Source organism: Penicillium canescens, assembly GCF_028828765.1.
Source record: "Penicillium canescens strain IBT 15451 chromosome Unknown utg000004l_segment0_segment0, whole genome shotgun sequence".
Taxonomy (NCBI): domain Eukaryota; kingdom Fungi; phylum Ascomycota; class Eurotiomycetes; order Eurotiales; family Aspergillaceae; genus Penicillium; species Penicillium canescens.
The window spans coordinates 3521004-4488909 of record NW_026703966.1 but is presented as its reverse complement, the minus strand read 5'-3'; the positions used below and the strand labels follow the sequence as shown (position 1 = coordinate 4488909).

Here is a 967906-nt window from a genome sequence, read left to right as displayed (position 1 = left end):
AATCCCAATGATGATTATCCCGGAGAACAGTACTCCGCAAACACCTTTGACAGTATAGTAAACCAACAACAAATACATACGCAATCGTCAAAATCAACCAATCCAAACCCCCAGCCTGAGCACCAGATACGGAGTAGTAAACACCGGGCAAATCCATGTATAGCCGCCAAACCGCCGGTCACCGGCGCAAAGATCCAAAACCGGACGTTTCCAGGGCGCACAACCCGCGCAGGTCCATGTAGGGTTAGCAGTGACGTCTCAACAGAAGTAGCGGGAGCCGCACTTCCAAATCCGGGAAACGGGGGAAAGGTGGGAATTATTCGCATTCCGATTTATTGGATTGACAAAATGGAGAGCGGAGATCCCAACCGACTAACAGGTTGGCACTTTGCAGTAACTAGTCGCGTCAGAGTAAATTGTGTTGAGCCGATTGGACTGCCGGACTGATACCCTCGGGTAGGCCGAGGGGCGGGAGAATATTATCGAGGAATAGCCGATTGACTTCTCCGTCCCGCCGATATGTTTGTGTCATTTCCGAGGTGGGATGGGATCGTGACTCGTTATTGGTGTAGGGAGGAGCCAGTAGGTTCCTGTAGCTAGGAGAGCTAATCGCTGCGCTGGGACACCGTTGGGAGATGATGGGCTTTGTTGAGGCGGCCGCATGCAGGTAGGTGAGGTCATCGGAAATGAGATATTCTTTCCCTCGGATACCAGTATGGATAGTTATGAGTATATCTGAGTCTTCTGAGCTGGTGAGTTGGGAGTTGGGAGTTGGGAGTTGGGGGATAGTGGGGAGTGGAGATTCCATTAGAGTGGAGTTGCACTATATTTCTATAGGAAGCACAAACACACAGACATAGACACAGAAATAGACACGACACAGACATGACACAGACACGACACAGAAGTTACCTTGTTTTGAATATCCCTCAGGTATCCCTCACATACCAGAGACCGGATATCCGGACTCGCGAATATCTTCCGGAATCAAGCTATCCCCGCATTTCAAGCTCCGTAGCCTGCACGCGTGTCCACGCTGGCGCATTGATAATCCGCTTAGAATCGCCTGTCTAAATGCCCTGTAATTGGTTGTCTAATGAGTGGGGGAGTATCTGCTTCAAAACTACCGGGAAATCATCGCGGCCCCAGATCGTCGACTTTCTCCATGGCCATGACTTTAGCGGCTATCGGGTGAAGGGGATGTCATAGCCGGCTCGGAAAGGGTTCTCGGTCTATAGAATGGCTAGACTTATAGTAAACGAAGTATATAGTATAGGCTCAGACCCCTTCCGGTTTGGCCCAGTATAACAGTCCCCCCGCACCTGACGTTTTGTCCTGTGACGTGTGTCTCCCATAGCTATCTCTCTCTCTCTCTGTGTCGCTGTTTCTCTTCTTCTACTTCACTCGTGCCTCTCCGTCCTCAACTATACCTAGGTATTCTGTTTGAGTGATAGCATTGCGATACGTCATCAGTGGGTTCCATGGTCCAGTCCTTCCTTTTCGGTATATTCTACAAACTGACCGAGGCCACCTGGACAGGCCTCGTATTCCACGTCAGTCATTCTGTTTGACCTACTCAGTACATCGCGTTAACAACCCGCGTCTAGATCAAGTCACCTCATCATGGCATCAAGCACTATCAAAGAAACTGCTAGCGATGCAGCTGCCTCAGCCATGGAACGCCCTACTGACTTCCTGCACCACCCATTCACCCGCGCAGCCCTGCCCTTTATCAACGGCGGTCTAGCCGGCATGACAGCCACCGCAGTGATCCAGCCAGTGGACATGGTAAAGGTGCGCCTGCAACTCGCCGGCGAAGGAGCCCGCACCGGACCCCGACCCTCAGCCCTGGGCATAACGCGCGACATTATCGCTTCCGGCAAAGCCCTGGATCTATACACCGGCATCTCAGCCGGCCTCCTCCGCCAGGCTGTCTACACAACCGCTCGCCTAGGATTCTTCGACACATTCATCACACGCCTCAACGGCCGCGCTGAAGCAGCAAACCGCAAAGTCACCTTCGCAGAGCGCGCCGCCGCAGGGCTGAGTGCCGGCGGTATCGCCGCGATGATTGGAAACCCGGCCGACTTGGCCCTCGTGCGCATGCAGTCGGACGGCCTCAAGCCCCCCGAAGCTCGGGCAAACTACCGCTCCGTTTTCGACGCTTTGTTCCGTATCACCCGCGGCGAGGGAATCGGGGCGTTGTGGGCTGGTGCGTTCCCGACGGTTGTGCGGGCCATGGCACTTAACATGGGTCAGTTGACCTTCTTTGCCGAGGCCAAGCAGCAGCTCAAGCAGCATACGGCGTTGTCTGCGCAGAATCAGACGTTCGCGGCTTCGGCTATTGCCGGGTTCTTTGCTAGTTTCTTGTCGTTGCCTTTTGATTTCATCAAGACTCGTTTGCAGAAGCAGCAGAAAGACCCGGCGACTGGGAAGTTCCCTTACAAGGGGTTGGTGGATTGTGCGCGCAAGGTTATTGCGGAGGAGGGTTGGTTGCGCTTCTACCGGGGCTTCGGAACTTACTACGTTCGGATCGCTCCTCATGCGTTAGTTGCCCCCACTTTCATACTTGTTCCCCACTGACTAGATCTACAGAATGGTGACTCTCATCGTGGCCGATTATCTAAACATCATCACCAAGTAATTGACACTGGAGTTGTCTCTGTGGTTGTTTAAATTGCCTCCGACCACAGAATTGATACCCGATCGAACAATAGCGTTGTTCAAGCTCGTCATGCACACCTACAATCCTGATATCTACTACCCCATGAAAAATGCAGCGTCCGGCGGAGGAAAGGCTCAAAATCAACCCGAACCAGAAATGCTACAGCTCCGCCGTTTACATCGCACGATCCCCGTCATTCATTGAGAAGCGATCCCTAATTCGATTCTTGACCGGGAAACAAACCCCCGGTGCGATTCATTTCATTTCCATCACTATTCCCTTTTTATTCCGGGAAGAAATCCACGAAAATATGTCGGAGACGATGGCCGGTCTTCCCCGCGGAAAGGCATCGGACGACAACCACATGCTCTTTAACTGCTTCTGTTTGCGTTGACTTTACATGTTCTTCGACAAGCGAATACCCCCTTGTCTTGCCCTGTTATTTTATTCGTATTTGCTTCGGTCGCGATGTTGTTACCACTGTTGTTTTCTCTCCATAGGAGTAATGAATGAGATTACGGACTACATGACTTCCTCGCCTCATCTGGCATTCTTCAGTCGACAAACTCCGTACTCAGGATTATTTTGATACTATATCGCTAACATCTCCCCAAGGACATCCGCATAACATGGACTCAACGCCCGTAACCCCCAAGCACGTAGTAACCATGCACAAAGCATGAAACTAACCGACCAGAATTATAATCAGATACGTCTAAATCTAACACAAATCCGCCCCCACAGCCTCAATCCCACAAATATTTCTCCAATCCTCCATACCAAAACCCCCAAGATGACCACACCGAACGACCAACCCGACGAACCGCTTGCCTAGCCTGAACTGGGACCCCAACCCTACAAAACGAAGTCCAAACCCTAACCTTCCTCTCATAAAAGAATCCCACCATCCCCGTCCCACGCGTCGTCACCAGCTGGGCAGACACCATCGGCCCTATATAAGGGGGAAAGCACTAGAAGAGGTATAGCCCTTTCTATTAGTAGACTAAAAAATCAAAATTGTAGATGAAGTTGTTCAACTTCGCGGGTTGTTGGAAACCATCCAATCGGATTATACGAAGGGTGTCAGGGGTGGGGTTTGTTTTCCGCCGTTGATTCTCCCTTCTTCTACTTCTTCTTAGAATAAAAGGGTTACGGGGGATGGTTTGGGTCTCATAGTGAGGTTTGGAAAGCTGCGGTTTCGACTCTTCCTGCTGGACTCCCGCTGAAGGTGGTCACGGGGCCGGGTATGGAGACGTTAGGGGTGATGTTGAGGGCTTTGAGGAAGTTTCCTGATTTGGATCGGAAGGGGAGGGAGGTTTTTGAGAGGTTAGTTCTGAGTGATACAATACAAGATATTAGGAGACGAGGTAGGATTAAAGTAGAAGTTAAGAGGAGATATGTCATCGTGCCAGGGAATTAAATCATTAGAACCCATATAACGGGCACTCGGTAAATACATAATCCCAAGTCATGTCATGACCTACCAATAGGCAGGCCAGATGAAAATAAACAAAGAAAGGAATGCACGCTAGCGGGATATCGTATGAATATAAACATCAATATCCAAGGAGCAGAAGCGGAAGAAGAAGAAGTAAAGCAAATTCGTGGGGATCGAAAAGCGCATTAATGTACCGCCACCGTGTCAATATCATGGTCAAGATCAAGATCAACTTTAGATCTTCTCATCGCCAACGCGTTTCGACTCCACAGCACCGGGAGGAAGAACATCCTCGAGCGTCTCGTCTGTTCCAGCGAGATCCTCCTCGACAGGGACAGAGTCCTTAATCTTGAAAAAGACAACCGGCACAGCGACGAGGATGGAGCCGCACAGCAGACCGAAATTGGAGGCGTATTCGTTCATGAAGGGAAGCTTGTTGTTATCTAGACTCCACATGACGGCCGCACCGGCCGATTGCAGACCCTTGTAGAAACCGGCGAGGTTGGCAAGTTTGCGGCCTGAGTTACCAAGGGCACCCATGATCCTGATAAAGTCAGTATAAAGCATCTCAGTGGGGGATGATTTTAGTCAAGTGTAATGTGAAACTCACCAGTAGACAATACCCTGCCAGATAGCATCGTACATGCCATAGAAGAAGTACAAGAACATAGGACCAACGTAACCATCAGTAGTCCAATCCCAGCCCTTGAACTCGGGATGAATCTTAGGATCCACATCGGCACGGGTATACTTCTTCTGCCAAGCATAGCCACCACCCCAGATAATAACAGTCAAGATGAACAGCGTGGTAAGCGCAATCTTAGCACGAACAGAGCGACGCACACGCTCGACATCCAGCAGGGGACCAATAATGACAGCAGCGACGATCTGAGCAAACCAGTACAAGAACCCATTCAGTGACTTGGTACGAGTGTTGAAGTAGGAGCCGTTGATGGCGTTCTGCTGGTAGGTGTAGAACCAGTTGGAGGACCAGAACATGGGGAAGAGAAGGATGATCCACGGCTCGGAGCGGATTGTCTCCCAGAGACCGACGAACTCAGTTTTCCAGCTGGGCTGCTTCATGAGGATGACCCGGGAGCCATCTGAGCGGACGATCTTGTTTGCGTCGCAGAGTAAGAGGGCCAAACAGGCGCCTGCGAACATCAGCACGATAAAGGCGATGTATGTGCCATCGGTGACGTTGGCGTTGGTTTTGACATTGATGTTTTGGCCGAGAGGGATCTATCACTGGTTAATATCATATCCTTGTCTCTGGCAGGGATGTGGGTGGGTCGGTTGTTATCTCTGCTTCTCCACTTACCAAACTACCAATGCAAGCACCGATGTTAAAAATAGCCCAGAACCAGGCGAAGTAGCGACCCTTCTGGTGCTCGGCCGGGTAGGACATCATGATGGTTCCCTGCGCGGCCCAGAGGAGACCAGCGCAGACACCCAGGAAGGCGCCAGCGAAGATGTTGAAGCCGGGGACATACTTGTGCTCGGAGACGATCAGACTGATGGAGTACAAGCAGTAACCGATTCCACCGAAAGAGAGGGACAGTCTGATACCCAGACGGTTGACGATAGTTCCAGCGAAGAAACCGACAACGGCGAAGGTCGAGTACAGAGCGATGTTCTGCTCAGTCAGCATTCGAGGCTCATCAGAGTGGGGGCGAGAGATTTACCATTTGATCGGCGAGGGTGTGGTCGGCCTTTCCACCGCCACCTAAGCCACTCAGCGCGTTAAACATGCCAGGACACAGGAAGCAGACGAAGGCGACCATGCCCAGCTGGATGCGCGGCGAGGCATACCAGCTGGTGGACCATTTGCCAATGGATCGCGATTTGTACATCCATCCTGTGGGACGGGGAACATCGACGGGCTCGGCGGTGGAGTGCTCGGGAGACTTCTCCATTATGGATAGCGGAATTGATCCGCAGAAACAATGAGGTTAAGAAACTGTAGGTGTGGGAAGAGGTGAGGTGAGTGGAGGATTGAAGATGGGAAGAGGATGCTTAAAAAGGAAAGCTATCTTTTTTAGACAGCGCTAAGATAGAGATATCTGAGCTGCAGGGTAGCATCGGCTTGGATTAGAACGGGCTACTCAATTTTTTCAGTGGCTAGCCTTAGGGGGCCTGGCAAGCCTGACAGCCGGCAATTGGCTTCATTTTGCGGGGTCTGTAGCTGATTGGGCTGGACGCTTTGATAGCAGTGTTACACCCTACGGATGGTACAGTCTCTTTGTGTAAGCTTGTTGACTTGTCGCGTGAGATTAACTGGGGTTTAGATACCGTAGTATTGTCTCGTCAGCAGGGTTACTCCTCGAAGATGTGGCTGAGGTTAGTTTCGATTATGACCTGACACTAAATCTAACAAACTCGAAGTAACACCACGAATTGCGACCCGAGGCTGAGGATATATTAAGCGATAAAGGGGCGAGTCTTGGGGGTTCTCAAGTACTTCCTCGTGGCATACCATGTGATTGGCTCAGGACCCACCGCTAATGATTGGGTCGACTGCGGGGATGCCTAATGAGGCTTAGTGTTATCATGTGTTTCAACGTTCTGGGTCTAGCTTAGTCTCGTTTGTCTGGTTTGTTCCATGTCTCAACTAATTCGATGTGACACAGAGATCGGGCATTGAAACGTTAACATATCAATCCTCGCTTTCTTCGCTTTCTTCGCTTTCTTCCCCGGATTGTTCCTCATCTCCACTCTCCGATCTATCCACAGACATGGGAGCAGGCTGACTGAGCCGTTCCGCCTTGATACGCTGAGAGGGCTCATCCGCATCCACATCCATAGCATCATCATCATTGGTTGCATCACTAGCGAGACTGATCTCGGTATTGCGACGTTTATTCTTCCGTCCATCCTCAAGATGATCCTCATCTTCTTCCCGCTCCTCGAGTTCCTGCGCACGACGCACTCGTCTTAGCAGAACAGGGTCCGGGTTCAGGTCATCTGCAGTCAACGGAGTAGAACAGACGGGGCATTTCACCACGTGGATGCGGCGCTGACCCCTGCGAGCCGCTGGAGGCGGAATGGTAGTCGTGCTACGGTTGATCATATCAAAGATCGGTTCGCGCTCGAAGCTGTGGGGACATTTGGTGCTGGTCACGGGATCGCGGAACGGTAAGAGGGTCAATGGGCATTTGAGAGAGATACGCTCGCGCTCGATGGCAATATCATCATCGTCGGTAGCAGAGGGGCGACGCCGTTGGTTGCGGGTACGTGTTGATGCGCCAGAGCGAGCACTGGTATCCTCCATATGTTGGAACCATGTAGAAGAGTGGGGGAGTGGGGGCACGTCGTTGCCGGGGAATTTGGAGTCGTGCACCATGCGATAGAATCCGATGTAGTTGTTATGGCCGGCATATCTAGAATCGTAATTGTAAGCCTCCACACACCCCAAACAGGAACAACAGGAACAATATACCTCTCTGTCAAAGACATCTCGTTCCATTTCTCAGAGTCCTCGGCCAGCTTATCTTCTAACCTCCGACTCGGCGGATCGCGCGCATTCCGCTCCTGCGTCTCACGCTCTTGTGCATCCTCATAATCGGCATCATCCTCATCCTCCCCATCCCCATCTTCATCTTCATCTTCATCATTGCCCCGGCGTCTGGTCCTCTGCCCTGCACGCGTCTGCCTCGACCCCAGCGCCGCAGTAATAGCCTCACCCTCCTGCCTCTCGAGCTCTGTAACCGCCTCAGTCAAACCCTGAAGCTTTGCCTCGGAATCAACCATTAGTCGCGCCTTTTCCTCCATCCGCGCGGTAATGGCATTGACTCTAGTTTCCTCCTCAGCAAGACGCCGGTACTCCTCATCATCCTCATCGTTTTCATCTCCCGCATCAATTCCCTCGCGTTGCCGTCGCTGATATTTATTCTTCTCGTAGCGGCCGCGCGCATCAGCTAATCGCTCATTGACTTCACCGCCCGAGTGCGTGAGTTTCTCGGCAGCATGTTTGAGATGCGTTATTAAGTTGCGGTGGTGGTGATTTGAGATTAAAGCGGCAAGGTGACGCTGAGCTTCAGCTGTGAGGGGTGCTTCTGGAGCGACGTATTCTGGTAGGGATGGGGCTTCGGAGGGGTGGGTTGTGCTTCGTCGGGGTTGGGCTGAGGGTGGGTGGGATTGGGAGAGCATTGAGCGCCGGTCTGGTGTTGCGCTCATTTTGGCGTCGGGGGTGGTTGAAGTTGAGTTGAGGTGTCGTTTTACTCAAACTGTAGTTTAAACAACGGAGAATGCGCATCTCGAATTCCTGACACGAGACGCGATGGCGCTAGCCGTTCTGGGGTGATAAGGCTTATCTGGTACTATTCGCTTTCTACTATTGAAGTTATGAGGTTTACTTTATTTTCGAGCTTATAGGAATGGTTGTTTATGGTGCCTAATTTATTCTACAGTTACATAATGATGTCCATTATTCCACCTTCCCTCCGAGATGGACTTTGTCGTTGGATGTCGACCCCAGATTCCTTCACTAGCCAAGGATCGGTAACTTCATAAAGAATTGCCCGAGATTTCTTCGGCGATGGAAGGCGACCTTTCAAATCCAAATATGATGCACACTAAATGTAGAACAGACGTTTCAACCATCATATAATCGCGCAACGCAGCTCCCACGCTCCCCAGTTCTACGACTAAACTCCGAAACCATAATATACTTCTGTGCAATTTGCATGTACCGAACTGACCAAAGTGCCACAACATGGCATCCATAGATTATTTCAACTTTCCCCTATGGTCTAGAAACAGAAAGTGCTACACCAACTGGGACGCCTAATCCCTTGGCAGCGCTGCATTTTACCAATTCCAGCCCATGTTTCATACCCACCGGAGTTATTATTTCTGACTTCGCAGAACCTCGCAGGATGATTTAAATCCGATAATCCCGGCAGTTATTTTGGGTCCGCCGAGCTACCATCTCAGAGGCGCAAACGGCGGCCAGCCATGTAGGTAGCTTAATTTGGCTCTGATCTGCACTTACACCAACGAGATTAATCTATACTGCTAGGCCCTGCAGCTTTGTAGTGGCCTCCGCCAAGATGGTGGCTGGTCACCCACAGCCCACGATTTGCACAGTAGCTAGACTTTATGCTTGTCCAAGACTTGCGATGTCGCCAGGTCCCACCTGGTAGAGTTATATCTCCAAATGGCCCCCACTAAGCTTGACGGGTCGTTATTTGATTTGTGAAGTATACGAGGAAAAAGAGGCTAAGGGCCTTGAACACAGTTTAGAATGAGCTAATAGCTGCATGATATCAATGCTCAAGATGCAATAAAGTAGCATATCGAGAAAGGAAACATATAAAGGTAGCTTCAGTTCCCACCAAGACGAGAGATATGAGAACAGAACCATCGACCTCAGTCCTCAACCCCAAGTACAAACCACCCAAAATGCATCTACAAACCCTCCTCCCCTTCCTCCTCTCCCTCCTCGCAATCCACACAACAGCCTGCAACCCAACCCGCCGCTCAACAAACACAAACACAAACACAAACACAACAACCCCCAATCCCTTCAAAATAGGCACCGACGGCCCAGCTCCACCCCAAACACTAGGCTACGCCCTAAACCACATGGGCCTGATAACCAACAACCTAACAGCAATGAAAACATTCTACGGCTCCATCCTCGGAATGCGCACCCTCTTCGACGTAACCCTAACACCAGAATACACAGTAACATACATGGGCTACGCGCAAGGCGGACGAAACGGAACGGGATTCCAAACGGGGACCGAAATGACAACTTCTAAGAATAACATGTACGGATTGCTCGAGATAGTGGAGTTTAGTGTTTCGGATGATCGGGTCGTTGCGTCCACTGAGCGCACGAATACGTTTAGCCATGTTGGGCTTGTTGTTCCTGATGTTGTTGAGGCGCAGGCGTATCTGGAAGGTGCGGGTGTTCAGATTCTCAAGGGGGTTGGTGTGCCCATTACGGAGTTTGAGGGGGCTGTTCCTAATGCGCTTGGGGTTGGGGGGTTTGCGGGTGTACATCTCGAGGCTAAGAGGAGGCTTGTCGAGGCTCAGGGTTTGATTGGGTGGGAGAACTTTTTGTTGGTAAGGGATCCGGATGGGAATTTGGTGGAAATTCAGCAGCAGGACATTTAGAGTGGTTTGAATAGAATTGTCTATTTTAGTTTTCGCTTTGGTCATACATAGGGTTGATATCAGGTGGAGAAACCTGGCATGATATTCGAAGTTGATACACGGCTTTAGCAATGTTCCACTCAGACCTTGTAGAAGCAGAATGCATGGTAAAAGCCTAGTGTCTTGTTAGCGGGTGAAAAGAATACGGTGTCAGAGGAATACTCACTAACGGCTTCCTTCTCCTCCTCCGTCATTGCGAGGGCACCAGTCGAGCGGTCCCGCACACCCATGCGCTCACTCAACGGACCCAGGTCACGGTCATTCTTCTCATCTTCCCAGATATCTAAGAAAGGCTTGCGGTATTGTAGCTCAAGGTTGTAGTCCTCGGTCAAACTAGCCAAAGTCAGCAGTGTACAACATAGAATACAAATAAATACTCACGCTCGGAAAGCCTCCCAGGGAACAACGTATTCAGGCACCTCCTCAACTGCCTCCTGCATGAAATAGCTGTACTTCCAACCAAAGGGCGGACGGAAGACTCCATCCTCGGGTGTGGCACCAGGGAACTGAACTCGGTAGATATCATTGCCCCACGAGGCCCGCTCATCCTCCTCAACCTCGCCATCCTCTGGGCCCTCGGGCTCAGCAGGCTTGGCAGCTTCGCGCTCCTTGCGCTTCTTGTGGAAGTTGGAAACCTGGCTGGTGATGACATCGGAGTTGGGGCAAACGCCAATGAAGCGACCGCCCTTCTTCAAGCAGCCTGCAACATTGCTGAGCATCTGGCGAGCCTTCTCCTCGCTTTCAAAGGCGTAGTGAATGGCGAACATGGATGTGACGACGTCGAAGCCACCACCACCAAAGCGTGATGCCATGATCGACCCACCAGGTCCGGCATTCGCATCAATACCAACCTGTTGAATGATGTTAATATCACCTAGCCACTCTCCAAAGCAGTCTTTCGGATAAAATTCAGCATGGAAGATCGGCTGGGGTGGACGACGGCCTCGCTGGCCACGACCAGAGCGCATCTGGTCATATCGGCCCTGTGCCTGCTCAATGGAGATATTGGCAGGGTCCAGCCCAACATAGAGGTCAACGGTCTGCGGCGCCAGCTGCCACTTGCCCAGGTCACCGCCCTTGCCGCAACCCAGGTCCAGCACCAGCAGCCGCTTGTCATCGACAGGCGGGGGCCCCATACTGTCATCCGCCCAATCCTTGGTATCATTAAACCTCGCGGCAAATTCCTCATCAGGCGAGAACTTCTGAATCAGAGTACTCTTCACCCAATTGTTGAAGCTCCGGAGACCCTTAATCTTGCTTTCAGTTTTCCGCCACTCACGGCCACGCTCAGGGACCGCGTTGTAGTGTTGCCGAACCACATCTGTCACGCCGCGATCACGGGAGTTGCGCATTGCTTCATCCTGCTCTGCGCGCTCGCGCTCCTCCTGTCTCCGCCGGAGTGTTTCACGGTCTGCAAGACCCTGGCGCGCACCACCGCCTGGGCGCTTCCGCTGGCGAGGTGCCTCGGGTGAAGGAGAACGGGGCGCCAGAGGCGATCGAGAGCGTCGTCTCTCTCTGTCGTCGCGCGGCGTTGAGCCATTTGGGCTGCGGGAGCGATTCCGTCGCGGGAATACTGATGGAGGTGTTCGGCCACGCTTGCGTCGCTGGTGTCTCTCCTGCATTCTCTCGCGCTTGGATACTGGCGCGGGCGGTTGGTTTGGTCTGTCTGACGCTGTGTCCCCTTCCATGCTTCTTTGTTTTTGCTGGTCGCCCGGTCTGTAAGAGTCTGTGGCTGGACGGGGAGAGCGGGAGTCGGCAGATCGAGGGGGATGTCCCTCCTTAGTGCGGTTGTCCATACTGGCTGTGTGAGGGTGTTGTTGCGGGTTCGAGTTGTAAGGGTCTGAACTGCTCGGAGAAACGGGTCGGGAGAACAAAGGTCGGGGGGTTTCGGGAGGGATAAGATATCAGGATGAATTGTAAAAACCAGAAAATGAATGCCCTCTCTTCAAATTGCTAGGGACATCGTGAGTGAAGGAAGTGAGCGAGGTGAGAGCGACGGCACTTGAGATCCGTCGGATTGAGCTCCGTGCCTCAGCCAATCACAGCGAACAGAGCAGCCCTAACTACTAAGTTCTCATAATTTTTTAACTCATACTCGTATATTACTCCATCGGTCTGTTTGGATTACATTTGCTCTTTTTCGAACTGTCAGGTACTAATTGGTGGTCAATTGATAAATATCCACGTTCTCTCATTCGTGGCAACATATCACACGCCCAAAAACCTTGTGAAGCGATTCTTTGAGGCGTTAAAGAATTCACAAAAACTAAAATCACCTCGCAGGCTCGAAAGGAAACGAAAACGGTGGGTTGACTTGTCATTTTACCTCCGATAACACGCTAGAATATTCCAACCTTGAACTAGTGAAGTGAATAAATCGACTCTCACTATACCCTTATCCCTTCCTGCATGGACTTTCAAAAATTCCTCCAAAACCGCCATTAATCACCCAAACTGCATCAGGATCAAATGACGGTTGGCTCGACTGAGCACCTAAGTAATAAACTTAGTTTGTTGGTGTTCAATCCCAAGGTCATCCTCCTCAAACCTGAAGTCTAAAGAGTCGATCGCAGACCGTCTCGGGGAGCTCAACTACCAGCTCAGACTTCACATCGTTCCAGCTACTCTGTGCTGCAAGCTGAGTTGGGTAAGGGAACCCCACTGCAACACCTTCACGGCCCTCTAGGGGTGCAATCGATATTTTGCACTGGGTTAATCCGCCACGTCGCCAATCCATCAGATAATAGCGCTAAGTCTCAGACCCGTCTTCAGACCTTGCAACTAAGCCCAGCGCCAACCAGTCATCATGCCAACCAGGTAGACTTAGTGGCCAAAAGGACGTGGAGTTTGGGATATCGCCCCGAATTCCCCTGTATACTTTCATGCCGTCACAGACAGTCGCCAATTGCTCGGTGTTCATCATATCAAGCCGGCCACTTAGGTATATCCGACCTGGGATGCTCGAGATGCGCTGGCTAGCGCAAAACTCAACGCTAGGGCTGCTAGAGTCGTTCCTAGCGCTTCCACCCAGTCAGAAGCTTGTCGCACGGCACTCGCTGGTCTCATCGACACTTGCAAGCGCGGAACCCAACAGCTCCTCGGACGGTTCATAGTACGGAGATGTATCTATCGCTCTCATTCCCGCATCAATAGTTCGATTTGAACATAGCAATAAAAGAAAGCAGCAGTGTTAGATCCGTCTACCTTTCACTTATGCTAATGAGCGTTTCCCTTTTCCCACGTCTGTGAAGCTCCAAGACATGAATCAGGTTATACCCCGAAAATTTATCCTATTGGCTGTAGGGCTGCGTACTTCATCTATTTGAGCGGAGAGAATTTGATTGATTCCGGATAATATAATAGATATTGTACTCGATCATTTGTTCGCGAAAGCCCCGGATGTTCCCCCGCATGGCTCATCACTTCTTTTTAGCAAATAGGGTAATTCTGGCATTCCCCCACATTTCGGCAGGAAAGAGGCCAAAGCATCATATCTGCCTCTGCTTAGAGTTACTGTATTTATGCTAAATCTTGGAATAGTTTAATATCTTTAGCCCTCCGCATTTGCCAACTTCGGCATGGGGATACGACTGCGGAGAAGCAATCCTGGCAACTTATTTGGCAGTACAATGTTTCAGCGCACTAAACAAATAAAACGGAGACTGCAATGGCACGATACGTGCCGTGTAGGAGCATCCTAACCACCTGCCGGTGTGCATTCATAAATTTCTCCGGCTTTGCCATCTCAGTATCTATAAATGGACCGTGCCGCAAGGTAAAAGAATGAGTACAAATCCATACATACTATTACTACTCCGCATTCTTATCATCATGCGCCTGTATCCGTCGGCCGTTTTCTTTACTTGTTTCTTCAAAGGAGTTGCGGCCGGCTCGGGCGCCTCGACAACCTTATGGTATTCGTCCCCGGCGACCGACTTCAACGCTGCCTTGCCCATAGGTAATGGCCGCCTGGGGGCAATGATTTACGGAAAAACTGGCAACGAAACCATTAGCTTGAATGAAGATTCGATCTGGAGCGGAGGATTTACCAATCGAGTCAACACGAAAGCTGTGGCCGCTGCTCCAGATGTTACGGAGTATATGCTTGATGGCAACATAACCAAAGCAAATAGTGCTTGGGTTTCCGGCATGGCAACGTCACTGAGAGAGAGCATCTACCAACCCATGTGCTCCTTAGCTCTGGCTTTCGGACATGATGGCGCTACCTCATACAACAGAAGCCTTGATCTTCATGCTGGAGTAGCTACGGTCAGTTACATGCTTGACGGCACAAAGTATACACGCGAAGCTATCGCCTCTTTCCCCCACGGCATCCTGGCCTTTCATTTTTCGGCCTCAACGCCTAGTTCGATCAATTTCAACATCAGTCTGACCCGAACACAAAACGTCACTTCCGTCTCCGTGAAATCCAACGATTCGGTGGTTCTGAGTGGGACTGGATCTACGGACGATACTATTAGTTTCATCTCGGAAGCGAGAGTGATGACAGAAGGAGGTACGCAGTTTCCGACTGTACGCCGCTTTTAAGTTATTAATCAATTCTTACAGGGACTGTGACCGCAAATGGCGAAGATTCCCTCATCGTCAAAAACGCCGACGTGGTCTATATCTACGTGGATGGTGAGACTAGCTGGCGATACCCTTCTGAAGTCACACGCGAAGCTGTGCTCCAGCGAAAACTCAATCGTGCTGTCTCTCTTGGATGGAATAAAATCAGCGGAAAAGCCATGCAAGATTACGGAGGCCTAGCCCACAGAACGTCTCTCGACCTTGGAGACTCCGGTACAGCTGGGGCCCTAGCCACAGACCAACGACTGGACAACTGGAGGGCCGGTGCTAATTTTACCACCGACCCTGAGCTTATCACCCTGATGTTCAACTATGGCCGTTACTTATTGATCAGCTCATCCCGGAACGGATCGCTTCCCGCCAACCTTCAAGGGATTTGGAACGAAGACTTTGCACCCGAATGGGACTCGAAATTCACCCTCAACATTAACTTGGAGATGAACTACTGGGCATCGGAAACCACAAATTTACCAGAAACTACCTTACCGCTCTTCGAACACATTTCACGTATGCAACTCAGAGGGCAGGAAGTGGCGAGACAGATGTACAATATGTCTGGCTGGGTATGCCATCACAACACTGATATCTGGGGTGATTGTGCCCCCTTGGACTCTCAGACATACTATGCTGCATGGCCAATGAGTCCAGCTTGGTTGATGCTTCATCTGTTTGAGCATTATAGATTTGGCCGGAATGCGGAATTTGCCACTGAAAGAGCACTCCCAATTGTGGAAGGGGCGCTCGAGTTCTATTATGACTTTCTAGAAGAAAGAGCAGGCCAATATGTCACCCCTTACGGTGTATCACCCGAAAACCAGTACTACATTCCACCCGGGAAAGCCAATGCCAAGGGAAAGTCTGGTCTCGATGTCGCTCCAGCAATGGATCGCCAACTTCTTCACGAGCTTCTGTCTGGCTACCTTGAGCTGAAGAGCGCAAGCAAACGAACCGGTGGAGTTGCTAAAGCTCAAAAATACTTGTCCATGATCGAAGGTCCCATCATTGGGTCCCTTGGTCAACTCCTGGAATGGTCGGGAGAATTTAACGAGACGGAGGTGGGCCATCGACATCTTTCACACCTGGTTGGACTCTTCCCTGGTGGTCAAATCCACCCACTGATCAACAAGACAATTTCCAACGCATCCGCAGTCTCGCTTCAACGTCGTATGGACAACGGAAGCGGCCAAACGGGATGGTCTGCAGCTTGGGCTATTGCACTCTATGCGAGATTGTTCGATGGGGATAATGCGCTATACCGCGCAGGAAAACTCATAGACAATTCCGTTTTTGACAATTTGCTGGGAAAGACCAGCATTTTTCAAATAGATGCGAACCTCGGTTTTCCCGGAGCTATCGCAGAGTTGTTGCTTCAGAGCCACACCAGCTTCGTCCATATCGGTCCTTCCTTGCCAAAGACTCTAGTCCCGAACGGCAGTGTTATCGGCTTGAGAGCACGAGGTGGTTACGTGGTGAGCATGACCTGGAAGGAACACAGAATTACGAAGGCAAGCATATTGTCCACGCTTGAAGGGTCGCTTTCGTTGAAGGTGGAGGATGAAAGGAAGTTCCTTGTTGATGGTCATAAGTATACTGGGCCCATAATCACCAAGGCTGGGAGGAAATACAGCATTACGCTGAGTTAAAGAAACTGAACTGATCTAACTACTACCCATCATGCAGGAAATAGCCCTTCGGGATGTAAATGCTTACACAATTCAAATACTCCCAAGTTAGTCATAGACAGGACCAAGGTAGAGAAATTGTTGAACTTGCAGTAAGACTATCCATAAGATGTATTAGGTAGCTCTTGGGACGTCTTGGAAAGAGGATAACGACATGTTCATTAGCACTTCCATACAGACCGAGCTACCTCATTTATCGATACAACTTGGACCTTTTCAGCACCTTAATTCTTCGCCAATTAAACCCAGCGTCACTTTAGAGGCAAAATTTGGCGCTTGCTTGTTTATTATGTACGTCCATCTTATATTAACAATACAATCTAAGTGGAGGGCAGGGTAAGCTCCGAGTGTTCTTCCGGTGGGTTCAGCAATAGAAAAAGTTTCCCGCTATATCCCACTCAATTCTACGGATGAACTGTCGGAGACACGCCCGGTTGGGGTATAGAGATGTAATCCAGTGTAACATAGACTGTCATTACCAGGATAACCTCTACTTTAAGCGCCTCATGTCAAACCTCTTCGCCCTGAGTTTTATTTTTTCCGTTACTGGGACTCTCAATAAGCAATGAAGCTGCTCCAGTGGTGCATTTTGCTCAGTGGGATCAATGCCATCTTTGCACAGGAGGGCGCGCCTCTCGCAGCGACTCTGAATGGGACTTATTCGGGGCTTTACCTACCAGACTGGGATCAAGATGCATTCTTAGGTATCCGCTTCGCCCAACCTCCGGTCGGTGATTGGAGGTATCGACACCCTCGGAGTCTGAACACATCTTTTGAGGGCATCCATGACGCCAAACACTATGGCTATAGCTGCATGCAATACGTCGACCAACTCAACATGTCTGAGGACTGTCTGACACTAAATGTCATTCGGCCAGCCTATCCCTCACCAACCCCTCTGCCTGTCCTCGTCTGGATCTATGGCGGTGGCCTTGGAGTTGGAACTGCTGCAGATCCACAATACAACCTATCAGGAATTGTTAAGGTCGGCCAGGATATCGAACAGCCGGTCATTGCCGTCTCAATCAACTACCGGGTCAATCATTGGGGCTTTTTGCAGTCACAACAGACACTTATTGAAGGATCAAGCAACGCTGGGCTACTCGACCAGAGGCTAGCATTTCAATGGATTCAAGAAAACATTGCTGCGTTTGGAGGTGATCCTGGACGCGTTATATTATGGGGAGAGAGTGCTGGTGCCCAGAGTATTACGTATCACATGTTAAGCTACGATGGACGAGACGATGGCCTATTTCATGGGGCCATCTTGGAAAGTGGTGGCCCAACCGGCTGCCCAGTGAAAGACCTTGCCTACTGGACAGTACCATTTGAGAACCTCACTCGTTCTGTTGATTGTTATTCCGCAGGGGATCACTTGTCTTGTCTACGAAGTGTTGATTCAGCAAAGCTTTTAGCCGCGAGGCAAAGTCAAGAATGGCAAGGCCCATTGATTGACGGGGAGTTCTTAACGGGCTATCCAAGTCAACTATTACCCCAGGGAAAGTTCATCAAGGTACCTCTCCTTACTGGTGCCAATACAGATGAGGGCATTACTTTTAACCCGAGCTACCCCCTAAGCCTCACAAGCTCTTGTTAGAGACGGACAAAGACCTGTTTGATAACTTCTTGGCCTGGCGCACGTACGACTTGTCCCCACCTACCCTCAAAAAGCTGCTCGAACTTTACCCATCAGACACATGCGATGAGCCGCCGCACTCAATTACCAACTGTTCCCGGTTCCCGAGCATGGGGGCGCAATGGCGGCGTGCTGCAAACATCGGGGGCGACATGGTGATGATTGCAGGACGTCGTAAAATGTGCCAGGTTTTCTCGGAGGCAAAGCAGCAGGTATTCAACTATAGATTCGATACGCGCCTCTGGAATCGGACGGAACTGGAGGGTGTGGTACACTTCGACAATGTGGCGTTCAGCTTTCAAAACATCTCGGGTCTTTTGGGGCCATCGCCCGAGTATGACAGCCATCGACGACTATCGAGAGCAATCGGCAAAGCCTACATACGTTTTGCCTACAATTTCGACCCAAATCCTAGCGGGCATTCTGATGAAAGCCATGAGGATATTCCTTATTGGCCGCGGTATACTGTCTTGAACCCCAGAAATATGGTGCTCAATGCTTCCGGTAGCTACGTCGAGTCGGATACATACAGAAGAGAGGGGATTTCGTTCTTGAACTCCCCGGAAGTCTCGAGAGAACTGTTAGGTTAATTGATGTAGACATCTCATTATAATAAGCTGGCTAAAGTTGGAACGTCTCGCAGGTGAATAGAAACTCCAAACAGGTTGATAATTTGCATCATTTCAACTCATGCAAACAGATAGAGGTAGTAAAGGCCAAATCAACATGGCGAAGTTTCGTGTTTCGCATTAGGAAAATTAAATATGACAGAAGGTATGAGATATGCATGTCCAACGCCTGATCATGAGAAACTGCGACTTGGTGGAGACCATCAAGACGAAGCGGGTTTCGGCTTTGGCGTCCTACTTTTCAAGATCTGTCTCACTCGTTGGATCTTCGTCCACCACTCACTATCTGCTTTCTTCTTCGCCTCTGGATCCTCGTCTTCGAGTGGATGCTCCTCCACAGGCGTAGCAGGCCAAAGAGTCTCTGAAGATTTCGTAAAGCGCATGCGTCGTCGGTTCTTCACCTTGACGGCTTCTACCACCAACTCCCAGCCAGCGCGTAGTCTCTCAACTTTCTCGTTGGGTCGACCAGTACCACTTTGCGCCACCTTGTTGATCCAGGGACAATATTCCATGTGTTCACTGGCCACATCCAGGGAAGTGTAGACCGTGACTTCTCCGTTGTCTTTGGGTTTGTACATCCAGAGTCCCAACCGACGGAAGCATGCACCGCATCCGACTAAACCGGCAGCTCCATCGGAGGCCGTATCCCATCCGAACAATGCTAGTGCCAATGCTACTCGATTGACTGAGCGAGGAGCATCAGCGGATGAGGGATTACTTTCCGATGATTCTTGATTTTCACTGCGTGGCGCCTGACCCTCCGTCGTGGGGGCAGCTGCAGGCTCAGCCGGCTGAGCTGCCTCTTTGAACCAGTCATCGGGTAGTAATTTGGCGATGTCATCAAGGTTGGGCTCCTGAAGAGTTTGGACGACGTCATTGGCCGGTAACTTATCTCCCATCTTCAAAATGTTCATGTAGCGGTCGTGTAGTCCTGACAGGGCAACATCGCAATTGGTTAACGGAAGATGTTGAATAGTAGCTAGGCCCGTGTTAGTCAATGAAAAAGAAGATGTGTGATATACTGGCAGACTCACCATCACAACTCTTCTGGCGCCATGGGCAGCTCTCGCCATGACTTTCAACTAGCATCTTCGCATACTGGTCAACGAGCGTCGCACCTGTAGATGTGGCAGTTAGCACTGAACCCCAAGTCCCTAGCTCTAGACAACTGTGTGGAGTACTCACGGACTTCGTTCCGCTCCCGCACCTTCTCACTATCAAATCCATCGAGTTCGTCGATCTCATCAGGAAGTTTGATAACGACCGCACCACCGCATTCAGAGACGCAAGTGACGCGCTTTGAATCCGTACATATCCAGCCATGCTTCGCCCATTGTACCTCGTTGATAGGGGCCGGTTTTGAAGTCCATCGATCGACACGGCGAAATGTCTCTAGCCGCTCCAGGAACCGTTCACGATCCCAGGGAACAAAGGTTGGGCGCTTATTCGAGGACGCAGATGACGCAGATGACGTTCGGTTCGCGGGCCGAGAGATTTTCTGTATCGAATTGCGCACGGATGTGAGCTCGGAGCGATCGTTGCTGCTTAGGCGGACTTTCTTGATCGATACGTTGGCGGCGACACGCTCTCGAGCTGTCATGGGCGGAGCAGGGGGTGGTGTTGGTGTAGGCTCGGGCTGTTGAGGTTTGGATATTGAATCCAGGATCCGATGGAACTTGCGCTTCTTTGACTCCAGCTCATAAGACATGTTTGCGAGCGTGGAAGCAATCAAGGTGCAGTTGAGAGTTGGAGCGGCGATCACAAAGCGCCGGAGATTGTCGCCTCAGGCACCAACATCGCTTTTGGGTCTACTGGGCGATACAATGCTCAATAATGAATCGGAGAACAGGAAATTGTCTGATCTTTTGATCTGCGAGTGCTCGACGGCCACTTTAAGCTGCAGACTCCGACGTCGTTGTTGAGACAAATGCTCTGTTGCTGATTGGCCGATGCGCATTCCGCGATATCATACGATTTTCGAGATCGCGACAATTTTCTTCGTTACACTCCTCCCTCTTCCAACAGCCATGGCTTCTCTAGGGACTACTCTGCCATTATGGCGGAGACTTGCGCCCCGTCTGGCGAAGGATGTATTTACTTGCCGCCAATGCCTCCGCAACCAGGGTGTTGCAGCCAAGTCGATCCGTCGTTTCGGCGCCATGCCCTCCCGCCAGCCCACTAAGAATCAATCGACCCTTTTGAACAATAAGAACCGCCAATTCTTTACCTCGAGCATCCAGAGATCCGCGGCCGCACAGGCTGCTGCCGAGGTTATCCAAGGGGGAGCAGATGGCGCCAAACGCAGCTTCCCCAAGATCAGCGATAAGGCCGTCGCCTACTGGCTTCTCGGCAGCGCAGCCAGTGTTTTCGGAATTGTGGTCTTCGGTGGTCTGACACGGTTGACCGAATCAGGGTACGTATGCGTGATATGGGACGCGAAGTGAACTTCCGATGCTGACGGACAAATTTTGGTATAGATTGAGTATCACCGAATGGCGACCTGTTACCGGCTCTCTTCCCCCCATGAACGCGGAACATTGGGAGTCTGAATTCGCAAAGTACCGCGCATCCCCCGAATTTCAACTGTTGAACCCGAACATGACCCTGTCTGAATTTAAATCGATCTACTATATGGAATGGATTCACCGGCTTTGGGGCCGGTTCGTTGGAATGTCCTTTGTCCTGCCAGCTGTATACTTCGTCGCACGCAAGAAGGTCTCCACGCCCATGGCGTGGCGTCTGTTTGGCATTGCTGGTCTCATTGGCTTCCAGGGATTCCTGGGCTGGTGGATGGTCAAGTCTGGCTTGAAGGATGATCTATTTGCTCCGGGCAGCCACCCCCGAGTGAGTCAGTACCGTCTGACTGCTCACCTGGGTGCTGCTTTCACTTGCTACGTTGCTATGCTGTGGAACGGTCTTGCTATCCTGCGCTCTCACCGGTTGATGGCTGATGCCGCTGCTGGTATTGACGAGTTGGCTGCCCTGCGTTCCGGGAAGCTGGCCTTCTTCCGCCGCTCAGTTGCCGGTATCGCTCTCTTAGTCTTCACTACTGTTATCTCTGGTGGCCTCGTCGCTGGTCTGGATGCTGGACTTATTTATAACGAGTTCCCATACATGGGCAACGGATTTGCTCCACCAAAGGAGGAGCTGTTCGATGCTCGCTATTCCCGACACGAGGACCGCTCCGATCTCTGGTGGCGCAACATGCTCGAGAACCCCTCTCTCGTTCAGCTTGACCACCGCATGCTCGCCATGACCACCTTTACTTCCATCGTGGCCTTGATGGCTTACACTCGGCTTGCGCCCTCCATGAAGCGTCACCTGCCTGCTGCCGCCAGAAAGGGTGTCCACGGCGTGTTCGCCTTTGCTTGCTGCCAGGTTGGCCTTGGTATCTCCACTCTCCTCTACCTCGTTCCTACTCCGCTTGCCTCCGCCCACCAGGCTGGCAGCTTGTTCCTCCTCACTTGGGTTATTGTGCTGGGTAGCCGCGTCTGGCACCCCTCTCGTACCGCCAAGTTGGTGAAGATGGCATCCGAGATGGCCAAGAAGCAGACACCTCGTGCTCCTTCTTTCACCGCGAAGAGGGTATAAAAACCTGACTCGACTGTGTGTATGAATATGGCGACCGAGGCCAGGTGCAAATCTACCCTTCTTGGAAACACTTACAATCTCCATTCATCTTCCGACTCGAAGCATCGCATGAGTCTTTTGTATAACTAGCACTACCGTTCCTTTATTGTAAAAACATCCCTTGAACATGATACAATTGCTTCAAATCTGAAAGGCAAAATCAAACTATGATCCACTGCAAATACTCCTAATTTCCAATTCCCTCGTCCTCTGTCAACATCCATATCAAAGCAAAGCACATCCCCAACCGCGTATTACCAGAAATCCACTCACTCCGCCATCCGCGAGGAAGGACGAGCACGACGCTCCGGATTCCGCCGAGCAATCTGATACTGCAAAGGCAGCCCATCCTCCCCAATGGGAACCTCAGGCTCATCCACGCGCCGCGGTACCGAGACCCTCTCGGTACCAGGCGACAAAGTAACCTCAGAATCACTCCAGGAAACATCAGCCTCATCGCGAGAACGTTCGCGTCCACGGAAAGGCAGAGCTCCAAGCCTACCATCAGAATCGACATTCCCAGAACGTGCCCGTGCTCCATAAGCTGGAGCGGAAGCAGAACCAAGCTTGACCAACGTCTCTGCAGCGCGAGCTTCAGCACTCGTATGCTGAAGAGATCCAGATCCCAAAGTCCCCTGGCGAGGAGTCGAACCCGCACGACACCTCCTGGAAGGTTCCTCAATGTGCATACTCCCAAATGAAGAATGACCCCGGTCCCCTGCGCGCCGGTTGACGCACGCGCGGCAGATCTGCCAGCCGCAGGTGTTGCAGCGGGACATACCGTCTCTGTTTCGCTCGTTGCCTTCGTCACATTTTGCTGTGTGGGCCGCTACATCGGAGAAGGTTACGAAAACTTCCGGTGTGCTTGTGCGGCTTGGGCGGGCAGTTGAAGGTTGTGGAGTTGGTGTTCCATTGGCTGAGGGAGGGAGGTCGAAGTCGGTGATAGAGGGCGACGGAGCTGTAGGTACGTGCTGTCAGTTGCTTGATTTCTTTGTGGAGGTTTCTTAGGGTATACGTACCCTCGTGTATATGGCGGTTTTCGAACAGGATGGGAGATTGACGACGACTAGGCGCAGATATGAGTTCGTCTCGGTGGGTGAAGACCTATTGTGTTGACAATCAGTCAGAAAGCTCCGTTGATTTGATGGTTGTTTTATACGCACGCCGTGAGAAGTAAAGCCCGGTCCCTGGAATGGCTAGCGAGAGTTAGTGCCATGCCCAGAGGAGATGGTAGAGGTATACGAACGTTGCATCTCAGATCAGAAACGTCATGCCCTCGGACAGGATAGATAGGATAGAGATTTGGGAGTAGATGGCTATTAAGCCCGTTGATAGACTGAAAAGGCAATCGACATCCAGCAAGAACATCGTCTGAGCTACCGTTACCCATCAAAAGGATTGGTCTGCCATGGCTAGCCCAGTAGGCATCCAAAGACGCATCGAGTTCGCTGATGGAGAGCACCCCCTCGTGATCCCGTTCTTCTGACATCTTGAATACCTTTGATGGTCAGTGTTAGTTGATGATGAGAAATTCCGTGGCAAGGTGTAGATACTGAGATGTCTACCGTGAGATGATAGATGGACTTCGAAGTCCAGGTGAGAGGAATCCCAAAGGAAGGACGAAGGAGCACCTCTTCCCTGGATGATGATTCTTGGAAGATCAACTCAAGTTGATGTCTTCACGGGGTTTTATGATTAATGGAGAAGTCTCCAGTGATGCGTCTCCTCGAGGACAAAATGAGAGAGTTGGAAGAGAGAGGGGAGGAGGGAGGAAAGATGGAGGATGGAAGTAAGATGTCAAATGAGTAGGCTTTATTTATGCGTAGTCTCAGGGTCAAATAATCAGATGTTGGGATGGTATATTGTGTTCGAACGGGGATTTCCGTTTCATTGGAGACAAACAATCAGTACTCGACATTGAATACCAGATTTGAGTGAATGCAACTATTAATCGTTATCGACATTCCTACTATATCTCTAAAGCCTAGGATGTGCTAGAAACATTCTCATTCCTATACAGACATTGTAGTCTTTAGCCCTATCAAATAACAAGAATCAAAGTGTAAAGTTAGTGCGAAGGGAGACCTACCTCAGGCGCGAGGGTATTGCTTCTAGTATGCGCTAAGTTGAGCGCTATTGTTTAGTCAATCCGAAGCTTGTGCATCTAGTGGCTTTTCTATTACTTGGAGGAAGTGTAGAATGGAAATTGGCATTGCGTATTCTAGGAAAAGATATGAATGCACTGCGGATGCTACAACATCAGTTAGGGCTAACTTCGCGCCAAGTGATGTATGGTCTGTGCTTTTATATAGCTCGAGAATCAACGTAATAAAGTAGTTTATATTTCATGAGTAATGGCTATAGGAGGTTCAAAGCTCTCTCTCAGGAAACAGGATGATGGCCAGAAATATAGTACGGGTCATGAGGGTGCTTCAGGCGATGGTTGCTTATAGCGGAACAGTTGATGTACAGTATGACTCTCCGAAGAAGGCTATTGCTCCCAATCACATCCAACTACGAAAACAAAGATCTTTTGAAAAAGTTAGAACATGGCTGGGATATTTTTTTGAAGACTATTTTATCTGAGGCATTTCTCATATAACAGCTGCTGCATGCAAAATCCTAGAACCATCACGCATTCAAAACGTCAACATCCAATTCTTGGAGACATCATTTTATTCATTTGTGGGCTGTAGATTCATTGTTAGTGATATGGGCTCTTCGAAATTACAGGATATTAATAACATACGAATTCCTTCCTCGGGCATGGGTTCAACGCCGGCAACCTCAGCGGCAGACTTCTCAGTGGCAGCGGACTTGTCGTCCTTCATCATAGGGAAGGCCAGGACCTCCTTGATACTGTAGTTGTCGGTAAGGAACATGACCAGGCGGTCAATACCCATACCCCAGCCACCAGTAGGAGGCAGACCGTACTCGAGAGACTGGCAGAAGGTCTCATCAATCATCTGGGCCTCGTCATCACCCTGGTCCTTCTGGTTGGCCTGCTCCTCGAAGCGCATACGCTGGTCGAATGGATCGTTCAACTCGGTGTAGGCGTTAACGATCTCCTTCTTGCAGACGAAGGCCTCGAAACGCTCGCAAAGACCGACGTTTTGGCGGTGGTACTTGGCAAGAGGGGACATCATCTGGGGGTGACCGGTGATGAAGGTAGGGTTGACACAAGTCTCCTCAATGAATTCGCCAACAAGCTTGTCGAGCATGCGGGCGTTAGTCTGAGGGGGCGAGCAGTCGACCTTCATCTTCTTCAGCATGCGCTTAAGGAACTCATTGGTCTCCTGGGTGTGGAGCTGGTCACCGGGCGGGAACTTCTCGCCGCAAGCCTCCTCCAAAGCAGGAATCATCTCCACTCGCCTCCAGGGCGCCTTCCAGTTAACGTTGTAGGTCTCGCCAGACTGGGTGTGGAAAGTGGTCTCGTAGCCACCAGTGATTTTCTTGACCAGGCCGGAGATCAATTCCTCGGTCAGGTCCATGACGTCGTAAACATCCGCGTAAGCCCAGTAGAACTCACAGGTGGTGAATTCGGGGTTGTGAGTAAGATCGATACCTTCGTTACGGAACTGACGGCCGAGCTCGTAGACACGCTCGAGACCACCGACAATCAGCATCTTCAGGTAGAGCTCAGGAGCGACACGCATGAACAAGTTCATGTCAAGGTCGTTGTGGTGAGTGATGAAGGGCTTGGCGGTGGCACCACCGGCAATGGCGTTCATCATAGGGGTCTCCACCTCAGTGAAGTCACGGCTATCAAAGAATTGGCGAACGTAGCTGACAATCTTGGCACGAGTGCGGAAGATGTCGCGGGAGCGGTCGTTCATGATCAAATCAAGGTAGCGCTGGCGGAAACGCTGTTCCTTGTCCTGGAATCCGTAGTGCTCGGAGGGAATGGCGTGCAGGCAAGGAGCCAGGAGGATGACTTCGGTAGCGAAGATGGAAAGCTCACCATCGTCACGGTTCTTAGGAGAAGTGCGACCGGGGAAACCGACAATACCGACGATATCACCACGGCGGAGGAGCTCGTGCTGCTCTTCGAAGGGCTTGCCAGTGGCATTCTGGGCCTGGCACATGACCTGGACCTTAACACCCTCGGCGCGGATATCGTAGAAGTTCAGCTTGTTACCGGAGGTACGCTTGGTGAAGATACGACCAGCGATGCGAACGGTAACATCGGTCTTCTGTTCGCCCTTCTGGAGACCCTCATAGTCCTTCAGGAACTGGCGAAGGTCGGTGTCGACCTGGAACTTGTGAGGGTAGGGATCGGGCTGCTTGGTCTCGCGCAGCTTGTTAATTCTCTTGCTCCGAATCTCGAAGTATTGCTAGAAAAGACATGTTTGATTAGCCTCAATTACCCCACCATGCGCGCACAGCACCAGTCACTCACGTTAGGGGTCAGGTTGGCCTCATCATCCTCAGCGGAGGTCTTCTTCTCGGCCTTCGCCTTGGGGGGCGCGGCGGCCTCCTTCTCCTTCTTCTTGGCATCATTCTCGCGCTTCTTCTGGCGTCTCTTCAATTCGGTCTTGGAGACCTTCTCGCCAGTAACTTCGTCGAGTAGAAGGTTGGCCATAGAGACCTCAGCCTCCTTAACAGGGTTGGAGTCCGCCATAATGTCTGTGTTGAGGAAACAAAAGTGGATGGTGGGATGAAGGAGGGACACTTGAATTTTTGGGCGGGATCGGCATCCCGCCTGATTGGGCGTCAGTAGAAAGTCCTCTCTGACTCATCTACATAGACTCACTGCTTTGAGGCTTCAATCCTGCATGATCACACATGAGCTACAGACCTCGTTCTACTCTTAATTATGCTCTTTTTCTCATATTTCTATCAGTTCATGGATACTAAATTGGGAACTTAGGGCTTAGGGCATTGCAGTGGGGTTTTACCCCGCCATGCCATTTTCGGTCGGTAAGACGATCTATACAACCTCATGTTACGGGTATAACCTCATTTCTGTTGAATACGTGCAATGCATTGGAAAGTATACTGGGATATCGCTGAAAGGTGAAGGAAGACACTGAAAACTCTCCAAAGGGAAGTAATTACTAGGAATCTGTTGAAGGGAGCTCGAGAATTTCACAGAGATGAATTCCCAATATATAATGCGAAAATAGTCAAGAATACCCAGTGAAGAGATCCAGGTAAAAGGTACTATGCTGATATATTCCTTGACGTTGTTTCTTTCTCTTCACTCGACCAATCCTGTATGCTTCTCATGTTATGGTTTGGTGTTCATTCTAATATCTCCATCCTATCCCAGAGAAGCGCAAAAGAATGCGTAGTGAAGTTCCCAAAAGCCTTGTCACATATTTCAAATTACAAGCTTTTGGTCAGATCTGGATGCACCAGATTGGGTTTGTGTTGTTTACCTGTCTCGTCTCCAAGTAAAGACGAACGGAAAACCCCAACTTCCTCTTTTTATCCCTCTGTTCAACTAGTATGCTCTGAGGAATCACCCTAAACCTCGTGTCTCTTCTTCTCCCATCTCTAACTCCGTTATCATCTCTCTCCTTCTCTCTTCTACATCCCTCCCCCATCCAGCATTCACCCACCTCACACGGTTCATCTGATTTAGATCATACTTGATCGAGTCTGTAACCTGTACAACTTCCTTATTCTCTAGTTTCATTCTTGGTACGTATATCAGCTTCGTGATATGCCAAGTTGAGCTTCAATCTCACTGTCTGGTCTCCTGGGGTCTTTTCTTGAAACTTACAACTTCTGTCTGCTCAGGTCCAGATTTCATCATGGCTTCTACCGGTCGATCTCCTGCCACCAAGGAAGAAATGGATCCATTTTTCACTTGTGAGCGTGATATCGTCAGTGAACGAAGACCTTTCTTACTGACTCATTTTGTCTTCCCAGCGAATCTGTCGCTCCGGCACAATGTTCCCGCTCAATCCAACCAGCCCATCGAGAAAGGCCCCTTTCACTATTACGCCATGGAAATGAAGAGCCTGGTCCAGAAGATTCAAGATCTCCGCCACCTAGGCATCGAAGACAGCAAGATCGTTCTTCCCAAAATCTGTGTTGTCGGGGATCAGAGCACTGGAAAAAGCTCCCTCATCGAGGGTATCTCTGAGATCAAAGTCCCCCGTGATACGGGTACTTGTACTCGTTGTCCCATGGAGATCAACCTGTCTGACAGCCATGGGCCTTGGCAGTGCGTCATGCACATTGCACACCGTTACACATACATGCCAAACAACCGGGGAACACAGCTTCCCAGCAAGGCAAAGCCACTGGGGCCTTGGGTTGCCTCAGGTGGCAATGAGGATGAGCACTTTACTACTCTGTTCGAGAAAAATGATGTCAAAAATGCCATTTGGTGGGCACAGCTTGCGGTACTGAACCCACAGATGGACACAAAGGAGTTTGTCCCAGGTAATAATCAAAATACACAGAAGACGGCCCTGGTGAAGTTTTCCCCCAATGCTGTACGGTTGGATATTTCGGGGGCCGGCCTGCCCAACCTCTCCTTTTATGATCTCCCTGGCGTTATAAGTCAGACCGAACAAGATGGAGAGAAGTATCTTGTTCGCCTGGTTGAGAATCTGGTCAAGAACTACGTCTCGCAAAAACATTGCATCGTGATCTTAACCCTCACCATGACCGATGATGCAACGAATTCCAGCGCCGCCCGGATCATTCGTGACATTGAAGGTGCCAAGGAGAGGACGCTGGGCGTTTTGACTAAGCCCGATCGCGTGTCGAATGCTGAGTCTTTTGACCAGTGGCTTGAGATTCTGGACCGGAAGAAGTTCACACTTGGTCATGGGTACTTCGTCATCAAAAACAACCCCAATCCTCTGGTCAGCCACGCGCAAGCGAGAATGGAGGAGGACATATTCTTCACCCAACCACCATGGAACGTAGAGCTCGCGGCGTATGGCAACTCTTTCGGAACTGCCAAGCTCCAAAACTCTCTGTCAGAATTGCTTCGAAAGCAAATTCTGGGATGCCTGCCCTCGATAATTGGGCAGATTGACGAGAAAGTGGACGCCATCGACAATGAACTTAGTACTTTGCCTAATCCCCCGACTGAAGATGTCCAGAGGATTCTTTGGGGAAAGACTTCAGACCTTGAGCGCAAAATCCAGGAAATATTCGATGGGAACTCAAGCGTGACCCCGGCAGCAAAGAAACCTCTTCAAGAAGAATGGAATAGAGTCGTCATCGACTTTCAGTTGGCCTTGTCGAAGACGCGCCCAGTCCTCGACATGACCACATCTACGGACGAACAGGACCTCGCAGAAGATTCCGACTGCGAGATCTTGATGGTCAGCATATCGCCCAAAAAGCGAAAACTGTCCGCCGACGTCAAAGTCGAGGGGCAAACTGAGTCAAAGTCGACTTCGGCCTCCCCAAGAAGTCCAGTTTCAACACATCTCTTTTCCAGAACCGCGAAGGAACTGCCCATCGCTTCACGTTGAGCGCATTGGCAGAGATCAAAGTTCGCTCCAACACGGTGGGAGTGCCAAATCAGCTTGATCCCCGCGCGATCGAGAACCTCAACAAGAAAAGCGTAGAGCACTGGGGCAAGCTGACAGCTACCTTTGTCAAAGCCCTTCATCGTCTGGTGCTGGATATCCTTTTAAGCGCTTTGCACGAGGAGTTCAATCAGTACCACCAAACGGGACTGTATCAAGAGCTTGACAGAATTATGAAGGAATACCTGGTTACCATTCAAGATTCCCACCTCAATTACGCACAGGAGTATTGGCGAAGTGAACATGAGCAGCCCTTTACAATGGCACAGATACAGCATCAGACTCTCATGAAACAGGCGTTGGAGACACTGAAAGCTCGACGATTCAGCGCGCGTGCTACTGTCTGGTTGAAAGTCCGGGGCTATGACATGACGGACGAGAAGCTGATCTCAGACAGAAAGAAGAGAATGTCTCAGGAAGAACTTGGTGCGGATCGTTATGCTCAAGAAATTGAGATGATGGCCGTATGTCGCCCCACCGCCAGGCCCTTTACTTGACCTTTGACTAACTCTTTCATGCAGAGCTCGCTGGCATACTATGAGATCGCCCGTTCGCGTTTCCTGGATGTGCTGTGCCAGTCTACCCATACCAAGTTGATTCGGAAGTGTCGTGCGGAGTTGGTCAACAATATTCGTGACGAGCTCCAGATTTTCGGGGACAACGGTAAGCTCTCAGCACAGAACTGGGAGTTGAAATATCGCTAATTATTTATTGACTCAGGACGCGAGCGTTGCCTGGTGCTGATGGCCGAAGACACCGAGCGTCAGAACCGTCGGGTTTGGTTGTACAAAGAGCGGGAGAAATTCGCGAAAGCCCAAGAATGGATTTCGACCCTCAGAAATGAGGATCTTGAGATGGCGGACTCGGAGACCGCAGAAGCCGGCGGCAATGTTGCATGGACGTCATGCGCACGCGCTGAGGCAGAATTCTAAGCATTCATGATCGATTTCATGGTTGCTGCACATGGAAAGCTGTGACTTCCTCAAGTCTGCGCATTGAGGCTTTGCTGTGGAAGTTATTTGTTTGTGGACCCTAATTGATGGCTCACGAGATCTACAATTTGACAAGCGAAATAGATCCAGACAGGCTCGAGAATGAGATACAATTGGAGACTGTTATCAAAGAGTGAAAATCTAATTTTGTAATATCCAATCTGTGCCCAAAATGGATCATCCTTCTTTTTATAAGTATAGCTGCTCTTTCCCCAGTACAAGGGTGATGGCACGATATTGGGAGCGAAGAGCCAGGGCTTTATAAAGTATGTTGAGAGTCTAATTAGGACACACATTTGTATACTTTTCTCACTAAAATACCGACATGGATACAGACTTCCCACTTTTTCCAACCTCTTCTTCTATCCGCAATCACGGGGACTCGACTGACATTGCATCTCCTGTCAGGAGTATCATGCCCGAGTAAGCGGGGCCCTAGTCTTCCTAAAGTGAGCTCACACTATCTGTGCCGTGTGGATTGCGATGCTTGGAAACGTTTGGAGGCTCCTACTAACTGATTGCAGGCTCCCTTCACCACCACTACCAACCTACGTTGCCACGTGGAAGATCATGGGCTGCTGGTGGCGGACACCAGACCTGGTCCGCTCAGAGATATGGAGCAGGGTATTGTTATGAAGTTTTACGATTCTGTAAAGGCGAAGAATGAGGAGCTTGACGCTGTTACCCAGGAAGTATGGGATAGTAAATTTTTGTTTTTGTCTTTTTGCAATAGCTCCTTCATACAGTGGAGGTACCTGACGACAACGTCATTACCAGGCTGATATTAAGAGTAGAGTAGTTTAAAGAAGAGTAACGTAGAAGCCGAAAGGAGTAAAACGTTGATGTCAGGTGAGTCCCCCACCGAAAGCGTCGTCTTGGCGGAGATCTGCCTCTTCGACTTTGGAGTTTCTGAACTTCTCTCATATTCCATACCCTTTTGTCGCAATGCTTCAAGTTCCTGTGCGGGAGCATTCTAGTCAGGCCTCCACCAAGGCCGTGATCTTGGTGAGTGACGGAATGATCGCCGCCTTCCCGTAACTGACACCTTGTCCACAGGTCGGAGGTCCCTCGAGAGGTACTCGATTCCGCCCATTGTCGCTCGATGTGCCCAAGGTACGTACCTGTCTGCTAGTTGATCGTGTCTTCGGATGCACAAAGCAAGGAGCTGACCTGTCGTTCCACATAGCCCCTATTCGAAGTCGCCGGCCACCCTATCATCCACCACTGTCTGAAGGCGGTAGCGAAGGTCCCCGACGTGCGTGAGGTGTTGTTGGTTGGATATTATGATGAGACCGTGTTCCGTGACTTCATCAAGGATGCCTCGAAGGAATTCCCCCAATTCCGCATCTCCTATCTGCGGGAATACACCGCATTGGGCACCGCAGGTGGGCTGTACCACTTCCGTGATGCGATCCTCAAGGGCAAGCCGGAGCGCCTGCTCGTGCTGAACGCCGATGTCTGCTGCTCGTTCCCATTGGGCGAGATGATGCGCCTGTTCGACGAGAAGGATGCCGAGGCCGTGATCTTGGGTACACGGGTGTCCAACGACGCTGCGACGAACTTCGGATGCATTGTGTCCGACTCCCACACCAAGCGTGTCCTGCATTACGTTGAGAAGCCTGAATCGCACATCTCCAACCTGATCAACTGCGGCGTGTACCTCTTCGCCACCGAGTGCATCTTCCCTGCTATCCGCAGCGCCATCAAGCGTCGCACAACCCGTCCCCGCCTCCTGTCGTACCCCTCCTCCGATAACCTGGAGTCCTCCTTCGTCGCGGTGGGAGACGACGAGGATGCCGAACAGAGCGAGGTTCTCCGTCTGGAGCAGGACATTCTCTCCGACTTGGCTGACAGCAACCGCTTCTTCGTGCACGAGACCAAGGACTTCTGGCGCCAGATCAAGACCGCCGGTTCTGCCGTGCCCGCCAACGCCCTTTACCTCCAGAAGGCATTCCAGGCTGAGTCCCCTGAGCTCACTGCCCCCTCTGCCACCATTGTGCCCCCGGTCTATATCCACCCCACCGCTACCGTCGACCCCACGGCCAAGCTTGGACCCAACGTCTCGATCGGCCCACGTGTCGTTGTTGGCGCCGGTGCTCGTATCAAGGATTCAATTGTGCTCGAGGATGCCGAGATTCGTCACGACGCTTGTGTCATGCACTCCATCATCGGTTGGAGCAGCCGTGTCGGTGCCTGGGCTCGTGTTGAGGGAACACCTATTCCGATTGGTAGTCACTCGACCAGCATCGTGAAGCACGGCATCAAGGTGCAGAGCATCACCATTCTGGGTAAGGAGTGTGGTGTCGGTGACGAGGTCCGCGTGCAGAACTGCGTGTGCCTGCCTTACAAGGAACTCAAGCGGGTCAGTATCCCCATGACACGTTTGTACGTGCGATTGACTAACATTGTATACAGGACGTCGCCAACGAGGTCATTATGTAAACGTGCAATTATTTGGTCTTTAAAATACCTCAAATCTGTCTACCTTTTGGATGGATATTTGTTTCGTGAGCGTAGCCCATCTACAGCGTCTTTTCCCTTCAATTTATCTGGAACCAAAATGAAGAGTCGTTAGATTTGATTTCTCGCATTTTGCTCTGTCTTGTCCTGATGCTTTTGTTCCAGATATCACACATGCCAATAATGAAATGAATCCTTTGAAAGCGCCTTCATGACCCAATTCCTCCAAATGCAATCGGAAGATATATCATAAAATTAACCGCTTGCTGTCATCACAAAGGAAAGAAAACCCCGTCAATCCATCATCACTCAGCGATACGCCGCAGGATCATACCCCGTATACTCCCTCTGATACGGATCCTGATATCCCTGTCTCCCGCGATGGCTCATACCACCAGCATCATACCCATAATACCCCTGCGCATCACCAGCATGCGCGACCTCCCCATGAGCCTCATACTCATACCCATGCCCATACCCCTGCGCCCCATGCATAGTAGCACTCGAATTCGCCGGCGGCAAATTATCAAAATCCTGTAGCGCAGGGGTCGCCTCACTCCCACCCCGCTGATGCCCATGACCAAGATTATGAGCATAATGATCATCCATCTTAACATCAAACGCCCCGGCATCATCAAGACCAGGCTGCGAGCCCATAGCGCCATAAGTGCCAAAGCGGTTCTGGCGCCGGCGAACAATAATATCCAGCCATAATGCGGAGATGTGTGCGACCAGGGCGATGATCGTGAATGTGAAGAGGGCTTTGTAGCTGCGGCAGACGGAGATTCCCGTTGAGTTGCCCCAGTGTGTCGTTGTGCAGGATGTTGTTATCGTGCCAGAGAGGGACCAGCAAACTAGGCCGAAGGAGATGGCCCACAGGATGAGGAGGATTATGTTTGCTGTTATTGAGAGTTTTGGGGAGAGGCCGCAGCTGCAGTGGATTAGGGTTGTTAGGAGGATGTTTAGGAGGGAGAGGGCAGCTGCTACGAGGAGCTGGAGGTTTGTTAGTTATGGGGTCTGTGGTTATTTGGGGTGTTGCTTACCACTAGGAATGAATATGGTAATTTGTAGCCATCGGCGTGGAGGTGGTAGATAAACACGGCTAAGATTGCGCCGACCACGATTGAGGAGAGGAAGCCGAAGAAGCGGATGGCGTGGAATGGCAGTGGCGGGTATGCCGAGGGCTTGACGGAGGGTTTTGATCGCATCTTGAGGTAGATGCAAGAATAAAAGATGGAACTGGCAGAGCAGCCCCTACAAAAGACCTGAAGGTAAATATGATCGGCGCTCCACACGGGCGTGCGTCACGGCGCTATTAATAAACGATCTGGGCTGTGCATTGCGTATGGCCTTAGCACTTCAAACACTTGGCTATAATAATGACACTTCTATTAAATACATATAAAGGGAGAGGCAGAAACAAGGTAAATAAACTAAGTTCAATTACTCTGTAGACCGAACTGTGAGAATGTTGTGGCTAACCTTATAACTATGGAATACTTGAAGCATGCCGCAATCTCTTTTACCGTAGATCGAATGTTTCACTTTAACAGACAAAACTCTCTACAACACTTCCAAGGTTCTTAGCATTCTTCCACAACCAAATACCAATTCCCCTCAGGCCACATACAGTAAACACCAAACACTAACGCGTTTAGCTCCCACCGTTGCCCCAGACCGAATCCCGTCCTGCCGATCATGCTCCACATGGGTAAGATGTACACATTGTTGACAGGGGCAACTGTCGCCACCGCAAAGTATCGAGAAGTCGAGAATCAGTCCGAAGTCCCAGCTGAAAAATTTATACTCAATTGAAGCCCCGTATCAAGTTGCATTTTCCTTTCATGATTTGCTCAGTATGCTTCGGGGCACCCAAGGTCCCGAGATCGGGAGTCTACCTAGCTATGGATTTATGTACTTTTCCAATCCACGGCCCTACCAAACCCTTTGATATTGGAATAGAAATTGGCGATGAGGGAAGTTCCCTGGTCAGTATGACGTTTGAAACGCACCTGCCTTTTCTTCTATCTCATCTACTCCCCCAATCCAGATAATCCTGATATACTCGCCTGCAATCACTAGTTGGTTAGCCACCAGGTTGATAGCTGTGATCATGATGTGCAAAGCCCTTTTTTTATAAGAAAACACCAGAGCCTTCGATTCTTCACCTCCCGCCAAGGTTGATGGACTTAATCTTCCCATACCTGCCTTAAGTCGCACAAGCTTGCTTAGCATTGAGCTGCAAAAGACTTACCAACAATTCGGATATATATTGAAAGTGCCCATATTTCGGTATCCTTAACCCACTAGACTGGACACGGACCTTTGCCTTAAAACACGATCTCGGTTTTTGAGATGGCACGAGTCTCAACCTCAAGGCTGGTGGTCCTGGCTATTCCAGGAATCTCGCTCTCGGAAATACTGTTATGCGTATCTTAGAGGTATAGCACTCATTAAATTAGTAATTACATCCCTTGGATGGATCCGACCCGGACTCTGGCTGGTATCCGCAACCAACAACCCGACGTCGATGTCTATGGCCAGGCATTATTGTGCTCGGTCCGTGTCTCAAATTATAACTCAAGAGAATGATGCGCATCTGTGATGAGCTTCGCACTGTAGGAAATTTGAATTATATGTCCCCGCGCTCGATACCACAAAGTGTATTCTAAGGTGGCACCAATGCACATACAAGAGCTCAAGCGGAAGACTAGCATATACGGTTACAATATCCGTTTCTCTCACTTGGACAGAGGAGGTGATTTTTGATTTTGAATACTCTATTCATATCGATCACTATAGGCCTTGCCGGAGTGCCAGATGAATCATGCTACGTCCCTATATGGATGCTTTCGAGATGATACGGGATGACAACAATCAATTCATTCCCCTGAGACTTATGAGCTGCAAAGATTGTGACATAGTCCCCTCAATAAAGGTTTCTAATGATCTCACCGAATACGAAATTCGATTCACGGGAGAATTCCGTCTACCTTGGATATCGAAATCCTATCCTGGTACTTTAGTGCTTGATGAGGATATTGCAAATTACAATCGGACACGGTATGGACCTCCTCTTTGAAAGATTTCAAACTAGAAGTGAGCTAAGTTATGATTGCAGGGTCTGTAGACCTTTCAATAAGTCAGTGGTAGTATCTTGTTTGTTGATGAGATTGTCAACCCTCATTCAACAATACTCAAGTATATATATATATAAATAAATGTAAATGCGAAGATGTTGAGGAGGGTTCCATTGTACTTCAACTATCTAGGGCAAGCAGTTGAAGTGAGGTTGAAGTGTATACTTTGAAGCGCCGATCACAAGCCCACCGCCGCGTTATCGATCTGCTGCCTTCGGGACCCCAACATCCCAATTCCCCAATTCCCCCAATTCTCCCTATTCTTCCTATTCTCCCATTCGCAGTTCCCCTTCCTCATCACGATCTCCCAATCCCAGGTGCAACAAGCAAACAATCACAGGTGTCACAGACGGGTTTCCCCGCCCTCTTGCCCATAAAACCAGCTCCGAAAGCTTGAGATTCCTCCACAGCCCACCATGTCGACCTACGAAAGTACGAGCTCTTCAGCCATCCCTCAGAGAAACCCACAAAGCTTACTATCCTCTTCTAGTCGAACACAATACAACCGACCCCTCAACGGCCCAACCCCCACGCCGCCGTCGCCCCGACCTCTCCACCTTCTTCTCTGCCCTCTCCGAGATCACACCCGCCCCAGACCACAGACCCCATGCCGTGCCCGTGCCAGGAGACATCAGTGCAGCATTCTACTCCCTTGCCGAAGCGCTGGAGATGATGCGCCGAGATGCGGGCACAGAGCCGCACACGCACGCGCAAGAAGGCACCGACAACGGCGATACGGATCACAGCCAAGATTTGTTGACCACGATGATCCAGTCGCTTCTTTCACAGGCGGATACACCACCGCGTGAGGTGGAGGGTGTTAATGAGGAATTCTGCGATAGTAAGATGTTTCCCTGGGCTTGACCAGTTCCTCTAAGCGGGGAATTTCCTCTTTTTTTTTTAGAGCTACTTTGCTAACCATGCTCAATCCCTACAGTGCTCGACCGCGTCCCCAAAGCCCAGCTTAAAGAATCCGATATCTGCCCTATCTGCAATAACCCCTTCGTGGAAGATCCTTACCCGCTCGTCGTGCAGCTACCCTGTCACCCTACACACCGCTTCGATATGGAATGTGTGCGGCCTTGGCTACGTCTGCGCGGAACGTGCCCGCTTGACCGGGTGGATTTCGCGAAGCAGCAGAGGGAGAAGGCTGAGGCGCGGAAGAAGCTTGTTGAAGAGGATGAGGAGGAGGAGTGGGATGGTATGTATGGCTGAGGGAATGGCGATGGTTGGAGTTGAGATATGCATACACAAGGACTAGTCATGGTCTTTTGTGACGAAGTGAAGATGAAGTTGACGATGAAGCATACCGGGTTGTTTTGCCTTACTTAGTATGAAGTGAATGACTATCCATGTTTTTCCATACTTTGTGTATATTTTGAACAGCATAGAAAGGGCATATTGGGTGGCTGTTGAGACATTTGTTTTTCTGCATCTCTTTACCTTCTTGGTACCAGCACATCACTTTACCAACCGAGGAAGGTTTTGATGATGATAATCGCGATACACATAGCCATCATTTTCAATCGCGTTGAAGTCTAGATATTCTGATTTGAGTCTCGAACAATAGTCTCGTCAACTTTTCAAGTTACTCTAGCTTGAATTTCAAGGCTATCGTAGACGTTCCCCCGAAGTAACACCTCCGTTTGTGATAGCCCGGCCATGTCGCTGTATCCTTTTTGAGGCATATACTATGGCGAAGGAAACCAATTATGCCTTTAAAGGACCCAAAGATCTCCAGGTCGCTTTAGATCAACTTCGCGTCTCAAGATGGCACCGCGATCTTATGCGTCATCCACTAGATTTATATACGAGGCGTCCCCGACACTCGCAGTTCGATTGGATAAACAATATCTGCCGGTAGCTCGTATTTGCAATTACAGTTCAGCACGGAGCCACACCAACAGTCTATTTGCAGGCCATTCAAAAGAGCCCCGGGCTTGGCAAGTTGTTGGAGCAATGATGCTGCCTGTTGGAGGGGCTGAAGCTAAGGCGTAGCAATATAAGCCGTCACCGTACCCCAACTCTTCAAATCCCATCCTCATACGCTCCAATCTTGACAGTTCAAGATCGTAATTATTCACACTCACAATGTCGGAAACACAAGACAGCTTCAGCTCATATGATGGCAGTTGCCACTGTGGACAAGTTAGCTTCACGGCGCAGCTCTCCTCGCCTATAGGAGAGCAGGTTGTCAATACTTGCAATTGTATAGACATAATTTTTGGGGTCCACAGAGTGGTGATTAAATGCTAATACGTTCGATTTTATAAAGGCTCGATCTGCAGTATCAACGCTTATATTATGGTTTATGTTCAAAAGGCCAATCTTACGTTCCATAACAGCGACGATGCTGTCAAGGTTCGTATCTTGTCTCCCTATTACTCTTGGTTTCCTTTATATTCTGATCCAAATCGACGCATAACTAACAACTAGAGATAGGAGTACCGCTTCGGAACCATGAAATATCCCCACGGATTCTGTCCTAACTGCGGGACTAGTGTCTACCTTCGAGCTCTTGATGGTGAATACAAAGATATTGTGGCTGTGAATGTAAGTTCCCACATATACCATAGTTCTAGCATTTCGTTGGCTTACGGAGGAGCAGGGACGGACCCTGAAGGATGTCGATTTCAGCACAATGAAGATTGAAGAACTCAATGGAAAAAGGATAAATGCCGGCTAGAGAGAAGAGCCATATGGCTTTCGAGTGTGTTATGTGGAGCCAAGCATATCTACACCTCGGGGCATGTACAATGTAGGACCCCATGGGTCTATGGGTGCACAGGTAGCTCTGTAGACACTTTTGACTCTTCTCATATCACACCAAAAGATGCTAGGTATACAGCTTGCTCAAGAAATCCTCAGCTGACCTCAATATCAATGTTCGACTGCAAATCCTTTCTCATGAACGCTTCCCACAGCAAGATAACCTGCCCATCTATCCCTTTCTCTTCTGTAATAGGCTCCTCCTTCCAGGCAACATACCCAAGACCCTCATACCATTCTTGAGTACTAAACGAAGGCGGAGAAAGCCCTAGTTTCGCCCATACGCCTCGCCATTCTGGTGCCTCATCATAAACATACCGTTTACTCAACGCTGTCAGTGTAATGAATCGACAGCGTGGGTTTCCAAATCGCTCAGTGGTAGCCATATTTTCCACTAACTTTACTGCTCGTTTTCCAAGTCCCAGAGAACGATATTCTGGCAAAATAAAGAAAGAGCTGATAGAAAGTTCGGTCCTGTTTTCGGGCGCGATGTCGGGTTCAAGTAATCCAGGTGATGCATCGAGTGATATATGACCAGCGCGGATAGTCTCGTTTCCGGTACTGGGTTGAGGAATGGTGATCCAAAACAATCTTTTTATGTTTTCTTTTTCTTTCCAGTCTTGTAAGGTTTGTAGGTCTGAATCCCATCCACAAATTATGCGCTGCCTTCTGATCTCGTTGAATTGGCACTCATTGTGTAGATCGATAGGCTCGAGGTAGCATTTTGATGAAGGCAACTGGATTCCCATGGCTAGGGATTGCATGAATGTACAGAGACGAGAAAAGTCAGTGGGATAATGTTTAAATCGACTTTCAGAGGAAGTAAGAACTCAGAATATAGCTGCGATGACTCGATCAACCACGTGATTTGGGCTATTTTTGTCGTTACTTGAATACTTAGGTAGTTACGGTTACAGTAAAAATTCTAACTTCAAAGGCGTTAGGTCAAGGGTGGACAAAGAATAGATGAAGAATGAGAATGAACTTACGAGTATAACAGAACGAAATGAGAATAGCCTCCGATGCTACCAGAATTGATTATTTAAAGTTGCTTCAAATGATTTGGTCTAATTTTAAGAGGCTCTCCTCAAAAGGTGTTAAGTGCTAGACATAATCCTGTGGATATATAATGATGCTTCCAGGCCTGGCCAGCCAGGCTGTCACACAAATATGTGAGGTGATCCTCCTGGAATGCAAATTGGAAAGAGGAAGACATGATGGATTGAGAACGGCGCGAAATAATTCAAAAATTCATGGGGCTGAGAGCAAGCAAGCTGTGATTTATCAAGGATGTCTGTGTTTGTTAGCAAACAAAGGCGACAAAGAAGAATGAAGGAAAAGGCCGACAGAACCCAGATTGAGCCCCACATACTCGAAGGAAGATTGGATTAAATGGAGGGAGTATAGAGTTGGATTTGGACTCCGAGTAATATTTTGTAGCTTTGTAAGGGTATCATAAAGAGTTCGCAAATCATTGCGATTTTGTGGCCGTGTCTTCATAAACTATGATACAAAGCCATGATAGGTATTCTTTAAAAGCAGTAGTAAAAATTCATGGGTATCAAGGACTTGTCTTAGCTTCACCCGAAGGGTTACTAGTCATCAGCACTGCGAAGAACTGCAAGTCCATCGCTGATGGCCCTACCCACTCCAATCCATCAAGGTGAGCCGCCTCGAAAGATAGAGTATCGGGTAAGGGCTTTGGGGCTAGCCCACTGCAACCGAGATGATCTGAAATGTCCAAGCTACCTCAGATGAGGTAGACATCGAGTCGTCCGGCCTTAGCAGCTTGCGGCCATCGAACCCGGCAACTGCGAAAATTCGATGATGTGGATAGGATCAATTGACCAACGGGCCTCGATCTCATCAACCACCGTCGATTCCTTACTGGAACCGAGACCAGATTCGAGGTCTAGAGGGCCAGTGGCTGGCAGTCTCGGCCAAAACTGCGCAAACTTACACTGGTTCCACTCCTTGACAAGAATTATGATTATCATAATTGCTAGACCCAAAATTAAGGTGCCAAGTATCAGCAGGTAGATCTATAGATAAGGATGCATGGTTAGTAGATGAGAGTGTAGGAAATATGACTGACAGATAAACAATATAATGCTGCGCGAAGAACCGAATGAGAATGTTTGGATGGATATCAAAGGTATAGTGGGTCTGTAGGTAATTGTGCTGTATCAGATGATGAAGCACGACGTGTGATGGTTTGTGTGTCGAGGAAATTAACGGCGACTTGGCTGCTACTTATACCTGGGCCGGACCGTTGAGTGTTCTTCGAGGAATGGATTCGTACAATGAAGTTTTAAGTTCTTTGAGTAGAACAACAAAGGGGACAAAGAGGATACAAATAGCTGAACAAATAAGATTCTTCGGTAAGTCTTCAAAGGATATACAGAGGTTGACAAAGTCTTTTTATACAAGACAACAAAGACTGAAGAATGCGTATATCGTTTAAGAGAAACAATGTCTTCATTCGAGGGTACAGTCAGAGGAGATTTCCCAGAGGACAGTCCCCAATAGATGGAGTACTATAGCCGATATGTGGAGGCTTGCTTTGAAGATGCTTCGGCAGCTTAGCCTATGTAGAAGATGGTGCCTGCAGAAACAGGAGATCCACTAGGCAGGGTGGCTGGACATGTCCATCTAAAGATGATGAGAAACGACATGTAGATAAGCTTTATGATTGAAAAGGCTAATAATTTCATGTATTCATTTAGTAAAGCTACCTAGGTAATCTGGGAAGCTGCCTCCTCTACGTACAATCATCAGACTTCCGTGACACGATCTTTCTGACGAATAGCCAACTTGCCCGCCTGGTTAATCATAGCCTCATATCCACTCCTTTCAAGCACACCACCGTCATCCTTAACGACCTCACGAGCTTCGAGTTCCTCAACAAGACGCTGATTTTCACGGTTGCCCTCGAGCAAGAACTTGAGGCACATCACGGCATGTTCCTTGATGTACGGATTGTGAGCGTCGAAGGCAGTGCAGCAAAGAATCGCTTCGACACCGCCGTAGCGACGGATCTGTTCTTGTACTTCGGGACACTTCCACACAAGGGATGAAAGAACCAGGACCACCAGCTTTTTAAGATTGCGCCACTCGAATTCGGAGGGGTCTTCGGTGATGGGTGGAGACTCAGGACGGGAGTCTACGCTGCCACCGCCGTTGTCAATGGGATCTGGATCGCTCGGGTCGTAAGGACGCTCGACGGCGACAGGGGCTGGCAGGACATCGCTTGCGGGATCGTTGCGGGGTGGAGGGGGTGGGGGGACGGAACCAAAGGACAGCTGGCTAAGCTGGCCCTTGGGGATGCTGGCTTCCAGCTCTTTGATAAGGGTCACCAGGTCGTAGACGATCTCCCATTTGACCAGCAGGTTCTTCCAGTCGTTGTTCTCCGTCAGGACAGCGAAGAATTCCAAGAACTGGTAGACACCTTCGTACACCCGTTCCATGTCCCACAAATTGAGCGGGAAGTCCTCTGGCAGAGCACGCTCGGCACGGATCTGTCCTTGCAGGTAGATCAGAGCGCAGGTTTCGGGGATGATGTTGCCACGGAAGATGGTAAATATGTATCGGACAGTAAGAATATCAACTCGGTTGAGTGAAGCCGGGTTGCGGGGAATGTTGGGTTGGGCTGATCCTGTCACCGAAGCAGGAGAGTACTTCGCGCGGAAGATGTGGGTGAGAATCTTGATCACCACAGCTTGTGCTGGAGAGATGATATCCTTAGGCTGACCAAAGTCGGAGTAAGCGTGGGACATGAGGCCATTCTTGAGCACAGCCTCCATGATCTGGACCATCATTTTAAAGTAGAGCTCGTCATCCGGAAGATCCCAAGCGGCGATGAAGATAAGAAGTTCCCGGAGTAGGTTGCGTCCCGTCTCTTGGGTGAGCAAAATGTGGCATCTCAGAGCTTGCATGTTTCTAGATCCATTGCGTTCACCACCCTTGAGTCCAAAGCTGTCCACAATGCCAGCCTGGACGATCATAGGTAAGGCTTCGATCTCGGCAGGTCCGAGGACAAGAGGGATGTCTGTCAGAAGACCACGTTGTTGATCACCAGGGCGACCACGGTATTCATCATCCTCATCGTCTTCGTCGTCCCCATCTCCATCTGCGCCATCGTCATCCACGTCATCTCCCTCGTCGCCATCGACGCTTCCATCGGCCATAGCCTCCAGGCTGCGCGAGTCGTCATCGCCGACTGTGTGTGCATCACCATGTTCATAGTCGTGCTCTTCGTCGCCGTCGATATGTGATGGCTCCTGTAGACGAGCCATGAGCTCGTCTTTGGCCTCTTGAAGGGTCTCGGCAGCAGACTGAGCTGACCGGGGCATGCTAGTGTCATCGTCCGTCACTGGTGCATCCACTGCGCCAAAATCGTTGATTTCAGGGAGATCTGCCCAGCAAAGACGAGGGAAACCGGCCGTAAGACTGCGATCAATGGTCAAGATGGTCTTCTTCTTAGTGACCTCGTGGTCTTCCTCCTCTTCGTGTTCTCCTTCCTCCTCGTGCTCTTCATGTTCCTCCTCTATCTCTTCCTCATGTTCCTCATGCTCATTCTCGGGAAGCGCAGGTGGGATCTCACGAGCTCGCTCTTGAAGATCTGACCAGCCATCCACCTTCGCTCCGAGTATCGCGGTCAGAGCAGCGCGGATATCCTTGACCTGATCTGGGTCCCGGCCCATCTCTTGGATGGCGCTCAAATCCCGTCCGAGGATTCTCTCCATGTGATCTTTGATGTTGGCAAGAAGCAGCATAGCGGCCTCTTCTTTGATGGTAGCAGGCTCCCGGGGGAACTTGGCAATGGTCTCCAACAGCAAGTCTTCTGCGGTCTGGTCATAAAGCGCACGAATTGGAGGGTTGATAACGCGCTCTCCAACCTGCACAATGGGCGCCACTCCTTCCCGGGGGCTGGCATCGTCCAATGGCTCCTTGGGCTTGATGATGTTCGTATCGGCAGTCGAATGGTATCCGAAGAGATCCAACCAAAGAACCATCTTGCGATGCTCATTGTGCATGATGAAGTTGTGGAGGTACTGGAGGCATGTAATCAATAAACGCTTGTAGAGGTTGACCACTTTCTGCCATCGCTCCTCATTCCGCGCATTTGTCTCGCCGTCAAAGCCTCTGGCAGTTACCCGCACGCAGGTGTCAATGAGCGCTAGGATTCGCTGGTCGAAGCCCGTTTCCGCGGCAAGATTCTGCGCTTTCTTTGTTGTGGCGAGAAGGTTGCGAGCAATCGTGCAGAGATCATTGAGGCGCTCGATGTCCTTGACTAGGGAGAGGTAGTTGTATGCGATGAGGTTGGAGGATGAATGTTCGTAGCTCGCTGCCGGGCTCTTCCATGCGAAAGACTGGGATTCGAGGACTGGGATAGCTTTCGTGAGAACGTTCGTGAGGCCTTGCCAGATGTCTGGCGACATGCCGAGATTGTGACTATGATCGCGCAACATTAGTATCCAGAGCAACCAGGCCGGGCGCAAAGTTGACTTACCGAACATCACTCTCTTGGTGTGTCTTGTAAAGGATCTGCTTTCCAGCAGCTAGCATGTGCTCGAGGCGTTTGTCATCGATCATGCCCTTGGTCTCATAGTGGCTCAGGGTCCCCGCGAGAATCACCTTGAGCATCAGCTCAGCAGGTGTACACAATGGCTTCGGGTCCGCCATGATGAAAGATCAAAGCGTAGCCAGAAGAACAAGCGGGGTGATGTGGGATGAGAGGTCAAAGATTTGGAGGTGTGGGGAGACAAATTTTCCGCCCGCACGAACGCGCCTGCTAGAGCCTCCGAATGCTAACAACGTAGCAAGTCGAGTTGGAGTACTGGGAATGAGAGAGAAGACATTTAAAAAAAAATATATATATACGACTCATCAACTAGGTGAATAGTGTATGCTCTCTATGGTATTGATTGTCTCTAGTACTATCGGAGACAAAGACGGTATGATAATATCATGACAAAAATGAGTTTCCCTCTTCATTTATTTTCATCTCCATTGAAGATCGCAAATCTCTAAATAATTAGCCTGCCATCCAGTCTAGATGTTTGGCCAACGACGCCAGCGGAGATATAGGGCAGAATAATTTATCCTCTCACCGCTCCAGCAGAACCAAAAGCGGTGAATGCTGTAGACTCGTAACAGCACTGTTTGGTTGTAGAGTTCAAAGCACGAAAATGGCGGTGATATTTAGCTGTCTATTTCGTTTCAACTAAATACTTTGCTGAAGTACCACCTTGTCGCCCTGGTCAGACGAGATCAGCACTGCAAGGCCCACGAGACGCATTAAGCTACTTTGGGTTAGTGTCTGCTTCTATACAAACCCACTGGACAGGATGCATCAATGTTCTAGTAGAAAGTAGAAAGGAACACCAGGGTTATTTGAAGAATGGCCATGGGAAATGGGGTTTGTGTAAGGCCGATAGACGGGACATTTGATTCTGGAGTAATGCTACCTAATTACCCTCATTGCGAACCAGGTCGTTCGCTCTTTTCATGATCACGGCTGAAAGGCTCTTCAGAGAACCTTGAATTGGTTCATGACTAGAAAAAAGAAAAAGAAAAACACCGTCAGCTTTGAGTACTAGAACAAACCATCGGTCCTTTGCGGGTACATACTGGTAGCGTGTGCTAGTTCAGCCTGGGTGTGTGCCTGCACATGGAGACTGATATCCTCAAACGCGCGGTAAAGGTGATCCTTGTTTGTTGTGTAGTAGGTTCGATCATGGATGCTAGCTTTCTCGGGAACCCTGGAGTGAGAGGTTGAGCAATTAGCAAGCTGCACAGACATCACGCGACCACCCACAGGCGGGGGTCATACGAGGCAACATTAGCATACCATGTAATAAAAACAAGCTTGTGTCGCTGTTCTCCGCCGCTTGGAGAGTCGTACTTGAAATCAACGACAGCGTATCGAGGAGTGTCCTCCTTGAAGTGAGTGAGGAATTCGGCGTAGTCCTTGTATTTGCCGGACTCGGCTACGGATATCTTCTTGTCGTGGGAAGAAGCTTCGTAGATAACGTAGTCAAAAGTGTCGGTCTCTTTTACCTGGTCAAAGGCCTCCTCGCACTGAGGCGTGATGGTTGCGAATCCCCGTGTCATGGTTGGAATGGTGATATGGAGAAGGAAAGAGGGGAAGGAGGAAGACCGTCGTTATTTATAGTGGAGATTACCCCAGCATTCTGCGCGGGGATGGCCTGATCTACACGGTTAGGGTTGGTCCATTCATTCCGTGTTACATCTAAACATGCAATCATGACTGTAGTTAGGTCTCCACTTCGCTGTTTACAGGGGACATAGTCATGACGTAGGTCTCCCCGCATTATCAACATTAGCCGCTTTGTATATGCAGGTCAGATTGCAAAATTATAAGACTTGTCGACAAAGTTTTTGAAATGCTTAGAATAATGACATTGGCAAAGTGGAGCTGGAGACTACATTTTGGGTGGAGCTGAGGAATGACACAAGGAGCTAAGTTATTATAGCCGGATCACCTGATGCTCAGCTACATTCTTGTCTCGAATTCCACATAAAGAATATACCTAGTTGCAAATATCTGTCGAAATTGAGGCACATCTGGCTAATATCGAAGGTACTATAAGCTTGATTCCTCAGCAAAGTTCCCGGCAAGCATATTGGGTGGCTAAACAACCCTTGGAAGACCACTTGCTGAGTCAAAATTTCAAAAACGTAGTAATTGTTCTCTGGATACAAATGCACTCTTCAGGTAAGGTAGCAATGGTCTCCGGTTTGGAGGCGGTGATCGAAAGTTTCCAATTCATTCTCAACACATTTGTCTCCGAAGCAACCCCCTACGCCAGGCTTTAAATAGCCCAATTCAATGACCCTGAGTGTCTCTATTGTAGATATCGTTATATTTTCCCAAAGCCTGATTGGCAAGAGTCTCTGCTCCAACTCCTTGGAAACGTGCAGGACTCAAAGCTTCCAGGAGCCCCTCATCTTCAGAAGTGGAAGTATTCTCAGCCTTCCCAAGAATCTTCCGTGACACCAGTTTCGCCGTACCAGCAGCAGTAGTAACCCAAATTGCAGCGCACATCCACAAATTGGCAATATCCGGCACCTTTCCTGCAAGTGGGAGGTTGTCGGGCGTCACCGAGAAGATGCCATTGAATGGTCGTTTCACGGCCCAGGGATCCGAGTCGGTGTCATTTCCATGGACTTGGAATTGATCACCGTTCTTCAAAAGAGAGGTCGCTTTGGATAGAACTTGGTCGAAGCTCGAGGGCCATGCTCCGATGGCCGTATCAACCGGGTCCAGCTGCAGTGGAGCGTGGTCGTAACTCCCCAACCCGTCGCGATCTCCATGGTCTCTGGCGTAGACATGATAATCGAGCCAGCGAACGAATGGGTATGGAGATCCAGTGCGGAGAGGTCGAGGTGAAGTGAAGGTGTAAGGGTGCGCAACTGGAACAATAGGAATCGGAAGGTCTGTGATTGAACCTTTATCACCGACGGCAGCAGTGCCTGTCAATGACGAAGTCCAAATACCAGTTGCGAGAATGACAGTACTGCCTTGCAAGTAGATGTCCTCTTCTGTGGTCTGAATAGCTGCTATCTGCGCAACCTGTCCATTATTGCGATCTGTCGTTGAGAAGCCAGTGACAGAAGCCTCAACAAAGTCTACACCTCGGCTTCGAGCTTGATCAAAGTAGTAAGAGGTGATGACTTGCGCATTTGCTGTCCCATCCGATGCGAAATGCAAACCAAGCTTCACTGTCTCGGCGTCAATGAAGTCCGGAACAAGATATGCCGCTGCCTCTGGGGTGATGATCTCAGCGGGCAGGCCAGCAGTCTGTGCTAGCTCCCGTCGGCGATATAATGTTTCCACGCCTGATGGTGTTGATGAAAGTTCCAAGCCACCGACGGTGTTGAAGCCACCGGGAATGGTGATGTACTCTGAAACAGTATCTTTAGCGAGTCGAGTCAGTATAGGTGACTCGTTGAGTTGGCCAACGAAGCCTGGGGCATGGCCTGTAGACCCCAGAGGCTTCTGTAAGCATCTGTCAATGAGGACAATCTGGCATCCCTTTTTCTCTTGGGAGAGATGGAATGCAAGTGCTGCGCCTACGATACCTCCTCCGACGATGAAGATTCGCTGGGAAGAGGGGACGTCGTTCAAATCAGCGATCTTGAGCGTCGGGAGCATGCTGTGCGTAGTTACGTTTTGTAAACTGACAACCTAAAAAAGTGACCTCATAAAACCCATTGCCGTGAATCTCTATCAAGACTATAAAGGTCGATAGTTGGGCCCGATATCGGCAAGCTCGTATTACCTCGTATCCATTCTGAGCCGGTTGTGTGCGCAATGAATAGCGCGGGATTACTTTTCTCTCAAATGACTCATCTTACGACATCGTTCGATGCCAACTTGGTTGATGGGCTAAATATAGACTCGGCGTAGGATACAGTTTGGGAAACAATTTGCGAGTGTGGATACATGGCCGGACTGCAGTCAAATAAGCCAAGCAAGTTTCAATTCACATCTACCTAGGCCATCCAGTGACCATCTATCTATGTATATTCTTTGTTCGTCGGACAGACAGTCCCATCACATCTCGGAGATTGTCCCAGAAGCCCAGGTCATAGATGTTGTCAACATCCCTCATACTGTCAAGTCGCTTCCATCGCGGATCGGGTGGTACTTCGCGGCCAGGACGACGAACGATACGATTGGAGTCAGATGCCAGCAAGCATCCTTCCGTCGGAGGATCATCGTCGATGATAAGAATCTGATCAGTGTGGACCGGCCACGCTTGATCATGGGGAGTCATTGGCAGTGGGTTTTCAAATATCAAACTTCGCTTTGTCTTGAAGACAAAGCCATCCTCAACATCATCCTTCAAGTACGACCACTTGGATGTCTCGTTGGTAGTTGTGCCAGCCCAGATCAGGTAGACATGGTAAGCTAGGAAAGCACCCGCCAGCGGGGCAGTCATGAGCATCAAGAGGAAGACAGTCCCTATACGGGGATCGGCAGCAATCACAATACCCCAGATGTTGAAGTACATCGTCCATCCTTGCATGGCAGCCTTCATATCTGGCGGGACTAGCTCTTCGAGGGTCCCGGAAAGCAAGGAATAGCCAAGATAAGATCCGTAGACCAGCATGGCGGAAAGTGAGAGCAGCAGCGAGATGAAGTAAACGCAGTTGTTGGCTCCGACGCAGTTCATCAGCCAGACACAATGGTGATCGTGTCGTGACACGCAAGCCTGGCAGAAACTGCAATGCTTGCTACGCGCTGGCTTGAGGAAGTCACAGGTGGTACAGCGATGTCCTGGGTGGAAGAGGACTCGGTCGTATGGGTATCGTTTCATTTCTTCTTCGTGGTTTTCAGGTGTGATAAATGACTTTGTCATTACACACTTGTAGAGCAGAACATATGGTAATACAACAGCACCGGGGACCCAAAGTTTATGGGAGCTCGACAGCCGAGGCCATGCAGCTGGGACAAATACCCCTTCGCCAATCACGAGTAGTGATATAAAGAATATCTAGTGTAAAATATTAGCATACTGGTCGATCTATACAATCTGAAGACATACCAGAACCAAAGGATGATTCTCCTTCAATACATAGCTGCCGGATCGAGTCCAGCACCGCACTACTCGTCCGCCGAACAAGCGATTGTCGACAACAGCAATTCCATTGGGTAGATACACCCACAGAAGCAGATGTAAAAAAGCGACTGGTGTTTTTCTGAATTAATTAGCGCGTGTTGGGAACTCTTAGGCGCATTCTTTACCTGAAGGCCGGTAGCCTGCCAAACAGAGCGATAAAAGTGAACGCTGAGATTCCCAGAATCACCAGACCAACCGTTCTGAGAGCACCCATTGTTATTGTTCTTAGTTTCAAGTCACTCGTGCATTCTCTCGCAACTTCTCCAAGTTTCCTTTGTGATGCCCTTGATGCGTGGTTCGTCAGCGCCGAGTCAGTTTTGTGTACACCACGTGACCGCCGATTCCATCTTAAGACCAACTTTCAACGCGCGACCGTCTAAGGGAATTTACCATGCCATCCTGGGCTTCTCTCCAGGTTCTATCAAAGGCTCATGTCATATGCAGTCCTTTCGCCCGTGGATTATGATATTTGTGACACATTGACAGGTGATATCGCGTCCAGAGGTCAAGGACGCCGACAGCATCCCCTCCAGGGAGAGGATCACTAGAAATGGCGTCTTCTGGTAATGGCGGGACAGGAGATAGCCTGTTCAAAGGCGCAAAGTTTTGGCTGTCCCAGACTGTTCCGCAAAGGCTCAGGTTTAAAGAAATGATAGCGGTTTGTTGCCACTCCACCTATTCGATAATTCGGGAAGTTGACTGAGGTAGAAACATGGTGGCACGGTGGTGCTTATGGAGAAAGATGCCGACGTGAAGCTGGTAGATCACGCAAAGAAAGGCATTCCTCCTGATACGTGAGTCCTTTCTGTCCCGACTCAACTGTGAACTCATGCTAATGCGATGATAGATATTCCTATCGATATGTTGAACGGTCCATTCTAAATGGCCGGCTTGAAGACCTTGAAGCACACCGAGCTGGGACATCCAGACCTCGTCCGACTGGGGCAACTCACATTGCTACCAAAGGCACCAGACAACCCTTCACCTTGAAAGATGACCAGATCCTGTTTGACTGGATTGCGCATATTGAGAAAAAAGAGCCTGGAGCGCCTCTCAGCGGTAACAAAGTATACATAGAACTAGAACAACTTGTATGGTGGAACCTATCCTTTCCTTTGGAGAAAGTACGACAAAGACGCTAACATTCGAAACTCAGTGCCCTCGTCATTCATGGCAATCGTGGCGTACTCGATATGTGAGGCAGCTGCGTGGCAAGCCTCGGCCTGGTGGTGGAGTTCCCCAATCCCACCCTGAGTTTATGCAAGCTGCCCCATCCAGTTCAAAACGAAAGCGAGATTCAGGCCCCAAACCAGTCGACAAAGCTCAGGCAGCTGATTCCTCCTCAAAAAGGAGAGCAGTTGATACTGCTTCTAGCTTTGCTCAGCCCAGACCTCGTGTGCCGTCCCCTGGTGGGTCAACCCCATCAAATATGGCAGCAAAATCGGCGGCTGGGCCTCAATCCAGAGACGCTGTCTCCCCGTCTCCAACGGCAAGGGCACATGGTATCCGTGGAGACCCCACCCCCTTCCAGGTCCCAAGTCCTTTCGCAAACACTCGTCGTGGAAACCTTGCATTCCCGCCACCACCTTTCAATACGACACAACAACCAATTCCCGTTTCACGGCCAAGAGGAGACAACGCCTTTGCACAGTCGGGTCGGTTCAAGAAACAGCCAAACAAGGACAGACCCCAAGTCGACGATCCCTTCAAAGACCCAGTGGACGCCGTTTTCTTAGAGCTACCGTTCTTTCCGTCAAGTCCAACACCAGATGTGATGGACGATGACACTAGCGACGGACCAGACGTAGACACCTGGATCGATGAACGGCTAAGTTGGGGCATTGATGAGAATCACGTTTTTGACGCATTGCGCTGCACGAGTATGGTTCCGGATATGGCTGATAAAGTCCTGAAACACCTCGCTGCTGGAAATGGGATCCCCGAGGGCATACCTGGGGTGTGGACGGCAGATGATGATCGATGTCTACAGGCAGAAGAACGTGCAAACGTGGAACGAGCGTTGACGAAGCATGGTGCTGAGTTCGTGAAGGAGCGATGGGAGTACTACAGAATGGCACGGGAGGCGGGCCTCATTTAGTGATATCCATGGGAGGTTTTCTTTTTATCAGGCGCACGGATGGAAGTTACAGGGAAAGGAAGGAATTGCGGTTTAATGCACATGAGATAAGCCGGCTGTTAGCAGACGAAAGGACCAAATTACACCGGTTATGAAGAGCCCAGGAACGCTGAGAAAAGAAAAGCCTTGAAGTAAGAACAGAGGACGAATGTCAAGAGGGTACTGTGCCGCATCCAAGAGTACTTTGAAAAATTCCGTAGAGAGCATTGATCACGGATAATTCACCTTTTCACCTAGGTATCATATAAAGTAGATCCTCAGGCGAGTAACCGTCCCAATCATGTGCCTCTGACATGACCAGATGCATGACGCGCTTAACCGTCCTTGAAAACACTGCAAGGAATGTTAGTATACGTCAAGAATTTCGTGGGAGTGGCTGGACTCACAGATGTGATTCATAAAATTTGAGCATCTAATTGACAATTAGCATCATCAATTCCCTGTGGCTTGCAATTGGTGCTAGCATACCTTCATTGGGCACTTTTCATAGCAAGCCTCAATGGTCACCCTCGACTTTCTTCCATTGTTGAAGACGAGCCAAGCGTATAGGCCATTGTTCTCGGGGTCGCGGACAATTGTGTCAACTTCCTGGACCTCCTTGTCCCAGCTCTTGCCCTTGGGCACCCAGTCGGTAATGTTCTCGTCTGCGTCGGACTCCACTTTCTTGGTTTCCTTATGTGACTTGCGACGCTTGGGCTCAGCTGCGGAGGAGCTTGCGGTGGGTGTGGCGCTCTTGGAATCTGCCATGGACTTGCGCTTGCGGCCTGGCTTGGCCTTCGGCGGCGGTAATTCGGGCCTCCCGCCCACCTTCTTATAGTAAGCCGCGAGAATGTCACCGGCTCCTTCCCTATATTGTTTGTCAGTAAATGCGCGCGAGGTAGTCTCAGGCGTCGAGGCCCAATGCGTCCATATACGTACTTAAGACCTTCCTCTTCTTCCCATGTGCGGTCTGTCGGGTCTTCGTAGCCTTTCCACTTGACTAAAAGCTTGAGGGTGCCCTAAGGATCGCGGGTCAGCTTGCCGGACGCGAAATGAAGGCTGTGTTGTTGTCGACATACATCGTCCAGCCAGTCATGCTGAACAATCTCCTCGACGATGTACCTGTTCCTTGTCAGCAATAGTCTTCACCATTGAGCAGGAATGCGCGACTAACACTCCCTCCTCCTCTTCGTCGTCATCTTCGTCCTCTTCGGCCTGGTCATCGGCGGCCTTGTCTTCGGCCTGGTCTTCAGGCGCATCCCTAAAAGGTATGTCGCCAGATTCTTCGTCCGATATATCCTCCACGGGGGCTAGAGAATCCAAAAGTCAAAGATGCCCAAGCGCGCGTGATTGCGACAGATCAACAATGGACTCACTTACGAGGCATGGTTGGTCTGAATGGAGATATGAGGTTTGAGAGTCGTGAGAACAGATTGGCGATGCGAGGTCAGCACCTCAATTGTAGCTGTAAAAGTCAAGATAAAGATAGTCGCATACCAAGCAAGAGCATGGAGTTCAGTACGCGTGAAGGCGGACAAGAGACGCTAGTCTGTTTTGGGTAGTTAGAATTTCATTTGTCGAAAGTGCATTTCGGGAAGCTTCAACCCCTCGGATTTCATTCAAGCTGTGTTTTGCTGTCTTGCTCACTCTTGATTCCTTTTTCTCTTCCGAGCTCTCTCTCTCTCTCTCTTTTTAATCATTATACCCTGCCAGGTGGCAGCCCACCGTCAATATGGCAATGCGTAAGGAACACCCCCCATACCCCTCATTCTTGAAATGTGCTATGGCTAACTATCTCCATTTTGATCTTGAACAGAGCTTGATATGTCTCAAGGTGACTATCTACCAAATTCCAGCCTAATACAACTCGAATCCGGGAGCTGACACTCAAGGGTAGCCCAAGTCTTGAAGGACGAGCAGGGACGGCCATTCATCGTTGTTCGGGAGTACGTTCACCGCTACGCCGACCTTTCCGCTTTCATATACCATTGAGGGTCAAATGGTTGATATTCAGTGCTGACGGAGATGTGATAAAACAGTCAGGGAAAGAAGAAGAGACAGCACGGCACCGAGGCTGTCAAGTCACACATTGTTGCCGCTAAGACAGTGGCCAGCATTGTTAAGACTTCTCTGGTATGGCACTCGACAACCGAGGGGCGGATCGGCATCTAACTCTTATTCATAGGGTCCCCGTGGTCTCGACAAGATTCTGATCTCCGCGGACGGCGACATCACCGTCACCAACGATGGCGCAACCATTCTCGGCCAGGTGCGACTACGAACTCCTTTTCTTCCGCGAGGTTCAATTTCAATCCGGGAAGCTAATACGTGGGATATCAATAGATGGAGATCACGAACAACGTGGCGAAGCTCCTAGTCGAGCTCTCGAAGTCTCAGGATGAGGAGATTGGTGATGGTACAACCGGTGTGGTGGTGCTCGCAGCTGCCATGCTGGAGCAAGCCTCGGACCTCATTGACAAGGGCATCCATCCCATCCGTATTGCCGATGGATACGACCAGGCTTGCGAGATCGCCGTCGCCGAACTCGACAGAATCAGTGACGAAATTCCTTTCAGCAAAGATGATACCTCCAACCTCCTCCAGGTGGCCAAGACCAGTCTCGGCAGCAAGATGTATGGATCCGTGGATGTGCAAACAATCGTTTGATGCTGACAACTTCGCAGTGTCTCCAAGTCTCACGACCAATTCGCCAAGATCGCCGTTGATGCTGTGCTCTCGGTTGCCGACCTTGAGCGCAAGGATGTCGATTTCGAACTAATCAAGGTGGACGGCAAGGTCGGTGGATCCCTAGAGGACTCTTTGCTTGTCCAAGGTGTTATTGTGGACAAGGACTTCTCTCACCCCCAGATGCCCGATGAGGTTCGGGATGCCAAGCTGGCTATCCTTACCTGTCCCTTCGAGCCCCCTAAGCCCAAGACTAAGCACAAACTTGACATCACATCCGTCGAAGAGTTCAAGAAGTTGCAGGATTACGAGAAGGAGAAGTTCACAGAGATGATTCAGAAGCTGAAGGACTCTGGTGCCAACCTTGTTATCTGTCAGTGGGGTTTCGACGACGAGGCCAACCACCTCCTGCTCCAGAACGAGCTCCCTGCTGTCCGCTGGGTCGGTGGACCTGAGATTGAGCTGATTGCCATTGCCACAAACGGCCGCATTGTGCCCCGCTTCGAGGATCTGACCTCTGACAAGCTCGGCACAGCTGGTAAGGTCCGTGAGATGAGCTTCGGTACCACAAGAGAGAAGATGCTGGTTATCGAGGAGTGCGCCAACAGCCGTGCTGTGACCGTTTTCATTCGTGGAAGTAACAAGATGGTAGGTAGACCCGCGAGAAGGCAAGAGTGTATCAGTTGCTAACCTCAACTAGATCATTGATGAGGCCAAGCGGTCACTACACGATGCTCTGTGTGTCGTCCGCAACCTGGTCCGTGACAACCGTGTTGTCTACGGTGGCGGTGCTGCTGAGATTGCTTGCTCTCTCGCTGTTGAGGATGCTGCTGTCAAGAGCCCTGGCATTGAGCAATATGCCATGCGCGCTTTCGCTGATGCGCTTGATGCCGTCCCTCTTGCCCTTTCCGAGAACTCTGGTCTCAGCCCCATTGAGACCCTTGCTTCCATTAAGTCGCGCCAAGTTAAGGAGAAGAACACCCGCCTCGGTGTTGACTGCATGCAAACCGGTACCAATGGTAAGTTATTTGAACATTTTTGTTCATTGATGTGCATTCATTAACTTCTATCTCAGATATGCGCGAACACTTCGCCATTGACCCCCTGATCGGCAAGCGCCAGCAGCTTCTGCTTGCTACCCAGCTTTGCCGTATGGTTCTTAAGGTATGACTTTCTTTTTCCTTTCTTGTCTTGTCGCATACTGACTTACAATTAGATCAACAACGTTATCATCTCCGGTGACGACGAGTCAGAGTTCTAGATTACTCGGCTCTAGTACTAATCGGCGATGGTAAAAGAAAAAATTGATGATTCTGGTTTGCCTATGTAAAAACATGGTCCCTTACATAGAACCTTTCGGTTGCAATGAAAGCGAAAGGATTGATAATGTCTCTCATCTTGCCGATATTCCTGCTCTACTTTAGACGTGAACTATGCAGGCAACCAGCTGGATCTATATTTTTTCTCCATTTACGAAGTTAGGTCTAAATAAATGCAAGACAGACCACTCAGGGCGCCTCATCGGAACTGTCTGAAAAGATTACAGGTGCAAGTATAACGAGACACATCGATACAGCTTGCGTACATATCAAACACACGGTCATGTCGGTCTTACCTTGCCTGCCTAGGGCAAGACGAAATATAACTTCCTACGACCAGAAAGGAAAGCAACGCAAAATACACACCAGTGACTCACTGAAACTAGCATACTAACACCAACATACCGACACATTCAAGCATATACAGTTTTCGTAGCGATCCGTGCCTCCATTCGGGTTCCTCAGGGTTCGCCATTGCTCACGAGGGTACACCCGATATGCCGAGGAACAACACCGTACTGCCCCAAAAAGAAAAGGAAAGAAAGCACATACACACACCCTCTCTTCAGATGTTTCCGACATCAACTGCCGATTCTAACTTCCGGAGATAGACTTCCGCTCAACCTCGGTGTGTTATTACCATTCCCATGAATGCCACCTACACCAGAGGTTAACTGGTGACCTGACCCCGTCGAGAGATCTACACTGCCATGTTACCCGGATACGAGAAACTGAACATACGGCTCTTTCCTTTGGGTCTGGCGATCGTTGAATCCACCTGCAGCTGTGCATCTGAGTCTGAGTCTTGGTCATGATGGTATATCAAATGAGTGATGCGTTGTTCGATACCCTCTGTCCGCTGTCAGCCCCTTTCCCTCCCTATTTCTTCCACTTTCGGGTAGAAAGATGGTCACACCTGCGATGGTTGAAGCGAGGATACACATGGTAGCTGCCTTTTCTTCATGGATACGAGATGAGAAGATCCGATCGTCGTTGCATGTAGGGTCGACCTTCGATGAAGTAATTCGTACGACATGCACGCAAAATCAGTAGGAAAGGGTAGCGATCAGCGATCTCCAGCTTTGCAGTGACGATTCTTCCAGGTTATACAAAACACGAAAAGACAAAGTCTAACATCCCCAAAGCTACACTACACGAGATGTGACAAGCTCTTTGTTCTTATGTCTTGCGTTCTGCTGTATCATCGCCCATCAGGGGAATCACTTCGGGCAACGAGAGGTACCGACCTATGGGACGGGCTGGAATTGTAATTTCTGCATATAGGGTTTAGGTAACTGTCGGAGCTTGCTGGGCTTTGGCAGGACGTCCGAATCGGAATACTATGGTGGGTGGTGGCCGCGTAGGCTTGTTATGCTGTATGCCCTTGCCCCCGAAGGACATACTGTATACCTATTTCAGAAATAGTGTTTAGCTGAACTAAGAGTCAGAGAGTCGGATTTTTTTTCTTTTTTTTCTCTTCCTCTTTCGTGTCTTCTTTGCCCGGTACGATGGGGCTTTCAGCTTGGTTCAGGGATTCAAGGTTTGATTTCTGGGTTGCACAATGCATGGAAGTACAATCCTAGTCCTCCATTATGCGAATGACTAATTTTGGGGTCTTAGATTTATTGAGGCTTGACTGGGGATAATGCCTTGTCTGGTCAGGTTTCTTTTGTCTGGTGTTTCTTTTTTCTTCATGAGTGTCGTGGGTGACTAGTGAAATGAGTTTAATGCTCTCCTGAACATCCAAATCCGTGAATGTAATTTAACTGTTGAGTTACTTACTCGCTGTGCCAATCTAATAAAGCCAGAGAACGGCCTAGACTCAACAAAACAAAGTCTAGACCAACATATCACAACGAAACCAGCCGTTATTATTTTGAGACAGCAACAGGAAGTCAATGAACTTGACCTGCAGTGCAATTCCAAAGCAAAAAGAAGGAAACAAATGTCACTCGAGCATGAAGACTTTATTGTACATACCACTGCATCAAATCCCTACAGCAAAGCATAGCATCTACATACGTACAATAATGCCACCATCCCTGTATATTAGTCCTGCGTCTCCCGCGGCAGGTAAATTTAAAGACCTCCATGGCCCGCAGCAGGCCAAGTCCAAAAGGCGGCATAAATTGAAAATGCGACAGGCGCCACCACAGGACGCACGTCAGCAAAAGCATCACTGCAGGCCAAGTACAGTATTCGGGTATAATTAGGTACAACATAACACTCTACATGTAACTACCTGGCTGGGCCGGATAGACTGGGGGGAGGCCGATAGATGAATAGGTTCGAGCTCTCGCATCGGGCCGAATGCCAATCCATCGCTGCGGTGTGATGGCGCTGACAGGTACGAGTGGAAGCCCCAATCTCGCGGTGATTCTCGTCCACGGGGCTTGTTTGCAATTTCGTGGGACGTGGGGTTTGTTCAGTTTTTTGGCTGCCTTTTTTTGGTTGTCTGGGTGGTGAGGTCCAGGCTTGGGTACGATGGTCTCGATATTGGCTTTGCTTATTGGTTTGCAATGGGTCTGGGCTTTTTGTATAACGTGGGTGAGACCTTGGTTTATGTTGTTTACCCGAGACTGCTATACATGTTTCTGTTGTGCTTTTTCTTGATCTTTTCGTTGGGTTGTAGACATCTATTCATGTCAGTTGGGTGGTATCTAATATAGGATCTGGAAGATAAATCTGAGAATCCCCTTATTGAGTTCTATATCATCCTTAACACAGTATACAGTTAACCACTCGTACCTAGCTTGGATAGCTCAAGAAGGTGGATCTGGATGGTAAGCATGTTCATAAAATCTAGAGGCTCCTACATGCGTCTGCCTCTAGTATTCCGAAGACGTAATGATGGTTTGAGAACCACTTTGTCAGTGTTTGCACTTGGTTTCCGGTCTGTCATCTTTCCTAAAATGGGTCACCCACAGTGAGCACAGATTAGGGTAGAAAATTTGGCAATCTCAGTTCGATTCGGTGGCTCATGGGCAAAAGACCGTCAAGCACACCATTGCTTGAATGGTTGATCTTGACTTTACCCTTCATCACTATGTTATGCACATCGGTCAGATCGTGATAAGTGGTCTGTCCATCGGGCAGTGACGATTGTCAGTCTGTCATGCCGAGGCTCATCTCAAGTCGTGTGGTACATTGGCTGAGGGCCACGAAAGTTTCTCCAAGACACAAAGAAGTCACACTTGTACTATCAAGGCAGATAGCCAAGCATATTATAATCAATGATGCTAGTTCTGAGATTGGTAGACCTCGAAGAGCCAGTTCGGAAATAAATTCGTGAGCGGACGGCGGTATCACTGATCTCAAATATTGCCATGATCCTGTTCGATAAGGAGAAATGAGTATCGTGCCTTTTTCCTTCTAGTGGTAGTCCATCGGAAGGACGTCTGCCGGTCCCTAGAACCACTGTCCAGATGACCTGGAAGACGGCTCGGCTCCATGTGGAACGGGGCGAGCGGGAGGAGAGTGGACAAACCGAGGTCACGATTATTGATGAAGCAAGTGAAGAAAGTGACGGTTCTAATTTAGGAAGGTGAGTTAATAGTTAATCATTGATCGAGTCAGCCTCATAGGTGCCAGAATCTGAATCACCAGGATGTTCACATGGCATCGTCTATCGACGTGGCTTCGATCTGTCCGCAGTTGAGCAAGAACTCCAGAACACGTCTCTTCTGCTTCTTCGCTCGTGACAATAATTACATGTAGATTGGGCGTCGATTTTGAAACTTGCCTTGGAGATTTGTCACTTTCAATATATGTGGAGGTCATATTGCTCCTTTGCAGCCTTCTTCGGGGAATCGGTGGTCTAGTCACACGACTGCGATGCACCTGTCAACCATCGACACATCACAAACCCAGTGATCGCTCGGCGCTAGATTTACGCATAATGACCCCTGCTGTTGGCTGCCTTGGGCGCTATTCGGTCTCACCGGATCTTGATCGCTATCTCGCTATAGATGCTTCCGGCTTACAGTATAGATCGGAAATCGTATGGTATTATTTCAGGAATGACAATACTTTGAATCCCCTGATCTGTCGGCTGTTAGTTTTTTATTCTCTGTATTCTATTTTCGTCAGAACGAAAATGGACCTATTTCTAGTCTCGGACTGGGGTAGCGTTGGGCCCCCTGGCCGGATGCGGCCGTACATACCTCCGGGGTGTCCCATCGATGTTGCTTCCCCAGATTTCGATCTCCACAGCGGATATATGCTCTTACATGAAGCTATAGCTATGAAGGTTCTTCATGTTTAAGATAGATGTACAAGGGGTTTTAGTTTTCTAGAACTATGGTGAAAGTTTGAGTGTAGGTGCAATAGCGATATATTTTATTCCCCAGCACCGCCATAGTGGCTTGCGACCACCAACTCAGCAAGCCCAAAAACATGTTTGATTTGACGTATGTAACAACTTACTCCCAGTCCATATTCAAATCATACGCGACCAATAGCAGCCAAGGCGGACGGGGAAGCACCTGACAAAGCCGGATAAATGAGCCCGGGAGGCTCCATCAAAGAACCCCCACACTCAACGCCTCGTATTCCACCGAAACAAATACTTAAGACTTCAAAAAATGGACCAAAGGCCTAGATTTAATTACCTGGCCAGCGCCTGCAGCCAGCCATGGCTGCCAGGCGTCAAGGCAAACAGCCCAAGCGGGCGATCAGTCGATCACGAAGCCGTCGCGTGGCGCGCCATGAGAAAGAAGTATACAGTTGTAGAACCGACAACAATGCCTACAGGATTCATATATTCAGCGATTTAACCGGTCCAGAGGCTAAAGGCCCAGACTACAGCTCGATGAAACAACCCACACAGATACGCTATCAAAGACAGCGATCTCGGACTTCCGCCACAATCACAGCGAGAGAGACCGAAGCTACGGTAATTAGACAGGTCTTTGTTCACAGCCGCCACAGCCGTTCTGGGCATGGAAAAAGCAAAGAGAGCTGTCAGGAGATAGCCGCCCCCAAACAGCCACCGGGGGCTGCACATGGTCCGATGCAGTCAGCTTGCGATTTGGGATCGTTATTGGCTGGTTGGGCCCTGATCAGCACGTATCTTATTCAATTGTTTGCGCGACGGCAGAGAGCGAAAATGAAAATGAGATCTGACTGCGCCTATAGGTTGATAGGTCTAAGCTGTTAGTCAAGTGATTTTGTCAGGTCTATTTCGGGACTCTCCATGTCTTTGATTACTTCGGAAGCCCAATCCAACAATAAAAAGCAAGTATGATTTCTTTCGGGGCTCGCATGGAGGGAGTCTCAATTTTCCTTTTGGGTATGGTATCTCGAGGTTTGGAAGGGTTTGAGATCAGCTGGTACAACTTGAATCAGGGGTCTGGAAAAGCTGTTCAAAATGGAAGTAGAGAGGCCGCATTACAGGGGGCTGTCATTCATCAATGTTTGATGTAAATACCATGCAGTAAGAACAAGCAAAGAAATGAGATGAGGCGACTGTTACATTCAATTGCCGTCTCTATCGAGAGTCTATCCTCGCAGTATGCTTCCCCAGAAACATAGGAGGTGGCGGATGAAGCATAAGGCCAAAATTCTTGTGCTATAGAGTATAGACCCTTGCACAAAGTACAAAGCTCAGGGAAGTGGGTCCACAACGTCGGAAAATGAGAGCAGACATGCCAGGGCTACCAAATACCTGGAAAAGGGATCTGCAGCACAGGGAGGATAGATTGAATATATTCCAAACAAGGGCGTCTTCGACGATCCGGGATCAGGGACCGTCGATATTGAAGGGCTAGACCTTTTCGACGGCATGCATGGGTATGTGCTCTAGTAGTAGTTGCTGGTTGAAGGAGCAACACAGTATTGCCAGCATGATCTGAGCACATTTCACTATTTACTACTAAGTTTTGGACGAGACTGTTCAACGTGGGATGTCATAACTAGCGAAAACAAAGAGACAAGAGTCCACAACGATCTCTGTCTAGGGCAGGGATGCACTGAATAACCGGACCGGATATTTAAAAGACGACTATCACAGAAAGTGAAAAGGAAACAAGGCCAAAGCTATTCTGAAACTGATCGTCGCGGATATGCAAGTCTTCCTTCCGGCTGGATTGCACCCAGGAACACAACCCCTCCCATCGCAGTCCCAACTAAAACTAAGTTCCCAGAGCTCGCAGACCGCCAATAGAGCAAGCTTTCCTACGATCTGGAAGATTCCCCGGACTCAGCATCTATCCCTTGTTCCGAGGTCACATGCGTTAAGGGCTGGGGTCGATCTTTGCGGAGTCGGGAAGCGGCAGACAAAGAGGACAGAAAGTCAGAACGGTCATGACGCACTCTATTGCCTTGCCTCTTTTTTTCACATTGGTATGAATGCATCCAAATCGAGATTGAGTTCGTTTGTCCACCTGACCGGAGTCTTCAATCAAAACTATGTCCGGCTTCCAACTCCCGATATCCCTTGCTCGAGTCATATCAGCCCGTTGGACTCCTCAAGGACAAAGGGCTGGGATACCGAGGCTCAAGTGACGTACCCCCTCTGTCGATTTGCTATACCTGTATACATGTGTATATTGGAGTCAGATAGATAAACACGCACAGACAACCGGGGAAGCGGGCCAGAATCGGGTGTGAAATTGGAGAATGTGATTTGCTCCTCCCCATGAGAGACAGATCACCGCAAATTTGCGATCAAGATCAAGGGGAAACAAAGACTGTTACGGAGTGACTGTAATTAAGGAGACCATGGGAGTAATGATCGGAGTCACCCTCGCACATGGTGATTTGTTACATGCTTGGCCACAGATATGAAGGGCAGTCACCGGCGTCGCGCCCTGTCGCCATGGAGGAGGACTCTGGCTGTTGGTTTGTTGACATAAAGCGCGTCCAGGAACAGTGTGTCACTTTAACCTTAGTCTAGGCATCATAGATCTCGAATGACATATTCTATCTCACCTCTACCTATCAGCCATTTACCCAGAATAGGTAAAGCAAGTCTTACCGATCGACACGGCTTATGGTGTGCCCATGCATGATCATACATTGGGATAAACGATAATTTTTCTGCATCACAATGGTGTTGGCTTTGAACAATGTCTAGCTGGTTACCCCTGAGCCTGATGATTGCGTTGAAGTGGCAAGGTGGGCGTCTGTAGTGGTGCTACGAGTCCAAATCATTGGACCAGATTTCCATACACTACTATCGCAGGGTTTGAGGCGTAAATCAACCAATTTCTTGAAGTGGACAAAGTCGGACCGACATCCATGTTCATCTCATCACATGAACTAATGTCGCCTCGCCAACACAGCCTCAGAATTCCATGTCACCGAGGAAATCTCCACATCATGTGACTTACCTGCGCGTGACTTTGCCACGGTATGAGTTGGCAAGGACTCCCCTCCGTACTCCGTACTACCCGTTTATCCATTCAGTAAGGATCTCGAAGAGCGCGGTCATGACTTGCGTCTACTGTCATCTGCATCCTCTTTGGCACCTCAGTCTGCCCGTGGTCATCTCGTGGCCATGGAGTATTGTACAACCGATCCAGTATCCCACGTCTTACTGATCTACCCCAGGAATCCCTTCTCCTAGCCAGTGGGACCTCGGTGTCCACATTTCCCGTCCCCCAGGACAGAATGAGGGCGTGACTTTTTCCCGAACTATTAGAAGCCTCAACCAGGTAGATCATCCTGCAGCACGCCTACGTTAATGTGGTATCTCATTCGCAGTTTCATATCGCCACCTGGTACCACCCGAATCGCAGTGAGACAGGAGGCTACACTATAGAGTGAGTCAAGATGAGGTGAGGTCTCCCACCTCTCGAGATGATCTCGACAGGAGCCTGGGAGATTGTTTGTGCAAGCCTCACCAATAGAGGGTCAGCAGCCTCGAAAAGTCAGGCTGCACCAGCGGTCAGAGAATGCTTCGCGTCCTGTAGACGATTGGCAGTCATGCCATACATCCGCAGGGATTTGTCTAATACCAACGAACTGTTTTGAACGAATCAGACGACTTGGTTGATTTTTCGTCAGTGGAGATATACTATGCTTGGTTGCTTGTACTCTTTTCTTTGTCTTGGACTGAGATATCAGACACTGCATGTAGATGTTTAGCCTGTCGGATGAATTTGGAAGTGAATTGCAGACTCTTGTTTCTTCCCCGCAAAAACTAGACCAACTTTACCTATTTTAGACTCCTAGATGATCCCAGCCTCTCTAAGCTTCCCCCACTCGAGGTGACAGGGGGGTGGGATTAGCTACACGCAAGATCCAGGTATCCTAGGTAGTATCACTTTCCTGTTAACGGTATATGTGAACATCACATGATGAAACGTGCGCCGTGTGTGACTTTGCCCCGGCAGGGGTGTGGACGATCCTATCCCAAGCCCCCGGGTAGTTGGAATCGGGTAGGGAGACACAGTTCCTTTCCGCCAGTCCGGGCTACAGTTGCTCTAAACGTCCTCCCCGTGACGAACCGAGTCGCCTCTGTAATTTCATAATGACGGATGCCCCCTGGAAAACAAGAAAGGACAGAAGCTACCTAGGTACTTCCGCAGCCCGTGACTAAGTATGGTTTGTGACACTGCTGTCGTGTCCTGGGTCAAAGATAGAAACTAGAATAAAAAAGAAACTGGGATGTGGCCTTTCGGAAGATAAGAGAAGAAAAGAAAAAGAAAAAGGGCGGTAAGGCTGATTCGCAAAGGCTTTCGACATGAGACCTCATACCCTCACCGATGTTTAGAATAGATCAATTAGAAAAGTATACTTTAGCGACCCGCTCGAGAGCCTGATCTACGAAGGTAGTATAGTTCCCCGGTATGCAGGCATCCTTGGAATCATCCCTTTCTCCCGGATACCCACTGCTTGCGGGGAGAACTGGGGAGCCGGGGAAGCAATTCAGCCGGCATCAAATGCCCCAAAAAGCCCTTCGATATTAAGAGGCGTATAATCTATAATCTCCGGGGGTTTATTATGTTGAGTTTCGCCTCCGGCCTCGAGACGGGAGTACGGAGTACTTCCGGAGGTAGATAAGCGCACAATAACGCAAGCTCGATGAGCACAATGTGGCTTGAGATCTCAGACCGATCCCTTCTAGCCCTTTGAATGCGGTGTACCCCAGAGCAGTGGCCGTGACGAAAGGAGCAGCAAGGCGACACATTATCAGTTTGGCGAGTCAGCCGGTCTTTCAAGGCTTGAATAGGACCACCAATCGCCCTTTTGGACACTTCATCAGCCAGTAGGTCAGGTCTTGGATAAGTAGATTGCAAGTGGCAATGTCCGAACGACCAAGACCAACCGACATTATACATTAGGTGGCGTGGTGTGAGCCTTGGATCTGGACTTCGGCAAGCGTTGCATCTACCGTATATTATATTTGGTCACAGGCATCAGAGATTTCTAAAATAGAATATTTCATACAGTTGTAGTATATTCCATTTTATTTCCATATTCCGATATTCAACATTCCATGTTTATGTATAGTTGGATGAATGTAGAGGGATTATGTAATAACACGTGTAATGAACCCCGTGATGCGATTGAATTTTCCCTCACCGTTTTTTGGTTTTTGGTTTTGGCTCCGTTTTGGTTTTTTATTATTTATTTTTTATTATTTTCCCCCTTGTATTGTCACGTATTTACATTTCTTTTTTCTTTTTTTCTTTTTTGATTTATTACCCCTCTCCTCTCCACTCCACTGCCGCCCCCGTCCTTATTATCGCTCTCTTCTCTCTTCTACTTCCCTACTCTTCACCTACTCACCTACTCTTCACCTTCGACGTCCGACCTCAATCCGGTCTTGCTTTCGTTCATCCACAAGCACCCACATCACCTACACTTCGCGACCCTCCGCTCCCCGGCTTCTCCGCACTGTGTGGCGCTCGAACGGAAATTTGGAATTTGACTCTGCACTTGCCTCGGATACACGGCTCTTTCACCTCGCCCTTAACCAGCTGGATCATTTGCGTAAGCACTTGATTGCAGCTCAGACGATAACCGATCGACTCTGCATACCTCCGGACCCAGACTCCAATTCCCAGCCGTATCCAAGAACCCCGGTTGATTCTAACCTTCACCACCTACTCTTAAGCGCCGTACGACCACTCTCGGGGGAGACGGCGACCCCGGAACATTATCAACACGGACCAATTCAATTGCAACAGTAGCTGTGGCGACGCTCCAATGCCTCTAACGACACCCGTCCTCACGGTGGACGCCGATAATATCCATAAGGTGGATACTGCCAACGCTCAAAGTCTCCATGGAATGTGGATGGGTACGTGACAATGTTTGAATCGCGAGGATTTGGTTATGCTGACATGTGAACAGTATTCTCGAAATGTGCCGACTACATGGACCAGGGCCGTCGACTAGAAAACCTCAGTTGGCGATTGTGGACCCGCGAAACCTTCTGCGTTGAGCCCAAGTCCAACAACAGCACCTCCGCCTTGCCATTGCTCCGTTCCGAAGCTGGCGATTTGCCGGAGCTCTCCGCCAGTGTTGAGTCGGCCGCGTCCGATCAAGCCGAGCGGATCGAAGCTCACATCAAGCGCCCTAAGTTTAACGACTACCGACCTGCTGTCGTTCGCGAGGACTCGTTGGCTAGCCTAGGCCGTGGCAAGGAGAAACACATCACCTCGCTGGATCTCGAGCGCATGGTTCTCAATATCAAGGAAAAGAAGTGCTTGGAACCGATTACCCCCGCCGTCGAGCCTGCTGCGCCCGTCGTCGATATCACTCCTCGCCCTTCTACCCCGACTCCTACTCCTCCTTCCGTCTCTACTGCTCGTCAGGTTCCTCCATACACCCGCCCGATTTCCTATCCTCATGAGTCGACGGAGTCCTGCTCCACTACCGCCCCCGAAGGCAATGAGAGCGATGCTGCTCAGCTCAACGCCTCTGATACCAGTGTTTCATCATCGGGTGTTCTTCCCAGCCGACCTGAATTGATCAAGTCTCCTAGCATCGTCCGCGGATTCTCTCCATCGCACATCTCCTCTTCTTTCCGATCGCAGCCGAGACTGGCCATCGACCCCAGTCCCTCCCGCTCCGCTACTCAACTAAGACCCTCACCATTAAAGAAGAAAGGCGGCATGTTTACATTGGGTGGATCCTCTGGAGACGATGATGAAAGTTCCTTCGAAGAGCGCATGGGTCCCCAGGTGGCTCAGGAAAACGCGCCCGACGGAAGTTTAAAGCCGAGAACCAGCAACCCCAGTTCTACGAAAAAGACGGCTTCCTTCAGTAACCAGGTCTCTCACATTATTCCCAACCCCAAGGACGTCAGTCGATCCGACGAAGACGCCATTGAAACCGACGATGAGGTCTCAGAGAGCGCGATCGAGGATGATGAGGATTCGGATTGGGAGGACTCAGTCACTGAAGGTGGCGAGTCCAGCGTCGACGAAAGGGGCGAGCTTTTCCAGCGGGTGGATTCCCGACCCAATCTTGTGTCGCGGCGGTCGATGCTCACTATGATGATGCACCAGCCGACTCGAATGCAAGGAAACGCGTTCCGGTCCAGTCCGGCACTTCAGCGATCCCGGTTGACTTCGCCCAACGGTCCATCAATCCCTGCCTCTCCACCTGCAAAGGAGGAGGACAGCTTGACTATGCGTGGCCCCGATGTACCCCGATCGAAGCCTATTGGCATGAAGCCGGCTGGGTGCCAGTCCATGGCTCACTCTCCCCGTACTACCCGCCGCAACATGCTTGCAACCGAATTGACCGAGTCCCTCCGCCGCCATCTTCTTTGGGAGCGTCAGCAGAAGAGCGCGACAGCGAACGCCTTCTTGAAACGCCGACATACCGCCCATGATATGAAGAACCTTCAGGAGTATCCGGGTCCCAATGGCCCTCACAGAGGTGTTGGTCCAAACCAATCCAGCGTTGAAGCGGACCCGAATACGGCCAATTTCGATCCCGCTAAGAATGGCTCTTGGACCAACTATACCACCGATTTTGGTCCTTGGGAGTACCATGTGAAGGGATGGTAGTCGACTCGTCTGCAATCACTTCACCTACGCGCCTTCCGGAATTCCTTCAGACTTGCTTTGCACAGCACAGCATCCTTTTCTTTGACACGTACGATCACGATCATGCATTGCATATATGGCGCACATACGGATTTTGCTTTTTACTTTCTATCAATCTCACGGCTCTGGGTTTTGGGGTTGTCATCATGGCTCACAGCATTTCTTGGAGCTTATGGAACACCTCATTCAAGGGCTAATTCCTTTACGAACTTAATATCCATGTACAGCTCATATCCCTTGTCCTCTTTTTCGGGCCACAAATGGTTGACGAAACATGGGTTTTCTTCACACTACACTACACGATCTTGTTTCAAGAGATTCCCGGATTGTTTTCTTTTATGAACAGGAAGTTCACCAAAAAAAGGTCAATTTTTTTTATCATTTATCTCAGCGGCGCATTCCTGGCTGCCTGTCTACCCTTTTTTCGACAGCAGAAAACGCCTAGCATTTGTGTACTTCTCTCGATTATCATCGCAGAGATAGCTTCCTGTTTCCCCTTTTCCTTTTTACCTTTCTCTCTGCGATACCTGATACCTGATACCACACGTTTTTACGTCTTGCAATTCATCCGGCTCCGATTCCTATATCTGTCTCGATCGAGATCGGGCCACCAGTTCCCCCCAAATGTGTACGCTACCTGATGACTGCCAAAACCAAAAACTCAAAAAAACAAATGAACGAATATTCAGAGAATATGTTGCCCTCACTTCACATGCATATCGCATATCGTATTCCTTAGAGTAAACTGTTGAGTGACTTAGACATACCGGCAGAAGAGGCTTGACGCCATGCATGATTCGAATTGGCGGTCTGGACTTGTCCTTGTAGCTATAGCTAGCTATCAGAAGCATGCAGAGCCACAGCCTGCAGAGCACTGCAGAGCACGGAGCTCGGAGGTCCCGACTAGATCACGGGGGGAGGTACATTGTACATTGGACATCGTGCATGGTACATGTACCATGACCCACGTAACTTACCCCCAGTGTAGGTAGTGTTCGTAAAAGGGTATCCCGGTATCCCTGCGATAACGGCGCCTGTTCTATCATGTGGAAATTCAGGGTTTCTGGACTTCCTTTTGTTTTGGTGGCGCTGACACGTAGGACTTCTTTGTAAGAGGTGTGTGAGGAGTATGATGGCTGAGACCTTGCTGCGGAGTTTATGCGGGTGGTTTTTGGGAGGGCTGTTAGTTGGGTCTGTTGTAAGTAGGTCATTGTGCATATTTCGTAGCGGTATGTTTTGAGGGATAAGTTATGTACTGGGGTACTGTCAAGGGAGGTATGTGATGGCTTGGCTTGGGTACTGGTAACTGTTGGTGCCTATGTACTCCAGGGCTATCTGTAAGCTATCAAAATGGGATGATACATTAATAGACTGTAGATTGATGTATACAAAAGAAACGAAAAGGTCATTCATCTATTCCTTATCAGGAAGATAAACTATCAAATTGTAGTACCACCTACCTAGACGGGGCACCGAAAAGAGCACAGAGTTCCAAGCTCAGCCATCTACATGTACACTGTACCCCGGACAAGGCCACCAGTTCAAGCACCGAACGTTTCAGAAAGAATAATCGCAGATCATCTATCTCGGGCCTGAAAAATCAGCCTGGTCAGGTGCATCGAAAAAAAGAAAGGAAAAACGCCAAAAATCAAGAATACAGGGGTGAAGGGGGAAGGATAGGAAGGGGGCTCACTAAAGAAAATGCAGAATAAAATAAAAGCCCCCAGCCTATACAAGAAAGACCCAACCCCTAAAGGCCCGAGATCCCCATCCCTGCAAGCTTGAAAAGAAGATGAGACAAAAGTACCACCCGCGGGGAGGGGATGGGAGGAGATAGTTCGCACAGATCCAACACAAACCGGAATTCTGGATCGGGAAGACTAATACTAATAATAAGCCGAAGTCATCTACTGTATAGCACTAGTCAAGTCCAACTCGGTTAATATGAGGTGCACATGTACGATGTATACGGCTTTTAGTTATCAGTCACAAAGCATAAATCACAAACCTCCACTTCTCATACAGTATGTTTCGTCAGTACTTTCTTTTAAGGTCGGCAAGGCAGTCTAGGCCTAGACCCCAGACTTCAATAAGTAATCGTTCGCACTGGTCGCTCCCACATGTCTTGAACATGATATCTGGTGTAATATTAGCTGCAGCCAGAAGCTCCCGCGGAAAGACGGAAGTGGTGGTGGTGGCTTCGATTCGACTCGACGAGATAAGCGCTCAGTCCTGCGTATGGGCCGTGGTGGCTGATTTGTTTTGCATGATTTGCAGGGCCAGCTCATCGATCTGGGATCGTTGGGGGTGTGGGTGGGCAAGGAGGGGAAGGAGTCTTAGTGACTTGTGGCTGGCTTTGGGAGATATAGAGTTCTAGGCTTTGCTGTACTTTTGGTTTGAAGGTAATATTGACCGTTGGGAGAGTTCTGTGTAGATTGAAGGAAGTCAGTTCCTGTTATCCGCCTCATGATGACACTATTCTGCGTTATTCATCTGGCCGGGGTCTGATGCGTGATTTCATCATTGGGATTTCGCCTGCGTTGTTGCCATGTACCGGCTTAAGAATTAGAATAAGAATAGTACCCGGGGTTTGGATCTCTGATTCATCCATGTAGATGGGTAACTTGTACTGTCTTCAGTATGATGTCATAAACAACGGCGTGGCCGCGCCTCATGCCTCGGTTGGCATCTGCATCTGGGTTACAGAATGAAGGCAATAGTTTGAGCTCGGAGATTATTCGAAACGAAACCCTGGGTACTGGGTAGCACTATAGAACTCTACCGTTCAGGGCTTGTATACAAGTCATGTGGCCCCATAGATGCACATGACCAGCACACATGATTCCGGGGGTGGAGTCGTTTACGTGCCGACATCTTTCTACATATCATTCTCTCTCCCTGAATCCAAGATCCATGGATTTCTTTTCTTACAATCTCATCTGGATATATTACCGGTCAACAATCGCCCCAAATATCAGCGATCTTCCTCCCGGTGCCAAAGCCGTTTCAGCCAATGACGTAGTCCGCTCCTCCGATTTGAACGGGTGTGGGGGTGATGATTTTTCACTCCTAAAACGCCCGACACCATCTCCATTTTGGGAACATTGGTCTCCTCTCCGGCCACGCCCGAGTCGTGGGGCGACGAAAACCCTTCACTGTGGACTGTGGCTAGAGGACAAGGAACAGATCAAGACTAATCACATTGAACTCCAGATGATTTCATGTGTCCGGGAACCTACAATCCATGCTTCAATTCGTCTCGCTTGACCTTCCCTCCGGGCGGAATAAGAAAGCCACTTTCATGCAGAGTCACTTTTAGTTCACCAAAATCTACATATAGATACACTTGTGCGCTCATTCAAGCCACCTCCAGAATCCACCTTCTAAGCCTAGCTTAGGGCTTTCATGTTGGCCAGAAGAGTCTCCTCGATCTCAGCTTTCGACGACAGTGGATATATTTAGTGGGTCAAGTGATAAGGGCCTCTGATTTGCCTGCATTTATCGTCCCGTGGTCTCGTCTCACCGGTACAGAACAGTTTTCCATTGAGACTGTATCGCAGTGACTGCTCAAGCTCCACATTGCTTCTTTGGGAGTTGACACAACGCGTGTTATGAAATCGGAATCCCACGGACCACTTTCGATGAACAGGGTTAGAGGCATGTATCGCCGTGGGACTGATAGACACGCTATACGCTTCTTGTTGTAGCATTGACGCCTAAACTGGTTTCTCGGGTTTGGTGATGTGCGCCCGACGAGAGGTATCGGCAAGCCGATGCAGCTCAGCTTGCAGCATGTCAATCATGCGAGGTTATCATCTCTAGGCACGGCAAGGGGTGCTGAGTTTTTATTGAGAGATCTCAGTGCATATACCTTTAGTAATGTACACTGTCTTTGGCCACATGTCTCAACCTGATGGCGATTCGGACGGCAACTCCGAAGTTTGACACGCAAGAATCCTCGTCGACTGACCCTTGATCGCCCTCCACTGCACCAGGGATCGACCAACTAAGACCCATACTAGCCCTGGGCCTTAATAGATCTAGAGCTGACCCGTTTTCATGCGCGCTGCAGTCATAATTTAGGGCTGGGCACACCTTCCTTTACTGGTGGATATTTCTTCGACTCAGGGGGATCTACTATACAACGCACATGACCATAGATATGCAGTTCGCTCTTGTTTGCCATTTTCGCAAGATTGCACATTATCACTTGCTGTGTGGCTGTCACGGTGCGTCATGTGCGACATGTTAAGTATATTTATACTCGGCGAAATCCCGAGTGAGGCGTTCGGGATCGGACAGGATCCAGTCTCTTCCTGTTTCCCAGGACTCGAACAGGAAAAGTGCGGTGACTCCGAGTTAAAACAATATTATCATAACTATTACAAAGCTCATGATTGGCCGGTCTTTATTCTAGGCCTTCCGGTGGGTGGATATTATCACGTGGAACAGCTTCCGGGGAGCTCAGTACTCCGAAACCCCGCAAGATGTCAAAGATTTCGTCAATTCGGTCAATTCGGTTAATGTACCATAAGGACATATGTAAATAAGCCCAGTAATAATATACCGATATTTCGAAATAGAACTGCCGATATATTCCCGAAAAAGCAAGCGAAGTTTCAAGTCCATGGTCAAGTTCTAGAAGGCTTCTGGAAGGTCGATCCGGTTGGCCGGCGAATTCAAGGTCCGATTCGCGCTTTTCCGCTTTCGGTGTATCCCTAATACTGATACAATACAGTACCCCAATACAGAGTCCTCCGTACCTGGCTCAAATGTTCCGGGAGCGGAGTCTGGAAATACAAAAATATATACGGAGTACAATATAATTAAGGACACGCTTTGGATTCGTTTGAACGTTTGCAATATATAACTCGATAACTCCAAACACTCTACCTCAAAATTCGAGGTTCATAATCTTGTGACACAAGCCTTCCCCGACCGTCTGGGTTGGATACCATTGTTCAACTAGCGGAAGCCACAGGCGCGGTTTCGTGCGCGGAATACTGGAGCAAGTGACCTCGTAAAAACCGTTTCCTGCAATCAGACCCGGGACATTGTTGTGGCGTTGGTAAAGAGTGTTTTGTCGTTTCACGCCGGGTCTACATCTGTACTCCGACGGGACCACTTTCCGCCCTCTCCGTAACGCCTTACACCTTACACCTTACAACTCTCAAATGTCGGGGTAAAGACGGAGAAACTACGTGAGGCTCCATGTGTGGGTATTCGGTGAAGACTCTGTGTACAATGACTTCATATGTCAATCTAAGTCATTCTTGCAGACAGGCATTGCGGAGTAACTTAGACAAAAAGAATACATGTACAAAAGCTGTGGAGCTATGTTGCATCCCGACTAAACGCGTACCCCAACATCTAGCAGGGATGCGGGATTCTAGAAAAACGAACCCCTCTTCTTCTCCGCGTAGCGCGGACCGACAGAACCCCGTGACTGGCATATAGCTTACGTCGGGTCGTATTACTCTTGCATGTTTATATGAGCTTTTCTCATAGCTCGGAGTATGGGTTACTTGGGCTGGGGATATCCCCCGGTTACTTTGATCCCCCCTTAACCCCTTGACTGCCATGACTGCTGGCAGGAGATACGACGGGATGATTGCCATAGATCGAAATCCTGTTTCCTCTTGATTGTTCTCTGCATGCAATGGCGACGTGCAGGTTCCTTGTTTCCAATCAATCCCTGGATTTGGGGTTCTGTGTGTCTATCTGCTTTCCTGTTGTGGCTTGGGGCAGATAAGATGCCACAATACTGGTTTAATCCTAGGACTTAGACTTGGTGTCATAGACAAATCTTAATTAAGCATGATACCTTTTCCAAGGTTTGGACTATGTACAGATGTTGGCTGGACGGTTCTACCTGCACCAATCATGCACCAAGCGAGGATCTGTAGTTCTTCATGGTTAATGTAGATCTGAATAAGTCTTGCCACCGTGACTCACGCGTGTGTCAGTGTGAATAACTCTGCTCGGTTGAAAGGTGAGTCAACTCGAATCATCGAATGAGATCATCGTCCCCCCCAAAATGTCTTGGCATGAAAACTGTCAACACTACATCTGGCTATTGGTATAACTTCATCTATACCAGCTCCAACAGCCTCTGCCATATTCTTTTAGAATCACGTGGCACTTCTCTCTCACAACTTCGTGCCTTGATTTCTGCTTAGCGCCAACATTACCGTTCCTCTCACGTCGCGCATCTCGGCTTACTTACTGTGCAGATCTGGTCCTGTCGATCTCTTCCAAGGTCACCCGATCTCTGCGCTGGCACGCACGTCACCTCTCATTCTGGATCATCTCATAGCTCAACGAGGCTCACTATGGGGAATGGGTCATTTGACGAGGGTCCAGCACCCCAGGTCCTAGGTGAGTGTTCTATTATTGGCTTTGTGAAGTCCGGAGGCTTTTGATCCCAATCAATTCCTTGAGATCTACTTGGGCGGTTGTCTCGGCCCTCCACACAGCCTTTTTCTTCGTATTTCAAGCCCCCTTGTTGCATGTCCATGCACATGTTGCATCCGCCACACGGCCTGTCATGCCTATCTTTCTGGCCCATGGCCTATCTCTGAGGCACTTGTCTGGCGTGCAGGGGCTTCTCCTTGCCAATGCCGAGGATCGGACCTGGCGGCCCGCAACCTTTTTGATCACACGCTCATATCCATCTCTGAATAGGTACAGAGCCTTCAACAACTGCTGAGTTGTCAGCGGCCCGGTCGCATGGCGTTGCATCTGAGTTGAGTACTCGCCAGTCCAAGCGAGCTAAATGTCGTTTTTTCAAATCCAAAAAGGGTATGTACACGTTCTGAATTTAGTCTTTGGGGGCTTCTTGCCTGTTTGGTCCTTGCAATACTCGACGCGTCATTGAATACAGGACGTGGTATTTCCGGTGCCACAAACTGGCCCTTTTGCGAACACCTGTTTACAGTAACTGTTATGTTTCCCCAATGGGAATGCCGAGGCCATGGCCAGTATTGTGTAACTTGTGCCCTAGCAATTTTTGCCTGTGTTCATGTTTTAGGCCATCTTTTGAGATGAAGTGATGCGTTGTTCAGGTCAGATGCTAACGTCTATCCAGGATGCCGGCTTGGATCGACTTGTCCATACCTTCATGATGCCTCGGCTCTAGAGTCTAATCGGACTCCGTCGGAACATCAGACACCCACTCAACCTTTGGGTGGTGATACTGAAAGTCCAGTCCAGGAGATAGTCGCCGATGCCCAGAAGCTGAAAATCGGTGGCAAGTCGAAGAGCTCTGCCGCTTCGGCAGCAGCCCAGCCCCAAAGACCGGTTTCTAAACTGGAGCAATCAGACCCAAGAGAGTTCCAGATCAACCAGTTGAGGCGGCGTTACCGCCCACAGGAGATCAATGACGACCAAGGCTCTATCTTGACCTTTGGAATGGTTCCCTCGGATCCTGATTTCCCATTCGAGCTGGAGAGACTTCAATGTGTTCTTCGTGTCCCGAGCTCATATCCCAATGGGCGGCCTACGCTTAGAGTGACCAATTCTGAAATGGAAGCTGCATATCAAGCCAATGTTGCGCGGGGATTTGACGATATTGTCGATTTCACAATCCGAACCAATAACCGGGGAACACTACTAACCTGGCTGAACAGCTTGGACAAGCAGCTTGAGAAGCTGCTTACTAGTCTGGAGCGCGGGCCAACGCTGAAGTTCTTCTCGAACGTCGGTGATGCCACTGCTACTAAGGAACCCACAAAGGGCCCAGAAAAAAATTTGAGTCAGAGCTCATCGCAGGTAACCGCGAAAGCATCAACTATTCATGCTAAAAAGCCAACTGTGGCACCACAAGCACGAAATACAGCTCACAAACTCTCGGCCGAGGCGAAAGCTGCGGCTGAGAAGAGGCGAGCACTCGAGACTAAACAACTCGAGGCACGTCTTGGGAGAATTCCTATGTTCCAAAAGATGCAAGATGGGAGAACATTCATTATTCCTGTCCAGCCAGCTAAAAAGATTGTCTTCCTAGAGCACTTCAGGCACTCAAGACTGTGAAGCTGCTTGTTCCAACCCTCTACCCGCTCGAGCACAGCTCGATTAAACTGCAGGGAGTCGACGGCCCAGAGGCGAAAGCTACAGAGACAGGATTTTCGCAATGGGTCGAACAGACGTCACAGCTGAATCTGGTTTCCCAGATCAACTACCTGGCAAGCAACATGCACAAATTCGCTGAAACACCTCTGCCAGAAGAGGAAGAACCCAATGAAGCTACTACTTCCACAGCCGAAGAAGAGGAAGACGAAGTGGAAGAGTTCACACAAGCTGAGCCTTCAGCCCAAGACTCAGAAGATCGACCCCATCTCCATGTCATTCCTCGGCCACCAGAGTGGTCAGTCCCAGATCCGCACAGTGGCGCCGAGGAAACAACAGGTGAATCAAGCTATGAAGAAGATGAGTACTCAGAAGAAGAGGAAGACGAAGAAGGAGGCGCGCCTGTGCCCCCATCAGTGGATACCAGCACGCCCGGACGAGGTGTAGCGCTTTCATTCCCATTCTTGGAGCTTTATGGCATCGAGTTGTTGGAGCTCACTACTCTCAATATTACTGTGAAGTGCGATCGATGCAAGACTTCTGCTGATATAAAGAATGTGCCTCATGTTAGCGATGAGAAGGGCGCGATGCCAAAAATGGAATCTTGCAAGAAGTGTGCTAATAATATGAGTGTTGGTGAGTTTGGTATTCTTTGCTTATTGCTTTTGTGATGCTAATTGGCGGTGATACAGCGTTCCGGAGACAGTTGATGCACACTCATGCCAATCGCGCTGGTTATTTAGATATGGATGGCTGTACTATTGGCGATATGCTGCTAAGGTCGGTTCTTCCATTGCAACTTACTAGAGGCTCTCGGTTGGCTCACTCTATTTCAGTAATTTCACCCCAACATGTGCAGAATGCTCAACCGCACATCCAGCACCTGGTGTATCTGCCGTTCGCGGAGAGAGTGCCATGGCCATTTGCCGGGATTGCCATCGCAAGATGGTCTTCAAGATCCCCGAAGTGAAGTTCCTGCTCGTGGGAAATGCAGCCAGTAAGCTATACCTACCGAATATGCGAGATCCAGCTTTACTAAGTACTATACCATCTAGTCTCTGCTCGTGGCGCTCTCCCTCTCAAAAGAAAGGTTCGTTACCCTATACTATCTTGATTGGCCAATATCTGACCACATAACCAGCCCAAGGAAGTCCTCGGTATCGTCGCAGGACAAGAACTCCCCAGGCGTGGTCGCTGCCAGCACTATGCCAAAAGTCAACGCTGGTTCAGATTCAGCTGCTGCGCGAAAGTTTTCCCATGTGATAAGTACGTTCCACTCCATATCCCCCGTCTTCCATTTCTTTTCCCTCCCTCGGCAACAAATATACTCATCAAATGAATCCAGATGCCACGACGCCGAAACCGACCATCCAAATGAACACGCAAACCGCATGATCTGCGGTTACTGTTCACGAGAACAAGTCTACAGACCTGAAAACTGTGGAATTTGTAAAGCGATTCTCATTGGAAAGGCTGGTAGTGGGTTCTGGGAGGGTGGAAAGGGAACGAGGAATCGGGCTCTGATGAGTCGGAAAGGTATGCTTCCTTTCTTCATGTTATGGTGTTTTCGTATTCTAATGGCATGGCAGATCCTCGGAAGTTTAAGAGAAGGGGTGGGAATGCTCCAACTTCGAGTTCGTCGAAGAGGAAGTAGAGGTGTTGTATTATGTATTGACATTGCGTTGCATAGCATTGCGAAGGGAAGTACAGAGAAAGAAAGGGAAAGCATAATATAGAGTAGATATCATTAGTCCCCAGGGCAAATGTGGTCACTTTTACATATTGGAGCTTCCAAAGTAATATAAAACGAAAAGATATTACGGATAGATACTGAGAATGCTTCACAGGGGTGTTCGTCAAGGTATATTGCACTCTATGTTGGATAGCCATCTCATAATTGTTTTGGTGAAGATTTCAAATGTTCTGTGAACTAAGGATCGCTAAATGTACAAATGCAGGTGGCTCAACTGCAATAGCCTGGCAAGAATCAAAAATGTATCCAAGGAACCCTCGCTGGCATATATCTTTTTATCTTTCTCTCTCTGTCCTTAAACAAGGTTACCACGAAGCTCCTGCTCCCTCTCGATAGCCTCAAACAAAGACTTGAAGTTCCCAGCACCGAAGCCCTCAAAATTATGTCTCTGAATAATCTCAATGAAAACAGTTGGACGATCCATCAAGTGCTAAAAAGCAAGTCAGCATACAATCGATCACAATTCCAACCCCCAAACCAATTGATATCCACATACCTTCGTAAACAGCTGAAGCAGATAACCCCCTCATCGAAATCAATCAAGATATCCAGACTGCGAATAGTCTCGAAATCCTCCTTGAGTACCAGCCCAGACTTCTTCAACCGGGCCTGCATATCCGTGTAATACGTCTCAGGAACCTTAATGAACTCGACGCCGCGCTCTTTGAGGTTTGTAATGTCGCGAATGATATCATCTGTTTGCAAGGCGATGTGCTGCACACCGGCGCCGTTGTAGAAGTCGACGTATTCTTCGATTTGAGATTGTTTCTTGCCTTTTGCTGGTTCGTTGATGGGCATTTTGACTATTTCGTTTGGGGAGGCCATGACGATAGACTTTAGGGCGGAGAATTCGCTGTGCGGGTGGGTTTTAGTTGGGTGTGTGTGAGGGTAGATAGGGATGGAAGTGAAGTACTTACGTGCAGATTTGGCTATCGTCCACGGACCAGAAACGGTGGAAGCCGAGGGCTTTTTCGTAGCTAGAGAGGAAGTGTTAATGGGTGTTCAATCTGGGATGATGGTGTATAACTTACTACTCGCAAATCTGATCCATCTCGTCCCAATCCTGGTTTCCAACACAATGATCAATCTTGGAGAGATGAACACCAGGCAAGAACTTAGCCAGGGGATCAACAATCCCTGTATCATCGCGATACCCAGGCAAAAAGGTACCGTGGTACTGATTCCGCTCAATAAGCGTATGCGTAGTCTGACCATAAGTCTGGATAGTAGCAACCTTGACATGGCCATCCTTATCCTCCAGAACCTTAGGGTTAGAAACGACCTTAGCGCCGTTCTTCACAGCAGCGTTGAAAACAGCGTCGACATCATCAACCTCGAAAGCAACATCTTTGACTGCATCGCCGTGCTTCTCGAAATGACTGTGGATCTCTCGCAGCTCGGCCTGTTCTTCGGTGCTGAAACGGTCGGCTTGCTCCAAAGAGCGGAGCGGCGAAGTCAAGATGAAGGTCACGTTGCCGTTGCCGACTACGTGTGAGCAGACGGTGCGGCTGCCGGTTTCAAGGCCGCGGTAGGCGATTCGCTTGAATCCCATTCGGGTTACATAGTAGCTTGCCGCTTGCTTGGCGTTGCCCACGTACCAGTGTACATGGTCGTAACCACGGTAGGTGGCTAACGAGGATGTACCGCTTGCTGATGGAGGGGGGCTGCTTGAGATTGCTGAAGGTGCCATTTTGATCTTTTATAGATGTGGCGTGTGATGGATGGTTCCTTGTGGAGATAGAAGTAGAAGCAGGTGGTTGAAGTAGAGGTTGAGTTGATATAAATTATTCGACGCCACCCTTGCTTTTAAATCATAATCGACCTCTGGTAACCGTGAGTTACGCTCGGATATCTATTCAGTCCACTCTTGAAGCTATGGCGTAGGCTCTGGGCGGCGGTTATTGCAGGATCCTGGAGTAGCCGGAAATAGCCGGGCCTGGCATCAATATCCGCACTTCACACCTCACAGCTGGAACTTTGAAAGCTTCCTTCCCAAGATTGATCTTGTTTTCTCTTTGAATTCTTAGAAAATCTCAAGTCTCATCTCTCAGTATACCGGAAGTACAATCTACCAACTGCAACATGACGAGCATCGCATCCGTCCGCCCGTCATTAACATCTAATGATTCGGCTGTACTCCAAGCACTTTTCGATGCCGAATCTTCTCCATCATCAGGAATCACAGTTGATTCATCCCTTCCCTCATGGCCATCCTCCTTGAAGATCTCCCAAGAAGATCTATCATCGCTCAGCCAGCGCGAAACAGAAATCATCCGCAAACTACAAGCAGATGAACAACCGAGCGAAGAAACAGTCAAGTCCGCACTAAACGACTTCGACACACTTCTCAACCAATATCCAACATATCCCTCCGCATACACAAACCGAGCACAGACACTCCGTCTCTTGATCGATATCATCCGCAACAACCACGAAAGCAAGTCGGACAATGTTCAAGGTTCAATCTCTGAACTAGACGAGGCAGCCCTCTTCTCACCTCAAACCTCAGAACTATCATCTCGCATTTTTTCCGACCTAGGCCAAGCAATCAATCTCGCTACACCTGCCTCCCCCGCTGATGCTGTATCATCTGCCCAAGCACGGCTCTTGGCGGATGCACACACGCACCGGGGCTATCTACTTCTCAAAAGCTGCGCGAGGCAAAAAGGCCAAGACTGATGAAGCTGGGTCGGATATGTCGGGTCCGGAGCGGTTGAGAGGACTTGGGGCTGATCAGCTTGAAGAGATGGCTAGTCGGGATTTCTTCTTTGGGGGTCGCTATGGGAATAAAGTTGCCCAGCAGCTTTCTGTGCAGACGAATCCTTATGCGAAGATGTGTGGGGCAATTGTTAAGGAGGCGATGAGGAAGGAGGTTGAGGGGTGAATCAGTGAAATAGCATATACTTGATTTGTGTCTTGGGCAGATAAAACAATACAATGGACAATTGATTGGAAACTGATTTCATACTGTAGCTATCTGCAAAGTATGTATCCACATAATCTCGTCATCGTAGCTCTCAAGTACAAACTCCAATCTAAGCCTTTTTGTTAGGATTAACAAAGTGCCGCTTCAAGGGCTTCCAGCTGTGCTCATTGTATTCTTCCTGCACCTTCTGGCAAGTTTTCAGGCCCCATTCCGAGACACCGACCATCAAAGAACTAAACTAATTGTCAGTAATCAAAGTTATCAAGCATTATGGTTCAAAACTTACCTCTCAAACATGAAAGCCATACTTCCATCACCAACCTTCTGCGGCTTCAGCTCAGCATTACTAGCGCCCTCAAAAGCACCCGAGTCAGGACCATGTGCACTCATAACATTATGCAGACTAGCCCCAGCAGGCTGGAAACCACCACCAATCTTCGCATCATAGTTGCCAGCAATCAAACCCATGAACTCTGACATGGTGTTGCGGTGGTACCACGGCGGACGGAAGGTATTCTCTGCTACCAGCCAACGAGGCGGGAAGATAACGAAATCAGCAATTGCTGTACCAACGTGGTCTGAAGGACCTGTCAATACAGTGAAAATAGAGGGGTCTGGGTGGTCGAATGAGATGGAGCCGATGGTATTGAATCGGCCCAGATCGTACTTGTAGGGGTAGTAATTGCCGTGCCATGCTACGACATCGAAGGGGGTGTGGTTCTGGCGCGCGGAGAAAAGAGTGTTATTAAACTTGCTGTAGAGCTTGTACTCGCTCTCCTCTTCGTCGTCGAAGTCAGCAACGGGGGCTTGGAAGTCGCGCGCATTGGCCAAACAGTTGGAGCCGATGGGGCCCAGCTCGGGAAGCTCGTAGTGGCCTTGGTATAGTTCACAGATGTAGCCTCGGACAGGACCATCAGGGAGGGTTACGCGGTATCTGACACCGCGGGGAATGACACAGATCTCATTCGGGCGAAGGATAATACGACCAAGCTCTGTCTGGATATCCAGGACACCGTGCTGGGGCACAATCAAGAAGTCTCCATCCGCGGAATAGAAAGCTTCCTTACCCATATCCTTGCCTGCGGCATATAGCAAGATTCCCAGTCCTTGCTTCATTGTCGGGTCGCCTGACCCAGCAACCAAATGCAGTCCGTGTACCCAATCGACCTTCTCATCAAGGTCGAATGGATTCCACCGCAATTGGTTAGGAATATGGTGAAGCTTATGGGTCTCGGTGGTCATGCGGGTGTGATATGAGTCGGCATCTTCCGCGAAGAAGTTCTCATGTGCCGCTGCGGGCAGGATGCGATACACCCATGTCTGTTTGTTTTCATGGCGAGGTGCTGTGAATGCAGTTCCCGAGAGTTTCTCTGCGTAGAGTCCATGGGGGGCCTTTTGTGGAGAATTCTGGCCGATTGGAAGAGCTCCCTCGACGGCTTCGGTCCTAGATATTTCGGTTAGTTCGCGTCATCGTTATACTTGGGGTATATGAACACGCACTCATGGTACGAGCCGAAGCCCGTCTGGTACTTGTATGGATCGGGGTGGGCGAAGTTAGTGACAGGCATGATGGTTGATTTTGACTATGTGCAGTCCAGCTGTCTTTGTATAAAAAGACAACCGAGGAGCTCAACAGCTCAAAACGTCAGAGCGGGAATCTTCGGCCGCGACTATCCTTTCTCTTCCGCGGTTGGATGCGGGGGGCGGGCTGATTCCGCACGCCCGGAACTGCGCGTCGAAGGGGCCAAACATCCGCATAGTTAAGATGAGGTTGCTTTGATCTTTTTTCCTCTCTTTTCAACAATCCTCTCAGATATTTATCATGGCTTCGTGGCTCCAGATCCCCAAGAACTCGCCCTTTTCGCTGGCCAACATTCCGTTCGGCATCATCTCAGCGCAATCCGCTTCAAAAGTAGCCGCAATTGCCATCGGTGACCATGCTCTGAACTTGAGTGCGTTCGCCTCTTCAGGAGGTTTCTCTCAGCTTCCTGCAATTCAGCAACACTTGGCTGTCTTCAACCAGCCAACACTGAACGACTTCGCTGCTCTGGGCCGCCCTGTGCACAAGCAGGTCCGCGAGTATTTACAGAACGTCTTCCGCGCCGACACACAATTCCCCCAAATCCTTAAGGACAATGCCTCTCTCCAGAAGTCAGCTCTGTTGCCTCTCTCTCAGGTAACCAACCACCTCCCCATGCAAATCGGAGACTACACCGATTTCTACGCCGGTCTGAACCACGCCTACAACATTGGCGTTCTCTTCCGTGGCCCAGACAATGCGCTCCAGCCCAACTACAAGCATCTGCCTGTAGCCTACCATGGCCGTGCCTCATCAGTTGTGGCCTCTGGCACACCCCTCCACCGTCCCCAGGGTCAAATCCTGGCCAACCCTACCGCCGACCCTAAGGTGCCTACCTTCTCCCCTTGCAAGCGTCTTGATATCGAGCTCGAGCTTGCCTGCTTCATTAGCAAGCCCAACGACCTCGGAAAGCCTGTTCCCATAAACGAGGCCGAGGACCATATCTTCGGTGTCGTTCTCATGAACGATTGGTCCGCCCGTGACATCCAGGCCTGGGAGTACGTCCCCCTCGGTCCCTTCAACGCAAAGAACTTCGGCACAACAATTACCCCCTGGGTGGTCCTTATTGATGCTCTGGAGCCCTTCCGTGCCACTGGTCTGGAGCCTGGCAACCGCGAGTCTCTCCTCCCCTACCTCCGCGAGAAGCGCGCCGAGAATGCCTACGAAATTCCCCTCGAAGTCGAGGTCACCAACCCCGGTGGTCAGCCTACCCTCATTTCTAAGAGCAATGCTCGCAATCTTCTCTACTCTTTCCCTCAGATGGTTGCCCACCACACTATCACCGGTTGCAACTTGCGTACTGGTGACTTGCTTGGATCGGGTACTATCTCTGGTACTGAGCCCAAGACCGAGGGTAGTTTCTTGGAACAGACCAATGGCAAGACCCCTATCAAGCTTGCCGATGGCTCTGAGCGTATGTTCCTTGAGGACGGCGACACTGTTACTCTGCGCGGTATGGCTGGCACGGAAGGCAACTATGTCGGTTTTGGCGACTGTGTTGGCACTATCCTGCCTGCCATCTCCCTACAGTAAATGAACAACTTCAAAAATGAAATGTGTGATGTTTCTTTGATTTTATTCCATAGTCTCTAGACAGCTTGCAATAACAATTCTCGGTCTGCTATCAATGAAACAAACCGGCACAATCAAAAAGCCATAGTCCTAAAAGGTAAATCCGAAACTTGACTTGACAATCCCATAAACCCTCTCCTACTCCTTAACCCGAAACTCCTCAGGCGTATCCCCCTGCGTCCTCCAATGTCCCAATTTAACAGCCTCCTCGGCCTCCAGATTCCTAACAATCCCACTAATGACCGGAAACAACCCCAAATCAACCCCGACCCTCTCAGCGCCCCAAGCAGCGGGAACCAAACACAAATCAGCCAGTGTAATCTGATCCCCAACACTAAACCTCCCAGCCGACCCCGCAACAACAGCCTCGTAAGCCCTCAACCCATCAACAATCAAGTCCCTCGACCAACCAGCCCGATCAGCACCCAGCGACGCAACCCGCTTCAAAATCCGCAGGTTCGTCACTGGCTGAATATCACACGCAATGATATTCGCCAGGGTACGCACTGTAGCGCGAGTTTCCGGGTCTGACGGGAGCAGCGCGGGTCCCTTTTCTGGGAACGCTTCGTCTAGGTATTCCAGGGCGGCCAGGGATTGGTTTATTGTTACAGGTTTCTTGGTCTCGTGTTGGATTACTAGGGCTGGAACTGTGCCTGATGGGTTGATGGACAGGTGGGCTGGGGTTGATTGCTCGTTTTGCAGAAGATTCACGTATACCGGTGTGTAGGGAATGCCTTTTAGGTGGAGGGCTATCCGGAGGCGGGCGGAGCAGGAGCTGCGGAAGTAGGTGTGTAGAGTGACTTTGCCGGGCATTTTGGGTGGTTTGTTCCTAGGAGAGCTCGATGGTGTGGCGTGGTAGATGTGGACGTGGACGTGGGTGTTGATGTTGGGATCTGGACGCACAGATGTAGTGCAGTATTTCTAGGAATGAAAAGGAGGACTACTGTTACATTATTACATTAAGTTATACGAGGCGCGGACCTTGTATCCCGTGGCATTTGAGGTGTTGGAATGTATAGTCCGGGGTCGCGGAATCAGTTCCGGGTGACGGCCGAGTCCAAGCGCTGCGGATTTCCGCTCTGTTCGTTTCTTTCTTGACTTCCTGTGTGGAGTAAGCTCGTCATATGCAGGTGATGTGAGGCAAGTATGTAGTTCCCGGTCAATATCCTTGTCTAGCTACTAGGAAGTATATGGTGTGCCCTAACTATGACTTGGTGCCATATAGATCAGGCATGATCCAGGCTGTCCACCTATCTTACATTGCTGACTATGCTAGTATCGAAGAATTCTCATGTTGGACTTTCCTTGGTCTGTTGAAGCTCCCGTTTTATACTTTGGTCTCTATTGTGTCCATGGGTGCTGGCAGTGCAGGGTTGTGCCGAATTCACCTATCAAATCAAGGGCAAGATATGCCATTTGTGACGGGTCAGACATTGTACTTCCCAATTACTAAACATCGCAGCTAGCTTAATAGCTAGCTGATTACACAGATCGTCACTGATATGATTGAATTAATCAAATTTCCCCATTAGCTCAAGGTCCGATCCTGACACTACAATAGTTAGCACAGTTAGCGCGGGACGGATATCGCCGGCTATTTCGGCGCTCACAGCCATCTTCCATACCCTGCAATTATCCATCACCAAATATCCACAGCATCCACTAGAGTAGGAAACTACTGTTTCATCCGCTCAGGAACGGTTGAAGATGGATGGGATCAGGCCATCCCGGTCGAGCCGGCCGTACCAGCGCACTTACAAGGCATGCATCCCTTGCCGGCAACGCAAGGCCAAATGCGACCTAGGATCAGGAACCGAAGGCCGGACCGATGGCTTCCCAATCGGTCCACCATGTGTACGGTGCCGCAGGGAGCTGAGGGAGTGTGTGTTCCCTGAGAAACGCGCGTGGGAGAGGTCCCGCAAACGAGGTGCGCTAGATTTCATTCCATGCTGACCATATTTGAATTGGGCGTTGTCTGACTGGTCAATGCTCTAGCTCGATCATCTGCGGACTATGAGACCGATGTCTCTCCCCGGCAGCTTGGTCATTTGATGGCGAGCTCACCTGAGGGTGCTGCTTCTGTTCAGGGTCGAACTGACCAGTATCCACCCACGGTCGACGGAGCCAATTCGAAGCCACAGACGAACCACTTTCAACAGTCGCCTCGTTTTCAACCTGGATGGTCTGTTCACCGTGGTCAATCGCGGTCTCAATATAGCTCGTATGATCATAGCGGGGCTATGGAGCGGCCACGCGCTGATCCAACTGATCAATCGCCCTCAGGTACATACGAAAACAACAAGCATCGGTCTAATTCTTCGCTGTCAAACTCCATGATGCGGACCGTTGTTGCGAGCGGGAATGATGCACTGAATATTCTGTTCGAGGCGGCAACTGCTCAAGAAGAGAACCCTGCCGATACGAGTTCGGAATCACTGGCTGGGCCTGCGTCGGCAGATCCGAATACTCAAGACCGAACGCCCAGGAATTATGATGCTGCCTTTGACCCGGTGACCCGTGTTATATACCCTGTGCAGCTATCTGATGCCTCGCGGGATACTCTCAATGTCTGGGAGGCTTGTCGGTTTGTTAAGATGGGTTGGTTTACAGCCAGGGAAGCTGTTACGTTTATTGATTTGTGAGTCTCCTGCATGAAAGACAGCATCTTCGAATTTGGAAGTCTGTTGGTTTTTTGATCTAGTCATCCATAAGAGATTACTTCTGTGCTCTGTGATTCTGGTACATCAAGACTAACTGATATCAGATTCTTCAAAAACATGTCATGTCTATCTCCCATACTAACAGACTTCTACGCCAACCATCGATATCACTACTGGCTGATTACCCGAGAGCCGGTCTTGTGCTGTACTATACTCATGATATCCTCTCGCTACCACGTTCTCCCTGGAGCTGGGGGTGAATCAAGAAACTTTTTCATCCACCACCGACTCTGGCTACATTGCCAGCAGTTGACGATGAGGCTTATCTTTGGACAGGAGAAAGCCACCAAATCCAAAATTCGAAGTCTCGGTACCGTGGAGGCACTATTGTTAATGTCAGAATGGCATCCTCGCGCGCTTCATTTTCCACCGGATACAGATGGCTGGGACGATGACTTGATCCCGCCAGCCCCTAATACTCATGAACAGAATGATCAACCTGCCAATCGCTGGGTCGAAGATATGATTGAGCCAGCACGCCGATCTGATCAGATGTCCTGGATGTTACTGGGATGTGCTCTCTCTCTTGCACACGAGCTAGGCATCTTCGAAACTGAGGAGAGTAGCTCGCCAGCAGAAGAGCCAGAATGGCGAGATCAAATGACGCTTCGTTGGCAACGTGTACAGCGTCTGTTATACGTTTACATCAATCAATTAGCCTGGCGGATCGGATGCATGTCTCCAATCCCGCAGTCATTGAATCACGCTATCCTTGGTGGACGAAAGCCACACGGACTAAGCCAGCCTGGCAGCACTTGGTTGACATTTATGGATTCATGGATTGAATTGACCAAGCTAGCTAAGTCCGTCACTGACATGTTCTTTCCGTCTGCCGCATTTGCTCGGCAACAACTGCATAGCGGCCGTTATGTCGGTCTGCTAGAGCATTTCCGGCCTCTCCTTAACCAATGGAAAGACAGGTATCTGCAGGTGGAAGTCCTTGACAAGGCATTCTATAATGATCTGTTCATAGAATATCACTTCGTACGGGTGTACACTCATTCCGTGGGAATGCAGGCAGTGGTAGAGCGAGCCGTGGCAGAAAACGATCCCAACAATTTCGACGAAGTGCGACCTATGGCGATCGACCCAACAGATTACGAATATATCCAAGAGGTGATCGAGGGGTGTTGCCAGATCTTACAGAAAGTCACCCATCTAGCCGATGCAGGTGCACTACGATTCTCGCCGGTGCGGATTGTGCTGCGTATCACCAGTGCCTCGATCTTCTTGATGAAAGCGCTCAGTCTGGGTACTCGGCATGCGAAGCTTCAAGAGTCGCTTCAGATACTAGAGAAAAGTATCAAAGCACTCAAGTCGAATGCATTGGATGATGTGCATCTGAGCACTCGTTATGCCACCCTGCTGGACATGCACGTCTCGCGGTTACGGCGTAATCTGCTGGCGTCATCGAAGGCGAGGAAGAATAGTCGAGGAAACACGCGACGATCATCTATGGGCCCTCCTCCTTGGCCTGACGCAAGCGATCGGTCCAATACTATGAACACCCCCGTATCACAGGACCTGACGTCCGATCTGGGCTTCATGCCGTCCTTGAACGATGTCGGTGCTGATGATTGGCTGTCGCTGCCTTTTGATCCTTCAATGGCGCCTTTTGGTATGAGCAATGGAGGGCAATTCCCGATGTATGAAGGTGGAGCGTTGGACTTTATCTGGAATCTGCCATCGTAAGCTCATCTGTATGGTTAGCTGTGTACATAGCCCTCGCAATAAAGTATACCCCAGGAGGGACCTAAGAGCAAAGATAAAAATAACCTAATGTAGAGTAAAAAGTAAGTTTTCTTATCCCTGCAGCGGCATTTCTTTTCCGAGCCTCAATATCATAGGCCCGGAAGTCAAATGTCAAGGAACTAAATCCCAGAATTCCTGAAGCTCCCGAGAGATTCGGTGGCGAACGGAATGCACGTGACCTGGGGTCACGTTTCCGCCAAACGAAAAGTTCAACTCTTCCCCGACTTCTTATCGTTTATTAAGTGACGCCCCCTTCGTCTGGCATTTCTCATTGCCATCAATATCCACCCTCTAGATCCACTCTCGAACATTCAGTCTGTACACTTTTGACTGACCAGCTGGGTCTCCCTTGGTCGACACCTCGCGACCAAACAAACATCCTCATAACCCGACTCATCCGATAATCATCCTCCCTTCTATACAATGGATCACTCGAGAGATCCCTGCCCATGGGTCGCGCTGAGCGACTTCGGTGGTGCCTTCTGTATGGGTGTATGTCTTGCCAGATCATCAACTCGTCAACCGTCCGCATCAAGACAGATCAACTAATCATCTCTTTCTACACAACAGGCTATCGGTGGTGCTGTCTGGCACGGTGTCAAAGGTTTCCGCAACAGCCCCTACGGTGAGCGCCGGATAGGTGCTCTCACAGCCATCAAGGCACGCGCCCCGGTTCTCGGTGGTAACTTCGGTGTCTGGGGTGGTCTCTTCTCGACCTTCGACTGTGCCATCAAGGGCATCCGCAAGAAGGAAGATCCTTACAATGCCATTATCGCCGGTTTCTTCACCGGTGGTTCTCTGGCTGTCCGTGGAGGTGTTAAGGCTGCCCGCAACTCCGCTATTATGTGTGCCGTCTTCCTGGCCGTCATCGAAGGTGTCGGTATCGGATTCCAGCGAATGATGGCCGACAACACAAAACTCGAGCTTCCTCCTCCTCCTCCCTCCGAACAAAAGGCTCTTGCTTAAATTTCTCCCCCCGACCACTGCGCCCGCGCAATCCGACTCACTCCTCCGGTGGACTACGATCCACCTCCTTTTCCCATCTCTTGTCTTTATAACACATCTCACATTGAGTCTCTCTCCTCAGGTGTTTGGTTTGGGTCATCATTAAACGACATGGCATAGAGGTTCTTGGCTTCCTTTTTTTCTGTTTTAGCTTGCACTTCATACCACCCTTCCACTGTCTATGTCTTTGGAACTGTATTTTATGGATGGCGGGCTCGTTCTACGGCCAGTTCCTAGCATTGCCGTGTGTCTTCTCGGGCCAATTTGGCTTTCAAAAGGAAATCCTCTACTCCTGCAAAAAGCGTCGGGATGGTGATGGATACTTGTACATTAACGCACAGCTACCAGGCATAATACGCAACTTCACTTTCAAATGTTCACATATTGATCTCTTTTTTCAGAATATTGATGAGGCACAGACTCAAAGTAGGATTCGAACTTGGGCTTTGATGAGTATGGGATGCAGGGGTCGCATTACTGACTTGCAGTGTTATCTCCGCTCTCTTTCCCCCGCACCAAACCACCAACCTCCATTGCATTCTATAACCAGCAATGTCAGCACCAGCACCAGCTACATTCAAACCAACCTTAATTATCCACGGCGGCGCAGGAAACATCCAACGCTCCAAACTCCCCCCAGACCTCTACGCCACCTACCACGCCTCCCTCCAATCCTACCTCCGCTCAACACACGCCCTCCTCAGAAATGGCGCAACAGCCATAGATGCAGCGGTCCACGCTGTCTCCCTCCTAGAAGACGACCCACTCTTCAACTGCGGCCGCGGCAGCGTCTTCACAACAGCCGGAACAATCGAAATGGAAGCCTCGATAATGGTAACATCCGTCCAAGCTCCCAACGAAAGCGACCCCGGTGCAATCAAGCGCGGCGCAGGCGTAATGGGCATCCGGAACGTGCGCCACCCAATCCGTCTGGCGCGCGAATCACTTCTCAGAACGGGCGTTGCGGCAGATGGGGGCAGTATGCATTCGCAGCTTGCGGGTCCGCATGTGGAGAGTCTTGCGCGAGACTGGGGACTGGAGTTCAAACCTGATGAGTGGTTTTGGACGAGGAAGCGGTGGGATGAACATCAGCGTGGTTTGAGGGGCGAGGAGGAACCGCTGTTTTTGAGTCAGGGGACTGTTGGGTGTGTTTGTTTGGATTGGTGGGGTGGGTTGGCTGTTGCTACTAGTACCGGTGGGTTAACGAATAAGTTGCCTGGAAGGATTGGGGATACGCCGACTCTGGGTGCTGGGTTTTGGGCTGAGGCTTGGGATGAATTGTTGAGTGGTGGCGGTGGTGGTCTTGGTGTTTCGGGGCGAGATGCTTCTTTCTCGGTTCGTGGCTTGTTGCAAGGTGCGCGGAATTGGATGGCGGATTGTATGCCGCAGCTTGTGCGCGAACTGGGTCCTCCTGCTTACTCGTCCCTTTCGCTTGCTGGTCGTTCTTGCAGTACTGGTACTACTCGGCGTGCCATTGCTGTCTCTGGGACTGGGAATGGAGATTCTTTCTTGCGTGTTGCGGCTGCGCGCACGGCTGCTGCTATGATGCGGTTTTCTGGGCCGGGCTACTATCCTTCTAAACTTGCTGATGCGGTGTCGGCTGTCGCCGGGCCTGGTGGTGAGCTGCAGCGTTCGGCTGGTTCGAGGTGGCTCGAGACTGGCGAAGGCGAGGGTGGTATCATTGGGATTGAAGCAGCACTTGCTGTTAATGGGGCTTCAGATGTTAAGTTGCACCGCGGTAAGGTCGTGTTCGACTTCAATTGTGGTGGAATGTGGCGCGCCTGGGTAGAGGAGGATGATTCTGGCAAGGATGTTGAGAGGATCATGGTTTTTCGAGAAGATTACCAATAAGTACAGGTACAGTAGACAATTCGAGATAGAGCTCTATCAGCTGCCAGACCTTTGGTCTTTCCAATTGAGTCAGATTTTGTTGTTTGCCTCGCAGTGTAGTCACTGTCGTAGATATATATATGTATGCCGTCCCCTCTCGCTTCACTCCTGTCATATAGAATAAATCGACTTACAGTTACTATTCACTACCAACACCTGGTGTAATATTGACCAATTATTATTCTAAAAACGTAATCACCTATTTAACTAACCCGTTTGCTTCTCCTCGCTATTTAGATGATGCAGTGGTATGCAGCTTTAGCTCCACAGCGCCAAGGCCGCAAACCCTATAAAAGACTCGAATCCCCACTGTAGCGGAGAAAAAACAACAAATTTCAAAACCAAAAAAGAAACTCCGATAGGGGGAATCGAACCCCCGGCTGTCGTGTGAGAGACGACGATGTTAGCCACTACACCATATCGGAGGGGGACTGCGAATTACCCTCTTAGGTTTAGTCTTGACCCCTTAGGTTTAGCGCTCTTTGTCCTTATGCCTCCCCGTGCGTGGTTCTATATAGTCCCCTGCTCTTCCCCTCCATCCGACAGCCCCAATTTCTTTTTCGCCTTCTTTCTCCTACACCTCGCAGGTGAGGCATTTTTGCTATTGACGCGGATCACTGAGCTCCTGAGCTCCGCCACCCCCTTTTCCATGTCTGACTCGTCGGCTCTTCTGCGACCCCGCGTCTGCAATTCGAACCGCCCTCCCTCCTCCGGCCCTGTTTTCCTTCTCAGGCCCGACCATGGCGTTAGGTGTCAATCGGCCGACCTATATTTAGCCTCCCCGCATACAGGCGATTCGCCCTACACTCTTTTAGGATAATCATCCCTACGCAGCGGGACTGCAAATCTGCCTTAGGGCCGACACACCGTGCGAGAGCCTTATCGACCCTAGATGATAGCGCTAGCCTCAATCTAAAACCGAAGATGACCGGATCGGATTACTCGGTTTAATAGACTGATCAGACTCTCTCAGCCGTGAGTGGCGTCAGCCGGTTCTTGCTCAGTCAACGCAGTTAAGTGACAAGGTAGGGACAATTTTTTTTATGATGACTGTAATAGTTCACGGCGGTCATTGGGCCGGAGAACGAACCATTGGACGTCTCGTTTGGGCACTTTCATCGAAGGGCATGGCCGGCCAGGCGCGTCCCAAACGTGAGGAAGATCATTAGCTCCTTACTATGCGAGATAGAAGATGGGCATAATATATGCCAGTATTACAAAAATTATTCGAGGTTAGATATGGAAACAGCAATGAGGCTTATAAAAAAGTGCTAGGGTGCGTTGGAGTAATAATCAACGAATAACCCACTAAATATTCACTCTTCACACCGTATAATGATCCTTTTTCACAACTGTTCCTTTGTGCCATTTCTTAGTGGACCAATTGCCTTCAGTATTGCATTTTCTGGCTTATCTTCTTAGCTAATCTATTCTTCCTAAAGATCTTATCCGCTGCCTCATTCACTGCATTGGTCACAAACTGGACCTGCATCTGGCAGCCTAGAGGGGCCCAAGGATGCACCATTGGCTCTCAAACACGATTGAACATCGTCTATATCGAGGATTTTGTTCTGGCTAATGAGCGATGCCGCAACTCCAGCGGCCTGACCGGTAACCAGCGCCGTCCCCATGACCCTGACTGCGCTGGTTGCATATTGATCGACGTCAACGCATCGCCCCGCAACAAAAAGGTTGGAGGTATCTAAGCTCAGAAGACAGGCCAGTGGAATTTCAAAATACCCCCGGGGTGGGATCCTGAAAGAGCTTTCCCAGTTGTTATTCCTCTCGTCATGTAGCTCACAGCCTCAGGCTCCTAGGGCAATGACATCGTCAAAATGTCTATCTGACATAATATCGACTTCTGTCAGTTCATATGATGCATTGACGTAACGGCTCTCCCGAGTGCCGAAATTGGGACCTGTTGAGGCGAGATACATCTTTTCATGGCCGGGCAATTTTCGTAAGATTTCAGATATTCTCGGGCCTGTTTACGCCCAGAGACCTCAGCAGCGGTGATACTGGCTGCATCTCTCGTGTCATATGTCGCCGAGGCTAGGAAGGAAACAACATGACCCGACTGAGGAAGGCGGATTAGGACGGACTCGTTCTTTCGAATCACTTTTAACAAGGCGGGATCCTCCATTTTGGCCGCGATGATAGCTTGACGCCAGCTGGCGGCGGTCGGCTTGGCAGATGAATCCAACCCGACAAAGCATGTCGCTAATGAGCCCAAGTTCACAGTTCCATGATTGCCAGATAGAGTCGACGCGCTGCAGTGATATGCGAGATCACCGTCTCCACTGCAATCCACGAAAGCCCTAGCTTCAATCCACCGTCTCCCACTTCTCTCCTGGAGTTCGACGGAAGAGACAATTTGCCCCTGGCCACATCGAGCCCCAACGACTGTCGCATGAAGAAGGACATCAATATGATGCTCCAGTACAATATCGTCAAGGACTAATTTCAAGCACTCTGGCTCAAGGGCCTTCGGAAGCATGTAGGTTAGATTTTGACCGCCCTAGGAGTATTTTTAATGGCGATTTACCTACCTGAAAGATTCCGCAGTGCCGAACTGGCCTACCGGTGGTGCCGTCTATCTCTTTGAGTCGACGCTCGAGATCTTCCCATATCCGTCCGATCGCGCGTTTGGGGAGTTCTTCCAATGTAAAAAGTCCACAGTATGCTACCACTCCTCGATGAGTGGCGGCACCACCAAGGCAGTCCTTAGACTCGACCATGAGGATACGTGCATGAGGGCCGGCGGCCTGCCTGGCTCCAATTGCTGCACCAATCCCCGCCGTACCGCCGCCCACCACTAAAATATCATATTTCTTAGCAAGAGTCATAGCGGATGACATTTCTTTTCTTTATAGAACTTCTTGATTACGTACTTAGCCTCGTTAATGAAAAGGGCTGACCTGGGTATACTTATAGAAGCAACCGGAGAAAGCTGATATGGGGAAAATGGGTTTGGCCCTATGGCAGTACATGGAGTAGACTACCGTACGGGTGAACTGTCGGGATTTTTAATTCTCAATAATCGCGATAGATGCCGGGTCCTTAAGTTTCTGATCCTCACCAATCGTGATCGATACCGACTGAAAGAATTTAGAGTTCACCGCGGCATTGCTTACTATTGGTTTAACCCTAAGTTTTAACCACTGTGACTTTTCCCTACGGGTAAAATCTCCACTAGTATAAGGTTAAATAATAGAAATGTATTAGTATAAATTAGTAGTTTTATATATACTAAGACCCCGATTTTATATAAAAATAGGTTTTATTAGGGCCCTATTAGGGAACCATAGTGGTTTATGGTTTAGTTACGGTTTAGGCGGTTAGAACCCGCAACCACCACGGTTTGTTTTTTTCGGGGAAAGGTTTGACCCTAATTGCGGTTTTTGGCGCACTCAATCCGTGACATTGAACCACGGTTCAATGATCCAAGGGTCTTCTGAAAGGGCTCTCCGATAGTTGTATTTGCGCGAAAGCCGAGTAGAGAGATTCGGGTGTCTGACCAATTGAGAAGGCCGATTAATGCCAATGGCACAGGGCTTTTTATTCCCGCGCACTAAGTAGAAGATTGGCCATATCTCGCAACGTAGGCAAAGTCAGAGCTGCACCTCTTGCATCCATATCAAGTATCCAATTCTCTATCGATTGTCGATATAAGTGAAAATATGACCAGATGGCCTCTTTTTAGCAGCAGCTTCGCGCCCATTGATCCGGGCCTTCAAAGTTGACAGGTACTTCAAAAGATCGTGCAGCAGCTGCAGCAGAGGGATATTCACCATATTCTATAGCTTTCATAGCTAATAAAAAGCGACCTTCCTGCTCTGTCAACTTTTTCTTTTTATCAGAGCGTTGGCCATTGTTGTGGTTAACAAATATGGATTACAGTATATTATTAAAGTGGATTTTTGATGGGGCCGGGCCGCTGGGGCGACCGTGGATCACGTTAGTTATGGGTGGGTCGTTTATGTAAGGGAGTCGGGGGACGGAACAACGGAGACTTTTTGACTTGCTGTTGACGGTGTTATCACTCCGGAAATGGATTCTGACAAATCGGCAACCGGACAGCATTAAAGGAGACTTCATTGTGCTTTTAGACAGGTGGGCTTAGCGACACCCTCCTCTTTAGTTCCCTCTCTTCATCTTCCATAAATTTAAGTCCCTTTCTTTTCTCCGCAAACATCTTCGCCCATCACGACAGTCAAGTAACATTCAATCCTATTCACAATGACCACCTCACCCCTAGAAGGGCAGGAAACTGCATCGCATCATTCCAAAATTTTACTATCGAGGCATGGTGATGGTAAGTAGCTCTCAAAGATATCCTGCAAAAGCTGGAGGCATTTTGAACGCGTTGACTAACTCATACACAGATCCAGGTATAGGGTCTACGCAGACTGCGAAAGATGAATATGTCTACATTGCCGATGGCTACAACTTGATTCGGCGGATCATCTTCATCATGACGGTGTGTTCATCCATGTTCACCAATCAGTTGGGCCTATGCAACACCCTCACGACGCTCGAAATAATCGGAGAGTCCTTTGGTGTCACCGAGCCTGGTAAACTCTCGTGGACAATCTCTGGCTACGGCTTGACTCTAGGCACATTCGTCTTGATCGGAGGACGTTTGGGTGACGAGTTTGGCAACAAGGCAATCTTCATCATCGGTATGGGCTGGCTTGCTTTGACCAGCATGATGGCAGGAGCCTCTGTCTACTCCAGCTGGCCCGTCTACGTCCTTGCTCGTGTCCTGCAGGGCCTTGGACCTGCCTTAACTGTGCCTAATGCACTCGCCATCATGGGCAAATGCTTCTCCGAGGGCCCTCGAAACATGGGTTTCGCATGGTTTGCTGCATCAGCCCCAGTCGGTGCGATGGCTGGTCTCCTCTTTGGGCCCCTCTTCGCCATGGCTTGGTGGCCATGGATCTACTGGAGCCAGGCTTTGGGGGTTGCCTTTCTTTTCGTCCTCGCTATCGTTGCAATTCCAAACATGCCTGTCGAGGGTGAGCAAAAACAGCGACGAACGATTCGCGAAACTTTGGACCGCCTTGATCTCCTGGGAGGTGCAAGCGGTGTGACAGCTCTGGTTCTGTTCAACTTCGCCTGGAATCAGAGCGTGGTCACTACGTGGGACGAACCTTACGTCTACGTATGCCTGATCCTTAGTTTCTTGTTCATGGCGGCGTTCTTTTACATCGAACTTCGCCTAGCTCGCTATCCAATCCTACCTGTCGCCGTCCTCACTTCCGACATCGCCTTCGTCTTTGGTTGTACAGCAGCGGGCTGGTCCACATTTGGCATCTGGGTAAGTACTGATCTTTGCCCCAAAGTTCTGTCAAATTAACGATGTGTCTAGCTTTTCTACGTTATCCGAATATGCCTCAATATCGGTGGCCAAACTCCCATTCAACTGGCTGCATGGCTTTCTCCTATCCTCATTACCGGCATATCAACAGCATTGGTCGTTGGCAAAATAATCAACAAGGTTCCAGCCTCGTCCATCATGTTGTTTGCAATGCTTTGCTACTTCGTCACTTCCCTTCTCATGGCCTTGCGACCCGTACACTCGACGTACTGGACCTACTTCTTTTTCGCCACCATTATCGCCACCTTTGCAATGGATTCATCGTTGCCTGCTGCCACGATCATCTTCTCGAACGCAGTGCCTCGACAGTACCAGGGTATGGGTTCCAGTGTGATCATGACGATTGTTGTCTATAGTATATCGCTAGGTCTTGGTTTCGCTGGTACCATTGAACTTCAGATCAACAATGGCGGACACACCGAAGCAGATTTGCTTCATGGTTACCGGGGTACTCTCTGGTTTTCTGTCGGGTTGACGGCATTCGGCACTGTTCTCGCCCTTATCTTTCTACTCAAGGATCATCGAAGACGAAAGTTGGCCAAGGATCAAACGGAAGAGGAAAAGGCTGATTCAACGGAGGCTTGAATGGTTGAAGGGTTGATCACTCATCGATCATTCCTCGATACCTAGTGACAATACCGTGGTAGATTATCTCGGCACCCATGAGTTTATGTGGCAGAATGGAACTTGCGAGCTCTTGCGAAGAAGCTACGAAGACAAGAGGTGGAGTATTGACCAGATGAGAGTTGAAGACTCCAAAACGACCAAGCATAGTTAGAGCAGTTTGATTGCATGCAGGCTTATACAACGAGTACTTAGACTGGCAGTACTTGTGAAAACATGGTAGTCAGATTGTGCAAAGACTCCCGACCCCCGCCCCTCCCCGGAATGTTCAGTGCAAGGTAATTACAAGGTATTCTGTCAATCTGTCAAGAAGAGCCTGAACTGTGGCCTTTGGTCTGTCGTCCGTCATCAGACGCCTGTAACCCGTTGTCTATCGTTTATGGCGTGACGTCTGATCATCTGTTTGTGTGTCGTCTATTATCCGTCACCGAAATTCCGTCATACAGTCTAATCTTTCCAATCTTAGGCCATCAAGGTTTCCCAGACTTTTGAGCGAGCTGCGTCAGCTTGAGAGCATCGGCTAACGGCAATTCGTTGTCTAAGCTCAAACTTCCGAAAATTCCACAGCACATACTTAAGTATGGCAAGCTTTTCTTGCTACCGCTACTCACAATATCCAAGAAAGTCACACAGATCGACACTGCGATCAGATTGAGAAGCTTGCTAGAGATCTAAGTTAGCCAACCCATTCTCCCTGGGCTAGATGTCCTTGTCTCACCCGTCGAGTATGTCACAGCTTGGGATTCGGGCCGCGATGGCTAACACGGCTTGGGCTGAGTTTACGCAAAGCGTTTCTGAAATTGATTGGCTTCCAGCTTCCAGTCCAGTGATGAACAGGGCACAGACGCCGTAGAGTCGTTATTGAACTATTCGCTACCTATTTGGATTTCCTGCCTTGTCTCCAGGCAGATAGTCTTGATGAAGATCATGGATGGCAAATTAAAGGCGGATATCTCAATGACCGAGGGCATCTGCGCCACACTCTATCATTGATTGAAAAACCGGAGACTGGGCTGAACTGAGAGCCCTCTCAAATGGGAACATAGAGCGTAGCCCTACTGAATCTAGTGTGATGAAGGGTGTCCTCAGGAATGGTCTGGATTGCCAGACGTCCGAAATCATTGCAATTTCAGATGCCAACTAAGACAACGAAGCTTTAAAGCTATTGCAAATACAGAAGCAGAAGGAAGGGGCATGCTGCCCATCAGCCTGGAGCATGTACACGGAGTGAGGTATAAAACATGCAAACGGAGACTTGATTGCTTGAGCGTGGGCGGATCATAATTAAAAAGCCATTGGCTAGGCAAAAACATCCACCACCACAGATTTGACATAATTGCTCCAGCCGGCTGACCAGACCACCCGCGGAAAAACCCGAATCACTCTGCCCGGTATCAGAGCATCAAACCAATCTTGAATATCAGGACTCGTATCATGTCGATCCCAGCTGACTATCTGCGTTGTCCAGTTATTCCATGCATGTTTGTTCTGGCAAATGATGGGATGCTGCATCTCGAGAGGCTCAACCATCCCGTTGGGAGAGCAATCTGCTATTCCGGCCTCAAACCAGGTTAATGAATTGTAGGCACCTTTATCGTATTGAAAACTGCTCCAGCCTTGGTCACGCGATACGATGGTGAAAATTATTTTATCAGGTGGAGGGCTTCCTTTGGGGATTTGGACTTCCAGGTATGGTTCAAGTTCACGCTGCTCAGTGTCGTACCTTTCGCAATCGAATTGGACTTGTTCTACCCTTTTCTTTGAAAGGAGGGGAGGATTCAACGCTGTTATCTGAGCTACCAGAGTGTCGTAAAAGGGCTCATCTTGGTGGAAAGTCATTTCGTCTGAGTCGGTTGTCCAAAAGAGCTTGGGGCACGCTTCCTTTTCAAGACAAAACTGCACCAAATCACTGTCTCGCTGAAGAAGGGCCACGTCCAGACATCCCTGGCCTTGTCCAAACGATTGGTGTGGAGACACATAGCTTTCAAGGAGCTCTCGCACCAACCCACTAGATTCCATTGGAATATCTAGACCAGCCACATTCTCCCGTGTGAAGCACTTCTTGTCGAAGAGAAGAAGCCTTCGGCACCTATCTCTGTCCAAGTCAAGAGCGTTCCGCAGGGCTGTATTCCGTGGGCGGTGTGCCGGCCCATAGTTGACTTGACCCCCATTGCTAAGGAGGAAGTCAAGCACATCATCTCGGTCATGATAAGATGCGATATGCAACGGTGTCTCTCCACCATCGCCTTCAGGCAAATTGACATCAGCTCCCATTTCCACGAGCCATTCTACCATCTCGAGTGACCCAAAACGGCACGCAGCATGAATGGGGGCTCGTCCGCCCCTGCCGATGGCATTGATTGCGGCCCCGTGCTTGAGAAGCACCTTTGCTTCTTGCAGTCGACTAATCTGAGCAGCGTAGTTGAGTGGAGAATCCCCCTCCTCGAAGTCATCTAGAGAACGGTGAGGCTGGTCCAGAAATTGATCCAGCAACGAGGGCAGCCCAAGAAGTACCATTCGCTGCACACTATCCAATCGCATACTGGTTTCATCTCGGTGAGAACAGTCATAGAGCTCGGGTTCGACTTCCTTGCCTTTCCAATTCCTCAATGCTTGACGGATGGCGTTCTGCTGATAGAGACTGATGAGAAATCGGTCTGAATCTCCTGCACTGTCCTTTTCGAGAAGTTTCTTCAGCTGTGGCTTCAGTGTTTCACTCTCAGTACCGACATCTTCTACGTGAGAGCCGAAATACCTTGCCGTGTAATCAAGAAATGCCATGTAATCAAGTAAGGTATTCTGGTCCATCAGCATGTATCGAGTGCTAATGCCACGGACGTCTTCTTTCATGCTGTCGTATTTGTTCAGGTAGGTGATACAGGTGAGGGCAACATATTCTTTGGGGTCAATCCTGAATAGTCCGTCATTCTCTTTCAGGGAGGTGCCCTCTTTCAAGGGCACGTCATGTTGCTTTGAGGCATGTTTTCTCAAAAAGTCATTTGTCGTTTCGTGGGCAAGCCGAACAACATCTTCTTTCTCGTCGTAATCCACCATGCCGACACATGAGGCGATGATTTGCTTCAGATCCTGCTGTGTGATGGGGTTGGCGAGGCTGGTTTCGGAGCTGGCATCGGAGCTAGCATCAGAGCTGGCGTAAGGTTCTAGACTAATTTCGGTCACACTGGGCTGGACCTCATCTAAATCGCCAATCGAAAGAGCAATCAAAAGCTCTGTGCTGTGAAGGGGACGTTTTGCCTGCACAAGCCAGGCGAGAAGCCTATGAGCATCGATCTGGGAAGTTTCTTCTTGGGCAATTCGCTCCATAGCATCTTTATACGTCGAGTCAAGGCTATCATCCTCGGTAGGAAGGCACCTGAAGCGCGCAACTAATCTCTTGTTGGTTGGGAGTTGGTTGATAATGCTGGTTTGGATTTTTGGGATCAAATAACTGGTGTGCTAAGTGTCAGTAATCTTGGGTGACCCTCGTATATCGTCGAAAACTCACATTCCTTTTGCAGCATTGAGAATTTTCGTGACAATTTTCGTTCGAAGCTCCCAATTACGGTCGAGAAGAGGGTTGTCGATTGAATTCTCAATGTAAAGTCGAATATCTTCTTCTCTGGGCTGTATTTCCAGAAGATGGTATGCAGGACTGGGTTGGTATTCGACAGTGCCTGGGCGGCAAGTGGTCAAAATGTGCAAAGACTTGTAACTTTCGCCAAAGGCACACAGCTGCTTTAGGAGCTCGTGGCGGACACCTTGCTGCAACTCATCTAATGCATCCAGAAGTATAAAGACCTTTTCTTGCTTCTCTATCAAGTTTTCGAAGTCCTTAAGCAACTCTCTCGGTTGTGGATCTCTCTCGGTATTCTTTTGGTACTGTGCAAAAAGCGGCGACTGATAATCGGGACATCTCTCTAGTAGCTGCTTTAGCATGGAAGCTATCAACAGAGGAAATGTCTGCCGGTCCCCTGACTTGTAGTCACAGAAAACGAATGCTAGTGGCGTGTCCGGATGATCACGATCTAAGTGCTCAATTGTCGCAGCCATGAGCATTGTCTTGCCCGCTGATGGAATTCCATAGCAATGGAGAGCTTTGGGTTTTCCGGCTTTCCAATCACTTAGTTCATTGGATGTCACGAACCAGCGGCCAATGACCTCTTTCTTGTATCTCTTGCTAGTCAAATCATTCAGCCGACCGTAAAGTGGATATTTGTATATCCAATGAAGGAACTTTTCCCGTTCTTGCGTTTTATCCTTGGCATCGCCTTTAAGCGCCTGCTCGTGGATCTGTTTTAAGAGTATTTCGCTATCCTTATGGCGAAGAAGAGATGTCACATGTGTCCATTTCTCGAAATTCACATCCTCGTTAGAAACAGTACTCTTTAGCTCTCTCAACTGTTCAACAGCTGAGCCTGTCAGATCATATATGATATTCCTACCAACCGAGGCAGCTTGAAACTTGATGGCGGCAAGGACATAACGTAAAATCGCGGTATAGACTCGAACAATTGCTCTTCGTATTCCTTCGCTGGCTTCAGACTCTGTCTCTCGGTAATAGACCTCGAAGAAAGAGTATCGACAAAGAACGTCAGAAAGATCAGCTGATGATTGCAGCAGTGCAACCTTTCGGTCTTGGCGATTACTAGCCATCTGGGCAAGGAGATTTTGTCAATGAAACGACTCAAGAAAGCCGAAGCATCAAGTGGGTGCGATACGTACCTGTAGGCCAACTGACACAATTGACCAAGCGCAGGCAGCGTGGCCAGTGGGATCACAAGCAGCTAGTGCACCGACTAGCTTTTGAACCGAGAGAACCGCCCCCAAGACGCTACTGGCTAGTTTCTGAGTCTGACACGTCTCAGTCGACTTCTCTCTCGCCGAATCAGTCATATCCTGTAGGATAGTCTGTAAAGATCTCTCATTCCCCGCCAACATCTGAGTGAGTCGCACTTGCTCATCGTGATCTAGCTGAGAATAGGCAGCTTCCCATAGATTCTCAGTGGACAATTGACGTGACGCTATTTTTGCCACGGCTTGGTCAAGTAATTCATCCTGTGGCGGATCACCAGGTTGGTCAATCTGCGTATCAGAGAGGTAAGCTGATCATGAAATTGCTAAAAATCTGAATGAGAGGCGAAACCAACTTTCTCTGACTGGATCCCAACATCCTCTAGGCTCGTTGATTGAATTCTGCCTTGCTTCAAGCTAGCTGAAGTAGATGCTTGGAGTGGCGTTGAATCTTGATTCTCTGTTGGCGCCTCATGGCTGAATATTCTCCGAAACAGTCTTCTGCCCGAGAGCAGTTTGATGCATTGAAGCGGCATGGAGGAGGGAGATAGTTGTTTGTCTTTTCTTTTCCCTTTTTCTTTTCCCTTTTTCTTTTCTCTTGTTTACCCCTGTGGCTTGGCAAAGTGTTTTGCCGGATGTTTTTGGTGCGCTTCAGCTACCAGCAATTGGCAAGAGAATAATGCTCTAGCAGATTGAACGCAATAAAAAACGAAATACACACTTCCTGGTCAAAGGATGAGTGCCAGCAACTATGTGAGGTGTTTCAGCGACTCGGGGCTTGATGGGAACTCGATTTGATCATTGAGAGGAGAAAGAATTCAAAAACGCGGTATTCAACAAGACGGCAAGCGGGGCGCCATAAACCGCTCCCATTGCACCGCTTTTCCGCCCCTGACCGCCGGCCCGGCTCCGCCTTGCCCCTGCCCCTTTCCGGCATGGCGCCCGCTGCGGTCGCCCGACTGGACTTAGCGCTGCAGTGGCCGCCTTTATCGCCCGACGCCTTCGCTCCTCCATCTATGAGTGCATATTTGGCAAAAGCATTCTGTATGTGTACAAATTGGTAAGTGGACCCTATCGACTAATGCCTAGGCTCTAGTCTCTCAGACGTGTGCAGGATTCTGCACTCTAATTAGGACAGTGCTAGATGGGCACCCCCTTTGGCTAGATGGACACCTCCCTTCCTAAATAAGAAGGTGGGTCGTAAGTGTATTCCTCCCCCCGCCCCCCCACCCAAGAGCTTAGTGCAATACATTTCTTGGCATCATTGGACCTCCGAAGGACCGGCAGAAATGGGGCCACCTGACGCTCGATATACTTGCATTTAATATGTAAATCACTAATAAAATTAAGTCACTCTCTCGTACCACCACAAAAATAATTACCCCATAATTAGGGTTACGCTAAGAATCGAGCCTTAGCATGACGCTCTCCTGTCACGGAGTCTCTGGGAAGCATGCACTTGTAATCATGCATTAACCTCTCGCAAACATAGAATATCGACAACGTACAGGTGTCGACACAGCGTTGATTCACCGAAACGTTGCCCTTCATGTTAAATAGCCTCTTCTAGGAGAATCCACAAGTTCTCCAAGAATCAGTCTCTGTATTCTCTTCAATACTATTGTTCCGAGGCACCCTTATCTTACCTAGTTGACAGGCTCTATCCTGTAAACACTAGAACCCCTCATATCTTACAGTGAACCTACTTTTCTCAACTTTTGTTATACCTTAAAGTTAAGGAACGCTGACCGTTCAAAGTTAGATTAGACACGGCGTAGATAGCCTTTCGTTGCCCTAGCGAGGTTGCCCTAGAGAAATCCCCCTCCACTTCCGGTTCTTCTTCGTTCACAAACAAATTCTAGTCGAATAAGTCATCCGGTTATGGCCTTCGGGGCATCTTTATAGTAAGATATTAAAGAGTATTCGGTTAGAGTAGAGAGCATTTCGCGGAGTATAAAAGTTTCCTTTTATTTATATTCTACTTGTGATAGGTTTCATGACTTGCTAATGATAGAGCTGCCTAGGCGCTAAACACTGCCTACGTTGAAGGTAACTCCTAGTGCACGTAGGCATTAACGAGCTAAACCGTTTTTGGTATAGTTCTAAAATTCCCACACCTTGCTGCTGGCTATATAGAGACACCACGACTTTGTTTGATATAAGCACGCAGAATCATGGCATTTCCATCGTCACCTCGACTTACACCATATCGGATGTTGGATGAAAACCGAAGCAAGATTTGACATAATAGCCCAATTGGTTTAGCGCTATGCTCCGGCCTCCCTTTTCTTCCATGTGACTCATGTGACTCGTTGCCAACGAGTCATTGGCTCTTCTGCAATTTTGAGCCGGCAATCTGCGCTGCCTACTCTCGAGTGGCCCTGTCCTCGTCTTTAGCTCCGACTATGGCGCTCGAGATGAGACACCCTTTTCCTCTCGTTTTTGTCGCTGGTTTGCAGACTCGTCAATCGGCCGGTCTATAGTCGACTTCGGCATATGTAGGCGCATTCGCCCTACACTCTTTCAGGATAATTGTCCCTACATTTGCTCAACTTCCAACTCACATACCAACTTTCAATGGCTTTAGAGGCCCTATCCGGGATGGCAATATAAAGCGAGTGGTTTCTTCGTTTCCCCCGTAAGATGATATTATTGATTGTGTTCTTCTTACTTAACAGAGACTTTAAGCCCTTACGCTTAGTACATAAAGCTCTCGGCGAGATAACGCTATTCTCCTCGTCACGCGTGTTTCTTTCGGCTAATTCGTTAAATATCTAAGTTTTTGAGCCGTACCGAACTACCTAACATTTCGCCGAGAGATTACGGAAATTATCTAGGACGACGTACGTTTTATCTCCGCGCTGTTAATGTCAGGCCCACTGCCGGTCATCGCCCATTAGTAAACATAACGTGTGTATTTATCCTAGAAGCTAACCTTCGTATAAATGTCAGCGATTAGTTTTACCACAAATCCGTATACGCTCTTAGTACTAGAAGACTATATTTCCCGAATTATATAGCAACATGACTTACACCGTCCTCACATGTTTACGCGCTAAAAACGAGAAAAAAAAAAAAAAAAAAAAAAAAAAAAAAAAGCGAAAAGGTGGTTGTTCTATAAGGCAAATACCTACTAAAGAAGGTGTCTCGGTTTTATGAATCCTCCTTATTAATAGCGCAGCCGGAGTACGCGATTTGTCACAAATATCTCGCCAGCTAACACCGCGTCTAGCACCTTGACAGCCGTGTACGAGGGCCTTACCGAAATATAGTGTATGTGAAAGATAGGGTCATAAATCAATACATGTCCAGATGGATCTAGTTTTTAGTTTGTTGAATTTAATGGTTTGTAAGATAATTGCATTTGAATCTAATAGATACAGACAGGGTGACCACTCGTCCTGGAAATACGTTAGTTAACGTATTCCACTACCCAGTGCCACCACCGAGCAGCCATATCCAAAACACATACATAGTAAATGCAATATTTTACAACCTTGTATTTCAACAACTGCATTATTGTGTGATTTCACTCTCATTAGATAGCTATTGAGAAGGACCTTTAACCCTATATATGAATTCCAAGAAAACCGAAATGCTACAATATCATGGTATTGAAAATTACTTTGCTCAAAGCGAGAAATATATATAACGCAATCACGAAGTCACAAATACTTTCCAAACTCCTAGAGACGCTAGATGTCACCCAAAAAGCATTAGGCTATTAGGAAAACTCCATATAGACTACCGCTGTTGAAATATCATCTTGTAATCAATCGCGTTTACTATGTGGCCACTCAGTGGTGGCCGCTCGGTAGTGAATTACGTTATGGGGGTGCTAATTAACGTAACGTTACATAAGACATACGGAGAAACCTTGGCATATATCCTCCGGTTTTACACAGTTATGGTATCGACAGATATTGACATGACGCTTTCGCCAGTGCTGCACCGCGCTGGATCATGCTGGGCTTATTCGTCCCTTAATTGGAATATATGAGACCATTTGATAGATCTATTCTCTATCAAATCCAGGGGCCGAAGGAGCACCAATGACTATGACTTTTGTGACAGGACGATGGCGTGATACTCCGTCGGTATGGCTCATAGCTGGCCAAGAACACGGTCTCTACTTAGGGAACGGCAAAATTCTTTTGGAGATTCAACTCGATCATATATCGCTACCTCCGACGGAATGACCACTCCAACATCTTCAGCAACAGAGAGCGCCCCGACCAGACTCGGTGAAAAAGTCCCAGTTGTTCAGTCTACAGTAGGCGATGGAGCACTGCAGCTGCTGGCTGAAGCCGGCTCTGTCGGAGTTGTTGATCCCGAGACATCTAGAAGACTCTTGCGCAAAATCGACTTGTATGTCATGCCACTGATCTGCATCGTTTACTTCCTGCAGTATCTGGACAAGATCGCCATCAGCTATGCCAGCGTCACCGGAATGCGCGAGTCAGCGAAGCTCTACGGCAACCAATTTAACTGGGTGTCCAGTGTGTTCTTTTTCGGCCAGCTCGCCTTCTCCTTCCCCACAATGCGCCTGGTGCAAGCATTTCCCCTAGCAAGATATGTGGCTGTCAACGTTACAGTCTGGGGCACCATCCTGGCCTGTATGTCCGCTTGTCATTCATTTGCCGCCCTGATGGTCTGCCGCACGCTTCTGGGTGCCGCGGAAGCCGCAGTCGTGCCTGCCTGGGTGGTCTTCACCTCGCAGTGGTACCGGAAGGAGGAACAGGCTTTCCGTGTCGGTTTGTGGTTCTCCATGTGTGGATGGGCGCAGATGTTCGGCGGCTACGTCGCATATGGTGTAGCAATTCACATTGGTGGGGATCCTAGCGCGTCCCTGCGAGGTTGGCAGGTCATTTTTCTGATCCTGGGCCTGCTGACCGTAGTGATCGGCATTCTCTTTTTTTCATCCTGCCTGATTCCCCTGTTACTGCGGGATTTCTATCCCCAGAAGAAAAGGCGATGCACGCGGAGCGTCTTCGAGGCAACGGGCAGGGCATTGGAAGTAATGTTTTCAAAAAAGCTCAGTTTTACGAAGCTCTTACCGACCCGCACACTTGGCTCTACGCTTTCTGGGTCCTGGCGGCAAATGTTCCAAACTCTATTGCTACGAGTTTTGGAAATACCCTGGTAACGGGGATGGGCTACTCAGCAACACAAAGTCTCTTGCTTGTTACCCCGCTGGGAGCTTACGAGGTGGTGGTGTTAGTTGGGTTGACCTATATGGCAATGAAAACACAGCAGCGACTATTCTGGTGCATCATGGGCCATATCCCGGCAATCGTGGGGGCGATTCTTATGGCGACAACTGGCAAGGTGCCGGCCCTTGTGGGATACTACCTCTCGGGAGGCATTCCGATCGGGTGGACGACAATCCTTGGGCTCACCAGTACCAATGTAGCTGGCTCAACCAAGAAGATCACCGTGTCCTGCATCCAGACGATCGCCTACACTGTCGGCAACATCATCTCGCCCCAAACATTCCAAGCCAAAGACGCCCCAAAATATTTGCCGGCCAAAATCTCTATCGTTATTCTGTACTTCCTCATCACAATAGACCTCTGCCTTATCTGGTGGCTATCAATCCGAGAGAATCGCCGGCGCGATCAGGAGAAGGAAGAATTAGGTGGCGCGAGCGTCCTTCCAGAGAACTACGAGTTTCTAGACTTAACGGACAGGGAGAACCGGGACTTTCGTTATGCTATATGATAAAAGTTCGTGCACTTGAGTTGGCGATGCGGACGAGGTATAGAGGTGATGAATAGATATAGTCAATGGAGGGAAGCGAATTTACAACAGATCTGAGACATGAATCCCATGCCAAGAATTCTTCAGCGATGGCATATTTCAGAAATCAAACAAACATAATATTCATACAGGTTTATTAGTTGTAACCCTGTCTTTAGGCTGGTAAATCCTTACCACCTATCATGGGCCGCCCACTCAACCTTGGGCCACGGTGACATCTAGATGTATTCAACATATTCACGGCTCATAGCAATTCAACCCAAGATCACAACCACTTCACGAGACGATTAAAGGTCCACAAGGGTCTGAGGCCATCTATGTGTTATTACGTTAGTTTGAAAATACTTATAGTTTTAGGAGAGGGGATGTCTTACAGCCAGTCTGCTACATCTTTTTAAGATCAGAATTTATAGAGCGGTGGAATCGGCCAGTTCTAGGGGACGTAAGTAAAGATTTTGTTCGTATCGGGTCTACATGCGCAGTTAAAAACGACTTTTATATCCTCGAGAGGATAGAAATTTTCTTTGACCGCTTGAGGGTCGCTTTTCATGGTGACGGTGCTCAAGTTCTGATGATAATGCTGGTTCCTGGTCTCCGGCACAGTACTCCTCCAATATACGGACAGTCTTACCGGTCGTAGCTCCAAGCAATAAGATTAAGACCTGGCACCTGTATCGGAATATAGGTCCGCGACTATGTATTTTAACAGTTATATCAACTTGTGGCTCGTTTCTTCTGTATAATCTCTTCACCCGTGTCCCGCCAAAGTATCATATGGCATCTGATTGACTTACCTGGCTAACTACTCCGTGGCAAGTCAAAATCTCGAGACAGCGGTATCATTTATTGAATCTACGGCTGTGCTAGGTTCCACCTGGCGGGTATAAGACTTCGAGATAAACTTGCTGGCATGCACATTATGTACTTTCTTATTGTTAATTTATGCTTGTATATAAGTGCTTAGAATCTAGGCCTAATAGGAAGACCCACACCGAGTGTACCTTATATAAGGCATTTTCCTAAGTAGGTTACTATCTCTAAATTAAGTAGGACTAGGGCGGAAATATGCTCGAGCGATGATTAGGGGCCCTATCGGTAAAATTATAACAGCGTGACCCTTCGCGTACAAACCTAAGCCGTGCGTATCGCCTAGAGCAGTGTAAAGTATAAGGGGTTATAGTGTTTACAGGATAGAGCCTGCCAACTAGGTAAGGTAAAGATTCCTTTGAAAAATAATATCAGATGGAAATGGAAAATAGAGACTGATTCTTGGGAAAACCTAGTTTCCCCATGGAATCGACTATTTGACATGAGGGTAGCGAGGCGGTCAGATAGCGCAGAGGACCAAAAGATCCAGGGCCAGCCCGCGGCATAGGTAAGAGTGCCTCCTAGTATTGGGCCAATACTTGGAGCAATAGTTATTCTAGGGAATATCAGCAAAGGAGCCGCCAAGATATGAAAGTTTGCAGACCTACGCAAATAAGACCATAGAGGCAATGATCCTCTTTCAGCAGGAGCGGCCAAATGTGTGACAACTCCATAGGCTATCGAGGATGTGCCTAGGAAATGGGGATATAATCAGCAGCAGACTAATGAGAATTGAAGGAAACACTACCGGAAATGCACAATGCCTGCAGAATTCGAAGACCCAGAAGCGCCGGGTATGACCTGATCAGAACAATTGCAAGATTAGCTGAGGTGCCGTGAATTGGGCAGTGGCGGTGAAGTTGGTGGCATGGCCAAACTTAAGACACTCAGCATTAGACCAAGACTCGAAGGCGGTTGGATCTGCCCCAAAGGTCCCATTGTTCAAAGCCATAAAGCCAAAGACATGCTGAGAGTCAGAGTCAGGACCACATAGCTGCATGGCCAGAGAGTCGCGACGTCCATCAAAACCATGCGAGTCATCCAAGAGTTCTTCAAGAGCAACAGAACTAATGTCTTGGCTTCGCAGACCATTGCCAATGTAGAGACCTAACACCGCCAAACTCAGCATAGAGCATGGTGGTCTTGCTGGGTGAAGCATGTCCGTTGGCAACATAGTCGTGCATTTGTCTGATCAAAGAGCGGTAGTTGGACTCGGTGCCCTCTGAGGAAGAAGACCACCGGCTAATTTTGTAGTCAATCTTGTGCTTCTTTGCACCATGCAAGGAAGTAGCCTTGGTCTTCCCATCGTCGGTCCAGTCATCGCCATAGGCAGTGCAGGCGAAGATGAGACTCGGCATCATCCACGTTGTCGTAAAGGTTGAAGGCGTAAAACATACTTTGATTGCAATTAGCAAACTGGTCCATGATGTGATAAGCCGACCACTTGGATGGATTGGGTCCTGAGACCACACATCGCTCAGGACAGACCGTGTTGAATCCTTGATAGCCGGGACTAGCGCCTAGCCTGGATGGTGTCTGTCCAGAGACAATTCCGGTGAACAGCAGCAGGCTGACCGCTGCGCCACTCCAGAAAGGAGCCATAGTGATGGCTTGTCAAACGAAAAGGAAATGCAAAGAGTGTATAGAAATTGAAAAAGAGTGTATAAATTTGCAAAAGAATGACTGGTTTGAGAGGACTGTGAGTCCCAGTAGTCTCGAGGACGGTTAGAGAGCGTAAGACTACAATCAAACTATAGAGACGGTCCAACAGCAGCAATATAAATGTATCCTGTCTGCTATGGCCGAATCCAACCGAGAGTAGACTATCACGGATCGCACACCGTGCTCCGGTCATGCTCCGGTCATGCTAGTGAATACGAAGTAGGAATCTCTGCTTCAGGGGCCGAGTGTTTCAGGTGGACCTCTCATTCCGCACATCAGGGTCGTTCGCAAGGCTCTCATCAGATCACTTTGCCAAGTGTTGACTACTACTAGCGGGTAGTTGATAGAGCCGCTAAGCCCTAGGCTGATCCACCGTGTTTGATCCACTCCGAAGACACCGCTAGACTCTGCTTTTTTTTTTTTTTTTTTTTTTTTTTGTTCTTGGGTACTTAACTTTTGGAGTAATTTCGCTTCTCCGGCGCTATTGGTTATTTGCCATGCCCTTGATTCTTGCTGTTTGAAATCTTCATTGCTCTTTCATTCTCCCAACTCGCCATCTTTCTTTCTGCATTTGGTAATCTTTTGTGTTGGCCCTCTTGCCATCAGCATTGATCCCCCCTATGATATAACCCCACCCGCTCAGCATGTTCAGTTTCAAGGCGTGCCTGCTGGCACTCAGCGTGGTGGTCAACCTGGCGACCGTGAATGCGACAGGGTTGGGCCTCGCGGAGATCGACCTTGTGTTTCCGCGTAACGACACGTTTGAGCCCATGCCACTCATGCCTATCGTCTTCGCTGTTAAGAATAATCCGGCCTTTCAGCAGATAAGCCCTTCTATGACATATAAGGTGGGCTTGTTACACCGGGGAAAGGGGGGGAATTCCACCTTCTTACCCCTCCAGCCACTTTCTACGGACGATCTTGTCGACAACAAAACAGAGACACAGTTCGTGTACTTTGGAATCGCCAATCACTTTAACACGGAGAACACCTGGGAATTCGGATGGTCAATGAGCTGGTCTAACTGCTCCACATCTGACAACGGCACCGACTATGACAATGCCCATACACGAAACGATGTAGACGGTTTCCACGAACGATACTACGACGTCTATCAGAGTATCATCTTCACCACCAAAAAAGGGGGCCGTCAGGCGAACCTGACTACCCTCACTACCGACGAGGACTGTGGCAAAACTCCGGCGTTTGCCTTTGAAGTAATTCAGACCCTTACCAACCCCACAGAAACTTTCCTGGGTCAAAGCGACAGGGGCCCCCGAAATGTGCTCTTCTCGCAAGCCCCACACCCACTCTCAGTCCTTGTAAAGCTAGCATGGCGCCTGAAGCGGCCTCGAGCATCACCTCGAGTCTGACTAGTCATGAATGCACCGCTGCAACTCCTGCTGTGAGCTGCCCGCCCAAAACCGATGGGGCCATTCGCAGTCTATGTCAGGCGGCATGGTGGACCGCTGGTGCTGCCTGGCTTTTGTGCAGCATATTTTGTTAGTGGAGACACTGTATAATTATGAAAGGTTACTACTAGTTGCAATCAAGCTATGGTATTGTATCCCAAACTTGAATCCCGAAAGTTAAGTAGATCAATCCTTGAGGAGTATACCAGGGATTCGTTGGACCCTAGTGAGGCTGATGTGACCCTGAAGTTGGGCTCGGGCACCCACCATGTACCTTGCTGTACCTTCCCCGAACATGTGCGAAACAATCTGAGATGGCCCAATATGTTCAGTAGGTCAAGTACTCAAGATCCTGACTTATATCCAAGCCTGCGTCTAAGTCAAATTGTATCATGATGTCATTGTCTTTATCTCTAGATTGGAGTAGCCAATCGGGCGATTGTGGCCTCGCCTTCTCTTTTGATGCTATTCTTGCCTTGTCTATTGACAAATCTTCTTGTGGGGCGCTGGCAGATGAGGACATGTAACGACCAAGAGGAGGAGGAGGAGGAGGAGGAGGAGGAGGAGGAGGAGGAGGAGGGGGCATTCGATAATAATCCCTGTCAAAATCTTTGACTACCGCTGGCTGAGGAGCCTTAATTGGATCTGTCCTCAGCAGCGACGCAGGATCTCTGGGCTTCAGCTCTCGGGGGTATGGAAGATGGGCCCATTCATCGTAGTCTTGGTATATGTGAGACTCCTGCATGGACGGTGAAGGGATGGACCCCAGAAAATTCAGTTTCCTCATTACTGAGAGACTGGTCTGTTCCATGGTCAATCGAAATACTCAATACCTTGGTGACGGTCGCAATGTGTGGTAAAAGTGACAGAGCTAGTGATTACAAATATGAGGGGCATATGCTTATCGACGTGTACGAAGCCAATAAGGGACGCTAGTGTGGCGACGCAGTGAGACCGCATGACGAGCCAACCAGTGCTGCTTGGGAGACAAAGAAGGCCAAATGGATAAACCCATCAATCCGTCGGTTCCTGTCAGCTTAAGTAACTCGTTGCAGTCAATGCAATGCCTTCTACTTGTCTACAACAAGCCTCAAAGGCATTCAAATATGTGGATGTCTGTGAAAAGCAGTCAAGTGCGAGCCTTTGTGATCTCAAAGTTGGAAGGCTCCGCATCAACTGTTGTTTTCTCAAGTTCAAGATGCGTTGAAGACAACTCAATGACAAAGATGCGGGCATTTCTTGGTTCTACCCTTGCGCTAAAGTGTAGTTGGCTCTTTAACCGCCTAGGTGGAGGCATTCCAATTACGGAAATCTAAGAGTGAAACGGGACTACTGCAGGCGAAGTGGAAGTGAATAATGTGACTTCTTCGTGCGCGCCAACAGAATATCCAACACATGAGCTGCGAAGTGATTTGTCCATCCATTTTGCGGCTCACTAGCTGAAATAGGAGGCAGTGCAGCTGAATAAAGCGCTAAATGCCATCTCACTAACTCCCCGGTGCTCGGCAGATTCTTAACCTGCTTCATTTCCCTTTGTGTCTCAAATCAAGAATATTTGATCTTTCAAGTTATTATCACGAGAATCTTCAAGGGTGACGCGCGACATGGCAGAAATTCTAGGAGCTGCTTCTGCTGTTGTTGGCCTTGCTGCTTTTGCAACTCAAGTTGTGGAAAAGCTCGATGCTCTGAACGCTATCTATAGGTACAACCGGACTGAAGCTGCAGTTTCGATTGAATCATTGACAGGTCTCCTCAATATTCTTCGCTTAATATTACGGTCTGCCCAGTCCCTAGAGGGGCATCCGGCGGTCGATCAAGCGATTGTGAAATGTCAGGAGACCTACAGCATCATTGACCTTGGTCTAGACGATCTTTTACAGAGAATTTCAAATATGCCATCTGGCAAGCGAGCCCATTTGAAGTCGGTGAAACTACTATTTTCACGGGATATTCGCCGGGAGGTCGAAAAAATCGAATCCAAGCTTGACCTCATGACCAAGACACTGACTTTGTGAGCTCTAAAACTCCCGACACGGACCAGAATTTTGGTTGATTTGAATTGATCTTATAGGTCCCTTGTACTTTACAAAATCCAAGACCCGAGGAATACCGTAGGAGGTCCACCGGGGGAAAGCACCTCTGCACCTGCTTTGACCCAATCAATTTCCCGGAACAATTCCTTCATACGCGAACCTGACCCACGAGAGCAAAATACGGCAAGCGAGGTCGTTAGAAGAGCCACTCACGTTCAACGAACATCATGCAGTCGGCAATACTGCCATTGCTCATGTCATCTAACTGAAAATATCATAGGACACTACTGGGGTTTCGAGTTTACGCCGTTCTCGGCTTTGTTTGGAAAATGCGACAACAAAGAATGCACTGCGAAGAGCACTTCTTGGAAAGTACGCTTTGCCTTGAACAAATTTCGAATTCCATGTGCGCTCGTTATAGGGTTAAAGTTGGTGTCAGGCACTGGCACGTACACCATACAACCAGCCCTCAGTCTAGAAAGGGTGGTAAGCTATACATCTGCGGGATTTGAGATACTATGGAAGTGCCAAAATAACGCCATTTCGCCTGCTCAGGCCCGAAAGAGCTTTTACGAACTGTATCGCTTGGACGATGGTCTTAAGAACCACAGAAACCCGGACGGCAAGGGTTATGTCCAGGTACGCCAGCTTAACCTAGCTGCCGTGTCTAGTCTAAACTGACATTACAAAGGAGCTTCTTACTTATGGGCCTTGGAGGAATCAAGATAGACAGTTCGCTCTTTTGAGGATTTTAGTTCGTGATTTTGGCATGACACTTGAAAATCAGGATCAAAGGTTTTTCCAACTCCATATCGTTATGATATAAGTGGGACTAACCATGATTTATCTAGCTTCCTCCTTCAATGTGTAGCTTGGATAGGAGAGGGATCCCATCTTGATTTGCTTAATGTGATTCTCGAATGTGGATTTGATCCCAGCAATATAAATTCACCATCATTTCAAAGGTGGCCCCCGCCGTTATCACCAAATTGGTTATCAGAAGAATTGACTCCTGATCCGTTCTTCATCGAGTATCTTGCCACGCTAGCAAAGGCTAGTCCCGGTGAGTCTCATAAACTCTCAAAGATGGTGGCGCTTTTAACAGATAGCAAGGATTTGCGGGGGCCACGGCCCTGCACGATGCGATTTTACTCCAGTCGGTCAAAACTGTTCGTCGGCTGATCTCTTCTTCAGACATGCTAGAGGAAGATCGGAACTTCCTAGGCCAGACACCCTTACATCTTGCGAGCGTTAATCGGGATATTTCAAGTCTTCTGTTAGATGCTGGGCATAGCATAAACACCATTGATAAGCACGGGATCACTCCTTTGATGTACGCAGCCGGGATGGGAAAAAGCGAAGTTGTCCAAATGCTTATCCTCCGAGGCGCGGACACCACCATCTCAGATACACGCTGGGACCGGAATTTCATCGCATATGCATCCGTACGTGGTCATTGGAAACTTGTCTTCAAATCTCTGCAAACAATGCAATCATGCTACACTCGGAGGACCTTTCAATATTTCGTTAATCACGCCTTATTAGCACTGATCGTCAACAACACATGGATCGATGACCTGAGAAGGGCCGAATACTTTGAAAATCTGCTTAACCTCTGTGAAGATGTGAACCTCACATTCAAGAATTGCAACACAGGCACAAATCACGATAACCTCCTACACTATGTCCGAAACCGGAAGGAGGCCCAGTCTCTCCTTCGTCGCGGTTTTAGTGGGTTCAATCAAGCAAACAGTGATGGAAAACTTGCAATACATTCATTCGTGCAATGCCCAAATGCCGAATTGATTCAATATTGCCTCGAGAATGGAAGCAATGTGAACCACGCTGATCTTGACGGACGTACTATTATTTTCCGTCTGATTTCGCAGCTGGGAAACTATAGTTGGTTGATTTGGGATGCTGTTGATTCAATCAAGCTGTGCCTGGCTCGAGGGGCTGATGTTTTCCTTTCTGACAGCTGCGACTGCCCATGTCTTGATGGCAGTGGCTGCCATACGTCTTCAGCATTTGACTTTAGGTTTCATTTCGATATATGGGGGAGTCCGACTGGATTTGTGTGGGCTTTTGAGTGGCTCTCAATCGTGGAAGAATTTAGAGGCCTTGAAGCGTCAAAAGTGATGCTTTTATCCTTTCTTCGCAGGACACAATCCGACATACTTGGTATCACACATTTCTGCTGCCATAGAGGAAGAGGGGTGCGTATGAGGGACTATGGTCTATTCAGACCAAGAATCCCTTCGGATGAAGATGTCAGGGAGATACTAGATGAGGAAGAAGAGTTTCTCGAGATATTAGAAGAAGATATGCAGTCGTGGGAACACCAGAGCTTGGACGGCCTTCGGTCTCAATGGATGGTCCTTTTGAAAGGAAAGCACAAGTTTGAAGTGACAAAGGCAAGGGAGGAAAGACGCGACAGAAGACAGCTCAACCAAGTGAGTGCAGGCGAAGGAGCCACCAAAGAAAAATAAGACCATGTGCTAACGGGTTAGTTGACTCACGGAGTGGATCACAAAAACGACCGCTTTGTAGACAATGTTACAATTGTCAGCCCTGGTAGTGAGCCAATAATTGATTTGTCAACGCCGATGGCCGAATATGCTTTCTGGTTACAGCACGAATACTTCCGGAGCAGAAATAGACCGACTAATCTTGCAACGGACGGCTGGTATGAAAGACGAATGTCCTGGTTTCGAGAGTTGATGGATGTAATGCAAGTACGGGACAGTGAGATTGTCCAGAGTATGCGCAAGATAAACGTCACAGAGAGCCGATCCGAGCAAGTTGATCAGGAGGCAATCTCTGCCCAGTTTCTAGCTCATTTTAACTCCTCTGCGTTCGAAATTGTCGATTTAAATACCCAGAGGTAAGACGTTGGCTTTGATTAGCGATCTAGAAAATGAATAATCAGAGTTTGCTTCCCTCTTTTATCTGATCAATTAGTAGTCGGACCTTACAGCTTGCGCGAATGAGTTAAGCCTATTGCTAATACGGCCTTGCGGTTACCTGTAGGTAGTAGCTACCCGCTTGTGGGAAGGAAACCACGCACAATCCTGATCTTTCCATCGTCACATCCAGTTACACCATTACACCATATCGCCGAAATTGGCTAATATAAACCCCTTAGGTTTAGTGTCAGGAGAGGATAGGTAGGCAGGAGGAAGAACCTGAGCAGAAATGACTTGCTAGGGTTGGAACCTTGGTAATGGGCATTGGAATAAACTGCCGTACACTGTGCTGAACGGATTGAAATTTGTGTCCACTTTATATATACAAGGAAAATCCTGCGAAAGTAAGAAGTCTTTCGAATAACTATCTGCATGAATGGTGGGGGTACGCCGAATGTCTGGTAACAAAAATACTTTGTGGTCACCCTCCTTCCTTTTTCTCTTTGTGCCTCTCCAAGAGACTCCGCCAAAGATGCCACGAAGTCACTCCTACTTAAAGGATTTTTGATTTGCCTTAGACGATTGACCGCCCATAGAGTTTCCTCTTTTGATAAACCTTCGATCGCATATACAAAAAGCGGCCGAAGGTATCCTGGGTTCAGTGCACCGCCATTCGAGGTGTTCCAATCGCCTTCGATGAGATCTCGCATTTTGCTCATGGCTTGTATGGCTTCGGTTGATGCAAATGGAGGATCCCCAAGGGTGCGACCAAGCGCGACAACTTCAGCAAGGTATGCAGCCATGCAAACACCGGCAAGGGCAATGAGTTGGTCTGCTATCGTAGGACTCAAATTATCTCGAAGTTCGCCTGGTTGTAGCCGTAAAGGGCCCGGTCGAGCTTCCCATAGAGATGACATGTGTGTTTTTAGACCTTTGGAAATTTCGGTTACTTCTGCTTGGTCTGTTGGCGTAATTCGTGACCGGCGATAGTGGCTCAAATCAGCGACGCGATTCGAAATCTTCTGAAGTTCGAGGTAAAAGTCGAAGAGAGGAGCACTCACGGTATCGTACAAAACATTTGCCGCATTTTGGTCGTGTTCAAGTGGAGAGAGACTCGGAGGATGCATCACGTGGCGTTGAAGAAGACTTGACACTGGCTCCGGTAGAAGGCCAGGATTTCCCGCACGTTTAGTAGCCGTGTCAAGGAATTGTAACCAGGCGCCGATTCGCAAGGAAATAGGCGACCGATTATGAGTAAGTATCCAAGTTTCCAATCTTGTCACGAAGGGTCCATCCAATTCGCGTAAGGCAAGACTATCTTCGTTCGGGAGCGTGACCACAGATAGAGAAAGGAGGAAGAAAACGGCAAGGACGATATTGAAGTCAACAGTATCGTTGCGTGAAATCGATTCAAATTCAGTTGCAGCGGCTTGGTATAGTGACATGGCGTGTGACATGGGTAGACGATCTGCCTGGGCCCTATACAGAGCTTGTACAGCCAGAATAGATATAGCCACAGAAGTTTCTTGGAATCCCAACTGGGCGACATGGATTTTGATTCTTCTCCAGTTAAAAGAATCAAAAGGGCAGAGGATGGGAGATTCCACCTTTTCCATGAAGTAGGAATAGGAAGACTGGGTCGGGAGTTCCGTGGGTCCCAAGTCCATGGCCAATGTCAGAAGAATATGTTGCGAAGTAAGCTCGAAGCGAGAAGAGGACTCAGTGGCATTCTGATCCTCTGCTTGATAGAGATGATCGACTCTGTACTGGTCGTGTAGTGACGCATCGGTATTGAGGGATGCCAAAAGCGTTTGATCAAGCGGTAGTGCATCATGTGAGACTCGTGGAATCTCGGTAGCACTAGGACTGGGTTGGATTTCACCGGGGGAATGTTGCTCGGCAACCAAAATCTCGACGTTATCGGGTGATGTTCTTGCACTGGATTGAGGTTCCTCCAACCGCATTAATCCCGGCTTCGGATCCACATGCGCCCGAGATTGTCTCCGCATGGTCTGTGACCTGTAAACGCATGTTTTCTTCAGTCTGGTGCATTTTTGACAGCTAGGACGCTGCTCGTCACATTTGACCTTCCTAGATCTGCAGGTAAGGCATCCAGTGCGAACACGACCCTTATAGTAGGGATTCGCAAGAAAATTAATCCTCCCAGTTTGTGGACTGGAGATTGTGCCGGGCTCACATGCTGCGGTCGAATCCATGCTTCTGATGGGGATTGAGGCGCAAAGAAGTCGACATGAACGAATCCCTCTTCAAGCTAGCCGTATGTTCTTTTTTATCTTTTGGCTTAGGCATCTGCTGGCAGCTTGGGGGATCATTGTCGGGGGAGAAGATGGCCGGGGCAGGAGCTTCTCCAGACAGTTTAAGTTCATACCCCACTTTCCTAGATTTTGATTGGGCGGCCAGAACAGAAAATGGAACATGTAATACTTCTAACACTCGGCCATGGCCCAATTACGACGTACTCACAGACCACATGTAGCTTGAGTCTTCCATTGACAAACTACAGTCTCCTTTTAATCATTCATCGGCTTTCCATCGAGGTCTGCAATTATGTTCACTGCACTATGAAAAAGGTCCGTCGCTCAACACCTGGCTCTGCACAGTGGCAATTCCAGCCACTCAAGCCACCAGGAGGCAAAACTGGCTAGGCTGGACGGAGGAGGATAAAATCCGTCCATGTATTTTCAATTATCGCATCATGTCATCACAGACCAGGACTGTAGGCACCCGTGGCATTTCGCATGGGAGAGGGCATCTCGCGATGCTAGACACAGCAGGACATTAGTGCAATGTTCGTTCTCCACTCAATATACCGATCTCTGATGGAGATACCAAGAATCTCAACACTGCCGAATGCTGATGTTCCCATTGAAAATTGCGTAGGAAATCAAAGCAAAACGAATGCAACATCTAAAATCATAGCAGCATAATATATCCACACACGACGAGGAAAGGATGATTAGCATATCACCATCGAGAAACGAGAAACCCCCCGTAGTGCCTCCCAACCCCTGTAGCAACCTTGCTTTTCTTTTCCTCTGAAAGGTCTGCTCCTCTAAATTGAGTGAAACAGGATGTTGGATGTAGTTATCCGATGCTGTCTTCACCATAGGGCCCGTTTTCAGGATATTTAGATGGTATAATTTCTGTTGGCTGTCGTTGTCGCTTAGACAAACTACGTGTTAGGGTATGAATTGGCGAAGCTATGGGGTAGACCCGCGATGTCAATGCCTGCAGACCTGCCTTGCCTGAGCCATACAACATCTATCCTGGATCGATCGCTAAATCTGGGAGTTTGGATGATGCTATCTCACTTTCAACTTTAGCAGTTTTGGCGTGGCTTTGTGGTTGCTCGTCTTCACTGATAAACTATTGGATGTCACAGGTGACTTGGTGGCGCTACGGAAGAGCGAAATGGACTAGCATGTGGAAGATGTGTGAATGCTTCGGTTAGCTTTCTTGAGGGCATGAACTATGGCGTTGATCTTCTTCTTGCCTGTCTGGAAGATATTATCCGATGCTACCTTAAGTATTGTGACAAACCCTAACTTATAGTCGAAATAGTTTGATCGCTATTCAGAAAAAGCTCTTGTTACAACCCCTGAGGAAAATCAGCAACAAAAGTGCCACATGTGAAGCACCACGAGGAAGGAAAGTGACTTGGCAGATGTCATGTTGATTGATATAGAAGCCAGTCATGGAAAATTTATAGGACGGCTTGCGTTAAAAGAGGCCGCGTGCTGGGTCAACGTCGTACTGTAGCTGTCGACCATAGAGCAACCAAGAAGCAGATGGCAAAAGAAATTACCAGGAGATTGATGGTTAAGGAGATCTGTTGTTTTTGTATTTCATGAATAGATCGTTCATGGAAGGCGAACATGGTAAAATCACACCGTTCTGTGTGCCGAGAGATCGATCTCCTCCATAAAAAGCTTGTATAGAAGAGTTGTCCTGATCAAATTACACTAGTCTCTTACAAATACCCAGGTACTACTCTTGAGCGATGAATCACATAATAAAGAAGCGCGAAAGCAAACCGGTAAAATATGTCGCTGTAAGTTCCGCTCTGCCCGCGCCTACCTTTTTTCAGTACTACATTAACTGTGAAGTAGGAGATCGGAGGTACGCATGTAGGTATTGAGTGTGACCGAAAGATGAAACATTGGAGTGTTGCAAATAGTCGGTCGTTATGCGGCCATTTTATCCCGAACCGAGCTGCCCTTATCTATAAGCGACTATGAGGGGATATGCTTTATCTATAACCGACAGCTCTTTATCTCTATTTTTCGCCGGAATGCCATATCAGGAAATCAAACACAAGACCTAAGTGTTCATTTCTCCATTTAAATATCCTTGTTCTTGGCTAAATCCTTCAAGCTTACTTTGATCTGAAGTCACTGGACGATTATTTCGCAAGAATTCAGTGAGTATTTGCTGAGATCATTTTGGCTCAACTTGTATTTCCCCAGCAATGGTGTGAAACTAACTGTACTGCAACTGACAGAACCGATTACGAGGACCACCTGAATAACAGAAATCGGACACAATATTTCCGATACGCACTCCACCGGTACTGTTTCCTTATCTGAGTCGCTCTAATGAAATATCCCTACGCTCGTGAGCATCATATTGCTGAGTTAGCTGTCTTACGCGCCTCGATCCTCACAAACCGGGTTCAATCCACTGTCAGCGTAATCTCCAAGTATGATGACTCGCCAGTGACTATTGCCGACTTTGGAGCGCAGGCCCTTCTCATCAAGGCTCTTCATGATGCCTTCCCAGATGATAAATTCTTGGGCGAGGAAGATTCGGCTGTTTTGAGAGCCGAGGTAGCTCTCAGGAACAAGGTTTACGATCTTGTGTCATCGACTGTGGGAGTGAGTGATCCGCAGGCCTACGGTGCTTTGTTGCCAAAGCTAAGATCTGTGGAGGAGATGTTGGATTTAATTGACCTTGGTGGGCGTGGAACTGGGGGCGATAAGGGGCGTTTCTGGGTTATGGATCCCGTGGACGGCACTGCAGCATTCTTGAAAGGTCAACAATACGCCGTTTCTCTAGCTCTTATTGAGGACGGACGAGAAGTTGTTGGTGTTCTAGGTTGCCCAAATATTAGTGCCAAAATGACCAGACTTTCGGAGGAAAATGTCGAGAAAAATGGTCTTGGCATCATGCTCTCAGCCACCCGTGGTCAAGGATCGTCTATTCGGAAAATGACTTTGTATGGGCTCGAAGACGCTATTCCTTTGCATGACCTTGCGCCTTCCAGCTCTGAAAAGCTACATATCATCGACTGCGCCGCTGCCACAGACTGCCGCCACGATGTTGTCGCTTGCCTCGCTAATGTTTTCGGTACGATTTACCCCAATACAGAGATTTGGTCGTCCCATATTCGATACGCTGCTCTCATTATAGGTGGCGGTGATGTGCAGTTCTTCGTGCCGACAAGTCCAGCATGCCAGATACATATATGGGATCATACAGGCGCGCAGTTGATTTTCACTGAACTCGGAGGAAAGGTGACAGACCTGGATGGGAAAACTATGGACTTTGGGGCCGGGAGAGATCTAAGTCGAAATAAGGGACTGATTGCAGCAAGGGGAGAGATCCATAAGACTGTGCTTGACACGATGAAAAAAATATTGGAAGAAAGGAGAGAAGGAAAAGCTCAATTGGTGTAGCCCTGTTAGTGAGGAAATACACTGTATTCTCTCGTTGTTCTTTATCAAACACGCCCGCCATTTTGGCTATTGACTAGACTTGGTCCATCAATCTCCACCCGCCTCTGATGAGCTGAAATTCAATAAAGCCCAGTAGTTCTTCAAGCTCATGTTCAAAGCCTGCTAACGATGACTGCCTGTCTCCTGGACAATATTTCTTATAAACGTTCTCGCAAACAACTTCAAACTCATCTTCAGGCTCGGCAAAAAAACGGAGAAGTCCTGGGGAAATTGACCCAGAAAACCTATTGTCCTTGAAGTGACAGGTAATAAGAGACAGCTTCAGAAGAGCATCTTGGGATAGCTGATCCGAGACTCGCTTGACGTGCTCTTCTAATGATCGATTGCTTGCTAAATCCTCCACAGCCCTATTACCGAACCTCTTTGTTTGGAGCAATTGGCATGTGCATACAAGCGCTTCGAAATCGGGATGGAGACTCTTGCTAGCGAGTTCGCCATTAAACTCAGATGACCCGAGCCACCAGGCCTGTAGGCATTTTAAAGCGGCCTGCGCCGATCTTAGACGGCTCTGCTCAGCAGTTGGAGACTGCAGCGCTTAGTTTGCTGCGACAGACTTATGAATTAAATTTTAGCTTACCATCATTATAAATGTCTGAGGGCGAATTATTCCTCGTCGCTCGTGGGATACAGGGTAGAAATGAGAAACACGAATCATTATATATTTTCACATCCCTCCAGGAGGAATTGATATATCGTAATGTATGTGCTATGCTAGGCGCCCGCAGTGTTATATAGCGACACGCGGGCGAGACTTTGGGTCGCTATAATATCGTTTTAGGCAAGTACAAATATTTTAAGTTTTAGCAGGGCTTAGTGAACCCAGAAAGATTACACGCGCGCCACCGATTTTGGCTACGAATCGTATTTCACAAGAAACCTTGAAGCGAATAGAGTATAGTGTCCTTGATCATACCTTTTAGGTAGGTATTATTTGATCTGTGTTCTCTGGGGCAGAAATAGAAGTCACTATAGTTGTTAGAAGAATTAGATCTTGAGTGGTCGTAATCAGCGACACAAGATTTGACAGAGTTGACTGTCATTCTTGCGCATTTAAGTCGAATTTGATTTTTGTTTTGCTGCAATAGTGATTGCTATTTGCGCGCAAGGTACAATTTCAATGCTTTCCAGTAGCAGATTTTGTCTTCTCTTCTTTGCTTTTTCTGTTCCTCTCTGGTTGAGGGAGTATTGAAGGTCAAGGGGTACAAAAAACTACCTAATTCTTTTTTAGAAGGCAAATAATAAGCTCAAATTCTCGGTAACAAGTACACCACTGTCGGCAAGAGATAAACATCGCTTACAGATAAAGAGAGCGATTTATCTCGATACGGGTTCTTTATCCGAGCAGCATCCCCCACAGTTCTGTATTGTACCCACTTTTCCAAACAGGGGTCCAGCAAACAGCATTATTTCTAGGCGATTGTTTCCCAAGCATGAACATTGTGCCAAGTCCTTGCAAGCTTTTGTGTCGACATTCTCAGCTCCGACATATATTCTCACGACAAGACCAGCGCCTTCACGACTGGGAAGTAGCAAAATGAATACACTCAGAACGACACCCCAGTCGACCCGGATCGCCGGACATCGAGGCCACAGTGCTGGCGCGCCGGAGAACACCCTAGCCGCGTTCCGGAAGGCACGTGAATTTGGTGGCCAAGGAGTCACCTGCGAGACTGACCTCGCCTTGACTAGCGACGGCGAGTTGATCCTTATTCACGATGATACCGTGGATCGCACCACCAATGGCCAGGGTCTTGTTCAAAACATGACCTATGCGGAGATCGCTCAGCTCGATGCGGGTGCATGGTTCGACAAATCATTTGCTGGAGAACGAGTTCCCCAGCTCGCGGATGCCTTGCATCTTGCGCGCGAACTTGGCATCATATACCAGCTTGAGCTGAAAATCTACGACAAAGACGACGTGATATTTCCGAAGCTGAGGGCTCTGATTGACGAGCTCCAATGTGCCGACCTTCTACAATTCTCTTCCTTCGACTTCGTTCAGCTGCGGGCGGTCAAGAAGGCTATCCCAGAGGTCCCCACGGTGGGCATTTCGCATTCTCGATTGATTGACCCGGCTGCTCTGGCGCGAGAAGCAAAAGTGGACGCCATCAATATTGAGATACAACATTTCCCGAGTGGCGAAGCTCAACAACTCCACAAAGAGGGCTTTGCCGTTTTCCTGCATGTTCCACGCCCGGAGCCTTTGGAGAAACTCAAGTCTTATGGTGTGGATGTGGAAGCTCAGGTAGTCACTTGGATCCTAGAAGGCCAGATGGATCAAATTATTAGTGATGACGTCGCACAGATGGCCAGAATCATGAGGGTCGCTCGTGGGTAGATAGGATCTCTTCACATCAGTTCAAAATAAAGTACAAATTCCCTTTAGGTGTTCAAGCATAAGAATGAGAGACCTACAGCAAACCAGGTAGTAATAGGACTCCAATTGCGAATTAATAAAGTTGAAGTTTGTACAATAAGGCCAACTTCTGCAATTTGCTTCACATTCTATAGTCTCTTCAAACTTTTGCACACTCATCACTATATTGAGTTGATATCAACTTACGACCATAGGAGAATGTCCTTAAAATGACTTTCCCTAGTTGCAACCAGTATAACCACGTAATTAGGCTTTAGTCTTCGGAGGAGGATGTAGTCAAGCTCACGCACGAAGTGATTGCAACTATGATGCCAAAAGAGGCTAGATGATGGCCAGCTAATAGAGAGAATAAACGGGTTCCGGTAGCAGAGATAATGGAAAAAAAAAGCGCAAATAGGTCTCTAAAATACTCGAAGCGCCTTATGAAATAGGATGAATTTGACTAGTCAGCTCACAATCCCGTGCTAGTATTAACACCGTCAGCGACTCACCAGCAAATTGTGGAAGTCACATAAATTGAAATTTGAACCGTCGCGGGTTTCTTGTGGGATCTTGCAACATCTGGAATGTCGCCAGATTCGCTTGCTATTCGTGATCTTGCTCTGCACTTTGCTGCCAGGCTCAAGCAGTGGAGTAAATAGGGCTAGCCAGACTGGAAGCTCGTCGAAAATCGCCGAAGATTTCGCAGCTCAACGCCATTCATAAGTTTTCTAATATTGCTGCCATAGAAATCGAAAAAGTCGAACCCTGCAACTTCTAGCGGCATTGATGAAGCTATTCAGGAGGGCGCGGAAAATACTGATTCGGCTGAGCACTCGCTGCCTATGATTGAGATTGGAAGCTGGGCGCGTCCCTATAGAGATTGGAAACGCCGGTGGTACGAGGATGAATATGAGTATAGCAAATAAACATATAAATTAATAGCAATGGAGTAATACACTCGAGTTCTAGTCAAACCACACCCTAGCGAGAATGATTACTTTTTTTTAACGGGCCAAGATCGTGGCCTTCGGAGTCCGTTGACTATGAAACTAGAATAGCAGAAAGGTCGATAAGTGTTGACAAAATAACACAGACCAGACCTTTCCAACAGCTAATTGTGAATGGAATCAGGGTATGACAATCACTGGAATCAGCCACCTTCTTCCCATCTTTTTTCCCCAACACAAATGGATCCAATCTTTTTGGAATCAGGCTGATTCCAAGGACCATGAGGTAGGCCACATTGACCACTCCACTATCCTTTCAGGGCGCGCTTGAAACATACTGCGGAGCTCCTTGGTCGATAATTCAAACAGCTTTGTCTTCCGTAGCCTCGATCGCCGCAGTAAGATCCACAGGATTCTTAGAAAAGGCACGCGGGGTGATTTTCCGCTCAAAGAGGATATCCAATTCGGCAGTAGTGCGATCCTTGGTCTCCGGGATGCGGAAAAGGGCGAAGATGAGAGCAATGAAACACCAGCCGCCCCAGAAGAAGCCGGCCCTGGCAGACCAGTCCCAAGCGGTGGGATTGAGCATGTAAGAGTTCAGGACTGAGACGATGATGTTGGTGAGCGTGTACACCCAGCGCGCAAGCACGATCGACTTGCTGCGTAGGAGCGCCGACGGGATCTCCGAGCACAGCGTGTTGGTCAGTGGACCAATAGTACAGCTGTACAGGAAGGATGAGACGATCAGGATGGAGCCGATCGCCCACGAGTAACCAGAATCAGGTAGCATCGCTTGTGGGACGCCCAGAGCCCCGATGATGATCATGAGGGCAAACATCAGTATCAGACCGTCTATATAGATGGTTCGGCGACCAAAGAGAGGGAGAAGGACCCATTATAGAAGAGAATCAGCTTGCGTGTTACAAGAGGGTGAATTCGAGGGCTGTGGTGCTTTACTTACTGAAAAGAAGCTGCCGACTATGGCGACTGCGTAGCCGACAATAGCCATATTGAAGGATTGAGTAGTGGATAGGCCAGCTTGCTCGAGAAAGTACGTCGAGGATCCGCGGAGGGGATTTCCGCTGAAGATTTGGATGCAGTAGATGCCCATGACTATGAGGGTCCTGGTAAGGTTTACCTTCGAAAAGCAGGCGCGGTATGATGTTCTTCCATCCAAAGCCCGCTCGTGCTCAGTGGTGACTATCATTAGAGCAACATTCTTGTCAATGTCGAATTGAAGGTTCTTGGGGGATGTCAGGCGTTTGACAATCATTCGAGCTTCTTCCACACGGCCCTTACGCACAAGCCACCAGGGCGATTCTGGGGCGAAGTACACAATGGGTATCAAAATGACTGGCCAAACCCACCTACGTTCCTGTCAGAAAAGCAGGTGTCGGAGTATGGGAATGTCAGACGTACTGTACAGCAAAGGCAATGCGATAAGCCCATTCATCTTCTCGACTCAGGAGACCACGTAGGACGCCAATACATGTGATTTGACCAAAGAACTAAATTTTGTCAACCGAAGCAAACCTCGCGGTAGCAAATTGGGAGCCTTACCCAGCAGAGGTTGACATAATTAGTCAGGTAGGCCCGCAGACACATCGGTGTGATCTCGAGGGCGTAGATGACGGTGATGGTCTGGAAGAAGCCCAGGGGAATTCCTGAACCATGAGTTAGTATAGATTTGCATTCACGAGAAAATGGGAACCCTAACCAAATAGTATTTGGCCAATCAAAAGAACCACAAGTGACTTAGCAAAGAAAGTAATAAATACGAAAGCGATGGTGATTAGGAGACCCCACATCATGCTTGCGCGAAATCCATATCGCTCGCAGAAATAGCCTGCAAGGAGCAAGCCTGCGAGTTGACCAATAATGGAGCCATTGCTCAGTCCGGCCTGCCACGGTGCCGATATCTGATACTTGTCTCCCTTAACAAGATTTCCGAAAGCCTTCTGGAAGGCTGGTTGAGCGTAGAGAGTTCCAATCAGCTTCGTGTCGTAGCCTTCCATAATGACTGCGGTTGACATGACGATACTCCATATGACTCCTGTTGGATATAATCTGAGCGCCTGAAGGAATGTCAAGTTGTGCTCAAAAGCGTTGGCATCCTGAGCGTTGGCGAGATCCTCGATCTCCGCGCTAACAGGGTTCCCCGAGGACAGCGATTTTGCAAGGGTTTTGTTACCCATGATGTACCGAAGCTGATAATATCCCTAGGCCCTTGACGATGGATGAACTTGAAGGCTTCAGAGGGGAGCAGTAGTTGTCTGTTTCTTCTTGCCACAGCCCGGATGAAACGGTGACGGGGATGTACTAGAGCCAACGGAATGATATAAAAGCTTGACTCTCGAGCGACCTCTACATTTGTGGCTATTTCGTGGGGGACGGTCTCACTTATGGTGAGAACAACCGTCCACGTGGTGACCTTGAGGTCGGAGAAGCTTCAACTGGCGTCTCAGAGGGAGGACCGGGCAATGGCCGACTTGACAATGGTTTGTACCAGACGATGTCGGTGTTAGCCCACGTGCCGTTATCTCTAAGCGAGGGTCCGGGGATTCTCTTCTATCTTTAACCGACAAATTTAGGAAACTCAGCACCCATGCACGTTTTCTCGAAGCCGAATTGCCTAGTCCTTGCCCAGAGGCAACAGCACAGTATCATAGGGGCCTCGGTAGAGTAATTCTAGTTCACAGGAGCAAAACGGTTACGTAGAATTCTTCGTTGTTCCAGCTCTACTAACTGTGGCGCAAGCTGGGCTCTGATGGCAGGAGTACATTGGACTCTGATAACAATTCCGATATCGTGTCGCAGGATAGTAAGTGCTGCTGTCGTCAATGCCCCTGTGGTTGAGACGATTTTCTTGGTTAGAGCATGAACAGACAGATGCTAGACTTCTGTGGACCCACGGGCTGCCAATACCTGTAATTGTGGCCGTACCGACGAGGCTCTTATGATGTGGCGTTCGGAATAAGAATCAGTATTTTATGGGGGAATACCGAGTATGAGCAGTATTTCCAGGCGGTCCAAAGTGGCAGTTAAGTGTGGTGATTCGAGAGTTCATATAATTAGCATTAGCATCTAATAACCTAACCCATCAATTCTGCCCGAATCGGTGTGGTAAAACATGCCGGGTTCTCTAGGCAAAGTAACATTATCTCCCAGTGATGTTATCTCTAGCCGAGCACATTCCGGATAATTTCTATGTGGAGGCGAGGTTCAGCAACACGTGCACCATCCGATGGTCAACGGACAGGCAACTCGGTACCGTATGTCCAGTACAGTATCCATGGAATTGCCCCAACAGACTAAGTGGACGGACACTCATCCAATCGACCATCTCTCTGACGTATATCTGCCAGCCTGGCGACTATTGTCTATAGCAAAAGTGCGGGCCGTATCTCGGCAACACTCACGCTTAGAGATAAGTTCTTCTCGGCTCAAGATAACAGTGGCCGTCTGAATCTCCACGAGACTCGAGTATCATATTGAGTCGCTAACTAGCTTCTCGTTTTCCACTTTGGCAAGTATGACATTGGCCATTAAAAGCTAAAGTCATTCCTGATCACAAGACCATCTCTCTCTTAAAGATCCTCCGACAAGTCATGCCTGCCACTATCAATGGGATCGATGTGTGGCCCTGTCCTCTCAACGATAAGCACCTGCAATTTCCTTTGAAGGATGATGACGGAGGTAGTACACCCCATGGGAATGATGGGGGAGATCTACTATTGGAATCTTTGTCCAAGCCCACTTTCCATGTCACCGCCCCCAGTGGGTGGCTAAACGATCCCTGCGGCCCGGGATATGACCCAGCGACTGGGCTATACCATATTTTCTTCCAGTGGAATCCGCATGGCAACAATTGGGGCAACATGTCCTGGGGCCATGCCACTTCCTCCGACTTTGTCTCATGGAAGACAGATCCGCAGCCAGTTTTGGTGCCATCAACAGAATACGACCGCTGCGGTGTTTTCACTGGTTGTTTACAGGCAACCGACATACAAGGAAACTCCGGAGCCCTCACCGTCATCTACACCTCGGTGAAATGCCTTCCGATTCACTACACGCTTCCGTACATCATTGGAAGTGAGTCTCTGAGTCTGGCAGTCTCGAGTGATGGTGGCAAGACGTGGGAACGCCAGGCATGCAACCCGATCCTCCCAGGTCCACCCCAGGATCTCTCCGTAACAGGATGGAGAGATCCCAGCTTTGCAACCTGGATCCGAGGACAGCAGAGTGTTTCTGAAAACAAGCAGTCCGACCTATGTGGCCTTATTTCTGGTGGCATTGTTGCCCAAACACCAACCGTTTTTGTCTATACTGTCAACCCGGAGGACCTTCGACAATGGCAGTATGATGGCCCCTTGGTCGACGTCGGCCTCAACTTCCGTCCCTCACACTGGTCAGGCGATTTCGGCATCAACTGGGAAGTAGGTAATTTGATGACCTTAGCCAACGAATTTGGTGACTCCCGGGACTTTGTTGTCATGAAGGTTGAAGGAGGCCTACGCCCAAAAGCCTCCGGCAGGAATACCCGAGAAGCTCGTCAAAGGCGCCACCCCCGAGGGCAGCTTTGGATGTCCATTAAACCGTCTACACAAAGACGCACCAGGGAAGGCGCATTGGCAACTTATGCCTTTGCTGGAATATTTGACCATGGATGTTTCTATGCTGCCAACTCTTTCTGGGACCCGCAAACCTCCAAGCATATTTTATATGGATGGATCACGGAGGAAGATCTAAGTGACGATTCTCGCCATCGCCAGGGATGGAGTGGCATGGTCTCGCTGCCTCGAGCCGTGCGGTTAATCACATTGCGCAACGTTAAAAAGGCACGCACCTCATCATTGCGATCAATCACCTCAATTGAGATGATTGCCGACACATCAGAAGGAAATACATTCTCTATTTACACTTTGGGAATTAGTCCAGACAGGCGCCTTTCGCGTCTTCGACCTCGAGATAGAAAGGACCAACACCAGAGCCTACCGTTGCCTCTACCCCTCACTGCCTCCTCTGATCATCGCTTTCCCCTGACATCGGCTCGTTGGGAATTGCAGGCCGAGTTCGCGGTCGGTCAATCGTGTGAACGAGTGGGGATTGAAATTGCCCACAGTCCCAGTAAGTGCTACTCAGTGGCTCTAGCCTTCGTACTTGAATATCAATATTGACAACTCTAGGTTACACCCACTGCACGACTCTGGCTTGGGACCCGCGTAACGAACAATTCACCATCCACCGGCCCGTTGTACAAGATCCCGAAATAAACCATGCATACGAGTGTGCACCTCATACACTTTTCACCTTCGTAAACGAGCAAGGTGAGGAGATCGAAGAGACTCTACAAGTACATGCATTTTTCGACAAGAACGTACTAGAAGTCTTCGTAAACGAACGAAGCGTCATTTCTACTCGAATCTATCATACCGGGGACCGTTGTTTTGGGATAAGGTTTTTCGCGGAATCGATTGACAAGTGCTCTCAAGAACAGCTGGCAGTGCTTCTCCAGGCCGATACCTGGGATAGACTTGGAGAGAACTAGTGGTACAAATAACACATCTATCCCTTTGTATAACTTATTTTTTTTTAAAAAAAACCAAGGTTTAACTAGTAGAGAAATGTTGAGCTGCACATTGTGAATAGATTCAGGATAACGGCAGTATCTCATAAGGTATACTTAAAAAGAGGACTCTTCTCCTCCATATTACGGAGCTGATCTTGAGTATACCTCTCCTCAATCTCAGACGTAGACATCCGATCTTTCGTTTTGTTCGCGCTCCAGAGGCAGAATTCCAAGGTTAAACAAGCCATAATCCCGGCAGCAGCGAACGCAAGTGAAGTGCCATAGCCAGTGGGGTATCGCGGCTTCTCATCAGCTCTGTAGATGTAACTCCCAATAATTCCACCTGCATTACCAACACAAATGAGATACCCAATGGCCACGGCGCGCTTGTGAGGATTTGTAATGTTGCAGACATTCCAAGCGTTGACACCAGGAAGGATAGGATACATCCCGAAGCACGCGAGACAAATGCCAAAATAGCAGAGTGCTATGTTATTCTCTATGTCAGCAGCCTTGGAGAATAATATTGCGAATGCGACGATAAGTGACAACTGGGGTGCCACGATGAAAGGCATTCTCCACGAGAAGCGATCAGCAAACACAGAGAACCCGTAAGCCGACACAGCACCGACGGTGTATGGAGGGATAGTCAGGAGCTGGGCGTTGGCTGATTCGTATCCCATGGACTTGATAATCTCAGGCATGCTGAACTTGAGTGCATAGTTGGGAACGGCATTGGACCAGTTGGCGAGGATGAGAAGGTATATTTTCCAATCGCCGAGGACGCTGAAGATGATCCGTTTGTTGAAGCCCTCGTGGTGACCACCGTGGCTGTTAGAGGCTATTTGACGTACTTCAAGGAATCGAATCTCATCTGGAGTAAGCCAGCCTGGAGATAACGATGGTGAGTCTAGAAGGAGCAAATAGCAAGCGACGGCCATCGCAATGGTTGCAATGCCCTCTATGATGAATATCTGGAATGGATGTTATTCGTCGAAATCAAGAAGATGAAGAAATAAACAAACCCAGCGCCAGCCTTCGTAGCCGGCCATGCCATCCATTTTGGCGATCGCAAATGCCAGAAGACCTGAGAAGGCGCCCCCAGAAGCCGCAGATGTGTAAAGAATAGCGATCCGGGTCTGTGTCTCATTCGGAAGATACCATTTCGAAATCACGAGCACGGCGCCGGGAAGAAAGCCTGCTCTGGATAGTTGTCAACACTAAAAAGAATCACCATATAATGTGCCTGGGAGGCAGTACTCAAATAGGCCCAATAGGAAACGAATCACGACTAGACCGGCAAAGTTTTGAACAAAGCCTGTACATAGCATGATCACACCCCAGCAGAAAATCAGAAATCCCAAATAGCGCGACGGTCTCTTGAGTCGGTTCAAGATTATATTGCTTGGCACCTCTTCAACCAAGTCAGAGGATATTAATGGGTTTCGCGCAGGCGAGTCTTACGTACCAGCAAGGACATAAGGTACGAAAAAAATGGACAAGGCGATGTTGTACTGTATTCCATCCATGTGTAGACTTGGAAGAAGACCCTCGATCTTTGCTTTTCCTGCTGAAATTAAGTAGGTGCGGCGGATCGGGTTTGCAATTGGACATACCAATGTTCGTCTTGTCGATATATGCCATCAAGTACAAGAGAACAAACATGGGGACAAGCCTCATCTGGATTGAGACTCAGTCATTATTTTTGGTAGCTCAATGAAGCGAGATCGGAGTAATACACACATCAACCTACACGCACTCTGTCAGTAAACCTTCCATATACTGCATGTAATTGAACTCACTTTTCTGAGAACACGCTTCTTAGCTTCGTTTGAAAAGTTCGACAGGAATTCTGCATCGTCGGCATTTATTCCCTGGCCCGGTTGGTGCTCCAGGTGCATGACTGCAGCGTCTTTGTCCGTCATGTTGAAGGGTTTGGATGAAAGAAGAGATGAGAGCGATATCGACAGAAGGATTTGAGATCATCTTATAAATTCCCAGTCAGGCTGAGACCCTTTGGCGACCCCCCGAGGTAGGTATAGTTTTTTTCCCCTAGAGAACGGAAATTGGGGTGCGCTAGTTGAGCCTTGGCAACCCCGGATTCTTGCCGTCCAGAGTCCGCTTTTCCGTGAAATCCAATCCTAGCATTGAGCTTAAAAAATGGGGCGGCCATCCACTAACTTTCACCGATTCTGCTTGATCTCATGGAACTGTGGGGAAATATGTTGGGGAAACGGAATTCGGATCAGGAAATGGGAGGAAAGCCTTCGGACAAGGGTCAGCCTTTTCTTGCGAGAGCACCATTACACCTATACATACCGATGAGTCAAGAGTCTGCCAATCACTGAACAGAAAGCTGTCCGGCATATTTGGGATGATGCCACCGTGAAGCATAGCTTCTGGATCAGACCCGAACATATCCGAATTCTGTAAGAATGGAAAGCCAATATCTGTATTGGTGTTGGCTTCGCGGCCATGAAGCCCACCTTGACGTGGATTCGGCGGATTTTCCGTCATAAATCGACATCTTTGTGCCTCGGATCTCAATTCGTCTAGTATGACACTATATCGTTGATTTTGCGATAGACCAGTGGATGCTCGCTTGAGATGGCCACGGCATTTCTCTGCGAGATCAAAGATCTTTCCAAGAGACTGATCGTCAATTTCATCAGTGGATCGTGTTGCTCGTTGAATTTCCCAAACATAAACCACTGCCAATGCGCAGAAGATCACATAGTGAGTCCACCAGAAGGAATGAAACAGCGTACTATCTCCCGCTATTCTGTTTATAATTTCTAAACTTGCTTTAGTGGCAAAGATGCATTCGATGACATTCTCTGATGCTGCTTCGCTCAAAAGGAAGGGTCGATTGGCGTGTATGAGGGCATGAGAATATGCGAGCTGCAAGGCAATAGCCTGGCGGCGGAAACTGGGCATCAATGTTGATGGTTTCACAGTCCCCAAGTGTGGTGGCAGGCTTGCACGCCATTCGTGCAATTCGCGGCCCAACCGATGGGCAGCTGCTAAGCGATCTTGGTTGGACAGGTCGCCGACTGAGTATACTTCTCGTGACACCTTCCCAATTATTCGTGCAATCCTACAATTGGATCAGCGGGGTAAGGTCTTCATAGGGCAGGGGATATGTACTTAGCATGGAATATGAGAGCATCGATATAACAGTCGGCCGGGTCATCTGATATAGAAGGTCCCTGTGGTGTCATGTCCTCATCATTTACATTATCTGGAAAATCCTGATCGATATCATCATCTTGGTAAAGTCGAGGCCGGCCAAATACAACACTTAGATATCTGTCGATGATATATGCCGCCCAAAAGGTGCGCTTATAGCACTCTGAAGTGATGTAATTTTGTCGCCTGCTCGTAAAAGGGAAATCTCGCTTCTCATCCCTTCTCCTGTGCATGCCCAGCGAGAGAGTAATATGAAACGCATTACCGAATGTATACCAGCCTTTGTTCATGCGAGATGTCTGAAGAAGATAGAGGACTTGAATCAGTCGTGCCTGTGCTGATTCAAGACGTGGGAACCCCATCTCCGCATCGGACAATCTCATACCAGCGCAAAACAACTGATCACTTCGTTGCAAAACAAGTGACTCATTCTCTTTTGACATTTCCCCGTTCACCCTTACCCTTTCGCTGCGCAGGGTAGCGATGGCCATAATGGTAAGTAGAATCGCAGTTCTGGAATTACCAAGCGACCGAGCAATGGGCCTTCGTTCTTGGCAATCTTTCAAGAACACCTCCATCCAGCCTTCAACAGTCTGTCGATGAAACATGCGGTATGTTACAACACACGTCTCGAAATAGAACTGCAGCAGCTTTCTCGCCGTTAGAATATCTGGAATGAAGTCGTATGACGTGCCATTTTCGACGTGAAAAGGTCGGTCTCCGGCCGATGTGAGGAGCTGATTTCGCTCCGCGTCGTTTGAATCATAGGATGCGGACCCTTCCTTCTGGAACAGCTTTTTCCACGCTCGGTGTAGAAAGTTCAATCCGGAGGTAGAGTCAAAATATTGACCCTCGATTTCGATTTCAGGCGAGGTGCGATAATCCACTTGTGAATCCGAGACCTCATGAGAGACAGGGGCTGGTTGTTGCCAGATGGAGGTTTCTTGTGACTGGTCACTTCTTGACCTGTCTTGGTGTTCATTGATCGTGGTTGAAGGTGGTGGAGTCGGTGGCCGCCCTCGGCCATATTTCGCATCATATGCGCAACTGATCTTTTTCTTGGCACAATTGCTACATGGAAGTGTGCCATCGCATCGTATCTTTTTCTTTTTGCAGATGTCACAAGCCCTGCTGACCTTAGGATCTTTCCGACGGTTCTCATCGTCCGCTTCTTCATTGGTCGTGTCCAGGGAGTGCTTGGCTGGAGATACCCTCGGAGACAAAGAGGCCATGGTCCGAGTGATCTGCATGACATGTAGCATGGAAAAGTAAAGAGAGCTGTGGGCTGAACGGAAAAGTCGGATTCAAATAAAGGTGAAGGTGAATTGCGGGGAAACTGGCAAGAATACCCGAGAATCCGGGGCCGCCCTATGTCACAGCTCGACTTTCGCCTCCAGCCTACATAGCCGCATAGAATGTAGTTTAGCGGTATCATAACCTGTAGCGACTACTAGTGCACTGTCTCCTTCGTACAATTTCGAAGAAAACGCCAGTCTTTAAACAAACATATTATTGACAAATATCGTGGTTTGATTCAACTATGTACACCCAATCAAGTTATTGCGTATCCGGAGTCCACTTGAATCTTCCATCATAGGACCACCTTACTGAGTGACGCGGCATTGATTGCAGCGTGAATCTCTTGCTCTGCACCAGGCTCAAGGGGTAAAAGAGGGGGGCGAACAGTGGCGTGAGTCAGGATACCCCGAGCAACAAGAGCATGTTTAAGTGCGACAGTGCCCTCCATGTGTGATCCACGGTGATAGACGCTCTTGGTGATAGGCAATAGCCGATCATGGATTTCCCGTGCCTTCTTATAGTCCTTGGCCTTGCCAGCCTCAATAAGCTGGATGAGAGGCTCGGGAGCGATGTTGCCGTAGCCAACCAGGAAACCGTCGACGTCAAATGAAGTGTGCAAAAGGTACTCGTCGTGGCAAGAGAGGATTTGCAGGTCAGGTCGTTGAGTCCGGATAACGGGGATTTCTGTGTCCCATCGACGCATGTTACGCACGCCGTTCTTCATAGCAAAGCAGCCAGGCTGGGCGGCAATATCCAGCATGGTCTCCAAGTTGTAGGTAGCCTTTGTGTTGTCGGGGTATTGAAATAGGATCAATGGTAGGCCGGAGACTTCATATACGCGGCGGTACCGATCTTGCGGAGCACCGGGCTGGTATCCGAAGCGCAGCCAGCCATGAGACGGGTAGAGCAGTCCAGCAGCTGCGCCGGCTTCTTTAGCTCGCTTGGCCTCGAGAGCAGCAACTTCGGTGCCTTCGCTGGTAATACCGGCGATAATCGGGACTCTGTTATCAACAGACCTCACGAAAGCTTTGATGACTAAGATTTGCTCCTCGGTGGTGAGGAATGTGCCCTCGCCAGCATGACCGAGCACCACGAGGCCCTTCACTCCATTGATGCCACCGAGCCAGGAGCCAAGACGCTGGATAGCTTCATAGTCAACTGCGCCATTTGGAGTGAAAGGGGTGACCGGAGCCGGTGTCAAACCACGCATATCAAATCCGACCATATTGACGATAAGAGCGAAGCCCAAGTGAATATTGAGAAAGATGTTGTGTTGTTATTTTGCCCAGCATCTTCGCGAAAATGGCCTCTTTTATCTCTGTCGATAGCTTTTGCTTGTTGTCTTGGCCTGAGTAGAAGTTCATAGGAAGTCCGAGTCAATCGCCGGATTCCCGGAAATATGTGGGTCACGCACAACATAACGCGGATTCCGTTGACTTTGGATCACGGATTAGAGAGACCTCTGTCATCATCCTGTTAGGCACATAGGTTATGACCAGGATTGCGACCTTGTGACCCGGAATCTATACGCGCCCTTACAGCGCCCAGATCTCATGTACGATTGGTTGAAATGGGAGATGATTTCTAATATTGACTCATATACAGATCAGTCTTTTGAAGGATATACCGGCTATTTTGTCAGGATTGACAGCGAACTGGGGAGTATCAATGACAATGCGACCTATGTCATGATAATAGCTAAGATGCTAGTAAATAGTCCACACCGAGGAAATACCTAGGAGATTAAACAGAAACGACATTTATTTTCCGTAATTGCGGAATTCGGAATTACGAGTGAGGATAGCGTAGGTTGAGTTCGCTATTATCCCTTGTTCAAGGGCCTAGTTCATCTATGCTATGGACAGACTAACCATCTTGCATTGCTAGCACGGGTTATCCTTCGTTTCTGTATACTAGTGAAAAGAAGTGACTTACATCGAACTTTCCCAACATAGCTTTGACATCGTCCTCCAGACTGAGATGTGTGGAGTTGCATGCATCGTTTTCCTCAGGCTGGCCAATCCAACTCGCAACGATGTTCGTGCTGAGTATAGGACGTATCGCGTGGATTCCACCGTCACCCATGATGATTGTAAATCCTCGTAGTTGCTGGCCGTTGAGGTTGATTGTTACTTGCCCTCCTGGGAGCCGATACCCAAACGTGATGTTCGGGGTTTCCACATCCGCACTTATTAGATCAATGCCAGTGATATAAGTCTTTGTTCCTTCGTCTAGAATAGACACGGACAAGCCAGCAAGGTTTTGCAATACAACGCCTTGCGTAATCAAAATATGCTCTTTCCCGCACTTGCTACACCCTTTCCCTTGTCCGGGATATCTATCACAGCGAATCTCAGCAGACGCTCCCTTCCAGGCGAATTCACCAAGCAAGTTGATTTGAAGGTTAGTTTGAAAGCCCCTAACCATTGAACACCTTTGTTCTAACCATCGGTTTTGTCTCCACTGTCGACGCAGGGCCCAGAGGTGAAGATGTGGTTGATCAATCCTTGCTGTAGAGCGGTACTTTGCACGCCAGTTTTTTCTTTTGCAATCTAGGGGTCCATCTGCTAGGCAGAATAGGAAGCCACGGTCGCTATTTATTCGAAATCTCGTCTTCCAGAATGATTGCAGTTCAAAGACAGGGGCCATCGCCCGAGACGCAGACCGAAGGCGGAGGAAATCGACAGTAGAAAGATAACCCGAGATTTCAAGTCGGATCTCCATCGCAAGCAAGCCGAAACAATCAGCCCCAATACTCACACTGATTCTAGCGCTCGTCGGTCTGCCTTGTACTTTCGAAAGAGCTTTCGTGGCGTCTGCGATACCCCGGATAACAGGTCGTTTCAAATACCATGGACCCTGCTCATATTCCGTGCCATTGTTGTCATCTACAGTGTGTGATAAATAAGTACCTGTCAATATTTTAAAACTCCTGGTAATAGGAAACTCACTGTGGAACATCGAATTTGGCTCGTTGGGTATATCCCTGCAGACTTCGAAAAGAGTATCTAAATTGACCTCCTCATTTGCAAAATGCTTGGTCAAGAGAGGCCAACAATGTTCATGAACAAAGACAGCCTTAGCTGGCTTGCTCTGAGACATAACAAACCAAGGGCCAAACGTCTTAACATTACGGCGCCTATTGTACCACATTTCATCGAACCAGTCGAATTCAGTTACACAAACATCCGACAATTGGGCCCCATCTGGAGTTAAGTATACTATGATCGTTCAATTAGTTGGACCATCTATACATCCCTCATCGACTGTCATCTTACATGCTTAATACCTTGCTAGGCAAGGGTAATCATTGGTGATGCTCCATGCACACGATATGCATTGTAAGGACATGCTGTGGTAGATTTGACCACGAGGATTATGATTTGAATATCGGAGACAGTAGGATGTATTCAGATTGAAAAAGTTGTAATCCTCTATATGAAACTTAAGGTCTAGGTATGCCACGTAATCGTGACAAGTACTCCGTGTAATGGATGTCATTTCCCACCCAATCTTTTCACTTAGGGAAGTCTCTTTGGTACAGGGAAACCGGACCCTACAGTGGTGTAACAAAAGTATTTGACGTCGGGTACTTCGGTTGGGACCCACTTTTCTAATACTGCTTGGCAGAAACATCCGAAATTCAGTTCAATCTAATAGCTAGTATGCCATTGCTTATACTTAATATCATTAGCTACCCTATATAGCATAGACTCTGCTATATGCTTATATATGTTAATATCTAGGCCTTCCTATGCTTCCTATGTAGCTTTTAGCCATAGACCTAACGTGGATTCGTTGTTCGTTAGGCGGTATAAAAGGCGGTCAGAGCTAAAAAGTTGGATCCAGAAGTTACCGGAGGTCAAATACTTTTGTTACACCACTGTATCTACGCCCATTAAGCCTAATTAGGCTAGCGGCAGTAATTGTATTTCCAATGCATTAATCGGTAAAATCAATCATCCCATATTTCGATTGTTCTATTCTCTAATTCTCCGATTCTTCGATTCTTCATTTGTTCTACTACTCTATTGTTCTATTGCTCTATTACTATATTGTTCTATTATTCTATTATTTTTGAACAGCCTCCTTCCTCAACCGCAGTGCCCATTTATTCACCCACCATTTCCTCACTGATATGTGGCACTATAGTTGAACAATTGGCTATGCAACCAAAATTGATTCGCACACTAATACGCTCAAGTTGATGCCTTACTGTATCCAGGCAGTCTTCATCCTTCCTGGTCCAGCTCTCTTTGCTGCATCGGTTTATATGGTCATTGCTCGAATAATTCATCCCATCCACGCAGAAAAACACTCAGTCCCTCCCTTGAATTGGCCGACGAAAACATTCGTCCTAAGTGATGTGGTCACATTTGTGGTTTAAGTAGGTGGATTAAAAACGATGGTTAGCAGTAGCCTATAAGTGCTTAGCTTTTGCTTATTTGTTATCACTGCATATGTTTTCCTGACAATGCGTTGAAACCCGACTATAGGGGCATTTGACAGCTCTATCCCTTTAGAAGCAGCCACTGTAATGCCTCCACGGTATTAGCGCGCTTATCCACATTCGATCTGTCTTCCGGATTGCGGAGTACTCTATGAGCAATGAAGGTTATCCGTTGAGCGATGAATGGACATTATATGTCTTTGATTTTGTCTCCACGTTCATCGCGATGATTGTTTTGGGGTTTGTTACTCCCGGGATCTGAAGCCTTCCGGCTCCACATATCTGTAGCCTCAGAGCGCGATTGAGATAAAATTAGCAACAGTACTTAGAACACGAATGGGATATTGAAGAAACCATATTGCAGCGGATCCATCACAACCCCTGGTCCTCTTAGTCTGTTTAGCAGTGAGCCTTCCCAGCGTGTGGATCTTGCCTCCACTCCACAAGTTTCCCGCTGAGCTGTATTCTTGGCTATGCGTAGGCAGACATGGCAAACATATGCAAAGCTACAAATACGGATACCTCGAACCTCCCACTTTCGACTCTCAACCCAACTGTCTACAATTATCTCGTTGCACCTTACGCCCAAGTTTCGCATCGTCGACTACACTCTTTTGTTTCGTTTTTCTTATATACTTTAAGTTCCATTTTTTGGGTTGCTTTTGCTTCGCGGGATTCCCAGGCTCGATACCGCACAGATTTTGGCATCTCGGTGAACATACTTCAGCGTCATGAGGTCTTCAGGTTCTTAAGCTTATACTCCTTCCAAAGTCGGGGCCACTATTGTAATGCTTTTGTTCGGAACAAGTGCATTTTTTCACCTTTGGCAAATGATAAAGACAAAAACTTGGTACTTCTCTGCTTTTCTCATCGGTGCCTTCAGTGAGTACTCAACACGCACAACTCTGAATCGGACATCAGGAGCGTAACCAGTATATCACTCAGTGATGACGCTAGGATATATCTTCCACTTGATATCGGCGCGAAACCCCGATAGTCTTGTATCATATATATGCCAGTCGAACTACAGCCTTCCTCCTGCAGCTAGCAGGTGGCGGCATGCAATCTATCGATAGTATGCGCAGCATAGGGCAAAAGATCCTTGTTGTAGGACTTGTTATTCAACTGCTCTTCTTCGGATTCTTCCTTTACGTTTCTGTTGCATTCCAGATTCGGTTGCGCAAGACTGGCCTGAATATGATCGGTGGGCCATGTCGTCGCCTTCTCCATATCTTATTCCTTGTCTCCGCATTGGTCATCGGGAGATGTGTTTTTCGAATCGTCGAATATGTCGGCGGTACCGATGGATATATATACTCGCATGAATATTACATGTATATTTGCGATGCGATTCCAATGTTTTTTTGTGCAGGCGATCTTCCACTTTTCACATCCGGGAAAAATTCTTGTGGGCAAGGGTCCTGTCGTTGATGATTATGTTAGCCTACAAGCTGTGTGATGAAGGTGTTAGTTCGCCAACGGGACATCAATGATCAGCACTTAAGAGAAGTGATCTGTAGCTGGACAAAGCGTTAGCAGATGCAGTTGGATGTACCTATGATCAACTACAGATATTAATATATGATTGGTTTTTCCTTCCTCTCTAGACACGTATCGAGGTTCTTCACCTGAATTTCCACGTTTTGATTGGTTATTACAGAAGAAAGACCGATAATGTAAATGGCGACAAAGGAACGAGAACACTTTGCCCAGGACTATCCAGCACAATCGGTGTATATAGTGACGCAGCAATAGTTTTGACACCCCTTTAATTACTCAGATTCTACCGATTAAAAATTCGATTTTTTAACACCCCTAGACTGGTTTCCTAATGAAACACTTAAAAATTATGGATAAGGTTGAATCTTGCCTTCTATAAAAAGCACTCACTAAAGCAAAAACGTTTAGAAAGTAAGATGATATAGACTCGCTCTTCGTTTTGCGATAGGCGGTCTAAAAAGCGCTCTAAAAAGCGGTCTGTCTAATGGTGTTAAAACATTTGCTGTGTCACTGTAGCCTCACCCGAGATGGATGTAGGTAGATGCCCGGGGCCGGGTGGTCGGTCCATAGGTGAATTGGACAGGGGGATGAGTCAGCATCTTCACCGTCACGGGCATCAATATTTAAATTTATTATTTCTGAGGTTCTCATAGGCAAACGGAGATTTTGGCCCCTTACCCAAACCGCAAGCCCCTTCAAGAGTGCATCACTCAGTCATACTTCATACTGAAATTCTATTTCGCGTTCAGCATTTCTCTGGTTCAAAGATCCAAAAGACAAGCCTTTTTCAAGTTGTGTCTAGGCACCAAAGACAAAAGTACGATACATCCAAGAAAAGCGCACAAGAAATCAAGGCAGGGATGTATCGAGTGCAAGCGTCGCCACGTCAAGGTATTTTCATATCATAATAGATTTTTGAAAAACCGTTCGTAGCTAACCTCTCAAGTGTGATGAGTCTCGCCCAAAATGTGTCAACTGCAATGTTTCAATGCGTCATTGCTCATATGAAGACCTGGTGTCGAAGGCGTTACCTTCAATACAGACCTCCAAATCCAAGCCAAAGGTTATTACCAGAAAATATGACGAATCGTCGGCGAAGAATTCTTCTAGTTGCGCTGATGCAGCTAGGGCAGATGTCAGTCCCCCGGTGAATAAGCTGCATGTAGAATTATTCAATCACTTTATTACCGACATCTTGAAATTTTTGGGTTTCGACAAGTTCTCTTTTGAGGACTCCGCTATCGACATGACTAAATACATATTGACTGCGCCATTTCTTATGAATCAAGTTCTCGCATTTGCTGCATTCCATTTAAGTATCATTCGCCCGGATAGGGAGGAGTTCTACCACTATCATGCGACCCAGCTGCAAACACATGCTATTTCCGAATTCAATGCCACCAAACCAGATCTGTCTCCCGGCAATTGCGTGCCAACGTTACTCTTTTCTTCATGTCTAGCGATGCACGTCCTCTCCGACAAGCTTTTGTTTCGCCCGCATGATTTTGAAGCTTTTCTGGATGATTTTATACAATCCTTGAGAATGCATCGTGGGGTTCGGGCGGTTACCAATCAATTCTGGCATCTGCTTTTGCAGACACCGCTGAAATATTTCCTTGAAAATGAATGCAAGACACTAGACGAGGGTATCCCCGGAGACGAATGTTTCGAGCTCCTCTCTCTGGTGGATGCCATGTCGTGTGATCCAGCGATCGGTACCGCATACGGACAGACGATTCGAGATCTACAAAAAGCCTATAATGGAAGTCGCGCCCCTTCATCGAATGTTTCAAAATTGGCCCAATTATCTTTTGGCCGGTTATCATCCCTCCAGAGTACATAGATCTGCTATCGGAACGTCGATCAGAAGCGCTTGCCATACTCTCCCACTTTGGAGCTCTTCTACACAGGCACCGTGAAATGTGGACCTTTGGAAACAGCGGCCTTGATCTTATATCTTCTATCAATGAATATCTAGGGCCTGAGTGGGAAAATTGGTTGCGCTGGCCAAACAGATACATTCAAAACGTGTGATTGAAAGATTTTGTGCTTCAAGTTGCGGTCAAAGCCGTGAAAATGCCGCAAGTCTACCGTTAGCAGGAAGTAAAATCCTACTTAGCCTGTAAAAAATGTGAATCTTGTATAAATATCGTGGCACTTCAACTTAAGACATATTTTCGTCCACGACTCTGGTGAGAATGCTTATGGAGTTGAATCTATCTCTGTTAGTTCACACTCAAGTCGCATTGCCTCATCTAAAGCATCCATAAAAACTTCTCCTTCGCCTTCCTTCAGCGGCAGCAATGGCTTTCGCGGAGCAATTCCATACCCGTGCAGCTTGTTCAACGCATACTCTATGAATCATCAACTCAGTGTTCATCAAATTCTTTAGGAATAGACTCACTCATTGCCCGAATCCCACCTGGAACCGCAGCAGCATCAGCTCGAGCAAGAATCCCTTGGATTCTTTTCGCCTCCCTGTGCTCAGTATCTGTTGCTAACGGCAAATTCAGTAGAAACCAGAGTCTCATAGAAGCAACTGGCACAAAGTTAGGAATACCGCTAACAGTGCCATGACCACCACATTTCATCCAAGGCGTGAGATCTGCAATAAGACCGTCAAGCAACAAAAATGGGAATTTCCGAGTCTCATTTATTGTGGGATCTTCAGAAATCAGGGCGTCAAGTCGGATAAGCTTCCCCATGCTTCCACCACATCTGTTTTTATCAGCGTTGCTGTTCAAACGAAGAAGAGATTTTGAGAACTGACGTCAACTTCACTCCACACAAATTAGCTGTTTGCTTCATAACCGCACTGATAACTTCTGATGACATATCCTGACCGCCGGCATTTGAGGGGAAGTTATATAGTAATAGCGGGATCTATCACTTCATTAGCAATGACACAAATGGAGTACCTTAGATAACCCATACTGGTGATGCTTCACAAATATCAACGTAATATTGAATGACTTGCTCCATGTCGGTGTTCAAACTTGCAGCGTAATAAGCAGGTAGAATCACCATCCCCGCATCTCTGCTATTGTTAGAATAAATCAAACTAGCCTCCAGGATTCGGTGTTGCCTTACGCTCCGGCATCTGCTGCAGCTTTGGATAGACTAATAGTTTCCCTCGTACTGAGCCCTCCTATGCCGGCGACTATCGGTGTAGATTGCAGCCCTGCCCCATCCAAGTGCGCCCTGATGAAGCGGATCAGGGATACACGCTCATCGAAATCCTAAGAAGATTTAATACAATAATCTAACAATATGAGAAACGGAGCAGAACTTACTAAGTGAACAGCTTCTCCTAATGATCCGGCACATACTGGCACTGGACGAGTTGTGCCATTAGTGCATGGTTTCATACCTTGTGTTCAATCAACTTACCCATGCCACGGGTGGCCATAGCTGTAGTAGATGTGGGATAAGCTCATGTACCTAATAGAGTTTCAAACATGAGAGGTATCCTACCTAGCAGATGTTTCCCGTAACTGTCATAGTCGATTTCTTGGTTCTCATCAAAGAACGTTGGTAGCGGCACGTATACCCCGGGCTGGAGTGGCCGTGTCGTATATGTTGCCATTGCAAGAACACCACAAAGAGTCAAATGGACGTCGCCAAGTCAGAGTCGAGATTGCCAGTTTGTTAGGTTCCTAGTTCAATGTTTCTATAACGACCCTTTCGTACCTATGAGGGGCGCGATTGTCGGGAGCATCGGTATCCAGCCGGCCGATAAGACAGGCGCGGGAAGTCTCCGCTCGACCCGCATTGTTATCAACCCTCGTTAGAAGGCAAATCTTATCGCAGAGATGATAAGTTGTTTTAGGCTTTCTGAGGCGCTTTTGTGGATGTATTGATAACCCCGGAATTAAATATGATGGTTTGTCCCCTTTCTGAGGAGAAACCAAGATTAATTTCTCGACAAACAGGTACACTATTACTATGCAGGACGAGGTATGAAATATCTTCCTGGACAGTAAGATGCATGGATGATCCGATATTGATTCACATTACAGAAGACGAAAGAGCTGGCCTATGATGCCAATGAGATCCCCGTTGGCTTGGCAATTGTCCAAGACTCAGGCAGCAACCATGGCCTCCAACGACAGCTCAAGGTACGCCGAGATACAGCCTTTCAACGCCTATTGATCTTTCCTAACAATTAACTAGCCCCGGCATCTGTAAGTGACAGCACACTCGAATTTACTGCACAGTGACTCAAGATTTGTTTTAGACAAATGATTGCCATCGGAGGTGTTATCGTCAGTCATCCTACTCTGACTTTACTTTTCTTGCTGATCAATTATCAGGGCACCGGCCTCTTTCTAGGCACAGCGAGCGATCTGAAGAATGGCGGTCCGGCTGGCCTTCTTATTGGATACTGTATTATGGCTTCGTTGCTATACTCGGTAATGGTAAGGCAAACTCCAACTAATTATATCTTCTTAGCAAGAGCTAATGACTATGTGCAGGTTGCTCTTGGTGAAATGGTGTCGCAGTTTCCTATCCCTGGAGGTCAATTTGCTTTGGCTGGCCGGTTCAACTCACCCGAGCTTGGATTCGCTATGGGTATTCTGTTCTGGTATAAGTAAGTCAGATTTCATTCTGCTTTATGGCAAACTGGACTTACAAATATTTTAGTTATATTGGTGTGACTATTTTCACTCATTCCGCGAAAACTGGACACATCTAATCTCTATAGTTGTCTTACCGGCCGAAATCTCCGCAGCGGCCGTTCTGGTTACCTTTTGGACCCCGGCAGGACAGGCAGATTCTACATGCTCCACTGGAATTTGCAATAATGCCATGTGGGTTGGGTTGATGCTTATAGTTGTGGTATGGATGTGTGCAGATAATTGGACTTCAAAGGATACTAATACCAATCTAGTTTGCTGTTAATTATGCCGGAACACGAGTCTTTGGTGAAATGGAATTCTGGTTCTGTTCAATCAAAGTAAGCTGGGAAGCACGGAATTTAAAAAACGCGGAGGTACTGACTTATATAGGTTGTGACAATCATTGGCCTTATTATCACCGGTGTTATCATCAGTGCCGGTGGCGGGCCCAACCATGAGGCAATTGGATTCAAATATTGGGACGAGACTGGTGGTTTCACTCAGTATGAAGGCATTGGTAAGCCGACAAGTCAATTATGAAGCGCTCACTGGTATCTAACATGATTTAAAGGCGGTGCAAAAGGGCGTTTTCTCGGATTCTTCAGCGGTGAGACCGGGTCTATAATATCTGTTCATACGGGATCGCTCATCATTTCATAGTTTTGATTAACGCTGCATTCGCGTTCATTGGATCTGAGATTACAGCAATCGCAGCTGCCGAGACTTCAAACGTAAGATTCTTCCAAAGTAACAGCAATTTACCTTCACTCACAACCTATTACAGCCGCAAAGAAACGTCCCGCGAGCGATCAAGAGTGTTTGGATTAGGCTTGTACTCTGTCAGTTGGGGTGAATCACTTCTCAGACTTCAATGTGCTGCTAACTTTCGTTTTCTCTCAATTTAGTCTATATTTGCAGTGCTTTCTTGGTGAGTATTCACAACTCGATAGTGATTAACAGTCTACTTACAATGACAGATTGGACTTCTCGTGTCTCCGTCCGATCCTTCTCTCAGTCTTTCTTCTACTGCGGCCAAGAGTCCATTTGTCATTGCCATACAAGTAAGCTATCGTTGATATTCTGTGCCAAGACCAAAGCGCTAACATATATAACAGAACTCCGGCATTTCGGTCCTCCCCTCCATTATTAATGCAGCCCTTCTCACCAGCGCATGGTCTGCCGGCACAGCCGATCTTTTTGTCTCATCAAGAACCCTATATGGACTGGCAGCCCGCGGACATGCCCCGAAGTTCTTTCTCAAGACCCGAAAGGACGGCTTCCCTTGGGTTTGCTTCCTATTCTGTGGGGCTTTCTCTTTCCTGTCGTTCATGGCCGCCGCTCATGGAGAAGCGGGCAAAGTGTTTGGCTATTGTGAGTGATTGTCTTCGATGGATTGTTACCAAGGGATGAAACTAATGCCAGTATAGTCTCTAACATGACTGCGATGTGTGGTATGATTTCTTGGACAGGGATCTTGTGGACCAGTATCCGTTGGAACAAAGGTCTTAAGGCGCAGGGCATCGATCGGAAAACACTCCCATATATGGCACCTCTTCAACCTTATCTGTCTTACTGTAAGTTTACAGAAGCTCATTTCGTGTGAATAATGCTAATTGCTGTGACGCTTTAGATGGAATCTCAATCTGTGTCATGGTCATCATCTTCGGCGGATTTGGTTCCTTCAGTGAGTTCGCGCGATATGAAGCACATCTTTCTGCCGTACTGATCTCCCATGAAGTTCCTAGCTTTGACGCTTCCTCTTTTGTCACGACTTACTTTCCCATTCCATTCTTTGCCGTGCTCTTCTTCGGATACAAGTTTTGGGCCAACTCCAAGATGGTCGATTATGCCGATATGGACTTTGTCACCGGCTCTTCAATTGAGGTCACTGAAAAGGTAAGATCTATCTATCGTAGAATTTCTCATTTAATGACATTTGACCTTCTAGGAGGGCCCTCAGAGTCTGTGGCAGAAGATTTCCGACAGGATCTAAGCTATAATCATTGGGCGCCGACCAGCCATGTGTTATTAAACCCAATACCTCATTTTATTTAACTTACTATGATAGACAAAGTGCTTCTCTGAATTTCTCCTACCTGCCAATTGTCTCTTTCAGTTAAACCCAGCAGGTCCCCTATGGATTTGCTCTCATATATGATAAGCCGTCAAGTAAATGAACCTTTGTGCGGATGTGGGGCGATAAGGGAAATCCAGTAACGCGAGATTGCCCGATCGAAATCAATAGCTTGATAGCGATAACGTTAGAGCCCTATAACGTTCTCCCATGAAATTGTAAACCCTGTGGCGTCCTGTCATCGGACAGATAAGCGCACCGGCCGATGGTAGTCGGCTTGAGCGCCGCGTGTCCCGCACGTTGTGTCCTATTACCCCAATTCGATGCACTCTGTCAATTTGGCATCGACCAGAAATTCGAAACATGGCGCCTAAGTTTGATTTGGTTGTGATCAATGGCACAATTGTGACTGCCAGCGACATCAGGTAACGTGCCTCTGACGTCTCCATAGACAAATTGTACGGTCGCTAACGAGGTAAAGCGAATGTTGTATAGGAGTCAAAGATGGCAAGATTCAATCTCTTGCAAATACATTCACGGAGGATGAGTTGGTAGGGGCTGAGATCATAGATGCTGAGTTCGTGTTATGAGAATCCGAGGGAGCAGATACACAGCTAACACATCGAATCAAGAGGGGCATATGTAATGCCTGGTGGTGTTGATGCACACGTCCATTTGTGCCAAGATCTCAAAACCGGTAATTCAATCATCATTTTTAAAAAAGAGAATCGCATCTAATTCTTGCAGGACCACACGGTCTCGGCGGCGAATGCTCTGATAACTTTGAGACCGGATCAAGAAGTGCTGTTGCCGGTGGAACCACTACGATTATCACCTTTGCCACCCAAACTAGGGAGGAAGAAGACCGGAGTCTCTTGAAAGTGGTTGAAAGGTATAATGCCCGTGCCGAGGAGACTGGGAGTTATGTGGACTACGGATTTCACATCATTATTGTTCGCAATGATGCGGATATTCTTCAAAATGAGCTACCAGTTTTGATCAAAGACTGGGGAATCAGTAGCTGCAAGTTGTTCTTAACATATGCGACTCAGCGTTTGACTGACTCGCAAATGTTGGATGTTATGTTTGCGGCGAGGAAGAACTCTATCACAACAGTGAGTTCTATCTGTTGCCGTGATATATAGTCTGGGTGGCGGCTAATCTTGTATTAGATGATTCATGCGGAAAATGGGGATATGATAGAATGGTTAACAGGTAAATTCAACGCTGGAGGATGTATGACACAGCTGACTTGGATACAGAGAAACTGGAGAGCAAGGGGATGGTTGGCAAGTGCTTTTTGACTGCAATTTCGTTTTCACTTGCTGACCTATAACAGCTCCTTTCTATCACGCCTTGTCGCGCCCTCCTCTCGTGGAGGGAGAAGCCACCAATAGAGCAATTGCCTTGGCACAGCTTATCCAGAACCCAATTTTGTTTGTTCATGTCGGTTCAGTGGTACGTACGGCCCTCGTTAGAGAAAATTCCTTACTAAATTAGGTAGCTTGGAGCCGCCAATGTTCGCCGCGCTCAGACAATGGGACTGCCAGTCTATGCAGAAACATGTCCTCAATATTTCCATCTCACCTGGGATGATTTGGTAAGTTGGCCCAGACTAAACCGAAAGGACGATTGCTTAGTTCTGTGATAGAAAAGGTTCCATTCGCCAACCTGTTTCGAAAACAGCAAGATGATCTGCTCGCCACCTCCCCCTCCCACCATCGCTGATCATGAAGAACTCTTCGTGTAAGTTTGACTGCATTGAATATGACATACATTTGGCTGACTGATAAAGCGGTCTCTCAAACGGGACATTCACGATTTACTCATCTGATCATTGCCCTTTCCGCTACGACCATCCTCATGGAAAACCATCTGGTGTGTTAGAGCACGAAGCAAGTATGGAGGGAGAGAAACCTTGTGATAGCGAAGAGCTACAAGGTTTATTGAAGCGGAAAGGAGGAGCATTCCGCTTTATCCCCAACGGGATCCCGGGCGTGGAAACAAGACTGCCGTTGCTCTATACAGGGGCATTGGCTAGTGGTCGCATTACGCCACAGAAATTTGTCGAGTTGACATCGACAAACCCAGCCAAATTGGTAACCATATGCCTGTTCCTTCTAAGGCTTTCTGCCTCTTGAAATCAATGCTAACATTCCGACAGTACGGACTATATCCTAAGAAGGGGACATTGATGCCCGGATCAGACGCCGATTTTGTGATAGTAAGATATGGGCCTTACCTTGAGGCCGCTTCCCCATATAGATATTGACATTTTACAATCTAGTGGCACCCAGAGAAGTCATTTTCACCATTCAACCTCACTAATTCTATGCTACATCACAATGTCGATTGTAAGTACCGCGATCCACGGTGTACTTTTCAAGAAGGGCAAATCTAATTTTGTATCTTTGAAGACACTCCGTATGAAGGAATGAGGTTTACGAACTGGCCTCGATACACAATCCTTCGTGGTAAGGTTATGTGGGCAAATGGCAAGATAAACGGAAAGGTGCGAGACGGAGAGTATGTCAAGCGCGGCCCTAGCAAATTAGGGCCAATATCCCCCAGAGCTGATCGCGATCCTCGTCGTGTAGCCAGTTGGCTCTATGAATAAATGTGTCTGGTACTATAGAATGTGCGGCGATAAGTAGCCTCATATGGAAAGAGTCGACTCGTAACGAAGCTTCGAGTGAACAACAGCTTATCGTTTTTTTCTCATCATGACCAACTATCAGATTTCCTTGGTGCATATACAGCTACAGCCATAGGTCTTATTTCCTTTTCCACCCTTAAATTTATATCGTGTTCATGATTAAACAACAACCCCGAGTCATTAAAAAATGGGCAAAGCAGAGGCGAAAACAATCCATGAAGCGGTACACTCGCTTCAAGGCTTTCGTGTACAGACTGTCCAATACTTCATCGGTGTGACTGCCATTTATGATCCCCTGCTGTATCCTTTTAACTAACCTGTAAATGATTAGGACCTGAACTTCTGGGGAGAGCCTTAAATCATAGGTGGTAGTGGCTCAATCACCTGTCCCCAAGAAAGGTAAAAGTTAGATTTCTCAAATATATAAAACTTGAAAAGTATCTGGAGATAGGACTAACGAATTGTATAACACATAAATAACGTTTAAATTAAGTAGTAAAATGTGCTACTTGAATGGCGTCTAAATGTAAAACCTGATAAGTTAGCACTTTTCAAGGCAAGAAGGCAACGATATGCTCTAAACTGGTATATTTCGTAGGAGTACGGGTTCATCATTAGTTTAAGCCTAACGTTCATTTTATTAGGGTAAGGTTCACCACATGCTGCAACTTTCAATTAAATACATGTAACTTATACACGGAGGTACAAGGTTCGACACTTTGGAGGATCCACTCAACACGAACATGGGTATCGTCAACAAATCAGCGTCCGAGATGTTATCAGAGTAACCAACATTCCCAGATTGGCCCTTTTCTTTAATCCGCCTCTTCATAACGTGTCTTGTCTTAATTCCGATAGAGTAGCACTCACGATGTCCTTTAACGCCAATTGGCAAGACAATCCCAGTACAGATGATGAGCGCCCCGCTAAAGCCCGTCGGATTGCTCGAGCTTGTCTACAAGTGAGTGCTACAAATTTAATGTAGAAAGACGAAATATTTAACACGCTCGGATTAGTGTCGCGCGCGAAAACAGCGATGCTTGCCATCATCCGAAGAAGCCAGTCTGCAATTACCATGCAAGCGATGTCAAAGGCTAAGTATCACTTGTTCGTTTGAAACAGATAGAGCTCCAACATTGGACGTGGCTCAAAGTCCATCAAGTCTAGTACAACTCGTAATTGAACTGCAAAACAGGTGAGACTAAAAACTACCACTCAGTTGGAGAACAATCTCTAAAAACAGAAGCAGACTCAACCAACATGAAACACGAATTTTGGAGCTTGAAAGCCAAAAGCGTCAATCGGACGTAAACAGAAAGGAACCGCCCAGATATGTCCAACCTGAGCGTCAGCAAGCTTTCTCACCGAGCCAAAGCGACATATATCATTCTCCTGAGTCGAGCATTGACGGGATTCATTTGGGTCCTCCTATTGCAACACTCCGATCGTTAAGAGTCCTTGCGGAAGAACAAGTCCATGATTCGACTCCAAGAGCACTGAAATACAAGAGCATATACAATCCTATACACCAGGGGCTTCTCTCAGTCGAGAATGTCCAGCGAGCAATCGAAATGTATTTCACCATTCCGTTCGGGAAGAGAGTCACCTACTGATATGCACCAGATTCTTCCAGCATTGCCATGTCTCAGCGCCTGTACTAGATGAAACCATTCGTTATTCATGGCAGGAATATCTTGAAAGAAGCCCAACGCTTATCCTAGCAATATGTTCAGTTGGTACTCGGTTCTGGGATGCAGGTGATCAAAGGCAAGTAACCAGAACGGGTAGACCCAGAAGCCTAGCTAATGCTCATAACAGTGGCAATTCTATTGGTGCTCACTCTCGATTCCACGACCTTACAAAATTACTTGACAAAGCGGTTTCCAGGCTCCTACTCCGTCCCACTCCGGCAGATGTTACACTAGACTCCATCTGTGTACTTCTTCTGTATGCCCAGTGGATGCCCTGCAGCAGAGAAGATGAAGATGAAAATCCCGACCGTCACAGTACCCACGACACACGCAAAGCCAAAAGTCGATACAACGAAATCAGCGCCTGGGCTGTCCTAGGGTTAGCAGAACGATATTCTGTCCTCCTGGGTCTCGAGCAATCAGCCACATCATTTTTCAAGGACCCCAACAAGAGTCCATCCGCAGAGGATGCTAACAGACTACGAGTGTGGTACAACTTGCTTACATGCAACTTTAATCTCATGCTAACATCCGGTCTACCTGTATCGATTGATCCTACTCCGTCGGTCCAAGTAGCGCGGAACTTTGTCTCGAGCGAGTTGATGCAGTCCCCTGCTGACCTTCGAGTGAGGGGTCTTGTGGAGCTTGTCGGAATTGTTCACCTTGCCATGTCTAGTTGTGGGGATATATCTGGCCGTCAATTGCAACCGAGTTGCTTGGAAAGGTTGAATATTGATTTGGATGATTGGGAGAGGTATATGAATTTGTTAGAAACTTTATCCTTCACTGCTTACTGACGTCTTCGTAGATCTTGGTTTGCCCATTTAGGTGCGTTTATCAGAAGTCCTGTCATAGCTGTTATTAATATCTTCCAGAGAAAACGGATTCCCACTATAACCATTTGCCATTCACCTCGGCCCGGGTATGTACTTACCCATCTACATGTATACGTGATCAACCTATTCTAACAAGCGATCTAGTGGTATCGACTCTCCCTAAACTGTGCATCTCTCGCACCAATACTTTCCTCGCCGCGTGTACACCGACCGCTGACAGATTCAATTCAACCACATATTCGACAAGCGCTGCCAGTTAGCTTGACCGCAGCAGCACAGATTATACTTTCACAATCGAGCTACAAAGCTGATATAGTCTTCTCGCTGGATTCGAAGAACCCGTCTAGCTTTCCCGACGGGGCATACCATGCAGATCGTGGATCCGTCAGTCGACTATACTATGCGGTGGACTCAACCTGGATCTCGCATACGTTTGCTATCACGTTTCTATCTCTTTGTTATATTCGAGGACTCATTGATGGTGAGGAAATTCATCAGGATACTTCTAACTGATAATCCGAATCTCTTAAACACTAACAACGTGAAAACAGAAAATCTACAAATTCGCAGCCAAACTTCCAGTCAGGTGAAAGGGAATGTATTTACACGTCTCCCCTCATCTTCCCCGTCAGTCCTCGCTCGACTCCTTCGTCTCGCACTAGAAATTTTCGACAGCGTGTGTCCAGCAACGACATTCCATTTTGCGCAAGACTTCCAATCCATCGTTCACTATGCAGTTTCTTTGGTACTAGTCTCCGAAAAAAACATGAAAGATATCGAGAGAGAAGAGATCGATGATATGGCGATTCAGTCTCTACTAGATTTAATGAATAATTCTGGTGTTGACTGGGCTGGAAATCTTTTGGGGAATCGTTGGACTTCCCGGATTTGAATACGGACGGGATGCTTGCATGATTGATAGTGGAATCTTATAGCTTCGCAGAGCCATGTCTAAATCAGGGTTTCGAACATAATTAGTATCCAGAGATGGCTGTAGCCTATACACTCACAAGGACCAACTTACCTATCAGCATCGTCCAACTCAAACGAAATATCCTGGGCCCCCTCCCAAAGCACCAACTCACCCAGCGCCTTTAATTTCTCCTTCCCTTCAGTGATAGTCAAGAAATGATTCGCTGCCAGTGGTCCCATCTTACTCGCAAAGGCGACACCTCCATAGCAGAACAGAATCTCCGTTTCGGAGATACCACCAGGGTACAACAAGATCTGACCCGCAGCAGGGTGAGCCGTATGATTTTCAAAGGGAATTCCGAAATCGGTTTCTCCTAGTGGAATCCACATCCCCTCCCCGCTCCAGCGAACATGAATGAGCTTTTGGCGGTATGGGAGGAGAGTGCGGAAGAGGGCTACTGTTTTGGGGGCTGAGGATTCGAACGTCGCGCGGAATTGGTACGGTCCGGCTGTTATTAGGATGGAGGTCATTTTAGTGATATGGGAAGAAAGAGATGAGTAAATTGTTGTTTCAAAACTACATTTTGCTATGCTCTCTAAGTAGCTGTAGCTATCGCATCGGCATCTTCGGGGACGGGCCGCGCGGGCTTCACGCCGTCTTATCTGTGCGGGTTGACCAGGAGCGATATCAAAAGCCACGATTGCCTCACAAGGTCAGATATAATGCAACTCATTTCAATGTCTCATCATATGCATATTTTGGTGTACGATAACACCTGTCCTTCTCGGACAGCTGTTCAGCACACAATCCAAGAAGGCTCATTGACCGTCCACCCAATACTCCACTCGGAAGATTCATCTTTTGGTGCAGAAGTATATGGCGTTGATTGGAGCAAGTCTGTCCCAGCAGATATTGTTACGAAAGTAAGTTATCATTGCAGAGGCTAAATGTAACCACTGACAAGATGATAGTTAATCGCGCTTCAAGATAAGTATGGCGTGCTGATCTTTCGCAAAACCGGATTGGACAACAGTCGGCATATTCTATTCTCGCAGCAGCTGGGCGACAAGCTAGAAGTCAATCCGTTCTTTTACGGACGAGAAAATGACCGGTTAGGGGAGCCGTTACTCTTCGATGTGGCCAAGTGAGTTTTCCGTGAATATTCAATATTGAAAGCATGTCATGTTCTGATAAGAGTAGCATCGAGCTAGATGGCTCGCTGGTAAAGATGGACAGTCGCAGGTACCATCACAGTCTGGGAAATGCTCTATGGCACACCGTAGGCATACTTGTCCCCGGCGAGCAAGACACATGGGTACTAACCCACCTAGGACTCATCGTATCACCAACAACGGTCCAAGTATTCCATACTGCTCTCCCATGGTGATCGTGTTGAAGGCGGATCGTGGACCCATTTTGCAGATACGCGTCGTGCCTACAATGACCTTTCACAAGCGAAAAAAGACGAGATTGAGAACTACGTTATTGAACATGAGTAAGTCATCTGTTTCGAAAGACCACCTCTCTGAAGGTAGATCCCCGGCTAAGCTATTCCAGTCTTTGGCATTCCCGAAAACTCGCGTCACCTGCTGTGTTTGGAAACCCTCTACCTCACGAACTGGCAGCGAAGCCACCTGCCTACCATCGTCTCGTGCAAACAGCACCAGACGGTCGAAAAACTTTGTATCTAGCCGCCCATGCCAAACGAATCGTTGGCAAAGACATTGAAGAGAGCCAACGGCTGATTTGGGAGTTGATTGACCACTGTACACAATCGAAAGTGAGTTTGAGTAAGCCATGTTGTGGCAAGTTCGAGGGCTAACTGGGGCAGTACGTCTTCAGCATGGAGTGGCTGTCTGGCGGGGATATGGTCTGGTGGGATAATCGGCAAGTCTCGAGTCTGTGTCCATTGATCCGTTGCTAATGGTTATAGCCAATCGATGCATCGCGCTAATCCCTATACCGCGACAATGACTGCGAGGGATGTCCGTCGGTCCACAATCCTTGATGATGGCCCTTGGGCATTAGGTGTTTCGAAAGATCAAGTGGAGTAGCTGAATGGAGGATGAGAGAGCCAAGAGATCAAAGCTGTCGGTACCTTCATGTGAGTAGGGAAAGATATTGTTTTTATGTCGACCGAATTGAGCGTCATGATATTAGCCAGCCGTTCTATTTTATAGTCAGTGTGCTGCCACTATTGTGGTCGTAACGGAAATTACAATAGCAATCAAAAGTAGTTTTATTATTATTGAAAATCCTAGAAAGATGCCTGACGTGGGTTTCTGGGGTCCTCTGCCTATTGCATAAGCGAGTGTAGCATTTCATAACTTATATTTTTTTCGCCCTACTTTGGCCTCTCTTTTTCACCCCATTATTGCCCTCTTTCGAGTGTCTACACGCCGATCCTCGACCGCAGTGCCCATTTCTCTATCCTACGAGCCCGCTTCCATGCAAATAGACTGGACCAGAGAGAAGCGATTCGTCAGTAACATGTACATAAAGAGTCTGCAACTCTCAACTGAGTGGATAGCAAACAAAAATCGCAAAAAGCGAATGCAATATATACTGAGAGACCCGAAGAAGCACAACTAAAATAACACAGATATTCACAGATATTCCAGAACCAGTCTACCACCCCTCCAACAACGTAAACTTAGCAAGAACCCCATCCTTCGGCGAAACAGTTGCCCCCTCCCTGAGCTCCAACTTAGCATCAGGATACTTCAACTCCATCCGAAAACGGCCAACAGTAGCAGCAAGCAAACAAGCCAGCTCAGCCTTTGCAAAGCCCTGCCCAATACAACTGCGCGGGCCATGCAAGAAAGTCAAGAAAGCATAGTTACTAACCGCACCACCCGTATTCGCCTTTCCGGGACCCATAAATCGGTCCGGGTTGAATTTGTCGGCGTCCGGTCCCCAGAATTCTTCCATCCGGTTCAGGATCTGTGGGGAGATGGTGAACAATGTCCCCTTGGGAATATGCTTGCCTGCAAGACTGGTGTCACGGATTGCAGTGCGGATTGTTGCCGGGACAGAGGGATGAAAACGGAGGACTTCGTTGCAGACGGCGTTTAGGTAAGGGAGGTTGTCAATTTCAGCTGCTGTAATGGGTGTTTCGTCATTTAGAGATGGGAGGTTGGCGCGGACTTCGTCACGGAGGCGGGTTTGGACATCTGGGTTTTTGCAGAGGGCGTAGACGGCCCATTGGAGAGCCGTGGCAGTTGTTTCGTGGCCTGCACCGAGGAAAGTCATACATTGGTCGACGAGATTCTCTTCGTCAAAGGTTCCACTGCTCAGAGCGACAGAGACGATGTCGATGCCGGTTTCGGCCTTGGGGTCTTCCATTTTGGCTTTCTTCTCGCGAATCATTTGCCTCGCGACGTTGCGAATGACTTCGCCGTTTTCTTCAATGTCCTTGTTCCATTTCGAGGGGAACTTTCGGGACCAGCTTGGGTCCCCGAAGATAAAGCTCAATACAAAGACCAGCTTTAACCAGAGAGGTGGGGAGCGCATGATAGCTCTGTAGGATTTGTTGAGGGTGTTGTCTGGGTCATGGAGAGAGTCGAAGTCGTGATCCATACCTGCTACCCCGATTATGTCGAGTGTTGCTCGGCTAGCCCAGTTGCTAACCTGGATTGTGGGGTCGCCGCTTGAGTTTCTGTTCTCCAGCTCTTGTTCGATCATTTTCACCATTTCAATACTCTTAGCCCAGAAGACTGGGTATAGATTCTTGACATGGCGGTATGCAAATGCTGGCATGAGATTCTTTCGTTGTTTCTGTGGTTCATCTTGTCAATCACAGGTATCTTTGGGATAACTTTTATCCATACCTTGTGCTCATCACCCTCGGCAAGTAGAACGCCATCGCCGGTAATACGTCGCAAGCTCTCTCGGATCATTTCTGGCTTTTCAAAATCATATACCTTGGTGACTAGGAGTTCACCCAATGACCTCGGGCTTGTCAAAGTAAGCCTCTCAAGGTTGCCGATCATATAGTACCGAATGATATCTTCATTTGGCATAGTACTGACCCACTCTCGCATCTGCGTAAAGGGGGGTTCAAGGAACCAGGAATCCGAGTTCCCTTTAAGCCAGCTTCGTTTCTATATATTGTTAGACAAGATTGACAACCTTGCAGATATATGGCTTACCGGTGGTGAATGGATATGTTTTAACGGGGTGAAGTATTCCGGATAAAGACCCAGACGATATATAAATTTCAGTACCGTGATAATTCCGAAGAGAATGATGCCAGTAATAATTTGCGAGTTGAATATGGCATATTCTGGTCGGAGATATAACCCAGCAGCCATGCCGATGTAGAGGATGTTGAGGCCATCATTGACGCCACTCATGGCGATTATGCAGACTAAGGGATTCGGAGAACACTGTTAGGTTTATCGTAGTTCCTCACGAAATGACCTGCAAAGGACCTGTCAAGATGTCGAGTTGAATCTCGAATAGAACCAGGAACTAGCCCAAAGCTTCCGAGTGGGGGCGAGATGACAAAGGTCTTGGCTCTCGTTGGTCCAGTCAGATCAAGACCACGATCCCGACAGTGTCACAACACTGCAGGATAAATCTGCTGAATCTGATATAGAGGAGATGTGAGAGCAATAGTTGAGACCAAGGACAGCTATGCAAGACGTTGGCTGTAGTATGGCATGTGACAATTCGCGAGAGAAGACGCAAGTCTGAAATCCTCCCGGGCGCGACTGAGGGTAGATGAAGATCAGTTGGGATTAGGCACCGTGATTTCGAGCGGAATACGGGATTCGGGTTGTCTCGCAATCAATACTCCATTGGGTTGAACGGGATCTATCTCCACGTGTTAACAACGCCAATCTGAGATCTGACTGTATTTCTGCGATTCTATCAACCCATATTTGCAGCTTAGGGGCCATGACATCACTACATCTCGACTTTTCAGTTTTGATTCACATATATGTGGAAGTCGTGAAGCATAAATATGCAATATGGTGTAGAAAATGCACGATGAGACCTCCGAACCAATCAAAATCCCTGTTTAAGGGGGTAGATCCCCGAAACGACAAACGATGTACAGTACACGACAACGATATATGTCACCTAACCTCCGTCTCCGCCGTAATCCTCTCAAACTCACCAACAGTATGCTCCCAAACCTTCCGCACCATCGCCTGCCCCCGAAGCGAATCCAACAACCTTACGACCTTCTCACCAGAATGCGCCCCAGACCAATGAATACTATAAATCCCACTCCCAACCTCACCGTCAATACCCCTCGCAACCTCAACCCCATCAACCAAAGGAACACCAGAAGCATCCTCCCCCAAACGTGCCGGATACTTGGCACTCGTTGCGAAAAATAAATGCCTCTCCCCGGACTCTTTGATAGGAATATGAATCAAAGGCCCAATGATAGCCACAACCAAAATCAGAAGCCACATCAGAAACCCCTCAGCTTCCCGATGCAGACCCGTCTTGACTGCGCCAGGATAATCATTGATAAAGCTCACTTCAGGTGCTTGAGCGGCTAGACTCTCGAACGCCATGTCGGTCATTGAAACGACATGTCCCCGCAGACTTAGGATATTCATTTTCTTCGCTTGGAAGTCATCCTCATAGATTTGTCCTTCGTGCCCGCCTGCTAAAACGCTCACGACGCGCCGGACGGCGGTCGCTGCTTTTAGTTGCGGGAGAAGATTCATTGTGAACCTGATGCGCGCGTAGTATTGTGTTGCGAGCATGATATGGAGACCTTCAGGAGTATCTGTGAAGCGTTAGTATAAAGGTATTTTATTTCGTTGCATTTGGGCTGGAGGGGTACTTGTACTTACCAAAACCATACCGAGCACCCCCACAACTGAGGAAAAGCAAGTTGATGGCCTTCTCTTTACTTTTGATCTCGCGGCATACTTCGTCGACGTTGCGAATGAGGCTCAAATCTGCTCTGATGAAGAGGTATTCGCCTTCTGGGTTTAGTTGTCGACATTCGGCTGTGATGCGATTGCCAGCTTCTTGCGAGCGGCCGACGAAGTATGCGCGAGGGGATTTAGCTGAGCGTGCGAATTCTTTTAGGGTTGCTTCGCCGATGCCATTTGTTGCTCCCACGAAGACGGCGACTAGGCCTGCTGGGAGTTTGGCGATTTGGTCGTTTGAGGATTGGACATCTGGTAGAGATACCATCGTTTGGTTTGGAATCCAATTGGAAAATATGAGGACTTTGAAGTTCAATTTTGTTGCTGGGCGGGGGTGTTTTATAGATGGGATAGATCATTTGATCGGTGCGTTTTTCGGCCGGCTGAGCTGGTGCGATGTTTTCGTCCGGGGAGTGGAATCACTCTTGAATGATTTGAAAATCGATTTCTAAGCAGAAAGCCATGTTTGTATGAGTAAATTTCAAGTATAATCCTACTGTCAATAGTCACACTGAGACTGTCAATTTCGCAAGTGATATCGCAAGCTCCAGGGTTTGGCACGTCAAGCTAGAGTATCCAACATAGATTCAGAAACACATGATTCATAAATCAGATCCAATGTAAGTACGCGAAGTTATCTACAAAACTAGCCTCTAAAGCTTACCCTCCTTGTTATGCAAGTAAGGGCCACCACCAGTACCCCGACTGGCAAAGCCCCATCTAATCTGGTTAGCCATGGAAATATCCACCTCAAGCTCCTCAGCCCAAGCCCAAACCAGACCGGGATTCTTCTGGAATCCGCGGCCGACAAGCACAAAGTCCAATCCGTCCTTCTCTAGCAGAGAATTGGCCAAAGAAGCAGAACTGATCATGCCGACCGAGCCAACCTTGATCCTATCACCAACAGCCTTCTTCACCTCAACAGCAAACGGCGCCTGGAAAGCAGGCTTGGCATGAATATGCTGCTGCTCGTGATTGCCACCGCTGCTGATATCCAGCACATCAACAGTCCCACTATCAGCCAGTGCCTTCGCGAATCGGACCGTGTCCTCCACGCGCCAGGACGGCTTATCCGGCATAACCTCTTCCAACCAGTCCGTAGCGGAGACCCGCAAAAAGACAGGCATACCGTCCGGGACAGTGTCGCGGGTCAACTGAGCAATCTCCAAGGAAAGCCGAATGCGATTCTCAAAGCTCCCACCATACTGATCAGTACGGTCATTGGTAGCCGGCGACAAGAAACTCATAAGCAAGTACCCATGAGCATTATGAATCTCCACAAAATCCACACCAGCCTTAAGAGCCCGCTTCACAGCAGCAACCCAATCCTTCTTAAACGTCTCAATCTCAGCCAACGTCAAAGCCTTCGGCGTCGGGAAATTCGCATGGAAAGGCACATTCCCTGGACCCTTAACATCATCAGGCCACCCACCAACCTTCGCAGTAGCCGTATCAGCCTTGCTAAGCCAAGGCGCAACAGTACTAGCCTTGCGACCAGCATGGGCAAGCTGAACACCGATAACCTGGCTCTGGCTGTGCACGAATTCCACGACGCGGCGGAGCGGCGCGATCTGCGAGTCCTTCCAGAGTCCGGAGTCTTCCGGTGTGATTCGTCCGTTTGGTTGGACGGAGGTCGCTTCTATCGTAAGGAATCCTGGTCCACGTTGTGCGATCCCGCCTAGGTGTGCCATGTGCCAGTCGGTCATGTGGCCGTCGTCGGCGCTGTACTGGCATAGTGGGGATAGGCCGATTCGGTTGTGGAATGTTACGTCGCGGACTTTGAAGGGCTGGAATAGCTTTGGTGGCTGGGTGCCGTCCGATTGGGGGATTGCTGCGGATCCCGCTGGCGGGATTTGGGCTGGGGTGTAGTAGGAGATGCCTTCGGCTGCTTTGTTGGGGATGTCTGGGGAAGGCATGGTGAGGGGAACTGGATATATGAATGTTTATATGTGTACTTGTGAGGGGATGGTATGAAATGAAGGAAATGGGGAGCTCTTTATATGTTGGCCGTATGATGCTATACTTCATGCAGTGGGTTGCACCTCCACCAGATTATAAATGCGGTCTGCGCGCTGCACTTCCGAGTTGCGAGTGATCGACGTCACCATTGGGGGGTAGGGGGATATTAACCAATAATGGTCCCTCGGCAATTTCTCAATCTTGTCATGTTTTGGAATGATGGGGGATTTGGCCATTGAGCCTAAATCAAATGAACATGCCACTCGTGTGTTGAATGTAGGGTCCGTTTGTGCTGAGGTGTGGTGACACCTGGAACAGGTCAACTTCCAAAATCCTGGGCATTGCCTTAAACTGGCCAACCACGGCGCCGACGGAAGTGGAAGTACATGTAACAGCGGAGTTAAAGTTAAGTTTAAAAGACACTCGGGAATAGAGGGAAGGATAGTCACGCCTGGAATATCAGGTGTTATTATTGCCTCAGGCAGAACTTTGTTTATCTACTTGCAGTTTTAGCATCGCTATACTTAGCAGAATCAAACATATCCTAGCAGACTTCAAAAGCTGACGACGTCTCTTTGAAACATGAGAGCGGTTAAGTACAGCGCCTAGAAGTATTGGTTCCCAATGTGGGGGAAGTTCGGGTATATTGAGCTAACTTACACTGTTTTATTGTTTCATACTACTGTATCTGCCTTCATTTTTATCTTCCTCCTCGCTACCGATTCTATCTTGTTTTCTTGTCCATTTCGCAAAAGGAACACAAGCAATTCTTTATCAAGATTCAAGTGGAGAAGCGCTTAAGTAGGGACCCTCCTCGGGCGCGTGCTGGACCAGTGAGATAAGACTCTTAAATTGCCCCCCGTGTTTGTTTCGGAAATGTGCGATATGTTAAAGGCAGGGTAAATATGAATAGGTTGTAGTCTCAAGAAAAAAGGGGAAAAAAACAAAAAGAAACATCAATTGGATATTCTAAAATAGAGTCAAATAGAAGGGAACAAAAGACCATTAGGCCAAGATTATTAGGCGATTGAAAGCCAAGCCGTCAGCCCTAAAGTGCATTATCGCGCCTCTCCACCCCTGCCGAACTCCCTGTTTCGTCTTTCTCCCCTTTCCAACCTCCATTCTTTTGACAGCCCTGGTGATTCCATTCATTCAATCATTCCAGTGGTTTAATTACGTACCAGACATTCTTTCTCCACACTCGGGCACTTGACCTCCCGCCTCCCCCTTTCTTGGCAACAAAGGGATCCGCCGATCTTGGCTCTCAATGTGCATTGAACTCAATGCACCACTGAAACATAGGCGCTCATTGACACGTACAGCCTTGCCCTCGACTTCTAACATATCGCCCTGGCCTCGCACAGTTATGCGCCGTTCGCGCGGTTAAGAAATCACTCTCGACCGCTCCGTCACTCTTTTCGCCCAGCTCGACCTCGTGCGATACTTCCCTCACACGCCTCATTTTGACACTGATTACGACTTTGCCCGGCTGGTCCGAGGAAGTCGACTTCTCAGCTTCCGCGATCCCGCCATTCGTCTGACGCCTGATCGCTCCCTGGCAGGACCAGGTCTACTCCGCGATGTTTTGCTCCGGAGACCGCGAGAAAGCTGCCGCAATGGAGGAGAAGTGGGACTATGTGGTAAGTTCACAAAGAAAAACATCGCTGATTGGACTCGATATACTGACATGCGCCCAGAACCTCGACGACTTCAAATCTGAGTCTTGCTGGACTCCCTTCTCGTACTTCTTCCTATGGGTATTCCTTATTATATCTCTCGCCGTTTACGGTGTCGACGTCTTCACTGCAGTCAACCTGCTCGCCTTCTCGCGATGGGCTGGCCGAGTTGAGCCCGCCATTCCGTTCCATATCTCGCGATGGATCTTTGCCGCGTGCATTATCGCTTCGTTCGTTATCTTGGTCTACCGATGGATCCACGCCGTTCGGGCTATGCGCTCCGGTAGTATTACTCGCAGTTTCCTTGACCCGCTTGCCGTTCGTATACAGAGTTTCCGGCTTGGCAAGCAAGGTCGTGGATGGAGGAGATTCCTTGTCTTTGCGGAATTGACCAAGGATAGGAAGGCAGCTGAATATGTTGCTCTCTATGCGCACTTTTCTTTTCAATGTGAGTCTACTTCTTGTTTCGTACCATTCTTCTCGCACTTTGTGGCTACATACTTTCGTTTCATTTCTTCGCATGTTGCATGTTCCGTGCGCCTTATGATCTCGGGAAACAATACACCCTGAAGTTTGAAATTCTGACCAAATCTTTAGTCTGGATGAACACGGTCTTTGCAGATGGTCCACGTCAAGTCATCAATGCTATCACACTATACTCGGTCATGCAGATGGATCTTCTCCCTGGCGGCAAAAACGCAGCACAGGATGATGGCAGCTCTGGGGCCTCACAATTCTTCAACAATGTCAAGATCCTAGCTGAAGACAACAACCTTCAGGCTGTGGTCCTGTTCGGTATGCTGTTCACACTGGTCATCTGGGTGCTCTCCGTCCTGAAATTGATCTCGGCAATCGTACTCTACCTGATCTTCCTGTTCCATCATATCCCAGCCGAGGACGGCACTCTTTCAACATACTGCCGCCGCAAGGTTGGTCAGCGTCTGAAGCGTATCGTGCACCGCAAGAACAACAAGGCACTGGCAAAGGGACTCAAATTGCAGAACCGGACCCCTACCCAGCCCAGTCTGGTGAGCTCCGATTCGAAACCGACTCTGCCGTCTATAGCTGGCGACAAGGCACCCGCCTTCTCTGTGACTACTCTGTCGCGGAGCACCACTGCAACAACCTTGCCGCCTTATACCCGATCGAACTCGGCAGCAACCCCGGAACATAACCCAACACTGCCAAACTTGGACTTCGACACCAAACCGCCCCTGGTCCGAACCACCACCCAGTCCTCGGCGATGTCGGAATCAGCTTCCCTGACAGGCAACGCAGCAACAATGGGTTACAGTCCCCTCGACCGGCAAAACTCACCGGCTCCCCCAGTACCCCCATTACCATCCAATGTCCCACCAAGACTGAACACATCCCACTCTCGCCCATACCAGACGACGTTCACCCCAGCACCAGACTACACCTCACCGGACGCCGCCCAGTCAGACGATTACTTCCATCGCTCGCACACACCCGCGCACTACGACCCCTACGGTCCGTCACGAGACATCTACGCCGAAGACAACTACGAAGCGCACGAGTCGCCCTACTACGCGCAGGATCCATACTCCGCACGATCATATACGCCAGCCAGCACCGGCGCAACACCCGCTCCATACGGACGATCCATGACTCCGGCAAGCTACCGTCCAACACCACCACCCCAAACACAGACACCCGTCCAGCCTCCGCCACGGACATACACGCCCATGACCTCGACAACCCCTGCACCCCAAAACGGAGGCTACGCAGCCTTTAACCCGCCAATGCCTACCCAAACCCCCAGCCCCAGAATCGCGCTCAGAGGCCTCCCGCGCTTGCTGGGTATAACTTCAACCGGGCGAACACTGCGTCGCCGTCTGCTATGCACCGGGCTCCGCCTGGACATTCTTTAACCGATCCAATACTCATCAGTATTGAGATGGTTCGCGTTTTGTAAAACCTTTGTAGCCGTGCCGCTACGGGGGACTTTTCTTTTTTTTTTTTTTTTGCTATGATGAAAAACTAGAGAGCTGGCTCTTGATGACTGGATCACTTGTTTATACTTATGACTCGGGATTCTGTACATACCCTTTCACCTGATATCCTTTTTTTCAGCTTTGTTCCTATGATATGAATTGATTGATCTTTATCTCTTATCCACTTGTTTGGCTTGGTTCTATGAAGTAGGGTAGATCCAGAAATCGCTATTAGTCCCTGTAGATCATCATACGGTGTCTACCTTATATACGAAACACGTGTACTGCAAATTAATGAAAATCCTGATATTATACACATCTATACAACAGACATCCCAGATGTCCAAAGATTAAATGCACGTCCAAGGAAAACAACCCAAGTCCAGGATCCATCACCAAACAAACAGCCATCACCAAATCTTCTTCGCAATCATCTCATATCGCTGTACATGATCGATATTAAGCTCCCCATCTTTATCAATCTTGTCCTTCTCCTCCTTCTCCTTCTTCTCCTCCTTTTCTTTCAGACGGCGCAACCCATCAGGATCATCGGCATAAATCAACCGGCGCTTCTCCTCACCCACTTCAACCATCCCCCATCCCCCAACGCGCTGGCTACCCTCGACAGAGAATTCGCGGGCGCGGGTTGCAGCTGGTTGTTCATTTCCGGTATGGTGGTGGGAGGAGTGGGAGGAGTGTTTATTAGATTCAGCTTCGAGACCCTTAATCTTCCTATAGCGCGAGCGCGCAAAGGCGAGCAGGACCATTCCCAAGAGGAGTTTGAGAATGAGCAGGACGACGAATCCGGTTAGCAGGAGGACGGCAGTGAAGATGTGGACTGATTGTGCCGGAGACGGGATTGCGTTTTCGAGGAGGGTTCGGAAGAAGGCGCTGACGTGGGCGGCTGAGGCAGGGAAAAGGGTTGCGAGTGTTATTGGGGGTGCTGATGGGACAGGGGATGGGGCGTAGTGGTCGTGGATTGATGAGAGGGATGTTGCTTCCATTGCTGTTGAGGAGGGGTGTTGGGGGAGGAGGGCCGCTAGGAACATTTGATAGGTCTGTACTGAGACTCTGAAGAAGAGGCAGGACAGAGGGATGACTGGCAGACCGATGCGGCGGGTGAGATTTTGTTCGCCGAAGGCGTTGGTGTAGTAGTCTTTCGCTAGGACGTCCAGGAAACGACCGTAGATGGCGGGTCGGTTGTTGTTGAACTTGTTGATGTAGGCGTGTTTTAACCAATCCACCAGCATTTCGGAGCCTAGCACGACCAAGAATGGACCAAGTACCTGTGCCAAGGTTGGGATGAAGGAGTTCACGCTGTTTAGTGAGGACAAGATCGAGGAAGGGAAGAATGTGAACGCTTGAGGCAAGATGGAGGACGCAGTACGCGGAGGCGTAGACAAAGGTGTGCTGTTGGTACTTGTGGAAGGCTGACCAGGTAGACTAGATCCAAGACCAAAGCTTCCGACGAAATTGAAGGCGCCCGTCTCCACGATATTACGTGAAGCGATGATAGTAAGCATCAGCCATAGTTGGAATCGTTCCACGACATCTGCACAAGTAAGCTGGAAGAGATTCTCTTTCTCGAACTTCCGGAAGACGGTAGATTTGATCTCGACAAACTGGTTCGACAGCAGCAGCGTGATCAAGGCGTTGGAATACGAGTTCACAGCGACGTTGAGCGTCATAACCTGGTAGAACAGTGATGTGGCATGTGATACTGTGTAAACCAATGCCAAGAGGAACAGCCAGAATGGACGAATAACCTTGCTTCGGCCATCAGGACGGCGCTCGAGAGCCTCCCGCGAGAAGAGACACTCAAGGACATCCTGACCTATCGCAGCAAGGAGTCTGTCGCTGACCTCCAACACGTTGTAGATCACGTAGAGCTTAATAGCAGCTTGTCCACGAATCCAGTGGTACATTCGACTGGCGTCAAAGTACATCAGAACACAGCATGTGGCTATCATAAGCAAGCCTGTCAGAATATCGGCTTTGTCATCAGGAAGCAGCGCGGACGGCATAGACTTCTTTCGTCTGTGATTAAGCCTGCGGGATTCAGAGGTGCGATGTTTCTTTTTCGGCTCTGCTTGGAGCTGCCGAGGGTCTCTATCTGTGGCTGTGGCTGTCGCTTCTGGTCCCGCAGAAGAGCCTGGAGGCAAGCGAGGGGTGGCGTCCGGTTCACTTCCGCGTCTTTCGGGCTGCTCTTCTTTGGAAGCTAGGTTCCTTCTGCGCCAGACTCGTCCAATTCCACTGAGGACGAACTTCCAAATGAACCGGATCTCAGCGACCAGGTTCATGATCCATGACTCAACAAGAATATAGACAGCCTTGATGAAGCGCAAAGGCATGATTGTGAAGGAGTACAGCCATGCATCAAGACAGGCCAAAGTTCCAAAGCAAAGCACCTGCTCCAACATCGGAGGGAGCATGAGGAAGTTCATGAGCCTCTCGATCTTCACACGGGATGATTCATATGGAAACTCGTTCGATGCAGGGCGATGAATGTATAATGGCGAAGGCCGGCCAGATGCAAGCTCAAGTTGAAGATACGTTGGCAGCGAAACTGGAGGCAACGGAATGGACGATGGCACGGTCGGAGACAAAGGTTTTTCGGTGATCTGAGGTGATGCAATGAGGTGGCTCTTCAGGTCGCGATCCGGCGCGAGTTTATCCTGTTTCGAACGTGATGCCCATGTGTGGGCCAGCCTATCGTTGTTGGGTGTGGAAGGAGGTTGACGGCGCGAAGAGCTAGGGGTTGAAACCGTCCGTGATGGGTGCGGGCGATTGCGCACAGGTGGGTTCTGAATGTTCCGTGGGAAGACCGGACTCGCTGGCGCAGAGGCATCTACTAGCAGGTCTTCGGTAGGCCGATGTTTTAGCAGCCCGTCAGAGGAAGTTTGTTTCTCGCCAAGAGATTGAAGTACAAATTCTGGTATTTCAGATCGCGCGAAGGAGTTGTTCCCATGGGGGTTGTCGGACACCACTCGTCGACCAGTGTTCGTTTCCGGTGCTGCAGGACGGTAGGGTATCGACTCTGGCGAAGATGTCAGTTCCTGAATCTTCTCAGGAGACAACTTCATGACTTTGTCTTTATCATCGGATGGTCTGTTTTGCAGGTCATCAGACAGCTCAGCTAGGATGGCCTTGGTTTGTGGTCCATCGTAGACATCGACGACGGATAATCGACCAGGGGCCTTCCCGTCATCGGGCGACTGTTCAACAAGGATACCGAGGCCCTGCTCCGGCGATCCAGAATCTGCCATCTTTTGCGCACCGGAAAAGCGTCGTTCGGAATGACCGTTCGCATGGTATGTCCGTCGCTCCTTTATCCCATTGTCACGATCGATTCGGCGTTCGCCAGGCACGCCGTTGAACGATGTTGTCGAAGCGCCCGTCTCATTCCGTTCGTTCTCTAGGTCACGGGAGCTCAGGTGTGTCTCGGCCTTCGTGTTTCCGTTCGTCCGCCTTTCCACGCCATTCTCCGTCATCTTCCGCTGGCCTGACACAGCTTCGCTTTCCGCGGTTGGACTCATTTTGCCCCCTTCAAGTTCTTGCAACAAACCAATGGCGGATTCAAGATGTCGACAAGCTCTGGGTATCACGTCTCATACCAACAGTGAACAAGAATGTCCTATACGCATCATTCGTGTTCGGTCAGGGTCCCAGGTTGGTCGAGCTTTGTTTGAACGGGAGTTCAAAGAGATCGAGCTGTCGATCGCTGTAGTGTGGTTTACCGTTCTGGTGCAGGAGCTTGTGCAGCTTGCATTATCGGAAAGGGTTGTCGATCAGGGTTGTTCCGAACCCTTGTCAATGTTCGGGTCTGGGGGAAGATAAGGCGGATTATCTGGCAGGTCGCCGCACCGTTATCACCGCCTCAGGCAGAAGTGAGATCACGTGCCTGCTAGTCCAAAGTAGGAACTGTGACTATAGCGCCCATTGTAGAGATGGGCATGTGCCAAAAATACAATGGACATGAGATTCGTAGCCGTATTCCACACGGCTTTTAGACCTCGGCTGGCTTTTAGAAATAAATAGTACTACAGACAGCCCTTGGAACTAGTCCTCGCAGCTATATGTAATCAAATCTCAAGACTCGTTATTCAATCATATCTATGCCATAACTACAATGCATAAATGCAATCATAAATATACCATGCCGCAGCACGAAAAATCTCTAAATCTAGAAGTATCCAGGGAAAAGCCAGTCCAGCTTCTTCTTAGCCTCCGGGCTCCAGTGGGCCTGGGGAGTGCTGACACCGAACTTGATACCACCAGCCAAATGCTTGGCGTTGACCAAATCGGCGTGTTCGTCGCTAGCCAGGGCGTCAAGAACAGAAGTGACAAAACGGCGGGCGTTCTCAGCGTTGGACTTCATGTTACCCATGACCATCTCGACAGTCACGTCGGCGGAGTCGTGCCAGCAGTCGTAGTCGGTGGACATGCAGATCATCTGATAGGCGATCTCAGCCTCGCGGGCGAGCTTGGCCTCGGGAAGAGCGGACATGTTGATTACACTGCCGCCCCATGAGCGGTACATCTTGCTCTCAGCGCGAGTGGAGAACTGAGGGCCCTCTATAAAAAGCAAAAAATGGTTAGTGGTACTGATATCTAATCAACAGGGCGGGAACAACATACCCATGCAGACCAGAGTGCCGCGGTCGTGCAGGACAACACCGTCACCCTCAAGGCTGTGTCCGCACTCGCGAACCACCTTGGCCATACCCTCATCGAAGGGGTCACCGAAGGGAACGTGAGCGACAACACCACCCTCGAAGAAAGTCCATGGACGAACACCCTTAGTGCGGTCAATGACCTGGTCAGGAATGACAAAATCGCGGGGCTTGATCTCCTCCTGGAGACTGCCAACAGCGGAGAAAGCAACAATGCTACGGACACCAATGGAGCGCAAAGCGGCGATGTTGGCGCGGGCGGGAACCTCATGGGGAGCGATCTGGTGGTGGGCGCCGTGGCGGCTCAGGAAGGCGACGGCGACGACCTTGCCATTGTGCTTGCACTCGTGGTGCAGGATGGTGATGGGCGAGGAGGGGTTGCCCCAGGGGGTTGAGACGGACAGTGAGGCAACCTGGGTGAAGCCGGGGAGCTCGCGCAGGCCAGTTCCGCCGATGACAGCGATTGCGACAGAGCCTGTCAGATTTGCAATCGTCAGCTTTGGCAAGGTGGGGTGGTGAGGGGTAGGGAGAATTTCTGAAGGAGGCTGTTTACGTACCCTCGTAGGTGTTGGGGAGAGAAGCCATCCTGCGGGCTAGCTGCTTCGCAGATTCAATTCGGATGAATGGTTTGGAGATAGAAGAGAAGGAGCGAAAGACTGAGAGCCTGCGCATCTTGCGCCATCAATTTTCAGATGTTGCGGGCAAATCTCCGTCTCCGATTGGTTGGGAGTCGACCCACGTGCAGCGGGTTCCTGAGGCTGTCATTTGCCACTTTGGGTCTGTGATCTATATAAATCTGATCTACTGTTGGTTGATCGGGGGGAGGGGGGATCAACATACTTGGAGGATTAGTTGAACAGATGAAGGAAATATAAACATTCTGGAGTAAATACAATTTGGTATGCACACATGATTCACGCCGGCAGCCACTCATAATGATGAGGACCCTTATGAACAGGGCCGGGATCCTCACCTGGAATACCTGGCTTGTTGTAACTGTGAGCACCAAAGTAATCCATCTGAGCCTCCATGAACTTGGTTGGCAGACACAATCCACCCTCATACTTGAGATACTCCAAGGTCGCCGAAAGCGCCGGAATATACTGATCAGAATATGTTCCTTCCATAACAATTTCCTTCAAACCACGGAAGCTCTGGTGCAACTCATGCGCAACAGAATCAACAAACTTGGCATTCGTGAGTTCATTGTTAGCTGCAAGCGCTGGCTGCAGTAGATCCGCAATGTGGTCAGACTGGATGATACACCCAGCACGCCAGATCTGGAGACAGTCTCCCAACTTGACGTTCCAACCCTCGTCAATTGAAGCACGAGAAATCAACTCCAGGCCCTGACAGAACGACGCCAGGAAGGAACAGTACACAGCTTGGCGCAGGTTCTCAATGATTTCGGTATGATCACGTGTTCCCTCAATTGGTTTCGGCATGGGCATCTCTAACTTCTTGGCAGCACGCACTCTTTCCAGTCGATTGCCACTGGAGATCCGCAGGTAATGAGCAGCCGCTAGTGTGGGACAGGATACATGACGAGAAGCAGACTCCATAAGACACCAAAGTGGTGTACCTTCAGTGTTGTCATCATCCTGAACAACCTTGTCAAGCACATCGTCGATCACATATCCATCGTCACGACTGGCACCTTCACCCTTGTAGTCGCCCTGCGCAGTTCTCCTAGTATGAAGAATCTTGTCGCCAATATGAACGAGGAAGTTGTTTCGCAATTCACCAGACGAATTCCACTTGGCGAACACATCTCCAATCTTGCTATGCTCCATGCCAAGTCCATCATGCATGTAAGACCAAGCTTCCGCAAGAGTAGAGAGCATTCCACCCTCAATTCCATTGTGGACCATCTTGATGAAATGCCCAGAGCCACCGGGTCCCATCCGCTTTACGCACGGCATACCAGTCTTCGGATCCTTCGCAGCGTACGACTCCAAGAAAGGCATGACAAGCTCAAGTGCCTTGGCATCACCACCAGGGGACAAACTCGGTCCCCGTCGAGCAGATTGATATCCACCTGAAACACCCATTCCAATCCAGGTGACGCCAATAGCCTCGCACTCTCTCTGACGACGCTCGGTTCTGCGGTAATTCTCATTTCCGCCGTCGAGGATGATATCACCGTGTGTGAGATCGGGCTTGATCATCTGAAGAACTTCATCTGCAGGTGAACCGTGGGTGATAGAGAACATGAACAGCTTCCGGTCAGACTTGCCCTCGAGGCTCTTGGTGAATTCATTGATGTCGTAGAAGCCCTGGACTTTGCCTTTTATGTTGTGGTCTCTCTTTGCGTAGTCCATGACTTGGTCGACGTTCTTTTTCACAACATCCCATACTGAGACTTCAAGGCCTAGCTCGGCGAAGCGGAGGGTCATCATGGAGCCCATGTTGCCGGCTCCGACAACGCCGATACTTTTGATGCCCTTGTGGGAGCTGGCAGGCGGCATTGTGGCTAGGTGTGATGATTGTTCTTGCGTGTAGATGCTATATTTTTTTTTGAATATTTCCTGGGTAAGGATCAACGTTTATACAAGCGAAATAGAATTCTTCAAAAATATCTAGCTCTACTTTGGCTCTTCTTGAACAAATGCGTTGTGGCAACGGGGCTCTGTTCCGGGATATCGTCAACTTGTAGTCAGATACGCCACAGATAGTAGTTACCACACAGTATTGCCTTCATTTCGCCCACGGCGGTATAACGCCCAACGACAGGCAAAAAGAGGTGACTACAATGCTTGGAAATACCCAATTGAAGTAGATGTCGTTCTGATATGACATGGATCTGACGTTACAAGCCACAAAAGAACAACATTGGATCACGATGAACACCCAGTGAAGCATGCAAGGCAAAAAAGAGATAGGTCAAGGCAAATCTATCTAATGGTAGTAACTTCGATTTCTGAGGATGATCACTGGCATCTTGAGCACCCTCAAATCAATTCGCCGAATAGATCAACACACAAAAGAAACAAAAAAAATGTCCCAAATCACCTTTGACAGCCTCCAAAATATCCCTCTCTCCTACGCCTCATGCTCAATCGGTTGCAGTCCTACCCATACACTCCCTCGCAGACTTGAAGCCATCAGCGCCGCCGGCTTCATAGCGATCGAGCTATCCTTCCCCGACATCCTAGAATATGCCACCCAATTCCTCGGCCGCCAAGTCGCCCCGAACAACTACCCCGAGTTACTCCCAGTAGCAGGCGAGATCCGCAAGCTATGCAAAGCAAACAGGCTATCAATCATGATGCTGCAGCCATTCTCGAACTTCGAGGGTTGGAGTAAGGGTGCGGTAGAGCGGGAAGAGGCGTTTGCCCGTGCGACAGGCTGGATGGAGATTATGGATGTTGTCGGGACAGATTTGTTACAGGTAAACATAACCACCTATTTTCAAGTTATAGAGTATCACCGGCAAGAAAGTTGAAGGATGCAGACTAATAAATCTTAAATCTTAAACAGGTCGGAGCAACAGATACACCCAAAGAACACCCCAACTTCAAATGCAACAAAGAAGAAATAATCTCCGACCTCCGCACCCTCTCGGACATCCTCTCAAAACGCAATTACCGCCTCGCCTACGAAAACTGGTGCTGGTCCACCCACGCCCCAGACTGGAAAAGCGTATGGGAAATCGTGCAAGCGGTCGACCGCCCAAACTGCGGTCTATGCCTCGACACATTCCAAAAAGCAGGCAGCGAATGGGGCGACCCGACTACGTCCTCAGGGATAATGGAAGATGTATCAAAATCCGAGCTGAAGAAGCGGTTTGACGCGAGCTTGGATGAGCTCGCCCGGACCTTGCCCGCGGATAAGATCTATCTGCTGCAGATCTCGGATGCGTATAAGGTTTCGCCGCCATTGGACGATAAGACTGTTGGTGGATTGAGAGCGAAGGGTCGGTGGAGTCATGATTATCGGCCTATGCCGTATAGCGGCGGGTATTTGCCTATTGAGGATGTTGCTAGGGCTGTTTTGAGGACTGGGTTCCGGGGGTGGTTTTCTATGGAGATTTTTGATAGTGGGCCGCAGGGCACTGGGAAGAAGTATGATATGGGCTCGTTTGCTAATAAGGCTATGAAAAGTATGCAGGCTTTTTTAAAGAATTGTGCTACGGATTGAGGGGGTAAAGAGAGAGTGTGTGTGGGCTGGGTGTTTGGGTGGAATGGAACGATATACTCTGATTTTGTTTTAACTGGTAATAATTGATACATGGAATGGTGTCTTAGAGACATGGATACATTTGAGATTCCTTGGAATCTTGTAGAGACAATTTGAAAGAACGCCGGGTGGGATGCAAGATTGACGCCAATGAGATCATAAAGCATGCGATGTCAACTGAAAAGCGTGGGATCCACTCCTTTAGTTGGCGTTGCTGGGGTAGGCAACGGTGTATGTGGGAACATACTCCTCCTTGATGGAGCGCAAGCTGACGAAGCGAGACATGAGGTTGGCACTGCCAGCCTTGTCATTGGTACCACTGGCACGGGCACCACCGAAGGGCTGCTGGCCGACAACGGCACCGGTGCTCTTGCAGTTGATGTAGAAGTTACCGGCAGCATTGCGGAGAGCCTCGTCGGCAACCTGGATGGCCTCACGGTCCTGAGCGAAGACGGATCCGGTCAGACCGTAGTTACCAGTGGTGTCGATCTTGTCACAAATCTTGGTGAAGTCGGCCTCGGTGGCGTCGTTGTAGGAGTGCAAAACCAGGACGGGACCGAAGAGCTCACGGGACAGGAGAGGGTGGTCCGGGTTGGAGGTGCGGTAGACTGTAGGCTGGATGTACCAGCCCTTGGAGGAGTCGTAAGATCCACCAACCAGGAGCTCGAGCTCGGGGTCGTTCTTGGCCTCATCGATGACGCCAGCCAGCTTGTTGAAGGAGCCCTCGTGGATGACGGGGCCGCAGAAGTTGGTGAACTCGGAGGGCTCACCGATCTGGATCTTCTGCACCTCAGCGACAACCTGCTGGACGAAGTCCTCCGCAATGGACGAGGCGATGTAGGCGCGGGAAGTGGCGCTGCACTTCTGGCCCTGGAACTCGAAGGCACCGCGGACGGTCTGGACTGCGGCGTTACGCACATCGGCCGACTTGTGGACCAAGTGGAAGTTCTTGCCACCGGTCTCGCCAACAATACGAGGGTAGCTACGGTACTTGCCGTCCGCCACACCCTGGGAGATCTTGCCGTAGAGCATACGGAAGACGTCGGTGCTACCGGTGAAATGGAGAGCAGCGAATTCGCGGCTGTTAAGGACAGTGCTGGTGACCTCCTCGGCCTCACCGGGAACAAACTGGATGACATCCTTGGGGAGACCAGCCTCGAGGAGGATCTGGTGAACGAGCCAGTTGGAGGCAATGGCTGAGGGCGAGGGCTTCCAGATGACGACGTTACCCATCAGAGCAGGGGCACCAGCAAGGTTACCACCAATGGCAGTGAAGTTGAAGGGGCTGATGGCGTAGACGAAACCCTCGAGAGGGCGGTACTCAAGACGGTTCCACACGCCGGGAGCGTGGTGAGCGGGCTGCTGGGCGTAGAGCTCCTCGGCATACTTGACACCGAATCGGAAGAAGTCGCAGAGCTCAGCAGCGGAGTCAATCTCAGCCTGCCAAGCGTTCTTTCCCTGTCCGTGCATGGTCAAGGCCATAATATCGTAGCGGTACTTGGTCGCGATCAAATCAGCGGCCTTGAGGAAGATGCTGGCACGCTCGGCGAAGGGGGTATTAGCCCAGGACTTGCGAGCTGCGAGAGCAGAGTCGATGGCAGACTGGACGTCGGCCTTGGAGGCATTCGAGTACGTTGCCAGAGGGGCGTGGGAAGCGGGGTTAGTCTGGGTGAAAGTCTGAGAGCTCTTGATCTGGACCCCATGTTAGGACTGTTGTTTTTCTTCAACATACAGAGCCAATGCTTACCTCCTTGCCAGCAACGACCAAAGGAACATTTAAAGGCGCCTTGGACTTGTATGAGGCCAATGCGTCCTCAAGGCCCTTGCGATCGGGAGAACCGGGAATATAGTGTTTCTAAACATTAGATTGTCAGAGGCGGCATCCAAGTAATTTCTTTGAAGATGGAGCTCACATTAGGCTCATTGTTGATCTGGGGAACCTTGAAAGTGGCATAGGTGCCCATAGCACGCGAGCTGGAGCTTGGAATGCGGCATGCGAGCGATTGCACGCGCGAAACGGGCGCGCGGGCGCGCAGAACAGCAGATTGCATCATGATTGCTTTTTTGGAATAGATGAAGATTGCAAATATTCCGAGCTCAAAGATGTTAAAAAGAGAGAAGAAAAGAGCTGAGTTGGAGAAGAAAAGTCCACGCGGGGTATGATGTAGGCCGGCTACTACCGGTCTCCCCTGCACCTCATAGCTCCAACCAGAGTCCGGTGGGGCATTGAATATTCCGGCCAATCAGATGGGGCCGGCAAGCGTCCCGGGTGGCACAACCGGGCCGGAATTGACGTAGAGTCAGTGCCGGGAAAACAATCAAGCAGACACATTCGACATTACAACTGTATACAATTAGTCAAGGGATTATACCCCCGCAAAGCAAAGATAGAAAGATTGTACAAAGATACATGAAGAAAGATAAGATTATTGGGCCTATATCAGGCTATCTCATATTTATTCCAGTTCCCCACTTAAGACCCACCAAGATCTTTGATATCTCAGATCTATGCAATCCACCACCAAATCTTCTCCAACCAGTTGCGTGGGATTGGCTCAATTTCCTCCTCAGTCAATCGGTCAATCTCTTCTTTTCCAGTGAAGATATCAATATCTGACGCCTTTGTCATCCATGGAGTCTTGTACCACAGCTTATGACAGAAGTACAAGATGAAAAAGATCACAAAGACAATATAGGAGACTAGGAAACTGGCCGCAGTAAACTGTCCAGGGAAAAATACTGCATAGCCATTCGTGATGGCCAGCAGGGACACAAGCAACATGGCATAATAAGCGCCGTATGGCTGCAAGGGAGTCTTGAAGGGCCGGGACTCGAGCAGGCCGTGGAAACTCAAAGCACTGCGGAATCGCTAGACAAAACGTTAGTAATGTGATTCCGTATGCTACTATCAACGGGGATTCCGTACCAGGTATGCAACTCCGACAAAAACCCAAGAGATGAAACCACCAACCGTGGTGATGTTGGTCAACCAGTAGAACACCTGCGATCCCGAGCTGGAAAGGTTGAGGAAAGAAAGCAGGCCAATCGCCCAAGTGACGAGTACTGCATAGTAGGGAACACCGTTCTTAGTGCATTTAGTGAAGATCTTCGGAGCCTGTCCCTCACGCGCCAGCGAGTACAGCGTTCTAGATCCAGCGTACACCCATGAATTGCCCGATGAAAAGGCCGAGATAAGAATCGCAGCATTAATAACATGGTTCAATCCCTCAATTCCGGCATTTTGGATACCAATCACAAAGGGACTGGCGCCAGCGCCTGATCCACCGCTAGCAACTCCCTGCAGCAGGTTCTTGTCATTGTACGCCACCATAATACCAATAACCAGGGATCCGAGGACGTAGAAAGCAAACAGTCGGTAAATGAAACGGTTGGTAGCTTTGGGAATATTGCGACGGGGCGAGGTGGCCTCTCCTGCCGCGGTGGTGATCAATTCCGGGGAGAAAATAAACGAGAATCCAGATTTGATCAATGCTGTCCAGAATGCCAGGAATCGACTGCTGTTGCGGTTAGGGACAAGATATGGTTTTGCGAAGGCGCCGGGGGTTCTCCAGTATCTAAACCCTACTCGGTCGTGCTTTGGGCCTCCGCCGAAGAACAGTACAACACCAAGGATGATGAGGCCAATAATGGCGATAATTTTCAAGGATGCGAACCAGAATTCGGCTTCGCCGTACCAGGAGACAGCCACGATGTTGAGGATAAGAATGACTGATTATTGGTTAGAGGATGTAGATGTACACGATCAAAGTAGTGAGTCCTTACCGACGAGGATAACTGCTATCCATACTCCTATACTGACAGGAGACGGCCAATACTCAATCACTAGACTTGCGGCGGTGACCTCTGATGCTAAAAGCACAGAGAATGAATACCTGTAACATTGATCAGCTTTGTGTTGTACACAGACGCAAAGATGAAGTAGTTACCAATAGTTCCATCCTAAACGTAGGAGTTAGCATCTCCTTGAGCGATCACTTGAGCCGAGTTAAAACATACCAACAGCAAATCCCAAACTGGGCTCCGTAAAACGAGTAATGAAGTAAGGCACAGAAACACCCGGCACGGGGAGGTAGGTGGTCATTTCACCTAGCATATTCATAACAAAATACACAATTGTGGACATAGCAATATATCCCATGAGTAAGGGAGCTGCCACATGTTAGATTGATATCGAACCCATCTCACGCACATAGATGCTCACCGGGGCCAACCGTGGACAGTGTCTGGCCACTGCCGACAAAAAGACCAGTTCCAATGCAGCCACCTAGGGCGAGAAATTGAATGTGACGGGAGTTTAGACCGCGGTGAGTATCGGAGGGAGGCAAAGTGGCCACTTCGCCGTAGAAGGGCTTGGGTTGAGCTGCATCGTGTGAGGTGGAGTAAGGCCTCTTCTCGAGATCTGGGGGCGAGGGCTCGCCCATTGTAGACAGGTTATATTGACAAGACACTAAATTAGTGTTGGAAAGTCTTGTCTGGGAGAACGAGAAGAGAAAAATGAGAGGAAATTTTGAAGCAATGAAAGACGGGACGCGAGTACTCAGATAATGGTACATGCTAGGTACCAGAGCTTATTGTTGCAACTATACGCGAGGCTGAAATAGAATAACCTCCCACCAATCAATGTCCGAATCGTTTATCTCGCATTAACTATCTATAATCATGCGCCCCGGACAGGACCCCAAATTGATACTGTACAGTAGACAAAAACGGTCAGAGGGGGAGTCCCAATGGGGGTAGATCGTTGTCTCGGGGCAAACTCGCTCTAGATAGTCAAGTCTCGGATTAACGTCTTCATCAGGCACGCCATGTGTATAGAAAAGCGCGCTATTGTGGGACGCACGAGTAGTTGTCTAGTGATGATCCCGCTTAATCAGACCCACAATGGGCTTTTCGGGTCTAGTTTGGTCTCGGTGAGCTTCCTATCGATATTTTAGCCGATAGCATATCTCCCCCGGCCAGAATTGTCATGCTATGGTGTAATGGCTTTCTTGGGGGTGAATGGTGGCGGGTATGCCACTAGTGCCTTCTAGCGTCCTTCGAGAATAACTTTAAATTGAATACTAGCGCCTTCTCCGATTGGCTGATGATGTAACCTTGCGCCTTGAAAGGTATCACGTGGGATCGTCTGGGGGAATCAGATATCTGGGGTAAACAGGTGGCTATCCACATTCTAATTCAACTAGATGCATGGAAGTCCAAAAAAAGCCGGGGATTGTAGGTTTCTCTTTGTCATACTTCGGTCTAACAACGGAACTGCCAGCCGGCCCAAGTCGCGTGACACTGCGCCTGCAGAATCTGAAGTGCACCGGGCCGGTCAGTGCTTATCGGTGGTCCGTGCAGTATCAACCCGGCCCGACCATATTCACTGTGATCGATGAGTTAAGCGCAACGAATACGAGTCTGAGGATGTGCGTTCGCACGGATGCTTGGATTGTAACTCCTGGCGCGATCGTACCTGAAGCCATGGTAAAGGCCCGGTTTGCCGGGTTCGTTCAAGGCTTTCGGTTCGAAGAGATTATGAGTAATAGAAATCTATGATAGCACAATACCCTTGAAGTATTCTCCATAATGTTCCTCATGAGGATCTTGAAGTGGCTCTCCCGGTCCCCGTTACCGTACCGGTGCCTTGCGGTTGCCACCGGCCCTCCAAATGCGCTCCAAAGAAATGTACATAACTTATCTACAAGTCAGCCACCTTTCAACTGTGGCTCTTCTCCTTCCTTACCAAATATCTCTTGAATACCTTCACCTTCGTTGCCTCCCCATCTACCTAGCTATCAACCACTCCCGCTTCACATAAAACAGCCATGAAAGCTGCATCTTCCATGCGGCCACTTAAGGCGGCCGCCCAATCTAAGAGATTCGTCAGCGGCACAAATAACTCCCGCTCGTCAGTCGCCGCAACCAGTCTCTTGAACCCCATTTCACGATCCACGCCTCCCCAACCACGCAAAGCGCTGGCCGCGCCCTTGGCTAAACTGCCCCTTTCATCTGTGTTGCGCTCTTTGCTGGTGCTCTCTGTCTCATCTTCTACTCTCCTTCTCAAGCCATGCATCTACACTCTTTCGCTATTGGCACACCCCCGCTCTGCCCTCTGGGATGTTGCTAAGAACCCGTTGCTGAACATGCTGGTCAAGCACACCATTTACAAGCAGTTCAACGCAGGCGAGAACAAGCTCGAAGTCCAGGAGTCGATCCGTAAGATCAAGGACCTTGGATGTCGCGGTGTTCTGCTCGGATATGCTCGTGAGGTCTTAGTCGGCGAGAATGACGATGCCGCCTACGATGCCAAGGCTGCTCTGGCTGAGATCCAAATGTGGCTCGATGGAACTCTGGCCACCGTCGACATGGCTCAGGCCGGAGACTTCGTTGCTCTTAAGTTCACTGGAATGGGTACCGATGCCCTCCGCCTTCTGCAGAAGCAGACCATGCCCACCGACTTCATGGACGAGTCGATCCAGCGTGTCTGCGACCTGGCCATCTCCCGCGGCGTGCGTCTGCTAGTCGACGCCGAGGAACAAGCTGTGCAGCCCGGTATTGAAGCCTGGATCATGAAGTACCAGAAGTACTGCAACTCGCAAACCCCCGGTCGCGCCATCTTCTACGGCACGTACCAGGCCTACCTTCGCTCCACCCCCGCCACTCTGGCCAAGCACCTCGAGATCGCGCGCGCCGAGGGATACACTCTCGGCGTCAAGCTGGTCCGCGGCGCCTACCTGAAGACCGAGCCCCGCCATGTCATCTGGGCCGAGAAGGAAGACACCGACCGCTGCTACGACGAAGTCGTCGAGGCTCTCCTCACTCGCAAGTACAACTCCATGCTCCAGCCCCCCACCAAGGAAACCCCCACCGAACTCCCTCCTGTCAACGTCATCATCGCCACCCACAACCGCGAGTCTGTCCGCAAGGCTCATGCTCTGCGCATGGAGCAGGCCACCCGCAACGAGGACTACGGTGTCGATCTCAGCTACGCTCAGCTCCAGGGTATGGCCGATGAGGTCAGCTGCGAGCTGCTTCAAGGATTTGAGAGTGCCGAGTCCACCGTCGGTGCTACCCCTATGAATGCTCCCAATGTCTTCAAGCTGTTGACTTGGGGCTCCGTCAAGGAGTGCATGGGCTTCTTGCTCCGTCGTGCTGTCGAGAACACTGAGGCTGTTGGCCGTACCAAGGACTCCCAGGTCGCTATGATTGCCGAGTTGAAGCGTCGCTGCGGCTTCGGTGGAAGCCAGTAATTCCTGGTTTTTGTTATCCTGATTTCTTGTTATAACTGGAGAGTGCTTTAGCCTCTCCTTGCATCAGCCCCCGCGGGGTGCTTTATGTCTGCGCATAGCTGGGGTGCATCCTCAATGGCGTTTTGGTTTTGAGAATTTTCCATAATGAGCAATGATATCAATCTTCAATATTGAATTGTCTGGTTAAGTTGTAATCGAGTAGAATCGTGCGAAGGAAAGAGATGTTCCGAGTGTAGTCCCCGCCGGATCGACTTGCCCCTCATAGCTCTCGGAAGCACCATCCGTTATAATCTGTCTATCTACACCTGCAATTCCCTTAAATAGCCGATCCCCGCAACTATCACTTTCGGAGATCACCACTCAGGTCTTTTCTTTTACCTCAAACCAATACATCAATACCAACGCAACCACCACCATCACCACCATCCACCAAAATGCACATCCTCTCCGAACCAGATGTCGCCCACATCTTTCGCAGCCTAACCCAATCCCAATGCCAAACCTTCATAAGCACCCTAAGCAATGCCCTGGTATCCATAACCCGCGAACAAAACCCCGAAACACCGGCATCAGACAGATTAATCCACCAACCCCTCCGCACAGTCTTCGCCACGAAAGCAAACAACACATGCATCTTCATGCCAGTCTCCGACACCGAAACAACAGGCATAAAAGTAGTGACAGTCAGCGAGACTGGCATCCAAGGCGTGATCAACGTCTTCAACCCAGAGGGCCGCTTACAAGGTCTCCTCGCTGCAGCTGAAGTAACAGCTTTCCGCACGGCGCTGGCGACGATGACATTATTCGTGCGTTGTACGACCATCCGGAAGGATAATGTTGTTGTGTTTGGATGTGGCCGGCAGGCGGAGTGGCATGCCAGGCTTGCGTTGTTGTTGTACCCTGAGCAGATTCGTTGTGTGACGTTTGTTAATCGGGGGCGGGGGCGGTTGGAAGAGTATAAGAGAGACGTGGTTGATGAGTTGAGACAGCGATATCCTTCTGTTCTCTTTAATACGCTTGCTAAGGAGGGTGTTGATGGTTATGAGGAGAGGCTAGGGGAGCTGCTTGGTGCTGCTGATGTTATCTTTAGCTGTACGCCTGCTGTGCAGCCGAATTTCAGGTTTGAGGTTCTGGAGGCTAGGCCTAAGCAGCGGTTTATTTCCCTGATTGGGTCTTATAAACCTCATATGCGAGAGGTTGATGCGCGGACTTTGCTTTCTGGGGGAAGGTCTATGTTGATTCTAAGGCGGCTTGTTTGGAGGAGGCTGGGGAGTTGATTGAGGCAGAGGTTGGGGAGGAGCAGTTGGTTGAAATGGGGGATCTTTTGGGGGCTAGAACCGGGGTTATGGAGGAGACGGTTGATGTTCCTGCTGGGTGTAATGTTGTTTATAAGTGTGTCGGTATGGGGTTGATGGATCTTGTTGTTGGTAAGAAGGTTCTTGATGTTGGGGCTGAGATGGGACTTGGGACGCATGTTGCTGGGTTTTAGTGGTCTGTGGCTTTTGTTTTATTGTTTATATGGGTTACTTGCCTAGGTCCGTGGATATATTTTGTGCTTGCGATGCATAGCCTATAGATATATGTTCCTCTAGCCTACTACATTTTAACGACATACTAGCCACCACAGTGGTTTCAGACACCGTTTTGTACACAAAAATGGCCCAAATAAATGGATTGACGGAGTAGACATGTATATATCCAATCTTCTTTGGACAGGAAACCCCTGTATGACCCTAATTCGCTATATTTCCCTACTCAGATCATGCTCAGCGTATATTTTGACTTTTTTTCTTGCTTTAAAATCAATGGTTAAGTAGGCTTAGAAATTATGCAATAACAAGGCAATTATAAGGTGTCATAGAAAGATATCATTGGAGAGAACACCGAGCCCGTAATTAAGGCCGGAGTCGGGGGAACGACATGCGGGGGTCGCTTTATCGATAAGTTCGGACTTCGACTCGCAACTTTCTCCTCCTATCTCCGCTCTCTTTTTGTCCAACCCAAGCTCACCTTGTTTCTCCCCCGAACCCAACTCCCTGTGCATATCCGCTCCTCTCTCTCTGCGCAGACGATGTTCCGACCGCTGTTTCGCTGATATTGGCAATGGACGACTCGACTTCGACGCCCGCGCAAAAGCGCCCTCGTGTCGCCGAGGAAAACCGCAAACGAGCAGTACGAGCGTATGTCCTCGTCCTAACCCCTGGCTTTTTCGAATTACCGTCTAGAACTATGAAGCGGCTAACAAACCGGGCCTGCGCAGGTGCGATGGATGCCGCCGGGTGAAAGAGAAATGCGAAGGTGGTGTGCCATGCCGCCGATGCGTACGATACAGCCGCCAGTGCAATTTCACACATATCGATCCCAATGAGAAGAGTCGGTCAACTTCCGCCTCGTAAGTCGGGCCTCGTGACCTTTTCCCGTTCTGCCGTCCAGACCGCTAATGTCACCGCAGGCTCTTGGATCGGGCGGCCGCGCTAAGTCGCAATGAGATCGCCGAAGCAGAAAGGGTACATATTATGGAGCGCTTGCTCTCACATTATATGCCCAACATCAGGTTTGATATCCAGTCTTTGCGCCAGGCTGCGGAAGACTTGAAGAGCAAACATCGTGATGCCGGATCGGATGCGGTTTCTACGAGGGCTGATCCTAATGAATTGGAGGATCTCGCCATTGATGAAGAGGACTTTACTATCAAGGCCATGCCTGATAATACAACCCGTAGGTTGGCTCTTATATTCACAGAAGATTCATCTGCTGACCCCATTCGTTAGAATATTCTGGAGAATTTTCATATCTTAACTTCACAATGAAGATACGGAAAAAATTGATGAATGGATGAAGACAGCGGCACCAGAAGTAGGTCTTATGAGACCTTTGACGAGTCCGAGCCAGCCATACTAACCCGATGCCCTAGGCGACTTCCGAAGTCGAGCCATTTGAGGAACGATGGCGAAGCACACAGCTTCAATCTGGGTCGCCTTTGATATCGTCGTCGATTACCTGTCTTCCGCCGCGATATGTGGCCGACTTCCTTGTTCAGATCTTCTTCAAGTATGCGCAGACCAACAATTTCTACGTTGAGGAAGACTGGTTACTTGAGAAGTTGGCTATTTGCTACAACGATCCTGAAAGCTTGTCGTCTGATGATGCGGGTGCAGTATGCTCTATTCTAATGGTACTCGCGGTCGGCACACAATTCGCCCATATGGAGTCATCCACGCCTGTGAATTGTTTGCCCTCGGGGTCTACTGCAAACCAGGACCATCACTTCTCTGAAGATGAAGTTGGCCTGACATTTTACCAATTCGCCTCGAAGCTCCTCCCAGATCTCATTGCTACTGCATCCGTCCGCAGTGTACAGGCTTGTTTACTCATTGGAACATACCTCCTTCCATTGGACACATCTGGGCTATGCTACACATATTTCGGCTTGGCGCTGAAGCTAGCAGTTCAAAATGGAATGCATAGAAGATATCATGGCGAGGGCCTATCAGCCCGGATGATTGAAGTTCGGAACCGGGTCTTCTGGACAGCTTATACCATTGAAAAGTATGCTACCCCTCAGACCCTCAAGTTGTGTACGTACTAACTATTTCTATCAGGCGCATAAGCATTCTACACGGCAGACCATCTTCCTTGTCAGATCCCGACGTTGATGGCCCACTCCCGGTTGATTTCCCTGGTCTCATGCCTGCACACCAGGTCTCAAACCATACGAACATGGTAGCACTGATCACGTTGACCTTAAAACTTGGGCAGGTCTCGAATGAAATGTAAGGCTCTCATATATTTTGATCGAAGTATGGATCTGACACATTGAGCAGTACTTCCTTGCGAAAGTACCGCAGAGGCCAACAACAGGATTGTCTCGAACGACTGCTCAATCTCCGGAAAAATCTTGTTGATTGGTGGGCAACTCTCCCAGAGGAAATCAGCTGCCGCGATTTGAATCCCACAGGACCGCTGTTTAGGTCAAATGTACACCTCAAGCTTGATTACTGTCTTACTCGCGTTTTCATCGGGCGGCCGTTCCTTTTCAGCAACATCAAGGGTATTTACCAAACACCTTCCCAAGCACCACCATTCAAGGGGTCTTCTGGTCTGTCCAAGAACCGTGCAACTCTTGTGACGGATTGCGTGGAAGCGGCTTTGGAGATCATTGACCTGTGCCGCTTACTCCGTGATGAGAAGGGTCTCGCACGAGCCTCATTTACAGAGTTCAGTTCGTGCCGTGCAGCATTGCTGGTCATCCTGGCACAAGGCCTAACCAAACGCACAGAGCGACTTGGAGCTGCTCTTGAGCAGGGCATATCCCTCATCAAGATTATGTCCATGGGCGTCGGCTCAGCGCGCTCAGCAGTCAGCGTGATCGAAGCACTCGAGCGAGCCATCCGCCGACTTGAAGCATGGAGCGAGACGCACCCCGACATCAACAACGGGGGTGGTGTAGAATCAGCCTACGACCGATTCAAAAACTGGGAAATGCTCTGGAAGGCCGGCCCCATCTCACCATCTACCTTCGCCTGGCAACAACAGGAGGCTTATGGCTCCAGCGACCAGAACGTCCCACAGGGCATACCCCCCATGCAACACCGACGATTCCGGCACCCATCAATTCCAATGTATCCATGACACCACCGTCGGCGGTGATGGTCGGCAACGGCGCCGTGACAACCCCCGGCCAGCCAGACCAGGACATTGAAAATGACGTCCCGGGCAGTGTTCTCTCCGACACGTTCTCGATCTCGCAGCAGTCACTTTCGCATATGCCGCACTTTGGCTTTGATCATTTCGTTTCCAACTTCCCGCAGGAGCTCGGCGAGTTTACTGCCATTCCTTGCTTTGAACCTGATGCTCAGAATGCTAATGGTATGCCTGGCGCTGAGATGAAGGCTCCTAGCGGTGAGCCTGATCCGCACTGGTTGCAATTCATGAAAGGTTGATTACTGTACTTGATTTGCGTTGGGTTGGACTTTGTCTTTGGATTCTGATTTACTGTTTATACCATTTTGCGACTGCTAATGCTGTCTTCCTTGTTGAATCTGATGTCTGGCGAGATATATATAAGGAATCGAATGCTGATTATTTCCGATCCAGTAAATTCATAACGTAACGTTCCTTTTTAGGCTTAACAAGAGGAAGGAAACAATACCTTAAATGGGCACCCAATATCTGTTCTTCCTTATGCCAATACTTCAATTCCTTCATAAATGTACATAAATGTACAAAATAACCGTCCTAATCGAACGTAACCTTCTTTCCTGCGAACGCAGCGGTAGTAGCCTGCTCCTTGGCCTTCCGCTTGGCCTCCCAAGAAGGATGCAATGGACCTTCATCCTTCTTCGGCGCAGGCTTAGGCTTGCCTGCAGGAGCATGCCCATCATGCCGATTCTGAGACCGTCCTGAGCCACCACCAAATCCACCACGTCGACCACCTCTTCCTCCTCTCACACCATCAGTAGCTCCCCGCTTGGTATCCCAGCCATTGTCTCGGCCACCATACTTCTGAGCCATCTGTTCATTCTTGACGTGGTTTGCTGCCGCGCCAAACTTTTTCTCCCACAACGCCCGACGTGCCTGCTGGCCCATGCGGTTCTTGCGCTGGGGCTTCTTTCCAGATGTTTCCTCATCGTCCGTGGCTTCTTCTGAACCGGACCAGTAGCCGCCCATCATTAGAGATGGAAGGAATGTTGTATCCTTCACCGGTGCAGTCGAGCCCTTGGCTGCCTTTGTTTTCTTGGGCGGTGGAGAACCCTCCGTTGAGAAGTCCGGTGATGGAGACCGGGAGATAGAGTTGGAGATGTCATCTACGTTGGAATCCTCTTCTTCGTTATCATCGTCATCATTGTCACCGGATTCCTCATCGGCCTCATCCTCAGAGTCCGAACCAGGAGCAAGTCGCGAGTTAAATTGTGAAAGATCCTCGCTTCCAGAGTCATCTCCATCAGAGATCTCGAGGTCACGGGAGTCCTGCTCGCCGCGCCGAGGTTTTAACGTCGCTCCTTCAGATTCCGAGTCCGATATGTCATCTGTTCGCACCTTTTTCGGCGCGGCCTCCTTCTTGCCATCCTGCTTGCCCTCCTTTCCAGCTGGCGCATCGTCCACTCTCAGCAGTTTCCGAATACCGGCCATAAGGCCCGGCATCTCCTTCTGTACGGGTGTAGATTTGAATAGGCGCGCGAGGATATTGGCCTCCGCGGTATTCTTCGGTCCATCCAGTGGCACTTTCTTGACTTCCTGGAACTCGCCAAATGTCCGCGTCTCTGCAATGCGCTTGGTCTTGATAAGTTGTTTGAACAGGTATTTTTCGGAAACGGTGTGGTAGTTGAGTGTCTATTCAAATGAGACGACATTTTTAGTTATCAAGGTCTTCATGAAGTATCAAACACCATTGTTAGAGCTCGTGCGAATAAGACCATACCTTCAAAGCTTCAATCTCCTCCGCCAACCGCGCCAATGTCTTCATGTCCTTCTGCGACTTCGCAGTCTTCTCTCGCCGGCTGAGCTTCTGTCGCTCAAATCCGCGCGACGTCTTCAGCGCGCGAATCAGGACCTGCACTCCGTTCTCGAACATTTGCGTCAAGCGGGTGCCGTGGATCGACATTTTGCGGGTGTCGCTCGACCGCGCGGGGCCGTTGAGCTCGGCGAGCTTGCGTTTCGGCATGTTGAGTGGTTGTGAGAGAGTATGGGTAGAATGTAGTGCGAAGGAAAAGTAGAGGAGATTATAGCGGTGGAAAATCGAGGGCCGTTCGACGGTCGCGGATCGTTAGGTCGTTCGATGTTGCCGTAGCTTAATTTTTTTCTAGGCGGAGCCCGCGCCAAGACAACTCCAATGAGATCGCGAAATCTATCATATTTGAATGGACCAACGATTGTTGGGCTGGGTTTCGTATTTGATCGAATGATTTACTGTAGTACACTCGGACTATTTTCATAGTCTTGTAAGACTAGACTACGTTATATGTTGTATTACGTATTCTCTTTTTTGCTTGGAACAAAAAGACCATCGATTAAACAGACGGATATGTACATACAGACATGGCAAGGAAAATGATACGCATACAGCCCTCTTCTATTTCTTTTCTTCTTCCTTCTCCTCGGGCTTGGGAGTGGGGAGCTTGAACTGTGGTTGTATAGGTTAGGACATGCTCAGTAACATCTCAAAGGACAAAACTTACAGACTCGGGAGTGCGGTTCTGACCAGCACCAACGGGCTCCCAGGCGGTAGAGCCGCTCTCAAAGTTACGGAAAGCCTGGGTGAGCTCAAGGGGCTCAATAACGATACGCTTCTTCTCCTCGTCGTAGCGCAGCTCAGTATAACCGGTCAAGGGGAAGTCCTTGCGCAGAGGGTGACCGTCGAAACCGTAGTCGGTCATGATGCGGCGCAGATCAGGGTGGCCGCTGAAGAAGACACCGAACATGTCGTACACTTCACGCTCGTACCACAAAGCACCCTCGAATAGACCAGTGACACTGGGCACGGGGGTGGCCTCGTCGGCGTAGGTCTTGACGCGGATACGAGAGTTGTAGCGGACACTCAGAAGGTTGTAGACGACCTCAAAGCGCTGGTCACGGGTCGGGAAGTCGACACCGGTGATATCGGAGATCTGGGTGAACTCGGCGGAGGTGTGGTTCTTCAGGAAGCTCATCACGGGGACGACACCGGCGGGGGCAGTGTAGACGGTGAGCTCGTCCTTCCAGACAGTGAATTGCTGGATGTATTTGGGCAAGCAGGACATGATGTATTGTCCGTACTTGTGCAGGCCATCGGCCATGGGCTGGTACTTGTCGGTAGGGTTGACGACGGGCGCACGCAGGGGGCCCTGGGCTGATAGAACACGCTTCGGTTAGCTCAATTGACATTATAGGATTGACATGTCCAGTTCACGTACGCGAGCCGCTGCGCCTGGCGCATGTTTTCAGGTTCCGGTCCCGGTGTTGTCGAAGCCTTAGGAGCATACTGCAGGGAGGCTGAGGAAAGGTGCGGGCGGCCATGGACCTCGTGGCAGGTGCCACGGAACGTCCAGAACCCAGGCGCATCAAGGAGCGTGCGGAGGCCATTGTGTAGAGCGAGCAATGGCAGATGCAACGGGAGGAGGGGACGTAAGTCGGATTGCGAGAAACTAGAGTGGTCGACTCCTTCAGTCACGTGAAGCTGATCTAACCACGCTAAACGCCATCGGGTAATGCCAGCAAAATGAAGCCGCGCTTCAATTTCCTTCCTTTCTTCTTTCCCGTTCATCCTCTACATATCAATCAATCTCCTCCTTTTTCTCTGTCCTCTCTTACTATCCCCCTCCGCTTACACTAATCGCCGCTTCCCTTGTTTTAGTTTCGGGGGCGTTTTTTCTCTCGTTTCTCATCCGTTCGGCGTTTGAGATCTCGTCTCCCTCTCCGGTTATCACACATCCCCCGCGATAATGTCGAGCCATTCATTGATCGACTCCGTCATCGACGATGACGATGAGTTCTGGTATGTGAGCCTTGTTCACAACGCGCGATTCGAGTACTGATCAACCCACAGCCCCCTTTGCATTGAAGAGTTCGATCTTTCCGATAAGAACTTTAAGCCATGCCCTTGTGGGTACCAGGTATGTCTTTCGCCATCGTTCACGCATTGGAATCCATGTATTGGGGAAACGGGACCACTGTCTCTTCATCCACCTTGACCTCGCAGTCCTAACATGTGAGTGATATTAGATTTGCCAATTCTGCTACAACAACATCAAAACCCACAGCGAAGAGGGTCGATGCCCCAACTGTCGACGCGGATATGACGAAAGTACTATCCAGTACAAGATTCCCGACGCCGAGGAGTGAGTCTTTTCGTGCCCAACGACACCGCCCCGCCTCACCCAACTAACCGGATTTTCTTCTCTCTAGGTTCAAGGCAGATTTGGCGCTAAAGCATCGCAAGGCAGCTGCAGCAAAGAAGAAAGAAGCCGAAAAACGCGAAATCGAAGCTTCCAGTCGCAAGAATTTAGCCGGTGTCCGTGTTGTCCAAAAGAACTTGGTCTACGTTATCGGTCTCAATCCTACGATCCGAGACGAGAATCAGCTTCTCCAAACGCTTCGTGGGCGCGAATACTTTGGTCAATATGGCGAAATCGAAAAGATTGTGGTCAGCAAGGCGAAGCCCGGCGGCAACCCGAACCAGGGCATTGGTGTCTATGTGACTTTCTCTCGCAAAACCGATGCTGCGACATGCATTAATGCCGTGGATGGATCCGGAAATGGCGATCGAGTGCTCAGAGCGCAATACGGCACGACCAAATACTGTTCGTCTTTCCTTCGAAACGAACAGTGCAACAACCGGAACTGCACTTTCTTGCACGAGACCGGCGAGGACAGTGACAGCTACAGTCGCCAGGATCTTTCCTCTATGAACACCATCTCTACTCAACGCCAAAACCTTCCTCCTACCCCCTCGAGCGTTCCTGCACATGTGAGATCCGCTCAACCTATCTCTCATCCGATGCGCAGACAACCAAGCAAGGATGACTCAGTCAGTGGTCGCTCGGGCGTCCCAGATGGCCCGGCTCTACCATCATCTGCTAGTTGGGCCAATAAGGATGTTGCAATTCACCGGACCAGGAGGACTAGTCTCACGGGCAGTCAAGCATCTAACAGCCCGCGGCCTTCAAACGTTAATATTGCAACCCCAATCGAAGAGACAAAGCGATCCGAGAAGCCATCTCCAATTTCTCAGGAACCTCAGCAACCAACTTTACCAACCGATCCCCAATCCCCTGCCGCGGAGCCACGTCCACGTGGAACCAACAAGCCTCCAAAGCAACCAACACCATTTGATAATTTGTTGAAGGATATTACATCCCCGCACTTCAGATTCTCATTCTCTACAGCCGAAATGTCCGAAGAAGAGGTCAAGATGATCGAGAACTATCCGTCTTTTATCGATCCGTACGGTGGCGTCAAGCGCAGAGCTATGCGTGAGAAGGTCGAACAGGAGCGTCTTAACCGGGAGCAAGAGCTGCTCCAATCTGTTGCGGCTGAGGAGGACAGTCGTGAAGCTGGCAGCCTTCAGCTTGGCGGTGAACCGGAGGATGCCAACCCCCCGCGTGGCCGCCAGACCCGAGAGTCACATGGTGCTATTCAACCACCTTCGCAACAGGGCACCGCAGACAACTCGACCGTCGGATCTCCTGTATCTGCGTCCAGCCACCAATTCCAAGGCCTGAACCTTGCTGGGCGAAGCCTAACACCCCTCCAGCAACAGCAATTGATGTTACTTAAATCCGCTGGCAACCAACAAGCCGGTTTGGCCGACCCTTTGAGCTCCGCTGCTCTGGATCAAGCTGCTCAAGTCCGCCAGGGACTTCTGCAGAACCAGATGGCCCAATTCAATGCGCTGCAGGCAGCACAGAACCGACAGTCTTCCCGATTCTCCTTCAATGAAGCCGGCTCGAAGAACATTCCCAATGCACGCATGTTGAGCCAGATGCAGTCCGCAAGCCCCAACCCGCTGTCGGCCCCGAGCCCTCAACACAGCCTAGCGAGCGGTTTCTATGCGAGTGGTGTCCAGGGTCCTCCTCCCGGGTTGAAGACGGCCGGTACCCCTCCCATCAGCGGCGGTGGAATGTTTGCCCAAGGTCACGGTTTCACCTCAGGGCTTGGGTCCAATGTCGGCAAGCAAGATGCAACTCCGGAGTTGATGCGCGAGTTACTGCGCGGACGAACTGGTACAAATGTCGGTGGTTTACAGGGCCAGGAGGCAGCTAAGCGTGAGTTCATGATTCCTTTCCTTCAACAGCACAATACCCCACCTCCCATGACTCCCACCAATGGCCTTCTCGGCTCGTTCTATGGGTCCCAGCCAGGCATGCCTGAATCTGGTAACCCACAGAAGCAGAAGAAAAAGGGAAAGAAGCACAGACACGCTAACACTTCCTCCGGTGGAGGTGGTGTAGTAGATCTTGCGGACCCGAGCATTTTGCAAGCGAGAATGCATCAGGTCGGTGCGAATGCTACAGCCGGGCAAGCGTTATACGGGAGTCAAGGTCAAGGTGGGTACAACCCCTCGATGGTGTATGGCGGTGGCATCAGTCGCTGGTGAAACCCCACGGTCATTCCTTAACACATCTTCTCTCATCCCCGCGGTCCCATACATTTCCCTACTTGCTCTTTCAGTCATGACTTTGTTCCCTTGACGGGATTGTTTTATTCTTATGACATGATTTTATCACCCTTTTATTTCCTCTTTCCCAAAGAGCCGGACCTTGCATCTTGTTGTTTCTCTATTTCCGATCAATCTGGCTGCTCGGATTTCTGCGATGGCCGGGCGTGTTTCTGGCGTACTATGGACTCTTTGACTGTTTCTTTTCCCTGGCTGTCTCTTTTACTGCATGTTATTCCGGCTCTTTCCTTATTTCAAGGTGTCTTTGCATTTAATGGACATACGGCATGTCTGGTCTCCCTTTGTATTCGGCGGCTGTGTTTTCCCTTTCTTGTTCTTTGCATCCGGATTTCATGATACTATCTACTGCGTCTTGACGACCGTGGAATGTTTACATGAATTAATGTACGTTAAGATGTCCCTACTCTGATACCACAAGCCGAAACAGGGTCTTATTCGAAATCAGTTTCCACACAGCCGCCGTTTACATAGACGACCTCCCCTGCAACGTTCTTCGCCTCGGGAGTCGCAGCCCATCATGTAATTATTTGGTGTGCTCCGTTTGTATCCTTTTTAGTCCTGCTGCTTAGTCGTTACTCTTCTCCTGGGATTCGTTTTGTCTGCTTTTCACTTCCCTTCCGCATCATCTGCCCATCTCTATCACCTCGTTACGTCTTTGCACAACCGCTGATCGCTGTTCTTTCTAGTCAATGAGGATTTTCCCCCACTCGGCGAACAATCCAAAGATCGTCGACCCGTTGACAGTTTTGGCTTTCTGAAATCTCAGTTGCCCAACGAGTCTACCGCTAGAGCTGGAACCCCGACTCTACCCCCAGGCTTGCCGTTGCCCCACGCTCACCCCTCGACTTCTGCTTTTCAGGAACAGCTTAGTTCCTCAAAGCCGTCCTCACCTGCTCCAATACTGCCGCCTGGCCTAGGTGCTAGCATCTCACGACTCGGTACACCGAATCAAGACCGCGATGAAAACCGTTCCCAGCGGTTGAGTCCAGAACTCACTGTGGGAGGCCCGTTGACATCTAGCCGTGTGAAGGATGCGTCCCAGATTTCCTTTGGGTCGCCAGTACAGAAGCCCGCAAGCAAGGCTCGTGCCCAGCGCAAGATTGATTTGGCTGCTGCTGCTGCTGATGCCAAAGATTCGGCTATCAAAGCCCCAAACGAGTCGGAGCCAAGTTCTGCAGCCACGAAAGGCAGCCCCCTTGGTTTCAGCACACCATTATCCGCCACTACCAAGTATGAACAAGTTCCTGCTCCTGGTTCTGTTTCTGCAATCGGGTCGCGGCCTCACACACCTCAGACGATCGCATCTCGGATGTCTGATTCTCCTGCCCCCCGCCAGCCCCGTATTCTGCGTGTGGTGGAATCAACAAAAACCGAAGCACCCCCTCCGGTTCTCGATTCTCCCTCCGTGACTACTTCTGTCATCGGGGGAAGCAAGTCACGCTCTCGGCGCCAGAGCCTTTCATCTAACAGCCGACCTGACACTCCTGCTGATCACAGTTGGGAAGTCGATTACTATCCCTCCACCTCTGCTTCCCGCGCGAATTCTCCTCCTGCGTCCTCCCGCATCGGCTCTGCCCCAGTTCGGTCCATGACGAAGAGCCAAGTCAAAAAGGAGAGAAAGCAGAAAGCTAAGGAAGCGGAGGCCAAAAGGTTGAAGCCGCACCTGCACCCGAAGAACCTGTCCAAGCTCCTATTATGGGGCGAAAGCGCAAGACCAAGAAGGAACCGAAAACTACTGTGGACACAACTGATAGTACTGCTGCCAGTGGCACCGAGACTATGAGTCCTGCCAAAGCAGCAATCAGCTCGCCGGTCAAGCTGGAGCCCATGGTAGAGATTCCAAAGAAAGTGAAAGCCAAGGAGAAGCCTATCAAGGAACCAACTCCTCCCCCTCCTCCGTCCCCTCCTCCACCTCCTGTTGAAGAGCCACCTCGTCAGAAGGAAGCCCCCGTGGAGCCCTGGCGTACCCACAATACAGTCGAGCAGTTGGTCAAGGATTCTGAGGCTAGTGGAAGGTCCATAAAGGACTTGTTTGTGGAACGGACTAAGCCTCTCCACGAGTTACTTGCTGAGATGCACAAATCCGGTGAGCTGGACCTCTACAAGAGTTCCCTTTTCAACCCTACCAATCTCAGCCAGCGCACCGACATGAAGTGTGTCGCAGACGACTATGATGTTCTCCAGTGTCCCACTGAATTGAACGAGGAACACCGCAAAGCCCTGCTTCGTGGAGAACCAGTTCGACTTGGTGACGAGCGCCTGAAGAGCCGATGCCTCATCACACCTCGCGGCTGTGTGCTTCGCCACCTTGAGCCAGAGGAAGAGGAGCGGTACCTTGAGCTAGAGAAGAATATGGCTATCACCTCTGATCCCTTCATTATTGGAGATGATTCCAGCAACCCCAGTGGCGGTCTGGAAGCACTCTTCGCCAACCCAGAGAAGTTTAACATCTGCTGGGTTGAAGACATGCCCACCCGTCTCGGCGCGACATCCCCGGCATCTTCTCTCGGCGTGCCTGACTCTGTGATTCCACCCAACGTGCTCTCTGCCATGGAGGCTGACAGCACCCGCAACCACGACTGGGCCGTCGCCAACTCGGCAGAACTCCTCAATACTACTCCCGCAGCGGTGCGCTCCTTCGCGGCGATCACTGCTCAGCACATGCTCAACAACCCAGGCATGCTCGGTGCCAACCCGACCCTGGATGATGTTGCCGGGCTCACCAATGAAGAGCTGAGGGACCTCTCTGGTCGTTCCCAGAAGGACCTGGAGCTGACTCGGAAGGAATTGGACTCGCTGGACAAGAAGTTCGCAGCTCTGCTTCGACGTAACCGGAAGCTCCAGCTGCAGGCATTGACATTCGCTGCTGCGTCCGAGTTGTAATCAGTCATTGCATTCTCTCCCGCTTTGGGGGTTTACCGGTTGCCTTTTTAATTGCAGTTTCATGGGCTAGGATAGAACGGTGAATGTACATATGGAGCTGCATGATACCCTGGAAGGTGGGTTCTACTTTGTTATTGATTAAACTTGTATGATTAGCATGAATGTGAATGTATGAACATTGTATAAGTGCCTCCCTAGCTTTCGACTTGCATTGAACACAGTTTCAAATTATTCAAAAAGCAATTGACTAGAATATACCAGGATCTCGCAATTAGCTCAGTTAAGTTCCACAATAAGCATTAGATCACTGCTTTTCGTGTCATCCTATTGTTGCCTATTGTGATGTTGGCTAGCATTAGTGAGTCTTAAGAGAGGGACGTGGTTGCCTATTCAGGAAGGCATTGTTGACTTTGCCCATAAAGTAAACAGCAATCACTCCAAGCGAACCTACCTTTGTTCTCCCCCAATTTTCACTTCCTTTTCTACTTTTTGAAAATTATGGATGAAACCAAGAAGCTTAAGCGTAAGCAGCGGCGTCAGTGCCAAAAAGCAAACAAAGTGAGGCATTGACGTTCGTTGCAAAGGAGAGAAGAGGTATTAAACTGTTTTACAGCGTGCCGGCCGCGCCGCCCAGCAGGCCGAAGAGCCCGAGCACAAGGCGGCTCGTGTCGCGGAGCTCAAGCGGGAGCTCCTGGCCGCCGAGATGGACGCGGCCCGTGCCGATGCTACGATTGCCCGTCTGGCAGTGGCAGAGAAGAAGGAGCAGGTAAGATACTCCCCTCCCTTACCGTGACTTATATACTAAATTGTTGGTATTCGAACAGCTTCGTGCTGCTGTGAAAGGGCGCCCTGCGCCCAAAACCCCGGAGAAGGGCCCCGCAGCCCCCGAGCACCCTGCTGCCGGTGACGCGCCGCCCGCCGGTCCTGTGGTGTCTCCCGCCCGTGCCGCCACGCCCGCCCGTGCTGTCTTCCCCCCCCACCCCCCGACCGGCCGATGCGTCCCTGTTTGTCCGGGTGGCCCCAGCCCCTGTATCCCCCTTGAACGTGCTGTAAGTTCCATCGTCTTACCCATTTCCCCCTTTCTCCCATTCTCTTGCTCCTGATACTTGTGGGTTGAACGGCTCCTATTGCCCGTGTCTTAGCCTCTGAATACTTATGGCTAAGCCTCTGATGCTTATGGGTTAGTTCGCTCCTATTGCCTATGGCGTAGTTGCTGATTACTTATGAGCTGGCATCTGAGTCTTGTGGGTTTGCATCTGGGCCTTAGGTTGACATCTAAAACATAGTATCTAGGGCTCGTGGCTTGGCATCTGAGACCTGTACGCTAGTATTGCGGACTTGCTGGAATCTGGGCTTCATGGTCTTTACAGTATCACAATGGACATGACTGACACGTATCTTATGAATAGGGCCAGTAAAAATTTATTCTTTTTGTGACCGATGAGAATTTGTTTCTTTTCTTTTTTTCCTGAATCGTGCCCTCAATGATACCATTTTTCGAAGCAAACCATCCAACCGTTGTAGTGTAGACCCGAAGAGAGCAAGTCTTTAGTTACGTATCAGACCTCGTAAGTAGGAAGCAAGTATCCATAAAAGGTATTGTGGAATTATGAAATACAATATTGAGATGAGTACGAAACGAATGTAGATGAGCAACCACTGATGGGACTTCCGTCTTGCCAAGCATAGCCAGTTACCACTCACTATGGGGGGAAAAAAAAGGTCAGACAGTGTTGCATTCAGAGTAGGCATTGTTTGATAATCAAATGACGGGATCTGCATTGGTCTCTGTGAATTTCGTCTGAGGTTCAAGAGGCAGTGGTTCTTTAACCACTCGTATTTACTCAGCAATCCGATACGTCTGCGATAACAGTAACAGAGTCTTCATCAAAGTAAACGTCGCTATCTTCTTCCTCCTCGCAAGCCCCTTACATCGCAACAACTCGAATGAGGGCAGTGGCATATTCTCTGGGTTAGTCGTCTTGATCTTGAAGACAAACCCAGAGGGGATCAGTTGTCCGGACTCCACATGCCAGAGGCGAATACCGCCACCTAGGCCCTCGATCCACCGCTGGAGTTGGTTGGGGAGGCACTGGTTTGGAAGATTCTGGCTTGGGTGACTTGGGATTGGGTGGGGCTGGATGATCTGGCTTGGGCCTGCGTGGTTCAGGCATCGGTGACTCTTGAATGTGCCATGCTGAACTCAGCGACGAGGCTCGAATTTGAGTGATTCTGGCTTGGGTGACTCTGGCATCGGTAACGCTGGTATCAGCGAAGCGGCGCTTGTTCGAAAGGCTCGAGAACTGGGTGTTCAGGGTTGGGTGGTTCATTATCAGTATCATCGGCGACGATCAGACTAACCCCGAATTATTCTACGTTCAAGGCAGAGCCACACTAGCCGTGGAAATGTAGAGGATGTTCTGATTGGAAAATAATCGGCCCCTTTGAGAAAACAGAGAGAAAGAGAGAAATAGAGAGGGATCCTCAACAGGCACCCCTGGGCATAAGTCTCGACGCTCTTTCAATAAGGCTCACTCAAATGCATTGAAATCAAGAGCATTGCCCTTGCACCAGTTCCCCATTCCAGTTGTGTCTCCTTCTGCTCTCCATTCTCCACCTCACATCATAGATGTGTTGTAATGCCACGATCGCCATGGACCCGGTACTTGGTCACCGCTTTGCCGGTCCTTGCTCTTCAGTAGCTTCGTGGCGGCGATATGTGGAACCCGAGGAAGATAGAAAATTAGATAGGAGAGCACAGTCAGCGGGCGAAGATATGATTGGATCAAGAGAAAAGAAGTGTCAGCGGGGTTCTCACGTAGTGTCAGGGTCGATACTTGCAGTAGCAGTCCACGGTCAAGCCAAATACTCTTGGGAACGCACTCACGGCAGCAGCAGCATGTACCCCAGTTCCTCAATATAGAAACTTAATCGGGCCGAAATCGCATTTTGTGAGCAAGGAAGAAGTGGGTAGGTAGTTGAGCTTGCGTTGGCTTCACCGAAAGGCTACTGGTCAACAGCACCACGTAGAGGTCCAAGCTCGAGGCTGTTGGATCTCCTGGGACTGCTTTTGGCGTCCCAGAAGACCCCGGCCATTATGGACGGCCGGTATCCATATCCAGGTAGTCAGACTCCGCAACCATCACTCCACAAATTCACTGAATTCGGTGTCCCCCAACACCAAATCCTGCAACTTTGAGGGCGAATTAGACTGAGACCGAGTGGGAGATCGGAAGGGCGTATTTTCCTTAGAAGTATGCCCCTCTTTCACGGGCGAAATCGACCGAGACCGAGTGGGAGATCGGAAGGGCGTATTTTCCTTAGAAGTACGCCCCTCTTTCACGGGCGAAATCGACCGAGACCGAGTGGGAGATCGGAAGGGCGTATATTCCTTAGGAGTACGCTCCTCTTTCACGGGCGATCGGGATCCTGAAGGAACAGCAACAGAGCCTCCATCAGAGTCAATATCGCTGTCTTCTTCCTCACCAGCCCCTTGCATCGCAGCGATACGAGACAAGTTCCACTTCAGACTCATCAATTCCCACGAGGGCAATGGTCGTTTTTCTGCGCTAGACGTCGTGATCCTGAAGATGAACCCAGAGCGAATAACCTGCTCGGTCACCACGTCAAAGAGCCGCAGTCTGTCAGATGGACCTTTAGTCCATCCTTGACGTTGGCTTGGGTATGGGTGCGCAGAAATGGGTACCTTTTCACTTCGCTTCTGCGTTTGATCACACAGAGGCAGCCAGTGAAAAGTGACATCCATTTCAGCCTTATCCTCATTCATCCACACAGGGCGAAAAGCAATCATTGCACGATCCCACCACTGGTGTACTTGGACACTCAGTGTGATAAAATTGGATACGTACTCAGCGTTCACCCTGTTGTCGTTTCCGAGGATCTCAGACTTCAAAGCCGCTACTTGCTCTGGGCCGAAGAACATTTTTAATGTTCCCCAGGTCTCCGATTCAATCTCCTCGCGGTTCAGCTTGCTCGGCAGAATATGTGCGGATTGAAGAGTTGGTTGGCCCAACTTCGTCACGACACACATGTAACCGTCCCGCTGTAGGCTCTAATAGATTATAATGTTAGCGCCATATCTTTCGATACTGTGGATCTTGAAAAACATACAGCACTCTTGCAACTTGCAGTGTCTAGCACCGACACCACTGCAACAGGTCTGGAAGGACCAGCGACAGTATTCGGTACATTGGGCGGAAGTGGAAATAGTGGCGGGGAGATGATCTCTTTCCTCAGCGGGCTTCGCTGGCGCACTGGGATCTTTCCTTTGCTGGGAGACCCGGAACGAGATCTCACAGAAGCGGAAGATGACGCAGTGCGTGGAGTAGCCCGCGAAGCAGGCTTGGATTGCAGTCCTGTTTTCGTCAAAGCCCCTGGTTTGTGCAGAAATGGTTAGCATACGTTTCTGAGCGAAGACTTGGGTGTACTTACAGATACCAGCTATGTCGGAGGCAGGCAGCCTCTTCAATAACAGGGTCAGGCTTGTGATATCTGAGTCACCACGTAGTGATGCGTGTTTCCTCAGCACCTCAATATCGGCGAACCACAGGAAAAAGAAATTTCCGCGAGGGATTTCACAGAGACTTGGGTCCTGTTCAACAATGCGCCGAATCAGGTCCTGACGCTCCGGATCATCCAACTCGGAAAAAACGTGCTTGTTATCAACACTAAGACGCGACATCATGAGAATATCAGGACTGAGGTCACATATTCTGATAAGTAGCTAATGAGTGGGTATGAGAGGCACGTTGGAGAGAAAAGAAAACAAGTGGGGTGGGATCTGGGGATATGGATCCACACCTGCAGCCCTACGAGATGACTCATCCACTTTCTAGCTAGGCAGCCACCCTGACAGAACCTAATTTCCCACTTACTTTAACCTAATAATGACTCACTCAATCTCAATTCATAATAGCAATAGGATAATAACCGATGCGTCGTGACGAAAATGGGCCAACCAACTCTAGAATCGACGCATATCTTGCCAAGCATGACACCCTAAGCTCGTCCTTTGGCGAAGAGAATCGTGTCGCTTTGACGTCTCAGATCTTCGCCCGCACAGCAAGATATACACGGATTATGTTCTCAACTATCTCATACAGTCGGTTCAAGTAGAATCATAGTGGGATCCTACAATTTGTACTTTTCGTCCTATTTCGATCAATGACAAGAAGATCTACGTGATGCACAAGAAGCGAAGTGTAGCGTAGCTAGACCCAAACCAGTGCCTCCCAAACCCAAGCCATCTGCGCGAAATCCACCGGCACCAATACACTCCACAGCAACGAAGGGGAAACACAGACACAGCTACAAATGAATCATTGAACAGCCGAAGGATATATTCCTTACAATAAATATCAGAACATGGCGCTTCGATTATATCGTGACAGAAAGGCTCCATGCACGCCACACACTTGTGACTCGTCGGAACAGATGGCAGATGGCAGATGGCAGTGTTCTCGCGCCGTCTTTTGAGGACTCGCTCTGGCCTGCGTCAGCTGGTGTACCTGCGGCATGAGATTGTGTGTATTCAAAGTTCATCTCGGTCTGCGGTGCAAATAATACCTCTGCGCCAAAAGGGGGCAGGTGGGGGGAGGGTGGGGGCGCTTGAAGACGTTTTTGAAATGTCTCCAGCACCCAGTCCATCCGTGTTTGAGCAGCTCCCCCTCTAGAAAATCAAAGGTTTTTGAATGGCTTCGGGATTTGCTTGATGGGTATTCTGAGCATAATGTGTTCAATTCAATGTGACAATGGTTTGGGAGCCAGGGTGCCCTTTATCACACAATGAGGAGGGTGAGGGAGGTAGGGGCAGAGAGATGTGCGCTCTTCGTTCGGAAACGGGCGTTTAATTGTGCTGAAGGTGATCATTTCTCGTGAAAAGGCGATCTTAAAAGGTGACGATGAGTTCTAAGGATTCGAATGAACTATTACTTCGAGGCAAAGATTGGGTCGTGACTCTGGCCGCTGGAGTTTGGCATCGGTGACGCTGGTCTAGGCGACGCTGGCGCTGGTATTCTATATTTCGCCTGTAATTACCTAAATCGCCATAGATAAGCCTGCAGTATTCGGTAATGACATGCAGCTACTGGACGTGTCCCGATTCTTTACCTGGGCAGATCAAACATCTACTTCTGTTTCAAAATTTCCTGTTATTTTAGTTTCCTGCGACGATAGCGGCTGAATGTTCGAGTGATTGTCTCAGACTATTCCGAATCAGGGCCGCGTTGTGTAGAATTTTCACCCTCTTCCAAGGTTCAAAGATAATAGCGAAAAAAAATAACTGTAGATGACTAGTAGGCTAGGAGGAATACAATAAGCCGGGAGAATATCTACCCCAGCGCCAGATCTGAAACCAAGAATTAAGGGGATCTAGTCAGGGGTCGTTCTGGCGTCAGCTGCATGTACGGGTGACGACTCGAAACTATGATCAGAAACACATCGACCGAAATAACTTATATCTCCGATGATGTACGGAGTCTCCACACTTTAATCGGGGAAAGAACTGCAGGGCTGAGTGACAGTGAACGAGCTGCATATCACGAGGCACTCTTCGGCGTTTGGAAGCTTCTCGTACTCACATTCCTTCCAATTTCAAATATGGCCAGAACTTTGATGAGGGCTCGGCTTCATCCCTTCGGCATTTTGCATTGGTTCATTCCTGATCCTTCGGTTTGCTATAGCCCTCGGATGAATTCACAACATGTACCCTTGGCCGTTCTAGGCCACATGAAAGAAATTCCTTCATGCCTTTTAAGGACATTGTTTGTTTCATTGAGTTTAGTGGCTTATGGCACTTTCAAGTCCTTATTTGGACTTGGATACAATCGAAATCCACAGCTCTTGTTGCTTTTGTCGGCTTTCGAGGTCTTTATTCCTATCGTTCGTCAGTGGACCCCCTGTCAGGCTGGTAATTATTTGATCTCGCATCTATAAAATACGGATTCCCCCTGAAGATAACATCCTTCATCATTGTGGTATTTACAATTCTACTGCAGCATCCACTACAGCACTGAATTATTTGATCGAGCTTCTACAGCCACATTGTACCCACAAGGGCACGCAAACATGCATGGGATCTTTTCTACCATCGCCACGATCTTCACCCTGGTGTCGGCCGTTCAATCTGTCGCTGTCTTAGTACCTCTATACACCTGGCCCGGCACAGATTCCTGGCAACCGGTCTATGACTCACTGGAGGCCAATCCATACACTACATTTTATCTCATCGTCAACCCACAAAGCGGCCCAGGGAGCACAGAGTTCCCCCAAAATATCTTTATCACAGCCTTTGCAAAGCTCAACAGCTACAGTAATGCCAAACTCCTAGGCTACATTTCGACAGTATATGGCAACAGGGCCATTGCAGATGTCGAGAGAGAAGTCTCCGTCTACTCCAACTGGGCCTCCTACCAAGGAAAAATATCGCCGTCGACGGAATCTTCTTCGATGAGGGATCGAATGGACAGGACACTACCAAGCTCGCGTACTACCAGCAGATCTCAAAGACTGCCAAGAATAGCCACCTGAACATCGTCATCTTTAACCCAGGTGCTAAGATTATGGCTGATACCCCGGAATGGTTTGCTGCCGCCGACTTTATTGTTGAGTATGAGAACACTTGGGCCAACTGGGTCTCTCTAGCCCCTACTGAACATCTTTCGAACATGGAGTACTACCACAAGATCGCCATCATGTTAAGGGGGCTCCTGGGGATGCTAGCATTACCGATGTCGCTCTATTGGCTACCAGTATGGGCCTCGGTGCTATCTATCTGACTTATGACAATGACTATATGACTGACCAGTCTGTACTTTCTGTGTCAAAGGTTGCTGTCGGTGTTGGTATGGTCCCTCCACAAGTTGGAGTCCCCCAGCGAGCTGGGCACCGCCGAGAGGCTCACTAGTTTCAAGGTTTCTTTGGTTTCTTTTTTGTTGTCTTTTTTCTTGTAAACTTTCTTTTTTTACTTCATGTTGTTAAAATACAATATACAACTTTAAAAGCATCCACATTTCCATGTAGTTTACGATTAAGATTCCAATGTAGGAAAGGTTCTAGTAAAGTGACTTTCTTAAATTTTATGTAGAGGTAGCCGCCATGTTAGGACATTCTAGTTCAAACACTGTAATCCAAATACCAGTATCCCTCACTCCAACCCCTTAGCCCCGTCCTTGTAAGGCCGCAGATCATACTCATCCGGATAAGTCTCCAGAATCCGCTTCAGCTCCGACATTTGCTCACGCTGCTCTTCAGTAATCTCCTCATAAACATCCCTAAAAGCCTCCCTCAAAGGCGGCTTCTTCTCACGCTCAGCCTCTCCAAACTCCTTAAGCACTGCCTTGCGCATCTCATCCCGCGTCTCCTTCTCTTTATCTTCATTCCAGAGTCCCTGGTTCTCAAGCCACTTCCGCAGCCGAATAATGGGATTATCGCGACGCTTCCAGTCCTCGACTTCAACACGGGCACGGTATGCAAAGCTGTCATCCGAGGTACTGTGGTGCGAGACACGGTAGCTCATGGCTTCGATGAGCACCGGGCGTCCTCCATCGCTGAGAGCTAGACGTCGTGCTTCTTTCATTGCTTCATGTACGGCAAAGACGTCATTGCCATCCACTCGGATCGTGTCGATTCCGTATCCCACGCCTCGACTTGCGATTCCATCGCCGCGGTACTGCTCCAATGTGGGGGTTGAAATTGCGTAGCCGTTGTTTCGGCATAGGAATACTACCGGGCATGATCTAGTTGCGGCGATGTTCAGTGCGGCGTGGAAATCTCCTTCACTAGCGGCTCCTTCGCCAAAGTAACAGGCCACGATGCGTGGATCCCGGTTGGGGTTTTGGAGATCTTGCAGTTTTAGAGCGTAGGCTGCGCCTGCGGCTTGGGGGATTTGGGTTGCTAGAGGTGATGAAATCGTATGCTATGGATTTGCCCAGGTGAGTTAGCTGAGATACATAATATTGTATCAAAGGGGAGGTACGAACCATGCGAGGGTAGTTTTGTCCATAATGGACGGGCATGTTCCGGCCCCGACCTGTGTCATTGCAATTGGCGAACAATTGACTCATGAAATTCTTTAATGTAAATCCCCGTTGCTGGAACACTCCTGCTTCACGGTATTGTGCGAACACCACATCGTCTGGTGTTAAGGCGGCGGCAGACCCCACGGTGATACCTTCTTCGCCGGCGGAAACCTGCATATATTTGTTAGACAAGTCATATTCCCTTGTATAATATTACAACTTACCATATAGAAGCTCAGTCGACCCTGCCGTTGTGCCTCGAACATGACCACATCCATGACGCTAACTACATAGAAGTCAGCCCCTTGATTCCGCAATAACTGAACACCATACTAACCAGACAGCATATTTTTGTACCACGTCAATACCTCCTCATCGGTAACATCAGGTGCCGGTCTTGTCTTATCAACCAATTCCCCATCCGAGTCCAACACTCGATAGGTAGGAATAGCGGGCAGATCCGAGGCTTTGAGGAAGGTCATGTCGGTGGTAAACTTGCTATTAACCGCGCCGGGAAAGCGAACACTGCAAACACACGTTCCAATTAGCTCTTTCCTATACCAAAATACCAAGTTTCGAAAGTCCCCTCACCTGTCCGACCCAGGCCGCTGTGAGATAGAGCTACCCCATCTCCGTGCGGGGGAGGTGTGTGCTGTAGCTGCAATCTGGCTGCGAACAAGCCCGCTCCGGGCTAGGAGTTTCATAGACATCTTTGAATGCCGTGATATTAACATGATGGAACTTTTTCGTTGTATGAAAGGGGGGAATGCGGGATGTAGTCGGTCTTGAATGTCTGGGGCAGATGCGGAGAGACTCGGTTGGCCGCGGGAGTGACGCCAATGCCGACGCCAACCGAGTCTGTGAATTCGCGGGGAGTTTTGATCTCGGTATAAATTAGGAGATGGACAACATGGAGCAGCTTTGTCTGAGTGTAGAGCGAAACTATGTCTAATCTTATCTGCTATCTGCTTCTACTTTTCTGATTTAACGTTATCTATTATGTTCAGACTATATGTCCTCTTTGCCGAACATACCCTTCGTCATACCTGCAACTTAACAATCCTTGTCGGTAGTAATTCAATGCCTATAAATCATTTTATTAATTGTAGGGATTATATTTATTCATTAAAATGTTAGTTGGGGGAGGAGGGAGGGGGGGGGCTACACATGGTGCTGCATTGGTCCGACTTCGGCTCTTCAAAGACAGAAGCATAGGATAAATCGTGTTCAAAACCTGAATAATTTTTATTGGAAATATGCAAGACACTAGATCGAGCTTGATATGAAGATATGGACACCACATGGTACTATGGGACGGGTCATATATTTGTCGCTTTTGGTAGCTTTGGACAAACTTGAAGCTCAGGCACAATGGCAATGAAAGGGTAAAAGACCCTGAAAATTATCCTGTGGCGTCAAGTGATCCATGGATGTAATCCAAAGATCGTACCTGAGAGAAATCAAAAAAGAAACTGGAGAATGTTCGTTCGTCATCCTATGACGGCAGATCTCCACTATTACTTCCCTGCTGGACCCTATGACATAGCCGCAAAATGCTTCACCCAACAGTCAATCGCCTATATTTCTCTGTCTTTATGTCTATACCCTTCCAACTCATATAGACATACATTAAACACCATGCTTGACACCGAAAACATCCAGAAGGTATTAAATACCGATATCAGCACTCCCATCCCAGAGCGCATGGTCACCAAGATCACATCCCTACCACCATTCATCGATATACCAGGCGTCCAAAACTTCCGTGACCTGAGCCATGACGATAACAGGTTGCGTCCGGGCTATGTATACCGATCCGGTAACATATCAGATGTAACGGACTCCGGAAAGTCCATAATTGCCAGCGAACTAGGAATCACCACCATCTTCGACCTGCGAAACGAAGGCGAGCGACTAAAGGCCCCGCCCCCTTCGCTTCCCGGAGTGGACACGATATGGGTGCCATATGGTGCGCGACCAGCTACTTTGAATCTGCGGGACTTCGTTGGTGACGACAACGGCGCGACAGGATTCGTGAAGATGTACTCTGGGATCCTTGAAGCTGCAGTTCCAGGATTCACTGAGGTCTTCAAGCATATCCGAGATAATCCCAATGACCCCTTCATCTTTCATTGTTCTGGTAAGTGCCTGTGCGTCGTTGTGTTCGATTTGTGTGCTTGCTTGTCCTCGGTTTGATGTGATAGGTGCTGATTGCACCTCTACTATACAGCTGGTAAAGACCGCACAGGTGTGCTCTCTTCTCTCATCTTGCTTTTGATCGGTCGGCCCCACGAAGAGATCATCAACGATTATATCCTCACTCGAGTTGGGTTGGAAAGTGCACGCAAGAATCTCATGGAGGCATTTGCCCTGAACATGGATTCTGACGAAGTAGATATCAGCCAACTGAGCCCCGAGGCTCTTGGTATGCTCGAATTGTGTGGTGTCCGGGCCTCTGTAATGGAAGCCTTCCTGAATTCATTCGAGAGTCAGTATGAGAAGGGCGTGGAGGGGTATCTGACGACGAGACTCGGATTTTCGGCAAACGATGTATCGACAATGCAGAAGAACCTGACGGCAGTTTAAGGGAGCATTGTCGGATGTAAATGAAAAGGCATTTGTATACTAGATCCCACAGCATGGGGTGCATTTTAAACTAGACCAAATACACGAGGTTACGGTTGTCAACACTTTACCGTTCAGCACTTCTTGGAATCAAGGGGTAGAATCCACATAGCGGTCAATACAATCTTATAAATCACATACGGAGTAGGCATAAATGACCTCTACCTTGTATCTCACATGACCTAATGAAACAAGCATTCACCCGGCCGCTATAGTTCCACGACCCCTCTCGACCTCCGCATAGTTCCTCCACCATCACTGCAGATCATCGCCTCCGCCCGCCGCCCAGTCCATTCTTGGAGATTTGGGACTTTATCCCCGGTTACTCGCAGCTCACCACTGCTACCGTTGCGTTTCCCCGCTCGCGAGAGGGGCGTAGCTGCAATCAAGTCCATACTTCTGGTGTCGGCAAGTCCTTAGACCACACACCACACACCCTGTCACTTCATTTAACCGGAGTGGCCGGGAAAATGTACTTGGTGGGTCTCGTCTGCTTTTGATTTTACCATTTGTTGATCGGCGACAAATGATAAATTCTTTGCTTTCCCCCGGATCGTTAGCGGAGCGTTTCGGTAATTTGCTTGTGCAGTTTACTTGGACTTTTAGTGCTGTAATGCATCTCTGGAAGCAGCTCGTGCTAGCTGCGCTTCCGTGTCTCCCATCTGTTTTTGGACAGAGTGTTTTGGATCTTAGCGGCGATGGATGGACGGTTAGTAGCAAGGCGCTGAATATTAGCGTTCCTGGTCGTGTTCCTTCGCAAGCACATTTAGATCTATTTGCTGCTGGTGCTATTGGTATGTTTACCTCAAGTCAACTTGTGAATCAGGAATCTAATAACAACCATACACAGATGATCCGTTAGTTTGTCTTGGTCAATTCTTATATCGTCTCAAAACTAACATGGATTATTTCAAAGTTATTATGGGCTGAACGACTTCAACTTGCGTTGGATTGGTAACAACAATTGGACTTATACAAGCAAACCAATCCAAGGCTTGTATGTACTGCTCGCTATGTTCTGGTATTCTGGCTAACTATTCGCAGGTCAAGTAAGTCCAAGTCGTCTTGGCTTGTATTCAATGGACTAGACACCTTCACAACAATCGAATTTTGCGACCAGTTCATTGGCACCACCGATAACCAGTTCCGTCAATACACCTTCGATATCTCCGGTGCTTTGAGTAAATGCAAAGGCTCGCCAACTGTGTCCATTAACTTTGGAAGTGCCATCAAGATTGCCAACGAGATTGCTGCCCAGCCCGATGCTCCAGGTGAGTGACCCAAGGGTCACCTAAAGTTCAATTCTCTAAAGTCTATTCAGAATGGCCCGCCGGAGTTCAAGGAACATTTGAGTTCCCTAACCGCTGGTTCATCCGCAAAGAACAATCCGACTTTGGCTGGGATTGGGGCCCAGCCTTCTCACCAGTTGGACCATGGCAAAATGCCTACCTCGTACAGTTCGAACGCGAGGAAGGTGCATACGTTCTCAATACCAACCTTGACATCTATCGAAAGAACCAGGTCAACCATGTCGCGCCCGATCAGAGCCAGCCGTGGGTTGTAAATGCCAGTATCGACTATCTCGGCTCTCTTCCGAGTAAACCGTCCATGGCCATTGAGATCAAGGAGCTTGAGTCGGGCAAGGTACTGAAGTCTGGATCACTGGACAATGTTGTCGTGACTGGACGGACTATCACCGGTAAGACCATGGTCGACGCAGATGCAGCCAACCTCTGGTGGCCTACAGGCCTAGGCAAGCAGAACCTGTACAATGTCACAGTTACAATTCAGGATATCCATCAAGACCTGGCGAGTGTCACTAAGCGCACTGGATTCCGTACCATCTTCCTCAATCGATCAAACATCACCGAAGAACAATTGGCTCATGGTATTGCTCCAGGTGCCAATTGGCATTTCGAGGTCAATGGCCGTGAATTCTACGCCAAAGGATCCAATCTCATTCCGCCGGATGCTTTCTGGCCCCGAGTTACCGAGGCCAAGATGCAGCGACTGTTTGATGCGGTTGTCGCCGGAAATCAGAATATGCTTCGAGTCTGGGCTTCTGGTGCTTACCTTCCGGACTTCATGTACGATCTTGCGGATGAGCGCGGTGTATTGCTATGGAGTGAGTTCCAATTCAGCGACGCTCTCTATCCGACAGATCAACCGTTCTTGGACAATGTTGCGGCTGAGGTTGTCTACAATGTGCGCCGCGTCAACCATCATCCCTCGCTTGCGTTGTGGGCTGGTGGAAATGAGATCGAAAGCTTGGAATTACCAGAAGCCGAAGAAAAGGCACCGGAACAATACGCCGACTACGTGGGTGACTACGAGCATCTCTTCATCACATTAATCCTTCCTCTGGTTTACGAGAATTCACGATCAATTTCATACATGCCCAGCAGCACCAACAATGGTTTCCTGGAAGTCGACCTCTCCGCGAAAATCCCTATGGTTGAGCGCTACAAGAATGGCACAGACGCCGAGGGATATTACTACGGAGATACTGACTATTATAACTACGACAGCAGTGTAGCCTTCGACTTCGACGGCTACCCAGTGGGAAGATTCGCCAACGAATTCGGCTACCACAGCATGCCAAGTCTACAAACCTGGCAGCAAGCCGTAGACGACGAAGACCTCCATTTCAACAGCAGCACGATCATGCTCCGAAACCACCACTATCCTGCAAATGGTCCCGATACCCACAACTACAAGAACACATCCATGGGCATGGGAGAAATGACCCTAGCAGTGCAGAGATACTACCCAACCCCCAACAAGCACGACTCCGTCGCCAACTTCAGTGCGTGGTGTCATGCAACACAGCATTTCCAGGCAGATATGTACAAGTCCGAAATCCAATTCTACCGTCGCGGTAGTGGAATGCCAGAGCGCCAGCTCGGCTCTTTGTATTGGCAGCTAGAGGATATCTGGCAGGCACCGACATGGGCTGGGATCGAGTACGACGGCCGCTGGAAGGTGCTTCATTATGTTGCTCGTGACATCTTCCAACCTGTCATCGTATCTCCTTTCTGGAACTCTTCTACCGGTGATTTGGATATCTATGTTACATCGGACCTTTGGGACACTGCTCGTGGAACTGTGAATTTTACTTGGGTTGACTTGTCTGGCAAGCCGATCTCAGGGAATGCCGGGACGCCTAAGAACAAGCACTTCTCTGTTGGGGCTCTGAATACTACTAATATCTACTCGACTAACTTGTCGAAACTCTCTCTGGCGAATACGCGGGATGCTGTTTTGCTTATTGATTTGATTGCTCAGGGTCATCTTCCCAATGCTGAGAGTGAGGCTTTGACTACTTTCACGCACCGGAATCAGTTTACACCTGTCTATCCTAAGGATCTAGAGCTCAGGGATCCTAAGCTCAGTCTATTGCATGATGCCAAGACCGGTGCATTCACTGTTGAGGCGAAGAGCGCGGTCTCGCTGTATACATGGATCGACTATCCTGCTGGTGTGGTGGGATACTTTGAGGATAACTCGTTTACTTTGGTCCCTGGCGAGAAGAAGACTGTTAAGTTTGTTGTGCAGAAGGATGAGACTGGTGGGAAGTGGGTGGATGGTGTTACTGTGCGAAGCATGTGGGATCAAACCACCCGGTCCTGAAAAGTACATGCATAGGCTGAGCTCTTTTCGATAATCGAAAAATTGATTCCTTTCGTCTATGTTATAGTACATCTGTTATAGAAATGCAGTCTGATTCGCTCAAATATCAAGATTCAATACATTCATCATTAAGGTAGTCTAGTATAGTCTAGTTTAATCTAATTATATTAATTTTTGGTCCCAAAAAGCCTTCAGCTGGCCCGCTGCCAAAAGCTTTCATCTCAATCTCAATTCCCCTTCGAAGCCGGACGAAAATCGCAATAAATGACAATCTTCTAGTCCCGAGTAAGCTTCGCCCGCAAGCGAGCACCAAACAAGTAAAAGACGTAAGGGATGAATACCATTGCAACACCAATAAAAGCAAGCAACCAAGATGCCCACTGCAAACCAAGACGATCATACATCTGGGTAGTAAACAGCGGGAACGCGGCACCACCTCCAGAGCGAAGGAAAACCTTGGCAGCCAAAGCCGACGCGGCATACTTCTGATAGGAGTCAATAATATAATTATTGACAGCATAATAGCAAAGCACCATGCCAAACCCAAAAGCGATACCAGAAGAAGCAGGCCCAACCCAAATAATATGCTTGAAAGAAGTAGCACCGAGCAAGAAAAACGCAATTGGAATAAACGGCGCACCAATAAGCGCAGCGATGAGTCGATCTTCAGGCATTGGAGAGCGAACACTACAAATCTTCTTGAATTGGTTTTCGATGAGCGGCGTGACAACCAGTGCGAAAGCAGCACCGATCAAAATTGGAATGAACATTAAACCGATTTGTCCGTCGTTGTAGTTATACAGTTTGCCGAAGATTACTGGGTAAGCGAAGAAGAAGGCGTAGAGCATTGCGTAGATGAGGACGATGTACATGCACATCAGATCGAGAACGGGTTCGGTCATGATCATCGTAATGGGCCGGATCAAGCTGGTTCGAGCGATATCACGGAATGTAAGCTTGGTCTTTTCCTGCTCGGTGATGATATTTGGATTCCCGGTTTCTTTGCGGAGTCTCGCGGCGCGTCGTTTGAGGATTAATGGGGCGTATGTCTCTGGAACGAGACCAATCATGATCATGATGGCGCCGGCGAAGGCGAGGTTCACCCAGAAGAAAAGGTCCAGACGTCCACTTCCGACGTTGATCCAGCCTGTTACGATGGGTCCGAGGACAGGGCCGCAGTATGGTGCAGCGGCGAAGTAGGCAATTGCCATGCCGCGCTCTTCGATGCTCCAGATGTCGGCGATTGTTCCTCCAGCAAGGGAAAGTCCCGAGCTGGAGAACACGCCACATAGGAATCTGCAGACTAGAAGGCCTCCGATGTTTGGTGAGAGGGCGCAGGGGATGTTAAATATCACGTAGAGGCCGAGAGAAATTATGTAGACGGGTCTTCGGCCGATGATCTCGGAGAGAGGGGACCAGAGGAGTGGACCGACTGCGAAACCGCAAACCATGATTGAGCAGGTTAAGATTGCTACTTCGAGGGAGACATTGTATTGGTCTTCGATTAGACCAAGCCCACCAGTGACGATTGATGAGCCGAATGCGACGCAAACGACTAGGGCTGATGCGACCATGGTGATGTACCATCGGTAGGCACGGGACCAGTTATAGGGATGTTCGGGGTCGTCGATAGTAAATGTGACGAACTCTGTGGGTCCGTTTCCTCCTTTTTCAGGGTCGGTGTCTCTTTCGTTGGTTGGTGTCTCAACTTGGGTGGATGAGACAGATCGATTGGATCGGATTTCCTCGAGGGTCCTTTGGAGGACAAGACCGGTGTTCGTTTCGATAACATATTCCTCTGGAAAGACTGGGTCTCTAGTATATCCAGTGGCTGGATAATTTGATTCCATTGCATGAGGCCGGCTGTGAACAATTTCTTGGGTTTCGGACTCGCGGTGACATAGTGGCTCGGGAGCTTCTATGCGTGTTTCCGGTATTGTTGAAGTCATGATGATTTCAAATCTGTGAGTTATGGGAGAAGTATAGGAAACTTCGGTTGTGAATGTTGGAACTACATGGCTGGGAAGTGACAGGGTCTTTATACCCTTGGGTAGCTTTGACAAGATCTTCTGTATATACTTGTAGGCCGACTGATCTCCGAGATAGACCGCACCATCACCGGGAATTCGGCATGCCGGAAAATGACTCATTCTATAAGATCGATAGACAACCGGCGGTTCACTTCTTGCATAGGACAAAAAGTGAGTGACGCACTTGGTGAGCGATATTGTGCCGGTGATAGTTCGGCCCGAGCTAATACCGAACGAAGTATTTTAAGTGTGGACTTTTCTCGGCGTTGTGGTTCTGGCACGTCGTTTTTAATGCAGCAGCTATTGTGTCAAAACTCGAGCCTGTGCTAGTAATTGGACTGATTTGAAACTTGATCGTGATATTACTGACGGCGATCTAAATGCGAACAGCAACGACAAGGTGAACCGAGGAGCTATTTCTGGGCAATAAAGGGTGCTTATCTTGAACACATACTTTAAACAATATAATAAACCCCAAGTCTACAAACATGGGATCTGGTAAGCTCCTAGGGGAGCTAATAGCATCAAACGACATGTTCAAGGAATAACCGGCATTTACTGCTGAAGATCAGATAGCCGCACAGTTTGGTCGATCCTATCATAGAGTATCTATATCAGAACAGCCCTATGACCGGTATGTATCCGATGCTGGTAGCGTTAGTAGCTCCGATGTGAAGCTAAATAAATCGAGGTGTGGGGCTGTATACCTGGATTAAGCACGCTTATAGTAACGGGGCGAGGAGATCGTAGTGGGGGCTGAACGGGACTGGATAGACTTATATAGACATCAGGCCCGTAGACGGATTATCTAAGATCTCTTGATTCTGCTACCTGTTTGTCACCCCTTGCAAAGCGACCTCCCTGTTGTTTGATACACTGCTTAAGCCCAGCATGGTAAAACAATAGCCAGGAAAATCATTGCAGTCGTTATTTCATATGTGTACGTGCCAGAGTATTGCGCCCAAAAACACCAGAATGAATGCATCTCAATACCGTTATACAAAAGGACTTGATCAAGTCCACAATTACCACTTGTTATCGAAAACCTTGCCGTCGACATAGTTGACCATCTCCTTGACGGGGGATAAGTGGTCACGACCAGCGCCGAACAGCATACCCTGGCGCATCACGTTACGGTAGTTCTTGCCAGGAGACACCTTACCAAGAACATACTCCTGACGAGTCTCGACGCGGGTGGGGACAGGAATGGAGCGACCCACCACGGCCTCCATACCCTGCCAAGCGAAAGTGATGGCCTCCTTAGCGCCACCAGGGATACCAGCCTCGTCGAGCATGAGAATACGGGTGTTGGGGTAGTTCTCCTGGATGAAGGCGGTAATGTTGGGGTTGTAGGCGCCGCCGCCGCACATGAAGATCTCGGCGATCTCGAGGTCCTTCGGGGCGTAGCGGCGGTAGTGGTCGACAATGGCCTGGGCGGTGACGCGGGTGATGGTAGCGACGACGTCGTCGGGCTTGAGGCCCTTGGCTTCGGCCTTAACGATCAATTCGTGGGCGAGGGTGTCGCGGAACACTTCACGGCCTGTCGTCTTAGGGGGCTCGAGTGCAAAATAAGGGTGGGTCAGGAAATCATCGACGAGCTCCTGGTCGACGGTACCGCGGGCACCCATCTCACCATCTCTGTCGTACTCACGCTCTCCATTAGTGTAGTGGCGGACAACGGCGTCGATAAAGACATTTCCGGGACCGGTGTCGAAATCATAACAGGCGTCCACACCGCCGTGGCTGTCCGGCAGGACGAAGCAGACATTAGCGATTCCGCCGATGTTCTGGCAGGCACGCAGCTTGGTGGGGTGGTGCAGCACTAGCGCGTCGAAGAAGGCAATGAGGGGTGCGCCCTGACGTCCAGCGGCTTGATCACTGACCCGGAAATCTGTAACCGAGGTGATGCCAGTGCGCGAGGAGAGGAAGGTGCCCTCTGCCATTGTCAGAGCGCTGCGGGTCTCACCAGCCTCGGGCATGGAGAGCAGCCAGATGGTTTGGCCGTGGGAGCCCAGGACGTCGATTGTCTTGATGTCGACATTGTGCTCGGCGCAGAACTGATGCACGGCCGATGCGAAGGTCTCGCCCAGAATGACGTTCACTTCGGACAATTCAGACGGGGAGGTCTTGTTGTGCAGGATCATATTCATGACTCGTTTCTTGATCACAGGCTCCAGTGGGATTTCTCCATACTAGCCATTGGTCAGGTTCCTGTACTAAGGAGATGCAGCCTCGGGATTACTTACCTTGAGCAATTCGAAGTGCATAGGAGACTCGGGGGTTTCCTGGCGAAAGCGACAGAGGGCACAGTCAATGCCATCCTGTTACTGTCAGTATACGGTGTTTACATTGAATGTGAATGCAACCCACCATTGATGTTCCGCTGTTTAATCCCAGAACTGTAATGTCCAACGCATGGTTGGCAGTTCCGTTCATTTCGTTTCCATTCGAAGCCATATTGTCCATAGTGTGAAAAAGAAAAGTTAAAAGAAAGCAGAAAGAGAAAAGAGGAAATATATATCAACTCGGCCCGTCCAGTGGAGACCAAAAGTGTGATCTCGGCATTCTTCTACATCGTGATAATCCGCCAGAAGGGATGACCGCTTAAACGCTTATACTGTAAAATTCTGAATGCTAAATGGCTACACGCTTGAAGACCCTGTGTGTGGTCTGAAACTCCCCGCGTCAAACTCGAGCTCCATCTCGATCGCCCCAGCTCATCCATAGCCGGACCCATACGGCTTCGTCCGCTTATACCCCGTACACGACCGTTTGCCCCATTGGGATCACATCGCCCCATTGGGATCCCACCTCGGTCCAATTACACTGCGACAATGGGCTACACAACGCTGTGGAAGCGGCTTTCGCCGCGTCAGCTGAATGTGGCTATTCAGGCCTTTTCGTTGATCTCTATCTTTTTCGAGGGCTATGACCAGGGTGTGATGGGCGGTGTTAACAGCTCACCAACATATGTGACCGAGGTGGGCATCGGTAAGGCCGATGGCACTGTCACCGACACCACTCACCAGGGAGGCATTGTCAGCGTGTACTACCTGGGAGCGATCTTCGGCTGCTTTGCCGGTGGATGGCTTGCAGATCGAGTGGGCCGGATCAATGGTCTACTGGCTGGATCATTGTTCGCATTGGTTGGCGGCGCATTGCAGGCGGCTGCTCAAAATTCAAACTTCATGATCTGTGCGCGAGTGGTTACAGGAATTGGGACTGGCGGTGAGAGACCTTGCTAGTGTGCATTAGCCCTGGGGATATAAATACCCGGGGCTGCATGGGAACGGCTTTTTTTCTGACTCGGTTTACAGCTCTCACTGGTATCACCCCTGTGTTGGTGTCCGAGACCTCCTCGGCGAACCACCGCGGTGGCTTTTTGGGTTATGTGTTCATTGCCAATTGTGAGTTCATTCGATCTGATCTATCTGATATGGGGATGCTAACTTTGGGACTTTTGTCAGATCTCGGAATCTCTGTCGCATATTGGATCTCCTTCGGCCTCGCATTTGTGAACAACGGTTACTCGGACGTACGATGGCGATTCTTGCTCGCATTCCAGTGTTTCCCGGCACTCCTCCTGGCGGCAGGCATCAAGATGCTACCAGATAGTCCCCGCTATCTGGCGTCAGTGGGGCGGAAAGAGGAAGCTCGAGATCTGCTGAACAGGATTCGGGGGGGCCGAACTTCTCAGGAAGATATCGACCGGGAATACCTCGAGATTATCACAATCGCCCAGGACAGCAAACCAAGCTCCCCAATTGAGTTTGTCAAAATTCTGATTGGAAAGGGTGGGAAGCCAGGACTGAACCTGGGCCGCCGCGCGTGGCTGTGTGTTTGGCTTCAGATTATGGCCTCTTGGACTGGTATCACTGTGAGTGTTTAAAGGGGACTGGGCTTGCTATATAGTGGCTAATGATAGCTGCAGGCTGTGACTGCGTATTCTCCAACACTTCTGGCTCAAGCAGGTTACAGCGACATCAAGCAGAACGGTCTAGCCGGAGGTATCAACACGATCGGCATCATTGGTACCATTATCAGTGCCCAGATCATTGATCGCCTGGGCCGACGTGTGTGTTTGATAGGCGGAGCTGCTGTTTTGTTTGCTGTTAACCTAATTGTAGGTTATTCTTATACCGCCGATATGTAGCTTCTTCTAACTTTTATAGGCTGGAGCTGTTTATGAGGGCTCTCTGCATAACCCTGAGAAAGCAGCTCAGTATGCGCCGGGCGCGGTCACTATGCTCTTTTTATTCAATCTGGGGTAAGGTTTATCCCTCGCATATGTCAAAACCTTACTGACGTGATGTATAGATATGCTGCTACCTGGGGTACAGTCGCTTTCTTGGTCCCCACCGAGATCTTCCCGAGTGATCTGCGGGCTCAAGGCAATGGATTCGGAATCACTGGGTGGGCCATTGGTGTGGGTATGACCACTTTGGTCAACCCGATCATGTTCAACGTCATGACTGTGGGTTCTCTACAGTTGAAGGATTTTCCTAAATAAATACTGACCATCTCTCAGAGCCGTACATATTTCCTGTTTGCTGGTCTGAATCTGATCTGGATTCCCATTGTCTACCTGTGTAAGTTGAGACAATCCCTTGTATGTTCCAGCAACTAACAAGATCATTCTTAGTCTACCCCGAAACCCGCAACCGCTCCCTCGAATCCATCGATGCCCTCTTCTCCACCCCTAGTCCCTTCTACTGGAAGATGGAACAGGCTTATAAACTCCACGGTGATGTTCTGGCTGAACATGGAGTCACCAAGAGCGAAGAAACCTTCGAGATTGGCAAGACCGAGTTCACCTCTACCCCTGCCGGAATCGATGCCGAACGCCCTGCCACCGGTGGACCTGCAATTGTCTAATGCACACTTGCATCACAACCAGTGCCATGATCGTGTTCAGCTCTATACTGGCGCCACACACGAAAACATGTATAGGATCATGTAGATCTAGTTATACGCACATAATGTTTTATAGACTCCCCATTTACTCAGGATAGACCTTATTCCCATTCATACCACCTTTTATTACGGTCAATATCATCAATTGACAGTTTTCCTCTGACTTCGCCAAGTCTAGGTCAATGACACAGTGCTGACTCAGCATCGTTCGCAAAGTCGACATAGACTTTTTATCCTTCGGACACCATTCAATTGCTTGATCATCGGTTTGTTCAGAAAGGTCCACTGCTTAAGCTTCATTTCCATTCATTTTTGGTGCCTTTTTCCCATTCTGCCTCCCCAGTCTTACCCCAGGAATCACAGACAACCGTTACCAAACCCCGAACCCCGTGTTCCAAGCTCCGGGGCCCGCGATTTCCTGTGGGCTGCCGTTGCCACCCCCAAAGCACCTCCAGCTTGGAATGAATTAATGGATTGAATGTCGCAAAAACCGCGAAAGCTTCAACGCGTTTCGAAAGCCTGTAAGTCCTCACCCCCACGTCCAATTCCACCTGCTCCACTCGCCCTGGTCGGCAAAATGCCCCAGATTGCAAAAAGCTCTGAGCTGACGCCACTTCAGGCGACTTCTGCAATAGGCGCAGCATCAAGTGCGGCAGAAGTGAAGATCCGCTAGGCAGGTGTCAAAATTGCGCCGATTTTGATGTCCCGTGCACCTTCGATCGCCCCGCAAAGCGCCGGGGCGTCAAGGCTGGCACGAGGGCTCCCATGCGCGAGACGCCTTTGGTGCATACCCCTGGCTCCGATCATGCCCTCCCTGTAGCCACTGCTGCACCGGCTACGGGGAGGACGTCGGGCTCTTCGGGCTCGAGAAACTCGTATTACCCCGAGTCTGCCCATCGCCCGTCGTTGACTGGTGATCCTTGGTCGACGTTCAACGTCGGCGGGGTGGCAACGGAAGGGTACGATGATGACGGCGCATTGCGCAACTCCTGGAATGCTTTTGCTATTGCCAGTGATCGCCAGATCCGAAACCTTGTCCAGGTCTATTTTGAGATCGTTTATCCCATGTAAGATCTGATCTATCATTCTTTTCATTTGGTCGTGTGACTTACCGTTTATTAGTTTCCCACTCTTCCACAAGCAATCTTTCATTGAAAGAGTGCATAATCAAGAGCATCTGCGAGACCCAGGGCTATTCGCTTCAACTATGGCTGTCTGTGCTCTAGTGTCTGGTCGCGCACGAGATGGGGCGCTGTTTACTAATAGATGGAACCGGGATGAGCTTGCTGAGCCGCCATCAGAAGCTTTTTATGCAGCGGCCAAGGACTCCATTCCTCGCGACCTTGCCTCAGCAAAGGGCATGAATTTTATGCGCGCATGTGCCATTCTCGCTATTGCCAGTATTCAAAATGGCCAGATCAAGAACATGCAAAAGTTCTCCGGCATGTATCATACTCTAACTAGTATGGAGGGACTCCATGATGAGAAGCTGTGGCCGAAGCATTTGACTCCCATTGAAACCGAAGAGCGACGGAGACTGGTTTGTGCAACTTTTGTCCCAAATGTTACCTATTACTAACTAAGTATCTGAAGTTCTGGTCTATCTACACTCTGGATATCTATTCCAGCATCGTGTGGGGCGGCGTAATTCGATATCGCGAAGCTCATTCTCTAGTTCGATATCCGAGTGAGGTCGACGACGAGTTCATCACAATACACGGCTACGGCTTGCCGCCCGTGTCTCCAGCCTCCAGCATGCTTAGTCCGGGAGAAGTGACAGTAGTCTCACGGCAGCCACTAGCATGGCTTCGGGGCTGGAATTTCACTACGGATCTCTATCGGATTCTTGAACATGTAGTAGATGGCAATCGGCGACGCTTCTCTTCCGCAAATGGGACTGCACAGGTGTGGCCATTGTTTAGCCCGGCATCTATGTCAGAAGAGGCAGTCATGGAGCGGGTCTATTCCATGTACGCCGCACTGCCATCACAATTTAAGGAAACTCCTCCTACTACTGGTGATATGGCAAAGGATCTATTCGGGTTCCAGTCTGCCAATATCACGGCAACATTACAGCTTCTCCGGATGGTGCTCCTTTCCGCGGAAGAGCTTGGTGTTGATCGCAAATGCAACGTCGCTGGAGAGCTGCTTAGTGTCTTCAGCAAGGTCCCTGTGGAGTACCTCAAAGCGATCAGCTCGCCTCTGGTATGTGCGAATATCCTTTTCTTGGAGAGCCCTTAACTAACTGTTATCAGCTTCACCATCTCGGAGGAATAGGTTATATCCTCGGCTCCGTCATGGAAGGGAGTCTATCAGAAGCATCCTACCGACGAGTCCGCACATTGCTGTAAGCCACCCTTACTGCCGTCAACCCAAAGCATCCAATCTAACAAAAGCCCCCAGTCTCGAAATGGCCGACCTCCTCGGCCGCCTCGAAACAGGCCTCCAACGCGCAGCCGGCGCCAGCGAACGCCTCCGCTCACAGGTCGACCGAATCGACGGCTACATGACATCGCGGCCAATCAATCTCCAAACATCCCAGCACACCCCGAACCCTAATGAAGTCCCCGTCGACGCGAAACCCAACATCACGATGACATCCGTACCATACGTTCCCCCAAGTGGTCCGCCAGGTCCGCCACCCGGCCCGGCACCCAATGCTATGGGCGATCAGATGATGCAATTCCAGATTCCACCGGAGTTGTTGTCGGATTTTCCGTGGCCGCTGGATGGTGGGGGCCACGCGGAGGGTTTTCTGCCTATGGCGTTTGAATGATTGGGTTTTTATATATGGTGGGTTTGGTTGGAGACTGATTGTTTTGTAGGGAGTTGGAGGCATTTTGTCTTTCTTTGTTGATTTTTATTTTTATTTGAGGATTCCATATTTCGCCATTAGAGTAAGATAAAAGCAGTGTATTTCATCATTTGTTTATATCAGGGGGTCCTGTGGGAATTGCGTGTTGAGGTTGGATGTGGCCGTAGATTTAGTTAGTCCTTTATCAATATACTTATTTAACTCACTTCCTATATCTTTGACTTGGCTACATCACGCTGCGATCGATAGGGTTGTCTATACCTTCTCTACATATGGACATGAAGTCTGGAACGAGGCCAGATCTTTAAACCAGAACCACAATCAACTATGGCTATATCGAGACGAAACGAATGTCCAACTTAGTCCCTTTCATTACAAGTATCCTCGCTGCTAATACTTCCTTTCACGTCAATTTCAAAGAGGCGTGGCCCAGGCTGGATCTGATGCATACAGGATCCTTGAGTATTCCGCATCGGGATTTACTTCCTCTTAGTGTCCCTTTATGACCCCCGCAGTAGACTGGCATGGGCCAATGCGCTATAATCAGACTAAAGTCCGACATAGCTAGCGCCTATGCCCCTTCGGCTTCTTTGGTCGCCAAAATGCGGGGTATAGAGGTTAGGTTTCACTTTGGCTTCGTTTTTGCCTTCACCGATCTTTACGGGAGGCGGATAAGGGGTCAGGATGGGAATGTTCCTGGGGATTATATATAAGGCATTTAAGGCATTGGCCATATCATATTAAGGTTGAGATAGTGATTCCCAGTGAAGACATAGGGCAAGTTAGAGTTCGCCTCGGGGATTTATGGGTTATATGTTAGTAGTCAACAGGTCTAATGCATATCATGTTTAGAGCAATTTAACCACGCAAATAGCCCCTATTGTCTATCTGTAGCATCAATATTAACTACTAAGTGTCTCTTATCAATACTGTAGCTCGTATGACCATAGCCCTGATAAGCTTATCACTTGGCAAATCCTTAGCATCGCCACCTCTTCCCCCTTTAGGGATCCCAGTCTTGACTCAATCAAGCCTCTTATCATTCTAAGTTGACTCCAACTGCACGCCCGGCCCGCCTTCTTGGCAGTTTCACCCGGTTCACGATGCCTTCTGCACTATCAGTGCTTGGCACTCTCCCCACCCATACTCTATGCCAGTGACTCCAAACCAGTGTCAGTGCACGTATAAATGGCTATGCCTCCCCCCCATTCTGGTCTGTTTGGCGTCACTTCCAGCTCGAGTAGCATTCAATCATGGAGAACATGGAGAAGAAAGTCTCTGCAGAAATCTCCGATCCCAAGGCGGATACTACTGTGGGTGATGTCTTGCCCTTTCGCCAGACACAGCGTGGTCTGGCTTCTCGACATGTGCAGTTGATGGCTATTGGTGGTTCTATCGGTACCGGGCTGTTCGTTGGCATTGGTTCTTACCTGCGGGATGCTGGGCCATTGTCCTTGTTCCTGGGATATCTTATTTGGGGATGTCTCTTTATTCTGCCTGTCAATCTGTGTGTTGGAGAGATGGCTGCCTATCTTCCCATTCGTGGATCAATCTTCGAACTTGCTGCACGGTTTATCGATCCGGCATTTGGATTTGCTATGTAAGTCTCTACCAGTCCGTTCGCTTCACTTTGGTCTGTATACTAACAATCCTAGGGGCTGGGTATACTTCTACGGCGGCGTAATGCTAGTTTGTACAGAATATTCCGCAGTGGCAACAGTCATGCAATATTGGAACACAAGCGTCAACCCAGCGGTCTGGGTAGCAATGGCCCTAGTCGTGTGTACGGTACTCAACCTCGTCGCGGTAAAATGGTACGGTGAAAGTGAATTCATCATGGCCTCAACCAAAATCCTGCTCCTCATCGGCCTCGTCCTCCTCACCTTCATCACAATGGTCGGCGGAAACCCCAAACACGACGTCTACGGCTTCCGCAACTGGACCGACGGCGTGATGTTCGAATACTACACAGACGGCAACACAGGCCGATTCCTCGGCTTCTTTTCTGTCATGGTCTACGCAGCCTTCTCCGTCGCCGGACCGGACCTTCCAGCCCTAGCAGCAGGAGAAATCCAGAATCCGCGCGTGACCATCCCTCGCGTGGTGAAGATGACTTTCTGGCGTATTGTCGGGTTCTACGTCGTCGGCGTCCTGGCTGTTGGAATCATCTGCAACCCCCGTGACCCACGTCTCATGTCGGCTATTGACAATGGTGCCGCTGGATCCGCTGCCTCGCCTTGGGTTATTGGAATCGATAACCTGGGTATCCGCGGTCTACCAGATCTAATCAACCTACTGATTCTACTGTCCGGTTGGTCCTGTGGAAATGCCTATCTCTACAGCTCAAGTCGAACACTCTACTCCCTCGCCCGCGATGGCCAAGCCCCGAAATTCCTCTTGAAGTGTACTAAATCGGGCATCCCCATCAACTGCGTCATCACTGTATCGGTGCTCTCATGCATCACCTTCCTAGTAGCTGGCAGCTCCTCCGTCGAGGTCTTCTACTGGTTCGTCGACTTGACAACTATCGCCTTCGTGCTCACCTACACGGGTATGCTCTGCGTCTTCATTGCTTGGTACCGAGCCCTCAAAGCACAGGGTATTGACCGCAAGTCATTTGTTCCCTGGGCTTCACCTTTCCAGCCGTACGGAGCTATCCTGGCCATTATCATTGGTTGTTTGACGGCTCTTTTCAATGGTTTCTCAGTTTTCAAGCCGTTTAGCGTGCAGGGCTTTGTTACATCTTACTTCGGTCTTGCGTTTTGGGTTATTATGTTTGTTTTCTGGAAGATTTTCCATCGGACTTCCTTTGTTAGTGCTATCAACGCGGATTTGTACTCTGGCAAGGCGGAGGTTGATGAGGAGTGCAAGATCTGGGAAGAAGGCGATTGGGAGGAGAGGAGGAAGGCTGAGCTCGCTCAGATGCATTGGGTTCGGCGGGTTTGGGAGAAGATGTGGTGATTGTATCTTAAATTATGTCTTACGTTTATGTATGATTCTACCTTTCTTATTCAAAACACTATTGTTGTCAGAATAGCCTTGACGAAGAATAACTAGATACTCCTTTACGAGTGATGTGGAATGGTCCACTTACGTATCAAATGCTACTTCTCTCCTGATAAGACGCCGCGCTCGCCTCTATAAACACATTACCCTCGTTATACCTCATCTCAATTCATCAAAATTCACACAATAAGATACTGATCAAACCAGGCAACAGCCTGAGCAAAGACCTGCTCCTTAGCAAACTTTTGCCTCGGCTTAGACAAATCACAGCGGACAGCAAAGCCATGCTCTACATCCGAGAACAGATTGATCTGATAAGGGATATCCAACTTATCCAAAATCTCCTCACTTTCATGTCTTTTAGCAGACGTAAAAACGTTGTCTCGAACTACACACACCAATCTTGTCAGAATACCCATTCCATATGATAAATGAATTATCAGCGTACCAGCAGCAGCAATACTTAAAGGCCCCTCAATACCTTGCAACTCCTGGGCCTCAACCATAGTTGGATGTGCCGTGAACCCAACATCAATCTTGCCGGGCTTCAAGTACCGGCAGACATACTTGCCGCCAAAGCAATAGCCCACACCACCAATTCTCTCACAGCCGAGATTCTCCCGCATCGCTTTGAGGACGGTGTCGATTATTGGTTCCGTTTGAAGGGGTAGATGGTCCTTCACCCAGTCCATGATGCTGAAGCCCTCTGGTCTATTGATTGGGACTACATCGCCGTTGAATAGATCTGGCATCATGACGAAGTATCCTTTTGAAGCGAATTGGTCGGCTATTAATTGAGTATTGACTAATCGGTGGCCCATCACATCTGTTAGAATAAGGATTGCATTTTTTGTAGATTTGTTTTCCGGGTACGCGAAGTAGGTTGAGACTGTAAGTTACTCAATTAACGGACGAATATGTACGAGCGAAGCGGGTGATTTACTGTTGCCAACGTTTTTGATCTCACCTTTTGCTTCACCATTGTGGAGGGATCCAATGGTGCAACAGTAAGATAATTGATTGGACGTCATTTTCTCCGTTTATTTCGAAAGTGGTTCGGCTGGGAGCTCTGGTTGAGTATAGAATATGGCCACTTCAGTGGAATATCGTGGTATTTATATACAAAAAAAGGCACTCGGAGATAGACAATATGCACTCTAACTCCAGTCCGTAAAATCCGCAAAGTCCAACATAACTCGGGTGAAGCAAAAGAAGAGAAACAAAAGATCTACTGGACAAGTCGGAAATGAAGCACCATGATTGGTCAGATGAGGGCCGTGCTTAGGGACACGCACTCGGGCTCGGCGGATTCTGCTGGGAAAAGTTGCCCATCACAGCTTCGCCAGCTTAACAGCTTAACACACCTCTAAACACCACCATGTCGTCCCGCTCAGCATGGCGAGCTCTGCACTACAGTGCAAAGCGTCGCGCTTTCCAACCACCCACCCCCTACCGCTGTTTCTCCTGCACCACCCGCGCCCAGAACAAGCCAGAAGATGAACGCATGACACACTTCGGGTTCACGAATGTGCCCGAATCAGAGAAGGAGACACGAGGTAAGGACAGAACCCAGGCACCCAATTGACCATCTCAACAATTGAACTAATCACCGCATCCACCCACAGTCGGCGCAGTCTTTAGTTCCGTCGCCGCCTCCTACGACCGCATGAACGACCTAATGTCCCTAGGCATCCACCGCCTCTGGAAAGACCACTTCGTGCGCTCCTTAAACCCAGGCTCGTGTCTACCAGCCCTGACAGCCGACCAACGCGGCTGGAACATCCTCGACATAGCCGGTGGCACCGGCGACATCGCCTTCCGCATGCTAGACCACGCAACAAACATCAACCACGACATGGAGACGCGCGTAACAATCAGCGACATCAATGCCGACATGCTAGCAGAAGGCCGCAAACGCTCCCTCGACACGCCATACTACAACACGAACCGGCTTTCGTTCGTCGAGGCGAACGCCGAGCACATGCCGCATATCCCGGACGCTTCGATTGATCTGTACACTGTTGTGTTTGGAATCCGCAATTTCACGGATAAGCAGGCCGCGCTGAATGAGGCGTTCCGGGTTCTTAAGCCTGGTGGTGTTTTTGCGTGCATGGAGTTCTCCAAGGTTGATAACCCTGTGCTGGATGGGATTTATAAGCGCTGGAATTTTAGTGCGATTCCGCTTATTGGGCAGGTTGTTGCTGGGGATCGGGATTCTTATCAGTATCTTGTTGAGAGTATTGAACGATTCCCTAGTCAGGAGGAGTTTAGGGGTATGATTCAGAAGGCTGGGTTTATGATTCCTGGTCAGGGCTTTGAGAATTTGACTGGTGGTATTGCTGCTATTCATAAGGGTATTAAGCCGATTGTTAAGGCTTGATTTGGGGATGTGGTGTGGTGGGGTGTTGTGAGGTGGATGGTTTGAGAATGTACTGTATATTTAGGCTTCGCATACTGTTTGTATTATCAAGATATATTATTGGGATTGATTTGCATCGTGTATAATGGGACTGAGCCATGTGGCTCGGCTTCTTTGAATGTAATGTGCAAGAGCTGAAAATCTATGTAAACATGCAAAAGTAACAAAATGGGTGGGCGTAACATCGTCAAGCAGAGGTATGGTGATGCAGGTGGTATGTAAAATCAAACAAATATTTCCAAGAGAAAGAAAAAATGGATTTCTTTTCAGCGGATCATGCACTCAGGAGATCCTCTGCTTCCATTACTCCGATGCAACTGTCGGGGTAGTTCATGTCCTTCACTACAGCAACCACCGATATTGGGTGCCGTCCATTTCGGGATGCAGATATTTTATGTCGGAGATCGGCGAGTGGTGTTGAGTCTGGGACCAGGAGCCACCTACTTCGATGGATGGCAAATGGAGTATTGGGCTTCTCAGTCATAATATTGGAGACACGCATATCCATGTTTCCACCCGGCGACAGTAAAGAGCGGGTCTGTCTGGGAGGGATGATTTCATGAGGTGACAAAAAGACCCATGATTTGGCATTAGGGTGCTGAATTGCTGTAAGGAGGATATCGAGTAATCGCACATCGCCAGGTGAAGACGACGATGGAGACGAGGCAGTAGGGATTTGGTCGAGGGAAATCAACATATCTGGAGAAATCCGGCGTTGCGCAGGTGGTGATTGAAGGTTAAAGGGAGGAATCAACGGAATACTGCCAATCTCTTCCCACGGAAGCGATAGGGATACAGATGAGGCCGGAGAGTCAAACGTTGTCGACATGCCACTCGAAGGCGTTGTCAACGGTGTACCCGCTGCAGCAGCGCCAATAGCACCACCAGGATGGAACCCTCGAAAGACCTCTGCAGGACCCTTGCCAGGAGCAGTATGCAGCTTGCGTGCTGTAGCAATCGCCAGCGCATCACCTAGTGACAAAGCGACTGTCGTCGAGGAAGTGGGAGCGCTGACACCAAAAGAGGCATCTTCATCCTCATGAATGGGAGCAGGCAACAAAATGCCCATCCCAGAAGGCCCATGCAATGTGAGCAACGGACATGCGGACGGATGTATATGAGAAGTAAGAGCGATAATAGGCACCGAAGCAGGAATATGCGGAAGCAATGAAAGCAATTCAGGCGAACGACCCGAAAAAGAAATTAAAAGGATAGTATCATTCTGTGCCAATGAAGTCAGTAAACGTATTCTTCAGGTTTCTCGGCCCAACACCGGTGCAGAAACCATCAGGGCCGCAATGCAGACTGCAGACATGCAGGACTTTTGCTTACCGGCCGAACCAATCCCAGATCCCCATGCAAAGCCTCAGTCGGATGCAGGAACGCGCTGTACACGCCCAGACTATTCATTGTGGCCTCGATCTTGCGCCCAACCTTGCCACTCTTGCCCACGCCACAAACAACCAATTTGCCGCCATCCCGCACGCTGCGCGCAATTTGCTCCACGGCGCGGGCGAGGTCGTGCTGGGCTCGCGCATCGGTCTGGTAGATGTGTTCCAGGTGGGCGAGGGCTTCTCGCTCGGTTGAGATCACATGGATTGCTGTTACGACGGACGAGACGTCTTTGGTTGTTTGGGGATCGGAGGAATCGGGAGGGGTGAGTGGCCATTTGGGGAGGCTGTGGCTGCGTTCTTCGGTCATGGCGGAGATTGGGGATTGGGGATTGGGTTTGCTAGATCATAGTGAGGTGCCAGGGGTTGTACAGGGAGGGACTGAGGGACTGGAATTGAGTAGAGTAGCTCTCTCGGCGTCTCTCTTGGAGGGCCACAAGCCGGCTAATTGTGGAGAGATCAGAGATCAGTCGATAACGGAAGATAATGCGCGCCGTAGTGGGGGACCGGCTATACTTCACTTCACTCCGGAGTACTTTACTACTTCACTACGTTATTACTTGATTTTTTTGTTTCTTTAACTCCGATTGTGAATCGTGTAGAGCCTTGATGGTGTCATTCTATGCTCTGATGGTGAATGTGGAGGCGACTTGCCTTTTCCAGTATTTCCGAGGCCGATTTATGTCCAAATCGAGAACAGAAGATTAGAAATTGATAAAAACTGGAGTATATACTACATATAAAGTATCTAGTTTATATTCAAGACTAGACATTTGAGTAATACTCTATTAGATCTAGGTCTATTTAGTCGGATATAAGCCAAAAATAGTATGTACAACCCGTTAACCGTTTTATTCCGAGTGCGGGGATCAGGTCAAGGGCAAAAAGAGAACTCCAACTCCAGTAAAGCAGTAAATCAGGCAGGCAGGGGTATCGTATCGGGATCGCTGAGGGTCATTATGTGTGCATTTCCAGGCAATCTCGTCGCATCATCCCGATCGTCCCTCTTGCCGCTCTTTGCCCTTCTCCATGCCGTCATCCTCATATAGATGGTGCTGCTCAATATAGTGAATGACGGGGACAGGGATGAGATAGCGCACACTCATCTCACGTCTGAGGAAGAGTCGGATCTTGGTGCTACTAACATCATTCTGGATGAGTTGCTGGATAACGTGAATATTGTCCTTCCAGGGTTGCAGACTGGCCAGAGCCTCATCGATGTCTGTGCCACTGCGCTCGACAATGAAGGACTGAAATTATGTTAGCGGGCCATATCTTTAATAGCAATCAAACGTAATCCAAGGCCAACTTACTCCGTATTTACCCAAAATGTGGTCCAAATCCTTCTCACTCCACACGCCAGGCGTGGACATGGTATGGATCAGATCCGCGCCCGCAAGCAGAGCAATGCGGACAGGCTTCCGGGTTCCATTTCCAGCATCCACGCCTTTACGCACAGTATTGATCTCATGGTCGAAATGGTCCAACACAACCGCAGTCGGCTGGTACTCCTTCTGAATAGGCTCCCATGTATCGACCATCAACCAGTCGGAGGTTTGATCAACCGCGAGTTGGCACATAGCCACCCTGCACAGCACAGTTAGCCGAGTCGGATGGTAGAGAGCGGGAATCCCCTTACCGGTGCTCTGCGCTGGCGAGACCCGCCTTGCGATAGGCATCGGACACAGGCGACAGGTATCCTCCGATGAGTTCAAAATCAGAACTGAATCTGACGTGATCGGCGGCCATTTCGAACATGCGTAGATGGAGATAAGTAATGGGAGAGAAAGAACCACATGCGACCAGCAAGAGGGGGTCTTCTCCGGGTCGCTCATCGTGCGCTTCAAGCGCGAGTCTGGGAATGTGTACTCCTCCATCGGAGTGGGGTTTAAGTGGGCGGGCGCCTGATGAACGTCGTCACTCTGCTCTCCGACCATTTCCGTTGACATGTTGGAAAATGCGGAGAGAATATAGGGTCAAAGTCCGGGGTAGTTGAAGGGGAGAAAAGTTAAGTTGGGTGGACGAATTCTCTCAATGGCGGGGGGCGAACCGAAGGCGGCAAGGAATGCTCCGGCGAGAATATAAGAATATAAGAAGAAGAGAAGTCGCTTTCTTTTCTTTTTTGGCCCCGAAGATGAGATTCCGTGATTATTAAGTGTTTGCTTCATCCTCGGTGAGTCAATTGAGGGCTCGGGGCGCCTCCGTGATCTTCTCTCCGGATCGAAGGCCGGACTTGAAGCTAGATCCTGAGCCTATATACATACTAGACTTTACTATACTTATACGGTGGCTTGGTCTACTAGGTACTCCCAGGCCAGATACAAATGTGAACATGGTACTAGTGCGTTGTAATAGTGCAAATAGTCAAACAGTCCAATAGTTCAAACATTGGAAATATCCCTGAGTGGACTCGTCTTATATCATCGTTGCTCTCCGCCTATGTCCGTCCGTCACCACTTTCCACTTCTCCTTCACCATCTTCCACTTCCAGTCCATCTTTCCTTTCCACCTTTTACTGTCCACCTTTGATCCCATTGACAAGTTTCCCTCATTCTCTTCAGCTCTCCCGAGCAAGGCGGATGGCGGGTTGATGTGACGAACACTCAATCGAGCTCCCCAGACCCAATAACTTATGGCCAGACAAAGGCCCTCCTCCAACCGCCAGGACCCTCTCGAGGATTATCCCACTTCCCCAGGCACTTCCACGGCCTCTTCTTCCCTGAGGTAGTTTCCCACCCACTCTGCCTTCCAAGCCCTTCCCCAACACTCACTAGGAGAACCTTGTGGATGACCCTGAGAGCACGTTCCATCATTCAGTTGCTTCAGTTCGGGGACAAATAACGCATCCTTGGTTATTGCTACCATTGCGAGGATTGTCACCTTTCTACCCGATCTGCCTTATCGCTTTGACCGCTCTACACCTCTCTTTCTCTTTCTGTCCCCTCATTTCACATATTCACCGTGGACTCTTTCTCATGTCATCCAGAATCACTCGCTCAGCCGCGAGACTCGCGACAGACCCTCCTCCCCCTGCTGAGTCCAGTACCCAACCCGCCGCTGGCTCGGCTTCATCCCGCAAACGCAAGGCATCCTCTCGCAACGATCGACAGACCGACACTCCGGCCCAGCCATCGCCTCCATCACCTCAACGGAAGCCCAAGCGACCACGTACGGCTGCCCCACCGACAGCGCCATCTACTGGCTCTGTTGCAGTTCCCCGCCGCACTCGTCGTGCAACCATGTCACAACCCGGGTACGAGATGCTTACCCTTACTGTTTGATGGGCGGTGCTGACAAGAATTCTATGTAGCCCGTCGTCCCGACCAGAGGAATCCAAGTCGGCCACTTCTCCACAGCCCGCCCGGAGAAAGACAAGTCGGAGCGGTGCGTTTTGTTGATCACCATCCGTCCTTTAAACGGATACGGATATCCTTACTTGATAGATGCTGATGTCTCTCTCATCCTGTAGATCGACCCGGAACCACACAGTCTCCCCCCCGACGTCAGAAGAAGCGTACGACGAAGACAAACCCTGATGTCATAATGCGAGATGCGGAGGAGGATCTGGAGGAGGAAGATCAAGAAGAACAACAAGAAGAATCCGCAACAGAAGAGAGTCATGATGGCACCAACCCGTCCGCCTTTGATGATGACGATATGGATCCCTTCGCCAACAGCTTATTTGGTGGGCGAGGTCCCATGGGCCTTCAGAGTACCCTCCGTGCCCTCACTGGTATGATGTCCGGCATGTCTTCCCGACTTCGCGATATTCTCGTCAACCTGCGGGCAAAAGACGACCCATCCATTCAACTTATCGCCCTTCAGGAGCTCTCGGATCTGCTACTTGTATCAAATGAGGATAATCTTACCGGACAATTCTCCCCCGACCCGTACGTCAAGGAGCTTGTGACCTTGATGCAGCCGAATCAGTTCGGCGAGGAGAACCCCGAGATCATGCTTCTCGCCTGTCGCTCCCTTGCCAACCTCATGGAGGCCTTACGGGGCTCCGTGGCCAACGTTGTTTATGGTGGGGCCGTGCCGATCCTTTGTCAGAAGCTTCTTGATATCCAATTTATCGATTTGGCCGAGCAGGCTTTGAGCGTGAGTTGTTCTGATTTCTTCATTTGATCACTTCCACTAACATATTATATAGACATTGGCTAAGATCTCAGTCGATTTCCCTGCCTCAATTGTGCGGGAAGGTGGACTGACTGCTTGCTTGACCTATCTCGACTTCTTCCCTACCAGCACCCAGCGAACAGCAGTTACAACAGCCGCAAACTGCTGCCGCAATCTCCCTCACGACTCGTTCCCTGTTGTACGCGATGTCATGCCCACCTTGCTAAATGTTCTGTCCAGCAATGACCCCAAGGTTGTTGAACAAGGTTGTCTCTGTGTGTCACGGATTGTGGAGAGCTTCAAGCACCGCCCTGAGAACCTGGAGGAACTGATTGAACCTGCCATGCTCAAGGCTGTTCTTCGGCTGCTACTGCCAGGGACTACTAACCTCATCGGTCCTCACATCCACACACAGTTCCTTCGAGTTCTGGCAATCATCTCTAAGACCAGCCCTCGACTGTCAAATGAACTTTTCAAGATGGATGTAGTTGATACTCTTTATCAGATCTTGACGGGTGTTTCTCCCCCACAGGACGTGGACAGCACCGCTGTCAAGATGGACAGTGTGCTGGTCATGCAAGCATTGATCCACCGACCCCGCGAACAAGTCTTCGAAACTCTCAATGTTATCTGCGAACTACTGCCCGGTGTTCCTAGTCGCGAGGCCTCACGGACGGACGCCCTTCTCAGCTCATACTTTGACAGTAGCATGTCTATCAATCTGAAATCTTCCAAGACTAAAGATGCAGTAGAGGAGAGACGATCTCTGCTCGACAACTGCAAGACTCAGCTCAAGCGATTTGCCATGATCCTTTTCCCCACCTTGACCGATGCCTACTCTAGCACGGTCAATTTGCACGTCCGCCAGAAGGTTCTTATTGCACAGCTGAAGATGCTGCACATTCTGGAGCCTTCCTTGATTGAAGATGCCCTCCGAACCGTTCCATATGCCTCCTTCCTAGCTTCTATCCTTTCTCAGAAAGATCACCCATCCCTCGTGTCCCTAGCTCTACGTTGCTCCGAGCTTCTGTTCCAACGCCTTGAGCATGTATACCAACATCAGTTCCATCGGGAAGGAGTCATCTCAGAGATTGTCAAATTGTCAGAGGGCACGCTCTCCGGCAATGAGCCTCCTGTCACATCCGATCCTGCCGATGTGGAGAACAGCACAAATCCCTCGCATTCCCACCGCGCAGAGACTACATCCCACCAAAATGAAGATGAGGACCAAGATGAAGATGAAGCCGATGACTACGATGACGATGAGGGCGATGGCGAAGATGAAGACAACGAAGACATGTCTGATTCCGATGAAGACTTGGCCCTGGGCCCGCGGAGTATCGAGAAAATGGACAGCACCATCAACGATCTTATCATTCGAGATGCGCAGACGTTCCTGGAAAGCTATGAAGAAAGCCATGGCGGAGCAGTCCGAGCAGAGGCCCTTAAGATCTTGAAGGAACTTCAATCTCTGGCCGCTGATATACGCACATGCTATTCCAACGGCAACGGCGATGGCCATGCCTTGTTCAAAAAGCTTGCATCTTACTTTGTCGGGGACGCTTTGGAGAGCATCACCAGCTCCGAACTGCTCAACTCAGGCATTGTAGAGGTCCTCCTGGATGTTCTCGGTAATTACCAAGCCCCATCCATCCGCAATGCTCGAGCTGCCTTTTTGCAAGCCTTCATGGGGATTCCAATCTCGGAGAAGGCTCAGAGACAGAGTACCGCAACCACCCCTTTCAGCGTTTTGATTCGGAAGTTACAAGACTTGCTTAGTAGGACTGAGCATTTCGAAGTTTTAACTGTCAGTCATAACTCCCTGGAAAACACACGCAGCAATGCCAACTACATGTTGAGCAAACAGCTGCGACTCAAGTTGGTTGCGGATGACGCCTCTGAGATCCCCCGCCCTTATCGAAATCTCATGGTGTCCATTCATGCCATCGCAACCTTCAAAGCGTTGGATGACTTCCTCCACCCTCGAATCAGCATGTCTGAGCGTCCTCGACCGTCACGACCTAGGGATTCTATCCTTTCTCAAATTGCCAACGCAGCGCGAATGCGTGATCAGCTCCCTGGCTCCATCCCTTCCCGACATCCACCAGGGACCATCCTACCTAGTCGCGCAGGAGGCCCTCGTGGGCTTGCCGCCGACACTGCTGAAGAAGGCGATACTCCTACAGCTGTACGTCGCCGATCTCGCCGCACGGCCCTTCAAGAAGAGGAAGAAGAACATGACGACGAGCCCCTTGAGTGCGCGGATGAGAGACAATTGACCGATGAAGAAGATGAAGAAGAAGAAGATGAAGATGAGGAACTCAATGCCATCGTTGATGATCTTGATGAGGATCTTGAGGATGATGGTGTCTCCGACCCCTCCGCAGTCAACATGGAAGTGGCGTCTTCGGGCAAGGTCACAGCTCGCAAGGAGGACGGTACTCGCGTCGGAACTCCTTCTCACGGTGCAGCCTCCAATGCTTCGGCTTCAGCCCCGAGCGTTGGTTCTTCCAACCCCATGGGGAACGCATCTTTGGCTACTGCTGGCCGTCCATTCTCATCCTACGCTGCTGCGATGGCTTCCGTCCCTCAGGACTGGCACATCGAGTTCCTTGTAGATGGCCAGCCAATTTCAAGCGAGACCACAGTCTACCGTGCTGTCCACCACAATCGTGAGCATTTGGATGAAAACAGTGCCAAGAACGTCTGGTCTGCTGTCCACACAGTCACATTCAGACGGGTCCCTGGCCCTCCACCTCCAGAGCCATCGACTCTCATCCAGGTCAACCAAGATTCATCCAATGGTGACAGTCTCGATATGCCCGCATCTCTCGACAAGGACAAAATCACAGCATCCATTCTCTGTTTGCTTCGTGTCCTGCATGAAATGAATGCGACAATTGACGATATTCTGACAGAGAACAAGGACTCGGTTACAATTACCCCAGAGCCCCTGGCCCAGTTTATCAACACAAAGCTCACAGCCAAGATAAACCGACAGCTGGAGGAGCCACTGATTGTGGCAAGTAGCTGCCTTCCAAGCTGGAGTGAAGATCTAGCCAGGCTCTTCTCATTCCTGTTCCCATTCGAGACTAGGCATTTGTTCCTGCAATCAACCGCCTTTGGCTACTCGCGAGCAATGATGAGATGGCAAAACTCCCAGAGCGAGGATAGCCGTCGCGATATGCGCCGTGATGATCGCCCATTCCTCGGTCGACTGCAACGCCAGAAAGTGCGCATTTCCCGCGCTCGCATCCTTGATTCTGCTATGAAGGTCATGGAGCTGTATGGCTCTTCCCCTAGTATACTCGAGGTTGAATACTTTGAGGAAGTTGGTACTGGCCTTGGCCCCACTCTTGAATTTTATTCTACTGTTTCCAAGGAGTTCTCTAAGAAGAAGCTGAAAATCTGGAGAGAGACTGAAGGTGCCTCTTCCGGAGCGGAATACGCCTTTGGAAAGCGTGGCTTGTTCCCTGCTCCCATGAGTGATCAGCAGGCAGCCCAAGATTCCGGCAAGAAGCAATTGAACATTTTCAAGGTTCTTGGAAAGTTCGTTGCGCGCTCTATGCTCGACTCCAGGATCATCGATATCTCCTTCAACCCAGCATTCTTCCGCATCGCCGATACCCTGTCTTCTGTAGCCCCATCTTTGGGCACTGTGAAGTTGGTTGACGAGGAGCTTGCTAAGTCTTTGATCATGCTCCAGCAATTTGTCCATGCCAAGGATGCAATTGAGAGCGATAACACCCTCAGCCCCGGCCACAAGACAGAGGCTGTGCAAGAGATCACAGTGCATGGTGTCAAGGTCGATGACTTGAGCTTGGACTTTACGCTCCCTGGATATCCCGCCATTGAGCTTATCCCCGGTGGCTCTGATGTGCCGCTGACCATCGAAAACGTCGATACATACATTGAGCGCGTGATCGACATGACCCTAGGAAGCGGTGTCCGTCGTCAAGTCGATGCCTTCCGCACGGGTTTCTCTCAGGTCTTCCCATACTCTTCTCTTCGGGCCTTCACTCCTAGCGAGCTTGTCATGCTTTTCGGACAGGCGAAGGAAGACTGGACTATTGAAACTTTGATGGATACCATTAAGGCTGACCATGGCTTCAACATGGACAGCCGGAGTATACGCAATCTGCTCCAAACCATGAGCGAGCTGGATAACCAGCAACGCCGAGACTTCCTCCAATTTGTTACAGGTAGTCCTAAGCTTCCTATCGGAGGTACGTTTCCCAATCTTTTTCTGTACAGAAGTAACCCAGCTAACAATATATCCACAGGTTTCAAGAGTCTCACACCTATTTTCACTGTCGTGTGCCGTCCAAGCGAACACCCCTACACCCCAGATGACTACCTCCCCAGTGTGATGACCTGTGTCAACTACCTCAAGCTCCCCGACTACAGCGACCTGGACGTTTTGAAAAAGCGCCTGTCCGTCGCTATCAAGGAAGGCCAGGGAGCCTTCCACCTCTCCTAAGCTGAGATCGCAGTCACAAGATCATTGCCTGATTTTGGATTAAATTTTGTTTTCAGAGTGAACTCGCGACCCGATTTCTGCCCTCCTTCTTCATCTACCCATCTACCCTGATCCATTGCTTCCAATGTTGCTTCCTCTTTCGCCTTCTCAACCAAGGCAGAGAACGCCCCATTTACGATTCGACGATGTCTGATTTACTTGTTTTGAGCTCTATCCCCCCATTATTAAATTCCCTTTCCCTTGCCTTGTTTTTCCCTTGGCAAATCCCCCATTCCCAAGTTTTCGGACGGGCTGTTTCACCCCTTTCTTTGTTTCTTTTGGCCCTTTGTTTTCATTGTATGCCATCTGGGTTGAAAGGCGTTGTGGTGAGCTTTCCCTTTTCAATAGTGATTAGATAGTAATCATCACTATTAAAAACAAAATCCCTAGGTTTTCTTTTTCGGCGTAAATGGTTGGTCAATAGAACTAGGCTACGTAGCCCGAGTCACTGCGTGGATTCTGGAGTCAGGGTCGCTTGCGGTTTTACGCTTCGGGCTTGGGGTTTGGGGTTTCGTGCTTATGATGTCGTTTTTCTAAGGCACATGCACTGGGGCAACTCCTGGCGTGAATCAAATATCTCTGGCCAATTCCTTCTTACTATGAGAGGGACATGGGTAGTCATAACCAACGCAAAATTTACCACGGCAGTTATGGATCTACTACTGCCCCTATATAATGGTATAAAGGTATCTCCTCGATATCCGCGCAATAATTTAGGCGAATTAGCATTTCCATTCTGGTACGGCACAAAAATGTCGATCTATGTGCTAAGTGGACCATATGTCTCAGTGTGCTATGAGGCTTGGTAAGTTATTGGCTTTTAGAATTTGTTTCGCGCTAGTTTCTTTTTACCATCACAATTATTTTCTACAACGGGTGTCTGTCAGCTGAAAGCACGTGTAATTGGTCACTATCTGCTCTTTTGATACCTACCTCATCGAGTCGGGTGAAGGTTTTACGAAGTAAACTTAGATATTCCTTTACTGGAATATGTGTAGTTTTAATCGTGTTAACCAAAGGCAATTTTTCAACTCAATCTGTGCATAATGTCGAAAAATAGACATCAAGAAAAGAGGAAAGTGTTCCTCTTGTACAGTAACATTACTGTATAGGCCTATTGTAGTAGTTCTTCGGCCTTTCGAACCCCTGCTCCGCTCGATCCACTTTTGAGAAGAAAGGGAAGCCACTTACGTTTGCAATTGTCTGTCAGGAATGTACTGTAATTGTGGGTTGTATTGTGAAAATGTTGCATCATTGGGCCAAGTGGCTATTTTCTAAACTTCAAGGAGATGAGTGATTAATATGTACACAGAATGAAAGGCGATATCCAGGGAATGGCTAGAGCTCCAGTCCATATCCCGGACTTCAATTTTAAAATGGACATATTCCAGTTCGCTCCATGGCCAATGTTTAAGACAAACAATGTGTCTTAAGGGAACAATCACAGTCCACGCAACGGGTGATATGGCTAGTCCTACCAAAACCAGAGTAAAATAGCCCAACCATTACCCACGCCAGCCAATTCTGACGCGCAAACTGATCCATAGCATAACGAATACCTTCAGTGCGATCGAGAAGGTTATCGCTCATATCGATTTGCGTAAACAATTGAAGATTCGACAGCTCCTTTTCTGGTACTTTTCGACACATAGCGATCGTTTTGGTCTCCGAGAACGCAAAAGAAGTGCCGAAAATAGCATAGAGTCGAGCCATCGGATGTTGATTTAATGATTTCCAATCTTTTCTCACCCAGCGAGGTCGTATTTCCCAAGGAAACCGACGAATCTTCACCAATGATTGCCTCCATGACTCGAAGTTCAATCGAGACCGGACTCCACTGACGGCATGAACACAACCGTGTGAGCCCATGGCCAGATGACATAGTAGACGATCGGCTACTACATCGACAGGGACTTCATCGCCAGTGACATCCGCCGTTGGATCTTCCATATTTGTCGCAATCTTGAGACTCCGAGATGGGGATAGAGCAAGTCCTGCAGCAATCATTGTATACGGCGACGACATGGGCATGTTGTACCCTGGAAATGGTAGGCACTGAGCCGGTCCGATAACAGATGGACGCACAATAAGGAGTTTCTCACTTGAAGAAAACTCGGTGAATCGACTCTGGAGCATTCTTTCAGTGAGGTGTTTGGCATAGGCATAAGCCCAAGGGAAGTTTTCTGCTTCATATGCCTGGCTCTTGCCATGTTTTCGAAGTTCATTCAGCTCGTCGAAGGCGTGGTAGTGGTGTTGAAGTTCGTATATCTTTTCGTCGATTTTCACGTCCGTTTTTTGACTCCGATGATAGAGATGTGCGTTGGCGTATGCGGTAGAGACGTACACAAAACGGTCGAGCTGAGTGCAGGAGAGAGCAAAATCGGCAATCATTTCCGTAGGATCGATAATTGTTCGAGCCAGGCGGTTTAATGGTTTTATCATATTGATCGAGGAGGCTGCATGGATGATGACATGGATATTGTCGCGTATGGCATTCAGATCTGGGTCTTTGATCCCCAAATTGGGTAGTAGAGTGTCACCATCAAGCACAACCAAGCGAGTTGAATGGTTCAGCCTTTCTAATGTGCCATGGGGAAGCCATTTTCTCCACCTGGTTTGAACTTTCCTGTATAAACAAGATTAGAGTGAGATCTTGCGTGCGATGGATACACTCACTCCTTGCCGCCTCTGCAGATTACATAGATACATGACGCCGATGTGCTGGTGAGCAGGCGATGAACGACTGCTGTACCCAAGAATCCAGATCCACCAGTCACTAGGATTGATTTCTCATTGTAGTACTCCCACATGTCGAGATTGTAAATTTGATAACTTGATAGAGCCAAGAGCCATATTCTTGGCAGAAGGGTCAAAGAAGTCTCAAGAATTGAACTTTATGAGCATTATTTACCACGTGCGGTCCCTGGTTCCTGTTAATCCCTAGTGTGAGGTCATTGCAATTTAGAGTTGACTCCTTAGAGCATACCATCTGTCTTCTGCGCCGCCATGCCGTGTCTTGGAATGATACGTATCGCGATCCCTTGCATAGAGCTTGGACTAGGCTGTCAATCATTAAAAACGCGTAGATCTGGTATCTGGTTTAACCTCTTTCATTCCAAGCAATAACTTCCCATGGGCAAGATGCGCGGGGAGAAGTATGGAGGGGCTTCCCTCTATTGCATGGGGCGTAGATATTGAAACCTGCATTCCGTATAGCGTTTGGATCCACGTGGAATCTGTCTTGCTTTTTTGCATTGTTTCCATGTTTCGAAATATGAGTCGGTCTGGCTACGCTATTATAGTAAGAAAGTTTATAGTTCAGACTATATCGCTTGTTTGTCCTGGGAAAGCAGCAATCATCACACTATCAGTAACGTGGGATACGAACATCAGACTACAACCTTAACGTAGTCCACAGCCCTCGTTAAATGGTATTCAAACTAAATCAATAGTTTGCCTTCAAAGTTAGGTACTGATTTAGGAAAGAGCAGCCATCTTATGGCTTTTACAAAATTTGAATTGCGATTACACTGTCACATAGTAATTAGCTGAACGTACAGAGAGCACTAGAAGATGAGTACTAGTTATGTAATTCAACGTAACAATACCCATGCTTGTTTGACTGCAAAAGCCGAATCAGTAGCGAGGAATATAGTATTTCAACATCATGCGTTACACTCAATTCATCCCCTCATAATGCATCTGAATGAGCTATCCCCAGCGAGAAGATCAATGTTGAGGTTTCAATTTTTTATTTTTATTTTTATTTTTATTTTTTGGGGCAAGAGTTATATGGAAGCAACTGTTTTGAGACTTCTATACTCGGAACAAAAAAAGAAAGAAAAATTCATGGCTAGTTTGGCTATCACTAATTCAGGATAGTAATCTGGAATTCTACGAACATTAACGTTATACGGTAATTCGAAGTTTAATTGATCTTAAAGCGTGATTACTTGTACAAATGGTAGGAAGAATTAACTTATATCAAGACCGCCTTGGCCGCATGTGAACATGATATTAACACCCAAAGCATCCTCATATATTAATTAACACATTCTATCGTTGTATTACATTCCATTATATTCCACCGTATTTTGAAGATCTCAAATTACTCAGCCTTCTCATGGACCCAGTTCTCAAGAACTTTGTCCATCATATCACCCTCAAGCAAGTTCTCATAGACGATGCCGACCCAGCCACCGATGGTCTTCTTGCCCTCGGTGGGGAGACCATTCTGGTGGTTGTACAAAGGATCATCCATGATGCCATAGTGAGCAGGCACATTAAGCTTCGTGCGAACGAAGTTATATAGCTGAGAAGTACCATCACCAAGCTGGGAGGCAACATCGTCGGAAGAAATAGTGGGGTTGGGGTAGTACATAGCATCGGCAGTGGTGGACACAATGCTGTGGAAGTTCTTCTTAAAGGCAATGATCGTTGAGGCGGGGCATTCAGGCTTGTTGGCAGCCATGAAGTCACTGACGGGCGACATAACGGCCTCGGCAACAGACACGACACGGTCCTTCCAGGTGTTGGTGTTGGCCTTGTACCAGTTCTTCTCGATAATGGGGAAGAGGGACTTGCTGAGAGCCTCAATCTGCTCAGCGGACAATCCAAGGCCGTGCAGGGCTCCGAATTCAGAGGCGTCCTCGACCTTGGTGCGGAGAGTAGAGAGGAAGCGCTTGTGGTTTGCGCGGATCTCGGCAGCCTGGCAGCAGACATAGATGTGGCAGGCGCTCATGTGGGCCAAGATATCGGCGGCTTCCATAGTGCGACGGGCAGAAATCAAAGCAAGGGAATTGATACCCTGGTTGTGCATCTCGGCGGACATAACGTGAGCAGAGACGGGGTGGGCCAGGGCAGCCAACTCGGACATGTAAGCGGACATGTTGATATCGATACCCTTCATAGTGAAGCCTTCCACGGCACTGGCGTTAAGGTTGGCCTCGAGACCGTTGTTTGTAGCGGGGTTGATAATCTCAGTAACCTGGGACCAGAGCATGCGTCCAATCATTTGAATGGCCAGACGGGCCTTGTCCATAGCGGAGGTAACAGCGGTTGCTTGGAAGTTTCCGCCGTTCAACACCTGGCCGCAAGTGGGGCTCTCGGGGTTGGTGTCAACCAGAGGGTTGTCTGATGTGGAGTTGAGCTCAGTCTCGAGCTGCTGTTGGGCGAGGAGGAGGTCCTCAAGATATGGTCCAACCCATTGGGGAGCTGTTCTTGTAGAATAACGGTCCTGGCAGAGACCTTCACCGAACTTCCTTTGCGACTCAAGGCCAACAACATACTTAGAACCTTTCAGGAAGCGGCGGATGTTGTTTGCGGCCTCGATTTGGCCAGGGTGGGGCCGAACGTCGTGGATGAAAGGTTGGGTCCACTCGACGTTTCCGGCCAAGCACTCGGAAGAGAACGCAGTCAACATCTGAGACAGCAACGCGAGCTGCTGAGTATCATACAGCGCCAAGCTGGCGACTGCTACGGAAGGCGCAGTACCGTTAATGAGGCCAAGTGCTTCCTTGGGACCGAGTCCAGACGGGGCAAGCCCGGTGATCTTCAATGCCTCCGAAGAGGGCATAATCTTGGCGTCGGCACCCTTGCCCATCTGAACAAAGACATCGGGGTTACCCATGATAGCTCCAGCAATGTAAGCCATGGGCATGAGGTCACCAGATGCGGAGATGGTTCCACGAAGGGGAATGAGGGGGGTGATATCGTTCTTGAGCAAGTCAATCAAGCTCGAGAGCACGGACTTGCGGATGGCACTGTGTCCACGGAGGTTCTGGTTGGTACGGGCCACAATGGCGGCACGAGCCCAGGCGGGAGGCATGACATGGGAGGGTTGACGCTCCGAGTTGCTGGCAGGGTTCTTGTCAGCGGAAGTGATGATTCCACTCTGAATGAATTGGAGCAGATGCGTTTGCAGCTTCACAAGCTCCTTGGTTCTGGTGTCAGCACTGCCACCGAAGCCAGTGTTGACACCGTAGATCACACATTCTTGCGCGATGTTATCGGCGAGGGTTTGGACGGAGAGGTCAAGACGCTTGGCAATCGCTTCGTCGTCGCTGATGGTAGGCTCGACTCCGTCGCGGGCCACGGAGACGATGGTAGAGATGTCAAGGTTGTTGCCATCGAGAACAATGTTCTCCTGCTTGTCCTTCAACTCACGCGCACGTCTCAACAGGTGAAGAGTGGCGCTCATGTGAGCCGACTGGTTGTGCCTTGTCACGGTCATGATGGGCAGACAGCAAAGGATCCAATGCCTTAACTAGAGATGCTGTGTTATAGTTTGCTCGATTGCGGTATCTAAAAACGATAACAAGGATCCGAAAGAGAATGCAAAAGCTAGAGGAATGCAACAAAAAAAGAAGAGGAATGGAGGAAGGAGAAAGACAGGGAGAGCGGAGAGCCAGGTATCTATTGTCTCCTTATTTCCTTGACCGAAAAGAAAATTATGGTCAGTGGAAACCGGTTCACAATGATAGTGGAGTAGAGTTCCTCAGCTGAAGCTCCCAGGTGGATCTGATTCAGTGCCGCCATCGACATCAGCGTGTATTTTAAGACCCACCCCTGAGTAGACCCACTCTCAGCTTAGCTCACTGGGCCCACATATGGCGCTAAATGTCCATTTTGGGATTAGTCTAATGCGGATCATTACCCACATGGGCATCAACCAAGATTGAATCTGCGATCGGCGATATGCGGCCTTTTACACGAAAAAGATGATCTGAAGATCTGAACCACGACGTGCCGTGTACGGTGGGTCGATGAAAAGGGGCAGAGATTTTCTTACACTAGTAATACATATAGCCTATCGGACCCATCCGTAGCCCAAACAATTGTCAACAAGAACTCCCGATCGGATCAGATCGGCTTTCTTGCGGTTCTACAGTACATGGGTTGAACTAACTTTGCTGGCGCGTTCTAGCGCGTATTACCCACTCCAAATAACCCACCTTGTTTGGACCTCCTTAAATCACATTCTGTCGTCTCAGTCCCGGTAAACATGTAGTGGAAATCGTGCGAAAAATGGCGGAGCTTTCACCTATTACCCGATTGAGTTTCCCACTCCGAGAACGACTCCTTTTGTGCATCACCACAGCTCAAAACAAAGAGCAGTTGCTTTCTCGATAACGTTGTCAAAGAGACTGGGATGGGAAAAGCTCTAGAAACTGCTGGGTGTTCCATTGCGTAATATGAGCATTGCAATCTGCCCTTCCGCGATAAGCTGTTTAGGCTAGCGATTTGACGGTCGATCGCGGTCTCCCCCAACAATACTCAGCCAGCCATTCACGTGCATTTCCTAACCACGAGTCCCTTGCTCGGCCTACAGATGGGTTGTTAGGTATTACATGTTCAGTAAACTCGTAAATCCGGTATATGTAAATGTACTGTGAGTGGGGCCCTCATGTTCCATAGCATTTCATTGGCAGGATTCTTGGTGGAGGTGTCAACCCATAGATCTGGTTATTTGTTTTCGCTTTTCGTCGCGCTTTCCATGGAGGGTCAGTGCGACGGGATATGCGTTTTGCATTCATCACATCACAATAGTCGCGCAACACCAAGGCTGAGCTACCCTTTGTCAGGCACTGATCACCAGCGAGTTCTAACACAATTACACATGTTTTTTTCTCCTATTTCTCATTAAAATGTGCTGAAAAACAGAAGCATACTTTTCCTTTTTTATAAACCCAACGCCGCTTAATTTACTCTATCTTACGGCTCATTGTATCTCAATCCAATCTGATTTGTGACTACTAAATAAATAATGACGAGTCTTCCATTGGTAGGTGTCATCCGTCGGGGTCGATATTATGCATATGTCTACGGCTGAGGCTGTGGATTGACATGTACATGTATACATATGTATAGTAGTTAACGTTATGCACTAAAATCTCCTTGGCCTTATTATGTGGTGGAACCCGTCATGAATTGATCTTCAATCTTTACCCAAAGGGATGGAAACTCCTTGCATGTAGATGTACATGTACGGAGCAATCCTGTAACCACAAAAGTTCTTTTCACTCATCCGTTCACCACGACTCCGCCGTTGGGGTGCAAACTTTGACCTGAGATAAAACTGCTGTCTTGACTTGCCAGGAAGACAAAGCATGTTGCAACCTCACTCGGTTGTCCCGGGCGACCCATCGGTGTGCCACTAAATTGCTCCATAGCGGAGCTTGTCATTGTTGCTGGTATCAGTGGAGTCCAGACTAATTTCTGTCAGTGCTGATCAAACTATGTCAGGTCTGTTGAACCTACCTGGTCCAGGACACACGCAGTTTACACGTATTCCATTCTTCACTTGCTGATTAGAAAGCGCTCTGGTGAATGCAACGATTGCACCCTTCGTTGAAGTATAGTCAAGCAAGTCGGGACGCCCAATATAATGATTGACTGAAGCGCAGTTGATAATCGTCGATCCACTCTTCAGGTAAGGGATCGTATACTTTGACAGATAAAAGACGGGATGAATATTCGTGTCAAATGTGCTTTCCCATTGTGCTCTATCACAACATATTAATACCAGAGCAAGGGACTGGGGGAAGTCAAACATTAGAAACTTACTCCTCCAAATCTTTGATGTCGTCGAGCATGGTTTGGGTGCCAGCGTTGTTCACCAGAATGTCAATGCCGCCCATGTTGTGAAGAGCCGTTTCGACCACCATTTTGCAATTTTTCTTATCCCGCAGGTCTGTTGCTAGACATAAACAACTTTGGCCTACTTCTTCCACTCGACGTTTTGTCTCCTGTGCATCTTTCTCCTCTTCAGGCAGATATGTGATCAAGCTAGACGCGCCTTCCATGGCAAACAGAATAGCGACCGCACGTCCAATTCCTGAATCGCCGCCGGTTATGATAGCTCTCTTTCCTGACAGCTTTCCGGCTGCCTTGTAAGTCTGGTAGCCATTATCCTCCGTCGGAATTTGTGTTGACGTGGGTTTTGGATTCTCCATTTCAGCCTGCAAACCGGGCTTTTTGTGATGCTCGATTGGGATTTGATGTTCTGCAACATTTGTCAGAAAGCTTGAAGATTCATGCAACTGAGATGATCCAACCAGTCTGAAATTGGGACTTGGGTCCCTTAGAGGGCCTTTCCACCTGCTCTTGCATGTTTATAATGTTCCGTTCGATTTCGTTTCTAGGGTACTGGTGCGGATGATGAAATATGTTCAATTGCCGTGGATATGGAAATCCAATTCACAATTAATTCAATAATTTCTGGTTGAATCAAGAGAATTGCGTGAAGCGAAATTCTGATGATGTTTTATAGACAGGCGGTTTCGGGAAAAGGACTGTCGATCTCGTCAGTATGACGTCTACCTATTGGTATCAGGGATGCCCAACCATATTCGTTATGTACATTTCTGGCTATTCACCTTTTCCTATACTCCAAAATCCTGTTTCATGGACTCTCTGCTTTTTGCCATCCTATTTCATTGACAGGTTTTTGTTGTCTCCAAACAGGCGTATAGGGTCAAAGTGGGGCATCCGACTTCGTCTAGATTTACATGGTCCGGTGGAAGTGATGATGCAAAAATTAGCCGCACAGAACACTGGGATAATATATTAAGCATTTTGCTAATGAAACAATGTCATCTGTACGAGGGTGATGTAGGGTATAGTTGAGTCCGGCAGAAATATATCTTGGCGGTAGGTTGTATACGGACAACTTCTGAGAAATCTGTTCCAACGGCATATCGCCAATTCATACACAAAATTATAGACGGGACTGATAAAATTTCTGTGCTCAGCGAGTATCTGATCATACACTGATCATCCTCAAAAACCTATCACCCAAGGCATTTGCTGCCAACGGATTACCTCCAGTGACCAGTTCCCGATGCAGCGTGGTCCCGCCAATCTTCTCAGGCATACCTTCAACCATAACAGCACCTTCATTTCTCAAGGCCGTCTCGACTTTCTCGATCTCCCCACCGAATAGTTTTTCCATCATTTTCTCTTCAGTATCACTCCAGCAGGTAATTTTATACCCCTTGTATACAAACGACCCATCACCTGCCTTCTTTGTACTCAATAGCGCATAGGGTCCATGACAAATGGCAGCTGTAGGTTTGTTCTCCTTATTGAAGTACCGCAGGATCCGCCCCAGCTCCGGATCTTCGCCCAGGTCTTGAAGGGGGGTGTGTCCACCAGGGATAAAGAGACCCGCAAATGTGGCTAACTTCTCATTGCTGATGGTACTGAAGGGTAGAGGATGACTGAATCCGTTCTCACGTTTCATGCGTTCGATGAGTTCAAGTTCGCGTCGGCGTTCGTAGAAATTGCCCGCATAGGCGAGTAACGATTCGCTATTTGGGTCTGTGGTAGGCTCTTGGCCTTTGGGGGAGGCGAAAGTCACCTCGTGACCCGCGTCGAGCAGCTTCTGTAGTGGCTTTGCAAGCTCCTGGAGGAAGAACCCCGAGGGCTGATCTACCAATTTGCCGGCGTCGGATCCACTGGTTTTGTGGAGAGGAAAAGAGTGTGCATCGCTGAGGATGATCAGCACTTTCTTAGACGGCATTGTATATTGCAATTCTGGGTTGGAGTTTCTGTCACTTGAGGCAGCGGAATAAAAATGTAAAGAGAATGGGGAGTCTTTTATCTTTCTGATGCAGCATGCATGACATCGGAGTGACGTATAGATCACAACGCATGGAAAAGCCCGTTGATACTTGATCGACACAAGGTAAACCACGTTTAGGTTTCTGGTTCCTCTTTCTGAGGCAAAGCTCTTCTCTCATGGAAATTCTTGCCGGTCAATGATCATAAACAATGGGCAGCTCCGGCGCCCCGTGGCTGCAACCCCGCCGACAAGACAACGATCCTGAGTCGATTACCCAGATATTTTGTATGCTCTTGAGGCTTTGTGATATTAGAGCACAGTATTTTGTCCATTGTGAGTATTAGGTTGGACCAAGCTAGTCAGAATAGCCTTTACTCCGGGCCGAATACTACACTGCGCGCAAAGGCAAGACTTAATAATCCTGGGAAAAGAGCTTGCACTGCCTGTTCATGTTATTCGCAATCCACCAAAATAGGCATCAGACATGCACACATTGGTTTGAGTCGCAATCGTAGGGCGTGTATGTTGCGCTGTACTGTAGCGGCGTATCTCTCCTGCTGGCTGATTATTCGCGTCATACTTTAAAGGTAGACAAGCACCCCTCGTACAACACGAGGGCGATTCTCACTTAGCCTCCGGCCATACCTAACCCCAAGACAGCCCTCACCTACATTACGGTTTTCGTACATGTACCAAAACAGTACCCACCTTGGCACAGCACCCCACCCCACTGCTAGCCGTATGCAAGCCACACGCCAGGGATGTATAGCAGTAGTGAATGTTAGTTGCTCTCAAGCGAGACTGTATTATTATATATAGTGAGATATTAACGCTAGTATCTGTGATAGCTCCATTAAACTAACCGTGTCAGTTCCTGTTATGTTCAGTAGCTGAGCGGTGCTGGGAATGCCGGTTCCTGCAGATCTTTATTAAACCCACAAATTTAGGTTTAGGCAAGGCCGAGACAACTTGATCAGCTAAAAAGTAATCTTGGTTTGATTTTTAAGGCTATTTGATTAGTGCTATGGGGGCAGCTATTGGAGTTTATCGGCTATGGATCGTAGCTCGGCCCAATCAAGTACAGACATTGTGTCCACTGGACCTTTTTCTTCCACGCCAAACCTGCCTCCCCGATACAGTAATAAACAGTCCCGCCTGCATGTATACAGCAGTACAGGCAGTGCTGTGGGTGTGTGCAAGCCCATGAAGGGAGATGTGGATGTATTTAAACGTCACAGCTCACTTGCTTGGTGATTTGAAAGCAAGTGAGTACCTAAAATAGGTCAGTGTTCGATTCCCTTTCCACCATTTTGTTGGCTTGAGGCCCTAGGACTCCTCGAATGGCTTCCAAATCAAAGGCCAAATGTTGAACGAAAGGGGTTACGGGTGTCTTCCGTAGTGGATAATATCTCCACTTTGCTGAGCATGACGGTGGCTTCGTCTCTTGTTATTGGGGAATGACGAGACCTAGAGGGTCACACATGACTTATTGATACCCTTATTGGCTCCATGTCAGGGTTCCTAAGTGGGTATCTAATGGATGAATCAACTGGGCAATCTCCGTGCTGTACTCCATATACCTACAGTAGTTCGATCCAACAAACCTAATAACAGGTTTACCTAGCCCACCACGAAAAAAGGGTTTAAAATACTTCTTCTCCTCCCCTAACATTCAATTTATCTCTCACATCTTTCCAACTCTTACATTCATTTCCCACTTTTACACTCTTTTGCCGCTCTCCACACTCGTTTCACATTCATTTCAATTCCACACCCAAATACCATCATGTACGCTAGCAACATCGTCCTCTTCGCCATTGGCGCCCTGACCGCCTCCGCAAGCCCTCTGCTTCAGCAGCGCTCGTCCTACACCGCTTGCCCCTCCGGCATGTACGAGAACCTGCAGTGCTGCAAGACCAACGTCGTTGGAATTGCCGCCTTGCAATGCAAGGCTCCTTCCAAGGAGCCCGCCAGCCTGGACGAGTTCAAGAGCCTCTGCGGCGCCCCTGCAGTTTCAGCTCTGTGCTGCACGGTTCCTATTGTATGTTATACCAATAATCCAGAAACTTATCTGCGTCCGAATAAACGTATAACTGACAAACTATATAGGCCGGTCAGGATGTTATTTGTATGGACCCTCTCCCTGATATGTCCGCCATGTCGTCCATGGGAGGATCAGGCTCATCCGGCTCATCCGGTATGCCCTCCATGGGATCTGGTTCCACTGGCTCCACTGGTCTGCCCTCCACCCGCTAGAGCGTCTTTGTCAAGGGCCGTTGCTTCGTTTATACAATCCAGAGTATCATTCAAAGCCCGGCGTTTTTGATTACGACTGAAGTTGACATTGCCCTGGGATAACGGGTTCGGAAATTATACCAGGAATATGAATAAACATTTTAGATAATGTTAATTGTATATCATTCTACAAGTCATCGAGCTTAACACGAATGTAGATTATCAACCATTGTACACAAAGACACATCGCATAGTGTTGCTCCACCTGTCAGACCAATCTCTCGAAAAACGAGTGGATAATTCCCTCATTACTAGCCTCGCACTCTCTAAGCTCCACTGTACCATCTTCCTTCAAGAAAGTGTTTGGCTGCACAATTTCCACTTCGGCTCCGGATTTGACGCGACGATCTTTCTCCACGTCTCAATCTCACCATCCACGGCACTCAGGATTCCGTAAAACGGCCAACATGCCTCCACATCGGCGGTAGAGTGCCATATATGGATCTTGTACAGCAGTCGTCCGATTGAAGATTTTCCATGCGAGATGAGTTGAGAGCGATCAACGCGAACAAACAGCTTCCTTCTGCGACATTATGTTCTATACTTAGCACACCATCGTCGTCTTGAAGAATATGCTTCACTATTGCAAAAAGAGCGTCTAAAATAGAAGCGACGATCAGTTATTCATGCTCTGCTGTCCTTCAATGTGAGAACTTACCTGATCAAGATCACCACACCAGGCTTGGTCTTGAACCCCGAGACTACGAAGTACGCCCAGTCCTTTACAATAAAGTAAAGATAGGTGTTATAGATGACTGGATCTTGTCGGTGATATCAATAGCGTATATTGCTATGGTATTTGGACACTCACGGTCATCAGCAGAAGGTGTGATGTTTTCATCATATCCAAACATGGCTCCTTGTTGTCGGCCAGATAGTAGGCAAATAGAAAGCCCGGCATTCTTCCACTATGAATGCCAACTTCCCGAATACACTGCTCCACGTTCATAGTGGTTTACGCCAAATCTTTATAGGGTTTTCTGTTACTGGGCTGATCGGCGGTTTGAAGTGATCACAGTTGAACTCTCCAGGGTTGGTTCACTAGGTAGTTTCCCAGAGCCATGGCTAATGAGCCCATGTATGACTGTAATGTTGAATCTTACGATATGGGCGCAGTTCATGTATACCTCTTGTCAGGACATGCATCCCGCCTAGTGTATCAGGCTGATGCCTCATGTGTCGGGCCTTATGCAAACCTCCGGTTTGGTCTCCGTTTGATGCTCATGCAGTCCTCCTTAGGGCTTTCGGCTTGGTAGCCCTGGTTCCTCCCATGCTTCCATCTATATAGGGCTATAGCTTCCCATAGTGAATGAAGCATCTTATTATTAGTATTCAGAAAAGCTTCCCATTATAGCGGCCTCAGCGACACTAGACGGCGTTTAAGTTCTTTACTAAAACTAAAGGTTTCTCGATATCGAGTACTTCATGGCATAAAGCCCTCGTATGTCTTTCCCCGGTGATTGACATCACAGAGTCATCGTTCTTTTAAAGTCTTCCTGCCATGGCAGTGGAGTACTACTCATCGTGAAAACCTCACTGAAATGCCTTAGCGACGTTTTCTATAGTTCGCGTTAAATGAGGTAGTGCGCCTCGTGGTCTTTGCTATCTTCAGGTATGTCTTCGTCGAGTATGCGCGGATCAACAGGCTGGGAGTCTGAGAGAAAAACGGTGTTTTATATGTACGCTAGCTATTAATGATACGAATTGAAAGTCGAATGAGCGCAATATGCTCAGGATACTTGGAGCAAGCCAGTCGAGATCTTCAACGAAAATAGATCTATTGGAGATGATAGCCCTATTCGGAATATGAATTGCAGTTCAATTTACCAAACAAGCATTCAAACTCTGAGGGGCCTTTCGTGACAGCTCCCTCAACACTTTGCATCATAGAGAGCCCCATCTATTCGGCAAAATTTGGTCATTTGCAATCTCTTTGAGGTCGTGGATACCCGTCTTGTATCAACGCCGCAATGCGCAAGGTAATACGTTCTCCGTGTGATAAGATATCATCAACGTCCTCTTTTTCGTTGTAGCATCCATGTTTCACGCCGCACACTGAAGAGACTTCATTCCGATCAAGTAAATCACAGACAGCTTCAAGAACTGCAAGACCGTCGGCTAGCGCACTGACAATCTCTCCCCAATTGGCTTCATAGGTATCTAAATACCACGAAGTTGTCTTCAGGCATTCATTCAACCGCCTGAACAAAAGTATTAAAGCGGCTGCGATCTTGTTTTCTTGGTCAAATTCGACGCTCGAAAGACTTAGTACCTGCGCTAAATAGTCATCGTGCCGGTCAAGTTGGTAAAAGCCATTGGCCACGAGACAGGCGGGTGGAAGCCGATAGCGCGGTGGGAGACATAGTTCAATGGGGGCCCAGATAAGAATTTCTACCCATCTGGTATCCCTCTGTCTCTCAGCTGGCTGCCGTAGCCTAAAGACTCCATTACGGTTACCGCAACTTATACATGTGGAAAGCAGTACGTCATCCGCAAGGCGCAGATTGCAGCAAGCTTGGGTGATTGAACGGAGGACCCGTGTGCGTTTCTCAATATCATCTTCGCGATAATTAACAGAGTAGCTTGGGTGCATACCGTCGACGCGCTTGGCGCGTTTCCAGAAGTCAACCGAGAGTTCGGTACGGCGTTTGGTCAGAAATGTGCTTGGTTCCTTTTAAAAGATGAGACAACCTTTCTAATGAATAAGACTAGTTGTAGCTAGCCTACCTTTCCCATGCATAGAATAACATCTGGCTTTTTCGCTGCTAAGAGGAGTTCGTATAATTTGTCGCGTTGGCAGCCTCGAATAAGAGTGTTTTGCTCCTTGGATATGAACGGCCTCAGATCGAGGACCGAGGCATGATGCAATAAGCACAATATACCATTCGAACCGATCTGTAACCCTTCTCTCAATGAACTCAATGTTGGACATTCCGATATCACAGCGTTAGCCCCTTTGTGCCACGGATGTCCTTGGAGCGGCTCTTAGGGAATGACCCAGTAGGCCACCGCAGGTAAATGGCCCAGCAAGCGATCTTGTGACATTAAACTCTGCATCTGAAAGTGGTATAGATCGAATTTGACGGATGTAAGAAATGATATCGTGGAAGGCTTCGCTATAGGATTGCAAATCAGGTGAATATATTTCAAGTCCAGAGGTCTGAGCAGTAATTGTCTCCATAGTTGTGCACTAGTCCGCGTCACAGAAAGACCTTACCTGGAAATAAATACTCATCGCCGGCTCAGTTTGACATTTTTAAGCAACTGTCAGATGAGTTTCAACTAAATTCATGAATCATAATGATGATCAGGACCGAGAATGATTCGTTGTTGTGTCATAAGTTAAATGATGGACGTCATACTAGATAGCATTTTGCTCGGTCTGGCTAAGTAACTCAAACCCAACACCATGTGTGGAGAAAGATACAGTAGCTGACAAGTTCGGCTTCTACAAGATTTACACTCTTTCGCTCTTTCCTAGCGCCACATCCGTGCGCTAGTCTGTAATTAGCTTGCGCTGTTAAGCATTTTACCTACGTTATTTCTTCGGGCTAATGGTAGATACTTATTCATTTTTTTCCCTTATTTTTCTTAAAATATCAGAAAAGGTAAACGGGTAATATAGGAGCGGCAAGCCGTTCTGTAAATACTACGAGTTCTAGAAGATTCGTTGCATATTAGGCTATAAACAGACTAATGCCTAGAGAGTCTAGCAACGTGTTGTCTTCTTTCCTTATTAGGAGACTTCTGTAATAACCTTATGAACTAGTCGCGCGACTATAAAACGGCTCTCACCTTGAACCCACCCGGGCGACACCCATCCGACCACTGGCCGCACATAAGCCATACAGAGTAGTGAGGTCTTATCTATACGGCCTTTGTAAGTCTAAGTCCTATATAAATATCCTTCATGTTATAACAAGTACATACGACCACAGGGTGTGGAGAACAGGGCTTCCCGTCCGCTCAGCCGTACTTAAGCCACACGCCGGTAAGTTAGTAGTTAGGTGGGTGACCACTAGCGAATCCTTACTGTTGTATGTTTTTCGTTTTTGTTCTCGGGAAGAAGGTAAAAAACGAATATCTTTGAATCAACTCTTTTAAGACAACGTCTTGCGGTGGTTCCTGAAATGCCCGACGAATGCGTCACTAGCTTGGGGGCGGTTACAGGGGTCCTTACCGCCCTGTCCTGGACCCTTGTAACGTCGCCACTAACAAATCCGGGATAAGCATGCCATCAAGCAACCCAGGAATCCGTGTACATCTGGAGAAAGTCTTTTGAATGCGCCTGTCTATTATTGCGCACCCTACAAAACAAGCCCACTCCATGGCTCAGCTCAAAACGGAAGCACAAATTCAAGGATCCTCGTCTGGTCTGTCGCAAAGCTCAAACGCCCGTTGGCTCGCTCTCACGCACCGCAACCGTTCTTCACACTCATCCTTTCTATATGGAGTCAAATCCACAAAGATTTACTGTCGGCCTACCTGCCCTGCGCGTCTTGCCAGAAGAGCCAATGTTGTGTTCTACGACACTGCAGAGCAAGCGCGACGCGATGGATTTCGCCCGTGCAAGAGATGTCAACCAGATAATGCGGACTTTGCCGGAGACAGGGGAGGAGGTTGTTACAAAAGTCATAGAGCTCCTGCGGGTAAGGAAGGATAATTTGACGATGAAACTTGGCTTGAAAGAGTTGGCCAAGGAAGTCGGAGTAACGCCAAGCTATCTGTGTCGTGTATTCAAGAAGACGATGGGCATCACGGTAGGAACTTACTTAATGGAGTTTGAGAAGGAGTCCAGTGAGGATGGGACGGAGAGCTCAGCGCGGACTCCCAGTCAATTTGGGTCGGATGTGAGCTCAGGGACAGGGTTGACCCTCCCAGCTACAGAAGAGAGTCTCCAAGTGCCTTTCGGTGATATGCAGGGAGGAGTGTCAAAAGAAGGAGTGAGAAATATCGCGGAGGCTCTAGACTTGAACTTTAATTTCCATGAGTGCTGTGCCAATATTGACGATCAGTTCTGGACTGAAGATTATTGGACTGAGGACTCCTGGAATGCAGGGTTCTGGAACGAAGGATCCCTGTACTAAAGGACTAGGGCCCTGACGAGTGACGCTTGTGACAATGTTGAATTCTATTGGTCAATGTTTATAACTGCTTTAATACATATTTTCACAGAGCCTTGTGGGTTTCGTTTCACCGATAATCTACCACTTAGTCCTCCAATCCCATCCTTTGACTTTGATCCTGACCCATAGAAAAGATAGAAACGCGGCCACATAGCTCAGTCCAGCAAAAAGAGCCACGCCCCAATACTTTTCTTTTCCTTTGGCCTCTACCGCACTAAGAAGGCCTCCTGCGATCGGTATACTTACTAGTACCCCAAAAGATACTGCGGTGAAACAGGTCGCGTAGTACCGCCCATATTCCTGAGTTTCGCAAAGCTGGCCAAGGCAGATTGGTGTCAAGCTAACATTGGAGCCACTGCAAAACCCAAACAGTAGAATAAACACGATGAGGAGTGCGTAGTTATCCAGACTTGGTACGACTATGTCTGGCAACCAGAAACATAGAACTGATACCGTGCAAAAGAATAAAGAAACAATCATCGTATTGTATCGGCCGAATCGATCAGCCATATCACCGGCCACATACCGGCCCACGCATGAAGCAGCATTAAGGATTGCGAGAAGCTGGTATGCGAACGCCGACGACCCCGTCAGGGCCTCATCTTGAGAAAGATGCTGTCGATCGATGTAGTAGATTGGCGTGTAGGTGATAGGAATGAAATACGCCAGATCCGTCAAAAGGACACCAGCTGTTGTGACTGCCATTGCTCCAGTTCCGTCGAAAAATATTTTTGGGTCCGGCAATGTATCTCGCCAGGTCGTTTCTGCTCCTTTCCGAGGGGGGACTCTGCTTCGGCAAAATGCCACGCTGATAGCACAGAGCGCAAGTAACACGAATCCCAGTATACGTATTGACCAACCCCAGCCAACTTTAGGGAGAAGTGCTTGTATCATCAGGGGGAATAGGACGCCGCCGAAACCACCTCCAATAAAGGCTATCCCACTGGCGAGGCCGCGACGTTTCATGAACCAATGGGCGACGCATCCCATTGATGGTGTAAGGAGCAGGGATGAACCGATCCCAGTCATTATCGAGAAGGAAAGAAAGATCTGATAGTATTCTGTGCCGTCGTTAGTAGGGAAAAGAACTAGTGGCAGATCGGGCAAACATCAAACTCAGAATGGGTTTAAAGATGAGGCAGTGTCTTTTGAAACTCGATCTTACCTGTAGATACACTGAGCGTGAAAATGCCGATCAGAGTGCAAACCGATCCGGCAAGTATCAGTACGCGAGGACCCATTGCATCAAACGTCGGACCAACTTGCACCCCACAGACCCAATTAACAAAGGCGTAGACCGAGAAGATCCAGCCAAGACTAGATGAAGAAACATCCGGTAAAAGTACTCTTGAGATAACGACTTCGAAAACCCCAGATGTATTGTAAATGCCCAGCGATGAGGTCAATCCACACCATGCACCAAACACCACTAGCCAGGCATCACGCCCACCCTCAGGATAAGTAATCTCGCCATCGAAGGGGACTTGATCGTCTGTTGGGAAAAGGGTTCGTGATGCTTTTTCGGTGTCGGGAGAAGAAGGATGTTCGTTGCCAGAGGGCATCTCCGTTTTGTCATCCAAGACATCCGAAGGCCCTATTGGAGGAGAACCGTGTTCGAAAATTGGCCCCATCTTCGGCATGTATTGTCAGTCATTCGATTGCTCGTAGCGAAGAATGAGTAATGACGTGTGATTGTGACTCGCAACTATTCGGGCATTTTTTTAGCTATGTAAGGAGGGGAATGCCTGGTAGTTATAGTGCGCATATCTCCAAATGTTTACACGTGGTATGACGTTTAAACACAAGAGACACCACTCAATCAGGAACAGAGCAAGGTAGAGGACCAAAGAAAGCAGAACATATGTACCAAAAATGGCCAATCAGAGGCCAGCGAACTCAAAGTAACCAATCAGAGCCAAGATTTGTCCCTGTACTTGAATTAGCCAATCAGAGCCAACTTCACATCGTGTACTCAATATAACCAATTAATACCTAGCTTAGTCTGGGAGTACGTAGTCAGATGCACACTTTTGCTATGATAGCCTAGTAAATCGGCAATGGAAGGCAATATGTGAGATCAAAGCGATCAATCAAAGCTAATGCAAATGGTACTCAAAATAGCCAGTAATCGGCCTACTCTTCCCTCATATAGGTTTTGGTTTTGCCAAACTACTTGCCGAATGCCAGGATAGCCTGGGCGCAATAATCTCTATGATACATATTTTCCAAGGATTATAATTTCAAAGATTTACATTTGTCGTCTGAGTGCCAAGATCACCAAATTCGTCCGAGCAGTACCGAGTAGTGGTTTTCAAGTTAATAAAGACTGGTAGATTCATTCTAGCTATAAAAGGCAATTGGCAATACCCGAAAGTAGTCATAATCCGAATTCTGGTTTTATCTCCTCTTAAACTCAGCACCCTATAAACGAATGACCCTTGATCCTGCGACGCTGAGTGAATGTACCTCCGTCCATAATGAAATCAAAAATCAGTACCACCGCAACACTTTAGAATGAATTGGCGTAAGTTGAAAACAAATTTGTTCACCAGTATCCAGCTGACCGTCACACAACCCGTACTCCACTGCATGGGCTCAAATGCGCTTTTGGCATCCACCAAATCGATCACGCCTGCAGCTGAATAGCCTTGGGGGTGCTATTCCAGCTACCAGCGCCAAAAATATGCTCTTTGTCGTTCAGTTGTTCTCTCTCGTTTAATTGCTCTTTCTCGTCCAGGTGCTCCTTTTCATTAAGTCCGTACACGGTGCTGTTTCTCCACTGTTGAAATTCGAAAGCCGTCATGTTGGGATAAATGGCAGGTTGCCTATCCGACACAAACTTTGGCAAGGGGCCAACCGAGACATTCCGTTCAGCCTTGAAGAGATAGGCCATGGACATTCGGGGTGGAATCATCAGGCCGCTGCCCTCCTTCATTGCTTCCGGCGCAGTGACCTGGTGGATGCCTCCAGTGATCTTTCCATTTGTCCAGCGCGTCAGCGTATCGCCAACATTCACAATCATTTCTGTCGTATCAGTGGGTGGCAATGGAACAAAAGACTTGGTCTTCGAATTCTCGTCCCGGTCTTCGATTTCTAGACCACCAGTGCTGTCCTGGAACAGCAGCGTGATGGGACCAAAATCAGTGTGGGGTGCAATGCGGCTTGCCCGGTCTCCCTGCATCTCCTCAACAGGAATTGCAGGATAGTGAGTCAGTCGGAGGTCGGTGGCGCTGGGAACACAGCGTGCGACCAACGACCCATCATCGATACCCCAGGCAACCTCAAGCGCTGCCATGAGCGTTAGGCATGTATCATCGCATTGCTCGTAAAAGTCTTCCATGAAGCGTTTGAAGCCCGATAGCTCAGGTGCTTTGGGCCATTGGTTTGGGAATTCAGTGTCATAGCTGGGGCCTTGATCAAAATGCTCCTAATAGTCACGATCTGTCAGGCTTTGAGCGCTTCGGAAATAGGTGTCACCGATACGGACCTTGGAATCCTTCATGAGCCTAACCCTTTCTTCACGGTGAAGTCTCCCGACTTCCTCAACCCTCCACGGTGTGTAGCCACGCATGGGTCTGGGGCCTGTCTCATTCGGAATTTCATTCTTCACATCCAATGGCTGATCGAAGAATTTGTGACCCTTATGAGGAAAAAGTCAGTGTCTGTGCCAGTATAAGATTGTCCAAACAGGGCCTTACCCAGGTGAACAATTCGTTCAGTTCTTGTGCACTGAAGGTGTGGGCTTTGAGCTTCGCGAATCCAGTCCTCTCAAAGCTGTCTAGGAGTTCGCGAGCAAAAGTCTCACGCTGCTCTTGTGTTCCCGAGGTAAAGTGGGTATAGTCCAAGGTTGGAACGGCCATGATGAAGACTTGTGATGGAATGATAAGCAGTAATGTTGAGTCAAAATCGCTGGAAGTGCGAATCTGTTGTTTCTTTGTTGTGGTTGGCAATCGATAGATCTTGAGCTGTATGTTTTTTAACAGTCCGGAAATCATTTGGCTTTTTATAAATTTGTTCTGACAGACAATGTCAATGTTGAGTTCATCATCCACATGAAGCAGAACACTGACGACATGCCGTGGCAATTCTTCCCATCATACTCGCAGATCAATCACTGTCATGATGTGCTGCTGTACTTACTTTCTCCTAACAGGCCTCCCAAGGTTCTGAATCCTTCCGCAATATGTAAGCAAGGGGTTCATTCATAATTGGGCAGTTTTGGTTCATCAAGCCCTCGTAGGTTAATTCTTGATTGGGTATTTTTAGTTCATCAAAAACTCAGGAGAACGATCAGCCTAGTTTTCGATCTTTGCATAGCGCTAGAGGTATATTTAATCTAAGACCTGAGCAGTAATTTGCTATTTTGAGTACGCAGTCCATGCCTAGGCCTGCGTATCTAGTACTTTATGGTAGGTTGCCACTCGTATCTTATTGGCCATATTTGGTGCATAATTTGTCTACCTTCAGCTATAACCCACGCGATATACCTGTTCCATTTAGGATCTTGCCAATGATTAATATGTTGAGCTAGGTACATATTCATTGCTTAACTTTAGTTAGTCACTTTGAAATCAATTTCGTCACTACTTCAAGTACATGGCACGATCTTTAGAGTTTGATTAACCTCCGATCGTCAGGTGTCTCGGGGGTTTTTAAGATTTCGCAGCCGATGACATGTGACCATGGCGGTAGCACCGAACGATCATTATGAATTCACGATAACTGTCGCCTGTGGCTGATTGGCCATTTTCGGTACCAGAAAATTAGGGTCCATTTGTTTATTGTCTTGCACATCGCGCACTGTGGCAACTCAATAATTACTGGGTGCTATTTCTCCCGATTAAACTCTCTTCAGTTCATGACCCTTTTGGTTACGGGCCGCCCGCTTACCCGTCATGGACCCTTCTTCTCACGCTTAAGATCTATAAGTTACGTCTTGTGACTTTATAGCGACGAGGCTTTCATGTATTTTGTTCTGTTATATGAAGACCACGTTTATTCCCAGTTGATTTGAACTTCGCAAAACTGTCTATATAAGTTAGCAATTGCGTCGTTCTGTTTCCAAAACAACACATTTGTTGCATCATATTACCCCGCATGAAATCCTGTTACATTGCATAGCATTTAATAACTGTATCGTTGCGGCTCAATTGCAGCTCGGACTGTCCTCTACCACATAATTGGGCAATGCATCGGTCGACGTCAAATGATGCTATCTGCAGAATTCCCCCTGCCCACTCTTGGCAAGTACTACCATATTACGTCGCGCGGACTTGGCTATGTGGCACAAAACAAGTTTAGTATTTTATTCGCCTCCACAACAGTGAGTGCTTTCAGGTATGTGGCGGGCTGGAAACCCGTCAACCAGAGTAGGCTCCTTCACACGCCCATGAAATAGAGGATCCCTGACGCACATAGAAGCATACTATGAATATTATCCATGCTGGACCGGTGTTATTTTTCTGATGTTCACCCTTCATTCAGTTATATGAAGAGCACCTTTCTTCTGAAAAGACGGTATCGAATCTCGAACCGTATTGAAAGTCAACGTCAGGTGAGGAGAGGTTTTATAAATTACTGTAACGTTAATGCTCTTGCCGAACATACTGGCATCTCGCAAGCCCTGGGCTCGTTCGTTCACGATTCTGTTTGCCGTCAATCCTGTAGCAGCGATGTCCACTGAAATGATAAGGTCAATTCCTTTTGCGTAGTGCGTATCAAGGCGAACTACGATGGAAAATATCATTTTGGGAAGTAATATGGAAAGCAGAAGTCGCTCTATAATTATGGAATATTAACTGGCTTGTCTAGGTATTCATACCTGGATCCTCTGTTTCGCATGCCGGCAAGGTTTCAGGATAGATGAAGTAGTCGGATGATTAACGCCAAGTGTTTGCTTCTGCTTGATTAAGCAATCTTCTAGCAAATTGATGGCTTCGGGATCGTGACCGAAAGTTTACAGGTGAAAGCGGGATTATCCATACTTGTCAGTGTAGAGGGATTGCCTTGCCACGCTTCATCTTACGAGTTTCCATCACCTGCACGACCTGAGCTCACGGGCGAGTCGTGGGGGACAGATGTCAGTGTTTAAGTTCTATCAGATACCTCCTTCATATCTATGCCTGCAAAATACGACAACTGGGAGTCATATCGACAAAGCACACAAACATCCCACATGGGCAAGGGATGGGTGAGGATCGCCCTAGAGTCGTGAGACTGGGGTGAGAAGGGGTGACTGCTTACTACCTATATTAAGTTTGGTTGTGGTATTCTTTCACTTAGCAACATCGCTTACCTATATTCCTACCCAATCTAAGTCTAACTCTACCTCTATTCTAACCAGCCTACCATTGGATCTTCGAAGTCATAAACATCACTGCAGTCGAAGGGAGCCGTGCTCCTCAGCTTTGTCCAGCGCATCGGTAACGCGCGATCCCTCTCCCTCGAACAGCATCCCGTCGTAAGTCAACGCGCCAATAGTACAACCGACAATAGGGGCGAAGAGGGGAACAATGAAATAGTAGCCAGCCGCTGTAAACACTTCTCGGCCATAGATGATCGCAGAGAATAATCTGGGGCCAAAGTCTCTAGCGGGATTAAGAGCCTGTTATAATTAGAATAACTTCACGATCTGATAACCTTGTTAACATACGTAGCCAGTCTGCCAGCCCAATGCCGCGCCGATGCTAAGCAAGAGCAAAAACATCGAGAGCTGCGGAGCAGGGAACCGATGGGCATTTCCCGGGTCGGAGATGCTGAGGCAGCCAAACATCAACACGGCTGAGCCCAACACCTCAGCAAACACAGCCTCCCAGTTCGACTCGAAGAAGGCCGATGGATAGGTTGAGAAGATGCCCGCGGAATGGTGGCCAGATGGGCTCAGAATCGAACCCCATGGAATGGTATATTCGGGATCCCAAGCTTTGATGGCCGAACGGTAGTTGACATACACGATGGCAGCACCGACGAATCCACCCAGAAACTGTGCAACCAGCTTGCCTGGAATGGTTCTCCACTGTCCTGCAGATGGACGCACAAGAGCTGTGCAAATAGTCACGGCCGGGTTAATAGTCGGACCGGGATCAGACAAGTAACCGGAGAGGCAGACGGCAGCAGCCCATGCGATGTTGATGGACAACCATGTACCGTACTGGTAGTCGGAAAGCAAGCATTGGGCGACGACGCCATCTCCGAGGACGATCAGCAGAGCTGTGCCGAGGAACTCAGCCAGGTATGGCTTCAACGCCCGACGTGGGAACATATTTACAGTATGAAACTATGTGATCCAGCGTCCCAGGGGCTGCCACGCTGTTTATTTAAACGGGAGTGGACCTTGACGTCATCTGCCTCGGACTTGCCTAATCCGGATCGCCGACCTTGTTCCCCTCAATACATGTAGATTGAGACTTGTGCTATACATGTGCTAAGTTAACTAACACATACACGTACGCTACGCATAGCTATGCATATACATGTACATTCATTGCCAAGGCCTTGAAAACGCACCAATCCTACCCCTTCCCATAATCACGTTTGAAATCTTCCAGTCTCCTTGCTCTCATCGCAAGCAGCTGTCGGTACAATCCATAGCAGAATTAACACCCTAGTTCGCATCTTCTACAGCTTCTTCCTGGCCATTTACAGCTTCTCGCTTATCATTGGACCCACATCCAGCGTAAGGGTTATCGCAATTGACGCAGCGCTGTGCGTGACCAAAGGGGGCTTCCTCAGTTTCGACAGCCTCACGCTCATCGGTAGAGCCGCAACTAGCGTAGGGGGTGTACAAAGAATGCAGCAGCGCTTGGTGATTGATCCGAACTGTAAACTCGAAAGAGTTTTTACATCCTCACTGCTCTCAATAGCAGTAGTGAGACGAGTGGACTAGCAACACCAGAAAGCGTGAGAGAGCAAAGAAGGGCAATAGTGGGTGGAGAGTGCGTGGTGAATTGATGTCCAGTATTTGAACTGCAGACTCAATGGATGAGTCTGGACAAGTCAGACTTTATGTCTCCCTCAGAGAAAGTAAACAGCCCCATGTTGGGCAACAAGCAGACTTGACATGTCTTGTTGAAATGGGGGTAGAACGGGTAGGTGTACCAAGTAAAGCCTGTAGATCATTTACTTGTTGATCAGATAAGATAATTTATACCAGCTGAGTAGAACAAGAATCCATTTTCGGAGGTCTTTGATAAGATGTCTGCACTTCTCCGAGAGATTTGTGTCACCGATAGATTCGATCCCATGTTCTCTCGACCGTCCCTTCCTCTACATGAGAAGAAAAGGGAACCAACAACGTCAATTTGTAGACTTTTACAATATTCCTATTAAGCATTGCAACTAAAGTAAATCCATACCTCTGCTAGCTACTAGTGGGTGCTGAAAGAAGGCACCTTTCAGGACTCAGCCTTAGTTACACGCTATAGATGAGTGGACCACGTATGAAGCCGCAGGTCCATGGGTCAGTCCGAGATATAGGTGTAGCCAATGATAATATGAAGTATCAACCGACGCATGTCATATTCAAATATTGGTCTTCCGAAATGTTAGAGTTCCTTTCCGAAGAGTAAATGGCTCCAGTTTACGGCGGTTGTGCTCTCAAGCTTCGTGCAATACCAAGCCTCCCTACTAGCACCAATGCGTATGGAATGGCGCCAACTTATGGTACCAGAATTGACTATGCTTGTTCTTCAAATAGTCTGGAACCGTTTATCCTCGGTTCAAACTCTGTGAAAGTGTGAACATTTTATCGAGGATATACAGCCTGGTGTTGCCACTTCCTCGGGCCGTCCCGTCATTGGCAGAACTCGACCATGGAAGCCCTAAAAGAACTTAGAATAGTTTCATACTTATAACATGCCCGCGCGTTATTACCTAGACTACTCTTACGCTTCTCCAGATAAAACACTTTGGTCCAAACAAATTTTGGACAACTTTCCATGGACAATGATCTACGGGAGAAAATTTACGTCAGGTTTGTAGGAGCTTTACTTGCAAAGGAGGAGTGGAGTAACATAGCTTTAAAGTGCAGATGTGTCTTGTAACTTCTCAACACCCTTTGTCCATACAATTTTGTGAGAGGCTAGCTTGACGTTAAATTCGGCCGCGTAAGGTAGGTATCTACCTGGTAATAATTTAGGGAGTTGTATCTATTTCGTTCCTTCGTTACGCCGTGCTTCAACTATCCTTGTTATGCGGGGAGACAATGAGCGCCCAAGAGGACGTGTAATTCCAAACGCAAGTCAACGTATGTTGCGGCTGCTCTCCACCAATCATCCTATGGCTAAGTAACCCCACTGTACCCCGGAAACTACTTCGAAGGAGAGGCGATAGATATTTATGCCTCGGAATGCGACACGAAACTATGACCTTTGCTCCTCGCAGCGTTGCATTTCCACCATTGAAAGGTGGCTCGCAAAGAGTATAAAAGGGGTTCGAGCTATGAAGTTACACATACTCAGCTTTATACAGCTTGAAATCAATTGCAGTTGGCATATGTCACGTTTAAGCGACATGCAAATAAGCAAAATGAGGACTTATACATGTATGTTGCTAGCAGCTGTAGTGGGGCATCAGGGGTTGACCCTGGACCTTTTTGGAGACTAAGCATTGTTCCACTTTCTTATATGCTCATGTACTGTAGCAGTCCATATATAGTCTCCCCGCTTCCCTCATGAATTTTGTAGGGAATTCGGCCCCCAAATTCACGCCGGTTTCCTTTCCACCCGCCTCCCCACCTTGATAACATTGTTGGCCAGTGGCGGGCCCGTGTAGGCCGATCAGTTATAGCGTCGCTTGGGACACTGTCAATCTCCGATCTGGCCCGTGGCGGTTGAGCCGGGAATGGGGACGAGGCTGAGGTTTTTTATTTTTATTTTTATTCTTTTTCTTTTTAATGGGGGCCGGAAGTTCTTCCTTTCACACCTGCCGAGTTATCCATTCCTCCGAACATGCACCATATCCTTTTCCATCTCTCCCCATTCGTGTATCTAGTTGGAGCGAGCAAGACTTGCTACTATCCTAGCGGGGATGTCGCGATCGATGACGTCCCTTGTTTTTCGGGCGATGCGGACTCGCCATGCTGCTCCAAAAACTCGATTTGTTTGAGCAATGGGTTTTGTTACGGCATCTCGCAGCCATTTACACTAAGCCGAGGTAGCTGCACCAACAGCAACTGGCCAGAAGATGGTGTATGCGATGACAAATGCTCTGATGGTACGTTTATCAGTCTCCTGAAGTTGTAATTCTGTCTTCTCTACTGACATCCGTGGGAAATAGCCACCGAAATGCGCGCGAAAGGATGTGCCCTACCGTTTTATCGATATATTGACGACGAACCTTACTACTGCGCCAATGCCGTTACACTCAACTCCTCGGGCGACCTCAGCTGTCACGCTTGTTTGGAACAAGGCCGCGCTCGCAAATTACACTTTGAGCGATAATAACTCGAAATCAACTTCAAACTCAAACTCATCAAGTTCGGACTCGGCTTCGAATTCAAACGGAACGCTGAACAACAAGAACGAGAATTCAAAGGATAACAACGACGTGGCGATCGGAGCTGGGGTGGGAGTCCCTTTAGGAGTCTTGCCTCTCACTGCGCTGGGATGGGCGTTGTACGAACGAAAGAAGCGTCACTCTCTCCAGGCTTTAGTGGCCGGAATACATTCTCAGGCGGCTGTGACAAAGTTAAATACCCAGGGGAATACACCGATATATACTCCACTTCGTGAGCTCCCAGATACCCAGAAACCACCTCAGGAGCTGCCTACAAGTGAAAGTCGGGTATGATAGTCTTTGTGGTGGTCACCAGGGTAGAATTACGTCTTCCTCATTAATATACATTTCAACTTCTATATCTTGCTGCATGCACTGGGCATGAAATTTCGTACTGTTCTAATTTATTGCCAATATACATAGCCAAGGGCTGCTCATCGCAGTCCATGGAATGAATATCTGGGTTCTGTCGCATTCAAAAATTATTTTCGTAGTCCCTGGTCTCCGCGCACCTCATAATCTCCTGGACCATCTACATCGTTTGACGCAAATGGGGATGCCAATAGGGAGCTTTTGCCGAGCGTGTACAACTAGAACGGCCATTCTGGAGAGAAAGGAATGAACACTATAGGGTAGAGAAGATAGGTTTACCAATTATGTTTAATTTATACTATTGAGTCTTTCTTGGCGACTATCTAGAGCATGATGACGTTGAGAAGGAATTTAGTCAATAGTGGCGCGTTGAACTCCTTAGGGCAACTCCGAAACTCCAAGGGGCATCAGGCTCCACCCTCTTTTTTAGGCTTCGGAGTTTCGTGTTGATCTATTTGGGATATTACTATATTCTCTGGTTGAAATTTATCTCACTCAATGAAATTTATAAAGATCAGACACCCCTAAGTCCTTCTCTCCTTTCCTTCCTCATTTATATACCACATTTTTTACCGCACAGATGACTCGTGTACTTTTGACGGGTGGAAGCGGCTTCATTGCCGCTCATGTACTCGAGGTTCTTCTAGCCCGAGGCCACTCCGTTGTCACGACTGTTCGTTCCCAGACTAAGGCAGATGCTATTCGACGAGCTCACCCGGAAATCGCCAACGACCGCTTGTCATTTGCAATTGTTGAAGACATTGCTCAGCCAAACGGTATGGCAGTTCTTCAAATTATCGTAAATATTTGCAACAACAACTACTGACCAAGGATCTAGCTTTTGACCAAGCAGTGGCCACGAACCCTCCCCTCGAGGCTGTCATTCACACGGCCAGTCCATATCATTTTCACGCTCAGGATGCCCAGGAGCTCTTGATTCCAGCCATAACAGGCACAACAGGAATTCTCAAGTCCGTGCAGAAACATGCGCCTCTTGTGAAACGAGTAGTAGTTACCTCATCTTTTGCTGCAATCAACGATGTTTTTGCCTCGTCTACCGACAAAGTTTACTCGGAGGTTTGTATTTCGCACAAAGTAACACGTCGTCTTCGTCACTGACATGAAGATCAATATTCCAGGCAGACTGGAGTCCTATCACACAGGAACAGGCAAACGTCAGCCCCGCCAATGCATATCGCGCAAGTAAAACGTTCGCTGTAAGATCCCTGATCTCTTTGATCAACGAGGGTACTCCGACAACTAACCCATTACCCACAGGAGAGGGCAGCGTGGGAGTTCATTGAGAGAGAAAAGCCCAACTTCACGCTCTCCGTCATCAACCCACCCCTCGTCCTGGGGCCCATCGTCCACGATCTTACCTCCCTTGATACTCTCAACACCTCCAACCAGCGAATCCGGGACCTCGTCTCCGGCACACCAAAGACCCCTTGCCCCCCGACAGGGAACTACCTCTTCGTCGACGTGCGCGATCTCGGCCTAGCCCACGTCCTCGCCGTCGAGAAGGAAGCTGCCGGGGGGAATCGGTTCTTCGTCGTCTCGAGTCATTTCTCCAATGCGGAGATTGCGAAAATCATCGGAGAAGAATTCCCCGAGTACAAGGTTCGATTGCCAACGGGAGATGCTTTGAAACCTGGGGAGTACCCCGCGGATGGTGTGTATGGGTTCGACAACACACGTGCGAGAGAGATTTTGGGCATTCAATTCAGGCCTTTAAGGGAGAGTATTGTTGATGCTGTGAAGAGTCTGTTGCCTCTTGGTATAGATAAGATCTGAAAAGCTAGATTGCATAGAAATGATTATTGGAGAATATTATAGAGCAGATCCGTTTGGGCGTTGCGCATTGCGTCGATAGAAAGATTGAACAAGTGCTTTGTGGGGGTGAACCTGGGCAAGTGAAGCGAGATCCACCACAGACTCGATGTAGGACGCCATTCAGTGAATTATTTCACTTGGGAGTGTTTCCAGTGCCATGGCGGTGAATGCGAGTGTACTGTCTGAGCGAAAAGGAGGATATGGAGGCTGTGCTTTCTTTTTGTACGTAAATCTAAGTCTCTGAAATGAGACCAAGGAGCTAGCCATATCTTCTTGTCTTGGGAGGATGTAGCCTACTGCCTCCGAGGGTCCTCGTTTCCGGGGGCTGATCTATAAAAATAGTCTCAGGCAACTTCGGTAGTGCTCGATGAGAATGAGAGTGCAGTAATTTAAGACCTTGTGCTACCGCGTATATGTTCTCATATGAGGGTATCGGACATGAGAAATGTACTGTAGTGAACATAAATTGACATTTTAGGGCCACTATAAACACAGATTAGAGTTATACTTTGATCACCTCTTGGAAGTTAGGTCGGGAATAGGTCGATGCCCTCTTCTCACAGCCAAAGAAAGAGGACTGACTAAGTAGTCCTCACAGGTGTGAAATCCATCGCGGCTGTTTCCGGTCCAATAGCTTCAGATCCTTCCAGATCGTGTTGGATCGTGCACCCCGAATCTCCTTTGGGAAGTCCATGATTCCGGTTCCAGGTTGGGATAAACAAGGTCTTAAGGTCCTCGTTGGCTTTGTTACCCGCATTCTCACCATGATTTTAACTGATGTTCCCGGTACGTTATATTCTGAACTGAAAGTGGAAAGGAAATATGACTGACAGGTTCTAGGTTAATGTCCACCTCATAGTAAACGCATAATGTGCTGGGCAGGCCTTGTTCTGCTCTGGAGTGAAGCCATCCGGGGTCAAATCAACCATCTCTCACTGGACAACTCTGACAACCAGCGTCGACCTTGAGAAGTCAACTCGCCTGAAAAATCTTTACGCATGCATTGGCGTGTCTCAAGCCACATCAGCCGATCCGATGGCTGATGAGATAAGCAGCTGGAATGGATCCCAAGTGTTCTATCAGCCACAGCTTGGGGGCCAATACGAGTTGATTTCACATCTTCTCTTCCTCTTCTCCTGTACTTCTTCCATGAAGTCTGTCCTACTCTCACGTCTTTGATCATGTTCTCCACCTTTTCCGCCCTCAACTCCACTGATCGTCCGGAACAACCCGCTCCACCCCGTCCCAAGCGCAATCAGGTTGCGCGAGCCTGCGACTGGTGTCGCCTCAATCGCATAAAGTGTGACGACAGGCTGCCATGCCAGAATTGCCGGAGTCGTGGCGGCCACTGCAGTAATACCAAGCAATTTGAAACCCATTCACTGAAAGCCGCGAATCGGTAAGATCCGCGCCCCCCCCCTTTTCATTTTCCCTTTGTACTTTTCGTTCTTCTGGCTTAGCACCTATTAGAGATGGCTGATGGAGACTAACAGGGAAATACATCGATTGCGAGATCGGCTCAAAGATTTCCAGGAGCAACTGGACAAGGTGACCGAGGAATCGAAAAGACAGCTTGAAGCCGCCAAGCATCAGTCACAACAACCAGGCTCAGATACCCCCAATTCCATCTCTGGTATTGCACCATCCGCCGAGCTTCCAGATTTACATCGCACAACATGGGATGGCTTTCAAAATCCAGAGTCGCGAACGGGGCAGGTGATCCACTTTGGCCCTTTCTCCTCACCGTACATGGTGATGCGCCTCAACGGTTACATGTCCGAATCTTCCAACCAACGACCTCTCAATTCTCCTATCCCGGTCCGCATCTCACAGGCACACCAATTCTGGCCCACGTCTTCGCTAGAGCAGTCTTCAGATGAAGCGATACAGCCCAGCCTTCGTCTAAGTCTGGCCGAGGCGGAGGACCTATCACGGGAGCAGGAAGAGAACTTCCTGGTTCTTATGTGGCAGGCCTATCATTGCATATATCCTATCATCGCAGAGGAAGATTTCCGAGAGTATTACAATTCTCTTTGGGCTGGAACCAACGGCCAAGGCCCCCGCCAGCCCTCCGCTCTTGTGGACAGCCTGTTGGCAGTCTGCATGCAGTATGGCAGCACTTTTTTGGGCGATGAGGAGAATATGGCAAATGACGAAAAAGAACCGCAGGCTGTTCACTTTCATGCAGCCGCACATACTTTCTACCGTCGGAGTCAACGCATGCTGATGGACACGTTAGAGCACCCTTCAATCCCGACTCTGCAGAGCCATATCTACTGCATAATATATCAATACAACGTTGCAAACCTAGATACCGCTCTTGCACTTCTTGGGCTGGGCATCAGAATTGCTCATATGCTGCGGTTACACCTCCGACCTCTGGGCTCTCCGCCACGGGCAAGCCAAGAACTGCATTCTCGGATTTGGTGGACCTTGTACCAGTTGGACAGCCAGATCTCGATGTCACTTGGCCGCCCGCCGCTAATCAACCCGGAGGATGTCGGATGTGCGATTCCCACAGACATGCGTAACGCGGTTCAGCTGTCACCACCCTCTGTGTTGGTATCACCTCCCGAAGAGGAACTAACTTGGCTCAGCTTCCACGTACAGTATATCCGCCTGACGGCCGCGGCGCGTGGAGTCCAAGAGGTGTTCCGTATGCGCTGCGCCGAGGTATTACAGGTGAAAGATTTACAAGACATTCAAGAGGATCCGCCCACTCTCGAATTGCTAGCAAGATTTATGAGCAGCGAAGTTCGCCCCATGTACGACTGGGTGCAGGCCGTGCCACAGTCTCTCAAAAACCAACGTAAGGGTTCAGGCGAGGCCTTGTCGACAGACCGCACACCACTCAGTCTAAACCCTGCTAGCCCGCTATGGCTACAGCGTCAACGACTACTGTTGGAAATCACATACCATCATCTTCAAATCGCCACTCTCCGCCCTTTTATCCGTTTTCCTCCGCGAGGCCCGTCCCTCACGCCACTGACCGATGGTCTCGGCATTTCTGCTCTCAACCATGCCGTCGTGTTGACTAATATACTAAAACAAGTCTTGTCAGAAACGGATATACTGTCCGGTTGGACCCCAGCTTTCCAATATCAGTGGGATGCCACCATCTGCATCATATCATTTGTGCTTGCGAACCCGGTGTGCCCTCCTACCCCGGCTGCACGCAACGTCTTGCCAGCAGCTTTCCAAAATCTAAATACTCTCGGCAAGCCCTTCGCCCCTAGCACCAATTCTATTCAGCTTGCATGGGAGCAGTTCCGTTCCAGTTCAGCCCTGCGTGGGTGGTCCCAGTTGACACCTCCAAACCAAAGCGTCTCGGACACAACGGGGCTGCTAGGATCTGTGCCGTCTTCTACTGGCATGGATACAACTAGCATGCAAATCACTGGGACTGGAGTTATGGCTTCTAGCTCACTGCCTACCGATCCATTTTCCGGGTCGCTAACCTCGGTAAAACTGCCGTCCAATGCTATTACGGGGAATGAATTCCTCGATTCGGCCGCTATAACTCCCCCAATGCATCTCATGGACACATCGTTCAATCTACCTATTGATATGTTCATGGAGACTGGTACCCCGTGGATGCCGAGTAGCGCGATATCATTGGATTCTTGGAATGCCTCTGGATCTCAATGATTATCTGCGGCGGTTTTCTTGGTCTCGTGCGTCATTCGGGTACAATTGCAAGAAAAAAGCTGAAACCACGATCAGTTAGATCCTATTTTCTCCCGTTTCGTGGAGTGAGGATTGGCTCTTAATTTAGTAAAGCTAGACGATCTCTTGAAAGTCCACAATTCACCAACTCTACTGATAACGACTAGCGAGCAAAGTTGAAACAATTAGTGAGTGTATCATTATAATATGGTCTATCAGTCATAAGCTCTATATAACGCGTACTCGGGAATAAACATAACAATCTCCCAAACCCCCAAACTAGTTCTTGTAAATAGACACCATGGACTAAGAATAGTCATTAGCAAAACATTCCACATAAAGATAGGAAAAGGGAAAAAACTCACATCAGCAAACTTAGGCTCAATAAACAAAGCCTTAGCCTCAGCAACCATAACAGTGCCCTCACTATCCTCCCGCAAAAGACTAGCATCAGGAACAATAGCCCCCGACTCCATCGAACAAAGCGGCAAAGAAAGAGGCAGATAAGTCATCCGCCCCTCAACCCACGCCTTCCTCCCCTCAACCTTAACAGTCTCAGTGCGCAGAACATACATTCGGTCTGGGAGCGCAGGCTTTCGAAAATCCACATTCAAATTCGCTGTCATGCCAAGTCCACTGGGGAAAGCAGCGGATACACAGCGAGCAAAGACCTCATCGAAGAGGACGGAGAGGAGACCGCCGTGCACGAAACCCGGGTGGCCACATACGTCTTGGCCGATGTGGAATACTGATACTACACTGCTGGCTCTTTTTCTCTCTTTTGCCTGTGCGCCGGTCTTGCCTGTAGCCGTCCACATGTAGGGCTGGAATGCGAGCTTGCCTGGGCCCGCTAGACTTCCACCTACGAAGTGGTGTTGTCTAATTGCGGGTGGGATTGTGAGATGAGGGCGGGTTTCTTTGTAGGCCTTGTGGGAGTCGCGGAGAGTTTGGACGATGGGGATTTGGGAAACGAGGGTATCGAGTTCTGTAGATTCATGCTGGGGCCGTTGCGATGTAGGTGCCTTTTGTTGTTGTGCATGAGAAAGGAATCGTGAACCCTCGGGTGTTGGTACATGTCTTTGATCCTGGGGGATTGCTTGGTCGTGGACAACAGCAGAGCGCGACGGGCCCTGTTGGTGAAGGCGTGCAATGGATCCCGTCGGCGAGTATGACTTCAATGCCAAAGCGTTTCGAGATCGGAGAAGCCGACGGGCTGTTTGTGAGACATTCGACATTTCGAGAAATATATTTGGAGACCAATATCGGTTTTTAGTTAGGACAAAACTGCGGTTGCGTCAGATGGACTCGTCTAAATGCCGGCCAGGGTACATACTCCAAAGAGGCTCAGACTGCGACGTCGGCCTTGAGGTGCGTCGCCGATCTTTTAGATTTAGCGTTTCTCTTGAACTAGGGCTGCAGCAATATGCAGTAGATCACACAGTTGCGGATTGGGGATGCCGACGAAACGTGCAAAAGTGTAAAGGTACTTTCTAGAAATAAGAAAGAATCGGCAATTCGGATAGAACCTGTTCCTGGAAGCCACGCGATTTTTTTTTGTCGGGTCCATCAGTGGGGCTCAAAGGGCCGACCTTCGGCGATAGGCATGCCGAGGATTCGGCATGCCGATCCCGATAAGGTCCGGATGGTTCTAGTTGTAACTCCCTTTGCTTTGCTGGCTTGCTCCTGACGCATAAATGCACAATCAGTGGCATAGAAAAGATGGTTACTTTTCTTGATCCTCATAACTATTTAAACTCTAATAAGACATGGCCATCTGCTGTTCAACAAGGTTGCTCTATCCAGATGAGCTGTTTGATATACCATTTTAAGGAAGTTTCTGTGAGAATCTCTGTAAATATGCTATTGGATCTGCCCTTAAAACAAAGTACCGTCCCCAAAGTTCAAGATAGGGCTAGACTTAGTTTCGGGGCGATTAGCCGCCGCAAGCTCACGTCCCGCCTTCCAAGAGCCAGCCTCCAACACCTGAGGCAGAGAAAGCTTGACACCATCAAGTCGTTCAAGAATCTTCATATGCAGCACATCTAGAAGGGCAACGGTCATAGCTCGCCACTCCACAATCTCGTCGTCACCTGCTCCATAAGAAGGCAAAGTACCACTTGACAAATCGAGTCCGCGCTTCAAAGCCTCAGGCTTCAATTCGAGAACACCCATGTCGACAAATAGTCCACCATTGCGATATTCGGGTAACCCGGTGCCGAGCTCAGTATTAGTCCATGAAACTGAGAGCAAACGAGAGAATGGAACCATCAAAGAGTATGCCAACCACTGAGTCAGTTTATGGAAAGGTTGGATATTTGAGAATGGCTTAGACTCGGCATCGGCTTGTTGCGAAAGTGCGCGCAGAGGCCATGCATCGCCGATTGGTTGACCTTTCACGTGTGTCCGGTCAGTTGGCCAGATGGGAAGTAGGAGGCGCTGCAACACATTCCAGAGGTCTTTGTAATTGAGCCTTCCTTCATTTGCCTTGGACTTAATCAGAAGGAAGTCTGCGATTCGGAGATGTTGTTAGCACAGAGTATATGCAGGCTGATTATCACCGGAATTGACTTACCAACTAGATTACCAGGACGACCGGAAGGCCCAAAAACGTCTTTCACATTGAGAAGGGATTCCCCAAGTTTGCGAATAATGTCTGTCCGTGCAGGAACCCCAATCATAGGGTTGGACTCGGTCACTTGCAATCCACGGGACAAGATATCGACATTAATATTCCGCAGCGCATCACCTACCACTCATTAGCTCCTTATCAAAACCGCAGACATGGAAGAACTTACCATGAACAGTATGCTTAACATCGGAACCCTTATCAGCAAAATCCCCGTTGAGGAACATATGCAACGCCGCCACGGCAATACCCTCACTCCTCGTAAGAGTCTGGCCAGTGTGCGACTCCTGGAAGCGCCAGTGATCTCCAGCACCAGCATCAAGGAGAACAGAAACAAAGAAGAGATCAACCAGTCTCCGGGCTTTCTCGGTGGTGTCGCATCCCTGCCCCTCCCATTCAGCCAGTAGAGTGTCTATGCGGGGAACCCCGCCGACTTCGAAATGCTGCCAGCGCCCATGGGGTGGGATTAGATGGTACTTGTCAGGGCCGAAATCGCGCTGTGGGGATTAAATTGTATGAGTACCATATCTTGGATAATTGAGGTTGTATACAATTCAAGTATAGGTATGGGCTGTACCTGGATGAGCTTAAGTACGTAGTCGGTGGTCTGGTCCATCCGCTCGCTGTGATAATTGAAATGGTTCAAACTGCCTTGTTCGGCCAATTTCAGCACGATATGGGCTCTGGAGCGAACGGCCTCCAGGCTTAGCAGTTCTTCAATTTGGGGATCCATGGTGGTATAGAGAGATGAGGTTGGAGGTGGAGATGGGAGTTGGGGTTGGGGAAGAGGGGAAGTAAATGTATTTAGTACATGAGTCACATGTACATGTACACGGGTGTTGGCAAGTCTGAGGTCGCATTGGGCTGTACTGTGACGTGAGGTGTTGGTCTCTTATCGGCGTTCACCTATCTCTTCTCCAACGGCTTTAGATAGCGAGTTCACTCTTAGATAACCTCGTATCATAGCTAGGAATACAGTACTGAACCTCTTGTATTCAGCATATAAGCCTCGTGCCTCAACTTGAAAGACCTTCCTTTGTACTACACACTGTCTGCGCGCTCAGGCCTTCTCGGCCAACTTGAAGCATGAAGTTTGCCGAAGCAGCATGGTGATAGACCAGGACCTCCGAGGTTAGGTCAACAATATGCTTGCAGATGGCGATTGGCAGCGGAGAAAGGGGATGTTCAAAACATGTTTTGGTATGCAACACTATATCACAAGTACTATCCTTTTTACAAACCCCAAACGCTCCAGTAGTTACAAAACAATCAGAAGGTGAGCGGGTCAAGGTGTCCCAGGAAGGCTTTATTACCCTCACCACGGAGCAGAGCCTCGACATCAATGCGACCGGAAGTAAGATACTTCTCACTAACACCGATGTTGACACGCTCAGAAAGCAGCTGCTTCAGCTCTGCGCGGAGCCCGGCCATCTCCCCCTTGGTCATACCGCTAGCCTCTTTCTCACGCCTATGGCGGCCACCGCCACGGCCGCGGCCTTGACCCTGAGACTGATCGAACTCGTCACTGTCGTATTCCACACCGAGATCATCAGCGGCAGCGCGAAGCCAGTTGTCCTCTGTGTTGATCTTCTCTTTGGCGATGGTTGTGTCGGTGATTTTCTTGGCGAGATTGATGCGGGGACGAAGGCGGGCAACGACCCGACGATCGATATCGAGAGACTCGAGAGGGAGTTTCTTCGAAGGTGCATCACCTTCAGCCTTGTGCTTCTTGGCGTTTATCTTAGCGGCAAGACGGGCGACGCCGACAACCTCTTCGGGGGCACAAATCAGGATACTCTTTCCAGAGGCACCAGCACGAGCGGTACGACCGGACCGGTGGACGTACATGTCTGCTGCGCGTGGGACATGGTAATGAATGACACTGTCAATTCCCTTGATGTCGAGACCACGGGCTGCGACGTCGGTGGCGACAAGGATTGAGCTTGGGTCCGCGGTGGGTGATGAGAATCGCTCGACGGAACGAAGCCGGGCTTTTTGGGCCATGGAAGAGTGGAGGGCAAATGCAGGGAGTTGAAGAGCTTGCAAGAGCTGGGTAATGCGACGGACAGCCGAGATGGAGTTAGTGAATACAATTGTCCGGTGCTTGGGATAGTATAGAAGCACTGAGTATAGGTAAAGATCCTATTCAAATGTTAGCACCAATATGGACTTTGGAGTAGTTGTAGATGGGTCTAACCTTCTCCATAGCAGGACATTCAACGATTCCTTCCTTGAGACCCTGGGCCATCTGGTCCACCGGGTTCACATCAATGAACTTGGGCTTCTCCTCGCGGAAATTTAGCTTTTTCAGAAGGTACTCCATAGACTCCTTGTTGTCCAACATATCACCGTTTGTCCAACGGCCTTTGCCTGCGAGCTTTTGTTGAAGGTCACGGTGGAATGTAGCAGAGAAAACAAGAGTCTGTCTCTCTGACGGTTCCTCCTCCTCCTGGGCTTCCTCATCCGTGTCTTTAATATCTCCAGCTTGATGCTTGTCAAGAGCGCCAAGGATATCTTCGACTTCCTTGAAGTGACCCTCACTGAGAAGTCTGTCGGCCTCGTCAACGACTAGGAACTTGATCTTCTGCATCTTGCGGATGAGACCCTGTCCTTGGCTTAAGATTTCCCACACTCGACCCGGGGTTCCGACGACAATGTCAGCCGCAGCGAGTTGTCTCTGCTGCTTCTGAATAGACAGTCCACCGGTCAAGAGCGCAATGCGGGCATCGGTGTCGGGGGCGTTGGCATTGAGCTCCCCGATGTGTTTTGCGAGCTGATGCGCCAATTCTCGGGTAGGAGAGAGAATCAACGCGATTGGTGTTGAATCAGACTTCTCGGCCTTCTTGTCTTGTTTCCCTCTCTTGTCGAGGTAGTGCTCGATGATTGGAATACCGAAGGCCAACGTTTTTCCAGAACCTGTCGAGGCCTTTCCGACAACATCGTGGCCATCCATAATAGCGGGGATACTGGCCTTCTGAATGGCTGACGGAGAGCTGAACTTCATCTTAGAAAGACTCGTGTAGATCTCAGGTGAGAGATTGAGCTCATCCCAGGCCGACACATCCACGCTATCTCCGTCCTCGTCTTCCTCGAGTGCTTCGAATGAGAGAGCGCCCTTCATGCTCTGGTCCTTCTTCGGCTTTTGTTGCTTTGGCTTCTGTTCGGGCTTTTTCTTTTCGTTCTGTCCCTTGGGCTTTTGTTCGTCCTTCTGATCCGCATTTTGATCAACCTTCTTATCAGCCTTCTTCTTTTCCTTCTTGGGCTTCTTATCTTCCTTCACTTCGATAGCATCGGCCGTGGAGGTCTTCTTGGAAGTCTTGTCGGTCGAGTCTTCGTCGCTGAACCCAGCCCACTCGTCTTCATCGCCTTCTTCGGGGGCTTTCAGAATTGATTTTCTGGGCTTTCCTGACTTGGCCTAATCAAATAACACCATAGATTAGCGTCCAATGGAATTGACCATAGCTTCGGAATGCATACCTTGAATTGGACCTCACCGCCACCCTGCCCTCTGATGATATCCACGCCGTCAATCTCCTCTAGGCCAAAGAATCCAGTTGCATCCTCTATGCGGTCAGGGAGCGCAACCTCCTTCCAGTTGAGGTCCTCAACTCCGACAAACGCATTAGAATCATCTTCCGACGCATCGGCCTTGGTGGACTTCTTGCGCTTTTTCGTCTGGAGCGCCTGGGCTTTAGAGTCGTGTCCTCGTTTTTGACCCATGATGAATGTAAAAAGTCCCAGTGGATTGCAGCTTGCACTAGTTGACGAGAACACGAGCTCGCCGTCACGGAAGATTCGCAAAGAAAAAAGCGGCAGAAAATTGAGTCCGCCTTGGAATCTTATCTTTCCGTTCCCCACGTCGCAAAATTAACCCACCTGACTGACTGCCGATTGCGCTCGATTAGCTTGTCAATTCACGATGGGCAAGTCTTCCAAGGACAAGCGCGACGCTTACTACCGTCTCGCGAAAGAGCAAAATTGGCGCGCCCGCTCCGCCTTCAAGCTTATTCAGATCGACGAGCAATTCGATTTATTCGAGCACGAGAACCCGGACAATGTCACCAGAGTGGTGGATTTGTGCGCTGCACCCGGAAGTTGGAGTCAGGTTCTCAGTCGCGTCTTGATCAAAGGCGAGAGCTTCGGCCGGCGCGCATGGCTCGAGAAAAAACACCAGGCTCAGCAAGGATTGGCAGACGAAACAACCAGCGACGATAAAATGGACATCGAGCCTAGCTCAAGCTCCGAATTGAAGCCTCGGAAAAACGTCAAGATTGTCTCAATCGACCTGCAGCCTATGGCGCCCCTCGAAGGCATCACAACCCTCAAAGCTGATATCACCCATCCCTCTACAATTCCTCTCCTCTTGCGCGCCCTGGACCCCGAAGCATACGCGCAGGCCTCCGATTTACAATCACCCGCCCCGGAGGCTATCAGACAACCACACCCTGTTGATCTGGTCATCTCCGACGGAGCACCCGACGTAACGGGACTTCACGACCTAGACATCTACATTCAATCACAATTACTATATGCGGCACTCAACCTGGCTATGGGTGTTCTCCGACCAGGCGGTAAATTCGTGGCTAAGATTTTTCGTGGCCGTGATGTGGATCTGCTTTATGCGCAGTTGCGAACTGTGTTTGAGCGTGTTAGCGTCGCCAAACCGCGGAGTAGTCGCGCAAGCAGCTTGGAAGCCTTTGTCGTTTGCGAAGGTTTTATTCCCCCTGTTAGTGATAGCGGAGTGGTCGGTATGGCTGCCTTGAAGAACCCTCTTTTCGGTGGTGCTGCGGCCCCGGTACCTGTGTCCGAAGATGGCAATGTTGCCGTTGAGGTGCGTGAGCAGATAGATGAAACTGCACAGAGACAAACTCCGCTAGCTGGAAACAACAATTCTGCGCCGAATCACACTACCGAAATCCGTCATCTTCAGACCACGTCAGACGAGAAACAACCTACAAAGCTCTCCCACAAGTTCTCTGTCGAGAACCGATGGATCCCTCCGTTCATTGCTTGTGGTGATCTGTCTTCTTGGGATTCGGATGCATCGTACACGCTGCCGCCGGATTATGTTACCTTAGATCCAGTCCAGCCTCCCACTGCTCCCCCGTATCGACGGGCGTTGGAGTTGAGGAAGGAAATGGGCGGCGCATATGGAAAAACCAAGTTTGGGACTATGGGCCGGGCTTAATTGTCATGGCCTATTTTAAGACTCATGTATAGACGATAGATGACCTAGACGACATCGCATTTACAAAATTTATTGAGGAGGCATTGTCGGAGCAGATACCCAAATATATTCAAATGAATACAGTGTCCAGAAACTCCAAGTATGGAATACATATTTAAGAGCACTCTCATTAGGGGATATCTATCAAAGAGTACTGTAGATCTTGAATGCAAAGCGAATAACTTTAAGGTTGCATCGGACGGGTACAGCCGCAGATACTCAGACTGCACATGGCTACGGGGAAAGTGAATCCAGTTCGACGCGACAACGACGGCTGGACAGCGAAAACTCATGCTGAGAAGCGCAGCAAACCGAAGTCTGGTGGTTATGATGCGGATGGCTGGGATGCATGGGAGAGCTCATGTGCCATAGATAGACAAAATATGAATTGAAATTTGTAGTTTATGGCGAAGAGGAATGTTAACACTCGCAGTTACAACGTCTACTAGAGGAGGCGTTATGGGAGTAGATACCTAAATATATTGGAGTGAATACAATGTCCGTATCATTCAGGGTGAAATATATATAAAAGACCAAAGTGAAGATCGTGAAACGTGCATTTTGAGATGTCTATGATGCGATAGACCAAAGCGATCTAAATATGGGGGGAATAGATGCGAAACATGAAATCATGAGAACATAATTACGAAATCCAAAAGTCTAGTAGACCTCAAGAACGTAGCGCTCCTCATCCTTCAACTTCTCAATCTCCTTGCGAGTGTCGACCTTCTTACCGGTGTTCTTAGCTTCGGTGGCAATGGCCTCCTCAAGAACAGCGGTGACGTCGGGCACGGGCCAGGTGGGACCGCAGAGGTAGAACGCACCCTCCTCGCGGATGTAAGCCTGGATGATCTCGGGCAGAGACTGGCGCATACGGTCCTGGATATAAATCTTCTCAGGCTGGTCACGAGAGAAGGCAGCGCCGAGGAGAGTGATGACACCAGCCTCCTGGTAAGCCTCCCATTCCTCACCGTAGCAGTACTCCTCGCGCTGGTGACGGGAGCCCATGTACAGCAGAACGGAGCCAATCTCCTTGCCCTGGGCCTTCTCGAGAGCCCGGTGCTGGACGAAGGCACGGAAGGGCGCCAGACCAGTACCCAGACCGGCCATGATGAGGGGCTGGGTAGACTTAGGGGGCAGCTTCATCACACTGGATTTGACGCTGACCGTGATGGGGGAGCCGGCTCGGAGGCGGCTAAGGTAGCGGGTGGCCAGACCGAAGCGGTCGCGGCCGCTGGGGTCGGTCCAGTTCACGGCGACGATCATCAGGGCGACGGTGGTCGGGGTGACCTTCTGGCAGGAGGCGATGGAGTACTCGCGGCGCTTCAGGGGGCCAACGATGCGGACGATCTCATGGAAGTCGGGATGGGCTGAGGGGTACTCGAGCAGGACATCGGCGAAGGTGATGGTGTCGACCTCGGCGCGGCGCTTGAACTCGGTGGCTCCATCGGGGCCGCCCAGGGTTTGGAGGTCCTTCTTCTCTTTCTCGTCGGTGGCGAACTCAGCAAGGGCCTCGTAGAAGCGCTTGGGAGGGCGACCATAGATGTCGACGTTCTGGATCAAGGCCTGGTAGACAGTGCGGTTCTCCAGGACAGCGGGGTCCTCGCGGCTAGGAACCTCGACAATGGCGTCGGGGTTCAGGCCATAGAACTCGATGAACTTGTTGATGTCCGCAGGGTCGTTCTCGGCGTGAACACCAAGAGCCTCACCGATGTCGTACTTCAGGCCAGTGTTGCCGAGGTCAAACTCGATGTGGAAGATGTTACGGTCGTATGTGGTGGGGGTCAAACGACGGTTCTCCTTGACGTGAACGGTGAAGGTCTTAGTTGCCAGGTCAGGGCGGAGCGCATCCTTGGTGCCATAGGCCTCCTTGAAAGCCAGGCCACGAGCGGCAGTCTCCCAGTCCTTGAGGAAGGTGGGGGGTTCGGCCTCGGTCTTGTCGAACGAAACAAAGCTGTTGGCGGTGATGTCCTTGGGAAGCTGGACGGCCTCGGTAATTCCCTCAGGTTCCTTCCATGTCTCGGGAACCTCGATTTGGCGCAGAACCTTCTCGAGATCCTTGGTCACACTGTCCAGGGCCTCGGCGTTGCCGGTAATGGCGGACAACTTCTTGGTGGCAACACCCTCCTGGGAAGGCAAAGCAACACGCACGAATGAGGCCTGGAGAACAAGAGCGTCCAGAGAGGAGTCGTCAACAACCGATGGGTCGACAATGAAAACGGAGATGGCGCGATGGGCGACACCCTGCTTGAAGGCGGCCGGCAGCTTCTTCTCAAGATCCTCATCCTTGATACCCGGGGCATTCACGATGACCTTGCCGTTGTCCTTGACTGAGGCCAGAACATCAACTTCCTTGAGCAGAGCGATGCTGCCGACGTAGGAAACATCAGCTGCAGTGACTGCGTAAGGTGCGTCCACAATCTTGGCACTCTTGCGGATATCAATACGGACGGCACCACCCTGAACAAGGTTGTCGTGGACCTTGCTGGTAGTGACGTTGCTTGCCGAATCAGCGCCAAGAGCCTGGCCAAGAGTGTGGGCGGCCTCGCTGGTGACGGAGCTGTCGACGTCCCAGAAAGTGTACTCGTGCACGGAAGAGGGATCAAGCAACTGCAGAGGCGCAGTCTGGTTTGTCTCGCTGTTGATTGGAAGAATAGGCTTGTCGAAGACGCGCTGGAAGGCAGCAGCAGTCGAGACAAGGTCCCAGCGCTGAGAGCGAGGGTACTTAATCTCGACGCAGGTGGGTGCCTGCTCACGGCCAGTGGCAAAGGTCAAGGCGGCAAGGACATCCTCATAGAGAGCGGAGTGAATGCCCTCTTCCTGAACGGCCTGCTCGGAAGCAACTTGTCCGAGAATGCCAACAGTCTTGGTGGACTGGGGGAGGACACGCAGGAACTCCTCCTCAATGAAGGGACGGTAGACACGGACGTTGACAACACCGACATGGACACCATCCTTGGCCAGGGAGCGAGCAATCTGAGCGGTCAGGGCAGCCTCGACAGTGCCGAAGGCAACCAGAACGGAAACGGGCTCGGCGTGACCGTGGTACTCAAAGGCACCGTAGTCAGTTCCGAGTTCGCCGTTCAGGGTCTTGAGGATATCAAGGACCTTGCCCTGCGAGTCTAGGTGACGGGTGCGAGACTCATCGAGGGTCTTGCGGACAGCCTCGTAGGTGCGAGTCAGGCCATCCTTGTCGAGAACGTCAATGACACGGGTGATCTCACGGCCAACGCGGACACCGTCATAGATATGAACGGAGGGAAGGATCGAGGAGAGCAAAGTGGTGAAGAGAGCCATGTGCTGGGACTCATGTGCGGAGCCGCTGGAGACCAGACCAAGACCGAGCTCTTCGGCCAAAGCAAGAGCAGAGGCATAGTCGGAGACGAGACCCTCGCCGGCATAGTCGACGGCGGCGACATGTGCGGCGACGGGGCTGGCGACGGAGTAGAGCAGAGAGAGTTGCTCCAATGCTGCGCGCATATAGGGGAGGGTGGCCGAAGAAGCAACAATACCCTGGGGGATGTGGCGCTTCTTCAGATCGAAGTCCTGCGAGAAGAGGTAGCCGAGGGCCATGTTTCCGGCACCCTGGCGAGTTTCGAGAGCCTTCACGGCAGGAGACTCGCCAATGGCATTGGTCTCGTTCTTGGAGGTCCATTCCTTGAGGGCTACATCCAAGTCGAAGCTCTCCGGTGAGTAGGAGAAGATCTTGTCGCTCAGCAAGTATGCGACTTGCTGGATCAGCGTCTGGGCTGTGACATATGTCGGGCCATTCAAGGCCGACAAAGCTGGAACAGATGCCATGGCTTCTTTTCGTGTATATCGGACTCACACCGATATGAACAAAAACAAAGAAGAATGTGGAGAGAAGGAGAATCCCCTCTTCCCAAGTATAAGACAGAAAACCCCAGTCATTTTGCCTAATGCGGCTAGCCGCAATTGCGTGATCTCGTTATCGGGCGATAAGATTTTTCTACGGGCGGTGCAGAGTGGCAAATCATTCCCGCTTTCGGAGCAATTACTCAGCCAAGGGCCAGATTGATTCTGGCCTTAGGCGGAAACCCATGTGAGGATCACATGAGATTTTCGGCCTGAGAAATGCGGCCATGTTTGAATCGGCATTAGATAAGCAATTTGTGGGACCGTGGAACGCACGCATCTCTAAAACACCGAGCCTCGGCCACGCTTTACCCCATAATGCGGGGAACCTCCAACTGATATATTCAGCCTTGATTTGATATGCAAAATTAAAAGAACGTTTACCTGATTCATCTTTCTATACAAATCAGCTTCTAATTTATTCAACTATGGCGGAAAACTCTCCTAATCCAATCCCATTCTCGGAGCCACCTTACATTCGCGGCCTCCCTTCACCGTACATTACTCCCGCCCATCGTCGTTTCCAGCAAGCATGTCGTAAATTCGCGACAGAGAACCTACTCCAACATGCCTTGGAATGGGAGCGTGAGGGAACGGTTCCCGAGCATGTTTTTGGCACATTTTGCAAGCATAACATGCTTTTGCCCAATATGCCTGCCCCCTTGCCGGTGGATTGGCTGAAGCGTCTGGGAATCAATGACATACTGGGAGTCAAGGTTGAGGACTGGGACTACATCTACACTGGAATCTACTGTGATGAGGTATGCCGGGTTGTGCGGCCCTGTTTTAGGGTTTACGGGAACTAACGAAACTGGTATAGATGGCTCGATCTGGTCTCAGTGGTCCTGGTGGCTCTCTCAACGCAGGATTTGCCTTTGGAATTTCACCAATTGTAAAATTTGGTAGCCGTCAGCTGCAAGAGAAGTTCCTGCCCGACTTGCTCACTGGCAAGAAGCGAGGGTGTATTGCTATCACGGAACCTGAGGCCGGTAGCGATGTCGCTAACATTACCACCACTGCCGTCAAAAGTGCCGATGGTCAGCACTATATCGTCAATGGTACCAAAAAATGGTAAGATAACCAAATACATGCCTCTTCGCGGTCTAACACTATTTGCAGGATCACCAATGGCATCTGGTCCGACTATACCACAATGGCCGTTCGAACCGGTGGCCCCGGAGCAGCGGGTCTGTCTGTTCTAGTTGTGCCTCTCAAGAACCACCCCGGAGTCACAATGCGCCGGCTTAAGGTCTCTGGCCAGGTAACTGGTGGAACCACCTATATCGAGCTCGACGACGTCAAGGTTCCCGTGTCAAACATCGTCGGTCGAGAGGGTGATGGCATGCGTATCATCATGACCAATTTCAACCATGAGCGTCTCGTGATTGCCATCGGAGCCACTAGACAGGCCCGTGTTGCACTCTCGGCTGCATTCTCCTACTGTCTCAAACGCGAGGCCTTTGGAAAGACGCTAATGGATCAGCCCGTGGTCCGGCATCGTCTCGCCAAGGCAGGTGCTGAGCTTGAAACCATGTGGGCGTGGGTTGAACAAATTCTGTATCAACTGACTCATCTCAGCAAGGAGGAAGGCGATCGTCAACTGGGTGGCTTGACAGCACTGGCAAAGGCCAAGTCTGGCATGGTCTTGAACGAGTGTGCCCAGACAGCTGTTTTGCTCTTTGGTGGCAGTGGCTTTACGAAGACTGGACAGGGCGAATTGGTAGAAGGTATGCTCTCATATCTTTTGGCTGTGCATCTCAAGTGCTAACAGGGTTTCTTCCAGCAATTCTTCGTGACGTCCCTGGTATTCGTATTCCTGGTGGATCTGAAGATGTTTTGCTCGACCTTTCTGTTCGTCAATTGGTCAAGGTCTACCAAGCAGAGGAAAAGAAGCTCTCCCAGAGCTCGAAGATTTGATAAATGTATAACCCTCAAGACTAGAAACAATTGCGACTCTATTTCTTAATTCAATATACAGTTTCGGGGCCCGTGTCTGCCGAAAAAGAATACATTTCGTGCGCGATCAGCAGTAGCTCAGACCTTTAAGATATTAATCAGGTGGAGAGGGGGTGCGAAATAGCAAGAAGTGAGGGTCGTTTAAAATCGCCCTATATCAACACCGTATAGTCCAATCAATAACAAACATTTCTAATCTAGTTTGCTTTACATATTCGCGTTGCTGAATACTGGATCTGGCCTATCGAGCCTTGGGTTCCACATGAAGTTGAAGTATATATTCACGGCTCCTTGCTGGCTCTAGAAACACCATGACACAATCAAGATATTGAAAGCCGGGATACTGACTGGGCATCCCGCGGGCACTCTCGTTGCAGCAATCACTGTCTGCCTTGTGGCTTGTCTAGGTGCAGAAAGTTCTATTTTCTGAAGTGAAAAGAATATTGTGTCTCCAGTAATTGGGGGTCTTGAACTTGGTATGGCTATCCCGGTGGCATTTTACGAATTGCATTACTTGGTTATTTGCTCACTCGCCATTGAATTGGCCGTACAGCAAGACTTGCAGCTCCAAAGATAATTACATTAGTGAACTTCGGTTACTGTTTGACTGGCCGGGTTCTCATTGGTATACTCTTCCTCTTCCTCCTCTTCCTCTTCCTCTTCCTCTTCCTCTTGTCGTGCTTTCCTTTCCTCTTCTTCTCGTGCTTCCCTCGCCTCTTTTTTGGCTTCCTCGGGGATAAATGGATCCAACGCAGGGAAATGTTGAGCAACCAATGGATCGATATCGCCCAAGATATCCGTAGGGTGACCAAATTCAACAAATAAGTTGATCATCTCATTTACTTCTTTTGTTTTCAAGTCCCAATCCCGGTTCCATTCCTGGCACCAATAATCCATTGGATTTGATGCGTCAAAGTCATCGTCGGCATACGGAGGATCCGGCCAGTGATCCAAGAGCGCCAATAGGGGGTCAAATCCGTCTTCGCTTTGGCAAAGGACCTTAGCACCCGCGTCAAGCAATTGCTTTACCGTATTTGCATTAGCCATGGTCTCTGGGTCCAGTGCAAGGTGCAGCGGGGTGTTACCCTCGCGGTCTTTCAAAAGAACATCAGCCCCGTGACTTATAAATAATCTAGTCAAGCGTTCTTTCTCCTCGGGTTCCAACTGTTCGAAATGGCCATTACAGTCAAGTGCTGATAGCAACAGATGCAATGGGGTCATGTCATCATGATTCAACATGTTTACATCAGCCCCTAGGTCAAGGAGTAGTTTGGTCATCTCGAACGAATATTGGGATCCAAATAAGTGCTCTCCGAGCTCTTCAGGAGATGGTTCGGCTCGGTACTCCAGAAGCAATTCCACCATTTTCTTGCTTTTTTGGTATGGGTTTCGATATTCGGTCTTGAAAGCATAGAACATTGGACTTCGACCCAAGGCGTCCCTCGAATTCACGTCGGCGCCGTGATCCAAAAGCCATTTAATAACACCATTACCAGGATAATGGTACGATTCCACCGCTTCATGAAGAGGTGACCACAGGGTGGTCGGATCATTCAGAATGGCACCATGGTCAAGGATCACACGCACAGTTCTCTCAGCGTCAATGTATTCACCGTGCAATCGACTTGTGGCTCCTGCGCGTTCTCCGTATACCCAAGTATAGCGGCCTCCGCTTGTTATAGCACGGTATAAGATGCTTTGATCTATCTTGGCGCCATGCGAGAGAAGCCGTTCGGCCGACATATAAGCACATCGTTCTGCAGCGATTTCCAAGGGAGTGAGCTCCTCAAGGGTGTGATCAGATATTCCATTCCCGTAATTGGGGTCGGCTCCATTTTTCAGTAGGAATAACACTGTCTTTGCATTGTTGTTTTCAATTGCTTTGACCAATGCCGAAGTGGGCTTCCAGTTTTTGGAGAATCTATCCCAGAACCTCAAAGGTCGGTTGAAGTCTAGCTTCCAATGCGCCAGTTTATACAATGCGCTCATACATCCAGTGGTTGCGCACCAGTCCAAGGCCGTGTTTGTCGGATCTGTCTCTAGATTCCGTTTGTACAAATCACGCATAAGAAGGCTGCAGAGCTGAGAGTTTGTGCATATCAAGTTCAGAAAATCGCGATCAGATGGTAACTCCCACGCAATTATGCGTATAACCTCCAGCGGCAGGGATTGCAAAGGCATTTTGGACTTGCGGTGTGTGAAGTGACAAGCGAGTTCGATGTGATGCATGTATCAACAGAAGTTACGCTTACCTGTTTAGGCTTAGTGTCCCAATGACGAAAGAGCGCGCGTCGCACCTCTCGTCCGCAACATTTACAACTCCTACACTGTACAAACTTCTTCGCAAAAGATGGCAAATGTGGCACTGATCGGTTGTACGGGCATGGTGGTAAGTCAGGAATTTTTGCAGCATTCTCGTCCCTGACCATGAAATTATCCATGAAACCCTCAATCCAAATAGACCTAAATCGCATACCCCACAGGGTTCCCATATCCTCACCAGCCTGATCACCAATCCCTCCGTGACACGCGTGGACACCATCTCCCGTCGAACCCCGCAAGCCGCTTCTAATACGCCCCATGCCAAACTCACCACCTTCGTCTCCGGCGACACCGCCACCTGGGCTAACCAGCTCTCCTCCCTCACCCCGACTCCGGACATCTTCATTTCTTCTTTCGGAACCACCAAAGCAGCTGCAGGTGGATTTGAGAACCAGTACAAGATCGAGCATGGTTTGAATGTCGAACTAGCCAAGGCCGCGCGCGAGGCTGGCACCAAGGTCTACGTTTTGGTCTCATCCAGTGGCGCCAGCAAGGACTCCAACATCGCCTACTCCCGTATGAAGGGTGAGATTGAGGAGGATGTTAAGGCGCTTGGCTTTGAGCGTACGGTTATCCTGCGCCCTGGTCTGATTGCTGGTACCCGCGACGAAAGTCGTCCTCTCGAGGCTGGCATTCGGCTTGTTGCTAGCTGGGCTGGTAAGCTGCATTCTGGCTTGAAGGATGGCTGGGCCCAGGAGTCCGATGTTATTGGTAAGGCTGCTGTTAACGCTGGCCTTAAGGCACTCGAGGGTGATGTTCCTGCTGGCAGCGAGAAGGTCTGGATCTTGGCTGGCAGTGATATTATCAAGTACGGCAAGGATGGTTCGTCTTGAATGGCTCCGCCTTACTGAACGAGAAATGTCTATAAATAATGTTTATGTTTCGAGCACACATGATATTACGTTGTCATTGCATTGATTACTTGGATATGTACATTGGACGCAAATTGCAATGAGAAAACTCAATTACATATCGTTCCTCTGCTCAAGCTCACGGTGCAACTTCACTCATCTGAAAAGCCAACCATCTCCAGCGAATCCTTCCACAGTCTAGCCTCATCCTTGGAGTTGTAGGTGTGGCTCACATAGACCTCGTTACTGGGATCGTTGTCATCGGTGGCGCGCTTCGCTTCAGCACAATCAGAGAGATACTTCCCACCTCTCCCCTCCCATTCCTTCCCGATGGCAGCCCACACCGTTGTCGCAGCACCTTGCTCAAGGCTTTTCATGATCTTCATCGTCTCCTTGTTTTGTAGCAACTGACCAATCTGCTCTGCAGAAAGGAACTGGCCCAAACCAGTAGCAATGAACCCAGGATTCAGACTCAGGGCATGGATTCCCCGTGATTCAAAGCGGCGCTCAATCTCATTGGCCATGTATATATTCGCCGTCTTTGACTGACTATAAGCAGCCCAAGCCTCATATCCGCCCTTTTGGAAGTGGTAGTTGTCAGATGAATTGATCCCACACAGCTGGTGTCCCGCAGATGCCACATTTACAACCCGAGACTGGAACTCCGGCGAGGTAGCAGCCAACAGTGCAGGGCTTGAGCATTTGAAAGAACAAGAAGTGGGATAGGTGGTTTGTTCCGAACTGCAGTTCAAAGCCATCGCTCGTGTACTGGAGATTGGGAACGGCCATGATGCCGGCATTGTTGATCAGGATGTTCACTTTATCCGTCTTAGAAAGGATGTTCTTTGCCGCTTTGCGAACACCTTCGAGGGAGCCCTGATCCATTTCAACAAGCTTCATCCGGGTCGGATCGAGAATTCAGCCAAGGCGGTTTGCGCTTTGGCTAGATTTCTTGCTGTCAGGTAAAGAGTTGCTCCGGTGATTACGAGAGCGCGGACTGTTTCAATACCAATGCCGGATGAGACGCCGGTGATGACGGCTACTTTTCCTGCGAGCTTGTCTTTCATATCTTCATCTTCGGTGATTTGGAGAGCGGTTGGGCGGGCATCTCCCGGGCCATGAGGGTCGGCGTGGGCTGCGATATATTGCGACATTGTTTGCGTGAAAGTAGAATGATAGTGGATGGAATATCAAGAATAGATATATCCGAGATTGCTGTGAATTATTAGGAGGGGTTTCTATGCTCGTTTATATCCCATTTTCCGTGCGTTGGTTTACTCGCAAGTGTATACTTCCAAGTTTTGGCTTTGCTGACGGGTTTTTCCAATTTCAGTAAAGCGCCATTTTGCCTCCTGAAGTCGCCTCAATCACCCACCAATACCATGCTAAGTCTTGGGTCCACTGACTGACAGATCTGCCTGGTTGGGATTAGGCTGTTGCTTTGTATAACCCGGTGTCCGATTCCTCGGTCTCATCTCCCCTTTTCCTCTATTCATCATCTTCTTCCAAGTGAAAGTAGAAGATCATGGCATTTTTTATATCCAAATATGCTCAAACAGAGGAAGAAGATCCTCCATCAGAGAGGAAGCAGCGAAAAAGGACACAGAATCGCATAAACCAAAATGCGCATAGTGAGTATCTGTAGAGTGATTTATTCAGTCAAGTAGATCTCTAACATACGTATCAGGACAGCGTCTCCAAGACAAAAGGCCAGGCCATTCCAGACACCGGGAAGGTCCATATCGCATACACCTGTGGCGACTCGACACGGCGCAGCCACCTTCAGTCAAACCAGGATGAAATAGGCAATTCAGTAATCCAAGTTCACCCTCCTCCCAGATCTTCCATCCGTCGGGTCAACTCATCTCCGACTTTGAGTCAGGCTCGGAGTCGTTATCAAATACTAAAACCATCTTGGAGACATCCAGCCCATCCTCCAAGCCAAGATCTTCCTTGCCTTCTCTGCCAGCAGACCACTTACTCCACCTCATACAGTGGAATGTATTCCGCGGACTCTGCGACAATAAGCATATCCTCGGCCGCACAGTAATAGCTATACTTCCGGATTCAAACCAAGCCAAAGACTTTGAAGATGTCTTTGCCGAGTATTCACTTGTGCTCCCCAAAGCTGAAGAAACAGTCAATCTTCCACCCTCTCTTCAACTGACTGAACCCCAAATGAATATTGTTCACTCCACATGGATTCATACGCTTCCTTTTCCCAGAATGCGAGAGAATCTGATGCGCTGGGAGTATTGTTTCGATCATTTGGAGCTTGTCAGAGATCTCATTGGCAACATACTCGATCCGCTTCTTCTCTCTTTGGAGCATTGGTTGCAGCCATCGCTGAACAGTGAGATGATTAATAGCAAGATTCAAGTGTTGGAGATGATTACGATGATGAAGTTACGGCCTCTCGTAGCGGGCTGATTTTATGGGGAGACCCTATGATAGAGGAAAGCTGGGAAGTTACGCCCGGTTTCTTGCGGAAGTGGGCATGGACTGTGGAGGGATGTGACGAGTTGATATACTCTACGAATCAATGGAGAAGGATTCGTGGTGAGGTGACTGTACAGTTGCTTGCTAGCGACTGAGACTGCCGTCATGGGATGTGTATATAGTTATTTATAGGGGACTGAAAGTAAATGCAATAGTTTCGAATCTTGTGTCTTGTTTTCTTCTATTTGTTGTCCTCTACGCTGTCAATCTATCGCATGGCAGATTTTATCGTAAGTATTCCAAAATAAAGTGATCTGACAACGAACTTTGCAGTAGGCAAGAAGGACGTAGATGAAAGTATAGTAAGCCAAATGTCGGATATCATTGTGCAAAAGCGTAAAGGTGTAAAAATATCTATAATTTTAGCCCAGCTAAGTAATCTTCTTAGTTGGGGGTTTTATGTGGATTGATTCATTTTCCGTAACACATTTTCCGTAACAAAGACAACATTAGCGGACATTAAAATTCGAGCATCCATCGATGCATGCATGGATAGGATAGATGGATCAGTGATAATTAGTTGGAAGGGAAAACAAAATAAAAAAGAATTGCAAGCGATGGGATTCGAACCCATGCAACTTTCGTTACCAGGATTTCCGTTGACGGATATCAAGTGTGGATGCTTGAATCTGGCGCCTTAACCAACTCGGCCACACTTGCAAGTGTGATGTAAACGTTTCCACGTTTTGAAATCTTATTGTACGGAAACATTTGCCCGTTATATCCCGCCGCATCCAAAGTCTATCATTCTCCAGTGGAGGGTAGATCACAAGAAGTTATAGTCCAAATCAAGGCTTGATTTCGTGTATCACATTAACTATAATACAAAAACTCAGTCCTTATAAGAAACATGAGTCCCATCCTCCTTAACATGAACGCTCCTGTTCTTTTTGGGCGCCCCCCGAGCACTAGAAGTCTCGCGGTCCCGGTTGCGCGCTGGGCCACCTTCAGTTGGGTGTCTCCAAGCACTGACATCCTTATTGGCCGCACTCACGTCTAGAGGGCTGTCCGGCTGGCCTTCCTTCTTGCTCTCCTCAGCTGTAGCTGCAAGTTCGCTCTCCGGTGCTGTGTTGGACGGATCGAATGCGGATGGGTGCTCGGCGACTTCGGCATCTGTGCCTGACTTGGTGGTTTCTGAACGCTCCGGGCTCAGTGATTCGCGATCTTGAAGGCCTTGGTATTTTGACTTTTGGGGGCCAGGAGTCGTGCTGAAGGGGGCTTTTGTTGCTGTTGGTGTGACGAGGGCTGGGGCGGTTGTTGATAATTGGGAGCGGGTTGCTCGGGATGCTTGTTGACTGATTGAAATGATGGATTTCCACATTTTGGATGGTTTAGATGCAAATAGGTGAGGGGTTGAGCTGCTGTTTAAAGTGGTTGAGGTATTATAGACGGTGGGCTCTATACTGAGGTAGGATGGATGGAATGGGCAACAATTGATTCGAGAGATAATCTACCAAGGAAAGCCCAGTGCAAGTTGAACATTTAAAGCTGGCATTATTCTTGTTCTTCCCTGTTCTTTGGACCCTGTGATCATGTTGACGTCATCAATGAATTGTGGTGCTAGCCTAATCAGGTAATAAGCTTGCCCTAAGTCAACTCACTTATGGTACATTGAAGGACATCAAAAGACGTGCCTCATTTCTCAGACCTTGGGTGATTTTGCTGCTCGGTCTATCTTGTCTCACAGAATGAGCAAAAAAGGATGAAAGAAGAGATGAAAAGAGGAACAAAAGCACAGCCGAACTAGCGAAGTAGTCTGGTGAGAGAAAATTGTTTTACCATGTCCGTTTGAGGGGGTATTTAAATATTCAATCTCGGCTAGATCCGGCTCAGTAATATATCGTTACGTCAAATGGTGTTCAACAGCGCTTTCGAACGTGGACTCGCTCTTCGCTCGGTGGTCTTGGGCAGCGATGACAGGCCATTGGGTAGATTAGAGTTCAATTTGCTTTTAGCCATACTCTGGCAAAGACAGTACAGCGGTCTATGGGGACTGTATACTCGCCCAACTGTTGCGGAGTGAGAGCGTGGCTGGTGGCAAGGTCTGTCTGTATCAGTGCGTGATTCTCGGGATACGAGAAAATAAAATGGAAAAACAATAAAACAGTAATCGGAACGCCCTTAGATCGTGCTACTGTGTACAATACATATGCCACAGGTGGAGTAGAAGATCATCAAACCCAGACACGGTGGAACGAACTGCACCTGGCACTATGCGAATGCGAGGGCCCGCGTCGAGACAGTCACGATCTACCAATAAGCAGAAGGCCACGGCCTCGCTCAACGCAAGTGCTGTGAGATGCACAACGTGCCCCTAGTGCAGGATGGGTGGGGAAATGTCTCGTTAGTTGCATATGACCGGCATCCCAGACAGCACCTGTCATTGGACAATGTGCCCGGCTGCGAGTCAGGATAAGCGCATGGCCAGACCAATCCCCGTGCGCTGACGGAAAATGCAGGCGGTGGCATTTTCCCTCTCAAGCTCCAAAGGTAGGGTTACCAGTATCTATTTGTCGCCCGTCAAAAGCAGGGCGTGTGGAGGATGCGGGAGCCTCCGTTCACTTTAAGATCACGGGATCACAGGAGCCCGGCGCAGTGGGAGCCTGTATGCGGGCCCTGGAATTCAATTCCAACGTTGTAGCACGGAGGCTCAAGGTTCAAGGTACGTAAATTTGGCATGCAACGGCCTAACCCGGTCAAAATTGCTCTGCTAATTCACCCGGCAACTTCGCTTGTTGGGCAGAAATCAAAAAAACCATGCTTTTGTCCACTCGGCCAGACCCTTGCCAGAACGAAAGACTGGTACACTAACGATGTATGAGGAACTTTCGGTGGTAAGACGGAACGAGAGGCAAAAAGGCAGGGGGGCTTCAGAAGTTGATTCGAGAATTTTTCTGGGCTGGATGCACCCAAGTCGCCGCAGCAAAGGATTGATCCACCGAGTATGACAGGCCTTTTGCGGCTGTTCGCCATCATTCAGGGATGTCAGTTGCCAACTCAACATGCCTGTCATGGATCATCTTTCTAGGGTACCCCTTGGTACAAGTGTTTGGGCGTAATCTCGCTAGCAGTCACCGACGATCGCGTGCCGTGTTGATGGAAATTCCCCAAAAGGAAGACCCCCTCCCTGGGGAGATTGCGGTAATGCGGAAAGGCGGCAACGCAGAGAAATCTGCAGGATCTTCCATCATATCCCGAAAACCGGTCATCTTCCGTCATAGTCAATGATGAGAATAGCAATATGGAGCCACCGGGTGGAGGTTTTCATCGAATCCCCAAACGGCGACCCACAGTCTAGCAGCCAGCCCTCCCTACCAAGAATCTGCAAATTGAACCAGAACCAACGTGCCACGTCAGAGTCTCCGAGCTTTGGTGCAGCTGCATATGGTTCAGCAATATGTGGAAGGTGTCACGGTTCGTGTCTGCGGCGAGCGCCGTACAGCAATCCGGTCCTATCATTTACACTCAAAGAAGCAAGTGGATGATGATGAACACACACATGAGCGGGGGCAAATGCCGGATCCCTCTTTGCAGGCGTGAGAGATCAGCTGAACGAAAATGGATCTATTTGGCCTGCATCCCTGGTTTTCGGGATGAGCACAAAAAAATTCAATTCAATGGCCCGTGTCCCGAACCAGGGTGCCAATGATAGAGCCTCAACGAGGCAGTCATTGCCACTCAGGTCGGAACTATTGGCTGATAGTCACTGAGCGGGAAAGTGCGGCAGGCGTGGAACGGAACCGAGTTTGATTCTGATATCCCTGGGAGTAAGGCTCGGCAGGAATAACGCAAGGCGGCTGGGGAATGATGGTTGCAACCACATGCTGAGACCCAAGGCCGATGTCCATATTGGCCCAAATGCAGGAAGCGTCAGAGCCATGAGGAGCAATGGCAGGCCATAAGTCGGGATGTGCATGCATATGCAATCACACAGACGGTAATATCGGATAGACACTCCTGTGGGTATAACATGGCGTTCGGTCAGAATCCCGTGTCAAAGCTCATGATAATTGGCATGTTGAGCCAATCAATAATTTCAGCCGTTGAAAAAATGCTTCAAAATAGAACATGCCATAGTGGTGGAATCACAGGGGGTGTGCAGAGACCCATCACATTCGGGAAGGCAGTAGCGTTTCTCTTGCATGAGGACATGGTCATCTCTGGAAGCGAAAGCCTGATCATTGCATCAGTACGACATCTGGCAAGTGCCGAGACCAAATCGGCCATGCAAGAGCAGCAATGTAAAACGCAACAGCATCACAGGAGTGTGTGTCCATGCGAACAGCCTGCACATGAAAGCGGGGAGACGTAGCTGGCGACAGCATGGTTGCAGTAGTCGAATCTGGAAACTGGAGGATTGACAGCCATGCGTTGAGGGATTTTTCACCCATTGACCATCCGCGGTGAGAGAAAATCGCCACGGCTAAAGGTTGCATGCATCCTTGAAGCAACCGGCTGTCCATGGTGGCTCCATTCGATATACTACGGTCATCATACCGTCTCCACAACGCGGAGAACTGCTCACATCCAACCGGATCCACAGTCAGGTAGGTTGTTTGGATTTCCGTGGACTGGAACCCACGGATGATAAGCCATCGGGCACTGGTAACCGTCGATCAATAGTGCGACGACACAAACATTGGAGATGGGGACTGTGGCATAAGAGACTCTCGTACGAAACATAAATAGGCCAGTCAGGTCCCCCAGGATACCCTCAAATTCTCAATCATCTCTTCGGTTTCATAAACCAAGTCTGAATTCTGCAAGCCAGACCAATAGATATTCCTCATAAGAAAGCTTCGATTCAGTTTTTGTTTCAACTTCTTCGAGGTTTCCTAGACCCTTCAGGATACCAGGAAAAGGTCAACCTATCAAATTGGTCAAGTGTGCCACAAAGTCAGGTGCAACCAATAGCGAACCGATATTCAAGCTGAAACAAAGACGGGGAATCGTGAGCAAGTGAGTTGTGCGGCACCTGCATATTGAGCAACACTAACAGATCTGATAGGCATGTGCTTCTACAATCAAAAGAGATTTGCCTGCGGAGACTGGAGCTGGACCAGCTTTGCTCACCGATGCAACTATGAGTACCGCACTGGCGAAACGTGCGGTATGAGACTTGTCAACATGACCGAAAATGAGAAGAGCAACTGCCGGCTCTGCGAGAAAATCGAGACCAAATATCGCCGACGAAGCGCCGAGGTCGAACGTTTGGACCGGTGGAAACGAGAGGGTGCTACCCTGGTAGCCTCGATGGATCGGTCTCACAAAATGATCATGGACCTAGAGAAAGAGATCCGCACCCTGCAACGGGAACGGGATGACCGAAGGAGCACTCTGCTCAGATAGGATTGGCTTAGGTGCGCATAGCCAGTGGTGTCCCTTTCATTCTTTTTATTTTTCTCTTTCTTTTGGACAGGCGAATAGCGGCCTGTATTCATTTGATTCGGAACTTTTATCTCCAATTTTCATGTCGTTTGCCTTTGCCTGTAACCAATTCCTTGGGTGGAGTTGCAGCGTGTTTCATGTTTCATCATTTTGTCCGGGACATCAAGTCCCAATCGAGTTTCTGCAAGGTGATGTGAGAACCACATCGCTCACGAAGAGATTGACGAAAAATATAATTGGTTCGGTTTCCATATTGCTTTCTGTTCATAGGCTGTCAAGCTCCCAAGAAATGTCAATAGCGACTAGTCATGCCATAAGCGCCGTCTCTTCCCTGGGTGAGCGGTTCGCTGAGACATATCGAGACGGGTCAAGTCTCACAGGGTGAAGAGTAGCACCTGCTGCAGCCAGACGGGAAAGCCATTGACTTTTGTTAAAACAAATGAGGACCATTCAAAGCCGACAGGAGCCAGAATGATGCAATTGTGTAAGAGGGACACATATACAGCGTGAAACGGAATGCCCCTCATCTCATCCCCGCACGTGATAGCATGCGGTGTGCTTATATAATTATCTTGGGGAATCATACCTGCCACAAAAGCTGCGCAAGTGTAAACTCTGAAAGATTTGGAGATGTCGGAAGAAGTTGGCAATGGTTGTCTTGCCGGAAAAACTGGGCGAGGTTGTTAGTTGCAAGCGGGAATATATAGTCGTTCGCAGGGTTCCACTTCCTTCATAAGAACTTGTGAGCTTCAATAGATGAGTTGATCGGAGTCTTTGAAGATAACATGATAGTAATATCGTTTCCTTTTGTTTACTGCGAAAATAGTGCTGACGAAAAATGGGGATGTGGGAGACATATGGTACTAGTTGTGCTCGGAGGATTTATTTGTGAAGACTAGGGAGCCTGCAGACCTTCAGGCGCATTTAGGTCTATTCAGACTACGTGTACTGTCGGATTGAATGTTCTCGGAGCAAACATCGTCAAATTGGGAGACAGAATTGAACAGACAGCCCTGGAGACTGGGCCGTTGTGCATGCCACGTCACGAGCGAACAACACCAGATGCAGCATAAGCAAGACCAGATTGAGGTATCGTTTGGACAAGACCATTCAAAATTGCAACTTGATGATTATAGTCAGAAGTATTGGATTCGAGTATCTGAAACGGAAAAGAGCATGAGGGTTTAATCTATTTTATGTCGCCAGCCTCGGGCTCATCATCGACCTTGGCCAACCCTTGTTCCCGCAGAAGAGCATCGATCTCGTCCGCAGTCCATAGGTGGTGGTAGATCTTCCCATCCTTGGTCTTGCCCACCGTTGCGAACTCGACTGGTAAACAGGTTAGAATGAAGTCAGGCGGTAAATGGTACACAAGAAAGATATTGTATTAACTCACTCTTCTCACTGCTCAGCTTCGTCGAGTCCATAGTCTTGCTCAGCACCTTGACAGCCATAGCACAGGCCTCCTTCAGATCGCAATCCTCCTTGTAATCTTGCTTAAGGAGACTCTGTGCGCTTGCATTGTTTGCACCAACACTCGTGGCCTTCCAGCCCCCGTAGTTTCCACTGGGGTTGCTCTGGTACAGCTGGAACTGGCGAAGGTGGTCGTACCCAGCGTAGATGAACGAGACACCGAACGGACGGAGACCACCATGTTGGGTATATCCTTGCTTCAGATCGCACAGTCGGCGGACAAGCTGTTCACAGGGAATATCTTCGTTGTACGTAAGGAGATAGCGTTGGGCGTTCTGACGAGCGTAGTTGATCAGGATGTTGGCATCTGCGTTCATACCGGCAACGGCGCAAATCATGTTACTGGAAACGGTTAGCTTCCATTCATATTCAAGCAATCATAGGCCCAAGATGGACCAGAAGTGAAGGCGCTGTACTCGTTGATTGTGTAGAGCTTCTCGGCGGAGGTATCCTGCTCCAGCAGCTTGCTGGTCACCTTCCTCTCGGCAGCGAGGACAATTCCATCCTTGGCTAAGATACCAAGGGCTGTACCGGCGTGAGAGATAGCCTCAAGCGCATATTCGACTTGGTAAAGTCGACCCTCTGGGGAAAAGATGGTGGTCTTTCCAGCAGCGTCATAGGTTAGCCGGAGCTGCACAAATGGAATGACGGTGTGAACAAACCCGGGAATCATATCTCCGAGACATCGTGAATGGGGAATAGAAAGCAACAAAAACTGGAAAGGGCCGAGACTAAGGGTTGTGGACGATCGAGATGATGGAGGTCGGTGGTGAAGACCGTAGAAGCTCCAGGCAACTCGCCCTGGCGCGTCCTCTGTCATCCAAGCTCGGACCACTTCACCACACCAAAGCTTCGTTGCGACGATTTCACCACTTTGACCTGCAACGACTGAGGGAATTTGCGCTGTGGCTCTTTTTCCATTAATCCATTTGAATCGCCATGCTTAAGTCAACATACACCGCTCCTCCACCTTTGCCCCCAGGGTGGACAGAGCATCGAGCTCCCACAGGTGAGTCTTGCGCTGGAGGCATCTTGAAAACTTTGAACATGCCTAACAGCCAGACTAGGCCATTTGTACTACTATAATTCCTCTACCAAGCAATCGACATATACCAGGCCTCAAGCTGCCCCCGAGCCTACACCGGCTGCGCCCGATTTTCCACAACCAACCTATGACCCCGAGACACTACCTGCATTCTCTTCAACACCCTATGGACCTGCAGGGTTTGGCCCGGGGCCAGCGCAGTTTGACCATCGGCAAGACTTCCGTGGCCGGGGAGGGTTCCGCGGCGGCAGAGGCTATCATGACCATCGCCGGAGAGAACCCGAAGATCGACCAAAGAAGAAACACGCCATACCCGACTGCGCGCCGTGGTTACTAGTTAAGACCAAGCTTGGGCGGCGATTTGTATACAACCCTGATACGAATGAGAGCTTTTGGAAATTTCCCCAGGAGGTCTTAAAAGGCGTGGTTGAATTCGATCGCCTCGAGCGTGAGAAGAAGGAAAAGGAAGAACGTGGCGAGGAGCCCGGGGAACCAGCCAAAGCACTACCTTCAAAACAAGACGACCACGCAGAACCCCAAGAAGCCACAGGAGAAGCCCAAGGCGCAGATGACGATGATGAATACGAAGAGGTCGAGGTCACAGACAGCGAAGGAGAAGATGGCCAGCCATCCAAGCGCCCACGAACTGAAAGCGAGGGCGCCCAGGACCAGCCTTTAGAGTTTACCGAGGAAGATATGGAATATCAACTCGCCGCCATGGGTGAAGAGTATGGGCTTGATCCCGGCGAATACGGTGAGGCAGGGGAAGAAGAATGGGAAGAGGGCGCAGAAGGCCTACCGCTCACTGAGGCCGATGCCGAAGCCCTCTTCCGTGACTTGCTCGATGACTTCCAAATCAACCCGTTCACGACATGGGAAAATGTCATTGAAGAAGGACTTATCATTGAGGATCCCCGGTACACAGCACCCTCAAATATGAAGGCACGACGAGAAATATTCTCCAATTGGACCAGGGATCGTATCCAGTACGTCAGGGACCAAAAGGCGAAGCAGGAAAAGTCAGACCCGCGCATTAAATACCTGGCATTGCTGCAAGAACATGCGACCCCCAAGCTTTACTGGCCCGAGTTCAAGCGCAAGTATAGGAAAGAGCCGGAGATGAAGGACTCTCAGCTTTCGGATAAAGACCGCGAGAAGTTCTATAGGGACTACATTGCGCGTCTGAAACAACCGGAAAGCACACGGAAATCTGATCTGTCAGCCTTGCTCAAATCGGTTCCCTTGCACGCGTTGAATCGGTCTTCGAATGTGGATGCTCTACCAACTGTTGTTATCACCGATATTCGCTATATTGGACTCGCACCGAAGGTGCGCAATCCATTAATCGAGGCCTACATATCTACCCTGCCTCCAGCGCCAGAGGTGCAAATGACGGCAGAGGAACAAGCAGAACTTGACCGGAAACGAAACGAGCGGGAGAAGCGTGAAAAGGCCTTGGCCAATCGAGAGAAGCGAGTGGAGGAAGAGAAACGGAGACAGCGTGGAGATCTCATCCGTGGCAAGCATCTTCTGCGCGAAGGCGAGGCCGAGATCGAAGAGGCAATGAAGGTCAACAAGGACGGACTACGAAGCTACATGGACATTGACCAGGTGGAAAGTGAGGAACAAAAGCCGAGTCAATAGATGCTACTAGACACATAACTTTTGGAAATCAGCACAGGCAAAATCTATCATACAAGTCAACGGCAATTTTGCACGACGCTAATGCCATTCAACTTCTTGAGGGTATCATTGTAGACGAGGGGGAACAATCTCCCCTTCGCGTAGACCAATCGTAATTTCAATTTCACTATAAAGGCAATCATTTCAATCGCCAGTCATCCCAATCCTCATCGTCATCGTCGTCATCGTCGTTCTCGCTTTCGGCAGAGTCCTGCTCCGCCGATGCAGACCCCATCGCTTCATCCCGTGCCTGATCTTCGGCGCGTTTTTTGCGCAGCTCCTCGCGCTTTTGCTTGAGTTTCCGCACCCGCTCCTCAAGCTGATCCATCTCATCGAACTCCTCTTCCATAAACCGCGCGGCATCCTCGCGCTCGCCTTCCAGCTCCGCATCTCGGCTTTTGGTGGCAGCAGCCTTCTCTCGTGCTTGCTGCGCAGCAAGTTCTTCGGCGGTGATTGGCGCAGCTGATATCGTAGCCTCCGCGAAGAGAGCGGCCGGTGCCTGTGGTACACGAGATGGTGCGGCGACCTCTCGTTCAAATGCCGCCCATTCATCTTCGTCGACAGCCATAGGCTGGGGTTGTGATGGCGCCGTAGTTGTCGTTTCTTGTGCAACTTGTGTTGGCTCGACAATCTCGTCAGGCCCGTCAACTGGGGGCTCTGGGCCCGCGACATCTTCGACTTGCTCTGCACCTTCATCTTCGGTGGTTTGCTCTGTGCTTGGTGCGTTAGAGGTCGACTGGATAGCATCAAGATCGGCCGCGCGGAGCTTCTTTCGCATCACAGCATCTCCACTGTCAACTTTGCGCTTCTTGGTGACCCGATTCCCTGTCGTATTTGGTTGGGATGTGCCCTTGCGCGAAGCTAGCTCACTCCGAAGAAGGGATCGGACGTCGGTCATATTATCTGGGATGTGCAGCAACAGTTGATAAAAGGGGAGTTGTAAGGGTAGCTAAGGAGTTGATGGAAGTGTTAAAATCCGAAATAGCCTCGGCTTGAATAATAAAAGAGCCTATGATCAAGTGGGGAATCTGGAGAAGCTTCAAGATTCGAAGCCGCGAACCTGTGGCTGGTGATATCACATGATGATGACTAATCTCGGGAGGCAAAGCCACTTGATCTCTCCTCACCTAACGGCTTCATTCTCTCCTTCCTCCATCTTCTCTTTGCATCACTGCGCTTGCCATCAGAGTTTACAAAGTCAACACCACGCTAGTTTCGACTACAACTCACTTCACAGTTTTCACTGCAGAGTGCGCGATTGAGGTTTGAACACCTTCACGCGACCCCACCCAGCGCCAAGTGACGATTTGACGCGCAGCAAGGGATTGAACAGTCCAGCACGACACCCACTTCGGCGCGTTCTTCGCCCCCGCGCGTCCGTTCCACAAAATATTGCGCCTGTTCTGGATCACATTTCTTGATCAAGTAATACTTTGGGCACACTATTCATCGTCTTCTTGTTGTATTACTTTAGCGCCTTGAGCCTGTAGAGACCGTGGTCAGCCCTGGGTAGCAAACCTGCACCCAGATTGTGAACAACTGAAGAGACATTTATCCTGCAAGCGCTGTAGTACGCGCTTAATTCACCATTTATCATCATGGCTGGTAAGCTTTCGTACTCCACTGTGGACAATGCAGTCGAACCACCTTCGGGTGGTAACGTCACCCCAAGCTGTGTCGCAAACCACTTATTTGAGCAGACGCTAATAGCAAGATCAGACGAACCACGACGCTCCGGTCGCGCCACCAAGGGCCAGCACAAGAACCTCGAGTTACCTCCCGATGCCCCCGGCAAGAAAGGGAAAAGCAAGAGCCCCAAGGAGAGGAGCGCGAAATTGTCTGCCGAGCCTACCCCTGGTCCCAGCGAGGGAGAAGGAGAAGAGGAGGAGATAATCCGATGCATCTGTGGGGAATATGAAGAGGAGGAAGATGTCGAGCGTGACATGATCTGCTGCGATCAGTGCTCGGCATGGCAACACAACGACTGCATGGGTTTGACATTCGGGAAGGGGCAAGAACCAGATCAGTACTACTGTGAACAATGTCGGCCGGAGAACCACAAGAGCTTGCTCGCCAAGATTGCTGCTGGCGAGAAGCCTTGGGAACAGGTCGCTGAGAAACGTCGCCGGGAAGCTGAGGAGAAGAAGTCCAAGCGAAAGAAGGGCAAGAAGGGAGCAGCCCGCAAAGGAAGATTGAGTGAGAGCAGGACAGATGCAGGCACACCAGTCCGTACCGCAACCTCTACTACGCCTGGTCCCCATGAATCTCCTGCACCCGCCGTGTCTGCGTCAGTCGAGCCAGAGAAGAATGGCCACGCCGATTCTCGGCGGTCGAGTACACACAAGCGCAAGCTTGAGGAGAGTGCCGAGGCAGAGAGTGTAAGTTCTTGCATCCTATACAAGTTTCTCGCTGGACATGCTAACCCTTTATTCCAGGGTCCACAGGTGAAGCAGCAAAGGGTATCACCCCAGTCCACCACAGCAGGTGTTCCAGCGTCGACTAAACCCCAAGTCAAACCAGACCCTACTCCTGAGGCACCCGTTGTTGGAAATCTGCAGGACCTCATGCCTGCTCGCAAGAGTGTGGCTGCAGCCCTCATCAAGCTATTTGTAGAGCAGATTACTGCGGCCCAAAAGGCCAAAACCTTTACTTTGAGTGCTGGACAATCGGCAGAGGATGTTGCACGGTCACTCGGTTTATCCATTGAGGATGCCATGTACGAGAATATCTGCGGACGTTCGGGCGAGCCGAGTGAACCATATAAGTCGCAATTGCGGTCGATCATGTTCAACGTAAAGAAGAATGCTTCTCTACGAGATCGTTTGCTCGTAGGTAGTCTCTCCCCCAAGGTGTTGTCTCAAATGACATCGGGGGAAATGGCCAGCGAAGAGTTGCAGCAGAAAGACGCCGAGATCAAGCGGGAAGCAGAACGTCAGCACATCATTGTCCAAGAGCAAGGCCCCCGGATCCGACGCACACACAAGGGAGAAGAGTTGATCGAAGACGAGAACCACGCCGCTAACGACTCTGTATTCTCCGCTGGACCTCGTCGTGTCACCGGTGATCGGAATGGCAGCCCAGCTGCCACCAGCCCGTCGAGTCCAAAGGGACAGCGACCCAAGACGGATGGTCCTCATCGAGGCGTCTCACCCGAAGGTGCTCACCACGACCATGTCTTCCCCGAGGTTGCCGCGAATATTCACGAGTCAGTGCCCCGGGGCAGAGTTCAAGCAGACGCCGAGATCGACCAACTTTTGCGAGACGACGAGCCCGATTCTCCTCCTTATTCACCAAAGGACTTCGATGACGACGGCACCGTGTGGCGTGGAAAGGTCACAATGTTCCCTATCGGAGAGTTCTCGTCATCCGCAAAGCATGTGGGAGGCGCCGACTTGAGTGGCCGCATCCCATGGAGTCAACTTTCGCCACCCACATTGTTTGTTGACGGACGTATCGACATCAAACGCGCCACAGACTACCTCTGCGGTCTGCAATTTAGCAAGTCAACCGACGTCTCGGTGATTGCAGTCACCAGCCCTAGCCAACCTGAGGACCGCGCTGGTTTCGACAAGATATTTGACTACTTCCACAGTCGCCAACGCTACGGTGTGATTGGAAAGCATCCGTTGTCTGCCGTCAAAGATACCTACATTGTCCCCATGGAAGTTGGCACCACCAAGATGCCGGAGTTCATCGAACTTCTCGAAAATATCTCCCTGGAGGCGCCCATCACTGAGCGCATGCTTCTCACCATATTTGTCGTCAAGACTGGGGAATCAAACCCCCCTTCCGTGCAGCCTTCCTCCCACCAAGCCAGTCAGGAGCCACCTGTGTCCGCGAGCCCTCTCACTGCCGCAGCGGGAACTCCCCAGCAGCCGCAATTCAGCGCTGGAATCGCACAAACCCCTCCCCATTTCACTGGATATAACTCGAACAACGCAACTTTCAGCCAGCAAAACCCCACGCAAGCAGGACAGATCCCGACTCAACAGCCCGCCTCGCTGACCGGCCTGCCCGCCGCGGTACAAGTGCTAGGCCCCCAAGCTGATGCCCCTGCCATTCAACAATTGTTGAAGACCGCACCAAACGTGGAAATTGCGCAGCTCAACGTTGTTCGCGACATCCTGGCTCGCCAACCCGCGGCCGCAGCATCCTACGACGCCCTCATGCAAGCTCTTTTCGAGACCCAAGCGAATGGCGGCCAAGTGCCCCAGTAGGGTCCTCAATAGAGTTATGCTTACGATAGTCACACATTTGTCCTGTACAGTTTACTTCATGTTCGAGTTTTCTTCATTCGTTTGCAAGACTGCACAATCGCAGTCTGGTGTTCGGGGCTCAAGTCTGGGAAAAGGGGTCTTTATGGACGTGGAATACCCACCACCGAATGTTTTTTCGACTTTCATGTCTTCTGGTTCTATCTAAAATGAATCCGGGTATACCGTAGTCTTTGATGTTGTTTAGTTTTTTAGGCTGTGCCCTACATTATCATTTCCCTCAGGTTTCAGCTAAAAGGAATTCATGTTTAACTACATCTATCTTAATCACCCAAGTATGTAATTGATGTGTTCGGATTGGGCATGTAGCTTCCACATAATCTGACCGTAGAACTGGAGAGGAAAGGAGATCTTCTCCGCTGTAATACAAGGTTCTTTGATTTAGGGCTGGTAACATAGGTCCATGGCCAAGTACAAAAAGGAAAAAAAATCTGGATATTGAGCACATCGTCTTGTGACCCTCCTAATCGCCATCCGAACATCGTCCATGAAATCAAATAAAACGCCTGCGCTATGCAAAAGGACCGAGCCCAAAGCCTGGAGGATAAATCAGGGACATAGATCAATATCTTCCATGGCCACCACCACCGCGTCGCCTGAACCCACCACCGCCGCCCCCTCCATAGCGAGGACCACGGCCGGCGTTGGGGCGACCACCAGAGGTATAAGGATTATCGTCTTCTTCGTGGTGGCGTACAGGCGGGGCGCGTCCCTTGAGCTCGATGCTGAGCTTCTTGCAGTTCTTGCGCATATCGGAGTATCCCATGTGCATCTTTCCAAAGAAGTGATCTGCCAGACGGCGGTCGTTGTCGAGACGAGACAAGTATGCGCCGCAAACGTCGCAGACTTGAAGCTTTTGGTGGCCGGACGGACCAGATGTATCTTGGAGGTTCTTGAGATCGCGTTCAAGGGTTTCCTTCTGGAACTTTGCGGTGCGAACTTTGTGCATTTCACTGAGGGCCATTGAGACGGAGCCTGTCTCGCCTAGGACGGAGACTTCGAGAAGGCCGGAGTTGATGGTGTTCGAGAGATCGGCAATTTGTTTGAGCTGTGATAAGTCAGTAAAGAATCTAACAATCCAAGAGATTCAGGAGCACGAGTAAAAGCGAAACACACCAAGGTATTGGTTTGCCGAATCTCATCCGGAGTCTTTTCGAGTCTGCGCTGTGCACTGTCGATTCGGCGGTCACAGTCGTCAATGTACTTCTGCATGTCGCGCATATAATCGAAATCAAAGCCCCATTTCGCCTTCTCTGACGGAGATGCAGCGTCGTATTCTGCCTTCAGGCCTTCGCTGTGAACCTTCGGGCAAGGGCCGAGGTCTTGCTTTGTGTTGGTGAACAGGTCGTGCGGGCAAGTGCCAGCCAGGTAGGACCGGCAAACTTTTGCGTCTGTGATAGAGAGCTGCGAATTGCAACCCTGCGCGCCAGTTCCAATGAGTTGGTCCGCTAATAGAGGAGTCACTGTCAGCTTGATCCGGAGACATTGAGGTTTGGAGCTTGGTTTTGAGGGGCACAAAAAGAGTCACATACCTCCCATGAGCTGCTCAAGCAGCTTCCTCTGTTCCGCCGCCATGATGATTGTGTATGCACCAGGCTTTTAAAAAGAAAGAGGGCGAGAAATTGTTAATGGGCTGATAAGAGGCGAACTGCGAAGTCTTTCGTTTTTGATGCTTTTGACGCCAAGGAAGGCGGTGAGGCTCCACAGTCAACAGACCAGATGGACAACTCTCGTAGCTCTGGAGTTTCGCTTTGCATTTAATGCTGAGTTGCTATTTTTGCTTTGATCTACAGGGTCTGACTGTCCGGAACTATAGGTCATCAACCTACCCTTTCGCGATCAACAACCCCCTGTCCTGTCAATTGGCATACATGAAGACCGAGCTCCGGCAAGCATGAAGTCATGACGGTCCTCTCGATCCTCTCCTTGCCTTTTGTCGCGCTCCTCATCTCGTTATGGAGCTCGTCGGCGATTGCTTCAGATTATCATGAGAACTTGCTCCTACAACCTCTACCGCAATCTTCCCTCCTAGCATCATTCAACTTCCGGAGTAATACATCGCAACAATCATTCGACCAACAGCACTTTAGATATTTGCCCCGCGCGCTTGGTCAAATCCTGCAGCACGCTCACACCAAAGAACTACACCTGCGGTTTACCACGGGACGATGGGATGCCGAAAGCTGGGGGCCACGGCCATGGAACGGGAGCAAAGAAGGTGGCACCGGCGTGGAGCTTTGGGCGTGGATTGATGCGCCAAGCGATGATGAGTACGTGCTACTCTCTCGGCGGTGATTTGAGGGACCTGCAATGCTGACATTCTTAGGGCTTTTGCCAAATGGATCACCCTGACTCAATCCCTCTCCGGTTTGTTCTGCGCCTCGTTGAACTTTGTAGATTCGACACGCACCACTCGGCCTGTGGTTTCTTTCGAGCCCACTGGGGACCACTCAGCGGCTGATGAACTTCACCTGCTGCATGGAACTCTCCCCGGCGAGGTTGTTTGCACAGAGAACTTAACCCCTTTCTTGAAGTTGCTTCCATGCAAAGGAAAGGCGGGTATTTCCACCTTATTCGATGGCCATAAGTTGTTTGATGCAGCATGGCAGAGTATGTCAGTGGATATTCAGCCAGTCTGTTCTCCGGAGGGAGAATGTGTGGTCCAGATCGAGCAAACAGTGGATATGGTCTTGGATATTGACCGGTCAAAGCGACCTCGATGTGCGTATCATTTACTAAGATCACCATGTTCATCATTATTAACATAGTAATAGCCAACCCAATCCCTCGACCTGTGCCTAATGACCAGTTGGTCTGTGACACCTCCAAACCTTACCATGCAGATGACACCTGTTACCCGCTGGAAAAGATGAACGACAAGGCTTGGAGTCTAACGGAAATCTTTGGTCGGAGCCTGACTGGCGTTTGCCCTCTTGCAGACTCCGATAGCTCTAGTGAGCAAAGTGTCTGTCTTCGTGTTCCTCACGAACGGGGAGTCTTTATATCTGAGGCAGCCGAAGAAATCAAAAAGGATGATGGTTTCACGCGCTGCTTCAAGTTGGCACCATCGACATCCTTTGATCTCTCAATTCCACAGCAACCAGTGAACACGAAAGTTCCATTGGACGAGCCTGTTCTTCATGCCGAGCGAACTATCGTTGGTCACGGCCAGGAGCGTGGTGGAATGCGCATCATTTTTGGCAACCCATCCAACACCAGCGCCGTCGATTTCATTTACTTCGAGTCCCTCCCATGGTTCCTGCGGCCATATATTCATACCTTGCATGCAACCATCACAGAGAGCAACGGACTCCCACGCGAGATCCCAGCCTCCGATATCATCAAGGAGACCTACTACCGTCCTGCCATTGACCGTGAGCGTGGAACACAATTGGAACTTGCGCTCTCTGTTCCGGCCGCATCGACTGTCACCCTCACATACGATTTTGAAAAAGCCATTCTGCGGTACACCGAGTACCCGCCAGATGCCAACCGCGGATTCAATGTTGCACCTGCAGTTATCCGCATCTTGGACAAGGCCCACAATGCGCCGGTTTATATCCGCTCTACAAGTCTTCTTCTTCAACTACCCACCCCGGATTTCAGCATGCCGTACAATGTGATTATCCTCACTAGTACTGTCATTGCGCTTGCTTTCGGGACCGTTTTCAACATTCTAGTGCGGCGCGTGGTCTCCTTGGATGAGGCTGAAGCCCTTGGAGCCCAGAGTTTGAAGGGCAAGCTACTAGGCAAATTAGTGGCTTTGCGTGATCGATTCCGCGAGAAAGATACCAAGGTCGAGTAGTTCATAATTGAAACAAACGCATTATAATATTTGAATAGGTCAAAACCTTGGAAAAAAGCAACCTTAGCACTATGTAATAACTTGGTATGCCGCGTAATTTGCCGGTAACAATATGGCAGTGGAGTATAGCCAGTGATATCATCAAGTTTGGGACAGTTGGTGCATTTTACAGATAACTTCTAAAAGACAACCTCGGTTATCGCAGACCTCGGTTGCATTGTCAAACTAAAGTAGACCTTATTACATCTTGAATCACACGTACATTGCGGGGAGATTGGGATCATATACCTGTAACCACATACAATAATTGAAACAGATTCAAAAGACCATGGAGGAACTAAACCGCATTCTTGAAAGATTCACCGATCCATTGACGGGGTCTTTACACGGCGCAGTCTTCATTGCTATTGACCGTTCAGGTATACCAAATCCCCTCTTATCCCCTCCTCCTTCCCCCCCCAAAGAGACCTTGGATGTCTTGCTTCTTCAAAATATAATGACCTTAATATCTCCTTGAAATACTGATAAATTCTCACAGGCAAGGTTATCTACAACCACGCTTCGGGAAAAGCAACCATTGTCACGCAAAATGCATCCGTTGTGAGCCAAGACTCTCTATGCTGGATTGCATCAATGACCAAACTTGCAACAGCAGTGGCTGTTATGCAGCTGGTTGAACGGGGTACTGTTTCCTTAGAGGATGATGTTCGTGAAATCATCCCCGAGCTCAGAGATATCGAGGTTTTTATAGATGACAATGGTACGAAAATGTCCATTGCACGTAGTGGCTTCATTCATTACAGATATCTAATATTGTGATCCATATAAAGATGCCTCGCAAGTCTTGCATCATGATAGGCTTCAGCCTCTACGCGAAAGGCTGACTCTGCGGTACGTACTAGTTGGTTTACAAAACAGAGCAAGCAATTTGATGCTTCTCAAATGACAGGAGCAAAATCCATACTAACAGATTCTTTGCAAGTGACTTGCTATGTCATACTTCAGGGTTCGTTTATGATGTGTCTTCACCTTTACTCAAAGAATGGTCCAAATCGAGAGGTCGAACAGCCCACACATTTTGTGGCAGCTTGGTAAATACCCCTTGTTCCTTCTCAGTGTAGCAAGTGTGTCTTTAATGTGGTCGAATAGCTAACTAAGAATATTGTACTAGGAAGGATATAACCATCCGCTAATCTTTCAACCGGGAACGTCATGGGGTTACGGTGGTGGAATAGACTGGTCTGGACGATTAGTGAGTAACCCTAAGTTGTTTCATTTTTTGGGGGTTTGATTCTAAACAAAATGAGGTTGAAATCGTGACCAAAAGCACCCTTGAAGAATACATGAAGAAGAATATTTGGTCCAAGCTCGGAGCAACCTTAACTACATTTCGTCCGGAATTGCAGCGCGACACTTTACCTCCACCATTAGAAATGGGATATCGGTTGAGTATCGGCCATGGCGAGAAGTCCATCAAACAAGGGCCCATCATTCTTGGCCAACCGGCCAAACACAACTTGGGCGGAATTGGGCTATTCAGTACACCCACTGACTACATGAAACTCTTATCTAGTCTTCTAGGAGCTGGTTATCCATTATTGTCCAAGTCTAGTATTGATATACTGTTTCAGCCACAGCTGAATGAGGCGTCTCGGATGGCAATGCCAAAGCCTCTGGGTTCTCAAATGAGACGAGTTCTTGGAATCAAATGCTTGGATGATCACACACAGGCAGATCATTGTTTGGCTGGGACAATGACGTTGAAGGACATTCCTGGCCGACGGCGAGCAGGTACTGTTAATTGGAGTGGGTTGCCTAACTTGCATTGGGTAAGATCCCTCCTGCTATATTATGCTTTTCTTTACTTTTGCGAGATCTCACGGCATTCAATCGATCTTTATCGGATAGTGTATTCTAACCTATAATAGTGGCTCGACCGTCAGACAGGTATCACAGCTGCTCTTTTTACCCAACTTATGCCGGCCGGGGATGCAGCTGTTACTGGCCTTTTGATTGAGTTAGAGGTAGCTCTCTATAAGGCACTCGAAGTCAACGCAGGCTATCCTAGCAGTGGTTCCAAGTTATAGATGAGACAAATGAATTTATACATCGCGTCACGTCTTATGTGCATCCTTCCTTCAATCTGAGAGAGTTACTTTTTAACATAATTAAATGATATATTCAAGACCTTCATGTAGAGATACCTTGCAAATTTTACAAATAAAGTACATGTAAAAATATCATAAAATATCGTAAACATTCAATTAACCTGATCCGGAACCCATCTACATGTCCAGTTACCTGCCCGGGCCAAGGTTCCTAGTAAAATTCTCGTTAGATATCGATCAATATTTATGACTTCAAGATCAAACTCACAAGCCAGTCTTATCCCTAATAGTATGCCAACCAGGCAAAGTATCCGCCTCACCAGGCTGACGACCCATAAATGAATGATCCTCACTAGCACAAGTCGGCTCCCCACTATTCGTGGAACTGGAACTGTCGCCGGCCAAGCCTGCTCGCTGAAGATATTTGTTCTGGGCGCGCGATTTCTGGTCATTGAGACCGAGGAACCTACCCATCGTTGATCTGGCGTCGGTTGCCTATAATTTAATAGCATTATCAAGTCAATATTTTTTATGATACCGTGTTGATGAAGGGTTCGTCACGTACGTCTGCATGGCCTGGCCCCTGGTCGTCGCCTGAGTTCCAGACCGTGTCTCCCATGCCAGAGCCGCCACCTACATTGTTGGCTGGTGTGGGTGCGGCACTTGTGCCTCCAGCGACGGATGATGTTGTTTGGTTGCGACTGCTGTTGCCGCCCTTGGAAGCTGCTTCTTGGGCCATTTTGATGTTGATTATGATAGGAGCTGCTAATAGCAGCTGTTAGTGAACTAATCTTGAAATATTTTGAGATTTCATTGTGTGATTTGCATTGACAAGAGTAAAATTGGTGTAGAAGTACACTCACGATTTACGTCGGGACAAGAACAGGGATGTAATATGTTGTTCTTTCGACAAAATGTTTGTACAATCAATTGATATGATGATTGAACTAAACAAATCGACATTTCTTAATTTTATATCTAACCTTTTGGACCTTGACCTCATCCCTTTTTGCCACAACCCCAGATGAAGTCATGATGAGTTAACGCCGCCTGTATGGACACAATCACGTGCATCGAGACCATTCAAGATTTCCAGTTCGTGATTAAATGTATATAAACAAGAAAATCAAAATATATGACCTAGACTGATATTTGAAGGAGCGGAATTAAGCGGGTATTGCTACTTTGGCGGCAACTCCATTCAACTTGCCAAAAGCAGCTCTGTGCTTCTGGTGATGTAGATGCAGCCATGATTGCGCCTTCGTACGCTTTTCTCTGAGTTTCTTTAAATCTGTTCTAGTATTGATATAAGTTATATACTCCAAGTTATTGATCAAGATTTGCGCGGATGATCCCGATCATACCGAATAACCCTGAAAGCAGGCCAAAGCTGCAACAAAACCGCCCCAACCATCATACACCCAGCAAAGACCTGCGCACGCAAAAAGTACGCAGTATCCAGATTCACCAGAGCACCCGCAATAGGCGTTCCAGCCAAAGCCCCAAAAGAAGAAATTCCCCACATCATCCCCAAGCGTGTCCCTAGGAATGTAGAGTCCGGACAGAACACTGGATGTGCCACAATAGACGTAGGTGCAGTGACCAAAACACCACTTAAAGCTCCCCAGTAGCAAGACCACACAATAAAACCACCAGTGCCGGTAGCAGCAATCCAAGTGAACATAGCAATGGCCGAGGCCGATACTGCAAATAACAGAATCCCGATTGGCTTGATATATGCAACCAGAAGGTACGGCACGACACGACCAATAACCGAAGAGCCGTTAACGATAGCAACCATATAAAAGCTCAAACTGGTCGTGGTATGCACAGCTGTGCGCGCATAAGAAGCGACATAGAAAATGGGAACGTAGTACGCGAGCATGACACAGGTCAGTGACAGCGAAAACATCATAAAGGAAGGTTCACGGAAAGCCTTCCAATCAATGAGACTCCTTGCGTGAGCCTTTTTGACCCGGATGCCGACAGAGGATGATGCAGGCGACGATGGCGAGAAACAGACTGATAAAGCCGATGCAGCGGACTGTCCACGGGAAACCGATTTTGGGCTGGAGTTGGCGGAACATCACTGGAAAGATCACGGCACCGACGCTTGATCCGATTGATGCGCAGCCAATAGCGATGGGTCGTTTTAGGGTGAAATTCGTGGAGATTACGACTAAGGCTGGGATGTAGGCGATGCCACCGCCCATTCCGACGCAGAAACCTTGGGCTAGGAGGACCTGTTTCGGTTAGCGAATATCGTTATCATGTGGTATCTGGATATGGACATACTTGGTAGTAGGACGTGGCGAGACTGGTCATCATCATTCCAAAGACAGTCAGGAAACTCCCGGATATAATTAGAGGTCGTAGGTATCCGACATCAACTAATGGGCCTGTGGCAAGACCAACCATCGGGATCAAGGTGGCTTGAATACTACCAACCCATGAGATGGTCGAGGGTGTCTCATCTGGTAGAAGCACAGTCTGGTAGTACTCCTGAAAGGAGCCATAGGTCGTCAAGAGGCCCCTAAGACAACTGTCAGTACTGTAAAATAGCAGCTAGTGTGAGACACGCTCACCAAGAATTCACAAAAACACAGAATCCCGCAAGAACACTTAGCCAGGCATCCAGGCCACCATTTAACCTCTTTTCCGGAAGATCTGGTTCAGTTCCTTCATTGTTGGATGGGGAGTTGTCGCCCAATGTAGGGTTCAGTGGCGGTTGAGCCCCGTCAACCTCACTTTTCTCTGACATGGTGTATAGAAGTCATGGCAACGTGAGCTATGGAAACATATAAGAGAAGTCTTTACCCCAAAGTCCACAGTGGGGGAGCTTTCCCACGGGGTTTCCATTAGTCACTTCGGCACCGCGTAGCCGAGCTCTACCGTTTTTGAGCCTTTGCAGCAGTGGTAACCCCAATTTGGAGACACGGGGACCTCCGCTTTTTACTTGTAGTAGTTATTTAGTTATTTGTCAGCCCTAAGGCAAACACCATGTTCTATTTATTGCTCAAGTATAACATTCCATAAACTGTGTCTGACTCCGGAGAATTATAGGGAATTATTAACGGCCTCGGAGAATTTCTTGGCTGCATACTCCTACCAGTTGACGCGACACTGGACCAATCACAGGGTCAAGAAAAGCAACAGTCTACACCGATTCAGTAAGATAATATGATTCAATTGTTGTATGATATTCTTTTGTCATTTACACTATAGGTTGCGTGATAATATTACTACTAAGTAGCCCCAAGCTGGGATTGAAACCAACTTCGTAGGATGGAATTATTTCATTTCTATTCAAGGTTAGGTTTCAGTTGAAAAGCAGTATCATACTCTGTTAAGATTAGCTAGCCTGAGATGGGGAGCTTGAAAGACACGCTAGGAAGACTATTATACCTACCATCTAGTGACACGTTCCTAAGATCGGGGTTTGTGTTGTTTCGTCTTTCATTTTAAGGCATTCAGCGTCAACGGTAACTATACCTGCGGATGTTGCCTTCGTATCATCACCACTCAAGACGTTCCATTTCCTTCATTATAGTCAAGGAAGACTCAACATTTTCGGCAATGTAAGATTAAATGATGGACGGAGGAGAGAAGAAGAAGAAGAAGAAGACGAAGAAGAAGAAGAAGAAGACGAAGAAGAAGTAGGTAGTGAGTATTTATAACAAGAAAAATAACCGCATGGCCGTAGAACAATCGCATGGCTATATAAATACGGACAAATAGAGCTGATTAATTACGTGTGAACCTGGCGACCGAGACAAACCCAGAAGAAAGTAAGATGAAGCGACCAATACAGGTATTGGCAAGCCCTAGATATAGTATAATATTCTTTAAAAAGGTTGAAGACGAAGCGGAGAGGCAAGAGGTGAGCTTTACAGAAGAGAAACAATTGGCTGGCATTTATGCCTTGAAACATAGTGTATAGCATGCAGAAATATTTTTATATGAGCCGCTAGTCGGCTATAGGAGGGGGATATCAATTCCAAGTGAGTAACGTGAGTCTTTTCGTGTCGTGAGAAATCCAAAAGAAAGTCGTCAAAAGGCAATGGAACCATGAAAGGGAAAGGAAGTATGTTCGTGAAAGAGATCATCACTCATCATCCTCGAACTGGTCAGCCCAAGTTCCAGTTATCGGTGAAAACGTAGAATCGAGTTTTTCCAATGTCGCTGGTGATTTGGAAGGCGCCGGTGCAGTTGCAGGTGCAACAGTTGTCTCGATCTTCTCGGACTCGGGTTTCGCCTCCGGCTTCTTGGTTCCTTCAGGCAGAGCGGGAAAGTCGCTCTTGTCCAGCCCTGGCGTGGCAGGGCTTGGTGTTGCATATTTACTGTCTGACAGGCCCTTGGACGGCCGCTCGCCGCGGGGTTCGCGCGGAGATCCGCGGCCACGACCGCCTCGTCCACCTCGGCCACGGCCCCTTTGGCTATCAGCGTGGTCGGTGGTATCTTCTGAGCGACCACCGTCTAAGTCTCGTCGCGCATAGCCAGATACGCCTCCGTGCATTCCTCGGCGGAACTGGCTCCCACCACCACGAGGGTTATAATCCTCCTCACGTTTCTGAGAATCCCATTCTCGCCCAGTTTGAGCCTTGAGTTTGCGTTGCCTGTTCTGTTCGCGCTCATTATCCATCACGCGGCGGTGCGCAAGTTCCTCACGACGTTTCTTTGCTGCCACCTGCTCACGCTCCACAAATGAAGCTTGATCAGCCTCAGCGCGAGCATGAGCCGCGGCTTTCTTGACGGCATTCTCCTTAGCGGCCGCAATACGTTTGGACAGTTCCTCTTCGGTGAGTTTCGGCTGGAAGAAGTCAACTTGCTGCTCTCGCTCAATTCCACAGGACAACCCTACCTTCCTTAGACCACCGGTGGCACTTCGATCGCCGCGAACAGCCGGTACTCGCTGGGCCTCCGCGCCATTTGCTTCAGCATCACTTTCCTTAACCTCTCCAGACTGCTCCTTGGACGCCTCGACGGCCTTTTCAGGCTTGGAGACGCCCGCATCGCCATGGGATTCGGCCTCAATAGCAGGGGCAGGAGCCTTGCGCCGTTGAGAACTTTCTGACCTCTTTGAATCAGACTCCCGTCCACCACGCCCTCCTCTCCCCCTGTTCCGTCGTCCCCGGCCTCTTTCTCCGCCACGGCCCCGCTGCGGAGTCTCCCCACGTGGACTTGGCTTCTCAGCAGCTGGTGGCTTCTCAGGTACCTCTTTTAGATCAGGTACTGGTGCAGGTACTGGTTCTGGCTCGGGGGCGATGGCTTCCGTTTGCGTCTGCTGTTCCTGTGCAGAGACCGGGATGATCTCATCGTCGAATAGGTCGTCGTCGCCGCGGGTCTGCGCAAATTCGTCCATCTCGGGGTCGGCCATTATATTGATTTCTAAAGGAATTGACCGATAAGGCGAATGGATCAGGGTGAAGCCTTGAATGCGGGAGTGCGCGGTATATGCAGTTCGAGGGGTAGCTTGTCTGGGGGCCACGAACGGCGATCCGTGCGCAGACTAATGGACAGCGAATAATATCACGATCAGCGAAACTGTCAACTGGATTGTCGATGGATTGTCCAAACTATGTGTATTGGAGGGAAGTAAATAACGGGAATTGTAGCGGTTCAGATCAACATCTAATTTGCTGGGCAACAGCTAAGGCGGTCTACACTCATTACGAAGTGCAGTCTTCTGCCGGCGATTCCCGCTTCTTTCTGCCCAGATGACGTCCGTTGTTTCTATACAGACGTCGAAATCGGTTTCACCACTTTATTCTCTGTAATTCTCTCATCGACAAGCTATGTATTTGGGTCAGTCTATTTGAAGATCTCGAAATGGGTTATAAGATTACATTACATAATGAATTTCATCCGACAACATTCAAGGTATTGATCTTCTTCATGCAGCTCTCAGCCTCACCTGGGTGCGCAACCCTCCCGCAGGATCAGTGGCCTCCCTCCGTCCATTGATGGAGATCTACCAAGACTCATAGGTGCTTGGAAATGACGGAGGTTCTTTCTGTTTGATATACAGTCTGATATCAACATGTCTGGATCCTGCAGCTACGACTACTCAGTGCCAGGGCTGCCGTCCTCCCCTGATAGTGACATCACGGGGATTGGTGTGAGTTGCTTCTCAAAATTATTGGATTGAGATATTAAACAGCCTAGGTTATTATCAACTACATTGCTACCGCAGGGCTCTCTATCCTTATTATCCCGATTTACTATGTCACCGTGTACGACCCTTCGCATGACCCATTCGACAAAGCCGGAGAAAAGACAATCCTAGCTCGCTCCAATCCAGTGGACAATTTCATCTTGGGAGGACTTCGATCTGGAACAAGATATCTCTTGAAACATCTCCGCTCTAATCAAATGAGACCTCATGCCAGTGTTCGGATTGCGAATATTCTGATTAAGGTGTGTTTCTTCTTGAAATTTGCTTCATGTCCTATTCGAGTCCCCTTCTTGGCTCTATTGGTTTCTAACAACGCTGATGCTCAAAGAAAGTGTATCCTGGTAATGAGTGATCTTCAGACTGTCACCGGCTTCGCGATCCTCATCAGTGGGTATACGCAGCTTGAATGTGGCCTTGATACCTCGAAATGGCGCGCTATTCTTGGCTTAACATGGTTCGCCTACATCACGCAACTGTCATGTTTGACAATCTTGCAAGACCATCTTTACACGCATACATTTGAGCGCTCCTGGCGCTTGCTTGCTACAGGAGCCCTTGCAACGTTGTTGGCTGTTGGTCTGCTGTTGACAGCCAACCCTATGTGGTATGATCCCGATGACTCCCGTCCCGCTATCTGTAAACTAGGTTGCTATGAAGGTGACGGGGCGACGCTTAAATACTCTTTTGCAAGCCATCCAAACATCGATTGCCTCTGCAGTTTTCGTTGTAGTTGCCTTTATCTCTCGGGTTGTCAGGCTACACAAAGTTTTAAGTATCGGCATCCTTGGCCAGGCTATCTATTGGCTCGATTCTCAGGGGCGTCAGCTTCTCTGGGTTCTTTTCAAGTGGCTCTGTGCCGGAGAAAGTATTTACAGTCTCAAACGCTCGCTCATATATCGTCCTCTCTTCGGTGCTTTCAAAACACTACGTCTGCTGTTGGTTTCGTGGGCTTCTTTTGCCGTCGAAGTAAGCTATTAAGAAACCCTCCAATTTATCCTTCCTAACTTTGGACAGGTGGGCTGGGTTTGTGTCGCATTTTCCTGGGGGTTTTACCGTCTGTATTTGGACCTTGGTGGCCAGAGCGAATTTTTTAGCGCCAGCAGAGAAGACTGGACGTTCGGACAAGTCGTGTCCGTGATTATGCTAATGGCACCACTTATAAGTATTATTGGAGCTTTCAATGACGGTGAGAACCTGGAATGTAGCATTGAAAGTGTTTCCTTCTAATACCATCCCGTTTATTTAAAGCAGATACAAAAGCCAGCGAAAATACATTGCTACAGGGCCCGCCTGAAGAGCCAATGTCTCCCATGGTACCTGGGAGTCAAATTTCCCAGCTGCCTGTCTGCTCCACCGAAGTCACAGACCAAGAAGACCCCGAGAATCCAGATATTGACTGGGCTTTGAACACTACCTTTCTTGGAACGGTCACCGCGTACTGCTTCGGGGTGTGTCTGGCTATGGCTTGTTTCATCTTCACTAGGAGTCAACCTAGTTATAGTGTCTCTCCTTTGGAAGGGGTCTCCGTGATAGGTGGAGGTGTTCCGCTGGTATTCTGGGAGATGTACTTCCTGGTTCTTTGTTCCATCATCATTGAGCTGGCCGTGCCGCAAGATATGTCCTGGCTTCGAAGATCATTACTGTCTGAATATCGGTTTGCTTCTGGCTGTCTGGGCATTATTCACGACTAGTCTTTCTTTGGCTCCCCGCCCTTATCAGAGCATAGCTACTGCTGGAATTTATATCATGAGTGCTCTGATACATAGGATAGTTGGATGGACAAAAAGGCTGGTGAAGGGTTGATACTTAAGATAGGGTTATGCATGGTTAAACCCCTGTCTTTTGTGACTGCTATTTTTCGTATAGTCAGCGTCCATCTTGTTATGAAGATGTTGTTGCCTGGAGTATACTACAAGAAAGAATATAATTGACTGCTTAGATGACATACACTACAGATATGATCTGAAGTACATTTTATATACAAAGAAGACCAACAGCACCTAAATGCACTGCCAAGCATTCTCATCAGTATAGTTCCCAGGACCCTTAAACACATTACGACGAGGCCACCTGCAGTGCTTGCGCTTATACTCAACCTTAGAACCAGGCCCGCTAGCAAACTTCGCACCACGAACCGTCTCCGGCGCGATACCCTTCTCAACCCACTGGACCATAGCCATAAGCACATTATCCTCGGGATTGGTACCATCGTAAGTCCGAAGGCCCTGGCCGATACCGTATGCACCATCGCCACCCCCACAGTGACCCATACCGCTAATTTGGAAGAAGCGGTAGAACTCATCCAGCTTGGATGGGGGCAGCTGCATGGTCTGCGAGACGTGGGAGTAATACCACTTTGAATCCTCAGAGCTGATCAACTGGTCTTGCAGACCGTGATAGTGCAGGACCTTGCCGCCGGATTTCTGGAACGGAGACAGATCGCCTTCCCAGGTTTGGAGGTTGTATGGGTTCTGGGCGAGGGCGACTGCGGCGTCTTTAACAGTGAAGTTCTTCCCGCTCCACGATGGGTTCTCGTAGACGACGTAGCGGTACCAATCTTCGCTGTAGGGGAATGGTGAACCATTGTACATGATGGGGGCGGCTAGCATCTCAGAGCCAGGCTGCATGCGAGGGTACAGTAGCGTGCCGTTGATTCCGTAGAATGGAGCGAGGACTTGGTTGGCGGTGTTAATCTGGGTGCTGGTGAGACAGCTTGTCTTGTTCGAGGTGTGGGGGTTGCAGATTAAGGTTTCCAGGATTGGACGGCAGAGATCGGGGTCTTCGATGATTCCATCTTTGGCGCCGTCGATGCTGTCACATTGGCGGATGATTTCGTCGTGGACGATCTGCCATTCGGCGGTTGTTAGGAAGGTCTCGGACCCGGGAGAGCCGGTGATGGGGTAGAAGTGTGCGCTCCATGAGAACAGGTTGATGAGGTTGATAGCTGGGGCACCGGCAACCACACCGTCGAAGTCATTAGGGAATTTCTGAACGGACTTGAATCCTTGACGGCCACCTGTTGAGCATCCCAGGTAGTAGCTCTTGTCGAAGCCCTCGTCGTAGAATTGTTTGGTGAGCTTCTTGCCCACGACAACTCCTGTGTGGACAGAGCGGTATGCATAATCCTCAACCACTTCTGGGTGTTGGTAGAATGGCTGTCCAGAGGTGCCATTGTGTCCATTATTGGCTCCGACCGTGGCGAAGCCTAATTGAGCTGTGTATGCCAGGTCATAGTATTGAATACCTGATCAAAGGTTAGCACCAGCCATAATCTAATGTTGGATTATTAAGAGTAGACTTACAACCAGAGATACCACCGTTTCCGGTGCTCAAGAATCGACCTTTATACTCTTCAGGGAACCAAGCTTCCAATGTAATCTCACTGCTGTTGGAAGTAGAAACGGCCATAGCAACTCGGCATAGGTCCACCGAGACGACCTGAGAGAAGGCACCACAGCTAGTAGGATTGTCCGGCAAGGACAAGTTGGTACCGCCCTGCACAAACTCGGCGAAGTTAACCTTCACATTGGGAATGTTAATCTGATCGGCAAATTTCGCACATTTGGATTTGAAGGCATCCTGACTAGCCAAGGCAACTGAGCCCAGAGCCAGCAGGGGCAATGGAGAAAGACGAGTCATGTTGAGAAGTAGAAGTGGACAGACTAGCTCCTGTACGAAGCATCAACTTGGATGGGAACTTGACTAAATATACTAGGATGACATGCGCCGAGGCACCAACTCTTGGCTTCATGGCTGTATCAATGGACCCGTAAATCGGCATACGTGAAGTGTTGAAATCCCGGGCTACCGTGTGGGGAAGTGACGAAATAAACTGCAAGGTCCGAAGTGGCGCCGAAAGGGACGGGACAGCGATATGCTGGACCACACGAATGAAACATGGTGCGGCGTCGACTTGACCAATGCGAGGCGGTCCAGAGAGACTAGTGAAGCTTGGTATGGACGAAAACAGCGGGCCAAGGGACGATCAGGAGCAGCCGAAATTACAGGTGCTTGTACATGTTATGTACTCGCGAAAATCCCTAGTGGAGGGAAATCCTGGGATTCCCCCAGCTACGGAAATAGATAGCCGCACTCTTAACAGGGGGTAAGATTAGCTTGTAGAGCTAGAGCACACTAAAGTAGTAAGTTACATGTATAATACAGTACATGTTAGTGAGACCCTGTGAAATGTAAGAATCTCATCGGTCCCCGCCTCTGCTTTTTCCAACTCTGTAGTACAACAAAATCCCTCAATTCTTTGATGATATGGTATCAATCTATGCACGTACATGCATGATACTGTTAGCTTCTTACATGTATAGATTAATGCTTCGCATAACAGCCAATAGCATCAATTATAGCAGTGATCTGCGATTCATTAGAAGTGCTGCCTAGCGTCTCCGCGCCTGATCTACAGTATGTATCAGCTTTTTAAAATATCCTAGTGCCTTAACAATAGTCATCAAATCCACCCTATTTTTTCTTACTACTTACAGTACCCAGGCATAAGTTAGCTGATCGGCTCTGACCAAGGAGCTAAGTTCTGGTAAAGAACTACCAATTGGTGGTTTTCTTCGAACCATGCCAGTATTCAGCTTTGATAATGCCCCCAAGGCTTGAAATGAATACCGAGTCTAGCACGACGAAGGGAATTGGGCAATCTCATGTGAAACTGAATAGAACGAGCGAGTGATGAGAGAGTGATGAATAATCCCGAGGTTAACATGGGCACCGTAGATAGCTGGGAAATTTTCCAATGACTGAATCTCCTATCCGGACCCATGGGTGTGTTAGCGCCGTCAATTCCCGTCGCCTGTTTGTTCCCATGTGGCTTTCTGGTCACTTTCATGCACTTGTCACTTGTGCCTAGTGCAGTTTCAGCGCATCACAGGCAACCCAAGCAAGTTCTCGCTATGACCATATTGACACTGATGTCTCCAGCATTGATGACTCTTGTGCCTTCCTTTGATCCTCCCTGTGCACTGTCATACAACCTGGGTTTGGAAGCAAAGATAATGGTCAAATAGAGTCGTAGGTTCTCGAGGGGCGGGGTTGGCAAGTGGGAATTTCTGGAATGAGGCTGCAGTGGCGTAGAGGCGGATGGTTGAGCGAAACTCCGGGGGGGTTGAATGGGCGGACCGACTGCTGATTTGGGCCGGGGTCAGATCCCCAGATTCTCCACAATTGCGGGGAAGCCCTCCCTGTTTGGGTTGAAGGCTGTTGAACTCGGCACTTGTCAATACGGCCGTGACTGATCAAATACTAGCAGCTGTTAGTAATTCAAAAGACAAGCAATATAGACTATTCACTGACCGCCAGGCTTCAATGGCTCGCTGGCGCGCCCCGATATTTCGGATTTTCGCCGCGTGTATCGCGGCATGCACGATCAACTCATGTCGCATGGCGATGGTTTCTTTTTGCAAAGCCTTGAGTCTCGCTCTAAAATTTATTATCACGCGGTGTTGTTTGAGGCACTCCTTGTTCAAAGCCTCGACTTGGTCAAGGGTTTTGTCGCTCCCTAGAGGTACCGCAAATCGGGCCGCGAGAACTTCGTACACCGTAATTTCAGCGTTCAAGTGCTGAATAAGCTTTTGCTGTTTATTGCAATGGGACTTAAGGCGCTTCATGCAGTAACTGATACTTTTGTTCATCGATTTGATCTCGCGACGGAGCTGCCACAGGCTGAATTTGACCATGATGTACTGACACACGCTGCTGCGTAAGTCACGGTCAACACAGTTATTATCGGGCCGAAAATAATCAGCGAAGTGATCCGATCCATGACTTTGGATGGGATGGGGACATGTTGTGATTTGAGGTGAGGTTGGCGACGAGGTGGTTGGATGTTGACGAAGGTGAGAGGAATGGAAAGAGCAGGTGGGTGATGTTTGACCAGGCAGCGTCCTCAGCCTCCATCACCTTGAGTTATGAAGCAGAACAAACATTATAAACACGTATATTTTACTACAGCGAACAACAGCAGCAATTTAGACAATTTAGACCGAGGACGTTAAATTGACATGACATGTACATGTGTGTTGATCAGATCCCAGATCTGTAGATCTGCCAACCTTACTTCCCGCGAATGATATCAGCGGCCCGTTCCGCCACCGCATACACCGTTGCAATGGGGTTGGCATGGGGGATGAGTGGGAAGACACTCGCGTCGACAATACGCAGATTCTCAGTCCCATACACCTTCAACTCCTGATCGACTACCCCTCCAACCTCGCGAGGAAGCATTGCAGCAGTACCACACACATGGTGAGCACTCAGCGCTGTTTCCTCACGGAGCATGTCCTTGATTTCCGCGAGGTCTGGGACCTCTGTGCTAGCCTCAAAGAACGACTCTAGGGCTGGTGCGGAAGTCAGCCGGAGCAAGTGCTGTACATGCCGCGCGAGGATCTCCAGATCCAACTCATTATGGAAGAACCGTGCGTCAATGACTGGCATATCATTCAAATCCGATGATGCGATATGGATATTCCCTCGCGAGAGGGGAAAGCTTGGAATGGCACCCAAGAGCGCAGTGGTTCCTGACTTCACAACTAGGAAGAGCATAGCCGAAGCCTCATCGGGGCTACTCAAGATGGATTCGATGATCTGGCTTGTGGGACTGCTTTGGTCACCAAGCTCAGCAAACAGGTTCTTCTGTTCGTCCTGATCGATGTGCACAAACGCCAGACCCTTGAAGCCAGGCGAGACTCCTGCTATGCCTGGGTGCGGCTTGAGAGAAACAGGTATCAGACTCATAACATGGTTCTGCAGGTTCTCGCCCACTCCCGGTTGATCAATGACCAATGGAATCTCGAGATGAGCCAGTCGATCTTTGTTGCCAATGCCTGAGAGCTCGAGTACTTTTGGTGTCTGGAGAGCACCGGCCGCTAGGACAACTTCCTTCTTTGCCTGGATGGTGATCCCCTGTACACCATGCAAAACCTCAACGCCCGTGGCCCTGACCTTTCCTGCACCAGAGGCAAAGATAATCCGCCGGACTGTCGTTTCCGTGATTATATTCACGTTGGGCCGCTTGGATGCTATAACCCCGTAGGTACTGTCAGCGCTACTTCGAAAACCAGAGACTGGATCAACTGTGGCCGTAAAATCTCGGGTGCTGGTTGTCCGTTCCTCAGCGAGGAAGTCATCAGTAGGCTTATAGCCTTCGCTCTCAAACGCCTCGGTCCACGCTCGAGTAAGTGGAATAGCCTGCTTATCCCCAGCAGCAGGATAAATCACTTGAATAGGTCCCTGGGCATTATTTTTGCTAGTTTGGGTCGGGGATAAAAGAGGTTCCGGCTGAGTCAAAGTATAAGACCTCTGCAGATATGGTCTCAAGGTCTCCCAGTTCCAGTTCGGGTTGCCCAACTTTCCCCATGCATCAATGCCCGCCGGAGATGGAGGAACAAACGCTAGTCCATTGATGGCAGATGAACCACCCAAGACTTTGCCTGCTGGATGATTCTGCTCTCGACCATTGAGGCCTGACTGAATAGTGACAGATGTTAGGGAGGCGCTGATCGGGCATCACAGACTACCCACCTGAGGGCCTATTTTAAACTTCCAGTCAAGCTCCGATCCACTCAAAGATGGCCAAGAACTAGGATCTTGGACTCTATCATCAGTGGAGGTATCAGGCCCGCTCTCCACAACGACAACATGAGTGTTTGGGTCTTCTGAAAGACGGCAGGCAACTACCAAGCCGGCGGTCCCTCCGCCAACAATCAGATAGTCAGCCGTGGCTGGGATGTCCATAGACATCATACTTGAAAGGAAACAGAGAACAAACAACAGTAATGTTGGATTTCAGGTGGAAGGGAGTTTGGGGGAGAAGCTTAACGTCGAAAGTAGGTAAATATATTTAGGCCCCCCGCCGAAGGATTAGCCAAAGGATTGGGGCTAAGACACGCGTCAGCGCACCTGCCAAGCAGGCCATTTTTGATTATGGATAGAGCAAACTCGCTCTAGATGAGACATAGAAGATATATCACAGCAGGGGTGGCTTATACTCCCAAGTGAGTTTGTTTTGTTCGGTTTCATCTGCGACGATACCATTTCATTTACCCGAATCGAGCACGAAACGATTATTACAAGAAACAACAAGTTGTGATATGCTACACTACAGCTTGTTGATACGGCGGAAGATAAACCAGACCAGGTTCCTATCGAGGTTGTTTCAAAGAACACGCCATAAAGGGCTGTTCCAAAGTAGGAACGCAGGTCGATCTCCGGCATAACCAGTGAACAAAAAGGCATAGTAAGAATCAAATAAATAGTTAATCTGGCCATCCAATATATGTCAAAACTATATAGAATTTAAACGTGAAGATGTGTATAGAAGTAGTCGGCCCACCCCGCAGGCGTTCTCCGCACGCGGTATTTTGCCGGTTCCTGCTCCAGCACGTCATCCCGCAACCTTGAACATTTCTGTCCCTGGGAGTTCATCTTTATCTTTACACTCACCATGTCTGACACAGCCAGAGAGCCTGCATCTGAGCAGACACCCCTGCTCCGCGATGCGTCGGAGAGCAATGCGCAGGATACCCCGCTATCGGACGAACCCAGTACCAAGGAGCTGATCTGGATCCTGGGGAGCATTTGGTTAGGTGTATTCTTGGCGGCGCTGGGTATGAGCTTCAGTTGCTTAATATTTGACCTAGAGCTAATAAACTCGTGACCGCAGATACAACAATTGTCGCTACGTTGTCCGCACCAATCTCGTCCTCCTTCAATTCGTTTTCGCTACTCTCGTGGCTGGCTACATCTTATCTGATTTCCAATGCCGCTTGTCAACCCCTCAGCGGTCGATTGACTGATATTTACTCCCGGCGCTGGGGACTGGTCTTCTCAAATGTCTTTTTCGCTCTTGGAAACTTGATCTGTGGCCTGGCGAGAGCTCAATGGGTTATCATCCTTGGTCGCGTTGTGGCGGGCGTTGGCGGAGGTGGTCTTACAGCCATCTCGACCTTCGTGACATCGGACCTTGTTCCTCTCCGCAAGCGTGGTATCTGGCAGGGCATTGGAAATATTTGCTACGGTGCTGGAATGGGACTTGGGGGTGTGTTCGGTGGCTGGATCAATGACACCCTGGGATGGAGATGGGCATTCTTGCTCCAGGTCCCCTTCCTAGTTGTCTCTTGTATTCTGGTCGCGGTGAAGGTCAATATTCCCGTCAAGGAGTCGGATACCGCTCGTATCAAGCGGGTTGATTTCCTCGGTGCCATAACTCTTGTCCTGACACTGGTGTCTCTGCTTTTGGGCCTTAACACAGGCGGAAACCAGGTACCTTGGACTCACCCATTGGTCCTGACCTCCCTGGTCATGTCTGCTGTTTTCCTGGGTATCTTCATCTACGTGGAAGCCGAGGTTGCTACTGAGCCTGTCATCCCAGTCCGCCTTCTCCTGAACCGGACTGTGGCGGCCGCTTGCTTGACCAACTGGTTCACCACAATGTCTGTCTTTGGACTTCTTTTCTACCTCCCGGTTTACTTCCAGGTGCAGGGTCTCTCAGCCACTGCTGCCGGCGTTAGGTTGATCCCGCAGGCCATCGGTACCTCAATTGGATCTTTGGGTTCGGGTCTCATCATGCGCGCCAGCGGTCGCTACAAGCTACTCAACTATGTTGCTATGGCTCTTCAGGTCATCTCAGCTGGACTGATTTGTACCATGAACCTTTCTACTCCTATAGGACTACCATTTGTCTATTTCTTTTTGAGCGGTGCATCTTACGGCGGCATGTTGACCATCACCTTAGTGGCGCTCATTTCAGCCGTGGATCATAAACACCATGCTGTGGTGACCTCCGCCTCTTACGCTTTCCGCAGTACCGGAAGTACCATTGGTATCACCATCGGCTCGGCCGTTTTCCAAAACACTCTCAAGCAGGGACTTTGGTCTCGGTTTGGTGATAATGAACACGCCAAGGAGCTGATTGGACGCCTTCGCGATAGCCTGGATGAGATCTGGAAGCTTCCCGCAGATTGGATTCCAGGGGTGCTAGACGCTTATATGATTTCGTTGCGATCTGTATTCTTGACGCTGCTGAGTCTTGTTATGCTGGGAGCATTGTCGAGCCTTGCCATGCGAGAGCACAAGCTTCATAGTAATTTGGCCCGTCGATAGAGTGAGTATCAAATTAGGCTCTGTTGAATTGTATATAGCATTTGGTATATAGATCAGCAAATGAAGAGTAGGTTTCACCCACTCATCTACTCGATTGCACTTGTACTTGTCCACATGTGCCACGATTCAGGACTGAGGATCTTAGTCGGCCTCCCATACAGTTACGTAGGCATATAAAAGCATGACTGCCTCGGCAATTACCGTGAATTTAAAAAGACCTATCGATTGGCTTAGAAAGAGACAGATTGAGCCGACGCCAACCCAATCACTTGTGGCTGAACCACGCAGCTCCAGGCGTTATATACGGGAATCAGGGCTGAGACTTCCACAGGCACTTGTATTCGCTCTCTCTTATCGGAGACATCCCCAGATCTTAATGCGGGGGTCATTTTCTAACTCTCTTCCCTAGTACAATGCTTTCCAGCATTTTACTACTGCCTCTCTTTTTCACCTTCATATCCGCATTTCCACTAGACAATGTCCAAGACGAAACAGCTGCATATCCAATCTCAGTTATGCCTATCCATAACAATGCAGCCATTAACCCTACAACCGCATCAACGGCATAAAACCCAATATCCACTTCAACCTACATCAATCTCCCTATCACAGCGAACAACACGATTCACTAGGCATCGCCGATGTAAGCGGCTTCTACGGCCCAGGAACATGGGCAGAATGGTACATCACAGTAGCTGCAGCATGGTGGAAAGTAATCTTGGAAATTCGACCCAAGTACATGCCTATTTCTCCTTGGAATCAACTGGGCAGCCTATGGGTACTCTTCAGGGGAATGGTTCTACTATCGCTCGCTTTGACGTTGACTCGCTGTACATCTTCTACAACATTATTATCATGCCGGCGATGAATTGCTATGGGATGCGGTCAGATAACCTTGCACAGGGGCATTTCATTGGTGGGCTAGCAGCAGTGCAGCTATTATCTATCTTCATGGACATAGCCGCACGCGATATCGACATTTTGCCCAAAAGACACATTACATGGCTGTCATCCAGCGTGATGGGATTCTGAGGGCATGTGAATATGAGTTCCAAAAATGGCTTCCTTTGTATGCCTGCCTAATCATGCATTCGTTGGTGACCCCATGGATCATTGCGGTCGCTGCCAAAATGCTATGTGACTATATTTCATGGTCTCTATATTGGTACCCTTGGCGATTGTCGGGTTCGGTTTTCTTGTCTGCTTTGATTTCTTTGCTTGATTGGTCTTGCGATGATGCATGGTTTTGAGGGCTATTTGACTCGCCATATTGGGATATCGCAGTCTTGTTTCTTTATGCCTTGTGCGCCGCAGTCTATTCAGAAGGAGGATCAAAAGGCTGCATTTTTTGCGGGTCTTTTTCTTTTTGTTGTGCGGAAGTTAAGGAATCGGTATCAAGACTGTGTGACGTTTGTGAATCATGTCGAGGAACGATTGAGGCAGTCTAAGGTGCGGAGCATGGGTAGTAAAAAGGCTGCTGCTGTCCATGCATAGTATAAAATTATAATTAAAATACCCGGATTTCTTTCAGAAACGCTATTTCTTTACTTGAAACTCAATACTCGTGGTTTAGTTGATTGTAAGAATTATTTTCGATTACGGCAATGATACAGCAAAGACATCGTTCGCCAGGCTGTCAATTACATCAGATAATGCCTATTCTCCCCATTGAACAAAAACAGAAACCACTAACAAAATTAAACGATAAATAAAAGACATGAGATATTACACAATATTCACATAACCTTACCACTGCATTCAAGATACGAGTATCACCTGTGGATGACGTGCCCTGGAAGCAAGAAGGCTGTTATCTGCGGGTTCCTTAACAAACAGTGATGAATAGACCAATACTAAAAGCATGTTAGTGAGCTTCAGCTCAGTAGTACACTACCACAGAAAGAGAGACTCACGGAGAGGGGTTAAAGTCCTGGAAGAAGTTGAGATCAGTACTACCAGCATTTTTCATCTCGAAGGCAACAGCCTCGCCGGCGGGACACGAGAAAGTCGAAACAACAAACGAGTTTCCAGGTGAGACAGTGATATCGCCGAGATCTTGGGAGACAGAGGGGGCGTTGTTGAATGTAGTCTGGGTATCAGCGGGCTTAGAGAGCTTAGAAAAATCAATTTTGCCATCACCGCTAGAGCTGAAAGACGAGGTCACTAAGTCCTTCAATTCAGGGAAAAGGAAGACCAGGCTACAAGTCTTGCCCGAGTCAGACTGCGGGATATCAAAGTTAAAGATGCTCGAAATAGTCGAGGTCACAGTGCCGTTAAATTGGGTGCCAAAGGCTGTGTCGGGAGACTTGGAGTCGATAGGCACAATTAGGTGAGGGAACTCAAAGTTGCCCGAGGTCAGGGTAGTTTCGCAGTTATTGCTAGTCGGCGCGGGAGGAGCGAAGCAGGAATCGGCGTTGAGCATGATATTCTCACACTGGCCGAGAGCGGAGCTGTTGGTGGTGTGGATATTCGCACCTCCGTTCTGGCCAGTCTCACAAGCAATGAAGTCTGGACTGCCGTTGAACTCCAGCATGCCAGAAGAGCTCACGGAGAAACCTGGGGTTGGTGTGGCCCCGGTATCACACTGGAATTGAGTGGTAGGAGCTATGGCATTCATTAGCTTACTTTCAGTATTGATATAATGCATCGCTTACGGGTCAGAATACAACCACGGCCATTTCCATCGGTGACAGAGCCATCAGAGCTGATACAGAACTGTGCGGGAGACAGACTATTGTCACCGATACGGTTCTGACCATCACTCAGTTGGCCGACAGAGCCGGTCATAGCGCCAGAAGCATCAAGATGGAAGCAGCAGCTACCATCACGAGAAACTAGGGCATTTGCACCAGCGGCGAAAGCCGCGAGAGTGTAAAAGTTCTTCATATTAGGAGATTTATGTTGTAGAGTCAACGAGAGGATAAAGTTCTTTAAGACGGTTGCAAATAAGATATTTTCTGTGAAATATCCAGCATATTTATAACCGAGAGGCATAAGAGACCCTGGTTTGTTACAAAAGATATTTACGCTAAATTACTAGCCGAATAGGCAAACAAGAAATATAGTAGACGTCATCTCCTATTGAAGATCGTATTTTTGTTGCATCCACAGAACGAGACTATTCTCCTTCGTGCCTAGCATATACTATTAGAGGCAATTGCTAGAGCCGCTGGGGTGGCAAAAGCTGTCTACCGCGGCTCGTACCCTGAGTGAATATTCTATCAGGATTGGGTTGTGACTGGCCGAACCCTGCATTAAATACGGAGATGGGCCAATAATTATTGTTTCTTTGCTTTATGATCAGGTTCTCAATGAATATATGGAACGCTCACGTACTGAGTCCAAGAATAGCTAGTTGTAAACGTCTAAGCTTTACCTTGTTATAATCCGGCCAATAGCTTGGAAAATGCATTTCAATGATTTCGTGGCTAAGACCACAGGGGTTAGTATCCAAGCTCTGACGAGGGGAACAAAATTAAATAGATTGCTTGTCATGTTAGATGCAATGTTTAAGTAGACCTCTCCTAGGCCTTCTGTAACATGAAACCAGTACCAATATCAATCAATATACCCACTTTGTTGAGAAATCTCATAATCTTGTTCAAAGTTCTCTTATGTCACATTCAGAGACCGTAGCTTGGTTCGGATCAAAAGAAACCGGAAATCAATGATAGATGTGCTGGTACGAAGATTCCAACCAACGACAGTCGTTCTATTTTTGTGCACTTGGAACGAACCATACATGGTATATCCTAGGTACGGATAGATGCTATCCGTGAAGGTGGTCTATTTGCCCAAAACAAAGAGTCGGCAGATAGAAAAGGTATGTAATTGCGGGGGGACGGTCGTGCTGATCAACGTCATGACTACAACCGCGTCCTGCATCAAACATCATAGCTGCGGGGGTGCCAAAAAAGTACAGTATTGTACGTAGAAATGATTATATCAAAATGTTGTAGTGGTTGTAACCGGTCCAAAGGGCTGCAAGCCTGTGTATGTTGCTCTAAATATCGGATTTGAAGCTGTCCTCGTGATCCTGATCGGGGTGCGGCCGTTGTATAAGTGCGTTTAGGGTCCTATTCACTAAGTAAACCCCCTCTTAGCGCCTCAACAATGAATCAGCAATGCCTTACAATATTGGAGCCTATTTTGAATGGCTACCATGCCATTTTTCTAACCTCTCTACCTGTACACCTGTACCTTGAGCTCTGAGAACCAACCTGGGGATTTCCAATCTACCGCACCATCTGCACCCCACAATCCGACGCCTTATTCGCGCAGATGAGCGCGACCTAGTCACCTCCTATGTGAACCATGGATTCTACCGAGCGTGTTGAAATCTAATGTCATTAAGTCGGCAACGATATTTATCATCCGATAATGTACAGTCGCTTCGCAAGGAGTTGAAGAAGAATGCCTCTGGCGTTAACCAGGATTCCCTAGAAAGGAAAAGCAAGCGGGGATGCGATTGCTAAGGAACACGCGAGCTGTCTGCACAGGGTCGTTAACGCGGCCTATGTTCTCATTGTGGATGAGGAAGACTTCCAACGAGCCCCATTCGCGGTCCTAAGTAGATATTGTTGGTTTGGGCATTGAATAGAGTAAAGAAGCTGCAAGCTAAAGTACCTATACCAAATTAATAGCTGAGAAATACAAGGTGGTTGACTCGAACAATATATAGATCACATACTTGGAAGCCTGAGATGCAGTTGCTGCCTCAGGCGCCAAGACTGGTCGAATCGCGCCCAATCAATTCGAGCTCTTCCTGCACGTCCGTCTCTAACCGCCCGCAGAGACCTGCAGAGATTCTCGAACTAATATTTGAACATCCTATCATTGGCGGTATCTACCCACTTTGACAAGAAGTCGGTATCTGCTGCTGCGCGCCCAATCCTTGCAGTGGCGAAGACGTGTACGACGTGGCGACGCCCAATCCGGACAACGCAACAACCTCACCGCTTGTACCTCGACGGTCGCATGACACAAGAACCGCAAACACAGTCTCCTCCTTCTTAAGGATTGCATGATTCAATCTTGATCAACCCATCGGCGCTGGATAAGCACTCAGATCTTCTGCAGGGTACGGGGCGTCCTGCTTTCCCCCTGTTACTCGAACACGGCTTTGTCCTTCAGCGTTTCCTTTCCATACATCCTCCAGGATACACAGTCCCACCGATAAAGTCAACTACCCGCACTTCTTTTCGAATCTTGGACTCATTATATAACCCGGGCATGGCAGTTGGTTTCCGGTCTGAGATATCCGCTCCTGTTCATCGAGGAAACAGCACTGCCAAAGAAGCGTGGTCGAGGAAGATGGAGGTGGAAGACGAGTGTGAAGAAACGGTGATTGGAGACAAAGCGAGACATCAAGTGTGCCGCGACCAAGCAATTCAAGATGCCATACCGTCGCATCCACGGCGACGACGACTTCTCTTATCCACCGATAGCGCCTTCGCCGATACGGTTCTTCCATCTCTCATCCACAACCCAAACATCGAGCTGCGCCTGATCACGGACGAACCCTCGGCTTTGCTCACTGGAACGAACAAAATTCCACACTATATGGATACGGTTGATAGCCAAACGTTTGACAAGAAGACCGGGGCGAGGAAATGGCTGAAGGCAAAAACTGCGGAGCTGTGTGAATGGGCGGACATGCTGTTGGTTGCGCCCATTGATGCTGGAGCTCTTGGTGCGATGTTGGCTGGTTTGACAAACACTTTGACCTTGGCGCTGCTTCGTGGTTGGGTGTCAAAGAAACCAGTCGTACTCATTCCAGGAATGACTGTGTCGGAATGGGATCACCCGCTAAGTTCTCGCCAACTTGACGAGATAAGCTGTTTTTGGCCTTGGGTCCGCATTGTTAGGCCTGTGCTCTGGAAGTCAAATGGGCCTGAAGAATTGACAATACTTCCATGGGACGGGCTAAAGGAGTTGCACGAAACATTGGAAACAACATTAAAACTTCCTTCGTGGGATGCTACTTTGACTGGGGCTAGTTTGAATGGCGCGGCCACAGCTACTAAAACTGCATCGACAACTATATACTCACCATTGGCCTCGGGGAGTGGCAGTGGCTCTGCGCTGCGGAGCATCCCGAAACCCGAAGGCAGCGCCCATTTTTTACCTCTCGAGATATGGCTGAACGTTTTTGAAGATCAACTCGGAGATTGGGAAACAGCGAAAGCTGTAGGCATTCCTTCGAATCTCCCTGTCCCCAAAGAATGGCAGAGTCATTTGCTCAAAATGTCCACACCAGCTTCACTCGAATATACCATCCTGCGAGGATCTTTCGCTGCAATTAAAAAGCGAATTGACGCCCTTCCTCGCTGGAAGCCGCTTTCTGACCTTGCATGCCACCTAATAGTCAAGTTTTCCCGAACCGATATCCTCTCCTATCTCACTGAAAACCACTTGGACCTCCTGTGGACAACCTCTCGACTCACCAATATTCCATACCGTGCATCCGCAATTTACGGCAACCCAAAGGTTCTCACCTGGTGGCGTGATGCGCCCGCTCTGCCCAACAAAGAGTACATGGCAGATGCCATGGATGGCGCCTCCCGAGCCGGATATCTCCATGTTCTGGATTGGTGGCTCCATTCTGGCCTTCCGCTGCGGTACAGCGAGCGTGCCCTCGAAGCCGCAAGTGCAGAAGGCCGAATCGACGTACTCGATTGGTGGAAGACTGCTTCCGCCAACGCCCCAGCACACAGCCCTGTACCCCTCAAACCCGGCAAATCCGTCCTTCTTGCAGCACAGATGGGCCGCACTGCATCACTCGCTTGGTGGGATGCATCGGGTATCCCATACAGCCACGCCGAGAACGTTGCTCGCATCTCAAGCACCCACGGCCACGTACATGTTCTCGAGTTCTGGTACCAACTCAAGGGCCCCAAGATGATCTTCGATAATCAGGTGTTGGTCGGCCCCACGAAGAATGGACACGACCATGTGCTGCAATGGTGGAAGACCTGCGGGATGCGCGTTGAGTTCAAAACCTGCGATATTGAAGAAGCGCTCGAAGACGCAGATCCCACATCTGGTGCCGAGGGCCGTGTCCGGCGTTGGTGGGAGCGGAATGGGCTCAACCTTGGAGTTGGTACGAGCGAATGGATGAGATCGAAAGTTTTGTGAAACATTGCATTGATTGCATTGGGGTTTGGGGTTTGGGGTTGATTTTACCTCTTGGCCTTTTACTCTGTTCTGTTTCTGCGGTTGCGTTTTGAATTTTGCATATCACGACTCCGGATGATGACGACCCATAATACCCATTTGAATATTCACAAACTTGTTATTTACTCTCCACGTTGGGGTTTCGGGTGTTTTGATGCTCTACATAGACATACTTTTTTTCTGGTGTACTTAACTTGAACTCGAGATTTTTAAGGTTATTTTATTAGTAACATAGTAACAGTAAAGCTTGTCAGGCAACACGATTAATAGACCATAGCATAGTCATTGTCAATATTCTGGCCCTAGTCCAAATGAAAGGTAACCTCGAAGTTATAGGCTCCCGAGGACCTAGTGGATGTTGCCCAGGCATTGCTGACTCAAGCTTTAGGTCCGCCCCGGCTCATAACGTTAACCCGCGAACAGCCAACGTCACCCAAGTAACCCCCACCGAGTTTGGTGGAACACAATCCATGCTACGAAGGTGCGCCCTAAGACACGTACTGCGCGGTCCAAATGCAAGAACAATACATACCCGCACTTGGCAGCCAAGGGTTTCTTCCCACGACATCCCATTCCATACTACCACAAGGAAGAGGCCCAAAATCGCCCAGTATGCACTCTCAGAGAAGACTCAAGTACGCAGACTAGCGACAGCTGCCATCCCAAGCATTCTCGTACCACCGCTCATCTTCATTGGACTCCTCCTTGGCCTCTGGACCTGGAAATGTTTCTGGATCATCGTCATGCAAAACAAGCTTCTTTACATATCCTGGCTGCCACCATTTACGCGCTCTGAGGTTATATCAGACTATGAAGCCGAGTGCAGACCTGTGAAATGGGAAGAGAAGCAGATACGCAGTCTTGATGGGACTAAATTGGCCGTTTGTGAGGGCCGCATTCCATCCAGCCTTAAGGACCGTGGATCTACGCCTGGCATTTGTGCTTCGAGTTCTCAAAACAAGGAGACTGTGGGATTGAAACGGAAAAGATCTGTTGTTATTTGTTATTTTCAAGGGAATGGTGGTTCAACGCCTATGCGATTACCACTTCTTTCGCAGGTCTTGCGTTCGATTACGGAAGCTTCTAAATCAACAGACGGAACGACATCAGACTCTAGAGACACAGAGTTTACGATCGTTGCGCTGTCATACCGGGGCTACTGGACATCCTCTGGCCGCGCTACACAATCCGGCATCGAGATGGATGCCCAAGCATTCTTAGACTGGGTTTCAAAGACCTACGCGGCCCCAGACACCCATCTTGAACTTGTTCTATGGGGCCACAGCTTAGGAGCAGCAGTTGCTAGCACAGCAACAGCTACCTATCTTCCGCGTCATGAAGACAGGTCGAAATCATCTTCGAAGACATGCAGTGGCCGGCCACTGCCGCCCATCTCTCGGCTGATCTTGGAGGCACCGACCTCCAGTATCAAGGATATGTTGATTGCGCTTTACCCGCAGAAGTGGCTTCCGTACCGATATATGTGGCCCTTTTCTTGGAATACATGGGATATCATGGCGAAAATGAGCGAAATGGCCATGTGGAGAGACCGTGGTAATAGTCTGGCTGGCTCCAAGAGCTTTGTATCTGGCGCGATGAATCCACCACCGCGCTCAATTCCACCGATATTTCTCCTTGCTGCGGAGAAAGATGAGGTTATTCCGGCATACGTGCCGGATCAGCTAGAAAAACAAGCGAAGTCACTCGGCATGCAAATTTACCGGAAAGATGTCCTAGGGGCAATGCACACTGAGGGACCACTCAAACTGGATGGGCGGAAAGCATTGGTGCAATTTATCCTCCATGGTACCCCGACACCGAAAAGCATACCCTCAAAATAATCTCAAGATACCTCATATATGAATGAACATGTAAATACGTCTTATCTACTCCCACTACTGAACATGGACGTGTCTAACCTCCGCCCCTCTCACCAACTCACTAACCTTCCCAATATCCTCTGATACCTCCGACCTCTCAAAATCAACATGGTTCTAAATCTCCTTCCACACGCTGAAGAAGACATATTCCTCATCCTCTCCTTTATCAATGCGCCATGCACCGCAGCAAGAGAATGGTGTTATAGCTGTAGTAGCCAGATGAGATATAATTGCCTTGAAGACAGTGTTGAATTTCTCTTCATTGCTAGCTTCGATGAAATACCTACCTATCGCAATGATTGGTGCCTCGAAAGGGATTGCAAATGTTGAGGGCTGGCGTTATTAGTTAACCACCTCTGAATATATGGCAATATGAAATGAGGGTAAACCGCTCTATGTGCACCAGCAAATAAAGAACAGGTAACGAATGTTATCAAACTCACATCCGCATCCAAATGAAACATCCAATCAACTCCAACAAGATCCGCCAGCTGCACAAGCTGTCCTTGATAATGAACCTGCTGGGCAATATGTGTCTCGAGGGAGTCCCAACCAGCTAACAAATAAAAACGAGATGGGTCTTTAACCTCACGCAGGAAATGGACTTTGTGCTTTGAATGCTCTTCCTGAGCCTGCTGCGCTTGTACAAGACCTGTCTTGACGGAAGGGTCCTCTTGGGCTTTGAAGTGGAGGAGGGCGAGTTCGGTTACGGCCATTTGTGGAATTCATTTGAGATGGAGCCGTTGAAGGAAAATACTGTTGACTGTAGTTCAGTGTTGTTCAATGTCGTTCATTCCTCTTCGTTATATAGTTTGTTGGTGCAGGGGTCGGCCGCGGGATAGCCTGAGCCCAAGACGAAGGATCCAAGGCACCAAACGGCCGCGTTGCAGTGTCGGGAGATTTTTCAATTGGCTGTGACGTGATATCACCCATGTAGAGGCTGCATCCTGCAGTTGTCATTCGTTGGTGCCTGATGAATATTTTTATTTCTTTTTGTCAGATAATCTATGGTTCACTTGGGAGCATGAGGAATAATAGTATCATAAAGCTATGCAATGAGTGCCCAAAAGACTCGAGACATGAGAATAATGGAATCCAATACACCAACAACCAAAAAAGGATGTTCAACTCTCAGAAAAAACGATAGCCAATTGCCTTGGGTATACCAATCAAGTACAGGACTAGACAATCAATAAAGAAACCAAAGCGCAAACGGCAACAATAAAGATAAAAAAAAGCTCATAGGTTGCGACAGACCCGAATCAGACCTCTTTCCTATAGAGTTGTTAGTAAATTGAGGAATATATAACTCGGTGGGGGGAGGAGATGACATACCAAGAGTAGCCTGGTTTCTCAACACCGGGCGTTTTAATAGCGTTCCGATCTCCAAAGGGGTTGTCTTCGTCGTCATCTTCTTCTTCCGACTCGCTCTCACTTTCAAAAATCTGGCGCGAATGTTGCGATGAAGACGCAACAGGAAGACCCTCTGGACGAGCTGGCCGAGGGGGCTTAGGAGGATTGATATTAAGACCGGCAAGTCCGCCGTGCACATCTTCATCGAGGCCAAGTCCATGTCTTTCTTTCCAATTGCCCTCGAGAATATCATCGTCACTGTCACTGTCGTAGTCCACACTCTTATCGAGCACCTCGAAGGCCATCAATGCTGTCACAAGCTCCTCATTCGCGTGGATCAGTCCACCCAGGAACTCCTCGCTTTCGATATACTGAATATACCGGAGAATTTGATGGCGAAGCGACTTGCACTTATCGAAGCGGTTAATACATTCTGCATCTTCACTTACTCGGTTCGTCTCACGGTTGACGAGTTTGAGTGCGTTCAAGAGGTCAGTGCTCGCAACGGAGGAAGCAGCAAGCGTTTGTAAGATTTCTGGGCGTTCTTTCTCCAAGTTGAAACCTTTGCTGCCCATACTGATTGAGAGCTTCTTGTCCCTCTTGTCCTTCTTGGCCTTGGCCTTCTGCTTCGGGCTGGTCAAAACTGTAGATGGACCAGTACCAGCTGACACCGAGACAACATGACCCATTGGAGGCCCATTCGAGTCCGAACCCTCCCGTAAGACCTTGGCTTTGGCCTGGTTCGCAGGCTGCTTGCGCTTCGGGAGTTGTTTGTACAATGCCGTGACCTTGGCCATGCCAGGAGTGTCCTTAAAGGTCACCGCCCATTGTCCAAAGATCTGTTTGCACTTTTGTTTCACAAGAGGATCAGATACAGAGTCGGTACCTGCGATTCGGAGACGCTCGAGAAGTGCCTCGTCGGCGAACTCGCGCAAGAAGCGGTCTCCAGCATTTTGAACCAAGAAATCGAGAATGACAAGCGCACGCAGTTGGCGATGGAGGTTGCCGTATTTTCTGCATTGGTTAGATTAGAATAAAAAACCACATGAGTTAGGTCTACACTTACAGTTTCTTACGCAGGGCCCGGCTAGCTTCTGTCGGACCACTGGCCTGAATGCGCACTACCTCCACCAAGTCGACGATACCACTGGAGTCTTCCACCTCATATTGTTCACTCGTAAGAACCTCCACTTGTACGGTCACTGCCGAGTATGGTTTCTATGCGCAAGCTGTCAGCGTTGCCGGGAGGTTCTGGGGTCGTTGGGGAGTGACTTACAGACGACTGGAACATATTGACTGAGGAAGACTGAACAGGAGCCCGATGCAGGAAACAAATTGTTGTGTTTCAATGTACCAGAGAAGAATCAGGCAGTTCCACTGGTATTAAATCAGCCCACAGCCACAAGCACCCCGCGTGGATATGTCGATATAGAAGGGACCCCGCACGGCACTGTTTACACAACGGTCGGTGGAATTGAGGAGGTAACGAGAGATCGATGGTGATATTCAGGAGGTGAAACAGCTATTAAAGAAAGGTCCAAGACAATATTGGGCCACAAAAGCCAGCACAAAAGATCCGCAGCGCTTGCGATGCTTTTCACGTGGTAATGTCGGTGACGTCGAAGGTCGCAGGAGGTCTTGGCGCCCGTTGATCGTCCGACAAGTCCAGACAGAAGGGACTCAACAGCAGAGTGAAAATATGAAGCAATAGGAGTTGCGAATTGGACTTGTTACAGGGAAGAAGGGAAGCCGAAACAGTTTAACCTTATCGGCCCCTCGTGACTACTCCGGCCCAAAGGGGTTAGCGCGGGGTTGGATGCCTGAGGGAACAGAATGGAGAAACGACGTAGTTCCCTGAAGACTTGGAGAGTGCTCAATTTCGAGCTTCATCGCCTATCAGTTGATCTTCTGTTCATGAAGCATTCAATTGCAAGGGATCCATCCCCCCGTTTTTATTTGTTACGCGTCCTGTCCCGCTTGGTGGTCTGCTCCACCCTCGTCCTGGCACTCAGTGTGGCTCTCACCCGCTCTCGTCTCTCCCTCCTTCTCCCCCACCTTTCTTCCAACCACAAAATCATGTCCTACCAACAAGAACGCTACATCGCCGAACTAGCCGTCCAGCGGGCGTGCCTTCTGACCCAGAAGGTCTTCTTCGAGAAGGCCAAGGGTACCGTCTCCAAGGACGACAAGTCCCCCGTTACCATTGGCGACTTCGGCGCCCAGGCCCTGATTATTTCGGCCATCCGCAAGAACTTCCCCAATGACGAGATCGTTGCCGAAGAGGAGGCCAGCTCTCTCCGTGAGGACAAGGACCTCAGCGCTGAGATCTGGCGCCTGGTCAAGGACATCAAGCTCGACGATGCGGAAAGCGACAACCTGCTCGGTGGTCCCCTTGCCAGTGAGCAGAGTATGCTGGACATCATTGACAACGGCAACAGTGCCGGTGGTCCTAAGGGCCGCATCTGGGCCCTCGACCCCATCGACGGCACCAAGGGCTTCCTCCGTGGCGGTCAGTACGCCGTCTGCCTCGGCCTGATGGTCGACGGCGACGTCAAGGTCGGTGCCATCGGTACCCCTAACCTCCCCATCGATGACGCTGCCGCCATTGATGCCAGCACCGGCGCCCAGCAGTCCGAGTCTGCCGGCAATGGTGTGCTCTTCTCCGCCATCCAGGGTGAGGGTGCCACCAGCCGCCCTCTGGCCAGCGGTGCTCTTGCTGCTAGCAAGCCTATCTCGATGCGCCCCGTTGCCAAGATCTCGGACGCCGTTTTCTGTGAGGGTGTTGAGGCTGCGCACTCCGCCCAGGGCGACAACGCCGCCGTCGCTGAGCGTCTCGGCATTACCGCCCCTAGCGTGCGACTGGACTCGCAGGCCAAGTACTGCTCCATTGCTCGTGGTGCTGGTGACATCTACCTGCGCCTCCCCGTCAAGAAAGACTACCAGGAAAAGATCTGGGATCACGCCGCTGGTGACCTGATTGTGCGCGAGGCTGGCGGTCAGGTGACTGACATCTACGGCAACCGTTTGGACTTCAGCAAGGGCCGGACCTTGGCTGCCAACAAGGGTGTCGTTGCTGCTCCCAAGGCTTTCCAGGACCAGGTCATTGACGCTGTCAAGGTAGTTCTGAAGCTGTAATTGAGTTTAAGATGTATCATTTGTCGTCTATTCACGGCAATTGGGCTCCTGGGGAGCAATCACGCTAGCTGCATCTGAAGTAGATTTGTGATACCATCACTGTGAGAAATAAAAAGTACATATTGACGATAAGAGTACAGAACACGGAACCAAGACAACACGTCCCGCGTAGTATAAAGGTAGAAATCACTTCCAGACTATTTGATCTTCTTGGCCTTGAGCTTGATAGTCTCCCCGTTGACGAAAATACCCTTGCCCTTGTAAGGCTCGGGGCGTCTCCAATCCCGGATCTCAGCCGCGAACTGGGTCACAACCCGCTTGTCGACACCCTCAAGCAGGATGCGGGTCGGCTGCGGTGTGCTTGCTTCGATTCCCTTGGGAATAGGGAGCTCAATCGGGTGGGAAAATCCGACCTTCAGGGAAACGAACTTCTGACCGGGGAAGGTGGCCACGGCCGTCGTGGCCGTCTCTTCGATGGTGGCTCTGTAACCAACACCAACCATACTCAATACACAAACATGGCCTTCGGAGACGCCGAGAATGTGGTTCTGGAGGAGTGCGCGGGTGGTTCCTGAGATAAGCCAAAGCGTTAGACTTGCTGCGTGGACCGCAGAATCGGGAGATGAAAAGAACAACACATACCCCACATAGCCCGCTGGTGAGGGACCTCTGCATCCAAGACAGACAAGGTAGCCTTCTGGCCAGCCTCATCGGGAGTAACAGTAAGGAATGAGGGAATGCTCAGGGACATCTCGCCTGCAAATCAGAACAATCAGTATCCACTCGATAACTTTCATCCAGAACCGATACTTACCCCTGGGACCCTTGATCTCAGCCGCATACTTGGCAATATCTTTTCCGCGCGTTCGGACCAGAGATTTGGGAAGGTCGACGAGCTTGAATGACACCTCTGGGGGAATGGAGATCGCGGCACCTCCAACTCGGGACTGCGCCGGGGACGTGGTCGAGAAGGCTCGGGGGAGAATGCGGGGGCAAGGAAGATGGGTAATGAGCTGCGCTGGGAGGCTTCCCGGAGTAGCTGCCGGGCACAGCGTTGGGGTATAGAGGCTGACATGGTTGCGCGTTGTGTTCGGGTGCTGTGCTGCGTTGCGGACTTTCTCGATTTTGTTGCGGATGGCTTTTGCCCGATGAAGGTTAGCGCGCACGTGACCATCTATATTGTCTCTAGTCTGAGCATTTTATGCAATTGATCTTTGAATATCGTCAAATTGTTGTTTGTATCATGTAGAATATGTTGATCTGACAAGGCTTTATGGTAATCTCACAAAAATGCCTGTACGTGATGTAGCTCTCACTTCTTGGTCACCGAAGAGGCGTAGTATAGCAACAATTCTATTAAAAGACACCAGATTGGAAAATCGACATGAAGGGTCAATTGAGATAACTGAGGGGCTTTTAAAACAAAAGATGAGCAGACATAGCCGACTGTCAAACAATCTGGATATCAAGAGTCACTTTCGAAGTGAGCTTGTTTCTTTCCTTCTGACAATCTGCTTCCGATCTTCTCCCTTCGCATCGCTCCCAGGTGGCCAACTACACAGTCCAACTACACGCCAGAGATTGAAGACCTGGTAGGGCCTGCCTGCAATTTACATCCACGACCAAACCTCAACAGCACATGCCCAAGATGAAGGCAGCCGTGGTTTCGCAGCTTCTTTTCTACATTATACTGCCACTAGCTGGCTCCAGTGACGTGAGGCCATCGCAAAAAGGTGAGTCGCAGAGTCAGATACCCCATGTCCGGCTACTAACCAGTGAAGGTGATCTTCCAATCCTTATACCGAAGCAACCAGAAATCGACGCGATCTCTTCGCTAGGCTCTGGAGCACGAAATGAAGATACGACCTTCAAAGAAGCAATCCAACTCCTTGACTCGCTCAACTCATCACCCTCGTGCAACCGAATCGCAGCGACGAGGCTGGTAGTGTCATGCCAGGCATTCAGCGGCGGCAAAGATGGCACGCATGCAGACAGTCCTGAAACCATGGATCTTGTGCGGTCTATCTACGCAGCACGACTGGCAATATGCGAGATCGAGGGTGCCGGTGCCGCGATACCCCCGTCATGCCTTCCAGTGACGGTGTCACCCCCTCCTCAGAAGAGTCGTTTCGGATTTGTGTCTCGCCACAAATCCTCCGACAATGTTTCAGATAAGATGCCACGGGAGGTCCTAGAAGACTGTCTCCGGGCGATTGAGTCGCGCCCTCAATGGTGGACGTCATACAGCAACAGCCGACAGAATGCCCTGGTCATTTGCCAAGCCTCGCGGGTCGAGACAGAGAAGGAGGAGCTGCTCGACCTTCATCGATCCATTGCCAAAGGCAGCCTGAAACTCAACAGTGGCATTCGCGACGCTTTGCGAGATGCAGTGGCACAGTCTGAACAGCAACAATTATTTATGGAAGCTGTTCAGGTTCTACAGGAGAAGATTGTGATGGACATGGAACAGACCGACTCGCTATTTCAACGAACTTTCGGCAACTTCCTTCGAGAAATCGAGTTAGGGATTGGATGCCTCCAAAACAGTATATCCTCGGCTTTGTTCAGCTTACGGACAGGAACTGAAGTTCTTGAAAAGGTCAGTCTCAAAGATAACTGTTTATTAAAGTGATGCTGACCGTGGATTAGGACATTCACAATGTTTCAAGCCAGGTAGGCGCCCTTCAGCAGGCCCTACAGACTGTGCAGCAGGATGCTCTTGCTAGAAACCAAGAGGCAACACTGGTACAGGAGAGCAACGCCATTGCCCATGGCAATCTTGCGGCCTCTTTACATCTATCACTCGAGTCACTTCTAGACTCCGACATGGTGCGGATATACAGAGGAATGCAAAAGTTTGACGCTGCCATGGTATGATTATCCAGATCCTCTTTGAAGGAAGACTGCTGACGCTTATCGCCACTCCAGGAATGGTTGACGAGCCGAATGAACATGATTCTCGAGCAAGAGACCCGAATGGCCGAGGTGCGAACCCCACTTGCATGTTCCCGATTACCTGCTGATTCCTTAAGCGACTTCACACTATGGAGACATTCATGCATCAATCCGAATCAAAAGCGAGCGAATTACAAACAGCCCAAGAACAGCAAACAGAAGCGCTTGCTGCACATTCCCGCACTCAGGAGGCAATCCAATTCCACGCTCAAGTATCGCAGGCTCTGCTGAACAAAGCCAACATCGCAGCTGCCAATCTGCAAAGCATAATTGACGACGCAGCTATCAAATATAAAAGTGGTCCTGGTCTCCGCATTGAAGGTTATTCCGCATGGTCTCTCTGTGGTATCCTTCTCCTGATCATCGCGGCCCAGAACTTCAAAGTTGCGATTTCATTATTATTTCTTATTCTCGGTATGTTTGGCCATTTCGAAGTTCTAAAGCAAACCTGCAGGTTTCTAACACTGTGTATAGCGCATTCTATGGCGCCGACAATCCTTCCCTTCTTTTAGTTATATCACGAAAAACACTTACAACTAACGACCTTCATACACCGTTCTAATTTTCATTTTACTTGCATTACTTTCCCTTCTGTTTTCCTTTTTGCTTTTTAGCCATCTCAATTATCTAAAGACTTTGCATCATAGCTATTGCATTCTAATGATTAGTTTATAAAGATAATATAATTCAATGTTGCGGCGCATTGTTTCTTACGAGTACTTTATCTGTCTCCTGTGAGCAAACAATGTGCTGACACTAGGCAGATTACTTCTACGCCAGCAGTTTGGTAGTTTTTGATAAGGTCATGCCTGCCCCCCCCCCCTTTAGCCTTTGTCTCTCGTGATTGTGAATACCGTCGTCGGCTTATCCGTGAACCAATCACACGTAAACCTTTAGCATCTCCATTTAATTAGCCTGCCCTAGTCTAATCAGTATTACACTTCCCTTGTGGGAATTTGTCCTAGCGTCTGGTCATAAAGTGATGAACCCTATCTACAAATATTGGACTCGGTGTTATCCTTTACACCTTTCCTATGCACTAGCTATGTCAAGATCTGGCTATAAAGTCAATTATATTACTTTTTCTTAATAAGGATTGGGCACTGATTGGACAATGTAATAAGTGTAACGGAAACATTCCTCGATACTTGGAAAATATAGCTTAGGACATAGAATCAGCTGCTGGGTTAGAAAGGCGTAGAGGAACAAAAGGAGACTACATCCGCTATCTCCCACCGCTTAGTTGTCTCTTGACTTTGAATAGGCCCTTATCGATTCCGACCCTCAAATATATACGAAGTGTACAGTATCAGCTTGTCCTCAGTACCCATCCTAAAAGGGTTAAAACTAAGGCTTGAACTTCTCTACCGATTATTGTACTATACATTAGGCTATACATGAAGATAGTTCAAAATGAAATAGTGATTTCTTGGATAAGGTATCGGCCCCTAAAAATGCTTAGCGCCGGCTGCCCAGAATAAAGATTTAGCAATGTGGGTATCAGTGGGGCGAGTCTAGCCAATTAAAGATGGCTCATTCCGCAATATCAAAATGTTATCTAGATAGGGATAAATTGAGGGCAAAGTTAGTGAAGTTGCCTAGAAGTAGCGAGAGAAACCTGTACAGCCTCGACGAGTGGTATCAACTCATCTGTATAACTCAGCCCTATCCGACCAGGACCTGAAACTAAGTTCAGCCAGCGGCCCTCAACCACGGCCTGAAGGCCTTTCTCCGTCGCGTCCGCCGCGGCGACGCCCCTGAGACGTCTTCTATGGGGGTTTTCATGTCCCTTGCAGTCCAAATTGCGGGTGCTGCGGGCACTGTTCTGCCGGCTTGGGACCCAGCTTGAGTACTGTAAGTGACCCATTGGTACAACAGTTCCGCATGTAATAATCTTGATTCACATCTAACTTGTGAGTTGCGACAGCATCACCATCCCGAGACGCTCCCGCTAGACGTATAGTAGCGAGAGAAAACGCCTGTGGGCGCATAACAAGAAGATCTGGGGAGCCTGCGCCGTCACGAATGTGGCGTGGGCCCGGCCTGCCCCATGACAACCATATACATATTTGGCATTTGTTCCTGGGTCGGCGTGCCGCCAGTATGATCCAAAAGTCTGATAGTCGGCTTTCGTTGTGCAAGCTGTGTAGCAGTACCACCGTAGTGAGTCGATCTAATGTGCTGTGCTAGTATTGTTGGCACGATGTGTATGAAGAGAAGATTTTCTCGAGGGTATCATATTGAAAATCTATACTAACGCTTAACGACCTCAATTCTCTCCACACGAGGACGCACCCTCATCTCCATCGGCCATGGAGGCATCTTCAGCACCAGCGTCCGCAACAGCGACACCCGCTGCAGCGGCCTTCTGCTCTCTTGCTTTCTGTCTGCGCTTGAGCTTCCTCGCATGGTTCTTGCGATTCCGCTTCTCGGCCTCCGTCTCTTTAGCAGCCTGTGCAGCAATAACGCGCTTGCGCAGCTGGACTCGGCGCTTCTTGCCGGGCTTCTTGCGGGTGAGTGGGCTTTTCGAGACAGGGGCGCCTTCTACCACATACACAGGGGCGCTACCAGCTGGCCGTGGAAGTTTCGTCTGATGGCGTTTTAGATGGATCACTCGCCAGGGCAGATGGCAGCCGGGCTATACTCCGGGTTAGCGACAACAAAATCACAAGACCAGAAATGTGAGAGGTGTATGCGAGGTCCATCATGGGACGAAAGGGACTTACCCAGGCTTGTGACTGAGCCCATGTCAGCATGTGCTCTCCGGTGACGGCCATATCCTCAAATTGTCGCTTCTTCTCTGCAATACTGTCCTCATCTTCCGATGAAACGTCTGAATTGCGTGTTCCCAAAAGCGAAGGCGTAGAGAAGTAATAGTCCCATCCCCGCGAAGCCTTCACGAATCGTCCCTCGGAACCACCAGCTCCCGGTGAGGGTGACCGCAATCGGATGCGCAACTTCTGTGTGACCGTGGAAGGCTGTGCATCGGTTCCTGTGGATTTCTTCTGGGATTTTCCTGTTGAGTTGGCCTCCGCATCTTTTTCTGACCCATTGGTCGCATTTTCTGTCGATTTTGCGGGGGCACTGAACAGCCGGAATTCGAATTCTTGCTCCTCATCGTCATCCTCTGGCTGTGGGGGATCGTTTTCTTGTACAGCTGTATCTTGTATGGCAATCAATTCATCGAGATTGAGTAGTTTCCCTAGACGGGCTCGTGCGTCTTGTGCTTCAGCGTCGTCTGGTGCGGGTGATGGTGAGCGGGATGACACTGGAGAGTGGATGTCATCGCGCCGGATGCTGTACCAAATTAGCCACTAGGTCCACGAGAGCTTATATTGTGATATTCCAATGCATACCGCTTAGCATTTGGTAGATCAAACATTGTGGGTGGTGGTATAAAGAAGTTGCGAAAGGAAAAACGGAATGTTTCCACCGACTCCGCCTTTCTGCGGCCACGGCCTTATCGACGACATGGCACGGACCCCAGCCTGACTTCAGACTTCACCCGATCATTCTCTGCTTGACTCTCCATTGCTTCATTTACGCTTTCGTTTGCACATTCCCACACTCCTTAGTTCGATAATCCCTCACTCTGCTCCAGCTGCCAAGCCAACACAAGTTCCACCTCCCTCGCGATCATTGGGACGATTAATGCCTCGTACCCTTCGCATCGTGCAATCCGACAGCCCACAAGATCCCCGACTCTGATTCCGATCCCTTTAAATGGGTATCTGTGCCTCCTGCCTTGGCGGGAATCGCCATGAGTCTCCTGAGGTGAGTCTCGATTCCGCCATCTATCACCATGTTCAGCGCGCATTACCTCGGCATCATGCGGGATACATGGGATGCCTGTCGAAAAGACTTCTTTCCTAACATTCCTTTCTCCAAGCCCGAGTCATCTCGTCTACTCGATGATGACCCTTATCAGGCTGGGTATGGCTACGGAGCGCTCAACCATGCGCAGCAGGCTAGCCAGCCGGATCCGGAATACGTGAGGCGTGAGAGGGAGGCATTGGAATCTATTTGCCAACGAACTTCGGAGTGAGTATGCACTGGCGTCTGTTTTTCCTATTTCTGGAAATACAAATTTACCGGTCGTTGCTTCTGCTAACCTCCCCTCAGCTCGGTAATTGATATCTGGTCCCTCCAACCACAACCACATCTCCAACCTCAAGCAACCCTCCACACTCCCATCTCTGCATCTCCCGCTCAATCGCAGAAAGGCGAACCAACAACCCCCGCCTCTGCAACTCGGGCTTCACCATCAAGCCGTCCTTCCTCCGGCGCTGATGGCAACGTCCCCAAACACTGGGGTGAAGTTGTCGTCAACCCAAACAAGAAGCGATCTCGTCCCGACATGAAGACAGATATCAACGTCAAACACGATGTCTTTGGGGTCTTGAACGTCAACTAGGTGGCTCGGCCATCGCTACGTATTGACGATGACGACGGACACGATAAATAACGGGCTGTGTGGTCGATGTCATACGATTAAGGGTACCGGAAGACCCATTCTTTTCTCTATACTTTGTTTGCACTTTTTGGGGGGTTTTGTTCTTTGCATGGATCGCAGGCCGACTGTTTTCGCACATACATAGCCATTTCTTCTTGTTCCCTCCTTTCTCTAGTCTGTTAATACCCAGTGGCGCAGACTATCTCCTTTGTCAGATCTTCTTGGTTTCTCTTCTTTCTTCTTGTTGGCGTGTTTGCAGACATTTTTGTGATTTTCATCTTTAGGTTTGTCGTCATATCATCTTGTCGGATATGCACTGTTTGTTTGTATAGTCCATATCCAGTGTGATTATCTGCTTATCTTTTCATAGCATAGAACACAATTTGAAGTACCTTCGCGGGTTATTTTCTGCATTTCGTTCGTCCTATGCTAACACCTTTATTCCAGATACGGGACGAATTAAGTGGCAAACCATTTCATAGTAAAGAGGAGAGTTCTCTGTAAATTCAGTTTCACACTACTGATTGGAGATGACAAGATGTCATGACGAACAATTAAAAGATCCACACTCCCTATGTCCACGAGAAATTGCGCGTGAGCATACTCAACCATGACTCCAACCACAACCATCGCAAATGCTCAAGTACATCGAAATAATAGGATAGACGAAGAAATGGAGAAAGAAAAAAGACATTGAAAATGAACACTAAACTCCACGAAAGAAACGCCCGCTGATCCAGTTCCAGATAGGGATGGAGGTATAGAAAGGAGATGGGCGATGCAATATGTTCATACTGGCCCAATCTCGGATTTGGCGGAATCAGTCACGTCAAAGCCCTTTGATTAGACATCATCCATCGTACCAGCTGGCTCTTCACCGCCGGACTCATAGCTGCCGGCTGAGCTCAGCTCATCCTCGGATTCGGTGTCCTCGCCTGCTTCATCCACGGCTTCCTTGCTGGCGTACTTGGCAACATATTCTGTTGAAGATCAGCACTAGAAAGAAGGGGAAGATGGATTCTTTCAGGAAAACATACCCTTTACTTTTGCCTCGTACGCCTTGGGCTCCCGCATCATGAGTGCCGCGGCCTCGCCGTTGAGCGGGTCAGATGGGTTGGGGTAGCGGAGAAGCTGAGGGAGGAAAACTTCGAAAATGTTGAGCATGTCGTACATCGGCGACCATGTCTGATTGATAACATCAAGGCAGACCGATCCTGACCTGTTTCGTAAAAGAACAACTTAGCTTCTGAGCCACCAGTGCAATCCAAATAGCCTTGACTCACAGCTCATCGATGTTCGGGTGGAAGATTCGGTTGACGAATCCAATACTAGGACTCTTGTATGGGTACTGATCGGGCAGCTCGACGTGGATCTTCCAGTGACCTCCGGTAAATGGTGCTGGAATAGTTAGCATGATGTAATGCTGGGGTTCAGTACGGCAAAACATACTCTCTTCGGGCCCCTTGAAACGGACGTAGAATTCTTGCCTATTTATTAAGATTGGTATCTCGAAGGTCCAAACATATTGTTGCAGGGTGTGGCAGATACATACACTATGTCCCAAAGTCAGTGGATTGAGGTATATCCTGTCAAGCGGTGTAGACTTACTATTATCGTTGACCAGCGTCACTTCATAGTCACTCATAAGCCTAGATATCATGTCAGGGTATATTCCAGCCACATAAATTTATCTGCTGGAGTAGATTGAGGGGTGGAAAAAAGCGGTGGCCAGACTGGAAGGGGGAGGGGGGTTCTCGAGCATACATCCTAGCCAAAGGTTAGCGATCAAAAGGAAGACGAGGTCCTCAGACTAAGAGAATATACTTCATGACCTAAAGAAGAACAAAAAGCCATAATTAGCATTGTTGGGGACCGTGATAGCTTATCGCAGTCGCTGCGACGTGACTTACATCAGTCTCGATTCTGCGCTTAGGGCTACTCATGTTGGCGGTGTGGCGAGAAACCAGCTAAGGTATGCGTGCACGATATCGACAATCAACCTTGTATCGCTTTTTGACAGCCGGGGGTGTTTCAAGGCCTCCTGTTCACCCAGCAGATATTCCCGCAATCGGAGCGGGGAAGCAATTGGCGGGGCAGGTGATAGAAGGCGCGTCGGAGGATAGGACGGGTCTGGTGTGGTTGTGGAAGTAAAATTGAAGTAATATGAAGGGCGACTGCTGAAGAAAGCTTGAAATGGCTTGTAGAAGTAGAACAAAGAGAGAGAAGAGCGGAAGTGGGCAGGGCGATGAGATGATGCCTAGATGAGTCAGCATATTGCAGCCCGAACGTGGGAACCATGGAACAATTGCTGATCACTCACTGTTCTTTTACATTATTCGTTGTCCTTTTCTACTGTGCCTTTTCACTGTGCCTTAACTGTCCTTTCTACTCTGTTCCGGAGTACGTTTATCGGAGCTTAGAAAGATATGTTTGTCAATCTTCTTAAGTACTTTTAGCTTGTTGAAATGCCAGCTGGTGGCAGATCGGGAACATGATCTCCTATATCAAGGTGCAATCCTTGCTACCTTAGGGCAACGGATCAAAATATGTCGTTACGATGCTACGGACCATAGGCAACGTGCCAAAAGTGTGCCTAGGTGTGCTCTATTAGCACATAGCAAATAGTCCATCCTGTTCTCTGTACTGACCCCTCTTCCCTTATATACCGCGAAGCTCGCCACTTAGGGGGTAGCTAGTAGACATAATATCTCCCAGACATCCCAGTGGCACACTGTTGAACCCTATCTGTAGACATGGTATGACTGTCTCAGGGATCAGGCCTCCCTTATATGCTTGCCCTAGTCCGTAGGACTATTTACTCTGCTACTCCTCCATCGAAAATCATCATCCTTCTTCCCTCCTTTCTCCCTTCAGGGATTCCACCGTCCATTAGCTGTCCTAAGGAACGTGATTTCTGCCTTTTATATTGTTCGGTATCATCCCTGACTGGCAAATGGCAGTATATAATATCTCGCGAGGACGCTCCTGGTGATGCTCATATTTACGATGTTGCTCTTTATTATGTAGCTACCAACGCAAAACTTTGGAACTATTTGTCCTGATCCAAAGGCAAGAGAGTCATGTAACGACGCTCAACATGCCTCAAAGGAGGTTCTGATGAGACGATTTCTCTCGGATATCTGGGACATGAATGAGCTAGCAACACACTTTGGCCAGATCCTGGACCATTGTCACTAAAGTTCTAGATCGCCTTTGCTCGACGTGGAGAGAAATGGGCCAGACGGGATTGTTCCTTGGCATTGTGTATTGGAGAAGATTGTCCTATTATGCCTCTTCAATTCCTCGGCCGGTGAAACGAAACAAACCACACTCACCGCATGTAGAAAGCAACTTCAGCTTTCCAAGTCAAGGTCTGGATCCCGCGTGATAGAAAATATGAAATCTTTACCGGAAAAGTGCTAGAGGGCATGTACATTACGGAGGTGACGGGGCATTCCTGTACTGAGCCTCAAGTAGATAGTCAATCAACCGCGTTTGAGAAACCGAGAACCAAGTGTTCCCTTTTGATAGGGCCCACTACAAGTAGACTAATACTGTGTAATAACCACTGCCAAGATGAATGGGAAAAATCATTGAATTTAAGCCTCTGTAGTAATCTAAACAGCCCAATCCTACCACCTAAGCGTTCAGTGCTGCTCCTCAGCTGGCAGAACAATCTTCACTGCACCCTCCGCCAAGGCCCGATTTTGAGCATTCTTATCGGCAATATAGGAAGTAATATACTCCGGCACATCGGAAACTTTGCCATCACCACTCGGAACAGGAGTACCAAACGTCTCCCACACAGGAACGACACCTGTCCAGACACTACTAGTAACCTGATCATTATCGTAATCCTTGCGCTCATCAGACACGCCGCCGTCACGAATCTTGCCGCTACCACCAACGACCTTGACCTTGAGAATGACAGTAGACGACATCTCAGCACGATCCGGCGGCACACGCGAGTGATCCCACCGATCCTCGAGAACTGAGTTCGTAATCATCTTCATAGCCCAGAGTTTTTCCTCTTCATCAGTCACAAGACTAGCATAGCCGTGTAAGATAGCAGAACGGTAGTTGTAGCTGTGAGAGTTGGGCGTAAGTGACAGAATCAACCCGTCAACTTTGCTGGTCGCCACGCAAATAGGCAGGCCCTCGCCTTCGCTGTTGCGTGCAAGGTTCATGATGCGCGAGCTAACATATCCGTGGAGATAGCATTCGAGGGGCTCGTCGATGCTAGCGGAGGGATACTCGAATGAGCCCATTTGCCCGATCATTGGGATGATGGCCGGGAAAGGGTCATCGGGGCCTGGGTTGAACGATACATGGACGACTTGGGAATCGTTGATGATTTTATGGATTGGACCCAGGTCGTATGTTGCTGGAAATGAATTGTTAATACTTGTCTTTGGTGTATACATTTTATAGCTCTGCATACCTCGATGCTTATATCTGTTGGCGGTGTTGGACACGCCCTTCGGATAGGTCAATGTTCGTCCCATTGTATGTGTAGCTTAAAAGTGAACTGTAACTGAGAATAAGCAGAGAGAAAGCGAGACGAAATAAACGTTTTAAGTAGATAGATCGTATCAAGGTAAACCTAAATGATCCGGTCAACAGTATGGTACTTCAGCCCGTTATAGTAGGTCCATCCGCGCCAGACTACCCCACAGATGTTAGAGTCATATTGAGACTGCGCACAGATAGCCAATCAGTCAGGCAATGCAACAGGGCGTGGTAGTAAGAGGCGTAAGAGGACGAAGATGCCATATGCACCCGAGGTGATTGGCCCACACCGCCGACCAGCGATAAACTTGGCGATAACAACTTCTACCTCTTATCACTCACCTCCAGCATGGCGTGCAGGTCTCTTGTTCGATGCGCTGTCCGCTTGCGCCCAGTGCGCCCTTCAGTGGTTCTGAGTCAATCATTGCGTCAACTGCCTCGATACAACGTCCCTCGGTCCTACGCTACTTATCTCGCCGCCGCGGACCTCAAATTCGGGCAACCGTTGCATGAGACGCATCCCCACCTGCTCAGCCCCGGCGAACGTATGTCATTGGATATGAGATAACATTAATTGATCTTAGCTAAATGAATTGTACCTAGTTACTCCTGGAATCACCGCCCTCGAATATGCGCAACGTCGATCGCGACTTGCCAACAAACTACCGAAAGGAGCAATTGCGGTGTTAGCTGCTTCGGAGGTCAAATACCGTGCCCAGGGAATCTTTAATGAATACCGCCAGGATTCAAACTTCTTTTACCTGACGGGTAGGTTCGCACCGTGTGGTCGTGTGACGTGGGACGACAAGCTAAACGTTTATGCAACACAGGGTTCAACGAACCCAATGCGCTGGCAATCATCGGTAACGACGGCTCCGGCAACAACCATATCTTCCATCTATATGTTCGGGAAAAAGACCCAAGGGCCGAGCTCTGGGACGGCGCACGATCCGGTACTCAGGCAGCCGTAGACGTCTTTAATGCGGACGAGGTGCGGAAAACAACCGGAGGATAGGATGGAGCATCTGGCTAATACCAGAAGCAGACAGGAAATATCGAACGGATTGGCGACATCCTCCCAAGTATCGTCCAGGGAGCGACAGAGGTCTACTCGGATATCCCCGCATTCGACAATGCACGTTCAAGTCTGAATCGGTACTTGTACGGACCTACAGTCGTGTCTGAGAAGCTCAAGAAAATCGTGGACCATCGACGGGTTAAGCCCTTGAAGCCCATCCTCAATGAGATGAGAGCCTTCAAGAGTGAGAGCGAGGTTGTACAGATGCGTCGCCTGGGGCAGGCTTCAGGACGGGCTTTCACCGAGGCTATGCGCCAGACTTTTGAGCGAGAGAAGGATCTTCATTCCTTCTTGGAGTACCAGTTCAAGGTGAATGGGGCTGAGGGCAACGCTTTTGTCCCAGTTGTTGCAGGTGGCCAGGTAAGTAAGCCCTTTGCTTTCGATAGGCTAAATACTCACTATGAATGAATGTAGAACGCTCTGGCTATTCACTACACCCGAAATGATGATGTATTAATGTTTGTGCTCCTTTGCTCCACTATGCGGGTCTGTGCTTATGTCAAACGTTAGGGATGGCGATTTGGTTCTTGTTGACGGTGGTGGCGTGAGTATTCAACGCAACTATACCCTGTCATCTCGGGTTCTGACAATATCATAGGAATGGGGAAGCTATATCTCCGACATCACCAGAACATGGCCAGTAAACGGCAAGTTCACTGACTCTCAGCGGGATCTGTACAATGCTGTACTCAAGGTGCACCGGAGCTGTATCTCCCTCTGCCGCGAGACCTCCAATCTCTCTCTGGACAAACTGCATGGCATCGCCGAGAACGGATTGAAGGACGAACTCAAGTCTCTTGGCTTTGATCTTTCTGGCAATGTATGCATCCAGACCTATTCTGTCTGAGACAATTTACTAACAGTGGCTAGGCGATGAATACTCTCTTCCCCCATCACCTGGGCCACTACGTTGGTCTGGACGTCCACGACTGCCCTGGATACTCCAGAGGCTACGACCTTAAGGCAGGTCAATGTATAACTATTGAGCCGTTCGTATCCCTAGCATCTCGATCTCCACATTGTGAGACAAGCTAATTCATACTAGGGGTATTTATGTTCCTGACGACGAGCGGTGGCCCGCTCACTTCCGCGGGATCGGCATTCGTATCGAAGACAGTGTTTGTGTCGGAGATGAGCATCCGATTGTCTTAACCCCGGAGGCTGTCAAAGAGGTATGTCTTTTGTAATCTTCTTGATTTGGTGATTTGCTAATATATTATACTAGGTTGAGGACATTGAGGCACTGCGTAGGTAGGTGTATAGTACTCTTAGAAACCCTTGAATATCCATGTACAATAGAACATAAGGCTTCAAATTGAATGTTTTTGAGCCCCTTTATTTCAATATTAACTGCAAAGTCCAGTCCACATGTCTGAAATATCCTTGCCTAGATTGCTTTGTGGTGGCTGGCCTGGTGTTGCTTTGGGGCTGATCGGGGGCTGGTCTAGAGGTTGGAGACGATTGGTCATGACCAGGAGGCTTGGATAAAGGTATTCAGGGGCATGAGAGAATAGAAAGGAGAATGAAGTAAAAGAAGAAAAGAAGCCTAAAAGAATCCTGGTCGCGGTGGAATGTAATGTTGATGTTCATGCTTCGCGCGACGCCGTTGGTTGTCGGGCCTCCGCCCAAAACAAACTGAGCTCCACACCACACGACTTGCTTTGCTCTTCTTTCTTTCTCTTCCTCCAGGTCTTCCACCTCATCTTTCTCTTCACTACACACCTTATTTGACGACTACGACTAGTTCCTCACTCCTTAGGCCACCTCTGCATTGTTTCTGGTGATACAATGTCCTTCTAATCTCGACCAACATCGGCAACGTGTAGCACGTCGCGTGCTCTTCGAGTACCCCTCTTCCTCTATCGAGCTCTGTCAGTTTACAGTGACTTTCATACGTGCCCTCAATCGTGGGATCCTATTCCCCGATGGCCACTGTATTCGTACCTCCCTCGCCGCGAACCTCCCTGACCATGGCGACCCGCCGCCCACTCGCCAACGTGCCGAATGCAACCAATTCTCCACATAGGTCAGGACCTGTACCAGCCAAGCGATCCAGGTCTACACAGATGGAGATCCCATATGGTCAACCACCCCCGAAGAAGCAGGTCATGGAAGCTATAGAGAATGATGGCCGCTCCCCAAGTCGAAGCAGGTCGGCTACAGCTCAAAACACCGACTCGAAATTGTTTGCGCGACGTTCCAACAATGCTACCCCTAGTGCATTCGAGAAGAAGCTCGTTGCAGCTCGCGAAAAGGAACGTCAGCCGTTGGTGAAGACTATCAAGACAGAAAAGGCTTCCGCGGATACCATGGATACTATTAGACAGTGGCAGAGACATTACAGAAAGGCTTTCCCTCAATTTGTGTTCTACTTCGACAGCATCCCGGAGGATGTTCGTCGCAAGTTCTCTCGCCAAGTCATTGCTCTCGGCGCTGTAAGTTTCCATGCCCCCTTTCTCCATTGTGATATTTTTTGTGCATGACGACATCTCAACTTATATCCACTGGTCTGATACCACATACTGTTTTTTGTTACTGACAACTATGAACCTAGCGTGAGGAGAAATTCTTTTCGCGTCTCGTCACCCATGTTGTTACATCTCGAGCTATCCCTCCCGAGTCCACAAGCCCAACCGAAGCTGAGACCACTGCCGACGCGACGAATGGAGATGGAAATGTGCAAACAGTCAACCCTTCTATGTTGGAGCGAAACGGGGACACACATCTGCATGTTTCCTTGAAAACAGACACCCGTCGTGACCAAGGAACCATGGATGTTCTTCAGAGAGCTCGACAGATGGGCATGAAAATCTGGGCTTTGGAGAAGCTTCAACGCATGATCACCACTATCAACGATAGCGACATTGGTGCTCAAGCTGACACCGCATCACGGAGCAAGACTGCCGGTGGAAATGCCGCCAATGGAAAGGGCGAGAATGATCTCTCGCGGGTTCTTCGACAAGAACTCCTCAATGGACCGTCTGATCGTGATCCATTGTCCTCAATGGAGATGCTGATGTTCAAGGGTCCATTTGTCTATATTCACGACATGAACGAGAAGACAAAGCCTGTCATGGTTAGGGAATACTCTCGCGTCGCCAGGCGGCAGGATGGTTCCTGGCCTCAATTCAGAAGCGCTCCTCTGGGCAAGTGTCCCTTCATCGACGAACCACCAAGCAGGAAGGAGTATGATCGACACCGGCTGCGCCAACTTCAGAAAGAGAAGAAGGCCGCCCTTCACAATACTGATGGAAACCGTGAGGCTAAGCCAAAAGCAACTGCCCCTGCTCACCGTGTTCAAGACACCAAATTGGTCACCGAGGTCACCAAGTCGAAGCCCTCAGAGCATGAACAGCGCATCCCACCTGCAATTCAAACGGAATCTCAGAAGCCCTCATTCGACGAGAACAATGAAAGAAAGAGTTCAGAGAGCTTCATCCCACCCCATTTTCCTCGCACTGGTCCTTTCTACACTGGCCGCGAGCCAGCCGCTTCAGGCGTTCAACCGTCTAATATGACCTCCGCAATTCGCTCCCAGATGATCTCCTCCACTGCTGCAGCACCTGGTGCTAAGGCTGGGCTCAGCAAGGAGGTCCACGGCCTCAAGCGCAAGGTCCTCGAGAAGGGCACTGGGGCCATTGGTGCTGGATCAATGGCTGCTCCTCAGCGCCGCGAGGGATCTGTCCCTGTCCAGTGTAAGAACATGAATCCTCCTGGAAGATCCAACCTCCGTCATGAGGATGATGGAAACCAATCTGAAGTTGCTGGCTCCAAACGTCAAAGAGAAGACAAGGAGCAGCAACGGAAATCTGAACGTCGTAGAGACCCAAAGCCTGGCTACTGTGAGAATTGCAGGGACAAGTTCGATGACTTTGAAGAGGTCTGTTCTCGTAATTTCTTGTTCCTTCTGATAAACCAAATACTGACTATTCTTTCAGCACACTCTGACAAGAAAACATCGTCGCTTTGCTGCAAACTCCACGAACTGGGCAGAACTTGACGCGTTACTCTTTGAAATCCAACGTCCTCTCAAGGACAAGTACGAATATGATGAATAGATCTGCGGCTTGTCACAGCCCGTCATGATTTCTTTGGACCTCGACCTCTGTCGGATACTTGCATCCCGGCACTGTTCGAGATATTACTTACAGTTACTTTTCTTCTGCCACTTGCACTTTTTTCTTTCCGCCCGTCATGCTCGATTTGGCCCTCAACCTCTCGCATAATCATACCCTCGGCATCGACGCATATGCATATGGTGGCGTTTTTTCTTCTCATTTTCACTTTTTACTTTTGCATCCGCACTCCCAGGAGCCAGTATTTACCGAATGCTGTTGTCTTCTTTTGATCTCCATCAAGGTCGTCCACTCGTTTGGCATTTTCACTTCTTTCCACTGTATTGAATATCTCCTTTTACATCAGCATCGCCTTCCACCCGCGACTCAACCGCATCATCAGACGACAAATTTTTGGACTATATCAATCAACACGCCCATCGGAAAAGCTACACCCTAGCTCACGATGCAGTCTCTGCTTGTCTCTGCACTGTGGCAAAACGCGATATAGCGAAGGTATAATGGATGATCCAGCATGAACCCAAGCGGTCACACGCTTTGCATTGCCTTCCATTGAACATCGTTATCCCCGATTTTGGTCCCACGGGGCCATATTTTTCAACGCCAGATTCATTTCCTTATGTCACTCTCTCCACCTGTGGAGTGTTTTTCTTTTTCGACGGCTGAGGCTTGTTGCCCAGCGCAGACGGCGGTAGTCTCGCTGAGACTTTTCCTTTCTCGTGACATTACTTACCTGAATACCGCATTTATTCCGATGATCTGTATGCAGTTTGTATCGTGCTAATTGAACCGTGCCCTACTATCTTCTTCGGCGTAGAATATGGATACCATGGAGTAAACACTTCAGTCCCTCACTTAACCCAAAGCGGTAATCACCTCGGCGAGACGCAACCAGTAGGCGGTGACCCCCATACCAGGGCGGTGAGAGTAACAAATGTAAAATACAGCCGAGCTCAATGAGCTTCGTTCAGCTTTGAAGCTTTAATTAACCCTCTATATAATCTCTTTGATTAAAGTAAAATCCCGAAAATCCCAAGACTTTAATTAAAACTAAGTCTATGCCACAACAACCCCAACTCCCTATCCAAATCCCACGTCCAACGCCCTACGCCCTGCAGGTCACCCCGCAAATTCTCGGTACTCGGCGCGTGTAATCATCGGCAGTACGTGCGTATCAGAAGATCTTCAACCCTCAAGATTTTTTGAGATGCTCCTGTCTACGCCGCATAACCCAGCACGTACATCCGGACGGATGGAATAATTGATCAGTCGACTCAAGCCGTGATATCCGAAAGTCTTATATTGAGCTGCTTTTTTCTGCTGTTTCTTGTTTTGTCTGTCAATTATGCTTTGGATTATCCAGTGAGGTCATTGCCACAACTCCAGGATCCATAGCTTTGGACAACTACTAAGGAACTCACTCTATTTTCTTTCTTGCTACTGTATTTTGGAAGGCTGTTTTGTTTTGAGTTTGCTTGTTTGCGCTTTCATATTGGTCCGCGTCACTCCGACTCTCATATCGCACATCATGGCTGCGCCAGGCCCTGCGCTGCGTCGCACGGCGTTGGCTTCTTCGTCATTTATCAGGACAAGAATGTTCGCTGGTACACGAAGCCAGACCTCAACCTCGAACATTATCCTCGCTTGCCGCTGTCCTACGCTATCCTCCACCACGACGCCACACTCCTCGCAAACCCGATATAGTTCCTACTCCTCGCCGACACCTACACCAAGCGGAAATGGCAAGGCGCGCAAGAAGGTCACGATCCAAACGCTGCAGAACCTTTATAAAAAGGGCGAACCGATTGCCATGCTGACGGCGCATGACTTCCCCAGTGCTCATGTGGCAGATGCGTCGGGGATGGATATGGTTTTGGTGGGGGATAGCTTGGGCATGGTAGCATTGGGATTGGATAATACCACCGAGGTGGTGATGGAGGAAATGATATTACACTGTCGGAGTGTTGTCCGGGGAGCGAAGAGTGCATTTATTGTGAGTCGGTGAATTTGTTGGCGGGTGTGTGGTATGGCCACGGACTGACGAGCATCATTCTATAGGTTGGTGATCTGCCCATGGGTTCATATGAGATATCTGCCGAGCAGGCTATTGAATCGTCACTTCGCTTGGTTAAGGAAGGGCGCGTGCATGGCGTGAAGATTGAAGGTGGGGAGGAATTGGCGCCCACTATCAAACGTATCACACAGGCTGGTGTACCTGTCGTGGGTCATGTTGGACTCACACCCCAACGACAGAATGCACTCGGTGGTTTCCGGGTTCAGGGCAAGACGACATCTAGCGCTTTGAAGTTGTTGGATGACGCGGTGGCGATGCAAGAAGCTGGTGCATTCATGCTTGTCCTCGAAGCTATGCCTTCAGAGGTCGCAGCTCTTATCACGGAAAAGCTGCATATCCCAACCATCGGCATTGGTGCCGGCAACGGCTGCTCAGGTCAAGTCCTCGTGCAGGTCGACATGACTGGCAATTTCCAACCCGGTCGGTTCGTCCCGAAGTTCGTCAAGCCATTTGCCAACGTTTGGGGCGAGGCTGCACGTGGAATCACACAATATCGAGATGAAGTGAAGAGCCGAGCGTTCCCATCAGAGGAATACACGTATCCCATCCCAAAAGAGGAGCTCGCCGGATTCCAAAGATCGGTAGACGAACGCTACCAGAAATAATTATTGCATCCAGTCCCTTCTCGTTTTCCACATGGCCACTTCTTGCATATTTTTGTTATAAGCATCATCATCTGTACATAAGATCATTTCATTCATCAGTTCCTGTGGGTAGGCTGCGAGGGAGCCTGCTCAGCCAAATGCCGGGGTCATGGAGTAAGCGACAATCAATTGATCATCTGTTTTAAAGCACTATATCATGAAACCATTGGTATATGTCTTAGTAGGAACTGCTAGACTCAACTTACCCTCCACAGACCACCCATACCCTCATCCAACCCGGGCGCAAAGACGCTGTTAACGTAACAGAAAACAGAATCTGTATCCTTGCAATCAAGTTTCTTCCGCAGAAATTTGACCACCGTTTCAAATTTCTGCGATGCGCTTACCTTGAACACCCGATTCTTGAGAATGGGAGCTGATGGCAGAGGCTGGAAGCGTACAGTGACTAGACATATGTTAGTTTGTAATTATTCGATGCACTAAGATCCTCCTGCTACATGGGAAGGCCCGTGGAGGTGGTAAATACCTTTCCCTGAATCAATCCTCTCCACATCGGCGAGTGCCCGGTGCGCATCGCGGGGTAAGTTGGTCAACATGACAGATGCCGACATGTTCATGGGCAAGTCGGCGCCATGTTCATCGTCTGGGATCGGTGCATTGGTTGTGTTGCCGGGTGGTGTTCCTGAGCTGGGGGTTTGGCGCGGACTTGGGCGGTGACTGAGGGTGCTTGATGTCTGTTGGTTTGGGGGTGGGGAGCTTTGTGGGGAGCTCGGTGAAGATGGATCCATGATTTATGTCGATAATAAGGGGTTCTTGGATATTGGGGTCGAAGTACGTCGTAGGGAAGTTGGAAGTTGGAGATGGGGAGAGGTGGGGAGCTTAAAGCGGTTTGGGTTTGGGCTGCGGTACGCACATGCCGGAGCTCACCTGCTCACTACTGTATACAACTGAGGACTTTGTTCATAATTTGTAGTATTGTCATGTAAATAGCATGAAGCCATATTTTACTGATAGCCAAATTCAGAGCATACAAGGATAATAGCGTAGGATACCTTAAAGGTGTCTGTTCTGTGTAGATTTGCGAGACCGAAGTATACAACGACGTCGGTCTTGCGTAGTTTGAATGAATATGGAAGGCGCGTCATCGACTCTATTCGAGGAGTTCATTCTCACAAGTTTCAGCTTATCCTCCTCATCTCGCCATTCAAACCATGGCGCGTGTCAGCCACGGCAAGTTCTCCTACGACGTGGATACTTTCTACGTGGAGGCCTCCGGTCACCTCCATCGCCGAGCAATCCCTGCGGAGCTTAGAGCTATCTTTAATGCCTCCATCCCAGACAGAAACCAGAGGCCTGACCATCCGGCTCACTGGTTTGAAGCTCAACTCCTCCACTATGGCCTGTCACCGTCGAAGGTCAAAGCAACAGCAAAGATGAGACTATTAGATGCCATACAAGATGATATCCTAGAAGTTCCTATCGAGCTGGTCCTGATGGAGAAGAGACTGAAGAAAGAATGGAAAAGACAAGATACAGCGGCACGGTCGCTATTATCTGGACTCCCTAATCCAACGATCGACGATACTACAACTACCACCACAACAGAGACAATCACCCGAAACACAGTGACCACTTTTCCTTCCGTTTCACGCAAAAGAGGTCGTGACATCGAAGGTGAAGAGGTGGGAGAGGGACCATCCGTTAAACAGACTGCTCGGCGCCGTGGCGTGGGCAGAGCCAGCGTGCCAAACAATACTACTCAGTCCACGGGTGTTCAACCGCAAGAGAGACAACGACCAGCGCTTCCCAATCAAGCACGACGAAGGCAAGGCAGTGGCGATACTGCTCCCCCGCTACAGACTGCCAGGCGCCGCGTGGTAGGTAGTGGTAGTGAGGGACATGCCCATGGCAATCCATCTGCTACTAGCTCCCCTCAACAGACAAGGCAAGTGTCAGGAGCTTGGACAGCGACGAATGGAAACTTCGGTCTGAGCGGACGGATTGGCCAAATTGGCATCCGGTCCTCCACTCCTTCGTATCGTGATGACCGTGAGATCGTACGTGTATCCTTCCTTTCACTTGAGTGCAAAAAAATAACCAATTATAGCAGGATTACGATGATTGCTACGATGATGAATACTTTGGCGACTATTCGGATCCCTTCGATGATCAAAATATTGTTGAAAGTCATCACACTTCTGTATACAACCAAGACCCTTTCGATGATCGGTATCCTTCTAGCGGATCTTACCCAGTGAGCGCAAACTCTGCGACTGACAGCTATGGGGATCCCCGTGGGCCACCACCACTCTATGAACAGACCTTGCAAGCCCAACCCTCAAAGCGACGTCTCGGCCTACTGAACGGCGAATACGACATTGCATTTGACGAGCCTACTGGGAATCTTTTCAATGCCAACGGTCCCAGAGTCCACCCAAAGATATGCCTAACGTTGAATTGGGACGAGATTTTCGGGTCGCTCAAGCTCGGGATCCTCGATGGCATATTGTGGATGCCAGAACGGCCGAAGAGAGCTTCCGAAGAAAAGGTGCCATTTCAATGGCATGGCAAGGTTTCTGGGCAGCTCTTTGTTGGATATGAGAACTCGGGCTGGATTCAATTTCTGGGCGATGGACAAATTGAAGGGGAAATTTCATGTTTTCTTCGATACAAATTTCAAGGTCAGCGAACCAGTGGAGAAAATGCTAGCCCAGCTCGGAGCGCGCATGATTTGCGAAGAGAGTGGCAGGGGTACATCGATCAAGTGAATGAAGCAGGATGAAATGGGCTTGTTGGATAGTTAAAGGAGTTTAATTCTGTGATGTGTCGGCTAATGTTTCTTGCTATCAATGATGTCGAACTTTTGCTAAATCTCTTCGTTTTCCTCCTGGGTAAATCTTAACTCATGATTTAAATCTGTAAGGATTCCTATGATAGCCACAAGATCTATACAATCAAAAATCAGCGTTCCCATAGCCGCTGACCCTTATGCCAACATCCCTATCGGGGAGCGGAGCTCATTATCAATAAGCTCAAAACGAAAAGGAGCATCAATAAGACCTGACGAGGCCTCCCAGCCCTTCTTTATATACCACGGTTTGATGAGACAGACATCGAATATCCTAGGCTGTTCAATCTGATGCAGTGGCATAAGCAGATTATCCATATCACCTATAACATGAGGAAACAAATGAATAGTCAACTTCTCCAAGGCAGGCAGTTCATTACCAAGAACCCAACAGCACCTATCCCACATTCTACCACCAGGATCAGCGAAACCAAGCTGGACAGTACGAATCAAGCTCAACCTGTGTGGTAGAATAATTCCCGGCAGATCAACGATCGTATCTGCGTGGTTGAACAGAAATGTATTATGCCGATAGATCATATCGATCGTCTCAGTGTATCTGCCGTTATGTTAATGGTTAATTCCATGGTAAGGGAAGATGACCAGGCTCACTCACATCAATCGACAACTCCGCAAAAGAGCCACAAAATCAACTCTCGTATCAAACTTCCACTCGTCTTCCTCATTACCCGTCACCTCTCCATCTCCTCTCCATCCTCCAACACATCCACCAGCCGGTCGACGTGCCAACTGTCCCCAGCAGCGATGGCTGCATGGACAGATTCCAAGCTGCTCATGGCATTGGACCCCGACGATTCGCGAGCGGGACTCCCTTCCCTGTCGCCATTTCGTCCTCATGATATGCAGCTTACGGCTACAGAGGTAGTGCTCCCAGATGAGGAGTCGGATCTCGGTTGGTAGATTTTGAAAGAGAGGAGACTGACTTTGGAGAGCTATTGGCTGCCGCTTGCGTGGTTTTGAGAAAGGCCATCGTCTGCGATTTGCTGACGGGGTGGTGTGTCCAGTCAGCTCTGGCTCTTCTGGTAATGGGGGTGTGAGTTGCCCCGGGCGAAGTTGGATTTCATTTGCTTGTGTGTTCCACTCCTTTGCTTGTGCATCTTCGTCTTTTCTTCTTATAATGCTTCTTAGGTTGTGTTCGTAGGCTTCTTTGATCGGCACCATGTTCCGGTTGGAACTCCGGTAGATTTGAGATCGGAAATAGTCTGAAGTCGACAAAAAGCCACTAACAGGAGTATCAGGGCTAGCTTGTGACGTGACATATAGATAACCTGACTCGCAGAGCTGAGGCACTGCTGGTGGGGTTCGTGGCAAAAGTACCGGCTTTATTGTTCTATTCCTTGTTTTTTTCCAGCCAAGTTTTAATTCTTGCCCTTGTCTTCTTAAATGTATTACAAGAACAATTTCTATGTATTTGCAAACCCAAACCGCCTTATAATGGGTAACACTCATCTGCCTTTGATCTCCAACTATGTTGCTGCCTTAGCGCCTTAGCTGCCTGGCCGTTAACGTAATTCACATGCGAGTGAGCCACCCAAGCGAGTGGGCCAACCCAAAACACATAGTAAAAGCGATTAATTACAACTTGGTATCTCAACAACGGTAGTCTATCTAGAGTTTTCCTTATATATTTATGCTTCTTAAGTGATATCTAGCATCTATAGGGAGTTTGAGGAAAGTTTAAGACATCATGGTTGCAATGTATATATATCTAGTTTTTGGCAACGTAATTTTCGGTAATTTTTGAAATGACCATAATATAGCCTTCTGCTATCCTTAAAATTGATATAGAACGCTAATTAGTCTTATCAATGACTATCGTGAAATAAGGAGATAAAATAAAAACATGGTTGTTGAGATATAAATGTAGAATATATCGCTTTTACTATGTGTTTTGGGGTGGCCCACTCGCTTGGGTGGCTCACTCGCATGTGAATTACGTTAAGTTATATTTCCCCGCGGCTCCACCCAAGCTTCCCCTTCGACATCTCCTACACCTTTGAAACTCAAGACATCTCTTCTCATGACTCCATCAAAGGCCCTCGTACCAGCCGCTGATCTTCAGTCATTTACTGAATATCTTAGCGGCTGCAAGCGAGTCATTGCTCTTCTTGGAGCTGGAATCTCCGCATCATCAGGCTTACCCACCTTTCGTGGCGCCGGCGGACTCTGGCGTTCATACGATGCAACCTCTTTAGCAACCCCCGAGGCCTTTCAGAGAACTCCAGGTCTTGTTTGGCAGTTTTATAGTTACCGACGACATATGGCTTTGCAGGCCGAGCCTAACAAAGCGCACTACGCGCTGGCAGAACTGTCACGGAGAAATGAAGACTTCATTACACTTAGCCAGAACGTTGACGGTATACTCTCCCATGAATATCCCTTCCCTTGAACTTTTATAAAATGCTGATAACATATTCCCGTCGTCTAGGTCTGTCCCAGCGAGCACTCCACCCTTCTAACCAGCTACATCTACTACACGGCAACCTCTTCGACCTCAAATGCACCTCCTTCTACTGCAACTACACCCGTGAGAACGACTTCACAGACCCACTCGTTCCAGCCCTAGATATCCCAAAAAGGGCATCAGGCCTTCATCCCTCCACGACCGACAAGACCGGTGAAGAAGCAGCGAAAGCTATCCACAATGCTCTGGGCACAGGAGAAGAAGTTGACATATCCGATGCCAGCAATCCAATCCCCCATCTAAGCGAGGATGATCTACCTAAATGCCCTAAATGCAAGACTGGGTTGCTCCGTCCGGGTGTTGTGTGGTTTGGAGAAGCCCTGCCTGAGAAAACGCTTAGTGAAGTCGATCGTTGGATCGCAGCCGGCCCCATTGATCTCTGTCTGGTTATAGGTACCAGTGCGAGGGTATGGCCGGCCGCAGGGTATGTTCATGAAGCTCGTTCTCAAGGTGCACGAATCGCTGTGTGTAATATGGATTCTAATGATACTCCTGGTGACCTTCATTTTGGGGATTGGTTTTTCCAGGGTGATGCTGGAGTCATTGTACCCGAGATCTTGAAGGGTGTCATTGGTGAGATTTAAGTCTCTTCTGGGGTAGAATTGGGGTAGCATTGGGAATTGTGATCATTGGGATATGGGATATGGCTAATGGCCATTTTAGATTTTGGGCGTTTCATATTAGCTTTGCATGACTTGGTGACTGATGGAGAATGGAAATTACGAGCATTTTACGACTACGAATGAAGAAACTTTGAGTTGATGGTTTGATAGATTGAAATGAAATATCACATTCATTGGGCGGAAATGGCAGCGTCTTTTTGGCCTATTATAGTCGAAGGAGAAAGAAGAGACAAGGCGTTTTGAACCAGTGCTCTACCTTTTTCGGGGCAGCCAAACTGCATAGTTTCAAAAAGCACTATACTCTTTGAGCATGTCTCCAGTAATCCAGCCTTCTCTTCTGCAGGACTATCACAGGCAATTGTCAATATAACAAGAGTGGCAGCAACAACGCGGTGATAGTAAGAAGGCCGTTCAACAACATGATACCCCTCCTCGAGTGCCTTGTGTAATGATAATACCGTATCTTGAGCGGCTCCAAGACAAACAATCCGAGCCATGCTAGAGGTATAGAATGGCGTTGAAAAACTTATGCTAGCGAAGAATGGGCGATGCATGATGATCATCACATGGTTAAAACCTATATGGTTCACCGAGGTAAGCATTTGACGATTGGAACCGAGTATATTGAGTCACTCACGAAGTTCAATGTCGCAGCACTGCCGCTGAACCCACGCAATTCTTTCTCTTGCGCGCAGTCCCTCACTTGTTGCGATATCTTTGGGTGCGAGATGTGCCGGCAACTCCCCTCTCCAAGTCATGAGTTCCGCTTGGAGATTCATGAGCCGGCCAGCGAAGGATTTTATTCCATTTCGTTTTTCGTCGATGTTTGAAACCTGTTGAAAGGAATTAGCATTGGGCAGCAACGTTGAAAATGTAATTATCTTACCAAATCAATGATCTTGCGGACGGTTCTGGAAAACTTGGCCATGACAATAATGAAGGATACTCTGCTAACAGTGGCTGTCTCGTCCTGAATACTCGTCAGATAGCTTATCGAGATCAATGAGATTATAATACTCACCAGAGTCTCTTGTGGGTATGACGCTATAGAATCAGTTTCTCGAATACAGAGTGGTCTGCCGTATTCCACACACAGCTCGGACTCCAGGCTATACAGGGTCCACCACGTTCGCCTGGCCTCCTGTACGACAATGTTCGTAAAGCCGATTTCGTCGAAATTTCTGTTCAATCCTGCCGAGTACGCAAGTCTGATAGCAATCCCTAAGTAGTCGTATGCAACTAATCACGCAGTTAGCATGTGAGCATAGCACAAGTAGGATGGACATACGGTTATGTTGAGCCGTATAATGAGCATATACGGCCTATTATCTTGTCAATACAATCAACCTGACAGAGCAAGGGCAAACAAACCATCAGTAAAGCTGCTTGCGCAGTCCTCAAGGCGCTGACCCCAAGCAAACTTCCGAGGAGACCCTGTGCTTCGGCAAAATAGCTGGCTGCACATTCGGTGTCGTTGGATGAATATAGAGCCCCCAGAGCTAAAATAGAATATGTGAGACATTCCCACTGTAGTCTTTGGGAACTTTCTGAAGTGTTCGCGAAGCGTCTGAAGGCGGCACGGAATACTTTTTCGTCGAAGATTGGGATTGTGCTATAGACGATACCGAAGAAGTAGTCTAGGTGGACCTCAACAAGGTTTCCGCTTGGCCACCAGCTAGTCGCCCTTCGGACAGTTGGTGAGGCATATATATCCTGGATTCGGAAGTTGCGAGAGGCATCGGAATTTATTGGGTGCTCAATTGCTTCCCGCCGCTGTCGCTTGCTTGCCCGCTCATCGGCTCCACTGGAGGGAGCATGATCTAATACCTCTTGAACTGTCTCGTGAAATGATTTGAGGAGATCTATTGTTGACGTAGACCCAAAATAATCAGCTACTCCCATTTTTTCGTCGACGAACGTGACACCAGACACCGTATCATTTGTGATCTGTGGGGCATCTGCTCTTTATAAGCGTTTGTGTTTGAGTCGAAATGAAGTATGCATACCTGCCAACTCCACCGTTCTCCTGGGCTGATATGTCCTCTCACCGAAAACGGCTCTTTCCAGCTCCATGACCCTCGCATTGATGATATCAAGATCACTGCGTCGAACGTTAGCGCTCGCATGCATGGTGTTACTTTTGGCGCGAGTTACCCGGTAAGTCTGCTCGCAGATGTCGAAGGGTCATAGGAACATTTTACCTTGTTCCTTTCACATGATTCGCAGGGGAGCATCCCGTTGCACTAGAAATGTTAGTATGGGATGCACTGTTTCGGGGGATTTCCTTTTACCTTCAACTTTCGCGCGCGGCATGGGTTGCAAGCCTCGGTTGTTTTCCTGCGTTGCCCGGTGGATCCCGTGCTTTGCGACATAGTGGAAATATCCGATGCCAGCTGTTGGCCGTTTGCTTTGCATAACTTGGATTGGGAAAGGGTATTACTCGCGATATGGTGAATTCGCTTACGTCATGCATTTGATTGGCCCGGAATCTCCGCGGGACTGGTGTTCTATGGCATAAAGGCATATCCATATTCCAACGGTGAGTATACATCTAGATTGTACAGAATTTGGACTCGATTTGAATACATAAAATATAAATGGTGCGAGGTGCTGATTGTTTTGTTGGTTTTTGCTCTTTATTCCTCATCGCAGGCGAATACGTCCGTCTTTCAGATATCACACAATGCACATATGGTCTCTCATCGGCACTCTTAGGCAGCTCCATCATGGATGGTCATTCAAGATGTGCCAAGACCGTTACCTAAAATGCACGTGTTTGTGATGTGTATGCACACCATAGAATATCAACGCAGTGAATTGGATCGTGGTGGATCTATAACTGTGGGCCATAGAATCGCTGGCCAGCCAATCGCGGAGATCCCATGAGGAACCTCCACAGCGAAGTTGCCGATCAGACTCCCGTAGTGTGTGATCGTGCAATGGCCCACTGTAAAAATCTTAGACCAGCCCCTTATATTTGCTACGAGCTATTGGTTCTTGTTGAGGTATATCCGTGCGGGGTTATACATATTTAAACTTGGACTTCCCCCTTGCATGTACAGAAAACATTATCAATCTTCAACACAGCTCCACATCATGACTACTAGATCCTCGATTCCTCAAAAGAGAAGAAAGGAAGATAACGATCAGGATGAGATCGTTAAAGATGGCCGGCTAACAACTGCCGCTGAGAACTTCTTCGAGGCTCTGTGTATGTGAGAATATTCTACTAGCAGTGTGTATGAAGCTAACGGTTTCCCCAGCTGAGTCCGGTATCACTCACTGTTTTGTGAACCTGTAAGTCCTTTGAATTATTGTCACAGTGTTTTATCCTGACCGGTGAACAGAGGAAGTGACCACCCCGCCATGTTGGAAGCGATGATCAAGGCGAAGCAAGGTGATTTCCACCAAGATGGGATTCGTTGGTCAGGGCTGATTGAAAGCAGAGAACAAAACTAACTTCCCAAACATCATCACTTGTCCTTCTGAGTTAGTTGCCCTTTCGGCAGCCTTAGGCTATGCCCAGGTCACGGGAGTTCCGGTATGATCATATAGAGGCCAACCACACCGCTCTCTACTGACTTCTGACTGGCTAGCAATGTGTTATTGTGCATGTCGATTGTGGTACCCTTGCCTTGGGACAGTCAGTCCATAACGCATCCGTTGGCAGAGTCCCTGTCCTTTGTTTTGCTGGCTTGAGTCCTTTCACTCAGAATGGCGAACTGCTTGGTTCTAGAACAGAGTCAGTTCCCTCAAGAAGATGAGAGGTATGCTTCAGACTGACATAGCGACAGGTTTATCCATTGGCTTCAAGATGTCCCTGATCAGGCAGCCATTGTTCGCCAATACTGCAGATACACTGGTGAGATCAAGACAGGACGCAATATCAAACAAATGGTCGCAAGAGCGTTGCAGTTTGCAACGTCTGACCCCAAGGGACCAGCATATATTATGGCTGCCAGAGAAGTTCTGGAGGAAGTAAACATCCCCAGAAGACCGATTTGTCCTAAATCATGGCTGACGATGGCGATTTATGTAGCGTGTGCCAAGGGAGAGTTTGGAGGCAGATACTCTTACTTCCGTTGCACCAAGTGCGTTGCCGGAAGCAGGTAAGACATGTGAACCTTCTATGGCTTAGCATGGCTGACTTCAGCAGAGGTTGAATATATCGCCAAGGAGCTGATGAACGCAAAGCACCCGCTTGTTCTTACCACATCGCTTGGTCGCAATCATGAAGCGCCCGCCCTCCTTGAGAAGCTTTGTGATACACTGCCCATTACTGTAGTCGAGCAGATCGGCTCGGACTTGTGCCTGCGCAGTACTCATGAGGCATATCGAGGTTGTACTGTCACTACCCACCCAGAGGTTTTTGAAGCCGATGTGATCCTCATTATGGACTGTGATGTACCTTGGATCCCGACGGCTGGCAAGCCTCGACCTGGCACCAAGATCTTCCATCTTGACGTTGACCCACTCAAACAGCAAATGCCACGTACGTGTTTGGATACTTATCACCTGATACATCTAACTTTGAGTAATAGTGTTTTCGATCAATGCCACTCGCAGATTCAAAGTCGGATGCTCAATCGCACTGAGACAAATCAATGCTTTCCTGGCTAAGGCTGATATCAACAGAGCTCTATACACCCAAGCATTCGAGGACCGATCAAACAGTTACAAAAACTGGAGAAAGACCCTGCAGAATCTTGAAACGCCATCAGAAGATGGTGTTATCAGTGTGCCGTATTTAACATCTAGATTGCGCGACGCTCTTCCACAAGACACTACATATGCCATAGAAGCTGTCACCAACGCAGGAATTCTCATCCATCATCTGAATTTGTCTGAGGTATATATTTTTCATGATCTCATTGATATCTGCTAATGATCACTAGCCAGGGAGCCTGGTTGGCAGCGGCGCCGGTGGCCTTGGATGGGGCGGCGGTGCGGCACTGGGCGTCAAATTAGCCAAGCCCAATTCGTTCGTTTGTGGAATGTGAGTGCCAGAAATACTGAGTTCTCTCGATGTCAAGCTAACAATACTTCAGTGTCGGTGATGGAGTATATCTATTCTCCCAAATGGAGAGTGTGTATTGGATCGCCAGACGCTACGACGTTCCATTCCTCATGATCGTGCTGAACAATGGTGGATGGAATGCACCAAAAGTTTCTGCCCTTCTCGTACACAAGGACGGCTTAGCGTCCAAGTCAAATAGGCGGGGTAAGTTAAGGAGGGCTGGTATTCTCATGCGCGGTAGCTGATTTACTGCAGATCTCAATATCTCGTTTGATCCCTCGCCAGACTATCCCGGAATTGCCACTGCGGCTGGAAATGCTTGGGGCAAGACAGTTACCACTCAAGCTGACCTCGACCCTGCTCTTAAAGAGGCAAGGAGGGTTGTCGAGGGTGGAAGATGTGCCGTAGTTGAGGTTGCGTAAGTGCGAAGCATGACACTTGACTTGCATGGGCTAATAACTGTACAGGGTTCCATCCATTTGGAAAGAGACTTAGGACTCAACTTCGCTAAAGTACTGAACAGACTATGCAGTAGAGTCTATACGTATATCCTATGTGTCACGGTTGATGTCTTTGTAAATAGCTCGATTCGGTACGGATCTAGATTTCAAAACGGCTAAGAACTTCGGACTTTGACATAAGAGGAGCCTTTGGTTAGGATTTTCCCCTACATGTGTTAGAAATTCCCAATACCGCTACGCAAATGCGAAGGCGAAACAAATTATGATATCTAATGTAAAATTTTGGCCTTAAAGAATCGTCCGAAGCCCCCTTAATTTGTAAGGGGCGTAGACGTCTTAAATTACTACAAGATTGTGCGACAGCTTCTAGTTTGTTGCACGCAGCTTTCTTGGTGGTTTATGACGCGGTTGGTAACTATCTCCATAGTACATCTTAAGAAATATGTACCTTGGGAAGGGGCAATATCGGTGCCAAATGGTGTGGACTACCTTGGGAACACTCAAAATACACTCAAAACACACTCGAGACAGAATATACGCAATCTGGTGGACGGACATTTGGGGGTGTGGAATTTGCTATAGTATCTTGCATCTAGTGTTCTATTCTTCAAGCTGATTTAGCCCTCTACTATACATGTTCTTTGTTTCTTTTCTTCCTGCTTTGTGGTTTCCACTGAATACATCTTAGTTTTTCTCCTCTTTTCCAACATCTTCACGCGTAGAGTGACTGAAAGGATATAATAATCGCGGACTATGCAGCTTTCTTTGTTTGCCCGCAGTGCTGCCTCAGGCCACCCGTTGCTAGGGAATCAGGCCCACACACCAAAACAAATCGATATCGATATCGTCGACGTTTCTTCAACCCCACCACCCATCGACGGCAAAAGGTAAGTGAGATGGTCTCGATTTACTCCTGGCTTTGCTTCTATCTTAAGTCACGCACCGTGACCCCCTTGCTTCCCAGAAATCCCCGAGCGGGCCACAATATTCGAGAACACCAATACTGACCTACATTCCAGCGCCCTGATCAGATCCTTTTCCTCGCGACTAGCTGCGGTACATTGAATTTGATCATCGGAGGCTTCACCTATCTGCCAAGTCACCGCCAACTGCGCCTTAGTCGAAGTACGCACTTGACTTCGGACCCAAGACCCCGCCGCACATTCAGCCCGCGTCCCTCGTTCACCACAAAATGGCCAGGGAAAGCAACGCTCCCACGGAGTCCCTCACTCCGGGCAAGCCCAATCCTCAAGCTCGCCCCGCACATGTCCAGCAACCGGAATTCGGAAAGCCATCGCCGATCGGCCACCCACAGCACCGATCCAACCATCTTTTCAATATACCGAAGCCCAACCAGTCTCGAGCCGAGCATCACCGACCCGCCCCTCGACCGCAGCCTCAGCATCCAGGTCAGCATGCCGCGTCTCAGCCATACCGCCAGCCCGCTACAGGTGGCCCAGCCGCGACCCCATCAGCGAAACGCAGCGAGCCGTGGGATCCCTTCAAGCCAGTGGCGCCATCGGCCTACAACAATGCCCGTCCACTCAACCCACCCGGATCAGTGAGCATCAAGCGCCCTGAGAATGTTACCTGGACAACTCCACGTGCTCCTCGGCCGATTTTCACATCCAAGCCTCTTCCGCCGAAGATGTCAAATGCCTCCAAGAATCTCCAAAGCTTCATAGATCTCACCCAGCCTGATAGTGGCCCTGCTGGTAGGTCGGATTCCCGTGCGCCGCCTGAATTTGGGGCTATGGATATGCACGGATATGTGGATACAGCTATGGCAAACGAAAACATCAAAGCCCTGCTGGAAGGTGCATTTGAAGACGAAGAGGAGAAATCCGAGTCCAAGCCGAAGACCAAGAAAAAGGGCAAAAAGAAGAAGCAGTCCAAGAAGAGCTCTAAAAAGGAGAATGAAACCCCAGTTGTCAGAGACACGAAGAAAGAACAGACTGTCGATGACCTTGACGGTCTCGCTGATCAACTGCAAGGCGTCACTGTGAATGACGCGACGGACTCCAAGGACGACTCCGACTATGTGCCAAAAGAAAGAAGCCCCTCAGATAGTCCATCCATCGAGGACGAGGAAGTCGCTAAAGAAGAAAAGGACGACGTCGAAGCAGATGAGGATGAAGAAGAGGAGGAGGAGGAAGAAGAAGAATATGATGATGATGATGAAGAGGATGGGGTGGTTGAGGGCCTGAAAGTCACCCTTTTGCCGCACCAAATTGACGGTGTGCGATGGATGTGCGACAAAGAGACCGGCCGAAAGACGACTAAGGGAATCTTTCCCAAGGGTGGAATCCTTGCAGACGATATGGGATTGGGGAAAACAGTGCAGGCAATTGCTCTGATGCTCAAGAACCGTAAATCCGACCACGAACACAGCGAAGACAGCGACGAAAAAGAGGGCAAAACTACCAAATTGCCTCCCAACTGCAGCAGTTCTACTTTGGTCATTGCGCCCCTTGCACTGATCAAACAGTGGGAATCCGAAATTAAAGACAAAGTCGAAAAAACTCATAAGCTCTCTGTATGCGTCTATCATGGTGCGACACGGGCGAAGACCTCAAAGACCTTGGACGATTATGATATTGTTATCACAACCTATGGTACACTCACCTCGGACTTCAATTCATCCGCCTCAGACAAGGCCAAGAAGGCCGGTCTGTTTTCGATCCACTGGTACCGTATCATTCTCGATGAAGCACACACCATCAAGAACCGCAACGCCAAAGCTACGCAGTCAGCGTATGCGTTGGATGCTCAGTACCGGTGGTGCCTGTCAGGAACACCCTTGCAGAACAACTTGGATGAGCTGCAAAGTTTGATCAAATTCCTTCGAGTGAAGCCTTACGATGACTTGGCTGCTTGGAGAGACCAAATCAGCCGGCCACTAGCCAATGGCCGCGGAGGTCTCGCTATCCAGCGGCTGCAAGTCTACTTGAAGGCTTTCATGAAACGGCGTACCAAAGATGTTCTCAAGCTCAACAACGACGTGAAGGACGGCGACGAAGGAGAAGATGGGAAACCTAAGAAATCTAACGGCTTCCACATCACCAAGCGTGAGGTCATCAAGGTGACCCCCGAATTCATGCCTGGAGAGTTGAACTTTTACAAACGCCTAGAACAACGGACCGAAAACAGCCTTGAGCAGATGATGGGTGGTGCTAAGGTTGACTACGCCGGCGCTTTGGTCCTGCTCTTGCGTCTCCGTCAATGCTGTAATCACCCCGACCTTGTCAAAGGTGATTTGGCCAAGGACAAAGATATATTTTTGCAAACCAATCCTACCGGTAGCCAATCCGCTCAGGCAAAATCCGATGATCTCGACAGCATGGCGGAACTCTTCGGCGCAATGAGTGTTGTCACCAAGAAATGTGACGTTTGTCAAACGGAACTTAGCCAAGATGAGGCCAAGGCTGGTAGCAGTCGCTGTGGCGAATGCGAAGCTGATCTCAACACCGATATCATCGGCACGGACAAGAAAAAGAAGAAGTCGAAGAAGATTCACAAGAAGGATGCTCCAGAATCTCCTTCCCTTCGCAGATCTGAGGCCCAACTTGCCCGTTCCCGGAAGAACCGACGAGTCATCCTTGACAGTGATGATGAAGAGGACGAGGGCGAATGGGTCGTCCCGGAGGATCAACGCAAACTGCCAAGCCTCGGAAAGGCAGGTGGTTCAGACGACGAGAATGCCGAAGGTGGCGGTGAATGGCTCAACTCTGAAGATGAGACAGATGATGAGATCGAATCTCCATCTAGAAGAAAGAGCAAGCCCATTGTTCTGAGCGACTCCGAGGACGAGGAGTCCGACTCAGATGGGGAATACAACGAGGAAGGTGAAAACGGCGAGTTGCCATCCACCAAGATTCGTCACTTGATGAAGATTCTCAATCGCGAGGCACCCAACTTCAAGTTCATTGTCTTCTCCGTCTTCACCTCTATGCTCGACAAGATCGAGCCTTTTCTGAACTCAGCCAACATCGGCTTTGCACGTTACGATGGTGGAATGGCAAACAACCACCGTGAGGCGAGTCTCGAGAAACTCCGAAACCACAATGGAACCCGTGTGCTACTCTGCAGTCTGCGTGCCGGTGCATTGGGTCTTAACCTGACTGCAGCCAGTCGTGTCGTTATTCTGGAGCCTTTCTGGAATCCCGTAAGTCATGATCTCGAACTCCTCGAGAATAATATGCAATGCTAACTCTCAATCTAGTTCGTGGAGGAGCAGGCTATCGACCGTGTCCATCGCCTGAACCAGACAATCGATGTCAAAATCTACAAAATGGTCATCAAGGGCACCGTCGAGGAGCGAATTGTCGAGCTGCAAGACCGCAAGCGCGAGCTAGCCAACGCCACCATCGAAGGCAAGGCTGGCGCTGGCAAATTGACCATGCGTGATATGATGGCGCTCTTTGGTCACGACGCCGAATCAAAATTCACCGATAACCAGAGCACTTTGGACTTCAACAGCCGAGTAGGCTTGTTGAGCTCCGCAGAAGAGGCTACACCCGCCCCTACATCTTCGCAGGGGTCATATTCTGATCCTCGCAGCCGCGGCCGGGAATTCCAGCCCAACCGTCCACGAAATGAAGACTCGGTTTATGGTCGTCGCTGGTGAGCGGCATGAAATGAAATTATGAAATGACGTTTAGGGGCGAGATTTTAGGGAGTTACGGTTGGCAGCTGAGGATATGGTAGACTGCATCAATGTTCGGTGTATTTGATCATTAGATTTACCTCTTTCTTGTTTGATATTCATTTGATCGTTGGCACAATTCGTACATTCAATTCACTAACGAGCAAACGCTTCCTCGTGGACCCTATATTTATTTGATGATCTACATAGCAGCAACTGATAGTCTCGATAACCGGAGCTGAGATTGTTCTAGGCTGGTGTAGACCAGAACCAAGGGTGGGAGCAAAACATTGCCATAATTTCGGAAAGCATGCCCACGAGTCAAAAGCTCACCCCTGTTTTAGTTATGGCAAGCTCTGCGTGGGACTCGGGATTGCCGTCCGATTGGAAGCTTACAACACTGATGCCTACCTCAATTTCGACAATGGCCATGTAGTGGAATTAGAGAGCTCCGAAGTAGACGGTATATTATCTTTTGAACAAACAGGCCGGTTTCTCATGGCCCATGATATGAGTTATGAAGCTGTCAATCTTCATTGGAAGGACTGTCAATGCTGAGACTATCTCATCACAATGTCCTAGAACATTGATACCACATTATCTACCTCAACAAAGTAAATGTCCTAGATTTTGTGGGGTATCCTCCATTATACTGTAGCTGAGAGTGATTCTCGACCGGTCTAGAAATGTACTGTCTGCGGTTATAGTCCGAGGTCACCGAATGTCGCCTTCGTGTGCCCTGGCTTGATACTCGGGAACACCGACAAGGTTATTCGTCTCATTGACCTGGGAAGTCTGCCTTTTGGTAGAGTAATTGGAGTTAACCGCTAGAATATAGGTTTTCGGTGTTTCGTAAACTTCCCCTGCTTAAATCGGTCCTCTAGATCCTCAATCGGTGGTATGTAAACCTCCACAACTCGCTACCACGGCTCTGATACTCTGGATCTAGGAATGCGAGTCCATTTATGATGGTAGTTTTCGGCGAACCGGACGAAGGAACCGAGGACATGCACACAAAACCAAAGCTTGTCTCTGCTGGTTCTTGAGCTGATAGGTTGAACTTGCAGGAGAAAGCTTGAACTCGGGATAGGTTCTTTGAGTACCCCAGCCAGAGCATTGTTCTCTATCCAATAACTCCATCTACTCTTCACTCTTCTATATGATTCTCGATATCCATAACTTCGGCGTTAAGAATATCTGTGTTGCCGATTTGTTTTTTTTTTTTTTTGTTTGAACGGAGTCAATATCGACGTAAGTGAGTGAGCTTCTTTTGAATGGATATATTCTAGTTATAGCTAACATCCATTGTCTGGTGAGGTTACTCTCTTAGTTATTCCTCAGCCTATTGAGGATTCAAGGCTGGGATATGTCCTTACCACCCGATGTCAACGACCACAGCGATTGGAGAGTCATCTACAAGGATGACAATGGCAAGAAACAAGACCAATTGTCTCACAACAGACAAACCCTCGCAAGAACATTGTCAATCCCCAAGACTATGTGCATCCTGTCCGACACCAAAACTGAGATATCAACGGTAGCCGAGCTACCCTCACCAAAGCTGAAGCTACCCCAACTGGGCAATGATTCAGCCGAAAGAATCTTTCCAGTTCGCTCAGCCCTTTCCTTTGATTCGACCCCTTCGTCCGCACTGCCGACCCCTTCTACTGAGAAGCTCGAAACACCAATATCACCCTTCTCGGATACATGGACCGGCAACTTCAGCAACGAAAATGCTAATTTCCAGCCGACAATTGCTGCTGTAAAGGAAAGCATTGGCCAGGAAGCCCTTAAGCGACCGGATTCTCTTGCCAAGCTGCATAAAAGCAGCAATTGTGAGACTGGTTATTCACCAGCATCTAAGAAACAAGATCAAGAAGACGAGCATTCACTGGATGATCCGACTATACCTCATACCTTCAGAGATAACATACCGAGCGCCAATATTCTGAGACAATTACAAAACGCCGTCGAAAGCGGTGGCGATGTCCTTGGTGCTTACAGACCGACAAATGGGCTACAATATTCAAAGCAAGATGAAGAAGCCATTGCCATCCAGCCATTTGGCGCACTCATCGTGCTGGCAGAGTTAAATGGAAAGTTCGAGGTGCAAATAGCCAGCAACAACTCCTCCAAAATCATTGGATATTCGCCAGACGAGCTTTTTGAACTCGATTCATTTTGCGATATCTTGTCTACTTGGCACATTGATACTTTCCTCGATCATGTCAACTTTGTTCTGGATGACCAGTATGAAGTTGTGGAATATGGGCCTGAGATTTTCCTGATGACCTTTTTTCTTCGCGAAAGGCTCAGCCAAAGTGTGTGGTGTACTATGCATACTAGCAAAGCATATAAAACCTATGTCATCTGCGAGATTCAGCCCACCATGGCTTCTGGCTCCCCTACAAAAGCAACCCAAATAGTCCACCAGTTCGAGAGACATGCACAAACATCGGAAGCAAGCTGTACAGATCTCGCCCCTCATGGGGATCCGAGGAAACTTGCTACCCCAAAGGAGGATGGTCGCTCAACCGAAATCAACGTCACAGATTCCTCGGAGGTTCTCAATGTCATTCCTCGCATTCTGCAGCAGCTGGCCAAGTCTCAGACGGTAGAAACACTTGTTCAGAGTACCGTCGCGACCTTGCAAAAGCTTACTCAATTTTCACGAACTACTATATTTCATTTCGAAGAAAATTGCAATGGAACGGTGGTTGCCGATGCTTTTGACTCTTCACTGAGTTTGACTTCATTTACGGGCACCTCCTTTCCCGAGTCAACGTTCCCTGAGCAATTGAGGAAACGATATATGCGGAATACTGTTTGCCTCTCTTACGCCAGAACCAACCAATCTGCAGAGCTTGTCTACCGCGCCTCCACAAATAAACATGCACTTGATATGTCGCATACCTATCTCTCTGCGGCACCAACATCCCTGAAGCCGAGTTCCGGTCCTCCTGTCAAAGCTTGTCTGTCAATTGGAATCAATGTTTCCGGCAGGCTTTGGGGATTGATATCATGTCAGTCATACGAGGCAGACAAAACACTGCACCCAATCGTTCAGAAAGTATGCTGGTTCGTGGCAGAAGCGGCTTCAAACAACATTCAGCGCCTATCTTTTGCTCTTCCCATTGCATTGAAAGAACCACACATATCTTCAAATAATAAAAACAGCCCCCAAGCTGCCAATACCCCGTCAGGTGATCTGCTCAGTCTATTTGGGGCGGACTACGCTGCGGCATCTATCATGGGAGAGAGCAAGATATTGGGCAGACCGGCCGATTCTCAAGAAGTGCTGGCAGTACTGGAATACATGAAAGCCAAAGGGATTGATACGGTACTCTCATCGACAAATATCACATCCGACTTTCAGGACCTAAATTACTACCGTGGCTTTCATTGTATATCTGGTCTGTTGTATGTTCCACTTTCAGTGGATGGACATGATTTCATCATGTTCTTTCGGGCTGATTCGGGATGTAACACGCCCCGTGACCATGAGAATGAATCAATATGGTCTGCGGCAGAGTTCGAAAAGGCTTCTTCGCTGTCGTTGCTGTACCGAACTTTCAGTGAGATCTGGCAAGAACAGGAGGCGGCGATGCAGAACAATCAGCTGATGAGGTTACTGCTTGCCAACTCAGCACACGAGTTCAGGACACCTCTCAACGCTATAATAAACTACTTGGAGATTGTCCTTGATGGATCCCTGGACCAAGAAACACGAGATCACATATCCAGATCTCACTCGGCTTCCAAGTCATTGGTCTATATCATCAATGATCTGCTAGACCTGACGAACGCCGAAAATGGACAGCGGCTGATAAAAGACGAGATATTCAATCTACCTGAGACTCTCACAGAGGCAACGGACATCTTCTGGGAAGAGGCAAGACAAAAGCACGTCGACCTGCAGGTTGTACAACATGCAGCACTACCACCTGTCCTCGGAGACCAACGACGAGTGCGTCAGGTCATCACCAACTTGATCAGCAATGCTATCCAGCACACTGCATCAGGCGCGCTCACCATCGAGTCCTGTGTTGTCCCTGAGGACGTGGATCCCGATCATATATCTGTCGAGGTTGCGATCCATGATACCGGGTCTGGTATGTCCCAAGAGACCGTTGAAACATTGTTCTGTGAGCTGGAACAAGTCTCCAATAAGGGATATATGAAGACACCAAAGTCGTATGGATGCACACCCATTGGCACACCAGTGGAAATAGAAAGCGTACTTGGACTCGGTCTCGCACTGGTTGCTCGGATTGTGCGCAACATGAACGGGCAGCTAAGCCTAAGATCTGAAGAAGGCAAAGGGAGTTGTTTCAAGATCAGACTCAAGTTCCCACTTCCAGCGGAAAATTCGGACGATCAAGCTACCTCTTTTGTTTCAGCTAGTTCTCAGCCAAGACAGAAAGGAGAAAAGGAAGAAAAAACATCAAGGTCATGCACAAACAACCAGAAAGATGGAATCCCGTGTGAATGTGGCACTACACCTGAATTCACAGGAGGATCAATCCTAGATGTCGACGTCTGTCTAGAAACAGGAGAATCAAAAAAATTCTCGCTTTCATGCCCAGAGTTTAAAGCAAGCAAAGCGCCACAGGAGATACATCGCAAGACCTCCCCTCTCCCAACGCCACCACATTCCCCGGAGGTATCGAAGCCGCCAGCCACCGCGTCACCAGCCAACAAAACCCAAAGCTTCGACCAGGAAAACTCCACCATGGATGCCACGCTCCACGTTCTGGTCGCTGAAGACGACCCGATCAATAGTACAATACTGCGAAAGCGTCTGGAGAAGTTCGGCCATACAATCGATATGACAACAAACGGCAAGGAATGCGCTTCTGTCTACAAGAGCAACCCTAAACTCTACAGTGCCATCCTGATGGATCTGCAGGTAAGCTTTACTTTCATCCACTCCATTTGGAATTCATAGCTAATCCCGCCTTACTAGATGCCCATTGTGGACGGCCTGAGCGCCACGAAGATGATCCGTGAACATGAACAGGCGATGACTTCTTCTGGCTTGCCTGAGACTCGTGTTCCTATCTTTGCAGTCTCGGCTTCTCTTTTAGAGAAAGACCGTGAAATGTATGTTCAGTCCGGGTTTGATGGGTGGGTTATGAAGCCGATTGATTTCCACCGCGTGAATCTTTTGCTTGGGGGTGTGAGGATTAAGTGGATGCGGAATAGGTGTGTTTATCAGCCTGGGATTTGGGAGCAAGGAGGTTGGTTCAAAGAGGTTTAGTTTGAGCGAGAGATCAACGTGGTTTCAATAGGGCTCAGCGAGTATTTCCCTGCTTCGTTCAGTGGATACGGATGAAACTACACACTCCTCACGATGAAAGCCATCAAAATGCATAATATGCGAGAATTCTAAATCAAGTCCATGGTATCAAGAAAATGCAAGCAAACGCAAAATAAACGGAAACATTATCATCACTTCAGTAATACTCCGGCAGGTCGGAGAAGTCAGGTACAGTATCACCGCACTTGAAAGTTGGCGAGTATGCCTTGCTGGGCATAAATCCATTTTTCCATGCCGTGCGGTAACTCCACTGTGCTGCGGACTCAGTGCGCCATGTCCAGTAGAACCAACCCATGGCTGTTTCAAAGGCAGACATCTGTGCCTCTGCATACGTCAATAAGAACTTTTTGTACGAGTCTGAGTATTCGGACGGGTCCTTGTTTGCATCGGCGCAGCTGCAGGTTCCTTCGTCGGCGGTTGGGCAATACGCTGTTGAGTCGCCCGTGTCGTATGTCCCTTCCCAGCGAGTGCCACGGCCGACATTATTAACGTATTGACCACAGTCTGTGTCGGCTTGAGACCATTCGCCACATATGGTAGGGCCCCATCTGTTTGTATATTAGCTTTGTAAAGAAAGGGAAAGGGGCTCAGCTTACCCAGAACTTGTCGTGTTGATCTTCTTGAGCATGGGGGCCCAATTTTTGCAGATGATTTCGACCTTGGCGGTATGGTTCAACACAATCTCGCCTGTGTTGAAGGTAGTGTACTGGTGGGTATCGAGGTACATATTATCAGGACGGTCCTTGAACATGTTGTCCCACTTGTCGAGGTTGAGGAAGCCATCATGCAGAACAATAGTGGCATTGATACCATTGTTGCGGATAAGTGTTGCAGCCTCCTGAGACCAGTTGAGGACCTTTTCAACGGGCAAGGTCAGCATCAAAGGCTCGTTCACGAGACCGTATATAGTCACCACGTTCTTGTACCGATCCTGGGCGAAGAATTTGGACACCTGGTCATGGATTTCGAGAGATCGCTTGCGGTTCAAGGCGCCGTTTGTGCCGTCAATCCAGTCAATATTGCCCTGGCGACCACTATGGTTCCAACCGTTCTGGCTACCAGGAAGACCATGAATATCGAGCTTCACGCGAAGTCCATATTTGCGGCAATATTCGATAGCGCGCAGAAGGTAGCGCCAGGAAATTTTGGCGACATATGGATCGTCGTCGTAGGTCTTGACGGCCCAGTAGGAGTACTGAATACGAACATGGTCCAGTCCGGCCTCCTGGATCTCTTGAAAGTCAGACTCAGATAGGAATTCGGCGTAGTGCTTTTCAATCGTGCTTGCCGCGGAGCTGCCCAACTTCTTGCTCAATGTGTATTCATCAATGATCCCATCGCTAGACGACCACTCTTTGAACAAAGATGGCACAATGAAGGGTTCAATTGAAAGCCATCCACCAAGATTGACTCCACGAATAGGCTGGGAACCATAAGGGAATGCTTCATTGAGAGGAGGCACATTGTCATTTGCTCGGGCAGAGTCATCCCATGTTGAGTTGATGCCCATGAGAGAAAGATCACCCACTGTGGCGTTTGTGAAGGTGACATTGAAGCCGTTTGTGTCGTACCAGGTAAACGGATCTAGGACAGTACCTTTTGCATAGCTCTGAAGTAGCATTAGCAACTATCGTAAAAAGAGTCCCATGCAAACTTACCGGGATGCTGTCACGGCTGATACTATCCAAATTGGAATTGGAGGGACCGCCAGAACCAGAAGAACTAGAGCCAGAGCCCGAGTCGGAGTCCGAGTTGTTCTTTTTCGAAACAACAAGAGCAACGGGAATGATAATAGCAAGCAGCACGACAAAAGCCACCAAACACCCAATCACAATGCGCTTCTTCTTAGACCAATTCGACCAGAACTTCCAAGCCGGCGGCCCTCCACTAGAAAGGCTGCCCTCCCAGCTCTCCTCTTCTTTCCAATGGTCGTCCGGGGAGGTCCACCGCCGCGATGACGGACCCTCATATCAGGACTGCGCCCTTCCTCCAAGTAAGCACCAGAAACAACTCGAGCACCAGATCTATGACGAGACCGGCCCTCTGCAACTTTAGCACCAAGCGCCACACCCGCCCCGTCAGCAAGTGCAGCGCGTTTCCGCTGTCGCCGTCTCTCATCGCGTGGATCGTCTCGACGGCGAGACTGCTGTCGTCGAGACTCGTCATCATGCTCAGCAGCCAGCCGCGCCATAGCATCCACACTCAGTAGATGCGAGGCACTGCTAGTAGACTCGGTACTGCGATGCTTGCGCGCAGGCACCGCAGCAGCCTCAATCTCCATCTCACGATCCAGTTCCCTCTCCCTCTCGCGTTCACGCTCTCTCTCCCTCTCCCTCCTCCTTCGTCGCCTAGCCTCAGCCTCAACATCAACATCAACATCGCGGTTCCTCCTCTCCCTCACATCCTTCGCAGGGCTCCCACTCTCATCTCTCCGATGTCGACGATGCCCATCACGATCCCTCTCTCGATCCCGCCGTTTGATAGGCGACGTAGCAGGCGATTCCTTGGCCTTAGATCGATCCCTTTCCCTCTCCCTATTCCCATCCCTCCTCCTCCTCCCATCAGCAAACTCCTCTTCCTCCCGCTGTCTCCTCCTCTCCCTCCGTTCCCGCCGCCTAGCCTGCTCCTCTTCATACGCCGCATCATCATCAACGTCACGCGAGTCAGACTCATTCCCTGATTCCGCACGGAAACGGTACTTCGCACTGCGCGCATTGCTAGGACTAGACGTAGTAGCGCCTTCATCGGCCTCCTCGTAGCGGCCGCGGATGTATTCGCGCTCGCGCTCGATATCACGGTCTCGACGGCGTGAGCGCTCTTTGTCGCGTGTGCGATCCCTCTCCCGGTCTCGTCGCTCAGGACGGTCCCGGCTGCGGGATTGGCTCGGCATGCCACAGGTGCACCCTCGTTTAGGTTTGCGTGGTGGTCGATCTTTGGTTTGGTATGTTGGTAGCACGTGGAGATGGGCGATCCGTTTCTTGTTTGGGGGATTGGGGTATCAGGGGGGCGGAGTTAGATTGGATTGAATTGCAATGCTGGGGGTTGGCTTCGGGGTCTTTGGGGATACACGTAGGATTCGACGTGTGTGTGGGACGTTGTGTCGGAGTGAGGAGTTGTGTTCAGCTTGGCATTGCAGGCATTGTTGTCGCCGATGTTCTTGCGGGACCTTGGTTAGGCTGCTTTGTTTTGGTTTTTCCCCACACGGCGATACGCCACGCAACAAAAGCCACAATATGCGGGAGCTACGCTATCTGATGTTGTTCTTGGATCTGTAAGGCAATTGGAGCCTGGATCTTCTATCTTTTCCTGGGGGTAATGGAGCAGTTGAGGAACTGGTGGAGTGACCCTTACGGGCCAGGTGGACTATATGTGCCACAACCGTAAAAAGTACAATATGTAATTGGCAAGGATATTGGTATATGGATGTAATAGAAGACCAAAAGACATTAAATACAACTGATCATTTTGCACATATGCGAACTCCAAACCCTTCTAACAAGATAGAATTAAACAAGCATCATGTCCAACGAGTGAGGGTATGCGAACTCCGAGGGAATAAAAATAAAAGGTTCAAGAAACACATCATTGCGAAGAGAAAAAGATATAAATCGACAAAGCCTACCGAAAGAGGGGTGGTACTAAAACAATAAAAGCAAAGACGACGTTTCTGGGTTTGCGTCTGCCGTGAACATCTGTACAACTCTGCGCGGGAGTAGGCGAAGAGGGATAAGAAAGAAAGTAAAGTAAAAATATGAAACGAAATGAATTCTCGCTGTGCCCGGGGAATCTAATAGAAAGAAAAGAAGATGGTGCCTCGAGCACTCCATCTGCTGCAATAATCGGAGCTGGGAGATGTGATGTCAATGTGCAAGATGCAATCGGACACAGGGTCAGTAAAGGCATTCCCCTCAAGGACTTCACAGTGAAGTGAGAGCGGGAAGTGATCGAAGTGGTGGCGTCCTGGCCAAAGTGTATGAGACGAAGGTCCGGTGTTTGACCAGTCGCCTTCGGGTGCTAAACATAGCAACTGTCTCTGAATGGCAATTTCCATTTCGAGTAGAGACCACAAGTGGGTAGGTATTCGTGGACCCAAGGGTACAATGAGGCTGTCATGGATGACAATATCGCATTACAGATGATAGAATCAAAGGGGAAGCTTTCAGCTGATGATCTGTCTCGCTCCCTCTTTACCCAGAACACCAGGCTCAGTGGGCTTGGGACTGCGGTCACGACCCTTCTTCCGACTGAAGAATGACATCATTCCATTGGCTTGCTTGCCCTTGTCATCAGCACCCTCTAGTCCTTCGGCGGGGAGTGTTGAACTGTGGGCCAGCTCGCTCCAGCTACCAGCCTCGTTCAGAACCATTTGTACGCCTCCGCTCTTGCTCATTTGGCGTGTAGCCCCGCGCGGGCGAGGGGTGTGAGGTAGAGGCCGGTGGAAGGATGGGGCAGGTGGTGGTGAGGGAGATACGCCGGTGGAAGGGGAAGGTGGGTGCGGAACAGGCGTGGAATCGTTGGCGGTGAGGGCCTCGCCCACTGGATGCATATTTTCGTAGGGCGGAACGCGGATGCTAGAGGCGTCGTGTTGGATGGGAGAAGTGATTTGACCAGATTGATCAGGCTGGGACAATTGACGTGCGTGTGTGGTTGAGGTTGTTGTGCCCGGAAGGCAGTCCTCTGGGTTTCTAATGAATGGTGTCAGCGAAGGATGTAAAGCATAGTGGAAAAAGTACTCACACTACACCGGCAATAGCATCTGCGGCATTGCCTTGGTAGTCGGTCAAGGTGTAATCGAATGGCTCGAACATCGTCTCAATCAAGCGATGGAGCTCATCCTCCCGGATTTCCTTTGCCGTGGCATCCTCTCTTAGCTCCGCACGCGGCTTTTGTCTGCGCGCTCTAGCTTCGAGGGGCGCTTCTTCAAGGAGAAGTTCTTCCAGATCGTATGTCGCGTCGAAGTTGGTTTTCTCGCTTGATGGTCGGAACACTGGTGGGATCTGTTTGCGCTCAAGGGCTTCGAAGTCGATCTCGGCAAAAAACATGTGCTGGGTAAAAGTTTCAAAGCCAATGGCACCGATTCGGCGACTCCGATCTTTTTCCATCAACGAGCCCAGCGCGCGCAAGCAGGGAACTGAGACTGCAGGGTTGGTGACGTAGTATTTCGGTTGTGCCTTTTTGATGTTTTCACTCAGGGTATCCTGGCTCCGGCCTTCAAACGGTCGCTTGTTGTAGATGCACTCGTAAAAAGTGACACCTAATGACCACCAGTCGACCTCAAAGTAGTACCCAGTTCCCTCGTAGACCTCTGGTGCCAAGTAGGCTAATGTTCCTGACTTGCTTGTAAGAGGCTTGCCCGGTCGGAAATCCGATGCCACGTTCTAGAAATCACGGTTAGCCTCGTCACCTACAATCCAGGCGCACGACACTTACGAAGTCAGCCAAATGAACATGTCCCTCGGAATCCAATAGCACATTGTCCGGTTTTAGATCACGGTGAATGATGCCCTGTGAGTGGATGTACTTCAAGGCACAACCCAATTCCGCCATCCAGAACCGCACCGCGTCCTCGGTAAAGCATTTTCGTGAGATATGAAATCGTAGGTCACCGCCGTTCATCAGATCGACCACAATATAGCTTGAACCTGGTCAGCGATAAGCAAGGGGGATCGCTGCGAACAAACTCACATGTACTCCATGTCCTGAAAGCTATAACGCAAATTGCAAAGGAATGGATGGTTCAAATGCTCGAGCATTCTCCGTTCGCGAATGATATTCCGTACGCTTTCCGAACGAACCACTGGCACCAGTGTTAGCTATAGCTTCCCCGACAATGCTAGTCTCGAGCAACTCACCTTCTTCTTTGCGAATATATTTCAGGGCAAATGTGAGTCCAGTATCTTTCCTCTCTACAATTCGAACTTTTCCGAATGCACCCTTTCCGACGACTCGCAAGAGGCGGAAATGGTTGAGGTTGACTAGAAAAGGCAGAGCGATCAGCATGCGGTTCAGAACCTGCGAGTCATGAAGACAACCCCAAGTACGTCCTTCCATCTAAATTCAACTTGAGCTGACATACCCGCATCATTGCAATTCACCGGTTTCCCCTGAGTATTTCCCATATTGTCGGTATGAGGTATGGGTGAAGTATTGGGGGTTTCACTACTATCTTCCTTGCAACATCACACTCGTCCCAGAAACTCCGGTCGAGAGACGTAAGGATCGAAAGGAGAGTGGGAAGAACTGTTAGGATCGGCGAATATCGAGCTCAAATCGCAATGTCCATCAGAGGATGTAATTCCGAAGGTAGAATCGCCGAGCGGGGGTCAGGTGTTTCAGAGTCGGAATAGGATGCAGGTCCAGATGCTAATGCACGGAAAAAGTGACAGGTCGAAAGAAGCAAGGCACACAGGTATCCAGAACTCTCCAGAGAGAAATCAAGGGCAAATGTATGCAAGATATGTATATCGAGAAAACGTGAGGTCCGGGAGCTAAGGCCGTCCTAAGCGCAGCCTAGACACGATAAGGTAGCACCCACACAAAGAAAGGGGTGGCTCGGAGTAGAAGAGAGACAATCTGAATCAAGAGCCAGCAAATACTGAACTCGCGACTTCAATGACTTCAAGTTTGAAAGAAAGGGGAGAGAGCGGGCGAGCGGTCTGACTGAAGCGGCAGTACCCTGGGGCCAATCACGCGTGACGCGCAAGAAAATGGGGAAAGGGGATGAAAGAAACACTTCACTTTTCTCACTTTTCTCTCTTTTCCACCTATTCTCTTTCTGGTTCTGACGCCGTGCGATCTACACTGGTTTATTACCCTTCCAGCCTAGCTGAACGGAACAGATTACCGGCCTTTTTTGAGTTGGGTCTAGGTCGTACACCATCGCGAGCATTGCAGAGAGACGGGGACCCACGATATTCTCCATAGGTCAACATGGAGTGGAGAGTAAACCAGCCAAGTCAACTTGGGCTTAGGCTGATAGGCGGAGGCTATGACATCCACTAAGAAAATGCACAGACTTTACTATTCGCCAGTGACTTGTGCATTATCATTCTGGACGAACATCCTGGCGATCAAAATTCTATATGAAACGGTGGGTGGGTTTAGGGGGCGGGTGCAGAGCGCTTCAGCCATAAAATGGACCATCCTGCTCTTTGCTTTTGCGACACCTTGTCCTATTTGCGATACGTCTTTCGTATCCCATTTTCCTTGCCTGGTGGATATCACGTCAAGTCAGAATCTATCACATATAGTTCGATCGATCGATCCAACCAGGAGCCAGTTTAGGTACATCCATCTGCATCTGACTGGTCACTGTTTGCCACAGTGACAGACCCTGTTCTCCCCGAATTCTCGTGGCAGCCACGTTACCGTCTCGGCCTGAATCGCAATGTTTGTTTCGCCAGCGCGGTCTGGGTCACACTAACGGTCCTGGAACACTTGTAGAACATTCGATTGGGTATTCGATGTGATCTCTCATATGCGTGGCGCTGCTCAGCCGCAGTAGAATCAAACCCACATTCTAGGTCGGCCCTTTCCACTCCCCTGGAACTATGCTAAACATGCATATCCGCCAAGGCAAGCCAATTTCCCTTTCTTTGTAAATTCCAGCGTGCCAGATTGATACGAGGTCCGAAATACAGTCAGCTTGCTAGCGTGGTCGCCACAACTTTGCAAGATTTTATAAGCTTAGCGGGCCCTCTAACTCTTGGGCCCTTAACTTGGCACGAACCCTCAAGTGGGTGTCTTATACGACAAAGGGAGGCGCTCGGCTTGGGAGTGGCTGTTTCAGATCCACCTTTTAACTTTTGCGGAACCTAATCCATCCTTAACTGGAAATGAGGCTGTAAATAGGATATATAATTTGGACAATAACTCACTACCTCGATCTGGTTCTGACGTATGTCGAAAGCACTACTATCTACTATCTATAGCCGTGGGTATATCATTTGAGCGGGCAATTGAAATAGTTAAGCAGGTTTCCAAATGGTATGTGATTGCTGACCTTTTCGGCTATATGTCTGTCACTACTTGGAATAGATGCGTACTTTCCATTGAGTGGCTGCTACCTACATGCAGACAGGCCACGCTGACCTCCTTTATAGAAGATTGGGTCTAGCAGCTATCAATAACTGCAGAATTGTGGTTAATCATGTACCTACTAACTTATTTACAACCGGAACATGGATTGGCCATTGATTTGAACGAGTCGCCATGTCGATTGTTTACCGAGTATTCAACAAAGCTTGTCAGATACCATGAAGGATCATGGGGTGTAGTGGTATAGAAGACGGTCACGGGATAGCACCTTCCTCGACCTGACACCCTCAACACCAAGTCTAGTTACATCGTCGACCATCTCATTCCGCTTTTCCTTTCATCTCCTGCAATACTTTTCAGGACAGACATCATCATGGAGATTTCCGACAAGATCCATCCGCTCCTAATGGAACGACCACGGAGCTCGGGTGTTGATGTTGAGGCATTCTCATTCGCAAAACCTGCTTCCCACCGGAATCCCTTTACTCTGAAGAAATTTCCCAAGAATCCCCTTCTCTCGCAAGCCGCAATCGGTAATGCCCAACCTTCAAGCGAGCAGACACAAGGCGAGGGGAGCTTCAATGGTCAATTAGCCCAACTGGAGACGTACGTATTCTGCCAGGAATCAATTTTGAGTAAAACGTCTGAGGACATGTTGACATGTTTTGAGAATCACAGTACGCCCGCAGCTCGCGATGTTGGGGACGAAATTACCTTCAATTTTCAGACTCCCGGGAGGACATCGTTGCTTTTCCAGCCACCGCAGCGGCTATCGATGTCCATGGAGCAACCAAAGGAAAGCGGAAGTCGACCTGGAACTGGAAGTTCAGTACATGCGCACAGATCGAGTCTCCAGCTTGAACAAGCCCCCACGCTTCCCCAGCCGAATGAGACCATTCGAACAGATGATTGGGAGAACCCTTGCACTGCTGAGGCGAATGTTACGATCCTGGACTCAAGCCCCAACTCAGTTGTTGAAAATGCCAATGAAGCTATCCCCATGCTGCCTGGGACCGCTCGGCCACGTCAGAAAAGTAAGAACATTTCAATCAATGCGCCTTCCTGCATGTCGCTCAACCCCGTGGACAGTCAACCCCGTGGTCCAGAGCAACGTCGTACTAAACAAAAGAGACCACCCACCAAGCGCTTGACACCTCCTGTGGTCAAGAAAAACAGTATCCAATTGGGTGAAGATGATCTCTTTGAGCTCCTCATTATGAAAATGAGGGAGCGCGAAGAGAACGAGCAAAAGTCGGCAAGTATTCAACAACAAATCGAGACCGAGAATTCGGACCTAAAAGGAGAGATTCATTCTCTGCATAATCGACTCGAATCATGCCAAACCCAACTTGTCAAAAGCTCATCTGATGCAAAGCTCCAGCGAGGACAGATAGACAAATGGAAGGCAAGGCTTGCCAAATTCAAAGATGTTATCAATGAACTCGGGCTTGAATATGATACGCTTAGGGAGCAAACGAGCGATTTGAAGTTGACCACGTCGTCTCTTCACAAAGAAAAAGAGGAGATCCAACAGAATTTGGAAGAGATCAAGTTGCAAGTCGCAGAAAACACAAACACCATTGAGGGTCAACGCAGCAAGATTTCCATCTCCGAGGGGATGATTGCGATGCTGAGAGAAGCGTTGGACAATTCAGGGAGACGAGACGAAAGCATGAAGTCGCAGCTATCTCATGAAAAGAAGCGAGTGGTGACACTTGAGTCCTATATTCAAAATGAATCTCAGAGCCAAGCGCGCTATTTGACTATTGTCAGAAAAGGCCAGAATGAAATGATTGGGAAGCTTGAATCCGCCTGCAAACTGTTTACCACAACTTGTTCTGATTCTCGAGATGCCATGACTTCAACAATGAGTCCAGTTCTTGAACGGTGTATCTCTTCGATCCAGGAGTTGAAAGAACAATGCTGCGTTCAGACGATGGATGTCGAAAAGTTCACAGGTGGCGTTCAAGAAGCTGTCACCCGGTATGTGATGCAACAACCCAGTGATGATATATATGGTATTGACAAGTATTTCAGGATCGACGCGCTGGCAGGCCGACTTGCAAAGGGTGTTGAAACAAACATGGATGTAAGCAACGGTTTGTCTCGAACGTTTCAGGAAGGCTTGCGATTTATCGAGGGGAAGCTCGGTCCGGGTTCATCACTTTGCAAGCAGCTCGCCAGCAGCGAAACCCGTTATGGACATCTCCAAGAAAACCTTGAAGGGATTGAGCCGATGATAAGTAGTCTCAATGCTTCTGTCAAGGCCACCATGACCACAGAAACAGACCTTGTGCACTGCTTGGAGATCTTCGGTCAAAGACTTGCCGAAGCCCAGATTCCAGCAGGAAACCCCGTCCTTGAGATGGAGGTTTCGACCAAGTTTGCTGAAAATACCCAATTGCAACTTGAACTTCAAAAAGTCTCGATTGAACTCGGATCTCTCCGGAAGCAACTCAGCAACAGGGCTTCTGAAAATGAGCATCTCCAGCACGCGCTGGCCGAGGCTGTTACCAATGAGCAAGCATCCAAGAGTCAGAACTCCCGGCTAGAGATTGAAAAGACTGCCCTGCGGGGTGAGCTTCAATTGGTCGAGCAGAAGGTCCGCGAGGATTTGAATATTGCGAGCACCAAGTCGCAGGATCGACTGAAAGCCAATTTCGAAAGACAGATACAAGGACTTGAAGCAGCGAATGCGAAACTGGAAACTCATTCCGACCAGCTGACAAGCCAGCTAGTCAATTTCCAGAGATCATTGGTAAGTCCACGAACAAGCGTATCAAGTGATCTACTAATGATTCCAAGGCCGAATCAGAGAAGACAGCGGAGACTGAGCGACTGGAAAAAGTGACCATAGTAAGGCATTCTGATCATACTATAACGAAATTTTGCTGAAGTTTCTAGCTCGAGCAATCAGAACGACAGGTTGAGGAGCTGAACGCCACTTGCTCGAAATATATGACTGAAGCCAAGGCCAAAGACATTGAATTACAACGTTGGAAGAGTTCCGAGGCTGAACTCAGAGTTGAAAAGGAAAGACTCCTTGGCGAACTCGAGCTAGCAGCAGAGAAGACTCACGGAGTTGAAGCAAGCTTGGCGCTGAAGGCCACAATCGAAACGGAAAGATTGAAAACATCTCAGGACGTGCAAAAGCAATTGAAAACCCTTGAGTTGGAGCTGGCGGAGAAGGCCAAAGAGCTCCAGGCAAGCCTGGCGCTGAACAAGAAATCCGAATTTCAGACTCTCAAGTCCACCCAAGAAGCGGAGAAAAGGAACAAAGCACTCGAGTTAGAGACGAACCAGAAGACAGAGGAGCTTGCAAAGATGAATGACAGCCTTGAGGTGATGAAGTCCCGTTCCTTGGCCTTGGAGGAGGTCGGAGAAGAGGCTGATTCTGAGATTATTGCACTCCTCCGTCGGGCTCAAGAGGCTGAAAGTTGGCAAGCGACTATAAGAGAGGGTTTTGCCAGAATCATTGAGATGCGTTCTGACGAGCCATTCAAGCAGACATGGCAGAAAGTGGAAAACATCCTTCAGTCTTCGCCCAATCAACGGCCCATTACCATGGTTTCATCAGATGAAAACCTTCCAGGTAGCACCAGACTGGGTCTCGCGGACAATAAACAACTTGTCTTCGGGCTACGAGAGGGCGGAGCAAATGAGGCTCTGGAAGTTGATCAGCGAACAGAGCGTGTTTGTGAGACGATCGCGAGCTGCCACACTGACCTGCCTTTGTCTCAACGGACATATAATGCCTCGAAACCTTTGACCAGAGAAAGCGTCGACTGGTTACCAAAAATGCCCATTGATGTAGGTCATATCGTACCATTCGCGAGTCTTCAAGACAAGCTTTCACGGGAGGATAGTCTCTCGCTTTTCAACGATCAAGCTGAGCTGGAGATGCTGTTCATGTCAACACCTGATCTCCAGGGACCTGCAGATGCAAAAAAGCCTCCAAAGGCCTCTCAAGGAAGGAAAGAGATGCCAGCGAAGCCTGATACGGTTGGTCAAAACGTCTGTGGAGTCAACTCTGCTGTGGGTAAACATGTGCGCAAGGCAGATGACAGCAAGAGTGAAAGATCCAACTCGGCTCTCGCGAAGCTTGATGACCCATTTGTCGATACAGCCATGAAATCGGAACAGTCTAACACAAAAAGAAAGGTTGTCAGCTTTGAGGGACCTGATGTTGTTGACCAACCAGAGACTGGTAGGCCGCGACGAATATCAGATGCGATTGATAACAGTTCAGGAAAGGACTCCGAGGACAAAGCGCTAAAGCGAACACAGAAGCGGACTTACAGCCGCCTTCGCCAATCTGTGGCACAGGAAGAGACTTCGGTTGACACAAGCGTGCAGTCCCCTGATAACATTTTGGGAGCAAAACCACAGGTTCCCACCAAAACCCAAGATTCTGATGCTGGGCCGGCAAAACCGACAAAGATGGCACGCAACGCAACTTCTGGTCCTGAGCGACGGCTGAGTCCGAAGGGACTGGCTTCAGGCAGTAGGAAAATAACCGCAACTGCCACGCGAGCCCGCACCAAGCGCACCACTCGAGGTATGATATCTGGATCTCAGTAATGATATATCTGGCTAACAGTGGATAGGTGATCGCTATAGCCAGCGCTTTAGCCAAAATGCCTGAGCCAATAACCCAATATACCATCTGGCCGAGGCAGGTCTGACATTCTTATTCGATGATGTTCATGGAACCCCCGGTGCGAGTTTCGTCAGGTCAAGGTGCTCGTTCAGTTCAGCTATATTCAATATTGATTTATCGCAATCTGGCATTGCTGTCGATGGATGGAAGCCCAAACAGATTTAATGAACCAGGAGGCGATGGAGTGGAATATGTATTTTATCTTCATTGAGGTACCCAGATCTGTATTTCTCTTTAACGCCAAACACAATGCTCCGCCAAAAGGGCGTATACCATGGAATATCCGAGAAACCGTAGGAATCACAATTCCTCGGAAGTTGCATCCTCCAGTAAATAATGTACACACAGGGACTGTTCCCCTGAGACCCGTATCGCAATCCACAGACGTTCACGTAAATCCTCAAGCATCGTCGGACATATTTCGGGATGGCGGCTCCAACAAAATAAAAAGTCAGGTTCGCTTCAAGGCAGGAGATCGGAATCAATCCATGGGTAATCGCGGACGGAACTCCAATCACTCGAGGCGCAAAACAAATCGACCGATGATTGAAGATTCGAAGGACCGAGAGAACCACGATTCAAGCGCAAAGCAAAATAGCTTATTTGTTCTTTCCGCCCTTGGTCGCTTCAAGGAAAAGCACCTGCTTCTTGATGACGGGGTCGTACTTCATCATGCTGAGAGGGCGGTGCACACGCGGCCGGATCATCGTGCGGTAGTAGCCCGTCATGGCCATGGAGATTAGCCGGACGGCAATGGTACGGGACTTCGCTGTGGCGGGGAGAAAAGAGAATGTTAGTTTTGGCTGCGTGAAATCCGGGGGTTCCCTCGTTCGCCGCCATCGTCGTTTGCATCCCAGGTCAGGGAAAGGGGCGGTTGGTGGACGTATGGTGCGATTGAGGAATTGGATGATGAGGTCATGTACCTTTCTTGGCCATCTTGGGCGGCTCGGAGTGGATTGTTCGAGTGTTCGCTCTGTCAACAATTTCGAGGCTCGGAGATGATCAGATCAGATCCCGCTGGTCACGTGTGTGGTTATGCTTAGTCATCTTTTCTCTTTGGGACCTTGGGATACGGACGACGAACTGGCGGCAGGCTGCGAACTTTCGTTCAACTATGATACTTTGTAAAGAGACTTGCTGAGAAATTTTGTCATTCTCAGAGTCTACCTGGCACCACTCACGGGCGCATTCGGCTTGGGGAAGATCAGGTGCCATACAATTCACATCTTACCTTGTTAGGCTTAATTTCTCACCAGAGGGTGTTTGAGAGGAAAAATGAGAGCCGGGAGGACGGTTGGAATAGGATCTTCTACTTGGGGTCGGTGTTCGTGCGTATCTTGTGTTATGATCGGATCAAATCATGACACAACCCTTGATATCTCTTGAAACAGTCCCGCTACGCATTTAAACGCAGAACCATGTGTTCTGGAACTCGACATAGAGGAATATACAAACCTAAACTACCAAGTTACACTATACTCTGAGGTATTATTTACGCCCTGCTCCTACTGTGGGTATGTACGTCCGACACTTAGGGTGGAACACAATCTATACTAGACCACAACGGCGAAATATGCTTAGGGCGGGTATATCCGGCTCTAAGTGCTTGTCTTGAATTTCACGCACAGAATCCACTCCTTTTTCGCAGTTTCAAACGTACTTTCTGACCCGATACCTCGGTCAAAACTCAACCACCTTGCAGGCGTTTGTGCTGACTCCTGCAGGCACGATGTGACCCTATACGGGGCCCCTAGACCTGCGCCCCACAGTCATGCAGCCACGACGTTCTTCATTCGATTCCTATTTGAGGTCAATTGTTGCCCTGTGTGGTTGTTGTGGTTATTGTGGCTAATCAGCGTAGTATTTGCGCTCTCTTCGGTTAGTACGTTTCAGCCAGGCTACAGGAATCAGGGACCGATTTGCATAACCGAAACTAGCCTGTGGGGGAATCAGCGTGCATCGTGTGATGGAGACCAAATACCTTTTTCAGATAGCAACTTGTGTCCGAAGCTTATGTTTAGTATGGTTATGGATAAATTAGTTTTTGAGGGAGCATCCATATAAAGCTCAGTATCCCCAGCGTCAAAATAGAGAAATATCGCTGTTTTACCCGGCTTCGATCAATCTGGCGATCACAATTATGTCATTCAAATCTTCTGTTCAGATTGCTCTCCTTGCCTTGTTTGGCACAGGGTTTGCCCAAACCGTGGATGGGTCCAAGTATAACAACCCAACCGCCGGACCGCCAGCCAGCTATTTCGCGGCTGCCACTACAGTTCCTGTTGCCGCTTTGCAAAGTGCAGCTGCAAAGGCTAGCACTGCTGCACAGGATGCAACTTATCCAATTAATGGAGATAGTGGAGCTAAGAAAGTCACTATCCATGGTGACTGGTCGAACTTCAGCGAGGTGTGTGAGCCAATTAAGCCGATACGGAACTGAGCAATTTGGTGACTTTCTATAGGGCGCAGCGTTTGTCTGGGTGGCAGACATGGATGTGGACTGTGATGGGCTTGACTATAAGTGCAAGGTAGGACTCAATCTTCACCTTACACCTTTCAAGTGTTGACTCGATGACAGGGAAACCCAGATGGACAGGCACAGACCAACTTCGGTGCTCTAGCTGCCTATGAAGTTCCATTCATTGTGATTCCTGACAAGTTTGGAACAAAGTATGCTAATGTGCTTCCCGGAAACAATATCGGAGCGGTTATTTGGTATGCCCTTTTCATATTTTGGCTACATTGAAGTGTCAATCTAAAACAAAAGCAGCAATGGAAAGATGTTCTATGGCATCTACGGTGACACAGATGGTGATACACCGCAAGTTATTGGAGAGGCCTCGTGGTTGATGGCCCGCACTTGCTTCCCAAATGACGACTTGAATGGAAACAGCGGCCACGGCTCCGCAGATGTGACCTGTAAGTCAAGGAATTACGTATTCTGTTACTGTGCTAATGGTACCAGACATCCTCTTCACTGGCAAAGATGCCGTGCTCCCTAGCAGCGCTCTCAACAAGAACTATATCACCAACTTTACCACACTCCGGTCTATGGGTGACAAGCTAATGAGCGCCCTGGCGAAGAGCCTCAATTTGAGCGGAGGAACGACGCCGCCTACTACTACTCCTCCTAGTGGCTCCTGCTCTTGGGCTGGACATTGTGCCGGTATGAAATATCATGATCAAATTTAGCTTTTCGTATACTTACCTTTGCTTAGGTGCTTCCTGCTCTAGCGAAAATGACTGTTCTGACGATCTAGTCTGCACGAGTGGAAAATGCGCTTAACTCTTAGAGGTATTTTACCTTTGCTTTATGCTGTTGGCTGAACATTTTTTGCCGGGGTTTATGTTTTGAGTTGTTGTTTTTTGAGCTATTTCTGAATACATCTAAACTCCCGAGTAGTGATATCTGTAACTCTGCTAGAACGGGTCTTATCAAGAGGATATATTTTGCCATTTCTGCTAACCAATTATACTTTCAGAGCAAATGGTGCCATACTTGCAACTCCATTTACTCCTTATCAGAATTTCTACCAATAAACCAAGTCGAGAGCCCCCATTAATAATTCTCGCCCAACATTATTGACTTATATTCAAAGGAAGCTTTTCTCTCACTAGGTATGAAAGGCTATCTGAGACCGGACACATCTGCTCCAATTGATCAGGAATAGGCTTTAGGTTCTTGAGGAGCGTCCAGTGAACTTGGCTGCACAGGTGATTAGACCAATTGACAGAAGCAGGTATTGGGTTTGTCCCATCATCATTTCAATCCAGTACAATCTCGTTCATCTTTCCAATCAAAAAAAAAAAAAGTATCGCAGGACTTGTATTAGATTCCGACTGGCGAGGCCATTGGTTTGGGACATAAAGACAAGCTTCGGTCAGTGATTATAGTGTAAGATTCATCTCTGGTTAACAAATGGTCCGTCTACATAGAAGAAACAGTCTCATCGAAGCCGAAGTACTACGTGTCATGAAATTTATCAACTTGCATCGTTGTTGCGACCTCGCCGCCGAAACATATGTTTCGGTATTAGCACTACAGAGAGCTTGCATAGTGGTTGGGTCATTCAACATATAGGCCTCCCTGGGGTTTCCGATAATCACAGATATCTTCTCGCAGAACAATTTGCCTGTCTCCCTTACCGACTTTCAGAATGTTCCTCCAGCTTCCCATACTCGTCTAAATGCCATTTATCTTTGTGTTGTTTTCTCCGTCGGGTATATGATTGCGCCATACTAAGCAGAAGTAACACAAGAAGTATTTCTAAGCTCAGTCCAGACCTTTTACTGGTCTTCGAAGCTGGGAAGTGCTGCGATTCCACTATGAGCAACCCTACTCGGCTTTCTTCCGTTCTAGATGGGTGGCTCTATCTTCCCGATGATTGAACACTCACATTCATTTACTGGGGATTCGTGCTTTTGTGTTAAAATGACAGCAGTCAAGCACGAGCGGGGTTATTATGAGATAGAGGAGAACGAGGAGATATATAACGACCAATGTGATCCAATGTCCAAGGAAAACATCAAGTCATTTGACAATTTCTCATTCTCTTCCAACCGAACGACTCAATAAACTAGAAAAAAATTCCATCATGGCAGCCGACAGCTCAGCCAAGAGACGTATATATCTCAATGGCTTCGACATGTTTACAGTGGGCCATCTCTCATTCGGCCAGTGGAAGAATCCCGCCGATCGATCAGCCACAAAACGACGCGATCTCTCATACTGGACCAACTTGGCCAAGATACTCGAAAAAGGCGACTTCAACGCCCTGTTCCTTGCCGACACTTATGGTCTATATGACACATACAAGGGTACTGCAGAGCCCGCTATCCGGAATGGAGCTCAATACCCCATGGGTGATCCGGCGATAGTATGTCAGAACCTTAGTTCAGATCCCTTGTATCGAGGAATAGCAAATCGCTAACCACAACGCCCAGCCCATCTCGGCGATGGCATCGGTTACGAAAAATCTCGGATTCGCGATCACTACTTCCACGTCGTATGAAGCCCCGTATGTTGTTGCAAAGCGGTTTTCCACTTTGGATCACTTGACCGGTGGTCGGTTCGGGTGGAACATTGTAACATCGTGGAAGGAATCTGCTGCTAAAGCTGTGAGTTAGTATCTTCGGAGTCTCATACATCAAGCTAACATGCATAGGTGGGATTGCCTCTGGTAGATCATGACAAACGGTACGAAATTGCCGACGAGTACCTGACAGCGCTATACAAGTAAGAAACGAGCATAATTCCGACTTGCAGAAAGCTTACACATCACAGACTGTGGGAAGGGAGCTGGGCCGACGATGCCCTGCAAGAGAACGCAGAAACGGGTGTATATGCCGACCCAAGTCGGATTAAATACATTCACCATCACGGCGAGCATTTTAAATTCGACGGGCCTCACATTTTGGATCCATCGCCACAGCGCACACCCTTCCTCTTCCAGGCCGGTACATCACCAGCCGGTGTGGCATTTGGCGCCAAACACGCCGAGGGAATCTTTGTGTCAGCGCCATCGCCCCACATCCTCGCACCACGCATCAAAGCCATCCGCGAGGAAGCGGCCAGGGTCGGCCGTGATCCTCGATCGGTGAAGGTATTCGCAATCCTAACACCGATCGTTGGCCGAACAGATGAAGAAGCACAAGAGAAATACCGTGAGGCGCTAGCAAATGCAAGCGAAGAAGCAGGCCTTGCCTTTTTCTCCGGAGGGAGCGGCATCGACCTCAGCAAGTTTGATCTGGATACACCCATCACGCCATCAGATGTACATGTCGACGCGCGGGTGCATTCAACAATTAACACACTCTCCTACCAGAGTTCCGACGTGCCGCAGTGGACGCCAAGGAATATCGGCAAGCGCATCTCCATCGGCGGGGCTGGGCCTGTTCCAGTTGGATCCGCAAGCACCGTCGCGGACTTCCTGGAAGAATGGGTCCGCGTGGCTGATCTGGACGGGTTCAATATCGGCTATGTTCAGACACCGGGCACTTTCGAGGACGTTGTTGAGCTGTTGGTGCCGGAACTTAGGAGACGAGGGGTCTACGCACCCGAGAAAGAGAGCGGGACTATGCGTGAGAGGGTGTATGGTCCTGGGCAAAAGCGGTTGCGAGATGACCATGTCGGAAGAAATTACGCATATGAGGTGTACGACGGTCAGTAATGGAATTTCGAGCCTGGGGGTCAGCGCTAGCAGGAGCTTTGAATCGGATCATGTATTATGCGAATAGAGAAATAGGAGCATTTGCCCCTGCAAGTAAGATGAGATCTAGGAGCCCGATGTGTCAAATGCCTTCCCGGTGTCCAGGTACATAACGTACCTGTATTTCCTGCACCAGAAGCGCCCCTAACCCTGCGCCAAGGCAAGCGGAGATATTAAGGGCCTTGAATTTGCTCTTTTGCAGAGGCCAGATGCCATGTGGTCAGGGGCCGTTTTCTGTCATTGGCTCAACTTTATGATGGCTTGCGACTAAATATCACCTAATGCATAGATCGGGTATTTTGTACTCAAGTTCAATTTATTTTCTTTGTGCGGTTTTGGGTCCCCAAATCCTGTCATTTAACCTGAAAGGAATTCCCCAACTAGTATCATTCCTGCTGGTCCTTGAAATTAGATATATTGGACGCACAATCTTAACTATAATATTCTTTTCTTTTTCTGAGGGTTTGATATAGCGCTGTGTAGATCTCGTTTTGTGTCTAATTAATTAAAGACAACACGAACAGAACACCGGCACCTCCGATTGGAACCTATCGGCGGTTTTTCAATCTCACTAGGGCTAGACCGTTAAATGATCAGATTTAATGACTTCATTCAATGAGGTAAAAAGGATTTTCGTGGCAAATGAACGGACTTCATCAACCGCGAGGCGTTCCTTGGCAGACGTTTCATCTTTCATATCCATACTCTCCTTGCCTGACCTGCCTCACATTTTCCTGTCGACTACGGGCTCTCGCCTTTAGTGGACCTAGATGCGGTGTGATCTGTTTGCGCCGTGCTTGGCTCGTTTAAAGTCCCCCGCTAGTGGCTAGTTCATCTTAGGCTAATTATTTCACCCCGCTCTACGGCTTTATACCCCCGATCCTGTGGAAATCTGAAACATCTCTGTGCAGAGCATACAATTTCTTCTCTTTTGAGCGAGATGGGACTATAAGTATCGAGCCTCTGCTCAGGGTGTTCATGATACTATTCTCATCAACCAGTCTCTCCTTTTACTGACGCTTGCTGGACTCAAGTCGTCTTCCATTCCTTTCTACAACTATCATTCATTTCTGACACTCCTTCAACCATTTTTATCAACATGATGTACTCTTCCCAGAATTCGGGCTGGCAGGCTTTCATGGCCAAGAGAAAGGTCCTGGTGTCCTGTGTTCTTGGCCTCTTCTTTCTCGCCATTGGGGCGGATATCCGGGCTGAGCTCGGAGCTGGACATCCGCAGAAGAAGATCCTGAAGCGTGCCACCGACACTACCATTTGGCAGCCGGCCGCTGGTGTCAAATGGCAGATTCAGCTGATTGATGCAGTCGAGGACACCACCGCCGATGCTGACATCTGGGACATCGACCTGTTCGACAACACCGCAGCCACGATCTCCACCCTCCAATCCAAGGGCCACAAGGTCATATGCTACTTCTCCGCTGGTACGTACGAAGACTGGCGGTCCGATATCAGCAAGTTCGACTCCGCAGATTTCGGCAGCAACCTCGATGACTGGCCAGGCGAGAAGTGGCTTAACATCAAGTCCACCAGCGTTCGATCGATCATGACTTCTCGCTTGGACATGGCAAAGGAGAAGGGCTGTGATGGCGTGGACCCGGACAACATCGACGCATATGGCAATGAGAACGGTCTTGGCTTGACGGAGGCGGACTCGATTGACTTCTTGACTTTCCTTGCTACTGAGGCTCATTCTCGTGGCATGGCTATCGGTCTCAAGAACGGTGGTGATATCATTGGCTCTGTTATTGACAAGATGCAATGGTCTGTCAATGAGCAGTGCGCTGAGTATAACGAGTGTGATGTCTATGCTGCCTTTACCGAGGTCAACAAGCCGGTTTTCCACATTGAGTATTCCGATGAGACTATTGAGAACGATAGCAGCGCTTCGACTGATACCACCACGGATACCACCACGGACACTAGCGAGGATGTTGCTGCCACAACCACTGCTAGTGCCACTGCTAGTGGCACTGTTTCCCCCTCGGTTTCTTCCTCCGCTTCCGCCTCCGTCTCTGCCGTCGCTACTAGCACCAGCCCTACCGGAACTTCTTCGGCCGCTGCCACAACCACTACAACTGATGCCGACTCCACCCCTGATACTACGACTGATACGACCGATGACGAGAATGACGAGACTGACGCTGAAGACGGTGATTCCGAAGACGACGACTCCGAGGATGATGAAGACACCGAAGATGACACTGAGACTGAAAGTAACGACACCTACATTCGCAAGCACAAGCAAAGACACAACAAGATCGAGAGCAGAGCCACTCTCTCTGCCTCACTGAAGTCAACTGCCTGCAACGCCAAAAGCGCCGACAAATTCTCCACTGTCATCAAGAACATGAACCTGGACGCTTGGGTTGAATATTGCTAGACAATACGCTGTAAACCTGAGGTTTATGTCAAGTACTTGCTTTTTGTATACCCGCCAGTTCGGGAATTTGTGGAGGAATGACTGTCGCTATAGAATACATTCAGAGGGCAAGTCTTAGTCAATCTATGAGAGACCATTAAAGATTTCGGAAAATCAATACAAACTCCATTTGCATTCTTCTACGCTTGTGTCCCCAAGGAAGAAAGACTGAGCCGCCCGACTTGCTAATGAAGGATATGCTAAATCCTTTAGCTACGTAAAGATAGATTCGATAAGTGAGTGAATAGTGATATATAGGACTAGGCTTAGGTCGTGGGCATTTATAGTGGGATAACGGCCGTTGCTACCTTTACCTTTAGTGATACGCCAGTAATATTGTATGTTTAGCGTTGGGCAAAGCAGGCGTCGTCTTCTAAAGTAACCTAATACGGATGAAGGTGGTTTCGGGTACGGGCCGAGAAACAAAGCGTGAGTGTCCATGGGGGAATCTGTTCTCGAAATCTACTGTAACCTGTTTTAAGTATGCAGGTTCATTCCTGGAACGGGAAGTGGCTGACACGAGCCACAGCATTCGCCTGGTTGTCCATTGGTTGGCTGACGTGAACCTAAGTGCATTCCAAGGTTCTAAAGCTGTACCTCAAATCCTACACAGCATTCTTTGCAAAACCTGCAACCAAAAAGCCAAGAAATGTGCCAAGAAAGATGCCGAAAACACGCGATATCCATTTCTCCAGCCCTATAGGGCTAGGTGCTTCACTCTGTAGATATTCTATAATTCGAAAGGACATCCCTTCCTTGCTTCTATTAACAAAATGGACTATAACCGTCGGTCTCTGAATAGCTTCTCAAGACATGTAGACGGAAACAATAAATCAACAACGCCCACAGCCTTGGCACAAAGGAACAAGAGGTAGACAAGCAGAGGCTAACTAGTCTTGATTTTATCTTGCCAAGAATACAAGGACACTTTCTTCCAACAATATGTGACTTTACCCAAGCTAATTACGTACACCCTTCAAATCGCGTGGTGGTAAATTCCGGGCCCGGGTTGAGTAGCTACTATAAGTTTAGTGCCAGAGTTGGGTGCATCCACAGACCTGACAGCCTGCTCTACCTGCAGAAAGAGGTTAAACGAGAAAATAGCGCAGGCAAGGTCTACGAATCATTTCTTCTACTCGCTATATTAACGTCTATTTCAAACCCCACTTAATATACTAAATCACGCGCGATGAAACCCCAAATGGGTCTGAAGACCGTGCCATTGTGACAATGTCTCGGCTTACTCCACTCTACCGGATTCCTTGAATTCCCTTGATCTTATCTGATGCTTTTTTCATCTATTCCTAATTTTTTTGAACTGGAGTTGGGTTTATCCCCAGTTTACAGTTGCCTCCTTGCTGTATCTATACAACCTCTCAATCTCTCAATCTCTCAATCCGATCCACAGACCTCCCACCCAACCCCCATCATCAACAATCAAACATGGCCCCTGAAACCCTCCCAAAAGACCCAGAGCTCTCCGACTCCGAAAGACAACAAATCCTAGAAGGCGACGCGAAATTCCACCGCCTAGGCTGGAAACGCCTAACAGTCATTTCAATTGTCGAGGCCATTGCATTGGGAAGTCTAGGACTCCCATCAGCATTCGCCACACTAGGCATGGTTGCTGGAGTGATAATGACAATCGGCCTCGGTTTCGTGGCAATCTACGCGGGCTACAACATCGGCGAGACGAAACTGAAGTATCCCCAGATAGGACACTACGCAGACGTCGGTCGGCTGCTCTTAGGAAATATAGGATCAAAGATCTTTGTCGGTAGTTTCGTTGCACTTCTCGTTTTCGTTATTGGATCGCATTGTTTGACTGGTGCTATTGCCTTCCAGACGATTACACAGAGTAATGTATGCTCTATTGTGTTTAGTGTTGTCTCGGCTGCGATCTTGATGTTGCTTGCTATCCCGCCTTCTTTTGCTGAGATTGCGATTCTGGGGTATATTGATTTCGCGTCGATTATTGTTGCTATTGGTGTTACGATGATTGCGACTGGAATTCAGAGTTCTAGTGGGACTGGGGAGTTTGTTAAGGATATGATTCCTTGGTCTGCATGGCCGAAGGAGGGGATTACCTTTTCGGCGGCTATTGTTGCGACTAATAATATTGTTTTTGCTTATTCTTTTGCGGGTTGTCTGCCTTCTTTTATGGAGGATATGCATACCCCTGAGGATTATGTTAAGACGCTTTGGTGGATGGGTGGAATTCAGATTGTTGTCTATACCCTGACTGGGTCGATTATCTACGCTTTTGTTGGGCAGGGTGTGCAATCGCCTGCGTTATTGTCTGCTGGGCCTGTTATTTCGAGGGTTGTTTTTGGTATTGCGCTTCCGGTCATTTTTATCTCGGGGTCGATCAATACGACTGTTGTTTGCCGGTATATTCATGGGAAGGTATATCGGGACTCGGTTGTTCGCTATGTTAACACGAGCAAGGGTTGGATGACTTGGCTTGGACTTGTTGTCACTGTTACAATCCTGGCTTGGATCATTGCTGAGGCTATTCCTATTTTCTCAGAGCTGCTCTCTATCATCTCGGCTTTGTTTGTTTCTGGATTGTCGTTCTATATTCCACCTATTATGTGGTATGTGCTTTTGAGAGAGGGGGCTTGGTATGAGAAGCACAACCTGAAGAATGCCATTTTAAATGGTATTGTGTTTGTGGTTGGAATGATTATCTTTGGGTGTGGTACTTATGCCAGTATTGCCGAACTGGTAAGTTCCTTTTATATCAATATGACGATATGCTGATTCTTATCCCACAGATCGATAAGTTCCAATCAGGGTCAGTTGGTAAGCCGTTCACGTGCTCTAGCTGAATCCTTTCAACAAAGTCGCCTGCCTATTGGGCTGTGTGACCCGTGCAAAAGTTCGAGGACCTAGATCTGAAAGGTTATAAAGTGAAGATTGGATTGAACGCTACTTTTAGAGATCAGGAGGCCTAACAAACTCTAAAAATAAAAAGAGACTTATATTTGAGTATTACAAGGTCCAGGTTTGTGGTCACCTCAAAATCAGGCGACAACTGTGTGTGAGATCGACGCGCGAACATTATCCAACTGACCTAGTCATATTGCCGATCAACCAAGGTCACTCCTTGCTAGAGTAAATACTATAAAGGCTGTTGAAATATTTCGACGCCGACTAGAAATAGAAGAGAAAATGATCTATGAAGTTTTCAGGAGTGGAGATAACTATAGAGCCGCAGGGTCCACCATTGCGATCAACGGGTGGCTTTGCAGCCTTGTCGACAAAGCTGTGAACGGACAGTTTACTCTCTTCCTTGTATCATCCAACAAGCTTTATGTACAGTACTTCTCATATGTGTAGTCATGCAGTGCAATACAGGATAATTTACCTGACGTATGAAGAAACTTAGCCTTCTCGCCTGAGGCACATCCTAAGTCACCTCAGCCACAACCCCGCAGTGAGTCATGTATAAAACTGTAATCTGGAAAAGTAAATCTGTAAAGAAATGGAGTCAAATGGAATGGTGGGGAATACAGGTGGGTTTGATCAACAGTGCTTGACTCAGGCCATATGACCCGGGCACGAAGTATGAATAACCGAATGATGCCATGTACCGGATAGAACTTTACAGTACATTTTACATTTATAGTAAAGAAATAAATCCAAGTGTTGTAAATATTCATATTCATTGAAATCATCGTAAACATTCCCATGGACTGTCCAAAAGAAGGAATGGCCGACATCCTCGCGGGGCGCATATCATAATTCACATACAGTTAACAAAGGAAAATAATCAACTGAAGCTTCTGTAAGCTTCTCCACAAAACAAAAAATGAGTCACACAAACAAGCCAATAAAGCGTGCAGGACATGAAAACATGCATGAACATCAACGAATTTCCGCGTCTTTCATTGGCTAATCCATCCACACCTGCATCCCCAGATGGAGTGGTTGTGAATGTGCTCCACCAATAATGGTGCCTAGCCAAGACTGCGAAAGAGCATGCATACAGCAAAAATTCCCGAGTAACAGTCAAGTGTCGGGGTCCCAAGCTAGACCCCGACCTGTGATGTTCGAGTCAGAGATCAGTGAAAACAGAAAAGTAAATTTCCGAGGGCGCATCCAGGCAGGCCCTTTCAATCCAGATCAAAGACTGGGGTGTATAGGGTGGTACCAATATGTGACGTAGGGCACATATTGGCAGAGCACCAAACATTGGATGGGGGGTGGGATAGACAATCAATGTCTATTGAATTGAAGCTTATTCAAAGCAATTGGAGTGTAGTAGACGAAGTCGTAGTTGTAACCGTAATCATAGACCGAGAAACCAGAAGCGACATTGGTCTCGCATTCAACGGTGGTACTTGCTGCCACCCTCGACATACCGACGGGGAGCCTCATACTGGCGCTCAACTCGCTCCTGGCGGTCTGTGTTGTACAAAGAGCCACGGCTGGAAGAGGGCCGGCTGGGAGAGCCACCGGGGGAGCGGTACATGATCGAAGTTGGCGAGCGCGAGCTGCGAGGAGTGCGCTCGATGATCTGGAAGGTCTCTGGGGACATGGAGCGAGGACGGACTTGCTCACCGCTGACCCTGCGAGCGGGGATCGGATAGGTGCGGTCGTAGCTGCGGCCTGTGGAGGGTGCTTGGACTGGTGCTTGCATGACAACGGGCTTGGAACGGAGACGGAGGCCTTGCTCGAGGGCTGTGAAGAGGTTGCGCACAGCATAGGAGTCACGGGCGAGCTTGACCCGTGTGGGCTTGCCGGCCTCGGCGTCGACTACTGAATAGTACTTGCCGTTTCGACTGTAGATATACTGGGTCAGAGTGCGGGCGCGAGCGTTGCCTTGGTCGCAGAGGGAACGGCCGTCTTTGAGGGTCTCAACTGCGTTGGAGCAGTGGCGGCAGCGGTTGGCGTGTTCCTCGAACTCTGTCACGACTAGGCTCTCGTCGTCGGCGAGGTCGCGGACGACGACAAGAGGATCGGTGATTTCGATTGGGGCAGGCATAGTGTTTGTTCGGCGGAGTGCCAGCAGACGTCGGGTCAGACTGCGAGGAGGGGATCTTTCCCTTGTAGTTGAAAGAGTTGAAGGGTCGACGATGTATGAGGTTGAGCGAAAGGGCGACACCGTGACTGATTTATGGGGGTCACGAGGGGAGAATGGATGATCGACCTTGTAGTTGATTGATTGAATGTTTGAAGTGATAGTATGAAACCAGTATGGGACAGTTGATGTTAGGTGTTAATGGAGTAGTATCATATGTGGAGGGGGAAGGGGGTTATATAGTACATGACATGCATATAGATGCCTGGTTGATCTGCAGCCTTGACAATACTCTCCACCACCATCCACCATACTGTACTTACTTTACTTAGTATACACACTTGTATACTTCCGGTTAGTCTGTGGCTAGGGGCTGTGCCTTTGGCGTCAACACCGCCAGGTTGAAACCTGCCGATCTCCTTATTGGCTCCAACTGCTCAAACAAACGGTATGAAGTCCCCCTCTATCTTCATGGTGTTCTCCACTTACGCAGTATAATGACTTTCTGCCTTATTCTCATGACATCAGGGGTAATACCAATACTGTCATGGCTTGTGGCTGATGCTGTCTCGTGTACCCCCCCTGAGAACAGGCCTCAGGTTCGCGTCATTTGCACTTTTACTTTCTAAATCAGAATAGATTTTGTTTTTGATTCAGAGCCAGTACATTCAACATCTGAAACCCCTTGATCTGAGGCTCCGTTGCATTTCCCCACGCTCATAGGCCCCCGCAGCCGCCGTCATAGCGTCTATCAAGACAATCAAGACAACTCTCGAACTCTTGAAACCTCAGACTACAGCATTGTTCGCTTCCATATTTGGAGACTGTTTCACGCTATCTAAGAATAACATCAGACTCGGAAATTGGATTTGGACCCCACGACTATCACTAGCCCCAATTCCCCCTCTCAGCCTCAAGCCACCCCGTATACAGAAAACGATAAATCTCACCCAATGCTTTGAACAAAACTAATCCTATTCTAGTGCCCTGCTCAGCCTCAGCCACCAATTTCGCTATCTTTCATTCATGATTTGATGCACCAGCCACTGATGTCTACTTTCGTATCCCGCGCCCTTTGCTCGCTGCATGTCAATCTCCCACCCTCAGACCCTGATCCCTCAACGACCAGTTTCAATTCTAGGTGGTTCTATGTTTCTACCTGTGTCGCTTGACGCGCGCCAGGCCTGAGCCTGAGCCTTCTGGACTTGTCTCCTTGCTGCCTTCCCAGGCACCAGTTTACTTGCTTACATAGGGGTCTGACCTCTTTCAGGGGCCAAGTCCAGATCGCGGGCGCTATCTCCAAGGACAAACTGTCCTTTTTTTATTCTGACCTTTTTTTACCATTTCTATTCCAAGCATGCAGATCGTTTTCATCACACCAATTCTCCGATGTCACTACTAACTCTACGTCAACCCCTTGCACCCTGGCGCATACCTTAACGCATTCGCATTTAAGTGTTACAACCCTCAATCCTCAATCCGAAGAATATTCTTGTTAAGTCAACGTCCTTCAACAGCCCGGCCGGGCTAGCTCAATCGGTAGAGCGTAAGACTCTTAATCTTAAGGCTGCGGGTTCGACCCCCGCGTTCGGCTATTCCTAAACACCGTCCACGAGTGAGCGTTTCTTTTTTTGGTGGAAGAATTTTTTGAGCCGCCCACATACTGCAATCTGAGTGGTTGTTGCAGGTTCATGTTCTCCACTGAGTGCGGGCCGCAAGGAGTGCACGAACTGATCCAATGCATACATGTTTTTTACATCGTACATTTATAACTCAACAATCTGGCAAAAATACGCGAATTCACAAGCCGCAAAGGCAGCAATCTTGCGCGAATAAGCAAATACTCGCACCATGTCAAACCCTGGAGCCCATCTGAGGCTTGACTGGGTCAAAGCGCAAGGCAGAAAATGCCTTGGTGCCGTTGAGGGCTTGCTAAGGTTTCTTGTTCAGCTGGACATGGTCATTGGCGTAAAAAGTGTAGGCTTCAATTGATTTTCTGGGGTTAGTCACGGGGTCATATCTCTCTTGATTCGTCGTCAGAGGCTTTGGGCGCTGGATTCTTGGGGTTTTATTGGTTTTTATAATACTTGATTTGTGGTGGCTGCATCATCGGGCCGTTTTTTTATTACTATATTCTACCCGGGTGTGGTTTGCAAAACCGATTATTAATATGCGGATTTGTCTAGGTTCAGGGATTGTGTTATTCGATTGTTCGAGGTCTTGATACTTTGTAGACTTTGTTGTTGTGGACCCTTGTTGGCGTGTGTAGTAACGTTAACTTAACGTAATTCACATGCGAGTGAGCCACCCAAGCGAGTGGGCCACCCCAAAACACATAGTAAAAGCGATATATTCTACATTTATATCTCAACAACCATGTTTTTATTTTATCTCCTTATTTCACGATAGTCATTGATAAGACTAATTAGCGTTCTATATCAATTTTAAGGATAGCAGAAGGCTATATTATGGTCATTTCAAAAATTACCGAAAATTACGTTGCCAAAAACTAGATATATATACATTGCAACCATGATGTCTTAAACTTTCCTCAAACTCCCTATAGATGCTAGATATCACTTAAGAAGCATAAATATATAAGGAAAACTCTAGATAGACTACCGTTGTTGAGATACCAAGTTGTAATTAATCGCTTTTACTATGTGTTTTGGGGTGGCCCACTCGCTTGGGTGGCTCACTCGCATGTGAATTACGTTATTTAGTTTCCTAAAGTGTGCTACCACTATTCTATAGTATCTACTAGGCTTATTACTACCTAGAGCTATAACTATTCTGGACTCTTACGCTTTATACATTAAGTTAAAGATAGTACCTACTCCCTAGCATTACTCTAACGTCGCTAATAACTAGAGAGAAGCGCAATACAGGCCATGTTTTGGTGGTAGACTCCCTCTGCCTGAAGACGAATATGGTCATCTAGCCCACGATCCAGTAAATTTATTTGTCGGAGTGTGCCGAGTGTGCCTTGGTTGCAAACAGCAGATCAGCCCAGGCAAGGAGATCGACTGGGGAACTCTGACCCGCGACTGATGCATCGTGAACGGCCTTTGCGCGTTTTGTGAACGGAAGGTCTAAACCGCGAGAAATGCCCTCGTAGTAGGGGAGACCCCAGCATGCTGGATTAGTCTTTCCATTCTGATACCCGATATACCGATTCTCTGCAGAGATATTTGCCCACGGCCCGTTGAGCAAGACCGCTTCACATCTGTAGAACGACGGATCGTAGGGCACGGTTTCATTCAAGTTGTACTTGGCCGCATATTCGGATCCCTCGAATAGCAGGTTATCATCCAGCGAAAAGAGGTCGTATCCCTGATTCTTCACCACTTTGGAAGCCATCGACAGCCACTGGAGCCCGTCCTGGACATGTGTCTGATCCCGGGCTGCCTCGGTAAATTGACCCGTACCATCAAGGAGGTTTGCAGATAAACCGGCGCAAAGGTCGTTCTTGTACGCATAGAGAGCATAATTGTACAGAGCGACGTCGTCCAGGTAGACAGCAAAATTGAGTAGACCCATAATGCTGGCAACACCGTAGTTGGCCTGCCCGATGATGATGCTCTGTCGGGCAAATAGCCAGTACAGCTGGATGCTGAAACCAGCGCTACCTTTCCAGGATGCAGTCTGTTCGACCCATCCACCCTCCCAGCGCATAATCTCTGCAGCGTTGGCGAAGACAACACCATTGATGCCGACAAGCAGCGAGCGATCCGTACCAATGATATTGGTCAGATTAGTCCCCCAGGCTTCGAGAATTGTAGTCGACCGATTCAATGAGCTTGATCCTTTGTGATATACCTTATGGGCGGTTTTGTCAGAGCTGTTTAGCATATTTTACCGGGTAACAGGAGTTCTTACACATGATAGCATTCTGATACGCGGCGCGTGCATCATTGACGGAGCTAGTGTAGTTGCTGACAGCTCCACGACTGATAACAGGATGAGGGCCTTGGATTTGTAGGGCGCTTGGGAGTATGAATCGTTCGAGAATCTCGAATAAGCCGATGTCCAGGGCTCAACTCCGCCCAGAGCATTCTTTCGCATTGCTTCGAGATCGGCATGGCTATGTCAAAGACCTGGATGCTGGAATTCACGGGTTCGCTTTTTCGAACCTTCGGTTGCAGGCACCACCGGAACAGGGCCTTGAAGTCGCCATCAGTATTTTATCTCAAGTAGTTCTGAGAAGCAAGTGATTTACCATTCAATGATGGAACATCACTGACTAGGGCGTTTACAGCCGTTGCAGCCACAACGAGAAACTTGAAAAGCCGCATGTCACAAAAGATGATTGTATCTGCTGTACAACTTACACTGGGGAGCTGCTTATAGATATACTGCATGCATCCAGACACTGGAGCATTTAAGTCAATTCCGCATGTTTGCTCTCCACTGGCCAATAGCGATCTTCCTTTGATAGTTTGACTTTTGAAAAGTCCGCGTTGTTACCCCACGGGGAAACTGCCGGGATAATTCACGGACACGTCCCGGCCCTGAAATTCCAATTGGGAATATGTGCCGGAGAACGGCCGCCAAGTTGGAAGCTATGATTCCATGCCATTTGTCGCCGACTTAGTGGATACACTCAGATTAATGGACTATCCTCGTCCGTGGCATCGGGTCGGCTAGGTTGACGAGTTGAACTCAGGGCCCGGGGGTGAACTTCATGCAGTACAAATAAGTCTCGTGCACCTACAGCGCTAGATCTATCGGCGTCTTAATTTGGCTCATCATGAGGTGGCTCCTCGACCGTGTAATTGTCATACAACTTTGGGTGTTGGCAGCCCTTGCGATCAAAAACCCTATTATCACAGGATGGAATCCTGATCCCTCGGTCATTCGTGTCGGTGATGAATATTTCATCGCGACTTCCTCCTTCGAGTACTGGCCTAGTACTTCAATTTACAAGTCAAAGGATCTTGCCAACTGGGAGCTTTACTCGCATGCTTTCAAAAAACCCAGTCAAGCTCAACTATATGGCGTACCGACAGGTGCTGGTAGGTTCCCCCATACCCTGCGACCGAGGGAATCTTATAATCTAAACAGGCTGGCAGGTACATGGGCTCCCACATTGTCACTTGTTAATGGCAAATACTATATGGCATCCATGACAAGGTGGACCTATGATCCAGTTGCACGGGTATGGCCCCGTGTTATGTGGGTGTCTTCCCGCGATCTAAAGACATGGTCTGATCCTGTCTGGGGTGACGCATGGGGAATCGACCCTTCCTTGTTTCAGGACCAAGCTACGCAGAAGGTTTATTTGAACCTCATGGCTCCAAACAATAACGCGGATAAGATTTGGGGAATCTATCAATGCGAAGTTGACGTGGACAATGGTCGGTGTGTCGGCGAGTATCGTTCTTTATGGAATGGGACGTTGCCGCATACTTCAAGTGCCAGACCTGAGGGCCCAAAGATGTTCAAACGCGACCAATGGTATTATCTCCTTATCGCTGAAGGTAAGTTACAGTCCATAACAGGAAGGTTTCATGTTTCATTCAATCTAACTTGTATAGGGGGTACGGATGACCTTCATCGAGCTACTATCGCACGTTCCGCTTCTCCGGAAGGTCCCTGGGAAGCAGCGCCAAACAACCCGATTTTGTTCAACGGTGCATACGGATATGACAACCTCACAGTACAGTCGACTGGTCATGCCACGCTTTTTGATACTCCACATAGAGAGAGCTATGCAGTATTTTTGGCCCGGAGAAAGATCAATGGCACATCCCCGCTTGGACGAGAAAGCTTCCTTGCTCCTGTCCAATGGAAGGATGGATGGCCTATTGTCAATGGAGGGGAGCCAATTCGACTCAGCCAATCGTTCGGCAACACCATGGACCAGGTCTCACCACCAAAGCCTTTCACGGATAACTTTGATCGTGCAAATCTTGATCCTTCATGGTATCAGCTTCGAGTCCCTTACACGCAGAACTTCGAGATCAAAAAGAATGGCGCCAATGGAATCACTTTCAAGCCAAACGTGTTCAGCCTGAGTGACAGAGATACCCCGGCGGCTATTTTGCGGAAGCAGAAATCATTGAATATGACTTTCAGTGCGCAGCTCCTTCCAACCAAGTCGGGCCTTGGATACGGAGAGACACTCGGTATCAGCGCTTATTTGAGCGAACTTCAACATCAGGATATTGGAGTCTCTGGCTGTGTCAACAGCACGGGAATGTGCATCTTTACTAGACTGATGATGAACGGCACAGTCGAGGTAATTACTCAATCCCTCTTTGTACCCTTGTGTGCTAATAATCGCCGATCATAATTTAGTACGATCAAGTGAAACTGAACTCGTCAACCATTCCGTCTGATCTGACGCTTCACATTCGCGCCCAACCGCTTTCTTACACCCTCGGATATAGCTTGGGGATGAACGGTACAAGAGATTGGCTGAAAGAACTGTCATCGTCCTGGTTGGCATTTGCCCCTACCAATTGGTTCGTTTTTGAGGGCACCAGCTTTGCTGTTTTCGCGACTAGTACGGGGAAACCTTGGCCGCCGCATGCCCCAGAAGTAGGATTTTCTAGGGTGACGGAGACATACTTTGAGGAAAACATTCCCGACTATGATAACTGGTGATAAGCTGTAGTTCAAATTAAACAATCGATGAGGCACTTGACTTTGTGAACCTGGCTCGTAGCTCCTCTTAGCAGCGGGCAAATCGCCGCGTAATCTCAACCAGCTGTTCGGACTACGGATAATACGGTGGCAACCACCTCTTCCTATCCTTTGTGGCATTGGACATAACTGAACAGGAACCATATATCGCGCAATCACCTGGCCTGCGGATCTCATTCAGGAATCATAAACTAAGCTTATCTGCTTCATTCTGATTATCTGAGATGTTATTGTCTGTAAACTTTCAAGTGTAAAAGTACTGTAATGGCTCTTGCAAGTTCCCCTCCTTTTACCCGTCAGTTTGATATTCTGCCTGGGTTGTTGTTTCGGAGTAGTGATCGACCTGCCTTGGAAGGCAGCAGGATGTTTCATTCATCTCTGTTATCTCCCCCTTTGTATCGAATACCCGTAAGTTCTAGGTGTTGCAATATACCCGGGATGCACATCCTGAGACTGTGCGCCTCTGTTCTTTGTCCTGAGTTGTGTAGGTAGATTCCCAATATCAAAAGGGTCAAAATTCATATTTTCTTCACCTTCTAAACTCACTCTCTTGACTCTCTTTTACATCGCGTGCAATATCTACGTTTCAGAAGAAGCTGCTTGATATATCGGGGTTTACAAATTCAATCAACAAAAACGCATCCGCGGCAACAAAACGACATCGAGATCATCCATCACTGTCTTTCGATGTACGGTTACCTACGGCTTTGAAAAGAAAAAGAAAAGGAAAAGGAAAAGAAAGAGGAAAAGAAAAAGGCCCAGAAAACAGTCCGTAAGTTTGAGAAACCGGATGGAAAGCACACAAGACTTGATCAATCGGCGAAACTCGTTTACACGCACTGCCCATGCTGGTATATGGAGGCCCCTCTATTTACATGAAATCACTACCAATGAAAGTGAGTTGAAAGCGGTTTCTGCAAATTACGTTGCACCGCTACGACTAAATATATTTGTTGAGTCTTCTTGCGCTCAACGTAGATTATGGTTTTGCCAGTTTGCTGGACATATGAACAATATAAGTGATGTTTGAGGGCATCTTGCGTTCTCGGAGTCAGTTACTAATTGCCATGCTTTAGACTCAGGAGCAAGTACGCTTTTACAATCGAAGGACGCAAGCACAAGTACCGACCTGTCCAGGATTGATTGACTGTTTTCAAATCTATACGCATCGCTGTTTGCAAATCCTTCATTTCTTCCTACCAAGAGTCGCCGGTCTTTTGAACAAACGAAATACAACATATTCAAAATTGCTGAAGCAACCCGACACTGCTTATTCCATGTACCCCAGTAGGGTCGGAAGTTCATTTCGCCTTGAGGCTAAACAAGCAAGTCAATGCGGGTTCATCCGATGCTACTGGAAGCCATTGTTTGCCGATACAAAGCGTATTCCGATCCGATTGGCAAGGGACCAGTGGAGAAGATCTGGTTAAATTAGTTCATCGGCAATTTATTGACAACGCGGAACAGGCCGAGGATTGGCGAGGAGAGAGAGATGCGGGGAATTGATTAGGGGTTTGCCGAGCGGGTTTATCAGCGAGTTATAAGTCGAGGTGCTTCCTATATTCCCCTTCTCACATATCGCCAACATGCAATTAAGAGGTATGTAGAGCCTATCTCATTCAGTAATCCTTATCTCATTCGCCACAGAAGATACCAAGAATGCGCTGGGCGACATCATCAATCGCTACCGACCAGAGCTAAGGCCATTCGAAGACCTCTACCAACACCTCCACGCCCACCCAGAACTATCAGGCGAAGAAGAGCAAACCGCCAAAAAGGCAGCCGACCACCTAACAGACCTCGGATATGAAGTCCACACCAAAATCGGTGGCCACGGCGTCGCAGGCGTCCTCCGCAACGGCGCAGGCCCAACAATCCTACTGCGGGGCGACATGGACGCACTGCCCGTAGAAGAGCAAACAGGCCTAGCATACGCCAGTAAAGTAATTGCCAGAGACACTGATGGCAAAAAACAACCGGTGATGCACGCCTGTGGCCACGACACCCACGTTACATCCCTCATGGCCGCATCGACCCTCCTCCACGCCGCCCGCGACCACTGGAGCGGGACACTGATCTGCATCTTCCAGCCTGCCGAGGAACATCTCGATGGCGCACAGGCGATGCTCAACGACGGACTCTACGATAAGATCCCCAAGCCGGATCTTGTCCTCGCACAGCATGTCATGCGCATGCGCGCCGGCACGGTTAACTTGCGCGCCGGCCCGCTCCTTACAGCGGCTGATGCATACGACGTGCGGATCTTCGGACGTGGCGGGCACGGCTCAGCGCCTCAGACGACGATCGATCCAATTGTACTTGGGTCGTCGATCGTGACTCGGCTGCAGTCTATTGTGTCGCGCGAGGTCACGCCCGGTAAATTGGCTGTCGTGACTGTTGGCAGTATCCACGCGGGCCAATCGCACAATATTATCCCTGCTCATTTGGACATGCAGTTGAATGTGCGCACCTTCGATGCGGCTGTGCGTGAGCGTGTTTGTGCTGCTATTCATCGCATTATAGAGGCTGAGTGTCAGGCTGCTGGTGTGGAGCAGAAGCCTGAGATTAAGCTTACCTTCTCGACGCCGTCGACGATTAATGATGGGAAGACTATTGATGCGCTGAAGGAGACGTTCGCGCCGTACTTTGGGGACGACCTGGTGGAGATGGAGCCCCCGAGTGCTAGTGAGGACTTTTCTTTGCTTGCTACTGCTGTTGGAGCGCCTTATGTTATGTGGATGTTTGGTGGCACTGATCCCGAGACTTGGAATGAGGCTGTTAAGAAGGGCACTCAAGATACGCTGCCTAGTAACCACTCGCCTTTCTTTGCGCCGGTCATTCAACCTACTTTGAAGACTGGTGTCGATGCATATGCGCTTGGGGCTTTGACTTTCTTGCAGAAGAAGTAAATAGGAATGGTATCAAATCCAACAGTTGAATACTTCCAATGTTTACGCGATAGGATAGTGAGGTCATCGCGGATCACCAAGAAGAAAGTGGCCACCTGACTCTCCCCATCTTTCTCTTTCTCTTTCTCTTCCTCTCCAACATACATTTCCATAATGGCCACTGAACAATCCAAAATGAAAGCCTGGCTCTACACTGACACAACGAATGGCCTTGAAAACAACCTCAGCTTCACCTCGGAAGCCCGCACCCCACCCGCACTCCGCAATGACGATGTCCTAATCACAGTCCTCTCAGCCTCCCTCAACCCAGCCGACTACAAATTTCCAGAAATGGGCCTATTGATGCGGAAGCTAGTTATCGGCACTCCCGCCTCCCCGGGAATGGATTTCTGCGGCCGCGTAGTCGCAACAGGACCCGACGCGACGAATTTCTCACCGGACCAGCTAGTCTACGGAAATTTAGGCAAGCCCTGCCAATTCGGGACCCTAGCCGATCTCATAGTGGCTTCGGCTAGCTTGCTGGTTCATCTACCGGAAGGCGTGGAGGTTGATCATGCTGCTACACTCGGTGGTACCGGGCAGACGGCGTACCAGTCATTGAAAGGGTATGTCAGTGCCGATGATAAGGTCTTTATTAATGGTGGGTCTGGTGGATGTGGGATCTTTGCTATTCAGATTGCGAAGGTGATGGGATGTCATGTGACGACTACTTGCTCGACGAAGAATGTTGAATTTTGTCGGGGGCTTGGTGCTGATGAGGTTATTGATTATACCGCCGAAGAGGATCTCGTTGCGTCGCTGCGTGAGAGGGGGTCGTGTTTGATCATATTGTTGATCATATAGGATACCCTGCTACGTTGTATCGCCAGTCTCATCATTTCTTAGCGCCCGGGAAGACGTTTGTGCAGGTTGGGGTTCCAGGTATGGGGACCATTGCTGAACGGATGCTTTTGCCTGGTTTCCTTGGTGGGGGGAAGAGGAAGTATGTAATTTTCGTCACTAAGAACAACAGGGAGGATCTTGTTCAGCTTGGGGAGTGGGTTCAGAAGGGGACTATCAAGGTTCAACTGGATACTGCTTATGAGCTTGAGGATGCCGTCAAGGCATTCAAGCATCTGCGGTCTGGCCGGGCTAGGGGAAAGATTATTGTTCATGTTGCTAAGTCTTGATGGCATGACATTGAGCTATCCGGTCTTTTTTGGTGTAAGTATCATAGTTTTAAGGTTTAAAAGTTTTCCAGTACCCTGGCACTCTTCCGTACTATATCAGGACCGTTCTGGTCCAAGGAAGGCATAGGAGCATCCATCAACCTCATGCTTTGAGTCACCACAATCGTCATATTCCTTTTCTTCCGTTTCTGCTTACACCCTCCCTCATCTCAACACAACGCACCCGACACTTTTCGATATGAAATCTCCACACCTGCCCTTTCTGGGCGCATTCTCCAAGCTTCCAACGGAAATTCGCTTGGTCATCTGGGCCGACCTTTTCTCTGAAATTCACACGCAATCTGCCATCCATAGCAAGCCAAAAACCAACCCCCTATCGATCCTCCCCGTCAGTGGATACCTTTACAGCGAGATCTCAGTACACCTCTACTCTCATATGAAACAAATCATTTCAGTGAACGGGGAGTATGACAGAGGAAGCTGGATGTCCATAAAACTGAAGTCCCGGGTGGTCGACGTGACCTGGAACTTGAAGGACAAGGCAGGTGCTGAAAGATACTTCCAAAGCTTTCCTTATCAAAAGGCCGGTCTCAAAATCAAAATCAAAAGTCCAGATACAACTGACCCAGGCCAAGTCGTGTTGATCTGGCAGAAAGTGAATCATCTGCTTGATAATCTGATGACTTTGCCGTGCCAATTTCAAGATCCAGAGGTTGTTTTTGCAGGACAGAACTGGCATTCCATACTGCCACCTCCGCACTGGCGACTTCGAAAACGTTGTTTTTTGGAGATGGGAGGTTTACGGCAGTCGATTCCATGTGAACGGAGATTCTATTGCCCTGACTATGATATTGTAATGATGCCTTTTGCTCGAGCATTTCTCAAAGATGTCCCAGAAGATCCATCGAAGATGACCGACGAAGAGTTCGATCGTCTGCATCAGCACATCTTAGCTAAGTTCTCAGACAGTGGAGCCAAAATGAGGTTGTCATGGCTTTTCCCACTCACCAAAGAGACCATCGTCCCGCAGATTGAACAGTGGCTCCTAGAAACAGAGATCTTCATGGAGGAAAGCCTGGACTCTCTAACCGGCAGAACGGCATGCTTCCTTCGATTAGACCGCTTCCAAAACTGGTACAACGACGGCAACAGCTGGGAATCGCCTTACGAGAAACGATTCCTCGAAAAGCTAGACAGAGACCACAAAACCATCCTCGAATGGGACCCTGGCTTCACAAATACTATTCGGAGATGGCAGGCCATGATTCTCAACCATCACTACATATGTATAATGGTGAGCCCACAGCAGAAAGGTCTGTTTCTTGGGTGGCGTATATTCCAGCTGATGGATACAAATTGGGACTCGGCAGCGTGGCCTGAACTCTGGCCGACGGGGATACCAAGCATCACAAGACACTCTTACGTACTTAATACCTTTGACTCCCAGGTAGTGGCTGCTCACTGCAGCCGGCTTTCGAAAGCCATGAAAGAAAATGGAGAGCAGAATCATGCGGCTTTCGGCTTGAAACTGCTGTTGCGGGCTCCTGGGACATCCCAGGAATTCCGAGATGTTGGCGAGGACCAAGTATGCTGGCATTGTTTAAAATCTCGGCCATGTGATCATGATATGGGGTTGAAGGTATTGGCTGGGTGAGCCATAGCACACTCACTCTTTGGATATGAATTTTGTGGGGGATAGCTGGTGGGTGATTTTGAAAGAGAACATTGGACAGTGATTACCTAGCTAATTTCTGATGTAAACGCATGTAAGCAAGCTGAAGACAGGGGTATAGCATTGCTATTGAAATAGCTAAATTGAACTATTTACGCTTGCCCAATCTCTTTCAGAAATCTCTTCTGTGCATCAACGGTGTTACTCTTCAAACCTTCCACAATATCTTCAAGTTCATCACAGATCTGCTTTGCCTTCTTGCCATGAATCTTAACCTGTCCCCCTTGATAATCCTCAGGTGTAGCACTGCCTTTTCTGAGATCCCAAAAGCCAGCTTGGACGACTGGGTCAACGAAAATGTCTGAGGAGTCTTTTCTGAAATGCTCCTTATAGAACAGCACAGACGAAGTCATCACTAAGGTCAAACTTAGCAAGCATTCAGGAAAATGCAGCGGAGCAGGGAGCAGAGAGGTAGTAAGTACCGTGACAGGAAGCTACTATCTCCCGCGAGTCTTCCCTCAATATGTCCATCTTCATCCGCTTTTGGAAATGGTCCACTTTGACAACAGCGAGAACATTGTGGAATAAACATGTAACAGCCAAAGAATCTTTCAAAAATTCGAGGCGCTGCACTGGCCTGCATCGTATTCAAAGTTTAGACCTCTTCAATAAAGCAGATATCAATCTCAAGGGCTTACCATTCTTTCTGGACAATAAATTCATCCACGCCGTTTGTTCTTGTAGATTCCCACTCTCTCACGGCATCTTTCATTCGATGAAACATATGAAACAGCTCTACTCTCCAGTTAGAGCGGCCGAGTATACGTAAGCAGGTAAGGGCACATTACCATCGAGAGATCCGAGAGTAGCGGATATAGTTTGGATGGCCTCTCCACTCTGGTTAGTGAATACAATAGCTTCAGATCCCACTATCTGAAAATCAAGCCCAAGGACTTTGAAAGTTAGAATATTATGCCTAGCTGCCGGCTCCATGGAAATCTCTTACTATTTTCCTTGAATACCACCGCCTCCTCGTTATTTGGTTTTGTCGAGCACGCAAGCATGACAAGATCGCCTTCGACGGGATAATCAAGATATAGATAGGGATAGATGTATGACTTTTCGGTACCATCTGCGTAGCCTATCTGTACATGTTGGACTCTGATCAAGTTAGAAAAGACAATTCCGCACGATCCATTGTGGTGGTACATTTACCTCTTCTGGTAAGGCGAGTGGTGGTAGAAGTTGTTCGACAGAATGAATGCCATATCCATGCGCTGCAGATATTTTACTGCATCAAGACGTCCTAAGAAGGTCTCTCGGTCTATTGACTGTGAGTCTTGTGCAGTTACCCACAGCGAAACTTCTTCATACCTTGTACGCTCTCGAAATTGACGAGCACCTGTTGGGAATCCGGGCTTGACTTCAGGGCAAACTGTTCAAGTGCGAGGTGGAACTGCTCTTTGTCGTCACGCTCGTCAAGCTGACTTAGAGGGCATACACTGCCCTTGGTGTTGCACCGGGCAATTACCAAGCTGCATTTGCCCACTGATACAAAGAAGCGTTCGGTCGGTTGGGTCATAGAGGCTGGACAATGTTAGATCACGATTTAGGTGGTGGGTGGAAACGAACACTCTTCAAGCTGTATAAAATATAAATCCCCGGGTTTTGGTCCTTTGAATAGAATGTGTGCCCGTATAGGTGTTAGCATCTCGTTCGCTAGGTGTTGCTCCCAGCAACAGAACAAGCTGATCTTATTCGGACCAACGGATCTGCAGATGTTGTAGTCAGATACAGAATGGAAAAGGTGGATTGGAATTCTCACATTTCACTGATGCAAACGAGGCTTGGGCTGTTCAGGTCAGGGGCGTCTTTGCCTTCGTCCTGGTTTATACCGAAGACCCCTGGGACTGTCCAGCCAGTGGTTTTCGGTCCTGAAATGATGTACGAAGCAGGAATATCATCATCACCAACAACCGAGTTTGACGAACTATCTTCGGAATCGCTTGTCTGAGAGGCCTGATTGTCTGTCTGGAAGCCTGCCAACTTCTTTCTCCACGACAAGGGTGTCCGAACTGCAGAAGGGATAGGTGGCGCTAGTAATAGCTTCTTCTGCACTTGAATGAGCACATCCTCGATATTCGTTGTGGTTGTGCTAAGCACCTTCGTCAGCAGACTACTCCATCAAAGCATGAAACAGCATACCTCGTTTGGACAGATAATAACAAATCCAGTGAAAGCTTGTAGCTCTCTACCTTTCTCAACAAGTCCTGAATGTCCTTTTCTTTCAATGTCCATTTAACTTTCTTCTTCAATGCTGCAAGTTTTGAGGTCGAGACAAATCCCTCCAAGGACTTCTGCAGTTGGAGATAAGTATCGCCGCAATCATCCAGCGTAGAGTTGAGTGCATCAAGCCATTCAGAATTCTTGGTTTCCTTCGCAGACTGGAACTGTACGATCTGTTGGATCTGACATAGTATACCCCGTACAGCTTGGACTTCTCTGAAAATTGATTCTAGCTCTTTGTTGTTCTTGGATTTGATGGTATGGATGATGCTAATGATTTGGGTTGATATTGTGATTAGACCGGCCAATGAAGCGGCGATGGAAAGGGGATCCATTGCTCAGCTGATTTATGCGAATGAATCATTAGAGTGTACTATGGACCGCTGGGCCATCTTTTGTCTTATAGTTATGGCAGGTAGATCCACGGGGGGACATTGTATTCGCTTAGACCCCGGAGCTGTTCTTGGCGACCTCGTATCTGCACGAACACGGCTGAATTCATTTTAGCGCGTTACTACGCCGTATTTCACGGCCCATTCAGGAAGCAGGGAGTAAGACAGAAGTCAGGGGTATAAATGAGATTGGCTCTAAGATGTGTCCGGTCGAAATGAACAAATAACTTCGATATAGATGGGAAATATTCCTAGGCATAATTGTATTAGAGTGCTGCTATTTGCAAACTGGCTTGGCCAGGCAACTTTATCTCTGATATTATTTTACACTCAGAGAGCCGAATGCTTCGAAGGATCTTCCCTCAGAGGTGCCGAGTAATCATCATCGTCCATATCAAGCATTTCAATCCGGTGGTTCGTCATGTTCTCCTGGGTCTGCGTCTCGACCTGCTTTTGCAGCCGTACATCCTCTCCGAATCCTTCCTGGCTATTCAAGGTCTCCCGCGCAGCAGATGAATTTGGGTCTTTAACACCAGCCTCGCGCTGGTTCTGTTGTAGTTCCTTTTCCTGTCGCTTGACCTCGGCGGCAAGTGCAGCCTCCTCCCGTTCTATTTCGTTTGCATCCAGGTCTTGCAGCCCAGTGAGGGTGAGGATTCTTCCCAGCAAGTATTGATAGCGTAGATGGCCACTGATCATCTCGCTCACATCGAGATTTTCGACGCCTGGAACACCCTCCACTTTCTGCAGTCCGGCGACACCAAGCTGCAAACTGCTAGTTCGGTAGAGGAAAGCGAGGACGGCATCGTTCTCAGAGAACACGTTCACGAGACGACCGCTCACGACGCTGCGCATCAAGCGCCAGTGCTCCGCATTGGATGGGGTAGGTGATCCCATCAGAATGACAGACTCAACGAGACCGTAGGCGTTTCGTCTCGCCAGAGTTTGGAGGCAGGAGAAGATCAACCGAGACCCGAGAGAATACCCAATCAGAGTCACAGGTCGTTCTCCCTGAGCTTTGTTGATGAGAACATCGGCAAGCACCTCACCTGCTTTGTCGGCACGAGACTTGGCGACACTGAATGGATTATCGACAACACCAGCAACCTTCAAGAGACCAAGCGGAAGCATTACAGCACTCATAAGCGTGTGGAAAAAGGTGCGTGCCAAGACTTCACGTCCAGCAACCGACCATGCGGCGCTGGTAACAAGTGCCGAGATTGCATTGCCCAAGTTCATTAGAGGTTCCATCTCCCAGCGAAGACCAAACACCTCTGAGTTGGAACCAACCACTTTCCATGGGACAGTGAAGTTGGACTCTTCCTTGACCCATCCGGTGACACCAATGGTAACCCGTAACCGATGATCCTGCCGGGCTGCCTCACTATCTTTTTCATCTCGAGACCGCTGCCCCCGAGTAGGGAGGAACGCAAAGTCGTCCACCTCACGGGCGTACTTGTCCATCATGCGGCCAGTCATACGGCCTCCGTAAGCACCGAAGAGACCGCCGACAACAACACTACTACCAGCCAGGACACCCAAGTATCCAGCAGCGGCAGTAGCACCGAGGCCCAGGCCACCCATAACAGTTCCAAGACCTGCAGCCACTAAAGGAGCTGCAAGTCCACCAGTCAGACCAATCAGGGCGGCACCGGCTACAGACGCGATGCCAACCTTCCACTTCCTCATGTCGTCTTTCTTGGGATCCTTCTTGTGTTCTTGGTCTGACAACGCTAAAGCCGTATCTAGCAGACCACGTGCAACCTTGACTTCGTCTTCATTCAACACGTTGATATCTATGTTCAAACTAGACGCGACATTCAACATCAAGACTCGGGAGTAGGCGCTGTAATGCTTTAAGCTGAGCATCAACAGAAGAAGCGAATGTAGAATAAGCAATCTTGTTGCTTTTGGAAGTTTGATCAAAGGCGTTTCCACAGGGTGATAGATTTCTTGTAATTTTTCCAGGCTATGTTCATCCTCTTTAAAGGGAAGTTCGTCAGACTTTGCAGCCTTCTTCATTTCTTCCGAGGCTTGATGCTGTTCCTCATCGTCATTTTTGTTGACAACCTCGCCAATCCGCAAAAGTACAGAATCCCGCCAGTCCTCGAAAATGGAGAGTGCAGTGACCTTGGCTTGCGGTTTCAGTGGCTTGCTAGCCTCAGTTTGTGGGCTGCCACCCTTTCCTGCAGTCATGTTGTTTGGCCTTGGGGGCAGGGGCGGTGTGTCTTCGTCAGTCTCCTCGGTAGGAAGAGGCTTGCGTGGAATCGACTGATTAGGCGACTCATCCTTTGAGTCTGACTTTGAATTTGGGATTGGGTTTTCGAATATTTCCAGGACACCAATTCGCATGGACTCTGCGACCTCAGCAACAAGAATGGTCAAGTCAGCACGTTGCGACCGGTCCAAGATGGAGCTTAGATCTTGGCCGCGGTCGCTTTCTGGAACATTGTTGTTGGATTGCTTGGAATCGAACAATGCCGCATGTTTTTCTTTGAGACTTTTGAACATTGGCGCCAGATGGGGATAGACAACAGGTTGACGACCTCGAAACGAGCAGAAGCTGAGCAAAGTTGTTGGAGAGGGGCGATGTTGTCATAGAGCTCCAGCTTGGGGGCCAGCTGACTCAGACTTTCTGCCCAAGGCAAACAGGCAAATATCGCTGATACTACTTTGCTTGCCTCCATGGTGAATGAGTATGTCTTATATAGATCCAATACCCGGGGGATAGACAGGACGGAATCAATTGCCGATTTCAACGACGAAATACTTCCCCTTTGTCTTCGTCGCGGAGCCAAGCGCATTCCCATCCCAAGCCGTCCCATCTGGACGAACATTCTTTTCGCCTGGAATTCGCTGGATTCTTCTGCGTCTTCCAGACACTTGTTCCTTGAGCAAAGCCCCTTTGAGCCGTTCCATGCCAATGGTATTCTCCTCAACTGCAGCAGAGCTTTCGTCGCGAATAGAAGGAAGCGGTGCGACGCCAGTAGTATCAACGAGTTGGATCTCCTTGACAAAATGGATTTGAGACTCGAGTGTCTTCAGCATTGTCTGCTCTTCTTCTTGGTTGGCGGGTTGAGGAAGTGCCGAGATGCGCAATAGATGGTGAAGTTGTTTCGGCGTCACCGTCTCAGATGCAGATGGTCCTGAAGCTGGATCGGGAAGCAATGATCTGACAGACCAGTTTGGCTCGCCGAGAATAGACTCGATGTCAGCAGTAGCGGATTTTCTGGAAGAATAGCAGCGAGAGATGTTGGTGTTGAATCGGTATGAAGAACGCAGCGACTTGGACAGTCGAGCACCAGCGCGTAAAGAAGCCATTGCAAAGAATTAACAATCAAGTAAACCGTCTAAATGCGATATAAGCCAAAGATACCGGCAAATGTAGCAATCTGCAAAGTGCAATATCAAAGTCGCCGTGAGGACAACACTTGAAGCTTAGGCGGAGACCGAAAAATAAAGGGACACCGCCTCCAGCGGGACCGCCGATCGATGCTCTCATCGATAGACCCGTTGGCCACACTCCTTCTAACAATATCTGCGGATTCCTCCCTGCAGTGAACATAACTCAAGATGACTCAAGACCCCCGTGTTCTGCTCCAAAAAGTACTTCCCCGTACTCTCTCGCCTTGTTTGCATGGAGACCTAGGCAATGACGAAAGTGCAAATAGCTGACCATGACCTCGCTCTGCGATGAAATAGGCTGACAAAGCGCTCTCCGGCGCCTCTGGTGGCTTCAGTTGGTTTGGAGGACGCGCAGAGAAGTACGAGAATGCCGCAGATCTGTATACCCAGGCTGCAAATGCATTTCGAGTACAGAAAATGAGTGAGAGATACCCCGCCGCCCGGCCAACACCCATTTGATGTGTAGTTTAATGCAATAACTGAACTGATCACTGATATGTGTTGCTTTTGAACAGACAAGGAGGCAGGTCAGACTTTCGAGAAAGCTGCCTCCATCCAGACCCAGAACCTTAACGAACCTGACGACGCCGCCAATACCCTCCAGGAAGCCTTCAAGGTCTACCGCAAGTCAGACCCTGAGGATGCTGCCCGTGTTCTTTCGAGTGCTATCCAGCACTACGTACTACGAGGAAACCTGCGCCGTGCGGCGACGCAGCAGCAATACCTGGCCGAGGTGTATGAAGTGGAGCTCGGAGATATGAAGAAGGCGCTTGACTCGTATGAGAAGGCCGCCGAGTGGTTTGAGGGTGATAATGCCGAAGCGTATGCATTTCATATTCCCTCTGAGCTTTGGATGCTCTTCAAAAGGGGATTCGGCTAACATCGACGTCATCCTATAGTCTCGCAAACAAGCACTTTCTCAAGGTGGCAGACCTGTCCGCTTTGGACAACGACTACTACAAGGCCATCACTAACTACGAGCGCATCGCCCGGTCCTCAGTTAATAACAACCTGATGAAGTGGTCAGTTAAGGATTATCTCCTAAAGGCTGGTATTTGCCATCTTGCCACAAAGGTACGTTGCTCTCGTCCCTTAATACATAGTATAATGCTTACCCCATTTTTACAGGACCTGGTTGAGACAAACCGTGCCCTTGAATCATACCGAGAGCTTGATCCCACTTTTGCTTCTACAAGAGAGCACCAGCTACTCGTGGACCTGACCCAGGCTGTCGAGGGTGGTGACCAGGAGGGCTTCGCTGACAAGCTGTTCCAGTTTGACCAGCTTAGCAAGCTAGACAAGTGGAAGACGACTCTCCTTTTGCGCATCAAGAATAACATTGAGGAGGCTGAGGAGGACTTTTCGTAGACGGCGATTGATTTATTGATTCCCCGCGCGTGATGTCTTTAGGATATTGAGTCCTCGAGTTTTTGGCTTCCGTTTGATTTGTTTTATTTTTGATTGTATCTGTTATGGACATGAATACAAATTACTGAATCTCCTGACGATGATCCGCTTCTTTTTAGCATTTGTGTTGTTAGTAACGATGTCATTCCACTGTGGAAATGCTTCGAGTATATGAATTCGACTCTGACATTCTTAGGCTACGATTGTACGGAGTGGAAGTGCAGGAAATTCGTAATTCATCATTTTAAGATGCCTGGGTCTATATGTGCTTTTTGGTGTATCATGACAGACTCCTTCCTTCAACCAACGGAGCTGTTCTCATCGTCGTGTAATCAATTCAGTCAAATGGTATCATATCATCCACGTCCCCAGTGCCCAAGTCGAGAGCTTAGGCAGCAATCGCCTCCAAAGGCTGAGCCTTCCGAGGGAAAACACGCTTATACAAACTGATACCCACAGAGTCTTGCGGGTTGATCTTGGCGTCGAAGGTAGCCTTGAAGTATCCGTGTGTACCCAAACTCTCCTTAAAGTATCCGCTGCGGCCACGGCGGGTCCACAACTGGAGCGCCTTGAACCATTGAATGTCCTCGGCATTGAAGAACATGTACCGGATGGTAACGACCTTCTTGTGAATCTTGTAAGGGTGACCGGTGAGAATAGCGCGCTTGGCAACGACACGCTTCTGATCCGGTGCAACGACGGTACCAGTACCGATCAACTCAAGGCGGTCCATGTCAATAGCATCTGTGGCATCTGCGGTATCCATCTCTTCGGGGTCCTCAACATGCTTGTTCTTGAAGACGAGGACGGGGACCGCGCCCCAGGTAACGGGCCCAATCCAGGAGGCGATAGCGCTGCGGCCAGGGTGCAGGAAACGGTCGAACTTGTGGACGTTGTTTGGTGTGTTGTCGGCTGCGGAGAAGATAGGGTTGACGATCATGCGGCGAGGACCGCACTGGACGACAAGCTGCTCCTTAGACTTTAGGGGCTTTTCATAGCTAGAGTTTAGTGTCATGTTAATGTTGACCACGGTTTGCTTGTGTTCATGACGGAGCAGCGAGAAGAGCGAAAGCGGCTGGGGCTTGCTGCGCAGAATGGAAGGCACTGCCCGAAGGTGCACATCGACCCGGATACCAGGACTAACACCACCTGCCAAAGCCTCTCTCAGGATGCGGTTCTTGGAACCCTTATAATCAGCAAACTGCAGCAGTCGGCGCCAGTCTTCGGGCTCGTAAGGACGATCCTCGGATGTCTCCCATGCACTGAGCTTGAGGTTCTTCAATCCACGGAAACGGGCCAGACGCTCTCTAGCCAGGACATTGGGGTGCAATTCGATTTCATCCGGGAACTCGAGATCCTCCTCTGCCTCGGTCTTGCGGCTGGCACGGTAGGCGGCCAGTTCTTGGGCCTCGTCCTCTGGAGATGGGTCGAGGAACATCTCCGATTGGGGGTATTCTGAGGGACCACCCTCGGTCATGGCATCCTGGTGGTCAGGGAACACACCATCCTCTGGCGCACCGGCGGTGTCCATTTCCATAGGCTCGTCTTCGTCCTCCAGGTCGGATCCTGAGTCTGAGACATCTTCGAGATACCAAGCAGACTGGTACTTTGAGGTTCCCTTGGGCAACTTCTTAGGTGTTGCGGGAATGTGCGAGTCGTCATCGGAGAAGTAGTGGTAGTCGTCCAGCAGAACACCCTTCTTCTCTGTTTCGGCCATTGAGACCATGTCATCATCAACCATGTCGATTTCTTCAGGGGCGACGGTGGCCATATCATCCTGGTCCGCTGAGGGAGAGTCCAAAACTTGTGTGGTCTCGTTGATATCAACATTCATCGCATCGTCCTTCTTGTTTTTGGTGGTTGCTAGCGGTGCAGCAGTGATCGAATCAATCTGGAAATCGCCCCAGCCGGGAATATGCACGATTCGATCAGCCTTCAGGCCCTTTCCACGAACGACACCGGTGACAACGACGTCATCCACCACTTCCAGGTTGGACTCGGGCCACTGGACGTTCTCGACAAACATCCAGCTGCGCTCATCACGCCAGCGAATGCCCTTGGGAGTGGCAGTGCAAAGGGAACGGATCGCGTTGGAAGATTCCTGTCGAGAGTCGAGAGACATGACCTTCTCAATAGTCGGGAAGAAGTGGTTGATGAAAGACTTCAACGAAGCAGCGACACCGGGGCGCTTTTTGGGAGGGTCAACGCGGTTGAGACCCTGTACAACAGTCACAACGTTTGAAATACCCTGGCTTTGGATCGAGCGCAGCAGCATCTCTCCATCATCATCAACCTCAACTTGGGATGACAACACCAACATGACGAAATCGGCCATACGACACACATCCAGGGCGCTGATCAAGTCGTACTTGGCCGGAACATACTGCACACTTTGGCGGAATCGATCGATACGCACGCGGGTAGGTCCATCGGGCGAGACCTCACTCGCTACATCGACACTCTCGTTGAGGGAGGTAATAGCGGCGGCAACGTCGATATCGGGGGACAATGGCACAACTGCGACGTGACGAGGAGCACCGCTCTGACCGGCGAAAATGCTGGTAGCTTGGGCCCGGTCCTGCTGCTTCGTTGCCTGCCTCTGGCGGGCGGTGTTTCGGCGATCGAGTTTCGACTTGAGCTGTTGGTGGGGTGTCTTGCGTGAGCCCCGCTCATCACCTTCAATTTTGCCTAAAATGAAACATGTTAGAATGTGCGATTGAGTATAAACATTAACACAATCATACCTTTGGCCTGGTCTTTCAAGGCACTCTTGGAGGCATGTTTGCTCTTGTAGGGCTTGTGCGAAACCTTGGTGGTGGACCGGTGGTGGTGCACCGTCTGGGAAGGCGCCATATTGGCACTAGACCCTTTGAAACGGAATGGGAGAGAGTCCAGATTGAAGTCCGAGGATATTCAGAGGTCCCAGGTAATACAATGCGAGCAATATGCAATATCAACAAAGCACGAAGTGTTCGCAAAAAAAAAGAAAAACCGATAAGAAAACAAAATTCGCCAGTGGAGGATAAGCGAGCGGTGAGTGCAAGTCTTGGCAACCTTTTGGGCAAAAAGACATTTTTTTCGGGAGCTTCTCGACCATCGCTGAATCTTTCCGTTGGTCTGCCTCACAAAGAATTTGAAAATGGCCGATTCATCCTCGAAAATGGCCGTTGCTCCCACGGAAGACCGCGCAGCCAAGCTGAGACTGGCTGAAGCCCAGAAAACATACGGACGAGGCAAAGCCAACAATGTGAAAACTGCACGAGACAAGAAGTTGCGTTCGAACCTCCAGAGACAGGAATACAAGCACAAGCAGGCTGTTTTACAAGCGCAGGATGCCGAGATTCTACTTGAGCACACCGAAGGATTCCTTGAACCCGAAGCCGAACTCGAACGGACATACAAGGTTCGCCAAGATGAGATCAAGGCCAGCGTTGGAATCGAGACCGCAAAGAAAGGATTCGAATTGAAGCTCACCGACATGGGCCCCTACCGTATGGACTACTCACGAAATGGACGTGACCTGCTGCTGGCTGGACGGAAGGGACATGTTGCGACGATGGACTGGCGCGAGGGCAAGCTCGGTTGTGAGTTGCAGCTGAACGAGACCGTGCGGGATGCTCGCTGGTTGCATAACAACCAGTACTTCGCTGTTGCGCAGAAGAAACACACCTATATCTACGACCACCAGGGAACTGAGATTCACTGCCTCAACAAGCACCTGGAGCCACTTTTCCTGGAGTTCCTGCCCTATCATTTCCTCCTTGCAAGCGCTGTGAGTTCTCTCGACTACTGAATATTCTGCTCCCGGCTAATCAACTTGTCTGTAGCAAATGAGCGGTCACCTCAAATACACCGATACCTCGACCGGCCAAACCGTTGCTGAGCTGCCTACCCGGTTAGGCAAACCTACAGCTCTCGCTCAGAACCCATGGAATGCCATCATGCATGTTGGACATCAGAATGGAACCGTGACACTATGGTCTCCCAACTCTCAAACCCCGCTTGTCAAGGCTCTTGTGCACCAGGGTCCCGTCCGGTCAATGGCAATGGACCGCCAAGGCCGATACATGGTGTCTACGGGCCAGGACCAGAAGATGAATGTGTGGGATATCCGCATGTACCGCGAGGTACACTCATACTCTTGCTACCAGCCCGGCGCATCGGTTGCCATCAGTGACCGCGGCCTAACTGCCGTCGGCTGGGGCACCCAAATGAGCGTATGGCGAGGCTTGTTCGACGCCGCCACGGCTGACCAGGGCAAGGTGCAGAGCCCATATATGGCCTGGGGCGGAGACGGGCAGCGCATTGAGAATGTACGCTGGTGTCCATACGAAGATGTTCTTGGTGTCGGACACGACCAAGGATTCGCCAGTATTATCGTCCCCGGTGCCGGAGAGCCCAACTTCGACTCTCTGGAAGCCAACCCTTATGAGAACGTCAAGCAGCGCCAGGAGGCCGAGGTTCACTCTCTGCTTACCAAGCTGCAGCCCGACATGATCTCGCTCGACCCCAACATCATCGGAAAGCTCGACACTATCAACGACAAGAAGGTCCAGGAACACCGCAACCCCGAGCAGAAGGAAGACCACATGGAGAAACTCAAGAACCGCGGTCGTGGCCGCAACAGTGCACTGCGCAAGTACCTCCGCAAGAAGGGTGGCCGCAACGTTATCGACGAGAAGCGTCTCAAGGCCGAGACATTGCGCAAGGAGCATGCCGCTCGCACGAAGGACAGACTCAAGCAGGAGCGTCAGGATCTGGGACCGGCTCTGTCCCGGTTCGCCAAATAAGATCGCTGATTTCGTTTCTTGCTTGTTTGACATCCTTGTCGAGCAGGAGGGTAACCAACCTACCAAAAAAAGCACCCAGATACCCAGCCCACACACGGCTTCTGTGACATTTGTTGGAGATTTGGCGACTGCTGCATTCCAGGCGTTTCTCGGGGAAATATATGTTTGTATTCGGGCAAAAAAGCAGTCAGTTACGAGTGTACCATCTACTTCCAACATTACCATTGAATATATTGAATTCCAATTGCATAGACCAAACCAATCCTTTTCTTCCCAGAATCTATATCTTACCTAGATATAGACACTCTCCACTACTCATCAACACTCCCGGAACCCCTCACAGCACCCTCCTTCCACCGCCTCAAACTCTCCTCATAAGCACCACTCCCCTTCCAAGCACTGATAATCAAATTAACAATATGATCCATCCCCTTCCCATCCTTAACAACAGCAAAAACAGTCGGGCCTCCCTCACGCATCTTCTTCGCATCGCGCTCCATAACACTCAAATCAGCACCAACAGCAGGCGCAAGATCAATCTTGTTCACGACAAGCAAGTCAGACCCCGTAATTCCAGGCCCGCCCTTGCGAGGCACCTTGTCACCGCCCGCAACGTCAATCACGTAGATGATGAAGTCTGCCAGCTCGCGCGAGTAGTTGGCTGCTAGATTGTCGCCGCCGGACTCGATTAGTAGCAGGTCGGTTTGGAATTGCTTTTGCAGTTTCTGCAGGGCTAGCAGGTTAGCGCTTATGTCTTCGCGCACGGCGGCGTGTGGGCAGCCGCCTGTTTCGATGGCACGGATGCGAGAAGGGGCTAGGGCTTTATGGCGGGTTAGGAATTCGGCGTCTTCTCTGTTTTTGGTGAACGGTTGGTTAGTATGTTGTTTGGTTGTGGTGTATGTTGTGGTGTGGGTATGTCATTTCTCTTACCTGGTGAAGATATCGTTCGTGACAGCAGCGATGTTATACTCGTCACGCAGAGCCTGGGAAAGGGCCAGCATCAGAGCAGTCTTGCCGGATCCAACTGGTCTATTCGGTTGTGAGCAATTGCCTATACCTATGTCTATATCTATCGACAGGCTGGTATCAACGATAGACATGAACCACGCCTACGAAGCATGACAATGTCCTCTTTGGTGGATGCTACATACCCGCCAATACCAATGGTGAAAGCACGATCCTTCCAGTCACGTCCCTCAATCAGTGGCATCTCCCGGTTGACGTAGGAGCCTGGACCATCGAGGATATCGTGGGAGTGGCCGTGGCCGTTGAAGGGGTCATCGTGGGAGTGGCTGATGCCAGCATCGTGAGAGTGAGAGTGGGCCATTTTGGAGGTTATAATTGCGATAGGATATGGTAGAGGAATGGTTAGGGAGAAGGAGGGGCAATGTTTTCCTAAGCAAGGGAGAAATGGTGGGGAACTGATATGTGATAACAAAATGCCGAGCTGCTATCATTTGGCCGATGCCGAACGGAGTTCGCCGGCGTGTGGGGATATTGAGATATATCATTACTATATTTCGAGTATTTCCGGATGGCTATTGCATATTTGATACTACGAAGCAATATAATGAGAAAGCAGGTATTTGTGGATTCGTCAAAAAAGCGGCAGGAAGAGGACAAACCCCAAGGGAAAGTGTCAAAAATATCAAAGGCCACCAAGCAAAAGGCCAAATGGAACACCCCAATGCACGCAGATGACGTCCCAAAAATGAGACTTCAAAACCGGACGCCGGTTCAGTCACCAAACACGGATATCAATAATTCTGTCTGTCCAAGAAACAGACAAGCAAGGACATAGCGAAGAATAGCTAAAGCCTAAACAGGACAAAACCAGAAGTCGTCAAATCCTAATTATGGCAGAAGGATCAAAGAAAAACCCGAACGCGAAAAGTGAAAACATGCAATGTCAGGCGGTTATCCCGAGCCAACCAAGGAAACGCTGAAAGGAAGATAGAGTACATTAGGTCGGAGTCAAGTGGGATCGACAAGGCCCGGCGCCATCTCCTAGTGAGGATGATGGGGAGGCCACATGCAATTATATCCCGTTGGACTGTGAACTGGGTCGTCATGTGCCGAAAACGCATATGGATCTATCAAGGCGATGGAAGATCCGAAAGAGGAATAAACAAACAAGGGTGGGCGATATGTTTTGCCCAGGTATCCAGTCGTACGCCAGTTCCACATCGCCTGAAATGGGGATGAAAAAGAAACCGAGTAAAAGCAAAAGAATTTCAACATAATCAGGCGGCGGCGCCCTTTTGTCGTTTCGGCACCCGGGGGCTAGCCTTAACTTTCGCTGAGCCCTGTTGGAGTGCGCCGTTAGCCTCGACTCCACCACCATCCTCAGACTCCATTTTGACCGTGCTTGCCCGGCGACGTTTGTTGCCACCTACATTTGGACTGTTATTCACACCAGCGGGGGATGGCTGCATTGGTGGTTGCATTCCTGGAGGACCAGTGAGGTTGCTTTGGGCAGGGCTTGGATGCGCTGAGCCAGTCAGATGAGGCGAGCCTTGTTGCCCAGGCAAGCCAAGATGTGCCATAGCCGGTGAGGCGAATTGCGACGGGGCGTTCATATTAGGCCCTCGAACATTTTGCATAGGTTGCATACCCGGGTTCATGGGGCCTGGCGCAAAGCCTGGGTTGGGGTTTTGCGTTTGGAGAGTGTTGACGAGATTCCGCAATGCATCAGGAGGTGTTAGCTGCGGGTTTGACTGCGAGAATTGGAACAGCATCTGCATTTGAGAGATGGTCTCAGCCACCTCCAAGAAGCCCATCACCGGAGTAGGAACACCATTGGCGGTCACCATGGAGTCCGGGAGCGATAATGATGGCGTGGGCTTCTGCTGAGCGCGCTTTGCATTTTTAGGGACCTTGGGGCTTTGCTTCTGCGAGTCGGCCTCCATGGCCAGCAGCAGAGACCGAGGGATGAACTCGTTATGATTGAGAACGTTAATATCAAGCATCTCAAGCCTGTTGTTGACATCGAAATACGCACGAAGTGTGCCATTTGCGAAGAGCTAGAAAGAAAAGTTAGCCGACTGAAAATTCTGACAAAAAGATGGACATGAAGGACGTACCTGGCACTCATTCTTGAACCAATAAACGAATGAGGTTTTGCCGCTCTCCACAATATGACCTCCATTGCCAGACTCCCGCTCACGGGCAGCTTCCACACACATCTGGATTTGAGTGATTCCGCTGGTGAACTGGGTCAGGTAGTAACGCGCAAGGGCAGGTGTCGCAATTTCGAATTGTTTAGACCCAGCGGTGTTGTTCCAGACACCCTGTCGCAACACACCTCCAGGAGAATAGAAGCGCTCGACAAAGGTCTGCCAGTATGAAAGATCATGTGCCTCGCCCCGAGATTGGAAATTACTCAAAACCTCGGCATAGCTGTAGAGGGTCAAAATTGACTGCCCTGTCTGTTTCATCCTTTGCTGCATCATGAGAGCATTCTGGTGCTGTTGCGCTTTCAATTGAGCGTCCTGTGACATCATCTGTGGGTGTTGAGGGCCTTGTGGCTGACCGGGTTGGCCTGGCTGGGGCTGTGCGCCCTGAGGAGTTGACTGCGGACCGGGTTGTCCTTGTTGATTTGGCTGTTGGGCCTGAGGCAGTTGCTGTGGCGGGGGGTTCGGAGTTGCCTGGCCTTGGGGCAGTCCCTGCGACGGTTGTGGTTGGTTAGAGGGAGTCTGAGCAGGCTGGGAGGGCTGCGGTGTACCGCTCCCTGGTGGTGGGCCATGCTGCGACTGGGGAGTGGCGCTTTGCGCTTCGTGCATGTTCGGCGGTTGCGCAGATGCCCGTTGCGGTGTATGCTGGCCCGGCTGCCCGTTATTTGGCTGTTGCGCCTGCTGAATGGCAAAGAATTGCTGCTGCTGGAGGTTTTGCGGCTGGCCATGGGGCATTTGCTGCTGCATGTGCATTCCCATGTTAACGGGGCGCATTCCGGGGTTTGCTTGCATCGCAGCCATTTGAGCGGCACTAATTCCTTGGGTACCATTGGGTAATGACACAGGAAGTCCGTGTTGCTGCTGCTGTGCCTGATGTTGCTGCTGTTGTTGAAGCATCATCCGCTGACGCATGAACTGCTGCTGTTGGTGTTGCTGTAATAATTGCGGATTGTTCGCGACTATAGGATGGCCAACAGTGTTAGCATGCGACCCAGCAAGGTGTCTTGGAAATAATGTGTATGTAGCGGGGGCGATAATCCGCCGCGGAGGGTGCCGATCACGTAACCCATCCACACAATATCTCACAAACAGTATCCAATAACAATGATTAGGCAAGATACTGACAATTTTGAGGGAATGGTTGGCCCTGAAGCATATGCGCCTGCGCGGGATTCAGGTGGGAGAGAGCGTGGGCATTCGGTACGGGACCGCCAGGACCAGCCGTCCCAGCGCCCGGGGGCATCCCACCCATCATCGGACCAGCCTGGCTCACTTGAGGTCCTCCCGGCGCCGATACACCAGGGTGCATTTGCTGTACCATTCCGGGTCCCGGGTGTCCACTTGGATGTTGGCCGGCCATTGGGTGACCCGGGGGGAATCCATGCTGCGGCATGCCTTGGTGGGCAGGGAACGGCTGCGTCATCATCATTGCTGAGCAACGAAGTCACCACTAAGGGGAGACTTCCAAACAGATCGCGACAGTGAAACGACGACGATTCGTGGCAAGGAAAGGAGCGCGTCCAGGATGCGAAGGCCGCTTTTAGCGTCGGGCGGGCCAAGACGTAGCAAGTGACTCCAGTATTCAACAGATATGCTAAAGCATCGATCAGGCCACCTGCAAGTCACTCACCCGCTAACCGGGAACTTTTCTGAAGGAAAGGGTGTCAGTGGGGAGTGATAAGAGGGAGGTCGGGGGAAAGGCCGGGGGGGGCAGGGTAGTTAGGGGGAGGGGCTGGGCTGCGATATAGAGACACGAACTCACCGAGAGGAAGATGTAAACTGATGTTGACAGGGTTAGTAGGGGAGCTGGCGCCCATAAGTCAGAATTAAGGATGATCGCCCGGTGGGAGAGAGAGAACTGGGGACGGAGGATCCGGGTCCGTAGGTGGAGGGAGGATCTAACCGAGACGACAACGCGACCAATATCCCAGGGGAAAAGAAGAAATGAGAACAGCTACAATAGCATGATGAAGGAATTGAAGACTAAATCAATCATTTCCGGTCTTCCACAAGAAACGCGAGGCTTTTTCTCTCATCTCTTCTGATTCCAATCACGCCGCGCTATGCCCAATGGGGAGGTCACGTGGGAAGTCTCTAGTCTTTTTCTTCCGCTTTTTTCTTCCCTTTTCTTCTTCTTCTTTGTCTTCCTTCACTCTCTCTTCCCTGTGTGATTGCAGATACTTCTGTTGTCTCTCTGAACATCTTTGAAGTCTGCAATGGCTGTTCATAACCTTTATTGAGCTATATCGTGTTGCTCTCGAGTGCTCTCATGATGTGGATTGCATTTCAGTGATATGATTGCTCATACTAACCAACAGATCAGGTGCCGGCACCTTTGCCTTTCTGTGAGTACCCCATTGTTTCATTCTCCCTGTTCAAGGATGACAAAACCCTTTACTTCTTTACCCTCCAAATCGACAATGCGGAGATAATTCGGACTTTCCTTTCCCGGTTGGTCTGCTACTTGCCAGTATATCTTGTCTGAGAACATTTTGCCATGCATATTCACTATCATGTCTTGTGAAGAGCTCTCGCTAATATTGCTCTTCAGATATAGTATCCTTATACGCAAACATAAACACGAGACCAAGGCAAATTGATCAGGTGATGAAAAATTTTCGGATGTAAACTCACAGACCTGTTCTTAATGCGCAAAACCGTGTAGAGATTTCCGTTGCCTTCCTTCTGATGATCAATTTGCTTCTGGGATTTTTTACTGCATACTTGCGCTACTACATATTTGAATGAAAATAACTTTCCTGATATACTTGTTGTGGCTGTAAAGCTTTTGATTGAACTTTATTAGCACCCTGGCTGAATGATCATTATATTGTACTGTACTCCGTAGTGGGTACCTAGTCTTACATTATGGCGTGGCTATGTCCTGCTTCTTGACTCGTGGATCTAGGCAATCATGAAATCTCATATTTCCAAGCATATGACATCTTTGTAGCTTCTGTTCCGTGCTGGATGTAGTAAATCTCGATCACGTGATCATATATTTCTACCTCGCAGGGTCCATCTCATGTGCCACTCGCGACTGCGGCAATATCTCGATTTCCGGCGATATCATACACTCAAATCCGGTGACATTGTCCCGGATGTATTCGTCAATGCAACAGGTCCGGCTGTCCATTGCGCGCCCCTGTCGATTTGTCGCTCATCGCCGCTATTCTGCACCATTATCCGCACCCTCGCGTCGTTTCCATCTATCCAGAAGATGGCTCGCGTCACCACCCCAAGATCCTCATAATGCAGAATCTACAGCAGGGGAGGTTACAGAAGACCACACCATCAAAACCGACCAAACGTCGCCCAATGGCCCGCCCGTCCCATCTCCGTCCCCCCGACTCGGTCAATTCGGCCTCGAAGAAGTATGGATCTGCTGTGCGCAGAGCTATGAGAAACCGGAAACCTACCCAGCAGTCATCTAAACCAGCAGCAGCTGTACCTACATGGTTCTTTGAGCGCAATACAGTCTCTCACAGCCCCGAACCCCATGCTCCTACACAATCACTACAGCAGGTTAGGATAGCCAAGTCAGGGCCACCGGAGCCGGATGATGTTACAAATGAGAGTCTGGCTTCTGGGGGGGAGCCCGATTCGTCTGAGCCCAGTGAACCAGCTCCAGAGAACCGCTATGCCGTGGCTCAGGAATCATGGGATGAACTCCGGGCCTCGGTCAAAGCAGGCTTGCGGCTACCACCCGCGAAGTACGCAAAGGAACCATCTGTGAAGAAGTCGCATCTGGCACTTCACTACCCCGGGAATGATGGAATCTTGTTCTTGGATGCGGTGGTGAAAAGACTTTCGCACGAGCTAGGCACTGACCTGGTCACCCTCAATGCCCAGGATATTGCCCAATTATTCAGCGAGCAAGACCTAGCAGATTCCGGGGTAACTTCGCCCATTCGATCTCTTGGTTACGAGGTCTACCGGTCCTCTGTTGCAACCCACTGGTCAGAACTGGAGGATCACGAAGATGGTGAAGACGACGTGGCTGAGATTCCTGGTGGTCCTCGTGGAATGCACGGAGCAATTGGCGCACCTCGGTTTATCACAATCGAGAGCAGCAAGGATTCGGGAGACATTCCACTCCCCAACTGGCTTGGGCTGAAAACACTTTTGGGGTCTATTAATGGCCAACCGGACCCGGATCCCAGTGCTGGAGCTTCTCGGGGTGGCCAGCGTGCTGAAACCCGCTGGACTCAACTTGTCAACGAGATTCTCGGCTCGTCGGGCCATCCAGTGCAGTTGACTACCACATCCAATGCCTCAGCTGAAAGCCCTGAAACGGACGCCAGCAAGGTTCGACTATCACGGGACGTAATTGTGCATATCCAGGACTATCGTGACATTCAGAACACTCGGGAAGGATCCAGGTTCATTTCTCTTTTGCACAAAGTGATCCAAGACCGGAGAGGGGCCGGGTCCAAGATTCTGTTGATCGGAACTACCTCTCAGGAAATCCCTTCTTCGCCCTCGTCAGACGGCCCTGGGCTCCTACAGAATGTTCTTGATGATCAGTTTTCAAAGACTTTGTTCGTCACTCCGGCTATGAACTCAAAGGCTGCAGAAACTGTCTTTGCTGAAGACCGTAAGAAGCGCACCATGGACATTAACATCCGCCACTTGCAAAGCATGCTTCGATTCCGATTGAATGAACAGGCTTTGCCGGTCAAGGACAATATTCTGAGCAACCGTGCCTGGCCCCTAGAGCCAACCACAATCAAAGAATCCGGAATCGAGGATCGATACTGGTCTTACAACCAAGTGCATTGGATTGCTACACTTGCACTCGGTTGTGCAGATTCCAATGAACCCTTTGGGTTTGAACACATTCGCCGCGGTATTGAGCTCATGGATAAAAGTGACCGGGTGACCAATGAGTGGTTGAAGGAGAAGTCTCCCAAGCAAAAAGACTCGGAAGCAGGCCAAACTCGCGAGCAGCTTCTGGCTACTTTGCGCAAAACCTGCAACACTCATGAGAAAAAGCTGCTCAACGGTGTGGTCGACGCAAACAGCATCCGCACCACATTCAACGATGTGCATGTGCCGCCCGAAACCATTGAGGCCCTGAAGACCCTAACTTCTCTGTCACTTATCCGTCCTGAGGCATTCACCTATGGTGTTCTTTCCACCGACAAGATCCCCGGTCTTCTCTTGTACGGACCTCCGGGTACTGGTAAAACACTCCTCGCCAAGGCCGTGGCCCGCGAGAGTGGTGCTACCGTGCTCGAGGTGAGCGGATCTGAGGTGTACGACATGTACGTCGGCGAAGGCGAGAAGAACGTGAAAGCGATCTTCACACTCGCCAAGAAGCTCAGTCCCTGCGTCGTCTTCATCGACGAAGCCGACGCCATCTTCTGCTCGCGCACCGGAGCCAGCAGCCGCACTTCCCACCGCGAACTGATCAACCAGTTCTTGCGCGAGTGGGATGGAATGAATGACCTTTCAGCATTCATCATGGTTGCCACCAACCGACCCTTCGATCTCGACGATGCCGTTCTCCGCCGACTGCCCCGTCGACTCCTAGTCGATCTGCCAACCGAGGACGACCGCCTCGCAGTCCTGAAGATCCACCTGAAAGAAGAACAACTCGACGACTCCGTCGATCTAGCCGAGTTAGCCCGTCGCACACCCCTGTACTCAGGCTCTGATCTGAAGAACCTGTCAGTGGCAGCCGCGCTGGCATGTGTCCGCGAGGAGAACGAGGCAGCAGCCAAGCACACAGGCGACGAGCCATACACCTACCCCGAGCGCCGCATTCTAACGCGGGCTCATTTCGAACGTGGCATGGAGGAGATCAGCGCTTCTATCAGCGAGGATATGTCATCTCTATCTGCCATTCGCAAATTCGACGAGCAGTACGGTGACCGCAAGGGCCGGCGCCAGAAGAGCGCTGGGTGGGGATTCATCCCTGCTCCCAGTGGCGAGGCTGCAGTTGATTCCGCGCGTGTTCGCGATTGATCTTTTATTCCATTTGATTTTCTTCTTCGTCGGCTTGTTTTGGATTGTTTTGTTTGGAACCCGGGGGCTTTTCCTTGTGTACTATTAGCGATATGATAGACCTGTACCAATAGTCAAACGTATATACTGCCATAGGTGGGGCATTTGGCATTTACGCAATCATTTGATGATCAATCTGTTCTTATTTCCCCCTTTGGAATGGAGTTTGCCTAGTGAAGGGTAGTGAGTGTAAGGTCGAGCCCCAGGCAGAGACGTTTGGGGTCTTGCACGGTTAACTCGGTTCCTACATCTACGTATGCGTTGCGGATGTCTTTTGCTCATCTTTCTTTTCTTATGGATTAGCCTAATTAGGCAGCAGATAGAAAGACAACTTGAATTGATGCTTGGGGGGTAGGTATATAAAGAAGTAGACCGATGCCTCTTTCTCGCTTTATCCTTGACATCACCAGAAATCCCTTCTCTCTGTCTAATCAACAATTTTCTTTCTCCTCTTCAGCAAAATTCGATCACTGTCAAGATGTCGGTACGTACTCGCCTTCCAAAGAGTGAGTATCTAGTTGAAAAAAACTAACATCTCACCTCCATAGAATCCATCCGGGTACTTGGAATCCGCAATAAATCTTATCTACTACTCATAAGATGACAGCGACTGACAAACACATCCCCAGAGTAACCATCACAGACGAATGCATCGCCGCATACAACCAACTCCGCTCAGGCAGACGAACCCCGAAACCAAAGTTCATCATCTACAAAGTCTCCGACGACACTACGACCATTGTCCTGGAGGAATCATCCCCGGAGACAGACTACGAAGTCTTCCTCCAGAAACTTTCTTCTGCGCTTGACAAAGATGGAAACCCGGCTCCGCGGTATGCCGTCTACGACGTGGAATATGATCTTGGGAGTGAAGGCAAACGGTATGAACAGTTTATGCTAAGCTGAAGGCTGGGACTGTCGCTGATCGTTTTCATTGTGTCTGTAGTAGCAAGACTATCTTCATTCACTGGGGCCCCAGTCATGCACCGATCAAGGTATACTTCCAGGAGCTACCCTCTCTCGCGGATATATATCAGCTAACAAAAACAATGATAGCTTTGCATGCTTTATGCCTGTAGCAAGGAGCAATTAAGAAAAGCTCTTGACGTCAACGTCTCCATTCATGCAGATAGTCTGAATGAGCTTGAGTGGAAACTTGTGTTGAAGGAGGCGAGTGGGGGTAAGGCATAGATGCACAGATGCACGCTTGTTGGGAAGTGATCAGCGCATAAGCAACAGGGCGATGGGTTGAGCTCGGTATTTATCCACCGGAAATGAAAAATGATGGTTAATTATTAGGGGGATGTTGGTCCTAGATTGCTCATAAGTCATTTTTTATTAAATTCTTAATATCCCTTGGTGGCGGGGGATATCCCGCTACTATGTAGAACTGTAATTTAGTTACCAAAAAGCAAAGCAAATGCAAATCTTCCTATAGGGATAAGAGATATTGACATGGTCTGTGTCACGCCGACTTGGCGTTGCGTCCGTCCACCGAGCTCAATATAAGCGAAGTCTATACTTCGTAGTTCTCGGGTTGTTGCTGGTCAATCGCTTCGTATTACCATATTTAGCTCGGGAAGATGGTGTGGTGTCTAGAAGATGACCTAAAATGTTTATTAATGGGTGTTTAACTGGATCGAAGGTATATAGAGGCACTCGGAGAGTATCTAAATGAAAGAGCAGCCCACACGATATACAAGTGGCAGAAGCATCTCCGCATTGGGGCACGTGCCATATGACATCGCGTCTGATCATTCCGCCACCTCCTCTCTCCCTTGACTGTAGAGGGGATCTCCTAAGATAATCCCGATCTCTTTCTCCTCTATTCTCTGCATCCTTTGCATCCCCAAGTAAATCTGGGGTGGGAGTGCACGGGCGATCGAGAAGGAAAAAACCTTACAGCTCCCCACTTCACCCGCACAACCCCCCACATCACCGAGGTCGCGAAATGATGGCGACAGGGTCTCGCGACGCCTCAGTTCGTGAGGCCAAACTATTCGTCCGAGAGGTCGTCCGCAATGACTGGGAATTTGACACTGATGTTCCCTCCGCATCCTCCGCCGACGGTACCCTCTGCCATAACCGCGAGGTGGTCGAATGGCGAGTACGGGAATTCGACAGCCCAACTTCGGAGCTCGAGGCGCAGAACTCGGATACAGAGGACGATGATGATCCGTCCGCGACTGTAGGGGATGTCGCAATCGAGCGCCGTCGCAAACGTCGTCGCCAGATGGACGAGGAAATGGCTTGGAACGCGGGTCTGCGCGTGTGGATGGCTAGGCGCAATGCATGGTCTGGAGCTAAGACCCGGCGGCAGATACGGGCCGAGGAGGAAAAGCGTGCCTTGGCTGGGCAGGCGGACACAACAGATCAATCGGATACCGGTTCGTCGGCTACCTCCCCCAGCTACAACTTTGCCTGGTCGAAGCACCGAGGCTGTTGGCGCATCCGATCTGGCGATGAAAACAGAGACGTCGCTCTCTATTCAGGACCAGGAGAAGAGTGAGGAGCTTCAGCGCCCAGCGGAGACGTCTGGGCAGCAAGCGGATCTTGAGGAAGGGCAATCCGTCACCCTAGACGAGGAGGCCAAGCCCAATGCTTCTATGGGAACAAATATCACAGACCCGGATCATGTTTCCACGGATCCTAGTCGCCTGGCCACACTCCCTGCCGTGGAAGACCAAACAGAAGAGGAAAAGGAAGAAGAAGAGCTCGACGAGCCACTCCTGCCAGTTGCACCTCCCTTCATTTCTGACGAGAACCCTGTCCGCGCAACCATCAACCCCGCAATCTACCCATCAATCTACACTAAAGTGGTTGTACAAGGCATGACACCCACAGTGCCTGTCAACCTCGCCCATTTGACCAAGGCTATGGTTCAAGGCTGGAAATCAGATGGCCAGTGGCCACCCAAGCCAGCGGCGACATCAATTGTCCTCGCAGATGACGCCACTGTACCCAAGAAGTCGGACCCCCCTGCCAATGACGCCCCCCAGGGGAGAAGAAAGAACAGTATTACAAACGCGGTGAAGAAGGTCTTCCATTTTGGGCCCTTCCACCGACGTGGTTCGAGCAGTCATGATGCTGGGAACGGGGCTGGCGCTGCTGGTTCCGCTGTTTAGGGTCAACAGAAAGGGTACCTAGCATACTTACCTTATTCTGCTGCATATGAATTATTGCATACCGATTCCAGGTTGAAGCTAATGTGGATCGAGGGGATTCATGCATATGGCCGGTGGTCTTCGCTTTATTTGGCGTCTTTTGCGGTGATTTTTATATCGGTTTCCTGTTTATAATCCGGGCATGTTTATTGTTTTTAGCTTTGGACAATGGGGAAATATCATGCATCTGCCTAATTTTATAAGCTTCCTAAATAACACACGATCTATATCGATCTACTCAAAACTAAATCACGTCTATTGGATTCTTGCTTGTGAGTCTTCTAATCAGGATATCAAGCTATAACGTTTGACTCCGCTGCATCTCGACAAGAATGAAACCACGGAGGCAAATCCTTTCTCTTGCTCAACGCAGAGTACATTTATATCTTGCCCTGTCTGAGTTCCCAGGCCTTGGCGATGCCCTTTTCGGGTCTTACTCATGAATGTCCGCCCATTCATTCTCCGAGACCTCAAAGTCCGGACGAAAAAAGTAAGTTCTTCTTTTCAAGTTCTCATCGTCGGAAACAAAAGTATGGTTTGACAGAGCTGTGATTATGCTCGAAGAAGCAGGTATGGCGCTGATTCCTCGGGACCTGTCTTTAGAGTCGAGATACATGGCAGTGGCAAACCACCTATAGCTGTCGGAATTATGCACGGCGTCGGTGACACTTGCGGAGGCAAGCGGAATAACATTCTCAGTCCCGTAGGCCACTTCTGTAACTCCATTGATAACTTAAGGACATCTTTATGTTTCACTCCTGTTGTGATCAAATTTATAAGCTTTGAAGAAAAGGCGATCCCATACTGAAGCCAAATATGGAGCAAGAGAGAGGGATACACCGATTAAAATGCATAGACTGACCATCAAAATGACAATGTGGCATAACTCGTGCAGAAGTACACGGGGTGTGGACGTTGCCATTTTTAATTTTATGCCAGCGGAAATAGTCTTTTGCCCCAGTACGCTAGGTGCTGAGTGTATTATTTCTGTTAGGCCAATTCCAACTGCCTGGGCACATTGTGATTGCACCAATGTTGTTTCCCCTGTTGGTAAATGCCAGGGTTTGTGCATTAGTGCATCCAGGATCCGTTCCGATATATCTCCTGAAAAGAGGAGACCACCATATCCATCCTGTTCGAGAGAAAACAAGTTAGATTGATTTAGGTATGGATCACTGAGTTGAACTGGCTTTATTAACTTACCCAGGGGGGCAGTAAAACTGGCACCTGTCTGTTCTCCATCGGATTCCCGATAAACCATCAATGTCTTTCATCGCAGCTATCATCGCAGAAGATTCCGGGATTGTTGCAGTCCTTCGCCTCGGTGGAATCCGCAGTGGCTTCGAATATACCAGCATGAACCCCATTTTGTATCAATTCTTGGTTCGATCATTGCTATAACGATTAAGAAATGGTGCCCAAAACCAGAGTCCAAGCATAAAAAGTACGAGCAACATGGATAAATTGCACAGAGTGGATTTCTGATACAATTGTAGGAGTAGTTTTGTCCGCCTGAATGCCGAAGAATGAGGCAACAATACGCACTGTAGCACTGTTGGCATGGTCATATATCTGGGAACATCACAAGAAAGGGAGATGGATGGGCCTCTCGCTACGTTTGTCGTAGCCGATCTTTTTCTTTATTTAACCATCGGACAGACATCTTCATCCAATATTTCCAGATTTCCTCTCGAGGGTCTCAAATGATCACGAGCTCGGGAGCATTCTAGTAAGCAGTTGCTCGCCACGAAGTTTCCTCCATCTACGTCTCGCTGGCGTTTGTCTTCACTGTCAGTACTGACCTTGGTTTTACCCACAGCACCTTGAACTGCATGACTCTCGTTTCGCATATCGACAGCAAAAGCTTCAGCATGTGACTCTTGCCCTGTCACCATACATCTCAGTGCATACCCATCCTTTATCTTAACTATCCCATTATCACCGGTTATTCGACATTCTTTTCTCATCGCTTAGAGAGCCTCCCTTCCCCGGTTTCGGTATCCCATGAATTGGCACCTTAGGTTACACCTTCCCAGCATCTATTCCAAGATGACCGATGAATACATTCCATGTTCGTCCTGTACGAGTCAAGATTATGATGAGTGCCTGTGTTGTTTCTGCTCGACCTGCGGGGAGTTCGGTCACACTAAAGACCGTTGCATTCACACAAGATGCCACGATTGCCATGGATGGCATGACGCTGATGAATGTCCTAGAGACATGGAACTCCGGGAATTGCGATTTTCTCTACCGCGACCCCATGCTCTACCTGAGTCAACAGGTCACTTTCCATCTGCCGAATTGGAGACTCATGCTCTTGTACGTTATTATTTTCCACGTTGATTCAACCAGAGATTACAAAACTAACATTTTATGCGATAAAGGGCGGGCAAATCAAGCCCCAGACAACAGAGGCGATTCCCATGGCGCCTTCGGTGCGGCACAATAGTCTTGGGGTTGTTGATCGTCTATCAATCCTGCGCTATCTTGTCTCAAAGACCAAGCAAAAGTACAACGACAGATACTCTAAGATTCTAAACTCGGCACATATGGATGTTGAGACCTTACTGGATAATAACTTGAGTCTTAGTGTGAAAGAACTCTGCGACAGAGGGCAGTTCACTCTTTCCAGGTATGTTCTCTTCCTAGGTTCAGTATCCTTGGGTTATTAACGATGTTTTGAAGCCTGATTGCCCTTGTTGGAAGCCCAGAAAGCTCCCAAGAAGCCGGAGTCTACCTTCACATCCTATGGAGGCAGAGTATACCCAGCTGCTTTTGGCTATATGTTGGGCAGGCTGGAGGTTTCTGTGTAAGAATCGGCACACACAACAACCCGTGGCGCCGACAGCGACAAAGGTCGTTACATTACACAATATGAAATTCAGAAAGTGATATGGAATCGGTATTCGTCAAACTTGCTGTGCATGACGCCTTCAGCTCCGAGGAAGATCAATTATTACTGAACCTCCAAGAGATGTGGACGAGCCTGGTCTTCCAAACTCTTAGGGGTTTCCATCTAGATGAGTTTTTGCCACCTGGTTCGAACAAGCTATGGGCAGGAAATCATCTGAACGTTTCCATACCGCTGTGGCAAAGCTTCACTGCCATTCCAAACGCGGAAACCAAAGGAGGAAGTCTCGCTTTCAAAGAGTATCTGTGCCACAAGGACCCAGCTGTACGCCATTGGACTGAAGATGCCCGTGATACCTTTAATGACCTCCGCAACTCCCCAGATCCTCTTCTCCGTCGTTATTATCTGGAACTCAACCAGGGAGCCCGGAATACTGCGCGTGCAGCATGGGAGAAGAAGAAGTATGACGAGCTACGAGAGTACCTATCAGGGAAAGTAGCAATCGTTACAGAGAGCCATGATGGGGAATTAAGTGAGGTCAGCGCCGGAAGCTTTCGATTTACAATTTCACGAAAGCTGGGCTTGAATGTCGATGGTGGTGACAAGGTCTTGCTCAAAATGCATTTAGCAGTGACTAGCCCTCATCCACTTGCCTATGCCCATAAGGCGAGGTTAGACGAACCTGCAAGTCGATTGGCAGTGTCTATCGAAGGAGTACGTGGGGATTTCTTTGACTGGTTGACAACAAGTGGGAACCTGAATTTCCAAAAGACGAATTCGTTGGTGGATGTTCTGGAAGGACTGACCCTGGAAGAGAATGAATCTCTCCCGCGGCGCTGGCATGTGAGGCGCATGATTCCGGGAGTAAGAGCGTCGAAGAAGCATAAATATACCTAGCTCGTTATGCCTTTTCCAAATATTTTCGCAGGAGCCGTCAAAAAGTCGAAGGGGTTTTAATTCGATGGGTCAAAAAAAGAAAAAACAAAAAAGATAGACATAGCATGTCCTGGTTTCGATCCAGGGTCTGGTTGACCGTTAGTTGGATGAATCGAGTAATTGACGGAGTCGGTGAAACATACCCTCCGGGTTATGAGCCCCTGTGTAATTGGTTAGTGGAGGTTCTATTGTGGGTCCAGACATTGGACACTTACGGCGCTCTTCCCCTGAGCTAACATGCTGGGATTGGTGGAGGGAGATCGGATTTTGACCTCATAAGCCAGACACGTTAATATAAATCCTAACGCAATTAAACGTACGGCCCTTGGACTCTTTCTGCCCTCGGCTTGTATTTCTGGCTATGTACTTTATAATATATTTGTCTACTTTTTCTTGAATTTTCGCTTTGAATCCTACTTCTTGGTGCTGTTATGGTAACATCTCAGGCAATTCCAAACATGCCTCGAACAATATATATTGTGTGTGTGCATGCAATCCGATCAACACGAACAAGTAGGGAAACAAAGCTGGTACATGATTAACTATATACAGTCATTTCACACAATTGCACGAAAGCTACCAACTAAACGCATCATCTCCCACCAGCCTGAATGCCTCCAAGCCTTCCTCCCCGACTAGCAGGGAAATTGCGCGCACTCAACAGCGCACCCTTAACACCACGAATATCCGCCCTGAAGCCAGAAATGGCATCCTCTTCAGCCTTACGCAGACCGGAATTGTTATCCGACCCAGATGTATGGGTGGCGTTCCACACACCGTACGTTGATCCCGTCGAGTACGCCGGAGCACTATAGATCAAGCCATCGCAGTAGTGATGGAGATCGGAGAGACCAGTGCGCATTTTGCTATCAAGAGAGCTGGCATCATTCTCCGAGTCAATGATGCCTCGCAGCTGTGAGGTGATGGATTGGATTCGGCTGACGTGGTTGTTAACTGCAGTCGTCGGCGTTGCGATAGCCGAGTCTGCTGAGTTAATCGGATTTGTAGTGATGGGTGCTGGTGTTGGCTCTGGACTAGTCTGTGTTGCGATGTCCCGGTGGAAGAGTTCTGTTGGGTCGGAAGTGATGGAGTCGGTGTCGTTGGCCTCCTCTTCCTCGTCGACGTGGGGCTTGGTCTTGCGCGCTGTGAGCTGGGGCGGGATGGCGGAGACTGTCTTCTCGAGCTTCTCGTTCAGCTTCTGGAGATTATCCTCCGCCGTAGTTGCTAATTCGTGCCGTGCGCTTGTTAGGTTCGCGAGCATTGGTTTCACCAGGTACTCGCTTGCGCCGTAGATGCTTGCTCCTAGACCGGCTGCTCCATAGAGCGTATAGAGGAGACTGCGCATTGTGACCAGGGGCGGTGGCTTGTTCGACTCGAAGAGGAATTCCGGGTAGGTTATTATGGGAGGCACATCGCGGGAGGCGGTGGTGGGCGCTGATGCTAGGCGCTGTGGCGGCATGGTATTGGTATTGGTAGAGGTCGGCGTAGATGTGACAGGAGCAGAGGGAGTGTGTTCAGGCCGAGGGGATGAGGCGGGTTGTGTCTCTTCCTCCGTCTTATCAGCGGCCGGGGTCGAGCTGCTACTTGCCTCCGCGCCTCGGGAGACGCCGAGGACCTGCTGAATGTCCTCGGGGCTCAGACCTTTGGACTCAAGGAAGGTAACTTTGCGGTCTGTTGGTTTGTCCTTGATTGACTCATCTTCCAGGAATTTGGATGCTTGTGCTAGCAGGTCTTCTCGGGATGTAGTTGAGGGTGCGGGCGCAGCGTCGGAGCCCGGCGCTGACGATGGCGATCCATCTGCCGTGCTGCTGGCCCTTTGCCATGAGGGAATGGAAGATTTGGGTGTGTCGTCTGGCATTATGATGAGTCTGAGTCTCCAGCGAGAGTGATGAGGAGGCTAGAGTGGAGGGGACAGGCTTCCCCGGACTTGGAGCCATGTGAGCCCGACCTCGGCTGTTGCAACATCGGTCTACGCCTCAGGCACCCACAAAAATATATAGTTATTCTACGTTCTTACGTTTTTCATTACAATTTAACTTATATGTTGATCTCTTGCTAAGTTTGATTAAACCGAAATTATATTGATTATGAAGAGCTGAGTTAGAGCTGAACTGTAGGCGTGAGGCAGATACAGCCTTCGAAACTAGATAGGTGAGACGAACCCATGCATCTGACCAATGTCCATAGAATACATTGAAAGGTATGAGACTCAGCTATTCACAGAATTAATCAATCAAAATGAATACTTTAGCTAGCAATTGAAACTGAACAAACCCGTAAACCCCGAGATATAAAAGCCACCGCCCGGCAGAATGGCTCGGCCAGTACTTCATTCGCTCAACGTCAACACAAACTGAGACGGAAAGTACAAGTGAGTATGTGCCCCCGATTCCTGCTATTTCCTTTACACTCTGCTCTGCTCCCTTAAGCATGGCGGTATCGGCATCTCCTAGGGGACAATGCCACCCTGTAGCGCTTTGTTCCTTTGAACCGTGGCGTCCAGGACCTGTGCCTCCCCGTTTGCACCTCCGCATCGCATCCTGTAGATGAGGTGATTGGACGGGGGATATCTTTCCTGCCTCTTCCAGGCATCCCCCGACTTCCCGATGGTTTAAGTCGCTACTGCCACACACTTATCAATTATTCTATCCCGCATCTTTTTCTCTGTTTTCTGCACTCCCACAAGCCCCCTATCGCATTGGGCACCATGTCACTCCGCCGATCTCGTCGATCGCGAGGCACAAAGGATGAGATAGCAGAACCGGACGCTAACATGAGGACCAGATCAACAAGACAGACCCGTGCTACTACTTCATCTGTATCTGTATCTCGGTCTTCATTGGACTCCACTGGAGAATCAGTCAGATCACTCCGCCTGACAGTGAAAATGCCCGCCAACAGACTACGGGAAGCGACGGGCAGTGGCCGCGCCGCGCGCCGCTCTGTTAATGTGTTTCGGGAAGATCCCATCGTGTCGGGACCCCGCTCCAGTCGGAACCGAAAGAAGATCGTAGAAGTTGCTACGAGCGATGAGGAAGAAATCGGCGACCAAGAGGAAGATGAGGTCGACGATGAGGATGCACCTGGAGATGACGACGATGAAGATGACGCTGACGGCGACGTCGATATGGATGAGACCCCACCACAGCCGCCTGTAAGGCGCGGCAAGGCTGCTCCTGCGCCTCGCGCAAAGCCTCCCAAGAGTGTTGAGGCAAAGGAAATGGAATTGGATGAAGATGAAGAGGAAGAAGAAGATGAAGAGGAGGAGCAGATGTCTGACTCCGACGAGGATGCCGAGGGTGAGGTTGAAGATCAGGACGAAAGTGGAGTCCCGGATGTCACCGTCGATGATATGGATGACCTCGATGACGATATGCTCGATGAAGAATTGGAGGGCGAATTCCTCGATGGCGGCAAGATGACCAAGCGTCAGCGAGGGAACCTTGGCAATGATTTCTTGCAGCTCCCTATGGGTAGGAAACACCATGAATAAACGCGCAAAGGGTGGATCTGACTAGTAAACAGAGCCCCAAGTCAAGAAGCACTTGACAGCGGAAGAGCGTCAAATGCGCCGTGCAGAGATGGCTCGGCGACGGAAGAACCTGAGCGAAAAGCGCAACGAAGAGGAAAAGGTATGCGTGTGAAGTTCGTGATGGAAGAGCTTCTGCTAACCATGAGAACCAGATGGATACAATCAATCGACTCCTCAAGAAGCAGGCCCCGAAACGACGTGGTCGTGCCGCGGCAAACGAGGCCGCGGATGGCACCCCCGCCGGTCAAGATGTCTCTGAGCCTGAGAAGGCCGACCCTATTTTTGTCCGATGGGTCAGTGGCCCCAATGGCTGCAAAGTCAACGTGCCAGAAGAATGGCTGGGCACACCTTCCGGACGTATGTTTGGCGCCCCTCCAGCCGACCCTGCGGGGAAAATGGTTGGAGAACTTTGATGCTATACAATGCAGTTACAACGGAACGGCGCTTTGAGGAAATATCTTAATACGGCAATCGGGACTGGGTCATTTTCATTTGAAAGGGAATGGCGTTCAAAACATGTGTTTATTTACGAACAAGCTTGAACCATGCAATTCATCATATTTGACACTCCAACTACACCGTCTTATGCGCCGAATGAGCCATATCATAGCTCTTATATATATATATATATATATATAGTTTAGCCGACAAGGAGGCATCATATAGCACTCCGTGCTCCCAATCCAGTTAAGTCCGGAGTACCCTACCAGCAAGTACTTCGAAACTGACACTTAAATCAATCCCAGATGTGCCAGTCAGAAAACCGGGCAAGTGCAATGCAACACTTATGCTACCCCAAACGCCAGAGTCTCGGGGAAGAACACGATATCCAATGAAGAAGTCAAGCCATCTTCCGCGTTCAAAAGGCCAATGCCACGGAACACCCAAGCTCACTGTCTCTCGGTTGTTGACGTAGCGGCGTCACCCTGAGGAGTGGGAGCATCGGCTTTCTGCTTTGAAGCAGAAAGATCTGACAAAGTAGCAGGCTGACGGTTCGCGTTTGCCTTCTCGTATTGTAGTTGCTGGAAAGTCGGTTGGAAGGTGTAGTAGCCTGCAGATCGGAAAATTCGGGGTTAGAAAACCGGGTTTTGGAGATAGATCTGGCTCTTTGAGAGAGCAAACATACCTGTGAAAACACCGACGCCAATGGCAAGAAGGGCAGGGACGAAATTACGACTCATTTTGTGTATTTCGAGGGAACTGGGAGGTCTGATGGGCTTGGGTTCGGGGACTGACAGAGTTCGGAGGTGATGCGGGAGACGTTATCAGTTGGCTGATTAGCGGCGCGTGAAATCGTTCCTTCACTACGCGTCGAATTACAACGAGACCATTACGAACATTGTCTGGCGTTTGATCCTGGTGCATTTCGTGATTTCCAGCCCGAGAATTCTTTTACGCCCTATTTTGACGCTCTCCAATGACTTAATAGAGACATGGGCGATCCCCGCCAAGGATGCAAATGGAATCATGGCGGCAACGAGGTTATGTCCCCGACTCGGACTCGGACGAAGAAGATGGATTCGATTCGATAGAGGCAAAGAAGGCAACTCTCGACAATGGCTCTGATGTTCACGATCTCGACTATATCTCTATCCCCATCCCTGCGTCGAAGCCGAAGTTGAAGGAAGGGACGAACGGTTCAACGGAAGAGCAGCACGAAGGGGATGGTGCTGAGGAAGGCTCGATTACACTGTTGGATGTTGAGGAGCAGACTCACCGGGACTCGCCTGAGAAAGGTCTTGGAAACCAGCAGGCTACGAAGTCTAAGGCCGAGGACGAACGGAGAACTATACACACAGAGCCCGAGGGAGGGACTGAACACGATGGAAATGAGGGGATCACGCCAGTCCGTCGACGAGGGCGCAAGACCTACGGTACCCGGTCGTCGGCTACGAAAACGAGGAATCGTCGCAGCAGCGAGCTGCCCATGGCCCCGGCGACGAGTACAGACAGAATATACGATTTTCCGGAGTCCTCGCAGGAAAAAGACAAGCCTTCATCGAAACCTGCAAGTCAGGAGTCCACTCCGAAAGCTTTGAAGCCTGGACGGCTGTCACCACCACGAGTTATAACAGAGCCTCAGACGCCCAGGGCTAATATTCGGGTTGAGATTCCGAGATCTATTAGCTCCTCGCCAGATGAGCTGAGCCTGGTTCCTATGCCTACCCGGAGGAAGACGCCTGTGGTCAATCGTGTCCAGCCGAGAGAGGTATCGCCACTTCCAGCATCGCCGCAAGTGAACTCGGACGATGACTCCCCGTTGTCTTCTGTGCCGTCCTCGCTTGGCTCAACGCCAGGCCGCAACCCTATGGAGAAAGAGGTGGTAAATGGAGAAGAGAAAGGAGACGCACAGCCACAGACAGCAATGCTTTCCGATCTACAAGACACGCTAGATGACCTCCTGCCTCATCTGGATATCCCTGAAGATGTCTTGCGGGAAATGCCTCAAGCAGAACAAAGAACATTTCGAAAGCGCAATGCCATCCAGTTGCAGCCATACTACTTTGAACAGCTAAAGTATGCGCAGCAAATGAAAGCGCGAGGCCTCAAACCGATTCGTCAAGCTGTTCCCTCGCAGGTACAGCAAACTACAGATGAGAGCCAAGGGCAAGATTCATTCGACCCGAACATGCCTCCCTCAAGCCCTCCCCAGGAGGAGTATCTTCTGCCTGTCAGACCAGAGAAGCCGCGAAATTCTGTTAGACAAGATCGGGGACATATTAACCCTGAAACACCTCGAAACTTGGAAGCGCATATGGTGAAACGACGGAAGATCTCACACTCTGGCACACCTCGTGCCCGTCGGGATCGCTTGCACAAGCCGTCTAAACCTCGCGGAATCAGAGATACAGCCCCCCAAAATCATGGCGGCCCTATCGCTTATGATCTTTCATCCAGCCCGCCACACACAGGCAGCCTATCTTCTGCATCAAAAACCCCTCGGGCATCAGTCGGGTTCCGCTTTCCTCGCGGATGGACGCCACCACCCGGGGTCACAAATCCTAGGGCCCAGGAAGAAGAGAAATCGGATGAAGACGAGCCACCTGGGCCAGGTGCTGACCACGACGACGAGATACAATCTGTCTCTTCTAATAGCCAGCCGAGTGACCGTGAGCAGAACCAGGCGGATGCAGAAGAACGTGCCATTCGACGAGAGCAACGGCGAATTCGGGGAGTCCTTCCTGCGTCATGGTTCAGGCTTGATCAAAAAGCCAACGAAGATAAAGCAAAGCCCTCACAACATGATCGACATGTTGGGCACCGCCCAGAGGGGAAAGGTGTTGCACGAAAGTTGGTTCGGAGAGGCGATCGCTCGAAACCAGCAGCCACACAGCAGCCAACCAGCCTCTTTGATCTTGGAGACTCTGATGACGACGAAGGCGACCGCAGCGACAACAACAGAACGGCGCCTATTATCGATGGCCCCAGCCATCTGTTAGCTGGTACAGCTCACTCCGAAGACCCCTTTGCGCTGGAAGCAGGTGATATATCGGAAGATAATCGTATCGACTACATGTTTGCACCAGCCCTACGCAACACCACTGGAAATCGATACAAGCGAAAGAGCTTGAAAAGGCCGCAATCGAAAGAAGGCGTGACTCACGGAGAAAGGCAGCGAAAGAGGCATAAGCAAACTCGGATGACCGATGCTTCGTATGGAGGACGGAGAACAAAGAAACCGTCGACTGTTTCACGGCAACGCTTAGGCATATTAGATGCACCAGATGTTGCTACACAGTCTCGCAAAGAGCAACCACATTTTCTTAGGGTTGCAGCAAGATGTGCACGCTCCCGCCGAGATGGAGGCAGACACAGCCCTACTCAAAAATTCTTGAAGCTAGCCTCAAGAGCTGACACGGTGGATGCAAATGAATCCTTACAAGACTGGAAGAGGGGAGCAATTCGGCAGTCCAGAATTAGTCCACCACAGCCTAGGGCTCGCATGCGTCAGCAAGCACCAAAGAAGCCGTCAATTCTTGGTCCTCGTGCTGTACCAAACGCTGGCCGGGTAAGAAATACTCGAATAACCAATCACTTTCCCACAAAGGAAGATGAGGTTGTTCCACGGAGCTATCCTGCTGAACTGTCACAAGCGTCACCTGAATCTGGTGCAATCTCAGTGGCGTCGAACCGAACCCCTGAGCCAGAATCTTCTCGCCGTCAGCCAGAACAGCGAGGACACACCTGGGTTATTCCTAGGAATACTGCAATCACTTCCTTGAAAAGGAATGCCCCTCGGCCTGCTGTAACGAGTTCGGCGGGCCCTGGTGGGAGCAAGAAATTGACACCGGCCGCTTTCAACCAGTCACTATCCCTGATCAACCGACATTATCGCAACCAACGCACATCTCAAAGTTACAGGCCCAGCCTGACTTTAGACCGTTACCTTACTGACAGTGGATCGACTAGTGGTGGTGTCAATCCGTCGCCCAGACCTCCAGCTGCACCTTCAGTTGAACCAACAAATCAAGCGCCAGCCCAGAAAGCTCTTCCACATCGACGACGGCTGAAGAAGCATACTCCAAATCGTATCAATCTCGACACTGATGAGTTCCGCCAGATGCAAGACACTGCGGTAATTGTCTCTGACGATCAAGAACCTCCTACTATAACCCACATCGGAAATGCACAGCCTTCATCTTTGAGTGTTGGTGGACTGTTCAACTGGCATCGTTTCTACCCGGTCGACTTCGGTATACCATCCCTACGTGACAACACATACTTCCATGAATCTACTTTCATAGGAAGCGGGGAGTTTTCCCGAACATTGCAGCTCGCAAAGCGAAACTTGGATGAGGGTGGTAGTTCATTCTCTCTTCAAGCCAGGGACCAGACCTTTCAATGGAGCAGCTGGAACGACACTGTCTCCTCTGAAATGGGCCATGTCTTTGATGCGATAATCGACAACGTTGAGCGAAGTGCTACCACCTCACCCGAAGTGGGAACCACCGCTGCTCTGGGGGTGGCATCACGCATTTACAGGTTGTTGATCAAATACGTCACGGAGAACCTAGTGTTTATTGATCCGGTTGATCGGACCGGCTTCATCACTAGAGCCATGGGGCTGGTTTCCGTGGTCAGAGATCCCCTGGTTGCCTTTCTTTCCAGTGATGAATACAACAAAAACGGACTAGTCAAGGTTGCTTGCTTTGACGTAGTATTCTCGAACCTGATCTATCAAATTGCTTCTCACAAGCTTGTCAGCCCTGCGCTTGCCGTTGAAGCGCAAGACCTTGTTAAAGTCGCTGCCAGAGATGTTGCGGGATTGATCACATCTGATGTTGGTTCCTCTGAGTTCAAGAGGTTCCTCGACGAAAACAACAAGACTGAGCGTCGCGAATCAGGCATTCGCGATGAATACCCATCTGTGGAGGCTTACGTTGTGATCAAACACCTGCTGCGCAGCTCAGAGCAATACAGGGGCTGTTTTGAAGAACTGCAATTAGAGACCTTCAACGGTAATGTCATTCGCAATGAAAAGGATGTTAGTAGCCTGGAGGATGGATGGCGTGGCCTGTTCACGGTCTTGCCGCTCAACGAGATAGATCAGCTCGGGATTGGGCAGAACGGATACCAACTGACAGTTGTCCATGATAACTGGAGATTGGTCCAAAGACTTCTTTCTCCTGCTCTGGATCACTCCGAGGCGAACTCTATGACCCAGCCTTTCTCATACAACGGCTACTGTCGAACCCTCTTCCACCGGTGTCACCGTCTCATCAATTCCTGGGGGTGGCGAGAATGCAAACCTATCTTGGACACACTTTTTGACTTCTTCGCGAAAAACACTCTATACAATCTGAAGCTCGAGGAAGCTCGTGGGTCGCCTTCTTTCCTCGATGAACTTGATGGCAATCCATCTCTGGACGCCCGAGTTGGAGAACCGTGCTTTCACACATTCCTCAAGATCATAGCGAGTGGTCTACGCTTTCTCGCGAAGAGATATGACAAGAAAAAGATTCGAAACTTTGCCTGGCGCCTACTACCTAATCATGGCCGCGTGTACCCAAAAGAGCAACCATTGCGACACGAGGACCTCGACGCACTAAGAAATCACCATGACCTCCTGAGTACCCTGTACTGGGCTGTTCCTGATGGGTGTCGTCCCCGACTGGAAACAATACGCAATCTGGTTCACCCTGCCACCTCACACCGAGAAGCCTGCAGTATCAGTTTACGTTCTTGGTCCCGACTTGTTCGATTCAAACTTTCCACAGATGAGGATGTTTCCGGCCTCGATCCGTTCGGTGACTGGTATGGCTATTTCGTAACAGAGCTACAACAACAACATTCATACGCTCGCAAAGAGATCGAGTCTCAAAGTACTGGCGACAATCGGGTTTCCCAGCAGCTTATCGAACGCACAATCTCCCAAAATCAGCGGCAGATCGAGACCCTGTTGAGCACAGCGCTTGCTGGGCTGCGTACTGCTGTCGAACTCGCTCCCAAAATGGAGCATGCGCATAGGCTGGTTCTGAAGACGCCTTTTGCCTCGATTCTCGCGCTCTTCAACCCAAAACTTCCACGGGTGAACGTCGTTGTATCTGAGGCTTTGCAGGTGCTAGTGCTGTACACCCAGAAGGATGTTCCTGCTGCATCGGTAGCAGAGGCTCCCGCGGCAGTGGCTATTGATGAGGATAGTCAAGAGTTTGGGGACTGGGCTGCTATTGAGGCTGTTTGGGAACAGCAGACTTCTCCGAGCGAAGCTGTGGAGCATGTAGAGAGGGATTTCCATCCAATTGTGTCCCGTCTCGTTTCTGACTGCTTTGGTGAGGACCACTGTCCGGAAGATGCCATCCTCCTCAGCGTGGTGGATTGTTGGACCTCAATCGCGCAGGTTCTTGTTCGCCATAGACTTCGGAACTGGGACAACTATCTAAGTGAATTCGGTGATGATTCCTGGACACGGCTTCGACAGACGGTTCAAACAAGAAAGTTCGCTCCACAGTTCCTCGCCGCTTGTATCGAGAAGGATTCGCAAATTGTTTCGGATTGCCGTATCCAAGTTATGACCATGTGGATGACATCGCTGGTTGAGCGTTCTTCAATGCTGAAGTTTCAACATCGGCTTACAGAGGCCCTTCTGAACGAAAGCCCCAAAGATCCTTTGCTTGGGAATCTTCCGTTCTCCAAGAATAAAAAGGACCGGTATACGATCACACTGGAGGAGATCAGTTCCCGGAGACTCTCTCTGCTTTCAAGCCTATCATCCAATATGCGCGAGCAGCTTCAAAACATGGAGCTCTCCGGCAGTCGGAACTTCTCAGTGACAAAACAAGAGTATTCTGAGATACTCCAGCGAGTGATGACTTCAATGAAAGACAACTACCGAGAACTAGGCAACGGGACAGCACAAGCCGCTCAAGGAGCATATGTCAGCTTCGTGCATAGCGTCATCGGCTTTCTTCAGCAACACACAAGCGATATCAAGCCCATAGACCCCTTCTTCACAGACCCTGCCTCATTCCCCTTACCATCTAATGACCCACGCTACATCGTTGCCAAGCTGAAACGTTACGAACCGAAGCTGTCGTCCAGCTCAGAAATTCAAACTCTGACCGGGTTCATTCAAAGCATTTCCGAACGCGCCGTCATCGATGGCCAACAGGACTACCTGGTCGATCAAATCCACACATCGATGAAGAACATCTACGAAGCCGGTAATTCAGATAAGCCCACCCTCCGTGCCACTCTCCTGCAGTGTGTCTTTCCAGCGTACCTCGAAGAAGCCCTTGGCAACCGCGCTGCGTGGCTGCTCAGCCGTCCCATCATCCAGACCATCACGCTCGTATTCGACGACTTGATCTGCAACCTGGATACCCTGGACCCAGCTTGTGTGTCATCAGTCGTCGAAATGATCAACGTTGTGTTCCAAGTATCCAGCCAAGCACTGTCCAGCCTCAAAAACCGTCGCCACCGCCTGGCAAGCCCGGCAACTCTAGCAATGCTCGCCGTGTTCATGGACATGATCTCCTCTGCTCTCCCAGTAGTAGACTACGTCAACCGGGCGACGGGTTCCGGAGAGGAAATCTTCCCGCTCATCGAGTGGTTCCGCGATTTCACCAATGCTGTAATGGCACACCTACACAGTACGGATTTAAGTGTAGGGTCACTGCCGAGCGATGCCTTCATCGCGTTCCCGGACGCACCAGATACTTCAGCTAGCAGGAAATCGGACCTTTTCCGCACGGCTCACTCCCTCGCTTCTACGGACCTCCAGGCCTATCTCAGGAAATGGTCTTGGCATCAGGGCAAGTATTATTTCACTCGGCCGGGACATGAGTCTCAAGAAATCGGGATCGATACTGGGGTTGTTGCGTTGATGAACAATCAGTCTGAAGCGTTGAAGGCGTTTGAAGATGCGGCGAGTGGATTTGTGCATCGAGCTGAGGTCTTGGAGTTGTTATTCTAATTTTAATGTGGCTGTTCTTCGTGTTCATTATACATGGCGTTTCTCTGGTGAGACAAAATAATGTGTTACGAGTATCTAGACAGTTTAGAAATGGTATTATGTACCAGTATTTCCAAATCGACGATTTCATGCGTCGAATCCCCTTTTGTTCTTGACAGGATATACAAGGTGCTACAACAACCTACATTGCATAGAGAGAGCCTCTAGCGTCAAGAAATGGCAGACATCGTTTATGTGGTCATTAACGAGAACAACGCTAACCCATCCCAGCATGTTAGCTCAGGGGAAGAGCGCCGTAAGTTACTTTGTCAAGACCCACAATTGAACCTAAATTAACCAATCATGCAGGGGCTCATAACCCGGAGGTACGTTTCACCGACTCCATCAATTACCGCATTCAGCGATCCTAACAGACAATAGGACCCTGGATCGAAACCAGGACATGCTATGTCTATCTTTTTTTCTTTTTCTTTTTTTTTTGTCAACCCTAGCATTTCTGACAACTAGTTTTTACTCTTGGAGGATCAACTTCAAGTGATGAAATTTGGCTGTTTCACCTACTCCCTAAATGACGTAGACCTTGGATCTTCTATATGGCATGCGAGCGCCGCAGTCAGAACACCATGGTAAATGCGATATTTTACAACTTCATAACTCGACAGCTATCATTGATTTGACTTACTACTAAGCTCGTGATATCTTACTCTTATGATAATGGATTGTATTTACGAGGATCTAATATACGATATTTCCTATAAGATTACAATAAATACCGCTGTAATTTAGCTATATCAGCTAACAACATATATTTGACAGTTAGATTCTATCAAATCATAGTAGGGTGTTAGGGTATACTAGTTTAGCTATTACGAATATTAGACAAGTCGGGCGAGCTACGATACGATATAGAGCGGTACTCTCTCGCCGATAATGCCCCTGGCGTATCAGTGAGCCATGTTGCTCGAATTGAACGTAAGATCCTCAACATTGGCGTTGAAGATGTGATGCCATGCACTATAAGATCAGCGTACGAATGATAACAGATCTGACTACACTAGACAACAGAAATACGAAATGAGTGTTCATCTAGGGCGCTGGAATACAGGAGCAAGAACAAAAGACCGAGATACTAGGTTCGAGGGATCCTGCAAAGTACGGGAAAGATGTACCTGTATCACTGGTCCCTTCGTTTCTGGAGCTTCAACAGCATCTGAACCGATCCAAAGCCAACGAAGAAGGACACATATTCTAAAGAGGTAATCATGATTCTAGTCACATTCGCCTATTGCTCTAATAATCACTTTTCTTAAAGTAGCTTCATCTTCCGCCACAACCTTTTGTTTTTGTCTTTCTTATCCCCATTGCCTTGGTTTCCCAACATGGCACCCGAAAAATCAAAACAACAACCGTCACGCAGTCTGGATGAAACCATACCAGCTTCATGCAGCTTTACCAGCCAAGAACTAGATTCTGAGGCATGGAGCAGGTGGATTCGCTGCATGTACACACCTGGTCTCACGGCGACTGAGTTCCTTGATCACTGGAATCAGGCATACAATCGCACCCAAGCAGATTTGATGGCATTAGATACCGAAATCCCCAAAATTGTTCAATATTGGCAGTTCCTTGAAGCAGTTCATTCCCATCCCGACTTGGAACAGTGGTATCCCAATGCGGATTGGGAGTCGAAGGAAGCTATTTCGATGGATCAAGTTCGAGGCCAATTTTTGGAAATTGCTATCAACATCCCCGCAAAAAAACAAATCGTCGCACTTGTGGCCCGATCATCTAGTGGAAGTCGCATGGAAAAAGACGACTACCTTCTCTGGAGTCTAGAGTGGACTAAGCTTTTCTATGAGAGGGCTTACGGCAAAGTTCAATCCGAATGCCACTTTCTTACCTTTGTTCAGTCATCAAATACCCCTTTGCGGCCAACCGGAGAGGTATCGTCTTTTTTGCCAGCCTACACAATGAGGTTGAAGAATATGAGGGAGAGCTGTTCATAGTCGTCAATGGCTGGGATGGGCTAATGACTGATCGAATGAGTTTCTACAACCTCTTTTCTCACTGGGCAGAGCGTATTACGCTCCGAATCTATTCCCAGGAGTCCACCTGGCAGCAAAAGAAATTCTTCGAAGTTAATGTCGCGAAGGTCTGCTCAGTCTTCAGAGGTGAAATAGAGTTTGATATCGAGGACCTGGGCAGTGGCTTCTCTCTCAAAGATTCGACCGCTTTGTTCATTCGGAGATTTAGCGCTATCTCTCTAATGAAAGATGATATTTCTGTTGTATCGACCGAGTTGCGTGCGCTGACCAACGTCAGAAACGAGCAACCGGAGTCCCGCAATTTATCGAAACACATTTGTGGCGACTGCAATATCCCATTTCCGACTTCTATTGACCTTAACCGGCACATGCATCACAAGCACGAGCAACACGAAAATCCTGAAATGCATCTGCGATGCACTTTCTGTGGGTATCTATTCTCGCGGAAGGACCACAGGGATCGACATGCGAGAGAGACGTGCCCCCAGAACCGGACCCCACAGTCTTTGACCCGTGAAACTGTGTTTCATCAGCCGTATCTGTCCAAACACGAACCAACAGCGGACCAAGTGTGCCTGAATGACGTGCAACCCTCTCTTGACCAGCAGTCATTGATCAAGCAAGAGCCTCCAGCCAAGGAACTAAAGCGCTGTCGAAGAGGAAGCAAAGTCCGGTTCCTACCCCCAGAGTCTCTGCCTAAAGGCTCCGACAATGGAATACTTTCTTATTATCAACTCACAGAGAGGCACGCCAAACATCTCCCCCGTCTAGAACTTAATCCTGGCAATCTTGACGGCATGGAAAAAGACATCGTGTACAAAGGAGAGCTTTTTGTAGATATCCTAAGTGCGAACACTTCAAACGATATTCACAGCCCACAAAGCTGCGAACGCATTATGAGAGAAACCACCGCTTCCGATATCAAGCGTCCTCACCTGGGCATCTTAACAAGTTTGACGAACATTTACACGCAGAGGGAATTGAATGGCTGGCAAGATGGGCACAGCTTGGACAGGACGAGGCTGGGGAAAAGCCAATGCCCACAAGGAAATAGGCGTGTGTGCACGCAGATCACAGCTGTATTTCAGGATCATGGGCCTTTAGCTTATAGTGTGTCGATAGTAGGATAGCAATTAGGGTAGCTATTAAGTTACTCTGCCATGGAAAAGAAGTCCAGGGAGCCGAGGAAGTTAAAGTTGATTGAAATTAGAGCTAGAGAATACTCTTATGTGGACCAGATAGACAGCCTCTACGTAGGGAAAACAAGCATGCTGAAATTGATTAGACTTCCAAGCGCTATTACCACCGTCTAGGAGCGTGATTTACTAGTCGAAAGGGAACGTGCCTTTAAAAGGCTAGCTGCCTATATCCACCTGTGGCCTCGGTAAATTGAAGTACAGTATCACCAAGTGATATACTTTACATGCGATTTAACCTAGAATACATTGAACACCTAAACAAGCATACTAACCCTAACCTAACGTATTTTAAGTAAGGCACGTGACCAATAATGGTAGCTCCCTCATAGTGTCAAAATCAGCGAAGAATATCACCAATCCCAGCATGTTAGCTCAGGGGAAGAGCGCCGTAAGTGTCCAATGTCTGGACCCACAATAGAACCTCCACTAACCAATTACACAGGGGCTCATAACCCGGAGGGTATGTTTCACCGACTCCGTCAATTACTCGATTCATCCAACTAACGGTCAACCAGACCCTGGATCGAAACCAGGACATGCTATGTCTATCTTTTTTCTTTTTATTTCAAACACTATCTATTCATATGTTGGCAGGGGCCTTTTGGATATACCTACCATCGTTTTACTCAGTGTGCAAAAAGTAGTGAGATCTATACCTCATTCGAATCATATCTATCTGGCAATCTAAACGGAATGGCATTCTCTAATGGAAGTTACCAGCCACAAATAGGAATCACTTGGAAGTTTTGTTTTGCTCATGACACGAGAAGAACTGATCAGACTTATGCCTCAGGGGAGAACAGAAATGGTAGAAAAAAGATACGCAGACATTAATTATAAAATGGACAAGGAAGAGAAGAGAAGTTAGAACAGCGCTGAAGTAGAGCGAAACAAAAGGCGAACAAGACCAGACACAATCATTCAAGATATACCAAGCCCTTCACCTTTCCTTCGCTTGACAGGGAATTCAAGAAATCATTCACCAGGGGTAGCCTTGCTCATGCTAATCAGACGCTTCACACCGACCTAGAAGTATAGATGTTAGTTGTCAATCCATATCAGAAGGGGTAAAGTTAAGGTTGACTCACCATCCAATTGCCACATTCATCATTCCGGTTGGTAATGATGGCCACCTGAATGGATTGAGCGGCGGCATAATCACGGGCCTGGATTGCGCCAGCCAGGTTCTTCATATCCTCGATGGTGTTGGGCTTGAGCAGGTCCTCGTTGTTCAAATGGTCAAAGAGGATGTTCAAGCGGCGCTCAGCATCGTCGACCTGGACCTTGAACGCCGCGGGGGCTCGGGACTTGACGCGCGCCATATCTGCCGAGAGTATCTCGAAGATAGGCTGTGCGTTGGCAGGGATATGGGAACGGTCACCGGGGGCTGGGGAAATGTCAGTTTACTACGCTTGTAGTACTCAATTGGAAGCGACTTACGGTATTTGGGAGCCGGGGGAGCCGCACGCTGCGACTGGGCTGTACTGGGCCGGGACACCTGGGGTGGCGGAGGGACTGCCTGGGCCATAGGAGGAGGCTGGGTCGCGATAGGCGTACTAGGCGCATATGGGTTCACTGGCGGTGTTTGTGAGACCGCCTGGGTGGCATATGGAGAGGCAGCTCCCTGGGGAGGGGGAGGCACTGGGCCACGGTTCTGCAGTTGCGGGCTTGCGGCCTGAGAAGCAGGGCTCGGTGCGTACCGGTTGGTTGGTGGCGGCATGCTAGGGGGAGCATTGTAGGGTGACGGTCCACGAGGGATCGACGCCGGAGGTGCCATAGTGGATCCCGAAGAGCCCATCGGCGGTGACTGCGGGAGACTCGCGTACGGGTTGGGAGGCGGCGGGGAAGGCCCGGGGATATGGGAAACAGGCGGGACAGCAGATGGCGGCGACATCATACGCGGGGGAGGCGCTTGTCCCACCTTAGGTGGAGGGGGCACAGATGGTGCTCGGGGAGCGCCAACCGGAGGGGGCCCAGTAGGGGAGGTCCTTGGCTCAGAGTCGGCGACTGGTGGGGGAACGGAGAGGCGATGGGTGCAGCGGTAGCGGCAGGGGTTGAGCGGCGGGGTGTGGGAGCCTTTGCGAAGCCCTCAGGCAAATCGTTCCATGCAGGAAGGCCGGTAGCCGTGGTGTATGTTGTGATGGGAGGGTTGGCCGGCGACTGGTTAGATGCACGGGGAGGGGGAGGGACCCCAGCACCTGCAGGCTGTCCACCAAATGCAGATGGAGGGCCATAGCCTGTGGGTCTCATGCCCTGAGTTGACTGATAACCAGTCGCGGGTGCGTATGCTCCTCCGCTAGGAATAGCAGCATAGGGGTTGGCCGGCTGGGATGGCGAAACAGTCGTCTGAGGGGCATAAGGGTTCGCAGGCTGCGTGATGGCGGGCGCAGCGGGAGCAAAGGCGTTGGGATGAGGGACTGAGGGGGCAGCAGGGGAAGCAAGATTGGTTTGCTGCGGCTGGTAAATGTTGGGCTGTTGCGGGAGGGGCTTAAAGGCGGACTTCGCTCCAACAGCGGCCTGCGCCTTCTGCGGTGCCTGTCTCGTGGCTAGCCTGATACGGTTGCGGGCCAGTTCAGCCTCGGGGTGCTTCTCAGGGACAAGGTCGAGGTACTTTTGAGCAATTTGCAGGCGTCCGTGGGTAGCGACAACATCGGCATATTCGACGTACTTGTCGTACAAGACACTCAAGCGCCACTCGGAGTCCTTGGACCGTTCCGTATCCTGGAACTTGGTGACTTGACGGAAGATAGTAACCTTCTCAATCAAACCCTGCAGAGCGCGGACGTGAATGGAGAAGCCGGAGCCGTTGGCATTGGTCTCAATTCCTTTCTGCTCGTTCTCGCGAAGTTCATCGACCCAGATGGCGACAACCTTCTCAAGCTTCGAGCCAGCCAAGAAACAGAAAGAGGCATCCTTGCGGGCACTCTTATCCTCTGTGCCCTGAACTTGTTCAAGAAGGCGGTCACCAAGGACATCGCAGAGATCAGGGAATTCCTTCTCGTCGGCAAATGTGCACAGGGCAGCCATAACCTCCTTCCAGTTGGACAGATCCGCGTTGTGTACAACATCCCAGAGGTTCTTACCCACAATAGACGCGAGCAGACGCATATAGTTAGGGCCACCGGCCTGCTTAGAGAAGTAGTGTTCCTGAGCCTTCTCGACGCACTTGGGACCACCACAGATGGCAATCATGAATGCGTCAGACATGCGATCCTCGCGGAGCGCAACATCCAAAGCCTTCTCGAATTCACCGAGAAGAAGAGCACGAGTGATCTGCTGCTCTGCCTCAGTCTCTGATCCATTGAAGATCTGGAAGGGGTTGTTGGTTTGGGCACCCTTGGAAGCAGCCAGTTCAGACAGGAAGCTGTCCTCCTCGGGGTTGGGCTCAAACATAGATTGCAGGCGCTTGTGCTTCTTAGCTCCCGTCGGCTTCTCGGCGACTCCATTGGCCTCCTCGCCTTCCTTCTTGTCCAGACCAAGCTTGGCGAGGCTATCAGCAGCCTCATCAGCAGCCTGATCCTGGAAGCCCAAGTACTCGACCAAATCCTTGCGTGGGTTGGCGGAGATCAAAGCCTGCATCACCTTCCAGTCTGCCTTTTCTTCTTCACTGGAGGCATCTGTGGCCCGAATCTCACAAAGTGTCTTAAGGTCACCCTGCTTCAGAGCGTCCTCGAACGCTTCCGTGGCATTTCCAACGCTCTCATCGACCTCGAAAGGCGTAATCTTGATCTTGGACACACGAGAGTCCTTCTCATTAAGGCCAAAAGAAACTACCCGGCCACCAAAGCCAAAGGTGGCACCGCATGGCCGTTCGAGCCAGCGAGGGGCCTTGGGGAGAGTGAATTTGGAGACTTGAGGCTGTGTTTGGGCCTTGTTGAAGAAGTCTTCGCCGTCCAAGGCTTGGTTGTGGTCGGCAATAGCCTGAGCATTGTCGGTCTTCGTGTTCTGCAGGGTCTGGACCGAGATCCTTCCATCGAACGAGGCGGTGGCAAAGAAGTTCGGGTTGTGAGGGTTCCAGCGAGTCTGGAAGGTCCAGTTCGTGACTACGGGGAACTCTCCGTAGGCCTGACCGGTCTGCGGGTTCCAGCAGATGTTGCGGTTATCCTTACCGGAAGAAAGAAGAAGGCTTGGGTCATGATCACACCATGAAAGGGAAAGAACACCTGACTCGTGGCCCTTGAGTGTCTGTAGAAAGCATATTAGCATCCGACGCCTTGAGGATGGGCAGTAAACATACCCGCTCGGGGGCATGGGAGTTGCGCAGATCCCAGACATAAAGGTATGGGTCTGACTCAAGCGGTGTCGATGTGATGAGCTTAGTGGGCTAAACACAATTTGTTAGCTAGACTAGTAAAGCATCGATGAGAAGCATAGTGATATCTACCTTCTCAGGGTCCCATGCGACTGCGCTGACAGCTTTCCGGCCCATGTTGTTCAATGTCAGACTTTCTTTCTTGGTCTTGACATCCCAGACTGTGACAAAACCGGCGCTACTACCGGTAACCAAAATATGAGGAACCTTCTTGTTCCAGTCCAAACAGTCGATGTCATCTGTTCGGGCGGCGTTGTTACCCAAGCGAAATGGGTTCTCGAGGTTGTTTAGGTCCGAGATGAATAGCTCTCCCTTTGCACCACCGGTGGCGAGAAGGTTCGAGTGTTTGGGATTGAACTGGAGGGCCTTGATGGCGCCGCTGTGTTTGGTGGTTCTTGACATCAAAGCATCGCTGGGAAGTCGGTTAGCAAGACCGGATGATTATTTGGCATAGAAGTTCCACCAACCTAGATCCAGCAAGTAGCTTATCGGCGTTCCATAGATCCAACGATCCGTTCTCCAAACCGCCCGCAATGACACCCCGTTTGCTGTCCTCGGATGTAGTCCAGGCGAGATCGTTGAAGCTAGACACAGTATTCGATCAGCAGACTGCTCCCCGTCAAGTCCTGGATGACAATCATACCCAGCGTCCGTATCGATCTTCGCTAGCGGCTGCAGCTCCTCGCTCGCGTCCTCGCGGTCGAGACCCAGATCCCACAGCTCGAGACATGTCTTGTTGGAGAAGTCGGCATCGACAGCCCCAGCGCGGGTTCCGGTGGCGATCAATGGCGATGCGGCCCCGGGCGACCAGGCGAAGGTGGCCGTCCTTGGGATTTCCCTCAGACGCACCATGATGATGGTATGGGAGGTATGTTTTGCAGATGATCGAGGCCAATAGATCAAAGGAAAGAAAAGGAAACGAGAGCTTAAATAAAGGAAAGGATCAAGAATCACCCCCTATGAATAATTGACAACGGGGTGATGTTCTAGAGGTCCCAAGTATAGTAGTAAACCAAGTGGCCTCCTGGACTTGGAGGGACCGGGGAACTCGCGCTAGACCACTTTGGGACTCGCCAAAACACCCCCGAGGCTTGAGCTGCACGTGATATCTGTTCCGCTCTGGGTGAAGGAGTCTTGAACATAAGATCCTGCTTTAATTGCACGCGCTACGTTCTTTTCATCTCCAGCAACCTCGAAATCCGTCGCATTTCCCCCTATATCTGAGATTCCCACCAGTTGAACCTGAGCGGAACTGGACACCATGAGCGAAACCACTCGGTTGAAGAGCACCGTCTACGTCGGAGGTCTTGACCAGTCCGTAACTGCGCATACTCTTGCAGAAGCATTCGTTCCATTTGGCGAAGTTGTCGATATTTCGCTGCCCAAGCCAGATCAGCCGAACTCCACCGACCTTCACCGTGGATATGGATATGTCGAGTTTGATCTACCACTAGATGCCAAAGAGGCAATCGAAAACATGGACGGCAGCGAGATTTACGGACGCACTATCAAGGTTGCTCAAGCAAAGCCGCAGAAGGATGCCAACGAGGGATTAGGCAGCAAGACCGCAATCTGGGAACAGGTGCGTAGGACTCAATTTTATCTGGTCGCATTCGGAACTAACCCCATTGTCTACAGGAGGGCTATTTGGCCAAGCATGCAGTAAGCGAAGAAGACCGGGAAGCTGCCGAAGAGGCGCAAGCTGCCAGCGGTCGTCCGCAAGACCCGATGCAGGGCTTGGAACAGCTAGATGTTGCCGGGCCAAAGCCCGAGTGAAGCATGCTACACCTTACGATAGCTACGACGAAAATGACAAACAAAAAAGCATAAATCCAAAACACGACAGTACTATTTGTCACAAGTACATCATCAGGAACCAGGCTCGCGAAGTCGGAATATGTACACGGGCTCCCGAACCCGAGCCCGTTCTTTTTTGTCTCCGCTGCTTTGCTCAAATTATGCTCAGCGGCTTCACATTCTCCTAATCAACAATACAAGCGGCAGAATTCCAAAAAGCTGCGAATCGCATTGAGGAGCTCAAAGAAACATGATGGTACATTTAGTGCTCACGGCTCTCGGGGCTGTTGCGGTAGAGACGCAGGGTCTTGTCGGTCATGAGCTTCTTGCCGCAAGAGTAGATGGCAGCGCCGACGGCAACACTAGAATCATGGCAGTTAGCATCGCACACAAGCTGAGTTGTTCGGCAGAGCAGATAGGAGAAAATTCGGGTATGGGCTCCGGGATTGAGCGGGAAATCGTATAAGATAAGTTTAGACATACGCGAGGACGAATCCTAAATGTCAAAAGAATGTTAGATTGATTATTCGTCCCGACTTGTAGCAAAGGTAGTACGACATACCGATGGGGAGCAATTCTGGGGGATTCTCTTGACCTGGCGCAGACGCTGGGAGATGGTGTGCGCTGTAAACACAGGGTTAGTTCAATTGCCACGAAATGGTCGCGAAGCCAGTCTATATAGCTCCGTTTATCATCAGATCTAGTGATCCAGGAGATTCATACCGCTGTGAGGCTCCTTCTGTAGCCAGGAGTTAGTAACCGAACCGATCGTATGATCACGCCTCAGCCGAGGGAGAAAGGAACATACCGGGGAAGCAAAGGCAAAGGCCCGTGTGGGCTGCATGCGCAGCATGCGAGTAGGATACATGGCGAGAGTGAGTTGCTAGACGAAGTGCAAGCAAGAGAAGTAGTGGGATGAGGAGGTTGGACGGGCAGCTTTCCAGAAACGTGACTGGCTCGGGTGTAAAAGCGAGAACGCTCAGTGGCTCTCGCTTGACCGCCCGCGGTCATACCCGGCACTTCACAGCTTCAATCACCCAACGTCGCTCTTCCCGGCTCACTTTCTCCCCTCCTCCTGATCATACCACTCCAATTCTTTTTCTCGTGTGTTGTTTCTTCTGAAGCTACACATCGCAAATATGGGTGCCATTCCGGAAGCCGACCCCGATGAAGTTCTCGAGACAAAGCCCTTCAAGTTCGTGACTGGTACGTTCTCTCCCCTCTCCCACGAAACCGGGGCCAGACGCCCAAATTAAGAGTCAATGGCTAATTTAATTGCAGCTGGTGCGTATATATCCGAATCCTGTCCGCTTGCTTCGCTTCGAGGATGCGTTTGGACTGTTAACCCCCGATCGGCTGGTGGATGGTGAAATTGACAATTTTTGATTGAATCGTAGGCTACGACGCCCGTTTCCCCCAGCAGAACCAGTATGTGATTTCGTCCCCGTTCGATAATATATGATTACTAACTTTCGTTCCCTTGTTAGGACCAAGCACTGCTGGCAGAACTATGTCGACTACTACAAGTGCACCACTGCCAAGGGCGAGGATTTCCGCCCCTGCAAGCAGGTATGTCAGGCAATATTCAAATGGAAACACAGTGATATCTAACCTGTCTTTCTGCAGTTCTATCACGCCTTCCGCTCTCTGTGCCCCAAGGCCTGGACCGACCGTTGGGACGCTCAGCGTGGTACGTATTGAATCGCCTGATTTTGCTTTCATTCATGCTAACGATTCATGACAGAGGCTGGCAACTTCCCTGCTCACCTCGACAAATAGATAGCCAACGAGCATTTTGGGTTGGTTAAATGAGCTGTGTCAATTTTATGTATCGTCAAGTTCCAGTGTACTCTACTGGGTCACGCGGGATACAGTCCCTATCTTCCTAGGTCATTTTGTCCATCAAGGCAAGAAAGGATGTCTATAGACTGGCCGTATTGCAAAGACACTTATTGTTAGCTGGTGCTTGTCTTACTAAATTAGGGTAGTTTCTCTGTCTTTGTAGACATTGTTGTGCCAGCCATGGCTTACAATCGCAAATTAAGACCACTCAGGAAACAGTTGTCCTTGCGGAAATGCTTTAAGTGCGATTCAGTGTGTATCTAATTCTATATGATCCCAGTCTCCCAGCAAAATGTATACACCACATCCTGTACAGGTAGGCCATGTTCAAGGCAGGTGTTGTACGACTCACCGTGACCATCACTCAAGTCTCTAATGAAAGAGACACCCAAAGAATGCTAGCTATATACAAGCCAAAGAGTTGCTCGTAAATCCCAAAAGTGCACCACCCAAACAGAAAATAACAAAAGATGGGAAAAGTCGTATATACCGAGAAATGATCGGGCAGAGGCGTAAATGAGGTTTTGAGATGGCGAATGGTGAAAAGAGAGCCCGAAGAGAGATGGCAGCTTGTATCTCTACCTTTATAGAGCCTTCATCTTACGGTAAAGCTTCTTGTGCTCCTCAAGGAAGAGGAAGGTAGCAATGGTGTGAGGACCCAGGCGAATAAAGCTAGGCACCCAACCACGGAAAGTCCACGCAAGGCCTTCCTTGCGACAGATATCACGCAGAAGACCCACAATGGTATGGCCGCGGCTCTCAGCAGGAGAAGCGCTCATAATGCGAGTCTTAATCACATCCACAGGACTGCAGACGGTAGTAGCCACGAACCCAGCCATGAACGACGCTGTGAAGTGTGTGCCGAGGTTATCGGCCATGCCGGCCTTCTCAATACACATGCGCTTGAAGGTATCGTAAGAGGCGAGTTGCGAGGCAGTCATGAGAATCGCACGGGTGGAGTTGGGCCACACTCCGCGGAAGAGAGAACCAAATCCCTCTGTCTTGGTCATCTGCACGAGGCCGTGGAATGCGTGGCGGTAGTTGCGGCGCTGGGCTGGAGGGAGGGCTGCGTCGGATTGCATGCGGACGTTCATCACATCGGCTGGGTTACCGGCGATACCACCGATGAAGCCGGATGCGCAGGCCATGCCAACCAAGGTCAGCATGCTCGGTGCGGCGCCCGCTTCTGAGGGCGTGGCGAAGCGCGACTTCAGTTCTTCGTATATACCAAATCGAGTTGTGGAATAGGTTATTTGACGGAGGAGCGCGGCCGAGAGCTATAGTTCCAGATCCAATTCGCCCCCTGTTAGCCAACTTTTCCCCTTCATTGTTGGTGCCCTGGCACCTCTGCCATGCACTGGGTCTTGAGCTTTGCACATACACCACTGTATAACCCGGTGAAACCAGTATTCTTCACAATATGTCCAAATGTGCCAATCATTGTTCTCGGCGCATCAGGCGCGCGCGTCTGTAACCGGACCTATTATGCGACAAGCGATCTATCAGCGTCTGGGCTCGAAACCAAGGGTGGCCACAAAGGACCGAACAGTCTCGGACGGAAAGCCGCCACATACCTTGACTAGAAACAGCATGTCAGTATGCATAACGCGATCAGCTAGGAACCAACATACCCAAATCCAGCGGATGCGTCACGCCTGCAGCAAAGCATGACGCCGAACCTCCAAACCAAAACGGATAATGCATCTGCTTCGGTTTTGAGGGCGTTTGAACGGACACGACTCGGTGGGCAGGAGCCTCCAACATCTTGCCGTCCGACATGGTGACTTAGATCCCTATGAACAAGAAGAAAAACAAAAGGAGGGGGAGAGGCTGAAGTAAGGCTCTTTTTTTCGGACTTTGACGTAATTTCGTCAAAAACCAACGGAGTCAAATCAGACCTCCGAGACCCACTCGGCCCGTCAGTCTGGGCCAATCACATCTATTTGACTCATGAGGGCTGCATAATCTGGCCAATCACGGCATCGGTTATGCGTTTCCTTTGCGCCGATGGAACAAACGTTCTGTAAGGGACATACAACGCCGAGTCCCTGAATGCTATAGACGGCTATTTCTCGGTGGTTGAAATGGACACCGAGGGTGCGATCGCGAGTATCGCCATTGATGTCTCCGCGTTTGATCTCTGCGGACTTTATTCGGCTATGGAGATCTTCGGATTTATTGCGGGTGTTGGATAACCGAGGGACGAGCCCTGGAGGGGTGTAGAGGGGTGATGAGATATCCACAAAACCTAAGTTTAGGTGAGACGATCAGGGTATAGCGTGTATTGATGCCCACGGTAGACACACGGTCTATTGAAATTTAACTGAAATTGGGCTTTGATATATTTCTTGATAGTATAAGTTGACGTTAGTTGCTGCGCGCAAATATATACCTTGGTTGTAGTTCGAGAGACCGAGCAAAAAGAAATTACTAGTGCACTGTATATAGTTCTAACCAAGGGGACAAAGATATGCGACACATTGTATTGAATTTCTAGTAAAATAGCAGACAGTAAGTGGACGGTTTCACAAAATATATAGTATGTGTAGGCCCAACGCCAGAATCAACAGTGAAAGAAAGCATTTCCAATGAACTAGACTAAGACAGAGACAAAGTTGTGGAGTATTGCGTCCATTCCATGCTAAGATCATTCTCAAAATGCACACTGAGTTTCCTGTCTGAAGTGCAGATTAATCTTCATCAGATATGATAATGTACTTCGGGGACTAATTTCCCCGGCCCGAAGATGTTTTGATAGACGTTAAACGCAGACAATTTCAAGCTCGACCAACCCCCAGACTCACCACCAAAAATGCGATTGTTCGCAACAGGCCGAGCCCTGCGCGCCAGCAGTGGCCGCTGGTCAATTGCCTCAACACGGCCCCGAACCGCCATTCCGCGATCCCTCCCGCTGAAGTCGATCACCCTCACCCGCAATTGGAGCTCAACCACAGCCCGCCAAACAAACGAACCAAAGAGCACAGCCTCTCAAACACCAAAGCAACCCTCAACCCTCAACATCGAGGGCGACACCTACCCAACCGACCAATGGACCAACACCCCAGACACAATCCTCTCCCACGTCGGACGACGCCTTTACCTAGACGAGAACCACCCACTCGCCATAACGCGCAAGCTAATCGAAAGCCAATTTCCGGCCCCAAGCTACGGCAATTACTCAGAGAAGAACCCAGTCGTCTCAACAAAACATAATTTCGACGTCCTCGGCTTCCCGGCAGACCACCCAGGCCGCAGCCGCACTGATACCTACTACGTCAACGACAAGACCGTCCTGCGCACACACACAAGCGCCCACCAGCAAGCCTACTTCCAGCAAATTGCCCGCAATGAAAATACCCGCCCAGACGAAGTTGGTTACACTGTCATTGCGGATGTCTACCGCCGCGACGCAATCGACCGCAGCCACTACCCTGTCTTCCACCAGATGGAAGGTGCAATGCTGTGGAAGCGGCCAGCCACGGACCCGCTAGCAGCGTCCAAGGAAACAGCAGCTAAGATCATGGCTGATGTGGAGAAGATCCCTAAGCATGATGTTGTCGTCGAGGATCCCAACCCGACTATCCATGACCAGCGCAATCCCTTGCAGAATGAGCATCACAATGCTGAGGAAGTCGAGGCAGTGGCTGCGCATTTGAAGCGCTCGCTTGAGAGGATGGTTATTAAGATTTTCACGGAAGCGAGTAAAGCCGCGGCGGCTAGTAGCGGCGGCGATGTCGAGGCTGAGCCGTTGAAGGTGCGCTGGGTGGAGGCTTACTTCCCCTTCACGAGCCCGTCATGGGAGCTGGAGGTCTTCTGGCAAGGGGACTGGCTGGAGATCCTGGGCTGTGGAGTGATCAAGCAAGATTTACTGATCAATTCGGACGTGCCGGACCGCATTGGCTGGGCTTTTGGCCTTGGTCTTGAGCGTATTGCCATGTTGCTCTTCAACATCCCTGATATCCGGTTGTTCTGGTCACGCGATGAGCGGTTCCTGTCCCAGTTCCGGGCTGGGCATATTGCGCGCTTTGAGCCTTTCTCTAAGCATCCGGCTTGCTATAAGGATGTTGCTTTCTGGTTGCCTGGTGCTGCTGTGACTGGTGGCGGTAGTGCTGCTGGGGGTGCGGTGCCTTTCCATGAGAATGATGTTATGGAGATTGTTCGGTTGGTTGGTGGGGATCTCGTTGAGGATGTTACTCTCATTGATGAGTTTACGCATCCGAAGACTGCGCGGAAGAGCATGTGTTATCGGATTAATTATCGCAGTTTGGAGAGGACGTTGACGAATGAGGAAGCTAATGAGATCGATCTGAAGGTTCGGGAGAAGTTGGTCAGTGATCTTGGTGTTGAGTTGAGGTGATTTTGGCTTAGATCTTGTACTATACTGTTACTATTAGATGTGAATTTTGTAAATTATAGCATTCCTCTCATTAAATCAAAGCCTTTTGGATACTCGCGCGAGTCTAGTATACTGACCCAAGCATCTACCTTATTGAAGCACTACATTATAAAGCATAGTCCATAGAACGAAACATGAAAACATCAGAGGCTATGGCAGCGCCCCAGAAGGTGTATATTGTACAGATGAGGAGGAGAGAGGTAGCAGAGGATAGCGACCCAGATTGCACGAAACAAGCGAAAACACACCACCAACACGAGACAATCCGGACGCCTCCAGGTACATGCAACAAAGGTGTATCATACAACCGAATTCAAGAGACAAGCAGAAAGGAAGGAAAGGTTTCTCCCGGGTCCAAAAGCCAGCCGTATCCGAGTACAAAACCCTATCGTGATCATGATGTATGGTATATGGTACAGAGAAGAAAGAAGTGAGGAAAAGGCGGAGAAGTGAAGAATTATAAGGTATTGTCGGAAGAGATTTAGTCGTTCTTGACGACACCAACCTTAGCAGCCTAGCAGAGAGAAGAACGTCAGTCAAAATGGTCTTCAATACTGAAATAGCAGTGGGACTCACCCGTAGAACGCGTCCGTTAAGGGTGAAGCCCTTGCTCTGGACGAACATGACATCTCCATCCTCGAGACCGTCGGCCTTGGCCATGAAGGTAGCCTCGTGCAGGTTAGGGTCGAACTTCTGGGCCTTGCCCTCGACCTTCTCGCCGGGGTCGAAGCGCTCTAGACCGTGCTTCTGCAGGGTGTTCAGGAGGATGTGTTGGGTCATCTTGAGACCGGAGACGAGCTCAAGGAAGTCCTTGTTCTCATCGGTCTTCTCAGCAGAGAGCTTATCCTCGGGCACGGCCAGCAGGGCGCGGTCAAAGTTGTCAATGCTGTCAAGGAGGTCCTTGGCGAAACGCTGAATGGCGAAGTTACGGGCGCCATCCATGTCACGCTTGGTGCGCTCCTGGAGGTTGCGGAAGTCGGCGACGGAGCGAAGGTACTTGTCCTACAGAGGAATTATTTAGCATTGGGGATGGATGGCGTGGAGCTTAGATGAATGACAAACCTTCAGCTCGATCACTTCCTTGTTCTTCTCATCAAGCTCCTTCTGGAGGGGATTCTCGGCCTCGCCATTCTGAGCTTCCGTTGCCTCCTTCTCTGTGGAGTAGCAGCGGGTGGTCTGGGGCGCGAATGCCCGAATAGCCGCCGGCACACGCGATTGTGTTGTCCGCCGCAGCGCCTGCGATGCGGGGGAAAAAGAGGAGATGACGGAGCGGGAGGCCTGAGCCTGTCTGAAGATGGATCGTTGGAACATTATGAATGGTGAGATGTGGAATTGAGAAGCTTGGGAGATTCAGTGACTCGGGATGGTTCTCGGACAAAATTCATCGGGAATCACCTGACCGCTTTAAGGAAAAACGCAGGGCCGAGTGGACCTTCTTCTACTTTCTATAGATCTACAGAAGCTCGACATTGTTAGCTCTTTAAAAGGCATGCACATTTTGTTTATGATGAAAGGGACAGCTGCTTACCAGAAAATATTGATTCACATTCATGCAATTCAATTTCTCAGCCCTGAACAATATAATTCATTTCTGGTTATATAACGTTACATCTACGGCCAAACTCGAGACCCCATGAGAAGACAACATATTTATTGTTCCCGAAAACGAGCACCCATCATACGCTCAATATAGCCCGCAATCTGTCCGCCATGGACCTCTCCGCTGCCTCACTGACAGGCGCAAACACATCATATGCGTGAGGAAGAGCCGGATAAACATGAAGCTCCGTCTCAATATTCTCCTTAGCAATCCGCGAAATATACTTCAAACTCTCCTCAAGGAACATGTCCAAAGTGCCAACCTCCAGGTATGTACTCGGAAGACCCTTGAGAGTAGCCGCACGAGCCGGAGCAGCATACTGTGACACGCGATCGGTTCCATAATCATCACCCAGGTAAGCAGACCAAGCAGTGATGTTTACTTCAGGTAACCACATAAGGAGACCATCCATTGCCGGAATGGGAGCAATGTTGCGGTCATCCAACATGGGATAAATCAGCATCTGCTTTGCGACGGGAGGCGAATGACTCCGATCCCGAGCCATCAGGTTGATGCTGGCTACCAGGTTTCCCCCGGCGCTCTCTCCAACTGTGATGATGCGCTTGGGATCAATTGAGAACTGAGCTGCGTGCTCCTGCAACCAGACCAACGCAGAATAGCCGTCTTCTGCGGGCGTCGGGTACGGATGCTCAGGTGCCAATCTGTAGTCGACAGAGAATACCTGCACGCCGGACTTTTGGGCAAGTAAATCCTGGGCTTTCTTGAAAATATGTGCACGGCCCATGATCAGTCCGCCGCCGTGGAAATGTAGAATTGCCGGCTGTGGTGTCGTTGTGTCGAGGTCTTTTCTCCAGTGCCGGTATACAGCAATGGATTGCCCGTCATATGTTGGGATTTGGTGTTCTTCATAGTTGACATCGGCAGCTTCAGGGAGTAGCGTCATCAACTTCACAAAACCAGGTTCCACGCTAGCTCGAATGGAAAGTGGGTTGCTTCTATCAGGCTGGGGGCCGTTGGCTTTAGCTGCCAACAAGGGCGCTACAGCCTTTTGGAAGACTGGGTCGAATTGGAGAGGCATTATGTAGGTATATATTGGAGTAGGCTAAATTGATTTTGTTTCTTAATAAAACATAGAACATTTGAAGATCCAAGTACGAGCGTCTTTATAACAGATCAGACTCGGCCCCCATGCTTGGCGGGGCGAGCGCTTAGATTAGTCTATGGGGCCGAACAGGGTTCGAAAGTCTCCGCTGGCACCCAAAGGGGCCTCGGGATCGGCTTGATTGATGCCGCAGAAGGGTCGGCGAGTTTCATTATGGATTTGTCCGTATGAGTCAGTTCTGTATTTGATTAGTTACAGTATGCAGCTGTGAAACAAGAGGTAAAAATTGATATTCGAAAGAATTGCAAATTAGGCAAGCCTTAGAAACCCCCCTGTGACTATTGCCTGCCCCTCTAGCCGAGTACATATTACTTCTTGAAAGCGACAACACACATTCCTAACCACCGTATACACGAACCAATTTAATAATGCTGGTTCCATCGGCAAGTACTTCCTTCTCTTCCTCGAGTTTATAATCTCCCCAGCGAGGCAGCAACACCGTCCAGATGTACCAATAGAGAACCCCGAAGAGGAGACTGCATTAGTTAGTAATATTCCAATGTATAACTATGAAAATGTCTTCAAACTCACATTCCAATACCAACAATCGCATAGGTCGCATAGAAGAAATCGACGTCCCCTTGCCAGTTGGGCGGCGGGATCCATGGGGTTATCAACAGAGTCAGGCATACCGCGACTCGTAGCCAGACAGCCGGCAACCAAGCCTTAAAGGGCCGCACAAGATCTGGCTCCCGATAGCGAACTATAAGTAGACCGACCGTAACTGACAATGCAAAGATCTGTCCTGGGTATCCCTCCAAATCTAGGATAAAGTTGTAGACGTCGCCTTGTGGTGGGAGAGATATGACCAGAGTAGAGGGGATATAGTGCACAATCAGTCCACCGAGTGGAGTGCCAAATGGCCGCGTTGACGAGAGAGCATTCTGCCATGGAAGGAACCCTTGTCGTGCTATTTCCTGGTTGACGCGCGCCTATAGTGTATACGTTAGTCTGAAGCTTGTGGCCCAGAGGGAACAAACATACTAAGGCAAATGTCACAACCATCACATTTCCAGCTGCGGAAATTGCGATGGCCAGCGGGAAGAAAATCTTTCCAATATGATCACCAAATAATCGTTGAAACAGCAATGCGCCCACCAATTCTCCGCTGTTTTTGATCTCTTCCAAAGGAATAACGAGAAAGTACGAAAGGTTTGCCAGGGTATACAATGCCCCAGCTGTCAGTAGGGCGGTGGGACACACAGTCTTTACTATACCAACAGGATCATGCACTTCATTGAGAACATTGTTCACGTTGTTTAGACCGGCATAGGAGTAGTAGACCTTAAACAACGCCGTCGAAAGCACGCTCCAGCTCCAATTTGATCCTTCCCACATTGAATCCCAAGAAAATGGACTGCCAGTCTTTGCTCCTGGAGAGAAGTCATCAGTATTTCCATAAAACTGGAGAAATACTACCCAGATTCCCGTCAAGGACATTGCACCAATGAGGAATATCTTCACCCATCCGAGAATATTCTGGATATAGATCCCCGTCTTCAAAAAGCAGCCATGAATGATAGTAATGACCGTCAAAAGACCAACAGCAAGTGCCTTATGTTGAGACTCAGTCGGCACAGTACCAAGTGCAAAGAAGATATACTTCGAGAAAATGATGCAGTTGCTGGCCGTGAATCCCAGAAGCACCGCCTGGACTGCGATGAGGCTCGAGGCAAGAAACCTCGGTCGGGGATAGGTATACTCAAGGTACACCTATATACAACACTCCAGTTTAGCCGATGCATCTCTTGTGTGTTACAGCGGTATTTTTACCTTTTCCCCTCCTGACCGAGGTAGCATGCAGCCGTACTCCATCGACACTGCCATACCACAAGCTGACAATATCGTTCCGACAAGCCATACTAAGAGAGTCAATCCAATACTTCCGGCGGATTTAACAATGGAGCCTGGAGTAGCGAAAATACCGCTGCCGATAACACGGGAAACGACTAATATGTATGCGCTTGACCAGTTGAGGCTTTTTCTATAGGTCGCTCCTGGCAGTGCGTCGGGGTATGGCGCGGGGAGATCATCATGTGTATTATCTTGTGGTTGGATTGTAATTTGTGAAATTGCACCGGAGTGGCTTGATGCGCCCAGAAGAGGCTGTGTTTCCTGGGTACCCATGGGGAGGGTTTTATGTAGGAAACAACAATCCCACGTCCGATTTAAATATTTCCAAGCAAAACCGACGAGTATCGAGGCAGCCAGTGTTATTCATAGGAGATAAGGTGCTTTTTCGGAAGTTGCTTGGAAATCATCATATTGGCTGGCACGTCATTCAGGCCGGATGTTGTGTATTTCATCCCTGCGTTCGGCTGTTCAAGAATGGGGTACTCATGTTGACTGATCACTTAAAATGTAATGTTGAGATTAGATCGCTTATTATTTTACCCATTTGAAGTTTCTTGATTTCTTATACGTTGGTAATCCATTTCTGCATCACATGTAACAGCTGTAAAAAGTACGACGACCCCAAATAGTCCAGATGATCCTTCTCAATATGACCCAAATTCCTGTAAGTGTTGGTCTAGAGATGACACTGAGCTTATATATGGCATACAAAAATGGATTTGTAGGAAATGGGAGACGAGATTTCACTACAAATCAGAGATGGCTATAGATCCAGAATACGTAGTAGCACTTCCACCCATGTATGCCACCCGAACTGCGATATCGACTGTCCAATTCTGAACAAGCTTTTCTATGCCCCCGGGTACATTAATCAACTGGTTAACTCGCTAAATATGTTACCACTATAACCCCCCAGTGACAATGACCATCGGACAGATTCAATGTTAGACTGTGTGACTTCTCCCTATAATGATAAAGTCCCAGCCTGAGTCCTGCATCACCTATGAAATTATTGCAAATTATTGCAAGGTTCATACCCGTCGATAGATAAGCGCAACGCAATCCGAAAATATGGTCGAAATTTGACCTCAATGCCCTCAGAAACTCAAAAAAGTAACCTCGAGCAATCCTGTAAGGACCGCCCCGCCCCTTATCTGTACCTTTCCGAGGATAGGAGGAGGATTACATGAAAAACGAATCAGAAGTGGTGCTGAGCTCGACACCATCGAATTCCGTGGTTACCAGTAAAACAATATCAAAAGGCTCTATTTCTCAGGACATCCGGGGACTAAAAGCGATCTGTTACCAGTGAAATAAAACCAAAAAGCTCGATTTACTAGCATTCCGGGGGAATAAAAGCCAGCTCCCAACTTAGTCTTAAGAATTGATTATGCCGTTAATAGATTAAAAGCAGTTGATGGAAGCTAAAGAGCTGGCAGTGAAGCAGTACTTCCAAGTTGTTCAAGTTGCCGTCAAGTTAAACAAATGCCCCCAAGATATTTGATAGTAAGGAGGCAAGTCAGGTGTATTTGGTCTCGCAATCTTTCAACTCTGGACATTGGCCCTTCTTGACACTCCTACTCTGTCTCTCCTCTCTTTTTGAATCGGTTGCCTTGATCATTGCCCCTGTCAGCACTCAAAGGCCTCCATCTTTCATTCTTGGCCCAGGCTTTCGCGCAGCATCCTCAAACCAAGAGCCATAATTTTCAAATTCTGCAGCGCAGACTGCATCGGGCATTTGTCCCTGTTTCCCTGGGAGTGGATTTCCTTGGATACTGCAGGAATCGAAGCCGATCAATACCACCACCTTGTCATCTAGTGCTTTGGACATGACGTTGCCAGGGTGAGTATCATTGTGAATAAAGTTGTGAGTGTGAAAGTGATCAATGCCAGCCTCGACTTGCTGGAGTGAGCTTTCGATATCAACCAGGCGCTCGTCCAAAATGCGGTCGCCGAGCGTCTCGGTGTACTTTTGGAAACAATGATCAGTAATTTTGGCCGTCCTTTGCGATGCAGCCAAGGTAGCGGGCGATAAAATTCGTGAGAATTGTTTATTGAAATCTGGCAAATTCTCCGTTCTCGAAGGAAATATAAGCCAAGTGATGCTGACCCGTTGTAGCCCGTGAGCAGGGGCTGCTTGATATAGACGTCCGGCCTCTCAAGGCTATGGCGTATTGCGAAATGATCCTCGAATAAAAGACAGATAGGGTCTTTTGGAATCTTCTGGAAGCCGGATCAGTCGATAATAGGTAGGTCCTCTGGGCTTGCGAAACGTTCGGGCAAAATGATCGAAAAGAAGTCTTTCGCCATCGCAAAATATGACATGCGTAGTGCCTAATTAAATAAGGCCTGCTAGGGAGGAAATAAAATAAAGTCGAAGGCTGATAATGGAGAAGCTTGAATGATTCGGTCTCGATGACAAGAGGCACCTAAGTACTACAGACGCTCACCGATCCTAGCCATGATCACAATCTTGAAATATTGAATACACGAAGCGGCGAAGACTGTACAATTTATTTGCGAGCTGACAGGAAAGGTCTTTCCGGCTGTACATTACTACTAGTACCTGAACGTAGCCAGTCAAAGCACCCTGTTCTGCTACGGATGAGTTCACTGTATCTGCATATTACGGGATCTGGCAATTAACTATGATGCCTGGGAATCCGAGCTGTTGCATAACTTCGGTTTCGTTCATTTCCCACTTTTCTTAAACGCAGCAGGTGTCGCTATTCACGTACTGCGAAGGACGCTCCCCGAGAAGAGCAACTACCTCAAAGGATTTTCGATAATACCCCGGTCCAGGAGAGCTCTATAACCGAGATACAATGTTTCCTGAGGTGGTCTCACGCCCCACTTAACCCCCAGCCTCATTCAATTAGCCCTACCTACTAGGTCTGTACTAGGCCTAGTGCGATGAGTCACTTTACGTATTTGGTCCCCGAACCTTAGGCCCTGCATATTTATTTCAATATGGGAAGTTTGACTTATTGACTGACTCATATAGTTAAGCTAAGCATGGATCTTTGAATCATTATTGCTTGGCGCTGGCACAGGGCCCTTCTACACTTGGGCAGTAACCGCCGGAATCGGCATGTAGGGGCCCCAGCAGGGCTTCAACAATATAATATAAAAGCATCCAAATCCATATACTATCTTGTTATCCATGTTATTCTTTCTTTGCTTGGGTTGTGTTGAGGTTGGTGCTTTGGGTTGATAGGTCCTTGTGTTCCTCTCCACGATCTCTTTCCCTGCATTGGTTCTTTCCAGCTCCAACATTGCCCCATAGTCTTGATTCCTTGTCTGGATGTCTTGTAGTACGTCGACAGATATTGAAACCAAGTTGACATATCTACAATGGCAAACCAGCTACACCGAGACTCGACCATATCGAATTGCCCAATTTGGCCGCAAAAAGACGAAAAATGAGCAAAAGAAGCCACATAACCTAATATTCCAGAAAGGAGAAGATACCGAGATTATTCAAGATATCAGAGGAATGAAAGAAGATCAGAAGTTCACTCTCGAGGAAAATGGCTTTGTGTATCGGAGGTACCCTCCGCCCTGGTCCACCACACCAAAGGATTACTGGGACCCAGAACAGATTCGAAACATCTTTCTGCCGGAATGTGAGGCAATCTTGAGAAATGAAATCGAGGGTGTTGATAGGGTGTTGATCTTTGATTGGAAAGTGAGCAACAGCATTTTACATCCAAGTTTGACTTCTGCTTACCTTTTATCATAAACAGGTTCGGAAAAGGAAGAGCGCAAAGGAGCGACGAACTAGAAATCAACATGTGTTGAGTTTTGCCCGATATGTTCATATAGGTAAATCAAAGTCAATTCTTGCCGTAATTATGTTACCAAGAAGATTCAATTCATACTGGATTCAATACATGGTTTTCATTACTGACAAAATTTAAGACACGTTACTCACAAAAGACAAAATTGGGGCCTCTATGACTGAACGAATTCGCAATCATCTCCCCGAAGAAGCCCACCACCTTCTTTCCGGGCGAGTACAAATGATAAAGTGAGAGCTAGCCACCATATTTCCCCCATTTACTCTCATAAACTATATAAAAGACTTTGTATTTTGAGCTTTAACTGACTTGAGAAATTCCAGCATGTGGCGCCCCCTGAATGGACCAGTTGAAGATCATCCTATGACTGTGTGTGACGGACGAAATCTTGACACGTCTAAGCTAGTCGAAAGCGATATGATTCGCGGCGACTATACAGGAACACTCTTATATCCACTGTATGAGCCAAAAAAGACTCGCAAATGGTATTATATGAGCAAACAGGGTGTTGAAGATGTACTCTTGTTCAAGAGCTTTGATTCGAAGGAGGGAAGTGTGAAATGTGAGTGGAATCCCCATTCTGAATTCCATTATCTATCCTGGGATACACGCAAGCGAGTGGAAACAGGAAATCAGAAGAAATTGAAGAATCTAACTAAGCATTTACTGTGTTTTAGGTGCCCCTCATACATCATTTGCATTGCCAAATGCCTCATATAATGTATGCCCTAGGGTCAGTGTGGAGGTTAGGGCTTTGGTGTTTACGCAATTGACGTAAAGCAACTGGCAACTGGCAATTGGCCTAGAAACTAGAATGGCATAAATGTTGATGAAACTCTTTTGTGAGGGCAGAAACTGCGACATAGGCTAAGAAACACGGCATAGTCCACTATCATCCCAACTTTCACTTCCCACTCCCTTCCGAACGATAAACAGATCACGAGGATCCCTCAATTTCTTGATACCCCGTAACCGAGGATAATTCTCACCCCAAAATGATTCCTGGAAATCCACTTCATCTGCATCAGCCTCGTTCCCGTACGCACCCATTTTCCCTGGCTCAAGAGATCTGAGCATGGGCACATCATGCTGTGTGATATTGGAAGCAACAGCTTCCTGCTCTTCAAACGTCATCTCCGCACTCATAAACCGCACAATAATCACATGAACTAACGTATCCCGCCATGCAGGGTTAAGTCCAGACTTGATATCACGGTTCCTGGAAACCTGGCCACCAGTAACAACACCGACCACTGCTTCTTCCGGGCCAAAACTGAGACCCGCGAGGCCTTTGGTGAGCTGCGTGGAATTTCCCGACTCAAAAAACGAGCGCGAGACAAGACGAGATGCCAAACGTGTTTGGAGGCCGGTTGTATCGTTGCCTGAGAACATTGCCAGGTACATGCTCGACATGGAAGGGAATGCCACTATGCCATGTAAGGGTGCAACCCCCGTTGCGTTCTTCAGGTCTGATACCACCGGCGACATGAGCTCCTCAATGGATTTAGTGTTTGTTTGGTTAACGAATGCTTGCATTGTCAAAAATGTTGACACGCCGGGAGTCGCGGAACTGGAATCGGGGATAATCGCATACCAGCCCGAACCACCATTGTCATTGAGACGAACAATATGCTTGTGAAAAGCGTCAACACCATTCCAGAATGGCTCACCAGCCTTCGTGCTGTAGTTCGTCATCGTGTATACTACCGGGTAATCAGGGTAGGCCTTGACAGTCACGCTGACAACCACGCCGAATGACCCGCCACCACCGCCTCGTAATGCAAAGAAAAGATCGATGTTTTGATAGGCGTTTGCAAATACGAGTGAGCCCTAGCAAAGCGTCAGCGTCAGAATACAGGCAATGTCCTTGGAAAATTGCCTTTCGGGAAGTCTTACATCTGCGAGAACAACTTGGAACTCGAGCGCGTTATCACTGGCCATTCCGTGCATCCAGCCCAGAAATGAATGTCCGCCTCCTTGTATGTAGCCACCGGCAACGCCAACTGTGTTTGAGGCTCCTCCTACGACCATCAGACCTTTGGAACCCAGATACGCGTACATCTCGCGTAATTGGACACCTGCGCCAAGGGTCACAGCCTTGATCTTCTCCGACATAGCCGTCCCAGCTGGTGTCTTGGGTACAAATTCATCGGCAACAGAGATGTTTTTGAAACCATGGGTAAAAATCTGTAGAGAATGCGGCGCAGAAGACCGGCCAAGGAAATCATGTCCAGTATTTCTGATGACAAGCTTGATATTATGATGGGCTGCGAACTTGACAGCCGCCTGGATATGTTCTGCCGTCTGTGCTATGACAGAGAATAGTGATATGCGACCTTGCTTGCACGGTGTTGATTGATCAGTCTCGACGTAGCATTGCTCCTCTTCTTCGGGCCATGATTCCCAATTCTCCCATTGCAGGGCACCTGGATACATCAGTACAAGTCAAAGTCAAAACTAGTAAAGCTGTGTTTGAGATTTAAGGCTTCGAACCTGGCTGGGATGATCTGTAGGAAGAACTGTATGTATTCTCCTTTACGATGGTGCACTCGGCATCATTGAAGTTGGGGTCATGACAGGGGTATCCGAATGGCTTCACTGCAACCAGATTGCCTTCGACTGAAGAGTTCAGGGCAGCCCAATTGGCTTCACTTGGCCAGCAAGGCTGACTGGGCTGGCAGCGACAGAATGCCGCATTGGTTGAACCTCCGCTGGCGAGGAGTGCACCTAGGCTCAGTAACCAATGCCTCATTTTGGGGTGAGAACTATGTGGGCGGACACGATATTTTCGCGATATCTAGCCCTTTAATTTGAACCACATCGTAAAATGCATAGAAAAGAGACGTGTTTATTTTCTTTCGGTGAGGAATGTACCACATGCAACCGTTGACAGGTCATTGCTAATATTGGAAAAAAAGAATGCAAGTCCCACTCAGTAATTGCATGTTCATTGCAATAGTGACTACCATCGCAGATAGACATTTTGCAAAATACCCGCTGATAGGGTAAAGTACTGCATAAAACCGGGGACATGCCTATACAAATGCTCTTGGATTGGCTTAATCTTCCTGCAAGGAGAACGAAGTCGACCGGAACAACCAACACCAAGATTAGATGTGTAAATAGCTCCTCAACCAGAAATGATACATGTAACAGACTAGGCAGCTTCAATTCCAGGTCCGCCAAAGAGGCGCAATTCGTGAGGAAAATAAGTCACTACATACAGCCCTACAGCAATATCCCAATCATATTCCCGTGAGTCACGAATAGATTCTCTCAGTCCATACCTGAAACCAATCTAAGCCTGACTTAACCTGGGCGTGCAGTTATCCCCGCTTAGTAGTCAGTCCCTAATATACACCCGTGGACCTGGGCAGACCGTACTCCGCACTCTCCCTTGCATGGATGATGTCCATTTCTGGAAGCTATTGGCTCATCACTTCTTGATACTTTATTACTCAATATTTTTATATGTAAAACCCGACATTTAAATATATCATTTTATAGAGAAATGTCCAGGCAATTTAATGCGTGAATCAAAATGCATTTCCCCATATAAGAATTTTTTCTGAGCTTAATGTTTTCTTATAAGACGTAACTAGGGCTACTATTCCGAAGATCCCTACTAAGAATTTGGCATTTTCTCGAACCGTGCATCAACAAGGTCGGGGCATAAAGATGACAGTGCTAAAGGCCATTTTCGGCACGCACGCTTGACTATTGAAGACCTGAACATTTTCCTTCCGGTGACATCTTTACATTCAGCGCACTGGTGGAATAACACTGAGCTTAACAAGTTGCTACCTCTGAGCCTCAGAATTAAATTCCCCTCACATGCAAATAGAGCCACAGCTGTCAGAAGCGAACAGAAGCCTCTAGCATCAACTTGGACTTTCCCACCGAATGGGTATAGCGACATAAGGTACACAACAAGGCGTGGTCTGGTTCTCAGAGAAGGGCAGCTCCACAAGAAGTATCTCCTGCGCCAATGATATCTACGCTGGCACTCTCGTTCCCGCGACTCCCTCTCATGCTCCTATTTCTCTATGTCTTCGCTGCTTCTTCATCCTTCTTGATACTAGCAATTAATCTATATTTCGCCCACATAATGGAAGACAGTGCGTCTTTTTCCCACACAAATTCTTTGTTTACCATTGCAAAGGAGTATCTATATGTGAGTTTTGCAACAATGAGACGTGTCATCCTGAGGGCCAGATTGCTTCCTGGGCATGCGGAAAGCCCAGTTGAAAATGGACGGAATGCGTCGAAGTTGTCATTTGTCAGGGCTTTGGACCATCTTTCGGGCCAGAATCTGTCTGGCTCCGTCCAATACAATGCCGACCGATGCATCGTGTAAATGTCCACTGACATTTGTATCTAAAGGTCTTCATGAATATGTTGCCACTTCAAAAAAGTTCACTGGAACCACTTACGCCTTTAGGAACGTATATACCGTCAACATATAATCCCGGAGATGTTCGGGCAAGGAACCTGCCGCTGACTGGAGGCAGCAGTCGCAAAGCCTCATTAATGCAACCACTCAAGAATGGAAGCTGCATAAGCTCTTTATCATTTATGGCTTGGACGTCCTCAAACGAAGCATGCAACTCTTTTCGGAGCTTAGACAGCTGAATAGGGTCTTTAAGAAGGAAGTAAAATATCGAAGACAGTGCCATAGATGTTGTCTCGTAAGCAGCAAGCCTAATTGCCCTTTGTTAGAGCAAGCATTCGAAGCACTAAGCACCTCAGTTGACCTGGAAAACTTACAGGAATACGCATAAGTTGATATTCAGCTCCATCTCAGTGATCTCTCGGCAGCTTTTGTTCTCAGAGACACCGCTAGTCATATAGTTTGCCACAGAGGTGATAGTCCTATCCCGATTGTTGATATGACTAGATTGAATGAGTAAACTTCTCGAAGGGACACTCCAAATACTAACCGTTGGATCCCTGCATAAGGATTGAATTGGGAGATGTCAAAAAATTGAGTAAAAGATGCGAATAACCGCATTAGCCGCGTGATGATCAATTGAACACCCGGTATTGCTGAGAATATGGTAATGACTTCTAGATAAGGTGCAACAGTGGAAAACCATGGTGTTAGGACATCAACTTGTCCTTGTTGTTGTCAGCGATAGTACGTATGTATCAATGGTTTCTCCAAATGAAAACTGGGCTTACTTTTCTCTTCTTCACCAATTGGTTCACCGAATATAATGTGCCCCAATATCTTCCATAAAGAGCCACTCAAGTATTTCGGTAGATCCAGATCCTCCCTGTTTGCACGCATCCTCTCTAGCTGAGGATCGATTTGGTCGAGGCATAGTTTATAGATTGCATCTTCATTGTGGCGTAGTTTCAGCAGGCCCGAGTTGATGTTTTTCCTCACTTTTTGATGATGCACAGTGTCCGGGTTCGTAGACATAATATCGATGCCGAAGGTAATATTGAAGACCTTTGCCATGAAGGAGCCTTCTGTTGAGAGAGCGGTGCCAGCTTTACCGCTGTATATCGCGTTGTGGGCAGATATGGTTGAAAAGGAGAGTTCCGTAGGCCCGATGCGAGCGACATTCCCTATAAAATTAGCCTGACGCTCTTGAAAATACGAGGATCCCCAACCATAAGTCTTGTGTAAAGAATAGATACTATTATGCCATCTGCGCTTGTGGAGTGCACGTAGTAGCCAAAGCTAGTCTCCAGTGTAAGTGTGGTGTCATTTTCATAGACGCTGCCTTCAAAGGATGCTCTATACCGGAAAAATAGACACAAAAGCTGGCCCGGAAGTTTGAGCCAAGGGATCAAACAATATCCTATAAGCAATAAAAGTAATAAAAGCAAGGAATGCCAAAGTCTAGATTTAAGGTTAATCTTGGGCCCGAAGTTGGAAGTCCAACACGTACCAATACCACCAGCATGTTGCACGTTGCTCGAATGAGCTGGCTATGCAACGAGATTTTGAAAACACGGGGATGTAATAAGTAGTATGGTTAAGACCGGCAGAGGACATGAACTTTAGAACATCAGTTCTTGGCATGGGGTTTTGTGAGCGCGGCAGGATGCCGACCAAGCATGGCCATGTGATGCATCCTGCAAGAGTGCCCGACGGGCGCTTCTCCTATGTAGTAGATTGGGCAGAGAACACGCGCTGCAGCAACTGTGATTATAAACGCGGCGCTTAATTGCTTTCTCATCACCTCTAGAACTTGCCTAGAACGTACTTTGGAGGCTTACAGTCGCTTACAATGACTGATTTTACGCTTCCTAAAGTCGACCAGAACAACCAAGAGCAACATAAGACGTACAAATGACACCTCAACTAGAGGACCTAACAGACTACCTGGGCAGGCAGCTTCAATTCTTGGCCAAAGAGGCGCAGTGAGGCCAGGAGGAAAAATGGGTCTCTGCAGCCCTACACATAGGAAGCAATTTAATAAGTTAACTTAGTGGAGAAAAACAAACAAGTTACGTAGCATGCTCGCATCACCGACTCAGACACAATGTGTCACAAAGAAAGCTGATGCCAAATGGCTATGTCAATAGAATATCTAATTATTGCTGCACTCGACCTATCCAATGTAGGTGACATAGAGAGCTCTTTGACCCAAAGTCAGGCTGGCGTGTCCAATCAAGGGGCAATTAATACGAAAACCGACCGCACGAGACGTCTTGGCCAGGATATGCTAGCCAAGAGACCACTAGTATAGTCTGCATTTACTACTGAATTAGTCTCTTGATAACCATTGGGACACACTGCCTCCCTAGAAACACTGTTCATTAGAGACAGGTGTCACCCAAAGTTCATAGAACACGACCAACACCCACAACGGGCATTGGCATACTCCGTATTCCGTACTCCGTAAATAACTACAGTAATAGGGCTGCCTTGCTTCGCCAGTTGAACACGTCCACACCCCGCCTCATATAGCGTCCCCTCGGGTACGCAGTCGGACGGGGAATATTGCGGGGGGCGATGCTACAGTGGAGGTTCCAAGAGCCCAAGGACGTAGGCAGAATGATAACTGCATTTAGGGGGAGGCTGAGGTGAAGAAAGTAGAGGCTTGGACGAATAAGGGGGCGCAGTATAAGTGTTGAAAGTCACGGGATGTGGCTGCTCGAGACATAACATACACATTATAAACATTATGTACACAATACGTGGCGCATGCAGTGGCGTAGCTTTAATTTACAATGAAGAATAATATCTGAAGCCGGCGGCAGATCTGTTAAAGCGAAGGTATCCGAGTGGCCGAAAACGGAGGTGGATCAGGAACATGCGTGGAATTTAAGAGGCAGTGCACGGTAACATCGACGCTGCGCCTCACAGTGGTCTGTTAAGACAAGAAAATAAATAAAGGCGTAGATCCAGACTTTTCTTTCATTCTTACTCTGAACCAGTGGAAACAGAATAAAAACGAGATTTGCCATTTGCCATTTGCTATTTGCCTCAGGCTTATCCGGTGGCAACCTTTATCCCTTATCCTTTATCACCATCCTCATCTCCAACATCTACACACCAACACACACACACACACACACCAACACACACACACACACACACACACACACACACACACACACACACACACACACACACACACACATCACACACACTCACACACACACTCACACACACACACACACACACTCACCACCACGATGGCTTCTTCAACTATGGCCTCTACCTTCAGTACTCGCTCTTCGCGCGCTTCCTCGCGACCTTCATTGTCTATCGATGTCGCCAACCTCCCCCACTCTCGCAGCCAACACCGCCCTCAAACACACTCTTGATCACCGATCTCAACGACCTGATCCTATTCCAGCCCCCCTCTCTGGATGAAATCCGCGCCCTGATCACAGCTGTTGCGCCTCTAAACTCCTTCTCTCCCCTCCCATCTATGCGCCGCATCGTCTGCTCCTTCCACACGACCGAAGACGCCACCACCATCCGCAAGATGCTAGACGGCAACCGCCTCCTAGAGCGCAACGTCCGACCCCGCATCTACTTCGGCGAGCCGACAGCTATCCTAGACGGCGGACGACCCAAGCTTCTCGAGGCCCCGCAGGTCGACAAGCTGTTCTTCATCTCCCCGCCTCCCAGCCCGCCACACGGATGGGTCATGCGCAACGAGGACCCGCCCAACAAGGAAGTCCACGCCACCGACCTGGCGCAGGCCCTTTCCATGCTGAAGACCGATCAGACTCAGCCCGCGCCCGCGGAATCATTCGGCGTCGACCCTGCTACTCCCGTTTCTATCACATCGGACAAGCGCACACCCAGCTGGCCGATGGCCGGGTCCGCAGCAGCGCAGTCGGAGCAGCACGATCATCTATCAACCTGAAGACCACGGCGACAGTCCCAATCTGCCGGCGGTTATGGTTGAGGATATGACATTCACGGTTGAGGATGTGGATATGGATACGGAGATGGATGCTGATATGAGCCCGATTGAGATGTCTCTTAAGAGGATGCCTCCTAAGACTTCCCGTCCGCCGGTCGAGCTTATGGAGTAGGGGATTTGGGATGACGAGTGCATTATTTTTTGCTTTTCTTTTAGCGATGGGTTTCTTTTCTTTTACTGTACAAAGACATCCGCAGCTTATTTGTGGCTAGCTATCTGAAGGCGTTGGGAAAGCATGGGTATATCAGCAGCGTTTTCGATTCCGGGTACGACTTCAGTCTTATTGCTTTTGCTAAAATCTTATGAATCTTAATACTATGCATATCATATTATCATCACGTATTCTTTTCTTTCTGTAGTCAACTCCATCGAGAGATAAATGTGTAGGTCTATCAACCGTTCATCCGAGCAAAGGATACCAGAGTAATTTGGATATGATCAACTTCCTCTCCGATCTTCCGTACCACAGTACTAGAGCAAAGGCCCCGAATAGCGCTTCAAGCAAAGGTTTTGGGTTTCTTGTTACAAGCTTACACAATGTTTTCGAGCTTAGGGTTGTACTTCCAGAGGTGTATTGCATTTTTTTACTACAAATCCTCTTCCTAATACTCATCCTCAAGCCTTAACCAGAGGCCGATAGATAGCCTCCCACATCTGCACCTGAATCCACTCCCTCAGATCCGAATCTTTAGTAGGAATATCTTCTTCCTGAGCGAGACCTTCATCCATAGAGCACTTGATCACAGCAGCGGCAATATCAACGCTAATATCCCGCACATCCTCCACATCAGGAAGTAAAGGCTCATTCGAGTCTTGGAGGGCAGGAGCTCGTGCCCCAAGAGCCTTCACAGCCGCGACTAGCATCTTCTTTGATACGAGCCTGTTTCGGGAGAGGACAGCGCCTAGACCGATGCCTGGGAAACAAGTTGAGTTATTGCATTCCGCTAATACGAGGAGCGAGCTTGTCAGTTCAAGTTTAATATATACTTCGCTTTCGGGTAGGACTTACCAATATCGTATTTCACACCCCCATATTCAACAGGAGGAAATGGACTCCCTGTTGCAACCAGAGCACGCCCTTCAGTCCACTCGTAAAGATCCTTCGGCTCAGCCTCGTGAAGGCGTGTCGGATTACTGAGTGGGAAGATGATCGGTCGTTCAACATGCTTAGCCATCTCCCTGACAATGTCCTCCGTGAATGCTTTTGGTTTCGTGGATGTTCCAATAAGAACATGTGGACGAACCTTCTTGATCACAGAAAGTAAGTCACGACTCTCATCGGCAGGCCAATCCTCGTCTTCTCGTGCGAATGATTCCTGGGCAGGTGTCAATTTCTCGCCGAGTGATTTAATGAGGAGACCGGGTTTGTCGATACACCTATGGTATGAAGCAGTCTGGTTAGTATCATCTTTTAGTTTTACCATCTCGTCCTGGAACATCATACGTACCATATCTGCTTGGATGCCTCTGACTTGGATTTGTGCGCCTCTGTTGTGATAGACTCGGCTATTTGATCTGCAATTCCTGTGCCGGCTGTCCCTGAGCCGAAAATTACCACACGTACTTCTCCCATCTTGATCTTGCTGACGTGCAGTGCCGCCATCATGGCGGCTAGTGTGACACAGCCGGTTCCCTGGATATCGTCGTTGAAACATGGTATCTGTGGTTGGAATTTGTCGAGTATTCTCCTCGCATTCTGTAGACCAAAGTCCTCACTGTGACTGTTAGTATGCCGATGGAATGACAATCTATAAGACAGAACGGCAAACAAAGGGCGTACAAGTGAATAAATGCCTTAGGGAACCGTTTTCGGGCGGCAGTAACAAATTTGTCCACAAAGTCATCGTATTCCTTGCCTCTCACTCGGTGCTGTCGAAGACCGAGATATAGATCGTCGTTGAGCAGATCCTCGTTCTGTAAATCCATCAGCACGTCCCGCATACTATCATATCTGGAAAAGATTGGTAATACATCAGTCCCACAGTCCAGCACAACAGGAAGTTGACGAGAAGGATGAATCCCAGCACATAGCGTGGTAATTACCAACTTCGCAACTGAAATGAGAATGGCGCCCACGCCTTGATCACCAATTCCCAAGATCTAGAGACATAAATTTAGTATTGCCTGTCCCGATTGTTTGGTTGGTATCATGTAGCCTACCTCCTCACCATCGCTCACAACAATGTAATCAATCTCCCCTTCCTTGCCGAAATTCGACAAATATTCATCTATACTATCCTGGTCTCTGATATCCAAGAAACACCCCTCTGGCTTTCGGAACAAGCGAGAGTAATTCTGGATCGCATCCCCTTCTGTAGGAGTGTAGATAATACTAAACATCTCCTTGAGGTGAGTTTGCAAAAGCTAGCCAGAGAAGGAATCCGGTCAGTAACATAATATCACGTCACAGGTAGCAGTATACTCTGCCCTGGACTTATTCGGATCGGGGTGTTGATCAAACCTTGTAATACAACACTTCATTCTGCGCTTTCATGCTTGCCATGAACGTATTCTTTGCCAGAGGCCCCGCCCGGCTACTATATTGATCGTAGGCACGTTGGACCTGCTCTTCCAGCGTTTGGATATTTGGTGGGAGCATCCCATATAAATTGAAGGTCTTGCGCTCTTCGTGGGTGAAGGCGGACCCTTTGTTGAATCGAGCGTCTTTTAGGATGGTTTTGGCCTGGGAGGTTAGATATATGTTGCTCATGGTGGATGGGACTGGATGGCTTACATCGTATGGGCATTTCAGTGGCCCTGAGGCTGCGCGAGGCAGGTTCTTGAATTTGGAAGTCTCTCTTGAAGCCATGATGCAGGAAAGCAGATTTTTGGCCTGGCCCCGGTGAAGTCCTTTACTCAAGTTACGCAAAGAGAAGTTTGAGGGTGAGTCTGCTGGAGTTGTTGACATTGGAGTGATGTCATGCCACTCTATTTGTACCCGGTTCTCGGACCCGCATACTTCAACCGACTACTTCGACTACAACTATTCTAACAACTGCACTATCTGCTATTCTAAACGCTTTCTTATTGCTGGACCTTGTTCTTGACCGGACCCCAAGTTGCATTCTCGCCATTACGAGTACCAAACAAAGGGACCTTATCTATCTCTGCAGTTAGCTAAACAAATTTCGCTGGCTTGTGTCCAACGATTATTCAATTGGACTCATTAATTAGATAGATGAGATGCTTAGGTAGGGAGTGCAGGATGTCCCTCACGCCCTTCTCTCTTCTTATTTCCATCATACGGAAGCACCAAATTCATAAAGACCCCGACAACGGCGGCGATGATGAACGGAGTCTCCACCATCAAGTTGATACCCTGTTCAAAGCCCTGCAGTCGCACATTTGAACCGCTGTAATCCAAGATCTGGGAAAACCAGCTGGGTGACACAATGTCGATGAAGCCAATGCCCAGTGCAGTCGTGAGAATGAAGCGATTGCGTCTCGTAAACTCAACCAGACTGAGAACTTTGATACCTGCAACTACAATCGTGCTATAGAGGAAGACTTGCATTCCCCCGAGGACAGATGGAGGCATAGAGCCAAAGACAGCGCCGAACTTGCCGAAGATTCCCATTAGAATTAAGAACCCCGAAGCACACCATCCTGCTCTTCGGCTCTGCATTTGTTTCATGTTAGTACCACCGAGTACCTGCAAAATATATTGGGGAAACACCTACAGCGCAGCCAGTCAAAGAGATCACACCGTTGTTTCCGGCCTGGCTAACCATCGGCAAGCCCGTACCTAAAGCACTGATCAGACTGCCAACGCCGTCGCACAGGATGCCACCTTGAATGCGGCTGTTGAACTCGATGCCATCGATCTCCACGCCCGAAATCTCGGCAGTAGCCAGAATATCTGGCATGCAGCTGACAGCCTCGCAAATAAAGAGGATGAGAAGAGGTAATACCAATGCTCCATCCACTGACAGTTTGAAAGTGTGAACCCAGAGAAATGTCGCGACTGGGGCGGCGTCGATATTACCGCGTGACCAATATCCAGTTGCGCCGGATATCGCACATCCAACTGCCAGCCCAAAGACAACAGATGCTGAGCGCATGAGTGGTGACCCGAAAAGCTCGACGATGATAATTGTCACAAAAACGCTGAATCCGAGGCCGATGAGCTTTGGGTGCCCCCTGGTCGCACGTCAGTACTGATCTTGAAAGTATGTGGCATTCGATTCACTTACCAGGGGAGTGGTTTTGGTGCTGCAGTGTCAGGGCACAGGGCATAGAAGCCCTGGCCGCCGTTGCAGTTCGAGCTGCCTCCCCAGTTTTCCATTCCGCTGGAAATCAAGTACACGCCGACAAGCAGAAGGAGTGTACCGGTTACAATCTTTGGGAAAATCCTATTGAGGGTCTTCGGTGGAACAAATGATAACAAGATCTGAATCCAAACAGTGCAAAGAATGGTACCAAGCATGGCACCCCAGGCGTCAGGACAGGGAAGTCTCGATCCGTCAGAAGAGGTAGGACATGTTCCATTTGCGTAACGCATGCTCGCATAACTAAATGCGATAGCCAGGATGTCAAAGGTTGGACCGACTACAGATAGAAGGCCGGTGCCGATATAGAAGGGTGTTTTTGTCAGATGAACCCGAGTTACCTGCATAGCTGTTGCAATTCCGGTGGTGATGAAAGCTGCCGAGACAAGGTACTGACTCTGCTCTGAGGAGAGATAAAAGGCACCACTTGCAAGGGCCAGAGGCGGTGATACTACGGATCCGATCATGGTCAAGGCATGCTGAAGGCCCAGGATGATCGTGAGGAGAATGGGGACTTCATCGTTCAATCCGTAGAACGGGGCCTCATAGTCCTTGTACTTCTTTTTCAAGGGCCAGATATTCGGCGTCACAAGGTAAAGGTAATCCTGCGGTGTTCGTGTTAGCGTTTGCAATGACGGATGGCTCGGCTCTCGTACATAGTCTCCGATCCATCCCTCTCTCGTCGTGAAGTATCGATATAGGTACTGCCATCGGGTTTCGGCGACTGGCGAGACTTCGATTATTTGCGATCTCCTGTCATCCAAATCTAGATCTTCCTTCGGCGATTTCCGTTGATCATCCATGTTCATAGTCTAAGACAAGCTGGTTTCGAGTGTCTGCAGACTGGCATAACGCGCGAAATAGCCAGGATATTCTCCATGACGATATATAGCTTCTGTCAAAGATGATAACAGTATCTCATCATATCAACTTCAAGTTGTGTATCGTTCATCTTCGGCCGGAGAGATAAGATGTTGATTGCTTAGCGTCGGCCGAGGGTCTGGGGTTCTGGGGTAACCCAGGAATAAATACTATGCCAGGAATTGTAGTTATTTCATTCGTTTTTCTTTGCTGGGTCATCATGACGAAGGCAGTATCTCTCTCATGCAAACTATTCTATGGTGCGACGATTATTACAGTCAATCACAAGCGGGAGATCATTCGTGATGGATATATCCTGATTGAAGGCGACCAAATCACCGCCGTTGGAAAGTGCCCATATCCCAATAATGCCTTGCCTGCTCGCACCAGAGAGATTGATTGTCGAGGCAAAATCATCATTCCAGGATTGATCAACACTCACGCTCATCTCGTCCAATCTGTGCTTCGGGGGTTGGCAGAGGATCTACCACTGCACAACTGGCTCTGTGATGCGATCTGGCCCCTTGAAGCTGTTTTCGAAGGCAAAGATGGATTCAATGCAGCACGGTTGACCATAGCTGAGATGCTGAAGACCGGCACAACGTGTTTTCTGGAACCGATGTTGACCTACCGAGCCGGGTTTGATCAAGTCTGTTCTGCGGTGGGTATGATGGGTATCAGAGGCTGTCTTGTATGTTCAGCTCCTCTTTTCGGTGCGAGTATCTCTAATATTCAATCTTGAATAAAACAGGGAAAGCTGGTCAAATTCACAGAAACGAATCGTCAGCTCTCCATCACCGACCCGCGAGACCGAGACCTGCTCGCCATGTCAATACCTGAGCTTCTGAAGTCACATCAAAAACACCATAACAGCCACGACGGCAGGATCCACGTCTGGGCAGCATCAGGGACGCCCCGAGGCACATCTATCTCCCATTATCGCGAACTTGGCGAAATATGTTCTCATAATGGAATCTCGGCCACAATGCACTGTGCAGAGGCTCCTCGAGATCGCATCATCTATCGTGACACATACGGTTGCAGTGCGATGGAGTTCATTCGAAATGCAAAGCTCTGTCCTCAGCTCAAATGTTCACCGGAGCACAGCACCTTGTCACATCGCTTAGTCCTAGCTCATATGGTGAATCTTGACAATGAGGTGGACATTCCCTTGCTAGCGGAGACTCAGACTTCCGTGGCTCATAACCCGACTTCCAACTTGAAGCTCGCTTCTGGTGTTGCTCCAGTTCCATCCATGTTGTCCAATCCAGCGCCTGTTAATGTTTCTCTGGGGACGGATGGTGCACCCTGCAGCAATCACTATGATATGTTTCAAGAGATGCATCTGGCGGGTATTCTTCATAAAGGTGTCAATCACGACGCGAGTCTTATTCCAGCGGAAGTGGCCCTGGAAATGGCCACGATTAATGGAGCAAAAGCACTAGGATTGGAAGACGAGGTTGGAAGTCTCGAGGTGGGTAAAAAGGGTGATTTTGTGGTGATCGATCCGTATGGACAGGGTGGACTTGGGGCTGCGCCTTGGAGTGACGACTATTCGAGCTACGCAGTCAATCCTGTCACCACGGTTGTTCATGGATGTACCGGTCGTGATGTCGACATGACGGTGGTGAACGGAGAGATCTTGGTGGAAGATGGGAAGTTGGCAATCGGAGGACGAGACAAAGAAATGGAGATTGTTCGCTTGGCTCAGAAATCTGTTAAGGGTCTATTGGAGCGGTGCAATCTTGGCCGCGAGGATGATGCCAAAGTGGGAGCGAAGCTTATGCAGCCGTGGTCGTATGTTTGACTAGTGAGAATATCTCAATCTATTGAATTTATGTTGCATCAAGATTCCATGATTCGGTTAAAGAATATGGCTTCTAACGCGCAACCAAAGGGAAGGTGATATCCAGAGAAGAAGCATTTTTCAAAAGCCAATCCTTATTGAACAGGACAACTTATTACCAGAGCTATTAGCCAAATTTCTATATCACCAGCCGTAAAAGCCCCCTTGAAGATCGAACAAACGCAATGTTTTAGACTATAAAACCATGCATCATCTTCATCTATCGCTTCAATTGTCTCTCCTCATACAATAGCCTCTCACTATAAATCAGCAAGACGAGCCCTCTGCTCGCTCTACGCATATAAACAGCTATGCATATAATTTGACCCCAAGCAATAGATACACTGAGACAACTAAATATCTTTGCATATTGCAACTGATAATATTCACTATTTTGCGCCTACTGGACCAACCAAGAAAGGCTTTCGTAGATTATGAACAGAGCAATCCCCAAGACCACAAGAACCGGCTATTGCCAAGATCATAAAATGACAGGGAAAGTAAAACACCAGTACGCCCCCAAATCGCCAGTAATCAGAACTCCTCGCATGCTTGAGCTTTCTCTTTTTTCTTTTCCCTAGACCGCGACGCTCAGAACCCATAGCTGGTCTGCCCATAAGGCGTAGCACCGTAGGGTGTCTGTGCGCTCGCACCCCAGGCACTGGCAGCTCCGTTTCCGTAGGAGGTAAGGTTACCGTCGATGCCCTCGGGGGGCTCATAGGCATCAGGGTCGTTGGCGCCCAGCATATCGGCATCATCTATGCCTCCGGCGTGGCCGTCTTCGCCTTCGCCTGAGAGGACAGAGACAGTGGTTGCTAGCTTGCGCTGCAGCTCGATGAGGCCCTGTTGAATAATCATGTCTGGCTCGAGCATTCCGATGCTCTCCACGTCCACGTAGAAGGTGTGGGGTTCGGCGTCGTAGTCAAATGGCTGGTCGGGGCCATTTGCGGGTTCCCATGCGGCGTTTTCAGAGACAGGCCTGAGATATGTCAGCGGATGAATCCAAGCACGTTCAAAATGGAACTGAACAAGATACATACCATTCCTTCGCGGCATCCTGCTCATACCAGTAATCCACGTGCCGGAGGTTGTTGTTGGGATCATATTCAAAGCCCACAGCAGCAGTAGGTGCCCACTTAGCATGTTCCTTAGCCGTCCCCTTCTTAGCCAAGCAAGTCATCTTAATCTCCTGACCCTTCCGCAGCTTGCAGATCAACGGCCCCTTCTGCTCGGGATCGTTCAGGACCGGGTTACCAATCGTCTCGTTCACACGCTCGCCCACGACGATCAAGTCACGCGCATACACGGACATGATGCCGCTACCGCAGCGAGCGTGCAGCGAGAGTGTCACACTGCAGCGCACGCAGTGGTCCTCGCAGTCGCAGTCTCGTGTGTAATCCAGGTCATCGCAGTTATTGGAGTTGAGGGGGATCATGCCCAGGCGGTGCGCGAGCATTTCGTCTGGGAGGACGGAGGTGTTGCTTTCGATTTCGATGAGGTCGAGGGCCAGTGTGGGCACTTCGGCGAGGATTGTGCGGCGAAGGGAGTTGGCGAATGCCAGGTCCACGGAGCTGAGTCTGAAGTCCACGCGGAGGGGCTCAGCCTAGGAGTTGGTTAGTTGGCTGTTCTGGTATTTCGGAGATGGCTCTGCCTACTTCGCGGACGGTTACTTGGGGCCCTGTGGGCTCTAGGTCCATCTCGTAGTCCATCGTGTGTATGCGGCAGCGCTGGTCGCTGCCACCCTTTGTCTGGAGCTGGTGTCTTGGCGCGGTGTTCAAGTAGACAGAGATGGCGGTTAGAAGGTAATTGAAATAGATGGAGAACGAAAGAGTAACCAAATGTGTTGTGGTAGAGAAAACGGGCGCGTGGTTGGAGCCGGAGTGGACGAGATCGCGGATTTGCTCCTCGGAGGCAGCTTTTTGCGCTTTGCCTAATCGGGACACGCAGTCAAAGTGCCTGACTTGGGGCATAAATTACAACTAACTACGTAGGTACCTAATACTAGCTGTTTAATTCTACATCTGGGTTCTTATTTCTTTGTGCTTCCTTGTTACTTTCCTGGTTTGGAGAGTGGAAGAAGTGCTTCACATTTGGTAACGTTTGGTGTAGATGCTGCATTCAACACCTCATGCCTAGAACTAAGCGCAATGCGATCTCAGCTCATTCCTGGCATCAGCAAGGTGAGCAATGTACACTGAATGAGACAGTAAGGAGTCATTGGCTGTTGCAAAGCCCTCCTGTTGGTGTCTATTAAGGCGAAAGCAAAAGGCACAAATCAAATCACGAAACAGACGGGTAGCGGCAGCCCGTCAAGGATGCAAAAAGTAGACTAAAGGAGACGAAGCCAATAGTAGAAGCGACGAAGCCACCGTAATTTTGGAGTTGGTCATGTCGAGTCATCAAGGTTGGAGGCAGTTCTCTTAGATGCACGGGAGATGGGAGATTGGTAGAGGAGAGTAGAGAGTAGAGAGTAGAGAACTGTTTGTGCATGCGGGGGCTACCGCTTCAAGGAGCTGCGATTCAACGCCTCCAGTAACTCGGGTCGATTTGCGAGTGCCGTGGCCGCCGTTGAGTATGGGACCCATTGCCGTTTGCGCTTGTGCATCTCAGGCCACTCGGCTTCTTCGCGCTCCACGGTGACTTCGAAAAATTGATATGAGGCTTTCGGCGCTTGCGCTGTGAGGAGGCCGGATGGCCTCATGTCCGGAATGAGACCCAGATCGCGGCTCACGACGCACACCACGCCGGCCTCCTCCCAGGCCTCGCGGCACGCAGCCTGCTCGGCGGTTTTTTCATCCAGCTCCCATCCACCCTTGGGGAGCACCCAGCCTCCGGGTCCGGCGGATTGGATCATGAGGACTTTGGTTTTGTCGGCGGAAATAGGGACAACGCCGGCTACCAGTCGCTCGCCTTTCGATCCGTAGCCTATCACGCCGTTAGAGTCAGAGAGACGTAAGGGGCAGGCCGATCTCGCCCCACGTGTCCGCAAGAGCCACCTGAATACTCACGTTGGTTTATGCGCCCAACGCGGGCTTCCATCGACCGTATTTGTGCCATTGTCTTGAATGTGCTAAACTGACTCAATTGAGAGGATCCCCGGAAGAGCAGCGGTGATGGTCAAAAAAAAAGTGTAAAAAAAAGAGCAAAAAGAGCGGAAGGACTTCTAAACGATTTCACTCTGATTCAAAGTGATCAAAGTGAAATTGGTCCGAATCTCTCGAGCTCCCTCAGAGCCTGGAGAGTGAGAGAGTGAGGGAGGGCGGTCGGGAAGGGAAATTTTTTTCCCTCAGCGGATATTGAAGCGTAAAATCAGGTCTTCCCAATCATTCCCGACGGGGGACTGGAATGAAAAGAAGTACAAATAGGCATGGTTCAAGAAATATCAGTTGAGCATTGGAGAATGGAAAAGAGAAGTGGGAATGGAGGGGCAGAACCGGCGGCGCAATTCGGGTGAAATGACACGGCCTTGCATACGGGCTTTGTTACTTGTATATTGCTTATTCTGTGCTTTCTTAGCCTCTCATTTCTAGTCTATTCTATACTTTCTATTCTATTCCATAGCGTATATTTTATTCCCCAGGTTGTACTGATCACTTTATGGTCATGTGACTCTATCCCAAATGCGTCAACCTGTCACCTCCAATTTCGTTAAACTCTGAAGTTCTTCGGGTCTCAGGTCGGAGTTAGTCCAGACACCCTGAAATGTGCTTCATCTCGTGTGTGGGTAAAGACCCTAACTCCGGCTTGGTACCGAGTGGGAAACCCGGAGCGATTTGACGAGAGAGTATAGATCTGCCGATCAGGTAATTAGAAAGAGACATACATGCACTTCGTTCGTAGAAATAAAAGTGTACTGTAGAATCCCCTTACCGCCATTGTATAGAACCGGCGTATTTACACCCCGCCAACTCCCCTCTCATCTCTCTCTCTCTACACATCGCCACCACAGGGGGCCAAAGTCCGAGATGCAACCCGTTGACGCCGAACGCGCGCGAGAACTGTCGCTATTCCGCCCACTAGGTCAGTCCCACTTCGCTGCAGGGGACCACTGAAGTAGAGCTCCGTTACCCCGTGGCGTTTCCACTGGTCCTGGTTTGGGCTTACAGTATATCTAATGTTATGCAGGTTATCAAAGAAACTCGTGTGGTTACTGCAAGTCCGACAATGGAAGTACGTTGCCTCATTCTGCCTTCTTTTTCATCGTTGACCCGTTGACACGTAACAGGTGCATCGTACTACACCAGTTCCACGTCCGTACGCCCGCACCACTATGAGGAATTGGTCAATTGCGGATGGAGAAGGTTTGATCCTTGAGATGAGAGATGACCCGTAACCCACAACTGACATCCACAGATCGGGTTCTCTTTACTACAAACAGAACCTGCAGCGGTCATGTTGTCCTCATTACACTCTGAGACTAGAGGCTTCCGAATATCGGCCCCGCCGTGATCAGCGGAAGGCAATCAACCGATGGAACAAATTCATTCTGGGCCCAGAGTATATGCGCAAGGCAGCCCGACTCTGCCCGCGCACTCGCGAGTATGCATCTTCATTCACCATTGGCCATTGTTACTTGAATCGCTGCTGACAATTTAACAGGGAGAAAAAGCACCGCAAATGCAACTTCGATGTGGTGACTGCCGTCCACGAGTCGGAGTACAGCAATGTCAAGCGGCCCGTGGATCCTGCTACCAAGCGTCCACTAGAACCAGCGCATCGCTTCGAAGTTAACATCGAAGGCGACTCTGTGTCTCAGGCAAAGTTCGAGCTGTTCCGAAAGTACCAGACGGCCATCCATAAAGAGGATGTATCTCGCTGGAAGCCGAAGGACTTTCAGCGATTCCTCTGCTCAGGTCTTCAGCGGTCGCCTGCCTCAGCACAGAAGAGCTCCGAAAAGAAAATCGGCTCCTGGCACCAATGCTATCGTCTCGATGGAGAGCTAGTCGCAGTCGCGGTCCTGGACCTGGTTCCAAACGGCGTCAGCTCCGTCTACGTCTTGTAAGCTGAGTGAAGTAATAGGCCCTACTACTGTGATATTTGATAAGCTGACACAGTCCGTACCACACAGCTACGACCCAGCATATGAGCAATGGGAATTCGAAAAGCTGAGCGCGATGCGGGAAATTGCCTTCTGTCTCGAGAACGATTACCGCTACTACTACATGGGTAGGTCGCAGTCGTGAAACCATTCCTTGCCTGTGGGTTACGTTTCTAATTATCCGGATATAGGGTACTACATTCATTCCTGCCAGAAGATGCGCTACAAGGCCAACTTCCGACCCCAGTACATCCTCGGTATGTTTCCACTCGTGTGCCGGTATTAACCATTGAGTGTGCCGTGCCACTTACGAGACTTTGGGCATGAGATCTGACCTTTTTTTTTTCCCTTGTTACGCAGACCCTGAAACCAATACCTGGGATCCGCTTGATGGCGAGTTGACCGAGAAACTTAATTCTCGTCCTTATGTTTCCATGTCTCGGGATCGAGCTTCTACCCCTGGAACCCCGGCACCTGCGCCTGAGCCCCTTGGAGATGAAGAGCAGATGTCTCTCTTTGATGTCCATATGCCTGGTGTTATGACCGCGCCGGAAGTGGAAGCAATGGATCTGGGTAAATGGCTGTTGGTGGTTAAGCAGCACTTTGTCCACATGGAGGTATGCAGACCACTCTTCCTACTGAGAGGCATTATTTACTGATTTCATCTAGGATCTGGTCGACTGGGACAAAACAACCATCACTTCGCCTATGTCTATAAAGGGCATGGTTGCTGAATTGGCTGCGGCTTTGGGGCCTAACATTGTGAAGAACAGTGCAGTGGACTTGTTCAGTTGATCAAATTCCCTGTCATGTTGATACCAAAGGCGTAGATTTGCTATGCAGAGTGATATAGAACTAGGAGCATGGAAGGAAGTGGATGCATGGAGTTGAATTATGTTTGTTGTAGAAGCATTGTTAGATGGTAGTATGGATTTCCTACTTCGTTTCTCATTCGTTACTCTTCATAACTCGCATGCTATACGCTTTGAATCACCGGCAAGCTGTGAGGCCTACAGTCATGATCCAGTCACCTGATACGGTCATTATAGAAAAGGCCCAGTCAGTTCTCTCAGATCCCATTCGACCTACCGATGTAAAATCACAAAAAGCCCCCTCACCTTATATACTCACCCTTCCCCATCCCCATCATCCCCTACTCACACCCATCGCATTCGCATAAAGCCGGAGAGGACTTCAGATTGGAATATAATTACACCTGGAAGCTTTGCGTGGTTTCATCATTCTTCCCTGTCAGCGCCCTTTTGGTGGAACGGAATCTGATTGCTTTGGTATGTCGCAAACAGCATACCAAAAGCCTCCAACTATCAACTAGAACGGACTTCGATACTGACGAAAAGTCTCCAAAGTAGAAGCCCCTCTCAAAATCTCCAGCAACAACCGTGAATAATCCCAGCCACACGCCGTAGCCGCCATAGCAGTCAAACTAGCCTGATCTTCACGGCCTGGACGTCCAGGGCCAGTCATATTCTGCAAAACCCATTAGTCCTCGAACCAAACAAACACACGAATCAGTAATACATGTACATGTACATACCGGTTTCATATTAACATCAAAAATCGCAAACCCAGACCCAGATCCAAACCGCCGAACATCAATTCGAATAGGCGCCGTAGCCTTAATCAAACAAGCCACATGCTCACATTGCCCCATCACCTCTTCATAAGCCGGATCCCGCATTTCCTCCTCCGAAACAACGCGCGAGTTAGCTGTAACAGCAACTGTCCCATTATACGGCGCGATTCCCTGATCATGATTGAACCTAGTCACAGGCGGCATACTCCAATACCCCGATCTACCAGAGCCAGGTGAAGGAGGCATAACGGTGATAGTAGCTTCTTCGCCAGCAAGAAACTCTTCAAGAAGAACGACCGGCGATTCATCGAAAAGCGATTCAATATGATCTTTCAATTCAGTGGGACTGTGGCACACTTTCACGCCGTGGCTTCCACGGCCGCGAACTGGTTTCCCGACAATTGGGTAGTCCGTTATGTTTGTCTGTATGAATGAATCTAGATCTAGGGATGGATCGGTGGCCTTCACTTCCCATGATTTGGGTAGTGTGAATGCCCCACCCTGAGAGCGGAGTTTGTCGTTTAGGTAGAGCTTGTCGTCGAATTTTTCGACTAGACCTGGTGGCTGGCCGATTACCCGGACTGTGGACGCATGGTCGTCTAGACAAGATGCTGTTTGGAGAGGGTGGGATGAGAAGACGATCGTATTTGCCCAGAGGTGTGTTGCGCCTTGGGAGATCGCGGCAAGGATTCCTTCTTCTGAGTCTGGGAAACACCATCCTTCGTGGTTGTTTGGGGATGGGGTTGGTTTGGATGTTATTATATTCACTCCTGTTGAGCGGAGTGTATAGGCGATGTCTGCGCCGGAGTCTTGGTAGCCTGGGGATATAATCAGTCTCTGTGATTGTGTGATTATATGGAGGGATGTATTTATTTGTGAGCTTGGGACTTAACTCACCACCTGGCTTGCGCGGTTTGCGAACTCCGTTTATGATAGGGGGGTCAATTGCTTGGAATAATATTGCGACAGTGGGCATGGTGGTTGACTGGCTGTTCCATCGTACTCCTTTGGTTATTTGGAGTGGACACCGCGACAATTTTAACATGGCGGGGAAGTTGAGATGTCATGGAGAGTTGGTTGTTCTAAGAATCGGCTGCATAGGCGGCAGAGTCCGCGCCCCCACTTACGGATGCATCCTCGGCCTCGGACTGATCCTGTGTCACGGATTCATTGGCCATGGGAAGACTGAAATGCCACCTAAATGAACTATTTGATCACACGCTATGGATTTTGCTCCATGAGGCAGAAACTGGGGAGAATTGAGGTGTCGACGTGTACTTGGCGGACCGCTATAATCCTATCTGGATCGCGAGAAGGATGAACAAAATCAAGTAGTTCAGAGAATTGACATCGAACAAAGCGTAAAATGTTGTTTGAAACATAAGAAAATGCTCATTTGGATAGCGCTCCCAGTCTATAGCAGACGGGGTCATCCCGACATTGCTTCTCGATTGACCGGGGTAACGTATAGTTCGGAGCACTCCTAGTGGCTGGTTCGGCCTTTCGCCGATATCGATATGGACCAGAATCACTAGAATCTCTGGTTTGATATGAAATCAGCATGGAGTTCAATGTAGTAAACAAAGGGTAAATCGTACTACCGCCTCGCCCAGCGATCTATACTCTAAGTTAAAGTTGACTCTATTCTACATTTAGCCCTAACAATCAAACAACCATAAACACACCTCCATTTCCCACCAGCCTGATTATCCATGATTATAATTTATAAACATGCAATAAGACTAGACATCGGAAAAGAGGAGAAGCCATAGTCATAGTCATATCAAATCAGACCGGCTAGCGCCAAGTATTTCTATCCCTTTTCCCCTGCAAGCCTATCCTACCTGTTCCCGTTCGCCGCAAAAACAAGAACAAGAACAAAGATGAAGATGAAGATGAAGATGAAGATGATAGAGAGAGGAAACGATAAAAAAAGGACCAGCAGAGGCTGGCAACGCCCTGTCCTATACCTAAGTCAGGTCGCCACCACACCCCATTTCCACCGAAAGCCGAACAACTGCCGCGGACGCCATGCGACATATGCCCATGCCCATGTTCGAAACGCCAAAGATGACAAAGACACGGAGAGAAACCAAGAGAGGAGATGAAGAGGACAGCCAAGAAGAGGATACAGGATGAGACAAGAAAGAGAGACAAAGAAAGACATCACATCCAACCATTCTCACTCCCCATCCTCAATCCCATCCAACCCATCAATAAGCGACTGCGAAGGTTTCCTCCCAGCCCCATAAACCATCTCCATAAGCTTAGCCTTCTGCCTCTCCCTCACAGAGCGCAAATAATCATACGTCCCCTCCAACCCGCGAATCTGCCCATCAATAACAGCCTCAACAGGACCAAGCATGCGCCCTGCCGTCCCCGAATTCCCCGCCCCATTGCCACCATCGACAGAGCCGACGAAACTAACGGAATCATTGCGCCGCACGAGCGGACTAACGAGCTTCCGTCTTAATGTCTCGAGATTCACCTTCAGCGTGAGGAGACGACCACGATGATCGACGAGGAGATGTTTATTCGCGACTGTGCGACTGCGCACGTTCGCGAGGAGCCTTTTATTCTTCTCGTATTTGCGGACAACTGAGGCGTCTGGTCCGAGGACGCGCGTCCAGAGAGAGGAGAGCATTTCGCCCTCTGCGCGTTCCTGTGCGTCTGATTCGCGGACGACGGTTCGTTGAAGGTTGAGGAATTGGCGGTCGATGGATTCGAATAGGGCGAAGAGGGCTGTTGAGTGGGAGAGTTCGCTGTTGATTGATTCTTCTAGGACTGAGAGGAACTCTGTGAATGTTCGCGTTAGGGTTGTGCGGGTGCGTTGTGCGGAGGTTGGTCCGAAGACGGCCATTACGAGGTGGCCTAGTGGTGTTGTTGTTGAGGATGTTGGGTTGCCGTTGTCGAGTTGGGAGCGTTCTAGGGCGCCGAGGCGGGAGAGCATGTTGTGCATGTTGTCGAAGACGATTGTTGGGAGGGAGCTTGGGGGTTGGGCGGAGAGGGTTTCAAGTTCGCGTTTGGCCCAGTCCATTACTATCAGGATGGAGTCGATATCTGAGTCGACGTTTGCGAAGAAGCGGGTTAGCTCTAGGGAGAGGGATTTGAGGGAATCGGAGAGCTCGTCGAGTTGGTGGACGATTATTGGGGCGCTGGTCATGTTTGTGCCACGGACCGACTCGCTCAGGTCCCAGACTGCTACGCCGGTTTCTTGGAGGGTTCCGATTTGCTGAACTCCGTTTTCTGAGTAGTATATCAGGGGTTCAAAGGAGCGCGCGAAACCGGATAGTTTGACGAGATCGGGGATCGATTGCGGGAGGCCTGGGAGAAGTAGGGCGCGCATGAAGGCAATGGAGACTAGGAGCATGACGACAGAGAGGGTGGTGTTAGATTTGGAGCTTGTCATGCGCTCAAACTTGGAGCGCACCCAGCCAAACATGGCGGCAATGGGTTCTCGGTGCTGGACTTCTGCACGCACTGCGAAGCGAATATCTTCATTCATTCGCAAGAACATGTTAGTATACCCGCGCCTGCAGCTGAAACCAGATCAGACAGGGCCTACAGTTGCTCAGATTCTCCGCTCCAAAGCCCGTTTCATCGTCCTCGGGACTATGACGAGGCGTACGATTTGACCTGGGAGCCGGAGCCGGACTGGGAGATCGTCCATTGAGGGGTGTATCTGGCCCGGGCGGTAGAGGCACATTAGCCGCGACAGTGGTGTCGCTACCTTTCCCATGGGCTGGCCCTTCGAGCGCATCCTCGTACTGTGGACTTGGCTCGCGCGATTGCGACGGCGACACGCTCAGCCCGACTGTGGGCTTGAGCTGCAATCGCTCCGTCTGGGGGTTACCTTTGCGCAGGTAGGGCTGGTGGCGGTACCACCCACTGCCCTGGACGTATTCATGTTGGAATCCTGGGGGCGACCAGCGCTCCTGGGCTGGGTCCTCAAGGTCCCCGTCTTCCCCGTCGGACTCTTCAGACCGGAACCCAGAGTGTTGGGAGGGAAGACCAAACATTGGTGATCGGTGGGGGTTTGTGTTGCTCTCGAAGTCTTCGAGCGAAGCATCCAGGGATGGATGATCGTCGAAGACGTTGTCTAGCTCATCCAGCATGGCGGACGGCGTACCGTGAGTGTCGCACCCCAGTGGGAGAGTCACTGCAGATGCGCAGCGACGGAGCGCAGATCAATCCTTGTGGAAATAGAGTCGGGAACCAGTTGAATTCCCTGGGAACTAGAGTCAGTAAATGCGCCTGGACAGTCAGTCTGCGCAAGTCGTTACAGATGGCGCAATGGATGCGCCGATGCGATAAGGTATGCGATGGGATGCAACAGATTCGTGAGTGTGATATGAGTTCTCGAGATGGTTGCGCTGAAGATGCGATCCAGGTTAATACGGTACTAAGATCGAAACGCCTCGTCGAGCAATGCAGGAAGGAGAGAGATCCCCTCCCCTCACTTGTAGAGTCGAGGAGGCTGGGCCAATCACCCTATCCATCGGTCATGTGCTGAGACTCGAGGCACTGGCGTGTACACAGTACTTGGTGTGTACAAGAGAGGTACATTGTTGTTAGTGGATCACTGCGTCACTGCCAGGTACCCGCCTGGTACCACCTAAGTGCAGCTGTGCCTGACCGCCCATGTTTGCCCAATCGATACGTCTGACATGATGGGCCAATCATAATACAAAAACGCATCACAGTATTTAGCAGCTAAGACAAGCCGTTTGCAATGCGTTTGTTAACGTTTATGATCTGCAAAGTAGGGACAAAGAGGAGATCAAAATCTATTGTGGGTGTAATAATAATACATGCCCGGTTCTTTGGATACCCGGTAATCAGCCCACGCCAAGTGAACCGAAAAAAAGAATGCCGAAAGTCGTCAAATCATCTATGCGGTGGCCTCCTTGAGGTGACTGGAAAGGGGTTAGTTTATGCTTCAGGTTTTATGGGTGGGTCGAACTAACGTGATGAGGTCGTTGCGCTCCTTGCCCTTCTTGAGGCCACCGAAGGCCATCTTGGTGCCGGGAATGAATTTCTTGGGGTTCTCGAGGTACTTGAACTGTAGGACGCGTAGTGGTTAGCGGTGAACGCGACTTCCTGAAAGTTGCAAGGTTGCGACTTACGAGAGTATCCTCGTTCCACTCAACACCGGCTTGCTTGTTGGCGTCGGTGTAGGCGTAACCATCGGCGGAACCGGTCTTACGGCCGAAGAGACCGTGCAAGTTGGGGCCGACCTTGTGGGGTTCGCCAGCCGCGACAGTGTGGCACTGAGCGCAACGGGTCTAGAAATGAAGCTGTCAGTGTTGTCCGGCGCATACGTCAGTCGAAGTTACTCACCTGGAAGAGCTTGGCACCCTTGGCGGCGTCACCTGAAGTGGAAGTCGCGTTAGCCATTGTTTCGGCGGCCTGTTTCGCTTCTGCGTCGGCGGCATCTTGGGATTCTTGTCTCTTTCTGTCCATGACTGCTGAGACGGCCATCATGGAGTGGACTGCAGAAAGTGTCGAAAGTGATGGTCATGCTGAACGGCAGGGGATGGGATTTGCAAAGGTTGAGGTGAACGCGATGCGAGAGGTTGCGTTGAGGAAAGTGAGTCCGGCGCATCCTATGGTCAGACTGCCTCTCAATGTTGACAGCATCCCCAACTGAGGAAACCACACCATGGCCGGAATACCCTCACTTTTCCTCGCGCAACTCAAACACAGCAGCTTCACCTGCACTCAATGGCGTGGAATTGGAGAGTAGTCTTACCGGGAGCGAAGGAGTCGTTCTTGGGGGCCATTGTGAGGTATTATAAAGGATATAATGGTAGATTAATAGTTGTACAAGTTTGAAGGAAAATTGTGGAAAGGGAGAGAGCAAGTTTTTCCCTTATGTAGCCCGGCCACTCTCGTAATCCGGGCCGGAGCCAATCAGCGTGCAGATTATTCAGGTCGACGGGCGCAACCGGGAACTTCGGTGTGTCTGCGCTTTACTTGTCTTGGATACTTCTCTATGTTATTGTTGGGTTGGGATATTTGTGGCTATTCGGCTATTCTAATGGATAGAGGCAAACCTGCTCTTTACTTCTACATCTTACTTTCGCCTCATGACCTCATCCCTCATCATAAACCTGAGCCGGGTTCCGAACTATAGCTCCTAGATGCATAGCTGCATATCATAAGTTCAAAGCCCGAAACATTCAATTTCTTTGTGATCCCGGGGTCCCTTTCATAGCCCCGGGGCGACGTGGTCATATCCCTTCTTCCGATAAATGGCTGCGGGTTCCCCGTGGCTTCGAAATGAGTTTTCTTTCATTCGCCCCAGCTGGTCCGCTTGTGGATCCTGAGGCCGAGGCGGTATATTTCCGAGTGAAATCCGAACTGGATTTAACCTGTGACTATGCAGTAGACCACACATATAGTATAGGTGATCCATTGAGACCACGCTAAGGGGGAAAATAGAAGATAAACTCCATGGATATAGTTCAATTGACATCGAAGCAAATAAACAGCTAATCTAGTTAGAATTTCATCATATGCAGCCAATGCCGGACTAAAAATATCCGGTGACTTCCAGTCACGTGGTACCATCTCCAAAAATTGCACTCCGCATCAACAAAGTCGCGATAGCAGGCCCAACCCAGCAGCCTCACAACGCCAGGAGAAACCAGGTAACCCAAAATGCCAACCCCTATCCCGTCCTTCCTCCTCCCCCGAGGGGCCCCTTCAACCCTAATCATGCGCACCCTCCGACGCCAACCACAACGAACATTCACGACAACGCGCGCAGCCTTCAAAAAAGCCAAAAGCAATGCCAATGCCAACAGCAAACCCCGCGTCCTGGAAAAACCAGACAAATTCCGACCCCCATCACACCCCCAGCGCTATGTAGCGCCATCCCCCAAAACGCACCTCCAGGCCAACCATTCGAATACGGTCCTCGCACAACCCCCAAGGAAATCGAAGAGCAGAATACAAAGCAGTATCCGAATATGTTCCCACCCCAGGGGACGGTTATGCATAAGTTTTTGACCAGTAAATGGATTCATATTTGGATTGCGATGGTATGGCTACTCTACACCTACGTCTAACCTACACCCCGAGATATCTATCTACAACCCTGCTCGGAGTACAATCAGCCCAATTGCAATTGCAATTGCTAACCTATCCCCTTTATAATAGAGCATTCTCTTCTCCCTAGCAACATTCACCTTCACAACAAACTTCAAAGCAACCTCCCCCTTCGCCCATCTCCTCCCATCCTGGTCCGAACTCCTAACCAGTCCCTTCGGCACGATTTCGCGCGCCTTCTCTGTGTGGCGTATGCATGTGCAGCATGAATCTATGCGTGTGCGTGAACAGAGGCATCGCCGTGTTGAGGATGCTGAGAAGAGGAAGATGTATCGGGTTGCGCATGGATTGGAGGAGGAGGATGCTAAGAAAGAGGATGGTGGGGCGGAGAAGGAGGTGGATGTGCAGAGTCCTGTTGCTGTTGAGGTTGGTGAGGGGGAGTTTGTTGATTGGGAGGGAAAGAAGAGGCCCGTTAAGAAGTGGTTTGGGATTTGGTGATTTCCTGTGTCACTTTTGGGCTAAGGAGGGAGATGTGTGTGGTGTGATATGATATGATATGACATGACATCGCCAGTTGGGAGCTTGTTATATGCAGTGGAAACGGGGATTATGGGTTGGAATGGATAGTCCAGATTCGGGCATTCTGATATCCGATATTGATATTGATTGATCTATACAGATCAATTTATGTACATTAAATCATTTGTTTTGCATATGCTATAGAAGATACTCCAACTCAATACGAAGCATACACAAAGACAAGAGAAGTACAAGTGGAAACAAACAACTCCAGCTCCATACTCCAATGGCATTAGAGATCGATATCTCAAAGCATATGCAATACCTATCCAAGGATATTTCTACTTATACAAAAGCACTCCAATTTTCAAAGAACCTCAACACCCTCAAGCCCTTCAAGAACCTCCTCCCCAACACCCCCCTTCTCAAGAACAGTCTTAACCATCCGAGCAATAACACTCCTCTTAACACCACCCCTACGCGGCCTCCAAACCCGCGAAACCTCCTCCTCTCCAGTCGCAGGATTAAGCAGAGCAGGATCATCCGACGGCGCCGTAGCACCGAGCATATTCACGTTCTCAGAATTGGGAATACCAGACTGCGTCAAGCGCGAGGGCGGGTCGATGGTGCGGATGGAGAGTAGTTTCAGGGTATCGGAGTCACCGGTGCGAGTGACAGAGATTGCCAGAACGGCGTCGGCGACGGCGATTTCTTCGCGGTTTGGGTCGAAAATGATGTTTTCACCGACGGAGATTACTAGGAGGGTTACCGGTGGGCGGACGGGGTGGGATTGCGCTGTTGGGGTGTGTTTTGCGGATTTGTTGGTGATGCGTGGGTAGAGATATTCAGCGGCGGCCCAGTCGTCGTCGAAGAAGGGGTCTTCTTCGCCGGTTGATTTGAGTTTTGGGAGTTTGGTGCTTAGGAGGGCAAGGTGGGTTGTTAGGGAGAGGAGGGGGAGGGGGTAGGCGAGAGGTTGGGAGAGGAGGAGGACCTGTAGGTTTGTTAGTCAGTTTTCGTCACGGTATACGGAGGCTCTGCGGCCTTTCTCGCGCGGAAGACGGAGATCAAGATGGAGCACTCACATCAATATACAACCTCCAATGCCAACGCTTGTTGATAACAAGCCTCCCCTTCAAACCACCAGCCATCTCCACATCTTTCCCATCCTCAACAGACCCAACAAGACTCTCCCTCATCATCTCAGACAAGAAAACCGGCAACGCATCATCATCCCGGAACCCAGGAATCTCAATAGACATCTGCACCCACTCTCCCTGCCCAGAAACAGCAGCAGAACCCTCCTCACCCTCTCGATTCAGCTGGTCACCCTGTTGCCCCAGACTGCGTGAGTCAAGGGTATCAGCTGCAACAATCGTCTTCTCCACTTCGGCTTTGACGCCGACGATCGCCTGTGTGCCATCTGCGAAACCGATGCGCGCGCTGCCGTTTGTACCCGGTAGGATGTTTGTTTCTGCGCTTAGGGGGCGGAATTGTGTGGGCGAGCGGCCGTCTGGTCGGATTGGTGTTTTTGGGAGGCTGAGGGAGGTGTAGAGATAGGAGAGTTCGGCGGGGGAGAGGTGGGGGACTTGGGAGGCTGATGTTGCTTGTCTTTGGGAGGCCATTTTGGCGGCTTATTTTATCCCACTTTGCTTTTAGGGATTGAGGGGCCGTTGGTGTGAAAATGGGGTGTTGGTAAGCTTGTAAGATGCTTGCATGAGGTTATCGTTCTGTTGGCGATTCAAATTTGTGGTGATCGGCCAGCGATTTGGGAAGCGTATGCAGTTGGCCTTTAAACGCAGTGGTTGTAGAGAGCGTGGACTTGAAGCTGTGGCCAATGTAGCTTCGGCTTTGAGGTTGGTGGCTCGCAATTGGGGAAGGAAAAAGTTGGTAAGGTCGAGCAGAGCAGTCTCAATCAGGAAATTTGGGCGGAGAATTGTTGTTCCGCTGATATTGATGGAAGTATACCATCACAATATTTTCCTTCCAGTGTAAGTATCTTAATTCAGTGTCATGGAATTACCGCTTTTAATTTTCAGATGAAGAGTTCTAGTTCTTGCTTTGTTACATCTTAGGTATCATTCATACGATCCTATCGCTCTCATCACCCAGTAGCAACCCGTCTTGCACTGTAACTTCAAGTCTACAAAACTACTTGTTACAAAGAGTATAACGTGAGCAGGTTGAAATGCATGTATGCACCGAGGTAGTATGTAAGGATCTGGTCATGACCAGAGAGGGCTATATTACAAGAGTATATAAACGGCTGGATCCCCGCCAGCGTCAGAAAGTGCAAATGATACAAGAGAGTGAAAAGCGGGCAAGCGGGCAATGGATTGTAGCAATGTAAATGCAGGAGAGAATGAGTGACAGCAATAGACAGGATAAGGTTGGTCAATGTACAAGGGGAGGGTAAGAAGTATATAAACAAAAGAAAATGAACGGCATATCCATCGAGAAGATGTGCAGGGGAGATCAGGTATGTGAAGCAAAGGAAAGGTGGTATATAGTGCGGCTTGCGCACGTGGTATCAAATGTGAAGGAAAGGAAACACGCCCCAAATAATGTGAATGTGCATGTCAATAATGACGAACGAAAGGACTCCATGAAAGGAAAGGGAAATGGGAAACAAGGCCGGATCCATCTATAACAAAAGGCCTGTAGGGGTATGAAGTGGAAATGAGAAACCTTTGGCAAAAAAACCATGCCCATATGTGAAAATGAAAACTCCTCGAAAGACCAGACCGTGGGGAGAATAAACAAATAATACCCGAATCGAATTCCATACGCCTTGAGTTCAGTCTTCCGTTGTTGCAATTTCGCCAGATTTTTGTGCTTCTCGCTTTGAGAAGTCGTGTGATGTTGAAAATGGAGAGGTCATTTTTAGATGAAGTTAGATCCACGGGCAAAGTAGTCGGAGCCCTTGTTGTGCCATTCAGCCTCCTCATAGGGAGGTGTGGGCCAATGGCGGTTGGCAGCCGCATGATCGACCTTGAGGTTCAATTTACTCGGTGTAGATTGGTGACCAAATGCGGTAGAGTCTTTGGCACTGGGAGAAGGCGTGGGATACGGGCTTGGCATAGCACGCGACTTGTCGGCATGGCGATGAGCTACCGTGGGCGACTCGGCAGACATAGACTGAGTTTGAGCCAGGCGCCTAGCTGCCTTGTTGGCCGAGTGTAACACTTCGTCCAGCAACTCATCCTCCTCCTCGGGAGTCTCGTACCGGTGAACAGGGTGAGTAGACATCTGCTTGGCGCGGCGGGTCCTGCTAGAGATCGGGCTAGGGTTGCTTGTAACTTGAGGCATTGACTGACGCTTGGTGGTATTTCCATCAGCGCTCAAATGCACAGGGACATTGCTCAGAGTGGACGAGTCCAATGAGTACTTGACACTCTGAAGCGCCTTGTCCAATTCGCTCAAGTCGGAACCTTGCTTTGATTCGTTGCTAGCCCCGTCGAGAGCAATGGATGACCGGTTCGACCAAGGGATGCAACCCGCGTTGGCTTCGATGTCATCGCTCGGCGGGGGTGCATTGCGTCCTGAGAGTCTACGAGCGCGCTTGCGCAGATGCGAGAAGAAGCTCTCCTTTGCGGTGGGAGTGTTGTTGCCGGAGCCATTCAACATCCGTTCAGCTTCTTGGCGGTGCACATCCGAGTAGTGGTTGCCATTGGAGTTGACCGAAAGTTGACGGCCAATCTTTGTGCTAGCCTTGCTAGTAGAGGTGTCGGAGGACTTTGAGCCTTCGTTATGGGCCACTGTCGCGTTTGCCTGGGCGGTAACAGAGTTGGAAAGAGGGGAAACAGGGCGGATAGAAGGAAGAATAGGCATAGGTGCGCCGTTGGCCCAGGTGGCCCGCTTGGTGTTTGCCGGACGGGCCGCCTTGACAGGCTGGATCTCAGGCGCAGTGACCTGAGAAACGACCGGTGGCCGAGCAGGGTTGTCCTCGACAGGTGCAGGGCTATCTGACCGAGCGATCAACGATCGGCGGAACCAAGAAGGCTTGGACGACAATGTAGGAGAGTCACTGGGCGTGAGGGTCGGCGACTTGAAGCTCCTGTCGGACTGCTTGCGACCCAACAGCCTGGCCGAGGTCGAAGACTTCGGTCGCACGGGATCGACCGCGTCGGCAAAGTACTCGTGATTCAATGCTTGAGTCGACGTAGGGCGGTTCTTGGGGTCCCACATGAGACACCAGGTAACGAACTCAGCGAATGCCGCTGGCCACTGTGGGGGTTGCAGTACTGTCTCCATCGCGTGTGGCGCCATCTTGGGGAAGGTGAAGCCCAGCTTGTGAGCTAGGCGGGAGCCTTCACGCCATTCACCACCACCAATCTTCGTGCCAGACTTGCTGTACCAGTTTCCAGGGCTGCCCATGATCTCACAGACGCGCCAAACCTGATCCACCTCGTTGCCTCCGGGGAACAGGGGCTTCAATGTAGCAATCTCCACCGCCATAGCTCCCATCGCCCACATATCCACAGGGGCGGAGTATTCTCCTGCGCGTAGAAGCACCTCGGGTGCGCGGTACCATCTCGTTGAGACATATGTTGTGTACGGTTGTTTGGAGTGTGTTTCACGTGCCAGACCAAAATCGGCAATCTTCACGGTGTAGACAGGAGGAGTAGAGGGAGGGGTGACGAGATTAGAGTAGCGGCTAAAGGTGGAATCGTTGGGGGCGGAGGTCGACACGAGAATGTTCTCGGGCTTAATGTCGCGGTGGAAGAAGTGGTGGGCGTGGATATGGTCCAGACCAGACAAGATCTGGTAAAGAATGCTTTTGACGTGCTTGCCGTCAAATGACTTGTGGTCACGGGCCTTCATTAGTTGGTAGAGGTTGCCGTCCATGTATTCCATGCAGATGTGAAGCTTGCGGGAGAGGGGGTCGAGGAAGATGTCGAGTGCGGGAACAAGGTGAGGATGAATGGGGAGGGTTCGGAGGAAGATGACCTCTCGCAGGTCCAGACATGGGGCCAAAGAGTCGAATGTCTTCTTCATGGTTTTGATCGCAACCTGGGCCAATGTTAGTCGTCGCGCACCACCTGGGCACCATGTTGCATTCCATACCATCGTTCCTCTCCGAGCAATGTGGGCACCGGCAGTCCGTACACGTGCTACGGCGACGCTACCGAAGCTGCCATCGCCGATCTCCTTGATCACTTCAAAGCGATCCTCAAGAGTGGCCATCGAGGTATGTGACCTCGGGGCATCATATGTGACAGTCATGGTGTCTCTTCAGGTCTGGCCAGCAGATCGACGAAGTAGGGGGTTTCTAATCTGGTCAGTTCGTATTCAGTATCGGATCATTTCAGGCGGACTCACAATTATGTAGGGGGAAGAGTGTAGTATGTGGATATAGGGAATCAATTGCAGCAAGTGCTCATATCCGAGAATCAATGCAAGCCAAAATATTGGGTTCCCATGGAGGAAAAGTAAGGAGTGACAAGGTAGTTGGAAGAGGGGGAGTGAAGGTGGTCATGTAGTGGGTGATCTGGGACAAACTACTAAATGGGCACGAAGCAATAAAAAGAAATCCAGAATAGGAGAAGACCCGTTCTAGGTGGAGGGATCGGAGGACCGAGGGTGAGCCCCTGACGCGCTGACAGCTCGAGCTCCTAGACGGGGCCGTGGAGACGGTAAATTAAATCACCTTAGGCCGTTGCAGATCAGTCCACCGTGGCAAAGTGGGAGACCAAAATGAAACTCTGTATACTGTAGACAGTGTAGATGTAAATACCAGTCAAAGAGAGAAGAGAAGAGACGGGGGGAATAATAAGACTATAGAGAAAGGAAAAAGGAAATACAATCTCATACCATACACCGATAATACATGCAACCCACCCACCAAATAGCCACAAATACAGTCAAAATACAGCTAAATACCGGGTTCCTCCCGTCTCGACCAATGGGACCAACAGTGTGGAACGGGTACCTTATTACTTTATTACACATAAACAATTATAGCAAAAGGAATATGTTTTATTTCTCTAAAGAAGAAAAATAATAACATTAAACTCTACTCTGTACTGTACCATCACGGTCATCTGATGCACGGCGCCTAATAATTCGGGGGTTGGGCATACACCTGCAGCCTGTAACCGTTAACCACGCCAGTCCTGTGTTGGCTTTGGGCCGTGTCCTGTAATTTACTGCCTCGAACTACCACGTCAAATCATTTCAATCCTTTTATATATCTATCACCTGAGATCTTTGTACGAGTCACCTCTCAGCATGTAGATGTAAATGGACACAGCACAGCTGAGAGCAAGGAGCATCCTATATGTCATGTCCCACGTCGGAGTTGTCTGGCAATTTACCCAGGATCTCTCGCTGTCTCACTTTCGCTGTTCACGTCTGTATTGCCACCTGGTCTTCCCGACCATCCGACCTTTCGTGGGGAGCTTTCTGATAGACCAATGTTTGGGTGCAATTAGGTTCGGCTTCGGCCAACAGAGCTTACATGCCATGCTACATATGAGGGGTTCTTTGTGCGGAATATACGGACTAGAACCCGTATGCAGGTCTCGCATCCTTTGTTCGACTCAAAAGTGCGCCTCGATCGTGGTTGCCGTGGAATCCGTCTTGACATCATGAGAGACGTACCGCGTCATCCGGTTTTTCTCCACAAAGGGACACGTCCCGAGGACACAGACGTGGAAATGAAGAGTCGATCTCCAGGTATTGCATTACCTGCAGGAAGTTCGCCTGTCAACTAGACGAACCCTGGGGCGGCCGTTGGCCCGCGAGGATCCAAGATTATTAAATTATTGGTTTTACACATCGTTTCTTGTTCATCTACTCCTAACACCTATCGTTTCAATCCTCGGCAGTCATCCCTATCCGATCTCAAATCTCAAATCTGAAAGGGGAAAAATCCCAATACCAGTGGATCAAAATCATCGACGCGAATATACACACCGCGTCCCAATACGCCCCTCAAAACTCCGTCACTCAAATACAGACCTCATAGTGCGATGGAGTCAACAATGCCATTGGCCGGAAGTCCAGAACAGCCCACTCACTCCACGGCGATCCAGTATTCTGGTCCATCACAACCACTCACGGCCCACCGAATCCCTCACAAACGCCTAATGGTGCACCGGTCGACTCGGGGCACCGCGGAATGCTCCACCGTGGACCTCGTCCAGGCCCGTCCCTGCTACCCGCGACCACTATGCGCTCTCCTGTGAAGCCTAGGGGGTGATCGCGCATGTCGCCACTGGAAACTATTTGCTTTCCAGTGTGCCGGGAGGCGCCGTCGTGTTCCTTGGGTCTTCGAGAAGGATGTTCCTGGGTGACCATGGAAACGGCTGTAAACTCAACTGTAAATGCAACGCTTCCTTGTCTAACAGAAGTACATCTTTCCGAGAGATAAAGTCAATTCTCAGGGTCTATTCCGTCTTGTCTTGCCACTCTTGTTACCCCCTCAACCTGCCACAAGAACCTGTTACACACATCTTCACTGACAAATCTACAGCAAGTTGCCTCCATGCACTGTCCATCTCCTGTCCTTACAGCGTGCTGGTACCTGCACAAAGGAGGTTGATCCCGGCCTCCCTAAATCCAAATCCGAACTTACCCACAAAAAGAAACGAGGATTGCCCAGGAACACACCGTTAAAAGTAAACCAATTCAAGCTAAGAACCTTAGTCCCGCCCAAGTGGGCCCACCCCAAACACGGAAAGTCTCCAAAATGCTCCAGTCGCCATGGTTTGAACATCCCCGAATCCCCGGGCCCCTATGTGATCGCTGGAACACACACAGATCATGTCAGATCTAAATGGCTGATTAAACCGTGCAGCTTTCCAACTGCCAGTGCTTCCAGTAGAGTATGGTTCCACCGTCGCTGCAGTAACGCACAAAATCAGAAAGAAAATAAGAGACTAACCCCCTAAAAAAGAAGACCAAAAACCGGCGTCTCTAACCTAACTCTCTACAGTATGAAAATTTTGCGTTTCGGGAAGGTGTTACAATTACTTATTTGACGTTTAGTCCATGCCCTTATTCCTTCATGGTTAGACTTGGATTTAGCCCCCTTCCTTCGAGCCCCCGGCCCCTGCCCCCTTCCGCAGAGATATGGATATGGATAGAAAAAGTGCGGATCTGAATACAGCACTAATACCCATCTAGGAAGGCCACCAGAAACTTCCAATGTTCCAATGATTCTGGCGCAGAATCCTGTCCCCGCCAGGCTGATGCGAACCGAGACGGATTATGGATTACGGAGTATAATTAGATCATCTCACGACGACATATTGCGCATGTAGATGATGATAATTCCCCTTTGCCATTTGCCCCTCTCCCCCTCCCCTCCACAGCGTAGTCCCTCGCCCCCTTCCCCTGTTTGTAATTGGGTCTATACTCCTTATGCGTGTCATTTCCAAACCAACCCCCTTCCCAGCATAATGGAACATAATCTCCGGCCTGCGGTTGATTTTGAAACTATCCCCTGTTCGGGGTTTCGCATGTGGCCGGTATATTAGCATTAGCATTAGCGCCGGCTTCAGGCATCACGGGGTGGGGTGGTGTGCTTTCATCTTTTATAGGCAATTACGGTCTGTAAATCAGTCGGACTATTGCTTCTATTTGGGGATTGGATAGTGGTTTGTTTATTGTTATTGTTATTGCTCGTTTGCGGTCTTGGTTGATTTGCCGAGGTTGTTGGTGTTGTATATGGAGTACAGTATTGTTGGAATATTTTGCTTAACCTTAACTTGTTTTGGTGTGGCGCTTTGTTTGCCCCTTTTGTGGTTCTGTGATGGTGGCGGTGGCATTGTTTTGATAACTTATCTTTGTTTCTGAGGCATTTTTGGACAGGGGATCTGAGAGATTTGATAGAATTGTTTCTCGGATGCTCCTTCGAAATGATATTACCCCTTTTGAGGTATGGTTGAGAGCGGAAATTTGATATCTGGTTAACCATATGAGGTATGGATTCGAAGGGATTATTTCTTGACTTAAGCAACCCTCTGGTGACTCCTTTGATATCCTTTGTTCCTAAAAAGCGATGAACTTGACATGAAAAGATAATAAGTTACAGTTGTAGGCCATAAGTCCTTTCACACCCCCTACTTTCTATAACCTACATGGTTAACCCACCATTTTTACATATCTACAACTTAAGGCACTCACTCGAAGATGGGCAAAAAGAAATAGGGGTGAAAAAGAGAGGCCAACGGAGGGCGAAAACAATGCATGAAACAGTATACTCGCTTCGAGGCCTCCGCGTAGAGACTGTCCGATACTTCATCAGTGGTACTGTGTTCATACATTCATGGCCCCTTTTGTATTGCTCAGCTTGATCGGTCTGGAACCATCTTGTTCTCGAGACATTACTGCCCTCTTTGCTTGCCATCTTATCCTATTCCATTCGTCTGATATTTCTATCATGATCCAGGCCGGAGGGTTCATATAGAAGCAGAGATGTGTTTGCCTGATAGTCAGATCATTTCACAGTTACTGAAAGGCGGCTCCATTCTTTGCCCAATTTGCATGACTTTCCCAGGCATTTCTTCTTCTTCATTTAAGATACCATGATAGGAACAAGATTTGCATATTACTTTGACACCTCTTGAATCCAAAAGTGAGAATAGAAGAATCGTGACAACGTGATGAATTGGAGCGAGCCAAGTGAACCGACGATGTCCCTCAGTTCCGGAATGAACAACGCCCCAGAAAACGCTCTCGCCCAAACAGGCGTTGAGCGGCCTTTTAATGACTTCCCTCCCCTCGTTCGATTCGTACTTCCACGCACGCCGCTCGAGAAACTCGAGAAATCCCACGCAAACATGATGACCACACGCCGCAAACGTCCCTCGAAGCTTTACCCCCGAGGCTATGACGAGGAAGTCCGCCAAGCGTGAGTCTACCAAGACCAACACCATGAACAAATTAGGCTGACAATATCTACAGTCTCGATCGGATTGATCTCCCTGCTTTGTAAGTATCCCATACCATCCTGTGCGTTGTGTCACTCACAAGTATAGGATCACCTGCTGTGTCTGCCACAGCGCTCGCCCCCAATTTGAATACTCCTCAAACCAGCTCAGCTACCTCCGCGAGGCAATTTTTGATGAAGGCTTCGACATTATCCCGATCCAAGAGGTTGCAAAGTGTGTTACCTGTTCTCAAACCCAGGTCGTTGAGCTGAAGTGCAACCTTTGCGGTCACTATCGTGGCATTGACTACTTCTCTCGTAACCAGCGTTCCCGCGAGACCCCTGTGCGTTCTGTGCTATCCTGATTTCTGACATGTTCAATAATTGATGCTTTTGTATAGAACTGCCAGCCTTGCATGGACTACCAGATGTCAATTGACCCTGAGGCTGAGATGATTGCCATGCAAAGCATGTGTGAGGAGGGAAACAAGTCTGGCTCGCGGGCTGAGGTGGATGCAGTATTGGCATTGGTGAATGATGAACACTATATGAACGGACAACCTGGAAAACATAAATTACTGACTTAATGATTGTCCTTTTAGGCAGACCGTGACGAGAGCCTCGACGAGTACGAGAATGCTGTTTGGGCCCGTCGTAACTATATTCGCAGTGGCAGCGCCAGTGATCTCCCTGTTGGCATCCCCTCTATGCCCAAACGCTTTGCCCGCATTCCCGTGAGTTTCAGATATTCCTTATCAATATAGGGCTCGCTAACACATATATAGAGTGTCCGTCACCACATGCCGCCTCTTCCTGCACCTAAAAGGGCTCCTTCTCCCGTCCGCTGTGGCCGTACTGATGAGTCCAATGGACAGAAATTCCTGTGATCTGCTGGAGGCATATGCATCGGTTCTGAGATTTTCACCGGTTCAGTGAAATAAGCTGGCAGTTTTTCCTTTGATTTCAGATTTACTCTTTTTCTATTTTTCCATGGAGTTAGGACAATGAGATGATATGCAATCCCGTATACATTATACTTGTAAGCATAAATTACAACGATCCATGGTTGAGTCGACGGTAATGACATCGGTCCCCCACAGTAAACAAACATTCTAAATATCCGATCTGAGTCAGGCAAAACATATCAGTAGACCCTTTCATTAGTATACTATTCTTGAATATAATATTCATGATATCGGATATGGGCATTAGAATATATAGTTCAGCCCTCCGTTCTGCTGATCGGGGCCTGAACCCATCGGATCCCAACCGACGGCGATGACATACTTGGATCGCTGAAAAAGTGCCCTTTCTCCCTATGATAGGCGCGACGAAATCGTAATGAATGCAGATATCGCATGGAAGATGCATAGTAAGCTGCCGATCATGACGCTCCGATGCAAACTAGTAATATGACAGTGAAAAGTTGTTGCACTCTAATAAATTAAAGAGCGACACCATAACACAGTGTGACGTCTGAAGCACTTTCGGAGGCTGCGATCGCCACAACGTTTCACTTGCCCCCTCCCCCCACCAGCCCTGGAGCCCCTCAAATTATCCAACTTTTCTTCTTTCTAGAAATCCCAACGTCTCTTTGGCTGATTCTTGATTCCTGCGTATTCACACACTGATACACCCGGAAAGAGAGCTTACACTTCCTTTGAACCCCATGGCCTACGATGGGTACTATTCCAACCCCTACCAAACGGGACCCATGAACCCTCCAAACGACGGCTACTCGCCAAATCCTCCATACCCAACTCAATACGAAGAGCGCATCAACATGCCGCAGCCGCAGATGCCGACCGGGCCGCCAGCCCCAAACCCAGAGCTATACCCCGAACCACGATACCCAGGACAGAACCAGAACCATAACCCAGGTGCCATCAACGATGCCGTAAACTCCGCCGTCCACAACAGCGGCTCTACAGGCTATCTATCGCCAGAGGTGCTGTCCCAGATCACAGCGACAGTCATCCAGCAACTCAAATCAACCGGCCTGGACAACCTACAAGGATCACCATCAGTCCCCGGTCCACCCCCGCCCCGCTCGCAATCGCAACAACCAGCCTGGCAAACAGAGCCGTCGGTGCGCCCGCATGCTGAGTCCCCTCCTACTATGGCTGCACGGAGCAACTCTATCCCCCCATCTGTCCCTGTCTCGGGTGATAGCAAGGAGCCTTTCCAGCCATACGTTGAGCCGTACGTTGAGTCTGAGTATGGTGATAGTCGTCCCAGTCCGAAACCGTCTCCCGATCCGGCCTCTGAAAGGCGAGGCTCTATGTCGAGCCAGGAGAGTGCGCGCAGTCATCACAAAATGGAGGCTAGACCAAAGCCGCCAGATCGCGATGCTACTGTTACGGAGATGACAACTCTTGAGCGGATTTGGGGGAAGTTGTTTGAGGATGGGAAGCCTACGAACAGGCTTGGTCAGTTCTTGCGTGGTATTGCGCTTCATTTGGTACGTCCTTTTCTTTCGTTTGGTGTTTGTGCATGGGTGACTGACTTGGGCAGATTGAGGATTATCCTCCTGGAAACACTATCGTCATTGTTCCTCACAAGCTTCAGAAGTTTTACAAGGATACTCATGTTTCATCGGATTCTTACCCATGGCACGGTTAGTATCCCATACATTTTTCTGTTATCCAGATGCTGACAGTAGACGTCCAGATATTTTCGATGATCGCACATCGTCAATCTCACGCCTATTCCGCGATGTCGAGGCCGAGCATCATCTTGTACAAGACAAGCTTGGCGAACGCCCTGACATTCCAGGCCTGACGCCGAAAGGCTTCGAGAGATGGGCTACTCTAATGATCCTCGCCCATCCCGAGCGGGAATACGAGCGACTCCAAAAAGCAGTTCTCAACATGCCAATCAGCAACCCCGACGACAAGAAAGAGCGCTTCCCCAAAGAACTCCCGCGCCGCCTCTTCCCAGATATCGGTGATCTCAGGATCAGAGAAGAAATCGAAAATCAAATGATGAAGCAATGCGGCGTCGACCTCCCCGAAATCACCGACGAGGAACGCGACGAAGCCACCCGCTCAAGAAGATCCCCCACGTCAACCGCATCCTCCACAGAGCGAACTCATTCATACGAACGAGGCCGACCCCCACCTGCGAAATCATCCCCACCCGCAGCAAAACCGAGAGTAAGAACAGCCTCCACCTCCCCGGTCATGATCGACGACGAAGACGAAACTATCCACTCCGCCCCAATCGAGCGCGAACGCAAACCCTACAGAGCAACCCCAGGAGGTGGCAAAGTCTACGAAGGCCCCGGCTCAGGTTCAGGCTCAGGCTCAGGCTCAGGCTCCCAAGCCCAAAGCCACAACCACAGCGGCTCCTTTTCCACGCCCAGACAATCAGACACAAACATAAAATCCCACCCACCACCACCATCCAGAACGTCAATGCCAGACGCCTACGATCGAGACTCGCTCTATGCCCGCACGGGCTCAGGCTCAGGCCCAGGTACAACACCCGGCCGACGCTTCTCCCGTAGCTCGCGCAGCTCATCTCGAAGCGTGAACCAGCGCACTGGCGATTACAGACATTCGGAGAGTGATCTGTTAGGCCGGGACCGTGAGCGCGAGCATTTGCCACGGTATGGGGGCGTTTCGGCGCAGGATTTGCAGTACATGGAATCTCCTACTTCTGTTTCGCCAGAAGTTGATGAGCCCAGGCGGTTCTATCATCCTCGCGGAAGTAGTGCTCGTCCTGATGAGGATTATTATCGTGGTATGCTTGGCGGACAGGGTGGGGGACCTGTTCATACTCATGGGCAGGGGTATGATAAATATTATCGGTAAGAATAGTAGTAAGGGATGTTGATGTTGATAATTCATATTTGGTATTGATGTGGACATGGACATGGATAACTACTTTTCCTTTGGTCTCTTTTTCTGTTTTTATGCTTGTTTCCGGGGTCTTGCTTTTTGTCTTCATTTTTGTTATCATTTTTGTGTTTCATACTCCAGCTTGGCGTTTCATGGCAACAAAGATACCCCTTCTTTCTGGGGATTTATGTGCATGACTGATGATTTAATGTCGAGGTTTGATGTCTTGAATATTTCTGTTGATATATAATTTGTGGATAGCATCGAGCGGAAAAGTGAATTGTTCATCACAGCCCATATCCCTCTCAGACCAGATCTTCAGAGTCAAGTCATAGCACAGTATCATAAACCACAAAAGCAACTGTATACACAGCCCTGGAGTATCATTACTATCACTTATCACCCTCCCACCCAAACCTCCTCATAACCCTAACCCCATCCTCCCGACAAAAAGCCCCCTCCCTCTCTCTCTCCCCTCTCCTCCCGCTCATACCGCTTCGCAATAACCTTCGCATCCCTCTCCTCCCTCTCACGCCGTTTAACACCCCGCCTCTCAATCCTGCGCCGCTCCTCCAAGGCCCTCACATCCCCCATCTCAGCATCAACTCTATACCCCTCAACCTCGGCATCGGATAACTCCCACGGCACGGAGAGGACCTCGATCAGGAAACGTAGGCGCTCGTCTAGGAATGCCATTTCGGCGTTCGTGTCTGGAACTAGTGTGAAGCGTTCCAGGTTTATTTGCATGCTTGAGCGGAAGAGGGAGAGGGTTCCCTTTATTCGGATTGTTGTTCCTGGCTGGAGGGATGTTATGTTTATTGGATCGTTTTCTGTTGCTGTCATATGTGTTTGCTGGGGGTTGGGGTTTTGGCTGCGGTGTGGTTTTGAGGTGATGGAGAAGTTGGACCAGGGGGTTGGTTCTGGTTCTGGGTCTGCTTGGTCACTTGTGGTTTGGTTGGTGTTTCTGGTTGATATGCTGCTGTTATTGCTGTTTGCGTTTGGCTTTGGTTGGGTTTGCTGTAGGACTGCTATGTCGATTGTGGCGCCGCTGCTGTCGTCCAGCGTTAGGATTGTTCGTCGAGTTATCTCTGTTCGTGCCACTATTAGGCCTACTAGGCTAACGAAGCGGATTGGGTGGTTATTGTAGAAAAATATATTTTCGCCTAGTGGGTTGTTAGCTTTGGATTCTTTGTTTTGTGTTATTCTGATTATATAGTTCGGGGAGGGTTGTAGTAGACAGATAGATGTTGGGAAAAGAGAGCGTAATGCATATTGGATTATTCCCCATGCATAAAGCAGCGGAATCAAAGGAATTCCCATACAAAATAAGAGTGAAGTATGAACACTCAAAGTGAAAGTGAAGATATCAACTCTTAACGCTAATGCCTTATTTAAGGCGTCTCGGTCCGGCATTAGAGTACCCGTGAATAACCCAGAAATGCACAAGAACACTAGACGTGTCGATCTTCAGGGGACAAAGAAATGACCAGGATTCAAAGAAAGTCTAAAATAACCTACCAACAAACTCTTTCAATCTTCGGAGACGGTGCACATCTGCGGCACTCATCTTCACCCAGGTGAAGTGCGTTGGTGACGCTTTGAAGCAGAACGCGGGGTAGAAAGTGAGGTCCACATTATCGTCTGTTGCCATTGGATCATCTTTGTCTTGAGTGTCTTGTTTCGGGAATGTAGAGTCTGGATCTTGAGATGTTGTTGCTCATGGATGAGTTTGGACAGGAATTGAATGTTGGTTGAGGTCACGTGTTTATATATCAAGTCGCGTGGCGCGTGTTTGGTTGTAGTTCCCATATCCTCTATATTTCTATATTGTATTGGGATATATAGACACAACCACCTACAAGATGATTCCACTGTTCTGATTTTGTGCTTGATTCTACGTCATTTTCAGGCCCCAGGAAACTCTGCACCAGCTAACATGGCTAAGTACCTCCTTGCTAAACTTTTAGCAGAGATCAGGAGGAACATATTATGCAGATACTGTTGTATCTCCTCTATCAATAGAGAGAAATCTCCCCTTCCATCATCCTCTTCTTCGGATTCCTCGGAGCCTCCTCCTGCCTCCTCCTCTCCTCGGGACTAATATCATCAATATCAGTCCCCTTCTCACCAAGAGTAGCCCGAACCTCCTCCTCGCCATTCTCATGACCAGCAGTAGCAACGGTTAAAATCTCCCTTTCCAACCCAGAAACATGCTCCCACTCAATCCCCGCCTCAGTCAACATCCTACACCCCTCAGACTCACCCACAAAAGTCTCAGGCTCCTTGACCCCAAAATAAACCTTATGAACCCCCTCTCTACCCCCCTCCGTCGTCCGCGCAATGCGCTGCGCACACGGCACATTCCCAGACAGCCGTTTCCCGCACGGCTCCATCGTTACATACATGATGAGCATGCGGCCTGGCTCAGCGGGGAGGACTGTGCTGACTTGGTCATCTGGCACATTGTGTACGGCTGCGTAGTTTGAGAAACAGCATTGCTCGGCGTGTGTGTTGCCTGCTAGTTCCATTGTGTACCCCGTTGAGAGGATGCGGTCGTCTGAGAAGGTTGGGTCGTTGTCTTTGCGGGAGAGGAGGAGGGCGCCGACTCGGAAATTTGTTGGGCGTGGTGGTGATTTTTCGGCTAGGGTGAGGCACTTCTTTATGTAGGCTGTGTGAGAGGTGTTTGTCGTCATAGTGGGTGAGGCCGATTGGTAATTGATAGGTTGTTTTGTGGTGTGGGTGGGGGATGAGCGGGTAGATTATAGATTGGACTGATGTATCTTGTAAATTGAAACGTATATGCAGCTTTTAAAAGTTGAGAGGGAACAGTGGCGTTGTAGAGAGCTTCAAGTGTTCAAGGTGGGCTGGGTGTAAAGGCGGGGATTTGTGGCAAAATGACGAAATGGTCCGTCGCGTCAATCGCGTCAGCTTGAAAGGCGACGAAGACAACTACACTTGTTGATTTTTTAATGAGACGGAATCTTTGTTCCAAATATTTGGATTGAAACAATTTACTGTCACTCATTTTCAACAAAGCTTATACCCAGCTGTTGTGTGTCACTCACACTTGCAATGGCGAAAGGCGCGAAACCCGAACAACACCATGCCTCAGACGAGGAAATGCCCTCCATCGAGGAGAACCTTTACAAAATTCTCGGCGTAGCGTCAGACGCAACCCCAGAAGCGATCAAGAGCGCATACAAGAAGGGTGCATTGAGAAACCATCCCGGTAGGCATTTCCCCCAAACAAGCCCAGAAAGACAGATGAACTAACTCCATACTAGACAAGGTCAGCGAAGATGCGCGCGAAGAAGCCAATGCGAAATTCCAGCGCATCGCGCTGGCATACGGTGTCCTCTCCGACCCACGCCGACGCAACATATACGACCGCACCGGCAGCACAGATGAAGCCTTTGGAGAAGACGGCGACTTCAACTGGATGGACTTCTACCGTGAACAGCTATCAGCGATGCTCGACAAACGTGCGATCTCGGACTTCCAGAAGAAATACCAAAACTCAGACGAGGAGAAGAAGGATCTGCTTGCTGCGTATACCACGCACGAGGGCGACATGGATGGGATCTACGAGACTGTCATGCTGTCCAATGTCCTTGATGACGATGAGCGGTTCCGTGCCATTATTGATCAGGCTATTGCGGACGGAGAAGTGGAGGATTTCGAGGATTATTCCCAGGAGCCTGAGGCGAAGAAGAAGCAGCGGGTGAAGAAGGCTCAGAAGGAGGCTAAAGAGGCGGAGAAGTTGGCGAAGAAGATTGAGAATAAGAAGAAGAAGGAGGCTGCGAAGGGGTCTAAGGGCTCTGAGAGTAGTCTGGATGATCTCCAGGCTATGATTACCAAACGTCAGCAGGATCGTGGTGCTGGGTTCTTGGCTCGTCTGGAGGAGAAGTATGCGCAACCTAATGGGAGGAAGCGCGGTGTTGAGGATGAGCCTTCAGATGAGGCCTTTGCTGCTGTTGGTGCTCGGAAGCAATCTAAGGAGGGTGCAAAGCCCAAGTCGAAGAGGTCCAAGTCTTGAGGTAGTCTTGCTTTCATGTTTATGCATCATGTTTCGGCGTTCGTCTTTATCTAGGGGTTGATTGCATCAGGTTGGCATACCTAGTTTGAATTATATTTATTGCTGTTTGCTCGGTGTATTCTAGTCAATTCAAGCTGTGTATAAGAAGCAAGATAGAGTCTTTAACCGCTTAGATGTATGTACCCTCTTGGGACGCCAACTTGTGATATCTATGCAGCCACAGTGGCCGCAGCAGGAAGCCTTGCCCTGAGCTCGCGCCTTCTCCCACTTGGGGACTGATCTTTGTTCTCCCCGCAATCCCTTGCATTCTTTCTTTGACTTTGAACTCTGCAGTCAAGATGTTCGAGCAAATCCCATTTGTTTGAATGGACTATACCGTCGGCGACCGAGCTCCATCTTTATCCTCCAGTGAGCTTCCAGGGCTCATTTCTAAGGCTTCTAGCTGATAAAACGCGGATAATCCAGAACATCCCCAGCGCAATCGTCATAAAAGGACGATCTGCTCCACATTCCTCAGCGCTTGGCGTCGTTGCAGCGGCTCGATGGATTCCCCACCGGAGGCGGTACCGCTGTCGTACCACGCTGGGACTTCCCCCATATCCAACACTGAGCAACTTAAAAGCTTAGGTCGATCAACCATCTCGACAACCCCGATTGACGAGAAACCAACTGGGTTAAGCCGTGCATTGCAAAGCCTGCTGATTGCCCCGCCAAAGAATAGTGCGGGGACTTGTTCACCTAGAGCTCGCGGAATCCGCAGCCCAGTCGAGCCACTGGTCTCGTCGCCTTTGCGCATGAGTTATTCAGATATGGCGTCTGCTCCGAGCTCGCCGGAGAGGACCAGGGCCGAACCCGAGGCTCTACCCCGGAGTTCATCCGATCATGCCGTTGAGGTTGGTAGACCATCGAGCCGTCTTGGCACCGATACAGATGCGAAGTTCGAGGTTTCTGTCTCTCCTTCGGAGCAGTCACATTCCAAAAAGCGCTTCCTGCAAGCCCGCGACAAGTCCCAGGGCCGGAAGGGCATGGCAGCCATGATGTCTGGCTTAGAATCACGACTCTTCCCGAGGAGCTTTTCCCGCGGGAGAGACTCATCACGAGGTTCCATCCAGCGTGGTTCATCCCTTGACTCCAGATCCTCTACCTCACCGGAGAGGGGTCGCCCGAGCTCATCCGGGAGCCATTCTATCCATGTGGAGTCAATACAGCCTGCCCCTAACAGCTCAGGGAAGGGAAAGACAGTCCATATCCACGACCATCTGAATAAATCAGATGAAGCCTTACCCAACTCTTCTGGAAGTCTTCCTGATTATGTCAAACCGGCTGCTGTGGAGGAAAACGGGGAACGACTGGCCAAGGATGTATTTGACCGCGACAAGAATATAATTGAAAGCAGTGAGGATGAAGGCGACGACACTTCAAGTGACGATGACAGCACCAACGAAGGTATGCGAGGTCGCAGAAAGAGGGCTGATATCACATCTATCACACCCGACGACTTTGAAAAGCCGAAGAATGAAGAGCCCAAGCCGGCAGAGCGTATGTTACTGTTTCAATCATGCTGAAGGGCGATGAACTGACCACATGTTTAGAAAAAGCAAATGAGAAGACGACCGGGCCCCAAGAGAAGAAACCTCGGAAATCAGCTTTGAAAGCTGTTGTGCATCCACAGACGAGTTTCGATATCCCGACCCCTCGTATCCAGTCAGTGGCTGGTACACCTTACGGGTCCGACGATGAAGCGGAAATTGGCGACATTCACCGTGCACAGAAGCTTAGCATTTCCATGTCAGCCATTGATAATGGCGTGCACAACCGATCCATCCGAACAATTGTTCGCGGAAACTTTTCAGGCTTGTCAGATACCGGCGATGAGATCCGCCGACGCCGACGTAAGTATCTGGTCGCCACCGACTTAAGTGAAGAGTCTGTATATGCCCTCGAGTGGACCATCGGCACAGTTCTCAGGGATGGTGACACAATATTCGCCATCTACGTTATGCCCGAGGATTCTACGAGTACCTCGGCTGTGCAGGTTGGCGAGGGAGCCAAAGTGATCAAAGACGCAACAGCGGTCGTTGGCACACAGACAAAGGAAGCACAGAATTCTGGCTATGGATCCCGAACGATCCTGGGCCGTCTTGGTCCGGGAACCGCCAGCAAGGCGCATTCTGCTGATTCCCGGGCGTCATCAATAGCTGAAGCGGAACGGGTGAGGGCAGTCGAAACTGTGTCTCAGACCTGTGTAAAGCTGCTGCGGAAAACGGTGCTACAGGTTCGCATTGCCGTTGAGGTTATTCACTGCAAGAACCCGAAGTCCATGATCACTGAAGCTATCGATGAACTCGAACCGACACTTGTTATTGTGGGTGCCCGAGGTCAAAGTGCTCTGAAGGGGTAAGTCTATTCTTTCAATCGTGTCATTGCATGTTACAAACTAACACAATCTTAGTGTGCTTCTCGGCTCGTTCTCCAACTACCTACTTTCCAAATCTTCAGTGCCGGTAATGGTCGCCCGTCGAAAGCTAAAGAGGCATTCTTCCAAGGGTAGGCTCAGCAGCGCAAACGTGCGCCTTTCCAATAATTTGATTACCCCGAAGAGTCTCTCTCAAGCCAAAGTGGACTAATTGGTTATGGGCTCTCTTTTTCCTTTGGTTTCCTTTTGCTTGCATTTTCATGGATCATTATGAGACTACTAGCATCATGCTCAGCGGTTTAGGCGGTGCATCAAACCTGGGATCCTTGCTTTCTCGCTGTTAACATGTATGGATATACCCCGTTGTCATGGACCATTCTACTCTCTCGTACCGGCTATCATTCGTAGATAAGTTTAGACAACTGAAGTTTTAGCATCATGGTTTCTATCCTTTTGCCATCACGAATTCTTTCAATCTACCAATGAATATCAAATAAGTGAGGATGTGCTCTGTAAATGCCAAGAAAATACCGACGCAATCATCACGACCCACTCACCGCCCAAGCTCCCCGTCCCGTCGAGACAGCTGGAACCCCCCGTCCCACCTTTAACCTCCCCATACTACCCTTTCTTTGTTCATTATGGCCGATATGGATGACCCCCGGATGAGCTCCATCAAGCCCCGGATCCGCTACAACACCATCGGGGGAATCAATGGGCCTCTGGTCGTGTTGGACAATGTGAGACCGCCGGACCATCAACCGGGAACACCTTGCTAATGAATGTTGGGAATAGGTCAAGTTCCCCCGGTACAACGAGATTGTCAGCCTTAGATTAGCTGACGGCTCTGAAAGATCGGGCCAGGTGCTGGAAGCCAGAGGTCGGTCACCCACTTTCTGCCGTTTATACACTACCCAGAGGCTGACTGCTATCTACACAAATAGGAAACCGAGCAGTCGTTCAGGTACAGATGAGACCGCTATCCATCGCCCCTCATGTGCAAGACATTAACGCAGACTAGGTGTTCGAAGGCACTTCCGGTATCGATGTTAAGAAGACCAAAGTCGAATTTAGCGGCCACAGCTTGAAGCTGGGTGTCTCCGAGGACATGCTGGGTCGAGTCTTCGACGGTTCGGGACGTGCCATCGATAAGGGACCCAAGGTGATGGCAGAGGACTACCTTGATATCAACGGCCAGCCTATCAACCCCTACTCGCGAGTATGTGCATTACCAATATGAGTTGGAGCTCTGCTAATGGGACGCAAGGTGTACCCCGAGGAAATCATTTCCACCGGTATCTCCGCTATCGATACTATGAACTCTATTGCCCGTGGACAGAAGATTCCTATCTTCTCTGCTGCTGGTCTACCCCATGTACGTGGCCAACACCGTTAACGATGATATGATCTCTTGCTAACACACACGCAGTCGGAGATCGCTGCCCAGATCGCTCGACAGGCCAGTCTAGCGAAGCCTAGTAAGGGCATCCACGACGATCACGAGGACAACTTCTCTATCGTCTTCGCCGCCATGGGTGTTAACATGGAAACTGCTCGTTTCTTCACTCGTGACTTCGAGGAGAACGGTAGTATGGAGCGTGTCACCTTGTTCCTTAACTTGGCCAACGACCCTACTATTGAGCGTATTATTACTCCTCGTCTCGCCCTGACCACCGCCGAATACTACGCCTACCAACTTGAGAAGCACTGTCTGGTCATTATGACCGATATGTCTGCCTACTGTGATGCCCTTCGTGAGGTTTCCGCTGCCAGAGAAGAAGTCCCCGGTCGTCGTGGTTACCCCGGTTACATGTACACGGATTTGGCCACTCTCTATGAGCGTGCTGGACGAGTTGAGGGCCGCAACGGTTCCATCACGCAGATTCCCATTCTGACCATGCCTAACGATGATATCACCCACCCGATCCCCGATTTGACTGGTTACATTACCGAGGGCCAGATCTTCATTGACCGTCAGCTCGACAACCGCGGTATCTACCCGCCAATCAACGTTCTGCCATCGCTGTCACGTCTAATGAAGTCCGCCATTGGCGAGGGCCGCACCCGCAAGGACCACGGCGATGTCTCCAACCAGCTGTATGCCAAGTACGCTATCGGTCGTGATGCTGCCGCCATGAAAGCTGTCGTGGGAGAGGAAGCTCTCTCCTCGGAGGATAAGCTCTCCCTCGAATTCCTCGAGAAGTTCGAACGCACCTTCATCAGCCAGTCTGCCTATGAGTCTCGCACAATTCAGGAATCTCTCGACATCGCCTGGAACCTCCTCCGCATTTACCCCAAGGAGCTCCTTAACCGTGTGCCCAAGCGTATCCTGGACGAATTCTATGCCCGCCAGGGCCGCAAGGTCCCTAACAGGGATACGCGCGATAACTCAGACGAGAACCTTATCGACGCATGATGTGTCCGCGAGTGTTCTTGGGAGAGTGGAGGATGAAATGAAGAGAAAGCATTTTGGCGGGGCTGTATGTGTACCGTTTGTCCGTGTCGACTGCATATAGTCCTTTCTTGTTCCTGTTTCTGTTCTTGTTGCGGCTACTTATTTTGCTCTGCGGTCATACTACTTGATTCTTGCTGTCTTCTTTGGTCTGGTAAAGCATTATACAATATCGAACCATATTTCTGAGGCCTTGTGCTTGAAGAAGGAATCGACTACGGTAGAATAGGTCTATGTAATAGAGGTAGGATATGAGCTTCCTGTCGTAAATGTCAATTTTGTAGCGAGAAACAGGAACTATTGACCTTCTGTCGAAAGCCATGGAGGTATTTCCTTGACTGGGACACCAAACCCAGATCTACAATGCTACGTGATAACAAGAAGGAACATGACGTCTAAAAAGGGGGTATCAATTCTTATTTTATGTGTGTAGAAATGTACGAGGATGACCCCCAGAGTAACCGAGAAAAGACTGGAGTAATCGAGAAGTAACCAAAAAAAAAAAAAAAAAAAAAAGACTGCAAGCCGAATGAAAACGCTTTTCCGAAACGTATGAGCCCAAACGAAGGCAAATCAAGTGATGCAATTCGACCAGAAAAGGGGAAATGCGAAGAAACGACTAGCCAGGGATGAAAGGCTTAGAAGCGCAGATCCCAGCCGATCTTAGGTCCCAGCCGGGGAAGCTCGTCAGCAACCTGCTGGACATCCTTGTCACCACGTCCACTCAAGTTGAGGACGATGTCATGACCCTTGCCCATGGTCTTGGCCAACTGCATGACACCCCAAACGGCGTGGGATGATTCCAGCGCAGGGATAATACCCTCGTGCTGAGCAAGAGCGCGGAAACCCTCGAGGGCCTGGCTGTCGTCGGCAGCGATGAAGGTGGCACGGTCCGAGTCCTTCCAGTTGGACAGCTCGGGGCCGACACCGGGGTAGTCAAGACCAGCAGAGATGGAGTGCGTCTCAGAAATTTGGCCGTGCTCGTTCTGGAGAACGTAGGTACGCACACCGTGCAGGACACCGTGAGAACCACCGGAAAGGGTGGCGGAGTGACGTCCAGTGTCAACTCCATCACCGGCAGCCTCGACACCAACCAACTTAACGCTAGGGTCGTTCTGGAAGGGGTAGAACATTCCAACGGCGTTGGAGCCACCACCAACACAGGCAACAACGGCGTCGGGAAGCTTTCCAAGTTCAGCCTTCATCTGCTCCTTAGTCTCGTTTCCAATAACGGACTGGAAGGTGCGGACGATGGTGGGGAAGGGGTGAGGTCCGATAGCAGAGCCGATGATGTAGTGGGTGGTATCGAGTTCGACAACCCAGGCGCGGAGTGCCTCGTTGACGGCGTCGCGCAGAGTGCGGCTACCAGCCTCGACAGCGACAACGGAAGCACCGAGGAGCTTCATACGGAACACGTTGAGACCCTGGCGACGAACATCTTCGGCGCCCATAAAGACGGTACATTTCATGCCGAACTTGGCACAGACAGTAGCGGTGGCGACACCGTGCTGACCAGCGCCAGTCTCGGCGATGATGCGGGTCTTACCCAGGCGACGAGCGATCAGAATCTGGCCAAGGGCGTTGTTGATTTTGTGACTACCAGTGTGGTTGAGATCCTCACGCTTCAACCAGATGTTGGCACCACCGACGTGGTCAGTCAAACGCTGGGCGATGTGGAGACTGCTAGGGCGGCCCATGTAGGGGTAGTATGAGCGGAACTCCTCCCAGAACTTGGGGTCATTGTTGGCAGTATCGAATCCGCGCTCAAGCTCGGCCAAACAGTCCATCAAGGACTCAGGAACGTACTGCCCGCCGAACTCACCAAATCGAGAAGGCTGGGCGGAGGGATTCTTGGTCACGTTAAGGGCCTCAAGCTGGTCAGCAAGACCAGGGCCGGAAGGAGTATCGGCATCGCTGATAACCTTGGTGGGCTTGGCCTCCGCTGAGGGCTGAGCCTTCTGGATAGCCTCGATGACGTTGATCTCGTGGGTAAGGGCACCCTGAGCATCACGCTCGCGCTTGCGTCCAGTGACGCTGGAGAGGTACTCCTCAGCGGCCTTGGCGGCCTGACCAGCAGGGGCCTGGCCAACGACGGTGATAATCTGGCTGCCAATAACAACACCCTCCGCCTCATCCTGGACGGACAAGAAGTGCTCACGGGTGCTGACACCGAAGCCCAATGCGGCGGGGACATTACCAGAGTATTCGTGGACACGGCTTAAGAGTTCAGGGATGTTGGCGCTCAGTGAGCCGGTGGCACCGGTGACACCCATACGGGAAACGACGTAGATGAAGGAGTCGGCAATCTTGCAAAGCAGGCGCATGCGGGAGTCGGAGGTGGCAGGAGCGATAAGCGGAACGTATGACAGACTGATAGAGAATTAGCTTTCTGTGATGGAGAACAAATGATAGAATTATCCAAACTTACCCAGCGCTTGCGCAAAGGTCACGGAAACGAACAGCCTCCTCTGGGGGCAGATCGACCATGATGAAACCATTGACACCAGCTTCTTTGCAATCATTGAGCATGCGCTCCTCTCCGTACCGCAGAACAGGGTTGTAGTAGCCCATAAGAAGGAGGGGGTCTTCAAGCCTCGGCTGCGAGCAGTGCGGACAAGCTGCAGGACGGTAGTGAGAGTAACGCCATTCTCAAGGGCCTTTGTGTTAGCAGTCTGAATAGTGGGGCCGTCGGCAATGGGGTCTGTGAAGGGAATTCCGAGCTCAATGATGTCTATATTTCAATCTCGTCAGTGAATTGTTCCGGTGCCACCGGGATTGGGATAACAGTACCAGCACCGCCGTTCTCGAGTCCGAGCATAATGTCAACGGCCTCCTCGACTGTGGGGTATCCGGCAGTGATGTAAGCGACAAGGGCAGCACGCTTCTGCTCCTTGCACTTGGCAAAGGTCTGCTTAATGTGGTCCATGGCTGAGCAGTGTGAAGGATGTGGGGTTAAAGAAAGTAGAGATAAAAGAATGGGGAAGGCCAGTGGTGGCTATCAATCCCGTGGTTTGTGCGGTGTAGTGTGTGGGTATGGGATACGAATGTTGAATTGAGAACAATTGACGTTGTCAAAGAATCAAGGGACGCTCTATGAGTCAATTGCCATTGCCATTTTCGATGCGGTGCCCCTCGGTCACGTGTGATAAGATATTGAGTCATCTGGTTGTCACGTGCTACCACGTGAAACATTCGACCCTATCACGTGCTGTCTTTGTATTGACAATCAACCATTGATCAATAGTTTATAATGGCCAACTGAGCTAAATAAGAATCTCTTCAGTCCAATATTTATGCGCTTTATACCTTGATTTTGTTTGGGGGAATTCCATGACTTTGGGAAACGCCTTGACAGCCCACGATAATCAATATATATAATCATAGAACGAACCATCTACCGCAGAGAGATCTTTTCTCAACATAAATACCCGAGCGTAATGCTAAGATGAAAGACACGGTTGCCTTCCATCTCATGTATAGCATCCACTGCCGGTAAAGGCGTCTAGCTAGTTGGCAACTACAACGAGTGCATTCCGATCCAACTCAGCCTTTCATATGATGAGTTCATTTCAAGTCCCATTGTAGTTCAATACTACGACGGACGCCACTCTGTTAATTTTGACAGGAAGTCGAGTTTTCATACCCACATATATGTTTACAGAAAGCGAATCGCACATTCTCGTCAACACCTTGAACACAAGTTACCCGATATATCTCCAAGGCTATGTCTTGCCTTGAAAGATTTGAATGCATTGAAGCGCCCTGGCTTTCAGATATGCAGAAATAATCAGTATAAAGTAAAGAGCCCCCGTTTTTACAAACAATATAGGTCAACAAACATCATAGACTTGTTTTGTAAGCTCGGACGTTCGGCCAATACGTCAGTGAGCCTCGGTTATCGATAAAGAAACATCCCCGCACGCCCCAACTCAAGCTCTACTTCAACGCAACTCATAGAACATATCCAATTTACCGCAAATACACAAACAAAATGTCCAAAGCAATCTTCATTTCCTCAATTGATGGCAAGCCCGGCAAGCCAGGTCAAGTATACTACCCACTCTCATTGCGGGCTGTGCCTAAGCCATCCCCGCAAGGGGGTGAACTGCTAGTCAAATTGACCGCCGCATCACTGAACCACCGCGACCTCTTTCTCCGCCAACACCTGTACCCGGGCGTAACCTTCGACGTGCCCCTTCTAGCAGACGGAGTGGGTGTCGTTGTCGGCGCCGGACCGGACGTCCCCAGTCCAGAGAAATGGCAGGGCAAGCGCGTGATTCTCAACCCCGGTACTGGCTGGAAGGATTCGCCTGACGGGCCCGAGGAGGCGACTGGGTATCGGATTATGGGTGGCACAAAGGTTTATGATAAGGGGACCTTACAAGAATATCTTGCTATTGAGTATTCTGAGGTTGAGGAGGCGCCGGAGCATCTTTCTGATGCTGAGGCCGCTGCCCTCCCTTTGACTGGATTGACTGGTTGGAGGGCTTTGATTACCAAGGCCGGGGAGAGGAACTCTGGGGATGGGGCTGCTGTTTTGATTACTGGGATTGGAGGTGGTGTTGCGTTAATGGCGCTTCGGTTTGCGGTTGCGAGGGGTGCGCATGTCTTTGTGACGAGCTCGAGTCAGGAGAAGATTCGGAAGGCTGTTGAGTTGGGTGCGACCGGTGGTGTTAGCTACAAGGAGGAGGGCTGGGAGAAGAAGCTGCTTGGTATGCTTCCGGCTGGAAAGAAGAATTTTGATGCGATCATTGATGGCGCTGGTGGTGATTCTATTGAGAAGTCTGTCAAGTTGCTTAAGGTGAGTGCCACGATGGGATGTTATCACTGTATTCATGGGCGTAATACTTACTTTGACAGGCTGGCGGTGTCCTTTCGATCTACGGAATGACGGTTTCTCCCAAGATGCCGTTTACGATGTCTGCTGTTCTCAAGAACATCGACGTCCGTGGTTCCACAATGGGCTCTCGCAAGGAGTTTAAGGAGATGATTGAGTTTGTGAATGCTAAGAAGATTCACCCCGTGGTGTCTCGGGTGCTGCAAACTGAGTTGGATGACCTGTCTGCTATCGACGGGCTGTTCGAAGACATGAAGCAAGGCACACAGTTTGGTAAACTGGTGATTGACTTCAGCAAGTCCACCGGCAGCAAGCTGTGATGATAATGACCCCTTATGAATGCATGATGTCTGTCAATACATATGGAATGTAATGCTTTGGTAGGAACGACGGTGGCAGTGGTGCCTTCCAGATACGCAGCAATGAGCACATAAGATTTGCACCTCTTTATCTTCATGCACTTGTCACTCGTATTGTATCATCTTCTATCCAATCCAAAAAGCACTCATTCCACTCATTGTATAGCCCTTCCACTCATTGCCACTCTTCGATTATGTCAAAACGACAGCCGTCTCGTTCCGTTTCACGGGGTAATGGCCTGCCTCTCGTGTCGGACCCGATCCGCTCTGTCCAAGAAGCTGCTTGGGATGACGATGATTACCAGGTATGCAAAGCAATCCCGGTGGGATGCATCCCAACTGACAGCCTGATGCAGTCCGTCGACGCCACTCACTATGCCCTAAAAACCGTCAACAAACACATCGAACGACGCCTATCGAAGCTGCAAGCTAACACTACGCGCCTGAAGCGTGAGCTGTGGCTGCTTCAGCGACACATCAAGGAGTTCCGCCACCCTCTCTTCGAAAACTGGGAAGCCGACATGCTCACACGGCTGATCGAGGTTGCACACGCCCATCAGCACCGAAAGCTACCGTGCGGCGTTGTGCTCGGACAGTCGAGCTTTGCGGAACGTGAGAACCTCACGCATGCTTTCAGTATTGCGGCGAAGGGGATCCGTCAGAACACGCTTCAGAAGCTTGGTCTCTCCGAGAAGTATCATCAGGCCCTGCAGCGATATCCAGAGGTCAGTCACTGTCGTGCTCATCTTGATTGAACTTATCTGGTGCAAGCCTTGCTCTAACGTGAACCAGGTTGCTCCATATCGAAGCACGAATCCTTTCCAGACAGAGTTGGCATTCGCCAAGTGGCTGGTCGAGGAACAGGAGAACAGACCAGAATTGTATACATTTTGGTCCAAGCTTTTCCCTGTCTGCTACGACCGCAGCGTCCAACAGAGTGCTTCCATCTTCTGAATCACCTCATTCTCATGCTGTTTCTGTTTATAGAGCACTACGAAAGGGGGTGGACACATTGGCTTGATGCTCGCACAAGCACGGTCTCACTGTCTAACTCCGTCTGCTATTGGTCTGTTCCTGGTCCGGATTTCTACGTCGACCAGTGCGGTCATTGTGTCTCATTTCAGCTTGCCATGTACAAGCCTATTCTTATCCGACCAGAATGTGGACTCCATTGACGCTCAACTCTATGCCTTTTTTTATCCTCTTGGCCCGGAAAACAGCTAAGAATCAGAGACAACCCTAATCAAGCCACAAACTAACTAAGTAGACGATCATCCAACTAGTCAGCCCACAAGCTCATCCACATATCAAAAGATTACCACCGTAGCATCGAATGCAAAGGCAAAGCCAGAAAATAAAACCACTTATTCACCGCTAGATATCAGATCTCACCACATCCACAGCGGAATACATGTACGGCGTACGATTCGCGCAACATATTCCAATCAGCCCCAGGCCTGTGCAGTACCCAAAGAAGAAAACAACCCATCACTCTGGTCTGACAACCCGTAAACTTCCCGCAACTTCCCGCATCTGCACACATTTGCAACCTGGAATCCCAATCACCGGCCCGAAGTGCCATCTACTACTGTATACTCCATATTCCCCGTTCGACATTAAAGTTTCCCATCTCGCTAATAATAGCTCCCCTCTTACTGAGACAGCCTAAGCGATATATACCCTGCATGGGACGATTGGACTTGGCACTCGGCCAGCGCTCCTCTCAATGGGCGGATCAACCTCATGGAGCGGATATCAGGGTCCGTCCCCCCGAGTTGCCGACCGGCTATGTTCCGAAGTCCTTGGTTTTTTTTTTTTTGCTTACGCTCTCTTAGTTTGCTTTGGTGTCTTAACTATAAACAATTTTGTGCTCCGGTCGCGTTGCTACTGTACTGTGCACTGGGCACTATGTCCATTTTTTATTCAATTACCGGGGATCCATTACTATTAACTCGTTCTTTTTCATGTAGGTCACGGTAGAAGCTTTTTTTAGGTAATGCATTGCTGAAGACGGGTGTGTGATGGGGATATTGATTCATCTATTGACCTCTTTTTCTCAAAGCTAATCCACTACACTATATGTCATGTACAAACAGCTTCACCGGAGTACTAATAATCAACAAATAGAAAAATCGGTTTACAGCGTTGCCTGTACCAAACCACTCGCACGTGTACCATAGTTAGAGAGCTGAAGTCCACGACATAGACAAAGTTAGGCCCATAGCAAGCCAATGTGCAATTCCTGTACTCTGTAAAGCAGAGCAGAGTATCCAGGAAAAAACTTTACCGAGGCTCCCCAAAATGGCTGCTGCCTAGCTTGGCACACCCAAAGAGGAAGAATGCCTTGGCACCAGCGTAAATAAGAAGCCAATTGGGTCAAGTGCACCAAAGAACAAAAAGGAAGGAAAAAGTGGGTAAAGGTATGGAGACTCATGTCGAACTTGTGAAGTTAGCTTCTTTGATAGCGTCGAATCCGACCAGTCTTGTGTACGGAGTACCGGGACATGGATGATGGGGTCACATCCGGAAGACTGGGGCGTGCTATACGTGCGCCTATAACAGTACAGGAACTTGCGAGGTGGATGGGGTATAGTGGGGTTTCGTTTAGCACGGTGTGCTAATGTACTAATCCTGGATAATGCGCTAGCTTAATATGCCAAACGCTGCTAACTGGCTCGCACTAACAATTCTCGGAGGTTCTTTGGGTTCCGATATCCGACCGAGGTGGGTGCTGATTGGTTGGGGTTATGGAGATATACTTAAGTGTTCCGTGTGATATTCTTATCCAGCTTTAAGTTCGGGATGGGAGCGTTGGAATAGACGGGTTGAGAGATAAACTTGGATTGTACCGGTTTATTACATGTTTGTGGTGGTTTGGGCGGGTTCAATCTGAAACGGTCGTACTTTGCGCGATGGTTTCAAGGTCTGTTGATCTGTTGATCAGAGCCGATCCTATCATGAGATCAGGGTTGGTTATCGATTTGACATTAGTCTATGCTTTTGTCCGGTAAAATAGTCGGGTAAATTTAGGTAGGTTTGAGATTCGGGTGGCTGATATGCGTATATATGTATCCATGTTTTGGCAACCACAACTTATCACAACGTTGGGAGTATGGTTTTTAGGAATGCCATATATCTCAAATTATTCACTGCCACTGTAAGATCGCATTTAATTCTGCAAACTCATCTACTTATCCGATCCGGATCCGCTAGCTTCTTAACCGAACCAGATCGTCATGTTTCACAAGAAGACCGAAGATCTCTGTCTCACAGCCCCTGAATTATGAACACCTACAAAATCCCCAGGTACAAGTGCTGTATATCCGGAAGATCAAGGTAGCGAGCACGCACTAAAAGAAACGGAGCACGGATCCAAGCCGGTACAATATCAACAACAGAATTGCTCCGTTTCCCCAGCCTTCACCAAGGCCCCAACAATAAAAGCCATAGCCCCATACTGTACTCCGTAGCGGCAGAAATGCGAGGCCGGTACCGAGCTGAAACAACCAAGGAGAAGATGAGTGGCTCCAAATCAAAACGCGGGAAGAGGCATCGGTGATCCTGCGCAGGAGACATCAAGACCACTGCTCTAACAGGTTATGCGGCATTCATTTTCTCCCAGATTCTTCTTTTTACCCCGCCGAAGCGCAGAGTCTGCGTATGCTGGCGGGGACATATCCCGAGACCCCAGCCAGTGACCTGGTAGATACAGGATTTGACCGCAAGTCTGCAGCGTCGATCGCGAAATCTGCGTGTGCTTCTCTGATATGATTATCATAAGCGCAATCAGTGGTCCCGCTGAACAAGGTTGCTACCGAAGAGCTGATGGCTCTGCTTTGGTTTCTGGCAAGTACCGTCTTCTGCTTGGTGGGTGTGTGTGTGTTTTGGACTCTGTACTTCGTACCGACCGACGAGTTAGGTCACACCTTGGTCATATCATATAGTGCCACCGGGGCGTAGATGCCAGAGACGTGAGACTATTGCAGTAGCATTGGCACCGTTGAACTGAAAATTACCTTTTCCGCGGACCGCGCAGATTTCTCGACGCTAAGCATAGTGGGAAGGAGTAGCTCCGAATTTTTCACCTCTAGCGTGAAAGGATTGTTTACCCCGAGAAGCGCATTTTGGCCCCTCAGTTTCGCATTGAGCAGATCATCGTTAGCGCTTTAGTGCAAAACCGGTGAATTTACACGCTTTTGAGTGGCTGACTAGGATGGGGTTAATATGGAATACAGTTCATATCTTCCCGCGTTCGATGGAAGGATTTTTGACGAATGAGGAGACTTATCGATATAGTAGCAAATAAGATCGTGATTAAGACTCCGAGATGATGCGGTGAGTTGTTCCCCAGAGATCAATACACACCAACTTGTTTTCCCCGACCCAAAATAACCGTTCCAAGATGTCAAAGTACTGAGCGGGGCCACATTCCTCCGAGCTATGGCTAAGGGATCCTTTCTCGGCATTGGGGAAAACCAAGGAAGACAACAGGCAACAAAGAGACAGGAAAAAGAACCGAGGATCGCTACCGTTTGCGCAACCCTCAATAAACTCGAAGCCGAAACACAAAATGTAAGGGTCTATAATTGACGAACCTAGGGCGCAAAGAGAGCATGTTCTTGGTCTGGTTTCACAATGAGAGTTTCCTCCGATCCGTGCACCAATCCTAACCCGTGGGCAAAGGGAGATCCTTGCTGAGAGGCCCTGGCATCTATGTCTTGCCCTTCACTCCTTCACTCCCCTTGGGAAGATCAAGAGGTCAATCAATAATAGTGGCCGAACCCGTGCTCGATATGCAGGGTGGCTCCACAGCTAGACAGGCACGACAGACAGGAGACAGGCACAGGCACGAGCGACAATATTATTACCTACAGGGTACAGTACCCGATAACACTTGCATATGCATGGGGAGAAATCGATATAGTTCCCAAAACCGTAAAGTCAAAACCCAAAAACCAACAGTTCAGAGACATCTGAACTGGGTTACGATGTACATGGACAAGTATCTCTCTCTCAATAGTTCAATCAATAATTAACCTTAACTGAGAATGTGAGAGTAAAGAGCACATCGTAATCGTAATCGGCCAATCTGAAAGTCAAAGTCCGAACCCAAGCCACAAACCCAAAGTAGAACCGGATAGTCCGGTACAAACCCCAACGTCAATGTTGACTAAATCCTCACCAATGTGTACCGTGCACCGCGGATCCTTTCAAACAAGGTTGCACCTCCGAAGCCCTCAAGAGTGTGCGGGAGCTCCGCTTTTCTTGGTTGAAGATCCTAACAAAACAACTGGATTATTGACTATCCCGAGAGTACTCCGTACTCCGTTATGGGGAAACACTCAACTCCTTACTAAGAAAAGGAAAAAATCTTTTTTGGGCATTGCTCGGGGGCAGAAGTTGCTGATGTGGGGCCATCTCGAAGAAAGCTCCCGAAGATTGGCCGATCAGACGACAAACGAACAAGAAGCATTTGCCGTTCTCTCTACAAACTAATTAAGATTGCATTGGATTTAGAATCATCAAGGGATGGTTATTGGATTTTTTTTTGTTACAAAGGGTTGTTGGAATATTCCCCTTGCTCTGGTTGATTATTGAGGTGGTTGGGAAACTCTACACTTTGGATTTTACATCAAGTTAAGTTAGGATCATGCTATACTATATTCACTAAACTATAATAGATTTGGTGTAATTTCCCCTTCAGCCTATTTCTGACGTCTTGTTAAATAATCGTTTTGAAGTCCTTGCTCAAACGATCTAATCTCGGACCGGTAGGAGTTTCGTGCCGGCTATTATTGTAGTTTCACACGGTATGCCACCCGAGACTAGGCACCGATAAACCTCTAAAGTACAGTTTGGTTAGCTTGGCCGTAGCACAATTTGGGTACCTTCGAAACGGGTGTGCATGTAGTAGATCAGCGCATGGTCTCGAGTTGTTCCTGCGTCAGAAACATGTTTGCATGAACGGGCATTTCCCAGTACATCCATATCCATGTGGAATCCCGAAAAAAAAAGCAGAGACACGTTAAGTCTTGAAGAAACGGAGTTGGAGGCTGGGAACGCACCCCGGGATATGTTGAAGCCTTGAGAAAGTGTGGAGTGGCATAGAACGCCGGCAGGGGCTAAGCCTAATTGGGATACATTGAAGGGGCAATCCTCAATTCTCTACGTTACTAACTACTAAATGCCAAGTGCTAAGAAAAGAATTAGCGGAGACAATAAGGAAGGTGCTAAGTAATTATTGAAGCCGTTTGAAACCCCATTTGCATGCGCTGATCACGTTGAAGCTTCGCCGATCACTCCACTGTCGCTCTATCTCGCCCAGATATGGTACTCGGATATGGTTCGAAGCTTGCACTGCCATACCCTAAGTTCAGGTTATCCTGGTTGTATGTCCAGGGATTTTTGTTGGTACAGCTTCAATTTCAAGGAGACAATACTCCTTGGGGTAATAGTACGGCCCACAACGGGGCCCGTCTTCAACGTGGCAAAATCGCGGAGATGCCAATTGTAGGTTCTTATCGATAAAACGAACCGAGGTTTCTTAATTTTTCATCCTTTCATCCCTTTCTTGCACATCGTGGCTGGTGCTGCACGAAATAATGAAGCTATGCCGGACCGTTTACGCTATTTGGTCCTAGCGCGTTTTGAGCGCTAAACATGATTTTTTTCCGAGGACAGGGTATTTCGGACCCTGATGATCTCATCATTCATTGTTCCTTGGATGTTTCCAAAATGACATACACAGATATTGTATGTACGGATACAAAGCACTCGGAGGGTCATACGGAAAAGCACAGACGCGCTGCGCGTTCGGGTAATTAACATGATCTTCTGCACATCTATTCGATCGACAGGGCCTGATAAGCTGGGAAATCTATGTAGATATATGTAGTTAACAGTGCAGTTGAGACAATAACTGTAATTGAACTTTGAATTACAATTAAACTCCGTATACAATTCTGATTCGGCCATGTCCGAGCAATGGTAACAGCGCAGAGAAGCATGGGCAGGTCCACGGAGTGATGCCCGAACGGGACTAATGGGGCCACCAACCAATCACATCGCCAAACCCTTGCATAGTCAGGCCACCGAGTCACCTGAAAATGCAAGGTGTGCTAAACTTAGCCCTAAAGACTTTGACCTTTCTATTCTTATTCTGATTCAGTCAGATGACTCTAGAGTTTGAATTAGCTGGATTACTGAATACTGGAATACCATTATACTATTCCAGTATGCTAGAATTATCTAGAATTACCCAGAGAAATATGTCATAGCTGACATTTTACATGTACAGGTACAATGTGTGTTATACCGGTGACGACATGAGCTATTTGATCGGCCGATGGGACCCAGAAGATCCGAAGTGGAGCCCTGACCTGGAGGGAAGAGAAGGGTCACCTCCACTGGTTTGGCACGGGTGATCCAAGGGTCGGCGTAAGGGCGTCCCAGCCTTCTGAAGGGAGAGAGGGGGGGAAGAACTGACAACACAAACTTTGAGGACTCGAGTAAGAAATGTAAGTTAGGAGAATAAAAGGGAATAACAAGGAATATGAGGGAAAGCGTAAAAAAAAGCAAAACCATACGGTGTCGGGCAAGCTCTCTGATTGGCCAGGATATAGTAGTAGTGCAGCCTTTCGGAGCGAGCCCTCGTTATAGACACAATCCCTGATTGGATCCTTGACCTTTCCTTTGTCCAGGGTTACAATGTGTCCCCCCCCCAAACAAGGCTATGACAAAAAAACACATATAGGTTCCAAGGTTACTATCGGGAAAGGTATAATTCTTATGTACATTTACCTGCATTTTTCGACATGCTGCCTGATCCACTTTTCTCGCGGTGCAGGCCGCCAGATGGGTGTTTTATCCCGAGAACTTCACCACGTTCTCTCGCAGATTTTTGTTTAGTCCAAGCTCCCAATATTCATGCTGCAGTGGAGCATCCGGGCAGACCGGGCATCTCGGAAAGCGTAACAGCTGTGAACTTTACAAATCCCCGTAATTTTGGGCGACTCGACATATAATTGGAAACCCCTCGTGTCACCCACCGAAATAGCCAAGTTTCCGAAGTCATCGGTTGTCCTGTGCATCCCCCGCCACGATTTCCGTAAATTGTATTTTTGGTTTTTATTATTATTTTATTTTCCGCTAAAATAAAATAAAATAAAAATAAAAATAAATAAAAAAGAAATTCTCCACAGCTCGTGGCCCTATACAGTTAGGTCGTAAACGATTGTACTCTGACCTGCTAATAATAATCCATATATCCTCAATCCTCGTTGCTTTTAACCCTTCTCGTTCCTCTTCCTTGCATCCCACTTGATATTCCCCCCCCTTTGATCTGTTATTTTACTATGACACTTTAGAGGTCCACATTCGCTCACCACGTTCGCTCTTACGCTCGCTTTCTGCTGCTACGAGAATCACGTTCGCTACGTCTTATTGGAGGAAACACGACTTATTCGATATTTTAATACTTAATTTTCCTAAGGGTACCTTGCGCCTTAAACCCTTGATTTTCGGACCATTTCATACGATATCCGATCTCGGTGGAGACATTCTAGGGCAAGGAGTCAGACATTGTCCAACTGTCCCGACTTGCGTTTGCGCGTCTTGATCCAGAAGATCCCCGTTTGCTCGGTCCCCGGTTCAACTGTCAACTGGGATATCAGAAATCTTTTATTTTGCGAACTTCAACTGTGTACTTGCGAAGTTGAAATCCAAAACGCCTCAGTCTCACCTGTCTCGGCTGAATACACCGTACGATCCAAATTCAAGTCGCCACGCAGCTCTCTGTTTGGAAGGGTCTCAGTCTGTCAGGCAGATCAGTTCATCGGCTTAAGGTTAGTATCTCCACTCCCCCTTTGCCCACGGTCTCAGTTCTCCTGCCTTGCATACTTCCTCTTTGGGGTTTCTTTCGTCCATCTCCTTGCAGCCCGTGTCCTTCTGGCTCTGGACTATACCGGGAAATGACGAGCTTCAATGGTGAAGCCGTCGGATGGCTTCCCCGTCCCGCTAGTCCCGTGTTTGTTGTTGACATTAGACTCTTCTCTAGTAGTTTGATGACCCTCGGATCTTGCATATTATCCTGAAGTCGAACGTCAGAATTTGGTCTCAGTTCAGAGCTTCTTTTCTTCTCTGATTCAGTGAGTTTCCAGGTCTATGCACCGATCCGCCTGAAAGCTCGTATACTCATTTGAGTTAGTCTGGTGCCCATTTTGCTTTGAACTTCTCCTCCCGAAACTTCTAGCGAAACCTGTTCCTCGCTACCTTTTCAACCAATTGCCTTGGACTGTCAGAATTGGCGGTGGACTTTCTGATCCTTTCAACCTACTGGATCTTGTCTTTATGAACTTCGTGGCCACTGCATCTGAGTCGATTCCTGCAGCCAGCCTTTTCTAGTCTCAGCCTTGGTTCATTGCTGGATGTTGATTCGAGGCATTTTGTTGCCCTTTTTGTGAAACTGACAGTAGCTTCATCTTTTCGCTCGTTCTGTCTCGGAGAGCACCCCAATTTCTCGTGTGCGTTTTCGACCTACAATCGTTTGGAGAATAAATTCCCAGTCATTCGCTTCAGAAGGTTCTGTCTTGTTGCACTCGCTGCAACATCTTCAAGCTGGCTTACTCGAAGACACACGGTGTTTTGGTAAGCTCAACCCTTCACTGGCTCTGGATGCCCGCATGTTTTATCTTCTGCCAATCCGAGGCCCGGATCCTGTTTGAATCCTCTCCCGACCCTTGTTCTGTACACAGGAGATCTCCCAGCTGACTTGTTTCGCTCGCAGTTCGACCCAGATTTCCAAACGCCTCTGATACTAGGCGAGTCCTTGGATCTCTCGGATTCTGAAGAGTCACAGTTTGTCGGTGCGTTTTCAGACGGCCTGTGGGCCAAGTCTGAGCCCATTCTGTCCATGTCTGCTTTTCAAAAGCCCACCGCAGGCGCCATACTAGGTAAGTTGACCGGAACACTGGACTGGACAACGTACTAAGACAACAACAGATTACGGTTCCACACGATCTTTGCATGATGCTGCCTCTTACTCGACTTACGGTCAATCGCCTTATGTGACCACCCCGTTCGTGCCCTCTCCCATGGCCGATCAAGCAAGCCAGATCTCGGACTGCGTTCCATACATGCCCAACAATGAGTACGCCAGCTCGTACGAAGAGTCTCAATCGCCCATGTTGGGCACACGCCAGCGTCAGCTCCCCGAGGTGGTAACCTACAGCCCTCAGCGAGGAGCAGAGGGAGCCAGAGTCACGGTCCAGATTCAGACTCCCTATGATCTCCATAGTTCCACATATGCGGGCTTGTATTTGGTATTCGGCACGAAGAAGTGTGAATGTATCCCGACTTTCCACGGATTTGAGGGCTCTGTGTTCCAGTACAGACTCTCAGTTTATGCACCTGCATTCTTGTCCACTGGGTCACCATCCTTTGCTGTTCCCCTGTCCGTCTCGATGGAGACACACGATGAGTCCCCTGCCACCGTCCTCCAGGTCGGCGTTTACACATACGAGCAAGTGGCTCAGTCACCACCAGTGAATTCCCGCAAGCGCAAGTTCTCCTACTCCGACCACCCCGTTGCAAGCACCAAGCGCCACAATGGAACCTCAATTAAGGTCGAGCCACACGATGGCTACCACAGCCGCTCCGTGTCCGCATCCTACTCACCTTACTTGCAGCCTCTTCCTGCTATGTCTGGCTTCGTTGCTCCCTTCCACGCTGTCTCATCCCCGCAACCCGGTTCTGCTCAATACCCCTCCGTGTCTGCCACTCCCCAGCCTGCCTTGCGTGCTCCTTCCCCTCTGACACCTGCCTGGAGCCCCAATTACCTCCCTGTTACCAGCGAGGGTCGCAACCAGGGAATGCCCATGCCCCAGCACAAGGGTTCCCAGCGTGGCAATGCCACCCCGACTTTGATCCGTACCTCTACCTTGCAGACTAGTTCGATCTCCCAGAACCCACAATTCAACCCCTACGCCATGTACCCTACCAAGGCTGTGCTCAAGCTGAATGGTGACTTGGACAGCATGGCCCAGGGCTGGTCGAAGGAGGAGCGCCACGCACAGCGTCGCCTGGTTCAATTCACTCGATCTCAGACTGGCAGCACCATCGTCGGAGACTTCAAGGCCGTTACTCCTGAGGATCGCGCCCCCAACAGCATATGCATCAGCTGTATCTCCTGGGAGGGAAAGAATGAGTGCTACGTTACCAGCGTGGATACCATCTACTTGCTCGAGTCTCTGGTCGCTGTGCGCTTCACTGTCGAAGAGAAGAACCGTATTCGTCGTAACTTGGAGGGTTTCCGTCCTCTGACCGTTTCCAAGGCCAAGGCCGATAGCGAAGAGTTCTTCAAGGTTATCATGGGCTTCCCAGCCCCCAAGCCTCGCAACATCGAGAAGGACGTCAAGGTCTTCCCATGGAAGATCCTCAGCTCAGCATTGAAGAAGATTATTGGGAAATACGTACGTGTCCTCACTTCTCATCCTAATTAACATTACTAACTTCTCGTCTCTCCAGTCCGCAAGCTACTCCTCCACAGCCAGCGCACTCCCCAATCCAATGACTAGCTACGCCAGCCACATGGGCTCCGATTCCGGTGCCGAGTCTCACGCGATCAACTCCCCTCAATCAATCTCGGACTCCGGCGCGACAAATACTTATGCCCCAGCCATGGCCCCGACCTACTCGCAGGCCGACCAAGCAACCCCCCAGATGTCCTCGGCCCCCGATCTCCGGAACATGATTGCAGTGACGCAGCCCTACACGTCCATCGGCGCCTACTCATATCCCGCCATGTGTCACCCGCAGATGGCGCAAGGCCTCCCAGCCCCAGTCCCTCGCCCGGCATGGGACATGCATGCGCTCAACACCGGTGCACCCCACACTGGCGCGCCGGCTAACGGGACCTGCTACAGCTACATGGACCCCGTGTATAACATGCACGATACGGCACATGGTCATTGATCGTCCTCGCGTGGCTGATACTGGTGCTTTTTGATTGCGTTCAGTTTTTTTCTTTTCTTTTTTATACTTACCCCTCTGCCTTTTTTTGAAGATACGATTTTCCTTCCTGTCACTCCTTGATCACAAGCCCAGATCGCGGGTTGCAGTTACCAGAGATAAAGGACAGTCTGTCTTTCCATTTGAAAAGGCGGGAAGATAGTTCTGTTTTTTTTGTTCTTGGTGGCTTCGCATCCCGCCCCTCATGATTTTACGTCCCTCCTTACACATAACATTTTGATGCCTGAATGCCCCTACACCCATACTTGTTGCATCTTGGATTCTTGTTTTTGATCTACTTCTGTGAGGGAGACCCCTTCCTCGCATCTAGACGGTGTCTTGTTCATTCCTTTCTTGGGTTTGCATATTCTTTGCCGGGCATTTGTGGCTTCCCCTCCTTTTTTGATTTGATTTTGATTTGAGCTTGGAGCTTTGCAAGCTTCTCTGCTGGGCTTTTGTACTACTATCTGGCATAGCACAGGCGCTGCTGTCATTCCTTTTGCATTCGCAGGATTACTTTTGGGTTGGAATTGGGATTAGACTTTGTTCGGGGGTTTTTATCTGCTTCTTGGGAATATTTTGGAGAGCTGTGTCCATTATATCATGCTCCTGGTGCATTATGGATGATGGAGATCTTCTTTGATCGGAGGGTTGGGCTGATACTTTGGAGCCCTGGCTTCCCTGTTTGATGCCTCTCTCTTCGTTCTCAGTCTCTGTCGATGGTTCTTTTTTGGTGGAAATTGGGAGTTTGATTGATACTTACACTTTTTGTTCTTGTTACTTGAGCTGAGGGCTGTTATTTACTCCTGCATTGTTTCGGCGTTTCGGGCATGGACGGTTGGACCGTTTCTCGTGCTTTCCTCCTTTTTTTAATTACTTTTGGCCTGATCTCATTTTTAGTTGTTTAATTGCAGTTGATCAGACTCTTGTCCATCTTTTCTTTTGATTTTTCGTATTGTTAACTTAATTCAGAGGTCAATTTCGTTTTCGTATGACCCACTGCTATTGTGATTGGTCTATTAGATCCCTTAAGTGTCCAGTGCGACGCGATTGTACATGTCAATCTATATTCGTCCCTTAACTCGCGGGTTAAGCCGCTCGTATGCAAACAATAGTACATACGAGGCTTTTCTGACTGGGTTTTCTTTCTTACAATGTGCCATCTCAGACCGACTGTATACAAAATAAACGCCGAATCGAAATCATGTTGGACAAACCGATCAACTCGTCTCCGTCCCAGTCTCCTAATTGTAGGTTTACCACTAAAGTCCACTCTTATACTTCAGTCCCTTAGTAATTTATATCCTGATGTCAAAAACTAGGATCGAGGCATCCACTCGCATATGGAAATCACCCATACTCTACTCCCTCATCTGTCCGTGTACCCTTCGCTCTTCTGCCGCATCCTTTGGCCCCCATTTAGGCTATGCGCTAAGATCAAACTCGGTCATTGAGCAGAAGCCATGCAGGGTCCCCTTCCCCCCAATCAAACTTTTTATTAATATCCAGCACATAGCCTCCCTCAGCCTAATGCTACTGTATCTCCGGTGTCACTCATCCCAACACGCCCCATGTCCTCAACTCGCGACTTCAGATCCCAAGGCCACACGCAACCAATAACTCCGACCTTGAGAATGCCGTGCTCTGATCCGTGATAACCCAACCCCTGTCAACACAACCCTAAGAGCCTCATTCCCTTCTAGCCCCCATCCCAACCCAACGACACTATCAACCAACCAAGCCCCAAAAACAACAATGACAAATTTCTCAAGCCCATACGGCTACGCCCTGCGCCGCAACAACACCTGCAACTCGGCCGAAACAGAGTGCGGGCAAACATGGGATTCATGGCAAGCATGCTGCCCGCGCGGAACAAAATGCGCCTCCGGAGCCAGCTACTTCGTCTGCTGCCCAAACAATAATGATTGTATCCAACAGATCAACAAGGTTGGCCAGCACTGCGCCAATGAGAATGCGCTGCTTTATGATTCTGTGAGTGCCTTTTGTTGTGTTAGTGGTACGGTTGGGTTCTCGCCGAATTCAGGTCCTCATAAGGGGCGTGTTGGTTGTGCTGGTGATAAAAGGGATATTAGTAGTGCTTGGGTTTTGGATGGTGTTTCTATGCCTTCGGCTTCTGGTAAGTTTTCACGGGACCTGTCGGATTTGTGCTTTGTATGGGTTGTTTTGCTGATGACTGTTTCTTTTGTTATTGATAGGCACGGCAACGAGCGCTTTATCATCAACTTCTGCTTCGGCTACTGCGGAAGTAACACCTACCTCTTCATCCGAGACTGGTTCTGACAGCGTATCTTCTGATTCGTCTTCAAGTAATACTGGGGCAATTGCTGGTGGTGTTGTTGGTGGCGTGGCTGGAGTCGCTATATTGATTGGGTTGATCTGGCTATTGCTTCGTCGAAGGAAACAAAACCGGAACAATAAACATCCCACATCTTTTGAAGCTCCTATACAGGAAGAACTCCGTTATGCAAAGTCAAGTCAGTTTGGTGGAGAGCTCGAGGGGTCGAGGGCTGCTGTAGTAGGAGGAGAGCTTGATGGTTCTAAGGATACGATGATAGCTGAATTGCCGAATAATGCTGTGAGCTATAAATAGTTTATTGGAGTAGGTGGGCAGTCTGTTGTATGTTTCAGCGTTTTATGTACACAGAGTAGTCCTGTTTTTGCTTTTGACTAATCTATGTGACTGTTCTATTTGCTATTATATGAGATGATAGGCGCTGTTCACACTTGATTTAATATAAGATAAAAACATTTAGCTTGTATACAGTGTCCGGTCTTCACGGTCTATATATAGGAAAGAAACTGTGTCGGGATGGTCATAGTGCGTGCACATCAGTCGTTTATTGCCCCTTGAACTGTGTCCCACCACGCTAAATACGGCGTTTTCGCAACTTCCACGCACATCATCTTCCACATTTCCACACCTTCAACCCTCAACTTCGAACACCACCACCACGTGACCTTGTTACCCTAATAACAACCATGACACCAAGGAACCCTGCCAAGAAGGCCGGCAATGTGTCTCCAATCAAAAAGCCAACCAGAAAGCAGAAGCCTGTTGACATGGAGCTCCTGATGATGTGGACGGTTTACAAACTTGCCATTGAGCATGTTCCGGTGAGTAGAGCATGCCTACGTTATTCAAGTTCGAGCATCTAATTAAAGTACATATTTCATCTGATAGGTCACCGATGCCAATATTGCTGCCAGACTCGGAATCAGTGAGGGCGCAGCCCGCGGCAGATGGTATTGGATCAGGTCCAAGATGGCCCCTATTGAGGCCGAATACCAGGTCGAGCTTGGGGCCGCTGCTCCGAAAAAGGAGATGCAGGAAGCGGGTGACGAACTGGCTGAGGGTACGGATATGAATTTTGACGAGGTGGACTAGGCGCAGAATTTGAGCTATCAGGCCTTACATTGGCGCCGCAAGTGCGCCGTAAGAGAGACCACATGGGTGTCAACATATGACCTGAATTTGACCCGAGTTTGAGCATTTGATCCGTTAAGCTCTTCATTGAGAACCCAGGAGCATCCTAATTCCATTTCTTAAGTAGATTTTCATGCACTTTTGGAGTAGTAAGAGCAACAAAGTAATGTAGATTCAACAGCAAATGAGAGAACAATCGAACTTCTATTGACGTCTAATTGGGAATAAAAACCTCACTTCTTTCCACAAACCCAGCCTTGCCGACAGTCAAATTTTGGACGGCAGCGGTGATAAGCACCACACCGAGATTCATCGACTTCCCTGTCATAATCAGGGATAACTCGAACCGAGGAGCAATCCGATAATGTATCGTCGTATGGGGAGACATGGGAGCCGCTATCAGAATGGTAGTCCTTGTGACAACAGTCGCAGTGTCGGATCTCTGGTTCCGGGGGTGGAGTGTGTCTCCTGCAGGTACATTTGGCCTGGGGCGACTTAGTTCGGGACTTTCCAGTCGACAAATGAGAGCGGGTCGGCGTCGGGGTTGGAACTCGAGTGCCAGATATATCTTCCCAGCCGAATACCTCACGACACGAACAGCAGGATTGAGGTGGAGATGCCGGCAGGGGCTTGTGCGCTGGTGGGCAAACTTCAGGCGCAGGTGATGCATGTCGGGAGTGGCATCCCGGACACACTGGTATAGGTGGGCTAATGGGCCGTTGGCAGGTACATTGGGCTTTCTCTGCTGGTGGAGAGGGCTCCCACTGTTCCCGCTCGCGTTTCACGGACGATGTACAACAGTAATATCTTCGGATGACTTCATTTTGGGAGCCCTGGCTCATGCTTGGGCTCGGGGGAGGTGTCTGTTCATGATGCTGGTGCTGGCAACTGTAGCAAGTACATGGCGGTTTCACTGGAGGGGGAGACGGTGACCTGTTCGATGGGCATCGTTCATGGGACCACTTGGTACTACCAGCGCAGGGAAATCTTTTGATTTGTTCGATCCAATGATGCTTTTCATCGAAAGGTTTTCCCAGCCAAAAGTCAGCATGTGGAATATCGCCGCGTCTTGATCGCTTCATCTTGAAAGCGAATGCCGACTTGAGCTTTTCAAAGATAATGAAGAAAGACCTGTAGTAGATTAACAATAACAAGCTCACAATGGATCGAGTGAATTGTCTTGGAGAAAAAGACAAGCGAAGGGAAAAGGCCGGAGCGGCAGATGGTCTCCTTATAAGGGCCGATCTGTATAGATGAAGCGAACAACTATATCAATTGGGTCTGAAACATCCTGTGCGACTTGAGTAACAAGCAAAAGCATTGTAGTCGGTGTTGAAGGGAGAATTCCCCGTCGATTAAACCGACGTAACCGGCAGTCATTTCCGACAAAGCGAGAAGAGAGTGGTCCAGCCCTATAGACAGGCACAGAGAAATGGATTCTTAACCCAACCAGAGTCTAGCCCGAATCTCAAGACACAACGTTGAGCTAAGACAAGCGTTTGGTCCATAGCAGAGGGTTGAAAGGGATGCCCATATGCATAAGAACCTTTGTTAGGGAAGCTGAAAGAGGCCAGGACCTTTTTGAAAGCAGGTGAGCTCCCAATCAGAAGAGGCACGTGGTTATAAATATGATACACGTCTATCCTGGTGTTGCCACGACGCTGCTTGCGTCAAGCCACCTACTGCATAGTTCCTATCAATATAGCTTTTGGCTTGTAGAACAACCAGGAATCAGGCTTTCACTCAAACTGTGTTTCATCATTCTCTTTTGCACTCTTCTTTCAAGTAAAATTCGTTTGTTTGCCCTGAAGTGTGGAGGGAGGTAGAGGGTACATCGGCCTCAGTGGGCGAACACAATGTTTTGTGTGTATCGAATACCTGGGGCTCTAAGGGTAACGCTGGTTCTGCCAATACACTGTAATTTTCCGAACACCGCCCAATCACGCGCCCCCAGCCCATCCCTTACCGTGTATTTACCTCAGCGCGCCTAATGCCACGCACACCGCTTAATCATTTTTGCTCCAAACTTCCCAAAATCGAAACTCGATCTCTCTCTTCACCTTGAATCTGGCCGCTTTCTGCATTCCCTCAGCTCTTCTCTATTTCATTTGACTAGCTTCTAGCTGTCATTCCCCAATCTCAATCTTCACTCCTTGTGTCTTGCGACTCTGTCCGTTCGCATCACACATTCTCGAAACCCGCCACAAGTCTCGCGACAAACTGTCTCATCGGTTATTTCGTGGGGGATCAACATCCGACCAGAATAACTCATCTACCATAATGCCTACACCACTTCCATCGAGTTTCGCTTCGGCCGCCGCCGGCAACACCCAGGACCCCAATCGGAGAGGGGATGGGACTAGCGGAGAATGGTATGCAAACATTACCCTGTCTTCCCCCATTGCTGGTGGCTCAACAGGCTTGCACCGGAGCTGTTGCTTGCTCATGCTGGTCAATGTCCTAAGCTCCATACTCTTGATCCTAACCTATGTCCAGGTCTCGAAACCGCATGAACGGAGCTACGCAGACCTTCCGCCGTCCTTCTGTTGCTACCAACCCTTCCCACCCGCGGGACAGTAGCCAGCCTGCATCTGCCTCGACACCTACGGCCGGCGGAGCGTACATCCCCCCACACATGAGCTCAAACACTTCTAGCATTGCACGGAATGGCGACTCTCGGTATTCCAAGGAGCAGCTTCTAGAGCTGTATAAATCGCAGCGGGAGCAGGGAACCTTGAGCAAAAACGTGGAGGAATACTTCGTGGCCGACTGGGATCCACACACTTCGTCAACTTCTTCAAATGGCGCGTGGGGGAAGCGGGACGACCACAAACCCAACTCCGCGGGGCCTGAAGTGTGCTGGGATCATGGTGGCCAGGTGGAACCTCTTGGGCTTGCTGTTATGTCGGATAGCGAGAAGGAGGTTGGATTATCCTTGTTACAGATCTCTGTGAGTTATCGTACTGACATTTTATAGCTATTCGCCGCCTCGGTCAATTCCCCTCTGAAGCCCCCACCTACGAACGCCCAGAAGGAAAACGTTGTCCCCGGAACTGGTCGCAAGTCTTCCGTTTCCTATCCCCAGGGTCACATCAATAACTACAATACCTCCTCTCCTACTGCTGGCCGCCCAGGCCCTCGACGCCGGGAGACTGGTGAATCGATTGGAAATCCCATGTCTCCTACCGGTTCCAACTCCCGTTTCTTCCGCGACGAGGCCAACACTTCTACCCCTCCCCCGGCTCTTTTGCGTCGCAAGACCGACTTCCGAGAACCCACCGCGAATGAGAAGCCGAAGGACGCTCGGGATGAACCATCTTCTCCTTTCAGCACCCTGAAGCGTAGCTCGACCAATCCCCTGAATACGGGTGTAAGTGGACCGAGCTCCCCTTGGGGTTCGGTCTCACAAACCGCTAATTTCTCCCCTATGGGAGCCTTTGGGGCTTTCTCGCTTGGCTCGAACGCAAACACCCCCACAACCGAAAAGAAACCAGGTTACGGAAGTCTCCGCGGAGAAAGTAGGTTTAAGGGTTTGCTGTCGAAGGATAGCTCCGAGGATATGGCCGGCTCCGCCAGGGAGAAGCCTATGAGCAATCTCGAACGCCTTGCTGAAAATGATAGCGATGGCCGCTCCCAGTCGCCCTGGGGAGATGCCGTCAAGACGCGTGTCAACCGCAGCGAGACTAATCCATTTGACGAGCCTCGCAGCGGAAGCGCTGCTCTTGGTGGATCTCAGGATGTCGAGGGTCCCCCTCAGTCTGATCTCGGGTTCGGCGCGTTCGGCATGACCTCTAGCATCCCAGGACTCCGAGAGTTGATGCAAAGCCAGGAGAACTCGCGGAACCCTACCCCCAGCTTGCTTCAAGGCCACGAACCAACCAGCCCAACCAACACCAATCCTTACCAGAGCCCGCATGGTGATCGCCATGGTGATCGGGCGGACACTGAGGATGTCGACACTGATGGATCGGATATCCAGCAGGCCCAGCATCCTGGATTGAGCGGCCTTCGCGACTCCTCCAACCCCTTCGGATCGATGAGACGTGTTGGTTCCGGAATGGATTTGCCCGCCGTGGACCGCAGCCAAAACTCGAGTGTCAATGCCAACCGCACTTTCTCTGGCCTCGGTGGTCTTGGTGGACTGTCCGGGCTGGGTGGAGCTTCGACCTGGTCTTCTGGCGCTGCTGTCGGTACACCCCCTCGTGAGCGTTCTGCCTTTGCAGGTGGTTTCGGCGATCCTATCTTCGGCTCCATGGGTGATCTTCAGTCTCCCAGCATGAGTACCCTTGGCGGAGGCGGCCTCTTCAGCCCGCATGCTGGCATTTCCGGTACTGGAAGCATCGGTCGGTCAAGCAAACTGGGTGCCCTGTTCTCTTCCATGCAGGATGAGAGCCGACCGGACTCTGTTGGTTTGGAAGGATCGATCGACCAAGGTGACAAGGCGGGGCAGGCAACAGGCTCGACACCTGCCTCCCAGACCCCTGTCTCGGCTGTTGGCTCGATCCCCAACTTGGCTGGTCACGATTCCAGTCAAGCTCCTGGCTCAACTATTCCTGCTTCTCAGCAGCGTACCATGGTCATGCCGGATCGAATGCGCTGGATCTACCGTGATCCTCAGGGTAACATCCAGGGTCCCTGGACTGGACTTGAGATGCATGATTGGTTCAAGGCTGGATTCTTCAGTCCCGATCTGCAAATCAAGAAGCTTGAAGATACCGAGTTTGAGCCTCTGGCCCAGCTCGTCCGTCGCATTGGGAACTCACGAGAGCCATTCCTCGTCCCCCAGATCGGCCTTCCCCATGGCCCTGAGCCCACCGTCGCCCAATGGACTAATACCACCGCCGGCTCCGCCCAGCCTCCCTTCCCTGGCAGTTTCCCCAGTTTCGGCACTACCTTGACTGCCGAACAGCAAAATGCTCTTGAACGCCGCAAGCAGGAGGAGCAGTACCTGATGGCTCGCCAAAAGGAACACCTCGCTCAGCAGCAGGCCATCATGAAGCAGATGGCACCCCCTGGCGCCCCCTCTTCTTCTATGCAACCCCCGCTGCAGCACCAGTCTAGCGCACACAGCCTGCACAGCCAGCCAAGCTTTGGAAGCATCACCTCTCCCGTTGGCTACCAGCCATCCCCCATCCAGGCTCCCATGCAGCAGTCGTCTCAGGGAGTTCCTGGATTCTTCGATGGTGCACCGATCAGACAGGGTGGTTTGCCCGGATCTGGAATGCTAGGCACCGACCTTGTCGGCGGCCAGGACCAGCTCCCAGCTCTGCTTGATCGTCTGAGCGTCGGCCGCCAGGATCCTTTCGCCTTTGGCAGCGCTGGCTCCTTCCGCCAGCCCGACAACTTCCTCCACTCTCAGCAAGTTTCTTCCATGCTCCAGGACCGCGCTCAGCTTCAGCAAGAACAGGAGGACTTCGACAAGGCCAATGAGGATGATCCTTTCGACCAGCAAGCTCGCGAGGAGAGACTCCGTCAGTTCCATGCTCTCCGCGCCCAGGAAGGCGAGTTGGGTATGCGCACTGCCGATGGCTTGCCTACTCACCCTGCCGCCGCTTCCCAGCAGCTCGAATCGGAGGTTGCCGCCGACATGGAGGAGGCAGCCAAGCAGCTGTCCGATTCTGTTACTGGCGCCGAGCCTCTCACTCTATCCCAACAGGTTCAGAAGGCTGCTTCCGCCCAGCGCCAGCAGCAGGAACATGAGCAGAGCCACGCCCCTGCTGAGTCTGTCTGGGGCAAGGTTGACAGTGCTATGCCCCAGCCCTTCCCTCCCCCACCCTCTGCCTCTCCCCTTCCCGCGCCTACTGCCCAGCGCAACCGTCAGAACGTAGCCGAGTCTCTGGCTACTGGCTCTCGTTCGCAGACCCAAACTCCAGTTGACGCTGCTCCTACCTCCGTCGCACCATGGGCCAAGGAAGCCAATGACCTGCCCAAGGGCCCTTCGCTGAAGGAAATCCAGGAAGCCGAGGCTCGCACTGCCGCTCAACGTGAGGAGGTTGCTGCCGCTGCTCGTCGTGCTCAGTTCCTCGCCGAACAAGAGCGTCTGAGCCAACAGCAGGCACAGGCCGCTCCTGGTCTTCCCTCTTCCGCCAACTGGGCTAGCGCTGGATCCCCAGCTACTCCTGCGTCGACCGGCTCTCCATGGTCCAACAAGGCCCAGCCCGCACCTACCGGCAACACTGCCAAGAAGACCCTGGCTCAGATTCAGAAGGAGGAAGAGGCCCGCAAGAACCGCGCGGCTGCTGCTGCCGCGGCCATGGCCGCGACCCCCAGCCCTCCTGCTCCCCCCTCTGCTGGCAAACGTTACGCCGATCTTGCTAGCAAGGGCCCTGCTTCTGCCGCCCCGGCCGCTCCCGCTCCTTCGGGTGCCTGGACCACCGTCGGTGCCAGTGGCAAGGTCAAGGGTGCGCCCTCTGTGCCTCTGGGGCCTCGCTCAACCAGCGGAACAGTCCCGATCTCGCCCGTCATTGCCAAGCCCCGCCCTGCTACCGCTGCTCGTACTGTGACGGTTGGAAGTGTCCCACAGTCCAACCCCAACCAGGCCGTTGAAGAGTTCACCAAGTGGGCCACTCTCGCTCTGGGCAAGGGGCTGAACAGCAACATCAATGGTGAGTCCATCTCTACATAACATTTAGTCCAATACGCCTTCTCTGTATACTAACATTTAATCCCTAGTTGACGATTTCGTCCAGCAACTCCTCTTCCTCCCTGCCGAGGCCGAGATCATCTCCGACTCCGTCTACGCCAACTCGCAGACCCTCGACGGCCGTCGCTTCTCCGAGGAATTCATCCGCCGCCGCAAGCTTGCCGACAAGGGCATTGTCGAGTCCGTCTCCCCCGGCGCTTTCGGTGAACAGAAGAGCGGTGGTGGCTGGAGCGAGGTTGCTAAGAAGGGCTCCGCTGCTACTGTTGCTGCTGCTGCTCAGCGTGAGGAAGAGAGCGCTAGCGCTGCTTTCAAGGTTGTCGCTCCCCGCAAGAAGGGTAAGCGGTAATGGTGTGCATCATTCTTGATTTAGCCTGTATGCATTGCATTATTTCGTCTTGGCGGTTCCTTAGTTAGCTACGGATCTGTTGTTTCCATTTATTTGGAGATATGCACACTCATCTTTGTCACTTGCCTTTGCGCGTCCGTGTATCAATAGCATACTTCACACTTGTTATGTTGCATGCAATCCGTAGAAGCCTATAGATCTGTGTAAAGTAACCTTCCTCCTTGGGGTCAGATTTGTAGGGGTTTTGAGTAAGCCAAACTACCTCACTTGTAGCCAGCTCGGTGCCCGAGTGTCACTTTTTGTCAGGCATCCAGAGGCAATTGTATGTGTTATAGTTTTCCATTATAGCAGCGTAGCCCTTCGAGACAGAAATCTCGTGGTTCACTAGCATAAAGTGATTTGAGACCGGGCAGGCAAAGGGGACACCAGCAGATCTGAACCGCGAGAACGGCAGCTATGATATAGGCAGATTAACTTATAGCACCACTCTAAGACGATTTATAAATTGCAATCCAAACCTACCTAGTAGAAAGATTACACAAAGTCCATTCGCCAGCTTACTCCAATTCCTTCATTCTATTGTTTGCTACCAAGCTTAAATTAACTCCTATTACCGCAGCAAACATCATGTATTGTTTCATGTGCCCCTTTAGGCAAGGAACCTGCATATGCTGTGCTAGTTTTTGGAATCATGCAGCCCAGATTACGCTATTCAACGTGCTTGTTTGCATTGAGCTGAGGAGTTGAGAATACGGAGGAAGTATATCGCCTAGAAGCTATCGTATAGACTTAGACCTCGTGATAGATGGAAATCATCCATTTATGAGAGCTCGGTTCGAACTATAAAACACTACATGGGTTGCAAGTATCGTGTTCTTTTCTTATGGATGTTGAATTGCAAGTGATGAACTAAGTAAATGCTAAATTCGTCGATAATCATAATGCAGTCCCACCCATTTTTACATGAGACTTTCCTAAACAAATGAATAAAATAAAAGATCAAAATAATTTCAAAAAATCATCAATCATTCCAACCCCGCATGTGGAATATCTATGAAGAATAATCGACCTCGTCAGACCGGACTCTGCAGTGCGACTCGCCTTTGCTTAAGAGACCCAAACAAAAACAGTCGTTTGAGTCCCATCCAGGGTGTATTGATTGGACTATCAGTCCCTCTATACAAAAATAGATCGTAGATCCAACCCCCGAAGGTGCAGCCGAGTATTGGTGCAACCATTGGGACCTGAACGGTCTGAATTAGCAAAAACATCAACATACCCCAGAGCACCGAGGGGACTGGGAATAAGGAATACATACCCAAAAGTAATAGTCACCTGCTGCCCACACCTCATGTCCATACCCAAGCATATAGGACACCAACCTAGGGCCAAAGTCCCTCGCCAGGTTAATCGCATACCCAGTCTCCCACCCGAAACAAGCACCGATGCCAAAAACAACGAAGAATAGAGCAAGAGGAATTGATGTTCCAGCGCCTAGGTTTCCCTCATCTTTCAGAGCGAAGATCATGAACATCAATATCGCGCTGGCGAGGAACTCGGAGAAGAATTGGCCTGTCTTTGTCATGAATTCTGCAGGGTATGTACAGAAGATGCCGGCTGTTGCTGTAGTCGAGTAGCCTGGTACAGTACGGATATGGGGTCCACCTTCGTAGGCGTCGATGGCGGATTTATAGTTTCCGTATACAATTGCTGAACCGCACATCGCGCCGAGGATTTGGGCTAGGACGTAGATTGGTAATTTGCGCCAGGGGAAGCCGCGGAAGATGCAGTTTGTGAATGTTACCGCTGGGTTGATGTGGCTGCCGGATGCGCCGCTGGCATATACTCCCAACATGACGCCGAGGCTAGGTGGATTTTGTTAAAATCGGATAAAGCATAGGGGCTGCGAGAGGGGTGGAAGGGAAAGGAAGGATAAACGGCTTACCCCCATCCCCAAGAGATAGATTGATAGTCGCCCTTCTGGCCATGGCTGAGCAGCACCTGCGCTACAACTCCATCACCGAACAAGGTGAGCATCAACGTTCCAAAGAACTCCGAGAACGCATCACGACCGTAGTCCCTGACACGAGACCAGAGCAGCGGCCGAGTATAAGGACTCTCAATCTCTGGGTTGATATGATGGATAGAAGTCTCTTTCTTACCACCCAAGCACAAAGACCCGCAGCCACTATCATGACTATCCGAAGAAAGAGTCTCACGGTGAACTTTCGACATCATATCTACCTCGATCTCCTTCCAGGAAGCCATAGACGCAGAAAAGAAGGGGGGGCGTCCTCTAGAGCGGGACTGGTCTCGACTTGATATAGTACGACACCCGCGGGGGCAATACACCTTCCCTGTGTGTAGGGAATATGGTTGTCTTCCGGTATATCAACGGAGTCAGAATCAGGTCCGCACAGTGTAACCCCTATTCTTCTCAATCCTCAAACCTTGCGCTGCTTCTTGTACAAGGCCACGTCGGTTCGATTGGCTGACACACGTTCCTTGTCCTGGATGGCGTGTGGTGTGTGCGTGTCTGGTCCTGTTGTTTCTGGTGAACTCATTCAGGATCTGGGGGCGTGCAAGCTTGCAGGGGAGATACTAGCTGGGGTCAAATCCAGACAGACTCGGAATTGGTCAAAGTACAGACATATTTCTATTGAGTGGGCTGGGCTGGCCATTGTACTCTGCTGTTGTTGTTTTTTGTTTCCCCTTTCTAGTCGGAGAGGTCAAATTGTGACAGCGCATCTGTGCTCATGGTTTTCCTTTTTCATCTTTCCCTGATTCCGTTTGTGGGAATTGTCCGTTTGGCTTAGGCTGGCGGGAAATACTGTCTGGTTCCGGGTGGATTGTTCCTGTTCTTTGGAGATATCCACGTTGAGCGATGATGCTCTCGTGTCGTTCCCGCTGACCGGTATTTGCCATCCTGTCCGTTTAGGAGAAGCTTCTTCTTCTGTTACTCATCATAAACTCGTCGGGTGCCAGAGCTCATGCAGTCCTGATTGCAATTTTCTAGAATGCCCCAATTGTGTTACTTAGGCGGTGACCTTAACAGTAGGAGACATTGGTAGGGTAGTATTGCCCTTTGTCGCTAGTCGTCGGCAGTGGCACTCTTGACGGTTGTCCGTGTGACCATCTGCCAGGTATGTGTAGTGTCAGTGAGGCCGGGGTTGGCCGGATTTGACTCCTTCTGTGGAGTGTGGTGGTAGAAATGATGTCTTGTCCTCATGTCATCGGATACTATCAAGCAGGTCATGGATTGAATACAATGCCTTGAAGTTGCAATTTGGGCTATAGACGGAGATGTAGTTGGGAAGTGTTGAGAAGTCTGAGATATTGAGGTCAGTGCGCCGATCTGACACTTCCACTTCTCAGAGAAGTGCTGATCTTCCCCACAATATGCAGAGTTGTGGAGTTGATCGGTTGATCCTTGAGTTGATCGGTTGATCTCTTGTCTTTGTCTCTTTGTGTCTGAAGATGAACTGTATACTCTGAATCCCAACAGTCAGCTCGAGAAGAAGCCAATCGCAATCTCACTTTTGACCAGGATATTCCCACCAATCCCTCCTGTTTCCCCCTCAATTTCCTCGAATCAGACATTCACATGAAGCTGCGAGTAATACTTGTGACCCCTTGGGGACTCGCGTCTGTTTTTTTATCTTCTTGTACTTCTCTCGGACTATTTGCTACCAAATATTTTCCCGTCTACCTCTTTCTTCCCTTCTCATAGATCCTTACATGCTGCATAACCGCAATCATGCAGTCCTCGGAGATATTCGTGGGTTCGATTGACCAAGGCACAACAAGCACCAGATTCCTCATCTTCAATCGCGATGGCGAGCCAGTAGCCTCGCACCAAGTCGAGTTTAGCCAGATATATCCACACCCAGGGTTAGCCAAACCCACCCTTAGATAAACCCTTATAAACTAACGTATCCAAGCTGGCACGAACACGACCCCCTCGAAATAATAACCTCAGTAGAAATCTGCATCGAAGCCGCAGTGCAAAAATTCGAATCTGCAGGCCACAACCGCACCGCCATAAAAAGCATCGGAATAACCAACCAGCGCGAAACAACCATCGTCTGGGACCACGAGACCGGCGAACCCCTCTACAACGGCATTGTCTGGACAGACACACGCTCGCAAGCCATCGTCGCGGAACTAAAGCAGAAACCCGGCGCAGCACAGCTCCAAGCAATATGCGGTCTCCCGCTGTCAACCTACTCATCCGCGACGAAGCTGCTCTGGATGGTGGCGCATGTCCCGAAAGTGCGGGATGCATTTGATCGTGGGACATTGGCGTTTGGGACTGTCGATGCTTGGCTCGTGTACCGTTTGAATGGCGGCGCGGCGGCTAACGTCTTTGTCTCGGATTCGACAAACGCTTCGCGGACTATGTTTGTTAACCTTGAGACGGTGCGGTATGATGAGTCTTTGCTTGATTTCTTTGGGATTCGGGGGAGGGTTCATTTGCCGAGGATCGTGCCTTCTTCTGATAGGGAGGCGTATGGGGTTGTTGCTTCCGGGGTTTTGGCGGGTGTTCATATTATGGGCTGTCTTGGGGATCAGTCTGCTGCTCTTGTTGGACAGAAGGGGTTTTCCCCGGGTATGGCGAAGAACACCTATGGGACTGGGTGTTTTCTTTTGTATAATGTTGGTGACAGGCCTGTTTTTTCGACTCATGGGTTGTTGGCTACGGTGGCCTATCACTTTGGTGGAAAGCCTGTCTATGCTCTTGAGGGGAGCATTGCCGTGGCAGGTTCTGGGATCAAATTCCTGCAGAATAACCTGGACTTCTTCAGTGAATCGAAAGAGGTCAATGACCTTGCCAGCTCGGTGAAAGATAATGGCGGATGTGTGTTTGTCACTGCTTTCAGTGGACTATTCGCACCATACTGGATTGACGATGCCAAAGGGACCATATGTGAGCTGTCCTCAAATTTATCTACTTACAATACCAATATCTAACAGACTATACAGTCGGAATCACCCAATACACCCTGAAAGGCCACATCGCACGTGCAACTCTAGAAGCAACATGCTTCCAGACCAAAGCCATTCTCGACGCAATGGAGCAAGACAGTGGTCATACCCTCTCCGAGCTGGCTGTAGATGGAGGCATGAGCAACTCCGACTTGGCAATGCAGGTGCGTATGGCTTTCCAGGGCATCTTTCTTTCCACAAATAATTGACCAGAGTTCAATGCAGACCCAAGCAGATCTCATCTCCATCCCAGTCTACCGTCCTAAGATGCGCGAGACCACTGCCCTCGGTGCAGCCATTGCAGCAGGTCTCGCCGTCGGCATGTGGCGCAATTTTGCCGAACTGCGCGATATCAACCGTGCTGGTGGTACGGTCTTCGAGCCTCAGGTTACGCGCGAAGACAGTTCTGTCAAGTTTAGGGAATGGGAGAGGGCTGTTCAGATGAGTAGGGGTTGGGTTGGACCTGGAAATTCTCGAGAAAAAGCCGAGGGAGGAAAGAACAGTGCGACTTTGGTGCCGGTTAAGGAGAACTGTGATGTCCGGACAGTGAGTCCATATCACTCCTCGTTCGTGGATAAAGGCAACATGAATATGGATCATCGTGAATTATCTAAGTCAGGTTATTCCCCCGTCTACTCAACCCTGGATGGAGGAAATACAACCCTGGAGACGCATTATCTGTCTAAACAAGTGGTTCCACTGCGAGCGAAATCAGATACGGACAAGGCTCCTGGTGTTACTACGACAGTTCAAGAGATAACCCAGTCCTCCATGGGCGAGATCAAAACCCCATCTTTGAAGACACCACTGGTCAGTTTCTTGAGTGATATGCCAGACCCAGATGAGGAGGATTTGTACCTGGAGCTGAGGAAGGTGGAGATTTTACAGAGACTCAAGGCACTACGAAAGTCTAAGGTGAATTACTATTGATTTTGTCCTGGGTTTTGTTCTATGGGCTGGGAAGTGGAAAGCCGGGATATCTCTAACTTCAATTTGATATCAAGAATCAAATCTTTTATTAAATTATATACTATTTGTTTTCAGTATTGGAGGATTCTGGGGGTAATGAAGCATTGGTCAGTCTCTACAAGAAAGCCTCTAGGCGAGTATACCGTTTCATCCATTGTTTTCGCCCTGCTTTGGTCTCTTTTTTTCGCCTCTTTTTCGCCCATTTTCGAGTGCCTCGGGTTATAGTTGCTTAAAGATAGTGGGGGTGTGGAAGGCACTTATGGCTTATGCCTGTAGCAATCTCTTCGTCATTCTGGATATCTTCACTAACTCAAGTTAATCGTTAATAGCAAGTCATAAAATTCCACCCAAAGCCCTAGTCCTTAGAAGCACGCGCCGCCTCCTCTCCTTCCTTAAGGAAAACACAATTCAGCTCTGAGCCAGGACTAAGTGTAACTTCAAACCTAAGCGCAGGATCCTCAACCTTCTCTTTCCCATTAACAGGCAACGCAATAATCCGTTCATAAGCCTGCAGAATCCGAATAAGAGTATACCCCATCTCAATAGTCGCGAACTGCTGCCCAATACAAATCCGCGGACCCCCATTGAAAGGAATGAAATGCCACGGCTTCGGTTGCCAATTCGAAACCCACCGCTCGGGAATCCACTTCGCGGGATCGAAGTAGTTCTGCGAGTCTGGCCCGTCATACAGATCCGGGTCGCGCTGCATCAGCATCGTCGAGTAGATGACGCGGGAGTTGGCGCGCACGCCTATTGGTGCTGTTCCGTCTGGCCCGCCGCCGCGTGGGAGGGTCGTGTCGCGGAGTGAGTAGCGGACGTTGAAGGGGACAACTGGGTAGACTCGCATTGTCTCGTGGAGGACTGCGTTGAGGTATTTCATTTCCTTTAGATCGGTGTAGGTGGGCTTTTGGCTGTTGACGCCTACTCCTAAGCGTTCGCGGATTTCCCGACGGAGTTTGGTGACGACATCTGGGTTGCGGGATAGTTCGAAGAGGCAGAAAGATAGGGTTCCAGCGGTTGTGTCTCGGCCGGCCAGGAGGACGGCTACGAGTTGGTCTCGCAGGACTCGTGGGTCACGGGTGAATCGGGCAAGGGCATCTAGGAAGGTCTCGCGCTTTGAGAGCTTTTTGTCTAGCTCGTCGGTGGAGAGGGAGAGTACGGTTTCAATGTAGGGCTGGATGAAGTCATCCATTATCTTGAGGTTCTTGCGGAACTCCGTGCGTGACATGGCAAAGCTGAAGACTCTGCAGGTTGGGGTGGGACAGTCAGATTGGGTTTTGTATCACCTCCAATAGCATCTGGTACTGGCATCGCACAAGATCGGGGGAGTTGCTTACCCGAAGCGGAAAAGCTCCGCTTGACGTTGCTGCACATATCTGAATGCTTCGGCGAAGCGAGTGGCCGGGTTCTCGAGGCTGTCTGTGCCCTGCCCGAGGAGGTAGTCGGTTGCTGCATCGAGGGTGAAACGGAAGAAGAGCGAGCCGACGTCCACAACCTTGCTGCTGCTGGGAGAGTGGCTGCCACCTAGGAGCGGGATGAGTTTCTGAACGTGCTTCTCGAAGATTTCTGTGTCGACGATACGCTCGCGAGCGAACATGGGCCGGATGAGTTGCCGGGAGCGAGACCATAGCTCTCCGTCTGTGGCGAAGATGCTGTCACCGAGAAACTCCTTCCAATCCTTGTGGAACGGCTCGCCCTTGCCGTAATCGGCGAACTGACTGGTGAGAAGAGCTTTGATGTTCTCAGGATCTTTGGTCATGATGGCACGGGTCGAGATACCGGCATCCAGCTCGGCGGTCTTCACATTGGTCCGTCCGCCTGCAGTCATGATGGTTTGATCCCAGAACTCAAGATCGCGATTTACCAGGTTAGCCTTTTGGCCTTTGTAGATGAAGTCGAGGGCATATGGAAGGCGAAACTGGATCTTTGGAGCTCTGGCACCCAGACGAGAGATTTGCGCAGCGGCTTGCACCTTGCGGAATACGCAAAAGGCGACGAACAGCCCCAGAAGCCACAGTGACGCCCGGCCAGGGGACGTCCCAGAGAGGAGCTCTTCAATCATGGCGCCGTATTGGTCTTAAAAGCTTGAATGTGCGTGTAAGACGTTGGGATCAAGAATCAACAGTAATGAAGAGATTTATAGCCCAAATTAGAACCAGACCGGTCACAACGAAACTACAGTAGAATCAATCGGACTCCCATCTCTCCGAATGCCCAGAAAATGCGAAATCGCCGAGTCCCAAAAGAGAGTAGATTGGCTCTTTTCAGGCGTTCTTGCGAGCCCCGCTTTATAGTATGACTTCATTTCGGTCACCCGGCCCCTTTTTTTATACGACATTCATATTGAAACATGCCTAGGATTGGTCTGTTAGTCGTCTTGATGCCTATGTTATCTGCCTAAACCCCGGATCTCCGCGGGTCCCACCCTTGGGTGTTCGGATTTCACGCTGAATTCCGATAATCTGGGGAAACTGTGGTTGCTGACACCTCGGTAGTGTTGCATATGATTCCGAGCCCTGCAAAGATTGACATATACTTAGACGTCTTCTGGTTGGTCAGTCAGCAGCCACTCAAGCACGAGATTATATATGGCTTAGGGCTATGATGCCTTGTCTTAGCCTACCATGCCTGCTTGGGATTACAAAGGCATGAGTGAACACCGTGTTATAGTCCTACATGTTCCATGTTCTAGTTTGGTCCAAGACAGTATCAATAGCACATTTGAAGTTCTCATTGTTCAACTCGTTCATCTTATTCACAATGAAGGCGGTTATTGACGAACAAACAATAGCTTTGTTGGTCCCCTCGATATTTATGTCTTTGGTCAATCATTTGTTTCAACTACAACTCCTCTCTCTTCACCCAGATCATTAGTCCCGACATCTCGGGAACAAAATTTCACTCTGAGAGAGATCCAACACAAAACAAGATCAAACACCAGCTGATGCCGTTTTGATCTGTTTTCTTTCCCCTCACCGCCCGACCATCTACATCACGTGACTGGCGTACATTTTGGTCTCGGGTCTTTAGCCTCACTCCATCTGCTTGTCAAAGTCCACCTCCTTTTACCAGTTCCATTTTCTGGCTTGCGCAACGCCCAGAACTTCATCTACTGATCCCGACCGTCCTTTTCCACTTTTCTCGTGATAACCGCTTGATCAGTCGCTCTGAGTCAATCCGAAACGCCTCTATCGGGTGGCGCAAACCCGTTCTTTTATCATTCTCTTGTCCTTGCGATCTCTCACTAAACCGTCACTTCCTCGCTATCCTACGACTTCCTTCATCATGCTACCTCAGATTACCTTGGAGTCGCCTCTCGCGCAGGCAGTCGCAAGTGCCATCCAGCCGAAGCTAGTCGAGATGGGCTGGAGCGATGGCCAAGAATCGCCATTGGTCGAATACATCGTTCTCATGCTCGTCAACGGAAAATCTCAAGAGCAGATCGCCACTGAACTATCCAACGACTTCCTAGGCCTCGACGAAGGCGACACCGCTGCTCTCGAGTTTTCGCGATGGCTGTTCTCACAGGTTGAGATGCTTAACCAGCAAATCAACGGAGGCGCCCCTTCGAACAACGTCAACATGAATCAGCCGATTCCCTCACAAATGGGACACAACCCCGAAGCTCAGTCATTTATTCCCTCGCTCGGAGAGGAGACCAACGGCCAGGATGCTGAGATGGGAGATGCAGGAAATGAGTTCATGTATGTTAATTCTGGCAATTTGTTGAGACCTGCAACGCTGACAAAATCCATCGATAGTCCCACCGGACCTAAGGCGATGCGCAACGGGCGCGGCGGCAAAGGACGAATGCTCAACCAGATTAACCGAAGCCTAGACCGTGGCTCGGACGCAGCTCTGCACCGTGTACGCGGACAAGGACAAGGCAATGGGCGCATCGGCGGTAACAACCGAGGCATGAAAGGATACCAGAATGGTCGCGGTGGCCGGAACATGGGCGGCATGGGAATGCCCGGCAACATGGGCCAAGGCCCTATGATGCAGATGTCACCTGAAAACCAGATGCAGCTTATGTCCATGCTAGAAGAACAAGCGCGCGTGATGTCTCAGTTAATGCCTGGTTTCGTTCCCCCCGCCGTCAACCCTGCTTTCCAGAGTGGTTCGCAGCAAGGTCGTTCGCTCTTTGATCGGGTCGAGCGCGGTCACCGTGGAGGAAACCGCGGAGGAAACCGTGGGTACAACAAGCCCAAGACCACCAACGGAGGCGACGTCGACATGGATACGGAGCAGGACGAAAGCAATCCGAACAGCATTTGCCGCTTCAATCTTCGATGCACGCGTCAAGATTGCCCATTCGCACACCAGTCTCCAGCCGCCCCCGAAGGCACTTCTCTGGACCCTTCCGATGTCTGCTCATTTGGTGCAGCTTGCAAAAACAAGAAGTGCACCGGACGTCACCCTTCACCAGCGGTCCGCTCCGCCCACCAGGCAGAGGCCATGTGCCGATTCTTCCCGCATTGCACCAACCCCAACTGTCACTTTAAGCATCCCAGCATGCCTGTCTGCCGCAACGGAGCTGACTGCAAGACGGAAGGTTGCAAGTTCACACACATCGAAACTGCTTGCAAGTTCAACCCATGTCTCAACCCCAACTGCACCTACAAGCATGCTGAAGGCCAGCGAGGTGCTTTCACCGACAAGGTGTGGACTCCGCGCTCTGGTGAACATGTGAGCGAACGCAAATTTGTGGGCGACGTTGATGGCCCTGAAGAATTGATCAAGCCCGAGAACCAAGAGGGTACTCAAGGCCAGGAGCTTACCGCATGACTCCGCCTGACATGACCGAAGAATCCAAATCCAAAACAGGGCCAAGGCCCAATCCAACAATACCATGTACAATCCAATCTGCTGTGAATGAGGAACGGCAAGGGAGGGCGTTGATACTCATGAATTTGGCTTGTTTGCCCCAGATGTCTTTTTTTCCGCTTCTTTTTTTCCGTACATAGATATCCCTTCTGATCTTTCAAAAAAGAATAATCTGAAAGCGATCAATATCGCTAAATATACTGCTCAACACCTGGCTTCCATAGGTTATCGTAGAGAGGCGCCCGCTCCGGGGAAGTCCCCAGCTTAAGTAAGGTGATAGGACCGAGGACCTTCGCGGTTGATCTTAGCTTCTCCAACTAAGTATTGCACATCCAAGATGCGACTACCACACTCCTCAAGCCTATTAAGGCGAGGACAATTGGCCAGCTTCCATAATCGCCAAGGTTTTGCAGCGACACGCAGCCACAGCACCGCCGTACTAGGCGGTGGCATCACCGGCCTCACAGCCGCCTGGCAGCTGACCCAGGACCCCAAATGCAAACAAGTCGTGCTATACGAGAAATCAAACCGACTAGGAGGATGGGTCGACTCCGAAAACATCCCTGTCGAGGGCGGCAATGTTGTGTTCGAGTACGGGCCACGGACATTGAAGAGCTCGCTGCCAAGCTCTCTGCCTATGCTTTACCTGGTACGGGCACCTGCTCGCGTGCCTCTGTCTTCTCAGGATATGCTCTCGATATGCTAACCCCAATTGACAGGCTACGAACCTTGGCTTGTACAAAGACCTCATCATTACCTCGAAAAACAGCCCTGCGGCTCGGAATCGCTATATCTACTACCCGGACCATCTCGTTCGCATGCCCGCACCTGAACCGAACTTGACCCGACTTGAGTTTATGAAGAAGACTTTAGAAGCTCTTTGGAATGAGCCTGTCTTTGATAAGCTGTTCACGGGGATTTTGCATGATATCTATACTCAACCACGTCATGCGACTGAATGGGCGAAGGATGAATCCGTTGCGGACTTTATTGGACGACGGTTTCACCCCAAAATCGCCGATAACCTGGTTTCCGCTGTGTACCACGGTATCTATGCCGGTGATATCGATCAGTTAAGTGCCCAGATGCTCATGGGTTCGATTCGCGACCTTGAAGGAGGTACCGGGGGTGTTGGTTCGTTTGTGCCTGGGGGCATTTTCTCATCTATGGTACACCGGGCCTTCTACCGCAAGAAGTCATGCGCGATAGATGATTATCTGGCCGTGGATGCTATCTCAGGGTCGCCAGAGCTATCGAAGTATCAGCACGACCTAGAGCGCATAGTGGCTAAAGCTAGTACTTTCACCTTTAAGAACGGTGTTGGCCAGCTGATTGACGCTCTCGTTACTTCTTTGAAGGGATCCGGCAAAGTCAAAATCATTATGAACTCGGATGTCAAACAAGTAGCTTCCGATCCAACGTTTGGATTAGAAGTATGTCTTTCAAGGTTCCGTGCTATTCCAGACCCGTTACTGACTGTTTATAGATCGGGACTCCAACAGCCAACGGGAAAGGACTCCAAAAACAACAGTTTGACCATGTCATATCTACAATTCCCCCAGTGGCACTTGCCAACATGTTAGTCCCAAGCAAGGGATTGAACGAGAAACATGAAGGCACCACCCGCTCCCTCCTCCGCAAACAAAACTACGCAGTGACTGTAATGGTCGTCAACCTCTACTACCCAAACCCCAACCTCCTCCCCGTGGAAGAAGGCTTCGGCTATCTGATCCCGCGCTCAATCCCCTACGAACAAAATCCGGAATGCGGCCTAGGCGTGATCTTCGCCTCAGCCTCTAGTGTAGGAAAAGGCACACATCCCACCTCACCAACAGTCAAACAAGACTCCGCTCCAGGAACCAAACTCACCGTCATGATGGGCGGCCACTACTGGGACGGCGTAGACAACTATCCCGACCACGACACCGCCGTGAAGATGGCCCGGGATCTCCTCAAGAGACATCTAAACATCATGGATACCCCAACCGTCGCACGGACTCGTCTACAGAAGGACGCCATCCCCCAGTACACCGTCGGCCATCTGCAGCGCATGTACGATCTATCATATACATCACGCATCGAGTACTCCAGGCAGCTCATCCTCGCCGGAAACTGGTATAATGGCGTTGGTGTGTCCGACTGTGTTAAGCAGGGTATCCTATCTGCGACATATGGCACTGGTATGATTACACCTGATACCAGGCGCGGTCCCTGGCGTCCGTGGAATGGTGTTGTCGATCCTGGTTGGAATTATGAGGGTGGTATTGTCATGTCGCCTGTTCGTTTGACTGATACACGTCTGTAGATTTATGTGACTGGCTCATATAGTTGTTTTTACAGCGTGTGCTTAGTATTGTATAGTAGAGATTTTTGGCCTGGAGTGGACCAAGCCATGGACTGTGAATGGAACTTTGTACGATATTTTTCTATTTAATTGAATGGGAGGAACGGCCTGTGCCGGAGATGCTTGATGCATGTTTCTTGGTATTACTGCAATTTAGTGCCGCGTCATAATCAGCATGCTTTGATCTGACCCGCCAATGATGATTGGTGTATTCACTTCTAAGTCGAGACTGAGGTCGAAATTAGGGGTAAAGTGAGATCTTCGGGTGCTTGGGATCGGCAAATTATGGGGGGATTGGCGGAAAGTCGCCATGGCGGATCGCGCATGGCCGGCGCTTGAGCTGGAAGAGGGGGCAATCGCTGTGTGGCCGCCAGTCACCTTATATATATGGTGCTCAGTTTCCAGTCATCAGCTGCAGATCTGCAGAATCGGCGGGGCATCGTGTCGTAGAGGTGCTTGCAGCAAGCCCGGTGATGGCGTTACTTGAATGCCCTCAAGACATGAAGAAGTAAATGATCCATGACAAAAACCAGTAACCCCGCGTTTGAGGATTGATGTAGTCATTCAGACCTCTTATTGATCGTCGGTCTTCTTATCACCGTTGGAGTCAAAGCCAAGCATATCCAACTGGCGCACCAGTTCCTGGATTTTGATGACCTTCTCAAGCTGCTCGGGCAAGAGTGCCTCGCCCTGCTGCTTTTTGATGCGGAGATCGCGAGCCTGTCGGAGCTTCTTCTTAAGGTTGCGGGCCTTCTTCTCCTTCTCAACCTCCGCGTCAACGGGTTCCTCGGCGGGCTTTTCTTCCTTCTTGGGTGGTGCCGGGGCACGCCAATTGTTGGACTCGACGCCCTTGGTCTCGGCGGGGCTGGTCTGATCGACCTCCTTGGTCTGACGCTTGGCCTCGCGGCGCTTGGCGTTTTTGTTGCTGGCTGCGGTGTTTGTGGTGTTGGTCTTCTCTGCACCGGTGCTCAATGGTTCAGCACCTGGCACCCCGCCTTTTCCGCGGCTTTTCCAGGCGGCCGCTGCGCCAGTCTTGTAGAGCTCTACATCCTCTGGGGGCCTGTAGCCTGGCTTGACGCGAATCTCCTTGCGTTTGGAGCCGTCGGCGCGCACCGAGGCGGGAATGTAGCGTTCGCCGGTTTTGGCATCGGTGGTGATGCCGGAGCGGGCGACGTGGGAAGCCATGGTGGATGAGGGGGAGTTGTGGAGAGGAAAGGGTCAAAAAGCAAGAAAGAGAATGAAGTAAGAAGAAAGCAGCGTCAAACGCCCAAAGAAAAAGTTGAAGACTTGAAGAGAGCAAAAACAACAAAGATGAGTGCGGATGGCCGGAGGCTCATTGGGCCAATCAGCGGGCCGGGAATTCCCGCAGCTTTTCGCTCAACTTCGCAACCTCACGTCTCTCTTGACTCCATCCTCTCCAATCCCCCTCGGTCGTGACTCACTCAATCGCCCACAATGGCCGGCGTATGTCTTCTCTTTCCTCTATGAATTTCCTGCTCTGTTCCGTACTGACCTTCTCGCATGACAGCTCGCAAACGCTATCTACTCGCATGTCTCCCCTCCCTCGTTCCTACGATCGCAATTGCAATTGCCCGACCAGAATCTAACTGCGGATTGTTTCGCTTTGTTTAGGACCTTCATTCGCAAGAACACTGTTCTCTTGACTACCGCCTTTGCCGGTGCCTTTGCTTTTGAGCTGTGCGTGACATTCGACCTCCTGTTGTGTTATATTGTTATGTTGGGCTATACAGATCACTGACCATACAATTCTTAAATAGTGGCTTCGATATCACCTCCAACAAGATCTGGGACTCCTGGAACCAGGGCGTATGTCACCTACTCTCCCCGAAGGACCGAAGCCACGGCCTACAGCACAGAACACTTACTAACTACTGCTTTTATACAGCGCCAATGGAAGGACATCAAGCACCGTTACATGGTCAAGGAGGAAGAGGATGACGAATAAATGGACCGAATGGACGTTTGGACGTTGGATGTTGGGCATCGAACGTTGGCCGTGTAAAGTGGTGACAGGGGGATAGAATAACCCGTGCGACTTGCCCTTATTTCTCATTCCCATATGGCTTGTATGCGATAGATGGAAATCTGTATTTTGACTTACTTATATTGATTGAGGTGTTGTCCAGGTGGTGACCAGGCCGTAGCGTGATTTCGTGGTTTGTGGCGTTTACAAATAGACCGACATCGTCATAAGTTCACTTAATATGTAAAACAACCTCAAACATCTGCTGTAATTGCACTCGATCTTTTCCATTTGGATATTGAGCTCCACCTTCAAATTCGAATCACGTATGACTTCACCGTCATCTGCTCGCCTGTATCGGTCCACACCCGCTCTCCTCTTTCTGCCCCCCACTACAAAGTATTGAGCAACGTGAGACACTTGCGAACTACACTCGATCCGATCCGGTATTACACCTCGGCCTCGAAAAAATTCAGTTCCGGCTGCATACCGAGTCTCCCTCCGGCGTCGGACGATTCCCACCCGTTCTGCGCATTGTCGCGACGTTCTCACCACACCTGCGATAGCCGAGCGGCTGCAATACACCGGCCGCGATAAGCCATGCTCATGCTCGGAGAATGTGAGAAACTCCTCGGTGATGGTCTACTCCGCTTGCCCAAGAAACACAACTACCGCTATGGCCCGGCGGCTGAAAGGGATCTGCTAGAGCTTCTGTTCCGGTCGCTCGTGGGGCATAACCAGGAGCTTTTACAGCATCTTTTCCCAGAGGGTACTCCGCCGGGGCCTTGGAAGCTTGCCGAGGCTCAGGGTGCTCGCGAAGGTGCTGAGTACAGTGAGGCGGCGCGGGGCAAGCGATGCGGTCATATCTTTCGAGCTGGCGAGGCCACATACCGATGTGTGACCTGCGCTGCGGATGACACCTGCGTGCTGTGCAGTCGGTGCTTCGATTCTTCCGATCATACCGGCCATCAATATCAGATCTCGTTATCGTCTGGGAACTGTGGTTGCTGTGACTGTGGTGACGATGAGGCATGGCGGCTGCCGCTCTTCTGCGCTATTCACACGGACAGTGGCAACGCCAAGGGAAAGGAGCGTGCGAAGCGTGAATTGCCGTTTGAGCTTGTGAACTCGATTCGTCTGACCATCGCGCGTGTACTCGATTATTTCTGTGATGTCATCTCCTGCTCTCCAGAGCAATTACGGCTACCGAAGACTGTCGAGGGTATCAGAGAAGATGAGGTGGCATCTCGGTTGCGTCCAGACTGGTATGGCGCTGGTGATGAGGAGGAAGAAGAGCCTGAGTTTGCGGTCATGTTGTGGAACGACGAGAAGCATACCATTCGAGATGTTTCCAACCAGGTTTCGCGTGCTTGCCGTGAACGAGAAAGCTACGGTATGGCCCGGGCTCATGAGACAAATGATATTGGTCGCAGTGTGATCAAATATTCCAAGGACCTGCAAAGGCTACTTACCGTTTCCAAGATCATTGAAGAAATCAAAGTCACTGTCACGGTGCGGTCTGCGCGCGACACATTCCGCGAGCAGATGTGTGCAACTATCGTGGAGTGGCTGGCTGATATTGCTGGTTGCGAGATCCTCGAAGACAACGAGATCTTCCGACAGATCATCTGCGAGGAAATGCTCACTCCTTGGAACAAGGGCAGCAGCGGCTCAAATGAGGATATTGGCATGAAGGGCATTGACGACCACCAGAGAAGTGAGAACGGTCCAGGCCGCACGCTCATGATCAACTTGCCTGCTCATGGTCAGGTGATCTTGACTGCAGACGATGACGACGATGACGACGATGATGATGGACTAGACCAGGATGCAGAGGATGAGGAGGATGAGGCTTATGTCCAAGCTGAGGATGCGGATGATGAGGACGACGACGAAATGGAGATCGAGCTGTCTCGCCTGCAGGCCGAGCAAGACACAGATGCCATGGACTTGGCGGATGCAGATGAGGAGCTCGCTCTGGCTGAGCGTATTCTTGCTGGACTTACTCGCGCGCAACCGCCGTCTCCTCGCCCACCCCGCGCTGAAACTGTTGAACGGGAATCAGTTGAGCCGGAGCAATCCAGACTAACTCCCTCCCGCGATACAAACGCCAGGGGCCCTAGTTCCGGCGGCTACATCTCCATTCCTCGAACTCCTGGTTTGATCAGGAGAAGCCCGGCGAAAGTAGACAGTCACTGGCAAGTCCAGCCACCCATGCCTGCTGCAGGCGAGAGGGTGCCCCCGTACGAAGACTTGTGGCAGCGTACTCGCTTGGACTGGCTGGTGCTTTATGATCTGAGACTGTGGAAGAAGACACGTACCGACTTGCGTGATCTCTACATTAGTACCGTTGTCAATGTTCCCCAATTCAAGCGTATCATGGGTCTACGTTTGTCTGCGTTGTACACGGCATTGGCACAGCTTTACCTCGTTGCAGACCGAGAGCCAGACCACTCAATTGTCAACCTCTCTCTACAACTTCTCACAACTCCTTCCATCACCGAAGAGATTGTGCTCCGAGGAAACTTCCTCACGAAAGTCATGTCTATTCTCTACACTTTCTTGACAACGAGACAAGTTAGTGAACCGACAGCCGTCAATCCCAATGCAACATTGGCCTTTGATGCTGGCTCAGTCACGAACAGACGTCTTTACCACTTCTTCCTTGACCTTCGATACCTCCTCCAATCTGAATATGTCCAGCACCGTGTGCGGACCGAAGAGCAATATCTTCCCCAATTCCTCGATCTCGTCAAACTATCACAAGGCATTTGCCCCAATGTGCGCGCTGTTGGTGAGCACGTTGAGTACGAAACAGACGCTTGGATCAGTGCTTCCATTCTCATGCGCGAGATCAACCGACTTTGTCGTATCTTCTGCGAATCCTTCCGCAATCCCGACAACGACCATGATGAAAACCTACTGAGGGCCATCAAAACTACAACTTATACTGCCATTCTTCATTCAGTTGGCATGGAGCGCAAGAGGTTCGATCAGGCTGAGATCAAGGAGGACGTGAAATTCAGGTCGCTGCCGCCTTTCGACTTTGAAGTTGGCGCCTCTGGTCAAGTTCTCTGCCACCGAGTTGTTGAATTTGTCGTTGAGCGTGGGTCAATCAGTTTCCACCACGCACTTCACTACACTCTGTCCTGGCTTGTTGAATGTGGGCGCAACATCAGCACTGCTACCATGCGCAGCGTTCTCTTTGATGCTGCTCAGACAGCGAGGGCTGCGATTCAAGACGCCAAGGCGAATGATCAAAACAGCGTTGACGACCAGTTGCTTTCCCTTGGAACTGAGGACCTGCTTCTGGCTATGTTCGATTACCCGCTCCGGGTATGCGCCTGGCTTGCGCAGATGAAGGCTGGCATGTGGGTCCGAAACGGTCTCAGTCTTCGTCACCAAATGTCCCAATACCGCGGAGTCTCTTCCCGTGACTTTGCGTACTACAGAGACATCTTCCTTCTCCAAACCGCGATGGTGACTTGTGATCCTAGCAGAGTTCTTGCTTCTATTGCACACCGGTTTGGAATGGTCGATTGGATGGCCCGGAACTACACTCCTCGTCCTGGCTATGAGGATTCCCAGATTGTGGATGTGGCAGAGGAATTCGTTCATCTGCTGGTGATCATTTTAACGGATCGGACATCTTTGACAGCTATCGATGATAGCACTCACCTCACCAACGAAAACATCAAACGGGACATTGCTCATGTTTTGTGCTTCAAGCCCCTTTCTTTCTCAGATCTCTCTACCCGTCTCAGTGACAAGCTTTTGGACTCGGACATGTTCCAAGATGTGCTGGAAGAAGTCGCCAACTTCCGCCCGCCAGAGGGCTTGAGTGACTCGGGGACTTTCGAGTTGAAGCCCGAGAACCTCGACCTCATTGACCCATACAGTGCTCACTACACAAAGAACCAAAGAGACGAAGCGGAGAATATCTACAAAGAATGGATGGCCAAGAAAACAGGAAAGAATGCATCTGATATTGTCTATGAGCCGAAGCTCCGGCCCATCAGTTCCGGCGTTTTTTCTGACCTTCCTCGCTTTGTTGGTACTATGCTGTTTGCCCAGATCGTACACCAATGTCTGGAATATGTCATCTCATCGAAGGAGTGTACACCAAGCATTCCCCCAACACGTGTTGAGACTTTCCTTCAAGTGATCTTGCATCTTATCCTTGCCGCAGTGTTGGAAGATGATTCTCATGAAGATGACATGGTTGACGAGCATTCCAATTCTTTTAACTGGAATGCTTTGTCGAAATCCCGAGAGATCAAGGCGGGCAATTTGACAATCGTCGGTCTTCTGGAGAAGATTTCTGTTACGACTGAGTTCAGCTCTTCTGGTCCAAAGATTCGTCACATCCTCAAACGCCTGTGGCAAAAGCGCCCTCGCACCTATCACTCTGCAACTGCCTCTCTTAGATTCCCCTTCGACAGAATCGACACCAACTCCCCTGCGATTGATGCAGACGGTGAAAAAGAGAACAAGAAGAAACAGGCTATGGAGCGACAAGCCAAGGTCATGGCCCAGTTCCAGCAGCAACAGCAACAATTCTTGAGCAGCCAGGGTAATATTGATTGGGGTGAAGAAGACTTCAGTGACCTCGAGTCTGACACTGAAACTGCCCCGGAAAAGAAAGTCTGGAAGTATCCCAGTGGAACCTGTATCTTGTGTCAAGAAGAGACCAATGATTCTAGACTGTATGGTACATTTGCAATGATCCAAGACAGCACAATCCTGCGACAGACCGACATCCGGGATTCCGACAGAATTCGCGAGGCACTCAAAACTCCCTCGAGTCTAGACAGATCCGCGGAGGAAATTCGGCCCTTCGGTGTGGCTGGAGAGAACCACACCACGGTCAAGCGGCTTGACTCTTCTGGGGGTGAAGTCATTAGTGAAAAGATTGGGTTAAGCAAAGGATTCAATGCAAAGAGCACTCTGCGTGGGCCTGTCACTACTGGCTGTGGTCACATCATGCACTACTCCTGCTTCGAAGCATACTGTGGAGCAACCCAACGGCGACATACCCAGCAGATTGCCCGCAATCACCCTGAGAACACGCTTCTTAAGGAGTTCGTTTGTCCTCTCTGCAAGGCCCTTGGTAACGCATTCCTTCCTATTACCTGGAAGGGTAAGGAAGAGTCTTGTCTTGTGCCGCTCCAAGAGTCCGAATCATTCGATCAGTATATGAATTCAGGCCTTAAGCATGCTTTGAATCAACAACAGAACTTCCCAGTTCTCATGGAGAAGGAGAAATTCCTCCCACAGCCATATACAGACCTTTTTATTGACTACCTCTCCAAGACTCTGGTCCCGCCGCTCTCGACAAAGATCGACCAACTAATGGCCTCGTCCTTCCCCGCAACTGCAGCTGCGCAGTATATTGCGTCGGCCCGCATGCCAATGCCAGGGATCTTCCCTCCTACCGAGGACCTTTCGCCGTCCAGTCCCCTTCAGCAGGTTTCAAGTCCTTCTGATAGCCCCATGTCGGAATTGCTTCAAATATACAGGCGGCTCAAGAAGACGATCAAGATGAATCATATCAGCTCAATCTTCAGCAACACCCCGGAGGCGATCAACAATGACGATCTTGTATTTACCGACTCCTTGATCCGCAGCTTTGGCTTCAGTATCTCTTCGGTCGAGATCGCGCAGCGTGGCGTCGAGTCTGAGCCGGGTTCGACCTTGCTGGACAAGATTCCTCCGCTGACGTTGACCCACCTCCGCGTTCTATCGGAGACTGCAATGACCTACGCCGCTGTTGGATGTCTTCACTCAACGGGTTCACCCAAACTCCGTACAACAAGTGAGTTCCAGGAGATGCACCGACAGAAGATTTGCCAGCTGCTTGTCGGCCACCCTTGTTTGAGTGGCACTCCCCTGCTCAACGACGTCCGTAATATTGAGCCACTGCTCGGTGTGGACACCTTCGTATTCCTCGCCGAAGCGTCGTTGTCTCTGCTTCCAGTTCTCAACATGGACATTCGCCATCTTGTTCACATGTGCTATGTGGCCGAGATTGTCAAAGTCGCGGTCACCTTCATCCTTTGGCCAATCGGCCTGAAGGAGGAGCTTTCTAACCACCCCGAAGATCACGCCTCGTATCCGACAGTATCCGAAGAGCAATTCGGAGTGACCAAGCAATTCTTCGACTCGATCGTTGCTGAACTCAAGGCAAACTCGGTCGGACGTGCCGAGGGCTCTTCCTTCCCTGCCGAGAGTGGCTACGTCAAGGATGGAGAAGAGACTGCCACCCGCAGTGTCATTTATGCTGTCCGCCGACTCGTTTCGAGCTATGGTTTGGCCTTCCTACGCAAGGCTGTCATCCTTCTTCACGTCCAGCACGGCGTCGAGTTCCCGAACACCGGCTTCGTTGACGTCGACGCATCGGAGCTTGACCGCCTAACCAAGGCACTTCAACTGCCCTCCCTCGATGAGATCCTCATGTCCATTAAACCCGCTCGCAAGAGCAACAGCCCCTTCGACGCAGTCGTATCTGGTTGGATCTTCCACTGGAATGCCTCGCGCTCAGGTATCCGCTTCGAAGACCACCGCCTCTGGCCGAGTCTCTCACACCCGGCCATCTTCGAGCTCGTCGGTCTACCCAAGTACTTTGACAGCCTAATCGAAGAGGCAAACCGTCGCCGATGCCCCAACTCCAAAAAGGAACTCAGTGACCCTAGCGTCTGTCTGTTCTGCGGAGACATTTTCTGCTCACAGGCTGTATGCTGCATGACCAACAAGCTTGGTGGCTGTAACCAGCATCTTCAGAAGTATGTATAGCCTCATACCCCATATCTTATGACATGAAAAGCTTGCTAATATCTCAAAAACAAAAGGTGCGGCAAGAACATCGGTCTGTTCCTCAATATCCGTAAATGTACCGTGCTCTACCTCCACAACACGAACGGATCCTGGAACTTCGCACCCTACCTCGACCGCCATGGCGAAGCTGATCCCGGTCTCCGTCGTAACCGCCAACTCATCCTAAATCACAAGCGGTACGACCGTCTGCTGCGTGATGTCTGGTTGTCGCATTCCATCCCTGCTACTATCAGCCGCAAGCTGGAATCGGAGATTAACAATGGCGGCTGGGAGACCATTTAATGAACACCAAAAAGATCATTTGTTTTTTGCGATCGTTGATGCGTGTGCACTCTAGATTTTCATTTTTCTTGTCTTTTAAAAGGGCGAATTGGGGAAATGATGATTGCTTTCTTTTTTAAGCTGTCTTTTCAAGGCTTATCACTGTAGATCCAAAATACTTCTAGGATTCTTCTGATTGATTTCGGTCAGGATTCAAATACCGTGTTACTTTCCAAATTCTGGTGCGCTGTGTAATCTGACCTAATGTAAAAGATATATATTGTGACCAGTGGAACAACCAGACCACTTTAATCACGAAACTGATCCAAATAGCTTGGTCAAACTTTGGAAAGGATCTAGCGCTGACAAAAGTTCAAGGTCATTTTAAGCTTAAATTCTCCTTTCCAGGTTGAGTCGAGCTCGTTCTTAGGGCAAATTTCCTGATATAGTCTTATCGATAAGCAATGCCAAGCCGGGTCATCGCCTTTAATGTGCAGCCTTTCGCAACTTCATCTCCAGGCCTCAACATCACAGACATGAATAACGAGCAATTTCGACGGCTGCTGGTTGACCAGGGGACCTCCAAATCCAAGGACTCCAACTCAGCACCGGCTCGCGATGCGTCGCGCGGCGGCGCAACCCCCGGCGGGCTATTGGGCTCGCGAATGCGGTCCAGTATTCCCATGACCCCGTATGTCGCGTCACCCAGCCAAAATTCTGTTTGTGAGGAGTCTCAATGCTAACAATGGTTTCATTTCAGTCGATCCGTGACGGGAGTGGATTTCGGCCGCCAGCTCGCTGAACAACGCCAAGGCGATCGTCCCTCCAAGCGATTCAAGTCTTCTGCTGCGCCGAAGGGTACCGCGCTACCAACCGGGTATCAGGATCGCGCACAATTGCGTAATGCAAAAGGAGAGGATGAACGCGGCGAGGATATTGAGACGCGGATTAAGGCACTGGAAGATATGGTGAAATTAGGACAGATCGACCAAGCAACGTTTGACAAGCTCCGCAAAGATCTTGGAGTTGGAGGGGATCTCAGAAGCACACATATGGTGAAGGGATTGGATATGGACTTACTTAGGAGGGTCAGAGCTGGCGAGGATGTGTCGCAAGCGGCTGAGAAGCCAGCACCACCCCCTGAAGAGCCGAAGGAGGATGCAGACGAGGAGTTCGAGCGCCTGATGGAGGAGAAAGGATTGGAAGAAGTTACTGCCGCCCCGAAGGAACAGAAAGAAAAGAAAAAGGGCAATATGGCTCCGCCACCTGCCAAGCCGAAGACCCGTGATGATATCCTGCGGGAGTTGAAAGCGAAGCGGGCTGCTGCTGCTGCTGCTCCTGCTCCACAGCCAGAGTCAACTCTGAGCTCGAAATTCAAGAAGCTCAGCGATGGAAAGCCCGAGAAGAAGCGGTTTATCGAGCGTGATGAGACCGGCCGACGACGAGAGGTGCTCCTTATCACGGACGCGCAAGGAAATACCAAGAGGAAGACTCGATGGCTTGACAAACCCATCGAAGCCACTGGTCCCGCTAAGGGAGACCTTCCCATGCCTGACAAAGCTGCCGAACCCCTTGGCATGGAGGTCCCGGCTGAGATCGCTGCCCGCTCAGCCCCAGCTGCACCCGACGACGAAGATGAAGATATCTTCGCCGGTGTTGGTGATGACTATAACCCACTCGCTGGTCTCGAAGGCGATGATGATTCTTCGTCCGATGAGGAAGGCGAAACAGGCGAGTCTGTGTCTCGGAAACCGGCCAAGGATACTGTCAGCAAAGAAGACAAGAAACCCACGACAGAAACAGCACCTGCCAAACCAAGGAACTACTTTGGAACCTCGACAACAGAAGAAGAGCCTGAAGACCGTTCCAACCCCCTCACAAAGGACCCTACCATTCTGGCCGCCCTCAAGCGAGCCGCAGCCCTCCGTCAAACCTCTCCCTCAGAGGGCGAAGAAGGCGAGTCCTCTGAAGCAGCCCTTCGACACAAGCGGTTTATTGAAGAGGCACGCCGTCGAGACGCCATGGACGCTGCAGATATGGACATGGGATTCGGAGAAAGCCGCGTCGAGGATGGAGAAGAGGACGACCAGGTTTTGTTCGACTTTGACGATGACAACCGAGGCGGCAAGAAGAGAAAGCGTGGACCTAAGAAGAAGAAGGGTGACAAGGACAGCGCGGCTGATGTTATGCGAGTCGTTGAAAGTCGCAAGAAGGACGCTTCTTGATGACTTGTCTTGGTTTCCTGGGCATTAGCTACTGGACATGACCTTGAGAAATTGAAGCTACTCGATACCCCCGCTTTGCTATCTGTTCTTTGTCTGCTGTAGCTGTAGCCGTACTTATAGCTTGGGAAGGCGTGAAGGGTGATATGCTTCCCCCCGGCCTGCTCTTGGGCTACATTTGACTGGGCTGTTTTGATGTACGGCTACAGATCGAGTAGTGACTGATGGTATGATAGTAACTGGCTGTTAAACTCTACCTTACTTGTTATGCGCTCGATTCTGAAGTTGTTGCTTGCACCCCTATTGAGCGAACGGTCTCATACTGTGTCTACTGTAGCCACCAAAGTGTGTGTAGTTGTGGCATGGCGATGCCATAATAAGCAAGTCTTACAATACGATGAATCTATCCAATTTCCTATTGATAACTCCCATCAATAGCGGACTCACTCCCCCTCGACTCCCTTGTTCCCCATGCGCCATACAGCAGTCCCCAGCTCCGAGTCATCGAACCCCCGACTTTCGATCCTAGGGCGACGAGGTTGAGACAGGGTTGACGAGGTATTTCTGCCTGTATCTAGTCAAGTGCTTCGTTCAGTCCACGGTACAACTCGTTACTATCCCCGTTGTGGTGCCAATTTCCCGATTGGGAAGGGAGCTGGAAAGCTTCATGTGTGACTCTTCATATAAATACCCCATCCCTTTCCATCTTTCCCCCATTTCTTTCTTTCTTTTACATCTCCCCTTCCCTTCCCATATTCCTCCCCCCTCCCCCCAATCCCCTTCCCCTCCCCCATCAGGTTTCTATCCCCACTCTGGTTTTCGAATGTTTTATTCCTCATTTCCATCTTCGTGACCATGTCCTCGACATGCTCGCGCTTGTTTCCAAAGGACACGACAAAATTTAATCTCGCTGCCGCTGGTGGCTGCCCTGACTGCTTATTCAGGCCTTGTGGCCCACTTTCTGGCTGTAAGTTCCTCGTTTCTTCCATCCACCTTTCCTTGCCCTTCTGCCTTGACGCCTTGACACCTTTTTTCATGTCACTGTATCATTGCACCTTGACGTCTTCATGCCTTCATACCTTCATGCCTTCATGTCTTTATATCTTGATGCCTTTCTGTCTTCATGCCTTCATGTATTTATGCCTTTATGTCTTTTTCCTCGAATTTCCCTTTTTTTTTTTTCTGGGACCGCCAACCAGTGCCATCATGATCGAGTGCTAGCCTGCCGGCTTTTGGGCATCAAGCTGAGGAAGACGTATGTTTTCCAGGTACTAGGGATTTCGCGAATCGACTACACCCGCTTCGACAGAAGAACAGCATGGTGAGTTCCTCTTCCGTGATTAAGATGTCCGTTTTCCGTAGTCCCCTTTGCCGTCACGTTGAGGTTAGTCTCACCAGCTTTGGACATCAAGCTGAGGAAGACGATGTTTTCCAGGTTTTAGGAATCCCGCATTGCATCGACTGCACCGTTTACTGCCTCCAGATGGTACAATGCGAATGTTCTCGCTTGCCCTTATTGTCAACTTTGTTGCGCTTCGACATGGAATACAGTGGGAGGATGGGTTTCACGACGTTGGGAAGCGGAGGATGGTGGTGCAGTACTTGTACTGCTTAAGTGAGTTATGTTATGACCAAACCTGCTGTTTTAAGTCTGACGAGAAATTCTGCGGTACAATAGGAGCATGACCGATGGGACATAAGACGAACTGAAGCACGAAATGAATATCATGGTGAGTTCTTCACTCGTGATTAAGATGCCCACATTCCGTAATCTTTTGCCATAACGATGAGGTTATTCTCACCAGCTTTGGGCATCAAGCCGTTTCTTCCAGGTCCTAGGTATCCTGTGCTGCAACCCTCTGCACCCGCCGACTTTGGTCGTTCCAACAGCTTTCCAGTGAGTACCGTTCTCGTGATGAAGAGGTGTCCTCATTTCTTTTGCCGGCGCAATGAGGTATGACTCACTACAGTTAAGCTGATGTGAATGGCGGGCATGGGTTCTAAGAACTTGACGACATCCATCCACTGCATCCGCTGCAGTCGCCAGCTGTCTCCAAGCTTGAAACCAGCCTTGCAGTGAGTACCTCTCCCGTGATTAAGATGCCCACGTTCTGTATTCTGAGGTCTGCCTCACCAGCTTTTGGGTATCAATCTGAGGAAGACGATTGTTCTCGGTCTCTTTAGGATCACCACATCTAGCCCTCCCTTTCTTCTCCGGCTACAACTGCCACCTTTTTCACGCAGGTGAGCCAATCCTATCTATTTACTGTGCACATGAATATCTCTGGAATTCTTGTCTATGCTCACGCTAATGAGAGCAATTGCATTGGGGACTCCTTTACAGACATTATGACGATCTGGCTATGGCCGTCACAAGAGCCCGCCGCTCCAGTCCTACGATTCATCCCTCATTTCCAGTCATCTACAAGAAAGATAACACATGTGCGGGCTGCACTTTGCTTTCATAACAAGCTAGCAGTTTCTAAGCTAGTGGACCGCTTCTTGTCCCACAGAAACTGCTTCGGTTTACACGTATCTCTGAACAGGCCTGGACAGGAAGTGAGATCTGCATATTCAACGAGTTTTTGAGTGGAAATTGTGGAGGCAGATATTTCCTTGAAACATAATACAACCAATGCTCTCTTTCAATATGCTTGCGCGAGTGATCTGAGATGTAGGGTTGGGGACTGGTCCGTGCGTCTGACGTCGGACTTTATTCTCACTACATGTCTTCAGCCATCGCAGCAACTACACAGGCTCATGACACTTCGCTGCTACCGCGAGAATGTCCGCACTGGGCTAAAATATTACCACCAGCCGTTCATAATTACGACTCCGAAGCACCAGTGTATCATGACAGACACCAAAGGCAAATCAAGGCATGAATCTCAGAAAGTGCGTAAGGAAAAACGACAGCCTCTGACCCATTTTCTTTGTCTACCTCTGATCAACACTACTTCAATTACCCAACTGGAGTCCTCAATCACAGGTTTCAAAACAGCTCATCTGCCTGGCCCCGGGTCAACTTCTCCAGCATGTCCCAACGACCAAGCCAGCACCTCGCGTTTGGTCATACCCAGCAGCGCATTCCGCCCATTGGGAACCCTCCATCTTACACTCGGGGTAATGAGTCTCTGCAACAAAGAGCGCCTGGAACAGGCTATATCCTTCTTTCGATCTCTCGACTTGAAAGCCCTGATCAGTGAGGCCGATCAAGTCGCTGCTCGAAAGAGAAACACCCATACTCCATCAGAATCATCGGTATCCACCCATGTGACAGATCAAGACCAGCCTCTGATTGTCTCACTTGAGTCATTACACGCGCTCCCCAGTGCCAAATCTGCAACTGTTCTACATGCCTCTCCAGTCGACCCCACAGGCCGCTTATACCCGTTTTGCGTGATGCTTCGGGACAAATTCATTGGAGCTGGATTTATCGAAAATGAGGCTTCAAAAGCTCATGCTAAAGAAAAAACGTACCAAAAATCCTCTACCAATGACAACAACGTAGCAAATACGTCTACGCCGTTACTGAATCTCCCAACTTCTCCGCCAGCTGAGCAAAAGTCAGGTTCGCTAGCAGATGTGGACCCATATACAGCCGCTTTGTCCCGAAAGCCCAAACCCCGGCCGCTTCTATTGCATGCCACCCTCGTCAACACAATTTACGTCCCTGGTCGGCAGAATGTCCAAAGTAAAGGCAGTAAAGGCACAGAGAGGAACAAATCGCCGAAACGCATCACATTCGATGCTCGCGACCTAGTCTCCCAGTACAAGGATTACTACACTGACGAGACACGGGCCAATGCACGGCCGGTAAACTTCGAAACAAAGGACCACCCTGAATCATCCTCTGTTGCCAACGGTAACTGCAAGCAACCCGAATCCCCGGGACAAAATTTCCACTCAGCGGATTCTCGGCAATCAAAGCCTACCTACCCCTTCATCTGGGCGAAAGACATTACCTTGGATACAGTCTGCATCTGCGAGATGGGGGCGAAAAAGATCCCTTCGCATCTCAATGTCACCAGTAATCATGACTTGGACAATCGTCTCGGCGAGAAGTACACGGTCGTGTCTGAGAGGAGCCTGGGTGATAAGTAGCCATTGCGTCCCTCATCAACCAAATTATTGCTTTTTGTAGAATAAAGTGGTTGCAAAGGATGTTGGGACTGCAGCAGGGGTCATAAATGTGTATACCGTGCCAGTGATGGAGTATTGGATAGTACACGAAAACCTTGAAGCGAGTAACTTATACCATATCATGCATGTTCTTGCCCTACTTTGGCCTCCCTTTTTGCAAGCCTTTGTGGCCCATCTCGAGTGCCTCGGGTTCATCTTGTATATTGTGTAAAGATCGGGGTGTGGAAGGACTTCTGACCTATGACTCTGTGCATGTAAGATACCTTCTTAGATATGATTCCAATAATTTTTCCAAAAAGTTTTCTTTCATTGTTCTGTTGCTAGTACTATTAATGCTTAAACAGAATCCCAAGCCTGCTTGGGTTAAGTTGCTAGTAGTTGGGGGTCTTCATTGTGACATGCGTTGCCTTCTGACTCTGACCCAGGCCCGGGCTGAACTGGGCCATACAGTAAAGCAGTGATAGACTGCGTCCAAAGATTGGGTATTATCGAATCCCAGAAACCGTTGCATAGACCCGGCTCCCACGACAGGCAGGATGAGACACATCATTGCTGTCTCAGCATTGGAGGCGATGTGTAGTGGATTTTGATCCATTCAAAGTCCTGACATGTCCGAATAAAGAATCAGAAAAAAGGGTGGGCGTAATCCATCCCCGCTGAATCATCTTAGTCGGCTCATGATAGTTTCCATTCCTCGTTCAACAGACAACTCCGCAGCCTTCGCCTTGATCGAGGTGATCATGCTACGCTCGAAGTCATCACGGGTGCGCAGTACAGCTTCGACCCAAGAAAGCTGCAGATCCCAGTATTCCAACTTGAAGGACTCATATACTTCAACAAGACCAGGGCCCTTCTCAGTCGCCAACAAGCGAACAAGCCAGTCGACGAGTCGCCACTTCTGTTTTATGGTACCCTCGAACGAATCGGGATAGTTTTCAAAGAATGCAAAGACAGTGAGGACGTCGTCTTTGAATTTCTCTGTAAAGGGGTCGACCTGGCGGCGGAACTTGACGCCCTTGTTGCGAACAGCTCCCAAGTATCGCACCAGCAGCTCGTCTGAGAGTTCCTCTACCAGGATTTCGGCTAGTGAGGGGTGCAGCACGGGTGTATAATCTGACATGTAATCTTCGAATGTGGAAGTAATGCGCTTCATGGCGTACTCGCCGTACCACCTGGCTGTGAAAATGTCCGGTAACACAGAGTCGAGATCGACAGTGAAGACAATATTGACAAACTTGGCCAGACAATGCGTGCTCAAATCAACGTAACCATCGCGCAGAACTTCCAGCTCGATATTCGCCCTTGTAGCCATGTACTTGGCTGTCACGAGAGTTTCGAAGTCATTTTTGAAACGGGTCAAGTAGCCAAATTGGCCTGTCTCCTCGTTATCATCAATGCAGGAGATTTGGTCATTGGCCACGCCGATCATCCAGTCTTGTAGTAGCTGCACGCCTTCGGCTTGGTCGGCGCTTGCGGCTTGATGCCTGGCGCATTCTTCGTCGATGAGTGCCTGCCATGCGCTCTGGCGTGCCTTGAGTGCTCGGAACATGGCATCAATCACACCTTCCACTACGTCTGCGCGGTCGGATGCTCCTGATGCCATGACTTGTTCATGAAGCATGCGCCACATGTCTGCCAGGGTCTTGGTACGGAAGTGGCCTTCGGCATTGTTGTCTAGGGCATCTGAATCTCGGTCCATAAGTGACTTTTTGTCTGCGTTGAAAATGCGGTCCATCCATTCTTCGACTGCGTTGATGATGACGCTCTGCCATTGTCGCACCAGTTCTGGCTCCCGGTCGTCCAGGATGTTGGGCTGGAGCTCCGCCGGTGTCCAGCCGAGCTTTTTCATTTTCTTGTAGTACTTGTCGCTCCAGTGGATGATGGCAAGGAGATTGTCCGCTGGGAGCTCGGGATCGTCGATCATGCCAACCAGGGAGTCGTGCATTAGGCGATGATAAATGTCTGTGTATGTCTTGTAGATCTTCCATTTCTTCGGGACAAGGTTCTGCATGCCTTGCTTTACTGTGAATAGATCGTTGAAGTACCATCGGAAGCTCTTTTCCAGGTTCTCCGGGTCACTTAGGAAATTCTCCAATGTTTCCTCGAATTGACCTTTTGCGTATAGCTCAATAGCCTGAATAAACTTGTCTTTATACCCGCGCACAGTCTTAGGTCCAATGTTCATAGACTTGAAACGACTTGCGAGGTCCTTGTGGTCTTTTTGGGCTTCCTGCAAAGCGCGCACTGTGTCGTCATTCTTTTCCTCGTTCATGACCACAACTGCCAGACGCACAACCATGCTCTTGTTATCAGACTGCACCAACGGAATGAGATTCATGCATGCTGTTCCAAGATGGTCATCGAACCATTCAATGACAGAGTCCAACCCCTCAAAATACTCTGTCAAGGTCTCCTGACTACTTTGGTCATGAGCTTTGCCAATCTGATCCATAGCCTCATCACGAAAGTCCCGCAATCTCGAGATTTGCATATGAGCACGGAGAAGATTGGGCTGGTTCTCCATGTCCTCGTCGTCCTCCCTGAGCAGCTCTTCCACTTCTTGGATATCACCACCAAAATTCTCCAATCCGCGTTTCATCATAAGTGTTGCATCGAAGTGCCGTTGGATCCGAGCTAGCTGGTCGATCTGCGCGAAGTCCTCTACGCTCTCCTGCGATTCGGCGCACAGCTTGTCGATGCCCTGGAGCTCATCTTTGGTTTTCGAGACTTGTCGTTGACCCTCTGTCAGAGCGCCAATACTGCGTTGTACAGCCTCCAATTGGTCCCGAAGGCCTTCTCGCAACCGCGAATCGACTGCCGCCTTCTTCCGTAAGTAGTCGGCCTTAAGACTGCTGATCTTGTCTAGATCCTCTGGGTGCCGGAGGAGATCCTCCAGTCGCGGCATGGCGACAGTCGTATTGTCAGTGTTGACTTGCGCCATGATTGCGGTGGAGGTAATCCGTGATATCGTACGTGCGGCTCAATGCTTTGAAGCTGTCGAGGGGTGAGGTGTCAACAATGCGGGCATGAGACGTATTTCTGGAAGAGCAAGTCACGGGAGCTCTGAGTAAGGCTGGTATATGAAGATTCACATCCAGATAACACAGCCCATAGTCTCCGCTAACTCGATGTAGTTATTGTCCATCAAGGAACTACATCGCCGTGACGCTGCGGTCATCGGATCGCGGCAGAACCAGCACGTGACACACCGCCCTTCAATTGAATTTGCGGGATCCGCGATCATCTCCAGCTCCGATTCCATTCCTCGCGCAGAAACATCAGAAACAATTGCGCCGCAGGTATCCTCTGTACCTCCTATCTGCTGATACCCCGATATCTTTCGACCCATCAAATACATTCCGTCCGTTCCGAGTGCGATTTCATAGCCCGGAGAACGCTGAACCATCAGAACAACAAATATCAAATCCTCTGATATCCTCAAACTCCTTCCCCTAAACCATTACATCGCCAAAATGAGCTACTTTCGCGTCACCCTCATGCGCTCCGCAATCGGTCTCCCGCGCCGCTCAACAGATGTGCTCAAGGCTCTCGGTCTGAAGAAGCGTATGGCCACAGTTTTCCACCCCGTCTCACCATCCGTCGCCGGTCAGATCATGAGAGTCAAGGAGCTGGTCCAAGTTGAGGAGTGCGAGAAGCGCCTCACGAAGCAAGAGGTGCACCTCGAGCGGAAACCTGATCCCGGATACTATGTGGAGAAGACCGCAGCCCGGCAACAGAAGGAATTGCACATGCCATAATGTTCATCTGTTCTCTTTGAGCTGGCTGTGTTGCTTTTGATTTGATACCTGTGTCGAATGGTTAGTCCGTCGACTTGTGATTTCTAGTCCCCGGTTCACAAGACATTTGGTATATTCGGGGATCTTGTATCCGGGGACGGGACTAGGCACGGTCAAGATCTTTCTGTAGATTGATCTGTTCGTTTGTCCGGTTTTTCTATTTTTTGTTGTTTTGGCTTTCCTTGCATGGAGCGGGTTGCTTTATTATTTTGATCATGTACTCTACGTCCTCATTTATCAAGCAGATGTCTCTGCTGCAACCATTGTATTATACATTTGACATACTGCTCCTTGGGGCTTTGCAATATTCTCGTGGTTACTTCACATCGTAACTAAGATTCAATCTGTGAGAAAGCCTCCTGTGGGGTAAAAAACAACTCTCAATCGTAGCAATGCTTCTGTCGCTGATTCCCCCACGCTGAACAGAATTAGGGCTCAAGGTGATTTTCAAGAGAACGGCGGATAGCTGGTTGCATTTAAATAGCCTCATCCTCACGGAGGTAAGAATGTATAAGTAACCTTACTCCATATAAAACAGCGTCCTCCGTTTCTTTGATACACTTCTCTCCAATGGTCCTCTGGTTCCCAGTCTGTGTCCCAAATTTTTTAAGCCCATAGATTATGTCGTCATGGCGAGTCCGGTCTATCCCAGAGGACTCTGCGGCCACAATTCTTTAAAGGCTTTCTAAGTATAGAGTCCACCCGGGCACCAAGTAACATCGGATTCATCCGGATACAACTCAAAAACACATCGTATAGTCTTGCATATTATAAACTAGTATTTCACGTTGAACGAAACGCCAACTTTAGGGGAGCCGTCTGTCCTTGCGGACTTCTCTATATCATTCAAAGGTTTGTTTACTCGTATCCGATCGCCTTGGGGTACCGCACGTACGCCAACTGGCCCGAGGGAGCCATGGCCATGCTAGTCTCTCCGGACACGCCAGGCTCCTCGCCAAGCATGTTCTGAGGGTAGCCGATATCGAGCGGCTTAACAGCCTCGAGGAAGGCAATCTGAGCATCAGTGAGACGAATGCTCAGCGCCTTAATGTTGTCGTGCAGGTGCTCAACCTTACGGCCGCCGACGAGAGGGAACACATTGGGTGTCTTGGAGAGGACGTAAGCCAGCGCAATTGCGGTAACCGACTCGATACCGTGCTCGGAAGCAACCTGCGCGAGAGCCTCGCTCATGCGAACCTGGTCTTCGCCCTGCTCGGAGCCCATCATCTTGCGCAGGCCCTCCCCGCTAGCAGCGCGCTCAGCAAGCGCAGCCTTGGTCTGGAACTTGCCTCCACCGACGGCGTCCCAAGGGGCGAGCGCCATGCCGAACCGGCGTGCCATGGGGATAATCTCACGCTCAAAATCGCGGCTTAGCACGTTCCACCGGCCCTGGTAGATGCTAAACTGGGTCTTGCCCGTCAAGCGAGCGTATGTGTTTGCCTCACTGACAATCCATGCGGGCGTGTTGCAAATTCCGAGGTAGAGAACCTTGCCGGACTGTACGAGAGCGTGTAGGCTATCCATAATCTCTTCGACCGAAGTTGTGTAGTCCCACCAGTGGACGTACAGAATGTCGATATAGTCAGTGCGCAGCTTCTCCAGAGAGTCGCGGACGCTCATGTGCAGGCTACGCTTGTGGTTGCCAGCGTGGTTGACAGTCTTTCCCTTGCCCTTTGCGTATGCCTTATACTCGCCGGTGTACTTGGTAGCAAGTACGAGCTGGTCACGGTTGTCGCGCTCCGCCATCCACTCGCCGATCCATGTCTCGGACTCTTCGTTCTGGTAGTTATTGGCTGTGTCAATGAAGTTGCCGCCGGCCTCTGTGAATGCGTCGAGCAGCTTGTAAGAGGCCTTCTTGTCCATTGTGCCCATCGCGGCGGACCATGCTGAGCCGATGGACATGGCCCCGAGTTGCAGAGGAGACACGCGAATGCCAGCTGTTGAGGACAACACTCGGTAGCGGCCTAGCTCTGTGGGAGGGGCCGGGGCAGGGGCGAAGGCGTCCATTATGACTGGTTGGTGGGTATAGGTAGACTTGAGGTAGAGGGGTGGAAGGAAGAGGGAGCGACCCAGGGGGGATCGGCTTTATATATGGCTTAGTGGAACTATAACCCATGGATCTGACAACGGGGGATCAATCGGATTGTGCTATTTATTAGACGAGGCCCACTGTTCATTTTTCCTAATTGAGGTTGTGTTGTGCCGTGATGTTTATACTTTATACACGACTTCATCTACAATCCATGCACATTTACCCTTTGAACAACTGAATTAACAATATTATGTCCTAAAATATATATACAGAGAAAGTACCAGACAATAACATCGCAAGTACGCAGTACAAGTATCACATATTACATCAGGAAATAGGGAATGTGTTCAGTTCCCTTGGATCGTCATCCTCTTCATGTTCTCCCAAACATTTCCAGACCGCTGGAACACCTTTTCGGCCATATACTTCATCTTCTTTCCCGAAGGGCTGGCGATAAAGCCTGCCTCGACGAGGAACTGCACGTTGCGCCGCACCGTGGCCTTGACGTGCTGCTTCTGTGATGGCGACACCATATTCGGGTCCAGCATAACGTCACCACCGAGACGGCCCTCTAGTGCGTCAAAGACCTGGGACACAGGCCACAGGGGGTGTGAGCTGGATTCCTTCTGGATGGAGTCACGCATCGTCTCCAGCCAGGTGTTGTGGTCCACCTTGCGCAGGGGGTACTTGAGCTCACGGTGGAAGATCTCCCAGAACTCGCGTTCGGTGATACCCTCAGTCATAAAAGTCACAGTCTTCATTGACTCAGCGGGGCAGAACACCTGCTTGAGCGACTCTTCAGCAACGCGGGTGCTGCTAGTCACATACATCCACCCGTTGCCATAGTCATCGCTGAAAGCGCTCGCGTCCACGACTCCGGATGCCAACCGCCAGACAAAGTCATCGGTGTTAGCAACACCTTCCTCGGGGGTTCCGAGAATCAGGCCGGGCTTCACAATGCCGAACTGGTTCGGGTGTGACTTGGCAAACTGCTTGACCAGAAGCTCAGACACGTACTTGGTCTGGGCGTATCCGTTGGCATGCGCAATTTCATTGGCAATCTCCTGGTCCGTCTCGTTTACATGCCAGCGAGAGCCACCAGATACGTAGGACATGCGAGGGCGGGCAGGGGAGCTGATAGCCGCCTTGATGAGCTCGGCGGTGGAGCCGACATTGGCAGCTCGGAGGACCTCAGTACCAGCGTTCCAGTTGACAGCCGCACCAGCGTGGATGATGGCGTGGACAAGACCATCGTTAGGGCTGTCGCCACTCAGCGATGCCCATTGCTTTGGCTCCAGGCCTAAACGTGGCGCGGCAAGGTTACCCGACCAGACCTCGAGCTTGCTCAGGTAGTAGTCAGACCACCACTGTGCACGAACAGCAGCATCCTTAACTCGGTTGAAGGCGTCGGATGGGCTCTTGGCGCGAACGTGGGCAATGACGCGCCCAACATCGGGGCGGTCACAGAGCTGACGCAAGATCTGTGTGCCGAGGAATCCAGTTGCACCAGTGACGAAGACGGTCTTCTGGGGCAAAGTTTTGGCAAGAATATCCTTGAACAGTGCGTCAGCCTCCTTAATGGCGTCGAAGGCAGGAAGCTCCTTTTGGACTTCACCCGAGAGCTCGGCGTCAATCAAGGTAGACAATCCACGGACAGTCATATGACCGTCGAGAAGGCGTCCAACGTCCACCTTGACGCTGTAGTGCTGCTTGATGAAACTGGCCAAGCTAATGGCTTGGACGGAATCAATACCCATCGAGGCGATGTTAAAGTCGCGACCCTCCAGGGGAGTATCCTCCCGGTTAACCAAGTTATCAATCTTCTTGCTGATGGCGAGAGCCTTGGTCTCGTTGGCCCGCAGGTTGGAGGTGGTAGGGCCCTCGCGCTTGATGCCCAGAGTGGGCTCAAAATCGGAGGGAAGTTTGGCGAGCCACTGATCCACTACCTTGCGGTCGATCTTAGTGGAAGAAGAGCTAGGGATCTTGCGTACAGCAATCCAGATGACTGGAACCATGTGCACTGGTAGGGTTTCCGAGAGGTGTTGAGTCAGGGCGGCTAGATCAAAGCCCGACTTCTCGAAATCATCATTTGGCACAGGGCTCAGGTCGGAGCCTGCGGTCGATGCGAGCTCGAGGATACCAACCAGCTTGTGAGCATACAGACCGTTCTTGGGGTAGGAGGCAACTGCCTGTGAGACGTCGGCCGGGAGGGCGAGGTGGTACTCGATCTCACCAAGTTCAACACGCTGGCCACGAATCTTGACCTGCGTGTCCTTGCGACCCATGAACAGAATGGATCCATCAGCAGCATATCTAACCAAGTCACCCGTCTTGTACAGACGGTCGCAGCGGTTCCATGGCAGCCACGGTGGACGCTGGATGAAGGCAGCTTCCGTCTTCTCCGGGTTGTTCAGGTAGTGACGAGCCAGAACATTGCCCTCAACAAGAAGCTCACCAATGGCACCAATGGGAGCGAGCTTGTTGTGGTCCTCACGGTCCGTGATCCAGTTGGCAGAGCCGACGGAAGTACCAATGTTGTTGGGGAGCGTACCAGGTACGACCTTCCTGTTCGACGTTGTGCAGACACAGCATTCCGATGGGCCGTATCCATTGACCAGGCGGACGTATGGAGTCCATGCGGCAACGTGAGCGGCGCTCATAGCCTCACCAGCGAGAGCCAGAGTCTCCAGGGTGGGGACAGTGCTAGGGTCGATGGTGTTGACAAAGGACGGGGTCAACACAGCCCAGTTGACGTTCATCCGAGTCATGGCCTCGGCAATGTCTCCACGGCGCTCAGACTCAGAGGGCACACACACACAGCCACCCTGCACCAGGGTCGACAGAATCTCGAGGATGCTGGCGTCAAAGGCATAGGATGCGAACTGTAGGACACGGCTACCCATCTGGAGCCCCTCCTTGTGAGCGAGGGCAGCGGTACAGAAGGCGCGGTGTTCGATAACGGAGCCCTTGGGAGCACCGGTACTACCGGAAGTGAAGATAGCATAGGCGGCATGCGTGGGAGCGACGGGAGTAGGAGGCGTCCGGGGGATGTTGTGATCACGCAGTCCCGGGCCAACCGCAATGGCCCTCTCGACCAAGCCGGGGCAGCGGTCGAGTTGCTCCTCGGAGTGACACATGACATGGGCATTGACATCCTTGGCCACAAGCTGCATACGGCTAGTGGGCTGAGAGGCATCCATGGCCACAAAGGCACCACCTGCCTTCATGACACCGAGCATTGCAACAATGGTCCACATAGACTTCTCGAAACAGAGCGGCACGAAAACATCGGGTCCGACGCCAGACTGAATCAGTTGGGCAGCAAGCTTGGATGACAGGGTTTCAAGTTCCGAGTAAGTCAGCTCGCCATCCCAAGCACAGACAGCAGGAGCTTGGGGCTGACAGAAGTTGTTCCGCGAGATAAGACTGTGAATGCAGTCGTTGACCGTCTCGGGGATCGAGCTGTTCCACTTGAGGAGGTCCTCCTTATCAGTCGGGCTGATCACCTCGATGTCAGCTAACTTGCCGGCAGGAGACGAGGCGAGCTGCTGCAAGACGTGCTCAAACTGGGCGACAATGCGAACCACTTCGGTATGCGACAGCACGGCATTGTCAAAGTGAACATGAATCTCGACAGAGCCATCGGTGGCGAGGCTGCATTCGAGAGTGAGGGCCACGGTGCTGAAGTTGGCTTTGGGGGCGGAGAAAGGCCGCATGATGTTATCCTCGGAGACAGAGGTTGCGGGCTGGATGACAAGCAAGGTTTGGAAGTTGCAAGCGGCGGCAGCACCCTCGGCGACACGCGCAATGTTTTGAAGACCGTAGTTCTGAGCAGGAGTCATCTCGATAGACTGCGAGTTTACACGCTGAAGCCATTCGGAGACGGGCTGCTCTCCGTTGACCTGGGCCTTGATGGGAACCGTGGCAATCACAGCACCGACAATATCCTCAACACCAGGCACCGGAGCATTTCTTCCACTGAGAGTGCAGCCGAATACGGTCTCGGGGGCATCGCAGTACCGAGCCTGCACCATAGACCATGCAGCACGGATGAGTGTCGCAGTTGTGAAGTCGGAAGGACCCTTGCGCCTGAGTTGGAAATTGTGGATGAGCGATTCGTTGGCCAGTGGCTGGTGGGTGGCAGAGGGAAGAGTTGGGAAGGTAGTCATATCTCCCTCAGAGAGCTCTCTGCGCCAGTACTCTTCGGTGGCCTTGTCGGCGTTCTTCTGCATCGTGTGCTGGATAAAGTCCCGGAACTGAGTGCGAACAGGCGGGGTGACACCCTCAATCGCCTGAACAAGGTCGTTGAACATCATCTCCAAGGACATTCCATCGTAGATGGAGTGGTGGATGGTCAACACGAAAGTGTTTGTGGGGCCGGTGATGATGCCGTGATGAACGAGGGAATTGCCCATACCCATGTGAGACTTCTCGTCCGACTCCATGTAGCTCTCCAACTCTGTGCCGTGGACCCACTCAACATGAGCGCGGTCGACAACCTGAACAGTACCGTACTCGTCTGTGTCGACGATTCTGGTCCGTAGCACATCGTTGTTGGCAACAATCTGCTCCCAATGCTCCTTGAATTTGTCGACACTGAGAGTGCTGGGAAGCTCCAAAGTGTGGCGGGCGATGTAAGAGCCAGGGACCTTGTTGGACAGGGCCATAAGACCAATCTGCAGGGGACTGCAGGGATAGGCATCCTGGATGAGGCCAGAGGGCATACCAGTAGCAGAGACAATGTTGGCATGAACTGTGTTGGTGTCCTTGTCAAGCAGCTCGAATGGAGCGGCCGCAGGGGTCTCAGACGAGGTTGTAGGCATCATGGCTTTGGCCATGTCACTCAGAACCAGATTTCCCAAGATATCACCAACCTGGAGCTGGAAGCCCTTAGCACGGCAACGGCGAGTCAGGTTCATAGACTCAATGGAGTCACCTCCCAGATGGAAGAAGTTGTCAGTGGCAGCAATATCCTCCACTGGGTAGTGAAGAATATCAGACCAGATTTGCCGAAGGGTGAACTCAGCCGGGGTTTTAGGCATGCGGCGCTCGGCGGTAGTGACATTGCCGGCCGCGGCAGCGAGTCCATTCAAGGTAAGGCTGTCACCGAAGGAGGCGATGAGACGGCGGTCAGTCTTTCCGGAGGCAGTCAGCGGCATGTAGGCCAAGGGGAGGAAGACTGAGGGGATCATGTAGGACGGCAATTGCTTGGTGAGCTGGTCGCTCATCTGAGCAGCCAAGGCAACCACTGAGGTCTTGTCGGCTGGAGCAGAAGAGAACTCATGAGAGAACTCGGGGCCAAATCCACTCTGGCTTGAGATGAAGGCAGCCAGCATTGTCTTGCCCGCTGGAGCAATCATCGCAACCGCAGTCTTGACGGTGTTGTTGATTGCGCGCATGTGAGCCTCAATCTCAGTCAGCTCGACACGCTGACCACGGATCTTCACCTGCAGGTCCTTGCGACCGATCAAGTGTACGCGACCTTGGTCATCATAGCGAGCCAGATCACCGGTCTTGTAGAAGCGGCGAGTGATGCCGTTCTGGCGAGCCCATTCCGGGTTTTCAATGTACACGGCCTTTGTCTTCTCGGGGTCCGCGAGGTAGCCACGGGCCAGGGTAGGGCCTTCAATCACGAGCTCACCAACGGAGCCAATGGGCACCAGACGGTCGTGGTCGTTGGCATCAACAAGCCATGACAGGCCTCCAGTGGCTCTGCCAATGCAACTCCTCGGTGTATCGGCAAACATGCGGCCAATCATCACGACACTGCATTCGGAGGCGCCGTAAATATTAATTAGTTGGGCAACAGGTCCCCAGCGATCAATGATATCCTGCGCCACAGCCTCACCGGCCACGATGAGAGTTTTCAAAGAAGGAATGTCTTCGTGATAGATAGAGCGGGCGAAGCTGGGGGTGAAGATGGCCCAGTTAGCATTCAAGGAGCGAATGGCGGGACGAATGTCGGTGTGTCGGTCATGGTCCGACGGGATGCAAAGGCATCCACCAAAAATTAGGGTAGTAAAGATTTCGAATGTGCTGATAATGAATGTGTAGGCGCCGAATTGGAGGGCGCGGGTATTATTAGAGATATTCATAGCGGACGCGTGATGCAATGCGCTGGAAGACACGGAAGCATGGTCGTGGACAACGCCCTTTGGCTTGCCTGTGCTTCCAGAAGTAAACATAACAAATGAAATGTCGCGAGGTTGTGAGCGGGAAGTGAAGGCAACCTCAGGAGTGTTTTGGATAAGTGAGGGATCGAGCACGAGGACTTGCGAGGCCAGTCCCTGCACGAGGTCTTTGTTTGGTGAGGAAGCAATCACTGTGCGAGCTTCCACCGACTGGATGATGGTATCCAACCGCTGTCGGGGCTGCTTGGGGTCCAAAGGCACCCACGCGGCGCCCAACTTCCAGAGAGCGATCATGGTGACGATGGTCCACATGGTCTTTTGGAAGCAAATGGGGACCAGCTCACCACGCCTGATGCCGGCGGACTCAAGGTAGACAGCCAGCTTGTTTGCAGCCTGGTTGAATTGAGAATATGACATCTCTCCATCCCAAGACACCAGCGCCGGGGCATCAGGAGTCTCCTTGGCGGCCTTCTCGATCAATTGATCGACGCAGACATTTCTCCCTCTCGGTAGAATACGGTTCCAAGTCTCAATCTGAAGAGCGTCCAGCTCACTAGGGTGGCACACATTGGACGCAGTTTGGAATGGGTCCTCGCACACAATCTGGAGGTAGTCGGCGAACGTATTGGCGATATACTCGGCCTGGGCACGAGAAACATGGGGCTTGTAGAAAACGAGATCCAATTTAGATAATGAAGGATCGATCTGGACGACGTAGTCGAACTAAATATTGTTAGATCTGAACCGGGGCTTGTAACCAGAAGATTTACTTACAGTCCTTTCATTGACAGCATCGGTCAAGGACAGCTCGGCCTTAACCTGGGGGTTCTTGAGCCAAATGGCCGAATTGCACGGCTTTGGGTCTAATGTGGAAAAGATGCTCAAGGCCTCAGGAACAGAAACCATTGACTCTGCTTGTAGCAGGCCTTCCTCGCGGGTTGTGTCGAGAACGGAGATGACGGAGCTGTCATGCTCCAAACGGGCCAAGCAGACAGATGTGTTTGTCCATGGCTGCTTAGCTGACCGTGGGTTCATGCCAATGCCCGCAAACATAACATTGTCCGCTCCGGAATAAGAACGCAAGACGGCAGTCCAGGCGGCCTGGACAACCATCAATGGGGAAACACCACACTGCTGGCAGCAAGCATGGACAGCGGCCATGTCCATGGGCACGTTGAGCCGTCCGATCAGAGATTGGATTGGGTTCTTTGAGAAGAGCCCCGAGGGGAGTTGTGAAGGAGTCACATCAGTCACCAGCTGCGTCCACAGCTGGCGAAGCCGACTTGCATCATCGAGGACTGTGGCCGGCATTTTTAAAACAAAGAATTACTATATCCAGGACCAGTGAGTGGCGGTCCGGTCTGACAGACTGAGCAAAGACAAAAACAAAAAGGAACGCATGAAATCTGGGAAAAGGAAGAAGTTGGGTTTGTGGAAGCAAGAATACGATGAAGTACTGGCCCACTCTATTATGTGATCTTTTTTTCACATGGGGGATTTAATGATTCTCCCGGACTTCGGGCTCTCCTATTGTGGACATGCATGGGTACTTGGCTACTGAATCTGAAATCTGAACCAGCTGAGAGGCAAAGCGGGTCCAAATGCAGCATCGGGAAAGCGAACTGGAGTTCCCCTCCAGTGGCCCAACCAGGGCGTACATAAAGTACTAGTTTGGTACATCACTGCTGCTAGGGTTCGTGTCATGCCAGCGCGTCGAAACTTTGCCCAGCTGCCGATCCGGTCTGTCGGTAGAAAGTAATGACTCCATTCTGACGCGGATTCGCAGAGCAGTAGACGGGATGTAACCGAGGGTCTGACAAATTCTGGCTCCCGTGCCTGAATGTACCTGACCCAAATGGTAGGTAGGATCTGCGATGATCATTTAGCAGCCGGCTTTGACGTGTGCTCTGTAGCAAGTACAGTAGATGTTTGATATTCAACGCAACCATTGATTTCAGAGTTCTCCCTTGCATTTCTCAGATAAACAATCCAGCGTATAATGGGTACGACGGTGCGACTAGGAACCATGGAACTCAGGGGTGTTGATACCCATGTTGTCACAGACAGCTGTAGTGGAGCTGGGTTGAGGTCAAGGTGAAGATGAGGTTGTGCCGTGTGGAGCCTTATTATCCAAGTCCGGTTAGCGCCATCGGCGGGGCGATGTACCGAGTTTCACCGTCAGTACGTGTATTTTATCAGTACCAGTATCTTATACGGTATGTAATATATGCGTTCTACAGTATATCAAAACCTCACCCATGCGGATTCATCGATCTCTTTCCGCCAACTCCACTCCATCTCCGCTTTCCTAAAACTCGTAGCGCTTGTACACGTCTCCGATTATCATTTCCCTCTATGCCGTCTGATTGATGCCCTGAGTTCTGAAAAAACAATCTTATCGCCAATCGATCCACAATGTGCCAACTCCTTGGGCCGGAGCACACTATAGTTTGGTGGCGAGAGAACTCTATGAGGGCTATGACCCGCTCATGTATGTACGAATGTCAGACAAATATCCGTGCACCGGTACGGTGTAGCTGAAAAGTGAAAGAATTGCGAGGGATCGGCCAGGAGAGATTCTAGTGTCTTTGGGAAGAACGATCTCATTCGATCGTAAGCTCCATATACGGGAACGCAGGCTGGATCCAGAGCTCCGATCCAGCTTTATCCCTCAGGCTAGAAAGAAATTGAAATAAATAAATTTGCACATGTGTAGAAGTGGTATTAAGGAGTTGTCCTGAAAAACATTTATAGATTCGCCAGCCTGCTCAGAGATTCTGTATCCAACCTTTTGTTATCAAGTTCTTCTTCCATTCATAGCAACATGCCTAGCGTTTCGGCCACCCCCTTCTGGACACCTCTGACATTGAGCTTCTGCGTAAGAAACTCGCCGAAGATGTCCGCATCGAAAAATACACACCACTGGCCCCTCCTGAGCTGGTTCAGTATGAGATCGGACACACTGCCAACAGTCTCCTCACAGTTCTGAACAGCCGCATTGAGGCTCGTCAGATCATCCGCCGCGAGTCCGATCGCCTCCTCGTCCTAGTCGGCCCCTGTAGCATTCACGACCCCGAGTCTGCTCTCGAATACGCCGGTCGTCTCCGTGAGCTGTCAGACGAGCTACGGGATGACCTGTGCATCGTGATGCGGGCCTACCTGGAGAAGCCCCGTACAACTGTCGGCTGGAAGGGTCTGATCAACGACCCCGATGTTGATGACTCGTTCAACACAAACAAGGGTGTCAAGGTAGCCCGTCAGCTGCTTGTAGACATTACCAACACGGGTGTGCCCGTGGCTTGTGAGATGCTCGACACCATCTCTCCCCAGTACACCGCGGATCTCATCAGTGTCGGTGCCGTCGGCGCCCGCACCACCGAGTCCCAGTTGCACCGCGAGCTGGCCTCCGGTCTCTCGTTCCCTGTCGGCTTCAAGAACTCCACTGATGGTACCGTGGGCTCCGCTGTAGACTCGCTCAAGTCCATGCGCGCCCGTCACAACTTCCTCAGTGTCACGAAACAAGGCGTCATTGCCACCACTACCACCAAGGGTAACGAGGACGGCTATGTCATCTTGCGTGGTGGCTCCAAGGGCACCAACTTCGATGCAGCCTCTGTACAGGCAACTTGCGAGCTGCTGCGCTCCAAGAATGAGCGTGAGGTTGTCATGATCGACTGCTCTCACGGTATGTTCTACGTGTTTAACTGACAGGGTTCATGCTGACAATCACAGGTAACTCTCAAAAGGATCACCGTAACCAGCCGAAGGTGCTCAAGGTCATCGAGGAGCAGATGCGACAGGGTGAGAACAGCATTATCGGTGTCATGGTTGAGTCCAACATCCGTGAGGGCAACCAGAAGCCGGCCAAGGGCCTGGAAGGCTGCGAGAAGGGCGTCAGTATCACTGATGCCTGTATCGACTGGGAGACCACCGAGGTGTCGATGCGCTCGCTGGCTCAGGCAGTGCGCGACCGTCGGGCGCGTGCCGCCAATGGCAAGAACTAAAAGTCATGTTAGTGTTTGAAGTTGATGATTGTACTTAATTAGCAGCTGCGTATTAGTCGGCTTAATATATTTAATCGTGTCAGTATCGCAGTGTGGATGAGTGAAATATATATTCAATCAAGAAGGTTCATACCTTAGCCCTCATAGCCTGCGAAAATCCAGTCTCCGATGAAAAGCTAAATAGACAGCAGGTCAAGAAGTTTCTTTCGACTTGGAAAGTTCAAAGTCGGGTTATTAAACATCCATACTGGATGCCCAAATGGTTAGTGACGATCCTTGAGTGTTGGCCTTATTTAGCCGCCAGTGCATGGTGTAGAGTTCACCAACAGAGTAGACAAAATGCACCAGCAAAACAGAACCACCTTGTGGAGAGGATGGGAGGTTCCTTATAGCTGAACTACATTTATACGCAATGGAAGCGATCTACATCGACCGGAAAAGCGTTTAGGGGCTGCAAAAGCACAGTGAATTATTCTGACCGGGTAAGCGGTTAGCCACTATGGAATGCAGCCCTGTTTGTACACAGCCTCCTACCATCCTCCGTCATCCTCCGTCGCCTCCGTATCTAACCGCAACCCTAATTCTGTCTCGGACTTCTCGTCTATCAATCTGTCAGCTGCCGTTCCGTCATCCGTACATGTAGATCTGGATCTTCAAGTACATTACATACCGTGCCTGTCGATCGATCGATCTAGCATAAGCGAAGGAAGGAGATGTTGTTGGTAACATCGCCATCGTTCACAGGGTCCACCTTGCCGTCGGTCGGAGGGCCGGAACGCTGGGCTTGTCAGCATATACTCAGTTGATAATGGGGGTTTAATCGGACTTACTATCTTCATCTTCCGCTGGGAGGGGGTTAGGTTAACTGAGATTCATGATGAGTATAGATTGGGGCATCTTACGCACTGTTGCAAGTTAGTAACGAGTCAAGCGGAGGGGAGAAGGGTCAATCATACAAGCTATATTTGGCGAAAAAGACATCTTAGCAAATGTCTGCATAATTCAACAGGCAATCATGCACTTACGCTCTGTGAAGTGTTAATATACATAATCATGCAATTCAGAGAGCAAACGGTCACTTACCAACTATAGTTAACCAAGTAACATGGTCAGTTTGGAACCACCTTACTGACGTCTTTAACAGGGAGTCTCACAAACTGCGACTGTTAGCATACCCCACCATCCATTGGAACATAAGACTCACGCTCTATTATCGATCAGTCATGCTCCGTAGTCAGTCATTCCATAGACCTCGGGGTCATCGGATACTCACAACCTATAAACCCGTTAGCCGAATACTGATACAGTCAGAAATCGATCCACTTACATTCTGTATGTATCGTGTTAGTTATGCTGGATCGATTAGTTGTCTCAGCTTAGATCAGCGCCACTTACGTTCTAACTCTCGGTTAGCTAGATCCGACATACATGCAAGGTGGATAAGAAACTCACTGTCTGGGTAGTTTGGCAAGCATCATGTCAGTGGAGTTCAGCTGATACATGTACCAGTTGGATAAGAGATGTACGTACCACCTGGGGTCAAATGTTAGCAAGAGTCCTATCAGTGTCACAGTGCCAAGAGATATACGTACAGTCTGATACCGATGGTAATGCCTGGTTAGCATCTAAGTCTGGGACATTATCGTTCTCATGAGACACTCACGCCCTGTTTTGTCAGTATGGATCCAGGGACTTGGTGGCAGAAGATCATACATTCTGGAGAAGGTCAGTACAGTTGATCCAATCACGAATGGAGCAACTTACGTTCTGGCAGCTCGTCAGCAATCATTGTCTTTCTGTCAATAGTCTGTAGATCTAGAGAATGGAGTCATACAACCTGTCCAGTATGTTAGTAGTGCACCCAAAATGGAAGTGATCGGTTCAACTCACAGGCTAAACATGTCGATCACACCAGGTTAGCAACTCATGCCAGACACGTCCGATCGAGTGGGTTCACATACAGCCTGCCGGGTTAGCTTGGAAGCATATCAAGGCCAAGAAGAGATCCTTACCACATCACCATTCTGTACAGCAATGACGAAATATCAGCTAATGTCACTTGAACGGAGTATCCGTCACGAGAAAAAACATACGGGGTCCATTGGGGAGGTCAAAGGAGCTCCGGCACAGCCGGCGACGAGGGCCGCAGTGATCCAGATGAACCGCATAATGAAGTGGGATTCGGATGATCGGGCAACGAAAGGCAAAACCAAGAGGATAAAAGTGGGGAAGAGAATAAAAGAATGAATGAGAGTTAGGGGGAAAAGAGGGTCTCAGAAGGGTAATAGCGAAAAGTGAGAGAGTGAAAGAGAGACTGGAGAACTAAGGAAAGAGAAAGGTGTAAGGAAAATGGGCAAGACAGAAGGTCAGAGATTTTCAGGGCTCCATCGCACAGCTCCCGACGATCAGGGGATCGGGAAAGCAGGCAGATAGAGTGCGGTCTTGGGTGGATCGGACAGGGGCCGGTGTGGATATAGATCAGGGTCGATCGTTTCCAAGTTTTGAGGGGATGATCTAATGGGATCCACTCGGCGCTCAAGCCGCTTTTCAGCCACCACTGCCTGAACTATAAGGATATATGAAAGCAACGTCCTGTGTTTCCAGTTGTCTCAGTGAAACCAGCCGTGCAGTAGAACCATGGACTCACAATTCTCCAGCATTGAAACACCGGAACACCCACATTGATTAGCATGTTCAACATGTGGAGAAATAGTGGATCGAAGGAGCAATACAGGTTTACATACCATGAAGGACCAGGTGTTCTGTGGGTCCTCGGGAAATTTTAGTATCCGCATGGAAGCCATGACATTGCGTACCTTTACCATACGAAGAGTACCCCTAGTCCACAAAGTTCATAGATCGACATGGAGACCCACTGTTTTAGATTATTATTGTTTTTATTTTTAAATCTATTAATTTATTATGGTTATTAACCCTTGTTTTTGTTTTGACTGCAATGCCGAACCATGTTGCCGAACTACATGTACCTTGAAGATCAAATAATAACATGAAGTTGTCGGATTAAAAATACATGTACTATTTATTTACACAGAATTTATTTGTGCCCATGCCAAGTTTATCGTCTCACATCCAAAATCAAGACCTCTGTAGAAGCTCACGGTGACCATATCGGGCCGCGAAGTAGGCGGCGGTAATGCACAGTCCATACACTGCGATCTTCTTTCCCAACCGAAGAAAAGCGGCACGCACGACAGTCGCCGACTTGTCTTTGAAGACGGCGGCGTCATTGGCCCGAGGGAAGGAAGTCTCGGGTATTGGCTTGCCTAGAAACTGGCACAGCGGCTCCCATCCTTCCTTGGGGTTCCATTCGAGAAGGTTGTCAGCCGGGACCACTCGGCGCACAAGGTCGTAGTGCTCAACAAAGGCCTGGCGGCCGTTGCGCTCGAAATCACCACGGAACAGTCCGTTGAAGCCGACGCGACACATGTGGTTGCCGACGCCAAAGGCCCCCCAGTCGATCCAGCCCATCAGCGTGGCAATTGGGCTGTAGGTCTGGGTCATAATGGTATTTTGCATGGAGCGCACCCAGTCGTCCGGGTCGCGCAAAGTTAGCACAACCTTTGCATCCGGGTAGGCCTGGGTCAGCTCCTCGACGAAGATGGCACCGGGGAAGTCGGTGATGGCCTCAACGTGGCCGAGCAATTGGTCCCAATCCTTGCGTTCGTATGGCTTTCCTCCGTGGTACTTGGCCTGGAAGGCCTCCGTCCACATCTCGGCGTCCTTAGGGTTCTGCATGATGGACGTCATGTGGTACGTGTCGTAACCTAATTCCTGGAGGGCGAGCCATGTCGCTGAAAGTTGTCAGTGGCGTTCGGCGAAGCGGGATGAGGATTTAATCCTAGACCTTGCTAAGTGTAGATACTTACATAGGGTACCAGTGCGGCACAATCCCAGGACTAAAACCTGCATAGGCTTGACACGGCCGCATGTGCGCCGGTCAATATTGCTTTGTACGAGTACACTTTCGGTGTCCTGCATGATGCTAATGCGATTGACAGATATCAAGTTTAATGTGACGCGAAATCTCTACTACTTATGAATTTTCTATGATCATCGACTTCAGGCTGGAAATCTCCTATGTTGGGTCCAGTATCACAGTTGCCTTGGCATCTCCCGGAATTTATTGGAGGCATTGCCGGATTACCAATAGATAATACTCTGTACTGGATGTACATGTAGTGTCATGGGTGGAAAAGCATGGGGGTGGAGTGGGAGGACAGTGAAAAACCTGGGAATACAGTAAGTTCGTGCTGGTGGATAGTTTTGGGCCGAGAAGCTGGGTTTGAGGTCCACTGCTTAGTGATGTTCCTTGCGATTGCCTTATTGGGAAACTCACCCCATCGGTGAATGTTCTGATCTGACTGAAAGAGCCCATCCAGCTTGAGGTTCGACTCTTCGAGAGCAACAACGGAATATATGATAGTCGGACGGGTATACAGCTTCAGATTATGACATAAGTACCATATTTGGTCAATGCCACCCAAGTTGATATGGTAGTCCAAATAAGAATTTTGAGCGTCGCACAGTGGCAGGAAAAAACAAACCAAAAACAAGTTGAAAGAAGGTTCCAGCCAATGGGAACCTAGGGATCGACCCACATGATCGCATCGATCTCAATCTGTATCACGAATGCCAAGACAGCACGAAGAAGATCTCAATACACGGTAATGCCGTCGTATTTACGGCAGTACCCGTGGGTCCGTTCCATGGGATTACTTCGGATACACCTTGATACGCATCTCATACCTAGCTCCACTTCTTTCCATCTACAGTACAGTACACGCTTCAGCCGCATCCACATCATTCAGGTACATGTACTCTCCACGGTGGATCAACCCCCTTTCAAGCTATCTCAACTAGTCTCCCCCTTGAGGGTTGATCCTAGGTTCATGATGGGTCAGATCGGAAGAAGTCTTGAATTTGTAACCGAGCCGTGGGATAGATTGAGAAAAAAAAACTTTGCAGATCCGACGCAAAAGCAGTCAGTGTATCGGAGATTGTGTTGATGATTAACCTGTCAGACTTGCTTCTCACAAGTGTCGCAGTCCCTCATACAGCCCCCAGCTTGCCCCTCGTTCGTCATATACTATAATCCTTTGAAATTCTAGCCGATATCTCGCCTGGTTTCGTTAATTTCCCTTCATCGCCATGTTGCAAGCTGTGTCGGGTTCGTTGGACATCGCGCCATGCTTGTTTCCCACAGAGAACCTCCAGGAGCGGAGGTTCAAATCCATCCGACTGAACCTGTCCGATTCCAGCCCGATCGTCAGCGAGGTGCTTCTGCGCGCGTGGGCGGTCGTCCTGCGATACTATGTGGGCAGCGATACGATTGCGTTTGGAAGAGTCGATGACACCGACTCTGCATCGCGATTCGCAGTCTGTCATGGCGACATCCCTGCTTCTGCTGCGTTGGAAACATTGCAGGTTTCACACGGTTCAGGCGAGTCAAATAGCTCGTCTTTTTCAGAATGGATCGCATCAAATACCTTTAACACCCTTGTGTGGAAGAGCGCGAGCCCTTCCCTTGATTATCTGGAGAACACATCGGTAAGTCGCTAGCTTTAGGATGAGTTTCTGGTTGCTAATTCTTACAGTGCTCTCTTGCCCTCTTAATTTCCGATACCCCCTCCTTAGCCTACGCTTCCAATACTATTGGCGAGAACGTCGCCACCGCTGCGGCTGAAGGCGTGGCTCATGTGGCCAGTATAATTACCGATTCACCTCAAACCACGATTGGCGCAGTAGATCTTTTTGGTCCTGCGTCATGGTCCCAGCTCGAAGAGTGGAACGCAAACGTCCCCGAAGTGATTGAGGAGTGTATGCATGAAATCATCGACCAACAAGCGCAGACTCGTCCCGAATTCACAGCATTGGAGTGCTGGGATGGCTCCGTATCGTACGCGCAACTGGTAGACTACACTGACCGACTGGGCAACTTTTTGATCTCCCAAGATGTTGGCCCTGAAGTCTTTGTGCCGGTCTGTTTCGATAAGTCTCTATGGGCCGTAGTCTCCATGCTGGGTGTCTTGAAGGCTGGCGGTGCCTTTGTGTGTATTGACCCGGCTCAGCCAGTAGATCGATTGCAGACGATCATAAGCGAAGTAGATGCGCAGATCGCGATGGGAGCTCCAGCTTACCGCGACATGCTCTCCGGCATGACTTCGAACGTCATCTCTATCGACGCCGATTTCATCCTCCGCCTTCCTACCTCCTCCTCTCTTCCTCGTCGTGCCTCCCCCCACGATGCCGCTTTCGCCATCTTCACCTCCGGCAGCACGGGCAAGCCCAAGGGTGTCGTGCACGAGCACCGCGCTATGTGTTCCAGTGCCAGACGACACGCTGCTAAAATGAACATTGACAGCGAAACCCGCACCTTCCAATTCGCCTCATATACGTTCATCGTCAACACATTTGAGCTGTTTACTCCCTTGGTGGAAGGCGGCTGCGTCTGTGTCCCCTCTAAGGAGGATCGACTGGGACGCACCGCAGGCGTCATGCGCGACTTGAACGCAAATTGGGCATGCTTAACCCCGTCCTTCCTTCGATCCATTAAACCCGAAGACATCCCACAGCTCCGGACCCTCCTACTGGCCGGAGAGCCCGTCCAACAAGACAGCCTAGACACCTGGCGCAGTCGGGTGACGATGATAAACATGTACGGTGCCTCCGAGGCTTCGGTTTGCGTGACTGGAGACTTGTCGGGCCAAGTTGAGCGATCAACTATTGGAACTGGTACTGGTTGCATAACCTGGGTCGTGGATCCTATGGACCATGATAGACTCGCCCCTCTGGGAGCAACCGGTGAGCTAGTCATCGAGGGCCCAATTCTCGGTCGCGAATATATACACCAGCCTGAGAAGACGGCTGACGTTTTCATCTCCGGCACACCTTGGATGGAGAAGATGCGCGGCAGCGTGCCATCGCGTGCATACAAAACCGGAGATTTGGTTAGATATGGAACCGATGGCCGCATCAACCTTGTCGGCAGAAAGGACATGCAGGTCAAACTGAGAGGTCAGCGAATCGAGCTGGAAGAGGTCGAGTTCCACCTGCGACAGGTTCTCCCTCGAGGTACCGAGGTCGCAGTCGGTCTGGCAAAGCCCGTTGACCAGCCCGACCGACCCATGCTCGCCGCATTCGTCGCCATGAAAAAAGCGTTCGGCGACAACTTTTACCCTGTCGACGAGGACGTCGCCGGACAGCTTGAATCTCAGCTGACTGGCTGGAAGAGCAAGTTGGCCGACTCTGTCCCCGGGTACATGGTCCCATCCGCCGTTGTTAAGCTGAACCACATGCCCTTGACCGCGTCCGGAAAAACCAACCGCAAGGCCATCGGCGACTTTTCCTGCACGCTTACTGTGGCTGAGTTAACCGGGGCGGCGAAGAAGGACCACAAGGAGCCCGCGACAAGCACCGGCAAGGTGTTGCGTAGCATGTGGGCGGAGGCGTTAGGCTTGAAGGAAGAAGCCATCTCTGCCGACGACAGCTTCCTTCAGCTTGGAGGAAACTCCATCGATGCCATGAAGTTGGTCAATTTGGCCCGGAACGCAAACATCAAGCTCAGCGTGGCAGAGATCTTTACCCACCCAGTTCTGGATGAGATGGCCGAAGGCGTGTCGCAGCTGGATTACCAGACCTTTGACGACATCCCATTCTCCCTTGTCAACGAGAATGTTGATGGTCTGGTGAAGGAGGCCGCCGCGCAGTGCCAGGTCACTCCATTGGAGATTGAAGACTTGTACCCATGTACCGCAATGCAGGAGGGTCTGATGGCCCTCTCGGATAGCCGAGATGGCGCCTACGTGGCTCATCACACGCTCGCTCTGAGCCCTGCTGTCGATGTGAATCAGTTCAAGCGCGCCTTCCAGGAGGTTGTGACCGCTCATCCTATACTTCGGACATGCATCGTCTACCCTGAACAGGCTGGCTCGCACCAAGCCGTTATCAAGGGAGACATCGAATGGCGCACCGCTGATAGCCTTGAAGGTTACATGAAAATGGACAAGCAGCGCCCCATGAGGGCAGGCGAGCTCCTGACCCGGTATGGCCTTGTTCCCCACGGAGAAGGATGGACGTTTGTCTGGACCGTCCACCATGCCGTCTACGATGCCTGGACTCTGGACCTGACCTTCGATCGTTTGGACAAGGCATACAAGGGCCAGTCTATGGAACGTGATAGCACATTCAAGGAATTCATGAGTCATGTGGTTAGCACTGATGCCAGCGCTACTAAGCAGTTCTGGCAAGAGTACCTGGCGGGTGCCACCCGGAACGAGTTCCCTTCGGCCGTTTCCACATCCAAGCAGCCAGTGGCAGATGCCTCTGTGGAGCATGAAATGACCATTACTCGGACCGACGAGCTGGCCGGCATCACTATCGCCTCTATGATCCGCGCCGCCTGGGGAGTTCTCATCGGCTCTCATTCAGAATCAGACGACGTGGTGTTTGGCTCCATTGTCTCTGGTCGTAACGCTCCCATTGCCAATGCAGACCAACTCTTTGGACCTGGTATCGCCGCAGTCCCCCTGCGCGTCAAGTTCCCTGATAACGATACTTTGACGATCCGCGATTTCATCGGTGAGGTACAGGCTCAGTCTACGAAGATGATCTCGTTTGAACAAGCTGGTTTGCAAAACATCAGCCGTGTGAGTGCAGCTGCCACCCAGGCCTGCGACTTCCAGACTCTCTTGGTGATACAGCCCTTCAAGGAAAAGTACGTCCCAACGGACGAGATTGACTTGCGAGCCGTCTCCGATGTCGATGCAAACTTTGGTACCTACGCCTTGACTCTGGAATGCAGTCTCAAGTCCAATGGGGCCGCTTTTGCCGCCCACTATGATTCCAGTCTGGTCTCCAAGGACCTTGTGCAGCGCATCCTTGGTCAGCTGGAGAACCTTGTTCAACAGATGTGTTCCGCCTCCGCGGATAAGAAGCTGAATGAGTTGGTCTTTATCAGTGCTCAGGACCAGAAGAGCATCCGCGAGTGGAACAAGCACATTCCGAAGCCTATCCACAAGACAATCCACCAGATGATCGGGGAACGCATCGCCGAGCGCCCAGACCGCGAGGCGGTATGCTCTTGGGACGGCTCTTTTACTTACTCTGAACTGGACAAACATGCTGCTCGTCTCACGCGATGCCTTCGCCAATTGGACATCCAGCCGGAAACCTTTGTCCCGTGCTGCTTTGAGAAGAGTCGCTGGGCCTTGCCCGCCATGCTGGGTGTCTTGCGTGCTGGAGGTGCCTTCCTCAATCTTGATCCATCTCAGCCTGCCAACCGGATTCAGCTGATGATCAGAAAACTTAAGGCGAAGACTGTCGTCTGTTCTCCCCAGCAGTACGATCTGTGCCGCAGCATGGGCGAAGATCTCAACGTCGTTGTCCTGGATGCTGAGACTCCCGAGGCATCTCTTCCGGATCTGCCTCCGGTTGACGTGAAGCCGGATAATGCTGCGTATGTGATTTTCACATCTGGAAGCACTGGTGAGCCTAAGGGTACCATCATCCAACACGGCCACTTTGCCATTGGTTCGGTGACGCATGCTCCGGCGATGTTGATGGATAGTAACACCCGAGCCCTGCAATTCGCCTCCTGGACCTTCGATGCCAGTATCGTCGAGACAATCACCATACTGGTCATCGGTGGTTGTATCTGTATGGCATCTGAGGAGCAGCGAAAGCGGGATGTGGCCGAGGCAGTTCGCAACACAAGAGCCAACTGGGCGGCGCTCACGCCGTCCTTTGTCAACCTCCTCAACCCTGACGATGTGCCGTCAATCAAGGCTTTGATTCTGGCTGGAGAAGCCATGTCTCAGTCTCACATCGAAACATGGGGTCACCGTGTGCGACTGGTCAACGGATACGGCCCGTCGGAATGCTGTGTTGCTTCCACTTCCAACATTGATGTGACGCTCAGCACCAGCCCACGTAACATCGGACACATGTGCTCGGGTGTTGCGTGGGTTGTTATGCCCACCAACCACCACCGACTGGTGCCTGTTGGCAGTGTCGGAGAGCTGGTTCTCGAGGGCTGGAACGTTGGCCGCGGGTATCTGGACGAGCCAGCCAAGACACAGGCTGCCTTTGTCGAGAACCCGTTGTGGATGGACCTTGGCGGCGAGATGAGATCTCCTGTAGTCTACAAGACCGGTGATTTGGTCCGATACAATGCCGATGGATCCCTCGAATTCCAGCGCCGGAAGGACACCCAAGTCAAGCTGCGCGGTCAACGTGTCGAACTGGGCGAGATTGAATATCGCATCAAGCAGAGCTTGCCCAACAAGCCCGATGCCGTCGTCGACATTGTTTGCCCCAAGGACGCCTCTGATCAGCCCCGACTGGTTGCATTCATCCCGGTGCCTCCTGAGGAGGCCCGCCGGAAGCCAAATTCGATCTTCATGCTCAACCAGCCCGAGACAATCGTTCCTGCGCTGAATGAGCGACACTTGGCTTCTGTTTCTGGCCTCGAGGATCGACTGTCAGACTTCCTTCCCATGCACATGATCCCCAGTGCCTATCTTCCGGTTTATCATATTCCCAAGATGCCCTCTGGCAAGGCAGATCGTAAGACCTTGGTCAAAATTGGAAGCGGATTTACGCATCGCCAGATGGCTGAGTACTCTGGCGCCACTGAAGATACTCGCCCGGCCACCACTGAGATGCAGCTTACTATGCAGCAAATGTGGGCAGAGGTCCTGAAGATGCCTGCTGCGCAGATCAGCTTGAATGACAACTTCATTCGCCTGGGTGGTGATTCTATCACTGCCATGCGATTAGCCTCGGCGTCGCGTACTCGAGGCATTCCCCTGTCCACGGCCACCATATTCCAGCACCCAACGCTTGAAGCCATGAGCACCCTCGCTGAGTCTCTGTCGCAGCAACAGCTACCCCAGACCTTCGAACCCTTCTCTACCCTCAAGTCAATATCCAAGGATAGGCTCCTTGACGACATCATTCTGCCCCAGGTCGGCGTGCCTGCGTTCCAGGTCCAGGATGCCCTGGAGGCCACTGACTTCCAGTCACTCGCCATCAAAGGGGGTCTCAACCAGACCCGCGGCTGGAGCAACTACTTGATCTTTGATTTCGATGGGCCCATTGACCTCCACCGATTGCAGACAGCCTGTGAGAAGCTCATCGCGCGCCATGACATCCTCCGCACTGTATTCGTGTCTACTGGCTCAGCGCTGATCCAGGTCGTGCTCCGCTCAGTCACCCCCGAGTACAGCCTGCACTACCAGGATGAGCAAGACCCAACCGAGTCGCTCATCCGCGATGATCTCGCCCGGCCGCCTCATCTGGGCGAGGTTATCGTGCGGTTCATGCTTGTCAAGAACGGCGCCACTAAGCACCGACTGATCATGCGCATTTCGCACGCTCAGTACGATGGTGGTTCCATGCCGCATCTGATGCAGGATCTGCGTACTGCTTACCGCCGTGACGAATTGCCCGAGAGAACCCAATTCGGCGACTTCGTGCGCATGCAGCTCTACAGCAGTGAGAACGCCGAGGCCTTCTACAAGGAAATGCTCGCTGGGGCGAACATGACCTCTGTCGTCTCGCACAGCACATCATCTACAACTAACGTGCTCAACACGATGCTTGGGGATATGGTGCCTTTAGTGGCATTCAAGAACCACGGCATCACATCTGCCACTGTCGTCAAGGCAGCATGGGCCCTTGCGCTCGCCGATATGGCGGCAACACCGGATGTTGTTTACGGACACATGGTGTCTGGACGTAACCTGCCGCTCGACGGTGTGGAGTCTATCATGGGGCCATGTCTGAACATCGTGCCAGTGCGAGCCAACATGACAGAGATGACCACCGTCCTCGACCTGCTGCGCACCATCCAGCAGCAGCAGACCGACACAATCCCACATGAGAGCATGGGCTTCCAGCAGATCATCAACAAGTGCACCAATTGGTCTACAGCAACTCGCTTCAGCACCGTCTTCCAGTACCAAGACTTCGGAGGCGAGGAAGCCGCCCCGGGCCAGCCGGTGAACTTTGAGGGTATCCTCAAGTGTGCTCCTGGCTTCGTCTGTCCCTCGCCAGACGCCTGTGACATATCCATTCTGGCCACGCCGGCTGGCGATAAGATCCGCATCGAGATGATCTTTTCGAGCCATGCCATGTCGCGCGAGTTTGCTGAGGGCATGCTGAAGAAGCTCGGCACCAAGCTGGCACTGATCGCCAGTAACGTCGATGGCCCGCTGGCTACACAACAGATGCGTCTGCAAAAGCCTCAAATCCCTCTTCCTGAACCGGGCCGCAAGATCATCCCTGCGCCTGCCGATCCTCCTCGCAAGAGCAGTGGCCGTGGTCTCAGTGGCGTTGTTAAGGCTATGGTGAACGGTATCAACTCGCACCTCTCCCCCCGAGCAGCCCAGTTACTCCGACTAGCCCAACATTGCCAACTAGCCCGGCCAGCCCAACTAGCCCGGACCGCCCGATAAGTGCGCAAAGTGGAAGTGGTGCTCCGATCGATCAGAAGATCAACCTGTTGGCGTCGGTGAAGATAAACTGATTTCTTTGTGTTTCTATAGAATGTTTAATATCGGTTTAATCTGTATATATTATGAGCCTGAGAATGAACTGCACGATTGATTGTATACTCCGATGTGACCTTGATGAGAAATGCAGCTGCGCTCATCTGGGAATTATTCTTCGTGCCACTGAACGTACACATATTTCCCCGGGCACCTCTGGATCAGGTCAGTATACCACCGAGGACGGCAGCTTTCCGAGTACGGTAGATGTATCATACAACAGGGGTCATGAATGTGTACACGGTGCCTGCCATGAAGTATTGGACAGTCCTACACGAAGCCCTGAAGCGATTATACCATTTTATGTATTGTTTTCAACCTACTTTGGCCTCTCTTTTCTTCATCTCTATTTTGTCCATCTTTGAGTGCCTCGGGTTAACCATCTAGATTATACAAACTTATACAAAGGCGGGAGTGTGAATGGACTTACGGCCTATGACTGTAGTTAGACCGCTGCTAACTTAGAGAACGATGAAGCCATCTTCCCCTTTTAGTCTTCTCAGCGTAGAGCTGGCATAGCAATGTAATTGAATAGAGAAAAAGAGCATATTATATTGCGTGGGATAAAAGTAATAAGCTATACGGTGTGCAAAGGGCCTAGAAAGCTGCGCTCTGTCGCTAAATCTGCCCGTGCCCTGGAAGCCGTCACCGAGGTCTAGGATATGATCAATATGGCCGTGTTGCTCCAGCTGGTTTGGGTCGTTCGTGCTCCATTTCTCAATGGAGAGGTCATGGGCTTGTAGGAGGGTTTCACGTCCAGATTGTTTGTGGTCCAGTCGTCTGTGTAGATGAACGGCTAAGCCCGCGTGGTTGTTGATGAAATTGACTGTAATTCTGTATAAACTTATGGAGATATAGAGGGTCGAAAATTGGCCATTGAGCTGGTGAAAGTGGTAATAGTGTAACGAGAACAATGCAACGATATATATTTAATGATATCAGCTTAGTGACATGCAAACGTCAACGAACACCGGTCAAGCAATCAGCAGAAGGTAGAATTCCCCGAAAATCTTTAGATAGCTCAACAATTGGAGCACATACCAATGGCCAAGCCTACCAGAGTCCGTTGAAACTCGCATTGAGTTGCGGCAGGCAATATAGAGCTAGCACACTTCTTATCAATCATGAATCGGCTCTATTGAGATCAAACTCCATGGAAGTACCTGTAAGGCTCTAGGAATAAAGGAATATGAGCGGACTTTCAACCCGGGACACAGGCTTTCTTCGCTCTATCTATTGGAAGTGGGAAGCCAGAACTATAAGGGCTTTTGCAATGCGCTACGATGAATAAAGGCCTCTAGGATAGGTCAATTAAAATGGTAACTAAAAAAAGCCTAAGTTCGAAGAGACCCTATTCCCAAAGTTGTTCGCCCATCAAATAACACAAGCCAACCCAAGCATACTGGAGTGGTCCAATACACTACTGCCTATTATATACAACCCAAGAGACTAGAAGAAACCAACGCTCTAGTTCGCGCTGCCAGCGGGGGCAGGACGAGCGGGGCCGTTTCCAGTAGGGCCCATACGGCGGCTCCTAATTCCGACGTTAGACTGTAAACAACAAATCGCGGGGCGGAATCCACTTACATCATGGTACGGCTGAAGAAACTGATACCAATCATGAACAGCCAGCTGGGAACAGCACCGAGAGCCCAGATAGCGTAGCCAATGGGAACGTTGAGCTGGTATTGGGCGAGCCAGCCGTCAACAGGGTGGAAAGCACCCTCGTAGATGGGGGCCTTCTCGTAGGTCTTCTTGCCGTGGATATCGTAGATAACCTCGGGTGTAACGGTGGTGGAGTTCAGGTGGATAGTGCGGAGGGGAGTAGGGGCGCGCTCCTCGCCAGCGGCACGCTCCTGGGGAACCTGGTAGTAGTACACGGCAGGGGCGCTGGCAGACCAGATGGCGCAAAGGACCTGGTTGGCCTCGCAGTCCAGGTATCCGAGGTGAGGAGAGGTAGGGTCGGCGGAGAACAGAAGGACGGATTCCTAGAAGTTGGAAATGTGATTAGATTTGGGACCTGGAAAGACGCGTCGCAGGGGTATCAACTTACATTGAAGGCCTTCTCGGCGCGCTCGCAGCGACCGAAACAGGTCTTGTTACCGCCGGTGGTGAAGATCAGCCAGTCCTCTTCCTGGGGGCCCGGGGTGAGGATGGACTGCCAGTTGTTGAGGGTGACCGGGGTGACGCGCTTTTCGGTGACCTTCTCCGCCAGCTTCTCGACTGGGGCAATTGGGGCTGCTGTCGGCACGTAGGACTTAACCTGGTTGAACCATCCTTGCACACGGTCGGCGAGGGGGATCTGCTCTTGGGCCACAGCCAGGGCAGGGAGGAGGGTGATGAGCGACGTGAAACGCATCTTGAGGCTAAAGCGCGGATCGGGTTAGAGGGACAGTCGAGTTTAAGTCAAGCAAATAGATCCACGGGTACGACTAAATCAAGCAACTCACCTGAGACTGAAAGGCGCGATGGCGATAGGATTGACACAGTCGGAGACAGAAGAGGTGTGGTGAGGAAGTTCAGGGTAGTTGGAACGACAGCTGGCCTGAGCGCTGACCAACCACATCTGTTTCATTTACTTTCCAAGAGTTGTCCACAACGCCATGTTTACTTACGGCCGAATTAATGCATAGAAGGTTCTATTGTATTCTAAGCGTGTTTCTGCTATAGTCTATGTCTATATTCTCTTTGCACATTGATGGAAATCCTTCGCACCCATGTGGATTCTGGCTTGCATAGCTCCCCGTCCCCACAACTTAGCGTGGCGTCATTAAACAGATGTATTCTACCTATTTATATTAAGAAAATTGGAGTAACATAAATATCAGTCAAAGGTTAGACTAGAAATCTATTAAGTTTCTTAATTTCAATCATGGTTTTGTATAAGCAACGATCAAACGTAGGATTGCAAGCGATATAATAGTTCGGCGTAGGTTATGCTCAATGTTGACATTGAGATGCACAATTCGATAGTATTTAACAATCTAACAAGTTAAGCTGGACACATTTTAGGTTCCAAGCTAACTTTATCAAACATTATATTCACATGCGAAGCATTTATAAGGTATAATGGAGCTAAAGAAGTTCATACCTAGAGACCTAGACCAGAGAATACCGTAATATAGGATGGTCGATCTTCGTATGCAGGGATCTAGCATTCGCTTCTAGGAATCGAGGATTGCTATCCTTCTTTTCACAATGGACTAAAAGTTCATACACTAGGCAACACAAAATATCCATTGTGGAACATAGACGCATAAGTTATATCTGATAACTTAGATATCAAGTTTCACCGGGACATACTACCTATTGGAGATTGGGATCCGTATTCCATATCATGTTTCAAGTATTAAAAGCGTCCCTCTGTGACATCTTAAATGTATTAACGTTTTTACCAGTGGTAAGTTGTAAGGTTATCAAATAACAGGATCAAGTATGGAATCTCTTCAATGTCCCCGTAGAAACTGTGCCACAGAGATGTCATCTAAGGATGAACCTTAGCTTATACTGTGTACGCGTATGAATAGGTGTTTCTCCACATTTCAAGTATGTGAGATTATGAACAAGATCCGTGTAGATCATTTAAGACCAAAAATCAGATGACATCAAGACCTCTAGGGCTTCTTCATAGCTTGACCTATGTATCTTATCTTGCGGCGTAAGTGCAGAGCAGACGATTATCAATATCGAAGGGGCCGGTGACAGTCTATGGATGACTCAGACCCCGCAGGTCCGATGTCGGGTATGAAGTTCAAATGTATACTGGCAGTTCGCTTGTGCTTCCAAGTATGTTGATGCATATCTTTGGTATGTCGGCAAGGCAGAAATTGGCAATGATGAGCATTGAGTCATAAAAGGTACAAATAATGTAGAAGTAAAGCATGCAACGTAGTCAAGTATCCTATGACATCGCTCGGTCTTCCCCACCCCCAGGCGAAATTTTTCAGTTTTTTGCCGCCGAGCGAGCGAACGCCGATTACTACGCAAATGGAAACCACACCGCCCGCTATATTTGCGTATGACTCTTTCTTCCTTTTTTTTCCCCTCTAAAAAAGATCATAAATAGCTTGCATCTGGATCATCTTTCTTTAAGATCCATTCTTCGTCCATTGCCTCACTCCCGAGTCTTGCTTCACCTCGATACCCCTCCATACTCAACCCCACCATCTGCGCACAATGTGTCCCGGTGCCGACCACGAGCCCAATGGGCAAACCAATGGCCAGGCTGTTGGCCCCAGTATGTTCACTGGCAATTTATCCCCAGGAATAAACACCTAATTCACATCTAGACGGCGAGCACCCCGGCTTCACTGGCATTGAGACCCGCCAGAACCCCCACCCCTCTGCCTCCCGTAACCCTTACGGCCACAATGTTGGCGTCACCGATTTCCTCAGCAACGTCTCCCGCTTCCAGATCATCGAGTCTACTCTGCGTGAGGGTGAGCAGTTCGCCAACGCTTTCTTCGATACCGAGAAGAAGATCGAGATCGCCAAGGCTCTCGATGACTTCGGTGTGGACTACGTGAGTCATCGCGGAAAATGAGAGATGCATTGTTTATGACCAGAGGTTGACTGAGAATGCTGCTACAGATTGAGCTCACCAGCCCTTGCGCTTCAGAGCAGTCCCGCGCTGACTGCGAGGCCATTTGCAAGCTCGGCCTGAAGGCTAAGGTATGATTGGCTTTGCCCGAAGTCTCGTGAGAATTGGTCTAATACGTGTCATAGATTCTCACTCACATTCGCTGCCACATGGATGATGCCCGTATCGCCGTCGAGACCGGTGTTGACGGAGTGTGAGTCAAATTTGTATGCATTGTGTGGAATTTGTACTGACCATTTCTCTAGTGATGTCGTCATTGGCACTTCCTCCTACCTCCGTGAGCACTCTCACGGTAAGGATATGACCTACATTAAGAACGCCGCCATTGAAGTTATTGAGTTCGTCAAGTCCAAGGGCATTGAGATCCGTTTCTCCAGTGAGGACTCCTTCCGTTCCGACCTGGTTGACCTTCTGTCCATCTACTCCGCTGTGGACAAGGTTGGTGTGAACCGTGTTGGTATTGCCGACACTGTTGGCTGCGCTTCTCCCCGTCAGGTCTACGAGCTTGTTCGTGTCCTGCGTGGTGTTGTTGGCTGTGACATTGAGACTCACTTCCACAACGACACTGGCTGTGCCATTGCCAACGCCTACTGTGCCCTCGAGGCCGGTGCCACTCACATCGATACCTCCGTTCTCGGTATCGGTGAGCGTAACGGTATCACCCCTCTGGGTGGTCTAATGGCCCGTATGATGGTCGCCGACCCCGAGTATGTCAAGGGCAAGTACCGCCTTGAGAAGCTCAAGGACATTGAGGACCTCGTCGCCGAGGCCGTTGAGGTCAACATTCCCTTCAACAACTATATTACTGGTTTCTGTGCCTTCACCCACAAGGCCGGTATCCACGCCAAGGCTATCCTCAACAACCCCAGCACCTACGAGATCATCAACCCCGCCGACTTCGGCATGACCCGTTACGTCCACTTCGCCTCTCGTCTGACAGGCTGGAACGCTATCAAGTCGCGTGCCCAGCAGCTCAAGCTCGAGATGACCGACGCCAACTACAAGGAGTGCACTGCCAAGATCAAGGCTCTCGCTGACATCCGTCCCATTGCCGTTGATGACGCTGACAGCATCATCCGTGCCTACCACCGTAACCTGAAGTCGGGTGAGAACAAGCCCCTCCTCGACCTTTCTCCCGAAGAGCAGGAGGCCTTCGCCGCTAAGGAAAAGGAGCTGCAGGCCGAGGCCAAGACTAGCAGTGTCATTGGTTAAGTGTCTGGATGCAAGATATTACATTGCCCAGATTCCCCATTTGCGCGTCATACTGCAATGGCTTATCCCTAGTCAGATGTGGTGGGTCTTTGATGATTTCATGTTTTTTTTTTTTTTTTTTTTTATGTATTTGGGACATTTCTTTTTCCGTGGGTTTGAAACGTCTTCCCCTTTTTTTGGAGACTCAAAAGAACGATTGGTGTTAGGAGAGAGTTCCCTCCATCTTGTATATAAGCGCACAATTCCATCCGTGACTTATTCTTCATGTTAGCCAACTATGTAGGTAGACACCTGGGCAGCCTGGACCAATTACGTCAGTCCAGATAGAGTAGAGAGAAGAGAACAATAGAGTACGGAGTAGGTATAAGTTATCTCAAAAATGGCCATTTTAACTCACTAAATTGAGATACACGGATATAGATACTAAGGCAATCCTAAGTACTGAAGTAACAAGGAGTCAGACATTGAGCGCCTGCTTCATGTGGCAGCCGAGGCACGCTAGGCTCAACCAGTCACATTCAAATGCAACTTCCCATCGCCACACCTCCATCCTTATTCCACCATCCCTAGGCAATGAGCTCCTCAATGTTACCGGTTGCCCTCCAGAACAAACTGGTCGGCTACGGTCGGACATCCAGCGCGCACCTATCCGCCTTGAACATCGACCTGTAAGACCCTGTTCCCCGCGGACTCCAAACCGGGGATGATCGCTGACGCATTTGCACTCCATAGAATCCGCAACATAGTATTTATTCTCTTTATCCTTCGGTATACGCGCAAGACCTTCTATTCCCTCCGCGGCTACGGCATCTTCGGTAGCATCCGCAATGTCTACATCTCGCTCCGCTTGTTCTTCTACGGTATCTTCCTGCGCATCCCGGGCGTCCGCGGCCAGGTCGATAAGCAGGTGAAGGAGGCCATTACCAACCTTGAGACTAAGCTTATCAACAGCGGTCCCGATGTTGTCCGCTATCTTACTCTGCCCAAGGAGGGAATGACGCCAGAGCAGGTTCGCGCTGAACTTGATAAGTTGGCTGGGCTCGAACATACTCGCTGGGAGGATGGCCGGGTTAGTGGCGCTGTTTACCATGGAGGTGAGGAGTTGTTGAAACTTCAGGCTGAGGCTTTTGGTCAATTTGGTGTCGCGAACCCGATCCATCCGGATGTGTTCCCGGGCGTTCGGAAGATGGAGGCTGAGGTTGTCTCTATGGTATGACTTCTTTGAAAGATACTTATCCGATGGCCGCGAAACACAGGGCTAATGAATCTTTAGGTCTTGGCTCTCTTCAATGCTCCATCGGATGGCGCTGGTGTGACCACCAGTGGTGGCACAGAATCTATTCTCATGGCTTGCTTGGCTGCCCGGCAAAAGGCTTTCTTGGAGCGCGGTGTCACGGAGCCTGAGATGTGAGTCTCCATCCCAGTATATTAACATTCGGGAGCACAGCAAACTAATATTTGCAGGATTATCCCCGATACCGCCCACGCGGCATTCATCAAGGCTTGCAACTACTTCAAGATCAAGCTGCACCGTGTCCCCCTGCCCGGAGCCCGAGTTCAAGGTTGACGTCCATGCCGTTCGCCGTTTGATTAACCCCAACACTGTCCTTCTTGTTGGCTCCGCACCCAACTTCCCCCATGGTATTGTCGATGATATCCCCGCTCTTTCGAAGCTGGCCACCAAGTACAAGATTCCCCTTCACGTCGACTGCTGTCTGGGATCTTTCGTTGTTGCACTTCTCAAGAAGGCCGGATTCCCCGAGCCCTATGAGGAGGAAGGTGGCTTTGATTTCCGTCAGCCCGGTGTCACCAGTATCAGTGTCGACACCCACAAGTACGGCTTCGCACCCAAGGGTAACTCCGTTTTGATCTACCGTAACAAGTCCTACCGAAACAACCAGTACTTCATCTACCCCGACTGGTCCGGCGGTGTTTACGCCTCGCCCTCCGTGGCAGGCTCTCGCCCTGGTGCTCTGATCGCAGGCTGCTGGGCCAGTTTGATGAGCATCGGTGAGACCGGCTACATCAACAGCTGCACCGAGATCATCAACGCAGCCCGCAAGTTCGAGACAGCCGTCCGCACCGACTCAACCATATCCCTGCACATGGAAGTCATCGGCAACCCCATCGTCAGCGTAGTCGCCTTCCGCAGCAAGAACGGTGCCATCGACATCTACGACATCGCCGATGATCTCTCCGCCAAGGGCTGGCACCTCAACGCCCTCCAGTCCCCGGCCGCCATCCACGTCGCCTTCACCATCCCGACGGCCAAGGCCGTCGACCTGCTTATTGCTGATCTAGCCGAAGTCATCGGCAAGGAGCTCGAGAAGGCCGAGGAGCGTCGCAGTCAGGGTAAGGCCTACATCCTTAAGCGTGGTGAGACCTCCGCCTTGTATGGTGTGGCTGGCAGCATTCCCGATAAGAGCGTCGTCAGCCGTCTGGCGGAGGGCTTCTTGGACACTTTGTACAAAGCATAAGTCTTGGAATGCATTCCGCTTCTCCTTTCCTTGTATTATTTTTAGCTCGGCCATCCTGAAAATGATATTGTGATGTTATAATTATCCAGGTCCTTTTCAAATTGCACATAGTTTTCCAAGTTTCCGTCCGATTCACTAGATCGTAGTAATGCATATACTGTAAAGCGTATCTTAGTCTGCTTCGAGGAGCTGCTTCACGCTTTGATTTCATCTTTTGCCGACTTTTGATAATCGAGTTGCTACCTTTTTCCTTTTTGTAATTGGTACACCCGCCGTAATAACGCAAGGCTGCATAGGAATTACTATAACTCATTAGGGTTCCATTGGACCCCGCTTGAATATTGCAGGTCTTAAAACACATATTGTCAATGAAATCACTTAACTTCTTAAGTCGTATAATTATAAAATCCCTTTTGCCATACCATTAAAAATCCATAGTTGCCTTATTCCTCTCCTCGCAACTTCTATATCCAGCGCCCTCGGGACCCGCTATTTCCCGCATTAGGAACTTGAAGGGAGTGGGGCCAATATAGTTAAAAATTTAGATAGACTACCGAGTATACACTGCTTATTTTGTCTTCTTTTCCAGATTCTCGAAGGTTAGGCACAAAGCTTCTATGGAAATCCACCGCAGTCTATGCTCTGCTGGAAAAATTGAAGGTTCCAATGTTTCATTCTCAAAGGACATACACCTATAGGGTCAGGCTTGCCCCACAGCCTACTATATCTACGAAGCAATTCTTCCCTAATTCCTGATATTCATCAAGTTCTCTTCACTCTTTATTTACTGCTACAGCTTTCACAGCCTCTCAGCAATCCACACAACCTAACTCCAACATCTTCTTTTCAGCCATGGGCGTGACACACACCGCACAGAAGATGCTCGAAGCAGCACATATATCCCCACAAATCTTCCAGCTACGCCCCGACTACCGCGCACTCTTAATGGTAGCCGAAGGCATACCCCCAGGCGCAAGCGATTCCAACAGCGAAGCCCTCCTCCAAGAAGCCGAAACCAGCATCAAACAACAGCTCTCCAAATCCGCGGTCACAGAACTTCCTCACATAGCCGCATGGAGAGAAGCCTACAAAGCCTTCGGAGCAAAGCCCCAAAAGACCCGCAACAGCCTCGAAGCATTGACACGTCGCGCGGAGGGTGGATTACCGCGAGTCAATCGGTTAACGGATATCTACAATGCCATCTCTGTCAAGCATCAGATCCCACTTGGCGGCGAAGACCTCGATAAATACGATGGAACGCCCTTTCTGATGCGTGCTACTGGCCAGGAGGAATTCCAGACGTTTTCTAGTGGGGAAGCTCTGAGGGAACTTGCTGCGCCTGGTGAGCCGATTTGGTGTGATCAAACCGGGATTACTTGTCGTCGTTGGAATTGGAGACAGGGACCGCGGACTGCGTTGACGGATGAGACTACGCGTGTTCTGTTTATTCTTGATGCTTTGGAGCCGCTTTCTGACGAGGCTCTTGTTTTTGCTGCTGATGAGCTTGCTTCGTTGTTGAAGGGGTTGGCTCCTGAGGTGCAGACATCATACCGGATCATTTCTGAGACTTCGGCTTCTGATATGTCTTGATTTGGGTTATATAATGGGGTTTCAATGGGGTTGGCTAGCTTGACATGGAAGCGGTGTTGTCCGTTGCAACGTCTTGCATACCATTTGGTGACACAAAGTAAACTGGGAGGAAATATTGAGTTTTTGGACATCCTTGTACATTGATTGAATTGTATTTGCTTAGACGAACCAATATACAGGCTATGTACGAGACTAGCGTTATAGAACTTTTCCTCGTTGATGGTGACGATTGGAGGCTCAAAGGAACAGTTGGAAGGGCGCTTAAACCCAGCACATCTATCGCTCGAATTTTAAAAATGAGATTCCACATTGTTTTGGAAAATATTGTAAACTATTTAGTGGTGTAGACTTGAAAGCCGTAGCATGTATCAAATCCAGGGCGGTCGAGCTCCCCTCAAAAATTATTCCGTCAGTGAACGCCGATATCCCAACAACCACCCACCAATTCAAAATGGCTGCCCCAGTACCTCTCGATCGCATACCCCCAACGACGACCGCCTACGTGATCGCAACAGCCATTATTGCAGGTGTCACAGGCTACTTCATCGGCCAAGGCTCCTCGCTCAACCTCTTCAAAGAGAAGGAAGGCTGGCCAAACAGCTACAATGTGAAGGTCCACAGCCACTCCTCAGACGAAGAGGAAGAAGAATCCGAAGAAGAGAGCGACTCGGAAGACGAAGGCAATGGCGAAGAACTAGCCAGCTTTAAGGACAACACTGAGGAAGTGAAGCTTGTTCTGGTCGTCCGGATGGACTTAGGCATGACCAAGGGTATGCGATGCGCTCTCTGAATTGGCCTTTTCCGCACCACGCTACAGATTGCTAACATTCTCATTTTTTTGACAGGCAAAATCGCCGCTCAATGCTCTCATGCTACCCTCGCTTGCTACAAATACTTCCTCGAATACGCGCCTGACTCGGCCATCCTCCGGAGATGGGAGCGCGGTGGCCAAGCCAAGATCGCGCTGCAGGTTAAGTCTGAGGAGGAGGTTCTCGTTATGCAGGCTCAGGCTATGAGCCTTGGACTTTGCGCGCGCGTTATCCAGGATGCTGGTCGCACTCAGATTGCTAGCGGTAGCAAGACCGTGTTGGGAATTCTAGGACCCAAGAGTGTTGTTGATGGCGTGACGGGACACTTGAAGCTCTTGTAAACTACGCTTCCCTCGCCCTCGTTGTGTATAGGCGTTTTGCATAGGCCGTTATGATCATGACCCCCCAATGAAGAGCTTTTCAGTGGATCCACCGCAGCAAAGCATGTAGCTTGAGCGCATCGTATAGAGCGCAACGCATGCGTTGGTAAAATCTGGAGACAGTTTCCTAGAGAACGCAGAGGAAAACCAGTGGCATGTCTACAAAACACTACATAGCTAAATAGAGATGTTGGCTGGTCATGGTTATTCCCTAGCCTCAGCGGCCAACGGCCAATCGGCAAAGAGATTAGGAATATGACGCCGTCCGCAACCAAGCTATCGAGCCGAGCTCACCAGTGGGAGCTCAAGACCCGCGTCACAAGGCGCAGACATTTAATCTGAGATCTGTCAACCGGAAACCGTAAGTGCCATCCACGCGAAAAATGATGGCTCCAATGTCGTTGAACTGCCCAGCTCTCAACCATCACACAAAAACCCGAAGGAGTTCGTGGACAGGAAAGCTGGACACAGATCCGTGTTTTGGTGAAGAAAAAAAGAAGAGAAGAAGAGGGCGGGAGGGCTGATATTTATGGCCTAAGATTTTTGATGCACTAGTCCGTTTTGGGAATAGTGCTATCAGTCAGGTGATATGGTATCAGGATGGAGCGCGGCACTTGGGGCGACCTTGGGGCGACATCATTACTTTCTCCCGTCCTCACTTTTCTTTTTTCCTTCGCCGTCAAAATGGCGGACGCTCTATCCATTGAGCAAAACAACAAGATACGTGTGGCCTTGGGTCTCAAGCCACTCCCTGTTCCTGGCGCCGGACCTGAATTCAAAGAAGACGACAGCGACTCCGGCGACGAGGAAGAGCCCGCGAGCACAGTCGAGACGCGACAGGCGGCAGGATACGACAACTGGAAGAAACTCCAAGATGACGCCGAAGCGAAACGGAAGCGCGAAGAAAGGAACGCCGCCATCAAGCGCGCCCGCGATATCGCCCAGCGGAACCTCAAGCTCGAAGGATCTACACTGGGAGAGGCGAATGGTGATGAACTCGATACCAAGACTTGGTTGATGCAATCTAAGAAGCGCTCGAAGAAAATCGAAAAGGAACGCGCTCGCAAACTCGCCGAGGAACTGGAAGAGCGGGAACGCGCCGCGGCCGCTGAGTATACCGCAGCCGATCTCGCTGGTATCAAGGTTGGACACTCTGCTGGAGATTTCGATGGTGGTGAAGATCACATCTTGACACTGAAGGATGCTGCGGTGGACGACGAGGATGAGGGCGATGAGCTCCAGGATGTCAACTTGGTTGAGAAGGAGAAGACGGAGGAGAAGTTGGAGCTTAAGAAGAAGAAGCCCGTTTACGATCCTACAGCCGAAAACCAAGGTATCCTTTCACAGTACGACGAGGATATTGACGGCAAGAAGCGCAAGCGATTTACACTCGACGCCCAAGGCTCGACCGAGGAGGAACGTGAAGCAAAGCGACAGGAGGTTTCTGATCGCCTGAAGAAGAATGTTATCAGCCTCGATTTTGAGCCCGAGGTGCCGTCATCTGATTACATGGACATCAGCGACGTCAAAATTAAGAAGCCTAAGAAAAAGAAGGCCAAGGCGACGAAACAGAGAGCCGTTATGGACTACGATGATAATGCCCCTTCAGAGTCAGCAGCACAGGGTTCGGCCATGGATATTGATTCCAAGGATGGGATTCCAGTTGCTCCCCCCCGCAAACCCGCCAACCAAGATGTCTCTTTCGTCGATGATGACGATCTCCAAGCTTCTCTTGCCTTGCAGCGGCGCGCAGCATTTAAGAAGCGCAAGAAGATTAGCCCTGAGGAACTCGCCCGACAACTTCGAGAAGAAGAAGAACAGACTCCAATGGAGGTAGAAAACGAGGATGAGGAAGGACCGGGCCTCGTTATCGACGAGACCTCCGAGTTTGTGTCGAATCTACAAAAGCCTACACTCCCCGAACGTGACGAGAGACATACATCAATTCCCGCCGCGGGGAAATCCGCCGAACCCCAGCCCGAGCCCGAGACAGAGGGCGTGGAAGTGGATATGGACCGTTATGGCCACATCGAAGACGAAGATGAGCTGGCAGCGCAAATCAAGCGTGATCAACAAGCCAAGGTTGAGCCACAACAACATCTTACCGGCACCGGACTGGAAGAGGAATCTACTCTGGACCAGGGTCTGGGTGCTACTTTGTCGATGTTGAAATCACGTGGTCTAGTGAAAGAGAGCGACAGCAGCAGTCAAAACGCGCTCATGCGCGACCGCCAGCGCTTCTTGCAGGAAAAGAACAACCGCGAGTCCGAAGCCGAGAGACGTGCCCGGCAACAGCGTGAGCGAGACCGCGCCTCTGGTAAGCTGGACGGCATGTCAGCCCGTGAGCGTGATGAGTACGCACAATGGGAGAACAAGCACCGTGACCAGCAAGAGGCACGCCATACTGCCGAGGCATTTAACAAGCAGTACAAACCCGATGTTCAGCTGCGCTATGTGGATGAATTTGGTCGCAACATGAACCAGAAGGAGGCCTTCAAGCAACTCAGTCACCAGTTCCATGGCAAGGGCAGTGGCAAGATGAAGACCGAGAAGCGCCTGAAGAAGATCGACGAAGAGAAGAAACGCGAGGCCATGAGCACTCTGGACAGTAGTCAACACACCGGTATGAATAACGCTGTGGGAACTGCTGCGCGCAAGAACCGTCAGGCTGGAGTGCGTTTGGGTTGAAGCTTCTTAATGCATAGAGTCAAGCTGCTACGATATCCCAATTGAAAAGTTCCTTAACTGCTTCTGTCATGTGCCATTAGTGTAAACGTAAGATCCGATCTCTGTGGGGGAGAATGCGGGATTTCCCACACAAATTAACCGGGGGTTTGTATTCGCTAGTTGGCACCGAGCAAGGGATTAACCACTAAGTTACGTACGTGGCAGCGACAAGTGTACCCCGACTGTGTGAGGGGAAGTGTGGAGTTTCTCCTCAATCAGTTCACCGGGCATTCGAATTCCCGAATGGCGAAAGGATGGGCTGATGTGAAGCTGAATAGAGTCGATATGTATGGGTTAGGTTAGGGTATAACCCACTGTAAAGGGTAGATAGCAACAGTTGAAGGCAATTGTAATGAATACATTGTGGTAGTGCAACAGTTCAATAGTACCGCTACAGTTAAACAGTAATACCTTGCATTTGTGTATAATTCTATTTAACCGGGGTTAATTGTCGCATTTCTCGGGGGTGTACCTGGTACCTGGGCTGCGGCAGGGGAACATACCACAGGGCAGGTACCCGGTACCGTCATCACATGAGTCAAACAAAAACATCGGGACTGCGTCTCCGATCCTTTATTATTTCTCTCCTCCCGATTCTTTCCTTTCCCCCATCTCCATTCTTAGAGGTTTCGCCTTTTGATTTTTCCTGCCATCATCATGCTCTCCACTCTTAGAGTCGCCAGCCGCTCGGCTGCCCCCCAGGCCAACAAGCGCACCGTCGTCCTCGGAGCTAGACAGGCCTCGGCCTGGGCTAACGTTCCCCAGGGTCCTCCCGTAAGCTTTGATTCGGAGCTTGCCATCATCACAATGATGGGTCAAGGGGCCTCTTCTGACTTAATTGGGTCAATAGGATGCTATTCTCGGTATCACCGAAGCTTTCAAGGCCGACTCCTTCAAGGAGAAGATCAACCTGGGTGTTGGTGCCTACCGTAAGTCTCGACTGCCATCACCAGCGAGCTTCGCACAATAGATAGCTAACACAATTGAATTCAGGTGACGATAAGGGCAAGCCCTACGTCCTGCCTTCCGTCCGCGCCGCCGAGGACAAGGTCGTCGCATCGCGCCTCGACAAGGAGTACGCTGGCATCACCGGTATCCCCGCCTTCACCAGCGCCGCCGCCGAGCTCGCCTATGGCGCCGACTCCTCCGCCATCAAGGACGACCGCCTCGTCATCACCCAGACCATCTCCGGAACCGGTGCTCTCCGCATCGGCGGATCTTTCCTCAAGCGCTTCTACCCCGGCGCAAAGAAGATCTACCTCCCCACCCCCAGCTGGGCCAACCACAAGGCCGTCTTCACCGATGCTGGCCTTGAGGTTGCCAACTACAGCTACTACAACAAGGACACCATCGGTCTGGACTTTGATGGTCTGATCGCCGATATCAAGAACGCCCCAGAGAGCAGCATCATTCTGCTCCACGCTTGCGCTCACAACCCTACCGGTGTTGACCCTACCGAGGCTCAATGGCGCCAGATCAGCGATGTCATGAAGGAGAAGGGCCACTTCGCCTTCTTCGACATGGCCTACCAGGGCTTTGCCAGCGGTAACGCTGACAAGGATGCTTTTGCTCCTCGTCACTTTGTCAAGGAGGGCCACAACATCGCTCTGTGCCAGTCCTTCGCCAAGAACATGGTGAGATCAACCTCCAACCCGTTATATTAAAGAGAAAACAGCTAACCAGACGTTAGGGTCTGTACGGTGAGCGTGTTGGTGCCTTCTCCCTCGTCTGCGAGAACACCGAGGAGAAGAAGCGCGTCGAGTCTCAGATCAAGATTCTCATCCGTCCCCAATACTCTAACCCTCCCATCCACGGTGCCCGCGTCGCCTCCACCATCATGAACGACCCCGCCCTCAACCAGCAGTGGCTCGGCGAGGTCAAGGGCATGGCCGACCGCATCATTGAGATGCGCTCCCTCCTCCGCACCAACCTCGAGAAGCTCGGCAGCAAGCACGACTGGTCCCACATCACCAGCCAGGTAAGATATAGCAACATTTCTACATCGAGTTTAGTACCTAACAAAGACCCTTCCAGATCGGCATGTTCGCCTACACTGGCCTGAAGCCCGAGCAGATGGACGCCCTCGCCAAGGAGGTAAGCACCTATCCATTAAACACCTTCCCCCCCCACCTAAACAAGAACAACACCTAACATAATCCAATCTCCAGCACTCCGTCTACGCCACCAAGGACGGCCGTATCTCCGTCGCCGGTATCACCTCCGGCAACGTCGGCAGACTCGCCGAGTCCATCTTCAAGATCACCGGTTAAAGTGATTTCTTCCAAGGAAAGAAAAATAACCGGATACACGAAGAAAAATCGAGGGATAGATACGATAAAACGAACGTAGCGGGGTGTAACATAATGGGTTTCCTTGTGTCATTCCCATTGACTCACCGGATTTCGCGCCCTTTGTACTGATATCTAATGTCTCTGTGTTTCATATTTAGCATTGTCCGTTATAACGGGGATTTTGGATTCTTTTACTATGATCTGCTGACAGTAAATTAATATGCTGTAGAGGAATGCGGAGTTGTAGTAGTAATAAGTAGGGTGGGAAGGTAATCAGATAGTTGACGGACGATAATAGAGTATGTATTGACAAGCAGTTTGATAATATGCAATCGACAAGAGACGAGAACGAGTCAAGTCACATGAATCCAGTCCAATCCAACCCTATAAGATAACACCAGTACACGCCAATACAGAACCGTTTTGTGCTCAAAATCTGCATCCTCAATCTCAATCTCAATCTCAACCTTCCAAAGGCGATAGTATGAAATAATAAAAGAACAAAAGAACAAATCAAAGCCCCATCATTCCACTAATACCAATATCCGCACCATTAACACCAGTCCCCATAGAAGGACAAACACACCCAGCAGGCATATTAGCCGGATACCAACCAGACGCCGGAGACGGAACAGACCGTCCCATAGCGCGGGCAATGATACCAGCCGGCGTACCGGCAACGCCTTCACCTTCGCGAGCGTGTAGCAGACCAAAGCGGAGGAAGACTTCGGCCATTGTGACGATGATAGAGATGACGATTAGGACGATGATGATCCATGTTTGGTCTGGGTTTGTTTGTGAGTATTGGATATTAAATATGAGGGTGGGGATGGGACTGGGGGTAAGAGTGAGGGTAGACATACGGGAAGTGCGGTTATCAGCTATTGAGTCAGATAGAATCTCAGCGAGATCTAAGAAGACGCGGCATCGTTCGTTGAGGACTTGGATTCGGGGTTTGATTTCGAGGTATTCGCGTACGGCGATGTAGAGGGGGTAGAGGGTTGGTTCGCTTTCCCAGAAGAAGTTCGGGACGTCGAGCATGTTTGATGCTGGTGATTATTATTAGTAGATAGTTGATGCTGGGGGTTAAGATAAGAGAACTTACAAAGGTTGACTTCGACACGGCTTTTGAATAGTCGGCCTAGGATTCGGAAGACTTCTTCGCGTTTCATGCCTAGTTGGCCTGTGACGGCGAGTCGTCTCGGGACGTCCTTTGCATCATCCATTTGGCGGGCCATGACTTCTTCGAAGAAGCATAGCTTTGTACTTTGGGCTATGCCATGACTGATAGCGAGTTTGATCATGTGGTCGCCACTGCGGAGTGTGATCATATCATTGTAGACACGGGGACGGAGGATCTCGGTCGAGTATTCGAAGTGGAATTCCTCTGTCTCAAAGTCTTCTTCGTCGAGCGGCATTGTCGCCAATGGGACGGGGATGCCCGTTGCGGAGGATGTAGCGAATGCCAGATCGGCGAGGAGATCCTTCTCCTGACGTTCTGTGAAATTCCAGAAGACGACAACGCCATAGCTGAAGACGAACATCTCGGCGACGTTGTACAAGGTGCGGGCTGGGGCTTGAGGTGTTGATGATGGCGCGGATGTTGCATGGAGTGGTGGGGAGGGACGGTCTCGGAGTAAAGCATGGCTGTCATCGGTGCTGTGTCGACGACGGCGGAGAGCAGGCTCAGGCGATGGCGGCCGGTTCTCCTCTGTGCCATTGGACTGTGGAATATGCTGCAGCCTATCCACGCTCTCGCCAGAGCTGGCAGCATGCTCATGCTCGTCTGGTAGGCGATGAGCCTCCTCAGAGATACGGTTCAGGAACTCCTTCCGATGCTCCTCGTGAGAGCTGTGATCCCCCGAGTCTCTCGGTGAAGCCTCATAATGATGCTCCTCATCAGGACGATTCCGCCCACCGACAGAATGCTCCTCAGCCTCGACCCCGAAATCATCATGATGATCACGAAGTTCATTGCGCTCAATCTCCTCATCCAGAAGTGATTTCCCACCAGGATACTTCAACACAGGGCTACTTCGCAACCGATAACCCTCATGACCGGGCAAAAGCGGCAGATGATAAGCCGTATACAGACAATCATCATAAAGCTTCGTCCGCCCACCATGCCACTCCTTAACAAAAGAAGCAAGCGACCCCATCTTATAAGCCTGAGCGGTACAATAAGCCGTAACACGAGCCAGCTTCTCCGTCCGACGCGCCTTCGGCAACCGTTCCGCATAACTCTTCGCACGCTCCGGCGCAACACGACGTTTCCTTAGAATCTCCTCCTCAGCAAGCAACGGCGCAATATCATTATCAACACCGAAATCTCCACCAAGCCGCTTCTGCACAAGCAATTGATGTCTCACCATTTCCGGATCGACATTTTTCTCCCGGGCAATACGAGCGACGACCTCTTCGTCCACGAGATCCGCGTGGTCTTCGGGCACATAGTCCTCGTCATCGATCTCGGCTTCGCCTAGCTCGCCCGTGTCGGGCAGGAGGACTAGCTTCTCGCTGACTTTCGTTGTTCGTGGTGGGAGACGCGGCAGTGCGGCTAGTCGGCCGGCTTTGCCAGCGGCTGAGGCTACAGCGCTGGAACTGCTGCTTCCCGAGCTGCCGATCAGGCCGCCGGCCGCGGATGCAAGGCGCCGGGATCTTGAGGTTGGTGGCGGGCCGCGTTGCTGCATTGAGGGGACGTCTGAAGCATATTGGAGGACGTTGTCTACGGTGATGAAGCGGGTTGCGGGGGAACGCCGGCGTCGGGCGGTTGAAGGGGGTTGCTGGTCGCGGGAATCTGTGACCTGGTGGTTGGAACATGTGTTAGTAGAGCTTGTATCAATTAGTTGCATGGGGGAGTCGCGACTATCGTACCAAGACGGTCGGGCTGCGTTGGCTAGTCCCCCGACCTCGGGCAGGGGGCGTCATTGTTAAATGAGCCTGGAGAGGGTGCTCCTGGGCAATATGAGGACTATTAGGAGATTTTGAGGTGAGAATCACCAGACTGGGGTGGGAAATTGGCCGTGGGTGCAACCTGCAATGTATGATGCTCCGAGCCAACAAGTTCGAATGTCTGAGAGACTATTCCTGATATGGACTAGCGTGGTAATTATGAAATGACGTGGGACAATCATGTGATTCTGCTTACTTGCAGTCTCATCCCGTGATTCTGCCACGTGCCAGCCAGCCAATCAGAGGTGATACGGGTAGCCCACTACGTGAAGTGGGACTAGCAGGGCGATCTGGGGTAAAGCGAAGATCAATTGGCAAACTACTGTATGGAAGAAACACATAATAATGATATTCATATTTGCTTATTTGTTTGAGGGCCTTTACCCATCCGATGTTTGTGTACTTCTGGACCAGGGCATTCTGCTGTCGAATGCGGTGTCCAGGACATATGGAAAGGAAATCATAAAGATGCGAAAATAATTCCAGGAATGCGATGTTGGGGGGGGGTTGATAAAATGCAATATAAAAGATAATGAAAAAAGACAGAAAATCAGGCGCTGGTGCTGGTGCTGTCGGTTCATTCGAGGACAACCATGCAGAATGGTTATGCAGATGGAAAAGATGAGGTTAGATCAAGAGCGGAGGCCGTCACGGAGCTGCCGGTCTTCGTCCCAGATCTCCTTCTTCATGCGGCGCAGGCGGTTGTGCTGGCGCTGCAGTCGCTCTAGGTCAGCTGGCGCGGGGTCGGCAAGGGCCGCCAGGGAGTCATGCAAGGAGCGGTACTTGGTGTAGTACTGCTTGAATGTCTGGGATTTTTCGCGGAGCTGTTGGCGCAGGAGATCGTGGCTCATGGGAGGGGATGCGCTGCCGGTACTTCCACCGCTGGAGGGGCTGGCGGCACGGCGACGCTTGGCCTCCAGGTCACTGGTGGGACGTCCAGCAGTAGCGTGGGGCGCAGACAGTCGGTCAGAGTCCGCCTTGCGTTTCAATGGATTGGCAGCGGGCACTTTCTTGACACCGTTGGTCTGTGCAGGCTTGGTGGCGACGGTAGCAGGACGAGCGACCTTGTTGCGAGCCAACTGAGCAATCAGAGGTGAAGACGAGGAAGATCCAGAGGACTGGTTCTGGCTGTCGGAACGATTGCGACCAGTAGTATTTGATGCATTTGCAGGAGGAGACGAGCCGAGAGGGGACGGCTTCTGGGGTGAGGTGGAAGGACGAGACGGAGGGCGCTTGGAGGCTGCAACCTTGGTGGCTGGCTTGGTTGGCTCGAGCTTGGGCTTCGGGGCCTCGGCCTTAGGGACCTTGGAAGCAGCAGATGGAGTCTCGACAGCACGAGGCTTGGGTGCCTGGGGCTTCGTGGCGGATGGAGTTCGCTGGTGTCCTTGCGGCTTCTTGGGGGCGGAAGCGGGAGCGGGAGCCGGGGCGTCAGACATGGTCGCATCTTCATCGTCGTCATCAGAGCTGTTGACAAATTCAGCAGACTTGATCTTGCTGTCGACCTTAGTAGCAGGCTTCGCAACGGTTTTCTTGGTAACACGGCCAGTGAGGGTAGTGTTGTTGGCGGTCTTGGCCTTGACCCGCTTGTCCGAGGAACGGGGCTTCTGAGTCGCGCCTGCCTTGGCGGGTTCCTTCTTGGGCTCCTTCTTATCTGCTTTGGTGGTCGCATCGACCTTGGCAGGAGCAGTGCGCAGCTTCAGACGAGAGAGGCAGGTCCCCTTGCCGCGTTCGGCTTCGGGCAGAATCATCTGCCAGGCGGGATCACTCCGCTCCAGGCGCATGCGATCAAAGGCGCCAATACAATTGTCAATGGCAGATTTGCGATCATCCTCACTAGGGAACTTGAATTCCCAAACGTCGAGATCTTTGTAAAACTTGTCCTTGAGGTGGTACTTCGTCGTGTCGAGGCGGTGCTGGAGGCCGTACTTCTCGGCGAGAATGAGGCAGTCTTCGGAAAAGGAGCGAGTTGTTTGGGCGAGATACCGGATGGAAACAGCCCGAATGGCCAGAACATGGATCAAAGGCTTCTTGAGGGCAGCCAGCTTCGGGTTATCCTTGGCTTGCGACATCGGAGCTGAGGTAGGAGCCATGGCAAGAGAGGGAGATTTGGGAGGGAAGGTGGGACTGGCAGAAGCAGAAGAGCGGGCAGCTTTGAGGAATCTATCTTTCTCCAGTTCGACTTTGCTTGATGGAGCTTTGAGGCCCGATTTGGAACCCCGAAACCCTTTCAGCTCATCTGGGTGAGAGATAATGTGCGTCTTTTTTGACTCCTTTCCTCTCTCAAATGCATTCAGACTTTCCTCCAGATTGGCCAAGGCCTGATCCGTAGCCGCAGTAGCACTTTTAGCCTTTTCCACCTCCAGACTATGGCTCAAGACCCCCGTAAAGTACAAGGTTTGTTTATCGTCGGAGCTATGGTACATCTCGGATCGGTGGGTTTCGGGATACGCATGGAAGGATTGGGATTTGCCCCCATAATGAATCGATGGATGTTTTCCTAGGCGGACTCGGACCGGTTGATCCTTCCGGAGGCTCTGAATCAGATCATCGAGGGTGCTCTGCACCAGGTTTAACCGCATGATCTGACTCGGCTTGGAAGGATCTCCGGACTGGTCTCCTGAGCGGAGAGCCAGTCCAGACTGAGGAATCTCTAGGCTGGTAGACATGAGGTCAAGAGGAAGGGTGAGGTCGAGGTGAGCAGGGTCGGATGGCAGCGTGAGAGCTGCAGGTCAGGCGGCCAACTGCACGGAAAGAGGCACAACCATACGCCATAAGATCAAGGAATGAGTAGAATAGAATAGGATGCTATGTGATATGAGCAATGCAGGTAGAAGTGAGAGTGAGAGGAAGAGAAGAGAGGGAGCCACGGCGAAGTGGAGAGTGGGGAGAGCTGACGGATGGTAAAATTACAGGGGCCCGTTATATTACACTATTACACAGTTGAAAATAGAAATACTTGTCTTGCTTCTTCTTTCTTTACTCTTTATTTGTGGTGTAGTTGTAGTAATAGTTAGAGCTGTACTTGTAAGCTGTAGTATATTCTTTCTTTTGTCTCTACTTTGTTTCTCTTTCTACTTTTTTCCCCCTACTCTTAGCCTGTAGCCAAAGAATACAATAAATACCGGATACCGTGAGGAGAAAGCCCGAGTCCAGACTTACGGGTGTGGCCGGGCGTTACTCCGTATATTAACTTATAACTTATTCTCTTTATTAACTCAACGTTCCTTTGTACTTTTAGTTACCCAGGAAATTAGTTACCCAGGTAATGACTTAGTCCCGACTCTTAAAGAACTTGAAACACTTGAAACTGGATATTCCAACATACCAAATCCCTCGACGATCACCCGGACCTTTTCTGGCTCCCAAGAATGCCAGCCTTTTGCCTCTCGTCCACCTGTAGGCAGGTGTAACAGTGGGCCTCCGGACTCTTACTCCTTTTAGGTCTCGGGCAGGTAATATAGCCTAACGCATGCTAGTCAGAAAAAAGAAATCCATTCCCCGACTATTGGCTGTGGTTTCACAGGTCAATCCGTCACACTGTACAGTATTACCAGTCACTTCGAGTCTTCTCGATCCGATCACGATTCACATTCTTACTGGATGACGCTGTGGCAAACATCTACAGAAAGCTAAGTAACAAGCCGAAGAGACGTGGATCCCCTTGCGGTGTAGTCTGAGACAAGGGGAAATAGCCCTGCATCCTTGCTCAATCCTGATCGGCATGCAATTGTTAAAGGGCCCCCATGTCCCATGTCCTGCATGAGGTCCGAATATCTGCCCGGGAAACATCATTTTCACTTTACAGTATTAACTTATTCCAAATCCCACATTGCACTTAATAACAATAATCTCCGCACTAACCCAGCCACTTTTACTTTCTATTTTCATCTCCTCCACCCCGAACACCAAAAACAAAATGGCCCCATCCGACCATGCCAAAAACATCACCTCCACTCCGCCCCCTAACGTACCTAGTCAGGTATTCTGCGCCGCAGCCGCAGCACTCGCCACCCTGCCCTGACAAAAGCAACTATATCGCCATAGCCGCAGTGATCGACGAAGACAACTCACGTCCCACAAAAGCTATATGGAACGGCGATCGCGACAATCGTCTTCGGTCGTGTTACCACACCGTCACGCGTCCAAGATAGCTATATCGAGAAGGTGATTGCTAGGTCATCTCGGGTGCATACCCGAAGATCAAGCGATGGAATATTCAACGGGAACCGAGGTAGTCACGGCTGCATACAGTGCTGTCATCTCCACTGAGATATTCATCGTCAGGCCTTTCAAGCCTCGTAAGGCCCCCTAGGCCTAGGGCGTCCAGTGAGAAAGCCGATGCCCCTGCTACCTCTGATAGGATGCTCGAACAACCTATCCCGCAAGAACCTACAGTGTCAAAAATAGCCTAGACGTCACATACTGTAGAAATACAAATACGGAATAGAAATTCCTAAATAACAATATACTACCAAACGTGCATAACAAACTCCTCCACCGACCAAATACCCTTACCCTCACCCTTACCCTTACCAATCTCATCAAGGCCTTGAACAAATCCCGTCCATACAAATATTCCCATAACAGCAATGATCATCCACAACACAAGGTCCATTATCCTCACTACAGAACGGGTAAGTGTCGTCGGTCGATCGGCACCGAGTTGCTGCGCAGTATCCCGAGCAACAAGTTGGACCTGGGCCGCCTGCTTGGCAGGGTGCTGTTGCAAATATACGTGTATGTAGTTAGATAGGTTTGATACTTTGATTGGGTTGTGTATGGGGTCTCGGTCTCTGTCTCTGCTTCTTGGTACGTCCACATCTATGCACTTACAGTAAACTCCTGCGCAGGTGGCTGTTGGCACGCAGGTTGTTATTGTTGTTGTCGTGGGTGAGACGAAGGTTGCTGTTGTGCAAAACTCGGTTCCGATGCATGCTTGTGCAGTGCCGCATCCTGCTGGTGCTGGGCAGACTGATGCATCTGGGGTTGGTTAGTTGGGTTGGGGTTGTATGAGTTGGTTGTGGTGGTGGGATACATACTGCTTAGGGTGAAGTGGGCGAGGCTAAGGACGAGAAGGGTGAAGAGATGCATATTAGATCCCCTGCTTCTTATTGTTCTCTTTCAATCGCTAGAGAGGCAGTATTTGTTTGGGAAGAGAACTTGCTCGATGGTTTATATAGTGGATTGTCAACCTGCCTTCGGCACATTTATAGCAAGACACAACTACACAAAGCACCGGATTTTAATAGAATGTACGGTCCAGATGACCATATACGAGGGGACCTGATCTCACAATAGATTGATGTCCCATCTCTACGGTGTTTATCTTTACCCCGGATTTCCAGTCTTAGCCGCGGTCTGTGTTCTCCGCCGCCACATCAATACGAGGTCTACACGAGAAGGCCACGGAGAATGAAATTCAATTGGTTTTGTTTGAGACATCACCACGATTAAGTCCATTTTAATGTGTGCGGTTTCATCTGGTATATAGTAGAATGGTCATGAGTCCTGACATATTAGACCTTGCAGTCAGTATATTCCTGCGAAGCATGACCACCCGACTAATAAAACTATGAGACACAATAAGTACTCTTCGTTCAGTTCTGCAACAAAGAGGATCCATGGGCCGTACAAGGTCAAAGAAATGCCAAGACGCACGAGGCTGAAACAGATGCCAATTTGAATCTACCTTACAGCCACTCTTAGAATTACAGCAAGACCCAAGATATCATCCATTCGATATGATCGTCCATCTCACATTATTCCCAGAAATAACGAGCTACAGCCTCATCAAGGAACCTGTAACACCTGACCTATACCGAATCTAGTTCGACACCCTGCCATGACCCTGAAAGGCTCCTTCTGCAGGAAAACGTTACACAGGGCCAACCAAGACTGCATCTGTATTGCAGTCTAAGCATTGACTTCTCCGGAAGGACTAGGTTTTGTACCTCGTGCTTTGGCAAATGTGCAGAAATGACTTTATTGTGTGTTCTGTTGTGCCAATTGACATGAGAACAGTGGGTGATATAATAGGCGGCCGGGTCTTTAAGCTTTCCGATACTGTATTAGGCGAGAGTCGCATTACACTCACCCCGCCTTTTGCTATCCGAGGTGTACGGGGGAAATTGGGTGGTATTGAACCTTCTCTAATTTCCTGTGTACCCTGAGCAGTACATTTTTTGACTGGTAAATCCCGTGTGACTTTGACATATCTCTTCTGTCAACTTATGGTATCAGGTACACACCCCGTAATTCACATAAAGGGTGTCGATAAAGTCCCGCCTAGAAGGGCGAATCCGGGAGATCAATAGCGATCGACCACGCTCGTGCGTTTTAATTGCTTATACATGACAGTCTCCAGATGGCTAGCACCAAGTCCAGCCATCTTCCCACAAAAAGTAAAACAAGCGATAACTTACCCTCCCAAAAGATGACCAATTAGCAAAGTTCACAGTAAGCCTCTCACTTCCGGAGTGATAGTGGCCGCGGAGATAAAGTTGCATACTGCCGATATCCAACCCTAATAGAGACAAAACTAGCGACTGGTGGTTGGGTGTCAAATTCTAATTCTTTATGCACTTTTGCTAACAACTTCATCTGCTTAGGCGAATGCCGATGTCGATTCTTTGATGCAAGCATTGTTTGCACGTATAATACCCCTCGGATTGAGTCTGACCGGGGCCTAAATAGGTATAATTTCGCTCGTTGCGTGTTCCTTAAGAATAGAAATTGCATGAGTGTCTGGCTGCGCATCACGATCACACATTAATACACGACGAGAGCTCCTCTTCTGGGTACAATTGTTTTATCTGGCCCAAAATCGCATTCTTGGGCTGCTCGTCTTGCTGACTTGGGCACCGGCTGTGAATAAGTCGTTGACTACGATTTGTTTAGCCGGTGGAGCCAGTGGACGTCAGCCAGATAACGTTGCTATTGATATTGCTTACCACATTAATGAATCTTCATCGCCGGGTTCAAGATGATAGTATTACCAAGATTTTATATTGTCTCATGTAGTTTGAAGGATAAATATCAAGAAAAAGCCTTCAAAGAATTGTCATCACGCTGGTAATTTGATAAAACTATATTTATGCGTAAGGCTTCTTTCGCAAGTTACTTGATCTTGGCTTTAATCTAAAACTTCGAGACAAGCTATGCAAAACACGCACGGAAAGGATCATAAGTGATCCAAACAAACATCCGACTTATAGTGCATTCAAAGTCTTGAAGAAAGTCTCGAAGGGTACAGAGACTCCAGTGCACTATGCTTGATTGCCAACAAAGAGAAGAAGAATACCGGAAACAAGATTATAGCAAGCTGTAGAGCAAACAGGACTGATAATGAAGACCCCCATATTGTAATAAGGAAAGGGCGCAAGTGTAAGAGCCTCTCTGTGGCAGTTTGGTAGCATGTCCTTCTAGCTGCGAACAAAGAAACCGTCTATGTCTTCGGGGATACCTTAAATCCTATCCTCGTGTTGCACTGCCTCTTAATTCGCCATTTTGCTGTTTATCTCGATGTCTTTAGTATAAAACGGTAGCGAGAGGCATCAACCGACGCACTAAACCTTCCGGGATCATACTCCGTCGTTCATTGCAACTCGGTCCACGCATTTACGCAGATAGCTTGAATCAAAATATCAACTTAAAGACCTAGATTCTTCTCCTTACCGTCACCACGTTAGCTGACTTCGTTATCAGAATCGTATCTGATTTAGATGTGTCATGACCCTTGGATCTCACTTCTCTTCCCTCTTCCACATATCACATATTTGCATTTTCTTTTGAGACCAATACATCCAGTGTCCTTCACTCCCAGAGGCATTCATCCCGCAACTCTCATTTTTCCAATGTCACTATCCTACGCGAGATTAAAAAGTATCCGTCCTCTACTATGCACGTTATGTTAAATTGGCTGGTACTAGCAGGTTTCCAAGTCTTGTTGTGGTTTCTCGTGTACCCTATTCTGCTAGAGACTAGTGTGCACGTCTCGCGCTTAGGGCTTCTCACTTTGGCGCATAGTCTATTCCTAGATAGTGTAGCTATGTATGGTCTATGAACTACTCCGTCAATAATTTTTGAAGGTTATCCTTACGCACATACAATCAGTTGCGAGGATAGAACTTAGCACCCTTTCACTCAGTCAAGTGTTAAATTGGGATGTTAGATATCAGGGGTTTTGAGTCTAACTAGACTTACTTTTCACTTACTTGTGATCAGAACCAAGTCACTTTAGGCTCTTATACCTCTTCCCTACGCTTTTAATCAGGCGCGGGTCTTTTTTGACCATTGCCATTCACATAACTCTTATATTCGTCTCACAAGAATCTTACAGTACTCTCACAACATTTTCAAATCAATAGTAAAGGGGCGGTGGACGCTCAAAAAAAAAAAAAAAAAAAAAAATCATTGGCCCCTCATTGGGCCGTGGTGACCTCGATGCAAGGCTCGATGCTGATGGGCACCACCACGTCAACATCTTTGCCCACACCGAAGCCAAAGACGAAGCCGACGTGTGCGGCAAACTCACGTCCAGCAATGCATGACTTGAACGAAGTCAGCATATTCTCCCCGAGGGGAAATTGGAGAGGCACGGGCACCCAGGCAACGTACTCGAAGCCTCCAGTCAAAGACTGGGAGGACCACACCCAGGCAACGGTGCCGACCGAAAAGGTTGTGGCGCTCAGGACCTGTGATCTGGTCCATTTTTTGCCCTCCCTGGGCTCTGCCCTTTGGAAGGCCGTCTCTGCGATGAGCTTGGTGCTCATTTCGCTCATTGGTGGCAGCCCCCACGCCGGGTGGATTGGGGTGAAGCAAAGCTTCACAACCAGGTTGATGGGGACGCTTTTGGCCTTGGGAGGCCACGCCAGATAGAAGTTGTCGGGGCAGTATACCTCCACGCGAAGGAAGCCGAGGTCGTTCCACTCCTTCTCCACGTAGATCTCGCCGCCACTCTGCTCACTTGTTGGGAAGGAGAGCAGCTGGAGCTTTGGCTTGATGAGAATTGGGAGGCTTTTGTGGGTCTTGATGTGCCCATCTTGCCAGATTGTGATGAGGACACAGTAGGTGATCCTTACAAGGTCCGCAGCCTCATCCTTGTTTCCCGACTCGCTCTCACTAACCGTGCTTGGTGGCATTTGATGGTGCAGCATCAACTGCTGCTGAGGACTGGAGTCATCTGTGAAGTGCATGCATCTTTCTGCCCCGCATGCATCAGGTAGTTGCACAGAGAATCCAAATTCTCGGTCGGGGACGATGGCAGGGTTCTTCTGTGCTGCTCCGGTGATTTCGATGGTATCGGCATCGAGATTAACAAGAAGATGCTCGATGTCGGACAAGAAAGGTAGGTATCTGACTTTGCTGATAGAGGTGCGGATTCTGCCTGTAGAAAAGAATAGTTAGTAGCTGTGCAGAAAGAAAATGATGCAAGTGTAGACTTACCTTGAAGCTTGATGGCCATGCTCAATTCAGAACCATTTGCAACTTTCACAATTCCTGTGAGGATGTCGTTAGCCCAGCAAGTGGGAATTGAATCAGTGAGGGCCTCCCCATTCAATGAGGTAAGCTGTGCCTGCCGAATTGACGCCATTGTCCTGAAGATGGCAAGTATGAGACGAACGGATCAGAAGATAGTAGAGAGCGGTACAAAGATGGATCAAGAGCAACAGATTCTGAACGACATCGGATGAGATCAGATCAATGGAGAAGCCAGAGCAATGAATACAGGATCAAAGCAATGGAGAGACACAGCGTAATGGCGAGGCACAGTGTAATGGTTAGAACACAGTGAAATAGAGAGTACAGTGTATGAAAAAACACTGTGATCTCCCAATGGAGGATGATAGCAAAGTGGTGGAGGATGAATGACGGGAACAGAGACAGAGGCAGATTGAGGGTTGGGGATTAGAGCGGCAAACCTGCCCCAGAGGGTGAGACCATAACAGACGAAGATAGGCAAGCAAGACTTGAGAATGATGTGTCAAGCGTTGCAAAACAGTTGATCTGGATCATGAAGTGGAAGGGTGGGTGAAGAAGAGAAGAGAAGAGAAAGAGGATCGGGGAAAACAAAAGGAGCACGAGATTCGAACCCGCCAGGACCTCATCGCGTCAAGAGTGCCATTCACTGCATTGCTATTTATTACACGCCCATTATATCTCAATTGCCCTTTGAAAAGGCAGGCAGCAGAGGACTGGTTGCCGGAAGAGGATAGGCATATTCCTGAAGCCGGCTGACACCCATAGCGGAGGGCGGAGAGAATGTTAATAAATCAAACAAGGTGTCGCGTATAGATGCGTAAGAAGGTGTTCGTTAGCGACCGGTTCTCAGTATGTTAAAATCTTGGGAGTTTTTACCTATAGTTTCCTGGAAGATCCAACCAACGAACAATCATGTATGTTCCATTATTGGAGTCAAAAAGGTATTCTAAAATGATACTTGTCCGTAAAATACCATTTTATTGATATCAGATGAATGAGTGACTTATCTGATTAGCCTGCTATATGCTCTGTAGCGCAGTCTCATATCGTCGCGGTGCACTTAGGGCAAGTTTGATATCAAGCCTCAGGCACACATGCATCATTTTTCGGGCAAATTTGTTTGCATCCTCAAGAAACAATGCGGTCTGCGCACTTCTCTGTTTCTTTGTATTTCTCTTCGGGCTCCGGACTTGCTGCTCAGCCTGTCTTTCACGCTAGAGCAGATATAAGGGCACCCTGCAGCTTATCCCAGCCAACCGATCTCAAAAATCGACACACACCTACAGAAGCCAGGACTGGAGCTTGAGTCTGAAAAGGGATCATCTATCAATTCATATGGTCAAGCCAAAATACATCTCGGACATTACTGTCAGGCCGTATCGTGCCTACTGTAGATAAATTTAAGCCTTGTCTTAGTACAACAACGACGCTTGAGATGCAACCTCGGGACAGAAGGTTGTCTTGTGTCACAGACATATATGCACAGCACCTCTCTAGGAAGCGAGGCATCAGTCCACACAAATTGATTGATTTTCGGTATAGGGACTTCGGGTATTTCTTTGTCTCTTTGTCTTTTCCCCGTTGGCTTTTGTGTCACGGATCGCTCGATATCTATCCATCCATGGACGAGTGAGTTACTACACACTCTGGTCTTGTTCTAGAAGACCGACCACTATTTTGGGATATGTACAGAATATACTTTAGTCCTCGGTAGAGGAAATATCCAGTTATGACACCACCAGTCTATTAATCTTGATCTATCATACACAAAAGGGATCGCTGGTGGAAGACGACCTCATTTGAAAATGGTATTTGTCGCGCAGCAAAGCAGACGAAAAAAAAAAGAAAAGAAAAGAAAAACGACGGAAAGCGAAAATGCAAAGGAAAAAGCATAGCGAACAATAATTAGATGTATAAAACACAATAACGTAGCAAAAGACAGACAAGAGCAAGAAAACACAGATAAATAACCCATAACCAGATCCCGACCAGACAAGACACTCGCATCAGGAGCCAGCATAACAAAGCAAAACCAACCCCTTTCCCATTCCGAACCCATCCATTGGTACCCAAGAAGATAAAAATCCCTAATCCCACGCTTCTCTATCTATCCCACGGATGCAGTCCCAGTCCCAGTTCCAGTCCCAGTTCCTCATCTGATCGTGTCCCAGTAAGCAATGCCATCCACGCGCCAGCAATCGACAAAGGAAAACATAAAAAAGAGTTTGCAAGGGCAGTAAGCGGGCAGGGGATGACAACTGACAACCTGAAACAACAATGTGAAAAAGCGCAATAAATCCCAGATTCTGGAAACACGATCAGATAGTCCCGACTCCTTCCAGTTGTGCTGGATTCCCATCAACATCAATATAAGTACAAACGGATAAGAAAATGCATGAACACAAAAGAACAAACAAAGGAAATAAATGAAATTCGAGATTGTAAGGCTCTCGTGGGAATCAAGGGCTTATGCAATGAAGTAACAAAACAAAGGAAAAATGGGATATGAACTTCAGCTGTGTCCAGCGCATTTGCTTTGTGTGCATCATACAGCTGTGGACCATGAGTGGTCGCCTCGAGGCTTCATTTCGTAGTTCTCAGGCTCGGTGCTGGTAGGACGGCGGATAGTAGAGTTGGGGAAGTACATGTGCGGCGGCATGGAGGTGGGGTATGCCGGGCCGCTCGGCTCGGGGTAGGTGAAGTCGTTGGCTGAGCCCGGGGAGGGCATGCTGCCATGCGAGGGAGATGCCCAGCCTAAACTGGTCATGTGGGGGCTCCCGCTGACACTGTTGGGCCGGTGGTCGCTGTTGGCGGGCGGCTCCAGAGGCTGAGGCGGAGCATAAGGATGCGATGTCATGGATGGCCGAGCATGAGGCGCACTACCGTAGCTGGAGAGCGAGGGAGACGTCGCAGTCGGGGAAGCCCGGGGGCTGGCTTGGGGGAAATCGCCGCGCACATGAGGCGGGATGGGGCCGGTGCCCATGTAATAGTCGCCAGCGGAGCGGTGCATGTTTAGAGGAGGAAGTTCACCACCTGGTGACATGGATAGGTGCTGCGCAGGGGAGGGTGTAGAGTGGATTGAGCCGTGCTCGGAGAACATCCCTTCGCCGGGTCGACCACGGTCCTTGTTTTGGCGCAATTGGGCCTCGGTCTCAGCGGCGGCCTCTTCAATCGTACCAGTGTGGTGATTTTGGTGTCGAGTCAATGTCGTACGGCGCGTGAATGTCTTTTGACAGTTGGCGTACGGGCATTTATAGGGGCGCTTTCCGGAGTGAATTCGACGATGTCTTGCCAATGAGGACGAGTCACTGAAAGGCTGCATGCTTGTTAGTTTCAACAGTCAATAACACTATAATTCATGATACACACCTTGCCACAACGCTCGCACATATGCGGCTTCTCTCCAGTGTGCACACGGGAATGCACTGTCAACGCGGAACGCTGGATGAACTGCTTCCCACACCCAGGCCAATCGCAAGCGTGGGGTCTGACTCCGGTATGGATACGCTCTGTGAGATGTTAGCAGTCGAGATTGAATTGATTCGAAGATACATACCATGACGTGCAAGGTCGCTGCGCCGCGCGAATCCCTTGTTACAAGTCGAGCAATGGAAGGTCTTAGGTGGCGGGTCAATGCCCGACCTCCCTTGAGGAACAGGTTCCTGCTGCATCTGCGGTTCGCCAGCGTATCCTGCAGGAGCATAGGACATGTTTCGTGGAGTGGAGCCCGTGGGCTGTGCGTAGTAGAAGGAGTCGGCCAGCCCAGCGTCCATTTGCATGGGTGGGGGACCGTGGGGAGGGTATGCGTTGACCGGATTGTCCGAGCCACCAGACTCGCTCTTCATCGTGGGCGATGCTCCGTGCAACTGTGCACTCTGCTGAAAGTACTGTTGTTGTAGCTGCGCTTCGGCGGCGGCTGCTGCAGCGGCGGAGTTTTTCCTGTTCAGGATGGTCGTGAAGTCCATGACCCGACCCAGGAAGTCGCCAAGTGACCGTAGTCAAGGACTGCTTTCGAAGACGTCCTTCAGCAGGCCTATAGGCTGGAAGCAAGCTGGTTTTTCCGCGGAGGGTTCTCTTGTTCTTGATAATGTTCCCGTGCGCGTAGGGACCGGTGATTCGAGGCTCGGATTTCTGGGTTTGGATCCGTCACAAGTCGCAAGCTCTGTCAAAGATACTAAGAGTATGGTTAGAGTCGGAAACCCCTCATTAAACCTGACATAAACCGGGAAATCGAGCTCGGTGAGGACACCGTAAGGTCTGCGCGCGTGGGAAGACGAGGCAAGGAACTCACCCTGCGTCGGGATTACAGGTTCTTCGAGAGATCTGGATTCTTTTCACAGTAGATCTACGCGATAGACGATCAGGGCCCGTGGGTTGGAGCTTGAAGCTTGTCTGCGGGGATGATTTTCTGGCGAGGGGTGAGATTGAAAACAGTGGCCGGCTGGAGACGGAACGCGTGATCGGTCTGGGAACGGGACGATATAGGTGTAGTATCGCCAATGTATTTTCTATTGGAAACAAAGATTATTAGCATCCAAATTCCAGTGTCTGGTCGATTTTGCCATGCAGTTCTTGCTGTGCGCGATATAATATTATTCACAGAATGCGGAGAGGCGTCAAATAACCGGGATGTTGTGTATATCCAACACAAAGAGGCAGGAAAGACGAAAGACGTCATATCGCAGGAAAGAGAACATACCTTTGAAATTAACCGATAGAGTGAGAGAGAAAAAAGAGAGAATCAAGGTGCAGTAGGTGTGGGGGGAAGGTCGGGAAGAAGTAGGAATGAAGTTGGGAGATTAAAGGAAGATAAAAAGTAGAAAAATAGAAAGGGGGCCTGGTATTATTTAGGTGTGGTAGGTGCTATTTGCATACATTTATTCTTTATTATTGTATGTGTATTCCATTTCAAATATGATATCCCTATCCTTGTCAGATTCTCTATGTGTTTATATCTATATCCCATGTTCTCTGTTCAACATTCTATACATCACAACGCTGATGCCCAATCCATGTATCTCCCTTTTGGGCAATAGTCTAGTTCTCCTAGTCTGCCCCAGCGAAGCCCGCTAGAAGGAAAATTGGCACCAGAAGGCCCCCCGACAGCACTGGCTCCACAACGTGCGCTTCTCCCCGTTCCTGTTACAGTGGATCGATGACGATCTGAATCAGATTTTCTTCCCCTAAATCTCTAGGAAACAGTTGGCTATGACGAAGTGAGGCTAAAATAGTGGATTCTAGCGAAAGGGGGAAATGCCCGAGCCACCCCTGAAGCTAAGAGATGCAAAACAATAGAACAGTGGATTTTCCACTGCCGACTTTTGCGAAGGAAGATAACAAAAGAAAAGATCATAAAGAGAAAAGATCATAAAGAGAAAAGACACTGGCATTGAACTGCTATAGAAGAACACACAAGGACGCAAACCTGGACATGGTGCAACACAAGTAACTTATACCCAAACATAGACTATCTCGATAGTCTGATCCGACTATTGTTAGCCCGGTCGAACGCTAAAATGGGAATTTCCAGTCCTTCTAGAAGGCTTCCAATGCATCCACACCCAGTGGCACACAGACAATTTCCCACTATGCTATTGTAGGACCTCTGCGGTAATTACACGCCCCTTTTCCCGGGGACACTACAAGACTCCGGCATCAGCCTCTCCACTCTCCACCACGGCACGGCTCAGCCAAGCCTTCTCCTTACCTTCTAGCAGGCTTCCAGAAGGAAATCACCGAAGCCGTGGAGTGTCATTTTTGCCCGGCCCTCTTACTGAACGGTGCGGAGCCTTACGAGCGCATCTTATGGATCAAGTCTACGGTATACTACTGTGCAGTATACTGTTTATGAATCTTCACATTGAGATAATAACAAACATGATATATGCCCAACCTGAGTTAAAATACTGTATGGCTGCAACAAATAGGGGGTTGGGCACCAGTCACTCATTGTCACTATAATTATACTCCTTATTCCTATCCATTGTCGTGATCGACTTTTTGGCCCCTACAGTAACCATATACTAACTCCGTACATGTGCATACACCAACACCCCTGGCGACCCTGACGAAAGTGACGACACCTGCATCTGCCAGTTTTGTCGAAAACCGGTCCTGCGGGGGCTTGCGGAGATTATCTCCTACGAGGATCCCGTATACCGAAACGGTAATAGTAAAAAAGAATAAGTCATAAAAGCCTTGCGTCTCAGGTGTGGCGTGTGGCCAATGACCAGCATGGTGATTTGGATAATATTTAATTTTCTTGGTTTTTGCGTAGGGGAAGGAAGAAGCTAACGCGGGTCAGGCCGCATATTGGACGCTCGACACGAGACTATTCCCACATGGTTGTGGCTGAGACGTGTCTTGCTATATCATGTCTCACGCTAGTCTCCAATTTTCTATTAGTAGAACACCCCTAGCATTTCTGTTTGGGCTTAAAGGGTAGCTTGGTTTCTGACAAATTGGTACACGTACAATCTACCTATGTAGGTACCTACTATATGTCCTTTGAACCGTTGTATATACACCCATGTTTTTCAGAATATGTTTACTGCTCACACATGTAAACAAACATCACAAAATTCGCGGTATGACCTGACCCATTTTTCTGCTCTGATGTCACGATTCTCCTGGGGAAAAATACACTGGCCCACTGATGTGCCCAAGTCTTCACACCAGTGTACAGTAATTAGCAATACTAGCTTCGTCTCCGGTTTCTGCGGCAAATACACACGATCGCCCTGACAATCCCCTATTCTTCCGCTTAGGCCTGAGCTAATGCACCTACAATGTACTTGCTCCACTAGAGTGGCTCGGCCAAAAGGAACGTTACCATAGGATGTGGTGTATACAGTCCAAGTGAAACAATCCTATACACGCCTTCCTTTTCTCTCCTATCCTCTCATCTCTCCTGTCTTCTAGATCCCCTACAGAAGAAACACCCAACAAACCCAAAATTGGGCAACAATGTTCTAGCCTTCCAGGCAAAACCCATTTCCCTGTTCACCTGTTCACCTGTACACCTGTACACCTGCTCATCTTCCCTAGGATCTGTAACAACCTTTACTCCAGACTTGCACTTGCACCGGGCGCAACTGCCCAACTCCACATCGCAAATCCCGTATATCACGTCCATCTCGATCGACGCCCAACGCCGATCGATCTTCAGGGGTTCCATAGGATCTTCGCTGGGGCTTGACTGAGTACACATTACGAATCACGGACTGGTCACACAGAGGAGGCGCCTGAAGACGATAGTTCTTTGGTGGATCTACAGTAGTCAGGAGGAGCGGGGTGACTTCTGCTTTTCGGCCGGTGTGTGGGCTGGTGATTCGGCGTTTCTACTCTTTCAGACTTCGTATGCGTACGAGTTGAGGCTAGGACGGGGCAACGGTTTGCCCACAGGAAAAGCGATGGCCAAGGTGATGTCACGGTGAAGCTATACGCTGTGCTGATCCGAAATAGTTGGACAGGATGTGCTATTACTGTTGTCCCCCGTGCCGTGTCTTAGATGTATATAGGGGAGGGAGGTGGTGATGCCTTCTTGGTCCTGTAGATCTCCTGAGCCATGAGCCATGTGTTGTGGAACCTCAATGGTTATTGGTGTTGACCGTGGAGAGATGTAAATATCCCCTTTTTCTCCTTTCCAGTCTATCTGTGAATCTATATGTATCTTACTGTCTATGGATGCATATTATTACAGCTTGTACTGGACAGATCAAGTCACTCGCGCTTTGTAGTTATCATTTATTGCTGAGTGGTAGACTGAAAATGCCAGTTGCTGGATATTTTTTCCAGCCTAATACCTAAGCTCTATTGAGTACTCGCAGAGATTGGTTGAACCCACGTTAAGCCCGTCTTAACCCTGTTTTGAGTATGATTCCTTGAATCGCCATTACTGGGTATGTGGGGGACTTGCGTCCCATGATATCAGCTATCTTGTGCCGAGATGCTTCATCATATACAAGTCCTCTGGGGACCATGACAAGGGATTCACTAGACAGAAATAGAATGAACATGTCCTACATAAGAAAAGAGCCATGGTCACTACGGAGTATAACACAGAAGTCTTCGACATATAACACCCAAGCACAAACTTGTAAAACAAGTAACATAATTAATCTTAACAGTCACCTTGATTCTAATCCAAAGTACCATGACGCATTATTGCCTCATCCCAGGGCATTATTATGCAGAGAAGACATAAAGTGTATCTCTGGTCTATAAACAACAAAACTCCATGCAAAGTGAGTCCTTTACGAAGCGCCACATGTCTGGCGGGACCACCTGGGCCCAGATACATGAAAATGAGAGAGCCTGCACAAGCCAAGCGAGCCCCGAGCCATCCCAAACACCAAACTGCAAGCGACGAGCAAGCTGCCGGCAGTATGAGGCAAAAGAACCAAACCAAACGTATTTATTTACCTCTCGCGCGCCATGACAGCTCCAATATTTCATCGCCATACTTCGGATCGCGCATGATGTACCATTGCGTGACATGCTGGTCCTCAATGACGGCATCTTGTAGCTGGTAGCTCTTCTTGTCATCGTCTTTGCGACGCAGAGGACCCAGTTCGTGCAGGTAGGCTTCGTCGCTGGCACCGTTATGCGAGTCCCAGGTTTGCTCCATGGCGAGATCGCCGGCCTCGGGATCGTAGTGGTACCTGATGACCGAAAAACCGTTTGTTAGGATCCAGCCGTCCCCGAAGTGCCATTGACGGAGCAGACAGCTGTCGCCGCAGAGCTCGGCGACCACAGCGAGTTTCGGCATGTCCGCATGGAACCAGGACTTCCAGTGGTGCACTGTGAGAGGTGGTTCGCGGCCGGACTCGAAGAATCCCGATGCGTCGTGCATCAGGTCTAGCTGGCGCAGACGGTGGTCCACGGTCAGACGGGTCTGGGTGTAAGAGTAGACACACATGGCGATGCGACGATCACCTGTGAAGTCCATTTGGGAACATTCGTCATATACTCCGGCGAGTTGGGTCATGAGAGGTCGTGATAGGAAGACGCCTGCGCCTCCGAACCCGATCATTCCAAAATTCGCAATCTGTGGGATAGACTCTGACAGACCGCCGATATACATGGGTGTGGTGTGGTCGTATTTAGCCAAGGCATCTACGAGCTTAGGCATGGATAGGAAGAAGGTATCGTCGTCGATGATGCAGCCCCACCGGGTGGACTCGCGGGCGTTCTCCTCTAGCAGAGGGATCAGGGCAAAGTATCGGCGGAGGTAGTCATCTTCTGACTCAGTGATGATGAGATTGATGCCCATGGCGTCAGCCTTGGTCTTGACCTCGCGGATAGCCTCGCCTCCTGTCTCATCGGGTTCGAGCAGGGCAAAGATGCGAGTCCGAGTGTATCCAGCCCAATGCTGGAAAGCGTTCAGGGAATCGTTCAATCTGCCCACACTGGTGGCGACTCCAAAATCGATATGGGATGCAATGGTCAACTTCGGAGGTCTAGGAACCTTCACCTCCATTGGAGCAGGAATTGAGCATCCATCCTGCGCGCCCTCTCCGCCCTTTGCGATCAAGAATGGCGCATCGAGTCTCTGTGTCATGGGCAGATGCTCATCCGTAATGTCCACCACAATTTCTCGGCGAGTATACTGGGCGAGTTTGAGCACATCCAGTCGGGAGAGCAGATCGGTATCGATTTCGCATTTGACGTCGGACGAGATTGTGATATTGGAAACGGTTGTCAAGGGCAAGGCGGGTGTCTCAACCGAAGGCCATAGCATGGCGACAAAGCCTAGGATGACTAGGAATGCGACGCCAAATCGCAGAATCTTCTTCCACGCCCATGACGCCCCCGGAAAGCTCCGTCTCGCGCGTTGACAAGCATCTTGTATGATTAGACCGTGTGGGCGTGTCAGCTCCTACCGCATTGCGGATACAAGAGAGATCTAGAGCACGATTAAGGGCCCACGGTCGCAGGCGAGGGTGAAGGAGTTGCCAGAAGCAATGAAGGTGAAGGAAAAGGAAGAAAGAGAGAAGAGACGGGAAAACCAGGGACGATCATAGTTCCATGGTTAATGGCAGCCAATTTTCTCAAGGGGCCAAAGGATGATCATGACGTGCAGGCGGCTTCGTGGCGGAAGTCACGTGTGGTCTTCACGTTACAGTCTCTTTTCTCTTTTCTGTCTTTTCTTAGAGACTTTCAGGGATGTTACATATTCAGTTTCAACGACTCAGCCGGTTGAAATCCCATCACTATTACGAATTACGGAGTATGGTGGGCATGCTCAACAGACCCTGGACACAACTCGGTCCCCATGATTATCTTTGAACCCTCCCGGTGCCAAGGCCTCTGACCAGCACTCCCTCTCTCTCACTCGCCGTTATGGCTTCCGAGCTCCACGTCCGCGCGTCGCCCGCTCCCATTGCCTTGTTGCGGCTGTCTAATCTCTTGCAGGCCAAGGCGCTACGCCCTGCCCTACAGCCATCGGAACGAAGTTTTTCGTATTGGTTTGCGCCCATTCCATAGGCTTTTAAAGGCGCAAACTATTTACCCTTAGACATTCTTATGGAGCTTGGACACTTTGTTTGTTTGGAACATTATCTCTCAAGAGGATCCCTTTGCCGATCTGCCCCTGTCGATGACTGAATATTCTTCGCCCACTCCACATGGTCTTGATGGATTGGGGGTCTTTCCCTCAGACTAAAGCTTAGTCAACCAGACGCTTTCAGGGTCTTGATGCTCGCTAGTACAGTACTCTGTACAGTACCTGGAGAGCCCCTGGAACATATCATCTATCCAAGTATGTCTAATCCGGCCTGCCGGATATGTCAGGTGTACTCCGTGTACACGTACCGGACACAGCCCCAAAGATCACCGACTTAAGTGCGCTGATCAGAGACTTGGGGGCTATTTCCCGAGTCTGTCTCATCAAAGTTAGAAACAGCCAATCCAGTAGTTCTCACCGGGGCTCTGCCTCACCTATAGCACGCGCCCTAGTGTATACTTAGACGGGCCGAGCAGTGATAGATCATGTCGGCATATAGCCGCCTTCATTATGCCCTTGGATGTCAGAAATGCACGTGTCATACAAGTAGATGTCTTGTTTTTCTCCGGAACCGGTAATGTGTCATTGCATGGTTGCTTTAGATCAGAAGTATAAAGAAAGCATAGTCACCCATTCAATCCTTGAGATCAGAAAACTCCTCCCTAATTCAATGCATACCTCAATTACCAGAGGTGACCTGAATTGGAAGTATTTGGCCAGACTGTTTGCTGCCATTGCCACCAAATTTACGATAGTTTTATATTTTCTGCTGTACAATAATATTTAACCAAAGCGATCTGCACCGATATGGTATATAGTCAATCCAATGAAGGCGGGATATATTGATAAGCTCTGTTCCAACATATTCAAAGCTCATGCCTACGAAAAACCCTCTATATTCAATGCCAATAACGTACTGATGTCCTCAACACCATATCACGTGAGCTACGGTGGCTCACACGGCCAGAGATGCAGAGTTGCCCCAATGGGGAAAGAACAGTTCCGCACATTGGACTTTGATATCAGTTGACTCGGGGAATTCAGTGAACCGTGCTTTTCTGTTTCTGAATAACCCCCATTCGACACTACCAGGTGTAATTGCCATACTCAGTTTTAATACCTCCCGAAACCCCGATCTTCCCCGCCATGGTTGCGCAATCGCTGGCTTCGCTGCTGCAACGAGCATCGATTGACGACCACGAGGAAGTCCTCCAGTCGTGCAATGCAGTCCTCGCCAAGTCCAAGTTAGACCTGCAAGCGCAACACATGAAGGTTGTTGCTCTATTAAAACTCGATCGTTACGACGAGGCTCTCCGCACATTCGAGGCAGGAGGTGATGCGCTGAAGAAGAGCGCTGGGTTGGAATACGCTTATGCATCATACAAGTGTGGAAAGCTTGAGCAGGCTACGGAAGCTGTGACTCGTACGGCTTCTGGCCGTGGTGCTGATCATTTGGAGGCACAAGTGGTACGGTGTCCTATTCAGTGCTACTAGAGCACCAATGCTAATATACCTTTACAACGATAGCGCTACCGTGCTGAAGAATTCCGACGTACTGCTGAGCTTTACGAACAACTCATGCAAAATACGACATCCCACAGCCATGAGATCAACGACTTGAACATCAATTCGTGGGCCACCGATGCGCAACTACAGTGGAAAGGAGAGCCGGAATTCGTGCGCCATGATCGTCTGTCGAGGGAGGATTTGGAATCGTTCGAAACAACCTACAACGCAGCTTGCTTGAACATTGCGAAGGGAGCATTCAAGCAAGGCGAAGTATTGCTCAACCGTGCCCAAAGTCAGACCCCGCCATTATCTCTACAAGACGGAGCTCGAACTGACACTGCTAGTAGATATCTGCCGAACATCGGAGGACCTTTCACCTGAGGATAAGGCTGCAGAGCTGCTGCCAATTGCTGTGCAGTACCTGTATGTTTTGATCCGACTTGGTAAGCTGGAAGAGGCCGAGGCAGTTCTCAAAGATATCTCCGTGGAAGAGTAAGTGGAAACATACTGGCGTACATCGGGCAGAAACTTACATCTAAATTATTAGCATCCCCGAGTTATCAACCAAGAAAATCGCCCGGAACAACATTGTCCTCGCCCGCCAGACCGTCGCAAACCCCTTCATCCTCTACAAGGCCCTCCACGAGACCCCAGATGCCACCGACAACGACCGGTTATTCGATTTCCAGGATCGTGATCTAGTCGGCAACGCCCATGCCACTGATCTCCTTGTCCAGAAATACGATGGAATCATCCGGTCTACATCCAAGGCACTGTCCAAGCGCCCGTCGCCCTCAACCGATGCCACCACCAACCTTCTCTCCGTCTACAACGCCGCAGCTCACGCCCAAGGCCAGACGGGATCCAAGGCTATAAACCAGATCCTTCCCCTGCTCGAGAGACGTCCCACAGACCTCGGCCTCCTCCTGACAGTAGTCCAGCTCTACGTCAACGGCGGCAACACCACCTCCGCCATCCAAGCAATGGAGCGCACCCTCCGCAGCCTAGAAGAGTCAATCTCCGAAGCCGACCAAAACGCCCGCTTCAACCCAGGCTTCCTCAGCGTCCTGGTCTCCCTGTACCAGCTCGAAGGCCGCAAGGTCCAAATCCGCACAACCCTAGCCCAAGCCGCCACCTACTGGCGCACAAAGCCCGAGCCCCCAGCGTCCCTCCTCCGCGCCGCAGCCGCCTCCCTCCTCCACTCGGAAGACCGCGCCGACCTCTCCACAGCAGGCGACATTTTCCAAGAACTGCACAAGCAAAACCCGAACGACCGCTTCGCAATTGCCGGCTACGTCGCCTCCCAAGCAACCCTGGACTACTCTCAAATCGAATCCCAACTCAACGCCCTGCCCCAAGTCTCCGACCTAATCGCCGATATCGACATTTCCGCCCTGGAATCCGCCGGCGTCTCCCCCTCCGCCTCATCAGCCGCAGCAGCCGCCGCCGCTATCGCAGGTGCCCGCAAACGCACCGCTGGAGCCGACGACCGCGCCCACAAGCGCGTCCGCAAGTCCCGCCTGCCCAAGGACTTTGATCCTGCTAAGAAGGCTGACCCTGAGCGCTGGCTGCCTGTACGTGATCGCTCCTCTTACCGGCCTAAGGGTAAGAAGGGTAAGCAGCGTGCTGCGGCTTTGACGCAGGGTGGCGTTGTTGATGAGAAGGCCAATGAGGCTGCTAGTCAGCAGCAGAAGGCTGCCGCTGGTGGTGGTTCCAATGCGAAGAAGAATAAGAAGAAGGGGAAGAGGTGATTTAGTTCGTTTTGTATGAGATGATTCTACTGCATTGTTAGCTTGGAATGTGTATAGCTTGTGATGTATGGATCTACGTTACGTATCTTGTATCTTGGGCTCAGCAAGACTTTTGGCTGCTGAAAACTTGCCTGTTCGGCATGTTAGATAACATAAATCACTACCTAGCCAACCCCTACTTTTCATTTAGGTCCATGAACACCGTCACACAAGTGGAGTGGAGATTAAATGTAGACTAGTCTTTTAGGACCTATTAAAAAAACAATAGCTAGGAAACACAACTCGCCAGAAGCATGAGTATGAATGCAATTTCCCTTTCGATATCCAGCCCTAACGCCCATGAAACACCTCAAACCAGAGCTCAACCAAGCGGAGTACGAATAGTACCACACTGCCGATTATAATGCTCGAAGATCATAAGCAGCAACCGCAAATCCATAAAAGCATCCTCAGTAGTAGTCTTCGCAACCGAGTCCCCACCAATCAAATAAGAATGCAACGCCATGAATTGACGCTCGTATGCCTCTTCGCAGGAACAGACCGTCTCAGTGCGCTTGATGCGTGGACGAAGATTCTCATCCTCAGTCTGTTGGCGGTTTTCTTTGCCGTTGATACTGCCATTTCCATGACCATTGCCCACTCCCACCTCTTGCAGAGATCCAGCCTCTTCAACAACAACACGCACAAAAGTCCCACTACTAGTCTTCTCACCGGGTCGAGGGAAATCATACTCTACACTGATGGTCTTGTCAGCACCATAAACCGTCAAATGGGCATCACAGCGCGGAACGGCGTCAATGCCTGCTTCATAGACGAGCGTGAACGGATGACCATCGGAGGAATTCGTGTAATGGAAGATGGCAGAGTAGAACGGGCCTGTGATGGCGACGTTGGAGACTGCATCTGGGAAGCCCAGTGACTCGCGCATCAGGGAGAGGTCGTGGCAGCCCAGCATACCTAGGTGGCGACAGAACCCGATTCGGTCGGGTGTGAGGTCTTCGCCGAAGACGTCTTCTAGTATCTTGGCGAATTTCTCCGGGCTGTTGAGCTGTTTCACGGTTGTCGCGGCGCTGACCCCGTTGATGCCGCTTGGTGTTGAAGCTGAGGTTGCGATATTCATTGGACCGGCGATGTTGCGGCAGCGCGCGTATTGTATGCGGCCTAGATTGGACAGTTCTTTTTTGAAGACTTCCGTGAAGCAAGGCGCGTATCGACGCGCACATCCAACGAAGACTTTCGGTCCGTTTGGGTTGTTGGTGTTGCTGTTGTTGTTAATGTTGCTACTAGATCGAGCAGCTTGGCCTTTTTTGGTTGCGTCGCGGATGCGGCGCAGACTTGGGATGCTCATTGCGAGTGGGGCTTCGACCATTACGTCTTTGCCGGATTCTAGGGCTGTTACGGTGTGTTGTTCGTGATATTCCACTGGGAGGAGGTTTAGGACTACGTCCACGTCTTTATGGAGTAGGACATCTTCGACGGCGGTTGTACTGTGGGTTATGCCGAAGCGTGTTTGGCATTGCTTGACGATCTCTTCGCTGGGATCGTATATTATTGTGAGGGTGTAGTGGGTTTTGAGAGAACGTAGGACCGGGAGGTAGGTGGCTTGGATGGCGTTCGTCGCGCCTAGGATGCCTAGGCGGAGGACGGTATTGGTCATCTCGACAAGAGCCGAGAGGTTCGAAGTTGAGATCTGATGATGGTGAAGGGTGATCGATGATTGCTTTTGCTTTGTCTCTTTTGTGTCTGAGTGTGGCGAATGACCAGGTTGGTGTAGCAAGCTATGTTGTAGCAAGCTTAGGAATTATGGTAATCAAAAGGAAGCTGAATCCTGTTGAAAGCTGAATTTTAGGCAAGCCCGATGGCTAGTATCGTTCCAAGGAAGATTGAAGTGAGGTCAAACTGAGAAAGGAGGAAGTTGTGATGTATCAAGGGGAGCATGCCCTGTGACATCACCTACCATGGTCCAGGGTAGAATCCAGTGGTTCAGCTGAGTTGTACCCCGGATTCAAGATATCAAGATCTGGGATACTTGGTATAGTTAGTTGCATATCGATCATAGCTATTTGTCCATCCTGTATAGTTCGGGGGTGGTTAATAGGGGGTAGTATGTAGATTTGTCTGATGCAAGGGGTACTTTGTATCCATGTACCAGGCAACAGTGACAGGGATGTAGTAGATACTTCGTATACGCTAGGCATCTGAACTATATGAGGCTATGTAAGATGTAGATGTATGCAAGAACGTCAACCCACACCTTCTGGAAGCATCGCGGGTGGGGTTGTGGGCCTTTCAGGCACCGAGTAATCAGTCTTGGTCGAGCTTACTGTATGTCAAGGACACTCCGTTAAATCAAAAACATATTTTAACAATGATATACACATATGACTATAGATAACGCCGAAGCAAACAAGTCCTCTATGTGACTTTAAATGCGGTACCTAAAGATACGTCTTCACCGGGTGGAATCACGCGGGCGGCCAAGTACCCAGAGGTACCACACGTATACAGCTCAGCCTCAAATAAGAGGGGCACTTATCCGACCTCAACGTCATTAACCTGGACCACCTGAGCAGGCGCTGACTTCTTTTTCTTTTCAACTCCTCTTCCCCAACAATCATGGGTGTAAGTCTCCGAAACGAACACTGAACTGACAGCTCAATCTGACCCATCACTTTAGTTTGCACAGAAAATCGCTGCGAGTCAGAAGAATCAAATGCCAGGCACATACGGCGGAGCACCTCCTTCGGGATACACAGGAGGACCTCCTTCAGCGCTGCAGCCTGGACACGTAAGTATCTCCCGACGTCATGGAAAAATAGCTGACCCCACGCAGAGTCAACAATATCAGGCATATCCAGGCTCCCCTCCCCCTCAGGGCTCGGTAAGCAAGTTTTCCTAGTATTTTGTGTTTATTTTTTTCCTTTCTTCAACCTCTACATCCTCGGATTCAACCTCAAATCCACCATGTCGGGATATAACCAAGGATATGCTCCATACGGCTCACACCAACAATACCAGTCTGCAAATCCTTCCTCCCCAGCTCCTGGATCCTACTCGAGGCCTCCTCCGCAGCCCACCGCTCCCTACCCCGCACAATCTCAGGGCTACGGGCGCCCGCCTCCACCTCCACCGCAAGGCCAGCCCTATGCCTCCTCCGGCTCGCCTTACCCGGGACAGCCCTATGGACAACCTGGACAATCTGGACAACCATACCCTGGACAACAACCACCCGGGCCACCCCAGTATCCTGGACAGCAACCATACCCTGGACAACAGCCCTCTTATGTATAGTCGAACCCCAGTGCCCTATTGCTACATATTTTGTTTGATGTCGTCTTGCAATCGTCGTTTGAATGTTACACCTGTTACAGGATCATACTGACTAAAATAGAACCAAGCACCACCATATCCCACACAGGGACCTCCCCAGGGAGCTCCGTACCCCGGAGGCCAAACGCGCCCGGGATCCTCGCCTGCACCACCAAGCGGACCCCCCGGCCAGTATGGTGCTCCCGGCGGTCCTTCGTCCTCAGCCCCACCGGCTACGCAGCAGCAGGCTGCAGCATACAGACAGCTATTGATCAGCTGCATTCAAGAGAAGAATCTTCAGAGCTTCTACCCCCGGAGCGACTGGATCGACTTGTCCAGTCGCTTGCCGCTGAGGCACCGGGCAAGCTTGCTCGATTGATCCACGAATGGGCCGTGCCCATGGAGGTTGCTACTGATGTCATGAAGCTCGCGTTGTTCGATGTCGTCCTTTACGTGGACGATAGTGGCTCCATTGAATTCGAAGAGAAGGGTCTCCGGAAGGATCAGTTGAGACAGATCCTGGGCATTGTCGCTACTGCGGCATCGACCTTCGACCAGGATGGTATCTCCATCCGCTTCATGAATTCCGCAGAGCAGGGCGATGGAATCCGCGATGCGGAGGATGTCAACCGCTTGGTGTCTCGCGTCCGCTTCTCTGGGCTCACTCCTCTGGGCACCAACTTGAAGAGCAAGGTCGTTGACCCCATGGTCGTGGGACCGGCCCGCGCCAACCGGCTTGAGAAGCCTGTGCTTGTCATCACCATCACTGACGGACAGCCCGCCGGTGAACCTCACGGTGCTGTGGGCGATGTCATTCGTCACGCTGTCGAGGAGACATCGCGCACCCGTTACGGTCCCGGTGCCGTGTCCTTCCAGTTCTCGCAGGTGGGCACGGATTCGCGGGCTCGTGATTTCCTGTCTTCCCTCGATGAAGACCCTCACATTGGCCACTTGATCGACTGCACCTCCAGTAAGTTCCACTTAGTGTCCACGGTGGACCCAGCTAACGTGACGTTCTAGACTTCGAGGTCGAGCAGGATGAGATGTCTCGTGCTAATCCACCAATCCACTTGACCCGTGAACTTTGGGTATGTCTTTCTATCTTACGGTCGATCGAAGCGCTATAACTAACTGTTACTTAGTGTGCCAAGCTGATGCTCGGTGCTATTGATTCCTCCTACGACACCAAGGACGAGCAAGAACACGAACGTCGTGGACCCCCACCTGCACCCGCAGGGCAATACGGAGGATACAACCAGCCTCCTCCCCAAAGCCATGGCCCGCCTGCTTCGTACAACCCACCGCCAGGTGCCCCTCCAGGTTACAACCCGCAATCTGGATACCCACAGGCGCCCCAGCAAGCGCCCCAGCAACCCCCTTACCAAGCATCCCGCGGTGCCTATGGACAGCAACAGCCGTACGGATATGCACCACAGCAGGGATCTGGATATCCGCCTTATGGCCAACCGCCACGCTATTAGTGGCACATGACGTCATAGTGCTTTTCTTTTGCCATGCGGCTGTGAGGGATCGGCGATGATATTCGATGATATTCAATGAATGGTTTTCTCCACGACTGGAGTTTGTAATCTCAACTCAATATGAAATTTTATTTGAACCAAACTCTTCAACAAAATGGATGTTAATCTTCCAGAACTGGGATCGGCCCCGCCAAGACCCTTATAGTGAAGAGCGGTCTCGGAGGAAGGGCCACGCGTTCGGGGTATTCCCAAGACAGAGAGGCCTGAGCACTGGCTTCGTGTATGTGCGGTTGTATCTGCGTCAGGTGTAAGATGTTTAACGTTGGTACAAGGTTGCCACATAAAGTCAGTTTTCGACTTTGACGCACTCAGGGTGGAATGTGAGGTAGCCAATAGCGGCCGCAACCGACTGTACAACTGGATTCAGCCTATGTTCGCCCATGGATGCAGAACAATTAGCCACTTGGAGCCCTGGAGAACCGGCTATTCTTAAACCGTTGCGTGGTCTGGGGGCTGTGCCTGGCGTATGTCAGGGCCATCGGTTGCATCCATTGAGCGTTGCCTGAACTTTCTCTCTCCACCGTACCAGAAATGCCTTTTATGGGGGTTTGTTTTAGATTTTATTAGATTTCAAGAAACTCGCCTCAAACTCCAATTTTCTTGCATCTCTGCCTATCAAATCCTATACTTGCTCCATGACACTCTTCCAGAAAGGAGCCACTAGACCGTTTTGGGTATACTACCGGATCCGTGTTGCCCCCAAGTCTCTTGGTCTTCGACTCTACGCACTCTCTGTCTCTTCTGCACACTTGAACACTCATTGATTACACCCATTATTCTTCCTTGCGTCAGAGCATCTCTCGTTTGAGCTCGATCCTCGCAATAGAAATCCCTCGTTTGCTTTGCGACAGGGGAAACACGCCATACCCTGCAAAGAGAAGAATGAGTGACAGCGTGATTGGACTCAGTTCGACCGATTACACCAGCCCCAATTATATCTAAGCAAGAGACGTCGAGAAAGGACTCAATCAGACCAGAAAACGAAAAATTCAAGTGATCGTCGGGGCCTGTCCCGCGCAGGCAGTGCGAGGAATTCCAGCTTTTCGTCATGTCCCACCACGACGAGCCCGCCGACAACGAGGGCTTCCGACCGGAGCAGAACACCCAGACCAACGACGTCCTCCGCCGCCCTTCCCTCGTTTCGTCGCGAACACTCTCCGACTCTGGACGCCGCATCTCCTCACAACATGTCCGGTTCTCAACAGACCTCGACCGCCCCTCGGCCGAGGAACAAAGACAGACAAACTGGGACCGCCGTCCTCATTCCCGTGGCTTGACTATTGATACGGCGCTGGCGCCTCCGTCTGTTCCACCCGCTGGTCGCTCGCCTACATCGCCGCTTTCGCCTAATACCCAAACCCAAACCGCAAACGCGAATGCGACCCTTTCCCCGATATCCCCGTCAAGTCCTGAGTCCGCTGGACGGTCTCGTTCGCGAAACCGTGGCTATTCGCTACGTCGCACCATCTTTAACAAGACTATTCACTCGAATACGGAGCAGGATGATCTTGCCCTGGCTGAGCTGGGCGAGGCCAAGGAGCCTGCTGCGGAGGTGGCTCCAATTCCGGCTGCGACTGTTGAACGGGCTAGCTCCGATGAGAAGAATGCGTTGAGTTTCGCGCCGACGGCGACGCTGGATTCGCAGCATAAGGAGGAGGTTTCAACATATGTCTCTTCTGAGCCTTCTGAGAAGGCTTTCAAGGGTCAGTTTTCTATGCCTATGGCACACCAAAAATGGATTGGGAGAAAGGCTGCTGTTGAGCTGCGCATTCAGGAAATTTTGACTTCTGTTCAGAAGTTCATTCTGCGTATCAAGGATATCCCACCTACGAGGGATGGCCGTCATCTTGATTTGAATCCTTCTGAGGTTGATACCATGATCGATGAGCGCACCAACAAGCCTTACATTAGCAATTCGATTCGCTCGAGTCGGTACAGCCTGTGGAGTTTCTTCCCTCGTCAGCTGTTCGCTCAGTTTACCAAGGTGGCCAATTTCTACTTCTTGGTTGTTGCTATTTTGCAGATGATTCCCGGTCTGAGTACGACTGGAACGTACACCACCATCGTTCCGCTTTTGATCTTCGTTGGTATCTCGATGGGTAAGGAGGGTTTTGATGATTGGCGCCGGTATCGTCTCGACAAGGAAGAGAATAACCGAGACGCTTTCGTGCTCCGTCCGGGTCATGGTACGATCGCGGATGGTGCTTCCATTACCAGCAATGCTCAGCATTGGGCATTGATCAAGTGGAAGGATATCCGTGTTGGCGATGTTATCAAGCTTGAGCGGGATCAGCCGATCCCTGCTGATATTGCTCTCCTTCATGCCAGTGGACCTAATGGCGTGGCCTACATCGAGACTATGGCTCTTGATGGAGAGACCAATTTGAAGAATAAGCAGCCTTGCCAGCCTGTTTCAAAGCTGTGCTCGACGGTCGAGGATATCACCAACAACTCGCTACACTTCGTTGTTGAGGACCCCAACTTGGATCTCTACAAATTTGATGGGCATGTCACCGTCAATGCTCAAGAGAAGCTACCCTTGACCAACAACGAGATCGTATATCGTGGCAGTATCATTCGGAATACTGACCGCGCCCTTGGTATGGTCATTTACACCGGTGAAGAGTGCAAGATCCGCATGAATGCCAACAAGAACCCGCGTATCAAGAAGCCTTCACTCCAGGATAAGGTCAACCGTGTTGTCATGTTGATTGTAGTCCTGGTTGTTATTCTGGCTGTCATTTGCACAGTGGCCTACAAATACTGGTCGCAAAACGTGGAAAGCAAATCCTGGTACCTCACCAACGCCAGTGTCGAGTACGGCCCTATCTTCACCTCGTTCCTGATCATGTTCAACACCATGATTCCCATCTCGCTGTACGTCAGTATGGAAATCGTGAAGGTTGCGCAGATGCTGCTTTTGAATGATATCGACATGTACGACCCCGAAACCAACACACCCCTCGAAGCCCGCACTTCCACTATCAACGAAGAGCTCGGTCAAGTCAGCTACATCTTCTCCGACAAGACTGGTACCCTGACAAACAACTCGATGCGCTTCCGTAAGATGAGTGTGGCCGGAACCGCCTGGCTGCACGACGCCGATCTTCAAGAGGAAGCTGCCCGCGAAGGAGACCACACCAAGTTGATCCACAAGAAGCGAAGCGCCAAGGGAAAGAAGGCGATGGGCCGCAAGTCCAACGTCTCGGAAATGCAGATGGGTCCCCGCCCATCGAACGTCTCTGGTGCGCTTGATGCGATCCGCCAGCCTGGTCGTTCCGCCGTTGCCCACCGTACCGAGGAGATGATTGACTATATACAACGCAAACCATACACGATCTTTGCCCGCAAGGCCAAGCTTTTCATCCTGTCCATGGCCCTGTGTCACACTTGCATTCCTGAGGAAGATGAGCATGGTGTTACCACTTTCCAGGCTTCCTCGCCGGACGAGCTAGCCCTTGTCCTCGCCGCACAGGAAATGGGATATCTCGTGATGGACCGCCAGTCGAACAGCTTGACTATTCGCACGCAACCCAATGGCCCGGATGAAGCTACCAGCGACGAAGTCTACGAGATCATGGACGTGATCGAGTTCTCAAGCGCGCGCAAGCGCATGTCCGTCGTCGTCCGCATGCCCGATCGCCGTATCTGCCTGTTCTGCAAAGGCGCTGATACCACGCTGATGCGTCTACTGAAGCAAGCTGAGCTTGCACAGGAGAAAGCGAACGAGATTGAGCGACGCGCGAGTAGGCGCAAGGCCGCTGAGGCGACGCAGGTTATTCGACGCAACAGCGAACATCATAGTCGGAAGAACAGTGGAGTCCGCAGCAGCATGACCCGGCCTAGTTTCACGCGTCGACGCTCTTCTATCACTGGTCAGAATGGTTCGACTCTTCGGGCTAGTATTGATGTCTGGCTCCGGGATCGGGAGACTGATGGTGGAATTCTGAATAAGGAGGTTGATAGTGAGTACTACAGTCCTCGGCCTTCGGCGCAGTTAAGTCGACACTCTGCTGCGATCTCTGATTCTGGGAGCTCTACCAATGGCGAGGATGAAGGGGATCTTGTTGAGGAGGCACTTGTTGTTAACGAGACTGCTATTTTCGAGCGCTGTTTCCAGCATTTGAACGACTTTGCCACTGATGGTCTACGGACTCTTCTGTATGGCCATCGGTTCTTGGATGAAACTACCTACAACACCTGGAAGACTGCATACAATGAGGCGTGCACTAGCATTGTCGACCGGCAGGAAAAGATTGAGCAGGTCGGCGAGCAGATCGAGCAGCAGCTCGAACTTACTGGCGCCACTGCCATCGAGGATAAGCTCCAGAAGGGTGTCCCCGAGGCCATTGATAAGCTTCGACGAGCCAACATCAAGATGTGGATGTTGACCGGTGACAAGCGCGAGACTGCTATTAACGTTGGCCACTCGTGTCGTCTTGTTAAGGAGTACTCCACCCTCACCATCTTGGATCAAGAGATTGGCGATGTTGAACAGAGCATCATCCATCTTATTGGGGAGATTACACGTGGCCGTGTGGCTCACTCCGTTGTTGTGGTTGACGGCCAGACGCTGTCATCCATCGAGGCAGATGAGCCTGTTCGCGAGCGATTCTTCCAGTTGGCTGTCAAGGCTGACTCTGTCATCTGCTGCCGAGCCAGCCCCAAGCAGAAGGCCTTCCTGGTGAAATCAATCCGTAAGCATCTCAACGACTCGATCACCCTTGCTATCGGTGATGGCGCCAATGATATTGCTATGATCCAAGAAGCACATGTTGGTATTGGAATCACTGGCAAGGAAGGATTGCAGGCAGCTCGTATTTCGGATTACTCGATTGCACAGTTTCGCTTCCTCCTCAAGCTGCTTCTGGTTCACGGTCGCTGGAACTACATGCGTGCCTGCAAGTACACGCTTGGCACCTTCTGGAAGGAAATGTTGTTCTACCTCACCCAGGCGTTTTACCAGCGCTGGAACGGCTACACCGGCACGAGTTTGTATGAGCCGTGGAGTCTGAGTATGTTCAATACTCTGTTCACCTCCTTGGCAGTCATCTTCCTTGGCATCTTCACCAAAGACCTATCGGCATCAACCTTGCTCGCCGTGCCCGAACTCTACACCAAGGGCCAAAAGCACGGCGGGTTCAATATCTGGCTCTACCTCGGCTGGTCATTCATGGCAACCTGCGAAGCAGTCATCATTTTCTTCACAATGTACGGCCTCTTCGGCATGGCAAGCGTCAACCCAAGCGACAACGACACCTTCACACTCGGCCTCCTGACCTTCTCCGCCTGCATCGTGGTAATAAACCTAAAACTGCAAGCTCTGGAAGTCCACAACAAAACGTACCTCTCCCTAATTGTGATCATAATCTCCGTCGGCGGCTGGTTCCTCTGGGACATAATCCTCGACCAACAATACACAATGTCCTCTGGCAAAGGCGTCTACTACGTACCCCACAACTTCCTCCAACACGCCGGCCACAACCTCCTCTTCTGGACCGTCCTCCTCCTCACAGTGACAGCAGTCGTCCTCTTCGAATTCACCGTCAGCACCCTGCGCGCCCTCTTCTTCCCAACAGACGTCGACCTCTTCCAAGAATACGAACAAGACCTCGACATCCGCAAGCGTTTCGAAGAAGCTGCTGCCTCAGAACTCCAGCAGGGCTGGAATCGCGGAACGAAGAAATCTAGCTTCGAGATTGCGCGTGAGGATGCAGAGTCTGAGGCCCTTGAGCGGGAGCGTGAACGTCAGGTTGCCGAGTTGCTTGCTAGACCGCGTGTTATGCCGGATTCGAAGCCTGCTACCCAGGAGTTCGAGTTGGATGGGTACACCAGTGCTAGTGGCTCTGCTAGTCATAATGGCAGTGTGCCTAGTCGCACGGCTCCGATTACTGAAGAGGTTGGGACTCAGGGTGTTCCTGAGCGAGGTCATGGACCTGACACTGCTTCTCCTGGTGATGGCACTGGTCGTCGTCGCTCTGTCGAAATCCAGGAGCTTTTCAGTAAAGGCTTTGGTACTGTCCGGAAGGGCCAACTCAAGTGATTGTGGTTGGAATTGTCCTTGCTTCGATTTGTACATGTATACCCGTGTGGCTGTTTTTTTCCCTCCTTGCTTTTGCTTTTTGCTTCGAAAATATTCATTCCCTCATAGCGTTTGCGTTGTTTCCCCGGCTTGCACACACATCCCCACGTCTACCATTCCATTCCCTCATCGTACGATCCCTCCTCTCACTCTCTCTCACTCCAAAAAAAGAGGGTATCAAAAGGCGTTGGGTTTGCATGGTGCTTGCTTGGCTTTTTGTTTCTGTTCTTGGTTCCGGTCTTTCCTTGTATATCTGTTCGGTTCTGCACAGTCGCTGACAGATTAAGATACCCATACCCCTACTCTTGTTGGTAGTCTGGCTTTTCTTTCTTCCCCCGCCATTTTTCGAGATTGTTTCTTGTTGCATACGTGTGACATACATTTGCGCTTTTACGTATATAGTTTCCGTGACCTTGGAATTCTATTTTTACGCTTGTCTATACTACTTTGCCTCTTTAGACGTAATCAACGAGAAAAGGATTTGCACACTGTGCTCTTGTATTTAGGCTTGAGAGCTAGGGTGATAATTGTTAGACGTTCGGCTTGTGTTGGGGTTATATCTCATTTCTTTGTGCTTTATATCAATTGCAATATCCACGCAAGTATAGCATCACCTTGCCAGTCAGGGCTCGACTTAGGAGAGTTTGGTCTCTATAGCCACCGGAAGCAGACACGTTTAATCCAATGAAGCGAGAGAGGGAAAGCAGATAGTGAGCCACCAACCATCTTCCTATGCAAATTATTGACCACGACGAAGTCTGATATTCAAGGCAGACATAGAGATGTAAGTTAACTAAAGTCAGTCCAGTTAGTGGATTCAACAGGAAGAAGTCAACATAAGCTCATTCCAGAAAGACAAGAAGCAATTCACCAACGAATGACACGTACTAGTAAAAGACGCTGCAATTGGCGCAATAACCCACGCAATGACAGGGCCCTCTGGAAAGGACCCCATAGGCGCAGCATAATCCATAAAACAATTAAATTCTCAAGGAGTCACATCCGAGCTAACATGTTCCGGCCTCCAAGGCTGAAACGGGGTAAATTGCACATAATTTGCACTCCGTAAAGAAACATTGACATTCAATACCAGAATAATACACCTAGAGGTAGCAATGGGACCCGCAGCCTTGCAGGTCCTCATGGAAATGATCCGATAGAGCGTCGGCTCTGCGAGACAAGATAGAAGGTGGAGGCTGATTTGGCTCGATGGGGCAAAGACGGTACAGAATTCCGTACTGAGACATACATGGAGTGAGGGATGCACGGAAGTAAACTTGGTCCTTGCATTGCATGGCCCTATGCCTTTCTTGTAGGTTTGCAGCAGTTTGTTGATATCCTTGAAGTACGGTATATAGGATCTGGTGGCGGACATGGTAGAGCTGAGGATCTGAAAACCGGGGCATGTATATGAGCATAAGGAATCTGTCACTGTCTTCCACTACGGTAGAACACCCCTTATTGCCTCCCTTGCCATACTAGCTTATTGATATCGTGTTGAAATATAGCAAAGGTACCAATATCCGGAAGGTTAAAACAGAAAACCCACCACGTTTCACGCTATGGTAACCACGCAAGAGGAACAAGTCATTTAAATACAACCATATATTTCTAAGAAATAGCACGGTTACTGGCCAGAGTCATAGTCTCCCGTTCAAATCCCAATTCAAGCCATATAGGCCTAACATAAAACGGTTAGAAGCCGAACCAGAGCAGCAGATACAGGAACGAAACACCTACATCTCATACCCAGGACACCAATTCAAATTAAAAGCAATATATCGTTACAGCAGTCCAATGACAACATCACCGTAAAGCTTAGCGTCGAGATCGAGACGGACCTTGGCGTGCAGGTTGAGGTGGATCTTGATCTGCAAGCTGTTCTTCTCCTCTTTGCCGGGTGTGCCGGCAGTCACGCCGGGGACTTGCATTCCATCGTTAGGGAGGAGTTCCTTAGTGGCCTCGCCGGCGGTGCCGACGATATTGTCGTCGTTGCGGGCCTGGCGGCCGCCCAGAGCGAGGTTGTCGGTGACGGGGCTGTGTGGGAGCGGGGGGAAGTCAGTTTCACTTAAGCCCATGGGAAATGTATCGGTTGGAGATTGGGTGGTTTCCGGTGGCTGATCGTGGTTTGGGGGGTCGATCGGGGGTGGAGGTTGGGTGTTCTTTGGCTTTTTGGACTTTTTTGTTGCCTTGTTTGCCATTGTGGGTGCTTTTGTATAAGAGAGGGAGAGGATTGGGTGTTATGAGAAGGGATTAAGTGGGAAGAGGATCATTTGGAATGGGATGGGGGAGTTGGGTTGAAGTAAAGGGAGTTAGATATACCTGGCAGACATTGTGGTCTTAAGGGACAGGGCTTAGGGTTGACGTGAGGTTGGAGATTGAGCGGAGAAGAAGACAGGGGACTAGAAGAAATACTCTGAGAACAGCCAGACGAGACAGTAAAAAATATATAGGCCGCTGTGGCCATGAAAGTTCTGTTTATTTGACAGAACAATCTATCTAGGTCCCACTTCGCTGTGCTATGATAACATAGCTGAATGAGCTCGAGGATCTGCAAACCTCCTCACTCTCATCTTGAGTCTGTGCCGTGAATACCTGCATGCATCAATTTGTTTAGCTGCAGAAAAGATGATGCAATGTATGGAGTAAAAGTGGACATGTTCACTCCTAGTGCCATCTATTCCCCACAGCGCTAGGGAGAGCTGAAAGCTCGGTATTTAGCTGTTAGATCCATACGCCTGCGCATCTTTCCCATATACACATTCGGACGATATCTTGAAATTTTGACATCAATATCACATCATCCGCTATGGTTCTCGGAATAGTCATGATGGCGTCTATGCTGCCAACCATGATTGGGTTAAACGAAGCTACCCAGGGTACACGCGACCAAGAGGAAAACCGAAAGACCTCAGCTCGCAAGCAGCGATGCCACTTGGTGGCCACATGTGCTCTCAGTCAGGGCACAGAGAGCCAACGCGGCCAAGTCCAGAATGCCCGTGTATATGTGGGGCAAGACGGGAAAGTAAGTATCGTCATGCATATGAAACAGAGAAAAAGAAAACAAACAAAAAATCATGCTAACCAGTTGTTTCGTCGCAGCTCTATATCTCCAAGAAACCCAGCTCTGCGTTGTCTCCCTTCAATGGTGGCTTCTACACCCACCCTGATTTCCCTCCGAACAATACATCCGGTGTGGTGACGATTACTGGCGAAGAGACCCCCACCTTGCGATGGGTGTTCTTGGACGCTAACACGCACGAGATGCGCTGGGGAGGGCGTCCCGACACTGAAGGCCACGTGTGTGGGCCCTTTGACTGGACGAAAGACGAGCAATACATGACGCTGGAGGGATGGGAAGGGTGGCTGGCGGTTCGGTTGCCTGAAGATGACACGCGAGATCAAGCGGAGACAGACCTTGAGATCGGCAATGGCCGCGAGATTTGGCGCTTGTATTTTGACCAGCATGATAATGGAGCCGATCTTCCGCCCGGTTCCCAGGGCCTGGAAATTCGCCTTAAGCGAGTCATGGCGGAGTCATGAATGTAATACTAGACTTGGAATTCATGTATTTACGATCTTTTACAAGCGGGGAATAGAGACATGCAAGTTAGGGTTTGCGGACACGGATTGTATACTTCGGGAAGGGTATTCTTCGGACTATACTCCGGAGTATACTTAGTATCCACCTCATTCGACACTCGGACTTGCAGCACTCCGCATAGCATAAAAGCGTGATAACGATAACTCGGCCAATTTAACCCCAAATATACTGTATTCTTTATTCTTAGCGCCTGTCTGTATTATTTCGATCACGCTAGGGAACACCGGACGAACAGTGGATCCCACTCGAGCCAATGGACAATCCCTGCCAACTCCCCGCTACATCTGACCTCTGTGAGTTCGGATTTGTATGCAAGTGGCCCCATTTACGGCGATTTGTATGGCAATTTCGAGAATGCTATGTCTTCCGATACGCTGGTACACTTGGTCTGCTCAAACCTGCAGGACTTGGATTCAATAATCTCCCGGGTTCGCGACTCGGCAAAAATGACTTGCTCCGGAAGAGGATACGGGCTTACTGTTAAGTTCTAGAGTAAATAGCTATAATCCTGGCTCCCAGCTGTCAAATTCTATCTTTCTGCTGTGGCGTAGCTAGACCCTCCCCACTTCCGGTAGATCCAAACCCAGTTCGGTCCAAAATGGCGTCCAATGATGTTCACCCCTGAATATGCGAGCTGACCATGCAAAACAACCCAAGTTTGGGCCGAACAAACCCTCGGGGAAAGGATTTTGCCTTGCTAAGGAGTCCTTGGAAGAATTTGTGGAGAAACTACACAACTGAAGAAAACCCTGGTATGCTGTCCTTTGACTCCCAGACATTCCGTACTTTTGTCATTGGAGCATTTCAAAGCGCTAAACCAAGGGCTTGCAGGATATGGTGTGTTTGCGCAAGCCACAACCACGGCTGCCCCGAGCAGCACGAGCTCTGAGGTGGTTCGCAGCAACCCTGCGGCCTAGATCTCGGCGTTGTTTGCCCATTGGGCATAATCTGACTATTCATATGGACTATGCGTTTTACATGGGGTATTTTCAGTAGGAATTATATACATTCTTTGTTGATTGAGTAGGCGTCTACTCACGATTACAGTCAAAAATGGTCTTGAAAACAATGCCAGACAAATGCTGAAGAAACCCTTGAGATGATAATAACCAACTATAAGTTATGTCTCGTAAAGGTAAAGTTTCGCGCCGACTGTGTCTGACAATCTGATAGCAGGGCGAATATGCTTTTGAGGTCTCACTGCAGTCTCATCCCATGTATGGCTGTTTCTTTGATGCCACGCACGCCCGTTTCGGTAAACCCCTAGGTAGCTTTCTATCTTATGCACGGATATACCAGAACGGCACTTCAACGGCCACTCAACCTACCCAATGTATTGCTCAATGGTAGCATTTCGGCGTATCCGCCTCCCCGAGCTCAACATCTTCTCAGACGCCTGCGCCTCGATAGTCTCGACGCCTCTATGTGATGGTCTGCCAAATTCCAAGTAGGAAAGCGCCATCTGATGGTGTGCAGTCGGTGAAACCGGCGCTATCCTTGTCCGTCTTCTGGTCGTTACCATGATTCCTCTGATTTGTTGCCGTTCCCTATCCATGTCTGGTGGCTTTCTGTACAGACCCAATTCAGAAGCCCGGCAATGCAGCCCCTTCTATTCTCAGCCGGTGTTACCGTTTTGCCTGATTTTCATTGCTGCTCCCCCGGTAGGCGTCTGGGCTGGTGAATGACAGGGGGTAGCTCTGCTATATCTACTTATATAGGATGGGAGCCCGAGGAAATTTGTTTGCCAGGGAATTACCTTCTTCCATTTTCAAAGCATCTGTTTTGTTTCTATACCACCTTTCCTTTTATAATTTTGTGTTTCATTAGTTTTATACCCTCTCCATCTGATATGCTCGCATAGCTTTACCAGCAAACCTTCACGCAAACCCGTTCTATCATAAAAATCAGAAAAGCGTATAACCGTAAGTTGTGCTGCTGGGTTGGGCCGTCTAAATATACACTGACAATTGGACTAAATGCACAGCAAACTATAACAGAATATCAACATGGCTGCCCAGATTGAGAACGTCACCTCCGTTCCAGTGCCCGCCCCTTCCAATGGCAATGGCGTGGCTGCGTTAAAGAAGGCCCAGTTCTTCCCAATCAGCAATGGCCACACAACTGTTGTTTCCAATGGCCACTCGGAGTCAAACCGTCTTGGTGTTCTGCGTGAGCTGAACTATCGAATGACATCTCGCGTCTTCGGCAAGTTGGACGTTGAAGCTCGCTCCATACTGGAGAGTGTGAAGGTGGCCGATGATGTCTTCGATAGCATTGCCATTGAACGTCTGCGCTACATGCCCCGTGATGGTAGCCAGTTGGACCGTGTGTTCAAGTGGACTGCCTATCTCATTGCTCAACTGGATCAACTATCTAAGGAAATTCAACCCTTCGCCTTATACTCCGAGGAGGCTGCCCAGTCTATGTGGGGTTCTTGTCTAGTCTTGCTTTCGGTAAGTTGCCATGTCTGTCTCGAAATCGTGTATAGAGACTGATCTTATATAGCTCGGTCCTGATCAAATCGATCTTCTTTCCTATGTCTTTGGCACTTTCCACAACCTGGCGCAGGATGTTTCCCGTCTGACAGCTCAATGGCGCTCTCAGAAATCGGTCACTGATGCCCAGAGTGAGGTTGTTGCCGCTTACTCCGATCTCGTTGAGCTCATTTGTAATGTGAGCGTACACTATTACCGCAAGGCGCACAATTTCTCTCGAGCTGTTGATGTATCAGATTTCCATGCTCGTTTCTCTCATCACATTCATTCCTTCCAGTCTCACCGTGCTTCACTTATCGAAGTCTTGTGGACCAGCAGCTCTGCTACCTTGGAGTTTACCACAAACCCGGTGGTCAAAGTCCGAGAGATTCGCGAGTTCCTCTCTTTCCACGACCGTGCTGTCTCTGCCATTCTGTCTGCTCGCCAGCCCCGTGCAGCTGAGTACACCTGCGAGTGGTTTGGGAGTCACTTGGCTCAGCAGCAGATTCGCCGTCCAGGCCTGACTGTCATCAACGGTGGTGTCGGCAGTGGAAAGACTGTCCTATCACAGTGGATTGTGGACAAATTGCACTCCTCCCCTGACGGGGATGACACAGACGTGGTCGTCTACAGAATCCACGAGGACATCAGCGAGACCGCCACTAGCATCAACGTCATCAAAGGCGTGCTGCTTCAGCTCTTGGATCGCCAGATCGGAGATGCTGCCTTTCTCGAGGCTCTTGACCAGGCCATCCGCATCGCTAGCTCTAGTACCTCAACCAAGGATATCGAAGAGTCTCTTTGGAATGCCGCTTTGGTCGCCTCAAAGAGCCTCCGTGATGTAACAATCCTCATTGATGGTCTGAGTGAGCTTTCTAGTCCTTCAGACTCTGTTCCCCGTGTGTTGAGCCAACTTTCTCGTCTCACTTCGCATAGTTCTGGTGTACGAGCAGTTGTGCTGTCACGACCTCTCCGCTGTTCGCTTCCCCAGGGAACGCACAACTTCACTATCGAGCCAGCTCATGTGCTTGGGGACATCAAGACTGTCATTTCGACTACCTTGGAATCTATCGGACCATTCAATGTCCTCAAGCCCAACGACCGGGAAGAAATCCTCAAAACTATTGTCCAAAAGTCCCAGGGATCCTTCATCTGGGCTCTGATGGTAGTCTCTAGCCTCACTAAGCTGCGAACCTTTCCTGACATCCTATCGGCTGTGCAATCTACCCCTGCGTCTCTGAGCGAGGTATTCAACAAGCTACTCGCCACCATCAATCTCCAGGACACAGACACTCGTTCTCTACTGGCTTGGACTCTGGCATCTCACCGTCCATTCCGTGTCAGCGAGGTACGCGCCTTGTTTGAGACTGACACCAAGCGCATGGAACCTGTGCACCACATTGGCGACACCACTCAAGATATTCTCAGCGCCATCGGAACCTTTGTAACTGTTTGTGACGGTGTCATATCTTTCCGTTATCCCGTCTTGCGCCAACACTTGATCACCGTGGCTAGCGCGGTTACCGATTTCACAAACAACGGTGGCTTCCCATTCCACTTGAAGGAAGCTCACTATGATATCGTCACCCGCTGTCTGGCATATGTGAAGTTCCATGTCCAGGATGACCTAGAGGTGTCTTCCGTCACTGTCAGCCCGTCAACTCAGAACCACTTCTTCGATCGCTATGAGTTGCTTGAGTATACCGTACGTTACTGGCCCGCTCATTTCTCCTTGTCTCCCATGATGGAAGGCAAGGATACTTTCAAGCTCACTGCCACCTTCAAGCAATGTCTGCCTGATTCAATTCTCTTGGCTCTGCTCGAGACCAGCACCCAGCAGATCCAGTTCTCCTTGCATACCGCCGAGGAGTTCTTGTCTCTGTCTATTAAGCTCCGTCGCTTGCTATTCAATGATGTCTCTCAGTCCTTGCTGCAAAGCCTCGTGCTCCAAGGTCGTCTGACCCACATCCTCGGTCTTCGAACCAGTGTGGACTATCTCTATGAGTCTTGGGCACTTAGCGAGAAACTCCTTGGCTCACAGAGCAGCGTGGTCAAGGCTACTGCTGAGCTTTTCATGCAGTCTATGACCAAGGTTGACATTAAGGAGACCACAATTATTAGGAAGAAGGAGACTATACTCCGCTACTTGATCGAGCGAACCAAAGAAGAGCGGGGTGTCTCTCACGATCTGACCATCAAGTACACTCGCTCGCTTGTTCAGCTCTACGTTGATGTCAAGAACATTGAGGCAGCTGCCGCCGTTTGCAAGGAGCTATATGAGTTGAGCATAACCCGCTATGGCCGTTTCTCTTCTGAGACACAGGAGACTACCGACATCTTCTTTGAACAGCTGCAGTACTTCGGCAAGTCGGAGTTTGTTTCTGAAGTCATGCAGACCCGCCATAAGTACAACATCCAGCATCTGGAGGTCACTGATGAGCGTCGCATCACATCTACTATTTCCAGTGTGGAAGTCTTCGAGCAGCGCGGTGAGATCACCCGTGCCGAATCCAGTCTCTTTGAGCTCTGGCAGAGTCTGTCCAGTGTGGAGCAGACATCTGAGTCGGTGATCAAGCAGCAGGTGGATGTGACTCTAAAATACTCCGAGTTCCTCACCAAGCACGGCCGCAAGGACGAGGCCGAGAGCATTGTCAGTGGCATGTGGGTATCTCTGCAGCAGCAATCCTCTCGCTTTGAGAGCCTCAGCTCGACCATTGAGAAATTCACGTCTCACATCAAGACACAGAAGTGGTACTCCTTGGCCGAGTCAGCTCTTTCTTCTCTCTGGAGTCAGTACAAATCTGAAAAGCGCACCAGCAACTCTTCCACTGTTGCTGTTGCCTCGGCTCTGAGTGAGATTGTCCAGGAGTCTATAACTACGAGTCGCTCCAGCACTTCCTCGAGATCATCATCCTCCACTACCGTTCAGTCACATCAGCAGTTTGGGCTCTTGCGTGAGGTTTTCGAGACGGCTTCTCAGTCAACCTCGGTTTCCAAGAAGTCTGTTGCTTCTACTATCCAGATGGCAGAGACAATTGCCGAATCGTACGTTCAACAGGGCAAGTACGAGAAGGCCATTGAGATTCACCAGCGCGCGATGCAACGCATCTGGTCCGGTATTGAAAGCAAGACCTCCGTTATTAAGCTCACCTCTGAGACTACCCGGGTGGCTCGACAGGCCATCAGCCTTGCCCAAGTCTACTTTAAGAACTTGCAGATCGAGAAGGCTTCTACTGTTTATGAGAATACTTTCAAGTCTGTCATCTCATCGGTTTCTGTCAAAGACGAACTTTTCACCAGTGTCACCAAGGATGTCATCTCCTTCTATGAGACTACCTACCAGTTCTCCAAGGTCACCTCTATGTACCAGGAGATTTACAAGGTGCTGTCGACCCAAATTGGTAAGACAGATGAGCGGACTATCCAGGCCCTCTACAGCTGGGGTGACCGTGCTATCAAGTATCATCAAGAAGCAGAGGCAGAAAAAGCCTACTACGAGATCTTCGTTGCCTTTGGCAAGAAGGAAACTCTCGATGCCCGCTCCATCCGCGCAGCTCGCGCTCTATGCACCATCTATGAGAGCAGCAAGCGCTGGAAGGAGGCTCAGCAAGTGTATGAGATTTTGTGGAAGACCATCACTCTGCACGGCCAGGAGTTGTCCATCGAAAGTGAGGATATTGAAACCATCTACTCTCGGTACTCATCCATGCTAGAGACACACATAAAGGCGGATATTACTGTGATCCACAGCCTCGCGACCAGCTACCGCGAGACTTGCTTGAAGATCTACGGCGAGTCCCATGTCTCTACTTATAAGGCTACCATGAGGCTGGCCGAGATCAGCCACTCCAGCGAGAAGTACCAAAAAGAGTCTCTGTCACTCTACGAGTACGCGCTCAAGATGAGCTCAAAGTTCTCTTCCACTGTCGACACTAGCGAGGTTACCGAGTCGAGCACAACCACTACCACATCGACTACCAGTATCATCAAGCAGCGGCTTGCTAAGTTGTATTCGAGCAGCACCGAGACTGTTTCCAAGGCTGTTTCCCTTTATCAAGAGGACTATCATTCTTCTGTCAAGCAAGAGGGCTACGCGTCCCAAACTAGTCTCACTGCTCTTCAAGAGCTTGTGACATCCTACCACAAGCAGAACACCAAGACTTCAACCACAGAGGCTGTGAAGGCCCTTACAACGGCGACTACTTCTATTTTTGAGCAAGAGACAGACACTCAGCGCATGTACAAGTCTTCCCAGACTATTGCACAGATGTATAAGACCGTCGGCCACCAGGAGGCTGCATGGACTCTCCTGCAAAATCTTCGGTCTCGTCTGATCCGTGAGACTACCAGCACCGAGAAGACTACCATATCTCGAAAGGTTGCAGTCTTCATCGTCGCCTTTGAGGAGTCGCTCTTCCAAAAGCGCACTTACACCGCGATCATGGCCGAGCTAGTCTCCGAGATTAATCTGTACGAGTCGTTCTACTCTGCTCGGAAAGAGAAGCAATTCCTCGCTATCTTCATCAGTGGTGTTCGCCTGCTAAACTTCCAGCGCACTCGCAACGCCACAGAGGAGCTTCAAAAGACCGACACCGAGCTGTTCCGTCTGTTCACTGAGTACTTCTCCGTCAAGACTCAGTCGAGCAAAGTCAGCATCCAGGCCTTCTACCAGATTACCATTGCTGAGATTACCAAGCGCGAGTATGATACTCACATTATTACAAAGACTGTACTTGCTATACACCACGAGATTGAGCAAGGCCACTTCCAGGAGGCCTATGAGCTTTCTAGCATCTTGCACAAGTTTATTCAGCAGGTCGATGGCTTCAGCACTCACAGTAACACCAAGGAGGGTATCCTGCTTGCCAAGTATCTCCTCGGTCACGGCGTGAAGAAATCTCCGGATGCTAAACTGGTCAAGGCTATGTCAGAGCTCTCTCGTGTTGTGCTTCAGGATATTTTGATTGTGTACCGCGCTACTGGTGTCCGTTTCACGGATTTGGATGTGAGCGAGGTCAACGAAATCACCATTCTCTTAGGCGAACAAAAGAACTTCGAGGATCTCGAGGTAAGCAGACACTCTCTACTTTAATCAAGTCTTGCAACAGAAACTAATATTTCTATCTAGTACGTTCTCAACGACCTCTGGTCCTCCCGTATTGTCCAAAAGACCTGGTCATCCGACACAATCATCTCCATTGGCCGACGCCTCGTCGAAGCCCGGTTTTCCTGCGGCCGCAAGGAACAGGCCATTCGCCTCTGCGCCGACCTATGCTACAACATCGGCCGCGTATGGGGCCAATTCGACCGTATCACCTTGGAGCTCACCGCTCTGCTCTCGGGGCTATACACAGCAACAGGAAACTACGCCGCCGCAATGGCGGTGCATGAGACAGCTCTCCGCCAAGTAACGCACACCCAGACAGACGTGACATCCGCCGAGATGGGCGCATTTGCAGTTCAGCACACTGAACTCTTGAAGCGCGCTTACCAGCGAAACGGTGGTTGGGCTAAGCAGTCTAGTCTCTACACTGATCTCCTTAGGAACATTAATGAGCAGTTGAAGACTGAGAAGACTTGGTCCCAGTCTTCGCTTGAGAGTGTTGACAAGTGGCAGCCTAAGGGCGCTGATGATTTGGGGTTATGGCAGCCGCCTACTAACTATGGCTTCCTTACTGTTGGGAAGGTTAATAAGCATCAGAACCAGCTGCGGAAGATTAGTACTGGGAAGGTCTTGACTATGAGTCAGATTACTGCTTAAAATTTGAGATGGGATGTTGTATCTGTGGAGACTTTATTGTGATTATTGAGCGTTTGTTCTTGTTCTTGTTTCATGTTCTCTGGTTGATAAGTTACTTGATGTTTAAACCGTATCTATGCCTTTTCTGCTAGTTCTCGTTCTTGCTACTTAATTGAGACAGATCTTGTTCGCTTCTGAATATTGTAAGGTAAATCATAGTTTTTGTCGTTACAGTGAGTGACTAAATGGTGTCTAATTCTCTTCATAGCAAAATCCTGGTTGACCAGTTGGTGGCTACCTTGTAGAGATTAAGTTATTCCCCGAAAGTTGTTAAATGCAACCACAAACATGTCACCAACGCAAAATATCTTAAAAAGATCAAGCAGAGTGCTCTGTAATTATCCTAAAGCTTTATCTATTATACGCATTATGACTACACTTCCAATTTGCCTGGCATACATCAGGACTCGCCAGGTATAGGAATAGTCACGTGGCACTTCCCCTTTGACATCATCCAATCGCGTTCCTTTTGTACTTCACGCATATCTCACAAAAAAGCAATTCCATCTCAACATTAGCTTCAAGAAACAAGGACATGCCCTCGGGAGGTTCGTGAAATGCTTATATCCGGAAGAACCCGCTCTAACCATACAAGGCCCGGCCTGTATAACATGCCGTGAAAAGTGTCGCAAATGTGACCGTGCACAACCCGCCTGTCGACGATGCATCTCCAAGGGTCTTGAATGCAAAGGATATCCAGAGAAATTTCGTTTTGCGGGATTAGCCACACGGGGGAAGTGGAAAGGTCAAGCAGTTCCTACTGCAGGCCGCAGCGTTTTTCAGACTCAACTTGCAAATGATGCTCCAAAAACCAAACAAGAACTCAACACCCAAAGGGCTTCCGCTATATTAGTCAATCCAGATAATGGATTGTGCCATTCGGTTACTGATCATCCGCTGTCAAGTCGAGGACGAACTGTGGAGTTGGATGATTTACTAATGCTAGAACGAACGGAGCTTTTGTTAGCCCACTGTGGGTTGATTCTCTTCAATTGCCCATTCGATTATCGCTGATTGGTTCTTCTTCAGATGATCGGGAGATATGTCCGCATCAGATTGCACTGCCAACTGACGACGCAGACAACCCCTACAGACTCTATATCTTACCGCTAGCATATGAGCAGATTGGTCTACTATATGCAGTTCTCGGGCTCACAGCATGCCATATTGGGATCAAGAAAGATGATGCTTATCTTCGAGACACATTAGCAGTCGAGTACCAAGCGAGAGCTATCCGCTGCCTTGGAGAAACGCTACAGAATGGGATATCTGGCGAGTTAGGAGAAAATGAACGTGATGGAATTTTTGCCACCATACAGATCCTATTACTCCAAGATGTGAGTGATCTATTCAGAATCGCCAAGTAAGACCCGATGGTTGACTTGAAACAAGATTTTCGAAACAGGAATCTCTACTCATGGTATTCACATTACAGGCGCTCTATCAATTTGCAACCAGCTACGCTTATCTGATATTTTGACCGAGGACCATGAACGGACAATATTCTTCCTAGGAAATCTGGCATGGTAACTTCTCAAGCCCAGTCTCTTCATTCCATTCAAAGTCTAACGCAATATACAGGCTGGATATTATCCGATCTCTGGCAGATCCGCAAAAGCTGTGTTTCTCTCCTGCTCTTCGTGAAACCATTGCCAATCTAAGTGACTTGAAATTTGAGCAAGTCAACGGATGTCCACGCGAAGTCTTCCTAATAATAGGTACTGTTCTGGAACATGCAAAAGCCCATGAAACAGGCTACATAGACACACCCCAATACGAGCGACTTCTCAATGCCGCCCGGTATGATCTTCATACATGGCGTTTATTACCTGGCGTATATCCCAACGATCATTCACGATGGCCGGCAATTGCCGAAGCATTTCGACACGCTTGTATACTACACACGTCTCGCTTGTTAGATTTATACCAACCAGCTGAAGCAACGATGATACAGACTTCTGTGACGGCCATTTTGGATGCTATTGCGGAAATCCCACCTGACTGTCATCTGATTGAGCTGCTGGTCATGCCTTTATTCATGGCTGGGACCGATGCTTTATCCTCGTATGCTCGTCATTATGTCCTCCTGCGGCTCGAACATATCAAGGTCAGGGCAGGGTTTGGACATCCCACACCAATATCACTACTTCAGTCTGTTTGGGATGCACGTGGGAAACAGGCGAAAGATGATAATCGGAACGTTCCTTGGATGTCGTTTGTAAGTTTTCGATCTACTTGGGGGTTTCTCCGTCGCTGACTGCTTCAGACTCGCACCGGATCAGATCGCCAGCATGATTATTTGATTATTTAATTTGGTCCATGGATCTTGGGGGTATTAAGAGATGCAATCGGTATTAAGTTACACGGTTGTCTACTCCGATGACGAACGTGATCAGAATATATTCACTCAAACCAAGCACTATTCCAAACATAAGGAACGCAGGCATCAATTTCATCAATTTCGGAAAAGCCAAACTGCCAGACAATATCCAATTCCTGATGCACCCTCGCTTTCGAACCTTCGCATCCCATCTTTTCTCCCATAAAGTGCTTAGGCTCTCACGGATAGCTTGCATTAACTCTAGCTTTTTCACGCACCAAAAACTGATCAAAAGTTCCGAGAGGTAGACCCCACGCCTTCACTTTCTCCAAATCCACGAACGAGGACATACCGCGCATCATGAGCTGGCCTGCAACGAAGGGATTGATAACTCTCTGCTTATCGATCTCTTCATCAGACATGAAGATGGCCTTGAAATCCTTTCCGGTCGCACGCGACAAGGCTCGCATTATCTCCTCCGCTCCCATGAATTCCGATGCGATCTCGATCTCCTGGTTGTTGAACTTGACAGGGTCAAGAACTGCCGCAGCAGCAAATTGGCCGATATCGTTCGGGTCAACCATGGGCAGCACGGTATCCGGTGCGAGAGCTGTGGTGAATACCCCGTTCTCTGCCAAACCCTGGTACATTTGGTTCATTGGGAACAGGAAGTTGGTCATGAAATTGCCCGGTCGTAGAAGAGTCCAAGTCTCAAATCCTGTATTTCGAATTTCGTGCTCGATTGCTTGTTTGTTGAGCATCATCTGGCTGATTATGCCGTTGGGATCCCAGTGTTTGTTGCGCGAGGGATCGTTGGCAGACACACCGCTGGTATAGATGACTTGTTTGATGCCGGCCTCTTTGGCAATTTTGAGAAGGCGGCGGGCTTGCTCAAGGCTTGTATTGAGGTCTGTCAGTGCAGGCATCAGGTTGAGGAAGAGACTGGTGCAGTGGGTCATGTTTTGCTTGACAGATTCATCGTTGTCGAAATCACCCTCGGAGATTGCTACACCAAGTTTTTGGAGGCGCTGTGCAGCGGGAGAATTCAAAGACCGGGTAATTGCGTGGACTTTGATGTCGTGTTTTTGTAAATGATCGATGAGAGCACCTCCTTGAGTGCCAGTGGCACCACAGACGAAGACGGTTGGAGAGGACATTTTGAGTCAATGAGGTTATGATGAGAGTAGTATAGATAGTTGTGAAATTCCATCAGACCTACAGATATCGCATGCTTTATATACCATTCCAGCAGCATTCAACATCGGCATTTCCTATAGATGGCGGAACTCCACTAACTCCGCCGCTAATCCTAAACCCGAGCGACTTCTGATTGGCGCGCCACAGCCTCATTTGACTAGCGTGCGGAATTCCGCTGTCGTGGCCCATCGTAGAACATTCCTCCAGCGACTTTTCTCACGGTTATCAATTTCACTGTTTTTACCATGCTACAGACTACAGAGACCAAGCCTCCTCCGCGGCGCAAGTCCTGCGAGGCATGCAAAACAGCTAAACGGCGCTGCGACTTGGCATTCCCAGCATGCTCGCGGTGTATGCAAAGGAATATCCAATGCATGTACCCCGGCAGAGTGCCCCTAGCCTACTCCGAGATAATTGATAACACCCCCCTCATGGATACTTATGGGATTCTTGACGGTACTATGACCCCATATCCATCCGACGCCGATCTTATGGCGGTGATCAATGTGGGCTCGCTCCAGCCTGTCGTGGTCCATTCGCCGTTTCGGTACATCACAATACTCCCTCCAGACCAACGCGTCGATTTATTTGAGAATTCTCCACCATTACATGGCTTTGAATTGGCCTCGCCACGAACAAACCCACCAAAGCCTCTGTCTGGCATCTTTGCCAATCGGATTCAATTTGCGGTTGATGTACTCAAGGATATTCCCAAAATGATGGTCACTGAAACACAGACCCCATGGTGTCATCGCCAGCTCTATAAAAGTAACATGCCGAAAGAAATGCAAGGTAAGTGTGATCACTCCGAATTGAATGTCCTCAAAAGCATACCACTCACAATGTTTTAGATGTGTTCACTTGCTGTTCTCTCTACATGACCAAGAACGAAATCAATGCACCGGTACTCATGTCAATATTTGACTCCCGCATCAATAATCTTTTATCCTCACCACCACCTATAACACCTCTAGAGCTCCTCGCTCGAGTCCACGCCCTTATCCTATACCTTATCATGCGATTGTTTGACGGAACTACACGATCACAGCCATCTTCGCAATGCTTATTTGATGTATTGGAAACCTCAGTAGAGTCCCTACTAAGTTGCATCCATCTACCCCACCCATCAGAGCCATTGGAATTGCTCCCCATAACCATGGACCCCGTCATGAATTTCTGGGATTCGTGGGTCTTCCAAGAATCAGCTCGGCGCACTGTGATGATGGTGTTCTATTTTGTATCCATACATAACTTTATGCAAGGGAGACCAGCCCCGGTCTGTGACGGGAAGCTCGGACTTGAACTTGCATGGTACCAATCTGCGCATTTGTGGAATGCGCAGAGTGCTTTTGATTTTGCGGTTGCTTGGACTGAGAACCAGCATTTTATAGTGTATAATGCGGACTTTTCCGATCTTCTTCAGGATGCGAAGCCTGATGATGTGGATTTGTTTGGGAGGATGTTACTCGTTACGAAGCTTGGTATTGATGAGACTAAGGCTTGGTTTTATTCACGGGGTGGATCTTTGTGATATTTGCTTTTATATTTTCCCGAATGCCTCTTGTACAAACTTGAACAGACTTTAAAGAATAACCAGCCTTGGATTTATATGTATTCCAATTGAAACTGTGACATTTCATCTTCCTGTTACAATATGCTTTTCGTTCATCGAGCCATTGCCTTCTCAATCTTTTCTCTGACACCGTCTCTCCACATGTCCCATCCCAGACTGAAGCTCAATGTATCCCTCCACAGATCTTCAGGATCGCTTCCAGGCGGGAGGCCCTTTCCATTCCCAATTTTCCCATTGACCTTCCCTTTCACAAATCGCATATGCCAAGGAATCATTCCAATCAGCTTGAATCCCATCCTCTCAGCAAGCTTAACACTAGCAAGATTCATCGAGTTCGCCGACCAATGAACTCTGCACAATCCAAGCCCACCCTGCTCCGCAGAATCTAAAGCAAGTTGTAAAGCAAGTCCAACCGCGTTCGTTGCCACATGGGTACGTTGGTAAGGCGGTAGGATTACAATAAAGCCGATCTCTGCGCACAGATCTGTGGGCGAGGTCCGGATCAAGCTCACCGTACCAGCCAATTCACCTTCTGGATCCTCGGCAGATGCAGGGCGTGTCTTGTCGATAATGGCGAAGGCAAATGACTCAGGATTAGAGAATGAAAGAATGTTGCCTGGTGATTTGTCGTAGAAGCGGGCTTTGAGCTCGGCTGCTGAGCTTGGAGCCAACATGGGCATATGCGCGTATAGCTCTGGATGTGGGGAGGATAGACGGAAGAATGTCTCGCAATGCTGCTCTGGGTTGAAGGCGACGAGCTTGAGGCGGTCATTTGAGGCCCCGTGGATGGGGAAATGGAAGACAGAAGATGCCGTCATTTCAAAATACCGTGTGGGGTGTTGTGTCAAGACTATAGACTGGAGAATCAGGTATCTTGGTGACTGCAGATATCAATATACCATGGACTTGACTCAAATTATAGGAGAGCTGGCGAGGTTACGCCTGGGCGTCTTTTCTGAGTCATCCCCACTTTGGCCGGACCTCGGGACTTGGTGGGCCCTAACATCGCGGCTCTCGACGGCTCCTCGAACTAATATAGGCCCGTTTGAATCACCACGAGCCGTTGAAGAGCATCAGAGCTCAAGCATTGCAGTAGTCTATGAGTCAACCAACAACATGCCTTGGTCTGGCTATTTCCTCGTCGAGCTCGGTCACGGGCACAGATATAGGATGACCATGTCTGACCATAGTCGAGCCTTGAGAACTGAAAGTCACATCGTCAGTATAGCTTAATGGTAGTCACGCCCGCATGTCGATGCCATAGGTATGCCATTTGATAATTATTTGCTCTGCCCCGTCAGTATCTCTCTCACAAGACCCTCCCTCCCATCCCATCTTCATCGTTTCTCCAACTCTGGTTGGAGTTTCCCGCAAATATGGCTGACAATCGAACCCGAGCCAACATATTGCGGAGCTCACCTCGAATTTTGAGACCAACTACGTCTTGTTATACCCAGCCCTTGATCTCGCAATGTCCAATTTCCTCCTTTGTTTGTTGTCTTCATCATCGGTGCATGAGGCGATTCAGCTGGCGGTATTTCCCGGGCATACGCCAGCGCCGGCGCCAGTGTTCCCAGGAGTCTTCAGTTCTCGATGAGCTCGCAGGCGAGATCCGTACAGTCAACCCATCAATCAGAGTTGAGATGGTTGAATGCGAAACCACTTCCTCTGCAAGCGTTGAGGCCCTGGCTCTTATGATCAGAATCTAGCTTCACAGTTAACTCAATGTCGTCCACGTTGCTTGTTTGGCGTTTTGCGGTCCTCTGATCCCAAAATTTGAATCTCCTCTTGACTTCAAAAAGGCCTTTGAGGTTAATGTCGCGGGTACGTTTAACGTCGCCTATTACCTTTTTCCCTTACTTCTCACCAGCGTCCCGGGGGTCAAGATATTTATCGCTATCAGCTCGATCTATGCGGCCACTGTTTCGAGCTCTGTTGCCAACACAAACTTTTGCGCAAGCAAAGCCGCACAGGGGGTAATACAACTTTTATTACAATTGGCCCATCTTAAATCAAGTAAGAAGACCTCTAATATATTCAAAGCTACATTTTTACTCTAGTAGCCTAGCTCGTAGCCAACGTATACGTATGTGACGTGTCTCATAAGCTTGAAGCAAGGCTAGTAGCACTAACTTACATATGACTATAATCCTTGCATTCTGTTGCAAGAGGAACGGTGGCTGGCTGTAAATGTGCCAATGCACGGACATGGTTCCTCATAAGATCATCAATCTTATATACTATTCGGGTTAGGCAGCTCCGCTTTATTACAGGTTTAATGTCGCCAAACAATAATCCAGAGGCACGGTTGGATTCCTTGGCTGCAGATACAGCCACAGTTCCAGCGGTTCGTTATGCAGAATACCGGAGACGAGATCGCATGACCATTGATTCCCAGCCCCGGGAAAGACTGTTACACGGTAGTTACATTGTAGGCTGGATTTCCGTGTCAACTTTCTTGTTTAATTGATCCTTGTTGGCTATCAATATACAGAATATTTGCAAACAACTCCATGGATAAGAACGAACGTCCGCTCAAAGTGCTCGTGACAGGCGTAAGCGACAATCGAAGACAGCTACTCCATATAGTCGACAGATGCTTACTCTATACATAGGCAGCGGGTTTTCTTGGATCCAATTTGGTCGATTTCCTCCTTCAAAAAGGCCATTCAGTGATCGGGTTAGACAATTTCCAAAGTGGCTCATCCAAAAACTTGCAGCACTTGAGCAATCACCCTCGATTCGAATTTTTCAAGTAAACACCATCATGAGCCATGTACAAAGAAGATTTCTACAGATCGCTAACGGCACCGTTGACAAAAATAGTCACAATATTTATTGTTCACTTCCAGCGCTAGAAGGGCTCGACCAAATCTACAATCTAGCTTGTCCAGCAAGTCCAGTTCACTATCAAAAAGATCCGATTTCGACTCTAAACACATGTTTCCTCGGGACTCGAAATCTCCTAGAGCTCGCAAGATCAAGTAGTATTCGAATACTACACACAAGCACTTCAGGTAAGTGAGCCAGGCCTTTTCAGGTCTCCGCTATTTCTAACCAAAAATATTACGAGAAAATAGAAGTCTACGGTGACCCATCTGTTCACCCCCAAACGGAACATTACTGGGGCAACGTGAATTCATTCGGTCCACGAGCCTGCTACGACGAAGGAAAACGCGTCGCTGAAGCTCTCTGCTATGCATACCGCGAGCAACATGACATTGACATCCGTATCGCCCGCATTTTCAACACATATGGACCACGCATGGGCGCCAGCGACGGACGAGTGGTGTCGAGCTTCATTGCATCTGCATTAGCTGGGGAAGACCTCAAAATCACAGGAGATGGTACGGCAACACGGTCGTTCCAGTTTGTTACGGATTGCATGCAGGGACTTTATACTCTCATGAACAGTGGCTATAGCAAGGGGCCGGTGAACATTGGAAATGATGGGGAGTTTACTATAGAGCGACTTGCTGAGCTTGTTATCGATCTTGTTTCGCGCATGACGTGCCAACCTCGAGTTTCAATTTCGCATCTCCCACCACTTGTGGATGATCCTGCCGTTCGTCGACCGGATATTGCTTTGGCGAGAGAGGTGTTAAATTGGCAACCTGTGGTTCAGCTGGAGGAAGGGCTGAGGAGGACTATTGAGTGGCATATCAATGAAAGCCGATCTGACTGAATGGTCGGGAGGACTATCTTCTAGGAGCGAAACTAGCACAAGTGCAAGTTTAATGGAGAAAGTCATTGATCTTTTATCCCGGGGCATCCTTTGTCCAGTCCCAAGAATTAGTGGACAATCACTCATGCGTAAAATTGACAAAAATTTATGAAGTCTCACCAAATAGACGGTCTCCTATGCAATTTCACGGTGCAAGTGGTCGGAGCAAGTGGTCGGAGCAAAAGTAGTCGATTGTTGGAAAAGCGTCCACATAGTTTATGTAGATTGTCTGCAAGCACTGCAGTAAACTTCTCAATTTTCTAGGTTTCCTCACCCTCGACATGGGGAAATCTTCGCCCATATGCCAGGGTGAAGACAGTACTGATAGCAGATCGACGAAATACCATCTGGAAGGATTTGCGTTGCGACTGTAAAAACTGGTCGGGCATGTAATGGTATTGAACGGCTCACTCAGTCTGAGCCCGGACTGACATTCACCCAATGAGTCTGACTTTGAGTCCCCTCATAGAAGTAGCGGCAGCTTAGATAGGGAACTCCGAGAAGTATAGCCAGCATGCCAACGTGGGTCCGACAAAGATTTCCTCTTTGGGATTAGCGTATAGCGGGCAAGTATGAGCTTCAGCGACGTGATAATGGCGGATTTCACCAATCACGGCGATAAGCTGGGTTGTGCTTTGAGGATATTTGTGCTGTATTATCAAAGTTTAGTTTTGGGTTATAAATTCCCTCCGCTCGCCCACCTGTTCCTTCTTCCATTCAACCACCATCACAGACTATTCAGTGACAACCACCTCAAAAATTTTTACTTATACAAAGATATCAAGCCCTAAGACATTATGGGAGACTATACACCAGATGTGGCAGGCACGGGGGTGCCAACACTTGCTGGAAAGCATGTCGAGGCCGCCGATGTCAAACCCCCAAGCGGGGTTCTATACCATCAGCTCCGCAGAGAACCCTTGAACATCGTTGGTGGAAAAGGCAGTAATCTCATCACTGATACTGGTCTGGAAATACTAGATGCAACATGCGGCGCAGCAGTCTCCTGCCTGGGCCACAGTGACGAACGAGTACACGAAGCGATCCTGGAACAGCTCAAGAAGATCCCTTACTGCTATTCCATGTACTTCACCAACAGCGCTGCGGAGAGTCTATCAAAGTTCCTGGTAGACTCCACCGGAGGCAAGATGTCTCGTGCTTATATTGTGAGCTCGGGTAAGGACCATCCCTACACTCGAACAAGTACTGTTGCTAACATCTCTGGCTTAATACAGGTACCGAGGCTGTTGAGGCCGCCGTCAAAATGTCTATCCAGTATTTCACAGAGTTACCGGCTCCTCAACCTCAGCGTGTGAATATTATATCTCGAAAGTCGTCCTACCACGGCAATACACTTGGGTCTCTTGCTGTTGGACATCATACGTCCCGAAGGAGGATTTATGAGAGCCTTCTGTCAAAGAATGTGCACCATATTTCACAATGTTACCCCTACAGAGGGATGAAGACCAATGAAAGCGTTGAAGACTACGTTGTGAGATTGGCTCAAGAGTTGGAAGACGAATTTCAAAGACTTGGTCCTGATACAGTCTGCGCTTTCGTGGCAGAGACTATGACCGGCGCTGTGCGTATAACTTTTCCTCGCCCCGTTGCCTACACTCGCTCACCTGTTTCAATAGACACTCGGCTGTGTGCCCCCATTGCCAGGCTATCTCAAAGCAATGAAAGCAGTCTGCGAGAAACATGGTGCCCTCTTGATCCTGGACGAGGTTATGTCCGGCATGGGCCGCACGGGAACACTCCATGCCTGGGAACAGGAAGATGTCGTTCCAGACCTTCAAACTATCGCCAAGGGTCTAGGTGCAGGGTACGCGCCTATTGCTGGTCTGCTCATTAACAAGCATGTCGTCGACACATTAAGCAATGGAACGGGTGCTTTCGTTCACAGCCAGACATATCAAGGTCACCCTGTTTCCTGTGCGGCAGCGTATAGGGTACAGCAAATCATTAAAGAGGACAATCTGTTACCGAATGTTCGTGCGATGGGCGAGTATCTGGGTCAGATTCTTCATGAGCGTTTGGATTGCCATCCTCGTGTTGGTGATATTCGTGGCCGAGGTTTATTCTGGGCAGTAAGTTCTTTCGCTGGCCATTTCTCTTGTGGTTGTTACTGACCCGCTCGTAGATGGAGTTCGTCCAGGATAAGGCGACGAAGGAGCCGTATCCGCCATCCAAGGCGCTTTCTTGGACTTTGCACACCACAGGCCTTAAGCCTGAATATTCGATTTCTCTGATGCCTGGAAGTGGTGGCATTGATGGTGTTAATGGTGATCATATTATTCTGGCGCCACCCTATAACACTACTCGTGCTGAGATTGACTTGATGGTGGATCGGACTGTCCGGGTCATTAAGGAGGTTCTGGGAGAATAGGGTTATTAAATTTGGCTTCACTGTATCTGATTGAAGGCTTGTTATCGGACACTCGCTATATCTTACATAGGGACTTAATCAACAGTCCAATATAACATGTTCGTGAACTGAAGAATCATGGCTTCCAGTATACGAATGTTCGGTCTAATACTACACTAGAGTCGCATATATGCTCAAATCACATAAGAACAAAACCTCGAAATGTAGAAAGACAGACGCGATGTATACTACGACATCCTTGATTGGTCGGCTGTTAGCATGTGACCGGCCGGTGTAGGGTGGAGATAAGCCTGGGAACCCCACTCACTCCTTGACAGTTACAGATGTCCTAGGCAATTGTTGGTGAGCAATCTAATGATTGAGATGCCACGAGGTGAGACATTCTCACGATCGCGAACTGGTATCTGGACTCATTACAGCCCGAAGAGCACGCGCTAATATACGCATGCTAGGATGTCTACAATGCCGAAAGAAACACAATAAATGCGATGAGCAACAGCCAAAATGTTCATTCTGCGCAGTCCGAGAATTAGACTGCAAATATCCGTCCAATATAAAATGGATTCAACGAACACAGCCTACACTGTCAAGACATAAACCTCGTCGCAAAGACATCCGAATCGCAGAACTAGAATCACTAGCTCGTTCTCCGGCGCTGTTCGCAGATACGTGCTTCGAATCCACCGAAGAAAAGTCTGCATGGGAATACTGTATGTGCCCGCATTTAAGCCAAATCAAGTATCAGGCCTGATCAAGATGATCCACCAGACGTGAGGCTCGTTTCATCGAATGTCCCAGCGCTAGACGGACCAGACAACCCTTACCGACAACTTTCCATCCCAGCTCTATCATCCCCCATTCTCCTCGAGACAATCATCTGCATAGCAACAGAGCATATGCTAAATTTCGGCTTAACAAGCGTTGATCTTGCCGCCCGACGTCAGCAACGAATGCTAAGAACCCTGGGACAAAACCTGATCAACATAGATGCAGAAATCAATAGCAACCCGGCAACCATTCCGACAGCCAACAAACCCGAAAGAGAAGCCCTTCTCACAGCCGTCGTCCTACAAGGAATTGTGGTCGCACAAACAGCGGATGGTGTCCTGGAGCCCCATGTCAAATGCGCCTCTTGGCTGATGCAAGCACTGGGTTACTTCGCAGAAATACCACAGAACCCCATCGCACGCATGATAGTCCAACGCTTCGGCATGGTCGACCTAATGCTAGCAATATCCCGACAGCGTAGACCATACGCACCGCAAACCTTCATCCTTAATCAACCAAACCAAAACCACTGGGACACAACCGAGCCATCATTTCATAAAATGACAGGATGTCCACAGCCACTAATGTGCCTCCTAGTCCGAATATCACACCTGGCATGCGACATGAGCGAAAACCTAGAAACTGAAGCCGGCACTGAAGCCACTATCCTCGCCGAGGCATTCCAACTAGACAGCGAACTCCGCGCATGGGGCTCCGAATACATGTACAACGGCGAGATCCCAGCGGCGTGTGAACGTACACCGTTGGACATCCTAAGTGAATGTTTCTATTGGACGGCGCATCTTTTACTTGCGCGCCGCGTCTTCCGAGACCAGACCTGCTCGCTGCGGGTACAGCATCTGGTACATATATGTTTCGGGTTGATGGATCATCTCTCGACGGGGTGTGGACCTGATTCGTCTTTGCCGCAGCCATTTTACCTTGCGGCGAGGGAGGCTGTATCACCCGAGGATCGGGCCTGGGTTCGGCGGAAGCATGAGTCTATGACAGCGTACTATCGGGAGCAGCAGCGGAATTCGGCTATGGGGCTTATTGAACGAATTTGGGAAGTTACTGATTCGCTACGGGAGGCTGAGGGTGGGGCTGTGAGATCTAGTCGGAGTGAGTTGTCTATTGTTGATAGGTATGTTCAAGCGCTAGATAGAGGGTCTTGTTTCTTTATCTTTTGATGGCTGGTCCGAAGCAATAATGTTTTTTATGTGTACAACAGGGGTCGTAAATGTGTACACAGTGTCATGAAAAGTATTGGACAGACTCCACACGATAAAGCCGCAAAGAGAGTTTACCGTCTCATGCATTGCTTTCGCCCTACTTTGGCCTCTTTTTTGCCACCCCTTTTCGTACATTTTCGAGTCCCTCGGGTTAATTCATATAGATTATTTATAGATGCGCGTATGAAAAGACTTACAACCTATGACTATAATCGGGATTGACGTGTGTCGACGGATGACAGGGGTACCCGGTTGGTGATCCCGGTAGCTTGCATGTCAATAATGGCGGATAAAGTCATTTTTGAGCCGGATGATTACTGCATGCAGTAGCCAAAGCAAAATAAAGTGAGGCACCACTAGACCGAAATGGCTGGAACGAGGCGAGCGTGATCCTGGAAGGTATACGCAATCGCCTACAATTAGTCGATATACAGGTTTTACAAAGATGTGCTCACAATTGTTCTCCTGAGTGCAGAACTCGGAATTGACGGAAGACGCACGGCCGTTCATAGTTCAAGCCAAGACGAGACAAATTCAGTCTTGGTCTGGACCTGTCAAGTCTTCTTGGCCAATCATAATCAACACTGAGGCGGGTACCTGAATGTTTCTCCTCTGGTGGTCCACGGAACTGCACGTGTAACTCCAAGCTTATTGGCTGAGTTCACTGGATCAGCCCCTGGAAGTGTGTGGCGCTCAAGGGAAAATGTGTTGGGAAAGACTCTGCCAACATTGGCCAGGTTGTCGTGGCTGTCATGGCTGTAACAGGTAAGATATGTTTCGAGTGTCGCTCTTGTTTCCCCTTCGATATGCAGATTGCCCCCGATCGAGCGACGATAAACAGTGCCGGTGTTTCAGATTCCCCGCGGATCTCACGTGGATGCCGTTCGGCGGCATTTGGCGACGATCAAGCGATGGCCTGTTTCCCTTTGGTTCGACGCCACGGTTCCCATGACAGGTTTTCCCCTGGAGGTCGCACCGGTGCAGGACACACAGTCGAGTAAGGAGAGTGCGCTGTACCCCTCAGACAATGGAGGCTCAGGCTGTGCCCTCATTGATCGAGACCTCCGTGACGGTGTGTGGGCACCTGCAGGCTCTGACGCAGGGGCCAGAACCCAGGACCGTTGTCTGTTCAGTCCACAGTCGCTTTCCACCCAAAGGAAAACAGCACGATGACCTCTGGTACAGAGCGTAGAATCCACCATAAAAGAAAATAGGCAATTCGAGACCCTGAGAAAACAATGGGGCCTCGCTTGTGCCCCACGAGGTGCCAATAGTGTAGCACCTTTCGACCCAAACACCCGTAGAGAAGTTTGGTCCGGTTCTCCATGCGTAGTCAGCATCTCCTGATCCTCCTCTCTTTGGGCTCATCGCATCTCTTACTCTTCTCCATTCCACCCATTCTTTTCTTTTTCGCTAGGTCGTTCGTTTCATTCTTTCACGACGTCCGTACCGCTCTTTACACTCTTTCTCTTCCCTCGCGAACGGCTGTTCCCCCGTTCCCGCCCGTTGATCGATTCAACCAGGCATTGCGATTTCTCTGACTTCATCAATATTTGATCGAGGTCTAGGATTATATCTCTGCCCTTCCTTATCAGCTGCTTTGGCCAGCCTTTTATTTATTCCCTCATTTGCTGGACGCCTCTGCGACGCGCCCTTACCCAACCACCTCCCAGTCTCTGACGTGGACGCCCTCGAACGCGATTTCCCTACGCCAGAACATCCATTCATTTTAAACCACCACTTGAACTCTCGCGCCTGAGGCTGCTACGAGAGGAATAAGTCTTGGAAGTCCATCCACCCTTTTTCGTACATCCATCCCATCACTTGTCGGCCGGATCGTCACACTTCCCACCTTTTCTTTCCGAAAAAACCACTATATACGCATCAAAAAAAAAGCATATTCACATTGACTACGAGTTTGAATTTGTGTCCTAGTATATTTCTTACGTGGCACTTTCCGTTATGTCTTCGTTGACAGACATGAATTACCCGCCGAGCGCAAATGCACCCATGGCATCCTCATCCTCGCCTCCTGCCTCCACGCCCTCTCCTTCAACTTCGAGTGCCACCACGGCCCATTCGTCTGCCGCGCGCCGACCTCCGCGCAAGAGCACTTTGACTCAACAGCAAAAGAACAACAAACGCCAACGGGCTACCCAGGATCAACTTGTCACTCTGGAAGTGGAATTCAACAAGAACCCTACCCCCACTGCGTCTACCAGAGAGCGCATCGCCTCAGACATTAACATGACCGAGCGATCTGTTCAAATCTGGTTCCAGAATCGGTAGGCCTATCCTCGGAATCAATTGTCTAATTTCAGGTCGCTAACCCAAGATAGTCGCGCTAAAATCAAGATGCTGGCGAAAAAGAGCATCGAGACCGGTGAAGGATGCGATTCGATCCCTGAGTCGATGCGACACTATCTCGCGATGCAATTCGACCCGAACAAGCCCGGTGCAAGAGATCCCTTTGGACGTGCGGGCGCATACAGTGCGTCTAACATGTACACAAACGATGCCAACCCCTCTGGCAAAGTTGGTATGTAATCGGTTTGAACTCGGTGCTTTTCATCTGCTGACAGTCTCAGTGATTTCTCACTTCACTTGCCGTTCCTTGACCGTCGGAAGTTGGCGGCGCATTGGACAGAACGCCATGGACTTGGTCGTTTTCTACTCCCCCGATAAGGCTTGCATGACATACTACATCAACAACGATGCCGCCGGATATAAGATCGAGTACCCTTTCTCATACATCAAGAACATCACTTTGGAAACCGGTGATCCCTCTCCTGGTCCGAACGGGGCACCCCCTCGGCCAGGTGGTCTTGTTGTGGAACTGAACCGCCCACCGCACTTCTACATGGACTCATCCAACTCTGGAGGTTTCTACCAGTGTGGTGATTTCACCGAGGAACAGCAAGCCAGCCAGATCATGGTTCATCACCTGGGAGGCCACCCCAAGGTCTTGAGCGTTCAGCTCGCCAAGCTGGTGTCGTTGGAATCCTTCCAGAACCGTCTGGCTTATAACAACAACAGCTTTGCTGTGCCTGATGCGCCAGCTGCCATGTCCCCACCTTTCATCCAGCGCCCAGCCTCTCAACCCAACCAGTTCGCCGCTCCCACTTACATGAACATGTACCAGGACAGCAACCACCTGGGCTTCAATATGCCTGCGGCTCGTGGCCACAAGCGCCAACGAAGCCGTTCAGTGCCTGCTGCCGTTGATATCTCGACATTCCAGAGTCCCATGGGTTCCTTCCATGTGCCGCCACCACCTCCGCCTCCGTTTAACCACACCGAGGCTGGTATCTACGCGCCTGTCCCGCAGTCCGTGCACCATCTTCCCACCGACTTGCGCATCGACACCCAAGGATATGGACTGGATTTCCGGACTAATCCTATGTCTGCTACCACCACTGGCTCGCCCCCTGAATTTGCTAGTCCAATGTTCAGCAACGCTGGCCAGGGCGAGTCAACGCCAGTCGCTAGCATGGCTCCTCAGTTCAATGTCCCCTATGTCTCAGGAGGCTCAACCGATGCCTCAACCATGGGCTCCCACGCACCTTCCCCCTACTCCAGCGTGAGCCCTGCGGACCCATTGATTGCTAACCACTCGCCGCCACTGTCCAACATGTCGCACGGTTCGTCCGACATGTACAACTTCTCGCATGATCAGCAGTCTGGCTTCGATGATGGACTTTCAATGAACGATATGTACTCGAAGCACCAGGTCAACTTTGGCATTTCTCATGAGAACTCTAGCTTCGAGCTGCCTGTGCATGGCCTCTCTGCCCACCCCTCTCCCGGCATGGGTGACTACTCCCACGACATGACCAACTTGGACGAGATCAACTCACAGGGCATGCCAACCGGGTCATGAAAGTGTCAGGGCTTTTAAGTTTGTGTATCTCCTTTGTCTCTTGATGTTTCACGGCCTTTTTTGGAGTCCATGCGGCGCTTATGCTTGTGAATGGGTTCTTTTTGTTTCACCTTTGGAGAGGTTTCTTAATTGGCCATTGCGGTCAGCCGTGGCGTGTCTTTGGGTTTGGCAAAGTAAAGAGCCAAGCCCATAGATATTGTCCCTGGCTATCCTTTGGTCAATTCTCGTCTCGCTGGCGATGGCTAGGGAAGCGATTTTTGGTTCTGTTTCTTGCGTGACATACCCTTGTGTCTTGTGTTATTAATACCCTTTCGATTCTGGGGCCGGTCCTGAAGCGATTTTTGTGCTTTACTTTTATTTCTCTATTCCCGGCTGTCCCGGTCGAATTCAGATTTCTTCTTTGTCTCCCGGTCATTTTCCTTCTCCCTTTTCATTTGATTTACTGACCGTGATTTTTCTTCACCTTTTTCTTTACGTGGTTATGCCAACAGACCGACTTGGACGGCGACTCCATTCCCCTCAACTGTTTCGTTTCCTTTTTGTTCTTTTTTGACCTTCTTGTGGTTACGGCCATTCTCCTTATCATGGGTCTGGAGTCAGTTTTTGCACATGAGCTTGTCCCGTCGGTGCCTGTTTGGTTCTGACAACCAGCCAGCCAGCGCTACTCCCGCGGCTTGCACGGAGTTGTGATATCTTCTGTGCAGAGCTCTCGATATAGGATGGTGTTGGTCTGGTGGTATACGAGTGTGGGGGATTGACACTAGGCTCTGAATCAATTCATTTTGTTTCGCAATGTTTCTCGTAGACTGTACACGGGAGACTATAGCCCGAGTAGCTGTATCATGTTACTATTATACAAGGGTATCTTGATCTCGAATATACCTCCCCAGTTCAGCTCTCCCATACCTCCCACATCTAGTCCAACATATGTCCAACCCAACCCCAAAGCTCAAGTCTCAAACCTCCTTCTTACTCTCCTCCCATCCCCGAGGCACAGGCGCCGTATACCCCCACCCCCTCAAAGCCCCCTCAATCCAAACCTCCATCTTCTCCAGGACATTCCTGGCAGGCTTCCCAACCTCCCCAACCTCAAATACCCCCTCCTTACACCAAACACTCCAAGACCCCATCATCCCGGCCATAAGCACATCAGTCCCCAACCGATCACCAACAACAGCAATCTCGCCGGCATCCTTCACAACCCCCCGATCCCGAAACCAAGCAACAACCTCCTCCCCACAGAATGGCTTCTTGTCCGCGCCGGCAGGCAATCTGAATACGGGGATTTGGAGATGCTCCAGCTGCGCTTCTAGCTCGCGCACTTCGTTGTCGAAAGTTGCGTGGCTGCCGGCGCGGTTGGAGACTATCAGGATTGAGTGTGGGCTTTTGGTTTGGTTGAAGGGGGATGTTGCGGAGGTGCGAAGGGTCGTTAGTTTGTTCAGGATTTGCGGTGGGAAGGTTGTTGTTTTTGCGGGGCAGAGGGTATTATCTTTGTCTAGGACTAGGGCGCGGATCGTTGGTGTGGGTAGTGCGGTTGTCGGGGTTGAGGTTGAGGTTGATGGTGGTTGTTTGAGGAGGTGCTGGCCAAGGTTCTCGGGGAGGTGGGTGATTGTCGGGATTGTTAGGTGTGGGAGGAATTGGGTTGGTTGTTTGAGGAGGGTTTGCACGGCGTAGTTGAAGCCGCGGAGGTTGGAGTTTGGGGAACCGGCCATTGTAACGTTGTTGTTGGGAGGATGTGTGGAGTGAGGCTGTAGACTGTTGTATACAGAGGGAGGTGGTGTGAAGGGTGGTTGTGGGGGCTATAAACTCATATTGTGGTGGAAGTAGAGGAATATAAGTTGTTGGTGAAGTTGATGCGTGACCCAAAGCGGAAAGGACGAGCTTAGCCGCAAAACTCACCTTCCGCCAACCTCGAACCTCCTCCATCGTCCCACCATCCCCAACGCCTCATTGACCTGCTCTGTCCACTTTCAGTTGTTTAGGACAGCTGCCGCCGAATATTGTCGTCTTCGCAAAACCTCTTTCGAACCCCCGCCGCACATTCTCCGTCAAAATGGGCAAGCTCACCAGCACGATCGGCATCCCAATTAAGCTCCTCAACGAAGCGCAGGTGCGTTAAATCCCCCGAATCGCTGTCAAATTATCTGTCGAAGGAACAAAACATGGAACTCAAGGACAAGAGCGACAGCATGGATAGCGCGAGACAGCGCTGACTTCAATTTTCAAATAGGGCCATGTCGTGACGCTCGAGATCACATCCGGTGTTGTTTACCGGGGGAAGCTTTTGGAAGGTGCGTGATCTCATGTATTCAGGATGTTTCCAGTCCGATTTCCGGATTGGAGCCTCGGGCTGCGAAACAGCTCCTGTGATGTCCATGTCCATGTCTCCCTCAGCGCGGGTCGGCTCATTACTGACATTTTTCTTAATTAGCCGAGGACAACATGAACGTCCAGCTCAAGGATATCACTGTCACCGCTCGCGACGGTCGTGTCTCGCATCTCGACCAGGTGTACATCCGCGGCAGTCATGTGCGATTCTTCATCGTGCCAGACATGCTGAGGTACGTTTATGCCATACCCTTTGCATCGCAGTCTCTTTACCGCCATATTGCCATATTGCCATACTGGAAACTGCACATTGTTTCAAGTTACTGACTGCTTATAGAAACGCTCCCATGTTCCGTTCACGAGGCCAGCGCGGGCGCGGTGTCGGTTTGGCGCGTGGTAAGGCCACAGTGCAGCGTGCGCGCGGCCAGCGCCGGGGTTAAGTGTTTGGAGAGCGCAGTTTCAAGACCTCACCGATACAGAGTGGTTGGCGTTTTTCTTTGTTGTTTTCTTGGTTAGGGGAATTTTTCTCGGGCTTCTTCGGTCTTGCTGAGTCTTAAAATACTGGCATTTCTCCTTGTGGGATTTTCGTCATATCACAAATTCAATTTATGAATCAATACCCTATACTATCTCTTTCTACCGTATCAATGCCTGGGAGCAGTATGAGAGCGACCTCTCTGAAGGGCATACATAGTCTTTGCCTAGCGATAGCTACTTTATGCCCTCATGTATTGTCAATTAAAGTCAAGCAACGACAATATGTGTGAAACGAGTGTTCGTACTCGCTTCACGAAACATACGAAGCTGCTTCATAGTATATGTACGTGTAGTTGATAATCTGACGACCACTCCGCAACTTTTTCTCCCGATGCGGGGGACACTCACCTTCAACACCAATTCCCCCAATGGACTAAACCAGCTTCGATTCACCACCAAACAAACCTCAATTCAACAACCAGGCCCTTCAAGAGTCTCCCACGATGGCCTCTTCACCCCCAACAAACCCCGCAACAAGTGCAAAATCCACCCCAAACGTCAAGACAATCTCCAACCCTCGCCGCCTCCTAATCCTCTCGCCAACCTCCCAATCCATCTCAATAATCCCTCCCCTCCTAACCTCCCTAACCGGCACACCCATCCAAAACCCACCGCAACAAAACACAAAAACAAACCCGCCTGATGATGCATCACCGAACCCCGAAACATCACCACCAACCACAACCACAACCACAACTACGTTCGCCGGCTACACAACCCATGCCCCCCTATCTCTCTCAACAAAATACTACACAGCCGAGATCCCACTCTGGGTAGATGAAATCCCCCTCGAAACCACACCCCAAACCTCCGAACCAGCAACAGAAACAGCAACACCAACAGCAGAACAATGGAAAACAGAATTCCTAAGCCCAGAAGCTGAAATCGTCCGCGATGCAGTCGGTGCATTAGTCGTATGCGTACATACTCCACACATATCAAGCGCACCAGCTCCGAATCCGAATCCAGATGCAGATGCGCAAGGAGACGCAGACCCGGCTAATCGTCCTGATGTCCGCGCTCTGCTTACGCTAATGCGGAATATTGGAGCTGTTAAGGAGCGGATTGATGAGGAGAGGGGTGGGGTTGGGGATGTTCCTGGTGTATTTGTTTTAGTTGGGAAGAAGGGTGTATCATCTGGAGTTGGATCTGGATCTGGATCTGGGTCTGGGTCTGGGAACCGCGATGCAGATGAATTAGCTCTTGGTGTTGATGATGGTGATCTTGGTGGTGAAGATGTAGCCCCGTTCTCGGTTGGGTGGTGGGAGGATCAGTTTTATGATATTGGTTTGTTGGGGTGGGAGGTTGTTGAGTGGGATCCTAAGGGGGAGGAGGGGGAGACGAGGAATATGTATGGAGGTGAGTTGCTTTACTGGTCCTTTCTGGGGGGTTGTTTGGTTATGGCTTTTTCTTTTTGCTAACACTGTATCTCTGGTTAGAGCGAGAGGGCATGCCTCGTATCAAGGAGGTTCTTGAAACGCATGACTGGTCTGCGTCTGGTGGATCGGGCGGTCTTGGGTATGATGGAGAACATGATCCAGATATGGACTCTGAAGACGATCTCCAGAACCAATTGTTAGGTCTTTCATCTGGGCAGACTCGTGGGTTTGGGGATGAAGTCCATGAGTTGGAGCGCGAGATGTTTGGTTTGCGGATGGCTATTGAGCGGGGTGGGGGTGATGGTTTTGAAGATGAGGAGGAAGGCGGGAATGGAGATGATGAGCTTGATGTTGAGTCTATGGAGGCATTGATGATGCGCATGCAGGCTATTAAAGGTGTGTTTATGTCTTGAGTTGATATTTCGGTTTTGTTGGGGACCATGCTGACATGTTTCTTATCTAGATATGAGCTCTGAATTGCCTGAGGATCAGCGCAAACGATTTGCAGCTAAGGCTGTGCAGGATATCATGCGCGAGCTTTGATTATGGTGATATTAGCTGGACTGCGAGATCCATACCCTACGAATTGCTAGACTGCATAGAATAATCATGTTGCAATTATTTGAACTAATTAACGCAATTGGGCCGTCTTTATGTACTTGGCCATCAATTGGTTGACATCAAGTCTTTTGATACAGGGACCTTCTCTGCCGCACATAAGTATGAAGGGCATGATATAGGTCTTCTCCTTCATAACACATCACTCAGAACACTCCTCCCCCCCTTTTATGGTAATCTGTTGATTTTGCTGACAAAACCACAAGTCGATTGTGTTGTTTAATCAACACGCTTCTTACCGCGCATGACCTTGCGGCGCTGAGCAATCATGTGTGTGTACAGAATGTAAGAGCCTATAAGACAGTCAGTGATGAGCGACAGTAGAACTAATCAAGGACGGCGCCAACATACCAGGAATATAGATCGCAAGAATAGCACTCAAAGCCATGCGGAAAATAGGGTGAATCTCTCCAGCAGGCCCAAGGGCCTTGATAATGAGAGTGCACTCGCTAGAGATGCCAATGGGGTAGAGAACATAGAAAGTGTTATACCTGTATCAATCAAACAATCAGTAAACTTAAGTCGTGCCACCAAACCACAATAGAAAAAAAGGGAAAAGCCATACCGCAACCACGTCCACCAACTAGGAACCGCATTCCCAGAAAGCGTAATAGCAAAAAACCCATAACGAATAACCTCGGTAATTCCCCAAGCAGCAACACAACCCAGATAAGCATAATCACCCAGCTGAGTACTGCGCGCACCAACAATCTCCCCACCAAACTGCGCCATAATGCCCCAAACCAGCAACAGCCGACTAGCAACCTGCATAGCAGTCGTCATGACTGGTGCGCGCACAAGCCCAACCAGACTATGCACCACCTCCAGCAGGGCCAGTGACTGTGTGGCTAGGAGCAAGGGCGAGAAGGTTAGGTTGAAGATGTTCGGAATGCGGTTTGTTGACACATGGGCCGGGAGGAGGGTGGCCGTGTACACCAGGCAGGTGCCCCAAGTTAAGAGGTTCAGGGCATTGTAGGTAAATAGGTAGGCTCTCGTTAGGCCTGTGGGCGAGGAACGGGGATTTGGTGTGGCCATTGTTACTGGTTTGCTGTGTTGTTGGTTTGGTTGGGAGTTGGGACCTCAGGTGTCAATCTGGACCTCGGGAACGGACTAGAGGTTATGTAATCATTCTGGAAGATCGAAAGTGGACCTCAGGAGAAAAGTGTAACTTTGTGTGTTTGGCTTTCATCGGATGTTTGACATATGGTATTTGATGTTTGATCTCTGATGTTGATCTCTGTATCTGGGCTTGGCGGTTCCCTCGGTTAGAGCGAGAGACCGCTGGATAGTCACCGTTCGTTAAGAGGTCAGCCGCATCCATTAGACCATATGGCTTTGTTCATTGGTGCCGAGTATAGTCCGTGACAGGGATGTTGTAGCCGGGAGCAATGACCCAAATGTCGACAGTCTTTGCCGAAGGGATATGTTCGGCCCACATCCCTGCAGAGAACTACGGCTAATCTGGTTAGGCGCGCTAGGTAATTGACTACATGAGCCGATACCCAAGCGGAAGCCTTCCTTTAGGGGCGTTCTTGGCTGAGATGCCGGATGCTGACTCGATAGCCTCGTAGTGTGTGCATGTGTGCATGTACCACTGCACGATCTAGTCCAAACTATCGTTGGGGGCGTCTGTCACCTCGTATTGCGTGACGGGGATTACATATACTGCACAGGTGTGTCTGACTTGACTGGTTTTGGGGTGTTGTCCGAGACTGACATCGGGGTTGTGGTCTGTTCCTCGCACTTGCATTGATTGTACCGAGATAGGCACGCACTTGGGCCCAAGATAGGAATGTGCTTAGATATACATGTACTGTAGAATTGTGGATTCCCCCACCCCCACGTCAGTCAATAGCCAACAGTCAACATGTGCGTGCTCCATCGTCTCGCTTTTGATACTAAATTTGGTGTTCTTCCACGTTGGAGTGTGGGCTCTATACTACGGAGTATAGCCGCAAGTGGAGCGACACACCCACTCGTGTCTTGAAACTAAGACATGTTACACTCAGAGTATATAAGCTGATATCCTTGGTATCCCTATCCATACGCCTGTAGTCCGTATAACATAGCATTCCCTTGGAGTATATGATGACGTAGCGTAAACAGTAATTGCCGTTACGGGCGATGACATCAGAGGCTGGCAAATCCCCACTCTAATGATGTCATGGCTATGTTAGCCAGGTCTGATTGGAGCAAAAAGGGTTTGAACCAACCACTTCGCGTGCAAACCAGCAAAAGGCACGAAGATGCACAATTGCCCCATTTCTATATAAGTAAAAGAGATGGCTGCGATGTGGGCATTTTGTAACTAGCATTGAGTCCAGCCTCCCGCCAGCCACGGGAACAACCGAAAAGGAAAATCGCAAATCACCTGCCATTGGCAATACCTCAGCAGACAACCGCCCCCTTTCTTGACAAAGGATCCGTGGAGCCTTCAGCTCTACGTCAGATGCGGTTCACCCATACAACACACATTCATTTCTTGGAAACGGTCCTCGGGGGCCCAGACCTGATCAGGTTCCTTATAGTTCCCCTCATGATTACGTGCTAAAAATTTTGCGAAGAGAGATATCTTGTCTCAGAGGTTGAGCGGAAGTTCAGCTGGTGGATCTCTAGGGAGAAAACCTTTACTGTTTGACCTCCGTACAGTATACAGAGTCCTCGTCTTTGTGTGACAGGGCTACAATGACGTTCCTGGGATCGGCTATGATGTCGTCCCGTATAAGCATTTACGGTCAAAATGTGTTCTTACCCTATTCCCCACCATAGACGATAGGTGGGCAATTCATTTTTATTCTCTCAAGTCTGTGACTATGAAGATCGTGAAGCTAAGATAATAAAGATAGATAAAAATGATGAGAATATAGAAAAATGCTAAGTTATAAAATACTCTCAAGTTGCCGATTCCATACCCACCTAACGTTCTCCGCCCCTCCGTTTCTCTCTTTTCCCCCTCTCAACTTCTTCCACCCCCTTTCTTCCTGTCCTTCTCTTTCTTTTCTTTGGAGCTTCATCTGCTCAATCCAAAAACAAGGTAGGATTTCCAACTTACCATTCTGTGCTTTTTCCCCCCACCCGCCCTCCCCCTCTCCCCTGCTCTGGGACCCTGGCTTTTTCCGCGCTAGTGGCTATATATGCGAATGTTCGGGGCTCATATACCACACACTTAATCTCCCCCACCTCCTCTGATTGCCTCCCCTGTACTCCCCGGCTTGCGCTCACAGTAAGCTACGACCCTGCTGTCAGCCATACTTCGATCTCTCTGGCTGTGCCCCTCTTCCCTTGACCATAGACCCCTCCACCCTCCCCGCAAAATCCCTTACTACCTGCGTGCCTGGATCCGTAACACCCTGGCCTTGTAAGACAACATATGCGAGTGCTGATATTTGCGATTTCGACGTATCATCCTTGGATCTAACTGACACGGATTTGCAGATCCGCCTATCCCACCTGGATTGGGCAACAGATCGGAAACACGAAACAAGCGTTCCTTCCGTGATCGGCGTGTGCCACGTTCCTCCTTCATCTCTCTATATTCTCACACAGCGCACATCATGGCGCCAGCCGATGCCAAGAAGGCCGAGTCGGTAAGTGCTGTTGGTTTATTTTAAGTTGTGCTTCATGGACTGACGAGACTTGGCCAAGCAGGGTCCGCCCAAGCTATCTGATTACAAGGAGATCCTCGATGAGAGCACATTCGAACAGATCCTTGAGATGGATGATGACGAGGAAGACCGCGATTTCAGCAAGAGCATCGTCTATGGATTCTTCGAGCAGGCTGAAAACACCTTCAAGAAAATGCAGAAGCAACTGTGAGTTGCCCGTCTTCATCATTTTCAGTGAATAATGGCTAATACCGAACAGAGACGAGAAGAACCTTAGCGAACTCTCCGCTCTTGGTCACTTCCTCAAGGGTTCATCTGCCACACTCGGTCTGGTCAAGGTCAAAGATGGCTGCGAGAAGATCCAGCACTTCGGCGCCGGCAAGGACGAGACAGGCAGCATCGACGAACCGGATAACGAGGTCTCTCTCAAGGCGATCAAGAAGACCCTGGACGACGTCAAGACCGCATACCGCAAGGTCGAGAAGCTCCTGCGCCGATACTACGGCGAGGAAGTGAAGGACGAAGAAGAAAAGAAGCCCGAAGAGAATAAGGAGGAGAAGAAGGAGGAAGAGAAGAAGGAACAGAAGAAGGAAGAGAAGAAGGAGGAAAAGCCAAAGGAAGAGCCCAAGAAAGAGACCAAGCAAGCTTCAGCTTCGAAATAGGTCATGGTCACGGTCATGCGGGCTGGTTGATATACCTCCCCCTTTTTCTTTTTAGCGACGGATGGAGCATGGCACACGGCTTTTTCCTTTTCATCATCTTTACCCTACCCTCTTCCATTCCCTTTGCCTTTACCTTTACCCCTAACCTCGCCCTATCATATCCTTTCCTGTTCCCTCCTATCCTTTTTGAACCTGGCTTTTTTCTGGCTTTCTTGACGTACATAACCGATTCCCCGCCATCTTTTTCCTTTCTCCTGGCAAACGGGTGTGGACCGGATATTCCTGGTCTGTCTGTCACGTAGGTGCAGGCGCGAGAATCGTGACGATTCCGAGGAGTCTTGGGCAGTACCGAGATATGGAAATCCAAATGGCTCTGTCTCGCTCTGCTTCGTTGAATTGTTAGGCAGTGTGTAGTCATGGTTTGTAGATTGTAAATTGCAAGGAGAATGAATAAGGAAAATGGTTTCCGGCCACCTGGGCAGGACTGAAAGAAAGCCACATGCGAGCAGAAACAAAAGACAACGTTCAAATGTAAAAAGTCCGGGGAACTAAGCCTCCTTATACTTTTATACATGTACAGTACAGTCGATCCTTAATCAATCTAAACCAAGCCCTGGACCCGGGTGGCGCCCTAAAAAGCTTCCCTCAGCCACTTGCGTGGGCCTGCGCAGATAAGCTTGATTCAACTTGTTCCTGGCAAGCCCGATCTGGGAGTGATGCCCGACCTAATCGAAGCTTATTTTCGATCGATGGGGTTTGGGGCTGGTTATTGGTTGTCTGTTATGTTGGTTTTAGTTCACTTGGGCTTGTTCGGTTTGGTGGTTTTTGTAGGTTGCATCATTTCGCATTCAATCTATTTCTTGTGTATTTAGATGCGATTGGTTTTTCTTATTGAATGTATTTATTTTCGTTGGTTTCTTTTCTTATGCTCGTGTGGTAAGAGTCTTATTGTGCTGGGAGGGGTGGTTGCATGGCTCTTTCTAGTGTCAGGTAGGTTGTATACTTATATGTACGTATAGAGCTCTATTGCTGTATCTGCGCTTGTAGTCGCATTTGTATAAGGACAGAGAGTTGTGGGCGGATACCGACTTACTCGTGTATAGGTAGAGCATTGAGCTTGGATGAAGGTACAGCGCCGGTTACATTTAGATGCACTCTCGTACTATCTTCAATTGCGGAAGTCCTTGTGGCTAAATCCATCTAGTAATGACCCGTCGTCCGCAATCAGTGGACAGTATAGAGGGCAAACAATCTAACGAGGTGTCTGGCACGGTCAATAGACTAGTCTCTTAACGGTTGTGAAAGCATGCAATTGTAGCCTCGGAAGTATGCATCGTCCAGATAGTATGCATTGACTGGATCGCACCTCGTGTACTTATGTCAACTTTGTTGAAGCAGGTGAAAGGAAAGACAACAATGAAAAGCCTGACAGCTCAGAGATTGGAAAGTCGATACATCATTAACCCCTTCACGTCCCTTCTAATAAATTGAAATTAGTTTAACCCCTAGCCAGGCTAGCTTCGCGCCACCGTCAAATTTTAGATCTCGAAAGGCAATCCATCACACGACAACTCAATATGATAAACCGAAACCTACATCGAAGTGTCTAGACCTGTCTTTGACTCGCCACATTGCCTGTCCTCAACCTTAATCACCAACTTAACACCAAACGAGGCTTGATACATCGCATTGCACGGAATATATCACAAACAGAACCGGAATCGAGTGAAGCTGTACGTACTCTACGTCCTGTACTCCCAAGTCCCCCGCAACGGAAGCAAGTACGCGCCCAGAAGGCAATGTCCTAATGTTAAAATCCGAGACGCAATAACTGCACCGTTTGGAGTCTCGGTCTGTCGAGACTACCAAATTGCATCCTGGCCCGGTCTAGTCTGGCTGGTCACACAGCAGACTCGAAGGGCGTTTTTTCCTGCAGGATACCCGGAGGCCAAAACCGACGGATAGATACAGGGGGCTAGTTCATCTTTAATTCCCACAATTAGGGGTTAGTTATTCCGCAGGTGCTAGTTTAGTCTCAGAAAGCCTCGATACTATTATATACGCAATATGACCTCTCGGGCTCGAGCCCTCTCCACACGCCTGCACAGTATCCGGCGCACGTCCTCGGCTATATCTGCATGTTCCCATTTTATTACAATCACACTAAGCTCTCTCTCCTCTCTATCGTCCCCCTCACGGAAGTGTACTGGTGCGTGGCTATGAGACCAGCCACCAGACCTACAGTACTGTAGATATACTTACCTCTCCCGTTGTAATATAGATCTGGGCGTGTACATTTCCACCTGCAAAGCTAAACCTCGAAAACTCCCTCTTCATGCATCCAAGCTACATATATCTCCTACCCGTCTGTCTCGGATAGCAGATTCGACCTCAAAATGCCCTCGGTAGGTACCTAGCCTGCCTATCGCCATTCGCACTCAGTCCTCGAACCCGGGTTTGGATCCAAGATGACTCTGTTTGTGATGTTTTGCTTGTCTCGACGGTAACCTTTCGACTGGTAGAAAGTGGCAATGGAAAATAGGCTTCGTACTACGAGGTACTAGTTCAAGTACCCTCTTGCCTTTTTGGCCCACTTCTTTGTCTGTCTCGCTATCCCTAGTCCTAACCCCCTAGCCCCTTTACTCTCTTTGACCGTCCCACTGCGACTCATGAGTTCCAGCTGCCCCAACAAATTCCCTATTTACCCAGCCAGTTGTGGAGATGTATCACCCACCCGGGGCTTGCACTCTGCACTGCAGTCAGCAGCTTGCGGTTTGCAGTGTGCAGTTTGACCTAGTCCGGGGTTGTATATCAACGGGTGGGCTGTGATCGTACACGTGCATTGTACAACCCCGAAAACGCAACGTAAATGCGACATAACATCTACTGCCGAAGAAATAATTTGTAGGCGCCAGAAAGGCGAAAAAGGCGAAAAAGGCGAGGAAACAGCCAACGATCTTACTGGTCTCCCAGCCTGCTTAGCCCTATGTATCAACTACCTACCATACTGCACAGTCTACACTATCCCCCGTCAATTACCTTAGCCATGCATGCAACATACACACATATCCGAAGGAAAGAGTAATCAGCGTATGTCTTAGCCTCGAACATATCTTAGCCTAGTCTTCTAGCAGCTAAGTCCAAGCTAGCCCTAGGAATAGAACCCCGGTCCTCGTACTCGTGCTCATATTCATGCTCGCGCTCGAGCACTCATCCTATCCTTATCCTCATCCTCGTCTATCTGATTGCCGGCTCCTCATTCCCCGCTTGTCTGATTGTCTCTGTCTCGCGCCTGGCCGTTCGCTGGCTCTGCCTCGTTCCGCGCTTTGGATCTGATTGCATCGGCTCATCGACGGCTTCGGATTTGTGCAATTAGTTTGGATTGGTTAAGGCTGCCAACGGCTCTTGGGAAGGGATGGGGAGGGTGGTAGGTAGATAGGTATTTGTTTTGTGGATGGACGGAGGGAGTCTGTTTGGACCTCCTTGGTCGTTGATATAAAGTCTTGACTTTGGCTCTGGTTATGGGGGTTCGTTCTTCAACTTCGTGGCTTTTCTTCTCTTGAATTTTGCATCTTGCATTTTGAATCTTATACCGCGTCCGGATTTACACTCTGTATTTGAGGCAATCTCCTAAATCCCCGTCAACGTTCTACCAAGATCAAGATCAAGGAATCCATCCATCAACCAAACAATGCCCGTCGGACCCCGAGTCTCCAAAGAAGAATTCATGCACGCACTGGGTCTAAACCCCCAAGATGTCCACCACGAGCAATACTACCGCGCCATGCGCGTAAGTAATCCAATCACCTACCTTCTCCCTCTAATCATATCCAATTCAATCCAATCCAATCTAACACTAAACCCACTTCCTCAGGACGAAGCAATAATGGTCTACAACCGCATGAATCAAGACACCTCCGACCTCCTCGACAACATCCGCGCAGACCCAAACACACGCCCGCCGTTCTTCTGGCACCACATCCGACCAGATCGACAGCGCTGGGCGATTCTTGAGATCTGGCGCAATGCAGCACCGCTTACGAGGCCGTTGTTTGATCGTGGAATTACCAATGGCGAGTATGGACCCAATTGGGTTGCTGGGTGGTTGTTGTATAGCGTCTTTCGATCGCGGGATGTGAGAAATAATCGGAATCGGAGGAAGGGGGAGGCTGGCGCTGCTGGGGGTGCGGTTGAGTCTGGTATGTACATGTATTCGTTTTGTTATTTTGGTATCCTTGAGTGGGCGTTGTTGCTGACTTTCGTGCGCTTGTTCTGTAGATAGGCGCTCTAGGCAGGTTGAGGAGACGGCGCCGAAGAAGTATTATGATCCTGTGCGGAATGGGACTTTGTGATTTTATTTTTCTTTGCTTATTTGTTCTTGGGTTGTGTATTATTCCTTTTTTGTCGTATCCAGTCTGTCTAATATCTATTGTTGCAATAATGAACCGATATGAAACGAGATCTTTAGTACAACGAACAAGTCTGTGTAGACTAAGGGATGATGAGAGAAGACAAGAAGAGAGACAGGACGATCAGTCGTCGTCCTTGTCATCCTTGTCATCAGACTTGTGCTGTTTGTTGTTCTTCTGTCTGCGCTCAGACTTGAGGACTTCTGTCACGCGCCGATCTTGTTCATCAGCACGCTCATTCCATTCGGCATCATACTCAGCAGCGATATTCTTGATCTCCCAACGAAGAGAGTTCCCTTCGTCAATCAAAGACTCCCACAACTGCAAGTCCACCTTGTGCAGTTGATACAGCTTCTTCTGTCTGGCACTGATCGTAAAATCTAGTGCTGACTTGTAAGAAATCTCACGGTTGTGATACAAGAACCACAGATAACCTCCCATCAAAGTAGACAAACTGACCAAGTAGGTCACCGGCTCCATGGTATCCCATCCCAAGTCAGTTTCAAACGTCAACTTGTAGACCGTGAACCACCAGACGGCAAGAATTCCAAATCCACCAATCGCAACGCGCTGAGCCCCCCGATGCGCCAAGGCGTCGCATGTCTCTTTAATTTCCGCCAATGTTTGAATCCGCCGCGAGAGCTTACGCAGCCGCATGCGCAGGTAGTACGTGCGTTCATTGAATGATGGTACTGCAACCCGGATCTGGCCAAGACCCGCTGGTGCACCCTCAATAGTAACGATGAACTCGCGCGCTCTAGCGGCGTCGCGGATGAAATCGCCTACTTCGGTGGCTTGAGACCAGCGCACGAACCGGTCTAGTTCGCCGTCCTCCGAACCTTCCGAATCCGTATTTCGCGGGTAGCTGTAAGTTTCTGCATCTTCATCCTGAGTACGACGACGATGGAAGACTGGCTTGCTGCCGATTGGCTTACTGCCGCCGACACCGTCGTTTCCTGGGACGAAATCTTTGATATTGATGTTGTCCGGGTGGTGTGCATCAAGGTCAATATCATCTTCAATCCTCTTTTTAGGTTTAATCGCGTTGTCTTCGTGCTGAAGTGCGATGAAGGATACTGCTGGTGGTCGGAGTTTGTCTGTTTCTCCTTTGATTGGGGGGAGTTCGGACTGGATCAGGCGTTCTAGGTAGGATAGAGGTTGTTGTGGGTGGACGAGAATAGCTATCGGTTCGATCTCTGTCGATAAATGAGTTGACTGGCCAATGCAATTGCAGGTAACTTTAGCTTACCTTTGTCATGGCCGGGATTTCCAACGATTGTTAACGGAATGATCAACTTGAAAAGTCGCGATGGCGTCGTCAACATTTTACCTATCCCCAGTCAGCATTAATAATCCCCGATGAAACCCATTGCATCCATGCCTTTGGTCATCCTTTCGGGCCATTCCTCCCCCTGTATCACAGACTGCTCGCCCTTGCCATCCTCACTGATAATATGACGCTGAGGCCGAGCCTCCTGATTCCCTTCTTGGACCTCAAATTTCTCCAAAAGCTCTTCCGTCTTCTGATTGTCGCCAGAGACTTCCGAATGGTCTGCTTGACTGAAACTCCTGAACTGACTCCACCCAAGACGATTAGAGGGAGCTGCAACGCATTGCGTGTTTTTGGCAGGTGATATCCCAGAGATTTGGAAACCATGATCTCTCCTTGAAATCAAATGAATGTGCCGTGTTGATAATCCAGACCCTTTCCCAGTGCAAGCGTTCCACCCCGCTGAGCCCAATCTCAACGAGGCATATGGGATCCCGCGTGATATCCGCCCCGTAGCTGTGGCTGCCGACACGATAGGGGCGCAGTGTCGTGCCGGGAAATGCATTTTGCAACGGTGGAGTTGTTATGCTACTCCGGTGGCTTATTGTATGTGCTTTTGTCGGATTGGAAGGAAACGACGGGTTATAGTCTGGGGAAACGGTATTTGTAAAGAGGCGCAGCAAGCTCAAGACATGACGAAGCGGCGTCTCGTGTGCACGTGGAGAGCAATTATGATGTATGGCGCTAAATGATAGTCCAAGCTATCGACTAGTCAAGATGAATCAGGTACATCTGGGCAGGCTGCAACAGCTACTTCCTTGGAAAGTCGCCTGACGTCACTGTGGCACAGGTGTCAACGTCCGTTGATTGTGGCTGATGCTGTGGCGGTGTCGGGTTCTCGACATGAACAACGCTTACTATTGGCCAGATCGCGACTGTGCAAGTCTTATCCAGTTCATGCAGCGTTTGGTCTTCACGCCCGTTGCAGGGAGTACCCTATCCTTGCTTCTCGAGTGCTACAAGAAAATCTAAGTCTTTCCAAGTGTTTCGGCTTTTAGAACTCATGCATGTTAAGGGATTTGTCACAGCTCAGATCATGTAAATTAGAGAACTACATTATAGCTCAATCTATTGCTTTTATTTTGCGGTTCCGTCTGCGATCAACTTCTCAACTAACTCTAGTTTAATTTCGATCTATGCAGGGTAGGGGGGTGATGCTCCGAGATTATATATATTTCACTGGACTGTCGGGTACGCAAGTAAGTACAAAATGCAAACAAGTCCTTCAGATAGGTTATAAACCCAAGATAAGCAGATGTATGTCCCCATTTTCCTTTCAAGGAATATCCCCGATATGAGATTTTTGAGTGTTGATGGGCTTCTCAATACTCGCCGCTTATACTTGACAGTCGTATTCAAACCAGACTTGGGAGCCCATGACATGATGAAGCATATTGTTGATTATTATTTTAGGTTAGTGCACAGCTAACAGGTGCTATAGACCATTAGAGTTACTCTGGATCCAAATTTCAAGTACATCTATAGTAATCAAATAGTAGTAATAGCATGTCTAGGAGCTTTGTCCATAGCCCTAACACAGAGAGAGAGAGATACGAGAGAGAGAGATACGAGAGAGAGAGATACGAGAGAGAGAGAAAGAAAGAAAGAAGAACTTATATAGTTGTAGCAGTATAATATCTGGAACATATCCGATTGGATGGAAGTCATCTAGCTCGCTAAAGATGGTATCCGGCACCACTCATAAGTAAATATCAGAATGCAAGAGAAAAGTCGACATTGATCATAAACTCATCGCTAACCACCGCAGCAACAAATAAAAAGCACAATTGGGAGATTAATCCCAATCCACCATCTAGATAAGCATCATTAGCCTGGGCATAATAATCATCAATGGCTATAGTAATAGTCACAGCCACAGCCAAGTACTCATCAACAAGAACAGCAGTGCAGCTTTTCCATCTATATAACCAAAAACAATCACAATCACAATCACATCATATCAAAAAAAGTGGTCATAAGAATCATAAAATCATAATCCACAATCACCACCACCACCATTCCTATCCCACGATCATCTCATCTCCCCAAGCCTAACAGGACTACTCCCCCCACTCCGACTACCACAAACCGATCCACCACCCGAAGACCCAGAACCGGACCCATCAATATCATGATCATGATCAAACTCCCTCCCATGCTTCCTCCCAGTCCCAATAGCAACCGGAATCCCCTGTACAACCCCGCCATGGTCATGGCCGGCCGGGTACATACCGTCATTCACAGAGAAATTGCGGCAAATCAGGTACGCGCGCATAGCGGCGCTTTCGCGCGCTAGTGTTTCGGATGCGTACACGGTGTCTGTTTGGTATTCGCGGTTGTTGACGCGTACTACGCATGTGTACCCGCTTGTGTTTGTGTAGGAGTTGTAGGTTGGTTCGGGCCAGTGGCGGCGGCGACAGAGGCCTGTTTTTTGTTAGTTTTTATTTTGTTTATTTGTTTGATATGCATGTGCATTTGCATTGCGTTGGAGTATGCAAACGCAATAAGATAGAATAGTGTTGGACATGTGTGTGTACGGTACTTACTCGTCAAGTAGAGGATATAGTACATCTTGAAATTTGGGACGGGATAATTGAGGCGAGGTGAGGCGGGGAAATTGGATAGGATACGATTGTGCGTAGCCGCTGTTGACTCTACGACGAATCGAATCGAATCGAGATAGGTATGTTACTCGGACTGCATTGGATAGATTGGGGTCTGCTGCGAGCACGGGACGCTAGCGTTGAGACTGAGGCTGCGGCCGAGACTGAAACTGGGACCGAAACCGAGGATGTCGGATAGGTGGAAGATGCTGTAGTATGCGGATCGGGATGCCCAACTGTCTAGCTGGTGCTGTGAACTTGTCTTGACTGGACTGGACTGGATTGGATTGGATTTGACTAGGCGGGAGTGCGTTTGCTGGCTGGCAGCAGTGGGGGATGTGTGTTGGCACTGGCGTACACAGTGTACTTTGGCACAAGCACACTGATAGCAGATAGCAAGTGGGCTGATTGAGAGGGAAGACGAGGAAGAGATTGGAAACTAAAATAAAAGCTTGACAAGGACGAAGATGCCACACCCATATACTATACTCTGTACAGATTATACCAAACCAAACCCCCGTACCGGGAAAAAATAAGAGGAATCTTAATGAGGGGGAGAGGCAATTGCTTCCATATAGTTAATTTACTGGAAAACGGGTGGGGCAATTGGCGTTGTAAAGTCATAGTATGAGTTGTCCAGCGTACACAGCAGGTACACACACATAGTTACGGTAAAGACGGTTGCAATTGCGACAGCGCACAAAAGAAGCGACAGTCGAAGCTGCAGACGACCTGAAGAAGGAAAAGATAAGACCAATTAAAGCAAAAGTCAAAACCCGATTTAATACCCACCGTGGAAACACTTGCAAACTTCGAGTACTGTGGGCATGAGGGTATAGTATAAACTACGGAATTGTCGATGTCAGTACAAAGTAGAAGACAATAACAACACATAGACCCGGGCACAAAAGCAGACAAGAAGGCAGCAAGAAGGTAGAAAATATAAAACAAAGAGCTCAAGGAACTGTACAGTTTACCCAAGTCCCGTTTCGTGGCCGGTTCGGCGGATTTAAGACTGATGCGCTGGCACGTCTCTTCGCCAGTAGATTCAAACCAAAGAGAGAGAGAGAGAGAGAGAACCGAGGGACAGGGGGTGAGAAGAATCCCCAATTCGCCGATGGATAGACTCGGAGACTAAGATGGGACCTAGAAAGACCTGCTGCAATGGCTGCAGAAAAGTGACGTTTATCTACTGTTCTGTTAATGCCCAGGATAGTGCTAGGAGGGCTATGGCCTCGGAGTTCTGTGCACAAAGTTGCGTTGTTGTTTTGCCCCGCAGTAAACGCATTAGAGAAAGTAAATTTGCCGCCCCTTGATATACATATGGAGACGCGCACTTTTCTCCAGGCGGTGATTGGCGAGGGGGAATGTTGTGCAGAAGAGAAACAAGAGTTAGAGGGAAATGCAGGAAGTTACTCGACAGGCATCGGATGCAGTGATGAGCTGGCATATGTGGGAGGGTGTTGAGTTTTATTTGATTGTTTTTGCCCTCTTGGGCCTTGTGCATGTGGCAAACATTGGAATAGATCTAAATATCATGTTTGCAAGAATGGAATGGAAATAGAATTGACTGCTATGACGATACGTGGGCTCTTTCTCAAACTCCCAGTCGTATATCCCTTGCGTCTTCTCCTTCGTATTTCCCATGTGACTTATCCGCGTGGCTCCCATGTTACTATGATCGCGGGGCTTGCAGTTTCTAGGATGACCAGGTCATGCATGAATAGGTTCGCCCAGAGCTCCTAGTTACCAATGTTGCGATCTACCACATTCACCTGGGTTTCCTCCGTGGCGCATGGCCCCGTATCTTCTTATTTCGGGTGATAATCCGTTTCAGGTCAGACATTGAGAGGCTGGGCTTCGGACCAGAGCCGCATTTTCTCCGCTGCCTTGTGTGGGATCACATACAGGGGATGCAAGGGTTCCAGCCGATCGGATTTGTCAAAGACATTGTCCTCGGCGCGACATGGGGTAGACTTCCAGGAGAATGCTGATGCAAACCCCCCGCTGGAGACACTCGAGTCTGTGCGGTAGTGGTTATGTTGGGTTGCGCTCAAGCCTGCCAGAACGTAGCAGGTATGGTATGAATCGACGTGTCTGGGGTTCGGTCAGCTACACCTACGGGAATTCTGCCATGGAGAAAGGGTTCCATACTTGCCCGGTTTGTCACGAAGACCTCCGGTGTGGCCTTGACAGCATCCAAGGATGTATCTTGTCAGACCTTCGCGACTGAATAGACTGCCCACTGGTGTTTCGGCGTTGCCCGGCTGTCCGTTCAAGGCCGACTCGAGCAAGGGCCAGCATCCTCCGACCCAATGGCTGTAGCACCCGTCTACTAGCTTGTTTGTGCGACCCGAAAGACCGCCCTCTGGGGCCGACTGGCGGGCAGAAAGCCAAGATACCAGCATTGGAATGTCCATATGTCTTAAAGGCTATTAGTATCCGATCAAGCATCCCGCCAGTAGTACTAACCTGTGGAATATCTCCTCTGGGGCCCCCATGATAGATAGACATGCCAACGCACAGAAAGCATAAGCGCCATGGGCCTCTGACCCAGGGCTTCCAGAGATTCCCCCTTCAAAGGTTTGGCCTAGAGTGATGTCAGCACTTTATCAACCAAGTTGATCCATCGACTCTTACATCGTGAGAGATACTGGGGAAGACCATGAGTCAACGTCTCCAGACCCGCCAGCCGCGCTTGAGAATCCGGAGGCAGCGTCAGTGGCAGGTCCAGTAGCGAGATGATCGTTATAGCGCAATACGCGCCTCTGCAATGACATGTCAGAGCCACGGATCCAGCACGGGGGACATATGAGCTGCATCTGCATCGGGCTTACCGCACATCTTCCTCCCCGCCTTCGCAAACACGAAAGCCCCCATCGACCTGCTTCAAGCGGCCCAGCCATTGCCACCTAAAAACCGGGTCAGAACGTACATCACGCACATGCAGGAATCTGCCGGCGAAGAGAACAACTCACATCGCGTGTCGATCCACCAATCTAAAGGCCTCCTCGCCTCCTACCATCGCCAGCGACAGCACGGCCGCATAACTGCCTGCCAGATGAGATATCTGGCCATGGCCACCACCGAAGCCACCGGTGGAGTTCTGCATAGGCCGAAGCGTAGCAAGCACCCTGTATTGCACATGTTAGAGAAAGCCATTTATATTATCGTAAGTAGTCGATCCTTTCCCCCTTTGAGGTGCTCCAGGTCCTCTCCCGAGAGGCTTTATATGACAGAAAAAAGCAATAGAAGCGGGAAGGCAGGCATAAAAGCAAGGCACACTCACCGTTCGCGGAATCGACTCGCATCCTCGCCCAGCATGGCAAAGCTCGCCAATGCCCAGTACACCATCCACGGGCGGCTAGCGTCCATAGCAACAAAGCCCGCGGGATAGTCCTCTAGGGAGTCATAGAGGTATCCGACATGATCGTCACGGAGGAGTGCGGGCACCCCGCTAGCATTGAAGGGGCCTTTCTGACTACTGTGAATTCCCTTGAGAAAGGGCAAGCATTTCTCAAGCGTTGCATTCTGCAGATCAATTGTTTCTGTGATGAGCGGGTCACGGATGGCCGGCGGCTGCGTGAACAGGGCCGGGATCCCCGGGCGCGATTTCTCGGTCATTGTTTTTCCTGCGCGTGTGGTGGGCTGGACTGTTTGAGTGCGCTGGAATCGAACTTTTCGTTTTCCCGGCATCAAGGGGGAGTTGGGGTTTTGTATTTGTTGAAAGAAAGGTGTTGCTATTGTTCTTCCATGAATGTGTAGAGTTAAGATTGTTCATTGTTTCTCCCGCGGGGGTTTTTTTCCCACTTCCTTCCACTTCACTACAATTCTGCTCAACTTCACCTTTACACACATGGACATCGATAGTATGCGACTCTTTTTGTTTCACTTCGGCATATTTTCTCTTACTGAATCTTCCCAATCAGGTTTAGGTTATTAAAAAAAAGGCAAAAAAGAAAAAAAAAAAAGAAGCCAAGCCACCAAAAGGGTTGGGTTCTCGTGGGCCAAATCATAGAGGCTATTGCTCCGTGAAGATGACCTGCATAGGCCAATCGCCATGATGTGATGGATCCAATTTTCTGTTTCCTTATGCTTCTCCCTTGCATTGAAGTGACCAGTCGACTCCAGGGTTCATGACGGTTAGGCTAACTGAACGGTTAACATAGCGTGGCTATCCTTGGCTATACCTAGGTATGGAAATCAGGGAATTAGGACATCCTCAACACTGCGCGGTCAGCATCCAGAACTGGCCCACTAGCCAACTGATGCGGTATGGCGTTATGCGCTATACGAATTCTCTCTGTGATTGGGTCTGATTAGGAATGAAGCGTATAACATGATCTGACTGTCAGATCGTGCTCATCCTATTGCCACGGCTGATCTGTATTGGCACTAGCGACTAGTGATGTGGCTCATTTTTCGTGCTCTCCACTGATCTCCCGTCCCGACTTGTTCCCGTGTCTTACCATAGATTGGAGATAATTATGGGTAAACATAGCAAGATAGAGACCCAGTCTAATAGTGTAGTATAATGTATAAGTTAATGGTACGAAGTACATAGACTAGAGCGACTAGAAGAGTATATGAAGTATGTAGAAGGCAGGCAACCCAATTAGGCAAAAGTTCAATAGATCTCCGAGATCATGGGACCACCTCACCAACCACCCACTCTCTCCAATCTTTCCAATCTCGAATCCCTGTCCTCAATGCCAAGTGTCCCCTCAACACTATCTTAGCGTCGTGGAAGCAAGATATTTCCACATCCTCTCTCCACTCCCCACAGTCCCCTAGCGCATTTCTTCCTCACCGCTGCTTTGTCCCCCCCACCGCCTCACTTTCTCTCTTCTTGCCTGTGTGACTCTTCTGAAGAAGGTCCTCTCATCCAGGCTGGTCCTTTATTTCCTCCCCTTCAACTTCACCTCTCAGTCATGTCCAATGTCGATATATCAAGCGATGGCCTTATTGGGGTCGATTACGACTCCAGAGGCTATCTACAACACTGGCCCGTGGTAGATCAGCCCCCACGGTCCGAAGAAGGCCACGGTCTCTCGCCTTTGCAAACCAGCGGTCACCCTCTAGAACAGTCGGTGACCCAGGATCCGAATCTCATGGTCGATTGGCACTTTCAACCGCTACAACACACCCCTCATCAGCAACACCTTCCATATTCGCCCGAAGACCCGTCAGCGCCGCAATTTACCACGAGTTATGGCATGCCCATGCAGTCTTCCCCGGTGGATCTCATGACTGGCCAGGGCCAGATGAACGCCGGCTTGCTCGATGGTCCTTATCTACCCATGTCAGCACCGGTTGATATGGTGCCATTCACGTATCAGGAGTTTCAAGCGGATTTGATGGCGTTCCCCAACGGACCTCCGGACTTCTCATATGCCCCGCACCCCGTGCTCGAGAGCAGCTCCCCCACGGATACATATCTGGAAGTCCGCTCCCTGACCAGTTCCAGCAGCGACAACGGTTGGAGTACTGTGGACCATCGCCGCTCTCTCGACTTTGGCTTCCCTGAACAAGGTGTTTTCGTCAATCCCACTCAGACACTGCACGACCGCAGCCTTTCAGAGTCTTCATATTCCACCTCATACGGTAGCTTTGTGGATATTGCGAATCCGATCGGCTCCCCAGGCTCCGAGAACAACATGGACTTGCCCTGTTATAACCATGGCCATGGCCACAGTCACAGCCATAATCACAGCCATAGTCATAGCCATAGTCATAGCCACAGCCACAGCAGCTCGATCGGCATGCCTCACCCTTCCCCGACCAGCAGCGCCATCGTTCGTCGTGAGCAATCCTCGTCAGGCTCTCGTTCGCCATCCGCCGTCAGCCCCAGTGGAATGGTGCGGCCGATTCCAGTTCCGATCAAGAAGTCCACATCGCCCGCCCGCTCATCTGGATCTTCCCAGGCGTCATCGGCCTCGCCACCAAGCCGGAAACCGTCCCGCAAGAGCCCCATTGCCGCCAAAACATCCGAGACCAAGGTCCGCAAGCAGTCCCAGACCGGTAAGCCTGAGACTGAGAAGCGGGTCGGCAAGAGAAAGGGCCCTCTCAAGCCCGACCAGCGCAAGCAAGCCAGCGAGATCCGGAAGTTGCGTGCTTGTCTGCGTTGCAAGTTCCTCAAGAAGACTTGTGACAAGGGCGAGCCGTGTGCAGGATGCCAGCCATCCCACGCCCGGTTATGGCAGGTGCCATGTACTCGCATCGATATCAAGGAGATTGGGTATTTCATGAAGGACTGGAAGGCCGATTACGAGCGCCATATTTCCATGGGATTCTCGGTCGGCAATATCAAGGGATTCTCCGACCAGGAGCGCACGCTGTTCATCACTCACGGGTATGGCCAGATCCTGCCGATCAACGCCCGCGAGGTGTATGTGCGCGATGAGCAGTGCTTCACCGTCGACTGGATCGAGTCGATGCAGCGTGATCCGACACAGTACGAGGTCGAGACTGCGAAGCTCTCCGCTGGTATGGAGGGTATCTCGCACGCCATGCTATCCGACTATCTCGACCGTCACATCGACGGCAACGGTACCTTTGAGAAGTTTGTCGATGACTACTTCGAGGGCACACCGTTCCTGACACAGATGCTCAAGACTGCTTTCCGCTTCTACTTCCGCACCAAGCTACCTGTCATCCGTAAGGCGCTGAAGCTAATCGTTGCCTACAATCTTACCCTCCATGTTACCATGGTTGAGGGTATCGGCGAGGAGGAAGGTTTCATGGGCAAGATTGAGAACAAGTCGTCCAAGTTCTCTGGCAAGATCATGGCTCCCGTCATGATCAATTTCCAGATCAAGTGTGCCATGGCTAGCATGTGGCGTGAGCTGCAGAAGGATGTGCTGGAGGAGCTTTCAGCACTCTATTCGAGCGTGTACAGTGGAGACAAGCTGAAGAACTGGCCCACGATTTTCATTCTGGCCTCCATTTTGCTGGCTGTTTGGGAGGAGATGCAGTTCGACAGCCACTACCGCACGCCGGTAAGTTCGAATCCGAGACGAGAATAATGCATAGCCATACTAACCATGAGTAGGACCATGCTGCCGTTGACAAGTTCTGTACCGACATGGAGACCACCCCGGTGGGAGTCATTGTCGGACTCTTCCAGGCCATCTCCCAAAAGCTGCCTCCCTTTACCGAGTGGGACTCGCAAAAGCACCACCAGCTCCTCTACTCCAACCCCGATGTCTGCAACACGATGACAGAAGTGCGCCAACACGTCGAGCAGCATGGTAAGAACCACCCCCTTTCCACTCTGTGGAATCTTGACTAACCCACATTCCAGAGAGCTACCTCCGCAGCCGCTCCGGCTCCAAATTCAACCGAGGCGATTTCGACTGCCTATCAAATAAGTTTGTGTCGCGACTGGTGATTCGCGCCAACTAAATGACCCGATGCGCAAACGCGTTATGATGATGATATTTACACGACTATTGTTTCCAGCAGCGAGTACCGTTCCGCGATTTCGTTTTTGATTTGCTCAATGACACGAACTGGATGAGAAAATATGCCAACTTGGTCGTGACGATGCGCGAGCGCATACGTTTCCACTCTTTTAACGATGACTCCGACGGACACCTCCTAGTGAGGTGGCCTTCTTGCTTGTATTGTGGTTCCAGGGTGAACCGACTTTCATTAGCTCTTTTTTTTTTTTCAGCCTTGTTTTGGTCTTGTCTCATTTACTCATTTTATTTTATATTTCCTGTCTCCTTGGTCATTGTCAATTTTTTACACACTTTTTTTTAACTTGTTACTTTGCTCTTGTCTTTGGTGTATACCTTTCTTCGCATAGCTTTGTCTCCAGCGATGAACGAGGATCAATCACGACTGTCATGACCGTGTACGGCCGAAGGTGTTTTTTTGTTTTGTTTTCATTGTGGCACCTGGCACCCGCCACTGACGCAACAATCAAAGTTTACCAAGCTCTGAAGGTGAAGAACGGGGTGTTGAAGACTGTCCCAATTGTCACGGCCTTCGGATCCGGGAAGAGGCGTCGGACCAGTGTGGATTTTCCAAGCGTTTGTTTATATATTGCTTATTGAATGGGCTTCGGGCCATATACTCAGTGAAATCTCTTTTTAAATTCAACCTTAGTGTAAGAGTGTTGACTACTGAAGTATAACGAGGCGGTGTAACCGGATCCGGGATATCATCTGACCTGAGCTAAGTTTGGAAGCGGGTACAGGGTACCCGAGGCGCAGAGGCGGTTGCCGCATACAGTCCCGTACCAAGTACCTTCGGGATTAGCGTAGGCCCACCCCCTTTTTTGCGATAAGCAACGTCATCACCCCTTGGAACATTGCCGTAAGTGAAAGAAATGACTACAGTACTCCGTTGTGGTATATGGCAGAAATGTAATATATCGATTAATAAGCTATTTCTAGAATGTTTACCCGACAGGTTGAGATTTTCGGTGGTGGCGTCAACGATAGGCAGGAGTGATAGGCTGTTCCCAGGCACCTCTTGACTCACATCCGGCATCTTCTGGCACAAGCCACTGGCCATCTCGCGTCACTCTGCCTGACTAAGACGCTTCGCCCCCTCGTCGATACATAAGCCGACTTTCCCCTCTCTTTTCCTTTCAACTCTCTGGTGCTCTTCTACTTTCCCACCTTCCCATACTCTTTCTACTGCGTCCACTGAATCTAATTTTAATCTTGCAACCATGCAGATCTTCGTCAAGACCCGTGAGTTCCCCTTGTCCCTGACCGACATTCACCGGCCTCCCGGCTCTCCTACTTCCCTCGCCACCTGGCCGCCGGCTTCTTTGACAGTCTTGCTAACATTCTTTTGCCACTAGTGACCGGCAAGACCATCACTCTCGAGGTTGAGTCTTCCGACACCATCGACAATGTCAAGTCCAAGATTCAGGATAAGGAAGGCATTCCTCCTGACCAGCAGCGCCTGATTTTCGCAGGCAAGCAGCTTGAGGATGGCCGTACCCTGAGCGACTACAACATTCAGAAGGAGTCCACCCTTCACCTTGTCCTCCGCCTCCGTGGTGGTATGCAAATCTTCGTGAAGACCCTCACCGGAAAGACCATCACTCTTGAGGTTGAGTCTTCCGACACCATCGACAACGTCAAGTCCAAGATTCAGGATAAGGAGGGTATCCCTCCCGACCAGCAGCGTCTCATCTTCGCCGGAAAGCAGCTTGAGGATGGTCGCACTCTCTCCGACTACAACATCCAGAAGGAGTCCACCCTCCATCTCGTCCTCCGCCTCCGTGGTGGTATGCAAATCTTCGTGAAGACCCTCACCGGAAAGACCATCACTCTGGAGGTAGAGTCGTCGGATACCATCGATAACGTCAAGTCAAAGATCCAGGATAAGGAAGGCATCCCCCTGACCAGCAACGTCTCATCTTTGCCGGTAAGCAGCTTGAGGATGGCCGCACCCTGTCCGACTACAACATCCAAAAGGAATCCACTCTGCACCTTGTCCTCCGTCTCCGTGGTGGTATGCAAATTTTCGTCAAGACACTCACTGGCAAGACCATCACGCTGGAAGTGGAATCATCTGACACCATCGACAACGTTAAGAGCAAGATCCAGGACAAGGAGGGTATCCCCCCAGACCAGCAGCGTCTTATCTTCGCTGGTAAGCAGCTGGAGGACGGGCGCACCCTTTCTGACTACAATATCCAGAAGGAGAGTACCCTGCACTTGGTGCTCCGTCTGCGTGGTGGTCAGTAGATGATGTACACGATGCTTCTTTGTTTCTCGACTACGATGGGTTCTATATGACCTGCATGGCGTTTGGTCGGTTTTTCGAAGCTGAGGCTTCCGTTTTTTATCTTTGCCCTTCCTTTACAATGTTCACGTTCACACCTGGTCTGTTCTTATCCTTGATGTGATCACCTAGTTTATCTACTAGTTACCCTATGAATTGTACCAAGCCTTATTTGCTGGTCTCTATTTGCTTTTCCTTTTCTATCTGGACATGGTAGATGTATTCGTAGAATGTCAGTGTACCTTGTATACATCATCCGCGATGTGCTCCATCCACAGTAGGTGGAGACGTAGATCCCAAAGTAAAACCTATAGTGGGCATCCATCAAGTGGGCACATCTAGACAACTTGTTACAATTCTAGCTTTTGCCACCTTCACAATAATCCAACAAGCCTTCTGCAATCATCTAAATTTTTCTTTTCTTTGCCTCTTGCCACTCACCGGTGCTAGGAACCGGTGGCGCCTCACCACCACACCGCCTTGCCGCCCTCACCGCCCTCACTCCCCGACCTCAGGATATCCAAGATTAGGTAAGCCCATCCTTATCAGCCGTTATCATCACTGTTACTTTCAACATCTCGAACCTACAGGCAATGTGATCCCATCACTCGGGATGCCCGCTTACTTCTATCATATAAATGTTCAGGTCCTCTCGCACAATCCAGATAGCCTGGCATCAGCGGGCTCCTCTCTGGCCTTGCACTCTGCAAGGGAAGCTTTCCAACCGTTCCAACGAAGCAAGTCTCCAAGCTCCAGTCGCTTGTCACCAATATCAGGGACAGGCGCTGGAGACAACCAGGCACTGAGCACACAGCAAACTCTCGCGCATCGTCAAAAGCATCCCTCTACCCTCTCTTCACCTGTCACAACAACCCCACCGCGAACCAATTCCTCCCGCTCTTCGCCAGACAGCTTATCCTCCACCTCCACCTCACCAAGCTCCAAACCCACACCTACACTCCTCAAAAGGGACAAGCGCTTCGACGCCGTCTCAATAGAGTGCATTGACATGGTCACCCCACCAAAGGACCCCGCAAAACGCAGCTCAAAGCGCAGCTCCGCCCAAGAACCGGAGAACCTAGTAGCAGCCGGAATCGGCACCGACATCCTCGGCGGACTGCGCACAAAAGGTCGCTACATCCCCCTCGACCAAAAAGTCACCGACAGCATCTGGGGAATCGTCCATCTCTACCGCGACACACAGGAAACGCCCTACCTCGCCCGCGATGACGACTACCCCACCTACCTAAAGGGATCCGCGGCTGCAGCGCGGAACCCGGGCGAGCAGCAGGCTACGCTACGAGGACATTTGCCGGGTGTTGCTTCGCCGGGCAGTTCTGCTGCGGGCGCTACGGCGTATCCATTCCCTGCGACTGCTTCTTCGTCCGCGTTGCATCCTGATGAGGATTGTACTACGCTGTGCATTCTCGCTGTGCCGTCTTATTTGTCGCCTCCTGACTTTCTGGGATTCGTCGGAGAGGAGACTAGAGATGAGGTTAGTCATTTCCGAATGATTAGGACTGCGCGTGCGAATCGGTATATGGTTTTGATGAAGTTTCGGAGTGGGAGGAAGGCGGTTGAGTGGCAGAAGGAGTGGAATGGAAAGGTTTTCAATAGTATGGAGGTATGTCGCCATTCTTGGATTCCTGCTATTGGAGAGAGAGTTTTATACTGACTGACTTTGCTAGCCTGAAACCTGCCATGTGGTGTTTGTTAAGACGGTTGAGATCCAGGTTGTGGAACCGGAACCATCAGCTGCTTTCTCGCCGGATGAGCATGGTGCTCTGTTGTCGCCCAATCTCTCGACTCCTACTCGGCCTCCCGTTTCGTCTGCTGGGCAGGCGACTCTCACTGGGAAACCTCTCGCACCGCCTACTCCCGCCCTGATCGAATTGCCCACATGTCCCGTTTGCCTAGAGAGAATGGATGAGACCACAGGTTTACTTACAATCATCTGCCAACACGTCTTTCACTGCACCTGTCTGCAGAAATGGAAAGGCAGCGGTTGCCCTATCTGCCGGTACACACAGGACGACTTCCGCAAAAGCAACGCTGACGCTGAAACCGACGCTGAACCCCAAGAATGCGCAGTATGCCACGCGGACATGAACCTCTGGGCTTGTCTAATCTGCGGAACTGTCGGTTGCGGCCGCTATGACGGCGCCCACGCCTTCGAACATTACAAAGAAACAGCCCACGCCTTCTCAATGGATCTCACCACGCAACGAGTATGGGACTATGTAGGCGACGCCTACGTCCACCGCATCATCCAAAGCAAAACAGACGGCAAGCTCGTCGAACTTCCAGCAGCAGACCACAGCGCTCTCGACCCACCAGATTGGGGTGACGCCGTGCCCCGCGAGAAACTCGAGAACATGAGCGTCGAATACACCCACCTCTTAACCAGCCAACTCGAAAGCCAACGCGCCTACTTCGAAGAAGTCGTCGAGCGTGCCGTTGACAAAGCCTCCCAAGCCAGCGCCGCAGCAGTCGCAGCAGAAATCTCCGCTAACACCGCCTCCTCCCAGCTCGAGGACCTCCAATCTAAATATGATACACTCTCGCTAGAAACAATCCCCTCGCTAGACCACGACCGTTCCCGCGCCGAGAAACGCGCCGACAAGTTCGAGGCTCTGGCTCGTATGTTTGAGAAGAATTGGCAAGAGGAGAAATCTATGAATGGAAATATGATGCAGCGGCTTGATCTTCTCACTGCAGAGGTTGAGGGTCTGAAGGCTTCGAATGCCGATCTCGCAGAGCAGAATCGCGATCTTACTTTCTTTATTAGTGGGTCGCAGCGCTTGCAGGATCAGGGTGAGGAGGTTACTGAGGGTACGGTTAGTATTCCTGATCCTCCTAAGAAGAAGAAGGGGAAAGGGAAGGGTAAGAGATAGATCGATGCTTTATTGTGTGTTTCTACTCCAAGCAGTATACCTCCTTTTTCTCTTTGTTTGTTTATGGATGTGAGCACTTTCTTGTTCGGAGTTAATGTGTTATGAGCAAGACTTGTACTTGTGCTTGGTCTGTTTTTCGGACAGGCCCGCCTTGTATTGTACATAGTATGTGTGTATAAGTACACTGGATGAGTTATAAGTTAAATGTCAATATCAATATCAATATCAATATCAATATCAAGAAGAGGTTCCGTCTTCACAACACCCATAACAGCAAAACGTATTCAAGCAACGTAAAATAAAACAAACAAATCAATTCTAATATACAATCCCTACAAAAATGCAAAATGCAATATACACCCAACACAAACACAATCAAACTCCCTTCCTAACAGCCCAAAAATAATTCCCCCAATCCTCACTCCCAGGAACCATCTTCCACCCAAACCCAGGAACATAAACAGCACCCACACACTTCCAACTCATACCTTCTGCAACACCAGCCCCACCCCTCGAAACACCCGTGTCAGCAGCCCTCATCAAACCCTCCTGCAGCCACCCCTTAACCTCAGGCGGGTTAACAAACTTGCTCCACTCATGCGTACCACGCGGCACGACACCGATAGGCCACGGCGCTTCAGCGATGAGTTGGTTTAGGATGAACGATGGCACCGTGCGTGAGATTGTTGAGCCGATTAGCCAGCCGCCTGGCTTTAGGGCTCGTAGGCAGTTTGTTAGGAATGTTAGGGGGGTGGATGTTTTGGGATCGATGTGTTCGAGGACTTCAAAGAGGGTTACGATGTCGTATTGGGGGTGGGTTGTGGTGGTGGCGGTGGTGGTGGTGGTTGTTGATTCGGGCGTTTGAGTTGAGGCAAGTACATCCTCCAGCGTCGTGTTCAAGTACTTAAACTTCCCACTCCGCAAATGCGCATCAACGGTCGGATCCATGCGCGCATGCTCGCGCGCAATCTGGATTAGATTCGTCGACGGGTCAATGGCTGTCATTGAAGCGGCGCGCGTGGGTGTTGGCGCGGCGGTGTTCGGGTCCAGGGGGATCGTGCGAGCAAGCGATTCGGCGAAGATGCCGCCGCCGCAGCCGACGTCTAGGTAGTTGAAGGTTGCGGAGTTGGGGGTGGAGGGGGAGGGGGGAGGGGTTGTTTCGGTTGAGCCTTCGGCTAGGCAGGATGCGATGAACTCGTGTCGGAGGGGGTTCATTAGGTGCAGGATTCGGGAGGGGCCCATTGGGTCCCACCAGGAGCTGGCCAGCCCTGAGAAGTGGGAGAGTTCATCGGCTGAGACGGAGGATGTTGAGTGTTTGCGGGTTGGGGTTGGGGTTTGGATTGCCGGTTGAGTGTTTGGGTTTGCGGAGAGGGTTGATTTCAGTGGTGAGGGTCTTGAGAGTGGTTGAATTGAGCGGAGGGCTCGGAGAGGAGTTGTCCTTGGTCGGAGGGAGGCCATTTTGGGTGTCGAGGTGTTGGTGGTGAGGGTAATGGAGAATTAGCTCTAGAGGGTTGGGGCTCTGGGAGCTTTGGATGATGCGAAACCCGGGTTGTTCTCTGTCAAGAACAATTAGTTCTTTCCATGTGCTGATTGGCAATAAGTGCGATTGAGTATATACCAGTAGAGCATTATATGGGCTGTCGCGAGCAATTGGGAAAGAAGTCGCATGAAGCTGATCGTCAAATTGGAGATTCGCCGATGCCGAAACAAACATGCCAAGGCCGTTGAGGGTCGAGTCACGTGGTAGAGAGGACTACAACAACAGACTACATCAAAATACATGCACTCTATTAGATATGTACTAGAGTGAATGATTACCTGGGACTAATTGTTGCTCAAATAGAGCTGTGAAACTTTAAAAATGAAAGAAAACAAAGCATTCAACATGGTAAAAAGTGCCATCTCACGAACTTTATCTGACTTAGAAGTCATACATCGGAGATAGAGTTTGATATTGAGAAAGTTTTTCGTGCTTTTTTCCTATTCTGATTTTATTTTTCTCGTAGGTTTCGCTTTGAAAAAGGGCATTTTCAAAAAAATTCGGGGACCTAAATGTCGGATTTCGTGAACATTTTACTGGTGACAACGGTAAATCATGAACATTTTGACCCAAAAATTTTTGATTTTTAACTTTTTCGGTGTCTGAAAAATTAATCTCTCGTAGGATTCTTTCAAATCAGAATGATTTTTCGTAGGTTATTTTTATATCCCAGAGGTATTTCAGTGCTCCAGCTCACTCCCACCCAACCCCGTCGACCAACCAGCGTCCCTGAAAACAAATGTCGTCTACTCTTACCTACCATGATTGAGGTCAAGTCTAATGCCTCAGGCTCTATGATAGCACCTTGTTTACTTCTCGAGGATCTTTCCCTTCTCTCTTTCCTACCTCTCTCCCTCTTCATCGGCTTCTGATAGTGCATCCATGATTCACTCTCTTACTTCTTCGTAACTTGTTTACAACGATGTACTTGCAAGACCTTTATTGAATGGTTTGTTTGCTCGCGTTCTCTATATCCAATTCCAATGATGCTTCATCCCAAATATCCATCTATAAACTCCAGTGGTATCATATGATGCAACCCGCATCCCAATTCGACAGAAGATCACCCCAACAGACAGCTCTGGAAGCCAAGTTCCCGTGGCACCGACTCACTTTGGTCGTGATCGACCTCATGCATCTCGCGGATATCCTCTGAGCCAGCAGAGTAATCCCAAACATGTTGGCCTGACCACGAAGCCAACTGATCCGGCACTGCAGCACCGAGGATAGGCAGGAAGTTCCCCGTGTTGATGGTGCCATCTAGCCCCAGCACGGCTTTGCATCGCTCCAGTAATGTCGGCAAGAGGTATGAAGGCGAGCCACGAATCTGGGAAAGCGTGTGAAGTATTCCCCACAGCAACTCGTTCGGGTCGATTGTCGACTCGGCTAGTCGTTGGACGGCTTTTGATCCTAGAGATCGTGTAACATCTGCAACAGAGGCACCCATGTCGAAAAGTTTCTGTTCCTGTGGCACAATCAGCAATTGAAGGGGTCTCAGTCTCGGGGAGTAACTTACCATTCCAATCCCATGGGCATCCACCGCCCCTTGCGACGCAGCACCGATCACACCCATCACGGCTTTGCCCACCATCACTGGGAGGTGGAATGGAAGCACTGCATCGTCGCAGGAGCCAGGTTGCGTGGCATGACTCATGGACAATTTCCACATCATTGCTTGCAACCATTGCTGCGTGATCAAGATATCAACTTGCTGGATCTCAAGCACTCCGTCCAGTGAGATATTTTTGCATAGACCCGACTGGATTGCGGAAGTCGGTGGTCTCTCCAAAATGCCATCTCCACCTCCGGCCGATAACCAGTCGTATAGATCTGGTGTGAGCTTTTCGAAAATGTTGATCAAGTTGATGAACCCATATGCCAAGATAGGATCTTCCGAGCCAAGCACCTGTGGCTTATGAATCGAGCTGCGCAGCATGACTGGTTTGGCTTGTTGAAGAGCATATCCCCTTCGCTCAGATTAGTATCAGTCCACGCCATCCACCATCTAATCCACTCACCTCTCCGTGACAAACAACAGCCAAAATATGCGTCGCCTTTCCTCGGCTTCTTCCACACCATAATCCGCAAAGGTCGATTCACGATGTAGACCAAGCGTAAACGCCATCGAGGTAGCCTGACATAAATAATACCAGGCATGATCCTGCCGATCCAGATTCCCATATGAGGCAAACAAAAAGAATGAAGTCAACATCGACTCCGTAGTCAACCCCTCCACAACATCGCAGTCGCGCCGCGCCCGCACGGCCTCAGCCAAGAGTTCTTCACCCGACATCAACGAATGACCATCCCCGAGGCTCTGCAATCGAGCTGGATCTGGAACCGGCGCGGCGCCATCCAACTTTAACTGGATATGCGTCGCGGCACAGAGAGACGCCAGAAACGCATACCGCTTTGGCGACAGCCGTGCCGGCTGGTGGCTATCCAGACGCAGCTGCTCGTCGCGCACGACTGGCATGATCGGGAATAAATATTTCAGATAGACATTAACATGCGCGAGCAGAATCTGTGGCGAGAGACGTCTCGCATGTGGAAGTGCATATCCATTTGCCGATTCGACTGTTGAATCTGTCGATCCTGGCGACGAAACGAGTTCCGGTGGTAGATGTGAAAAATGATCGGAAAAGTCTTGGCTGGCGAATTGTGAATCGGCGATATTGGGTGAAATGGGAGACTCGAATCGGTATGGGATATCTTTTTCGGGATACCCTTCGGGGGCGTCGCGGGCTGGATTGACGGGAGCCAGCGGGTAAAGCGTTCGGAATTTCGGTCCTTTGCGACGGAGGACATCGCTATAGGAACACGACAGAAGGAGCCGTTGGCATTTATCGCAGGGGAGTTCGCGGGAACATTTTATTTTGCGGCGGCGGCAGTTGTCGCACGCTTGTTTCGGCTTGTCCATTGTTGAAGGCTGTTAGAGAAGGGAAGATAGAAAACTCGACATTTTAACAGAACCTGGGGAAGGGCGGGGTGGAAACCCCCGCAAGGCCCCTGCACTTCTTCATATAAAATCTTGAGATCAGGGGCAGTGTCGGCCCGAGTTCGCTTGCATGTTTCTGCCTGTTCTCTGCTGATTTGATGGTCTACAAGGTCCGTGATTGACATCCTCATTCTACTCCCTCTTCCTATTCCGACTGATCCGGTATACGAGTACATGTACACCACACCACGTACACACTCAGATATACGCCCCTTTCCAGGTCGAGATCTGATGCCCTCATGGGCCGAGTCATCTATGCTTGACATCTCAGGGCTCCGACTGTAAGCCAACTGGGATGGGATGCGCGATTTTCCACCGCCGCTTAACCTGATTGATATGAAGTGGACACTCGGCTCGCTCCACGAGTGGCCTGTCATCCCTCTTCCAATCAACTTCTTCAAGGCTTCTCAGTAGACCCAGTATATTCTGGACCTGGCTCTGGCCCTGGCTCTGGATCTGACTCTGGAAATGCCGGCAATATCTCTTTCCCTCGGGAAGCCGAGAGGCAGCAAAAAGGACATTCGCGGGATTCCCTCTCCTTGGATCATGCCATATTCAATAATGAGTTTTAGTGGCTTCTCTCATAGCTTCTGAAGAAGTGGGACTGGCCCTCAGATATCCAGAGAAAAAAGCCGAGGTTCCAGCGAAAGCAGAGCTCCAGAGTTACTCCAGGTTTCTCGCATTTTGCTTCCCGGGCGAGTGCTTATAAGCTTCTCCACTAGTGAGAAAAGACTCACCGCAGCTCGGCATTTCACCTATGATGCCAATTCCATCGTGTCCGAGAGCTTGTTGACTTGCCAGACGGACATTTATCGGGCAATTAGCCAATCACAGGCCACAAATCTGGTGATCGACACTCTCTTCGCTGTGGATGTATGATTATCCCAATTAACTTATCGTCATTTTATGTCGTACTACTCACTTGCTTTGACTTCATTTTGCCGACTGCTACGTTAGAAGAGTATTGGTGGAACTATGACATTGTGGCACTTCAGAGCCCCAAAATTGGAGCCTTGGGCTCTTTGCGGCTATACCATATGGATGGCCTAATCAGACTGACAACGGCATTGGACTCTTCTCCAGAGACATTATGAGATTGCCATTAACTCGTTCATACAGTTTCATACTGTGGGAGATGAGCTTGAAACCCCTTGAATGATGGCTTGGAACACGACTCTCAAAACGGTGAAAGAAGGGCGAAATTCTGATAGGGTACGATTTCCTCCAACTGTATATGGGCGATGTTAGTGTACAGACCACCTGGATTCCATTCTGGTCTGCATTGGTCAACGCGCTGTCCACACAGCGTTCCGGTTGCACTACATGTACTTCCCAACGCAAGGGACGATCTCCACATTGTCCAGCCCCAGCTTCAGTCGCCTCACCCCGCAAAAGCATTCAGCCACTCGGGAAGGGACGCGATTCGGCATATCCAGTTTCCCTTCGTAATATCGGAAAATCAACGGAGATTCATTCTCATGCCGGTCTCGGGATATCGGTCTAATTCTCGGGCAAACCTGCAACTGTTGTACCATAGTGCAGCGACCCGTGCTCCGAGCAACTATAAGAACGATCCAGGTTGGACATGCACTGCTAAGAACCAGCCTTTCTTCTCAACAATTGACTCGGAAATCGGTTGCCATGGTTGGTTTATCGGATTTCATCGTGGGTGCTTGCCTTGTGCCGGCTGCCTACGGTGCTTTCTCTACATCTGCCTCCAAGGCTTCTTCCCATTCTGCTTCTACTTCTGCTACCTCTACTTCGGCTGCTGCATACTCCCAGTTCAGTTTGCCTGCTAATGCGGATGTTGGTGCCAACCTGATTGCCAATATCGATGATCCTGATGCTATTAATGCCCAGTCGGCCTGTCCTGGGTATAAGGCATCCAATGTGAAGGAGTCTCCCAGGGGGTTGACCGCCACTCTGAAGCTGGCTGGCAAGGCATGCAATGCCTACGGTACCGATGTGGACTCGCTGGACTTGTCGGTTGAGTACCTCGCTAATGATCGACTCAACGTTCAAATTGTCCCAACTTACATCGATTCGTCGAATGCTTCTTGGTTCTTGTTGGATGAGAACACCGTCCCTCGAGCCAAGTCGGATGAGCATGCTTCAAAGAAGGATAGCGATCTTGAGATCACTTGGTCTAATGAGCCTTCCTTCCAGTTCAAGGTTACCCGCAAGGCTACTGGTGATGCCATTTTTGATACCACCGGCTCGCGCTTGGTGTTTGAGGATCAGTTTATCGAATTTGTGACCTCTCTGCCCAAAGACTACAACCTCTACGGTATTGGAGAGCATCTTCAGCAGCTGCGTCTCTTGGACAACCTCACCTTGACTCTCTATGCGTCAGACCAGGGTGACCCAATCGACGAGTAAGTTGTATTTGAGGTAGACCTCTTTGTCCTTGACACTAATTCTTCCATCAGCAATGTGTATGGGTCTCATCCTTTCTATCTCGACACCCGCTACTACGAGGTCAACGGCAAGGGCGACCATACCCTGGTCGCAAGTACCAAGGCTGATCAGTCTAAGGACTATGTCTCCTACTCGCATGGTGTCTTTTCACGAAACGCTCATGGTCAGGAAGTAATCATGCAGCCGGAGGGATTCAAGTGGCGCACTCTCGGAGGGAGCATCGATCTCACCTTCTACTCGGGACCTACCCAGGCCGATGTCACCAAGAACTACCAACTGAGCACCATTGGACTGCCTGCATTGCAGCAGTACTTTACTCTTGGCTTCCACCAGTGTCGCTGGGGATACAAGAACTGGACGGAGCTTGAAACTGTCGTTTCAAACTTCGAGAAGTTTGAAATCCCGCTTGAGACTATCTGGTAATTTGGTTCATTCATCATTCTGGTACGAGCAGTTTGCTAATCTATTCAGGAATGATATTGATTATATGTATGCCTACCGTGACTTCGAAAATGATAAGGACCGCTACTCCTACAGTGAGGGCGAAGAGTTCCTTGACAAGCTGCACAATAGTGGCCGTCATTACGTTCCTATTATCGACTCTGCCATCTACATACCGAATCCTAACAACGAATCTGATGCGTAAGTCTATTGTGTGCTCTCAAATCAAACATCTTGCTGACAGTAATCCAGCTACGAGACCTACACTCGCGGTCACAAGGACAATGTCTTTTTGAAGAACCCCGATGGAAGTGAATATATTGGAGCTGTCTGGCCGGGATACACAGTTTTCCCTGACTGGCATAACCCTAACACAAGCAATTTCTGGACGAACGAGATTGTAGCCTACCAGAAGAAGGTTGCAATCGACGGTATCTGGATTGATATGAGCGAAGTCTCTTCCTTCTGTACTGGTAGCTGCGGATCTGGCAACCTCAGCCTAAACCCCGTCCACGGTACCACCCTGCCCGGAGAGCCTGGCAATGTGATCTACGACTATCCCGAAGGATTCGAGTTGACGAACAAGACCGAGGCTGCTTCCGCGTCGTCGGCATCATCAAGCCAAGCTGCGGCCGCGACAAGTGGCTCTGAGCCGTCCTCCAGCGTCTCCTACTTGCGAACTACACCCACTGCTGGAGTGCGCGACATCAACTACCCGCCATATGTGCTCAACCACGACCAGACCGGTCATGACCTGGCCGTCCACGCCGTGTCTCCCAATGCCACTCACTCCGATGGGGTCCAGGAATACGACGTGCACAACCTCTTCGGCCACCAAATCCTCAACGCCACCTACAACGGCCTGAGAGCAGTCGACGATCAGAAGCGCCCCTTTATCATCGGCCGCTCAACATTCGCCGGCTCCGGCAAATGGGCCGGTCACTGGGGCGGCGACAACTACTCCAAGTGGGCCTATATGTTCTTCTCAATCCCACAAGCCCTCTCATTCTCACTCTTCGGAATCCCAATGTTCGGCGTCGACACCTGCGGCTTCAGCGGCAATAGCGACGAAGAACTCTGCAACCGCTGGATGCAACTATCCGCCTTCTTCCCCTTCTACCGAAACCACAACACGCTCTCAGCGAACTCGCAGGAACCCTATGTCTGGGAATCGGTTATCGACGCCACCAAAACCGCCATGAATATCCGCTACGCCATCCTCCCTTACTTCTACACCCTCTTCCACGAAGCGCACACAACCGGTTCAACCGTCATGCGCGCCCTAGCTTGGGAATTCCCAACTGATCCTTCCCTAGCCGCGGTCGACACCCAGTTCCTACTCGGTCCGTCCATCATGGTCGTCCCAGCCCTAGCACCCCAAGTGACCACCGTCAAAGGTGTTTTCCCGGGCATCAAGCAGGGCGAGATCTGGTACGACTGGTACACCCAAACCGCAGTCAAGGCGGAACCAGGCGTAAACACTACCATCCCAGCCCCACTGGGCCATATCCCCGTCTTTGTGCGCGGTGGCAGTGTCCTGCCCATGCAAGAGCCGGCATTGACCACCAAGGACGCGCGGAACACGCCGTGGTCGCTCCTGACTGCGCTTTCTACCAATGGTACCGCGGCCGGTGATTTGTATATCGATGATGGAGAGAGTGTTGAGCCTGATGCTACGCTAAATGTGGTTTTCAAGGCACAGACTTCGAGTTTGAGCGCTCACCCTGAGGGTGACTGGAAGGAGTTGAATCCTCTAGCTAACGTTACTGTCCTGGGTGTGTCTGAAAAGCCTGGTGCTGTTACACTTAATGGCAAGGCTGTCCCTGCTTCTTCTGTGCGGTACAATGCCACGGCGCGTGTGTTGTCCGTTGGCGGTTTGGACAAGTTGACGGAGGAGGGTGCTTTCAGTGAGAGCTGGGTGCTTAAGTGGTAGATCTGATTTCAGAGAAAGTATTGGCTAATGTGTCTGTTGAAGTGGTGCTAAAACTGTGTCGCTCTTATATACTCTATGGACCTCAATATCAATAGACTGCATATAGATTGCAACTCTGAGTCTATCTCTTTAACTATTACACTGTAGAATATTGGATCCCATACAAGGGCCTCTTCTTTAATTAACTGAGCAAGGTTAAGCAAGAAACACTTCGTATTCCACCGATCGATCGCATTGCCAAATCGCCCATGAACATCCATAAATTCCGATCCCCGATCGAGATGCAATCATCAGTCTCGGACTGAATTGCAAAGTCGGCCTAAATATAGAGGACTCATTTTCAGCCCCATAGATACATCCTCTCAGCGTAAAGCGATACATCTTAAAAAAAAAGCGAAAAAAAAAAAGAAAGACATAATCTGCCCCATCCGACATCGCACGAACCAGCCAGGTAGAAAACCAGCTCCGACTAAAGCCCGACAAAAAAGATCAACATCCGCGTCTCGTTGCAACCCCATCTCCATCTGGCAACCCTGCAAATTTGGGGTCCAAGTCCAAGTCCTCTCTGCACGCTGATTCGACCGGCCGTGTCAGGGGTTTCCAATGCTGACAGGGATGTTTAATTTCCCACGGGCTGTAACGCGACTAATCATCCTTCATGACATGTGAATTTATAGACTCGTATCCTATACTTGTGAAAGAAACTACTATAGTTGTGGAAAGGGCATGGAAGGATCGGGAGTTGGGTTCGTCTTATGGGCGCGCAATTCTTAGTGCTTAGATTTAATTAATTGGGGACTATGGCTTTTGTTGCTTTTTCTTGTTTTGTTAAGTTTCTTTTCAAATGATCTGTCTAGGGGCGGGAATTTAAAGGGGATTTACACGCGCTGGGGATGTTAATTTGTTTCATTGGCTCTTGGGCACTGTTGTGCTAGACTCGGAGATCAGTTTCTTCGTTAATTGGTTCTTTGGGGATTTTCTTCATTTGGTTTGTGGTTACTGCTTGGGTTTTGTTATATAGAACTGTTTGCTGCGTCTTTTATTGTTTTGTTATCCTGTTAGCGTTATCTTGCGCCCCTTTCTTCGTTGATTTTGGTGTCCATAGTTATACACTATGGTCCTTTTACGCTTGGCTTGGCTTGCCGGCTTGGTTGCCTCTGCTATTGCGGCTACTCCTGATCAATGGCGCTCGCAGTCGATATACTTCATGCTTACTGATCGCTTCGCTCGGACGGATGGCTCGACTACGGCGAGTTGTGATGCGAGTATGAGGGTATGACTTCTGGAGGTTCAATAAGAATGAACGGCTTGCTTACTCTTATCGAATAGAGATACTGCGGTGGAACCTGGAAGGGAATTGAGAACAAAGTTTGTGATACACACATTCGTCAACACTGTTACCAGAGCACTAACCGATTCATATAGCTCGACTACATCCAGGGAATGGGCTTCACGGCTATTTGGATTACTCCTGTAACAGCCCAATTGCCCGAGGACACCAAGTATGGTGAAGCCTATCATGGCTACTGGCAGCAAGACATGTAAGTGGACTAACTAAATTTACGTGAATATGCAACATTACTGACAGAACTTAAGCTACGGTCTCAACTCACATTATGGCACGGCAGATGATCTCAAGGACCTCGCCTCAGCTCTGCATAAACGGGGAATGTATCTCATGGTTGATGTAGTAGCCAACCATATGGTTAGTCAATCCACGTTCTGTGCAGCTCTCGATCTTGCTTTCTCGGTTTGTATTGACTTGTATCTTTCAAGGGCTACGATGGTTCTGGGGATTCAGTCAACTACGCCGTATTTAATCCATTCAATGAAAAGAAATATTTCCACTCCTACTGCGAGGTCAACGATTACAACAACCAAACCAATGTGCAAGACTGCTGGCTCGGTGATACGACTGTCTCACTACCTGATCTCGATACGGACAGTGAAGACGTCCAGAGTATGTGGTACAACTGGGTTGGATCATTGGTTTCTAACTACTCGAGTGAGCATTCATCTTCCCATTCAATGATACAAATACTGATACTACCAAAGTCGACGGTCTCCGCGTTGACACAGTCAAACATGTCGAAAAGAGCTTCTGGTCAGGTTACAACAAAGCCGCTGGTGTGTACTGCATCGGCGAGGTCTTTGACGGCGACGCCCATTATACTTGTCCTTACCAGGAGGTGATGGACGGGTTGCTCAACTACCCAATGTGAGAATTCACTTTTCAGCTTCAATCATAAGCTCCTGTCTAATTGTTCAAATCCAGGTATTACCCTCTCCTCGGAGCCTTCAAATCCACAAGCGGTAGCATGAGTGATCTCTATGACATGATCAACACCGTCAAGTCAACCTGCGCCGACTCGACTCTGCTAGGGAATTTCGTGGAGAATCATGATAACCCACGCTTTGCTTCGTAAGTGGGACTTGATCCGTACTCCTGTTTCAATAGATGCTTATTTGAAAACAGCTACACTGATGACATATCGCTCGCCAAGAATGCCGCTGCCTTCACTATCATGGCTGATGGTATTCCAATTATCTACGCCGGACAAGAACAACACTACAGCGGAGGCAGCGACCCGAACAATCGCGAGGCTACCTGGTTGTCCAAGTACAACACCAACAGTGAATTATACCAGCTCATTGCGAAGGCGAATGCAATTCGGAATCAGGCTATCTATAAGAGTGATAAGTATACCACTTACAAGGTATGGATTCAACACTCGTTAGTTTCTTCTTTTGATCTATATAGACTGACTGGGCATTGTTCATAGAACTATCCGATCTACAAAGATGACACCACTCTAGCTATGCGCAAAGGCTACAGCGGCTCTCAGACAATCACTGTTCTCTCAAACCTTGGTGAGAGTGGAAGCTCGTATACACTTTCGCTTCCTGACACAGAGTTCAAGGCTGGTGATAAGTTGATGGAAATCATCACTTGTACTAGTGTGACTGTTGATAGCAGTGGGAATGTTCCTGTTCCCATGGCGAAGGGACAGCCGAGGATTTTGTACCCTTCTTCGCTGATTCAGGGAGCGAGTTTGTGTGCTTAGGATAGAGGATAGGAATCAGTTCAATTTGACATGCACCATTTATTCTTTTTCTCGTTGAACAAATATAGGACCAATTGATATACTTTTGGTTATACTTGCGGACCATGCACCGGAAAACAAACCCTACATCCAGTTCCAAGAGACACAAGTTCAAGACAATGCACTACCACCTCACCCACTCGAATAACATCTATGTCCAAGAGAAAGGAGAAGAAGAAGAAAAGGAAGAAAAACCAAACCCGTTATCCATCGCCAATCCCAACCAAATCCAAATCCAAATCCAAACGCATATCCATATCCATATCCCATATCCTAACCTCATAACATCATCACCAATCATGCAAAGCCCTAGGCACAAGACCAATAGGCAAAGCCCCACCAGTAACAGGAGCCGAATGATGCTGAAACAAAGCGGGCGGTTCAAACCCAGCCTGAGTACCTCCATACCCAGGCATCAACTGATCAAGACACCCATACCCCTCAACAAGATTATCCAAAACCTCCGCACCAGGCATAAGCTGCGACAAGTCCATATTCCGTCCTTGGGGATGCGAATGCGAATGATGCTGATGCTGCGCAGACCCAGGACCAGGACCGGAACCAAAAAACGGCACGCCCTTCTCATCAATCGGTGAAGAAGAAGGCAAAGAAGCGTGCTCAGCAGCCGTGGCAACGACGGCCGTTGCTTCGGAATAGCGGCGCTGCACTTCGCCTACGATGCAGGCGATTCGGTAAGGCAGGTTGTCACCGCTTGGGGCGAGGTGCAGGAGGAAGCCGCGGACTTGGCTGATTAGCGGGTCGGTGAGGTTGTAGTCGCATAGTGTTAAAGCTGCGTAGCCGACTATGAAGTAGACGTGGTCGATTAGGCTGGGCGCGGTGCTGAAGCGGGTTTGGAGAAATTTGGAGATTATTAGGCGGGCTGTGCCGCAGATTTCCGGGGTGAGGCGGTCGCTATCTGGTTGGAGGCGGGTTGCTGTTCTGTGTAGGAGGAGCTGGCAGAACCAGAGGTTTAGGTCGAGGGTTGAGTCTTCGTTGTTTGCTTGGGGGTTGTGTTAGGGTGGTTTGGGGATAGTGTCTGAGAGGGAGGGAGGATTTACTTAGGAGATGGGCCCATTCCATTTTCCAGCGCTCGATTTCTTCATATTCGGTTTCGGCGAATTGGAGGCGGTGCTGGCTGTGTTGGAGCTTGAGGGCTATACGATATAGTTGGATCTCTGCAACGATTTTTCCGTCTTCAGGGGTGGCGGTTGCATGTTCTAGGATCCTGGGGCATTGGTCCATATGTTGCTGTTGGATGTTGACGGTGCGGCCGTTTGCGAGGGCTGAGCTATGGTTCATTGTTAGACTGGGTACTTGGGTTGGCAAGACGACGACATACTGTAGTTGGGTTGCACAGAGCGTATTCCATAGACGCAGCTGGGCAAATAGGTCATCGGGGTTGATACTATCTCTGGGGAGAGTATTGAGGAAGTTGAAGGAAATTAGGGCATGGTTGATTGAGATCCCGCTCAGTAACCAGTCATCCATCAGTCCTTCTTTATGAATCGCGGTAGAATATAGACAAAGCAATGTCAATGCCTGCAGCATATCGCTTGTCAGGGGCGGGGGCTTCCACAGCATCTTAGCCACGGCATGTTGAACGTGGAGAGAGATATCGCGGACAGTATGCTGTGGTAAGCCAGGTAGGTACCGCGCGGCAAGGAGACACGCAGTGTTGAATAAGAGTGTATTTGATCGCTGAATGCTGGACGAGTGGCTTATCGAAACCCAATGGCCGAAATACTCCACGAATCTGAGACAATGTTAGCAGGAACATACATCTGAGACAAAATGAAACGTACAGTTCAATCAACTTCAGGGAGAGCTTAGAGTCTACAATACCCTGAGTTACTATATCCCCAAGGATATCATCGTCGGAGGAGAAGTGATCTCTCTCTCCAAAACATTCAGCTTGGAGGTCTCGAATGAGCTGAGCCGGCTTCAGGGGGTATAATGATGCCGACACGCTATCATTCGAGGCCTCGTCTATACTGCCGCTCCTCGGCTGCGAGTTTAATCTGCCGAACATGCTGGGGGGACGATCAACCATTTGCCGCATTAAATGTATCATCTCCCCCATGCCTCGTTCAAGAGAGACAAGCCGTTCCTCTATCGAGGGCACGGCCGTGGCATCGGACCAGGTTGATGCATTGTCCTGGAACCGCTCTGATGTCTCTGGGAGTTCACATTCGAGCCTTTAAACAAAGTAGTCAGTATATAAAGCAACCGGGAATGGGATTTTGTTGTACAAAATTCACGGGCGCATTTGGGTGTGAGGGTTTGGAGAGTATAAGGCGATCGCGAGGGCAAAAGTTGAATATGTGGCAGTTACAAGGGTGGCAAATGAAGAAAACGGCCTCACAAACCTCAGGGATAGACAGCGGCGACAAGCATGACCACGCGGATCAACATCGCATCGGGTCTTGAGCTTGCGACAAGTATTACAAGCCGTCATGGATCGACGAATGCGCCCTTTGGGCCTCGCATCGTGACCAGCGACCGAGTCAATTCTGTTGCCTTCCTCAGGGGCAACGCTCTTGGTCTCCCAAGAGATGGTGCTATTTGAAGGGCCAGTTCGCGTCATTGCATTGGTTGAGTACAGCCTATTGGATCATTTATGCCGAATAAGTGAGAAAGAGAGAAATAGATCAACAACTGGACCCTTCGGAAAGCCAAGTTTTAAAGGCCTGAAGATCATTTCTCTGCTATCAGGGAGATCCAAGCCTTATAAAAGCGGATCGCTGGACCGAGAGAGCCTATAGCCAATTGCGACAAGTAAATGAGTACTGACGATATCGACTCCGCCTGCGCAGGTACGTTTGAACCCGTTTCTGGCGGACCTGGGGTAATCGAAAACGCATCCACCAATCCTGATATCTCTCGGCGGCTTCTAGAAAGGTGATGAGGGCCGGTGCTTACTGCAGACTTTCAGCACAGAGAGGGGTTGATAGACTAGTATTGGCTACGGAATATCCCCGACGAGAACCGTTGGAGAGGGGTTTAGAGTGTGTACAGTACATGTAGTATGTTGGTATGTTGCCTGTTTGGAGCTCGTTTGGAACGCTTTGTTATCTAAAACCGGCAATTCCTATCTGGCTTTGTCTGAGATATGCATTACATTGATTTGGCAATTGCATTGGTAAATGAGCATTGAGTGGAGAGGACTATAGGGGATCCAACGGAGTGGAGGCAAGTCGGGACAATTGGCTAGCATGTGCTACTGTCTCAAAGAAGTGGCTATCAGGATTGGAGGGTGAAAGCAATGCGACACTGTAACTTTTAATTCCGGCTAACGACGGGTCTTTGGCCGGCGAATGCATTAGTGTCTTTTTAGTCTTATCCATCTCCTTTTCAGTTTGCCTAGGAGGTTGGAAGCTTGCAGTCTCATGATCAGCCTCGTGTCAAATGCCTAAAAGAAACAAAAGAAAGAGGGAAAAAAACAAAAAAAAAAAAAAGAAGAAGAAAAAAAGAAGGATAGAAGTATGCGCATATATATCAAGAATGAAGATATGATGATAGATATCTGGTTAGCGGAATTAATTTTGACCCGGAGGTATGCGAACCCTAGGCAGAACATTTTGCTAATCGCGCAACTCTAAGTGGTGATGCGGGAGAACATATACGACTCAGCCGAGGCCTGGTTTTTCCTGCTTCTCGGGGATCCACTTAGAGCCAATATAACTTCATGCAGAGGGGCTTAGCGCCTGCCTCTCCGAGTGTAGTGTTCTTTTCGCCCGGAAAAAGCGGTCAGGATAGACCGGTTAATATATTTATGTTTCTAACTCGAGGCTCTCTTGGTTTTCAGGAGAACTCTGGGGTAGGGACTGGTCCACATTCGTTGAGGATTGAACTAGTATGCACCCCTCCCGCTTGTTCGTTATCGTGACCTTGTATTGCGCTGTTTTATGCACACTATCATCGCTTAATATAGTTATTGCGTAAACAGTCGACCTAGCATGGCGGTCCAAGCGGACGGAAAGTGCCGATCAAGCAATGCCCAGCGCTTCGGTGCATCTCGAACGTCCGGTGCTATGATATGGCGGAGATCAATATATGAGCTTGGTCAGAGCTTGGATGGGGAAGAAATATCGAGCAACCTGGGCCGAGCTTAAACAAAACTTTTACAATGTTTATTCCTTGGGTTGGGGATCATAATAAACATCTCACAGGGGTGGGATGCTTCTGGAATATTTCCAAACGGGACCACGTCGATTTCTTGCATGATGTGATAGTCCACGAAGCTTACCTTCCTATTCAGTCTAGACCTCAAATCCCAGCACATCAGTGTAAGCCACACATTTCTCAAACCTTGACGCCGGAGCGTCAACTCAAGCCAAGCTACAGACCACATCGGTCTTCATTGGCCGACAGTAGGTTTTCTGGCTTTCATTTTTGCTTCTCTGCATCTTCCCTGCAGGGTTGTCTGACAGCAACCCCGCCAATGAACGGTTGCCATGAAGTCACACCCCTAGAGAGATAGCTCGAGGCTTTTACGAGGACTAACCAACTATGCAACTTATGACCTGGCGGCGGCTAGCGAAAGCAATTTGCTTTTTAATTTGGCTGCCAGCAGATAATGATCATCCTGCATCAGACCATGTATGTCTCAAAGATAAGGCTCATTGTGACAGTTGACTGCTCATATTCCCGCTCGGAAAGATACCTAAACGGAGTATACCTGCGCTGAAAATTCCCCGCAATAGATTGGGAGGATATTTGTCTAGCCCAAAGAGTGTAGACCCTGGTGTGATTTTAGAGTACTTATCACGATGCTAAATCCTTCCACGGTGGATCCCTCGGATTTAGTTAATCCACTGTAGGAATTGGCTCCTCCATGTGGATTCATGTGAACTTCCAATCTATTTTCATCTACTAAAAACGACTTTTCATTGCAATGCTTTAACCCCTGTCTCTTTTCAAATGAGGAGACATATCGGGTAAGTTTCGGTCATTGGAGGAATGATAGTCCCTCCACACTCCTCCCGTCGGCAATGTTGCTAAAACAAGAAAGAACCGAGGTGAAGGTGATCTAACTACCGTGTCAGCATTGCCTCCTGAGACCATTATAGGGGAACTCACATCATTACACCATCAAATACCCGAACCCTGTGAACAGCTAACCTTGCCACAGCTACCTGGACCAGGCTCCCAAAAACGGAACCACTTATAGATTCCGGATCGTGCGGAACTATGTAGGGGCTAAATGAGTGTTTATACTCCATACCTCATCTTTTCAGTGGGTAGGCAGGTGCAGGCCTTACCAGATGTAGCGTTGATCATTTGTGAATAGGTAAACCTGCGAGTGGGTTTGAAATAACAAAAAGTTCATACAGCCTTAGTATCCAACGCCACGCTCCAGTGGAACGACAATCTTGGCATGCCAAGATCCATTCTGAGACAGATCGATCAGCCGCGTGAGAAAAGATGTTGTTAGGTATTGCTTACTTGAGATATGGACACCGTCAAATCATAGATACCAGTCTGCAGGTCGGTGCCATAGCGTCGATCATCCTTGATGGGTCGATCATGCTCGCACAGATTCATGCTGTGATGAGGTCCACTAGGCAATTTCATCTCTACTGGTTGTCTTACATCGCTTGACAACCGGATGCTGGGGGCCAAAAGAAGAGATGTTTTGCCGAAATTGGACCCAAAGCCGCTTGACTGCGAGAAACCGGAAATTTGGCCACAGCGTTCCGCTTCTATACATCGGAGCTATTTCTCGATCTCTGGTGTATACCTTCATCCTTTTATCGTCTCGATGCTAATTTGAAGATATTGCTCTTGCGATTGCATTGGTTTATGCTTAACTCCATTACTGTACTTTGAATGTTTGCGACTCAAATTTGGCCCCCATGTGATACTATCTCGAAACAACTAGGGTGGAGAAGAGGTGCATTGAAGTTAAGCTTGATCTCCACTGGAGTCTCTGGGCGCAAAATCAGACCCTGATCTCACTTTTTTGTTCTGACCAGGACTGCAACCATGAGAGTTGGTAGTCTTCATGTTCTGCTGCACCTTCTCAAACAACCCGCTGCAAAGATTCTCCTGACCGCGGGTTTCGTGTACCTCCTCGCCTTCCAGTATTGTCGAATCCGCTTCTGGCGTGATCCTCACTCGGCGTTTTTCGATATTCGCAATGTATTCGAGTGGAAATACAGTCTTTTGCGAGAGCATCAAGCTCAGCATTTCACGTCTGTATACAACGCCCCATCTGACAGCGGGGTCGACGACAAGTTTGGCACTGATCGCCCCCTAATGTGTGCCGCGCTAGCCACCGTAAAACGCGACAAGGACGATTACTTCGAGGCGACCGTGGGATCTTTGTTAGTTGATCTAGACCCTCGAGAACGACACGCCCTCCACCTATCGGTGCTGTTTGCAAATACCGATCCAACCCAACATCCCAGCTGGGATCAAAGATGGCTGGGCCGGCTAGTGGATTCAGTGTCCACATACAATGTCTCCGAGGAGCAGTTTCACCATTTGCAAGAGTTAGAAGAGCAGCATAACTTCTATGAAAAGGGTGTATAGTATGCTTCCGCTATACGAACTGCTGCTTGAGGATATGTTCTAACATGATTAGCGATTACATCTACCTACTCAACCAATGTCTCGAAACGGGTGCTCCATACATATTTATCCTCGAGGACGATGTCATACTTGCAGACGGCTGGTTTGTTAAAACCATGAACGGTCTACACCAATTGTCCCACGGACCGACTGCTCACAACAATTCGTGGATCTACCTTCGCCTCTTCTACACCGAAACCTCCCTTATGTGGTCGTCCTCGGATTTCTGGTACCGAAACATGCCTCTGGCATTTCTCTTGGTCATGGGATCTGGATGCGCTCTTTTGTTAGCCATTCGGCGACACTGGCCTACCACACTTCCCGCCCTTAACAATTGGACTATCGCGGCCGTGTGTTTGGTAGTTATTCCTGCATTTACGGGGCTGTTATACATGATGGGTAAATACTCCCTGCTTCCTCTGGAAGGTGTAGTGGAGATGAATGGGCCAGGATGTTGCACGCAAGGGCTGGTATTCCCTCGCGAGCAAGTACCGGCCTTGATAGCTCGTCTACAAGAAAAGAAAAGCGGTCAGACGGATAGCATGATTGAGGAGTATGCTGATCAGACTGGCTTAACACGGTTGGCGCTGGCTCCGCAACAATTACAGCATGTTGGATTACGATCCAGTCGCGACAATCTTGAGGTTAATACTCAAAGCACCTGGGCTTTCTGGTTTGAGGAGAACGATGCTCGGAAGTTGAAGGCTGAGCATGAACGGCTCCTGGCTGCGAGTGATCATTATTGGCTTTTGGATTGATGCCGTCCATTGGGGGGGTGGTTCACTTCCGTGGCATCTTCTATATAACTAGTTAACACAAGTCTTTATGATATTTCACGGACGATATCAATGAGCTTGATTGATACTATATGTTTCCGAATTATACCTCAAATCATAGATGTAGGACATTACCTATGGAGGTTACACTACAATTAAATCAGGCATTTACCACATGGCTACTGTACGCAGGGTAGATATAGAAGTATCTGCCATTCTTCCAATACTTTCGCACAAAACCTGGGTCGACTTGTGCTCATATGTTAACGGTGCGTGTATTTTGGGGTTTCCCTGTGATGGAAAGGAATGCGCCCGCCGCATTAACCAGGCCATCGTTGTTCAGATTGGTGATCAAGTCAGGACTATTTGGATAGTTCAATAACAAAGCAAAAAGCAAAAAGTGATTGACCGACGCAGGGGTCGAACCTGCAATCTCTTGATTCGTAGTCAAGCGCCTTGCCATTGGGCCAGCCGGCCTACTTGTTGGAGAACCGAGGAAAATTGTGTCATATGTTCCTTAACCGAGTTTAGCCCCACTTTTAGGGCTCCCAGCATGAAGTTAAGACCTATCAAGGGAGGTAATGTCCTTTATAACTCGTGGATTTGACTCATAGTTGGGAAATTAATATTTGTTTTTCCTTTGCGAAGTTTCTTTTGTTGTTTCCATTGGAGGTGCATCGCATTAGACTATTTGAAAAAGCAATTACCGCCAATATATATAATGACACACTGGCCTCCGGATAGTATTTTCTTTTTCCTAACAGTGCTTTTTGCGACCTGAGGGGCTGCGCGACAGAAATGGCAATAGCAACGAATGGCACTGTGATTGATCTATGTGAGCAGCCGCACATATCCGGAAATAGGCTTTTCCTCCTAACAAACACACCAAGAACCGTCGGCGCATGATAGTACCAATATAAAATTCACCCGCCAAGATTGCTACTTGAAAAGCACCATCTAGCATCGTTAGGAAGTAGGGCGGCAGGCTGCGACAGACCCATCTTGAGACCATACCTGGATGGATTGACCCGAATGCCACTATCAGCCTCAATATTACCAAGTCAGAACGAGTAATTAGTCTACTAAAAGTGTCACGCCGGTGATCGAGACCCAGGAGAGCTTGTTCGATACCACGCATGTCATTTCATGTTCTATGCTAGGCATGAGTTTATAAAGGACTTCACTCTGTCTGTAGGCAATGATTGCTCGCACCCTGGAGGCAGATCATGATTTCTGGCGCAGCTATGTCCGACGAGCTCTGTGTTGTACAAGTCGGTAGGATATTCCATAGTATTAGAGGTATGCTATCAAAGTCTAAGGAAGCGGACAAAACAACCCTTCCTACATTTAATATCGTGCGTAGGGCCATTATTCCGGCTCTAGGTAGACTCTATGATCACGCCGAATTCTGTTTCTATACCAGTGACTACCTCAAACCTTCATGTAATAGGGAAATGCGACTATTAAGAGCTAACGCTTCTTGAAAGAAATGAGATTAAGCTCCTGTCATCTAAAGAGCATTCTAACATCGCTCATGTACAGCCTCATTGGAGAATTTACCCCATCAGCAGTATTTATTTTAAATCATACGAAATCAATAATGTTCAGTACTAAGATCGATAAGCAATCATAAGCAAACATGTTAGACTACAGAGTATCCAAAGAGTTCATCCCCTACCGAGTATTATGCTTGTAGCCATATGACCTGGCGAGACAATGTCTACTCCTTGGCGTGTGATATCGGGGTTTGCGATATACTACCTGAACTGTCATATGCATTGACAGCTAATTGTATACATATACCTGATCTTATATCATGCTCATATTTGCTTTTCTTTCCCCTCGCAGGATGAGACGTCACTCTGCATATGAACGTGTGCATTAGCTTCCACTGTGCATATTTCATTCTTAATTCTTTCTTTACAGGCGTCAGTTAGTGAAGCATGACTAGCATACACTAAGATTTATGCAATAGATATTGAGATACATGCCTACTAGTATCTGGAAACGTGAAAATATATTTATATTGATCTCTCATTTATTTTAAATTATAACTCAATGAAATAAAACGTGCATGTACTGTCGCACAAGTTCCTCCCACACAACTTACAAACGATCGAAAGACGGTGAGTACCTAGACATTCCGCATGAGGAACAAGCTCGGCTATCCCGCCTGGCGCCAGCCAGCCCGTATGCACACTAAAGAGTGGATACAACAAAGAGGAGAAAAGCTCCGGGCGAAGTTCCAGAAGAAGTGAACACCCAATGTCAAAGATGCCACGGTGGACAGATAAGCGGCGCTATTGAATTTACTAAAAAAGTGTCGAACGGTGGGTCCCGTCGATCATCCACCTGGGAGGGGTAATATGAGAAGATTCAATAGTTCCAAGCCGAACCTTCGGCAGAGGCCATTCCGAGCATAACTTTCTAAAAGTAGTCGTCACGTACTGCCAGCCTGCAGTCGGGCACGCCGTGGATGAAACCTTGGAACCTTGTCGAGAAATTAAATTGAGATGCAAGGAAAGTTAAAGAAAATCCTTGCGGTGAATCTTTGTCATATCATATTGTGTTTCTCCGCGTACTCCGAACATTTGAAATCATGATGCCTAAGACTCTACTTTGTAATACGGGTGACAGCCATGCCGCCTTGGATAGCAATATGCTCTCGGATACAGAATGAGATGAGGTGCTTTTCTGAGGCTTAATAGTTGTCAAATTCATTGCAACATATAATTCTAGACCACACAGGCAGACCAGACCAGGGATGCTCTAGATCCAGTTGCACGTATACAGTGGGCCCCTGGAATACTTAGAGAGTTTCTAGTAATATGGCCAGCAAACATTCACTCGTTTGTATTTGCCAAGAGCGGGGGAACGGGGTAGAAAAGCGAAGCCATGGATAAGGGGAAAAGAATTGATGGATTTCAAGATGGATACCCATACCAAACCCCACTATAGACGTTAATGGTTAGGTCAAACTATGATTACCTCCAACACTGAGGTTTGACACCTAAATTTATACGGAGATCTAAACCACCAATAAAACCATACCAGAACGACCCCCAATCGCGGGATCCCAAACCCACCGACCTAAACCGGTGACGGCGAACTCATAATCGATCGACATATGCCCAGCCGAACAAGCCCCAACCTGACATGAGACAGGTCACAAAAAAACCTTCCCAATCCAGAGTTGACAGCTCCGACCCAAGAAAACCTACACCAAGCTAGTAAAAAGGAAAAAACAAAACCACAAAAGCAAAAACAGCCACAGCCACACATACAGTACATGTACCAGCTGCGACAAGTGACAAGTGACAAGTGACAAATGACAAGTGACAAATGACACCTTTGCGCTCGTGCCTTCAGACATCATGTCATATTCCTGCCAACGCAGGAAGGCAAGTGGAGTAGCTTAGGCACGTATACAGTATATGTACAGTACACAACACCACAGCGCAGCGAAAACATCAGAGGCATCGGATGACATTTCCGTAATACGGTACACCGCTATATGATGGATCGGACGCGGGCATCGATGAGGCGATGAAGTGTGCAGCGCGGGGGGGGGGGGGGGGGGGGGAAGTGGTTAACGGTTTGCAGTACAAGACATGCAAGTATGTAGATTGTGCAATAACATCACACGGACTTCTACTCCGCGCATCGCACATCTCCAAATCTTGAGTCCAAATCGTGCACCCCCCGCCTCGCTAGGGTCGCTAGAACCCTAGGTGCAGGTGCAGATGCAGGACAGGTCAGTAGGGGATAGATTTACTTTTACTTCCACTGCAATTGTAACTGTGATCAGACACCTTGCATACATGTACACTAGGAAGCTGCACGCTGCACGCTGCACGCTGCACGACTTTTTTTTAATCTTTTCGGTGCAGAGTATGCGAGTTGCAGGCTGAGATCGGCCTGGGGGCGTGTTGGCCAGTCGTAGGCGCTGGAAATACCGGGGTTGTGCTCGTGGCTTGCATAACCGCTTCCCCCTGTGTGGGACTTTGGGAGGGAGGGGGTGAGGGTATTGTGCATTGTGCATGTACATGACCTGGTTTTTTTGTCTTCTGGGTGGGTGGGATTTGATTTGATTTGATGGGTGGTTGGGGTTTTGCTTTTTGATGGACGGTGTTTATACATGTATCTGGTTACTTGATTTGACAGATATTGGACTTGGAAATAGATACTGTATGTGTTATGTCCTAGTTACCGTGTGTCTCTGTGTACAATGTTGATGTGGGAACCCCTGACCATATGTATTCTGCACGGGTTCAAGAATGATCTCCAATTTTGAGATCACTTATACTTACCAGTTTGAGGTGGGGAGATGAGGGGCAGAGAGAGTTCTATAATCGAAATGCAACTCGGCAAGATGGCCGATCTGTAGTCAATTTTGGTCTTGGGGGGTCAAACCCCGTAATTGCAACTTCACCCGGGGAAGGGGCGCGGTTTCCCAACTTACAGACAAAAGGAGAAAAGGAAAAAGGTTAAAAAAAAAGAAAGAACCTGCTCCGTAAAATTGGCAAATTGTCTTCATATTTGGGATCCAATGAACGCTTCCTGGAATCAGCCGTAGCTTCCGTTGACAAGTGACAGGGTTCGGGGCAATGTCTCGGATCAGGGGGGAACCGAAAGGAAGGAAAGGAAGAAAGGAGGCGCGATTTATATGGTTCAGCGTATCACATCGCTCCGGACGTCCCAAGGACCACATTAACTTAAGCAAATAAAGTCTAATATCTCTTGAGAAACTGTCAAAGGAAGAAAAATGGCCCCGAAAATAACCCGGCAGATCTTTTTGAAAAATCAGATCGCAAAGAGTGAGGATACCTGTTCCACGGTTCACTTGGGCTCCCATGTGGATATGATAGACGTCCGGATGAGGCGGGAAAGGGAAAAAAGTGGGAGGGTTAGGCTCCAATATGTTAAGACAAGCTGAAATTTAGGGTGGACTCGCAGCTGTCACTTCACGTCATGTCTATCAGTATTTTATATGCCAAGGCAGGTGGTCCTCGACAACCTTAACCGCGCGGACCAAACTAAGCGCTGTCAAATTATCGAAGTTTAGAGTCCGGGACTCGACGTCATGAAAGAAAGCAGTGGAAAGAAAAAAAAAAAAAGGCAATCTCGATCTCCGAGATTTGAATCAATCGGAATAGCCAGAGATGACTAGTTTGTGGGTCGAGACAAAGATGATCATTTTATATACTCAAATCAATTTGATTTGCACGCATTCGGGAATAGTGAACATCCCGATCCATGGTCCAGTTCCTCCGACATCAACTCAATAATTGGAGACGAGTTTCCTTTATCCCCTTCTCCCGTGTTATAGGCTCCATATACACCGACAGTAGCGTAGAAAAGTGGCAGATCACCCCTGTAGCATTAGGTAAAGACTGTCTCAACTCCCGATGTTCGACTCCGTGAAGATCATTAAAGTGGTGCCCCAGTGCCATAAGGTCAAACCCACGTTTCGTATAATGAGACGGATCGTCCAATGCCGGCTCAGCTGTGGGACGGAACTGAAGGATCCGCATTAAGGTCAGTTGGTATTAAAAAAAAAAAAAAAAAAAAAAGAAGAAAAAAGGATAGTCCGTATATTGGGCAACAAATTTCTGTCAAAAGGTCCTCTAAACACCTAGTAAATGCGAATATTCGAAATAAGGTCCCAATAATCAAAGGATTCCCAGTAATTCCCCATACCCTCCCGTTTGATTCCCAACAAAAGTAGTTCCCGCTTGGTAAACGCGACCAGAAAGGGTATCAAAAATGATGTCTGACCAAAGTCTCCGTACCGGACGGCAATGCGACATGTCCAATCTGTGACAGATGTGGATATAAAAAGAAGAAAAGAAAAGAAAAGAGGCTAAAAACATTAGGAGAAAGGAAAATGCCAGTATATCCTCAACCCCGTGAGTCGTAAAATGGTAAGGGAGAAACAACCGTCCCAGTCGTAAATAAACGCTGACGTGGCGAATGCCGTGTGGAAAGAAGAAGAAGAAGAAGAAGAAGAAGAAGGAAAAGGCTGTAATCTGTAACCAGTTCAGTGGTGAGGCGAGGCAAGTTGCTCAGAGCCATCAGCATCACTGAACGGAGACTGTCGCGACGAGTCAACATCGCCACTGCGCATTTGATTTCGCAGCGCAGGTAGCTGTCGTCGCCGAGCATTGATAAACCAGTTACTAATCTGCACGCGCAGAACCCATTAGCAACTCTTCCCAACCAGACCCGCAAGGTCATATCTTACCTGGCTAATCGAAAGACCCGTCCTCGTCATGAACATCTGCTTATCCTCCTCACTAGGATAAGGATGATCAAGATGCTCATGGAACCAAGCGCGCAGGATATCCGTCACAGGCTTCGGCAAGTTCCCCCGTCTGCGCTTCGTCTTCGGATCAATAGTATCACCCAGAATACCAAAATTGGCCTGCTGCCCATGAGCCATCATCTGTGGCGGCATCTGCTCCTCGCCGGGGTATCCCATAGCCGGATGCCCATACGGCGACCCGGGGTGCATCATCGCCGGCTGGTAATGCTCTGCGCTGCGACGATCAGACAAGGGCGCCGCCATGGGCCCGGGCCCGGGCCCGCCAGGCTGGCGATACTCCTGGCCGAAGGGGTCGGAGCGTGGGGGTGGAACTGGGCCTCGCTCGGGATATCCTTTGCCACCACTGCCGCTGCTGACAACACCCTGGGTGTTCATGTTTCGGCCCGGCATGGAGTCCAGGTCGCGGATTGGGGGGAGGATCGGGCTAGGTCCGCGAGTTGAGCTTTCCGATAGCCGCATGTGGTGGCCGGGGTCGGCCATGTGACGTGTGTGGTCTCGGCGGCTGACTGTGTATTCACGGTGTGCGTCGTAGGGCACTTTCGAGGGGTGCGAGCTGTAGCCTGGGATCGATCGGGGATCTGCCATCTCGTGGCCTGATCCGGGGCGCTCCTGTTGGCGTGGCGGGGTGTAGTATGCAGATGTAGATTCGATTTCATCGTGGAGGTGAGCGGGGAGGAGCTGAATGAAGATTAATATCCAATATCGTCCGATATCATGTGTTTTAGAAGTTTAGTCTTACCTCGCGGAACGAAGGGAGAGTTTGAGAGCCGGCCGGCGGCTGGCTTGTATACGAAATAGCCATATCGGAATCTTCGTCCTCACGGGACTGTGACATAGAGAGGGAAGAGGGAAGAGAGAAGAGAGAACTATACAAGATTAATGAGATTCATAAGAGAAGGGAGGGGGAACATACCAGGGAAATCAGGCTTTTTTACATCAAGGGCTTATATGCAAGGTTGGGGAATCCAAATAATGTAGGGCCCGTACATTTTAAGGAAAAGCAGAGCCAAAATCCAATAATTAAAAATAATGTCCATGGAAAAGCAAGAACAGGGGGGCCGAAAATGACGATCGTGGTGGGTACAAGTTCCGAGGCATGCATAGAGGTTCCTTAGTTGACAGAAGTCTCTTTTCCTGTCAGTCTAGGCGATCTTCTCCCCGGGATTTGGTTTGGGAATTTGCTCTAAAATTGGGGCTTTTAGTTGAAACTCACATAAAACGTATCAAACATAAAACGAGATAAAACAATATAACATATCAAACACATACGTAGGGGAAGTATACCTCCCCACTAGAAAAGAGGACAGTAAAGGTGGAAAAGATCGCCGAGTCCAAATCCGAAGATGACTCTCGATCGCAGATGGCCCGGAGCCTCTCATCGGGCACGGAGATCGATCGACCAAAGAGAAGCGAGAGAGGGAAGAATCCATGGCGGCCCATGGACAGGGATGGGCAGATCGCCTAGGGGTTCTTCACTCTCTCCACTCAAGTGGCGTTCCTTTTTTTTGCTTTTTTTGCTTTTCTTTTTCTTTTCCTTTTTTCCATTTTCTTTTTGTATTTTCTATTTTCTATTTTCTATTTTCCCTTCTTTTTGTTCTGTCCCTTTGGATCTGATCACAAACTATCCTATCTTGCTTTTTCCCACTGCCTGTGGCTTAGCCTGCATATGATATCTGAAGCACTGCGCAGATGAACACTGGATCTGAGATGACTTGACTCTGCGCTAATTAGATCACTAAACACTAGGCCACACCCTAGGAACTAGTCACAACCTGACAATTCAATAATGGCGCACTCGGAGATCCTAAGTGGACCCGAGTCGATGCAAGCTGAACAAGACTGTGATTCAAGCCAATCAGGCCAACGGAACAATGGAGTCGCTCTGACAGGATCCCCTGGCAGATGCCTCTATTGGTCTCATCCTCCGTCTTAATACATACATGTAGACATTAATATTGAAAGAGGACTGGATCACTTTGTAAAATTACATCTATTATTGGTATAGCATTAATCTGACACCTATTACCCGACCCTCAGTACCGTGACGTTTCGGAGACTGTCCGCCCACCCCCCAGTGCCATCCCAAGGACCCAGGGCTCAAGGTTTAATGGCCAATTTGTCTCAACAGGGTAGTCAGCCCCGGGGGATTCTCAGATCTCCCCTTTTTGGAGAAATTAATTTATTTTCTATCCATGGAACTCGGACCCAGCAAGCTGGTTTCCCCTGATTCGCCATCCCAGATCTGATCTGAATTTGACACTAACCTGTCTAAATTAGTGTGACCTCAGGTCTGTCTATCCACATAGTCACAGGCCACAGGCCACAGGCCACACAGGCTACAACAGCAAAGAGGCCAAATAATATACTAATAATACAGTAGTATGTTAATGTACTTCTAAAACACATTCGCCCCCAAAGCACAAGTACAGTGATTGGAATTCAACCCGATCGTCATACCTGCCATGACCCCAGTTTAGGCCCATTCTCAAGATCCGAGATCGTGCATGAAATGGAGGGATGCAGATCATCAGATCTCGCAGAAAAGAACTGCGATCGTCCCTCGAAGTGACTGGTCCAAAAGGGCAATGTTTGGGGAAATTTGGAGAATGGGGCTAGGGTTGGACTTATACGGAACAAAAGCTCTAGAACTGCGGAATACGTCGCCTCATGCACGATATTTGTCATGTCCCGGTACGTGGGAAAGCTGGTCGGGAATATCCGTATGAATATTTATTTATTTTCTTTCCTTTTCCCCAATTTTGAGGGTTTTGGGTAACCTTATTTTTTTCATGACATTTGAGCTTCTTTGTCTTACCGTACCTATAATTGTTGACCTGCACTTTGCCAAGATTCCATCCAGAATCAATAGTCTCCTTTCAATTCCATTTTACTGTACAGTGTTACCACAATCTCCTTCTTTCGGCCTTTGAATGCATCCCGGTTTCTTCACCTTCTGCCCAAATGTCATGTCACTCTATCACCGGGGGAACCCCAAAGCCCAGAGAGCCAAGATAGGGATGGAAACAAACTACATATACACGCAAACACCCCATGCACAAGGAACAGTACCATTGTACTGTACCTCCAGCAAACCCTGTCGCGCATCGCATCTTCGTTATGTAGTATCACAGCAGCAAGCAAGGCAAGCGAGACACACTCACAAAAACAAAAGAAACTTGGTACAGCTGCATTGCAATTTCAACCAATCCAGCCCCCGCTGCATGTCCAATTTCCAGTTTCCTGGTTCTGCATCCTCGATAGGTCGGTGGAGGCTTGCAGCCGGGCACGAAAATCTAGATAATCCGATTTGGTTTCTTGTTTGCCTTTTCCTCCTGACAGGGTATCCTGGCGTTCATCTCGTGGCATGAACGGTAGTTCATGCGCGACTCAAGTAAGGCAACCAATCCGTCGCTAGGAATGGAGGACGATATTTATGGCTGGGATTGTTATTGGTTCGATGGGTTGTTATTTATTTATTCTTTCTTTCTTTCTTTTCTTTTTTCCTTTTTTGTATACATGTATGCGCTGTACGCTGTACGTATGACGTCGGTGTTAGCTCTCTTGCTATTTGGGGTTAGACTGCGTCTGTGGAGAATATAGGTGCATATACACTCTCAGGGGACCCGACAGTGTGGAAGTGATTTGTGACTTGTGCGATGGTGTAGCGAATAGTCCAATGAAATGCCACGCGACCCGAGAGGTTGTTTTCTTTGTCTTCGATACCTAAACCCTAAAGCCGATGCGCGTCGTCGGGAAGTGGTTTTTGTTTATTTTTGATTGGCTGCATGTTGCAGATGTCACCTTGCTATCGAGGCCAAGATGTGGCTGCAGTATCTGTAACGTCAGGATGGTACCCGTGCCCTGCTACTGCATGTTTATATGTGATCGACGTGACGGAATGTTTAGGCAAGCGTCCCCCGTAGGAGTGGTCATTGTGATGGTGTTTGTAGGTGGGCGGTGGCCTGTCATATTTGCTAGAATATTTATACCGTGAAATATCAGGTGGATCTACGCCTTTCCCGAGACGTGATATATTTTGATATTGCTTATTCCAAGCAGTCGACGAACGAAATCGGCTTCCTTTTTTATTGCTCTCTAAATCTTTCTTTTTTGCCTCCTTTTTAGCCTCTTTCTATCATTTTGCAGATCTGTCATAGCCAAAAAAGGACAATCCTTACATAGCTTCATTAAAGTACACTGATATGCCAACTTCAATCGATTTTAACCTGTGGATGTCAAAAATGCTGCATTCATGATTAATATGGCATATAGTAGCATGTAGAAATAATGCAGTCCCATTGTAAAAATATGATATATTACCCGAAGTAGATAAGAATAAAGAATGACAACGCAACGAAATAGACACCAAAGAATAAGAATAACCCATAACCTCCGGTAAATAGCAATACCGCCCTCCATGGTATATGCATCCCTGCACGTTGGAATAGATTCAAGCATCTAAGACCGCGCCGCCGAGTCAAGAGCGTTTTCATCGATGACTAACGGCGAGCCTCCATCGTCGCCGACTTCATCACTACTATCCACGGTGACAAAGAGAGGAGAACTCGCACGCCTGTCATTCGATTGAGAACTGGGAGCTGACCTGTTTGATGGGAGTGGACGAGGGGTGACGACACCCGTCGTGGTCATACGGAACACCTTCCGAGCCTCGTCACTCAGTCGAGGCTTGCGAACAACTTGGTCACTTGAACCCTCGCTACGCCGTTTCTTGCATTTTTCCGTATTCTTGAGTGAGTTGGCTGCAGGAGGTGCCTTGTCAGTGGTGACTGGCTTTTTCGCCATATCCGACCTCAACGGGTCGGTGACTCTTCTAAACACAGCTAGGTCGGGGTTTTCTCCTGACTGAACAAATTGGATGAAGCTTGCGTATGCGATCTCCATCAGATCCGTACTGTCGAAGTCAGGATCGATGCTCGTGAGGAAAGTGGCGAATCCGGGCATGTTGATGGCCTGCATGAATTGCGGCAGTTGCTGCTTGGGTCCTAGGCCCGACCTCTGGGTCATCTTCAATTGGAAGATAGCCTGTTGAAACTGGCGCACGAACTCCAGGGCAGTGATTTCCGAGTGGTCATATTTCAGCTTGGTCCATTCGGACCAGCATCGTGAACCGGACATCAATTTCTTCTCCGCAAACTGAGCCTCTAGCTTTTGGTAGGCCTCGTGGGTGTCGTAGATGTCCTTGACATGAGAGGCAGGTTCATCCGCTAGCGTTGAACCTAGATAAACGCGGACCCGATAGCTGTCAGCTTTCCAAGCGGCGATGCGGGCCTTCTGCTTTGCTTGGTCTACTTTTGTCACCCCTTCGCCCGTCAGTGGAACGGGGCAACGGTATCTTCCAGTGAGGATTTCGAGGTAAACCGGGCTGATATCTTTGAGGATCACGAAAAGACGTTCGGACCAGGACATCCAGTTCGATTTTCCCTTGAGCCTGGGCACAGAGCGGCTCAGCCGAAGCTGATCGGCAGCTCCCATAATTGCAAGGATATCGTCGATGTTTGTTGGTGGATAAAGCTGAGCAAGGATCGCGCAAAACTTCTTCCAGGAGGCAGTATCAGTGTCGCTCATTGCGAGACCACAAGTGGAGTAGAGCCAACTACTTGCAGTGAGCCCTTGACCGTTGATAGCCACTGACAGGGCTTTTGGCCTCTCTTTTAGTCTCTTGCGGTGTCTTTTTGATGCCACCGAAAATAAGACAATTCCTGTAATGAGTGAAGATTAGTGAAATCCATGAGAAGGATGTAACTAGAAGCTGGATCGACTCACGGGGACGGTAATTTGATGATCTGCGATGGATATCATGCAGACCGAAGAAGAATCAAGAGGAAGCCGCTGCGGTGCAACGTGATGTAGTATAGGCACGTCTTCTCAGAATGAGCAGATTGATGTTAGCAAAGATGGGTATAGAGTAAATGAAAGAACCGATAGGGTAAATATAGGAAACGTTCGAAAGTATGAAGAAAGTAAGAAATGACGGACGTGAATACAAAAGGAGCAGGCCCTTGAACTCACGAAAAAGAAGGCTTCGTTGGACTAGACTTATGTCATGAAGAAGAGTGAGTGCTTATTCTCTCGGATAATCCGATGGTTAGAAAAGGAAGAGACCTTTGATCAATAAAGGATGAAGAAGTGCGAAGGAGGAAGAAGTGGTATCGAGTAAGGAAGAAAGTGCGATGAGAAAGGGAAAAATATGAAGAAAGAAGAGGACGTATGCGTAAAGATATAGTTTCTTGAACTCACAAGGAAGAAGGCCGTAGTGGACAAGCCTGATACCGCGAAGATGACGGGGTTGGTCTTCTCCGATGTACAGAGACCTGTCGAGGGAATGGGATGGTATGATAGGTTGGAGGGCAAGCAACCTTCGATGGTTGAAGAGAGAAGAGGTGTTCTGGAATAAAGAAGAAATGCGAAGAAAGAAAGAAAGAAGAAGTATTATGATGAAGGAAGAAGATAAGTCGAAAAAGGAATCGTACTTTAAGAGAGAGGAAAGAAGAGTGTGGAAGAGGAATGAATTGTATGAAATCCAATTGACGAAGCTTGATGAGTGAGAGCACTTTTTTCACGCCTAATCTGTCTATAGAACATGCTCAAAAGTATCTCGAGGCACTGAAACCCGAAACCGCAAAGTCGCAGAGGTAAATTTTCAGAATTTCAATCCGAGTGAAAGCACATCGCCCACGTCTTGTTCGACGTTAGGGTAAGCAAGGTACTGGATTGTCGCAGAGGAACAAAGACATAACAATTTGATCATTTAATATGATATGCGGCACATAATTGAAGCACCTAGGGAGTGAACGTCTCGCCCTTCAGCGTGTGCGAGGAAGGGCTATATGCAAGATACTCCATCCAGCGGAAGTTCGCTTTCGATCAACTCGGTTGGCAGAATGGAATGGAGCCTAGTGTATAATATGCCCCCGAGGTCCTAGGAAATCTTCAATCTCTGTTGTTGACCTGGACAAGGCGGATAGGCTAGATGACGCTGGTGCTATGTATATGAACAGTCACGCTGAGAGGACCGACGGACACATGGAATGACAATGAGAATTCCTGTTGCCAAATCACTGAGATATAGAAGATGATTCAGGAACTGACACAATAAAGAAATGTATCCATGTTCAATCAACTGTATAAGAATGAGAAACGCAAACCCGAGAAATGAGAGAATAAGGAAAGCCATGCATGCAAAGACAAAACATAAGACAAGAGGAACCAAATCAAAATATGAGAACAGATAACCGCCCCGCTAAAATACGACAAAACAAGAAGTCCATAGAAAGATGGAAAAGCCAGGATGATAGCGAAATACCCAGTCAAGAGGTATCAGCCGTACTGGATGGAGCTTGTCGAGAGAAGAAGAAAGCGAAAAAGGAAGAAACGGCGGAGGGTACGCAGATGCAAAGAGAAATATATACGAAGGACAAGCGACCAAAAAAAGATATGCAGTGTATGGAGACATACGCCACACAGGGACGACACGATCAAGGAAGAGTTGATTACCAAGTTTCCTGCATAGTGAAAAATGCACAAGTCAGCACAGCCCCCAAGTAACCAGTTAGGCAACCATAAACTTACAGCAATATATTGGCCAGCCTCCTTCTTGCGCTGCCAGAACATATCAGCCTCCTGGGCGTTCAGATTACCCTTGGCCATGGCGACTTCGACAAGCGCGGCTTCGACGCCCTCGCCCATACCCTTACCGCTACCACAGACGAAGACACGTCCATCGAGCGAGTTAATGACGAACCAGACCAGATCGGCCTGGTGGCGGACTTCCTCTTGCACATAGCGACTCTCGCCCTTGCGACTCTGTACAACAGTGCGCACCTTGTCCTCGTGGACACCCCATTCGCCGCTGTACAACTCATCGAGCAGGGAATCTCGCACACCCTGCAACACCCAGACCTTGTTTGCGCAGTTGGCGGATTGCAAACGGCGCTGGACGAAGCCGCGGAATGGGGCAATGCCGACGCCGGCGCCGATGAGGAGCATGGGTCCGTCGGACGCAAAGCGCGTGGCGAGCGGGTTGGCCATTAGGCCACGGAACATGGGGACGTGGAGGTCGAGTTTCTCGCCGTTGGCTTCAGCGGCGATGGCGCGGCGGGCGAGGGATTCCAGGTACCCGGATCCCACGCCTGTGCGGGTTCCGCCCCGCCAGTCGTCTGACTCGGCGACTGTGACTGCTACTTCTATCAGGCGGCGGCACTCTGAGCCCTTGTATTGGCAGGAGATCTGGGGGTCTTGGGAGAGGGAGTAGAAGCGTGGCATGAGGGTGTTGAGGACGGAGAGGAGGTGATCGAGGGGTGGTTGGGAGGAAGGGAAGGCGTGGAGGAGCTGCGAGAGGGAAACGAAGGAGCTGGTACGGAGATCGCAGAAGGCGCCTTGGCCTTGTGCCGAGGAGAGGTATTCCAGAATCTTTTTCTCGTTTGGCTCGCTGCTGTGCTCGGCGAGAAGGCGGAAGAGAGGCTTTGTCGGGGCGTAGGATTGAATATCGGAGCACCAGCTTAGGACTTCGCGGCGGGTTGTGACCAGTTCACGGGGCTTGTCGTCACCCCAGATCGTGGGCCAGCGGCCCTTGGTGGTGCGCATGAGGATCTTCTTATCGCGCATTGAGCGGGGCACACCGAGCAGGTTGAGTACATCTTCGACTTCCGAGTCCTTGTTCTTGGGACACACACCGATCGCGCCGCCTACTACGAAGTCGACCATCCCACTTTCGGCGGGGTAGTCTGTGACATCAATGTCGAAATGGTAGGTGCGCTTCTCCGCGCCGGGACCGGTCAACTCACGGGCGTGGAAGAGAGGGGCGCGGTACACTTGGTAAGGAGGATGCGGCTGCACGAACTCTGGAGGGTGGTCTGCGGGGCCGAATGCCATACTGGCGGCTGATGCAGGGACCGGCTTGAACGAGACTGTCTTCTCGGGGAGCGGGACAATATTGGAGAGCTCGCTGTCCATAGTAAGGAGATCGAGATTCAGCCTGAGGCTATCAAAAGCCTTGTTGTCGGTGGGTCCAATGATGGAATTGAAGCCCGAGATAGGACCATCTACACGGCGCAATGCTTGTCCCCGGCAACAACCCCCACCACAGCAGAGAGACTCAAGCTTCTGAGTACCTGCGGTGCCAACAGTTCCTAGCACCCGTCTCATATCGTTCGAGTTCTGGGAGATCAGGACGGTCGACGCCCGTCGTCGTTGGCGGGTGCCATCGACCTTGTCGGTTGCAAGTTCTTCATCGGATTGAGACTCGGGTGGGGTCAGAGGAGTAACAGGGGAATCTGAGCCGCTCGATTCGGTGGTTTGAGAGGATTCAGGGGAGATGACATTGAAGTTGGTGTCGGTCACAGAAAGAGCACGCACGCCTCGAGGCTCTTCGGGAATTGGGTTGTCTGGGTGAGAGGTGGAGGACACTGGGATATCCTGATAAGTGCCTCTGCGGGTGCGAGGCCCCGTGGAAGCATAGGTTGCTGATGGCATGACGAATTGGACCACGTGGACTAGGAACTGTCAGATTGTGTGTTTGTGTCTCTTGATTGACTCGTAGCATACCCAAGGGGAATTGTGGAGGGGTGTTTAAAGTGGCGACGGAGGCAAACCGGAGCGAGGGGAAATCAGGGTATAAAGATCAAGACGTTACGAACGTCACAAATTGAAGAACCCCTTTTCCTACGAATAATAAAGAGAGGAGAGTGGGATGAGGTTGGAAGCATGGACCCGAGGAATTCTTCGGGATCGCAGTTCCGCAGAAATAGGGAGCTTCGGTAAGGAATTATCAGATTCGCCACCGGGTATGTTACACGTTTCCGGCAATCAAACACGACTTAAGGTATTGAAGTAATAACATTAGTACTAATGGCGTGGTAATACGGACTCTACTACTGGATACGCTGTCTCCATTTGGGGTTATTGTATCCATCTCTCCAGATCGACAGTGCATAGAAAAAGTTGTAAAGCTATTACCGGCGTGAACGGAACCCGAGGCGACTTCCGGCTCCAGACAGGGTCGCCCCGTCATAGACATGGCATGTTTACAGGGGAAAGCAATAAGGAACAGTCAGGTCCGGGTGGGCTGACTGAAAAATCAAATGAAGAATGAGCATACAGAAAAAGGAAATTAAATAATAAAATAATAAAAAGAGAAAGAAAAAAGGAAGAAAAAAGACCTCGGTTATCAGATCAATCAGATAATACCTGTATCGTATCATATTACATAACCGGAAACATTCGCATCTGATAACCCGTGACAGCTTCACATGATCTTTCCCCCACTCTCTTCTACATCTATACTTCTATATCTGATTATACAATCATTACTTCTAGAGTTGTCTATATATGTACACCTCATCACCTGACCCACTCTCCATCTCGAGATGGATTACTCTATAAACTCCCCCACTTTCTGAATCGCCGGGCATCATCTAGCAAGCCCGTTGGCTACTAAGTCCCAAACCACCCACTAGCCCTATTCCCGCCGGTACGCCCGATACAGGTACTTTTACCCGATTCCTGCACGCCAGTACGATCATTTCCCAACCACCGGGTCCAGAGTGGGTAACGCAAGCTGTTCGATATCAATCAGTGGGGCGCATTGGATGTTCCGGCTTGTTCTAGAAAAAGGGATAGCCCGATCTTCGAAATCAGCCCCTGGGGCGGGTTTCCTAGACAGCTAGCCTCCCTCCTAGTCTCAGTCTCCCGTCCTCCTGGAATAGGGAGTCTTAAAGAGTCTTGGAGCGGTGGGGCGGCTGACTGCTTACTCTATTCATTAACACATAGCTTGAAACACCCTTGAGCCTTTCTCGAAGGCTTTCTACAGGTAACATTCGGTGTGTCACTATACGCGTACGTGTATGTGTGTGTGTACTGCGGCTTGGAATGATCCACTCTTGTCGCAGGTTGAGGATGCAAGGCTGTTCGTTTGGTTTTCCCGTCTCAACGGTCCCATCTGATAACTTTGACGGGGACTTGAGTTGGAATGTTGGGCATGAAAGTTTCCGAGGCGTTTCTCAATCGAGTAACTATCAGCACAGGGGCTACTGTACATGTACTTGTCACGTCATATTATGTCGGGGCTGGGACAACTACAGTATGTATTTAGGAGTAAAACCTTGCAGTGGTAACAATAATGATAATCTGAACATGATAATCTATATACATCTATACATCTCCTAAACCATCAACGTACAGTCCCCATGACAGGAGCATAAACAAAAATACATATACGTAACAGAAAAAAAAAAAAAAAAAAAAAAAAAGAAAGCCCAGACTAATCCCAAGTCTACTGTAGCCGGGACCGCTTAAAGATTTTCATCCCTCTTAACCAAAGCCACAGGCGGAATAAAATGATGTCTCCCTCTAGCCCAATAGTAAACGGACGCCGATCCAATGACGCCAACATACATCGCCACGCTCCAGTTCATCGTCTCAACTGTCACGTCAGTGGTCAGGGGAAAGAAAGAAAAAACAAACATCGGGCACAAAAACGCCAGAGCCCCAAGATTGACCGCCAGACCGAATTTCCCCAGTGTCCAGCGGTGGTGTGGGAGTGACTCTCCGCGAATACGTTTGAGGAGTACGCAGCCAATAGAGACGATGTATGCTGAGAGCAGTGATGTTATAGTAAGTGATATAACGGCGTTGAGGGCGACTTGGGATCCGATGTTGATCATCGAGAGGAGGATCGTTACTACTAGTGACACCATGACCGAGTTGAGGGGGATGTTCCAGCCTGGTGTGACCTGATTGTTTGGTTGGCTTATTAATCTCTGTTCTTGTTTGTTGCGCTTTTGCACTGGACTAACTTACATATGCGAAAAATGACGAAAAGGGTAGTCCCTCGTCACGAGCGAACGACCACAGTTGTCGCGATGCGGTCGCCACTTCGGTGATTGTGCTGGCAGTTAGTGTTACAACTAACACGGCCGTCATCGCATTCGTAGCGGCTATACTGCCGGTTGTGTTGTAGAAGATCTGAATGAATGGGAACCGGGTCGGGCTATCGAGGACTTTGTCGACTTCGCCTAGAGTAAAGCACAGCGTGACTAGCATAACGAAGCCTAGCACGCCATTAATGGCAACTGAGGACATCATAGCCTTGGGCAAAGTCTCTGATGCATCTTTGATTTCTTCGGCTGTCCAGTATCAGTGTCAGTAAGATACAACTTGTAAACAGAACCAACAGGTGAGCCTTACACATGTGCACCGCGCAGTCATAACCAAGCATCGACGTAATGGTAGTCGACAGGCCCACCAGTGTTGCCGTGCCCGAATTATCCCAGCCACCCCCGTTGTTGAACGTGGTGAAGACTGCGCGAACATTGTTCCGCGGTGCGAGAACCCACAGCGGGATGATGATAGCGAACAGGCCGACAACGTGGATAATTAAGATTAGTCCTTCCACGAAAGGTAGATTCTTGGCTAGGAATGTGTTGAACAGAATTGAGAATGTCGAGATTGCTATCACGAGCATTGTGCCGTGCCATCTTTGGAAGTCATAGTCTGGTTGGTTCAAGACTATCAGACCTTGGATGATGGTACCGGCGAGGTAGGCGATGGATACGATGGCACATTGCCATCCCATTGCAGAGAGCCAGCCTGGGATACACTGTTAGCTAAATGAGCTTCAGATGGATTGAGCTGTAGTACCTGTGATATAACTTAGGAACTTTTGTCCTCGTTTCGGTGCAAACTCGGAGACCCAGTGGTATTGTCCACCAGCAGTGGGTGCCCTAAACGAGGTTGGCACGTTGGCAAGGGAAATTCAACCAGCCAGGTCAAGGGGATCGACAACTTACATCGAGGCCATCTCAGCTATACTGGCATACACCAGAGAGAATCCAAGGGAGACACCAACAAACCCCCATATCAAACCCGCCGTACCGCCATCGGTCAAGCCAGCCGATAACAATCTATAAATGGAGTCAATGTTTGCATGACCACATGGCACGGATGGACATGGACATGAACGTACGTCAAGATCACCTCCCATGTGCAGATCAAGGTACATCCAAAACCAACAATGGAAATAAATCGAAAATTTCTCTTGATAATGTCAGTAATGCTAAATCAGTAACTTGGAAAGGAAAGGTCTTACTCGCAAAACCTGTACTCGACCTAGAGCATTCATATCTCGCTGATCAGCCTTGGTGCCCATATACCGGGGCGCCACAAGGCCTTTCTGTGCATATTCTTCATCATTATCATTGTCGTGACCAGTCACCGCCTGTTGGGAATCAGGCCTGGATCTGTTGAAAACAGTCATTTTGAACACAACACCGGTAAAACATCCAGTCCAGAGAACAAGACAAGACCGGATAGCGTCCCCCGCAGGAAAGGGAGATTTTCAGAATAAAAGAACAAAAGAACAACTAATATCTCCGCAGTCCTCAACTCAACGCCCGGAAAGATCAAGGGTCAGAAGTATATAAGGCACCAATACTGTCATAGATCCAAAGGGCAGGCGTAACCAAAAGGAGCAGGTATCAGGAGAGAGCCCAAAGCGTCGGGGTCATGACAGCCACTGCATTACAGGATTTAGAGAGGAAGCGTGGTATTGGCGTGGGAGTAAGGCATGGCCTAGGAGAGATTCTTGCGCGCGAGAGAAACCATGTGGGAAAATCAGACACGGCCAGTCCTGAGTGACACATCCTTTGGTCTACAGTATTGAGCTGCGATTAGTCCAGCTAGGTGACATTGCTAGATTCATTTTTTTGGGGCGCTTGATGCTTATCCCTTGATGCTTCTGCCTGGAATGGGACTATTGGGACCTTGCATCCCGAGGGACGTGCATTTGGTTTCGGGCTTGATTTATTGGCTTGAGGTTCGTATATATTGGTGCCATCTCTTTTGTTATTCGTGTTTTGTCCTACGATGACCTCTCGTTTTAAAGATTGCTATCTAGACCGGGGATGTTCGAGTGTGGTCCAACAAAACAAACCATTCGAACAGTCAATATGCACTGCCAGCACACACCACTACATTTCTGATGCATCGCGCCAGGCCAGCCTCTAATCTAGGGCGCAAATCCCTCCCTTGATGCTTATCCCCCAGATATTCGCCACAAGCCACGCCCTAGACCAAGACTGTGGGTGTGTGGATATGCAACCCCTCGCTTTCTTTGTTGAAAGCCACACAACCAACCTATCGGAGACCAACAACCACATCCACGCTCCATTCCCCCAAGGGGCGTGCATGCTGATCTACAACCCTACCGCCCACATGAACCACTAACCGTCGATCATCGATAAACGCCATGTTCTCGACGTGAGGGCGCAACGCAATAATCATTCGATCCAGAGCGTGATCTCAGATTTTTCATAACATCTCAAAACTAGCGTCGTTGTGCTCCAATTAAAAACGAGAAAAAGGGATGATTTGATCCAGATCCAGAATACCTGCCACGCAGCGCTGATCTCAAGTCGACATTGCATCCATCTTGCCTTATCATCCAGGAATATACTGAAGCTTGGAGACCACCCGTACACAAGGCTAACTCAGTTAGATCTTCGCCTCGATGGGCTATCGCCATATGATCGCCCAACAGACTGTATCACAGCCCCATATCAATACTAAATAAAGTAGGAGCTAGCAACACTGAATTGGTTTGCCATGCTTATTGTAGCCTGCATACTCATACTCTTAATCACCGCATGCCTCCACTGCAGTGCATGTAAATGTAAAGTATACACCCGGAATCCCGAATCCCCAATTCCAATTCCAGTTTCAAAGTCGATCCCTTCTTTCTTTCCTCTTCTCATTCCACTGTCTAGCCCACATGGGTCTCCGATCTGACGTCTGACGGTTAACCAGTGTATGTTTATACATGTGACTTCCATTCGTTTCATTTCACACACTCTCTATATTCCCTCCCACATGATTGGCACAAGCAGGAGGCATCCCTAGGTCCCATCGTCCTGGGTGTTCCTTCTCCTGCTCTGTTCTGCTCTTCCAGCTGCCCACCTCCCTGCCATGGGTGGCCCGTACGTGCCCCCCGGCCACTCGCCGCCCTTTGAGGTAGTCGATGAATTGCATCATGGGGCATGGTTGATTATCACCGCGGCGCTTGGACTAGTGATTTCTCTCGTTTGTTTTTTGATTCGGCTTTATGTGAGGCTTATGCTTATTCCGCCATTTGCGCGGGATGATTGGGTGTTGTTGGGTGCTACTGTAAGTTTTGAGGGATTTGGACTGTACCATGGTCTGATGGATTGCGCTGTGGAAGCGATGCTGATTTCCTATGTTGGTTTTGATTAGGCTCTCGCAGTGGTGCAATCAAGTCTGGTATTCTATGCTTGTTCGCGTGGATTCGGGACATCGATTACTCTATTAATCGATGGTCGACTCAATCAGATCCAGGCAGTGAGTGCTCTTTTGTTCAAACAATTATGTGGGGCCAAACTGAGCATTTAGTTAATTGCAACAAGCGATGTCTTCGCTCTGATCATTATCTACCTTTCCAAATGCTGCGTCGTGGCCATCTACCTCCGCCTCACGCCACAGAAGCCTCACAATCGAGCATCGTGGGCGACATTAGCTCTATGCACTGCATGGGTCATACCGGCTATATTCATAGTGCTGATCAACTGTGAATTAAATACACCTTGGCGAGGCGACGGTGGTCAATGCAAGAATCTGGTATGTATAGACCTACTTACCTACCCAGGTATCCAATCCAACCCATCTCTCCAACCCGCATCAAATACTAATACCATGGTTAAAAACAGTTCAAAAGATGGCAATTCATCGCTGCAGTCGACGTAATAACCGAACTCCTCCTCTTCATACTAGCAATAGTCCTCCTAAAAGGCCTATTCATGTCCGTCCGACGCAAACTAGCCATCGGCTTCGCTTTTATATTCCGCTTTCCGTGAGTATCCATATCAATATCTCGATCTAAACAACTCAGACTAATCTCGTCTTCGAAATCAAAACAGCCTTATAATATTCTCCCTAATCCACATCTTTTCCCTCAACGACGCCCTTAAAAATAAAGACACAACCCTCGCCTCTGTCAGACCTGCTGTCTGGATGCAGGTCGAATTACACTACGCCCTAGTCGCATGCAGCGTCTTCTGTCTCAGACCATTCATGGCAGCCGTTAGCACAAATTACGGTACGGCGGGTGACTCGACATTGGAGAGTAGTGCGTCGAGATCAAGAGGGACAAAAGGGAGTTCTAAAGATGGGTCTGGATCTGGATCTGGGTCTGGTTCGAACTCGGCATCCGCTACCAGGTCCAGATCGCATTCACGAGTTCAGCGCAAAAGAGCCGGGACTGCGTCGCGGTTTATGCCGCATCTGGGCGTGGATTCGGATCTGAAGACGGGTGGTTCTGGCCTTGGTTCTGGTTCTGGTTCTGGTTTGGGTATTCCCTCTTCGTCGAAAGATGTCCTCTGTCGCGATGGGAATACACATGCACATGCACATGGATCGCCGAGAAAGAAACACCCCGTTATGAGTGGCGGATGTCCGAAACCAGGCTCTGCAACTGATACTTCACGCACACCAATACGTCGATCTATGTTCCCCCTCGGTGCACCTCTTAAGCAGAGTATCCCCAAGCCGGAGAAGGGGAAGAAGCATAACACGAGAAGTGGAGAGGGGAATGTCTTTCCAACAGACTCGGATTTGATTGAGCTTGTGCCGAGACCGCATGTTCGGCATGAGAGTCGTGGGGATGACCGGGGTGATGGTGAAGATCCGGATAGGATGGTTATTCATAAGGAGGTTCGGTATTCAATTCAATATGAAGATGATGAGGATGTCGAGGGAAGGCAGTATGCGCAGGAGGTTTTAAGGAAGAATTGTGTTGATGTTTCTGCTTGTGTATAGTCTAGCATTGTATTTTAAGATGTATTTTGGGATGTCTTTTGGGACTAAATATATAATGCATAGATAAAGACTTCTGCTTGGTTTATTCTTTTGGTTTTATCCTGTAAAATAGGCTGGTGCCATACTATATCTTGGCCTTGGATGAAATACAAATCCCGAATGCCCTATAACGCCGGTCCGCCCAATGGTTTGGAAATACGAAAAACATCAAGAATGAGAAGCGTTTGCCCGCTTGAAGGGATGCGCCTCGGTGCTCCTGTTGAAAACGATTAGCTCATTCTCACAAGAAGCAAGATATAACTTCTGGGCAAAGAGAAAGACATACAGAACATAATCGTCCAGACTTATATGATCTGGCTCCGAGAAGATGAGATAGAGATACTTCAAAGTCTCAGCCAACCAAAAGCTCTCCATCTTATCATTCTGTTTCGGTTTGCTCTCGCGCACATCATTGATAGAAGAATGACCAAAATTAGACCGAGTCGCCTTGTCAATGTTCTGGAACATGCGCCACGCAGTATCCAGAAGAGTCTTGTCTCCAGTAATCCGATACATGATGAAAACAGACTCGAGTGCCTCAGGTCTGAATATAAATGTCAGTATGAAGATTTGGATGGACAGAAATACGAAAACGACAATAAAACATACCGAAGGTTATACGACGCATCACGGATATCAGTAACACCGGGCGGCAGTCGATGAGCCTCGATCTGATCAGCGGCTCTCTCTCTGATTTCCTCGTTGTCGATAGACCGCGAAAGCACATCCTCATACCATTGCTCTTCATCCCACGGGCAGTCATCGTGGTGTCGGCAAGGACTGACCTTGAACACCTCTGGCATGATGCCCGTTGGCATAACATCATACGCCCAGACGCAACCGTCCGTCAACCCCTTGGCAACATACATATCCTGCGGCCGGTTAAAAACCTTTGCTCCGATTGCCACAGTGCCGCCCATGAAACACTTGAGGTGGTCAGGCGAGTACTGGAACGTCTTTGCGTTACCTCTCATAGCGATGATATTTGCAGCGAAGAGAATATGCTGATCCTCGTCTTTGGTCATTGCTCGGAAGAGCAGGTTCTCGTTGAATGTTTCGATGGCTTTTTCGTACATTCGGCGGTATTGGCCTGTCTGTGCCCCCAGTAAAATGTGTTCTTTAGGGAAGTACTCGTATGCGGAATCGGCACATCCGCCGATGGTGAATTCTGAGTCGTCGAATCCCATTTTGTCGGTATTGATCCATGTTGGCCACATTCCGGGCAGTCGGGTCTTGTCTTGTCCGATCTCGAGCTCGTTCATGATGCGCTGCACGGCATCATAGTACTTAGGGTCTCCTGTCAACTGGGTTAGGCGGGTGAATTCCATTGTGAGGGAGCCGATTTCCGCCAAACTGCTGCGAGGAGAAGGCTTGATTTCCTCGCCCTTGGCAGATCTGAGCACAGTTAATATATGCTTTCTTTACATGTAGTGCGATCACCGAAGGATCACAGCGGACTGGACTCGCCACGGGAATATCTTACTTCATCCACTCCCAGCGCATCTGGGGCATGCGATTATGCGTATCAAACGCATTGAAAATCATCTCACCCAGCTCCACGGCCTTTTTCAAGAGCACCGGATGCTTGCCATTCGTCAAATCATGAGCAGCAATAAAGCCACCCATATACCGAATAATGATCTCGAAAACTGGGACTTGTTTACTAGTCGTCGTTGTAAAGTCGATTTCCTCCAGAGCCTCGAGGGCCAGCTCAAGCTCATCATCCAGACCCATAATAATCAGCGCATCGAGGGAGTCAACAAGTGTGGCGCCCCACCCATTGAAGGTATCCTGATACCCTCCGGTCCTGGGTTTCACTTCATCTCTGAGCCAGGCATTTTCCTTATATCCATTCCAGGAATGCATGAATGCCTCCTTGATGGCCCTTTGCTTCTTCAGTCTTGATTTGCGCTCGGTGTTGGATTCTGGTGGGAAGTCATATTGGATGTGTGGGATGGAAGCTGGACTTGTTGGCAGCGGGATGAATTCTGTCACGGGGTAGTGCTCTGTGACTTTATTTAAGCGAATGGCATCTTTGCGGACAGTGGTGTCTTTTCTAGAGATCGGTTTTGGTAGACGGCGGTAATATGATGTCGAGGGTAGCCAGAAGAATAGGATATATGTCGCAGTAATTAGGAACAACGCTGTTGAAAAAGGTCGGGTTTTGCGCTTGTAATACATGGTGAATGGAAATGATGTAGGGAATGAAAATAAAGGAATGAAAAGAAGTATGAAAGAGGGTAAGCGCGTTAATCAAGGTCGGCTGTAACACATTTCACTATTGAGGGAATTCGTCCCCTGTAGAGTAGATTGGGAGTCAAATGTAAACAGAGTGGGAGGACAGGAGACACTTTAAGGGTGACGCCATGTGGACGCACGTCACGGATTGTGAGAGGTCTGTAGAGGGATAGACACGGCTGTGTAAGAGCTCCATTGATCGACGGTGTTTTGGGAACTTTCATAGGCATGATGTTGCATATACAAACAGCCATGATTGGCGGCGCATTAGAGAATGTAACCCCTTTGATTCAAAGGCAAGGGAGAAGTATCCTCAAACACAGGTTTATTATTAGATGTCAAACTCTCCAAATCTCAGGTCTAGACTTGACAGCACTTTAAATCTGTGCTGGACTGTGCTAAGTTTTGATGCCTGCGACGCCACTGCTCCACTACGGCCCCTGACCCCATCCATCGGGTAGGGGACTTTTTGTTGATCATTCCGATTTTGAGGCTTGGATTAGAAACCATCTTGTTGGCTGAAACATCGAATAAATGAGTTTCAAATATTATCTCCAGTCTTAAGGAACGTTGACAAATTGACAGCATATCTTTTAGGTCTTTCAGTCTCCTCATAGACCTGAAGGACTTAAGACCAAAGTGCTAGCTCTTTGCATATGACCAAGAGAAACTGTCCATCCTAGATCTGACTCCGATATATGACAAGCTCGTGGAAACCCTGGCTTGCAGAACCAAATATAAGAAACAAGAGGGAAGCGTAGTTGAAGGAAGCTCGGAACCTCAGGCTGGGTTGCTATGTTTGCACTGTTTGCACCTCGTTGTCTCTTTCTTCAGGGAGAGCTGGAGATCTTAAACCACTTTGGAGTTCTCTGTATAAAGCAAGTCTTTAATCGGTTAAAGCACAGGTAAGTACCGCACACCATACGATTTGCTTTTATACTGACCAGACTATAGACTGCAAAGCTCCTCAAACCGCATTTGTCCCTTTATTCTGGACTTAACCGGAGCAAACAATAGTCACCTTCGGTCTATATTGACCATCACAACCTGATATCAACATATCTGCTCCTCTAGCAGGACTAAAGGAGCTCGGAGACCCCTTAAAGCCACCTTGGTCATCCTAGTCCTTGATATCACACAGCTTGACATCGACACCGCCGTGATTCTTTCTCCCTTCATCACCATTTATCTGCCAACTACAGAAGACATCCAAAATGCCTATCACCGGGTAATCACCCAACCCACCAAGACATAGATCCCTAAACTAACACCCCAAAGCGTCTACTTCATCCCCTCAATGCCAAATTCCTCAACGGCCCTACCAGCAGTAACAGAGCGTCTCCGCGCCGCCTTCACAGACGAAGAACTAACCCCAATCGGCCGCTGGGGCCTAGAACAAAAACTATTCCGCGATACCCCAGGCCTCGTCCCAGCATCAGCAAATTCAAACAAAAAGCCCTCAAACCCGCGGTACATGCAATTCCTCTCACTAACCCACTACCCAACTCACGGCTTCATCTATACCTCCGAGCCAGCAGACCAGCCAGCAACTGCAACCGCCAATGCAACACCCGCCTCAACACAGAGTCCAGCGGGCGCACCAGCAACAGCCACCCCAAACCAAAGCCAAAATGGAATCACAAACCCAAACTCAACACAAACACCCGACTCCCCCCAAATGATAATGACAACTATCCCCCCATCCTCCTACACATCCCTCTTCCAGCACTTCACCTACGCCTGCCAACCCTTCTGGTGCCACCGCCTGACAGTAACCGTCCCGAACGGGATAGTCTACGACGTAGGCGATTTCCGCGTGCGACTCGGCGACGTGCGGCAGACGTTCCCGACGGCGCGTGTGCGTGGGACTGTTGTTGAGATTGAATGGCGGGGTCCGTCTGTTGTTGAGTCTTTACCTGTTGGCCAGGGCCAGGGCGAGAACCACGGCGGTGGTGTTGGTGTTGATGATGGTTCTTCGCTGAATGATTCAGGTGTTGAGTTCTCTTTTGATGCGATTGAGGAGTCGGATATTGAGGCGGAGTATTTGGCTACTGCGCAGCTTATTCGGGAGTTTTGGGGTAGGCTTGGGGTTGAGGCTAAGGAGGCTATTCTTGTTCCTGGGCTTGGGAAGGAGATTTTGGAGAGCTTGAGGAGGTTGAAGGGGGGTAAATCGTCGCGGAAGGAGGGTTTGTCTGGGTTTGGGATGGATGGGAGGATTGGTGAGGTTGTTGGTTCTGAGCGGTTTGAGGAGGATCTGGATCCTTCTGCTGGGACGGATGTTGCTAGGCAGTTTATGGAGGTTTTGCGGTTTAATCGGTAGATTGGGTATTGGAATGCATATGTGCTTTGAATCTGGACTGGAATGGTCTATCAAGAACTAGATATAAATACACCCCAAGAACTGAGAATACTTGGCTACACATACTATACCTTGGATATTGCTTTAGGATTAGATAGACATGGAACAAGTCGAGAGAGAGAGCGACCATTCTTAATCTAAACACTATAGCTCAAAGCATCGCCCTAACTTCCGTCTGCAAAAGCACACGCTTGATCATGAATCGTCCAAGAAACTCAGTCTAACGAGAATAGACTACAGGAAACCGGTATTGGAAAATTGAGATGGGAAGATATAATCGAAGAGAAACATCGTTTGAAACCCGGACTTCAACTAGCATGGAAAAGGCACAAGGGAAATGCGTTATTTATTTTTGCATCATGAGCTGGACGAACTCGTTGTCTGTGAGAGGTCAAGGTTAGCATCTGGTGGGCAGTAACCGCTGGTAACTTCCAGGGATGTCTCAACTGGTGAACATACAATCGATCCGGCCATCGCCATCCTGGTCCGCTTCGCGGATCATCTCGTCCACCTCGTCGTCGGTAAGCTTCTCACCAATGGAGGTCATGACGTGACGCAGCTCAGCGGCGGAGATGAAACCGTTGTTGTCGCGGTCGAACACCTTGAATGCTTCGCGAATCTCCTCCTCGGAATCTGTGTCTTTCATCTTGCGGGCCATCATGGTCAAGAACTCTATTGGCGGGTCAATAGCCATCTCGTTTGGGGTCTAGGGGACACGGGAAAGTACCGGGGAAGTCAATGGTGCCGTTGTTGTCGGCGTCAACCTCATTGATCATGTCCTGCAGCTCGGACTCGGAGGGGTTCTGGCCCAGAGAGCGCATGACGGTGCCAAGCTCCTTGGTGGTAATTTGTCCTGGAGGTGGGATTGGTCTTAGTGTATTGTTTCTTTCAATTCGGGGACGGGAGACACTGCTGCCAGTTCAACTGGGTTGTCGGGCGAGGTCACACTTACCATCGCCATCCTTGTCCTATTTCGCAACAAAGCCGTCAGTATGTTGTCCAGCCTTCACAACTTCAATCCACGGGTGGAAACACTTACAAACAGGGAGAACGCCTCCTTGTACTCAGAGACTTGCTCTTCGGTCAGAGAATCGGCCTAGATGATGCGATGCGGCGTCAGCGAGGTTCCAACAGGCAGGATGCCCCGCAAGGTGGGGTGTTTATTTTTGCAGCAGGGCGAATTTAGGGGCGAGAAAAATCAGACATACCATGATGAAGATGGATAGCAAAAAGCAGAAAGAGGGAATTCGAGAAAGGAGGGGTCAAACGGGGAAATGAAGAAGAGTTTAAGGGGGACAGCCTTACCAGACCAAAATAGCGTGCCTGAGGTGCCCAGTCAGCGTTGTTTCACCCCAGGGCGGTGGGAACGTGACCCCCAGGGCTGAACTCAGCTGAGGTTGCTTAGCTGTCAATGCTGTCTAGACTATCTCTAGTCTATTATTGTCTTAGTCTATTCTATCTTTATGGTCATTTATTATTTTGGACCTTGGAGGGCGGGCTCAAAGCTTGGTCTTGAGCTAGGTCTATATGTAGCTAGATATCACCCCAAGCGTAATACCGACAGCGTGCATTATTAGCAGACTCTATTAGTTTATCTCTGACTGCGGGGCATATCAGGTGAATCTATAGACACCTTATAAATAGAAATTATACAATAATCTATATAGGAACCTTAGATATTGGACTGTGTGATTAACTATTTGCGCCATTGCATGCGTGGATACTAAAATCCGGGGTGTGCCACCAACACTATGTACCTCCATAGTTGAGTACACGACTACTGTACATAATAAGAGATAAGGGGCTCTACGACTGATGTCACAGTACATTTGAATAAAAGAAAACAGTCGTTTCTCATGTACCTTGAGTCTGTACCAGGTTACAGAGCCATACCTAAAATACACTCTCTAGTATGGACAATACAAAATGTTACATAAGTATTACCGGGCCTAACTTACAGCCTTTCAATGTTCCGACATGCTGCATGTGGAGAGCTCCTATCACCCCAGACACACCCGGACGCACCTTCAATCCCAGCGCAGACCATGATTCCTATAACAAACCAATAAACCAACCCAAACTGATCCCTGAAACACCCACACAATGTGGCGGGATCGCACCAACCTGTACGCACCCCCCATACCCATACCCATACCCCATCCGGACCGCGGACCGCAGACGCAGACCAACCCGTCAGCGCAAAAGATAACCACAAAGCAACGAACCCAGACCATCCAAAACTAAATCCAATACTGACACCTAACCCACACATACACAGCTACCTCTCCTACCGCCAATCCCTAATCCACCACCCGGCCAAGAAACCCGCCTTCACCCCAACCAATGGCTTCGCCGACACACCCTCCCACCCCGAAGAAAACAGACGCCTAATCTCGGACACAGACGAAGATGGCGACATGGTCATCGAAATGGACCTCCTGCCACCGCGCTGGGTCGACGTGCAGGAAGAGGTCTCTGAGCTGTTAGCCGATATCGCCCAGAAATCATCCCAGCTGGATAAACTGCACCAGAAACACCTGCTGCCGGGCTTTGGAGATGAGGATCTGCGGAAACAAGACGAGGGCGTTATCGAGCGCCTGACGCAGGATATCACCCGCGCGTTTCATGATTGCCAGCGCGCTATTCAGCGCATTGAGACTATGGTGCTGGATTCTAGGGCGCAGGGTGGTGTTAGTAGTGGGGAGGAGACTATGGCGAAGAACATTCAGATTTCGCTTGCGGCTAGGGTTCAGGAGGCTAGTGCGCGCTTTAGGAAGAAGCAAAGTACTTATCTGAGGAGTATGTTGTGCCTGATCCAATCCCCCAATCCCCCTCTGTGGTGCTTTTGATGTTGGGGACCGGGCTAACCGTTGAGCGTGTGATGAGCAGAATTACGAGACCTGGAGGGTATAGCGACGCCGTTTGATGGTGCGTCCATGCAAGCTCAGAACCCATACACGGATCCGTCGATGATGGAGTCAGATGCGGATCGGTCCTTCTCGCAGACGATGTTGCAGCAGACCTCTCAACGGAGTATGGGGACGAACGATGCCGCGATTGCACAGCGAGAACGTGAGATCAACGATATCGCAAAGGGAATTATCGAGTTGTCGGATATCTTCCGCGAGCTGCAGGGCATGATCATCGATCAAGGGACCATGCTCGACCGTATAGATTACAACGTCGAGCGTATGGGCACTGAGGTTAAAGCTGCGGACAAGGAACTGAAAGTGGTATGTACATGTATTCCTTTCCTGTTGTTTCGTTCTATATACATGTACTCTTTTGGCTGTGACTAGAGACTGACTTACCTTCAGGCTACGGGCTACCAACGGCGAACTACCAAACGCAAGGTCATGATCTTGCTCCTGCTGCTTGTAGTAGGTATGATTATCATTCTGGTGATAAAACCAAAGGGAGGCAGCTCTGCGCCACCACCGCCGCCTGAAGATGAATCCTCAAACAATATCCGTCGCTCTGTACTGGCTTCTGTGAACAGGGGGCGGGGACATCATTTGTCGACTCGGTTTGCGCGAGATCGGTGGATGGATCCGGATATATTCCGATGATCTTGCAAATAGCATGGGTTAATAGTTAATGTAACCAAAGTGAGGATCATTTTGCATATAGATGTAGTGCCGTTGCGGCTTATAAGTGATCCCTTTTGGCTTATCATATCTATTATGAATCATGGGACTTCACTCAAGAGCGCCATCGAACAAATGTCGACTCATGAAATGTCTTGAATTAAGCATTGCTTACGAGGACTATTGTAGAGTATCCTAGGAACAAGAGTGTTGGTTCTTCTTGCTCCTGGGTACGTCTTCAACTTCACAAGTACTCCAGAAACGAAATACGTATTTTAGACCATGGCTCTTTCATCCGTTTGGCGGTGGCTTCTTCGGTGAAATCTGGATAGTATTAGCGCTCTGGCCAGATGGGGTGGTAGTAGAACTTGTCCATGCCTAGTTCTTCGACATGGTTGTTGATCGAGGCGGATTCAGATGTAGATATGGAACAGCACCGTGGATAACCGTATCTCGCGTAGTAAACGAAGAGCAGGAGAAGAAAAGGTAGTACATTATGGACAGCCACATTTTGGGTGGGGAGGGTTGGAATGAGCTCGGGGGAGGGAGTATAAGAGGTTCATACTAGCGCAAGGAAACCCTTTCTTTTAGATAATTGGGAACACTTAGCGCGGGTGTAGTTGGCAACGCGGTAAATTAACGGTACTCCGTACAAGTAGAATCGCATGTACAGATATCCTGGTCAAATTCAGTTGTGCCTAATCTGGAGACTGGCATATGAAAGACGTCGACAAAAAAGGTTGTACCATGCTTCGATTCTCGTACATGCACGGTATTCGAAATACAACCGTGGATGAAGCGGGAAACCGTCCGACAAAAGAGAAAATACAGAAAGGATAAATCACATCAAAAGCAGCCAGTTAGAATTACCTAGAAAACAGTAAATTAAACTTCTACTTGCCCTGGCTGGCAAGCAACTCAGCAACATCAGCATCCAGATCACCACCTGCGAATTCCGAGTAGTCTTCCTCGCCGTGGGAGATCTTGCGTCGCTTTGCTTGTCCATTGGTAGCGAGATTGAAGTCATTGCCTTGGCCGAGGGGAAGTGTGGCTGAAGCTCCGTTGCCTGTTGGGGCAGCGTCGGGAGGAATTTCGAGATTGGCCCAGTCTGGGGTCTCTTCTTCGTCCGCGTCTTCGGTAAATGGCCCACGGCGGATCTGCTGCTTCTCGGGTTGCTGCTTCTCAGGCTGCGGGGATCCCACGGGGGTGATGGCTTCCACTGGGGGTGGAGTCAGAGCCTCGACCTCTGGACGGGCGACTGACTCGTCATGGCCGCCGTGTTCACCAGGTGCGGCAGAACTATCTTCGCTTGAGATGCCGCGCATAATAGCATCTTCGACCTCGTGCTTCTTGATGTCGACCTGAGTCTTCTTTGCCGAGATATCTGTGCTAAGAGTCTCCTCCTTTGCAAGCTCAGCGCGGTTAGTCTGGAGCATCTTCTCGAGTCCATCGATCAAGGCGCGGCGTGACTTGATAACCTCAGAGACTGAGCTCTCGGCATTGGCGAGAGTCTTCAAGAGGTGGCTAAGACGGGCAGCTTGGACAGGCGGAGTGGGCTGTGGGTTATTGGGATCATGCAGTTTGTCGAACTCGGAAATGGCAGTTGTGGCAGACGAGTTCGAGCTCAGAGCGGCCTTGGAGAGAGCAACCTGCAATGGGACCAAAGGCTGAAGTTCAGATGGAGTGGAACCAGATGAATTGTCCTTGAAGAAAGAGCCCCCAAGGGTTTGCTTCTTGGTGGTAGAGCGAGTCTTGTCGATTTCTAAAGCATGATCAGTTCAATCTCCGCCGCATAGGCATTGGCAAGTGCTTCAACTTACCATTCACAGTAGCTTCCACCGCATCCAGAATCGGTCCCTCAAAGACATTGCGTTGTCTCCAGACCTCCACAACTCGGCGGATTCTTTGTTGGAAGTCATTCGAGTTACCCTTGTAAGCCGTGGCTGTAGCTTCCACAACAATCTGCTGTTCCGTTAGCGTGGTTCATGCAGCGCTCGTATAAAGACTAACCGGGGAAAAGGCAATAAGGAAATCATCCTTTCCACGCGCCTTGGATTGTTGGGCCACCTCTGTAAACCTGTTAGTGGACAGAGCGGGAGCTTGAGCGCGGGACGACACCTACCATTCGCCAGGTAGATCAAGTTGAGACGTTTGGGAGGAGGGGATTCGCGGATTCTCTGAAGCCAAATTTGACCGGTTCGTTCGGCATGTCGTCTAGGGCATTCTGTGTTAGCAAGTCTCCTTGATTAGGTGTCAGAGTGGTGAGTACCTGTGGAACATGACCCATTGCGCAACAGTAACGATGCTCTCTTGGGAGTCATTGAGAGCCGAGAGCTTTGCTTTGACGGCATCATCGGTATAGGCCATGATGGATACAATATGTCGGAACGCAGGGATACGAAAGGGAGCTTTGTAGGAATAAGTATCAGATCGTCGGAGTGGAAGTCGCAAGACCGTCTGGAGACTGGACTGAGAGGAGGTCGAGGAAATAGGCAGCCTTGACAATTGCGAGGTAAATTTGCATGTGATAACCAGAAATTCAAAAGACGTCAACAAAAACGACTTCCTTTCTATGCGAAGCTTTTCTTCTTCCGTCAAGTACGCGATCCCTTTAGCTTTCAATTGCTACAATGACACCCAGCATTCAGACCGCCCAGCCGGCAGAATCGGACGGGGCCTCGCCGCCCGTGTTGACACCCGTCGTGGCCACCTCAACCTCGCTGTTGATCGACCTTTCTGATTCTGACACCGACAAAGCCTTCACTACTCCTCCCAGTCATTTCATTCAACCTATAAAGATGGCTGACCGTTTCCCTTCTCTGGAGGACTTCTCTGAGGGTACGTAACCCACCTTACTCTCCTGCCGCTGCCGCATCGGAGCTAACATGACCCGCATTTAGGCCAGACCGAAGTGGCCGATGGCCAGCGCGCCTCCGGAGATGACTTCCTTGCCCGTGAGCGTGCTGCTCTCGGTCAAGATGCAGACCAATTCGCGACCCCTCAAGACCACGTTGGCGATGATGAGAACATCAACGCGGGGAACGACCTACTAGGCGGAGATGACGGTGAGCCCGTGGAGGAGATTGGTCAATTCGAGTCGTCTTTCCCATCAATGGAGACTCAGGCACAGAACGAGGTATGAAACTGTCATTGGCTATCTCATGATAATATCACAGTATGCTGACCAGGGGTTACATCTATTCAGCGCGTTGCCCCTGGTGGTACCATTACTGGCTCCGGCTCTCCCTCCCCCCTACTGGCTACCAGAGCACTCAGAATGATGAGGATGAGGGTCCGTTTGTCCGGTAAGTTTACTCTCAGAACACGGATTCTCGGCGCATACCATTTCCGAACGGCATTCATTTCCTTTTGACTCGAAGCACCAAGCTAACTTGACATGTTTAATCTATAGTGAATGGCGTGAGAAGCGTGACGCCGAGATTGCCCGCCGTGAGGAGATCGCCGCCGAGAAGAAGGCCGAGAGAATCGCAAAGGCCAAAGAGGACATTGATGCTTTCTACCTTTCCTACAACAACAAGGCCGACAAGGGCCGCGCCCAGACCCGCACCGAAGCCGAGCAGTTCCTTGCCAGCCGAGAGGATACCTCCGCCGGAGGCACAAGCTGGGAACGCATTGCTAAGCTGGTTGATGTTTCGGGCAAGGGCTCCGCAGGCGGTGCCAGCGGCTCCGGAAAAGAGCGATTCCGCGAGTTGTTGATCGAGCTCAAGAAGGACCAGGAAGCACCCGGAGCCAGTGGAATCTAGATGAGGCACTTTGATGCTTGAGGGTCCGGGGAGCGGGAGTCTGGGGTTGAAGGATGCGGTGACAATGAACTTGGGCTGGCCGCTGCGTCTCTTGTTCTTTTCTTTCTTTTTTTACTCCGCGCAGCGAACCGTCCAGGGAGATCGATCTGTAATTTAGTCTCAAATCGATAGCATCGTTAATACCAAGGGTTTTTTTTTCTCCAGTCAACTATCCCGGATTGGACTGTAGCATCTTGTCAATCAGATCTGTATAGAACACCTAAGTTAATACAGGCTATACATATTACGCCGGCGACGACTCTTCAAACGTATGTTCATGTAATTACTTTTGGGATATCCTTAGTCAAGTTCGGTAACATCGCCACCAGGTTCGCCAACCTCCTTGCCCTCTGCCTCCAACTCCTTCAGCTTCTTCTGGCCCTCTTCCGTTGTAGCATCGACAATGCCTTCCTCGAGGCTGAGCATGCCGCCGTTGCCCAATTGCTCCACGACAACCTCCGCCTCCTCGACAGTCATCCTGCCGAGAACCTTGTTCACCTCATCCAGGGACTCGGTCTCCAGTGCCTTCTGCAAGTCCGCAGGGAAAGCGTCGAAGATTTTACGCACCTCGATCTCAGTAGGATCCTCGCTATTGGCAGCGGGGAGATTGATAGTGATCTTGGTGTTGGGGTCAACGGCGTGTAGCTGGATTTGCTCTACACCAGCGGGATCATTAGATGCCGAGTTCTCCTTGCTGAGTTCAGCAGCGCGAGACTTGATGCGGAAGTAGGTATCATTCACGTCATTAATGAACAGGGTTGATGCGCGGTGGTCCTTGGTGGTGATACTGGAATATATGTTAGCGAGGTACCAAACAAGACTGGATCAGGTAACATACCGAGTGAAGAACAGCTGGATGCCGTCACGGCCAAGAGACCGGCAGTATTGCAAAAGCAAACCTTGGTGGACACATTGACGGGCATAGTCCTCGTCGCCCTTGAGCTGGCTATTGAATGCCTCAACAAGCAGACCATCTGTCTCCTTCTCGGCGACAATCTCCGGGTTGGCCGAGATGAACTGTAAGTAGGCCTTATAGTCACCAGTCTTGAGGTGAGCGAACTTCTTTGCTAGAGGGCTGATCTCGACATTGGCGGGATCATCGTCCTCGCCCTCATCATCAGCCTTGGATGCGGAGCTCCCCGCACCCGGGTTCAGCAGCTCAACGGAGCTCTCCTTGTTCTTAGAAGCAGCTTTCGCCTGCTGGGCCTTGGCGACATGTGATTGGTTGAAGCCCTCATGCAACTGATCACTGGTGATCTTTGCGCCTTCTTCCTTCTCAAGCTGAGCGAGCTTTGCGAGTAATTCCTTTTGGAGTCCCTGGACCTTTTCCAAGTGTCCAGTCACACCTTTGATGTATGCCTTGAACAGGTTGTCAGGCTTAGACTCTTCAAAGTCCTTCTTCACCTGATCTACCAAAGAACTCATCATCTGAGAGAACTTGGGCTGTTCCGGTTCGTGTGTATAGATCCCTTCAGGCGGGGTGGGAGCTTGGTCGTCGGCGGGGTTGCTCGCGAAGTCCATTATAGTTTGGAAAATGAACTCATCTGGGGAGGCGGATGAGTCCTCATGCTTCTTGAGAGATTCCAAGAGCTTATCAATACGCGACAAAAGTCCGTCGTTGATAATGCGTTCGTACTTCAGGGTCTTGATCTCATGGCGACGCTGCTCTCGTTGCTGGTGAATCTGGGCCTGCTTGGCGCGGATGAACGACTTCTTATCGACATTGGGATGGACCTCGACGTCCGAGTCGTCGGAAAGCTCCAGAGCGTCCCATTTGCTGTAGTCAAGAACCATGTTGGCTGACTGAACTTGTACAGTATGAGGTGGGGTAAGGTATCAGCAAAAGGTGGGAGAGATCACGTCGTGGAGGGGGCGATGACTATAGAGTAGACCAGTAACAGAGAAGCTGGACAAGATGCTATCGAGGTGAATGACACAAGTTCAACTTGAAAAAACAATACTTCCGGCGCCAAAATAAACGACGCATCGAAAGCTCTCGACCGGCTTCTATAGGCGGTAGTTTCGGGCAGAATCAGCCCCCCGAAAACCGCTTGCCGATGGCCGCGGGCGTCGGAGCTCCAGATCTCATCACATCTCAACACCTTCGGCACTTTTCAAGGAGTGGTTGACTGCCATGTGATGTTCTCGACCTGAATATACCCAATCAGATATGCCATGTCTTGGTTTCTCTCCCTGACATCTTAATTCCGTTTCGAGCCTCATCCGACCCAACCCCGAGATGCGCGGTACCAGGTTCCCAGTGTCCTTGGCCCTGGGCGTCAGCCCACGGCAGGCCTTGAGACCATACAGTTCCTTTACTCGCGATCTACTCCCCAAAACGACGTCGCCTTCAATAGCTATCGGCGATCGCAATGGGTTGAACCGACTCTACTCAACCGCATCGGGAGCCCTCCGCGACGGGTCTAGTCCGCTATTGCTTCAACATAACAACGTCAAATATACCCCTTCAGCGTCTCGCATTGTCTCTCAGACCCGCCTGTTTTCTTCCACCACGCACCTCCTCCAAGTGAAACCACCCGCGTCCACACCTCCCCAAGAGCAAGCCCAAAACCAAGCCACCCGGTCGACTCCGGAACCGGAAGAAGATGGAGAGGACAAAGGATTCGAGCTATCTGAGCGAGCGGCAAAGGCAGCACAGGTCAACATGAGCGCCAGATTGGCTAAGGACGGGGCATCGGGCAAGAAGTCCGGATTCCAAGAAATCTGGCGACTCTTGAAGGTTGCACGTCCCGAATCCAAGGCCCTCGGCTTCGCTTTCTTCTTTCTTCTGATCTCCTCATCTATCACCATGTCGATTCCCTTCTCCATTGGTAAAATTATGGACACTGCGACCAAGAGCGTAGCAGAGGGAGGCGGTGAACTGTTCGGCTTGAGTCTTCCCATGTTCTACACTGCTCTCGGTGGTATCTTACTCGTGGGCGCTGGTGCCAACTATGGGCGTATCATTATCCTCCGAATTGTCGGTGAGCGCATTGTTGCCAGACTTCGTTCCAAGCTTTTCCGCCAAACCTTCATCCAGGATGCCGAGTTCTTCGATGCGAACCGAGTTGGTGACCTGATCTCGCGACTTAGTTCCGACACTATCATTGTTGGCAAGAGTATTACCCAGAACTTGTCGGATGGATTGCGTGCCGCTGTCAGCGGTGCCGCTGGTTTCGGTCTGATGGCTTATACCAGTTTGAAGCTGTCAAGTATTTTGGCTTTGTTGCTTCCTCCAATTGGTCTTGGTGCTCTTTTCTATGGCCGTGCTATCAGAAACCTTAGCCGCAAGATCCAAAAGAACTTGGGATCTTTGACTAAGATTGCCGAAGAACGCCTGGGCAATGTGAAGACTAGTCAGTCGTTTGCCGGTGAAGTTCTTGAGGTCAACCGCTACAACAATCAAGTGCGGAAGATCTTCAATCTTGGAAAGCGAGAATCTTTGATCAGTGCAACCTTCTTCAGTTCGGTAAGTTTCTCTGGTTGATGGTGACTTGGTGAATTTAACTAACTCCTTATTAGACTGGCTTGATGGGAAATATGACCATTTTGTGTTTGCTCTATGTTGGCGGTGGAATGGTTCAATCCGGTGCTATCAGCATTGGCGAACTGACCTCGTTCCTCATGTACACGGCATATGCAGGATCTAGCATGTTTGGTCTGTCCAGCTTCTACTCGGAACTGATGAAGGGTGTGGGTGCGGCAAGCCGACTCTTCGAGCTGCAGGATCGTCAACCTACAATTCACCCGACTAAGGGTCTCAAGGTTGAATCCGCTCGCGGCCCCATCCGTTTCGAAAATGTCACTTTCAGCTATCCCACCCGTCCTGCTGTGACCATCTTCCAGGACCTGAACTTCGAGATCCCTCAAGGAACAAACGTGGCAATTGTCGGGCCTTCTGGTGGAGGTAAATCCACCATCGCGTCCATCTTGCTTCGGTTCTACAGCCCTACAGAAGGCCGGGTATTGATCAACGGTAAGGATATCAAGGGAATGAACGCCAAATCTCTGCGGAGAAAGATCGGAGTCGTTTCACAGGAACCCGTTCTTTTCTCCGGAACAATCGCCGAAAACATATCCTATGGTCTGCCCAACGCATCTAGATCGGAGATTATCGCTGCTGCGCGCAAAGCCAACTGTCAATTCATCAGTGACTTCGTAAGTTCCCTAAACAAGCTTTAGTCATAACCCAAGCTAACAAAACCACAGCCTGATGGACTCGACACTCACGTCGGAGCCCGTGGAGCTCAACTCTCCGGTGGCCAAAAGCAACGCATAGCCATTGCGCGTGCTCTAATCAAGGAACCCGACATTTTGATCCTCGACGAAGCCACCTCCGCCCTAGACGCCGAATCCGAAACCCTCGTAAACAGCGCACTGGCCGCTCTCCTCCGCGGCAACAACACCACCATCAGCATCGCCCACCGCCTCTCCACAATCAAGCGTTCCGACACGATCATCGTCCTCGGCAACGACGGCAAGGTTGCCGAGCAAGGCTCATACGAGCAGCTCAGCTCCCACGATGGCGCTTTCTCCAAGCTTATGGAATGGCAAATGAGCGGCGGCGAAACAAAGCCCCCTGCGCCAAAGCCCATTGAGTCTGGCCGGCTCTGGGAGCTCGAGAAGGAGGCCGAGCCGGAGTTGGAGGAAGAGGAGGAAGTGGAAGAAGTGGAGGTTGGTGAACAATCCTCTCGCAAAAAGGAGTAATCGCACTCCATACTTCTATTTTATCATTGCCCCGTGATGCAGCATCTCCACTTATTCTTGTTGAAAACGTTCTCTGCATTTATACTCACCTCTTTTTGATTTCTCTCTTCTTATACACATTTTGCATCATGCCTTTTTCTTTTCTTTTCTTTTCTTTTCTTTTCTTTTCTTGCGATAGATATTAAGTTAGCGGCAACGGGTGTAAATCTTGGTATCAGTATAATGTTGACTTTTAACGAATGACTTGGCCTTTTTCTGTTTCTAGTTGTGAATTGGTAAATGTGCGCGAATAAATGATTCAACAAGTCAACTATATTGAATTCTCCGGACTACCGTCGGAGTCCTTTATATGCCCGAGATCTAGTCCTTGGCTAACAGCTCTCGCACCTTGCTAACCTTGTCCTCAAAGGACTGCGTCTTATCAGTTCTATGAAAAAATTAGCAAACAGACGCGATATGGAGGAATCCCACTCAGAAGAAACAAAAACATAGAAAATAAGTCTCGGACAAGGAAAAAGTGAAGAAAGAGCCGGAGAAAAAAAGAAAACAGAGAATGAAAATACTGACCTCGATCCAACACGAATATCAGACTGAATCCGAACAATCCCCTGCTGATGAAGGAGAGTATGCGCCTGCCCGATTACCTGATGAACCCGGTCCCAGGGTCCCTCTATATAAAACAAGGTGATACAAAGTCAGCACTCAGCTCTCCAGAATAGCCACCTGTATCTGTACAAGTACGCGTACGCAAATAGCCGCGGGGTGTACCGAGATCCTCCGGTTACGATTCCGGCTGGCTGTGCTTCTGGGGAGCATCTCTGATTTTCATCTCGACCTGGGAAATTGAGAAGTACTGTAGGTTCCCAATATCTCCCCTTCCCCTTCCCCAGGAAGATTGCACCGTGGACCGGCTATGCAGATGCAGCTATGTAGATAACTCTGTAAGGAGAGATCTCTTACCGATGGTTGTGCCAGCGGAATGCATGACATACTTCAAGCCGCATGTTTCGATCAACCGCTGGACGTCGGCGATCTGGGCTGAGACTGAGGGTGAGCCCGTGCCGATCTGGAGGTGTTAGTTGGGCGATTTTCTATTAGAGGGTTTTCTTTACCGGGATCAGACAGAAGTCGGCGACGCAGTGAGCCGGCGTTGGGATGGTAGTTGGTGTCGGGTCCATTGCGTTGTTGATGGGGGAAGATGAGGTGGGGTAGAAAGAATAGAAGAAGTCTATGCGATGGGGCCGATTTTCGACCTTGTGGGTGTTTAAATAGTTCGTGTACGGTTGGTGTGAGGTGTTTGCAGAATAGATTTGAGTCAAAGGTGTGACTGTGTCGGCAGGGCTGAACATCTCAGACCTCTTTAATCTCGATGCACATACCTCTTGAGCTGTGAGGTATCAGATTGCTGACCGCCATTACATCAGTGCCCGACTTCTTCTTTTCTTTGACTCTTACTTCTTCTCTTCTATTTTATTTTATATTATCACTGGATGATCGACTGCAGGGGTAACTGACTATCAGTAAGAACTAACCCCTGCACGTCATCCACTATCTTCGGAATATCGAGTACTGTAACTGTCGAGAAATTGAGAGTTCAGCCTCATCTTCTCCTTTCTTCTTTGCGTCCATTTCTCCGGAGATCGGCCCGGGCGGTCTGAGAGAGTTCTTTGTTCGTAACCTCGGGCATTCCGATTGACGTGCACTGTGTATCTGCCACAGATCGAGATCCGCCTTGTGTTTCATCTACCCACTAAACGCGGTCTAGCCCCTCTCAATCAGCTTAGCCTCCGGCCCTGCATGCACAAGCGATCCCCCAGAGAGCTTGTTTCGCGCCCCGTTGCATCCCCGAAGCCTCGGGCAATTCCCGTTAAGATCCTCTATCCGGCTATCCCCAATTAGCCCCGTCATGACAGTGAACCCGCGGATCCCAACAGCCATCGCTCAAACGGATGACCAAGCCCAGTATCCTTGAACTCCCACCGGGAGTTCAGCTCATCTACCTCGCGGAGGGAGGAGCCAATGTGATCTACCGCTTCGCCACAGCGGGAACTACATTGAAAAAAGACCCGAAAAGGCCACTATCCGCGGTAATTGACCGGCCAGACCAAACCTGCACCCTCCCAGCGCACCTCAAAGGAAAATTACTCCGACTGCGCAAAGAAACAACAGCCGATATCTCCTACAAAGAGATCGTCCGCAATTTCGACACTATCATCCGACCGCTCTTCTCCCCTGAGGAATTAGTCGATCAAACCCTCGTCCAACTCCCGGACGGTCTCCTCGCCCGTTGCAACGAGCGTCTCCGCGCAGATGAAGTAGCCGGTTCGCGCCCGAAGAAGCGCCACGGAGGCTATCTCTGTCTGAGTGAACCGTTCGGTTTGCTCATTACTGATATGACGACTGAAGGTGAACCCGGCGCGACTTTGGCCGAACTCAAACCTAAATGGCTGAACCAATCGCCCTCTGCGCCGGCCGCGGCGCGTAGGTGTCGAACGTGCGCGCTGCGCGAGATGAAAAATCGCGAGTCTTTATTTCTGGGACACAAAGAGCAGCGGTCGTTTTGTCCGCTGGATTTGGTGTCTGAGAAGTTTGAGAATGTATTGCGAGCTACCAGGTTGATTAAGGGCTGTAAGGATGGACCGCGGTTGGCTCGCATTTTGTATCGCAATTCAACGTTGCGGAGGTTGCAGTCGCTGCAGAAGATTGAGGGTGATGTTGGGCTGCAAGGGCCTGTGGCAAAGTCGAGGGAGATGTCGCTTGCTATGACCCTAAGGGACTGTACGATGTTTATCAAAGTGAGTACCGCTTCCAACTGCAAAGCAGGATTTGAAGCCATACTCCGATTCTTGATGCTCATATCCACATGATAGATACCCCATGACGAAAAGCGTCCTGTGGAAATCCGCCTCGGCGACCTCGATCTCAAGACTGGGGCCGGTGGAAAGGCTGGATATTGGCGATCCCTGGAGACCCAGTTGATCGATCAGGGCTGGTATCATGGATGCAATAGCAACCAGGATCCGAGTGAGTGCGCTTTGCTTGGTTCACAAAGACCTCCATATTCCCCTTCAACATGATACGTCTATGAACAAGTTAGACCTACTCTAGGGTCTTAAATGTATCGCCTTCTTATCATGTGACTTGTTTGGTTTGTATACTACGTTGGCTTTCACTATTGGCTTTGGTGGCGTTCTGACTTTCTGTTCTCTTTTCGTTTTTCTTGTGTCTTGTTTTGGACAACGGGCGGCTATTCTGATGTATACGTGCGCTTAATGATTGCAGATGTTTATGCATCACTCCTCTACCTAGGTACTTGATAGTCACTGCCACTTTTTGGCTTTCATCTTCCGGTTTATTGCTTCCTTTCCGCTTTTTTATTTCTCCTTGGGTGAAGCTAGGCATGCCCTTGAGCACTCACTCCAACCTGAGAAACTTATCACCTGAGCAGACTGCTCCACCGGGGCACTTACTGAGGGAATCTATTATGGCTTATGCGAGTTAATTTTAGCTCGATTTCAAAGGGATATCTATCACAAAAATCTTGTAATACACCTTCGAAACTCAATAGGCCATTGTGGACGAGCGGTATCTACGTATAATTCAGTGAGATCAGTGTTTAACATATGTCATTCACAAAGTGGGTTCGCCTCTCTCCACATGAGCCTTAATATTACACGTTTTAGTAGAAGGACACACGGAGTACACCTACAATCAACTTCCGACTCTTGAGCTTAAGCAGCTCTCGTTTTTCTGGCACATTAAGCTTCCTACGGGGCCTGCCAGTGCCTGTCTCTGAATTATGTCTCCGAATAATTCAGAAGCAGCTATGGCCTTGTCTTCTTTTGGTGCGCAGCCCCTGAGCGCTGCTATCATCGGCTTGATACTCACGAGTAGATCTATTTTCTGTTTTTACTTAGGTAGGTTCTATGCTAGAAATAAAGCTAGTCTTCATATAACTATTTGCAACAATGACCTTTTGCAAAGAAGCTCAATTATCTACTATTTTATATACCGAGTGCATGCTCACAAGCACGAACCAAAACCGAAAGCTCAACAAAGCAAGCACAACCCTTGAATACACCAGTGTATCCAAAGCAATTCGCACAATTCAATATCTTACACCGTCACCGCAAGACCAAGACCAAGACCAGCCTGAAACCATCAACATCATATAACACCTAATACAAAAGCTTTTCCAACTTAGCCAAAACCCCAGCACTAGAGCTAGGAACAGCAGACGAAGTCGGCAAAGTGGAAGAAGGAGTGGACGCAAACGGCGTACCCTTGGCCTTCCTCTTGAAAGTTGTAGGAATGGGAGTCCATACGGCTCCGGAAATGGGCCAGCTAAACGCTGGAATAGATGGAGTCGGGGCCGGGGTGGATGCGGCTGGGATTGGGGCTGACACGGCAACAGAGGGAGGGTTGGAACCCAGGCCAGTCATAGCCCCGAGGTTGAGTCCGTCCAGCTGTTTTCCAAGTGCTGCACCGGGACCTCCACCGGGGATCTGGGCGAGGGTTGTGCCGGTGAGGGCTGTGAGAACGATGGTAGAGAGGGTGAACTTCATGGTGATAGGTTGGCTTGAGTTGGTTTGAAAGTGTTGGAAGGATGGCAGTGAAGTAGGCTTGGTAGTTGGCTTGTGTGGAGGCTTGCTGGATGAGAGATAAGTTACTGTTGACTTTGGCTAGGGGAGTGGACGAGGTATAAATATACTCAAAGCGATAGGTAAAGGGGAAAGGGGTGAGGTCTGTACTGTACAGATCACATCTTGTACATCTGAATGGGGGTTTAGAAAAAGAGTCAGGATTCCCGGCGAAGATCGTCGCTCTGATATATCTGCTGTACCAAGTCCACGGGTATCATCCTGCTCCTGCGATAGAGTGTAGACTCCAGCTCGTACGGCCAAACCTTTATAGTTCCAATGCATGTTCATGTACATCGGGAGGGACGGCCCTGACTGAAACGGTCAGCAGAGTCTGTAGCATGAAGAATTGCTTTTTGTATATTCTGCTCCCTGTTTTGGTCGATGGGGTTGTGCATATTGCATAGGGGAGCACAGATATTGATATGGAGCCAATCAATTGATGCGGATATATATAGTAAAACCTGATTCCTTAAGCGTAATAAACCGAGAAGATTGTTGCATGACAGTGAATAACTGCGGAGGTAAATACCTAAAACTGCATCAGTCCAGGGGTACAGAGTGTACAGTATAAGTTAGTGCAGATCGACCTGCATATCGACTTATCGACTCCACCTCGGGACTCGATAACAGACACCGCACAACCTCCAACAAACATGGATCCCCAAGTCAGAGTCGGAGTTGGAGTCTTCGTACTCAACTCCCATGGCAAATTCGTCATCGGCAAACGACAAGGAAGTGTTGGTGCCGGTATGTTTCATCCGAATCTCCTCCTTAGCATCCCCGCCCCTCAATGCCTCCTGTATGCTGTACTGTACTACACACGCACCACCTTGTCGCTGCTAATTATAACACCTATTGGTCAATGCAGGCACATGGGCTCTACCAGGCGGTCATCTCGAATTCGGTGAATCGTTCGAGACCTGCGCCGAGCGCGAAGTCCTCGAGGAAACCGGGATGAAGATTTCGGATGTTCGGTTCCTGACTGCAGTGAATTCAGTCATGGGAGACGAGAATAAACATTATGTTACTATCTTCATGGGAGCCCGTGTCCATGGAAGCGAGGAACCGAAAGTGAGTTTCAATTTTTCGGATGGCATTTTGCGTTGCTGTCTTATTGCTTTTTCTTTGCTTTTTCCAATATACCGTACGCAGGTGTGCTTTTGCTTTTTCGTGTTTATCTTGCGGCTTTGTTATTTTATATTGCTTATGCTGCATTAAGCCTTGCATGGGATACAAGACTTACGTTTACTTGTTTTCAAAGATTCTTGAGCCGGAAAAGTGTGAGGCCTGGGAATGGATTTCGTGGGATGAGATGAAGGCTGGTGTGGGCGAGGGGTGGAACTTATTTATGCCTCTTTCGGAATTGTTTAAGCAGCGTCCGGAGTTTTGGGTATGACAGCTTGGTATGAGACACAGTTACGATGTTTTCTTTCCACCCGGTTAAAAAGGAGAGCATCCATGCCCTCTTCATATGATTTTGACGGAACACAAGCTGGAATAGACCAGCAAGATAATGAAGGACACCAACTTTTAGAAGGACAAGTTCAAGTGAAGGAACATGATTTTGCAGTAGAGGAAGTTGACAAAGATCAGCTGTGTACCTGCCAAGCTAAGAATAAGAGCTGGAATCATCTTGGCGTTTGCTTGACACGCTTGGATATGCTTAGAACAATGATTAACGTTACTTCGACCCAAACACCCAGTCAGATACAATGACTGCAATAGTCGCAACCTAAGAAAAAAGGTCAGTCTACACATCTACAGAACAGGAAACATCCACACTCACCAACGAGATATCCACGCCAGGCATTACAATAACATCCAGCGCAGGCCGCCACCCCTGCCTAGAAATCAAAGCCAATTTCTCATTATGCTGAATACTCTCTTTGATCTCAGCAACCTTCCGATCCCCATCAACAACGTCAAACGCCGCCAATGCATTCCCATGCCGTTCAACCCTTAAAGTAAGCATCTTCTCATCAACCCGCTTCGCCTCAAAGGCAGCAGCGTTCTCAAAATTGAGATTCAAATTCCCAGATGAACCGCCAAATCCACCCACGCGTGGCGTACCCGTTGCTATCGTCGCCGTGTCGCATCCGGGCAAACTGACCGACCAGGATATCGTCCAGCCCCATTTCCGATGGAGCTCGAATAATGGGAGACCTGAGGCATCGCGGAATTCTCGACATGAGCGATCGCCGTATTTGCGACCGCTCACGGTGAACGTGGGTGTGCCGTCATCCTCGGTGATCTTATATGCGAATGCGGAGTGGGGGCTTCCGAATGGTTTGAGCACGAGGACTGTTTTTGTCTCGGCGATATACTGGTTTCGGAAGGCTATGTTGCGTTGGGGTGAGCGGAGGGTCTTGCGAGGTTTGGAAGAGGATGTGTGGAATAGTCTGGCGTCTGTGTAGGAGGTGTACGACATGGTGGGGACTGGAATGGCTTCACTTGCGGCTTGTCAGGGGGCTCTTGGATAAATAGCATTAATAGCTTGGGTTATTTGCCGGGAGTACTCTTGCGGCATTTAGCCCGTCCAATGCCCGATGATCTCACTGCTGAGCCACAGCCAAGAGTTCCTGTTCCTTGAAGCTATTCTATACTTGGTCAGCGGGGTAGATAAGTGGCTTTGGTGGGTTTCATGAGACATTTTCATTCGTGTTACAAATATACGAATCAGCCACTTCCCCTCACTTGTACAGAGTAAACAGAAGAAAAGGTGGTTTGTATACATGTAAATGCAGTAGTTGTCAACAACCTCGGGCCCCGCGGTACACCGAAGTCGCCCGTATGAGCTGAGTCATGCCATTTCACTCCCACTTGGGATCTTCAGGCAACCACCAACTTACATACACATTTTATGATCTGGTGAATCAATGGCAAACAAGTTCGCAGTAAAATCCCTGGACCACCTGGTCCTCACAGTCCGCTCCATCCCCAGGACGGTGGCCTGGTACACAACCTACCTCGGCATGCGGCATGAGATCTTCACATCACCCCTCAACCAGGCCGTTCAAAGGTATTATCTTCCAAATAGGGCGTCCTGTATCAATACTGACAGGAAAGGCACGCTCTGATCTTCGGAAGTCAAAAGATAAACCTCCACCAATCAGGCAAGGAATTCGAGCCCAAAGCCCAGGATGTCATGCCAGGAAGTGCCGATTTGTGCTTTTTAACTGATGAAAATGTCGAAACGGTCCTGGCTGCATTCGAGGAGGCAAGAATCGAGGTGTGCATTCTTGATTAATTGTGCGGAGATAGGCGGATATTAATGTTTACAGATCCTGGAAGGTGCAAAGATTGTAGAAAGAACTGGGGCCGTTGGAAAGATCCGGAGTGTATATGTGAGAGATCCCGATGGGAATCTTATTGAGTAAGTTGAATTATTTGCTGGATGCAAAAGATTGAAATGCTAATTGGGCTTCTAGGGTGTCGAATTATGCTTAGTTGATTGATAAAAACAATTCAATACTTTAACACCTTGACCACCGTCTCAAAACCATAAACGGACATGAGTTTATGGAATATTAGCGTTGCATGTTATAGCGAAAGTGCCCAGGCAAGAGCCCCCACCAGGACAAGAAGAACAGCATTCTGCTCAATGATCGAAGCAGCGCCTGTACTCGCTGACGCGGAAGTTGTCGTTCCCGTCGCGCTGCCCTATCAAGTCCATGATTAGCCATTATATCCAATCGAGGCCCGAGAATAACATACCGTCGAAGTAGCAGAAGCAGTCTCAGCTATAGCAGAAGACGTACTACCAGTAGCAGAACCAGTGGTGACAGTAGCAGCAGTGGAAGAAGCATTCGAAGTAGCGGAAGAAGAACTGGGAGTTGCATCATCGCTACATGTCTTCGCCGCTGACTTGACATCATCTCCATAGTATTGCCAGATGTTATATGTGAGAGCACATTTCAAGCAGGAGTTGAGATCGGTCGTGAAGGTCGAGTTTGAGCAGTAATCTGTGGTTTGGGAGATCAGAATTACTTCTCCTATATTTCGAGTGAAATTGTTAGCTCCATATAATTTGTATGTTTGTAATAGAGCTTACCGCATGCTTCGTGGCAATTGTATAATGGTGAACCTGGGGTTATATCAGCACGCTTTGAGAGCAAAGTTAGATGGGGGGTCGGTTGGAGGGCGCCAGTCGAAGAGATGAAGAAAGCGATCGAGGCTGTCATTGAAAGCGAAGGATGCATTATGGCGGGAGTAAGCTCTCTTGATGACAAGCAAGCCAGTAGTGTGCAGTTGGTAATGGCCAGGTAATGAACGAAGCACCATAAAACTGCAGCAGGAAGAGGTCTTTTTTATAGCCTCAGCTAAGAGAACGCAATAGAATGGTCTTCCGATGCCTTTCCACCCGGAGCCGGTCATCCTGTAGCCTGCCAATATATTTAGCCTCTTCTATTTAGATTAGTACACGCCAAGCTAACTGGCTGGCTAAGCGTGGGCCATTTTTCTCCCCACCCGAGTGAAGCGGATATCACACTACAGTCACCATGCAAGTCCGACAAATCAGTCAATCGTACGATAATTTATCTCAGAGTAGCAGAGAAAGACAAATTTCGGATACTTGACAAGCTGATGCAAACATCCTTTCTATATGCCCGGAAAAGGAGAGAGGTTGAATTTTCAACAAGAGATACAAGATTTAATAAGCCACGGATCAATGCCAAAAATGACACCTCGAACAACAAAGGAATTCTCATCCGTGTCGGACATCAAATCATTCCGGTTTTCCCTAGACTTCGGAAAATACCGATAGCCAGCGAAGCGAAGGAAGAAAGAGGGTCCAATCACTCGGAGTCAATCTTATCAATCTAATCTCGTCACCCCGGCGCAAGCCCTTCCGGCCTTTGCCCTAAATCCCTGCAGAGTGTTGCATCGTAGACTAAACCAAGTCTTACTCTGGTTAGACGCTTTGGTGCTAGACCACTAATACCCATAATTCTCTCCACTTCCATGTGGCGTCCCACACCGTTCCGTCCGTTGGCAGCTCAGTTTCTCACTTTCCGTGAACTGGATGGAGTGATGGCTACGCCAAGACAGTTCAATCACATGAAATTTGCGGACGTTGACTCTTTCCATTGGTATACTTCCTCCGAGAGATGTGTGCTTTGGGTTAGTAAAGTCCAATATACGCGGAATCGTGGTTCGACTCCACCCCTCTCAGGCAAGTGTAGGTGCTACCTATGGATACGGTAAATGATGCCGAGATGGCCTGTCTTTTCGGAGAAGTGAGGTTTCCGAGGAGAAGTAGCTCGCGCGAATATATATGTCACTGTCAAACTCCTTCGGCATTTCTCGTAAAGTTTATCTCAAAGATTTCAGACTTCATCAAAAGCAGACAACATGCAGCTTTATACAGCGCTACTGGCTCTTGCTAGTTTATATGTGCCTTATGTGAATGCCGCTGAAGCCGTAGACATGGGCCCGGCTGCGTTTCTCTGGCCTCCTGATCGAGCATGGGGAGCAGCGCAAGACAACACTGCTCCCTGTGGCTCCTCTGCTGGAGTGACAAATCGGACCGAGTTTCCATTGAGTTAGTGTCCATAATTCCCTCTTCACTCTATATAATCTATACTGACAGCCCCAGCAAATGGCGAAGTATCCATAGTCCTTCAAGACGAATCATACAATGTCAATCTAGCAATTTCCTACAGCAACAGTCAGTCCATACATCCCCTACTCCCAAACCTTTAAAAAGACTAACTTTTTTAACCCTAACGAGACCCGACCTCAAATACCGACTTCACCACCCTCGTCCCCTCAACCAACTTCCCAGACCTAGACCCAGGCCACGAATGCTACTCCGTCCCCAACCCACCCTCTAACATAACATCCGGCGCAAACGCAACACTCCAGCTCTCCTACCTCTCAACATTCGACACAGAGATAAATAGCACTTTCTATGCCTGCGCCGATATAACCTATGTCCCTCTCGCCTCGTTCACGACGAATGTTCTCTGTTTCAATGTTTCTGAGCCGACGACCACTGGTTCTAGTCCTAGTTCGAGTTCTGCTACATCGACTAGTTCTTCAAATCGCTCTTCTTCGTCTTCTTCAAGTCGAGGTGGTGGGTTGTCTGGTGGTCAGATTGCGGGTATTGTTGTTGGCTGTGTGGCTGGAGCGGCTTTGGCCGCTGTTGCTTTGTTTGTTCTTTGGACTAGGTATCAGAGAAAGGTGCAGCGGGATAAGGTTGTTGCTGTTCGAATGAGTGATTGGGCTAATCAGCCTGGGAAGACGGTGTCAAATGGGTCGAATGAAGTCTGAATGTAAGATTGGATATGGCATGTGTTGAGGATGCAGAGATGATTGGGTACTATTTTGCTATACTTTACATCAGGGGGTCATCAGTGTTTATACAGTGCCACTGATGAAGTCGGACAGTACACGAAAGCCTCGAAGCGACCATACCGTTTCATACCTTGTTTCGCCCTTTGGCCTCTCCTTTTTGCCTTTTTTTTTTTTTTTTTTTTTTGGCCTATCTTAGAGTACCTCGGGGTAATCATGTAGATTGTATAAAGGTGAGGATGTGAAAGGGCTTAAGGCCTATGGCTGTATGTTTGCTCATGATGGATTTTACCTCGCGTTATACTGTTTCTATATAAAGAAAATGATATCATCGAAAACCCTGCCACCAAAATTGCAAGATTATGCGCAATATTCTGTACTGAGCAGTGGTGCAAAGACATATAAAACAAGCAATAGAAGAGCTCAATTCTGAATCTAATGACAGATCTAACTTATGAAAAACAACTCGTGCCTGATTATATAGGCCACGATCCAATATCAATGACGACATCAACTGAAAACAATCAAAACAGGGGTAGGGCCACTGCCCTATCGCCTAAAGAGACCCGTATAAATTGTGAAATGTCTGCGAGAATAATCCTTGCAACTCTGCTCTCATCCTTGCAACCCCCTTGCAAGTCGCGCAAATCGCGCCCCAGCGCGCAATGTACACCCATTTGACAGGATCTCCTTGGAAATCTCTTCAATGAAAACATGATCGCGAAAATAAAAAAAATTCGAAAATGAAAAATGAAAATATTTTCAACGAACATCAACTTGACCACTTACCCAAACAGACACAGAAATCTCAAATGTTAGGATTTTTTTGGGGCTCAGTATCGAAGGATATCTTTTCCGTGATGGTTTCCGCGATGCCCCACTGGGTCGCGGCTGTTTCAGGTATGCCATTCCTATTCTTTGTTACTGTATTTCCTTTTTGTTTCTGTTTCTGGCATTGCGATGATGATGATCAATCATATCTTACCAATCCATGGTGAAATTTGATTCCTTATATGTTTCAAGACGGGTCTCTGAGTCTGCCAAGATATCTTTTGTTATTGCTGTCTACATCTTGTGACCAATGGCTAATTTGATTGAAGTGTTTAGATGTTTGAAGTCAACACAAGCAAATGGTTGGCCACCCGGGCGCACTATTCAATAAAGGATGCATACAATTACGCGTGGCTCTGGGATCGGCGATCGCTCGAGTCGTTCCGTCGGCGATGTGCTTAGGCAGCCTTGTTGCGAGGTTATAGCCGACCTTGCCAAAACGATAAACGCGCCGGCAACTTGGCCCTTAACTCACAGAGTGACTCGTCTCGTAATGACAAGCATTAGATACCCTCAACGAATTAAAATGATTCAAACTTTTACTCTTATCCCAATTACCTTTCCTATTCAGAACCTGTCTCAACTAGGCCAACTCAGTACAGGCAATAGAGATAAATGCCATTAAGACTATCCCCAGAAATACACCAATTGCCACATCCGGTTAAGCTCTGGCTCGTCAGCCAGAACATTTTCTGACAAATGGCGCGCAATTAATCAGCGACGCAAGATCCGATATCCGAAACCCCGTAATTCCGCATCTCCTAGGCTCTAATGCCCCTGTAGCTATCTATAAAACATGGAACATCCCCATCTGACATTTGCCATTCTGGCCTCTACCCCAAATCGACTACTATACATAACCAACATATAAGATGGCATCCCACCTCACCAAATCAACCCTCCACTCTATAACCCGCACAGCCCTGAACACCACCAGATCCAGAGCAAGCACAGGAACCCTCCGACAAATCCAATCCAAAAGACGATTCACAAGCACACCCCTCACCAAATCCCCAGAAAAGATGTCAACTTCATCCCTAATCTCTCTAGCCCAGAACAGGCGCACGATTTACAAACTAGGCAAAGCCAGCCCAGTCAAAGATGCAGACTCCAAGATCGAGGAATTGGTCAATGAAGCCATCCTCCACGTCCCCAGTTCTTTCAACACCCAGTCTACGCGGCTAGTCGTCCTCCTGCATGGTGAGCATGACAAACTGTGGGATATTGCCATTGAGGCCTTTGGCGGGCTGGTTAAGTCTGGGAAGGTTTCTCAGGAGATGTGGGAGAATCAGACTTTGCCTAAACTGAAGGGGTTCCAGGCTGCTTATGGCACGGTATGTTCATGTTTTATATCTTATATTTTGCTTTCGTTTTCGTCCGTGGTAAATGACTTCTCTAATTTATGTGCCCGTTTATTATAGGTCCTCTTCTTCGAAGATCCAGCCCATATCAAACCCTTCCAAGAGAAATTTCCTCCCTTCAAGGATTATTTCGCGTCGTGGGCTGATCATTCTAATGCTATGCATCAGTATTTCCGTATGTATCCTCTTCTCTCCTTCCCTTCCTGGTTTCCTTTATCCAAGTAAGTCGTGCAATGCTAACAATATCATCAGTCTGGACCGGCCTCGAAGCCCTAGGCTTCGGCGCAAACCTGCAACACTATAACCCTCTCATCGATGCAGGTGTGGCCAAGCAGTGGAATCTGCCTAGTGAGTGGCGGCTTGTTGCGCAGATGGTCTTTGGGAGTCCTGAGGCTGGCCCTGGGGAGAAGGAGCAGAAGCCTGTTGAGGACCGGGTTAAGATTTTTGGGAAGTTGTAGATTTTTGCATGGTAGAGATGGGGATTATATATAGAGATAGAGTTATACATATTGAGTAGAGGGCTACTACTTGATGAGTCTCCTCTTTGTTGAGTGTGATTGTATGCTGGGTCAGTTTTCTGTCCCTGTCTTTTGTATTGGCAGAGGGAGAAGTAGACTCGTTCATTTGTATTTATTGACTAGTATCGAAACGTATCCTTGAACACGGGACTCATGATACTCATAGTGATTTGAAGGAAGAGCAAAAGAATCGAAAACCAGACCAGCCTGCGATGCATGAAATCCTTGGGGTCTGCCGCGCCCTTGTAATCGGCGAAAGTGAATGCAGACTGCACTGCCCGCGGCGTTGTCCTGCAAAAAATGAAGAATAAGATATACATAACAGAACAAAGTCTGTCCAGCAAAACCGTTCAAATATAGTCATCGAACTAAAAGAATGACAAACCGAAAGACAAGAACACTCCTCCCTCCAGCCATCTACCTCCCCAAACGATACCACAACTCAGGCGGATCCCCAAGACACTCACCAATAGTAACAGCTAAAAGTCACAAAGGTCAGTTCAACCCGCACACCACAGAAGAAAGAAGAAAGAAGAAAGAAGAAAGAAGAAAGAAGAAAGAAGAAAGAAGAAACTCACGACTCAACCCCCTCCTCTCAACCTCCTCAAGTATGTTATCCACAAGAACAGCAACAGTATTCTCATGCGAATCATGCGCAAGCACAACATTCCCCCCAGCATCAAGCTCAACCTTGAACTTCTCAAAACTGCGCCAGATCACCCCAGGATCATCATTCTCATAATCCTTCGTATCAATGCTAGCGCCGATAACATGATACCCGAGATCGGCCATAGCCTGCAGCACGACTGCGTTCATGTACAGGTATGGAGCGCGCATGTAGGTTGGGATGAAACTAAGGATTTGCAGGAACGCTTCTTCCAGGGCTGTCATTTGGCGAACGATGTCCGTGTAGGGAAGTGTATCCAGTGGGAGGTGGTTCCAGCTGGAAGGCGGGTTAGGTTTGGACTTTATGATGAGATATATTGATTCTGAGACAGGTGAATGTATGCAATGGCAAACAAGTCGAACACTGGAAAAGGAAACGTGAAGGAAGTAAAGAGCTCACGTATGAGACCCCAACTGATGCCCCTCGGAAACAGTCCGCTGAACCAACTCCGGAAACGCATAGATATTGCCCTTATTCTGGCCATTCAGAAAAAAAGTAGCGCGGGCACCGTGGATGGCGAGCGTATCCAGCATCTGGGATGTGTAGATGAATGGGCCGTCGTCGAAGGTTAGGGCGATTGTGCCCGGGACAGTGCAGTGGGTGATTGAGACGCCGAAAGGGAGGGAGGATAGGCGGAGTTGATCATTTGTTGTTTTGATTTGGGGGAGATGAAGGGGGAGGACGGGGATGGTGATTCTGGTGCTTTTGGTACTGATGTTGAAGGTGGGTGTTGTATCTGTGTTTTGGATTGGGGAGGCGTGAGATAGAGCTGCCAGGGCGGCCCATAGAATGTGTTGGGTATGCATTGCTAATGCGTAGGTAAGGATGCTGTGAGATGTGAAGTGGAAGATGGTGAAAGTGTGGGATGTTGTGAGGCAAGAGGCATAGCTTCGTTACTTCCGAGGGTGAACAGGATAAGATTTGCATTGAATAAGATTAACCACGTTGGTCTTGAGACCAACCCCTCCAACACATATGAATACATCTGGGTTTAAAGGTATATCAAAATCGCAGGATAAAACATTCCACTCGCTGTTCTTCATTCAAGGACCGAAGCGAAAGCGAGAAGACAGAAGAAGAATCCGCCAACAAACTGATTTAGCCCTTACGAGTGCTCTTCTTCATGGAACGTCTCTGTCCCTTCTGAGCCTCACGGTCCAGGAACTTGCGTTGCTCGTCAGCGCTCAAGCCACGCAGGATACGCTCACGCTCTTCCTTCTTGACCTTCTCGGCGGCGATGCGGCGCTCCTCGGCCTTCTCTTCTTCCTCAACACGGCGCAGCTTCTTGATCTCCTCCTCACGAACGTTGCGGATCTTGCGCATCACCTCGGTACGGAAGTGGGCGGAGGCAACAAGCTTATCAGCTAAGCGAAGGAACTGGTTGAACAGAGGGAGGGTGGTGGAGTAGCCGGAGGCGGAGGAGGCGAGGTTAGCGGAGAGCTGAATGCGCTTCTTGGGAACGGTCTCCTCGATCCTGATAGATACGTTTAGATACCGGTACAATAAGTGTTCAGCGTGGGACTTACTTCATGGGCTTGTCAATGGGCTGGTCAGTCACGATCAGGAACTCAAAGTCGTTACCAGCCTGTTCAATAGCCTGGATCAACTCCGGGGTGAGGAGAGTGTCGCTGATCTCAGCATTCTCGGACATGACGGTAACCCACGAGGGGAGCTTGGGGTTATCCTTGGAGAAGGTGATGGAAGCATCGTAACGGTCATTGCGGAACTTGCGCATGTGGCTCTTGTGAACAACAGCCCAGATAAATCCATCGTAGGTTGAGCTAGGGACCTTGACAGGAGTAGACTCCTTGTTAAGCACGGGAACCAGGTCCTTCTCCTTGCCATCGAAAGCATACAGCAGAGCCTCGTATTTCTCAACGGGGGCTCCCAGCTCTCGAAGAAAAAGCTGAAGACATACTCCATAAGGTAGGTGATCGGGTTGTAACGCTTAGGCATCTTGAGGTTGACATCGAGGAACGCCACGTTCTGACGACCGGTGGCATACGCGGCGAACTCGCAGGCTGACTTCTCCTTCAGCAGCGATTCAGGGTTGGTCAACTCCACGGTAACGTTCTCGTCATCCTCAGGGGCCTGTCGGGCGATGCCATCGAAGCCGACGACGGCAAACTCCTTCTGAAGGGCAGGGCCATGGGCTTGAGCCCACGCCTTAGCCTTGCTGCGGTTCTTGCGCGCGCCCCAGAGATGGAAGAGGACGATCAAGAGGATGACCGGCATGATCATGCCCTCCTGCTTGAAGTCGCTCAGAGATGTCCGCTCCCACACACGGTACCATGCTGTGTAGGGAGCATTGGCGCCCAGGGTGTTGGCTGCTGGCACGGTGGTCGTATCGGCGAGGAGGGACGCAGGTGACGGGTTCGGAGCTTCCACGAAGTCGGCGAAATCTAGATCGTTAGCGCGAGCAATTGAGCAGAGCTTTGTGCCATACCATCATCAGGTTTGGCTCCGCTGGAGCCAAACACGTTCTTGAACATGCCCGCCATTGTTGATGATGGAAGGGAAAGGAGTGGGAAGGAATCGAAGAGGTCCCAGTGCGGAGCTAAGTTCCTCCTGGGTCTAGCGCGGACGTCTCCAGCTTTTTTACCCGCTCTACGGAGAACTGGACTTAGGACATTTTGGACACTTTTAAGACAAATGAAATTCATATAACCCTCTAACAAAATCCATTATAAAATGCTCAGTGAGTGTGGTATCCTGTAAAAAAAAAAAAAAAAAGAAAAGAAAAGAAAAGAAAAAAGAACGCAGCCCACGAAAAACGCCCAAAGCTGCTCGATGACAGAACCCAATTTTGTACAATCCCGCTCCAAAGAAAAGAAACAGAGCCGAAACGGAAAACAAGAGAGAAACCAAGAATTTAAAGCAATCATCAAGGTCATAAATGCTCGAGACTCGCTCGAGTACAGAATGTAAGATAGCCACTCAGTGGCCATAAGCAGGCGGAGGAGTATCCTCATGTTGACGGCTCCAGAATCCGCTGCATGCGCTGGTCATTAACTTATCCTCGCGCATACGACGAGCAATTTCACCAGCGAGCCTCTCAACCAGTACGGAGTCGACACTGTCATTGGTCTTCTCCTCGGTGAACGGGAGAACAGTGGCGGGTAGTGGCGGGCGCACACTAGATGAAGGGCCCGCATCAGCCTTCTCGTGAGGGTAGCCACCGCGAACGGTAGCACGGGGGTGGCATCTACGTCCTCTTTCGATCCACGAATGGTCTCCAGAGAGTACGAGAGGTCACCGTCCCGACGCTGTGTCGGGCGGGAGAGACTGGCCCTGTGGCGTTCGGGAATCATGGGCAAGTGAGAGTCAGGTTCGGGGGCCAATGGTGGGGTCACAGGGTCGTCAGACTGCTCGTTCACAATAGGCAGAGGCGCCGAGGCGATGGACGGGGGTCGGGATGATTCGGTCACGACGCTCTCGTCGCTTACGCTCATGGCGTCATCGGTGGTCTTGGGACGACGCAGATCCACAACGCGCTTCTTGCGTCGCCGGGAGTGCGCTTTAGAGTGACGACCAGCACCTAGACTCAGGCCGTAGGTACTGACCGTATGACCAGGCATAGAGGGTCGACTTTGCATAGAAACGGTACTGGCAGTTTCATGAAGCGAGGCCATGCTGCCGATTTGAGAATGGGTTCGCGAAAGAGTCGGGCTCAGTGGTGAAATAACACTCGAAGGGAAATCGCTTGTGTCGGAGGGAGAAGTCCAGGCGCGATATACCACTTCTTGGATGGAAGGCGTGAACAGCGATAGGGTCCGTTGCGAGTCCGTAAGAGCGGCCAGGCGAAGAAGGTTCTTCTGCGAGAAAAGGGAATGGGTCTCGACCGATGAATCCAAAGATAGTGACGCGATCTCAGACTCGTTCAAGGCGTTCCCGAGGGAATCGACGGGATCCTGAGGCGGGCTGGCCAATGGATCTTGGCCGGGGCCTTCAGTTGTCGCTTGGTCGGTGTTATCAGCTTGGTCGTTCATTTCCTCCCCAGTGCGGTATTCTGGAACCCATAATCGTAGTGAGAGTCGATGGATAATGGCTGGGAGTTCGTCCATGAACAATATCCGGAGCTGGGCCTCAATTTCTTTCTGTAGGAAGTCGCGCACAAAGGGTATTGAATCGAACGTTGATGATACTTTAAGCGACTCGAGCGGATCATTGCGAAACACGACGGTGATTCCTTTTTGCTTGGAAAAGACGAGTATCACGAATCCAGAGAGTTTAAAGTCGGAGAGAGTGATTTGTAGAGGTATCGTGAGCGGGGTACTATTTCGCGACAGGGTCAGCTAAAATCTGGAATATGTCGCGCGTATATGCGATATCTACTTACGCAGCAGCGAGAGGTACTGGTGACGCGAAAGTCGGTCGTGTGAGGAGAAAGGTGTTGAGCGGGTTTGCTTGGACGCGGGTCTTGAGTGTGAGAAAAGCGTCGCCAGTATAGGACATCTTAAAGATGCCGCGAAAGCGATCTTCGGCCAAGTCTCCGATCTCTAGAATCTCCAGTTCCGGTGGGATAGAGCCCAGGTTCAACTCGGTGACATGGATATCGTCGACGATGATCGGGGGTTTGGGCGATTTATTGAGGGCTGCAGTGAGCAGATCTTGGGCGCGAGTGTAAAAACTCGCGTCCGCCATCAAAGGCGACCAGTTGAAGTTGAACGCCATGCCCGAGCATTGAGTATTAGGTGAATAAGGTAAAAGGTAGAGATAGAGTACAATAGAGAGAGAGAGGCGTCGAAAGGAGGCGATCAGCAGGAAGAAAAACTGGATTGTTCCCGAGGCGCTCGCTCCGATCACGCGCGACAGTCAACTCCTCCAATCTCACTTTTTGATCGGTTTTATATGCGATTTAATTACAGATATTGTTATTTAGTGCCTCGTTCTTTCTATTCTATTTCTCTATCTACATATTCCTCTCTTTCACTCAATTTTGTCGCATTCGAATTGAAGGGTACGTCACAGTGTGTCTTGCATGGGCCTCCACCACTTCCGGTCAGCCCCGGCCTGAAGCCCACAGTGGGTGACATTGGGCCATTCACGGGCATGGGATAGCGGATATTGCATGTACCTAGCCCTTGGTCTGACGGACTATTTTGGACTATGAAAATCTGGAGAAAGGGGCGCCAGAATCATTCTATACGAGACATCTCGGGCCAGAATCAGCTATTATAGCGCAGATCACGGCATACATGAATCCAGCCCACGTTCGACTCTTATGTGAGGAGGGCATTTCAATATCATTGCGACAACCACATGGAAATAAGAATTACTTGCACGCACAGGGAGGATACAGTAGTGGTAGGAGTACCATAAAGAGTAGACCAGAAATGACCCCTATGGCCTCGTTGCTTGTTTGGGCTATTGTTCTACTCCTTCCCCTGAATACCCGAATATCTGTTTCAATTGCATGTAACTGTCGCATGGTTCTCGTGGTGTTCCCTGCATCTGCAGCTCCGAGTACAAGGCACGTGACCCCATAGATCAGCTTTTGCCTGAGCAACCCCACGCTAGCCGGATTAGGATAAAAATCAATACTGAGCTCGCGGCGGTCAAATTCCTGCCTGGCACTTCTCACTGCACGACATTTCCACTTCCCAGCTGTAGCGGCACCGGCATCAAACTAATATATTGGGTGCATATCGCCACTCCGAAGAAATCAACCAAGTCAGCCAGGTCACCGTCCCGCTTGGAGGTCACGCGACAATGGAGTCCCGATCCAAGGCAAAGTCAGTCGCCCAGCGACGAGTCTATGGCAAACGGAGAGCCAATGCGCCGAGAGCAGTATTCGACCAGGCTAGCCCAGATAGAGATACAACATCCAAGAGAACCCAAAATGTCGATCCAGTCGAATGCCTAGAAGCGAAACTGGCTCGAGTGACCATCGATGAAGACATGGCCCCCCAACACGACGAAGAGACCGGATCTCAAAAGACGGAGGAAACTGAGGAACAGCATCAATTGATCGACACCTCCTCGGAACAATCGAGTCCTTATCCTGAAGCGGAGTCTCCAGACACCTCGATAACACCATCTGTCGAATCCACCCTGGAGCAACCGGAACCGAAGCAGTTCGAAACGATGGTAGAGGTCAGGATATGCGAAACCAACACAGCTGATTCATCGGATGCCACGTCAAAGTCCACCACCACCATGCCCGATACCACGCCAGAGTCCACTGGCGAGGACCAAGAAAAGAAAAACGCCTCGGAAAAGAAAGCCCTAAAAAAAAACCCCTGCCTCTCGGCGGTCGTCAGGGATTATTCATGACAACAAATTCAATGACTATGTCCGCCCAATTCTCAACGAAGCACTAGCTCCGATTGCTGCGCAAAGTATCCAAAAATTCGGCTCATGGGCCTCTCGATCCGCAAACATGTTCGACGTTGCAAAGCTAGCCGAGGGCTCCTACGGTGAAGTTTACAAACTTCATCTGCGCGAAGAAGCCTGCAGGCCGGTGGTCTCAAAGTCTAGATTGGCCAAATTGAAATCATATGGCGATGGAGTCTTTAAGGTCGTACCTCTGCGAGCCAAGAGTGGCCCTGGGTCCAAGAAATTCACCAGTATCGAGGAGATTGTCTCCGAAGTCAAGATGCTGAAATATCTTGACCCTATTCCTGGATTTGCCCGTTTTAGAGAGATCCATGTTGTTCAAGGCCGTTTCCCAGAGCCATTCCAGAATGCGTGGGACCACTACAAGAAAACCAAAGACGACTGCATGAATCCTAACCCATCCAACAAGAGGGCATACCCCGATACACAACTTTGGGCAATCATCGAAATGGATGATGCGGGATGTGAACTGGAGAAGTTCGCTTGGTCCTCGATTTTCCAGATCTATGATATCTTCTGGGGAGTTGCCATGGCTTTGGCACGGGCCGAGGAGTATGCCCTCTTCGAGCATCGAGATCTGCACTTGGGAAACGTTTGTATCCGCTCTACTCGGCAGGATGGCTGCATGGATCCTCCCACAGAGCAGGACATTGCACGCCATTCATGCCCCAGCGGATTTGGGTTCAGCTCTATCGAAACCACCATTATCGATTACTCCCTCTCTCGAGCGGAGCTGCGGTTGACCGATGACCCCAATGGAATGATTGAGGTTGCATCGTCTGATTTGGATAAGAAGCAATTATTCGATGCTATTGGTCAAGATGAGGATGAAATTATGCAGCGAAACACCTACAGATAGTATGTTACTCTATGCATCTGATCCATGCTTTTATACTGACTATGACAACTAGTATGCGCGCAACACTTTACACTGGAGACCCAGCAGAAACAGAAAAGCCAGCAAATATTCCTGGCATTTGGGCGGAATACTCCCCGCGCACCAACCTGGTTTGGCTACTCTTCCTGCTCCAAAGCCTCTTCAAGAACCGAAAACCTGAGCCACCATCTGCCCTTCCCCAGCGTAAGGCTCTCGCACCTTGTTCGCCAAACAAGAAAACGATCAAAGCTGAAACAGCCAACGGGAAAGATCAGAAGGTGACCAACTCTTTGGCTAAGGGGCAACAAACTCAGGCCTGCATCTCTCGTCTCAAGTCAACATTAGAGGATCGGCTGAAGACTGTCCTTAAACTTCTTGATCTAGAACATGGTCACGAAGACATGTGCTGTGCTGCTGATTTGGTGGCATATGCCATGGACTCGCAATGGCTGGGCGAAGAGGACTTTTTCTGATTGATGATTCCGCATACGATAAGCATTGGAAGATTGGACTGTGGCGTTTTATTTTTATTCAATATATCTAGGGCCAGGAGTTTGCATACATCTGTTGTTGGAGTTGGAATTCTGGGCATTCACATTGTTTCGGATAAATCAAGAACACTCGCCATATGAACATAGAATATCGTCTCCTTTCTAATTCCCAGTATGCAAATAAGATACAAAAAATGTTGCTCAACATGGAAAGGTTCTACCCATCTATTAAATTCAACGATTGATTGAATTCTATTTCCAGCCAAAGAACATGCCGCAACCACGAACCCAAGAGGATCCCAGTCAACATCTTCGTCCCCCAACATTGAAGAATAAGAATAAAAGCCACCTAATCACCTAATCTATCTCTATCTCTCCCATCTAATCCAAAGTCTTCCAAACGCACGACTTTTGCAGTCCGAGGATAGTAATCCCAAGACCAAAGAATAAACCTAGAAATTGCCGTAAGAAAAGCAATCCCAGCACAGGGTATCTGATCCCCACACTGTAAGGTACATATTGCCTTCAATTCTCCAGGGGCGAATGAACTGGTTTTCTCAATATAGCTTGACCGTGGTATACGTATGTGGACCCATGATATGCCACGAAGGAGTAAGAGACACCCAGCAGGATTCTACAAAAGCCTGGCAAGACATATAAGCTCCAAGCTACTGCAAAGATAGTAATTTATCCAGGGGGGAAGCAAGAAAGAAAGAGAATTGATCTAAATGGTTGATTATCAGGCAGAATGGCCGGTTTGATATAGGAAAGCTTGCTGCAGTAGCAACAAGAGCATTGTAAGTATTGTACACATCCAACATGCGCTAGTAACGAAGACGACAGGGATGCCACTGCCTTCGCTCTGTCCGAAGCCAAGATGGCATCAATCAGAATTTGAGACATTGACCAATTATCCAATCGGGCCAAAAAAGCCGTATGCAGAACTCCAGTGCGCGTCCGAAGCTCATCTTGCCCTGTCATGCATGGGATGCTCCAATGCGGCCGAACCTTGGAGCGAATTAGCACTGGAAAATGCCAACGCCAAAGAAGAAACAAAGTGCAAAGCCGCTCAGGGAAAGAAAATGTGGCGGGGAAAGAAAATGCAATGGTGAACCCGAAGGGTCACACACGGACACTCTTATTATGTACGCTGGGAAATTCAATCAAACACGTTAATCGTCCTTCGCCCGCTCATGTGCGGAACCCGATCCTGCCGCGAAACCAGTCGCACGAGACCTGCTCGCTGCGGCTACAGAGGGGCTGTTGAATCGGACGGATGAGGCTGAGGAGGATGTGCCCTGCTGTTCAGACCTCCGTGATGTGCCCTTAAAAGGACTGGGGGAATTTCGGCCGTCTATCATCCCATCGTCCAACTCGATTAGATCGTCCATCCGCCACTTATTGCGACCCCGGCTGGGACCCTGCTGATTGGGGGTTCCTTGCTGCAGTTCATTGATGCCGGCTTTGGCTCGCGTTGCTACGTTGCGAATCCAACCCTCGAACGCACCACCAATGTTCTCGAGACCAGTCGATGCATAGGACGTGGCGGTTGACGCAGACTCGAAAGAAGCTTTCCGAGCATTTTCCGAGGGCGGTAGTGGTGCTAAATTTGGCATATGTTGCGCGAAGAACTTGGTGAACCCATCCAATGCGGGCCCTGGTCCAGTCGAGGTAGGATCAAGGGTCCCTACTCCAGTACCAGACAAATGGAGACTACTGCGTTGACGGCGGTGTCCGGGACGAGTAGGACGCGCGGCCTTGGGTTTAGCTTGGTCGCCATTAGGTCGAGCGCGTGGGAGTACTCCCGATGATAAAGGTGGTGGCGGTGAGCCGGTGGGAGAAGGAGGTGTGATGGTTTCGCGGTAAGAACCAAATGGTTCAGCGTCTGTGTAAGATACTGATTTCCGACGGGTGCGAGGAAAGAATCCCAATGCCCTTCGAGGGACGCGGCCAATTTGTACTTGGTCCGGAAACCCATCCATGTGCACCCATTTCTCATGTTTCCAAATTTGATTGTCATCCGTTTCAGGGGTAGCCGCAGGCGTCTCTTCTGCGGAGGAATTATCGGTAGAGGTATCCGCGGGGACTATAGAGCTGTCTTTAGGGTCTTCAGGGTCAGGACCCAAAAGATCCACGGGCTTCGTTGGGGCAGGCCGGCCTTTTACAGAGCATGCATCGACCGGGAGAAGGACAATGTTTCTGCTCTGAATGTTATCGTTAGGCCAGAAGCCATTTGCCTTTCGAAATACCGCAGCCTGGCAGCCGTATTTAATTGTCACACCAGTGATAGTATCTGTCGCTTGCACTTTGTGGATGTAGGCCAGGGCATCTTCGTCGTGTTCCGGATCCGGGGCTCCATGCGATGCATCGCCAGAGTCGCGTCGTTTGTGAGGAAATGTGCGGCTCGTGATCGGGTCGCTGTCAGCTAGAAGCAGCGCTTCTCTCTTTTTAGCTTGCACCAAAGCCTGCCGTTCCTCCTTCGTCCCGGTTCCGACCTGCGGAGAGGTCGGTGCCGATGGTCCCCACGTTGAAAGCGCCGACCGAGGGGTACTCTTGATATATACGTCTGGGCGAGATGGCTTCCTCGTGTGAGCTTTTGTCGTATTATTTGGGGTGGCTCGTCCAGTATCGTTCCCAAGCACCGAAGATGCCAGACTCTGGAGAGATGACCATGATGAGTCCAGAAAATCGGCGGCGCCGCGCGATGAGGAGGCCTTTGATGATCCATTCCAAGCAAATGAACTTGTCTCGTTGCGAGTGCCACGATTGATCGATTCGGTCGCGCGCGACGGGTGTTTCATTGGTAGTGGGGAGGCCCCCCGGGATGACAACGGCGAGGGGGTTGCTCCACGAGATCGGGTCGTGCCACCTTCGGAGGGTGCAAGAGTCGTTGACAATGCAGAGGAGAATGGTTGGGATTCATTCTGGTAGGAGTTCGTATTATTATTGCTGTCATCTTCGTCGTCCATGAATGAGACTAAGCGGCGAGGGCGTGATCGGACCGTAGAGGTTGACGTTGTGCTTGCGCTGACAGAGTTGAAGCTTGGGGAAGCATTGACAAAGCTATTTTGGGAACTCATTCCTGACAAAGAACCAAGTGAATGCCAAGTGTGTTCTTCTAAGAATGCAAGTGAGCTCCCGCAGTGTGTGCAGCAAAGGCACCAGTTGCCATTAATGACCTAGAAACCCATTCGTCCACCCCGGGGTCGCATTCGTGATCTGAAGAGCGTAGGACAAGCGACTTGACCATATAGTTTGAGGGTCCAAAATATAAAAACAATAGCAAACGTTCCACGGAGGAGAGTGAGGGAGGGTGGGCGATAGAAGGTCAAGGAGGCGTAAGGTGATGAGAACGACCCGCAGGACTCTTGTGGACAATGAGAATGACGCAGAAGAGCCCAAAAATAAAGAGAGCTCGCGATCTGTACAAGGACTAGAATGCAGCCACAGTTATGTAGGAGTAAGTTCCAGGTTCGGGGGCGTAGGTTGATCGGCAGGTGACTTCGCCGCTCGGCAAAGTAGCAGTACATGACGTTGCCCGGGGACAGCCACCTATTATGGGTACCGGTACATTCCTCCCCACAGGTCGGTCTTCTATGTTTTAGTTACTCTATATCAGTTTCACTTTGATCACTCTTACTCTTTATATTAGGTATCCAAGCAATTGTACACAAAATTCTATGGGTAAACACAAAACACAGATTCTAGGACCATCAATTAGCAACATGGTCTGGCAAGGGTCTCTTCCAGTAGATAACGTCCAGTCTTCGCACTCCGGGGGAAACAATTATCAGATATTAACATCAAAAAGAAGTCTGTTGTTTATTATTCTGGAGGTTCAGCCATCACAGAGTGACGAGCCTCGGCTTCTGATGCGGCCTCAGACTCAGTGCTCCAATCGCCATCCTCCTTCTCGCTGACCTTGCCAGCTCCAGTGGGCATTGAAGTAGGCTGAGGAATGACTTTGACACCACCAGCGCGAGAGAAGAAATCTTCCGTCCGAAGGCCCCGAACTTCCTGAGGGTTCACAGCGTCCATTTGCATTCCATTCGCCTTCTTCTGTCGAATCAACTCCCGCACAGGTACCATTGCTGCATCCCGACAGGCTTCCTTGATATCACTGCCTGACATACCAGCCATGGTGTTCACCAGATAGTGCAGGTTAAAGTTATCGCGGTCAACCTTGGTATCCTTGAGGATCAGGCCGAGAATGCGAAGTCGCTGGGGGTCGGAGGAAGAGTAACGGGGAACTTCTTGGGCATCCGGCGCAAAATGGCCTCGTCAATATCTTGAATGCGATTGGTGGCTCCGAGAACAACGATGCGCTGCGGCTCTCCCGTGGAATTCGCTGAGGTGAGACCATCCCAATGTGTCATAAACTCAGCCTTGACCATGCCGCTTGCCTCGTGCTCACCACTTCTCCTGGTTCCGAGCACGGCATCGATCTCATCGATGAAGACAATGGCGGGCTGCAGTTTGCGCGCGAGCGAAAACACTGCATTGACAAGCTTGTTGGAGTCACCATACCACTTCTCCGTCAATGTTGAAATGTGCAAGTTGATAAAGCATGCGCCACTCTCAGATGCCAATGCTTTGGCAAGCATGGTCTTTCCGCAGCCAGGCGGACCGTACAGTAGCACTCCGGAGGGTGCCGTCAGGAGAGATGATGTGGAGGCATAGAGGTGAGGCATTGTCAATGGATAGATCACCGATTCTTTCAGCTCCTCAATGATTTCGTCAAGACCGCCAATATCCTCGAATGAAACTGCAATATCCTCTGGCGCAACGACATCCATCGCAACCGCTTGTTCGTATTGATTCAGGGTAAGCTCCTTCTTTTTCTGTCCTCGCCCCCGCTTCCCATCACGTCGCGGTGAGTCTTCATCTGAATCATTTCCTTCGAGTCGACGTAAGATGGCTGCCGACTTCTGCCGTTGTTCCTCTTTCTTCTGACTCTCGGGGTCGAAATCAAGGCGTGATAGAAGGTAGCGAACTAGGAAATATGCGGAGGCGGACTATAGATAGCGTTAGAATAACCGTCGCGACTTGAAAATGAAGAATTATAGACTGACAGTGCCTGCGATCATCACCATCTCTTGAAAGAACTGCTGCCATCTTCGGCCACCGGCTGAAGCCATGGTGACGAAAAAAATAGGTATTAGATAGGTAGATATGACAAGTGGCACAAACAGATATCAGAAGAAGTGAAATAAGATAGATAGAAGTAAATTAGAGAAGATTATAGAAGACCGAACCCCGGAGATCGGGCAGCTGTGGCGGGAGCCGGGGAATGTCACATGTCGCAAGGCGGAGAAGTGTTGTTTGTTCGGCGCGTCCCCACGACTCTGTCTCCGCACAGCACCCCATTGCACGATGCCCAAACGAAAAGCCCCCTCTAAGATCTCTGGCCTTTTGGGCTCAGATGATGAGGATATAATGCAGATCAAGCAAACAGAGGCCCAAGAGACACATGATGAGCCTCCCGCCAAAAAGCGCAGAGGCAGACCGCGTACTTCACATGAAAATGTGACCACCGAAACCAAGCCCAAGCCCAAACCAGCTACGCGAGCGAAGAAACAGAAAGAACTGGCTGAAGCTACAGAAGAAGGCCCCGCACCAAAGAAACGAGGCCGACCACCAGGAGGCAGTCGCGTATCACAGTCGCAAGATCCTGAACCAAAGACCCAGACAGCTGTCACAGTTGAAGAAATGGAGGCGGACGATCGTACTCAAGACCAGGAGAATGAAGACCCTCAGCGCGCACAAAAGACCAATGCCACAAAACCAGCAGCCACCCGTCGCGGACGAGCTGCAGCCAGCGTGAGGAAGGAGCTTCAAACAGACAATGGATTCGAGTACACTCCACGCGACAACCAGAAAGCCAGCGTTTCAGAGGATTCTCAAGAGCAACCATCACCCAGTCCTCATCCTCGGGCAAAAGGACGAAGAGCGGAGCCTGAGATAGAGGAAACACAAGAAGCCGATGAACCTGCCGCAGAACTCGTAGATGAGACGATCATTCCCGATGAACCGGCTTCTAATCGCTACATCACATCTCCTGTGAAGAATGCTCGCGCCCGAGCGTCCCTCCTGCGCCATCCACCGGATGCTTCTCCTCGGAAGCGCAAATTAGGAGAAACTGAACAGAGCGGTGACCCAGAGCTAAGGCGTAGGCTTGGTGAACTCAACAAGAAGCACGATGCGTTGGAAGTCAAGTATCGGAACCTCCGAGAAATCGGAATTGTCGAGGCCAATGCCAATATGGATAAACTGCGGAAACAGTGTGAGACGGTTACTACAGGTATGTTCATTTCCCCTGTAGCCGTCAAAGCAGATCGATTGACATACGACTAGCTTCGAACGAATTGGTTGCCTCGCTCAAATCAGAATTGGAAGTCCAGCGTAAGCTTGGGCAACAGAGCCGTGGTCTGCAGAGGCAACTCAATGATCGTGATGCCGAGATGGCCAGGTTAAAGTCTCAGGCCGATGAGGCTCAGGCACAACTCGCCTCTGCTCAAACTGAAGTCAAGGCCCTACAGACGAAGCTTGCTGCGGCGCGCAACACAGCTGCCAGCATCGAGGGGGCTGCGAAGATTCCCGGTAGTGCCATCAAGGGTGGCCCGGGCAACCGTGCTAATGCGGCAGCCAGCGCTGAAGCGGCGCAAGCTGCACAGCTGGCACAGCTAAAGGAAGATCTTTACAGTGACCTTACCGGGTTGATCGTTCGCGATGTCAAAATCACAGACACGGACCATGTGTACGATTGCATCCAGACCGGAATCAATGGAAGTAAGTTGCTAGATCTCTCGGCAATCTCCTTCTCTTGTCTAACCTCCTTGCAGCTCTTCATTTCCACTTGGCCATTCCCAAGGCATCGGCTAATTACGACAATACCGAGATTCAGTACCTGCCTCTCTTGGATGCCAACCGGGATCGCGACTTAGTGAATATGCTGCCGAACTTCTTGGTGGAGGATATCACCTTCAGTCGTGGACAGGCCGCCAAGTTCTATACGCGGGTAATCGATGCCTTGACCAAACGCCGGTCTCTTCCAGCGCAGTAGCAGAGGGTTATATAGTGCTTTATCATATATTGTTAGGAGTTGGGGCAGGTCAATGTTATATGTTTTGTGGTCTACTTTGCTCTAGTGTAAACAGTGGGTTCTGCCGTGCGCAATTGAAACTCTGTGATTGGCTCTCACCGCCCCCAAGGTTCCCCAATGCGGACAAAAGTTGACGTGTTGCGTTTGACATGCCTGTCATGCTTGTCTCCTTTCAATTGCTTTGCTCAATTCTTTTCTAATTTTCTTTGTGGCAGGGGACCACTTCCACTCTTTTGGCCCTTGAGCTGGACCTGAGAGGAGATACATCATGGCGCGTCTCGGCCGCGTCGGGTTCCTGGCCCTCGCGGTGGTCTTCCACCTGATATATACATACTCAATCTTCGACATCTACTTCGTCAGCCCGATCGTGAGTGGCATGCAATCATATGGAGTCGAGCGATCCTCCGAAGCCGCCGCACCAGCTAAACGTCTCGTCTTATTTGTCGCCGACGGCCTACGAGCCGACAAGGCCTTCCAAGCTTTCCCCGATCCATCTCCAGAAGCCGATCAAGAAAACGACGATGTGATTCGCCTGTCTCCGTTCATCCGCTCGAAAGTTCTCTCCGAAGGCACCTTTGGTGTCTCGCACACCCGCGTCCCCACCGAATCACGACCTGGCCATGTTGCGCTTATCGCTGGACTCTACGAGGATGTTTCCTCGGTGACAACCGGGTGGAAGATGAACCCGGTCAACTTCGACAGCGTGTTCAACCAGAGCCGACACACATGGAGCTGGGGTAGTCCTGATATTCTGCCCATGTTCAAGGAGGGCGCGGTACCGGGTAGGGTTGATGCGGAGATGTACAGTGAGGAAGCGGAGGATTTCACTGTCGATGCTACGCATTTGGACACCTGGGTCTTTGATAAAGTGCATGGGCTCTTCGAGTCGGCGAAGACGGATCCCGAATTGGATCGGAAGCTGCGGGACGACAAGTTGGTCTTCTTCCTTCATCTGCTGGGCTTGGATACCACGGGTCACTCTTTCCGACCTTATTCGAAGGAATATCTGCACAATATAAAAATTGTGGACCAGGGAGTCCAGTCCATCACAAAGCTCGTGGAGGATTTCTACGGCGACAATGAGACGGCATTCGTGTTCACTGCGGACCATGGCATGAGTGACACTGGCAGTCACGGTGACGGTCACCCGGATAACACACGTACACCGTTGGTTGTCTGGGGCTCTGGTGTTGCGAAACCACAATTTTTCATTGACGGAGTTGCCCCGGGCCATGAAGATGGCTTTTCGGCCGATTGGGGATTCGACCAGGTCCGGCGCCACGATGTAGCACAGGCCGATGTGGCCGCGCTCATGGCTTACCTGGTTGGTCTTGATTTCCCCGTCAACTCGGTTGGCCAACTGCCGCTTGATTATCTCGATGCCAGTCCCAAAGAGAAGGCACTGGCCGCGTTGGCCAACACGCAAGGAGTTTTGGAAATGTATCGCGTGAAAGAGGAGCAAAAGAGATACGCGGTGATCCGATATGTGCCTTACGAACCTCTGTCCGGATACCACGAGACCTCAATCGAAGGCCGACTGGCAAGAATTGAGGCACTCATTGCCAGTGGTGATCACGAAGTGGCCATTTTGGTATCCTCTGAGCTTCTTCGGACTGCCCTCGAGGGACTGCGTTACTTGCAGACCTACGACTGGGTTTTCTTGCGGACTATCGTTTCTGTTGGGTATTTGGGCTGGATTGCCTATGCTCTGACCACGGTGATTGATCTGCATGTTTTGCATGGAACGTCAGACTCTCACCGGACGACAGCGAGCATTTCATTCTTCTCATCCATTTTGGTCACTCTGTTCTCCGTCTTCCTCTACCAGGGCTCCTCCTGGCGCTACTATTTCTACGGATTCTTCCCAGTATACTTCTGGGAAGAGGTCTTCGCGCGCCGGAAGGCTTTGATTGCCGGTCGTGAGATTGTATTGGGCCACATGCGCTCTTTCACCGGATACCTCAAGTTTGGTCTCCAGCTGCTGGCATTTCTTGGAGTGATGGAGGCCTTAGTTCAATCCTATTTCCACCGGGAGATCTTCACCGTTTGCTTCGCTCTGGGTGCATTGTGGCCTGTGGTGCATGGATTTGGTTTCATCCGAAGTCATGCGCTCCTCTCTGTGACTTGGGCACTTGGTTGCGGATTAATGAGTACATTTACTCTTCTCCCAGTCATCAAGATGGAAAATATTGACACAATGTAAGCTTCCCTGTTTCTTCAATCGGTTGCCACTTATTAACACTTTTACAGCACTTATGGTGGACTGATCATGTTCCTAACTGGCATCTTATATCTGTTATTCGAGGACAATATCATTGGACACCGTGATGGCAATGCCATTGGCCGTGTCGGGTCGCGCGTTATCATGGGAGTTCAAATTGGGATGGTTCTTCTTGCCCTGATTGTGACCAGATCAACTGTGTTTTCTTTGCAGGCTCGCCAAGGCGTGCCGTTTGGAAACATTGTCGTCGGATGGATTGTACTAGGTAAGTTCGATTTATCGAAGACCCTGGGAATGTCATCTTTGAGCAATGCTAACTAGTTTCAGTGGCCTCTCTCTCCCTCCCATTCTTCCACCGGCTGTATCCAAACAGTCACTATCTTCACCGTCTTATGGTCATTTTCTTGACCTTCTCACCAACCTTTATCATTCTCACCATCTCATGGGAGGGTCTGTTCTATTTTGTGTTCTGCATGACCATTGTAACATGGGTTCGTCTGGAACACGCAATTTACGTTCATACAAAGGCCAATACTACGGCGCAACAAGCCGGCAATGGGTCTGTCACAAAGCCTTCGACTGGCACTGCCACCGTTGACGGCGAAACCTTCCATTACCGTGCTCTTACGCTCTCCGATGTCCGTGTGGCACTATTCTTCTTCTTCCTCTTGCAGGCAGCCTTCTTCAGCACCGGAAACGTCGCCTCAATCTCGACCTTCTCCCTCGACAGCGTCCGCCGTCTTGTCCCCGTCTTCAACCCCTTTAGCCAAGGCGCTCTCCTGATCCTCCAAATTCTCATTCCCTTCGCCATCATCAGTGCCAACCTGGGCATCCTGAACCGCCGACTGGAAGTCCCACCTAGCGCCCTCTTCATGGTCGTCATGGCCATCTCAGACATCATGACTCTCAACTTCTTCTTCATGGTCCGAGACGAGGGCTCCTGGCTTGACATCGGTATGACAATCAGCCACTTCTGCATTGCCAGCGCCCTCTGCACCTTCGTGGCAGGTCTGGAATTCCTTAGCGAGCAATTTGTCAGCGGCGTGGACGTAAGTCCTACAATAGGAGCTGTTGGATCGGCCGTGGTCCAGGTCATGGATGAAGCGGCTGAGTGTGGCCACGAGGCAGTCCGCAAAGAGCCGGAGCCCAAGAAGACTCAGCCTAACGGAAACGGGGCTAAGCAGGGCAGGTCCAAGTCAAAGGGCAAGGCCAAAGGCAAAAAGAATGGGTTCTCATAGCCCACTTGTGGATGTAGCCGGGGACCACCCTGCTCCCCGAAAACCCGCAGGAACACTACAGATTTAATTGCGACATTTCAATGTATTTTACATGTATCACATGGCAATATATCCATCTTGTCAATATCGTATCGAACGCGAACACGCACACGCTACAGTATGATATAGAGTCGATCAAAACTTGCCCTAGCAAGCCTAAAGTTATATCCAATGGTAGAGTACTGTATACCTTGCAACTCATCCCCGAACCCACAATTTCTCCTCGGGAGACAAGGAGATCGGACTTCCATTCCCCTCCGATCACCCCCTAACCAGCCTAGCCTACACACACAATATAACAGGCACATCCAATAAACAAGGATCTCGACCCGGCGAACGGGCCCAGGAACATGGTGCCTGACCGAAACAACTGGCTCTATACCCAAAACATCAAGAGGCTTGCAGGAGGATCGTCTCCTATGTGGAGCATGTGCTGTGATTGGGTGGAGCTCTCTCTTTGTGCCGAGGTATCACAAGATTGCTACGAGATGTACAAGAGCGAGAACACCAGGACTTTTCTAAGGATCTGGGGATCGGAATGAGATGAACAGGTTGGATGGGATTGGATTAGATGTTCCCCGCGTTTTTCCTCGCGTTTTCGCCCCCCGTCTGCCGCCCCCGCAATATCGCCTCTGGTGAATGTGATGCTGTAGATGGGCTGGGCTGGATTGAGGGTCTGAGGGTTTGAGGGATCGGTTACAGAAGCATGACCTACATTATCTTCTATGTGCATCTATTTTGTCTGAAACAGTTTCTATGTAACTAGCCTCTCAATCATGTAGATGTACATGAATATAATGTAGAGAGTAAGTCACACGGCCATACTTCGTAGATAGAGGTATATAGTGTCTATAGAGGTAACACAACACAAACCCTTTCATGCCACCCAAAAGCTCATATGCAAACATATATGTCCGAATGCAAGTACACTGTGCAAAGTGCAGTGCAGTTTATGAAACTCCCCGACTCAAACCGTTGCCTCCGCATGCTGCGTGGCTGTAGGCTTCCACTGGCCGTGGCTATTCTATCTGATAACGTCATATCCCACAGACGAAATGTCGGTTGAGATTAACATCTATACAGCCTTGAACGATGAACTAAGTTCTATACCCCGTAGTCATCGCTCAATTCAGATTTAGTAGAATTCATCATCCTCGCGCCTATTCCATCTTTGACTATAACTCCATTCCTTGAAATATCCAATCCGGGAAGCAAAATGAGCAGCATTTCTGGCAAAACGGACCCGAAAGGGAATACGAGATAAGGAAGCTGCAATTATGGCATATAGCCCAAGGTGAATTCGAGGATATTCTTTGGACTGAAGGTACTTTTCCGCATTGAAACGGCACTGCGAATGATATATTAGAAAGAGGTAGCTATCACGAAGAATATCTAAAAAGCTTTCGAGCGCACCCCTACTATGAGCTAACGTGAAACGCTTGCGGCTCCCAAAAAGGATTACTAGTCGCTTAATATGGCTCTAGGATTTTAGACTAAACCAGTACTCGAGCACACTAGGCCTCTCTGAGTTGATCGACAGACGGATACGGTTTGGGCTGTGGCCCCGTTGGTGTATAAGAGAAACTAGATCTATGTTCAGTGATTCAAATTTGGCTCTTGTTATGTTCTAAATTCTCTCTCAATCAAAATTACTCTCTGCACTCAAATTCTGATCCTCTCTATCTCTCTGCCTATCTCCGTCAAGATTCTTAATATATACGACCTTGTTGTCGAGGAAAACAATCAGTCTTAGGCAAGATCTTGCCATTCAGCTAGGCTTTGCAAAATATCCTATGTAGGAGAATAGACTACTTCTCCCCTTGCATCATGATTGAGACTTATTAAATAGAATATTAAATAGAATGTCTGAGTGCTTAGGTGAAGAACCAACGCCATTAGGGCATGTTCAGCACCACGTGACACTCAGACTGAGAAATACACGGTCAAAAAGCGGCATCACACGTGCCAAGATAGGCAAGCCCCAGAGGGAATCGTCGTCTCTTTTCCGCTCCACCGTCTCCCCTCTGTAGATCATGACCCTGCCGCCCTGCAAGATTCAGTGTGGGTGACTACTACCTGAGACCTAGAAGCTATCGGAATGTCTAGGCTACATGTACATATGTAGGTAGTGTACCTATAGTAGGTGGCACCCATCTATTGGAGTGATGTCTATGATATTTCCAACTCAATTTTTAGGACCCTTTTTTGTAGCAGACCTAATGCAGACCAAAGAGCGGAACATAGACAATAATGGAGACGTAAACCGTTGAAACAGCAGCCTATAAATTGTACCAAATTGCTGACCAGGGGGAGATCTCCACCGTGACGATTATTGCCACAGCCCTCCCCCAGATATTCCCTCTCTCTCTCCTTCCCCCTCTGTGTTCCGGTACTTTTTCTTTTGATCGCGTGGCGTCCTCCTTATTCTCGGTGCCTACCTTGTTACCTCCAGGCCTATTGAGTCTTATATTGCCAGCTCCTTCCCTCCGCCCTCCGCCCTCCGACCTCCCTCCTTTACCTGCGACACTCTCCATCTGAGAGGCTGCATGGAGACGGCGCTATGAGTACCACCGAATTTCACACCGAACAACATTCGGACAACTCGCACCCCAGCCCAGCTCCGAGTAACGCGGGCTCGACGGGGACGTCGGGCATCACCGTGCGCAATGGGCCGCAAGGCCAACCGCTGAGTTTCAGAAGGTAAGTCTTGGAAGATGTGATGATCGGAGATACTGGAGATGCTGGAGATGGCGATACAGCTTTCTGCGATATGTGCAATCTCTCGATGCTATATTGGTTGATGCCGGGAGTCGCGGGGGTTGTGCGGGCGCAACCCAGAGAGGTACTGGGTTTTCCAGGACCTCGCACCCCCGTTGCTTTGGGAGAAAGACTATGCAGAGTTAAGCATTTAAAGGCGCTTGCTGATTTGTTTTATCTAATCTAGGCAACGTGCATCACGCGCGTGCGAGGTACGTTCTGGATTCTCGAGGGGCGACGCGACTGGGGTGCCGAGGTTCTCTCGCACCTCGGCTCGGTTGCTTATCGGTGAACTGCATATACTCCCCCACGATAGCTTCGAACTGGACGAGATGGCTGACTGTGTTTCTTTGGGAATTAGACTTGTCATGCTCGAAAGGTGTGTTTTTCTCTCGGTCGCATCGTACCTCGTCGTCGCTAACCCCTTTCACCGCCTGTAGGTCCGATGTGATGCTGCTAGTCTCGGGGTGCCCTGCACCAATTGTGTCGCCTTCTCGATCGAATGCAAGATTCCCTCGCCGAAACGAAAGAAGAGCCAAGCCAAGAGCAAGGATGAATCGCGGTATGGTGACAGCCCCCCACATACTGCCTCCTCGCTCGTCGATGCCGCCGTTGCTCAGTTTCGACCCACCGAGGAGCCGGCGCGCTCTGGGTCTGTGTCTGGATCTGTCTCAGCACCCCGGGAAGCGGAGCGGAGCTCCGACTCGGATGAGAAGGATGCTTTTGGATACAGGAAAAACCGCATGGCTGCCGAAGGCATGCCCGTTACCTCTCTTTCCGAGGCTGAGGCAGCCCAACAAGCGTCGGCCAATAATGCCTATGCTCAATTTATGAAGCCCAAGTTTGCCCGTGCTCCGATTAAAGATGCTGGCCGGGTGGCGTACCTAGGCGAGTCGTCAAATCTGTCCCTGCTGGTTCAAGATCGACATGGAACCACGGATGTCGTGCACTACCCGCTCCCACCGAATATCAGAGGATCTCGTGCCCGCTTGACGGACTTGGACAATTTGGAAATCGACATTCTACACCAGCGAGGTGCTTTCTTGCTCCCTCCCAAACCGCTGTGCGATGAGTTGGTCGATGCTTACTTCAAGTGGGTGGCGCCCGTGGTGCCCATTATCAACAAGAGTCGCTTCATGCGTCAATACCGGGACCCTAAGAACCCGCCTTCGTTGCTACTCTTGCAGGCGATTCTGCTGGCAGGATCGAGAGTCTGCACCAACCAGCAGCTGATGGATGCCAATGGGTCGACCACCCCCGCTGCCATGACTTTTTACAAGCGTGCTAAGGCGCTGTATGATGCCAACTATGAGGATGATCGTGTCACCATCGTGCAGGCACTAGTGCTATTGGGCTGGTACTGGGAAGGACCTGAAGGTGAGTGATTGACCAGTACATGCCTTTCTTTCTATCTCTAATGAGTTATAGATGTCACCAAGAACGTCTTCTATTGGACCCGGGTCGCGATGGTAGTAGCACAGGGCTCTGGAATGCACCGCAGTGTGGAAATGTCACAGCTCAGCAAACCAGACAAGAGACTCTGGAAGAGGATTTGGTGGACTCTTTTCACCCGTGATCGTTCTGTGGCTGTCGCATTGGGACGTCCAATCGGGATTAATACAGACGACTCGGATGTTGAAATGGTGACAGAAGACGATTTCATTGAAGATGAGCTTGATGCTCCCGCCGATATTCCTCCAGATCCCGTCCATGTTCACTTCTTCCTTCAATATGTCAAGCTGTGCGAGATCATGGGCTTGGTTTTGTCGCAGCAGTACTCTGTGGCTTCGAAGTCACGGCGCATGAATGCAATGGACCTCACCCACTCAGATATGGCCTTGGCCGATTGGCTGCAGAACTGCCCCAAGGAAGTTTGCTGGCAACGGTCTAAACATCATTTCTGGGCTGCACTTTTGCATTCAAACTACTAGTATGTGATTTGCCCTCCGAATCACTCAATTGAAACTAACCATCCTAGTACCACGCTCTGCCTTCTTCACAGGGCTCACATGCCGCCCGCCTCGTCTGCCCCGAATAGTTACAGGGTTGAAGAAATGGCATACCCATCACGAACCATTGCCTTCCAGGCGGCAGGAATGATCACTTCTATTGTCGAGAACCTACACGCTCACGGAGAGATTCGATTTGCCCCCGCATTTATCGTTTACAGCCTGTTTTCAGCCTTGATCATGCACGTATATCAAATGCGCTCGTCGGTCCCTTCAATTGTGACGACCTGCCAGGAAAGAATCAATGCGTGTATGCTGGCGCTAAAGGATGTATCAAAGGTTTGGCTAGTGGCGAAGATGGTCAACACGCTCTTTGAGTCTATTCTCGGAAATAAGATTCTAGAGGAGCGACTCCAGAAAGCTGCAGGTCGGAAACACCAGCGAAACCGGCACGAAAACGCGGCCCCTTCGAAGAAGCCAGACCCGCCGAAGCGCAAGTTCGACGACATGGACCTCGGACTGCCGAACGGCGGTCCTACACCTCCTGTCTCGTACGAGCGCTCTCGTCCCCAGACACCTGCCGTCACACCATCCAGAGAGCTGAATCAACCCACTTTGGGCCACCAATCACCCAACACACACCGCGGTCCCCACGATCCAATGACAGGCACAGGCAACTCCCGAGCCAACACCCGACCAACAACTCCCTTCAACGGCCAATTCTCCCTCCCTGCCACACCCCCCGACTTCTTCCTAGTAACGCGCGCCTCGCCCAACCTCTCCCCCTCCCTCTGGGAGAACTTCCAACCTGACCAACTCTTCCCAGACGGCACAGCTTTCTTCCCAGAGCTGACCTCCCCGCCACCACCTGGCTCTGTCGACCCATCCCTCCAAATCCCATCCAACCTCCCCCCGAACATGTCCCAGCGTCCAGGCCCAATGATGAACAACCAGCCCCAACCCGTTCCAGGCGGCCGCAGCATGTCCGTCTCCCAGGCTAGCCCACAGGTGATGCAGGGCATCCCCGGCGCCGTCGGCATGCAGCCCACAGGCCCACAGCAACAAATGTTCAGCATGGAAGGCCAGCAGACATGGCCCCCGATGCATGGCCTTGATGGAACGATGAGCGGTGCGGCCATGGACAATGCCAGTCAGGATGATAACTGGAGTAGCAGTTCGCGCAGTGGACCTACTGCGCCTACGACGCTGAATGTCGAGGACTGGTTCCAGTTCTTTGGTATTAACGGTGGCTTTGGAGATTTGGCTGCGTAATCATGTCCCCACGCTCGAGAATTATCCATGACGTTTACTTTTGGTTTCCTTCTTGGGATGCCGGCTTGGGTTTTGGCTTCAGTATTGGATTGGAATAATGTACTTCCAATCCACTTTGCGCACTCTAATCTAATTGCTATGCTATGGTATGTTGGTATATACTATCATCCCTATCTCTATCTCTATCTCTTGCACCTTTCCTTCCTGCTATCTGCGTCTGATTTAACAAAACGGATTACGAGGTGGTTCTGGCTGGGCGTTTTGGAGTGGGATTGGTTGATTGGCCGGGTTGTGTTTTGTGTTCTATGTCTGGGGTTGATCTGTTCTTTGGATATCCTTGGAGGCTGGTTGCTGTTTTCATTTATTTTCTCACTTATTTCTTCCCTTCTTCCTTCTTGTCACTTGTTCTCTTATCCTTTCATCTCTTTTGGTTATGTTTTTTTTCTACATTTTTGTTTGTTGGTCATTAGGTAAAACTTCACGGACTGGAATCCAGAGGGAGTTGGGAGGAGTAGGAGTATATACATTTTCAATTCCAATTGCTTTTCTCTTAAGATAAAGTCAGATCACTAGGGAAAGCGGGGGTTGTTTGCATAAGAACTGTAATTGAGCTCCCCTCTAACATTGATAGTCTCCATTCTGGGAATGTATGCGGTAATGAACCGGCGCATACAGGGTGCAATTAACTGGGATATATGGTCCTACTTTTTATGTCTGCGTATTCCGTTTTAAAAAAAAAATCAACTAAAATATGTACACGGATAGCTAGATACCCCATACACCCAATGGATCAGGGCCTGAGCCTGAGTCTTTCCTGGATTGCTGTAATTTCTTTACCCGTCTGACCAATGTTCCGACCAGGATGGGACCAATTAGTGTGCAGAGTGAAATTGCCCATATGACTACAAGGTAGATATCGGATGAGCCTTCAGACGATGATCCAGAGAATATCCCTTGGCTTTCCGCAATGGAGGCGATGAGATATCCCACTTCGCCTCTGGCGACCATTGCCAATCCGAGGATGAATGGTGGATATAGAGATTTGGGTTTAGGTGGAAGAGACATGTGAGACCTGGGTCTGAGATTGGGATTGGGATTGGTTGCAGATGGTTCATTCGTCGTTCGGGGCTCCTCTTGATTGGAATTGTCCGGACTCGAGATTCCACCGGTCTCAGTCCTATTTCGACCCTCTGTCTTCTTTGAGCTGCTCTTCTCTCGCTTTGAAGGCTTGCTCGTAGCTTGGGGTTTGGAACAGCAGGATTGGACGTATGCAAATGGCCTCTTGAGGATCGATACCAGACATGTCAAAGGATTCGTGGAGAAGCGCACGAGCCATAGAGCTGTGATCATTTTCCCAATTGCCATTAGGATAGCGTAGATTATTCCTCGCCATACGATTTGGCCTTGAAACATTTTGGTTATGGGGATTGCGAATCCAATTGACGCCTATGTGGATTAGTTATTTCTCGCCAGTTGAAGGGGACAGGGGGCTCACGAAGAACAGAGGTAAGAGGATTCGGTCGGTTGGTTCTTTGTAATACTTGCTGTAGATAAATCCACCTGTCGGTGTACCGTCATGCGATGGGTCATTTTCTTGTGTAGCTTGTGTACCAGATGGCACTGCAGTTTGAGATGCCTGATTTACGGCATCGCGTGTAGCACCTTGATGACTGCAAGTCTGCTGGTGGGATGAAGCAGTAGCTGAATGAAATGTTTCAGACTGTGAAGCAACCACCGAAGGCTTAGATTGAGTCACCAATCTATCAAACCAGGAGATGATCACTCCGGCAAGGTAAGCAGCAAAAAGACTCGAGGTACCAGCATATGTCGCGCTGGCTACAATGCCCACGAGAACACATATGTGCGTGAGGAATGCAAATTGTGCAGTTCCCATATAATCAGGGAGCTTGCTCTTGTGGTCAATCACTTTCTTTAGTATCGGCCGGAGACAGAAAGCACACAGTACTAAGAGACCAACAGCAAACCCGAGGGAAACAAAAACGGGCCGGATGACAGTCACAGGGCTGAACGACGTAGCGCTTCCGCCAAGGTTGGAGATAATCTGGACCATAACTAAGCCAACGACATCATCGATCATTGCAGCACTTGTGGTGACCGTTCCAAGACGTGTAGTCGTTAGTTGAGTGGTTGAAAGGATGGTAAAGGTAGTTCCAAGACTTGTTGCGCTTAGCGCTGCACCAGCAGCGAATGCTTGGAGCGAAGTTGCGGATACAAGCCCTTTGAGAATGAAGGATAACCCCATTGGTACACCAATTCCAGTGAGGGCAACAGCTGTTGAAAGAAGAATGTTTGCTTTGAGGGACTCGATCGAGGTTGATAGACCACCTGTGTATGTTAGATTGTATGTTGTTATAAGCAAATTGGTGTATGCGTACCTTCATAAATTAGTAAGATCAACCCTAGATAGCCAATTTGCTGAATGACGCGTTCTGTCTCTTGGTCAAGCCATTGTGCTCCTGGTGTACCCCAAATGATGCCGATGAAGAGCTGGCCGATGAGCCCACAGTACAGGAGTTTGTCGAGGCAGGTATTGGCTATGTTGAGGATCAGGAGAAGCCCGGTGTAATTCAAAACTGTTTTGATGGATGGCTCGTGGTAGGCAAATGCTGCTTCCGATTCCGACGTCATTTTGTTCTTAGCGGTGAGGTGAACGTATTCCAGTTATCATGGAAAAAGTAAAAGTATATATCTTGGAAAGATAGCAGACTCCATAGGTTATGTAAAGGGGTGTGAATTTCTTTAAGCCTTTTGGGATTAGGATAAATAAGGTGGAATGATGAGAATGAGATGGAATTCCAAAGCGGTAACTTAGTCTCCTCCGGGCTGCCAAGTCGATGACTGATCACAGCGGTTAATGAAGGTTTTGCCCTACTAAGACTCTCAATATAACTTTAGACCTGATAGCTTGTTCATGGTAGAGTGAGACTCGCGAAAGGACTAGTATAAAGACATAAAAAGCTTGTTTTACCAGGTTTAGGGCGTGAGATGTAACCTATAGATCGGATCCCTCAACTAAATGCACTTGATATCTATCCAACTTTGCATATCAAGATGTAATTATACACCTACCTATCTATATCACATACATTTACCAATATAAAGCTATATTTCTGTATCTCTGTAAATAAGTGTCGAGAATGCCTGACTCACCCCAGACCGCCTAATCGGGACTAGTGAATGACGAAATCGCAATCTTGGCCTCTCGACCAATCACAGCGCGGCCGAAGAGTCAGTTCGTCCGGGGGAGAAAGACGTGAATTATGTGTGACTTCTTTTTCTTCTCTTCTTTATTTTGATTCTCCCATTGATCCATTAACTTCCACTCTTCGACTTGCATTTCAAGTATTGCTGTGCATTAGCATACCCTCAATATCTCCCTCTATTCGCTCCCTCTTTCTGCCCCGCTCTGCAGCGATGTCGGCCTCAAGATCCGGAGTTCCCAATGCTGCGTCGGGGTCGACCAGCACCGGAAAGAAGGCTTTCCCTCCTGTTGATCTCGAGGGAAATGACCTGCCACCTTCTCCAGCCCCGTCCAGTCCTCACCCTGGTCGCCGCTACAACATTGCCACCGAATTGGTCTTCACCGAGGGCAGTGACCAATACAATGCCAGCAGCGTGCCGATCTACCAGGTACACATTCCACAACAACCCAATGGCAATTTCAATGGGATCTTAATGCTGACCATAATTAACTTATAGAGTGCTACTTTCAAGCAAACCTCTGGCGGTGGTGGTGGAGAGTATGACTACACTCGGTCTGGCAACCCGACCCGCACACACCTCGAGCGACACTTGGCCAAGATCATGTCGGCACAGCGTGCCCTCGTAGTCTCATCCGGTATGGCTGCTTTGGACGTGATCACCCGACTCCTCCGTCCTGGTGACGAGGTCGTCACCGGTGATGACCTCTACGGCGGTACCAACCGACTCCTCAAGTACCTCTCGACCAACGGCGGCATCATCGTGCACCACGTCGACACCACACAGCCTGAGAAGGTCCAGGCAGTACTGAGCGAGAAGACCACTATGGTGCTGCTCGAGACCCCTACCAACCCCCTCATCAAGATCGTTGACATTGGCCGCATTGCCACCGCTGCCCACGAAGCTAATCCCAACTGCATTGTCTCAGTGGATAACACTATGATGTCTCCGCTCCTGCTCAACCCTCTAGACTTCGGTGCGGATGTCGTTTACGAGAGTGGCACCAAGTACCTGTCGGGTCACCACGACCTGATGGCCGGTGTCATTGCCGTCAACGACCTGGCTCTCGGAGAACGTCTTTACTTCCCTATCAACGCCTCAGGATGCGGTCTGTCGCCTTTCGACTCTTGGCTGTTGCTGCGTGGTGTGAAGACCCTCAAGGTCCGCATGGACCAGCAACAGAGCAACGCTCAGCGCATTGCCGAGTTCCTTGAGTCGAACGGCTTCAAGGTCCGCTACCCCGGTCTGCGGTCGCACCCGCAGTACGAACTTCACAACTCCATGGCGCGGGGCGCCGGTGCTGTGCTCTCGTTCGAGACCGGTGACACCGTTATCAGTGAGCGCATTGTCGAGAGCGCCAAGATTTGGGCCATCAGTGTCAGCTTTGGCTGTGTCAACAGTTTGATCAGTATGCCCTGCCGTATGAGCCATGCCAGCATTGACGCGAAGACGCGGGCGGAACGCGCCATGCCAGAGGACTTGATTCGTCTCTGCGTAGGAATTGAGGATGTGGACGACTTGATTGACGACTTGAGCCGAGCGGTATGATTCCCATACATTCCCCCATTCTGGTGTTTTGGAAACTAATTCTTTCACAGTTGGTGCAAGCCGGTGCTGTCAATGTTACTATGGAAGGAATCGAGGCTCGCTAGAGGTGAATATCCGGCGTTGGGGATTTAAAACATGTTAGCTATAATGAACATTTCTGGACTTGCATTTATCCGGAGCGTAGATCTCGGGCCGGCATCGGAGACCCGGCGCCGGGTCGCGCCCGGGTCATTCTCGTCCGAAGCTGGGGTCGCGATAGTCCTCGTCTTACATTTGTAATTATTTTTCCCTAATTTGTTCTTCCCCGGGGTTTGTTTGTACAGTACTTACGCATTGTGATGCACTCTCACCCATACCCTTGCGCCCGATTATAAGACCCCATAAGAGTATGACTCGGGATGCAACCGCAGAACCATTCAATATGTCGACAGTAAAACAGAGCCCAATTGCGCGTTCTACAGCAGCATGGAACACGAAAAACCTGGGCAAGCGACTCGGTGTCGATGTCGCCAGCGCAGCAACCGCAGGCGCGCTGACCTGTCCGTTGATCACGATAATTGACCGGTAAGCTCAGAAGTTACAGAGGAGCTTTTCAAGACGCTAACCTGCTGAACAGTGCCATCATCGAGAAAGCATCAAAAGGCTTCCCTATCCAGCGAACAATAACAAACTGCCTCAAGTCCATGGTCTCCCGACCAAGCGGATTCTTTCTCAGCACTCCATTCCTCCTCATCTATACCCTGTACAGCTCGACCTACCTCACAGCAAATGCAATCGATACACTCACCTCCACGATGCGCAACCAGTCCTACGACACCGTAACACCGGGCCCCCTCAAATTCATCGCAACGACAACAGTCAACATGGCAATCTGCGTCTACAAAGACGCGCGCTTCGCCAAAATCTTCGGCGCCTCTCCTCCATCTCAACCGACAACCACAGCAACAGGCCAACCTCAACAACCACCCTCCGCTCTACGCGCCCCAGCTCCAGCACAGGCCCCAGCGCCTCCATCAACATGCCATCCGCACGCAGCCCCCGGCTCGACGTTAACAATCCCCAAATCCTCCTACACTCTCTTCTGCCTCCGCGACAGCATCACAATCTTCGCATCATTCAACATCCCAGCCCTCATCGCACCCTCAATACCGGATTTCGTCGCCTCAACGCCCGGCATGAAATCTGCCCTCGCGCAGTTCTCTTGTCCTGCTCTCATGCAGTTCGCGAGTACGCCCATGCATCTCCTCGGCTTGGATTTGTTTAACCGTCAGCCTGCTGGTGGTCTACCCTGGACGGATCGTGTGGCACGCATTCGTCGGGACTATGTCCCCGCCTGCTTTGCGCGTATGGGCAAGATTGTCCCTGCTTATGGTATTGGTGGTGTGGCCAATGTCAGATTGAGGGATTATTTGATGAAGCGCGTTGAGAATCGGGCTTGATTGAATGGATGCTTTGGTGCTGCTGTCGGATCGGACTTATGACTTGATGATCATTTTATTTTTCATTTCTCTAGATCTGCATTTGTTGTGGTTCATCTCTGATGCCACATTTCGTCTTCTCTCTCCACTCAGATTTGCATTCATCATCTATTAGGGGACTATGGTTGGAGTTTTTCTTGGATTTGCACGTTTGGCCTTGTTCAGGCCTAAGACGAGCTCTTTTCTATCATTTGGCCGTGGTCTCGATTGATTTTCGGGTACGTTTTCTCCTTTGTGTTATTATTCTTTCTTTGCTAGACTGTGTGATACATATTAGATACAGTACAAACTCGGGCTTTAGACTGGTTAGATTGTCTTTGCCGTTAATACTATGCAATTTTTCTTGGATCATGTCTTTTCCAATGTTCTCTGTTAGGATACTTCATAGCTGTAAAGGCGGACACGCACTTATGCAACGAGCTCAAAGGCACGGTGTCAGTGGCGTTTTCGATATGCGAGGCTAGCCAGTAGTACCCTGCAGGCTGATCAATACCGGACGTATGAATGTTTGGGCTACATAGTTTGCCAGATTCTCAAGCCTCAAGATCCACGTACGTCAATGCACTGTGATATCATCTCAGGCTCGTATCTAGTTTTCCATATTTCGATAACAATACATACATCCAATACAAAGATCAACAAAGATCCGAGCATGCTCCAAAATTGGGGGCTGATATTGGGTTGCATTAGTTTCTTGGCATCTATATTGTCCTAATTAGGTTTGGGGCACAAACTATACCTAAAAATGTCTCCGAGGTATCGAAGATATAAAGGAAAGAAAGGTAGAAGTTCCGATGGTATTATATTTGAGTGACACAGACAGTTCTGTCAGTATAACTACTGCAAATTTTCATTTACAGCCAAATTCCCAGACAAAGGTACCAATAAACAAACTATGTCTTGCCCTTGAGTTCCTTTCTAAACCAAAAGTCAAGTCAGCAAAAACCCAGCTGCTGGTTCCAACGCTGGCCCCGTCCACATCCATATCCAGCCCCTGTCCAACCGACTGGCCGACAGAACTATTCCTCCTCGGAGCCCTCGTTTAAATGGTAAGTCTGGCTTGTGCAGCAGTGAAGGTGAGTACCATAGCCCACAGACTTGGCTTGCAGCTGATAACTTTCAAGGTCTTGGATGCAAGAACGCGTCAGTGGCTTCGATACCACCGAGTCCCCCAGGGGCCTCAAGGCATCCAGTGTGATGGTATACCCTAGGAAAAGGAATGAACCAAAGGTTCAGAAAAAGAAACATGCAATTAGAAAAAAGATACCCCACATAGTAGAGGCCACCTCACGAATCTCGCTCCAATAGACGCGTGCCATGGGGAAAGCAATGGATGAAGAGAATCAGTTGGCTCCCGGTTAGGAAGTTGGATATCCTGGATTTCCTAATTGGGCCAACGTAGTAATTGTCGATGTTTTGCGAACCTAGGGAGGGAGGAGCCCAGCAGTCTGAAGGAAGGCGCGTCAAGATTAGATCAAGATGGATTGATTAGATCTTAAACTATTTGAGTTGTTTGCTACCCCGGATGTCCTAAATAGGCGGACGTGGCAATTTCGCGATGTTTTCCAATTATTGGGAGGGAGGAAATTCAGTTGCTGATGTAAAAACGCGTCTTGATGGTTTGAAGACGCGCCGAGTAAACTTTAAATCATTTAAGCTTTTTGAATCGTTTGCTACCCCGGATTTCCTATTTGGGCGACGTGGTAATTTCGCGACGTTTTCCAATTATTGGGAGGGAGGAAATTCAGTCGCTGACGTAAAAACACGTCTTGGTGCTTTGAAGACGCGTCGAGTAAACTTTAAATCATTTAAACTATTTGGCTTGTTTGTTCTCATCGGTCACATGTTTGTACATACACCCTACACTTCCAGGACTCCATGGATAGATGGCTCTTTTCTATTGGAACATCAGTAAGAGCCATCCCTAGCTTGCTCCATCATATGCTCAAGTTGAGCTACAGACTCCCGTGTCTCTCCCTGGCTAGGGAGATTGGCCACCATAAGATACAGCACGTCTTTCTGCATAAGCTTCTTGATCAGGCGCAAGCCAGTCTCCGGCGTACCCTTCAGTGCATGTCCAGAAGAGCGACGTCAGCATTCCCACGCTGCCTCTTCGAAGCGAGCATCTTGTCAAACCCCCGCACAGGAACATGGCCACCGGTAAGCAGTGATATCAGTGACCGCTGTTTGCTGCTGGGTGATTGGGATTGTTCAAGCGTGACTTCAACGAGGCACGATTCTCAGCAGATGCAGATAGAGCGAAGGAAGAGCCAGGATGCTCGGTCTCCTGTTTTATTGTTAGCATCATCACCGTCATATACGAATGCACGGCTCACGTATATGACTTCCGCTTTTCTATTCATATAATCACTGACCCATTCCCCAGCACCCTGGTACTTTTCTTGAAGTCCATTCATACCGGATGACGTTCCCATATCTCCCTCACTTCTGACTGCCTGTGCTGCCACCCGATCTAAATCTGGATACACCAACGCCGCAGCATCAGACAACTCCAGCTCTTCGTGCGTCTTGCCACTGACTAGTCTGACAGAATCAAGACCTCGTTTAAACTTGGGCTTAGTAGGAACGGGATTGCTGTACTCTTCAAATGTCTAATTGATGTCAAGCTTCTCCTTCGAAAAGAAGGCTTGTCCGATGGAGTTGGATAGTTTGCCTAGAAGACCCTGCTATTGACCGGAGACTTTATCTTTGAACACCACTACCATAGCAGAGTCCGCGTAGCATAAACAGCTCCTGATTGACTGGTCGAGGAGGGTGTTCTTCTTCTCCCGGTGTCGCATTTGTAGTCCGCGAGCTGTGCCTGCAATGACTTGCACCACGATTCCGACTGCTATAACCGCTGAAGTTGGGATGTTGCTTACAATCCCTGCAGCGATAAGCACTACTTCGATCCACTTTGAGGCTTAAAGGAGTTGTTAGCAGCTGTAAGTGTGGACTGTGAGAACAGGTAACGGAACGAACCTCATTTGCCTTGTCTAGATTCTCCAAAATTGCAGGAAAAGTTCTTGGCTTATGCCAAAGTCAGCAAGAACAGGTGCATATGCACGCACAAATCCGCGGATCTTCTTTCTCGTCTTCGTTGAGGGATGATCACCCGACAAGGAAGACGTGTCTTTGATTGGACTGCCCCATCATCTGTTCATGGAAATCTCGTCCAGACTGAATTTCTCGCCGAATCATGTTACCCTGGTCCAAGTTACAACACTCGCGCATGCCAGGAACCAGGAAATGAGTAGCGAATGGGGAGATCCAGACATCATGAGCCAAAAGCCGGCCGGGTATTCTTATCATATGAATCCAGCCTACATATCTGCACCCGAAGAACTCCCATTTACCACCTATAAAAGCGAGTTAGTAAATCATCTCAAGACCAAGACCAATGGAATCTTACACAAAGGGCTCGGAGTGCAAATACAACTCCTCAACCTCACCACCAAACACACGGCCCTGCGCAACAGCTGCTGCGTTCCGGGTATCATGCAGCATAGAGGCAGGGCCACAAACCAAAACCCCAACACGTTGTTTCTTCTGCATATGCGTCCCTTGAACATGAGCCATAGCTACAGTGCGTGCAACCAAGCCAGACAGATCGGGTCGTGCATTGCGGTAGACGTTCAGGCCGAAACTTCCTGTAGTCGTTACCTCGGTTGGAGGCACCTTGCCCCCTGTGCCGTTGACATCGTCAGATTCCGAAGATGAAGAAAATCCAGAGTTGCGTTGAGCTGTGACGTGGACAGAAACCGAAGTTTCGAACCCGTTGTCCGGTTCTGTTGATAGCATCGTTGACTGCGAAATCCGAGACTCGATTTCTTCAATGTACCAGTCCGCCATGGTGTGATCGCGAGTTGAGAATATAACTTGGAGAATTCGGCGGTGACTTCTGTCTTTCTCGTTGGTTGAAGATGCCATGCCCGTGAGACGGAGTGCTTCGTCTACCATGGCAAGCGAGAACCCGCCTCCCGAGCCGCCCGCGATGACTAGAATAGTGTCGAATTGGGCCATGTGAGGCTCACTGACGCCGCCGTAAGGACCTTCTATAAGGATCTTCTTTGTGCAGCCTGGATTCCGCTCTGCCATCGCTCTCAAGCGTCCCGTAACTCCCCCACGGGGCTTGATGTAGAAGACAAGTTCTGAGGATTTGCCGGATTCATCGTGTGTGCGACATGCGGAAGAGATCGTGAATGGGTGGGCAGTGAGTAAGTGCAGATCTGAAGTCAGAAATCGCACGAATACATGTTGGCCGGGTGTCCATTTCATAGTTGATGAAACGGAGACTTTGACGAGACCACATGGCAAGAGCTCGAGACTGGCGTTGTGGAGGCCGTACTTCAAGTAGGTTCGGGCATGTCCTGCAATCAGGCTGGTTATATAAATCGCACCGGAAGCAATGAAGTAGTCCCTGTAACATGTCAATATAACTTCATCAAGGAATCGTTCAATTGATCATACCAGGAAGAAAGTCGGAAATCGCAGTGAATGAAGAAGAATACGACAAAGACCACAGCCACGGAGATATGAGTAGCCTTGAAGAATTCATAAAATCGATTCCTGGAGCGTGTCAGACTCTTTTCTTTCTTCGCGAATCAAATGTAATCTAACCGAATGAAAGGCAGCGACATGAGGGTCAGATATGCCTGCGAGATAAGAGCAGTAACACCTGTCCAGTAAGTCACGCTTGTCTTCCATTGCTTGACCATCTCCCCTTTCCCAATATCGTAGATTATAAAAGGAAAAGTGTGAACCAAGGCCAAAACGAACATCGCATAACTGGTCCAATGGTGGAAAACTTGGAGTTTCTCATGCGGAATACCAGTCAAGGCTGAAATCATATTGGCTTTTGTGCTCAGGGCCCTGATGTATAGTTAGTGAATGAATTTTAAGCGGCTTCCAAATAATATAGCTCACAGCACAAATGGCAACAGCCCAAGGGCCATCCAACCTGCCCGAGTCGCAAGGGGTGGACTACCTCCATACGAGGCGTCTGTCGGCCAGTAGTAGGGTTTCGGCCCGAGCGTCATTGCTATGATCGTCAGTTAGCTTCCTCATGTATCCCGTAACTCCATATAAATCTACCGAAGAAGAAAATAGCGCCGACCGCGCCCAAAATCACCACGCCCAATGCCGGCGACCAATACCGCAACGTGCGGGATCGCAATCCGCGATAAGAAAGGTATCGCGAGACTGAAGTGAACATACGCCATGGTCTTGTTCGCTTCACGCAATCCGGGGCAAATCTAACCAGTAGATTGGAAATCGTGAACACACCAATCACAGCACACATGAAGTATACCGTGTTTAGCGCATAGACGTGATCGGCTTGGTACCTAAAGATCTTCAATGAGCACACGCATATAATTTCCGAGTGGTAAAGGCGCATACCAGTAACGCCAACTATAATTGCGATAGCGGCATTGAGCGTCTGTCAGCTTGCATTTGTCTGCACGAGATGAGTGCAGCATCACCGGCTGATCTAGCCAGGGGGCCCCGGACATCTCCATGTCCATCATCTTGTGACCGAGGAGAACTTGCAACCATTGAGAAGAGAAAGTCAAATTTTAATATGAAAAGGGGACGTTAGTAGCTTTGGAACGGCCATCTCAGTGGATGGTTGCGGAACCGAAAACGGGAATTGTGTTCTATCAAGGACTCAAGGGTGTTTAGACATTCCCGGGCCCCGCCGATCACCCCGGGAGATCTGCTCACAATTGAGCATATTTCCTGGAGAGACGGGGCTGTAATCATCATTTGGTTGTTGGTCCCACTGTAGACTGAGGTTGAACTAGAGCACATTTGCGCAACAAGGCGGTCTTGCCGCACATGAAACCCACCGTGCCTGATTCGTAGGCAGATTCGTGTCACTACGCTGATCTTTCGCATATTACTTCTTGTTTCGAGTCTGCAATATTCTTTTTTCTGCTCGAATCCGAGCTATTCAGCGCATATACGAGTATGCATCCGGACTCCGGAGACCCCGGGCTCGAGCCACCAGGACTCTCTAATGTAGTGAGGGGAGAGGGCTCAAACGAAAAACTTTTAAATTGGAAGAGTCATGGGGTAGTATTCGCCAAATAATAAAACGAGTCGATGAAGCAATAGAAACATGGCAAAAGACAAAAAGGAAAAAAAAAAAAAAGAAGAAAAAGGGAAAGCAGTATATACACCGCATCAGGACTAGCGCCTCACATGGCAGATCCAACCCTACATTCCGATTGCGTTGTCTATTCAAGGGGCACTGGCGCGACTGAAATAGTAGCCCCAAGCGGCTCCTTGGCAGTGATCGGACTCTCATTCCCGATGCCGTACATCTTCAGCGCACGGTGGCCTCCGCGCACGCTGTCTGCTTCGACACCCTTGGCCCGAAGCACGCTGGTAGCCACGCGTGCCGAGTCCCCATCGTAGCAGACTACGAGAATGTGATATCTACCCAGATCTGAGACCAAGACGTCATCTGTGAAAATCTTCTCCAGCTCCACCCATTGCGCCTCCAACACCCCCGGATCTGAAAACGGTGATGGGGTGTGAGGCCCGACGCTGGACAATGGCAGGTTCATCGAACCAGGGAGGTGCCATGCATAGAAGTCGAGGGGTTTTCGCAGGTCCAGAACACGATTTTGGCTCTTCAGTACTATCTCGCTCAGCTGACATTGGGTGAGGGTTCGTGGTGATCCATAGAATTGCGGTAAGACCTCCAGTGCGTCCCGCTCCCAGCTCTCGTCGTAACGGTGCAAATCGACCTTTGTCAGGCGCTGGAGGTTAAATTAGCTTTTGTGGAAACAATAACGCAAACACGTCATGGAGTTGGTATTTACCTCATTCCGGATTGGGTGGAATTGCTCGTCGCCTAGCTTTTGGAAGTACTCCCCGATGTACTGGTATGGCAGGTCGCAGCAGAGGAAGACGCAGTGGGTTTTGCCATCTGGACCTGAAAGCTTAGACAGGGTTTCCTCGGCCTTGCGCTTCCCCAGAGTCTGGAACAGCCCTTGAAGATTGAACCCAGATGATGGGCCACAGACCAGTCCCTCTCGACAGAGGTTCAGGGACAGGGTATATGACTCCAAGGATCCAACTTCCTCAATGGTATCCACAGCCTCTTTCCAAGGAAACTCGACAGGGCGCATCAGGGCGTATGATCTGGGGCCAGGTACCCGATCACCAGGGGCTGTACAGACTCCAAGTCTGTGGACAGATGGTTTAACTCCCTTGAAATAAGTACCCAGACCGGTCATAGTACCTGACGTACCCATGCCAGCACAAAGAACATTAATCTCAGGCAGCTGCTTGAAGATCTGAGGACCGGTCCACCGGATATGAGACTGCCAGTTGTTGCTGTTCTCATATTGGTTTGGGTTGACAATCTTGTCAGACTCCATAGCCTGTCTCCGGGCGCTTTGAATGCCACCTCTCTCGTCGAGTGGCTCTGGCTGAGATGGACCACCAAACAAGGTAATATCCAGGCCAAAGAACTGCATCAGCTTTAGCTTTGCATCACTTGTCTTGTTGCTTAGGAACGCCCGGGTATCATTCACTCCATGCATGACACGGGCAACCATCGACATCGAAATGACTGTTGATCCGGAGCTGTACTCGATGATTCGTTCGGTCTCGCCAGGTACCACGCTGGTTTCAAGCATGTTCATCGCTTGTTGCGTGTCAGCAGATATCTCAGTGAACAGTCATAACTTTTCATACCTGGCATTGCTTTGACGTTGTTTGCTGGATGCATGGTCATCATCTTGGCATATATCCGCACCCCATCTTCATAGTAAGGGTTCAGATGAGGCGGCAGCTCGACAAGAGGTAGGGGAGGCTGCGAGTCAGGGTCAAAGTATTTCTTCAAGGAGTCAGGACCAAAATAGGTATTGCCCTCATTGATGTTGGTCATGTTGGCAGAAGAAGTGGCTAAGTTATTGCAATTTTCAACTTTTGTGATCTGAACGAACATCGAAGTAAAATGATGGGTCTCTCAGGGAAGTTATAGGGCTACAATGGCAATCATTTGCCCCTCTTCCTGTTGCGTCTTTCTTGGCGTCCGAGAGGTAGATTGAGATTAGTCGCTCCACAGCTCGTGAATGTCCTGCCACACGACTCAGAAATGAGGGGCATATCTTTCGGAGCCAGTCAGACGTGGAAGCTGCATGCGCCGGAAATTTGAGGCTAGGAACAAGGAAACTGCGTGGAGCAAGCTCCTAGATGTCATTGCGGCCAATTGTAGATCGGATTCTGTTTCTGCTCTCTTCACGGGTATTGGATATCAAATTGAAAACGGAATGATCAACAGAGCTGCGTCATGTTTTCCTTTGGTATTTGAGACGTCTTACTCGGCAATGTTCTAGAAACCGTGATTATTCGTCCTTTGTATGTATAGAGGGGCATTTGGCAAGGTCCTCAGAGGGAAGCAAATTCATTCTCGCATGTGCTTTGCTTGGCATAAATAATGGTTAGCTGATTGAAAATATCCGATTCGATATTCACGCGAGTATAGAAAGGGGCGGGTACCTTGAGAGCGTTTGAGAAGGTTTGCCAACCCTAATTTCTGCAGATCTTCTGTCAAGGTGCTCGCTTTGTCGATCGGTCGGATTCAACCGATCCTTCGGCAATTGCGAAGCTGAGATTATATTGATTTGGCTGAGTTAGCTTAGATCTTTTATTTCTTCTGTTTTCTTCTGTTTTTCCTGTTTTATTTGTCCTGCGTTCCTCGGAAAGGGAGTCTGTTCACCATCCCTTCACATTCTACTCGCAATGGCAGGGGTACTTGCAAACAACTCAGGGCGATCCACGCCCCAGGCGGATGCCGCGGTTGAGAAGAATGGAGCCCATGTTGAATTCAATGAGCAAACTAATTATGTGCCTAAGCGCACCATCATCACGGTTAGTGTGCCCAGCAAGAAGCAATATGGCCACTAAGCTAATGCCGACCCAGATCTTCCTGGCATGTTCCACGGTCGATTTACTGGCTTTGATGGACCAGACAACTCTGGCGGCCAGTTTGTCTATTATTGGGAATGCATTAGGAGCTAGTGATCAAACTTCGTGGATATCGGGCGGTTATTTCGTGTATGCTCTCCCATGGTTGTCGATGCTTGCCAACACTGACACTCCTGTAGAACATCAACATGTTTCCAGTTACTATATGGCAAACTTTCTGACATCTGGTCTCGCAAGCTGGTTCTCTTCGTCGGTCTGGCCATCTTCTTTTTCGGGTCACTAGCAGCCTCTCTTGCTCAGACTGCCACACAATTGATCGTCTTCCGTGCTTTCACTGGAGTAGGCGGCGGCGGCCTTATGACAGTTGCACAGATGATTGTCAGTGATGTTGTTCCACTTCGTGAACGAGGTAAATATCAAGGTATCCTAGGTGCCGTGGTTGCTATTGCCAACGGCATAGGCCCTGTCATCGGCGGTGCATTAGCCTCGATATCGGAAGACTCATGGCGATGGATCTTCCGTCTCAATCTGCCTTTAACAGCTTTGACTACCCTGGCGGTTCTGTTCTTCATGCCTCTTCGCAAGGTTACTGGTGACTGGAAAGTCAAGCTGAAGGCGATCGATTTCTTCGGTGCGCTTTTGGCTCTAGGGGGAACCTCAGTCCTGCTTCTTGGTTTGACTTGGGGTGGTGGTGAATACTCATGGAACTCAGCTCATGTTATTGCAACTTTGGTTGTTGGATTCGCCATCTCTGTTGCTTTTGTTGCGTGGCAGTGGAAGGGAACGTCAACGCCGCTTGTTCCAATGCATATTTTCAGGGGCAAGATTGTGAACGGCGCCTGTTTGACTATGTTTATCAATGGGTGGAACTTTTGGTTCAAGTCTACTATATTCCCACCTTCTATCAGTTGGTATTTGGATACTCAACGGTGAAGGCTGCAGCAATGCTGCTACCCATCACACTCATGCAGAGTATGGACCTGCTTTCCTCATTCAATCCCATTGCTAACGCCGCATACAGCTGTCAGCAGTACCGGTTCTGGCCTCATTGTACATTGGGTTGGCCGCTATCGAGAATGTATCCTCTTTGGATGGGTCATCTGGGCTGCTGGGCTTGGGCTTTTCTCGACACTCGATCAGAACTCGGGACTGGGAAAGCAGATTGGATATGGTATCCTCACAGGTGTTGGAGTTGGAAACACTCTGCAGCCGTATGTTGCCCTCAAACAATTATTTGCCGCAGACTGATCATTATAGTGCTCTCATTGCCGTCCAGGCTGGTGTCGAAAGGCGAGACATGGCTGTGGTCACCTCCTTCAGGAAGTAAGTATACCTGCAATATTTGCATTTCATCGCTAACAAGAACAGCTTTGTACGCAATCTTGGTGGCACACTTGGCCTTGCTATAGCGGGAACTATCATGTAAGTTTCCCGTCAAGTCTGTCTTTTGTTTTGCTAACAAGTATAGCAACAACATCGTCTCCTCGTCCATCTCAGTCCTTCAACTTGACGAGACTCAGTCCCGTTCCCTCCTCTCCAGTCCACAAAATTATCTTTCAAAGCTACCTGCAGAAGATGCACAGCACGTGCGTGATGTTCTTACCCCGGCGTATCAAAAAGGCTTCCGCATTATCTTCATCATTGGTGCATCGCTTGCAGCACTTGCTTTCTTCTTGTCTGCTTGGCTGATCCCACAGCTTGGTCTAAAGCGAGCAGATGATGAAAAATTGAAAGAGGAGGGAAAGAAGAGGATAGAAGGAAAATTGGACGAGGAGAAGAGATAGAGCTTCTGCTACGTCTGTCAATTCGCTGAATATGAATTCCACTTTTAGTAGGAGAGGGACGACTTTTGTCGGGAAATCACCTGTGTCGTAACCAGGGCATCTTCCAGCTTTATATGGAGTTCTGCAAGATTATCGAAATACATTGTACAATAAAATGATACCATTTCAGGCGAGCAACTAGCCAAATTCCTTCATACTTAAGGTCAAGCAGAGGCGGTCGAGAAGATCCATAGAGAGGAACGAGATTCAAGTTTTGACAAGCATTGTGGCTCGTCAAAAACATGTATATAATTATTTTTAGAAAAAGAAATAGAGAATCGAGAGAAATTGACTGAAATAACATAAACACGCAGATAAACACGTCCAAGGAGCTATGTGAGCCGAGTCTTATGTAACAATCCTTCATTCTCCAGGCTTCCAGGTTCTCCCCCAATCTCCCTGCGCAGACAAAGTCCCTCAACCATGTAGCGACGTCTGCACATACCAACATGGTGCTCTCGCTGCCGGTCCCCAGCTTCTACAGATCATCGGCCTCATCCCCACACCCCGCTGACGGCTCACCCGCTCAGTCCCGACACCGAAGTTCAACCTCCTCCTCCAGCTCCTCCTCCAGCCGTATCTGGAAACCCGCTGCTGTGAGCCAGACTTCCTCTTCTTCAAATCATTCCATTACCCTCGAAGCCCTACGCAATAATCCTTTCGGCAGTTCACGGTCCCGCGGCTCCGCCCAGCTCTCGCTCAGTGAGACTGAGGAACAAAGGCGGGAGCAGGAGGAACTCAACACGGCACTTGAGACTCTGGTACGCGTCTTCCCTGATGTGAAGGTTGAAGTATTCCGGGAGCTACTGGTGCACTTTGATGGTCAGAGTCGGGTGCAGGTGTGCGTCGAGGAGCTACTCAGGAACAAGAAGAAATGGGTTTCTGGGCGGTGGAATATCCCCGAGGGGAACAGTGAAGCCGATGCAGATGGAAATGCTCGCACAGGTTCTTGTGGCTATCCCGACGACGATATTACTCGGAATGACGCCGACCAGCGTGGTCTCGTGCCACCCGAGGAGCGGTTCCGGTCTGATGAATACAAGGCTACCGTGCGGATCGCCTTGACCAAAGAATTCAACAGTCTAAGCAGGAGTATTGTCGACGCCGTGCTGGCCGAAGCGAATTACAGCTATGCTCGGGCACGGCCGACGCTTCGGGATCTATCGCGCCGCACCTGGCGTGCGACTATCAACAGTCTCCTCCCCTTTAGGAGAAAGAAAGATCGCGAGGAGCATCCCTTCATGGTCTGGCATCGTCGTGCAGATGGTGAGATGGTTCCCGGTCTGAGAGAAACAGGATGCAGTGAGCTGGATGGTGAGCTCCATGAGATGCTGCTTGCCCCCTTGATACGGCAGAAGCGCGAAGAGCAGGAGAACAAGGACTTTAGATTTGCTTCGGAGTTGAATGAGAAAGAGGCTCACGCTGTTGATGCCCTGTACGAATGCGAGTGTTGCTTTGCCGACGTGACATTCGAGCAGATCGCGACATGTTCGGCCGATACTCATATTATATGCTACCACTGCATCCAACGAACGGTCTACGAAGCACTCTTTGGGCAAGGCTGGGGCAAATCTGTGGACTTGGAGCGCTCTACTTTGAAGTGTCTTGCGCCGCTTTCAGTTGGGTCCTGCGCCGGATGTCTTCATCCCCAGATTGTCCAACAGGCCATTCTTCTCGATACAGCTGGCGTGGAAACGTACCGCAAGTTCGAGGACCGGCTTTTCTCTGAAGCGCTTTTAAAGTCTCAGTTGAAGCTCATCCGATGTCCGTTCTGCTCCTATGCCGAAATCGATCCAGTCTATCACCCTTCATCCCGTGGTGTCTGCTGGCGTATCCGCCGTGATGGCGGCATCATCCCTACGATTTTAATGGCCCTCCTTCTCCTTGATCTTGTCCCGCTCCTCTTGATACCCGTCCTCATTCTTCTCATTCTGGACCCTGCTGCCGTAACAACAGTCTTCGGCAATTCTATACGTACCCTCTGTCTCAAAATGCGCCCCAAACGATTCAACTGTGTCAACCCCTCTTGTCTGCGCATTAGCTGCATGACTTGCCAAAAACCATGGCGAGATCCACACGTCTGTCACGAGCCTCTGCTTCTAGACTTACGCGCCACCGTCGAGGCTGCTCGCACCGCCGCCGTAAAACGCACTTGTCCCCGCTGCTGCCTTTCCTTCGTCAAATCCTCAGGCTGCAACAAGCTGACCTGCGTCTGTGGTTATTCTATGTGCTACCTCTGCCGCAAAGCGTTAGGCCCACCTCTCCGGCAGTCCATACCCGGACGTGAAAACGCCCAGCATCCACATGGTCTCGGCGCCTACGACGGACCCGGCGATAACCCCAACCCCTTTGACGACGAGCGAGGCGGCAACATCTCAGATGATGACGAGTTCGAAGAACCAGAAGGCTACCAGCACTTCTGCGAACACTTCCGGATTAACCCCGGGTCCCGCTGTACCGAATGCACCAAATGTAATCTCTACCAAGCCGAAGACGAAGAAGCCGTCGCCCGCCGCGCAGGCGAGAAAGCCGAGCGGGAATGGCGGATTCGTCAGGGAGTTAGCACTGACAATGCCACGGCTTCCGCTGTTGGATTCCGTAATATCAACCAGGATCTTTCGGCTGCAGCAGATGGTCCCGCTAACCGTCGCGCCTCGACTTCGATGTGGGATATGCAGTTTGGAACGTCCAGGAAGCCTTGGGATTACTGGCTTATTGATGTATGGTGTCATGGTCGGTGGAAAATTGAGGGTCAGGCTTTTGTGGATTGGGTCGTGGAACGCATCGTCGTGATCGACGAAGAATGAGACTTTTTTCTCCCTTGTTTTAAGAATTTTTGAGATTGCTTTCTCATTTTGGATTTAAAGTTGCGACTTTGGCGCTGTTGCTTTTTCACTCTCCCCTCAGGAGAGTTTGGCGTCGGTTGTGTTTCTTTGGGGGGCTTGGATGACTTGATGATTGATGACATTCTCTTCGGCTTTGGTTACGCGGATCTTCTCTGCTCATACGATATAGCGCGGACCTTACTTTCTTTAATACATGATCTTGAGGCAAAGCCCTCATTTAAGTAGAAAGAGTAAATGTAAGTTAAATGTCAAGTTCGGAACAAGACACGAAGAGGAAGATAAAGACACCAAAACAACGTTCACCCAAGTGCAAGCATGAAGAAACATACTTAATATCAATATCCCGGATCCGCACTACACAAGTGCTTAGGACTCTTAAACCCATCCATATTAGCAGCACTAATAAATTCCTTCGTCTTCTGAGCATCACCACTGCAAATAGGACCACACCAAACAGGACGACTATCATGGCCATACGGCTGCAAGATGTATTCCTTATCCTGGTAGTCGAAGTCGACAGCAGCGCCAACATCACACACCGGAACAGTGAATATACCCTCCCAAGACGCACCCTGTGAACCGGGGCTAGCCCAGGCGCTGGAGATGGCATCTGATGCACGGCTAGCGGCTGTGTTGGCGTCGTAGTTGTACCCGGCGACTTTGTAGGCGTCTAAAGAGGAGTTGATGATATCCTATGGTCATGTTAGCAACCCTTGAAGTACAGTATGTGGGTAAATCTGCATGTATATCTCACTTCTACTTTAACACCCTCATACTCATTCTGACCCAATTGGTCTACACCAGGTGGCGAAGCAACCCACCCCCACTGGTGCGATGTAGTCGAAACAACATCATTCTCCTGCCAATAATACAGATACCAAGCCTTGCCATCACGGCACACAGTTGCTTCCTGGGGACCAGAGCCTATCCCCTGGTTATCACCACAGGCACCACCGCCCATTATGAAGATCTTCTGTGTGCGGTATAGCTGATTGATGGAAGTACCGACTAGCATATTCGTCATGGCGTCTGTGACGGCGTTCTTGTCTACGCCTGGGTAGGCGAGGAAGGCTCCGCCAGATAGGTAGCTGCGGATGTCGGCGTTGCTGTAGGATTGGCCGCTCATTAGTTGGTTGTTGGCTGTCGTGAAAGATTTCAGGGAGTCGACGACTATGCTACCGAGGATACCGCCTAGGTCGGCGGATTTTTGGAATGTGTCGTCCGTGCTGGGGTGGGTTAGTATACGGTGGCTTGGACTTGATAATAGAGTGATGGACGTACTGATCAGGCATGACACTGTTCGCGGCACCGACAGCACCATTGGTGAGGGCATTGCCAGCACCAGCAATGGCACCAGCGGCAGCACCGCCCAACCCAGCAAACGAGGCACCAACCCCGACAATGGTAGTCACCAGAGTCAACACCTGCTTAAGGGCACCCACACTTTTGTCATCCTTATCCTTATAGAAGGTCGTAGCCCAAGAATCCTTTGACAACGCCGCTCCTAACGCAGTAGTAGTAAACGCCTCTCCAATACCAGTAAAGTAAGTATGAAGACGATTCACAGACTCCAAGACGTAGTATGTAGAACGGATATCGTCGCCCCGGTCATTTAGTACTCGATTATCACAGAGCTGCAGATCGCAGTCCGAGTCCGAGCCATCGTCGCGGCATGACCAGTCCGGGTTGCCCATTGCCCATTGACCAAAGGCGCCGGCGAACCCGGCTGAACTGTTGGACATCAGACCGCCATTGTCGTCCCACCAGGTGTTGAGCCAGTCGCCCGTTTTGTACGTGTCCCAATCGGAGGTTTGTTGGTTATAGTATTTGGAGACTGCACCACAGCGTCTGTAGATGCCGCTCGGGTGGTGGATGGGCAGGTGGTTTGAGGGTGCTGCTTGGACGGCTGGGAGGAGGGCAATAGCCGTAAAGGCTAGAGAGGGAAGCATCTTTCGTGCTTTGATGATAGATAGCCAGGATGAAGGACAAAGTGGAATAGAAGATGCCACCTCTTATAGAGATTGCTATCCCAGACCTGAAGCAAATGAATGATGATCTCTCGTCACATCCGGGATATGGTCCAACATTGATACAACTGAAGGAATCCTTCAGTCAGCCCTAGTGAAGTCTCTCCGTGCAGATGACCCACTGGAAAGTCCAGGGCGAGGGACATCGGAACAAGCACCGCCATCGGGCCCTGTTGCGAGTCAACCATTGGAGCCCGTCTCTTAACAGGCTTTAAGCACATATGCCACATCGGGGTGATCGCCAGGGACTCGGCGCCGTTTGAGTATTAGTGGCTGGTCTGGTCGTGGGGGCCGTTGTGACATTGGAGACTGACGATCTTGACAGCCCCCAAGTTACCTTTTTGGGAAACTGGTAAACGGAATTGTTGAGATTTGTTCAGGGGGAGTTGGAGTAAAAGCAGGGATGCTGCATTGTTTCATGTTTGCTGTGGGGATGAAACCTTGGAGGATATTGCGAGGTTTATAAGATAATGGTAAGTTCTTTCCGGTACACTTTCGTGGGTCTCTCAATATTCCTTCACGAAATGGCCAATATTATTAGTGATTTGGGCTGCGGAACGAGGTGAAGTACATTCCCATCCAAAGTTGGGGATGCCGGTTCCTGAGAATTGATCTTGTAAGGTCTCTAATTCCGGAGTAATTGCAATTCAGATAGATCTCATTGATCTCATTATGAAAATAAAACAAGGGAAAGAAACACAGGTAGTATATACAAACAAGAAGCAGCAATCTGTTCCAAAAGATCCGGCTCGCATGCCAACAGGGGATATCGCTTCAACCAAAGATTTTGTACTCTACAGCTTAGCCTTGGCGCCCTCCAGGAGCTCCGCACCAGCTCCGGTGATGGCGGGCTTGCCGGTCTCGACGACGGTGGTCTGGAAGAGAACGGTGTTGCCCTCCTTCCACATCTCAGTCTTGAGGGTTTGACCGGGCAGAACAACACCAGCGAAGCGAACCTTGAGGTTCTTGTAGGCACCAAACTTGGAGAAGACGTGCTTGCCGGACACACCGAGAGAGCACAAACCGTGCAGGATGGGGGTCTTGAAGCCGCCGACCTTGCTAAACTCGGGGTCGATGTGGAGGGGGTTGCGGTCGCCGTTCAGGCGGTACAGAGCAGCCTGGTCCTCGGAGGTCTTCTCCTCGATCACGGCATCGGGCTGGCGCTGAGGCGCCTTGTACGCAGCCGTGGCAGCCTTGGCGCGGGGAGCGGTGGGCTTGGGAGAGCCACCGAAGCCACCACTGCCGCGGACAAAGACGGTAGACTCGTTGTAGAACAGGTCCTCGCCGGTCTTAGCATCCTTGGTGGTGAAACCAGCCACAACGATGGCAGCGTTGCCCTTGTCGACAACGTCGATGAGCTTGGGGTAGGTCAAGGTGTTGGCGGTGGTCGGGATGGGGAACTTGCGGACTTCCATGTACTGCTCGCCGTGCAGCAGCATCATGGGGGAGAAGTTCTTGACAATGTCGTCCATGTTCCAGGGAGTAGCAGTGTTGAACCAGGGAACGACACCGTAGGAGGGAAGAGCCTGGAAGTGATCGTTGTTCTCGTAAACCAGGGATAAGTCAGTGCGCTTGGCACCCAAGCTGAGGTTGTAGAGGATCACATCGCGGTCCTCGTAGTCGAAGGCAGTACCCTCGGTGGACAGAGTCTTGGCCTTCTCAATGTTCTTGAGGATGTCGCTCTCGCTGGAGGCATCGCCGTGCACACGGTTGGACATGTTAGCCATGATCTTCTCGGTGCCAGCCTGGCCATCCTCGGGGTGGTCAGCGCGGCCATCCTCAAAGTTGGTGATCTGCTTCCAGTTGCGAAGAACCTCCTCGGGGGTTAGCTTGACGTCCACGGGGAATCCGTGACCGCCGGAGCGCTGCCAGCGGGTGCGGCCGAACCAACCGCTCCCACACTCAAATAGACCCTTGGTCGAGGGCTCAGGAGCCATGTCAGAGCACAGCAGGACAACGAGAGGAGCAACGTAGTCAGGCTTGAAGGCCTGCACCATCTCCTCAGGCATGATAGTACGGGTCATGTTAGTACCAGCGTTAGGAGCAATGGTGTTGACCTTGATGTTGTACTTAGCACCCTCCATAGCGAGAGTGCGGGAGAGACCGAGGATACCAAGCTTGGCCGCAGCGTAGTTGGCCTGGCCGAAGTTGCCGTAGATACCGCTGGTGCTAGCAGTGTTGACCACACGACCGTACTTCTGCTTGAGGAAGTAGGGCCAGGCGGCCTTGGTCACCTTGTAGGTACCACGAAGGTGGACATTGATAACAGAGTTCCACAGGTTGTCGTCCATGTTGGTGAAAGCCTTGTCGCGCAGGATACCGGCATTGTTAACCAGGATATCAATGCGTCCAAAGGCATCGATGGCACTCTTGACAACAGCGTCACCATCTTCGCAGTTGGCCTTGTTGCCAACGGCCTTACCGCCAAGAGCCTTGATCTCCTGGACGACAGGCTCGGGGTCGACGAGATCGTTGACAACGACAGAGGCACCGAGCTTGGCGAACTGCAAGCAGTATGCGCGGCCGAGACCCGCACCACCACCAGTGACCAGGGCAACACGGCCCTTGAAGTCGGGCTCCTCGCCAGCAGGAGCGCTGGGCATCTTCAGGCCGTCCTCCAAGAAGCTCATGAAGTCGGCAGGGCCAGTGGGGTATTCGGGCTTAGAGAAATCATTTACATCGTTCCACTTGCGTGCGATGGCACCAGGGGTCAGGGAGTCGTCGGTCTTGAGCAGAGCACCCTTGGCTCGCTCCCAGCGGAGCTTGGCAACGTGTCCACCACCGACTTCGTAGATACCACCGGTCTCGGTGGTGTTAGATGAGTGCACTAGGGCAGCCACCAGAGGGACAACCCAGTCGGGCTTAAGGTTCTCGAGGACATCGGGGGGCATGACAGTTGCGGTCATACGGCTGGCAGCTAGTTCAAAGTTAGCTTTCCAGTTTTTAGTTCGAGCTTAGACAATCAACTTACCGATGGGAGCAATAACGTTGGCAATAATGTTGTACTTGGCACCCTCCTTAGCCAGGGTCTCAGTGAAACCAACCTGTCCGAGCTTGGCAGCAGAGTAGTTGGCCTGGCCGAAGCTACCAAAGAGACCAGCAGCCGAGGCAGTGTTGATGACACGGCCGAACTTCTGCTTCCGGAAGTGAGGCCATGCGGCTCTTGCACACTAATAGAGCATCAGTTTCGGTCACATGAGCAGTATTTTATATCCACGGATTCTCACCTTGTATGCACCGTAGGTGTGAACTCGGTTGATCAGGTCCCAGTCGGCATCCTTCATGTTCTTGAAGCTAATGTCGCGCAGGATACCAGCATTGTTGAGGAGGATATCGATACGGCCGAAGTTCTTAATAGCGGTCTCGATGATGGCTTCGCCGTTCTCGACACTGTCGTAGTTGGCGACCGCCTTGCCGCCGGCCGCCCGGATCTCTTCGACAACATCATCTGCGGCCTATGTACCGTCAGTCCCTGTCGGTGCAGCTGGAGAGAGATAGACATACCTTGCCTGACTTGCCCTCACCCTTGTGAGAGCCGCCGAGGTCGTTGACGACGATATTTGCGCCCCTTGAGGCGAAGAAGAGAGCATACGCCTTCCCCAGACCACCACCGGCACCGGTGACGACCACCGTTTGGTTATCAAATCGTAGCTCGGACATGATGTGTGTGTTGTCCGAATATGTTGGAGAATATAGAACCAAGAAAAGAAGGGGAAAAGCTGGAGAAGAGGAGGAGGTTAAAAGCGCACTTGAGCAAGCTCGGCTGGTTTGGACCTCGGCCCATACCGTAACGAGGCGTATTGTTACATGGCAGATTACCACATTCACATGCCGACGTAAATGTTATGCTATACAATTGTGATATACAAATATACATACGCAGAATGTATCTAGCGATTTATGATGTAACTACGAAGTAACATTATACTGCAATAGAGTAAACAGCCTGGCGGCCTGGCGTCCGTATACTTACCTAGGTAGTAAGTACGGGACAATACTTTGACTAAGCATTCACTTTCCACTGAAATAGGGGGATCTACAGAGTGTGGATGTAAAATCTATTTTACTCTACTCTGTACTAAGTTATAACTTAACTCACAGATTACTACTTGTATACTGAAGGTCAAAAGGTTTCACGGGTCCGAGTACTATAGAGGCATGTGACGACCGACGTCATTGCCATGTGCCCTCAATAGGTACGACAATGATGTACAAGCTAAGTGTATAAGTCAGAGTATCTACAGTTCCAGCCTTATATACTTATATGCTCACTCTTATATATTTATATATTCAATGGATAAAAGTAGCGGCTGAACTGATACCCCGCGCACCCCAGATTCCTCACTCGGCCGATCGGGGGAGAGTTCCCGCATACCGTAGCCGATACAAAGACCAGCCATGAAAGCCAGTCGGTAGTTAAACCACTCCAAAATGCCTGAAATCATAGACGACAAGTCGCAGCACTGCATCCCCTTCCTCCTCGAACGCCTGCGCGTCCACACCGAGCGACACCGCGGCAAGTCTACCCCGCCATTCTTCATAGGTCTCAATGGCGTGCAGGGTGCCGGCAAGACTGTGTTGGTAAGTCGGTCCGGTCGGTTTTTTATGCCTCGGGATTTCTGTTTAGGTCCCTCGGCCAAAAAAGCTCTACCTAGTCGGTTCTAACCTCATCTGCAGGTGTCCGCTCTCAACGACACTCTCCGTTCAGCGCCGTATTCTCTCTCCGTCGTGACGTTGTCGTTGGACGATATCTACCTCACGCACGCCGATCAGGTTGCTCTGGCCCAGGCGCATCCTACCAACCCGCTTTTGCAGCATCGTGGTCAGCCCTCTACTCACGACCTTACGTTGGGTGAGGAGGTCTTTGCTTCGCTGGCTGCTGAGCAGCCCACTGCTATCCCGCAGTACGATAAGTCTGCTTTCGAGGGCCAGGGTGATCGTGTGCCCAAGGCACAATGGAAAGTGGTCAATGAAGAGGGTCAGGATAAAGTAAAGGTCGTGATCTTCGAGGGTTGGTGTGTCGGATTTCGGGCGTGGGATGACCAAACCTTACGCACGAAATGGGAGGCCGCTGTGCGTCAAAAGGAGTCTGGTGATTATAATGGGAGGTTGGGTCATGTCAAGCTTGAAGATGTGAAAGCTGTCAATGATGCCTTGAAGAAATATGATATCTTGACAGAGTGGGTTTTCTCAATTGGAAGTTGCGCGATTTAAAAAATTGCTAACATGTTTCATCAACAGCAAGTTGGATGCATTGATTCATATGTATCTGCCATCTGCTTAATTTTGATTTTTGAATACTGACATTCTCCAGTGACGCCGAAGACCCCCGCTTCGTTTACGAGTGGCGCCAGGAACAGGAGCGCACTCTTCGTGCTGCCAAAGGTACTGGAATGACTGAGGAACAAGTCAACCACTTTGTGGACGGCTGTATGTATAAACGCTTGGAGCCGATTGAGCGTTGGCAAGTACATGGAATTATACTAACACGCATAGATTATCCATCCTATGAACTCTTCACCGAGACTCTCCGTGAAGGCGCGTTCAAGCCTGCTTCGCACAGCTCTACGTCGGGCTCTGATTGGCAAGGTAGACAGCTTCGTCTCGTAGTCAACCGGAACAGGAGAGTGCAAGAGGTTATCAAGATTTGATACGGGACTGATTTAGAAGACAAAATATCTTAAGTTGAACACTGCGTATAACTTATAGGAATGAAGTTGTACATATACTCCGTACAGCTGAAAATATAGAACAGAATTTACAGAATTTTGTTTTTGAGCACCTGGAGCATTTAATGGGAGTCAGCAGCTGTATTTATTCAGCATATATATCAAAACAGAAACACACATCTTGGTCTTCAATGCGCAGCCATGAAAGCAACCTATATGTATAACCGTACCAGCGTTAGGTGAAACTCGGACCTCGGGACAAATTCCGGCCTTAGAAAAAGGCAAAAGGACGGATCAGAGAATGCCCAGATGACACCAATGAAAAATGTGCCTATGCTGGCTGCAGGACATCTACAATATTTACAAACTATTGTTGGAAGGTCGTTGACCATGCAATTGGGTTGCTTGAAGCATTAAATTGATCGGAAAACCCAGACCATCGTATCGCTAAAATTGACCAGAGGATATTAAACAGCCCGTGCAAAAAACAACCCAAGACAGTAAAGTCGTAAAATTTTGTGAAAGTTTTTGTGGCGGTGCAGTCAGAGAGTGCCCATACCAAAACCCCTCATGAGAAAACTCAATCTAGTTCATCTGGCGGATGAGACCGTTGATGTTGTCCTCACGGTTACCGGTGTCACCACCCTCGATGTAGTGCTTGAACTTGCGGGTGCGGAAGCCACCGTTGGGGTTGGACAGCTTGAAGGGCCAGAGGAAGTTGTTGGCTTGCTTGAAGTTGGGGCCAACGGTGTAGATCTCGTGGATCAGATCCTCCATGCAGACAATGCCGTACTTGCCGAGGTGCTCCTCGATGATCTGGTTGTCGGTGAGGGGAGTGCGCTGCTTGTCGACCTTTCCGTAACCACGCTTGTAGAGGAGCTCACGGACGGACTTCAGGTTGGGGTAACCGTAGGCAATGTAGGGGTTGACGATGGTCAACATCTCCTGGGTAGCCTTGGTGAGACGGATGAAGGTACCGCTGTTGATCTGGAGCAGACGGAGCAGCTGGAGGATCTTGCGGGGCTTGGGAGCGATCTTGTTGATACCCTTGATACGGACAACGAAGACCAGCTTGGGCTCATCCTCAACGTAGAAGTTACCCTCCTGGCGGGCAACACGGTTGAGGCGGATCTTCTCGCGCTCAGCGTTGCGGTACTCCTGGACGTAGGACTCGGCGCGCTTGAAGATAACACCACGCTTCTCCTTGTTGGCCTATGAAAATCTCAGTTAGTTTTGAGTTTTCAAAATCTTGGGTGTGAAAAATTCCAAGTGGCATGAACAAAGTGTCAGACCCGAAAGATGGTTAACAGACGACAGCATCGACCCATTGGTAGTTTGGTCTAGTCGTGTGAATGGTATTTATGCATCATAATGAACAAGGGGAGAGAGGGGGTATGAAGTAACAGGGGAGGATAAACAAACCTTCTTGACCTTCTCGGCCTCAGCACGGCGCTCAGCGCGGGCAGCCTCCTGGGACTTGCGCTTCTTCAGAAGGGTCTCGGGAACGAGGACCTGGTTCTGGGTGGGGACGGAGCTGTATTACACATGTTAGAACAGTCTGTTCAAAGGAACAAGACTGAGACAATTCGCCGAGTGAAAGAATTGCAGCATATAGCGCCACATTCTCAACTGAAGGCAAAAAAAATAAAAAAACTCGACGAAATGTCTTTGATCAGTGAGGGCCATTGCAGTGTGGCTGGTTGATAGCGGCCAAATACTAGTTGCACATTTTCAGCGCAGTGTTCTCGTAGCCAACCACCCACAATCTGCAAATGATGCCTTCATCCGACAAAACCCCGAACAATGTCAGGAGGAAGTGTTGACGCTCTTCGAATCAGAAGCAGGATGCTGTTACCGCATCATGAACAACTGAGACGATAGCTCACAACAATATTTTTGGAAGAGAAGGCGCAAAGCGCTTTCAACCTCAAAACTCCATCACCCTCGTTCTCTACCCATGTTGTGTTCTGCGACAGACAAATGTATGCGAGCCATTGGAGTGGAGAAAGAGGGCAGGAAGGATCGAGCTGGTGCCTGGCAACAATCGTCGAGGTAGACGATGGCTGTAGCATCTCCAGCGAGAAGTGCGACTATAGCTGAAACCTTTCAATCTCGAGGAGATCGAAGCAGTCACAGAAGTCAGAGGGAATCATACGTAGTAGGGGCCATTTTGAAGGTCCGAGGTCGAGAATCCGGTGGTTGTCGAAGGTTGTCAAAGGAGAAGAAAAAGTTCGCAGACAAGAAGGAAAAGGGAATTCGCTTGTGCGGGTGGAGTCTCCACTAGCCACATATGGTTAGAACCGCGAACTTGTTCGATCTAACCCAATGTGGACCTAGCCCTTATCGCTCCCCAGATAAGGGCTTCAAAGATGACGCCTAGTTGATGCCCGATGGTGCCTGAATTGGGGTAACCCCAGGGCTAACGTCTAGAATCAAGATCTGTCAACAGAACCTACATCATGTCGCGTCGCGGAGTCGGCCTCGGGGCCTTTGCAAATCGCACTCAAGCAACCCAATCATATGCTACTCATGGCGCAAACCTACGCTCTACCCATACAGCCTCTCTTCAGACCCAGCTCTCGGTCTTCCAGTCCCTGCTCCATACCTTTGCCCTGGAACATAGCTCCACTATCAAATCCGATCCAACCTTCCGAGCGGAATTCGCGCGCATGTGCAATACCATCGGAGTTGATCCTCTTGCCGCAAGCAACATCAAAGGCAAGAATGGTCGCCGTGGGCTGGGCGAGGGAGGTAGCTTCTGGACCCAGATACTGGGAGGGGATATGAATGATTTCTACTTTGAGGTTGCCGTCCGAGTCGTGGAGCTGTGTAGAGAAACAAGGAGTGAAAATGGCGGGCTGATTGGTGTGGAAGAGTGCCGCAAACGAGTGGGGAAGGGCAAGGCGATCGGGAGCGGGCTCGAGGTTTCAGAGTACGAGCTCCATGTGAGGAATTATATATGCTATTGGCTAACCCAAGCGTGTGATTTGACAGTGACGATATCTTACGTGCAGTCCGGTCCCTTGAGCCTCTAGGCTCTGGGTTTTCCATTGTCAACGTGGGCAGCAAGCAATATATTCGATCCGTTCCAAAAGAGCTCAACACTGACCAAGCAACTGTCCTAGAAGCTATCCAGGTTCTAGGATATGTCAGTGTCTCTATGCTGCGATTAAACCTCAAGTGGGAAAAGGCTCGAGCGCAAACAGTAATCGATGACCTGATTGCTGACGGTTTAGTCTGGGTGGATGCCCAGGGCCCTGAAAAGGAGTACTGGTCACCTCAGAATCTGCTCGATGATAGCGGGTGAAACTTTTTACGCTTTGTCGTACGACAACTTTCCCAGCCACAACCAGACCTACCAGGGGGCTATGCGCACCTCAAGGCCTACACGTAGACATCTTGCAGCGTTGCAGTATCTTGCCCATGCGAAAGACAATCAGATCATTGTCGGCCTATGCAGGCCAAGCCCGTTTCATCATATTACAGCGGTTCACGAAACTGCGAGCTTGGCCTGCACAGAATTTAGAAATACCGATCGGATCTACAGAGACGGTCGATTTTGTTCTGAGCACCGATTTTGTTCTGAGGTGCTCAGATATTTAGGTGGCAGGGTGCCTGACATCGAGTCATTGCCAATGGCACTACGACTTGCGGTCAAGAGTAATCAAAAGTAAGACGACGCCGGGGTTATGACCAATGTGGAATTAATTGCCTATCGAATTGCATCACCACAAAGAACTACCAATATTTGGAATACTACTTGTGCTATTGGATCATAGTCCCAAATCTTCAGTGGTGGTGAATACACTTGGAACATATCAGGCATATCATGTCAGAAGTTGGAATAAGCACATCATCCGCGGCATTATTGTGTGATATACACTCCACTCGGCCGATAAATGTAAGACCCTTTAAGTTCATCTCTAATATAAACTTTGAGATCGACTCAAATTCATGCTCCCCAAGGAACCGTCCTGAGCCCGATCAGCACTCAATCCAGACGATCGCAGTCCCGACATAGGGCTACTCGCCATCGTCATTGGAAATTATGTGATATAGAATCTATATGACGGTAAAAAGGAGAATATATTCATTTAGATAAAGCTCTTAGATCAATCCTCCTCCGCCATGCTTAGCTCCACTGCTTCCTGTTCCTCAATTGACTTCATTGTTATACCACCATCGAGCAACAATGGCCTCTTCAGCCACACAAGACTCCCTTAATGGGGAAAAGAGACCCGACAATTCGATTGATATCGAACAGCAAAATGTCGGCACTTTGAAAGTCGAGACTCCGAAACCCTCGGCGCAGGTGTAAGTCTAGTACTTGCCTCGAGTGTGATATTAGATTCTGACTCTTTATTATAGTCTGCCCTTGCCCTTGGTGCATTCGGAACTACTCTTACAACTCTGTCGCTGAGTCTGATGGAGTGGAGAGGCGTCACCACTGCGAATGTCTTTATTGCCAATTTTTTCTTTATTGCGGCATTCGGTTTGGTGGTTACTGCTCAATGGGAATTGTCTATTGGTAACGGATTTGCTTATACTGTATTCAGTGCTTTCGGTGAGTGAACCTATGACTCTGCCCTGGTAGAGATGAGCAGCAATTGATGGATGTTTCAGGCTTGTTCTACGCCGGCTATGGTGCGATCTTGACGCCTGCGTTTGGTGTCGCCCAAGCCTATGGCGGCGACAGTACCGCGGAATATAACAATGCGGTCGGGTTCTTTATGATATTGTGGACGGTCTTCGTTTTCACATTCTTGATAGCGTCGCTTCCGAGCAACCTTGCGTATATCCTGGTCTTTTTGTTTGTTGATCTTGGTTTTCTTACTGTTGCGGCGAGTTACTTTGCTTTAGCTGATGGCAAATCGGCTTCTGCGACTGCTCTGAAAAAGTCTGGAGGTGTGTTTTGTTTCCTGGCAGGATTGGTGGGCTGGTATATTGTTTTCCATTTGCTGTTGAAGGAGTCTCTGCTTGAGCTACCCCTTGGCGATACCTCACGGCTTTTTGGAAAGAAGAAGAAAGCAAATTGAATTGGGAGTTAGAGCTTATACTGAGTGTGAGCTATACTACGGTTAATGTATGGATACACGTATATGTCCGATGCTAAATCGTATAATATGCGTTGACAATATTAATCTATAAAGTTATCTAGACGGAGTGTTCCAACTTACTGTAGAAGTAAAGAGTGCATAAAATGATACGAGACCAGGGAGAGTGAGACAAAGTGCAGATCAGAAGATCTTAAGGTTAATGAATAGACTATCACAATTCCATCCTAAGAAATAAGCTATTATAATCCAGTGGCTGATCTTAGAAATGATAACGACATGTGCTCCCAGGTTGACGAAAAGCGCTCAGATCTAATTTTTGGGCGTGCATGTTCATTGCGTGATAATCCTGGAGTAGCATGTAATGAATTACTCGCCCGAGAGATGAGCATTATAGATATATTGTTTGCTTTCCCTATAGATGGAAGAAACCAATCGATTTTAATATTCTAAATTCCAACTTCAACTATGGCCCCAGTTCCCGAGACAGACCCTGCTGTCTATGCGCAGTATCAGACCAAATGGTCCGAGCTTCCAAGCACCGAAGATGCGTGGCTGGCTAGAGCCCAGGAGGTCGCCAAGGTGCTGGCCCAGGACGCTGCTCTGAGAGACCAGGAGAACAGGTCGCCGCGCGCTGAAGTTGCCTTGCTCAAATATTCCGGCCTACTGAAACTTCTCGGTCCTAAGAAGTATGGCGGTGGCGAACAGCCCTGGAGTGTTGGATATAAGGCTATTAGAGAGGTTGCAAAGGCCGATGGGTAAGAATTCTCTGTCTTACTATAGTCCTACGTTAATCTAACAAGGAACTAGATCTATCGGCATGCTGCTTGGTTACCACCTCCTCTGGTCTACCACCGCAAATGTGGTCGGCACACCTGAACAAGCCGATCGAACCCATCAGTTGATCATTACAAACAACTACTTTGTAGGTGGTGCAGTGAACCCCCGCGACAGTGATTTGAAGATTACGGCGGATGGAGACAACATTGTTTTCAGCGGAAACAAGTTCTTCAACACTGGTGGTGTTGTGTCTGACCTGACAGTCCTTGAGGGTGTTCTGGACGGCACTCAGGATCATATATTTGCCCTGGTCAAGACCCAACAGCATGGCATTCAGTTTGCGCACAACTGGCACAATATCGGGTTGCGGCTTACCGAGTCTGGGGGCGTCAAGATCGACAATGTCCGGGCACCGTGGACAGACGCATTAGGATGGGATGCATCGACCAAGCAGCCGCGTGAAGATACCTTGAAGATTGCATTTGCGACCTTACTTCTGCCAACGTAAGTATTCTTATATGCCCTACTCGCTGTCCCAATACTGAAGTGCTTTCCAGCATTCAACTCGTCTTCAGCAACTTCTACCTCGGCATTGCTCTCGGCTCATTGGATTTCGCCTCGAAGTATACCACAACCGCAACACGCGCTTGGCCCTTCGGAGGTGACAACAAGGAATCGGCAACAGACGAGTTCTACATCCTGGAACGATATGGCAACTTCTTCGCACACCTACGTGCAGCAGAAGCCCTCGCAGATCAAGCCGGTAATCAGATCTCGGGATTGTATGCTCGTTATTCATCTGATAAGGCTGCTCTCACACCTCGCGAACGTGGGGAAGTTGCCGAGTGGGTGGCCAGTGTCAAGATTGTCACCACTGACGTTGGACTGCGGGTCACTTCCGGGGTCTTTGAGGTCACTGGGGCTCGAGCCACTGCATCGAAGGTCGGCTTGGATCGATTCTGGAGAGATATCAGGGTCCATACCCTTCATGACCCAGTGGCTTATAAGAACCGGGAAGTGGGGCGATATGCGCTGTTGAATGAAGTGCCGGAGCCCAGTTGGTATACCTAGATATTAGGATGAGGTATAAGGACGCAATGCAATGAATTATGTGTAAAAGAAAGAATGAAGATGTAGTGTTAGCTTGGCAGTGTACGGAGCATATAGTAGTAAAAGTGGCGGCGATACGAGCGGGCCGATACCGAGAAAAATTTCCCCTCCATTTTCTGTGGGAACGGCGCTTGACATTTGACAGGCCTTTTTTTCTCCAGGATCGTCTCTATACTTTTCTCTCCTACACACCTCAAGTCCTGTCCTGTTCAACCGCCATCATGACGCAAAAGGTCTACGTTACTTATAACCAGGTATGATCCCATATGGAATGGACCGTTTCTTCTTTCGCACAAGGACAGGGAATTTACTTTCCCTGCGACAGCGCAGACTGTCCTATCACAGCCTGCAAGACTTTTTGAGGCTAAAAATGCTAACAAACCACCCTAGGTCCACAAGCTCTGCCAGACCTCGGCGGACCAAATTCTCAAGGACTTCCACCCCAACCTTATGATCGCCATCGGCGGCGGTGGTTACGTTCCTGCTCGTATTCTCCGGTATGCAACACTGCACTACACCCGCAGTCTGCAGTCTGCGAAATCCACATATGCACGCCATATCACAGTTGCGACTGCCAGACCACAAGTCCAAGTATACTAACGTCCACTCTAATACAGATCCTTCCTCAAGCGCACCGGCGACCCCAACATCCCCATCCAGGCCATCGGTCTCTCCCTCTACGAGGATCTCGGCCGCGGCGATGCCGAGGAGGTCCCTGGTACCAAGGTCACCCGCACCCAATGGCTTGACATGAGCTCTCTAGAGATGGCCAACTTGATTGGCAAGAACATTCTGATTGTCGACGAGGTTGATGATACCCGTACAACCCTTGAGTACGCTGTTCGCGAGCTCCAGAAGGATGTGGAGATTGCTCAGAAGCAGCTTGGTCGTGAGGGCGAGAAGACCAACTTTTTCGTCTTTGTTCTGCACGTATGTGTTTCCCACCTCCCCCACCCCCTTCCTTCTCTTTCTCTCCTCTCGAGAGAGTGTCGGGTTGATATTGGTGCTGACAATTGGAATAGAACAAGAACAAGGAGAAGAAGGGTGTGCTGCCCGCTGATATGATGGAGGGTGGTCGTTACCACGCTTCCGTTACCACCGATGATGTCTGGATCTGCTACCCCTGGGAGGCTAAGTATGTTCCTCAGACTCAGATCCTTTCTGCTTGATTGAGACTAACATGGTTGCAGGGACATTGATGAGCACGATGCTCTGGCCAAGGAGAACCCTCTTATCTAAACAGACGAGGGCATTTGCATATAGCATTCTGGTTTGCGCGGCGCTCTAAAAGCCTGCATTGGCGGCCATTTTGGTCGTCGATTTTGCTTTCCATGCTCAAGGTTCAAGTGCACAACCCTGAGCATGTACTTTTTACGATATCCTTGATGAATTTATAGAAAAGTTCCTTTTTTTTTTTGGCACATCGGCAGATTGCCCCGGAAGATTCCCTAATTGAACTGCACTTCCATACTCCAAACAACCCGAGCATACTCTTTATAGCCATCGAGAGACTTGTCGTAATCACTCGGAGGACAACCCTGGTGGCCCGCCTGGGGTTTAGGAAACACATTCCTCGCGAACCAATTGAATTGTAGACGGGTATCAAGAGAACATTGCATTGATAGCGAAACAAAAGCTGGAGCATAGCGTATTATATCGGATTCGGGCCGCGCCTCTTAAACGCCGCGTAGACAACTTCCGCGTCCAAGCACCAATCCACAGCCAGAACTCTCCTAGAACTCCCCAGACCCTATTTGAGGGTAGGTTAGGTTATCTGGCTACCAAGCTAACCTGTGCACATAGACACAGGAATTGCGCATTTAATCGACCTCAACCTTGCCCTGGCGCAGCTCAATCTTGGCCTGCTCGATCTCCTTCTGTAGCTCGGCGTGTGCCTCGGGGACATCGTTAAACGTGAAGATCGCAATGCCCAGACGACCGAGGAGGTAGCATCCGAAAACGATGACGGCGTAGAAGGGGAGCTGGTTGGAAGTATGGATGTTAGCTTTGGTTTCATTGACAATGTGTATTTCACGACTGCGGCGGGCTCGAGGGGTTGACGGAGCGGGCGACATACAACTGGGATGACTTCAGTCTGTACGGTCTCATTCAGAGGGACGAGGCCCAGGTAAAGGACGAGGTAGAGCTGATCAATTGTTAGTAAGGTGCAGATGGTACTTGGTTTCTCCTGGGAGGGACTTGGAGCGTACGGAGGAGACAAGGAGGAGGACGGAGAGGGTTTGAATAGCGCGCGTCATGGTGGGTAGGTTTGAGATGTTAGATTCACAAAGGAGAGAAGGTTGGTCAAGTGTGAAGAGACGAAATGGTTAGGCAAAATGAGGGACTTGGAGATGTTGTATGCGGCAGAGGCCAGCTTGGGGGTTCTTGGCGCCCGGATCAGGTCACTGGGTCTACAGTCTACAGTCGGAGCTGGGCAACTATAGGGCTAATTGATGACTACATGATAGTTGGAACTGCAGTTTAATCCATTCTAGTTCTTTGTCTTCATTAATATCTCTTTAATATAGAGAAACAGCGAGAAGGTGCATGTATACCTTCTCCGCCTAACCTAAATGGTGTTGATGCCTGAATCCCTCAGGCAGCACCCCCCGTCCACCAAGCTAAACGCTAAACATTTGTGATATTCCTCCCATAAGTGCTTCCACTTCTGGTCATTGTTGCCTGCCTTCGTCTAGTGGATCACTGCTATCCATAGCCCCAAGCGGAAACCAGGCCGCCCTCTAGGCTCCATCTACAATTTGAGAGACCGTTTCCAGTTCGGGTAAGGAACTCTCATCTGGAGTCCACACAGACCCCTTCTGGTCATACAATTCTCTGGAGGCAACTATCGGTTCTCCATTTGGCAAGATGTCTTCCCAAGCTGGTATATCTACCGCTCAATCCGGCCATGGAGCTGCCAGCCAGTCAGTTTCAAAAAAGGGAGATTGGGACCTACCTCCCGTCAAAGATATCCTCTCGGATCTATCTGGATTCTCTTCTTCTCTACCAGCACGAGGCTCTGAAGCCGTTGACTCGGAAGAACAACAAGGGATGTTTCGTGCTTTGCGGGACATCATCGAAAAGGCCCAAGAGAGCGATGAAGCTGGAAACAACTTCGATCTCAAGGAGCTCCATGCCTCCCTTGAAGAGTCAGATGCTACCACAAGAAGAGGACGCCGAGATGCAGAGACTTTACAGAGTGTGATAGACACGCTGAACAAGCTGTGGACCTGTAACTCGGAGTACTTGGTTCAAGCTACTGAGATCATTGCGAATGGGAGCAGAGATCGTGAGTCAATGTGATGTATGTGTCGACTAATTGACTTGCTAATTTCAATTCAGCATTATGGCGTGCTCCATTTGGGCAGTCAGGTATCTTGAAATTCTTTTTGGATGTGGTCTCCTTGAAAGATGGGGTCGATACCAGCTTGCTACTTCATTCTTTACGAGTTATCGGCAACTCCTGTGCCGATACGGGTAGGCTGCCGTTTGTTCCTCTTATTTATTCATAAGCTGATGTCTATTCAGATGAGAACAGAGATATTGTCGTCAAGGGAAACTACACCCTTGCTATCATCCGATACTTCCTTGATCCACAGTTGGTTTTCATTGCCATTCCGGTGATTTACAACATCTGCATGGATTATGGTGTGTCTCAGGAGCATTAGTTGGTAATACATTTCTTGCTGACATGGTTTTAGAACCCGCACATACTCAGATTGCTACTAATCGGACTGCCTATATATTGTTGAAGTTGATCAAAGACGGAGAGGTCGAGGGTAACGAGGCTCTGCTCAACTTTTCCTACGACTTGATTGAACTGGCCTCAGAACAAGGTACGATTTGCTCCAGAATTTAGTACATTGAGCCCGGATCTGACATGATGCATTTACAGCCGAGGGCATTGAGAAATCACCTGATGGCACCATCTTGCTGCTGATGGAGCTTGCCCTCGATGAGACTCTTGAATTTTCGCACTTCTCATCCTTGGTCACTTCTCTTACCACTTACTTAGAAAAAGAAAAGTTCCAGGCTGTTTGTGTATCAAACGGCATGGTAGAGGGCGTACTCGACGTCTTGCGTCGTTCGTTCTCAATTGAGTTCGATCAATCCTCTGCCGAAGATGTCAAGGCTATCGCCCAGCTTCGGCTTAAGATCAACCAAGCCTTGGCTGAGGTATCTGCGTCCCCGTTGTTCGCTCAGCATTATCCCCTCGACTCCTCTATTTCACAGTTGTTGAAGTCTTGGGTGGTTGCAGATGAAGACCAGCTTCAGATCTGTGCCTGTGTCATACTTGGCAATCTGGCTCGGTCTGACGAGGTCTGCCAGGTGATGGTCCGAGATCTGAAGATTCATGAAGAGTTGATCTTCGTCTTGAATGGCGAATCTCGGGGTGCAGTATTGCACTCTTCCCTTGGCTTCCTAAAGAATCTGGCAATCGCTGGTGATAACAGAGTCATTCTTGGAGAAGCTGGTATCATTCCTGCCGTTTCGCGGTTATGGGCATATGAATCTGTTCCGCAGGTTCAATTCTCTGCCGCGAGCATTGCGCGCCAAGTGATCATTTCTTCAATTGATAACATCTCACACCTTCTTGCTCCTCTATCACAAGACCCCGACTCTCCGGCTAATCAGCGGACATATCTCTCTTTGCTATTGTCTCTTTTCGAGAAGTCAGATTCTACGCCAATCAAGACCGAGATTGGACGTACGGTTGCTTCGATTTGCCGTACTCTTAGCCCCAAAGCTCGTGATGGAGATGAACAAGCAAACACTTTGCTCGATAAGCTGTTTACTCTGCATGATGGTCTTGCCCTACCATTGGGTGCTATGATCACACAGGCTCAATGGCCTGTTGTCCGCAGTGAGGGCTGGTTTGCTCTTGCGTTGATGGCGACGAATAAGCTTGGGTGTGCCGCGGTTGTGGACTGCTTGCACAAGACTGAGGTCACCGAATTGCTCAAGACGACGCTGGGCGCAAAGACTTCCCGTCAAGATGGCACCGAGGAAGAAACCGACAAATCTCAAGAGAGCAAGGACCGAGACAACGCATATATTCTTGTGAAAGAGCTGCTGCAGAATGAGGTGAGTTTGGTGTCCAAAAATGATGATAAGCATATACTAATTGGATAATAGGCCGGTGCACTCCCTGTCGGATATAGAGATATGCTACGGGATTTGGTGAAAGCTCATACTTTCCAGCTGGGAGCTACTGCGGACGCTTAGTTATGTACTTCAACATGAACTTTCGGATGCACCCTTTGTCACGTTCGTATACCAAGCCAGTATAGATTAAGCAATACTTATAGACGAAGACCCAAGAAAGAGTCTTTCTTCGGCTCTTAAGCTGTAATGAAAAAAATATCTTCTCCCTTTTCCTATTGTTCTAAAACTGTAGAAGAAAAAGTGGTTGAAATCGAGGTGTGATAATTAAGAGGCCATTGATAGCCGGACAAAAACATTGGGTATTTGTATATACATCATCTCTTCCCTCCCCGACACACCCTTGACTCGTGCTCGTCAATATTACTCTGTCTGCAAGCACACTCGCTCTTCTGCATATGCTCGATAACGAGCCAGAAGATCCGTAGCATCCAAACCAGCCGCACCTTGACGGGAAGAATAATGCGAAACGAGACCCTTGCCATCAATTATGACATGCGGGCGATTTCCATCCGGTTTCTTTGGATGAGAAGTTGTTGTCTTGCTGTTGTGGCGGAACATATGGTGCACAGCCACCGCATCATTGCCCCAGAAGCATCCAAAGTTTTGGCTGATGGGCTCAGTGGGATCGACCCAGATCGGGAACTTGTAACGTCCCAAGTCATTGTCTTCGAGGTGGTACAAGAACGAATAGTGCTGCTGTGCACCGACTGTCCAGTCGTCTAGGGTGGGACCAGTGTCGGTGTATACTGAAGCGGAGATAGGGTCTCGATCAATGCTCTTATCGCTAGGCAGCAACCAGCGGTGGCCTTCGAAAGGCGGTTCAAAGTCTTTGTCGATTCTGAAGCTCAAGGGGCCTTGCCAGTGTGGGAGACTTGAAGCTCGCCAATCTTGATGCAGTTCAGAGTTTGATCGGGATGGTTGGTCGACGTGGTATAGCTCTGGGAGATATGGAAGTGCAATACCCGGATGACTGTGAAGTGATGCGAGAGCTGCCTCGTTCACGACATTGGCTGACACCATAATGGAGCTGGGATTATTAAGTTTCGTGTTGACAATTGTTGGAATGGTGTGATCTTCCAGGAACACGGTGTCGCCGTCAATTCGGATGTACATCACATTGTTCATTACAGACTTCCACTCCATGTCCTGGCCGGCTGGAGCAATAGCATATTCGGGTGTTTGATTGACGATTGAATACAGCCATTCCATGCTAAGGGCGTCATTCGCCTGCGGCACAAAGACAACCTGGTCAAGGAATCCATCATTATGAACCAAATTTTTCTGGGATATGTTAGATAAAACCATAATAGAGATGCAAAGTGACTTACCTGCAGATAGCATTCCAGAATTGATGTAGGCTCACGGTTAGTGAAAGGAACCAGAGCGACAATCTTGAAGCCCTGGGGCTTGGAGTAATGGTTCGATCCCTGCGAGAATGCGAAGAACGGAGAGACCTCCTTTCGGAACAGCACTGAAGTGACATCGAACGGTAAGATCCCCGGATTGAAGTAGGTTAGCACCGTCAAGATGATGCACATATAACCCAAAAAGCTCCACAGGAAGACCAAGACCCAGTCGCGCCAGTTGGCAGGCTTCTCCTCTTTGTTGGCCTCGACATCGCGGAGGTTGCGAGTGTGACGCATAATTAACCGTTCCCGCGCCACCTTACAGGTGCTTTGCTAGCCGAGAAAGTTGGACAACCCATTGTGAGACTCTGGGGTATCAGGGCCCATTTAATGGCGGCCAAGACTGTCTTTCCGGTCGTTTGAATAAAGCTTTGTGATCCGTTTTCGGGAGCTTATCACCCTCAGTCATTGATCGAGTCCGCTGTCAACCCAAGATCGACCATCTCAGCTCTTTGTTCTTGACAAAGCAGTTAGGATCAACCGTGTACTGCCGGATCGGGCAATGGTTGACGGCGGCAAGCGGACAAAGGGTGAAGAATGTGGCTGTGGAATGTGAAGTGCGACGACTTCGGAAGGGGATCAAGTCGAGATTGAGGGCATAATTACTTGATCCAATGCATCTGTGAAGTATGCACATCTCTGTCTCTGTGGTGCTAGTCAATGCTTATGTCCATCTCTGTGGGTCAGGATGAAGTACTCAAAGTGGACCTTGATTGTTTGAGAAATACAAGTCATATTGGATTAAATTGATTTAGATTCAAGTATTCCAGCTTCAGAGGAGTGAGCGACGTAGTCCTCTGGTATAAAGTGTAGACAAGTTTAGATGTGATGTTCTTGTTCCTCGGATATGACGTCGCCAGCACGTGTTTATGCACATCCGAGCTCACTTCACACTCTCTACACTCTACTCTACATTGCAGTATACACTCTGTTCCATGTTAACATATCTCTACATGGAATCATGAGGACGGCCGTCCTATTCGGCCGTTTCTGTCTCAAGCGCGGTCTTCCGCGTCTCCCTCGACACCATTTCGGTCGCCCGTCATGGCCTCGGCAATTGCCCAAGGGCACCTCGCGCCGGGGTCCCATCATAGGAGGGCTGTTTATGACTGCCCTGGCTCCAGTCGCATTCTTGAAACTAGCAGAGGATAATGATGGTCAAGGCAAGACCGCTGAGATGCAGATGCTGGAGGCCTCGCGCGAAGAGGTTCGGAAGACGGTTTCGCCTGACGCGCAAGGTCTCTCCAAGCTCTGCCAGACAATATGGGTCTACTTCTACTACTACGTCTATGACCCTATCGCCACAGGGTTCCGGTTTATGCACCTCGCCATCATTTTCATTCCGGTCGTCGCCGCGGTGCCGGCCATTTGGATTGGACGAAAAGTCCAGGATCACGACAGTGCGCGGACTGGCACCCTGTGGTGGTATCGCTTCTTGGTGAAGGCTATGGAGCGGGCTGGGCCTGCATTTATCAAGGTAAGCTCTCCTGCCTGGCAAGCCGTTTACTGTGTACTAACCTGAACAGCTCGGGCAATGGGCCGCATCGCGAACCGATATCTTCCCTCCTGAAATGTGCAACATAATGTCGTCTCTACACTCGAACGCGCCCGCTCACTCACTTTGGCAAACGAAACGAATTATTTGCAGGGCATTCAATGGACTGCCGTTCGAGGATATCTTTGAAGAATTCCAGGAGGAACCTCTCGGGGTCGGCGCGATTGCGCAGGTCTACAAAGCGAAGTTGAAGCCGAGCTTGGCTGCTTCTAGTGAGCAAGAACTGGGCATTGAACCGGAAACGCTGGGCGCGAAGGTTCGAAAGAATGTCGACGTACTGGTCAAAAGTTCCCCGCAGCGAGTGCCATCCTCGTATGTGGCGATCAAGGTTCTGCATCCCCGGGTTGAGCAGATGATCCGCAGAGACTTGAAGATTATGTCGTTCTTCGCCTCGATGATCAATGCTATCCCAACAATGCACTGGCTATCCTTCCCCGACGAGGTCCAACAGTTCGGGGAAATGATGAAGCTCCAGTTGGATCTCCGGATCGAGGCTACCAACCTGGTTATGTTCCGTCAGAAATTCATGTCTCGTACCACTGCCTGGTTCCCGTATCCGTATCTAGATTACACCACCCGCGAGGTACTGGTCGAGGAGTTCGCGCAGGGTATCCCATTGGCCACCTTCTTGGATATCGGAGGAGGTGTGTACCAGCACGATATTGCCAACGAAGGCCTAGATGCTTTCTTGCATATGCTTCTCATTGACAATTTCATTCATGCGGACCTCCACCCGGGAAACATTATGGTTCGGTTTTACAAACCTAGCGAGCTTGACCTTTCCCTCCGCAAACATTCCCGTGCATTTGATGCCCCGACACGGGCTGAAGTTGACGTGACGGAAGCAGTCCTCAGACGTTTACGCCCACACTCTCATAACCGCGATGATTGGAACGCTGCTCTTTCCCAGCTCAATGACGAGGGGTATCGACCGCAGCTTATTTTTATTGACACAGGTCTCGTCACTCAATTGAATGACCTCAACCGACGGAATTTCCTAGATCTGTTCCGGGCTATTGCTGAGTTTGACGGCTACCGGGCTGGTCAGCTCATGGTCGAGCGATGTCGGACGCCCGCAGAGGTACTCGACCCAGAAGTATTTGCACTGAAAATGCAGCATCTAGTTCTGAGCATCAAGTCAAGAACGTTTGCTCTAGGAAATGTCAAGATCGGCGACGTTCTAAGTGAAGTATTGACTATGGTCCGCGGTCACCATGTGCGGTTTGAAGGAGATTTTGTAAACGTTGTTATTTCTTGTCTTCTTCTTGAAGGTATTGGACGCAGCCTCAACCCCGACCTAGATCTGTTTAAGAGGTGAGTGCTTCCCCCGTGAGGTTTCAGTCTGCCTCTTGTGGATTGTAGTGACTGACATTTCTCTAGTGCGCTTCCCATTTTACGACAGCTGGGATCTGGCAGTACATTCTTGCAGACTGTACGCTCAGGTGACACCTCGATGCTTCGAGTTTGGGTTGGCCTAGAAGCTCGTGGGTTGCTGCAGGCTAGCATTGAGAGTGTAGAACACTGCGTCAAGTACGACCAACTGTCGCCTAATATATGAGCCCCTTCACCCATTTTGTACTATAGACATGTTCCTTCTTCACAGTTGATATGAGTGATTAGATGAAATTACACGAATTCACCAGAGACATATGTTTAGTTTGTATCTAACGTTGGAAAATAAGCTAGTAGATGGATCAATAATATAAACATCTAACTCTGGTCAAATTAATGCGAAGATCATTATCATGCGTGTGCTCACATAGCCTAGCAAGACGAAGCAAGGTTGTATAAGACAAGAGGGAAGAAAAAGAACATAATACAAGCATAAGCGCCGAAGATGAATCATGGAACGCCTGCGCCATGTCTTCAAAAGTGTACAAAGTAGAGTGGAGAAGTAGTCAGCCTGATCAACGGTAATTTCAGTGTTGACGCGAAGCCTGTGCAGCCTGTTCACGGACAGAGGCGCCGCTAGCCCTCCACCAGACATCACCGCCCCATCGCATTAGTCGTTCAACAGCGGCTGTGGGCGAGTCCAATGCGGGACGGATGTCGAGGTAGAAGACGGGCTCTCCGGTGGGTTCGGGCTCGCCGGAGTAGTAGTCGATCACGTACCGAACTTCCTTGGGGCCAGCAGGAGTTTGGCGGATGACATACCAGTCGTGACGGTCGAATGGGGGTTTTGTCCTGTTGAGATTGAAGTCAGTCTCTGCCTCATGAATTTGCATGGATATTTGAATCGCTTACTCAAATTTGCTTGGGTATGCCCAACCAAGGGCCTGGAAGATCTGTGCCTTGGGAGTCAATTCTTTCGGCCGTCCCTGGAATCGGAGCAGACGAGGCTCGGAAGACTGATCGATTTTACCAGTCATTTCATCGTGGTACAGGTCGAAGCTCAGGTTTTCCTCGCCGCGTCGGCACTTTTCCCATCCAGCCATGAGACCCTTGGCAAACACGCGCTCCCATCCGACGATCTCGTTCCAGGCGCCTTCATTCAGGAAGTTGTGAACCGCAACCATCGACTCGACGGCATCCTGGGGAGTGTCGGTATGTCCTTTGCGCAGCATCGCATTGTACATTTGTTGGGGAGACGGGTACTCCCAGTTCCCTTCCGCGTCACCCCTAGGAATAGAAGAGGGCTCACGGTCAACAGGGAGGTCGACAGTCTGGTTCTCAGCGCGCTCTTGGGAGATGGACGCGAACATATAGTTCATAGGGTTCAGTCGCGACAAGGTAGAGGGCTTGGCCGGGGCCGGCGCGGGTGGCTGCGGCGTTTGCGCGGAGGACGATTTCGGTGGTGTATAGAATGGCGAGTCGGCGGATTTCATCGGGCAGGCATCGGGAAGTTCAGCGCGCACTGGCGCTGCTCCAGACTCGTGCATCGGGCATCCCGGCTGTAGACACGGGTCAGTACATATAATCCAAGTATAGTTTGCGCGGGAGACGGACTGGAGGAGCGGCACCTGAGGATCCGTGTGGAGCCGGTGGTGTAGGAACTTTTGGAGAGTCTGCCCAAAACCAACCCATTTTGTAAAGATTTCTTGTTGTACAGAAGATGAGAAAACGCCTTCACGCGATAAAAGATGGAGCAGGCGGACTTTTTCTGATGACATAAAGTCCCACGTGATAGACCTAGCCCAAAGCGGTGAAGTTTAAACAACATCTCTAGCGCAAAGTTATATATATCGCCTTAGTCTCTAGACAGTGTGTATAACTACGAGCGAATACAATTTCTTTAAGGCAAATCTTACCCTATTACCATAGCTGATATCTAAGCATTTTTGTAATCCACTTTTCAGGCCATTTGAAAGCGATGCTAAAATATCTAACGCATAGTTTTATAGCTAGCTAGAGACTATTAGCAGTATTAAGCACGACAGTACAGCGATGTAAAGTCAATTATATAGCTATTATTGTTTCTAGAGGTCAAGATCGAATAGCCGTGCTCTGCACCTCCCGATGTCTTATGAATTGGGGTTAAAGTTGGTTTATAAGCGATGTAAGAGTGGTATGAATTCGCAATAAGTCTACTATCACATGTTTACAAAAAGTTAATGCCAATCCCCAGCTGCAACCCTTTGCGGCCTTCTTCGCCCTTTCTCAACACCAGAGGCAAGGAGAAGTTGAGCTCGAACCGAGCAACAGGGTGTGCATAGACAATACCAAAGCCAGCTGCAATGCTGGGCAGGCCATTTTGTAATTCAGACAATGTGGAGGCCATAGCATCTTGCACCTCACCATTGGTAGTGGGAGTAGCCTTTTGGGATGTTCGCAGAGGCAACAGACGGCCACCGTTCAGGAAAGCCTGGAAGCGCACAGGCTTCTCAGCACCAAGTCGAGGAAGAGGGAACAGCAAGTTGGCGCTTCCGGCAGCGTAGACATCGCCGCCTAGGGAGTCGGCTCCCTCACGGGGACCGAGACCGCAGAGACGGAATCCACGAACATCGGTAGGCCCCCCGAGGAGGAAGCGGTCATTAACACGGGAAAGCTGGGGGCGAGAGTTGGAGTCTAGTCCGAGGGGGTAGAGAAGACCGGCACGGAACCCAGTGGTAAAGCTGACACCGCTATCACCCTTGATGCCGGGGACGGGGATAGGGATAGCACCCTGAGTTTCAATCTCTGACTTCCAGAAAGAGACATCACCCTTCAGAGGGCCAATGCCGGCAACTTCGTTAAAGGCCTTGGCGTAGTAACCGCGAGATGGCAAGAGGGCATTATCACGCTGGTCATTGACCCAGCTGTGGAAGATGCTACTCTTCACGCTGTCACCCGCATCTGCGCGGACGGTAGGGGAGGCATTCTCTGCAAGGCCAGTAAGCTGTCTCCAGAAACCATTGTAGCCCAACTCGTGACGGTGTCCAGATTTGCTGATCCATCGGAGCTTGCTCCAGCCGCCCTTGACGACCTCTTCGTGGCTAGCCCAAGACTTTTGAGTAGAGCTTGCAATGCCACCAACTTCCAGGCGGAAATCAGGGTCACCCAAGATTGGAGTCTCGAACGCAGCCTGGTAAGCGGACCGCGTGCGAGTACCGAGCGAAGCATTCAAGTTCAGAGTCTCGGCGCCACCGAAGACATTGCGCCAGAGAAGGTTTCCGTACGCTGAGCCCTCGGCATTTCCAAGGTCAGTCCCGGTCTTCAGTAGCACGCGGGACTTCTCCCGGGTGGCCAAGTAGACATCGATGTTGCGCATGCCATTCTGGCTCTGCGACTCATCCAAGTATACGGAAATAGGCTGGTGGAACAGATCTTTGTAATTGTTAGCGAGTATTCCACCAATACCACTTTCTCTTTTTATTTTTGAAGACCCATACCAAACCGACCAAGCTTATCAGCTGTAGCCGACACCTCCCGCAACGCCTCCGACAGTGTATAAGGGCGACCCTTGTTCTCGCTCAAAAGCGGGCTCAGGCTGCGCTCTAGGAAGCTGCGACGAGTGTGAGGAGCACTTGTCACTTGGACCGAGGAGATTGTACAGGGCAATGTCGAGTTTTCGTCGATCTAGATGTCGAATTCACAATCAGCCGGGGGCTCCGCAGGCAAGCAAACGCAGATTGACAGCTATATTCTGCTTCCAGGGGTTGGGAAACACACCAATTCTGCAAGTCTACTCTGTGCTTTTTGGTAAATAGCTTGCATACGCTCATTCACGGCATTTTGTTGCTCTTCCAGCACCTTGGGGTCTGCGCGCTGTTGTAGACGCTCGAAGACCTAAGTAAAGGTCAGTAATGATGAGATGTGGCAAATACAGTCTGTCTATATATACTCACGCTCTCATCTCCGGCAGCAAATGAGGAAGACATTATTGCGCCGAATGGCTAGAACCTCCTCCGGGGAAGCATTTCGGAGTTCGCGTGCCGAATCCGCGAAGATACGGGTGGGTAGGCACGTGACCTAGCGGCAGGGCCGTGCCTTATGCGATGGACCATCACTCTCCAACTCTCTTCTGACATCTTACTTCCTCTTCTGTTATTGCTTTACTCTCGGGTCAGACCTTTTTGTCTTTGTCGTTTTTCACGTTTCTAATATTCTCCTTCGAAGATGGCAACAAAAGCAGCCTTCAAACGGGTAAGTGGCGAGCTGTCGCAGACCTATAGTATCAGCCCAATAATGGTCTAACAAAACTACAGCTCACCCGCGAATATCAAAACATTCAAAAGGAGCCTACACCATTCATCGTCACTCATCCCTCTGAGCAAAACATCCTTGAGTGAGTTGACTTACTCTCCCCGCAGTGCAGTGCAGAAATCTGACTTATCTGATATAGATGGCATTATGTCCTCACCGGACCTCCCGGGACCCCTTATGAGAAGGGACAATACTGGGGCACATTAATATTCCCTCCCGAGTACCCATTCGCGCCTCCCGCCATCCGCATGCACACACCCAGTGGCCGATTCCAGCCTTCCACTCGACTTTGTCTCAGTATCAGCGATTTCCACCCCAAATCCTTCAACCCCGCCTGGGAAGTCTCCACCATTCTCATCGGATTACTCTCTTTCATGACCAGCGAAGAAATGACCACAGGAAGTGTTTCTGCTTCAGAGAGCGAACGGAGAGTGCTTGCAGCGCGATCTCGGTGGTGGAATTCAACCGGAGGTGGCTCTCACATCAGCGCCACCGCTGGTGTCACTCGAACTGCCAAGGGAATCAACAATGTCAAGGCAGGAGACGGTGGTCTAAAGTTCCGCACAGAATGGCCCGAACTGGATCAGGAGAACTGGGCTTGGATGAAAGAGCATCGCATCGACACCAGTACCGGCCAGATCTTACCCGACCCCGATGCGCCCATCAAATGTTCGCCTGATACGAGTGCCCTGCGTAGACGACCTAACGGAAGTGTTCCCGCATTTGGTGGCGTTATGGAAGGAGGGAATGTTGCGCGAGAGGCAGGCCAAGGCTGGGCTCGACAACACCGAGTTTGGATCGGCGTGGCCCTCTTCTTTGGCTATGCCCTGATCTCCCGACTACTGAGTGATATGCGTGCTTGAGAGGCTATAGAATACCTTTTGTCTTTTAGCGGGATTTGCATGGCAAGGAGTTTAGAGAATGCAATGCATGTCTGACATGTTACACCGTTGACCACCAGATTATCCCAGGCGATTTGCGCTGGATTCGGCTTGTGCTCACCCCGCATTGGCAATGTAACTACTTCATTTCTCTTCTAAATCCGCCGTCCCCGACTGCATAGTCTCTATCCACTTCTTTATTGGGTCTGTCCCTGTTTTGCCTCTATTCCTTTGCATTCCGAAGCCGTGGCCGGGATGGACCATCTGCAGCAGTTCACCTTTGGTCCCCGTTTCCAGTCAGGTCAGTGCTTGTGCCAGTTGCAGACTGCAGGGGAGCCCTGGTTCCCAACCTCTGTTCATGAGACGCTTCTTTCAGGGCTTCCTTTGGCTCCCGTTTGTCTATTGTCATGGTTGCACCAAGGGGCTCGCTCCGAGTGGTTCTTGTACTAAATCCCCGTCCAGAGCCCAAAATGAAACCTGCGCCGCTTGATCGGCCTTCTTTTACGTTCATCGATCACGATGATGATCTGACCTCCAAGAGGATCAAAGATGTCAATGCTCGCAAAGCCATCCGCTCTCATGTCATGCGCGACGTGCGCCGGCGTGAGAGGCTTGCGGGATTGAAACGAACCTCCAGACGTGCTCAACATGATGCCCCAAAGGTTGCCGAGGACGAGGACGAGCAAAGATTGGTGGTAAGGGCTCAGTCGCAGTCATCTGCCTACTCTTCAATCCTAGACTCAGACAGTCTCAACTATCCTTTATATCAAAGAGGACGTCCAGCGAGGTGGTCTGCTGGTTATCCTTTGCCACTCCACTCAAATCCAAACCCACCCACCTCATGGTTCCTCGATCCGTTCTCTACCTTACCAGGAACCAGTGAGCTTCCTTTGATGGTTGCCCACTTGGTGTACTACTGTGAGTCGTGCCATCTCGACTTCCTAGAGTTCCGGCATTTCCATCTTTCAAACTCCATGAGCCTCTCAGGAATGGAGCTGACTGCAGGGTGAAGGGAAAACCATATTTGTCCCCATGACATTTCCCAACACGGGCAAAAGTTCAACACAAGAGATGGAGTTAATGGTGCGGTCCTCATTCTCGGATAAGGGCAGCTTCTTTGGGTTAATGAGCATGTGCGCTGCACATCGAGCCGTTCTCGCGAGCCAGCATACGTGTACAATCAACCCAGATAGCCGAAATCAGGCACTCGACCCTGATTATTGTATGATGAGGGCAAAATCTATTGGAGAAATGAATGCGAAGATGCAAGATCCGAATCACAGACTCAGTGACGAGGCATTTGATACTATCATCAACCTTCTAACTGGCGCGGTATGAATTGACACTTGAACGCCATTTTGCCGGCTTTCTAACGATCCACAGCTTATCATCGGCGAGTTTGAAGAAGCTCGTATTCACCTCAAAGGGCTTAAGCGTATGGTTGAGCTGCGAGGTGGAATAACAGATGACAGCATTCGTTCGTCTTCAATGTTGTCTGCTATCATTACGTGCGTGTCTCCACCCTCCTACTACCTCATGCTCACTTTTGGGATCTTAGCACCGACATCAAAGCAGCGTCCGGATTAATGACCAAGCCTGTCTTTCCCTTGACTTGGGATGCCCAGCCCATTCCTTCAGATATCCAGCAGCGCATTATGCCACAAGCTTTGTCCCCTCTCAATAATCTCGGATCGGGATTTTTCACCAATTCCTTTATCAGTCCCTCCTTGCAACGTATTTTATATGTGCTACGGGGTATGGTTTTCTTTAGCATCATGAATCAGATGACACCTGCGGCTATTCAACCCATTGATCAGGACTTTTTCCGAGTCCTTAACTGCGAAGCAGAGCATCAACTGCTCAGCTATATATATACAGATGACTCTCCCAATCCACTGGTGCAGCTTCATCCTATTGAAGCTGTCACTAGAGTGGCTTCAATCTGTTTCCTTAATCATTTTATGATTGTTTCGCCTTCATCCTCTGGCCTGGGCCGAGCCCTTACCAAACATCTCACGACGGCAGTGGAGACTTGCAAACTATCTTTTCTACAGGAGCTACCCAAGGAAAACTTCGGTCTATATACTTGGGCACTCTTCGTCGGAGCTCAGGGCTCTCAAGGCCAGGCTGAACGAGCCTGGTTTGTGGAGCGTCTGGCCCACGTTGCAATGATCTGTGTGTGGCAGTCGTGGGAACAAGTCTCAAAAGTAATGGCCAAATATTTCTTTGTTATGACGTTGGATGGCTTGAGCTGGCGATCTGTCTGGGACGAAGCAATGACTGGGTTTGTGATCCCTGAAGCGGAAGAAATGGAGTGTCTTCTCGAACGAGATGCACCCATTAATTAGCTCTCGATGTGAGCCTCTGTATATTTCTTACAGCAGTGCCAGTCTAGTAATAATACTGAAAACTCACCAAAATGGGAGAAATACTTGTTGAACTATGTACATTTATTAAACTATATATATTGACCACGAACTATTTATATAAGGAAAAGAGGCCAAAAAAAAGCCAGTAGGAGAGAATGAGATTAAAATACAATCACAAAAGAGATGGACTGTTTAGTCCATCTGATGGGTTAGGTTATACTTCAGGCCCGGAGCCGGCGCTTAGTAATCACCATTGAGGCCATTTGGAGCTCCGAAGCTCCAACAATCCAAACCCTCACACTCAAGAACACCACAAGCAAATCCCACGCCAAATCGAATCCCGCGACCTTTCACCACTCTATCCGCCGTCCGTCGCGGCAATGGCCCAATACTACCCCCAACAACAAGGCTACGCCCCCCAAGGCTCCGCACAGAATCTCCAGTTCTTCCCGTCGTCCTACTCCTCAGTCTCCGGCCACACAACCCCATCACAAGCATCCTATGGCGGCGGCTTCGGTAGCGCTCCCAATCCCTCAGCGCAGGCCTACCCCGCCGCTGCTGGTTATGGCGGCTTTGGATCTCCGGCTGCGGGCGTTAGTGGACGGATGGGGGAACAGGGCGGCTTGAGGACGGGTTGGTTGGCTGCGTTTGGGACGGAGGGGTACGATGGCGAGCCGCCATTGCTTGAGGAATTGGGTGTTAACTTCGAGCATATTCGCACGAAGGTTAGTTGTGTCTTTGGTCGTTATTTGGAGGGTGTCCGTTCAGGAGACGTGGGGTGGCTTGTTTACCCCGGGTTTTTTGGTTCGATTGGGTTATGACTTGTCTTGGGATAGGATGGGACTTACACAATTACTTGGAAACAGCTAACAATAATTCTTCGGTATCCAGACTTTGACCGTTCTGAACCCCTTCGCTTCAATCGATAACCATCTCATGGATGACAGCGACCTCTACGGAGCCTTGCTCTACATCGTCCTATACGGAACCTTCCTCCTACTTTCGGGGAAGGTTTTCTACGGATACATCTACGGCGTCGCCGTCTTCGGCACCGTCGCCCTCCACCTCATCCTCAGCCTCATGTCTCCGGCCCTAGACACGGTCCCAGCTGCCAACGCCGCAGACCCTACAAACTACAACCCTCACCACAAGCCCTCCATGTCCAACGCCTCAGCGGTCGGCCACTTCTCTGCTACTTTGACCTTCCCTCGCTCCGCTAGCGTTCTTGGCTACTGCTTCCTTCCGTTGGTGCTTACCAGCCTCATTGGTATTCTCATTCCTATGGATACCCTGTTCGGCTATCTCTTGACGACGGCTGCTGTTGGCTGGTGCACGTACAGTTCGTCGGGTATGTTCTGTTCTGTAGCGCGCATGAGTGGCATGAGGGGCCTGGTGGCGTATCCGTTGGCTTTGTTCTATGTGGTTTTCGGTATTATGGGTATTTTCTCTTCGCGCGGTACGGGTTCGTTGGCTGCTAAAACGGGTGCGGCATGAAACGCAGGTAGATTCGTAGGGGATATATAAATCCTCTCTACCGCCCTATTGCTCTACTGCCCTGCGAAATTAAAGTCTGTAGGTTAGTGGCTGCAAAGTCTAGGATCTAGCTTGGCCCTGACTTTGCTTTTAATCATGAATATTATGAAATTCCAGCTGTTATGTATCATTATGCATTATTAGATCGTCAACTATATCTTCACACCGGTCCTATGCTATGCGGATCTTCCCTAAATGCAAGTGTAAATGAGAGCCGCATGCTGAATGCCCAAAATCATAAGAGTTGACTTGTTGATTTGTCTAGCTTTGCGTTGGAGCCCATTTCGTTAACCATTCTCTTGTCTTCTCCAGATCACCACTTGAAGCTTCGGTTCCTGCAATGCACCATGCCAGGTCATATCCTTTGCCCTCCATTCCGGCGCTTTCGGCGGCAATCAATTCGGCCAGGGTTCGACGATGTTGACTTGTCTCATCGGTGCAGAAATAAAAGGGTGCCGTGTTTGGCACATCGGGCTTGATGTTGAGAGCTTCAACAAGCGGACGCGTCACCTTCATGATATCCGCCACGGCCATGGGGGCTGGAGGACCAGATGCATGTTGCTTCTTCTGCTTCGCCGTTTTGCAGTACTCATTTCGACACCAGGGCTTGCCACACCCAGTCATCATCTGGGACAGGTATTTGCGTTCAATACGGCGCCGCAGAGCTTTGCCTTCTGGGTCGTGGGTGTCCACGTATAAAGGTCCGAAACAGAAATTGCACAGACCCAAAGACTCGTTTCCTGCATTGTTCAATGTACGGCCACAGTTCTGGTTCACGCATACGCGAGGGGTGGGCCGAGATAGGCGCTCTAGTTCGTGATGGCGGAGGTGGGTGTTCATGTCTCGGAGTCGGATGATCTTGTTGCAGAGATGGCATTCGGTAGTGCGTCCTCCATCTACCAGCTCGTGTGGGGTGAGGCCGGAAAGCATAACCTCGGGATCGTGGAAATCAGGGTCAGAGTCGCCTTTCTGGGGCACGAGAAGGTGACAAAATTGGCAGAGAATCAACTTTCCTGGACAGTTGCTAGTGCGGTGCTGGGCAAGACCTGGGAGACCTTCGAGGACCAATTCACAGTCGGGACACTGGTGGTTCTCGTGGAAAATAGTGTCATGTTTTTCTTTGCTCGGGGCATCGTTGCCATGGCCAGAGTCGTGAGGGCAGTGCCAGTGATTCTGCCATTCTGGAGATCGTTTCTGAAACACGGTCTGGCACTGCGCACAGAGGATATTATTGCGTAGACAGAAGTTCTCGTGCAGAAGGAGTGTCCGCTCAGGAACCCATTGCTGGCAGTTCTTGCACTGCACATCGCCGGGCTCGTGAGACTTGTTCTCTTGTTCCGTTGAACCAGAAACATCAGATGGGTTCTCTGTAATTCGGATATGATACTGCGAGGGCGACTGCTGCGGCAACTTGGATGACTCATTGCCCGCAGAATCGGCATGAACTGAAATATAGAGGGCCTCGGCGCCTTCCAAGGCCACATTCGTGGGCCGAAGTTGGAGCTTCTTGGGCAACTGGCTCGAAAAGTCCCCCCAGACATGCATATCTGCCCTCGGGCGACATTGTTGGCGGGGAGCAAAAGGGCTAGCGAAGAGACTCAGGTCTGGATCGTCCGTGGTGAGCTCGATCTGGATGATATCTTCCCGTTTGCAGTCTCGAAGCTCATAATCCACATAGTCCCCAGGCAAGACCTGAGCTGTGACATCCTCTCCGAGACTGAGAATACCCCCAATAGAGCTGCCACTGGTCGTACCCGGCGCGCGAGAGGCCTTTTCCAGCCTCTTCTGCAACGTCTCCCGAGCTTGTTCTTCCGATAATGCCACGATATCAACCTCGAGATCTGTATCCACCACACATATCCCTTCGCCTTCGGGGAACACTTTATCGACCAAGAACCTAAACGACTCGCTCCGCGTACCTTGCACCGTCAGAAGCTCGCCAGTCGTAAGAGTTGTGAAGTTGTCCCGCAGATATCGTTCTAGCAGAGCCTTCCAGTCTTCTGGGTCGTACCCGGCTTCCAGGGGACGCAGACGGACATATGTGCCTTTGGGTAGCTGCTTCGCATGCACAGTGACAGCAGGGCCAGTTCGCGGAGGATTCGCTTCGGTTTCCGGTGACGTAGGGGCCTGTGCCTCTCTATCTATACCTAAGAACTCTTCATCCTTGATATCAAGCGAGTCTCGCAACAGTGCACTTAGTGCGACCTCGCTTTCTTCGGCGGAAAATTCGCGGATGCCGGCGTAGATGAAACGGCCATTCTGGGGATTGACGATTCGGAATGTTAATGGGTGGGGTAGCTGCTGCTGACGTTGCTCAACTTGCTGACGGGCGAACGATTCGGCGGCGAAGGTGTGGTGGTTGAATGGGTCGAATGTCGAAGTATGCGCACGATTATTGCTGGGAACAGCTTGAAGCGGGGCGGCAGCTAGGAGCTGTTCAAGTGCGGATTGCGGCAAGATGATCTTGTCGCCTGGTAATCTAGGGGCGCGATCTGGAGGCGCGACCAGAAGCTGAGACGACCAGACTAGATCCATGATGAATATTTACAAGAAAGGCGGAAGTGGGCATTGATATTGTGAGGCGGAGAGAGATAAGTTGATAAGCAATTCTGGAAGACTCCACGCGTATACTTCGACTTCGACTTCCTATGTTCCACGTCTAACTCTCGGTTTCTAGTGGATTATTAAGAAATTAAATCATATTGAAATATAGAAATATAGAAATATGGAAATATGGAAATATCTGTTTAATAAAAGTCACCTCGCATTCGGTGGCGAGAACTGGTATTACACCAGTCACACTGCAGACAGGTTAGTTGGAGCCCTGGAATTAGGGCTAGAGACACTTACCAGTGTGGACGAGCATCCTTCATTGTGCTGAATACAATAATCGCCCTGGCAGCCTTGGCAAGTGTGTTGGCACTCTAGCTTGCAAGAAGCACACTGTGATGGTCAGAGAAACCAAAGGTCTATCAGATGGAATTAACTTACGGTTGGGCCACACTCCCAGCAATCCTTGCTTACACCTCGCTCTTGCAGCTCGCTGTCATGTTGGTCGGAGCGAAGGGCTGTCTGGTGCGGTGACAGGGTTACTCGGACACGTTGTGGATGTGGCAGACAGTTACCACAGAACCACTTATTGCATCGATGGCACCAGCGGTTGGTGAGGCAGTCTGCACACCGAGCAATGAGAACTGGATGTTCCCCCGGAATTGACTCAGGGCGCTTCGCCGCAGCAACATTTGAAGAGTGCAGCGGTGGGGGACTGAGCATCGGGAATTGAACATCTGGGGCTTGACCCCAGATAGCCGGGCCCTCGGGGGAACTGTGGCACCCGTCACAACCGCGGGGCCCGAGTGCTACGGTGGCCACTGCGGGTCCGAGCAACGGCACCTCCACTGGCGAGTTTTCACCTGTGAATAGATTGGCATCGTGTCTCGGGCCGCGACAGAGGGCGGCGTCGAAGGCGATGATACCCTCGCACTTTTGGAGCACCTGAGCCCAGCCATCCTCAAGGCTATGCTTGAAAAGCTTTCCTGTTGGACTGTACCACTCATTTTGTTGCTGCTCTACTGAGGGTTCCGATGCTTCCTGATCGGAGACTGAGCGAGTTTGGCTGGGGCTTCGTGTTCCCACACGGGAACCCCACCAATCACGATATCGGGGTCGTGCAACTGGTCGCGGAGCTGCATACATTGGCGAGAAATGATAAATTCCCTTGACTCGTGGCGTATCTGCGGGACGTGTATGCCGAACAGCATGTTGAATAACCTGCATGAGCTTACGCTCATTGAGATGCCGACATTCGCGAATGGACAGGATATTCACGTTGAAGCGGTCGGTCAAGAGAATCTCGGCCACGAGATCTGCGGGCACTGAAAGACCATCCAAGATGAGGGTGCGTACATCCCGGAGGATGCCTCTGCGCTCGAGACTGCTGAAGATGCGCTTCAAAGGAGCCGCATAGACCTCATCCTCAGTCTGAGAATCGTTTTCCTCTGGCGTGGTGGTAGGAAGCTCGGCACCCCGGCAGCGGGACAGATCAAGATGTCGGAAGACATAAGGAGTCTGTGTGATGACTGTGTGCAGGCGGCGGGACGTTGAGTCCAATGCCATCAAAGATGATACTGACAGATAAGGAGCCATCCGGTCAAGAATCAAATTGTTGCTCAGCAGATCCTCCAGCGAGGTTGATCGAGGTGGCGGTATAGATTGCACTGATACCCGTTCGACAGGTAGTTCGCGCACCACAGGCTCCAAGCCCAGCTCCTTTCGGGTCAACCGACGAGAGCCATAGAAATCGGGGGCACGGCCAATGAGGTCCTGCCTGTAGGCGGCCATGGCACCGACAGCGACCTCATCGCCTAGGAAGCCGAATGGGGAGGCATTGGGTTGGATCTCCTGGAGAGCGGCTCGGGCTTTGACCAGCTCACTCTCCAAGAGATTGATAGTCGTTTGAAGGACGGCAGGCATAGCTTGGGTTCTCTTGGGGTCAATGGCAAAGGCTATAGAAGACCACAGATCGGACATAGTCCGGTATAAGTTATATACTCCAGGAGAAAAAGGTAAAATAAGAAAGGTGGGGAGAGAATAGGTTAAATGGGAGAGAGTCGGGTAAATATGAGTTGTCAGATTCAAGAAGTAACTTATAACGTGGAGACGGAAGACAAGATCCGGGGAGATATGAGTAAATCGATATTGTCAACTCTTCTATTCCCAACAAGGACTGTCGGTCAGCGGAAGGGCCAAATGCAGCAGGTCCGTGATTCTATAGGTCTATATACACTGCCTAGATGTACCTAGTGGACTATGCTAAACCCTTCTCGAACCTAACTTTAATTGTCTAATGGTCTAAAAGATTGTCCTCTTGGCCTGTAAGGGAGAGGATTGGCATTTGGATGGAATACCAGAAAACGACATATGGCCAAGTGCCTGGTACATACTCCAAGTATGGGGTGACCCTCAGTGGATCTTGTACCCAGGACAGGTTGGTCAGGTACCTCAATATTAGACGTTGGGAGATGATCCACCGGGTCACGCGCATCTCTGGCCGCGTCAGTGTAAGGTGGCAAGTCGTACGAGGGACATGGTTATATTACCCGATATCATAGCCTTATGAGATCTTGCTTCTTTCAGGGTCCAGAACTCAGTCTCTAGAGTCCTTCCTCAACCTTGTACGTGTACGCTACACTCTACTGTACTGTACTTATATTCTCGGCATTCTTCATTCCTCCTCTTGGCATAAAAAAAGGAGTCTGCCAAGACATTAGCGAGGGATCTCGCGGACTGCGATTTCCGCGCCAAGCGAATGCTGGTCCCTGTCTCCCTGAGGATCTACACGGTCCGCAGCATCATTGCCAAGTCCTTCTATCGAGGCTGAGCTACTGTATACACGATTGAGCATAGGCTGATGGGCTGCCAAGTCCTGCGGATGCAGATTGCTTTATCCCTTTCTCCTTTTGATCCCAGGAAAAGCAATTATCCTGGGGCCAATTTTAGGGCGCCCTGGTACATCGTAAGCCCCAATATTGTACTGCCTAAAGATAGTAGTTTCTAGGCAAGTAGACTGCCAAGGACAGTAGTTACACCTCTACTCCGTACACCCGAATGGGATTTAGACACGTCGTCACACAACACACAATGCATTGGGCTTGGGGCGAGAATGATCAGGGTAGGATTAGAACTAGTGATACAATGTCGTCGATCAGATCCACCCCGCTGCGAGGCTTCTCTACTTCCATAGCTTCGATACCGCAACCTCCTTGTCGTCGTGCTTGTTGAGAATCTTGGCAGTGGCCAGATCAAAGTCTTCTTGTGTGACATGCACCCGACGCTCACGCAGTGCATACATTCCTGCCTCGGTGCAGACACCCTTGAGCTCGGCTCCGGAGCACCCGTTCATCTTCTCCGCAATCTTGGTCAAGTTGATACCACGGGTCAGGTTCATCGAGCGGGAGTGGATCCGCAAAATGTCAGCACGAGCTTCGACCCTACATAAATAAGATTAGCATCAGAAAGGGTTGCAAGGGACGGGGGACTGACGATGGTGGGGGGAATTCGATCTTCCTGTCGATGCGCCCAGGCCGAAGCAGGGCCGGATCGAGAATGTCCAGTCGGTTGGTGGCCATGATAATCTTAATGTTCTTCGTTGGCTCGAATCCGTCCAACTGGTTCAACAACTCTAGCATGGTACGCTGAACTTCAGAATCACCGCCTCCTGCTGAGTCTATCCGGCTTGAACCGATGCTGTCGATTTCATCCATGAAGATGATACTAGGTGCGTGCTCTCGTGCCATGACGAACAGCTCACGGACCATTCGGCTACCTTCGCCAATGTACTTCTGCACCAGCTCTGAACCGCTCACTCGGATGAATCGACAGTCGGTGTGGTGAGCGACTGCTCGAGCGAGCAGGGTCTTTCCGGTTCCTGGTGGGCCGTAGAGCAGAACACCCTTTGGCTGTGCGATACCCAACGACTCGAACAACTCGGGGTGCTTGAGACCCAGCTCGATCACTTCCTTGATTTCCTTGATCTGCTGATCCAGACCACCAATCATGTCGTAAGTACTGTCGGGGACCTTCTCAACCATCATGAGAGACACCAGGGGGTCGACCGAGGAAGGCAGCATCTTCTCCAGCTTGTAGGAATCAGACAGAAGGGCGACTCGCTTGCCCACGGTGAGCTTGCTAATATCCACACCATCGGAGATATCCACCACTGCATGTAGACCGTAACGTTAGCATAAGGCGAGTCATCAATGACAATGACATGGAAACCTACCGTATTTCCCCTCCGGGTGTACCTTCACCAGAACCTTCTTGGTGCTCATCACCTTCACCACTTCACCAACGTACGAGCCGGGCTGTTGCAGCAACCCAAGCTCCTCACGCAGTAGACGCACTCTCGAGTTGTAGTCATTGCGCTGGGCTTCTAACCGTCGTAGAACAGCTTGGCCTTGAATAATCTCGAGTTTCATGCCCTCGATCTTATTTCGATAGTAGTTGTCCAAAGCCATGATGGCGAACGGGGTGATGACGCTATGGAGGCTCAAGGGCTTGCCCGTCTTTCACGGAGCGAATGCAGCAAAAGAAAAGACCTTTCGTTATCTGTCCAAAAGAGAGTATATCGAGGAAGCGTCTGGGGGATATGGTTCGGGTCGGAGACGAAGAAGTTGAAGCTGGGGTTTGGAGAGCTGAGCAGTCCAGCTGTACGTGAAGCTGCGCCTGTTCGCCGCGGCTGACTAAGACAAAACTCTCCTCAAAATTCAGGCGCCAACATGCAAACTACACCACCTAGGCAAACAAGACAAACAAGTGCCTCGATCCACACGGTTGAGAGCTTCCTCGTAGGCTTAGTCACCCGTCAGTTTGATTGGGCGCAGAGCTGCCTGATGATCGGGTCATCAGCAGGAGAACGTACAAAGCGCAAGAAGGCAACGGTCAAAGAGCCATTCTCCTCTTCTTATTACTCTCGGGCTCTGTCCTACCTGGCCCTGACCCTGTATGCATCTCAGCTAATGGAACTTTCATCTTTCGAGTTTTGTGTTTCGATTAGATCTACTTGAACGATGTCACTGGAGTTTCCAAGTGTTTAGTCGTTTTTCTACCTGCTTTTGACACCGCATCTTTTGTGTTTTTGAATCTTTGTTTGTTTGTTGCCTGTGGTCTTGCCAAATCACTTGGCAATGGCTGATAAAGGGAACACTGACTCTTCCGAGTCAACGCGACCATCTGCAGCGATGGGAAGTGAGAACCCGACACCCAGGGCGGTTCCTCCAGTGAGATCATCTGCACCCGGTCGGAGAACATACGGTGCGTTCGTCCTGGTGTAACCTGTGGCCATGACTTGCGCTGATCCAGATTTGCAGGTACACTCGATTCGTCTTCACTTGAAGCGACAAATCCAGAGGCGCGTCTCGATGACGGTCAAGAAGAAACGATGAGTCGCGTATTTACAAACCAATCGTCTACCGACCCCGATAGACCTCGCAAACCATCGGTCTCGCGCCGCATGTCTTCCAAGCGTCAAATCCCCCACAAGGGGCAGGAGTTCTCGACGGACGATGATGTCTCCGAGGTCCACCAATACATGGCCATGAAGGGTCCCAATACGCAAACATCCCCCAGAATACGACCCTTGCGAACGCAAAGCTCAACCCTCAGGAGACGTCCCAGTGCTCGGCCCAGTCCCCTTGCGAGAGGGGAGTCAGAGAGTTACAATCCAGACGACAGCGGGTTGCCAGATCCCGGGTTGGATGTCGACGAAGAAATCCCTTCCTTTAACCAGGCTGATGAGAATAGTGGGATGGATAGTGATGATGATGAGGTCACCGAAACGTTGGAAGATGATGAAGACGCTGCCAGTGACGCGGAGAGCTTCACCCTCAAAGATCGTCAGCAAGCCATCAACGAAACTCACCCATTTGGTATCAGGATCTGGAAGCCTGCGTTGTATAAAAAGAGTCGCTCTGTAGAGAAGACCGCCGAGGGAGATATTCACTCTTCACCAGGCGGCCGTGTCAGTCCAATGCTATTCTTGACTAACTTGTTGTGGTCTTTGTTCTTTGGATGGTGGCTTGCCCTCATTTCTCTTCTGGCTGCGGTTGCATGCTTTTTCTTTGCCTACTCATCGAGTGCTATGGCATATGGAAGAGTATTTGCGGGTCTTTCACGATATCTGCTCTACCCCTTTGGGTCGTTTGTCCTTCTAGAGACCGACGAGCATTATGCCGAAGAGGACGAAGGCGAGGGACGCAGTATCAGCGAATATGAGCAATGGCAGAATGGCGATCTAGAACATGGCCGTCTGTTCTTTGGGCCTCGCAGGGATCGATCACTCGTCGGCAGACGAAGGAACAGCGTCGATTCAGCCGGTGAGCAGGACAGTCTGCTCGGACGACCTCAACGTGGACAGCATGATGACTTTCAGTTGGCCCACTCTAAACGTCGCCTTTTCGGGCGTGGCGAATGGACCTTGGGTCGGGTCGTGTTCTTCGTGTTCTTCTATTTCCTCGTCGGACCACTGATGCTTCTGGTGTCGCTCACCTGCTGGCTGCTGGTTTTCTGGATTCCCATGGGGCGCATCACGATCACTCTAGTGAGCCATCTACGCAGGCACCCTTTGGCGCTGTCCTTCCATTCCGATACCACCTATGCTAGATCGAGCACTACTTCCTCGTCTTCAATCCTGCTCTGCACCTACCGAGCAGCGGGAACCAGGTACTGGAAGTACACTGTTGATGGAACGAACATCTTCCTGATCAACTTGCTTGGTGTGGTCGTCTTTGTAATCGTCGACTATTTCTTCCTTGGGAAATTCTTGGGCCTGGAGAACTGGATCACGCATCCGGGGCTAATATTCACTCTGGCTCTGCTTTCCATCATCCCTCTGGCCTACTTCATTGGGCAAGCCGTCGCCTCGATTTCTGCACAGTCTTCGATGGGCCTGGGTGCTGCCATCAACGCTTTTTTCTCCACTGTTGTAGAAGTGTATCTGTATTGTGTTGCCTTGACTGAAGGTAAAGCTCAGCTTGTTGAGGGAAGCATTATCGGCAGTATTTTTGCTGGTATTTTGTTCCTTCCTGGCTTGTCCATGTGCTTCGGTGCGATCAAGCGCAAGACTCAACGGTTCAATGTGAAATCAGCCGGTGTCACCTCGACAATGCTGTTGTTTGCGGTGATCGCTGCATTTGGGCCCACCCTCTTCTATCAGGTTTATGGCAGTGTGGGTTCCGATTTCCCTTCTTCAAACGAGAATCAAACTAACAGTGTATAGCACGAACTAAATTGCCACTCGTGCGTCAACTCCATCGATTCCGAGAGCCGGGATTGTCGACGCTGTTATTTCTCTCAGACGGCGGCTATTAACGACCAGTTCTTCCAAAAGGCTGTGCAACCATATGCGTGGTTCGCCGCTGTCTTCCTATTCCTGTCATACATCATCGGTTTATGGTTTACTCTGAGAACCCATGCTGCTCTTATCTGGGCAACTGAAATGGAAGAGAAGAAGAATGCTCAGGCCACTCAAGAGTCATCCTTCTATGAGCCAAGGCACCTCTTATTCCCGAGTGGTCAACCCGAAGCTTCCGGTGCTGTCTCTGGAAGCAAGGATTCAATCCGTGAATCCCAGTTGTACAAGCGAATCCTAGGCCAGTCCCTGAGGCACTACGGGTTCGAGGACAATGGCACAGGCAACTGGGAGCCGGCGGAAGGTGAAGCAAGAACAGAATCCAGAAACAACATTCCGCACTTGGTACCACCGCGGTCTAGCGGCGACGACAACTATGGGTCAAAGGCTGTCGGTGGTCTATCCAGAGAAGACAACGAACGCCTAGTACGCCAAGTTACTGAAGTGGCAGCGACAGCTGCGGCAGTGGCTGCTCGTGATGCAACTCGAAGCCGCAAGACCCCTGCTCAGAGTTCTGCCAACCGACAGGCTGGCCGTGCAGCAGCAGAACAACCTCGTACCCCTGGAGAAGAGCTTGAGGATATTGGTTTGAATGTTGAGGCTGCCCAGGCCGGTGGAGGACATGATGCACCCAATTGGAGCAAAGCCAAGAGTTCTATCATTCTTCTTGGAGCAACATTCCTCTATGCAGTTATCGCTGAGATCCTTGTCAACACGGTTGATGTTGTCTTGGAGAGCGTGGACATTGACGAAAAGTTCCTCGGTATTACTCTTTTCGCACTGGTCCCCAACACCACAGAATTCTTAGTATGTTGACATTATGTCTAAACTTACTTCTTATTTGTTGACTAACTCGTGGACAGAACGCCATCTCCTTTGCCATGAATGGCAATATTGCATTGTCTATGGAAATCGGTTCCGCCTATGCACTACAGGTCTGTCTGTTACAGGTGCCCGCTGTGGTTCTTTTCAGTGCATTCTATGGACGCATGTTGGACCCATCTGAGCTTGTCAGCCACTCATTCAAGTAAGATCATCTTTCCTGGTCCCGCTTCTATCTTCCTTGGCTAACTTTGTTCCAACAGCCTGATCTTCCCTCAATGGGACATGATCACCGTTATTCTGTGTGTGTTCCTGTTGTCATATGTCTACGGTGAAGGAAAGAGCAATTACTTCAAGGGCTCTATTCTCGTTCTCACCTACTTCGTCGTTGTTCTTGGCTTCTACATGTCAGGCTATGTCAACATAGACAGCATGGGCGTAGACCGGTTTGATACTCTCGCTCTGGGCGGCACAAGCAGCGCCGAGAAGTTCTACACGATTGGCCGAACAAGAGGTGGGGAGGCCTACTAATTAAAGTACATACTGATGGTAGCTTTTTCTTTTTTGGATCTGAAAAATTGTCGAGATTTGCCTCGATCCACTTTAGCATAGCGAAATTTTTCTGTCATGCGTTTCTAGGATGGCCCTGGGGTCATCTCACATATTTGTTGATCTGAACTGTTTGGGTCTGCATTAGATATTACGTTTACATGCATTACTATTTCGATATTGTATCTGAGGATTTTTATCCTTGAATTTTGATCCTGCGGTAATGACTGATTTGACATCCGAAATCCCAGTATATAATCACTCAAATGTTTTGGCATTATAAAAAAAAGAAAATTCGTCTTGATCGTCATGTAAAATTAGGTAGACTTCCACGCGCCCACAGCGTTATCAATCATCCCACGGTACTTCTGCTGCCTGAAGCACTGCTCCAGGAAGACCTCATACTTAACCCGGAGCAAAGCTTTCTCATTCGCATCCCCCGTCGGCAACACCTTCTTGCCAGGCTTGCTCATCCGGTCCATGATATCCCACAGATCTTCGGTCTTACCCTGGGAATCAGCGCTGGCAGCCTTAGCACCTAGCATGGCAGCACCGTGGCACACCGCAGCGTGAATGTACCGAGGAATTAGCACGGGCATTTCACAAGCTGATGCAACAAGGTTGACCAGGATGTCGTTCTGGCATTGCGAGCCGGACATGAACACCGAGGCGATACGATGGCCTGCCTTGTTCATTGTCTCGACGATCTGCTTGGTTTGTAGCGCGATGAACTCGAGAGTGGCGTAGTAGTAAATTGCAAGACCATCTACTGATTTATCGCTCGTTAGGCCGAAGATCGACCCTGTCATGTTTGGATCGGCGATGGGTGAGCGGTTACCCCATAGATCACCATAGAAGAAGAAGTGGCGTCCTAGGTAGGATACGCATGGAGCACCTTGGTCGTGTGCCATTTCCTTGAGGTGCTCGTTCAAGTACTCATAGATGTTGGCATGGTATGACTCGGCGATTGAGTGGGCCTGTTGGAAGGCCGGGTGGGTTTCAATGACATGCTTGAGCAACTCGCCTGTGGCTGATTGTCCACCCTCAGCCATCCAGTATCCGGGAAGAATGGTATCCCGATACGGACCCCAGACACCGTTTACGAAGACGGGGTCAGGCGACATAGCAAGATGGCAGGTCGAGGTTCCTGCCACAGCCGCGAGACGCGAGAAGGCCTCCGATCTATCGAGCTTCGGGGCCTCTGCGAGGGATTTGCCTGATCCTAGATCAACCTTGGATCCCACGGTACCAATCCAGCCGGCGTAGGCATCGATCACAGCACTGCCGATGGCAATACCTGCTGGCAGGCCTAGATCGGCGGCAGCCTTATCACACAGAGTGCCGACCAACTCACCAGCACTCAGGTAATCACCATTCTGTTCAAGGTGAGGTCAGTTATTAGTTACTCATCAATTAAGGAAGGCTCACCACCCCGTCAACTCCGCCCATGCGTTTGAAATCGTCCGTGGTCAAGTCGCCCAATCCAATGTCATTCAGGAAATCTTCTTGCCATCCCTTGACGCTCCCATCAACACCAACAGGCACATAACCTTGCTTGCAGACAACGCTACAGAAGCTTCGTTTCTCATTGCCGGTGGCAATATGTGTAAGGGCATCTCCTAGATCATAGAACTTGCATCTTTCGAAGAGTTCCGCTGGCATGTGGTTCTTCAGCCAGAGGACCTTGGGGATCTCCATTTCAATGGACATTTTGCCGCCAACATAACGCAGAAGGTTATGGTGGGTGGCGTTTATCTTGGCCGCTTCCTCGACGGGACGGTGATCCAGCCACAAGATCACGTTGCGATCCGAGTCGAAGTTCGGACCAGTGACTGAGATTGGCTCATCCGTGTCATTGGAGAACACAGACAAGGAGCATGTTGCGTCGAATCCTATACCCCGTACAGTGTCAGGGTTGATATTGTGCTGGCTCACAGCACGCTGGACGGCAATACAAATGCAGCGCCAGATATCAGAGGTAGATTGTTCCTAGACAGCAGGTCAGCTTCTATACTTCATTGCGTGCCAATTGGCAGGGTTTCATACATAATAGCCATGCTCTGGTTGCCAAAGGCCAATGTTCTCAGAGGCCAACCCCACAATATCGCCCTTGGCATCGATGATACAGGCACGAGCACTGCCAGTTCCGACATCAATGCCGATATAGTGATCAAGGTGGACATCCAGCTCCTCCCGGGGGTCAGTGGAAGCTTTCCGGGAAGCCTGGACGGATGCACGACGGTAGGGCAGCGAGGCCATTTTGTCGGCTGTACTTTGTATGAAACGAAGATCTTTTTGTTTTCACCTCAGGGTTAGAGCTTTGGGAATCACGAAGCTAGGACAATTTGAGGTCGAAGTGCCTTCAGGCTTCCAATTGAGCTCAATATATAGAAAAGAGAGAGGCGCGAGGGGTTTGAATATGACAGCATCGATTTGCCTCACATTCCTGTGGGGTGACGGAGCGGTGCTGACCGGTACCTTTGGGGTACTTGATGGTACTTGGAGGTACATAATTGCCCCGCAATTGCCTGCCGTATGTGAGGTACTCTCATGTACCGTATAGTTTGTGATTTGTAAATTGAGCATCCCTGCTCTGTATCTTTTAAAATCATGGAAATGAATCCCTACAAGCCAAAACACAATACGCACACAGCCATAAGTAGTTAACTTACATATAACGTTACATGTACATGGACACACGGCCGTGTAAGTCAATGTAGCCGTGTCACGGGACGACCCCCAACCCTCCGGGTAGGGGGTGTCCCACAGCCATAATGCAATTAACCTCCATAATGCAAATTTCCTACCTTTTCAACTTTTACGCGTATTTCTACCCACCAAAAATGCCTAAAAAAGCTCGTGATGAAGAGGATCTGCTAGCTAAGGCATTACATGCTTATACTACGCGAAAATTTTCATCTCTACGTAAGGCTGCGGACCATTATCGCGTGTCTTATTCGAAGCTTCGCGGTCGCAAAAACGGACAGACATCTCTCTCCGATCGCCCCTGCCACCAATAATGCATTGAATTCGAATCAGGAAAATGCATTAATTAGCTGGATCGAAGTGCTAAATTCTTGCTATACACCTCCAACTGCAAAAGATATTGAAATTGCCGCAAATCGCCTGTTGAAAATAGCGGGTTCGGAGAGAGTTGTTAGTTCAATGTATAGCTATCGGCTTATACGGCGTCTACCTCCACACATCAAGCTTATTACCCAAAAATCAAAGGAGTCTTTACGAATTCAAGCTAAGGACCCTGGAGTTATTAGCCATTGGTATGATAGGCTTGAGTGTCTCTACCGTGAGCATGGTTTTGAACCTTATGAGATCTATAATTGGGATGAAACCGGCTTCCAAAATGGAGAAGGACTTAACCAACACGTCGTCTCTACGCGCCAAACTGCTAGTATTGCTACTAGAGATCGAGGTGAAACTATTACTGGCATTGAATGTATTGCCGCTGATGGCTGGGTGATGTTTCCGTGGTTTCTAGTCAAAGGTAGCGTCCACATAGAAGACTGGTATAGTAATATGTCAACCTCTTCTTCGGCGTACAAAATTATCCACTTAACGTCTAGTGGCTGGACGGATAGTGAGACTGCTTACCGATGGCTATGCTTATTTCATGAAGCCACAAAAAACCGCGTACGACGTGGGCGACCGAGGCTTTTGCTAATGGATAATCATACGTCTCATACAACTATCGAATTTCTCGATTTTTGTAAGGAAAACCTGATTATTCCTTGGTATTTTGTACCTCACACGACTCATATATGTCAGCCCCTTGATGCTAAGGCTTTTTTAAGCCTAAAACATGAGTTTAAAATGGCGAATACTGAGGTTGTGGCGTGGGGTGGAAGCAACGAAAAACGCGATTTTTTCCGCAATATTGACGCCGTCCGACGCCACGCCTTAAAGTCCAAAACTATCCAAACCTCGTTTAAATCTACTGGTATCTGGCCACTAGATCCGACACAAGTTTTGGGTAATTTAGGGCAGTATTCGGACGAAGAGACCTTACGTATATACGACGAGCCGTCACCTACCCGCGAATTCCCAAGTTCAGCGACCAATTCTCCGCCCAATTCTTATGCGCGTATTGAAAAATTGGAGAAGACAGTTTTCCCGCTACTTAATAACCCGAATCCTGATTTACATAAAATTCGGAAGCATCTACGGCGCGCAATTGATGCCGGAAAATCGTCTCTATACAATACGGAACTTGCTGAGATGAGTCTTGCGCGCGCCCTTAGCCATAAAACGCCTAGGAAAAAACCTACAAAAAGCAAGCGATAGGTGAAGGGTGCTACAAAGAGTCCCCTTTCATCGATTTCAGGCAATAGGCTAGTACAGCGAAGGTGTGAGAAAGAAGATGAGTCGAAGCTTCGTGCTTGGCGGAAAGACGCAGAGAAAATGGCGGCCGATTTGGCGGCTAAGGAATTGGAGGAAACACTTGAAAATGAGGAGGTTGATACATTATTGGCTAATGAGGCTATTGATGGGCTTTATTTCTTGGATTCTGGACCTTATACGTCTAAAAAGTGAGCTAGAAGTTGAAGAAATTGAAAATTTGCATTATGGCTGTTAATTGCATTATGGCTGTGGGACACCCCCTACCCGCGAGGGTGGGGGCGGTCCTGTGACACGGCTACTCTTTAGGTATACTGTGGAGCTCGGACCGCCTGTCTTCTCGAACATCTCTCCAGCATCTCCGACAAATTATCCCCATTCCCCGCCATGCGGTTCCTACAGATCATTCTCAGCGCTTTGTCGCTCCTCGTTTCTGTCAATGCCTCTTCTCCTGCCACCGATATTCTCTACTGGCCTGTGGGGTCTACGCAGCCCTCCGTCCTTGCGCGTGTCACCTATGACCCGGCCTCGATGAAATCCGACGTGCTCTCATATACCCCTCCAAAGAACCAAGACGACGGTCTAGTGCGCGTCGGACTCTATACGGCAACAGCTACAAGCAACAAGCAATGGGTTGGCAGTCTCGTGTCGTTGTCCTCTTTAACAGGCAATGAGCAACCAACATTCCGCCTCCACCTCGGTCCCGCCGATGAGGTCTACCATGTCTCCCTAGCTGCTTCATCTGCTGTGCAGGGCTCTGGTGCTCAGGTTGACCTTGTCTCGAATGAGCTTGGGGTGCAGCCACACTTGAACCGGCCAGTGGTTGTTAATCCTGATGGTGGAAACGCCGAGGAACCTGTGGAGAAGTCTCTCTTGCAAAGGTGAGTTAGGGATAATTTAATAATGCTATCTCCTACCATGCTAATTTCTGGGTATTTAGGTACTGGTGGATTCTGCCCATCGTCTTCTTTATCACTATGTCTGGTGGCGGCGAAGGACAGTCATGATCGGTTGCTTCGGCATTTTATACAGCACCTGGGTGTATAGAATAATATTGTATCAATCTACCACTCTCGGTAACTTTATCGCTGGTTATACTATTTCCGCGCACATCAAGTTACTAGCATTGGCGGACAAGTTCCTAAAGCCATGCGCTACTCTGAAATGATACACCCAGCTCCTAATAATTCAGACGTAGAATTGATTGCCGATCGTGATCTGGAGACTGCGAATATCATGCACATTGACATACTAAGTGTACGACTCCTATATTTTACAAGCAGAGAAGAAAGATGTCCGAGATATCGTCAAACCTCAACATCGGACTCTTATACTTGGAGAATTACCACATCCAGCTGTTTCCCTTCACTTTGTATATAGCAATGATGACTGAGTATTCTGTAAGAGCTTGCAATATTATAGGATTCCTTTTTATCAAAATTTGAAGACGTATATTAGTCCGAGGTCCTAATTCAAGTTCCTTTCCTCCTTTGAGACGTAATCTCACCAGGGCCTCTCTCTTCAACATTTGTTTAATCAGAAGGCCTTCCTCAGAAGACTCCTCGCCAAAATCAGCTGTAGAGTGACAATAAATTCGGAGGTGCGACAAACCCACCAGTTGATACTGACCCTGTCGTTAGCTTCCTCAAACTCTAGTCTTTGGCCCAGTATCTCTGCAGCTTACATTGAATCTGTTTTCACCACCTCTAATAGACTTTCGTGGTCTATAGGAACATTCTACGTGGACCACGGCTATCTTGGCCGACGAGATTGGGGTTGATGCAACAATCGTCGGCTAGCAGATCCGACTCTTCTCCTTATTTATTTGCCAAGGCTTCAAGTCAGTCCCGCAATTTCATCTAGAAACCTCCCAATAACGCAAACCAGCTCACTATCGAAAAGCTATCCAGATGGAAATAGCATCGGGTGAGCGCGTCTTCCAAGGCACCGCGCATGTGAAAGGAGATGCATCAGGAAAGCTCATGGCAAGCGATCTGGAGTTGAGCTTCTGGGGTGCCGTAAACCCCCAGACCAGCGAAATTATTGATCGCCACCACCCATTGAGTGGTCAATGCCTTCAAGACAATATCCTCGCAATTCCTGGTGGTCGCGGTTCTTGCACCGGTAGTGCGGTTATGTTGGAGCTGCTTCTCAACGACAAAGGACCAAAAGCCATGATATTTGAGCGGCAGGAAACCATTTTGGTTCTCGGGGTTATTGTTGCTGAAGAGATATTTGGGAAGACCATACCCATTGCGATGCTAGATCCGAAGGACTTTCGTGAAATCCTCCGGTTCAATGGCACCGACATTTATATCAGCAACAGCCAAGTCTCAGTTGGCCCAAAAGCTTGGCCCTATGATACCGCAAGCCAGACTAGAGCATCTGCTAACGTCGAACTCTCGGATATTGACAGAGCTTTTTTGAACGGCGACTTTGGTGATGCCTCCCGCGCAGCAATGAATATAGTACTACGGATGGCAGGCATCCTAGGGGTGAGTGAACTTATGGACGTAACCCAGGTCCACGTCGATGGGTGCGTCTACACTGGGCCAGGCTGTCTTCTCTTCGCAGAAGATCTACGGGATCGGGGAGGCAAAGTCCGGGTTCCAACATCTTTGAATTCCATCTCGATCGACAAGAATTTGTTCCAGGTTCAAGGGGCCAACCAGGATTTTACAGCAGCAGCTGGCAAGCTAGCAGATGCCTATACCGATATGGGGGCACGTTCAACTTTCACATGTGCTCCATATCAACTTGACAGCGCTCCAAAGTTCGGGGACCAAGTTGCTTGGGCCGAGTCCAACGCCGTCGTCTATGCAAACAGTGTGCTAGGGGCGAGAACTATGAAATATCCTGATTTCCTCGATATATGTATCGCCCTGACCGGCCGTGCCCCGAAAGGCGGTCCACACGTGCAAATCAACAGGATGGCCTCGCTCATCGTGAATTTTGAGGGCATTGAGAACGCCAACATTGACGATTCATTCTATCCTCTTCTCGGCTACCGCGTGGGAGCCTTGGCACCAAGCCAAATCCCTGTGATAGTAGGTATCAAATCGCTGGCTCCATCCAAAGATGATATGAAGGCCTTTGGGGCGGCATTTGCGACTGTATCAAGTGCCCCCATGTTTCACATTCTTGGTGTCACGCCCGAAGCAGTGGAGCTTGGGGCTGTGGTTGCGAAAGGTCCTGACGTACGCTCCGTCAGCGTCCATCTGAGTGATTTGATCGGGTGCTGGGATGAACTGAATAGTGCATCAAAAGACCAACCAGTGGACCTGGTGTCCCTGGGCAACCCTCACTTCTCGTTCGACGAAATTCAAACGCTCAATGGCCTCTGCCGAGGCCGCAAAAAGGACAAAGATGTCGCTATTGTGGTGACATGCGCCAGATTCACTTACAGTGCAGCTTGCAAGGTCGGATTGCTTGACCAACTGGAGGAATTCGGGGTTCAGTTCGTCACGGATACCTGCTGGTGTATGATCACCGATCCAACCATCCCCCGCTCCAAGAGTGCAATTATGACCAACTCTGGGAAATACGCTCATTATGGCCCTGGACTTACTGGCAAGAGCTTCTATTTTGGAAATCTTGCCAGGTGTGTTGACGCTGCGTGTGGGTATAGCTATTCGGAAAGTCGACCACAATGGTTGAGAGAGTTAAATCAGTGATACCAAGTATACAGGCCTAGTAGAAGATTCAATTGCATCTATTCACTTCTATTTAATTTCCTTATTATCTATACGATCTACTTCAGCAAATCACGTTTAGAAAATGTTTCGTTTATTAATCTTCCAGTTAACTTAATTAACTAGTTACTAGTTCTGCTAATGCCTAGGAAAAGAGGCTGCATGGCAATCCAACACTTGATGTATCACTCTTACATTGCTTCTCACTTATTTAGTTGTTTGTTGGAAAAGCCCGCAAAAGCCCGTGCTTTATATAAATCTCCGCTGACCGCATTCAAGCTCCACACACCATGCTTCGTCTTCCAGTTGAGTTGGTCCAACTCATACTTCGGCACTGTGAAACTCCTGCCTATTTTCAAGCTGCTTTTGCGAGTCACGGTCTTTTTAAAATTGCATCCAGCAGCAGAGATGTTATCCTGCACCAACTACACGAGACCCCGGGGCATGGCTTCAAGCTTCTCCGGACAACAGAGCTGTTTCACATCTTGATGAAGCGATCTTTGGAGCAACTATATGGCGCCGAATTCCACACAGATCGCAAGCTCTATCAATTCCAAAACGTGATCGATAGCCGGGCATCAACATTCGAAGATTCCATAGACGAAAACGCGCTGCTTGTCTTCAAAGACAACAGTACCGTTCACCTGGTTCATATTGGCAATGGGATCATAACTCATGAACGTGAATTGAAATCTCCAGGAAAAGATATTGGAAATGTCGAGGTTCTTCGGACCGCGTTCGATGGCGACAATGGTATCTATGTGCTGCATCGATTCAAGCCATTCCTGGACCAAGAGCTCGACACCGACCATCCATTTGTCAAGCATGCCCTGCAGTCTCATCCCCATGGAGATATCTTCATGACCTATTATAAGTTGGATTCTTTACTTGTTCGCATGTGTGCCTTCCCCGATCGTCACCACTACAGGCCTCTAGCTCTATCTGCTACCCCTGGACAGTTCGCAATCTCATGGCAGCACACATTGAATCCCCACGATTATAACGTTGAACTTTACACCTGGGTTGATGAGGAAGAGGAGGAGGATGAAAGGGACAGAATGGCCATTAAGGAAGGTCTGGAGGCTGTGGACACAAATGAAGATGCCAAACCAAAGAACGAGGCAATTAGGTATGCCGCTTATGCGACCAGCTCTCTTGCAGGTTCAGACGGGCATGACCCAGATGATGATCCGTTTCAGGGCAGAGGGCCCGCGGTGAGGTTGGCTTTCAACGATCGAGGCCACCAGTTACTCTACCACTACAGGGCTCAAACTCTTTACGGATCCTTCCAACGACTTCACGCTCCTCATCAGTCGAGACCGGCAAAGCCACTGAGCGAGAATGAATGCATCGTGCCATATTCAAACTCGCTTTCACTGCGATTCTCTATTGGGATTCCGTTCTTTGGTACCCACGAACCTCATGATTCATCGCCGGGAGGAACCTGTCATTGGCAATACCTTGCCTTTGGAATTGCTACTCATCGGGTCGAAAAATGGACAGTGGCATGTCTTTTAAAGTCTGAAGCCTTCCCTCGAGCCCAGAACTGTCACCATATCTTTAATCTTGGCCGCGGAAGGCGTTTGGATAATTGGCAGATTATGGCGCGGCTTGGGGGATTTGAAGAATCGACTACATCGCATGGATCTCGTGTGGCTGCTTCACCTCTCGGGACTCGGATCGCCGTTGCCAATTGGAAAACGCTCCGTGTCTGGGCACTGGAGCCACATGAAGTGATTGCAGGAAACACTACCGGCTATTATTCACCGTCGTGGGTATCCGACTCAGGTCTCATTGAGCTGCGACCCGTTGTTATCCCGTTAGACGCGGTCTGCTCCCAATTGAAATTCACGGACAAAGAAGACGAGCTGGTTGCGATTACTGACCGTGGGTTGATGTATTTGAATATTGGTCCCAGCGGTCGAGGTCTTCGACTTGTCGACAGACAGGGACTTGGAAAAGTCTCTGGAGAGAATTTCTGATAGTTTGTAGTAGCTGAAACATCGTGATATTCTTAAGAGCTTTCGAATTTGAGCGGACTTTTGAAATATAGCGATGAACGCTGCGCTAATGTGATATTATGTATGCTTAATGCAATGTTTCGTAGGTTCAGTACAATATCGACATCCTATCAACTTTTCGATGTAGCTTGGCTTCGTTTTCGCTAGCATATGCTTGTCCTGGGATGAATAAACAATTTCACTTACAAAAACGGAGTAAATGCAACTAAATCTTCTCCCAGGCCCGAATGTCATGAATGCTTCACGCCATTTAACAAGTATTGACCGAACCATTTGATAAAACCCAAATCTTCCAGTGTCTATCGCTGGATACTTTAGATAGTCCCTAGTCTTATCCGCAGGGAAATTATACGCGAACAATATGTAATTTCAGATACAAGCGTCCTCGGGCAAATATATCAGTATTATACTTGGGACACACAGTCGTTGATTGAATGTATACTGATATGCGATGAGCACTATATATGTACCTGTTTCTTTTTTTCCATCCTAAAATCCCAGAAATTACCCGGACACCAGAAAATGCATGGGCAAGACAATCATCGCGAGTTGCATGGCATTGTAAAAAAGAAATCATGAAAAAGCCATGGCTCTGAGCGTGCAAGGCAGAATAGGGGTATCCCAGTTTCATCATCATAGCTTATAGAAAAAGTAAGAGGGGGAGATGCATGGTCCTATGGCTTGCTATGGTCCATCTGCGTAACGAGCCATTCGAGCACACTCTCGTAGCAGAGCGCATATTGACTCAAGTTCTGCACCATGCTCGGCCGTTGCCTCCGGAAGTCCTCCACAGTCTTTGCAATTAGGTCGGTACTGTGGTCTCCAATCCAATCATAGGAAGTGGTAGGGTTTTGGTCCAAGGCTCCGCCATTTTTGCCTTGCGCAAGTTGCCGTTTCAGCATGTCTAGCACACTATCGACGGTGCAAAAGTCCCTGTGCGTCCACAACCCGCGCTGCAATGGACGAGGATTGGCCGCTGACCCTTCGGTTCTGGTTGCTGACTGCTAAACCCAGTGTTGCTTGTGGCACGAATGACCTTGTTGCACTGCTCGATCAGATTGAGAAGATGGGTAGGTTGAGACGTGGTTCCGAAATCAGGCCAATAAGGGTACTGGAGCTGGGTGATATCCCGGAGCGGTTGAAAAGGGAATGCTGTGTGAGAGACGCTGAAATGCCGCACAACGATGACGGGGTTTTCGTTTGTACCACTGGGCTTTTCGGCTGATGCATTAGGGTTGCGAATCGTTGAATTGATTGGCTGCCCTTTGGATTCAATGTGGATGTGCTTCTCCGAATATGCTTTGACCTCGAACGGGCCATAATTTCCGGATTCCCAATATCGGTCGCATTTTACCTGTCCTCGCTCAATTTCGGCCGTGAGAGAAACGAGTACTCTAATATCCTGTTCCCAAATCACGCGCCAAAAGTCCTATATCATGTGAGTAACTTGGTGATTAACATTGAAAATGGCGACACTCACACTAAATGTATCAGGAATGGGAGCCTGTGTAGCGATGTATCTCCGATTGCTAAATTCCGCTTGGATGTGATTTGCGTTGACATAGTCACAGGCCCCAGATGGAATCCCCTCGAGTCGGACGCGTGTATGATCGAATGGGTAAATGTCGTTGTAACGGTTCTTTGTCCCCTTTTCAATTCCAGCGATGCGATATTTCTTGGAGCCACCAGTGGCCTCTGCTGCAGAACCTTCATATGTTAGAGCCTGTTTCATGCGCTCTAGTTCCATTTTCTCGAGATCCAGAAATTTGTTGGAGACGAGGTGCCCTTGGTCCTTGGTATCGGAAGCGTCCCGTAACCAGGAAGGAAGTGACTGCCGTTTTTCATCGGTAAGGCCATCGGGCTGTTTCAAGGGAACCTGTCCAACTCCACCGAGAAGATCCATATTTTGTCGAATGTTTGAGAAAAAAGGATTAATAGCCGATGATGATTCTGGTAGGGCACACCCACCAACGGCAGGAGCAACAGACTGCAGATTGATGCTCATCGGCGCACGGCGTTTGGGCGATGGACCTGTCGTGTTTGACTGTGGCCGTTGAATCAAATGCGGGAATTGAGTCGAGAATCCCTGGAATCCGTTTTTTAATATTAAACCATCCCCTTTCCAGTCTTCCGCCTGAAATTTATTGAGAACGTTCAAAAGGGGCGCTGCATCTTTTGAATCGGCAGCAGCAGAGTCGTATACAATGATCACATTGCAGTTTCTCCATCGAGCAAACTTTTGTTTATCAGTGTCCTCCGTGAAGGTGCCTTCCAGTTTTTGGGTATCAAATGAGCGACGTTTGAGTAGAGTGGTTGGGATGCATAGATTAAGTGATCCTTTAATATTGGCTTGTCTGAAATGAGCAAATGGGCGGACGTCAAATAACATGATACTCGATTGTGACGATCCAAGGAGATCGGCACAGCGTTCGGATGAGACCCAAGGGAATGCAGTGGGAGGGATACCTGGAGGAACGGTAAGTATAGGATCAATTGTGTGGAGACAAACAGCAGAACAACGAAATTGGGATTCAATGATCAAGTAGAGAGGAACCATACTGTGTGAAGGCACTGGACTTGCGCCAGCTCCTACCCCATTTCCGATTGGATGTGAGGATGATGACTTGGACCATGACGGTCTTCCGTGGGGATCAATGTTGGAGGGGGTTTCATGAAATGCGGATTCACGGCGTCTTCGGTTGGCCTCAGGCTCAGTCTTCAATATATTCATCAACCCCGTCGATACAGACTCCTTCTGATATACTTGTAACTTGGGACTCGGGAGAGAGTGTGTGTGTGGTGACACACCCCAGCTCTTTTGCGGGGATACTCCTGGATTAGACGTCTGCGAGTTGGAACTTGGTGCCGCCATGCCAAAGTAGTTAGGACTCGGTCGTTCCAAGGTATTGGGCGATATGCTAGGGCGGAAGGACTGTGTGACGCCATCACGATGACCGCCCTGGGTACTCTGCACCCAAGGCGAGGATGGCGAGCGTCCTGGGCCTGTCATGGCCGAGAAGCTGGCTTCCACAGCTCCAGATCCCGATACAAGATCAGCTCAAGGGGTCCGAGTGTGCACAGGTCCAATCGTCCACGAGTAGGATCAGTAAGTCTAAGATATCAGGGTTTTTCGAAGACCTAGGTTGCAGCAGAAAAGCTCATAAAGATGACAGAAGGGAGAGGTCGTAAAGAGGGGCAATAAGAAGCGATAGACCAGGGTCCAGCCGGGAGAAGGACAAGGTGGGGGATGAACAGGTCTGATATCAGAGCACCCGTGTCATTGCTGAATAATAAAAACCAGCCCTGGAGCCGGAGGATATGGGCGAAAGAAGAAATTTGGGGCTTCGAGAAGAAAGGTATGATGTTGTTGTGTGGGGATCACGGGTTCTCGGTTCTGACGTCGTGGCGTGACCAAGATCTAGATCGGGATATAAGATGCATATAGGGATGGGAATATAGGAAATAGTAAAGAGGCAGGACTATAGGAATACAGATATAGGATATAAGCCTGAGTCTTGAATATATACATATATACACATGTCACCATCTCTTCACGTCGATCATCTGAAGCGCTCTGGCCGGGACTATACCAGGCTGAGTAAGCACAGGTGTCGGCTGGTCAATGTACAGGATTTGCATCGAGTTTTGTATGCTCTATTTGATACTGATCTCACCTTTCCGTGGTGGTCGCTCCACTTATGTAGGTTGCACGTCAATATGACAAGTAAAAAATGAGACAGTCTCGAGAGGAAAGGGAGCATGGTCTTGACAGTGTCGAGACCTGTACGCGTACGAGCTTGGAGTAATTCGGGTTTCCAGGGCCAGTTTCAATCCGTCTCAGTGTATACCAGCTGCAGAGGCCGCGCAGACTGGAGCCTTTCCGCTTTCTTCGCCACATTACACTGTCATGCAATGAGCTCATGCGCTGGGAGAGATCTGGTCAATCGTGTTTTGATCGCGCTAGAGAACGCCGCAGCACTCGGTAGTCAGGTTCATAGCTTCATAGCCTCCCGTCAGGTTCGCCCTTGAATCGCTCTACCCGCTTCTGCTCCCACTGATCGAGGTCTTTGGCCATGAGTCTCTATAGATGTAGTCAGCATTCAATTCATGGGGTTGAAGTGAGTCACATTTCAAGTTACATACGTAATATTCTTCCTTTTCATCGCCTACAATCCTTCGTCTCGGATTGCGTTTGATTCCGGCCTCTCCGTCAGGCCCTTTCAGTCCAAGGTCAAATGCTTCCTCTTGGCTCAACTGCTTGACCTTGCGGTCATAGCGCTCATAGCGGAGGGCAGCAGCAGGTGTCAATGCAAAAGACCCTGCTACAATCACTGTAATAAACGGAAGTCCGAAGAGAATAAAAGGGTGCCGTGCCAGTCGCGCCCGGTACAATGCACCGATCCGTTCACCGAGTGATGATGATTCTGTAGCTGCCCGCCGGAATGTTTTAGATTGAAAGGCAGGCATTATTGCACGTTGGATCAATTGGCCTCAGTTGACAAAAAGGTCCCATTAACGAAGCGATCCATTGGCAATCAAACAATGTTGAATAGCAAATGATAGGAGCGGATCGGACAATGGATGTTCCGAAATGCCGGGTTGAATTGTTTAGACAGCTTCTCAGCCTCTTCAGGTGCTCATTGACATTGGCTTACTCCTAGTCGCTTGACTATTCTAGTCGACATAAAAGCTGGGCTTCCCCAAAGCTCCGTCTTTTGTGTTCGAAGCCTGAGATTTGCCTACCGCACTCCGTTTTTCTTTTTGACCGGTCTTGCAGCTCTTCGAGTGCGCGACGTCCAGTTTTCTTGTGAGCACGTCTTCGCTTAACTGTCAATAAAGCACAAACTGACATGGCGACCGATTTAGTATCACTCGGCTTTTATCGCATCATTTACAGCTTTCTGAATCGACGTGTCTGCCATGGCCTCCAACAGCAGCTCTTTCTTCGGAGGGGGTGGTCTTGGGGCCTCGACAACACAGTCGAACAGTCTTTTCTCCGGAAATAAGTCCACCGCAAGCCCGTTTTCAGGTGTAGGGGCTACGTCCACCCAGGCCACACAACCCCAGTCCTTGTTCGGAGGCCAATCCCAGACCCAGCAACAACCCGCTCAGTCTTCGTTCATGGGGCAGACCCAGCAGCCCGCTCAGTCCTCGCTCCTGGGACAAACTCAACAACCCAGTACTTCGCAGACTCCGGGGCAGCCTCCAATTGCGTCAACACAGCCTGCCTTCTTCAACAGTCTGCTGGAGCGCGGCAAGAAGCGACCATTGTCATCGGTTGGCCAAAACAGTAACTTCGAAGACGTGCCCAGTCTTCAGTTGGGCTTAGATGACATCCGGAGAAAAGCCCGCGAGTTGGGCTCAGCGGGACAAAAGGATGCTCCAAATGGCGCTAATAGTAAGGCGTGAGTTTTAACTTCTAGCCACCTTTCTCTTCGTCTAGAATGGACCTAGCTAACCTTGAGATACCATCGAATAGTCACTATCTACTTGCAGCTTCCGGGATCTCCCCTGGCCGAGCATTGCGCGACCTCAAATCCCTCGATCCCCAGGCATCTCTAGCGACCCCGGCGAAAGAACAGGACAACTTTGATCCCGACAACCAAAGATTCTTGCGGAATATCCAGCAGCGTGGTCGTCAAGTCATGATCACTGAAAGCCTTGCCAGGGCTCATAGGGACTTCGATGCCTATTTGGAGGAGAAACTCGACATGGACTGGGAGGAGCAGCGTCATAAAATCTTCCGTCATTTCGGGCTCGCCCAGAACGATGACTCCGGGGAATTCAAATCCACCACAAGGGGCGCTTTCGGTCGGTCAGCAAGACAATCTAAACAACCTGGTGGCCCAGCCAATGGACCCTCGGCCGCATCTCGCCGAAGCGTCTTTGGGCGTTCTGGCCTTGAAAAGTCGGTCATTGGGACACCTGGGACCGGACTGGCAAGTCGTCAAATCTTTGAAGACCAAAACGAGCGAAGTGACGGAAGTTTATCCGAGTCACACGATCTCAGATTCCATCGCGAGAAGATGGGACAATATGCCGAGAAAGTTCAGCAACTCAACCTTGCGAGACTACAAGGGAAATGTTATCCAATTCTTGATGAGTTTGCGACAGTTGAGATGCACACCGGTGGTGATGTAAGCTAATCTCCCATACCTGATCATACATCAAGGTTGGATGTTCAGCTAATCGCATTCTAGATTCCTCCACAGCTCTTCGCTGCATACCAAGCCTTGATAGGAATCGTCCACGAGAAGCCAAACATCGTCAGCCCATCGGAGCCTGGCACAGTGAAAGAACGACAGTATGCTGAAGACTATCTAGATGAGTCACCAAAGTCCCGCAAAGCTATCAATCTGAAGAAGCAAATCCTTGAAGGTTCAAGGACCTTCCTTGAGAAAACTTTCTTTGAGGAAGTGGAGATTGCCATCGCCAAAAATCCCCGGGAGGCACAGCTGGGCGGAATTCCGACTGTGATCAACAAAATCCGTGCTTTCATTCGACTCCGAGCGGCGAGAAAGGATCTCGCACCAGATGGAACCGAATTGCAGATGGTGAATCAAGACTACTGCTGGATTCTCATTTTTTACCTACTTCGGTGCGGATTTGTCACCGAGGCGGCTGAATACGTGAGCCAGGACAGCGGGTTCCGCTCTTTGGATCACAAATTCGTGACATATATGACAACCTATGCGCAGAACAGACGCCTTCCCAGGGAACTGCAGTCAAAAATCAATGGCGAGTTCCAGCAACGCTCACGGAATGCACCTGAAAACACTGTTGACCCTTACCGAATGGCATGCTACAAGATTATTGGCCGTTGTGATATCTCGCGTCGTCGTCTGGAAGGTGTGAATCAGAGTGTAGAGGACTGGATGTGGCTACAGTTCAGCCTTGCGAGAGAGGATGACCGTGCCGAAGAGGTTGCAAGCGACATTTTTGGTCTCGAAGACATCCAGACTGACATTCAGGAAATCGGTCAACGAGTCTTCACGAAGGGCCAAGAAGGACCTGGTGGCTATGGAACTTACTTCCTCCTCCAGATCTTGGGAGGAATGTTTGAACAGGCTGTACATTATCTCGGCACTTATGCACCGGTCACGGCTGTCCATTTCGCTATTGCCCTGTCTTACTACGGCCTTTTGCGGGTATCCGACTTTTACACCTCTGGCGAAGAAATCTGTAAGCAAATCACCTCGCCTATCCCTATATGCTACCCGCTCTCTGGAGTGTTCTAACTTTGTCTTGCAGTATCCTTTACAGTGAAACAATATCCTCAAATCAATTTCGGATATCTGTTGACTCAATACACGCGAGAGTTCCGAACTGGATTTGTTGAAGCAGCCATCGATTACTTCACTCTGATCTGTTTCAACGCAGATCTCCCAGGTACTTTGGGCAAGTCGCAGGCATCAGTATGCCATGAGGCCTTGCGGGAGTTCATCCTGGAAACCAGAGATTTTGCCAAATTGCTCGGTGATATTCGTGCTGACGGTACCCGGCTGAAGGGAGCAATCGAGCAACGTCTCGATCTAATCAAGCTTGATGATCAACAAGAGTTCTTGAAGACCATCACAGTTCAAGCTGCTGCCGTGGCAGATGATAAGGGATTGATCACTGACGCCGTTCTTTTGTACCACCTGGCTGAGAATTATGACCGTGTCATTGACATCATCAACCGTGCGTTGTCAGATGCCATTGCGGTTGATTTGGGTACTGTCATGCCGAAATTGCAACCCTTGCGCCCCCGAGTCGACCAGGGCGAGCCAGATGTAGTCGACGCTGGAAGCAGCCTCAGCTTGACTGCTGTGGATGATCCCGCTGTGCTTGCCAAGAACATGATCAGCCTGTACAACTCCAACAATATGTATTTTGGAAAGATTCGACAGGTCAACCGCGATGCTTGTGGGTTGCTGCTACTCATGATTGAGGCAAAGACTCAGGTTGAAGCTGGCAGATGGGCCCCAGCACTTGATGTAAGTATTCTTCTTCTTTGCCCCACAGATGTCCGAGTTATTAACGAAGAGATTTAGGCTATCAATATCTTGAATATCCTCCCCTTGCAGGCACGAGGTGCGGTGCCTATGGTTCGAGCCGCTGCTCAATCCTTCGCATCTTTACCTCCGATCATCTCACGCAACATCGGGCATGTCATCATGTGGAGTATCACCTGCATTGGCCATGAACGCCAGAAGCAAACCTCCGGGGCCTACGAGAATGAAGTGCGCCAGGGATTGGCGGACACTTTGCTTGTTATGGCCAAGGATCTCATGGTCTTCTCGGGCATGGTCAAGTACAAGCTGCCGCCACGAGTCTATGAGACCCTGGCTCGTGCTGGAGCGGAGATCGGAGCATACTGAATGTGTACAACTTGATGCCCTTTTGCTTAGTCGCCTTAATACGATGAATGAAGAGAATCCAATAAGGCTTACATGAGACCAAGGTGTAGAGACATATATGTAGACTGAATATACCTCGGGCAGTAACTTAAAAGGCGGAGCATTGTTCCGCCAAGCTTCTGAGGGAATCTTCCATGCTCCGCCTCTATGGGTAGGTCACCTATCTTTCACCCGAGGCCTTTGTGCTTAACCGAAATGGCTATTTTGTCATAGCCGAGAACGACTTTCTGCGTTCTGCCTTTAGGTTCCCCAGAATGGACCATGCTTCCAACGCGTCCGGTTCGAGCGAAGAAGCATCCGACAGCGAAGCGGGGTCCCCGCACAATGGCTTTGTACAGGTAGAGGACGTGTTGAGGACAGACAGAGGGGTCGGACTGGTGCATACCCAGACACGAAAAGATGCGATGGATGACGACCGGCCGCAACCCGAAGCCACCCCTATCAACTTATCCGGTGCTCTCAACAAGCAAGCTTTACGCGGCGACGAAACTGATTCGAGTCAGCTTCGTATAACCACCGATTCGAACGAGGCCAATAGCAGCAATGCGCCAACAGCTTTTAATGCGAAGACCACACCCAGTCTTTTCAACAATCCACCGAACCTAGCGCGAATCCGAAAGGTCTTGTTTGAGTGCAATGACCCGATAGAGATCAGTCTGGAAGAGTTTGAGACATATTGGCCCTTTATTGACAATGTTTGGGTCAAGCAAAGATCGAACGCTAGCAAGGAGGGCCATTGCACCACAGACTATTACATGTGCCGTTTACGTCGTCCAACCCACCGCACATCGGAGACTCGGCCACTCCCAGAGGGCAAACGCCCTCGAAAGAAGCGTGTGCGCGAAGGGGGCATCTGCAACTTCCAGATCAAGGTTGTACGTTTCGAGGGCGCGTACTCAACCGTGACTATCGCGAGAACCCCAGGAAGCTGCAGCGTTCACTCGCACGATCTGGATTATATTGACCGGGTGAAGCGGAACTCGGGGTTAATGGAATATGCGCGAAAAGAATCCGTGAAAGGATACCTTCCTTCTTCAATCTATACCAAATTCCAAGAAGAGCCGGATAAGCTGTGTGAGGCTGGAGGGCGGTTCTTCACAGTGACAGATGTCCGCAACATCTCTGCTAAATGGCGCATCCAAAACCCGGAGGTCAACTTAATTCCACACGAGGGCTACGAATACCAAAAGGGCCATGGGATTGTCAAGACCCAAAGCACTGATGGGGTCAATGAAGTCCCGTCGCAACCAAAGCCAACTCCATCTATTTCACCATCTTCATTACCTCCAGACACGCTATCATTTCCTCAATTCTCGCTAGATTTTCTGCAGCCTTACCTCCCCAACAATTCTGAGCGACGAGAGTTCCCTCATGTCACATTATCCTATGCATCGTCAATGGACTCAAAGATCTCGCTTCAACCAGGGATGCAAACGGTGCTTTCTGGGCCAGAGGCTAAACTGATGACCCATTACCTCCGCTCCCGGCATGATGCCATTCTTGTCGGAGTAGGCACTGTTTTAGCAGACAATCCCGGTTTGAACTGCCGCCTGGAAGGCGCTGGTGGGTTTGGAGGTCTAGGCAGAATGTGGCAACCCAGGCCAGTGATTATTGATCCCATGGGGCGATGGCCTGTCCACCCTGAATGCCGAATGTTGCGAACCGCCGTGGATGGTAAAGGAAAAGCCCCATGGGTCGTGGTATCCCCGGGAGCTCAGATCAACCCCCAGACATTAATGATGCTCAAGGGCTACGGCGGCGATTTTCTTCGCATTGTAGAGTTTAACCAACACTGGCGATTACGTTGGGAAGCTATCTTCCGTGCTCTTGCGTCAGAGGGTATTAAGAGCGTCATGATCGAGGGCGGTGGAACAGTCTTGAGTGAATTGTTGAATCCCGAGTATACCAGCTTCATCGATTCGATCGTCGTGACGGTTGCTCCCACTTACCTTGGACGCGGCGGAGTTAATGTCAGCCCGGACTCCAAGCAAGATCCCGGGGGTGCACCCAATGCTGCACTCAATCCTCGAGAGGTCAAATGGATGCCCTTGGGGCAGAATGTCATTATGTGCGGCAAGATCCGGCCAAGTGCGCGTCCGGAGGAAGCACAAAGAGATTGAAATGATCCATTGTTTGAATCTGGCCTGTTTGCGCTGGAACTGCATGTACATGTATGTAATAAAGAGATAAAGAGAGCATAGGAGAATCAATACAAGTCGAAATGCGCAAATTCGGGGGGCCGGGAGAATGCCGCATTATTTACGTCCTGGGCTTGGCACCTTTTTTTTTTTTCGCGCGTCAGCCTTTCGACCCTTTCACGGTTCCCATACATTCCTCCCCCTGTCTCCCCATTCTTTATTCTTTCTCCGCTAGATCCAGCTTGATTTACAATGCCTCCTAGAAAGAGCACATCCGCTGCGCCGAAGAAGCCAGCTGCGAAGGCTTCGACGGAGACCAAGACCACTGGTCGGACCAAAAGGACCGTCACAGAGACCACCAAAACCGTGAAGGAATCCAAGTCGCGCAAAATGTCCACTGCTACCACGGAGACGACAAAGGCGACAAAGAAGCGCAAGGCCGATGACGATGAGGAGCCCAGTGAAACAAAAAAACCTCGCGTCACACAACCCCGTCAACTGAAGGCGACAAGGGCGACGAAGCCGAAGCCCAAGGTGGTCATCAATGAGGCTCCGAAGACCAAGCTGAATGTGTTTGTCTGCGGTGAAGGCAGCTCTGGAGAGCTTGGTTTGGGTGCGGCAAAGAATGTCATCGATGTCAAGCGTCCCCGTTTGAACAAGCTTCTTGGTGCTGAGGAAGTTGGTGTCGTGCAGGTTGCTGTTGGCGGTATGCACTGCCTTGCCCTCACTCATGACAACAAGATTCTGAGCTGGGGTGTGAACGACCAGGGAGCTTTGGGAAGAAACACCGCGTGGGACGGCGGCTACAAGGACATGGATGCCAGCGACTCTGATTCGGACGACGACGACAGCGGCCTGAACCCTCATGAGTCCACGCCCACTGCTATTCCTGCCAGCGCCTTCCCCGAGGGAACTGTTTTTGTGGAAGTCGCCGCTGCTGATAGCTCGAGTTTTGCCTTGACCGATGATGGTCTGGTCTACGGTTGGGGTACCTTCCGAGTAAGAATTGTCTCTGTTTCTTACCTGTGATATTTGCTAATGATCAGTTCAGAGCAACGATGGAATCCTCGGATTCGACGCCACTCACCACGTCCAAATGACTCCCCTCCATATCTCGTCTTTGAAGAAGATCACGCACTTGAGCTGCGGATCCAACCACGTACTGGCACTTGGCGACCAAGGTCGTGTTTTCTCCTGGGGCTCAGGACAACAGAACCAGCTGGGCCGTCGTATTGTTGAGCGTAACAGGCTGAACGGTCTGCAGCCTCGCGAGTTCGGGTTGCCCAAGAACATTGTCCATATCGGTAGTGGCTGCTACCACTCATTCGCAGTTCACACGTCTGGCAAAGTCTTTGCATGGGGGCTTAACAGCTTTGGCGCAACGGCTATCCGCGAAGGTGCTGGTGATTCCGAGGCTGCCATCGTGCATCCTACTCTCGTTGAATCGCTTTCGGGAAGAAATGTCACTCAAATTTGCGGTGGCTCTCATCACTCACTTGCCAGAACAGCTGATGGCGAGTGCTTGGTATGGGGTCGTTTGGACGGCTTCCAAAGCGGCATGAAGGTCGACACGCTTTCCAGCGAGTCTACTATCAAGGATGAGCGAGGTCACCCTCGCATTCTGATTGAGCCCACCCCCATCCCCGGAATCAAAGCTAAGACGGTTGCTGCGAACTCGGACCACTCACTTGCCATCGATGCCGAAGGCCGTGCCTGGTCGTGGGGATTCTCCGCGACCTATGCCACCGGCCAAGGTACTCAAGATGACATTGAGGTGGCCACAATTATTGACAACACTGCTGTTCGGGGCAAGCAGCTGAACTGGGCGGGTGCCGGTGGCCAGTTTTCCGTATTCACAGAAGCCGTTAGTGCGTGAACCCAAGAAATCCACTGATGGGTTGAACTCTCCTGTATTCTAAGATCTAATCTCCCTTTATTCAATGTTATTCCTTCGGAGTGTTCGGATCCTCTACGCATTCTCCCATCCTCAACACTTTCGCATGCGAATATGTAACCTGTTACCATTCTGTCACTGCCTTGCTTTTAGTGTTAGTGGGGTTGGTCCATTTGAACCAGTGACCGATCTAGTATTCTCCTAACGCGGAACTGACACATTTCCTCTGAGCCATAAGGTAGACATTGTTACGGAAGATTGCGGCTCGATAAGATGAAATTGAATGGAATGGATTAATTGCCGTCATAAAAGTCTATCGTAGAACTGTCTCCGCAGCTACATCCCAAGTTCCTTCATGGCTTCATATTCAGCGTCGTAGTCGTCGTAATCGTCAGGCGGTGGCCGCGAAGATAATGCGGCCACATCGGAGGGACGATCGGCCGTTGGCTCATCTTGTTCCTTGAGAAGATCATCTAGATCATCGTCCTCGGGTTCAGGGTAGCTGGTAGTGGGTCGTGTGCCTTCGTGATCTGGAATGAATAGGTCCCCGTCGCCTGTCTCCTCCTTGTCTTTGGTAGCCGGAGCTTCACCGTCATTGAAATGGGTTTTATTCTTAGGAATTTGAAGACTCCCAAGCATTTCTCGCGTAGGCTCTGAGCTGTCAAGAGGTCTTGGTTTCTCCTCGTCAATCCATTCTCTTCGCATGACCTGAATTCTTTTTGAATGACCCAACTTCTCGATCATCGTCAGGCCGTCTGCAAATTTTGCGCGTGGATATAGATCGTCTAGCCATAGCTGGTAAAAGTTGAGAAGGTGTGCGGCATCCGAAAACTAAAGAAGCATCTGGTCAGCTGGGACACCCTCCTTGGAGCGTGTTGGAGAACAAACCTCGTGCCCTTTGCCTTTGAACCTCAGCTTGTGTTTTGCAGATTGCCGTAGCTTAGGGATTCCCGCTTGTGAGAGTAGACTAGCCCAATCAGCATGACCATGCTTGCTGCAAAAATAAGGATGCTCACCGGCTTTCATCGAGTTTGGCGACGGGTTGCCGTTGCTTTGTGACCTTTATTTCTTCGTCGAGACCGAGGCCTAGTGCAGGACCCCCTCCTGTAGCGGGCTTGGTGTTGTTGGTGGTGTTATTATCAGGGGTGATCTCATCCAAGCCAACATCATAATCAAAGAGATCGTTCAAATCATTTGCTGGACTTCCATGCTCTGAAATGTTCGCGTCCGCCATAGTTCCAATAGGATATGGCGCTGGGAATTGATTGGGTATGTATTATGTTGAATGCCGGTTCATAGGAGTATCTCAGGAAGGTCTTCGAGGAAGTCAATTGCTCTGCGGTCACTATCAGACGCAATCAATCAGAGGCCGCCTTGACGCGTGACGCGAGTAGCATGTTATCTACGCTCTGATTGGCTGTCGGTGATAGTGCCCGCCTTCAATGCGCTAATCCCAATGGGGCTAGTGTACCCTCCTCTCCTCCAACTCCCAGAACTTCAACCTCGCTGCACATTCAACCCTCGAGTCCCAACATGGCGACAGACACCAAGACGGCCATTGTGCCCCCTAAGCGGGCTAGCACCGATTATCCCGTATGATTTCCTGCGTATCTTCTGGGAATCGCATTTTGCTTCCCTGTGCGCTTCTTGGCTCCTGTGCTAACATATCCCACAGTTGATCGATTCCGACCCGTACGGTTTACCCCGGATTTTAAGAATATGACTTAAGCTCACACCATTGACAGGCATTTGAAACGAGTGTTCGGATATGCCCGGCCTTCCGACTACGCCGTGGCCGGTGGAATGGCCTCAGTTTCTCCCATTGCCTTCTGGGTCATGGAGAGAACCAGCCCGTCGCATGTGGGCCGCGGTGGCTTCGCGCCCGTCATGCGCCTCGCTACAGCTGTCGGTCTGATTGGCGGTCTCCATGTGCTCTATCAGCGATCCTGCAGTATGTCAGCCTTCATTCGCGGATGCTTTCGCCAGATTTTAACGTCGCCGCTTACACCTTCGCAGGACGCTTCTACGGCTTCACCGAGAACTCTAGAGAGGTTGAGATGGACACCCGCGAGATGGTGGATAAGGTCAAGAAGGGCGAGCCTTTGTACGGCGCTTCCAAGATGTCTTCCTACCTACAAGGTGTTGCAGCCCGGAACTCGCGCTACTCGGAACTCTTCATCCATGTCCTCCCATGGATCAATGTCGTCAACCACGACCAGGTAAGTTTATATTCTGGCTCTTTAGCAGATCATGACATTGATTGCTCCACAGCATGGTGTCGACACGGCCAAGTACTACCAGCAGGCTGAGCGGGAATTGGAGGCAGAGCGGACTGGCTCCTCATGAATCACCCAGGAAAAATGATGGAGAGCCATTCCGGTGCAGACTTGTACACATATCCGCTTTCGTGTGTGTTTTTGGGGCGCAATTGCTATTTACAATACAGATTCCCGTTCTGATCAACCTTGAAATGTTTTCATTTGAGAATTTTGGTAAAGTAATATTCAGTCGTAGTAAACCGTGTCATTTTGTAGAAGGTGGACATCTACAATGTTGGTAGCGCCTCTTCACTGCCATCCTCGAATCTAGTATTCAACTCTCGATTCTTCTTCGGTCTCGGGTTAGGAGCTGACATGATGTTAGCAGCTGTTCGGCATCCAAATCCAATCACTCTTGCCTACCTTTCTCGTTTTCCTGGATGTAGAAACGACGGAGCAGCATGATTGCTTCTTTCTCGAACAGACCACCGCACACAGGGTATGGCGGGTCAATTGAGGAGCTAAGTTGGGTCAGCCTTGCAAGGTTTCTGAGTAGCTTTTAGGCCTACTCACTCGGAATGCAAAGACAGCACGCCTCCGGTCCCCCCAAAACGATCATTAGCACAACCGAAGTACACACTGCGTATGCGGTATTGCTTCAAGGCAGATGCACACATCACACAGGGTTCCACCGTCACATAGAGATCCGTATGTTGCAATGCTGATCTGGGGTAGGATTGGAGCATCTCTGCAATTGCTATGAACTCGGCATGCCGTGTCCCCTTCGTGGTATTAGCAATTTTTCAAACGTAGCAAGGCCTTCCACCTAACCACGTACATTCATGGATCTATTCGTGTCGTTCATGCCAAACCCCACAATCTGATCATTGTGCACCAGAACGCAGCCCACGGGGGTTTCACCTGACTGGAGTGCCTTCTCGCCCTGCCATCGAAGTCAGCATGAGTTCTCGCCGTGTAGGAGCATCATACCATCAGCAAAGCTTGTCTCATGAAATAGCCATGCCTTGAGTCCTCCGCCACCGCGGAGTCACCTTCGAACTCTATGGCAGATCCAACTTGAGAGTGCTGTAGGGTCTGCATTGTTTTTGGAAAGACAGCTCTAGCTGGGAAAATCCCATGCAGACCTCCGGACCGAGGATGTGAAAGACGTTGCAAGGGTGATGAAGGTGAGTGGTACCCGAGATTTCAAATGAGGTCAACCATTTATGGAGCTCTAATCACGTACGTTCCAATTCGGTCAAATACATCAATTAATTTGAAATTGCGGGACGCTATTGAGGCTCAAGGATCACGAGAATCATTCAAGGCAAAATTGTATACGCGGTGGTGGGTAAATGGTGCCTCAGGTGTCGGCGACATATCAACTCCGCGTATCTGCACCTCCTTCATACAACTCCTGACGTCTTGTTTGCGCACTCTGAATAGTGATCTTCGCCTGAACATGTGTGTCCCATATGGCCACCGAGGGGGACAATGAACGGGTCGCCGTGTCTGGGAATGGTTGGAGACCTGAACCCGCCTCGTCGATCCTTGCTGCACATTTTGCACCGCGTCTTGCCTCCCAAGGGCACGATGCACATCTCACAAGAGAAACTTTCTCACAGCTACGACAGGAACTTCTTGGTGAAGTTCACAATCAATTACGTGTGGACGAGGACGTCACCGATGTCAACAAACTCATATGCATTGTCTTAAAGGCTGGGCTCGATATCAGCCCAAAGAGCAGCTCTCCGGAGCAAAGCTTAGAAGGACAAGTACTCGACTGCTTGGATATTATTCAAGCAAGTATTGAGAAAGCCCCCCAAGCTCTGTGGGAACCATCTGACCCACTCATCTTGGGTGAGGATACACATGCGCCTCTCTTCTCATGGTTAATTCTGCGACTGATTCGACTTGCCAATATATGGACCTCCGAGACCGTGCGAGACAAGATTCAACTTGTCTGGTCTAGTCTAGCGTATTGCAGCCAAAGGCAGGCTCGGTCATTGCCTGCAAGTTATGCAGTTGCTGCGTTTCTTCGTACTTGCACGTCAGGTCTGTTTCTTTCTTCGTACCTAATCTCGGACTAGGCTAACACATTTCAATAGATATATTGTTCTCCCTTGAAACGTTCCAATTCAATGCTTCCTTGTCGTCACGCCATGCAAAGCTGACAATGCCCGCGGAACATGGAACGCTCATTGAAGACATCGAAAACCTAGGTCACTCACCTGGTTTGTTTACTAACCGCACAGTCCTTGGGGACTTCCACCAATCATTTTCACTGGCCTGTCGATTGCTAGACTCATTCAGCCCGAATAATGATGTGCCGTCCCGTGCAAAATATCACGAGTTGAACCTTTCGTGGACGCTGAACGGATATCATCGCCTACGAAAGGTCATTCTCGAGTGGCTGCACCTCTTTGGAGCCCAACTAACTCCAAATGACGAATCTTTGTCTTTGCGATACCTGGCTTGCTTGCAGCGTTGCTGCGTCTCGGGACCCCATGCTTCAAGTCTACTTTCAAACACGAGCCTAACTTCTACATGGTGTCAATGTCTACGTGGATTTTTGGGTCTAGGTGTCCTAGATCGGTTGCCTTCTGTTCAAGCACTTCTCAGTTGCTTCTTAGATGATCTTTCGCAGATAGCAACCAACTCGAACACACTGGTACAACAGTTGAGGGAAGCCCTTCCAGCTTTGGAAGATATCAAATCGAATCATTCCAATGACCATTTCTTTGAGTCACATCTATGGAATTCCCTTCAGACATTACATGCCAAGTTGGAATCGTCCTCAACTGATGCCTCGGCGAAATCGAATCCTGCCGTCCAGAGACCGAGTGTTTTATGCCAAGAGGAGCCAAATGAAGACGTCCGGGCACCAAAGCGGTTGTGTCTTCCAGGGCTGCCGATTGAATCCACGACTCAGGACTTGCTCCAGGTGCTTGTGGGGAAGATGTCTTCTGTTCTTCACTCTGACTGTGGCAAATCAATCTCAGAATTGCTTGCTGTCGTCCAAAAATTGCACGAAGGGCTTTCCGACCCCCAGAAAATCGAAATGCTGGACATTCTTGGCAAAATCGCATGTGCAGCAACCAGAAAACTTCGGAGGAAGCCTTCTGATATCATAGAACGAGTCACCCTCTTCTGCCAAACATGCGATATTGAAACCGGTCCACATAATGATGAAAGCACAGAATGTCCCCATTACGTGGAGATCTGGACAGTGTTCAATTTCATTCTACCCAGGCTAACGCGCACGCCTGGTCCTCGGATATCTGCAATGGTTGCCTTGAGAAGAATTCTAATGCATGCCCCAAACTCCAACCAAATGCATCTTTCAACTTCCGCCTCTGGGGAGTTCTGTCTTCATTCACTTCGAAGTTCAATAAGGGAATTGCGTATTGCGACTGGGCATACGGTGGTGGCCTTTGTCCGTCCAAGTCTTCCAGCAGACATTCGTCGAGCCAATTTTGTCGTTGTACTCGAGTGGGTTCAGAGTCTCTCCGGGAAAGATGATATGCCAGTGCAGGAAGCCTGTATTATGACTCTTTGTCGGCTAGCGACTGTCTCGGAGGATGAAGAAAAGAATATCATTCTTCTGCGGCTATTGGAGTATCTCGGACATCCAAATCCCTACGTTTGCGCCGTGGCTTACAATGAGCTATCCAAACTTGCACAGTACTTCTCTTTGACACCTGCTGGCCTGTTTCGGCCTTACTGGAGAACCCTCTCAGTGACTGTTGTCAAAAACCTTCAATCTCGCCCACATATGGCTGAACAGCTATGTGACTTGCTTGGCATGAAGGTGGATGGCTTCCTTCGGCTGACAGAAGTTCATGTCTTGCCTTACTTGGTTTTGACTCGGAAACGAGACATTATTTGCAGAATTGGGGCTAGTCGCAATGAGGGCGAATCTGCTTTCGATGTTTGTTCGGAGAAGAACAATCTGGCTGCAATCCTTGCTTTTCTCTTGTCGCAGCAATCAGACAACCCAGAGGCCATGATCATGTCCCTCTTGGCAGAGATAGATCCCGCTTTTCAGGGCCGATCATTGGCAGAGTTGGTGCGAATCGAACCGATTCTCATCACCTGTGACTTGCTGAAAAGCCTTGGTGATGCGGGCGAGCAAAAAAAGGAAAGGTTTTATCAAGCCCTTCAACGCCTGGCCACGTTCGTCCCGCGAAAGATCTCTCATGGAAGCACGTCAAAAAGTGCAGATCTGAGTCACTTCATTGAAGAGCATGTTCTCGGCATTATTACCCAGTTCGCGAATGCCATCAATGACTTCCAGGTGAGACAAACGTTGGCAGAAAAGAGGAGAAACATCAAAGCTATCGAAGAAATGATCAACATCGCCCAGGGTCACGTTAGCAGTGCTTTGCCCCAGGTTTGTGCCTGTCTTCGTTCTGCTCTTGAAATCGAGGAACTATGCGACTGCGCATTCTCTGCGTGGAAGACCTTGGTCAGCTCACTTAGTGAAGAGGATCTTGAACCGATAATTGACCAAACTCTGGCAATTGTGATTAGATACTGGGACAACTTGACCGAAGAGAGCAGAAACCGTGCCTGTCAGCTCATCGATCACATCTTGACAAATCATAGGAGTCTTGTGAGAGATACATTCAACACAATGCCTTCGCTTGCGTCTATTCCAGAATTGGCCACGTTTGATGCCAAGATCAATGACCTTAGGGCCCAAATGGATGTGCGCAGCCAGTTCCTGGCACTTATACGTCGCTGCCAAAGTGAGAATGCTACCGTCGTTGAACAAGCATTGATGGAGTTGGCGCCTTTTCTGTCAGCAAATGAGGAGTTCCTCCACGACTCTGTTCTAAGTGAACAACCAGATCCTGTGATTGCCCATTTGACCAGGTCGCTGTTAGACTGTTGTGTGAAATTCAGCACCACTTCGGACAGCATTACGTTGCTGTCGGCACGATGCTTGGGGCTTGTCGGCTGCCTTGATCCCAACCGAGTAGAGACAATAAAAGAGAAAAAGGACATACTCGTTTTGTCCAACTTCGACAGGATGGAGGAAACAGTTGCCTTTATTCTTTTCTTCCTCCAGCACGTGCTGGTGGAGGCATTCCTGTCTGCTTCTAATACAAGAGCCCAGGGCTTTCTAGCATGGGCTATGCAGGGTCTACTCAAATTCTGCAAGCTAAATTCGGTGTTTAATCAGCGCGCCCGCGATCTTCAAGGCGATGAAAAGCATCAACGCTGGATGGAGCTTCCGGAAAGTGTTCGGAACACTCTCACGCCCTTTCTCACATCGACATACACGGTCACTGTTGTAACCAATCATGCTGAAGTCAGATATCCGCTGTTTTCCTCTAAATTGACTCACAGCGAATGGCTTCGAGCTTTCGTGCAAGATCTTCTGCAAACAGGTAATGGAGACAACGCAAAGATGGTCTTCTCCATATCTAGTCGTGTCGTGAAAGGTCAAGATATTTCCATATCTTCGTTCCTTCTGCCCTTTGCGGCCCTGAACCGTATTGTAGGAGGGACTGAACAGGAGCAGCAGGATCTTCAACGCGAGTTGATGAGAGTTCTTTCGCATCCTGTCCCCGAGACGAACAACAATGCCCGTGAGACAATCATAAGCAGTAGTCAGAGCGTCTTTGAAGTGCTTGATTACCTATCCAGGTGGCTACAAGGGAAAAAAAAGCACCTTAACGGCCTGACACAGAATTCCAACCATTCGAGTCGTTCCCATAAGGATTTGAGCCGTGACGCACTCATCGACAAATACTCATCACAGATCAAGTCTGTTGAAATGCTTCTATCTTCCATACCTCCCGAGATTATCTCTAAGCGTGCTGTTGAATGTAAATCATTCTCCAAAGCACTCTTTCACTGGGAGCAGTACATTCGGAAGATCAAGTCGCACAGAGAAGAACAGGATCGCAGCAGCCTTGAGCCTCTGTACCAACGATTACAAGACATCTATAGCCAAATCGATGAACCGGATGGCATTGAGGGCATCTCAAGCCACTTGTCCGCCTTGAACATTGACCAGCAGGTCCTTGAACATAGGAAAGCCGGAAGATGGGCCACAGCGCAGAGTTGGTATGAACTACAGCTTGAAAAAGAGCCCAATAATGTTGACGCTCAATGGAATCTTGTGACCTGCCTCAAAGAATCTGGTCAACAAGATGCTATCCTTACCCGCTTCGAGGTTCTCAAAGAAAGCGAATCAGCGGCTTCGCGATTCCTTCCATTCGCAGTTGAAGCAACGTGGATCATGGGCAGATGGGATAAGCTAGAAGGCTACCTTGAGCTGTGTGCTGAACAAGACACTGAAGAGTTCAATGTTGGCATCGGGTCAGCCCTTAATGCTCTTCGTCAAAAACAAACTGGTTCATTCACAGACAAGATCAACGAGCTCAGGCTCAATGTTGCTCGATCACTGACCACAAACTCGGTGGCATCGCTACAATCATGCCATGACGACATGCTTCGGTTGCATGCTTTGTCGGAGGTAGAATCTATTGCCAAGGTAGAGTCTGGTCGCTCGCATTCAGGCTTGCTCGATACACTGGACAGGCGGCTGGATGTTTTGGGCGGTTACCTGTCTGATAAACAATACCTTTTAGGGTTGAGACGTGCCACCATGGAGCTAGCGTGAGTTGCGTCTGGACAAACATCAGGGATTCAACTAATGTGTGATTTAGGGGCCAATTTGCCGATTCTGATATCTCTGCTGCATGGCTGACTAGTGCGCGTCTATCACGCAAGGGCAACTTCAGCAGTCAAGCGTATCACTCAATGCTGAACGCTGCACGTTTGAAAGACAGATCTGCTACCATTGAACATGCGCGACTCCTCTGGAAAGATGGACATCATCGAAAGGCCATTCAGACTCTTGAGGGTGCAATATCTGCCAATGAAGCCAACCCAACCACATCCTCTTCAGTTGAAGTTGAAGCCATGTCATTCCTCTCAAGCCGCGGACAACATCAAAATGAATCCACTGCTCTCGCTCATCTTATGCTAGCTAAATGGACAGACAGAGCCGGTCAGACCCATTCTCAGGCCATTGTTCAGAGATACCGAGAAGCCATCAAGCTGTATCCAAAGTGGGAACGGGCACATTATTACCTTGGAAAGCATTACAACAAGATCCTGGAATCCGAAAAGGCCAAACCCATGGGAAAGGAAGCCCAGATATATCTAAGTGGAGAAGCTACAAAGCTTGTCATTGATAATTATCTCCGCTCATTGACATACGGGACCAAATATGTCTTTCAAACACTGCCCAAGCTCCTTACTCTCTGGCTTGAACATGCTTCTATCGTTGAGCAGCCACTTGATCCTAAACGGGGCGATAATGAAGATTTCCAGAGACATACGAAAGCCCAACGACAGAAGAGTCTGGATGAAATGCATGCACAGCTGAAGAAATACATCGAGAAACGCTTACAAGCAGCTCTGTTGTTCACAATCCTGCCCCAAGTCGTTGCCCGGATCTGCCACCCCAACAGCACAGTCTATGATCTGTTGACGCGGATCGTAGCCAAAGCGGTTCACAATTTTCCACAGCAGGGTCTCTGGACTGTCCTAGCCGTGGTCAAATCCTCCAACAAAGAGCGAGCCACTAAGGGCTTCACCTGCCTGCAGAAGATTATGGTAAGTAGCTACTTCTTGGACCCGATCACATAATAACTAACCTACCCAGGATTATGGAAACAAGTCCAAGGGAGAGTCATCATCGGCATCCGATATTCGCCGCATGATAAACCAAGGCCAAAAGTTTTCCGAAGAACTACTTCAACTCTGTCTTGCTCGAGTTGAGGGGAAAGTGACCAAGGTCCAACTGGGACGAAATCTAGGATTCAACCATAAAGTGGCACCGTGTCGACTGGTTGTTCCTTTCCAGGCGATGTTGATTCCAAGCCTTCCTGCCAGCCATAACCTTGAATACATCAAAGGATTCAGGGCTTTCCCCGGGATCCAACCACCATCGAGGCTGTTCTTGATGATGCTCAAATTTTGAATTCGCTCCAAAAGCCACGCAAGATTAGCATACGAGGATCTGATGGGAAGATATACAATGCACTGTGTAAACCCAAGGATGACTTGCGCAAGGACCAACGTCTCATGGAATTCAACAACATGATCAACAGGTTTCTCAAGAGAGATGTCGAATCAAGCAAGCGGCGCATGTGTGAGTAGTTCTGGTGTATGTTCATCCAAGCCAAAAGCTGACACTGAATAGATATCAAAACATACGCTGTGACGCCTTTGAACGAGGAATGTGGTCTTATCGAGTGGGTTGACAACCTCCGCACGCTGAGGGAGATTATTATCAAGGCTCTACGCGAGAGAGGAATTTCACCAAACGTAAGTTTATGGGTACCATATCAGAATTGCTGGATTTGTTTGTTGACGAACGCAATAGTACAACGAGATCAGGCACTATTTGGACGAAATCTGCGCCGATCCATCATTCTCAAAACTGCCGTTGTTCACAACCAAAATCTTGGCCAAGTATGTTCCAAGATAGCTCTCTTTGTCAGTGTTCTCCCATACTAACAGGCAACAGGCTTCCCCCAGTTCTTCATGAGTGGTTCATCGAGATGTTCCCCGAGACAGAAGCATGGTTCACAGCCAGACTGCGGTATACACGATCTTCTGCCGTTATGTCAATGGTGGGATATGTCCTGGGGTATGTTAGGTCGCCATTCTATTGCTCCGAGGGCTTCTTTTACCTTAGTTCTGCGACACTAATACCGGTTACTTCATTATAGTCTAGGCGATCGACATGGCGAGAACCTCTCATTCGAGGAAGGCACAGGTGGCCTATTACATGTTGATTTCAACTGTCTCTTTGACAAGGGTCAAACGTTCGAAAAGCCCGAGGTGGTACCATTCCGACTGACCCATAACATGGTTGATGCGTTTGGCGCTTATGGATACAACGGTGTGTTTGGATGAAACCTCGGCGTTGGTTCTGTACTAATTCTAGAGGTATAGGTCCCTTCAGAAGGACCTGTGAAATCACTCTCAGTCTTTTACGACAGAACGAGGACGCATTAATGACTGTTCTCGAGACCTTTTTGCATGATCCAACAACAGATTTTATTGGCAAGAGGGTGAGCATAACTTGATTTAGTTTCTCAATGAGCTGCCACTAACATATACCCTTTTTCCCCTCTCAGCGTCGCGCCCATGTCAATGTCCCCGACACACCAGCTGGTGTTTTGGAAGACGTGCGAAACAAACTTCGGGGCTACATGTCTAAACAGCCCATTGCCCTTTCCGTGGATGGCCAAGTGGATGAGTTGATCGTGCAAGCAACAGACAAGAAGAAGCTGGCGTCGATGTATATCGGATGGTGTTCATTCTTCTGAGCTGTCAATACGACGCCGTTACTTTGATCCATAGTTAGAAAATGCAGTTTACCATTCTAAGAAAATGACAAGAAATGGACCCCGGAGGACATTGTTCTTATTTAGGTGCTGCTCCATAGCTTCGGTTTCTTTCTTGATTTCAATACATTGATTGTGGATGTTTTGTGGAAGACATTCAGTTGCCTGCAACAGAAGGCCAAGCAGAGAAGGTGAAATTTCACACCAAGGAACCATACTCCACGAAGACAGTGACATGATATTTTGAACCATTGGGTGCTCAGTGGCGGTTTCGGCCACGGCTTCTGGCTGGACTGCGGCTACGACTGCTGTCACCATAACTGCTGTAACTTGGGCTACGGCGCCTGCGGTGGCGCGAATCTGCGCGAAGACTACCTCGTCGGGGTAGGGGAGACCGTGATCGAGAAGAGTACGACCGAGAACGAACCGGGGATCGTGACCGAGATAGAGACCTTGGTCTGTAGACATCATGACGTTCCGTAGGCCGTCCACCTCCGTGTCTCCTTGGCGGAGACTGCTGGCCTGCATATGGTCCCCGGCCATATCTAGGACGGCCGCCAGTCCCACGGTTTGATGCAGGGGGCGGCGAGTGTGAGAATTTCCGTCGGGGAAGAACAATTGAAACATTCAAGATGGCCCCATCAAGCTGAGCCTCGTGCATGTGAGCAATAGCGGCCTCTGCATCGGCAGGGTCATAATAGAGAATATACGCCGTTCCGCGGTTGGTCATAACTAAAATAAAAGGCGTTAGAACATGTGCGTCGACGCGTGAAAAAGAAGCAAGTCTCACAGGCCTTGTTGATTGGAAGATCGAGGTACTCGATGTCTCCAAAGTCCCCAAAGATCTCTCGGATGTGATTTTCCGTAACATTTTTGGTCAGTTTCTCTACCACAATCTTTCAGTAAGATGAACGTTAGCACATTCTTCATGCCCTTACTATCTTGGAAGGGGCTATGCGTAGATTTGCACCAGCACTGACCTTGGAACTTCTCGGGGGCTTTGATTCGGACTGGGTGACCGACTGTCACTCTTGCTATGATACCGACGACCACCTCGGCTGCGACTGCGGGATCGGGTTCTGCCACGAGAGGGGGATCGGGTTCTTGAGCGATAGCGATCGCGACGTCCATGGGACGGACTCCGACTAATGCTCCGGGGAGTTTCACTCAGGGGCCTCGAGCGACGTACAGAACGCGACCGCGATCGCGCTCGGTCCTGCTCGAGTGAGCGTCGTGGTGAAGGACCACGAGGTGATCTCATGGACATCTTGAAGACTGGGCGCTCGGGGCGCACGAAGACCTTATCAGGTACGATAAAGATCCAGGAGGCTGAGATTAGAAGAAGAAATACAATGTCAGATGGAAAGCGCAAAGAGCTGAGAGTTTTGTCGCAAGTGAAGGGAACCTCCGAAGGGATGCGTTCTAAAATACGCTAACCCGATCTAGTAATAACCTCTCAAGTATAGTTCCTTTCACCTTTGCCATCACCTTCGCCTATTGCCTTTATTCTTTTTTCTTTTATTGTACAGCATATTCAAGGTTTCTTCTAGCCATCCCTCCACTGTTCATACTCTTTGATTACAGCATCCGTAATCTGGCGCCGCACTTGTCCCAGTGCATATTCAAAGTGCTTCCACTTCACATCCTGCTCCTGCTGAGTCTCCTCTTCTTCGTCGAGTGCAGCATCTCCGGCAGTTTCACAGACACTGACTATCTCTGCACCTGAGTATCCCTCGGTCAGAATTGCCAGGTTGTCCAAGTCGACCTCCGGATTCACCACGGACTTGTTGGCCCAGATGCGTAAGATTTCCTTGCGCGCTTCAACGTCTGGCGGGCCGATATAGAGGATGTTATCCAATCTTCCAGGGCGCATCAAAGCCGGATCTAGAACATCGGGCTTGTTGGTGGCCGCAATGACCAGTACATTTCGGAGCTCTTCAATGCCGTCCATTTCATTCAGCAAAGTCGTCAAAACGTTGACACCTCCCTGGGAGCTGCCGCGTCGCGCGGCAATGGCATCAATCTCGTCGAAAAATATGATGCTAGGCCTTGCAGCTCTAGCTTTTCGGAAAATCTCTCGCAATGACCGCTCGGATTCTCCAACATACATGCTAAGGATCTCGGCGCCCTTGACTGCCAAAAAGTTCAACCCAGCTTCGGTTGCCAGGGCCTTCACTGTCAACGTCTTTGAACAACCCGGTGGTCCATAGAGAAGAACACCCTTTTTGCTATTGACATTGAGTCTGCGCATCCGTTGGGGATACTAGTATATAAGGTTAGCTTTGTTCAATTTATTGAGTTTGGAATTCTTCTCACCTTCAAAGGTCGCTCGACTGCTTGTTGGAGACGTCTTTTAATCTCATGCTGTCCACCAATGTCCGACCATCTAACCTTGGGGGTCTCTAGGAAAACTTCCCGCATGGCAGTAGGACGAATCTCCTGCAGAGAGGACATGATATCTGGCTCCTGGATCACCAGCGGAATGGCCTTGTCACCCACGCTATCACTCCCAGGGTGTGAGCTATGGGGCTCTATCGTGGAGTCGGCCGATGTTACAGGGGAACTCTTTTCCAACAGTTGCCGTTGTCGAGCTTTGCGACAGACTAGTTGCAGGAGAGCGAAAAGGTCAGCCCCTACGTATCCGTGTGTCTTTTCGGCCAGGAGCTCCACGAGCTCATCAGTTAAGCCAGCAGAAACTGGTCCACGAATGGCACGTAAAATTTCCGCTCTGTCCTGTGCGGTTGGAACTTGCAGTTCAATCTCCGTCCCAAGTCGATGGGGAGTTCGGAGGGCGTCATCCACCTGGTTAGGGTGCCGTGTTGCGGCTACCACTAGTATTGATGTACCTCGAAGGGCATCTAAGTTTTCACACAAGACAGATGCAAGAGACTGAGATTCGAAAGAGGTTCGCTTTGGGGCAATAAATTCCAGCTGGTCGATGATGATCACACTAGGTTTAGAGCGAGCTGCCTCCTGGAAGATATTGCGCAGCTTGGCCTCACCTTCACTGGTACTTCTGCCCAGAGAGGAGGTCCCGATTCTGAAAACTTGTCTCCAGCCAGCCTTCTCGATCTGTTCCAAAAGGCTTGTCTTGCCAGTGCCTTTTGGTCCGTAGAGTAGAATGCCTCGGGTGTTCTCGTAAAATGATGGCATCGCTGGTTTCCGCGGATCAATTTTAAAATCAGACAAGCTCTCATTGATGTCCTCGATCTGGCGGGATAGACCTCCAAGGCCAACAGACTGGACTTGAATGTCAGAGGGCTTATCTGCCGTAGATACTTCCGTTTCTGCTCCAAGAGAGATTCTGGAAGCCTCTGTGAACTGGAACAATGTGTGGCTGGAGTTGGGATTCTTAGAGCGGATGTTGACCACTCGGAAACTCCTGGGCTGGCCCTTGAGCTCCAGTTCGAAGGTCAGTCCTGTTGTCAGAGAGCCGCATCTGAGAAGCTTTTCATCCAAGGCCCATTCCCAGTGAGGCCTGTCGGCGTCCGAGATGGGACCGTACTTGTCGATCTTGTCGGCATCCGAAGAATCTGCTAATGTCACCAATTCGATGTCCTCCAGTGAGCCATCGACCTTGGTGATGGAAACTTTTTCTCCAATTTTGATACCGTAGCAATCTTGCAGGGTCCTTGATGTTTGCATGACAGTATTTTGAATATTTTCTGCTGCATACCATGCTATAGCAGTCTTGGGTGGCCCATCAGCTTGCCTTAATGTGCAGATGCTCTCAGTTTGCAGCCTCAACGCAGCCAGCGATGAGGAATTAAGATAGACCCGAAAGGCATCTTTCAAATCTTTCCGCGCCGTTTGTTTCGACAAAGGTCGAGCAGTAAAACTGCGAACCTCAGCCATGTTGAAAGTTGGTTGTGGTTCAAGAATGGTGGGGTTGAGTTTTTCCCCTCCTATATAGAATACAGTAGTTCAAAAGTATGCAGGCAAAGCCTGGAGTTCTGGAGTATCTCGGGATTCCCTGGAGATCAACTAGTTTCGAAAAAAGTTGTATCTCGACCGGAGAGAGAGATTTTCTATTTTTTTGGAGGGGCAACTTCGGGAACGGTACACAGCAGAATTCGAGAAATGTACCCCAGAAAGTGGGCCTGTGATAGGCATATAAACTACGGACATATACAGTACTGCAAAAACTTGGACGTTCAGACATGCGAAACCCAGAAAATAATAGAATAATAGCTCAAAGACAATGGTAATACAACTAACAACACTTTCCTCCAGAGTTACCGTTCAGACCCGAGCCCTGCTGGTCTATACTCACCCCCTGGGAACCCGATTGTTCGGTCTTGGATGTGTCCATCCCCTTCTTGATATCCGATGCAAGGCTATAGAACGCCTTCTCAATGTTGATGTTGTTCTTGGCTGACACCTCGAGGAAAGGAATGCCGAGTTCATCGGCGAGCTGCTGGCCTTGCTCGGTAGTAACCGCTCGTTTCTCTTCCCAGTCACACTTGTTTCCAATGAGGATCTTGTGTACGCCTTCGCTGGCGTGCTGCTCGACGTTTGAAAACCATGTCCGAATGTCTAAATGGAGAGAGGTGTCAGGCACAGCCCACTGGCAAAGAAAAGGAAGGACTCACTTTGGAATGATCGCTCGTCTGTCACATCATAGACAAGGAGGATACCCATGGCGCCTCGGTAGTACGCCGTCGTGATCGTGCGAAAGCGCTCCTGGCCTGCTGTGTCCCAGATTTGCAGTTTCACCCTCTTTCCGTCCAGTTCGATCGTGCGGATCTTGAAATCGATACCGATGGTAGTGATGAATGATGGGGTAAAAGAGTCTTCACTGAATCGTAGAAGACAACATGACTTGCCCACGCCGGAGTCTCCGATCAACAGTAGTTTGATCTATAACCATGTCAGATTGCATCTCTTGTACGGCGGTGGGTCAACTGACCAAGAAGTCATAATTCCGTGTGCCCGCCATGATGGATGGTCGCGATGTTTGTGAAGAGGGGTGAAAGGTGGCAAGGTGGACAGTCTGAGGATCGAACCCCGTTCAAGACTTGAGTTGTAAGGAAAAGTAGATGGGAATGGGGGTATCTGGAGAGAAGCGGAGAAGCAGCGTGGATAAATCGGAGCCTGGTAGATTTCCCCCGAGGTATCAAAGGGTAGTGGACAGGAACGATGCGACCGATATCAAATGTAAGAGGACAAGGGCGTTTACACAAGCGTAAGATTTGACTTTGGGAAAGGAGGTCGATAACCTGAGTGGAGGTGATGACGGTACGCAACTATCTACCTTATGTAAGCATCATGTGTTCAGTCTATAACGGTATAACTAAAGAGATGGCATGGATATTATATGTTTTTCTGTCAAGTTTCTCTATTGAAAGTATGACCATCTCATCCTCTCAATCACGTGAAGCTGCTTATCAACTCCATCTTGTACATTAAGCAGATCTTGGATGTCTTCTCGGAACTCTTGATACTTCATGCTGCTAGAAACTGCTCTCATCTGCTGGAGTAGAGCCTCCGCCTCACATATCAGCTGACCAGAATCTTTGTAAGGGATGGTTCCATTGGATGAAATCGCAGAGGAAGTCAAAATCCGGGCCACATTGCTACAGTCATCGCGGTTAGTATTGGGGGAAGTATAGTTTGACCAGTTAGGGGCGTCTTACCGCAATCCACGCTTGAGTTCATGTTGCTGCTTGCCCTTTTGCAGGCCTCGCCGGCTACCAAAAAGGCTTCCCAGCCATCTCAGGGTTGCAAAGGAGACCAGAATCCCTGGGGTTAATCCGACGAACCTAACAAATTCAATCAATAATGCCCATGTTCTTCAAATCGGGAGCACATACCCAAAGACAAGTTCTTGGCTCTTCAGTAGAGCATCAATACCGCTGATGGCAATTTCCACGTCAACCTTGGTCTTCTGGATTTGAATTAAGAGGGCGCGGATGAGATCGCCTCGAACGGTGCCAACAAGAGGCGACCGTAAGTCCCTTTCATACGCTTTCAGGACGGGGGTCAAGTCACCCTCCTTAACTGAATTCACGATGGCGGTGGTGTCTGCCACTCCTTCATGGAGGTCCGGGCGATCTTGAACAAAATCGACCACCATTCTTTCCAAGCTGGCCCGGTCAGCCAGTAGGCTATTCTTGCTCATGATGGCAATTTCGCTCTTTTCATCGTGTCTGATCGTCCCAATGAGCTTTTGGATGGGGTGTACAACCCAGTTGCCCCAAAAGTCGATGGCTGTGGCACCAATGTTCATAACCCCCTGAATGATTTCCTCTTGTCTGTTGGACAAGAACCTCATTGATACACTGCCAGAAAGGATTGCAGCTGAGATTGGCAACCAGTAGCGGACTATGCCTGAAGGGCGCCCATGGTGACTAACAAACATTGACACCGAAGCTGTATGCTGTGGCAACTTCTGTCGAAGAACATGCACAAGTCGTTCAATTAATTCGAGAGGCTGTTGTACAGGGGATTCACTCTGCGCTTGCATCTGCATCCTATCCATATCTTTCTTCAGGGTTGCAAATACGCCCTCTTCCAACGCCTGGATGCTGGGCTCAAGGCTTATCTGGTGGAAAACAGCTTCGATCAGAACCACTGCCCTGTATACTTCATCGCGCCATTTGTTGCTGACAACCGTCGAGGTGGCGCTCGCAGTCGAGTCATCGGCCTCGAACAAATGCCACCTCTCCATCAGAAGGCCAAGGCTGCTGGTGTGAAGATCCTTCATTGCAAGGATGAAGTCTCTTTTTCGCCGCATCTCCGCGCGCGATGACCTGATGGGAGCAAGCAAATGGCCGCGTATGGAGTGTCCACCTAATTTCCAGACACTCTTTCGGGCAACCTGATAGAATTGAATCCACCTGTCAGCGATGGACGAGGTACCTTGGGTTTGTGTCAGATACGTGTTCTTGGTCCATCGAAACAGCTGCACTGGGGAGGTCTGGATCGTATACAGGCCGCTGTGCCAGACTGAGCCTAGCATCTCCCCCCAATAATAAGCTTCGTCGTGGAGTTCAAGCGTTTGGTCCAGAAGAGTGTTCATCATCAGCCCTGATGCCTGGACGGCAGCCTTTGCAGCTACAATCCATACATAGTCAGAGATATTCCCAGCGGGCACCCCAGATATACTCGACTTTGATTGGAGACGAGAGACAGCCGGGCCAGAGAGCAAGTCGGCCAATCGATTGGGGGGTAGAAGGGCTTGGTTTTTCGATGTCACTGAAATAGAGTGGATGACATCTTGCAACTGGTCGATATGTTCCTGGGACTGATTGGGAAGGGAAGCGGCCTCAAGTTTTGGAGTTGCAATCTGTTGCTGGAGGCGATCCAACTGTGAGTTGACGCCACAAACCGTTCTAGGGAAAACAATGAGTACAATGGTCCTGGAACTTGGGTGGTTCCACCACACTTACTCTCGTATGACCGACATAACTCCGGTGTAGTAAGAGTGAAGCTCAAAGGGAAAAACGTCATGCCGTCATACACAAACAAAGCAAACACAAGTGCAAACAGACCAAACTGTACTCGCGTCTACGCGTGTACAGAGCATACTGAACTTTTCATCTATTCTGGTACTCTGTACTCCGTAAGAATAGTAACTAGTAAATTGGAGCCTAAAGACTAAATTAAAGAAAGTCAAGACACTACAATATACCCCATAACTCCGTAACTTAGATTAAGATCGTACGATTCAGCCATACATAGACGAGGGAATTCCGCATTATGCAGGTGGGGTGACCTCGGATGCCGGCCTGCCAGTGGCCTTATGTCCCGTCAGGGGGAAAAGTCTCGCCACGTCGGGATTAGATTGTCCCTGATCGCCCTTTTTTTTTTGAATATTTTCCATTTCCCCCTTTCTATTCGTTCTTTATAAGAACTGACGACTGACTACTGACTACTTCTTCCATCTTTTCACTTTTACCTACCTTCTTCTATTTGAAATACGACATTATGTACGTTCTCCCTTTGACATTTCAGTCTTCTCCCCCCACCCCTAACCTTTCGTTTAGGAACTCAACGGTCTTGTCCTCAGGGACTTACTGGGGCCAATTCGAGGAAATCTCCAAGTACAACACCCAGCTCAATGTGGCAGAGAGGCTGTGGGCTGCCTGGTATGCTTGGATGCAGAATGATGTTCTCGCCACTGGCATCATGTCGTTCGTGATGCACGAAGCAGTGTACTTCGGTCGGTCGCTTCCTTGGATTTTCATCGATACTTTGGGCTTGTTCAATCGCTACAAGATTCAAGGAGTGAGTGATCTTTCTAATCGAAGGAGATGCGTTCCAAGATTTCTAACAGCCTTTAGAACAAGATTCCCTCGCTCCGCGAACAGTGGGACTGCGCGAAATTTGTGCTTCTCAGTCACTTCACCGTGGAATTACCTCAGATTTGGTAAGAATCTCGATTCTCTAGCCTTGGAATTCCCACCTGACTGACTCTAGGCTCTTCCACCCCATGGCACAATTCTGTGGACTCTCAACCTCGATCCCATTCCCCACCCTTTGGACCATGGCATACCAGATTGCGGTTTTCTTCGTGATGGAGGATACTTGGCATTACTTCTCCCACCGCGCTCTTCACTGGGGCCCTCTTTACAAGGCCATCCACAAGATCCACCACCAATACTCGGCGCCTTTCGGCTTGGCCGCTGAATACGCGTCTCCCATCGAGGTGATGATCCTAGGCTTTGGAACTGTCGGCTGCCCCATCCTCTGGTGTGCTGTGACTGGTGATCTACATATTCTCACCATGTACATCTGGATCGTGCTGCGCCTGTTCCAGGCCATCGATGCGCACAGCGGTTATGAATTCCCCTGGAGTCTTCACCACTTCCTTCCCTTCTGGGCTGGTGCTGATCACCATGATCTTCACCATGAGAAGTTCATCGGCAACTATGCTAGCAGCTTCCGCTGGTGGGATTACGTCCTTGACACCGAGTACACCCCGGACGCTCTGAAGCGTCGGAGGGAGAACAAGGCCAAGGTTTCAAACAAGGCGCAGTAAAGGAGCATTTATTTGCCGGTCTTCTTTTTTCGCCCTCTTGGCCTCATTCGACTTGTTGTCCAGCTGGCAACAGGCGTTCGTGGAGGCTTTTATGATACCATCTTGAGGATGGCTTATCAAATGTGATAATGTATTTAATACAACGTTTATGTGCTTTCAAGCAATACCTTAGAATTTTAATGGGATAGCCATTGGCCCCTCTACTATATTCAGGGGTCCCCTTACCTAGCAAACTGGTAGCCCTAATTGAGCTCTGATCCGGTTTTCGGCAATCTAGCGATCTTTTTAATGTTATTTGACTAATAATCTACCGAATATGACTTTATGTAACTTGGATCAATCAATCAATCAATCAATCAAAGTTCTATTAACCTGTTGGAGCCTAACTAGTATCGTAATGGCTATGCAGGCGCTTCTTTCCAGATGAAGCAAGAACTCGTGTCCGTACGCCTGATCATGCTCTAGTACAAAAATGAAGCTGGTTCTCAATGAGTGGAAGCACCAGCCCGTACATGTGAGCCAAACCCATAAAGCCCGCAAATGCTTTGAAAGGCCCAATACAAATGAAAATTCAACGCTAATAAGCAATGAATACAAGAAATGAATGCGTGGATGCACCTCCACCTCTCCAATGTCCTCTCCTTCTCACGAGACATATACACACCTCCGTATCAAAGATATGTAACTTGGATTCCTAGGCAATTTGATGAATATCTCTAGCCCTATATATCACACCTTTTTGATAGTTAATTCTCTGGCGACAACACTGGACTCATACTGCGTAAGCAATCTGATTCATTGTTTACGTACAAATCGATGTATTTGCAAGGTTCCTTTGTGTCTGTGGGGCCCTGTAGTGCCCACTTGTATATTTCTATCTCTTCATCGTCGTATTCCCGCTGCCCTTCATGTGGTTTTGAAGCTTGGCATTATGTCTTAGAATACAGTGCCTTTGGTTTGACTTCTGTTTGGGTTTCTTATCATACCCACTTAGATAAAGCCCAATACCATAAATGCGGTGCCAGAAGCAAGCATTCTTGTTTGGGCGTAGCCGTAGGCTTTCACAATAGCATACCGTGTTGGGCTACCAACTGAGTAACTAAGCTGCGCTAAAAGACCCTCGTAGATAAGGGCTATATCAGTGATAGCTGATTCCGGTAGGCTTTGCTTAAGTTGCTTTAAGAACGTGTTTGTACAAATCGCTCTATAGATTGCACTACCTACAGCGCCACTATTACTGCCTGTCTATCACGAACAATAAGACTAGTACCGCAGCAACGTGTTAGTGGTCGACAGAAGCGAGAACGGTAAGCTGCGCCCAAATAACGAAAACACTCCTAGCGATAGATTCAAAAAGAAGAAACTAGCAAATAACAATATAGTCAATGTATCCACCTAATTGGCGGAAATTAACTATCAGGCCTAATCCGAAGATATAGAGCGGTACACACACAGATAATCTATTTAAAGCGACCTGTGATGTGGATAAGCCAGCTAGTAAGGAACAAGAAGACAAAGGAGACCGCGCTAAAGGTGTCGCCGACATATCTAGCAGTGGCCACATCTAGCTTGTGCACCAAGGATAAGAGGTAACTAGTAAGAGACCTATAATGTCATCTCTAGGATACGTGCGCCTAAGACAGTCTAGTCATTAAGAAACTTATAATTTAGGAATGGCACGGGGGCGAGACAAGCCTCATAGAATCTAAATCTAATAATAAGAATCAAGCCCACCACAATCATGGCAACGACATAGCCAGTTTGCTAGCCGCGGGGTGCAGTACTAGCCATGTGAAGGGAAGGAGGAATATAACGAAGCTCCAGGGCAAATAGGGAACCAGGGGACTATATCTCCTTTAGCAATTCGTCAACGGTTAGAAAAGACGTCACCTCACAATCAAATTCTATGATGATCTAACAGATCTGTTATAGGTTGAACTATTAGGATTTCCTTCCCCTAGTGATACTGCCTTCCTTCTTAGCTCTGCGCAGGTTATAGGCTAGCAAAACATATAGGGGCATTTTGAATACCGGCAAAATGTTTGCCTAGATTCCGTAACCCTATCGCTAGTTAACGTGGCTAGAAATTCCGTACCGGTCTTAGATCTAGCAAATGTTGATATCGACGCTAGTGACGAGGCAAATGCAAATGTGAGGGCTCGTTCGCAAATTCGTGACAGCGGACACATAATAGCTATATGCAACACCTCTTAAAAACAATTGAATATGAGATCTAGATTTGTGTTAGCGAAGTTACAGTGGTAAGATCTATGGCCTTTAGCGTCTCACCTCTCCAGCATAGTAGGTAGGTCCCATCCCGCGGCACGGCCTAGATGTCCAACGCCTTAAGCTTTAGGGTGTATACTGCGGCGGTCATAGCAGAGGCCATAATGTTGACGATGATATGGTCAAAAGAGAATGGCCTGCGAAGGAGCTTGTTGCATATAGAGTCAAGCTATAGACGATAGAGGACTGGAGATTGTTCACGAGCCTCATGAACCAGATTCTACCAAAGAGTACGAATGTTGGCTGGAATCACACACAGCGAGAATAGAAGAAACATTCAATATTAAGATCGTTAACATCGACCTCTTACCCCATGCCAGAGTTACAGCCGCAATCTTTTTCACTCCGGCTTACGGTTCTGAGACGGCTTTTTAAGCTCCTTACTTGTTCTTCGTTTGGGACATTTCCTGCTTCCTTGTCGTCGGCTCCGATCTATGGGACGACTAGGTCATCAACCAAGACGCATTCTACGGCAGACTTGCTACCGACAATTATATTATCCCCATAGGGGGTTGGCATTGCAAAGTGTGAGGAAGCACACGTATGGGAACGAATTACAGCTGAAGGCTGGGGTTTATCTACGTATCTAGCCTAAAGCCTGTAAAATCAGTGAGTTCGGTAAAAAGGGTCCGACAAGGATGGCATGTTCATGAACCATGATTAGTGGCCAAGGCGAATGCAGCATATATTAGGACATATCCAAATTTACATGCCTCTATTCGGCTGAACATATGGCCCCCAAAATTGAAATGAGGTGGCGCCGAGTATGGTCTGGTCGAGATGTTGGCAATTATCAGATTATATTGATAATCTTGGTGATCAGACAGACCTCTTCCGTAGTGGCGGATATGCTTGGCACAATTTAACTAGCGCATAAGTACTAACGAGCTAATTACATTAAGCCCATTCAGATCATCTATTTGAGCTCAGATAACCTGACGTCGGACCAAAAAGGCCTCTATGACTGAGCGATGTCACATTGGCTGCGTACATAGCTGACCTAGTGTAGTATGGTAAGCCAGCCACCCTAATAAGTCAGGCATTCTAAGGGTAACGTTAGACTTCTCCACGACCTAATTAGACCCGGATCTAATCTAACCTAACCTAGCTTTAGGTTGGGTTTTAGGTTATGCTAGGTGACCCAATGAGGCCCTTAGGTACCTAATTAAGTATTTCTATTGCCTCCTTTGTCTCTAGTTTTGATTTCCTTTGTTTAACTTTAAATATTAATAGAATATATTATAATTTGATTTTATTATTACATATACTATAATTCTACTAGAAAGACATATATATCGTCTTTCCTAGTGTTCCGCTTTATTTGCATACCTATAGATAGGCGCTACTCTCTGGTAGTAGAGGTATAGTATCACTATTAACGTATTCGGCAAGCGAGTGGTCCAGGCAAGCGAGTGGTCCAGCTGGAACATCACCTAAATTGCGATAGATTACAATCGTTTAAATCCCACAATTTAAAGTCTGGTAGCAAATGTAGCCCTATGAATATATCATATGTAAGGGTTTAACAAGATTCTAGGACCTTTGAATTATTTTAAGACGCCCTTGTCGAGTTACATATATTATGATATATATCGGCAAAAATACGCCGTATTTTATAGTATTATCGTTAATTATGGTTCAATTTTAATATAGCTCCTATAGCGGCTTATGCATAGGATAATAAGAGACTAGTTCTAATATTACATCCTTAAAAGGGTTGGTTGTTGAGGTATACAACCATCAAGTTTCGCATTTAAGGTGGTGTTCTAGCTGGACCACTCGCTTGCCGAATACGTTATTATCTAACTCTATTATATTATTAGACCTACTAACTAGCTCCTTGGTATTACTAATTACGTCTACCTTAATGTAATAGGCCTCTTATCTTTCTCTTCCTTTACTACCTTAATGTTATCTAAGGAGAAGAATCTTTTAAACTCCTTTACCTTCTACTTTTTAAGATTAAAATTTAAAGTATAAACAAATATTATAAGCTTCTTAATTTCTAGAATTTATACAACCATAGTAATAATAGTAGATATCTTAAGTAGTATTAAAAAGTCGCACTATACTAGTACTAGTTACTATAATTAAGAGAATATCTTATATAAAAGTAGCGATTGTAGGAAAATAGCCTTAGCACTCTTTTTAGAATTAGGAAGGCTTAGTATTTATAGTATATAAGAGGAAGTTAGCATTAAATAAAGGTAAATTATATTTAAACTTACTATTATTAATATACTAAGTCGTCCTATCCCTAACTAGTCTTACTTGTAATTTATATCCACTTAATATCATATTTAGCCTTACACTTAGTCTTACTACAGAGTAAGGGCTTAAAGCGCTTGGTATTTAACATATACCCTTAGTAATAAATTAGGGCTTTTTAGAAAGAGCTCTAGTATTTAACTTATTATAGTTTATCCTAATTATCTAATAAGAAGAATTAAAACCAATCATTAAAGGCTAATATAATACTAATTTTATAAATATACCTTTGAATATTATTTATCTATAAATAGTATATATCTAGCTTTAATTAGCTAACTTTAAGAGATCTAAATATATACTTTTTCTATAAAACTCGCTTCTACTAGAGCTACTTTATTAATATTTTAATATAAAAAGTATATTATAAATTTTAGAAATTAGGTATTGTGTTTAAGAGATTAATTATATAGTTTATTTAGCGCTATTTATTATTACTAAGTAGTATTTCTTTATAATCATACTCTATATAAAAAGGTAGAAGTATTAGATAAAATCTGTTAATAAAGTATTAGAAATATTAAATTCTATTTTCTTATATCTTATATTATACTAGATCTTGTTTAAGATATAATAGATTTCCTAATTCTGGTATCGTGTATTAACCTAGATTAATACTAACTATTTTTTAGTTTATTTTATCTTAATGGTATTATTTAGAGGAACTACCTTTGAATTATTAAAAGGCTAAATACGACCTAGATAATATAAGTAAGATAAGAAGTTTAGATAATATTAATATTATCGAATAAGTCTTACTAGAGTTAACTAATATCTTATTATTTAATATATTATTAGTATTAATCTAAATATCTAGTCTTGTATCATATATTTTAATAGTATTTTAAGGAAAATACTACTTCGGTTTAAGCTAGTATACGAACTAAGAAAGTGCTTGAAACTATAAATATAACAATAATTATCTATAAAAATAAAAAAGTATAACAATTAAGCGTAATTGAAATCTTTTAAATTTAATAGTATTAGTAACAGAATATACTATTAGTAGCGTATAATAAGGTCTTACAGTTACTAACGAATTATATTTATATATAAGATTATTAGAGATAAAAGGTATAAAGTAAGCCCCTCTAATTAGACTGTAAAATATTAGATAGTAAGATAGAAAGGAAGCTAATTAAGTATAAGAAATTATAAGATCTATTCCTCTTAGTCTAATTTTTGAAAGGAGTATGTATTAGTTAGGATTTCATACTATTAAATTTAAAATATATTAGAAGTATAAGAGTAAGAAGAATATAATTAATAATGGGCAATGTTAAAGGACCCCCTCTCCACCTGTCTAAGCCTGATTGGGGAAGGTGTACTATGTGTATTTCATGGTGTATTTCTTTAGTAGAAATTCACGAAATCCATAGTAATGCCAATACACCGAGGACCTGTTTCAGAAAACACTACAGAACTAGAGGAGTCAGCCTATATAGCGGCTAGTAGGCTATTTTACGTCGAATTCTTCAAAAGTTTCATACAAAAGGTGAGAAAACAAGTAGTTAAATCGTATCAGCTATCCATAGAGCTCTTCAACGCTTCCTAGGCCGATCGGACCATTGATTCTCTCCCTAGGAAGTAGAAATTATCGCCGGCGATAGCACGGGCCCCTAGGCCGTAGACGAAGCTATCCCGCCCTATTATCACCTTACGAGGCCTGTTGTCTTCCTCTACGCCCTTTTATGCATTTTTACTAAGGAAATACACTGTGAAATACACTTTTTAAGCCTACCCTAATTAGGCTTAGATAGGTTGTGAGGTGTCCTGGTAACATTGCCCCTAATAATATACTCCTTTTTTAAGAAAGCTTATAATTTTTATAATTTCCTCTCTTATAGACATTTAATGGCTTATAGATTTTAGATACTTTACTATAATTAATATATCTTAGTAGCCTTTCCAACCTAGTCTAATAAAATAATAGTATTCAAGGATTTTCTTATAGCGTTTATACATAACCTCTAGTACGGCTATATATAATTTAAATATTTAGTAAAAGCTATTCTAAATACTAATCTAATAGGCTATGCTATATCTTAATAGATCTTACTTTTCCTTCTATAATTAGTTTATAACTACTACTTAACTTATGTAGTATATTCGATAATATTATAAAAAAATAAAGGCTTCTTTTCAGTTAGGCCTGTATAGGCAAAAGGAGGAGGGATAATATAAGGATTATTTAGCCAAATAAAACTATTATATAAGTCATAGAATATAGCCTAGCTACTAGGTAGAGTTACTGGATAATTCAATAGTATAAGATATAATAGGTTACTTATATCACTATTATAAAAAGACGATAGAAAGTTAGAGTACTAGCTCTAAGATATAATAGGGTATTAGAGAGAATAGTTTAAAGGTAAGAATGATAGGGACATAGGTAATACCTATAAAGTCTAAGAAATTAGCTCTTAGATAAAATATATATATATAGGAAGAAAATAGATATATTAAAAGGAATGTAATAAAATAGCTATTAGTAAGCGTAATAACTATATCTATATATGTTCGACCTAATAGAACCTAATCAAAACTAGAAATAGCCTAGTAATAACCTAATTCCTATACAAACTTCTTTTTTTTAAAAAAAGCTCTAAAATATTTTATTACATACTAATTTATCTCTATTTTTAAAAATAGCTTAAGTCTTACCGTACATAAATCTTATATTTCCTACCGAAGGCTTCCCCTTTATATATATATAAAATTGATTTATTTCTAAATTAATAGCTATCAGTTTAGTATATATAAAATATATAGTTTAAGTAAGTTATAGGAGTAGTACTTTATAAAGCGGGTTTAGTTTACAAAAATATATTATTTACTACCATTTCTTAGATAAGAGACTTTTTTATATTTTTATTGAATTAAATTACCCGTGTTATATATTTTTTAATTTATACTTAGCTAATTACCCGCTATACAGCTATAAAGGAGATAGTTTTTAGCTAAAGAATATAATATATAACTTTATATACTTATGTAGTCCACTATCCCTAAAAATGGCTAGCGTTTAGTCTATATTAATATATTATAAGCGGTAAAATATTAGTAGAAAGTGTTATTAACTAGAGAGAGAATAGGAGAGATACTAGGAAGCTAGTATAACTACTTCTTTATCTAATTATCTTAGGCCCCTATCCATACCGCCCTTACTATCTAGCTGTCCAATAAACTATTTTAAGTCATCCGACTATTATACCTTATATAAATCAATATTCTACCCTTAATTGTCTTAATTATAGGAAAGGTCTAGATTATAGAATTAGAAGTAATAGATATTAATATATTTAGTAGATAATAAATAGGTAGAGTAGTTGTAGGACTTTATAAATGCTTAAACTATAGCTTTAATTATATTTTTCAGGTCCCTAAAAAGTTTAATCGCTACTTGAAGGATTATTAGTAGGGGCTTAATACGTTATTTAGTAGCCGTATTAACGAAATTTAGTATTTTAGTAGAGTAGTCACTATTGGACTTTCTGTAATACTTATAGATCTTTAGGCTACTAAGTCTAACTTTACCTTTACTTTTATACTAAATAGAAGACTTCTTATTACTACTATATATTAGATAGGTACTTATATTACAGATACTAGTCAAGTGTTCCCTCCCACTCCGCCCCACTATATTGGCCTAACAACTAACCCATATTTTTCTTTTCCCTCCTACAACCCCCCCCAAACAACCCCAACTATTGCTCCGATTGCAATAAAAATAAGACCAAAGAATAGCAAAACGGCGTAGCTATCTACGTCCGAAAGGTTAGCGCTATATTATCTATACTCACGAGAATAGCGCTACGTAAGTGTAATTAGATAATACCTTCGGCTGATCTCGGCGTATAATCTATAATACGCTTAAGCATTATTTAGAATACGAAAATCTAGAAAATCGCGAAAAAAACGGTTGTCCCGCACTTACTCTTATCTCTATTTATAGGTACGTCGATATCCGTTTTAGACCTATAAACAGCTAAGTGATACTCTCGCTTAGTATCTATCACCGTCTACTATACGTCGAATTTTAAAGCGATTCGGACTTAGAAAACGGCGATCGAGATAGAAAATACTAATTAAGCCGCCTCTTATAAGAAAGAGGCTAAAATTTACGCGAAAATGGCGACACCAAAGTATCTAATTATAGATCTTCTTGGATAGTGCTTAGTGTAACGAACCTCGAACTTTAGACTATAATCGTACTTTTATACGACCTTAGATAGCCTTCGTAAAGATCTTATAGATACTAAAGCTTACGTAAAAGACATTTTATAAATAGTTTAAGCCGGAATATGACTAGGAGGTTAAATATAATTAATAATTATAGAACGGGACGAAGAATCGCCTTCGGGGAGGGGCTATTTTATAAAGTCGTCTATTTCGACGCTCGAGAAAGGTCTAATACTAATCTATACCCCTAGTTTAGTATTTTAGTACGATAGCGCAAGGATTTACCTAGTGGGGGACACGAAAGAGTGGTTTAAAACTTACAGAGTATACGTCGAAGACTAGCCCGCGCACTTACCCGATTTGAACCTAATTAAACCAGTATAGCGCTAGTTAAAAGTGAAGGGTTTTTTATTATTTCTAGAGCTTATTGGTATAGGAAAATCGGAGGTAGACTAGCATTATTTTTAAAAGAAAAAGCTTAGTAGAAGCTTAGGTATTAGATTAGGCAAAGATAGATACGCGAATATTAAGTATAGGAAGACATTTAGAGGTAGTGCGGAAGACTAAGGGGTATGTATTATACAAAATATTAAGCGAAATTTTTATTATGCTATTACTAAGTAATTTTTAAATTGAATTGAATTATAATATTATAGACTACATAATAGTGGTGCTACATACTATAAAAGTAATATATATATATTGTGTAAGGTCCCGAAAAAGCGGAGTAGAAAGGTTAGAAGGGGAAATAACATATAATAGTAATACCCTATCTTATTATGTTTAATATTTTGATTATAATTACCTATTTATAATTTCTAGGTTATAAAATAGCTTTTTAACTAGCCCTGTTTTATATAATAACCTTAGTAATAGCTATAAGACTAAAAGCGAAGCTAGTTTTATTAAAATTATAAATATCGTTCTTAATAATATTATACTTCTAAATTATAGATTTTATAGAGTAAAACTATCTTTAAATTAAACCTTTATTCTTATATAGTATTTACTACTAGTTATAATAACTAAGCGGAAAGGCTAATAAATTTTTATATCTAATTTTTCCTAACTATAATAGGATCTCCTGGGTTAGACCTTCGCGTTTAAAGTAATATATTAGCTGTATCCTATATTAAGGTTATTTATTTCTATCTACATAAATAGTGTTATTATAGAGTGTATTATACTAGGTTATAATTAGCCTAAATCTATAAATCTATGTAAATAGTATATATAAGTCCCTATAATAGGTCTCTAAAGGTAAGATGGGTAAGATCAATAGAATCTATTCCACTAGATAGCGTAGGAATAATAATATATTATATCATTATAAGAGAATAAAGTTGTTACGGACATACCAGGCATAAATCGATTATAGGGAAGTAACTTACTAATAGGCCACCGAGAGCTAACCGATCTATCTATTACTAGATCACGTGTAGTACCTTATACTCTAGACACCCTAAGTATTTAAGGAAAAGAGAAACGTGATTAGTAAGGGTATAATTTACCCTAAGCGGACGTACCCGGTAGACTTTATCCTGTATAACTATATAATGGATAGACTCTACGCACTAAAAGGCCCGTTTCGGCCTTCTCCGTATAAACACGTTTTGTCCGCTATAATCACACCGGGTTCCTGGTATAGAACCACGTGATTATATAGGTAGTAGAAAGGTCGATAGTCGATAAGTAGAACGGTTCTACTATTCTACTTTAGAAGGACTTGGGATATATAAGGACACTTATGTACGTATCTAGTTTAGTTCTTCGTGTTTAATTATATAGTATTATTTATATCTATTATTTAGAACCTTTAGTGACTCGTACAACTTAATTATAACTTAATAACACTACGGACCCGGTATTGGTTAGCTCGGCGCTCTACCTAGCATCGCTCCTCGACACCCTCGAAAAGACTTAGCCCGTATAAGGTCTGTTAGGCAATGTTATAGTTAAGAGACAGATCGTTAACGTTAGAAGCAAGGAAGCATTTAGGCAAGTATAACCTAGGAATCTCCTAACATAGCGACGACCCGATAGCCGTGCGAAACAAAAGTTACCATATTAAGGGCTGTACGTAAGATCTATTAGGCTATTATAATTCCGTAAGCACTTTAGGATATTTCGGCCTAGTACTATCCTAGAGCCCTAGCGATTCTAGTATAGGAGATAGTAAAACTAGTTAAAGAACTCGTTAAGCTCTAGAGGCGTGTGGCAACCTTAATTAGTAGCGCTTTTAGAAGTATATCTACTACTACGCTTAATACTAAGCTTCCTCTAATACCTATAAAATTATGGTATAGTAAATTATTAAGGAACCTACTATTCCGATCCTTACTATCCCCTAATAGGTACACATATAGTCAGTAAAAATAGTAAGAAAGCTAAATTAACGGTGTATTAGTGGCTAGATACTATTAGAAGCGCTTATTAGAAGAAGGGATCGCTTAAGTTAGTGAAGATGCTAAGAAGTTGAAATTAAGATCTATAGGAGTAGCGAATTTACTATATTATAGAGCTATCTAATACTACACTATTATCCTATAATATACTAGTTATAAGAAGACCTAGGAAGGAAGTGAGCCCTTTCTAATAGTGCATACTAACGGTAGCGGATCTTAGGACTTATTAGTGCAGCTACCGTTACTTTCCGTAAGGCTATCTTCGATCGGGAGCACCTTAGAATAGAGGATTAGTCTATAGTATACACTACCGAGCTTAGCGGTATCGAAATAGCCCTTTCTCAGGCGATATGGAATAAGAAGGCTAATATAATCAGTATATCTAAACGTAAAACGGCTTAAGATATAATTATTCTCTCTAATAGCTAGGCCGCTATTTAGGCGGTTTCGAACCCTTAGAGCCCGTTAGGCTAATATATACTCGGACTTATATACGCGTATATAAAGGCCCTTTAGCCTTAGTACTTAATATCTATTCCCCTCCATTAGATCCTGGCCTACGTTAGTGTGCCTATACATAAGGCTACCGGCGTCGACGCGAAGAGTGCGGCACTATAAGGTGGGGATATAGGAGGTGCGTCTAGCGGAGCGGATAAACTAGTAATCTAGCTCACCGTAGCGGCTGAACGAGTAGTCTAAGCGCGGATCCGTGATCGCTAGGAAAGGTAAGGATAGCCGACCTATAAACCGCTTACTAAAATAGCCCGATAAGAAGAATTTAATATTATACGAATATCTATCGAAACTATACATCGATTATGACATAAATACGCTTAATATAAAAGATATTAAAGCATTTCTTATATAAAAATTAATTTAGTAGAATCCGATAAATACCCTTATAAAGAGGGCTCTTAAATACTAAAGTATATCTTAATCTAATACTAGATATTCGGTAAAATAAAATGAAAGCTTTCCGACCGTCTATAGAGGATTAGACTATAGAACCTAACCGACTACGATACTATTATATTAAACCCGCTACTTTACTAAAATTATATATTTGTAACGGAATCCTCAGAAGCCATGCACAGATCTCTCGCACTCCCAGAGGATCGACACCATATAGGTGTCGACACGTCAGCGTTGGCTCACCGTAACGCTGATCCCCCATGTTAAATAGTCTGCCCCGGAGAACCCAGCGGTTCTCCAAGAATCAGTCTCTGTATTCCTCCAATATATTGTTCGCTTCCAGGCATCTTCATCTTACCTAGTTGACAGGCTCTATCCTGTAAACACTAGAACCCTACTTCTTTACAATTCTGATTCTTCTTCTTCAACTACCTAAGATTGAAGATGCCTCCTAAAGCAACAATGACCACCCGATCGTCGGTCGCTCGTGGGTCGCCAGCGAACCCACACCGGACCGACGCCGAGTCTATGATTCCTCCTGCTACCGCCTACGACGAAAGTAGCAGTCTAGAGAATGATTCTCAGGACCGGGCTCCCCAACTTAGCGAGCACCTCGCTGAGGTCGAACGCCTCGAAACCCTTCACGCGTTGCTTACTCGAAAGAAAGAACTCGAGGAAGCGATCGGCCAAATGACGGAGCAATCGACGTCGGACCGCTATCGACGTTCTCCCTCTACGTCATCGGAAAGAGGACGAGCTTCCGGAGAGATCAAAATCGAGGTTCCAATTTTCAAAGCACATTATAGTATACAACAACGTCAAACTTGGCTTAACGACCTCCAAGACATGTTCGCGGGTGCACCCCGTAAATATGGATCGGACGAAAGAAAGATCCTTGGTGCCACTAATAGTATGAGCTCTGACTGCCGCGAAAGATGGCGACACTACGTTGAAGAAAAAGCGGAACCCCAGCGAACCGCTTACAAAACGACGTGGGACCTATTCGAGAAATGGACTCTTACGTTGCTACACAATTCAGCTACACTACAAGCTGATATCGCTACCTCCTTGCAAGAAGCCCGGCAAGGCCCGAATCAAAGTCCGAGCGATTTTAATTCTTACCTTCTTTCGCTCGAGAGACACTTCGAAGCACCGCCGGAGGATCAACGGGCGTTAAACTTCTTCACTAAGTTACAGCTCCGTCTCCGAAATCGTATCCAAAACGCTATGCTTCATCTACCAAAAAATCGAGACGAGATGGTATCGACAGCGATGCACTATTGGAACCTTATCTATACTGAATCGGGCACAAAAAACTACCCCCTCGCTCAACAAACAAAAGACATCACTCCCCTGACCAACAGGGATATCGAAAACGGATTAACTTCAACGGGCCATCCTCTAACTCTGGTCGGGGCCGAGGATGGAACCGTGGAAACTTCCGAGGACGAGGCGGTGATCGAAACCCAAACATCAAACCATATTCAAACCGGCGTGAATTCGGCGCAAAGCCGCATGATCGCCAACGAACCGACGGCGTAACTCCACCAAAACCATATAGCTGTTTCACTTGCGGTTCAACCGATCACTGGAAGGACGAATGCCCCCAGAATTCAACTAGGGTCCAGTCAGCACCAGTACACTCGGGAAAAGCCAAAGGGTCGGTGTAGAAGCCGGAACACCGACCCCTCAAGAAACAATTAGGACCGCATGCCGCCTCTATATCCCAATTACCGTACGGGGCGACATCGAAACGCATGCGGATCTCGATAGCGGAGCTGAGGTTGACATCGTCAGTCATCAATTCGCTCAGCAATACGGACTTCGTCGTGCACCGCTCACTAGCGTTATTATCTCAGCTGTTAATCGAAGGTCAACACCTACTTACGGGGTGTGGGTAGTCCCTATCACAGCAACGGACTCACGGGGAACTACTCGTACCTTCGAGAGGCGCTGCCTAGCTATCGATCGAGATCCTCGTCTCGAAGGAAGCCCAGTCCTGCTTTCTATGACAACTGTACGAGATGAACACATCGACTTTTCGCCATATAAACGCCAGTGGTGGTATGTCGCATCGTCATACTCGATAGCCACCCCCATCAATTCGTGAAAGAATGCCGGAACCACGCGTACGTATACGCAGTGGTGAAACTTCCTGAGGAAGTGTGGCTTCCAGGAGATGACCAAAAAGACCCCACTTCACGTGAGGGGCTTCCTAGCGAATTACTAGCGTACAGCGACGTATTCGCTCCCGAAAATGCCAAGACCTTACCGCCTCAGAAAGCAACAGACCATACTATCGAGCTAAAAGACGGTGAAACGCCGCCGTATGGCCCGATTTACCCTCTCTCTCAGACAGAGCTTCGAGAGCTCCGATCATATATAGATGAAAATCTCGAAAATGGTCGGATCCGACCCTCAAAGAGCCCAGCAGGGGCCCCCATCCTATTCGTGCCCAAAAAGGATGGCAGTTTACGTCTCTGCGTAGACTATCGGGGGTTAAATAAGGTCTCAGTTAAGAACCGGTACCCTCTTCCTCTTATCTCGGAGATCCTCGATCGGCTCGCTGGCGCGCGGTTCTTCAGCAAGATCGATATACAAGACGCATATTATCGGATCAGGATCCATGAAGGAGAGGAGTGGAAGACCGCCTTTCGCACTCGTTATGGCCATTTTGAATATACAGTTATGCCATTTGGTCTTACGAATGCACCGGCCACTTTTCAGAATTATATTCACACGGCGTTAAGAGGGCTTCTCGATGTCGTTTGTGTGGCGTATCTCGACGATATCCTAATCTTCTCGCCAGACCGCGAGACCCACACAGAACATATCTGTCAAGTGCTACAAAGGTTACGACAGGCACAGCTATACGCGAAGCCTACAAAATGCACCTTCTATCAGGATCAGGTCGAATTCCTAGGATTTGTGATATCTAGGGATGGTATCTCTATGGACAAGCAGCGCGTCGACGCTATCACTTCATGGGATATCCCGAAAAGTTACCACGAAATCCAAGTGTTCCTAGGATTCTGCAACTTTTACCGACGATTCATCAAGGGGTATAGCTTAATTGCATTGCCCCTAACCTCTCTACTTCGAGGAAGCAAGAATGGCAAGAAGCCTGGGAGTGTCGAGCTCTCTAACGAAGAAACGCAAGCGTTCCGCCAGCTTCTCGATGCTTTCCAAGATGCCCCAGTTCTCCACCATTTTGATCCACAAAGACATATCCGTATCGAACCCGATGCATCAAATCTCGGGATGGCTGGAATCCTATCGCAGCCAGACACAAGCGGGACATGGCACCCAGTGGCATTCTGGTCAAAGAAATTTAGTGGTGCGGAGCTCCGCTATGCGACGCCAGATCAAGAGCTTTTCGCTATCGTTTACTCGTTTAAACAATGGAGACACTACCTAGAGGGTAGCAAGTACCCCGTCGAGGTGCTTTCAGACCATGCTAATCTCCAGACATTTATGAAGCAGCCTAAGCTCAACGGTAGACAGGCAAGGTGGCTTATGTTTTTAACTCCGTTCGAGTTCACTATAAAGCATCGCGCCGGGAAGACCAATCCCGCGGATGGCTTATCAAGGAAACCAAATGCTAGCCGGGTCGCGCCCGCAGCTGAGCTTACGACCCCGATCCAAGAGCGTTTCGCTAGCGATCAGGAGGTGAGTATACAGCGAACCGCTGTCAAAGAAATAAATACCGGTCAGGGTGTGCCTGCAACCGAGGCCAGCCAGGATGTGCCTGCGACTGAGCTTAGCGAGCCCGGGACGCCGGAGCTTAGCAAGAAGAGAGATAGCCGCCGAGCATCTCTGCACCGCCGAGTGCTGATACGCCGTCGAGCGTCTATTAAGGGAGAGAAACGCCATCGAGCTTCTCTGTACCGTCGAGTACCTCTGCGCTACCCAGCGTACCGCCGTCGTGCGTCCCGTGAAAAAGTCGTTAGTCACCGCTGCATGGTTTTGCCCCTTGTCTTAGAAGAAGACGCCATGACAGTTCGCACCGCTGAGGGAGATCGTGCGATCACCCAGCGGGAGGTTGAGCGCGCCTGTGTGGTTGAACAAGTTTATACTTTAGACGCTACGACAGAATTAAAGTCCCTAATTGGGCGGATCCAGGGCGAAGACCCTGAGGCAAGGCGTAGAATCGTCGGAGTCTCACAAGCAAAGTCCCTAATTGGGCGGATCCAGGGCGAAGACCCTGAGGCAAGGCGTAGAATCGTCGGAGTCTCACAAGCAAAGTCCCTAATTGGGCGGATCCAGGGCGAAGACCCTGAGGCAAGGCGTAGAATCGTCGGAGTCTCACAAGCAAAGTCCCTAATTGGGCGGATCCAGGGCGAAGACCCTGAGGCAAGGCGTAGAATCGTCGGAGTCTCACAAGCAAAGTCCCAGATCGGGCGGATCCAGGGCGAAGACCCTGAGGCAAGGCGTCGAATCGTCGGAGTCTCACAAGTGCAGCGTGGGACCACGGGTTGGTCAGTTCAGGAATTGAACTCCACGACTGATTTAAAGTCCCAGATCGGGCAAATACAGGGCGAAGACCCAGAGACCCGCCGTCGTATCACCGACGTTAAGCTAGAGAAGCGCGGGAGCCATGGATGGCTAGTCGACCATGAAGGTCTCCTTAAATACCAAAATCGGTTGTATATCCCCGCAATTAATGGCTTGCGACAAAACCTGCTAAAAATCTATCATGACGATCCCCTCGCAGGACATTTTGGTCGCACTCGCACCACCGAATTATTAAAACGCAAATTCCATTGGGTTAACTTGCAAAAGGATGTGGCCCAATACGTCAAAGAATGCGCAGTATGCCAAGGAGCAGCCACGCCAAGGCATCGACCTTATGGCGAGTTACAGTCGCTACCGATACCCCAGCGACCCTTCAGCGATCTAGCAATGGATTTCATCACCCATTTGCCGCAGACCATTTATAGGGACAACACCGTCGACGCTATCCTAGTCATCGTGGATAGATTCTCAAAATACGCCGTCTTCCTACCCGTTTCATCTACAATTGATGCTGTACAATTGGCTGAACTGTTTCACCGAGAAATTGAACTCCGATTCGGACCGCCGAATAGTGTAGTTTCAGATCGAGGATCAGTCTTCACTAGCAAATTCTGGTCTAAACTCTGCTATCAAAGCCATGTCAAATTGAGGTTTTCGACAGCGTTTCACCCGCAAACCGACGGCCAAACGGAACGGATGAACCAAGTACTCGAGAGCTACCTTCGATGCTTCCTCAATACGGAACAAATCAATTGGCCAAACCTTCTCCCGACAGCCCAATTTGCCACCAATAATGCCATAAACTCAACAACGGGTTTCACACCCTTTAAGGCACTATACGGCTATGATCCAAACTTTCAACTACGTGCCGAGGACGGCACTTCTAGGGAGGAGGTCCCAGCAACTATTGCACGACTAGAAAAGTTGCAAGAACTACGCGCGAAACTCCAAAAAGCATGGCGAAAAGCAAGCGAATCACAGGCGAAACACTATAATAAACGCCACGAACCGATACAGTTCCGAAGGGGACAATTAGTCGCCTTATCAACCCGTAACCTTCGATTGAAAAGCCCATCAAGAAAGCTTGCTCCTAATTTTATTGGACCATTCCGAATTCTCGACAAAGTTGGGAAACAAGCGTACCGGCTAGCCCTACCAGAACAATATTCCCGCCTTCACAACGTGTTTCCAATCTCCCTACTCCAAGAATGGCATAAGCGAAACGACAGTGAAACTCTACCTATGCCAGAGCTAGAAGACGATGACGAGTGGGAGGTTGAAGAGGTCCGAGGCGAAAAGAAGTTCCAGAATGAGCTACACTACTTGGTTAAATGGAAAGGATGGCCTTCCGAGTACAACCAATGGGTGCCACTCTCAGATATGGGAAATGCTAGAGGTATCATCGCAAAATTCCAGAAGCAAAAGAAAAGGTCGAATTGATTGAGATTACCCTGGAAAAACATCGATCCGACCACAAAACACTAGCGAAAATACAGCGAAATGACTAGCTCACCCTAGCAACCCGCCATCTTCACAAAAACTGAGAAACGCAAAATTATCTTTGAAATATCAACGGCACAAAAACCTTCTGTAAACCAACGAAACACCGGCAACCCGACGACTAGACGAGATAGTCCTCAACGGGGAAATCCTTGGCCGCATCTGCCTCAAGCTGCTCCATATCGGGGTTAGTGAGATTGTCATACTGTTCCTGGTCAACAACAATGTCATAAACACGGGAACGGAAAGTCTGCACAGCAAAAGCCCAAGCATGGTAACCATCATCAGAAAGACGGGCACCAGGATAAGTGGAAGCTTCAGCGACTAGACGGCGAAGCGACGACATGCCAGGAGTGATAGGAATGGGATGAAGCAATCCACGACGGTTATGGACAACCGCTTCATAAGCCTTGGCGACATCCTATCAAACAGTCAGTGAAACGCCAAGGAAACGACAACAGAACACTATACCTTCGCTGGCTTCTTGTCCGAAGCAATACCAAACTGTTTACGGTGACCATCCAAAAGGACATTGAAACCGGCAAGCAAAGCCTGGACAGCCTGTACTAGTTCGCCAAAAGCAGCATCTTCCAAATGGAAGATCTCCTTTTCTTCATCCTTGTCCCAGAAGGGCTTGACCCAGTCAAGGATGCACTGCAAACGTATCGCATCACCAAGGATACCCTCATTCACCTACAGGGAAACGCCGGTTAGCCGCCACCATAACGCTCTGTCTAGAAGGAATCACTCACGGGCTCGCAATTCTTGTTGCGGCTGGCGCACTGACGGCATCTCTTTGACGACAAGCCATCGTCCCAACAGGGGATCACTGGTGGCCCACTGGTATCCCAGTTATCCAAGAAGGTCCGGAAACAGTGCATGCACCATGCCATATGCCGAAGATAGGCAACAGGGCGAAGGGGACGGTTCTTCCTCTGGGTTCCACCCGTAAGGGCACGGCGGAGACCGGAGATGGTCGTAATTCCACGAGAAGTGGGACTACTGGGAGTAGGTGTCTCAGTACCAGCGATATCCGAGCGTCCTGCTGGCGAAAAGGAAGGCTCATCCTCATCATCGTCGTCGGAAATGGATATCACACTCTCGGTTTCAGACGGGGTTGGCGAACGACGGGGAGGAGACGGTGCAGGGGAAGCCTGAGCCCGACCCTTGCCACGGCCTCGACCCTTTGCGCGGGGAGGCATAATGATCAGCGCGTGGACGGTGGAACGCTACTGCAACAACGACGAAACAACAGTGGGTCAGCGACGTGTCGTCAGACTTGGTGATAGGAATGACTAGCCATACCTACCTGGAGAGGTGACAGCGAGAATCTGGAGAAACTCCAGAGAAACGACAGCGACGTGAGGACGTGTCGCTGTTGTGGAAAATGGTGAGGAAAGAGAAGTGGGAAGGTAACCAACAGGGGATTTATACCCATGGGTGTAGAATCACAACAAAGAAAAAACCCTGCAACCTGAATAAACAAACGCAAGAACAAACACGCAATTTGACTGTGATCACTTTGTTTATCACAACAAGTACACCACGCATACAAACAGACCTCCGACATCCTAATTGGGAATTCTTGAGGCTTTCCAGCCCTATCCCATTTCTGCCTCAGGCCCCAATCTTCTTTCCTGCAACCATCCTATACTACGCCATCGTTTTCCCATCGCCTCACTGCCTATACGCAATCACCATGGTCCCTGCCAGAACTAGCTACCTTTTCCCACTGGGTTTTTAATGGGCTACGTTCTACAGGCTTCACCACGGGTGTGGACACCCGTACTGGACGGGGGGATAATTGTAACGGAATCCTCAGAAGCCATGCACAGATCTCTCGCACTCCCAGAGGATCGACACCATATAGGTGTCGACACGTCAGCGTTGGCTCACCGTAACGCTGATCCCCCATGTTAAATAGTCTGCCCCGGAGAACCCAGCGGTTCTCCAAGAATCAGTCTCTGTATTCCTCCAATATATTGTTCGCTTCCAGGCATCTTCATCTTACCTAGTTGACAGGCTCTATCCTGTAAACACTAGAACCCTACTTCTTTACAATATTAGACCGGTCTCCTTACTTAGTTTTAATACGTAGAGTAGGAAGAGTTCGACAAAAAATTTATAGGTCTTACAGCTATAAAGTAGAGTCCCGAAGACGCTAGATACTACTATATTATACTATAACTAAGGAAGGAGAGAGTCTGAGCTAGCTATTCGATTATACGCTACCTAACTAGGCAGTAAATAACGATAATTAGTAATCGAAGCTAAAGTAAGGATATTAGAGAATGGGGTTTAATCTTACTAGTAGGAGTTAGCTAGTATATAGATTAAGGGGTGTTTATATAACGTATTTCCCAAGCGAGCGCCGCACCCAAGCGAGCGCCGCACCCACGCGTCATTCTCGCGTTTTATACAACTCTCTCTTTTAAACCCCCACCATGCCACCCATTCCTTCTGAATCAGCCCAAAAACGTATAGAACAAGAGGGCAGGATCCTCTTAGCAATTGAAGCTCGAAAAAATGGTAAAAAATGCTCTTTGCGTCAATTGGCACGCGATTTCGACGTACCCGACCGTACGCTCCGTCGCCGCCTAGTAGGCGTCAAAAGTCGCGAAGAAACCCGCGCCAACAGCCATAAATTGACCATTTTGGAAGAGGAGACGCTTTATAATTGGATTGTCTTATTGGATATACGCGGAGCAGCTCCTCGGCCGAATACTGTACGAGAGGCGGCCAATTTACTGCTTGAGGGCCGTGGAATTCAACCAGCTGAAACAGTCGGCAATAACTGGGTCTACAATTACGTCCAACGGCATCCCGGCCTATCTACTCGATTCTCACGATCCTACGATTACCGGCGAGCTCAATGCGAAGACGTGAAGATGGTCACAACGTGGTTTAACTTCCTTCAAAGTACGATCATGAAATACGGCATCCTTGAGGAGGATATCTACAATTTCGACGAGACTGGTTTCGCTCTCGGCCTTACAGCTACTGCAAAAGTTGTGACGAGGACTTCCTACGGTCGGAGATCCCTTTTACAGCCTGGAAATCGCGAATAGGTGACGACAATTGAAGCAATAGGCGCGTTGGGGTACGCGTTGCCGCTATACGTTATTTTCAAGGGCAAGGTCTTTATAAAGGCATGGTTCAGCGATAAAGACCTACTAGCGACCTGGCTTTTTGCGGTTAGTGAAAAGGGATGGACTACGGATTCTATAAGCCTTGAATGGCTTCAAAAAGTCTTTATCCTATCGACTATTGGCCGTACGAAAGGAGTATATCGTCTCCTCGTTATCGACGGACATGGCAGCTATCTTACGCCTCGATTTGACGAAATCTGCGCCCAAAATAATATCATCACGGTCTGTATGCCGGCGCATTTATCTCACCTTTTATAACCTCTCGATATTGGCTGTTTTGGGGTATTAAAGCGGGCTTATAGTGAAGTGGTTGAGTCCTAGACAAGGCTTGGCATACACCGCGTCGATAAAAATGACTTCTTAGAAGCATACAGAACGGCCCGAATCAAAGCATTCATAGAGTCTAATATTGTGAATAGCTTCGCTAGCGCTGGTATCAAGCCATTCGACCTACAGCGCGTCATTTCAAAGCTTGATATTCGTCTACCTACCCCTCTAAGACCACTAAGCAATAGCAGCGATTCAAGCCGCAATTGGACTCCGAAAACGCCGCATACTATCAAGGAAGCGAAGAGACAGGCATCGTCTATTAAGAAGCTTGCTTCTAATGAGCCAGTACGTCTAGGAGAGGCTCTAGACTAGATGGAGAAAGGCTGCCAGCTCGCCATACATAGCTTCACGATCGCGAAGCAGCAAATTACCGATTTACTCGCCGCTAATGCGAAGACAACGCGTAAAAAGCGGCGTACAAAGGCTCGAATAGCTAATAATAGTGCTCTATTAGTATCAGAAGCTATAGAGCGCATTGGTGGACTAGAACAGGTGGATGAAGCGGAATTCAACCAGGCTGGCAGCCCATCGCCGACGCCTAGTCCGACCAATGAGAGGAGACCACAACGATGCAGTCTCTGTAAAACGCCTGGACATAAGAGAAATCGGTGCCCAGAGAGGTCTGAATAGCTTCAATTTTAATGAATACAAATTGTGGTTGGAAAAATTGAATAACAATAGTAGATGTAATAGGTGGGGTGCGGCGCTCGCTTGGGTGCGGCGCTCGCTTGGGAAATACGTTAGATTATAATAAAGGAGAGGACTTGGTCTGGTAGATATTATAACTACGTATTTATTTTTATACCTACTACCTTACGGTACTAGCTTCTTATTTATACTACTTTTAGGCTACGGGTTTATAGGTTTTAGCTTATTTAACTTATATATATAGGGCTAGTAAGTACTCTCTATTACTTCGAGGGCTGGCTTGATCTCTATACTAGAGCATAATCAGGCGTATAGGACACAAGTTCTTTAACAAGAAAAAAGCGCCTATATAGCTATTACGATATTAGTTAAGCTGTAAGCGGTTAATAGAACTTTAATTAATTAAATAAATAAAGATTACCCGTATGAGGTAGTAGCGGCGATGCTAATATATATAGGAGGTCCTTGATTAGACCATATAACATTATAGCTAATATAGCATTTAAAATATCGTTTCAATTACTGGAGTCGACCCTTGGGCCGTACGGCTATTAATTATATAATAATAGTACTATTTATTAACGTGATTCCCGCCCGAGCTACGCACCCCAAAACAGATAGTAAATACGATAAATTACTACTTCATATCTCAACAACCATAGGTTATTTTTACTTAGATATTACGATATAGGCTTTTCTTAGCATGTAAAGTAGCATACCTCAGTTTTAAGCAATTTAGATGATTATGTCGATGCTTTACCATAAAATACGGCGTAATTTTGACATAGGGGACATAAATATATATATCTCCGTTAATGCTTCTAGTAATTTTTCTATACTTCCCTAGTAGGTTAGAAATACTATCTCTATTATATACCTTTAATATCTTATCATAAATAGATAAGATTATTGAGATGTAAAGTAGTAATTTATCGCATTTACTATTTGTTTTGGGGTGCACAGCTCGGGCGGGAATCACGTTACTATTAATCGCTATCGTTCACTAATAGGTAGTAAATTTTTAGATTGTCTATTGTATATAAATAGACTTATAAGTTAATAAACCAATTAATTAAAGTTCTATTAACCTATTAACGTATTTCCCTACTGAGCTAACTACCACCCTAAGCTAGCTACCCCCCTAAGCTAGCTACTTACTAAAAAAACTCATATATAATTAGACTTACCCTTTTTAAGTAACTACTATACCACTAATTAATGTTCCTAAAAATATATAGAGTAAGAGGGTAGTCTCTTATTAGCTATTTAGGCTATTAATAATTAGGCATTTAGCTCTATACGTAAAGCTATAGAGGATTTTAACGCCCCTATACTACGCTCTTAACGTATCTGAATAGGATTATATACCGCGCTAAAATATGTACAAACTACATATGAATTAACTACTTTTAAAGGTAATAAATAGTTTACGTTATTAGAAAATCACGGTTATAGCCCCCTGGTATAGTATAATATAGGATATAGCTACTATATTCGTTTAATATATACTTCTAACCTCCTACTATAATAAGAAAAAAATAGGTATAAAATTTATTAATCTTTCTACTTAATTCTTTAAATATATAACTACTAGCGAGTATTATACAAGAATAAAGGCGTAATTCAAACGTATTTTAGCTTTACAAAACTATAATTAAAAGTATAATATTATTAATAAGGATATGATTTTAATAAAACTAGCTTCGCTCTTAGTTTTATATATATTACTAAGATTATAATATAAAAAAGCGCTAGTTAAAAAGCTACTTTGTAGGCTATAAACTATAAATAGGCAATTAAAACTAAAATATTTAATATAATAAGATAGGCCTTACTACTATATATTATTTTTAAAGTAATATTTTTATAATAGTATATTTTAAGAATATATAATTTTTAATTGATTAGTAATTTTATAGTTAGTAAAAATAAGCAGATAGATAACGCTATTCGTCTTAAGTGGTTATTATATAAATGTTCATTCTATTAAATTTCAGCTAAAAAGGTGTTAATTTTACCTTTTTATTCTTAATACCTATAGTAACTATACTTAGCTATATTTAATACTAATATTATATTAATTTATATACTTCTATATTTATATTATCTTTTATAGCCTCTTAATATTAGCTATTTTATATATTATAATCTAATATAAGGATATATATATACTTCCACACTTACTAGCCATATAGGCATATTATATTAGGCACTAATTCATTATTAAATAATTAAGTAAACTTAGAGGTAGATGCATATTTTGGGCATTGATACAGACACCCCCCTTTGGATGCTAACACAACCACCCCCCCCGGGTGGGCCCTCAGGCACCAACTTCTTTCTGCCGGCAGTATTTCCTGCCGGTACCAACGATCTCGAGGTTCTTCTATTTACTATGCAGCCCCCTAGCAAAATTAAGTCACCTTCGTACTCTACCACCCACTATGCTAACTGCACGGCGCTAGTCCTAAATAGGAAATAGATACTGTTTTCAAAATCTCTGCAGAAATGAAGGAATTTGCCTATGCAGCGGCTAGAACCTATCTTTCGTCAAAATTCTTAGAGAATTGCGTAAAGATAGTGACGAAATTGAGTAATTTGTATTGGATTAGCTATTTAAGGAGCTCCCCGACGCTTCCCAAGGCAATTAGACTAAGAATCCTCGTCCCAAGATGCATATAAAGCTATTCCCGACCCCTAAGATGTAGCCATGCTCGGCGGCGATGCTTGCTAGGTCCCTCCACGGCCACGGTCACCTTCCTAAGAAGCTTGTTAAGCTTCCTAGGCCGTAGATAAAGCTGATCCCACCCCGTTATTACCCTGCGATGCCTATTATGTCCCTCTACGTCCTCTGCCACGTCAGCGGCCCCGTCTACCTTCCTAAGATAGTACAAGCTCGAAGCCGGAAGGGTCTCGCTAGGTGGAGGTGTCTTAGGTGCTCGCTTAGGTGCTCTCGCCGATAAAGTTCCTAGCACCGCGGGGGCGTCGACGCCGGCGCACCTAGAGTGGGTCCTAGAGTAAGAGTAGCGGGTTAATAGGAGGCGTAGTCATGCTATATAAATGCTAGTGTTAGTGGAATAACTTAAGCATAAAGCTCTTCGCCTTTTCTTCGTACTATATAATAAGATAAATATATGGAAAGCCTACCGTATTTAGCGAATTATAGCGACAAAGTGGAGGAATCGGCGGCTTCTTATCGCTTATAGGTAGATAGTGCTTATAGACGTCTTTAGTATACTCTATCACCTTAGCCGAAATTCGTCTAGCTACTAGCTTAAATAGCTACTTCTAGCGAGTATCGGTAGGCCTCCTAACCTTGCTATTCTCGATCGTATCGGTGACCTTAAATTAAAGCTTTATAGTATTCTTAAAGGTGCGGAGAATAACTAGTAGGTTATTAGTTAAGACCCAAAGGTCCTGCTTAAGTACCTAGTAAGCTCTCTCGGTCCCGGATATCGAGATTTTATTGAGATAAAGGTATTTAGTGGTATATTTATAAAGGAAATACTCGGGGTAGTCTAGCTATTCACTCTATAGATACTCGAGTAGAGGCTCAAAAATCGGCTCTTTATAGTATTCTTAAAGCTGTTTCTATCTCTCCTATCTCTCTTCCGTAGTAATAGCGTAGACGACACGAATCTACCGCTTTAGTATTATCTTCTACGCTTTATCGATTATTTCTCGAAGCTCTCGGTCTCTCTCTGCCTTCGTCCGACGCTACGAGGAAGCTAAGGAAGCTAAGGAAGCATTTACTAAAGCTTTAGTCTCTTGCCGAGCTTTTACGAGCTACTTAGCGAGAGTCGGACGAGCTTTCCTTATAATACTTATGTTAATATACTATAGACAGATTATATGCTTTATAGAAGGGAAGACGACTTTTATAGTATTTATTAGCGCTCCTTCCTTATCGGTAAGGATCGTCTAGGGTGGCTTAAGGGCAAGAGATTCGAATACTTTAGTAATATAGCTAAGTATCACTTTATAGCCTATACTATAAGCACGCCTTAATACCGTAAAATAGCCGATATCGAGAGGCTATAAACGGTAAGACGAATACGGAGGCATATAAATTGCGATAATATTATTTTTCTTATAAATTTCGTCGAATTTCGGTATTAAATAACTCCCGTGGCCGTTAAGTATTAAGAGTCTATAGTTACCCTTTGTACGCGAAGAAGTAGACGGAATAAAGAGCTTTTTAAGCTACCGAAGGCTAATTTTATTAGAAGTCTACCCTTTCGGACTAACCTCGAAGCACTAATTATCTAGACGGCCGTCGATGCTATATTAAAGTGTAGACTTTTAGATAAGAGAAAACCAATCTCTAATAGTCTTCGGGTCTTTATATTACGTACGCTCGAAATTATACAGTTTTAAGAACCGAGACAAGACGCTTAGATGCCTTTTCACGAATTTTATAACCCAATTTTTACCGACCGTAAGAAGGGGGGTAGACCTACGCACCGCGAGTAATAGATCCGCTATTTCTCGTACGGTAGAAGGTCTAGGGGGTTACACCGCGAGAATCTATAGAGAGAATCTATTTTTAAAGTGGTTCTTCTTTAATTTCCGTCAATTTATAGGAATTAGCCCGAGAAATCGCGCGTTCTATATAGCTAGAGGCGACCGCGTAGAGTTAAATGCGGTACTTCAAAAGTCTAAGTAGCGTAAGAAATAGAGCTTATTCCTTACTTCTTAATAGCCTAGATAGCTAATAAGATTCTACCCTCTTGCTCTGTACGATTTCGAGAGCTTTAAGAGCCAATTGGTGGCATAGTGCGTAGTTGAATAAAGAGAGTCTAATTAATTGACGCGTTTTTAGGTATGGTGACGGCTCGGTAGTAGGTAGCGGCCCGTTAGTGAATTACGTTATGTCCTTCTCCTAGTTAGCCTATATATCTTTAAATATAAGATATTAATTAACGCTCGTTAGCCCTCTTATATCTCAATCTTTAATATACATATAAATATTATAAGATCTAAACGTATTAATGGTTTTAAAGGGCCTTACTACTAGTGGTAAGTATTATAGACGGAGGGAGTTAAAAGGCGATCTATAGTAGGTATTAAAAGTATGTATATCGCGTATAGAATTTATAAGGGTAATAATGAGTTCAAGGTTAATTAATTGATTAATTATCTATAAGCATTAACTATAATTATCTAATTAATCTAGAATCTAGTATCTAGCCTTTATATAAGCTAATATATACCTACTACTAGCTAGCTAGCGTTAGATACAATAAGAATATAATAAAAATATGTTAGTATAATAGTAGATCTAACCGTCTTAGAGACTTTAAAAGGTACTAATTAAGTTTATTGAAATAATAGTTCTCTTAAACTAGATATAGACTATAAAAGGATTAAATAAGACTAATATTAATAACTACTATTATCTACCACTAATTACCTAAATATTATATCCTTTATTAGGTATAAAATATTTGTACTTAGCTAGATCTTTAGGATTCTATAATAGGATCCGAATATACTTGAAGGATAAATAGAAAATAGCGCTCCGTATTTAATATAGTTATCCTAACTATATAATAATATATTTTAGTCTAGCTAATACCCTTATAATACTCTAGTTATATATTAATCGGGCCCTATCTACTTTATTAGGCTAACTTTATATAATTTAGACAAATATACTCATACGCTAAGCCTAGTAAATAGCAATTATATATATATAATATCACCTTTCTAGATTTTACAATTACGTTAAAAGGAAGTTAAAATAGAGTATAAAAAGATTAGTGCTATAAAAAATAGCCTATCCTAAGAAATACGATTAAAGTATAATAGGAAATACGAAATGTTATCTTTAGACCCCTGAGGCCTAGAAAGGATTTAATAAAAATTTAAGTATATATTTTAAAATAATTCTAGTTGCGGTATTTTAATCCTAAGCTTAAATTATTAATTAATCCTAATACGTAAGGATATAGAGTCGCTAGTAGTATAATCTAGCTCTTTCTTAACGACTATAATACTTTTTAACTACGTATTAGTCTATAAAAATACTTAGCCCTAAGGTATAGGATAAGATATATAATACCAAGTTTCTCGTATTCCTTATTTATAATACTTTATAAATACGAAGGGCTTAAGTAGAAGTTACGCTTAATCGTCTAAATATCTAGTATCTATAATTCTTCGATTCTATAATCTGCTATAGAGCTAGAAAGAACCCTACTAATATACCGAGTAAAAGATTAGGCTATTCCCCTAAAATTAGCGAATTCGCGAAGTATTTGTCGAGATATAAGGTCACGTAACCTAGACAGATTATTAGATAGCTAGAGAGCTCGCTTACCGAGTCTCTAACTAATCCTATAGATCTAAGTGATTATAATATAAGATATAGGGATATTGTATTAACGTAATTCACTAGTAAGCTACGTACCCTACCTAAAATGCGTTAGTTATTAGAC

The 967906-nt window shown here is 49.3% G+C and overlaps 384 protein-coding genes across 384 annotated transcripts; 191 read left to right on the top strand and 193 right to left on the bottom strand.

Moving 5' to 3' along the window:
* Positions 1–1623: 1623 nt before the first annotated feature.
* Positions 1624–2644, top strand: N7446_007069 (putative mitochondrial dicarboxylate carrier protein; the record flags this gene model as incomplete). Its single annotated transcript, XM_058515815.1, has 2 exons — positions 1624–2546; positions 2596–2644. 2 exons carry the CDS (start codon positions 1624–1626, stop codon positions 2642–2644), a joined length of 972 nt encoding a protein of 323 aa, XP_058372993.1.
* Positions 2645–4337: 1693 nt separating this feature from the next.
* N7446_007068 (DUF895 domain membrane protein) lies at positions 4338–6019 on the bottom strand (the record flags this gene model as incomplete). Its single annotated transcript, XM_058515814.1, has 4 exons — positions 4338–4647; positions 4714–5345; positions 5425–5739; positions 5789–6019. The coding sequence occupies 4 exons, from the start codon at positions 6017–6019 to the stop codon at positions 4338–4340; spliced, it is 1488 nt and encodes a 495-aa protein (XP_058372992.1).
* A 311-nt stretch (positions 6020–6330) lies between these two features.
* N7446_007067 (SUMO ligase MMS21) lies at positions 6331–8302 on the bottom strand. The gene is made up of 2 exons (XM_058515813.1): positions 7543–8302; positions 6331–7483 (listed from the first exon to the last, which is right to left on the bottom strand). The coding sequence occupies exons 1-2, from the start codon at positions 8277–8279 to the stop codon at positions 6760–6762; spliced, it is 1461 nt and encodes a 486-aa protein (XP_058372991.1). The 5' UTR covers positions 8280–8302; the 3' UTR covers positions 6331–6759.
* A 1204-nt stretch (positions 8303–9506) lies between these two features.
* On the top strand, positions 9507–10226 carry N7446_007066 (VOC family protein; the record flags this gene model as incomplete). Its single annotated transcript, XM_058515812.1, has 1 exon — positions 9507–10226. One exon carries the CDS (start codon positions 9507–9509, stop codon positions 10224–10226), a length of 720 nt encoding a protein of 239 aa, XP_058372990.1.
* Positions 10227–10312: 86 nt separating this feature from the next.
* abd1 (mRNA (guanine-N7)-methyltransferase) lies at positions 10313–12118 on the bottom strand (the record flags this gene model as incomplete). Its single annotated transcript, XM_058515811.1, has 3 exons — positions 10313–10380; positions 10432–10598; positions 10647–12118. Coding segments are annotated over 3 exons (1674 nt in total), but the record flags the coding sequence as incomplete, so codon positions are not given.
* Positions 12119–14096: 1978 nt separating this feature from the next.
* On the top strand, positions 14097–16498 carry N7446_007064 (glycoside hydrolase family 95 protein; the record flags this gene model as incomplete). Its single annotated transcript, XM_058515810.1, has 2 exons — positions 14097–14781; positions 14835–16498. The coding sequence occupies 2 exons, from the start codon at positions 14097–14099 to the stop codon at positions 16496–16498; spliced, it is 2349 nt and encodes a 782-aa protein (XP_058372988.1).
* Positions 16499–17102: 604 nt separating this feature from the next.
* On the top strand, positions 17103–18763 carry N7446_007063 (uncharacterized protein; the record flags this gene model as incomplete). The annotated part of the gene is made up of 2 exons (XM_058515809.1): positions 17103–18050; positions 18104–18763. The coding sequence occupies 2 exons, from the start codon at positions 17103–17105 to the stop codon at positions 18761–18763; spliced, it is 1608 nt and encodes a 535-aa protein (XP_058372987.1).
* Positions 18764–19005: 242 nt separating this feature from the next.
* On the bottom strand, positions 19006–20510 carry N7446_007062 (uncharacterized protein; the record flags this gene model as incomplete). Its single annotated transcript, XM_058515808.1, has 3 exons — positions 19006–19781; positions 19837–19920; positions 19988–20510. The coding sequence occupies 3 exons, from the start codon at positions 20508–20510 to the stop codon at positions 19006–19008; spliced, it is 1383 nt and encodes a 460-aa protein (XP_058372986.1).
* Positions 20511–20829: 319 nt separating this feature from the next.
* Positions 20830–22393, top strand: cox15 (cytochrome c oxidase assembly protein cox15; the record flags this gene model as incomplete). The annotated part of the gene is made up of 2 exons (XM_058515807.1): positions 20830–21215; positions 21280–22393. 2 exons carry the CDS (start codon positions 20830–20832, stop codon positions 22391–22393), a joined length of 1500 nt encoding a protein of 499 aa, XP_058372985.1.
* A 308-nt stretch (positions 22394–22701) lies between these two features.
* Positions 22702–23921, bottom strand: N7446_007060 (uncharacterized protein; the record flags this gene model as incomplete). The annotated part of the gene is made up of 3 exons (XM_058515806.1): positions 22702–23390; positions 23452–23536; positions 23679–23921. 3 exons carry the CDS (start codon positions 23919–23921, stop codon positions 22702–22704), a joined length of 1017 nt encoding a protein of 338 aa, XP_058372984.1.
* Positions 23922–24941: 1020 nt separating this feature from the next.
* On the bottom strand, positions 24942–27083 carry N7446_007059 (lysine--tRNA ligase KRS1). The gene is made up of 2 exons (XM_058515805.1): positions 26832–27083; positions 24942–26766 (listed from the first exon to the last, which is right to left on the bottom strand). The coding sequence occupies exons 1-2, from the start codon at positions 27051–27053 to the stop codon at positions 25108–25110; spliced, it is 1881 nt and encodes a 626-aa protein (XP_058372983.1). The 5' UTR covers positions 27054–27083; the 3' UTR covers positions 24942–25107.
* A 1108-nt stretch (positions 27084–28191) lies between these two features.
* On the top strand, positions 28192–30866 carry N7446_007058 (putative dynamin GTPase; the record flags this gene model as incomplete). The annotated part of the gene is made up of 5 exons (XM_058515804.1): positions 28192–28249; positions 28310–29724; positions 29844–30398; positions 30456–30597; positions 30655–30866. 5 exons carry the CDS (start codon positions 28192–28194, stop codon positions 30864–30866), a joined length of 2382 nt encoding a protein of 793 aa, XP_058372982.1.
* Positions 30867–31871: 1005 nt separating this feature from the next.
* Positions 31872–33368, top strand: N7446_007057 (mannose-1-phosphate guanylyltransferase; the record flags this gene model as incomplete). Its single annotated transcript, XM_058515803.1, has 4 exons — positions 31872–31931; positions 31983–32039; positions 32113–33288; positions 33342–33368. The coding sequence occupies 4 exons, from the start codon at positions 31872–31874 to the stop codon at positions 33366–33368; spliced, it is 1320 nt and encodes a 439-aa protein (XP_058372981.1).
* A 327-nt stretch (positions 33369–33695) lies between these two features.
* On the bottom strand, positions 33696–34594 carry N7446_007056 (uncharacterized protein; the record flags this gene model as incomplete). Its single annotated transcript, XM_058515802.1, has 2 exons — positions 33696–34379; positions 34430–34594. 2 exons carry the CDS (start codon positions 34592–34594, stop codon positions 33696–33698), a joined length of 849 nt encoding a protein of 282 aa, XP_058372980.1.
* A 2348-nt stretch (positions 34595–36942) lies between these two features.
* On the top strand, positions 36943–37741 carry N7446_007055 (uncharacterized protein; the record flags this gene model as incomplete). Its single annotated transcript, XM_058515801.1, has 3 exons — positions 36943–36958; positions 37017–37367; positions 37464–37741. The coding sequence occupies 3 exons, from the start codon at positions 36943–36945 to the stop codon at positions 37739–37741; spliced, it is 645 nt and encodes a 214-aa protein (XP_058372979.1).
* Positions 37742–38581: 840 nt separating this feature from the next.
* Positions 38582–39108, top strand: N7446_007054 (GFA family protein; the record flags this gene model as incomplete). The annotated part of the gene is made up of 4 exons (XM_058515800.1): positions 38582–38735; positions 38802–38887; positions 38969–39079; positions 39103–39108. The coding sequence occupies exons 1-4, from the start codon at positions 38618–38620 to the stop codon at positions 39106–39108; spliced, it is 321 nt and encodes a 106-aa protein (XP_058372978.1). The 5' UTR covers positions 38582–38617.
* Positions 39109–39390: 282 nt separating this feature from the next.
* N7446_007053 (uncharacterized protein) lies at positions 39391–39681 on the bottom strand (the record flags this gene model as incomplete). The annotated part of the gene is made up of 1 exon (XM_058515799.1): positions 39391–39681. One exon carries the CDS (start codon positions 39679–39681, stop codon positions 39391–39393), a length of 291 nt encoding a protein of 96 aa, XP_058372977.1.
* A 2388-nt stretch (positions 39682–42069) lies between these two features.
* On the bottom strand, positions 42070–44980 carry N7446_007052 (Ataxin-10 homo-association domain-containing protein; the record flags this gene model as incomplete). Its single annotated transcript, XM_058515798.1, has 2 exons — positions 42070–44749; positions 44808–44980. The coding sequence occupies 2 exons, from the start codon at positions 44978–44980 to the stop codon at positions 42070–42072; spliced, it is 2853 nt and encodes a 950-aa protein (XP_058372976.1).
* Positions 44981–45827: 847 nt separating this feature from the next.
* N7446_007051 (actin-binding ADF family protein) lies at positions 45828–46411 on the bottom strand (the record flags this gene model as incomplete). Its single annotated transcript, XM_058515797.1, has 3 exons — positions 45828–45853; positions 45929–46059; positions 46149–46411. 3 exons carry the CDS (start codon positions 46409–46411, stop codon positions 45828–45830), a joined length of 420 nt encoding a protein of 139 aa, XP_058372975.1.
* A 736-nt stretch (positions 46412–47147) lies between these two features.
* N7446_007050 (NAD(P)/FAD-dependent oxidoreductase) lies at positions 47148–48476 on the bottom strand (the record flags this gene model as incomplete). The annotated part of the gene is made up of 1 exon (XM_058515796.1): positions 47148–48476. One exon carries the CDS (start codon positions 48474–48476, stop codon positions 47148–47150), a length of 1329 nt encoding a protein of 442 aa, XP_058372974.1.
* Positions 48477–48837: 361 nt separating this feature from the next.
* On the bottom strand, positions 48838–50161 carry N7446_007049 (DHHC family palmitoyltransferase; the record flags this gene model as incomplete). The annotated part of the gene is made up of 3 exons (XM_058515795.1): positions 48838–49821; positions 49873–50026; positions 50073–50161. 3 exons carry the CDS (start codon positions 50159–50161, stop codon positions 48838–48840), a joined length of 1227 nt encoding a protein of 408 aa, XP_058372973.1.
* Positions 50162–50497: 336 nt separating this feature from the next.
* N7446_007048 (putative transcription factor Rap1) lies at positions 50498–52045 on the top strand (the record flags this gene model as incomplete). The annotated part of the gene is made up of 4 exons (XM_058515794.1): positions 50498–50605; positions 50656–50741; positions 50795–51038; positions 51104–52045. 4 exons carry the CDS (start codon positions 50498–50500, stop codon positions 52043–52045), a joined length of 1380 nt encoding a protein of 459 aa, XP_058372972.1.
* Positions 52046–52398: 353 nt separating this feature from the next.
* On the bottom strand, positions 52399–53450 carry N7446_007047 (chromo domain-containing protein; the record flags this gene model as incomplete). The annotated part of the gene is made up of 7 exons (XM_058515793.1): positions 52399–52417; positions 52471–52496; positions 52553–52931; positions 53003–53082; positions 53143–53185; positions 53238–53373; positions 53444–53450. 7 exons carry the CDS (start codon positions 53448–53450, stop codon positions 52399–52401), a joined length of 690 nt encoding a protein of 229 aa, XP_058372971.1.
* Positions 53451–53795: 345 nt separating this feature from the next.
* Positions 53796–56009, top strand: N7446_007046 (chaperonin-containing T-complex subunit CCT5; the record flags this gene model as incomplete). Its single annotated transcript, XM_058515792.1, has 10 exons — positions 53796–53805; positions 53880–53897; positions 53961–54009; positions 54103–54196; positions 54249–54332; positions 54407–54696; positions 54748–55396; positions 55449–55767; positions 55824–55912; positions 55965–56009. The coding sequence occupies 10 exons, from the start codon at positions 53796–53798 to the stop codon at positions 56007–56009; spliced, it is 1647 nt and encodes a 548-aa protein (XP_058372970.1).
* Positions 56010–59492: 3483 nt separating this feature from the next.
* N7446_007045 (uncharacterized protein) lies at positions 59493–59784 on the top strand (the record flags this gene model as incomplete). The annotated part of the gene is made up of 2 exons (XM_058515791.1): positions 59493–59611; positions 59652–59784. 2 exons carry the CDS (start codon positions 59493–59495, stop codon positions 59782–59784), a joined length of 252 nt encoding a protein of 83 aa, XP_058372969.1.
* A 6438-nt stretch (positions 59785–66222) lies between these two features.
* Positions 66223–68036, top strand: N7446_007044 (uncharacterized protein; the record flags this gene model as incomplete). Its single annotated transcript, XM_058515790.1, has 2 exons — positions 66223–66316; positions 66370–68036. The coding sequence occupies 2 exons, from the start codon at positions 66223–66225 to the stop codon at positions 68034–68036; spliced, it is 1761 nt and encodes a 586-aa protein (XP_058372968.1).
* Positions 68037–68909: 873 nt separating this feature from the next.
* Positions 68910–69286, bottom strand: N7446_007043 (uncharacterized protein; the record flags this gene model as incomplete). The annotated part of the gene is made up of 2 exons (XM_058515789.1): positions 68910–68978; positions 69053–69286. The coding sequence occupies 2 exons, from the start codon at positions 69284–69286 to the stop codon at positions 68910–68912; spliced, it is 303 nt and encodes a 100-aa protein (XP_058372967.1).
* A 4911-nt stretch (positions 69287–74197) lies between these two features.
* On the top strand, positions 74198–77947 carry N7446_007042 (uncharacterized protein). Its single transcript, XM_058515788.1, has 10 exons — positions 74198–74453; positions 74760–74876; positions 75163–76067; positions 76088–76775; positions 76832–76919; positions 76976–77136; positions 77195–77229; positions 77281–77405; positions 77485–77675; positions 77729–77947. Exons 1-10 carry the CDS (start codon positions 74408–74410, stop codon positions 77791–77793), a joined length of 2421 nt encoding a protein of 806 aa, XP_058372966.1. The 5' UTR covers positions 74198–74407; the 3' UTR covers positions 77794–77947.
* A 51-nt stretch (positions 77948–77998) lies between these two features.
* Positions 77999–79582, bottom strand: N7446_007041 (4-hydroxyphenylpyruvate dioxygenase family protein; the record flags this gene model as incomplete). Its single annotated transcript, XM_058515787.1, has 4 exons — positions 77999–78322; positions 78385–78745; positions 78810–78869; positions 78924–79582. 4 exons carry the CDS (start codon positions 79580–79582, stop codon positions 78188–78190), a joined length of 1215 nt encoding a protein of 404 aa, XP_058372965.1. The 3' UTR covers positions 77999–78187.
* Positions 79583–79974: 392 nt separating this feature from the next.
* On the top strand, positions 79975–80776 carry hmgX (the record flags this gene model as incomplete). The annotated part of the gene is given in 2 exon segments (XM_058515786.1): positions 79975–80475; positions 80492–80776. 2 exon segments carry the CDS (start codon positions 79975–79977, stop codon positions 80774–80776), a joined length of 786 nt encoding a protein of 261 aa, XP_058372964.1.
* A 151-nt stretch (positions 80777–80927) lies between these two features.
* Positions 80928–82386, bottom strand: hmgA (putative homogentisate 1,2-dioxygenase (HmgA); the record flags this gene model as incomplete). Its single annotated transcript, XM_058515785.1, has 3 exons — positions 80928–81051; positions 81105–82262; positions 82319–82386. The coding sequence occupies 3 exons, from the start codon at positions 82384–82386 to the stop codon at positions 80928–80930; spliced, it is 1350 nt and encodes a 449-aa protein (XP_058372963.1).
* Positions 82387–82640: 254 nt separating this feature from the next.
* fahA (fumarylacetoacetate hydrolase FahA) lies at positions 82641–83930 on the top strand (the record flags this gene model as incomplete). The annotated part of the gene is made up of 1 exon (XM_058515784.1): positions 82641–83930. One exon carries the CDS (start codon positions 82641–82643, stop codon positions 83928–83930), a length of 1290 nt encoding a protein of 429 aa, XP_058372962.1.
* A 177-nt stretch (positions 83931–84107) lies between these two features.
* maiA (maleylacetoacetate isomerase MaiA) lies at positions 84108–84782 on the bottom strand (the record flags this gene model as incomplete). The annotated part of the gene is made up of 1 exon (XM_058515783.1): positions 84108–84782. The coding sequence occupies one exon, from the start codon at positions 84780–84782 to the stop codon at positions 84108–84110; it is 675 nt and encodes a 224-aa protein (XP_058372961.1).
* Positions 84783–85620: 838 nt separating this feature from the next.
* Positions 85621–88381, top strand: N7446_007036 (uncharacterized protein; the record flags this gene model as incomplete). Its single annotated transcript, XM_058515782.1, has 3 exons — positions 85621–85896; positions 85965–86607; positions 86734–88381. Exons 1-3 carry the CDS (start codon positions 85677–85679, stop codon positions 88379–88381), a joined length of 2511 nt encoding a protein of 836 aa, XP_058372960.1. The 5' UTR covers positions 85621–85676.
* Positions 88382–88687: 306 nt separating this feature from the next.
* On the top strand, positions 88688–89805 carry N7446_007035 (protein transporter TIM17). The gene is made up of 2 exons (XM_058515781.1): positions 88688–88933; positions 89012–89805. The coding sequence occupies exons 1-2, from the start codon at positions 88865–88867 to the stop codon at positions 89405–89407; spliced, it is 465 nt and encodes a 154-aa protein (XP_058372959.1). The 5' UTR covers positions 88688–88864; the 3' UTR covers positions 89408–89805.
* A 193-nt stretch (positions 89806–89998) lies between these two features.
* On the top strand, positions 89999–91297 carry N7446_007034 (isoaspartyl peptidase/L-asparaginase; the record flags this gene model as incomplete). The annotated part of the gene is made up of 1 exon (XM_058515780.1): positions 89999–91297. One exon carries the CDS (start codon positions 89999–90001, stop codon positions 91295–91297), a length of 1299 nt encoding a protein of 432 aa, XP_058372958.1.
* A 1903-nt stretch (positions 91298–93200) lies between these two features.
* N7446_007033 (uncharacterized protein) lies at positions 93201–94194 on the bottom strand (the record flags this gene model as incomplete). Its single annotated transcript, XM_058515779.1, has 2 exons — positions 93201–93821; positions 93886–94194. 2 exons carry the CDS (start codon positions 94192–94194, stop codon positions 93201–93203), a joined length of 930 nt encoding a protein of 309 aa, XP_058372957.1.
* Positions 94195–95575: 1381 nt separating this feature from the next.
* On the top strand, positions 95576–97301 carry N7446_007032 (MFS transporter; the record flags this gene model as incomplete). Its single annotated transcript, XM_058515778.1, has 3 exons — positions 95576–95651; positions 95722–96656; positions 96708–97301. The coding sequence occupies 3 exons, from the start codon at positions 95576–95578 to the stop codon at positions 97299–97301; spliced, it is 1605 nt and encodes a 534-aa protein (XP_058372956.1).
* Positions 97302–98639: 1338 nt separating this feature from the next.
* On the bottom strand, positions 98640–102233 carry N7446_007031 (ankyrin repeat domain-containing protein; the record flags this gene model as incomplete). The annotated part of the gene is made up of 3 exons (XM_058515777.1): positions 98640–100788; positions 100846–101993; positions 102063–102233. The coding sequence occupies 3 exons, from the start codon at positions 102231–102233 to the stop codon at positions 98640–98642; spliced, it is 3468 nt and encodes a 1155-aa protein (XP_058372955.1).
* Positions 102234–106326: 4093 nt separating this feature from the next.
* On the top strand, positions 106327–107852 carry N7446_007030 (uncharacterized protein; the record flags this gene model as incomplete). The annotated part of the gene is made up of 2 exons (XM_058515776.1): positions 106327–106976; positions 107030–107852. The coding sequence occupies 2 exons, from the start codon at positions 106327–106329 to the stop codon at positions 107850–107852; spliced, it is 1473 nt and encodes a 490-aa protein (XP_058372954.1).
* A 1711-nt stretch (positions 107853–109563) lies between these two features.
* N7446_007029 (Peptidoglycan-binding Lysin subgroup) lies at positions 109564–110119 on the bottom strand (the record flags this gene model as incomplete). Its single annotated transcript, XM_058515775.1, has 2 exons — positions 109564–109808; positions 109873–110119. The coding sequence occupies 2 exons, from the start codon at positions 110117–110119 to the stop codon at positions 109564–109566; spliced, it is 492 nt and encodes a 163-aa protein (XP_058372953.1).
* Positions 110120–111064: 945 nt separating this feature from the next.
* On the top strand, positions 111065–111793 carry N7446_007028 (uncharacterized protein; the record flags this gene model as incomplete). Its single annotated transcript, XM_058515774.1, has 1 exon — positions 111065–111793. The coding sequence occupies one exon, from the start codon at positions 111065–111067 to the stop codon at positions 111791–111793; it is 729 nt and encodes a 242-aa protein (XP_058372952.1).
* Positions 111794–112160: 367 nt separating this feature from the next.
* On the bottom strand, positions 112161–112577 carry N7446_007027 (uncharacterized protein; the record flags this gene model as incomplete). Its single annotated transcript, XM_058515773.1, has 1 exon — positions 112161–112577. The coding sequence occupies one exon, from the start codon at positions 112575–112577 to the stop codon at positions 112161–112163; it is 417 nt and encodes a 138-aa protein (XP_058372951.1).
* An 859-nt stretch (positions 112578–113436) lies between these two features.
* Positions 113437–116753, top strand: N7446_007026 (ankyrin repeat domain-containing protein; the record flags this gene model as incomplete). The annotated part of the gene is made up of 8 exons (XM_058515772.1): positions 113437–113843; positions 114146–114237; positions 114287–114351; positions 114421–114504; positions 114557–114660; positions 114717–114928; positions 114979–116318; positions 116376–116753. The coding sequence occupies 8 exons, from the start codon at positions 113437–113439 to the stop codon at positions 116751–116753; spliced, it is 2682 nt and encodes an 893-aa protein (XP_058372950.1).
* Positions 116754–116969: 216 nt separating this feature from the next.
* On the bottom strand, positions 116970–118780 carry N7446_007025 (uncharacterized protein; the record flags this gene model as incomplete). Its single annotated transcript, XM_058515771.1, has 2 exons — positions 116970–116992; positions 117325–118780. 2 exons carry the CDS (start codon positions 118778–118780, stop codon positions 116970–116972), a joined length of 1479 nt encoding a protein of 492 aa, XP_058372949.1.
* A 2607-nt stretch (positions 118781–121387) lies between these two features.
* Positions 121388–122467, top strand: N7446_007024 (inositol monophosphatase family protein; the record flags this gene model as incomplete). Its single annotated transcript, XM_058515770.1, has 1 exon — positions 121388–122467. The coding sequence occupies one exon, from the start codon at positions 121388–121390 to the stop codon at positions 122465–122467; it is 1080 nt and encodes a 359-aa protein (XP_058372948.1).
* Positions 122468–124061: 1594 nt separating this feature from the next.
* Positions 124062–124865, top strand: N7446_007023 (glycerophosphodiester phosphodiesterase; the record flags this gene model as incomplete). Its single annotated transcript, XM_058515769.1, has 1 exon — positions 124062–124865. One exon carries the CDS (start codon positions 124062–124064, stop codon positions 124863–124865), a length of 804 nt encoding a protein of 267 aa, XP_058372947.1.
* Positions 124866–126194: 1329 nt separating this feature from the next.
* On the bottom strand, positions 126195–128028 carry N7446_007022 (uncharacterized protein; the record flags this gene model as incomplete). Its single annotated transcript, XM_058515768.1, has 5 exons — positions 126195–126685; positions 126791–127200; positions 127253–127341; positions 127394–127497; positions 127551–128028. The coding sequence occupies 5 exons, from the start codon at positions 128026–128028 to the stop codon at positions 126195–126197; spliced, it is 1572 nt and encodes a 523-aa protein (XP_058372946.1).
* A 1413-nt stretch (positions 128029–129441) lies between these two features.
* On the top strand, positions 129442–131381 carry N7446_007021 (glycoside hydrolase family 32 protein; the record flags this gene model as incomplete). Its single annotated transcript, XM_058515767.1, has 2 exons — positions 129442–130960; positions 131020–131381. 2 exons carry the CDS (start codon positions 129442–129444, stop codon positions 131379–131381), a joined length of 1881 nt encoding a protein of 626 aa, XP_058372945.1.
* Positions 131382–131503: 122 nt separating this feature from the next.
* Positions 131504–133327, bottom strand: N7446_007020 (putative MFS transporter; the record flags this gene model as incomplete). The annotated part of the gene is made up of 7 exons (XM_058515766.1): positions 131504–132376; positions 132428–132605; positions 132663–132816; positions 132871–132969; positions 133019–133082; positions 133146–133151; positions 133205–133327. The coding sequence occupies 7 exons, from the start codon at positions 133325–133327 to the stop codon at positions 131504–131506; spliced, it is 1497 nt and encodes a 498-aa protein (XP_058372944.1).
* Positions 133328–133604: 277 nt separating this feature from the next.
* Positions 133605–135841, bottom strand: N7446_007019 (Zn(II)2Cys6 transcription factor; the record flags this gene model as incomplete). The annotated part of the gene is made up of 3 exons (XM_058515765.1): positions 133605–133667; positions 133722–134499; positions 134550–135841. 3 exons carry the CDS (start codon positions 135839–135841, stop codon positions 133605–133607), a joined length of 2133 nt encoding a protein of 710 aa, XP_058372943.1.
* Positions 135842–136182: 341 nt separating this feature from the next.
* N7446_007018 (dihydrodipicolinate synthase family protein) lies at positions 136183–137115 on the bottom strand (the record flags this gene model as incomplete). Its single annotated transcript, XM_058515764.1, has 1 exon — positions 136183–137115. One exon carries the CDS (start codon positions 137113–137115, stop codon positions 136183–136185), a length of 933 nt encoding a protein of 310 aa, XP_058372942.1.
* A 625-nt stretch (positions 137116–137740) lies between these two features.
* On the bottom strand, positions 137741–138317 carry N7446_007017 (uncharacterized protein; the record flags this gene model as incomplete). Its single annotated transcript, XM_058515763.1, has 2 exons — positions 137741–137773; positions 137826–138317. 2 exons carry the CDS (start codon positions 138315–138317, stop codon positions 137741–137743), a joined length of 525 nt encoding a protein of 174 aa, XP_058372941.1.
* Positions 138318–141384: 3067 nt separating this feature from the next.
* On the bottom strand, positions 141385–141570 carry N7446_007016 (uncharacterized protein; the record flags this gene model as incomplete). The annotated part of the gene is made up of 1 exon (XM_058515762.1): positions 141385–141570. One exon carries the CDS (start codon positions 141568–141570, stop codon positions 141385–141387), a length of 186 nt encoding a protein of 61 aa, XP_058372940.1.
* Positions 141571–144042: 2472 nt separating this feature from the next.
* Positions 144043–145426, bottom strand: N7446_007015 (dihydrodipicolinate synthase family protein; the record flags this gene model as incomplete). The annotated part of the gene is made up of 8 exons (XM_058515761.1): positions 144043–144194; positions 144245–144558; positions 144611–144723; positions 144775–144877; positions 144931–145079; positions 145134–145174; positions 145231–145251; positions 145315–145426. 8 exons carry the CDS (start codon positions 145424–145426, stop codon positions 144043–144045), a joined length of 1005 nt encoding a protein of 334 aa, XP_058372939.1.
* A 359-nt stretch (positions 145427–145785) lies between these two features.
* On the top strand, positions 145786–148452 carry N7446_007014 (uncharacterized protein; the record flags this gene model as incomplete). Its single annotated transcript, XM_058515760.1, has 20 exons — positions 145786–145797; positions 145860–145958; positions 146014–146024; positions 146078–146105; positions 146154–146258; positions 146316–146431; positions 146485–146492; positions 146546–146679; positions 146732–146797; positions 146850–146976; positions 147031–147066; positions 147120–147190; positions 147244–147298; positions 147365–147387; positions 147437–147520; positions 147575–147830; positions 147887–148033; positions 148090–148143; positions 148198–148355; positions 148408–148452. The coding sequence occupies 20 exons, from the start codon at positions 145786–145788 to the stop codon at positions 148450–148452; spliced, it is 1635 nt and encodes a 544-aa protein (XP_058372938.1).
* Positions 148453–148896: 444 nt separating this feature from the next.
* Positions 148897–151150, top strand: N7446_007013 (uncharacterized protein; the record flags this gene model as incomplete). The annotated part of the gene is made up of 13 exons (XM_058515759.1): positions 148897–148958; positions 149015–149110; positions 149166–149230; positions 149281–149648; positions 149706–149748; positions 149796–149822; positions 149873–149991; positions 150038–150133; positions 150185–150279; positions 150329–150632; positions 150698–150757; positions 150821–150887; positions 150951–151150. 13 exons carry the CDS (start codon positions 148897–148899, stop codon positions 151148–151150), a joined length of 1602 nt encoding a protein of 533 aa, XP_058372937.1.
* Positions 151151–152060: 910 nt separating this feature from the next.
* Positions 152061–154608, top strand: N7446_007012 (Zn(II)2Cys6 transcription factor; the record flags this gene model as incomplete). Its single annotated transcript, XM_058515758.1, has 8 exons — positions 152061–152150; positions 152206–152384; positions 152439–152762; positions 152813–153634; positions 153689–153708; positions 153756–153802; positions 153861–154197; positions 154268–154608. The coding sequence occupies 8 exons, from the start codon at positions 152061–152063 to the stop codon at positions 154606–154608; spliced, it is 2160 nt and encodes a 719-aa protein (XP_058372936.1).
* A 128-nt stretch (positions 154609–154736) lies between these two features.
* N7446_007011 (uncharacterized protein) lies at positions 154737–155159 on the bottom strand (the record flags this gene model as incomplete). The annotated part of the gene is made up of 1 exon (XM_058515757.1): positions 154737–155159. One exon carries the CDS (start codon positions 155157–155159, stop codon positions 154737–154739), a length of 423 nt encoding a protein of 140 aa, XP_058372935.1.
* Positions 155160–155356: 197 nt separating this feature from the next.
* On the top strand, positions 155357–156683 carry N7446_007010 (TauD/TfdA dioxygenase family protein; the record flags this gene model as incomplete). The annotated part of the gene is made up of 7 exons (XM_058515756.1): positions 155357–155552; positions 155601–155773; positions 155830–155908; positions 155961–156124; positions 156187–156409; positions 156461–156504; positions 156563–156683. Exons 1-7 carry the CDS (start codon positions 155367–155369, stop codon positions 156681–156683), a joined length of 990 nt encoding a protein of 329 aa, XP_058372934.1. The 5' UTR covers positions 155357–155366.
* Positions 156684–157236: 553 nt separating this feature from the next.
* Positions 157237–158984, bottom strand: N7446_007009 (cytochrome P450; the record flags this gene model as incomplete). The annotated part of the gene is made up of 3 exons (XM_058515755.1): positions 157237–158406; positions 158460–158732; positions 158781–158984. The coding sequence occupies 3 exons, from the start codon at positions 158982–158984 to the stop codon at positions 157258–157260; spliced, it is 1626 nt and encodes a 541-aa protein (XP_058372933.1). The 3' UTR covers positions 157237–157257.
* A 729-nt stretch (positions 158985–159713) lies between these two features.
* On the bottom strand, positions 159714–160797 carry N7446_007008 (uncharacterized protein; the record flags this gene model as incomplete). The annotated part of the gene is made up of 2 exons (XM_058515754.1): positions 159714–160381; positions 160449–160797. 2 exons carry the CDS (start codon positions 160795–160797, stop codon positions 159714–159716), a joined length of 1017 nt encoding a protein of 338 aa, XP_058372932.1.
* A 385-nt stretch (positions 160798–161182) lies between these two features.
* Positions 161183–162445, bottom strand: N7446_007007 (NADH:flavin oxidoreductase/NADH oxidase; the record flags this gene model as incomplete). The annotated part of the gene is made up of 1 exon (XM_058515753.1): positions 161183–162445. The coding sequence occupies one exon, from the start codon at positions 162443–162445 to the stop codon at positions 161183–161185; it is 1263 nt and encodes a 420-aa protein (XP_058372931.1).
* Positions 162446–163576: 1131 nt separating this feature from the next.
* On the top strand, positions 163577–166056 carry N7446_007006 (uncharacterized protein; the record flags this gene model as incomplete). The annotated part of the gene is made up of 3 exons (XM_058515752.1): positions 163577–164128; positions 164186–164612; positions 164762–166056. The coding sequence occupies exons 1-3, from the start codon at positions 164069–164071 to the stop codon at positions 166054–166056; spliced, it is 1782 nt and encodes a 593-aa protein (XP_058372930.1). The 5' UTR covers positions 163577–164068.
* Positions 166057–166529: 473 nt separating this feature from the next.
* On the bottom strand, positions 166530–169655 carry N7446_007005 (TAPT1 family protein; the record flags this gene model as incomplete). The annotated part of the gene is made up of 1 exon (XM_058515751.1): positions 166530–169655. The coding sequence occupies one exon, from the start codon at positions 169653–169655 to the stop codon at positions 166530–166532; it is 3126 nt and encodes a 1041-aa protein (XP_058372929.1).
* A 552-nt stretch (positions 169656–170207) lies between these two features.
* On the bottom strand, positions 170208–171464 carry N7446_007004 (S-methyl-5-thioadenosine phosphorylase; the record flags this gene model as incomplete). The annotated part of the gene is made up of 3 exons (XM_058515750.1): positions 170208–170694; positions 170758–171267; positions 171350–171464. The coding sequence occupies 3 exons, from the start codon at positions 171462–171464 to the stop codon at positions 170303–170305; spliced, it is 1017 nt and encodes a 338-aa protein (XP_058372928.1). The 3' UTR covers positions 170208–170302.
* Positions 171465–171706: 242 nt separating this feature from the next.
* On the bottom strand, positions 171707–173260 carry N7446_007003 (6-phosphogluconate dehydrogenase, decarboxylating; the record flags this gene model as incomplete). Its single annotated transcript, XM_058515749.1, has 1 exon — positions 171707–173260. One exon carries the CDS (start codon positions 173258–173260, stop codon positions 171707–171709), a length of 1554 nt encoding a protein of 517 aa, XP_058372927.1.
* A 530-nt stretch (positions 173261–173790) lies between these two features.
* N7446_007002 (sugar phosphate isomerase/epimerase family protein) lies at positions 173791–174932 on the top strand (the record flags this gene model as incomplete). The annotated part of the gene is made up of 2 exons (XM_058515748.1): positions 173791–174183; positions 174273–174932. 2 exons carry the CDS (start codon positions 173791–173793, stop codon positions 174930–174932), a joined length of 1053 nt encoding a protein of 350 aa, XP_058372926.1.
* Positions 174933–174969: 37 nt separating this feature from the next.
* prnC (delta-1-pyrroline-5-carboxylate dehydrogenase prnC) lies at positions 174970–177118 on the bottom strand. The gene is made up of 3 exons (XM_058515747.1): positions 176885–177118; positions 176719–176826; positions 174970–176663 (listed from the first exon to the last, which is right to left on the bottom strand). The coding sequence occupies exons 1-3, from the start codon at positions 177023–177025 to the stop codon at positions 175173–175175; spliced, it is 1740 nt and encodes a 579-aa protein (XP_058372925.1). The 5' UTR covers positions 177026–177118; the 3' UTR covers positions 174970–175172.
* Positions 177119–177477: 359 nt separating this feature from the next.
* N7446_007000 (uncharacterized protein) lies at positions 177478–179413 on the bottom strand (the record flags this gene model as incomplete). The annotated part of the gene is made up of 6 exons (XM_058515746.1): positions 177478–177840; positions 177898–178700; positions 178755–178864; positions 178919–178931; positions 178989–179141; positions 179194–179413. The coding sequence occupies 6 exons, from the start codon at positions 179411–179413 to the stop codon at positions 177478–177480; spliced, it is 1662 nt and encodes a 553-aa protein (XP_058372924.1).
* A 1386-nt stretch (positions 179414–180799) lies between these two features.
* Positions 180800–182224, top strand: N7446_006999 (proline dehydrogenase family protein; the record flags this gene model as incomplete). Its single annotated transcript, XM_058515745.1, has 1 exon — positions 180800–182224. The coding sequence occupies one exon, from the start codon at positions 180800–180802 to the stop codon at positions 182222–182224; it is 1425 nt and encodes a 474-aa protein (XP_058372923.1).
* Positions 182225–182658: 434 nt separating this feature from the next.
* N7446_006998 (putative proline utilization protein PrnX) lies at positions 182659–183713 on the top strand (the record flags this gene model as incomplete). Its single annotated transcript, XM_058515744.1, has 2 exons — positions 182659–183420; positions 183453–183713. The coding sequence occupies 2 exons, from the start codon at positions 182659–182661 to the stop codon at positions 183711–183713; spliced, it is 1023 nt and encodes a 340-aa protein (XP_058372922.1).
* Positions 183714–184327: 614 nt separating this feature from the next.
* On the top strand, positions 184328–186856 carry N7446_006997 (Zn(II)2Cys6 transcription factor; the record flags this gene model as incomplete). The annotated part of the gene is made up of 7 exons (XM_058515743.1): positions 184328–184404; positions 184485–184616; positions 184677–184942; positions 185037–185080; positions 185139–185773; positions 185827–185997; positions 186049–186856. 7 exons carry the CDS (start codon positions 184328–184330, stop codon positions 186854–186856), a joined length of 2133 nt encoding a protein of 710 aa, XP_058372921.1.
* A 17-nt stretch (positions 186857–186873) lies between these two features.
* On the top strand, positions 186874–187167 carry N7446_006996 (uncharacterized protein; the record flags this gene model as incomplete). The annotated part of the gene is made up of 1 exon (XM_058515742.1): positions 186874–187167. The coding sequence occupies one exon, from the start codon at positions 186874–186876 to the stop codon at positions 187165–187167; it is 294 nt and encodes a 97-aa protein (XP_058372920.1).
* A 295-nt stretch (positions 187168–187462) lies between these two features.
* On the bottom strand, positions 187463–188888 carry N7446_006995 (BUD22 family protein; the record flags this gene model as incomplete). Its single annotated transcript, XM_058515741.1, has 2 exons — positions 187463–188557; positions 188646–188888. The coding sequence occupies 2 exons, from the start codon at positions 188886–188888 to the stop codon at positions 187463–187465; spliced, it is 1338 nt and encodes a 445-aa protein (XP_058372919.1).
* Positions 188889–189296: 408 nt separating this feature from the next.
* On the bottom strand, positions 189297–190285 carry N7446_006994 (complex I 30 kDa subunit family protein; the record flags this gene model as incomplete). Its single annotated transcript, XM_058515740.1, has 3 exons — positions 189297–189347; positions 189403–190052; positions 190117–190285. The coding sequence occupies 3 exons, from the start codon at positions 190283–190285 to the stop codon at positions 189297–189299; spliced, it is 870 nt and encodes a 289-aa protein (XP_058372918.1).
* Positions 190286–190644: 359 nt separating this feature from the next.
* Positions 190645–196262, top strand: N7446_006993 (CCR4-NOT core ubiquitin-protein ligase subunit MOT2; the record flags this gene model as incomplete). Its single annotated transcript, XM_058515739.1, has 6 exons — positions 190645–190697; positions 190749–190815; positions 190925–191040; positions 191108–193248; positions 194066–194958; positions 195030–196262. The coding sequence occupies 6 exons, from the start codon at positions 190645–190647 to the stop codon at positions 196260–196262; spliced, it is 4503 nt and encodes a 1500-aa protein (XP_058372917.1).
* A 498-nt stretch (positions 196263–196760) lies between these two features.
* N7446_006992 (uncharacterized protein) lies at positions 196761–197576 on the top strand (the record flags this gene model as incomplete). Its single annotated transcript, XM_058515738.1, has 4 exons — positions 196761–196820; positions 196876–197028; positions 197087–197311; positions 197556–197576. 4 exons carry the CDS (start codon positions 196761–196763, stop codon positions 197574–197576), a joined length of 459 nt encoding a protein of 152 aa, XP_058372916.1.
* Positions 197577–198102: 526 nt separating this feature from the next.
* N7446_006991 (uncharacterized protein) lies at positions 198103–198592 on the bottom strand (the record flags this gene model as incomplete). Its single annotated transcript, XM_058515737.1, has 2 exons — positions 198103–198333; positions 198356–198592. The coding sequence occupies 2 exons, from the start codon at positions 198590–198592 to the stop codon at positions 198103–198105; spliced, it is 468 nt and encodes a 155-aa protein (XP_058372915.1).
* Positions 198593–199404: 812 nt separating this feature from the next.
* N7446_006990 (HNH endonuclease signature motif containing protein) lies at positions 199405–200979 on the bottom strand (the record flags this gene model as incomplete). Its single annotated transcript, XM_058515736.1, has 3 exons — positions 199405–200334; positions 200394–200656; positions 200715–200979. Coding segments are annotated over 3 exons (1458 nt in total), but the record flags the coding sequence as incomplete, so codon positions are not given.
* A 2369-nt stretch (positions 200980–203348) lies between these two features.
* Positions 203349–204186, top strand: N7446_006989 (uncharacterized protein; the record flags this gene model as incomplete). The annotated part of the gene is made up of 3 exons (XM_058515735.1): positions 203349–203624; positions 203660–203976; positions 204033–204186. The coding sequence occupies 3 exons, from the start codon at positions 203349–203351 to the stop codon at positions 204184–204186; spliced, it is 747 nt and encodes a 248-aa protein (XP_058372913.1).
* Positions 204187–204426: 240 nt separating this feature from the next.
* Positions 204427–206034, bottom strand: N7446_006988 (thiamine pyrophosphate-dependent dehydrogenase E1 component subunit alpha; the record flags this gene model as incomplete). The annotated part of the gene is made up of 5 exons (XM_058515734.1): positions 204427–205197; positions 205262–205471; positions 205525–205586; positions 205638–205825; positions 205892–206034. The coding sequence occupies 5 exons, from the start codon at positions 206032–206034 to the stop codon at positions 204427–204429; spliced, it is 1374 nt and encodes a 457-aa protein (XP_058372912.1).
* Positions 206035–206938: 904 nt separating this feature from the next.
* N7446_006987 (tyrosine-protein phosphatase) lies at positions 206939–207886 on the top strand (the record flags this gene model as incomplete). Its single annotated transcript, XM_058515733.1, has 2 exons — positions 206939–207440; positions 207531–207886. 2 exons carry the CDS (start codon positions 206939–206941, stop codon positions 207884–207886), a joined length of 858 nt encoding a protein of 285 aa, XP_058372911.1.
* A 652-nt stretch (positions 207887–208538) lies between these two features.
* On the top strand, positions 208539–211555 carry N7446_006986 (uncharacterized protein; the record flags this gene model as incomplete). Its single annotated transcript, XM_058515732.1, has 5 exons — positions 208539–208719; positions 208776–208782; positions 208842–208922; positions 208970–209196; positions 209247–211555. 5 exons carry the CDS (start codon positions 208539–208541, stop codon positions 211553–211555), a joined length of 2805 nt encoding a protein of 934 aa, XP_058372910.1.
* A 275-nt stretch (positions 211556–211830) lies between these two features.
* N7446_006985 (MFS transporter) lies at positions 211831–213504 on the bottom strand (the record flags this gene model as incomplete). Its single annotated transcript, XM_058515731.1, has 1 exon — positions 211831–213504. One exon carries the CDS (start codon positions 213502–213504, stop codon positions 211831–211833), a length of 1674 nt encoding a protein of 557 aa, XP_058372909.1.
* A 1106-nt stretch (positions 213505–214610) lies between these two features.
* On the bottom strand, positions 214611–216042 carry N7446_006984 (UPF0075 domain protein; the record flags this gene model as incomplete). The annotated part of the gene is made up of 3 exons (XM_058515730.1): positions 214611–215777; positions 215832–215906; positions 215956–216042. The coding sequence occupies 3 exons, from the start codon at positions 216040–216042 to the stop codon at positions 214611–214613; spliced, it is 1329 nt and encodes a 442-aa protein (XP_058372908.1).
* A 377-nt stretch (positions 216043–216419) lies between these two features.
* N7446_006983 (uncharacterized protein) lies at positions 216420–218460 on the top strand (the record flags this gene model as incomplete). Its single annotated transcript, XM_058515729.1, has 8 exons — positions 216420–216813; positions 216903–216992; positions 217053–217462; positions 217517–217708; positions 217758–217852; positions 217903–218059; positions 218114–218174; positions 218228–218460. The coding sequence occupies 8 exons, from the start codon at positions 216420–216422 to the stop codon at positions 218458–218460; spliced, it is 1632 nt and encodes a 543-aa protein (XP_058372907.1).
* Positions 218461–218977: 517 nt separating this feature from the next.
* Positions 218978–221275, top strand: N7446_006982 (uncharacterized protein; the record flags this gene model as incomplete). The annotated part of the gene is made up of 6 exons (XM_058515728.1): positions 218978–219020; positions 219119–219566; positions 219622–220039; positions 220093–220704; positions 220755–220846; positions 220903–221275. The coding sequence occupies 6 exons, from the start codon at positions 218978–218980 to the stop codon at positions 221273–221275; spliced, it is 1986 nt and encodes a 661-aa protein (XP_058372906.1).
* A 1056-nt stretch (positions 221276–222331) lies between these two features.
* On the top strand, positions 222332–224316 carry N7446_006981 (putative proline permease). Its single transcript, XM_058515727.1, has 2 exons — positions 222332–222914; positions 222970–224316. The coding sequence occupies exons 1-2, from the start codon at positions 222568–222570 to the stop codon at positions 224273–224275; spliced, it is 1653 nt and encodes a 550-aa protein (XP_058372905.1). The 5' UTR covers positions 222332–222567; the 3' UTR covers positions 224276–224316.
* A 183-nt stretch (positions 224317–224499) lies between these two features.
* Positions 224500–225075, bottom strand: N7446_006980 (uncharacterized protein; the record flags this gene model as incomplete). The annotated part of the gene is made up of 2 exons (XM_058515726.1): positions 224500–224708; positions 224769–225075. The coding sequence occupies 2 exons, from the start codon at positions 225073–225075 to the stop codon at positions 224500–224502; spliced, it is 516 nt and encodes a 171-aa protein (XP_058372904.1).
* A 623-nt stretch (positions 225076–225698) lies between these two features.
* N7446_006979 (class I SAM-dependent methyltransferase) lies at positions 225699–226700 on the top strand (the record flags this gene model as incomplete). The annotated part of the gene is made up of 2 exons (XM_058515725.1): positions 225699–225876; positions 225946–226700. The coding sequence occupies 2 exons, from the start codon at positions 225699–225701 to the stop codon at positions 226698–226700; spliced, it is 933 nt and encodes a 310-aa protein (XP_058372903.1).
* A 313-nt stretch (positions 226701–227013) lies between these two features.
* On the bottom strand, positions 227014–228654 carry N7446_006978 (SIS domain-containing protein; the record flags this gene model as incomplete). Its single annotated transcript, XM_058515724.1, has 2 exons — positions 228072–228654; positions 227014–227961 (listed from the first exon to the last, which is right to left on the bottom strand). The coding sequence occupies exons 1-2, from the start codon at positions 228438–228440 to the stop codon at positions 227014–227016; spliced, it is 1317 nt and encodes a 438-aa protein (XP_058372902.1). The 5' UTR covers positions 228441–228654.
* Positions 228655–229119: 465 nt separating this feature from the next.
* On the bottom strand, positions 229120–229888 carry N7446_006977 (uncharacterized protein; the record flags this gene model as incomplete). The annotated part of the gene is made up of 3 exons (XM_058515723.1): positions 229120–229380; positions 229444–229717; positions 229770–229888. The coding sequence occupies 3 exons, from the start codon at positions 229886–229888 to the stop codon at positions 229120–229122; spliced, it is 654 nt and encodes a 217-aa protein (XP_058372901.1).
* A 592-nt stretch (positions 229889–230480) lies between these two features.
* Positions 230481–237154, top strand: N7446_006976 (HECT-type E3 ubiquitin transferase UFD4). The gene is made up of 6 exons (XM_058515722.1): positions 230481–230854; positions 231117–231383; positions 231441–231514; positions 231600–232231; positions 232284–236475; positions 236533–237154. Exons 1-6 carry the CDS (start codon positions 230763–230765, stop codon positions 236727–236729), a joined length of 5454 nt encoding a protein of 1817 aa, XP_058372900.1. The 5' UTR covers positions 230481–230762; the 3' UTR covers positions 236730–237154.
* Positions 237155–238178: 1024 nt separating this feature from the next.
* Positions 238179–239578, bottom strand: N7446_006975 (uncharacterized protein; the record flags this gene model as incomplete). The annotated part of the gene is made up of 2 exons (XM_058515721.1): positions 238179–239394; positions 239445–239578. 2 exons carry the CDS (start codon positions 239576–239578, stop codon positions 238179–238181), a joined length of 1350 nt encoding a protein of 449 aa, XP_058372899.1.
* A 1298-nt stretch (positions 239579–240876) lies between these two features.
* On the bottom strand, positions 240877–243000 carry N7446_006974 (aromatic amino acid ammonia-lyase; the record flags this gene model as incomplete). Its single annotated transcript, XM_058515720.1, has 1 exon — positions 240877–243000. The coding sequence occupies one exon, from the start codon at positions 242998–243000 to the stop codon at positions 240877–240879; it is 2124 nt and encodes a 707-aa protein (XP_058372898.1).
* A 1790-nt stretch (positions 243001–244790) lies between these two features.
* Positions 244791–245879, bottom strand: N7446_006973 (uncharacterized protein; the record flags this gene model as incomplete). The annotated part of the gene is made up of 4 exons (XM_058515719.1): positions 244791–244978; positions 245028–245272; positions 245334–245772; positions 245825–245879. 4 exons carry the CDS (start codon positions 245877–245879, stop codon positions 244791–244793), a joined length of 927 nt encoding a protein of 308 aa, XP_058372897.1.
* Positions 245880–246531: 652 nt separating this feature from the next.
* Positions 246532–247290, bottom strand: N7446_006972 (type 1 glutamine amidotransferase domain-containing protein; the record flags this gene model as incomplete). The annotated part of the gene is made up of 1 exon (XM_058515718.1): positions 246532–247290. The coding sequence occupies one exon, from the start codon at positions 247288–247290 to the stop codon at positions 246532–246534; it is 759 nt and encodes a 252-aa protein (XP_058372896.1).
* Positions 247291–249074: 1784 nt separating this feature from the next.
* Positions 249075–249748, top strand: N7446_006971 (uncharacterized protein). The gene is made up of 2 exons (XM_058515717.1): positions 249075–249373; positions 249442–249748. The coding sequence occupies exons 1-2, from the start codon at positions 249119–249121 to the stop codon at positions 249586–249588; spliced, it is 402 nt and encodes a 133-aa protein (XP_058372895.1). The 5' UTR covers positions 249075–249118; the 3' UTR covers positions 249589–249748.
* A 170-nt stretch (positions 249749–249918) lies between these two features.
* Positions 249919–250576, bottom strand: N7446_006970 (dipeptidyl-peptidase 3; the record flags this gene model as incomplete). Its single annotated transcript, XM_058515716.1, has 3 exons — positions 249919–250150; positions 250286–250347; positions 250439–250576. The coding sequence occupies 3 exons, from the start codon at positions 250574–250576 to the stop codon at positions 249919–249921; spliced, it is 432 nt and encodes a 143-aa protein (XP_058372894.1).
* A 2903-nt stretch (positions 250577–253479) lies between these two features.
* On the top strand, positions 253480–254714 carry N7446_006969 (uncharacterized protein; the record flags this gene model as incomplete). The annotated part of the gene is made up of 3 exons (XM_079040919.1): positions 253480–253664; positions 253733–253826; positions 253878–254714. Coding segments are annotated over 3 exons (1116 nt in total), but the record flags the coding sequence as incomplete, so codon positions are not given.
* A 117-nt stretch (positions 254715–254831) lies between these two features.
* N7446_006968 (uncharacterized protein) lies at positions 254832–256384 on the bottom strand (the record flags this gene model as incomplete). The annotated part of the gene is made up of 2 exons (XM_058515715.1): positions 254832–255814; positions 255919–256384. The coding sequence occupies 2 exons, from the start codon at positions 256382–256384 to the stop codon at positions 254832–254834; spliced, it is 1449 nt and encodes a 482-aa protein (XP_058372893.1).
* A 995-nt stretch (positions 256385–257379) lies between these two features.
* Positions 257380–258613, bottom strand: N7446_006967 (uncharacterized protein; the record flags this gene model as incomplete). The annotated part of the gene is made up of 3 exons (XM_058515714.1): positions 257380–258180; positions 258241–258393; positions 258452–258613. The coding sequence occupies 3 exons, from the start codon at positions 258611–258613 to the stop codon at positions 257380–257382; spliced, it is 1116 nt and encodes a 371-aa protein (XP_058372892.1).
* Positions 258614–261126: 2513 nt separating this feature from the next.
* N7446_006966 (uncharacterized protein) lies at positions 261127–262014 on the bottom strand (the record flags this gene model as incomplete). Its single annotated transcript, XM_058515713.1, has 2 exons — positions 261127–261357; positions 261406–262014. The coding sequence occupies 2 exons, from the start codon at positions 262012–262014 to the stop codon at positions 261127–261129; spliced, it is 840 nt and encodes a 279-aa protein (XP_058372891.1).
* Positions 262015–264935: 2921 nt separating this feature from the next.
* On the top strand, positions 264936–265541 carry N7446_006965 (uncharacterized protein; the record flags this gene model as incomplete). Its single annotated transcript, XM_058515712.1, has 2 exons — positions 264936–264965; positions 265029–265541. The coding sequence occupies 2 exons, from the start codon at positions 264936–264938 to the stop codon at positions 265539–265541; spliced, it is 543 nt and encodes a 180-aa protein (XP_058372890.1).
* Positions 265542–266199: 658 nt separating this feature from the next.
* N7446_006964 (SDR family oxidoreductase) lies at positions 266200–267413 on the top strand (the record flags this gene model as incomplete). Its single annotated transcript, XM_058515711.1, has 4 exons — positions 266200–266395; positions 266458–266696; positions 266759–266836; positions 266898–267413. The coding sequence occupies 4 exons, from the start codon at positions 266200–266202 to the stop codon at positions 267411–267413; spliced, it is 1029 nt and encodes a 342-aa protein (XP_058372889.1).
* A 1220-nt stretch (positions 267414–268633) lies between these two features.
* On the top strand, positions 268634–271100 carry N7446_006963 (Zn(II)2Cys6 transcription factor; the record flags this gene model as incomplete). Its single annotated transcript, XM_058515710.1, has 2 exons — positions 268634–268851; positions 268946–271100. The coding sequence occupies 2 exons, from the start codon at positions 268634–268636 to the stop codon at positions 271098–271100; spliced, it is 2373 nt and encodes a 790-aa protein (XP_058372888.1).
* A 297-nt stretch (positions 271101–271397) lies between these two features.
* N7446_006962 (PaaI family thioesterase) lies at positions 271398–272353 on the bottom strand (the record flags this gene model as incomplete). Its single annotated transcript, XM_058515709.1, has 2 exons — positions 271398–271424; positions 271484–272353. 2 exons carry the CDS (start codon positions 272351–272353, stop codon positions 271398–271400), a joined length of 897 nt encoding a protein of 298 aa, XP_058372887.1.
* A 640-nt stretch (positions 272354–272993) lies between these two features.
* N7446_006961 (URC4/urg3 family protein) lies at positions 272994–274579 on the bottom strand (the record flags this gene model as incomplete). The annotated part of the gene is made up of 4 exons (XM_058515708.1): positions 274322–274579; positions 273914–274241; positions 273691–273864; positions 272994–273625 (listed from the first exon to the last, which is right to left on the bottom strand). The coding sequence occupies exons 1-4, from the start codon at positions 274475–274477 to the stop codon at positions 272994–272996; spliced, it is 1290 nt and encodes a 429-aa protein (XP_058372886.1). The 5' UTR covers positions 274478–274579.
* A 434-nt stretch (positions 274580–275013) lies between these two features.
* Positions 275014–277464, bottom strand: mak5 (ATP-dependent RNA helicase MAK5; the record flags this gene model as incomplete). The annotated part of the gene is made up of 3 exons (XM_058515707.1): positions 275014–275886; positions 275942–277159; positions 277222–277464. 3 exons carry the CDS (start codon positions 277462–277464, stop codon positions 275014–275016), a joined length of 2334 nt encoding a protein of 777 aa, XP_058372885.1.
* A 199-nt stretch (positions 277465–277663) lies between these two features.
* N7446_006959 (tRNA methyltransferase TRM7) lies at positions 277664–278932 on the top strand (the record flags this gene model as incomplete). The annotated part of the gene is made up of 1 exon (XM_058515706.1): positions 277664–278932. The coding sequence occupies one exon, from the start codon at positions 277664–277666 to the stop codon at positions 278930–278932; it is 1269 nt and encodes a 422-aa protein (XP_058372884.1).
* Positions 278933–279631: 699 nt separating this feature from the next.
* On the bottom strand, positions 279632–282772 carry N7446_006958 (sulfite reductase subunit alpha; the record flags this gene model as incomplete). The annotated part of the gene is made up of 1 exon (XM_058515705.1): positions 279632–282772. One exon carries the CDS (start codon positions 282770–282772, stop codon positions 279632–279634), a length of 3141 nt encoding a protein of 1046 aa, XP_058372883.1.
* A 503-nt stretch (positions 282773–283275) lies between these two features.
* Positions 283276–284764, top strand: N7446_006957 (acyl-CoA dehydrogenase family protein; the record flags this gene model as incomplete). The annotated part of the gene is made up of 4 exons (XM_058515704.1): positions 283276–283608; positions 283668–283918; positions 283967–284574; positions 284631–284764. The coding sequence occupies 4 exons, from the start codon at positions 283276–283278 to the stop codon at positions 284762–284764; spliced, it is 1326 nt and encodes a 441-aa protein (XP_058372882.1).
* A 621-nt stretch (positions 284765–285385) lies between these two features.
* Positions 285386–286984, bottom strand: N7446_006956 (ankyrin repeat domain-containing protein; the record flags this gene model as incomplete). The annotated part of the gene is made up of 1 exon (XM_058515703.1): positions 285386–286984. One exon carries the CDS (start codon positions 286982–286984, stop codon positions 285386–285388), a length of 1599 nt encoding a protein of 532 aa, XP_058372881.1.
* Positions 286985–287153: 169 nt separating this feature from the next.
* N7446_006955 (uncharacterized protein) lies at positions 287154–287958 on the top strand (the record flags this gene model as incomplete). Its single annotated transcript, XM_058515702.1, has 2 exons — positions 287154–287192; positions 287287–287958. 2 exons carry the CDS (start codon positions 287154–287156, stop codon positions 287956–287958), a joined length of 711 nt encoding a protein of 236 aa, XP_058372880.1.
* Positions 287959–288128: 170 nt separating this feature from the next.
* N7446_006954 (uncharacterized protein) lies at positions 288129–289130 on the bottom strand (the record flags this gene model as incomplete). Its single annotated transcript, XM_058515701.1, has 3 exons — positions 288129–288669; positions 288719–288852; positions 288963–289130. The coding sequence occupies 3 exons, from the start codon at positions 289128–289130 to the stop codon at positions 288129–288131; spliced, it is 843 nt and encodes a 280-aa protein (XP_058372879.1).
* Positions 289131–289598: 468 nt separating this feature from the next.
* On the top strand, positions 289599–290570 carry N7446_006953 (DUF3425 domain-containing protein; the record flags this gene model as incomplete). Its single annotated transcript, XM_058515700.1, has 4 exons — positions 289599–289607; positions 289664–289789; positions 289816–290329; positions 290350–290570. The coding sequence occupies 4 exons, from the start codon at positions 289599–289601 to the stop codon at positions 290568–290570; spliced, it is 870 nt and encodes a 289-aa protein (XP_058372878.1).
* A 737-nt stretch (positions 290571–291307) lies between these two features.
* N7446_006952 (uncharacterized protein) lies at positions 291308–291796 on the bottom strand (the record flags this gene model as incomplete). The annotated part of the gene is made up of 1 exon (XM_058515699.1): positions 291308–291796. One exon carries the CDS (start codon positions 291794–291796, stop codon positions 291308–291310), a length of 489 nt encoding a protein of 162 aa, XP_058372877.1.
* A 2857-nt stretch (positions 291797–294653) lies between these two features.
* N7446_006951 (uncharacterized protein) lies at positions 294654–294938 on the bottom strand (the record flags this gene model as incomplete). The annotated part of the gene is made up of 1 exon (XM_058515698.1): positions 294654–294938. One exon carries the CDS (start codon positions 294936–294938, stop codon positions 294654–294656), a length of 285 nt encoding a protein of 94 aa, XP_058372876.1.
* Positions 294939–295485: 547 nt separating this feature from the next.
* N7446_006950 (uncharacterized protein) lies at positions 295486–295824 on the top strand (the record flags this gene model as incomplete). Its single annotated transcript, XM_058515697.1, has 1 exon — positions 295486–295824. One exon carries the CDS (start codon positions 295486–295488, stop codon positions 295822–295824), a length of 339 nt encoding a protein of 112 aa, XP_058372875.1.
* A 1228-nt stretch (positions 295825–297052) lies between these two features.
* On the bottom strand, positions 297053–298022 carry pre9 (proteasome core particle subunit alpha 3; the record flags this gene model as incomplete). The annotated part of the gene is made up of 4 exons (XM_058515696.1): positions 297053–297192; positions 297260–297678; positions 297753–297937; positions 297999–298022. 4 exons carry the CDS (start codon positions 298020–298022, stop codon positions 297053–297055), a joined length of 768 nt encoding a protein of 255 aa, XP_058372874.1.
* Positions 298023–298275: 253 nt separating this feature from the next.
* Positions 298276–300025, top strand: N7446_006948 (uncharacterized protein; the record flags this gene model as incomplete). Its single annotated transcript, XM_058515695.1, has 2 exons — positions 298276–298345; positions 298404–300025. 2 exons carry the CDS (start codon positions 298276–298278, stop codon positions 300023–300025), a joined length of 1692 nt encoding a protein of 563 aa, XP_058372873.1.
* Positions 300026–300203: 178 nt separating this feature from the next.
* N7446_006947 (uncharacterized protein) lies at positions 300204–300962 on the bottom strand (the record flags this gene model as incomplete). Its single annotated transcript, XM_058515694.1, has 1 exon — positions 300204–300962. The coding sequence occupies one exon, from the start codon at positions 300960–300962 to the stop codon at positions 300204–300206; it is 759 nt and encodes a 252-aa protein (XP_058372872.1).
* A 700-nt stretch (positions 300963–301662) lies between these two features.
* On the top strand, positions 301663–304281 carry N7446_006946 (uncharacterized protein; the record flags this gene model as incomplete). Its single annotated transcript, XM_058515693.1, has 2 exons — positions 301663–302442; positions 302500–304281. The coding sequence occupies 2 exons, from the start codon at positions 301663–301665 to the stop codon at positions 304279–304281; spliced, it is 2562 nt and encodes an 853-aa protein (XP_058372871.1).
* Positions 304282–304900: 619 nt separating this feature from the next.
* On the bottom strand, positions 304901–305913 carry N7446_006945 (LUC7 domain-containing protein; the record flags this gene model as incomplete). The annotated part of the gene is made up of 3 exons (XM_058515692.1): positions 304901–305386; positions 305455–305786; positions 305871–305913. The coding sequence occupies 3 exons, from the start codon at positions 305911–305913 to the stop codon at positions 304901–304903; spliced, it is 861 nt and encodes a 286-aa protein (XP_058372870.1).
* Positions 305914–306240: 327 nt separating this feature from the next.
* Positions 306241–308143, top strand: gpi16 (GPI-anchored transamidase subunit GPI16; the record flags this gene model as incomplete). The annotated part of the gene is made up of 3 exons (XM_058515691.1): positions 306241–306608; positions 306665–307059; positions 307113–308143. The coding sequence occupies 3 exons, from the start codon at positions 306241–306243 to the stop codon at positions 308141–308143; spliced, it is 1794 nt and encodes a 597-aa protein (XP_058372869.1).
* Positions 308144–308471: 328 nt separating this feature from the next.
* On the top strand, positions 308472–309128 carry N7446_006943 (uncharacterized protein; the record flags this gene model as incomplete). The annotated part of the gene is made up of 3 exons (XM_058515690.1): positions 308472–308562; positions 308682–308884; positions 309114–309128. 3 exons carry the CDS (start codon positions 308472–308474, stop codon positions 309126–309128), a joined length of 309 nt encoding a protein of 102 aa, XP_058372868.1.
* A 448-nt stretch (positions 309129–309576) lies between these two features.
* On the top strand, positions 309577–310230 carry N7446_006942 (uncharacterized protein; the record flags this gene model as incomplete). The annotated part of the gene is made up of 2 exons (XM_058515689.1): positions 309577–309972; positions 310072–310230. The coding sequence occupies 2 exons, from the start codon at positions 309577–309579 to the stop codon at positions 310228–310230; spliced, it is 555 nt and encodes a 184-aa protein (XP_058372867.1).
* A 210-nt stretch (positions 310231–310440) lies between these two features.
* Positions 310441–311285, bottom strand: N7446_006941 (uncharacterized protein; the record flags this gene model as incomplete). The annotated part of the gene is made up of 5 exons (XM_058515688.1): positions 310441–310462; positions 310520–310746; positions 310817–311016; positions 311115–311154; positions 311235–311285. 5 exons carry the CDS (start codon positions 311283–311285, stop codon positions 310441–310443), a joined length of 540 nt encoding a protein of 179 aa, XP_058372866.1.
* Positions 311286–311417: 132 nt separating this feature from the next.
* On the bottom strand, positions 311418–313012 carry N7446_006940 (uncharacterized protein; the record flags this gene model as incomplete). The annotated part of the gene is made up of 5 exons (XM_058515687.1): positions 311418–311547; positions 311616–312295; positions 312363–312494; positions 312547–312784; positions 312837–313012. 5 exons carry the CDS (start codon positions 313010–313012, stop codon positions 311418–311420), a joined length of 1356 nt encoding a protein of 451 aa, XP_058372865.1.
* Positions 313013–314356: 1344 nt separating this feature from the next.
* Positions 314357–315628, bottom strand: N7446_006939 (uncharacterized protein; the record flags this gene model as incomplete). The annotated part of the gene is made up of 2 exons (XM_058515686.1): positions 314357–315061; positions 315113–315628. 2 exons carry the CDS (start codon positions 315626–315628, stop codon positions 314357–314359), a joined length of 1221 nt encoding a protein of 406 aa, XP_058372864.1.
* Positions 315629–316291: 663 nt separating this feature from the next.
* Positions 316292–318117, top strand: N7446_006938 (Methylthioribulose-1-phosphate dehydratase; the record flags this gene model as incomplete). Its single annotated transcript, XM_058515685.1, has 6 exons — positions 316292–316369; positions 316417–316668; positions 316759–317062; positions 317118–317392; positions 317441–317612; positions 317675–318117. 6 exons carry the CDS (start codon positions 316292–316294, stop codon positions 318115–318117), a joined length of 1524 nt encoding a protein of 507 aa, XP_058372863.1.
* A 309-nt stretch (positions 318118–318426) lies between these two features.
* faeB-2 (putative feruloyl esterase) lies at positions 318427–320065 on the bottom strand (the record flags this gene model as incomplete). Its single annotated transcript, XM_058515684.1, has 2 exons — positions 318427–319670; positions 319729–320065. 2 exons carry the CDS (start codon positions 320063–320065, stop codon positions 318427–318429), a joined length of 1581 nt encoding a protein of 526 aa, XP_058372862.1.
* Positions 320066–321681: 1616 nt separating this feature from the next.
* N7446_006936 (uncharacterized protein) lies at positions 321682–322122 on the bottom strand (the record flags this gene model as incomplete). Its single annotated transcript, XM_058515683.1, has 2 exons — positions 321682–321688; positions 321740–322122. The coding sequence occupies 2 exons, from the start codon at positions 322120–322122 to the stop codon at positions 321682–321684; spliced, it is 390 nt and encodes a 129-aa protein (XP_058372861.1).
* Positions 322123–322498: 376 nt separating this feature from the next.
* On the bottom strand, positions 322499–324184 carry N7446_006935 (GMC family oxidoreductase; the record flags this gene model as incomplete). Its single annotated transcript, XM_058515682.1, has 2 exons — positions 322499–323911; positions 323966–324184. 2 exons carry the CDS (start codon positions 324182–324184, stop codon positions 322499–322501), a joined length of 1632 nt encoding a protein of 543 aa, XP_058372860.1.
* Positions 324185–324887: 703 nt separating this feature from the next.
* On the top strand, positions 324888–326545 carry N7446_006934 (uncharacterized protein; the record flags this gene model as incomplete). The annotated part of the gene is made up of 2 exons (XM_058515681.1): positions 324888–325050; positions 325107–326545. 2 exons carry the CDS (start codon positions 324888–324890, stop codon positions 326543–326545), a joined length of 1602 nt encoding a protein of 533 aa, XP_058372859.1.
* Positions 326546–328370: 1825 nt separating this feature from the next.
* Positions 328371–329431, bottom strand: N7446_006933 (uncharacterized protein; the record flags this gene model as incomplete). The annotated part of the gene is made up of 3 exons (XM_058515680.1): positions 328371–328398; positions 328459–329149; positions 329200–329431. The coding sequence occupies 3 exons, from the start codon at positions 329429–329431 to the stop codon at positions 328371–328373; spliced, it is 951 nt and encodes a 316-aa protein (XP_058372858.1).
* Positions 329432–331777: 2346 nt separating this feature from the next.
* Positions 331778–333682, top strand: N7446_006932 (uncharacterized protein; the record flags this gene model as incomplete). Its single annotated transcript, XM_058515679.1, has 1 exon — positions 331778–333682. The coding sequence occupies one exon, from the start codon at positions 331778–331780 to the stop codon at positions 333680–333682; it is 1905 nt and encodes a 634-aa protein (XP_058372857.1).
* A 782-nt stretch (positions 333683–334464) lies between these two features.
* Positions 334465–335562, top strand: N7446_006931 (uncharacterized protein; the record flags this gene model as incomplete). Its single annotated transcript, XM_058515678.1, has 1 exon — positions 334465–335562. The coding sequence occupies one exon, from the start codon at positions 334465–334467 to the stop codon at positions 335560–335562; it is 1098 nt and encodes a 365-aa protein (XP_058372856.1).
* Positions 335563–335715: 153 nt separating this feature from the next.
* Positions 335716–336317, bottom strand: N7446_006930 (uncharacterized protein; the record flags this gene model as incomplete). The annotated part of the gene is made up of 2 exons (XM_058515677.1): positions 335716–335934; positions 336045–336317. 2 exons carry the CDS (start codon positions 336315–336317, stop codon positions 335716–335718), a joined length of 492 nt encoding a protein of 163 aa, XP_058372855.1.
* A 546-nt stretch (positions 336318–336863) lies between these two features.
* N7446_006929 (LSB5 family protein) lies at positions 336864–338245 on the bottom strand (the record flags this gene model as incomplete). Its single annotated transcript, XM_058515676.1, has 4 exons — positions 336864–336876; positions 336937–337968; positions 338021–338172; positions 338231–338245. 4 exons carry the CDS (start codon positions 338243–338245, stop codon positions 336864–336866), a joined length of 1212 nt encoding a protein of 403 aa, XP_058372854.1.
* Positions 338246–338787: 542 nt separating this feature from the next.
* Positions 338788–340089, top strand: N7446_006928 (3'(2'),5'-bisphosphate nucleotidase; the record flags this gene model as incomplete). Its single annotated transcript, XM_058515675.1, has 1 exon — positions 338788–340089. The coding sequence occupies one exon, from the start codon at positions 338788–338790 to the stop codon at positions 340087–340089; it is 1302 nt and encodes a 433-aa protein (XP_058372853.1).
* Positions 340090–340286: 197 nt separating this feature from the next.
* Positions 340287–341475, bottom strand: N7446_006927 (mitochondrial 54S ribosomal protein uL6m; the record flags this gene model as incomplete). The annotated part of the gene is made up of 4 exons (XM_058515674.1): positions 340287–340660; positions 340732–340845; positions 340904–341227; positions 341457–341475. The coding sequence occupies 4 exons, from the start codon at positions 341473–341475 to the stop codon at positions 340287–340289; spliced, it is 831 nt and encodes a 276-aa protein (XP_058372852.1).
* Positions 341476–341737: 262 nt separating this feature from the next.
* Positions 341738–343556, top strand: N7446_006926 (uncharacterized protein; the record flags this gene model as incomplete). Its single annotated transcript, XM_058515673.1, has 6 exons — positions 341738–341822; positions 341871–342688; positions 342739–342960; positions 343018–343074; positions 343122–343458; positions 343519–343556. The coding sequence occupies 6 exons, from the start codon at positions 341738–341740 to the stop codon at positions 343554–343556; spliced, it is 1557 nt and encodes a 518-aa protein (XP_058372851.1).
* Positions 343557–345313: 1757 nt separating this feature from the next.
* N7446_006925 (DUF2011 domain-containing protein) lies at positions 345314–346445 on the bottom strand (the record flags this gene model as incomplete). Its single annotated transcript, XM_058515672.1, has 3 exons — positions 346401–346445; positions 345771–346341; positions 345314–345682 (listed from the first exon to the last, which is right to left on the bottom strand). Exons 1-3 carry the CDS (start codon positions 346424–346426, stop codon positions 345314–345316), a joined length of 966 nt encoding a protein of 321 aa, XP_058372850.1. The 5' UTR covers positions 346427–346445.
* A 401-nt stretch (positions 346446–346846) lies between these two features.
* N7446_006924 (LAMTOR1/MEH1 family protein) lies at positions 346847–347898 on the top strand (the record flags this gene model as incomplete). Its single annotated transcript, XM_058515671.1, has 2 exons — positions 346847–347085; positions 347167–347898. 2 exons carry the CDS (start codon positions 346847–346849, stop codon positions 347456–347458), a joined length of 531 nt encoding a protein of 176 aa, XP_058372849.1. The 3' UTR covers positions 347459–347898.
* Positions 347899–347968: 70 nt separating this feature from the next.
* N7446_006923 (E2 ubiquitin-conjugating protein UBC8) lies at positions 347969–349714 on the bottom strand. Its single transcript, XM_058515670.1, has 6 exons — positions 349408–349714; positions 349106–349329; positions 348947–348979; positions 348781–348895; positions 348535–348716; positions 347969–348477 (listed from the first exon to the last, which is right to left on the bottom strand). The coding sequence occupies exons 2-6, from the start codon at positions 349155–349157 to the stop codon at positions 348341–348343; spliced, it is 519 nt and encodes a 172-aa protein (XP_058372848.1). The 5' UTR covers positions 349158–349329; positions 349408–349714; the 3' UTR covers positions 347969–348340.
* Positions 349715–351144: 1430 nt separating this feature from the next.
* N7446_006922 (pyridoxamine 5'-phosphate oxidase family protein) lies at positions 351145–352002 on the bottom strand (the record flags this gene model as incomplete). The annotated part of the gene is made up of 2 exons (XM_058515669.1): positions 351145–351881; positions 351939–352002. 2 exons carry the CDS (start codon positions 352000–352002, stop codon positions 351145–351147), a joined length of 801 nt encoding a protein of 266 aa, XP_058372847.1.
* A 353-nt stretch (positions 352003–352355) lies between these two features.
* N7446_006921 (aminopeptidase P family protein) lies at positions 352356–354339 on the top strand (the record flags this gene model as incomplete). The annotated part of the gene is made up of 10 exons (XM_058515668.1): positions 352356–352551; positions 352610–352774; positions 352837–352997; positions 353052–353444; positions 353499–353542; positions 353595–353628; positions 353683–353904; positions 353955–354073; positions 354130–354256; positions 354310–354339. The coding sequence occupies 10 exons, from the start codon at positions 352356–352358 to the stop codon at positions 354337–354339; spliced, it is 1491 nt and encodes a 496-aa protein (XP_058372846.1).
* Positions 354340–355009: 670 nt separating this feature from the next.
* N7446_006920 (protein serine/threonine kinase activating protein nimO) lies at positions 355010–357142 on the top strand (the record flags this gene model as incomplete). The annotated part of the gene is made up of 3 exons (XM_058515667.1): positions 355010–355519; positions 355639–356964; positions 357023–357142. The coding sequence occupies 3 exons, from the start codon at positions 355010–355012 to the stop codon at positions 357140–357142; spliced, it is 1956 nt and encodes a 651-aa protein (XP_058372845.1).
* A 1546-nt stretch (positions 357143–358688) lies between these two features.
* On the top strand, positions 358689–359839 carry N7446_006919 (3-methyl-2-oxobutanoate hydroxymethyltransferase ECM31; the record flags this gene model as incomplete). Its single annotated transcript, XM_058515666.1, has 2 exons — positions 358689–359153; positions 359219–359839. 2 exons carry the CDS (start codon positions 358689–358691, stop codon positions 359837–359839), a joined length of 1086 nt encoding a protein of 361 aa, XP_058372844.1.
* Positions 359840–359968: 129 nt separating this feature from the next.
* Positions 359969–360627, bottom strand: N7446_006918 (ubiquitin-like protein ATG12; the record flags this gene model as incomplete). The annotated part of the gene is made up of 3 exons (XM_058515665.1): positions 359969–360028; positions 360085–360284; positions 360366–360627. 3 exons carry the CDS (start codon positions 360625–360627, stop codon positions 359969–359971), a joined length of 522 nt encoding a protein of 173 aa, XP_058372843.1.
* A 423-nt stretch (positions 360628–361050) lies between these two features.
* Positions 361051–362621, top strand: N7446_006917 (DNA-repair protein UmuC-like N-terminal; the record flags this gene model as incomplete). Its single annotated transcript, XM_058515664.1, has 3 exons — positions 361051–361716; positions 361780–361896; positions 361947–362621. 3 exons carry the CDS (start codon positions 361051–361053, stop codon positions 362619–362621), a joined length of 1458 nt encoding a protein of 485 aa, XP_058372842.1.
* A 204-nt stretch (positions 362622–362825) lies between these two features.
* Positions 362826–363869, bottom strand: N7446_006916 (uncharacterized protein; the record flags this gene model as incomplete). The annotated part of the gene is made up of 2 exons (XM_058515663.1): positions 362826–363246; positions 363304–363869. The coding sequence occupies 2 exons, from the start codon at positions 363867–363869 to the stop codon at positions 362826–362828; spliced, it is 987 nt and encodes a 328-aa protein (XP_058372841.1).
* Positions 363870–364651: 782 nt separating this feature from the next.
* On the top strand, positions 364652–365983 carry N7446_006915 (SIR2 family NAD-dependent protein deacylase). The gene is made up of 2 exons (XM_058515662.1): positions 364652–365065; positions 365137–365983. Exons 1-2 carry the CDS (start codon positions 364729–364731, stop codon positions 365754–365756), a joined length of 957 nt encoding a protein of 318 aa, XP_058372840.1. The 5' UTR covers positions 364652–364728; the 3' UTR covers positions 365757–365983.
* Positions 365984–366424: 441 nt separating this feature from the next.
* N7446_006914 (uncharacterized protein) lies at positions 366425–368197 on the bottom strand (the record flags this gene model as incomplete). The annotated part of the gene is made up of 8 exons (XM_058515661.1): positions 368087–368197; positions 367950–368038; positions 367802–367896; positions 367167–367753; positions 367084–367117; positions 366817–367034; positions 366682–366765; positions 366425–366628 (listed from the first exon to the last, which is right to left on the bottom strand). The coding sequence occupies exons 1-8, from the start codon at positions 368165–368167 to the stop codon at positions 366425–366427; spliced, it is 1392 nt and encodes a 463-aa protein (XP_058372839.1). The 5' UTR covers positions 368168–368197.
* A 694-nt stretch (positions 368198–368891) lies between these two features.
* N7446_006913 (uncharacterized protein) lies at positions 368892–371307 on the top strand (the record flags this gene model as incomplete). Its single annotated transcript, XM_058515660.1, has 13 exons — positions 368892–369006; positions 369059–369092; positions 369143–369192; positions 369242–369336; positions 369392–369537; positions 369590–369773; positions 369835–369904; positions 369952–370287; positions 370337–370644; positions 370691–370791; positions 370844–371016; positions 371068–371230; positions 371280–371307. 13 exons carry the CDS (start codon positions 368892–368894, stop codon positions 371305–371307), a joined length of 1803 nt encoding a protein of 600 aa, XP_058372838.1.
* Positions 371308–372026: 719 nt separating this feature from the next.
* On the top strand, positions 372027–375900 carry N7446_006912 (putative SNF2 family helicase/ATPase; the record flags this gene model as incomplete). The annotated part of the gene is made up of 4 exons (XM_058515659.1): positions 372027–372160; positions 372293–372329; positions 372394–375438; positions 375496–375900. The coding sequence occupies 4 exons, from the start codon at positions 372027–372029 to the stop codon at positions 375898–375900; spliced, it is 3621 nt and encodes a 1206-aa protein (XP_058372837.1).
* A 1384-nt stretch (positions 375901–377284) lies between these two features.
* On the top strand, positions 377285–381178 carry N7446_006911 (GAF domain-containing hybrid sensor histidine kinase/response regulator; the record flags this gene model as incomplete). The annotated part of the gene is made up of 2 exons (XM_058515658.1): positions 377285–380827; positions 380885–381178. 2 exons carry the CDS (start codon positions 377285–377287, stop codon positions 381176–381178), a joined length of 3837 nt encoding a protein of 1278 aa, XP_058372836.1.
* Positions 381179–381374: 196 nt separating this feature from the next.
* exg2 (putative exo-beta-1,3-glucanase) lies at positions 381375–384128 on the bottom strand (the record flags this gene model as incomplete). Its single annotated transcript, XM_058515657.1, has 4 exons — positions 381375–381786; positions 381835–382847; positions 382897–383156; positions 383186–384128. The coding sequence occupies 4 exons, from the start codon at positions 384126–384128 to the stop codon at positions 381375–381377; spliced, it is 2628 nt and encodes an 875-aa protein (XP_058372835.1).
* A 511-nt stretch (positions 384129–384639) lies between these two features.
* Positions 384640–387852, bottom strand: N7446_006909 (serine/threonine-protein kinase). The gene is made up of 6 exons (XM_058515656.1): positions 387315–387852; positions 387091–387213; positions 386924–387035; positions 386669–386873; positions 385976–386616; positions 384640–385923 (listed from the first exon to the last, which is right to left on the bottom strand). The coding sequence occupies exons 1-6, from the start codon at positions 387355–387357 to the stop codon at positions 385398–385400; spliced, it is 1650 nt and encodes a 549-aa protein (XP_058372834.1). The 5' UTR covers positions 387358–387852; the 3' UTR covers positions 384640–385397.
* Positions 387853–389648: 1796 nt separating this feature from the next.
* N7446_006908 (uncharacterized protein) lies at positions 389649–393920 on the top strand (the record flags this gene model as incomplete). The annotated part of the gene is made up of 6 exons (XM_058515655.1): positions 389649–389881; positions 389954–391258; positions 391313–392033; positions 392081–392131; positions 392180–393833; positions 393883–393920. 6 exons carry the CDS (start codon positions 389649–389651, stop codon positions 393918–393920), a joined length of 4002 nt encoding a protein of 1333 aa, XP_058372833.1.
* Positions 393921–394119: 199 nt separating this feature from the next.
* N7446_006907 (mitochondrial 54S ribosomal protein bL33m) lies at positions 394120–394900 on the bottom strand. The gene is made up of 2 exons (XM_058515654.1): positions 394859–394900; positions 394120–394704 (listed from the first exon to the last, which is right to left on the bottom strand). The coding sequence occupies exons 1-2, from the start codon at positions 394869–394871 to the stop codon at positions 394535–394537; spliced, it is 183 nt and encodes a 60-aa protein (XP_058372832.1). The 5' UTR covers positions 394872–394900; the 3' UTR covers positions 394120–394534.
* A 1175-nt stretch (positions 394901–396075) lies between these two features.
* Positions 396076–397221, top strand: N7446_006906 (glycoside hydrolase family 75 protein; the record flags this gene model as incomplete). The annotated part of the gene is made up of 6 exons (XM_058515653.1): positions 396076–396342; positions 396398–396463; positions 396514–396650; positions 396706–396854; positions 396901–397101; positions 397154–397221. 6 exons carry the CDS (start codon positions 396076–396078, stop codon positions 397219–397221), a joined length of 888 nt encoding a protein of 295 aa, XP_058372831.1.
* A 1309-nt stretch (positions 397222–398530) lies between these two features.
* Positions 398531–400105, top strand: N7446_006905 (LLM class flavin-dependent oxidoreductase; the record flags this gene model as incomplete). The annotated part of the gene is made up of 4 exons (XM_058515652.1): positions 398531–398812; positions 398880–399053; positions 399101–399171; positions 399220–400105. The coding sequence occupies 4 exons, from the start codon at positions 398531–398533 to the stop codon at positions 400103–400105; spliced, it is 1413 nt and encodes a 470-aa protein (XP_058372830.1).
* Positions 400106–401243: 1138 nt separating this feature from the next.
* N7446_006904 (endo alpha-1,4 polygalactosaminidase) lies at positions 401244–402542 on the top strand (the record flags this gene model as incomplete). The annotated part of the gene is made up of 1 exon (XM_058515651.1): positions 401244–402542. The coding sequence occupies one exon, from the start codon at positions 401244–401246 to the stop codon at positions 402540–402542; it is 1299 nt and encodes a 432-aa protein (XP_058372829.1).
* Positions 402543–404024: 1482 nt separating this feature from the next.
* On the top strand, positions 404025–405412 carry N7446_006903 (uncharacterized protein; the record flags this gene model as incomplete). The annotated part of the gene is made up of 2 exons (XM_058515650.1): positions 404025–405308; positions 405359–405412. The coding sequence occupies 2 exons, from the start codon at positions 404025–404027 to the stop codon at positions 405410–405412; spliced, it is 1338 nt and encodes a 445-aa protein (XP_058372828.1).
* A 1502-nt stretch (positions 405413–406914) lies between these two features.
* N7446_006902 (uncharacterized protein) lies at positions 406915–407571 on the bottom strand (the record flags this gene model as incomplete). Its single annotated transcript, XM_058515649.1, has 1 exon — positions 406915–407571. The coding sequence occupies one exon, from the start codon at positions 407569–407571 to the stop codon at positions 406915–406917; it is 657 nt and encodes a 218-aa protein (XP_058372827.1).
* Positions 407572–410565: 2994 nt separating this feature from the next.
* Positions 410566–411672, bottom strand: N7446_006901 (chondroitin AC/alginate lyase; the record flags this gene model as incomplete). The annotated part of the gene is made up of 2 exons (XM_058515648.1): positions 410566–411426; positions 411487–411672. 2 exons carry the CDS (start codon positions 411670–411672, stop codon positions 410566–410568), a joined length of 1047 nt encoding a protein of 348 aa, XP_058372826.1.
* A 685-nt stretch (positions 411673–412357) lies between these two features.
* Positions 412358–414216, top strand: N7446_006900 (beta-xylosidase; the record flags this gene model as incomplete). Its single annotated transcript, XM_058515647.1, has 3 exons — positions 412358–413087; positions 413145–413848; positions 413908–414216. The coding sequence occupies 3 exons, from the start codon at positions 412358–412360 to the stop codon at positions 414214–414216; spliced, it is 1743 nt and encodes a 580-aa protein (XP_058372825.1).
* A 1625-nt stretch (positions 414217–415841) lies between these two features.
* Positions 415842–417164, top strand: N7446_006899 (putative zinc metallopeptidase; the record flags this gene model as incomplete). Its single annotated transcript, XM_058515646.1, has 2 exons — positions 415842–415854; positions 415903–417164. The coding sequence occupies 2 exons, from the start codon at positions 415842–415844 to the stop codon at positions 417162–417164; spliced, it is 1275 nt and encodes a 424-aa protein (XP_058372824.1).
* Positions 417165–417317: 153 nt separating this feature from the next.
* Positions 417318–418333, top strand: N7446_006898 (NAD(P)-dependent alcohol dehydrogenase; the record flags this gene model as incomplete). The annotated part of the gene is made up of 2 exons (XM_058515645.1): positions 417318–417966; positions 418008–418333. 2 exons carry the CDS (start codon positions 417318–417320, stop codon positions 418331–418333), a joined length of 975 nt encoding a protein of 324 aa, XP_058372823.1.
* Positions 418334–418571: 238 nt separating this feature from the next.
* Positions 418572–419987, top strand: N7446_006897 (uncharacterized protein; the record flags this gene model as incomplete). The annotated part of the gene is made up of 1 exon (XM_058515644.1): positions 418572–419987. One exon carries the CDS (start codon positions 418572–418574, stop codon positions 419985–419987), a length of 1416 nt encoding a protein of 471 aa, XP_058372822.1.
* A 170-nt stretch (positions 419988–420157) lies between these two features.
* N7446_006896 (uncharacterized protein) lies at positions 420158–422626 on the bottom strand (the record flags this gene model as incomplete). Its single annotated transcript, XM_058515643.1, has 10 exons — positions 420158–420420; positions 420488–420642; positions 420704–420800; positions 420854–420958; positions 421012–421166; positions 421221–421329; positions 421380–421592; positions 421638–421777; positions 421831–422160; positions 422211–422626. The coding sequence occupies 10 exons, from the start codon at positions 422624–422626 to the stop codon at positions 420158–420160; spliced, it is 1983 nt and encodes a 660-aa protein (XP_058372821.1).
* A 387-nt stretch (positions 422627–423013) lies between these two features.
* N7446_006895 (DUF726 domain protein) lies at positions 423014–425191 on the bottom strand (the record flags this gene model as incomplete). The annotated part of the gene is made up of 1 exon (XM_058515642.1): positions 423014–425191. One exon carries the CDS (start codon positions 425189–425191, stop codon positions 423014–423016), a length of 2178 nt encoding a protein of 725 aa, XP_058372820.1.
* Positions 425192–425422: 231 nt separating this feature from the next.
* N7446_006894 (uncharacterized protein) lies at positions 425423–426001 on the bottom strand (the record flags this gene model as incomplete). Its single annotated transcript, XM_058515641.1, has 1 exon — positions 425423–426001. One exon carries the CDS (start codon positions 425999–426001, stop codon positions 425423–425425), a length of 579 nt encoding a protein of 192 aa, XP_058372819.1.
* A 252-nt stretch (positions 426002–426253) lies between these two features.
* Positions 426254–427453, top strand: sec17 (alpha-soluble NSF attachment protein SEC17; the record flags this gene model as incomplete). The annotated part of the gene is made up of 5 exons (XM_058515640.1): positions 426254–426286; positions 426383–426506; positions 426601–426907; positions 426985–427159; positions 427214–427453. 5 exons carry the CDS (start codon positions 426254–426256, stop codon positions 427451–427453), a joined length of 879 nt encoding a protein of 292 aa, XP_058372818.1.
* A 290-nt stretch (positions 427454–427743) lies between these two features.
* On the bottom strand, positions 427744–430457 carry N7446_006892 (small subunit rRNA maturation protein TSR1). Its single transcript, XM_058515639.1, has 2 exons — positions 430237–430457; positions 427744–430180 (listed from the first exon to the last, which is right to left on the bottom strand). The coding sequence occupies exons 1-2, from the start codon at positions 430343–430345 to the stop codon at positions 427881–427883; spliced, it is 2409 nt and encodes an 802-aa protein (XP_058372817.1). The 5' UTR covers positions 430346–430457; the 3' UTR covers positions 427744–427880.
* Positions 430458–430631: 174 nt separating this feature from the next.
* N7446_006891 (WDR46/Utp7 family protein) lies at positions 430632–432282 on the top strand (the record flags this gene model as incomplete). The annotated part of the gene is made up of 2 exons (XM_058515638.1): positions 430632–431264; positions 431320–432282. 2 exons carry the CDS (start codon positions 430632–430634, stop codon positions 432280–432282), a joined length of 1596 nt encoding a protein of 531 aa, XP_058372816.1.
* A 311-nt stretch (positions 432283–432593) lies between these two features.
* On the bottom strand, positions 432594–433609 carry N7446_006890 (urease accessory protein UreG; the record flags this gene model as incomplete). Its single annotated transcript, XM_058515637.1, has 3 exons — positions 432594–433134; positions 433213–433311; positions 433434–433609. The coding sequence occupies 3 exons, from the start codon at positions 433607–433609 to the stop codon at positions 432594–432596; spliced, it is 816 nt and encodes a 271-aa protein (XP_058372815.1).
* Positions 433610–434525: 916 nt separating this feature from the next.
* N7446_006889 (LIM domain-binding protein) lies at positions 434526–436256 on the bottom strand (the record flags this gene model as incomplete). The annotated part of the gene is made up of 2 exons (XM_058515636.1): positions 434526–435305; positions 435366–436256. 2 exons carry the CDS (start codon positions 436254–436256, stop codon positions 434526–434528), a joined length of 1671 nt encoding a protein of 556 aa, XP_058372814.1.
* A 303-nt stretch (positions 436257–436559) lies between these two features.
* Positions 436560–436940, top strand: N7446_006888 (uncharacterized protein; the record flags this gene model as incomplete). The annotated part of the gene is made up of 1 exon (XM_058515635.1): positions 436560–436940. The coding sequence occupies one exon, from the start codon at positions 436560–436562 to the stop codon at positions 436938–436940; it is 381 nt and encodes a 126-aa protein (XP_058372813.1).
* Positions 436941–438707: 1767 nt separating this feature from the next.
* Positions 438708–441425, top strand: N7446_006887 (ATP-binding protein; the record flags this gene model as incomplete). Its single annotated transcript, XM_058515634.1, has 1 exon — positions 438708–441425. One exon carries the CDS (start codon positions 438708–438710, stop codon positions 441423–441425), a length of 2718 nt encoding a protein of 905 aa, XP_058372812.1.
* Positions 441426–441857: 432 nt separating this feature from the next.
* On the top strand, positions 441858–442749 carry N7446_006886 (actin-binding ADF family protein). The gene is made up of 4 exons (XM_058515633.1): positions 441858–441948; positions 442065–442345; positions 442411–442459; positions 442521–442749. Exons 1-4 carry the CDS (start codon positions 441943–441945, stop codon positions 442653–442655), a joined length of 471 nt encoding a protein of 156 aa, XP_058372811.1. The 5' UTR covers positions 441858–441942; the 3' UTR covers positions 442656–442749.
* Positions 442750–443418: 669 nt separating this feature from the next.
* N7446_006885 (DUF4050 domain-containing protein) lies at positions 443419–444589 on the top strand (the record flags this gene model as incomplete). The annotated part of the gene is made up of 2 exons (XM_058515632.1): positions 443419–443851; positions 443874–444589. 2 exons carry the CDS (start codon positions 443419–443421, stop codon positions 444587–444589), a joined length of 1149 nt encoding a protein of 382 aa, XP_058372810.1.
* A 2095-nt stretch (positions 444590–446684) lies between these two features.
* On the top strand, positions 446685–448376 carry N7446_006884 (uncharacterized protein; the record flags this gene model as incomplete). The annotated part of the gene is made up of 4 exons (XM_058515631.1): positions 446685–446909; positions 447013–447260; positions 447314–447387; positions 447514–448376. The coding sequence occupies 4 exons, from the start codon at positions 446685–446687 to the stop codon at positions 448374–448376; spliced, it is 1410 nt and encodes a 469-aa protein (XP_058372809.1).
* Positions 448377–449007: 631 nt separating this feature from the next.
* On the bottom strand, positions 449008–450273 carry N7446_006883 (peroxisomal membrane protein PEX14; the record flags this gene model as incomplete). Its single annotated transcript, XM_058515630.1, has 1 exon — positions 449008–450273. The coding sequence occupies one exon, from the start codon at positions 450271–450273 to the stop codon at positions 449008–449010; it is 1266 nt and encodes a 421-aa protein (XP_058372808.1).
* An 849-nt stretch (positions 450274–451122) lies between these two features.
* Positions 451123–452603, top strand: N7446_006882 (PAPA-1-like domain-containing protein; the record flags this gene model as incomplete). The annotated part of the gene is made up of 3 exons (XM_058515629.1): positions 451123–451888; positions 451941–452047; positions 452100–452603. 3 exons carry the CDS (start codon positions 451123–451125, stop codon positions 452358–452360), a joined length of 1134 nt encoding a protein of 377 aa, XP_058372807.1. The 3' UTR covers positions 452361–452603.
* A 234-nt stretch (positions 452604–452837) lies between these two features.
* Positions 452838–453128, bottom strand: N7446_006881 (uncharacterized protein; the record flags this gene model as incomplete). The annotated part of the gene is made up of 2 exons (XM_058515628.1): positions 452838–452998; positions 453074–453128. 2 exons carry the CDS (start codon positions 453126–453128, stop codon positions 452838–452840), a joined length of 216 nt encoding a protein of 71 aa, XP_058372806.1.
* Positions 453129–453400: 272 nt separating this feature from the next.
* N7446_006880 (uncharacterized protein) lies at positions 453401–460360 on the top strand (the record flags this gene model as incomplete). The annotated part of the gene is made up of 1 exon (XM_058515627.1): positions 453401–460360. One exon carries the CDS (start codon positions 453401–453403, stop codon positions 460358–460360), a length of 6960 nt encoding a protein of 2319 aa, XP_058372805.1.
* Positions 460361–461739: 1379 nt separating this feature from the next.
* On the top strand, positions 461740–463459 carry N7446_006879 (C2H2-type zinc finger protein; the record flags this gene model as incomplete). The annotated part of the gene is given in 3 exon segments (XM_058515626.1): positions 461740–462308; positions 462323–463238; positions 463280–463459. 3 exon segments carry the CDS (start codon positions 461740–461742, stop codon positions 463457–463459), a joined length of 1665 nt encoding a protein of 554 aa, XP_058372804.1.
* Positions 463460–464579: 1120 nt separating this feature from the next.
* N7446_006878 (uncharacterized protein) lies at positions 464580–465381 on the bottom strand (the record flags this gene model as incomplete). Its single annotated transcript, XM_058515625.1, has 3 exons — positions 464580–464630; positions 464693–464991; positions 465045–465381. The coding sequence occupies 3 exons, from the start codon at positions 465379–465381 to the stop codon at positions 464580–464582; spliced, it is 687 nt and encodes a 228-aa protein (XP_058372803.1).
* A 116-nt stretch (positions 465382–465497) lies between these two features.
* On the bottom strand, positions 465498–468768 carry sec31 (putative protein transport protein (SEC31); the record flags this gene model as incomplete). The annotated part of the gene is made up of 5 exons (XM_058515624.1): positions 465498–467789; positions 467842–467928; positions 467989–468328; positions 468384–468500; positions 468560–468768. The coding sequence occupies 5 exons, from the start codon at positions 468766–468768 to the stop codon at positions 465498–465500; spliced, it is 3045 nt and encodes a 1014-aa protein (XP_058372802.1).
* A 409-nt stretch (positions 468769–469177) lies between these two features.
* On the top strand, positions 469178–469692 carry N7446_006876 (RNA-binding protein; the record flags this gene model as incomplete). Its single annotated transcript, XM_058515623.1, has 2 exons — positions 469178–469498; positions 469555–469692. 2 exons carry the CDS (start codon positions 469178–469180, stop codon positions 469690–469692), a joined length of 459 nt encoding a protein of 152 aa, XP_058372801.1.
* A 283-nt stretch (positions 469693–469975) lies between these two features.
* N7446_006875 (uncharacterized protein) lies at positions 469976–470581 on the bottom strand (the record flags this gene model as incomplete). Its single annotated transcript, XM_058515622.1, has 4 exons — positions 469976–470209; positions 470276–470337; positions 470437–470452; positions 470522–470581. The coding sequence occupies 4 exons, from the start codon at positions 470579–470581 to the stop codon at positions 469976–469978; spliced, it is 372 nt and encodes a 123-aa protein (XP_058372800.1).
* Positions 470582–470852: 271 nt separating this feature from the next.
* N7446_006874 (cytochrome c oxidase subunit VIb) lies at positions 470853–471492 on the top strand (the record flags this gene model as incomplete). The annotated part of the gene is made up of 6 exons (XM_058515621.1): positions 470853–470919; positions 470995–470997; positions 471111–471141; positions 471201–471282; positions 471340–471403; positions 471458–471492. The coding sequence occupies 6 exons, from the start codon at positions 470853–470855 to the stop codon at positions 471490–471492; spliced, it is 282 nt and encodes a 93-aa protein (XP_058372799.1).
* A 647-nt stretch (positions 471493–472139) lies between these two features.
* On the bottom strand, positions 472140–473334 carry N7446_006873 (uncharacterized protein; the record flags this gene model as incomplete). Its single annotated transcript, XM_058515620.1, has 4 exons — positions 472140–472832; positions 472937–473035; positions 473130–473134; positions 473187–473334. 4 exons carry the CDS (start codon positions 473332–473334, stop codon positions 472140–472142), a joined length of 945 nt encoding a protein of 314 aa, XP_058372798.1.
* Positions 473335–474367: 1033 nt separating this feature from the next.
* N7446_006872 (phenylalanine--tRNA ligase) lies at positions 474368–475912 on the top strand (the record flags this gene model as incomplete). The annotated part of the gene is made up of 1 exon (XM_058515619.1): positions 474368–475912. One exon carries the CDS (start codon positions 474368–474370, stop codon positions 475910–475912), a length of 1545 nt encoding a protein of 514 aa, XP_058372797.1.
* Positions 475913–476432: 520 nt separating this feature from the next.
* On the bottom strand, positions 476433–477262 carry grpE (mitochondrial nucleotide exchange factor MGE1; the record flags this gene model as incomplete). The annotated part of the gene is made up of 3 exons (XM_058515618.1): positions 476433–476465; positions 476528–476953; positions 477014–477262. The coding sequence occupies 3 exons, from the start codon at positions 477260–477262 to the stop codon at positions 476433–476435; spliced, it is 708 nt and encodes a 235-aa protein (XP_058372796.1).
* A 365-nt stretch (positions 477263–477627) lies between these two features.
* Positions 477628–478590, bottom strand: N7446_006870 (alpha/beta hydrolase; the record flags this gene model as incomplete). The annotated part of the gene is made up of 1 exon (XM_058515617.1): positions 477628–478590. The coding sequence occupies one exon, from the start codon at positions 478588–478590 to the stop codon at positions 477628–477630; it is 963 nt and encodes a 320-aa protein (XP_058372795.1).
* Positions 478591–479011: 421 nt separating this feature from the next.
* On the bottom strand, positions 479012–480801 carry N7446_006869 (putative methionine permease; the record flags this gene model as incomplete). Its single annotated transcript, XM_058515616.1, has 4 exons — positions 479012–479150; positions 479206–479606; positions 479659–480387; positions 480448–480801. The coding sequence occupies 4 exons, from the start codon at positions 480799–480801 to the stop codon at positions 479012–479014; spliced, it is 1623 nt and encodes a 540-aa protein (XP_058372794.1).
* Positions 480802–482164: 1363 nt separating this feature from the next.
* On the bottom strand, positions 482165–482359 carry N7446_006868 (uncharacterized protein; the record flags this gene model as incomplete). The annotated part of the gene is made up of 1 exon (XM_058515615.1): positions 482165–482359. The coding sequence occupies one exon, from the start codon at positions 482357–482359 to the stop codon at positions 482165–482167; it is 195 nt and encodes a 64-aa protein (XP_058372793.1).
* Positions 482360–483832: 1473 nt separating this feature from the next.
* N7446_006867 (uncharacterized protein) lies at positions 483833–484312 on the top strand (the record flags this gene model as incomplete). Its single annotated transcript, XM_058515614.1, has 2 exons — positions 483833–484241; positions 484275–484312. The coding sequence occupies 2 exons, from the start codon at positions 483833–483835 to the stop codon at positions 484310–484312; spliced, it is 447 nt and encodes a 148-aa protein (XP_058372792.1).
* An 883-nt stretch (positions 484313–485195) lies between these two features.
* Positions 485196–487080, bottom strand: N7446_006866 (FAD-dependent oxidoreductase; the record flags this gene model as incomplete). Its single annotated transcript, XM_058515613.1, has 3 exons — positions 485196–486158; positions 486225–486754; positions 486822–487080. The coding sequence occupies 3 exons, from the start codon at positions 487078–487080 to the stop codon at positions 485196–485198; spliced, it is 1752 nt and encodes a 583-aa protein (XP_058372791.1).
* Positions 487081–488372: 1292 nt separating this feature from the next.
* N7446_006865 (uncharacterized protein) lies at positions 488373–490243 on the bottom strand (the record flags this gene model as incomplete). The annotated part of the gene is made up of 7 exons (XM_058515612.1): positions 488373–488705; positions 488762–489029; positions 489096–489221; positions 489269–489446; positions 489510–490017; positions 490081–490179; positions 490229–490243. 7 exons carry the CDS (start codon positions 490241–490243, stop codon positions 488373–488375), a joined length of 1527 nt encoding a protein of 508 aa, XP_058372790.1.
* Positions 490244–491298: 1055 nt separating this feature from the next.
* Positions 491299–492667, top strand: cbpA (putative calcineurin binding protein; the record flags this gene model as incomplete). Its single annotated transcript, XM_058515611.1, has 2 exons — positions 491299–491331; positions 491777–492667. The coding sequence occupies 2 exons, from the start codon at positions 491299–491301 to the stop codon at positions 492665–492667; spliced, it is 924 nt and encodes a 307-aa protein (XP_058372789.1).
* A 675-nt stretch (positions 492668–493342) lies between these two features.
* Positions 493343–495536, bottom strand: N7446_006863 (NAD-dependent malic enzyme; the record flags this gene model as incomplete). Its single annotated transcript, XM_058515610.1, has 8 exons — positions 493343–493671; positions 493737–494104; positions 494176–494442; positions 494508–494641; positions 494699–494827; positions 494888–495091; positions 495189–495410; positions 495462–495536. 8 exons carry the CDS (start codon positions 495534–495536, stop codon positions 493343–493345), a joined length of 1728 nt encoding a protein of 575 aa, XP_058372788.1.
* A 378-nt stretch (positions 495537–495914) lies between these two features.
* Positions 495915–497804, bottom strand: N7446_006862 (uncharacterized protein; the record flags this gene model as incomplete). The annotated part of the gene is made up of 3 exons (XM_058515609.1): positions 495915–496346; positions 496408–496867; positions 496921–497804. The coding sequence occupies 3 exons, from the start codon at positions 497802–497804 to the stop codon at positions 495915–495917; spliced, it is 1776 nt and encodes a 591-aa protein (XP_058372787.1).
* A 272-nt stretch (positions 497805–498076) lies between these two features.
* Positions 498077–499651, top strand: N7446_006861 (amidohydrolase; the record flags this gene model as incomplete). Its single annotated transcript, XM_058515608.1, has 2 exons — positions 498077–498547; positions 498608–499651. Coding segments are annotated over 2 exons (1515 nt in total), but the record flags the coding sequence as incomplete, so codon positions are not given.
* Positions 499652–500293: 642 nt separating this feature from the next.
* N7446_006860 (DNA-directed RNA polymerase II core subunit RPB3) lies at positions 500294–501672 on the bottom strand (the record flags this gene model as incomplete). Its single annotated transcript, XM_058515607.1, has 3 exons — positions 500294–500681; positions 500743–501305; positions 501358–501672. 3 exons carry the CDS (start codon positions 501670–501672, stop codon positions 500294–500296), a joined length of 1266 nt encoding a protein of 421 aa, XP_058372785.1.
* Positions 501673–502199: 527 nt separating this feature from the next.
* N7446_006859 (NUDIX hydrolase) lies at positions 502200–502759 on the bottom strand (the record flags this gene model as incomplete). Its single annotated transcript, XM_058515606.1, has 2 exons — positions 502200–502627; positions 502711–502759. 2 exons carry the CDS (start codon positions 502757–502759, stop codon positions 502200–502202), a joined length of 477 nt encoding a protein of 158 aa, XP_058372784.1.
* Positions 502760–503667: 908 nt separating this feature from the next.
* Positions 503668–505535, top strand: N7446_006858 (arginyltransferase; the record flags this gene model as incomplete). The annotated part of the gene is made up of 9 exons (XM_058515605.1): positions 503668–503722; positions 503828–503872; positions 503928–504003; positions 504056–504241; positions 504302–504700; positions 504771–504868; positions 504932–504997; positions 505101–505357; positions 505410–505535. 9 exons carry the CDS (start codon positions 503668–503670, stop codon positions 505533–505535), a joined length of 1308 nt encoding a protein of 435 aa, XP_058372783.1.
* Positions 505536–505958: 423 nt separating this feature from the next.
* Positions 505959–507377, bottom strand: N7446_006857 (uncharacterized protein). Its single transcript, XM_058515604.1, has 3 exons — positions 507232–507377; positions 506296–507152; positions 505959–506228 (listed from the first exon to the last, which is right to left on the bottom strand). The coding sequence occupies exons 1-3, from the start codon at positions 507308–507310 to the stop codon at positions 506070–506072; spliced, it is 1095 nt and encodes a 364-aa protein (XP_058372782.1). The 5' UTR covers positions 507311–507377; the 3' UTR covers positions 505959–506069.
* Positions 507378–508516: 1139 nt separating this feature from the next.
* Positions 508517–510449, bottom strand: N7446_006856 (uncharacterized protein; the record flags this gene model as incomplete). Its single annotated transcript, XM_058515603.1, has 2 exons — positions 508517–509829; positions 509900–510449. The coding sequence occupies 2 exons, from the start codon at positions 510447–510449 to the stop codon at positions 508517–508519; spliced, it is 1863 nt and encodes a 620-aa protein (XP_058372781.1).
* A 640-nt stretch (positions 510450–511089) lies between these two features.
* On the bottom strand, positions 511090–512351 carry N7446_006855 (uncharacterized protein). Its single transcript, XM_058515602.1, has 5 exons — positions 512087–512351; positions 511675–511826; positions 511461–511619; positions 511302–511396; positions 511090–511250 (listed from the first exon to the last, which is right to left on the bottom strand). The coding sequence occupies exons 1-5, from the start codon at positions 512115–512117 to the stop codon at positions 511226–511228; spliced, it is 462 nt and encodes a 153-aa protein (XP_058372780.1). The 5' UTR covers positions 512118–512351; the 3' UTR covers positions 511090–511225.
* A 543-nt stretch (positions 512352–512894) lies between these two features.
* N7446_006854 (uncharacterized protein) lies at positions 512895–514059 on the top strand (the record flags this gene model as incomplete). Its single annotated transcript, XM_058515601.1, has 2 exons — positions 512895–513380; positions 513499–514059. Coding segments are annotated over 2 exons (873 nt in total), but the record flags the coding sequence as incomplete, so codon positions are not given.
* Positions 514060–514273: 214 nt separating this feature from the next.
* N7446_006853 (exosome non-catalytic core subunit RRP42) lies at positions 514274–515528 on the bottom strand (the record flags this gene model as incomplete). Its single annotated transcript, XM_058515600.1, has 2 exons — positions 514274–514897; positions 514989–515528. The coding sequence occupies 2 exons, from the start codon at positions 515526–515528 to the stop codon at positions 514274–514276; spliced, it is 1164 nt and encodes a 387-aa protein (XP_058372778.1).
* A 1258-nt stretch (positions 515529–516786) lies between these two features.
* N7446_006852 (serine/threonine-protein kinase) lies at positions 516787–519129 on the bottom strand (the record flags this gene model as incomplete). Its single annotated transcript, XM_058515599.1, has 2 exons — positions 516787–518916; positions 518971–519129. The coding sequence occupies 2 exons, from the start codon at positions 519127–519129 to the stop codon at positions 516787–516789; spliced, it is 2289 nt and encodes a 762-aa protein (XP_058372777.1).
* A 1833-nt stretch (positions 519130–520962) lies between these two features.
* Positions 520963–521205, bottom strand: N7446_006851 (uncharacterized protein; the record flags this gene model as incomplete). The annotated part of the gene is made up of 1 exon (XM_058515598.1): positions 520963–521205. One exon carries the CDS (start codon positions 521203–521205, stop codon positions 520963–520965), a length of 243 nt encoding a protein of 80 aa, XP_058372776.1.
* A 2339-nt stretch (positions 521206–523544) lies between these two features.
* Positions 523545–524667, top strand: N7446_006850 (uncharacterized protein; the record flags this gene model as incomplete). The annotated part of the gene is made up of 6 exons (XM_058515597.1): positions 523545–523762; positions 523816–523842; positions 523890–524124; positions 524182–524310; positions 524383–524514; positions 524566–524667. 6 exons carry the CDS (start codon positions 523545–523547, stop codon positions 524665–524667), a joined length of 843 nt encoding a protein of 280 aa, XP_058372775.1.
* A 782-nt stretch (positions 524668–525449) lies between these two features.
* On the top strand, positions 525450–527595 carry N7446_006849 (uncharacterized protein; the record flags this gene model as incomplete). Its single annotated transcript, XM_058515596.1, has 3 exons — positions 525450–526241; positions 526295–526397; positions 526451–527595. The coding sequence occupies 3 exons, from the start codon at positions 525450–525452 to the stop codon at positions 527593–527595; spliced, it is 2040 nt and encodes a 679-aa protein (XP_058372774.1).
* Positions 527596–528051: 456 nt separating this feature from the next.
* N7446_006848 (OB-fold domain-containing protein) lies at positions 528052–529354 on the bottom strand (the record flags this gene model as incomplete). Its single annotated transcript, XM_058515595.1, has 2 exons — positions 529141–529354; positions 528052–528785 (listed from the first exon to the last, which is right to left on the bottom strand). The coding sequence occupies exons 1-2, from the start codon at positions 529271–529273 to the stop codon at positions 528052–528054; spliced, it is 867 nt and encodes a 288-aa protein (XP_058372773.1). The 5' UTR covers positions 529274–529354.
* Positions 529355–529637: 283 nt separating this feature from the next.
* N7446_006847 (putative DRAP deaminase) lies at positions 529638–530315 on the bottom strand (the record flags this gene model as incomplete). The annotated part of the gene is made up of 1 exon (XM_058515594.1): positions 529638–530315. One exon carries the CDS (start codon positions 530313–530315, stop codon positions 529638–529640), a length of 678 nt encoding a protein of 225 aa, XP_058372772.1.
* Positions 530316–530571: 256 nt separating this feature from the next.
* Positions 530572–531658, top strand: N7446_006846 (DnaJ domain protein; the record flags this gene model as incomplete). The annotated part of the gene is made up of 2 exons (XM_058515593.1): positions 530572–530851; positions 530907–531658. Exons 1-2 carry the CDS (start codon positions 530695–530697, stop codon positions 531656–531658), a joined length of 909 nt encoding a protein of 302 aa, XP_058372771.1. The 5' UTR covers positions 530572–530694.
* A 542-nt stretch (positions 531659–532200) lies between these two features.
* Positions 532201–534508, top strand: N7446_006845 (universal stress protein family domain protein; the record flags this gene model as incomplete). Its single annotated transcript, XM_058515592.1, has 3 exons — positions 532201–533197; positions 533251–534055; positions 534111–534508. 3 exons carry the CDS (start codon positions 532201–532203, stop codon positions 534283–534285), a joined length of 1977 nt encoding a protein of 658 aa, XP_058372770.1. The 3' UTR covers positions 534286–534508.
* Positions 534509–534715: 207 nt separating this feature from the next.
* N7446_006844 (H(+)-transporting V1 sector ATPase subunit B) lies at positions 534716–536490 on the top strand (the record flags this gene model as incomplete). The annotated part of the gene is made up of 6 exons (XM_058515591.1): positions 534716–534814; positions 534870–534954; positions 535019–535038; positions 535096–535293; positions 535342–535449; positions 535504–536490. 6 exons carry the CDS (start codon positions 534716–534718, stop codon positions 536488–536490), a joined length of 1497 nt encoding a protein of 498 aa, XP_058372769.1.
* Positions 536491–536886: 396 nt separating this feature from the next.
* On the bottom strand, positions 536887–539610 carry trpB (tryptophan synthase TRP5). The gene is made up of 3 exons (XM_058515590.1): positions 539317–539610; positions 538951–539257; positions 536887–538896 (listed from the first exon to the last, which is right to left on the bottom strand). The coding sequence occupies exons 1-3, from the start codon at positions 539450–539452 to the stop codon at positions 537165–537167; spliced, it is 2175 nt and encodes a 724-aa protein (XP_058372768.1). The 5' UTR covers positions 539453–539610; the 3' UTR covers positions 536887–537164.
* A 907-nt stretch (positions 539611–540517) lies between these two features.
* N7446_006842 (putative alcohol dehydrogenase) lies at positions 540518–541683 on the top strand (the record flags this gene model as incomplete). Its single annotated transcript, XM_058515589.1, has 2 exons — positions 540518–541327; positions 541387–541683. The coding sequence occupies 2 exons, from the start codon at positions 540518–540520 to the stop codon at positions 541681–541683; spliced, it is 1107 nt and encodes a 368-aa protein (XP_058372767.1).
* A 233-nt stretch (positions 541684–541916) lies between these two features.
* Positions 541917–542676, top strand: N7446_006841 (uncharacterized protein; the record flags this gene model as incomplete). The annotated part of the gene is made up of 3 exons (XM_058515588.1): positions 541917–542027; positions 542079–542447; positions 542515–542676. The coding sequence occupies 3 exons, from the start codon at positions 541917–541919 to the stop codon at positions 542674–542676; spliced, it is 642 nt and encodes a 213-aa protein (XP_058372766.1).
* Positions 542677–550691: 8015 nt separating this feature from the next.
* medA (transcriptional regulator medA) lies at positions 550692–553692 on the top strand (the record flags this gene model as incomplete). The annotated part of the gene is made up of 5 exons (XM_058515587.1): positions 550692–550747; positions 551286–551367; positions 551507–551672; positions 551722–553190; positions 553246–553692. The coding sequence occupies 5 exons, from the start codon at positions 550692–550694 to the stop codon at positions 553690–553692; spliced, it is 2220 nt and encodes a 739-aa protein (XP_058372765.1).
* A 1791-nt stretch (positions 553693–555483) lies between these two features.
* On the top strand, positions 555484–556339 carry N7446_006839 (uncharacterized protein; the record flags this gene model as incomplete). Its single annotated transcript, XM_058515586.1, has 2 exons — positions 555484–555865; positions 555945–556339. The coding sequence occupies 2 exons, from the start codon at positions 555484–555486 to the stop codon at positions 556337–556339; spliced, it is 777 nt and encodes a 258-aa protein (XP_058372764.1).
* Positions 556340–556728: 389 nt separating this feature from the next.
* N7446_006838 (uncharacterized protein) lies at positions 556729–557134 on the top strand (the record flags this gene model as incomplete). Its single annotated transcript, XM_058515585.1, has 2 exons — positions 556729–556863; positions 556931–557134. The coding sequence occupies 2 exons, from the start codon at positions 556729–556731 to the stop codon at positions 557132–557134; spliced, it is 339 nt and encodes a 112-aa protein (XP_058372763.1).
* Positions 557135–557387: 253 nt separating this feature from the next.
* Positions 557388–557843, bottom strand: N7446_006837 (uncharacterized protein; the record flags this gene model as incomplete). Its single annotated transcript, XM_058515584.1, has 1 exon — positions 557388–557843. The coding sequence occupies one exon, from the start codon at positions 557841–557843 to the stop codon at positions 557388–557390; it is 456 nt and encodes a 151-aa protein (XP_058372762.1).
* A 1610-nt stretch (positions 557844–559453) lies between these two features.
* N7446_006836 (uncharacterized protein) lies at positions 559454–564162 on the top strand (the record flags this gene model as incomplete). Its single annotated transcript, XM_058515583.1, has 4 exons — positions 559454–559545; positions 559670–560096; positions 560151–563778; positions 563846–564162. 4 exons carry the CDS (start codon positions 559454–559456, stop codon positions 564160–564162), a joined length of 4464 nt encoding a protein of 1487 aa, XP_058372761.1.
* A 1073-nt stretch (positions 564163–565235) lies between these two features.
* On the bottom strand, positions 565236–566430 carry N7446_006835 (MIP/aquaporin family protein; the record flags this gene model as incomplete). Its single annotated transcript, XM_058515582.1, has 3 exons — positions 565236–565406; positions 565481–566027; positions 566108–566430. 3 exons carry the CDS (start codon positions 566428–566430, stop codon positions 565236–565238), a joined length of 1041 nt encoding a protein of 346 aa, XP_058372760.1.
* Positions 566431–567919: 1489 nt separating this feature from the next.
* On the top strand, positions 567920–570078 carry N7446_006834 (glycerol kinase; the record flags this gene model as incomplete). The annotated part of the gene is made up of 4 exons (XM_058515581.1): positions 567920–568053; positions 568104–569089; positions 569146–569312; positions 569374–570078. The coding sequence occupies 4 exons, from the start codon at positions 567920–567922 to the stop codon at positions 570076–570078; spliced, it is 1992 nt and encodes a 663-aa protein (XP_058372759.1).
* A 343-nt stretch (positions 570079–570421) lies between these two features.
* On the bottom strand, positions 570422–572431 carry N7446_006833 (cytochrome P450). Its single transcript, XM_058515580.1, has 2 exons — positions 571455–572431; positions 570422–571361 (listed from the first exon to the last, which is right to left on the bottom strand). The coding sequence occupies exons 1-2, from the start codon at positions 572177–572179 to the stop codon at positions 570473–570475; spliced, it is 1614 nt and encodes a 537-aa protein (XP_058372758.1). The 5' UTR covers positions 572180–572431; the 3' UTR covers positions 570422–570472.
* Positions 572432–573402: 971 nt separating this feature from the next.
* Positions 573403–574905, top strand: N7446_006832 (mRNA-binding protein NAB2; the record flags this gene model as incomplete). Its single annotated transcript, XM_058515579.1, has 2 exons — positions 573403–573821; positions 573879–574905. The coding sequence occupies 2 exons, from the start codon at positions 573403–573405 to the stop codon at positions 574903–574905; spliced, it is 1446 nt and encodes a 481-aa protein (XP_058372757.1).
* Positions 574906–575281: 376 nt separating this feature from the next.
* On the top strand, positions 575282–577249 carry hem14 (oxygen-dependent protoporphyrinogen oxidase; the record flags this gene model as incomplete). Its single annotated transcript, XM_058515578.1, has 3 exons — positions 575282–575593; positions 575664–576377; positions 576431–577249. The coding sequence occupies 3 exons, from the start codon at positions 575282–575284 to the stop codon at positions 577247–577249; spliced, it is 1845 nt and encodes a 614-aa protein (XP_058372756.1).
* A 612-nt stretch (positions 577250–577861) lies between these two features.
* On the bottom strand, positions 577862–578473 carry N7446_006830 (putative RNA binding protein Pym; the record flags this gene model as incomplete). Its single annotated transcript, XM_058515577.1, has 1 exon — positions 577862–578473. The coding sequence occupies one exon, from the start codon at positions 578471–578473 to the stop codon at positions 577862–577864; it is 612 nt and encodes a 203-aa protein (XP_058372755.1).
* A 270-nt stretch (positions 578474–578743) lies between these two features.
* N7446_006829 (cytochrome b-c1 complex subunit 9) lies at positions 578744–579254 on the top strand (the record flags this gene model as incomplete). The annotated part of the gene is made up of 4 exons (XM_058515576.1): positions 578744–578752; positions 578817–578986; positions 579067–579115; positions 579195–579254. The coding sequence occupies 4 exons, from the start codon at positions 578744–578746 to the stop codon at positions 579252–579254; spliced, it is 288 nt and encodes a 95-aa protein (XP_058372754.1).
* Positions 579255–579872: 618 nt separating this feature from the next.
* N7446_006828 (putative ubiquitin-protein ligase E3 component (UBR1)) lies at positions 579873–586388 on the top strand (the record flags this gene model as incomplete). The annotated part of the gene is made up of 2 exons (XM_058515575.1): positions 579873–586054; positions 586121–586388. 2 exons carry the CDS (start codon positions 579873–579875, stop codon positions 586386–586388), a joined length of 6450 nt encoding a protein of 2149 aa, XP_058372753.1.
* Positions 586389–586831: 443 nt separating this feature from the next.
* Positions 586832–588665, top strand: N7446_006827 (uncharacterized protein; the record flags this gene model as incomplete). The annotated part of the gene is made up of 2 exons (XM_058515574.1): positions 586832–587058; positions 587128–588665. The coding sequence occupies 2 exons, from the start codon at positions 586832–586834 to the stop codon at positions 588590–588592; spliced, it is 1692 nt and encodes a 563-aa protein (XP_058372752.1). The 3' UTR covers positions 588593–588665.
* Positions 588666–591442: 2777 nt separating this feature from the next.
* N7446_006826 (uncharacterized protein) lies at positions 591443–592693 on the top strand (the record flags this gene model as incomplete). Its single annotated transcript, XM_058515573.1, has 1 exon — positions 591443–592693. The coding sequence occupies one exon, from the start codon at positions 591443–591445 to the stop codon at positions 592691–592693; it is 1251 nt and encodes a 416-aa protein (XP_058372751.1).
* Positions 592694–593393: 700 nt separating this feature from the next.
* Positions 593394–595673, bottom strand: N7446_006825 (SNARE-binding exocyst subunit SEC6; the record flags this gene model as incomplete). Its single annotated transcript, XM_058515572.1, has 1 exon — positions 593394–595673. The coding sequence occupies one exon, from the start codon at positions 595671–595673 to the stop codon at positions 593394–593396; it is 2280 nt and encodes a 759-aa protein (XP_058372750.1).
* A 532-nt stretch (positions 595674–596205) lies between these two features.
* Positions 596206–596490, top strand: N7446_006824 (mitochondrial 54S ribosomal protein uL30m; the record flags this gene model as incomplete). Its single annotated transcript, XM_058515571.1, has 1 exon — positions 596206–596490. The coding sequence occupies one exon, from the start codon at positions 596206–596208 to the stop codon at positions 596488–596490; it is 285 nt and encodes a 94-aa protein (XP_058372749.1).
* Positions 596491–597387: 897 nt separating this feature from the next.
* N7446_006823 (uncharacterized protein) lies at positions 597388–598536 on the bottom strand (the record flags this gene model as incomplete). Its single annotated transcript, XM_058515570.1, has 1 exon — positions 597388–598536. One exon carries the CDS (start codon positions 598534–598536, stop codon positions 597388–597390), a length of 1149 nt encoding a protein of 382 aa, XP_058372748.1.
* A 372-nt stretch (positions 598537–598908) lies between these two features.
* Positions 598909–606003, bottom strand: N7446_006822 (uncharacterized protein; the record flags this gene model as incomplete). Its single annotated transcript, XM_058515569.1, has 2 exons — positions 598909–605415; positions 605467–606003. 2 exons carry the CDS (start codon positions 606001–606003, stop codon positions 598909–598911), a joined length of 7044 nt encoding a protein of 2347 aa, XP_058372747.1.
* Positions 606004–607107: 1104 nt separating this feature from the next.
* Positions 607108–608696, top strand: N7446_006821 (3-deoxy-7-phosphoheptulonate synthase; the record flags this gene model as incomplete). Its single annotated transcript, XM_058515568.1, has 3 exons — positions 607108–607218; positions 607525–608377; positions 608425–608696. 3 exons carry the CDS (start codon positions 607108–607110, stop codon positions 608694–608696), a joined length of 1236 nt encoding a protein of 411 aa, XP_058372746.1.
* A 530-nt stretch (positions 608697–609226) lies between these two features.
* On the bottom strand, positions 609227–610864 carry N7446_006820 (uncharacterized protein; the record flags this gene model as incomplete). The annotated part of the gene is made up of 8 exons (XM_058515567.1): positions 609227–609297; positions 609367–609474; positions 609527–609541; positions 610203–610229; positions 610289–610321; positions 610461–610503; positions 610709–610720; positions 610790–610864. The coding sequence occupies 8 exons, from the start codon at positions 610862–610864 to the stop codon at positions 609227–609229; spliced, it is 384 nt and encodes a 127-aa protein (XP_058372745.1).
* A 928-nt stretch (positions 610865–611792) lies between these two features.
* Positions 611793–612695, bottom strand: N7446_006819 (sulfotransferase family protein; the record flags this gene model as incomplete). Its single annotated transcript, XM_058515566.1, has 2 exons — positions 611793–612508; positions 612584–612695. The coding sequence occupies 2 exons, from the start codon at positions 612693–612695 to the stop codon at positions 611793–611795; spliced, it is 828 nt and encodes a 275-aa protein (XP_058372744.1).
* Positions 612696–613865: 1170 nt separating this feature from the next.
* Positions 613866–621172, top strand: N7446_006818 (uncharacterized protein; the record flags this gene model as incomplete). The annotated part of the gene is made up of 2 exons (XM_058515565.1): positions 613866–614264; positions 614312–621172. The coding sequence occupies 2 exons, from the start codon at positions 613866–613868 to the stop codon at positions 621170–621172; spliced, it is 7260 nt and encodes a 2419-aa protein (XP_058372743.1).
* Positions 621173–622732: 1560 nt separating this feature from the next.
* Positions 622733–623831, bottom strand: N7446_006817 (uncharacterized protein; the record flags this gene model as incomplete). Its single annotated transcript, XM_058515564.1, has 4 exons — positions 622733–622799; positions 622853–623253; positions 623319–623631; positions 623716–623831. The coding sequence occupies 4 exons, from the start codon at positions 623829–623831 to the stop codon at positions 622733–622735; spliced, it is 897 nt and encodes a 298-aa protein (XP_058372742.1).
* Positions 623832–625270: 1439 nt separating this feature from the next.
* hcsA (homocitrate synthase) lies at positions 625271–627194 on the top strand. Its single transcript, XM_058515563.1, has 5 exons — positions 625271–625502; positions 625555–625787; positions 625856–625936; positions 625991–626058; positions 626111–627194. The coding sequence occupies exons 1-5, from the start codon at positions 625442–625444 to the stop codon at positions 627075–627077; spliced, it is 1410 nt and encodes a 469-aa protein (XP_058372741.1). The 5' UTR covers positions 625271–625441; the 3' UTR covers positions 627078–627194.
* A 437-nt stretch (positions 627195–627631) lies between these two features.
* Positions 627632–629554, top strand: N7446_006815 (sphinganine-1-phosphate aldolase DPL1; the record flags this gene model as incomplete). The annotated part of the gene is made up of 4 exons (XM_058515562.1): positions 627632–627745; positions 627810–628287; positions 628351–628484; positions 628525–629554. The coding sequence occupies exons 1-4, from the start codon at positions 627651–627653 to the stop codon at positions 629552–629554; spliced, it is 1737 nt and encodes a 578-aa protein (XP_058372740.1). The 5' UTR covers positions 627632–627650.
* Positions 629555–630406: 852 nt separating this feature from the next.
* N7446_006814 (B3/B4 domain-containing protein) lies at positions 630407–631144 on the top strand (the record flags this gene model as incomplete). Its single annotated transcript, XM_058515561.1, has 1 exon — positions 630407–631144. The coding sequence occupies one exon, from the start codon at positions 630407–630409 to the stop codon at positions 631142–631144; it is 738 nt and encodes a 245-aa protein (XP_058372739.1).
* A 451-nt stretch (positions 631145–631595) lies between these two features.
* Positions 631596–632294, top strand: N7446_006813 (aminoacyl-tRNA hydrolase PTH2; the record flags this gene model as incomplete). Its single annotated transcript, XM_058515560.1, has 2 exons — positions 631596–631914; positions 631990–632294. The coding sequence occupies 2 exons, from the start codon at positions 631596–631598 to the stop codon at positions 632292–632294; spliced, it is 624 nt and encodes a 207-aa protein (XP_058372738.1).
* A 723-nt stretch (positions 632295–633017) lies between these two features.
* Positions 633018–635021, top strand: N7446_006812 (U4/U6-U5 snRNP complex subunit SNU66; the record flags this gene model as incomplete). Its single annotated transcript, XM_058515559.1, has 1 exon — positions 633018–635021. One exon carries the CDS (start codon positions 633018–633020, stop codon positions 635019–635021), a length of 2004 nt encoding a protein of 667 aa, XP_058372737.1.
* A 653-nt stretch (positions 635022–635674) lies between these two features.
* Positions 635675–637530, top strand: N7446_006811 (uncharacterized protein). Its single transcript, XM_058515558.1, has 6 exons — positions 635675–635834; positions 635911–635989; positions 636054–636694; positions 636751–637038; positions 637095–637154; positions 637229–637530. Exons 1-6 carry the CDS (start codon positions 635718–635720, stop codon positions 637328–637330), a joined length of 1287 nt encoding a protein of 428 aa, XP_058372736.1. The 5' UTR covers positions 635675–635717; the 3' UTR covers positions 637331–637530.
* A 328-nt stretch (positions 637531–637858) lies between these two features.
* Positions 637859–640462, bottom strand: N7446_006810 (RMD1 family protein). Its single transcript, XM_058515557.1, has 3 exons — positions 640226–640462; positions 638457–640155; positions 637859–638400 (listed from the first exon to the last, which is right to left on the bottom strand). The coding sequence occupies exons 1-3, from the start codon at positions 640277–640279 to the stop codon at positions 637865–637867; spliced, it is 2289 nt and encodes a 762-aa protein (XP_058372735.1). The 5' UTR covers positions 640280–640462; the 3' UTR covers positions 637859–637864.
* A 473-nt stretch (positions 640463–640935) lies between these two features.
* Positions 640936–642969, bottom strand: N7446_006809 (uncharacterized protein; the record flags this gene model as incomplete). The annotated part of the gene is made up of 1 exon (XM_058515556.1): positions 640936–642969. The coding sequence occupies one exon, from the start codon at positions 642967–642969 to the stop codon at positions 640936–640938; it is 2034 nt and encodes a 677-aa protein (XP_058372734.1).
* A 1802-nt stretch (positions 642970–644771) lies between these two features.
* N7446_006808 (uncharacterized protein) lies at positions 644772–645394 on the bottom strand (the record flags this gene model as incomplete). The annotated part of the gene is made up of 3 exons (XM_058515555.1): positions 644772–645064; positions 645137–645283; positions 645343–645394. 3 exons carry the CDS (start codon positions 645392–645394, stop codon positions 644772–644774), a joined length of 492 nt encoding a protein of 163 aa, XP_058372733.1.
* Positions 645395–648723: 3329 nt separating this feature from the next.
* Positions 648724–649895, bottom strand: N7446_006807 (uncharacterized protein; the record flags this gene model as incomplete). Its single annotated transcript, XM_058515554.1, has 2 exons — positions 648724–649688; positions 649748–649895. 2 exons carry the CDS (start codon positions 649893–649895, stop codon positions 648724–648726), a joined length of 1113 nt encoding a protein of 370 aa, XP_058372732.1.
* A 1627-nt stretch (positions 649896–651522) lies between these two features.
* N7446_006806 (putative C2H2 finger domain protein) lies at positions 651523–653848 on the bottom strand. Its single transcript, XM_058515553.1, has 3 exons — positions 653340–653848; positions 653153–653292; positions 651523–653099 (listed from the first exon to the last, which is right to left on the bottom strand). The coding sequence occupies exons 1-3, from the start codon at positions 653746–653748 to the stop codon at positions 652329–652331; spliced, it is 1320 nt and encodes a 439-aa protein (XP_058372731.1). The 5' UTR covers positions 653749–653848; the 3' UTR covers positions 651523–652328.
* A 4351-nt stretch (positions 653849–658199) lies between these two features.
* Positions 658200–659525, bottom strand: N7446_006805 (glycosyltransferase family 31 protein; the record flags this gene model as incomplete). Its single annotated transcript, XM_058515552.1, has 1 exon — positions 658200–659525. The coding sequence occupies one exon, from the start codon at positions 659523–659525 to the stop codon at positions 658200–658202; it is 1326 nt and encodes a 441-aa protein (XP_058372730.1).
* Positions 659526–661436: 1911 nt separating this feature from the next.
* On the top strand, positions 661437–663550 carry N7446_006804 (signal recognition particle subunit SRP72; the record flags this gene model as incomplete). Its single annotated transcript, XM_058515551.1, has 4 exons — positions 661437–661757; positions 661818–662091; positions 662147–662291; positions 662347–663550. The coding sequence occupies 4 exons, from the start codon at positions 661437–661439 to the stop codon at positions 663548–663550; spliced, it is 1944 nt and encodes a 647-aa protein (XP_058372729.1).
* A 361-nt stretch (positions 663551–663911) lies between these two features.
* N7446_006803 (Gfo/Idh/MocA family protein) lies at positions 663912–665207 on the bottom strand (the record flags this gene model as incomplete). Its single annotated transcript, XM_058515550.1, has 1 exon — positions 663912–665207. One exon carries the CDS (start codon positions 665205–665207, stop codon positions 663912–663914), a length of 1296 nt encoding a protein of 431 aa, XP_058372728.1.
* A 908-nt stretch (positions 665208–666115) lies between these two features.
* rfeF (uncharacterized protein) lies at positions 666116–668555 on the top strand. The gene is made up of 7 exons (XM_058515549.1): positions 666116–666172; positions 666228–666338; positions 666384–666431; positions 666534–666835; positions 666949–667829; positions 667880–667947; positions 668002–668555. Exons 1-7 carry the CDS (start codon positions 666167–666169, stop codon positions 668338–668340), a joined length of 1755 nt encoding a protein of 584 aa, XP_058372727.1. The 5' UTR covers positions 666116–666166; the 3' UTR covers positions 668341–668555.
* An 893-nt stretch (positions 668556–669448) lies between these two features.
* On the top strand, positions 669449–674443 carry N7446_006801 (aminophospholipid-translocating P4-type ATPase DNF3; the record flags this gene model as incomplete). Its single annotated transcript, XM_058515548.1, has 1 exon — positions 669449–674443. One exon carries the CDS (start codon positions 669449–669451, stop codon positions 674441–674443), a length of 4995 nt encoding a protein of 1664 aa, XP_058372726.1.
* Positions 674444–676266: 1823 nt separating this feature from the next.
* Positions 676267–676683, bottom strand: N7446_006800 (uncharacterized protein; the record flags this gene model as incomplete). Its single annotated transcript, XM_058515547.1, has 1 exon — positions 676267–676683. The coding sequence occupies one exon, from the start codon at positions 676681–676683 to the stop codon at positions 676267–676269; it is 417 nt and encodes a 138-aa protein (XP_058372725.1).
* Positions 676684–677291: 608 nt separating this feature from the next.
* N7446_006799 (uncharacterized protein) lies at positions 677292–678025 on the top strand (the record flags this gene model as incomplete). Its single annotated transcript, XM_058515546.1, has 2 exons — positions 677292–677507; positions 677585–678025. 2 exons carry the CDS (start codon positions 677292–677294, stop codon positions 678023–678025), a joined length of 657 nt encoding a protein of 218 aa, XP_058372724.1.
* Positions 678026–680092: 2067 nt separating this feature from the next.
* N7446_006798 (tetratricopeptide repeat protein) lies at positions 680093–686321 on the top strand (the record flags this gene model as incomplete). The annotated part of the gene is made up of 3 exons (XM_058515545.1): positions 680093–680539; positions 680592–685628; positions 685689–686321. The coding sequence occupies 3 exons, from the start codon at positions 680093–680095 to the stop codon at positions 686319–686321; spliced, it is 6117 nt and encodes a 2038-aa protein (XP_058372723.1).
* A 530-nt stretch (positions 686322–686851) lies between these two features.
* N7446_006797 (Zn(II)2Cys6 transcription factor) lies at positions 686852–688836 on the top strand. Its single transcript, XM_058515544.1, has 6 exons — positions 686852–686908; positions 686956–687333; positions 687390–687697; positions 687753–687886; positions 687942–688578; positions 688627–688836. Exons 1-6 carry the CDS (start codon positions 686896–686898, stop codon positions 688669–688671), a joined length of 1515 nt encoding a protein of 504 aa, XP_058372722.1. The 5' UTR covers positions 686852–686895; the 3' UTR covers positions 688672–688836.
* An 83-nt stretch (positions 688837–688919) lies between these two features.
* N7446_006796 (NmrA/HSCARG family protein) lies at positions 688920–689837 on the bottom strand (the record flags this gene model as incomplete). The annotated part of the gene is made up of 1 exon (XM_058515543.1): positions 688920–689837. One exon carries the CDS (start codon positions 689835–689837, stop codon positions 688920–688922), a length of 918 nt encoding a protein of 305 aa, XP_058372721.1.
* A 285-nt stretch (positions 689838–690122) lies between these two features.
* On the top strand, positions 690123–691408 carry N7446_006795 (Zn(II)2Cys6 transcription factor domain-containing protein; the record flags this gene model as incomplete). Its single annotated transcript, XM_058515542.1, has 2 exons — positions 690123–690669; positions 690729–691408. The coding sequence occupies 2 exons, from the start codon at positions 690123–690125 to the stop codon at positions 691406–691408; spliced, it is 1227 nt and encodes a 408-aa protein (XP_058372720.1).
* Positions 691409–691542: 134 nt separating this feature from the next.
* N7446_006794 (GNAT family N-acetyltransferase) lies at positions 691543–692268 on the bottom strand (the record flags this gene model as incomplete). Its single annotated transcript, XM_058515541.1, has 1 exon — positions 691543–692268. The coding sequence occupies one exon, from the start codon at positions 692266–692268 to the stop codon at positions 691543–691545; it is 726 nt and encodes a 241-aa protein (XP_058372719.1).
* Positions 692269–693963: 1695 nt separating this feature from the next.
* On the top strand, positions 693964–695135 carry N7446_006793 (UDP-glucuronic acid decarboxylase family protein; the record flags this gene model as incomplete). The annotated part of the gene is made up of 4 exons (XM_058515540.1): positions 693964–694005; positions 694066–694205; positions 694277–694467; positions 694531–695135. The coding sequence occupies 4 exons, from the start codon at positions 693964–693966 to the stop codon at positions 695133–695135; spliced, it is 978 nt and encodes a 325-aa protein (XP_058372718.1).
* Positions 695136–695870: 735 nt separating this feature from the next.
* On the top strand, positions 695871–697717 carry N7446_006792 (uncharacterized protein). The gene is made up of 4 exons (XM_058515539.1): positions 695871–696350; positions 696410–696756; positions 696812–697264; positions 697318–697717. Exons 1-4 carry the CDS (start codon positions 695972–695974, stop codon positions 697561–697563), a joined length of 1425 nt encoding a protein of 474 aa, XP_058372717.1. The 5' UTR covers positions 695871–695971; the 3' UTR covers positions 697564–697717.
* Positions 697718–697917: 200 nt separating this feature from the next.
* On the top strand, positions 697918–700736 carry N7446_006791 (Zn(II)2Cys6 transcription factor; the record flags this gene model as incomplete). The annotated part of the gene is made up of 5 exons (XM_058515538.1): positions 697918–697963; positions 698016–698273; positions 698332–699475; positions 700237–700328; positions 700405–700736. The coding sequence occupies 5 exons, from the start codon at positions 697918–697920 to the stop codon at positions 700734–700736; spliced, it is 1872 nt and encodes a 623-aa protein (XP_058372716.1).
* Positions 700737–701525: 789 nt separating this feature from the next.
* N7446_006790 (homeobox domain-containing protein) lies at positions 701526–703443 on the top strand (the record flags this gene model as incomplete). Its single annotated transcript, XM_058515537.1, has 3 exons — positions 701526–701848; positions 701903–702102; positions 702152–703443. 3 exons carry the CDS (start codon positions 701526–701528, stop codon positions 703441–703443), a joined length of 1815 nt encoding a protein of 604 aa, XP_058372715.1.
* Positions 703444–704399: 956 nt separating this feature from the next.
* On the bottom strand, positions 704400–705155 carry N7446_006789 (phosphatidylglycerophosphatase; the record flags this gene model as incomplete). Its single annotated transcript, XM_058515536.1, has 1 exon — positions 704400–705155. One exon carries the CDS (start codon positions 705153–705155, stop codon positions 704400–704402), a length of 756 nt encoding a protein of 251 aa, XP_058372714.1.
* A 341-nt stretch (positions 705156–705496) lies between these two features.
* Positions 705497–706211, top strand: N7446_006788 (putative small nuclear ribonucleoprotein SmD3; the record flags this gene model as incomplete). The annotated part of the gene is made up of 4 exons (XM_058515535.1): positions 705497–705553; positions 705674–705734; positions 705875–706004; positions 706109–706211. The coding sequence occupies 4 exons, from the start codon at positions 705497–705499 to the stop codon at positions 706209–706211; spliced, it is 351 nt and encodes a 116-aa protein (XP_058372713.1).
* Positions 706212–706751: 540 nt separating this feature from the next.
* Positions 706752–708247, top strand: N7446_006787 (adaptin-binding domain-containing protein; the record flags this gene model as incomplete). Its single annotated transcript, XM_058515534.1, has 3 exons — positions 706752–707667; positions 707748–708083; positions 708151–708247. 3 exons carry the CDS (start codon positions 706752–706754, stop codon positions 708228–708230), a joined length of 1332 nt encoding a protein of 443 aa, XP_058372712.1. The 3' UTR covers positions 708231–708247.
* A 218-nt stretch (positions 708248–708465) lies between these two features.
* On the bottom strand, positions 708466–709364 carry N7446_006786 (protein tyrosine phosphatase-like domain-containing protein; the record flags this gene model as incomplete). Its single annotated transcript, XM_058515533.1, has 3 exons — positions 708466–708598; positions 708657–708796; positions 708871–709364. Coding segments are annotated over 3 exons (708 nt in total), but the record flags the coding sequence as incomplete, so codon positions are not given.
* A 2495-nt stretch (positions 709365–711859) lies between these two features.
* Positions 711860–712572, top strand: N7446_006785 (Hpt domain-containing protein; the record flags this gene model as incomplete). Its single annotated transcript, XM_058515532.1, has 3 exons — positions 711860–711892; positions 711954–712117; positions 712170–712572. 3 exons carry the CDS (start codon positions 711860–711862, stop codon positions 712570–712572), a joined length of 600 nt encoding a protein of 199 aa, XP_058372710.1.
* A 3691-nt stretch (positions 712573–716263) lies between these two features.
* N7446_006784 (uncharacterized protein) lies at positions 716264–716924 on the top strand (the record flags this gene model as incomplete). The annotated part of the gene is made up of 3 exons (XM_058515531.1): positions 716264–716362; positions 716447–716771; positions 716851–716924. The coding sequence occupies 3 exons, from the start codon at positions 716264–716266 to the stop codon at positions 716922–716924; spliced, it is 498 nt and encodes a 165-aa protein (XP_058372709.1).
* Positions 716925–717104: 180 nt separating this feature from the next.
* On the bottom strand, positions 717105–718306 carry N7446_006783 (uncharacterized protein; the record flags this gene model as incomplete). The annotated part of the gene is made up of 2 exons (XM_058515530.1): positions 717105–718177; positions 718231–718306. The coding sequence occupies 2 exons, from the start codon at positions 718304–718306 to the stop codon at positions 717105–717107; spliced, it is 1149 nt and encodes a 382-aa protein (XP_058372708.1).
* A 21-nt stretch (positions 718307–718327) lies between these two features.
* On the bottom strand, positions 718328–718816 carry N7446_006782 (uncharacterized protein; the record flags this gene model as incomplete). Its single annotated transcript, XM_058515529.1, has 1 exon — positions 718328–718816. The coding sequence occupies one exon, from the start codon at positions 718814–718816 to the stop codon at positions 718328–718330; it is 489 nt and encodes a 162-aa protein (XP_058372707.1).
* Positions 718817–720343: 1527 nt separating this feature from the next.
* On the bottom strand, positions 720344–720882 carry N7446_006781 (uncharacterized protein; the record flags this gene model as incomplete). The annotated part of the gene is made up of 2 exons (XM_058515528.1): positions 720344–720735; positions 720858–720882. The coding sequence occupies 2 exons, from the start codon at positions 720880–720882 to the stop codon at positions 720344–720346; spliced, it is 417 nt and encodes a 138-aa protein (XP_058372706.1).
* Positions 720883–722400: 1518 nt separating this feature from the next.
* Positions 722401–724665, bottom strand: N7446_006780 (CAAX farnesyltransferase subunit beta RAM1). The gene is made up of 7 exons (XM_058515527.1): positions 724204–724665; positions 723893–724048; positions 723752–723826; positions 723555–723682; positions 723387–723504; positions 723069–723338; positions 722401–723011 (listed from the first exon to the last, which is right to left on the bottom strand). The coding sequence occupies exons 1-7, from the start codon at positions 724608–724610 to the stop codon at positions 722753–722755; spliced, it is 1413 nt and encodes a 470-aa protein (XP_058372705.1). The 5' UTR covers positions 724611–724665; the 3' UTR covers positions 722401–722752.
* A 1180-nt stretch (positions 724666–725845) lies between these two features.
* On the top strand, positions 725846–728318 carry N7446_006779 (Zn(II)2Cys6 transcription factor domain-containing protein; the record flags this gene model as incomplete). The annotated part of the gene is made up of 3 exons (XM_058515526.1): positions 725846–727912; positions 727966–728164; positions 728218–728318. The coding sequence occupies 3 exons, from the start codon at positions 725846–725848 to the stop codon at positions 728316–728318; spliced, it is 2367 nt and encodes a 788-aa protein (XP_058372704.1).
* A 2959-nt stretch (positions 728319–731277) lies between these two features.
* On the top strand, positions 731278–733558 carry N7446_006778 (putative RING and UBP finger domain protein; the record flags this gene model as incomplete). The annotated part of the gene is made up of 2 exons (XM_058515525.1): positions 731278–732288; positions 732353–733558. The coding sequence occupies 2 exons, from the start codon at positions 731278–731280 to the stop codon at positions 733556–733558; spliced, it is 2217 nt and encodes a 738-aa protein (XP_058372703.1).
* Positions 733559–733933: 375 nt separating this feature from the next.
* On the bottom strand, positions 733934–735016 carry N7446_006777 (3-demethylubiquinone-9 3-methyltransferase; the record flags this gene model as incomplete). The annotated part of the gene is made up of 1 exon (XM_058515524.1): positions 733934–735016. The coding sequence occupies one exon, from the start codon at positions 735014–735016 to the stop codon at positions 733934–733936; it is 1083 nt and encodes a 360-aa protein (XP_058372702.1).
* Positions 735017–736161: 1145 nt separating this feature from the next.
* N7446_006776 (putative C6 transcription factor (AmyR)) lies at positions 736162–738018 on the bottom strand (the record flags this gene model as incomplete). The annotated part of the gene is made up of 3 exons (XM_058515523.1): positions 736162–736563; positions 736615–737065; positions 737117–738018. 3 exons carry the CDS (start codon positions 738016–738018, stop codon positions 736162–736164), a joined length of 1755 nt encoding a protein of 584 aa, XP_058372701.1.
* Positions 738019–739333: 1315 nt separating this feature from the next.
* N7446_006775 (glycoside hydrolase family 31 protein) lies at positions 739334–742985 on the top strand. Its single transcript, XM_058515522.1, has 4 exons — positions 739334–740471; positions 740526–740933; positions 740986–741156; positions 741208–742985. The coding sequence occupies exons 1-4, from the start codon at positions 739738–739740 to the stop codon at positions 742886–742888; spliced, it is 2994 nt and encodes a 997-aa protein (XP_058372700.1). The 5' UTR covers positions 739334–739737; the 3' UTR covers positions 742889–742985.
* A 1017-nt stretch (positions 742986–744002) lies between these two features.
* Positions 744003–745953, top strand: N7446_006774 (alpha-amylase; the record flags this gene model as incomplete). The annotated part of the gene is made up of 9 exons (XM_058515521.1): positions 744003–744161; positions 744218–744256; positions 744314–744429; positions 744485–744593; positions 744665–744893; positions 744944–745106; positions 745164–745310; positions 745365–745605; positions 745672–745953. The coding sequence occupies 9 exons, from the start codon at positions 744003–744005 to the stop codon at positions 745951–745953; spliced, it is 1485 nt and encodes a 494-aa protein (XP_058372699.1).
* A 329-nt stretch (positions 745954–746282) lies between these two features.
* Positions 746283–748576, bottom strand: N7446_006773 (uncharacterized protein; the record flags this gene model as incomplete). The annotated part of the gene is made up of 5 exons (XM_058515520.1): positions 746283–746992; positions 747051–747280; positions 747332–747745; positions 747795–748187; positions 748359–748576. The coding sequence occupies 5 exons, from the start codon at positions 748574–748576 to the stop codon at positions 746283–746285; spliced, it is 1965 nt and encodes a 654-aa protein (XP_058372698.1).
* A 2727-nt stretch (positions 748577–751303) lies between these two features.
* N7446_006772 (uncharacterized protein) lies at positions 751304–751633 on the bottom strand. The gene is made up of 2 exons (XM_058515519.1): positions 751438–751633; positions 751304–751384 (listed from the first exon to the last, which is right to left on the bottom strand). Exons 1-2 carry the CDS (start codon positions 751564–751566, stop codon positions 751328–751330), a joined length of 186 nt encoding a protein of 61 aa, XP_058372697.1. The 5' UTR covers positions 751567–751633; the 3' UTR covers positions 751304–751327.
* A 344-nt stretch (positions 751634–751977) lies between these two features.
* N7446_006771 (uncharacterized protein) lies at positions 751978–753323 on the top strand (the record flags this gene model as incomplete). Its single annotated transcript, XM_058515518.1, has 2 exons — positions 751978–752525; positions 752579–753323. The coding sequence occupies 2 exons, from the start codon at positions 751978–751980 to the stop codon at positions 753321–753323; spliced, it is 1293 nt and encodes a 430-aa protein (XP_058372696.1).
* A 6058-nt stretch (positions 753324–759381) lies between these two features.
* N7446_006770 (homeobox domain-containing protein) lies at positions 759382–760501 on the bottom strand (the record flags this gene model as incomplete). The annotated part of the gene is made up of 3 exons (XM_058515517.1): positions 759382–759525; positions 759586–760344; positions 760406–760501. The coding sequence occupies 3 exons, from the start codon at positions 760499–760501 to the stop codon at positions 759382–759384; spliced, it is 999 nt and encodes a 332-aa protein (XP_058372695.1).
* A 3623-nt stretch (positions 760502–764124) lies between these two features.
* Positions 764125–765252, bottom strand: N7446_006769 (uncharacterized protein; the record flags this gene model as incomplete). Its single annotated transcript, XM_058515516.1, has 1 exon — positions 764125–765252. One exon carries the CDS (start codon positions 765250–765252, stop codon positions 764125–764127), a length of 1128 nt encoding a protein of 375 aa, XP_058372694.1.
* Positions 765253–767177: 1925 nt separating this feature from the next.
* On the bottom strand, positions 767178–769158 carry N7446_006768 (FAD binding domain protein; the record flags this gene model as incomplete). The annotated part of the gene is made up of 2 exons (XM_058515515.1): positions 767178–767189; positions 767257–769158. The coding sequence occupies 2 exons, from the start codon at positions 769156–769158 to the stop codon at positions 767178–767180; spliced, it is 1914 nt and encodes a 637-aa protein (XP_058372693.1).
* A 1817-nt stretch (positions 769159–770975) lies between these two features.
* N7446_006767 (putative GABA permease) lies at positions 770976–772939 on the bottom strand (the record flags this gene model as incomplete). Its single annotated transcript, XM_058515514.1, has 7 exons — positions 770976–771416; positions 771484–771809; positions 771871–772272; positions 772324–772406; positions 772473–772586; positions 772649–772719; positions 772772–772939. The coding sequence occupies 7 exons, from the start codon at positions 772937–772939 to the stop codon at positions 770976–770978; spliced, it is 1605 nt and encodes a 534-aa protein (XP_058372692.1).
* A 1706-nt stretch (positions 772940–774645) lies between these two features.
* N7446_006766 (uncharacterized protein) lies at positions 774646–776508 on the top strand (the record flags this gene model as incomplete). The annotated part of the gene is made up of 5 exons (XM_058515513.1): positions 774646–774843; positions 774931–775035; positions 775087–775311; positions 775401–775543; positions 775611–776508. 5 exons carry the CDS (start codon positions 774646–774648, stop codon positions 776506–776508), a joined length of 1569 nt encoding a protein of 522 aa, XP_058372691.1.
* Positions 776509–776715: 207 nt separating this feature from the next.
* N7446_006765 (glycoside hydrolase family 47 protein) lies at positions 776716–778728 on the bottom strand (the record flags this gene model as incomplete). The annotated part of the gene is made up of 4 exons (XM_058515512.1): positions 776716–776764; positions 776834–777091; positions 777157–777942; positions 778031–778728. 4 exons carry the CDS (start codon positions 778726–778728, stop codon positions 776716–776718), a joined length of 1791 nt encoding a protein of 596 aa, XP_058372690.1.
* A 1271-nt stretch (positions 778729–779999) lies between these two features.
* On the top strand, positions 780000–781105 carry N7446_006764 (uncharacterized protein; the record flags this gene model as incomplete). The annotated part of the gene is made up of 2 exons (XM_058515511.1): positions 780000–780013; positions 780064–781105. The coding sequence occupies 2 exons, from the start codon at positions 780000–780002 to the stop codon at positions 781103–781105; spliced, it is 1056 nt and encodes a 351-aa protein (XP_058372689.1).
* A 385-nt stretch (positions 781106–781490) lies between these two features.
* Positions 781491–782355, bottom strand: N7446_006763 (calmodulin; the record flags this gene model as incomplete). Its single annotated transcript, XM_058515510.1, has 6 exons — positions 781491–781525; positions 781604–781816; positions 781872–781997; positions 782097–782112; positions 782184–782240; positions 782353–782355. The coding sequence occupies 6 exons, from the start codon at positions 782353–782355 to the stop codon at positions 781491–781493; spliced, it is 450 nt and encodes a 149-aa protein (XP_058372688.1).
* Positions 782356–783129: 774 nt separating this feature from the next.
* N7446_006762 (t-SNARE syntaxin TLG2) lies at positions 783130–784831 on the top strand. Its single transcript, XM_058515509.1, has 4 exons — positions 783130–783270; positions 783423–783943; positions 784034–784377; positions 784462–784831. Exons 1-4 carry the CDS (start codon positions 783248–783250, stop codon positions 784711–784713), a joined length of 1140 nt encoding a protein of 379 aa, XP_058372687.1. The 5' UTR covers positions 783130–783247; the 3' UTR covers positions 784714–784831.
* Positions 784832–785624: 793 nt separating this feature from the next.
* N7446_006761 (CTD-interacting domain-containing protein) lies at positions 785625–787098 on the bottom strand (the record flags this gene model as incomplete). The annotated part of the gene is made up of 5 exons (XM_058515508.1): positions 785625–786493; positions 786552–786693; positions 786742–786800; positions 786854–786945; positions 787001–787098. The coding sequence occupies 5 exons, from the start codon at positions 787096–787098 to the stop codon at positions 785625–785627; spliced, it is 1260 nt and encodes a 419-aa protein (XP_058372686.1).
* A 263-nt stretch (positions 787099–787361) lies between these two features.
* On the top strand, positions 787362–788697 carry N7446_006760 (clathrin light chain CLC1; the record flags this gene model as incomplete). Its single annotated transcript, XM_058515507.1, has 5 exons — positions 787362–787569; positions 787632–787867; positions 787908–787952; positions 788008–788036; positions 788144–788697. The coding sequence occupies 5 exons, from the start codon at positions 787362–787364 to the stop codon at positions 788493–788495; spliced, it is 870 nt and encodes a 289-aa protein (XP_058372685.1). The 3' UTR covers positions 788496–788697.
* A 137-nt stretch (positions 788698–788834) lies between these two features.
* N7446_006759 (Hsp90 co-chaperone CDC37) lies at positions 788835–790328 on the bottom strand (the record flags this gene model as incomplete). Its single annotated transcript, XM_058515506.1, has 2 exons — positions 788835–789321; positions 789373–790328. The coding sequence occupies 2 exons, from the start codon at positions 790326–790328 to the stop codon at positions 788835–788837; spliced, it is 1443 nt and encodes a 480-aa protein (XP_058372684.1).
* Positions 790329–790625: 297 nt separating this feature from the next.
* On the top strand, positions 790626–793488 carry mdr2 (ATP-binding cassette permease mdr2). Its single transcript, XM_058515505.1, has 3 exons — positions 790626–792003; positions 792057–792692; positions 792744–793488. The coding sequence occupies exons 1-3, from the start codon at positions 790774–790776 to the stop codon at positions 793239–793241; spliced, it is 2364 nt and encodes a 787-aa protein (XP_058372683.1). The 5' UTR covers positions 790626–790773; the 3' UTR covers positions 793242–793488.
* Positions 793489–793601: 113 nt separating this feature from the next.
* Positions 793602–794419, bottom strand: N7446_006757 (thiamine-binding protein; the record flags this gene model as incomplete). The annotated part of the gene is made up of 4 exons (XM_058515504.1): positions 793602–793668; positions 793809–793911; positions 794202–794307; positions 794354–794419. 4 exons carry the CDS (start codon positions 794417–794419, stop codon positions 793602–793604), a joined length of 342 nt encoding a protein of 113 aa, XP_058372682.1.
* A 771-nt stretch (positions 794420–795190) lies between these two features.
* Positions 795191–796318, top strand: N7446_006756 (inositol-pentakisphosphate 2-kinase; the record flags this gene model as incomplete). The annotated part of the gene is made up of 2 exons (XM_058515503.1): positions 795191–796036; positions 796112–796318. 2 exons carry the CDS (start codon positions 795191–795193, stop codon positions 796316–796318), a joined length of 1053 nt encoding a protein of 350 aa, XP_058372681.1.
* Positions 796319–797209: 891 nt separating this feature from the next.
* Positions 797210–797416, top strand: N7446_006755 (uncharacterized protein; the record flags this gene model as incomplete). The annotated part of the gene is made up of 1 exon (XM_058515502.1): positions 797210–797416. One exon carries the CDS (start codon positions 797210–797212, stop codon positions 797414–797416), a length of 207 nt encoding a protein of 68 aa, XP_058372680.1.
* A 3-nt stretch (positions 797417–797419) lies between these two features.
* Positions 797420–797806, bottom strand: N7446_006754 (uncharacterized protein; the record flags this gene model as incomplete). Its single annotated transcript, XM_058515501.1, has 1 exon — positions 797420–797806. The coding sequence occupies one exon, from the start codon at positions 797804–797806 to the stop codon at positions 797420–797422; it is 387 nt and encodes a 128-aa protein (XP_058372679.1).
* Positions 797807–798417: 611 nt separating this feature from the next.
* Positions 798418–799280, top strand: N7446_006753 (nucleotide triphosphate diphosphatase NUDT15; the record flags this gene model as incomplete). Its single annotated transcript, XM_058515500.1, has 3 exons — positions 798418–798631; positions 798753–798955; positions 799146–799280. The coding sequence occupies exons 1-3, from the start codon at positions 798538–798540 to the stop codon at positions 799278–799280; spliced, it is 432 nt and encodes a 143-aa protein (XP_058372678.1). The 5' UTR covers positions 798418–798537.
* Positions 799281–799565: 285 nt separating this feature from the next.
* On the bottom strand, positions 799566–800312 carry N7446_006752 (uncharacterized protein; the record flags this gene model as incomplete). Its single annotated transcript, XM_058515499.1, has 2 exons — positions 799566–799616; positions 799671–800312. The coding sequence occupies 2 exons, from the start codon at positions 800310–800312 to the stop codon at positions 799566–799568; spliced, it is 693 nt and encodes a 230-aa protein (XP_058372677.1).
* A 448-nt stretch (positions 800313–800760) lies between these two features.
* Positions 800761–801331, top strand: N7446_006751 (VOC family protein; the record flags this gene model as incomplete). The annotated part of the gene is made up of 4 exons (XM_058515498.1): positions 800761–800903; positions 800951–801113; positions 801166–801257; positions 801313–801331. The coding sequence occupies 4 exons, from the start codon at positions 800761–800763 to the stop codon at positions 801329–801331; spliced, it is 417 nt and encodes a 138-aa protein (XP_058372676.1).
* A 93-nt stretch (positions 801332–801424) lies between these two features.
* Positions 801425–802065, bottom strand: N7446_006750 (uncharacterized protein; the record flags this gene model as incomplete). The annotated part of the gene is made up of 3 exons (XM_058515497.1): positions 801425–801544; positions 801599–801876; positions 801936–802065. 3 exons carry the CDS (start codon positions 802063–802065, stop codon positions 801425–801427), a joined length of 528 nt encoding a protein of 175 aa, XP_058372675.1.
* A 1171-nt stretch (positions 802066–803236) lies between these two features.
* Positions 803237–804157, top strand: N7446_006749 (copper acquisition factor BIM1-like domain-containing protein; the record flags this gene model as incomplete). Its single annotated transcript, XM_058515496.1, has 3 exons — positions 803237–803426; positions 803481–803552; positions 803616–804157. 3 exons carry the CDS (start codon positions 803237–803239, stop codon positions 804155–804157), a joined length of 804 nt encoding a protein of 267 aa, XP_058372674.1.
* A 1641-nt stretch (positions 804158–805798) lies between these two features.
* Positions 805799–806843, top strand: N7446_006748 (nitroreductase family protein). The gene is made up of 3 exons (XM_058515495.1): positions 805799–806343; positions 806431–806545; positions 806623–806843. The coding sequence occupies exons 1-3, from the start codon at positions 805882–805884 to the stop codon at positions 806826–806828; spliced, it is 783 nt and encodes a 260-aa protein (XP_058372673.1). The 5' UTR covers positions 805799–805881; the 3' UTR covers positions 806829–806843.
* A 462-nt stretch (positions 806844–807305) lies between these two features.
* Positions 807306–808361, bottom strand: N7446_006747 (chitin deacetylase; the record flags this gene model as incomplete). The annotated part of the gene is made up of 3 exons (XM_058515494.1): positions 807306–807367; positions 807467–807831; positions 807955–808361. The coding sequence occupies 3 exons, from the start codon at positions 808359–808361 to the stop codon at positions 807306–807308; spliced, it is 834 nt and encodes a 277-aa protein (XP_058372672.1).
* Positions 808362–808653: 292 nt separating this feature from the next.
* Positions 808654–810056, bottom strand: N7446_006746 (CCDC47 family protein; the record flags this gene model as incomplete). The annotated part of the gene is made up of 4 exons (XM_058515493.1): positions 808654–809029; positions 809082–809448; positions 809502–809957; positions 810002–810056. The coding sequence occupies 4 exons, from the start codon at positions 810054–810056 to the stop codon at positions 808654–808656; spliced, it is 1254 nt and encodes a 417-aa protein (XP_058372671.1).
* A 436-nt stretch (positions 810057–810492) lies between these two features.
* Positions 810493–812342, bottom strand: N7446_006745 (MDM34 family protein; the record flags this gene model as incomplete). The annotated part of the gene is made up of 3 exons (XM_058515492.1): positions 811895–812342; positions 810735–811830; positions 810493–810714 (listed from the first exon to the last, which is right to left on the bottom strand). The coding sequence occupies exons 1-3, from the start codon at positions 812227–812229 to the stop codon at positions 810493–810495; spliced, it is 1653 nt and encodes a 550-aa protein (XP_058372670.1). The 5' UTR covers positions 812230–812342.
* Positions 812343–813267: 925 nt separating this feature from the next.
* N7446_006744 (uncharacterized protein) lies at positions 813268–814753 on the top strand (the record flags this gene model as incomplete). The annotated part of the gene is made up of 2 exons (XM_058515491.1): positions 813268–813742; positions 813819–814753. 2 exons carry the CDS (start codon positions 813268–813270, stop codon positions 814751–814753), a joined length of 1410 nt encoding a protein of 469 aa, XP_058372669.1.
* Positions 814754–814794: 41 nt separating this feature from the next.
* On the top strand, positions 814795–815244 carry N7446_006743 (uncharacterized protein; the record flags this gene model as incomplete). Its single annotated transcript, XM_058515490.1, has 1 exon — positions 814795–815244. One exon carries the CDS (start codon positions 814795–814797, stop codon positions 815242–815244), a length of 450 nt encoding a protein of 149 aa, XP_058372668.1.
* A 1190-nt stretch (positions 815245–816434) lies between these two features.
* On the bottom strand, positions 816435–818342 carry N7446_006742 (putative LysM domain protein; the record flags this gene model as incomplete). Its single annotated transcript, XM_058515489.1, has 1 exon — positions 816435–818342. The coding sequence occupies one exon, from the start codon at positions 818340–818342 to the stop codon at positions 816435–816437; it is 1908 nt and encodes a 635-aa protein (XP_058372667.1).
* Positions 818343–819087: 745 nt separating this feature from the next.
* Positions 819088–819402, bottom strand: N7446_006741 (uncharacterized protein; the record flags this gene model as incomplete). Its single annotated transcript, XM_058515488.1, has 1 exon — positions 819088–819402. The coding sequence occupies one exon, from the start codon at positions 819400–819402 to the stop codon at positions 819088–819090; it is 315 nt and encodes a 104-aa protein (XP_058372666.1).
* A 59-nt stretch (positions 819403–819461) lies between these two features.
* On the bottom strand, positions 819462–820400 carry N7446_006740 (protein-degrading AAA family ATPase MSP1; the record flags this gene model as incomplete). Its single annotated transcript, XM_058515487.1, has 2 exons — positions 819462–820277; positions 820335–820400. The coding sequence occupies 2 exons, from the start codon at positions 820398–820400 to the stop codon at positions 819462–819464; spliced, it is 882 nt and encodes a 293-aa protein (XP_058372665.1).
* A 235-nt stretch (positions 820401–820635) lies between these two features.
* Positions 820636–822325, top strand: N7446_006739 (putative chromosome segregation protein (Pcs1); the record flags this gene model as incomplete). Its single annotated transcript, XM_058515486.1, has 3 exons — positions 820636–821563; positions 821617–822051; positions 822105–822325. 3 exons carry the CDS (start codon positions 820636–820638, stop codon positions 822323–822325), a joined length of 1584 nt encoding a protein of 527 aa, XP_058372664.1.
* A 307-nt stretch (positions 822326–822632) lies between these two features.
* On the top strand, positions 822633–825823 carry N7446_006738 (mannose-ethanolamine phosphotransferase MCD4; the record flags this gene model as incomplete). The annotated part of the gene is made up of 3 exons (XM_058515485.1): positions 822633–824563; positions 824615–824850; positions 824913–825823. 3 exons carry the CDS (start codon positions 822633–822635, stop codon positions 825821–825823), a joined length of 3078 nt encoding a protein of 1025 aa, XP_058372663.1.
* Positions 825824–828095: 2272 nt separating this feature from the next.
* On the top strand, positions 828096–832384 carry farA (CeGAL family transcription factor). The gene is made up of 5 exons (XM_058515484.1): positions 828096–828562; positions 828807–829002; positions 829060–829996; positions 830048–830549; positions 830598–832384. Exons 1-5 carry the CDS (start codon positions 828423–828425, stop codon positions 831838–831840), a joined length of 3018 nt encoding a protein of 1005 aa, XP_058372662.1. The 5' UTR covers positions 828096–828422; the 3' UTR covers positions 831841–832384.
* A 221-nt stretch (positions 832385–832605) lies between these two features.
* On the bottom strand, positions 832606–834489 carry N7446_006736 (cation:proton antiporter; the record flags this gene model as incomplete). The annotated part of the gene is made up of 3 exons (XM_058515483.1): positions 832606–833286; positions 833336–834186; positions 834237–834489. The coding sequence occupies 3 exons, from the start codon at positions 834487–834489 to the stop codon at positions 832606–832608; spliced, it is 1785 nt and encodes a 594-aa protein (XP_058372661.1).
* A 786-nt stretch (positions 834490–835275) lies between these two features.
* N7446_006735 (cystathionine beta-lyase STR3) lies at positions 835276–836714 on the top strand (the record flags this gene model as incomplete). Its single annotated transcript, XM_058515482.1, has 3 exons — positions 835276–835491; positions 835561–836604; positions 836661–836714. 3 exons carry the CDS (start codon positions 835276–835278, stop codon positions 836712–836714), a joined length of 1314 nt encoding a protein of 437 aa, XP_058372660.1.
* Positions 836715–837031: 317 nt separating this feature from the next.
* Positions 837032–838049, top strand: N7446_006734 (uncharacterized protein; the record flags this gene model as incomplete). The annotated part of the gene is made up of 2 exons (XM_058515481.1): positions 837032–837174; positions 837227–838049. The coding sequence occupies 2 exons, from the start codon at positions 837032–837034 to the stop codon at positions 838047–838049; spliced, it is 966 nt and encodes a 321-aa protein (XP_058372659.1).
* A 1947-nt stretch (positions 838050–839996) lies between these two features.
* N7446_006733 (uncharacterized protein) lies at positions 839997–840240 on the bottom strand (the record flags this gene model as incomplete). The annotated part of the gene is made up of 2 exons (XM_058515480.1): positions 839997–840152; positions 840193–840240. The coding sequence occupies 2 exons, from the start codon at positions 840238–840240 to the stop codon at positions 839997–839999; spliced, it is 204 nt and encodes a 67-aa protein (XP_058372658.1).
* Positions 840241–840261: 21 nt separating this feature from the next.
* Positions 840262–841289, bottom strand: N7446_006732 (uncharacterized protein; the record flags this gene model as incomplete). Its single annotated transcript, XM_058515479.1, has 5 exons — positions 840262–840375; positions 840425–840690; positions 840784–840948; positions 840971–841113; positions 841204–841289. The coding sequence occupies 5 exons, from the start codon at positions 841287–841289 to the stop codon at positions 840262–840264; spliced, it is 774 nt and encodes a 257-aa protein (XP_058372657.1).
* Positions 841290–841440: 151 nt separating this feature from the next.
* N7446_006731 (ferric reductase family protein) lies at positions 841441–843616 on the bottom strand (the record flags this gene model as incomplete). The annotated part of the gene is made up of 7 exons (XM_058515478.1): positions 841441–841447; positions 841501–842508; positions 842559–842657; positions 842709–842960; positions 843015–843129; positions 843183–843433; positions 843489–843616. The coding sequence occupies 7 exons, from the start codon at positions 843614–843616 to the stop codon at positions 841441–841443; spliced, it is 1860 nt and encodes a 619-aa protein (XP_058372656.1).
* A 711-nt stretch (positions 843617–844327) lies between these two features.
* On the bottom strand, positions 844328–845991 carry N7446_006730 (putative cysteine synthase B; the record flags this gene model as incomplete). The annotated part of the gene is made up of 3 exons (XM_058515477.1): positions 844328–844855; positions 844919–845748; positions 845799–845991. 3 exons carry the CDS (start codon positions 845989–845991, stop codon positions 844328–844330), a joined length of 1551 nt encoding a protein of 516 aa, XP_058372655.1.
* Positions 845992–846848: 857 nt separating this feature from the next.
* N7446_006729 (uncharacterized protein) lies at positions 846849–848818 on the top strand (the record flags this gene model as incomplete). The annotated part of the gene is made up of 7 exons (XM_058515476.1): positions 846849–846977; positions 847030–847163; positions 847214–847941; positions 848056–848245; positions 848292–848357; positions 848403–848456; positions 848503–848818. The coding sequence occupies 7 exons, from the start codon at positions 846849–846851 to the stop codon at positions 848816–848818; spliced, it is 1617 nt and encodes a 538-aa protein (XP_058372654.1).
* A 488-nt stretch (positions 848819–849306) lies between these two features.
* N7446_006728 (E3 ubiquitin-protein ligase) lies at positions 849307–851664 on the top strand (the record flags this gene model as incomplete). Its single annotated transcript, XM_058515475.1, has 1 exon — positions 849307–851664. One exon carries the CDS (start codon positions 849307–849309, stop codon positions 851662–851664), a length of 2358 nt encoding a protein of 785 aa, XP_058372653.1.
* Positions 851665–852038: 374 nt separating this feature from the next.
* N7446_006727 (uncharacterized protein) lies at positions 852039–853652 on the bottom strand (the record flags this gene model as incomplete). Its single annotated transcript, XM_058515474.1, has 3 exons — positions 852039–852395; positions 852458–852929; positions 852985–853652. 3 exons carry the CDS (start codon positions 853650–853652, stop codon positions 852039–852041), a joined length of 1497 nt encoding a protein of 498 aa, XP_058372652.1.
* Positions 853653–854524: 872 nt separating this feature from the next.
* mfp (putative peroxisomal multifunctional beta-oxidation protein (MFP)) lies at positions 854525–857390 on the bottom strand (the record flags this gene model as incomplete). The annotated part of the gene is made up of 4 exons (XM_058515473.1): positions 854525–856647; positions 856702–856900; positions 856958–857185; positions 857235–857390. The coding sequence occupies 4 exons, from the start codon at positions 857388–857390 to the stop codon at positions 854525–854527; spliced, it is 2706 nt and encodes a 901-aa protein (XP_058372651.1).
* Positions 857391–858161: 771 nt separating this feature from the next.
* Positions 858162–859381, top strand: N7446_006725 (TDA10 family protein; the record flags this gene model as incomplete). Its single annotated transcript, XM_058515472.1, has 5 exons — positions 858162–858311; positions 858408–858910; positions 858972–858995; positions 859045–859160; positions 859227–859381. 5 exons carry the CDS (start codon positions 858162–858164, stop codon positions 859379–859381), a joined length of 948 nt encoding a protein of 315 aa, XP_058372650.1.
* Positions 859382–859984: 603 nt separating this feature from the next.
* Positions 859985–861568, bottom strand: N7446_006724 (60S ribosomal protein uL30; the record flags this gene model as incomplete). The annotated part of the gene is made up of 3 exons (XM_058515471.1): positions 859985–860611; positions 860822–860933; positions 861555–861568. The coding sequence occupies 3 exons, from the start codon at positions 861566–861568 to the stop codon at positions 859985–859987; spliced, it is 753 nt and encodes a 250-aa protein (XP_058372649.1).
* Positions 861569–861825: 257 nt separating this feature from the next.
* On the top strand, positions 861826–862895 carry N7446_006723 (ESCRT-II subunit protein SNF8). Its single transcript, XM_058515470.1, has 2 exons — positions 861826–862331; positions 862394–862895. The coding sequence occupies exons 1-2, from the start codon at positions 861859–861861 to the stop codon at positions 862704–862706; spliced, it is 786 nt and encodes a 261-aa protein (XP_058372648.1). The 5' UTR covers positions 861826–861858; the 3' UTR covers positions 862707–862895.
* Positions 862896–863591: 696 nt separating this feature from the next.
* N7446_006722 (uncharacterized protein) lies at positions 863592–864435 on the top strand (the record flags this gene model as incomplete). The annotated part of the gene is made up of 3 exons (XM_058515469.1): positions 863592–863711; positions 863768–863963; positions 864023–864435. 3 exons carry the CDS (start codon positions 863592–863594, stop codon positions 864433–864435), a joined length of 729 nt encoding a protein of 242 aa, XP_058372647.1.
* A 486-nt stretch (positions 864436–864921) lies between these two features.
* N7446_006721 (thermophilic desulfurizing enzyme family protein) lies at positions 864922–866304 on the top strand (the record flags this gene model as incomplete). The annotated part of the gene is made up of 3 exons (XM_058515468.1): positions 864922–865211; positions 865264–865737; positions 865791–866304. 3 exons carry the CDS (start codon positions 864922–864924, stop codon positions 866302–866304), a joined length of 1278 nt encoding a protein of 425 aa, XP_058372646.1.
* A 260-nt stretch (positions 866305–866564) lies between these two features.
* On the top strand, positions 866565–867582 carry N7446_006720 (xanthine phosphoribosyltransferase; the record flags this gene model as incomplete). The annotated part of the gene is made up of 5 exons (XM_058515467.1): positions 866565–866597; positions 866734–866840; positions 866961–867273; positions 867366–867478; positions 867534–867582. 5 exons carry the CDS (start codon positions 866565–866567, stop codon positions 867580–867582), a joined length of 615 nt encoding a protein of 204 aa, XP_058372645.1.
* Positions 867583–868163: 581 nt separating this feature from the next.
* On the bottom strand, positions 868164–868601 carry N7446_006719 (dolichol-phosphate mannosyltransferase subunit 3; the record flags this gene model as incomplete). Its single annotated transcript, XM_058515466.1, has 3 exons — positions 868164–868325; positions 868421–868489; positions 868554–868601. 3 exons carry the CDS (start codon positions 868599–868601, stop codon positions 868164–868166), a joined length of 279 nt encoding a protein of 92 aa, XP_058372644.1.
* Positions 868602–869211: 610 nt separating this feature from the next.
* Positions 869212–871569, top strand: N7446_006718 (uncharacterized protein; the record flags this gene model as incomplete). Its single annotated transcript, XM_058515465.1, has 6 exons — positions 869212–869632; positions 869686–869820; positions 869872–869991; positions 870045–870179; positions 870239–871428; positions 871480–871569. 6 exons carry the CDS (start codon positions 869212–869214, stop codon positions 871567–871569), a joined length of 2091 nt encoding a protein of 696 aa, XP_058372643.1.
* A 300-nt stretch (positions 871570–871869) lies between these two features.
* N7446_006717 (uncharacterized protein) lies at positions 871870–873152 on the bottom strand (the record flags this gene model as incomplete). Its single annotated transcript, XM_058515464.1, has 2 exons — positions 871870–872790; positions 872838–873152. 2 exons carry the CDS (start codon positions 873150–873152, stop codon positions 871870–871872), a joined length of 1236 nt encoding a protein of 411 aa, XP_058372642.1.
* Positions 873153–873876: 724 nt separating this feature from the next.
* N7446_006716 (ABC1 kinase family protein) lies at positions 873877–876028 on the top strand (the record flags this gene model as incomplete). Its single annotated transcript, XM_058515463.1, has 3 exons — positions 873877–874392; positions 874442–875784; positions 875851–876028. The coding sequence occupies 3 exons, from the start codon at positions 873877–873879 to the stop codon at positions 876026–876028; spliced, it is 2037 nt and encodes a 678-aa protein (XP_058372641.1).
* Positions 876029–876389: 361 nt separating this feature from the next.
* On the bottom strand, positions 876390–877494 carry N7446_006715 (holocytochrome c synthase CYC3; the record flags this gene model as incomplete). The annotated part of the gene is made up of 3 exons (XM_058515462.1): positions 876390–876654; positions 876715–877361; positions 877417–877494. The coding sequence occupies 3 exons, from the start codon at positions 877492–877494 to the stop codon at positions 876390–876392; spliced, it is 990 nt and encodes a 329-aa protein (XP_058372640.1).
* Positions 877495–877972: 478 nt separating this feature from the next.
* sam50 (SAM complex subunit SAM50) lies at positions 877973–879786 on the bottom strand. Its single transcript, XM_058515461.1, has 4 exons — positions 879735–879786; positions 879559–879675; positions 879279–879465; positions 877973–879213 (listed from the first exon to the last, which is right to left on the bottom strand). Exons 1-4 carry the CDS (start codon positions 879765–879767, stop codon positions 878009–878011), a joined length of 1542 nt encoding a protein of 513 aa, XP_058372639.1. The 5' UTR covers positions 879768–879786; the 3' UTR covers positions 877973–878008.
* A 219-nt stretch (positions 879787–880005) lies between these two features.
* Positions 880006–880955, top strand: N7446_006713 (ubiquitin-conjugating enzyme E2; the record flags this gene model as incomplete). The annotated part of the gene is made up of 3 exons (XM_058515460.1): positions 880006–880032; positions 880095–880174; positions 880232–880955. 3 exons carry the CDS (start codon positions 880006–880008, stop codon positions 880953–880955), a joined length of 831 nt encoding a protein of 276 aa, XP_058372638.1.
* A 273-nt stretch (positions 880956–881228) lies between these two features.
* Positions 881229–883321, top strand: N7446_006712 (uncharacterized protein; the record flags this gene model as incomplete). The annotated part of the gene is made up of 5 exons (XM_058515459.1): positions 881229–881274; positions 881436–881891; positions 881986–882305; positions 882357–882481; positions 882532–883321. 5 exons carry the CDS (start codon positions 881229–881231, stop codon positions 883319–883321), a joined length of 1737 nt encoding a protein of 578 aa, XP_058372637.1.
* A 320-nt stretch (positions 883322–883641) lies between these two features.
* On the top strand, positions 883642–884993 carry N7446_006711 (transporter YIP1). The gene is made up of 2 exons (XM_058515458.1): positions 883642–884067; positions 884234–884993. Exons 1-2 carry the CDS (start codon positions 883723–883725, stop codon positions 884834–884836), a joined length of 948 nt encoding a protein of 315 aa, XP_058372636.1. The 5' UTR covers positions 883642–883722; the 3' UTR covers positions 884837–884993.
* Positions 884994–885136: 143 nt separating this feature from the next.
* Positions 885137–887410, bottom strand: N7446_006710 (putative ubiquitin fusion degradation protein (Ufd1); the record flags this gene model as incomplete). The annotated part of the gene is made up of 1 exon (XM_058515457.1): positions 885137–887410. The coding sequence occupies one exon, from the start codon at positions 887408–887410 to the stop codon at positions 885137–885139; it is 2274 nt and encodes a 757-aa protein (XP_058372635.1).
* A 212-nt stretch (positions 887411–887622) lies between these two features.
* On the bottom strand, positions 887623–889405 carry N7446_006709 (uncharacterized protein; the record flags this gene model as incomplete). The annotated part of the gene is made up of 3 exons (XM_058515456.1): positions 887623–887676; positions 887726–887818; positions 887867–889405. 3 exons carry the CDS (start codon positions 889403–889405, stop codon positions 887623–887625), a joined length of 1686 nt encoding a protein of 561 aa, XP_058372634.1.
* Positions 889406–890487: 1082 nt separating this feature from the next.
* Positions 890488–892058, bottom strand: N7446_006708 (proteasome regulatory particle base subunit RPT6). Its single transcript, XM_058515455.1, has 3 exons — positions 891657–892058; positions 890918–891593; positions 890488–890865 (listed from the first exon to the last, which is right to left on the bottom strand). Exons 1-3 carry the CDS (start codon positions 891889–891891, stop codon positions 890607–890609), a joined length of 1170 nt encoding a protein of 389 aa, XP_058372633.1. The 5' UTR covers positions 891892–892058; the 3' UTR covers positions 890488–890606.
* Positions 892059–892560: 502 nt separating this feature from the next.
* On the top strand, positions 892561–896135 carry N7446_006707 (calcium/hydrogen antiporter; the record flags this gene model as incomplete). The annotated part of the gene is made up of 5 exons (XM_058515454.1): positions 892561–892687; positions 892744–894599; positions 894651–895589; positions 895646–895809; positions 895868–896135. The coding sequence occupies 5 exons, from the start codon at positions 892561–892563 to the stop codon at positions 896133–896135; spliced, it is 3354 nt and encodes a 1117-aa protein (XP_058372632.1).
* A 335-nt stretch (positions 896136–896470) lies between these two features.
* On the bottom strand, positions 896471–898412 carry N7446_006706 (FGGY-family carbohydrate kinase; the record flags this gene model as incomplete). Its single annotated transcript, XM_058515453.1, has 3 exons — positions 896471–897529; positions 897582–898142; positions 898200–898412. 3 exons carry the CDS (start codon positions 898410–898412, stop codon positions 896471–896473), a joined length of 1833 nt encoding a protein of 610 aa, XP_058372631.1.
* A 2481-nt stretch (positions 898413–900893) lies between these two features.
* On the top strand, positions 900894–901513 carry N7446_006705 (uncharacterized protein; the record flags this gene model as incomplete). Its single annotated transcript, XM_058515452.1, has 2 exons — positions 900894–901387; positions 901447–901513. The coding sequence occupies 2 exons, from the start codon at positions 900894–900896 to the stop codon at positions 901511–901513; spliced, it is 561 nt and encodes a 186-aa protein (XP_058372630.1).
* Positions 901514–902416: 903 nt separating this feature from the next.
* Positions 902417–904180, top strand: N7446_006704 (aconitase family protein; the record flags this gene model as incomplete). The annotated part of the gene is made up of 1 exon (XM_058515451.1): positions 902417–904180. One exon carries the CDS (start codon positions 902417–902419, stop codon positions 904178–904180), a length of 1764 nt encoding a protein of 587 aa, XP_058372629.1.
* A 308-nt stretch (positions 904181–904488) lies between these two features.
* N7446_006703 (F-box domain protein) lies at positions 904489–906180 on the top strand (the record flags this gene model as incomplete). Its single annotated transcript, XM_058515450.1, has 1 exon — positions 904489–906180. One exon carries the CDS (start codon positions 904489–904491, stop codon positions 906178–906180), a length of 1692 nt encoding a protein of 563 aa, XP_058372628.1.
* Positions 906181–906893: 713 nt separating this feature from the next.
* Positions 906894–907121, bottom strand: N7446_006702 (uncharacterized protein; the record flags this gene model as incomplete). Its single annotated transcript, XM_058515449.1, has 1 exon — positions 906894–907121. The coding sequence occupies one exon, from the start codon at positions 907119–907121 to the stop codon at positions 906894–906896; it is 228 nt and encodes a 75-aa protein (XP_058372627.1).
* A 2-nt stretch (positions 907122–907123) lies between these two features.
* Positions 907124–909635, bottom strand: ptpA (uncharacterized protein; the record flags this gene model as incomplete). The annotated part of the gene is made up of 2 exons (XM_058515448.1): positions 907700–909635; positions 907124–907648 (listed from the first exon to the last, which is right to left on the bottom strand). Exons 1-2 carry the CDS (start codon positions 909227–909229, stop codon positions 907124–907126), a joined length of 2055 nt encoding a protein of 684 aa, XP_058372626.1. The 5' UTR covers positions 909230–909635.
* A 584-nt stretch (positions 909636–910219) lies between these two features.
* N7446_006700 (cytochrome c oxidase assembly protein COX16) lies at positions 910220–910686 on the bottom strand (the record flags this gene model as incomplete). Its single annotated transcript, XM_058515447.1, has 2 exons — positions 910220–910300; positions 910363–910686. The coding sequence occupies 2 exons, from the start codon at positions 910684–910686 to the stop codon at positions 910220–910222; spliced, it is 405 nt and encodes a 134-aa protein (XP_058372625.1).
* Positions 910687–910867: 181 nt separating this feature from the next.
* Positions 910868–914647, top strand: nic96 (linker nucleoporin NIC96). The gene is made up of 6 exons (XM_058515446.1): positions 910868–911026; positions 911086–911624; positions 911699–912356; positions 912420–913401; positions 913471–914195; positions 914253–914647. The coding sequence occupies exons 2-6, from the start codon at positions 911140–911142 to the stop codon at positions 914577–914579; spliced, it is 3177 nt and encodes a 1058-aa protein (XP_058372624.1). The 5' UTR covers positions 910868–911026; positions 911086–911139; the 3' UTR covers positions 914580–914647.
* A 225-nt stretch (positions 914648–914872) lies between these two features.
* N7446_006698 (RibD family protein) lies at positions 914873–916738 on the top strand (the record flags this gene model as incomplete). Its single annotated transcript, XM_058515445.1, has 1 exon — positions 914873–916738. One exon carries the CDS (start codon positions 914873–914875, stop codon positions 916736–916738), a length of 1866 nt encoding a protein of 621 aa, XP_058372623.1.
* A 270-nt stretch (positions 916739–917008) lies between these two features.
* On the top strand, positions 917009–918632 carry N7446_006697 (RCC1 domain-containing protein; the record flags this gene model as incomplete). The annotated part of the gene is made up of 2 exons (XM_058515444.1): positions 917009–917755; positions 917808–918632. 2 exons carry the CDS (start codon positions 917009–917011, stop codon positions 918630–918632), a joined length of 1572 nt encoding a protein of 523 aa, XP_058372622.1.
* Positions 918633–918986: 354 nt separating this feature from the next.
* Positions 918987–919973, bottom strand: N7446_006696 (Chromosome segregation in meiosis protein 3; the record flags this gene model as incomplete). Its single annotated transcript, XM_058515443.1, has 3 exons — positions 919667–919973; positions 919539–919617; positions 918987–919481 (listed from the first exon to the last, which is right to left on the bottom strand). Exons 1-3 carry the CDS (start codon positions 919882–919884, stop codon positions 918987–918989), a joined length of 792 nt encoding a protein of 263 aa, XP_058372621.1. The 5' UTR covers positions 919885–919973.
* Positions 919974–920183: 210 nt separating this feature from the next.
* On the top strand, positions 920184–920996 carry N7446_006695 (putative NADH-ubiquinone oxidoreductase 21 kDa subunit; the record flags this gene model as incomplete). The annotated part of the gene is made up of 5 exons (XM_058515442.1): positions 920184–920243; positions 920326–920342; positions 920396–920601; positions 920667–920869; positions 920922–920996. The coding sequence occupies 5 exons, from the start codon at positions 920184–920186 to the stop codon at positions 920994–920996; spliced, it is 561 nt and encodes a 186-aa protein (XP_058372620.1).
* A 199-nt stretch (positions 920997–921195) lies between these two features.
* N7446_006694 (nucleoside deaminase) lies at positions 921196–922009 on the bottom strand (the record flags this gene model as incomplete). The annotated part of the gene is made up of 5 exons (XM_058515441.1): positions 921196–921278; positions 921332–921429; positions 921482–921690; positions 921747–921851; positions 921899–922009. 5 exons carry the CDS (start codon positions 922007–922009, stop codon positions 921196–921198), a joined length of 606 nt encoding a protein of 201 aa, XP_058372619.1.
* A 349-nt stretch (positions 922010–922358) lies between these two features.
* atrA (protein kinase MEC1) lies at positions 922359–928913 on the top strand (the record flags this gene model as incomplete). Its single annotated transcript, XM_058515440.1, has 4 exons — positions 922359–922963; positions 923017–927541; positions 927592–928546; positions 928596–928913. Exons 1-4 carry the CDS (start codon positions 922384–922386, stop codon positions 928911–928913), a joined length of 6378 nt encoding a protein of 2125 aa, XP_058372618.1. The 5' UTR covers positions 922359–922383.
* A 104-nt stretch (positions 928914–929017) lies between these two features.
* N7446_006692 (ATR family serine/threonine-protein kinase) lies at positions 929018–930270 on the top strand (the record flags this gene model as incomplete). The annotated part of the gene is made up of 7 exons (XM_058515439.1): positions 929018–929084; positions 929136–929260; positions 929319–929407; positions 929463–929585; positions 929668–929840; positions 929894–930012; positions 930079–930270. The coding sequence occupies 7 exons, from the start codon at positions 929018–929020 to the stop codon at positions 930268–930270; spliced, it is 888 nt and encodes a 295-aa protein (XP_058372617.1).
* A 277-nt stretch (positions 930271–930547) lies between these two features.
* On the bottom strand, positions 930548–934143 carry N7446_006691 (putative AAA family ATPase; the record flags this gene model as incomplete). The annotated part of the gene is made up of 6 exons (XM_058515438.1): positions 930548–931020; positions 931079–931174; positions 931269–931433; positions 931478–931563; positions 931860–932551; positions 932605–934143. The coding sequence occupies 6 exons, from the start codon at positions 934141–934143 to the stop codon at positions 930548–930550; spliced, it is 3051 nt and encodes a 1016-aa protein (XP_058372616.1).
* Positions 934144–934501: 358 nt separating this feature from the next.
* srgA (Rab family GTPase srgA) lies at positions 934502–935495 on the bottom strand (the record flags this gene model as incomplete). Its single annotated transcript, XM_058515437.1, has 3 exons — positions 935198–935495; positions 934881–935148; positions 934502–934824 (listed from the first exon to the last, which is right to left on the bottom strand). The coding sequence occupies exons 1-3, from the start codon at positions 935225–935227 to the stop codon at positions 934502–934504; spliced, it is 621 nt and encodes a 206-aa protein (XP_058372615.1). The 5' UTR covers positions 935228–935495.
* A 131-nt stretch (positions 935496–935626) lies between these two features.
* On the bottom strand, positions 935627–937696 carry N7446_006689 (NCA2 family protein; the record flags this gene model as incomplete). The annotated part of the gene is made up of 4 exons (XM_058515436.1): positions 935627–935864; positions 935925–936050; positions 936102–937622; positions 937680–937696. 4 exons carry the CDS (start codon positions 937694–937696, stop codon positions 935627–935629), a joined length of 1902 nt encoding a protein of 633 aa, XP_058372614.1.
* Positions 937697–938217: 521 nt separating this feature from the next.
* Positions 938218–939271, top strand: N7446_006688 (sterol desaturase family protein; the record flags this gene model as incomplete). Its single annotated transcript, XM_058515435.1, has 3 exons — positions 938218–938517; positions 938574–938659; positions 938710–939271. The coding sequence occupies 3 exons, from the start codon at positions 938218–938220 to the stop codon at positions 939269–939271; spliced, it is 948 nt and encodes a 315-aa protein (XP_058372613.1).
* A 990-nt stretch (positions 939272–940261) lies between these two features.
* On the bottom strand, positions 940262–940817 carry N7446_006687 (siderochrome-iron transporter MirB; the record flags this gene model as incomplete). The annotated part of the gene is made up of 3 exons (XM_058515434.1): positions 940262–940475; positions 940496–940608; positions 940647–940817. The coding sequence occupies 3 exons, from the start codon at positions 940815–940817 to the stop codon at positions 940262–940264; spliced, it is 498 nt and encodes a 165-aa protein (XP_058372612.1).
* Positions 940818–941010: 193 nt separating this feature from the next.
* On the bottom strand, positions 941011–941460 carry N7446_006686 (uncharacterized protein; the record flags this gene model as incomplete). Its single annotated transcript, XM_058515433.1, has 2 exons — positions 941011–941116; positions 941303–941460. The coding sequence occupies 2 exons, from the start codon at positions 941458–941460 to the stop codon at positions 941011–941013; spliced, it is 264 nt and encodes an 87-aa protein (XP_058372611.1).
* Between the last annotated feature and the right edge of the window lie 26446 nt (positions 941461–967906).

What these genes read in the sequence shown, in the direction of transcription:
- N7446_006892 (XM_058515639.1), bottom strand. Translation starts at nt 430,345, where the DNA reads ATGGCGCCTTCCCAGACGGTGCACCACCACCGGTCCACCACCAAGGTT. An exon ending in CTTGAAAGACCAGGCCAAAG is followed by an intron (nt 430,181 to 430,236) that starts GTATGATTGTGT and finishes GTTTCATTTTAG; the next exon opens with GCAAAATTGAAGGTGATGAG.
- N7446_007035 (XM_058515781.1), top strand. Translation starts at nt 88,865, where the DNA reads ATGGATCACTCGAGAGATCCCTGCCCATGGGTCGCGCTGAGCGACTTC. An exon ending in GTGGTGCCTTCTGTATGGGT is followed by an intron (nt 88,934 to 89,011) that starts GTATGTCTTGCC and finishes TCTACACAACAG; the next exon opens with GCTATCGGTGGTGCTGTCTG.
- N7446_007059 (XM_058515805.1), bottom strand. Translation starts at nt 27,053, where the DNA reads ATGGCGGACTCCAACCCTGTTAAGGAGGCTGAGGTCTCTATGGCCAAC. An exon ending in AGGCCAACCTGACCCCTAAC is followed by an intron (nt 26,767 to 26,831) that starts GTGAGTGACTGG and finishes TGTCTTTTCTAG; the next exon opens with CAATACTTCGAGATTCGGAG.
- sam50 (XM_058515461.1), bottom strand. Translation starts at nt 879,767, where the DNA reads ATGTCTTCCTCATTTGCTGCCGGAGATGAGAGC. An exon ending in AGAGTAGACTTGCAGAATTG is followed by an intron (nt 879,466 to 879,558) that starts GTGTGTTTCCCA and finishes TTCGACATCTAG; the next exon opens with ATCGACGAAAACTCGACATT. An exon ending in TGATAAGCTTGGTCGGTTTG is followed by an intron (nt 879,214 to 879,278) that starts GTATGGGTCTTC and finishes ACAATTACAAAG; the next exon opens with ATCTGTTCCACCAGCCTATT.
- N7446_006810 (XM_058515557.1), bottom strand. Translation starts at nt 640,279, where the DNA reads ATGACGCCCCCTGCCCGAGGTCGGGGGACTAGCCAACGCAGCCCGACC. An exon ending in AACGCAGCCCGACCGTCTTG is followed by an intron (nt 640,156 to 640,225) that starts GTACGATAGTCG and finishes TCCAACCACCAG; the next exon opens with GTCACAGATTCCCGCGACCA. An exon ending in CCGTGTCGAAGTCAACCTTT is followed by an intron (nt 638,401 to 638,456) that starts GTAAGTTCTCTT and finishes AATAATCACCAG; the next exon opens with CATCAAACATGCTCGACGTC.
- N7446_006762 (XM_058515509.1), top strand. Translation starts at nt 783,248, where the DNA reads ATGTGGCGGGATCGCACCAACCT. An exon ending in GCAAAGTACTTATCTGAGGA is followed by an intron (nt 783,944 to 784,033) that starts GTATGTTGTGCC and finishes TGTGATGAGCAG; the next exon opens with AATTACGAGACCTGGAGGGT. An exon ending in CGGACAAGGAACTGAAAGTG is followed by an intron (nt 784,378 to 784,461) that starts GTATGTACATGT and finishes ACTTACCTTCAG; the next exon opens with GCTACGGGCTACCAACGGCG.
- N7446_006806 (XM_058515553.1), bottom strand. Translation starts at nt 653,748, where the DNA reads ATGGACTTCACGACCATCCTGAACAGGAAAAACTCCGCCGCTGCAGCA. An exon ending in CAGCGACCTTGCACGTCATG is followed by an intron (nt 653,293 to 653,339) that starts GTATGTATCTTC and finishes AACATCTCACAG; the next exon opens with AGCGTATCCATACCGGAGTC. An exon ending in TGTGCGAGCGTTGTGGCAAG is followed by an intron (nt 653,100 to 653,152) that starts GTGTGTATCATG and finishes ACAAGCATGCAG; the next exon opens with CCTTTCAGTGACTCGTCCTC.
- farA (XM_058515484.1), top strand. Translation starts at nt 828,423, where the DNA reads ATGAGTACCACCGAATTTCACACCGAACAACATTCGGACAACTCGCAC. An exon ending in CAACCGCTGAGTTTCAGAAG is followed by an intron (nt 828,563 to 828,806) that starts GTAAGTCTTGGA and finishes TATCTAATCTAG; the next exon opens with GCAACGTGCATCACGCGCGT. An exon ending in GTACTGGGAAGGACCTGAAG is followed by an intron (nt 829,997 to 830,047) that starts GTGAGTGATTGA and finishes AATGAGTTATAG; the next exon opens with ATGTCACCAAGAACGTCTTC.
- trpB (XM_058515590.1), bottom strand. Translation starts at nt 539,452, where the DNA reads ATGGACCACATTAAGCAGACCTTTGCCAAGTGCAAGGAGCAGAAGCGT. An exon ending in ACTCGAGAACGGCGGTGCTG is followed by an intron (nt 539,258 to 539,316) that starts GTACTGTTATCC and finishes ATTGAAATATAG; the next exon opens with ACATCATTGAGCTCGGAATT. An exon ending in TTTGCGCAAGCGCTGGGTAA is followed by an intron (nt 538,897 to 538,950) that starts GTTTGGATAATT and finishes ATTCTCTATCAG; the next exon opens with TCTGTCATACGTTCCGCTTA.
- hcsA (XM_058515563.1), top strand. Translation starts at nt 625,442, where the DNA reads ATGTGTCCCGGTGCCGACCACGAGCCCAATGGGCAAACCAATGGCCAG. An exon ending in AGCTCGGCCTGAAGGCTAAG is followed by an intron (nt 625,937 to 625,990) that starts GTATGATTGGCT and finishes TACGTGTCATAG; the next exon opens with ATTCTCACTCACATTCGCTG. An exon ending in GAGACCGGTGTTGACGGAGT is followed by an intron (nt 626,059 to 626,110) that starts GTGAGTCAAATT and finishes CCATTTCTCTAG; the next exon opens with TGATGTCGTCATTGGCACTT.
- N7446_006748 (XM_058515495.1), top strand. Translation starts at nt 805,882, where the DNA reads ATGGCATCCCACCTCACCAAATCAACCCTCCACTCTATAACCCGCACA. An exon ending in TCCAGGCTGCTTATGGCACG is followed by an intron (nt 806,344 to 806,430) that starts GTATGTTCATGT and finishes CGTTTATTATAG; the next exon opens with GTCCTCTTCTTCGAAGATCC. An exon ending in TGCTATGCATCAGTATTTCC is followed by an intron (nt 806,546 to 806,622) that starts GTATGTATCCTC and finishes CAATATCATCAG; the next exon opens with TCTGGACCGGCCTCGAAGCC.
- N7446_006811 (XM_058515558.1), top strand. Translation starts at nt 635,718, where the DNA reads ATGCTCTCCACTCTTAGAGTCGCCAGCCGCTCGGCTGCCCCCCAGGCC. An exon ending in CCTGGGTGTTGGTGCCTACC is followed by an intron (nt 635,990 to 636,053) that starts GTAAGTCTCGAC and finishes AATTGAATTCAG; the next exon opens with GTGACGATAAGGGCAAGCCC. An exon ending in AGTCCTTCGCCAAGAACATG is followed by an intron (nt 636,695 to 636,750) that starts GTGAGATCAACC and finishes ACCAGACGTTAG; the next exon opens with GGTCTGTACGGTGAGCGTGT.
- N7446_006797 (XM_058515544.1), top strand. An exon ending in TTCCTAGGAAATCTGGCATG is followed by an intron (nt 687,887 to 687,941) that starts GTAACTTCTCAA and finishes CGCAATATACAG; the next exon opens with GCTGGATATTATCCGATCTC. An exon ending in ACGTTCCTTGGATGTCGTTT is followed by an intron (nt 688,579 to 688,626) that starts GTAAGTTTTCGA and finishes TGACTGCTTCAG; the next exon opens with ACTCGCACCGGATCAGATCG.
- N7446_006923 (XM_058515670.1), bottom strand. Translation starts at nt 349,157, where the DNA reads ATGATATCTAGGCTTATGAGTGACTATGAAGTGACGCTGGTCAACGAT. An exon ending in GACGCTGGTCAACGATAATA is followed by an intron (nt 348,980 to 349,105) that starts GTAAGTCTACAC and finishes TAAATAGGCAAG; the next exon opens with AATTCTACGTCCGTTTCAAG. An exon ending in TTTCAAGGGGCCCGAAGAGA is followed by an intron (nt 348,896 to 348,946) that starts GTATGTTTTGCC and finishes TAACTATTCCAG; the next exon opens with CACCATTTACCGGAGGTCAC.
- N7446_006723 (XM_058515470.1), top strand. Translation starts at nt 861,859, where the DNA reads ATGTCGCGTCGCGGAGTCGGCCTCGGGGCCTTTGCAAATCGCACTCAA. An exon ending in AGCGGGCTCGAGGTTTCAGA is followed by an intron (nt 862,332 to 862,393) that starts GTACGAGCTCCA and finishes GTGATTTGACAG; the next exon opens with TGACGATATCTTACGTGCAG.
- N7446_006857 (XM_058515604.1), bottom strand. Translation starts at nt 507,310, where the DNA reads ATGCCCACTGTCGCAATATTATTCCAAGCAATTGACCCCCCTATCATA. An exon ending in CAAACCGCGCAAGCCAGGTG is followed by an intron (nt 507,153 to 507,231) that starts GTGAGTTAAGTC and finishes TTATATCCCCAG; the next exon opens with GCTACCAAGACTCCGGCGCA. An exon ending in TTGATGTTAATATGAAACCG is followed by an intron (nt 506,229 to 506,295) that starts GTATGTACATGT and finishes TGGGTTTTGCAG; the next exon opens with AATATGACTGGCCCTGGACG.
- N7446_006971 (XM_058515717.1), top strand. Translation starts at nt 249,119, where the DNA reads ATGTACGCTAGCAACATCGTCCTCTTCGCCATTGGCGCCCTGACCGCC. An exon ending in TGTGCTGCACGGTTCCTATT is followed by an intron (nt 249,374 to 249,441) that starts GTATGTTATACC and finishes CAAACTATATAG; the next exon opens with GCCGGTCAGGATGTTATTTG.
- N7446_006886 (XM_058515633.1), top strand. An exon ending in CTTGGGAGTGAAGGCAAACG is followed by an intron (nt 442,346 to 442,410) that starts GTATGAACAGTT and finishes TTGTGTCTGTAG; the next exon opens with TAGCAAGACTATCTTCATTC. An exon ending in CCAGTCATGCACCGATCAAG is followed by an intron (nt 442,460 to 442,520) that starts GTATACTTCCAG and finishes AAACAATGATAG; the next exon opens with CTTTGCATGCTTTATGCCTG.
- N7446_006981 (XM_058515727.1), top strand. Translation starts at nt 222,568, where the DNA reads ATGGAGAACATGGAGAAGAAAGTCTCTGCAGAAATCTCCGATCCCAAG. An exon ending in CCGGCATTTGGATTTGCTAT is followed by an intron (nt 222,915 to 222,969) that starts GTAAGTCTCTAC and finishes TAACAATCCTAG; the next exon opens with GGGCTGGGTATACTTCTACG.
- N7446_006708 (XM_058515455.1), bottom strand. Translation starts at nt 891,891, where the DNA reads ATGGCTTTGGACAACTACTATCGAAATAAGATCGAGGGCATGAAACTC. An exon ending in ACACCCGGAGGGGAAATACG is followed by an intron (nt 891,594 to 891,656) that starts GTAGGTTTCCAT and finishes GTCTACATGCAG; the next exon opens with TGGTGGATATCTCCGATGGT. An exon ending in ATCGAATTCCCCCCACCATC is followed by an intron (nt 890,866 to 890,917) that starts GTCAGTCCCCCG and finishes TTATTTATGTAG; the next exon opens with GGTCGAAGCTCGTGCTGACA.
- N7446_007067 (XM_058515813.1), bottom strand. Translation starts at nt 8,279, where the DNA reads ATGAGCGCAACACCAGACCGGCGCTCAATGCTCTCCCAATCCCACCCA. An exon ending in GAGATGTCTTTGACAGAGAG is followed by an intron (nt 7,484 to 7,542) that starts GTATATTGTTCC and finishes TTACGATTCTAG; the next exon opens with ATATGCCGGCCATAACAACT.
- prnC (XM_058515747.1), bottom strand. Translation starts at nt 177,025, where the DNA reads ATGATGCAATCTGCTGTTCTGCGCGCCCGCGCGCCCGTTTCGCGCGTG. An exon ending in AGATCAACAATGAGCCTAAT is followed by an intron (nt 176,827 to 176,884) that starts GTGAGCTCCATC and finishes TCTAATGTTTAG; the next exon opens with AAACACTATATTCCCGGTTC. An exon ending in TGGTCGTTGCTGGCAAGGAG is followed by an intron (nt 176,664 to 176,718) that starts GTAAGCATTGGC and finishes CATGGGGTCCAG; the next exon opens with ATCAAGAGCTCTCAGACTTT.
- N7446_006855 (XM_058515602.1), bottom strand. Translation starts at nt 512,117, where the DNA reads ATGGCCCCCAAGAACGACTCCTTCGCTCCCG. An exon ending in GAACGACTCCTTCGCTCCCG is followed by an intron (nt 511,827 to 512,086) that starts GTAAGACTACTC and finishes CACTTTCTGCAG; the next exon opens with TCCACTCCATGATGGCCGTC. An exon ending in AGTGGAACGAGGATACTCTC is followed by an intron (nt 511,397 to 511,460) that starts GTAAGTCGCAAC and finishes CGCGTCCTACAG; the next exon opens with TTCAAGTACCTCGAGAACCC.
- N7446_006711 (XM_058515458.1), top strand. Translation starts at nt 883,723, where the DNA reads ATGGCCCAATACTACCCCCAACAACAAGGCTACGCCCCCCAAGGCTCC. An exon ending in TCGAGCATATTCGCACGAAG is followed by an intron (nt 884,068 to 884,233) that starts GTTAGTTGTGTC and finishes TTCGGTATCCAG; the next exon opens with ACTTTGACCGTTCTGAACCC.
- N7446_006976 (XM_058515722.1), top strand. Translation starts at nt 230,763, where the DNA reads ATGGCCAGACAAAGGCCCTCCTCCAACCGCCAGGACCCTCTCGAGGAT. An exon ending in ACGGCCTCTTCTTCCCTGAG is followed by an intron (nt 230,855 to 231,116) that starts GTAGTTTCCCAC and finishes CATGTCATCCAG; the next exon opens with AATCACTCGCTCAGCCGCGA. An exon ending in TGGCCGAGCAGGCTTTGAGC is followed by an intron (nt 232,232 to 232,283) that starts GTGAGTTGTTCT and finishes CATATTATATAG; the next exon opens with ACATTGGCTAAGATCTCAGT.
- rfeF (XM_058515549.1), top strand. An exon ending in CTGGACAACAGCCCTCTTAT is followed by an intron (nt 666,836 to 666,948) that starts GTATAGTCGAAC and finishes AATAGAACCAAG; the next exon opens with CACCACCATATCCCACACAG. An exon ending in CTTGATCGACTGCACCTCCA is followed by an intron (nt 667,830 to 667,879) that starts GTAAGTTCCACT and finishes GTGACGTTCTAG; the next exon opens with ACTTCGAGGTCGAGCAGGAT.
- N7446_007042 (XM_058515788.1), top strand. Translation starts at nt 74,408, where the DNA reads ATGGGGAATGGGTCATTTGACGAGGGTCCAGCACCCCAGGTCCTAG. An exon ending in TTTTTTCAAATCCAAAAAGG is followed by an intron (nt 74,877 to 75,162) that starts GTATGTACACGT and finishes ACGTCTATCCAG; the next exon opens with GATGCCGGCTTGGATCGACT. An exon ending in AAAGTTTTCCCATGTGATAA is followed by an intron (nt 77,406 to 77,484) that starts GTACGTTCCACT and finishes AAATGAATCCAG; the next exon opens with ATGCCACGACGCCGAAACCG.
- N7446_006792 (XM_058515539.1), top strand. Translation starts at nt 695,972, where the DNA reads ATGGGAGACTATACACCAGATGTGGCAGGCACGGGGGTGCCAACACTT. An exon ending in TGCTTATATTGTGAGCTCGG is followed by an intron (nt 696,351 to 696,409) that starts GTAAGGACCATC and finishes GGCTTAATACAG; the next exon opens with GTACCGAGGCTGTTGAGGCC. An exon ending in GCCGAGGTTTATTCTGGGCA is followed by an intron (nt 697,265 to 697,317) that starts GTAAGTTCTTTC and finishes ACCCGCTCGTAG; the next exon opens with ATGGAGTTCGTCCAGGATAA.
- nic96 (XM_058515446.1), top strand. Translation starts at nt 911,140, where the DNA reads ATGGCCTCCAACAGCAGCTCTTTCTTCGGAGGGGGTGGTCTTGGGGCC. An exon ending in CACCTCTGGCGAAGAAATCT is followed by an intron (nt 913,402 to 913,470) that starts GTAAGCAAATCA and finishes TTTGTCTTGCAG; the next exon opens with TATCCTTTACAGTGAAACAA. An exon ending in GATGGGCCCCAGCACTTGAT is followed by an intron (nt 914,196 to 914,252) that starts GTAAGTATTCTT and finishes GAAGAGATTTAG; the next exon opens with GCTATCAATATCTTGAATAT.
- N7446_006775 (XM_058515522.1), top strand. Translation starts at nt 739,738, where the DNA reads ATGGTTGGTTTATCGGATTTCATCGTGGGTGCTTGCCTTGTGCCGGCT. An exon ending in CAGGGTGACCCAATCGACGA is followed by an intron (nt 740,472 to 740,525) that starts GTAAGTTGTATT and finishes TTCTTCCATCAG; the next exon opens with CAATGTGTATGGGTCTCATC. An exon ending in ATCCCGCTTGAGACTATCTG is followed by an intron (nt 740,934 to 740,985) that starts GTAATTTGGTTC and finishes TAATCTATTCAG; the next exon opens with GAATGATATTGATTATATGT.
- N7446_006833 (XM_058515580.1), bottom strand. Translation starts at nt 572,179, where the DNA reads ATGATTGAAGAGCTCCTCTCTGGGACGTCCCCTGGCCGGGCGTCACTG. An exon ending in GCGGAGCTTTTCCGCTTCGG is followed by an intron (nt 571,362 to 571,454) that starts GTAAGCAACTCC and finishes CCCAACCTGCAG; the next exon opens with AGTCTTCAGCTTTGCCATGT.
- N7446_006909 (XM_058515656.1), bottom strand. Translation starts at nt 387,357, where the DNA reads ATGGGAAATACTCAGGGGAAACCGGTGAATTGCAATGATGCGG. An exon ending in GGTGAATTGCAATGATGCGG is followed by an intron (nt 387,214 to 387,314) that starts GTATGTCAGCTC and finishes TGCCTTTTCTAG; the next exon opens with TCAACCTCAACCATTTCCGC. An exon ending in TTTCAGGACATGGAGTACAT is followed by an intron (nt 386,874 to 386,923) that starts GTGAGTTTGTTC and finishes ACCAGGTTCAAG; the next exon opens with CTATATTGTGGTCGATCTGA.
- N7446_006772 (XM_058515519.1), bottom strand. Translation starts at nt 751,566, where the DNA reads ATGAAATTGCCTAGTGGACCTCATCACAGCATGAATCTGTGCGAGCAT. An exon ending in TGACGGTGTCCATATCTCAA is followed by an intron (nt 751,385 to 751,437) that starts GTAAGCAATACC and finishes GATCTGTCTCAG; the next exon opens with AATGGATCTTGGCATGCCAA.
- N7446_006780 (XM_058515527.1), bottom strand. Translation starts at nt 724,610, where the DNA reads ATGCCGGGAAAACGAAAAGTTCGATTCCAGCGCACTCAAACAGTCCAG. An exon ending in TTGGTGGATCGACACGCGAT is followed by an intron (nt 723,827 to 723,892) that starts GTGAGTTGTTCT and finishes CCCGGTTTTTAG; the next exon opens with GTGGCAATGGCTGGGCCGCT. An exon ending in TCCCCAGTATCTCTCACGAT is followed by an intron (nt 723,505 to 723,554) that starts GTAAGAGTCGAT and finishes ACATCACTCTAG; the next exon opens with GCCAAACCTTTGAAGGGGGA.
- mdr2 (XM_058515505.1), top strand. Translation starts at nt 790,774, where the DNA reads ATGCGCGGTACCAGGTTCCCAGTGTCCTTGGCCCTGGGCGTCAGCCCA. An exon ending in GTGCAACCTTCTTCAGTTCG is followed by an intron (nt 792,004 to 792,056) that starts GTAAGTTTCTCT and finishes ACTCCTTATTAG; the next exon opens with ACTGGCTTGATGGGAAATAT. An exon ending in GTCAATTCATCAGTGACTTC is followed by an intron (nt 792,693 to 792,743) that starts GTAAGTTCCCTA and finishes ACAAAACCACAG; the next exon opens with CCTGATGGACTCGACACTCA.
- N7446_006915 (XM_058515662.1), top strand. Translation starts at nt 364,729, where the DNA reads ATGACTCCATCAAAGGCCCTCGTACCAGCCGCTGATCTTCAGTCATTT. An exon ending in ACTTAGCCAGAACGTTGACG is followed by an intron (nt 365,066 to 365,136) that starts GTATACTCTCCC and finishes CCCGTCGTCTAG; the next exon opens with GTCTGTCCCAGCGAGCACTC.